The 1,066,878-nt window shown below is 41.8% G+C and overlaps 4 protein-coding genes and 1 pseudogene across 19 annotated transcripts; 2 read left to right on the top strand and 3 right to left on the bottom strand.

Moving 5' to 3' along the window:
• The first annotated feature begins 113,760 nt into the window (after positions 1–113,760).
• LOC126267048 (collagen alpha-1(III) chain-like) lies at positions 113,761–292,015 on the top strand. 2 transcript variants are annotated; one of them, XM_049971878.1, is made up of 9 exons: positions 113,761–113,870; positions 207,330–207,416; positions 207,505–207,639; positions 235,218–235,515; positions 248,343–249,179; positions 249,279–250,993; positions 267,542–267,814; positions 276,573–277,942; positions 289,558–292,015. In XM_049971878.1, exons 1-9 carry the CDS (start codon positions 113,805–113,807, stop codon positions 289,979–289,981), a joined length of 5,205 nt encoding a protein of 1,734 aa, XP_049827835.1. In that variant the 5' UTR covers positions 113,761–113,804; the 3' UTR covers positions 289,982–292,015. The 2 variants fall into 2 exon arrangements, with proteins under 2 accessions (XP_049827835.1, XP_049827834.1); XM_049971877.1 differs by having other exon boundaries at positions 113,762–113,870; positions 248,343–250,993.
• An 18,321-nt stretch (positions 292,016–310,336) lies between these two features.
• LOC126268375 (5S ribosomal RNA) lies at positions 310,337–310,454 on the bottom strand (annotated as a pseudogene).
• Positions 310,455–353,954: 43,500 nt separating this feature from the next.
• LOC126266772 (coiled-coil domain-containing protein 102A-like) lies at positions 353,955–448,087 on the bottom strand. 4 transcript variants are annotated; one of them, XM_049971304.1, is made up of 10 exons: positions 447,985–448,087; positions 447,710–447,888; positions 447,510–447,620; positions 422,897–423,113; positions 418,366–418,672; positions 412,099–412,210; positions 404,723–404,950; positions 395,647–395,843; positions 384,793–384,870; positions 353,955–355,950 (listed from the first exon to the last, which is right to left on the bottom strand). In XM_049971304.1, the coding sequence occupies exons 2-10, from the start codon at positions 447,821–447,823 to the stop codon at positions 355,860–355,862; spliced, it is 1,455 nt and encodes a 484-aa protein (XP_049827261.1). In that variant the 5' UTR covers positions 447,824–447,888; positions 447,985–448,087; the 3' UTR covers positions 353,955–355,859. The 4 variants fall into 4 exon arrangements, 2 of the variants coding, with proteins under 2 accessions (XP_049827261.1, XP_049827262.1); XM_049971305.1 differs by having other exon boundaries at positions 447,710–447,852; positions 447,985–448,082; XR_007548918.1 differs by adding an exon at positions 373,173–373,264 and having other exon boundaries at positions 355,864–355,950; positions 447,710–448,070.
• Positions 448,088–448,157: 70 nt separating this feature from the next.
• Positions 448,158–480,287, top strand: LOC126266773 (multifunctional methyltransferase subunit TRM112-like protein). The gene is made up of 4 exons (XM_049971306.1): positions 448,158–448,412; positions 448,506–448,607; positions 462,640–462,732; positions 480,042–480,287. Exons 1-4 carry the CDS (start codon positions 448,335–448,337, stop codon positions 480,141–480,143), a joined length of 375 nt encoding a protein of 124 aa, XP_049827263.1. The 5' UTR covers positions 448,158–448,334; the 3' UTR covers positions 480,144–480,287.
• Positions 480,288–490,558: 10,271 nt separating this feature from the next.
• Positions 490,559–971,736, bottom strand: LOC126266769 (protein NDRG3). 12 transcript variants are annotated; one of them, XM_049971291.1, is made up of 11 exons: positions 873,835–874,082; positions 838,320–838,548; positions 828,774–828,824; positions 630,545–630,744; positions 578,739–578,859; positions 553,628–553,769; positions 549,942–550,088; positions 548,411–548,680; positions 543,514–543,598; positions 520,940–520,981; positions 490,559–491,897 (listed from the first exon to the last, which is right to left on the bottom strand). In XM_049971291.1, the coding sequence occupies exons 2-11, from the start codon at positions 838,529–838,531 to the stop codon at positions 491,731–491,733; spliced, it is 1,437 nt and encodes a 478-aa protein (XP_049827248.1). In that variant the 5' UTR covers positions 838,532–838,548; positions 873,835–874,082; the 3' UTR covers positions 490,559–491,730. The 12 variants fall into 12 exon arrangements, with proteins under 12 accessions (XP_049827248.1, XP_049827250.1, XP_049827253.1 ...); XM_049971293.1 differs by lacking the exon at positions 520,940–520,981 and having other exon boundaries at positions 873,835–874,085; XM_049971296.1 differs by lacking the exon at positions 838,320–838,548 and having other exon boundaries at positions 873,835–874,039.
• Between the last annotated feature and the right edge of the window lie 95,142 nt (positions 971,737–1,066,878).

The raw sequence follows: 1,066,878 nt of genomic DNA, 5'->3' as shown, positions 1-1,066,878 counted from the left end.
GTATTTTCCCGCACTAGGGGACACAGCACAAGGCCTGACAGGGTGAAACAGGTGCAGTAGAGTCCGCAGTTAGCGGCCATGCAAGAGTTCAGCAGGGCAGCGATCACCCAGAGGCGTGAAGCGATAAGAACTCAGAAATTGCAGCAGAGTGTCATCTGTGGAAAAATCACTAAGGAATTTTTTCATCTGGCATTTGAAAGTGCGGACAAGGTGCTCGACCTCCCCATTCGATTGCGGATGGAAGGGAGGTGCTGTAACATGATGAATCCCTTGTCCAGTACAAAAATCACGGAAGGCCTGTGAAGAGAACTGAGGGCCATTGTCCGTGACGATCGTGGATGGAAGACCTTCTAGCGCAAAGATTTTGGACAAAGCCGGTGTCGTCGCCGCAGTGGTGGATGACGGACATCTAACAACAAACGGAAACTTTGAGAAGGTGTCAATCAACAGTAGCCAATAAGTACCGAGAAAGGGGCCGGCAAAGTCGGCGTGCAACCGTTCCCATGGCTGAGCTGGATCAGGCCACAGAGAGGGCATTGTACGAGGTGCCGCCAGTTGTTGAGCACACTGGCCACATGCAGCAATCATATGGGCGATGTCTGAATCAATCCTGGGCCAATAAACGTGCCTGCCGGCCAGGGACTTAGTCCGAGAAATACCCCAATGGCCTTCGTGCAACAGTTTGAGAACATCTTTGCGAAGAGAGGCTGGCACCACGATCCGTGGAGACGCGCCATTCATGGCCAGAAGAACACCATCACGAACAGACAGCCGAAGGCGCAAGGCATGGGAGCTGCGAAGGCGATCCGATGCCCGGCCCTTGGTCCTGTCCGGCCAACCCCGTTGAACAAAACCAATCACCCGACGCAGGACCGGGTCCCGCGCAGTACCCGACGTGACCTGCGAACCTGTAAGTGGAAAATCCTCGACCGCACGACGTTCTTCCTCATCAATGTGGAAACAGAGGAGTTCATCACGATCGAAAACCGGGTGGGGGCCCATTGGCAATCGCAACAATACGTCAGCGTTGGCGTGCTGGGCCGTGGGGCGATAGTGAATCTCATAATGAAAACGAGACAAGTATAAGGCCCAATGTTGCAGGCAGTGAGCTGCCTTATCCGGAAGCGACGCCAATGGGCTGAACAGGGAGACCAGCGGTTTGTGGTTGGTGATGAGGTGAAACTTAGAACCATACAAAAAAACGCTGAACTTTTTTAGAGCATAAATGATAGCGAGCCCCTCCTTTTCGATTTGAGAGTAACACCGTTGCGCCTCATTGAGGGTCTTGGAAGCATAGGTGATGGGTCGTTCCGACCCATCCTCATACCGATGGGCGAGAACAGCCCCTAGGCCATACTGTGACGCGTCAGTCGCCAGAACCAAGTGCTGACCTGGACGGAATGTGGCAAGACAAGGCGCAGACTGCAAATGAGCCTTCAGGTGGACAAAAGCCTGCTCACACCCGTCGGACCAACAGAAGGGGACGTTTTTGCGTAACAGCTGATGCAGAGGATAAGCTACCGCCACTGCGAATGGAATGAATTTGTGATAATAAGCAATCTTGCCTAGAAACGCCTGACGTTCTTTGACGGTAGACGGCCGGGGTAGAGCGTTAATGGCCGCAAAGTGCTGACGTAGAGGACGTATACCCTCACGGGACAAGTGGAAACGAAGATACACAATGGAGGGTTGGAAAACCTGTGACTTGTCCAGATTGCACCTCAATCCAGCCGAATGCAAAACCCGAAACAGTGAATGCAAATTACGAAGGTGCTCCTCAGTGGAGGCCCCCGTGACAACAGTGTCATCCAGATAGTTTATGCAGCCGGGAATGGAAGCCGTGAGCTGTTCCAAAAACCGCTGAGAAATGGCCGGTGCACTAGCGACGCCAAATGGTAACCGCTGGTACTGATACAACCCACAAGGAGTGTTGATAACGAGAAATTCCTTGGAAGTAGCGTCCAATGGCAACTGATGGTAGATCTCCGATAAGTCAAGTTTGGAAAAGATTTGGCCCCCAGCGAGCTTGGTAAACAACTCCTCAGGACAGGGAAGAGGATAAATGTCAATGAGGCTCTGAGCGTTGACAGTGGCTTTAAAGTCACCACACAATCGCAGACTCCCATTTGGTTTAGAAACCACCACGATCGACGATGCCCATTCGCTGGAGATAACCGGAAGGAGAATCCCTGAAGCTGTTAACCTGTCTAGCTCAGCCTTGACAGGTGCACGCAACGCCACCGGAATAGGGCGTGCCCGGAAAAACTTAGGGTGAGCCGTAGGTTTAAGAGCAAAATCCTTGGCACAGCCCAGACCAGCAGAGAACACGGACGAAAATTCAGAAGACAATCCATCCAGCTGTTGATACGGAATATCCTCAGATATGAGGTGCACATCATCATCAATGGAGAACCCGAACAACTGGAAAGCATCATAACCGAACACGTTTTCAGTGCCCGCATGATTCACCACATAAAACTTGTAGGCAGTGGAAGCATCAAACTGGCCCATGATAGGAATTTTCTGTTTATTATAAGTCCTCAGATTTCGCGTAACTGGAGACAAAAGGAGGGGAGCTCAACACCAAATACGTGCGAGAATTAATGAGAGTTACTGCAGAGCCAGTATCCGCTTGCATGTGGATGTCTTTATCCAGAACACGAACAGTAACAAACAACTTATTTGTTTGAGAAAGCACACAGTGAACATCCATGTCCGACGCCTCGTCCTCGTCGATAGGAACTTTAGGGGACTGACACACAGAAGCAATGTGGCCTTTTTTCCTACATGAATTACACGTGGCCCAACGTTTTGGACACGCTTCCCTGTTGTGCTGTACGAAACAACGGGAGCAAGAAGGAAGTGCGGAACGAACTGGCTTCTGTGGTTGCTGGTTATGCTGCGAGCATTGCGGCCCAACGTGACTTTTTTGACGTGAGTGAACCGCCGCCACATCGTCGTTCTCCTGTGAAACAGGCAAATTGCCCGTGTCGAGAGTTGACTGTACAGCGCCTACATCACACCACGCGTCTATTTGCTCGCCAGCAGCGTGAGACACTTCAAAGGATTGAGCGATGCTTAGAACTTACGACAACGACGGGTTTGGCAGTTGTAGGGCACGTTGCTGAACGTCTTTATCAGGAGCAAGGCGTAGAATAGCATCCCTAACCATTGAATCAGCATAAGACTCGTGATGTGTGTCCGTGACAAACTGACATTTCCTACTCAGACCTTGTAGTTCCACCACCCAAGTCCGGTAAGATTGATGGGGCTGTTTATGACACCGGTAGAACGCCACACGGGTGGCAACAACATGGGTGTTTTTTCGATAATAGTCAGACAATAAGTCACACATTTCTTGGAAGGACAGGGAGGCAGGTTCCCGCAGAGGGGCTAACTGAGATAGCAGCTGATAGACCCGAGGGGAAATCCAAGATAGAAATAACGACTTACACATAGGAACGTTGACAACGCCGAAAGCCAAGAAGTGTTACCGCAAACGCTTCTCATAATCCTCCCAGTCTTCAGCGGCCTCGTCGTAAGGAGGGAATGGAGGCGGAGAAGAGGAAGGTAGACTTCCCTAAGGGAAGTCTTTCCACTCCCGGGATTGGAATGACTCCTTACCCTCTCCCTTAAAACCCACATCCTTCCATCTTTCCTTTTCCTTCCCTCTTTCCTGACGAAGCAGGAGCGGAAAGACTTACCTTCCCTAAGGGAAGTCTTTCCACTCCCGGGATTGGAATGACTCCTTATCCTCTCCCTTAAAACCCACATCCTTTCATATTTCCTTCTCCTTCCCTCTTTCCTGACAAAGCAGCCGCCGGTTGTGAAAGCTCGAAATTCTGTGTGTGTGTTTGTGTGTTTTATCTATTGTGCCTATCTACCGGCGCTTTCCCACTTGGTAAGTCTTGGACCCTGTGACACAGTACTATATGCAGATGACACCACATTAATAGCTCAGAATACTAACATGCATGAGTTAAAGCGGAATGTAGTAATAACAGTAGATGTGTGTACCTCCTGGTTTCAGGCTAATGCAATACACATAAATAATAGCAAAACAGAGAACATTTTATTTAATCTAATGTTCCAAGAATGAAAATAAATCAATGAAACCTCTTGTATACCATATTGATCAAAGTTTAAGCTGGGACATACATACAGATAAGTTATGCTTCAGACTCACACGTTTGATTTATCAGTTGCATAAATTGAGAGGCCATGTAAGTGAAATTCTGCTGCTCTATGTATACTTTGCCTTCTTCTGTTCCCTTCTGACGTATGAAATTTTGCCATGGGGAAACTCACCTGGCTTTAAGACTGTATTTAAATGGCAAAAACGAAAGGCCATCAGATGCATTGCAGGACTAACACCATGAGAATCATGTAGACACTACTTCAAGGAAATGAATGTTATGACAGTACCTAGTTTATATATTTATAGTTGGCTAGTATACACTATACATAGACATGCAATTGACAAGCACTATGCCAGACTAGCAAAGGTCCACAATAGCTACAAAGATCTTGGTTTCACATGTTTCAACAAACTACCTAAAATGACCACTCAGTGACCGTGGATAAATTCAAAAGTGTAATAACAAAGAGGGTAAAAAGAAGTGAAAGAAGTTGAAGAATAGGTAATAGATGATTTGGAGTTTTGAGATGAGACTATACTAAATTATAATCTGTAATATTTTATGAAGCTACCAGTGTGGTATATTGATTCACTGTGCTACATTGTGTAAGGCAATGCAGAGATAAAATTTATCATATTATATTTGAATACAGATTATTTAGACACAAAGAGACACACAATATTCTGATTCATTGTAGAATACTGTATTTGGTTTGCAACAAGTGATCAGTTTGTGTTACAATGTACTTTTCAGAAGTAGTTACTTATGGAAAAGCCTCCTTACAATGGAATTAGGCAAGTATAATTGTAAAATAACTGTAATACTGTAACTATAAACTTATCATGATACCAGTAACATGTAAACATGTTCAAAGGTGAATAAATATCTATTCTATGCTATGCTATTCTGTTCTATTCAATAGAACCAAGGATAACAAAAAAATGACATCAGTTTGGAATGTGATAAATACAAACTTAGGCAGAAGCAAAACAAAAACACCAACATTGTTGTTAAAAGTGAGGGAAAAACTATAAATTATCATTTACATATTGCCACTGTATTCATTAGTCACTACGCAAGTATAGAATTTTATAAAAAAACCAAAGTCATATAATGGCTAATCATAACATCTCTATAAATCCCAAAAATATGTTTGTGTATCCTGTAACAGTTCAAGAGTGGAGAACGCAATCAGCAAAATAAAAAATAAATTGTTCTGTGGTACAGATGACATTCCAGATAAAGTAATTAAACACAGAAAATATATTGTTCCCCTGCTTGTTGAAACAATTGATGTTTTTTTCAGCATTGGCACTTTTCTTAGAGAACTTAAGCTATGAGTAATGAAACCATTATATAAAAACAGTGACCATTATGATGTAGAAAACTACAGACCTTTATCAAAGTTGTCTTGTTTCTCAAACATTTTTGAAACACTAATGTATGAAAGATTCTCTGCTGTTTTGAACAAAAGTGGAATATTTGTTAATGAACAAAGTGGTTTTAGAAAAATGGATTTACTGAAACTGCTATACACAATTTCTTAAGCCTTGTTCTAATTCCATTGATTGTAATGGAGTAAACTGTGGATTGCTTTTAGATTTATCTGAGGCATTTAATGTTACTGATCATAAAATATTACTTGACGAACTATACTGCTATGGAGTTCATGGCACTACTCATATGTGGTTAAAATCATACTTATCTGACAGATATTTATTTTATTTATTTATTTATCCATCAGTAGACAATAAATATTGTATGGATGTTGTCCAAAAGTACATGTAAATTTATGGAAAGTTTTTATGGAAAAGGGACATACAAAATTTTACAGTAAGTAGTACAAAAAATAATACGCAAAAAATTGTGCAAAAATATGTACAAAGAATAATACTTGGTCATACAAGACACAGCAATACAACTTTTTATAACATTATTGTAACTGCATAGTGTGTTCGCCCTAAGGCTTTACTTTTGTCTTCCGTAAACAGGAACCCTTTAAATTCACTAGATTCAGATTCTTTATTGGTAATTCAGCATTATTACATGCAACAGACTTTGTCAGTTCACTTAACCTATTAATTTTACAAAATACATTTTTATATATTTAAGTTGATATTGGGCATTTCTAAAAATTCTTCTAATGAATAGAATGGACTAGTTAACAAGAAGTTATGTACATTTCCTTTAAATAATTTGTCAGGCTTGATTGATGCATTCTTAGACAATTTGTTATCTATTTTAATTGCCATATACTTATGACTATTGTTAGTTTTAGCTAATCTATTTTGTGGCAACAGCAGAGAAGTACAGGTTCTTATATAGTAGTCATGCCATTGATTTTTTACACTTAAAGTATCTAGTTCAGCAAGTAAATAGTTAACACTGTCAATAATATTTAAATTAATAACTGTTAAAATTCTATATTTAATGAACAATGGTTTACAATATGTCCTATTATCTACCTTAGCCATTACTCTGATTGCTTTCTTCTGGATCACCATAATTTCATTTATTTTTCTGCTGTTTCCTGAGAGTATTAACCGCTTACCTTAAAGCAGATTGAAAAAAGGCAAAGTACGCTGTCCTTATGTACTCAAATGTCACATAACACATCAGTCCTTTCAACAAATATATAACTCTTGACAACCTAACCAAATGTGATCAATATGAGAGTTCCATGTTAGACTGTTGTCAAGTATGATACCTAAAAACTTTGCCTTTTGTTTTTCTATTTTTGTAGTTTCTGATTGACTGAACCACATATTCTGGGTCTTTTCCCCATTTAATAGTAGACCATTTGCATTAAACCATGATGTTGCATTTTCTTTTGCCAATTTTATACCACTTACAAGGTTATCAAGTATATGGTTTACAGATAGAAAAGTTGTATCATCTGCATACATATACATCTTTACACCTATATTTCCTGGTAAGTCATTTGTGTGTACAAGGAAGAGAAGTGATCCCAGTTTAGATCCCTGCGGCACTCCGTGTTGAGCCTCGAGTGTGTTTGGCAGATGACTTCCTGAACTCACCACCTGTTTCCTTTTATTGAGGTATGATTTGATGAGTTTTAAACTTTTATCACATATTCCATAGTACTCAGGTTTAGAGAGCAAAAGTGACTGGTCAACACAGTCAAAGGCTTTGCTCAGATCATGTAAGGTTACCTGTGTCTAAGCATGGTCCTAGAATGCTGCTAAAATGTCTCTGACTAAGAGCTCTATGGCATGTGTAGCTGACCTTCCTTTTCTGTAAGCAAACTGTGATGCACTTAACATATCATTTAGTTCTAGGTACTCATACATCTGCTGATGTATTATGCCTTCAAAGACTTTTCCTGGTACTGGAATTAGTGAAATTGGTCTGTAGTTTGCAGGATCAGATTTGATACCCTTCTGAAAGACTGGAGTCACCTTGGATAGTATGAGAGCATCAGGAAAACCCCTTCTATGAGATATAGGTTTATAGAATATGTTAATGGTGCTGCAGTGTAGTGTATGATTTCTTTCAATAGATTGTTTGACATATTAAAACTATCTGTACTGTATGAATTTTTCATTTCTTTGACTATTTTAAGAACTTCATGTTGGTGTACCTCTTTAAAGGGAATCAGTGATGATCTGACCCTATTATGATTTAGGTTTGCACTCTATATATATATGTTACACTGTGTTTACTGATCAACTTTTTGTTATCATCAGCACAGCTTACAAAATATTTGTTGAATGTATCTGCTGGTATTGGGACTGCCCTGTCAAAGTTTCTGATTTTACCAATAACAGTATTAATTACTGTCCAGGCTGTTTTTCATTGGTTTTTACTATTTTTATGAGATGTGTGTTGTATCTTTTTTTGCCAATTGTAACCCTTTCTAATACAGTTTCTTAGTGGTTTTTTTCCAGATCCTTAATTTCATTAGAAATATTTACTTTGCCAAGGTGCTTCAACAGCAGTAGCTTTTCTTTTTTTTAGATTCTCCAGTCCTTTGGTGTACCACAATCTATCCTTTTTTGTTTTATGATATTTATTTTGAACAAGATGGGCCTTTAATGAACCTATTAAGTAATTGTGGAATGTTTCATAAACTGTTTGGGCACTGGAATCACAGTTTTGAAATAATTTGTCCTAGTTAGTTATGCTCAGCTGGTGTGTTAGTTTTCTGAGATTGTGTTTTGTTAATATTAAGGTATTGGATTTTGTTAACTTTTGCGCAGCCTTGCTCTCATCCCCTTTTATAAAATGTCTTAACTCTACTGTTAACATGGAGTGGTCCGAGAAAACAAAAAAGCATTATTCAAGCACGGTTTTAGTCTTGTTGGTTCTGAATTTACATGATGGAAGTTGTGCTGCCTTAGCATATTCAGTAACTTATTTACACAGGGTTTGTTACATGTTACATCATAGCGTAAATTAAAGTCTCCCCCAATTACAGCTACATATTATTTCCACTTTGTTATGTAGCAGAATACACTGTCTAAATTATCCAAAAAATTTTATCATCTGAGTCAGGGAATGGTAGATACATACTATGATAAGTTTCTTTATATCACATATGATCCCAGTAATTTCAAAGTGTTTCTCTACACATGCCCAACGAAGATCTAGTGCTCTATACTCTATTTCATTTGAACCATAGATAACAGTACCACCATTATGGTACTGAGGTCTGCAAAAACTGTTTCCATGGTTATAACCGTCTGGTACATAGTATTGTATTTGTTCTGGTTTAAGCCAATGTTCAGATAAACATAAGAAAGAATACTTATTCAGTGGCAATGACTCCTCCAGAATTTCAACTTCACTTTCAAGACCCTTTATGTTTAAAAATAAGATGTTGCTGTGACTTATCTGTAAGTTAGCAGGCTGGTTTTTCACATTCTTATTTTCTTCTTGGCTTGAAACCATAAAAAAATTATTACTAAATGTCACAGATGTATTTTACCTTTGGCTCCTCCTTAAGCATTGCTGTGTTGCTGCTCCAGTTGTTGTTGGTTCTGCTACTGCTGCTGCTATTCTTGTTGTTCTTACTGTTGCTGCTTCTGATGATAATGATGGTGCTGCTGCTGTTTCACTTATTTCTGGTGTTTGTTGTTCCACAACTACTATGCCTTTCTGTGATTCTGTTGATTCTGTATACAAGAAAGTTACTTGTGGAGTACCCTAAGGATAGGTGTTAGAACTCCTGTTATTTTTGATACTCATAAATAACTTAACAAGTTATTTAACACATTGACTACCATGTGAGTTTAAAATAACTCACAGGAAGTTTTCTCTTTGGGCCACATGAAGTAACTACTACAATCCACAGACATTTTTCCATTTAAAGCTCCATGGTGCAGTTGTAACTCACAGGAGCATGCTGTGACTTGGTGTTATAGTAAGTTATGGCCCCAGTAACAAATCATGGTCATGGCCTACAGTTTTAAAGAGCTCAAGAGTAGTTATTGACATTTGAATTCATGAGTTATATATAACTCACATGGCTCAGTCGTATTGGACTTTTCTTCTTTTGTTATTTATTTATTATTCAGTTTAATGTATTACTTACACAGGAGATTGCAAATCACATATAGTTTTATTTACATTCTTCAACTCTAATTGCAACAACAATGAAACTGTAAAATTTGGGTCATTCTGCTCTGTTTCTGTAACACCTGTGTGCACTGTGCTTTTTGAAAAACACTCTACGCAAAAATATGAGTCACAATTCTTACATTTCCATGCAGTTTGTTTGCATTTATGGACAGCTTGCTCTCGTCCAAATTCATTCTTCATTTTTTCGTAGCACACTGTATACTTATGGCTGGCTGCTTCCATGTTCACAAGAGCACAATCTGCTGGTAATGTGGTGGCTTTGGTGAGTGATGTCTCAGGCTCATCGGCATCTTCTGTATGGAGTAGTCTCAGTCACTTCCTCTTAGAAATCTGTGATTGAGAAGTTCTTGTTGGTGATGTATCGGTAAATCACATGAGCATTTACCAGTGCTGACCCTGTCAACATTCAATTGCAAGCTTCCTGTACCATTTCACACCCTTACACAATGCAAGAATGAATTCATTTGGTCAGAAAGATCTATAAAAGACTTTGACTGATTATAGTCAATTATCATTGCTGGTTTTTTCTTTGCACCCTTCCTGGTTTGAATTTCTGCTTTTTCTCCTCCATGAACAGTACTCAGCACCAGAACATCCATCTTACCTTTCCATTTCAGTACTACTACACCTGTGGTACTTTCCTTTGCTTTCTGTTCCCACTTCTTCAGTTTTGCCTGTACAACATCTTGAGGATTCAGGTTTCTGTTTGATCTTAGAGTACCAACTAAATGTGTTGATTGTTCAAGAAACTGGTGCGCTAGGTGAACACTTGTGTAAAAATTGTCTGTATATAAGATTCTGCCCTCATTTAGTAATCCACTCATAAGGCTCATAACAACTGAAGTGGCAAGAGGAACACCAAGATTCGTATTCTTCCCACAGTAAACTTTCATGTTCCAAGTGTAGCCATCCTGTACACAAAGTTTGAACAGTTTAATTCCGAATTTATGGCACTTATTCTTTATATACTGAATGAAATTTAGTCTTCCTCGAAATGGCACAAGTGTTTTGTCAATGCAAACTTCTCTCTTCGGCACAAATGCACTTTGAAGTCTATGCAGTAATTTATCAATAAGAGGTTGAATTTTGAATAAGCAGTTTCCTGATGGACACTGGTTGTTATCGGAAACATGCCACATACATAAAAGCAGTTCAAAACGATTGTATGACATAACATGTTTTATATTGTTGTGACAGAACTTATTTCTTGACCAATAATTTGGAATCCTCAGTTTTACATTAAGTGACATCCATAACAAAAATCCTAAAAATTGTTCAATTTCAATTTTGCTGAGATCAGTCCACTTTTTAGTCATGAATTAACAGTTACTGAATGACTTTCTTAGACTTGTTTTGCATACAAATTAGTTTGTTGACTCACATGTTCTAAAATTTCGTCAGTTACAAAATATTTGAAGAAATTGTATGGTGTCTTGGCTTTGAGAGTTAGTGCATCAGAAGCATTTACATCAGAACTGGAATGAATAATTGTAAAGTTTTTCATATTTTCTCCTGTAAGTGGCCCCCAGACAATATCATTAGAATTGGTTCTAAGCGTGTCATCTTCATCTTCAGAACTTCCTGATATTACACTTACTACAATTGAACCTGCATCAACTGCAGTAGTTATGGTACTAACACAGTTAGAGGTGCTTTGTTGCCTGGTTTTTACAGTTTTGAAGTCTGGTTCTTTGACTGAATGTGGTCATAAAATTCTTCTTCCTACCTTCACAGATATGACTCCATCATCAGAACTTCTGGTTTTGCTACCGGTCTCCTCTGGTAAAAATTCGTTTGAGCTATTACCAAATAAAGACACAGAATCTTCATCACTTATGTCCATAACTTCATCTAAAAGCTGCTGTACATGCCTTTGTTCATCTTCATAACTTCTACGAGAGATTTTCTTCTGTCACAATATCCCTTTGTTAAGGAGCAAACAACACTGAATAAAGACTGTAGCAACAATGCAGGAAAGAAATAATGGACCTGTACACAAATAATGCTGTGGAATGAAAAACTGACAGGAGTACAAACCTAAATTATTAGCGACATAGAAAATGACACACCTGGTACTTTTACTTGTGGGCCATGTGAATCATATGTAACTCACACAAAATATTTTTAAAGAAAGGTACTAAAATGCCATATTTGCACTTTATTTGCACTTAACAAGTATACTTGGAGCAAACTAAAGCAGGATATTGAAAAAAAGTAATTGGCCCCAAGGGGTCAGTAACCCAACTATACCATGGCTGTCATTGTGTTAACACAAGATGATGATGTCCTGTTTGCTGGTGATACTAGTCTCTTTGTTAAGGCTCATTATGTAGCTGACTTACACAAAAAATAGAAATAACAACTGAAGAAGCAGGTAAATGGTTTAGAGATAACAGTCTATTTGTTAATGAGAAGAGAATGTTGTGGATGAATTTCAGGCATACGTCAAATAAAGTAAACCCTAATATAATATAATATATGAAGTTAGGTAAACAGAAAATACTGCAAACTTCAAATACTAAATTTTTTGGAATTTGGTTAGGTGAGCTTCTTGAATGGGATAAAAATATAGAATGGCTGAATAAAACATTAAGTAAATGCTGTTACATATTTAGAATGCTCAAAAATTCCTGGAGTTAAGAAACAGCGATGAGTGACTGTTCTGTGTTCATCATAGTCTAGTGCTATAGAATGTCTTATTTTGGGGTATTTCAAGTCTAGTAAAATACTCCTTTACTATTCAAAAATTAGCAATAACTGATAAAAAGGGGTGCACCCAGGGGAAGATTCAAAGAACTGAAAGTTATGACTCTTCTATCTACACATATACTGTGGTGTCACAGCCAGACACCAAACTTGCTAGGTGGTAGCCTTTAAATCGGTTGTGGTCCATTAGTATACGTCAGACCCACATGTCGCCACTATCAGTGATTGCAGACCGAGCGCCGCCACAAGGCAGGTCTAGTCTAGAGAGACTCCCTAGCACTTGCCCCAGTTGTACAGCCGACTTTGCTAGTGATGGTTCACTGTCTACATACACTCTCATTTGCAGAGACGACAGTTTATCATAGCCTTCAGCTACATCATATGCTACGACCTAGCAAGGCGCCATATTCAGTTACTATGACTGTATTCTGAAACAGTTAATACTGTCAAGAGCGACGTTCATCATTAATGGATTAAAGTTAAGTATCAAACTAATTACGCCCACTTTCTGAATTCTAATTCCTTGTCATGTTCCAGACCTCACATCAGTATAGTTCTCCCCTCCTCACGCCAGCCTGCGTGAGCTAATTGCATGCATTTCAGCCTCCTCTAGTAACACGGTGTTGGCTCTTCTGCCAACACAACATATACCTATGAAAGTATATGCTTTTTGAAATCTCATCCTCACTTCTTTTCTTCTAACAGTGATTACCATGACTATGAAACTAGACACAGAACTGGCTTTCATAGAGAAGTACATAAGAAAGCCCAACATCATAAAAGTGTAGTATATCATTGCAAAATTCTTTTTAGTGCTTTTCCTTTAAGAATTATACAGATATAAAAGCTGCAAATTTTTAAAAATGACCTTAAGAAAATTCTTATAAGGGAAGTACTTTCAGTGTTGATGAGTACATGAATTTTATGAATTCAAGGACATTTGTAACTTAAGTTAAATGTAGCCGTGTGTCAATGCAAATAATGTAAACTTAGAATTTGTTACAGTCATATTTGGTTATCTGTATGATTTTTGTCTACATTTGTATGATTTGTTTCTGTTTATGTATTTAATTATCTGTATGATAAAATTGGTGAACAATAAATATCAAAAGGGCCAACTGTATGGACCTATTTAAAAAATGGACAGTTTCAAGTGAATGCATCTTCAACTTAGAGTTTTTATAGAGAAAAACACTGGGCAATATGTAGCAAGCATTGCCATTTATTATTATTAAAAGGAATACAATGTTTGTTTGTAACTGAATATAAAGATGCAATCCACTGTGTTTTATGAGGAGTCTTGCTGTATAATAAATTGCCAAAAGGTATCAAAGACATAAAGAACTGTTAAAATTAAAATGCATCTTCAGGTGTATATACTAAAAGTACTGTTTACTCATTTAAAGAGTTCATGCAGTAAAAATTATTACAAATAAATTATCAGGTTGACCAATAATAAAGAATGAGAAAGGAAGATTCTACCTTTACTGAACAAGCTCTGAATGAATGCCATTCATATGATGTGATGTTCTCCTGAATGAAATTTTCACTCTGCAGTGGAGTGTGCGCTGATATGAAACTTCCTTGCTCATTAAAACTGTGTGCCAAACTGAGACTCAAACTTGGGACCTTTGCCTTTTGTGGGCAAGTGCTCTACCATCTGGAAGACTGGAGACAACATACTGGCAGAATTCAAGCTATGAGGATGGGCCATGAGTCATGATTGGGTAGCTCTTTCAAAAAACTTTTGACATGGACAGGTGTTAGTTTACCAGATTTTGTGCTGTCACAAAAACATTTGGGGCTCCAAAAAGAGATTGTCTCCATTAGTTTCTTTTAAATCCGTGAAAAGGTGGTGAAGGTTATACATGAGGACAAGGAACTTGTTCATCTGGTGATCCTAAAAGACTCAACGACACAGGTATAGCATGTGTTGTACATGGCATTCGATGTTGGAAGAAGTTTGCGAGAAATTTACAGATCTAGTTCTACTGAATGATTATCATCTCAATCTCCACTTGAGAAACAATATAACCTAGCTACAGTTTCCAGCACATAACCAATAATTCTCTTTCCTAAGGTTTCCAAGTGAATTGAAATAAGCCTGGTATAAATCAGGATATTCAGAGTGTGGCGTCAACAAGTATGAAGAACATATTCTGCTATCACAAGATTTTTGACTCTTTAACATAATGGCCTGTGCCACCTTGCTTATTGAGTTCACTGTATAACTTTCTGTAATGTGGATGTTTGTACTTACTGATATGAAATATATCGAGTCTTACAGTATTGGGTGTGTTTTCCTTGGGATACAACCCAACAGAAGTCTCACTGTGGTGACCCCAAGTAAGAATTCACATGCCTTTTCCCCGTAGTGCAAGTATTTTCATGTCTACCATGCTAGCTTTGTTTACACCTATGTTTGTTCTGCTTGGCCTTTATCCTGCCACACAGCATGTGGATATCGAAGTTCCTGCACTCACAATGGGACATTTCATCATTTCACCACCATCTGGATTCTACAACACTTTTGCTGCAGTTTTCTCGCCTCAACAAGTTTGCCACTTGACAGTGCAACATGTGACTATAGACTCAGGCCTTGCCTCTCCAGTGAGTTTGCATCAACACGTGCATTTCAAAAATGATAATGAGGTGAGCAATGTTCCTACATTTTATCATGCTAACATGGATTCTGTATTTCATGCACAAACTCTGTATCAGACGCCAGTCACCCGAGCAACCATTACAACAGTGCTGTGTGCAACCTTGCCTTCATTAGGACATACCATGTGTTCAGATCATGCTCCTGTGACTTATGAGTGCTTTACCGCTTCATCAGTTTACAAAAGGACAATGCCCAATATATATCACGGACATTTCCAGGATCATTTCTGCAACCAGTGACCATTTTGCCCCTCAGTGCACTTTGTGGGTCCCCACCTAATGTGAACAATGTGCTGCATAGTGATACTAACTGTGGTTTGCACACCTCATCATGTTGACAGCTCTGTGGAAACATTTAACTGTGCTCCTCCATGCACATCTGCTCTTTCACCCTCCCCGCCACAACAAGTAAACTTTCAGGGGAATTCAGCTGCAGCCGTTCACCCACTCACTTTTCACTTGGCGCTGGCCATGCCTTCTGCATCGGACTTCTGCACCGCAAATGTTGCATCGGACAGTTCTATAGCATCATTACCTAGTCCTTTGGTGCTGTACTCTCCGACAGACTGCTCGCTCGCACGCTATGCAGTGCCATCTACATTGACCACGGCAGTCCAGCATCCACATCACATGAGTGATACAAGGGACTCGGATACAGAACTACTTGTACCCTCATTGCCACCACCAGGTCACTTACCGACCCTGCACCTGCTATCCGAGGACAACCCAGCAACGTGGTTTGCACAGGTGGAGAACTTATTCAAACTGTACCGTGTCACTGATGATAATTCCAAATTCCTGTGCCACATGACTCATCTGGGGACACAGACCTGATCTGCAACCTGATTCTGATGCTGCCACTAACTTCAAAGTACAATTTTGCAAAACAAACTGTCACCGAGTGCCTCCCGCATTCCCCACGAGAGGTTATTCAGTTAATATTGTACAAAGAACATCTCGGCGACCACACCCTGTCCCAGCTTTGGTGCTGCCTCCTGGTCAGTGAGGAGATGATGGCAGACAAAACACTGTGGTCGATGTGGTTATCAAAATTACCTACAGATCTCCCAGGCTAATCTCCTCCTTCATGCCTTGGAATACATCAGTTCACATATGCAGATGGCTGACTGGGTATATTTGTTCACACACCAGTGCCATCAGCAGGAGCTCACACAACAGGTTGGCACTCCTGCACTGGTAGTTCGCCCAGTCACTGGCAGGGGCAGGCTGCTCTCCGCTCCTCAGACTGCTGTGCCACCTGGCACCCAGCACACACACTCTCCACCCACTGAGCTGCTGCATATTTTGCCTGCACCGTATACCCCAGAGTACGTACTTGAACACATTGAGGACAATCGGCTGCCTTCTCTCCTAATGTACCCTCACTATTGTTACCACACCATATTCGGCGATGATGCTAAAAAGTGCCACCCTCCGTATGATACACACCAACCCACACTACATTCCATCCTCACCTCTGTCCCGTCAAAGGGCTGCCTTTACATCAAAGACTATTCTTCGAGTTGCAACTTCCTTGTGGACACTGGTGCTGATGTCTCAATCATACCTAAGTCGATAGTCACATGCCCCCTCACACACACACGTTCTCTCCTGCAAGCTGTGAACTCATCTACACTCCAGACCTGCAGTTCTGTCGAGCTTCAACTCCACCTCTCTAACAGCCTCTTGCTGCCCTGGATCTGCAACATGGTGGATATCCTGGGAAATGACTTCTCAGGAAATGACTTCTCATCGCACCATCACCTGTCTCCAAATGTCATTCCTGGTTCTCTGTTTCACCACACCTCTAACTATCACATCCCATGTGTACCCGCTCTGCCACCTTCTCCGAATGTAAATGCTGTTAACTGTTTAGTGCATCAGTGCGTGGTTCTTGCAAGCAGGACTTGTGCTACCATGGATCGCATCCTGGTGGAAAGTGTCAAGACATGTGCCCTCTGCTATGAGAATGCTGTTTTGGAATATTGCATTGGAAATGTTGAGGAAGAGCTTGCCATGATCACCTTCCGCATCAATTCACACCGCTTGCCAGTGCCGACATGCGAGCCTTCATCTGCTGCACCTGATAGCTTCACCAACAACGGCATATAGGTTAGCAATACCACAAATATCTCATTGACTCCAGTCTCAACCACACAGTGTTACCCTTGCATCCCCTGACCCCATCAAGTGTGTTCCGCTCAACGTCTCTCTCATCTGTTTTGCAAACTGACACTCACACGGCTCAGACAGTCCAGCAGTCCGGGCTCCAACCACATCCCCAACCACCATTTGTGCACCCACCCAGTGTGTTGATAAATATTCCCCCCTCTTGCACAGCTTGCTTGAGAGCTCCACTTGCGCCAGTGCGCCACCACCGCCAAGTGGACCTCTCTCGCGCATTATGGACAATAAACAGTCTCTATGCACACTGATTGCACCTGCCACATGCTTGGCAAACTGCCATCCACATTGGCATAAACGTAACAAACATGTGACCTTTTCACTGCCATTCCCCTCTCGAGCAGACAACTACTCTGCTTCCAAGCCATACGCCCCTAAAAATTCAACCAAAACTGTGCCCTGTCCACGCGCAGTCTTCGAACTTTCAATTTTCACTGTCACGAACAGAACTCTTCACCACATTGTCATGTCTGAGGCCCACCTATTTCTCACAAGGCTCACCGCTTTAATGCCACCTTAAGTTACACTGAGCTTGCCAGCAAATACAGGAACTTTTGAGGCAGGAATTTTACAGCCCTCCAATAGTAACTGGTTGTCAACCATACACCTCAACCCTGTGGGACGGCTCCTTTCATATGTGTGGCGACTACACACACTTGAAAGATAGAACTGTAATGGACAATTATTCTGTACTGAACATTTCCCACTTCACTCACCTTCTCATGGGTGCTACAATTTTCAGTGAACTGGATTGCACACGCACTTATTACCAAATCCCAGCCGCACCAATGAGATTCCAAAAATGGTGATCATCACCTCTGTTGGCTTGTGCGAATACCATTTCATGCCATTCAGGTTAAAAAATTCAGTGCAGACATGGCAACGATTTACTGACTTTCTCTTGCTCCAGTTCGACTTCTGTTTCATATATCTTGACAATATCCTGATCATCAGCAAATCTGCGCAAGACCACAAATGCCACATCATGATAGTAAAGGACGCTCTCTCATTTAATAGAGTTGACAAACTGCAGCTATGCCAACAATCTGTCAAATTTTTGGAGTTGGCCAACAATATACACTTCCCTGAATCGAAGCTGCAATCGATTTTATCCACACTACTTCTTACCACAAACGAATAGCACCATCAGTTCCTGGGAATGATAAACTAATACTGTCATCATTGGCCTGCAGCAGCCGACACCCAGGCTGCCATCACTAACACCCACATTGGCAAGCAAACTTCAGGGATGTGCCCTGTTCCATGGACTGAACCTATGCGCACAACATTCCAGGCCCTGAAAGACTCTCTCGTATGAGTTGTCATCCTTGCTCATCCAATCTTAGATGGTGAACTCGTCATCACCATGGATGCCAGTGACCCCGCAGTAGGCATGGTCTGACAACAATGCCACAATGATGTACCATGCTTCTTCAGTTTGTTTTGAGGAATCTTTCATGTGTTTATCAAAAATACTCAGCCTTAGACCTCAAACTTTTAGCGTTTGTTTATGAGGTGGTGAAATACTTCTGCCCTGATATTGAGGGCTGACCTTTCCACATCCTGACCTTCCATAAACCAGCAGCAGATGCTATATGCAACGCCTCCACTCTCTTGCTTCTCATTTCTCGACTGATGTCTGCCATATCAAAGGTGCCGACAACATCATTGCAGATTTCCTTTCCCACATTAGCACAATCTCAATGGTCGTCCACCTTTCCGACCATGCATGTGCATGTTCATTGTAAAATAACAGTTTAAATCATAAAACAGAAATAAGTAAAAGAAATAATCAGAACACAGAGACATTTTAATCAGGTATGCAGAAAATACCCCTACAGTACCTTGTGACTATATGATTCTCTCTATCTCTCTCTCTCTCTCTCTCTCTTCCCCCCTCCCTCCCTTACAAATTACTCTACTATTCACAATTAAGTGCCTGGCAGAGGTTTTTTTTTCTGCAAGATTGGATAGTGGTGCATGTCTGCAATGATTTGCACAGCCATAATGGGAAACTTGTACAAGGTTTTGACTCCATTCTGTGTCTATGTGGAAACATGAGATTTCCTGATGGTCAAAGACCAGATCTCGCTCCATGGTTAAACTCCCATCAGGTGCAGCTCTTCAGACTGATACACACTGAAATTTGTTGTAACTTTTTTGTCAGCAATTGGCAGCACTGGCACCTTGTCGCTAGTAGCTTTCCTTCTCTGAATGCTTTCCATTGTTGTGTGCTTCAGTATCAATGGGACTGCTCTGTTGTTCAGACGTTTGCTGAGTGCCCAGTTTGATACACTGCGTCCACTTCTGTTACATTTAAACAGGTAATTTCTTTTATTATCAACATACCTTAGTAAGTAATAGAAAGCTAATTCAGAATGTAAAATGCACTTATGTTCTTTTTGGAGGATTTAATTGTCTTTTACAGTTGTCTGAATATCAAATATCAAATTGATACACCGCGCTCAATCACATTTTTAATAGGAATTTTATGATTTTACATGGGATATACTTCATGATGGCAGGCTACAGTAAGACATATAACCTCCTTCTACATCTACATGACATCTACATGACTACTCTGCAATTCACATTTAAGTGCTTGGCAGAGGGTTCATCGAACCACAATCATACTATCTCTCTACTATTCCACTCCCAAACAGCGAGCGGGAAAAATGAACACCTAAACCTTTCTGTTCGAGCTCTGATTTCTCTTATTTTATTTTGATGATCATTCCTACCTATGTAGGTTGGGCTCAACAAAATATTTTCGCATTCGTAAGAGAAAGTTGGTGACTGAAATTTATTAAAAAGGTCTCGCCGCGACGAAAAACGTCTATGCTGTAATGACTTCCATCCCAACTCGTGTATCATATCTGCCACACTCTCTCCCCTATAACGCGATAATACAAAACGAGCTGCCCTTCTTTGCACCCTCTCGATGTCCTCCGTCAATCCCACCTGGTAAGGATCCCACACCGCGCAGCAATATTCTAACAGAGGACGAACGAGTGTAGTGTAAGCTGTCTCTTTAATGGACTTGTTGCATCTTCTAAGTGTCCTGCCAATTAAACGCAACCTTTGGCTCGCCTTCCCGACAACATTATCTATGTGGTCCTTCCAACTGAAGTTGTTCATAATTTTAACACCCAGGTACTTAGTTGAATTGACAGCCTTGAGAATTGTACTATTTATCGAGTAATCGAATTCCAACAGATTTCTTTTGGAACTCATGTGGATCATCTCACACTTTTCGTTATTTAGCGTCAACTGCCACCTGACACACCATACAGCAATCTTTTCTAAATCGCTTTGCAGCTGATACTGGTCTTCGGATGACCTTACTAGACGGTAAATTACAGCATCATCTGCGAACAACCTAAGAGAACTGCTCAGATTGTCACCCAGGTCATTTATATAGATCAGGAACAGTAGAGGTCCCAGGACGCTTCCCTGGGGAACACCTGATATCACTTCAGTTTTACTCGATGATTTGCCGTCTATTACTACGAACTGCGACCTTCCTGACAGGAAATCACGAATCCAGTCGCACAACTGAGACGATACCCCATAGCTCCGCAGCTTGATTAGAAGTCGCTTGTGAGGAACGGTGTCAAAAGCTTTCCGGAAATCTAGAAATACGGAATCAACTTGAGATCCCCTGTCGATAGCGGCCATTAATTCGTGCGAATAAAGAGCTAGCTGCGTTGCACAAGAGCGATGTTTTCTGAAGCCATGCTGATTACGTGTCAATAGATCGTTCCCTTCGAGGTGATTCATAATGTTTGAATACAGTATATGCTCCAAAACCCTACTGCAAACCGACGTCAATGATATAGGTCTGTAGTTAAATGGATTACTCCTACTACCCTTCTTGAACACTGGTGCGACCTGCGCAATTTTCCAGTCTGTAGGTACAGATCTATCGGTGAGCGAGCGGTTGTATATGAGTGCTAAGTAGGGAGCTATAGTATCAGCGTAATCTGAAAGGAACCTAATCGGTATACAATCTGGACCTGAAGACTTGCCCCTATCAAGCGATTTGAGTTGCTTCGCAACCCCTAAGGTATCTACTTCTAAGAGACTCATGCTAGCAGATGTTCGTGTTTCAAATTCTGGAATATTCCATTTGTCTTCCCTGGTGAAGGAATTTCGGAAAACTGCGTTCAATAACTCCGCTTTAGTGGCACAGTCGTCGATAACAGTACCATCGGCACTGCGCAGCGAAGGTATTGACTGCGTCTTGCCTCTTGTGTACTTTACATACGACCAGAATTTCTTCGGATTTTCTACCAAATTTCGAGACAATGTTTCGTTGTGGAACCTATTAAAGGCATCTCGCATTGAAGTACGTGCCAAATTTCGCGCGTCTGTAAATTTTAGCCCATCTTCAGGATTTTGCGTTCTTCTGAACTTCGCATGCTTTTTCCATTGCCTCTGCAACAGCGTTCGGACCTTTTTTGTGTACCACGGGGGATCCGTTCCATCTCTTACCAATTTATGAGGTATGAACATCTCAATTGCTGTTGCTACTATATCTTTGAATTTGAGCCACATCTCGTCTACATTCGCATAGTCAGTTCGGAAGGAATGGAAATTGTCTTTTAGGAAGGCTTCTAGTGGCACTTTATCCGCTTTTTTAAATAAAATTATTTTGCGTTTGTTTCTGATGGATGTGGAAGAAATGGTATTGAGCCTAGCTACAACGACCTTGTGATCACTAATCCCTGTATCAGTCATGATGCTCTCTATCAGCTCTGGATTGTTTGTGGCTAAGAGGTCAAGTGTGTTTTCGCAACCATTTACAATTCGCGTGGGTTCGTGGACTAACTGCTCTAAATAATTTTCGGAGAATGCATTTAGGACAATCTCGGAAGACGTTTTCTGCCTACCACCGGTTTTGAACAAGTATTTTTGCCAACATACCGAGGGTAGGTTGAAGTCCCCACCAACTATAACCGTATGAGTGGGGTATTTATTTGTTACGAGACTCAAACTTTCTCTGAACTGTTCCGCAACTGTATCATCGGAGTCTGGGGGTCGGTAGAAGGAGCCAATTATTAACTTAATTCGGCTGTTAAGTATACCCTCCACCCACACCAATTCGCACGGAGTATCTACTTCGACTTCACTACAAGATAAACCACTACTGACAGACACCAACACTCCACCACCAATTCTGCCTAATCTATCTTTCCTGAACACCATCTGAGACTTCGTAAAAATTTCTGCAGAACTTATTTCAGGCTTTAGCCAGCTTTCTGTACCTATAACGATATCAGCTTCTGTGCTTTCTATTAGCGCTTGAAGCTCAGGGACTTTTCCAGCGCAACTACAACAGTTTACAACTATAATTCCGACTGTTCCTTGATCCAAGCACGTCCTGTAATTGCCAAGCACCCTTTGACATTGCAGCCCATCCCGCACTTTCCCGAGGCCTTCTAACCTAAAAAAACCGCCCAGTCCACGCCACACAGCCTCCGCTACCCGTGTAGCCGCCAGCTGAGTGTAGTGAACTCCTGACCTATTCAGCGGGACCCGAAACCCCACCACCCTATGGCGCAAGTCAAGGAATCTGCAGCCAATACGGTCGCAAAACCGTCTGAGCCTCTGATTCAGACCCTCCACCCGGCTCTGCACCAAAGGTCCGCAGTCGGTTCTGTCAACGATGCTGCAGATGGTGAGCTCTGCCTTCATCTCGTAAGCAAGACCGGCAGCCTTCACCAAATCAGATAGCCGCCGGAATCCAGAGAGAATTTCCTCAGATCCAAAGCGACACACGTCATTAGTGCCAACATGTGCTAGCACCTGCAGCTGGCTGCACCCTGTGCTCTTCATGGCATCCGGAAGGACCCTTTCCACATCAGGAATGACTCCTCCCGGAATGCACACGGAGTGCACACTGGATTTCTTCCCCTCCTTAGCCGCCATATCCCTAAGGGGCCCCATTACGCGCCTAACATTGGAGCTCCCAACTACCAGTAAGCCCAACCTCTGCGATTGCCCGGACCTTGAAGGCTGAGAATGATCCTCTGAAACAGGGCAGGCAGCTGCATCTGGCTCAGCCAGAGACAGTGCCTGAAACCGGTTTGTCAGACGCACCGGGGAGGCTTTCTGATCAGCCTCCGGGGACGCCTTTCGCTGCCTGCCACGCCTTGGAACGACCTCCCAATCAACCACAGGCGAGGGCTCAGCCCCACTGCAGGCAGCAACCGGGGCAACCACAGCGGCAGACCGATCTGGGGACAGACGGGATGAGGTTGACATCCCCGTGATACCCGAGTCCGGCTTGACCCAAATCATGTTGCAGAAATCCAAAAGAAGCTATTCGAAGAGGATAATAATGAATTTCAAGAGGAGTTTGAAGACAAAGTGGACACAGGTGGTGATGACATAGTTGAAGTCTGGCTGGAAGATTCAGAAACAGAGGAAGATGACAGTGAAGATGACAATGAAGATGACGAGGAAGTACTTGAGGCAAACAGCCATTACTATATTGGAAGGGACAAAAAGACAAAATGGAATAGTGTTCTATCACAGAGAGTACAATTCAGGGCTCTCAATATTATTTGGAAGTTACCTGGACCTATAGGTGTGGCAAAAGCAGTGAGAAGAATTGCCTCAAAGATGACAAAACTTTGTCTATTATAGTTTTGTGTACAAATCAGTATATTGAGAACGTCAAAGCATCATTTCAGCAAGAGAGAGAGACAAAAAAACAAATTGACATTATTGAATTGAAAGCCTTCACGATCTCTTATTTTTCGCGGGAGTAAACAAAAGCACCAGGCAAAGCTTAGACCCTGTGGGGAGCTGATTCGGATGGCATTGAGAAATTTTGCCTCATAATGAACATAAAACATTTCGAATTCATTATGCTGTGTCTTAAATCTGACAATCATACAGCTCGTGATGAATGGAGATGATTAGACAAGATAACAGCGATGATTTTGGAAATATTTTCTATATTTATACAGAACTGCCAGAAATCCTATACCCTTGGAGAAAATGTTACAGTGAATAAGAAACTGGAAGGATTCTGTGGAAGGTGCAGTTTTCACCAATATATACCTAGCAAACCAAACAAATACGAGATTAAGATATATGCCCTTGTGGATTCCCAAATATTTTACCTGTATAATTTGGAAATATATGCTGTGTTACAACCAGAAGGATTATATCATGTAAGCAATAAACCTTCTGATGTTGTTCTGTGGCTATGTGAACCTATTAATCAGTGAGGTCTAAATGTGACTGCAGAAGACTGGTTTACTAGTATTGGTGTGATAGAAGAGTTGCAAAAGAAAAATCTTTCTTTTTTTGGAACTATGAAGAAAAACAAGCGTGAGATTCCTCCAGAGTTTGCTACCAGTAAAGGAAGGGCTGCCAACAGTTCACTTTTTGGCTTCAAGAAAGGATGTACTCTAACTTCCTATGTTCCTAGAAAGCAGAAGTGTGTGATCCTAGCATCAATTTTGCATGACAATAATTCAATAGATGCTGACACTAGAGGTAAGATAAAGCCATTGATTGTAACATTTTATAATAGAACCAAAAGCAGAGTCAACACTACAGATAAGTTGATCTCTTCGTACAATGCTGCAAGAAACGTGCTTCGTTAGCCCATGGTTATATTTTTGGCAGTGAGCAATATGAGTGAAATCAATGCACAAGTAATCTATTGTTGCAACAACGAGAGTTGTATCAGAAGAAAAGGATTCCTGAAACAACTATCTCATGCATTAGTTCAACCTCACTTGGTTCCAAATAGTTTGGACACCACAGGAGTTCACAGGGATCTTAAAATAAGGCAGGAGACAGAAGCAGAAAAGGGGAAAAAAGAACTATAAGCAAGAGGAAAAGGTGTAATACCTGCACAATAAAGAAAAGACTGACAAAATATTGTTACAAAATGTGTCAAAAGCCAATCTGTTTGATGCACTTTGAACCTTTTAATTTTGACTATGGTAAAATTCCTCATATGTTACTGCAGTCCAAAAGTGACAATGATAAAATTGAATAAGTAATGTTACCATTGTTATTGTGCTATGATGTCATCTTTACCTTGCTGTAAAGATAATTTGCCCCTTATGATGAGGTCTCATACTCTGAGGAGTGTAGGGGGCGATGCAGAAGACCCGACCCCTGACTAGGCATGGTCCTAGCGGAGGTGATTTGCCATTGCCTTCCTCTGACCATAATGGGGATGAATGATGATGATGAATATGACACAACACCCAGTCATCTGGAGGCAAGGAAAATCCCTGACCCCACCAGGAATCACACCTGGGACCCGGTGCGCGGGAAGCGAGAACACTACCGCATGTCCTTTACAATGAGTTTAATTAGTGAAATGTAATAAAGAAGCAAGTGAAAAAAGACTATGTTATTATTTGTTACCACAATACAACACTGATGAAAAGAAATCTGAATGAATAATGTTTATATTGCTGTTGTGTTCTTGTGTCTTCTTTGTCTTTCTTTAAATACATTTTTAATTTATTATCATACAGCTGGTGGATACTGTCCTGAGATACATTGTGCCATGCCTGCTGGACCTATTCATGTAGTTCTGCAAAAGTTGTTGGTTCATGATCCCACAAATCACTTCCTAGTATTTTCAATTGGAGACATGTCCAGAGATTGTGCTGGCCAGGAAAGTTGCTGCAAATCTTCCAGAGCATGCTAAGTTTCATGGGCAGTGTATGAGTGAGCATTATCCTGTTGGAACAACTCATCACCTTCCTGTTGCAATAATGACAAAAGAATGGGTCTAATAGCATACTGTATACATCAAGTGATGGTTAGTGTTCTCTCCAGAAACATCAAAGGTCAATGAGAGTTGTAGATTATTGTACCTCAGACCTTTGTGTCTTGGATAAATGTATTTTACAAGACAGTGCTCACAAGGTCTACATCATGTATGCAAATGACCATCACTAGTGTGCAGACAGAATCTGCTTTCAATGCTAAAGTCCACAGCATGCCATTCCATCTTCCTAGTGATCCTTTGATGGCACCTGTTGAGCAATACATGGTGATGCTATGGTGGGAGTGGAAGATGGGCTAGAAGTGTGCATTCCCATGGTTCCACTGCTAATAACAGATTTGCAACAGTTCATGTTGACTGTTCTTTGGTGGCTGTATGATCTGTTACTGCTGCCCTTACACTGCAATGATCTTGGTGGGTGTCTGTGTTGTGTGGACATCTCAGAACCTCATTTATGGGTGTGAGAATGTTCACATGACCTCCAGTACCACAACTTTTTTGGCAATTCCCTCAAAGCACAATCCTGCCAAACAGAAGGCCACAGTCTGACCCCTTTCAAATTCATCCAGCTGACTGTTGGAAACACAAGTACATCTCTGTTGCATGGGTGCCTGCTTTCTTCACATGTTTGCACCACACTGAGTCTTCTGGCTATGACAATTCCCTATTAAAGGGTAGACACAGATGATACTCTGGTAGCTATGCTATTTGCTGGCAGACAGTGCTGAAACTGTTACCAGTACATCTACTATCCCTCAGGTGGGATATGCCATCATTGGATCAAAACTGATATCATCTTTCCAAGTGCACCAATTTTTTTTCTTGCAGTGTAATAATTACAGGTTCTGAAGAAGTTTTTTTACCCTTAGTAGCTATCTGCATAAGATGTAGAAAATGGTTGCTAAATTTTAGTCAGCAAGAAGTTATTCTGGTAAGTCTTACAAGTACCTACAGGAACCCAAACACCTGCTCTATCTCTATGAAAATGGTGGTAATTAGTCTTACATTACAGGCATGTGCTCCATTCTCAGTTAACTCAGTTATTATTATCTAATGATTACAAACACTTACATAAGCACTGTCCAAGGCAGGAGAGAGTAGGCTAACAAAAGAGGAAGACAAGAGAGAAAGCTGATGAACAATTTACAAAAATTCAGAGATAACATTATGTTGATTTTTACCTGGTTACTGATATATGTATATTAAGTTGCCTTCTCTGGCCTTATGCATGAAAGATATTAAATAGCATTTATAATACAAAATATACACAAATTTAAGAATCATTTGTAATATATAGGGATAGAAATCGATGTATCATTACAATTGTTTATTTACCAAACATAGTGTCTCAGAAATCAGTCTTATAACACATGTATGTAACAAAAATTTTCATTTTTCAAAATAAGTTAATGGTTGTTAGGTATTTTGCCTAATTTCAAATTATTACCAAAGCTGATTATACTGTTTACAAAAATGTTAATTACTTTCAGCTTTTGTATGAAACACATTTTTATATATAAAGGTTATAACAATATTCTTTCATAATCTATTAAAAACAAAGATTCCAAGACTTACCAAGCGGGAAAGCGCCGGCAGACAGGCACATGAACAAAACACACAAACACACACACAGAATTACGAGCTTTCGCAACTGGCAGTTGCTTCGTCAGGAAAGAGGGAAGGAGAGGTCTGCTTGTGTCTGTGTATGTGCGGATGGATATGTGTGTGTGTGTGTGTGTGTGCGCGAGTGTACACCTGTCCTTTTTTTCCCCTAAGGGAAGTCTTTCCGCTCCCGGGATTGGAATGACTCCTTACTCTCTCCCTTAAAACCCACATCCTTTCATTTTTCCCTCTCCTTCCCTCTTTCCTGACGAAGCAACTGCCAGTTGCGAAAGCTCGTAATTCTGTGTGTGTGTTTGTGTGTTTTGTTCATGTGCCTGTCTGCCGGCGCTTTCCCGCTTGGTAAGTCTTGGAATCTTTGTTTTTAATATATTTTTCCCATGTGGAAGTTTCTTTCTATTTTATTTTCTTTCATAATCTAATATGCCAAATTACCTTTTGGGGTGTGTTTTACCCCTTAAAAATGAAATTGGGAAAAAATGAAAAAATATGAATTGTATTATTTTGACCCACAGATTTCATCAAGATCATTTATTTGCACCTGGTAAATGTTCCATTGTTAGTACCATTAGGTGATTTGTTCAGAACAGTGATGAAATTTGCACTTCATTGACTTAATTGACTATCACCGTATTCTATAATTCCTGATGTCAGTTGCTATTCAATAAATTTCTCCATAATTAGTTGCAGATGCTTCAGTACGAGGTATGGGTTCCTATAGCTTGAAGCATTATTACCTGTGGGTGTATGGTGACTTGTAGGAGGCATTGCAGATGATGGACCATTTGTGTTAAACAAGTCTAAAAACCATAGTATAAAAGCTTCTGTTGGTTGTCAGTCACTTCCTTGCAAGTGACCTCACATTCTTGTGTAATGCAGATGCACTGATGGTCTGCTTGCAGCCTTGGTCGTCACATGCCTTGTCATTATCTTCTTCGCCCAGAACATCTAAACTGACAATCCTCAAGCCCTTTAGCAGGCTGACATTGTCCATACTAAAATTATCCAGGCTAACTGTAACCGTAAACTATGCTTATGTTACAAATGTTTCTGGACACAAAACAATGCATTTTATCTAGATCTTTGGTACTTTGTAGCGGTTCTACCAAACAGACGCCATTTATTGTCGTATGTTGGCATCTTCAGGAATCCAAATCAATTTACCTGTACCTGGTGATATGTTACCAAGGTAACCAATCTTTAGCATATGCATTCACATTTCAGTTGGCAATATATTCATGATTGGTGCACCTCATGACACTGTCTCACCTTAAATTTTTGTTCACAGTGGAAAAAAAGTCCCACTGAATTCAGCTGTACAACATGAAATATCGATTTTGGCTTGGTGTTTATCAAGGAAGTCTAGTCTGAGAATTGCAGAATAACCTTCACCAACATTTGGCAACACTTCCATATATTCTCAAAAATCCTTAGCTCCAATGCTAAAGTTGAGCAGTGTTGTCCCTAATGACTTCATGTTATTGTTACCTACTTCACATAACCTGTATGGTGGAGACCTAAGTCTCTTTCTGTGTAAGGGGTCCAGACTAATGAGTGACTAACATGCATCTGTGCCTGTTAAAAACTTTCGTTCCTTGTCCTGTACACTGCCTAACAAGCAGTATTCTGTCTCTGCATGTATATGTACAGTGTTTTGTTCTACTATGAATGAATTCTGATAGGTGATGCATTCCCATTTGTGTTTAATGGACACTTTTCCTAGTGATGTTTCCCTTGTTTCTTATTCTTGCACTCTTGTGCCTTATGACCAACTCAACAAAACTCATAACAATCTGGTTGATGACATTACTTCTGCAGATGATCCTTACATCCACTTTACTTCAGAGGTGAAGACCTACCATTCATTACACCCTTTTGTAGTAACATTGATTTCTTCCAGCCATGTGGCAATTCTAATAATTTTGGCCAGGTCAGATGGATTCTCCATCCTGACTCTCCATGACATGTCAGCAGGGACACACCATAAGAAAACACTGATAGCTCTATTTTCAGCTTTGTGCAAGATAACTGCATCAACTTCTGCCCTTTATGTCAGCTCATATATTTATGCATTAATCTTCTGGATCCACTGAAACTGATTCCACATATGATTCATTAGTCTTCTTCCCCTCCTGATTCCAACTGCCACACCACAGCTCAATTAATGGTTTGTCCCTGTGGCACGAGTTTATGATGAGCTAGTCCTTCAAAGTCAAAGAAAACAATAATCATGGCTTTGACATTTGACCTGATGAGGTCATTCTGGTCCTGACGCATGAGCCGTGCAAACTTGGCAATCTTGCATTCCAAGATGCTGTGCTAGGATTTGATGACATGATCCAACTGAAATGATACATCCTTCTGCAATCTCTTGGACAGCCAGTCTTCGATTGGCATGTACAATTTTGTTTACACTCCTGATATGTGTCGTCGGTAAATGTTGAAGGATGTTCTGAATGAGGGTCATCTGTAACTTCCATCTGGCCAGTCTTCAACCATGTTTATCATTCCTAATAGTGAGTATAGCTTAAGCACTCATTACTATCAGCTTCCTGCATCATTTGGTGTGTATCTGTAAAGGTTATCTTGAGTTTCATGCAAAATTTAATGCAGACACATTGTGCCTCTAACTCTGCCATCTTGAAATTTGCAAACTGTTTGACACACCAGTCAACTCAATACAGCACTTAACAGACTTACAGCAATGAAACTTCCAGCACCTACACATTAAATACAGGCGCATGCAGTGATGTCAACTGCATTTCGTTCCAAATTGCGAATGTACCAGAATGTTTTGAACAGACCTCTTATACTTTTCAGGTATTTCAACTAAACAATGAGAAGTCTGCAAATTAACAAATGATGATTTGAGTTTGGAATTAATGCCCCTGTGACTCAACATGCCTATAAGCTATAGCACAATCAGAAAGGACAACAGAAAAATGCTGACTCACCTCACTGCATCGTTTTGGATGGAGGCTATAACATCTGCCATACAAAAATCATGAAATAATAATCATTGTAATCACTGAAAATAATGATCTTTGTAAAACTACAGGTGATTCTATTGGAACAACTGTCCATGTTGATCTTCAGGCAATAAAAGCTTGGATGTTAAATGCACATCTAGGAACAATTTTAAAACATGTACCAGTACTCATTTGGGCAAAGTGGAACTCTGCTTGGATTTTTGGTACTTGCAATAATCATACCCCAAACACCATTTTAAAATTTCTCTTCCCATTTATTGTATCCACTTTTATTAGACAAAGGAAGACATTACTTTACCCATTTTGATCTGGATGCAAGTAACACAGACTACCCATTCCATGCAGACTAAAATCAGACTCTGTCAAACACCATACTGAACTGAACTGGCCTGGGTGTGCTGCTGCCAGAATATGTATAACATCTAACTATCACAATGTTACATAGTGTTGTTTTTAGATAAAATTATAATTAAAAGTTGTAAATCTCAAATAATTTACATACAAAAGTCATTACTGCAAAATAGTACAGTTGATTCACAAAACTGTTCACACCAAAATTACTTCTATTATTTGTAAATCCTGATACAGAACATAAAACAGATGTAATATATCTGTAGAAAAATACAAAACTGCAAAATACCTGCTTGACAATCAGAGTGGAAAACATGCACAAATCAAGTATACCACTGCCAACACAACATAAAAATAATATTTCCGTAAATAATTACCAATACTTACTGTAAGTGTTAGTCTCAACCAGCATATTCTATATTTTTCTAGTGTTTGTAATGGTATTAACCTTTGTCAAAAGTGTGTAAACAAAAAGCAGAATGACAACTCCAACCTGAATATGGAGGTTTCATGAGCTCTTTGATGTATCAATGCAGATGACACACTTGGTTGTCAGGGATGTTAGAAAGTGGATATGTGTTAAAGGATCACTGCATCAATTGTTGTCATCACTAATGTAAATGAATATTGTAATCAGTTGTGAAAGTGTATCACAATATGGAATTAAACCATCTGGTCGAAAATGATATCATGGCTAAGACTATTTGTTTAAAAGCAAAAGTCAGCATAAACTTATTACCAGAACATATGTTTTTACAAGCTTACACAAGAAGAAGAAACAGCAGCCTGGGAGACTACCATCAAAATTCCAACATCAAAAAGCTAAGTACAATTAATTCTGCTGCATGTTCTTCACTTTTTGCAAATTTAGATACTTTAGGGTAGAGGAGTAGAAATTGGAGGAAGACAAGTAGGGTGTTTGAGGTTTGCTGATGACATTGGCCTTCTAGCCACAGTGGAAAAAGAATTACAGGATTTAGTGGACACCATTGAAGCTATTGAAAAAAAAATGATGGAATGAAAATTAACTCAAAGAAAACAAAAGTATTGGCACTAGGAAGAAATTAAGGAATAAAAATTATGCTGAATGGAGAAATATTATAACAGCTGCAAGATTTTAAATATCTTGGAAGCAGGATAGACACCGACTGGAAGTGCAGCACAGAAATTAAAACAAGGATATCAATGGCAAAAGAGCCATTTTATAAGAAAAGGAGAATTTTCTGTAGCAGTCTGGACAGAGAACTGAGGTAAAGACTCATAAAATGTTTTGTATTGGGTCTTCTTCTGTATGGCACTGAAACATGGACTTTGAGGAACAAAGACAGAGACAGGCTGGAGGCTTTTGAGACGTGGATATGGCTGAGGATGGAAAGAATAACTTGGATGGACAGAGTGAAAAATGAAGAGGTACTGAGCAGAGTGGGAGGGAAAAGACAGTTACTAGATGTAATGAAAAGAAGAAAAAGGAACTAGATTGGGCATATATTAAATAGGAGTGACAGACTGATAAAAACAGTTTTAGAAGCTTATACAGAAGGGAAAAGGATGTGAAGAAGGAAGAGATTTCAGATACTGGATGATGTGATGGACGGTACAACATACAGCAGCCTTAAGAAGGAAGCACTGGATCGCAGAAAATGGAGAGGCAAAGGACCTGCTAATATAGCAGAAAACTGATGAATGTAATTCATTTTTATATTTTCTGTAATATTTTGGAAATCAACTTATATCTTTGACTTTTAAGAATGTTTATTATCCTATAAAATTCCTGCTCATGAAAACTGCATTCTAAAATTTTGTTCAAAAATATATAATTTTTTTATTTCTCTAAATTTTGTTTCTATCCTGAATATTGTTTTATTGGTAAATGTTAAGTCAGACTTGCAGTGAAAACAATAACTCGTGCTCAGAATCAAAGAGTTGTAGTGTCTTTGTTTAGTATTTGGAGGGAAAGCTTTTGATCAGTGGTCACATAAGTTAGTTTTGGGCTTGCTTTCAAGTAAGGCAAAGCGGATTTTTATTTGTTGGACTGATCACTGTGAACACTGTTTAACATGAAAGTCATTTTTTTTTGTAATTCTACAGTTATGAAAGTAAATGTTATGAAATCAATATGTATTTAAAGGTGGCTCTTTTTAGCAACTTTATAAAAATTTAAAAGTTAATTGTTGGAAAAGTTGGACTTGACAACAAACTATGATTTTTTTCAGCTGCAAATTATTATTTTCTTTTTTTCATTTTCTTTTTTTTTCTTTTTTAAAGGACTTCATATTTGCCATTGACTGTAGAAATTCACAATTGCTATTTTGGCCCTTGGGCCATTTTCAAGTGGTACTGCAAAAGATTTTGCTTCAGTGTATGTCAGACTATAAAATCCTCCAACATGTGCTGGAGCAAAATGTTTTGCAGTACCACTTGAAAATGACTCAAAGGGCAAAATTGCAATATTTTTTACAGACAATGGTGACCCAAAATATATTTTGATGATGAGCTAAGCCACATATTCTTCAGATAATAAAGATGAGTGTTAAAATTGTTTATGGACAAGCTTACCATCACATACTGTTACATGTTAACATGTCAGGTAGTTCTGACAAAGAAATGTGAAAACTTCAATTACATCATTTTGATATTTTCTTTTTGAGTGGACTGTGGGAGCTTATATTTGTCAAAATTCATAAAATAGAAATAACAGCTAAATGCCTCGTAACTTGTTGCTTTCTTCAGGTGCTACCTGAGACTGCCATATTGGAAAATCTTGTCCAGTATTTACGCCCAGAGGGGGCTGGGTGCTCTCTTTGCCGTCCGTGCCTACCTGGCGCTGCTTGTAAGGTGGTGTCTCTTCCCTGGTGCTCCGTTCCTGACTTAGTCGCCATCTGTGGCAGCTCTCTGAGGCCTGTCCTGCGTCGGGTGTTCCGTTCATGGTCTGCTCCTGCCTGGTGCTGTTCCTGAAGTTTTGGCTCTTTCCTGGTGCTCCAATGGACGTCCATGCCCGCCCCATCCACCATCTGCAGTTGTGGCAGCTGTCTGAGGCCCGTCTCATGTCAGGCACTCTGTTTGTGGTCCACACCCACCTGGCACTGCTCCTGAAGTGTGACTACTTCTTGAGGAGTTCTTGGTTCCTTTCGTTGGGCGCTGATAAGCTCCAGAGCCGGACTCCACACTGAGCTGAGCTGGTAACCGCTGTCTCGGTTTATTAGGTTGTCTGTGACCTTGATGGGCAAATGTGGGCAAATGTGCACACCACATTTGGAACTCAGAGGACTTCCTACAATGGCTAAGGCAGCTACACACCATGGACTCTGACATCATGGTCAGTTTCGATGTGGTGTCACTCTTCACGTCAGTGCCACTCACTGATTCACTCAATCTCACTGGAGAGAGGTTCGGTGGTGCACTGCTTGAGCTGTTCAAGTATGTACTGACCTCAACATATTTTCTTTTCGGGAGTCAATTTTATGAGCAAACAGAAGGAGTGGCAATGTGCAACCCTTTACCACCAGTGGTAGCCAACCTTTTCATGGAAAGGTTCGAAGAGGAGGCACTTGCATCAGCCACTTACCAACCCAAGTGCTTTCTTAGGTATGTCTATGACACTTTTGTCATTTGGCCCCATGGCAGGGAGAAGCTAGATGACTGTTTGGAACATCTAAATTCACACCACACAAGTATAAAATTTACTATGAAGCTAGAGAATGATGGACAGCTCCCATTCTTGGATGTCCTGGTCAAGAGGAAGACAGATGGCACTCTGGGGCTCAGTGTATATCGTAAACCCAGCCACACTGACTTATACCTTCAAGCCAGTAGCTGCCACCACTCGGCACAGAAGAATGGAGTCTTGAAAACATTAGTTCACAGGGCTCGGGCTCTGTCGGATACAGAAAGTCTGGTAATGGAGGTAGAACATCTGCAGCTGGTGTTCAGCAGAAATGGATACTCCTCCACAGACATCAAAAGGGCACTTCATGCTACCAGCCAACCACAGGGTACAGAAGAGGAGCCAGAGGAGGCGAAGAGGGTGGCATACCTGCCATATGCTGGACCTATTTCTTCAAAGATCAGCAGAATTCTTTCAAAATATGATGTAAAGAGTATCTTCTGTCCACCCTCCAAAATTGGGACAATGCTAGGGAGTATGAAGGACGACCTGGGGCTACGTAAACCAGGCATTTACAACATCCCTTGCCAGTGTGGAAAGTCATACATTAGCCAGACAACCAGGATGGTGGACGTCAGGTGCAAAGAACACCACAGGCACACCAGATTCGGACAGGCAACCAAAACTGCCATAGCGAAGCACTGTGTGGAGCCCGGCTACTCAATGGACTACAACAACATCAAAATTATGACACAGACGCCAAGATTTTGGGACATTGTCATAAAGGAGACCATCAAGATCAAGGTCACAGACAACCTAATAAACCGAGACAGCGGCTCAGATCGGCGTGGAGTGCAGCTCATCAGGACCCAACGAGAGGAACCAAGAAACTCCTCAAGAAGTAGTAACACCACAGGAGCAGCGCCAGGAGGGTGCGGACCGCGAACGCAACTCCTGACGTGGGATGGGTCTCTGACAGCAGCCACGACTGCAGATGATGGACGAGCCAGGTATGGACGACAATCAGAGCACCAGGGAAGTGCCAACATCTCAGGAGCAGCGCCAGGTGGGCGCGGACCGTGAACGGAGCACCTGACAAAGGACAGGCCTCAGAGAGCTGCCACAGATGGAGACCAAGTTGGGTGCTGATGTCCAAGGGAGCACCGGAGAAGAGACAACACCTTACAAGCAGCGCCAAGCGGGCGTGGATCACGAACAGAGTGCCCAACCCTAGACGGGCCTCAGACAGCTGCCACAACTGCAGATAGTGGACAAAGTGGGTGCAGATGTCCGTCGGAGCACCAGGGAAGTGCCAACACCTCAGGAGCAGCACTAAGCGGGTGCGGATCATGAACGGAATGCCAAACATGGGTCCGGCCCCAGACAGCTGCCACGACCACAGATGGTGGACAAGCCAGGCACAGACATCCACAGGAGCACCAGGGAAGGGCCAAAATTTCAGGAGCAGCACCAGGTGGAACGCACGACACAGGACGGGCCTCAGAGAGCTGCTACAGATGACGACCAAGTTGGGTGCGGACATCCAAGGGACCACCGCGGAATAGACAGCACCTTGCAAGCAGCGCCAGGCTGGCACGGATGGCAAAGAGAGCACCCAGCGCCCTCTGGGCATAAACACTGGACAAGATCCTCCAATACGGCAGTCTCAGATAGCACCTGAAGAAGGCAACGAGTTACATGGCCGAAATATTGTGCCAGAGCGACACAAACATCCAGCAGTAGACCCGATTATTCCACATGTCAGATTAATAGTTAATTACAAAGTATACTTTCTTAATTAGTATGTCTTTCATTTTTTTAATTACTGTTTCTCATAACCAGTCATTTTAACCTCTTATTTCTCAGATTATATCATTTTACATTCCATTTTCTGTTTATTAAGATAGGTATCTACTTCACTTTCAGTGTTAGAGACTTATATTGTAGGTACAACATTTTTATTTTAAGCAACAGTTTAGTTAATTATAACTTAATTACATTTTCTCTTGTCACAATTTTTTCATTAATTATTCTCACAGAATTACTTACATTTTACTATCAATCCATTCCATATGACTGCATGAAGATGATTTTCTATGTTCTGTACTAAAAAGTCCCTGACCACAGTTTCATCATGCTACATCATCATTAAATTCATTATTATCATCATCATCATCATTGTAATAATCCATGTAATCATCATTATTATCAAAGTACCCTAACATGTCATTATACTCATATCTCTCACAATAAATCTATAGGGCATCATTATCTCCAAATAATTACTTCTCACATAATTATAAAATCAAGAAAGTAGCAAAACAACATTCAAATGATCATTATTTCAACATAGACAACATTCTGAAACACACTAGCCAACATCACTTCATCCAGGTAAGGGGAAGAGTAGTTATTACTTAACTAACTTTTTTCTTGCAAGGTTTTCATAGAATTAACAAAGCTGATTTCTTACTTGGCTATTCTTCTCTAATGGTCTGTCACTGTGATTCATGGCCACATGTTTTATACGGCTGCCTGTAGACATGTTGAACCGTCTGCCATGGAACACCAACAGATCCAGTGTTCCAACAAAACATGGTCATGAGCATGGCCAAACATTATTGCACTCTCCTGTCACTCTGTCACGACCTTACATTTACCCATATTTATGTAAAATGTTCATTTAAAGCATAAATGTTTCACTGATTGCTACTGTCTTATGCTCATGTAGAGCATTGTACCTGGGGCTGAGCATGTGATTTGATCACTGCACCATCCTTAAAGGCAAGAGGAATATCCATCTTTACAGCAGAATCAAACAAATGGCCAGATGATGAAAGGAGTACCATATCACGGAGAGTGTTGGTAGCACAAGCATGTTGGGGATCAGGCCACAGGATTCATACCTCAAATGGCCCGAGTGGTCTGTAGTAGGTGCAGCAAGCTGCACAGTTCCTCAAGTGTGCCAAAATGTAGATGAGGGAGTTGCTGCTACTTCTAAACACACCAGTTGTAGCATGATCAGAAGTAACCAAGACCCACCACTCGAGATCGGCCCGGTTAATCAAGACAAATCAACTGTGTCCACAAATACAGCAAAATAGGTGTCACTGCTCACACGATCATGCTCTTTGTATGTGGAAGATGGGAAGGCAGATCACTGCTACCTCATTGATTCAGGCTCAGATGTAAGTGTGCAGTTGGTCAGGCAAAGTAAGACTGCAAAGGCAACTCTCCACTTTACCGCAGCTAGGAACTCACCGACCACAACTTATGGTGAGTGGCAAGAGACAGTGGAACTGGACTTCAATTAAAAAGTCAAGCAGGGGTTCATACCAGAAAGTGTGAGTGAACTAATACTAGGTGCAGACTTCATACACCATGAGGGACTGAAAATAAAGCTAAGTAAAACATGAGTTAAGGTTTACAGTGGGGTGGAAATGGGTGTTATAGGCAGAAGTGCAAAGTATGCCATTGCATCACCCAGTAATTTGGTTAGTCCAAAAGCTAGACAAGAGACTGTCAGTCAATTACAGAAAGAATTGCATACCACAGTGCATCACATAAAGAACACATGGGCATATGGTCTCTCAATGGCCAAGGAGGATAGCACCTGGCTGTTTGTCAGTAAAGAAAGCAAAATTTGTGGAGACATTATAAGTGGGCATCATACAATAGTGTGACAGTCCATGGGCAACACCATTCTATTTCACTAAAAAGAGAGATGTCAGCTGGAGGCCCTGCAGGGATTACCATGCTCTAAACACACGAATAATCAACAGCCACTATCCCATACCTCATGGATTATCAATAATTAAGAATATTCCTAGGGATCATAAACTTTTACCAATGTCACCTACCCAGAGCAGCAGAGATGGAGTTTCTGGTGACAGATGCGCTGCCAGGTAACAGTGCTATGGGCAGACATCCCCTGCTTTTGAAAAGGTAATGGCTAGTACAAAAAGCAATCGTCTTATCCCACATGATCAATAATGCACAATTAGCAATAACCAAGTGGCTATCTGAGCATTTCTCCATTAATATGTCAAGAATAGTTGGAAACCTTGGAGGTTTTTCTCCTGGAAGCTGATGGCAGCTAAAACTAATTAGGGGCATATCATTGAGAGATGCTGGTCATTTATGAAGCTGTATGAAACTTTTATCCTTATGTTGAAGGTTGACCATTTACAATCTACTCAGATCATAAGCTGATCACTTTATCTTTTCACTACATCAAGTAAGGTTTCTCACCCCAGCAGTTTTTCCAACTAAAGTTTATTGGAAAATAGACAACTGACATAAAACACATAAGAAAAGCAGAAAATGTAGTGGCTGATTTTTTCCTAGTGTTAGAACAATTTCCTTAGCAATAATTTACCATCAAATTTGGACAGCATAAGCTACAGATAAGTGGCTGCAACAATATTTGTAAGATGCTTCAACAGCTCTCCAACTCAAACAAAGGAGCTTACTTGGTGTAATGTATCTAGATCCTCACCTAGACCATTCATGCTCAAAACACTATGAGAAGTTTTTGACAGTGTTTACAGCTTCACCCATTCCTGTGCAAAAGCCACTACTTTCCTCTGAATGCAAAAATATTTTGTTGATACTGACCTGCATAGGGAGAAAAAACCATAAAAGAATTACAGAAAGATATAAGTATTCTTTTTTCCTGTGTACTGTTTGAGAGTGGAATAATAGAGAATTAGTGTGAAGGTGATTCAATGAACCTTCTGCCAGGTGCTTAAGTGTAATTTGCAGAGTAGCAATGTAGATGTAGAAGTTGATAGCCTAAACTGATGAGAAATTTGTATGGCCCAGTATTTAAAAAAGACTGCCACCAGTGGTCGAGAGCGTGTGTAGCATTTCAACAATGCAAAGTCGGCTGAGTTGTACACCAGTCAGTTTAAGAATTTCCTTCCTCTCGTATTCACACAGGCCTCATGGGCCCTTTTCCACCATCAGTGGGATATTTACAGCAATATATATGTTGGGTGGAGGCAATATAACTTGATGATATAGCAGCAGAAATCGCATCAAGTGCCTTCCTAAAAGTGAGGATTTCCCATTGTGGCTGTCTAGGTCGTGTCACCCTGGACTAAAGGTGACAATTTCAAAGTTTCTCTAATTGTCTGGATAGTGTGGGTTCCAGCACCATCATATGACCAGCTACCACCGTGCAAGCAACATGAAGGTAGAATGCTGGCATAGAACATCGAAAGCTGCATTTATGTACCATGAGAATAGTGGGACAGTTGCACTACCATTAGTTTTTCTGGGAATTCACACAGCCTTTAAGCTGTACATTGCAACATCTACTGCAGAGGTGGTTTATGGAAAGATGTAGGTTTTTTTGGCAAAACTGATGCAAACAGAACCAGAGCAACCATATATGCTGCAACAGGTCAAGATCCAAGTAGCTAAGCTGTGCCCTTCACCAGTGTCAATGGAGAACAGAGAGTGTTCGTCTACAAGGACCTTAAAATGAGCACACATATGTGGTGCTAAGAACAGATGTGGTGTGCTCATGTTGAAACTGCTGTCATACTCTGTTTCTTTACAGGTGCTAAAACATGGAGGACATATAAAGCAATTAATGTGGAATGACAAGCCAATGACAGTGAGATGATGATCGCAAAAACAGCATATTTTCTCATTCCAAATATGCACAAACAGTAACCATATACCTTGGATACTACACCAGCAACTTTGAATCAACTGGGTAGTGATAGTGGTCAGCCAACACAAGCATCACCCTCAACTCAGCAAACAAGCACACAGGAAATGCCAAACATAAGGTAACCTATCGGGAGGGCTGATTGGTATGATATAAATACCCACATGTGTCAGGAGCACTTGTGGTCTTGGGATAGCACTTTTCATTAGAAATCAAAATGTCATTAGTCCCAGGCTTAAACCTTACCACTGCTAAAATTTTGAATAAAAATCATCAGCAATGCCAGACAAAGATGTCTAGCATAAGAAATCACCTTTGTTCTGCCTTGTCAAAGGTGGCACAAGAGCAGCCGAGGTTTAGGGCACTCTCTTGCCCTTTGGGTGAGTAACTGTCCCCAAATGTGGAAGAATCTGTAGTGATCAACAGTATGAGGATGCAGAAGGCAACAGAAACCACTGCATTAAAGACATATAATGGGTATCTATGTGACATGTAGCCTGTGATTGGAAAAGTGTCATAATGAACTCTCCACTGACAAAAGATCCTGACTGGTACCCATTCGGGCATCTGGGAATGGACCGCCAAGGGGGATGTGACCTCAGAAAAAGACGGAATAATTAATGAAAGGTTAATGTTCTATGATTGGGGTGTGGAATGTCAGAAGTTTGAATGTGGAAGGGAACCTAGAAAATCTGAAAAGGAAAACGTAAAGGCTCAATCTAGATATAGTTATGTCATTGAAGTGATATAGAAAAAAAGCAAGGATTTCTCTTCAGATGAGTATGGGATAGTATCAACAACAGCAGAAAATTCTGTGATGGGAGTTGGATTAATTGTGAATAGGAAGACAGGGCAGAGAGTGAGTTAATGTGAACAGTTCAGTGACAGGGTTGTTCTCATTAGATTTTACAGCAAACCAACACCACCAACAGTAGTTCAGGTATACATGCCAACATCACAAGCAGAAGGTGGAGAGGTAGAGAAAGTATATCAGGATACTGAATAGGTAATTCAGTATGTAAAGGCAGATGACAATCTAATAGACACGGAGGACTGGAAAGTGGTTGTAGGAGAAGGAGCAGAAGAAAGGGTTATGGGAGAATATGACGTTGGAAGTAAAATATATAGAGAGGAGAGAGACTAATTGACTTCTGTAGAAAATTTCAGCTAGAATAGTCTGTTCAAAAATTGCAGGAGGATGAGGTATACTTGGAAAAGGCCAGGTGATATGGGAAGATTCCAGTTAGATTACATCTTGGTCAGGGAGAGATTCTGAAATCAGATATTGGATTGTAAGGCATATTCAAGAGCAGATATAGACTCAAATCACAATTTATTAACGGTGAATAGTAGACTGAATGTTTGAGAGACTAGTCAGGAAGAATCAGTGCATGAAGAAGTGGGGGTATGGAAGTACTACGGAATGAAGAGATGTGCTTGAAGTTCTCTGGGGGTACTGATACTGTGAAAATGATTAGCTCAGTAGGTGGTTTGTTTGAAGAGGAATAGATAGCTATAAAAATCACAGAAGTTGGAAAGAAAAAGATAGATTGTTGTTATTGTTGTCATGGTCCTCAGTCCAGAGACTGGTTTGATGCAGCTCTCCATGCTACTCTATCCTGTGCAAGCCCCTTCATCTCACAGTAACTACTGCAACCCACAGTCTTCTGACTCTGCTTGGTGTATTCATCTCTTGGTCTCCATCTATAATTTATACCCTCCATACTTCCATCCAGCACTAAATAGGTGATCCCTGTATGCCTCAAAACATGTCCTACCAACTGATCACTTCTTCTAGTCAAGTTGTACCACAATTTCCTCTCCTCCCCAATTTTATTCCATACCTCCTCATTAGTTATGTGATCTACCCACCTAATCTTCAGCATTCTTCTCTAGCACCACATTTCAAAAGCTTCTATTCTCTTCTTGTCTGTGCCTATTTATTGTCCATGTTTCATTTCTATACACTGCTACACACCATAGAAATACTTTCAGAAAAGACTTCCTGATGCTTAAATCGATATATAATGTTAAAAAATTTCTCTTCTTCAAAAACACTTTCCTTGCCATCGCCAGTCTACATTTTATATCCTCTCTACCTCAATCATCACCAGTTATTTTGCTGCTTTCAGTGTCTCATTTCATAATCTAATCACCTGATTTAATTCAACTATATTCCATTATCCTTGTTTTGCTTTTGTTGATGCTCATCTTATATCCTCCTTTCAAGACACTATCCATTCCATTCAACTTTTCTTCCAATCCTTTGCTGTCTCTGACAGAATTACAATGTCATCAGTAAACATCTACATCTACATCTACATCTACATCTACATGACTACTCTGCAATTCACATCTAAGTGCTTGACAGAGGGTTCATCGAACCACAATCATACTATCTCTCTACTATTCCACTCCCGAACAGCGAGCGGGAAAAACGAACACCTAAACCTTTCTGTTCGAGCTCTGATTTCTCTTATTTTATTTTGATGATCATTCCTACCTATGTGCGTTGGGCTCAACAAAATATTTTCGCATTTGGAAGAGAAAGTTGGTGACTGAAATTTCGTAAAAAGGTCTCGCCATGACGAAAAACGTCTATGCTGTAATGACTTCCATCCCAACTCATGTATCATATCTGCCACACTCTCTCCCCTATAATGTGATAATACAAAACGAGCTACCCTTTTTTGCACCCTTTCGATGTCCTCCGTCAATCCCACCTGGTAAGGATCCCACACCGCGCAGCAATATTCTAACAGAGGACGAACGAGTGTAGTGTAAGCTGTCTCTTTGGTGGACTTGTTGCATCTTCTAAGTGTCCTGCCAATTAAATGCAACCTTTGGCTCGCCTTCCCGACAATATTATCTATGTGGTCCTTCCAACTGAAGTTGTTCGTAATTTTAACACCCAGGTACTTAGTTGAATTGACAGCCTTGAGAATTGTACTATTTATCGAGTAATTGAATTCCAACAGATTTCTTTTGGAACTCATGTGGATCATCTCACACTTTTCGTTATTTAGCGTCAACTGCCACCTGACACACCATACATCAATCTTTTCTAAATCGCTTTGCAACTGATACTGGTCTTCGGATGACCTTACTAGACGGTAAATTACAGCATCATCTGCGAACAATCTAAGAGAACTGCTCAGATTGTCACCCAGGTCATTTATATAGATCAGGAACAGCAGAGGTCCCAGGACGCTTCCCTGGGGAACACCTGATATCACTTCAGTTTTACTCGATGATTTGCCGTCTATTACTACGAACTGCGACCTTCCTGACAGGAAATCACGAATCCAGTCGCACAACTGAGATGATACCCCATAGCTCCGCAGCTTGATTAGAAGTCGCTTGTGAGGAATGGTGTCAAAAGCTTTCCGGAAATCTAGAAATACGGAATCAACTTGAGATCCCCTGTCGATAGCGGCCATTAATTCGTGCGAATAAAGAGCTAGCTGCGTTGCACAAGAGCGATGTTTTCTGAAGCCATGCTGATTACGTGTCAATAGATCATACCCTTCGAGGTGATTCATAATGTTTGAATACAGTATATGCTCCAAAACCCTACTGCAGACCGACGTCAATGATATAGGTCTGTAGTTAAATGGATTACTCCTACTACCCTTCTTGAACACTGGTGCGACCTGCGCAATTTTCCAATCTGTAGGCACAGATCTATCGGTGAGCGAGCGGTTGTATATGAGTGCTAAGTAGGGAGCTATAGCATCAGTGTAATCTGAAAGGAACCTAATCGGTATACAATCTGGACCTGAAGACTTGCCCGTATCAAGCGATTTGAGTTGCTTCGCAACCCCTAAGGTATCTACTTCTAAGAAACTCATGCTAGCAGATGTTCGTGTTTCAAATTCTGGAATATTCCATTTGTCTTCCCTGGTGAAGGAATTTCGGAAAACTGCGTTCAATAACTCCGCTTTAGCGGCACAGTCGTCGATAGCAGTACCATCGGCACTGCGCAGCGAAGGTATTGATTGCGTCTTGCTGCTTGTGTACTTTACATACAACCAGAATTTCTTCAGATTTTCTACCAAATTTCGAGACAATGTTTCGTTGTGGAACCTATTAAAGGCATCTCGCATCGAAGTACGTGCCAAATTTCGCGCGTCTGTAAATTTTAGCCCATCTTCAGGATTTTGCGTTCTTCTGAACTTCGCATGCTTTTTCCGTTGCCTCTGCAACAGCGTTCGGACCTTTTTTGTGTACCACGGGGGATCCGTTCCATCTCTTACCAATTTATGAGGTATGAATATCTCAATTGCTGTTGCTACTATATCTTTGAATTTGAGCCACATCTCGTCTACATTCGCATAGTCAGTTCGGAAGGAATGGAAATTGTCTTTTAGGAAGGCTTCTAGTGGCACTTTATCCGCTTTTTTAAATAAAATTATTTTGCGTTTGTTTCTGATGGATGTGGAAGAAATGGTATTGAGCCTAGCTACAACGACCTTGTGATCACTAATCCCTGTATCAGTCATGATGCTCTCTATCAGCTCTGGATTGTTTGTGGCTAAGAGGTCAAGTGTGTTTTCGCAACCATTTACAATTCGCGTGGGTTCGTGGACTAACTGCTTGAAATAATTTTCGGAGAAAGCATTTAGGACAATCTCGGAAGACGTTTTCTGCCTACCACCGGTTTTGAACAAGTATTTTTGCCAACATACCGAGGGTAGGTTGAAGTCCCCACCAACTATAACCGTATGAGTGGGGTATTTATTTGTTACGAGACTCAAACTTTCTCTGAACTGTTCCGCAACTGTATCATTGGAGTCTGGGGGTCGGTAGAAGGAGCCAATTATTAACTTAATTCGGCTGTTAAGTATAACCCCCACCCATACCAATTCGCACGGAGTATCTACTTCGACTTCACTACAAGATAAACCACTACTGACAGACACAAACACTCCACCACCAATTCTGCCTAACCTATCTTTCCTGAACACCGTCTGAGACTTTGTAAAAATTTCTGCAGAGCTTATTTCAGGCTTTAGCCAGCTTTCTGTACCTATAACGATATCAGCTTCTGTGCTTACTATTAGCGCTTGAAGCTCAGGGACTTTTCCAGCGCAACTACAACAATTTACAACTATAATTCCGACTGTTCCTTGATCCAAGCACATCCTGTAACTGCCATGCACCCTTTGACATTGCAGCCCACCCCGTACTTTCCCGAGGCCTTCTAACCTAAAAAACCGCCCAGTCCATGCCACACAGCCTCCGCTACCCGTGTAGCCACCAGCTGAGTGTAGTGAACTCCTGACCTATTCAGCAGAACCCGAAACCCCACCACCCTATGGCGCAAGTCAAGGAATCTGCAGCCAACATGGTCGCAAAACCACCTGAGCCTCTGATTCAGACCCTCCACCCAGCTCTGCACCAAAGGTCCGCAGTCGGTTCTGTCAACGATGCTGCAGATGGTGAGCTCTGCCTTCATCTCGTAAGCAAGACTGGCAGCCTTCACCAAATCAGATAGCCGCTGGAATCCAGAGAGAATTTCCTCAGATCCAAAGCGACACACGTCATTAGTGCCGACATGTGCCACCACCTGCAGCTGGCTGCACCCTGTGCTCTTCATGGCATCCGGAAGGACACTTTCCACATCAGGAACGACTCCTCCCGGAATGCACACGGAGTTCACACTGGATTTCTTCCCCTCCTTAGCCACCGTATCCCTAAGGGGCCCCATTACGCGCCTAACATTGGAGCTCCCAACTACCAGTAAGCCCACCCTCTGTGATTGCCCGGACCTTGAAGGCTGAGAATGATCCTCTGAAACAGGGCAGGCAGCTGCATCTGGCTCAGCCAGAGACAGTGCCTGAAACCGGTTTGTCAGATGCACCGGGGAGGCTTTCTGATCAGCCTCTGGGGACACCTTTCGCTACCTGCCACACCTTGGAATGACCTCCCAATCAACCACAGGCGAGGGCTCAGCCCCACTGCGGGCAGCAACCGGGGCAACCACAGCGGCAGACCGATCTGGGGACAGACGGGACGAGGTTGACATCCCCATGATACCCAAGTCCGGCTCCCCACAGTGGTGCCCATTGGCAACAGCCTCAAGCTGCGTGACCGAAGTCAGCGCCGATTGCAGCTGTGAGCAAAGGGATGCCAAGTCAGCCCTCATCCAAACACAGCAATCGCAGTCCCTGTTCATTCTAATCGATGTTGAACAACAGTTACTGAAACACGAGTCCGTGCGTAGATAACGCAAGCGAAACACGCAAAGAATGTATCAACTAACCCGTACAAATGCCTAACGACTGCGCTACAATCTGCTGAATTTACGATTACATAACTAAAACTCGAAATTGCACCTCCTATACGAAACTCACACGCAATTTAAATAAGAATCTACCAAGTAAACACTAAAGCGCGATGCTGCCACTGTCAAATACTATAATACGCCCGAAATATATGAATTAAACAATGCAAGTACCCAAAAACATGCAAAGAAATTAATTAAACTATCTAACAAATAAGTAAGCTAGGGTTATACGACTTGCTGCTGCAGCTGCTTATCCAACGGCGGCAGGGAACACAATGGCTGTGACCAACCGACACTGGCTGTTCAAAACAAAAACAGAAGACAGACGACTATGCAAATTTACACTATTCAGGTGCTAAGGCGCGATGCTACAACCCTCAAATACTATAATACGCCCGAAATATATGAATTAAACAATGCAAGTACCCAAAAACACGCAAAGAAATTAATTAAACTATCTAACAAATAAGTAAGCTAGGGTTATACGACTTGCTGCTGCAGCTGCTTATCCAATGGCGGCAGGGAGCCTCAAGGTTTATATTTCTTCTCCCTGGATTTTAATTCCTACTCCAAATTTTTCTCTTGTTTTCTTTACTGCTTGCTCAGTAACATCAAGGATAGGCTACAATGATGTCTCACTCACTTCTCAACCACTGCTTCCCTTTCGGGCCCCTCAATTTTTGTAACTGCCTTCTGGTTTCTGTACAAATTGTAAATAGCCATTCCCTCCCTGTATTTTATCCTGCCACAAAGAAGGTGTCTATGGAGAAACCATATGTAACGGAAGAAATTTTTCAGTTGATTGGTGGAAGAAAGAAGTACAAAAATGTTCAGGGAAAATCAGAAATATAGAAATGCAAGTCAATATTTAGCAACTTCAGGGAAGCTAAGATGAAATGGCTGTATGAAAAATGTGACGAAATTGAAAAAGAGATGATTGTTAGAAGGACAGACTCAGTATATAGAAAACGGGAAACAACCTTCAGTAAAATTAAAAGCAAGGGCAGTAACATTAAGACTGCAATGAAAATTCTGTTGTTAAATGCAGGGGAGAGACTGGGTAGGTGGAAAGAACACATTGAGGGCCTCTATGAGGGGAAGGACTTGTCTGATTATTTGACAGAAGAAGAAACAGGGGTCAACAGGGGAGAGATAGGGGACTCAGTAGTGACATCAGAATTTAAAAGGGCTTTGGATGACTTGAGATCAAATAAGGCAGAAAGGATTGATAGCATTCCCATTGGGGGAAGTGGCAACAAAATGACTATTCCTGTTGGCACGTAGAATTTGTGAGATTTTAGGAAAAACATCATCCACGTGATTCAAAGATAGCAAGAGCTGATAAGACTGAGAATTATTGTACAGTCAGATTACCAGCTCATGAATCAAAGTTGTTGGCAAGAATAATACACAGAAGAATGGAAAAGAAAATTGAGGATCTGTTAGATGACAATCACTTTGGTTTTATGAAAGGTAAATGCATCAGAGAGGCAGTTCTGACATTAAGGCTGATATTGGAACCAAGACTGAAGAAAGCTATTGACATGTTCATAGGATTAATCAACCAGGAAAAAGCATTCAACAATGTAAAATGCTGCAAGATGTTCAGAATTCTGAGTAAAATAAGAGTAACCTGAAGGGAAAAATGGGTAATGTAAAATATGTACGAGAACTGAGAGAGAACAATAAGACTGGAAAACGAAGGATAAAGTGCTTCGATTAAAAAGATTGTAAGAGAGGGATGTAGTCTTTTCCCCCTGCTGTTCAATCTAAATGTTGAAAGAGCACTGACAGAAATAAAAAAAAAGAAGGTTCAAGAGTGGGATTAAAATTCAGGGTCAAAGGATGTTGATGATAAGATGTGCTGATGACATTCCTGTTCTCAGTGAAAGTGAAGAAGAAGTACAGGATCTGTTGAATGGAATGAAAGTAATGAAAAGCAACAGAAATGAGTATAGCAAGAATCTTAGCATCACAATTGGGGATCACAAAGTAAATGAAGTTAAGGCATGCTGCTACCTAGGAAACAAAATAACCCATGATGGATGGAACAAGAACAACATGAAAAGCAGACTAGCACTGGCAAAAAGGATATTCCTCGATGAAAGAAGTCTGCTAGTATCAAACATAGGCCTTAATTTGAAGAATTTCTGAGAATGTATGTTTGAAGCATAGCATTGTACGGTAGTGAAACATGGACTGTGGGAAAACCTGAATAAGGAGAGAATTGAAGCATTGAGTTGTGATGGTACAGAAGAATGTTGAAAATTAGGTGGACTGATAAGGGAAGAAATGAAGAGGTCCTCTGCAGAATCAGTGAGGAAATGAATACATGAAAAACATTGACAGATGGAAGGGGCAGGATGATAGGAGATGTGTTAAGACATCCATGGTAACGGAGAGAGCTGTAGAGGGTAACAAGTGTAGAGTAAGACAGAGACTGGAATACATCCAGCAAATAACTGAGAAAGTAGGTTGCAACTGCTACTCTGAGATGAAAATGGTGGCTCTGGAGAGTAATTTCTGGTGGGCCACTTCAAATGAGTCAGAAGACTGATGAGCTCCGCTGTGCTGAGTTTGGACAGTGATTGAAAGCACATATACTATTCTCTGGCTGACTGGTTGGATCTGTCTTGTTATGTGTACTGTTAATTCTAGTTTCACAGTTCTCCCTTTACTGTTGGCCGCAAGTTGTATTCTAGTCAATCAAGTGAATTGGTTCGCACAGCTATACACTGTTGTAGAATAGGTGTAGTTCTAGTGAAGTTCCAGAAAGGTACTGAAAGAGTGGTTTCTTACCTTTCCAGAGTACTCTCCTAGCCCAAGAGAATTATTCTACAACTGAGAAAAAATACCTTACAGTTGTTTAGGAAATCAGTAAGTCCTGATCCTGTTTATATGGCAGTCAATTCACTGTTGTGAATTTGTATGTGTCAATGCACATTTATGGCTGAAATGATGGAAGCTGCCTAAAATTTCATCAGTACTCATTCCTCTGCAAGAAAAACAATAATTAAACTGAGATGTGAAATTGACTTCAGTTGCTACAGTTAAATGTTCCTTTAATTACACATCACAGTAATAAAATTCTTATTCACTATGCGTTCAGTTTGTAACAAACCATGTTAACTGTAGACTAACTTTCTTACAGTCATCAACTAGAAAGTAACTTCTAAACAAACCCAAAGTACTTCAGCCACAGACTTCACGTAAATGGTAATTATGTTCCATTTTTCAGTTCATTATCCTTCACAAAGTCATACATTCCCTGTCATCAATTATTACCACAGCATAGTAGAACACATTTCACTGGCAGGTCTCGCTGGCAGCAGTGTACACTGCACAACTGGTACTGCTGCTTGGGACAGTGAACACATATTACTAGAGCACTCTCATGAGCAATGAAGTGGTGCACTCTGGTAATCTCTCAGCAGTTCTGCACACTGTGAAGATGAACAACAGCATATCCCTTCTATCAAGAAAGGCCAGAAATGTCAATGACTGCTTACAGGTACTAGTTGAGGGCAGCAGCATTTAGTGCATCTCCTGAATATTGTGAGAGGTTGATAGTGCAACAAACAGCACCAGTTTCACTCAGGAAGGTGGATGTAGAAGTCTACAAGTCTTCTCTTCAGTGGCTAAGAGGTTGGCAGCTCACAGTGTCTGAGTACACCAGACTGGACACTTTTACTCTTTCTTGAGAAATGAAGCTATTGTACCAAAATGATGTTATGTCTTCTCCCTGCTGAGGTCATGTTGCTGAGTTTACAATTCATGCCTCTCATTCATATGAGGTGAGGCAATATCTTGTGGGTTTGCTCTGCTATTTGCAATGTAAGCTTTCTGCATGCTCGTAATTCTAATTGCAACATGTGGCATTGGCCTAGCTTGCATTGGTTCGCACAGCTACACACTGTTATAGAATAGGTGCAGTTCTAGTGAAATTCCAGAAAGGTGCTGAAAGAGTGGTTTATTACCTCTTCAGAGTACTCTCCTAGTCCAAGAGAATTATTCTACAACTGAGAAAAAATACCTTACAGTTGTTTAGGCAATCAATAAGTTCTGATCCAGTTTATATGCAAGTCAGTTCACTGTTGTGACTGACCAGTATTCCTTATGCTGCTTGACAAGTCTGATGGATTCATTAGAACAGCTAGCAAGATGGGCACTAAAACCTCAAGAATGTGGCCTCACAGTAATATACAAAAATGAATTCAAACACAAGGGTGTTGACTGCCTTTCACTCAGTCCATTGGAGGAATGTTACAGCAGTTAATACTTCCAAGCTTTTAGAGAAGGGAGAAGCTGTAAAATGAAAATTCAGATTAATAGATGGAATGCTATATAAAGGGAAATAGAATCTTTTGGGACATAAATGGTTGCTTGTCATTCCATCCTGAAGCAGTTTCAGGATGCTCTGACATTAGAGGACATGTGGTTTCTGAGCTGGTCTGCTATCAGTTTCAAAAAAATCAGAACTGTGTCTCTTGGTAACACCTTCCACTACGTCCCACTAGGTAGCGACAGGATTGTGCGATGACGCTTTAGGGGACTGTACATGCATCGGCTCATAGTCTCTTCATCTCCAACAAATGCCACAATGAGTGAGTCTTATGGGACAATGGGGGAGCAAAATGGTTGGTTCAAATGGCTCTGAGCACTATCCGACTTAACTTCTGAGGTCATCAGTCACCTAGAACTTAGAACGAATTAAACCTAACTAACCTAAGGACATCACACACATCCAGGATTCGAACCTGCGACTGTGGTGGTCGCTCGGTTCTAGACTGCAACTCCTAGAACCGCACGGCCACTCCAGCCAGCAATGGGGGAACAGATAGCATGTGGAGTTGATGCTGCAAGTTTGGCACAGTGTTACCTTGGATAGAAGTTCAGTGGCAGCATTTATGGTAGGTGTTTGCAGGGTCATCTTCATGTTAAGTTGAGTTCAAATTATACTTGGGGTTTAAACTAAGCTACTATTCTCAACTGTGAAACCTTGCCTACAAAAAATACAAGTCCCCCCTCATTCCGAGCTCCTAGAAAAAGCACTCAAAGAATGCCAGAATTCTGTGATATAGGTCATCTGACATTGGACATCATTATGCTAAAAAAAAAAAATCCCCTCATACTTCAACTAACAATAGGGTCCAAATGCTCATCTGGTGTTGACATTAATACAACACAACAGCCCCAAACAATGATGACATAACTCAACTCTACCTCCATTCTAAGGATATCATAAACCAAAAACAATATGGAACACAATAAAATAGCAGATAAAAGAAAACCTCATCACATCCACAAGGACTCGATTGAAGCGCACACTACACCCACATTTGACTATATATGTAAGACAGCAGAACTAACTCAAAATCTTGACTTCACCCATGAAGTCCGTCAGTAAAACAAATATACATTTGGCACCAAGCCCGCCACAAATACGTCCATGATATATCATCCATCCATCTATTACACTTCTCTCAACCCCTAGATCATATACCTGCCTTCCCAAAAATAAGACAAAAATTTACTCTCAGCCCTTGCTGATTTAATCAAAACACACACACACACACACACACACACACACACACACACACACACACACACACACTCACTCACACACACAAGCACACACAGAGTGCTGTGAATCAAAACTCCATCGACAAACTTTCAGTGATTGTAGGGGGGAGTCTGGTGTGATATAGTATTGCACTGAAAATACCTGCACAACATGAAAATGTTGATGAGGTGTGCTGCATGCCTTGTTTGAAAACAAACTTGTTCTATTTACTCATGGTTCTTGCTGTTGGCAACAGTAATGTCTTCTTTACTCTTTGCCCTCAAGCTTGAATTCAGTACTGCTCATACAGTCTACAGTTGGTTTCCCTGGTAGTGTTAGTTGTATGTTGACAGTGATACGAACAGTATGGATTGGTTTACTGACAAAGAATCAGCTAATATGCATGTCTTCCATTGATTCATTGAATCCAATCGAAAAACAGCGTGATGATGATATGTTCATCTGTTCCCACGCTTAAATCAACAGCTTAATAGCAATTCTGTATCTGTACATAAGTGTCAATGAATAACTGGATCCTTTCATGTTACTATGTTTTTCTGATTTAATATTACAGAGTGTTTCACTGTTGTGAAAATGTTTTCATGGAAAGAAAGATCACTTTGGTAACAAAGCCAAACAAGTCATAATTACATTATAACTTTATAATGAGTCACTGGAGACTGCAGGTCCCCATAGCAAAATACTCCCTCAACTACCTCCAAAATTTTGTCAGTAAGGCTCTGGTTCACCTTAATCCCAGGAGCAAGTAAGAAATATAGGAGCCAAAGACTATGGGCAGGGTAAACACAAGAACTACAGAACACTAACTGAAATAATTTCACTATCGATACATAAAAACAATGCACACACAGCTATTAATCAGCCAAACTGTCCACTTATAATGAGTAACACCCTTATTACCAACCATGTTTCATTGAGTCTGCTGAAGCATTCCTGATAACTCTTATCAACCAACATTCACACACATCAGTTCACACACTGATTCGCCAACTGACACATTCCTTACATGACCAAGCAGCAAGGCATACTCCTAGAACAGCACACTGTTTCATTAATTATAAAAACAGTCCAAGAAGGAAAAAAAATTTACCACTGAAGAGCTACAAAATCTCTGTACACAGCTTATTACGAGAGAAAATAGATGCCCACAAGCCTCAATCAAGACAGAAAATATGAAAAAGCTCAGCAGTACTTCTCAAGGCTTAACACAAAAGGGAACATCTTCTTTCTCATTCCACCACTCTCTTGTCAATTGTTTCCCAGTCAACTCTTATAATTACCTTGTGGCAGCCATTCTATACCTATTTTTTTAAAAAAAATGTCAATGAGATATTGTGGGCTCTTTTAATTTGTCAAATAGTTCCTTACAAATTTCCAACTGACATAGAATCATACGATATGTATTCTTTGACTTCTAATGTAATAATAAAAATAATAAAAAAAAATAAAAAGAAGAAAAATAAAATGTGTCACCTCACTATCAATAACTCACCTTCTTCTTGACAATCAATCCTCAAACTTCTGAGGGAATTATTCCGTAAGATATCCTCTCCAGTAATCCTCTCTTAGCAACCTCTTACATAAAATCTCACTAACAGCTTTCCACTAGATGGGCTACAGTGTGCCCAGCATCAGTGAACTACTTCCGCATAACATTGTAGTGTATTGTATTTTTATTGGTTGTTGTCGACAAAGCAGGTTATGCATAAGACGTTGGACAAGTCAAGTTATAAATATACAACTGAAAGTCATTTCTAGGCACATGTATTGAAGGGTACAATAATAACTTAATAGATAAGTATTTATATAACACACTTTATAAATTTAAATATTCTTTAATTGAATAAATGCAGTGAAATTTCCTGGCAGATCAAAACTGTGTGCCTGGCCGAGACCCAAACTCAGGATCTTTGTCTTTCATAAGCAAGTACTCCACCATCTGAGCTACCCAAGCACTACTCATGCCCTGTCCTCACAGCTTCACTTCTGCCAGTACCTTGTCTCCTACCTTCCAAACTTTACAGAAGCTGCCCTGTGAACCTTGCAGAACTAGCACTCCTGAAAGAAACTCTGGACCTTTGCCTTTCACTGCCAAGTGCTCTAGCCATCTGAGCTACCCAAGCACGACACACACCCCATCCTCACAGCTTCATTTCTGCCAGTACCTCGTCTCCTACCTTCCAAACTTTACAGAAGCTCTCCTTTCTTTCAGAAGTGCTAGTTCTGCAAAGTTAGCAGGAGAGCTTCTGTTAAGTTTGGAAGGTAGGAGACGAGGTACTGGCAGAAGTGAAGCTGTGAGGACGGGGCATGAGTCGTGCTTGGGTAGTCAGATTGTAGAGCACTTGCCCATGAAAGGCAAAGGTCCCTACTTCAAGCCTCGGTCTGGTACACAGTTTTAATCTGCCAGGAAGTTCCATATCAGCGGACACTCTGCTGAAGAGTGAAAATCTCATTCTGGAAACATCCCCCAGGTTGTGGCTAAGCCATGTCTCTGCTATATCCTTTCTTTCAGGAGTACTAGATCTGCAAGATTCGCAGGAAAGCTTCTGTAAAGTTAGGAAGGTAGGAGACGGGTTACTGGAAGAAGTGAAGCTGTGAGGATGAGGTGTGAGTTGTGCTTGGGTAGCTCAGATGGCTAGAGCACTGACCCGCGAAAGGTAAAGGTCCCGAGTTTGAGTCTCGGTCCGGCACACAGTTTTAATCTTCCAGGAAGTTTCATATCAGCGCACACTCCACTGCAGAGTGAAAATCTCATTCTGGAGTAAATGCAGTGATGCTGTAAATACAACTAGAGATTTTCCAAAGACATTGACCTCAGTAATGGCTTTTATGTTTTCAGGAAGTTTTTTATAAAGCTTAACTCCCATGTGAAAACTACCTTTTTGGCACAGAGCCGTGCTGATTTGAGTTATCTGTAAGTTTCTGTTTTGTCTGGTAAAGTGATCATGTATATCACAGTTTTTTGCAGTCTGCAGTCCTTATCTATTACATTTACTTTAAAGAACAAAAGGTTTTCCATAATGTATACACATGGTAATGGAAAAATACCAGATTTCTTAAACAGAGGTTTAGAATAGTGTCTGGGCCTGCACCCAAACAAGATTCTAATGGCCCTTTTTGTTGTTTAAAAGTGCTGTTAGCTGTTTTAGAGTTTCCCCAGAAGGTGATCCCATATCTAAGATGAGAATGAAAGCATCCATTTATTACTGTTTTCTCACTACAGCATGATTTTAATGAGCAAAGAAGGTAACATGTTTTGCTCAGTTCTGCAATGAGATATTCAATATGCTTATTCCATCTGCAGCCAAAGTCCTAAGAATTTGGTTTCTGTGTTGTCACCAACTGGTTCGTCATTAATAAAAACTGATGGGATAAAAATGTTCTTGTTAGGAACATTGTAGAATTTTAGTGCAAGGGCTTTTTTACTGCTGGTTACAAGCTGATTACTCTGTGCCCAGTTTCTAAGTTGTTTTGTGACTGTGTTTACTGTCTGCTGTAACTGTTCATTGTTGTCTCATTTTAGTAGAATCATGGTGTCATCTGCAAATATGAATGTTTTATGTGAAACAACATTTATTTTAGATCACTTATGTACAGAAGGAACAGAAGGGGTCCCATTACCTATTCTTGGGGTACACCACATTTACTTTGTTTATAATGAGATAAGTGTTCAGATACAGTTTTTAGTTCAATATTTGTGTGCTTGATGCACAATGCTTACAATTAGTCAGGAAGGAACTGAGCCGTTTGTTGGACAGACTTGAATACCATATCTTTCAAGCTTTGGTAGCAGAATCTTATGATCCACCACGTCAAAAGCTTTTAACAAGGCAATAAATATGGCTATTGATTCTTGTTATTTTGTGCCTCAGGTTTAGGATGGAATTGATGCACTCATAAATAGCAGTTGTCTTTGACACAATATCTCTCCCTAAATCTTCAGCACATATTAATATTTCTCAGGTTACTGCCCAAATTACACCATGGACCACAAGAAAAGATATGTCCATGCATCAATCAATGTTTGTGGGGAAAATCACTGAACACCATTAATCTTCATGCTAATTTTAATACAGTATAACTCGATGCATCAATCCACAAAATTCTCTCAACTGTTCTCTTAAACAGCTGTTATCACAGCCATGACACAGTTACTTCTTTCTTCTCAAATGAGCTTACAATATGCCACCGCCTGTGAAAAACATCATACTCACTTCTTTCCCTCACAGTTTATCCTTGAATATGCAGTGGAGATTCAAAGTTTTCTTTATAATACTGTGGGCACCTGTTCTCTCATCCCAATAATAAACCAACTTTAAAATATCCCTTACATCTAACACACAAACTGTAAAATAAAAACACTCTCCCATAGACATAGAATAGCAAAAATGTCTAGATAGCAGTATGAAATTTGAAGAGGAAGTGAACATTGCTAATGGCTGGGGATATGGGGTTCTCACATCCATAACACATATGGACAATATTTTCCTCTGTGGTGGCTGTTGCTGCACTGAAACACTGTCAATAAGTGGTCAGCTCTGGTGTGGACAAGTTATTTCTCCCCGTGGTGGGGTTGTTGTCTCACTGGCTGCCGAGTGTTGAACTTGTATGTGCTGCTGCCCCGCACACTAGTTGTCTGACGTGGTGTCATTTTGTCAAGACTATGGCCAATTCTGAATGTGCATTTTTGCACGCCCATTTGCACCTTGCTTTTCTCTTTACTTTGCTGAACAGTCTGCACCATAAAAAGAATTTGTTTCTCAACCTATAGCACCTAACATGTTGGGAATTTGCGTCTGAACAATCCCCTTCAGGCTATAATGCTTACCACAGCTACACATGTCATGGACACAAATTACGGGCATGCCTGGAGTTTCACAACCTCCACAAGGTGAGTCTACTATTATACCTGTTAATGACTCCACAACTGCTTTCTATCATTCCATGCCATTTGTTTAATTTTCATGGCTCAGACCTGAAACTAAGCCTCACTTTCGTGACTAGTACTCTTGGTAGTGCCCCTGAACATCTCACACATACCTTGCATCTTTATGTCTGTTCAGGATACCATTGATGATATTCCACAAAGCATCTTTGGGGGAACAAGACAAGCTTCCAAATGTTGGTTCTTACAAAAAGTATTAGTTTAATAACTATACGAGGATTTTATAACTAAAATAAAAATCTTGGCCCAATATGACCCCAGTTTATTACAATTACTTCTTGTGAGCACATACATAAACAAGAAAGCAATAATTAAACATTAATGTGATTAATAAAAAGCAAAGTGAAGGGAACCATGAATTATAAACACTGAAACAAACATAAATCGGAGCTCAGCTGATTTGGCAAAGTATGTAAGGAACAACTGAGATAGATGTGACTGTTGTCATTCTTGCAAAAGCATAACCACTGGTAAGTGTTGTAATCTCCCCCCTCCTTCCTACTTCTATCTTATTTTTTTAATTAGTTAATTTATTTATATCCCATAAATCCAATACTGCAAGACATTTGCATGGATGTAGGAAGTGTCAGAATTATTACAAATAATACAAAAGGAATACATAAAAGTACCTCTTGCAAGAGGATATATGGTATAAGACAAAATACACATTAATAGGTATAGAGAAAAATTACATTAAAAAATGGTAGGTCTTAATTGCTAAATGAAAGACACAGTAATGTTAACAGTGATTGTGAGTATCGCAATGCGCAATAGCACATCAAGTTTGTAAATGAAAGAATCAATTACAGTTAACACTACTGAAATATTTTTGTACCGAATAGAAGAAATTGTCTAATAAATACTGTTTGAGCTGTTGTTTAAATTTGGGAAGCTTGTGGATAAGTAATTTCAGTGATGGTGGGAGAGCATTGAACACCTTGCAGCTCATGTAATGGACTCCTTTTTGTACAATAGTAAGGTTTTTTGATTCTTAACGGAGGTCCATCTTCCTCCTGGTATTGTGGGTATGGTATGAATCATTGGTTTTGTACGATTGTCCATTTTTACCAATGAAACATAACAGGGAGTAGATATATTGGCATGCAGTTGTCAGTATCCTTAATTTTCTGTAAAGCTTCTTACAAGAATGTCTAGGCTGGACTCCGCTCATTATCCTAATAGTTCTCTTTTGGGCAATGAATATTTTTTTGAATATTGGCTGATTACCCCAGAAAACTATGCCATACAACAATAGTGCATGGAAATAACTAAAATAAGCAGTTTTTGTGGTGTCTCGGTCACATACAGTGGAAATAATCTGAACAGCGAATGTTGCTGAGCTGAGTTTTTTGTGGAGGTGCAAAATATGTTCAGACCATTTTAGACTGTTGTCAATGTGTACACCCAGAAACTTGGTTGACTCAACTTGTAGTAGCTCACTACCATTCAATGTAATACTTAATTGATCCTCAATTTTTTTTTCTTACTTGGAAATGTACAAACGGGGTCTTATTAACATTTAGTGATAACCCATTATTTACAAACCAATTACATACATCACTAAAGACAATATTGGCTGATTCCTCAAGATTGAAGTTGGGAGTTTTGTTGATGAAGATAGAGGTGTCATCAGCAAAAACAGTAAAGTGAGTTTTAAAGCTAGTACACAAGGGAAGGTCATTGATAAAGATGAGGAAGAGAAGGGGGCCAAGTACAGAGGCCTGAGGAACACCACAGGCAATAGAGCCCAAGCTAGATGACACAGAGTACCCCTCAGAGTCGTTCAACATAACCTTCTGCTTAATCCGTGAGCCAACTGAGCCACTTATACCATAATATTCAGTCTTTGCTATGAGGATTTCATGATTAACACTATCAAAGGCCTTAGAAAGGTCACAGAAGATACCAATAGGAGACAAGTTATTATTAAAAGACTCTAAGATTTGATGGGTGAAGGAAAAAATAGCTTGTTCTGTTGATACACCCTGGTGAAATCCGAACTGGCTACTGTTTAATACCTTATAATGCTTGAGGTGTTCAATAAGTCTTTTCTGAACCAATTTCTCAAGAATTTTAGAAAAGGTTGTTAAGAGGGAGATAGGCCGATAGTTGGTAACGTTGGCTTTATCACCTATTGTCCGCATTAAACAAAGTCCAGTCCAAGTAATTAGTAAGCAAAGTGTTTTATGGAGATTTGAGAGGAGTGAAGATTACAATAAACTTTCTAGTTTACTTAGCTTATCATGTTGCTTCTTCAAGCCTAAAATGTCACATCATGTTCTCATGGTTGGTTTGAACTAAATAAATCTGAAGATTGTTGTTGCAGCATTTTTTTATGTAAATATATTTTCTCACATATTTGTATATCATACAATATTTTGATTTTTCACATTTACAATGCCAAAATTACATTGTTCTCACAAAAATACATCCACTCACATCAGAGTCATGCTTATGACTCTCACACTCTGTGGAAATAACCATGTCCCAAAGGGTTTACAATTTTTCTTAACAAATTAATTTCTACTAGTTTCCTTCGCATTATTAATATTGGTTATTATTTCATAAATTAATCCAGAAATAGACATAGTTAACAGTAGAGGATTGTGTAATCAATAATAGAAATTATAAGTGTGCCAATAATTTGTAATTTCAAACTTTTCTAAAAAGTAGTTTTAACTGTATGTTCAGAACGAGTATTTATCAATTCTAAGATCGAAACTTAGATATTTTATAAAGTAATTTTTTTCAGAAATTTTACCTTGAAATATAACATACTGTGTATAAAATTATATGAAAGTTTTCAGAAAAGCAGCTGAGATAATACTCACCTGTCCAAAATTCGATAAATAATACTTGTTTTGACAACCACTGTCGAGGAAAGGTAGTGCTGCAGGAGGATGCCCCATCACAACATCCACCTCACTTAATATGGAAACAATGTATTTACAATATCTCGTGACCTTCTATAATTTTTGCCAAATGGTGTACAAAATGATGCCAAAAGACATAATACAGATTGTCAAAGTTAAATTCCAAAATTACAAGAAAATTTTAGGTTGTATGATCATTGCTTCCGAATGAACATAAGTATAGGTTAGCTTACAATGAAAAGGTATAGAAGGAAGTACATAGCATCTAATAAATTTCCAATTACAATAAACAGAGTTCTTCCTGCTTACAATTTGTCCATAATCCAAATAAGTTTGAAACCTGAGTAGTGAAATGGCAAAACTAACATATGGTGACAATTTCCAAAATTATGGACTAAATTCACATGAAGTTATTCTAACATATCTAGGTTCATAGAAAGTGATATAATCTAGAGTAATTTTAAGTCTCTTTCAGTATTGCAATGAATGAGGTTTAAGTGTCTGTTAATGTTATGTAAAATTGTATAATAAAATATTATGGAGAAATGTTACCATAATAACCTAAAGTAGATGAACAGAATACAAAAGTGAAACACTTTTTCTACATACGTAGTAAGTACCACAAGTGTAAGCATATTAACCATCATATAGTGTAATTCAGAGGTATGAAAGTATCTCATCATAACGTATTACAGAAAATGTAAGAAAAATATCTACTATACAAGTCATAATATATACATATATGAGGACATGGCATACAGATTTTCAGATCTGTGGAGCATTCGGTTCCAAGACAAATGATACAAACTCAAAACTACAACATTACAGCACTAAACTATAGAAATAAGTGCAGAGGCAATGCAAATTACTAGAATTACAAATTGCAAGTTTACATCTATAAAGTCACACTTTCAAAATCATCAAAAGAGAAGAAAAATTCAGAACCTACGTGTACAACAACTGAGCTGACTCAAAAACCTCACAATAACAGGTGCTGACCAGAAGAATATTGTTGTTGTTGTGGTCTTCAGTCCTGAGACTGGTTTGATGCAGCTCTCCATGCTACTCTATCCTGTGCAAGCTTCTTCATCTCCCAGTACCTACTGCAACCTACATCCTTCTGAATCTGCTTAGTGTACTCATCTCTCGGTCTCCCTCTACGATTTTTACCCTCCACACTGCCCTCCAATGCTAAATTTGTGATCCCTTGATGCCTCAAAACATGTCCTACCAACCGATCCCTTCTTCTAGTCAAGTTGTGCCACAAACTTCTCTTCTCCCCAATCCTATTCAATACCTCCTCATTAGTTACGTGATCTATCCACCTTATCTTCAGTATTCTTCTGTAGCACCACATTTCGAAAGCTTCTATTCTCTTCTTGTCCAAACTAGTTATCGTCCATGTTTCACTTCCATACATGGCTACACTCCAAACAAATATTTTCAGAAATGACTTCCTGACACTTAAATCTATATTCGATGTTAACAAATTTCTCTTCTTCAGAAACGCTTTCCTTGCCATTGCCAGTCTACATTTTATATCCTCTCTACTTCGACCATCATCAGTTATTTTACTTCCTAAATAGCAAAACTCCTTTACTACTTTAAGTGTCTCATTTCCTAATCTAATTCCCTCAGCATCACCCGATTTAATTGGACTACATTCCATTATCCTCGTTTTGCTTTTGTTGATGTTCATCTTATATCCTCCTTTCAAGACACTGTCCATTCCGTTCAACTGCTCTTCCAAGTCCTTTGCCGTCTCTGACAGAATTACAATGTCATCGGCGAACCTCAAAGTTTTTACTTCGTCTCCATGAATTTTAATACCTACTCCAAATTTTTCTTTTGTTTCCTTTACTGCTTGCTCGATATACAGATTGAATAACATCGGGGAGAGGCTACAACCCTGTCTCACTCCTTTCCCAACCACTGCTTCCCTTTCATGCCCCTCGACTCTTATGACTGCCATCTGGTTTCTGTACAAATTGTAAATAGCCTTTCGCTCCCTGTATTTTACACCTGCCACATTTAGAATTTGAAAAAGTATATTCCAGTCAACATTGTCAAAAGCTTTCTCTAAGTCTACAAATGCTAGAAACGTAGGTTTGCCTTTTCTTAATCTTTCTTCTAAGATAAGTCGTAAGGTCAGTATTGCCTCACGTGTTCCAACATTTCGACGGAATCCAAACTGATCCTCCCCGAGGTCCGCATCTACCAGTTTTTCCATTCGTCTGTAAATAATTCTCGTTAGTATTTTGCAGCTGTGACTTATTAAACTGATAGTTCGGTAATTTTCACATCTGTCAGCACGTGCTTTCTTTGGGATTGGAATTATTATATTCTTCTTGAAGTCTGAGGGTATTTCGCCTGTCTCATACATCTTGCTCACCAGCTGGTAGAGTTTTGTCATGACTGGCTCTCCCAAAGCCGTCAGTAGTTCTAATGGAATGTTGTCTACTCCGGGGGCCTTGTTTCGACTCAGGTCTTTCAGTGCTCTGTCAAACTCTTCACGCAGTATCGTATCACCCATTTCGTCTTCATCTACATCCTCTTCCATTTCCATAATATTGTCCTCAAGTACATCACCCTTGTATAAACCTTCTATATACTCCTTCCACCTTTCTGCCTTCCCTTCTTTGCTTAGAACTGGGTTGCCATCTGAGCTCTTGATATTCATACACGTGGTTCTCTTCTCTCCAAAGGTCTCTTTAATTTTCCTGTAGGCAGTATCTATCTTACCCCTAGTGAGATAAGCTTCTACATCCTTACATTTGTCCTCTAGCAATCCCTGTTTAGCCATTTTGCACTTCCTGTCGATCTCATTTTTGAGACGTTTGTATTCCTTTTTGCCTGCTTCATTTACTGCATTTTTATATTTTCTCCTTTCATCAATTAAATTCAATATTTCTTCTGTTACCCAAGGATTTCTAGCAGCCCTCGTCTTTTTACCTACTTTATCCTCTGCTGCCTTCACTACTTCATCCCTCAGAGCTACCCATTCTTCTTCTACTGTATTTCTTTCCCCTATTCCTGTCAATTGTTCCCTAATGCTCTCCCTGAAACTCTGTACAACCTCTGGTTCTTTCAGTTTATCCAGGTCCCATCTCCTTAATTTCCCACATTTTTGCAGTTTCTTCAGTTTTAATCTACAGGTCATAACCAATAGATTGTGGTCAGAGTCCACATCTGCCCCTGGAAATGTCTTACAACTTAAAACCTGGTTCCTAAATCTCTGTCTTACCATTATATAATCTATCTGATACCTTTTAGTATCTCCAGGGTTCTTCCACGTATACAACCTTCTTTCATGATTCTTAAACCAAGTGTTACCTATGACTAAGTTGTGCTCTGTACAAAATTCTACTAGGCGGCTTCCTCTTTCATTTCTTAGCCCCAATCCATATTCACCTACTATGTTTCCTTCTCTCCCTTTTCCTACACTCGAATTCCAGTCTCCCATTACTATTAAATTTTCGTCTCCCTTCACTATCTGAATAATTTCTTTTATTTCATCGTACATTTCTTCAATTTCTTCGTCATCTGCAGAGCTAGTTGGCATATAAACTTGTACTATTGTAGTAGGTGTGGGCTTCGTATCTATCTTGGCCACAATAATGCGTTCACTATGCTGTTTGTAGTAGCTTACCCGCATTCCTATTTTCCTATTCATTATTAAACCTACTCCTGCATTACCCCTATTTGATTTTGTGTTTATAACCCTGTAATCACCTGACCAGAAGTCTTGTTCCTCCTGCCACCGAACTTCACTAATTCCCACTATATCTAACTTTAACCTATCCATTTCCCTTTTTAAATTTTCTAACCTACCTGCCCGATTAAGGGATCTGACATTCCACGCTCCGATCCGTAGAACGCCAGTTTTCTTTCTCCTGATAACGACATCCTCCTGAGTAGTCCTCGCCCGGAGATCCGAATGGCGGACTATTTTACCTCCGGAATATTTTACCCAAGAGGATGCCATCATCATTATATACTCAATCAGAAATAGGAGTATAGCACAAAATCAACCAGCCACGTGAACCAGAGTATGTAAGGATATGTTGACTCATGAAAAGTGAAAATAATGAAAAAATATTAGGGCCTATGCTTACAATATGGGGACCAGCCCATGAAAGCTAACAACACCAGGTACACACCAGCAGAAATGTTTCAACACAACAAAATATATAAGTTCAATCATACATAAGGAATAATTAGAGGAAGCATCTAGCCTCAATCAATAGTTGTACACTCTCCTTGACTACACTCATGATGATCATGGCTACCCAAAACAGAGTTAAGCAGGAATTTGCACATAACTCAAGTTCTAATACAATAATGCAGTACTCAGGATAGATATAAGTAATCAGAGTCATTGATAGCTCTGAATGATGACATAATCGAGTAGGATAAGGACCAAAATCAGTGTGTGAAATCAGAAATGTATACATCTTGTTACACAGTGTATACGAAACTCATGTGTACACAACTGATCGTGCAAACTAACCTACATACATAGAAACTCAGAAGATTCATTCAAAATTGAAAAAAAAAAAAAAAAAAAAAAAAAATACTGAGTGTTGAGAGAAGAAAATTTATTGAAATGTATGGTTACTAACCTAACAGTGCCTAATTTTATCAGATTCTGACAATTATTTACAACATGGTTCATAGAACATACTCCTGAAGTTTTTAGGTTTTCACATTTCTGTGTTGAACATAATAAATCACCAGTCATAGAGCATCAACCTACCACCGCATTATACCAGAGTTCGACAATATTTAAAGTTACATAATGTATTGGGTAGTTAGTCCCCGACTTGAAAAAACATACATTTATGTGGAATAAAACTTTCCATAGCAGTGACTTATTTTCTAAATATAAAATTCCTTGAAATTTATATAAATACAAGAATTTTGCATATAGGATAATTTCATGTGTAACAATTTACAAATTTCAGTCACAAGACTGAGGTAGTTGACAGATGCTTGAGTACATTACTCAGCACCTAGGATCTCTTGAACGTTAACTGCACTAACAAAGGTGCAGCCATACAGGAGTGTGGGAGTGGATCCACCCACATCTCTCAGTTTCCTTTCTAGATTTCTCATCACAGACTTCAACAGATAGGTAACTTCCTGCCCAGCTTTCACATCTAAACCTGGAACATTGTTTTATTCACTAAGTATGATGCTCAATACCTGTCTCACATCACACAGCATATGTTTGGCTATTTATATTGAAAAAAAAGTATTCAGTGTTTATGTTAAAATGGATTAAAAAGTGTTCACCCATATGGCACATTAATAAAGAGCTAAATGCAATGAAAAAATGAACTAGTAAGGTAATATACACATATATACTAAAGATATCTCAAAGCAACATTTACTTAGCAATTAGTAAATTAAAAGAAATTATGTACACAAGCAAGACAAGTTGGACTGCACTGATGCAGCATCCAACAAATGCCTTCAAAATGAGGTATGCACCATAGTCCATGATGTACTGACATAAGAATTCCTTGTTTAACATATACATGTGTTTGGTTTGCACATATGAAATTTCAGGATACTATTCCCAATATTTACAGCACACGTGACTAAAATAAGTCTTCACTCAGTTTACCACAACACCCGTGACTTTACCCAAAAGAGCTCATAACACTTTCTGCAGAGTTCACCAGAATGATAATAACACTTAACACTAATAGCATTCCAAAATAAGAAATTTATCACTACATATTTAATGGCATTGTCACATTTCAAAACTGTAAAAGGATCTACCCATTTAGTCACATGGCAAGTATGTATGAAAATCTAAAACACAAATCTATTGCATAACAGAATTACCATATATATTTGTATGAACCTGCAAATATAGTGTGGCATACATTTAAACTCAGTCAATAGAAAAAAACAGATCTTTAGATATCACATCATCTTACATACTGCATTCCTGACAAAGGAGAGAGAGAGAGAGAGAGAGAGAGAGAGAGAGAGAGAGAGAGAGAGAAGATATTTATGGACCATGTCTATAAGCTTTCAGTTCAGTGATACTGCATAATTTTAACAACTCCTTAGATTTAGAATACACATGTCTGTATGTATTAGGGTGTAGATTTTCAAGAATGTTGAATGGTGCTATATAAATATTGAAGAATTTCTTTATCTCAGATTTCTCTTAGGCTTTCACTGACACAAGATTCATTACCTCTAACTTACAAACTCTGTCTTTACCATAATGTCTCTTCTTTCTCCTATCCCCCTGCTTTTTCATCATCTCTTTGACAAACTCTTCTCTCTCTTATGGTAACAGAATTTTATGTGGTGGAAACTCAACATTCTCAGAAATAAAATTAGCTGGCGTGTGATTAAACATGATTTAGAATGGTGAAAAACCTGTTGAAGAATGTTGTAAGCTTTCGTAATATCCTCAAAGTCACTAACATAATATATCCAACTGGTTTGTTCTAAACAGTCTTCCAATTTCTCTCATATATCTTTCTGTAGGATTATTCGATGAATGATACACAGAGGTTAGAATGTGTCTTATTTCAGCATGATCAACAAAGTCTTTTCAAGCTTGTGATGTAAACTGAAAACCATTGTCAGATGAAATTGTTTAAGAAATATCCACCTGTTGAAAATATGTGTTTTCACACTTAGAAATGATTTGCTTTCTGCTAGCTTCCTCAAGAGGAAGAACTTAAAAAATACATCAGGCATCACAAGATCATAATAAAACTCCATTCTGAGACTTGGGCAAAGGTCCATAGACATCCACAGACACAAGGTTATTATTAGGCAGTACATTTTGCATTTGACCTCTACTTGTTTGGCAACTTACCTTCACTCTTTGAGACCTGTCACAGCTGGATTTCTTATCCTTGACCCTCCTTCCTATGTTATAAAAATAGATGTTTTCCTGAATCTTTTGTGTAATTTTGTTGATCCACAATGACCAAATCTCTGATTTATATAAGTAATTAAAGTATCAATACAGTGTTCTGGATAACACAGTTTCCAATCATCTGAGTCAGTCTTATGTCTCCTGAATAAAATGCCCTTGTGTACCTTATAACACTGCCCAGTCTTTTCTCCTTCTTTCTTACCCAAAATGCTCTACACCAATTTCCAATTTTGATCACAATTTTGATACCTGCAGATGTCTTTGTAAATTTTCAAGATCTCTTTTCCCTCCTTCACACCTCTCAAGAACAGAATTTTAAACTCTTTCTCTCCTTCTTCAAAGTTATTAGATGAGTCACTACCTAACAGTAGCATCAGAAACTACATTGTCTGTGCCCTTAATGTGTCTGATTTCATAACTGAACTACTGTAAAAACAAGGCCCAATGAGTAATTCTGTTATTGTACAGCTTACACTCTGGACTTAACAGAATGCTTTGTGATCAGTATAGGTGATGACTTTGTGACCTATTAAATAATTTTTAAACTTGCTGAATGCCCAATGTACAGCCAAAAGTTCCTTCCCAGTTACAGTGTATGTCTTTTCATGCTTCTGCAATACTCTACTAGCAAATGCAAGTGATCTACATTCAATAACACCAACGTCAACCTTCTGAAATAAATGAGTACCCAAACCAACGTGACTACTGCCTGTGATAATACAAAAAGGAAGAGACAAATCTGGTCTGAACAATATCTCACTGAAAAGTAAAAGCTCTTACAGAATTGATGGCATTTCCAGCAAAGTACTTAAAGCTTGTTCCCCACAGATAAGTAGGATTCTCAGCCACGTATGTAATAGCTCTTTGGAGCAGGGTGTTTTCCCTGATAGACTGAAATATGCCATTGTAAAACCATTGCATAAAAAGGGGGATACGTCGGATGTCAACAACTACCGCCCAATCTCCCTTCTGACAGCTCTATCAAAAATTTTTGAGAAAGTAATGTATTCAAGAGTAGCCTCCCATATTTGTAAAAATAAAGTACTAACAAAATGTCAGTTTGGTTTTCAGAAAGGCTTTTCAACAGAAAATGCTATATATGCTTTCACTGATCAAATATTAAATGCTCTGAATAACCGGACATCACCCATTGGTATTTTTTGTGATCTCTCAAAGGCCTTTGATTGTGTAAATCATGGAATTCTTTTAGATAAGCTAAATCATTATGGTTTGAGTGGGGCAGTGCACAAATGGTTTAATTCATACTTAACTGGAAGAATGCAGAAAGTTGAAATAAGTGGTTCGTGTAATGTTAAAACAACAGCTGATTCCTCAAACTGGGGTGCTATCAAGCACGGGGTCCCACAGGGTTCGGTCTTAGGTCCTTTACTGTTCTTGATATACATTAATGACTTACCATTCCACATTGATGAAGATGCAAAGTTAGTTCTTTTTGCTGATGATACAAGTATAGTAATAACATCCAAAAACCAAGAACTAAGTGATGTAATTGTAAATTATGTTTTTCACAAAATTATTAAGTGGTTCTCAGCAAACGGACTCTCTTTAAATTTTGATAAAACACAGTATATACAGTTCCGTACAGTAAATGGCACAACTCCAGTAATAAATATAGAATTTGAACAGAAGTCTGTAGCTAAGGTAGAATTTTCAAAATTTTTAGGTGTGTCCATTGATGAGAGGTTAAACTGGAAGCAACATATTGATGGTCTGCTGAAACGTCTGAGTTCAGCTACGTATGCTATTAGGGTTATTGCAAATTTTGGTGATAAGAATCTCAGTAAATTAGCTTACTATGCCTACTTTCATTCACTGCTTTCGTATGGCATCATATTCTGGGGTAATTCATCGTTGAGTAGAAAAGTATTCATTGCACAAAAACGTGTAATCAGAATAATTGCTGGAGCCCACCCACGGTCATCCTGCAGACATCTATTTAAGGATCTAGGGATCCTCACAGTAACCTCACAGTATATATATTCCCTTATGAAATTTGTTGATAATAATCCAACCCAATTCAAAAGTAATAGCAGTGTGCATACCTATAACACCAGGAGAAAGGATGATCTTCACTATGCAGGGTTAAATCTGACTTTGGCACAGAAAGGGGTAAATTATGCTGCCACAAAAGTCTTTGGGCACCTACCAAACAGCAGATGACAACTCCTTCTACTCATTGGCTGAATTTTTAGATAAAAAAAAAAAAAAAAAAAAAAAAACTTAATCATTAGTGTCATGCAATATTTTGTGTAATGTAATTTCTTGTACAGACATCTTTTATTAACCTGACACGTTCCACATCATTACGAAGTGTCGTATTCATGATCTATGGAACAAGTATTAATCTAATCTAATCTGACACAATTGTCCTTTGATCTCTTTGAAAGCATCTGGACATTCCTGATTCCAGTCCCAAACAGTGTTCTTCTTAAAAAGTTCACACAGGCATGAAGCATTCAAAGTTTGGCTGCTACAAATTCTATAGAATCCCGTTAACCCAAAAAATGATTTCAGGTGTTTTTTTCCAAGGAGCAGGAAAATCAACAATAGCACCAAGCTTTTCTTTATCAGGTGCAATTCCTTTCTCAGATATAATGTGTACTAAAAATTTTACTTCTTCCACACCAAATTTACATTTACCTATTTTCAGAGTCATCCCTCCTGATTCCAATTTTGAAAACACATTTCTTAACAGGTCCAAATGTTATTCTCAAGTCTTTTCAGTGACCAAAACGTCATCAACATACACAATTAATTTTGAACTCACTTCACTTCCTCAGATAGAATCCAGAGCCCTTATGAATTCAGTTACAAATACATTTATCCCAAATAGCAACACACAGTACTCAAGAATTTACCTCCATACAAAAATCAGTATACTTTCTAGAATTAATTTCAAATGAAATCTGGTGAAATCCGGAGGACAAGTCTGAACTACTTATGAATTTTACATTATCAAATTTGTGTAACAGCTGATCCATGTTCTCAGGATGCCCATTCTCTCCAATAAGAAACATATTAAAATGTCTAGAGCCCACAACAATTCCCACTTCATGATTTCTTCTACTTACCACAACCAAAGGATTATTGTAAGCACTCCTACTTCTCTCAATTACTCGCCATGCTTCCGTTTCTTAAATTTCTTTCTCTATATCTTTCCTTTAAAAACAGTATACTATATGGCTCAAGAAAGAAAAGTTGATGATTTCTCAGTTAATGCATGCACTGACAGCCTTTCACTTTCCCTGGTCTTTCACTGAAAATGTTTTTAAACTCCAATAACAAATTCCTAAGCTGTTCCTTTTGTTGGTCATTAAGAGTTTTAGCTTCCCTGACTTTAGAATCTACTACTCTTTCAAAATCCTGAATCCCTGTCTCATCAAAATTTTTTATCACCATAAAATAACTGGTACTGACCTTAGTTCACAATGTTTTGCAAATAGTTGCAACTTTTCCCACAGTTTAAAATACACAAATCAGTTTTTACGTAAGTATCACTTTTAGTTTCCAAAATAAACAATTCTTTAGAACTCCATCCAAAACAAGCCTCAACTTTCTTTATCCAATCAATACCAAGAATGACATTTTCTTCCAGACTAGGGATCACTAAGCATCCAAGTTCAGTTCTTCTATACTAAAAGCTAAAAGTACCAGAGATTTTACCAATTTGCTTTGCTTGCTGGTAGCTCCTGTTATCTTTATGCCTACAATGGGCATTTTCACAGAATTCTTACTGTATTTAAGCTTTTCTCAAAACTGTTCAGATATATCACAAATTGGGCTACCTGTATGATCAAACAGTTGCCTTCGCAATGATCAGTCTTAATTTTAATGTAAGGACACCCAAAATCTGAACCGTCCTCTCTGTTGTCAGACACTGCATGCAAAAGATCACTTTCAGTTTCATCAAATGCTCCATCCACATTTTCTTCACAAGGTTTTATCAACTTTACACATATCATAAAATTATTTTGATTACTCATGTTGTCAGGCAAAGATTGAACACATGGCACAACTAACATCACTTATTTCAGAAGGAACACAAAACACATTACTGTCAAAATCACACTTCCTGGTTAGATCCCCTTTCACTTCATTCCACCAATTGGAATACAAATTTTGACTGACCACAGCTAACTTATTACAGAATGCACCTTTATCTAAGTCATCATCAATCTGGTCCGAAAGAAACTTCAAAAAGTTTTCGCCTTTATTCTCCAGGCTTGCAGATACCTCACCTTCACTGATTGGACCATTACTCTGCCTGACATTAATGAAAAACTCTTTTGACTGGACTGGTATTAGATGACCCTCACTTACAACATCACATACATCACTTATATTACATGTATTGTCAACATCACATACAAATAACTCTGAAAGTTTATTACTCATAAACTCCACAAAAACCTGATACTTATTATCACATACCTCCAAAATTACTTCATCAACATCAGTAACAATACAAGTCCTATATCCATCAAAGTCACTTACCTCACCTACATTCACTTGCAATAAGTCACCAGTCTCAGACATACCAAGCTCAGTTACTTCACAGCCCTCACTCACATCTAAATAAAAAACACCAGCTAGTTCAGATCCATACCTGATTTACATACATCAACAACACTGTTTCCCACCCAAGAGAAGAAACCATTAGTACATACTACATCAAAATTCTCACTACTCTCACATTCTGATTTGTGACTAGCACTTATGTCACAATAACAAAACATAGTATCCCAAACCTTTTGATCAAAACATAAATGAGAAATCTGATGTTCCTTCTGTGCAATTTTACATACATGTGCCATATCATTAACACTACTATTACTGTCTAATTGCAAATGTAACTTATGGGTCTTGTGCTTGTTATGTTTCCTTGCCCCAAAACTGTGGAGTTTCATTGAGATGAACTGCCATTTCCTGAATAGTTACTGCTGTGATTGTTTCTTCTATCAAAATGCCCAAGGTTATTCCCATTATTGCTATCCTGCTGATGTTCAGAATTTCTCTCTCTATTGAAATTTTGATCCTGATGAATGTTACCATTATCTCTGTTTCTGTGATTACTCCCATTGTGATTTCTATCACTGGGTGACCGTCCAGTCTGCTGGGCACTGTTGGCAACTGGGGTGCACTCAACCATTATGAGGCAAACTGAGGAGCTATTTCATTGAGAAGTAGTGGCTCCAGTCTCGTAAACTGACATACGGCTGGGAGAGCGATGTGCTGATCACCTGCCCCTCCATATCTGCATCCAGTGATGCCTGTGGGCTGAGGATGGCACGGTGGCCTTCAAAGGCCTGTATGGATGGAGTTTAGTTTAGTTTTTAGTTATTTCTATCATTCCTATTATTATGGTACATACTTCTTTTGCTGCTCTATCCAGCCTGTCAACATATCAAAAAAACTGTTCAAGATAATTGACAGGTCTGTGTAACAACTCCCACTGCAATCTCTCTTTTAAGTGCATCAGTCAAGGTCATTTCGTCAAATGGTTTGTCAAGATGTGCTGATTTTTTAAGTTGGGTCTTACAAAACTCTTTCAAAAAGCCATCCCTATTCTTATAATTAAGACCATTCCAAAATTCACTTTTGTCTCTTCCCTGTTCTGCTTCTGACCAAAATTTATTTTAAAAACTTTTCTTAAAACTCTGATATGTTTTCCACTGACATAAATTTAAATTCACCCATGATAGAGCTCCACCTCCAAGAAACCTTTTAACAAATTTAATTTTTTGATTATCATTCATGCCTAACAGAAAGCTATTTCTACAGTGGTGCGAAAAATTCACTGGATGTAAATTATCTGATGGAAAACTTTTGATAGGAGTGTTGGACCATGCAATACCATTGTTTGCACACAGATTTATGTTAATGCAACTTTCTTGAACTACTGAAATTTTTTGATCTAAAACAATGACATTAGTTTGCATATTGTTTTCTACATTAAACATTTTTTTGTTTTAAATTGGCGACATTTTGTTGGGTGGTGGCTCCTACTCACACAAGTTTTCTGCTACGGCATTCTGCTCAACTTTGACATCATCAACAGTCTTTGATAGGTTCACTGACTCAGCTACTAACTCATTTTCGAAAACAATAAATTATATTTTCTAAAACATCAACTTTTGTTTTTAACTCAGAAACTTGATTACTAAGTTGACCTATTTGAACTTGTACCCTGCAAGGAAATTGATCAAGTCCTCCATCAAAGAAACCAGAAGTCCAGAGCAACAATGGTACCTACTGGAAAAGTTTTCCCACCGTTCATTAATAAAGTCATGGAAGTTCTGGACAAGTATGGGATTGAAACAATCTTCAGACCACCAAGAAGATTAAGGAATATTTAAGAACTGCAAAAGATGCCCGATACCCCCTAGCAACACCTGTGGTATACAAAATTCCATGCAGTTGTGGACAAGTATATACTGGAACAATGACAATAAGCGTAAACACTCGCTTAGCCGAACATAAAAGAAACTGTCGCTTAGGACACATTGAAAAATCGGCCATAGCTGAACATGTTTTTCGAGATGGGAACCACGAAATTAAATTTAGTGAGACATGCATTCTAGCACAAACATCCCATTATCATGCGTCTAGAGAAGCAATAGAGATTCAAAAACACCATAACAATTTTAATAGAAAAGAGGAAATTTTAAAGTTAGACAAAATATGGATGTCGACATTGCGCCAGCAGAATGACATTTGATTATTCTTAATCGAGAATGATGATGCCTTCCAAAGATAGGCATACCACTGGCATCACGTGATGAATGGTGGTGCCCTCTATGCGCTTTATAAATGCGAGAGTACCTGGAGCCTCAGTGGCAGTAGCTGGACGACCTCAGAAGATGCCTCCCGGAGATGGAGACAAAATATCAGGTGGAAATTTTATACTTTGACCAATGCCTCTCAGCCCGGAAGTTTTAACTATGTTTAGTCATGCTAGTGTAGTTGCTGAATTGCCTAATTCCATGAGTAATTTGTCAAAAAATGGTCATTGAAGTAATTTTACATTAAGCCAAGGATCAGTGAATTAAGAAGTATTATGTTCATCTATGCCCTATTGTCATGTTTATCTTTGCTTTATCATCTTTAGAATCAGTAATGTACCTGATAATGGGATTATATTCCGAAACCTAGGTTGTGCTGTAATCATAATAAAATTTCTGGAACAACACAAAAAATAATTTTGATTAGTTAACAGTAATATGATTCATATATGCATATATATGTCATCTTACTGAGGTTGGTTTGGTGTAAATATATGCCCCACACTTAAATGCCACACCCTGGGGCTTCAAACTCAGTTTCCTGTTCAATGTATCTTCTGTCAACAACATTAAGAAAAGAACCACCACTCAGAGATGCAGAAGCATATGCAACTGTATATTCTCATCAAATATTTCTTATGTGATTGCATATATAAATCATATAATAATATGATTTTTATGAAACATCATCTTCGGCATATACTAAAAACAGTACATATAAGATACCCCCAATGACTTGTGAATTCCTGAAACTAGTCTGGTAAAATAAACTACCATCAAAAAGCAGCTTATGCTAAGTACATATTATTTATATGACAATTTGCTGTTTTATATAAATAAGTGGACTGCAGTTAAGACACACACTAATGAGGGGGCTGCACCCCAAACCCCAGGGGTTGTTTGTTACTACAAGGTGTATTCAATAAGTAATGCAACACTTTTTTTCTCATCCAATTTTGATTAAATATTGTGATTTTGTTTGCATCATACTTAAACGTTATCATAACATCTCATATTGCCCATAACTCTTGATAGATGCCAGTGCTATAACCAGTCCTCAAGATGGTGTCTGCAACTGATGTAAATTCCAAGCAAAGAGCATTATTTGAATATTTTTGATGGAAAACCAGTCCAACATAAACATTCACAGGCACTTACAGAATGTCTATGGAAACCAAGCAGTGGCTGGACACATGGCAAGTTGCTAGGAGAAGCATTTCTCATCTACAGAACAAGGAGAAAGAAATCTTTCTGATTTTCCAATTGCAGGATGGCAATATGCAATTGTCATGTCTGCAGTACTACAATGTATGAAGGCACTTATTTGAGGTGATTGACAAATATCAATCAAGATACTCAATATTCAACTTGACATCTCTGCTGGAGTGCCAGTGTACATGCTCACCAGTTAGCATACTCAAAGGTTTGTACTCATTGGGCTCCTTGAAGCCTAGCTGAAGAACACAAAGGAGAAAGAAGGTACATCTGTGATGAATTGTTTACTCTTTATGAGGATGACAGTGGCAGTTTATTGTTCAAACATATCAAAGATGGGATGAACCTGAAACAAAATGCAATACTTGGAGTGGTATCTCACAATGTCTCATTTGAAGAGGAAATTCAAAACAGTTCAGTACCCTTCACTGGTTAAGACATGGCTATAATCCTCTGGAACTCTGATGGAATTATTCTGTTTGAAGTCCTTCCTCATGTTTGAATGAGCAACATTGAAGTTTATTGTGATACTCTTAGGAAATAGAAGCAGTGATTAACAGTGTGTTCATGGACATAAATATGTGAACGCACTTCTCCTTCTCCATGATAACGCAAGATCACACACCAAGAGGTGATAATAAAACTTTGATGGGCTGTTCTTCCTCGTTTGCCTTACAGTCAGGACCTTGTTCCTTCTGACTTCCATCTCTCTGGCCTACTGAATGATGGATTCTGTGTGAAGTGCTACAGCAGTGATGGGGAAGTATTACATGCAGCTAGATATTGGCCAAGATGCATACAAATAAAGTTTTACCATGACTGTGTACAAGGTCTCACATGAAGGTGGTGTAAGGCCATAGAACTGAACAGAGATTATGTTGAAAAACAAGGTTTTCTAGCTAAAGAATAGGGGAACAATATGGTGTATTTAAATCATGACTAAAACCATCCTGCATTCACTGCATGAATGTCTGTCTAAATGTCAGGTTTATTCCATCATTATTTTCACCAATGAAACTAATTTTTTCTGGTTCAGTGTTGTGTGCAGGCTAATGTAAATAACAATGTCACAGATGTTAGAAGGCATAAACAAAGAATTGTAGTTGATATGTTTCCAGAAAGATTGTACAATTACTTAATAGCCACTCATCCTACACTACTAGTATCAAATTAAATACAACAGTGTGCATTGTACCTGAAGGACATAACAGCCAAGTTGTAGAGACCATCCCTCTGGTTATCTATCAGTGTATGGATTTTTTAAGAGAATTTTCTTTGAATGTTGAAATGGTCTTACCTTTATCTGGCCTTTCTTGATCAATTTATGCAGTATTGTGAAAGATCTTGTCCAAGTAAAGAACTTTCTCAAGGAAAAATCATAACTAGTTGTGGCATAATCAAAAACGGGACACAATAGAACTTATTGTGATGTTCTCATGCCTTTATTGTAGCTTGGAGGTGTTGTAGCCAGTAACTCTGGCAGTGAGACTATTTACTGGCTCCCACAACCTGTGGTGCCACATACCCACAGCAGATGGCAAGAACACTATAACGAGCTAAACATGTGCCCTCCTCTGCCACATCATGTCTTAAGGAAATGTGACTCATCCACAAAGGAAGTGGCTTATAAGGTACTTGTTCAATCCCTTCTTGTGTATTATTCATCTGTCTTGGATCCCTACCAGATAGAACTGATAGAAGAAATAGAGAAGATCCAATGAAGAGTGGCACGTTTCATCGTGGGATCATTTAGTTGTCTTGAGAGCAATACAGAGATTCTCAACAAACAGCATTGACAGATGTTACAAGAGAGACATTGTGCATCTTGGAGAGATTAACTATTGAAATTATGAGAGAGCACTTTCTGGGAAGATTTGGACAACATATTACTTTCCCCTGCATATGTCTTGTGTAATGACCATGAGGAGAAAATTCGAGAAATGGGAGCCAATACAGAGGCTTACTGACAGTCATTCTTCCCACACACTATTCAACAGTGGAACAGGGTTGGAGGGCTCAGTTAGTTGTACAAAAAGTACTCTCCACCACACACCATTAGGTGGCTTGTGAAGTATGATGTAGATGTAGATGTCATGTGGCATGATAGTGGTCTCCAGAGCATAATAAAGCTGCCAGCACAATGAGAACAAGCCACCCCTCCAAAGTTGTATCAGTTTCTCCAAATCCTTGAACACTATGCACTCCGTCTCATTTTCTGCGTCTGTTTACCATTCTCCTCATGGCTCGTCTGCCATCTCATCACAATCCCACCCCTCCTCACCCACATCTAACTCATCTGCATCTCCTACACTATCTGAAAACTTGTTTTCAATAACCCCACTGTCTCCCCTCTGATCACCAACCTTGGTAGGCTGTCATGTCTTTAGAAACACATCTCACTGTCTCTGCACCCACACACACTCCATATCCTGCCCAACCAAATCCCTCTCCCAGACCATGAAATCCTCTTTGATATTTATCCATCCTACCAGCTGTAGCTTTTCCCACCTTTTGCCACTTCACATCAAGCCTTCCCCTCTTTCCTCATTCTCCGTTTCACTCCCTCCCTTCCTCTCCAGATACCATGGCACTGCCCACCCACCAGACTTATACTCCTCCCATCTTTCCTAATACTCACCTTACCGACTACTCTCTTTCTACAGGTACCACCGAACAGCTTATAAATTTGTATCCATCATCACCCAAACATTTAATTTTGTCACAGCTTCTTTACCCAGCTCAGGTCCATCAGCTCTTTAGTGAAAGTAAAATGCTTCATTTTAACAAAAATTGCCATTTCATTTTCAGTTTAAGATTTTAAATGTCCATTTTTGTCTTTTTTTTCTTTTACCTACCAAACTTTTTATTTTAATTTTCAAGCTTTAAATGAAGGTACCCACTCAGTATATTTGCACTCACAGCTACACTGTATTTTAAAATCTTTTTAAACTTTTGCATCTATAAATACATTTTGTCATTTGTTCACTAGTTTTTGAAAATGCTGTTGGTTAAGAGCAGGATATTGCACCAATGGGAGTCTGCACTCCAGGATGAAATAACAATAAAAAATGCAACAAGCCAGTATTGTATTTAGCCTACCTACATACTTACAACATGCATACTGGCTGCCCTCTTGTTGACGTACTACGAAGTGAGCTTGGACACTCTTTGGTGTCTGGCTGGATTTTTCATACCATTATGATGGATTGAGCTTTATTCATGGATTTTGAGTATATCACAGTGTTAATTCTTTGTGTAACTGTTACCAGCCAGAAGTTAGTGTTGTGCACTACACTCTCAACTTGTACTGCACTTGTATCTAGTATTTTTGTTCAAATAAAGGCAACGGAAACATGATTCCAATAGTGACAATGAGGTTCTACATGTCTAAAGCATTATTTCAATGGATCCTGGGTTCCTGTAAATTCTCAGAAGTCAGGAAGAATGATGGCACCAACAACACTTGAAAGTCAAGAAAGGACAACACCAATAACAGCTCACCATGCAACTACAGCTCATCATGCAGCAGCAGTTCAACACTGAAAAACCAACAGCTGATATGCATGTCCAATATCAGCCTCAATGGTGAGTGCTGGCCCCTGTTTCCATGTTTCCAAGCTGGCAAGGACTATTGGAACATAATCTTCTGACAGCTATGCCATCACTTTGCAGCATTTAAGGTCTGTGTTCCAGAAATTGAAAAGTTTTCTTTTTATCCTGGTCTTTCTACAAAATTTTGTGCTTGCTTCATAAATTCCACCCATTAGATGATACAGGTAGTCTATCATTTTCTAGAATTATGAACCGTTATCTGATTACAATTGTACAGTGTTCATTAGGATTGAATTGCTTTACTCGATCAGAACAGGCCTCGTAGGGGCCAATGATACTGACTGACTGCTGTGTTATCCTCACCCAACAGGCACAACAGGATGTGGATATGGAGGGGCATGTGGCAGCACACTGTTCTCCCAGAGGTTGCCAGTTTTTGTGACTGGAGTCATTACCTCTCAGTCAAGTAGCTCCTCAATTGGCCCTAAGAGGTCTGAGTGCACCCGGCTTGCCAACAGCATTTGGCAGACCCAGACTGTCACTTATCCAAGTGCTAGCCCAGCCCGAAAGTACATAATTTCAATGGTGTGACAGAAACCAACGTTACCACTGTGGCAAAGCTGTTGGGTGTTGAATTGCTTTAACATTGCAAATAACCTTTCAAATCATACCAGAAATAGAATACAGAATTAAAATGTTTGAGATGGCATTGTATCTTCACATGTAACATGAAACCAAACAACATTGGTAAAACCATTCTGCAGTTTCCTCACTGATTTTGGCAGTGACAGACAAACAACCAGCTTGGTCAGTGAAGCACAGCTAACAGTATGTGTTGTTACTAGTAAACAGCCCTGTCCCCAGCAAGACTCGCAGTGGCATATGTAAACAACAACCAGTCAGCATGGTTCAAAGTCACGGTCATATCTTTTGATTGTAGCTCTCTTTCTATGCCCACCTACTGCAAATGGCAGTTGACATCTTGTCCAGATAGTTTTCGTCCCCACCTTAGCCACCAATAACAAAGGAGTGATGAATAGTGCTTTCCATGACGAAAATGTGTCCACATGGATAGTGTCTGCAGTTAATCCTTCCATACAGTGATTGCAAGTCACCAAGAGCAAGATTTGCTGTCATACCCCTGAGATAGGCATACTAGGGAAGTTGTTAATTGAATTGAAAATTTTTGCCAATCTGACTAATTTCAAGTTGATGCATCGCCCAACTTTTCTGATAGACTGGAAACATATGCTGAGCTGGGTTCAATGTTTGTGACATTTGCTTGCTTTATTTCTTCATTGATAGTCCTTGGTGTTGAGATACTGCATTGTTATACTGGCTGAAAAATGGGGGTGGAAGTTCAACACTGACTACTGTAAATGATATAGCCAACAGTTGCACAGTTGGGTTTCATGGTTCTTTACTTTCACTGTTCACAACCCCCAATACTACATGACTATATGGCCAGTTGACTATTGGTAAATGTGGATAAGCCTCATTAATAGGTTTCAGGCAATATCAGCATACTGCTATAATAGTTTGCTGTTGAACATCTGTGAGCAGTAAAAACCTAACTACATGGTTCACAGTTCTTGCAGAATAATATGGTATGTGTGACACTATTTTTCAAATAAATTAAACAGACATTGTCATTAATTGCTCTAACATACAGCCTATTTGTCTTACACTTATTCCACTATTAAGTTGGTGCATTGTTGTTACTCTAACCAATATACATATTTCATGTCTGAAAATCAGCTGTGGAGTGTCTGTCTCAGAGCCAAAAATTGGTCCTTTATACATCCTCACAATAATAGGCACTGAAACTATACACTGTTCGATATTTACATTACAGAAACTACAGTTAACACATAATTCATTCAGTCAACTGAATACATCAAAAAATTCCTCGTTTTTAACAATCCCTTCTACCACAAAGGTTAGGCCAAATTATTTGTTTACATAATGTTATTAACAGAAATAGCTGTACAAACAATACTTTTGACAAACCTGTTAGTTTTTTTAAGAATTAATTAAAAGCTGGCTTTGCTAACATGTTTTTGAGTAGCGTCAAATAAATACTTTAAGAATCCTAGTAGTTCTTCTTATAAATGTTTATAATTAGTTACACATTCTGAAATGTCTGTTGGTGATCAAAAGAAATCAGGACAAAATGAAAACCAATACAGACTTCCATAATTATGATACACGGCAATGTAAAGATCTCCACATACAAACTGTAACAAGGACCCGAAGTCAGAAACATGTATGTAATCAAGGCATCAAACTTTTTAATGCACTACCAAAACATACCAAAGAGCTGGAAAATGAGGACAAATTTAAAACTGTTATAAAGAACCACATGCTTGACAAATGTTATTACAACATAAGTGAATATCTCTGCGCAACTGTATAACAATATATGTTTAAGTTAATATGACAAATGAAAGTACATCAGTGCATAAGAAATTATATTATAAAAACACTTATTAGTTGTATATTGTATTAAACATAAGAGAGATTAATATGAATTCAACACAGATAAAATTTTTGTAAAGATATTATATAGTTGTTAAAATGTACCCTGAGTAATCCTATATCACAAATTTGATCATCGGGATGATCAGAAATAAATAAATAAATAGTACAGAATTTATATTTCTTTGTAAGTCGACAATAGAATCTAAGTCACGAAACAATTACTGATCTCACCCTATAACAAAAGATATTGAGTAGGAATGGTCAAAATAAATGAGAAAATTAATTACATACACAAAAATAATCTCAAAATTACACCTGGTGCTTTATTACTTAACACTGAGGGTTAACATTTATCTTTTATTGAAATGCAGATTATACTCAAGCATGTTAATGTTAACTAGGCAAAAAAAAATAAAATAAAATAAAATAAAATGAGTTTAAGGAAGCAGATGGCAAATCAAGAGAAGAAGTAAAGAGATCCAGCTTGATTCATCACACTTTGTTGCAAACTTATCCAAAAAGGGTTACTTCATGCAGTAGACACGAAGTTCAGTTTCAAGGGACTTTCAAACAAAGGTGACATACAAATGTGTGCCACAACACAGAACCTTTATAGTTGTTAGTTTCCTTGCAACAGATAATAGTTTTGGTCTTGATGCATTTAATCTATTTCAATTTTCTGTCTGTGAGACAGTACATCTTGTTTCCACTACAGTTCTCTTCTTAGCGGTTAAAGATCTCTGCACACATTTTTCAGATTTGTTTTCCCCAGGGCAGGAAATGCAGTCCTTCATTTTGCATGGGACAACCTTTTCCCCACATTCTGCATGAGGATGTTAAAAAGAAGAACTCAACTGCTTCCAAAAACAAGTGATCACACCTACCTCCCTGGTTCATGGGTGTCCCCATAGTAGCAGTATAGAAATCAAATGGCTCAATCAGCCTATGTGGAAATATTGAAGTTAATTCCCAAATGGTGGTTGATACATATCCAGTTCAAAGTTTCCTGGCAGATTAAAACTGTGAGCCAGACTGAGACTTGAACTCGGGACCTTTGCCTTTCGCGGGCAAGTGCTCTACCATCTGAGCTACCCAAGCATGAATCATGCCCTGTCCTCACAGCTTTACTTCTGCCAGTAACTCATCTCCTACCTTCAAAAGTCCACAGACGGTCTCCTGTGAACCATGCAGAACTAGCACTTCTGGAAAAAAGGATATTGCGGAGACATGGCTTTGCCACAGCCTGGGGAATGTTTCCACACTCTACAGCAGAGTGTGCACTGATATGAAATTTCCTGGCAGATTAAAAGTGTGTGTGCGACCGAGACTCGAACTTGGGACCTATGCCTTTCGCGGGCATGTGCTCTACCACCTGAGCCACCCAAGCACGACGCATGCCCTGTCCTCACAGCTTTACTTCTGCCAGTACCTCATCTCCTACCTTCCAGACTTCACAGAAGCTCTCCTGCGAACCTTGCAGAACTAGTACTCCTGGAAGAAAGGATTTGGATTCGAGTCTCGGTCTGGCACACAGTTTTAATCTGCCAGGAAGTTTCATATCAGTGCACACTCCAGTGCAGAGTGAAAATCTCATTATGGCATATCCAATTCCATGTTCTGAGGAGCTATTTTTAAAAATAACATGGGTGTCTTCACTGAAGCAGGCTTCTTATCAGTAGCACGAACTGATCGCTCTATGGAAGACAAGACATCAAGCCCATCAATTTCATATGTTGCTGTTGTAGAACCAGCAATGACTCCTGAATCGAATAATTTGCCAAAACAGAATGCATGAGGAGACATAAATAGGCCTTGTGGAGAAACAACTTCTCCTTTAAGTTTACGACATTTCCTGTTCGCCATTCAAAAACTTAATGTGAAAATAAGGAGAGCTACAATAAAATAAAATAAAATGAAAGGTCATGCTGTGATTTTGACCTTGTCATCCTATAAGAATGAATTTCAGACAGCTGTTGAAAATTCTAACAAAAGAAAGCAGAAGCAGGATGAAAAGGCCAAACAGAGACCGACATTCATTCTTGAGGAAACAAAAAGTAACATGAAGAATGCAAATAAGAGAAAAGAATGTCGTAATTGGAGCATTTGGGACTGACACTGAGATTTTTTACTGCAATGATTTATGAACAAGGTCGACTGAAGATTGGATGGCTTTTGTTTAGTGTCATAAATGGGCACACAACTCTTGGGCTGAAACTGACTCTGAATACAATGACACTGAATTCATCTGCTCCTTGTAAACTCATATACTTACTGTGGTTCTGTAGAATTTAGGAAATATGATTAGAATTTGATGTAACACTTGTAAGGAAATCTAAATTAGTAACAGCCCTTACATTGTATCAAAGTTATGAATGTGGTCCCTTTCTGCCCCAATCCTGGGGTCCAATAGATCAATTATCAGCCTTTTTAAATTTTGTTTAAATGTTCATCTGTGTGCTTTTACATCAGATTGCTTTCTCTCACTGTTTAAAGTGTGTGTTGAATGTCTTGAAGAACTTTTTTAGCTTTTGGTTGTTTTAATGTTTATGTTACTGTTCTGCCCAAGTTACCCTACATATTTTGGGGGGTGGGGGCATTTCAGTGTTACAGATGATGCTGAACAGCATAAGAATGTGAGGGCAGCATACTCATCATCCGGGTTCTGGCTGACCAAGTCTGAGCATCACAATGTTGGATTGCTGCATTGTGCACTAAGTACATCATAAACTGCCGACGTTTGTACCTACCATTTGAGAATGACACCTTCCAACATTCTGTGTCATCCCTCACCATTGATTGGAGACTAGCAGTAGCCAAACTGGGGAACTACCATCTCGTGTGTAGGCTGCCGTTAACACCACAATGCAAATGGCTGTGTTTGAAGTGGTGCTGTGGCCAGGAAGCATGGACTGCTGATGAATGTTGCATTGTGTTCAGTGATGAATTACAGTTCTACAATATCCCACATAACCATTCTAAGCGAGTATGACAGCAGCCTTGGGAGATGCCCCATTCTTTCAACGTTTAGAAAAAAAGCCACAGCAAAGTAACTCCAGGTGTGGAGCCATCAAGTATGACTTCAGGTCAAGGCTGGTAGTGGCAGGGGGAACGCTGACAGCACAGCCATACATTGTGCAGATGCGGCATCCTCGTGTGTTACTCTACTGCAATAGTATCACGGTGTCATTTTTCATCAGGACAATGCTCACTCACAAATGACACGAGTCTCTGTGAATGGTTTGCACAATGCTGAGATACCGACTGGCCAGCAAAATCTTCAGATCAGTCCCCCATAGAACATGTGATGAACCGGCTCGGACATCAACTCTGACCTAGCAGCAGTATCCAAGATATCAAGAAATAGTTGCATCATTTGTGATATAACGGTTTTATGACACACTTTTCAACTGAATCAGTGCATGCATCTGGTCCAGACGGAGTGTAAAGTTTATCTTTGATTCACAGATCAAGGTTAGACTCGTGAGCCTTACCTAAAGGTTTCATTAGTACCGCGTTGAAGGGAATTGATCCGTATCTGCCAATAATTTTTTCTTATAATGGCATAAATACGTCATGTACTGAAATCACATGCTGCATCACAATGTGGCTGCACTGACGATGGTATAGTGGTGGGCAGGAAATCGCGTATCTGTTAGAAATCACAGTGATTGAGAAGTCACAGATATCACAGTAACAACTTTACAAAATCTAACTGCGATTTCAGTCACAGTTAGCAGTCGCAAGTAGCATTTTACAATAAACGCCGTGAGCCATCTGTTGGCCGAATTCCATACTGCTTTCTGCGATTTCAGTGACAAATCGCAACTAAGAGTCGCAAGTAGCAACTAAAAAGCGCAGTTAGCAGTGCCATCTGTTGAGCAAAGCTCATACTATGCTATTCGCTACCGAGTCAAATTGCGATTTCCGTGACAAATCGTAACTAAGAGTCACAAGTAGCAACTAAAAAGCGCAGTTAACATTCTTTTCGTAGTGCCATCTGTTGAACAACGTACGTACTTCGTTATAAGAGCCTTGTGCCTCACGAGATCGGTGCGCTGTGTGTACGCATGAAGGACTTATTTCATTAGTGATACAAGTCCATTTTTGTTCATTTTGAGATACGGATTCGTAAAGTTAAATGAGCGCTGAAAAATCTACAGTTGAGATACCAGAAATATTCAAGCATATGGCTTCTTGCTAGAAATGAACTTTTATTAATGTTTGTTTGGATCATTAATTTCAGAAGCATTATAGACAGAGAAGTGGAGGTAATGGACTTGGACCACTATTGAAATAAGCCCTTCTCATTATATGACGACATGCACATTCAGCATCAGTTATGATTGGTCAAACACAGCTGTGACTCTGAATGTATTACATTAATAAGAAACAACATTGACTTTTTCCCCTGAAAATATAAAGTAACGTAACAAATGTGATTCTGCTTCCAATATGACAATTTTGGTTGATACTCTACATGTCTACAGGACTTTGCAATGTTAACACAGCAGAACTCAGACCTCTGTATAAGTGTAGTGAAATGAAAACAGCACTATTGAGTGATACGAATGCCTCACTTTTATTCCGGCACAGTTCAAGACTCGGGATAAAAGTTTTGCCCCTGGTGTTCTACATGGCAACTTCACACACACGAACTTTTTGCCGACACTACAATCACCTACATAAGTAAGCTTTTCCTGTGTTAGTTTCAAGTACTGCACGTAAGCTATTCCTGATTTAACTGGAAGATCTGTACTTCCCACTTTCATATCAACAGCCTCAAAATGCATATTCTATACCTCGGGCTATGTTACAGGTCAGTGTCACACCAAGATTGTGGAGAAAGGGGGGGGGGGGGGGGGGCGGCGGCATGTCACTCTTCAACTAGTGTTTACCAGTAAATATGTGGCGTGTTTACCAGTAAATATGTGGCGGAAAATTACAGGTATAGGACGGCTTAAATATGTGGAAAATGAGATTTTCATTATTCAATCACTGTATTTAACATTTATTATTCCTTTAAAATCGCAAAACAACTTCAATAAAACACAGTTTAATCACTCATCTGCACACTTATTTCACAATTATGTCACTTTTAAACTGCAAATACTCTAAGAGATGTCTTGAATTTTCACAAGTCTCTCTCAATAGCCTTGATGTGGATAGATACGTACAGCAACCAGTAATCAAGAGTCTGAACTGTGTCAGCAAAATCACAAAGATTATTAAACAATTTTTGCTGTCACTAATTACAAGCAATATAATTGACAGAGTAGATTGCTGATATTTGCTGTAATGAAAGCCACTCAATGGGGTATATTTCACATTTACAAGAACGATCTCACTGAAGTAATTAAGTCCATCGAAACACTTAGAAACTAACCTCATGTCTGACGAAAACGGTCTACAGACGCAGTGGCAATTTCTCCAGATCTGTTGACAATGATATTTTGAGTTATCAATTTACTGAGTGACTGAAATGTAATTCGGGTACCTGTGAACATAACAATATCTTAGAATTCATTTTCTAAACACGAACTATTACGCTACTGTATGGCTACTTACATATTAATTACACTATTAATATTTTCACAGTTTTTTCTTTAATACATAATTAAAGCCAACAGAAGAACAAACGTAAAACTTTCTTACCAATGACAGATTTGTTGATATGCAATTTTCTGTGTGGGAAGATGTAACTTTTTCATACGGTGGTAAGTCGCAGAAATCGCAGAAGTCGCAGAAATCGCAGAAGTCACAGAAATCGCAGAAGTCACAGAAATCGCAGAAGTAGCAGAAATCGCAGAAGTCACAGAAATCGCAGAAGTAGCAGAAGTCACAGAAATCGCGTAAGTAGCAGAAATAGCAGTGGCGGAGGGATACGCGACCTACGTTCCTCAACTGCGACTCTTAACTGCGACAAATCACAGTTAAGAATAGCAGATACTGAAAAGTAGCATTCACAGAAATCACTGATATCGGAAAATCGCGGTTTAGCCCATCACTACGATAGTAATAGGTGGCAGGTACTTCCTACCCTAACCTTAAGTTAATATAGCAAGCGCCTAAAACGCCTTAAAGAGATCTTCAATGATATGTATTTGGCATTCAGAATACTCAAGGAAGCGCTGAATTGGGTCTGATCTCGACATGTTTAATTTATTTTATCAGTTTCATTACATCTAAATCCCTTGTCTTACCAACTTACTGTTTCGAGTTATTCCACAGTCATCTCAACGATTAGATATCTAGTCTTCATGTCGATTTGTGATTCTGGTTTTGCCCAGTTTATGTGTCTCCAGTTTTTTTAAGTTAAGTAAGAGCTGATGAACAACAGTATGAGGATACAATTTTATGTGTGCACGGGATATTCTGAGAGTGCAATTACGCCTTTCCAATAACCTCCAACATAAAAATTAAGTTACAAATAGCGTAGCCCACTGACTCAGATTCGTCCGCAAGTATCGCAGTATTTTATGTGGCAGTCTGTTATAACAGTTACACTTTGATTATTCTCATATGAAGGTTCTGATAACGTAGAGGTGTCGTTAGGGAGAAATAGCCAGGAACTAAATTGACAGAAAAAAATCGCAACATCAAAAAACAATTAATCTAGAGTAATGAAGTTTTGGGAATACATTTCGCTAGGTAAGATTTGTATTTGTATTTATTTATTTATCCTGTAGATCACATAGTGTACAAAGTACACATGATATAGGACAAGTCATCTTTCTTAACAAATATTTTGGTTGGGAGGGAAAAAAATAGGCAATGGACTGCCATTTAAAAAAAATGTACACAAAATTGTTCATTGATGAATATAGTAACTTCACATACAGAGAATACAAACAATTTACATGGGGAACTAAGAAACATGTAGGCAATGTAGTGCTACTTTAAATTTACACAAATAATCACTGAGATTACAGAATAGTGAAAATGTCAATTGGAAACACAACAGAAGGACAATGTCATTTAAAAACTACATGAAACATGAAATTAACATTGAGATTTCACAGACAATTAAGTTTTAATACTAATAGAATGTGTACTTGTACATTCAGTTGAAAAATTTTGGGAAGTGAAACTGAAACATAGTAGTGTATAGTAGAAATTAGGTTATTATTTTGTCTACAGAATGTTTTACTCTAATCACAGTATTTTACAAAGGAACTTTATAATTTTTCATTTCCAGGAATTCTTGTACTGAATAGAAACAGTGCTTTGTCAGAAATGCCTTTAGTTTATTTTTAAATATTGGATCTGGAGCAGTTTTTATTTGTTCTGGAATTTTATTGTGTAATACGACACCCAAATGAGTTATATATTTTTGGTATGATGATGTCCTTGAAAAAATTTGATGGATATCAGATTGCCCTCTGGTATAATGAGAGTGTATATCATTGTTTTGGATTAATTTGCCTGTTCTTGAGAGGTATTCCCTGGTGAAAAGGTTTGTTTCTTGAGTTAATAGGGATGGGATGCTTAGAACATTAAGTTTTATAAATTGACACTTACAGGATTCCAGCTTTTTGAGACCACAGATTATCCTCAGTGCTCTTTTTTGTAGTTTAAATATATTTGTGCTGTGAGTTGAATTTCCCCAAAAGATGATTCCGTAGCAGAGCAATGAGTGGAAGTGCGCATGGTATGCTTGCATTAGTGTGGATTTACTTGTAGTAGATTTTAGTATTCTTAGTCCATAGCACAATGATGAGAGTGGGTCCCATTTTAAATTTTGTTGGACCCATAGACCCAAAAATTTTGTTGCATTTACATTTTCAATTTTATCATTATTTAACTTTACTTGGATAGTTTTTTGACTGGATGTGGGAATTAGATGGAAGTTGATACATACAATTTTCCCACTATTAACAATTAGGCCTTTTTTTAAAACCACTCAGAAAGTATTTTTATAGAGTTATCAGATATTGTCTGAAAGGATTCAGGGCTAGATCCAGTCAACACTATGCTTGTATCATCAGCAAAAAGGATAGTTTTTGTGGGCTCATACGTTCAACAAGATCATCTATGTAAATGAGGAAAAGTAATGGCCCTAGAACAGAACCCTGGGGAACACCATATCTTATTGTACTTTCCTCCGAAAGAAACATTTTTAAGTAATTAATATTGTAAGAACACAGATTAATGTAAACATGAGATAAACCATTCTAAATGTGCATCCATTGTGCTGTAGAGGTGCCGGATATTAGTTTGTGGGATTGAGTTCCATGCCTGTTTCACTTGGTAAGTCAGACATGGTTAGCGTTGTTTGAGGAGGATGATGGAGTTGTTGTCCAATGATGTAGAGTGGAGACAGACCTTGTGATTGAGCAGGCTAAGGCAACATGTCGATGCTCTGTAGAGCTTGTTTTGTTACAACAGTGGTACGTGGGAGAGAATTATCCTGTTGGAAAACACAACCTGGAATACTGTTCTTGAATGGTACCACAATAGTTCGAATCACCAGATTCGTCATACAAAATAGCACCGCTGATGATAACTCCAGGTGTAGGATCAGTATGTTTAGCATGCAGAGAAGTTGGTAGCTGGCTCTCTACTGGCCTCCTCCTAATCAACACACTGGCACTCAGGCAGAACCAGCTTTCGTCAGTAAGCAAAACAGACCTACACACTGCTGTCCACTGAACTCTTCCTTGACATCACTGAAGTCGAAAATGGCGGTGGTTTGGGTTCAGTGGAGTGCACGCAATGGTTGTGTGGCTCTAAGCTGGCCCCAAAGTAACCGTTTTGTAACAGTTCTTTGTGTCACCGTGGTGCCAACTGCTGCTTAAATTGCTGCAGCAGATACAGTACGATGTACTATAGCCATACGCCAACTATGATGGTCTTCCTTCTCGGTAGTGCTACGTGGCCATCCAGAGTCTGGTCTTCTTGCAACCGTAAATCCTCGTGACCACTGCTGCCAACAGTCATGTACAGTGGCTACATTCTTTCCTAATCTTTCTGCTGTACCTGGAAAGCAATATCCAGCTTGGCCTACACGACCTCGTTCAAACTCAGTCAGGTGTTGATAATGGCGTCTTCCTTGCCTTAAAGCCATTCTTCACTAACATCAACTCACCACGTCCAATCTCACAGTAAATAACGCCCACGACCTTTACGGCAAGTATTTAAAGCAAACCTGATTTGCGTCCTTATAGTGGCGCTACCAGTGCAACTCTTACGGGACTGGCTCGAAATCTGAATACACGTTATCTTTCAGTTGTAGGAACACGCCTACCAACTTTTGTTTATGTCACAAATTCCTTTTTTGGGTTGTGATTTTTTCTTTTTTTACCGACAGTGTGTACAGTATAACGAACAAAATGCCCCGACTGCGAGCAGTTGCACAGGAATTCCATTCCTCGCTCATCTAGGTTGATCTCTTCCCCCTACTTTGGGTTCTCTCTGTCTTAAGTTGCCTGAAAACTGAAAAACTCATTCATCAGGTGCGTTTTACTTTTATTGGCAAAGCGTCCCCAGCAGTTGTATTGTAATCAGTATGAGTAGATGATATTTTTCGTTCCTTTGGTTGTTATAGACTGAATAACAGTTTTGCTTAAGAACTACATTTTCAAAAGATTGCTATGAGCGTTTTGTGTTCCTTGTTGAATAACTCATCAAAAATGCTTCTCCTTCCATGTTATCAGAATTTAGAATTGCATTTGCACTGCACACATTTGTTTGTTCCATTTTTCATGGCTTTTTGAAGCCTATTTCTCGGTTAATACACGATATTTTCTTTTACAGTTTGCATTCCTGATTTCAAAATACATGTTATTTACAGCTTATGCTTTCTTTGTGGTTGTTTCAATTTGGTAATCGCTATTACGTTTCTTTTCATTTGTGCTACAATGTGTTAGCGGCGGTACCAATGAAAGCATTGTTAAGGAAAACTATATTTGCGCCTATAATATTGAAACGAATGTTACAATGTTAGTTGCAGTTAGTGCATTAGTGTATTATTCGTAAGTACCCTTTAGACCCCAATTATAGTTATAGAAATGCGAATGAAACTCATTGGCCTATACGTTAGGTATTTTGGCTTTAAATCAACTCTGTGTCAGTCTGTACCACTGCATCATCGACGCAAGAATTTCACAAGTGGTACCGATCTCAAGAAACATACCAGTTAAACAAACGTATTCTTACTGTCGCTAGTGTAATTGAGAGTTGACAACACTGTAGAATACATTCGGCAGCTGTGTGATCAACAGTTTACTTCCTGGACTCTGGACTGATTGAAAATTATCCTACTGAATTCACCTGATATTTTCTTCTTGTTTTTCACAAATGCTTTGAATGATTTTCATTTCAGGCGTAACAATGAGCTGTCAAATTTATGATTTGATACCAGGAACGACGTTCCAAGGAGAATCTACGACAAATCTCGTATTTTACATTGCAGTTCATCCTTGGTATTAGTCACTGTGACAATGAGAGTATATAGCAGGCAGTACTGGCTCGCTTTTTTGGTAACATGCTACATTGTGAAGGGGATGTTGTATTCATTACCCGTTGTTTGCAGTGTCATTGGAGACCTAGACAGTTTGTCAACTTTTCACTTCTTCTCCCCCGAGGTGCAATCTTTCAGATAAAAAATCAGTAAGGAACTCTTATCTCGTCCACTTTAAGTATTCTTCCAACCTCGATATAGTACCACTACATGTAAAGGCAGAAAATTTAAGAAACTGTGACATTGCACTCTTGTTAAGACTTTTTTTCTTATGTCGGTTTAACTTTAGTTTTTTGTGAATACACGGTTTGATTGATTAATGTTTAGCCTTGAATAATTTGTTAACTTGATTTCTTTTTGGGTCCATTCTCACTGACACATTTACATTTTTAATAGTATTTCCAGAATGCTTCCCGAGTACGACTTCTCGTAGACACAGACCACATTGAGGACAAAAGTGCATAATATCATACTAATATGTAAAGTACTGGATTGACACATATTATGAACACTAACAGCTTTATTAAAGTAGACTATCACTATAAGATTACTAAGATCAGCTGTAATTCATTTGTATTAAAACAATGCATATTTTATAGCGTTTCTCATCGGTTTTTTGAATGTTAATAGGAGAACATATGAGAGAAATTAATCGTCAACAATATATTCTCTCACATAAACTAAAACAGACTAATGATGCTCTGGCAATTTTTGGACTCAATGCCTGTTGAAGGCTACTGCTTCAAAGATAAGGATGTCAATCCAAGTTTAAAGTAGATTTTCGTCTACAAAGGAATTTTAGTGATTGTTGTTAGAGAAGGAGCGAGAAGGTAAACGTATGATGGCACAATATTAGAAGAATATGTGCTGTAGGGATCGTTTTCCAGCTAAGCTCCTGGATAGTCTCTCGTGAAGTTAGCAGAGCGTTCTCTTATAGTATCAAGAACTGATGCAGTTTCCTTGGTTGATTTTCTTATATTGCTACCCAGTTGCTGGCAACAAGTTCCAACTGCGATGGACACACCCCTTGGGATGCAGTCCATGACACAAAACAACTTCATTTCTGTGCCACGAGATGCATAATGTTACATTTTGAGGACTCACGGTGCCCTTTGCTTCAGATATCTTTTTTTAGGGCCTGCTATTATTTTCTTGTTATGAACTTAACTGAAGCTCTTTCAAATTGCCGTCTGACCATCTTGATTTAAGTTTTGTGTTATTTTCTTAAATTTATTAAGATAAATACTGTGATCTTTCTTAAGAAGGCGAACAGTCGATCTCTTTCTCCATCCATCCCAATCCCTGTTTCTGTTCGGTGTCCAGTGATTTCTTAGTTGACGGGGCGCCCAACCCTAATCTTCCTTTTTGTTCTTTCCTAACATTGCCCAACGAATGCAAGTGTCTCACGAAGTTTCAATTCATCACTTTTGAATATAGTTGGTGGACCGTAGTGGTAAACTGCAAAGCCCATAGATCTTGAATATGGAAAATAATTCACGTCGAAATGATCCCATTTCAAAAGTGATCTCTGCAAAACTCTTACCCCACACACTGCACTATGTTTCCAGTTGCCTCTACTGCCCTCTACCAAATCCAAACAGAAAAAAGTCACAATTGCTAGACTTTTTTTCCATTTCACGCTCTGTTTTCGAACATGTACACAACTTTCATCATAACCTTCAACTATGCCACATTCACTAAGTCACTGCAAGAATAATTCCAGAACCTCAAATAAAAAAATGATGGTTGATAAACTTTTAATAATACGCATGACAGCATACCAGACAAAATTTCCACTATGTAATGCACAAATCTACTTTTTCCAGGCAACTTTTGCCACCTATGGTAGATAGCATACATCAACATTCTTCACATTATATCCTGCATGAGCAATGGTCACAATGCTGTTGCCTATGCAACTGTATCAGGTGAAATGTGGAAACAAAGTAAATAGTTCAACGTACTCCTATTTCGGCTATAATTTTACACTGCACCGCGTTTTGCCAGCAGACTACTAACATACACTCCTGGAAATGGAAAAAAGAACACATTGACACCGGTGTGTCAGACCCACCATACTTGCTCCGGACACTGCGAGAGGGATGTACAAGCAATGATCGCACGTACGGCACAGCGGACACACCAGGAACCGCGGTGTTGGCCGTCGAATGGCGCTAGCTGCGCAGCATTTGTGCACCGCCGCCGTCAGTGTCAGCCAGTTTGCAGTGGCATACGGAGCTCCATCGCAGTCTTTAACACTGGTAGCATGCCGCGACAGCGTGGACGTGAACTGTATGTGCAGTTGACGGACTTTGAGTGAGGGCGTATAGTGGGCATGCGGGAGGCCGGGTGGACGTACCGCCGAATTGCTCAACACGTGGGGCGTGAGGTCTCCACAGTACATCGATGTTGTCGCCAGTGGTCGGTGGAAGGTGCACGTGCCCGTCGACCTGGGACCGGACCGCAGCGACGCACGGATGCACGCCAAGACCGTAGGATCCTACGCAGTGCCGTAGGGGACCGCACCGCCACTTCCCAGCAAATTAGGGACACTGTTGCTCCTGGGGTATCGGCGAGGACCATTCGCAACCGTTTCCATGAAGCTGGGCTACGGTCCCGCACACCGTTAGGCTGTCTTCCGCTCACGCCCCAACATCGTGCCGCCCGCCTCCAGTGGTGTCGCGACAGGCGTGAATGGAGGGACGAATGGAGACGTGTCGTCTTCAGCGATGAGAGTCGCTTCTGCCTTGGTGCCAATGATGGTCGTATGCGTGTTTGGCGCCGTGCAGGTGAGTGCCACAATCAGGACTGCATACGACCGAGGCACACAGGGCCAACACCCAGCATCATGGTGTGGGGAGCGATCTCCTACACTGGCCGTACACCCCTGGTGATCGTCGAGGGGACACTGAATAGCGCACGGTACATCCAAACCGTCATCGAACCCATCGTTCTACCATTCCTAGACCGGCAAGGGAACTTGCTGTTCCAACAGGACAATGTACGTCCGCATGTATCCCGTGCCACCCAACGTGCTCTAGAAGGTGTAAGTCAACTACCCTGGCCAGCAAGATCTCCGGATCTGTCCCCCATTGAGCATGTTTGGGACTGGATGAAGCGTCGTCTCACGCGGTCTGCATGTCCAGCACGAACGCTGGTCCAACTGAGGCGCCACGTGGAAATGGCATGGCAAGCCGTTCCACAGGACTACATCCAGCATCTCTACGGTCGTCTCCATGGGAGAATAGCAGCCTGCATTGCTGCGAAAGGTGGATATACACTGTACTAGTGCCGACATTGTGCATGCTCTGTTGCCTGTGTCTATGTGCCTGTGGTTCTGTCAGTGTGATCATGTGATGTATCTGACCCCAGGAATGTGTCAATAAAGTTTCCTCTTCCTGGGACAATGAATTCACGGTGTTCTTATTTCAATTTCCAGGAGTGTATAAAACACGGAGCAGCTCAAATGGAAAGCAGTAGTTTCTGTACACATCTCTGCATTCTACGGTGTTGTTACTTCCTGGAGGTGGACGTTATGTGTTTCTGTTTCAGTGATTACGAAATGAAGCCGAAAGTGTTCACATGGTGACCGAGGCCACTGATGAATAGCTGCAGAGCAAGGAAATGAATGTTTTGAACAGGCCATAATCCACTTGCAGGGAATAAGAATTCTCATCCAATGTGGAGCGTCCTTCATTACGACAGTCAGGAGCCAGTCATTTGTGTAGTTCTGTGGTCTGTTGGAGTGATAGCTTTGCTTAAGGCAACCATTTTTAATAAACACGAGCAAACCCTCTTTACCTCTGTCATCACCAACTGAACAACATAGTGTTGCAAATCCACAGTAAACACGATAGGCCTTCGCTGCCGACTGCAGAAGTGCCGTTGCAGGATAGGCCATGATGGAAACGGACGTCACGGCACCAGTAAGCTTTCTTACTTAAGATACTTCTTGTTATTAACGAATCAGTTGTCATGTAGAGGCACAGGTCACTTATTTCTAATTGTATCTGAATTTGAGATCTTGAGAAAATATTAATGCTGGACTGAGATTCGCATTCATATATCCGCTCTCGCATTTGACCTCTTCGGGATGATACATAAAATTCAATCGTTTTGTTGTTTCCCCAAGATTTTCACGAAAGGTGCTTGTCTGGGATCGAATCCTGATTTGTCACAAAAGTTTTCATCGTGTTTCTTGAATATGTGCACGCCAAACTTCAGGTCATAAATGATTATTATTTATAAAAAAAACATTTGTTGTGCTTTGTCAATAATAACGATAGACGCCTGTTCCGACTACGTCAGACGCAGTACTTTTCATCATATCATTCAGGTTCAAACATGCCACTCCTAGCTACTAATGAAAAAGAATTCGATAGTTAAAGTCTCTGTAGTGTCAACAACGGCAATATTTTCGGTGTTCGACTCCTAGTTAACACAGAACTTCCATTGTGTCACTTCCAGTTCAGAATGGTGAAATAAATCGATGTTTAACGTCTGTTCATGGCGAGAAAACGACAACGAGATGAAAGGTATCACGTCCGAATCCTGGTAAATCATAACTTCCTCGTTTCGTGATTTCCGTTTCGATCATTTAACTACTGGCGAAAAATTTCGATTTCTAAGATTTGGTCGTGCTTCTTTAACAATACGATTAAGTGTTGGGTTTCCAACACAAACTTTGCGTCATGTAATTTCAAGTTTAAACATGCACACATTTTGCTCTTTGTGAATGAAATCATTTTTAAGATCTTTTGTGGTTAATTAACATTTGTGATTTACCAGGATTCGAACACGACATCTTTCATCTCCTCGTCGTTTTCTTGCCATGAACAGACGTTAAACATCGATTTATTTCACCACTGTGAACTGGACAGAAATCCCGAGACAAAATTTTCGTCATGTGATTGAAAATTGAAAATCGCTTATTGAAATGTCAATTCTTGTAATAAATTCGAGTTTACAATCATTAAAAACTGTTTCATCTCCAGTACCATGATTATTTATATTACCGTGGTATTAATTTGAATCTGGACTGACGACTATGCAGAGCAGTGTTGTTTAGTGGTCTGTATTTTGTACATTCAAACGACTGTACCGAAATGAGAGTAGTGGGCCTGCAAGAAAATTACGTTATGTGTGTGGCATACAAATCAGGCGGAACACAATACAGATCGTTCGAATACTTTGAGCATAATAGTACTTCAAAATGTGGGAAGGAAATGGCGTGGCAACTGGACACGTATGCCCAAGTAAGATTCTTGTGGCCAATTTGTCTAAATGGCTCATAGAGTGACAGAGATATTTTGGTGATAAATGGACCAAATGCAGTGTCGCGTCCAGCAATATGAAATGGTACCAATAATCTGACCTCAGCGGTACAGACGCGGCTAACGCTAACCAATGAGGGCGTCCTCACAACGATTTTCTAATGGATCCGTGACGTAGTAACGGTATTTCTATCGTTGAGGAACTGAACGTTTGGCAGTATGTGCGTACCGTTGTTTACACAGACTTCGTGACTGTTGGAAAATAGTCATGTATCTGTGTCACTAAGAAGTGGTGTGTAGAGTTCAACATAAGTTACTTAGCCTGCCATAACTATGTATAAATTACTTTTTGAAGTCCCTTCGTGTATGATCTTTAAAATCACAATACTTTCTGACGGGCTCAGCAATGTTAAATATGCAGTTCAGTATAGTCGCTGTTAATCATTGTTAGAAATATACGAGAATTAGGATAAGGTCGGATTTGAGTACGCATCTGGTAAGAGTTTCCAGTGTCATTTTCTCTGTGTTGGCAACACTTACCGACGACGAAAAACTACATTCAGTTTTTCTACAGCGACGCCATCATATGTAATCTTGAAGATCTCAGCCAGGATTATTGTTTATAGCAGGTAAATATAAGTTTTTGTTTCAAATTATAGAATCTTTAAGTTGTATATCGTAACCAATAAGCACTATCTAGGTATGAACTAGAAAATAAAATTATTTGCGAAAACAATTGCCGTTCTGTGAGGAACAAATCATGGAACAACAAACAGTAGAACCAAGCAATAACTGCCATTTGTGATTCTTTTTTTGATATGTGTTAGATAGCGGGAAAAGCTACACGCGTCGTCTTAGCCCCCCCTCCTCCCCGTAGCTACCACTTCCTTCTTTGTTTCTAAGGGTAATCAATCCAGGAAAACCCTTTAGGCAGACAGATGTGAGTGCTTTGTTTCGAGCTGCATATTCCAGAGTGGTCGCAATCTAAACAGTTGAGAAATCCTTCGAGTCTACTGGAATATTCCCGTTCAGTCTGGATGTCTTCATAGCAGAAGGTTTTCCTCCATCAGAAATAATTGAGAGAGCCGAATTTCCAACAACTGAAGAAAGCAAAGGAGTTCAGCAGGAGCCCATGGACAAGTGTTGCTCGTCAGTGACAGATGATTTGTCTATGCAGCCACCAGGAAAAAACCAAGAACGTTACACAAATGCAATTCAGAGTGCTGACGTGCGAACTGGTGTAGGCCTGTCCAGTAATTATCCACTGCCAAAAATACAGTCGATCCTCAACAAAGAATTAAATGGCTAAAAATCCGAGATTTTGCCTTGGTCTCTGTATAAAAATGCATTATTAGACAAACATGCTACACCAGAGAAAGCCAAGAAGAGATAAAATACTGTTGGCGAACAACGCAAAATCTGTGGGGCTAATCAGGACTTAACCGCACCATCATCTTCAGGAAGAAACAGCTCCAAATCCAAGGAGGGATCTGATGTTTCGAATTGCCCAGGATATGGTGAAGTCTACAAGGAGCCTATCATGGAAGACTGGATTAAGTGTAAATTGTCCCCAATGGTGGTATGAAGCATGCACAGTTTATGAAGGACATGGCGAATTTTCTTGTGATTTATGTTAATGCGATCTCTTTGACTAGATGATGTGTACTCTTACCAGACGATATAACTAAGAGTACGAACGAACAATATCTTACATATGTTGACATTTAAGATTTGCGTTAAAAGTTAGGCAGTTACAACTGATATACGAGTATGTTGCTCCTAAATAAACCAGCAATAAATTTTTGTAAGAAAAGTTTGTTTTAACCTTTTCATGTACCAGATATGAGCGATTAAATACTCACTGCGTACTCTTTCCCGACTTTCATCTATGTAATGAATTAAAAGCCTGTAACTATACACCTCTTATCGCCTCCCCCCTCCCCCCCCCCTCACCGGGCGCCTATGAACAGTAGTACGAACATGTAATTTGAACTCAATAGAAAAACAAGAAAGGTTGCACTTCGGCCATACACTTGAAAATAAAATCGAAAAATAGCGTATAAATCAAATCTTTTTTATTTTTTATCTCAAAAAACCATTGTTCTGAAGTAGTGGACAGGCCAATAACTTTTTACTTTCAACTTAATGATTAATACTGCTGTGCTACTTTCAATAATACAATGTATAAAGCCGTCTGTATAACGATCTTGTGACAAAAATAAAGTTTTCTTTTACAAATTCTTATTTCAAAAAGTCTCATTTATTCCCGGGCTACTATTGCGGTATCACATACAACCAGGTGCATATATATTGCTTGTTTCTCTGTTTTTGAAATTTTATTGCAAGCCTCCTTGAGTTTGACACCTCTCACAGAAGAACCATTTACAACTTTTAGTTTAATAACTAGCTATAGAATGTTGAGAAATCTACGTTTTTGTGTCACTACGAAAATATGTCTTAAGGAACTTACCAACTAGATCAAATTTGGTAAAAATACTCGTTTTATAAGAAATAAAAATTTCACTCTCATTGGTGATAATTTCTACATATCGTTCGACTCTTACGTTTATCATTTCATATTTTCGTCAGATGGTTCTGCCTCTCGAGTCACTGCATTGCCCATTTTCATTTTTTGTTAAGAACACTAACTAGAATCAGGGACGTCAAGCTGACATACCAGTAAAGATGTGCTATAAATATTTTTTTTCTGTTTTAGGACAGCTACATGAGAAATACCCGGATCGCCAAACTTGTATTCATAAACTATGAAAGAATTCTGAAATCCGAACACCGTGCTTTCAGTTCAAAGGGGCCACAGAACCATGTTTAGACATACGTTGCAATAAGAAAAATACAAATACATAGATTGCGCTCTCCTCTTGCGGTGACAATTTAAATTCGTCATGGGACATAAACATTTTACAGCAATGGAACGGTATTATTATCTTCCTTGCATGATATATAACCAATGGAGAACGGAGAGAACTGCTCCACCAGATAGTGCTGCGACAAAAGTGATGTCGCATTTCGTTCTAAAATTTCTGTATAATCTTCTCTAGTCTTGCTGATCTCTCAAAGTGCCGCTAACAAAATCGAAGATCGACCTTTCTGAGCTTTTTTTCAAATTGGAATGTATTGACATCGATTCCAGTCCAAGCGTTTTGATATTTTTTTCAAGACTGGTATCGTCACCCATGAATGTCTCCAGATATTTTAAATCCAAACACATGCACCTCTAAAAGTGTCCGTATTTAATGCCAGTGGGTAAAAACTGATGTTTTAACACAAGACAAAAAATCCTATTCATCGAGAGTTCTAGACACAAATTGTACCTCATCGTTTATGTAGCAAGTCAAACGAACAAAATAAATGAAAAAATATCATATTTAATCAGTAGAGGATTTATTTTATTTTCAGTTATATTTGTTTATAAGGTATACACTACAAGTACATAAACACGCACCTTAATTAATTATTGAATCTCATATTCGATTCACTCTCTCCTCTTCACGGCTTTTTCTATTCGCTCAGAAGAAGTTCTGTCTTTCTCAAAAATACTGTTTAAAAAAAGTAAATTAGAATACCAATTGAGAGTTTCCAGTTAGCCGAAAATTTATTATAGAAAGAATATATATGGAGTATACGGATTGTTTACACTTTACAGACCAATAGCTGCGGTAGCGTTCTCGCTTCCCGCGTCCGGGTTCCTGGGTTCTATTTCCGGCGCGGTCAGGTATTTTCTCTGCCTCGTGATGACTGGGTGTTGTGTGATGTCCTTAGGTTAGTTAGGTTTAAGTAGTTCTAAGTTCTAGGGGACTGATGACCATAGATGTTAAGTCCCATAGTGCTCAGAACCATTTGAACCATTTTTGAGACCAATAGCTCAAGCAGTTCTAAGGTACCATGTATTGACTCAATCTGAAACACCTATTTTAGTGCGCAATGTAGCCTCCAAGGGAGCAATGGAGGCGCTGACCCTGGCATGCAGTCGGTCATAAAAATGACGTATACTGTGTTGCTATACGTTATTCCACAGCTGCCCGATCTGTCGCGAAGCTCCGTAAAAGTTGTGGAAGGACGATTCGCATGAGTCACTTTTCGTACCATCACGTACTCGATTGGAGACAATTCCGGCGATGGTGCTGGAGAGGGAAGCTGATGACTGTCACTTGCATGTGAGTGGAATCTGCTCGCCATTCCAGCTTCCAGGTGGTCCTCTGACGGAACCAGGCAACGCTGTGGCATGGGAGAAAGACGAGCGAGAGATGTGTGCGCCCGTAGTCCCACTGCCACTAGCGAGTACGGAACAGTTCGTGTTCATACTTGTGGGCTCATATTTGCTCTTACCTGCAGTGTGGAAACTGTATGATCTGCCACTGCTGCCCTTACAATACAGGGGTGCCAATTCTCCGAAAAGGCCATCCCGCAACTCGAAAGCCCACAATCTGACCCCTCTCAAACTGTAGGAAGCACTAGTGTGTCCCTGAGCCATGATGCCTGCGAGCTTTACATGTCTGCTCCACACTGCGGCTTGTTTGCATGCGCATTACCGGTGCCTTTTAAAGCCTAGACGCAGAGGGCGCTCTGGTAGCGAAGGCCCTACGCCACCTGTTGGCGGACACGCTGAAACTCTTTATCATTTCACCTACAGTCCCCCAGGTAGCACATTTTGCCATCGGATGAAAATAGACATCGTTTTTCAAGCTGTTCTAATTTTTTTCCGGCAGTGTAACTGTTGATCAATTCCATGCATGAACCTTGGCATTGCTTGCAGTTGATTGATCAAAAACTAGCATCTTCAACAGCAATAATATTCTGACTATTAGCCTGAACTATGTCGTCAATTTGTTGAATAAATACAGTTTCTTTTCGCTTGTGAGGCTTACGCGAGGGGTAGTAATAAAGTTTTAATTGGCACCTCGAAAAAATAATGACACGCAATTAAAGATTTTGTTTGTTAGCAGGTAATGTCTGCAATCCTGGTGCACACTGAAACCGCCATGGTACAGTACCGTAGCACGCTGTTAGAGGAGCTGGAACAAAAGAGTACATACCATTAACATAGTGAAGTATCGTGTGGTTCTTTGTTTTCTGTATTTGAAGGGGAACAACGCTCCAGAAGTCCTTGCTGAGTTCGGCAATAATGCACCATCATATGACACTGTGATTAGTCGGCATGGACGCTTTCGGTGTGGTCAACCAAGTCTGACTGACCAAGACCAAAGTGGCAGACCATCTCTCTATGAACAACCGAGAACCGCAGAAGATGTGGACGTCCTGGAGCTAGAAAACAGGTGTATCACAATCGAGACGATAATGGAAAAGGTGGGAGTCAGTCACGTTATCCGACATCGTGTACGACATTTCGAGTGTGACATTCTCCGCAAGGTCCCATGACTTCCCATTGAAAAAGCAAACAAGAGAGATACGAAGATTTACCATTGACATAGGTTGGGGGAGCTGTGTTCTGACCCCACGCCTCTCCATACAGCATCCAGTGAAGCCATGGAAAAACTGATAGAAACCGACTTCAGGGAAGATCAGTTTGGATTCCGTAGAAATACTGGAACACGCGAGGCAATACTGACCTTACGACTTATCTTAAAAGAAAGATTAAGAAAAGGCAAACCTACGTTTCTAACGTTTGTAGACCTAGAGAAATCTTTTGACTATGTTGACTGGAATACTCTCTTTCAAATTCTAAAGGCGGCAGGGGTGAAACACAGGGAGCGAAAGGCTATTTACAATGTGTACAGAAACCAGATGGCAGTTATAAGAGTACAGGGGTGTGAAAGGGAAGCAGTAGTTGGGAAGGGAGTGAGACAGGGTTGTAGCCTATACCCGATGTTATTCAATCTGTATATTGAGCAAGCAGTAAAGGAAACAGAAGAAAAATTCGGAGTAGGTATTAAAATCCATGGAGAAGAAATAAAAATTTTGAGGTTCGCCGATGACATTATAATTCTGTCAGAGACAGCAAAGGACTTGGAAGAGCAGTTGAACGGAATGGACAGTATCTTGAAAGGAGGATATAAGATGAACATCGACAAAAGCAAAAAGAAGATAATGGAATGTAGTCGAATTAAGTCCGGTGATGCTGAGTGAATTAGATCAGGAAATGAGACACTTAAAGTAGTAACGGAGTTTTGCTATTTGGGGAGCAAAATAACTGATGATGGTCGAAGTAGAGAAGATATAAAAAGTAGACTGCCAATGGCAAGGAAAGCGTTTCTGAAGAAGATAAATTTCTTAGCATCGAGTACAGATTTAAGTGTCAGGAAGTCGTTTCTGAAAGTATTTGTATGGAGTGTAGCCATGTATGGAAGTGAAACGTGGACGATAAATAGTTTGGATAAGAAGAGAATAGGAGCTTTCGAAATGTGGTGCTACAGAAGAATGGTGAAGATTAGATGGGTAGATCTCATAACTAATGAGGATGTATTGAATAGAATTGGGGAGAAGAGGAGTTTGTGGCACAACCTGACAAGAAGAAGGGACCGGATGGTAGGACATGTTCTGAGGCATCAAGGGATCACAAATTTAGCATTGGAGGGCAGCTTGGAGGGTAAAAATCGTAAAGGGAGACCAAGAGATGAATACACTAAGAAGATTCAGAAGGATGTAGGTGGCGGTAAGTACTGGGAGATGAAGAAGCTTGCACAGGATAGGATAGCATGGAGAGCTGCATCAGACCAGTCTCAGGACTGAAGACCACAACAACGACAACGGTATGCTTTAACCAAGTAGGCACACGAACAGTTAACAAACTCAGATGTTCCAGAAATGTTTCCTCCCTTGGCCCAAAATCCAATGATCATGCCCTTTTGGACATAAGATAAAAATCTCTGTTTCCACATTACGACAACGACTGCATTGTTTTCTGTGTCCCCCCAACATGCTTTATATACCTTCCATTGCACTTCATCTTTGGCTATCACATTTTGCCTCCCTCCCTGTACAGTATTCTTTTTTAACGGCAGCCACTGAGCTCTTCCTCTTTCCTTGGACGAGGATATTTTTACCTGGCAGGCACTTTCAGAAAGACGAATAGTGGAATTTCTGGGCCAGGCGTTTGCCAAACAGTTAAGACGCAGACTTCTACAACCAAGGTGTCCACCAAGTCATCTATCATTGATAAAAACAAGTCGCGTTGAGGGCTGAATACATGGAGGAGGACTGGCGCCCTCACCAGGGCTTATGCTCGCATTATGATTTTTGCGAGGTGATGATTAAAACTTCGACTAGTACATCTTCTTGTATAATTTTCTAGTTTGTTCTGTTGTTGATACAAAGGTTCTAGTATTGGAATGTAGTTTCTACGATATTAAATCACGGATAGCCCAGAGGACACAAAACTCGTCTCCTACATACCACGAGGGTGGCCAGCCGATTCCCCATGTTGTGAGCCACAAATTATGTTAACATCCAGGTCTCTCTGCCAATCAGATTCAGGAGCAGAGTATAGGCAGTTCCATTGGCTATTTCCCACTCACGTTACTACTACTCCTATTCCAGATGTAGCTTCTCAGAGGCCTTTGAAAGTTTATTTCCTGCAACCCCTGGACCGCAGGAGCCATTAGGAGAAAACCAACCGCTCTAAAGCCTGCGTTCTGGTCACAGACTAACACCTATTTCGAAAGATTATCATTTCCAGGATGGGCAAGGCCACATTCTCCCAGACACTGGAGCCCAGTTCTGACCCTACAATAGCCAAATTGACACATTCTTTTGGGTGGGGCCTGTAATGATATTGGTGGTGGTGGTTAGTGTTTAACGTCCCGTCAACAACGAGGTCATTAGAGACGGAGCTCAAGCTCAGGTTAGAGAAGGATTGGGCAGGAAAGCGGCCGTGCCCTTTCAAAGGAACCACCCCGGCATTTGCCTGAAACGATTTAGGGAAATCACGGAAAACCTGAATCAGGATGGCTGGAGACGGGATTGAACCGTCGTCCTCCCGAATGCTGTAATGATATGTCACAAGAAGGTAACTGTATCTTTCGCCAGAGAGAGGTTATGATAAACCTGTCAGCGGTCCCATCTCATCCGCCGGCCGCTGTGGCCGAGCTGTTCTAGGCGCTTCAGTCCGGAACCGCGCTGCTACTACTGTCGCAGGTTCGAATCCTCCCTCGGGCATGGATGTGTGTGATGTCCTTAGGTTAGTTAGGTTTAAGTAGTTCTAAGTCTAGGGGACAGATGACCTCAGATGTTAAGTCCCATAGTCCTCTTTCCACGTGAATATTCTCCAAAAGAAAAACCACTTGGCTGAACAGTGGCAAGTTAGATGTATCGACTCATCTGGTTCTTAACATACCCGTACCTTACTATCGGCGTATATCAACATGCCTCTTGATTCATCAGACCAAATAACTTCTACATCTACACCTACATCTACATCAATACTCCGCAAGCCACCTGACGGTGTGTACCTCTATCGGTTCTCCCTTCTATTCCAGTCTCGTATTGTTCGTGGAAAAAAGGATCGTCGGAATGCCTCTGCGTGGGCTCTAATCTCTCTGATTTTATCCTCATGGTCTCTTCGCGAGATATACGTAGGAGAGAGAAATAAACTGCTTGACTCCTCGGTGAAGTTATGTTCTCAAAAACTTCAACAAAAGCCCGTACCGAGCTATTGAGCGTCTCTCCTGGACAGTCTTCCACTGGAAAAATGGTTCAAATGGCTCTGAGCACCATAGGGCTTAACTGCTGAGGTCATTAGTCCCCTAGACTTAGAACTACTTAAACTAACTAACCTAAGGACATCACACACATCCATGCCCGGGCAGGATTCGAACCTGCGACTGTAGCGGTCACGCGGTTCCAGACTGTAGCGCCTAGAACTGCTCGGCCACTCTGGCCGGCTCTTCCACTGGAGTTTATCCATCATCTCCGTAACGCTTTCGTGATTACTAAATGATCCTGTAACGAAGCGCGTTGTTCTCCCTCGATCTTCTCTCTCACTTCTCTCAACCCTATGTGGTACGGATCCCACACTGCTTAACCGACGATCAACTTTATATGATCATTCCATTTGAAACGTCCCTTAGAAAAATTAGTAAATTTTTCTTAGGGGACGTTTCACATTTTAAATCACTCCTAATGCCTACTCCCAGATAATTTATGGAATTAACTGCTTCCAGTTGCTGACCTGCTGTATTGTAGCTAAATGATAAGGGATCTTTCTTTACATGTGAAACTTCCTGGCAGATTAAAACTGTGTGCCGGACCGAGACTCGAACTTCTTTCTATGCATTCGTAGCACATTACACTTGTCTACAATGAGATTCAATTGCCATTCCCTGCACCATGCGTCAATTCGCTGCAGATCCTCCTGCATTTCAGTACAATTTTCCATTGTTACAACCTCTCGATACACCACAGCATCATCTGCAAAATGCCTCAGTGAACTTCCGATGCTATCCACAAGGTCATTTATGTATATTGTGAATAGCAACGGTCCTACGACACTCCCCTGCGGCACACCTGAAATCACTCTTACTTCGGAAGACTTTTCTCCATTGAGAATGACGTGCTGCGTTCTGTTATCTAGGAACTCTTCAATCCAATCACACAAATGGTCTGATAGTCCACATGCTCTTACTTTGTTCATTAAACGACTGTGGGAAACTGTATCGAACACCTTGCGGTAGTCAAGAAACACGGCATCTACCTGTGAACCCGTGTCTATGGCCCTCTGTGTCTTGTGGACGAATAGCGCGAGCTGGGTTTCACACGATCGTCTTTTTCGAAACCCATGCTGACTCCTACAGAGTAAATTTCTAGTCTCCAGAAAAGTCATACTCGAACATAATACGTATTCCAAAATTCTACAACTGATCGACGTTAGAGATATAGGTCTATAGTTCTGCACATCTGTTCGACGTCCCTTCTTGAAAAAGGGGATGACCTGTGCCCTTTTCCAATCCTTTGGAACGCTACGCTCTTCTAGAGACTTACGATACACCACTGCAAGAAGGGGGGCAAGTTCCTTCGCGTACTCTGTGTAAAATCGAACTGGTATCCCATCAGGTCCAGCGGCCTTTCGTCTTTTGAGCGATTTTAATTGTTTCTCTATCCCTCTGTCGTCTATTTCGATATCCACAATTTTGTCATCTGTGCGACAATCTAGAGAAGAAACTACAGTGCAATCTTCCTCTGTGAAACAGCTTTGGATAAAGACATTTAGTATTTCGGCCTTTAGTCTGTCATTCTCTGTTTCAGTACCATTTTGGTCACAGAGTGGCTGGACATTTTGTTTTGATCCACCTACCGCTTTGACATAAGACGAAAATTTCTTAGCAAAATTTCTGCAGACGTTGACTGACCACTATTAATCACAAAGCAGTAAGCAGACGTACAGGTATGGGGTGTTGGTTTCTTTCCGCGGCAGTGAAGATGTGGTTCAGATGGTATGACAGCTCGCTGGTTTTTCATGTCCATTATTGAAATAGCGACCGAAGTGCTGCACTCTGGAAAATATATCCGCTTTCAGAATTTGATGCAGTAAATGGCAACCCGCATCGAGCGAATTAGTATATTAACAAAAGCAGCTGAGTCATAATTTGGAGCCCTTCAGATTCCCGTCCAGACAGAATAGATTTTTCGTGGTTTCCCAGAGAAGGTTAAGATTAAAAGCTAGATGGTTCCTTTGAAGAAAATGTGATCGATTGACCGCCCCACCTATACGCTATCTGAGATAGTGTTTCATCTTTGACGATCTCTCGTCGTCCACAGAACATTCAGTCCTATTTTTCCTTTCCTTTATTCCTGTCATTAAAATTCCGTTTCTCACGGCTCTCCAGCTGCCTCTGTTTTGCCCCGTTCAAGGCACACTTGAAACTTGAAAGGAAGGAATATTAGAACTGAAGTCCTGTCGACAGCGAGGTCATCAGAGACGGCGCTTAAGCTCAAGCTAAGGAAGGATTTGGAAGGAAACTGGTCGTGCTCCTTTCAAATGAATCATCCTCGCATTTGTCTGGAAGGATTTAGGGAAATCACAAAAACCCTAAACCTGGACGGCAGGGCGGTGATTTGAACAGTCATCCTGCCGAATTTGAAACCAGAGCGCTAACCACTGCGCCACCTCGCTCGGTAACGCACACACGGCGCGGGCTTGACACATGAAGAGCCCAATGTGTTCATTGTGAGCGTCTGCATGCAATGTAAACTTGACGTCTAGTATCTCGATAAAAAACATTGCTCACAGCAACACATGAACCAGCGCATCTTCGACGATCCAGCGAAACAACATTGAAACTGGGCAGTAGCTGACTGGAGGCGTGTAGTGCGGTCGGTATTTTCCCTCTTTAGGTAAGGCATCGAGTGCGCAAACGACACAATGAGACTTTTAATCCACAGTGTGTGTGTGAACGGTGTAGTTGAGTTCGGAGTTGGATCTACATCTGTGGTGTTTAGGGGGGGTATTTTTCTGCCATACATTGGGCTGTGGCATTATATTAACATGAACATGGACCAGAATGTATATCGCAACTTTCTCGGTGACAAAACGTTGCCCTTTCTTCTGCATCTTATAAAATGACTTTTTCTTTTTAATTATATATATATGTTTGGAAAGAGAGAATATATATATATGTGTGTGTGTGTGTGTTTGGAAAGAGAGAGAGAGAGAGAAAGAGAGAGAGAGAGAGAGAGAGGGAGAGAGAGAGAGAGAGAGAGAGAGCGAGAGAGAATGATTTATCATTAAGATGTTTTACTTTATGTCGTAACTGGTACCTGAATTTTGGTTGCTGCTTAAGCTAGCTTCTGCAGCAGTTGGTGACGTATTACAATTTGGAGGAAGTTATTGTTCTTTAAGGTTTAAAATACGTCTCTGTTCGTTACTTCCACGTATTGAGGATAGCTTTGAGCCCAAGTTTTCGCAGCTTTTCATATCTAAGGGACCACTGTTGTAAGTAAATAAGATCAAACAGCAATCTGGTTTTCATGAGAAAAGGAGATTGCTTAGCTCACAAACTTCCTTCAAACTACACGTCCAGCTACATCAAAATTGGTCAGTGGAGTTTAGCACCATACTATTGTACAAGAACATAATCCAATTACTGTAGGGGACTGATGACCATAGATGTTAAGTCCCATAGTGCTCAGAGCCATTTGAACTATAGACAATGCATTTCTTTTCCTGTATTTTAGTGACCTTTGTACACTTAGAATTCTGTCGATTGATAGACGGCGACGACAATGAAGTTCACCTCTTTTTCCAATAACAATATACACTCCTGGAAATGGAAAACAGAACACATTGACACCGGTGTGTCAGACCCACCGTACTTGCTCCGGACACTGCGAGAGGGCTGTACAAGCAATGATCACACGCACGGCACAGCGGACACACCAGGAACCGCGGTGTTGGCCGTCGAATGGCGCTAGCTGCGCAGCATTTGTGCACCGCCGCCGTCAGTGTCAGCCAGTTTGCCGTGGCATACGGAGCTCCATCGCAGTCTTTAACACTGGTAGCATGCCGCGACAGCGTGGACGTGAACCGTATGTGCAGTTGACGGACTTTGAGCGAGGGCGTATAGTGGGCATGCGGGAGGCCGGGTGGACGTACCGCCGAATTGCTCAACACGTGGGGCGTGAGGTCTCCACAGTACATCGATGTTGTCGCCAGTGGTCGGTGGAAGGTGCACGTGCCCGTCGACCTGGGACCGGACCGCAGCGACGCACGGATGCACGCCAAGACCGTAGGATCCTACGCAGTGCCGTAGGGGACCGCACCGCCACTTCCCAGCAAATTAGGGACACTGTTGCTCCTGGGGTATCGGCGAGGACCATTTGCAACCGTCTCCATGAAGCTGGGCTACGGTCCCGCACACCGTTAGGCCGTCTTCCGCTCACGCCCCAACATCGTGCAGCCCGCCTCCAGTGGTGTCGCGACAGGCGTGAATGGAGGGACGAATGGAGACGTGTCGTCTTCAGCGATGAGATTCGCTTCTGCCTTGGTGCCAATGATGGTCGTATGCGTGTTTGGCGCCGTGCAGGTGAGCGCCACAATCAGGACTGCATACGACCGAGGCACACAGGGCCAACACCCGGCATCATGGTGTGGGGAGCGATCTCCTACACTGGCCGTACACCTCTGGTGATCGTCGAGGGGACACTGAATAGTGCACGGTACATCCAAACCGTCATCGAACCCATCGTTCTACCATTCCTAGACCGGCAAGGGAACTTGCTGTTCCAACAGGACAATGCACGTCCGCATGTATCCCGTGCCACCCAACGTGCTCTAGAAGGTGTAAGTCAACTACCCTGGCCAGCAAGATCTCCGGATCTGTCCCCCATTGAGCATGTTTGGGACTGGATGAAGCGTCGTCTCACGCGGTCTGCACGTCCAGCACGAACGCTGGTCCAACTGAGGCGCCAGGTTGAAATGGCATGGCAAGCCGTTCCACAGGACTACATCCAGCATCTCTACGATCGTCTCCATGGGAGAATAGCAGCCTGCATTGCTGTGAAAGGTGGATATACACTGTACTAGTGCCGACATTGTGCATGCTCCTTTGCCTGTGTCTATGTGCCTGTGGTTCTGTCAGTGTGATCATGTGATGTATCTGACCCCAGGAATGTGTCAATAAAGTTTCCCCTTCCTGGGACAATGAATTCACGATGTTCTTATTTCAATTTCCAGGAGTGTATTTCTATTCTTCACTTCCAGATAATTTGTATACAGAAATGTTTGGCAGCTCATACAAATATTTTACTCGGTTTTATCACTAAAATATCAATTTTCATTAAATGTACCAATACCTTCTGAGCGGCGGTTTAGTAACACGTCCTCTTTCCACAAGATACAGATTAACAGTTCTCTTTTTCTTCTAATAAATCAATTGCCTTTTCTTTTAGAGTCCATACTCAAAGATTTACAACTACTATCGTTGCAGGGATTGAGCGCTAAAGAGTTTGTTGCTGTCCAGTTGCGCTTCACTTCAATTCAAGTACTTTTTGAATCAAATTTACATTTACAGTATTTACATACATTACTGAGCTTCTCAGAATAAAATCAGACACAAATTGGTTAAAAAAAAAGGGGCATTCAGGCTCATATAACATTACAATCTTCATGGTGACCACGCTGTGGATTTTCTCATATTCTAGACAACTACAGCAGCGATCACTGGTCTGCACGCGTCCGTTCGTGGTTTGAACACCACTCGGGCACCCTACGACACGGCGATTGGCCTGATAGATTACTCGATCTTAATCCCATTGGTAATGTCTGGGGCTATTGGAGCATTCCTGCAGCTTGATAGCTGTACGGCTGAACGGGGCCACAGAGCGGCTTCGACTGAATTTGGTATACCAGAAGAAACTTGTGGTCTTTGTCCCACGCCAAAATGAGATTATTGTCAAGACTAGAGGTGGTGATTAATTATTTGCCCCCTGTGCTTATCAATAAGCATGCGACAGCATGCGCTACCAGTATTGTTGTTTGGTGGAAGAGACCAAACTGCGAGGATATCGGTCTCATAGGATTAGAGAAGGAAGGGGGAGGAAGTCGGCCGTGCGGTTTCAAAGGAACCATCCCTTCATTTGCCCGATTTAGGGAGCGCTACCAGTGTGTTCCAAATCTCCGCGCATAAAAACTGGATTCTTAAAGGACTCGTACCTCGGGTTCTGTTCACGATAGAAAGGCAGGGTTAAGTGTTTTGGATAGTCCTTGGGCTAGGGACCATTTGCATACTTAACAGAAGAATCGCCTTAGTGTTAGTGTCCTACAGTGCCGGATTTGCTTGGGCAAATGGAGCAAATCGGTGGGTCGTTTTTGGATTTGATGTGGTTTACGATGGGCTTTAAGGGGCTTATGGAGGCACCATTAGCTCACAGGCGGATCCTTAGAAAATCTCCCAAAATTTTTTTACCGTCCTTTCGTAGCAAAATCGAGCTGCGTATTCCAAGACGGATACACACAGCAAATGGTTGAAATTTTTACTATGTGACCCTGAGACCTAGATCTCGAATAATCGTGAAAATTTTCTTGATATTTTTATCCGTTTTATAGATACAGAGGTTCGAATTTACCCTACTTGTTCACGTAAAATCCGGTGTGAGGTGAAAACGTAGTTTATATACTGAAGTAGCACGGAGAAATATGTTGTAAAAGGACTCGTTGCTTAGCTATTGGTGCCACTTCCAACTGTGCTTATTTGGAAGACCAGAAAAACGTATTGCTGAGGTCAGGTCCAAGACATGATTGTGATATTTAATGTCATATTCTTCTGCCTCAAATCCATACTTACGGCATACTTCTTCGAGGACCTACAAAATCGTGGTGTTGGTGTAACATTCACTGTCTGGCGTCTGTCGTTCGGTGTTAGTACAATTACTGATTTGCCACCAGACATTATGACACTGAAACTGTTCACTAGCAGTATTTCATTAAGGCATCTCACTGATTCATGCGTGAAAACACTATCTGTCACGAATCTATCACTACGCTTGTCCATCCTCTTTTAGAATTCTGCTACGGGGTGTGGGATCCTTGCCAGATAGGACTGACGGAGTACATCGAAAATGTCCAAAGAAGGCCAACATTTTTTGTATTATCGCGAAATATGGGAGAGAGTGTCACAGAAATGATACAGGATGTGGGCTGGAAATCATTGAAAGAAAGGCGGTTTTCGTTGCAACGGAATCTTCTCACTAAATTCCAATCACCAACTTTCTCCTCCGAATGCGAAAATATTTTGTTGACACCGACCTACATAGGGAGGAACGATCACCACGATAAAATAAGGGAAAGCAGAGCTCGTACGGAAAGATATAGATGTTCATTCTTTCCGCGCGTTATACGAGATTGGAATAATAGAGAATTGTGAAGGTGGTTCTATGAACCCCCTGCCAGGCACTTAAATGTGATTTGCAGAGCGTCGATGTAGATGTAGATGTAGACTCCGTTATCATCCGGGAAACATGTTGTAGTACTGAAAATTTTTTGCACATGTTTAATCCGGTATCAGATGTAAAATTAATTTGGCATTATTTCCATTTCACATAATAACAACCAAAATTTTAGTGACCCATAAAGTTCCTTTCATGTGAGTGACATGCCCTACTCTGGCAGGGAAAAGAAGGGAAACAGCGGAAAAATGCTCCTATCGGATCACAAAATAGGCGAATATGATCCTGTTTAAAAGAGTGACTGAAAGGTGGGGTACCAGTTGTCTCATTCTACTTTCTCAGCACCTTTAAAAATTTTAACAAATACTTGGCATGCGAACGTATACGCGCTGTTTATGCTGTGAGAGGGTACGGGAAAGAGAAGGAAAAGCAATAAATGCTGTGCTGGACAATACCAGACAGCGGTTGCGGTATAGAAAGAGCGAAAATGACAGACAATGGCAGTCTGCGAGAAAGAGAGGGATGCAACGGCAGTGGAACATAGTTGACAGTGACAGAACAGTGCTACGAAAAGAGTGTTGGAGACAGTGCAAGTGAGAGAAGAATAAAGAGAAGGTGCAAGTGGAAGTGGGTGACAGTGACAACGGTAGTGGCCGCGAGAAGAGACAGCAGCAATGGGCAGGAACGAGTGAGGTAGCAGCAGTAAGACGGGACAGAACAGAGACTCAGGATGCGAGACAGGAGACAGGAGACAGTCGAAGAGAGTCAAAGAGATAATGCGTTGGGCTGCATCAATAAGTGAGAAAGGGCATTAGGGAGTGAATGGGGATGAGCAGCTTAAAGCGATGGACTAATTGACGTACGTCATAGTTAGGAGAGCTGTGGGAGTCAGAGGTGAGTTACACGTTAAACACAGCGTGAATATGTTCGTATGTCAAAATTTTGGATTTTTTTTTTTAAAGGTGCTGAAGAAGGTAGAGTGAGGTAGCTGCTACCCATTTTTCACCCTCAGACTCCTTCAAACAGGAGCACATTCGCCTTTTTTTTCCTCCGATAGCAGCATTTTCGGCTGGTTACTATTTAATCCCTGTTACTTAAGGCAAGGCCAGCAGCAGCCGTTGTGTCCCCGCCGCCCCTGCGCTGCCTCTTATCGTGCCGCTGCTGTGCCCTCCGCCCCACTCCCTCCCGGACAGCGTAGCTCGGCCGGCAGCGCAGGCTGGCCCCAGCGCGAGCGCAGTCGCCGCCGGCACGCCATGGCGCCGACACCCCTGCTGCTGCCGCTGCTGCTGCTGCTGCTGGCGCGCGCCGGACACCCGCACGTGAGTCCGCAAGCTGGCTGCTTACACCGAAACGCAACACTACCTAAAAAAAGGCAATTAATTTTTCGACGGAATCAATGTACGAGTACTGCTTCCCCTGTCAGTAATTCTCTCTGGAAAATATACTTACGACTTCCATGACCCTACACTGCACTCTAATAGCTGTCCAGTCACAAATTTCTTTAGATACATCTACATCTACACGATTACTCTGCAATTCACATTTAAGTGCTTGGCAGAGGGTTCATCGAACCACAATCATACTATCTCTCTACCATTCCACTCCCGAACAGCACGAGGGAAAAACGAACACCTAAACCTTTCTGTTCGAGCTCTGATTTCTCTTATTTTATTTTGATGACCATTCCTACCTATGTAGGTTGGGCTCAACAAAATATTTTCGCATTCAGAAGAGAAAGTTGGTGACTGAAATTTCGTAAATAGATCTCGCCGCGACGAAAAACGTCTTTGATTTAATGACTTCCATCCCAACTCGCGTATCATATCTGCCACACTCTCTCCCCTATTACGTGATAATACAAAACGAGCTACTCTTTTTTGCACCCTTTCGATGTCCTCCGTCAATCCCACCTGGTAAGGATCCCACACCGCGCAGCAATATTCTAACAGAAGACGAACGAGTATAGTGTAACCTGTCTCTTTAGTGGACTTGTTGCATCTTCAAAGTGTCCTGCCGATGAAACGCAACCTTTGGCTCGCCTTCCCCACAGTAATATCTATGTGGTCTTTCCAACTGAAGTTGTTCGTAATTTTAACACCCAGGTACTTAGTTGAATTGACAGCCTTGAGAATTGTACTATTTATCGTGTAATAGAATTACAACGGATTTCTTTCGGAACACACGTGGATCACCTCGCACTTTTCGTTATTCGTTCTTAATCTATCAACTGCCACCTGCCACACCATACACCAATCTTTTCTAAATCGCCTTGCATCTGAAACTGGTCTTCGGATGACCTTACTAGACAGTAAATTACAGCATCATGTGCGAACAACCTAAGAGTACTGCTCAGATTGTTACCCAGGTCATTTACATAGATCAGGAACAGCAGATGTCCCAGGACGCTTCCCTGGGGAACACCTGATATCACTTCAGTTTTTTTGGATGATTTGCCGTCTATTACTACGAACTACGACCTTCCTGACAGGAAATCACGAATCCAGTCGCACAACTGAGACGATACCCCATAGGCCCGCAGCTTGATTAGAAGTAGCTTGTGAGGAACGGTGTCAAAAGCTTCCCGGAAATCTATAAATACGGAATGAACTTGAATCTCCTGTCGATAGCGGCCATTACTTCGTGCGAACAAAGAGCTAGCTGCGTTGCACAAAAACGATGTTTTCTGAAACCATGCTGATTCCGTATCAATAGATCGTTCCCTTCGAGGTGATTCATAATGTTTGAATACAGTATATGCTCCAAAACCCTACTGCAAACCGACGTCAATGATATAGGTCTGTAGTTCGATGCATCTCTAGATACGGGAATATCTAGATGTTACGAGGTGCAGTTGGAAGTTACTGTAATTTGAACATCTCGGTTTTCCCATTTGCCAAAGTACTTTTCATAGTACCGACGCAAGAACACTTTTTGCCATTTTGGAACACATATTTCAAGTCTTTTGTTTTTCCGTGCGTCTCGAATACTTTGTGACTTGTTGTCGCAGAAGTATCTGGGTAGCACTATGTAGTTTATCAAAGCAATAATCTAGGATAAATGTTTCTCAGCTCTTCTGCCTTGCCGCATTGGTTTGTATTTGCAAGCTATCGACGATTTCCTATGCCGTCATCGTCAGTGCTGTCTTACTGATAGACCGTGTTGTACCTTCGTATGTAGTTGGTCGAATTATTTCATTGAGGTGTCACGAAGCCGCGAGACTTTCATATGCTACTAATATTCCTTCACGACATAGACATAATCTGCAGCGAATTGACGCATGGTGCAGGGAATGGCAATTGAATCTCAATGTAGACAAGTGTAATTTGCTGCGAATACATAGAAAGAAAGATCCCTTATCTTTAGCTACAATACAGCAGGTCAGCAACTGGAAGCAGTTAATTCCATAAATTATCTGGGAGTACGCATTAGGAGTGATTTAAAATGGAATGATCATATAAAGTTGATCGTCGGTAAAGCAGATGCCAGACTGAGATTCATTGGAAGAATCCTAAGGAACTGCAATCCGAAAACAAAGGAAGTAGGTTACAGTACGCTTGTTCGCCCACTGCTTGAACACTGCTCAGCAGTGTGAGATCCGAACCTGATAGGGTTGATAGAAGAGATAGAGAAGATCCAACGGAGAGCAGCGCGCTTCGTTACAGGATCATTTAGTAATCGCGAAAGCGTTACGGAGATGATAGATAACCTACAGTATAAGACTCTGCAGGAGAGACTCTCAGTAGCTCGGTACGGGCTTTTGTTGAAGCTTCGAGAACATACCTTCACCGAGGAGTCAAGCAGTATATTGCTCCCTCCTACGTATATCTCGCGAAGAGACCATGAGGATAAAATCAGAGAGATTAGAGCCCACACAGAGGCATACCCACAATCCTGCTTTCCACGAACAATACGAGACTGGAATAGAAGGGAGAACCGATAGAGGTACTCAAGGTACCCTCCGCCACACACCGTCAGGTGGCTTGCGGAGTATGGATGTAGATGTAATGTAGATGTAGATATAGTAGCATGTAGAAGTTCCGTCAGTTTGTGAAGCCTTCATGGTGTAATTTGACCAACTACATACGGAAGTAAAACAAGGCCTATTAGTAAGACAGCAATGCCGACGACGGTGTAGGAAATCATTGACAGCTTCCGTATACAAGTAAATCAGACGGCCGGGAAAATCGACAAACATTTATCCAAGAATCCCGTTTGTTTTCCGTAACCCGCTGTCTTAATCTATCCGACTGGTAATGCTTTTTTGGAGCAGGGCCGTCGACTTCCATTTATTGCTTTGCTTGTTGCTTCATTTCTAGAGTGAAGTCGTGGGTCCGCTCCTCATCTGCAAAAAACAAATCGGCGTATAAAGTGCATTTCAAATTGTTCATTTACCTAAACAGATTTTCTGGAAATTGTGTCTTTCTGGATATTAAATCTTTGATTTGTTTCTAAAGCGATCTGGAATTTATTGAGAGATTTTCTCGCTCCTGCCTTTGGCCAGCATTCGAAAAATATAACTTCCATCTTGTAGAAAGCTTTATCACATTCAGTTCTTCATGGGAAACGTACGGCACGCTGTCCCGTGATATGCCTAGGACGTAAAATTTTGCCTATTCCTTTAGCTACCAACCCAGCAATTTCATTTTATGCGACTCGAAGATGTTTTCATTTGTGGTTGCAGTTTCTGTAACGTAATCCGTGTCGATCGCTTTCAAGATAGACGCGTCAAAATCTTAAACTGAGACGTCTGTTTCGTAGCTGCTGAAATCGAAGCAGAAAAAACGATATAAAATCTTCACTAACGCAAGATCGACTGTAGTGGACAATAAAGCGTGCAAAACAAATAATTATCTTATATGATGACTGGGTTTCCAGTTTAGTCGTCTGCATGTATCACATACTACACAACTAATGGAAACATGGGCGTAAACAAAACTATTCAAGACATCAAGTTAACAGTTGACTTAAGTTAGTGGACAACATGCAACAATATATCAAAAGCAAAACGCAAAATTTCAGCGATATAAACGCCATCTTGGTGTCAAACCGAGTAGTTTTCACCTTAAAATTGTGAAAACTGGGATAAGCTCTGAAATTTATAACCTATAATTTGTTTCATTTAAGATAGAACAGCTGATTGTGTCATGTTGTTGCAGTATGCTGCTTCGAGTCATGTAGTATCGATAGTCATTGTTAGAAGTTGTTCAACTTAGTATTAACAGTCAAACAGCTCCAAAGAGACGCTAAACTCTACATAAGACATTTTCGGTACGTTCATGAATGCTGTTGACTACTAGCATGTGCCTTCTTCTTGACTTAATCGGACGAATGCGTTGATTCTTGACTTTCGAAAAGTTTTTGACACAGTTCAATACCGAATTTGTCTAAGGAAATACTTTCTTTATGGGATATACACGGTGCACCTGATAGTTTTCCTTACAACGTACCACAGCAGTGTAGAGATATTTGAGACTAACCTCGATCCAGATCTATCGAGTCGGGAAACTACCACAAATTGCGATATTGTAGTGCCTCTATTAGTGTTAATTACGATACAATGTTCCTTCGGAACTGTCCGAAGGAACAGGCACTGCGGCGACTACAACCATTATGAAATACATTAAATGTATCCGCAGATGCGGATATGTACAACCATCAAATGCATAACGGGTTGACAGTAATGAAACCGACCGGGCATGAAATGGACAGAGCTCGCACCATCCGTTGCCTTCAGGATACAGGGCGAATGGAAGACATCGATTTAGGGGGAAAATGCACCACGTCTGTTCAGTATACCTCAAAGAAGCCTTGTGTACGATTAGTTCCTCAGTGTTGAATTTGGCGGAACGATAGTAAAATACGAAAATGTGCCGCCTAATTGGTTACTCCAAATACAAGATTATGGCAGTAATCGAAGGAATCAAATTGGAAAGCTACGGTGTTCTTTGGAACGCTTTCACGTAAATTTAGATAGTCTATATTTCGGTGGGATACAAACCTTTTCTTCTCCCTAATTTAGTACACTCTGTGAAAGGGTTACAAGGGCAGTCAGCAAGAAAATACGTAATCTCATAGAAGTGGCAGGCTTTAAAAAATCTTCATTACGTACGTCCAATAAGCGAGTAAGTTTCAAGGACATTTTTACAGTTTCTTTGGGGCAATGTTCTGCTAGGGTAAAGTAATAACTGGTACCGTCAGCAAAACAGTATTTTATGGTTACGCAAAAATTTTGAGTGTCAGTAGGAGAGAGCATTGTACCTAGAGGATAATGTATCCTGATCGGTACTTCAGTCTAGTGACTCATTTCGGAATCACGTGAAGGGATACGCGCTAGAAATCGCCATAAGGAGTTTAAGCCATTTTCTACAGTTTTTGTTGTTCGTAGACATGAGCTTGTGTTTTGTGTAGCACTTCTAAATATTTAGAGTTCCACACATTTCTGTATAAAATATGAAAGCTAGTTTGAATATCTTATTATTTCTTCAGTCACAGCATTGTAGGGCAAGTACAATTCTACGTATTTTAAAAATCAATTCATAACCTGTGGACGGTAAAATTATACATGGTCGGTCGGACGCCATCTTGTACCTTGAAATGGAAGAAAGTCTTTTACTATGAGACATGGAATATTTGCGAATTAACTGGCTATCGTTAATGTCTGAACAATGAAATTTATGTTAGTTTCCAGTAGCTTTGATTTCAAAATGTATTTACCTTATCACTAGTTCTTGATAATTCTTTTTTGAGGCTTCTTTCCCGCTACAACGCGGGGTCGGCCTTGTTACTATTGACTTGGCAGTGTTAGCTGCAGAGGATGGCCGGATGCCCTTCCTACCGCCATCCAACACCCCCCCCCCCCCCCCGAGACGGAATTAGTGTACCCCAGCTGTCTGCATCTAGTGTAAGCCATGAAATAGCGCGAACGTGTTCAAATGTCTACGAGTCGTGTAACTGAGGCGGAGAGTGGGGACCAACCCGGTATTCACCTAGCGGGATGTGGAAAACACCTAAAAACCACATCCAGGCTGGCTGGCATACCGGCCCCCATTGTTAATTCTCTGGACGGATTCGATCTGGGGCCGAAGCACCTACCCGAGTCCAGGAAGCAGCGCATTTGCGCTCTCAGCTACTCTGGCAGGCCATAACTAGTTTTTGATAATCCTTGCGCTTAATTTGATTTCACTTACCGATGATTGGAGTGCGATAGATTAATGATGTAATACTAGAAGACGAAATAGTGACGAGATTTCCTCGACTATAACGTTTTTAAATTTCGATAGACTATTTGTCGTAGGTGCTTGACCATTTTATATCTTGGAACGTTTTTACATTTGGGAAAACCTTTGTTTTCCGAAGAAATTTCTGATTTTTTCAAAAATCTGCAGTACGGAAAAAGGGAATGCCGTGATTTACAAACGGAATAAGAAATTCCATTAAACTCTTACTACAAAGTTGGCTAGAGGAGGAAGTCTGTTATTATAGTATTAAGCATAAGAAACGCATCCAATAAATTGTTTCATTTACTAATCCCTTCACTTCTTTATTTGTAAATTTTGTATTTACACACTGTAAAATGTAATTATGGCATTCGACTTAAGTTTTAAATACTCTATGACAGGATTTCCCAAACTGTGTTCCGCGGAACACTGTTGGTGCGCGGGAAGTAAGTGCTCCGCGAAAAACTGTTAATAACATGAAGTCTTTGGACATTTTGACGAAACTGATGTTTTTTTTTATTTTATGAGTTCTGTATTATTATTATTATTATTATTTGAAATTGAAATAATCTCTGGTTAAAACAATTAACATTTTTTAAAATGTTGTTAACTTTCAAAATAAAGAAGGCGTTCCATTAAGTACCATCATTCTCTGGGAGTTCCGCCAGAAGAAAAGTGTGGGAACCTCTGCTCCATGCAACAGTAATCACGATAAAATAAAAATAAAAAGTCGTTGTTGCATATAGACATTATTCCTGGCAATAGAAACACCAGATAAAATTCAGATTAAAACTGTTCGAAAGTCTTCCAGGGAAGTGTAGTGTAAATGTTCGAATTGTTTCCTTCAAACTGACTAACTGATATTACGCAATTCGTCGTAACGAGAAAGGATTTGCTAAAATCGCCGTCTACTGCTGTCAGGTAGCGTAAACCTGTGATCTGACTGCGCTGCCTCCAACTAACGTCGTCTGTGTAAATACACATCTTTGAGAAAAAGACTTCTATTATCTGAGCCGTTATTTATTTCTTATCCCCGAAATTGGCAATAATCATCAAATGCATCTTTAAATTTACGTCGTAAACAAAAACTGTGAATGTGAACGTCAACCTACCTCAGACTCTCAACTGACTGTATAACTGTTTTTTCAAAAGACACTTGTGTGTCTTTTTTGACACTTGTTGACAAATGAACTTCAACTTCGGTGATCATCAGCGCTCAGTTCGAAACGGGACTCTTCCGTGAAGATAGTTCTACTCCACTCAAAGTGATTCGATGCCGAAGACGTGTCTGGACACCCGCCTGATAGTTGTGGGATACCAACCTGCCTGCCGCTGCCCACACGGCCCTACAGCCAGGAGTGCTGGTCTGGGCTGCCATCTCTTTTCATAGCAGAACCCCTTTGGTTGTCATCCTCGGCACCCTTACAGCACAGCGGTACGTCGACGATGTTCTGCCCTCCGTTTTGTTGCCCTTCATAGCAAGACACCCTACGATTGCATTTCAGCAAGATAATGCCCGTCCGCACATAGTAAGAATTTGTACTGCTTGTCTTCGTGCTTGCCAAACCCTGCCTTGGCCAGCAAGTTCACCGGACCTCTCCCTAATTGAGCACGTTTGGAGGATTATGAACAGGGCTCTCCGACCAGCTCGCGATATTGATGGTTTGGCGAGCCAATTGGACAGAATTTGGCACGATATGCCTTAGGAGGACGTCCAACAACTCCATCAGTCAGTACACGATCCGAGTAACTGCTTGCATAAGGGCAAGAGGTAGACTAACGCGTTGTTGATTTGCTCAATTTGCGAAGCTCATTCCCATGAATAACTCATACAATTTTTCTAAAATTGTAATAATTTATTTGTCTGTACTTGTACATCACACCTACAGCTTTCCGTCGCATTCGGATAATTCTTCCTAGTTCCGTCTTTTTTGTTTTGTTTTAATGTGTAATTCGTGCTGTCAGTACCTACTTCTTCCTTTTCGGCCAAATAGCTGGGGCAAACGGCTTGCCACTATATTTAGCGATGAAGCCTGTCATGCGACAGCTATCTGCAGCTGATGCTAGCAGGATTTGCTCCCTGACTGGTTCTGTTCACGCAAGCAGTGAAAAAAGCTTTATGAAACTTTTTGGTCCTGCGTAATTTTTTTAAAGCAGTAGATCAGCTTAACTCAGTTATACAGCATCTGACATGAAAAGCTACATTTTATCTGAGGCCCCTTTTCCATTGAGTAGACAGACCAGCTGCAAATACAGTGGTGTTGCTAGGACATCGTTCAATCTCATATTTCAGCTTGATTCTGAAAGTTTTCACACGGTAATAATTGTCTACTTTCCACATAGTCTCTTTCGCAAGTTGCCTGTTCCAAGAAATCTTTTACTGGAATAGAGTCTACTGCAGCTTGAGTAGTGTGTTGATCTCCTTCTAAAAGTTGGTAGTTGCAGTTGAATATAGTTTCTGCTGACAAAATCGGAAAAACGGTACTTTTAGCTTTTAATATGCTCTATACTGCCTCTATCCTCTTTCTGATCTAGATGAAATTACCCGCATTAAGCTAAGGAGAAGGGACAGGATGACAGGATGTGTGTTAAGACATCAGGAATACCATTCATGGTACTAGAGGGAGCTGTGGAGGGTAAAAACTGTAGAAGAAGACAGGTGTTGGAACATATCCAAAAAATAATTGAAGACGTAAGGTGCAAATGGTACATTAAGAGGAAGAGGTTGGCACAAGAGAGGAATTTGTGGCGGGCCGCGTCAAACCAGTCAGAATACTGATGACTCAAAACAGCTAATACTTGCTAGAACGTTGGTCTTGGGGAAAAAGTAGTAAAAAATTCACTTTTGTGCGATATACAGGGCGTATATTGATATGGATGAAAGTAATAAGACTACAGAAGTAAAACCGGTGCAGTAAACATATGTTCTCAAACGAGCTTTCTGCGATATCATTGTGAAACGTCTTAGTACACATGTACCTGAAATGCAATTTTTTCGATTAAGCCCCCTATCTTATGGGGCCCAAATTACACTGAACTCTTTACCACGCAAATTGTAAAATACTGTGCCAAAATATTTAAAAATTGGGGAGAATATCACTAAAGAATCTGAAAACAGAATAGTGCTTTGTCATACATATATTTTTGAAAGTTGTGTACGAAACACAAGTGGGACTTCTGATTGCCATCAGGATATAATCATAATTTCTAATCAGATGAATTACTTAGTAGCGCCTATGGAAATAGGTTACATTGGACCGGGCACTACCCTACAAAAAGCATAAAGCATCTGGAAAACACCGCTGCGAAGATAAGAACTTGGAACAACATCCTACATAAGCTGTGCGAAATAATCTGGGGTTCCACTGCCGAAATACTGCGCACTTCAACACTTGGACTCTGCTGAGGAATACGGTGATGCTCCTGTATGGCTCAGTAATGGATACACACACAAACTCTCGAAGTACAGTTGAACAACACAATGAGAATTATCATCGATACGCTAAGATCAACAAATGTGGAATGGCTGTCTATATTGAGCCATTTCCCGCCCCTCGACTTCGACGAAAAGCTGCTCCGCTCCGTGATTTTAAACGCATATAAGACAACCCGCAACTCCCTCTCCATCAAGATTCGGCTACCCTAGAAAGAAACCGGCTTCAATCAAGGAAAGCATCCATAAACACAGCCATGGAACTGCTCACGTCTCTTTCTTATGGGAACGAGACTGGACAGAGGCTGTCCCTCCAAATTGCCAGAAATTGTCCTGCATAAGAAAATAAACCCCTGCCTTTGACCAGTTTCGCAGAACACGGACAATGTTTAAATGAAAACGCACCAGTCATGACAAAAGCGTGGACTCTCTTCATGGGTAGGGTGAGGCTCTATCGCCAAATTATAATTGTGGAGCAGCCAGGACAACCGTTCGCCACATAGCCCATCTCCTCGCGGTCAATACTTGTGATGTATGTAGGGGGAAGTTATATTTTGACCGACTCCTCCTGAAAAGTGCTGGGGTCTATCGTGGTGCTTTGGACGACTTCCTGATGCAACGAATGACGCAGTTGATTATATTAAAAATTTAGATGTATGTCTGTAAATTAAATATGTTATTGTCTGTATTATATTTAATTTTGTTTTTAAAACTGTACAAAAGTAAATAAATAAATATGGAAAAAGGTTTTGAAACTTTGTTAGGACTCAGGTACGAAAAATTTATTACGGCATAATGGACAAGTACTATCTTTTACTGCCATCTGTGGGCAGAGATGTTGAACTATCACAGCGAACAAGTTTCTGTGCTGCAGCGAAGGGGCACATGTGTCCAGACAGGATTCAGATGCATGAATTCGACTCCATACCGTTTTATGAGCCTTTTAAGTCTCACTGGGCAGGAAAGGGTTAATCTGGAACAGGGTGGCACCAAGAGAGTTCCAGTAATCGGGAAGTATGAATAATTTCGGGAAGAGTATTGCAGAAAGTCGGTAGTTGGCGGCCAGATGAAACACGTGGACCTAGAAGACGGATGGAAGGCTTTAGCTGCCTGCTGAGGCGCGGCAGTGGGCGACTTGTTATCAGAGCCAGCAGAGGACACGGCCATCTTCCGGGTCGCTGGCGCAGCCTCCTCGGATCTTTTCTTCAATGGCAGATAAAAACATCGTAAACACTGTCGCAGAGACAACTGCGGGACTCACCACCCGACTGAGGGGTCGCACAAAACAGTTCCGTTTTCAAAGCAGTTCTCGTCTCGCTGGTTGGTTCGGTTTAGTTTGTTTCGTGTTCCAGGGATTATTTTGTACGGTAGATCGTAATGACATGGAATGAATTACCTTATAGGCTATTCAGTATGACTAATAGTAAAGTACAAGATGTTTTTACAAGTACCTTTCGTCGATGGGACAATGATGCCCCCTATAGCATATCTATCGTTGACGTAGCTCAGCCGGCCGGTGTGGCCGAGCGGTTCTAGGCGCTACAGTCTAGAACCGCGCGACCGATACGGTCGCAGGTTCGAATCCTGCCTCGAGCATGGATGTGTGTGATGTTCTTAGGTTAGTTAGGTTTAAGTAATTCTAAGTTCTAGGGTACTGATGACCTCAGATGTTAAGTCCCATAGTGCTCAGAGCCATTTGAACCATTTTTGTACGTAGCTCATCGTTAAGAGAAGATCAGTGCTACTGAAAAACTTTAGACGTTGTCTCGCATTTGTGTAAAAAGGCACATCTCCGGCGTAACCAGGTTCCCGATTCTTATAGGCGTCTTTTCCGCAAAAACAACGCACAGCTGTATGTGCATTGCACCTAACGAACGCGAAACACTGTTTCTGGGCTGTCGCCATCCCAGGTCGGTGTTCATTGAGCTGTGAATGAAGGAGCTAGCTGCACCACGTAAATCCTTGCCAGCAACCACAAGGACGAACAACTTATAAAAATAACCAACATAAACTTTTGATTTCGACGTGTACGTCAAAATGTATACCAAGTTTATATTTCCACTCCTGTAGAAGATTTCGTGTGAAATCGGATGGATCTTTTTGAAAAACCCTGTATTACTGCTTCTGACCATTACAGTAAAAAATATATAGTTCAGTGAAAGAATGTTACTAAATTGCAAATGTAAGCTTTGTTTCTGTCAGGCATTTGATGTAACTGGAAAAGATATCAAAGATTAAATAGATTTACTTATACATTCTAAGGGAAGGCAGTTTTAGAGAATAATGGTTATCGTTTCTTCTGTCTTAATACTTACAGACATCCTTCTCCTTACGGATCTGTAGTGGATTATTGATAAATATACATGGGTAAGTCAATAAGTATCTGCAATGAATGTTTATAATTTATTACAACAGGAGTACACAATCAGTACTGGTATCATTTTTCAATGCACTTGGTCCAGCGCTGCACAGTCTTTCTGATACTCTTTGCAAAAATGTTTTCTGTTGCGCAGCAAGCCACGTATGCACCCTCCGCTTCCTTCATCCGTTAACTGAAGCTGAACAGATGGCCTCTTCAAGCATCTTTAAGTGGACCAAACAGATGGTCGTCCGACAGAGCGAGATTGGGACATTATGCAGGATGTTCCTATACGTCGAAACATTGCGTTTGAAGCGTCTGAGTGGTGTTCTCGGCGGTACGTGGATACGGCTTGACGACCCACCCTTTTCTCTCCCTTCACACTCGTTCGTCCACTTTCGAGCTGTTCAGTCCCACGATAAACACTTCGCTGTCACAAGACATTGTCCTCGTACGTGCTGAAAATCTTCTATGAATTTCCGCTCCTGGTGCACCTTTACATCACAAAACAACGGATTGCGTAACGCTATTCTTCTAAGGCGCAAACAGACAGTGGCGCGGCCGTCTTTACGTCACAACAGTGCACAGTGGACTGATGTGACTACCACAGGAGAAGACAACTCCCCGATCTAATGACCGGTGATCGCCCAAAGCTGTAGAGTCAAAGTAAAGACGGTTAGAGCAAAACTCCAGATATTCTCGTACACTGGGTGAACCAGGCTCCACTGACAAACTATCAGAGATGGCATTATGGTCCAAAACAAGACAAAAAGTCTATTAAACGCGAGCTCTAATATACATATCTTAAGAGCTAAGAGTGCCTGTTCATTCGATAGTACGAAACACGTCTTTTCTAGCTGTTTACTTGTCATATTTTATTAGGAGGTAGTACTGACCAAAACAAGAAAAATGTCCAGCAAAATTTTTTTCTGAAACGCATTCCTTGACAACTAAGAGCACTTGTTCAATAGAAGAGAGGTGTTTCACAGTAGCGAAGATAAACAACTGCTCATAGCTCTTAACGTATACATTTTAGAGCCCATGTTTAGTTGTTATTTTTTTTTCTTGTTTAGGTCTGTAGTAGTACCTCTGACAGTTTTTCAGTAGAGACCTTGTTCACCCTGTATAGGATGTAAGAAACCTACGTATACGAAATTTTATTGGAGTGATTAGAGGAGATAAAAAGAAACGTGTTTTAAGTGACAAAAATGTCACACGAGGATCATTTCCTGGACGTTTTGACGGTTGTGATATTCAGAGAAGGAATTCAAACTACCGTATGATGAACACTGCCCTCGTATGGTTTTACCTGTGTGTGTGATGGGCGGGGGGGGGGGGGGGGGGGAGGCTGAGGGGGGGGGGGGGGGTCGAAGCGTTTGGTGTGCGAAACGCCGATAAACACACCGCATATTGAAGTCTGTCCCTGAACATCACTAGCATCAAAACCTTTATGGGCTCCTAGGGGGGGAAACGATACACTTGTGACATTTATCATATAACAAAGATGTTTCTTTTTATCTTCTCTCAACACTCTAAAATTTTTCAAATGTAGTTTTTTTCACCTTGTATATTACCCTCCATCCAACAGATCGTAGTCTTCGCCTTATTTAGTTCTTGGGATCCAGCAAGGAACTTCCTCGGTGAATTTGCTGTCCAATTTACTTCAGGGAACGGAGATTATGATTTAACGTTCTATCGACAAGGACGAGGAAGAAGTCGAACGTGTTCTCTTCATAAGCCATCCCGGCGCTGTCTTTAAGCGATTTAGGGAAAATGAGAAAAACCTCAGTCTTCAAGTCCGTTTGGAATTTGAACCACGCTCTTCCCGAATGCGAATCGAGAACCTCTGCGCCAGTCCTTTCGCACTGATACTGCACGACCATTTACGTCGCAAGAACATGAAAACATAAAAGTATCCTTTATTATCGTACTAACCAATCAATACAAGAAGGAATTGGTAAAATATAATTTTAAAATTTTTCGCAAAATTAACCTTACTATCGTATTAGGCAACGGATACAAGAAGAAACGGGCAAAAAGTAACAATCAATTGCTTCAAGGAGATGGTTTCTCTTTGGAACCACTAGGACATACAAGTTTCAACCACTCATTATTTCGTGTGATATATTTGAATGCAAATTAGAATTTTTTGACAGACACAGTCCACATCTAGAAATGTCCATGAACTCATAACGCCTGATACAAATTAGTTTTCAATAAAAATCAAAAATTGGACCTGAAATTTAATTAATTTTGTATGAAAACTATGTACTGTCTCAGTGGTTACCTTTCGAGACCGCTAATAAAAGCAAGAGTACAAACTCAAATTTACTTTACAATAGAGTTCCTTTCACTGACAATGATCTCCACAATGTAGACACGGTAAAAAAAAGCGCATGTCACAAACTCCTACAATCACCTAAAACAACCTCCGTGGCGACTGTTGATTTAAACGCTGTAAATGACTACTACAACGCAATACATTCGCAGGAGTACGTCAGTGTAACATTTGATGTCTCTATCTTACAACAGTGGTTTCTTACTAAAAGGCATTGGTACAACAAAAAATAATAATAAAATGGTGGTTGCAGGCAGAAACCACTGGTACTAAAAGAGTTACATAGTGGACTACAAGTCGATGTTACGATGCGCTACTGAAGAATGAAAATGTGATTCACTCCATACACAATTCTGTAAGATAGCATTAAGTGGAAATATAAAAGCTGCGTAATTTTACTGAAGTGTTCCTCTCTGAAATTTACAATGAAACGAAGTAAAAAGGGAGAAATAAGTTTAACGTCCAGTTGGACGAGGAGGACTTTAAAGACGGGATATAATATCGGTCTCGGAACGGAAGTCGGCCCTGTCCTTTCGAGGGAACCATCCTGACATTTATGTTAAGCAAATAAGAGGAGTCAGTAAAATAACAACTGTAGATAGGCGGGCGCCCCTGTCGTCCCGAATACGAGTCCAATGTGTTTCCATTGCGTCACCTAGTTAGGCTAGCGTGAAAAGTAGTAGAAAATAGCCGAATTGAGCTGGTAATTTTGGAAGGAGATGTTCCAATGTCATGTCATTTTACAGTTAATATTAGCATACTAGGTTGTGTTCACGCTTCACCAGTTGACGATGATGTCTCGTTTGTGCGGCGCTCAACTGCGCGGTCATCAGTGCCCGTACGAAGTCCAAATTTTTACAAAGTCCAGTCCAGTCCAGTCACTGTCACGAGTGATGTTTATGATGATGCAGTGACGAGGACAACACAAATACCCAGTCCATGGGCAGAGAAAGTCCTCAACCCGGCCGGGAATCGAACCTGGGACCGTGATATCCAGAGGCAGCAACGGTAGCCACTAGACCACGAGCTGCGGACCTCACCAGTTGAGATAGCACAACGGTCAATATATTATGACCAGGTTCTCAAAAACCTTGACGGCGCTATTCGTACAATTTATATTTTTTCTACAGTTACTTTGCTGGATTGTAAGGGATTGACCAACACCTTAAGCGCCATCCAATCTCGAGCTAAAGCCTCTGAAATTGTTTAGTCATCTTGTTGTGAGTGATGTATTAGGCTAATTATCACTCCAGAAGGAACCACTGTCCACTTTGTCTTAGCCGTCGTCTAAAAAATGTTCAAATGTGAGTGAAATCTTACGGGACTTAACTGCTAAAGTCATCAGTCCCTAAGCTTACACACTACTTAACTTAAATTATCCTAAGGACAAACACACACACCCATTCCCAAGGGAGGACTCGAATCTCCGCCGGGACCAGACGCACAATCCATGACTGCAGCACCTAAGACCGCTCGGCTCATCCCGTGCGGCGCGCGTCGTCTATATTCGTGAAAAACTTGGCCGTTTTGAGTGTCATAAACGTGCAGAGGTGACTTACGCATTTGCTTGCGCGCGAAACAGCTTCAACGACATTTTCCAAAATAACGTACTGTGTGTAATAAGACAGTCCGAACTTCTAAAATCATGTTACCTGTCGGCGGTTAGGAAATTAAAGATTTGCAAGAACTTTTCCCGTTAATAATCTTCCAACTTTGCAGTCGAACTCTTCGTCTACGCTTTACTTGTGCTCGAATGTACCGAGAGCTTCTTCTAAAGTTCCACATAAAAATGCTTCCTACTACTATTTTTCGGAAAAGAGGACGAGCCTCCCGCTGAGACAATTAGGACATGTTAGGACATGTTTTTCAGCCATTAAAAGCACCAGCAGCAGCCGGGCCTGCAGACAGTGCGAAGGAAGTCGAGCACGTGACCGCTTCCCACCTCCGCCCTAGCCGGAGATGCATTTACATAACGACCGATATTTGGCTATTTTGGCAGTGTGGACCACGCAAGCCGCCGGTCAAGGTTCCTCTCGCTTTGATAATTTCTGTGAGAGGACGCAAACACGCCGACGGCCACGCGCCAGACACACACATGTCGACGCGCCGCCCGGCTGCAGGCGCCTTGCACCCCTGGTACTCGCTTCCAAGGATCACGTCTGACGTCATCTCTGCTCCTGCCACGCGATATTAGATCCCGCGACTGCTCAGTGTCCGGGCACGCGTTTTTCCGCTAGGCCACCGGGCCCGATGTGTATGTGTAGGCTATATGTAGTTCATTTATAGGTTTTGATGAGAGAGTCTGAGAGTATCAAAATATGTGACTTGTATGGCCTTACCGCTTGACTGCACGGATCTAGAAGCCAAGCCGCCAAGGAAACGTAGATATCAGTATTTGACACAAGCTTCGGCTTGATACCTCTCCCAGTTATTTAAAAAAAGGACGGGCAGACAAACGGAGAACAAAAGTTCAAATGTTTCAAATGACTCAGAGCACTATGGGACTTAACTTCTGAGGTCATCAGTACCCTAGAACTTAGAACTACTTAACCCTAACTAACCTAAGGACATCACACACATCCATGCCCGAGGCAGGATTCGAATCTGCGACCTTAGCGGTCGCGCGGTTCCAGACTATAGCGTCTAGAACGGCTCGGCCACTCCGACCGGCAAAACAAAATTTAAAAAAAATCCGTGTGCTATAATTACAGATTAACAGTTTTCGGATTTTTTTATTTTAGTTGTACAGTGAAATCTTGCTTCTTGCCAAATTTTATGATTCTATATCAATAGGAAGTACCCTACGGGTATTGATCAGTGAAATTGCGAGTACCGAAGTATGTGACGAAAATGGCCGTATCTTTTGACAGCAGAAACTTCAAACTTTTACACCTCCAAGGGATCGTACGCCATAGCACCTGACATAAATTTCAACTTGATAATTATAACCGTTCCTGAGGAAAAGGGGTCTTAACAGTCTGACAGACAGAGAGCAATAAAGAGAGACGGACGGACAACGAAGTTATCTTATACGGCTGCCGTTTTTAGCGACTGAGGTACAGAACCATAAAATGCAGAAACATGTCTCATCGCCTGGTGATAAAACCAATTATCCTCAATACGAAGCTCGACAAAACAAAACATATTTTACACTGTGCAGTCCCTGTTATTTTTTTGTAATTTGTTAAATCGCCATATTTTTTATTCTACTTAACGCACGTTAATTTTCAGCAAAAAGATATTATTCTATAATTATTGTTACGGTCTTTTTGGACGCATGTCTCCATATTAGTACGAGTGGCGTTCAATAAGTAATGCAAACACATTTTTTCTGAAAGCAGTTTGGTTTTAGTCAAGATTCCAATACACCATATCACTCCCCACTCTTTTGGATACGAAGCCCTATTTTTCATGATCTCCGCTTAGTGCGACAGCCTTACGGCACCTTACTGGGAGGGCATGTATGTCCGCATCGTACCACTCTATCAGTCGACGTGGGAACTAACATTTCGTTGCATCAATAACCTCCCCATTATCCACGTAGAGCATCATTGCTTGGCAAAATGGGATGGTCTCTCGTTGCTCTTTGTGGTCTTATATTAGACAGCGCGGAACCCGGCGGGCACACACCTTTGAGCACCCAACTGGTGGACGATTGTGTCAGCACAACCAACCAAGACGTCCAGTTAAGAAGCGAGGTGTTTGATTAAGATCCGTCGGTAGCCTCGAATGAGGGTGTCCGCACTTTCGAGCATTGTAAGAGTCACTGCTGTGCGCGGTTGGCTGGTATGTGGGAGATCGGACAGGATAGTGTGACCTTGCTGCATTTATGAGAGACACCTCGACTAACGAATCACCGTGGTTTTGTTCACTGCCAAGTGTCCGTAGACACTCCACAAGCTCCTGTGAATATCTGTAATGCCCTGGTTTTTCGCCAAAAGAAGTTTATTACAACTCTCTGCTTGGAACGTATCTCCGTTACAGACGCCATTTTGAAAATTACTTATAGCGCCGACACTTGTCGGAATGTCATGACACTATAGGGGCTGAGACGCGAACATTCCACGATGTCCCTCAACAAATTACGAATTTTTTCAACCGAAACTGCTCGAGAAAAAGTGTTGCATTACTTATTGAAAGCCCTTCGTCTATCCTTTGCTTCTCTGAGTAAGTAACGGAACGTGCATCCATTTGGACCAGCTTAAGACTGATGAGGTGGCGCAGTGGCTTGCGTAACACACTAGATTCTCATTCGTCAGAACGACGGTTCAAAATCCCATCAAGATTAAGTTTCCCGAGATTTTCCTAAATAGCTTCAGGCAAATACCGGGATGGTTCGTTTGAAACGGCACGGCTGGTTTCCTTCCCCATCCGTCCCTAATCCATTGGGACCGATGACCTCACTCACCCCAAATAAACCAACCAAATAGTTTACGTTGTTCAAACGTACGTCTCCCTCTGTAATATTTACTCCCCCACAATTTCATCCAGTACCAATAAACTAGCCGGCCACTGTGGCCGAGCGGTTCTAGGCGCTTCAGTCCGGAACCGCGCGACTGCTACGGTCGCAGGTTCGAATCCTGCCTCGGGCATGGATGTGTGTGATGTCCTTAGGTTAGGTTTCAGTAGTTCTAAGTTCTAGGGGACTGATGACCTCAGATGTTAAGTCCCATAGTGCTCAGAGCCATTTGAACCATTTTTTGAACCAATGGACTATTCCCTTATGCCTCACGATTTGTCTTGTCAACCGATGCTTTTTTCTATGTAACAGAAAGGTATTGCAAACTTGCAAGTAATAATATTCATATAAATTCTTCTTTTTCCTGGCCTTATCCTGTGTCTTCTCGTGGTCGTGATGTTAATCTGCATTTGGGAATGTTGTTGGCTGAAGGTTGCCGGATGCCGAGGCAGGATTCGAGCCTGCAACCGTAGTGGTCGCTCGGTTCCAGACTGTAGCTCCTAGAACCGCACGGCCACTCCGGCCGGCGACAGTTTAAGAAATGTTATTTTAATTGTATGCCATTTCTAATCCTTTCCTTACTCCTCTTCTATTTCCATCCCCTTTAAGTGTATAGCTTAATGATTTATCATACGATACGTATTAATTCCCACATGTGTTTCATATTATGGTTATCTTAATCTTTAATTTTTAACTCGGATTCCGCGGAATTTAAAACATGTAACATATGGAAACGTCAACTAATTACGATAGTTGCATGAATGTGCTGTGCCACTATTGTTATTTATTAACTACACACTATTTATATAAGGTAATGTGGATGGTTGCTATTTTATAGCTGGTTGAACTGACATGCGGCGCTTTCAAATTTTGCGTCCTGGAAACCAATTTTGGTTTGAGACTTTCCGTCCTTGTACAACGCTTATTCATTTGTTATAGCACGCGGAAAGAACGAACACATATATCTTTCCGTACGAGCTCTGATTTCCCTTATTTTATCGTGGTGATCGTTTATCCCTATGTAGGTCGGCGTCAAAAAATATTTTCGCATTCAGAGTAGAAAGTTGGTAATTGGAATTTAGTGAGAAGATTCCGTCCCAACGAAAAACTCCTTTCTTTTAATGATGTCCAGCCCAGATCTCGTATCATTTCAGTGACACTCTCTTCCGTATTTCGCGATCATACAAAACATATTGCCCTTCTTTGAACATTTTCAATGTATTCCGTCATTCCTATCTGGAAGGATCCCACACCCCGCAGCAGTATCCTGAAAGAGGACGGACAAGCGTAGTTTAGGCAGTCTTCTTAGTACGTCTGTTAAATTTTCTAAGTGTCCTGCCAACAAAATGCAGTCTTTGGTTAGCCTTTCCCACAACATTTTCTGCGTTCCTTCCAATTTAAGTCGTTCGTAATCGTAATTCATAGGTATTTAGTTGAATTTACGGCCTTTAGATTTGATTGATTTATCGTGTAAACGAAGTTTAAAGAATTCCTTTTGGCACTCATGTGGATGACCTCACACTTTTCGTTATTTAGGGTCAACTGGCAATTTTCGCATCATTCAGATATCTTTTCTAAATCGTTTCGCAGTTTGTTTTGATCTTCTGGTGACTTTACTAGTCGATAAACGACAGCGTCATCTGCAGACAACCTAAGACGGCTGCTCAGATTGTCTCCCAAATCGTTTATATAGATAAGGAACAGCAAAGGGCCTACAACACTACCTCAGGGAACGCCAGAAAACACTTCTGTTTTACTCGATGACTTTCCGTCAATTACTACGAACTGTGACCTCTCTGACAGGAAATCATAAATCCACTCACATAACTGAGACGGTATTCCATAAGCACGCAATTTCACTATAAGCGGCTTGTGTGGTACAGTGTCAAAATCCTTCCGGAAATACAGAATCAATCTGAAATCGCTTGTCGATGACACTAAACAGTTCATGCGAGTAAAGAGCTAGTTATTATGGTATGTTGACTAGATACCATGTATCCATTGGGACAAGTTTTTTCTGACAATAATGACATTAATTATTAGGTTAGCTTTAACCAAATTTTACTTCCCGTATCATGATTCTACTTAATGGTGAAGATGTAATATGCATTGTATTTCTATTGATACCAGTTTTGTCTTTGTATTTTATTGGCCTTTGTTAATGACTACATCGAAGCGGGTAAGGCATGTCGGAATAATAAAATTATGATCAAGACATCTCAAAGTGTCTTAAGTGCACCCAACGGCCGCTGTGTCTCACAGTGTTTCCATTTTAACTGTAGCTAAAAGTAATTAGTTTTTGTATAACATTTACATAAGTCTTTTCTTTCATTACCCTCAAGGGATAGTTTAAATTAAACGTTAATGAATCAGCCGACTAATCCGGTGGCCTAAGAGAGCGAGAGTATATTGAAAATCTCGTGGGACATTTTTGCGCTACAGCTTCGGCGGCTTTTGCAGCCCAATTTGAGGTTACTTCACGGCCTGACAGACCACAAATGTCCTATATTAAAACTGTTCGTCTCAGCTTCCCCTGCACGTCTGTGATACATTGTAAACAGTTGTCGTTTACTCCCTATAGGAAGAATTGCTCCTACATTCTTTGTGCGGTTGCAAAAAATGCCCAGAAATGCTAATGATTTGCGTATTCAAGTATGTAGCACACTTATGCCAATTTGAAGTTTGTTTTATTCCGTTTTCATTGTGGTATACTTTTAATGGCTAGCCGTGTAGCTACTTGGGTAAAGGGGATTTTTTGCTTAGTCTTTATCTATTTTCCACTTGAAGGGCCAGTTGTTAGATGTGCTATCTACGTCAAGTGCATGGGCTATACACACTACGACACAGTCGCGGATTAAAACAGTGACGCAGGAAGTGTAGAACAAATTTCTTTTATTTCCGTCAAAGATCGCAAAACTTTTGGTGCTGAGAGTATCGGTTTCGGTCAGCAGTGACCATCTTCAGTAATGTTCTACGACATGTCCTAATATAATGAAGCCAAAGTGGCATCGTTGAATCTTATGAAGATGTCCCTATGGCTTCATTGTATTGGAACATGTTGCAAAACAGATGTGAAGCTGGTCATTTCCAACCAAATCTGGTAGTCTCAGAACCAAAAATTTTGTGTTCATTGAAGAAAATAAAAGACATTTATGCACGGCCTTCTTCAACAAAGCAGTTGCTTAAATGAAGTGCCAAGATTCAGTTGTAACGCGAAGAACGTGTATTGTAACTGACTAATAGTGCACTCTAAGAGCAAGCTCCGGCTACGAGCCAGTATAGCATGCCACAAGGCAACATGGGGTGCAGTGTTGAGTTAGCAGTGCTACGAATATGACCGACGTTCACTGCTGGCTTCTCAACAGGATACGAAAAGGAAAGTAGTGTAAGCATTCTAATAACAGAACTGAGAAACACGTGAGATGGTGAATAAAATCAAGCTGCTTACATTTGGCGTTTGACTTCCAGATGGTATTCGACACAGTTACTAATTACCGTTTAGAGAAGTCATACGAAATTATGGAATATCGTGGTAGCTTTCTTCCTGGATTCAGGACTTTCTATCAGATATAACTCAACACGGTGTTCTAAACGGGATGAAATCGAAAGATGTAAAAATGATTTTACGAGTGCTGTGATCTCTTGGGTTTTCACAGCGTGACTGATTTAGTGTGTCTCCAGGCGTTCTGCCAAGACATTGTTTCCATTTTATGCAAATATTTCGACAACCGATCCAGCCGCACCCGTCACGTTCTATAAGTTTTATTGTTGTATGTACTCTTTGCCTGGGCTGCAAACAGTCCAGGCAGCTACTGAACCTAACGAAAAATCTCGCAGCGTCTGAGGTGGCGGCTGGATCAGTCGTCGGAATATTGTGCGTAAAATGGAAACAATAACTCTTTAGAACACGCGGAAGCTCAGGAGTCCTTCGCGTTGTGTTATAGATCGTTTACTGTTCATGATGTATACAAATTATATGGTGGATGACGTCAGAAAACTCAGTTAATCTATTCGCGGATGTGATTCTTACACGTATGGAAGTCACATTGCCAGTGAATTGTAGCGAAATGTGGGAAGATCTGCAAGGGATCGAAATTTTGAGCAGAGACGCAGCATAAATAAATCTACGTTTTACACATAAATAGTTGAAAGAGCCATTATTATTCTGTTATCAATCGCTAGAAACAGTAACATGGAATAACATCTAGGCGACTTTAAGCACAATGACAATATAAAAGTAACTGTAAAAGTAAAAGACTGAGATTCGTTGGAAGAATGCTAGGAAAATGTAATTCATCCACAAAATAAGTACGTATAAAACAACCGCTTCATCAATCTTGGGTATTTGTCCTCCGTCTAGGAGTCTAACTACGTAGAAATATCGAAGGAGTTTGAGAAAGTCCAAAGAATAACTGCACAATTCGTCATGTGACACTCTAACAAGGGCGAGAGCGTAACGGTGATGAACGCCGGTGGCAGACGCTACGAGAGAGGAGTTATGCACCACGAAAAGGTTTAACGTTCAAATTTTGGGAGTCAGAATAGGGTACAGCCAGGTCAGAAGCAGGGTGAGCATGTTGCATAATCAGTGGTTTCCCATACCGCCACGCCAGATGCTGGACCCGAATGATGACTAATGCAGTCTGACAGTGCTCGTCCTGAAGAGAGGATTCACACACAGATGCGTCCATTGTGGTATTCTACACAGAACTCATCTGAAGAGATGTAGTGTTGCAACTCCCTTGTCCAGTGTTGTCGTTAATACCATGGATAAACAATTCTGAACTCTAAAAGTCTGTCACACGGTGACGTATTGCTGTAAAAAGTTGCAGCGTGATAAACAGTTTAGCAGCTTTGTAGTATTATATAGGGTTTTTAAAGTCCATAGAACATTTTAAAAAATCGGTATAGGTAAATGTCTAACATATAGTAGCAAAATAGCGCATTATGGTGCCGACAAGCTAGTCTAGACAACCACTGATCGTAGTTGCTGAAAATGGCGACGAACCAGGCATAGAATCATTTGCGTGCTGGAATTTGCTCATTGCCAATATGTAGTGAGAGTTTTCCGTGACAAGTTTCGCAAGACATCACCAGTTTACAACACTGTGACGAAGTGGTACAAGAAGTTCGAGGATGATGACTGTGCGATGTAAAACGTTCGAGTGGATCGGGCCAGTCAAAAAAGATAATGGATCGCTTTTGGGATGTAATGCTACTTATGAAGTTAGTACAGAATCGAAGATCCCTCAGCCAACAGATTGTGTGCGAGATTACCTGAATGAGACGTCGCCATGCCGCTGGATAGGCCGTGCTGCAGCCGTTGAGCTGGTGCTACTCCAGTGGCCGCCGTGGTTGCAAGACTTGACGTCTTGAGATTTTTCCTTATGGCGTTACATCAAGGATAGCGATGTGTTCCATGCCAATTCCACAACCTCGAAGACTTTCAGCTCCATATCGCAGCAGCTGTTCGTACTCCTTATATGTAGAGCCAGGTAGGGTAGAAGAATTAGACGTGTGCCATCTGACGAAAACTTTGAGAGTTTCTGTTTCATATACTGTATCATTTCTTACATTTTCTTTGCCATTTATCTGTACCGATTTTTTTGCAGATGTTTCATGTACTATGTGGTTACCCTATGTATAAAAATGTACTCTGAGGTGACAAAAGTCATGGGGTAGTGATATGCACATATACAGACGGCTGTAGTATCGCGTATACAAGATGTAAAAAGATAGGGCTTTGGCGGAGCTATCATAGACTCAGATGTTTCATTTGAAAAGGTTTCCGACGCGGTAATGGCCTCACGATGGGAATCAAGGCGGAATGGTAGTTGGAGCTAGAGGTATGGGACTTTCCATTTCGGAAACCGTTAGAGAATTCAATATTCCGAGACCCACAGTGTCAAGAGTGAGCCGAGAATGACAAATTTCAAGTATTACCTTCACCACGAATGCAGTGACTGAAGGCCAACACTTAACAACGGGAACAGCGGCGCTTGCATAGAGTTATTAGTGCTAACGGACAAACAGCATTCCGTGAAATAACCGCAGGGATCAATCAATGTGGAACGTGAGAGGAACTTATCCGATAGGACAGTGCGGCGGAATTTGGCGTTAACGGGCCATGGAAGCAGAATGTAGACGCGAGTACCTTTGCTAGCAGCACATCGCCGGCAGCACTTCTCCTGGGCTCGCGACCAATTCAGTTGGACCGTAGACGACTGGAAAATTGTGGCCTTGTCAGGTGAGTGGCGATTGCAGCTGGTCAGTGCTGATGGTAGGGTTCCAGTGTGGCGCAGATCCCACGAAGCCATGGACCCAAGTTGTCGTAGGGCACTGTGCAAGTTGGCTGTAGCTCCAAAATAGTGTGGACTCTGGTTCAAATGGTTCAAATGGCTCTGAGCACTATGGGACTTAGCATCTGAGGTCATCAGTCCCCTAGAACGTAGAACTACTTAAACCTAACTAATCTAAGGACATCACACACATCCATGCCCGAGGCAGGATTCTAACCTGCGACCGTAGTGGTCGCGCGGTTCCACACTGAAGCGCCTAAAACCGTTCTGCCACTGCGGCCGGAGTGGATTGTGTTTACATGGAATGTACTGAGTCCTCTTGTCCGGCTGTATCGATCATTGAATGGAAATGGTTATGTTCGGCTACTTGGCGTCCATTCATGCACTTCATGTTCCAAGACAACTGTGAGATTGTTAGGATGACAAAGCACCATGTCACCAGGCAAAAACTGTTCGCGGAACATTCTGGACAATTCAGCGAATCATTTAGCCACCGATAGAACATTTACGGGACATAATCGAGAGGTCAGTTCGTGAACAAAATCCTGCACCGGCAAGACTTTCACAGTTATGTACGGCTATAGAAGCACCACGGCTCAATATTCCAGCAGGGGACTCCCAACGACTTGTTGAGTCTATGCGACGTCGGGGTGCTGTCATACGCCGAGCAAAAGGAGGTCCGACAAGATGTTAGGAGGTTTGCCATGACTTTGTCACCTCGGCGTTTTCTGTTCTACTTGTGTTACATTGAATTCGGTCTTAACATTGATTTTTTGTTACTTTTGCTCTAGTCAAAGACGGACAGCACGTCTAACCATTTTCTTCAGTCTGTTTGTAATAAAAATCCATGTGCCAGCCGCGAGTGAAGTAACATGTGCGGGAATGGCTCTGTAGGCGTTCTGCGGTCAGCTCGTAAACTGACGTAAGGCGGTCTTAGGCGGAAGTCTGGTCTCGGACGCACGGCCGCGCGTGTATGCGGGCGACAGACGTAGGTCTACATTAGGAGCACATGCGGCGCTATCTGTTTATTAACTGCCCAGAACGGATTATCTCAGGGGCAGGCAAGTGCAAAGTGCAAGCGTTGCTCTTTTTCTCGTCTCTTAGTGGCTAAGTGGAGCAACGTACGACCAAAAAAAGAGTACAGACGTCTGGCCTACTTGAGGTTCGTTGCTGTTTATGTACGCGAAAAGTGCTGCAGACTGTGACCCTCGTGCGTAGGAGGAGGAAAAAAAAAAAGAAAGATGCGCGAAGCTGCAGACGGGCGCCTCCACGAGTGTGGGCGGCGTAGTACGCGGAAGCGACCCGTCCCCAGACGGTGCTGCAGTCAGCCATGACGACACAGCGGCAAGCTATCTACGTAGCACTGCAACTTTTCTACAGCACTGAAAGAGAAAATGAGACACCCTCGTGGTATCTGTTTTGACTTTGTAGTAGTAATCCGTTCACCAACATAACAAAGATGGTGGCTATGCTGAACCAGAAGCAGTCATAAATTCCGCAGAGCCACTCACAACTATTACGTTGGTACAAAAGTTCGTAGCGTCTTTATTTTGCTTGTTGGTATTCCGGTTGCTAAGGGGTTTATTTATCAAGTGACACTTTTTATTTGTAGTTCACTGTTTCTATTTGAGTTTACATATTATTATTTTGTCATTTGGAGATAGTGAGCGGAGCTGTGGAAGGTAGAAAATGGAATACCAAGTGGAGGAATCGGAACATTTCCGAGGTATTTTTCTGTTTGGGTTTAGTACACAGGTGACAGCAGCTGCGGCGTACAGAAACATTTGTACCGCGTATGGAAATATTACCATTGGACGGAGCATGGCAAGAAAATGGTTTACTCTTTTTAAGGTGGATCGTTTTTGCATTAGTGACTCTCCAAGTTCAGGAAGACCTCCGGGATTTGATGAAGATCCTTTAAACTCATTAATCCACAACAATCGACGTTGGTGTTCTCGAAAACTGGCAAGTGTGATGAACTGTGATCATTCCACAATAAGTGTGACATTTGCATGCAATGGGAAGGTTCGAAAATTGAGTGTATGGGTACTTTTCGCTCTAAACTAAAATCACAAAAATCAGCAGGTGTTCATCTCTGCTTGCTTGTCATCAATAGGAACGTGATTAACACTGACTTTTCCTATCCTATATCGTTACTGGTGTCGAGAAAAGGTGTTTTATGTTAACATAAGGAAAAGAAAGGAATGATTGAGCCCAAACAAAGGAGCAACTCTCCATACAAAGGCCTGCTCGCGTCCACAAAAGATAATGTTATGCATCTTGTGGAACAGCAACAGTGTGATGTACTAAGAATTGCCTCCCCAAGACATAACCATCAGAGCTGACATTTATTATCAACAACTGAGAAGTCTTGCAGACGCGGTCCGAAAACAAAGAGCAGGAATATTAAGTGAAGTGATACTATTCCACCATAGCACCCCCCCACGTTCTGGTAGACTGACAAATAGCACTATGCAAGAACTGAGTTGGGAAGTCATTCCGCGTCCATCTTATTCAGCTGAACTTGCGCCCACAGATTTTCGCCTTTTCTGGTCCATATAGAACAACCTTCGAACTTCCTTCTCGGGTGAAAATGATCTCCGAACATGGCTCGAAGAGTTCTTCACCTCAAAACCACGTTATTTCTACAGTCGCGGAATCGAAAAGTATCCAAGCGTTGGCAGACTATTGTAAATAGTGACGAGAACTACATTATCGATGACTAAAGCCTATGCTATGTGTATCTGCTGTATTTATTAAACTTATGGGAAAACGCTACGAATTTATGCACCAAACCAATAATAAAGACAACCATCAAATCACATCACTAGACGAAGACCAGATACACGGACGTGGGAGTATAAACGTGACCGATTATGATGACATTGAAAGAAACCTACGTATCATTAAATTCGAAAATGAAGTAATGCGAGTATTTCAAACGACACTAGGCTTAGATACACGTTTTAATCATCCAAATGAACACTCGGTTTGCTAACCGACAACTGAGCAAACAGTCCGTATGATCCTCCGGTCTGTAAGCCTCCAAACCGACAAACGTGAAATTCTGCAATCTCTTGGGAGCAGCGGAGAGGGCTTGAACTTACAGAAAGTCTACAAGGATTTTCTCAGAGCACACGGACGCGTCTACTTCAACCTCGAGGTGTTTCGCTTACATTAAATATCCATTCTGAATACAATGCAATTAAGCTGTGTGAGGAGTATATTAGTAGGCATAGAACTTGGTACGTTTCTGCACGAAGTAGGAGCCGATGTAGGGGCCTGTTCTGTCTGCCGGAAAATATATGGGTGATGGAAAAATTCGGGGCTCCCAAAATATTACATGACAGTCACATGGGGCGAAAGGCACAAAGGCTGCAATTGTAATAATAAACACGACCTTCACAGTAACAAAGATTACACGGCTTTGGTCGGAGCACACAGCGACAGCTATAGTCCCTCACGGTCGCGACACAATGATCACGTCGATGTACGCACAGTAATATTACAACACTGAACCTTTCGCAGACCTAATCAGAGAAGTTGAACAGTTTTCTATAGAGAGAAGATTACTTGTACCCACAGACATCAACACTGTGCTAAGCTCATGGAAGATACCAGAGGACAAATGCTAGTTGACATCATAAATGAGTGCAAACTCTTTGTATTAAACATAGCAGGACAAGCAACAACATACTGTGGCAACGCTGGAGGAGTCAGTAATCTAGATATATCATTAGCAAAGAAAAACTCTTTAGCACACATAAAATGTGGTAATTATTGGTCAAAGCAACACACAGTGACCGCGATGCCATATTCATTAACACAGGCGCGTACTTTAACATACACAGCAGGACCTCGCAACATCAGCAGTTACTTCTAGGTAGGGTCAATTGACAGAAAATTGGAATCATAGAAGAAGGTTTTCCGCTATCCCTATCCAAGATAGCACAGGCTACATATATTTTGACAGACTTGTTCCAAAGAGTGCAGTCAGCAGCCATTCCGCTAGCGAACACCGGGCGGAAACATAAACTACCATGGCCTACAGAGTACACAAGAGTACCTAAAGATTCACGTGACAAAGGAAAACACTGCAATAAGAACGACAGCTCGCACATGTCCGAAAGAACAGTTACCGCCTTCATATAATGAAGGCTTACCGGCCAATGATCATCTTCAGTGCAGACGGGCTCAAATTGCTCAAACTCTTACGGGAATCGGTAGATTGACTGCCGCGATTAATGAGTATAGTGAGCAGGGGCACTACAAATGTAGTGCGTGGACAGTGAGTTGGAAATGTTGGAGCGTGCCAGAAATAAGTCCCTGCAGTTGCACTATTCTCTCTGTCCTCGATGGCTCAGTCGGATGGAGCGTCTGCCGTATAAGAAGGAGATCCCGGGTCGGGGCACACATTTTCAACTATTCCTGTTGATATTTATCAAATTGACTGCCGAACTTCCCCGAATGGCGCCTTCCGGTAAAACAATGCCATACGATCATTTCATTTCAACGCCTGTAAACAGCTTATGATCGGGATTTCGGTCTCCGAGAGCTGCCGAAAGAACAGATACCAACTTCATATAACAAGTGTTGGTCCAAGTATCTAAACGGCATTTCAACCATCACAACCAAATAATGTATAGGATAATAACTAACGTAAGCAGCAAGACAATCACATCTACGGAATACGCAGTACGAGGAGGAGAATCCCGAAGTTTAAATTTCGGGGCTCGCTTCCTACCTATGGCATGATCTATTTCGTTTAATAATATAAGTAAACAATTTTGTTCACTACATCAGGTGGGACACGCTGTATGTTTCTGCCGAGGCCCACCCACCTGCAATAGCAATAACACGAGCCGTAATTTGTATGTTTTATTTTAGCAGCAAAAAAAGCTGCAGATCATCTCTTTCCTGTATTCATATTATTTTCCTCTGAAGGACGGTACTAATATTTATTATTTTACACCCTTCGTTTCTTTCAACTTATTTAAGTTTCTTTGTGACTCGTTGTTATTACTCTACTTTTTATTGCTCACAACAGTTTGTGCTAGTAGTGTGAAACAATGTATTATTTACATGTAAAACTGAAAAACGTATGACATTCTTTTAAAATATTAGGCAGCAGATCTTTAAATGTGCAATAAATCAAATGAAATGTGCTGAACATTCTTTACCTCTTATACTTATAAAGTGAACGGTGGCATTCCAGTTGATGTGCTGCCGCCGTTTAGCCATAAGCAGGAAAGAACCTACAGCACAGCATTCACAGATCTTTTGTAGCCTCTGCAACATGTGTAACGATCATCTGATATCACAGAGGGCAGTAAGGTGGTTTAATGTAACACAGAAATAGATTGCAAATGAAACAAGACCTACAAAAACACAACTGAAAGTGTCATCCCTACTCCGTAGATATAGTGACAGCTGTCGTCCCATGACCCATTGGGAGATGGATGGAGGAGATTTTGTGTCAAACATCAGATTAATCCAGATCGCTATTAAAGTTCAGTTCATACACATATAAACTTGCTAGAGAAGCGACTTACAGTGGGAAGGGTCGAATACGGTTGCTGTGTGTTTGGAACAGCGTGTCATAGTGTCCATAGACTGACCAAACTAGCGGGGCACTTACAATATGAGCCAAGGAAGTCATGCCAGCAAGGCTCCCGGCTCTATCTCCGCAGTACAGATCGCAAAGAGGAACGCATTTGACTATTTGCCAGAACTTATCAATCTATTCCTTCTTAAGTACGGCTACAGTCGACGTAGTCAATACTTGCGTCATGTATATTCCAGAGAACTTCAGTGAATGAAGTTACGCTACAAACACTCTCCCGTTTGAACAGGTCCCCTTCCACTCCGACTTAAGTGCATCTTGTGTGGTGTGGTAACGGCGTTGCATTACAGTCTCAGCTGAGTCAGATTTCACAAGAGTGAATGTACCAGAACCTCACAGTAAGCTGGTGAAAATGATTCTCTTATCCATACTGTTCAGTGAAGTACTTTAGCTTACCAAGAGCTATGCTGTGGGTTGCTATCGGTTTAGACTCTAGAATCACTCTACTGGTTGTGGATGATTCCTTAAATGTACCGAGCGAGGTGGCGCAGTGGTTAGCACACTGGACTCGCATTAGGGAGGACGACGGTTCAATCCCGTCTCCAGCCATCCTGATTTAGGTTTTCCGTGATTTCCCTAAATAGTTTCAGGCAAATGCCGGGATGGTTCCTTTGAAAGGGCACGGCCGATTTCCTTCCCCATCCTTCCCTAACCCGAGCTTGCGCTCCGTCTCTAATGACCTCGTTGTCGACGGGACGTTAAACAACACTAACCTAACCTAACCTTAAATGTAAACTGATACGACTACACGATTGTATTGTGTACTGCCACGTTTTCCATAATTATTCCTACAAATCCCGGAAAGAATTCGCAGTATAGTAATGCTCGATTCCACAGTGCACGATCCACGTGCTTTGAAGATGTTAAGTACCATAGTGCTCAGAGCCATTTGAAAAATTTGAACCTCAAACAGAACAAACGTAGCTTTTGCTCACTTAGCTTAAATCTATCACTTCCGAAAAAGGCAATGAGCATTTGAACAATTGATGATCACAAATGTCTGTCCATTAGCACTCTTTAATGCGGGAAAGTGCTTGAATTTGTGCGTGCGAAGACTTGATTGGATAACTTCAGTGCTAAATAATGCGGAAACGGCGCAACGTATCCATTCCTTGCCCAACAATTATTTTTCACTACAATCTCCCCTGGAACATACTTACAAGATTTTTAGTCTGTTTATGACTGCCCTGTATATTTATATTACATGCACAAAAAGACAGAGTGAACACAGTTGTGTTTATTTATCTACTCTTGAGAGTATTTTTGGTTTTTCTGTGTCTGTCTAACCACGTATAATTAATGCAGCACACGATTGTTGCTCTAGTTTATCTCTTCAGAGCCTAGTGACGTGAAGCTTTCATTAAACGTGTAATAGATTCGGCACAGCCGCAATTTCGTCTAGATACTTTCTCAGGAATACAGATTTTTGTAAGTGTTCATGGAGAGCAAAGTACTGCAATCGCTCAAACTCTGAAGAACCCGCTGCCTGCAGCAGAGAAGCTTCTCTTTCCGCGTATGACTGCTGTTTCAACATGGCACACAGTTTTATTTATTTCAAGTAAATGCGCTTGAACTTATTGAAATGACTGAATCCAATTGTGCCTAACACAACTCGAAAGGCTCAGGTACAGCTATAAACGACTGGAAGAGGAAATTTTAATGGATTATTACGCCTATTGGTTTGCATATTAAACTATTGGATTTTAATACCTACTTCTGCTATTTATAAGGACTATTATTTTTGAATATAAAACCTCAGCTTTAAATTTAAAATAAAACTGAAGATGACATTTAGTTTGACACTCGTGAAGACGGGAATAATTTGGCCACCGCAGACAGTTGAAGCTGATCTAATTTCATTGAAATTTCGCTTGAAATTGCAGTATACTGTCTAACAACGAAGAATACAACGTATATGTTGAGCTGTAAATTTATGTTTCACAGTTTCTAAAAAATTTTCTAAAAGATATTTTTATCGCTGACAGTGTTATCTTAGGGCCTCCATACTTACAAAAGTGTTTTCTAAATGATTTTCCGGAACACCAAACTAGCTGTTTCATCGGTTTGCGACTAAATTGTGCTTCATATCAGTATTTCTCCTTCGTGTTGTTTCGCGAAAGGATCTCTTAAACCACGTGAAATAATAATAATTAATAATAAAGAAGTAATAAATTGTAACGTCGTGCCTGGTGCCGCAGATTCTCACTCATCTCAGTGTTTATGACGCCATATCTCCTCAACTCCGTGTTGTACAATGGCATAATTTTGCAGGTACATTTGGTACATTTGGTTGTTTATAGCCTTTTTCCTCACGCGTACGTGTGTGGCACACATATTGCATACATCTTCTCCTCTGTTCTGTCTTTTTCCATCTCCTCCTTCCCCGTCCTCCAATCCTCTCTTCCTACCCCGTCTCTCTGTGTATCTTCTCCTACCATACCTCTCTGTCCCTCCTCCTCACCCCCCTCTATGTCCATGTGCTCCTCTGGCCTTCTACTGTTGATACCGTGTGTCCCGTCTCTCTGTTCATCGCTGCATCCCCCTCTCCCTGTCCCCCTCCTCCTTCCCCTTCTCTCTGTACATCTCTTCCTCACTCCTCTCTGTGGCAATCTCCTCCACTGCCCTCTGACTGGAAATCTCCTTCCCTCTCTCAATCCATCTCTCTGTGCCTGTATCTCCAGCTCCTGTTCCTATCGCTGTCCAACTCCTTCTCCGTCCTCTCTCTGTCCATCTCCTCATCACACCTGTCTATTTTCATCTCCTCCTTTGCTCTCTCATTGTCCATCTCCTCTCCCCCTTCTTAGGACAACCCTCCCTCCAACCTATCTCTATCCAACTCTTCCTCCCCCGTACCTCTGCCTACCTCTTCCTCCCATTTCTCCCTTTTCGTCTCTTCCTCCCCCCCTCTCTCTCTGTTCATCTCCTAGTTTTCACCTTTTTTCTATCCATGCATCTAATCGTCTCCCTCTCTATCCATCTCCTCCCCCTCTTTCTTCACAGCCCTGCCCATCTCTAGGTGTAGCCCAGAAAGATATGTCAGTACTACCCACACAATAAACCTGTTGTGGAGGGCAGCCTACATTTCTCCATCTGAAGAGGTCTTGAAAAGATCCAGCGGTACCCCTTCACTGTCGTGTCATCCTCGACTGTTAGACCTCGCTGGATGAGGATATGGAGGGGCCAGTGGTGAGCACACCGCTCTCCTGACATCTTTGTGACTGTAGACGCTACTTCTCAGTCATGTAGCTCCTCTGTCTGACGAGAGCTGAGTGCACCCCGCTTGCCAACAGCTCTCGGCAGACCCGGAGGGTCACCCATGCAAGTGTTAGCCGCACCCGACAGCGTTTAATATCGGTGATCTGACAGGAACCGGCGTGACCGCCGCGGCAAGGCCACTGGCGCAGCCTATATGCCAGGTGTTTATCTTTCTCCAATATCTCTGTTCCTGTGGGAGCAAGGAGGTTCTGCCCACACTGATTGTTCTCATGTAGCAAGCAATATGTGTACTACATTTCATTGAAGCCGATCCAATGAGGGTAGAAGATGCTGGACATACAAATATACATACACACATACATACATCGTGCTTCGTACAAGGATTTGCTCTTGGCCTATGTAGTATCCATAATTTTACTTTCTGTTACTTTTAATTGCTGTTCTAGTGTTTCATACTGGAGAGAAACTATCACTGAGTCATTCTATGCGTCTCTTTTTGTGACCGTTGTTTAACATCAGACGTTACAGTTCCAGGGAAGTCACTTCACTTTAAATGTTTTTTGTTAACTGATATATTGTTTCTCCCCCCTCCCCCTCATGAACCATGGACCTTGCCGTTGGTGGGGAGGCTTGCGTGCCTCAGCTATACAGATGGCCGTACCGTAGGTGCAACCACAACGGAGGGGTATCTGTTGAGAGGCCAGACAAACGTGTGGTTCCGGAAGAGGGGCAGCAGCCTTTTCAGTAGTTGCAGGGGCAACAGTCTGGATGATTGACCTATCTGGCCTTGTAACATTAACCAAAACGGCCTTGCTGTGCTGGTACTGCGAACGGCTGAAAGCAAGGGGAAACTACAGCCGTAATTTTTCCCGAGGGCATGCAGCTTTACTGTATGATTAAATGATGATGGCGTCCTCTTGGGTAAAATATTCCGGAGGTAAAATAGTCCCCCATTCGGATCTCCAGGCGGGGACTACTCAAGAGGATGTCGTTATCAGGAGAAAGAAAACTGGCGTTCTACGGATCGGAGTGTGGAATGTCAGATCCCTTAATCGGGCAGGTAGATTAGAAAATTAAAAAATGGAAATGGATAGGTTAAAGTTAGATATAGTGGGAATTAGTGAAGTTCGGCGGCAGGAGGAACAAGACTTTTGGTCAGGCGAATACAGGATTATAAATACACAATCAAATAGGGGTAATGCAGGAGTAGGTTTAATAATGAATAAAAAAATAGGAGTGCGGGTAAGCAACTACAAGCAGCATAGTGAACGCATTATTGTGGCCAAGATAGACACAAAACCCACACCTACTACAGTAGTACAAGTTTATATGCCAACTAGCTCTGCAGATGATGAAGAAATTGAGGAAACGTATGATGAGATAAAATAATTTATTCAGATAGCGAAGGGAGACGAAAATTTGATAGTCATGGATGACTGGAATTCGTCAGTAGGAAAAGGGAGAGATGGAAACATAGTAGGTGAATATGAATTGGGGGGAAGAAATGAAAGAGGAAGCCGTCTGGTAGAATTTTGCACAGAGCATAAATTAAACATAGCTAATACTTGGTTCAAGAATCATAAAAGAAGGTTGTATACATGGAAGAATCCTGGAGATACTAAAAGGTATCAGATAGATTATATAATGGTAAGACAGAGATTTAGGAATCAGGTTTTAAATTTTAAGACATTTCCAGGGGCAGATGTGGACTCTGACCACAATCTATTGGTTATGAACTGTAGATTAAAACTGAAGAAACTACAAAAAGGTGCTAATTTAAGGAGATGGGACCTGGATAAACTGAAAGAACCAAAGGTTGTAGAGAGTTTTAGGGAGAGCATTAGGGAACAATTGACAGGAATGGAGGAAAGAAATATAGTAGAAGAAGAATGGGTAGCTCTGAGGGACGAAGTAGTGAAGGCAGCAGAAGATCAAGTAGATAAAAAGATGAGGGCTAATAGAAATCCTTGGGTAACAGAAGAGATATTGAATTTAATTGATGAAAGGAGAAAATATAAAAATGCAGTAAATGAAGGAGGCAAAAAGGAATACAAATGTCTCAAAAATGTTGTCGACAGGAAATGCAAAATGGCTAAGCAGGGATGGCTAGAGGACAAATGTAAGGATGTAGAGGCTTATCTCACTGGGGGTAAGATAGATACTGCCTACAGGAAAATTAAAGAAACCTTTGGAGATAAGAGAACCACTTGTATGAACTTCAAGAGCTCAGATGGAAACCCAGTTCTAAGCAAAGAAGGGAAGGCAGAAAGGTGGAAGGAGTATATAGAGGGTTTATGCAAGGGCGACGTACTTGAGGACAATATTATGGAAATGGAAGAGGATGTAGATGAAGTCGAAATGGGAGATAAGTTAATGCGTGAAGAGTTTGACAGAGCAATGAAAGACCTGAGTCGAAACAGGGCCTGGGGAGTAGACAACATTCCATTAGAACTACTGACGGCCTTGGGAGAACCAGTCCTGACGAAACTCTACCATCTGGTAAGCAAGATATATGAAACAAGCGAAATACCCTCAGACTTCAAGAAGAATATAATAATTCAAATCCCAAAGAAAGCAGGTGTTGACAGATGTGAAAATTACCGAACTATCAGTTTAATAAGTCACAGCTGCAAAATACTAACGAGAATTATTTACAGACGAATGGAAAAACTGGTAGAAGCGGACCTTGGGGAAGATCAGTTTGGAACCCGCAGAAATGTTGGAACACGTGAGGCAATACTAACCTTACGACGTATCTTAGAAGAAAGATTAAGAAAAGGCAAACCTACGTTTCTAGCATTTGTAGACTTAGAGAAAGCTTTTGACAATGTGGCAGGGGTGAAATACAGGGAGCGTAAGGCTATTTATAATTTGCACAGAAACCAGATGGCAGTTATAAGAGTCGAGGGGCATGAAAGGGAAGCAGTGGTTGGGAAGGGGTTGAGACAGGGTTGTAGCCTCTCCCCGATGTTATTCAATCTGTATATTGAGCAAGCAGTAAAGGAAACAAAAGAAAAATTCGGATTAGGTATTAAAATTCATGGAGAAGAAATAAAAACTTTGAGGTTCGCTGATGACATTGAAATTCTGTCAGAGACAGCAAAGGACTAGGAAGAGCAGTTGAACGGAATGGACAGTGTCTTGAAAGGAGGATATAAGATGAACATCAACAAAAGCAAAACGAGGATAATGGAATGTAGTCAAATTAAATCGGATGATGCTGAGGGAATTAGATTAGGAAATGAGACACTTAAAGTAGTAAAGGAGTTTTGCTATTTAGGAAGTAAAATAACTGATGATGGTCGAAGTAGAGAGGATATAAAATGTAGACTGGTAATGGCAAGGAAATCGTTTCTGAAGAAGAGATATTTGTTAACATCGAGTATACATTTAAGTGTCAGGAAGTCTTTTCTGAAAGTATTTGTATGGATGATAAATAGTTTGGACAAGAAGAGAATAGAAGCTATCGAAATGTGGTGCTACAGAAGAATGCTGAAGATTAGATGGGTAGATCACATAGCTAATGAGGATGTATTGATTAGAATTGGGGAAAAGAGGAGTTTGTGGCACAACTTGACAAAAAGAAGGGACCGGTTGGCAGGACATGTTTTGAGGCATCAAGGGATCACAAATTTAGCATTGGAGGGCAGCGTGGAGGGTAAAAATCGTAGAAGGAGACCAAGAGATGAATACACTAAGCAGATTCGGAAGGATGTAGGTTTCAGTAAGTACTGGGAGATGAAGAAGCTTGCACAGGATAGAGTAGAATGGAGAGCTGCATCAAACCAGTCTCAGGACTGAAGACCACAACAACAACAACATATTGTTTCTACTTTTTGAAGTCTATATTCTATAGCCTTTCTTTTTTTTTACAATTTTGTGATCCATTCAGCTAAGAGTTTAGATTTTGTACCTCAGAATACTTTGTTATTGCCAATTTTGGACTCAAATTGTGCTGTTTTTGTTGTTTTTCTTAGGATGAAATTTCTAGTCCAGTTTTGCGTTCGTTTTATTTTCTTGTTGTACGATGATTTGACTTAAAGGTTCGTTTGGTGAATGTCATACTACAAAGTCACTGAATGAGCTTCGATTCTGGTAACTTCTCGAATTTTGTACGGAACCTGGAGTCACTTTCGCTTTTGACTAAGCTTTATGTTAGTGGAAAAAGCAAAGAACGGGAGTGGTTTCAACTTCACATCAAAGTGTGAGTTCCACGATAACTGACTCAATAAGACGATTTTCAGACCAGACACAGACAAGAGCATGATATGAGTACTGATTCGAGAGGAAAATATTAATTATGCCAAGTATCCGACAATATTTTTGTCGAATCAAGTCGCCCCAATCAACCATCAACAAATCTCAGAGTTTTGATGGTGAGAGCACCGGGTAAGGAATATCACTGACAATATATCTTTAGAGTACCCCTTAATGGAACGGACGAAGAGCCCGTAGTGGAACAGACGAAACGTGGACAGGATTTTCTGCTGGCGCAACGGAACGGCCATCAGAGGACGATGAGGGCAGACGTTGCCTAAAAGCGGCCGTGAGGCACCGCGTGACGTCACCGCCACCGCCGAGGCCGCTTTTTCAACGGCCGCAATTGAACTGAAGAGTCTGGGAGGCCACTTAAGAGTGCACTGCCAAAGGCCTCCGCGCGGTTCCGACTAATTTGTAGGGAATATTCGGCCGACATACATGGCCCCATTTCTTCTTCATAGCTTAAACTCTTGCCGTAACCAGTTACACACGCTGCATAACATACTGACTAATTATAGCGACAGTAAATGTTTTACTAATACACCGGAGCCCCGTTTCTTGAAATATTGGGAAATATTCGCATTCAGGAAAATTCATAAAGTTTTTATAGAAGTGCCTATTGTAATGTGCCTTGGTGAGTCCACAAATATGGAGTCTCCCACTCTCACGCAACGTTTTCATATCAGTCCGTTCTAAAGCACTGTTGATGCTCGTAGGTATGTCATGTCTGATGATAAATGTGTCATAACACTAAATACTTCACGTAATTTCACAGAATAATATTTCACGGTGTTAAGTCGGAAAGAAGATTAGAATTTAACACTAAAACGACGACAAGGTCTGTTTGGAAAAGTGCAGAGAAGGCACTCCGGAGCGAGATTTTGAAAGGAAGCATCATGGCATTTTCGTTAACTCATGTTGAGAATCCACAGAAAAGTTAAATCTGGATGGACGGATGGGGTCATGATCCACAGCCATCTCGACGAATGGGAGTCCCGTTTTATTTTATTTACCACTCTGTCATTGCACTCGGTAGCAAAATGAATTCAGAAATCAAACAACCTTTCTTTATCCCCAAGATAGAGCAGACCAGTACCACATACCTGTCAAGCGTAACTCGGGTCTCGAGAAGTACTTGTCTAATCGAAGGCACTGTTCACTGCCTCAAGGGTTCATATGCTTTGAAGTGGCAGTGGTAAGGAAAATCCAGGGAAGCCAAGATTTGTGGAGCGTTTTAGTTATCCCATTATTAAGTTGATAGCACTCGTTAGCATCCCAATTCCAAAGTTGATAGCACTCGAGCTGATATGAACTGTAATGTGTACACGTGTTGACATGCATACATAATTTTGGAAGTTACAAATCGTGGAGGCACAGCATGTTCTCAACTGATTATTTTGTATTTAGGATTTTTTTATGAAAACTGTCTCTATCATGACGAACAAGGACGAGGGCACACGACTCCTCGCCAAGCTGTAACGTAATGGTTAAAATGGCCTGATATTAGCAGTGCCTAATGACGGGGCGATAAATTCTAATAGTGCGTTCTCCGTTATGTGGACTGCAAGTGAATATTCCATATGAAAAGGACGAGAGCGTCTGACACTTCGCACATGCGTGCTTTAGCACACAGCAGAGCGACTCTCTCTTCGCGTTGCCACCCCCTGACGTCACATTGTTTCATAGAGGTCTTGCGCAAATTGCACAAAATTTTAAATGTCCAACACCACAAAAGTAAAATTGTCCAAGAGGAATTGCAGACAGAAACTAATTAATTTCATCTGAAATATTGATTCCGAATAACTCAATTATGATGCCCCAATAAGGTAATGTGTTCTATAACGACCATGTTAACAAATGAAACGCTCGATGTTAACCTCGCCACAACCACACAAAGTGCTCCTCTGGAATGAGCCCGCTGTAAACACTGCATCATTCCGTGTTTGGTCTTGGTCCACTGGTTTAGTTCTTCGAGCTATGAATGCCAAAGACTATTAGGCAATAATACATCACTCTGAGCTCCTCGTAATTTTTAACTGTTCGTTTCCACTTTTGACCTGACAGTACTCTTGCCCATAACGCAAAGGAGCTTGGCGAATCGCCAGCCGCTGTTACCGAGCGATTCTAGGCGCTTCAGTCCGGAACCGCGCGCCTGCTACGGTCGTAGATTCGAATCCTGTCTCAGGCATGGATGTGTGCGATGTCCTTAGGTTAGTTAGGTTTAAGTAGTTTCTAAGGCTGGGGGACTGATGACCTCAGATGTTAAGTCCCATAGTGCTTAGAGCCACTTGAACCATTTGGAGCGTGGTGAATCAAAAACGAATGTAATTGCTGGCACAACTAAAGTTTTGTTTGAAAGTAGAGCCGGACGCCTCAGAAGCTCGTATGGAGGATTAGCAACTGTTGTTCTCCGCCAAAAATTTCGTGACTGGAACAGGAAAAGGTATACAGTGAGAGTGGTTACAAAATACGCTCCACCACACACTGTATAGTTGCATGTCGAGTATATGTGTAGCTGCGTCAGCGGAAATGTAAGAATATAATTTCAGTCTTATCCAACATTTTAGTCCTAGTCCGTCAGAGGCTGTGTCAGTGAATGCCTGATATACTCCGTATTTACCTCATGGCAGCTGAAAACAACCAGTTTCCTATTGCTGACGTAGACAGTGTATCATCCTGTATATTAGTCGACAACATACAGTCAGCATCTTAATATCTTCTTTTAGACCAATTACCATCCCCTTACATGTAACGTCTGAGTGTTCTGGGCAGCCACAAAGAGAACATCACACTAGAATGAAGACAATAATGAAACTCTATAACGATTTTAATACCTTCTTAAATATCGACATGAAAAGCTGAAGTCGTTATGATTCGATATTGTTATGGTGCAAGATCTGCAAGTAGTCTGTTCGTATGCTGGTGATAGGAGAAATTGTACCTGGTCTGGGAAACGTGCCAGTATTCTGGATTAATTTTGAACTTCCTTCTAAAGTATCTCAAACTGAGACCTATCACATTGTTGATAGTTAGCAATGCATCAGACGGGAATGTCACTCGCTGTGCTGGTATTCGATAGCAGTGGGCTATTTGTCCGTTTTGGTTTCTGATCTCTCCTACACTTTAATTTCATTTGCAAAACACAAAAATAACATTACAAACCACAGATACTCATTACGACAATCCACAGAACAAAGATTGTCACTCGACACACTACGGTACAGGAAGTAGAGAGACACTGCATCATTATTTCGATACGTTCCACCGAACCCCGGTGAAAGTGGGTCAGAATGAATGATTCTGTAGGCGTCCAAGAGCCTGATGAACGCCTACATTTTGTGAACGTCATTATAACTGACTAAAGAAACTGCAAATTGAAGCTGTCAACTAAGTTACTAACTAAGTCGCCTAAACGTGCTTGAACTCTCTTATACTCGGATATATGTGTGCTCTGAAATGAAGTTATCGTGTCTATTTCTCGGGATGCATCAGTACGTCAAGACGTGAAATCTAGACACGACATTTTTGTCTTCCATTCGCGCTGGCAGTGTTTATATGTCACATGACTTTCAATAAAGAGATAGGGGTGGGGGCTGGGGAGAGAACTATGTGTGAAATTGCAAGAATTATTTGTTGTTGACCGCGCCCATCATATCAAGTGACTCTCAACTTAATGAAACGGTAGCAGACGTGTGCGGGCTGCATCTTTTATATGTTCGTCTTCTGCCGCTTACCAAATGAGGTGGAAGCGCCGTAGTTAAGACACTGGGCTCATATTCGGAGGTATGACTATAAGTCTCCATCAGGCAATGCAGATTTTCTATCGTCATTTCCCTAAATCATTTACTCCGAACGCCGCGATAGTTTTTCCTTATTTATCCACAATGCGTGCTAGTGCTCAATCTCTAATAACCTCATCTTCCGTTTTTCTTCTATCACTTTCCCCACAGTACACATTGCTCTCTTGATGTTACATCATTCAGGAGACCACGGTTCTTGCCAATCCGTGCTACGGGATATGCGAGATTTATTTCGTGCCTTCCTGCGTTTATGAACGAAAGTATGTCATAAGTACACCGATAAGGAAGACTTCCAATTAGCGAATATGGTCAGTTATTAACACTGCTCTACATGTTGTCGATAATTGTTGTTTATCTCTCTGCTGTTCAGATAACAGCAACTCATACGTTTGCAGTATATATATTGAAGTGTTAGCCAGAGGTTGGAGGTGCGAGTGTATTTCCTGTAGCTTTGATTGGGATTGGTTTTATCCTGGAGATTAATATAAGGAATCATACAAAGTTCGGCATCAAAAAGTGTTGACACCAATGCATTTTCTCTTCTGTATTAAATAATTACAATTACCTTTTTATTTTTTTAAAAAAACTACACATTCTAAATTTAACTGATAATACTTTGCCTCCTGTAGTTGAAATATAGATTTCAGCAGATTTAACACTGTTTCGTGATGTAGATGGAGTATAAGGAGCGATCAAATATTTTCCTCTGGAAGGCCGTATAGTACAGAATCGGTAAGTCAATCAGGTAAAATCGCAGTGAACAATGAGGCAATCACCCCAACGACGCAACACGTTGAAGATACCCGTTTGGCAAAACGCCGTGTCCTGCTGCTTGAAGATGTTCGTAACTGCGTGCACATCCTCACCCGAGAGTGATAATCGCATGGAGGGAGGTCATAACTATAGGGCGAGTTCTCGAGTGTCTCCCAGTTCAGTTGACGTAATTTGTGTGTTACGATATTTTCGATACGGCGACGTGCGTTATTATCGTGAAGTAGCAGCACGGAATTTTCCGCAACATCCAAAACGGTGGTTTTCGACGGACATGCTGCTCCATACACATTCTCCATTCTCCGATGGATGTCTACCGATGTTTATCCTTCGGCAGCGAAGAAAAGAATAACAGCAAGTTTGTACTGTTTGGACACGCTTGGTAATGACGAAGCCATAGTTCACTTGTCCTCATTTACCTCATGGGCTCGAAAGCCACACCAATGCTTTGCCCACTATACTGCATTAGGGTCGCGGAACTTTGAATATACGCTGCAGCAACGTCTCCAAGCGGAAACTTTTTGATCGCCTCTTGTAACATAGGCGCTATTGTTACACGAGACCTGATTTTCTTCTCCTCTCGAAGGAATGCTATAGCTGTCGCAAGCAGTAGCATCTCGTGAAGAAATATAAATTTCCTTAATGGGTGGTATGTCCACCTTTAGCACGGATAACAGAGGTGACTTGTCATGGCATGGAAGCAATGAGGCCTTGATAGGCCGATGGAGGGAGTTGGCACCACTTCTGCACACACAAGTCACGTAAATCCCGTAAATTCCGTAGAAGGGGACGATGAGCTCTGACGCCACGTTCTATCACATCCCAGATGTGTTCAATCGGGTTCAGATACGGCGAATTAGGAGGCCTGCACATCAATTGGAAATCGCCACTGTGTTCCTCGAACACTCCTGGCCTCGTATAATGACGCATTATCTTGCTGGAAAATGCCATTGCCGTCCGGAAACATAATGGCCATGAATGGGTCTGCGTAGCCTGCAACCAGTGTACGATACTCCTTCGCTGTTATGGTGCCTTGTACAAGCTCCACTAGACCCATGGATCTCCACGTAAATGTTCGCCGGAATCGTCGAGTCGCCAGCTTGTCTCCGTGCCGCAGTACGGGTGTCAAGTAGCTGTTCCCCTGGAAGACGACGGATTTTCACCATCCCATCGGCATAATGAAGAAGGTATCGGGATTCATCAGATCACGCAATGCTCTGTCACTGTGCCAATGTCCAGTACCGATGTTCTCGGGCCCATTTCAGTGTTAGTTGTTGATGTCGTGGCACATTCATGGGTCTCGGCTGCGGAGGCCCTTCGTTACGAGTTTTTCGTGCACTGTATTTTCACACACACTTGTCTCTGCTCAAAATTAAAGTCTGATGTTAGTTCCGCCACAATTCGCAGCCTTCTGTGTTACCAGTCTGCCCAGCCTACGACGTCCAGCATCTGTAATGAGGGGTGGCCACCAAACTCCACGACGTGTGGACGCGATTTCACCTTCCTTTCGCCACGTGTTGAAGGCACTCACCGCAGCGCTATTCGAACACCTGACAAGTCGAGCAATTTTTCCAGATGTTCGTGTCGAGCCTCCGGGCCATAATAATCTGCCCTCGGTCAAACTCAGATACACCAGGCGCCTTCCCCGTTCTACACATGTTCACTGATACTATAAACACCGTGCAATTGTCTAACATTCAATCCTCGCCAGCTGAAGCTGCTATCGCCTGGACGGGTTTATATCAATAGTAGATGGGTGGTTCTAATATTCTGGCTAATCAGTGTAGAAGCTGCAGCTTTTCCTGTACGTTACATACCGTTGGGCCAATGGCCTTGCCGCAGTGGTAAGAGAAGTTCCCATCAGATCACCGAAGTTAAGCGCTGTCGGGCTAGGCGAGCGCTGCTGGCAAACGGGGTGCACTCAACCCTTGCCAGGCAAACTGAGGAGCTACTTGATTGAGAAGTAGCGGCTCCGGTCTCGGAAACTGACATACGGGCGGGAGAGCTATGTGCTGACCACATGCCTCTCCATATCCGCATCCAGGGACGCCTGTGGTCTGAGGATGACATGGCAGCCGGTCGATACCGTTGGGGTATCAAGGTCTGTTCGGGAGGAGTTTAGTTTTTTTCTTTTAGGCAGGGTTACATTAGATGTAATAGAGAGGAATTTGGTACTGCTGCAGAAAAGGTATGGCCTAAACGTTTAAGTTAAAATGTTCGCTCAGAATTATCGCATTCTGTTTAAAAGTGAAAAACTTTAATAATGCTTGTAGTTGTTTCATAGACAATGTAAAATCTGTGACTGAATCCAGTGTAGGATATTTTCCTGTCTGCAGTGCAAACTTTCTTCGCCGCAGCACTAGGAGGACCCATCATCCCGACCACCTTTTGCCCCAGAAAAGATCCCCGGTACTCAATCTGATAGCAGGATGAGTGGACCCGAGGCCGTTATGCAGGGACCGGAACTAGGAAAAGTCTCCGCCAGTATCCAGGGCTGAACTCGTTATCTTGAGGACAGGAGTCTAGTGCTCTACCCGCTAGACCATCACAGCCACTGTCATTTCAAAGTAACTCAAAACCACCAGATGGGGCCTAGTATATTGTCACTCTTACTATGCACTTCCCATGAGTTTCTGCTTTTTCCGCACAAGCCTCAAAATGCCAATCACTCCAAAATTTGAGTATATCAGTGGTTTTCTATTTAAATTACTTCTTAACTTAAGCGACAACTCTAGATTCAGCTTCACTTTTCAGAGCGGTTCATGCTTCCTGAATATAAATTCTAATGTTTAAAGTTCTTGGTCCACACGCACAAAGCGAAACGAAACAAAACTAGAGAGCCATGGTTAATTACCAGACAAACGAGTCATTTGCCAGACAACGCCGATCTGTAGGCTTCATCAGACATGATGGGAGCTGCGGGCGATCAACGATTAATCGCTGGGATCTGCAATTTGCCCACACAACTGCGATCTAAGGTCGGTAACGCACGCGTGTTCGGTGGTATCGACTCGGAGGTAGGCCCGTTCGCATCGTGGTGGTGGATGAAATTTTCACTGTCATTATTTGGGTGGCAAGGGGATGAGACATCTGAAGTTTTTGGTCACCAGTCTTTGCGGCAATGTCCTGGATTTAATTAGAAACCTCTCCGCAGGGTCTCGTGTGAGTGAGGACTTGTAGTACTGGTGATGCTGATCTGTCTGTGGGATAGAGTCGTTAACTTCGGCGGCGCTCTTCGCACTCTTCTAGAGGTGTAGACTATGTGCCGGCACAACGTTTCGCCTTCTGCTTTTTCCCATCATCATACATCACGAGCATTACACTATACACGCATTTATTACACTCACGTATATTCCACGAATACCCAAAGCACATAACTCCCATATATCCGGAAGGGAAGGGAGCACTGTGCTCGGAGACAGAACACCCTGTCGGGTTGAACCCACCGTGAGGAATTTGGCAGCCACGAGTGCCATGTGACGTCTACACTGTGCAGTCACATTAATGTGACCACCTCTCAGAATCCTGACTAACCACGTTTTTCAGAGCGGACCGCTGCGGGACGTGCAGAAGGGAGTCAATGACGTTCTGGAAGGTACCGACAGGGACGTGGAGCCATATCGTCTTCAGCGCCTTGGCCAACTGCACTAGGTTTATCGGCCAAGGACCTACTGCGCAAACAGCACGATAGATGTGGCCCCACAGATTCTCGACTGGGTGTAATTTAGGGGTGTTTGGTTGACTGTTTGAATGATAGGAGAGTTCGGTAAACTCATCCTGGTGCGCTTCAAACGACACACGTACACTGCGAGCTGTGTGACACGTTGCATCGTCCTAGTGACAGATGCCATCGTGCCGAGGAAAAACAAACTACAGGTAGGGGTGGACTGTTTCCACAAGGATAGATGCATACCTATGTTGAACCACTGTACCTCCAGGATGAAGAGAGTACCTAGGAAATGCCACGAAAATACTACCCATACCACAACCCCCCCTCCCCCCTTTTCCGGTCTGGGGTCCTTTCGACGATTATTGCGGAGTATTTGCTTTGAGTTCGATGGAGCATAAAACGTGATTTACTTGAAAACGCCACCTGGCGCCACTCTGCGGACGGTCGGCTGCCATATTGGCTTACAAATTCTAGCCTTCATCGCCAATGAACAGCTATCAGCATGTGTGTCTGAGCCAGACGCCTGCTGCAAACAGCCATACGCAGCAACGTTCGCAGAAAGGTCGTTGAAGAGATATTGTCAGTAGTCCCTTGGTTCATCTGGGCGGACAGTTGCTCAACTATTCGCCCGTACAAATGTCGTTCACCCTTATCATCTTAAGGCCCGTGGTGCGCCACGTCTCTTCGGCGCCATTTCCAGATTGCGTCATTTTGCTATGCAAGTTGCACTACTGGCCATTAAAACTGCTACACCACGAAGATGACGTGCTACAGACGCGAAATTTATCCGACAGGAAGAAGATGCTGTGATATGCAAATGATTAGCTTTTCAGAGCATTCACACAAGGATGGCGCCGGTGGCGACACCTACAACGTGCTGACATGAGGAAAGTTTCCAACCGATTTCTCATACACAAACAGCAGTTGACCGGCGTTGCCTGGTGAAACGCTATTGTGATGCCTCGTGTCAGGAGGAGAAATGCGTACCATCACGTTTCCGACTTTGGTAAAGATCGGATTGTAGCCAATCGCGATTACGATTTATCGTATCGCGATATTGCTGCTCTCCTTGGGCGAGATCCAATGACTTTTAGCAGAATTTGGAATCGGTGGGTTCAGGTGGTAATACGGAAAGCCGTGCTGGATCCCAACGGCCTCGTATCACTAGCAGTCGAGATGACAGGCATCTTATCCGCATGGCTGTAACGGATCGTGCAGCCACGTCTCGATCCCAGAGTCAACAGATGGGGACGTTGGCAAGACAACAACCATCTGCACGAACAGTACGACGTCGTTTGCAGCAGCACGGACTATCAACTCGGAGACAATGGCCGCAGTTACCCTTGACGCTGCATCACAGACAGGAGCGCCTGCGATGGTGTAATCAACGACGAGCGAATGGCAAAACGTCATTTTTTCGGATGAATCCAGGTTCTGTTTACAGCATCATGATGGTCGCATCCGTGTTTGGCGACATCGCGGTGAACGTACATTGGAAGCGTGTATTCGTCAATGCCATGCTGGCGTATCATCCAGTGTAGTGGTATAGGGTGCTATTTGTTACACGTCTCGATCACCTCTTGTTCGCATTGACGGCACCTCGAACAGTGGACGTTATATTTCAGATGTGTTACGACCCGTGGCTCTACCCTTCATTCGATCCCTGCGAAACCCTACATTTCAGCAGGATAATGCACGACCGCATGTTGCAGGTCCTGTACTGGCCTTTCTGGATACAGAAAATGTTCGACTGCTGCCCTGGCCAGCACATTCTACAGATCTCTCGCCTACTGAAAACGTCTGGTCAATGGTGGTCGAGCAACTGGCTCGTCACAATACGCCAGTCACTGCTCTTGATGAACTGTGGTATCGTGTTGAAGCTGCGTGGGCAGGTGTACCTTGCCTCAATGCCCAGACTTATGAAGGCCGTTATTAGGGTCAGAGGTGGTTGTTCTGGGTATTGATTTCTCAGGATCTATGCACCCAAATTGCGTGAAAATGTAATCACGTGTCAGTTCTAGTATAATATATTTGTCCAATGAATACCCGTTTATCATCTGCATTTCTTCTTGGTGTAGCAATTGTAATGGCCAGCAGTGTATATTTTAACCATGACAGCTCGCAAATAGATTACAACCTTAGCAGTTTCAGAAATGCTCCCACCCTTGGCATAAAGCTAATGATAATGCCCTTTTTGACCTCACATAAATCTCCCCGTTTGCAGAACACGACGGTGAGCGTACTCTTCTCCGTGTCCCCTCCTCCATCCTCTTCCCACCGCTCCACCCCCGCACGCTTTATAGGCCCTTCGCTGCTAGTACTGCTGCGTGTATTCTGTGAGTGTTTGTAGCACGTTGACGTTGAACGTAGGCGACTGTCGCGTTAATATGACTGGACCGAGTGATTCACAGACAGATCGCGCGACTCGACAACGAAATGCTCGTGTGTGAAGTCCTTGTTCGACGGACGAAAATGGTGCCGCCACGCGGTAGCCGAAGATATGGCTTCCGCGCGTGAGTCCCAACAGATCAGCCGGGAAAGCCTGACAAATGATCTTTTCGTTTTCGAGTATGAGTCGTTTGGCAGCTGCAGTGCTCTTTAGCGCCTCTGTTGGCTGAGTGACCCTGAGAGCGGTGGATGGAATTGCCGAACGTGGTGGTCGTCGCACGAGCGGCGGCGGCGGCAGGGGCAGGGCGCGGCCCGCTGATGAGGTCAAGTGGCGGGCAGCGGCCAGCGCAGCTGCCGCCGGCCGGGGCGCCACACACATATTTCTGCTACTCTGCACCACCAAATGCTCCGCTAATCGAGAACGTGCACTTTCTCGGGTCTCACTCACACCACAATTGCTCAAGCACGGACGTAATAAAGTGTTTGCTCGCGCTATCTCTCGCCGAGTACTTCGCTACTTGCGTCGGTTACACCACACACTCGCGCAGCAAAATGTCGTAATCCAGTCCGAAGGAGAATTAAGAAACAAATGAGACTGTGACTAGAAAAGATAGAGCACTACCAGAAAATTTTGCTGCAGTGAAATTCAGGTCCGGCCGGAGTGGCCGAGCGGATGTAGGCGCTACAGTCTGGAACCGCGCGACCGCGACGGTCGCAGGTTCGAATCCTGCCTCGGGCATGGATCTGTGTGATATCCTTAGGTTAGTTATGTTTAAGTAGTTATAGGGGTCTGATGACCTCAGATGTTAAGTCCCATAGTGCTCAGAGCCATTTGAACCATTTTTGAAATTCAGGGAATGGCCCAAAATATAGAAAGACAAGAAACACAATAGATTCTTATGTATCACGCGGTGCTGCAAGACCGTTGGCATTCAGAACAGTCATCTCTCAATGGATAAAAACAGATCACGTATGGTTTTCAAGAGAAACTTCTACTATTTTTCGTGAAAATTAGTGACAAGTTCATGTAACGATGCTGGATGTTTAGAGCCATCACCTACCGTTCTGTTCAAAATGGATCACAAAGGCTCAATAATATTGAGATCTGGCGACTCTGGTGGCCCGGACGATGTGTAAGTACGCTATTTAGATTTTGATGTTAGTAGCGCTCTGTGTGAGAATCACTGTGTGCTGTGTGCAATGTGTGGTTGGTTTGCATTGTTGGAATTTTTGCTATTGTAGTGTTGGACAGATGGGTGTGAACAGCGCGTAGCATTTCGCAGTTGGAGGTGAGCCGCCAGGAGTGGTGGATGTGGGGAGAGAGACGGCAGAATTTTGAGAGCGGACGATCTGGACGAGTGTCCGTGAGAAAGAGTAAATTTGTAATACTGTTTATCATGAACTAACTTTTGAATATTATTAAGATAAATACATTGTTTTTTCTCTATCAAAATCTTTCATTTGCTAACTATGCCTATCAGTACTTAGTGCCTTTAGTAGTTAGGAACTTTTATTTAGCTGGCAGTATTGGCGCTCGCTGTATTGCAGTAGTTCCAGTAACGAAGATTTTTGTGAGGTAAATGATTCATGAAAGGTATAGATTATTGTTAGCCAGGGCCATTCTTTTGTAGGGATTACTGAAAGTCAGATTGCGTTGCGCTAAAAATATTGTGTGTCAGTTTAGTGTTGATCAGAATAGGTAAAGAGAGAAATGTCTGAGTATGTTCAGTTCTGCTCAGCTGTTTGAAAATCAAATAACGTAAGAAGTTTATTAGCACAGTAATTCATTAATTTTTCCAAGGGGATGTTTCAGATGTGACAGTTAAACCTCGCACTCACGAAATTAAACCTGGACGATGCGATCTCCTGGACGATGCGATCTGTGTGAATAGAGGCCCAGTCGTCTTGGAACACAGCATCACTATTGGGGAAGAAATATTGTATCACGGGATGGACCTGACCATCGGAAATGTTCGCCTAATCCTCGGCAGTAATGCAAGCTAGCAGGTTAACAATGGGGCCCATGGAGTATCGCGATGTGGTTGCCCGAATCATCATCGAACCCCTGTCATGTTTCAAAACTTGGAACGCAAACTCAGACACAAGATGCAAACAGTTTTTTTGTTACAGGCATTTGCTTCACTGACGAGTGATTTTGGAATTCCAGCTCGCCGTGCTATTCGCTCCTTATGCAGCTCCGTTCGAGTTATTTTAGTGCCGGCAGTGTTCGCGAGTTCAATATTCAGTTCTGCAGTGAGTTTTGCAACTATCGTCCTCTTATTTTTCATGAAAATCCTCTTCAATGACCGTCTGTCACGATCACTCAACACCCACTTTCGTCTGCGTTGTGATTTGGTGGATAATATTTTTCCTGTTTCCCTTCGCTATTGCACTTCTTGAAACACCAAGCATTTCGCCTCCTTTGGTTATGGAAGCACCCACCATACGGTCACCAGAAACTTGCCCACGTTGAAATTCACTTAGCTCCGACATAATACAACGCAACTACGCGAGGTACTGTTCTGACTACACTTGGACATACTGAGGACACTGTGTAGGTGCCGTTCATGATCAAACACAACGCAACAACCTGGAGGCTTGGCTGGTATCTGCTTTTATGTCTAAGCAAGCATTTATAGCTGTGTTTCCATGTTTTTGTGCAAGACCTGTACATCCACATGTACTCTACATTTACATCTACATTTATATTCCTCAAGCCACCCAATGCTGTGTGGTGGAGAGCACTTTACGTGCCACTGTCATTGCCTCCCTTTCCTGTTCCAGTCGCGTATGGTTCGCGGGAAGAACAACTGTCTGAAAGCCTCCGCGCGCGCTCGAATCTCTCTAATTTTACATTCGTGATCTCCTCGCAAGGTATAAGTACGAGGAAGCAATATATTCGATACCTCATCCAGAAACGCACCCTCTCGAAACCTGGACAGCAAGCTACACGGCGATGCAGAGCGCCTCTCTTGCAGAGTGTGCCACTTGAGTTTGCTAAACATCTCCGTAACTCTATCACGCTTACCAAATAACCCTGTGACGAAACGCGCCGCTCTTCTTTGGATCTTCTCTATCTCCTCTGTCAACCCGACCTGGTACGGTTCCCACACTGATGAGCAATACTCAAGTAAAAAGGTCGAGCGAGTGTTTTGTAAGCCACCTCCTTTGTTGATGGACTACATTTTCTAAGGACTCTCCCAATGAATCTCAACCTGGCACCCGTCTTACCAACAATTAATTTTTGTATGATCATTCCACTTCAAATCGTTCCGCACGCATACTCCCAGATATTTTACAGAAGTAACTGCTACCAGTGTTTGTTCCGCTATCATATAATCATACAATAAAGGATCCTTCTTTCTATGTATTCGCAATACATTACATTTGTCTATGTTAAGGGTCAGTTACCACTCCCTGCACCAAATGCCTATCCGCTGCAGATCTTCCTGCATTTCGTTCCAGTTTTCTAATGCTGCAACTTCTCTGTATACTACAGCATGATCATGCCGCTGTCTAGTAAACAGACGAACCACGAAGATGTCGAGTTAACAACGACGCGCCTAAACTTCTGTCACGGACGTCTTAAGCAATATCTGCACGGAATTGTAATTTTCGATCCGCAACAATACACAAACCAGCATGAGATCGACTGGCAGCAACTGAAATTCTACTTGAAAAATTAAAGCTTGTAAATAATAGATTTCAGCTATCAGTCGTCCTTTTGAAATTTTATTGGCAGATCTGGATTTCAGCTATAAACTAGCCATTCTCAATGCACTATCATTTTTGATCAATGCATGTAATGCCTGTTGATCGGTCTTCATCCACATTGAATTCAATGAACGTTACATGGCATCTGGCACAGAGCTATCCTTGAAGTAACGGCTTTGTAACAGTTCGTTGTGTCACTGTGGTGCATCTCCGAGGTATCGATGAAATTGCCGCTGCAGACGCAGTACACTGAATCAGAGCCTTACACAGAACACGACGGTCTTCCCTTTCGGTAGTGCCACGTGGCCGTCGGGGCCCGGTCTTCTTGCGATCGTACATTTTCGTGACCACCTCTGCCAGCGATCATGTGCAGTGGCTACATTCCTGCGAAGTCTTTCTGCAGTATCACAGAAGGTACATCCAATCTTATGAGACTGGCGCAAAATTTGTTCACTATATTTGTTCGTTGAAACCTGAAGGTTACAGAAAACAGCGTCAAGACTGATGTCACCTTCGTTGTGTATGCTCTCTACTACACTGAAGCGCCAAAGAAATGGTTATAGGCACGAGTATCCAAATACAGAGATATGTAAACAGGCACTATACGGCGCTGCGGTCGGCAATGCATATATAAGACAAAAAGTGTCTGGCGCTGTTGTTAGAGCGCTTACTGCTGCTACAATGGCGGGTGACCAAGATTTAAGTGAATTTGAACGTGGTGTTATAGTCGGCGCACGAGCAATGGGACGCATCATCTCCGAGGTAGCGATGAAGTGCGAATTTTCCTGTACGACCATTTCACAAGTATACCGTTAATATCAGTAATCTGGTAAAGCATCAGATCTGCGACCGGAAAAGATCCTGCAAGAACGGGACCAACGATGACTGAAGAGAATCGTTCAACGTTACAGACGGGCAACCCTTCCGCAAATTGCTGCAGATTTGAATGCTGAGTCATTAGCAAGTGTCAGCGTGTGAACCAATCAACGAAACATCATCGGTATGGGCTTTCGGAGCCGAAGGCCCGGTCGTGTACACATGATGACTGCACTACACAAAGCATTACGCCTCTCATGGGCCCGTTAACACCGACATTGGACTGTCAATGACTGGAACCAAGTTGTCTGGTCGAATGAGTCTCGTTTCAAATTGTATCGAGCAGACGGACGTGTACGGATATGGATACTACCTCATGAATCCATGGACTTTGCATGTCAGCAGGGGACTGTTCAAGCTGGTGAAGGTTCTGTAATGATGTGGGCCGTGTGCAGTTGGAGTGATATCGGAGTCTTGATACGTCTAGATACGACTCTGATGGCTGGCACGTACGTAAGCACCCTGCCTGATTACCGGCATCCATTAATATCCATTGTGCAATCCGACAGATATGGGAAATTCGAGCAGGACAATGCGACACCCCACACGTCCAGAGGCTCCAGGAACACTCTTCTGAGTTTAAGGCTTCCGCTGGTCAGCAGACTCCCCAGACATGAACATTATTGAGCATATCTGGGATGGCTTGCGATGTGCTGATCGGAAGAGATCTCAACTCCCTCGTACTCTTACGGATCTATGGACTGCCCTGCAGGATTCATGCAGTCAGTTCTCTCCAGCACTACTTCAGACATTAGTCGAGTTCATGCCACATCGTGTTGCGGCACTTCTGCGTGCTCGCGTATGCTCTACACGATATTAGGCTGGTGTACCAGTTTCTTTGGCTCTTCAGTGTAGAATAAATTGTTACCACAATTTAATTAATTTCCGGCAGTCGGGGTTTTTAATTAGTAGCTTAATTCAGTTCTGTTGGTTGCATTCTAACAATGAGAGCATGTTCTATCCAAACGAACACGGTTAAAGTGATTATTAAGAGTGTGTACTCTTAATGACTGAGACGCTACCGAATAATAACAGCTGAAATAATTCTTAGAGACGCTGGAATTTATTACCACATATGAATCGTATGGTTTCCAGCTCTTACACACACACCGCTGAAACCACAGTTGTACTTTTCACATACTTCATGATTTTACGAGCGGTGGTTCTGTTACTTGAAGTAATTAGCCTAAGATAAGTTGTACGTAAATAAGTCACGTTATCTTTTCGTCGGTACCCTGTTACATCCACTCACACATCATTAACGTGACCACGCGCCTCGCGGCCGTACTGCTACTCCAGACTCTCCCGGTTGACTCAAACATCTACATCTACGTTTACATGATTACTCTGCAATTCACGATTAAGTGGCTGGCAGAGGGTTCATCGAACCACCTTTCAGATATTTCTCTAGCATTCCACTCTCGAACAGAGCGTGGGAAAAACGAACACTTAAACCTTTCCGTACTAGCTCTGATTTCTCTCATTTTATTATAATGTTCATTCCTCCCAATATAGGCTGTCGCCAACAGAATATTTTTACACTCTGAGGAGAAAGATGATGTTTGAAATTTCGTGAGAAGATCCAGGCGCAACGGAAAACGCCTTTGTTTCAATGATTGTCATCTCACTTCGCTTAGCGTTTCCGTAGCACTCCCTCCGTTATTTCACGATGATAGAAAACGAGCTGACCTTCTTTGAACGTTTTCGGTGTCTTCCGTCAAGACTATCTTATGCAGATCCCACACCTCGCAGCAGTACACCAGATGATGGTGGACATCATAGGGTTAGCAGTCTCTTTAGTAGATCTGTTGCATTTTCTAAGTGTTCTGCCAGTAAATCGCAGTCTTAGGGTTTGCTTTCTCCCAACATTATCTATGTGGTCGTCCCAATTTTAGTTATTCGTAATTGTAATCCCTAAGTACTTAGTTGAATTTACGGTCTTTAGAATTGTGTGATATATTGTGTAACCGAAATTTATCCGATTCCTCATCAGGGTGACTTCACATTTTTCATTGTTTAGAGTCAATTGACACTTTTCAGACCATACAGATATTTTATATAAATCATTTTGCAATTGGTTTTGATTATCTGATGGCTGTACAAGAAAGTAATTGACAGCATCATAACAATCTAAGATCGCTGCTCAGGTTGTATCCTAAACCGTATATGTAGATCAGCTAGAGCAGAGGGCCTATAACATTCCCTTGCAGAAAGTCAGATATTATTCTGTTTTACTTGATGTCTATCATCCACGCTAGCTTTGTTGAAATTCGAAGGTAACTAGTAACGGAAGAAAGGGTGCTCTTGCTGGGTCTTACCTTCCTGAAAACCTTTTAAACTTTCCAATACTAACAGGGAAGTAAACAAAATACCTCTTTTCGGAATATTTGTTTGAATGTGTGTCTAAAGAAACAACTTCATGCCACAGAGAACGCAATACATCATCCACTGTGATTGCCTACATATGACGTCGTATTCATTATGGCAGTATGGTGGTATCGGCAAGTAGTGACGTCCCCACATCTTCATGGAGATGCAAATCAGTTAACGTAATATCACCGTAAGAGAGTCTGTTAAACTTCCGCGAATTAAAATTTGCTTATGATGATTAGCTCAAACGCTGAAATTTTGCAATGTTGTCTCATTCCTGACACCTGAAACTTAATTTCAGTCATCATATGTTTCCTGAAAGAAAAAAAATCACTTGTGCTGCTTTATCCAACCGGTATTGACCCAAAAATAACGTACACTCCAAGTACAGTTAATGACTAACAAACTGTATTGCAAAATCAATAACTCTGAATGACTTGGTGCGACTTATATTAAAACGGCGCATTTGTCATGTTCCCACAAAAACAGAAAATGGTGATGTAATAAAATGTCGACTGTAGCGGGATAATGTTTTTTTTCTTCTAAGAACAGAACAAAACTGACAAAACGGCACAATTTCATTTACCAGCTCCAGTGGTGACTCAGATATGATTTCTCCAAATGATGCAGACGTGCATTAAGCAATGATCTTTCCAAGTTTTCTATACTTAAAATGAGTGCAGCAGGTGATTCACAGTTAATGACTTGCTATCCAATTTGTTAGATATAAATAATACGTAAAGCTTGCTTCTTTTTTTTTTTTTTTTTTTTTTTTTTGGGGGGGGGGGGGGGCGTGCCGCTCGGATAAAATAGCACAAGTGTCTTTATTCGTTCGGTAAACATATTGTGATCGAAATCAAGTTTCACATCCATTGAATGAGAGTGTTTTGCATAAATTCTAGCAATTGATCCTAACATCCTGAGCAAATTATAGCCCGTCAAAGTCTCCCACAGGGATGTAGGGATATCACAGTAGGAAGACGTGCAGGTTACCTGCACAAAGATCTGCTGGTGAATCTCTGTACGATCAAACGTGACATATGTGCTTTAAAGGACGCAAAATATTGTATTTTATGACTACAACATCGGAGATAACTCAGTAGAAAGTTAAATGTTTGCGTATTGTCGTTCGGAATACCGAAAAAATAAATTCACTTTATGATTTAAATAACAAAGTACTGCAACACTTGCGTTTTCGTTAAAATGCACCATGACGCGTTTCAAGAAATTAATCCCATTTTCAAGTGCTTGTGGAGTACTGGATGTTACGTCTACGAGTGTGTTGTTCCGGTATTCTGGCTCTGCAGCTGTCTGTTTATAGTCTCACTAAAATCGGAAAAGATACGTCTCTGAATTTACCTTTCTTGGCTTTACATTTTTCGTACGGCAACGGCAACGTAGTGTACCGAGACCCTTGAATGTTGGATATTATGTGAACTTCATACTAACGTAAACGTTTTTGTATGAAATGGTCTGTTTACGAGGATAATTAATTTACTGAGCGGACAAAGATACATACAAGAATCTGCCAACCATAGAGCAGGAACAACATAATTATTTACTATGGTCGGTAGTTGCCAACATCAGCACACTAAGCCGCCGTTACCCTAAGTAAAATTTTACCGAATTTTTTATGCCAATATTAGGAAACAAAATTTTTGTGTATCAACTTATAGCTATTGTGTCTCCTACGTTAGCCAGAAATTAACTATCATGCAACGCGTCAATGACACTGTTTGTTTTACGCTAAGTCGTAACACAGTACAAAGATGGTTAGGTTAGTGTTGTTTAACGTCCCGTCGACAACGAGGTCATTAGAGACGGAGCGCAAGCTCGGGTTAGGGAAGGATGGGGAAGGAAATCGGCGTGCCCTTTCAAAGAAACCATCCCGGCATTTGCCTGAAAGGATTTAGGGAAATCACGGAAAACCTAAATCAGGATGGCTGGAGACGGGATTGAACCGTCGTCCTCCCTAATGCGAGTCCAGTGTGCTAACCACACAGTACAAAGACATTGCGGCAGTATTGCTTTCCAAAGAGTATGTATACGGTCAAAGATGTTCTATTTTAGTGGATTACATTTGCGTTTACGTTAAATTGTCACTTTCTGCTGCTAGAGTAACAACCACGACTATTCAAAATAATATTAATGCATTTCATTCACCTTTTCTTAACTTTTTTGCAAAGGATTGTTTCTTGAAGGTTATAGTTGGTAATTAAGAGAGAAATATATGAGGAATTGAACGTGTTTATGGTTATCCATATTTACTGTATAGGTCCACAAGACAAATATTTGAACAAATTAGCCAGTTCACTATCGAAGTTGTCATTATTAAATTTCTCCTAAATTTTTTGATGTAAAACAAATTCCGAATCCCCGAAATTGAAATATATATACACAGCCAGGGTTCGAACCGATGTCTCCAGCCTGGTAGCCGCAAACCTTAGCCGCTGTGCCACGCTCGCTTAATCGAAAAGTTACTTTCGTTATGTGTACATGAGATACGCATGAGCATGAGACTTCAACATCGATTTTCCCGGAAACTAGGGCCTGTCACGTAAAAAGCCGCTAGCCAGGCACTCAGGACAGGTTCATCTACAACATGCCTAAACCTCATCAAAATCCGTGATTAACAGGTCTAATGGTCGTCTTTTTAGTTAAATAAAAAAGTAAAATAAGGAACTGGGCTTAAAATTAATGTTAAGGACAATAATGTAAACGGTCTACATCGTCAATAGTTGGCACTATTTTCACGAGAAAGTTTATAATAAATGTGACCTGACTCGTTTTAAATTATAGCGCGTATTTCAGTTACACTGCTTGACAGTTGCTAAGGAACAACCTGCTAAGGAACGACCACTAGTTGCTGCGGATCAACGGACAACTGCTACGGAATGCCCTACCAATGTAAGTAAACGGAAATGTAGAGAGAGAGAGAGACATTTTAATCGCAGTGAAGCTCTATATGTATTCGACAGTTCACGCAGTACGGTGTTTCACGAAATTTACTGTGGAACCGATTAGTGCGACATTGCGTGAGGTACGGCGGCACTTGAGTGATTACGATCTTGGAAGAGCAGTTGAACGGCTCGAAGCCGAGCAAAGTGTCACTACTGTGGCTACAATAATTGGTGTGTCCGAAAGTATCATCAAGTGATTCATAGGTGGAAATGCCGGAGATCGTAGACGGATCACCACATCACAAGAGGATTGATACGTTGCCCTAGTGGCTGAAGGTAACAGATGTCTCACTCCTAGGCTGATCGCTGCAGACTTTGCAGCCGCTACCGGTACACGAGTCTCTGCCAGAACCACTTTGGGGCGATTAACTCAGGCTGGTCTCTATGCCCGGGAGTTTGTTAAATGCGTTTCACTTCATGCAAGCAATCGTCGAGAAAGGGTTCGTCGCTATATTGAGCATGTTGTTTCGGAATCAGCAATAATGGCCCAGAGTGGTGTTTCCGGCGTGACTCGCATCACTGTTTCGAGTGATTCCGGCTGCCAGTTAGCGCTGAGAGAGAGGGAACACATTAAACACCACAGAATATTCACGAGTGTGATCGATGTGGCCTAGGGCGTTATGGTGGTGTCAGTAAATATACACAGTGATCGAAAGCCGCTGCATGTCTTAGCGTGAGTTACCGTTGCAGCACAGCGGTATTGCACGGAGACTATTCTGGATCATGTACGTCTTTTTAGGTGTACAGTGGGTCCCAGCTTTCTGTTTATGGACGACAATGCCCGACCACACAGGACCGATGAGATGTCGGACACACTGGAAAGTGAATGTATGGCATGGCCTGCATACTCCCCGGACCATATCTGGGATGCTCTTGGCAAATGTCTTTCTCGGCGAATATCCCTCCGCAAACCTTGCAAGAACTGAAAACCGCCTTGGGGGAGGAATTGGGTAACATCCCCCAAGGACTCCCCAACAGTTTGGTATCCAGCATGAATAACATGTGCACAATGTGCGTTAGTGCGCGAGGAGTCCGATATTGACCATTATGTTCGGAACCTTACCGCTGTCAAATATGAACGTTATTTATGTATGTTATCTTGCTTTCCTATGTGGTAAAATGTTTACCATTTTTCGTTGCACTTCGTACCTACAGTGTTTCATGACGTCCTACGTAGTCTGTGATTGTTCCTGACCTACATTGTCTCCATTCCTTTGCAGTTGTCAAGCAGTGTATAATTCATAGAACACGAAAATATCTAACTAACTAATTGAGTTTCTTATTTTCTTAAATTATTTTGTTTCAGTCCTGTGTATCACATTCGCATGACCAGTTAATTCCAAAACCAGATATTCTTTCAAACTGGTATTGCATCTCATAATTATCATCCTCCTTTCTGTGTGGTTAACTGTGATTATGCGGTAAGAAGGAACAGTGAGCATTTGTTTCCTCCCACTATCATCGGTTCTCAGCCATCCGCGAGATCTCGGAGATCTTATTACAAAGTTGCCACTATCAAGGTTCTGTTTCTGTAATTAGCAAAAACGACTGTGTAAGAGCATTTCTGATTTGTATGAAGGAAAGAACCACACTCTACATGTCTATATGACGTGTCCATGGACAGTTACACAGAAATGAATCTTCTTGAGCACGGCATTTTAATTGCATCTGACATCTCGTGTTAACCCCTCTCTTTGTGCTTGTTTCTTGATAGATCTGACAAGAGTGCGGAATGATGAGTTCTTCCTGGAACGTAAGTCCTTAAAAACAAAGTTGCTCCGCCTAGCGTGACCTCGGCACAAACAGAGATGCCCTGTCTGCAGTGACCTCGCCAGTAACTTCATCCCACGGTTCGGTCGAAAGAGGCTCAGCTCCTGTGGTGGAAACAAACAAGCAAGTATCTAACTACGAGGTTTTACGCAGATACTGAGTTGTGTGTTTTTGGTGCTCTCTGTCTGTGAATCAAATTACGCCGATCTCAGTCAATGCGTATTCAGATTATACCGTTCGTAAACATCTTTCTGTTTCGAACTTCGTACTGCTAGAACACATAATTAACATCTAAAGCAGTATTTATTAACTTTTTACATAGGAGGAACCCCTTTTAGTATCCATTTAAGTTGTAGAACCTGTGGATCTTATCTTTAGTTTTTTTCAATACAGCATTCTGTAAAGAATTTTATGCAACGAAAATAATAATTATTTGAAAAAAAAATGGTTTGCTTCAAAACTAATTACAAAGTTAACTACTCAACAGTTCTTAAAGTATCTCAAATTTCAGTGATAACTGATGTTGCTTCTTTCATTCGCAGATATGTTTAATATTAGTCTTTATGGATAGAAGTTAAATTTTCAAGATGGGCTCGGCATCAAGTCTGTCTCGGTATTTATGTTTTGTTTATACGTAATTTGAGAATCATTTTGCGACAAGGATATTCATCTTTAAAGCTACACCACAATTCCCGTAACGGCCTTAATTTAAATTTGTCCTCCAGTGATAAATGAGACCAGTTCAATAAATATTTCCTAAATGCCTGCCAATATGACCGAGCGGTTCTAGGCGCTTCAGTCCGGAACCGTGCGACCGCTACGATCGCAGGTTCAAATCCTGCCTCGGGCATGGATGTGTGTGATGTCCTTAGGTTAGTTAGGTGTAAGTAGTTCTAAGTTCCAGGGGACTGATGACCTCAGATGTTAAGTCTCATAGTGCTCAGAGCCATTTGAACCATTTGAATTTCCTACGTGATTGAAAAAATGGTTCAAATGGCTCTGAGCACTATGGGACTGAACTGATGTGGTCATTAGTCCCCTAGAACTTAGAACTACTTAAACCTAACTAACCTAAGGACATCACACACATCCATGCCCGAGGCAGGATTCGAACCTGCGACCGTAGCAGTCTCACGGTTCCTGACTGCGCGCCTAGACGTGATTGAAACTCATGCATTCATAATAAATGGATTTTTAATTAACAATCCATTTTGATATTAAATTTGCTTGTCTTTTTGAAAATAATGATTAAAAACGTCATTCAAATCTTTCAGGTTATGAAAAGCTTCTTCGATGAATGTCTATTTCAGCCCTTTACCGCTCTAAAAATCTTTTCTTTTTTTGTTTTTTTTGTTTTTGCAAGCAATAAGATTCATAATAGAAAAAAACAAATTGTTAGAAATTCTATCTTTTGCTTGAAAGCAAATTTTTTTGTGTGCAGTAAACACATTTACTCGTTTGCTTGGAAACTTTAAATTAAATTCATTAATCTTTGTTAAAATTCCCTTAAACCAGAAATTTGAGGCAATCATTTTCTATCAAATAATCGACATTTCAATTCGAATTTCTCCATGAAAGAAATCGAGAACCTCGTCCCTCAGATAAAATTCGCCTTAGCATCTTTCCTTGAGAAAAGTACCTGCCTTTAATATGTAAGAGAAGAGATTTACTTGCATGTACCGATGAAGCTTCATGTCCTTAAATAGTATTCTGAACAAACGATATTTTGGCTGAGGTTCTATGAAGTTAATTACATTGCTGACCTGATAAAGATAATTCTTTCGAGATAGCTTTTATGCACAAAATGCCTGCCTGTGGAACATAAAGCGGTCACTAGAACAGTTTTTGACTATATTTTTAATAAGCTACAGAGCTCCATTACTAATTCCACTCATGGCCTTTGCTCCATCGGCATAGATGTGAATATACTTGTCCCGTGGTATTTCATTCTCTTCAAGAATGTAACAGATCCAACATTTCACTTCCAGTAGCATGTTTGACGATAATTTGCATATAAGATCTTCCAGTAAGGCTTTTTCGTGCTGAGCTGATGCTTAACTTTTACAATTAATACTGACGTCCAGTCACATCATCACATTCAGTCATTTGTAATGAACATATGCGTGATTTGAGACGAAAATCTGAGTTCATCCTTTGATACAATAATCTTTCGTGTCATTCGAAAATGGGATCTTAGCTATTTATTGCACTGATTTTTCACCTATCATACATTTTACCATTTCCATAGCGGAAAGTCTAATAAGATTTTTCACAGTTGGGTAGACTCTACCGTGTTGGACTACCTGACATCTTTGTAACAAGCCCCAGTTGTTTTTTAATTCACTGTTTTTAATGATTTATGCATAAAAGTTTTTAATTTTAAGGATTCAAAGTTTTTCTTTGAGATCGCAATTAATAGATTCCAAATGACGACCCACTTTATCTGGAGCTGTTGAAAATAATTTGGGAAAACTGAGCTGTCTATAATGGACTGAAGATTATTATTATCGTTCATGAATCCTGAAGTAATACAACTTTCATGATTCTTCTTAGATTTTTTAGTAATTGCTGTCGGTTGATTACTTGGGCGAATATGTACTGTCTTAACGCTTTCTAGGGTGATGTCATTTGCATAACATTACTACTATAATCACTTTTGGCGAAAGAGCTAGTTGTTGAGCCTGAAGCGGGTTTCCAGCCGTCGCCTTCATCTTATTACAAAACATCGGAAATTATTTTGATGTTTGGATTCGCGCCTGCAAGCCACGTACGGAGTAATAACGGTGAGCAGTGTGTTGGTTGTATTTAAATAGAAACGCAATTTGTTCCCAAGGCGCTGTCTTCAGCTGACTAATATTAAACGTTAAAAATAATTTATCACGAAAGCTTTCGAAAGCGCCGATCATGGAACATTACAGTATCGCCGCACTATTTATTACTTATTAAGAGGACTTGAATTAAACACGTTTGTGAGTTATATACAGCAAATGACAGAACGAGCAGCATCGAACTTTTCGTCGAGGCGTTTCCAGACACCTCCATTACACACACATAGGTTTTGGTGGTTTGTCAATAGAGAGGACCGAGCAACAGGCTTGTCTTCTCTATCTCCGGACAACGACCTTCTGATGGCAACTACCAAGTCGGAGGAAAGTGCCTTATGCGGCTAGCGGAGCCTTTTGAGCAAAGCCAGACACAGCGTTTGTGTCACATGTGAAACTCCCTGCACAAGATAATGCGCAGCAGCAATGAGAGTTCTGTAGTATCAGGTTTCTGTATGAGTGACGAACATTTAGAATCTACACATCGTTCAGGCCGTTTCTTGTTGCTTCTTTTGTGTTTGGAAATGGTTAGTATATGTGGAGAAAAAATAGCCAACGGCCTTGCCACAGTGTTAACACCGTTTCCCCGGCAGATCACCGAAGTTAAGCGCTATCGGGCTTGGCTGCCACTTGGATGGGTCACCGTTCAGGTGACAACATGCTTCTCCCTATCAGCTTCCGGTGACGCCCAAGGATGAGGATGACATGGCGGCCGGTTGGTAACTTTGGCCCTTCAAGGTCTGTTCGGACGGTGTTTGTTTGTTATGTGGGGAAAAGATGATAGTTTGGTTCCAAGTCCATGTGAAATTGTAGGTTCCCCTAGTAGATTGCTCTGTAAAGTAGTTCAGAGTGTAAGGCAAAGGGATAACACATACAACAGGAAACTCCCTAGCAAGGGACTTTAGTAGGTACTCATATTTACAGTCTTGGTTGAGAATGGCTTTTACTCTATTTTAGAGATAGACTAAAATGCGATGTGACATGGGATGAAAATGTGAAATTAATAGTAATTTAAATTCTTAGAACGGTTGCAGGAAAATACAGTGAATACTTTAAGAGAAAGGCATACTATACTCTATTGCCATCTACTTAGAGAACTTGTTAAGTCTTAGAAATTTTATGTATCAAATTAGGAGTATGTGAAATGTTATTCCATGGGCTTCATCATAACTAAGTTGTTTGCTATAATCTTGGACTTCACGAGGATCTTTTCTGTCACCAAAACAATTTTTGTGGTGAAGGTCGTGTTATTAGTAATTAATAACTGTTGCTGATGACCAGTTGCGACAGTTGAAACTATCATCTTCCGACCTTCAAAAAAATTTTAGTTATAAATAGTGTTCCATTTTGAGTTTATCACTCATGCCCTATCGTCATTACGGTGGAGAATATATTGCACATTATACATAGGTTTGTCAAAAGTAAAATCATATAAAAATAAAAAGCACATAATGCAAATGGGCATGCTTACACACGTAGCACTCCACTGAGGCTTGTTAGTTGTTACAATGCACGATATGTACTAAAAATCTACAGTTGTTCAAATGTTTACGTTTACATAACATGTTGTACGCATCATGGATACATCTCAGCGGAAATAATACTACTCAGTGGAAGTGATACTATGCTAGTTTGTTAAGAAAAAAAGAGCACTTACTGCTCTCAAGACTGCTGCGTCAATATTCATATCAAAACGTTGACAAATATTTTTGCATCCATAAATATTACGATCTTCAGAAAAAAGAACATATTTCCAGACGTTGTGGGTTAATTGCAGATGGGCATCATTTGGGAAAAAGGTGCTTCTTAACGGATCTGTGATGAAATGACATTTGTAAGCAAACCGCTTGCAATAGGACTGTCACAGTACATAGATTTTTGTGTATTGGCCTTGAGTTTGATTTGGGAAATGAGCAATAAAAATAATGAGAGAATTCTTATTGCAGTAGTATTAGTAGCAGTAGCAGCAGTATTCGTGCAATCATTCAAAAGAATATTGGACATGTAATGGCATCACAGGTAAGATAAAGAAGAAGAAGAAGAAGAAGAAGAAAAAGACGTAATTCGTTTACACATGCATTTACATACTTAAAGGCCCAGTTCCATAGGGATGAGACAGTTAACCGACTGCAGCCTTATGGTAGGAATCATCGAGACATTTGCCTGAAGAAATTTAGAAAATCCAAGAAAAACTTAAATCAGGAAGGCCGAACAGGGAGTGGAAATAAATTTCTTTTCTTTCCGTCAACGTCACAAATCGTTTGGGGTCCTTAGACTACCAGTTTCGGTCAGCGATATTCATCTTCAGATCTCTTTATAACGTGTCCCAACACAATGAAGCCACAGTGGTGTCGTCAAGAAATACACACAAAATCAGCTTACTTTCGTCCACCGTCTCGAATACAAGGCCAGTTTATGTAAACACCGCTACCTCATTCGGTTTATTTCTAGTGTACAATATTGCTTTGCAAAGGAGTTATTTAGTAACGTAATAAGTTAATGGTACACTCTTAATACATTTTTAATACTGAACACATATTTTGGTAATGTAACACTACACTCGTTATCAGCTGACATAAGAACCACGGCGGCCGTATTTAGTTTCATTCTCATTTGTTTCCCTGTAAACTCACTCAGCATCTGCCCATAATGAGTGAGAGCTTGAGCTCAGAAAGAGGACACGACCTTAGAACTATCCTTTACAGAGTTTTGGAGCAAAGTTTTCGAGGAAAGAAAAGAAAAAAAATATAGTGCGAAAGTGTGGTGTGAAATATCAGAGAATATTGTCGTTATTTGCAAATTTTAACATTTTTTTCGCTAAACTCCTACTCTTTGTTAGCTGCACAGTCCTTCACTGTATAATACAGATCGCCTAACAAGCACTTTTTAACTGTCTATTTAAATAAATCAATTTTATTAATCTATTTAATCTCCTTAAGTAATTTATTGTATAGTTTTATTTCTTGGAGGTAAATGCTGTTTTAGGCTTTATGTTTATTCTTACTTGATGAATCTAAATTGAGTCGATATTTTGTCACATGGTCTCGGACAGAGCTGTTTATGTAGTAATTATCAAGGTCATTTTTATGTGCGTAATCGGCTGGTAAATATTCTCACATGACTTAATCAAAATTCCAGTGTTTTGAACAAAGGTTGGCAATGAGCGCGATTTCTATTTGTAGTTATTATTACGAGGGCATGTTGAAAAGTAATGCTTCAGAATTTTCTGTGTGAAAACTCTTAAGACTAAAAAGTTATAGACATTCAACGTATTTATTCTTCATGTCTACCTACTTTCAACCCACTGCCGCCGGAGGGCTCCAAATTGTAGCTTGTAACACGGCGGTGTGTAACGTAATTAGATCGTTGCGTGAGAAACAGCGTGCTGTAATCGATTTCAAATTCTAAGAGTTCCTCCATACATAGACCACCCTCTGTTTGAGCATCACAATGCCAGACCACATCCGAGAGTGGCGACGTCTGCAACAATCATACGTCTTGGATCCAGTGACATCGGTCATCCTCCATACACTCCGGCCTGAGCCCATCCGATTTTGATCTCTTTCCAAATCTTGTAGAACACCTTCGAGAACTTCACTTTGTTAGTGATGAAGCGGTACAAGCAGAGGTGAGGCTGTAGCTCCGTCAAAAATGTCAAACAGTCTACAGTGACGGTATCAATAAACTGGTCTCTCGTTCGGTGCCAGGGTGACTGTGTTGAGACATAAATATGTATATATGAAGAATAAAGATATAGAATGTTAATAGCGTTTGTTTTCTTTGAAGAGCTTTAAGAGTTCTCACATAAAAATTCAGAGGCATTACTTTTTTGCACGGCCTCGTATTATGACCCTTTTTCTGTAGTTTGAACCCTGCGTTCACATTTTGTGCACATTTTGTTCGTAGTTTTACTTCTGTGCTCGCATCACTTCAAATGAGAATCAATATTCATTCCCTGAAATTTCGTATTTGTAACGCAGGCTGTACGTGTAACATCTTCATTTAAATTTACAGTGTCGCTTTCCCTCTTCAGACTGAAGTTTATAGCATTTGTTTTCTCCGTGGTTGGTGTATCTTTATTGGATTCTGTTCAATTGGAAAGGCCCTTCATCGTTTCATTTGCTTTCTTTCCTCAGTGACTGTAACATTTCTCTCATCAGCAAACAGAATTTTTCGCCATGACTAACACTATCAGGGAAGTCATTGATATATGGCGGAAATAGGAATTCCACTAATATACTACCCTGATAAACTCCCATATTAAGGTATTTTGGTAGTATTAAGTGTTTCATTAAAAGTTTAACCTAATTTGAGGTTTGTGTTATCATTACTGTTTGTATCCAGTATGCAAGGTATGATCGAAACTAGTAGTTAGCTCCATCTATTTTTCATAAGGGTTCTGGAGTATGTTGTAGAATCTTATGGGCAATAGCACGAGAAGCCTTAGATATATCTAAGAATGTGGCTGTGACACCCTCATCCCTGTCAACAGTTCATTATACGGCGTGGCGCAGTTAAAAATTGGCCCACCTCCCCTTTTAATACAATAGCAATATTCCGATTTTTGGAACAGAATAAACAGTTATAAAATAGAATAAACAGCTACAACAATGGACAGTTTCATGCTGTAATCGATTGTCAGTATTTCAGGTTATTTCATCACTGAAGTTAGATGTTTCTCTTTGCGGTCGACAAAATGACTTTCTCGATAGAAGAAAGAATTAAAATTGTGGAAGCATATGTGAAAACAAGTTCGGTTAAGGAAACTCGCGAAATTTTCGGAGTCAAGCACCCGGATAGAGAACTACGAGCAAAGAGAGCAATACAGAGTCTGTGTAAAAACTGGCTCACCTACGGATCTGTGCAAAATGTAAAATGACAAAGAATTCCTTCAGTTCTCACACCAGAAGTTATTGCAGACATTCACCGAAGAATTATTCAAAGCCCAAAAAAGTGTACATGTAAATTTGCCCAAAAGGCTCATGTAACTAGGAGGAGTTGCCAGCGAATATTGAAGTCTTAATCTGAAGCCATACCGTCCAACGATTGTGCAGAAATTACTGGAGATGGCAGTCAGAAACATATAGATTACTGCACGTGTCTCTTGAATAACATACAACGAGGTTTGTTAGACCCTTTCCATTACATCATGCATGGTTTCATCTTCCCGGTCAGGTGAATTCACAGTCCACGAGGCACTGGGCAACGGGGAACTGCATGATGAAAAAATCGGCGTTTGGTGCGGTGTAACAGGAACACGCATAATTTGACCGCAGTTTTTGACACTACTCTCAACACGGTTACATATCCGGAAATTTTTGATACATTTTGTGCTCAACTCACTGAATATGAAAGACAATACTGCATCTTCCAGCAAATTTGGGTAACATGCCACACGTCTGAGGTATCCCTGGAAGAAATCCATGATGTCTTCACTGAGGAACGAACTGTCAACAAACATTTATGGCCACCAGGTTTGTCAGATGTAACAACATGTGATTTTCTCCTGTGCGGACCCTTGAAGAGCAAGATCTATGAAATAAACCCACACAAAATAGAGGAACTGAAAGAAACATCAGCTGTGATGTTGTCGCCATCAGTATCCGAACCTTAGCCGCGAGTATCTGAATATGTAGACGTGCACAGCTGTGTATTGATGTTGCAGGGTGTCACTTTCAGCATCCTCTATAAATGTATTTATCACTGTATTTTTCAGTTTCACTGCATTTTCTTTGAATTTACGGGGGATTCTTTTATCTGTGCCACCCTGTATTCACAATAGATTCTATTATTTTTTTTAGTTGCGGTACTGTCTAGTCAGGAGAATTAATGCCTAAAATTAAGAAATGGTTACGATAGAGTGAAGACGCTGCCGCGGTAGCAGCTCTTCGCAAACTCTGGATGCGCTAACGTGTTTCGTCTGGCATCAGCTTCTTTAAGTCGCGCGGAGCTGCCAGCAGCGGTGTGACGTCACGGGCGGCGTGCCGCTTGGCTGCAGTTGTGATTGCCCGTGTCCGCTGTGGCACAAAGCCGAAGCCGATTCACCGGACCAAGCAATTTTGTCTACTCCTCGGGTCATCTTATTAACTAACGGGCTTCCTGGCCATTTCCTAGCGATTACCGTTGAATTCTTTAAACTGTTTGTCCAGGAAAACTATGGGCGGATATTACAAGATCGGAGAAATGCCAGCTGACGGTTGGTCAAACTGTTAGAGCTGCCTAGCAAAAAAACTGAGGTATGGCGAAGCGGGGGGGGGAGGAAACTAGATGAAACCTGCCTGATTGAGAGGGTATAAGATGTGAGTTTTAAAATTGATGTTACTGCGTTAATAACAGAATCGAATCAAATTTATAAATAACTTGGCAATATGAGCCCACTAATCAGTGTAATGTTGTGCCCCCTCTTGCCTGGGAGCATTCACTCATTTGGTTGAGAAATAAGCTGACCTCCGAACTGGTCTCACACATATTCGATTGGGAGAGAGATGGTGGTGGTTAGTGTTTAACGTCCCGTCGACAACGAGGTCATTAGAGACGGAGCGCAAGCTCGGGTTAGGGAAGGATTGGGAAGGAAATCGGCCGTGCCCTTTTCAAAGGAGCCACCCCGGCATTTGCCTGAAACGATTTATGGAAATCACGGAAAACCTAAATCAGGATGGCCGGAGACGGGATTGAACCGTCGTCCTCCCGAATGCGAGTCCAGTGTGCTACCCACTGCGCCACCTCGCTCGGTGATTGGGGGAGAGACCAGGGATCTTGCTGCCCACGGGAATATCTCAACGTTACATTACGTTACATTAATACTTGTTTCAACATCACTAATATGACATTTCGCAATGATATAGAACGTGACACTTCAGCATAAGGTGTAGGTTAAATCAAACTTTTCTTTTTTACAGTTACTACTTCGTATCTAAAAATTCATCTATTGAGTAGATCAAGTAGTCATAGTCATGCAGAAATTCTTTTACTTTCTTTTTAAATGATGATTGGCTGTCAGACTTTTAATGCTGTTTGTTAAATGAGCAAAGACTTTTGTGGCAGCATAATTCACCATTTTCTGTGCCAAAGTGAGATTTAACCCTGGATAGTGAAGATCATCCTTTCGTCTAGTGTTGTAGCTATGCACTTCGCTATTATTTCTGAACGGGGATGGCTTATCAAGAACAAATTTCATAAGTTAAAATGGTTCAAATAGCTCTGAGCACTATGGGACTTAACTGCTGAGGTCATCAGTCCCCTGGAACTTAGAACTACTTAAACCTAACTAACCTAAGGACACCACACACATTCATGCCCGAGACAGGATTCGAACCTGCGACCGTAGCGGTCGCGCGGTTCCAGACTGAAGCGTCTAGAACCGCTCAGCCACACCGGCCGGCAATTTCATAAGTGAACATACACTGATAAGACAAAGCATTATGACCGTTGGCTACCGTGAGTTGAGCACCATCTGCTGCCGTTGAAGACACGTGACGTGACAACAGATATACAGGGTGTTACAAAAAGGTACGGCCAAACTTTCAGGAAACATTCCTCACACACAAATAAAGAATAGATGTTACGTGGACATGTGTCCGGAAACGCTTAATTTCCATGTTAGAGCTCATTTTACTTTCGTCAGTATGTACTGTACCTCCTCGATTCACCACCAGTTGGCCCAATTGAAGGAAGGTAATGTTGACTTCGGTGCTTGTGTTGTCATGCTCTACAGTACTAGCACCAAGCACATCAGTACGTAGCATCAATAGGTTAGTGTTCATCACGATCTTGGTTTTGGAGTCAGTGCAAAGTTTACAAATGCGGAGTTGGCAGATGCCCATTTGATGTATGGATTAGCACGGGGAAATAGCCGTGTCGCAGAACGTTTGTATCGAGACAGATTTCCAGAACGAAGGTGTCCCGACAGGAAGACTTTCGAAGCAATTGATCGGCGTCTTAGGGAGCACGGAACATTCCAGCCTATGACTCGCGACTGGGGAAGACCTAGAACGACGAGGACACCTGCAATGGACGAGGAAATTCTTCGTGCAGTTGACGACAACACTAATGTCAGCGTCAGAGAAGTTGCTGCTGTTCAATTTAACGTTGACCACGCACTGTATGGAGAGTGCTACGGGAGAACCAGTTGTTTCCGTACCATGTACAGCGTGTGCAGGCACAATCAGCAGCTGATTGTCCTCCACGGGTACACTTCTGCGAATGGTTCATCCAACAATGTGTCAATCCTCATTTCAGTGCAAATGTTCTCTTTACGGATGAGGCTTCACTCCAACGTGATCAAATTGTAAATTTTCACAATCAATATGTGTGGGCTGTCGAGAATCCGCACGCAATTGGCAAACACGTCATCAACACAGATTTTCTGTGAACGTTTGGGCAGGCATTGTTGGTGATGTCTCGATTGGGCCCCATGTTCTTCCACCTACGCTCAATGGAGCACGTTATCATGATTTCATACGGGATACTCTACCTGTGCTTCTAGAACATGTGACTTTACAAGTACGACACAACATGTGGTTCATGCACGATGGAGCTCCTGCACCCTTCAGTCGAAGTGTTCGTACGCTTCTCAACAACAGAGTCGGTGACCGATGGATTGGTAGAGGCGGACCAATTCCATGGCCTCCACGCTCTCCTGACCTCAACCCTCTTGACTTTCATTTATGGGGGCATTTTAAAGCTCTTGTCTACGCAACCCCGGTACCAAATGTAGAGACTCTTCGTGCTCGTATTGTGGACGGCTGTGATACAATACGCCATTCTCCAGGGCTGCATCAGCGCATCAGGGATTCCATGCGACGGAGGGCGGATGCATGTATCCTCGCTAACTGAGGACATTTTGAACATTTCCTGTAACAAAGTGTTTGAAGGCAAGCTGATACGTTCTGTTGCTGTGTGTTTCCATTCCATGATTAATGTGATTTGAAGAGAAGTAAGAGAATGAGCTCTAACATGGAAAGTAAGTCTTTCCGGACACATGTCCACATAACATATTTTCTTTCCTTGTGTGTGAGGAATGTTTCCTGAAAGTTTGGCCATACCTTTTTGTAACACCCTGTATGTAAGCAGAGCAGACACGGACGGGGGATTATCCTAGTGAAGCTGTGGGCTACAAATGGGGAAATCCATTGACATAACCGACTTTGACAAGAGGCAGATTACTATTACGCAGAGCCTGTTAACGAATATCTCGAAAACGGCGAGGCTGGTCTAATCTTCCCATGCTACTGTCGTGAGCATCTAAGGAAAGAGGCAGAAGCATAGTGAAACTACCACTAGGCGCTAAATGGTTGGACGTCCACAACTCTTCACAGAACATGGGGTTCGGAGGCTTGACTGCTCTGTAATGTAGGATAGATGGTGATCTGTGGCATCTCTTCCAAAAAAGAACAATGCTGGTGCACGTGCAAGTGTTTCGGAGCACACTGTTCATTGTACATTGTTGAACATGGAGCTCCGCAGCAGATCACCCCGACGTTTTCACATGTCGACCTAACGACATCGTCAATTAAAATTGCTGTGGGCGCGGGGCCAGAGGAAGTCGAGCGTCGATCAATGGAAACGTGTCGGCTCTTCGTGTGAATCTCATTTTTGCTACACTAGGTCGATGGTCGTCTCCACAAACGCCGTCATCGACGTGAATGGCGGCTCGAAACGTGCAGCGCGCCACGGACGCAGGATGGTGGGAGCAGTATTATGCTCAAATGTTCAAATGGCTCTGAGCACTGTGGGGCTTAACATCTGAGGTCATCAGTCCCCTAGACCTTAGAACTACTAAAACCTAACTAATCTAAGGACATCACACACATCCATGCCCGAGGCAGGATGCGAACCTGCGACCGTAGCGGTCGCGCGGTTCCAGACTGAAGTGCCTAGAACCGCTCGGCCACAACGGCCGGCCAGTATTATGTTATGGGAGACCTTGTCTTGCGCTTGCGTATGACCAGTGTCAGTAATCGAAGACATACTGACAGCTGCGAACCATCTGCATCGCTTCATACTTGATGTGTTCCCTGATGGCGATGTCATCTTTCAGCAGTATAATTGTCCTCGTCTCGGCGCCAGAGCCGTGTTGTAGTGGTATGACGAGGATTATAGCCAACTCATGCTGATGTCTCGGCGACCAAATTCGCCTGATGTATACCCTGTCGATCGCTATCGGTCGTCATCACCGCGTAAGCAAATCAGCGACCCGTTATTTACGCCAATTACGTGACCTGTGAGCAGACATGTAATGTCACGTACATCCACTAACCTACCAACAAACTGTAGGATCGCTGATACGCAGAATCAGTAATGTATATCGTTCCAAAGACGAACAAACAAGCTATTAAGCAAGTGGTCATGATTTTTTTGGATCCTCTGTGTATCTATTGCGAAGGTACTGTGAACAGCCCTAGTTCCTTAAACAAGTTTCTGTAAGGTTATCTTGGGTGGGATATAGCCATATCGAAGCAATGAATGAACATCACATTCATTCGTGGACATGCATTAACCTATTGAAAAATGACACTATCATACACTCACATGAGAGGTAACACATGAGGACACAGCATGTCTGTGACATGTATTCGTCGACACTAGAATACTTGTACTTTTTTTATTTTGCGAAAAGTGGTCATTTCTGAAAAATGGTGGCTGCTGTGTCACACAGAATGTTTATAACATGCAGCAGCATCCAGGCACAATCTAATTTTATTTTAATTTAAAACCACTGTTACCCGTTTCCAATTGACAAAATTCATCTCAGATGGCTTACACTCACTCACATTCAAAATGTATGGTACGCTGTTTTACAGATGTGTCGCCGTAGGTTAAGTAACTAGCGCTTTTGTTCAAGTATCGTCTTTAAGAATGTGGAATACTGTGTCTAACTGTGCGTGCTTCAGTATCAAAGTGAATGTTAGTGACTGGCGAAAAACTTTGAAACACAGTTTCCAGCAGTCATGTCACGTAAATTCTACTCTAGCGTAGAACTGTATCACAATCTCGAATTTCATAATCATTATTACACATCTCAGAAATATAATCCCTGCCTGCTCCATCACAACACGCCTATTAACTACACACTATACGTTTTGAATGTAAAATTATGTAACCCAGAAACCGTACATACTGTTTATTTTTATTTCTTTATTTTTTTTAATAAAAAGACATAAAACAACTTGTGGATAGTAATTGGAGTATTTTAAAAATACTTTTTATTTTCATACCATTCTCAGAGCGTGGGGCGGCGGGTGGAATAATGGAATAAGAAATACTGTATTTCTTCATTCGTCGCCATCTTTCACGACAGCCTGAAAACTATTTTTGCGGTCAGCCAGAAATCGATGGAGAACATAATGACCATAATTTCCAGTCTGAAAGTCCATATTTTTCTTGTACTTAATGAAATAAATGTTTCCACTCTTTATTTACTTAACGGGATGAGGCACTAAGATTAAAAATGAAAGTTTTGTTCTAACAGATTCATATATCTGATAAAATTTCACACGCACAACATAGTAATATTCCTGATAATAATAATAGTAATGCCTCTTACCATAAACAGCACTATGAGTAGTTCAGAGACGACCTCTACGGTAAGCTTTCATTTAATGGTCTTTCGCTCTGACTTCTAATAATCAAAGTCGATTGCTCGCCACAAAGGTCGAAAATAATCTCACCACTTGCCACGCGATTTCTTTAACGTTACGGGCGGCACACAAACAGTTACTTCCGCGAAATCTCAGCGATCCAAGACGGTGCACAGTCCTCGCAAGTTCACTTCCTATGTGTACCGAAAACATGCATTTACCACCAGCCTGGCTGTGACGTCATCCGAGACAGCCCGTAACCAGCCGTTTGACTGACGCAGACAGAGAGAGAGCTCGGTGCGAAATGTGCGTGTCACTGCCTCCTAGGCCTTATTTATATATGGGCGCTGCGGACGGCCGAAGGGATCATCTGCCGTCATCTGCTACATACCCCCTCTGAGGCGCCTTACCACGCTTCGCACGGCTCCCCCCGTCGGAGGTTCGAGTCCTCCCTCGGGCATGGGTGTGTGTTTGTGTTGTCCTTAGCCTAAGTTAAAGTTAGATTAAGTAACGTGTAAGCCTAGGGACCGATAACCTCAGAAGTTTGATCCCATAGGAACTTACCATAAATTTCCAAAATAATTGCTATATACCCAGGAAACATCATCTAAATGACCGCTTTTTTGACACATATTGTTTTATAACACTGTTGTGTATCAATTTACAGTCTTCGTATTTTCTATATCAATGGAGTAAAGTTGGCTTTAACTACCGAAAATGTTTCAGCTCGACTGTATGAAAACTTTATCGGCTACAGTTTTCAGAACCGAACCGACAGTAGAACATGACCTCTGAATTACAACTTTAAGAAACCTTGTATTGATTAGTATTCTAATTAAAGTCTTGAAACTTGATATAGCTTTATTATTTAATGGATGTAATCAAGAGCTGTAATCAGAACTATCTATCGTTAATATAACTGATACTTAATCTACTACTGCGTTTCTGTTCCAAATCCACGTTTCGGTAGATTACTTGAAAATTATTAGAAGTAGCATAATGGGGTCACGTAGTTAATGTTTTTTATGTCAAACTGAAGCTGTTTTCGACCAAAATGTTACTCCGATCAAGTTGAGACTTGTCACAGTTGATTGCAACATACATATGCACCTTCTGAGCAATTTGTGGCTCTCTAGCTTTATTAGTTAGCGCCACTTTAAACAATGTATTTAGGGAAACATATTCATCTGATCACTCTGAGATTTAACAATTTGCCGGCCGGTGTGGCCTAACGTTTCTAGGCGCTTCAGTCTGGAGCCGCGACACCGCTAACGGTCGCAGGTTTGAATCCTGCCCGGATAGATATGTGTGATGTTCTTAGGTTAGTGAGGTTTAAATGGTTCTAAGTTCTAGTGGATTGATGACCTCGGATGTTAAGTCCCATAGTGCTCAGAGCCATTTGAACCATTTAACAATTTGAACATTAATATACTGAACCCTGTATTAACAAAGTTTGTAATAGCTACTTTAATTTTTTAATTTCATCCTTATATTATGGCGTAACACTTTGTATGCTACGCACGAGCACGTTATGATGACGTGGTGCTAGTAGCAGTCCCGGCACACTCTCTCGTCTCTGTATCGCTCAAACGATACAGCGCTTGTTTCGCCACAACAGGACAAAAGTTGTCTTAGAGGTACCATAATGCTCAAAGGTATCCGAACGACATGAATTCACGAATTGCGTTCCGCCTGATTTGTAGCCAACACAAATAACGTAATTTTCTTTCCGTACAGTCGTTTCAGCATACAAAATACTTACTAGAGCAGACCACTAAAAACATTGCTCTGTGTGGCAATCAGTCCAGATGCAAATTAATACCGCGATGATGCAGATCTCAAGGAAATCGTTCATTATTATTAGATCTAACACAATCCTTAACACTAGTAAACTCAAATTTATTACAATAAATGACATTTCACGAAGCAAGTTTCAATTTGAAATTAGAATGGGAATGAATTCCCATGCTTCTTGACAGAGCGTTGGGGAACGATGCGGGAGACCCGCACCGCTGTACTAGGGAAGGTCCTAGTGGACTTTGTGCATGTTCGCATTTTTTAATCAGTGTTATGTCCTCTTTTCAATGGTATTATTGCGTGTTAGAGGTAGTGGTAACATAAGTATTCTTAAGGAAAACTGTTTTAAGTGTGTAATGCTAAAACGAATGCCATTGACTAATAATGTTAACAGCACCTGGTGAATATAAAAAAGCGAGTCACTTCCGGTTAATGAGTCGGTGCGCCTGTATATAATTTGTAACTAAACTTTAGACCAAAATCATATTTCCAGAAATACCTTGGTTACTTTGGCTCCAGTCCATGTGGTGGTGGCACCAGATCCTGCCACATCACCGACTCCAAGCTTCCCGAGTGTTAGCCAGCTCAAGAAACACACTGGCTGAGCAAACGTATTCCTCACTGTCGATTGTCTAATGGAGAATCGGCAACTTTATAGAATATGTTTGACAATAATGTGAGCATTCTTTTATTTCCTGGAGTGGTTCAGAATTATCCTGCTAAATTATCTTGATATTTTCTTGTAATTTGCAATATGTAATCCGAATGATTCTCACTTAAGATGTAAATTGCGTTATCAAAATTTTGACCTGATCTAGGAGCGTCGTTCCACATAGAACCTGCAACTAGTGTCACATCTTATGTTGCAAATTAGTTAACGATCAAATGGCCGTGAAAGCGTACCGCAGGCAGTACTAAGAGGTAATGTGGCTGCTTTGTGAAAGGGGAGATTAGTAGCCTAGTGAATGCTAAAATTGATTTATTCATGTGTGGCATTGAACAATGTGTTAACTGCTTTTCGTTTTGGGTTTACTCTCACTGCCACGTTAACGTATTTTCATGGCAGTCTGAAAATTCTTCTTCTACAGGACACAGGACTTCATATAAACAGAGAACCTATCGAGGTCAAAACTGCGTAATACCTTACTAATGAGTAAAGTCTTAGGCAGTCTCGTATTACCGTTACTATTTGTTTTATTAAATTAGACATTAGTCGTAATGTTTTCGCGGTAAGTTATATTCGTTAGTATTAGAAGAGTGCATGTTTTAATACTTCATAGACAAACGTAAGAGAAAAATTAATGATCAGACAGTTTTTGGGTACTACTCCTATAGAAAGCTACTGGTTCAGACATAAAGATAGCATCAATCCAAGTGAAATGCGCGTTTTCATCCACAAAGAAATTTTCTTCTTGCTTGTTCGATAAAGAGCGAGAAACGTCAATTTTGAGCTCCAAGGTCGGAAGAATAAGTGGTATATGGATTGCTTTCCAGCTAAGCTGTTATTAATTTGTAACTGGACTGATAGCCTTACAGAGCATTGTTCGCTAATAGTCTGTTGTAGTTACTATCTTGTATGTTCAAAAGAGTGAACCGAAAGGTGATTAAACGACCTTCAAGGATGTTACGTTATGTGGGTTGCATACAAATCGGGCGGGTGTCATTCGGATACTTTTAAGCCTAATAGTACATAATAACTGGCAAGGCAGATTTTAGATCAGGTAATGGCAGATCCCCACAGAAATACCAAACTTCCCACTGCGACAGATGACCGCACAACCAGGTACTCGTATGTGGAGGGTGTAAGTCAGAGTATGTTTTCCCATTATGTGTCATTAACGTTTTTTCGACTTAGAAATTATCATGTTGTTGTTGTTGTGGTTTTCAGTCCAGAGACTGGTTTGATGCAGCTCTTCATGCCAGTCTATTCTGTGCAAGATTCTTCATCTCCCAGTACCTACTGCAACGTATATCATATAATTTTATAAAATCGAATCATGGAATTTTATGTGTGAGTTTTACTGTTGGAATATACCAAAGTGTTGGTGCTTCATGAGCTCCACGAACAGCTTCTGAACGATTTCCGTTTAACGTTTCTTCTCTGTCAGCCTATGATTATCATCTCACTGATATAGGCACATATCTCTGTGCTGGACTGAAAATCGTAATCAGCTGTGAACATAATCTGCGCTTGTCACAAATCATCGACACACATGCTGCACTGACAAGGAGCAAAATCACTCCATGTATTTGTATTATTCTAATTACGATGATAGTCTTTATCTGATTTCTGGAATGTAATAGTGATGATGGTCAATAGCTGTTCATATAGGTACAGAACAACTGCTGTATAATTATAATTAGTTGGCCCAGTGAAACATGTTCAAGCATACTATTACTGCATGAATCTTGTGCATTGTAACTTACAATGATAGCATAGTTAATTAATTGCACCAGTTTCTATGTTACTGGAACGAGCAGAGTGCAGACAGCGTTTTCGCACACTAGCAACACCTGATGTAGTTTGCTTTGTCGTTTTCTTCTAATGCTATCGCAAGACATCTCAGTTGTTGATAACAAATGCCAACTGCAATGGACTCACCAATCGAATGCAGTTCGTAACACAAAACACCTTCATAGTGTCACCATATGCAGTACATTACGTTTTGTGATCTCGCTCTAGCCTTTAATTAAGATATTTTTTATTTGGCTAACCATACTTTTTGTGAAGTTAGGACAGTGTGATTCATATACGTATCTGGCGTTCTGATTTAAATTTCCCGTTATGTCCTTATATCGATTAAAGCAAACGCTATTGAGTGGGCTCAGTTGATTCCCCACGCCGTCCTCTCCAATGGTAGTTTCTAGCCTCTGCTTCACACTCATACCTCCTTGTCGATAGGATGGTTTAACCAACCCAACATCGTCCACTGAATGCAGTGTCTCACGAGGATTAAATGATCGGACTTCATCAGATTTGTCAAGATTTGGATGGAAGAAAGTGATAAGCCGTAAAAACGTCTTTCATCAAAGCTCGTTGGTCTTCATGAATATTGCGAATAATTCGGTCGGAATGATCCTTCTTGAAACGAGAGAACTATTTTGTTAGGTGATTTCTTTGATGTGCTTACCCTATACGTGACTAAAATGTTTCCAGCTCTCTTTGCTGCCTGCAATTATCTGTTAAATCCAGAAAGAAAAAATGCCACAAAAGTAAGACCGTTATTTTCCGTTCATGCTCCGTTTTCAAACGCTTAAACACCGTTATCATGACCTCCAACTGTGCCACGTTCAGTAAATGACAGCAAGAACGATTCTAGAACCTGAAATAAAAATAACTATTGATAAATATACTTATAGAAATCTGCAATGTAAAACACCAAAGATTATCTCAACTAACTTAAGCTCCAATCTATTTTGCCTGTAATGGTAGATTACATACTTCAGTATTTTTCATATGCTGTGCTACACGAACAATTCTCAGAACACTACTGACTACGCAGCTACGTCAGTCTAAATGCGGTTTGCAAAGGAAAGGGATGAATGAGCTGCGTTCAAACAATACCACAGCAGTTCAGGTGGAAAACGAGAGTTCCCGCCAAAATTTTCGCATCCTATAATGTTCCAAATTCGTGTAGATTGCCATTATGTGACTGTATTTCAGTTATTATAAAAGCCTGTCGATAGTATACGTTTGGTAGCCTAAGCAGCAGCTGGTATGTAGCAATGTGGACTCATTTCGAGTTTAAACATGTAAACAATATTTTATTTGTAACTGAAACTATATTTTTGGCTTTTCGTGGTTAGTTATCAGGGACAATATTTGCCGAATAAGTCCCGGGTCGCGGTCTAGAACAAAAATTTTCGTCATGTGATTTCAAGGTGACACTTTCTTTATGAAATGTCATAAGTTGTCATTAATTTAAGTTTATGAGCGTTAAAGTCTGTGTCAGTTCTAATGATAATGATGAGTTTCCTGATATCTGCATTAATTGTGGTGTTACGTTGCATGTAAACTGATTGGCATACGGAGCGATATGCGAGTTGCTGGAGTAATTACACTTCGCAATAAAATTAAAGGATCACTTTTTCGAAACCCTATAATTGCTTCACACTGCGACATTTAACTTTGAAACTTGCCTCAAAGATGCACCGGTAATGTGGAGAAAAGGCCAGAGCTCAGAAGTTCGCCTGAGGTGTAAGGTGGTTTAATAATTTCACAATGGCGCCAAATTTCGCCACTATTCTGACCAACGCCATCGTGAAGTGTCACACAATGGGAAGGTTGTTACACCTACATTTTAAGTCTTCTTTTGGAGGCTCCGCGATAGAGATCAGAACTGCGACGCCCAGCGTTGAAATCAAGTGGTTTGCTTACGGGTGGCCGAGGAAAAAAAATTCCAGACTTACAGCCGCTGCCAATCGACAAGAAAAGGTTGCAGGGGGTGGCATACAGTGCGTCAATGAAAACACCCCTTCTCTTGGGGCTTTCATTTGCGCACTTTTATCGGCAACAAAACGACAGTTTGCGGCGCGATATGCAACAGAACGAGGTTATTAACAACCTTTGATACTTCTGACACCCCCTTACGGTTCAACCATTCTCTAAGTAAATCGTGATGCTGTAACCGCATTCAGCATTATCTGTTTCGCGCCATTCTATGGCGTGGTCACTGGGAAGTGCGATATTGGCAAGAATGTGAATGAAACTACAAAGGATCCTTCTTTCAACACCCTCAGTATCAACCACGAACCTTTGTTGAAAACGTATCTTAACAGGAATGCACTTCAGGGCAGGCAACCCCTTCGACAACTATCCTGTCCTGCATGCCTGCAAGCAGGCGCTAGAGCAGGACTGTGTACAGGGGTTGCCTGCCCATAGGCGCCTAGAGAGCGAAGATATGGATGTATTTTTAACTTGCTCACCAAATTCGTGCAGATGGCATGCAGGGTGTTCCCGAAGTGGGGACGGGGACGGGGGGGGGGGGGGCATGAAAGAGGAGAGAAATGAGGAACAGAGAAACCCTTTGCCATTTCATTCATGCACATGTCCATACTGCACATCAACCCCCCCTCCCCACCCCAACCCCCACTACTGTGTTAATGCCCTAGAAGGGTGCACGACTGGAAAAGTGTTAGCACCCATTGCTGTTACAGTTCACATTCCAATTTCGTTGAAGAGTTTTGAATAGTCCCCAGAGAAAAAAAATGGGGCGTGCTACAGTCTAAAGCGGTCAGATAAAATGGAGTTGCAGCCTCAAAATGCCCTTACAAAAAGATTGATTGTGCAGGAGTTCCAAAAAGTGTCAAAGGTTGTCAAACACGTCGTTCTGTTGCACATCGGACTGCAAACTGTCATTTTCGACCGTGAAATGCGTTTAAATGAATGAATACCCCAAGAGAAGGGGTGGTTTCACTAACGCGTTGTACGCCACCTCCTGCGGTCTTCTAGTGTTATCTTGGTGTCTGAGGCATCGCCTAGCCCAAGTGTCATGTCGCAGGGCGCCACGCTTTTGCATCACTACAGAAGAAGGTTGTAGTCATCTTCGAGCCAAATAAGCGAATATTACGGAAATACTTCTTGAACTCAAATGGGAATCGTTGAATAGAAGATGACTTTCCTTTTCGAAACGCTATTGATAGATTCAGAGAACGGCATTTGCGACTGACCGCAGAACGGTTCTACCGCCAGCGAGGCACGTCTCATGTAAGGATCACGAAGACAAGAAGACAAGATAAGAGAAATCACGGTTTGTACGGAGACAAATAGACAGCTGTTTATGCCTCCTCCATTTTCGAGTGGAACAGGAAAGGGAATGATGAGCAGTGGTACAAGACATGTAACTTAATGTAACTTCAAAGCCCTACAATATAAAAAAAATTGTTTGCTAAGACTATTCATTGGTCTCTAGTGTGTCGAATCACACCAAAGTACTATGTTTTACGTCATGACACGTCATCTGCAGAAGACGCCACAGTTTCATGAGCTACGTCCAGTAGTTATACTGTTATGCATTACACATAATTTATGTCCAGTTCCTAAAAAGATACGCGACTTTACTATAACGCAAGACTAAAAAATTCGGCAGCCCCCGCTGCAAAAAGAAATTAACCTGCTAATTTACAAGAAGACTGCGCCCTAAACAGATCATCTCAACAATAACACATTAGTTTATATACAACTCTCTAATGGAGAAGAGAAGTGTCTTACTTTCATATAGAACGTTGTAAATATTTTTACATACACTGATCAAAAATTATATTTAACTACAAGAACTTAAAACCACAACGTGCGGCATTACGCGCAAAGATGAAAAAGCAGAAACAAACAACCAGCATACAGTAAATCACCTATGAGTGGGTTGCTATTTTTAGCCTTTGTGTGTAATAAGAAGCTTAATCTGTAAAAAGAAAGGATTTGTTATTTTTTATTTACTTTAAAAACTTTTAAAAAACGTAGTTTGCTATTTCATCTGGTTTTCGCCAATAGGCGGTGCTTATCGTTTCAGTATTGGAAGTCCTTTCTCTCTAATTAATTTGTAGCAAAAATAAATATATTTTTTGCTCATTAGGGCACAGAACATAAAACTAAGTATATGTTATAAATAGCTTGTCTACGGGTGATTCACTGTACGCTGGTTCTTTGATCCCACTTTTTAGTATTTGTGCGTAATGCCGTTCGTTGCAATATTAAGTTATTATAGTCAAGTGTAATATTTGATCACTGTGTGTAATACTGTTTACTACGTTTTGTATAAAAGTAAGACTTTCTCCATTACAGGACTGAATATAAACTAATGTATTACTGTTGAGATGATCTGTTTAGGGCGCAGATTTGTGATATGGCTGGTTAATTTATATTTGGAGTGGGGCTGCCTCACTTTTTGGTTTTGTGTTGCATTAAAGTCGTATATTTTTTTGGGAGCGGACATAAAGTATGTATAATTCATAACAGTAAAACTACTGGGCGTAGCTCACGAAACTGCAGCGTCTTCTGTAGATGACGTGTCATGACGTAAAGCATAGTACTTTTATGTAAGTCGATCCACTAGAGACCAGTGAGTGGTCTTAGCAAAAAATTCTTTGACATTGTAGGGCTTTTGAGTCTATGTTAGGTTCATGAAATAAAAAAGAATGTATTGTTTAGTCAATAAACACTTTATCTTCTATGCACTGGGCTGTCAGCAGCCTCTAGGATTGTACCTGGCGATCAGTTGAGTTTCTGCACACCAGTTGCCCTATGCTCGTCCTATGTGGCCTATTTACTGTTGTTGAGTCGGCCACAGTGCCGCTTTGATCTTCACTTCAGGTGTAATTTTTGTACAAAGGCTTTCGCTTGTATTGTAGCACTTACGGAACCATATGTAACTAGTAAGGCAACTCAGAATGACCTGCAGGATTGATAAATTGTGTAGGCTCTGGCAGTTGACCCTGAACGTAAATACTTTGTAACATATTGCACATACATAGGAAAGAAAAACAACCACTGTAAAACTACAGTGTTGATGTGAAACTGTTGCATACAGTATCTACAATATCCAGAACGATCTTAAGTGGAATGACCACATAACACAAACAGTAGCAAAAGCAGATGCCAGACTGAGATTCATAAGATGAATCTTAAGGAAATGTGAATCATTCACAATGGAAATGGGTTCTTAAGGAAATGTAAATCATTGACACTGGAAATGGGTTATAAGGCGCTTGATCGACCGCATCTTGAGTATTGTTCATCAATATGGGATACTTACCAGGACTAATAGAAGTAACAGAGAAGTTCCAAGGAAGAGCAAACATTGACAGACGTTACAAAAAAAGTCGTTGTCCAGCACAGAGAGGTTTACCACAGAAATTCCGAGAGAGAACTTCTTCCCTCATACATCTAACGAAATGACCACAACGAGAAAACTCGAGAAAGTAGAGCTTACCGACAATCATCCTTCCCACGCACCATTCGCGAGTGGAACAGGGAAGGAGGTATCAGTTAGTGGTACCAAAAGTACCCTCCACCACATACCGTTAGGTGGCTTGCGGAGTATATTATAGATGTGGAATTGCGTCCGGCAGAGGAGATGTGTAATCTCTTTTACATAACCCCGTTAAGAGAAATCCGTGATTATCAGGTCCGGAGATCTAGGTGGCCAAAAACAGAACACACGGTCGTCATGTCCACTATGACATATCCCACTGTTTGGAAGACGCTGCGCTTGCGCAACTACAGAGATTTTGGAAGTTTACATTTTACGTAACTCTTATCAGTGAATCGCTATGCATTTAGGAATTAAAGCATTTTGCATTCGCTATGTTTATTTTTAATTACTCTGCATAATGTACTCGATTGTACACTGAGATGACGTAAGCCATTGGAAACCACCTGGTATCTTATCGGACACCCTTTTCCCCGGCGTAGTGCTGTAACCCGACGTGGTATGGACTCAACACGTTGCTGAAAGTTCGCAGCAGAAATATTGAGCCATTCTGCCTCCGTAGACGCCAACAATTACAAAAGCGTTCGCGGTGCAGGATTTTATGCACGAACTGACCTCTTACGTATGTCCCATAAATGTTTGGTGATATTCATTTCGGCCGTTGTGCATGTCCAAATCATTCACTCGAACTGTCCAGAATGTTCTTTAAGCCAGTCACAAACATTTGTGGCCAGGTGACACGGCGCATTGTCATCCACAAAAATTGTGTCGTGTTTTGCTGCAAATAGCCTCCAAGTAGATGAACATAACCATTTCCAGTCAACGATAGGATTGGTTGGACCAAAGAACGCAGCCCATTCCATGGAAACTCCAGCCACACCATTACGGAACACCACCAGCTTGCATAGTGCCCTGTTAACAACTTGGTTCCATGGCGTCGTTGGGTCTGCGCCGCACTCGAACACTGCCATCAGCTGTTACCAACTGAAAGCGGAACTCATCTGACCGGGCCACGTTCTTCGGTCGTCTGAGGTCCAACCGGTATGGCCACGAGCCCAGGAGAGGCGCTGCAGGTGTTTCGTTGTTAGCAGAGTAACGCTGGTCGGTCGTCTGCTGCCACAGCTAATTAACGCCAAATTTCGCCGCTCTATGTAACGGGTACGTTCGTTGTACATCCCACATTGATTTGTGCCGTTATTTCACGCCGTGTTGTTTGCCTGTGAGCAGTGATATTCCCTAACCAAACTCTGCTATTCTCAGTCGTTAAGTGGACGCCGTCGGCCACTGCGTTGTCTGTCGTGAGACATAATGCCTGAAATTAGGTATTCTCGGCACACTCTTGAAACTGGATCTAGGAATGCTGAATCCCCTAACGACTTCCGAAATGGAATGTCCCATGCGTCTAGCCCCTTCAGTGACTGTTAATAACCGTCATGTGGCCCTAACCACATCGGAAACGTTTTCACACAAATCAGTTGAGTACAAATGACATCACTGTCATTTTTATCTTATATACGCTATACCATCGCCATCTCTATGTGCGCATGTCGCTGTCCATGACTTTTGTCACCTCAGTTTATTAATTACTTGTTTATTGAGCCAATCGCGCATCTGTAAAGATACTCCGTTTGCCTATGAGCATCTTTTCCCATCCGTTGTTGATGAGATGGTAGACAGTGCTTTTCAATTCGAATTTTAAGCGGAAGTCAACCTGTGACTCTCGATATTTTGGTGCAGAAGTGATACAAGATGTACACTACTGGCCATTAAAATTGCTGCACCACGAAGATGACGTGCTACGGACGCGAAATTTAACCGACAGGAAGAAGATGCTGTGATATCCATATGATTAGCATATCAGAGCATTCACACAAGGTTGGCGCCTGTGGCGACACCTACAACGTGCTGACATGAGAAAAGTTTCCAACCGATTTCCCATACACAAACAGCAGCTGACCGGCGTTGCCTGGTCAAATGTTGTTGTGATGCCTCGTTTTAGGAGGAGAAATGGGTACCATCACGTTTCTGACTTTCATAAAGGTCGGATTGTAGCCTATCGCGATTGCCGTTTATCGTATCGCGACATTGCTGCTCGCGTTGGTCGAGATCCAATGACTGTTAGCAGAATACGGAAACGGTGGGTTCAGGAGGGTAATACGGAACGCCGTGCTGGATCCCAACGGCCTCGTATCACTAGCAGTCTAGATGACAGGCATCTTATCCTCATGGCTGCAACGGATCATGCAGGCACGTCTCGATCCCTGAGTCCACAGATGGGACGTTTGCAAGACGGCAACCATCTGCACGAACAGTTTGACGACGTTTGCAGCAGCATGGACTATCAGCTCGGAGGCCATGGCTGCGGTTACCCTTGACGCTGCATCACAGACAGGAGTGCCTGCAATGGTGTAATCAACGACGAACCTGGGTGCACGTATGGCAAAACGTCATTTTTTAGGGTGAATCCAGGTTCTGTGTACAGCATCATGATGATCGCATCCGTGTTTGGCGACATTGCGGTGAACGCACATTGGAAGCGTGTATTCGTCATGGCCATACTGGCGTATCACCCGACGTGATGGTATGGGGTGCCATTGGTTACACGTCTCGGTCACCTCTGGTTGGCATTGATGGCACTTTGAAGAATGGTCGTTACATTTCAGATGTGTTACGACCCGTAGCTCTTCCCTTCATTCTATCCCTGCGGAACCCTACATTTCAGCAGGATAATGCACTACCGCATGTTGCAGGTCCTGTACGGGCCTTCCTGAATACAGAAAATGTTCGCCTGCTGCCCTGGCCAGCACATTCTCCAGATGTCACACCAATTGAAAACGTCTGGTCAATGGTGGCCGAGCAACTGGCTCGTCACAATACGCCAGTCACTACTCTCGATGAACTGTGGTATCGTGTTGAAGCTGCATGGGCAGCTGTACCTGTACACGCCATCCAAGCTCTGTTTGACTCAATGCCCAGGCGTATCAAGGCCGTTATTACGGCCAGAGGTGGTTGTTCTGGGTACTGATTTCTCAGGATCTATGCAACCAAATTGCGTGAAAATGTAATCACATGTCAGTTCTCGTATAATATAAGTGTCCAATGAATACCCGTTTATCATCTGCATTTCTTCTTGATGTAGCAATTTTAGTGGCCAGTAGTGCAGATTGCCCACGGATCGGGAGTGTGGGAGCTGGCGGCGGGCGTCGAGCTGAGGCGCACTTTGCCCCCTCCTCCCTCCCCCCTCAGTGCAGCAGAGTAATTGCGAGCATTGTGGGCTAATTAGTGGCCGTCGCGGCCTTCCGTCCGCCAATTACGGCAACGGCGGGCAGCGGCCAGCGGCCGCACGTGCTGGCCAGAGTCCACAGCCGGCCAATGGACGGGAGGAGGCGCCTTTCCGGGAATCGCCGCGGTGACTCGGCCCCAGACGACCACCCCGGCGCGGCCGGATGCAGACTAGCGCGCCGGCACTTTTAGGCGGTTTCCCACGCTCATACACAACCAGTACTGGGCCCGATCTCACCCGCTCACTCCAACACCGTCTGTCTCTCCCACATTCACTATCAACAGCTGGCACGAGTGGCTCATGTAGAATGTACACAAGAAGAGCAGGAGAGTCAGTCAGGAGTGATAGTCAAAATTCTAAAAAGGTGGCATAAGTACTCATTTCTACCAAACAAAATACATTCTAAGACAAATAAAGAAATAGAAAACAAGATACCACGAATGAATTACCCAAATGTGACGAAAATCGGCTGAACGGTTTGTGTTAGGACGTTCAAACTGCGTGATTGGCCGCTGGGCATGATGGGAATTAATACGCGCATGGACAAGCGCCTTATCGGCCACTTGCACGTGAACTTCTAGTATCAGCCGCACGCAGTTACGTCAGCAAGTGTATGGGCCTGAAGATGACGTTGTTACAACGTGGAAACTAATTGCCAGAATAAAATCGACACCTTAAAATACAGCTGGAGACATTTCTTCATTTTTAATATAAATTTATACTAGCTGACGTCCCACGGTCCTCTATTTCAACTATGGATTTTCGAAGATTGCACGTGAAAATGTCACGGTACACGCGCCTAGGCGTATAGCGCTTGTGGAGCCCTACTATGTGAGAAGTAACAGCCTAACTGCGGTCAAAGGAAGTTTGCGACCGACTTCAGGCTGAAGACAACCGATCCGACTGTGGCAGCAATCAATAATTTCATTCACAAGTTTGAGAGAACGGGTAGTGTTCGTGATGACAGTGTCGGCAATTCTGTAGTCCAAAAAGGGAGAAAACGACTGAAAACATCGAGAAGACACGCGCTGTGTTTGAAAACAGCTCCACAAAATCGATCAGACGAGCTACACAAGTGGGACTAAACCGGGGGTCGCTGTGACAAATTGTTGTTGACGATCTGCATCTCTTCCAATCAAAAGTTAAAACCCATCAGCCACTAAGCCCAAGGGCCATGAGGCAGCGGTTGTGTTTCGCCAACACTATTGTCCACCGAACTGACGAACAGGGCTTTGATGTGAATATGGTTTGGTTTAGCTACTAAGCCCACTTTCATTCGAACGGGTTCGTCAACAAGCCAAAATGGCGCATTTGGGGGATTTAGAATCCGCATTTCGCGATCGAGAAGTCTCTTCACCATCAATGGGTGACTGTCTGGTGTGCAGTGTCCAGTCACTGAATATTCGGTGCGAAATTCCTTGATGGTACGGTGACTACCGAACGGTACGTGAAGGTTTTGGAAGACGATTTCATCCCCAGTATCCAAAGTGACTCTGATATCGACAAGATGTGGTTCGTGCAAGATGGAGCTCGACCCAATCGAAGCAGGAGAGTGTGTGACATCCTGGAGGAGCACTATGAGGATCGTATTCTGGCTCTGAGGTACCCAGAGGCCACTGGCATGGCCGTCGATTGGTCGCCATATTCTCCGGATCTGAACACATGCGACTCCTTTTTGTGGGACTATATTAAAGATGATGTGCACAGCAATAACCCGAAAACCATTGCTGAGCTGAAAACAGCTATTCAGGAGGTCATTGACGGTATCGATGTTCTAATACTTCAGCGGGTCATGCAGAATTTCGCTATTCGTCTTCGACACATTATCGCCAATCTAAATGTCATTATCTAAATCCAGATATCTATCGTGACGTTTACATGTAGAATAAAGTGTGTGTACGCCGTAGTTTGTGATTAATATATGTTTTTTCATGTAGTTCAATAATTGTCGCTCTGTAAATCTACTGGTAAACAAATTATTACAATTTTAGAAATAATGGATGATTTATTCAAGAGCAAGAGCTCCACAAATTGCCCAAGTAAATAACACGTTGATACAGCTCTGGCCATTATGCAAGCATTTATTCGGCTTGGCTTTGATTCATAGAGTTGTTGGATATCCTTCTGAGGAAAATTCTGCAAAATTCTGTCCAACTGACGCGTTAGATAGTCCAAATCCCAAGCTCGTTGGAGAGTCCTACCCACAATGCTCCAAACGTTCTTACAGTGGAAGAGTCCGCCGACATTGCTGCCTAGGTGAGGCTAGCAACCACGAAAACAAGTAGTATAAACTCTCGCCGAGTGAGGGCGTGCATTATCTTCCTGAAATGTAAGCCCAGGATGGCTTGTCATGAAAGGCAACAATACGTAGAATATCGTCAACGTATTGGAAGAGTGTTTAATGCAGGGAGAAAACAACCAACTCTTTGATGTGTTTTTATATTAAGGTATCACATATAATATTATCTGCACTTATACCCGTTACACACCGTATATAAGTGAAACTACTATGTCAAAACAAATTCATATCCAAAGTACCTACCGGGTTTCAGAATATGACTACGTGAAAACTACAAGACATAAAATGAATGGACACACATCAATGGACAGAGCACCCCTCCATGTTTCAATTCGTAATACGAGCCGTGGCGTAGTTGCCGAGCTCGCCACTAGCGACAGGCTAGAACAGACAGGCTAGACAGGCTAGAACAGACAGGCTAGACAGGCTAGACAGAAAAAACATCCGCTCCCTGTTTCCCCACGTAATTAGTTCGCGGCCGCAGACAGGCAACCCTATGCAAGATTTCCAAAGCAGGCTGCTTGCTGTTTCACCTTCCCAGGAAAGCAGCATTCACTTCAATGAACTGCACACACCTATTAACGTTTGTCGCGCCACAAATGGTGCTCACATTGATTACCTGTAATGTGAGTTAAAAAAATTGTAGAGACGCTCTATCCACTGATATGCTTCTATTTCCTGTCTGTCGTGTTTCATGCAGTCATCTTCCGGAAGTGCAGATATATTTCTAATAACTATGTGTATTATACAAGTATGCATTTATTTACAAATATATGTATATTTATAGAAGAGAGTATATTTGTTTGTATGTAATTCATACAGATCTACAGTTGTGTCCCTATCTTGATGAAATTACATATACTTTACCTTCAAGACAAGAGGAAGATCACTGTCTACATAAGATTTCGTAATTTGACTTGAAACGTATACGTATGTAATACGTAAATGGGAAATGTTGTTATCAAAAATCTTTAGTAGTTCTTGGCCGATTTATTTCAAATTTTTACACGATCCGCCCACGACCGTTTGGACGTACAGAGGCTATATATTTTTAATACACACAATACGTACATATTCATAAAACATATAAAGGAGAAACATTATTGCCAAACATCTCGAAAATTACTTGACCGATTTACTTCAAAGTTCTTGGCCGATCTACTTCAATTTTTTACGTTCAGATGAAACAGTTAAGAAAATAAATAAAGAATTAAATGTGTAACAAATGAATACATCGCGTTATTTGATTGTAATTCCTGTCAAGAGAATAAATTACAGCGATAATACTCGTCTTCGATATTGTACCATCAGACGTTACTTACTTGCTGAACCAGAGAAAGCTAGAGAATTTGACGTAAACAAAATTTCAGACTTTTATTTATTGATTAGTTTCCGTTGTTACACATGACATATCACCTAGAAGATATTTTAGTCCGTGTTTGACATTTGTTTTTATTATTCAAATCCAGTGCCATACAGACGCAAAGACAGGTTGTGGTAAAGTACCAACAAAAGTCACTACATCGCGGACTGATCAAAAGATCGGACAGGGGTCGAAATTTCCCGCAGCGTGACGTAAACTGTTCGAACAGTTCGTGTCGTGCTTAAATACAGTCCTACTTGAAAGGCTGGTAACTGAGCAGTACAACAGAAAACGCATTCTCCGAAAACACAAAGAGATACTTTCCGCAAAATGTAACAACAGATGGTCTTCGCATTCATGGAAAATTTGCTTGAAGAAATGAATTAAAAATGCTAATAGAAAATCATTTTGTTCCTATCGAAGTTCAACAGAAATATCGAGTTCAGTTTATCGCAGTCCGCATTATCGAAGCTCAGTTTATCAAATATTGATAACAAAGCACAACTCAACTTTCTCCGAAAGCATAAGTTTTAAAATCCCTTAAATTACCTATTATTATTTGACGGTTGCTTAGTGTGGATGTTACGAAGCGTGGTTGTTAGCTTGGATTGCCATCTGTCAGCCTAGAACCTGGTTTTATGAGTGTCACAGATGAGAATGTATTCATAAAAAAAAACAATGTTTCAAATCGTTCAGAGCACTATGGGACTTAACATCTGAGGTCATCAGTCCCCTAGAACTTAGAACTACTTAAACTCAACTAACCTAAGGACATCACACACATCCATACCCGAGGCAGGATTCGAGCGTGCGACTTGCATTTGCTATGAGTATCAAGGCACAGGGCCAGTCACTCTATGTGGCAGACATTAAACATCCCGAACGACGCCGGGCACTGCAGCTAGTATGTAGTGCATTATTACCCGATGTAGACTAGCACAATTTTCTTTCACAACTTTTCGACACATTTTTATATTCGGTATCGTTCCAAAATACCGGATGGGTATAGTTAAAGTGCAGCTACTCAAAGAGGGCCGTGTTGCAGTCATCATACGGTAGCGAATCGTGGCAGATAAGCTGATGCGTCATTGCGAATCCGATCTAGGCCAGGGGAAAAAAATGGTCTCTGTTTTGGCCTTCGGTTCAAATAAATGGTTGAAACGGCTCTATGCACTATGGGACTTAACATCTGAGGCCATCAGTCCCGTCGGCCGAGGTGGCCGAGCGATTCTAGGCGCTACATTATGGAACCGCGCGACCGCTACGGTCGCAGGTTCGAATCCTGCGTCGAGCATGGATGTTTGTGATGTCCTCAGGTTAGTTAGGTTTAAGTAGTTCTGAGTTCTAGGGGACTGATGACCTCAGAAGTTAAGTCCCATAGTGCTCCGAGCCAGTTGAACCATTATCATTCCCCTATACTTAGAACTACTTAAACCTAACTAACCTAAGGACATCACACACATGCATGCCCGAGGCAGGATTCGAACCTGCGACCGTAGCAGCAGCGAGGTTCCGAACTGAAGCGCCTAGAAGCGCTCGGTCACAGCGGCCGGCTTTTTGGCCTTCGGGTGCAAATCTGACGCAGTGAATGCAAGAAAGACCCATAGAAATGTTTGCATAATGTAAAGGCTAGGAACGGGACGTGGGACGAAAAGGTCAAACAAGTGAGAAGAACAATGTCGATTTTATTATTATAGAGTTTGTTCAATACGAGTACCGGAGACGTCGGCGAGATGTTGTACAGCGCCAGATTTACACCTGGTGGCCAAAATTGGAACTAACTTTTCCTAGCGTATATCGATTCCATGTTAATGCATTAGCATATCTACCAAGTTTCATTGCCATTCGATAATTACAGCCCACACTGGAGCTCCGTGAGTTGCTGCTCTTTAATTATAACCACCCGGTACGTGGGCAGACACCAAATCAATTAAGCTTTCGATTTATTCCGAGATTTCTCACACCTGGCCTCCGCGGTTTCTGTAAATAATCACAACCTACCGGCTGGCCGTCGCGTGCGGGAGCGGTCCGCTTAACCGAGTCGGTGCCACAGCACATTATGCAGTCCAGGGACTGACGCGCAGACTATCCGCTCCCTGTCAGACAGCACCTAAGCAATTGCAAAACAATGCTGTTTGTTTTGGGATTGGAGTGGCTGCAGCGGCACGTGTACTGGTGTTGCAGGAGCGGCTGGAGGGTGTGCTGTACTACGCGCGGCCACCGGCCTCGCCCCGCGCTGTCGCCACGCGGTCGCTGTTCGACTACGACAGGGTAAGTACTGAACACCCACCAGTGCTGAGAGCCGACGGTAGTGTGGGGACTCGGGTCTGCTGAAGGGTGCCGCTGCCTGCTGTTGCAGAAGCTGGTGGCGTACCGCGATGTTCCGGCGGGCCGCTGCTACCTGCACCGCCTGGGAGGCCGGCACCCCGTCGCGCCCACAGATCCGGCGGACCGGTTTCTCTTCGTACCTCACTGGCAGCTCAGCAAGTGGCAGGTGAGCAGCCGGGCAACAGCCGCACTGGAAACTCGAGGGGTCGTCACAAAGGTCTAATCATCACCAGAACATCCGCTTCTGGTAGCTGAGTGGTCAGTGCCATAGAATGTCATACCTAACGGCCCGAGTTCGATTCCCGGCTGGGTCGGAGATTTTCTCCGCTCAGGGACTGGGTGTTGCGTTGTCCTTATCATCATCATTTCATCCTCATCAACACGCAAGCCTCCGAAGTGCCGTCAACTCGAAAGACTTGCACCAGGTGTACGGTCTACCCCACGGGAGGCCCTAGTCACACGACATTTACATTTTATATCACCAGAACGAAGTCTTGAGAGCGTAGTCTTCCGCAACGGCTCTGTTATATAAAACATTCTGCGTAAGCGTAAGACCTCAGGTTTCGATGATTTTCTGCATCGGCTTTGGCAGGAGCAACTGACCGGCAAACCTGCCGCTGTGGTGGCACTTTCTAATTATCACCTCACACAGAAAAGTCAGCAAGCAACCATGAAACTTGTTACTAGTCCACTTCTACGAATTCACCCTCCTATGTGACACATTTTACGCGAAGATTGATGACTTGGCAGAGACCTTGGTTTCAGAAGTATGCATTTTGCCTGTTCAGGAAACGTTTTACACCGAGCATCGCCCCTAAACCCCCACACCGTCGTCATTCTGAAAATATCGTGAAACCTTCCCGTCTAATATTGGATGAACGTTTGCTTGCTGACTGAACGCTGCGTCTCTTAAAATCTTTTAACTGCTGCTCTGTCAAGACTACCTGCTGATTATTACGACGAAACATAAAATGTGTTGTCGCCGTGGCCCTCAGTCGTTACCTGAAATTATTAAGACTGATTCTTACCTTTAATTATTTATACTGGATCGCCATCTGACTGCTACAGCAAACTGTGGAATGAATATACTTACTTCTCTTTAACATAATTATAAGCTGCTGGTGGAGTTTCATAATACTTTGTGACTGGAATTCTTTAAGTTGAAGTTAATTTAGATTTGATAAAAGCTGAAGCTCAGTTTAGACTTTTCTTTTAAGATAACAATAAATTCCGTAAAGCATTTACGTGAATGATTTTGGGATAGAAAATTCTTAATGCATTTAATCTGGTAGAAGTTAACTATATTCTGAGAACGATCTTGACAAACAATTACAAGGGGCATAGTTCTTTACAAAAATTCTTAAAAACTAGCATTGCGCTACATACCTAATTTTCCATCAAAATTACATAACTATATTCTGAGAACGATCTTGACAAACAATTACAAGGGGCATAGTTCTTTACAAAAATTCTTAAAAACTAGCATTGCGCTACATATAGCGAGTGGCTGGCGAGCACACCGCTTCTTTCAAAGTGTTAATTCATACCTCGCTTACAGCGACCTCCTCTCATGTCTCGCTAGCTACGACTGCCTCGTCTCACATCTTACTCGCAACTGCTCGCTTCCAACGCTCAATGCTACAAAAGTGCGGTCTCGCCGCCAACAATGGTTTTTGGTGCAGACAATCCCTGCTACCATTACAGATGTATTACTGCGCGCTGTTTCCCGCTCTTTCTCAAAATGTATCTATGCGCGGTTTTCCGCTCTTTCTCAATAATACACAATGCAATTTAATTAACAAAACAATTTAAATAAGAAACAGTTCAGATAATTACATGCTAAAACAGTTTAAATACGCCTATTACATAATTACAATCGGCTATGCAATATTTTCTTCATCCGAGGAAAGAGGAAAAAGTTGCTACGTGAAATGTCAGGAGAGTGTTGGAGTTGAGGCAGAATTTGATAATCCAAATACACCGAAATGGGAAAAGTGAAGCGGTACCTTCTAACATCGCATCTTTTGTCCATCGCAGTGCAGCAACTTTACGTGGGATGGAATCAACTAATCGCTAGAAGTCCCCTGCAGTAATACTGAGCCATACTGTATCTATAGCCGTCCATAATTACCGCTGCAGCATTTTATGTCCCATAAATGTTCGATGGGATTAAAGTCCCGCGATCTGGGTGGGCCAATCATTAGCTAGAACTGTCCAGAATGCTCATCGAAGCAATTGTGAACAATTGTGGCCCTGTGCCATGGCGCATTGTCATCTGCAAAAAAATCGATGTTTGTCTGGGAATATGACATTGATGGCTGCAAATGGCCTCCAAGTAACCGAACATAACCATTTACAGACAATGATCGGTTCAATTGGACCAGAGGCCCAGTCCATTCAATGTCAACACAGCACACACCATTATGGAGCCACCACCAGTTTGCACAGCGTCTTGTTGACAACATGGGTCCATGACTTCATATGGTCCGTGCCACACTCCAACCACACCATCGGCTCTTACCAGCAGGAAATCGGCACTGACCTGGCTACGCTTTCCCAGTCGTCTACTGCCCCACCGACATGGTCACGAAAACAGGAGAGGTCCTGCAAGGTTCCCGAGTCGCTCGTCTGCTGCCAAAGCCAAATTTCGCCGCTGTGTCCTAACGGGTACGTTAGTCGCTCGTCCCACATTGATTTCTGCGGTTATTTCGCGCAGTGTTGCTGGTCTGTTAGCACTGAAAACTCTACGCAAAAGCCGCTGATCTCGTCGTTAAGTGAGGGCCGTCGTCCACTGCGTTGTCCGTGTTGAGACGGAATGCCTGAAATCTGGTATTCTCGGCACACTCTTGACACTCTGGATCTCGGAATACTGAATTCCCTAACAAGTTCGGAGATGCAATGTCACATACGTCTAGCTTGAACTACCATTACGCGTTCAAAGTCTGTTAATTCCAATCGTATGGCCATAACCAGGTCAGACAACTTTTCATATGACCTACCTGAGTACAAACATTGCATTCCCGCCAATGCACTGACCTTTTATACCTTGTTTATGTGATACAAACGGTCATCTGTTTATGTGCATGTCGCTTTCCCAAGACGTTTTGTCACCTCAGTACATAGTTTACGCAAATTATTTTCTCAAACTGTAGAGTAAAAGTAAGCAAGGCGAAAGGTCGACTTCGTTTACTTGGGAGAACTTCGGGAAGTGTGGTTCGTCTGTAAAGGAGACCTCATATAGGATGCTATAGCAACCTATTCTTAAGTACGGCTCGAGTGTTTGGGGTCCACACCAGGTCCAACTAAAGGAAGACATCGAAGCAGTTCGGAAGCGGGCTGCTAGATTTGTTACCGGTAGGTGAGGCCAGCGGCCTCGTCAAAGAGGGCGGAGGAGTGGGCAGTCGTTCAGGGCGCCATCTTGTCGAGGTGGGAAACTGACCCAGAATCAGCAGTGATCAACGGCATGAGCATGCACAAAGCTATGGAAGCGACTGCGTTTAACGTGTGTCGTCACCACGTATGGCCTCTAATTGAAGAAGTGTCATGATGATCTCTCCATTGGCAAAAGATTTCAGAATAGTCCCCCATTCGGACCTCCGGGGGGGGGGGGGGGGGGGGGGGGAGACTGCCAAGGGGGAGACGATCATGAGAAAAAGATTGAATAATCAACCCAAGGGTAATGCTCTACGAGTCTGGGTGTGGAATTTCAGAAGGTTTGTTGAATGAGGTAGGGAAGTTAGAAAATATGGAAAGGGAAATGCAAAGGCTCAATCTAGATATAGTAGAAGTCAGTGAAGTAAAATGGAAAGAAGACAAGGATTTCTGGTTAGACGAGTACTGGGTAATATCAACAGCAGCAGGAAATGGTATAACGGGAGTAGGATTCCTTATGAATAGAAAGGTAGGGCAAAGACTGTGTTACAGTGAACAATTCAGTGATAGGGTTATTCTTATCGGAATCGACAGCAAACTGTTATGCTGGGGCCAAGGTAGCCCCTGAGGGCCGGCAACCCATAGTATTTGTGTTGTGACTGAAAATTTGCAATTTTTCACAAACACAACTTTTATTTATATAAGTTCATAAGGTTGATGAGTGAACAACAAACGAAAGGTAACTATAATGATGCCAATAGAAGTCCCCTAATTGAGGCAAACAAAAGTTCACTTCTAATTTTCCACAAAGGTTCGTGGTAACACACACACACACACACACACACACACACACACACACTAGTAAGAGTCCAATCAAGACAGGAAGACGTAATCTTCAGCGGTCGAAGTACAGGAGGTCGGCATCGGGAGTGAACTGCACTTCGGGGCTGGTTCTAGCCCCTAAATAGCTGTCTCCAGCCAATCCGGTTTTGACATAGTGATACTTTCTGCACGCCGTGGTTCGAGCTCCCCCTGCAGGAAGTAGTACTCGGAATGTCTGTTTCCATTATCTTGTATGTAAGTAGCCGGTGTTTACCATGATGCTTTTGGTATGCCTTGGACATAGACATCCTCGTCCTCTGTGTTGTAATATGGGTTGCCGGGCCTCAAGGGCTACCTTGGCTCTGGCATAACACAAACCAACACCGACAATGATAGTTCAGATATATATGCCGACGTCGCAAGCTGAAGATGAAGAGATACAGAAAGTATACGAGGATATTGAAAGGGTAATACCGTACGTAAGGGGAGATGAAGATCTTATAGTCGTGGGGGACTGGAATGCAGTTGTAGAGGAAGGAGTAGAAGAAAAGGTTACAGGGGAATATGGGCTTGGAACAAGGAATGAGAGAGGAGAAAGACTGATTGAGTTCTGTAGCAAATTTCAGCGTGTACCAGCGAATAATCTGTTCAAGAATCACAAGAGGAGAAGGTATACTTGGAAAAGACCGGGTGATATGGGAAGATTTCAGTTATATTACACATCATGGTCAGACAGAGATTCCGAAATCAGATAATGGATTGTAAGGCGTACCCAGGAGCAGGTGTAGACTCAGATCACAATGTAGTAGTGTTGAAGAGCAGGCTGAAGTTCAAAAGATTAGTCGGGAAGAATCAATGTGCAAAGAAGTCGGATACAAAAGTTCTAAGGGATGACGAGACACTCTTGAAGTTCTCTAAGGCTATAAATACAGCAATAAGGAATAGCTCAGTAAGTAGTACAGCTGAAGAGGAATGGACATTTCTAAAAAGGGAAATCACAGAAGATGGAAAGGAAAACATAGGTACAAAGAAGGTAACTGCGAAGAAACCATCGGTAACAGAAGAAATACTTCAGTTGATCGATGAAAGAAGTAAGTACTAAAATGTTCAGGGAAATTCAGAAACACAGAACGACAAATCGCTGAATAATGAAATAAATAGGAACTGCAGGGAAGTTCAAAAATGTTGAAATGTGTGTGAAATCTTATGGGACTTAACTGCTAAGGTCATCAGTCCCTAAGCTTACACACTAATTAACCTAAGTTATCCTAAGTACAAACACACACACATCCATGCCCGAGGGAGGAATCGAACCTCCGCCGGGACCAGCCGCACAGTCCATGACTGCAGCGCCTTAGACTGCTCGGCTAATCCCTCGCAGCAACTGCAGGGATGCTAAGAGGAAATATTTGCATGAAAATGTGAAGAAATCGAAAGAGAAGTGATTGCCGGAAGGACTGATTCAGTCCCTCGCAGCAACTGCAGGGATGCTAAGAGGAAATATTTGCATGAAAATGTGAAGAAATCGAAAGAGAAGTGATTGCCGGAAGGACTGATTCAGTCCCTCGCAGCAACTGCAGGGATGCTAAGAGGAAATATTTGCATGAAAATGTGAAGAAATCGAAAGAGAAGTGATTGCCGGAAGGACTGATTCAGTATACAGGAAAGTACAAACAAGTTTCGGTGACATTAAATGCAAGAGTGGTAACATTAAGAGTGCAACGGGAATTCCACTGATAAATGCAGAGGGGAGAGTGGATAGGTGGAAAGAAGACATTGAAAGCCTCTAATAGGGGGAAGATTTATCTGATGTGATAGAAGAAGAAACAGGAGTCGATTTAGAAGAGATAGGGGATCCAGTATTAGAATCGGAATTTAAAAGAGCTTTGGAGTAGTTACGGTCAAATAAGGCAGAAGGGATAGATAACATTCCATCAGAATTTCTAAAATCATTAGGGGAAGTGTCAACAAAACGACTATTCACGTTGGTGTGTAGAATATATGAATACAACAGATTAGCTTCGACGGAGAATACTTCATAGACACAAGCAACGTCTGACGAGTCTTAAATAAACGTTATAGGACGCATTCCCTGTTCAGCAACTGAGTTTAAGTCTCAGTAGGTAATGTTAATTGACCTTCGTTATGTATCACATCATTTCAGAGGTGTAGGGAAGCTCATTTATAACATAAAAATTATAGCATTTCGATTTTAATTTCGAAAATAGTCCTTCATACTTTAAAAGTGATTTGAGGTAACACCGTAACATCGACGTTATTAAAGCTATTAAAGCTTTTTAAAGCTAATAGAGCACACGTAGTAATAAGCAGAGAAACTGGCTGCAACTAGAAACTAAAACTGTGCGAAATGAACGTTTTGCAGATCTGACAATTAATTTATAGTGTCTTTCACCAAAATACTTAACAAATAGATTGTTTCATTACATTTGACATCTTAATAGAATAAGCCTCACTTCAATGTAACTGCTTCTGTGGAAACTGCATACCGACATCGACGAAAATCGGTTCATTATGGTTTGGTGACTATGCTTCTTTAGCAATAGACTGAAAAATAACCTCATAAACCTTCTAATTTTTTCGTTGTCATAATTTCTTGGTAGATTAAAGCTGTGTGTTGGGTCTGGATTCGAACTTGGGACACTTGCTTTTGGCAACAAAGTGCTCCACTGACCGTGCTTTCCAAGCACGAATCACAACCTATCCTCAAAGTTTCGCTTCCACGAGCACTACTTTTTCTACCTTCTAAACTTCATAGAAGTTCTCTTGCATACCTTGAGAAACCAGCTCTACTGGAAGAAAGGGTATTGCGGAGAAATGGCTAAATTGCAATCAAGGGGATTGTTTCCAGAATGAATTTTCACCCTGCAACAGAGTATGCATTGATTTGAAACTTTATGGCAAATTAAAACTGTCTGGCTGGCTGGAACTCGAACTTCGAACATATGTCTTCCGCGGGCAAGTGCTCTAGGATTGGGTAAGCCGTATCTGCGCAGTATTCTGTTTTCAAGAGTGATAGTTCCGCAGGATATGCAGGAGAGCTTCTCTGCAGTTTTGAAGGACCGAGTGAGGTCCCGGCGAAAGTAATGCTGACAGTTGAGTCCTGGGCCGTACTTGGATAGTTCAGTCGGTAGAGCACTTGTTCGCGGAAGTCAAAGGTTATGAGTTCGAGTTCCGGCCCGGCACACCGTTTTAATCTGCCAAGAAGTTTCAAATCAGCGCGCACTCCGCTGCAGGGAGAAAATTCATTCCTTTTTTTATTTAAACTACCTCTGAGGCTGCTGCACATTATGCAACAACCGACTTTAAGCTGACTGAACTAATCTGATATGGATACAGATATGACCAGCGCATCGCTCGTACATCATTCAATGTTGTTCGTAAGCTTCTTTCCACATATTCTTGGTTAGTGGCTTCATTCTTATCGATGCCTACGTTGAACAACGAGCTACCAAATCTATAGTGCTCTGTCAGAACAGATTACTGCTGAAAACAAGAGTAGATGTTGGTGGTACTGCTTAAACATACAATTTGTATTTTGCGCATTGTTTTTTATTTCCTTGACTGCAAATTCTGTGTCTGTGGCAGATGAGAGACTCAGACCAGCGGTTACTGTCAAGGATGGTGAGAAACTGTTACCACACTCAGTTTGGTAGCTGTTCCAAAATTTCCGAAGCAATAGACATTGCATCCCAATGGAAATGATGCAGAAATATATGAAATATATTCGCAATTGCGAGTAGGAGCACCATCTAGTGTATACTGGAATGACTATAGTGAAAATTGGCGCTAATCTGGGACTCGAATCTGGATTTCCAGCTTTACGCGGGTGCTCGCCGTAACAGCTTTGGCTGTCTGTGAACGAATCACTGCCAGAGCCAAACCTGCATTTGTCGTCGCTCATGTGTCACAACCTGCACTCGTACGTTATGAGTCCAGGAAAGACGTATTTACAGAGAGTTGATGCCCTGGTATTGATGAATAACAGTGCCTGTGCTGTTAAGCAGTACGAACACAGTCGCATCTGTTTCGTATTGGTATGATACTAAAATTGTACCGAATTAATTACGCATTCCAAGTAGTGCCACCAACGCAGCACCATATAAAAATTGCGAATGCCACTCAGTTACCTCTCCAGCATAAGGGGGTAACAGGCCATCTCATGCGAGTCTTGGGTGCAAACAAATATAAATTACATCTTTGTTTTAACGATCTTAAAATTTGCACTATTTGGACAGTTGCAGCTGGAACGTTGAACATGTCAATATTCGGTAATTTTCCTATAACACACGCCCTTCGTTTAGTGTATAAAGAAATTTCTTCGTGATAATAAAGTTTAGCAATTAAAAGCAGGGTAAACAAGACCTGTTTCTGTTGTTATATAAAAATACCTGAAGAAAGGAGAGAGAGCCAACATGTTTCACAGATCCGTTATTAAATACTTTCAGATGAGGATAGCCTTTATTTATTTCTTCATTCATCAAGAGTCATGTTAATTTACAGTGTTGGTATATAATTTATTTCAGCTCTTTAAGTTGCTTATGCGCCTGTAAGAAACGTATTTGTTTTCGAGTTTCTGTTGCTGTTCATTGTCTACCGAAATGGTATTTTTCTTGTAACAGTATATGTTAGTTTCTAGGAGTGCTTTCAATTGGTCGCCTCACTAGTGGGGCCTCATGTGTTGTGACAAGTGTGATTAATTACATCGGACGAAGTGGTCTCTGTTTGTTGTTCTTGTCCTGTTTATTTGCCATAGCTTTTCATTGATAAAATGACGTATCGTGTTTTGAACAGTTCGACCTTGCGATTCAACAGCCGTTGTTACTTTCATGTACCATCCTCCGTCCTTGGTACGCACTTGCAGTAGACCCTATTTGTTAAAGATGCCGAGAAGGCTAATTAGCTAGAAAACATAAATCGTTTTATTATCATACAGGAACCTAACGACCTTAAGAAGGAGCATATTTTGCACATCGAAAATTTGCTATACAATATCCAGCAGAATATCGTAGGTAGTACTGTGCTTTAAAATGTCGAATCTGTTTAAAGTGAGGTACTGTATAGTTATAATCTCGTTTAAAATAATCGCATCACCGGAATAAGCTGGAACGTTTAATGGGAAGTTATAGTTCCCATCCACAGTGTTATATAGGTTCTGAGAAAACAAGAGCCTCAGGTGAAACACGAACGGTTACTCACATTCTCAGGTGTCCTTCAACTAAAATAAATTTCTTTTACAGTAGCATATGGATATACTGACGGAAGCAAAAGGTGTTACAGCAGTAGTCCGATATTTATCATACTTCATGGAGATATTCGTTACATTGCGTGTATTAAATGCTTAAACTTCTTTACATTCGATGCTGTTGCCCGTCAACAACAGCTGTATGAGGTAGGACATCCCCCCCCCCCCCTCTCCAGGTCACGAACATATTCTTGTGTTCCCAACAAAGGTTATCACACAACCACAGAAAAGCGGAAACGGAAGTACAGCCGGATCTCGTAGCAACATGGTGCGGACCACAGATCGTCCGAAGTCACCGTCATCAACATGACGGCGAGAGACGTAGCCTCAAGTGCCATGTCAGTATTAAGAAAAGACTATAACTTCGCACCTTCGCCGCAGGACATTCCCGTCAGTGCAATAATAAGTGGCTTCGAACAGGCAGTCCGGAAGTTCCACGATGAAACTGCGGACGAAATACGGCGTCAAACGAACCGTATTCTCACGAAAGTAATGCTACCAGCACCCAAAATGGCAGGGCTGAGCACATTGGTGAAAGCGTTGTGATTCTCGCTGAAGACAGGGCAACGCAGCCGTAATTATGATATACGTGGACAACGGTCTGAAGATATACTCGCAACTGGACGAATGTACTTACCGGGAGCTACCAAGTGGCCCAACATCAAGAATGATAAAAAACGCATCTGAGCTTAAGCTCTCATCGCTCGAAGGTAATGTGGTTAAGAACCTTCGCCCTCAAGCACATACACTACCTACTGTTTACGCTCTACCGGAGATACAAAGAACGGAGTGTCTTTCCGTCTCATCGTATCCGCCTTTGGTTCAACGACGTACAAACAGACGAAATACTTGGCCATATCCTCGGTCCGCTTTGGTCCCTCTGAATGTTATATTAAAAACTTAGCCGATTTTATCAGTCGAATTAACCATCGAAGACTCTTTGAACCTATTACCCCAGTTCTTTGAAATTGATGTGCTCGAGGTATTTTTGCAAACTCTTACGTCATATTGTTTTCTGTACAGTGGCTACTATTACGATCAGACGGACGGCGTTGCGATGGGAAACACGTTAGTTCCAGCCGTTGTTCATACGAGGGCTGGAACTTAAATAGTGACAACTATTTATTCACAACCGATACAAAAGAGTTACATGTTTGCACCTGTTACTGTCCTTCAGAGTAGTCAGCAGCGTTGTGAAGAACCCGTTGCCAGCGATGTGGAAGGCGTAGTATACCGTTAGCAGAGCCTGTTCTGTTGATGGTGCGAATGGAGCGATCTAAAATTATGATGATTCTCGTGTACGACTGTGATGGTGTTATCCTAGCGCATTGCGTTCCTTCACGGCAGACCGTCAATGCCCAGTTTTACTGTTCGTTTTTTGAGCGTCACCTGCGACCAGCTTTGCGAAAGAAGCGGCCACACGTTTTGCGCAACCCACCCATTATTTTGCACGAGAATGCGAAGGCGCATACGACGCAAGTTGTGGCTGCTCTGTTCGGTCAATAGGACTGGTAAGTACTGTACCATCCACCATACTTTCCGGACTTAAGTCCTTCTGACTTTGATTTGATTCCGAAGATGAAGGAACCACTTCGTGGCATTCACTTCAGAAGTGTTCCAGAGATTCGACAGGTAGTAGACCGATCCATTCGCACCATCAACAGAACAGGCTCTGCTAACGGTATACTACGTCTTCCACAACGCTGGCAACGGCTTCTATACAACGCTGGAGACTACTTTGAAGGACAGTAACAGATGAAAACATGAAAATCTTTTGCGAATAAATAGTTGCACTATTTAAGTTACAACCATCGTATCTTTTCAAGAATTTCAAGGAATTTGGATAGGGACGGGTCAAAGCCTAGTTTATTTAGATACTTTGACGACACACTCGTCATTTGACCCTGTGGATTTGAAATACCTGAAGAGTTGTTGGGACATCTCAACAGTATTAAAAGTAACATCCAATTCATTATGGAAAAAGAAAAAGACGATGCATTGGCCTTTCTCGAAGTCTTCGTCCGCCGCAAACGAAAATGATGCCTTGGCCACCCCGTCTAAAGAAAACCTACGCACAGAGATCTGTACTTGCACGCCATCAGCCATCAACTCCCGCCACAGAGGCGTGCCGTGTTATCAAATACTGGTACGTCGTGCAGAGCGGTATCAAAATCCAGCAACACATCCCACGAGTTGAGCCACCTACGCCAGGTCTTCAGCAACAACGAGTGCAACGATCAAGTATTAAATATAGGGGACTCGTGCAAGACCACCGACGACACTCAGCAAAAGAAACTTGCTTTTTTGAACAAGGAAACTCTCCTGCTTAAAAGACACAAAATCAAATCGATCGTCAAAAATCCGGCAATTACTGGGTCTAGGTAAAGAAGTAGTAGTTTTCAGAACATCTGGAGTGTGTAAGGTACCTTGCGGGTGTAGCCATTCTTACATTGGACAAACAGTACGCGTTGCAGAACAACTCAGACAGGATCATGAGAAGTTTTATTGTCTACTTGACTTAATTCCTTTGGCCCCTATGGGGGCATGGGGCATCCAGGAGAACTCGCCATCCGTCTCTGTCTCTGGCCATTTGCCTCAGTTCTGCCCAGGTCTTGCCTACTCTTTTTGCTTCCCCTTCCACTGTCCCGCTACCCTGAAAAAGCCCTTTCAGCTTAGCATGCTCTAGGAAACTGTTACCGGATCATATCTGGCGCAGCCTTTGTCGTGGATGGAACTAGCGGCTTCTGGGACTGTGTAATTAAAGAAGCCATCGAGATAAAAAACACTACAGTAAGTACTGATGTGACCTGCAGTTCTGCGCGGCGTGGGATCCAGCGATCGCGAAGTTGAAGCAGCGATTCGAAGGCGAAGTCAATGTCTGCCCATATATGGCGATACCGTGAACAGCAGTGACGTCACACTCAGCAGCTACGGTATATAAGATCGTATCGGCAGGCCGTCATCAGTCATTTCACTTTGCAATGGCAAAGATGTGTTCAATCGAAAGCTCTTGGCTTTAGAAGTACTTGACGTGGCTGGAAGCTCGTGAACATTTTATTCAATGTTACAACCGCGAGACACTGCATTATGATATCCGACTATCATGTTTGACCCAGCTTGCGCTTCTTCACATCCGGAATCCGTAATAACCTCATTAGATATTACAAATTCTTAATTGCTATAAATACGTCGCCACCACTGACGTCTAAATTATCCTTGCCATATATTTTCCAGTCTACATTCAGGATTCCGTTGCTACTCATTACAGGTTTCAACAGACATCCTCTTCCTAATACAACCGGGGCATTATTAGGTTTAATAAGCCATACTAATTCTAGCACTTTACCGTGGATAGTCCTGCAGTTTACTAATGTCACATTGTTACTTTCTATTTCTGATTTGCGAGGATGAACGTTGTCTGAGAATAATGTGGGTGGTTTATCTGCGATTTCGGCAAGCAATTCATAGCTGATCCCAAGAGGGTGTTGCTCTAACCTAAATATTTGATGTAATATTGCACTCATCCATACACTGAATAAGAAATCATGTTAAACACTTACTGAATCATCTCGTAAATTTTGACAGGAGTGTACAATTCAGCGCTGAGTAATTCAGCAGCGGTTCCAAGGTAAAGCAACGCGACAACGACCGTTAGAGCGGCGTGGTGACTACATGTCCCTCCATACCGCAGTCAATGACGCCATTGGCAGAGAATGACACGGCGTTCATTCGGGCCAGACTGGTCCGTTTGTGGCCAGAACGGCCGTGCTTTCCTTCCTTTTCCATGTATCACCACGGCGTAGTATGCTAAAACTTCTCCATGAAGCCTCTGAGGTTATATTACGGCTAGTTTACATGGCGACACTACGTTACGAATCTGAGTTTCGAAACAGCGCTTTAGACCAGAGCGCCTGTGCGGCGCATGCTTGCGCAAGTCGCTGGCGAAATTAAACAGTTTCGGCTTGTTACAACTTAGGCTACATGAAACTAGTAGTTGCATGTGGACTGAGGTTATGCGTTGCGTGTATAGCGTGCCAACAAAGTTAAAATGTGGAGGACATCAGTGCTATGCATAGTAGTTTATGGGAACGTGGAAGGATTAACTATATTTGAGCTGAAGAGTATAATACATTCCATTAGAAACATATGCGCAGATGAATTGCGGAAAAAGTAAACAAATATAACATCTGGCTGTAAAGACGACTATGAATCTCCACTTGCTACAAAAACGCAATGTACTCTGTAATTTCAGTTCTGGAGACAATATATCAGGCACTATAGTATCTTCCTTCCTTGTTTCATCGTTAACACTATTAAGAACAAGTCTGACCTGTTCTCAGATGGCTGAAATGTTTTCTCTAGTCTTCCACCACAACTTCTTGCAGCATGGTCGCTGAGAAACCCAGCTGATCTGTCTTTTTATACAATCATGAATCCAAACACGACTCTTACACTTACAGACAGGACTCAACTACGCTACTTCTCGTGCAGCTGCCAAAACTTTCATTTCGGAGACGACTCTGGCACTCACATACAATCACATTGAAGTGTACTCTGGTGGCGTCATGTACGAAATCAGTTTCGTGGAACCTAATGTCGTCACGTGAACTAGCCTTTAAACGACGCAGCACAGACACTGACAGACATGGAGGCGCGAGAGGACCCCCGAAGGTATTCAGACGGGCCAAAGAATGAGGCCAGCAGCCCGTCTTCCTCAGCGAGTGTTGTGTTCAGCCGCCCGTGTCGGGCTCCGCCTATAGGCTGCCGTATGAGTCATAACAGTGGCCCGACAGACGTTCAAGATGAATCGGACACGTCACCTTCCTTTCAAATCACATTACGCTCGTGCAGCGAAATAGCTCCAGTGAGACGTTTTTGATATGTGAAACTTCTCTTGACGTATAGGGAACAGTTCTGTCTAAAACTTCATTTTACATGAACGGTATAACTTCCTATTGAATCAGTTATTAAAGCTTCTTCTCGTTCCACTCATGTCTGAAGCAAAGCAATAAGGATTTCGCCTCTGTGTGAGCTGTAATTAGCCTAATCTTGCCCTCGCGATCCCAAGGGAGTGATACGTAAGAGGTTGCATTTTATCCCTAGACATATCACTTCAAGCTACTTCTTGAAACTTTGTAAGCGGGGCTTCGCGGGATAGTTTGCGTCTGTCTTTGAGCATCTGTCAGATTAGTTCTTTCAGTACCTATGTGACGCTCTTCCACGGGTCAACTATTCTCTTAAACGAGAGCCAGAGTTTCAAATTGTTTATTGAGGTACCCCACAATTGCCTCTTCATCTAGTTTGCTCAACATATAAATCCTTCTACTTGTTTTCGTTGCTTTTTTTCACTTTGGTAGTCGTTGTTATCAAAACTGCATCTTGGCATGCACTCAAAATGTCCCTAAACATTTCACGGCTATCAGTTTCGAGTTTTAATCAACATCCTGATTCATGGTCATCGGTGGCCCAGATAATAGTAATGTAATTACAGTTATTCTGTTTGTTACTTCAATTACACTTCTTTTTGTGAAAATATCTTCACAACAGTGGAAAACCTTGTAATACGCACTCACCAAAACTGTTGGGTACCAATGTCAACGTATGATAACATTTCTTGACAAGAAAACCTGAGAACATGACCGAGCAGTAATGAATGCCAGTGTACTGTAATAGTATCTGTTATGATTTGATATTCACATGGCCAAACGAGTTTGTAGTAGTTTTCCGGTTGCGAGGAATCTATATCAGTGAAAAAAATGTTTACATCGATACAGGGTGAAAGGGGTAGGTTTGCAAGCAGTATATTTTACAATAATTCACAACTGATTCATTAAGCATTAAATAATACAAACGGTTATTATAATTTTTATGCTGGATGGCCTTCTTTGCTCAAAATTGTAATCTTCAAACAAATCAATATGCGAGAGCGTACTGAAAAGTAATGCCTCTGAATTCTTATCTGAAAACTCTTGAAACATTTTAAATAAAATAAACTTTATTAACATTCTACATCTTTGTTCCTAGCCCTACATATTTATTTCTCAACATAGTCACTCTGGCGACGAATACCTTTCTCCCACCGAGAGACCAGTTTGTTGATTACATCACTGTAGAGGGTTTGATTTTGTTGAGGAAGCTACGACCTCACCTCTGTTTGCAAGCCTTTATCACTGCCAGAGTAAAGTACCCGAAGGTGTTCTTTAAGTTTTGGAAACAGATGAAAATCGGATGGGCCCAGGTCATGAGTGTATGGAGGATGATCGACGACAGAACCCAAGGCGTCGAACTGTTGCAGAAGTCGCGATGCTTGTGTGTGGTCCGGCATTGTCATGTTGAAGGATAGGGTGCTACATGTGTGGACGAACTCTTCGAATCCGTGCTCTCAGTTTTCTGATCTGTTTATGACACACCGATATAGTTGCGTTACTCACAGCATCGTTACACTCCACAATTCGAAGCCCTCTAACGGCAAAGATTGCAACTTGCTCCATTGAATTCAGCAAATCGACCGGGTAATATGGATGGCATGTAATATCTCAGTCGATACTGAGAGCAGAATAAAAGTTTCGGAGGCATTATTTTTCAGTACGCCCTCGTATTCATCCTTGGGAGAATGATAATTTCCATTCAAGTGTAATGGACTCTATCATAATAAAACTATTTTGAGGACCAAAATTTAATTCTGAAAGGATTAACATTCAGAATGAAGCCACTGCCTTACTGATGACGCCTAGTCTCATTAACTAGCGACAAATTAGCAGCCTCTTGTAACAGCAACAAATACCTAATGAACAAGATTAGCTCGGGAAAAAGACTAATTACAGTCGTTATAAAATAATTTCAGCAAAGACATAAACAGAATTTTACCAATACAGTATTAACGCAAGGAACTGCTGCTTGTGCCTGCACTGTAACTGGTGACTTGATGCCACAACGGAAATTGGTTAACCAATAGTCTTCCTCTCAACATACGACCCGTAATACGTGTGTCACGGGAGAAAGCCAACAGCATTCTGTGGCGGTATCGTAGGCACCTGTAAGTCTGCAGCGTCCAGTCTGCCAACACATCTCGCGCTATCTCAGTCACAACTGGCTAGGAACCCCGGCCTCCAGCTTGCTATTTTTTTTTTTTTTTTTTTTTGTAAATTTGTGGTAAGTTCCTATAGGACCAAACTGCTGAGGTCATCGGTCCCTAGGCTTACACACTACTTAATCTAACTTGAACTAACTTACGCTAAGGTAAACACACAACCATGCCCGAGGGAGGACTCGAACCTCTTACGGGGGCAGCTGCGAGAACCGTTGCAAGGCGCCACAGACCGCACGGCTACCCCGCGCGGTCAGCTTGCTATACAAGCCAACCCCAGCGGAATACTGTTTAAGGGCGGTGCGTACCCTCCCACCTTGGCCATGGCGAGAACAAGACCCACTACATCACCCAACTGTCTCACTCTGCAGCGCTGCCGGGAAATACAGTTTGAACGGAGCTGCGCCCATGGTTGTTTAGTTGATTTGGGGGGCAGAGGACCAAACAGCGAGATCATCTGTCCCATCGGATTAGGGAAGGATGGGGAAGGAAGTCGGCAGTGCTCTTTCAAAGTAACCATCATGGCATTTGCCTGAAGCGATTTGTGGGAATCACGCTGCGTCCAAGAATGTATAACATAGAGTACCAACTTCAACAGAATTTCTCCTCTCTTTAACTGGCTTTAAGGCTTGATGCATACTAATGATTTTTCTCGCGAGTTCGCAGCTTCATTTTCACACGCATTTTAGCAGCACACGTGAAACAATGGAGCCACATACACTATGGCAGTGAAGCTTCTAACGCGCAGCCGGGACGCAGCGAGAGAACTGTGTTCACAAACCGCGCTTTTTGGCAGCAATAGATCCGATCGTAGCGAAGCAGCAGTCGTTGTCGGAGAGTTGATGAGTGCACACGTGTTCCTAGCTCTAATAATAGCTGCCGCCATGTTTCTTGGATGTAGCCGATTTGGATGTGAAATTGTTTGTTAAAGAGGTGAAGAAGTAAAATGAAATAGGGGACACACCTCGAAAGGATTACAACGATAAAACTAGAGCCACAAAGTTTCAAATGTGTAAAACGTTTTGTGACGTTTTTACTGCCAAACCAGATCAGAAGATGAATGACGTAGAAAAGTATCATTGTTAAACTATTTTGCGCCGAGCGGTCTGAGGCAGTCATGGACTGTGCGGCTGGTCCCAGAGGAGGTTCGATTCCTCCCTCGGGCATGGGTGTGTGTGTTTGTCCTTAGGATAATTTAGGTTACGTAGTGTGTAAGGTTAGGGACTGATGACCTTAGCAGTTAAGTCCCATAAGATTTCACACACATTTGAACATTTTTAAACTATTTTGCGTTTATGTTGTAGTAGAGCGGTTTTTGCTCTAATGGGACCATTCAAACTTAGCCTTAACCAGCAAATACTTTGTTCCCTGGCTAGAGCCCTTTCATCTGAATATACAGATTTCCAGTCCATAATATTTTAAAGGAAGTATAAGCCCACTTATTAGCATGACGTAACACCCCTCTTGTCTGGACGCATGTACTGATTCGGTTGGAAAAAGTGTCATGGAGACATTGTTCTCTATCCTGCGGCAAGCTGGGTCACAGGTGTTGAAACTGGTCCTTGATATTCTAGTTGCTGACATTGGGACGGAGTAAAGAAGATACAAGACTATAAGTCCCTGGTCGTTCATCTAACACTGAGGCTTGTCAGAAATTTGATGGACTTCATCACGTGTCGATGATTTCTGTTTTCTCCTTTTTCCTCCTTCCTCTTCCTTACCCTAGACCCACCCCCCTATCCTCTCCCTCTTCCCATAGGTTGCCACACCCTCTGCTCTGGCTGGTGCTCCCCCTCACAGGCCAAGTAGTGCCCCCCTTCTTCAGCACACTAAGGTGATGTGGCTCTCTCCTGGGACTCCTTCCCCTGGCGTCTCTCAGCCCAGAAGTAGCTACCTCAACTCAGCTGTGAGACACACAGTCTGTGTGCCTGCTCTCTTTAGGTTCTACTCTCCCTCGGTGCCATGTCTTTTTCAGTCTCCGAAAGAAAAGAACAAGAAAATAAGTCTGAGGACAAGACCTCCACAGTGCCCCCAGAAGAGCCATCTCCCCCCTCGAAATCTGAGTCTGACATCCTTCTTATTTATAGATGTTAACCCATCCTCATTTATGATGGATGGTGACTAGGTGGCATGACTGGCTACAGCCCATTTGCCTCCTATTTGGATACCTGCTTCATGATTATTCAATAGAATTGTAATGGATAGTACCATCACTTCCGAGAGTGGCAATCCCTTATTGCCTTTTACCCAGCAGCTTGTGTTGTTCTCCATGATCTTTTCGTGGATAACATACTTTCTATTGGGACAGGGTGAAACCTTTGAAGGCTTCTGGTGGGGTCTGCACATTAGTCCATACTGATATTGTTAGTACTTTGATCTCACTTTGTATCCCATTGGAAGAGGTTGCTGCTTGGTACACTTGGACTCTGCCATCATGGTTTGCAGTCTCTGTCCCCTCCTGAAAGGCCACATACATCTGCCACCCGAACTGACTTCCTTCAGCAACCCATCCCCTCCCTTCCTTCTTCTTGGAGATTTTAATGTCCATCACTGTTGTGGGGTCCTCCTCCTTGGAGATTTTAATGTCCATCATCGTTGTGGGGAGTGCTTCTTCACCTAGTAGTGGGCTCATCACTGACCAATTTCCTGTGCCTATTCATTTTAGTGCTGCATATGACACTTTTTCTACTGCTGATCTTTCGCTCCCTTCGCCTCCTCTTCTTTCTTCCTTACACTGGTCACCGCACAATGAACTCTGTGATAGTGGCCACTTCTGTTGACTCTGTCATTCACTTCCCACCTTCCACTGGCCAGGTAACGCCACTGGGCTTTCTATCATGTTCATCTCCATATACCTTCCACTTCACGTTTACAACCCCTTTGTGAGGTTGTACTGATGAAGTCGTTAGTGATCTATCTGATAAGACCATCCGCTCTGCTGCCATTATGGCTCCCCACTTGACAGACCCTGTTTGTCATTGGCCAGTTCCATGATGGAGCATGACCATTGCTACCGGTGTCTGTGATCATCATTGTGCCTTGCAACATCTTAAGTGGCACTCATCCTTCATTGGTCTTATTACCTTTAAACATCTTAGCGCTAAAGCCCGTTACTTAATCAGACAGAACAAACAGGTGTGTTGGCAACAGTTTGTCTCCTCTCTAGGTTCTGTTCTTGCTTCATCCCGAGTGTGGGCTACACTCTGCAGCCTCGAAGACTGTTAGCGGCTGTCTTCGATTCTGGGCCCTGCTTTCCAGGTGGGCTTTATATAGATCCATCTATTCTCGCCGAACACCTCACGACTTACTTTGCCATGGTATCAGTGTCAGCTTCCTCCCAGCTGCTTTCCTCCTCTGGAAACAGTGGGCTGAAGCTTCCTGCTTCTGTCTTACCCCTTGTCAGGTAGAATCCTACAATGAAACTTTTATGGAATGGGACCTTCTTCTGGCCCGCTCTTCTTCCCACAATTCAGCTCATGGCCCTGATTTCATCAATAACCAATTGCTTCAACACTTCAGTCCTCCACAATGCTAGTATCTCCTTCAGGCATTTAATGGTATTTGGCTCCAAGGCATTTTCCCCTCTCAGTGGATGGAGAGTATTATGGTTCCTGTCCTTAAGCGTGGCAAGGATCCACGTCCCTTAATGGTTACCAGCCCATCTGCCTGACCAGTGTCCCCTGAAACGTACTAGAATGGATGGTGTCTCATCAGCATAATTTGGGTCCTTGAATCTCAGCCTGTCACCATCGTATCGTCCTTACGCTCCATGAGTGGGGTCTTTGGAGCCCCCTTCCGGTTATTATTTGCCAGTTCCTGTCCCACCAGTCGTTCAGAGTCCAGGTTGGCACTGTTCTCAACTCTCCGCCGACCCAGGAGAATAGCCACAAGGCTATGTATTAAGTGCCTTTCTTCATTTCCTAATCGCTATTAATGGACTTATGGCCTGTTCCAGACCACTGGTCACACATGCTCCGTATGTGGATAATTTCTGTGTTTGGGCTAGCTCTCACTCGGTGGCCTCTGTAGAACAACAGCTACAAGGTGCCACCTGGAGCGCTTCCATGTGCACACTCTCGCACAGTTTCCAGTTTTCTCCCCTTAAGTTAGGGGTAGTGCATTTCTGTCGCTGTACTATGGGCAATTCTGATCCAGTGTTCTATCTCGATGCCCCACGCCTGACTGGTCCCCCAGTTACGTTTATTGGGTCTTCTCTTTACAACAAGTTTACTTGGTTGCCCCATATCTGTCATCTGATGATTGGGTGTTTTCAGAAACCCAATGTTTTTCCCTTCCTTGCCTACACCTCTTGAGGCACATATCATTCGACCCTTCCTCTCCTTTGCTGGGCATTGATTCTGTCTCGTCTGGACTGTGGTTTTCAAGTTTATGGATCAGATGCCCCTTCTACACTGCTCTTCCTGGCCCCAGTTCACCATCATGGCATCCGTTTAGTCACTGGTGCTTTTCACACTATCGCTGTTGATAGTCTTCTGGTTGACGCTGGGATCCCCCCCCCCCCTTTCGATTCAGTGATCCCAGCACCTGGATTCCTATGCCATAATTATCCGCTCTTCCCCTACTCATCCCTCCTATTCTGTTCATTTCATGGCTTTGGGCCATCACCTGCCTGCTGCCCACTCTCGGATGGGTTTACCGGTTGGCTCCACCTCGCTTTTCCCTCCCATGACTTCCATCTCCCCTCCTTGCCCTCCTCCCCTTATTCTCTCCTGACTAGTCCCCTTTCATTAGTTCCTAGGGCATGGATTCAGATGGATGTCTTCCTGGGTTTGAAAGCCTTAGTCATTCCAACAGTGTTCCATTGTTTGTTCTGAATGCTCTTATGGCAGTCTCAAAATGCTATCGTTTTTACACCGATGGCTCTAAATCCACTGATCATTTGGAATATGCCTTCATGTATTTTGTTGGCATGGAACGCCATCTCTCACCTGCCATGTGTAGGTTTTTACTGGTGAATTGATGGCCATCTATCGGAACCCATCATTTTATTAAATGATTCTCCCTCGCCCTAATTTGTTACATACAGGCTCAATGAGTCTCCTTCAGGCTATCGCTTGTTGTTTTTCCACTATCACTTGCTCTCTGCCATCCACGACATTCTCGCTGATCTTAGTGATGTTGCTTATTTGATTGACTTCCTTTGGGATCCTGACTGTGTGCGTATCCTGGGTAATGACTTGCTGATCATCTGGCTGGGGGAGAGGGGCATCCTCCCCACGCCCCATTCTCCTTGACCTCTCCAGAGGCGGATTTGTGGTTTTGCATCAGATCCGTTTTTGCTCAATCATGGGCTGATTCTTTGGAGGCCGGCCATCAAAGAGACTTCAACTATGTGCTGTTCTTCGCTCTACCTTTCCCGGCAGGAATATACCATCCGCTACCATCTTCATAATGGCCATACTAGGTGAAGCCATGGGTTTTTACCCTGAAATGAGCCGCCCGTCCCCCTCCTTTTGTAGTTGTGGGGCTCTACTTACAGTAATCCATATTTTTCTGTACGGTCCCCACCTTTGGGACCTTTGCACTAAATATGTTCTACCACCTTCCTTGTCTGGGGTGGTAGCGGACAACCCTTGCATGGTTACATCTGTCCTTAGTTTTCTCCACTAAAGTCGTTTGTACCTCAGATATAAGTTCTTGAATTTTCCTCCAGAATTCGTGTGAGTGCAGACATAGGTTATTGGGGCCATGACCTTGTGTCCCCACCTGCGAGCTTCGCGAGGTGCCGGGGCTAGCAGTGTATTTAACACTAAATTCTTCTAGAATCTTCATACATAAACGATGCTCTAAGGCCCCCCCCCCCCCCCTATTCTAAGTCCGACTTTTGCTGTTGCACATGGATTAAAAAGAAACGCGAACTGACTGTAATCGACCCTGCAAGTGGAGTAGTATAGAGTTTGGCACCTGCAATAATTTAATTTGGTAAATAAGTTAAATAAAGGAAAGTTTCATTAACGTAGTGAGAAATGAAAGGGTTGCTCTACCGGTTAACAGAATGAAAATTCTGTCCAAAATAACAACATGATTTATTATGACTAAAATCAAAATAATAAACAAAACACATGAAACATTTACAATACATCAAATTGGCTCAAATTGGATACTTAAATAAATGCTGTGAAGGTGAAGTTGTCCCTAAACTAGATTGTGACATTTATGATGAAGTGGTATGTGGAGCCAATTCCCTGCAACTCAAATCTTAAGAGAAACACACAGCCAACATTAATTGCTGCTACAGTAGTGAGAACTCAGACAATGAACACCCAAGGCAGAACAAAGTTAGAAAAGACGAACAGGCGCGCTCTGCTGAGCTCTGATTGTCACCTAGGAAAATCCCTATCTGCCGGTCCTGCGGACATACATTACCAACTGTCTTCTTAACTGCAAGAACACGATCTGGCGTACAGGAGGCGATGGCTGGTTGCTTCGATGTCCCATTGTTTTGATGATAATGTCTCGAGTATAGCCCGAAACAAATTATCCTGGTCTGGTTGTTCCAGACTAAAGACTTCCTAGCAATACAAATGCGCCTCTGAGGGAGACGAAGAAGGCTCGCCACACAATCACTGACGGTACAGTGATTGATTTTAACAAGCGAAGTCACACCGTAACTGCAATACAGTCAACTTTAGCCAAAACTGCTCAACACAGACAATGTAGGCTGCTTGTACGCAGAACACTCAATTGCCAACTGTCCTCGGAAAGTTACGTTGAAGTCGAAACTTCAGCAACTTCATCAAACAGATACAATTAAATAAAAGTATGTTAGACAGCTAACGGAAAGCAGGCCGTCCAGAGAAGCTAGAGCTCAGTCTTGTAATCTACTCCGACCGAAAGGAGAGAGCCGACTACCACCGAACACAGAACATTCCCGTCCCCACGACAGTGGCCGTGGTTAAACGTTCCAATCAGCAACTCGAAAACCGGCGGAAAATTCCACTCTATTGCCGAAGCACTACCATTCCACCAATGAAGATTCTTGGCGCCAATTTCTGCGCTGATATTGCTAGGGTCACGGAGTTACGTCTTCAGCAAACCAATCACAGTTACGATTTGGCAGAACACGCGGCAATTTGCGCGCCAAGACTGCCTGGGGACACAAGTCATTCCCACGCCTCACTGGTAGCCCGCAGAAAGTGTTTTCGCTAAGTTTCTGCGAAGTAACGGAATCTCTAGCCCAGCCGCTCCTTCAGGCTCCTGCGGGCGTGTCTCCGCCGCTATTATGACAATGTCGGCGTCTGGAAAGCATTCACTCGACTCCCTCACACCCGTTGGTTTAACCCTTTCACGATCAGCAGAGCCCGCCTGTCACCGGACCACCCGGGTGACGGGAGACGCTGCGTGGGAAGTCCGCGTGTGAAGGAATAGCAACTTTTCACCGCATGCAGTTAGAGAGGAAAATCGAATTACTCAGAGTAAGATAGAAATATGAGAGGGGGCTTCTGCCACCTCTGAGCTTCTCCCCGCCTTTCGCTACATTTCGTCTTTTCTTTGTGCTGTTTTATTTCCCCTTTTCTTGTGTCTTCTTCCCATGGTGTTGTCCCCAGTATATCGTGATAATGTGGTGGTATGGTATGGGTGTCGGAACAGTTCAGTGGCAGTGCTGGTGCCTTACCAGGCGTAGCGTTTCTGCCCGTTTCCGCTCAGCCCCCCCCCCCCCCATTCTTTCCTCTTACTGCTGCCCTGACATCCTTTTCCCCATTTGTTTGCACAAAATCCCTTCCCCTTTACTGGACCCTGCTGTTCATGCTGTTCGTCCCTTTATATCTGCCATCCTAGTTAATGGATCGATCACCTTGCTGTTTGGTCCCCTACCCCAAATCAACCAACCAACCAATCATCTCGCTTCAAGAACACACATTACTGGCTCGTATGATTCGAGCCTAAGTATGAGGGCGTTCCACAAGGTGTCAAGTAAGTAACGCGACTCATTTCTTTCTCAGCCAATCTCAGTTGAAAAAAATGTGGAATTTGCTGTGTACATTGTGGGAGATTCTCGCTTCAGCCCCTATACAGCAGTTTCAAGACGTGCTGATAGGTCGCAGCAATATACGTAGCCTTCAAAATGTCGTCTGTAATGTAGTTGCATTTCAAGCGAACAGCTGTCGTTGAGTTTCTTTCAGCGGATGCCCAGAGCGTCGCAGATATTCATAGGCGCTTGTAGAATGTCTACGGAGACATATTGATTGTTGGGCGAGACGTCAGTCATCATCGCAACAACGTCGCGCCAACCTGTTTGATATCCCATGGTGCCCGCTGTCCGCACACAAGCTGTGATTTCTGCAGTATTGCTATGTGCGGACACTCTCATAGGAGGTCAGTGATAAACTGCGATCAAACATCTCGCTGCTCAGCTGGCCGTCTGCTTTGGTAGTCCTGAAACACTCGTCCACGGGTTGGGGTTCTCAAAGGTGTGTGCCCGCCAGGTTCCTCGCGCCTAACAGAAGACATCCATTTCTTTGGCCTAACGGAGGTTGCACTCCGTGGGAAGGAGTACGTGGGTGATGGGGAGGTCATTGATGCAGCAAACTTTAGTTCCAGCGTTGGCCAATCGAGAGGTACAATGACGGAACGCAGGGCCTTCCAGTAAGGTGACGTAAGGCCGTCGCATTGAATGGAGATTATGTTGAAAAATAAGGTGTCGTAGCCAAAAGAGTGCCCAATAAGATAGTGAACTGGAATCAGGAATAAAATGAACCTGTGCAACGTGGTGGTTACGTGCAAAACGGTTACAAGTGAAATAATAAGTACAGAGGACTTGCAAGATACAACAAATTTATTACTGATCAACAGTTTAACCCAAAGGGCATAGTATTTACCCGAAAACTTTGTACAAGTGTCTCTTATTCACAAATCAGAAAAATACGTTACACAATACCTTTCTAACTGAATTAGGTGCAAACAAGAACTTCTTCTAAGCGCTTCGATAATAAAAGGTAAAATCAGTTTCATTTGACAAGGACACTTGAATAATAAAGGTGGAACAAGTTTCTTTTGAACAGGATACACAAGTCAAAAAAATACATTACACAAAACCTTTCTGATTGAATTACTTGCAAACGAGATCTTCTTATAACTTCTATACTAACTGTAACCATTTCAATAATAAAACGTAAAATCAGTTTCATTTAACAAAGGACACTTGAATAATAAAGGTGAAATAAGTTTCTTTTAAATAGGTTACCAGGGCAAGCGCAATAGGACAATTCACATAGTTTCCAATATCCGCTACCCATCAAGTATTTCTCTAAGTTCAACTCCCGCTGCACGCAAGGTATAATTCAGAACACTATTCTTCTTCCTTTATGGTTTTTAAGGTAAATATATAAGCAGTATAGCAAAAGGGGCAGACGCCTTGGCGTCCCAATGCAGAGGAAACTTAATGCAGGATCCCCACTCACTGCAACCCGAAGAACTCAGTGGCCGCCGTATCGATTGCCATTTTCCCCGTGGCCAAGAGAACCTCCGTTCCCTCTGGTACTGGTCGGCCAAGGCGTCGTATTCCGGGCATCGATTTAGACAAGGACTAGGTGCCCGCTGCAGCGCTGCAACAGAAAAGCACAAACACACAGCCACAGCCAAAAGAAGCAATGTTAACAGCCCCAGAATATAGTAAGATAAAATTCTGCAAAGATAGATCACATCGAGACAAAGGCAAATTAAAAATGGTTAAAAGCATTAACTGTAGACTTCAACTTTCAAAATATGTAAAACTGCCCCAGCACAAACAGACTAGTTTTAAAAGGGCAACGATAATACAAAGCATAATATTATTACACCAGTACGTCGCAGTTCCAATACGAAATTGACATTCATAATAAAAAGTAGAAGCTAGTGATCCCACGGGTAGGCCCGATTGCAAAACTAGAAAGCTTGAATGTCTACTTCTTCAATAGACAACTGCGTGGTACATAATTCTATTCCACTAGCCGAAATGAATAACACATTGCTCAGGGTCCTGTGTAGAAGACCGCGGCCCAGTCACGCCTCAAGAACTTGCAATAACAGGCCAGCTTCCGCACTCCGAGCCACATACACCGGTCAAATCCAGCTAACTCCACTCACACAAAAGTTTCACCCTCTGAGCAGCGACACGCACCGGCCGTTCCGAAGCCGACACACAATCTGCCCACCAGCACCACCACTGGCCAACGAGGCAAAGATAAGCAACGTCAGAGGGAAACAATACATCCGGGTGAATCGAACGGAGAAAGCAACTGGCACCGGCACCTCCTCACGTATCACCTGTTTTCAGAAAAGAAGTATTGCATTACTTATTGTGGTGTGCGTACTGTAAGACCCTCGGTACACAAACCATCAGATTATTTGACTTCTCGCTCTAGCGAAGTAAGCGAGTGTCAGCAATATGTCTCGTGGTCTTATTGTGGCGTGTTTATCTGCTGCCGTTAGGTCAGACGATAGAAATGCCACTTGCACGCTTAGAGTAGCAGATTGACGGTGACCAACTTTAAACAGAACTTGATTAATTTTTTACGCACATTTATTAAAATAATAAAAATCATAAACCTTACTTAACTTGATTCTGGATGCCATTTACAATTGACAATCTGAAGTTCCTTTGGTCTTGGTCCGTTAATCTTATTCTCACATATCTCTGATACTTGACAAAGTGTCTATACATTTATCTTCATGGCTATGTACAGGAATATGATAATCTTATTAGGCGCAGACTGAAACTTGACTATAGACTGGTACAGACTAATCCAGACTCAGGCAGGCTGATGCAGATTGACTAATCGGAGCACTCATTATAATAACTCGAGTGTTCAGGTATCACTGCGCGAGTGTGATCCGCGAGGAGAAAAGATTGTACGTTAGCAGCAATCTCATTGGCTGCGTTACATATTAGTACGCCAATCGGTGGAAGGAGAATTTGGTCCGTCTCTAAGGCAGCGCCGTCTGGTAGTGCGGAGACGGACGAGCGCTGCGCCTGCGCTGTTGTGCTTAGCGGGGCGCGCTCTAGTGGGAAAGTTGTGTACAGTTATAGAACGACCGACGTACTAGGCTAGTCAAGAAAAGTATCTTTTCTAGTTGATCTGTGACAGTGCACCTGTTTCACAGGTTCCCAAGATTCACCAGGGGTCTGTATGCAGTCGAGTACGTCGCAAAATTGCACAGGTAAGAGGCGACTGAATAGCACGTGTTTTGTGACTGACAGGCGCTGTCGTTCGCCGGGCCGCGGCTGTACGACTTCTGCGCGGGGCTGCGCGTGTTCGTAGTGCGCGCGGCGCGGCGCGGCAACTCGCTGCCGCCAGCGGCCGTCAAGCAGTCCCTGGACGCCGCGCTGGCGCTGGACCTGCGGCCCGCACACGGCCGCACCAGGAGGCAGGCGCCGCAGCAGCCGCCGCGCCGACACCGCGGGCAGACGCAGTCGCAGTACCTGCACACCAACGGCGGGCAGGGCGACGGCCGCGCCGAGGCAGAGTCCAAACCCGACCTGTCCAGGGCCTTCGTCGGTGGGTAGCGCCCTCCTTTATGTTTACCACACGAACCCAAATGCAACTGAGCAGCTGCCATTAATCGCATACAACTTTCCTGTCAGAATCATCGACACCAGTTCGGCTACTCTAGCACCTGAGGGTTAGGCAACCCCTTCGACACCACTCGGGAGTAACACATTCGACAAAGGTTCGAGGGGGGGGGGGGGGGCACGGAAGATGTTGGGAGTCTTAGAGGGACCCTTTGTCGTTTTATTCGTACACGTGTTAATGTTACACCCTCCTCCCCACGATTAACCCGTAGTAAGGCGCGAAAAACGAGGGATGAAAAATCATAAGCACCCTTTCCTGCTTCGGATCACACTAAAATTTCGTTGAATGGTTTTGAACAGCCCCTAGTTGTTACAGCCTGTACACGTCAGCAAAAATTGTAGTTAAGCTGCAGTTCAAAGCGGTGCCATTAAGTTTAATGGGGATGTAGCACCGTAATGTCCGACCGGAGTGGCCGAGCGGTACTAGGCGCTTCAGTCTGGAACCGCGCGATCGCTACGTTCGCAGGTTCGAATCCTGCCTCGGGCATGGATGTGTGTGATGTCCTTAGGTTAGTTAGGTTTAAGTAGTTCTAAGTTCTAAGGGACTGATGACCGCAGATGTTAAGTCCCATAGTGCTCAGAGCCATTTGAACCATTTTGAACCTTAGACAGGTTGAACCATCAGAGGGTGTCAGGAATGTCAAAGTTTGTAAATAACATGTTCCTGTTGCTCATCGCACTGCAAACTGTCGTTTCCGAAAGCAAAATGTTTGGGAATCAACAATCCAGGGAAAGGGCTGGTTTCTTTGACGCACCTTATGCCACCGCCTGAGGCGTCTTCGTGTCGATTTTAAGCGGCGGTGTATCTGAAACATTTTCCTCAGCTGCCATACGTGATACGCTGGGTATCTCGGTTCCGACCTCCGTCAGGAGACGTCCAAAACAAATGGGTGAAATATGAGTAAGACGGGCTGTAAAGACCTTCCCATCGTGTGAGATATCCATCTTGGCGTTTGGCATAACTGTGATGAAATATGATGCCAATGTGGCATCAGTAACCCACCGTTCACCTCACGTGAACTTCTGAGTTGTGGCCTTTTTTTGGATGTATCGACACCTTGCTGTTTGGAGCGTCGCAGAGCCTAAAGGTGACGTTGCAGGCACAACGCATTTGCACCATTACAGGGGAAGGTTGCAGGCATTTTGAGCCAATCTTCAAGCTTATGCCCCGCAATGGAAGATAATTATGCGGTTTCGAAAAAGTGAATCTTCAATTTTGTTGCTCAGTATATATATATATATATATATATATATATATATATATATATATATATATATCAATTTCAGCGATATTTGGTACACAAAATACTTTCTGTCTGGTGGGGTAAGTACCACCTAGCTCCCATAGGGGTGAGAGTGGGCGTAGAAAAAGCGTTGGTAGTGGCTGATATCTAGACTACCCCACATGACTGGCATGTTGTGGAGATAGTATCAGAAAGTGTTTCAGGGAGTACGTGTGCAGAAAGGTAGCTGAGGTGACAGATGGCAGAAGCAGGGGACGGATTGTGAGAGTGAAAGGAAGAGATGGTCAGAGAAAGGAAGGAGGAGAAGATGGACAGATAAATGTGGAAGTAGCAGATTGACAGAGCGAAATGGAGAAGGAGCAGATGGGCAGATAGAAGGGGAAGGATGAGATGGAGAGTGAGGGAGGTGAGAGGAGGAGAAACATAGGTGGATTCTATCCAAGGCAGAGCTTTTGCTTCACGACAGTGCCCCAGAAGACAAGTTGCTTCTTTTGACACAAATTTTGTCCCCACATCCAATATTCTCCTGACATGACACCCAGTGACTTCATCCTTGGATGAAGACATCATAGCATGTCCGGCATTTTCAGAGTAACAACAAGATGATATTGGAAGTCGAAGGGTTTCTGGACGACCCAAATCCAAATGTATACAGTCAATGTCTCCGCCAAATCAAACAACGTTGGAAAAAATTAGTCTCTTTGACGGGTAAGTATGTGATGAACAACAAACACCATGATAAAGTTTCACAGTCGCTTCTTGATTCTTTTCCGAAGAGACATTTAAAACATTATGACTGTTGCTCTATTATCATCAGCACCGGTAAAATATGAGAGCTTACATTTGTATTGGTTAGCGAGCGCAGATATCGCCTGCAGAGTGCCCAACGACCATTTTAAATTAAAGCCACAAGTCGCACGCCGGACATAAAATTCTATTTCTGAAGTCGGAACTACATACAAAGCCAGAGTCTTTGCACCAATCGTCTGGGGCTCATAGATCACGTCATGAGCAACAACTTTTGTTAGTGACAAAACTTTCGCTGAACCTTTTCAGCGACGCTTGGTGTCTTTTATAATTGACTAGCGTTCTACTTTCGGCTTTATCCATTTACCCGTGTGGCATATCTAAAGCACACATCTCTTCTTTCCCCTCTCTGTCCACCTCCTCCACCTCCCTCTGTATTTCCGTCTCATTCGCCCCTAATCTCTCTGACCATCTCCTCCTCCCTCCTTACGTCTCCTCTTCACCTCTCTCTGTCCCTTCCTTGCTTCCCAACTCATGATTTCTTCTTTCCCTCTCCCTCTGTTCATCTTCTCGCCCCCACTCACCCTGTCTATCTCATCCTCCCCCTCTCTCACCATTTCCTCCCCCATCCTCTGTCCATCTCCTCTTCCTCACTCTGCCCCTTTCCTGCTCCTAACTTTCTCTACCCCTCTCCTCCTCCCCCCATTCGTTCTCTCCATCTCCTCCTCTCACCTCCTTCACTCTCCATCTCATCCTTCCCCTTCTATATGCCCATCTGCTCCTTCTCCATTTCTCTCTGTCAATCTGCTACTCCCACATTTATCTGTCCATCTTCTCCTCCTTTCTTTCTCTGCCCATCCCTTCCTTTCACTCTCACAATCCGTCCCCTGCTTCTGCCATCTGACACCTCAGCTGCCTTTCTTCACACGTACTCCCTGAAACACTTTCTGATACTATCTCCACAACATGCCAGTCATGTGGGGTAGTCTAGATATCAGCCACTACCAACGCTTTTTCACGTCCACTCTCGCCCCTATGGGAGCTAGGTGGTACTTACCCCACCAGACAGAAAGTATTTTGTGTACCAAATATCGCTGAAATTGATCCAGTAGTTTATGAGGATACACACATACAACGATTTTTATATATATATATATATATATATATATATATATATATATATATATATATATATATATATATATACTGTGCAACAAAATTGAAGATTCACTTTTTCGAAACCGCTTAATTATCTTCCATTGTGGGGCATAAGTTTGAAGCTTGGCTCAAAATGCCTGCAACCTTCCTCTGTAATGGTGCAAAGGTGTGGTGCCTGCAACGTCACCTTTAGGCTCTGTGACGCTCCAAACAGCAAGGTGTCGATACATGCAAAAAAAAGTCCACAACTCAGAAGGTCATGTGAGGTGAACGGTGATTTACTGACGCCACATTGGCAACATATTTCATTACAGTTATGCCCAACGCCAACGTGGATATCTCACACGATGGGAAGGTCGTTACAGCCCGATTTACATTTCACCTATTTGTTTTGGACGTCTCTTGACGGAGGTTCCAGTTTAAGTTGTTTGTAGTTGCAATCTATACGTGTTTAGTCGAACCTGCAACCTTTAAATTTGTGTGTTTTATCGTGTAACCGAAATTTAACGAAATCTTTTAATACTCGTGAGCTGAACGTCAGACTCTCTGTTGTTCAGGATCAACTGCCACATCTCTTGTCTAAGTCAATGTGCGTTTGCTGTGATCTTCTGATGACTTTACGAGGCGGTAAACGAAAGAACTGTGTCTCTCACGTTGTTCACATTGTCTCTCAAATCTTTTGTATATGGCTAAAAATGGCAAAAATGTACTTGGAGAACGACGACAAGTATCACTTGTGTTTCACTCATCACCTTGCCATCAATCACTACTGCGTCCTTTTTTGAAAGGAAATCTTGCACAACTTGGACGATACTCCACAGGTAAACCGATTATGAGCAATGGTGTCGAAAGCCGTCTGGAAATCTAGAAATATGGAATCATCTTGACATCCCTCGTCGAAAACAATAATAAATTAATTTGAATAAAGGGTCATTTGTGTTTCACAAGAAGAATATTTTTTGAATCCCTGTTGGTTATGTGTCAGCAGAGGGTTTTCTTCAAGGTTTACATAAGCTAGAAATTTACAACATTCAATGTCAGTGTAGTATATCAAACATCGGTGAAACAATTAGCATAGTGGAGATCTGATAACGGAAACACGAACACCACACACGTCTGATATAACCAAGCAAGTCCCCTAGCACTTCCTAGAACTTAATCACACCTACGAGTTAATGTATTACAAAAATCCTTAGAGCCGCCTAAGTTCTGGGACAGTGTTATTAGCAGCACGGTTGTATTACATTGGAAGAAAGCTTATCAACAGAAATATCGGTTACAATCCGAGCAAGACCTGAGATCCTTTCTTAATATTAATAAAAGAGCACCAGGAAGCTCAGCTCAGGCTGCAAACAGGGAAGTCGGCCATTGACGCATCACCTGCGCAGCAGCCACCGCCAGTGACAGAGGACTTCGTGCGAAGCGCCTCACTCTGCGGATGGGAAGGAACAAGGAACGAGGGGCAGCGGAGCCAGGGCAGCCTAAAGGCAAAGCGAGGGGTGAAAGAAAGAGCAGTGTACCGACACACAACCAGCGTGGATCCAAGAATTTTCAGTACGTCAGATAGTACCTGACAAAAACTACGAGCTACGTTGTCGAAATATTGCACCAAGAAGACGTAACAGTTTGGCAAAATCCCCAAGACAATGTTATAAAATGGTTTGAATGGCTCTAAGTACTATGGGACTCAACATCTGAGATCATCAGTCCCCTAGACTTACAACTACTTAAACCTAACTAACCTAAGAACATCACACACATGATGCCCGAGGCAGGGTTCGAACCTGCGACCGTAGCAGCAGCGCGGTTCTGGACTGAAACGCCTAGAACCGATGGGCCACAGCGGCCAGCAGGATGTTAGTCAAGATCATGTTATACACTAGTAAAAATCATTTATGGCTTCTAAGTACAGGGTTTCCGGTTTAAAAATACAATAATTTAAAATGCAATAACATGAGACGTAATTGAGATATTTACCGGCGGTTTGCTTCTACAAGTGTGGTAACTCAAAATGTTTCCTGCGTATGCTTTCGGCAGCTGGTAAGAAGCGGGAAAGTGGGTAACTGCTTTTTCATGTAAATGAGCGTCAGTGCCATGTTGGTTCCAAAGTAGAAGGTGTTCTGTGTGTCGTGACAGAACTTCCTCGTGACGTGATCTTTCAACGAGATGGCACTTTGCAAACGTTGTGAGAGATTCCTTGGATCATGAGATCCCAGATCATCGGCTTAGGAGCGGCAATCCTTCGATTGCTTGGCGCCCTAGGGATTACGCCACTTAATATTTTTCCTGTAGGGGGTTCATCAAGAATCACGTGTGCCAGACAGCAGTTCGTGATCCGCAAGATCTGCGCCATCGCTGTCGTGCAGCTATCGCAAATCTTACGACTGCAATGTCGAAAAACAGTTGGAGAGAAGTAGAATACAGATTACACGTCTGTCGCGACACTAATGGTGCGCATATCAAGGTGTACTAGGTGTCAAAAGCCTTTTGAATTACCATACTTGTAGAAACGTATCGTCAATAAGTTCCACAATTACTTCTTCTTAAATTATTACATTTTTACTATTAAATGTTTAATGCGGACATCCTTAACCCAAAAAAAAAATTTAAAAAAAAACGATTGATTCCACCCTCATGATTTGCAAAGTTAGTCTTTTTCTCTTACTAGATACCTCTTCGTCACTACTAATTTGAACTAATAAGAATTTAGTAGAGCACGCTAAATTTTCAGATTCGTGAACGAGGCAATGCATCTTGTGTTCGTTATTTAATCTGCCAACGTGACTCGAAAGGTCAATTCGATCTCAGATCGTATGCTCATTATCACGTTATAGCAAGACGGGTACTCAGCGTGGGAAGCGGCCGCAGGACCGGCTTACACCACAGTGCCGTCATTAGAACATTCAGTTGCCACACCATCTCAAAACATCACCTTTGTTCCACCGCTGCCTACAAATAATGGCTCGTAGAAGAATGTACGAGAAACCTCCACCCTTCTCCAACATTGCAGTGTGCGGAAATTGTGGGCTAGGGAAAAGCTGGAGTGGAAACTGAATCAATGGCGTCGGGTTCTCTTCAAGAACGCTTGCAGGTGACACGATCGTCGTAGGTGTGGAGGCGACCAGGAATCATTGCACGTCTCGTGAAACGATCATGTCAAGAAAGTAAGGGAAATCGGAGTCGATACGGATGTTCATTTACAATTCCTCTTACCCACGCGCCATTCGCGAATGAAAGACGGAAGTGGGCAAAATATAACTGATCCAGAAGTACCATGCGGCACAAAGCGTGAGGTTGCCTGCCATGGGTTGATGTACATATAATTTTTTCAGTAACGCACAGTACGATGGGTGTTCAATAAGAAATGCAACATATTCTATTCTCGGCCAGTTTCGTTGAAGAATTGCGGAATTTGTTGTGGAACGTCGTGGAATATCGCCGCTTCAGCCCATATAGTTTCATATAAATTTCCTATACGTGGCGTAGCCTTCAAAATGGCGTCTGTAACGGAAGTGCGTTCCACGAAGAGGGCTGTTACTGGCTTTCTTTTGGCAGAAAACGAGGACATCGTAGATATTCAAAGGCGCTTGTAAAATGTCTGCGGAGACCTGGCAGTGAAAAAAAGCATGGTGATTCGTTGGGCGAGGGGTCTGTCTTCATCGCAGTAAGGTCGCACAAACCTGTCCGATTCTCTGCGCACCAGCCAGTCACACACAGCTGTGATTCCTCCAGTGTCTGAATGTGCGAACATTCACATTCGAGGTGGTCGATGGATCACCGTCAAGACACCTCGTTTGAATTTCGCAGTTGGTAGTGCTGGCATACTTGTCACCATTTGGAGTACTCGAAGGTATGTGTCCGCTGGGCTTCTCGCCGGCTATCAGAAGACCATAAAGAGCATCGAAGGACCATATGTGTGGAATTGCTTGAACGTTACGAGGCTGATTGTAACAAATTTTTGTCGAACATCGTCACAGGCCATGAAACATGGGTTCATCACAACAAACTGGAAACAAAACGACAGTGCACTGAGTGGCGCCACACCAAATCTCTCCCGAAGGAAAAGTGCAAAGCTGCGCCCTCAGCCGGCAAGGTCGTGGCGATGGTCTTCGTGGACACTGAAGGGGTTATTCTGGTTGACGTCCTCCCCCATGGAGCAACTATCAACTTTGAAGTGTATTGTGCTACACTCTGGGAACTGAAGAAACGACTCCAGTGCGTTCGTCGCCACAAAAATGCAAAAAAACTTTTCTTCTCCACGACAACGCAAGGCCTCACACAAGCGTGCGCACGTGACAGGAGGTAACAGAACTTCATTGGATTGTTTCTCTCATCCACCCTACAGCCCGGATCTCGCACCTCCCGACTTCCGTCTGCTTGGCCCAATGAAGGATGCACTTCGCGGTGAGCAGTACGTGGATGATGGGACAGTTATTGATGCAGCAAGACATTGGCTCCGACGCCGAACAGTAGAGCGGTACCTTGCGGGCATACAGGCCCTCCCAGTAAGATCCCGTAAGGTCGTGGCACTGAACGGAGATTATGTTTAAAAGTAGGGTTTCGTAGCCAAAAGAGTGGGTAATAATATAGTGTATTGAAATCCAGAAATAAAACAAACCTGCTTTCAGACAAAGTGTTGCATTACTTACCGAACGTCCCGCGTAACAAGCACAGAAAACTCATTTTTCAGCACACATATGCTTCAGTTTTGGAAAAAAAGGATCTAGTGAAAAACACGGTATCAACTTGCAACTTTCAAATCTCTCGTAGTCTTCTCTCAATTGCTGAGGGTTTCCAGTGATGCGGAATGTTTCTGTTGGGGAAACCAGTCCTTATACAATAGTGCTGCAGTTCTGCCATTGCTGTCAACTTTGCTGTTTGCTTGTTATAGTACTTATGCGTTGGTACACGTGTTAATGCTTTCCACAGTTGTACTGCACTGGTACACAGCTCAGCTACCCAGCTGTGGCGGGAATGAAGAACTAAAAAGATGCCGTACATGCGCAGGGATGCGGTCAGAACTGTGCTACCACCTGCAGTCCGATGAAACACTGACGCCATAGCCGTCAAACTTCGGCGCCACACAGCGACGAGTTAGTCAAGTATTCCAGCAAAGCACACTAAGCGTCGTCGATGTTTTCTTTTTTTTCTTCAGTACACTCCGTGCAGTCGCATATATCATGGCGGAGGGTACACTGCACTATTATTAACTATTCCCGGTCATATTCCGTTCCCTTGTGAAGTAGGGCTAAGGTAAACGAGCAGTGTCGGTACGTTTCCTTACCCGCCCTAATCTCCATAATCTTAGATTTCTACGTCAAACATACAATGAAGATGAAACTTCCTGGCAGATTAAAACAGTGTGGCGGATCGAGACTCGAACTCGGGACCTTTACCTTTTGCGGGCAAGTGCTGTACCATCTGAGCTACCCAAGCACGACCCACGCCTCCTCCTCACAGCTTTACTTAAGCCAGTACCTTGTCTCCTACCTTCCAAATTTCACAGAAGCTCTCCTGCGAAACATGCAGAACTAGCACTCCTAGAAGAAAGGATATTACGGAGACATGGCTGTGCCACAGCATGGCGAATGTTTTCAGAATTAAATTTTCACTCTGCAGCGGAGTGTGCGCTGATATGGAACTACCTGGCAGATTAAAAATCTGTGCCGGCCCAAGACTCGAACTCGGGACCCTTGCCTTTCGCCGGCAACTCCGCTGCAGAGTGAGAGTGCTAGTTCTGCAAGTTTCGCAGGAGAGCGTCGGTGAAGTTCGGAAGGTAGGAGATGAGGTACTGGCGGAAGTGAAGCTGTTGAAGCTCTGAGAAGGAGGCCTTAGTCGTATTTGGGTAGCGCAGATGGTAGGGCACCTGCCCCTAAAGACAATGCTTCCGATCTCGAGTCTCGGTCCGGCACACACTTTTAACCTGCCAGGATGTTTCATATCAGCGCACACTCCGCTGTAGAGTGAGAATTTAATTCTATACAATAAAGATATTAATAATATTGTACAATTGGATTGGATTTGGCTCTGAGCACTATGGGACTTAACATCTGTGGTCATCAGTCCCCTAGAACTTAGAACGACTTAAACCTAACTAACCTAAGGACATCACACACATCCATGTCCGAGGCAGGATTCGAACCTGCGACCGTAGCAATCGCGCGGTTCCTGACTGAGCGCCTAGAACCGCTAGACCACCGCGGCCGGCTATTGTACAATTCATCTTGAATAGCAGTTCTCTAAATTTAACTAGCAGACTTTCACAAGAGCTATGTTACCGTTCTTAGAAAATTTCACACTTAAGATCCCTGAGCATCTATGTCACAATGTAATATGAACTATTCCGATTCTTTACGGCCCTTGCTGGTCTTTCTCCAGGCTGACACGGTGAGAGCGCCAAGTATTGCAGTCTTGTAACAAATATGTCTTCCACGTTCATTTCCTACCCAACTATTTCACCTATCCATTTCATTGCATATCAATTTGGAGTGTTACCCCTTGGTATTTTAACGCTGTGAGAGGGTCCACATATTTATCTGAATACTTTGATCTTGAACCATTCTAGTATTGATCCACATTTAAGGTGAGTTTCTGTGCGATACAACAAGTTGTTCTACAGTGTCGGACAAAACTGTGAAGCACCCAAAAGGCAAAGAGGAAACTAAATGTAAGCTATCAGATTGAAATGGGGAATGTGATGTTGTTCCAGTGATTACAGCATCGAGTCGAGTTTACAAAGCACTTGATTCCTTGCACCTCCCTTGACCTCGGTACATGGACTGATTCGCTTGGGAGGTGTGTCATAAGCTGTCGTATCCTCTCCCGAGGCGAGCTGGTCCACAATTGTTTTAATTGTTTTTTGTTATTCTGTGCATCAGCACTGGGACAAATAGTAGCTCAACATCACGCAAGGAATTCATTGACACACGTGCCATGTGGGGACGATCATTGTCTGTTGAGAAATGGCAACACAAAACTGTCGTATGAGAGGTAGCGCATGAGTACGCAGGGTGTCCGCGACGTCACAGTTTCTTCAGCCGCTACCAGCCGTGACCTCAAGTCATATCCCATGGTTTCCCACATCATGACGACAGCAGTACAGCCCCTGTGCCTCTCGAGAACATTGGCAGAACGTGACCTTGCCTCCATGGTCATCCGGGAGTGGTGCAGGAGCGCGATTCATTGACGAACAGAGTGCAATGCCAGTCATTAGCAGTCCATGCTACCCAATCACGGCGCCACTCCAAACGCCACACATGGTATGGTAATTCTCTAATCCGGGTACTGATACTCGCTCCTCAATGATGCGGAACGACACAGAATGTTGCGAGGCGTTTATTACTCGAATCAAATTTTCACTCTACAGCGGATTGTGCACTGATATGAAACTTCCTGGCAGATTAAAACTGTGTGCCGGACCTAGACTCAAACTCGGGACCTTTGCCTTTCGCGGGCAAGCGCTCTGCCAGCCAAGCACGACTCACGACCCGTCCGCACAGCTTTAATTTCGTCAGTACCTCGTATCCTACCTTCCAACTTGACAGCTTTAATTCCGCCAGTACCTCGTCTGGCTCTCATGCAGGAGAGATTCTCTTGAATTTGGAAGATAGGAGACGAGGTGCTGGCGGAATTAAAGCTGTGAGGACGGGTCGTGAGTCGTGCTTGGGTAGCTCAGATGGTGGAGCTGTGGCCCGCGAAATGAAAAGGTCCCGAGTTCGAGCCTCGGTTTGACACACTGTTTTAATCTGCCAAAAAGTTTCGAACCATTACTTGTTCTCGGACAGCAGGCGCAGAGGCAACCGTGTAACATTCCTTATGGTGGTCAGACCTGGATGATAGGAACCTTGACGGCATGCATGCCTGTACTCACTTTCGTACACAGTCCAACATCTGCCCCTATCACGTCTGCGCGCCCCACAAATCTCGATAGTGCACGATTCGACCAGCCAGCCAAAAACAGACCCACAATTTTCAAACTGTGTCAGGTGCTGATAGCACTTCTTCCCACTTCACAGTGATCGCTCAACATCTAACGCTGTTCAGGCCCCTTATACGTCCCACCACGACTGATAACAACGCTCAACAAGAACAGCTCCAATGCCCTGTGGAGGTAGTTCTGCCTGACGCAGAGAGGTGCAATTCTAATCATTTACAAACCAGCCGACTGTGTGCGCATGTTCCAAGTTGCAATCTCACAACGACTTCCAGGTACTTCACTTTTTTTGTAAGGCAGCGTATGTTTATTTACAACCACTCAGTGGCGTCCGTCAGCAACCTAAGACTGCTGCTCAACCCGTAGTAAATCATTTATTTAAAGCGAAAACATCTGAGGTCAACTTACGCTTCTTCTGATAATTTATGCAGACTGAAAAGACTGAAAAGATTTGTCGTCCTCATATGATTGTTAGGAAGCCGATGAGGCGGCACTATAACGACATTATTTTGAAAACTTTGACTTCCAGCTATCAGCACCGACCCAGTAACGATGGAATTTTACCCAATAACTCCACTTCACCGGAAAAGCGCGAGGAAACATCGTCTTATAAGTGGAAACGGCAGTGGTTTTCGCGAAGTTTTCAGCCACCCCTAAACACCAAAAGGCTTCTGAAGAAGATACCAGCAGAGGGGCGGAAACGTAGAGTTTTGGACAAGACGTCTGAATAGCAATATAACGCAGCCCAGCCACCCAGAAGATTTTACTTTGAGTTCTCGTATAAGGTTTTATAGGCATTCAGAAAATCTTCTGTCTAAATTCGGTGTATAGCGCTTCTTAGATTACTCATTTTTCACGCTTGACGGCGAACTGATTTTCTTGGAGTCACTGTACCACAGCTATTGCAGCCACTACGTTTCCCCCAGAACAACAACACAAAGATGCCCAAATGAGTTAACAATTAACACCGAACCTATTTCTTCAAAATAGTAAATCTGTCTGGGACCGATGACCGTAGCAACCTGGTCCCTTTAATCCCACAAACCAACCAACCAACTAAAACTAAATCTGTCTACTTGCCACTTCAGCCAACAAGGCTGTTAAAGTAATCAAATAATAAATCTTCTCAGAATCTCTCAACTAAAAAATTTATGTGTGAGAGGTTTGAAAGGTGACAATAAACGATGGACAATTTCAAAACGAATTCCCACGGATTTGTTGATGAGTTCAGTAGTGCTGTACCAAAACTCTGTTCAACTTGCGTGTCGGATGAAAACTGAAATTTAGAAAAATTGCTTGTTTCTCTAACCTAACAGCACAAGGCATAGACTCTAATTCCAGTGACACATTCAACTATATGTCCACCCAAACAGTGGATTTTGGTGATGGTGGCATAGGGACATGTTGAACCAGAAGAATGATGTTACTTTGTCTCTCAATGTATGCCATGTTCAGTAAACATATTGGCAATGTTATTATGATTTGTCTTATCATACATTTGCTGGTGTATAGGTATTCATGGCTCTCAGGAACTATAATTAAAAGACAGTATTGACAAATCATTATACAATATAGCAAAAGTCTTTTATCATATGATAACTTGACAATATGTAAATCTATTAAAGATTGCAACAGTCATACACTGGAAACTTATTACTGTTATTCCTGCAGGTGGGAGCAGCGGCATGGGCCAGGCCCAGAGCCAGTCTGGCACCGGCGATTGTGCAGACTGCTTCCCTCTCGGTGGCGGCTATCCCGGGCTCTTCCCTCCACAACCACAAATACTGCGCCCAGGAGAACCCATACCAGGAGTACCAGGATACCCACCAGGCGTCAGACCAGGTGAAGGTGTACCTGGATACCCACCAGGAGTTCGACCAGGAGAAGTCGTCCCAGGTGTACCTGGATATCCTCCAGGAGTACGACCAGGAGTTCAGCCAGGAGCACCAGGATACCCACCAGGGATTCGTCCAGGAGAAGGTCTACCTGGATATCCACCAGGAGTCCGACCAGGAGAAGCTGTACCAGGATACCCACCAGGAGTTCGTCCAGGGGAAGCAGTACCAGGAGTACCTGGATACCCACCAGGAATTCGACCAGGAGAAGCTGTGCCAGGCCTTCGACCCGGAGAAGGTGTACCTGGGTACCCACCAGGAGTCCGACCAGGTGAAGCAGTACCAGGTGTACCAGGCTACCCACCAGGTGTCCGACCAGGAGAAGCTGTACCTAGTGTGCCTGGGTACCCACCAGGAGTTCGACCAGGGGAAGTAGTGCCAGGAAGGCCAGGATACCCACCAGGTGCCAGACCAGGAGAATATGTTCCAAGTATACCTGGATACCCACCAGGATTACGACCAGGAGAAATGGTGCCAGGTAGACCAGGATACCCACCGGGGGCTCGGCCAGGAGAAAAAGTACCTGGATATCCACCAGGAGTCCGACCAGGAGAAGCAGTACCAGGTGTACCCGGATATCCACCAGGACTTCGACCGGGAGAAACTGTGCCAGGTGCCGTCCCTGGGTACCCACCGGGACTCCGACTGGGTGAAGCTGTGCCAGGTGTGCCCGGATACCAACCGGGAGTTCGACCGGGAGAAACTGTGCCAGGTGCCGTGCCTGGGTATCCACCCGGACTCCGACCAGGAGAAGCTGTGCCAGGTGCGCCTGGATACCCACCAGGAGTCCGACCAGGAGAAGCCGTGCCTGGTGCACCTGGATACCCACCAGGAGTTCGACCAGGAGAAGCTATACCTGGAGTACCTGGCTACATACCGGGAGCTCGACCGGGAGAAGCTGTACCAGGTGTGCCCGGTTATCCACCAGGAATCCGTCCAGGAGAGGTTGTTCCAGGTTTACCTGGCTATCCTCCAGGATTACGACCAGGAGAAGGTGTACCTGGGTATCCTCCAGGAGTTCGACCAGGAGAAGGTGTTCCCGGGTATCCTCCAGGAGTTCGACCAGGGGAAGGTGTTCCCGGATATCCACCGGGTGTCCGACCGGGAGAAGCTGTGCCAGGTGTACCAGGAGTGCCAGGATATATCCCCGGAATTCCAGGAGTACCAGGATATCCGACTGGTCCCCCAAGACAGCCACCTTACCCACCAGGCGACATAATGCGGCCACCGTCAGCACCGGGCTATCCTCCGGGATATCCGGGCGCCGTTCCTGGAGAGAGGATCCCGGGTGTTCCGGGATTGAGGCCGGGAGCAGTTCCGTCACCACCAGGAGTACCCGAAGGCCGCCCAGGGGTGTATCCGGGAGAAATTGTGCCAGGGGTTCCGGGTGTAGCACCCGGAGTAGCACCGGGCGTCTATCCGGGAGTGCCCGGAATCCCAGGTCAGCTACCGGGCTACCGCCCGGGAGAACCCGTTCCTGTCGGGCCGGGAGATCTCGGTTACCCTGCCGGAATTCGACCGGGAATTCCCGGCATTCCCGGAAGAATACCCGGCGTCCCTCCAGGATACCCGCCCGGTATCCGGCCACCTCCCGCCGAGCGACCCGGCGTCCCGCCTTACCCTCCCGGAGAAGTACCGGGAGTACCCGGTTACCCGCCGGGCGTCCCGGGATACCCCGGAGCTCCGCGACCCGGAGAAGTACCGACCGGACCCGGCGTGCCGGGGTACCCTCCCGGCGTCGCACCGGGACCCGTACCCGGCGTACCGGGTGTCCCCGGTTACCCTCCCGGAGTACCCGGTGTCCCTTCCTACGTTCCCGGCGTTCCAGCCGTTCCCGGCGTTCCCGGATACCCGCCCGGAGTACCGGGTGTCCCCGGATACCCTCCCGGAGTGCCTCCGGGGGCGCCCGGTTACGCACCCGGAGTGTCTCCGGGCGCACCCGGTTACCCGCCCGGAGTGTACCCGGGTATTCCCGCCGTTCCGGGCTACGCTCCCGGCGTCGCCGTACCCGGTTACCCTCCGGGAGCGTACCCTCCGGCAGTGAGACCGGGTGAAGTTCCGGGTGTCCCCGGCGCGCCCGGGTATCCCCCGGGAGTCCCGGGCTACCCGCAAGTGCCGGGAGAGCTGGCGCGCGTCCCGGGCTACCCGGGAGAGGCGGGAGGCGACGCTCAGGCCCAGACGACGGTGGACCGCAAGGAGAACGAGACGCGCGCGGCGGCCTCGGCACAGGGGGCGCTGGCGGGCGGCGCGGCGCAGGCGCAGGCGCAGGTGAGCGGCGCGGCCCGCGCCGGGGGCAGCTTCCAGGCGCAGGCGCAGACCGGGGACCGCGGCCGCGGCACCGGCGCACAGGGGCAGGTGGAGGCGGCCGGCCAGGGCGCGCGCTCCACGGCGCAGGGCCGCGCCGGCCGCGGCCAGGCGCAGGCGCAGGTACCACCACCCGGCTCTCGCTTACTTGTCCTTGTAGTTTCGTATACGCAAATAATTTAACTTTATGGCAGATAGGTGAAATCATTTTAACTGCTGACCAGAGTGTATTTAGATGTGGACGTACAACACTGGACAACACAACTAAAAAGAGAATTTAATAACGAGACACACGTGGCCATGATTGACTTTGTCAAGGCGTTTTATAGTTTAAACCAGGCAAGAACTCTGGTCAACAATGCAAGAAATTCAGTTCTCCGTGCTAATCTATCCTGTGCAAGCTTTCCATCTCCAGGTAACTACTGCACCCTACATCCTTTTGAATCTGCTCAGTGTATTCATCTGATAGTCTCCCTCTGGGATTTTTACCCTCCACGCTGCCCTCCAATACTGACTTAGTGGTCCCTCGATGCCTCAGAACATGTCCTACCAACCGATCCCTTCTTCTAGTCGAGTTGTGACACAGAAACCTCTTCTCCCCAATTCTATTCAGTACTTCTCATTAGTCACATGATCTACCAATCTAATTTTCAGCATTATTCTGTAGCACAACATTTCGAAAGCTTCTGTTCTCTTCTTGCAGCCAGCCGCTGCGGCTGAGCGGTTCTAGGCGCTTCAGTCCGGAACTACGTGACCGCACCGGTCGCAGGTTCGAATCCTGCCTCTGGCATGGATGTGCGTGATGTCCTTAGGTTAGTTACATTTAAGTACTTTAAGTTCTAGGGGACTGTTGACCTCCGATGTTAAGTCCCATAGTGCTCAGAGCCATTTGAACCATTTCTCTTCTTGTCTAAACTATTTATCGTCCATGCTTCACATCCACACATGAATACTTTCAGAAACGACTTGCTGACACTTATATCTGTACCCGATGTTAACAAATTTATTTTCTTCAGAAACGCTTTTCTTGCCATTGTCTGTCTAAATTTTATATCCTGTCTACTTTGACCTTCATCAGTTATTTTGCTCCCCAAATAGCAAAACTCATCTACAACTTTAAGTGTCTTATTTCCTAATCAACTTCCCTCAGCATCACCCAACTTAATTCGACTACATTCCATTGTCCTCGTTTTGCTTTTGTTGATGTTCATCTTATATCCTCCTTGCAAGACACTATCCATTTTGTTCAACTGCTCTTCCAATTCCTTTCCTGTCTCTGACATCATCGGCGAACCTCAAAGTTTTTATTTCTTCTCCATGGATTTTAATACCGACTCTGAATTATTCTTTTGTTTCCTTCACTGCTTGCTCAATATACAGATTGAATAACATCGGGGAGAGGCTACAACCCTGTCTCACTCCCTTCCCAACCACTACCTCCCTTTCGTACCCCTCGACTGTTATAACTGCCATCTGGTTTCTGTGCAAATTATAAATAGCCTTTCGCTCCCTGTATTTTACCCCTGCCACCTTCAGAATTTGAAAGTGAGTATTCCAACCAACATTGTCAAACGCTTTCTCTAAGTCTACAAATGCTAGAAACGTAGGTTTGCGTTTTCTTCATCTGTCTTCTAAAATAAGTCATAGGATCAGTATTGCCTCACGTGTTCCAACAATTCTACGGAATTCAAACTTATTTTCCCTAAGTTCGGCTTCTACTAGTTTTTCCATTCGTTTATAAAAAATTCGTGTCAGTATTTTGCAGCCGTGACTTATTAAACTGATAGTTCCGTAAATTTCACATCTGTCAATACCTGCTTTCTCTGGGATTGGAATTTTTACATCCTTACAAAAAATGTGTGTGAAATCTCATGGGATTTAACTGCTAAGGTCATCAGTCCCTAAGCTTACACACTACTTAACCAAAACTATCCGAAGGACAAATGCACACACCCATGCCCGAGGGATGAATCGAACCTCCGCCGGGATGAGCTGCACAGTCCGTGACTGCATCGCTGAGACCGCTCCGCTAATCCCGCGCGGCTATTACATCCTTATTGACGTCTGAGGGTATTTCGTCTGCTCTCGTATATCTTGCTCACCAGATGGTAGAGTTTTGTCAGGGCTGGTTGTCCCAAGGCTATCAGTAGTTCTAATGGGGTGCTGTCTACTCCGGGGGCCTTGTTTCGACTCAGGTCTTTCAGTCCTCTGTCAAATTCTTCACGCAGTATCATACCTCCCATTTTATCTTCACCTACATCCTCTTCCATTTTCATAATATTGCCCTCAAGTACATTACCCTTGTACAGGGGCTCTATACACTGCATCCACCTTTCTGCTTTCCCTTCTTTGCTTAGAACTGGTTTTCGATCTGAGCTATACAAGTGGTTCTCTTTTCTCCAAAGGTCTCTTTAATTTTCCTGTAGGCAGTATCTATCTTACCCCTAGTGATATATGCCTCTACATCCTTACATTTTTCCTCTAGCCATCTCTGCTTAGCCATTTTGCACTTCCTGTCGATCTCATTTTTGAGGCATTTTTATTCCTTTTTGGCTGCTTCATTTACTGCATTTTTATATTTTTTCCTTTCATCAATTAAATTCAATATATCTTCTGTTACCCAGGGGTTTCTAGTAGTCCTCGTCTTTTTACCTACTTGATCCTCTGCTGCCTTCACTACTTCATCCCTCAAAGCTACCCATTCTTCTTCTACTGTATTTCCTTTCCCTATTCTTGTCTATCGTTCCCTAATACTCTCTCTGAAACCCTCTACAACCTCTGGTTCTTTCAGTTTATCCAGGTCCCATCTCCTTAAATTCCCATCTTTCTGCAGCGTCTTTAGTTTTAATCTACAGTTCATACTCAATAGATTGTGATCAGAGTCCACATCTAACTATTAAACTTTCGCCTCCCTTCACTATCTGAATAATTTCTTTTATGTCATCATACATTTCTTCAATCTCTCCGTCATTTGAGGAGCTAGCTGGTATATAAACTTGTAAGTTGCTTATCCGCACTCCTATCTATTTATTCATGATTAAACCTACTCCTGCATTACCCCTATTTGATTTTGTATTTATAAACCTGTATTCAAATGACCAGAAGTCTTGTTCCTCCTGCACCGAACTTCACTAATTCCCACTATATGCAACTTTAACCTATCCATTTCCCTTTTTAAATTTTCTAACCTACCTGCCCGATTAAGCGATCTGACATTCCACGCTCCGACCCGTAGAATGCCAGTTTTCTTTCTCCTAACAACGACGTCCTCCTGAGCAGTCCCCGCCCGGAGATCCGAATGGGGGACTATTTTACCTCCGGAATATTTTACCCAAGAGGACGTCATCATCATTTAATCATACAGTAAAGCTGCATGTCCTCGGGATAAATTACAGCTGTAGTTTCCCCTTGCTTTCAGCCGTTCGCTGTTATCCCTCCATTGTGGTTGCACCTACAGTAGGGTTACCTCTATCGCTGAGGCAAGCAAGCTTCCCCACCAACTCCGAGGTCCACGGTTCATGGGGTGATACCTGATTTGAGACAAATAATGAAATTAAATTTGCAACAAAAAATTGGCGAGGTGGAACTAGGACTTTCACACAGGGGGCAATATAGAGAGAGTTCATCCATTCCAGGAATCGAGAATCTCGACAATTTTTGCCTGTTATCGTCTTTGATACTGGCGAGACATCACTTCCAGGAATTTCAAGACTTTCGAGAATGTTTCAATTCGAAGTCTGAAGTCAAATAATAAATGACAAAAGAAATATTTTTATGCGACATAATAACAAATTCACCGCCCCCCCCCCCCCTATGAACCATGGACCTTGCCGTTGGTGGGGAGGCTTGCGTGCCTCGGCGGTACAGATAGCAGTACCGTAGGTGCAACCACAACGGAGGGGTATTTGTTGAGAGGCCAGACAAACGTGTGGTTCCTGAAGAGGGGCAGCAGCCTTTTCAGTAGTTGCAGGGGCAACAGACTGGATGATTGACTAATCTAGCTTTGTAATACTAACCAAAACGGCCTTGCTGTGCTGGTACTGCGAACGGCTGAAACAAAGGGGAAACAGCGGCCGTATTTTTTCCCGAGGGCATGCAGCTTTACTGTATGGTCACATGATGATGTCCTCTTGGGTAAAATATTCCGGAGGTAAAATAGTCCCCCATTCGGATCTCCGGGCGGGGACTACTCAAGAGGATGTCGTTATCAGGAGAAAGGAAACTGACGTTCTACGGATCGGAGTGTTGAATGTAGGATCCCTTAATTGGGCAGGTAGGTTAGAAAATTTAAAAAGGGAAATGGATAGGTTAAAGTTAGATATAGTGGGAATTAGTGAAGTTCGGTGGCAGGAGGAACAAGACTTTTGGTCCGGTGAATACAGGATTATAAATACAAAATCAAATAGGGGTAATGCAGGAGTAGGTTTAATAATGAATAAAAAATAGGAGTGCAGGTAAGCTACTACAAATAACATAGTGAACGCATTATTATGGCCAAGATACATACGAAACCCACGCCTACTACAGAAGTACAAGTTTATATGCCAACTAGTTCTGCAGATGACGAAGAAATTGAAGGAATATATGATGAAATAAAAGACATTATTCAGATAGTGAAGGGAGAGGAAAATTTAATAGTCATGGGTGACTGGAATTCGGCAGTAAGAAAAAGGAGAGAAGGAAACGTAGTAGGAGAATATGGATTGGGGCAAAGAAATGAAAGAGGAAGCCGCCTGGTAGAATTTTGCACAGAGCACAACTTAATCATAGCTAACACTTGGTTCAAAAATCATGAAAGAAGGTTGTATACATGGAAGCAGCCTGGAGATGCTGACAGATTTCAGATAGATTATATAATGGTAAGACAGAGATTTAGGAACCAGGTTTTAAATTGTAAGACATTTCCAGGGGCAGATGTGCATTCTGACCACAATCTATTGGTTATGACCTGTAGATTAAAACTGAAATAACTGCAAAAAGGTGGGAATTTAAAGAGATGGGACCTGGATAAACTGACTAATCCAGAGGTTGTACAGAGTTTCAGGGAGAGCATAAGGCAACAATTGACAGGAATGGGGGAAAGAAATACAATAGAAGAAGAATGGGTAGCTTTGAGGGATGAAGTAGTGAAGGCAGCAGAGGAACAAGTAGGTAAAAAGACGAGGGCTAGTAGAAATTCCTGGGTAACAGAAGATATATTGAATATAATTGATGAAAGGAGAAAATATAAAAATGCAGTAAATGAAGCAGGCAAAAAGGAATACAAACGTCTCAAAAATGAGATCGACCTGAAGTCCAAAATGGCTAAGCAGGGATGGCTAGAGGACAAATGTAAGGATGTAGAGGCTTATCTCACTAAGGGTAAGATAGATACTGCGTATAGGAAAATTAAAGAGACCTTTGGAGAAAAGAGAATGACTTGTATGAATATCAAGAGCTCAGATGGAAACCCAGTTCTAAGCAAAGAAGGGAAAGCAGGAAGGTGGAAGGAGTACATAGAGGGTCTACACGAGGGCGATGTACTTGAGGACAATATTATGGAAATGGAAGAGGATGTGGATGAAGATCAAATGGGAGATATAATACTGCGTGAAGAGTTTGACAGAGCACTGAAAGACCTGAGTCGAAACAAGGCGCCCGGAGTAGACAACATTCCATTAGAACTACTGATAGCCTTGGGAGAGCCAGTCCTGACGAAACTCTTCCATCTGATGAGCAACATATATGAAACAAGTGAAATACTCTCAGACTTCAAGAAGAATATAATAATTCCATCCCAAAGATGGCAGGTGTTGACAAATGTGAAGATTCTGAAATTTCAGTTTAATAAGGCACGGCTGCAAAATACTAACCTGAATTCTTTACAGACGAATGGAAAAACTAGTAGAAGCCGACCTCGGGGAAGAACAGTTGGTATTCCGTAAAAATGTTGGAACACGTGAGGCAATACCGACCCTACGACTTCTCTAAGAAGCTAGATTAAGGACAGGCAAACTTACGTTTCTATCATTTGTAGACTTAGAGAAAGCTCTTGACAGTGTTGACTGGAATACTCTCTTTCAAATTCTGAAGGTGGCAGGGGTAAAATACAGGGAGCGAAAGGCTGTTTACAATTTGTACAGAAACCAGATGGCAGTCATAAGAGTCGAGGGACATGAAAGGGAAGCATTGGTTGGGAAGGGAGTGAGACAGGGTTGTAGTCTCTCCCCGATGTTATTCAATCTGTATATTGAGCAAGCAGTGAAGGGAACAAAAGAAAAATTCGGAGTAGGTATTAAAATCCATGGAGAAGGAATAAAAACTTTGAGGTTCGCCAGTGACATTGTAATTCTGTCAGAGACAGCAAAGGACTTGGAAGAGCAGTTGAACGGAATGGATAGTGTCTTGAAAGGAGGATATAATATGAACATCAACAAAAGCAAAACGAGGATAATGGAATGTAGTCGAATTAAGTCGGGCGATGCTGAGGGAATTAGATTAGGAAATGAGACACTTAAAGTAGTAAAGGAATTTTGCTATTTGGGGAGCAAAATAACTGATGATGTTCGAAGTAGAGAGGATATAAAATGTAGACTGGCAATGGCCAGGAAAGCGTTTCTGAAGAAGAGAAATTTGTTAACATCGAGTATAGATTTAAGTGTCAGGAAGTCATTTCTGAAAGTATTTGTATGGAGTGGAGCCATGTATGGAAGCGAAACATGGACGATAAATAGTTTGGACAAGAAGAGAATAGAAGCTTTTAAAATGTGGTGCTACAGAAGAATGCTGAAGATCAGATGGGTAGATCACATAACTAATGAGAAGGTATTGAATAGGATTGGGGAGAAGAGAAGTTTGTGGCACAACTTGACTAGAAGAAGGGATCGGTTGGTGGGACATGTTTTGAGGCATCAAGGGATCACCAATTTAGTATTGGAGGGCAGCGTGGAGGGTAAAAATCGTAGAGGGGGCCGAGAGATGAATACACTAAGCAGATTCAGAAGGATGTAGGTTGCAGTAGGTACTGGGAGATGAAGAAGCTTGCACAGGATAGAGTAGCATGGAGAGCTGCATCATACTAGTCTCAAGGCTGAAGGTCACAACAACAACAACAACAATAACAAATTGATAGCTTTTTGGATTTCTTCCTTTGCTTGTACTGTGAAGCTTGGCTTGTTGCCATATTTCGTGAATCTAGGTCACTGGGAAGTACCCTATATTTTTTGATGAGCGAGTTTGTGAGTATCAAAATGTGTGATATAATTGGTCGTTTGTTTTAATTGCACAGACTTAGAAGCTTATATTTATTACAATGTCAAGAGACCTTACAACTTAGTATGTGACATAAATTAATTTAAATTTGTTATGTCTACACTTTCCCGAGAAAAAGGGGTCTTAACAAACAGACGGACTGTGAGATAACAAATGAGGAAAAAAAATTTCTTGTTTTCTAACAACTTTCTGATTTTTTCCTTTAGTTGTATTGTGAAACCTTGTTTCTTGCCAAATTTTATGATACCAGATCAATGTTAAGTACCCTGTATGTTTTGATGAGTGAGTTTGCGAGTGTCAAAATATGTAATATAAGTGGTTGTATCTACAAACTGAATTGACTTCATTTGTTATAGTGCCTAGGAAGCGTATACCTTAGTAAGAGTCATAAATTTCACCGTGAAACGTCTACCCGTTCATGAGAAAAAGCGTTTTTAACACGACAACAGACAGTCAGGCAGACGGACATCGAAGTGATCCTATAAGGGTTCCGTTTTTACCGACTGAGGTAAGAAACCCTAAAAAGGAAACAAAACAAGTAAGAATGTCAATATAACTAACCAAGGAGTGAAACACGCTTCCAGTCTGTCCCCAATTCTATTCAGTTCATATATAAATGGAGTTGTGGCACGACGAAACAACAATAATAAAGGAATAAAACTAAACAAGGGCCACGATACAGCGTGATTTCGCAACGATGTTACTAACTTCCAGGGACTATGGAAAAGGGAAAATGTATCAGTACCAATGCTGTCGTTACTAAAACTAGGTTTCCTGGAACGTATCTCACATAGTTATTTGTCAATAATGTGGTTCCAACATTATGAAGCCCCACCTCACTTTAGATTGAGTGTCGTCAGAAATCTGGACCAGACGTTCCCTGAAGAGTGGATAGGCAGAGGAGGTCCAGTTTCGTGACCTGCACCTTCACCCGAACTCGCCCCACTTCATGTCTTCTTGCGGGGCCCTGTGAAAAAACTCTTGTTTACGGGACACCTGATTGGACTGAAGATGGATCTCCCGGCAAGAATTCTCGTTGTCAAACGACACTGGCCGATATTAATACGGGTACAACAGAACACTGTGTGACAATTCCACGTCTGCATTGGCACTTGGGGTCACCATTTTGAACAACTGTTGTAAACGATTGCAACTTTTGAAACTTGTGCAGGTAAATGGAATTCAGTATTACTGTACCGTAGTCGTAGCATTTTTGGGCCCTCTGACATCAAGTTACGTGCACCGTTACTAGTCCATCATCAGGGGAGATTATCTGATGGTATTGGGGAGTATTGAGCGGGAATTCTGTATGTCGTTATCAACGTTCCAAAGTTGGGGCTCTTAGTTCGAGCACCGCGTGAGACGGAATTTGAGTAGACTTTCGCTTATGGCTTTCAACTCGGTCGTTTCCGGATAGGGTCCCTTACCTCAAATTGGTACATTAATTCTTCTCCATCATACTTGATAGTTTGTAACGTCATCATGAAATCCCCCTGTATAACATACTAACTTATGCTATAATAGCCATTTCGGAAGAATAATGACAAAGAAACATGTTTAAAGTAAACCAAATTGGTCAAAATCATAATTTCAGAATGAATAGCAAACAAGGAAGACATAAATCGGAAAGTGGTGTCAGAAATGAAACTCCTCAGATCAGCTGATAGACTGACAACGAAGATATTACAAATGAGCTTACAATATTTGTAATAACAAAAAAAAAATCATACATATAAAAGAAATGGAAGGAACATGTAAACGGAATGCAACAAGTAGACATTCTAAACATGTTTTGTAATATATACCCAAAGGCGTCACGGGCGTAGGCCGGCCCACAAAACGACGGAGCTAAGAAGCTAAGGCCGGAATTGTTCCTCGAACCTAATCCATCAATGTAGATGATAATGATGTTGATGATGATAATGAGTTTCGTCTTATAACATCTTACGCAAATTTTGGAAAATTTAATAGACAATACAGAGTTGAACATTACATTTATGCTGAAACGTTCCCTTCTTCTGCGCTTCAAGCATCGTGCTGCGCTGCGTGCCAGTCGCGACCACGTACGAAGTACACACGCTCTTAATGAAGCACGCGAATACGTAATAAGACGTACTGATCGGCAGATTTAGTCGGATACGTGTACTGATAGAGCCGGATTAATTCTCTACACTGCTACACCATTGAATCGATATAAACAAGGCTCGCCAGCCTCGTTTTTTATCCACGAGACAGGGTTAAATTTTCACTCATATGCTAGTAATAAATTCCCTGAGCGCTCTAACTACTTTCAAAAATATTCTGATCTCACCATTGGACTGGAAAATAAGTGCCGCGCTGGCACATGTAACGAGGAGGATGAGAGGGTGATACGCAGAGGCAAGGGGCAGTGTACTATGTGACGCTCTAACCAACAGCGGCATTCTGCTGCTTCTGACTACGGCGCTCTGCAGAGGGCGCATACCACTTTTAGCGTTGATTTTCAACTGAGGTAGCCATTGCGTGGGCATTTAAAAGCTGTGGTGTTCATTATTGGGAGGGGGCATAAAATATAAACGTGACACGTATTATGTTGAGTGATGACGGTTGTATATTCACTGAAGTGTCATAGAAACTGGTATAGGCATGCGTATTCAAATACAGAGATATGTAAACAGGTAGAATACGGCGCTGCGGTCGGCAACCCCCATTTAAGACACCAAGTGCCTGGCGCAGATGTTAGATCGGTTACTGCTGCTACAATGGCAGGTTATCACGATTTAAGTGAGTTTGTACGTGGTGTTGCAGTCGGCGCACAAGCGATGGGACACAGCATCTCCGAGGCAGCGATGAAGTGGGAATTTTACTGTACGACAATTTCACGAGTGTACCGTGAATATCAGGAATCCGGTAAAACATCAAACCTTAGACATCGCTGCTGCCGGAAAAAGATCCTGCAAGAACGGGAGCACAGACGACTGAAGAGATTCGTTAAACGTGACAGAAGTGCAACCCTTCGCAAATTGCGGGAGATTTAATTTTTGGATCACCAACAAGTGTCACAGTGCGAACCATTCAACGAAACATAATCGATATTATGCAGGTGTACCAGTTTCTTTGGCTCTTCAGTGTAAATCTGTCTTGGGAGAGTCAGAAGCAGAAACAGTGTGGCAGGTAAGCCTGGAAAGTGTGGCATAGGACAAAAACAGAGAACACACTGGAGATGCCACAAAGTTTCTCCACACCTCTGTCCTCAGAACATAACATACTAACCTTCTTATTTGCACGCCACAACAGCATTTCATACAGTGCCTTCAGCTGGTTGTTAGCGACTTTTGCTGGTTACCTGTACGACAATAAAACGGGGATATAGTTCAAAGTCAACTGCTCAAAAGAGACCGCATTTGAAGTTTCCACAGAAACAAAGAAACTTACTGGCCTCAACTTAATCTCCCTGAGTCCATAACTTTTATCCAACATCACATTAAACTAGCTGCTGGCTCTGCGATCGGATCTGAATTTTTTCTATTGAGCGTATACTCATTCACTAAACCACACGCCGGCCGGAGTGGCCGAGCGGTTCTAGGCGCTACAGTCCGGAGCCGCGCGACCGCTAACGGTCGCAGGTTCGAATCTTGCCTCGGGCATAGATGTGTTGTAAGTTCTAGGGGACTGATGACCTCAGCAGTTAAGTCCCATAGTGCTCAGATCCTTTTGAACCATTTGAACTAAACCACACAACTCACTCAAAGCACTGAAAGTGCCTCAGTCAGAGTTCCACGCCAGCTTATGGAACGCATTTCGGATTCTTGCAGGGTTTCTATATTTTAAAAACAACTTCATTGATTACTAAATATCGCTGACTGCAGAAATACACTTCAAAACACAACCTTCGCGTGAAGGCCGCAAGGGTTGCCTCTTACACCGCGCAAGAACACTCGCCCAACTTATTTGTTTTAACATTTTGCCCCTTCACACTGTCATGTTCAAAACAGAGTTCAGGTATTTCCGTTGGCCATTTGCTACTCTACCGCGAAGAGCTGCCTTCTACCACACTATTTCAAAATTTATTTCCAACGGGAGATCGAAAATATTTACAATCAAGAGAATATCGCCCAGTCTGAATCCAGGTTAGTAGGCTCCGGCCACAATCTAATTGGGAGGATAACAAGAAGACCGATCCACCATCTCCACAGGAGGAAAGCCTCCATACCACAGCTATTAGAAACTATCTATGGCGCACACGAAAGCCAAGGATGTAATAAATCGACGTGGGCAGGAAATGATACATTTCAATATAAAACATTAATAAAGTTTATCGAATCTGACTGCTATAGACAGTACTCTTGTAGCCTAAACTTAACTATGCACCACGTGATTAAAAAACAAAAAAAACAAAAAAAACCGGACACCCCTCTGTCATACGGAATTGACCACTAGATGTCATGAGAGGCGGGCCTGGCAGTATAAAAGGAGAGACATAATATTGTGTTGTCAATAGAGGGGCATCCCACCTGGCTAGCCATGGGGTCCAACGCGTTGCTTCCCGAGTGGGAAGGCGTGCCGGTCACCGGCACGAATGCGCCCGGCGGATTAGTGTCGAGGTCCGGTGTGCCGGCCAGCCTGTGGGTGGTTTTTAAGGCGGTTTTCCATCTGCCTCGGCGAATGCGGGCTGGTTCCCCTTATTCTGCCTCAGTTACACTATGTCGGCAATCGGTGTGCAAACACTGTCTCCACGTACGCGTACATCATGATTACTCTACCACCAAAAATTTGGGGTTACGCTCGTCTGGTATGAAACGCGTTCCCTGGGGAGTGGGGGGTGGGGTGGGGTCCACTGGGGAGGGGGGGGGGGTTAAGCGGCACAATAACCCTGGGTTCAGTGTCGGGTGGCAATGAGGTGGGTGGACTGCTGTGACCTGTTGTGGGGTTGTGAACCACTGAGAGCTATGTCTGGATGAAGCCCCTCCGTCGTTTCTAGGTCCCCAGTTCAATACACACAATAGAGAGGCAGTGACAGCAGAATGGGTGTGTCAGGAGCCATCAGTAACTTCGACCATGGACTAGTCAATGGATGTGACCTGAGTAACAAATCCAACAGGAAAATTTCAACCCTACTTAACCCACTCAAGTCCAACGTTGGCGATGTGAATGTGAATTAGAATTGTGAACGAATAGCTACAGCTAAACGGAGACCAGACAGACCCTTTGTACAGACAGGTACCTTCGAACATTGCGGAAGGTGGTTTAAAAACAGTGGATTGAATCAGTCGTGAATTCAAAGTGCTGCCAGCAGTCCAGCTAACACAATGACTATTTCTAGGTTGTGCAAAGGTAAAATGGTCGAGCAGCTCCTCATAAGTCACACATCTCTACAGTCAGTGCTAAGCGACGTTTCAGATGCTACAGAGAGCGACACCTCTGGACTGTAGATGATGGGAAACGAGTGACCTGGAGTGATGAATCGAGCTATATATCCTATGGCAATCCGGTGGAAGGGTGTGAGTGTGGCAAATACATGGAGAACGTTGTCTGCCGTCAGATGCAGGGCCGATAGTGAACTATGGAAGAGGTGGTGTTATTGTGTAGGTATGTTTTTCGTGGATGGGGTACGGTTCCTATGCTACGCTTAAGATAACGGTAATTGTGGAAGGATGTTATTGTTGTGGTATTCAGTCCTGACACTGGTTTGATGCAGCTCTCCATGCTACTCTATCCTGTGCAAGCTTCTTCATCTCCCAGTACCTACTGCAAACTACATCCTACTGAATCTGCTTAGTGAATTCATCTCTTGGTCTCCCTCTACGATTTTTACCCTCCACGCTGCCCTCCAATACTAAGTTGTTGATCCTACCAACTGACACCTTCTTCTAGTCAAGTTGTGCCACAAACTTCTCTTCTCCCCAATCATATTCAATACTTTCTCATTAGTTATGTGATCTACCCATCTAATCTTCAGCAGTCTTCTGTAGCACCACATTTCGAAAGCTTCTATTCTCTTCGTGTCCAAACTATTTATCGTCCATATTTCACTTCCATACATGGCTACACTCCAAACAAATACTTTCAGAAAAGACTTCCTGACATTTAAACTTATACTCGATGTTAACAAATTTCTCTTCTTCAGAAATGCTTTTCTTGCCATTGACAGTCTACATTTTATATACTCTCTACTTCGACCATCATCAGTTATTTTGCTCCCCAAATAGCAGAACTCCCTTACTACTTTAAGTGTCTCATTTCCTAATCTAATTCCCTACGCATCACCCGACTTAATTAGACTACATTCCATTATCCTTGTTTTGCTTTTGTTGATGTTCATCTTATATCCTCCTTTCAAGACACTGTCCATTCCACCGTTCAACTGCTCTTCCATGTCCTTTGCTGTCTCTGACAGAATTACAATGTCATTGGCGAACCTTTTTTTTAAGTTTTTATTTCTTCTCCATGGATTTTAATACCTACTCCAAATTTTTCTTTTGTCTCCTTTACTGCTTGCTCAATATATAGATTGATGAACATTGGGGAGAGGCTACAACCCTGTCTCACTCCCTTCCCAACCACTGCTTCCCTATGATGTCCCTCGACTGTTATAACTGCCATCTGGTTTCTGTACAACTTGTAAATAGCTTTTCGCTCCCTGTATATTACCCCTGCCACCTTCAGAATTTGGAAGAGGGTATTCCAGTCAACATTGTCAAATGCTTTCTCTAAGTCTACAAATGCTAGAAACGTAGGTTTGCCTTTCCTTAATCTACCTTCTAAGATAAGTCGTAGGGTCAGTATTGTCTCACGTCTTCCAATATTTCTACGGAATCCAAACTGATCTTCCCTGAGGTCGGCTTCTACTAGTTTTTCCATTCGTCTGTAAAGAATTCCTGTTAGTATTTTGCAGCCGTGACTTATTAAACTGATAGTTCGGTAATTTTCACATCTGTCAACACCTGCTTTCTTTGGGATTGGAATTATTATATTCTTCTTGAAGTCTGAGGGTATTTCGCCTGTTTCATACATCTTGCTCACCAGATGATAGAGTTTTGTCAGAACTGGCTCTCCCAAGGCTGTCAGTCGTTCTAATGGAATGTCGTCTACTCCCGGAGCTTTGTTGCGACTCAGGTCTTTCAGTGCTCTGTCAAACTATTCACGCAGTATCGTATCTCCCATTTCATCTTGATCTACCTCCTCTTCCATTTCCATAATATTGTCCTCAAGAACATCGCCCTTGTGTAGACCCTCTATATACTCCTTCCACCGTTCTGCTTTCCCTTCGTTGCTTAGAACTGGGTTTCCATCTGAGCTCTTGATATTCATACAAGTGGCTCTCTTTTCTCCAAAGGTCTGTTTAATTTTCCTGCAGGCATTATTTATCTTACCCATAGTGAGATAAGCCTCTACATCCTTACATTTGTCCTCTAGCCATCCCTGCTTAGCCATTTTGCACTTCCTGTCGATCTCATTTTTGAGACGTTTGTATTCCTTTTCGCCTGCTTCATTTATTGCATTTTTATACACTCCTGGAAATTGAAATAAGAACACCGTGAATTCATTGTCCCAGGAAGGGGAAACTTTATTGACACATTCCTGGGGTCTGATACATCACATGATCACACTGACAGAATCACAGGCACATAGACACAGGCAACAGAGCATGCACAATGTCGGCACTAGTACAGTGTATATCCACCTTTCGCAGCAATGCAGGCTGCTATTCTCCCATGGAGACGATCGTAGAGATGCTGGATGTAGTCCTGTGGAACGGCTTGCCATGCCATTTCCACCTGGCGCCTCAGTTGGACGAGCGTTCGTGCTGGACGTGCAGACCGCGTGAGACGACGCATCATCCAGTCCCAAACATGCTCAATGGGGGACAGATCCGGAGATCTTGCTGGCCAGGGTAGTTGACTTACACCTTCTAGAGCACGTTGGGTGGCACGGGATACATGCGGACGTGCATTGTCCTGTTGGAACAGCAAGTTCCCTTGCCGGTCTAGGAATGGTAGAACGATGGGTTCGATGACGGTTTGGATGTACCGTGCACTATTCAGTGTCCCCTCGACGATCACCAGAGGTGTACGGCCAGTGTAGGAGATCGCTCCCCACACCATGATGCCGGGTGTTGGCCCTGTGTGCCTCGGTCGTATGCAGTCCTGATTGTGGCGCTCACCTGCACGGCGCCAAACACGCATACGACCATCATTGGCACCAAGGCAGAAGCGACTCTCATCGCTGAAGACGACACGTCTCCATTCGTCCCTCCATTCACGCCTGTCGCGACACCACTGGAGGCGGGCTGCACGATGTTGGGGCGTGAGCGGAAGACGGCCTAACGGTGTGCGGGACCGTAGCCCAGCTTCATGGAGACGGTTGCGAATGGTCCTCGCCGATACCCCAGGAGCAACTGTGTCCATAATTTGCTGGGAAGTGGCGGTGCGGTCCCCTACGGCACTGCGTAGGATCCTACGGTCTTGGCGTGCATCCGTGCGTCGCTGCGGTCCGGTCCCAGGTCGACGGCCACGTGCACCTTCCGCCGCACCTTCCACGTGCACCGCACCACTGGCGACAACATCGATGTACTGTGGAGACCTCACGCCCCACGTGTTGAGCAATTCGGCGGTACGTCCACCCGGCCTCCCGCATGCCCACTATACGCCCTCGCTCAAAGTCCGTCAACTGCACATACGGTTCACGTCCACGCTGTCGCGGCATGCTACCAGTGTTAAAGACTGCGATGGAGCTCCGTATGCCACGGCAAACTGGCTGACACTGACGGCGGCGGCGCACAAATGCTGCGCAGCTAGCGCCATTCGACGGCCAACACCGCGGTTCCTGGTGTGTCCGCTGTGTCATGCGTGTGATCATTGCTTGTACAGCCCTCTCGCAGTGTCCGGAGCAAGTATGGTGGGTCTGACACACCGGTGTCAATGTGTTCTTTTTTCTATTTCCAGGAGTGTATTTTCTCTTTTCATCAATTAAATTCAATATTTCTTCTGTTACCCAAGGATATGAACAGGTTTTAAAGGATTTTGAACTATGTACAGTAGACGAACAGGTAGGACAGTGCACTCTGTCGTAATGCAGCATCGGTGAGGCAATGGTTTGAGGAGAAAAAGATTGATGAAATGAACTGATCTGTCCAGAGTTCGGTCTGAACCCAGTGGAACCCCTATGGGATGAGTTAGGATGTTCACTCCAGATCCCAGCCTCCAACATCACTACCTTGTTTGGGTTAGCCTCTTGTGGGAGGATGGGCTGCCACTTCTCCTCAGAGATACAGACACCTAATTGAAAATGCCGCCCTGGAGTTCAAACCGTCATAAAGGCGAAGGGTGAACACACCTTATACTAATGTCCACTAACTGGAGTCCGGATACTTTAGATCAGATCTGTTGCCGCGTCGAGGCTTCTAGACAAAGCGGTGTTGGACGTGGAGAGGTGGTGCAGGTGCAGGTGGGGTCGTCGTCGGGCGCGACGGCGGCGCAGGCGCAGAGCGGCGGCTGGGGCCACGGCACGTCGTCGCAGGTGCAGGCGGGGCAGGCGGGCGGGCTGGCCGACGCGCAGGCGCGCGGCGCCGGCTCCACCAGCTCGCAGGCGCAGGTCGGCTTCTCGCCGCGCGGCGCCCAGGCCAACGGCAACGGCGGCCAGCGGTCGCCCTTCCTCGGCGGCGGCAGCGCCTCCGCGCAGACCGGCGCGCTCTCCGGCCAGAGCCAGACGCAGGTACTGCACTGCTGCCGCTGTTACTGCTACACACTGTGTTTATTAGTGATACCGCTCTAATGAATGTAACCGTACAAGCGTCACGAGTACGAGGCGTGTTTTTTTAAGTACCGTTTTGAAATTAAAAAAAGACGTGCTAATAAGGGAACCTCCCCATCGCACCCTCCTCAGATTTAGTTATAAGTTAGCACAGTGGATAGGCCTTGAAAAACTGAACACAGACCAATCGAGTAAACAGGAAGAATTTGTTTGGAACTATGAAAAAAATAAGCAAAATATACAAACTGAGTAGTCCATGTGCAAGATAGGCAACACCAAAGAGAGAGAGCTCAGGAGCGGCGTGGTCCCGCGGCTAGCGTGTGTAGCTGCGGAATGGAAGGTCCTTGGTTCGAGTCCTCCCGCGAGTGAGAATATTACTTTTTTAGTTTTGCAAAGTTATCATCTGTCCGTTCGTTCATTGACGTCTCTGTTCACTGTAATAAGTTTATTGTCTGTGTTTTACGACCGCACGGTAAAACCGTGCGATTAGTAGACGAAAGGACGTGCCTCTCCAATGGGAACCCAAAACATTTGATCGCAAGGCCATAGGTCAACCGATTCCTCCACAGGAAAACACGTCTGATATACTCTATACAACACTGGTAACGGCATGTGCGTCACATGACAGGAATATGTTGTCGATCCACCTAACTTGTACACTTGGCGAATGGGTAAAAAGATTCTTCTACTTTGCCCGATTTAGGTTTTCTCGTAGATGTGATAATCACTCCCCAAAAAGTGATGAAAACAAAAGTTTGTCACATAAACTGCAACAAATGAATGCAACAGTTTCACAGTAGCACAGTCCGTGTATAGACCGTCAAATCCTGCAAATCAAGCAAATCTGAATATGTACTGCAATTTTGGAGAGCGAAGTTGATTGTGTGTGAGTGCCTGAACTTTCATAATTGTCTGAAAATAAAAATAAATTATACTTTTCACTCGAGGGAAGACTTGAACCAAGGATCTCTACTTCCGCAGCTGCTCACGCTAACCACGGGACCACGGCGCTCCTGCGGTCATACAGTCCTTGATGTTGCCTATCTTGCGCATGGACCACTAAATTTGTATATTTTGCTTATTTTTTTCATATTGTCACACAACTTATTCCTGTTTTCTCGATTTATCTGTGTTCAGTTTTTCAAGGCCCATCCACTGTGCCAACTTATAACTAAATCTGAGGGGGGTGCGATGGGGAGGCTCCCTTGAAAGATATCTCAACAATTTTATTTTTACATGAAAGCCTGTACCTTAATCTACTTTTCTAAATAATTTCCGCCAATATTGAAGCACTTGTCATAACGTTGTCATACCAGTTTTTGAATACACTCCTCACAGAAGTCTGCCGCCTGACTTGTTAACCACTGCATTACCACTGTTTCGACTTCGTCATCGTCTTGAAGACGCTGACCGCCCAAGTGTTTCTTCAAGTGCAGGAACAGATGGTAGTCACTAGGCGCAAGATCGGGGCTGTACGGATGATGATCTAGAGTTTCAAATCGAAAACATGTGATGAGAACTTTGTTCTGATTCGCCACCTGCAGACGGGCATTGTCTTGCAGCAAAACGATGCCCTTGCTCAACTTCCGTGGACTGTTGGTTTGATTCTGGTGTGACGTAGGCCACCCATGTTTCATCGACCGTAACAATTTGGCTGAAGGAATAATTACCGTCGTTGTGGTACTGCCCAAGGAAAGTCAATGCACTGTCTAAACGTTTGGTTTTGTGCACATCCGTCGACATTTTCGGTACCCAACGTGCGCACAATTTTCGGTAATTCAAATGCTCGATCTCAATGCCATAAATAACACGACGAGAAACATTAGGAAAGTCATTCCGCAAGGAGGAAATCGTAGAGCGTCTGTTTTCTCTCACCTTATTGTCCACTTCCTGCACCAAACTTTCATTAAAGACCGAAGGACGTCCACTAGGTTGTTCATCATGCACGTTTGTGCGGCCATCTTTAAATGCTCTCACCCACTTTCTTACCATTCCATCACTCATAATGTTTTATCTGCACAGCTCTCACAATGAATGTCGATCGCTTCGAGGCCTTTAGCACTAAGAAATCTTATAACAGCCAGTACTTCATAGTCGGCGGGACTCGCGATTATCGTAGGCATCTTAAACACTCAGTACACAACGTAAACAAGGAAGATTCAGACTGTAATGGCGTCAGTGCGTAGATTAAGGTACAGGCTTTCATGTAAAAATAAAATTATTGAGATATCTCAGCACGTCTTTTTTAAATTTCATCTTACTTAAAAAAAACGCCTCGTATATAACTTCAGAAACAGTCTGAAAAGCTTGTAAGGGTGTTGCTGGGTAGGCTGTGCTTAGAAGTAAATGTTAAGAAAAAATTCAATGTGTTGGGTCGTTTCCGAGTTCATTAGCATTAAAGTTATCCAATCTGGCCTTTGCACTCGCAAATTCAAGCAGACTGCCAGGAACGGTGTCGCTAAATGTGTTCTTCTCTTTATTTCCTAAAACCGAATTAGAGAGCGGTACAGAGATTGGACACGGAACGGTAGTAAGGATCGAACCCAAGCCAAAGGCTGAGCAGTCTCTTGCACTAATCATCTACGCTATGAGGACAACTGACACTAATTTTATCTAACGGCCCGCTTGAATTTGCGTGGGTAACTTCAAGGCTAATTACCTCGGAAACGGTGCAACCATTCTTCCTCAGCATAGCCTACCCTCACAGTTGTTCAGCCTGTGTATGACCACCATGTATAGACACGTATGAATAGACGAACAGATTTCACTCCTCATACCCGTTAGTCCAAAAAGTATCAAGGCTGGATTGAGATAAGAGTTAAAATGGTGGTATTAATGCTTCTACATGGTCTCCCACCCACCCACTTGAATGCAATGCACAGAACGAACATAGAAACATGTAAAACTGTCGGAAGTCTTTCTTTGGGGTATTGAATGTCAGTTACGTCGTCAAAGTCTTGATTCGAGTTTCTGCACTTTGTCGTTCTGTGGTGCGTTCGGATGGATGACACCAAGTCTCCTCAGCCTTGATAATTTGTTGTTTTTGTAAGTTAGTGAAGGTGTACGGGGTAAACTCTGCACAGATTTTTATCTTCTTCGGGCATTCCAGAGAACGTCTTGAACACTTCATTTTCAGATATTGCTCCATTGTGATTCGTGGCACAGTAACGCTGACACACTATGATCGCACGTCCACTACGTGACACCGCCTGTTCGCAACTGAGTGGCCGAACGCACATCTGTTGTTACTGTTGTTAGTTCAATCCGCCACCGATGTCGACGCGCTAACGCCTCTTATACCTCAGGGATAAAACAGTGTCGGAACGTTTTGGGTGAACGGTGTATTTTCTTGTGTTTGCCCCCTAGTTGCCCATGCTCTGTGTTACTGGCGGCGCGAAAATTATTTTCTTACCACTAGACTTCACTGTGAATCTTGTGTTTCATTGCCTGCTATTTACGTTCTACCAGTGTACAGGTCAATTTAAACTAACTTACGCTATTGACAACACACACACCCATACCCGAGGGAGGACTCGAATCTCCGACGGGGCAGCCGCACGGACTGTCACAAGGCATGGACGGCTCCGGCTTTAATAGCAGCTGGCATATCCAGTCAATGTTGCTGATATGCAGGGGCAAAGAAATCAATCCATTTACAACTGTATCAGTAATTGGTGTTTTACATACAGAGTATCACTGAATCACGACCACCTAATTAATATCTCAAAGGCAGCGTAGTAGGTCCCAGTCACAATCCGTTTAGGAAGATTACAGAAATATCGATTCATCATCTTCAGGCAGGGCAAAAGCCTGAGCCTCCGTGCTTCAGGTATCAGAAACCAGATAGCCAACGATGAAGTCATTCGACGTGGACAAGAAATGATAGTTTCAGTATAAAACATTATACAATGCATACAGCTACGGTCGCAGGTTCGAATCCTGCCTCGGGCATGGATGTGTGTGATGTCCTTAGGTTAGTTAGCTTTAAGTAGTTCTAAGTTCTAGGCGACTGATGACCTCAGAAGTTGAGTCGCATAGTGCTCAGAGCCATTTGAACCATTTTAAATGTATACATGTCCGACGGAACTTTACATCGTAACACAGGCACTGCAATACCGTATTTCTCCGCCGACACCTGGAAGCGACCTTCTAGTAAAATGTCTGACGTGCACGGGAACATACATAACGGATGTAGCAGTAGAGATTGTAGACATCTGGTTGACGATACATCAAAGTTTGGGTCTGGCTGTGAGTCGTCCTCGGATAGCCACATTGTAAGGCGACCGCTCGCAATAAGCAGAAATCCGGGTTCGAGTCTCAGTCCGGCACAAATTTTCATTGTCGTCATTTGCATCGTAATTCGTAATAACTGTAATATCGCACTGTAGATATGATGTCGTACTACATTGTATGATCAACGTAACAGTGATCTGTTGAGGGAAACCAACTCCCGCGTAGATGGTTTTCATTTTTGAAATAAACACTTTATTTAATGTTTTTGCACAATTAGCTAATTTCTCCCTCTTGGGAATTTACAAGCCACCTGGTAGTGAAACAAACGACAAAAGATATAATAGCTTCAAGACTGTAAAAATAATGTCAGAAATGTACATAAAACTTTTTACACACCTCCATCAGAGTGAAAAACTGTGTTCTCGTGTTATACCTTCTGCATATTACTGCGAGAAAGAAGCAGCATCTAATGGTATACCCAATAAAGGTTACTTATCAAAATGGTGGAAAGGGACACAACTTTTATATATGAGGTCTATTGAAAAAATCGCGGAACTTTGTCCAGAAACTTTTTCTACACTTACTTTTCACTTATTGTGCATGGTCTTGTTCGAAATACTCTCCTCCACAATTAGTACGCCGCTCCAAGCGCCGTTTTCACTACCGGAAGCAGTCTTGGTACGCCCCTTGCTGGATCGCGCGAAGCGCCGTCTGCCAATTTTCTTTTACCTCGTCTATCGTTGCAAATCTTCGTCCTTTCGACGGGGTTTTCAGCTCTGGAAATATAAAAAAGTCCACAGGGGACAGGTCTGGAGAGTACAGAAGATGAGGCAGCAAAGTGATTTCGTTTTTCGTGCAACAGTCACACACCAATAGGGATAAATGTGAAGGTGCGTTATCGCGATACAAGAGCCGTGAAATGTCCCGCTACATTTCAGATCGTTCCTTCTCATATTTTCTCGGAGAGGTCGCAAAACGTCCAGATAGTACCAAAGACTAACAGTTTGTCCCTGTGGCACGAATTCATGATCAACTAATCCTTCAAAGTAAAAAAAAAAAAAAAAAAAAAAAAAAAAAAAAAAAAAAAAAAAAAAAAACTATCATCATGGCTTTGTCATTTGACTTGACTTGGCGAGCTTTTTTGGACCTGGAGAACCTTTCTCTCTTTTTTAGTCTCAACGTTATAACCGCAGACCCACGTCACCCACGTCTCATCACCAGGCCGGCCGCGGTGGTCTCGCGGTTCTAGGCGCGCAGTCCGGAACCGTGCGACTGCTACGGTCGCAGGTTCGAATCCTGCCTTGGGCATGGATGTATGTGATGTCCCTAGGTTAGTTAGGTTTAAGTAGTTCTAAGTTCTAGGGGACTAATGACCACAGCAGTTGAGTCCCATAGTGCTCAGAGCCATTTGAACCATCTCATCACCAGTTATGATTCTCTTGTGGAATATCTCGTTCTCATTTGCGCGATCCAAAAGCTCTTCTTTCTGGTCCTGACTCATGAGCCGCGGGACGAACTTGGCGGCAACACGGTGCATTCCAAGATGCAGTGTCAGGATTTCATGACACGATCCAACTGAAATGTCACGTTCTTGTGAAATCTATCAGGGGGCCAGTCTCCAACTGGCACGCACACTTCCGTTGACAAGAGCGTCGTCGGTAGACGTTGAAGGGCATCCTGAACGAGGATCATCTGTAACTTCCACCCGGCCATTCTTAAACCGTCTGAATCATTCGTAAGAGCGAGTACGGCTTAAGTACTCATCGCCGTAAGCTTCCTGCTTCATTTGGTGTGTCTCTGTAAAGGTTTTCTTGAGGTTCACGCAAAATTTAATGCACACGCGTTGCTCGTCTTACTCTGCCGTCTCGAAATTCACAAACTGTGCGATGCAATGTTCTACTCAGTACATCACTGAACAATAGCTAACAGATGCACAAAAAACAAACTTCCGGCAGTTACACGTTAAACACAGATGTGTGCAGGCATGCCAACCGCGTTTCGCTCCAACACACCATTCCAGGATTTTTTAAATAGACGTCGTACATCAGTAGTGAGCACAAAAAACGTTAAAATATGAATTACATTTAGCATTGTCGTCAAATGACATTGAAACTTAATTTCACAGACGTGAATTTCGTCTGTAAAATGAAAAAAAAAAATGTTTACGGGTTTGTCACTGTGCTAGCGTAAACTACATTAAAATCCTTTGGTTCACGTTTCAAGTAAAGCTGCACATTACACGATCAACGTCTAAAAATCAAATGGCATACATGTCAGCGAATTTAACAACTCGATTGTGTCTTCAGAGAGGTAAAAGTAATGAACACCGGGTCAAAGTCATAACTACCTATGCCTAAACTAAAAGCTCTGCAGAAAATCTCGTAAATGACATATTCTTATATCGGAGACAAGGGAAGCTTTAAAAATTTCTGACGGAAGGCAGCGAATGGTGAAGCCCCTTATTATATGTGTGAGGGAGCAAAGAGCCAGCCAAAACACAACAAAATCGAGGTAAGTCACAGAATTGCCACAATATACGTATGGAACGAACACCTGTATCTTCCGAGTGTTCTTCCGGCTGGACGAGCAAATACACGCAATACTCTCACGGTCAGTGAGGCTATTTCACTTCCCTCAGTAAATTTGCAGCGACGGTGGTTCCATACATGCAATGGACCTGTAATATTATGTAAATGGAAGATGGAGGGGGGATAAAGGTAGGGAATGTAAAGGAAGGGAAGGGAAAGGAAGGGAAAGGAAAGGAAAGGAACTAATGATATCAGCTTCATGGAGACTTTATGTGAAATCAGCGGTGACGAGTGAAAATGTGTACCAAACTGGGACTCAAACCCAGGATTTCCAACGTACTAGGCAGTTGCGTTAACCACTGCAACGCCCAAATACCGTGTTTGTGGCAAATGCGCGGATTATCTCGGCAAGTTCCCCTGTCGACTCACATTCCCACCCAGCACCACCCATCTTCAGTCCCTGTCCATTTCCTCTGTGGTCGCTACTTTTAGATTACCGCTGGAGGTTGAACTTCAGTGTGCACCCAAACAGAAGATTGTGGATTCATTGCCCATCGTATCGAGTCAATTATCAGGGTGTCTGAAAAAGAACTCCCTAGTTTTGAGTATAAATTTAATGGGGAAATTAATGAAAAATTACATCAACCAGTACATATTAGGAAAGAGAATTCCTTCAAGTCTTTTTTAATGTTAGTAGACTTCAACGTGGGCTCCATTTGTTGTCCTGCACACGTCGAGACGACATTCCACTTCTCACCACGTATTCACCAAGATTTCACGTGTAACTATCCCAACCGCCGCGACGATTCTTTCCCGTAAATGATTGATGTCTCTGATCTGTTAACTGCACACAACACTTTTTTATGTGGCCCCAAAACAAAAAGTTCAGTGGGGTTGATGCTCAATAACATCATGTGGGTGCTCTGCCCCACAAATTCTGCAGTTGTGACGATTAACTGTTCCACTGACGTGAAATGTAGCCTCATCTGAAAAGAATCTTTTTAAAAAAATGACATCGTCTTCAATTCTGTGCAGAAGGTCAACAGCAAAGTCATAAATTTTTTGATTTTATCAGTAGGTTCTATATCATGTAACAGTTGCAATTTATAGGCGCACAACTAAAGTCTTTTACGCACAACATCACACAGAGTACCTTACGCACTCGGCGCCGGGCGGTGTGGCCGAGCGGTTCTAGGCGCTACAGTCTGGAACCGCGCGACCGCTACGGTCGCAGGTTCGAATCCTGCCTCGGGCGTGGGTGTGTGTGATGTCCTTAGGTCAGTTAGGTTTAAGTAGTTCTAAGTTCTAGGGGACTGATGACCTCAGAAGCTAAGTCCCATAGTGCTCAGAGCCATTTTTGAACTGTCATAACTGACTCAGTTTTCACAAGCCAAATAACACACTGTACTTTCCGTTGCGGAGTACACATTGTTGCTGAGGTGCTCTGCACTGCACTGCACGCACGCTGGGACTGAACTGAAGGAACAGAGAAAGAAAACAGCACTGGTACCGTCTCAACGTCAAGCGGACCTGACAATTGAAGAGGAGCCAAACTTGGAAAGTAAATGAATCAAACATTACGAACTGGAATAGTGTATGCCACTTTGCACAGATTCTAGGACACATTAAAGTTAAGGAGTTCTTTTTCAAACACACTGTATGCACACGTGGTGTCCGAAATGGCAGACACCACGCATTCATATACTTGTAATGGCTCTGAGCACTATGGGACTCAACATCTGAGGTCATTAGTCCTCTAGAACTTAGAACTAGTTAAACCTAACTAACCTAAGGACAGCACACACATCCATGCCCGAGGCAGGATTCGAACCTGCGACCGCAGCGGTCTTGCGGTTCCACACTGCAGCGCCTAGAACCGCACGGCCACTTCGGCCGGCTATACTTGTAATACTGATCGTAATTTAGTTTCCACAGCTTACGCCCTTTATGATGTGCAGGTGCAGGGCTCGTTCCGCCAAGGACTGAGCTACTCTGGAGCCGCGCAAGCAGGATCCAGTGCAGGGCAGGGGGCGGCGGTCGCCGGCGCCGGTGGCGGGGGCGGCGCTGTAGGCGGAGGCGGGGGCGTCGCGCCCGAGGAGCAGCGCTGGAGGCCATTCGGCAGCGCCATCGGCGGTGGACAGCTGCCTTTCGGAGGGGCAGCGGCGGGTAGTGACGCCGGGAGCGGAGCACTAGCCGGCGGCGGCGGCGGCGGCGGCACTGGCTCGGCTGGAGGCGCGATGGGTGGAGGCGGAGGTGCCGCAGGTGGAGGTGGCAGCGGCTTCAACGGAGGCGGCATGGGTGGAGGCGGTGGAGGAGTTGGAGGCGGCGGAGGCGGTATCGGCAGTGGCCTGGGAATGCCGACCAGTAATGGACGCGGAAGCGGCGCCGGCATGGGTGCGGGAAACGGTAGGCACGCTGGCGGGGCGCACCTCGACACGAGCGGGGTGAGGGGTGCCGGTGGACACGCGATGGGGACTACCGGGGGCGGCGGGGGCGGCGGGGGCGGCGGGGGCGGCGGGGGCGGCTACCGCTTCGGGACCTCTGCGCCGTCGGGGGCCGACTCTTCGTACATGCCTCCTTCCGGCCGCGGTGGCTACTCCGGGCCCTCCGGCTCTGCTGGGAGCCACGCCCTGCCTCCCTCTGGTAGCGGACACGCAATGCCTCCTTCCGGTAGTGGCCACGCAATGCCTCCTTCCGGTAGTGGCCACGCAATGCCTCCTTCCGGTAGTGGCCACGCAATGCCTCCTTCCGGTAGTGGCCACGCAATGCCTCCTTCGGGCAGCGGACACTCAATGCCTCCTTCGGGCGGTGGACAAGCCGTGCCTCCTTCGGGCGGTGGACACGCCGTGCCTCCGTCTGGCGGCGGCCAGTCGATGCCCCCTTCCGGCGGCGGCTTCCCCGAGTCGGGGGCCGGGGAGGGTAGCGACTACGACGGCTCCGGAGACTACGAGGACGAGGATGTGGCGTCGGGGCCGTCGGCGCCCTCGCGGCACCTGTTCCGCAACGGAGACGGCGGCGGCGGCCAGCGCACGCTGTCGGCGGGCCCGCACGGCACGGTGACGGCGGGCAGCGGCACCCGGCGCGTGCAGGCGCCGCCCGGCGGCCAGACGCAGAACGTCCACCTAGGGGGTAGCAGCGGCGGCTCCGTCGTGTCGGCGGGCGGCAGGGGCGGCGCGCCCAGCCAGGCGCAGGGCATCTACGTCGCGGGCTCCGGCGGCAAGGCCGTGCTCGTCAGGCAGGACTCCTCCTCCTCGTCATCGTCGTCGTCGTCGTCGTCGGGCAAGGAGGTGCTGCTGCAGCCGGGACAGAGCGTGCCTGGCTCTCCAGGGTAAGCCTCTATTTTGTCCAGCATACACTGGTCGAGGATAACATCCTAATACCGTGTCTGACCTTTTGCCCGGCGTAGTGCAGCAGCTCGACGTGGCACGGATTCGGCGAGTCGTCGGTAGTTCCCTGCAGAAATATTGACCTATGCTGTCGCTATGGCCGTCCATAATTGCCGATTTGTTACCGGCGCAGGATTTTGTGTACCAACTGGCGTCTCAATTACGTCCCGCAAATGTTCGATTGGATTCATGTCGGACTATGTGGATGGCTAAATTATTGGCTCGAATTTTCCAGTTCTTCAAACTAATTACGGAAAATTGTGGCCCATTGGCATGGCGCATTGTCATCCGTAAAAATTCCGTCTTTGTTTGGGAACATGGAGTCTACGAATGGCTGCAGATGGCCTTTAAGTAGTCGAACAGAGCCATTTCTAGTCAGTGATGGATTCAGTTGAACCGGAGCATCTATCCATTTCATGTAAACACGGCCCACACCATTATGGTGCCACCACCAGCTTGCACAGTGCCTTGTCGAGAACTTGGTTTCTTGGCTGCTTGGGACCTGCGCCACACCCTACGCCTACTGTCAGCTCTTACCAACTGAAATCGGCACTCATCTGACCAGGACACGGTTTTACAGTCGTCACGAGCCCAAGAGAGGCGCTGGGGTGATGTTGTGCTGTTGACAAAGGCCTCGCCTGCTTCCATAGCTCATTAACGCCACATTTCATTGCACCGTCCTAGCGGATACGTTCGTCGTACGTCCCACATTGATTTCTGCCGGTATTTCGCGCAGTTTTGCTTGTATGTTAACACTAACAAGTCTATGCAAACGCCCTCAGCCGTTACGTGAAAGGCGTCAGTCGCTGTCTTGTTGTGATGATGGGTAATATCTGGAAGTTGGTATTCTCGTCATACTCTTGACACAGTCAGTCTCGGAATACTGAATTCCCTAACGATTCCCATGCGTCTGGCCCCAACTACCATTCCGCATTCAAAGACCGTTAATTCCCGTCGTGCGGCCATAGTCACATCTGAAAAACTTTTCACGTGAATCACTCTCAGTTCCAATGATGCATTATTCTTTTGTACATTGTGTACGAGATACTACAGCCATTTGTATATGTGCATATCACTACCGCATGAGTTTTGTCATCTCAGTGTGCAGGGGTGGACAAAAATAGGCAACACTGCAGCAAGAAATGCACGGTTGAACAGAAATGTAGATCCTAGCTAAACCTGTCGGTTACGCTGTTGTATTCTACCACTAACGGCACCTGTGCAATGCCCTCAATACGTTGCATGCATCAGTCATGCTCAAAAGTTTTCTGTTTAGTTATGAGTGCATTATGTCGAAGGTATGTGAATTTCAATGATACAAGGTCGCATGGTGTGTGCATCTAGGTAGCTGAAGTGTTTGGCGTTCCAAGTGGTACCGTAACGAGCATTTGTACCACGTTCAAGAAAAGCAAAAAAACATCATCCGCTAAGTCAGACGGTGGACGTAAGTGCGTGTTGAACGATCGTGACGGACAATAAAAGGGACGACCGCTGAAAAAGTCACTGCAGAACAGAATGTCGCAATTGCGAACCCTCCGATCACCAAAACAGCACGAAGGGAGCTCCGGGAGCAGGAAACTGCAGGGCGATCTGGAATTCAAAAGGCCGCGGTGGTCTCGCGGTTCTAGGCGCGCAGTCCGGAACCGTGCGACTGCTACGGTCGCAGGTTCGAGTCCTGCCTCGGGCATGGATGTGTGTGATGTCCTTAGGTTAGTTAGGTTTAAGTATTTCTAAGTTCTAGGGGACTTATGACCACAGCAGTTGAGTCCCATAGTGCTCAGAGCCACTTTTTTGGAATTCAAAAACCACTGGTCAGTGATGCAAACGCCCTTAACAGGAAAACGTAGTGCCGAAGTCATAAACCTGGATAATGGAGCAATGGAAGAATGTCATGTGGTCGGATGAGTCTTGCTTCACACTATTTCCGGCTTCTGGCCGTCTTTACGTCCCAAAAGTGAAACATGGCGGAAGTTCGGTGATAATTTGGGTAGCCATATCGTGGTATTTCATGGCACCTGTTGTTACTCTGCAAAGTCACATTATTGCCACGGGTTATTCGACCATTTTGGTTAACAGGGTCATCCCACGGCAGTTCACACAGCTCGCATCGTCCAGGACTGATTTTCTGAACACGAGAATGAATTGCCGCATCTTACTTGGCCATCACAGTCAACAGACATCAACATTATTGAACCTTTGAGTTCCAGTTGGGAGAGTAGGGTGCGTGAATTCTAACCATCTCCACCATCGTTATCTGAACATATTGCAGTTTTTTTTTAGGGCTAATGATACATGATTTACTCGCACACCAAACAGGATCCGTATTTTTCCGTTCCGAGACGACTGGAAGCTGTTTTGAATGCTGACGGGTTTCCTACACCGTGTTAGGCGTCGAAGTGTGTTATATTTTTGGTGTTTCCATATTTCTGTCCACCACCTATGGCACTCTCGGTTGCGCCCTGGAGTCGTCTTCTTGGATGGTACGGGCGTAAGAGCCGGATTCGTAAGTTCGTTCAACCTTTGTCTCTTGTCTAAGTAAAACTAGATGGACTTTTAAAACTGCGAAATTATGTGTGGAGTAACTTTGTGAGAGCAAATCTATGGAAAATGGCTTTCATACGTGTGTATCGATAACTATAGGGAACAAGTATCTTTTATTTCGGAAAACATACGCCTAAATACCCTGAATGAAATTTTCACTCTGGAGCGGAGTGTGCTCTGATATGAAACTTCCAGGCAGATTAAAACTGTGAAGTTCCGACGGTAGGAGACGAGGTACTGGCCGAAGTAAAGCTCTGAGGAGCCGTGCTTGGGTAGCGCTGTTGCTAGAGCACTTGTCCACGAAAGGTAGAGGTCCCGAGTTCGAGTTTCGGTCCAGGAAGTTTCATACGCCTAAATATGTCGTACCTTCCATATTTATGCTAATATTAAATTGTAAAACCACTGTGTCTGTTAATTGAAAATATTCGCCATAAACGGACTGGAGGTCATGTAGCGAGTGTAAGAGAATACAATAAGACTCTTTTTAGAAAGTTTGTCTGTCTGTTTGAATATGACGATCCCCGAAAGTATTAGACGAATTTTCACGGGGTTTTCACACGTAACTTGAGCGCAGCTTGGGGCAACAAAGAGGCTTTCTTCATCAGTCTCAGTTCATGTAAGAAAAGATATCTTACTTTGAAGTTTCAGAAGATTGCTCAGCTTAGTAATTCAGATATTTCCCGTAGTCACAGGATCGTCGTGATGTAGTACACCAAAGAACCATTAGACGGCCATGTTAGTCTTTTTACCTCAGTGACGGAAGTCTTTTCGGAAGTTAAAGAAAACTGGCGTTCTACGGATCGGAGCGTGGAATGTCAGATCCCTTAATCGGGCAGGTAGGTTAGAAAATTTAAAAAGGGAAATGGATAGGTTAAAGTTAGATATAGTGGGAATTAGTGAAATTCGGTGGCAGGAGGAACAAGACTTTTGGTCAGGTGAATACAGGGTTGTAAATACAAAATCAAATAGGGGTAATGCAGGAGTAGGTTTAATAATGAATAAAAAAAAATAGGAATGGGAGTAAGCTACTACCAACAGCATAGTGAACGCATTATTGTGGCCAAGATAGACACAAAGCCCATGCTTACTACAGTAGTACAAGTTTATATGCCAACTAGCTCTGCAGATGATGAAGAAATTGATGAAATGTATGATGAGATGAAAGAAATTATTCAGGTAGTGAAGGGAGACGAAAATTTAATAGTCATGGGTGACTGGAATTCGTCAGTAGGAAAAGGGAGAGAAGGAAACATAGTAGGTGATTATGGATTGGGGCTAAGAAATGAAAGAGGAAGCCGTCTGGTAGAATTTTCCACAGAGCATAACTTAATCATAGCTAACACTTGGTTCAAGAATCATAAAAGAAGGTTGTATACATGGAAGAATCCTGGAGATACTAAAAGATATCAAATAGATTATATAATGGTAAGGCAGAGGTTTAGGAATCAGGTTTTAAATTGTAGGACATTTCCACGGGCAGATGTGGACTCTGACCACAATCTATTGGTTATGACCTGTAGGTTAAAACTGAAGAAACTGCAAAAAGGTGGGAATTTAAGGACATGGGATCTGGATAAGCTGAAAGAACCAGAGGTTGTACAGAGTTTCAAGGAGAGCATAAGGGAACAATTGACAGGAATAGGGGAAAGAAACACAGTAGAAGAAGAATGGGTAGCTCTGAGGGATGAAGTAGTAAAGGCAGCAGAGGATAAAGTAAGTAAAAGACGAGGGCTGCTAGAAATCCTTGGGTAACAGAAGATATATTGAATATAATTGATGAAAGGAGAAAATATAAAAATGCAGTAAATGAAGCAGGCAAAAAGGAATACAAACATCTCAAAAATGAGATCGACATGAAGTGCAAAATGGCTAAGCAGAGATGGCTAGAGGACAAATATAATGATGTGGAAGCTTATCTCACTAGGGGTAAGATAAATAATGCCTACAGGAAAATTAAAGAGACCTTTGGAGAGAAGAGAACCACGTGTATGAATATCAAGAGCTCAGATGGCAACCCAGTTCTAAGCAAAGAAGGGAAGGCAGAAAGGTGGAAGGAGTATATAGAAGGTTTATACAAGGGCGATATACTTGAGGACAATATTATGGAAATGGAAGAGGATGTAAATGAAGACGAAATGGGAGATAAGATACTGCGTGAAGAGTTTGACAGAGCACTGAAAGACCTGAGTCGAAACAAGGCGCCCGGAGTAGACAACATTCCATTAGAACTACTGATGGCCTTGGGAGAGCCAGTCCTGACAAAACTCTACCAGCTGGTAAGCAAGATGTATGAGACAGGCGAAATACCCTCAGACTTCAAGAAGAATATAATAACTCCAATCCCAAAGAAAGCAGGTGCTGACAGATGTTAAAATTACCGAACTATCAGTTTAATAAGTCACAGCTGCAAAATACTAACGAGAATTATTTACAGACGAATGGAAAAACTGGTAGATGCGGACCTCGGGGAGGATCAGTTTGGATTCCGTAGAAATGTTGGAACACGTGAGGCAATATTGACCTTACGACTTATCTTAGAAGGTAGATTAAGGAAAGGCAAACCTACGTTTCTAGCATTTGTAGACTTAGAGAAAGCTTTTGACAATGTTGACTGGAATACTCTTTTTAAAATTCTGAAAGTGGCAGGGGTAAAATACAGGGAGCGAAAGGCTATTTACAATTTGTACAGAAACCAGATGGCGGTCATAAGAGTCGAGGGGCATGAAAGGGAAGCAGTGGTTGGGAAGGGAGTGAGACAGGGTTGTAGCCTCTCCCCGATGTTATTCAATCTGTATATTGAGCAAGCAGTAAAGGAAACAAAAGAAAAATTTGGAGTAGGTATTAAAATTCATGGAGAAGAAGTAAAAACTTTGAGGTTCGCCGATGACATTGTAATTCTGTCAGAGACGGCAAAGGACTTGGAAGAGCAGTTGAACGGAATGGACAGTGTCTTGAAAGGAGGATATAAGATGAACATCAACAAAAGCAAAACGAGGATAATGGAATGTAGTCAAATTAAATCTGGTGATGGTGAGGGAATTAGATTAGGAAATGAGACACTTAAAGTAGTAAAGGAGTTTTGCTATTTAGGAAGTAAAATAACCGATGATGGTCGAAGTAGAGAGTATATAAAATGTAGACTGGCAATGGCCAGGAAAGCGTTTCTGAAGAAGAGAAATTTGTTAACATCGAATGTAGATTTATGTATCAGGAAGTCTTTTCTGAAAGTATTTGTTAGGAGTGTAGCCATGTATGGAAATGAAACATGGACGATAACTAGTTGGGACAAGAAGAGAATAGAAGCTTTCGAAATGTGGTGCTACAGAAGAATGCTGAAGATAAGGTGGATAGATCACGTAACTAATGAGGAGGTATTAAATAGGATTGGGGAGAAGAGAAGTTTGTGGCACAACTTGACTAGAAGAAGGGATCGGTTAGTAGGACATGTTCTGAGGCATCAAGGGATCACAAATTTAGCATTGGAGGGCAGCGTGGAGGGTAAAAATCGTAGAGGGAGACCAAGAGATGAATACACTAAGCAGATTCAGAAGGATGTTGGTTGCAGTAGGTACTGGGAGATGAAGAAGCTTGCACAGGATAGAGTAGCATGGAGAGCTGCATCAAACCAGTCTCAGGACTGAAGACAACAACAACAACAACGTCAGTGACAGAATTAAGCACCCCAATCTTATCTTTATTAATGCAAAGGAACATTGAATTTACTTGCATAGGATGGTTCAGATTTATCCATTTCGCTTTGTCTGTTAAAAACTTAACGAAATTACTTTCGATCTTTCGACAGGTTTTATCTGTATTAGACTTCTTGGCTAGGAAAAAGGAATTTATTATGTTTGCTTTGTGTTTTTAGTGCGTACTAATTACTTTTTGATTTCGTTGTTTACAAATAAAAGTGCCTTGAAAACAGCCGAATCGTTCTCGATACACTACAACTGATAAAACAATGTGGACTATGCGGTCTTAGGACCCCAATAAAAATCGTGAGGTGAGCCTTGCTGGGGCTCGAAGACATCAGACTTTAATTCGCTCTTTGGAAACTCCTTCCAAAAGCGAGGAATCACGTGACCCTTTATCTAGAGCTTCATGCATTATTCCGCTCCTCACTACATATTAGGAACAAGTCATCCAGCCATAGATACTTCGAGCCACCTGTGCGAAGCCGGAGCTGGTCGCCAATTCATAATATTTACTTGCCTCTGCCATGTTGCTTTTGTATGCCTATAGGTAGATGGAAGTTTCGGCTCTATTCACAAAAATCGCGATGTAGGATGCCACTAGAAATGCAAGTAACTCAAATACCCGTCACCAGATTGCAGCACATTCTAGGTCTCTTCCACACATAGCGGAAAGCTTGAAAAAATCGAGAGCGAGACGAGGCGAAATCCGAAATGTATTGCAGTGCTACCATCACGAAATTTCCACGCTAGTCAAAAGTTACTCCTATTTATGGTACCTCTCCACTCGGCTTTACCTGATTTACTGAAACTGTTTGGACATGGTACAGTGAAGAAGTAATACTGCACCATCTGAATTCAAAGATTAACTATAGAAATAGAAAAATTGGTACATACTGTTGTACGAACAGAACTCAGCTCTGACTTTATCAACCTTGGGATTACAATGAACAACATCGCATATTAGCGTGACATCATTGCGGCGGATCGGTTCCTTTCGTCATTTTTACCAGCACCTACGTGTGAACTTACAGCAGATCGCCGGTAAGAAATCCGAGCAGGAACCTACCGTGCTGCAACTCGCACCAGGCTGCATACAACGTAATCGTTCTTAGAATCGGGAAAAAGTCTCGGTTTTGAATGAAAGGTGGAAATAATGGCAAAACTTCGGTATATTCTGAAGCTGAGAATTATAAATTCCCTGCCAAGGCCGTGCTAATCCTAACAGAGTCATGCACAAACCCTTTCATTGACGTTAGCAAGTTTTTGGTAACGTATTTTCCAAAATCTAAACAGCTTCTAAAAACTGATTGTTCTTAAATGAAAATTCTCGCCACACTATTAAGTTTATCGATGTCTAATGCACTCAACTTTTTGGTCACCGATCTGTTCTCGCCACACTATTAAGTTTATCGACGTCTAATGCACTCAACTTTTTGGTCACCGATCTGCTCAATGTGCCACGTGGAATTACTGTCTTTTCTCATACACAAAATTACTTAAAAATATGTACTTTCATAAAAAACGCACCGGAATAGATGTGCCTTCACTTTCAAGCACTTTTGAGGTGTGTAACACTACTGAAACCGACAAACTATAACTTCCTTCGGAGCTCATAATACACACGGCCATACCATTGAAAGGCTGGGCTGCTGTATGCATTCTCTATCTCCAAGACAAAAGATGTGCGAAGAATACACCGTTCTGATTGGTCAGTTTTCTTTAAGACCAATAGAAAAACATTATTCTCCCGCGTTAGTCCTCGCTTTTCATAACTAACCAATCACAAAATAACACACTTTCGAACTGTACTTTTTTCCGACATAAATATTTAACATTCTGATATTTTATTTATACTTTACGTTATTAACTATTTTCATTTGCAGCCGAAGTAGCTTTCCTTTTGCCATAAATTTACATATTATGACACAAGATTCCCCGTCGTCTTAAAACTTCCTCACACTACAGTGTTCATTATAAGAACAATGATCTACATATTTACTTTAGACCACATTCACGCTTCATTCACACTACTAAAAGCATATACAAAACTGTACAAACACAAATAAACAAAAAAACCTTCAAGAAATAAACAGAACAATTCACAAAACATTCTCTTAACATGTTTCTGTACTGTGTCTGTCCGCTACTGTCCTCTAGTGGATGAACATTAGAACTACGTACTCGACTGAACCCGCTTCAGACCATCTGTCATTGCGCACGCATGAGTCGTCCTCCCGATACACAGGCTCTAGACAGCATGCCTCAATATCTGTAAGCTAATGTACTCACAGCAAAGAAAAAAATTAGGAATCACGAGGAGGTACCGCGCTACTAACGTAAAACACGACGTATTGTGTTGATAATGGCTTCAGTTCGACGAGAAAGGGGGTCCAGTAGTTGTCATATTCAGCTGCAGTCACTCGTTGGTGATTAGATCCCGTAAAGAAACAGAATTGTGGAGATGTTGTTTGCTACGATTCACCCAACATTCCAAATACTTCCACACGTTTTCTGCTAGATAAGACCATCCAATTAAGCAACAACAGTTACATAGAGTCCACGACCTTGTGAATTTATTTATATAAAAAGAGTGAATATGATGGCACTACTAGGCGCCATTTGTTTGTAAAACGGTTAACATAATTTTATGCGATGTTCTGCAAATAATTGTTATCTTGGAAGAAACATTAAAAAAATGGTTCAAATGGATCTGAGCACTATGGGACCTAACATCTTAGGTCATCAGTCCCCTAGAACTACAGAAACCTAGCTATCCTAAGGACATCTCACACATCCATGCCCGAGGCAGGATTCGAACCTGCGACCGTGGCAGTCCCGCGGTTCCGGACTGCAGCGCCTAGAACAACACGGCCACCGCAGCCGGCCATTTTCAATTAGTGTAATGTCTGTGCCAAAAACTAAAAATTTCAACTCACTGAAACTGCACTTAGCCATCAAAAGAAATAGATGACATAATTTACAAGATACGAAAAGTTAATGACGAGTTTGGCACGTCAGCTGAGAACTGTGTCTGAAGGCTTTTGGCATAGGTCCGAAGGGTGGAGCATGTTGTGTAACAGAATTACATCTTCCGGTCGAGATGGCTTGAAAGAAACTGCAAAGCGAATATCAACTGGCAGTCATTGTAGACAACGCAGGATCGTCGGTACTTACTATACAACTCCCTACAGATGCGTTGCTGTGAATGGAAGACTCCTCTTTCGTACGACAGAGCGTGTTATGATGAGCATCGATAACCACAGTGTCGCTGAGAGACTGGTGAAAGCCATGAAACTCATTTAGTAGCCAGAGTGATACAAGCACAAAGGAACTTTCGAGTCCAAAATATCAAGTTCAAATTAGTCCTCTTCCTTTTGATTGCTGTGCAGGGTTTTGTTCAACAAAAAAAAATGGCTCTGAGCACTATGGGACTTAACATCTATGGTCATAAGTCCCCTAGAACTTAGAACTACTTAAACCTAACTAACCTAAGGACATCACACAACACGCAGCCATCACGAGGCAGAGAAAATCCCTGACCCCGCCGGGAATCAAACCCGGGAACCCGGGCGTGGGAAGCGAGAACGCTACCGCAAGACCACGAGATGCGGGCGGGGTTTTGTTCTGTATTCAGACACAGCTGAAGTTTCAAAATATTCCCCACTCTCTTTTGGGTGATGGTTCATCGGGTTTCTCCAACTCTCTCAGCTGTTGTCTCGATGACAACTTCTACATCAACACTCCGCAAGCCATCTGACGATGTGTGTCTGGTCCCGCTAACTGATACCCCCTTCTCTGTTCCACTTGCGGATGGCGCGGTAAGCCTCTCACCCAGCTCTTAATCTCTCGAATTTTCTCATCGTGGTAGTAGGACGAGATCTTTGTGTGGAGGAAGTAATATTTTTCCCGACTCTTCCCAGAACGTGCTCTCTCGAAATCCCAATAGTAAACTTTCCCGTGGTCCACAACGCCTCTCTTGTAGCGTCACCCACTGGAATTTGTTGAGCATTTCTGTAGGGCTCTCGCGGCGACCAAACGATCCCTTGACGACACGCGCTGTTCTTCGTTGAATCTTCTCTGTATCTTTTACCAGACCTACCTGGTAAGAGTCCCAGACTGATGAACAATACCCAAGAACAGGTCGAACAAACGCTTTGTAATGCACTTTCCTCGTGGATTAGTTACGCTTCCTTAAAATTCTTCCAATGAATCTCAGTCTGGCATCTGCTTTTCCTGCTACTTATTTTGTGTGGTCATTCAAGTTGAGGTCGCTCTGGATAATTAGTCCCAGATATTTTACGGTCATTACTATTTTCAGAAGTTTGTCTACAGTGGTGTAGTTGTACAGTAGCGAATTTCTTTCCTAATGCGTGCGCAAATGTTACATTTATTTAAGTTCAGCGTCAATTGCCAGATTCTGCACCATTCATCAATCGTCTGTAGGTCATTCTGTAAATCAATACTGTCTTTTGGCGTTGCTAATTTCTTACAGACAGCTGCATCACCTGCGAAAAGTCTTGAAGAGCTTCCGACGCTTTCTGCTGAATCATTTACATACACTGTAAACAGTAACGATCCTAAAAAATGTTCAAATGTGTGTGAAATCTTATGGGACTTAACTGCTAAGGTCATCAGTCCCTAAGCTTATACACTACTTAACCTAAATTATCCTAAGGACAAACACACACACCCATTCCCCGAGGGAGGACTCGAACCTCCGCCGGGATCAGCAGCACAGTCCATGCATGCAGCGCCTTCGACCGCTCGGCTAATCCCGCGCGGCGTAACGATCCTATCACATTTCTATGGGTACTCCGGAAATTACCTTTACGTCGATTGATTTTGTTCCGTTATGAGCGATGTGTTGAGTTCTGTCTGCAAGGAAGCCTTGAATCCAGTCACAATTTTGGCCCGATATTCGGCAATCTCCCGTAAACTTCTGCTTGTAGTCACAGTCCTGTTATCAGACGGAATCTCGTCTGATCCTTCAGTTGTGACGTCAGCTAGGGCGTTTTAATAGAGCTAAGGTGGGAATTTTACGCGCGCCCTTTGAGTAAACAGTGTGGTTTACAGACTAGAAACATCCCTCAACTGCCGCTGGAGTGCGTTGCGATAGCGTATACTACTTTGGGGCCCACGTACCGTATGCACGAGTCGCATCATTCCTTAGCGTTCAGCAGCACGTTGAACTTGGCACGCTCAATGTTAACGATCGACAGCAGGGTCCGTGTGCCGACGGCTTAAGGTGGCTTGCGGGGTACAGGTATATATGTAGACGCAGGAGCTAGCGACCACCCTGTAAGCGGTGCTCCTGCCAACAGGTACGTGATCCCGGCGGGCTTCAGAGGCCGCGTCACTTCGGGCTCGCAGGCGGGCGACTCGACGCGAGGCTCCGGCTCCGCCTCCGCCTCCGGGGGCGGTCGGTCGCAGACGCAGACGGTGCGCGTGGTGAGGCCGCGCGTGCGCTCCGGTGACGCCGTGCCCGACAGCTTCGTGACCGTCACCAACAGCGTGGCGGGGCAGCTGGCGCCGGCCGGCGGCGGGGGCGGCGGCGCCGCCTCCAGGGGGCGCGCGGGGCAGCCCGCGGCCTCCGGCGGCAAGTACACCCACACCTACTACTCCAAGTCCTCCACGTGCGGCTACTTCACCTTCTCCTGCAACGTCGTCTACGGCTCCAACGGTCGCACCAAGATCTGCAAGCCCAACCCGCCCACCAACCCAGACGGCACGCCCTGCTGCTGCTAGACACCTGCTCCGCCGTCCACTGAGCGCAGCTCCAGATATGGGTCTTTCGAGATTCTACTTTTGTACTGTTCCCTGTCTCTTATTTCATACTAGTTCTGGCAATACTCAAACGGTGCTTACAAGTCTTTTACGTAACTGCATTAGTTGAATTGGCAACACCAGTCGCAGAAGTATCTGCGTTATCGAAAAAAAAAACATATAAAAAATAAAAAGGAAGCTTTCATCTTAACTGATACTTTGGAAGTGCGTGATCTCATTTTTGCTATCTGGGAAGTGTATCAGAATATTCAGTACGAATTCTCCGTTAAGTTCAATAGTGTCCACACAAAACAATTCACTAAGCACATGGTCCAGGAAACGATAACTACCTTATCGGTACCGAATAAATTTAGTTTTTTTTCACCTTTCAACTCTTAGACATTCAGTTACGAATTAAACTTCTCATTAATCGTTATACGACGTTACTTTTGACGCTTGTAGTCACCTTTCGTGATTCTGTTTTTTTATATTTTTCTTCTTAGACTTAAGATGTCACATTTATGATGCAGGCTTCGTCGAACACAGTTCTTATCGTTTTTATGCACAATAGCTTTCTAGGGTACTTTCTTTACATTTTACCTACATGCATCCACGGTTATCATTTTACATGTCATCTTCATACAATGATCTCAGCAGATCGCATTTTTCGTTGCAGTAGTGCGCCCCTTCATTTACATTCACTTGTCACCATTTTTATTACGAGCGCATTGACAAGTGTCGCAGAGATCGATTTTTGTGCGCATAATTCTTACACTTCTTTTTATTTTTGCCCGATTCTCTGAACGTTTCGTAACTAGTGCTACGTTCCAGAATGTGCAGCTCATTCAGATGGACCGTAAGCTACTGGTTTCTTCGTTTGTCTAATTGTAGTGTCTCCTTTTTCTGATTCACATCGTCACATGCCAACTGAAACTCATTATTTAGGTGCTCCATTATTCTTTTTATGTTCGCTTTTCATCCTGTACGCATGCGATCATTGAAAGTTTCTATAAGAAAGCTTTTTGCACTTCAATATTTAACTGATCTCCATTTTGATTAACTCGTGATATTTGCTTTTCGAAACATTGTATCATCATATTAACGTTACAAGTTCCTGCACGGCATTCTTCTTTAAAAGTGAAAAATCAGAGTCCAGCAAATACCATCTCCTTCCACGTCTGTTTTGTTTCATCGTGCAACAGCGCAGAGCATCTCAACAGAAAGTAGCATATGCTTTTTTTCTAATTTTATATTTAATACTCAGAAATGGGAATACAGAGTGGCACATGTCCCTGCCCAATGTCTCGTGCGTGTGCGAGCTCATTACGGAGCAGCACTAAATTCCTGCTGCATAATTTTACTCTGATCGTGGAACATTCATCTGCGTAACTTACTAATCCGTAAAGATCCAGACGGTAAGCACGCTTATTTGATAGCAATACGCAGCCGACCACCTCATAAAATATGTGCTGTTATCTGTGATTCCGCTTCGAATTGTTGGAGGAAATCATGTTACTAGTTTGTGTTATTATCACACTGACTAGCGTCTTCTGTGTCCATCACACAATAAAAGCTAGAGGAGAAACAACGAACATTTTTATAAAAGTTTAGTTGACATAGAATAGAAATGTAGTTAATGTACATTTTTATATTAAACAACTTTACTGTCTGTTTACTATGAACTCAGTACTGCCACATAATTCAGTGCAGTGAGTTTTGTACCAGTCTCCCACTGACTAACGTACACTTGCGCCTCTTTGCCTTATTTATAGTAGAGAATTTAAAGTGTCCTGTGATTTATATTACTGCCAAATGCATATAGCATAAAGTAGTAAAATACACTTGTGACATCGATTAGACGTTAAAATGTCAACAGTCCACAGTTTTGTAATGAATAAGCAGTATTTTATCTAATGTTGTGAATTATAACTAAACAAAAACTATATGATGTTACCAATAAATCTGATGGATTGCTTCAGGATTTAAGGTAAAGAAATAAACTGTACATTAACATTACCATTGTTCTGTATTTATTTGTCAGCTGTTGGCAGTTTCATTAGTACAGAGAATCCAAATAGATCGACTGTCTCTACCTTCTTTTATCTTGTGACTGTAGCTGTACATATTTGTAAAATTAATACATACATGGAAACAATAGCATTTCTGTGGATTCATTGAAGGTAAGGTTATTGATTGTACCATTTAATTTGCGTGCAAAATTTCAGTAACTTAGTTACAATTCGCTATAAAGTTAAGCCTACCGGGAGGGAACACAACAGTTCCTGCGCAGTAATGGACTATTAGATGCACGATGTGGCACGAAAATACTAGGCCACTGTGGTTAATTTCCAGCAACCTCGGATGCCAGCTAGACAAAATACTATTTGTACAGCGAATCTTATATCGGATGTATCTACCAAGAGTCGTCAGGGGAAGTTTCTCTGGTCTTTCGATAGGTATTTGCAATACCATTTTCGCTGTGTGTAGCTAGAGACTGGCCAAAGAAACACTGCTCCTCATATCTCTCACGCAAAGCCCAGTGTCAGCGACAAGCATCTGTTTGTTAGTTTAGTGCGATATTTGTTTTGTCGGTATGTATTAAGAGAAATATTAAAACGCTAAGAGTAATCAGTACCCCAGCAGCGAATCAGCGAGTCGTGTACCGCTGTGGTTCGCGTTGACTGCTACCGCAATGCAGCTTCATTTCTCAGTAATTACTGGAGTAATAACTGTTAACCTTCTGGTTTACTGTCCCCGTTAACACATATCGCTAACCCGAATGTTGCACTAGACTAATCTGAGACGGCCGTATCGAATTATCACACAAAATTCCGCTCTAAAAGTCATTTCGTTTGTAACGGCAAACAAACCGACGCTTTTCGTTGAGAAGGGGTGTCGCATGAAACATAACGCGAACGGTATTTTCTTGGTCCGACTCCATCTCTGCATTGCAAAAGCGAACGTGCAAATATCTGCCCAAACACCAGAGAAAATGCGTCTGATGTGTCTGTCTAGACACACACTGTGACCCTGTGTTTTACACGCAGTCTAAACAGCACAATAGCAAAAGTATCCAAAATCATTTTGTGATACAAGTGTTTCGTGCTAACAGAAAGGTAATTTTTGTGTATCGTAGAAGTGATGCACGTACTGCAGTCGACATGCGAAGTGAATGCAAGCTGACACTCGGCGTGTTAGCTGATGGCAGCGAACGTGAATGCATTTTCCATTCAGCCATCCCGTTGAACGTCACTACTAGTGACTTCACAGACCGGCTACCACACGTACGCCAATTCTTCAGTACACAAAAGGTACCTTCGTATTAGCACAAAACACTTGTTTTCTAAAATGGTTCTGGAAGCTTTTGCTATTGTGCTCTGTTTCGAGTTCGTCGCGTTGTTTCTAGATAGCGTTCCTCTGATTCTGTAGGCCAATAAGTTGCTCCCTCAAGGACAGCTGTCGGCAGCATGTAATACCCAAAGATGAAAAGAAAAAACGAAAAGAAGGAAAATTGCGATCGAACTCTTTAAAAGGAACCATCCCAGCATATAATCATATAATGCAGGCTGTCAAATCGGTATTTGTGTTTTTGGTGATTTTTGTTTCACAGGCGTTAGGCCATGGTCCAAGGCATATTTATCTGCCTAATGTTTCGTCTTTCAATGCCTCTGATAACGTCTCCAGGATTGGAAGACGCAATGTTGGGCAGATAAATATGCATTGGACCATGACCTAATGCCCTTAAAACAAAAATTATCAGAAACGTCCCAGCGTTTGCCTTGAGTGATTTAGGGAGATCAAGGAACACTCAAATCAGGATGACCAAACCAGGTTTTGAAACGCTGTCCTCCCAGACACGAGTCCGGTGCTAATCTACTCTACTGATTATTATGGGAATTACTTGTACACTCCGGCAAAAATGCAACGGCCTCGAGGACAAGATGATTTTATTGGTAAGTGAGGTGAGAGGTAGTTAATCACTGTAGAAGTATATGATTACAAATTCAGATCAAGCGAAACACAAAAAAGGGTGTCCAAACAGTCGCATCAGTGCACTGTGTACTCCCCTCTGGTTGCAAGACAGGTGCATACTCTCGCATGCAAACGATCATAAATAGCCGAATGGCATCTTGCGAGAGATTGCACCAAGCATCTTGCATTTCAACAATGGTTCTTGCTTAACCTGGATAATGAATAAGTTCCCGCATCATCGTGATCTATTCGTGTGTAATTTGCGGGAGATCTGGTGACCTTGTTGGCCAGGGCAGTTGTTGTACACCACGAAGAGCACATTGCGTCACATCAGTTGTATGTGTACATGCATTTTCCTGCTGAAAATGCACATCATCTTCATGTCGAAGAAATAATTGCAGCATCAGGGTAACAGCTTATGCAGTGTGGCGGCCACTGGCTACTTTACCCTGCAGAAAAACCTAATGTGAGCGCGAGTTGTAACTGATGGCTCCCCACAACATGAAGCGTGTATGTCCATCAACTGTATCAGACAGAACCTACTCTCATCGACCTTAATCGTGCTGCAAGCAGGCGCTTGCCAATGGTCCCTGATGGTTCAAATGGCTCTGAGCACAATGGGACTTAACATCTGAGGTCATCAGTCCCCTAGAAATTAGAACTACTTAAACCTAACTAACCTACCGACATCACACACATCCATTTCAGAGAGTTCGAATCTGCGACCGTAGCCGTCGCGCGGTTCCGGACTGAAGCTCCTAGAACTGCTCGGTCACCGCGGCCGGCACCAATGGTCCCTGAAGATACAGCACTTGCAACACGATGATGTTCGGTAGGTGACAGCTGCTCGCACACAGCATCGATCTTGACACCCAGAACGTGGTCTACAGGTACGGTGGAAGTTTCACAGACCTTTGTTTGAAAGCAGCGTCACACCATCGATACATCGTGTCCAACACTTGCATCAGTCTATCGATACGTCCATCCAGCTTCCGCAGGCACGCAACGTGACACCATTTCAATGACTGAAGCTAGTCAACGGGAGTATGTAGTCATTGGTGTGGCATGATTGTACCATAGAATCAGCGTTGCAAACACTGTTCACCTCTAAACTCAGAACAGCTTCTGCCTTTAGAGTCAAAACGCTGGGTGTACAGATAGACCTCCTGATCGCTAATGACCGTGTCAAATGAAGCACTAGCACTACAATCCCTCAGTATGCATATTTATACCCTGGTGCCACTGAATGCAGTCCTTGAGTGTTGCATTTTTTCCAGCAGTATGTATTAATCAGTTTGCGCTGATTTACACACACAAAAATATGTTTTGCATCACCTCGGTTCCGAGAGTTCCGGAACCTGAACAGAAAATTGGAATAGAGATCAACATAAACATCATTTATTGCTCCTGAAAACCACGTATTGCATGTTGCACTACCATACAGCGAGACCTTCAGAGGTGGTGGTTCAGACTGCTGTACACATCGGTACCTTTAATACCCAGTAGCACGTCCTCTTGCATTGATGCATTTCCGTATTCGTCATAGCATACTATCCACAAGTTCATCAAGGCACTGTTGATCCAGATTGTCCCACTGCTCAACGGCGATTCGGCGTAGATCCCTCAGGGTGGCTCGCGGGTCACGACGTCCATAAACAGCCCTTTTTAATCTATCCCAGGCATGCTCGATAGGGATCATGCCTGGAGAACAAGCTGGCCGCTCTAGGCGGCGATGTCGTTACCCTGAAGGATGTCATTCACAAGACGTGCACGATAGGGGCGCGAATTGTCGTCCATGAAGACGAGTTCCTCGCCAATATGCTGCCATTACGATTGCACTATCGCTCGGAGAATGACATTCACGTATCGTACAGTCGTTACGGCGCCTTCCATGACCACCAGCGGCGTACGTCGGCCCCACATAATGTCACCCCAAAACAGCAGGCATATGCGACACTCATCGGTGAAGACAACGTGATGCCAATCCTGAGCGTCCATTCGGCATGTTCTTGGGCCCATCTGTACCGCGCTACATGGTGTCGAGGTTGCAAAGATGAACCTCGCCACGGACGCTGCGCATCATGCAGCCTATTGCTCACAGCTTGAGTCGTAACACGACGTCCTGTAGCTGCACGAAAAGCATTATTCAATATGGTGGCGTTGCTGTCAGGGATCTTCCGAGCCACAGTCCGTAGGTAGCGGTCATCCGCTGCAGTAGTAACCCTTGGGCGGCCTGAGCGAGGCATGTCAGCGACAGTCCCTGTCTCTCTGTACCTCTTCCATCTTCGAACAGCAATGCTTTGGTTCACTCCGAGACACTTGGACATTTCCCTTGTTGAGAGCCCTTCCTGGCACAAAGTAACAATGCGTACGCGACGGAACCGCGGTATTGACGTCTAGGCATGGTAGAACTACGGGCAACAAGAGCCGTGTACCTCCTTCTCGGTGAAATGACTGGAATTGACCAGCTGTCGGACCCTCTCCGTCTAATAGGCGCTGCTCATGCATGGTTGTTTACATCTTTGGCCGGGTTTAGTGACATCGCTGAACAGTCAAAGGAACTGTGTCTGAGAGACAATATTCACAGTCAACGTCTATCTTCAGAATTTCTGGGAACTGGGATGATGCAAAACTTTTTTGATGTGTGTATTAGAGAAAACAAAAACTGTCGCCCTGTGAATGTGCGTCTTTTCCTGGATGGAATGTTCTCTGCAGGAGGCCGAGCCGCAATCGCATTAAAAAGTGTAGGACCTCAACAGGTAACTGAAAGGTATCCATTGTTAAACATAACGGTAGGTTATAACTTCTAGAATTATTTGCCATTTTCGATACTCATTGTTTTCAGACTACTCTGTTCTCCGAAAGAAATTTGGAAACTTATGTAGATAAAAATATAAATACATTTATTATTTAGTTTCTTTTTTGTGGCGGTGGTAATGGTGGCAGCGGGAGATTCATGACCCACCCCACCATCTCACTCTCCCTTTAGATCCACAGCTGCCACTAGATCGTGCTTACTCAGTCTGATTGATTTATTTCACTGGGTGTAGCATGTTGTTAACAGCTTATGCTACTCTTCAGCTGGCTCACAACAGGTAACGGTTGTCTCAACAATTATCTTCTTTTCTCCTTTCCTCTGCAGCTGGATGCGTAAATTAACAATCGTCTCAAGAATAGCAGCTTGTTGTGCAGCAAGCCTTATTATTTGATAAAATTATAAACCTGGTAAGCATTTTCGTAAATTTGCATGTAGTATTTTCTTGTTAAACTCAACGAGATACAACACTCCAAAATTACAAGAGAGCACTTTTCGTAGCCTTACACTACGATTCACGTGGCCACTAGATCAAGCTGAACAGAACCTGTTTGACGTGTAGCATGAAGGTAAGATCTAAGTGCCAGCTGACCGTAACTCACCCGGGCGCCGACTCATCTGTAAGTGAAGCCTGGCGAGACGCAGCAAGGTAAGTAACTCCGAAGAACAATTTGAATATCAGTCGTTCCATAAACTAGCAATTTTACTGTATCTTTAATATGCTGCAACAGTAACATTCTAGGCTTACAAGGGGAGGCCACTTTTAGTAGTCTATTGGGACAACAAAATTTTCAGGTAATAAGGCACATTACTTAGGCGAGTTGGAGAAAATTGCACGTTTTACACGTCAGTGATGCAGTGATGCATTGCGACCATGAGCACGGGCTGGTTGCGGTCATACGGTTAGCTTCGAACTCTGAATCGGTGCATCGCACGATCGAGTTCCACACATCTTTTTCTTAGTTCACATTTTTTTCAACGCCAGTCGCATTCTGTCATACATATTACATTTGGAAGGTAATATGGAAAAAAGGCACGTGTATTTGCACGAACTTTTATTTTCAGTGTTATTTAGTGATTGCTAATCTTCATTATTACAACAAATATAATAACTATCGACAAGTAAACGAACAAACAAATAATGTTTTTCCTGAAAATGTGTGTCTTTTGTGATTTCCAAAATCTCTAATGTGGCGTTCTACTTTGTACACAACAGTATGGAGAGGTCGGCCACAGAATGGTGCAACAACTGTCTTCGTTGGGAAGCTAGACAGAAGCAGAAATGATGAGCGAAACATAAATACAGTAAACAGAAGATTTACTTAACTTGTAGCGTTCCCCAAGCGTTGTGAAGAAACTTGTCTAAAGAACAAACAGCAGCAGAGTCCAGCTACCACAAGAAACAAACTAACAAGCATCGTGCAGTGTGAGGTTAGTGCCACTAACGCAGGAGCGAACCGTCGAAGGCTGACTAAGACTGAAGACTATCGAGGACTGCCACAGAGACTGGCCGTTTAGCCTGAACGCCGTGACAGAGGGCGGGGTGTAAGCGGAGCTCGGGTAGCTAAGAAGGTAGAGCACTTGTCCGCGAAAGGCAAAGGTCCCGAGTTCGAGTCTCCGTTCGGCACACAGTTTTAATCTGCCAGGAAATTTCATCCGCATGGCTTCATGTAGAAACGTCAAACTACCTGCTCTGGTGGGGCTGCCTGCCACATGGCAAAATCTGAATTCAGCTGTGGTATCTCGGCTCTACCTTCTAGTACGTAATAAAGTGTGCTCCCAGTTTAATGTATTCGTTATGTAAATGAACAACTGATGTTTTGACAGAAACGTTCCACATTCAGTTCAAAAATGGCTCCGGGCACTATGGGACTCAACTGCTGCGGTCATCAGTCCCCTAGAACTTAGAACTACTTAAACGTACCTAACCTAAGGACATCACACACACCCATGCCCGAGGCAGGATTCGAACCTGCGACCGTAGCAGAAGCGCGGCTACGGACTGGAGCGCCTAGAAGCGCTCGGCCACCCCGGCCGGCCCACATTCAGTGTCTAACAGCTTTGTTTCTGGTTATTCATTTATCCACCTTCTAGTATTGTTCACGCTATTGATGTCATAGTAGGTTATAAGAAGTAAGAGTCACTATCATGATGCCTAAAACTATGCATAGTGCATATCTGCCTGATAAGGCTGATGAGCTATACGAAACGAGCAGGGAGCGTGGGGAAGGAGATAGAGATCTTCATGTTTGCGACTGAGACTGTTCAGAGCTGAAACAAATTTTTACCTTAATTTTTTTCCTTTTCTCTCTTACGATAGTGCATCAACAGTTTGCTGGGTGTGGCGCCTATTTCAACACCCGATGCCCCCTCAGTGATCCGGGTGCCTGAAGCAAGGACTCGTACCGACAGGTCCGGCGCGCATGAGCAAGACGCAGGAAATGCGGGACAATCTTGCTTTGTAATAGAGACTGAATAAGTGACTATGTCAAATTGCACTGCACAACATCACTGTCTGACAACATTTTTTTTATAAAGGCGAAAGAGCGAAACATTACTTGAAGCATTACCACACAATTTAATCGGAAAACTTCAACAAATTCTGACCTCATATTTAATATTGAGCAAACCGTCAAGCATTGTCATAGAAGAAAATTGGAAATGCATTAATAAAAATCTGGTCCCAGCAAATTTTTAACATTAAAAAGAACACACACACACACACACACACACACACACACACACACACAGAGAGAGAGAGAGAGAGAGAGAGAGAGAGAGAGAGAGAGAGAGAGAGAGAGGACACAAAAGAGCGTTCATCACTAAACAGTTATAGAGCTAAAGTTTCTCTGCGTGGCCTATTGGCAATCGAAATTAGTACACATAACAAGCAAACAGCGGCCGCTCTAAGCCAAGCCAAGGTTGGCTCTAAGCCAAGATTACTCAAACTGGTGAACTCGCAATTAGTTCCTTAATTAGGTCGGCACCACTTAGGACTAAGTCAATAGTCCCTTACAGCCAACTATGTCTGCTCTTAAAGACACTATCCGTAACTTAAGCCGGGCTTTTAGTTTAACGCGGGGAACTAAACTCTTTAAAAGTAAACAGGAACTATTCATGACTGAAAAGCAAACACGCTACACTAGTAAGATGAACCTTAGGTTACTCAGTCACCACCAAGTGAGAATCATTCTTGGTGTAAGACTTTGCGAAAGAGAGGTAAGACTCGCCACTGAAAGAAGCGGATTACGCCAATAACAGACACACATCCGTTGTTCATTTTGCACTACATGAGGTCACATACGTAACTGTGGAGACAGCCATCAAATAAACAACATGGACAAGCATAAAATGTTCATACAACAAGCCATAAGGCACTCGTATTTAAGCCGGCCGGAGTGGCCGAGTGGTTCTAGGCGCTACAGTCTGGAATCGCGCGACCGCTACGGTCGCAGGTTCGAATCCTGCCTCGGGCATGGATGTGTGTGATGTCCCTAGGTTAGTTACGTTTAAGTAGTTCTAAGTTCTAGTGGACTGATGACCTCAGCTGTTAAGTCCCATAGTGCTCAGAGCCATTTGAGCCGTTTTGAACCTCGTATTTAAAAAAAGAAACTCAAAATGCACGGCAGCAACTCTGAGACCACATGTCATACACAAGTCATCCCAAGATTACAGCGGGAACACACGAAACCAGTACAAGGAAACTCGACAGCGACACCATTAAACAAGCCGACGTAAGTACAGTCAGGAACAACAAGATCGTAGCAAACTAAATACAACCAAGTATAATGTTGTGTCGACATAGCCGTCACAAAGAACATGTCCTCAGATCATGCAACTAACGGACCCTCCTGTCTTTATTTAGTGACTGGTATTGCGCACAGGACATGGACGCCATACTTTCCGTACATCCTCTCCGAAACGTGCTATTTCCTCAACAGTACAAATTGCTCGTGCCATATGACTAAGACATTGACTGAGTCAGCTAGATTTCAGACAGAAGCTACACGGTCTTTGCACAAGCTAATAGAACACAACAGACAGGCAAATTATACGCCACCACTTTTCACGTGGTTGATCTAGGAAACATACTGGGTGTCATTTGTTGAACTGTACGAAATAAAATCGACGTAACTTCTGAACGGTTTGCGTTAGGACGTTCAAATTGCACGGTCGGACGAGAGGCGTGATGAGAATCAGTATGCGCTGTATGGTTTGATTTAGCGACGAAGCCCACTTTTATTTGGATGGGTTCGTCAATAAGCAGAACTGGGGGACTGAGAAGCCAATACAGAAGTCTCTTCACCCTCAATGGTGAAGGAATGGTGTACAATGTCCACTCACGGAGTAATCGGTGCGATATTCCTTGATGGCACGGTGACTACCGAACACTACGTGAAAGTTTTGGAAGATGATTTCATCCCCACTATCGAAAATGACTCTAATTTCGACAAGATGTGGTGCATGCAAGACAGAGCTAGACCCCATCGAAGCAAAAGATTGTTTGATGTCCTGGACGAGTACTTTGGAGGCAGCATCCTGGGTCTGGGGTGCTCAGAGGCCACTGGCATGGGCCTCAATTGGCCTCCATATTCGCCGGATCTGAACATATGCGACTTCTTTTTCTGGGGCTATATTAAAGACGAGGTATACAGCAATAACCCCAAAACCATTGCTGAGCTAGAAACAATCCTTCAGGAAGTCATCGAGAGCATCGATGTTCCGACACCTCAGCGGGTCATGCAGAATTTCGCTATTCTTCTGCACCACATCATCGCCAATGATGGCAGGTATGTTGAACATGTCATACCTAAATCCGAATATCTATAGTGACGTTTACATCTTAAATAAAGTGTGTGCACTCCGTAGTTTGAAACTGATTTACCTTTTTTTATATAGTTCAATAATTGTCACCCTGTACAAGACACATGTGTGCCTCATTGCTGATCACACGCCACAGTGGAACCACTCGGCCTGGAGCTATAATCGATTCATGATGCGCGATCCCAACAAACGAGGAACTCATACGCCATTGATACTTGCTGCAAACCGCCTCAGACGAAAGAAGTTAAGTCCCATAGTACTGAGAACCATTCGAATCACTTCGAACTTGCATCGAAAGGTGCGAAACACGACTGGAGAACTGAACAAACATTTAGTTGACCGTAGCTAGTAAGACGAATACTAAACCGTATACAGCACGCCTGGCTGGCCGCGCTGTCTAATGCGCTGCTTCCCGAGCGGACCGGCACGAATCTGCCTGGCGGATTACTTCAAAATGGCTCCGAGCACTATGGGACTTAACATCTGAGGTCATCAGTCCCCTAGAACTTAGAACTACTTAAACCTAACTAACCTAAAGACATCACACACATCCATGTCCGGGGCAGGATTCGAACCTGCGACCGTAGCGGTCGCGCGGTTCCAGACTGTAGTGCCTAGAACCGCTCGGCCATCCCGCCGGTGGCGGATCAATGTCGAGGTTCGGTGTGCCAGCCAGCCTGTGGATGACTTTTAAGACGGTTTTCCGTCTACTTCGGCGAATGCGGGCTGGTCCCTCTTATTCCGCCTCAGTTACACTTCGTCGGCGGTTGCTGCGCAAGCACTGTTTCCACGTACGCGTACGCGATAATTATTCTACCATGCAAACATTTGGGGTTACACTCGTATGTTATGATACGTCCCCGGGGGGATGGGGTCTTTCATATATACATACATCATACATATATACATACATACATACAAACGGTTCATAAGTCCACTAAACTGTCCATAACGTCGAGATATCATGACTGTTGCATGAGCGCCTAAATACATTACTTCTGCCTACACATCGGGGAAAACCTGATCATGCTCGCATTAAGCTTCCAGGACTATCAGCTAGATCCGCATTGAAGCACGGTACAGTCCCGTACTAGACAGTATGTACATTAAGGTTCAAATTGTACTGTACGGTACTAAAACGCCAAAACAAAAAAGTATCAGCAATATTAACAACTAGAGTTACAGACGCAGATGCAGAAGATCACTTTTATCACATGTTCAAATTCTGATGTTGTGTAAAACTCTTTCTGTATAGACTGTCGCTGTTTGTGGTTCTATTAGTTTCCCTTGGTCTGCATCTAGCGATTAAGTGAATGAAGAATTACAAAAATCAGTATTTCCTTTTCTTAATTTTGGTCTGCAGTGTTCTTGACGTCTCACTTGACAGATGTACCTGCCTCTTTTCTTGCAAAATAAAAATACTGTTCTTACGAGAAATTGCCCCATAGATATAACTCAAAGATTATGTGCCTGCGAAAAAGGTATAATACTTAAACAATCGCATTTAAGTAAGTCCTAAGTATGGTTATCATATAGGCGACTCGAGCTAATTTAGCAGATATGTAGTATGTGTGATTTTCTCAAGTTAGTTTTGGGCCAAGGTGAAGAGTTATCATCATTACCATTACTATACGCACTAAGAAGAGTATTTATAATTTCCGAATAGTTAAATTGAAATTAATTGACTGCAAAGAATACACCAGGTGTCTCTCCCAAGGGTCATCAGGCGCGTTTTCTCTGGTGTTTCGGCAGACATTTGTAATTTCGTTTTTACACTGTGCAGATCGAGTCAGCTCAAACAATTACTGCTCATCCACTATTTTATGCGACGTCCAGTGTCAGCAGAAGGTGTCGGATTGCTTCCCATTACAAACGAAATGATTTTTAAAGCGGAATTTCACGTTCCCATTCGATAGAACAGTCCCAGATCTGTCCAGCGAGATACTTGTTTCTTAGGTATGTGTTAACAGTGGCAGTAAAACTTGAAGAGTAACGAGTACTTCAGCCCTGGCCCGCACTGATCGCTGCCGCCGAGCAGGCAGCGCTACTCAGTCGCTGCTGGACTACTGTTTTTTTCCTTCTGTCTTACTTTCATACATATCGATAAAACAATTTCGCACCAGACTGATGCCTTATCGAATGGGCACGAAAAATTACGCTCTAAAAATAATTTTGTTTGTAATGGGAAACAAACCGACACTCATTCATGAAAGTATAGGGGGTGGATCTCGGGCCACACATGGTCAAATACCTGTTGTCATAGGTAGGAAAAGTAGGTCTTTTTTAGGATAAATCCAGACAACAGGTTCCCCTGCCTAAAGAGTATCTCTAGCAGTTCAAAAAATACTGAAACAATCACTCACAAGACAGATTATAACACTTCAAAAATCACACATACCAGATGTCACAAAGAAAAACAAACTATCGGAAAGAGTAACATGGGGCATTTCACAGACTTAACAATCCTCCATCAAAACATGCAATCAATAAAAAATAAAATACAAGCATTAGAAGTTGAGCTCCAATCTTTGAACTGCACAGTAGTTTGTATTACTGAGCACTGGTGTAGAGACACAGAAATCCAACATGTAGTATTATCATTGTATGAAAGGGCAAACTCTTACTGCAGAACTACTTCAAAGGGTGGAGGATCATGCATTTATATCAGAAAAGGAACACAGTTCAAATCTAGACATGACCTCAGTACAGTAAGTGAAGACAAACACATTGAAATATCAGCTATTGAATTATCAGGGCTCGATATCACCAAGAAATTAATCATTTTGTGTGTGTATAGATCTCCCAGTGGTAGTGTGGACACTTTTTTCAATAAATTAACAGAAGTTCTAGATAAAGTCTCAAGTACAAAGGTCAACATAATTCTGTGTGGGGACATAAACATCAACACTAATATCATAAATGAATCCAGCAGCACCTTCATAAATATCCTTCAAAGTTTTGGCATGTCCCTATTGGTCAATAGTGCAACAAGGGTTACTACAATGACTGCATCAGTAATTGACCATGTGGCCACAAATATAGACAGGGAAAAATGTGATGTAGCTGTAAAAGATCTCGGACTATCAGACCATCTCTGTCAAATAACAACAGTAAAATCAGGCATCGAATCATTCCCTAAACTACAAGCCTATAAACGACATCTATCAGAAATCAAAATAAAAGATTTTTCAAAAGAACTAGAAAAACAAAGCTGGGATGAAGTGTATAAGGCAACCAATGTGAATATGAAATTCTCCAAATTCTCCACATTGTTTAAATTGAACTTTGAAACAGCATTTCCAAAAGTATGCATGACTGTATCAACATCTCACAAAAACAGATGGATAACAGCAGGTATTAAGAAGTCCTCCCAAACACTTAAACACCTCAGTTCCATGAAAAAGATTCACAATGATCCAGAATTCTTAAATTTCTATCATAGATACAAAAAGATTTATAGGAAGGTGCTGATTGCTGCAAAAAAGTCATTTAATGACAAAATAATATATAATGCAGAGAATAAAAGCAAAGCAGTCTGGGATGTTATAAAAAAGGAAACGGGGAGAGGCAAACAAACGCAGAATAACATACTTCTAAGGTAGGGGGATAAGGTAATAAATGATCCACAACACTTAGCAAACTATGTAAACGAGCATTTTTCAAGTATTGCAGAGAAGTTACAGCAAAAATTCCCCAAAACAAATATAACACCTGCAAAAATTGTTGCACTAGATACAATGATGTTACTTCCAACCACAGAGAATGAAGTCAATAAAACTGTTCAAAAGCTAAAAAATAAAAAGTCAGAAGGCTTAGATGATGTACCAATGTGTGTACTGAAACAATGCATAGGGATTATACAAGGCCCATTAACAAATATAATAAATGAATCCTTCACATCAGGGACATTTCCAGAGCAGCTAAAACAGGCAAGAGTTGTACCTTTGCTTAAGAAAGGTAATGCAGAAGACATAGAAAATTACCGACCCATTTCCCTGCTGTCAGCATTCTCAAAAATAATAGAAGCAATTATGAAAGACAGATTAATGAATTATCTGAATAAATACAATCTTTTAAGCAAATCACAGTTTGGTTTTCGAAGTGGCAAAAATACGGAGTCAGCCATAGTAGAATTCACAAAAGTTGTACTTAATGCTCTTGATAAAGATGAGTGTGTCACAGGCATATTTTTGGATCTTTCTAAGGCTTTTGATACAGTCGACCACAAGATTCTATTAAATAAATTAGAAGCATTAGGAATAAGAGGGGTAGCTAATGACTGGTTTCGATCATACCTAACAGATAGGGTACAAAGAGTAGAGATAACACATACTTCAAATAGATCTAAACATTTAGTAAAATACTTATCAGAACCAAAACATATTAATATAGGGGTTCCACAAGGTAGCATATTAGGACCAATACTATTCCTGATATACATCAATGACTTTCCCAGTAGTGTTACTCATGGTGAGAAAATTCTCTTCGCTGATGACAGCAATATTATAGTCACTGAGAGAACAAGAAAACTCCTTACCGAGAAACCAAATGAAACTCTCAAGGAAGTTTACGATTGGTCAATAAGCAACAAATTGACATTAAACATAAAGAAAACTAATGCCATGAACTTCAGTTTGAAGAGGAAAAATGACAATGTTAAATTAAATGTAGATGGCACCTCTATAGACTGTGTAACAAATGCAAAATTTCTAGGAATGAATATTGACTCTCAGCTGAAGTGGTGTGAACACACAAAGGTACTTGCAAACAGAATGTCATCAGCATGTTATGCCCTTAGAATTCTATCATCTGTGTGTAACATGCAGTGTCTTTTAGTTACATATTATTCATATGTACACTCTATTCTTAGCTATGGCATTCTTTTTTGGGGAACAAATCCACAAAATATGAACACAATTTTCTAACTCCAGAAAAGAGCCATAAGAATAATATCCAGAAATAGTAGTCGAGCTCATTGTAAAGATCTGTTCAAAACACTGGGAATTTTAACTGCTCCATGTGAACACATTTACCAGTCAGTTGTACACATCAAAAGTAACATTGGCAATTACTGCACAAACAGCTCTGTCCATGACCATGCAACAAGAGATAGACTCAACTTACATTTACCAAGAAAAAATAAACATAAAACTCAAAACAGCATTTTCTACCAAGGAATAAAACTGTACAATAAATTACCAAAAGAGATTAAAGAAATTTCAAAAATACACTTATTTAAGAAGGCAGCTAAAAAGTACCTGTTATGCAATACATTTTATACATTGAAGGATTACTTAGATAAAGCAGAGTAAGGGTTTGATAAAAAAAGTTATACAAACAAATAATAATAATAATGATGATTATAAAACATCCAATATTCCACATAACACCTTCACTTTATTATTTTTCTTCTTTTTTCCTTTCTAGAGACACTCTCCCCTCAAGCTATGCATAGCACAATACTAACACCTCTTCCTCTTTCTGAGCTCAACATCTCACTCATTATGAAGGGATGCTGACTCAGTTTTTCAGGATAGCAAATGGGAACTTGCAGTACAGAAAATGGCCCAAGGATCACCTGTGTGTGTGTGTGTGTATATATATATATGTGTGTGTGTGTGTGTGTGTGTGTGTGTGTGTGTGTGTGTGTGTGTGTGTATGTAGTGAGTGAAGTGTTATGAAACAATGTGTGTATAGTGTGTGCAGTGACATAGTGAAATATGAGTGAATAGTGTGGCATTACATTATTTAATGAGTTATTTGTAAATAAATTATTGTATACCAGGAGTAAAATCTAATGATTGTCTCTAACTAGAAGTCTGTAAATATATGTGTATACGAATTAGCTTATTGTAAATTGATCTAAGCTTGTAAATACTTTGACATGTCCTATATCCTTGTAAAAAGAGATCTACGGATGAATAAAACTACTACTACTACTACTACTTTCTGCTGACACTGGGCGTGATGAGTGGTAACAGTCTGGCTGAATCCAGCTACACAGTGCGAAAGCGAAATTGCAGGTATCTGCCAAAACACTAGAGAAAATGACCTGATGACTGTTAGGAGACACATACTGTGTTACAGATTTTGAGGAGTTCTTCGCTTTTTGACGTCGGTGCTTCTGAGTCTCCTCCAGCTGTAACAAAAACAGTCATCTGCATAAAACATGGACTTAACATCATAGTATTGCGCAAGTCAGTTATTTAAATCATAAACAGCAAAGGCCCAAACCTGAAACCGTGAGGAAATCCTCGTGTGGCTCTCAGGACGTTTGAGCTGCAATGTTAAAGTGTGCTATTAGCTTTCTGTCGTTTGGATTAGATTTAATCAGGGATATTTCTGTGTTCAATGCATCGATGCCGTTGAGGTCCAATATTAAAATGTGCTATTAGCTTTCTGTCGTTGGATCAGATTTGATCAGTGGCAGTTCTGTGTTTAATTCATCGATGCCGTTAACTCCCGATCTAATGAGGAAGTACATGTGCTGGGATGGCAGATTAAAAATTCTCAAGCTTATGGATAGTGACCTACGTGACTTGGTAAAACGAGACTTCAACTCGTCCTGCTTGTTTTTTTATTGTTTTTTGTAGCATTTTTTATTTGTAAATGTAAATAGTTACCTCGGAGTCGCTTGGGTCTACTGACTCGTGCCAGTGCTTCATAATGGTTCATCGTTCTCCACTTGTTGACACTAATGGTGGGAAAGCGAAATTCTCGGTTCGAACGGGCCCAAGGTTTCCCGACACGCCTCGGAGCTCAATACGGAATCAATTAGAGCCTCAGATGACCGAGTAAGCCAGCAGACAATGCGAGACGGGACGGGCGTGGCCTAATTGCGTAGGTTGTCCGCACCAGACATGGTGACCGAGCATAGAAGCCGTGACCGAATCCTAGTTAATGTTTGGCTCCAAAGACGTTAACCGTGTCTTAACCGGTGGAAACTACTACCAACACAGGCTTCTCATTCGTGGCCTGTCTGTATTCAAGCAGTGTGATGGACCAGAGTCCTGCCGTAAACTCTGTAATATCCACATTGTTTGAAGACTGTTACAAATGGTTCAAATGACTCTGAGCACTATGGGACTTAACTGCTGAGGTCATCAGTCCCCTAGAACTTACAACTACTTAAACCTAACTAACCTAAGGACATCAGACACATCCATGCCTGAAGCAGGATTCGAACCTGCGACCGTAGCGGTCGCGCTGTTTCAGACTGTAGCGCCTAGAACCGCTTGGCCACTCCGGCAGGCCAGAGTGTTACAGGCAGGGATAATTCTTGCCAGGAGATCCTCCTCAGTGTCGACAGGTGCCTCGTACGCAAGACTTTTCACAAGGCCCCACAAGAATAAATCATGTGGGATGAGACCACGTGAACATGCTGGCCACAAAACACGACCTCACCTTCCTACCCCCTTTTCACCCAGGTGTTCACGGACAAGGTCCAAGGTGAGGTGGGGCTTCATCATGTTGGAACCATACCCGTTGTCAAGTAACAAGAACTATGTTTTACAGGTACATGGATAGTAAGTCTCTGACAAACACTGTGTACACTGGTGGAGGGAGACGAAACGGGCATAGTACGTAACCATTCACTATGCCTGCCCATACACTGACTCATAATCTGTGTTGGTGGCTCTTCGTAACTGTAGCGTGGGTATTTTTATCGGCCCAAACATGACTATTGTAACTATTTAGCATTCTGTCTCTGGTGAAGTGAGCTTTATCCGTGAGAACTACATGTGCTGCAAAGTGAGGATCGACTTTAAGGCGCTGCAAGAACCTTTGGCTGAAAACGACAAGAGGACCAGAGTCAGCACGAGGCAAAGCATGCACTTTCTGTGGATAGTACTGGTATAGCTGCATTTCCCGTAATACTCGCCACACAGTACTCTCCAAAACATTCATTTCACGTGAAATTGATCGAGTGCTGATAGCAAGAGCCTCACGCACTCGAGCACGCACTGCATCTTCTAAGTCGGGAGTTCGTGTAGTTCATCGTCCTCCTTGTTCATTGTACTGCAATACCAAGTGCCCCCTTTCAATTAATCTTTGCAAGTCTTGCAAACATGGTGTGAGCCGGATGTCTTCTGTGAGAATATTTGGTCCTTTGTTTCCTGCTTCCATATGCTTGTCCATACATGAACATCATTTCTGCGAGTTCCGCCACTGGGTACAATTCCGTTTAGTTAGGGCTTATCGACTTTAGTACTTCAACTTGTAAACTCAGTCTGCGGTCTACTGCAGTACCGACATTGCATACCACGATTGCCCATGTCAGTACAAAGTACGCCATCTGCATTGGATTAGTTGAGTTTTGCCCCAACCTGCACCTAAGTGCTCGTCGGGACTGCCTGCTCTAAAATCTTAGCATTAACACACGTCAACCATTCTCCGTCATCCCTGAAAGTTTATAACACATCACGGATTCATCCTGGATATTTTACAGCAGATAGTCTCAGACTCGATCGTATTTCATGGCGGACAACAAGTAAGGTTTCCTCCTCTCTGTCCTCCCCTCCTCCCGAACAGGCCATGAAGACCCAACGGTACCGATCGGTCGCCGTGTCATCCTCAGCCCATGTGTGTCATTGGATGCAGATATGGAGGGGCATGTGGTCAGCACACCGCTCTTCCAGCCATATGTCAGTTTCCGAGACCGCAGCCGTTACTTCTCAATGAAGCAGCTCCTCATCTTGCCTCACAAGGGCTAAGTGCACCCCGCTTGCCAACAGCGCTCGGAAGACCGGATGGTCACCCGTACAAGTGCTAGCCCAGCACGACAGCGCTTAACTTCGGTGATCTGACGGGTACCGGTGTTACCACTGCGGTAAGGCCGTTGGCAAGTAAGGTTTAGTCTTCAATAATAAAATACTGGAATGAAATTAAATGATTTAATATAGGTTATGTGATGAGAATCTCCGAAAACTTTGATTAATATCAGACTGGTGCTTCATGGTGCTTCATTTCTATAAAAATACGTTTGAGAGACTTCCGCCGACTGTTGCAGCCCGTACAGCGCTGGATAGCTGCATAAAAATATGCTACCGGCATCGTCCAAGATACCGCAATATTCTCGGAACTTCAGTGCAATCGTTCATACAGGAAGCGGCAGGACGACTGGGTGAGTGGAGCGTGACCTGCGGGTCAGGAGTTATCGCCCCCAGTGCGTCGCCCCAGGCCTTCAGTGACTCTGCCAAATTCGGCTCAAAGGCCTTGTATTAATCTTGAATAGACATCGGCCTTGACGCAACACCAGCAGAAAACTGCAAAACATTTCCCAACCAAAGACCCCCTTCCTTCTAAGCAGTAACACCAAACACCGCCCGGAATTTTTCGGTAGTCGATCTCGTGCTGCGTTCTGCAGTAGATTACGAGAGGAATAGTTATTTTTGTTTTTCGTGCTACATGCCCTACCAGAGTAGTTATGAAATGTGGGAAATAACTTCCTTCATTGTGACCCTATTGTATGGACGTACGGAAGAGGAAGTTTTAGGGGTTCAAACCGCCCCCACCCGGAACGGGATTCCCCTTTAGCACAGGTATCTGCTTTTCGCGGTGCGCGGTATCGGTACATTGAATGGCTGAGCGAGACCTCCGTGAAGGCAACGATCAAGGTCCTTTGTGTTCTCACATGTAACGTGTTCGGCACAGATCCTACCGCAATTCTAATATTAGGCTAGTGCCTAAGTTCATATCGTTTTTCCGTCAGTTTAATAAAAGCAGCAGATAAACATAACAGATTTTAGTCATCAATAAGATACTCTCCTTCACTATTTACAACAATCTTCAAACGCTGGGGTAACTTTTAGATTTAATGGCTTCTGAAATCTCGTGGTTTTGAAGCGAAGAACTCATCGAGCCATGCTCGCAGCGCATTTTCATATGGAAAGGAAGGTCCTTGAATTTTGGTGTATAGTGAGTGGTAAAGATGAAAATCTGTCGGCCCAAGATCAGGTGAATAATGTAGCTGCGAAATGGCTTCCCAACCCAACTCCAGTATAGTGTTTTTGTTAGTCCAGCAGAATACGGGTGGGTATTAGCGTGGAGTAGCATCATTCACGCATTCTTCCTGGTCGTTGTTCTTGGATTCTGTCTGCAAACGTCTCAGTTGTTGACAATAACTGTCAGCAGAGATGCTTACACCTTGGGGAAGCAACTCGTAGAACACCACACCACTGCTGTTCCACCAGATGCATAGCATTATCTTTTGGGGTGGTGGTGGTACGTTACTATGGAACCAAACTGCTGAGGTGATCGGTCCCTAGGCTTACACACCACTTAATCTAACTTAAACTAGCTTACACTAAGGACAAAACATACACCCATCCCAAGGGAGGACTCGAACCTCCGACGGGGGCAGCCGCGCAGATCGTGGCAAGGCGCCTAAGACGGAGCGGCTACTCCGCGTGGCTTTTATGGATGCGTGCAGGTCTTTTTATAGGGAGTTGCTCCCTTGTTTGGGCTCAACGATTTCTTTCTTTTCCTTAAATTAGCACAAAGACACCATTCCTCGTCGCCGTGACGAAACAGGATAGGGGTGATCGGTGTTGTTAACGAGCCAGTTGATGAGTAACGTAGAAATATATATCCTCGGAGTAGTGAAGCAACTCAAATCACTTATATAGAAAGTCTTCTGGTCCAGACTGTATACCAATTAGGTTCCTTTCGGAGTATGCTGATGCATTATCTCCATACTTAACAATCATATACAACTGTTCGCTCGACAAAAGATCTGTACCCAAAGACTGGAAAGTTGCACAGGTCACACCAATATTTAAGAAAGGTAGTAGTAATCCACTAAATTACAGGCCCATATCGTTAACGTCGATATGCAGCAGGATTTTAGAACATATATTGTGTTGGAACATTATGAATTACCTCGAAGGAAATGGTCTATTGACACACAGTCAACGTAAGTTTAGAAAACATCGTTCCTGTGAAACACAACTAGCTCTTTATTCACATGAAGTGCTGAGTGCTATTGACAAGAGATGTCAGATCGATTCCGCATTCCTGTACCACACAAGCTGCTTATAGTGAAATTGTGTGCTTATGGAATATAGTCTCAGTTATGTGACTGGATTCGTGATTTCCTGTCAGAGAGGTCACAGTTCGTAGTAATTGACGGAAAGTCATCGAGTAAAACAGGAGTGATTTCTGGCGTTCCCCAAGGAAGTGTTATAGGCCCTTTGCTTTTCCTTATTTATATAAACGATTTGGGAGACAATCTGAGCAGCCGTCTTCGGTTGTTTGCAGATGAAGCTGTCGTTTATCGACTAATAAAGTCATCATAAGATCAAAACAAATTGAAAAACGATTTAGAAACAAATATCTGAATGGTGCGAAAAGTGGCAGTTGACCCTAAATAACGAAAAGTGTGAGGTCATCCACACGAATACTAAAAGGAACTCGTTAAACTTCGGTTACACGATAAATCAGTCTAATCTAAAAGCCGTAAATTCAACTAAATACCTAGGTATTACAATTAAGAACTTAAATTGGAAAGAACACACAGAAAATGTTGTGGGGAAGGCTAACGAAAGGCTGCGTTTTATTGGCAGAACACTTAGAAAATATAACAGACCTACTAAGGAGACAGCCTACACTACGCTTGTCCGTGCTCTTTTAGAATGCTGCTGCGCGGTGTGGGATCCTTACCAGGTAGGACTGACGGAGTACATCGAAAAAGTTCAAAGAAAGGCAGCTCGTTCTGTATTATCGCGAAATATGGGAGTGTGTCACAGAAATGATACGGGATTTGAGCTGGAAATCATTAGAAGAAAGTCGTATTTCGTTGCAACGGAATCTTCTCACGAAATTCCAATCACCAACTTTCTCCTCCGAATGCGAAAATATTTTGTTGACACCGATCTACATAGGGTGGAACGATCACCACGAAAAATATGGGAAATCAGAGCTCGCACGGAAAGGTGTTCATTCTTTCCGCGCGCTATACGAGATTTGAATAATAGAGAATTGTGAAGGTGGTTCGATGAACCTTCTTTCAGGCACTTAAATGTGATTTGCAGAGTATCCACGTAGATGTAGAACAAGCACAGACAGACGTGTGGCATCCCACTGATTTTTGTGATTTTGGCTTTGAACATCTGGTACCCAGCATCACATTTTCGAACCTTCCGCACTGTATGCAAATGTTGTACGATGGTGGAATGATCACAGTTCATCACATTTTCAAGTTCTCGAGTGCATTGACTTGGATTATTGTGGATTAATATGTTTAAACGATCTTCATGAAACCTCGAAGGTCTTCCTGATCGTGGAGAATCACTAATGTCAAAAAGCACCTCCTTAAAGTGAGAGAACCGTTATCTTGCCGTGCTCTGTCAAGTGGCGTTATCCCCCCACACACAGCGCAAATGCTTATGGCTGCTTCCACTGCTGTCACCCCTCTGTTGAACTCCAACACAACAACACGTCAGAAATGTTCTGGTTTTTCCTTTTTCTAATATCCACAGCTCCACTCATTGTCTCAAAATACTCAAATAACAATTGTGAACAACAAATAAAAAATGACAATTGATACAAACTCATGGCAACCGGAATTCCAACATGCAAAGCAAAACCGCTTCGAAGTCAGGCACCAAACTAAGATAAAGGCGCGATCGCGTCGCCAACCTGACGACAGACAGCTGCCAATGACAATGCGTGCTAGTTTCCTATGTTCCTTCGTACACATGTGGTAGCGCGGTGTCGGTCTTTTTCTGAAAGTGACTCTCATACCTTAGTCCGCTCCTTACATCCACGCTCTGCACTGAAGCCGCATAGTGTGATTCAACCTGGAAAAGCTGTTTAAAAGAAAGGCTGGATCAATTATTCTGTCGCATAACTTAGAAGGTTCGTTCTATCTGGTCTGACTAAAGCCGCCAAATAAAACAAGTTCTTGACTAAAATGTCTGTACTACACCCTCACTTTAGTAATACACGTGCTGCTATGAAGTCCACCCTAGCACACAGTCCCTGATGCAAAAGCGTATACTTGCACGTACTTTGCACTGCTCCGTACACTAACACAGCATGTTCTCTCTCGAGGGCAGCAACTGTTGCCCGTCAGTAAACAGTTGGGAAGTTCACACAGTGTTCATCAGTTTAGTATGCTCACGTAGTAATACGCAGTTCCTCGATATTCAGTAATCTGAATTTTCTGATATACGACTACACAGCATCCTACAGGCAATTCTGTTGCCTGTAAGAAGAAAGTCTACATTAAAAAAAAAAAAAAAATCACAAACCTTTTGGAAACGCTATTTACAACAGAGCTCATCAGTTTTTTAACCACTAATCGTCTGACCAAAAGCAAATTACAATATTGTTTTTATAAACTTACCAGAACACCGTATAACCGGTCTTCATGCTACCGAGGCTCACTCACGAGTCCTCGAGACGAGTGACTGCAAATTCTCCTACTTCTAGAACAGACGATCGTTCTCCTCTCAAAATCTATGGTATATAATTTAGCGAATCAGCTTCATAGTTTTTCTTGGAAGCACCTCTCTCTAACTCAGAATTTCGTTTAATTATTTCCCAAACGTTGTATTTTTAGAAAAGAAAATACACTCAGAAGAACCTCATCTTTACAAATCTTGAGGAGAGAAGTAAAGATTTTGTTTTTCGGATCCTTAAATTGGCTACATAAAAAATGCATTTTATGGCAGGTGTGTGACTGACTGCACGATTACGCAGAGTGATTCGCGTGCTCGTTTATAATCATTAGCAAATTTCAAGATGCATACGTCACATACTTGCTCCATTTGCCTCCCGCCACTTACTCTGATAGCAGAATAAATTAAATTAATGGTGTCAAACCACTGAAAATAATAATTACTGTTTTAAGGCGAAAAATATTACCTAACTTAGACTGTTATGGACAAAATACTATTTAATTAACTACTTAGTGAAAAAGTGTTTATTTTAATTCATCCTCTAATGCACCTCCTCCCCCCATGAACCATGGACCTTGCCGTTGGTGGGGAGGCTTGCGTGCCTCAGCGATACAGATGGCCGTAACGTAGGTGCAACCACAACGGAGGGGTATCTGTTGAGAGGCCAGACAAACGTGTGGTTCCTGAAGAGGGGCAGCAGCCTTTTCAGTAGTTGCAGGGGCAACAGTCTGGATGATTGACTGATCTGGCCTTGCAACATTAACCAAAACGGCGTTGCTGTGCTGGTACTGCGAACGGCTGAAAGCAAGGGGAAACTACAGCCGTAATTTTTCCCGAGGACATGCAGCTTTACTGTATGATTAAATGATGATGGCATCCTCTTGGGTAAAATATTCCGGAGGTAAAATAGTCCCCCATTCGGATCTCCGGGCGGGGACTACTCAGGAGGATGTCGTTATCAGGAGAAAGAAAACTGGCGTTCTACGGATCGGAGCGTGGAATGTCAGATCCCTTAATCGGGCAGGTAGGTTAGAAAATTTAAAAAGGGAAATGGATAGGTTAAAGTTATAGTGGGAATTAGTGAAGTTCGGTGGCAGGAGGAACAAGACTTCTGGTCAGGTGACTACAGGGTTATAAACACAAAATCAAATAGGGGTAATGCAGGAGTAGGTTTAATAATGAATAGGAAAATAGGAATGCGGGTAAGCTACTACAAACAGCATAGTGAACGCATTATTGTGGCCAAGATAGATACGAAGCCCACACCTACTACAGTAGTACAAGTTTATATGCCAACTAGCTCTGCAGATGATGAAGAAATTGAAGAAATGTACGATGAAATAAAAGAAATTATTCAGATAGTGAAGGGAGACGAAAATTTAATAGTAATGGGTGACTGGAATTCGAGTGTAGGAAAAGGGAGAGAAGGAAACATAGTAGGTGAATATGGATTGGGGCTAAGAAATGAAAGAGGAAGCCGCCTAGTAGAATTTTGCACAGAGCACAACTTAATCATAGCTAACACTTGGTTTAAGAATCATGAAAGAAGGTTGTATACGTGGAAGAACCCTGGAGATACTAAAAGGTATCAGATAGATTATATAATGGTAAGACAAAGATTTAGGAACCAGGTTTTAAGTTGTAAGACATTTCCAGGGGCAGATGTGGACTCTGACCACAATCTATTGGTTATGACCTGTAGATTAAAACTGAAGAAACTGCAAAAATGTGAGAAATTAAGGAGATGGGACCTGGATAAACTGAAAGAACCAGAGGTTGTACAGAGTTTCAGGGAGAGGATAAGGGAACAATTGACAGGAATAGGGGAAAGAAATACAGTAGAAGAAGAATGGGTAGCTCTGAGGGATGAAGTAGTGAAGGCAGCAGAGGATAAAGTAGGTACAAAGACGAGGGCTGCTAGAAATCCTTGGGTAACAGAAGAAATATTGAATTTAATTGATGAAAGGAGAAAATATAAAAATGCAGTAAATGATGCAGGCAAAAAGGAATACAAACGTCTCAAAAATGAGATCGACAGGAAGTGCAAAATGGCTAAACAGGGATGGCTAGAGGACAAATGTAAGGATGTAGAAGCTTATCTCACTAGGGGTAAGATAGATACTGCCTACAGGAAAATTAAAGAGACCTTTGGAGAGAAGAGAACCATGTGTATGAATATCAAGAGCTCAGATGGCAACCCAGTTCTAAGCAAAGAAGGGAAGGCAGAAAGGTGGAAGGAGTATATAGAAGGTTCGTACAAGGGCGATGTACTTGAGGACAATATTATGGAAATGGAAGAGGATGTAGATGAAGACGAAATGGGAGATACGATACTGCGTGAAGAGTTTGACAGAGCACTGAAAGACCTGAGTCGAAACAAGGCCCCCGGAGTAGACAACATTCCATTAGAACTACTGACGGCCTTGGGAGAACCAGTCCTGACAAAACTCTACCAGCTGGTGAGCAAGATGTATGAGACAGGCGAAATACCCTCAGACTTCAAGAAGAATATAATAATTCCAATCCCAAAGAAAGCAGGTGCTGACAGATGTGAAAATTACCGAACTATCAGTTTAATAAGCCACGGCTGCAAAATACTAACGCGAATTCTTTACAGACGAATGGAAAAACTGGTAGATGCAGACCTCGGGGAGGATCAGTTTGGATTCCGTCGAAATGTTGGAACACGTGAGGCAATACTGACCTTACGACTTATCTTAGAAGAAAGATTAAGAAAAGGCAAACCTACGTTTCTAGCATTTGTAGACTTAGAGAAAGCTTTTGACAATGTTGACTGGAATACTCTTTTTCAAATTCTAAAGGTGGCAGGGGTAAAATACAGGGAGCGAAAGGCTATTTATAATTTGTACAGAAACCAGATGGCAGTCATAAGAGTCGAGGGGCATGAAAGGGAAGCAGTGGTTGGGAAAGGAGTGAGACAGGGTTGTAGCCTCTCCCCGATGTTATTCAATCTGTATATTGAGCAAGCAGTAAAGGAAACAAAAGAAAAATTTGGAGTAGGTATTAAAATTCATGGAGACGAAGTAAAAACTTTGAGGTTCGCCGATGACATTGTAATTCTGTCAGAGACGGCAAAGGACTTGGAAGAGCAGTTGAACGGAATGGACAGTGTCTTGAAAGGAGGATATAAGATGAACATTAACGAAAGCAAAACGAGGATAATGGAATGTAGTCAAATTAAATCGGGTGATGCTGAGGGAATTAGATTAGGAAATGAGACACTTAAAGTAGTAAAGGAGTTTTGCTATTTAGGAAGTAAAATAACTGATGATGGTCGAAGTAGAGAGGATATAAAATGTAGACTGGCAATGGCAAGGAAAGCGTTTCTGAAGAAGAGAAATTTGTTAACATCGAATATAGATTTAAGTGTCAGGAAGTCATTTCTGAAAGTATTTGTTTGGAGTGTAGCCATGTATGGAAGTGAAACATGGACGATAACTAGTTTGGACAAGAAGAGAATAGAAGCTTTCGAAATGTGGTGCTACAGAAGAATACTGAAGATAAGGTGGATAGATCACGTAACTAATGAGGAGGTATTGAATAGGATTGGGGAGAAGAGAAGTTTGTGGCACAACTTGACTAGAAGAAGGGATCGGTTGGTAGGACATGTTTTGAGGCATCAAGGGATCACAAATTTAGCATTGGAGGGCAGCGTGGAGGGTAAAAATCGTAGAGGGAGACCGAGAGATCAGTACACTAAGCAGATTTAGAAGGATGTAGGTTGCAGTAGGTACTGGGAGATGAAGCAGCTTGCACAGGATAGAGTAGCATGGAGAGCTGCATCAAACCAGTCTCAGGACTGAAGACAACAACAACTAATGCACTTACAGAAACATGTTAACGTGTTAGGATGTTGCCTTTAATGGGAAGTTACAAAATATCGGTTTTAAGTAATTTGGAATATCTCAGAAATTATTTCAATTTTTGAACTGAAATGCACAAAGACGCTAATTGTTGTTATTTTGAAAGGCTACGTACAATTTCATAGCGACTGTGCCAGCTTCCCACCGTGAGAACGCGTTCTGTACACCACTGGGCTACTAAGACGAATCTTATAGGTTCCTAAACGTCAATGCATATTGCGCACGCCACTCACAGCGTTATCGATGGTAAGACTCATGTTCCCATTCATTGTATTAACGCTAAGTGGCACGAAAGAAAGAGTGCGCTTCCTCTAAGCATGTTTGTAGAATTTCTTCACGTTTTCTAACCTCAGCTTTTTGATTTGAGCAATGTATTGTTGTGGTCTGGATAAAAATTTAGCGGATGTGAGACAAACAGTTACCTCCACTGACTTTCGTATGCAGAAAAGAACGTTCCGAACTATTTGAAAACCCAGCATCTGTTGGTACTAGTACATAACAAATTAATTCAGACTCACCGTAGGTTATAGTGAACTTTAGCAACTTGCAGTAGTAAATGGGATGTCGGACGAAATGCGAACAAAGTTCATACTGTCGTAAGTTACGATGCTAGCTGTATGGCACGCTCCGTGTCAGAAGGGGGAAGCTGAGCACCAGAAAATATGTTTTATTATCTATCGTTTCTGCAAGGTTCTCGAAATGTATTGTCTGTTATGCTTGTATGTTCTGGAGTATTCGATGTCTGTATAAATATCGCCACTCTCCATCCAGCAGTATACGGAAAGGAAGGAAGGAAGGTTAGGGTTCAACGGCCCATCAACAACGAGGTCCTTACAAACGGAGCACAAGCTCTCTCGTTATTTTTTAAGGCTTGGGAAGGAAATCGGCCGCTCCCTTTCAAAGGAACGATCCTGGTATTTGCCGAGAGTGATTTGGGGAAATAATCGAAAAACTAAATCTGGATAGCTCCAGAGAGTTATCCACTGTGTAATGTAGCACCGCTCAAGACGACAGGTTTTTTTTGGCTGTACGAAGGTGTCAGTAATGAATGTGCTTTCAGTGCTAAGTGTTGAACTTCACTGATAACCCTGCCTTCGTATTTGGACTTGGTTGTGGTTACGATATGACATTGTTTGGCGGAGGCACCAAGTACTTCAATACACTTACACCACCATTGCACCAAATAAGCAACATCAAAGCCGTCGCTTTTTCGGGCAGGAATTGGAACACAAGTAGTACATCGTTCCTAAGATCATTACGTTCAGGACACGGATGGATTCCAAAACAACAGCATGCCAGCTGCACATCAAGCATCCATTTGTGTTTTCTGGAGACTCTGGTCAAGGCTCGACGAAATGCTAAAAGGATTCGACTGAGTCGTCAGATGGGATGACATGACGTGCCTGGCAAATGTATTCTTTTACCTGAACAGCACAGTCCAGCATTGGTTCGATAACAACAAAGAGAAGCTCAATAACTCGGACAAATTCCACACTGAACAGAAGAAAACGTTAGGTGACAATCAGCAGTGTTCGCTTTGTGCTGGAATAAATGGTTCAAATGGCCCTGAGTACTATGGGACTTAACTGCTGAGGTCATCAGTCCCCTAGAACATAGAACTACTTAAACCTAACTAACCTAAGGACGTCACACACATCCATGCCCGAGGCAGGATTCGAACCTGCGACCGTAGCAGCAGTGCGGTTCCGTACTGAAGTGACCAGAACTGTGTGCTGGAAAAATTGAAGATCAGTGATTAAGATGATGGGGAAATGACAGAGTCTTAAACTGACAGAAGTCATCGGATACCCCCTAATATCGTGTCGGACCACCTCCTGCCCGGCATAGTGCAGCATCTCGACACGGCACAGAATCTTCAAGTTGTTCGAAGCTCCCTGCAGAAATATGTAGACCTCCATAAATGAGAACGTGTTGCTGATGCAGGATTGTGTGCACTAACTCGATTATACCCCGTAAATGGTTGATGGGATTCATGTTGCCTGATGTGAGTGGCCAAATCATTCGCTCAAACAGTACACAATATCTTCAAACCAGTCGCGAACAACTGTGGCATGGTGACAACGTGCACTGTCGTCCGTTAAAATTCCATCATTGTTTGGGAACATAAAGTCCATGAATGACTGAACAGCCGAACATGGAAATTTCCAGTCAATGATCGGTTCAGATGGACGAGAGGATCCAGTCCATTCCAAGTAAATATAGACCCCACATCCAGTGTGCACAAAGAATTGTTGACAACTTGGGTCCATGCCTGCGTGGAGTCCGTGCCACACTCAGATCTTACCATCAGTTCTCACCAACTGAAATCGGGACTCATCTAACCATCTCACAGTTTTCCAATCATATAGCATCCCAATGATATGGTCAAGAACCCAGGGGAGGCGCTGCTGGTGACGTCATACTGTTAGCAAAGACATTGGCATCAGTCGTGTGCTGCCACAGCCCACTAATGCCCAATTTCGCCCTAACAAATATGTTCGTCACATCTCCCACATTGATTTCTGCGATTATTTCACACAGTGTTGCATTTCTGTTAGCACTGACCCCACCTCTATGGAAACACCGCTGCTCTCTGTCATTAAGTGAAGTCCATGAGCCATTGAGTTGTCCATGGGTGATATTCTCGGCACATTCTTAATATTCCAGATCTTGGATTATTGAATTCCCTAACGATTTCCTAAATGGAATGTTCTATGTGTGTAGCTCCAACTACCATTCTGCATTCAATGTCTGTTAATACCTGTTATTTAGCCATAATTATATTGGAAACCTTCCCACGTGAATTGCTTGAGTAAAAAGACAGCTCCATCAATTCACTGCCCTTTTTTACCTTGAGTATGTAATACTACTGCAGTCTGCATATGTGTGTATCGCTATCCCATTACTTTTGTCACATCAGTGTATGTACAGAATGTTTTGGCCCTATGCCAAATTATGACTCTAAATATGACAGAAGCAGGCCAGATTTCACACTTGATGAAAGGAATTACAGAAGATATGTACCAAGCTCTTCTGATAAAGGATCTTGTGACGACAGAGGAATCCATGAAATGCAACAGAAAAGAATTAGTCAAATCACGTATGATCAACTGCCAAATGTGGTCCCTACAGCAGATGTGGAAGACCACAAGAGCTCGTCCTTCTCATACACCAGATAGTAAGAGAAGAAACACAGCAGGGTATGTTATGCATTACAAGTGGCCAAAGAGAGCTTAGATTAATTAACTGTCACAAGCAACCACAACTCATCCCTAAAGGTATGTGCACAGGAACAAATAAACCAGCCCAGGTCAGGCATCTCAGTGTCACTGGTGAAGTCATGTGCTCTTCCACCATTACAGACAACACAGTGGAGGAAGCTACTAACTGCCAACAATATCTGGTCTCACTGAAGAACAATGTTAGCAAATGTTTGCAGTTCCACAGCAGTTTTTGGATGCTCTCATATCCAAAATGGAGGAAACACAGGCCAAGCAGCCAAAAGCGTGGATCATCCACCCATTAGCCAGCATTCATATTGGTTGTTGCTGGTGGAAGGACACATACTTCAGGGATAAGCAGAGCAGATGTTGCACGGTGACACCATCAGTGAATGCTCAGAGAATCCCTAGTCCTTTCCTGTGGTCCTTGTGAAGAAGAATGACAGCACATAAGAGTTTCTGCAATGACTACAGACAACTGAAGAAAATCACAAAGAAAGATGTCTACATGCTGCCACGCTACATGTTTTGCTTAAAGAAGCAAAGTATTTCTTTACTGTGGACATGCAGACAAGCTATTTGCACATTGAGGTTGACACAGAAGAGACTGTTTGTTATTACTCCTGATGGCCTCTATGACTTTAAAGTTATGCCATTTGGACTATCTAATACTTTTAGCCACCTTAAATGAATGACATGTCTTTGCTGCTTCGATGACATCATTTTTTCAAAGATATCTGAACAACATCTAAGCCACACAACAACCATGTTGACATGCACTCAGACTGCAGGCGTCTGCCTGTAGAAGACATAACTGTGAAGCATGGAACACCCTAAATGATGATCTCTTGTCATGTGCAAGAAGTCAAGTAAAGGCTAGTATCAGAGATCATTTCACACTGCAACATCACTCACAGGATGACAACTGCCTACCACTCACAGACAAATGGCATCACAGAATGCTTTAATAAGATGTTGGCAGCTGTGCTTTCAATGTGTGCCGATGTTGAATAGAGAGATTGGTGTACAATAATGTCCATCATGTCATTTGTATACAACACAGCAACGCCCGAGAATACAGGATTTATATTGTTTTTTTTTTTTCCTTTATGGTCACCATACCAAAACAACAATGGATCCACAGTCCCAGGCAATACAAAGGATGACTGCCTGAAACACCTTGTCATGAAGACCAAAAAAGCAAGAGAGCTGGCTTGCATATGGAGTGGAGATGCACAGGAGGAGGATCAAGAGAGTTATGATGCCAAGCTCCAACCAGTGAGATACATCCCAGGAGATTTAGCATAGATATTTATGCCTGTGTGAAAAGCGGGACTATAGGAAAAGTTACTAAAGTGCTGTTAGAGCCCTGTCGTATCTGTTGTCACTTGTTGGCTGCCACATATGGAGTTGAGCATTATGACCCTCCACTGACAATATGAAAGCACTGAGAAGTTATCCATATTCTTTGTATGAAGCCCTACTACAGTCTTACGGCACAGAGCTTCTTGTGCAATTAAACTGAAGACACACTTGACAACCTCAAAGCATCAAAGTGACGAGATCACCAAAGTGAATTGGATGTGACAGCATGTCCAGAATGTGATGATCTGCCAGCACTGCCATAAAGAAGACCATTGACAAGATCTCGATCTAGGATACTGTAGCTGGCTTGAAACAGAGCTTCTGAAATTGCAGATCACTGTTTCTCCATGAGAGGGACAAAGGCACAAGCTGTGGTGTGTATAACATGGTGTAGCAATTTGCATCAATGGGTTGTGTGCTGAGGTTCGCAAGTTCAAACCCAACAACCAGAAATTGTTATTTAGTATTTATCAATCCCAGAAGGTTCTCAAAATTTCTTGTGTTTGTATATTCCAGAATATTTTATGCTTGTATAAATAACAGAACATTCCATAGTGGATTTCAGTTCTTTTCTGTCTGCTCACCAGTGTTCATAACAAATGTACTTTCAGTGCTAAGTGTTGTACTTCAGTGATGACCTTGCTATTGGTTAGTTGGTTGGTTAGGTAGTTGATTTGGGATGAGGGGACCAATAAGTGAGGTCATCAGTCCCATCAGAATAGGGAAGGAAGTCAGCCATGCCCTTTTGAAGAAATCATCCCGGCATTTGCCTGAAGAAATTTAGGGAAATCACTGAAAACCTAAATCATCATCCCGAATGTGAGTCCAGTGTGCTAACCACTGCACCACATTGTTCAGTCCTTGCTTTTGGATTTGGACTCAATTGTGGTTATGATCTGACAATATCATTTGGGTGACTAGTTTTGTCTGTTTCTTGTTTAACAATGTTGCAAATAGTTTCTGGCTAATTGTTTGGATTAGGTGTGGATGTCAGTGTAGTTATTAGCATTAACTGAAAGGCTCATGTAGAATGCGAACAGAAAAAGTGATACACTTTTAAACACTATATTTGTGTTTGATGAATTGGAACTAAGTTTTGCTTGATAAAACACTTCACACAACTGATGGCCATTGCTTCCAAAAGAGCTGATGTTTAGAAAACATAGTTAAAAGCAGTGCTCATGCAAAACCATACATAATACTCAGCTTGAAGTAATGGTTGAGTGAACACCAGGACTTCTCAATGGAAAGAATCCTTAACAGTGGTGAGTACTGTAAAAGAGTCAGGGTTTGTTTTGGTAATGCTTCAACATCAGCCACAATGATCATGATCCATCACAGGATGTGATTATGCTTTCAAACAGGCAGTTCAAACCTACAGCATCTGCATCAAACAACAGACCACCTGGATGATGTAAACAAATAAAACATCAGGGGCTAACTAATGGTATCACCTTCAGGAATACCTACTTAATATGGCAAACACGACTCTTGTTGTGGAGTGCCCCTTTTTTTTTTTTTTATCACAGTCAATTGTTATGCTGCAACTACAAGGCCTGTCCAAAAAATTCCAGAACATTTATAATTACACCCAAGTGGTGTGTTGGAATGAAATACACACGCTTGTGTTTCATTGTTGTATTCTGTTAGTTTTTGTTCAGAGCTGTATTGAGTAGAAAGTTGTGTCATACAGTTTGCGAATTTCAAGATGACAGAGTTAGAGGAGCAACACGTCTGCATTAAATTTTGCACAAAACTCAAGAAAACCTTTATGAGACACACCAAAAGATTCAGGAAGCCTACAGTGATGAGTGCTTAAGCTGTACTTTGTGTTATGAATGGTTCACATAGCTTAAAAATGGTCAGACAGAGGTTAACGATGACCCTTGTTCAGAACACCCTTCAACATCCACCGAAGGACTAGTTCATCATGAATTTGTGCCAAAGGGGCAAACTGTTAATCAATGGCATTGTCTGGATGTGCTGTGATGCCTGCAAAAAAAAATTGAGAAGTTAACGGCCTGAAATGTGGCGAAACAAATCATGGCTCTTGCATGACAATAATGCACCCACATATTTATCCCTCTTGGTGTGTAACTGTTGCATAAAAAAATAAAATCACTGTGCAACCTCAACCTCCATACTCTCCAGATCTGTTCCCTGTAGACTTTTATTAATCTACACAGTTGAAAACTCCATTGAAAGAATGAAGATTTACAATGACAGACGAGATAAAAGAAAATTTGTAGACAGCGGTCCATGTCATCCAGCCAGATGCATACCAAGACTACTTCCGGAAGTGGAAACAGTATTGGGAGTGGTGCATCAATTTTGAAGGAGAGTGTTTCAAAGGAGACCATGCACAATAAGTAAATGGTAAGCACAGAAAAATTTTGCGAACAAAGTTCTGGAATTTTTTGAACAGACCATATATTCATAATATGAACCATCTGATGAACCATGTGCAATCATGTAGTTCTGGGAGAACACTGCAACTAATCACAAAATCAGAATGATCACAGCAAATATGCAAAGAATTTTTCCAGAGCACTTTACCATGTTTCCATGTCTGGTCATGTTACATGGACACTCTACTCACTAAACTTATCTGTGTCTGATTATTTTTCTGCGGGGTTCCTGAATCCAAAATGTGTGCTAACAGGACATTGCTTAAAATATAACATTCAGAGTTGATGGAAGGCTGTAAGAAGTTGACACACTTTATAAAGTAATGGAAAATGTGTGCACTTGTGCTGAACATGTCCATGACAATGATTGTGGTAACAGAAATAACATTCTTTACCAAAATTAATGTATGTTATGAATGAAGACTATGTAATGTTCTTTCAGACAAAGAAAATTATTAAAGAGCGCACACTCCGCTGCAGAGTGAAAATATCATTCTGGAAACATCCCCCAGGCTGTGGCTAAGCCATGTCTCCACAATATTCTTTCTTTCAGGAGTGCTAGCTCTGCAACGTTCGCAGGAGAGCTTCTGTAAAGTATGGAAGGTAGGAGACGAGGTACCAGCGCAAGTGAAGCTGTGAAGATGGGGTGTGAGTCGTGCTTGGGTAGCTCAGATGGCAGAGCACTTGCCTGTGAAAGGCAAAGGTCCTGACTTCAAGTCTCGGTCTAGCACACAGTTTTATTCTGCCAGGAAGTTTCAGTGTAGTAGTTGATTGCTGATTTATACTGTTTGCCAGCAAGAGTTCTTAACGTCTTTGTAGCAAGTCGGTCAGATTGTTTCAGGCATGGCTTCTGAGGTGATAATGGGTGATGCGAACAGATGCATTTAATACAATGTGATTCATTGTGTCTCCGGGTGTTCACCTCTTACATAGAATCTGGATTGGTAGTGCAAGGTGGTCTGATTGTATTACCGACAGTCAACATTGAGAATTCCATAAACTGCTGGAAAGTTGGTGCTACACAACAAATACTGCTGGATGCTATGGTTTTGTGCAGCACCGAGTGGCATGGAATGAGGTTGATGTTGTTTTAAACTGATGTGAAGCAATATCATGAAATGTGGCTCTTTTAACTGTTCTGTCATCGACATGGCACTTGCTGCTACTGGTCTAGTTTCCCAAAGTTATGGAAAGTTGTGGTTTGTTCATATTTTTTCTATTTTGTTCACTGTCGTGTGGATTAGCTGTGTTGCTTTACACCCTTACCTGGGAATGTGTTTACACACATCTTCCCAATGTGTGTCATCTGTGCAAAGAACTTTCCAAGTTTGTTAAATTATTGAAGCATTTGGCTCTGGCCCCATGTGGGTGATGCAGTGAAAGTCTTATCTGTAATCATACCTTGGTTAAGCTGTTATTTACCATAAGGATTTTAGGGATTAAACATTAAGGATGTGATAGTGGTTCCCACATCGTTCTACGTAAAATCGAGGCTTAACACAAGGTATGCCAGCATGCTGTTTCACTGCTGGTCAGTGTATATTCAAATTCTAAAAAAATAAAAGATTTAGAATCACTGATATCTCAAAGGGCCACCTCTTTAATCTTAGAAGTGGTGCACTATGGTAAATTAAGTATTGTTTACTTCTTGGTTTAAGATAATTTACATCTGGAGTAAGGCTGTTAAGCACAAATTCTTTGGCATAACTTTATCTTATGCTGTGCTCAGCCATCAAATATCACAGTGTGATTTCTCTGGGTTGTGCTGTTCTGGCAGTAATGAGTTAAACTGCAATGCTGGCATGATAAGCCAGTGCAGTGGGCAATAACAATTGTGTTGCACATGTGTGTTTTGTACTGGATGATGTCCACAGGGTTTTTGTGTGTGTGTGTGTGTTTGTGTGTGTGTGTGTGTGTGTGTGTGTGTGTGTGTGTGTGTGTGTCATATCTGGTTTATGTATATTGTGATTCTTGTCCACAGAGCCAAAGTAATTAAATTTTGTATTTATTTTTGATCAATTTTATTAATTAATTTTTTATTGAGTAAAAGTTTTGTTTTTGAACAGATACACTGTTAAGATAACAATGTAACGTTGTGTGGATAGACAATTCAGATTTCTTTTATATAAGTTATTGAGAGCTTAAAGTGAATGAAATTGCTTTGATCATTTGAATCAGTTTTAACTATTTACAGTATTTCATAGTCAGTCTGTTTGCCACTGGATTAACTAGTTTCATCATGGGAATATTGTAAGAGGGCTGTTACTGTATACCTGTCTTAGTTGTAGGTTGAGATTGGTGTTTACAAATGAAGAAACTGTGGTGCCCAGCATGCAGTTGTTTTCTTACTTTGAGCTTCACCAAAGAAAACATTATCAATTTGGATCCTTCAGTCTTTATCCATCTGTGTGGGAAAGTTAATCGCCCAGGTCAGATTCTAGGATAGAAATAGGGTTCCCGGTCATTTTTCCTATCAGAATCCTTTAGAACTGCCTGGTACTGTCTGCCAGACAGCACAGTAACGAATCTATATTCCTTATAAATAATTCAAAATTTCATGGGTGTTTATACAGTTTCAACAAAAAGTGAATTATTTTTTAGTGTTAATTCACAAGCACATACCAAACTTCTATGTATTGATCACTAAAAAATCTACTTCTCTCAATGTTTTTGAACTTGTTTTTGTCTTAATATAAGGAACAACTCGTTCTCTCCCCATATTAATTCTACTTGAGTAAGGTGCTAGAGTGTAATCTTTTACATTTAACTTGTCTACCCCTGTGGTTATGTGGTGCTCAGATGAGCACAAGATGTCTATCTTTTCAGAGCACTCTAAATTTTCTGAACAGAGGGGGACCTCTTCTACCTTATTACTAAAAACTTCTAATATTCCGATGGAATGAGCTAACCTTGTTTTTCTCTGCATTCCTAAGCATTTGTGGGGCTCTTCAGTTATTAGGCTGGCTGAACTCTGATTCTAAACTAAAAAAAGGTACCTCTCTGACACCCCTGCCCCTCCCTGGTCTCCATCACATTTTTTGCAAGAAGCTCAGTCAACTACTTTCTCAGTACTGCATAATATGTGACCACACCTTTAGAAATAATGCATGAGGGTAAATCAAAAAATTAAACAGAATATTATAAATCTTTAGGTGTATATATTGATAAAATACTGAAATCAATGTCACATGTTACAGATCTTAAAAGTTTGCAACTTTTGCATTACAGATAATGTCACATATTGGAGGTAAAAATGTAGAAAAAAAGTTTACTTACTTTCCCTGTTTTCATTCACTGATGTCTTATGGAATCATATTCTGAGGTCATTCACTGCCGAGGAAAAATGTGTTTGCTACACAAAAGAGTTTAATAAGAATAATGTGTGGTGCTCATTCTAGAACCTCTTGTAGATAGCTTTTCGAAAAGTTAAATGTACTGACAACAGCATCACAGTATATGACATTTGTTGGCAGCTATCAATTACAGTTTGAAAACAATAGTAACATTCATAAACAAAAGATAAGAATGAAAAATGATTTGCACTACCCATCACTCAGCCTAAGTGTTGTACGAAAATAAGTTATATATTCAGCTATTAAAAAAGTTCACCACCAAATTCAATGGATAACAAAATTAACTTCAAACACTTTTCTCCATTTCTGGCTTGGTGGATGGAGTGGTAAATTTCAGGTTATTTATTCCAAGGGTTAGAGTTCACTCTGTACTTTGTTATAAGACCTTTTCTGGCAGTTAATGTGCCATTACAGCTGGCAGTACTTTGCTTGCACAAAATGAGCCTAAATGCATAGTGTCATGGGCTTCATACCAAACTGTAAGTAGGGAATACCACCTTTTAAAAGTTATGCCCTTCCACAGCTGTGTTCAAACAAACTTTCATGTTGATGACAACTTTTCTTTATCACACATTACAGTAGTAATACTTATAGCACAATCACACCTTATAGTGCCAAATGTGACAAAATGACTTCATTGTATGTGGAGTTCAGATCAAATAAATTGACCATACTGAATCAGAATACAATTACACTTTCACAATAAAACCATACAGGTAAAAATTGTTAAGAGAAAAAACTTTCTGTAACTGTCTTGATTAGAAAAATTTCTAAGATCTAAAATGCAGCACAAATATAATAAATAAGCTACGGTGAGAAAGCTGCAAGAGTCTACTGAATTGGACTAAGGATTAGATGATACAACAATTAAAGACATGAGTATTCACTCTACTGAGATGGGAGAGGGGGTTGGTGGCAAGAAGCAGCCACACTCATATTGAAGTACTTTCAGCCTCTTTATTGCTATTAAACTATCTTAAAGTGCCCAGAATGAGATTTTCACTCTGCAGCGGAGTGTGAGCTGATATGAAACTTCCTGGCAGATTAAAACTGTGTGCCCAACTGAGACTCGAACTTGGGACCTTTGCCTTTCGCGGGCAAGTGCTCTACCATCTGAGCTACCGAAGCACGACTCACGCCCGGTACTCACAGCTTTACTTCTGCCAGTATCCGTCTCCTACCTTCCAAACTTTACAGAAGCTCTCCTGCGAACCTTGCAGAACTAGCACTCCTGAAAGAAAGGATATTGCGGAGACATGGCTTAGCCACAGCCTGGGGGATGTTTCCAGAATGAGATTTTCACTCTGCAGCGGAGTGTGCGCTGATATGAAACTTCCTGGCAGATTAAAACTGTGTGCCCGACCGAGACTCGAACTCGGGACCTTTGCCTTTCGCGGGCAATTGCTCTACCATCTGAGCTACCGAAGCACGACTCACGCCTGGTACTCACAGCTTTACTTCTGCCAGTATCCATCTCCTACCTTCCAAACTTTACAGAAGCTCTCCTGCGAACCTTGCAGAACTAGCACTCCTGAAAGACAGGATATTGCTGTGAGTACCGGGCGTGAGTCGTGCTTCGGTAGCTCAGATGGTAGAGCACTTGCCCGCGAAAGGCAAAGGTCCCGAGTTCGAGTCTCGGTCGGGCACACAGTTTTAATCTGCCAGGAAGTTTCATATCAGCGCACACTCCGCTGCAGAGTGAAAATCTCATTCTGGAAACATCCCCCAGGCTGTGGCTAAGCCATGTCTCCGCAATATCCTTTCTTTCAGGAGTGCTAGTTCTGCAAGGTTCGCAGGAGAGCTTCTGTAAAGTTTGGAAGGTAGGAGACGGATACTGGCATAAGTAAAGCTGTGAGTACCGGGCGTTATCTTAAAGTGCATCTAAACTGAAATCCATGAGTCAAATTAATCAGTTACACAATTATTTAAATAATATTCAATGGGGATAACTTAACTTGGAGATTTTTGGAACAATCTGGTGCCATTTGTGTGATTTGGAAGAGCAGAGTTTGAATCTTTTAGCTGGGAATTTTTCAGAGAATGCCTGTCTCCCTGTCATTATGTTAAAAACTCAATAAAGAGTATGACTGCTTCAAAATTTATGAGATCAAGTTAACAAGTTTTGTTTCTGTTCTACACCATATGTTCATTGACGTATCCCCAACAGTTATAAAGTTATGGAACTTTCTTCCTTACACATTCACTTTTAACTTGCAACCAAAGTTCCACAAATCTAACTTCACAGGTCTACATACAGTTTGCCTCATAGTAGCTAGTTACAATTAGCTCCATCGGTCTTCCTAGAGGTTGTGCAACTGTGGTTGATTACAATGTTTCCACAGAGAGATACTCTGCCTTATGTATCAAAATTTGCAGTCTCCCTTCTCACATTTTTTTGTCATCAGTCTTCTGAATCGTTCGATGTGGTCCATCATGAATTCCTCTCCTGTGCCAACCTTTTCATCTCAGAGTAGCACTTGCAATCTATGTCCTCGATTATTTGCTGGATGTATTGCAATCTCTATCTTTCTCTGCAATTTTTGCCCTCTACAGCTCCATCTAGTACCATGGAAGTTGTTCCCTAATGTCTTAACAAGTGCCCTGTTATCCTGTGCCTTCTTCTTGTTGGTGTTTTCCACATATTCCTTTCCTCGCCACTTATGCGGAAAACCACCTCATTCCTTACCTTACCAGTCCACCCAATGTTCAAGATTCTTCTGTACCACCACATTTCAAATGCTTCAATTCTCTTCTGTTCCAGTTTCCCACAGCCCGTGATTCACTGCCATAAAATGCTGTGCTCCAAACACACATTCTCAGAAATATATTCCTCAGACTAAGGCCTATGTTTGATATAAGGTGTGTAGGTACATACTGAAAGACCCCCAGGATAACTTAAAGTTAAAATTTATTAAAAACAAAAAATGAAACACTAATCGACCATAAGTGTTGGCAAAGACATTAATTATGAATGTGCGGTAAGGCACAGACAAATGAAAAACAAAACTATCATTCATTTTTCTTTGTACATGATTTTGTTTTTCACTCTCTCATATGTAGAAGGGTGATAAAGATGTACGGCTTAAGGTATGAAGTATTACAAGTGCTACGCATCATACGTGTACATAAATAAAAGTATATTTAACAACAGTATTAAGTATTTGCCAGTGCTAGTCTGCTTTTTATGTTGCCCTTGTTCCGTTTGTCATGGGTTATTTTGCTGCCGAGGTAGCAGAATTCGTTCACTTCATCTTCTTCATGGTCACTAATTCTATGTTAAGTTTCTCGCTGTTCTCATTTCTGCTACTTCTCATTACTTTCGTCTTTCTTCAATTTATTCTCATGTTCTGTACTCATTAGACTGTCCATTCCATTTAACACATACTCTAACTCTTCTTCAGTTTCGCTGAGGATTAGAATGTCGTCAGTGAATCTTATCCTTGATATTCTTCCACCTTGAATTTTAATACCACTCTTAAACCTCTATTTTATTTCCATCAGTGCTTCTTGAATGAATAGACTGAACAGTAGGATTGAAAGACTATATCCCTGTCTTACAACCTCTTTAATCCAAGCGCTTCGCACATGGTTTCTTAGTATTTTTGTTCCCTCTTTGTTCTTGCACATACTGTCTTTTACCCATTTTTCCCAATAACTTACCCATACTCTTCTTAGACTTTTGAACATTTTGCACTGTTGAATACTTTTTCCAGCTCTACAAATCCTATGAACGAGTCTTGATTTTTCTTCAGTCTTGCTTCCATTACCAACATAACTGCCTCTCTGGTACCTTTACCTTTCCTGAAGCCAAACTGATCATCATCAAACAGAAACACAATTTTCTTTTCCATTCTCTCTCTCTTTTTATTTCAAAATCAGACAATCATTGCAAGGCATACTCATGAGCAGATATAGACTCGTATCATAATTTAGTATCACACAGTGCACAAACAAGTGGTATATGAAAATACTAAGGAATAGAGTGAATAGCTCAATAAGCAGTTCAGTTGAAGAGGAATGGACCTCTCTAAAACGTTCAATCACCGAAGTGGGAAGGAAAAACATAGGTACAAAGAAGGTAACTGCAAAGAAACCAGGGGCAATAGAAGAAATACTTTAGTTGATTGACAGAAGGAAGTATGAAAATGTTAAGGCAAATTCATGAATACAGAAAAACAAGTTACTTAGGAATGAAATAAATAGGAAGTGCAGGGAAGCTAAAGCAAAATGACCACATAAAAAATGTGAAATATCGAAAAAGAGATGATTGTCAGAAGGACTGACTCAGCACACAGGAAAATCAAAACAATCTTAGGTGAAATTATAAGCAAGGGTGGTAATGTTCAGAGGCGATGGAAATTCCACTTTTAACTTCAGGGGAGAGTGGATAGGTGGAAAGAGTATAATGAAGGGCTGTTTGAGGAGCAAGACTTGTCTGATGATGTGACAGAAGAGGAATCAGAAGTCAACAGGGAAGAGGTAGGGGATCTAGTATTAGAATCAGAAATCAAAAAAGCTTTGTAAGACTTAAGATCAAATAAGGCAGAAAGGATAGATAACATTCCTCAGAATTTCTAAAATAAAGGGGGGAAGTGGCAACAACACAGATAATTATGTTCGTGTGTAGCATGTATGAGTGTGACGGTACGCCATTACACTTTTCGAAAAATGCCATCCACACAATTCAAAAGATTGCAAGAGCTGGCAAATGCAAGAACCATTGCACAGTCACATTACCAGCTATTGCATTCAAGTAGCTGACATAAATAATATACAAAAGAAAAATAAATAGAAAAGATTATCAAAGCATTGAAGAATAACAAAGCACCAGGAGAGGGTGGGATAGCAGCAGAGATGTGGAAACTAGGGGGCTTATACGCATGGCAGAAAATTCAGAAGCTAATTAAAGACATTTGGACAAAAGGAATCATACGCAGTGACTGGAAACAAGCACTGATTTGTCCTCTCCACAAAAAAGGAGATAAAACAGACACCAACAACTACAGGGGTATATCCTTGTAACCAGTAACATACAAAATACTGTCTAAAGCACTTTTAAATAGAATAGAAGAACAAGCAGGTTCTAATATAGGAGATTATCAAGCAGGATTTAGAAAAGATAGATCATGTGCAGAACAGATTATTATTTTACAAACAATTTTGAGAGTGAGAGCTATGCAAAATAAAAATACAGTAGTTACTTTCATAGAAATCAAGAAGACCTACGACTCAGTTGCCAGACAAATGCTATTCCAGATACTTTATGAATCAGGGATAGATGAAAACACCCGAAGACTTGTTGAACATACACTCACAGATACAACATCAAGGATTAAGTTTCAAGGTGAAATTTCTGAACCATTCAAAATCAAAACAGGAAATGAAATGAAATGATTGTACGGCATTTGGCCAGGATATCCCCTTTGGGGTTCAAGTTCGACAAGGAGATCGACTGTCCTCAATTCTCTTTAACTTGGTTTTAGATAAAATAGTAAAAACATTGGAAAACACATTAAAAAACAGGGGCACACAGTGTATAAGCATGGGCCGAGGAAAGATTAAATTTGAAGTGAAATGTTTAGCCTTTGTGGATGATATGGCATTGATAACTGAAAACTGAACAAATGCAACAGTTAAGCTTGATCTGTTACACAAGACTGCTGAAAAGACTGGGCTAAAAATATCTTATGAAAAAACTGATTATATAGAACAAAAACATAATACAGAAAAGATCGTCAAAACAAAGTATGGAAAAATGAAAAGAGTTGATAAATTCAAATACCTTGGGGAGTGGATCCAAGCCAATGGACTGGATAACACAACAAATAAAGAAAGAATAAAAAAGTTAAAATTTGCAAATAAATTAACACAAAACTACTACAATAAGATATCAATGTCCGTACAAGCAAAGATTAGACATCATAATTCAGTAATTAGGAGACAAGCAACTTATGGATCAGAGTGCCTAAGATTGAATAAGAGAGGCGAATTAAGAGAAGTAGAGAAAAAAGACAGAGAAAAATACTAAGAAAACTTCTAGATCCTGAGAAAAACAATGAAAACAGGTGGTTTAAAAGGATAAATGAAGATTTTTACAAAAATACAGAAAAGATTACAGATACAGATTAGATTAGATTAGATTAGATTAATACTTGTTCCATAGATCATGAATACGACACTTCGTAATGATGTGGAACGTGTCAGGTTAATAAAAGATGTCTGTACAAGGAATTACATTACACAAAATATTGCATGACACTAATGATTAAGTTTTTTTTTTTTTTTTTTTTTTTTTTTTTTTTTTTTTTTTTTTTTTTTACTTACTTTATATCTAAAAATTCAGCCAATGAGTAGAAGGAGTTGTCATCTAGAAATTCTTTTAATTTATTTTTAAATGTTAGTTGGCTATCTGTCAGGCTTTTGATGCTGTTTGGTAGGTGCCCAAAGACTTTTGTGGCAGCATAATTTACCCCTTTCTGTGCCAAAGTCAGATTTAACCCTGCATAGTGAAGATCATCCTTTCTCCTGGTGTTATAGGTATGCACACTGCTATTACTTTTGAATTGGGTTGGATTATTATCAACAAATTTCATAAGGGAATATATATACTGTGAGGTTACTGTGAGGATCCCTAGATCCTTAAATAGATGTCTGCAGGATGACCGTGGGTGGGCTCCAGCAATTATTCTGATTACACGTTTTTGTGCAATGAATACTTTTCTACTCAACGATGAATTACCCCAGAATATGATGCCATACGAAAGCAGTGAATGAAAGTAGGCATAGTAAGCTAATTTACTGAGATTCTTATCACCAAAATTTGCAATAACCCTAATAGCATACGTAGCTGAACTCAGACGTTTCAGCAGACCATCAATGTGTTGCTTCCAGTTTAACCTCTCATCAATGGACACACCTAAAAATTTTGAAAATTCTACCTTAGCTACAGACTTCTGTTCAAATTCTATATTTATTACTGGAGTTTTGCCATTTACTGTACGGAACTGTATATACTGTGTTTTATCAAAATTTAAAGAGAGTCCGTTTGCTGAGAACCACTTAATAATTTTGTGAAAAACATCATTTACAATTACATCACTTAGTTCTTGGTTTTTGGATGTTATTACTATACTTGTATCATCAGCAAAAAGAACTAACTTTGCATCTTCATCAATGTGGAATGGTAAGTCATTAATGTATATCAAGAACAGTAAAGGACCTAAGACCGAACCCTGTGGGACCCCGTGCTTGATAGCACCCCAGTTTGAGGAATCAGCTGTTTTAACATTACACGAACCACTTATTTCAACTTTCTGCATTCTTCCAGTTAAGTATGAATTAAACCATTTGTGCACTGCCCCACTCAAACCATAATGATTTAGCTTATCTAAAAGAATTCCATGATTTACACAATCAAAGGCCTTTGAGAGATCACAAAAAATACCAATGGGTGATGTCCGGTTATTCAGAGCATTTAATATTTGATCAGTGAAAGCATATATAGCATTTTCTGTTGAAAAGCCTTTCTGAAAACCAAACTGACATTTTGTTAGTACTTTATTTTTACAAATATGGGAGGCTACTCTTGAATACATTACTTTCTCAAAAATTTTTGATAGAGCTGTCAGAAGAGAGATTGGGCGGTAGTTGTTGACATCCGACATATCCCCCTTTTTATGCAATGGTTTTACAATGGCATATTTCAGTCTATCAGGGAAAACACCCTGCTCCAAAGAGCTATTACATACGTGGCTGAGAATTCTACTTATCTGTGGGGAACAAGCTTTAAGTACTTTGCTGGGAATGCCATCAATTCCGTAAGAGCTTTTACTTTTCAGTGAGTTTATTATTTTACTGATTTCAGAGGGAGAGGTTGGTGGAATTACAGCTGTTTCAAACTGTGCAGGTATGGCCTCTTCTATTAATAGCCTTGCCTCTTCTAGTGAAGATCTAGATCCTATTTTCTCCACAACATTTAAAAAATGATTATTCAAAATATTTTCAATTTCTGATTGTTTGTTAGTGCACTTGTCATTCAATTTTATTGCACTAAAGTCTTCCTGTGCTCTTGGTTGCCCTGTTTCCCTTTCAATAATATTCCAAATTGCTTTAATTTTATTATCAGAGTTACTGATCTCAGACATGATACACATGCTTCTGGACTTTTTAATAACTTTTCTTAGTACCGCACAATAGTTTTTATAATATTGAACAATTTCGGGGTCAGTACTCCATCTTGCTGTTAGATACAGTTCTCTTTTGCGGTTGTAAGATATTCTTATTCCTTTAGTTAGCCAAGGTTTTTTATATGTTTTCTTGGAATTATGTTTAACTATTTTCTTGGGAAAACAATTTTCAAATACCCTTAAAAATGTATTGTGAAATAAGTTATATTTCAAGTTTGCATCGGGTTCCTTATACACTTCATCCCAGTCTAGCTGCTGTAGGCTTTCCCTAAAGTTTGCAATATTTATATTGTTAATTGAACGCACTGCTTTGAAAGTCTGATTTATTATACTGCATGGAGCTATGTCATGTACTGTAACAAGCTGTGCACTATGATCTGAAAGACCATTCTCAACAGGATAAGCATTTATGTCCTTAAACTTATCTTGGTCTATAAAAAAGTTATCTATCAATGTACTGCTGTTCTTTGTTATCCGAGTAGGAAAATCAATGACGGAGCTCAAATTGAAAGAACTGAGTAATACTAAAAGGTCATTCTTCCTATTACACTCTTTCAGGGAATCAACATTGAAATCCCCACAAATGATAATTTGCTTCCCCCTGTCTGACAGATAGCACAACAAAGCATCCAAGTTTTCCAGAAATAGCTGGAAATTCCCTGAGGGGGACCTATACACTGTTACAATTATGAAAGTGCCATCCTTTAGTTTAAGTTCAGTGGCACATGCTTCCATATGTTGCTCTACACAAAAATTTTTAGTTTCTAAATTTTTTGCACTGTGGAAGCTTTTGACATATATGGCAACTCCTCCTCTCATCATATTATCTCTACTTACATGTGCAGCTAATTTGTACCCATTGATGCTAACCTTTTGCATATCAGTGACAATGTGATGCTCAGACAGGCATAGTACATCTATTACATTCTCAGTTTCTATATCTTCTAAACAAAGCAGAAGCTCATCAATTTTATTGTTCAATCCCCCAATATTTTGATGAAATATACTAACATTTTTCATTTTACTTTTGCAACTATCTTGAACTTTTTTGACATCTTTAGTACTTGCATGGCTGAGTTTCCCACTGGACACTGATCTTACACTAAAAAAGAGTTTCCACCATGAGATGTAGTTCCTCCCCCCTTTAAATTTCCTGCTATCAGCCCAGCCAGTTTACCCTTCCCTTTCCTGTTGAGGTGTAGGCCATGTCTAGTATAGTCCCACCTACAGAGTGAATCAACACGAACCACACCAATGTGTGACCCCGCACCAGATCCAAGTAGCCGTTCCAACTCCAAATTAACTCTCCTGACAGAAGAGGTCAAATGAGGTCGGTCGTGGCGCTCCAGAACCGACACAAACCCAACACTGGTATGATTCGATGCCGATGCAATCTTTGCCAGGTCACACTCTATGCTGTACCCCGGATCTCTGTCAATACTGTTGCCCGGCCCACCCACAATAACCACGGTGTCTTCCTTAGTAAAACCTTTACATAGTGAACCTAAATCCTCTGTAACCTGCCCAAGTTCAGCACTAGGTTTGAAAAAACTTGTGACCTGGTAATCCAACCCTAATTCATCCTGCAGAAGTTGGCCCACACCCCTAGCATGCGAACTACCTAGCAACAAGACTTTCTTTCTCTTTGCAGACTTCCCTACATTCTTAATCAATTTGCTGCTGAAAGCTTGTTGAGCCCTGTGTACATCTACTTCTGTGAGAGGCTCATCAGTTTCTGACTGAGGCAACAGGTCAAACCTATTTTGTACATTAATAACAAAGCGGTCAGAAGAATTTCTTGGCCTGTTCCTCATGCCTGTTGCCACTTCCCACCCCTGTTTACCCTTCTCCCCCCTTAACCTGCCCAGTTCTCGCCTAGCCTCATCTAACTCAGCCTGAAGGGCAGCAATTTTCCCCTCCTGTTCCACAATCTTCCTATCTCTACTGCATAGCCTACAGAACCACTGATGAGTCTCGCTCATTTTCCCAATTCCCACGCCACTACAGTCGCCCCAATGAAAAAAGTTACTACATCCATCACACCAGACCCCGGAGCTAACGATCCTACGGCACGTCAGGCACTTTACACTCATGGTACAAATCTATTTTAGTGACAGAAAGACAATTAAGTTACCGGAAAACAATGAAAATACGTGTACGAAAAATTAGGCCTACTCGCGACTATGTAAACAGTGGTTCAGAAGTTTTTTACTGGAAATTACTTAAGAGATGACGATACTCTACAGATATAAAGGGGCAGCAAACGTATTTAGCACACTAAACTATCAGTAAATGCACTTAAGATTGCAGTATGAAGTTTAATCTGAAAACTCAAAAGTTCGGCCTGGCCGCGATATGTAAACAAAATGAACTTTACGTGATTACTGTGAAAATACGCGAGTAAGACAAAAACCTTTAATGGTATGCTTGCAGAGCACTATAATTAACGTAATAAATTAGTTTAAAGTGTTAAAAAACAGTTTATTACTACTTAAATTACTTATCTTGTACAAGAGCTGTGACTCAGACGTCCGTGTAGCAGGCGCAGGGCTACCAACTCCAACAATGAGGAATAGACAGCTAAAATTTTATGGACATTTAAAAAGAATGAAAGAAACACAAAATTTTTAATTACATTAGTAAGCTGAAAACAACTTTGGGATGGAGAGAAGCAGTAAAGAAAGGTGCCAACAAAACAGGGGTTGCAGAAGAAATAATGTGTGACAGGAATCACTTCAGGCTACAGATAGAAAACGCAAAATATGAAGAAGATGAGCCAAAACCTCGACTCAAGAGAGTGAGGACAGATGAACAGTTGGAGAGAAATGAAGAAGTACTGGGAAGAATGGAAGAAAAAGAAACCCATAAGTCTTAAGTAGTATGTGGTCAAATACCACTTGTTTGTGCATTGATTCTTCTTGACTTGTTGTTTAAACTTCAGCCCACTCTTCATCATTACTAAATTATGATATGAGTCTATCTGCTCATGAGCATGCCTTGCAATTGAATATCCGATTTTGGAATCTCTGCCTGACCTTGACGTAATCTAACTGAAATCTTCTCTTATCTCCTGGCCTTTTCCAAGTATACCTCCTCCTCTAGTACGTCTTGAACAGATGATTTGCTATTACTACCTACAATTTATTGCAGAACTCAAACAGTCTTTCCTCTCTCTCATTCTTACTTCAAAGCCCATGCTCTACCATGACCCTTTCTTCTACTCCTTCCCCTACAACCACATTCCAGTTCCCCCAATACAGGGTCTCCCACTCAAACCTCCCTGACTTTAAAGACCCACAAGAGAAAAAACACAGTAGATATGACAATGAAAACTGCACCACATTGTAGAGCATCTCAAAGAATTTATTTTCCCATATCAGAAGTGCCAAGTATCGTCACCAGAGTGCAGCATGGTTTGATGAAGTGAAAATGGTGACTCCACAGCAGCATGCGCAAGCAGTAGTGGGGTTTGCAGAAACAAAATCGGCGATTACTATGCGAAGAAATTATCATCATGTGTATGAATGTGATCCCACTGATGTGAAAACAATTAAGGAATGGTATAGGAAGTTTCTGGCAACAGGAAGTGTTCTGAAACATTCTGGCAGTGCACGTTACGGACTTTCAGAAGAGACAGTGGAGGACATCAGACAAATGTTTCTCAGAAGTCTACATGGGCTTTCAATTCGTCAAGCATCTAGATAACCTGATGTACCTCGAACAACATTGCATCGTGTAGATCACCAGCGTCTTTGTATGTGTGCTTACAAAGTGCACGACAAACCACACCGACAACAATTTACTGCGCATGTGCTGCAATGTACTGATTTGGATGCCAGCTTCCTGGAAATATGTTTATTCTCAGATGAAGCAACCTTTCGTGTATTGGGAAGGGTTAACAGGCATAATGTTCGGATTTGGGCTTCGCAAAATCTGCACGTTGTCATTGAACATGTTCGTGACAGCCCTAAACTAAACGTCTTGTGCGAGCTAATGCATGACAGGATTGTTGGACCATTCTTCTTTGCGGAACAAACACAGAATGGGTCAGTGTGCTGGACATGTTGGAGCAGTTTGAGTACCCTCAGATAGAAGACTTGCAACCCAACATCATTTTTCAACAAGATGGAGCTCCGCCACATTTGTCAACGGCTGTTCACAAGTTCCTGGATAGGAAATTTCCCAATCGTTGGATCGGACACGGAGGACCCATTGCCTGGCCATCACATTCACCTGACATTACACCGCTTGATTTCTTGATGTGGGGATTCGTGAAGGACCACGTGTATGCGACTGAAGTGGACGGTATTCCTACATTGTGACATCGTATCTCTAATGTGATTGCAGCAATAAGAAAGGAAATGTTACATAGAACTTGGCAAGAAATTGAATATAGACTCTATATTCTTCTTGCTACAAATGGTTGCCATGTAGAGGTGTATTGATGATAAATAAATAAATTCTCTGAGATGCTCTACAATGTGGTGCATTTTTTATTGTCATATCTACTGTGTGTATTGTTGTTGTTTTATTTTTCCTGGGTCTTTGAAATCAGGGAGGTTTGAGTGGGACACCATGTACTATTAGATTTTCATCTGCTAACTCAATTTCTGCCTTACCTTCCAATTCATAATGATTCCTACTGCTGTTAATATTTCCCTATACTCATCTGACCAAAAATCCTCATCTTCATTAATTTCAGTTCACTGGCCACAACTATGTCCAGACTGAGCCTTAGAATTTCCCTTTTCAAACTTTCTATCTTCCCTACCACATTCAAACATCAGACATTCCACACCCTAACTCGTAGAACGTTATCCTTTCATTAGTTACTCAATTTTTTTTCTCACGGTCACCTCATGTTGGCAGTCTCCTTCCAGAGATCCAAACAAGGAATTAGTCTGGAATCTTTTGCCAATGGAGAGATCATCGTGACACTTTTCAGTTACTAGCCTTGTGTCCTGTGGATACACATTGTGTGTCTTTAATGCAGTGATTTCTATTACCTTCTGCATCCTCAGGCCTTTCACCAATGCCAATTCTTGCACCTTTCAGGGCAGTTTCCCACCATAAGGGCAAGAGAGTGCTGTGAACCTCTGTCCACTTCTCTGCCCTCTCTGGCAATGTCCACAGAATGAGGGTGACTTCGTACACCAGAAGTCTTTAGCTGCCATTGCTGATACTTTTCATTCAAAATTTAAACAGTGGCAGGGTTCAAACGCTGGACCAAGGACGTTTTGATCTCTAGTGAAAGACGTTAGCCATAGACCACTAATAACTTCCTCTTCTGACTTCTCCGCATTTCCTATCTGATTACTGCTAGACCCGTTTTCTTATCTCTCTGGGTGCTGGGTCCCTGTAAACAACATCTCCCATATACATACCCATGCTTCAACAGAATTTTATCAGTGAAACCCAATACCAAACAGACTACCTCCTTCCAAAACTGACCTATAATTATTACTCCTTTCAATGCACTAAGCTACAAATAACATGAGTTCCCTAAACTTGGATGAGCATATGTAAAGCATTGCACTATGTAAACTTATTTTTTAATCACGTCCACCTAAACCATTTAATAAAAAAATATTCCCTGCCTAGTTATGAGTCACTGATGATATCTCCATGATCTAGACTCTGGCAGGGGCGCCCTTTGCTCTTTCCTTGCCACCCAAACCTGCTTCACCAGAACCTTTTCAATTCAGTCAGATACTTTCCTGAATGTTAACCTCCACCTCTGTAAGGGTTTTAAAAACCTCTGTCCGTACCACATTCACTAAGCACGAACAGTACCTGCAAAACATACAAGAAATTTTTAAAAATGTTCAAGGCAGTGCAAGAATACATTTGCAGTGGCATGTAGAAGCTATCTCAACATATTATTAAACTTGTTACAGCATTTACAGGTGGACAATACTGTGACAAAGTAGTCCACAAACAATTTACTGCAAAATTTCTTGCTCTAACTCCAACAAATCTGTTGCCACTGTAACAAGGCACTGATAAGTTCATCCTTTATCAATGAATATTATAGAGACCTTAAGAAAGTCAGTATCATCCTTTGCCAGGTAACTCCTGTGCCTAGAAGTGAGAGATATCACATTCCAAACTCTATCTTCATTTCCACGAGTGGTATTCCATTACCCACCATGCCAATGCAGTATCCTAGTCCATTCCTGTTCCCAACTGTGACTCCCCCTCCCCATGGACTATTCTCTGTTGAGAGGCTAGACATACACACAGTGGAAAAATTGTTCCATGCATCCACACACCTTTTTCTATTTCAGTTCTGTCACAAATATTTCATTTCCCCCCCATGAACCATGGACCTTGCCGTTGGTGGGGAGGCTTGCGTGCCTCAGCGATACAGATGGCCGTAACGTAGGTGCAACCACAACGGAGGGGTATCTGTTGAGAGGCCAGACAAACGTGTGGTTCCTGAAGAGGGGCAGCAGCCTTTTCAGTAGTTGCAGGGGCAACAGTCTGGATGATTGACTGATCTGGCCTTGCAACATTAACCAAAACGGCGTTGCTGTGCTGGTACTGCGAACGGCTGAAAGCAAGGGGAAACTACAGCCGTAATTTTTCCCGAGGACATGCAGCCTTACTGTATGATTAAATGATGATGGCATCCTCTTGGGTAAAATATTCCGGAGGTAAAATAGTCCCCCATTCGGATCTCCGGGCGGGGACTACTCAGGAGGATGTCGTTATCAGGAGAAAGAAAACTGGCGTTCTACGGATCGGAGCGTGGAATGTCAGATCCCTTAATCGGGCAGGTAGGTTAGAAAATTTAAAAAGGGAAATGGATAGGTTAAAGTTAGATATAGTGGGAATTAGTGAAGTTCGGTGGCAGGAGGAACAAGACTTCTGGTCAGGTGATTACAGGGTTATAAACACAAAATCAAATAGGGGTAATGCAGGAGTAGGTTTAATAATGAATAGGAAAATAGGAATGCGGGTAAGCTACTACAAACAGCATAGTGAACGCATTATTGTGGCCAAGATAGATACGAAGCCCACACCTACTACAGTAGTACAAGTTTACATGCCAACTAGCTCTGCAGATGACGAAGAAATTGAAGAAATGTACGATGAAATAAAAGAAATTATTCAGATAGTGAAGGGAGACGAAAATTTAATAGTAATGGGTGACTGGAATTCGAGTGTAGGAAAAGGGAGAGAAGGAAACATAGTAGGTGAATATGGATTGGGGCTAAGAAATGAAAGAGGAAGCCGCCTAGTAGAATTTTGTACAGAGCACAACTTAGTCATAGGTAACACTTGGTTTAAGAATCATGAAAGAAGGTTGTATACGTGGAAGAACCCTGGAGATACTAAAAGGTATCAGATAGATTATATAATGGTAAGACAGAGATTTAGGAACCAGATTTTAAGTTGTAAGACATTTCCAGGGGCAGATGTGGACTCTGACCACAATCTATTGGTTATGACCTGTAGATTAAAACTGAAGAAACTGCAAAAATGTGGGAAATTAAGGAGATGGGACCTGGATAAACTGAAAGAACCAGAGGTTGTACAGAGTTTCAGGGAGAGCATAAGGGAACAATTGACAGGAATAGGGGAAAGAAATACAGTAGAAGAAGAATGGGTAGCTCTGAGGGATGAAGTAGTGAAGGCAGCAGAGGATAAAGTAGGTACAAAGACGAGGGCTGCTAGAAATCCTTGGGTAACAGAAGAAATATTGAATTTAATTGATGAAAGGAGAAAATATAAAAATGCAGTAAATGAAGCAGGCAAAAAGGAATACAAACGTCTCAAAAATGAGATCGAGAGGAAGTGCAAAATGGCTAAACAGGGATGGCTAGAGGATAAATGTAAGGATGTAGAGGCTTATCTCACTAGGGGTAAGATAGATACTGCCTACAGGAAAATTAAAGAGACCTTTGGAGAGAAGAGAACCACGTGTATGAATATCAAGAGCTCAGATGGCAACCCAGTTCTAAGCAAAGAAGGGAAGGCAGAAAGGTGGAAGGAGTATATAGAAGGTTTATACAAGGGTGATGTACTTGAGGACAATATTATGGAAATGGAAGAGGATGTAGATGAAGACGAAATGGGTGATACGATATTGCGTGAAGAGTTTGACAGAGCACTGAAAGACCTGAGTCGGAACAAGGCCCCCGGAGTAGACAACATTCCATTAGAACTACTGACGGCCTGGGGAGAGCCAGTCATGACAAAACTCTACCAGCTGGTGAGCAAGATGTATGAGACAGGCGAAATTCCCTCAGACTTCAAGAAGAATATAATAATTCCAATCCCAAAGAAAGCAGGTGCTGACAGATGTGAAAATTACCGAACTATCAGTTTAATAAGTCACAGCTGCAAAATACTAACGCGAATTCTTTACAGACGAATGGAAAAACTGGTAGATGCGGACCTCGGGGAGGATCAGTTTGGATTCCGTCGAAATGTTGGAACACGTGAGGCAATACTGACCTTACGACTTATCTTAGAAGAAAGATTAAGAAAAGGCAAACCTACGTTTCTAGCATTTGTAGACTTAGAGAAAGCTTTTGACAATGTTGACTGGAATACTCTTTTTCAAATTCTAAAGGTGGCAGGGGTAAAATACAGGGAGCGAAAGGCTATTTACAATTTGTACAGAAACCAGATGGCAGTCATAAGAATCGAGGGGCATGAAAGGGAAGCAGTGGTTGGGAAAGGAGTGAGACAGGGTTGTAGCCTCTCACCGATGTTATTCAATCTGTATATTGAGCAAGCAGTAAAGGAAACAAAAGAAAAATTTGGAGTAGGTATTAAAATTCATGGAGACGAAGTAAAAACTTTGAGGTTCGCCGATGACATTGTAATTCTGTCAGAGACGGCAAAGGACTTGGAAGAGCAGTTGAACGGAATGGACAGTGTCTTGAAAGGAGGATATAAGATGAACATTAACGAAAGCAAAACGAGGATAATGGAATGTAGTCAAATTAAATCGGGTGATGCTGAGGGAATTAGATTAGGAAATGAGACACTTAAAGTAGTAAAGGAGTTTTGCTATTTAGGAAGTAAAATAACTGATGATGGTCGAAGTAGAGAGGATATAAAATGTAGACTGGCAATGGCAAGGAAAGCGTTTCTGAAGAAGAGAAATTTGTTAACATCGAATATGGATTTAAGTGTCAGGAAGTCATTTCTGAAAATATTTGTTTGGAGTGTAGCCATGTATGGAAGTGAAAGATGGACGATAACTAGTTTGGACAAGAAGAGAATAGAAGCTTTCGAAATGTGGTGCTACAGAAGAATACTGAAGATAAGGTGGATAGATCACGTAACTAATGAGGAGGTATTGAATAGGATTGGGGAGAAGAGAAGTTTGTGGCACAACTTGACTAGAAGAAGGGATCGGTTGGTAGGACATGTTTTGAGGCATCAAGGGATCACAAATTTAGCATTGGAGGGCAGTGTGGAGGGTAAAAATCGTAGAGGGAGACCGAGAGATGAGTACACTAAGCAGATTCAGAAGGATGTAGGTTGTAGTAGGTACTGGGAGATGAAGAAGCTTGCACAGGATAGAGTAGCATGGAGAGCTGCATCAAACCAGTCTCAGGACTGAAGACCACAACAACAACAACAACAATCAAAGGTAGTTACATACGAAAGCAACCATCAGCTACCAGCTATGCTGCAACTACTATCCTACGTCCTATATGGCTACGACAATTAAGAATATGCATGACCATCTCTCAGGTATGCAGTCAATTTCTCATATGCAGTCAGGAGCATCTACCAATATGTTGTTGAAATGTTGTGCCAAGACAACCTAAGACACTGGTTAGGTACCTGAAAGTGTATAACATAGGGCTGCCATAACATGAGATCTTACAACTAACTAGCTGTATACCTACATATTTGGCCAACATTCAACTGTACCTACTAGCATCATCTCCTCACCAAATGTCAGCAATTGATTAAGAGTGAAAACCACGGTAGTTCCTTTGAAAAGTACACAACCAATTTATATTTACAACCTTATCCTATATAAGTTTGTGCCAAGTCTCCAAATGGCGTTATCATCAATGGACGTTAAGCTCTAATATTCCTTCCTTTCCTTTCAGACACATTCCATATCCAACCCCAATTGAAAGATGTCACTAGTATCCTACATTTTACCACCACTGCTGAAGGTCATGTTTCCTCTCCTCCGGACTCTCATCATTTCCTCCTGCACTGCAAATCTTACTCCTCATTCCTCCCATAGCCCTTCCCTGTTCCCCTCCACTAAAATCACTGTGACTCGTTGGCTCAACTCGCAATCATCATCATCATCATCATCATCATCATCATCATCATCACCACCATCACCTCATCACCTATCACGAATACTGCAGCAGAGGTGAACTGTGTGTGTGTGTGTGTGTGTGTGTGTGTGTGTGTGTGTGTGTGTGTGTGTGTGTGTGTGTGTGTGTGTGGAGAGGAAAAGTGTAATCTACTTCATGCACCAATAGTTGCCTGCACCCTTTTTTTTGTCTATCAACAAACACACAGTAGAAACACTTGTTCCTAAAGAAGAAGGAAAAATCTGTGACAGCTTATTGGAATCTTAACTCTCAACTGAGCAAACATCTTTATTCACTCAGACATTTATCACATTCCACAGAGTCCATTAAAAAAGAGGATCTTTAGGGACTAGGGACATGGGACAAGTCAAAGTCAGCATTAATGGACAAGCAACTCTTAGAAACATAATCTCTACACTACTTTGAAAAAAGTTGCTGCTTTCTCAGCAACATTACATATTTACTGTTTATCTTCTGCTGGTCACTTCATTAAATTGGTATTTTGCAAAGAAAATAGTTAACATCATCTGCATAACAGAGGCCTGTTAATAATCCACTACTACTCGTCACACACCTTTACAGTGGACACTGATACCCTCTATGTTGTTAAAAGAATTCTCAATCCTTGAATCTATATAACAACTATAATAACATAATTTAAAGGAGTGGCTAACAACGCTTGTTTTTAACTTCATTTGGGATTCCCAATTTCAAGCTTTATGTTACACGAGAACTACTGAGTATTGCTGCATCAGAGTAGACAACTCCATTCTGAATCCTAGATAAGAAAGTAAAGTCTAAATTATAGTTACTTCTGTGTCTTGTATTTTGATTTTTCAAATCACAGTTCAGCCGAAGTTGGCTTTTATTACCAGTAACAAAAATATTTCAAGACTAACAATATCCTAGGGTGGGGAAAGTGCTTAAAGAAAAAGTTCAGCTGTAGTTGACTTTTATTATCAGCAGCAAAAATATTTAAAGAATAACCAATATCCTGCGGGGCATGCATTTTAGAAAATGATTGACAGTTGAAAAAAGTTGTGCATGGATGGAGACGTGGTTATAAATTCAGCATTACTACGACAAACATAATGGTCATATTGACAATAACGGCACAATTTTATTTTGCATGTGTTCACATACTCCCCATTAACATGATATACTGAGATTCATTTGTATGACTGTAATAAATAGCCTTAACACTTCAGAAATTCTGTTGTGTGAAAGAAACACGCCACAAGTAGAAATGAAGTTGTTGCTTTTGTTTTTGTTGTTGTGGTCTTCAGTCCAAAGACTGGTTTGCTGCAGCTCTCCATGTTACTCCATCCTGTGCAAGCTTCTTCATCTCAAAGTAACTACTGCACCCTACACCCTTCTTAATCTGTTTAATGTGTTAATCTCTTGGTCTTCCTATATGATTTTTACCCACCATGCTGCCCTCCAATACTATCATGGTGATCCCTCGATGCCTCAGAACATGTCCTAACAACCGATCTCTTCTTCTAGTCGAGTTGTGCCACAAATTCCTGTTCTCCCCGATTATATTCAGTACCACCTCATTAGTTATGTGATCTACCCATCTAATCTTCAGCATTCTTCTGTAGCACCGTATTTCGGAAGCTTCTTTCTCTTCTTGTCCAAACTAATTATCGGCCATGTTTCACTTGGAGGCATGGCTACACTCCATACAAATACTTTCAGAAAAGACTTCCTAATACTTAAATCTATACTCTATGTTAAGAAATTTCTCTTCTTCAGAAATGCTTTTCTTGCCATTGCCAGTCTACATTTTATATCCTCTCTACTTCGACCATTATCAGTTATTTTGCTACCTAAATAGCAAAACTCATTTACTGTTTTAAGTGTCTCTTTTTCCTAATCTAATTCCCTCAGCATTGCCTGATTTAATTCGACTACATTCCATTATCTTCATTTTGCTTTTGTTGATGTTCATCTTATATCCTCCTTTGAAGACATTGTCCATTCCGTTCAATGGCTCTTCCAGGTCCTCTGCTGTCTCTGACAGAATTACATTGTCATCAGCAAACCTCAAAGTTTTTATTTCTTCTCCATGGATTTTAATTCCTATTCCAATTTTTTCTTTTGTTTCCTTTGCTGCTTGCTCAATATATAGATTGAATAACATTGGGATATGCTAAAACACTGTCTCACTCCCTTCTCAACCACTGCTTCCCTTTCATGGCCCTCGACTCATATAACTGTCTTCTGGTTTCTGTACCAATTGTAAGTAGCCTTTCGCTCCCTGTATTTTACCCCTGCCACCTTCAGAATTTGAAAGAGAGTTTTCCAGTCAACATTGTAGGATTGCCTTTCCTTAATCTATCTTCTAAAATGAGTCGAAGGGTCAGTATTGCCTCACGTGTTCCAACATTTCTACGGAATCCAAACTGATCTTCCCCAAGGTCAACTTCTACCAGTTTTTCCATTCGGCTGTAAAGAATTTGTGTTAGCATTTTGCAGCCTTGACTTATTAAGTTGAAGAGTTCAGTAATTTTCACACTTGTCAACACCTGCTTTCTTTGGGATTGGAATTATTATATTCTTCTTGAAGTCTGAGGGAATTTCGCCAGTCTCATACATCTTGCTCACCAGCTGGTTTAGTTTTGTCGGTGTTGGCTCTCTCAAGGCTATCAGGAGTTCTAATGGAATGCTGTCTACTCTTGGGCCTTGTTTCGACTTAGGTCTTTCAGTCCTCTGTCAGATCTTCACACATTATCATATCTCCCATTTTATCTTCACCTACATCCTCATCCATTTCCATAATATTGCCCTCGAGTACATCACCCTTGTACAGGCCCTCTATATGCTCCTTCGACCTTTTGTGCTTTCCCTTATTTGCTTAGAACTGGTTTTCCATCTGAGCTCTTGATATTCATACAAGTGGTTCTCTTTTCTCGAAAGGTCTCTTTAATGTTTCTGTAGGCAGTATCTATCTTACCCCTAGTGATATATGCCTCCACATTCTTACATTTGTCCTCTAGCCATCCCTGCCTGGCCATTTTGCACTTCATGTCGATCTCATTTTTGAGACATATGTATTTCTTTTTGCCTACTTCATTTACTGCATTTTTATACTTTTTCCTTTCATCGATTAAATTCAATATCTCTTCTGTTATGCAAGGATTTCTACTGTACTGTATTTCTTTCCCCTGTTCTTGTCAGTTGTTCCCTAATGCTGTCCCTGAAACTTTCTACAACCTCCGGTTCTTTCACTTTATCCAGATCCCATCGCCTTCAATTCCCCCTTTCTGCAGTTTCTATCTACATTTCATAACCAATAGGTTGTGGTTGGAGTCCACATCTGCTCCTGTAAATGTCTTACAATTTAAAACCTGGTTCCTAAATCTCTGTGTTACCATTATATAAACTATCTGAAACCTTCCAGTGTCTCCAGGCCTTCTTTCATGATTCTTAAACCAAGTGTTAGCTATGATTAAGTTATGCTATGTGCAAAATTCTACCAGGCGACTTCCTCTTTCATTCATTACCCCAGTTCCATATTCACCTACTACTTTTCCTTCTCTTTCTATTCTTACTATTGAATTCCAGTCCCTCATGACAATTAAATTTTCTCACAATCAAAATTAACCACCACAGTTACACCCGTGGATGCAACTTCCATCTGCAGTTGACTGTGTTAACTTGTGCCTGTGGTAGTAGCCTGATATAAAAGCACTAAATGTTCGTAATGCTAGAACGAAATCTTTCTCCAAACAGTTCTTGCTATGGTAGCTGTTTTTGAAACTACTAGTTATCAATATTTTGTTGTTCTGATACAGGTATACAGCAGGACAGAACAGAAATTTATCCAGTAGTAGTGGGAAAACAGTACTGATGAAAAGCCTGCAGTTGACTGGTGTGTATAAGTGAGGCTACACTTACTTGCATGGTTACTAAAGTAATGCTAGTCTATCAGAATAGGCTGGGGACTATAGTGCTATCAGTATACACTATATTATCAATAGTACCCGGGCACATAGTCACGGTCATTAATACGTGATGTGTCAGTGTGAACTCTGCAGGGAACACTTTCCATGAGATCTCTGAATGTATGTGCTGCAAAGGCAGACCATTCTCCCTCATGAGCTGAAACTAGAGAAGGTAGTGATGTTGGACACTGAGGTCTGGAGTGAATTCAAACTTCTAAGTCATCTCAAAGATGTTCCGTTGCATTCAGGTCAGGACTCTGGACAGGCCAGTTTCATTTCAGGGATGTCACTGTCCACCAACATATTGATACAAACAGTCATCATCTCCAAACTGTTTCACGATACAATGCTGTAAAATGTCTTCATATCCTTCCAAATTTAGCACTTTCTTTAGTGCAGTAAGGGGACCACACACTTACCATGAAAAACATCTCCATACCATAACACCACCTCCTCTGTACCTCACCACACACAACAGCAGGTAATGTTCTCCAAGCATTCCCAAAACCAAATCCTTCCATTTGATTGCCACAACATATAGCACAATTCGTAATTCCAAATCATTCATTTCTAGTCATCCACTGTCCATTGGTGTTGCTCCTTTCATCACCTAAAACGACACTCAGCACTACCTACAGACATGTATGGTTTATGAGGAGCTGCTCGACCATTGAGACCCCTTCTTCTTAACTCCCTCCACACAGTCATTCTACTAGGTGAACTAGCACTTTGGAACTCATGAGCGATTTCTTCCACCGACTTCACTCATTTTTATACAATTACGCACTGCAATGCTCGAAGGTCTGTATCTGTCAGTTCACGAGATCGGTCTGCTGTTGGTTTAGCTGGGCTTGTTCATCACATTTCCACTTCACAATGCCATCACAAACAGTCAACATCATATGATTTCACACAACCACTTCCTTATTGTAGAGTGAAGTTCAATATCAAGTTTACGGAAAGAAGCCATACAGGTCGAATAGCTAAAAATATATGCAATGGAACAGCTTGGTAATTTAAACACAAAAATTATCTGTGCCTTTGTTTCTGTGAAAATATTCCAGCCAGACAACTGTAACACACTAATGCACGTGAGATTAACAGAGAAGTGAAAAAAGTGGACACTCGCAATAAAATGGAACTGTATTTCTCCATTGTGAAAATGTGCACTTTCTACTACATTAAATGTGAAATAATTTTGTGGCAACCTTTATAATAGTGGTTCAGAACTGATCACTTCCCATGAATAAATTTGAAGACTAACAACTGTTTAAGTGCAAACACTTTGCACTTTTGTAATTAATAATTCAGTGAATTAAAAGTAATTGAAAGCTTCTGTCATGTCAATGAATGAAGTAAAAACTGGCATCACGAAATGTCAGGATTTTACACAAGCATTAAATAAATTTTCAACATTACAAGAAGGAAGCTGCTCAAAAAATTGAAAATCCAAGATGAGCTGAGCAAATCATTAGACCAGGTCATTCAAACAGTATCCCATACAGCACGGGCAATGGCAAACAGACAGCAGCTCTACCATCAGCATGCGCATGTGGGCTAGTTCTACAGCACATGTACTGCATGTGTGTTACCCACTCGATCACTGCGCCCAGAGGCACTCAGCAAGAGCAGTGGGAACACACAGGCTGCCCAACTGCTCAAAAAAGTGAAATAATTAATAAGTTAAGTAGGTAAATAGTTTAAGTTAATCATAATGTTAATCCGTAAAAAGTTACGTATATCTGAGAGGCCACTGTTGATGTACTTCACAAAAAAAGCATTGGTCACAGTGTTACAGGTAAAAGGACTAATTATTTAACGTAAATTTCATTTGTTATACACAGCAAAAGACTGAGGAAAAGACATTTCAATCATCAAATTCAGTAATGACCATCAATACCATTTTTCCACCACAGCCAGCTTTATTGTGAACACACACACACACACACACACACACACACACACACACACAGAGAGAGAGAGAGAGAGAGAGAGAGAGAGAGAGAGAGAGAGAGAGAGAGAGAGAGAGAGAAAGAGAGAGAGAGAGAGAGGGGGGGGGGGGGGAACTCTTTCTCTCTGTCTATCCCCTCCTATTCACCTTTCACTCTTCAGCAAAAACTGAAATTTCAAAAAATGAGACTGGATCATTCTTAATATCTGTGAGTAGAGTTAAGGCAGTGAAACCCCTAACCATTCAGCTATAGCCCTACATCACAAATTTGTATGGAAAGTATCAATGAGAAACAAACACGGATGAGGTTCTAATCACAGTACCATTGAATATTTCTGTTCCCATTCACATGTTTATTGCTGATGTTCATATCCCCATTTATGTCCCCTTTTATTTATCTATTTGTTGAACAGGCTAGTGACAGACAACTTCTGCCTATCCTTTCATGATACATGCATTACACAGGTATATGAAGACAGTGTAGCAATGTAATTGTAAAATGATGCAAATGTAATAAAACTTCAAGATTCTGTAGGAACTAATATAAATACCATTCCCAAAAGGCAGGGTACAGGAAAGTGGCATCAATAAAGAAAACAGACAACTCTGTTTTCTATCATCATTTCATGTTTTAACAGAAAAAGAAACAACTTTCTGACATTTCAAACTGCTTTATAACATTAAATTTTACAAGACACATAACTCTCCACAGGCAAGACCTGCGAGTAAACACACAAATTTGTATGTCATTTTCTGTAAAAAATTACTATCACTTAAATATTATATCATTACATGGAGACAGAATGGCTGGGCAGTATTTATTTCAAGAGGCAGAATTCTAAGTACTGCCAATAGATACCCATATATAAAGCTTTCAGAACTGTTAGTTCCTTCCTCAAGGAGAAAAGAGAAATATGGTGGGGAAGGTTAGAAAAGGGAGGCAGATCACTCAGACACCAGGTAGAGAAGAAGCACATGTAATAAGGCTGGGACAGATATGGATGAAGAGGGAGATATTAGAGACAGTAAGAGCTCAAATATAGTACACCAATCAGCACTGTGGAAGCTTCAAGCCTAAGGAAGACAGAAAAACAGTGAGATGGATTAAAAACAAGAGAAATGACAGGTGGTACGAAAAGTGTAACTAATAACTAGGAGGAGGAGAGGGCAAAAAAGGAAAAGGAGAGTAAAAGATGATGATCCAAACAGTAAAACAGGAACTAATTGAGTGAATAATGAAATGGCCAGCCATACGTTCTCTTTGTAATTTAATAGTTACCTCAAGTAATTTTTTTTAATATAAAAACTTGCATCATTTTTTACAGAAAGGGATCTAGTAAATTTAAATTACATTATTCATTAATTACATGAGTTGATATATCACAAGTCTTCTCTTACATAAATAAATATATGTTTCTGTAGTCACATTTGTACATAGGAAAACTGAACTCGCTAAAATACAAAATGCCATTTCCTAAGTAAAATTTTTCAATAACAAGCAGAAAATTTACAGAAGTCATCCATTGTACAAAGTGGAGCAACTCAAATACTAGCACCTCAAGCTACAGGAGAGCCAACAATTTGATGGGCTCAAGACTGGGACAAAAGAATTTTCCATGTCAATTCAGTCTGCTACTCACCTGTGAGCTAAGTCATGGAAGGTTCCAGCCAAATATACCATGAAGCATTATCAGCATCCCCACAAGTTCGACTAGATCTTAAGAAGGGGAACTACCTCTGACATTGTGTCTATTATAAAGCTGCCCAGATCATTCACAGATGATTAGCATTCTGTTCTGTTTCATTTGAATGTTCAGATATGAAAGAGCACCCAAGATCTGAGAAGTGAGCTTTGTTAGACAGCTACTTTTTCCTGAAATATTTGCTGTTATATTTTTCTAAATTGTAAGTGCTGAAGTGAGCTCGGACAAATGATCACAACTGCTAATTCATCATTCAAAATGTCAACCACTTTTTGTCTAATTACAGTTAAAATAGCACAAATATGCAATGGAATGCAGTCATTCAATTCCACCATGAATTACAGTCAAATATATAGAAAAATACTATATGCTTCACTGAAGCTATATTTTTCTAGTTACTATAAATTCAACTGTTATTTACTTATTTTGAAAAAATGCCATTTCTATACAGTTGTATTGCAATATGTTTTCACAAGTTACCAGAAATGGAAGTGCAATGACAAATACCCACAACTCATTTAATATATAACTTCATCATCACTCAGTTCTCCACGAAAGGCAAAATCTTGGCCATTACGATGAGAACTTGAAGAACTGGGAACCTGGAACCTGGAAGTTAATGAACAGTTAGACATTGCATCAACTAGTAATTTTCAAAGATTACAGAATACGACAAAGACCAGAAAGACAACTGCAACTTCACTACCACATCTGATACAAAAATAGGCATCAACAAAACTACCATTATGAGTACGCAGGTCACAAATGCAATGTAATTTCTATTTGCAACGAAAACCTCTGAATCTCTTCTGTATTATCAAAAAAAGTCATTATATGTGTTATTATTTATCATTTCCTCTTTTCATACAAAAGGCCACCTTCCAACACTTATACATTGTCCACCAAATTCACGACATGTGCTTCAGTTGAGAAAGGCATCAAATGACTGGTTCAATGTAAAAATTTGAAAATTAATAAAGTTTGGCAATAAGGTACCACTGCTACTATATGACACCACCTACACAACAGACAAGCTTTCCATGATTTAATAATCAACAGGTATTCAAACAGAAATATCATTATGCCACAGAGAAATAACGTGTTGTTAATAAACTGGATTTCAGTCAAATAACATCAACAGTTTCAGATACCTTTATTGTTTGCTGATTTTGCACCTGTGGTTCTTATAGGGCAGCATTTGTGTTACTAATATACTGTTGTAGCACTTATGTTACAAACATACTTATAACTCCAGAATGAGATTTTCACTCTGCAGCGGAGTGTGCGCTGATATGTCTCGGTCGGGCACACAGTTTTAATCTGCCAGGAAGTTTCATATCAGCGCACACTCCACTGCAGAGTGAAAATCTCATTCTGGAAACATCCCCCAGGCTGTGGCTAAGCCATGTCTCCGCTATATCCTTTCTTTCAGGAGTGCTAGTTCTGCAAGGTTTGCAGAAGAGCTTCTGTAAAGTTTGGAAGGTAGGAGACGAGGTACTGGCAGAAGTAAAGCTGTGAGTACCGGGCGTGAGTCGTGCTTGGGTAGCTCAGATGGTAGAGCACTTGTCCGCGAAAGGCAAAGGTCCCGAGTTCGAGTTTCGGTCGGGCACACAGTTTTGATCTGCCAGGAAGTTTCATACTTATAACTGTTCAAAAATCCCCACAAACTGAAGCAATTTTCTTATGTCTCACTATAACTATCAAACTAAACAATGGAAAACCCAGGATAATCACGTCTAGAAAAATTCACCTTTAATCCCAACTTGACACATCACTTTCCACAGTGTCAATTTCTATAGTTATTTCAGGAATTTCTTATACGAAAAACATTTTATTATGTTTATCTTGTGACTCCACAATGGTACTAAAGTAAGAAATGTCAAACAACAAGCTCCTTATTTCCCCTAAGAACATCATCTCCAATGGAGAATGGGGTCTTCAGATGAGTTATTTAGCCAATAGGAGTATATGGAGTAGTGTCTACATCCATTGTATGATATGTTAAATTAAAATGTCTAGCATCAAGACATCTCACTTGCTCAGTTGGGTGTATAAACAGTACTAAAACCATCAGGATGTGCCAAAGACACAACACCATAAACAAAATAGCTGTTAATAGTTCTTATAGTCCATTTAAAGAACATATACCTATCTTCTGCAAATACATGAAGCTAACCCCCTAGGCCACTTTGATGCTGTGTGCTCCAAAAATAAACTTTTGATATATTTCAGTTTGGTTGATCAACTTATGTAACTTATTTCCCTGAGGTTTCATATATATATTCAAGACATTAACCAGTCTCTAAAATGACATCAATCAGTGGCACTGCCATCCTGTATTTCTCTTGTACCAACTCTATTTGTACCAATGTTATCTCCATATACATCTACACTCTGTGAATTACTATAAAGTTTTAATGATTACCTATATACCTCCATAAAAGCTGTTAAGTCTAATTTAATTTTCACATTTTCTTCAGAAGGGAAACAGAGTGCAGGAGAATATTCATACTTTCCATCCTAAAACCCAATTTCTGGAATTTTCTGAGAGGTTTTTTATGAAACATGAATAATTGTTTTGAGTGTCTGCAAGGTGAGATTTCTTAGTACTTCTGTTACACTCCCTTGCTAACAGCTGTACGATCATTCGCATGGCCCTTCTCTGTATGTGCATATTATCATGTGTTAATCTACACTGATGTGAATCCCACTTATATTATCAGTATTTTAATACAAGCAACACATGCTTTTAAGGTATCTCTTTTGTAGACAAACTGGTGTTTCTCAGTGACCTACCACTAAACAGAAACCTGTTATTCACTTTACCCATTATGAACCTAAGAGATCATCCCACTTCCTTTACAACACCCTATTACTCCCAGGTACGAATATCTACCAGCTGTTTCTCTTCTGCTAAACAGGTTATCAACCTACACTCCATACAGCACAGCTGTGTTTTCCCATCCTCTTCATTTTCCTCGATTTCATATTCACCAACAGTCACAGTTTATCTCAGAAAATAAGTCTCAGATTGCAAATCTGAGTCTAATCTCTTGCAGATATAACTATTCCTGTGACAAAATCCACTTTTAATATATTGCAATGCTTTGTGGAAGTAAAGGAAGCCAAATCACAATTTGATTCAGATTCCTCATTGACTGTAAGTCCTTTCTAACTGACTGGATGAGCCAATTCTCAAGTCAGAAGAAAGCAACCACATATCACTTCCAACAGGGCTATGTGCAGTCAAGGAGGGCAGTATACAAAATAAGCAGCTGGTTGATGATAATTTCACCTTTTTACTCACTAATAACTACTGAACAATTGAGAAGTAAGCATATGAAATTTGTGAAAGAACTGGAATTCAGGAATTACAAGACTTACAGTTGGCTGCTGTACAGCAAAGTATCTAAAATTTATTGGTGTGAAATGGTAATATTAATAATAGGAGTGAGGTAAGCTAGAAGAGAAAGGGAGACTTATTCTTTTATTTCATGTCTCTATTTTACACTTTTCACATAAAACACTGTAGAAAAATATATAAGAACTCAAGACAGAAGCATAAGTATTAAAGGACAGTGCTGTATGTAACTGATGTGGTGGTGGTGCCTAATAGTGTAAGGTATGGCCACAGAAAATAATGGGCAGTGCATCCAACTGTCTTCATATCAACCCATACTACTTTTATGAAACAATTTTGGGGATTACTTTTGTAAAAGCAGTTTCCTTCCAAATGTATACCATAGTATTAACTAAATGATCATCAATACGGCAGTTCCATGATGACTTCTGTCGATTATTTGTCTCAACCTAGCAACCAGGAAAAATGTGACACTTCATTTGTAAGGAAGGACAGGAACACAGCCATCAGTCACAATTCCGTTGGTTTTTTATTATTCTTGCATATCCAGATTTCAGCTATAAATAGCCATCTCCATTGCTAAAATATAAGGAAATTACAGAGTCAGACCTGCTTATATAAAACAATATGTAAAACACTACATTATCCAACAGCAATGATCCATCATAGTCAACATGCCATTTGAGTAAACTACAATCTGACAAACTCAAAGCAGTGCATGTCACCATATGACTTTAGTGGTGTATAGGCAGAAGGAAACTGAAGTAGTAGTAGTAGTAGTAGTAGTAGTAGTAGTAGTAGTAGTAGTAGTTGTTGTTGTTGTTGTTGTTTGTGTCATGTAGTGCAAGTAATGCCCCCTATTTTACAAACTAATCAAAGTTGTTTCTTTCTGATGTAGTAGTTTTAAACCCTTTGTTTAATAAAGTGAAACCAGTGGGTATAACTGCAGATTACTTTTTAAAACACATTAAGCAATGTCAACATACAATTCGTTTGTTCATACACTATGTGATCAAAAGTATCTGAACACCCACAAAAACATAAAGTTTTTCATATTAGGCGCAATGTGCTGCCACATACTACCAGGTACTCCATATCAGTGATCTCAGTAGTCATTATACATCGTAAGAAAGCAGATTGGGACGCCCTGCGGAGCTCATGGATTTCGAATGTGATCAGGTGACTGGGTGTCATTTGTCCACACTCCTAAACATCCCTAAGTCCATTGTTTCCGATGTGATGGTGAAGTGGAAATATGAAGGGACATGTACAGCATAAAAACATACAGGCCAACCTTGTCTGCTGACAGACAGAGACTGCTGACAGTTGAAGAGGGTCGTAATATGTCATAGGCAGACAGCTGTCCAGACCATCAAACAGAAATTCCAAAATGCATCAGGATCCACTGCAAGTACTATGACAGTTAGGCAGGAGGTGAGAAAACTTGGATTTCATGGTTGCGTGACTGCTCATGAGCCACACATCAGGCCAGTAAATGTCAAACGATGCCTCGCTTAGTGCAAGGAGTGTAAACATTGGACAACTGAACAGTGGGAAAACATTGTGTGGAGTGGCGAATCACGGTACACAATGTAGTGATCAGATGGCAGGGTGCGGGTATGGCGAATGCTTGGTGAACGTTATCTGCCAGTGTGTGTAGAGCCAATAGTAAAATTGGGGGGGTGGTTGTATGGTGTGGTTGTGTTTTTCATGGAGGAGGCTTGCACCTCTTGTTGTTTTGCATGGGACTATCAGAGTACAGGCCTACACTGATGTTTTAAGCAACTTCTTGCTTCCCAATGTTGAAGAGTATTTCGGGGGTTATGACTGCATCTTTCAACACGATCGAGCACCTGTTCCTAATGCATGGCCTGTGGCGGAGTGGTTACACGTCAGTAACATCCCTGTAATGGACTGGCCCGCACAGAGTCCTGACCTGAGTCCTATAGAACACCTTTGGGGTATCTTGGTATGCCAACTTCATGCCAAGCCTCACCGACAGACATCAATAACTCTCCTCAGTGCAGCACTCCCTGAAGAATGTGCTGCCATTTCCAGCACCTGACTGAACGTATACCTGAGAGAGTAAAAGCTGTAATCAAGGCTAAGGGTGGGCCAAAACAATACTGAATCCTAGCATTACCGATGGAGGGCGCCACGAACTTGTAAGTCATTTTCAGTCAGGTGTCTGGATACTTTTGATCACACAGTGTACATTAGCAATGAAGTGATCCATGCAAAAGTTCATTAATTGTTTCATACAATGGTCCAAACAGAACTGGTACATAACAAATATTTTTTTTTTTTTAAAAACTGAAGATTATATTGATAAAATATAGTTACATACCAATCTGAAAACCAGCAATAATCTGATGTCTAGTGCAGTCACTTGTACTATAGTAGTTATGTGAACCACTAAATAATTAAAAGAAATACAGGGTGTCCGAAAAGTCTTTCCTAGATTACATAAATTGATAACTCAGGCTAGAAGTAAGATACAAACATGAAACTTGTGTCGAATTGTTTACAACTATCAATGTTTTTTCTCTGTTTTAGGTTTGCAGTCGTAAGTAGTGGATGAGGTGCAGTGCCCAAGAAGCCATGTTAACCAAGCAGGAGAAGACACAGTGTGTCCTGTGGTACCATGAGACACGATCAGCAACTACAGTGCAGAGACACTTCCAGACAACATTTGGAAGGAATTCACCTGATGTCAAGAACGTTAAAGCCTGGTATGAGAAGTTCAGGAACACAGGATCACTTGATGACCTTCCGAGGTCTGATCGACCAAGAACCCCAGCAGACAGGGTGGAAGCTGTAAGGCAGTCTTTTCTGTGAAGTCAGAAAAAATCAGTGTGCAGGGCCTCACGTGAATTACAGATGCCGAAAAGCTCCCTCCATGATATTTTACACAAATGTTTATTGTTTCGTGCATACAAAGTGCAAATCTTTCAGGCCTTGTTGCCCAATGACAGTGCACGTCGATATGACTTTGCAGTCGAAATGCTATCATGTATTGAGGACAATGATGGTGATCTGAGGCGAATTGCCTTTTCCGACGAAGTGACCTTTTTTGTCAGTAGAATGGTGAATAGCCATAATGTGCGCATTTGGGGTTCACAACCCCCTGGCGAGGTAATGGAGTGCACCAGAGGCAGTCCAAAGGTGGATGATTGGTGCGCACTATTGCACGATCGAATTATCGAGCCATTCTTCTTCACCGAGGCTACCATCACATCTGCAGTGAATCTGGACATGTTACAACTGTATGCTGTTCCTCAGCTGCTTCAGTATCACCCCGATGTCTTGTTTCAGCAAGATGGTGCACCACGTCATTGGGGTTTGGACATCCATGCCTATCTCAATGTGACCTTTCCTGGGCGATGGATTGGTCATGATGGGCCAAAGGTTTGGCCTCCACGCTCTCCTGACATAACCCCATTAGACTTCTCTTTATGGGGTTATTGCAAGGACGAGGTCTACTGAACACGTGTACCAGATCTTGAAACCCTGCGGCAACAGATAAACACAGTCGTTGAATCGATCCCTCCAGTGATGTTGACTAATGTGTGGACGGAAATTGAATATCGCCTAGATGTGCTACGTGCAACCAAGGGTGTTCATGTGGAAGTTTACTGATGTGTCAAAAAGACTTTGATAGTTCATAAACAATTATACACCAGTTTCATATTTGTATCTAACTTCTAGCCTGAGGAACCAATTTATGTAATCAGGGAAAGACTTTTCGGACACCCTGTATAAAAGTTCATACAGATTGTTTTTTTGAAGATCTGGTAACATCACTGTAAAATACAGAAGATCAACATGATGAGACTAATTTAACCAGGTACAATTAATAAAAACATACTAACGTCCTCTACTGACATAAATTTCTTACATAACGTTTGGTGTTGCTCCAATCGTAGTGTGCTGTATGGGGACAACAATGTAACACATTGCCTTATACATACCCCCTAAAGCTATTAGGTCAATTTCATTAATCATATCATTAGTGATGAATAATTAATTATATTTTCTACATTACTTCTCAAAATCAAGAATGTAAAACAATAGCCATCCTAAAAGAGAGAGAGAGAGAGAGAGGACAATCTGGAAGGCTTGTTGGATTGCATTGTCAACTGATTGGAAAAGTGGGCGTATTGCAGTAAAGGTAATAAATATTGCATTTAATAAGTATTTACAAGCAGCTTTTGAGAAAATTTATTAATTTATGTTGTAACCATCCCATTCACACACGTTGACAACACATAACAAACATCAGAAGATTTAGGATTGAGTAAAAACAATATGAAAAGGATAGAGTACTACTCACCACATAGAGGCACACAGACACATTGAAAAACAAAGTGGTAGATATTATTAGCTATCGGACTAAGTCCTTCTTCAGATAAAGACGAAGGAAAACATACACTCATTTACAAGTGCATAACTCAAACACACACTGAAAGTAGACTGGTAAATATTATTAGCAACCAGATTAAGTCCTTCAATCAAACAATGGAAAATCCAGGATGGAATGTAACAATATTATGAAAAGGAAAGTCGCCACTCACCACATAGTGGAGATGCTAAGTCACAGATAGGCACAACAAAAAGACTGTCACAAATAAAGCTCTTGGCCCATAAGGATTTGGTCAAAAATAGACCACACACACACACACACACACACACACACACACACACACACACACACACACACACAAAGTGACTGCAGTGGACTGCAGTGGACATGGTCCCATAGGATACATGAATACTTGTGTTGATTCACTGTGGCCTCCAGAATGATGAGATAACCCACAGAATGCCATGAAAAGATTCCCAAGACCATAACACTCCCTCCTCTGGCCTGTACTCTTCCAACAATTGTTGCGGGATGTTTACTTCCAGATGTTTCATGCCATACATGTCAATGTCATCTGTCCACCATCTGAATGGTCCAACTGTCACCACTCAGTCGACATCCAGTTGTGATACTGGCATGCAAATTCCAGCCTTCATTACCAATGACCAATAGTCAGCATGGGTACGTGAACCAAGTGCCTGCTGACGAGACACGTATGCACCAACAGTCACTGAACAGTTGCTGAGGAGATACGGCTGGTAGCCCCTTGTTTCATCTGAGCAGTCAGTTGCTCAACAGTTGTGCATCTATTCACCCGTACATGTCTCCACAGCCAGTTCACACCTGTCACCAATGGTCATGGTGCACTACAGTTGACTCAGCACTGGTTTTGGGTAACACTATTTTGCTGTGAACAGTATACTTCGAGGCACAATAGCATGCGAACACTTCAAAAACAAAGCCATTTTGGAAATGCTTCTGCCCTTGGCCCAAAATCCAATGACCATGTCCTTTTGGAAATCAGATTGATCACTTCATTTCCACATTAAGACAATGATTGCACAGTTTTCCATCCCTGCCCCCCTCCCCCCACCCCCACCTGACATGCTTTATATACCCTCCACAGCTAGTGCTGCCATCTGCTGTCTGTGAGTGATTACTGCATGCTGACATAAAACATAGTTGGTGGTTACATTAATCTAACTGGAGCGTGTACTTTGATCATTAATGAGTCAGACTGTGATGAGGCCAGTTCACTACTGTTGAAGCTTGATTCCATATCAAATAAATCAATTTTCATTACTTTTTGGACCCTGATGTTTCAGAGTTTTGCTGTTTAATTGTATCTAAGCAGTTAACAAATACTGCCAGCTTTTTGCTTTTGGATTTCAAAACACAAAAAATTGTCCAACTTTCTAAATGGCGTGAGACATAACTTGAGCCTAACTACAAAACTACTGAAGCTAAGAACTGACTTGGGAGTGATTATAAAGCTCTGTAACTGTGCTTTAATTTGAGATGCAACAAGCTTAATCTTGAACAAATCTAAAAACTGTTCCTGAAATTCTCAAAACTGCTGTCTTGTTTTGCCACAAAAAATATATTTGCTTTGTTCATAATTCTGTTTGCCTAAAGTTGAAATTGGAGAAAGGATGTGCTGGAAGAAAAATTAATTTGCAAATATAGTACTACATCAAACTAGTATGGAATTTTTCACTCCACTGTTATATGACATGTACTGAGTCCAAAGTGGAAAAACATATAAATTATCCTCTCAGTAATATTATTCATTAGGAGATGGATGGCAAAAACTATTTGGTAAACTGTAGTGAATGTGCGAACTTCCTCAGGTATGAGAGGGATACTTTTAACCTCTGAAGTGTAATTTAATTAGTTTAGGTGCTTATTGAAGATGTCAAATTTAGCATCACTGAATGAAATTTCTGTTGTTAGGTCACATTTGGTTTCCAAAGTGAGGCAAGTCAGTTTTCTGGCTATACAAAATAACTTACAAGAGGAACAAGTTCTTAAAACCCATGATTTTGGTGGAAATTACTCATTTGTGCTTCAAGATGAAATGCAGTCCTACCACTGGACCATTAGCCAAGCTATTCTGCATCCTTTTGCTGTGTACTTTAACATCTATAATGCTGAACTTGAGTATCTGAATTATGTAACAACACAGTGGCATTTAATGTTTTCCAGTCAACGTTGATGTTAGCGTCAAAGAAAAAATTGCTGAACATTAAAAAGATATTATGGTTTTCTGATGGGAGGGATAAACAAATTCTCAACACATGAATCATAAGATTGATTATAATATTGATGCAGAATGATATATTTTCTCACAGCACATGGTAAAAGTGCTTGCAATAGACTTGGAGAAATTCTCAGAATGACTTACTTCTGTAGTTTACAAAGGTTATTTAAAAACAAAATCATGACACCCTAGCAGCTATATAGTTTTGCTCATGAAACCAGTGCTGTCAAATTTTGAATTATGTACAACTGAAGAACACCAGTAAAATGAAATAAGGTTACTGTCCCAATTCAGTAACTCAAAACTCATCAAACAGACTCGCATGACACACACTTAGCGAAGTGTCTGAATTTTGGGCTGCATTTAAGCCATAATCTTTCAGTGGAAACTCATGTTTTCAAGTCATTTCCAAGAACCAACAGCTAGAGGCAATGTGAATGCGACAGCTCTGAAAAAAGTGAGGCATGGAATTTATATCAAAAAGACAGATAAGATGCCATAGGAGTGGGTTGTTTACTGCTATTGACAAAAATATTGTGCCTATTGAGGTCAAAATTGAGTTTGATTGTGAAATTATCTGCATAGGAGCAGTAGGCCTACATGAAATCACGTTAATTATCGGGTGCTTTTACTGGCCACCCGACTCCACAGTAACAGCTGTCAAACCATTCAAAGAAGGTCTATACTCAGTAATGCGGAAATACCCGGATCAGGCAATATTAGTAATCTACCGAGTACAGACTGGGAAATCTATGGATTCAAAACTCAAACACAATGGAAATATTTTAGACCTTGTAACTACAAACAGGTCTGAAGTTATCAACAGTGTGAGTATAGAGAAGGGGCTGGTGATCATAATGTAATTGTAGCAACAATGGTTACTAAAGTTAATAAATCCATCAAGAGGGTTAGCAGAGCATTTATGGTAGAAAAAGCAGATAAGCAGTTGTCAGCATTCCATTTAGACAACGAATCCACATTATTTACGTCAACACGATACGCATAGAGGAATTAAGGGCAAAGTTTAAATTGATTGTTAATCACAGCCTAGAAACACACATACCAAGTAAGTGGATTAAGGATGGAAAAGGCCCACCGTGGTTTAATATTAAAATCTGGGAAATGCTGAGGAAGTAGAGACTGTGGCACTTTCAGTTCAAAAAAGAAAGCCCAAATGTCTATAGGCAAAATTTAGTAGAAATATATGCACTCATAAGAACAACAACATACAAAGCATACATCTTCAACTGTTGTACCTAGCCAAGAACCTGAGAAAATTGTAGTCACTAACCAGGTCACTTGTTGACCAGCCTGGGGCGGCAGTAGAAGAAAATCTCCGCCTCAGCCACAAGAATGCAACAGGTAGGATCTGTTGGTATGGAGGGCAGTGGAATGTCCTTCTTAAAGGATATTTTCTTGTCTTCCATCTCCTTAGAGGATTCTGATGATTGCGAGGGCTTCTCTGAATCAGTTTCAAGTTTCAGATAAAGAGGATGACTGCGAAGCTCTGTGACCAGCAGTCTGTGGGTCCTTCAGCCACTAGCTGGTGTCCAGTTGTAGGCCAGCAGATACCTTGGAAGAAAGTGTCTCAAGAGACCCCATCCTGGTGAGCGACACCAGTGGAGAGTGATTTGTCTCTGGCTGGGAAATAGAGACCAATGATCCTGATGGGTGGGAAGCCACTGAAACCAAAGTACATGTGGGGGAGCAGCAAGAGGTGAACCCTCAATGATGATGGGGGCAGGCATGGTTGAGCAGCCCTGAGAGCCCACCACAAGGAGGTGTAACACGTGGGAGTACAGTTGCCAAAGGGGGGTGATGTTGTTGTCGCTGTAGCATATAACATTATTTGACATTCTGTGTGCAACTGCTCATATTTCTTCTTGGTCTCTTGGTGACTGAGTTTGTACAGAGTCTTGTATTTTTGTATTTTCTTTTCTCCTTGTAAAAGAGCACAGTCTGGTGAGCAGTGAGAATGGTACTTTCCACAGTCGACACAGATTGGAGGGAGGGAGGGGGGGGAGGCGGCACAGAAAGCGTTTCCATGCAGCACTCATCTACAATCTCTACAGATGGAACTAGCATTGCAATGCAAAGACAGGCCAAATTTCAAGGACTTGAAGTACCACAAGGGGGAGGGGGAATACAGTTTCACGTCGCATCGGTATATTTTGACCTTTTCAGGCAATCAATCACCATCAAAGGCCAAGATGAATGTACTGGTAGCAACCTTGTTGTCTTTTGACCACCTACGTACACAACAGTCAAAGTGTACACCCCATCACTCCAGATTGGCGTGCAGCTCATCATCAGATTGTAAGAGAAGGTCTCTATGGAAAATGATGCTTTGAACTAAATTTAGACAGTTATGGGGAGTGACAGTCATCAGTATGTCACCCAGCTTTTCACAAGTGAGCAGTCACCATGGCTGGTTAGGAGACGCCATTTTGATCAGAACTGACCAACTTTTCATTTTAGAGATGGCTGCCACTTTACCAACCTTGTATTGGAAGTTCTCCACAAAGAACAAGGGCTTTCTGGCCAAGAAGGAATTACCATGAGTCCTTGTGCAAATCAAGTATTGCAGGGAGTATTGCTCTGCTTGCTGCTTAGCCCTACATTTCTTGCATGGCATAGCCAGGGAAGAAAACTAAAGGTCATATCTCTCCACATGGAAAGGGGACTGTCCTTTCATTGAGACTGCTGTGGCCCTATGGCCACCAGTGGGAGATAACTTCATCCACTTCATTTGCAACTGATCTGCCATGGTGTCACCCACTCCGAACTGGAGATCTCCCCATGAGTGCCACCCAGCCTCAGCAATGGTCACTAATCCATTGCTCAAAGTCCCTGTGCCCCAATCATGACAAGGAAATAACCCTTGGCGTGCTTGGGGATTTTTCAGCTTAGACACCAACAGTGCGATCCCTGCATGGTCAGGGGTCTACCACCGTGCAGGTACTTGATGAACAGCACCAACGGGATGGTTACTATGCTGGGTTTAGAGTCTATTCCTGCATTTAAGTGAAGGGTGCAAAGTTGGAAAGGCACAAAGGTGGAGCACACACCACATTGGCAGTCCTTCTCCATATGATTCATACTTATGAAAATTGGTGGCAGGTTAAACCCAACAATGGAGACTAGATGTTTATTTGATGAAAACGTGTAGAATACTCTAGAAATGGTAACTCAAGGGCCAATCATAAGCCAGGTCCAAGCAGGGTCAGCGCCAAAAAAACCATCTGTTGGAGAAGCAGAGGGAGAAAGGAATAGTGGAAATATAAGTATGCAGCACAGGCAAGAAGTAATGCTGCAAAGGCTGGGGCCCTGTGACTGCCAAACACATACTCACAAAAAAGGTTGTGAGCCCTTGGGAGGACTTGCGAGTGGAACAGGAAAGGAAATGACTAGTAGTTGTATATGGTACCCTCTTTCATGCACTGTACAGTGTCTTGTGGAGAATGTATGTAGATGTAGGTAGGTACCACACAAGAGGGACTTCAGGCAACATAGTTCAACTGACTGCTTTATGTAGCATTTTTATTTTTTCCTCTTGTCAGAAAGCTAACTTAAAACTATTCACATAAAAATGCAAATTATGCTCATTATAGTAATCATTGTGCAGTTGTTTCCATTTCTGGTAACTTTTATTATGTAAATATATCATCAGGTTTATTATGCAGGATTAATAATATATAATCCAGTTTTTAGTAAGCCAAATACTTCAGCCTGATTTTTGAAGGAAAGTATTGGTTTCACAGTTTGTTATTAAAATCTCTTAGTTCTTTTGTATAATATAATATTCTTAATTTTATACCTCAAGAATCCATTCTTCATCCATCTTCAAATTTAACCACTTTTTGTAAACATAAACATACTTTTCTGGATTTTAGTAAAATCAAGCAAATATTACAGCATTATTGTGTTACATATCAAATTAGATGACATTTACAGTGACACCAGTTTCAGCTTCCTAGGATCAATAGTTTTGAAGCTACGAACATTTTTGTTTCATGGTACACACAGAAAAATGAGTCCTTTGACATTTGAAAAACAATTTATTTAAGCACTCGTGAGTCTAAAGCCCATAATTTAGTTCACTCAATGGGTATATAAAATAACAAACAATAATAAACAATTTGACTATGAGGTCCAAACTTTTGACTTATGGATATGGAATTATCACGATGTGAATAAACAGTATAGAATTATAAGAGAGCAAATGTATTTTCATTATATTATCATATCATTAAATAATGGGAGATGGGTAAACTAAGAACTTTATCTAGGCTTCATTGTTGCCACAGTTTAGGATGGGGGCAGTACGCTTGCAAATACTGAAGTGCTGACAGCGAGAAAATGGAAGTTAACTGTAAAATGTTGAGTAAAATTCAGACATAATGTTACACATTTCCTCTCACCACAATATAATATGAATGGCCTCTGAGCATGCCAACTATTGCACAGTTTCCTTAGAAATGAAACAATGGAAAGTCCAGGATGTAATGTAACAATATAATGGAAAAGATAGTTTCTACTCACCATAAAGCAGAGATGCCAAGTTGCAGAAAAGCACTACAAAAAGACTGTCAGAAAGTTAGCTTACGGCCACAAGGCCTTTGTCAAAAATAAACAACACACACACACACACACACACACACACACACACACACACACACACACACACACACACGCAGCTGCCAGGGACTTTTGTGTGTGTGTGTGTGTGTGTGTGTGTGTGTGTGTGTGTGTGTGTGTGAAACAAAGGCCTTGTTGGCCGAAAGTTAACTTTCCGACAGTCTTTTTGTTGTGCTTTTCTGCAACTCAGCACCTCCGCTATATGGTGATTAGCAACTATCATTTTCATTATATTTACTTAGAAATGGATTTTTTGCAGTCTAGTGACCATCACTTCCTCATTTAGTACCGAAATAATGCTGATATTTTCACCATTTCAATCTCACTATTGTATGCAAGTCTCATGTTTTCTCAGCACTATGTCCCATGCTATCTCAGTAACCCTCAAAACTGAAGAGTGCTTCAAAAATTACTTTAATGTTTTTCTCTTGTTTCACAATACCATTCCGACCCATAATGCATCAGTCATGTTCTGCCCAAGAGCTAAGCTTTTCTTGACCTGGCTTGAAATGAGGTTCAGCCTATCTCCATGTATTACTTTAGTAGTTTTTCACCACTCTCCCAATTTCTGTATCATTGCAACAACAGTTTAAGCCCTTTCTGATTCTGTTACTTTGTCATAAGGTTCTTGTCATTAAAACCACTGCCACCATGGAAATTGTCCTGTGTACCCACCAGCCACTATCTACTTCACTGCTATTCCTGTTGTATATGGCCAAAAGCAGTAACAAAATACATTTCACTATCCAACTGGTATGGAATCACTGTTTACAATTCCATTTTTGAATGGAGTGAAGAGTCAACATCTTTTTTTTTTCCCTGTAGGTTATTTGGATTCTTCCTCCTACACAGCTGTACACTTCATAACTTTGACAGGAACCACTTGACTGCATCTCACAATCATCTCTTGTATTGTTTGCTTTTTCTTTTCTTTCTCATTGTTCTCTTCAGAATTTGATTCTTTTTTCCCAGCACTGTTTTGTCAACATCTCCTCCCATTCTCTCTTTCCTAAGACATGTTATGTTAACCCTCTGCCACTCGCATTTTTTGTGTCCACAAATCCCATATGATGATGACATTTCCTGGCAGATTAAAACTGTGTGCCAGACCAAGATTCAAACTCGTGACATTTACCCTTTGTGGACAAGTGCTCTACCAACTGAGCTACCCAAGAACGGCTCACAACCTGTCCTGACAGCTTTAATTCTACCAGTACCTTGTCTCCTACCTTCCAAACTTCACAGAAGCTCTCCTGCAAACCTTGCAGAGTGCTAGTCCTGCAAGTTTCGCAGGAGAGCTTCTGTGAAAATTGGAAGGTAGGAGACAAGGTACTTGCAGAATTAAAGTTGTGAGGACGGGTCGTGAGACAAACTTGGTTAGCTCATTTGGTAGAGCACTTGCCCATGAAAGGCAAAGTTCCCAAGTTCAAATCTCGATCCAACACACAATTTTAATCTGCGAGGAAGTTTCATATCAGTGCACACTCTGCTGCAGAGTGAAAATTTCATCCTGGAAACATCCCATATGTTGATACTCATATGTTGTTACATTTCTGTTGTTGACTTCCTTCCCAATCTTTCATGCTGTAACTTCATTATTTGTCCCAATTCTTTCTGTGTCTGTATCTTATAAATGATACAATCAACACTTTATAGTCAAAACTAATGTGAATATTTAATTACTGAAAAAATTACCAAATCATTTTACTTGGAATAAAAAGCCCTAAAATACTCCTTGCTTATGGTAATCTTGTTACTTATGTGTTAACAGAAGAACTTTGATTGCTCTCAACAAACAATTCACAAAGAACAGTCTTTTTTTAGTCTACAATCCAGTGTTTTTAATTTATCATGCTAGTATTAATGTGGTACCATCTTACAAGAAACATGAACTACATAATAACCAGCACACCAGAGCATACAAAAAATAGAATTCTTAATTAGAAAATAACACATGCAATCTGCAATACAGTGCTTTATTTCATCACCACTTTATTAGTTCAGTCAGATAATGAAGCAGTCAAAAACAGTGTGTGATATGATGAAGAACTCTAAATATCAAAACAACCAAAAATAAATGTCAACTGGACAATGGTACAAAGTGGGTAACACACATGCTGTACAAAAGAAAAAAAAAAACTAAAAACTTCAGTTAAAAATATTACATTCAAGAGCTACTAGTGTTCACATCTCTACACTCTTTTTCAAAACATAAATACCAGCAAAGTAAATGGATTTTATTTACTAAATGCTGGAACAGACACTATGGCAAATGATTGTTGTTCAAAAAAATGTTCCTGGGGTTTAATAATCCATGTTGAGCTCAGTTGGACAGGAATGGGGAATAATGTAGTGCAGCACTGTTAAATGAATCATTCTAAAACATTCCTAAATATATTCACAGAAAATCTAACATGATTTTTTGGTGTCTTTGAATGTCTCTCACAGTTTAACAGATTATCCAATGTATTAGTTCAACAGGAGTACATAACCAGATTTCCCAAAAATCAGACAGACATATAGCATTATTAATGACAAAGTCATGAAAAGTGGAAGATCGTGGAATTTATGGATCACCACTGCCAAAAAGACAAGTTCAGAATTTAAGTCCTTCTCAAAACAAAAAAAAAGGGGGGGGGGGGTGCAAAATCTTTTGTTCTACAAGGCCATGCTGAATTTCTGTTTGTTTGTGTGTTCAATCATCAACAACTTAAACACATGATACTGTAACATTTCATATGACTGACAAAGACATGTAAGGAGTCGGTCCTCAAGATAAGCCAGCAGCACAGCATACCAAAAGGAAGACGTCTGTTGTATGGATATGAACTAGCATGCAGGAGTACTGTTTCTACCACAACCGCAACTACCACCATCACAATGACCACCACCATTATCACCAACATTCGCTACAACAAACTAAGAAAAGCTTTCTTATTATTACAGATGATACTGATTCTACTGAACAAGGAATGTAAACAACTCAAAACCTTGGGTTCAATAAACAAAACTATCTACTAAATTATTTACTGCTATTGTCACTTTCTTCTGTGAATTAATTGTGACTCCTCAACAATCCATGCCTACATCAGATACTAATAACATTAATCTGAAACAGTGTGCAGTGTTCTACAGTTAAGAAATTTAGATGAATAGAAACTGATTTTATAAAGTATCACGCATCAAAAATGCATCAGCTAACAACTTACCAAGTAATCATTTAACAGAAGCTGGTAAGAAAGTAGTCCATTATGGTGCATCCCACATTTTTCACAGGAAAGTGACAGAGCTGGTATATTTACTGCCAACCAGAACATGAACTTGCATCAGAGAAATGAATTTGAAATGTGCTGTCATGCTACTCTGACAGACGGAAAACAACTACATGCACCCTGGACATGCCAGCAATAAAGCTAAAGCACATATAATATTTTTAATGCTGATCACACATCAGTCAGTCAAAACACTAAAAGCTCTAGAATACAAGAACACTTTTGGGTGGATGTTATTTATATTTTGGTGGTAAAATGTTCATATTGTTCCACACTATAGCATACGTATTAAGACCCATATATCTAATATATTTTAGCACACTTACAAGGAACAGTAAAAGTGCTACTAACATTTCTGAGATTTATAAGCAGTAACAAAAACACTGCCTTCCTAATACAGTAGAGACTTGCTTGGGGGGAAAATAAAAATCATCACAGCTAAACAGCTGTCATTCAGCACATGTGACTACAAGCATGCAGTGTAATGACACTACCTGGCAACACACTCAGAGTGTGCCTACAGTGCTGTCGCCATAGAGGACCCTGCCAAGAGCTTCGCTGGCAGGGACAGCATGCTCTCAGGAGGTCTCCTCAAGACACAGGCTGTCTCTGAAAAATCCCATTCTTTTGCTTGGCTGCTGTACAAGATGAGTTAGCTTTCCCAAACCCTTATGAAGTTATAATTAAATTAACTCTACTGAATTTCAGTTTAATACCAAATTTCTGGTTACTGAGTTCATTTCGTACTGCTTGACACTCCACTCTTCCAGGAAAAAAAAAAAGTTTGCATGGTGCAACGGATCACATTGACAAATATCATAAACAGTTCAAAGAATTTGTGCAGCTGATTCATTACAGATTAATTTATCTGTCTCAAAAAAATTAGATGTCAACATGACAAATAATATGAAAGAATCTAATATGCTCTACAACTGAGTTTTGTACAAAGAATTTAAATATTTTCTTCTATTTAAAAATATTTAGCTACAAAGAAACAGATATCTACAAATTAGATAACTAGGCATATTGACATTTCTGTCTGTTCTTTCTCTTTGTAGAACATAATTCAAAGACTGGTCTTCTTCTGAAGATGGACAATTTATCAAAAGACAACTGACGTTTTACACATCATTTAGATCACAACAAAGAAAACACATACTTCAGTATTCAATTATGGAGCATGATCATTTCATTCACTGTTTCAAACCAGCAAGATAACCAGCAGTCTTTACAGAGCATAAATTGGAATTGTTCCAACTACCTAAATTCTCCTTGTTACCTGAAGTAGGAAGGGAGGAGCCAAAAACAGGAGTAGTTGAAAGTAGGGTGCAGCAGACTACTAAAATTGGTAACAGCATTAGGTTGGGAAAATCTAGTAATAGGAAAAGAAAAGTCTTGCTGCTAGGTAGCAGTCATGGGAGGGGTGTAGGCCAACTAGTGCAGGAGATATTAGGAGCAGATTACCAGGTCACGAGTTTGTTTAAGCCAAGTGCTAGGCTTACCCAGGTGATAGAAGACATAGGACCACTCTGTAGGGACTTTGACAAGAATGATGAGGCGATAGTAATAGGTGGGGCAGGAAACAGCCTGGCTAAGGATAGGAATTATGATATTAAGAGTGACCTGGATAAAATAGGAGCTGCAACAGGATGTATGAATGTGGGTTTTGTTGAGGTATTGCAGCGTTACGATCAGCCCTCGGTTAACCCTTCCGTGTGGCGAGTTAACAGAGAGTTGAGCGAGCAGCTGCTGGACGGTGCAAAAACACACATTTATACAGTGCCTGTTGGTAGCATTGGGAGATGGGGATACACTCGACATGGCCTGCACCTAAATGTCTAGGGAAGGATAGATTAGCTGATTTAATTGTAGGTCGTCTAAAGGGGGCCACTAGCACTCAAGGCAAAACCCCTGTGACCCGAAAGGGCATAGGGGCACCTTTTTTAGGTTGAACAAGATGTCCAGACAGGCAGCTCTTAAAGGTAAAAAAATAAATGGTTTGAATAAAGGTAGAGGAAACAGTTGTGTTAATATATTTCACCAAAATATCAGGGGATTAAGGAACAAAATAGACGAACTAATAATTTGTTTTGAGAATATTAAAAATACAACAGAAGTTGATGTACTGTGCCTGTCTGAACATCATATAACTACACAAATGGAAAATGGAAATATTAATGGGTATAAACTAGCAACTTATTTTTGTAGAGACAATATGGAGAAAGGAGGAGCTGCCATTTATGTTAAGGGGGAACATAGTTTTAAAAACATAGAAACCGCAAAATTCTGTGTAGAACAGCACATTGAAGTATGCGCTTGTGAGCTTAAATTGGACAGTGGTAAATTCATAATTGTGACAGTGTACAGGTCCCCACTTGGAAATTTTCAAATGTTTCTTAAAAACCTAGATCTCTTGCTGCGTTATCTGTCAGAAAAGGGAAAACACATTATCATTTGTGGAGATTTTAACGTAGATTTTCTTAAGCACTCAAGCAAGAAGAATGACCTTGAACTATTACTTTGCTCTTACAATCTGACATCAGTCATTGATTTTCCTACTCGTATTGTACAAGACAGTAGCACCCTGATAGATAACATTTTCATAGACCAAGATAAATTAAAAGAAGTAAGCACCTAACCTATTAAGAATGGGCTTCCTGATCACGATGCACAGCTACTTTCAATTCATGACTTTGCTCCATACAGTAATGTGAAAAAAAAAATAATAATAATACGCCCAATTAACCATATAACAATTCAACAATTTAAGGAAAGCTTGAAAAGGGTAGACTGGGAGGATGTTTATCGGGAACCTGATGCAAATGTTAAATTTAACTTATTCCATGATAAACTTGTGGGTATATTTGAAAACAGTTTTCCAAAGAAATTAGTGAATCATATTTCAAATAAACTTGATAAAAAACCATGGCTGACTAAAGGGATTAAAATTTCTTGTAGCCGGAAATGGGAACTATACCAAGACACTAGAATAAGTCGAGATGAAGAAAAGCTCAACCATTATAAGAAATATTGTAATATATTAAGGAAAGTTATTTAAAAATCCAGAAGTATGTGTATCAAGTCTGAGATTAGCAACTCTGAGGACAAAGTTAAAACAATATGGAATATAGTTAAAAGGGAAACAGGGCAACCAAGGTCACGGGACAACAGTATTACTGTTAAGCACAATGAAAAGCTTATAAATGAAAAATCACAGGTTGAAAATATTTTTAATAATCATTTTATAAATGTAGTGGAAAATATAGGCACCAGCTGCTCACCAGATACGGCAGAACCCTATATGAAAGAGGCATTCCCGGTGCAAACAAATGAAATTGAAATCCTACCCACCTCACCGTCTGAAATTAAGAAAATAATAAATTCACTTAAGAATAAAAACTCACATGGAACTGATGGTATCTCCAATAGAATACTAAAATCTTGTCCACACCTGATAAGTCGAGTTCTTAGCCACATATGTAATAGCTCATTGAATCAGGGAATATTTCCTGACAGATTGAAATATGCCATAGTTAAACCCTTGTATAACAAAAGGTGACAAGACAGACGTCAACAATTATCGTCCTATTTCACTTCTGACATCCTTCTCAAAAGTGTTTGAAAAAGTAATATACTCAAGAGTAACTTTACACATTAGTGGGAATAACGTTTTAACAAAATGTCAGTTCGGTTTTCAGAAAGGTGTTTCAATAGATAGTGCTATAAACGCTTTCACTGATCAAATTTTAAATGCTCTGGATAGTAGAACATCACCAATTGGGATTTTCTGTGATCTCTCTAAGGCTTTTGATTGTGTGGATCATGAAATCCTCTTAGATAAGCTGAAGTACTATAGAATGAATGGTTCAGTATACAGATGGTTCGCTTCATATTTAACTGGTAGAATGCAGAAGGTTGAAACAGTAAACCCACATAGTACACAAAGGGCATCAGATTATTCAGACTGGGGATGTATCAAGAATGGGGTACCACAGGGTTCGGTCTTGGAGCCTTTATTGTTTTTAATATATGTTAATGACTTGCCTAATTATATTCATGAAGATGCAAACTTGGTTCTCTTTGCAGATGACACAAGTATTGTAATCAAGCCTAAAAAGCAAGAATCAGCTGAGGAAAATGCAAATAATGTTTTTCAAAGAGTTATTAGGTGGTTTTCTGCAAATGGACTTTCATTGAACTTTGAAAAAACACTGTACATACAGTTCAGTACAGAGAAAGGCATAACACCGGAAATAAATATAGAGTGTGGGGGAAAATCTTTAGCTAAAGCAGATTGTTCAAAATTTCTGGGTGTCTGTATTGATCAGAATTTAAACTGGAAGACACACATTGACAATCTACTGAAACAATTGAGCTCAGCTACCTATGCTATTAGTGTCATTGCAAATTTTGGAGACAAGCACATCAGTAAGTTAGCTTACCATGCATATTTTCATTCGTTGCTTTCTTACGGAATCATCTTTTGGGGCAATTCATCACTAAGAAAGAAGGTATTTATTGCACAAAAACGTGTTATCAGAATAATGTCTGGGGCTCATCCAAGATCATCTTGTAGACAATTATTTAAAGAATTAGGGATATTGCCAGTAGCTTCACAATATATATACAGCCTAATGAAATTTGTTGTTAGTAACCCAGATCACTTCAGAATTAATAGCACAGTCCACAGCTACAATACTAGGACATAGGGTGACCTTCACTACCGTTCATTGAATTTGACATTGGCACAAAATGAGGTGAATTATACTGCCACAAAGATTTTTGGTCAATTGCCAAACAATATCAAAAGTCTGACAGACAACCAATCGGCATTCAAAAGTAAGTTAAGGGAATTCCTGAATGACAACTCCTTCTACTCCATAGATGAATTTTTAGACATAGGCCAAAGAAATATAGTAAGCATTAACAATTGTACCGTATATAAGACTAACAATGATTATTTGGGATAAATGAATCTTGTGTACTTTGACACGTTCCACATCATTACGAAAGAATCGTGTTCATGATCCATGGAACAAGTAATATAACTAACTAACTAAACTAACTACAATGAGATATTAGGACACATTTATTATCAGGATACTATTACAAATATTTGGACACAATATAACATTCTGATATTATATAACATATTATGGGGTCTTCAGTAGCTACTGGTCTGGTAATTTAATACTGTGACCTCCAAGTTAAAAGTCTTTTCTTCCATGTTGGACAACTTAAAATCATTTTGATCGTAATTGATCATTTAATAATTAGTATTTTCTCTTTTCATAACAGTTCAATTTTTGTAATTGTGATCTTGACAGGAAAGTAGTATTGACTGTTGCTCATTCTACCAGATTTCAAGGAACAGATACAATTTTTAAACATCTGCAATAAATCCCTTGGTTGTGTCAACTGGGGAACCATTTACAAGGCACTTCACATCTGTCCAGTCATCTGGGGATCAATCTAGCCATTTAACAAGCCCATCAAGAACAACCCACCTTTAATGTAACTGCACATTACTGTGGTCTCTTTACATTTCTGAAAACTGAGGCAACATGACATCATACTGAAACTGTGTGCATCTTCGAACTGGAAAAAGTGGAGGAAATGTTCTAGGAAAGGCTTTTATCCAATGCTGCACAGAGACCCTCATGAAGAATGGACCTTACCACTGTGGAATGTTTTCCATGTGTAAATAACGCATATAGTCATATTGCAGGTGCGACTGTGTCATAGGGATATTTGTGGAGAGGCCAGAGCAACATAGGGTTCCTGAAGAGGAACAGCATTATTTCTGTAGTTGCAGAAGTAACAGCTACGATTAGAGAGTGATCTGGCCTTGTAACGTTGCTCAAAATAGCTATGCTACTGCTGCAAGGTTGAAAGTAAGAGGAAACAAAAGCCATTGTATTTCCAAATGACAAGCACCTAAAGATATCCTCCTGGTTAAAATATTCCAGAGATAAACAAGTTTCTCATTCAGATCTCCAGACAAAGACTACGAGAAGGACAATGTTGTCATCAAGAGGAGAAGGGCGGTGGGAGGGGGGAAGTGGGGGGGGGGGGGGGGGAGGAATGCTGCAGATTGAAGTATAAAATGATGGCTCCCTTAATGGGATTAGAGAACTTTAAAGGAAAAACAGGTAGATTTAAGTATAGTAGGAATTAATGGAATACTGGGCAGAAAGAAAAGAACTTCTGGTCACGTGAGAACAGGGCTGCAAACTCAAAATATAGTTGAGGAAAACAGCACTAGCTGTAGTAAAAATAAAGAAAATAGGAATGTTTATGAACTACTAAGAACAAAAAAGCCACAACCCTACAAAGTACTAGAAATATAAATCTCAATTGCTCTGCAGATGATGAAGATACTGAGAAAATGTATGATGAGGTAAAATAATTATTCATAGTAGTAAGAGAGATGAAATTTAATTTTTATGGAGGGTTTGGATTTTGACTCTGGGTATAGAAATTGAAGGAAAACTAACTGGTCAAGGAATGAGAAAAGAATTGGAAATTTGTGGTAAGGACTATGGGATCAAACTGCTGAGGTCATCAGTCCCTAGGTTTACACACTACATAATCTAACTTAAACAACATGCATACCCATGCCCGAGGGAGGACTCGAACCTCTGATGGAAGAAGCTGCGAGAACCGTGACAAGGCGGCTCAGACTGCATGGCTACCCTGTGCGGCATAGGAATGGGGTGGGGAGGGGAAGAGTAAAGAGAATGCCAACGAGCAGAACTCTGTACTGCACTGGACTGCACTGCACTGCACAATTTAGTCACTGCTAGTTCTTGGTTTAAGATTCATAAAATATGGTTGTATACGTAGAAGGTACATGAAGACACCAGCTTTCAGATAAATAATATAATTGGAGAGGAGTTCTGCCTTATGCAATACATCTTTGAAGATTTGTTGTCATCCAGACATGTTTCAGCACCTTTTGTGCTATCTTCAGTGGGTCGTTTATTTTCCTTTTGCAAAATTGTTACATGTTAACCATAAAGAAACTTTTTGTACAAAATATTTACATTCAAAAAATTAGCAACTGTTCTCAAATGTTTTTACATTGCTTTGCATACAGTACAGAACTGAGATGTGTATAACTGAGTTGCGGCATTCTATGTTGTTTATTTATGATATGTCTTAAGTTTCTAGTTTTATAGTACATTTGGAAATAAAGTGGATGTATGCATTTGTTCCTGTACCTCACATGGGTCTATTGGACATTTATGCTAGTAGCTTTACGTGTACTATACCATCTACAGCTTGTCATCTGCAAACACAAAAATGGTATTTTATTTTTCTATTTATTACCTGTTTCCAACAGAGAATCACTATTTAAAGTGTTTTTGTCATGTTACTTATATTTTTTTATGCTGTGGTGTTGTTTCTTTTTGCGGAGAGATAACACACTTCTTTCTTTTGTTTTTGTCATTACGCATTCATTTAATATGATTTCTTGCCAAGCACAGAGCTTTCAACACCTTTTACGTGTTGTTGTGATTGTGTAGTGTTCATTTGTCTTTGTGCTTGTTTGGGATGTAGTGTGCAGATTTGAAGTGTTGCTGTTTTTTGGTATTTAGTTAGCTAGTTGTGTGTGTGTGTGTGTGTGTGTGTGTGTGTGTGTGTGTGTGTGTGTGTGTGTGTTTGTTTTTCCAAGATAAGGAGGGAGGGAGGAAAGTAAGGAGAGTTTTGGATAGGCATGTACTTTTTTAGAAGCTGATCATGTGTGTTTATGGGGTAGGTGTAGCATTATTACAAAAATAGTAGTTGCCAGTCACCATATAGTGGAGATGCTCAGACGCAGATAGGCATAACAAAAAGACTGTCACAAAATGACTTTTGGCAAACAAGGCCTTTGTCAGAAATAGACAAAACACACACACACACACACACACACACACACACACACACTCTTTGTAGTGACTTGAGAATTTTGGTGTAAATTCTAGAGACACTCGTCCTTCCACTGTCTCGAACACCAGATATTTTAAAAGTAAGTAAGAGAGCGGAAATGTATCTACTGTGCCTGCGATTTCCATGTGCAGGTTGGAAGTTTATAACGAGAACACGATAAGCAGGGCAGTCAAACAACGCCGACAAGTGTTTGCCGCAACAGCTACAGACGCTGTGTGAGAGGACATGGAATAATTAAACCATTAGAACATGCAAATGAAACTCTCATATACATGACCACAGTCTCTGTCAGGACTGTGGTCATATGTGTGTGAGTTGTGTTTACGTTTGTGTATGTGTGTGTTTCCCGTTTTTGTATTTAGTTGTTTATTTTACCTACAGTCTTTGTCTCGCACACATTCTCCAGTGCAATTTGTTTTGTTGTGTTCAGTTCTTCTACAAAATCATGTTTGTTCAGTCTATGTAGCAAATATTTGCAGCTGGCTTTTTTTTTATAAGTTATGGGATGACTGGACTGGTTATGAACGATGGTGCTGGCAGTTGTAGGTTTTCTATAAATTGTAAACTCATATTGTTGTTTCTCTTGTGAATGATGAGATCTAAGAAACAGAGTTTTTTGTTAATTTGTGTTACAGTGATGAACTATATTTGTTATTTGTGGGGGATGGTGTTTACGTCCTCACAAAGATAATGTTTTTTAAATCTGCATATCTGTACCAATATTTTATTTTATACTGCTTTACTATTGTTTTACTATTTCATCAAAGATCTGATTTTCTGAAATTTCCTGGCAGATTAAAACTGTGTGCCCGACTGAGAGTCGAACTGAGGACCTTTGCCTTTTGCGGTCAAGTGCTCTACCATCTGAGCCACCGAAGCACGTCTCACGCCTGGTACTCACAGCTTTACTTCTGCCAGTATCTTGTCTCCTACCTTCCAAACTTTACAGAGTCGTGCTTCGGTAGCTCAGATGGTAGAGCACTTGCCTGCGAAAGGCAAAGGTCCCTAGTTCGAGTCTCGATTGGGCACACAGTTTTAATCTGCCAGGGAGTTTCATATCAGCGCACACTCCACTGCACAGTGAAAATCTCATTCTAGATCTGATTTTCTATCTGATGGATGAAAATTTCAGGTAGGAGGCCACTGATTGGGGTACCATAGGTAGCCATTCTTGTTGAGAGTAAATTTGTTGTTGAATCTGAAGTAGTTTTGCTCTGTGATGAGCTGGAGTACAGCTGATATTTCTTGTACGTTTGTTGTGTGTGTGTTTCCTTGTAGCTAGAGATTTCTTTCCATGATGTGACAGTTTCTTCTGTTGGAATGTGTGTGTACATGGAATTTATGTCAAGTGAAATTAATGTTGCTGTGCTTAGTATGTTTTCATTTTTTTAAAAAAATTCTTCTATTAAGTCACTTGAGTTTCTACAGACTACTGTTTTCAGTGCGTTTCTATATTGTCGGTAGCGGTGTGTGTGTGTGTGTGTGTGTGTGTGTGTGTGTGTGTGTGTGTGTGTGTGTGTGTGTGTGTGTGTGTGTGTGTGTTTGGTTGGCTATGTAATAGTTCGTGCTTTGGTAAAGTCAATCACAGGGCTATATGTGTACCTGGTTTGTAATTTTAGGCAATGATTTTAGAATGGGGGCCTTGGGATTTTTCTGTATCATTCTTTTAATCTGTGTGTGTCTGAAAATTTTTTCTATGTTTTTCAGGGTTTTCTGTAAGCTTCGTTGATATCAGTTGGTTGGATCATTTGTTAATTCTGTGAGAGTGTTGCTTTGGATGGACTCTACTGTTCTGTCAATGTAATCCTTTTCTTTCATGAGCACAGTTAATTTGCCCTGTCATATTTTGTGATTATGGCATTTTCTTGGGTTAATTTCTACTGTATCTTTCTGAAGGCTTTTTTTCATGTGTTATTGTGTTTTCTTTTGTGGTGTTTTCGTTCTCACTAGTTCTTCTGTTAAGTTTGCATTGAATTCAGCTGTGTCCAGTCTTGCTTGTTGCTTTATGGTGTGTTCACTTTCTATTGTGACTTTGTCTATTGTCCTGTGTGCTGAAACAAATCTGGCTCAAAACTACAAAAGTGACTTTTACAAGGCAGAATTCTTCTTCAATTTTCTTAGGAAGCATGGAAATAAAAAGAACTGTGACAATCGCAAGATGATTAAATTATATACTAGTAATTGAGAGATTTGGAAGCAAGATATTAAACTGATAAAAATACACAATGAATTTTGTTTTTTGATGAATGGGAAACTCAAAAAGGTTGTCTCCCCAAGGATAGGGTGATATGACTCATTCTGAGGAATCAAGAACAGTTAATCTGCCAAGAAGCAAGAGATGGAGTCAACCAGAATGTTTCTGGATATGCATCAGAAAAGCAGAGATCTGTTCTTGAAATGACTTGTCACTGGAGATGAGACCTGAGTCAGTCAGCTGGATTACGAACACAGGAATTTATCTGGTACAACACTGGTTTGGAAAAGCTTGTCATGTTACCAAAAATGCTTGTAAATACATGGTGTCTATATACATAAGTAACAAAAATTTGAATGATGGCAATAAAATTATTTCAACATGATAAACTGAGTACTGTGTAAAACAGGGAAACTTACTTATCGGACACTACTCACTTACCAGTCACCTAGCAGATGATTTAATAGGTATGACATGGCAGTCTACTGGTACAGTTACTGAAGATCAAAACTGTCTACTTATTTCACCAGTCCTGCAGTAACTTTGCCATGATGACAGCTTTGAATCTCAGGGAATATATTTCAGTCATCAGCAGTTTCCCAAATTATATGCTTTTTATGATTCTCAGAAAAGTGTTTTGAATAACTTCAGATATGTCTTTAAACAAAAGAAGCCTTGAAACTTCTTGGCAGATTAAAACTGTGTGCCGGACCGAGACTCTAACTCGGGACCTTTGCCTTTCGCGGACAAGTGCTCTACCAACTGAGCTGCCCAAACACGACTCACGCCCCGTCCTCACAGCTTTACTTCCGCCAGTCTCTTGTCTCCTACCTACAAAACTGTGAGGACGGGGCATGAGTCGTGCTTGGGTAGCTCAGTTGGTAGAGCACTTGCACACGAAAGGCATAGGTCCCGATTTCGAGTCTCGGTCCGGCACACAGTTTTAATCTGCCAGGAAGTTTCATATCAGGGCACACTCCGCTGCAGAGTGAAAATCTCATTCTAAAAGAAGCCTTCTTCTTAATTAGCTTGACAGACTTGAGAAAACATACATTGAGCTCAGCTTGACAATTCTGAAGAAAACATTTTTCTCTTTCCAGTGAGCATTTCTCATCTGAAGAAGCATTTTTCTTAAGTTCACCTGCCAATTAAACAATATGATCAATGTGTGTCTTTTGTCAAATAAATCTGCTTTAACAACTGTTAAGAAAACACACACACACACACACACACACACACACACACACACACACACACAGGAAAGAAGGGGTCAGGAGGAAGTTGAAGGGAAGAGGTGGGAGAGGAAGGAGTAGGGGAAAGTAGGGAATAGGGGAATCAGTCAGTTCTTTTACATTCAGAAACAATCGAAATGAACAAATACGTACTAGCAAGAGTAGCTTTTTAATCATAGCATAACATATTACACACCTGGAGTGCAAATGTTCAAGTTGTACCTGCAGTGTCTCTACTTGTTCCTGTAATTCATCATTTGCTCTCTGGAGTTTTCTGGAAAAAAAAGTAGTTGTATGAACAAATAATGTAATTTTCAAGCATCTGAATGTCAGTGTACTGAGAAAACTACATACGAGCTGAATTGATTCTTCCAGTATTGAACAATGTTATTCAAAGTTATTGGAATATTTAGAATAGGGATTATGAATTACTAGTGGTACTTCTACAAGAAAAAGCAAACATGCTATCCCAAACCCAAACAATACGATAATAAGTAATTCAAAAACTTCTGTACAGAATGATGATGTTATCACCCACTTAAGTCACTTATGCCCTAATTTTGGAAATAAAAACAATAAACAAACATCTAAAATACATGTATAAAGAAAGACTAGTACAAGAAATCTGGCAACCTAAAATTTTACAACAGCTGCTACTGTTAGCTGCAACAGGCAAAAGATGTGCTTTGGTGGTACTGCACATTTTAGCAATTTCGATTAGGATAAACTCACATTACATTGTTCTTCTGAGACGTCAATGTAGAAGTGTGCACAAATCACCTAAATGAAAAATCAGTGCAATAAGCAAATTTATTTATATATGACGGCCAACTCTGGAATTTTCCTTTTACGAGACTGCATGTACACAAGATTGTGTGCCAATTTAAAATTTCAGATACACTCATTTTACTGTTCACGTCATTTCTACATCTACATCTACATAGATACTCTGACAAGCCACCACACAGTGCATGGCGTGGGGTACCCTGTATCGTTACTAGTCATTTTCTTTCCTGTTCCACTTGCTAACAGAGTGAGGGAAAAGCTACGCGCAATGCCTGTTGACATCAATAGAATCAGGTGGCAGTTGATTTCAAATGCCAGTGCTCTAAATTTTCTTAACAGAGTTTCTCGAAAATAATGTCACCCTTCCTCCAGATATTCCCATTTGAGTTGCTGGAGCATCTCTGTAACACTTACGTGTTGGTCAAACCTACCGCAAAAAAAAGTAGCTGCCCACCTTTGAATTGCTTCGATGTTTTCCTTCAACCAGGCTTGGTACAGATCCCAAACACCCGAGCAGTACTCAATGTGCGGTCTCCTTTACAAGTGAACCACTCTTTTTTTCTACAATTCTTCCAATAAATCGAAGTCAACCATTCGCTTTCCCTAGCACAGTTCTCACACGCTCATTCCATCTCTTATCACCTTGTAACATTACGTCTAGATATTTAAATGATTTGATTGTGTCAAGCAAGACATTAATAATACTGCATCTGAACATTATAGGTTTGATCTTCCTACTAATCTACATTTACTTACAGTTTTCCAATTTTGGGCTAGCTGCCATTCATCAAACCAACTGTAAATTTTATCTAAGTCATCTTGTATCTTCCTTCAGTCACTCAACTTCAACACCTTACTGTACACCATACCATCATCAGCAAAGAACTGCAGATTGCTGCCCACACTGTCTGCCAAATCATTTATTTATATAGAGAACAATAGCTGTCCTATCAAACTTGTCTGGGGCACTCCTGAAACACCCTTACCCTTGTCTCCAATACTCACTCACTCATTATCGAGGACAACGTACTGGGTTCTATTACTTAGGAACTCTTCGGGCCACTTGTATATCTTTGAACTTATTTCATATACTTGTACTTTTGTTAACAGCCTATAATAGGCACCATATCAAATGCTTTCCAGAAATCTATAAATATGGAATCTGCCTGTTGCTTTTCATCCATTGTTCACAGTATATCATGTGAGAAAAGTGCAAGCTGAGTTTCGCACAAGCAATGCTTTCTAAAAGATACTGATTTGTGGACAAGATTCTCAGTCTCAAGAAAATATATTATATTTGAACTGAGAATATGTTCAAGGATTCTGCAGCAAACAGAAGTTTGGTCTGTAGTTCTGTGGGTCTGTTCTTTTAGCCTTGTTATATACTGAGTCACCTGCGCCTTTTTCCAGTTGCTTGGGACTTTGTGCTGAGTGAGAGATTCGTGATAAATACAAGGCAGGTAAGGGGCCAATGCCATAGGGTACTCTCTGTGAAATTGAGCTGGGATTCCATCTGGACCTAGTGATTTATTTACTTTCAAATTTTTCAGTTGTTTCTCCACACCAGGGATGCTGATTACTATGTTGTCCAAATGGGAGTCTGTCCGATGATCAAATAATGCTATTTTTGTATGAATCTCCAATGCGAAAGACTTCTTGAATGTGAAATTTAAATCTTTGGCTGTCCTTTTGCATCCTTAACTACCACACCAGACTGGTCAACAAGGGACTTAATGAAAGCCTTAGAACCACTTAGCAACTTTACATAAGACCAGAATTTCCTTGGGTTTTCCGCCAGATCTTTGATTAAGGTGTGACGGTGGTAAATGTTGTGTGCTTTGCAGATAGATCTTTTCACAAACACCCGAATCTCTACTAACCTTCGCTTGTCATCATTTGTCCAGTCCCTTTTGAACCAAGAGTGCTACAGCCTCTGCTTCCTCAGCATCCTCAGAATTTCATTATTAAACCATGGTGAGTCTCTTCCATCCTTTATCCACTTACTAGCCACATAACTTGGAGGACCACGATTTACAACCTGCTTAAAATTTGCCAATAATTTCTCTACATCCATCTTACTGGAACTAATTGATGACAATTCACTGTCTAAGTGAGATACTACGAGGGTAATGTCAAAAGTAAGGTCTGCTATTTTTTTATAAGTACAGAACTCTGTTTGTGTGGCAGTTGGTCACACTGTTATGAAGAGTGCTTCATGCGCTGTGTGTAAACATGCGCACGTCACGCTGAGGCGCTCAGTCTTGGTTTGGCAGCTGTTGAGAATGGAGCTCCAGTTGGATGTTACCATCAAGTGCGAATTGCACCCAGTTATTCGGTTTTTGAAAACAAAGGACGCAGCACTGATTGAAATCCTTTGCCAATTGATGAAAGTGTATGGTGAGTTGTGCATGGATGTCAAAAATGTTCAAAAGTGGTGTAGAGTGTTTGCAACTGGTTGGACCGAAATCCACGATGAACAAAGAAGCGGGAGACCGTGAGTTTCTGAGGAGACAGTGTTGAAGGTTGAGCAAAGCATGCATGAAGATCAGTGGATCACCATGGAAGATCTCTGAACGTTAGTTCCTGAGGTCTCCCGAAGCACCATTCACAGAATTTTAATGGAAACATGGAACTACCGCAATGAGTTGAGCAACGAGTTGATGCTTCCCGCACATTTCTTCATTGCCTTGCAGCCGAATAGGACATCTTTCTGGACTTAATTGTCAAGGGTGATGAAACCATGGCATACCACTTTACACCTGAGACCAAGCAACAACTTTCCGAACAGCAAGGCGGCAAGCTGCCATGACATGGGCATACAAAAACTGTCACAGACTCTACAAAAATGCATTGACAGAAATGGTGATTATGTCAATAAGTAGCTAAATGTTCAAGCTGTAAACTGATGTGAACCATTGTAGAAATAAACAGGTCTGTGTACTTATAATAAAAATAGGAGACCTTCCTTTTGGAATTACCCTCGCAACAACTGATTATCTACTCTTATCTAGCAGAAATACTCTCCTAGCCCTCTTGACTGACTTATTAACTTTCGTAACCATAGCTGCTATAATGACATCACAGTGCTAATCACCGTAGCTATACTGACATTGTCAATGAGGTCTGGCCTATTTGTAGCTACAAGGTCTAAGATATTTCCAATGTGTGAGGGCTGCCAAGCTAGCTGCTCAAGACACTTCTCAGGAAATGTGTTCAAAAGTATTTTGCATGAATGTCTGTCTGTACCCTTACAATGAATCCATCGACATCTCAGTGTATCTTGGTAGGTTAAAGTCACTTCCAGCTAGTACTGCATGATCTGGTATTTACACGTGATTGATCCTATACTTTTGAGAACTGTCACAGCAGAGCTGGGTGGTCAGTAAAAACATCCAACAATTAATTTGGTTTCATCTACACCTGTTATACGTGACCTGATAACTTCACTGTCACACTAAACTTTGACCTCACTAGAGATGATAATTTTGTCAGCTGCAATGAACACTGCCTCTAGTATGATCTCTGATCTGTCTTTCCGGTACACATTCCATAAATTGCTAAATATCTCAGAGCTTTTCACTTCGGATTTCAGCCAGCTCTCGGTCCCAAGAATATCTTGAGCACAAGAACTTTCCAGGTGGGCAGTAATTCGGGAACTTTATTATGAATACTTCCACTATTTACTGCTAAAATATGGCAGACGAATTGTCTTTATTCTGAATGCTGTTTGACTTCCCTTGCTGTATATTGACTGGCGAGTGTTCATCAGAACACCTCAATCTATTGCCCAGCCTAAAAAATTCTCATGTGCACACCACAAGTAATCTGCTACCTGAGTAACTGCTATCTTTGTGTACTACACCCTTGATCTATCAAGGGGGAGTCCACCAAATCCCTACACAATAACACAGGTCTAGAAATCTGCAGCCAAGAGCGTCACAGAGTTGATGAAGCCTTTGGTTGAGACCCTTCACTCAGCTCCAAACCGAAAGACCCTGATCAACTCTGATAATGATGCTGCAAATTGTGAGCTCTGCTTGCACCCTGTGTGCGAGGCCAGCATTCTTAACCACCTCCATCTTAACCACTTTCACCAGCCTCCTGTACAAACTGAGGATCGCCTCAGAACCCATGTGACAGGCATCGTCAGTGCCGATGTGAGCCAAAACTCACAGATGACTGCACCCAGCATGCCTGATAGCCACAGTAAAGGCTGCCTCCACATCTCGGATGAGCACCACTCGGCAGATGTACTGAGTGTAAATGGGCTTTCTTTCCAGCCCTGAATGCTATCTGCCTAAGGGCGTCCATAACGCACCTAACATTGAAGCTCCCAATAACTAGTAGTAAACCCCTCCCCACATGTGCCTGCTCGGATCCTGCTGACCAGTCCACTTACAGGGTGAATGGGCGAGGTCAAGTGTCCATTCTCCACATTGACCCTCCACCTCGAGTGAGGGAGGATTCACTGGATTGGGTGCACCAGGAGGTGCCTCGGAACTCGGAAGCAGAGACCATGGGCAAAACAAGCAACACTTGAGGTGGTCCATGTGAAATATTACATACTCCACCACCACTACACCCTTGAGGCAGCAGCCTTAAGGTAACTGCTGTAGCCAAAAATCCATTCAGCTGTTCGCGAACTGCGGCCAGCTACTCCTACGTCCGCACAAATAAAGCACTCATCATAGCCATCCTAGGAAGACTGACTGAAAAGGTAAACAACAAAAGCAGACAGAAGTCTAGATATGTGACCTGCTACCCTCCTGGTGTGTCACTAATGGAGGATGATGCTTAATAAGCTATGTAGCTGGCTGTTCAGTGAGTAACTACTGTGTTACAGAGTGAATGAATTTACATTTACAAACACTAGAGATTAAATGTCATAACAGAAAAACACACACAAAATTTAATAAATATACAATGACTAAGTCATAAAAAAGATAAACATTTAACTTGCCGTTCTGTAGCTGTATATCAATTGTAGATGGAGCCTGACTGACTGGCTTACTGAACGGACAGACTGCTGCTTTCAAAACAAAACATAATCTTTCATTGATTGTATCAATATCCATTTGTACTGTGATATACTGTGAAAATTTGAACATTCGCGTGTGCCACAATAAACTCATCATACAGTTAAACTTAAGTGTGCTCTTTTAAAATTTTTGAGAACGGTAGGCCTATCCTCATTCAAAACAATCATTCTCTAATTTCACTGCACAATTGTATGAGGAATAGATAATTTTGAGAACTTTTGGACGGTTACAAAACTATATTTCCATACGTTACTGGTTCGAGTATTTTGGATACGTAATTTATTTCAAAGCAAATAAGTGTTTGTGGCTCACAGTTCTGCCAAAAACTACATCACCCCTGAACTTTATTGTATATCAACACCAATAAACATGTATTTTTGAGAATTTTCGGAAGCTACAACCAATTTGTAACAAATCAGGACCTACGATTTAGTCACTGTAGCATATTTTCAAACAAACATATTGTGTTACATCTATTTTCCCTTTAAAGAAGAATAGCCCTACATATTATCTGCACTTACCATAAATTAACTCTGTTTTTGTCTGAGAAAACAACTATAATTAGCCTCAAAACATTTTAGTAAACTAGTAGTTTTTACCACATAGGTTTTCTTGTTGTTTTAATAGAAATCTGTATTTGCTTCAGTTCTTATAGGGATCTAACAACATTTTAGCTCAACAGATTAAAAGATAATCAGTGGGCTTAATTTAAAGTTACTTGTTCACTGTCTTATACTATATTGCACCAGCAAAAATGCAGCCCCACTGTGAATGCTGTTCTTGAATATGGGATAAGTTGGTTTACATTCATAAGCAGCTGGAAATCACCCTGGCTAGCTGCAAATCTGTGTTTTGGAAGAGCTCCTGTGAGTTGCGTGTCTATGATACCTGTACCAGAATACTAGCCTCTCCCGTGGATCTTGTCTCCTCTGCAGAAACTACAGAATCTGTCATTAGTTGTCCACTTGTTGGTGGGTGGCATGTCAGTGACAGATCTATGCATCCTGTACAGGGTGGATGGGGACCAGTGAGGGCTAAGGGTGTTGTACCGATCCTCCCTACCAAAAAGTTTGAAGTACTGTCTTTCACTGAAACTGAAACTGAGCCAGTGGGACTAATTTCACCTGTTTTGGGGAAATCTGTTTCATCCAGTGTCAGGATGAGGCAAACAAATTCAGTACCAGTCTATTAATCATCGGCAGTTCAAATGTATGGTTAATGATGGTACCCCTTACAGAAATGGCAGCAAGGGACAGGAAAGGACACCAGGTGCACTCATTATGTATGTCTAGGGGCCTCATTTAACACATTAAAGAGGCTATTCCAGTACCTACAGATTGTAGGGCACATTCGAACAAATGATGACTGTCGTCTGGGCTCCGAGGTCATTCTCGAGTAATTCCAGCGACTGGCAAATAAGGTTGACAAGACTAGCCTTGCGCATGGAGTTTCAACAAAGCTCGCAATTTGCAGCATTGTCCCCTGAACTGAGTGTGATGCTTTGGTTCTAAGTCAAAAAGGAAGGACTGAACCACAAACCTTGAAAGTTCTGTGACAGGCTAGACTGTGACTTCCTGAACTTGCGCCATACGGTTGAGAACTGTAGGGACTCCCTAAATGGATCCGGTGTGCACTACACATCAGAAGCTGCTACTCAGGTAGCTGAAAGTGTGTGGGGTGCACACACACAAGGTTTTTTTAGATTAAGTGACTATCCATTCAATCCAGATAACGATCAAAATAATAGTCTCCACAGGTCGAGTATTAAAATCCTAATGGTAAACTGGCAAAGTATTCACAACAAAGTGTCAGATGCCCATAGAAAGCAGTAAATCTCACATAATACTTGATACAGAAAGCTGGTTAAAAACCTGAAATTATAGCAGTGAGATTTTTGGGGAAAATTTAAGTGCACATGGAAAGGATAGGCAAATGGGAAATGGAGATGGCATATTTGTCACACCAGCCTAGAAACTCAAATCCATCGAGGTAGAGACTGAACCTGCATGTGAGATTGATTGAGCAAGGCCCATAGGGGTATGTATAAAAGGGTAATTGGATCCTTCTATCACCCACCAGGCGCAGCTCCTGATGTAACCGAAAATTTAGAGAAAACCTCAGTTCACTTGTACTTAAGTTCCCAGTCATACTGAAATCATTGGTGGATACTTTGATCATCTAACAATTAATTGGGAAAATTGCACTTTTGTTGGCAGCGAGAGTGATAAAACATCCTGTGAAACTTGAAAAATTGCCTCCTATAAAAACTACTGGAACAAATAGTTACGAACCCCACTCATGATGGAAATATACTGAATCTAATGGCAACAAATACAACTGACCTCTTTGAGGATGTCCACATCAAAACTGGTAACAGTGACTATAACGCAGTTGTGGCAACAATGATCACCAAAGTACAAAGGACAACTAAAACAAGCACAAAGATATACATGTTCAGTAAACTAGATAAAAAGTCAGTTGTGTCATGTCTCAATGAGGAACTTGAAACTTTCAACACAGGGCAGGAGCATGTAGAGGAACTCAGGCTCCAGTTAAAAAAAAAAAAAAAAAATAGTTGACCATGCACTGGATAGATATATACCGAACAGTTCATAATGGGAGGGAACCTCCATAGTCTACAGTCACTGTAAAGAAATTTCTAAAGAAACAGACATTAAACCAAAGCGTAGGGCAACATATAGAGAGATACTGAATGAAACGTGGTTGGTTGTCAAGAGAACAATGTGTGAAGCCTTCAATAACAACCACAGCAGAATATTGTCAAGTGATCTTTCACAGAACCTAAAGAAATTCTGGTCATATGTAAGTGGCGCCAAACTTAGTGTCCAGTCCCTAGTGGATGAGACAGGAAATGAAATTGAGGGTGGCAAAGCAAAAGCTGAAATGCTTGACTCCATTTTCAAATCTTCCTTTATGAAGGAAAATCTAGGAGAGTTGCCCCAGTTTAATCCTTGCACCACTAAAAAGATGAATGAAATAAGTATTAGTGCCAGTGGTGTTGAGAAACAGCAAAATCATTAAAATTTAACAAAGCTCCAGGGCCCAATGGAATCCCTGTCTGAGTCTATACTGAATTTGAGGCTGAGTTAGACCGCCTTCCAACTATAATCTGTTATAAATCCCTCTTGCAAAAAGACACAGGTCACACCAGTGTACAAGAAGGGTTGTATAAATGATCCACAGAACTACCGTCCAGTATCCTTGACACGGATTTGTTGTGGAATATTAGAATGTATTCTGAGTTCAAACATAATGAGGTATCTTGAACAGAATGACCTCCTCAATACCCACCAGCAAGGATTTCGAAAATATCAATCATGTGAAACCCAACTCGCATTTTTCTCACATGAAAGCTTCGGATCAAAGCAATCAGGTAGCTGCTCTATTTCTTGGTTTCCGAAAAGCACCTGACATCATATGGGGTATCAACTGAAATATGTGATTGGATTGAGGCCTTTTTGGTAGGGAGGATGCAACATGTTATCTCGGATGAAGAGTCATCCTCAGATATAGAAGTAACTTCGAGTGTGCCCCAGGGAAATGTACTGAGACCCTTGTTGCTCATGTTGAATATTACCGACTTTGCAGACGATATTAACAGTAACATCAAGCTTTTTGCAGATAATGCAGTTATCTATATTGAAGTTCTATCTGAAAGGAGTTCCCAAGATATTCAGTCAGATTTTGATAAGATTTCAAAGTGGTGTATCGACTGGAAACTTGCTTTAAATTTTCAGGAATGTAAAATTTTGCCATTCACAAAGCAAAAAATGTAGTATCCAATGACTATAATATCAACGAGTCACTGTTGGAATCAGCCAACTCATACAAATACCTGCGTGTAACCTTTTTGTAGGGATATCAAATGGAATGTTCATGGTTTATTGGTAGAATACTGGGAAAATGCAATCATTCTACAAAGGAGATTGCTGACAAATCATACGTGATACCAGTTCTAGAATATTGCTCAACAGTTTGGGACCCATTCCTGATAGGATTAACAGTGTATATGGAATGTATACAGAGAACGGCAGCACAAATGGTAACAGATGTGTTAAATTCTTGCGAAAATGTCAGAGCGATGCTAATGGAACTGACTGCAATACTCTTGAAGATAGACATTAACAATCCCAAGAAAGTCTATTAACAAAGATCCAAGAACCAGCTTTAAATGGTGACTCTAGGAATATACTGCAACCCTCTACATATTGCTCATATAGGGATCGTGAAGATAAGATTAGAATAATTACTGCTTGCACAGACACATTCAAACAATCATTCTTCTCGTGCTCCATATGTGAATGGAATGGTAAGAAGCCCTAATAACTGGTACAATGGCACGTACCCTCTGCCATGCACCTCATGGTGGCTTGGAGAGTGTAGATGTCAATTTAGATGTAGATACTGTGGCATTCTTTTTTTATATTTACTTAAAAATACGCTAACTGACTAAAGCATTACAGTGCCTAATTTGGCTATGAAACTGTTAACATCAATACAACTATATCCATATGAATATAATAGAAAGAAACATTCCACATGAGAAAAATATATTAAAAACAGAGAAAAATATATTAAAAAACAAAGATGCCTTAGCTTACCAAACGAGAAAGTGCTGGTAGATAGACACAATAAAAAACACACACACAACTTTCAAGCTTTCACAACCCAAGGTTGCTTCATCAGGAAAGAGGGAAGGAGAGGGAAAGACGAAAGGATGTGTGTTTTAAGGGAGAGGGTAAGGAGCCATTCCAATCCTGGGAGCTTACCTTAAGGGGAAAAAAGGACAGGTATACACTCGCTCGCATGCGCGCGTGCGCGCGCCCACACACACACACACACACACACACACACACACACACACACACGTCCATCTGCACATATACAGACACAGGCAGACATGTGTAAAGGCAAAGAGGTTTGCTTATCAAGTAACTGTCTCCATGTTTAAGGTGGGTATTCAGATAAAAAATGAATAGACACAGCCTTTTAAAATCAATGATGTCTTGTACAACACAAAAATGTATTCAAACAAGAGATTTTACATTGCTTTCGTCAGAATAAAATGAAAAAGTGTGTGTGTGTGTGTGTGTGTGTGTGTGTGTGTGTGTGTGTGTGTGTGTGTGTGTGTGTGCGCGCGCGAGCGCGTCATCCACATAAAATGGGCAAGTGTGTGCCGAAAAGACAATCAAACTGTTACTAACCGTATGCTGTTTGAGGCAGCATCAACTTCATCCTCTGCTGCTGTTAGTTCCCTTTTCACTTCCTCAACACGAGCACGCAGTCTCTTTACTTCTGCCTCGTATTGTTCTGCCCGTCTTGCTGCATGTGCAAGTTCTGTTGACTTTTCTTGAAATACCTTTTTTAGCTTTGAGTGTGCCTGTTTCAGTTCAGTCAGCTCCTAGAAAAAGGAAAAAACATATTGTTCACCTTATACATATCTTATAGAATCAATAAAACTGTGAAGGTAACTAGTAAATAGATTATGTATAGTCTTTCTCTGGTGAAGTGATAAGAAGGAAGGAGGAAAATAGGAAACTGTAAAAGATTATCATCAGCGTGTGCTGCAACCACTGATATCATTTTACACAGTCCTCATGGACAGATTTTAGTATCAATGGGATAAACAAACTGAACTCTGAAGTACAGCCTTTTTTCTTTTTTTTATTTATCTTCATTCTTTGGTGATACAACATGTGATAACCAAATTCTTGGTTGTTGTGTGTAATAATTCAACTGTGGACTTTACAGTTATTGGATTCAGAATTGTTTGAACAGCCAGCATATTCTGCGAGGTATTTCTCTTACTCTCTCCACCTGTTACTATTTTTTGTGGTTTATTTTAAAATAAAAACAAATCTTTCATCTTCCTTCACTGAAGCTGACTGAAAATGAACTGTAATCAAATGTCGCATGCCATTTAGGCTATAAAATTCTTTTAGACTTTAGTGTGAATTGTGTTTCAATAGAAAGCAATATTTAGGAGAGTCGTTCTATGCTTAATATTTTCTGCAATTCAAATAACTTGGATTAAGAACTTATTTATGACGTCTCCATTATGTATGAAAATCATAGATTTACATCAACACTTACAATTCCCATAGCGGTCCAGCATAACCAACATGAAGTCTTTCCCATGGTTGTCACTGCTTTCAGCAAAACATGAAAATGCCATGGTGAACTTAATTCAATAGTTTATACTGTGAAACCATTTGCTGAATATTTTTGTCTATTTTTGGCTGTCCACAATATTATATGTCCATTTGCTTCATTTAATCTATTCCTAAATTGCAACTATGCTGTATATTCAAAATATTATTTCTGTGCATTCTTAGTATAAACGCTTTCACGAAATGTCAGTCACAATAACAAATCATGAATGGTAGTGACTGCAGCTTATTGTAAAAACTTCCTGATTTCTGGTAAATCATTTAAAATTGACCTCACCCAACGCCAGCTTCAATAAATCCATCCTTAGTCATGGCTCGATGAATTTTATTGAAGCCAACAGGAAACGATATGAACATTTCACTTATTTCTTTTTTCCATCTTTGTGGAAACATGATTCCTCAGGCTTGTACATTTAGCTATGGGTCAGCATGAGTGAAGTCTGTGGTGCTCAATACATGAACAGGCTTCTGGCCTGACTGCAGGTACTCTGCAACCTTTTTTTTTTTTTTTTTTTCACTGTGGCATGAGGAGGGTAATGATTGTGAGCCATTTATCCTGGCTGTCTTTCACCCACACCCTCCCCTCTTCCCCTAGGAAAGACCACCACAAACACTAAATGTGATAGCAGGTCGAGTGAACCTGGAGCTATCCTAGAGGAAATGGGACAAGGAAAATTCCTTGGTCCTGTCCAAGATTGCGCACAAGATCTCCAGGGCTGGAGTCTAGTGCTCCACCACTAGACCACCATGGCACTATGGGTCAGTAAAAATATTATAATTGTAACACCAAAAAAATTATTGCCCATGTATGTAGGTCCTACACTGTCTTGCCTAGAACCTGCTCTCACTCATTAGTGGAGTGTGAGCTATTATACCGACATCTGATTGATTAAAACTTTGAGATGGACAAGTATTTAAGCACAGAATCTTACCTTTCATGGACAATGTTCTTACCAACTGAGCTACTCAGACGTAACTCACAGCTTTTAGCTCCTAGTAAACATCTCTTACTTTCCAGACTCCACAGTATTTCTACTATGTACCTTGTTGGACTATTACCCTATGAAAAGAACATGGCAGAGAAATGGCTCAGCTACAGTATAATGATGTTTCTAGAATGACTCTTTCAGTTCTACAGTGACATCTGACATGTGCACTATAATGAAACATTTGGATAAGTTAAAACTGCTTGAAATTGAGTGGGACTTGATCCTGAAAACTCATCTTTTGCATCTAATGCTCATACTAATTGATTATCCATGAGCGCCTCAGAACCTAACTCACATTTTCGGACTGTCAATAACCATCTTCAATATTCCAAGCTCATCAGAAACTCTTCTGCATTCCCTGAAAGACTGATACTCATGGAGGAAAGAATAAGGTGGAGAAATCTTTTACCCATACCCTATGGCAAGGCTGAGAGAATAAAAAATATGGTGGAGAAATGTCTTCCCCATATGCTAAGGCAGGGCTGGGAAAATGTGAAAATTTAAGCACTACCAAATGGTCGCAGTGCTTGCCAGCAGCTGCACCCCCCTACCTCCCATCCCAATAGCAGTGCATTCCCCCTCCATCTCCCTAAGCATTCTAACACTGCTTTTTCCCAAATGACTTGTACACACCAGTGAGGCCTGCTGACTTCGTGTGTTCGAACTTTCTATTTTCAGTGCTCATTTGTAGTAACAAGACAACTATTGAGAAGAAAATGTCTGAGAAACAGATAAGGCACACAAAATGAAAATCAATCTAAGGAATTCTTACACCTCAACCCACATTACAAAGAAACCTACTCTCAAAAAAGTGGCATTTGGTGTTTGTTTTGTGATACAAAAATACAAACAATAAACAAGAGTAATGTACTACAATATTTCCAGCTGTTTCATCGGTTTCAATACTTTACAAAGGAAAGCTAAATTTCTTGAGAAGACAACACAGAGAGAAAGAAGGTGGTAGTATTCATGTAGCTAGATATTATTAACATTACTGATTACACACATATAGTACTGATAGTGCCTTCAACAAGCACATCCGGCATGCCTCTCATAGCTACGAAGGGACAGCACATTTAAATATCCCACCAGCACACTGTTGAGTGAGCTCACTCTTCCACTGCTCTCTATCATCAAGTGACACACACACAAACACACACACACACACACACACACACACACATTCCGGTAGATGCTCAACTGATGTGACCCCACTGCCTGTACCTCTGATTCGCCAGCATGTCTTTTTTAACAGCTGAACTCAGACCTTCACCCCAGACTCAGTGACTCTACAGAATTATCAACTTCAGTGCAGAGGACTACAGTGAAGAAACTACATAGACTAGCATGACACTATTAAGCGTTATTAGTTACCAGTGACTTACCTGACCGCATCAACATTCAAGACTATTCGTTTCTATCAAGAGCTTCACTCTAATTTTATATGACTCATCACCACAAAGGATCCTACAGCATTTCAAGTTATCTATGTCTCAATTATTAAATCAACATATTGTAAATATATTTATAAATGTGTTACCTTTTTGCAAAAGTCTGACTGTCTTATTTGGCCACCTTGACTATCAACACTTCACTTCATTACATGGTTTTGTCTCCAAATTTACCTCCTCCTCCTACTTAAACGAAGAAAATCATACAATGCATAATGGTGTTGCAACAAAACAGAGTTATCACATAACTGTCGAAACAGTCTTCCTACAGAACAAGCAGTATTCTGTTTCACCAACCAAGTTCTGGAAGCCATGAACAAAAAAATGTCTCCAGTAAGTATTTTTTCTGGCCTCTCAAAAAAAAAAAAACCTTTGATTGTGTAAACCATCTAATCCTTTTGAAAAAGACAGAATATTATGGTTTGGATGGTACCATTGGTTCGTGGCTCCAATCATACCTAAAGGACCGAAAGTAGACTGTAATGCTGAATGGCTCATCCAGAGAACCTGCCTCATCTGAGTGGGGCTCAAGTGGTGTGCCATAAGGCTCTGTATTGGGTCCACTACTATTTCTCATCTTTGTTAATTATCTCCTACTTTTATCTGATACAAACAGTAAATTTACTTTTTTTGCAAATGATACTACAATTCTAATTGACTATTTTACAGACAACAATCTTGAACAATTACAAATAAAGCTTTCAATGATATTGTAAACTGGTTTTCTTCAAATGGTATCTCACTCAATACAGATAAAACCCTTTATATGAGATTCCATTCTCCACAAAGAAATCTGGAAGAAATTAACATAAGTACAGAGATCAAGAAACACAAAAAGCTGAAGTTACAAAATTCCTGGGTGCTTATATAGACAGCAAATGTAACTGGTAAGCACACTTTCTTCATCTTTATAAAACACTTAGCTCAGCATATTTTGCACTACGGGTTACTGCTTCAGTGGCTGAAGAAGGCACCATCAAGGCTTTGTACTTCAGATATTTTCATTCATTAATGCCATATGCCATTATATTCTGAGGGAACCAACCTCCCACAAAGAAAATTTCCACTGGAAAAAAAAAATAGAAAAATGAATGGTGTCCATCAAAGGCACTCTTGAAGGTCCTTGTTTTGAAAGATGGGCATCCTTACCTCCTCCTCACAATCTTTTCCTTGTAGACCTTTGTCTGTAAAAATCCTTCTATCTACAAAGATAACAGCCAATTACCTGACTACAACACAAGAACCAATAACAGTCTGCACACTGAACCGAAAAGCCTCACTATGGTTCAAAACGGGGCTTGTTACTCCAGCATTAAGCTGTTTAATGCTCTCCCACCACACATCAAATGCCTTCACAAAAGATTGCCAGCATTCAAACAAACTCTCAAGGAGTACTTGATAGAGAAATCTTTTTATACAGTTGATGAATATGTGAAAGAAAAAGTATATAATCGCTATATTTGTAAGTGTTATAAACTTAGTGTAATTAATTTTATTTTGAATATAATAGAGGGAAACATTCCACATGGGTAAGATATATCTAAAAACAAAGATGATGTGACTTACCCAACGAAAGCGCTGGCAGGTCGATAGACACACAAACAAACACAAACACACACACAAAATTCAAACTTTCGCAACCAACGGTTGCTTCATCAGGAAAGAGGGAAGGAGAGGGAAAGACGAAAGGATGTGGGTTTTAAAGGAGAGGGTAAGGAGTCATTCCAATCCCGGGAGCAGAAAGACTTACCTTAGGGGAAAAAAAGGACAGGTATACACTCGCACACACAAAATATCCATCCGCAATGTCTGCTTGTGTCTGTGTATGTGTGGATGGAAATGTGTGTGTGTGCGAGTGTATACCTGTTATATTTGAACTATGTAGAATCTGACACTTTCCATATCCTTGTGATTCACTCACTACCAGGATCTATGGAACATGAAGTGAAATAAAATAAATAAAAACAGCGTAGGCCCCTAAGTGACTGAGAATTTTTGAAATAACGAAATTTTTCTTTTTAAAATTCAGGCTTGATCAAACCAGGGGCTGAAGGCTTATGGATCCAGGAAAGCCTCATCCAAGTGACCCATGAAAAGGTTGGCACAGGAAGGAGCCATCCTAGTTCCTGCGGTTGTACCCCTCATCTGTTTGAATGTCTGCTCCTCAAACGTGAAGTTGATTAAGGTGAGCAAGAAGAATATCATAGGTTTCGAATCAGATGGGCATTGACTGTGAAAATGTTCAGACCCAGACAGACCATGTATGTGAGGGATGTTGGTATAGAGGGAGGTGGCACCAATGGCGACAAGCAAGGTGTGTGTTGGGAGTGGGACATTCATGGATTTCAGATGATCTAGGAAATGGTTGGTATGTTTAATATAGGAGGGAAGTCTTTGTACTATGGGTTGCAGGTGTTGATCTCATCCTCACTGAAGGCCAGCTGCACACTTCTGTTCATGTCAAACCAACGAACAAACAACAGTACTTACATTTTGACAATTGCCATTCTTTCCATGTCGAATGTTCCCTCCCATACAGCCTTGGCATTCGAGGCGAACTTACTTGTTCAGCTGCAGGCTCTTTACAGCAATACACCACCACTCTCACTTCAGCCTTCACTGGACATAATTATCCGAACAGCCTAGTTCACAAGCAGATTTCCCAGGCCATCAAATCCAATCCTCATACTGCTGATCCCTTCAAAAAACAACTTCAGAGCACGTCACTTGTCACCCAGTATAATCCTGGTCTTGAATGTATTAATCAGCTACCTTAATAAAGCCGTGACTTCCTAAAATTATGCCCTGAAATGAGAACAACTGTGTCTGAGATTTTGCCCACCATACCTAGAATAGCTTCCAATCCCTGCAATATCCTTGTGAGACCCTATGCTCCTTCTGCACCCATCTCACTACCCTATGGCTCTTACCCCTGTGACTGCCCCCACTGCAAGACTTGCCCTATGCACCCTCTTACCACCACCTATTCCAACTCTGTTACTGGCAAAACATATACTATCAAAGCGAGAGCCACATGTGAGATGACACATCATACCAGCTGTTATGTAAACACTGTTCAGCCTTCTACATCAGCATGACTAAGAACCAGTTATAAGTCAGGATTAATGTGCGTTAATGGGCGTAGCGAGTACAAAGGCAATGTCCTGTTGCAGAGCATGCTATGCAACATGGCAGTCATGACCTCAGTGCCTGTTTCACCACACATGCCATTTGGATTCTTCCCCAGACACCCATTTTCCAGAACTCCACAGGTGGAAACTGAAACTAAAACATGTCTTTGGTTCTCTCCACCCATCCAGCCTTAATTTATGTTAATTCCTTCCATCTCAACATTTCTTCACAGTACCTGCTCCTTTCTTCACTCATTTTCTGACCTGCCTATTATTTGCCGTCCCCCATCCACATCTGTTACAGGCAATGCACTTAGCTTTTCACTCTTATTAACTCATGCTCGATGTTTTAGTAGCAATCTCTATCTTGCATATTACCCTGTCTTCCACCTTTAAGCTCTGGAGTTTCAAATCTCCTCTGGTTCAATCCCCAAAAATCAGTCTTTTCTTCTCATCCCATCTGGTAAGTCCCCCCCACCCCCCTGACCCGGGGTTCTGGGTGACTTTCCTGAACTGCACTAATTTCCCTAAACATCTCCAATCCTTTTCCTTCACCCCTCTTCCTTCCTCTTCATCCCTTCTGCCAGAAAGAGCTGCTGGCTCCGAAAGCATGTAAAAGTTAAAACCTTTTGTGCATCTGTTTCCACACCACCACTTGGTGTGTAGATCTTTTTTATCTATCCATTTACATTATACTGTCAATAATTGATTATTTTTGTTACAATTATGTAAACAGGATTTTGCATAAAAGTAATGGTTCTGATTAAGTCTGGGCAAAGAAACTGAGCAATCTGACCAAGAAAGTTTTGCATCACTTGTATATCTATGAACTGGTGTGGGGCAGCAGTTTTCAAGGGAAGAAGAGAATGAAAGAATAAGCCTTATGAAACTAAATTAAATAACTTTACTTTGAAATAAAAGCAAAACAATAACTGCCACAAGAAAGTCTTTTTCAAAATTCACATTTTTGAAATTATTATGTAACTCCACCCCACAGATTGTGACTTGCTTGTATCCCCTTTTGCACAATGTCCAGAAGGGTGTCAAGATGTTGCTGCTGAAGTCTGTCCCACTACTCACTTCCAGTGTAAAAGGGTATCCTCAATTGCAACAAGTGACGTGTGACATACATACATTTTACTGGCCCACAACGTGACTAACCTACGTTCTCCTCAACGCTTCAGAATGTGTGTCTGAATCATGCATTGGTACCTGGTAGCCTCCCTATGCTTCTTCGGATGATCATTGTGTGTCCAACAAATCTTACACTTCTCAGTGAAGAGAACCATACACTACTGATCTGAGTTTTATTCCAGGTGTTCTTTTTCCCACCTTCTTTGCAGACTCCATTGCTGGAAGGGCTGTATTACTGTTATTAACATTAACATATGCCTAGGGGCCAAACTGATTGTGTGGACACAGTTGTATACTGTCTAGATCAGCAAACCCACCCAGTTGTACCAAAAATGCAAGTACACATTTCAGTTGCATTGTCCTCATGGAACATTCAAGCGACAATATGTAGGTGTCATTTATCTGTTGGTGGTGTTCACTGCAGGTGACCATTAAAAGGCAGACCTAAAATTTTTGTGGTTTTACAATAGCAATAGTATCATTGTAGAGTATACACACTGAGTGGCAACTTCCCATGCTGACAATACTTCTTACCACAAAATTACAATGCAAGCCTGGTCCAAACTTGAAATGACTCTTTGCGGTGTGGTGACAGACTGAAGAGTGTAAATAAGTGACACTGGCCCATTCACAATTCAAGCATAGCACATACTACTGAACTACACTAAGAAAGCAGAATTACTTTTACCTCCATTACACAGGTGGCTGTATGCCACAAACCCTGTGGTTAAAAGAGTAATGAGAGACAGGTCTGATCGAAAAAAATTAGTCACGAGGTTGGTGCAAAAGTGTTTTCCATAGATTACGTGAAAAGCAAAAACTATGACATGTGAAATGTGAATTAATATTTGCAATATTCCACTATTTTCAATATTGTCCTCACATCTGCGAGTCCGCCTCCAAAGCTGAGCAGTCAGCATGCCTGACTCCCGTGTGGAGGATCCAGGTTCAATTCCTCAGTTGGAGGGCTGATACGGGGTGTCATCAGCCTCATGAGGTCAACAGAGGAGATATTCGACTGATCAGTAGTGGTTCCAAAGTCAAGAAACCCAACAACAGTAAGCTGACCAAATATCCCTACATATGCATCCAATAATGCCAATGCAAGAGGATCACAAGAGTGGTCGGTTGGGTCCGAGTGGCCCGTCTGGGGCCACAACGCAGAACTGTACCTTATCTTACCTTAGTTCAGTGAACTCATTTACTGTTTGTGCCTGATTTTTATTTTAGACTCTGATATGGGGGGGGGGGGGGCAGTTTGAGTTCAGAAAACACATGCACAAACAAACATTTATTTTACACAATACAAAGTATGTATAAAAATACTCAAATGTGTTTTGTTGATTCTTAGAGAGATCACAATCTGAGACTTCATCACTTCAATATAAAGAAAAAGTTAGATTACCTTAACTCTGTCAGCAAGATCTTCGCGCAGCTCTGTTTCCACAGCTGATGATGAAGGCAAAGGCAAACGGCCTGCTGCAACATTGCGCTGCATACGTTCAAGTCGCTCATTTGCGTCACGAAGTTCAGCTCGTAGCTTTTTGTTCTCTCTCTCCAAGGCAAGTTTCTCAGTCTCCAGGCTTTCACTTCTTCTCCATTCAGCAGAATTTTCTGCCTGCATGCGTTCAAGCTGCAGAAAAGAAGTTTATTTTTCTTTAAGGTAATAATCCCAGTGCAAATGACATTCCACTACAGTTATATTAGTTAATCATTTGAGAAAAGCACTATGGTAAACCATTCATAAAAGGGAAAGAAACTGTAATCATCACACTTTTCAAATGGGGGATAGTGGGGGGTAATGAAAATATCACGTTGCTTTGATTCTTTTACAAAATAGTACGTGAAATCAAAATGTGTCCACAATGTGGATCCAAATATTTCTCACCTCAATGAATTATTGAATTGAGTGTAAAACATAACCTGTGGCAGGAGAAAAAGATATATCTAAACTCAAACAATCTAATGATATAGATTTTTAAACTCCATTATGAGAAACATCTGTATAACACAAGTTTCAGTAAAAGTCTAAGATCCAATTTTCTTGTTACTTTCTATCAAAACTACATACACAGATGCTCCTGGAAACATCAATTATCGGAAGTGGAGGTACAAATTTATTATAAAAAATACTTACTAAGTAAGCACATTTCCTTATGTTTTCAGCAGTCTTCATGAGGACCATTACTAATGAGTGAAGCTCCTGCGAAGAGCCTCAAGAGCTTGTATGTTACATAGCAGTGACTGTAAAATATTCTGGATGTCCAGCTTGGTTAGGACATTCATCTATTTCAGTGTGTGTACACATCTATTTGCAAATAAAAGCCACTTTTTCCACTACAGGCACAACGAGGTGCCTACCAGTCCTAAGCACCTTCTTACACCAATACTACTACACAAGAAATCAGTCGTTTCACTAAACACAAGAATAATGTTTAAGCTAACGAATCTGTACAAACACCTACAATGTTTCACAACTGTAAGTACAAGATCTTGACTGAGTGCCATACTTGCCAGTCGCCAATACCGAGCCTCCCGAGCAAGTTCTGCAGTTAAGACCATGCTCTCGAAAATTGCTAGTTTTTTATTTAATAAGTAACATGTTGTTTCATCATGATCAGTTTACAGTGTTTTCACAAATAAACACTTCATAATGACATCCACAGACGTGTTTCAAGTAACACAGCTACCCCTATTGTCACTTAGAATTACAGGGTGTAGAACTACACTTTCCAGAGAATTCGATGGAGCTGCTATAGCTTCTGCAAGGGAAACCAAACACACGAGCTTCATGGCTAAAAAGGCAGAGTAAATCCTATGTGACAACTCAATAAGAGAACTCAAGGAGGGATTGCCTTAAGCACTGCAAATATCAGATGAAAAAGCAGGCCAGTCGTACTGTATGTTTCTTATACGATCTTCTACAAACTCACTAGCTAGACTGAGACACTTCAGGAAGCTTAATAAAGTGGGGGGATCTACCAACTACGACTTTAACTTGGTTTTTCTGCTTATAGTGATCGGTCATCTGAACCATTTTGGCTATTTGTGCACACTCCCTGGCCCAATCTAAACCTCCATATGTCACTGTCCATTTCCTCATATGGTAGTCTTAGACATGTCTCGCTTTAAGCTAGCAACATTGCTTTATTCCCACTCATATGTTAGTATCATAATCAGAGATGGTGTGCACAAAGATAAAAATGGTCTTGACTCCTTGTGATGGTGTCATTCACCATTTGTAGGAATGAAATACTGTTGTGAGCTTGAAAGGAGACATACATGGGACTAAGATATAAAGAAGCATGCAGTGACATATGATGGTTTGGATCTGGCCAGGGAGCATGCATGGACAGCCAGAAGAGTTCAGGTGGGCACTTCCAGTAAGTGGGAAATTTGGGTTTGAGCCCTGGTCCAGCATAAATTTTCATATATCACAATTGTGTAATATAGCTATGTCCACAGTAGCTGATACCATGAAGTTTGCATTTAGTGAATAATTTGGACTAATATTTCACACAGCTGCTGATGGTCAAATCATATATAAGTATTATATTAAAATTAAACAAATGCGGCATTTTTCCGCTACGAAGAAGATGTATCATATTAAGAGTGGACCACAAAACTGTAATCTCAGTCATATTTCAGAAACAGTTTATGTGAAAAACCAACAAAATCAGCACCCCAGGAACTTCTTGCATCGGCATGAAACTTCGATAGCACCTGCAGCAGAATGATTTTGTGCTTCAAAGACACCAGATAATCTCCTCCTGGCAAAAATACCAGCATTGTGAACACTAGGCCTGAGATGAAACTAAGAAATTAAAGATGTGTGTCATTATGAAAGATCAAACACTAATATAGTAGAAGCCCAAAATACCGCAGACCGAAATACCATGGATTTGGATATAAAATGGTATAAAGTTTGTCTCCCAAAATAAAATGTCATTTCTGAATTATTTTTGCACTCTCAGCATATTTTATAAACTTGAAAAAATGTTATTATGGTCTGCAAGTAGCCTTTTTGCAGTATAGTTTACTGTTGCAACCTTAAACTCAATCTTTGCTTTGTCTTACTAACAAATTAGGGTTGTTGCTAGACAGAAGCTTTTGATACACCCCTCACTATTGATGCAGTCAACGAAGTGCACCAGTGCTTGGCAATAATCGAAATGAGCGTTCCCATGTTGACCATAAATTATTTATTCATCGTCCAGATTTCTGCCTGCTTGTTATGATGGCACAGAAATGGAAAGCATATTTTGTGAGTTTTACATTAAAAATTATTGACTGTGTGAAGAATGGTGAAACTAAAGCGCATATATCATGCGACTGTGGTGTACTGGAAGGGACAATCACAAGTTTCGTACAACTGAAAGTGATGCTGGTATGTCCAGCTCATCCACCTGCTGATGCATATCAATCAGGAGACGGAAAAATAAAAACTTTGTTTTTATCAAAAAATATGATGGCATTAATTCAGCCACTGTATCAGGGCATCATACATGAATTTCAGGTTCATCGTCACCACAAACTGTTCACTTCAATAGTAAAGCCAGATGACAAAATCAAAATGTTCTTGAAATCTGTAAATCTTAACAAGTATTGTGTATTTAGTAGGCCTTGCATGGCAAAGCATTGGTCCAACCACTACTAGGAATTGCTGGAACAACTGCTCTATTGAAGAAAATGCGACAGATGAATGCTGTAGTAACATAGATTTTAACAGCACTGACATCCAGTTGCATGTGATGCATTATTGATCTCAAATCATTGAACCATTGCGTAGTCGCTGACAACAAAGAACCAATTTCAGAGATTATAGATGACAAGGACATTATTGATGCTGTTTGAAATGAGAGTAGTGAAGTAATTGAGGATGATGAAGCTGAAGAAGAAGGTACAGATGACATTGTCAGTACACATTAACTATTGGAGACTACCATTACCATAGAAATAAAGTGATTGCGTGGAAGAAGCAACAAAGCGAACCAAACCAAACTGAATGATTGCACCTGATGAGCAGAAAACAATATGCACTACAGAAACTGTGTGGAATAACCCACCAGAGAAAGCTGACTGACTTCTTTAAAACAGCAGAATAATGATGTACTGTAGCTTGCAGGCAGTGTTGTAAATTATCATATTGTATTTGATAGTGTACTTTATATACAGAATTGAAACTCTGCTACAGTATGCTTGATTATGTAATTGCTGTAACTTGTTTGGTAAGTTTCTGAAATGATTTACTTCTAATTTTCTTTAAATTTAAATACAATATAGTGCAGTATGTATAATACCGCTTTGTGTGTTCTTCTGAACTTCTCCATGCACAGTTTGTCATACATGGCTTCCTCTCGACATACCGCAGGTATGCTATAACTCAGGAGTGAAACATGTCCCCCTACAACTGTGTTATATTAGGGTTCTACTGTAGTTTGTGTGGTTGGACATCAGTATTCAAAGGCACCAAAAATTGTATTAAACAAAAATAATAAAGTACATATAGTGCCAACCATCAAAATTGCAAAACAATGAAATTGGCAGAAAACGAATATCAAATTGGCATGAATTATGCTACATGCTTGAATACGCAAATGATTAGCATTTCATCACAACTGGACGAAGCAGGTAATTGTAATTCCATCAGCATTTTGTATATCAGGAAAGATTATGCAGCAGGTTTCTCACTCAGATGACACATTCAAATGTTGAAATCCCAGGATGGAGTAATGGCAATATTATGAAAAGGATGCATTCCTACTCATCATGAGATGTTGAGTCACAACCAGGCACAACAAAAAGACTGTTAAACAAGTAAGCTTTCGGTCAAAAGACCTCCTTCTGTGGAGTAGACAAAAAACACAGACACATGTGACCACTGTCTCTGGCTACTGAGACCAAGGCTGCTAGCAACTGTGCATGTAGGGAGAAGCAGTCTGGGTGGTGGGGGTAAGGAAGATGCTGGGGGTGGGGAGGGGGAAGGGTAGTAGATTAGAGGTGGGGCATCATAAAGTGCTGCTTGTATGAGCATACAGGCACAAGATGGGGAGAGCATAGGGCAGCTAGGTATGGTTGGGAAGTTGGGCGGGGGTTACAGAAATGCAGGATATCTTGCAGGGAGAGTTCTCACCTCTGCAATTAAGAAAAGCTGGTGTCGGCATAAAAGGATTCAGATGGCACAGACTGTGAAACAATCACTGAAGTAAAGAACATTGTGGTGGGTAGCGAGTTCAGCATTCAGCAACTGGGTAGTCCAGCTGTTTCCTGGCCACAGTTTATCGGCAGCCATTCGTGAAGACAGACAGCTTGTTGGTCATCATGTCCACATAGAACACAGCATGGTGTCTGCTGTTTCTGCTTGTAGATCATGTGGCTAGTTTCACAGGTAGCCCTGCATTTGATGGAACAGGTGATTATTGCGACCAAACTGGGGTAGGTTGTGGTAGGAGGATAAATCAGTTCTTGCATCGAGGTCTGTTACAGGGATAAGAGTCATGAGGCAAGGTGGTTGAGAGCAGGGGTGGAATGGGGATAGACAGGGATATTGTGTAGGTTTGGTGGCGGCGGAATACCACTGTTGGAGGAGTGGGATGGATAGTGGGTAGGACATTGCTCATTTCAGGGCACGACTAGAGGTAGCCGAAACCCTGACGGAGAATGTGATTCAGTTGCTCAAGTCCTGGGTGGTACTGAGTCACAAGGGGTATGCTGTTCTGTGACTGGACGGTGGGACTTTGGGAGGTGGTGGGTGACTGGCATTGGAGATCTGTTTCTGTACACGGTTGGGGGGTAATTTCGTTTATGTAATTTTGGTCTCTGTTCCCTTTTGTTATTCACTGTCCTTCGTCCACTTCCATGCTCACACTCCCGCACTACACAGTCCTATATTCCACCATCACACCCACAATCTTTTTACTTCTCTCCTTTGCCACTACCTTAACCCTTCTCCCTCCCCCTTCCCCTCCTATCCACCATCTAGCCTCACAACTGTACCTAGCTGCCCTATCCTCTCTCCACCTTGTCTCTGTAGACTCCCACAAGCAGTACTTTACCATTCCCCACCCCCAAACCTGCTATCCCTCCCCCTCCCTGCACCAGCCTCCTCCTTACCCCCACCACATATCTCTGCTATTTTGTAAGTAGTAATCTATCCTTTTCATAATAATGACATTCAAATGTCACTGGTTTTTAACAAAACTGTGTTATGTACTGTGTTACAGGGGAAACATCTACCAGCACCATTGAATACAACAGTAGCACGATTGTGGCCTATCGAGACTACGATTTATTGTCCTGCAATACTGCTACTCGTATTGACTGGTACTCCATGACTGCCACGAAGATATGGACTCGATGGGTTCAGGCGGAGCATACTCATTGTTACACAGGATTTCAACAGCTCACATGACTAGCACTCAAGAGGACACATATACTAGTTACTCAACTGTGCAGAATTGTACAGCCACATCAAACACCCTGAGCCAGGAAATGGTTTCATTCTCAGCAAGGCAAGCAGCCAGGCAGACAGTGCAACAATGTATGCACAGTGAGCATTGTAGTGGCTTCCCTCGGAGCAGCATCAGAGAGAGGCCTGTTAACAGTAGTGTGCCCAACGACTTGCAGGAGTGTCACTCGAGTCTTTTCATTGAGTTCCAGTTCTGTATACAAAGAACAAATGCTACCAAGATTGCATTCATCCCAGCAAATGGCTTAAGGGTATGGGGTGCTGTTGGGTACACAATACGATCACCTCTCGTTTTCACAGTTGGTAATTTAGGCAGCACCCTTTACATTTCCAAAATTCCAACAGCTGTGCTCTACCTCAAGGTCACTGTGATGTTACCTTTTGACAAGATTATGCAATACTTTATGCTGCTCCTGCTGTCCTGACTTGCCCCGATACCGAAGTTGTCAAACTGTTGCCCTGGGAAAAACAGTCTCCATATCTCAAACACATTGAAAACATCTGAGCACGAGTTGCTGAGAGACTGGGTGGCACCACTATGACTGACGAACTCTGACAGAGAGTTGAAGTAAATGTACCAGTAAGTATCATTCATGCTCAGTTCAACTAAATGCCTCGCCGGTCGACAACTACTATTGCTACTAGAGATGGCAGCTCTGTGCACTAAATTTTTCATCCTGTGTATCCCCCGGGCAACTACCAATTTAATCAGGTAATCTTCCTGCTATATTGTACATCGATAACAGGTAAAATTTTGTTATTTAATAAGATTCCTGGTGTTGCAATGTTAATAGCTAACAGTGTATAAGAATCTGTGGTGGTAGGAATCCACTTCTGTGTAGCCGAGATAACTGTATGACACACTAGAGGATCATCAACACACACTAGTCGCAATGACAAGTAATACTTCTACATCATTTAATAATAATATTTTGCAACACAGCGAGTACATTTAATTAAATGTTTCCAGAATGAGATTTTGATTCTGCAGCAGAGTGCGTGCTGATATGAAACTTCCTGGCAGATTAAAACTGTGTGCCGGACTGTGACTTGAACTCGGGACCTTTGCCTTTTGGGGGCAAGTGCTGTACCATCTGAGCTACCAAAGCACAACTCACGCCCCGTACTCATGGGGCGTGGGTCATGCTTGGGTAGCTCAGATGGTAGAGCACTTGCCTGCGAAAGGTAAAGGTCCAGAGTTTGAGTCTCAGTCCAGCACACAGTTTTAATCTGCCAGGAAGTTTCAATTGAATGTTGTTCTCTGTTGGAATACAGTAAGTCTGCATTAAGTATTAAATATGAATGCTACTTACCTCTGCTCTAAGGAGCGCAAGTCGTCCTGCTATACCACCGTCTTGCACCCTTGTCTCACCAGCTAGATCTCCTCGTAACCTGTCCAAAGCTCGTTGCAGTGCTCCTTTTTCTCTGAAACAGAAAAAAAAAAAAAATCTCAAATAATTAATGGAACTATGGTACATTGATTTATTTGCTTTAGTTTCAAACTTCTATTTTTCTCTTTAGTGGACTTCCACCATTCAAAAACTATCATGCAACACCGCTTAATATGAAAATTGTGGAGCAATTGTTCCTCTTTATAGAAGATATACAAAATTAAGAAATAGGCTTGTTGTTCACAGTGACACATAACATCATTAATGCCAATACATTTACCAAGGGAATTAAACAGACTTGATACATACACTTGTAAAAGTGTTCACAATTTAATCAAACAATGGAAAATCCAGGACAGAATGTAACAATATAATGAAAAGGAAAAAGACTGTCACAAATAAAGCTTTTGGTGCATAAGGCATTTGTCAAAAATAGACAACACACGCATGCACGCGCGCGTGCTCACTCACACACACACACACACACACACACACACACACACACACACACACACAAGCAATTTACATACACATGACTGCAGTCTCGGGCAACAGTACCCACACTCAGCCTTTTTGTTGTGACTATCTGCTTCTCAACGCCTCTGCTATATGGTAAGTGTACACAATTTAATAAGTATATCTTTGCGTTGATGTAATCTAAGCTAGAAGTGGACCATACTTCCTGGAAGTCTGGACAGACATGCAGGTATTTTTTTAACAGTGATGTTCTTTGTGTTCTAGTAATGAATCTCTGTTCCTGGAGAAAAAACTATACAGTTTTTGAGTCAACAGTTTTCTGACTGGTTTGATGCAACCACCATGAATTCCTCTCCTGTGCCAACTCTTCATCTCAGAGTGGCATTCGCAACCTACATCCTGAAATATTTGCTGGATTAATTCCAATCTCTGACTTCCTCTGCCGACTTCCTACAGTACCATGGAAGTTATTCCATGATGTCTTAACAGATGTCCTAGCATCGTCTTTGCTCTGTCCGTCATGAGTTATTTTGACACTTACATAGCAGTATTCCCAAACTTCATCTACTTCGTGATCACCAATCCTGATGTTAAGTTTCTCGCTGTTCTTATATAACATTAAAGTGATGTAATCCTCCACTTTTGAAAATATTCAAAACAACTTCACAAACAGAAAAGGAAGACAGAAAAACGGGTCAGTTGAATGATACTCTCGGTTATACTCATACAGTCGTTTGTCTCTGTAGTTGACTGTGAAGGCTCAGCGTACAACCGCTGACACTACCATGAAAGAGGTCCACTAAAGAAGTGAGGAGGGGAATATTAGAAATCGGTGAACTATTTGCAGTAAAGCAAAATAATGTTTCACTTTTAGTAAAGGAAATGAAAGCAAGAAAATGAAAATATGTGATCTATCTAGCAACATAACTACACTTTTGGAGTTTTGTGGTATGATCACCCATCACAAAAATGTAAGACCTGTCTTGGCTTCCTTCACCTAACATTTCAGTAAGCATTAGATTCAATGGCTAGTGGTAAGTTGATGTTTGTCATCATAAACAGGAAATTCCTGGAAAGCAAAGTGGATCACAGTGAAAGTAAAATAACTAAGAAATGTCATAAAATTTGTGAATGGCCAGGGAATTTACTTGGAACACAGGGATCCAGAAAGAAAAGGAACTTGAAATAAATCTACACCTACAATCCAACAGACAGCACAAAGTGAACCAAAATGGCACATAATGAAAAGAAAGAGGTGGTTGAGAAGGGCGTGAGACAAGATTGTAGTCTATCCCTAGCGTTATTCCAACTGTACCTTGATCAAGCAGTAAAGGATACCACAGAAAATTTTGGAGTAAGAATTAAAGTTCAGGGACAAGAAATAAAAACTTTGAGATCTGCCAATGACATCGTAATTCTGTCAGAGACCACGAAGTACTTGGAAGAACAGTTCAAAAGAATGGCAGTGTCTTGAAAGGAGGATATAAGATGAACATCAACAAAAGTCAAATAAGGATAATAAACTGTAGTTGAATTAAATCAGATGATGCTGAGTGAATTAAATTTGGAAAGGAGACACTTAAAGCAGTAGACGAGTTTTGCTATTTGGGCAGCAAAATAAATGATGAAAGCCAAAGTAAAGATGATATAAAGTGACGACTGGCAATGGCTATAAAAATGCTTCTGAATTTGTTAACACTGAATACAAACTTAAGTGTTGGTTGGTGGATTAGCTTGGGGGAGGGCACCAAACAGATTAAGGAAGGATGAGGAAGGAAGTCGGTAGTGTCCTTTCAAAGGAACCATCCTGGCATTTGCCTGGACCGATATGGGAAATCATGCAAAACCTAAATTGAGATGGCCAGATATGGGTTTGAACTGTAATTGTCCTGTATGCGAGTCCATTGTGCTAACAGACATAAATGTCAGGAAGCCCTTTCTGGAACTATTTACGTGGAGTTTAGCCATGTATGGAAGTGAAACGTGAATGATTAACAGTTTAGACATGAAGAGGGTAGAAGCTTTTGAAATGTGGTGTTACAGAAGAATGCTGAAGATTTGATGGATAGATCATGTAACTAATTAGAAACTATCAAATAGAATTGGGGAGACAAGAAATTTGCAGCACAACTTGAGTAAAAGAATGGATCACTTGATATGACACATTCTGATACATCAAAGGATTGCCAATTTCGTACTGGAGGCAAGTGTGGGGGATAACAATCACAGAGGAAGACCAAGAGTTGAAAACAGTAAGCAGATTTAGAAGGATGTAAGTTGTAGCAGTTATTCAGAAATAAAGAGACTTGCACAGGATGGAGCAGCATGGAGAGCTACATCAAACAAATATTCAGACCGAAGACCACAACAACGAACAATTGTCATTTCATCTTCTTTCTAATCTATTTGAAAATGGTGTGCAAAAATAAATGTCAGTGCTTAATCAACTAAGCATGACTTACTCACAGCCATTGTCAACATATGTGAGAAAGAATAGTATATATCGAACTTGTCTTGGATTATGTGTTCTCTTTACATTAATACCTATCCTGAAGTGTTGCTCGCAGGAGACTGTTGGCCATTTATATGATGCTCTTGTACTGGGTAAATAAATCTGTGGTAAATTATGCATTTCTTCTTTGAATTTTCCCTAATTCTCCTATTAATTCAACTAATAAAAATTTCAAGTGCCAGAAAAAGACAGCTGCACAATAAGCTCAAAGTAAATAGAACCCCAAATTTTGTGACTTATGTTAAGTGCTATAAGGCTACATTCAAAAACGTGATACTGGCAAATAGTATATTCATAAACAAAGAAAGAAATAAAACAAAGGCAGTCTGGTCTGTTGTGAAATCAGAGTTGGGAGTCAATGTTAAAAGTCAAGAAATTTCTCAAATTAGGTTTCAGGGTGACACTATTGTAAATCATGTTCAAATGTCAAACCGCTTCAATGATTTCTTTGTCAATATAGCAAAATCTGATGTAGACTTGACAGCCCATCAAGACAATGTTATTTTCAGGCAGAGAGGTGACATACAATACATTTGTTTTAAAAAAACTCAAAAAAATCACTCAGAAAGATGTGGAAGACACAATATTATCATTAAAAAACAAAACTTCAGATGGATGGGATGGAATACCTTCCATTGTAATCAAGGTGGTATGCCGTATTATTTCACACCCACTGACTTATTGTAAACCAGTCCTTTGGACATGGGTTGTAGTGCTTCAAGAATTTCTGCGTAAATTCTAGAACCACTCGTCCTTCTACCATATCAAACACACGATATTTTAACTATAAGTGGGAGAGTGGAAGTGTATCTACTGTGCCACCTGTTTCTGTGTGCAGGTTGGAAGTTTGTTATGAGAAGACTGTAAGAGTGGCGGTCCACCGACGACGACGACAAGTGTTTGCCGATAGCACCACAGATGCTGTGTGAAAGAACACAGAGTAGTTATATGCTATTCTTTGCTGTGTTAGTGATTGTGATTATTATAAAAAAGAAAAACGAACAATTGAATACAGTCTTTTAACTTAATTCATGTCTTAGTTATGAACGAGGCAAGACGCATGTGATATTCACAAATTATTTGGTTGTCAAGCCAATGCAATTATGAAGTGTTTAATTGAGTCTAATGTTTGATGACTAAGTTGATTTGCAGAAGTTTAAATGATTGTACGAGAAGTGGTAAAGTTGTTTCCTGTGAAAGTTAAAAATATATTGTAATTGAACTAAAAGTATTCTGAGAGTACCCAATTATTTCAACAGTAGAGAAATAGTCAAATAAATTCCTATAACCAGCAATTGTCTTTGGAGAAGAAGCTTTTGGGAGATCCAGAGATGAGGACTGGCTACACACATCACGGAAGTCAACTGGTGAGAGTGAGGAGTGAATTGTGAGTGCAATCCAGTTTTACACCACTTCTTGTGTTGTCAAAACGTTAGAACATGGTGACCTAAGGGACAGGACTTGAAGAAAATGGGAATTTCAAGACGGAAACTGGAAGAAGAGAAGCTATTTTGAGTTGCCACAGCGTCCAGGCATAACAAGATAAAGGAACTGTTTCGAGTAACTGGATTGAGTCCAAGGGACCAAATGGAAGAAATTTGCAAATGCAACACAGCAAAAGATGGGAAACTACTGGCCTATCTCCCTCCTTCCTGTTTTTTCTAAAATATTTGAAAAACTTGTGGCAAAACAACTAGAAAATTTCCTTACAATAATTGACATTATTTTTAAAAATCATGTTTGGTTTTCAAAGAGGAAAAAGCCCTATAAATGCCATCAGAGAATTTACATGAAAAATAAGGTCATCACAAGACCAGGGTATGAAAGTCTCAGGAATATTCTGTGATCTAACAAAATCCTTTACTTGGTGAACCTCTCATTATTAATTCACAAAATGAAGAGCTATGGGATCGAAGATACTGCATTACAGTGGTTCAACTTTTATCTGACAGAAAGGAGACAAAGAGTTATTTTAACATCAAATTCAGTTAAATACCACTCCGAACGGAAAATAATTTCCCAAGGTGTTCTGCAGGGTTCAATACTGGGTCCTTACCTTTTCTTGTTGTATATAAATGATTTAACATTAAATATGGATGCTCATTCAGTCTTGTTTGCAGATGAAACATCTGTCCCGATAGAAAATGAGACAACAGAAAAGATTCCAGATAGTATAGAAAATGTTCTGGGGAAACTGCAATCTGGTTCCATAAAAATGGACTAAAGCTAAATGTCACTAACACCCAGATAATGCATTTTGTCTCTACATCATCACCAATATGTCCTGTGCAAATAGCCCATAATAATCAACTGACAATAGAAGTGAGCCATGCGAAATTCTTGGGCCTAAACCTTTATAAAAGTTTAAACTGGAAGACACATACAGACTTCCTGGCAAATCAATTAAATTCTCTAACTTTTGCGATGTTTATTTTATCTGCTTCCACTCATATGGACACAAGAAAGACAGTCTACACAGTTACTTTGAATCTGTTATTTGGTATTGGATAATTTTCTGGAGAAACTCTAGAAGCAGTACAAGGCTACTAATTCTTCAAAAGAAAATCATTAGAAACATGTGTGCTGCCCACAAAAATGAGTCATGTCACCCATTGTTCAAGAAATTAAAAATATTAACGATTACTTCAATTCATAGGAAATTTTTATTTTTGTATATAATAATCAATATAATCTTGAAAAGTTCCATTTTAAGCATAGCTATGGTACTTGTCACAACGAAAACTGCAAATTTCCTTCATATCACTTAAAGCTTTATACTCAGACACCACTGTACATGGGGCTAAAAATATACAACAAATTAAAAGGAAGAAACATATTAACAATGGACCTTGGTTCACTGAAACGTTTACTCCAAAAAATTTTAATAGAGAAATGTTACTACATCATTGGAGAATTCATGGAAGACAGTCTGACACTTTGAACAATAAAAATCTATAGCTAATATTGCAGTGTTATTTGTGTACAACAAATGAAACTGGTAAACTGCTAATTTATAGTAAATATTGTAGTGTTGTATTTACTGGCATTATTCTTGAAATAGAGTAAAAAGAATTTCTGTAAATCATTACACATTGTATTTTTGCTAAACTTGACGTGTCTCATGTATAACATACAGATCATATGATATGATATGAAAAAATCTCAAATGTACAAAGTTCATAATATTTTTAGTTACTTACTCTCTCTCAATCTGTATAGTCTTTGAAGCCTCATCTAATCTAAGCTGTAGCATAGACATCTTCTGCAACATGCAGTCATGATCACGATCCAGATCTTCTCCACCATCTGCTGCAGGGTCACGTGGTCCTAGGGCTGCTGTGGGGTCCATATCACCCAAGGCTGCATCAGATGCTGACAATCCTGTTGATACAGCTGCTGGATCTTGAGCATCTCCATCAACTGCATTTTCACGCCCCACCACTCCTGCATGGCACAGTTCTGTAGTGTGCCGAGGAAGAACATACTCTTCTGCTTCATGGTCATCGCCTGGTTTTGAGAAATACAGAAATACAAAACAAAGGTTTAATGCTAGGCACAAATTAACAACTGTGAAAACTATAATCTGAAACAAGATACACTTAAATAAATCTGACAGTGCAGCATCTGAAGCAGAATACGAACAACAGAATGAGTAAAGCCAACAAACTTTTTCTCTTGGTCCCTCTGCTCACAAGATTAAAGGTGAGGGCATTTTTGAATTGGTAGGAAGGGAAAAGGGATGATGGTAGAATGAGATCTCTTAGAAAATATAGTGGAAGAGGACTAGTATTGGAACAAAGAGAAGTATGAAGTCTTCGGAAGAGGGATCGTTTGAAAGGGCAGGAAACGGGAACAAAGATAGACATAGGAATACAACAAGCAATATAGAAGCTACAGCCAGGAGAATTGCAGGGATGAGTTGAGAAATGGCCACTAATGTCAACCATGTTGAGCTATATCTGGATACATATTCCGCAAACCACCACACACTGAATGGTAGAGGTACACCATACCAATATTATTTACTTTCATTCCTAATCCATTTGATATTGAGCAAGGGAAAAAAGGGTGACTAAATGCCTCTGTAGGCATCCTAATCTCTCTTTTCTTTTTCTCACAAACCCTTCATGAGCTATACAGTGGTGGCAGTATAATAGTTACACACTTCTTCAAATACATGTTTTCCAAGTTAACCCGACAGGATTTCAAGAGAACTGTGGTTTCATGAGAACTACATCAACTTTCTTCCAATGATCCCCATTTAAGTTCCCTGAGCATTCCTCTTATACTTCTGTATGGGATATACCGACCTGTTAAGATCCTAGCAGTGCATCTCTGAATTAATTTAATGCCAACTGTCATGATAGGACTCCAAACATTGGATAAATATTCTAGAAGTGGATGCACTAGCACCTTGTGTGTGTGATTTTCTCTATACACAAAACACATTCTCGAAAACCTTCCAACAAATCCATTCCATTTGCCTTCCCTAATAAGGATTTTACATGACCATCCCATTTTATATCACTTCTTAGTATTACCTATAAATTCTTAGATGATGTGGCAGGCTCAATCTGTCTCACAAATCTCATAACCATAAAGTTCTTTCTCTTTGTCACACGAATTATCCTACACTTGTCCACAGTTGAAGGGAGCTATCATTCATTGCACAAAGCGGAAATTTGTGTCTAAGTCTTTTTGCAATTCCTCAAGATCGTCCAACGGCAATAATTTCCTGTGCACATCTGCATCATCAACAAACAATTTTGTAGTACTGCTGATCTTGTTTGACAAATTGTTTACGTTTACTGAAAATACTCGAGGTCCCATTACTCTTCCTTGCTATACAACAGACATTACTATTTTACCATCTGATGTACAGCACTGTGTTCTATTAGTCAAAGATTCCCCAAGCTAATCTCATATAGGCAGATATACTCTGTATGATTATACTGGTCACTGGATGATAATGGGATACAAGACAAATGCCTCTGGAATCTGGCAAGACAGAACCTACAAGTCTACCTCTCTCTGTTGCTTGCAAGATGTGTATGAATAAAAACAAGTTGTATTTTACACGAGTGGTTGCATTTGAATCCGTGCTAGTTCTTTGAGACGAGTTAGTTTTCCTACAGGAACATTATAATGTTTGCGCTAAGAATATGCTCTAGGATTTTGCAACAAATGGACATCACTGGTATGGTCTGTATACTTCAAACAACAAACTGATTGACAACCAAGTACGGAAGGGGCAATGTTGGCAGTTCGGATTGGCTGATGTACACAATGGCAGCAATAGCTGTGCACTTCAGTTGTGTCTACTTCACATTCCCCCATCTATGAGTTTAGTTGGCTTAGACTTACCAATTTCCTGCTAACTTCACAACTAATGTCCCACAATGTCTCATAAAATAAATATGCTATATAGATAAGCAACATAAACAAGGAAAAAAAACAAATTGTTACATTACTGGTCTAAAGTGTTGCCTGCAATTGACTGTGGTACCCAGCACTTGAGATACAGGAGGGATATGACAATGTTGAACAGAACAGAGGGTGTGACCAAACACATTCCTTGATTGGTTGTTGCTATGGTAGGTGTCCTTTAAACAAATACTGTCAATCAATTTGTTATTATGATCCGGATATAATTCTGTGCATCTGGTCTTTTATCCTTTTTGTAGGAGTAATCTGTACTCATACAGCCATATAGGATTAATCACTGAGCAATGGATTCAAGACAAATATAATCTGGTAAAGGCCTAATGCATTGTTTGCTTGAAGTAGTGTTAATTGCTATGCCTCTCACTGGTGAGTTTGCACAGCAGTCAAACACTGGTATGGTGGTAGTCTCATGCTTGAATACATTTTTAAATTCAAATTCACATGATGAATATAATGAATGATTATTACACATCCATCCCTAATCTGCATTTTCAGTTATAGGGAATGCTGTCATGTGTGTTAACTGCAGTATGGGAATGGTTAATGAAATTTAAAACACTGAGTTGTAATGATGTTAAAAGTAAGATCACTGCAAAATAACTGCAAGCTAATAAATGTTCTTTATATAACGGAAATACCCGGATGGAGCAATACGTACACTCACACACACACACACACAAACACACACACACACACACACACACACACACACACACACACACACACTCCTGTGAGCACAGAACTGGATATCTAATATCTTCTGGGATATAAATGGAAAGATATTTTATCACTTAGTCAGATGCTTGACTGGGTCATCAATTTTACACTTAACCATAGTTTGATTGTGGTTGACAATACCAGTACCTAAAATTTCATCAACATGACAATGATACTACAACAAAATATCAATACAGACAGTACTGTGAGGTAGTGGTTGCTCGAGTACTTTAAAGTTTTTCTCAAATACAAAATGAGTTATTTAAAATGCAACAAAAAAAAAATAAGAAAGTTTTCTGAGACCAACTTGGGTGTAGTGTCAACTATAAATATAAGGAATTAATGACAAATATTTGAACTGCAAACAAAACACTGGCCTTGACAAATTTTATGATCCCCATATATGCAACTATCACAGTACATCATTGCAAGTATTTTAAGGACAAAAGCCATCATTACAAAAAAAAAAAAAAAAAAAAATCCTAATATAAAAGCACTCAATGTAATTACAAGGCTAAATACTGGAACTATGCCATATTCTTATGAACCAAACCAAGTACAAAATCAATCCTCAAAGGACATTTCAGAGTTAATAGATAGATACTTACTTAATGTCACTGGTATCTGTATATCACAGACTTCGCATTGTATACATATTTCACAATAGCATTTGCGATTCATGTATGCTATGATACTTACTGCTAACCTTTTAAGTCTCATTAAACAAGTAGTGAAAGATAATTACTTTCCTAATTACTAACCTTTTAAGTCTCATTAAACAAGTAGTGAAAGATAATTACTTTCCTAGGCATCATTTGATACTTCCAATACTGATACTTTGAAACTTTTTATAACGCTATAAAATTAATGAAAACTTGGTGTCAATACTGATAAAATAGGTATTGAAATGTAAGTATTGATACCTACTACTACCAGTAATATTGAGATGTATCTAAGTGAGTGTCTGCCTTTACTCATTACATTGTTCTTACACTGACATAATCATTTTAAGAGGGAAAAAAAACAGCTAAAAGTCTTTTACAGAGTTGCCAGAAAAATGGTAGCAGTAGTGTACATTAATTTAGTTCTGCTGTTTTCTCAATGGAGATGTGAAGTTTTGACTTTTACCAATAATTTTACACGTGACACAAATTACATATTTATACACTCTTGACATTACAATCAACAGACTTCTTCCTCCTGCAAACAACATCCAACAACTGCATGACTACTCTGCAATCCACAATGCCTCGTGGATGGACTCTTTAAATGAAAGCATGAAAGTCTGTCACTGCAATAACAGACAGTGAAGCACTCATTAAACAATAAAGACAATACTCAATGATATTAACAACAAACTCCAAAAATACAGATAATTCACAGCTGCTAGAAGTTCAAATAATTATTTTGAAGAAATTTTATTAATGGTAAGATAATTCTTGGCACTGCGAAATTTCAAACCAGGGTAGTAGAATATCATTGTCACTTGAAACGGATATAAAATCACTTAATCATGGAAATAGAAATGTATGTTTGAAGTAATTGGTAAAATCTGGAAAATTACAATACCTGGCAAATTACTATTTGGTGCCCACGCACTGCCTGATTTCCCTGCTCCCTTCAGTAGTAACATGTGTGCTTGTTCTAACTCTTGCCTTAGCCGCTCATTTTCTGTTTCTAGTTCTTGGCGCTCCCTCCTGCAGGTTCCAGCATCTTTCATTGCTGCTTCTAGTCGTATCCTCAACTGTTTTGATTCTTCTCTGGCTTTATTACGTTCATTACGTACCTGAACATCATAACATAAGAAAATTACTGCAAAAACATGACCCATATAGTGTACAAAATGACAAATGCCTAATATGTTCTTGTAAGTCATTCTGATATGAGCCTTTCTTGACATAATGAGAAAATGGTGAAATAGCACAACAGTGATAAAAAATACTACAGAATGGAGTAATTAACATCATCAAAGCACGATTTTACTACAGAAAACTGTAAACACACAAAGACAGGCAAAAATTGCAAGAGGTAGAATTCTACTACTGCCAGCAGATACAATTAAAAATAGAAAAAACTATTACCCAGCTTTCGGAATTGTTAGCACTTTCTTCAGGGTAGATTACTCAGATTTCATGTTGAGAGGGAACCAACTCTAAATTGAAATGAGCGGAGATGGCAATAGGACTTAGTGAGATTAAGAAGTACTGAAATGGAATGTGGAAAGAATAGTGCAAATAAGCAAAGAGAAGAGAGTAGAAAAAGAGAAAAAGATAATATTATGAGAAGGAAAGCTGCTACTCACCATATAGCAGAGATGCTGAGTCACAGATAGGTAAAACAGAAAGACTCTCACAATTAAAACTTTCAGTCATTAAGGCATTTGTCAGCAACACACACACACACACACACACACACACACACACACACACACACACGTGCGCAAACACAACTCACACACACGACTGCAGTCTGAGGCAACTGAAACCACACTCACAAAACAGTAAAAAAGATGCATTGAAGGTTGGAAATGAAGCAGAAACTGAGAAAGTAACGAAATACTACCAATGAAACAAGTGGGGATAGAAGGGAGAGAGGGTTGTTAGCAGAAGTTGAGTTCAGGATGGTGAAGGGAAGCGATAATATAGTTGGAGAGCATATTCCTAATACTGAGGAGATCCTAAGTTTGCTGCATGCACTCAGACCACTGCAATCATCCTGTAGAGGCAAGCTGAGTATCCAAGCATCCCTAAGGCAGACAGTTCTTCTGTGAAGATTCATAAGCTCAGTCAATTTTTCCTCTCACTCCTATATACACTCATGCTCATAAATTAAGGATAATGCTGATACATGGTGAAACATTGCTCTGGTGGGTGGTTTGTGGGTTTAAATCACCTCGGGGTATGACCATGCAGTGCATTTGACCTGCGATTGTCGCACGGTGGCGCTGGCAGCAGTCCACAAATGCAGATATGTGTTGGTGCAGCGAGTAAGTGTGCAGACATTTTCAGACGTGCTAATGGTGACTGTGTGTTGAAAATGGGCCAAAGGACACACATTGATGACATTATGATGGGTAGAATACTAGGATGACTAGAGGCTGGTCAAACAAAGGTCGTAGCATGGGCTCTCTGTGTGGCACAAAGTGTGATCTCAAGATTATGGTAATGATTCCAACAGACAGGAAATGTGTCTAGGCGCTACAGTACAGGAAGTCCACAGTGTACAACACCACAAGTAGACCGATATCTCACCATTAGTGCCTGCGGACAGCCATGGAGTACTGCAGCTAGCCTTGCTTGGAACCTTACCACAGCCACTGGAACAGTTGTCTATAGACACACAGTCTACAAACGACTGAACAGACATGGTTTATTTGCCCGGAGACCTGCAAGGTGCATTCCACTGGGCCCTGGTCACAGGAGAGCCTGTAAAGCCTGGTATCAAGAACACAGTACATGGTCATTGGAACAGTGGTCCCAGGCAATGTTCACGGATAAGACCAGGTATAGTCTGAACATTGATTCTCACTGGGTCTTCATCTGGTGTGAACCAGGAACCAGATGCCAATCCCTTAATGTCCTTGAAAGGGACCTGTATGGAGGTCGTGGTTTGATGGTGTGGGGTGCGATTATATGACTGGTGCACGTACATCCCTGCATGTCTTTGACAACAGAGGAACTGTAACAGGTCAGGTGTATCGGGACATCATTTTGCACCAGTACATCCACCTTTTCAGGGGTGCAGTGGGTCCCACGTTCCTCCTGATGAATGATAACGCACCGAGTTGCCATCGTGGAGGAGTACCTTGAAACAGAAGATATCAGGAAAACGGAGTGGCCTACCTGTTCTCCACACCTAAACCCCATCTAGCACGTCTGGGATGCGCTCCGTTGACGTATCGCTGCACGTCTTCAAACCCCTACGACACTTCAGGAGCTCCGACAGGCACTGGTGCAAGAATGGGAGGCTATACCCCAGCAGCTGCTCAACCACCTGATACAGAGTATGCCAACCCGTTGTGCGGCCTGTGTACGTATGCATGGTGACCATATCCCATATTGATGTCGAGGTACATGCGCAGGAAACAGTGGTGTTTTGTAGCACATGTGTGTCGGGACGATTTTCTCAACTTATCACCAATACCATGGACTTACAGATCTGTGTCATGTGTGTTCCCTATGTGCCTATGCTAAAAGCATGCGAAGTTACGAAAAACGCGAAATCCCGAAGATTGGGTAAAATTTACAAACGCGCGAAATTTGGCACGGACTTCAATGCGAGATGCCTTTAATAGGTTCCACAACGAAACATTGTCTCAAAATTTGGTAGAAAATCTGAAGAAATTCTGGTCGTACGTAAAGTACACAAGCGGCAAGACGCAGTCAATACCTTCGCTGCGCAGTGCTGATGGTACTGTTACCGACGACTGTGCCGCTAAAGCGGAGTTATTGAATGCAGTTTTCCGAAATTCCTTTACCAGGGAAGAAGAATGGAATATTCCAGAATTTGAAACACATACAGCTGCTAGCATTTGTTTCTTAGAAGTAGATACCTTAGGGGTTGCGAAGTAACTTAAATCACTTGATACGGGCAAGTCTTCAGGTCCAGATTGTATACCGATTAGATTCTTTTCAGATTATGCTGATACAATAGCTCCCTACTTAGCACTCATATACAGCCTCTCACTCACCGATAGATCTGTACCTACAGATTGGAAAATTGCGCAGGTCGCACCAGTGTTCAAGAAGGGTAGTAGGAGTAATCCATCTAACTACAGACCTATATCATTGACGTCGGTTTGCAGTAGGCTTTTGGAGCATATACTGTATTCAAACATTATGAATCACCTCGAAGGGAACGATCTATTGATACGTAATCAGCATGGTTTCAGAAAACATCATTCTTGTGCAATGCAGCTAGCTCTTTATTCGCACGAAGTAATGGCCGCTATCGACAGGGGATCTCAAGTTGATTCCATATTTCTAGATTTTCGGAAAGCTTTTGACACTGTTCCTCACAAGCGACTTCTAATCAAGCTGCGGGCCCTTTGGGGTATCGTCTCAGTTGTGCGACTGGATTTGTGATTTCCTGTCAGGAAGGTCACAGTTTGTAGTAATAGACGGCAAATCATTGAGTAAAACTGAAGTGATATCAGGTGTTCCCCAGGGAAGTGTCCTGGGACCTCTGCTGTTTCTGATCTATATAAATGACCTGGGTGACAATCTGAGCAGTTCTCTTGGGTTGTTCGCAGATGATGCTGTAATTTACTGTCTAGTAAGGTCATCCGAAGACCAGTATCAGTTGCAAAGTGATTTAGAAAAGTTTGCTATATGGTGTGGCAGGTGGCAGCTGACGCTAAATAACGAAAAGTGTGAGGTGATCCACATGAGTTCCAAAAGAAATCCGTTGGAATTCGATTACTCGATAAATAGTACAATTCTCAAGGCTGTCAATTCAACTAAGTACCTGGGTGTTAAAATTACGAACAACTTCAGTTGGAAAGACCACATAGATAATATTGTGGGGAAGGTGAGCCAAAGGTTGCGTTTCATTGGCAGGACACTTAGAAGATGCAACAAGTCCACTAAAGAGACAGCTTACACTACACTCGTTCGTCCTCTGTTAGAATATTTCTGTGCGGTATGGGATCCTTACCAAGTGGGATTGACGGAGGACATCGAAAGCGTGCAAAAAAGGGCAGCTTGTTTTGTACTATCACGTAATAGGGGAGAGAGTGTGGCAGATATGATATACGAATTGGGATGGAAGTCATTACAGCATAGATGTTTTTCGTCACGGCGAGATCTTTTTACGAAATTTCAGTCACCAACTTTCTCTTCCAAATGTGAAAATATTTTGTTGAGTCCAACCTACATAGGTAGGAATGATCATCAAAATAAAATAAGAGAAATCAGAGCTCGAACAGAAAGGTTTAGGTGTTAGTTTTTCCTGCAAGCTGTTAGGGAGTGGAATGGTAGCGAGATAGTATGATTGTGGTTCGATGAACTCTCTGCCAAGCACTTAAAAGTGAATTGCAGAGTAGTCATGTAGATGTAGATGTAGTGCCAGTTTTGTGTAATGCCATGTTGTGTGGCACCACATTCTGTAATTATCCTTCAGTTATGAGCATGAGTGTACAATACCATGCAGTGGACACAGGTTAATTAGTAAACAACATGTGTAGTTTCAAATGTTGCACTGCTTTGATGTTATAGCATTTACTAGCAGTGGAGGTGGGCTAAGTGATAGTGGAGATTTGCATGATGCAGGTTTTAATATCAGAAATTATTGCATAGAGTAGGAACCAAGCGGTAAGGATAACAGTCTGTGAATGTCATATGATTTCACAAGGATGTTACAGATGTTAGGAGGGCAAAGAAAGTGACCATGAGTGATATGGGAAGGACATCAGGGAGAGAAAACCACATTTCAGGGTTTAATGATAGTGCTTCTGAGTTTTTTGCAAGTGATACCCCTATTTGTCACATCCTCAACATCTGTTAGCACAAATGTTGAGGAGTTCGGTACTGGAGCAGATATGTTTACTACAGCGGCCTAGGTTATAGGCGAGGGCGCGTTTAGTGTCAAAAGCGTGACAGCTGTCAAAATTCATCCCCTCACAATCTGAGACATTAATAATCTGCCTCTCCTTTCCAACCTCCCCAAACCTATCCCTCTTTCCTCCACAACAAATGACTAATGGTTCCAAAGCTAGGTAATAATTTTTCTGTCTTTATATGTATCTATAAGCTGAACTGGAATTTTGCCTCTTGGAGATAAGTACTGACCAGCCATTTTATATCTCTGTTTTTTGGGGCAATTCATAAGAATTATCACTTTGCTTGGGATTCACAGATTTACAGAAAGCTTTTTAAATCAATTTTAACACAATTTATTCAAACAGGTCTTGAAAACAAAGCATGCATCCAACCGATTTTAATAAATAAAGAATATATACTGCAATTAACTTATCAGAACAGTAAATTCAGATTTAAAAATACATGAGATTCCACACTACAAAAAGTATTCAGCTATCCATGAAATCCATAATCTGAAATAAATCTGCTTTAATGGAAATACTGAGTTGCAGATAGGCACGACAAAAGACTGTCACAATATAAGGTTTCAGCCAACAAGGCCGTTGTTGAAAACAGACGAGACACACACACACACACACACACACACACACACACACACACACACAGACACACACACACACACACACACACACACACACACACACACACACACACACACACACACACACACACACACATCATGCACGCACAAATGCGCACATGTAAATGCAACTCACACACAAATGACTGCTGACTTTCGCAGCTTAGGCCACACTGGAAGCAACAGCAGCAGTGCATGATGGGAGTGGCAACTGGGTGGGGGGAAAGAGAGCCGAAACACAATCATGGACCTTTTTTTCCAGAAGCCTTAGCCCCACAGAAACATCAGTCCTTTCCAAAGGCCTCACCTTTTTCCCCACTCCCAAACTCAATCACGTAGGACTTGTTAAAGACCTTCTCTCGGTCCCTACAGTGGAAACACTTTTCCCCACCAACCCTACAATCAGACTCAATCAAAGACCAATGATGAACCTTGCCTGACTCAGTTCACTCCTCCAGTCAACTGTGATCCACCCCCACTGCCCACAAATCACCTCCTATTAACTTTCCAGAATTTCTTAACCTCGACCTTGCCTCACCAACATTCCCCAAATCCCTCAACACACAAACTACATTCACTGAAATAACCACAGTCCACTATCTAAAAACTGATCCTGACCTTATAATCTTATCTGCGGACAAAGGCTCTACCACCGTTGTTTTGAACAGCAAGGATTACCTGGCAGAAGGACTCCACCAGCTGTCAGATACATCTACTTACAAACCTTGCCACAATGACCCCATTCCAGAAATCCAGCAGAAACTCCAGTCTCTCGTCAAATCCTTAGGCCTATCTCAGAACCTCTCCCTGGAGTCCATCTCTTTGCTCACCCCTACCACTTCCCGCACTCCTACCTTTTACATGTTTCCTAAAGTCCAAAAACCCAACAACCCAGGACACCCCATTGTGCCCCCGCTTATAGAATCTCTTATTGCATGTTTTAGTGCCTGGAAAACTTTGGCTTGGCTTGATGACTTACCCCAAAAAATAATCCCATATGGCATTATGGAGTGAAAGTAAGCATAGTATGCCAGCTTTTTCATTTAATATCCCATACATCTGACAGAATTCGCATTGAAAATAGAGATTTGTTTAGACGCTTCAGCAGTTCTGTGGTGTGCTCCTCTCAGTTGAATTCATTATCTAGCTGTAATCCCAAGAATAACAATGTCCACTTCTTCTATCTGCTTGTCATCATATGTTATGCATATACTCATGGGACACCCCTTGCAAGTTCTGAACTGGATGTAGTGTGTTTTTTCAAAGTTTAGTGACAAAGAATCGGCTAGGAACCAGTGATTTATGTCCACAAATATTTTATTGGCCAATCTTTCTAAGATTGGTTCAAATGGCTCTGAGCACTATAGGACTTAATTTCTGAGATCATCAGCCCCCTAGAACTTAGAACTACTTAAACCTAACCTACCTAAGGACATCACATACATCCATGCCCGAGGCAGGATTCGAACCTGCGGCCGTAGCAGTTGTGCGGTTCCAGACTGTAGCGCCTAGAACCGCTCGGCCACCCCGGCCGGCTCTTTCTAAGACTACACTTGATTTGCTATTTATTGTAATGTTTGTATCATGGCAAACAAAACAAACTTGGCATCTGGTAATGTTACTGATGGAAGATCATTGATATAAACAAGAAAAAGTAAGGGCCTTAAGATGAAACCTTGTGGGACCCCACATGTAATTAGCTCCCAGTTGGATTATGCCTGATATCAAAATACGTCTCTTTCCTAATAACTCCCTTTGGTTCCTACCAGAGATATAAGATTTGAACAATTTTGCACCATTTTCTGTTACACCATAATATTCTAATTTACTTAAAAGGATATTGTGATTTATACAGCCAAATGCCTTTGACAGATCACAAAGTATACCAGTTGCCTGTAATTTTTTGTCTACTGAATTAGTACATTTTCACTGTAAGTGTAGATAGCCTTCTCAATATCAGAAACCTTTGGAAATCCAAACTGAGGCTCTGACAGTATGTTATTTGTGATAAGATGGTTATAAAGCTGATTGTACATTACCTTTTCTACAATTTTTGAGAATGCTGGCAAAAGTGAAACTGGACACTATTTCTTTATCTCCCTTCTTAAACAGTGGCTTAACTTCAGCATATTTCAACCATTCAGGAAATATTCCACTGATAAATGACTGGTTACACAGATAGCTTAATATGTTACTTAACTCAGAATCACATTCTTTAATTAACTTTGTTGATATTTCATCATAAGATTTTATGATGGACATTACTTCTGCTGGGGTAATGAGGGCATTCATATTATGGAAGTTACTTGAAATGTCTGGTCTGAGGTATCCTGTGGAAGCATCTACAGAACCTGAGAAACCCGTCTTTTCAGTAACAGTTAAAAAATGTTTGTTAAAAAGTTCTCGAACACTATACACATCTGTCACCAATGTATCATTTACTCTTAATACTATTTGCCCCTCTTCATGTCTGGTTCCACTGGTCTCGTCCTTCACTACATCTCATATTGTCTTTATTTTGTTATCCGATTTGACTATCTTTTCTTTGTTATATATTTGCTTTGATGTCCATATAACATTAATATTTTGCAGTATTTCTTGTAATGTGCTATAGCATCAACATCAGAACTGTTTTGGATTGCCAGATACAGTTTTCTTTTTGTTTTACAAGACACCTCTATTCCTTGAGCAATCCATGACTTCTTTGTAGACTTTGCTCTAACCTTGGTTGGTTTTGGGGGAAAACGGTGTTCAAATAAGGTAAGCACTTTATTAGCATAAGTGTTATATTTTTCATTCATGCTGTGAGCCCTGTAAACATAACTCCAGGGAATGTCTCTGAGGGTTGTCCTAAAATGCTCAATTATGCTCAATTTTTTGCTTATTGATTACCCTCTTGAGTTCCGATTTAACATATTTTATATCCTGTTCAGTATTAACATTTAACAGAAGGAGCTACATGTTATGGTCCTAGAGGCCATTGATTCTTGGTTTTGTAATATAATTTTGTTCATTGGACCTTTCTATCAAGATATTATCAATGGCTGTTTGTAAGCAATTGGCCACCCTAATTGGGAACTTTACATTGGGAATTAAGTTGAATGATAGTGTTACTAACACAAATAAGTTCTCATTGGGAAAGTCTTTGAGGATATCTACAGTGAAGTCACCAGCAACCACTATTTCTTTGTTTTTGGTCGTTAAATGGTTGAGTATAGCTCCAAGGTGGTTTATGAACAGATTAAAATTACTTGCAGGTGCTCGATATACACTTAATATCATGAAGGATTTTTTTACGGAGTTCTACTTATGTTGCACATGCTGTTCTAAGCAAAATTTGAGAATGTCGATGTTCTTAAATTTATGACAGTTCCTGATTAATGTGGCAACTCCTCCTTCCTCCATTTCTGCTCTACAAAAGTGAGATGCTAACATAAATCCTGTAACACTTAAAAGTTCTATACCAGTGGTCATGTGATGTTTATAGAGGCAGATTATGTCAGCTGGGTTTGAGGACTCTAATTCATCTATGCAAATAATAGATTCAGTAATTTTATTTCTCAGTCCTTGTAATAAAAATAACTGACATTTTACATTGATTGAGTTAAAAGTGTGTAGAGTTGAAATTTCTGCTGATTGTTGGAAATTCTTAACCAACAGCTGTTTATGCTGATGCAATAAGCTAGGTTTGTCTCAATCATAATCTCTCTTAGATTTAGTTTATTTCTGTCCTCCATAACCTAAAATAGGGCCTTTTCTGAACCCTATAACCACTGGTATTTTATCACTCATGACAGTGCCTCCCCCCTATAACTCTCCTGCTATTTTCCCAGCCAGTTTACCCTTCCCTTTCCTTTCGAGGTGAAGGCCATGCTTAGTATGATCCCACCTATTGAGAGAATCAACAGGAACCTGCACCAGACAAAAGCAGCCGTTCCAACTCCAAATTAACTCTCCTGACAGAAGAGTTCAAATGAGGTTGGTCATGGCACCCAAGAACAGATACAAACTGAACACAGGAATGCTTCGATGCCAATGCAATCTTTGCCAGGTCAAACTCTATACTGCACCCAGGATCTCTGTCAATACTATTATCTGGCCCATCCACTATAACCACAGTGTCTTCCTTAGGAAAATCTGTGCAAAGTGATCCTAAATCCTCTGTCACCTGCTCCGGACCAGCATGAGGTTTAAAAAAATTGGGCACTTGGTATTCTGATCCTAGTTCACCCTGCAAAAGTTAGCCAACACCTCTTCCATGGGAACTACGCAACAACAACACTTTCTTTCTCCTTACTGATTTCCCTACATTCTTACTTTTCAATTTGCTGCTGAAAGATTGCTGTGCCTGTCTACACCTGCAGCTGCTTGAGGCTCACCAGCTTCTAACTGAAGCATCAGGTCAAATCTATTTTCCACATTCACCACGAAGCTGTCAAACAGAGTTCTAGGCCTGTTCCTCCTGTTGCCACTTCCCACCTCTCTTTACCCTTCTCCCTCCTTAACCTGTCAAGATCTCCCCTGGATTTGTCTAACTCATTCTGAATGGCGGCAGTTTTCCTCTCCTCTCCTGTTCTAGTATCTTCCTATCTCTTCTACATGTCCCACAAAACCACTGATGAGTCTCGTTCACTCTCCCTACTCCCAAGCCACTACAGTCACCCACATGGAAAAAACTACAGCACCTGTCACACTAAAGACCTGATCTAACAATTCTATGGCAAGTCAAGCACTTTTTACATATGATAAATGTAATAATTTACTAAGAACAAGTCACTTAAATTACAGATAAAAACGAAAATATGGCTCCTCAAATTTGGCCTATATACAATTGTATGTAAACAAAAACAGTGCAAAGTTTCTGAAACAACAACTTACACTATACACTACTTTTCGGAAATGTGAATTAAATAATGAAGAGGTACACTACAGTTAAATTGCTAGAGAGAACAAAGAACAATTAAACGGAATTATATAGATTTTCTGCAGCAAAACATAAACAGAAAATACGACCATAACTCGACTGTACGATATTTTCACATTTTCTGCTATATTACTAAAATAAAAATGAACCTTTAATGGTACGCTTAAAAAGCACAGTAATACACCTATTTATCACGCAATCAGTAATAAATTAATATTATTATAATCTAAAATGACTTATCTTTACATGAACATGAAAACTCGTGCTAGTTGCCTGGCTGCAGGGCTGCCAGATTATTTTGTTCATCTATGTCTTTGGTATAATAACCAAAGTTAATTGTTCAGTTATTTTCCTTTGTGTACAACTGTGGTAATTTGTCTATAGTTCATTACTTATCTTAGTTGAATAATCTTACATTGCATTTGTTTTATTCCTAATCAACAAAGGAAGAAACTTACAAAACACACGTTCAACCAATACTGGAATACCGCTCATCAGTCTGTGATCCGTGGCACATAGGATCGATAAAGGAAATAGAGAAGGACAAAAGAGGAGCAGTATGTTTTCTTAAAGGTTTATTCACAAGTACAAAAGGGTCATGAAGATCCTCAGTCAAATTCAGTGGCAGATTCTTAATAAGAGGCATTCTGCATCATGGCAGGGTCAACTGTTAAATTTCTGAGAATGTACATTCCTAGAAGCATCAACCAATATATTGTTTCCTCCTACATATATGTCATGAAAAGACAACAATGATAAAATAAAAGAGATTCAAGTCCACATGGAGGCTCACCAGGAATCTTTCTCCCCAAAAGTCACATGCTACTGGAACAGGGAAAGGGGAAAGTGACAGGTAGACAAAGTACCCTCTGCAAGACCAGGGTTGCCACAAGTTCCCCCAAGTGAAATTCCCTGATATTTCCCTGATTTCCAGGTAAGATAAAGATCTCAAGGGTGAATAAATACATAAGATGACAGAAAATGTAAGGAATTCCATATTTATAAACATATGAGCACAAATCTTATGTAGTAACATCAAAATCTTATGTAATAAACTATTTAGATGGAAAAGCAAGCCAAATGGTATGTGTGTTTCACTAAAAACCACTGATATTATTTTATTTCAATAAAATAAAACACATCTGGTGACAAAAATATGCATTCCCTTGACATCGCAAGACAGATTTAAAATACCTTCATTGATTTCAGAAATAATCTCAGAGAAAAGTAGGTCTCCTACACGAAATGTATAAGGTGGGGAAGAGTTGTGTAAACCAACAGTATAGGTGACTGCTCATAAAATGTTGGTTCTAGTATGTTCATCATTGTCAGTTATTACACACCGTGTTATGCCTATTATTTTAATGATATTGTATGTCCGCCTGCATAGCTGGGTGGTAACGTGTTTGCCTACCATGTAGTGGGCCCGGATTCAATTCCTAGCTGGATTGGGGATTTTCTCCACTTGTGGACTGTGTGTTGTGCTGCCCTCATCACTATTTCATGATCACCAACACGTAAATCAGCCATTGTTGTGTCTCCTGAATGAAGACTTGTAACCCGGTGGCCAAATTTCCTTGGATGGGGCACCCTGGCTGTCAATGCCACATGATCATTTCACTAAACAGGCATTGTGTGATTTTTCTTTCGAGAAATATATAAGTACACAGCATACAAACTGCCAACAACTGCCAAAATTTTCTTCTTCTTATCTTCCAAACTTTCTGATTTATGGACTACTTTCAAAGTGCCACAATGTAGTAAAATATATAAAATGTCTATAAAACACCACACTGTACAATAAACTTGAGGTAAGACAGTAACAATTCCTGAAATCAATCATCTGTGGCCTCTGGCTTGCAGAGGAACACTACAGTCCTGGACCCATGATGAAAATCTGCCACATTATGCAACACACAGACATACCCAGCCTGTGGGCAGATTGGTGCACTAGATCCGATGGGCAGGGCACGCACATTAGTGGGAAATGATGGGCTTCAGACCGGCTGGCCCGATCTGTTAGAGATACCCGCAGAAATGGACGGCAGTTTTGGCCTGTTGTGGAAGTCCACTCACGTGGCCAGTTATTCACGTGTCACAGGCACCATGTTGATGAAATGAGACAGTGGTGATCAATCCAAGCAACAGATAACTTGTGCGAATACTCTGAGAACCAATACTAATGAGGACATTTATGTATTTATTTCATTAACAGTACAGAGTAACCCACCACCTTGACCTTGAAAGATGGTTCTAAATCTAACAGCAAAGACTTCTCATTGTTACAATCTTATTGGTATACAGTTGGTAATGCTTTTTTTAAAAAAATAATATAAGGAACATAATACGTATAGATTTCTCTAAGGTTACAGCAAACTGTAAGCTTAACATTTGTTAAAATTGTTCAATATAATTTGTTTCTGCCTAGTTGATGAGAATATAACTTATATAATACAAATGTCAAAGAAAAAATAATGAAGATAGGTAGCAACTCACCATAAAGATGGTTGTTGAGCCACAGACAGGGACGTAGAAGAAACTATCACACTCTCACAACTAAGTTTTCGGCCATAGCCTTTGTCAGAAAACGAGAGCACAACACTTCCACATAATCACTCAGACACGACTCATGCACACATGAACGTAATCTCCACATGCTGCGTCAATAGTCTCTGACAATCGGATCCAAACAAATCACTCCTCATGCCTCCCTGCCTCTTGTCGCTAGTTGTTAGGCTAGCAACAAGAATTGGTGACAGCACTGACTGCAAACTGAGGGGAATGGTAAGAAGGGCACAAGCAGTAAGACTGAGGGAACAGGGAAGCAGTGTACGTACTCAGTTGTGCCCAGCCAGTAACAATCCATGACATATCAGTAAACAAACCATTTCATCTACTGAGACAAAAATAAGTTTTTTCCAGTTTTTATTCTTTTTTTTTCAAATTTCCCTGACATGTTTCAAATTTCCTGACATTCCCTGATTTCCTGAAATCGTGACAACCCTGCAGACTCTATAAGGTGGTTTGTGGATGTAGACACTCTTCCGACCCAGCTATCATAAATGCAGCCAGCCTGCAAACCAGTGATCCTGCCTTATGAGCTGAGCATCAAATTGCTTTCATTTTGTCCCCATTTACATGAGAACTCTGCCATCACCTCACAGCCTGAAGCATGAACTGAGGTCGTCCCAACTTTTTGCCACTCCCAATGTCATCAGACAATGGACCAGCCATCAGCACAGGATTTGTCATCTGGATACCACCACTATCACATACTAGGTTCATTACCAGCTTGCTTTACTCTGGCCACCCAAGCTGGGACATGGTCTCGCCACCCTGACTCAGCAGCAGATGGCCGCTCACTACCGGACTGCCTCCTCGATAAATGCTGAAAGCAGCACATTCACATTACTGATCTTGGATGCGGCAATCAGTGCCCACTGCCTTCTGTCTGATTAGCGTGGGTGTGTTGTAGTTCATTATTGTTAAAAGTAAACAAATTTAGTACATCAACATTTACTTGCCTTCATCGTCTATGCCTCCATCCACCCCCAGCAGAGAAACACCTCCCCTCTACAGTTTCCCCAACACCATTACAACTGCATATATGTATTACTTCTGTTTATGTGGGAGCACTGACTTTGACTAAAGCTTTTCTCAGAGTACAGCACAATAAATTGAGAAAACAAATGGTTCCAGGGCCTTATGTTCTCTGTCTACATATGTGCAATTCTACTACATCTACATACATACCCGCAATCCACCATTCGGTGCGTGGCGGAGGGTACCTCGTACCACAACTAGCATCTTCTCTCCCTATTCCACTCCAAAACAGAACGAGGGAAAAATGACTGCCTATATGCCTCTGTACAAGCCCTAATCTCTCTTATCTTATCTTTGTAAAACTGTACTGCAGTCCGCCTCAAATGCTGGTTCTCTAAATTTCATCAGTAGCGATTCACGAAAAGAACGCCTCCTTTCCACCAGAGACTCCCACCCGAGTTCCTGAAGCATTTCCGTAACACTCGCATGATGATCAAACCCACCAGTAACAAATCTAGCAGTCCGCCTTTGAATCACTTCTATGTCAACCCTCAATCTGACCTGATAGGAATCCCAAACGCTCGAGCAGTACTCAAGCATAGGTCATGTTGTTGTTGTTGTGGTCTTCAGTCCTGAGACTGGTTTGATGCAGCTCTCCATGCTACTCTATCCTGTGCAAGCTTCTTCATATCCCAGTACCTACTGCAACCTACAGCCTTCTGAATCTGCTTACTGTATTCATCTCTTGGTCTCCCTCTACGATTTTTACCCTCCACACTGCCCTCCAATACTAAATTGGTGATCCCTTGATGCCACAGAACATGTCCTACCAACCGATCCCTTCTTCTGGTCAAGTTGTGCCACAAACTTCTCTTCTCCCCAATCCTATTCAATACTTCCTCATTAGTTATGTGATCTACCCATTTAATCTTCAACAATCTTCTGTAGCACCACATTTCGAAAGCTTCTATTCTCTTCTTGTCCAAACTATTTATCGTCCAGTTACACTTCCATACATGGCTACACTCCATACAAATACTTTCAGAAATGAATTCCTGACACTTAAATCTATACTCGATGTAAACAAATTTCTCTTCTTCAGAAACGCTTTCCTTGACATTGCCAGTCTACATTTTATATCCTCTCTAATTTGACCATCATCAGTTATTTTGCTCCCCAAATAGCAAAACTCCTTTACTACTTTAAGTGTCTCATTTCCTAATATAATTCCTTCAGCATCACCCGACTTAATTCGACTACAGTCCATTATCCTCGTTTTGCTTTTGTTGGTGTTCATTTTATATCCCTCTTTCAAGACACTATCCATTCCGTTCAACTGCTCTTCCATGTCCTTTGCTGTCTCTGACAGAATTACTATGTCATCGGCGAACCTCAAAGTTTTTATTTCTTCTCCCTGGATTTTAATACCTAATCCAAAATTTTCTTTTTTTCCTTTACTGCTTGCTCAATATACAGATTGAATAACATCGGGGAGAGACTACAACCCTGTCTCACTCCCTTCCCAACCAATGCTTCCCTTTCATGGCCCTCGACTCTCATAACTACCATCTGGTTTCTGTACAAATTGTAAATAGCCTTTCGATCCCTGTATTTTACCCCTGCCACCTTCAGAATTTGAAAGAGAGTATTCCAGTCAACATTGTCAAAAGCTTTCTCTGAGTCTACAAATGCTAGAAACGTAGGTTTTCCTTTCCTTAATCTATTTTCTAAGATGAATCTTAGGATCAGTATTGCCTCCCATGTTCCAACATTCCTACGGAAGCCAAACTGATCTTCCCCCAGGTCGGCTTCTACTAGTTTTTCCATTCGTCTGTAAAGAATTTGTGTTAGTATTTTGCAGCTGTGACTTATTAAACTGATAGTTCGGTAATTTTCACATCTGTCAACACCTGCTTTCTTTGGGATTGGAATTATTATATTCTTCTTGAAGTCTGAGAGTATTTCGCCTGTCTCATACATCTTGCTCACCAGATGGTAGAGTTTTGTTAGGACTGGCTCTTCCGAGGCCATCAGTAGTTCCAATGGAATGTTGTCTACTCCGGGGGCCTTGTTTCGACTCAGGTCTTCCAGTGCTCTGTCAAACTCTACACGCAGTATCGTATCTCCCATTTCATCTTCATCTACATCCTCTTCCAGTTCCATAATATTGTCCTCAAGTACATCGCCCTTGTATAGACCCTCTATATACTCCTTCCACCTTTCTGCTTTCTCTTCTTTGCTTAGAACTGGGTTACCATCTTAGCTCTTGATGTTCATACAAGTGGTTCTCTTATCTCCAAAGGTATCTCTAATTTTCCTGTAGGCAGTATCTATCTTACCCCTAGTGAGATGAGCCTCTACATCCTTACATTTGTCCTCCAGCCATCCCTGGTTAGCCATTTTGCACTTCCTGTCGATCTCATTTTTGAGATGTCTGTATTCCTTTTTGCCTGCTTCATTTACTGCATTTTTATATTTTCTCCTTTCATCAATTAAATTCAATATTTCTTCTGTTACCCAAGAATTTCTACTAGCCCTTGTCTTTTTACCTTCTTGATCCTCTGCTGCCTTCACTACTTCATCCCTCAAACCTACCCATTCTTCTTCTACTGTATTTCTTTCCCCCATTCCTGTCAATTGCTCCCTTATGCTCTCCCTGAAACTCTGTACAACCTCTGGTTCTTTTAGTTTATCCATGTCCCATCTCATTAAATTTCCACCTTTTTGCAGTTTCTTCAGTTTCAATCTACAGGTCATAACCAATAGATTGTGGTCAGAATGCACATCTGCCCCTGGAAATGTCTTACAATTTAAAACCTGGTTCCTAAATCTCTGTCTTACCATAATATAATCTACCTGATACCTTTTAGTGTCTCCAGGCTTCTTCCATGTATACAGCCTTCTTTTATGATTCTTGAACCAAGTGTTACCTATGATTAAGTTGTGCTCTGTGCAAAATTCTACCAGACGGCTTCCTCTTTCATTTCTTTGCCCCAGTCCATATTCACCAACTATGTTTCCTTCTCTCCCTTTTCCTACTACCGAATTCCAGTCACCCATGACTATTAAATTTTCATCTTCCTTCACTATCTGAATAATTTCTTTTATTTGATCATATATTTCTTCAATTTCTTCATCATCTGCAGAGCTAGTTGGCATATAAACTTGTACTACTGTAGTAGGTGTGGGCTTCGTATCTATCTTTGCCACAATAATGCGTTCACTATGCCGTTTGTAGTAGCTTACCCGCATTCCTATTTTCCTATTCATTATTAAAACTACTCCTGCATTACCCCTATTTGATTTTCTGTTTATAACCCTGTAGTCACCTGACCAGAAATCTTGTTCCTCCTGCCACCGAACTTCACTAATTCCCACTACATCTAACTTTAACCTATCCATTTCCCTTTTTAAATTTTCTAACCTACCTGCCCAATTAAGGGATCTGACATTCCATGCTCCGATCCATAGAATGCCAGTTTTCTTTCTCCTGATAACGACATCCTCTTGAGTAGTCCCCGCCCGGAGATCCGAATGGGGGACTATTTTACCTCCGGAATATTTTACCCAAGAGGACACCATAATTATTTAATCATACAGTAAAGCTGCATGCCCTCGAGAAAGATTACGGCCGTAGTTTCCCCTTGCTTTCAGCCGTTCGCAGTACCAGCACAGCAAGGCCGTTTTGGTTACTGTTACAAGGCCAGGACAGTCAATCATCCAAACTGTTGCCCCTGCAACTACTGAAAAGGCTGTTGCCCCTCTTCAGGAACCACACGTTTGTGTGGCCTCTCAACAGATACCCCTCCATTGTGATTGTAACTACGGTACGGCTATCTGTATCGCTGAGGCACGCAAGCCTCCCCACCAACGGCAAGGTCGATGGTTCATGGGGGGAGGGAATAGGTCATATTAGTGTTTTATGAGCAGTCTCCTTCACAGATGAACCACATCTTCCCCAAATTCTACCAATGAACCAAAGATGACTATCCGCCTTCCCCACAACTGCCATTACATGCTTATCCCATTTCATACTGCTCTGCAATGTTACGCTCAAATATTTAATTGATGTGACTGTGTCAAGCACTACACTACTAATGGAATATTCAAACATTACAGGATTCTTTTTCCTATTCATCTGCATTGATTTACATTTATCTATATTTAGAGTTAGCTGCCACTCTTCACACCAATCGCAAATCCTGCCCAAGTCATTTTGTATCCTCCTACAGTCACTCAATGAGGACACCTTCCCGTACACCACAGCATCATCGGCAAACAGCTGCACATTGCTATCCACCCTACCCAAAAGATCATTTATGTAGATAGAAAACAACAGCGGACCTACCACACTTCCCCGGGGCACTCCAGATGACATCCTACCTCCGATGAACACTCACCATCGAGGACAACATACTGGGTTCTATTACTTAACAAGTTTCCGAGCCACTCACATACTTGAGAACCAATCCCATATGCTCATACCTTAATCAGGAGTCTGCAGTGGGGCACCAAGTCAAACACTTTCCGGAAGTCAAGGAATATGGCATCCATCTGATACCCTTCATCCATGGTTCAAAAGATATGTGAAAATAGGGCGAGTTATGTTTCACAGGAGAGATGCTTTCTAAAGCCATGCTGATGCATGGACAGCAACTTCTCTGTCTCAAGGAAATTCATTATATTCGAACTGAGAATATGTTTGAGAATCCTGCAACAAACCAATGTTAAAGATATTGGTCTGCAATTTTGAGGATCCGTCCTTCTACCCTTCTTATATACAGGCGTCACCTGCAGTTTTTTCCAGTCGCTTTGGACTTTTCGTTGGGCAAGAGATTTGCGATAAATGTAAGCTAAGTAAGGAGCCAATTTAGTAGAGTACTCTCTAAGTTACTTCAAATCCCCGAATTTTCTTCAATAAAAATTGCAAAATTCCTGCTCCGAACAGGATCATTACCTTTACATTGGGGCATCATGTCCTATTTATTGTAATGGTGTAGGTGATCTTTTAATGTTCAACTCGTTTTTGTGTGGTTCCATTGTGTTTCCAAGAACAGCTCTGGAGTCCACCCAAGATGAGCCTGGCTAAGATTTATACAACTATGGAGCAGCAGGTCCCCTAAAGATTGCTCACTAACAACTGTCTTGCCTCAACAGCCAGCTATCTAATCAGTATGCTACACATCTTGAGACTGAGGTGTATTTTACAAGCGTTTATACCATCCTCGCAATGTGAACAGTTAAGCTAAGACTCTCATTCTCTGAAATACACAATGTTCCCAACATCGTGCCGTACAATGGTCACTGAAACATGCAAGAGATTATGGTAATAACAGACTGATAGTGTTTACCAGCTTGCAGCTCAAGGGGACCAGATTTGCTATGCCTGTACCCAATCATCACTGACTGAATCCCTATGGGGAGTGTAAAGGACAATCAGAAGTTAGTTGCAACAGGGAAAGGGAAACAATATTGCATAGTCTTGTGATCTTGTATTCATCAGTGATGTATTCACAGAGGAGTTGTATGCCCTCTGAGGGCTCCACGAGTTACAGGTGGTGGCTCAGCAATCATAGATCAGGATGGCTCTCCATCACTTTTAGTGTTTGAAGTAACCCTTACTATCACTATGGCAAAAAGGGGATGCCACGTTCCACTAGGTAGATGTCTAATTAAAACTTTCCTGGGTGCAAATACTTTCCACATCTATGTTTTTCTATTTTGTGCACCCAACAGGCCTGGAAATTGACTTGTAACATGAAATTATGATAAATAGGGTAAATGATCACTGGAATGTATAACTAACTGTGGATATTACTGAAATTCGATTGACCTCACTGTGCCGAACTCTCTCTCCCTTAAAATACAATTTCCCTCATGTCAAAGAAAATTATTCTCTGATTCAGAATCTTCAAATAAATCTTGACAATTATTACCACGTCCTCTTCATCCTTCATCATTTTATTTTATTTATTTATTGTTCCGTGGGACCAAATTAAGGAGAAGTCTCCATGGTCATGGAGCGAGTCAATACATGAAATTATAACACGATAGTAGAAACAGATAAAATGAAATATAAGTAACATATTTAGGCGACAAATTGTAAATTTAAATAAAGAAAATCAACAATGTAACACTGGAATTTGCTTAATTTTTCAGCTCTTCCAGGAGCTCCTCGACAGAATAGAAGGATTGAGCCATGAGGAAACTCTTCAGTTTAGACCTTAAAGTGTTTGGGCTGCTGCTAAGATTTTTGAGTTCTTGTCGTAGCTTATTGAAAATGGATGCAGCAGAATACTGCACTTCTTTCTGCACAAGAGTCAAGGAAATGCATTCCACATGTAGATTTAATTTCTGCCTAGTATTAACTGAGTGAAAGCTGATAACTCTTGGGAATAAGCTAATATTGCTAACAACAAACGACATTAAAGAAAATATATACTGTGAGGGCAATGTCAAAATTCCCAAACTACTGAATAGGGGTCGACAAGATGTTCTCGAACTTACACCACACATAGCTCGAACAGCCCGTTTTTGAGCCAAAAATACCCTTTTCGAATCAGAAGAATTACCCCAAAAAATAATACCATATGACATAAGCGTATGAAAATATGCGAAGTAGACTACTTTTCGTGTTGAACTGTCACTTATTTCAGATAATGGTAAATAAAGCAGCATTTAGTTTCTGAACAAGATCCTGAACATGGGCTTTAGACAACAGCTTACTATCTATCCAAACGCCTAGGAACTTGAACTGATCCGCCTCACTTATAATATGCCCATTCTGTCTGATCAAAATATCAGTTCTTGTTGAATTGTGAGTTAGAAACTGTAAAAACTGAGTCTTACTGTGATTCAGCATCAAATTATTTTCCACAAGCCACGAACTTATTTCATGAACTACACTATTTGATACTGTTTCAATATTACACACAAGATCCTTCACTACCAAGCTGGTGTCATCATCAGCAAACAGAAATATTTTTGAATCACCCTGTAATACTAGAAGGCATATCATTTATATAGATAAGAAACAACAGTGGCCCCAGCACCGACCCTTGGGGAACGCCCCACTTAACAGTGGCCCATTGGGACTGAACATCACTACCACTCTCAATACTGCGGAGAATTACCATCTCTTTCTGTTCTTAAGGTAAGAGGCGAACCAATTGTAAGCTACTCCCTTTACTCCATAATGGTCCAACTTTTGCAGTAATATTTTGTGGTCAACACAGTCAAAAGCCTTCATTAAATCAAAGAAAACACCTAGGTTTCGCAACCTTTTATTTAATCCATCCAAAACCTCATAGAGAAAAGAGAATATAGCATTTTCAGTTGTTAAACCATTTCTAAAACCAAACTGTACATTTGACAGCAAATTATGTGAATTTAAATGCTCCAGGTACCTTGTATATACAACCCTCTCGATAACTTTAGCAAACACCGATGGCATAAAAATAACATTATCCCTGTCGCCCTTTTTATAAAGTGCCTTCACTATCGAGTACTTTAATCGGTCAGGAAACCGACCACTCCTAAAGGAAAAATTATAGATATGGCTAAGTACTAGGCTAACATACATAGAACAATACTTCAGTATTCTGCTAGATACCCCATCATATCCATGAGAGTTCTTGGTCTTTAGTGATTTAATTGTTAACTCAATGTTTAAATATGATCTTTTGTAACAACATGACAAAAATTATTTAAAAATAATAATGTAACGTATCAGCTGAAACTAAAGAAAAGAGATGACAGAATGACATCTGTAAGATACTAGTAACAAAAAGAATGGAAAAAAAAGGAAATGTTCTTGAGGAGCTAACATTATGAGCTATTTAAGCTACAAATAATAAAAAAAAAAAAGTATATTTTCCAAAAATCACACCTAGAGAAAATACAGGACTATCGCACAAAAAATAACACACAAAATGTCTGTCAGACCTTCAAGAACAACATAAATAGCCTTAAAGCACCAAGTTTTTGCTTCAGTGATGTAAATGGTAAAACTGACCACACACATCCCCAAGAACTGTGAAGTACTTCTGCAAAACATTTCAAAGACCTTCTGAACTGTCGAGAACAAAATCATAAATTAGGAAAGTAATAAAAAAACAGTGGGGAAGTCTCTTTTAACAGCTGAAATTATAAAATAGTCTATATGAAAAATTGTTGAAGATATACAAATAATCTTAAAAGAAATTTAGGAAAACATAGCCTTCTCAACATTATTGAACAAAATTATTCAATTGGATACATAAAAAATCTACTCACCAAGCAGTAGCAGAACACACACATAAAAGTCTGTTGTAATTGGCAAGCTTTTGGAGCCAGTTGCTGCTCTTTCAGGAGAAGCATTGAAGGGGAAAGAAGAGGGGCGAAGGAAAAGGACTGGACAGGTCTAGGAAAAATGTGTGTATTTCGGGAAAGTCACCCAGAACTGTGGGTCAGGGGTGACTTACCTCACAGGATGAGAGGGAAAGAATGATTATTGGGGACTCGATAGGATGAGATTTGAAAACCTGAGAGCTTAAAGGTGGAAGACACGGAAATATGCAGACAAATATTACTGCTTAAACATCATGCATGAGAGAAAAGTAGTCTCAGGCATTCAAATCTCGTCTGATAGAGTCCCCAACAGTCAGTCTTTCCTTCTCACCCCGTAGGGTAAGTCTCCTCTGATTCACGTTTCTGGGTGATTTTCCTGAAATCTACCCCTTTTTCCTAGACCTCTCCAGTCCTGTTTCTTCACCCTTTTTCCTTACCCTTCAACCCTTCTGCTTGAAGAAGGAGCCACTGGCCCCACAAGCTTTCCAATTACAACCATCTTTTATGTGTGTGTTCTGCTGCTGCTTGGTGAGTAGATTTTTTTCTCTCTCCAATTTGTCAATAACTGTGTTTCTGTTATTATTGAAGAAGGTATTTATACATGACAGTCAACTAAATGGATATCACTGTGTGTTTAGATGTTTGTGTTTAGACAGTGTACATCCTGCTTCGAAGAGATTTTCAAACTGACGTCCACAATTTGTGATATATTCATACTCAAGATATAGTAACATTCATTAACTGTATAAAACCTGAGAAAAGTCATCTGTATGTGTGGAGTCAAGTTTAGTTTAAGTTGAAAAACTTAAACCTCAAAATTTATGGGTAATGTATTTGACATTTCAAAATAAGTACACTCCTTTCCAATAGCATCTTGGGACAAACTGTCATAATTTGGAACAAAAATTTTATGGACCACGATGGCTAGTTTAAGAAGCTCTGGAGTGAAACACATTTTACAACAAATACGAAGAATGTGTATTTCCAACATGATGTTGGGACAGCACCTACAACTTCAATAATAAATTCTTCATTATAATTCTGTCACAGTTGTGTTTTATCACACTGGCAACTAATTTTAAATTACCAATTTCATTTTCAAAACATTTTCATTAAAGCTGCATTAATAGTGCTTGGTTAGGTGACAGTTAATACACACATAGGCGATATACAAGGTACTTAGTCACACGGAATATCGACCAATTTGACAATGTAAATTTTTATTAAAATAAAGTACTATAACACGCTAGTGAAATCAGAATGCCTATAGTCTACGCTCGTGAATGTATTAGAACGAAAATTTATGTAAGGAATATATTACGTCGTCTATATAAATTCAGAATTTTTGAAATTAAAAAGGAACAACAAAATTTATCAGAACATAGAAGTCAGAAATGCTGACAAAGAGGAAACTTTGGAAATATGACAATTGATTAACAGCAAGACTCTTAAATATTTATGGGAAAAAATCAGTCCACAAATTCAATAGTCAAGAAAGACTTACAATGAAACAACATATGGCAAGCATGAGTAATGGAAAAGGAAATTTTCAGGAGCAAAGTTTCAAAAACAGAAGGTCTGTAATGAGGTCCAAACTGAGGAGCAATGGGTCGACATTTCATTAATTGAATCATCCTAAAGACATATTTATGTATGAGTTACCAATTTTTCAAAATTTGTCTAACTGATCTAATTTATATGACACATAGATACTAGGCCTACACTGGCAAGTAGAAAATCTGCATCTCACCCCACATCATAAAGTAACCTCCATCAAAGCAGAACCGCCTGCCAGTCTGTTAGCCCTTTCATACATGAATGAGTCTGGGAAATCATTTGTGGAACTATGAGTAGACTAGGAAAGCAGTACAACACACTATGCAGTATATTCTAGAAACACAAGCAGATTTTTCTGTATATGAATACCTATCCTACTTCCTTGCTTAGCTTGTCAGGAAACAATTCTTCTGTGTTCCCGAACCTAACACATTAACACGAAGAAATAGTACACGTTGACTTGTTGACATTTCCATTGAAGTACCAATGTACTGTTTCATACTCTTTTCAAAAGTGATAGGAAAATACTATATGAAACACCTACTTAAACAATACTAGCTCTTTTTCCAGGTAAATCATAATTACAGTAGATGCGTGTTGAGCAGATAGTTTCCAATATAATACTAGCAAAAAATATTATATTTTATGTACCTTGCTCCATTTCTCTCTCCAGTTTGCAGTACAATCAGACCACCATCTCATCGTCTTTTCCATCTGGGTTGCGCGAGCTCTTGCTTCCTCCAATTCTCTCTGCCGTAATGCCTTTAAATGCAGAAATAAATGAGACTAAACCGTCAACTTCATCATGTACTGTTGTACTGTATCATGCAGCAGTTGACACGAATACGTACCTCCTTGGCTTCCCATTCGGCGTCGGCATATCTGCTTGATGTTAATGAAGCTGTATCGTGATCGCTCCTCCCGTGCCGCCTAGACGACGTGCCACTGGAGCTACTCTGTGCCATATTTTCTTTTTTATTTAGTAACCCAATGACTGCAGTAATAATGCACTTAATAATTCATTGTTCTGCTGTCATGTTATAAAATCAAGTATGCAACAATTATCGCAGGCAGTGAAAATCCTTCCACATAAAGCTGAATTACAGTTTTTGAAAATAACACTTACATATGATTACATGACATTTCAACAAAACACATTTGTTATGCAGCACAGACTCCTACGCGAAAACATTGGTCTACATCTCTGGCGACACTGACAGATGCAAAGATACTACTGTCATTGCCGTTGGCGGCGGATGACTATCTTTCACACGAAGATCGATAATATTTCAAAGACTTTAACATAAGAAAAACCGGAGTGACAACATTTGTATACTATTTACTAGTATTTTGTATCCAGTATTCATTGACAGGCTGAGAGAATTCTGCACGTGGGGTGTTGTATTGTCTCTCGACTAGAGAGCTGCTTTTTATTTGTTTGTGTAACTGTTATAAACAGCCTTGAAGGCTCTGAAAATGAAGCTATTAACTCATAACTTGTTGACATCGCGGTGTATGAAAGGCGTAACTGTAGGTTATCCTCTCGGAATAGTGGTAAGTTAATCCATCGTAATTTAAATGACAGCTTTTGAAGACTTAATTGTGTCGATATTTGATCAGCTCACAACAAATTTTTCTTCGTTCAAGGCTAAGGACATTAAAATTCTAGAATCTGAATTTAATTCAGAATTTGTGACCCGGCTCATACCGAAGTTGGACTGGAATACGCTGTGGCATGCAGCCGACAGCGTAAGTACTCTCATAAGCCGAACACCAATTAAATTTATATGCATTATGTTTTCTTTAACCTTTAACTACTACGGACGTTGTAGCAATATAAATACTATGGAGGGCCTCTCAGACCAACTTTTTATTTTTTTATGTACTATGTATGAAACCGTTGAATATTTTTTCATGACATCCCGTCGTCATTACACTTATTAGAAGTAGATTGTGTGGAAATTTATATGTTTTTAAACAGTAAAGCACAACAAAAATTGCAGTGTATTCTTAATTTGTGTGCTACAAAACTAACAGTAAGCCTAGATAGTTAGCTCTCTACTCACTCACAGATAATCATCATAGAGAGATTACAGAACTGCAACATAAATAGTTGGAAAAACACGATTCGTTTATGAGGAATTGTAATCAAAGTAAGTTTAGAGTTTAGTGCTTGTCATTTCAATATAGAGCGACTATTGCGCTCCATAATTCAATAAAGAGAGAAACTTTGCCATATTTTACTTTCAAGAGAAAGCATAATAGCTACTTACCTAGTATAATGAGTTCCTGCGTCTGTTTTTTCGATGTCTGTAGTACATTTTGTATGCAAATTATATTTCTAATAATGTCACTCACCTCTCATGGCAAGTGTTCAATAAAAAGTCTGTTTCATATGAGACTCAGAAAGACCTCTTGCTTGAGTCTTTCTGGCGATCAGTCTTGTCATTACTTCTGGCTTTGGACAATCTTCATGTATCACATAAGAATTCACACCACAAGCAGCATCCACTAATGTGAAAAAAATGACCAAAGCCCATCTTCTTGGGGGTGACTTGATGAATAAGGATCACACCTCTGGTGGAGACAGTCCACACCAGATTTTGTTGTGTTATAAAACAGGATGAGCTCAGGTTTTTCTGATTCAGGATCATTGTTTGTTGCATGGTGCACAGATGAAGACAGTATTGCTGCTTTGGACTTCTTGGGTATGAAGGAAATCTGTCATGTCTCCTGTAAAACCATAAACAGTTGTCTTCACATCTTGTTTCTTATTAGGTAGAGGCTGCTGAGGTATCTGTTTTTTATTTTCAGTGTACTGATGTATATGAGGCCGTTTTTCTGTGGTTCATTGGCTAGTTCTACTGATGAATACCAGTTGTCACCTGTAATATTTCTCCATGTCTGTTCAGTAGGTTTCACCAGTTGAAGAACAACCTGTGTGGGAATACTGTGACCTTTCTTATACAAAGGATGTGACCATTACTGTTTTTTCAGGAATAAATGTGCACATTATATATGTAAATTGTATGATCACCAGTCAAGCACTGAATCTTCAAGCCGAATTTTGCCCGTCTGTTTGGCGTATACTTTCTGAACACACCTGAAACACAAGAATATTTGTGAAATTGGTGCGGACTTGTCTACCTTCTTTCTCCCATTCTGATCATAATTGTATTTACTAACAGTGCATGAAAACATCTCTGCCTGTTCCATCGGTTTCAACCAAGCTGTTAACCGATTTGTTCACTAATCTGAAAATGGCTGAATACTCTAATAGGCCAATCTATTGTCCTCTAAGTTCAGATATTTTCAGATTTGTCCATAAAATGATTTCGTCTAGAATATCTTTGGTGACGAACAGTTTCCATACATGCAAAACCAAAGGCTTTTCTCTGACTGTCACAGCCCAGGAAGCTGCAAGACAATATTGTGGTGCCTTGTTCTTACTTTAGGTGGTGTCTGCTGTTTCTCCCAGTGAAAACATCTGTTCTTACTGAAGAAGTAAATTCTCCATCTGGTCACTCCATGTCAAAACACACAGTAATTCAAGGATTTGTAACCCTCTACCTCAGATATTCACAAAACTTTGCTCGTTTGCTCATACTCACAATACAGGAACTCCTGCACAAATTTTTTCGTCTCAAACTATAACTTCATTTTTTTATCGAATTTTAAATGTAGTAACTGGGCTTTGAAAGAATGTCAATGCAAAATGGTACTTATCTACATAAATGCCCATAACTCAGGTGTTTATGAAGCTATTAATTTGGATTTTTTTCAGAAGTAAGGCATATAATTAACAGGTATCCAGTTATTGAAGCAGTAAAGGTACAAAGATAGTTTTAAAAAATATATTAGTATGTGTCAATTTTTGATTTCAGAAAAATTGCAAGAATGTGGGGAAAATGCTTATATCATATTTCTCCAACCTGCAGGGAACTGATTTTGGTCTCAAATAATCCCTAGATTGTAAGCTTTCTAATAAAATAAAAATTTTAATGGGTTTTCTACTAATGAACATACACAGATTAAATCAAAATATTTTTTGCTGTAATTGAAAAGGGTCATTGTAAGGAAGTTCATCTATTCACTTTCACACTGCCTCAGATGCAGGGGTATCACATTAGCATATATTTAAGAATAACTCATTCTAGGCAGACAAGTAAACACTAGTGGAAATTTATTTCCTTTCACTTGACTAATTCACTAATATTTTAAAGACTAAAATATATGTGATTTATGTGTTGGCCCAATCAACTGCTCATAGTGATAAAAAAAAAGTTCTTAGGCAGCAGTAGCTTGTTTGAAACCTTTATAGGCCTGAAAACAATGCAACAATTGCTGAAATTCATTGTTGAGAATAACTTACATGCAAGAATTAGTCTATTTGGTCTCGGTTGCTCGTTGCCTTTTTCTGAGATGGCTTATAACTGTTTGTGGTGCTGCACCAATCATTCCAATTGTATAAGGTATGGTTTTAGTGAATTGGTGCTCAGATAATTGCTGTGGAAAATGTGAATTCATGCACTGTTGGAATGGACTATAAACACCATATCATTTGACAACCTATACCTTTGTATAAACTCTACAAAAAATAGAAGAGCTGAGTTAAGACCAATGAGATTTGATATTGCTGCGATCCATTGTAATCTTTCCATGAGATCAAGAAAGTGGTGCTGTATGTGGACATCATATGTACTATTACTTAAGTTTTTGAAAGTCGTCAAAGAATTTATTGTGATTCTTTCAAGAAAAACAGTTAAAATATCTTCGAGATCAGTTTGCTTGTCTTTGTTGTGTAAAAACCAGGCCAAAAAGTGTGCACATATGGTAAGATTTGTGAACAGAAAACTGACATCAGTGATAGAAATGAGTGATGCAGATGATCCAGAGATGACATTTTATGAATAAGTACTAAAAAGCCAAAGTGCTGAGGATGCAAATAAATCTTTACATGATTTAGGGTGGTCTCCCTTAAAACTTTACTTCGTTACAAATCACAGGAACGCTTCATGTGGCAAAAAGAGAGTAGAAAAAGTAAAGCATGTTTTGGAAAAAAAAGTGTACTGGGCATTAGTTTACAGTATTGAAGATTCTCACTGTAGTGAAGAAAAATTTGATCATAAAATTGCTAAGAAACCAAAGATTTTGATGCCATGATATTGTCAATGAAAGAAAAAAATGGCTAATGTAAGAGTACCTAAAAAAATTTAAACTTCAACCCCACCCTCATGGTCAAAAGAAAACCATGTCAGAATTCAGTGTTAGATTATGTGGTTTGACAAGTAAGGAAACAAAGCAGAAATAGGTATCCTATCAATTCCTAAACAAAAAGGGGGAAAAGTTATTGCTGATGAATTGGAAAAGATTGTCACTGATTGTTACCAAAATGATGAATATACTTTAATGTTACCAGGAGGAAAAGACAGTTGGCTATCAGAAGAATGTATATATGCAAAATACAAACATTAACATTAGTCTTTCTAAATTATTGTGTACTTTAGCTGGTGCTGCCAGCACTCATTCTGTGTCAGAACTATTAAAACAAAATTAGCTTATAAAGATGATGGTGGTGATATTTAGTTCAGCCAGTGGATAAACACAGATCATTGGGCAGAATAGGTGAAGCAGTGTGCAACTGTTGGTGGGTATGTATACTTATTGGTAAAAAAATTACAGGCACTTGAACCACACTCATTTGTGTCTGTCAGTCAAAATCATTGAAAAAAATTGAAATAAAATCTAACCCCGGAAAAAGTACGGTAATTCTGTTAATGGACTTTGCTGAAAACTACAGTTTAGTAATTCATAATGAAATTGAGTTACCACTGGACAAGAAGCAGCTGTGCAATCCATTCCGTGTGTGTTTACATGGTAAATGAAGAAAGTAAATCGGCAATAGTGAACCACTGCTGTATAATTGATGATATGGAACATTATGTAGGAATTGTAAATGCTGTTCAGAAAGAAATGGTTAAGTGGCTTGCATAGTGTTGCTCACAAGTAAAGAAAGTGCATTATTTCACTGATAGATGTGCTGCTCAATGTTAAGAATAGAAAAAGCTTTAAAAATGTGTGAGAACATAAAAACAATTTTTCTATTTATGCTGAGCATTCCTTTTTTGCTACTAGCCACTGTAATTTTGTGTATGATGGTTTGGGAGGAACTATAAAATGTATATTGAGAAGAGCTAGTCTTCAACTAGCTGGCGATGGACAAATAACAACTGCATCTGGTGCTTGATTTCTGCAAATTTGACTATTTATTTATTTTGAGAAAATCAATGTAGATTTCCTATGCAGGAACCTCGAAGAGATTTCAACAACCTGCACAATGCCCGGTACCAGGAATTTTCACCAGTACAACCCACTTACCCACTTTCATGTGATTCTTTAGAGATCAGAAGAGTAACTTTGCTTTGCTCGATTTTTTTTCCTCCCCCCCCCCCTCCCCTGATCATTCAATGCAAATGCCCTACAATGGACATGCACTCGTCTTCAAAAATATTATTTTGTAGCAGCTGTATATGATGACAGATGGTATTTTGCCTTTGTCAGAAATGTCTGTGATGGAGACAATGAACTACTTTTTTTTGCACCCACCTGGACCAACAGTGTCATTCTTTTGGCCAGAGAAGGAAGAGTCTAGTTTTGTGCCTTTGGAAAACACTTTATGTGCTGTTGGTGTACCTAAATCAACATCATTAGGCAGAGTGTGTTGCTTCAATGAAAAAGATATGCAGTTAACACAATGTAATTTGTAACAGTAGACTAAAAATAGAGATGTTAAGAAGTTTCATTGATAGTTTCAGGAATCCTCCCTGCTGAAAATGTACTTTTTAAATCAACATTATTGTTGCTAGAATAATTGTTGTTTAAAGATGCTAATTTGACACTCTAAATAAAGTTAACCTGTGTAGTGAAAATGTTTCAATTGAAGTTGTAACTTTTAGCTTTGTACTTTCACGCGGCAGTCTTACCATAGGTTGTCAGTTTACATAATCTGATTTGAATGATCTTCTGAACAATGATGTGACATATGTTCAATAAACATCCAATATCTATCAAAACTCGGGGTGTGCCATTTTTTTGTAATAATATCATAGTTTTGATAAAAATAAATCATGTATCAGCTGTCAGCAAGTGTTCTACATATTTAATAATCTTTGTTTGCACCCCAACAGCTTAAGTTGATTTTTGTATTCTCTTAAGAATAGTTATTATATTTTTTCCCAATAAAGATACATCCCTTCTGTGACACTTGAGGAAATATGACAGTAATGTGTTGAAAATAAGATACTTTCTGTTATAATAATAATAATTTTTATTATTTTTGTCTGAAGTAATTCAATCCAAATGACAAATTTCAGTTGCGGCATTTACATTTGTAAAAAAGTTCCATTTTTTCCCCCCTCAAACTACATGACGTTCGAGCAGAAATATTGTGTTGACTATTGCAATGCAGAAAGTAACAAGTAGAAAAAGCTTCGTGAAAATCTAAGGCAGTGGGTGTCAGGTATGGATATTATTTATTATTATTATTATTATTATTATTATTATTATTATTATTATTATTATTATTTTCTTTACATCACAAAGTATTGTGAGTTCAAATTTATTTGTGTGTCCATTCATAGACAACCTATTAATAATTTTATTACAATGTGTACTGTCCTGGGTCTTATGTAAGATCAATTATAAGTTCCCACCACACTGGAGAAATGTGATATAAGCAACCTTCAATGTGCGTGTACTTTTTCGGGAAATTGGAAAGTGACACACATTAATTTTTTGTATTGTTCTTTGTAACTTTACTGCGTAAATAATTACATGCCTATTAAGTATGTGCTTCTCTTAACTTACGAAAAGAAATTCAAATCAAAAGCTTCATAAACACCTGAGTTAAGGGCATTTATGTAGATAAGTACCATTTTGCATTAACATTCTTGCAGAGTCCAGTTATCAGAATATCACTACTCATAAAATTAAATATAGAAAAGTTTTTTTTTTTTTTTTTTGCAAAAGTTCTTATGTTATAAATATAACCAAATGTGCAAAGTTTCATGACCATCTGAAATGATGGGTGACATGATCTGCATGATATGACGTGGAATGACCCCATCATCATGTGCTCTCACATCTTCGCCAGTTTCAGTGTCCTGCTCTGAATTAGTGTCATTATCACTAAATATCTTAAATTTAGAGTCATTATCACTGTCGTCAAAGTCTTCACCAAAGACTTCACTGAGATGTTCTTGAACATACACCTCTGTCTTACAAAAAACACGTTGCATAGAAGATTCAGTTTTCCCCGCTACGGAGAAACAGTAGCATGCAACAGTACTACTACACAAACACTATGGTACATCTGTGAGACCTTTCAAGGCCTATAAATAAGAAACAGAGCAGCAACAATGCAAGAGTTCTGACACTTGTAGCTTGCCATGTAATAGGAAGGTACACAGAAGAGCCCATTTTGCATCCCCGGGGTGTGTGAAATGTCATAGGACAAAAAATCATAGAGGCAGTCCGTAGTAGTTGAGGGTTATATTCCTCTCATGCTTGTGTCTCATAAGACACACTTGGTTACTTGCTGAAAGGTGAACTCAGTCATGTGTTGTTCATTACAACCTGCTACTCGATAGCTGTTGCCTACAACCTGTGATGATGTTGTTCAGTGACAGAACTACCTGTTTGTAATTGGTTCTTCACTTAAAATTTCGTTAAATGTTTGAAGATTGGATTCATTTTCTTAGGAGTGTTGCTAAATACTAAAATAAAAAAACCAACAGTAGGAATAAAAATTTAGTGTCCTGCTGAAGTTCACACTGTTGGACTCCAGTGCCTGGGGAATTTGCTCTTAAAAAAAAAAATGCAGTTAAATGCAAATGCAGGGGAAGACAGATTGCCACTTACCGTAAAGAAGACATTTTAAGTTGCAGACAAGGACACTTACATAAAGTTTTGGGCCACAGCCTTTGTCAGTAAAAGACACACACAAGCCATTCATACACACAAGAAAGCACACATCATACACATGTTACTGCCCAACTCCAGGCCCTCTTTTACTGATAAAGTCCCCCCTGCGGGTCCGGGGATTAGAATAGGCCCAGGGTATTCCTGCCTGTTGTAAGAAGCAACTAAAGGGAGTCACTCACATTTCGGCCTTTATGTGATGGTCCCCTGTAGGGTTTGACCTCCATTTTTCAAAATTTTCCCAAAGACTGAGCCAATTGGGGAATGGTGCCTTGCATGGTGCGTAGTATCCATTGTGCATTCAGATCTTCAGCCCACTTTCTTGTCGTCGCACTGCAGTCCAGCTCGACCTCCACCTCTTGGGTGAGGAGACCTTCCTGGGTATGTTTTCCACCATGCACTATGCAATGTCACTTTTTGTGCCGACGATAACCATGGACTTCTTTGCACTCATATCCAGCACAGTAGCCAGTCCGTTGTGGTGGGGCCGCCATGTACCCAGTTGGTTGTAGCCTCCTGACAACACAGGGATCGCTCTGCTGACACCTGCACCATTAATCCCCGTGTATACCAAGGAGTAGATCCTCGTCACCCTGGGGCATCAGGACTCTCGGCGAAGGCCATCCTGCCAGGTGGCTTTTGCTGCGGCTGGTTGGGGCCCATGGGGAGGCCCCCTGGTCGGAGTGGGTGGCATCAGGGCAGATGACGTGCGATGAAGTGTACCAAGTCATCACTTGCTGGTGATCGAACACCAGCAGTCACTAAGCATTCCAAGTCTCAGTTCACTGCAAGAAAGTATGATCCTAAATCATTACCCTCCCTGGCCACACCATGGGAGGGATGCCAGGCTAAGGATGGCAGCAAACCTTATTCACCCTGGTTCCTCATATGCACAAGAACTGATGGGGTATTCTTTGTTTCGGTGGAACCACAGTTTTTTATAGAACATTTAGAGAACAAGTTTGGGGAAGTGGAGGGCTTGTCTAAAATGCGTTTTGGGTCAGTCTTCATAAAAACAGCATCCTCTGCCCAGTGGTGGGCTTTTCTCCCTTGTAACAAATTGGGAGGTGTTTCTTTTACCAACACACCACATAAGAGCTTAAATATGGTCCAGGGTATTATATTCTACAGGGACCTTCTTTTGCAGTCTGACGACGAGCTGCACACCACTTTAGAGTGGCAAGGTGTTCATTTCATCCGGCTCATCCATTGGGGTCTGAGGGATAATAAAATTGCCACAGGTTCCTTCATCTTAGCCTTCGAGGGTGACACCTTACCCGAGAAGGTCAAGGTGATGGTCTACTGCTGTGATGTCAAGCCATATATCCCTCCCCCAATGCTGTGCTTTAACTGCTGGAAGTTTGGCCATATGTCTTCCCGCTGTACTTTCAGCGTCACATGTCGAGATTGTGGATGTCCATCACATCCCAATACTCCGTGTGACCCGCCTACCATCTGTGTCAACTGCAGAGAGCATCATTCACCTTGCTTGCCAGACAGCAGGATTTTACAGAAAGAGAATAAAACCATGGAATACAAGAAAATGGACTGATGGACCTACATTGATGCTAAGAGAAAATATGCATGCCTACATCCTGTGGCTATAACCTCCTCATACGCCACCGCTACAACAACAGTAGTAGCCCCATCAGTTCCGCAAATTCCAGTCGGCTCTCAGAGCCAGAAGGCTATACCTGCCTCCTTGATCGGGAGGTGGGGCTCTTCCCCTGATGTTGCTCCCGCACCACCTACCTTGGGAGCACTGTCCCACCCCCCACCCTCCTCCGACCATCAGGGACACCAGTCCCCACATCTCAGCCGGAGAAGCATAAGTCTCCTTCGGCTCCTCTTACCGAGAAGGGGTCCCTTGGGTCAATCCCTTCCCAGGTTTCTGCTAGTGGGAAATAAGATGCCTGTCAATGACTGTAGTGCCCAAAAGCAGCTGGGCATAGGTCTTCATCCTCAGTGCTGGAGACAGCATCAGTGAAGCCCTCCCAGCCAGAGAAACCCAAGGAACAGCGAGAAAAGTTCAAAAAGAAGATCCCTAAGGCCAAGAAAATTGTAGTGGCACTCCCACAACTGCTACCTATATGCTCTGTGTCTGGGAATAAGGTGGCGATTCTGGCGTCCACTGAGGACCTAGATCTCGCTGGACTCTCAGACGAATTGGATATAGACTGCTGAAGCAATAAGTCAGTGGCAGCAGGTGACCCTGAGGCATAAACTGCCTCATGGAACATTCCATGCCTTCCAAGTGTCATCATGATGTCATCCTCCAGTGGAATTGTGGCGGTTTTTTCCACTGCCTAGCTGAGTTACGGCAACTGTTAAGCTTTATACCTGCTTCCTGCATTGCCCTCCAGGAAACCTGGTTCCCAGCAGTGCGAACCCCTGCCCTCTGCGGCTATAAGGGATACTACTGGAACCATAGTGACTATAATAGTGTGTCAGGTGGAGTTTATGTTTATGTCTTAAACTCAGTCCTGTGTCCCTTCAAACCCCTCTTGAAGATGTGGCTGTCAGAATAAGGATGGCGCAGGAAATAACTGTCTGCAGTGTATATCTTCCTCCAGATGGTGTAGTATCCCTGAATGTATTAGCTGCGCTGATTGATCAACTCCCTAAGCCTTTCTTACTTTGGGGTGATTTTAATACACACAACCCCCTGTGGGGTGGCACTGTGCTTACTGACCAAGGATTTCAAAACTTTACTGTTTCAGTCCACCCTCTGCCTCTTGAATACTGGGGCCGCCACACATTTCATTGTGGCTCGAGGTAGTTACTTGGCCACTGATTTATCCATTTGCAATTGAGGACTTCTCTCGCCTATCCACTGGAGAACACATGATTACTTGTATGGTCGTGACCACTTCCCTTCTTCGTCCTGTCACTGCCCCGGCCTCAGGCCCATGGAAGCCTGTCCAGATGGTCTTTAAACAAGGCAGACAGGGAAACTTTTACCTCTGCGGGCACCCTTCACTCACCCCCACATGGTAACATCGATGTGATGGTTGAGCAGGCAACTACAACAATTTGTACTGAGGTGGAAAATGTGATCCCTCACTCTTTATTGTGCCCCCCGGAGAAAGGTGGTCCCTTGGTGGTCACCAGAAGCCTCTGAGGCAATTGAGGAATGCTGGCGAGCTCTACAGTGGCATAAGTAGTATCCCTCCCTGGAGCACCTAATAGCCTTTAAGCGGCTCTGTGCCTGTGTTCGCCAGTTTATCAAAAGACACAAACAGGAGTGTTGGTCGAGATTCATCTCGACTATACATCAGCTTCCCAAGAGTGTAGGATGAAGATCAGACATCTTTTTGTTTAACAGACCTCGACAGGTGTCCCTGGCATTAACATCAGTGGCATGTTATCTACCGACACAAACACGATTGCTGAGCAATATGCTCGAGCCATTGATTTGCAGCCCAAGACTTCTCCCATTTGTACATTGGAGAACACTCTTTAGGGTGCCGTCAGTTAAAGACAGACCCTTGATGATCGCCGGAAGTTGCTGAAGCAATTAAGGAGCCTCTGCGAGCTCTACAGCGACATAAGTGGCACCCTTCCCTGGAGCACTTCATAGCCTTTAAACAGCTCCGTACTCACATTCGCCAACTTATCAAATCATGGAAGCAGGAATGCTGGGAGAGATATGTCTCGATCATTGGATGCCATATGTCACCTTCCAAAGTTTGGGCAAAGATCAAACATGTTTTCGGGTACCAGACCCCAAGAAGTTTTCCCGGTGTTAACATAACCTAACGACACAAATGCGATTGCTGAGCAATATCCTCTAGCCTCTGTGTTGGAGAATTACCTCGCAACCTTTCACACCATCTAATGGCAGATAGAAAGGAAAATCCTCTCATTTGCTACATGCTGCAGTAACCCTATAACGCCCCATTTACGTAGTAGTAGTTCCTCAGTGCCCTCGCATGTTACCCTAACACAGCTCCTGGGCCAGATTGGATCCACAGTAAGATGATTGAAGGTCTCTCATCTGACTAAAAGCGACATCTCCTTGTCATCTTCAACCTGATCTGGTGTGATGGCGTCTTTCCATTGCAGTTGCAGGAGAGCACCATCATTCTGGTGCCAACACCTTGTTGCCGTCTTTTCTGATTTACGAAAAGAGTATGACATGATCTGGTGACATCATATCCATGCCACATTATATGAGTGGGGTCTCCATGGTCTTCTGCTCGTTTTCATCAAAAATTTCCTGTCGCTTCATACTTTCTGTGTCCAAGTTGTTGCCTTCCATAGTTCCCCCCCATATCCAGGTGAATGGGGTCCCACAGGGCTCCGTATTGAGTGTATCTCTATTTTCAGTGTCCATTAATGGTCTAGCAGGAGCTGTAGGGCCATCCGTCTCACCTTCTCTATATACAGACAGATTTCTGTATTTCATGCTACTCCACCAGTACTGGTGTTGTTGAGCGGCACCTACTGGGAGCTATCCATAAGGTGCAGTCATGGGCTGTAGCCCACAGTTTCCAGTTTTCAGCCACACAAAGTTGTGTTTTATCCACCTCTGTCGGCGTCATACCGTTCATACAGAACCAGAACTTTACCTTAATGACGATCCACTCACTGTAGTGGAGACATATTGGCTCTTAGGGCTGGTTTTTAATGCCCAAAAGACTTGGCTTCCTCACCTCCTTTGGCTTAAGCGGAAGTGGAGGCAGCACCTCAGTGCCTTCTGCTGCCTGAGCAATTCCAACTGGAGTGCAGATCACTCTGTGCTGCTCAGCTCTACAGAGCCCTTGTTCAATCCCACCTTGAGTATGGCAGTCTGTTTTATGGTTTTGTGGTGCCCTCAGCTTTGTGTTTACTCAACCCAGTGCACCACTGTGGCGTTCACCTAGCGACAGGAGCTTTTTAGGGTGAGTCCGGTGACCAGCTTCCTAGTGGAGAACGGAGTCCCTCCATTGGAGGATAGCAGTGCGCAATTGCTCTCCACTTATGTTGCACACGTTCGTAGTTCTCCTTCGCATCCGAATTACCGTCTCTCTTTCCCACCCACGGCGGTTCACCTCCCGCATCAGCGGCCCAGGTCAGGGCTTCCAATTGCAGTTCATGTCCGATCCCTTCTTTCTGAACTGGAGTCCTTGCCTTTACCACCTATACTTGAGGTTCATTCACAAACACCTCCTTGGTGTACACCTATGTCACTGCTTCTCCTGGACCTTTCACATGGCCCTAAGGACTCAGTTAACCATGCAACTCACCGCTGTCACTTCCTCTCGATTCTCGACATGTACTGGGGCCATGTAGTAGTTTGCACCGATGGCTGATAGTCATGTTGGCTTTGCCTATGTTCTTGGAGGACATATAGAACAGTACTCCTTGCTAGATGGCTGCAGTGTTTTCAATGTAGAGCTGGCAGCCATATCTTGTGCTCTTGAGCACATCTGCTCATGTCCAGGTGAGCCATTTCTCCTGTGTACTGACCCCTTGAGCAGCCTACAAGGTATCGACTAATGCTACCCTCATCACCCTTTGGTAGCGACCATCCAGGAGCCCATCTATGCCCTAGAATGGTCCAGTCGTTCAGTAGTGTTTGTCTGGACCCCACGTCATTTCGGAATACCAGTTAACGAACTTGCTGACAGGCTGGCCAAACAGGCTACACGGAAACTGCTTACGGAGATCGGCTTTGCTGAAACTATCCTGCATTCAGTATTACACCACAAGGTTTTGCGGCTTTGGTAGACAGAATGGCATAACCTAACTATGCACGACAAGCTGCTTGCCATTAAGGAAACTACAAATGTGTGGAAGACCTCCGTGCGCGCCTCCCACAGGGACTCTGTGGTTCTCTGTCGTCTCTGCATTGGCCATACTTGGCTGATGCATGTTTATCTCCTCCGTCGTGAGGACCCACCTCAGTGTTGCTGTGGCTCACAAATGACAGTCACCCATCTCTTGCTGGAGTGCCCACTTTTAGCCGCTGTGTGGTGGACTTTAAACTTTCCCAGCATCATACCTTCGGTGTTTGGCGACAATATCTCAGCAACATTTTATTTGTGATGGTGAGTTTTATCATTTGCCCAAAGTTTTATCACATGTCCTTTGTCCCTGTGTATCCTCCACCCTAGTGCTTTCAGGGTGGAGGTTTTAATGTTTTGCCGAGTGCCTGGCTTTTCCTTTTTTATCCTTGTGGTCAGCCAGCCATGGTAATCTGATTTCTTGTTTTAACCTCTTCTGCCTGTTTCTTGTGTTTTTGTGGTTTTCTCGTCCCCTTCTGTCCGTTTAAGTGTTTGTTGCCCTTCAGTCATTGTGGTTTTTCATGTCATTCTGTTTTGTGTTGTAAGTCTCATTGTCTTATTCTCACCCTTGTGCCATTGTTTCCTTTGGAAAAAGGGACCGATGACCTTTACTTCAGTCCCTTCCCCCCTCTGTTAAACAAACAAACAAACCAACCAACCAACCGATGAAGTCTGTGACTGAAAGCTTAATGTAACTTTTTCAATTGTGCCTGTCCTCAACATACCTTCTTTATGGTAAGTAGCAATATTTACAGCTGAGACACACTTTGAATTTCATAGTTGTTTGTAGGAAACATAACACTTGTAAATCATTTGGATGATGATACTATTTTCACTGTGTCAGTAATACTAGTACTTAAGACTGACCAGAGTAACTGCTGCATTATATGTCCCTTTCTAGGCCTGCAGGATGATCACCTTTCCTTTCAAACATCTTGACATTACTTGGACTAAAGTTAATAATTTTTAAATTGTTCGTGTTTCATCATGCAGTTTGGAGTATTTTGCAAGTGGCTATAATTTTCATTTTCCAGATTGGGCATGCAGGGGACTTACCACAGACTTTAATTGAGGATTTTGAAAACAATGAAGAATTTTTGAAAAAAGTGCACCATGTTTTATTGGAGGTATGTATTGTAAAAGTTGTAGACTTTCTAAGCCAGTGATAAACGACACATCAGCAATTTAAAATAGAGCATAAAATAAATTATAAAGACCAGTTGAAGTTTTCTGTACAAAAATGCGCTGAAGTTCCTTTTATTTATGCTACTTGTAAAATATTTAGTGTAGTTTCATATCAGCGCACACTCTGCTGCAGAGTGAAAATCTCATTCTGGAAACATCCCCCAGGCTGTGGCTAAGCCATGTCTCCGCAATATCCTTTCTTTCAGGACTGCTAGTTCTGCAAGGTTCGCAGGAGAGCTTCTGTAAAGTTTTGAAGGTAGGAGACGAGGTACTAGCAAAAGTAAAGCTGTGAGTACTGGGCAAGTCGTGCTTCGGTAGCACAGATGGTTGAGCACTTGCCCGCGAAAGGCAAAGGTCCCGAGTTCGAGTCTCAGTTGGGCACACAATTTTAATCTGTCAGGAAGTAGTTTGCAAATGTTTCTTGGATTACAATGGTTTTTAGTGATGAAGAATTAACTGGCAATACACTGATTCATGGAGAAAGGGGAAAGAACAGCAAAAAACACAACTGTTATTCTGAATCCAAATAACTGATAAATTTTTTCTATAAAATAATTTGGTTCCTGTTTAATCAGTTGTTAATGAGGTAATGGTCTCTCACTTTTTGCTATGTTAAGAGATTGTAGTGACTACTTGTCAAAAGGAAAATACACTGGTGTCCAAAATTAAAGCAACAAACTGCTATTTCCCCATCCTGTGTCCAATTCACAATATAGTCATGCAAAGTGTCAGGATAAGCCATTACAGTCATGTTCTGCTTGGAAGATGGCATTCCGATCAATGGACAACCACGCCAGCAATGACTTCAGAGCACCTATCAAGCAGGGTAGTGTTTGTAGGGTAGTCCCACATCCACACACATCCACAATCTGCTGTGTACGTAGCCACAGACAGTGCAGTGGGGCACAGAGGAGATGCCTACAGACTCTCTGCTGGAGGGCCATAGGAATATTACAGAGACTGAAACTGTATCCCGGAGACCAGGACAGGGCCGAACATGTGTGACATCAGAAAGAGTGGACTGTTATTTGGCTGCAAGGACACGACGGTACTGCCTTAGTACTCCACTGAAACTGGCATTTAACCTCGCATCATCCCCATGGACATGTTGTGCCAAGGCGAAAGGTGTACAGAAGGTTCCTGCATAGTGGCCTTTATTGTTGGAGACATGCTGTCTGTTTACTCTGGCATGTCTTCACTGAAGGGAACATCTAGAATGGGGCAGTCAACATGCTACCTGGACGGCCGAACAGTGGGCCAATGTTCTTTTCACAGATGAGTCCCGATTTGGTCTGGAGTGTGATTGTTGTTGGATTTGCATCTGGATGGCACATGGAACATGATTTCGGGACCCAAATATTGTTGGAAGAGACTGATATTGAGGTGGATCCCTGATGGTGTGACCAGGGATTATGTTGACCAATCAAACACCTCTTCATGAAATTGTATGGGTAAATCAGCAAGATTTAACTGCCATCAGGTATCGTGAGGAGGTTTTGGGATTTCATGCACAGTTGTTGCAGCGTGCTGTGGGCCCAAACTTCGTATCGATGGACCGTAAACCTCGACCTCATAGAGCACGGGTGATTGGTGTTTTTTTGTAAATGGAAGATATTGCATGCAAGGTGTCTCCTGCTCACTTTCCCAATTTGAAACTCATAGAGTATGTCTGAGATGCATTTGGGAGACAGGTTGCATCATGTCAGCATCCACCAATCACTCTTCAAGACTTTCTGGATGTTGGTATAAAGACACAGTGTCCAGCATGTTAAAAACCAGTTATCATAATCACAAAATTAAGCAAGGTAATTGCCATAAAAATAAAAATAAAGATGTACCTTTTGATGTATGGTTAAAATACCGAAACAGAGTAAAGTGAGTTGCACTTCACCTCTGATTGCTGACTTTCTTCTGAATAAGTAATTGAACTGTTCAGTAAATTTTTAGCTCCTTGTCCTAGTTTGACATTCATTGGTTTCATCATTTCACAAGCATATCATGGTTCAGCCTAACCTAGATGATGGGTTGTGCTAAATATCAGTCTGTCATAACAGTGTTCTTTTGAAAGGGTAGTAAAGAATATTGAAGCTGTGATTGAGAAAATGTAAAGAAATCATGAATAACATTAAATGATTTAATGTTGATGCTCAAACTACATAATTTTTTCCTCATGTTGGTTGCCTAAAATTGCCCTATCGATGCGTACGCAAAACTGATCTTGCCAACCTGTGTGCTACTGAGTGAGGTGGCACAGTGGTTAACACACTGGACTTGTATTGGTTCAAACATGTGCCCAGCCATCCTGATTTAGGTTTTCCGTGATGTCCCTAAATCGCTTCAGGGAAATGTTGGGATGGTTTCTTTGAAAGGGTGTGGCCGATTTCCTTCCCCATCCTTTCCTAATGGAAAGCTTCTGCTCCATGTCCAATGTCCTCAGTGTCGATGGGATGTTAAACACTAATCTCCTCCTCTCCAACCTGTGTGCTGTAGAGAAAACAACGCCCTTGCTGGTACCATCTTTATTCTAGATTTCAGCCCAATAAAAGACTCCTCTATATCAATGACACTCACCAGAGACCTCTAGCCATCGACAGCTGTTTTCATTTTTGTGTTTATTCTTTCGTGGGAAAAAATGAGCTGTTAAGAAGTTATCAGAAACTCCCTAAAGAATACCACTCAATACTTTGAAGTTCCCTGAAAATTCATTGGGTGAAGTATCTCCTCAGATGAATCATAATTCCTTTCACCCCAGTTAGTCATGTTAAAACTATTACACCATACCCAGTGCTACATTATGTAGTCATTTGCTGCAGTTCTGCTGTTATTTAGTTTCACATGCAGTATCGGAGTTGTCTACATAAATGACAAGAAACTCAAAGGCATCATCTGGGCATGAAATTGACTTTTTTAAACCATGTGAAGCCATTTCCAAATGACAGAGCACAAATTAAATATTAATTCTGCTCTCATTCAGTATTGGTTGCTAAAATGAAATAGCACATTTTTGTAGAAAAAGGAAAAATCTTCTTTTGAGACTTGTTAAATTCAGAGAGAGATCAGTGGTGAGGTCAGAGCTTACATTCAAGAGATGGATTACAAATGATAAAAATCTGCATCTACATGTGCAAAAATAAAGAACAATAGAACTTACTTTGGTAAATGTGGGTTTCTTTTTCGCAGAATACCCATTGTGGTGTTGGAGACTGGAACAGACCTGTGATAACTCTTGCCCAATGTAAAAGGCAACTACAAGGCATCTTGTACCTATTCAAGTGTTCATGTTGATGACACGGTGTTCATCAGGCTGACTGTCAGTTTTAGCTCACATCACAACCTCTCCCTCGACATGTTTGGCTTGATTAGTTATGGTCACCTTCCGGTGTTTGACCTCAACTTCTCTAAATTCTGTAGAAAAGCAAGTGCCTCAGAAAAGGAGGCGTTATGTGGTGTGTAATCTATTCATTGTGTACTGTGATTCTCAGCACTTGCTGTTTAATTGGATTTACAATTGCACCTGAAATAGTGTGGTAGCCAGTTTATCATGGGTGACTCTTCATGTACCCTTATGTTTGTAGCCACCAGACAATGTGAGAAATACTGTTGAGTTCCCCTTGTATGGGAAGGATTAGTTGTGTGTTCGATTCAGGACGCCAGCTGATGGCTACTGTGCCATGTAGCCTTTGCTGTGCCAGAATGGTGCTATTGGGGGGAGCTTTCAGAATAGCATCTGGATGGACAATTTGTAATAAAACATCTGTGCAAACATGACCATCTCAGCAGTTACAAATCAATAGAGAGATTAAAGTTCCATGACATTCCACCTTTGGCCACCCCATGGGTTGAGGATCAGGCAAAGAGACATGGAAACACGGATCAGTTAATTCTTGGTGTGCTCCAGAATCTTTTGGGAAAAGAAGCCGCCATTGTTTTTCTGAAAATATGGAGGGCACATTTGGAAAAGCCACTGCAGTAGAGAAAATGGGAAATGGATCTTTCTTGATCAAAGCTTTGAATGCTAACCAATCACAGGCACACCTGGCCTGTGATAAGCTTGAGGATAAAGCAGTTACCATCTCTCCTCCTTCCATTGAGATCTGTCTATACAAACAGATGAACTACACGCTAACCTTGAGTAGTGTGGAGTAAAACTCATCCTCAAAATTCAGAGAGGCTCTAAGCATAATAAGTTGGCCACTTGAGCTTTCGCCCCCTGCAGGTCCAGAGGTTAGAATAGGCCTGAGGCATTCCTGCCTGTCGTAAAAGGCAACTAAAAGGAGTGTCGCACGTTTCGGCCTTTGTGATGGTCCCCTGAAGGATTTGACCTCCATTTTTCAAAATTTTCCCAAAGAGCGAGCCAGTTAGGAAAGGGCATCTTACATGGTGCATCATGTGCTGAGACCTATCACATCATTCTTCGACGTGGATCTGCACTTCTGCTCATTCTCCAACCGCTGGGCGAGGTCACCCTCCTGGGTGCATATTTTACCATCAACTGTGCAGTATCATTTTCTACGCTGACAATGACAGTGGACTTCTTTGCTTGGTTGCACCTGATATCCAGCATGGTAACCAGTCCATTGTGGTGGAGTTGTCATGTACCCTGTTGGTTGTAGCCCCCTGACAACACAGGGATCGCTCTGCTGATGCCTGTGCCGTTAACTCCTTACGTATGCCAAGGGGTAGATACCCATCCCCCTGGGGCATTGAGACCCCCGGCAATGGCCATCCTGCCAGGTGGCCTTTGCTGCGGCTGGGTGGCACCCGTGGGGAGGGCCCCTGGTCGGAGTGGGTGGCATCAGGGCAGATGACATGCAATGAAGTGTAGTACATCATCTCTTGTTGGTGGTCAAATCTCTAAGTGTTCACAGGCTCAATTCATGCACAGAAGTATGACCCCAAATCGTTCCCCTCACTGGCAACACTATGTGAGGAACGTCAGGCTAAGGATGACAGCGGCTCTTACTCACCTCAGTTCCTTGTATGTTCAAGAGCTGATGCGGAATCTTTCATCATGATGAAGCCTCATTGTTTTGTTGAACATTTAGATGACAACATCAGTAAACACTTCCGGGCTAAATTGCTGTGGTCGATCTGTAGAACTTCTCCCTGACGTTTCATTCTCAACTACGGAGAACATCTTCCGAGGTAAGTCGACGACTGGCTGCTAGGAGCTGGGGTCGCCGCTTATGTGGAGATCGTAGAGGGCGCCACCGAACGTCACGTGGCGCCCTCTACGATCTCCATATAAGCGGCGACCCCAGCTCCTAGCAGCCAGTCATCGACTCACCTCGGAAGATGTTCTCCGTAGTTGAGAATGAAACGTCAGGGAGAAGTAGTTCTACAGATCGACCACGGCAATTTAGACCCGGAAGTGTTTACTGATGAAGACGCTGGTCGTGAAAGCCTACATGGGATGATTTTGATGACAAGTTTGGGGAGGCGGAGAGCTCTTCCAAAATGAGAGCTGGGTCAGTCTTGATCAAAACAGCATCCTCTGCCCAGTCACGGGCTTTACTCGCTTGTGACAAGCTGGGGAATGTTTCTGTAACCATCACACCCCATAAGAGTTTAAATATAGTCCAGGGTATCATACTTCACAGGGACTGTCTTTTGCAGTCCGACGATGAGTTGCACGCCAGTTTAGAACGGTGAGGTGTACATTTCATTTGGCATGTCGACCGGGGCGCAAGGTATAATCGGGTTGCCACCAGTGCCTTCATCTTGGCCTTCGAGGGTGGTACATTACCCGACAAGGTCAAGGTGATGGTCTACCGCCGTGATGTAAAACCCTGTATCCCTCCCCCAATGTGGTGCTTTAAATGTTGGAAGTTTGGTCCTATGTCTTCCCACTGTATTTCCAGCGTCACATGTCGAGATTGTGGATGCCCATCACATACCAATACTCCATGTGTCCCACCTCCCATCTGTGTCAACTGTGCAGAGCACCATTCGCCTTGCTCGCCAGATTGCAGGGTTCTCGAGAAAGAAAGGAAAATCATGGAGTACAAGACCCTGGACCGACTGACCTACACAGAGGCTAATAAGAAATTTGAACGCCTACATCCTGTACGCATGACATCGTCTTACGCCGCCGCTACAACAGTTCTAGCTCCATCAGCTCCGCCGACCGCAGTCCCCTCTCAGAGCTGGAAGACTACACCTGCCCCCTTGATGATGGAGGTCACTTCCATCCCTGTAGCTCTTGCACCATCTACTTCAGGACCAACATCCTCCCAAACATCGGGAATGTCCGTCCCCACTTCTAAGCCAGAGAATCGTACAACTTCTTCGGTTGCTCTTGCTAGGAAGGGGTCCCTTGGGTCACTCCCTTCCCTTGTTTCTGCTAGTGGGAAATAAGACGCCCGTCAATGACTGTAGTGCCCAAAAGCAGCTGAGCATAAGGCTTCACGCTCATCCTCAGTCCCAGAGACCGAATCATTAAAGTCCTCCAAGCCAGGGAAACCCAAGGAACAGCGAGAGAAATTCAAAACGAAGGTCCCCAAGACATAGGGAATTGTGGTGGCACCCACACCACCACTACCTCCAAGCTCTGCGTCTGTGGATGAGATGAAGATTCTGGTGTCCGCTGAGGACCTATATCTCTCCGAACCCTCAGACAAAGTGGATATAGACTGCTCAGGCAAAAAGTTGGTGGCAGCAGGTGACCCCGAGGTGTAAACTGCCTCATTGAATGAATGTTCCATGCCTTCCCAGTCTCATGATGATGTCATCCTCCAGTGGAATTGTGGCGGTTTTTTCCACTGCCAACTGTTGAGCTTTACATCTGCTTCCTGCATTGCCCTCCAGGAAACCTGGTTCCCGGCAAAGCGGGCCCCTGCCCTCTTCGGCTATAAGGGTTTTACAGGAACCATAGTGACTATAATAAAGTGTCAGGTGGAGTTTGTGTTTGTCTTAAACACAGTCTGTAGTGAAACTGTGCCCCTTCAAATCCCTCTTGAACCTGTGGCTGTCAGAATAAGGATGACACAGGAAATAACTGTCTGCAATGTATATCTTCCTCCAGATGGTGTAGTATCCTGCACTGATTGATCAACTCCCTAAGCCTTTTCTACTTTTGGGAGATTTTAACGCCCATAACCCCTTGTGGGGTGGCACTGTGCTTACTGGCCGAGGCAGAGATTTCAAAACTTTACTGTCTCAGTTCAACCTCTGCCACTTAAATACTGGTGCCGCCACACGTTTCATTGTGGCTCAAGGTAGTTATTCGGCCATTGATTTGCAGCCCAGGACTTCTCCCATTTATACACTGGAGAGCACTCTTTAGGGTGCCCTCGGTTAAAGACAGACCCTTGATGGTCGCCGGAAGCTGCTGAAGCAATTAAGGAGCCTCTGTGAGCTCTACAGCGACATAAGTGGCACCCTTCCCTGGAGCACTTCATAGCCTTTAAACAACTCCGTACTCACATTCGCCAACTTATCAAATGATGGAAGCAGGGATGCTGGGAGAGAGATGTCTCGACCATTCGTGCCATATGTCACCTTCCCAAGTTTGGGCAAAGATCAAACATGTTTTCGGGTACCAGACCCCAACAGGTGTTCCCGGTGTTAACAGAACCTACCGACACAAATACAATTGCTGAGCAATATGCTCAAGCCTCTGCTTCGGAGAATTACCTCCCAGCCTTTCGCACCCTCAAATCGTGGATGGAAAGGAAAATAATCTCATTAGCTACATGCAACTGTAAACCCCATAATCCCCCATTTACAGAGTGGGAGCTCCTCAGTGCATTTGCACATTGCCCCAACACAGCTCCTGGGCCAGATTGGATCCACAGTCAGATGATTAAAGATCCCTCATCTGACTAAAAACATCTTGTCATCTTCAACCAGATCTTGTGTGATTGCCTCTTTCTATCGCAGTGGTGGGAGAGCACCATCATTCCGGTACTCAAACCCGGTAAAAATCCACTTGTTGTGGATAGCTATCGGCTCATCAGCCTCAGTAACATTCTTTGTAATCTGCGGGTATGTATGGTGTGTCTGCGGTTGGGTTGGGTCCTAGAGTCATGTGGCCTACTAGCTCCATGTCAGTGCGGCTTCCGCCAGGGTCGCTCTACCACTGATAATTATGTGTCCCTCGAGTCTGCCATCCGAACAGCATTTATCAGATGCCAACACTTGGTTACCAAATTTTTTGATTTACGAAAAGTTTATGAGATGACCTAGTGACATCATATCCTTGCCACATTATATGAGTGGGGTCTCCGATGCTCACTCCCGATTTTTATCCTGAATTTTCTGTCGCTTCGTGCTTTCCGTGTCCAAGTTGGTGCCTCCCATAGTCCCCCACCCCCAATACCCATGAGAATGGAGTCCCACAGGGCTCTGTATTGAGTGTATCTCTATTTTCAGTGGCCATTAATGGTCTAGCAGTAGCTGTAGGGCCGTCTGTCTCACCTTCTCTGTATGCAGACGTTTTCTGCATTTCGTGCTGCTCCACCAGTAGTTGTGTTGTTGAGCAGTGCCTACAGGGAACCATCCACAAGGCACAGTCATGGGCTCTAGCCCACGATTTCCAGTTTTCGGCCACAAAGTCCTGTTTTACGCACTTCTATTGGCATTGTACTGTTCATCCAGAACCAGAACATTACCTTAATGACGATCTATTCACTGTAGTGGAGACATATCAATTCTTAGGGCTGGTTTTCCATGCCCGATTGACTTCACCTTTGTCAGCTTAAGCGGAAGTGTTGCACCTCAATACCCTCTGCTGCCTGAGCAACACCAATTGGGGTGCAGATCACTCTAAGCTGCTGCAGATCTACAGAGCCCTTGTTAAATCCCGCCTTGACTATGGGAATATGGTGTATGGTTTGGCGCAGCCCTCAGCGTTTGTGTTTACTTGACATAGTGCACCACTGTGGTGTTCGCCTAGCGACAGGAGCTTTCAGGATGAGTCCGGTCACTAGCATCCTTGTGGAAGCTGGAGTGCCTCCATTGCAGGTTAGGCATGCACATCTGCTGGCCAGTTACATAGCACAGATTCATAGTTCTCCTGCGCATCCAAATCACTGTCTCCTTTTCCCACCCACTGCCATTCATCTCCCATTTTGGCAGTCCAGGTCAGGGCTTCCAATTGCAGTTCATGTCCGATCCCTTCTTTCTGAACTGGAGTCTTTGCCTTTACCACCTATACTTGAGGTCCATTCACATACACCTCCATGGTGTACACCAAGGCCACAGCTTCACCTGGACCTTTCACATGACACTAAGGACCCAGTTAACCCCGCGGCTCTCCACTGCTACTTCCTCTAGATTCTTGAGAAGTACCGAGGCCACAAAGTGGTTTATATCAACGACTCGATGGCTGATGCTCACATTGGCTTCGTGTATGTCCATGGAGGACATATTGAACAGCATTCCTTGCCCGATGGCTTCAGTGTTTTCACCGCCGAGCTGGTGGCTATATATCATGCTCTTGAGCACATCCGTTCATGCCTCGAGGAATCGTTTATTGTGTGTAATGACTCCTTGAGCAGTCTACAGCTCTATCAACCAGTGCTACCCTTATCATCCTTTGGTGCCATCCATCAAGGAGTCCATCTATGCCCTGGACCGGTCCCGTCGTTCAGTGTTGTTTTTGTGGACCCCAGGACACGACTGCATCCCAGACAATGAACTTTGGCACAGGCTGACCAAACAGGCTAAGTGGACATCACTTCTGGAGATGGGCATCTCTGAACCTGACCTGCGTTCTGACTTACACCGCAGGGTTTTTCGGTATCGAGAGACAATGCCAAAACAGTACGTACTGCAAACTGCGTGTCATAAAGGAGACTATGAATGTGTGGAAGTCTTCCATGTGGGCCTCTCACAGGGAATCAGTTGTCCTCTGTCAGCTCCGCATTGGCCATGATTGGGCAACTGACGGTTACCACTTGCACCGTGAGGTCCCACCTCAGTGTTGGTGCTGTGCCCAGTTGACAATGGCCCATATTCTGGTACACTGTCTCAGTTTGACTGCCCAGTGATGTAATCTTGGGTTACCGGACTCATTGCCACTCATTTTATCTGACAACTCCTTATTGGCTGGTTTAGTTTTACGTTTTATTCGGAGGGTGGATTTTTATCATTTGATCTAAGTTTTAGCGCATGTCCTTTGTCCCTCTGTGTCCTCCACCCTAGTTCTTTTAGGATGGAGATTTTAATGTGCAGAATGGCTGGCTTTTCCTTTTTATTCTCGTGGTTGGCCAGCTACTGTAATCTGCTGTCTTGTTTTATTCTCTTCTGTTTCTAGTGTCTGTTTTCTTGTCCTCTTTTGTTTCTTTTAGTGTTCCTTGCCTTTCCTTCATTTGTGGTTTTTCCTCTCTTTTCGTTTGGTGTTATATGTGTAGTTTGTTTTATTGTAACATTTGTGGCATTGTTTTATTAGGAACAAGGGACCGATGACCTCGTAGTTTCGTCCCTTCCCCCCCTCTTTTAAACCAACCAGCCAACTTGAGCTTTCATCTGTGCCTTCAATGGAAATGTTCTACGTGAGAAAGTTAAGATCATGGGTTATGGTTTATATGCATAAACTGCCCAAAACAACACACAAACACCCTCCCCCTCCCTACTTCCTCATTCGCTAACATGTTTAGTTTCGAGGAGGAAGAAGAAAATACAGGTATTAACACACTTTACTGGCTGTCATACCAAGATGCAAAGAAAAAGTTTGAACAACTTCGCACAATCAGCATGACATTGAGTTCCACAGACATTGACAAAAACCACTCCTAGCACAGTGACAGCATGGTCTCAAACAGCAGCTCATGGACCTAGCCACATGCTAAAGCATGATTCTCAGTTGAGTTAAAGGACACCACCACCCTCAGACTCACGACACCAGTGGAAAGTACCCCAATGACACAGCCAGAGATGCCTCTTTCTCTCCTGGTATCACCAGGGAAGAGGAGGACATCTGCCAATATGCCCCATCTACATCTCAGGGTGAAATGGACAAACAATCTGCCACTAACCATTAGCATAAAGAGCCAAGGGTTGCCTTAGAAAAGAATGTGTGTTTCCAGGCCCAGAAGTCAAGATATGAAAATTCATGCAGAAACTGAAACCTCACGGAGATGAAAAGGAAAAATCAAAATTGAAACAAGGCTCTGCTGTTCTGGTCAGTATGGTCCAGAAACTCCCGGAAAATCAAAACTACTTATCCTTGCATGCATAAGGTCTTAAGTCATACTGTCATGGCTAAAGAATTTTGTTAGTGTAAGAAGTGGCATGGTTATGAGCAAAGGAGAGAAAGTTTTATTAATAGTGGATTATTAGTGAAAACCACCTTAGACATATTGTTATAGATTTATTGTTTTATAACCAGTTTCATTCACTGAACATCTCCAGGCTGCCAGTTGATCTTGACTGTTGAACTGCAAGAGCTACTCATCTTGCCTGCTCAGGCAATTCAATGGACCAAACTAAAATGGGCAACCTGAAGATGTAAAATGAATGAAACTAATCTAAATACAATAAAAGTACAATGATATGAGGGCTGTTCCAAATGGTTTTAGTAACTCTTACACCAGAAGTCTAACAAGAATGGGATTATTTCAGTTTTAAAGAACATTGTTTTTCAATCATGAAGGGTGTGCGACAGTTCCCCCACAATGGATTTCAAACCATATGTGAATGGCGAGTGGAGAAGCAGGTAGTTCTGAGTCAGACACGGTGCATCATGGATCTGTCACACCATAGGTTTTGTGCAATGATCACAGAGTTAACTGCAGAAGAATGCCACTCTTCTATGGTATGTGTTTTTGATGCACAGTCTTCCCCTTCTGGAACAATTGATGGAACTTTGTTTCATAAATTTCAAGGGGGTCACCAGTCTCTTGAAGATGAACCTTGTTCTGGTCACATAACAATGGCATTGACCCCCCCAAAAAACTTTAATGCTGTGAGGAAAATGATGTAAAGTGATCCAAATCTTGCATTTCGTGACACTGAAGGAATCCTAAATACTGGATCAACTGGGATGCAAACCATCATTTAAGCCTAAACAAGAGAATGGCCCATTGAGCCATATTCCCTGACAGAAGCCCAAAACACCCAAGAACGGATTGGTGTTTTATGCTTAAAAGAATTCGACGAATTACAGTCCAAAGACTCTCAATATTGTCACAGGTGATGAAACGCGGATGTACCAGTATGACCCAAAAATTAAGAGGCAGTCTACAGTATGGTGCTTTCCAGGTGAGGGACCACTCACAAAAGTTCAGACATTAGAGATCTGGAAAGATGATGGTGCCCACTTTCTTCACAAAGGTGGATCATCTTACACCTGTGACCTTGAGACACCTGTTGCACAATCAATACTGAGTGGTATGCGACTAAAGATTGCTGCCAAAAGTCATTGCCACATGGTGGTCACAGCACCAAAAATAGAAGGTTAAGCACCTTCTGCATCACGACAACGTATCAACCCACACAACTGCCAGAACAATGGACGTCTTGGAGAAGATAAAAGTGCAAGTGTTGCTGCACCCACCCCCATCACGTGGCCTGGCTCCGTGTGACTTCTTTTTGCTCCCAAAGACAAAGGCAAAAATCATGGGCAGCATTTTCCATCCAGTGAAGAGGCTAACATCACGTGTGGCAATGCTCTTAAGTTACCACTCTGAAGAAGCTTGGACTGAAACATTTTTGAAGTGGTTTCAAAGGCTGGAAAAATGTGTAAGTGCTCTTAGAGAGAGTTTGAAAAGTTGTAAAAGTTATGTTGTAAATAAAAAAAATTCTGAGCTTTTGCTAAATCTTTTGGCATACCCCCTTGTAGAGCTGAAATGGCTTTCATTAACATTAATGTCAGTTGTAGTGCTAAACCTGATAAAGATTATTTATTAAGAGTAATATTTAAGACACCAGACAAGGCATGATGTGAGTCGGATATCAGAAAGTCGGCCAGGCCTCCATATGAAGTCAAATTTGTTTACAACCTACTGAGAAAGCTGCAGTGCAGTAATGGCGAGGACAACAGTCTTGGTCATCAAGGTGATGCTGGAATACAGCCTGAAAGTTTGAGAACCCTGTGGAAGGTTCTGGAAGAATCTTCAGGAAGACCATCAGAAGAGTCAGGGAAAACGTCTCCATGGGAGAAAGTCACACGAAAGTCCTTGAAAAACAAGTGTATAAACAGCCAGTGCAGGACACAAGACAGTCACTACCAGGAACCAGAAGAAGTGGTACTACAGCTGAACCTCAGAGTGACACTTTGATGCTGCTGTTGTAAAAAAATCACGAAGTATGTACACATTCTAGGGAGAGCAACTGAGTTTACAATAAGTATTGAGCAACATTTTTATCCTAAGTTTTCTGCCTGTTGATGAAGAACAAGCTCCATAGAGTTTCACTAGTAGTAGCAGTGGGTAATAATTGACATTTTCTGTGTGTTGGAACAAAAAGAGGAACAAGCACCAACTTGTCTCCAATTGTGCTTGAAATATTTATTCTGTATTGTCGGAATGAGTTGCAAGCAGAGCGCTTGTCTCTGATAGGAAAAAACAGAACTCAAGAAAAGGGAATTGCTGGAATGGATTAACATATACCGTGTTAATGTGTACTCATTGATTTACAAAGATATGAAGTCACTGTAAGACATCTCTCCAGATAAGGCTGAACTATTGGAAAGTAAAAATTGTTCTTATACTGAATTCTCAAGTGTTCGCACCCTTATTCACTTCATATGAAGCAAACAACCTCCCCTCTCCATTGCAAAATCACCTCTGCTAAGTATCCAAGGAGATTTTCTTCCCTTTCACTCCTTTAAAAGTAACTTGGTAGACCCCAGCCCACATTGTCATCAATATCCTGATTGCATCATTCAGACCACACCTTCGTCCAGAGTTGGTGATAGGTCCTATTCCAGGACATGACAATACAGTGTTTTGTTTAGTGAATAGGAGTGCTGCAGTCCTTTAGCAGTGTGTCGAGACACAGCTCCTGGCTGTGATAAAATCCACAGTCAAATGCTTAAAAACCTTGACAGCATAAAACACGTCCTCGGATTTTCCACTCATATATGGTGAGATGAGGAGTTTCCCTTCCAGTGGTGAGAGAGTATTATTATTCTTATCCTGAAACCTGGAAAAAAATTGCATAATTTGACTCAATCTCGGCCAATCTCCTTAATGACTGGGTTGTGCAAATTATTTGAAATAATGAGTAACTGATGACTGTTGAGTCTGGAAGCCAGAGGACTTGTAGTTAAATTTCAAAGTGGCTTTCAGGTGCTCTGATCCACCACAGATCAACTGATACATCTGGAATCTGCAGTGTGCAGCTATTTCATACATCACCAACACCTGATCAATGCGTTCTTTGATTTTCTGAAGGTTTATGTTACCACCCAGTGCCATTACATCCTGTCTGTGCTGCATGAATGGTGTTTCCAGAATTGCCTCCCAATTGTTATCTAGAATTTCCTATCTAATTGTTCCAGATCCAGGTAGGTTCATCCCTCAACAACCAGTGTGTACAGGAAAATGGAGTACCTCAGAGATCAGTTTTGAGTGTCACCTCTTCAAGGCAGTCAGTGGCAGTGTGATCTGTGGTCTCACCCTCAGTGCATTTTGATCTTCTTAGCCTATATTGCACTTCTTTATTATTTTGCATCACAGATCACCAACTCCAGGGAGATTACAGAAAGTGAAAAGCTGGGCACTGAATCGTAGGCATTAATTTTCTCCTACAAAAACTTGCCCTGTGCACCTTTGTTGACTCACCCAGAACTTTACCTAGGTAATCAGTTACCTGAAGTCTTCGAAAATTGCAAATTTTTTGCCCCTTCATTTGATAATAGTACACATGGTTACCGTACATATGCCAGCGAAAAGCAAATTGCATGATTGAACTTAATGCCCTCAGGTTTTTCAGCAGCACCTCTTAGAGAACAGATTGCACAGTTCTTCTGGGATTTTACGAAGCTTTGATATTATCCCACCTGGATTTTGGATGAAATCTTTATGGAAATCACATCATTGTTGGTACTGAGGTGCTTAAACCCAGTTCAACACAGTAGTGTGCAGTTTGGAACTGGCAGACGCCATACAAGCCCCATAGACAGCCTCCTGATGGAAGCTAGTATCCCAACACTGAGGGTCAGACGACAGGAATTCTTGGCTGTGTGGTCACAATCAACCAGACACCTAAACATTCACATTAGACTCTGTTTTACAGCCAACAGTTCAGAATGTTTACGATTTACCCAAAAATAGACCGACCAAGTGGGCTACTATTAGAGAGTCCGTGCCAGGACTTCCAACCCTACCCCTGTTGCATGTGTGCATGGAGTTCTCTCTTGGCAGTCCTCCCCTCACCTATGTTATGTGTTGTCTGTAGTTTGAGGTAACATCTATAAAAAGAATAAAATATTGACACATTAATTTACAATTTGTACAAGTTGAAATCTTTGTATACATAACTTCAGGGATACTATGAGTGCTTGTGTGGTGCTGTGATACATCAATAACTGAATTGTCCTTTATAAAAACTGGTTCGTTTGCTAGTGGATATAAGATACAACCACTGGCCAGCTGCTAAGGTTAGTAGCACTGTGCAATATCAGTGTATTCTCACTGCCAGTCTCCTGAGATCTGTGGTGTGGCTTGATGTGCAGCATCTTGAGAAATACTTACTATAGGAACAATTGAATGCAGTGAGTGATGTGAAGATGATGGCTTCTGGTGGAGTTCATGATGCCCCAAATAGGAGACAGAGAGTGCTAGATAAAGCAGGGTTCTAAGCCAGGGTCATAAAAACCAGCGGGTGGCCATATGTGCATCTCTACCTGTTCATCAGCATTTGGTTTGTGAACAACACCAACCATTCCTAGCTGTATCATTACTGGTGATGAGAAATGGTGGCTTCATCTTCATGTAAGGAAAAGGAAGGAATGTTTGATACCAAACAAAGCAGCAACTTCCTGTACTTCGACCTGCGCATTTCACAGAAGATAATGGTATGCATCTGGTGGAACAGCAATGGTGTGGTGTGCTACAAATTGCTTCCCGAACTATAACCATCATTCTTGAAATTTATTATCAACAACTGTGATGTCTTGCAGACACAGTCCAAGAATAATGACCAGGAAGACTGCCTGAAGTGATGGTACTCCACGATATCATCTGCCTGCATTCTGTTAGCCCAACAGAAAACGTTATACAGGAATTGGGTTGAGAAGTCATTCTGGGCCCATGTTATTCACCTGATCTTGCATCCTCTGATTTTCACATATTCCACTCTCTTTTGAGTAATCTCCAAGGAACGTCCTTTCTGGGTGAAAATGTGTTCTGAATGTGGCTCAACAAGTTCTTCATCTCAAAACCACATAATTTCTACAGCTGCAGGATCGAAAAGTTCTCGAACATTGTCAGACCGTTGTTAGTAGTGTAGGAAAATATATTATTAAAGACTAAAGCCACAGTTACTTGTACATATTGTGTGTATGAAACTTACGGAAAATGCTACAGACTTATGTATCGACCCAATATTTTGTGATTAGAGCATGCCTTTTATTGTCCATTGTCTCTGTTACTGTCGGGCAATCAGTGACCAGACCTGTTCAAAATTTGTTTGAACTAATTTTGTAATGAAATTGTTCCTTGTTGAAAAATATTTATTAAATAAGAAAATTTTGATTTGTTAGGGGGTGTGCTATGATTATGAATGCTAGAATACAACTTACAATATTTTAACTATTTTGTGAATGGATTACATGTTAAAGAAGATTAAGTGGTTAAAACCTTGCATATCTGTTACTGGGTACAAATGGATTTTTCCCTTCCATTGCCATGTGGTTAAGTTTGAACCTAGGTAGTTCATAATCAAGGAGCTGTGACCTTTCAGTTGAAAGGAGTGGGTTTAAAGTCCCAATTCCAGCATCCAAATTTAGGTTCTTTTGTGTTTTCCTATACGTATTAAGGCAAATCCCAGGATGGTTCTGTAGAAAAGACACAACTTATTTTATTTCCCATCCTGTCAAACATTGTGCTTTGTTTGTCATGAACTAATCATCCAGATGAAATTGTTTCTTTGCTGCATACACATACTACACTTATAAGGGCCATCTCAGTGGCTTATGAAGTAGTTCCAGGTATTTGCATTGCTTTCATTTCTGCATATTCCATTGTACATTTTTTTCGTTCTCCTCTAATTTGTAGGCCATGATCAGATAATCTGTCTTGATAATCTTATATTCTCATTTTTGTTGTATTTATAACTGAGAACTAATTTTTTTTTCTTTCAGGTTGAAATAATCAATGGAGAACTGATCTGCCCTGAATCAGGGAGGAAGTTTCCAATAAATCAAGGAATTCCAAACATGTTACTAAATGAAGATGAGCTGTAATTATTTCTTCATAAACTGTTCATGTGTGTTGTTATATCTCCACTTTGTTAAATTGTATAATATTAAATTATTTTATGACAAGACATAGTGTTTATGTTACAAAAATAATTAATTTTTTAATAAATGAAATTGTGTATAATAAAACAATTGACTGTACCACATACCACTTTGAAACAATAAGGCACACAAGCACATAAATCGGCTGCACAAACTGTCCAGTGGATATGTTCGCATTCAGAGAATGCCAGCAGAAGCCTGTTATTATGTCTGTCTCCTTTCTGCTGTAAATAATGATTGGGGGTCAGTGAGACTGTGGGTCATAATGGTGCATTGCAGTCTTGGTTCATGTAAGGTTACAAGATGGGATTGTCGCTATTTAGGACAATACTAATCTCAGTGGTGCCCATTGTACTAACTGGTGAATGATGTGTCTACCAGACACGCTACACAATTATGTCAACCGAGGAAGAGTCCTCAGTTCTTGAGATTTTTGTGGTGAAACAGGTACGTATCCCTCCGACTTCTGTGTGTCTCCTATTTGTGCATTCAATGTTGGATACAAATTGTAACTGTCTAATAAAGGTTTTCTCACTTTTCAGATGTGTCAATATTATTATTTCTGTGTGATGCAGCAGAAAAGTTTAATCCAAGCTTCACTATAAAGATATTCCAGTTTTTGTCAGAAGCCAAGATAAATCTTTTTTAGTAGTATGTTGTCTTAGAACCGTCTTAAAAATAAATTGTTTCACTCGTGTCGTATCTTTGTTTTCATGCACATTAATACAGTTTTATATTTTGATGTGAGAAAATTAGTACTGATAATTTTAAATCGGCACATATTACTAGGGCATTGGAATTAACTTTGAGGTTTTTTTGAAAGTGTACTGGAGATGATGTAAGTGATTTCATAATTTACACATTTTTATGGTTGATCAACAGTTTATGTATTTTTAAATAGACAAAGTATTTTCAGTTGCCAACAAACACTCAGAAAATAACGACTTTCATAAAAATGTAATTAAATAGAAAATGGATTGGTGCAATTTGCAACCTCAAGTGAAGCATTGCAAGTTCGCATGTTTATTTATGCACTCAGTAGATGAGGCTGTCATTCTTTTGCAAAGTCTTCAGTTTGATATAGAAGCTATTGATCATTATGATTGCTCTCACGCACTACTTGCCTCACCATATAGAAAATTTCACATTGCCTTGCTGAATCATCAGTTTGTGTCATTAGCTGCATATGAATACAACTTTTCCTGTTTTCTTTATTATTTTTTCTTCTCATGATCTACATACCCCATTTGAGCTGAAGTAAAAACATGTATCTGATCATCATTTTCTCACAAAATGATCATGCTTACGTTTGTTCAAATAATTTACAAAACTGTTTTAAGGATGGTTACTTTTTTTCGCTCATAGAATACAGTTTATCAATATACAAGACTAAGTTCTGTAAAAATTGAAGGAAACCAATGAGAAATCAGTATTTCACATTTGCCAATTTAGTCTGTGAGTTCACTGTAACAATTAAACAAAGGTATCATGATACAATAAGTTCCCTTTGTGTAGAGCAGGGATGCTCAGCCCATGGCTTTATGAGTCAATCTTACAAAATCTTTGTCCAAATTCTGTTTTGATGAACTGTTCTTAATGTATTTGTGAAAAATGAATGAAGTTAAACACCGGAAAAGTCCCACTTCCATTGTGAATGGGAAGATGGGAAGAACAGTTTTGTCACATTACATGAAGATATGTTTATTTGGTCGATATGTAATGTTACTTTAACCACACCAAAAAAGTGAAATATGGAAATTAATTTAGAACAGTCATGAAGACTTCGAATCGGAAGCAGCTATTGGTAGTGAATTGAGGAGGAAGAAACTTTCTAACCTTAAAAGTAAATTACCATCACAGTAAGAGTTTCTTGTGAAGCCTGTAGAAAAAAGTCTTTCATAAAACAAAACATTATTTCATATATCAGAAGTACCGATGGAACATGCAAAACATTTGATGATGGCACAGTTGTTAAGGAATGTGATGATTTTTGTAAGAATGATATTTTCAAATTTCAGTTTAACAGAAGCTGTGCTTACAATTTTGATCTTCCTGAAAAGGGTTTGCCAATTCAGAAACGTGTGTCTGTTACTACTGATGGAGCACCTTCTTTGGTAAATAAAGACAAAGGATTTGTTACCTTGGGTGCAAATGACTAATCTTTCCTGCCTTTCTTCAAATATCATTGTATTGTGCATCAGCAGGTGCTTTGTGGACATATTTTTGAAAATGGTGCTTATGAGTATTGTCACAAAAATTGTGAATTAGATTCCCTCACAATCACTTCAGAGAAGGAAGTTTAAGAATGCTATTAGAAGAATGGGACAGCCAGTATGGAGACCTGCTATTGCAAACCTGAAGTTTGATGGCTGAGTAGAGTTACAGTTCTAAACAGCTCTATTGTAAAAGTAGAGAAGTAGCTACTGTGTAATCTGGAGAGTCATGCACACAATGTTTTCATAGCTCGCTCCATCCCAAGTTAAGGCCAATAAGTGAAATACATCAAAAATAATTCCATAAGCTTCTATTTACATTAATTGTTCCAAACTGATTGGCTTCCTTTTAAACTTTACTTTTACCTGTTCCTGCATAAGGGGTGGGAAGAGGGGGATGGGGTTGAGAATCACTGTTCCCTTACATAACCTAGGAAGATCATTTAGTAGATGCTTGCTGATAATGTTACTTGGTGAACTTAACCAGAAACACTATGATGGCACCACTCCAATGGAGTGATGTGTATCCCCGCATCATCTTACCAACAAATGATGCTCCTGAATGAAAACTATAAAATAAGATGTCATATAGGTAAAAGCACACACATTGTGTGGAATTATTTTATTTGCCTGTGGCAAGTCGTGCCAAGAGACATGTGTCTTCAAGATGGAACAGCAATCGCAGTAACATATGTCATAGGTAAACTAATGCAATTTGACACTTCATGCATTGAAGGTGAAATAATGTGTGACAGTGAAGCACAGTATTGTAAGGAGAAGACGGCAGTTTTAAGGTGGTTTAAAAATAAAATTTTTTGAAGTAAAATACTTTTAATGCCTAGACTACTATTTTCCTATTAAAACTAAAGTATAGTAGCTAATTTTGATTGCTATCTGCAACTGTCTTCAGACTGTTCAGTTAACTGTAGTCATGCAATGAAATGCATTTGTAAATACCAAGACAATGACAGTACATACTTTAAAAACAATACTCTGAGCAAGACATGTCGCAGACAGAGATTATGATCTACACCCAGGCTTTCTCATGCTGCTGTTTTTAAACTAAGTACCAGGTGTTATTCATTAAGCATTAAGTTTTTTCCTTTAAAAGTTTTTATTGAGTAAAAAATGTTTTGGTTGCACAAGTGCATCGTGTTAACAAATACTGTTTTATTGTGGTGAAAAAAAGGTTCTGCAGTGATTTTAATCAGATGGGTTACCATTCAAACTGGTGGTAGTCTGTCAATGAAGGCTCACATTGAAAACAAAGTTAAGAACAATGTTGATTCAATCCATTATGTGAATGCAATATCACATCTCAATCAAATCATCTGCCATGTTTCCCCTGTTTGATTGACTAGCACCTGTGCACTGAATCGTCTCTGGAAATAAAAACTGCTCACATTTCTTTAGCCGAAGGATACAAGTGGACAACTGATGATCAGTACACTGTTTCTTTGCTGTGTGTTAGTGTTTACCAGTGCAGCACAGAATTTGAGAGGTCTGTGAATCGTCCGTCACAGCCCCTAATAGAGGTACACCTCTCGTGTAAGAAGGAAAAGTTATTTTATTAGATCCCTGTCCTCTTTCTGTGGTGTATCAGCATACAAAGGCCATGTGTTATAGAGATATCCTGATTTGATACGACACACTCTTTCGGAACACTGATTTCAATTGTAAAAAATTGTGCAGGAGGTTATTTGCATCACTCAACTTGAGACCTTGAGCTTTGTGAAAGATGTCGGCAGCTGAGCATTTGCAGATACGAACCCACAAAGGTGAGCACCAGAGCTCGATATCCCTTTTGCCAGACTAGTACATTTGAAAGTGGTAAAACATTCATTTATTTTGACTATAACTGACATGTTTATCATGATAGAACAGCAATTTTATCAATATTTAAAGCAATTATCATTTATTATTCAGTCTCAGTTGCACATTTTCTTAATAAGTGATCTGCTTTGATCTTTCGTTATCATTCTCAGATCTATGTATTTCTATCAGCGATCTGTTGTGTCTGTGTCAGAACTTCATATCAATCACATGCAAGTTTTAAGTCAAACTCAAAACATGACATGAAGGAAATATATGTTTGTATTCTCAGTGCTGTGTGTGTGTAAAATAAAGGTAAAACCCGTATGGCACAATAAAATTAATGTTTTTTAAATTAGTGTTGCAGGCATACTTTAAATTATAAATAGCAACAAAATAAATCGGCAATTGCAGTTTATTTCCATCTGTCAAAGCAATGACAAGTGAGAAGAGCTAATGGTAATTATAAAATACATGTGACAACACTTTTATATACATTATATTTTATTTGTGTAGAAACATATTCTTCACAGAGTATACAAAAGATGAATCATTTAGATAGCAGCATTTCTGCTGTGGCCACCAACACATTTGTGGCAGAGAGCAATCACAAGAAGATCCCATTGTTCTGACACCAAATCTTTGTAAAAATTTAATTGTAAAACTAATAAAATAATTGAATAATTAATATGTGTAATGTGGCATGTCATTTTGAAGTTGTGGATTTCCTTATCAGTCTTTATCTAAAAAAGACACACTGATTTTTTAAGTCCAATTTGTGAGTGTAAATTTCTGTATCCTTCAAGCTAATAAATGATGATACCTAGGCAATATTTACATGCAAAAGAATTTGTCTTATTTGAGGTCTAATTGATTTATTGAAGATTCAGATTGATATTGAGACAATATAAACCCAAAGCTTTAAAGATATTAGATTTCATTAAAAAGGGAACCTGTGGGCTTTCAAAAAAATGAAATGTGATGAGTGGCCCTCAACTATGTGCCCTGACTCAGAGCTGAAATATTGAAATTTTTGGCTGGTTTCATTGTTTAGAGGCCAGGATATGTAGTTGCCGTATTACAAGCCAAATACTGCTGAATCTGCAGTATACACATGAATCGAATGGTCTAAGGTTCCTTTCACTCAGTAGTTGCGAATTTTGAATGTTGCATAGAAATTTATAAATGAAAGATTCCAATTAAATAAAACCTGCAGGTACCATTTGTAACAACTTTAAATGATGAGTATGATAGCAGAAATATGTTTAAGAATGCCATTTATTACTGCAAAACACTTACTGATGTCGATGGTCCAGCAGTTAAACAAAATATTAGTTGAATAACAAGGAAACAATAGGTTCCTACTTCACATTATTAGTTATGAACAACAACATAACTCGCGAGATATTCACTCCTAAACGCATACTACGCCTTCACAGCAGAACCCACGGAAATCTCACAAATCAGCACTATGAAATATTTCAATCTCCTGCGACTGTGCAAACTGCCCCACTCTCAACGTAATTCCCGCGACCATCCATCCAGCACTCCCCTGTGTCCTCTGCGACAGTTTAGTACTCCACCCCCCCCCCCCCTTCCATCCAGTCTCCCCATTAACGAGCACTGTGATTGGCTAGAGCGCTCCCGCTGTTTCTCCAAGCCAGTGCATACTCACAAACATATTGAAACACATACGAACTACTACATTTACATTTAAATAACTTGAAATTAAATAAATATTCCTAAGGCCTGACCATAAACACACTCTAACACACATTACAAAATCCATAAACAAATCAAATATATATCAAAGGAATAAAAATAAAAGCAGGCCAGTAGCCTATGCCTATATACTTTCTAAAACATAATCAATATTTGACCAATTTCTGGATACAAACACAGACAGACGAATGAATATAAACAAGCATGCTGCTACCATTTTTTCATGTAACTGGAGTGTTTATGGCCTGACGCAATTAATAGTAATCGGCCACTTTGACCTCCAATACTCGTTTACTATTGAAGTTACATGCCTGCAATTCATACCAATTTAGGTTTACACTAATAGCTTTCTAAACACACGTCGATCAACAAAATCGGATGAACTGCTTAGATTTTAGAAATTTGTTGCCGAGTGTTACTTGTATAATTTAAAGTCACGTACTAAACTTTGAATGAATAAAGATATTGAAAATCTGATTACACCATCAGAAACTTCGTGCAAATAATGGTAATGTATGTGTTTCTCTTTTTTTAAGGTATCATGATTCCTCTGGCTACTATTAATTTCTACACGAGCTGTGAAATGTCTGCTGCTATGGTTTCACAAAGTTTGCCATCTTTGGCACTCCCGGCATACAAGTCTCCTTCATTGACACAAAGCACAGTCCTCATCACATCGTCAACATGGAATTCCTACCCACGTGGACGGCCTGAACCACACGCTGGGGCTACCCCTCTTGCTTAGGCCGATTCTCAGCACCATGCTCTTAGAGAAAACCTGAGAAATCTCAGTAATGAATTACCACCAAGTAAATGATCCCTGGTTCCAGATATACAACAGGTACACGAATCTTATGATTGCAAATAACCTGAAAACCATATATCTATTAAATTATCAAAAAGTCTACTTTCTGAAAGAGTCAAATATTCTGAATGTGATCCTATCGAGGTGAAACATAATATTAAGAGATCAAGACAGCTTTGCTAGTTCATATCAAATAAAGGTCCTTTTCTAAATTGTCTGGTCGTAAAGAGTGAGGTGTAATTGTATAATAATACTGGAGGTAAAAAATAAATTGCAGGTCTTAGATGTACCATTTTTCGAACAATTAATTGTAAGACCCTACATATGATGTAAATATTTTAAATAATTAGTTTTTTTCATTGGAGGCATAGCTGTTTTCTCTTCAGAAGTGTCCAAACTATTAGCTTGTAATGTGTGTAAATTTCCTACTGAAATACAAAAGATTTCAAAAGGTGTAGGTAAATACTGAATGCAATGGACTTTGGAGATACACCGATCAGCCAGAACATGACGACCGCCTTTTCAGCATAAACCCATCCAGGCGATAGAAGCTTCACCTGGCGAGGAGTAAATGTTAGGCAGACACAAGCATGTTGCGTGTAGTATCAGTGAGCTTGCTGTCATGTCTATAATGGGAAGGCACGTGATCTGCCCAAGTTTGGTCGGTGGCAGATTATGATGACCCGGAGGATCAGCATGACATTTTGAAAACCACATGACTTGTCAGGTGTTCGAGAAGTGCTGTGGTGTCTTCAACATTTGGCAAAATCAAGGTGAAAATACGTTAAGATGTCATGGGATTGAGCACCACCTCTCATTACAGATGTCAGACATTGTAGGCTGGGCAGACTGGTAAAACAGGACAGGCAGTGAACTGTGGCAAAACTAACTTCAGACTTTAGTACTGGACAGAGTACAAGTGTGTCTGAACACAGAGTGTAGCGAACGATGGGCTTCCATAGCCAATGACGCAGCCTCATACCGATGTTAACACCGTGACATTGTCAACTGCAACTGAAATGGGTAGCCGATCAACACTGGATGTTGACATAGTGGCAGAGCATTACACTGTCTGATAAGCCCTGATACTTTCATAATGGGAGGGTGCAAATCTGTCCTCTTCCATGGGAACAGCTCCTTACACCTATGCTGTGGCATGGAGACAAGCTGGTGACAGCTCCATTACACTCTGGAGAACATTCAAATGGGCATCCACAGATCCAGTGGAGCTCGTGTAAGGCACCATGACAGCCAAGGAGTATCATACACTGATTGCAGATCACGTTCACCCCTTCATGACCTTCATCATGATCGTGTTTCAAGACACCAGTGTCACTTTTCAACAAGATAATCCACCATGTCACAAGGCCAGTGTATATCTCTACCAACCTACCGAGGCCCCTCTGCTTCCATGCCACGCCACGACACCTTGCTGCTGTTATTCGTGCCAAAGGTGGGCATACCAATTGTTAGATGGTCATCGTGTTCTGGCTGATCAATGTGCTCCCACATGGTACCAAGTGACCAGACTGAAGTGTCTGAAGATAGGAAAATACGTGGCTTCCATACATTCGCATTGCCTATATCATGACATTACAGTTTGTAGAGATGCTGCACTGTCAACAAAAATACACCTATGGACCAAAGAATTTGTCATCAAAAATGACTGACAAGATACCTCACCTGAATGGTAGGAATACCCCATAGATCCATGCAGTGTTGGTGTACTGCTACAAGTGTGCAGTTGTAAACCACTGCTATTTGCTGGTGCCTTTCACACCAAGGATTGCATGTCATACTGTTGATACCAGATAAGTTTTCTTCAAATATGTTAAGCTTCTCATTAAATACTGTGGCATCCCACTTGCCAAAAAGTCTTTCTCAGTTGATATATCTACATTTTGAACTATAGTAATAATCAAGATTGCACAAGGCATTTATAACTTTGAATTCCATCTTCCCAAATACATTATCCAGCGTGAAAGTGTGCCATAATTGTTTGAGGCACCACTACTAAGTGTCGGAAATGATCACAGCTGTTCCACACTCTAGCCATTAACTGGGAATTTAGGGAGGATATTGAAGCAGTGTCATTTGCTTCGATGTATTTGGGGTTATTTCAACAGGATGATGTGTATGTTAAAACTAGTCGTTACACTTCTTCCATAGTGTGCCTCTGAATGTATGTGAGATTTGACGAATCAGCAGTTTACACGTAATACTTCTGTTATGACAAAAGAACATGGTATCTGAACTCTGAGAGAAGCTAACTAGAATGTCTTTCAGAACATACAATTGCTTTATTGCTCTGTTCATATATTCATTTCTTTGTGCATGCATTTTCCTTTCATAGTAAAGGTCTAATTTGTTTGTGAGCTATAACATGAATATTAGGTTAGTGCACCTTTTTATTTCTTAATGGCTGCCAATCTTGAAAAGCTCTGACTAGGTTTCCAAATTCTACCACAGGCACTGGAAGTCCTTGGTTTACAATAATACGGAGTTTTAAAAATGAATACAACATTTGTACAGTAGATGGAATTTATATTTTGGCTTCAAATACAATGATTCTTCAGATTAACATCTCTTCATAAGGGACACCACAATCTCTCAACCTCACTATAAATGTGAACTTCACAGCTCAAAATATAACAACTGAATATTTTACAACTGTGTCTTCTTCTCTTGTCCTTGGTTATGTCAACCACATTGTCACAGCACACTTTTTATTCAGTGGCATGGCTTACTTCTCCAAGCCAAGACATCGAAACAAAGAATAAATGGCAGTCTAGTAATTTGTGCGTCTACATTTAAAAAACATGGCTGTGTCCTTCTTGATTGACTGTATCATAATAATTAGTGTTGTGTTAGTGGAAACAATTGTGTATACAGTATAATTGTACTATTGCTTGTTTTGTTCCTAGAAAATTAATAAATTATAGTAATGCTCATTACTGGTGGGAAAGGTAAAGGAACATAAAGACAAATTCTTAATGTATTGTTTTCAATAAAATTTATTATCCCATACACATGCAGTCATGACAGACAGTTGTTCCTTATGGAGGTAGTCTAATCATCAAGCAGCTCAAGTTTTTACTCTAATTTGACATGGTAAGAGGACTGAAAACTTCATTTATGCATATACAGTTGTTTTTCCACTATTGACACCAGTAAAACATTGCCAATATATCAGGTATGGGAAAGGAATAGGACTGGTTGCGACATTGAGTAAAAAGAACCAAATCCGGCATAATTTTTGAAACAGTGATTAGTTGTACCAAGGTTTCAATCAACACAGCATTCTTCCAGTTATCAAAATTGTGCTGACCATCCTTACACCACAGATGCAAAAGAAATTGCAATACTAGGTCGGTTATTGAAAGAAAATAGTGACAAGAATCATTAACAGCTTTATCTGTTGAATTCATTACCTCAAGTTCTAGTGCCCAGTTTATTGCACACCAAGTGAACAAGTGTGTTTTTGGGTAAAAGTTTCATATATGATTAAGCTGAAATTTTAAGATACACTCACTCACGCCAGTGTATGAGGTGGAAAAGGTCATTTAGCATAGAAATATTTCCTTATCCAAGAGAAAATGAACTGCCACTCTTTTTATAGAGTATGTTACAATTTTAAAAATCACTGGTGTGTTACAAAACAAAATGGATAATCATACCTTGCATGTTGTTCTGCTGCTTTTTCTGAAACCCTGTGCAAATAAAAACCAGAGAAGATGACAGTATCGACAGGAAGCTAGCAAAAGGATCTATAAGCAAATAGAGCTATGAAAAATAATTCACTTGGGTTCCAGAAGGATAACATTTATTTTCAAATGTAATACTACTTTAAACAAATTGGAAGTTACCTGTATATTTTGAGCAAGAGAAAGTTAACAAATAATACCATCAAACATTTTGTATCAGCTAGGGAATTCTAATGCAAGAAACAAAAATTTTAAAAAATGAAAATACTAACACACAATACAACTATCTATACCTACAAAACAAAATATTTTATATAAGTTTCTATTTACAAACTGCACAAATATTACACTTTTTTGTAAATTCTGTACATATGTCCATTGTCAACATTGCATCTTTACAAAATTTCATTAAAATATATTTCCTGCAGTATCATAACAAAAGCAGTACTCTGGCCTGCACTACATGTATTATAAATTTTCTTTTTTGTTTTCACTGCTAGCTTTCCATCTACAATTAATATAGTGACAAACTTGCTTTCTTGGGCACTCTGTAATTAATCTGAAGTGCCTGCCTCTGATCTAGAAATGCTACAAGTAATGTCTGTCAATAGCAGTGTATCTCAAATTTTGCACTATACGTATGTCCTAATTGTGTTCTTAATTCTATGCTATTCCATGAATTTAGCTCAGTAATTTGTATCACATTTGGTAGTGCAACCTAGTCTAAGACTACATGGCTGCCGAAATTAAATGAGGCACTGATTATACAGATTTGTGTTATCTTAAAAATGCCCAGCACAATAAAAGCTCTGGCTCCGTTACACAGTTGTAGTTACAGGAAACAGAATGTCTCTGCACTGCACACACATATCTAACTAAACTACAGTCAAAGCAACTTTTGCACATAAAGTTACACTGGCAAAAATTAATAACAGTACACTTAACTATACTATTAAAATTCTGAGTGTAACTTAAGTACTAGCAAAAATATGACAGAAGCAGGTAGATACACATAGATATTTAAAAAAAAAAAAAAGATGTGACAGTTGCCATCAATACTATTCTGAAATCATAACTCCAGGTTTGAGGTGTAACATACGAGAGATTTGTGCTCCAAGTTACCTGAAGTTATGGTTTTTTTTCCATTGTGCCTTTGATGACTCATACAGAATCTGGAGTCAAAAGTTATCGAACTAATTTTCCACTAGTGGTATAAAATAACAAAAAGATTCTGCTTAACAATAGTGGTAAACTTCATGCTTTCCCTATCTATTTCAACACACTACTGCCTCAGATATTGGATTCTCAGTTATGTTTATGGCAGAGGCTGACCAGACAGGACTGTTAACCTGCACTTGATTTTGCAATTTGCTAGCTAAATCTAATCGCTCGAGGGATACCTGCCGATAGGTGGCCATTTTGTTCTCAGTCAAGGGTGCAACTGAAACAGAATGAGACACTACATCAGCTATTATACTCAATCTAAAAATTTTAGTACAGCACGGCAAAAAAAGTAGTCATACGCATGCACACGTGTGGGCACAAAGATATACACACACTGAAGCAGTTATGGAATCAGTTTCTTCCCCATCAAACACAGTGAATAAGAGTATCTGAGCCACCACCTTGGAGAAGCCTTATACTTCCATGAGTTAAAATGTTTAGAGTTCCTGTTGAATCTATCATCCCATTTATTCCTTAGGAATGTTCAGCATCTTCTCTACATCATATTGCTTTCACATTTCAAACTTTTCTAGTTGTACTGTAATCACTTATACGTTTGTTTGTGTGGCCAGTGGCCACCTTCCGCAGCAGCTGTTAACATCTGTTATTATAGTTTCTATCTTGAGCTGACTACGATGTAATTAAAAAGAATTTCACCAGACGCATTTTGAAGCATTTTCTGTGGCAATCTGTAAATTGGATACATATGTTTGTACATTTATTTTTTGATTCTTTTAGGTTAAAAACAGTGTTTTCCATATAAAGTTAGTCTGTAAGCTACTTACAGTGTTTCTTTAAATAGTCTGCACCTTCCCTTCTTGCTAGCAGTGGTTAATGTTGACAGGCTTCATTTCACATCTGCAGTTTTTTGCATTTTGTGTTATTTCCTGCACTGAACTATTTATAATTGACTTTCTTAACTGTTTCATCACTGCTACAGTGTTTATGCCTATTCATTTGTTTATGTTCATGTTGTGAGTGTTGCCAACCTAAGAAACAATTTGTGTGTGTGTGTGTGTGTGTGTGTGTGAGAGAGAGAGAGAGAGAGAGAGAGAGAGAGAAATTGTCTTTTCTGTTATGGTATTTTGGATGTGGTAGTTTTCTTGTAAGGTGAGGAGGTGTTTTTTGTTGTTGTTTACCCTTATGATTTCCATGTCTGTCTCTCTGGTTGTAATTTTATGTTGGTGTTGGTGTAAGTGTTCTGCAAATGTTGAATGATTTGTCCTATACTTCCATGCTCTTTAATGTTTTTTTATGTATCACGTGTCAAATGTCCTCCTGGTTTGACCTATGTATCTTCCATCACATCTATGGAATTTCAGTTGGTATATTCCTGATTTCTGATACAGATCAGTTTTTCCTATTGATTTTGAGAAGTATTTCTGAATTGAGTTGTTGGTTTGGTGGGCTATTTTTCTGCCTTCTCTTTTGAAAATATTGGATATTCTGTTGTGTATTTGTTATTGTATGTCATTGTGTACCATCTTTTACTTTCTGTTTCTTTCTCACTTTGTGCTGTTTCTATTCTTGTATTTAGTGTATTTCTTTATGTGTGATTTTGTCCACTTGTTGATGGCAGTTGGGTGTTTGTTCTTTTCTGTTTCTTGATTTTACTGTTCAGCTTTGGTACTAAGTTCTCTTTGTATCCAATGTTTGTGGCTATTTGTATTATAATATTCATTTCCTTTTTGTAATTGTCTGTATCCAATGGTACTGTGTTTAGTCTGTGGAGCATGTATCTCAGTACTGCCTGTTTTTGAGAATTGGGGTGTTGTGATGTCTCGTGTATAATTGTTGTTGTTGTCGGTTTTCGGTATATGGAAACTGTGTGTCGGTTGTTTTGAATCTTTATGGTGATGTCCAAGACATTTAATTGTCTATTTTGCTCTCTCTTTATTGTACGAGGTGCATTCAAGTTCTAAGGCCTCCGATTTTTTTTCTCCGGACTGGAAAGAGATAGAAACATGAGCATTGTTTTAAAATGAGGCCGCGTTCATTGTCAATACATCCCAGAGATGGCAGCACCGTATGGCAGATGGAATTTTACCACCAGCGGCGAGAATGAGAACTGTTTTACATACTTAAAATGGTGACGTTTTGCTTACTTGAACAGCGTGCAATCATTCGCTTTCTGAATTTGCGTGGTTTGAAACCAACTGAAATTCATCGACAGTTGAAGGAGACATCTGGTGATGGAGTTATGGATGTGTCGAAAGTGCATTCGTGGGTGCGACAGTTTAATGAACATCATGTGACGACAAACCAAAACAACCTCGGGCTCGCACAAGCCGGTCTGGTGACATGATCAAGAAAGTGGAGAGAATTGTTTTGGGGGATCGCTGAATGACTGTTGAACAGATTGCCTCCAGAGTTGGCATTTCTGTGGGTTCTGTGCACACAATCCTGCATGTCGACCTGCAAAAGCGAAAAGAGTCATCCAGGTGGGTGCCACGAATGCTGACGGACGACCACATGACTGTCCGTGTGGCATGTTGCCAAGCAATGTTGACGCACAATGACAGCATGAATGGGACTTTATTTTCATTGGTTGTGACAATGGATGAGACGTGGATGCCATTTTTCAATCCAGAAACAAAGCGCCAGTCAGCTCAATGGAAGCACACAGATTCACCACCACCAAAAAAATTTTGGGTAACCACCAGTGCTGAAAAAATGATGGTGTCCATGTTCTGGGACAGCGAGGGAGTAATCCTTACCCATTGCGTTCCAAAGGGCACTACGGTAACAGGTGCATCCTACGAAAATGTGTTGAACAACAAATTCCTTCCTGCACTGCAACAAAAACATCCGGGAAGGGCTGCGCGTGTGCTGTTTCACCAAGACAACGCACCCGCACATCGAGCTAACGTTACGCAACAGTTTCTCTGTGATAACAACTTTGAAGTGATTCCTCATACTCCCTACTCACCTGACCTGGCTCCTAGTGACTTTTGGCTTTTTCCAACAATGAAAGACACACTCTGTGGCCGCACATTCACCAGCCGTGCTGCTATTGCCTCAGCAATTTTCCAGTGGTCAAAACAGACTCCTAAAGAAGCCTTTGACACTGCCATGGAATCATGGCGTCAGCGTTGTGAAAAATGTGTACGTCTGCAGGGTGATTACGTCCAGAAGTAACGCCAGTTTCATCGATTTGGGGTGAGTAGTTAATTAGAAAAAAAATTGGAGGCCTTAGAACTTGAATGCACCTCATAAAATGTATCTTATCATGAACAGAATTTATGTCTGTAAGTAACTGGTCAATTTTATTGTTCGGTTCATCTGTCAAGCACAAGATATCATCCTGTATAGGATGTTGTACCTATTTGGCACTATTTTGTTAAATATAATCTGTTCTACGTGGTTCATAAATATGTTTGCTATGGTTACAGACACTGGAGATCCCTTTGGTAATCCTTCACTTTGTAAATAGAATTCATTATTGAACTGAAAATAATTCTGTCCTGTTATTAGCTCTAGAAGTCTGATGTTTCTTTGATGTATTCATGTTGAAGTGTACTGTGTTTATTGTTTCAGTTTTTGGTACATTGGAATACATATTCTAAACATCAAATGACAGGAGGGTGGCTGAGTCTGGAATTTGTATGTCTTTTATGTACTGAATCAATTGTGTGGTGTTTCTTATAGTCCTGTCTTTTTGTAATTTGTAGTTTTCCAATAAGATTTTCAACATGGATCTTGCAAGTGGGTAAGAGGGAGCACACATTCTTTAAACTAATTGACCACTTAATATAACATTAAATGTACAAATACAACCACAGGCTCCATTTACCACTACCATTTTCTCCCAGGTCTATCCAAAATCACTGTCCAGGCCACCCCTGTTCTTCCCACCCCCCACCCCCCTTGGGAGGAAAAAAAAACACCCTCTCACATCTCTATCTACATACAAGACCATTTCACTAACACTCTCTCTCTCTCTCTCTCTCTCTCTCTCTCTCTCTCTCTCTCACACACACACACACACACACACACACACACACACACACACAAATCATTTTATAGGTTGGCAACACTCACAACGTGAATGAAAACAAATGAAGAGGCATAATGATGAATGAAAAACAGTTAAGAAAGTCAATTATAAATAGTGCTGTGCAGGAAATAACACAAAATGCAGAAAACTGCAGATGTGAAGTGAAGCCTGTTGACATCAACCACTGCTAGCTAGAGGGGAAGGTGCAGACTATGTAACGAAACACCATAAGTAGCTTACAGACTAACTTCGTAAAGAAAATTGTTTTTAACCTAAAAGAATTAAAAAATAAATGTACAAACTTTTGTATCCAATTTATAGAATGCCACAGAAGGTGCTTTATAAATAGAAGTGAAATGTGTCTGGTTTAATTCTTTTTAATTACATTGCAGTCAGCTCAAGAGAGATAACCTATAACAACAGAACTTAATCACTATTTTGCTATCTGTCAGAAGGAACTCACTCCAAATAATTTGCAGTTAACTGATCTGGCATTGGCTTATCTTTTTAAAACATTTAAACGTCAATATCTGTCAACAATGTAAATTAATTTTAAGTTGCTGCATGTCAACTTGTGGGAGATAAACTATAACAAGTACATCAAGTAATGAAGTAGGTGACCTATTGGTGAAAGTTAATTGAGGCAATTAGGTAAGTGAAAACAGCAGGCTTAAGGATGCCCTTACGTGTGTGGGTTCTCAGATGTCATGCATAATACCACAAACTCTGCTGTAAAATTTGGAAATGTTACAAGGTGTACAACTTGCTTCCACCATTAGCCGAAAGGTGGCAACAGCAGTAAGTAGCGGTGAAAAGAAATAGATCGCAGATGTCAGGCAGTTAGCTTGGACCTCGGTCAACATAACCTCATTCAAACATTAGTCGATTTGCATCTGAATCATAAAGTTGTTCTTGATTGAAAATGTCGGTTTACGAGCCTAATTCTCGTTATTTGCGAGAGGTGTTACTGTTTTGTTTCAATATGCAGAAAACAGCGGCTGAGTCTCATCGAATGCTCTTGAGTACATATGGTAAGCATGATATTAGTGGAAGAATGTGTCTTGGGTGGTTTCAACACTTCAAGGATGGTGATTTTAATGTCGTAGACCGACACAGTGGTCGAAGAGAGAAAGTTTTCGAAGATACAGAATTGGAGACATTGCTGAGTGAAGACTCATGTCAAACTCAAGAAGATTGGCATGATCAGTGGGGGTGACACAGCAAGCCATTTGAAAACGTCTCAAGGCTATGGGCATGATTCAGAAAGAAGGAACTTGGGTCCCGTGGAAGCTGATACCAAGAGACGTTGAATGGAGTTTGTGTGTTTGTGAACAGTTGCTTCAGAGGCAAAAACAGAAGGGATTTCTGCATTGCATTGTGACTGGGGATGAAAATTGGGTTCATTACAATAACCCTAAATGCAAAAACTCTTGGGGATATTGCGGCTATGCTTCCACGTTGACGGCCAAACCGAATATTCACGGCTCCAAGATCATGCTCTGCATCTGCTGGGACCAGCTCGGCTTTGTGCACTAGGAGGTGTTAAAACCAAGTGAAACAATCACGGATGCTCGTTATTGAATGCAATTGATGTGTTTGAGCAGAGCATTAAAAGACAAATGGCCACAATATAGCGAAAGGATGATAAAGTGATTTTGCAGCACGACTACGCTCAACCAGACATTGCAAAAGAGGTCAAAACATACTTGTAAACATTAAAATGGGTAGTCATACCCCACGCACCATATAATCCAGACAGTGCTCCCTGTGACTATCACCTGTTGAGATCAACGGCGCAAGGCCTGGCTGACCAACACTTCCGATTTCATGAAGAAGTCACAAGTTGGATCGATTTGTGGATCGCTTCAAAAGATGAACATTTTTTTTTTTTAACGCGGGATTCGTACACTGCTCAAAAGGGCGAGTTGTGGGAAATACTTTGATTGATACATGTGTAACCAATTTGTTTCATTAAACCCTCAGATGTTGGGGAAAAAACAGCAGAAGCAAAGTTTTACACCTAGTACAAAATATAACCAATAATTTTATTTGAAAAAGGAAAACCCCACCAGGAAGCTGCAATACGACTTTACTTTATTTGATAACTACTTTCAATAACAAGGTCTTCATCTGGTCAAATTAGCTATCTAGGACAATCCGTAAATCGTTACATATTACAAGCATTTACACATGTACCTGTACAACTGGTAAAATTTATGAAAATTGTGAATTTAAAAATAAACACTTTTATCTTTAAAAGTCAAAATACATTATTGTAACTTACATATAGAATGTATGTCATTTGGCACTACACAATGCACTGCCATGTGGCTCAAAATGAATGTTAAAGCTGCAACAACTAGAAATTTTTTGTTTGGCAGCAAGGAGCCTGCATAATATATGTAAACTGAAGAGAAATTCTGCCGCATGCAGATACCATTTTATAGCTTTGTTATTACCCCAACATGTTTCAGCAATTTCTCCTATTTTCAGTTGGATTTCTGTGTATTTTCTTTCTGAAAAATTATGGTTACATGTTAATTAATCTATTGTGTAGATTGTATGGATTTTGTGCTCAAAAGAGCTTGCATTTGCAAAAGGAGTGATTATTAGGTGTCCAATATTTTACATTAGTTTACATGTAGTACAGGCATTCAACACTGAGTTGAAGCATTATATGTTGTACATTTACACTTTGCTTATAGGTGTTCGTCTTATGTTAAATTTGGAAATAACATTGAAAAAAATTTGTTTTAGTATCTCTTTCAACACTACTGGTTGTGTGTGCAGGTAGCTTTATATTTACTATAAATTTTACAGCTTGTCAACTGCAAATAACAAAATGCTTTCTAAACACGAGAATAATAAAAAATTTAAAAAAATAGAAAATGTTTTGACGTTTGCAATGTAAACGAAGATGTATCCATATTATAACCAAATCTATACTACTACTATAAAAAGGCAAGTCATCATTTAACATTGTTAAAAAAAGTCTCAAAAAGTGCTTGACCTATTTACTTCAGATTTTTATGTTATACTCTGCTAAATGTTCAGGTGGACACAGGCTATATATATTTTTAATATATATTGTACATAAGTGAGAGAGTGTAGTAGATAATGATGTAAAAATATGAAGTATTCAGTCAAATAATTTTTGAGGTTAAATGAACACTGTACCTTACATTATGGTAGCATGTACAGAGAGAGAGAGAGAGAGAGAGAGAATTTCTTGAGTGACTTACTGCAGATTTTTACATAATACTGTAATACACATTCATATTTATAGGGAAACATGCCACATGGGAAAAATATATCTAAAAACAAAGATGATGTGACTCACCAAACAAAAGCGCTGGCAGGTCGATAGACACACAAACAAACACAAACATACACACAAAATTCAAGGTTTCGCAACCAACGGTTGCTTTTTCAGGAAAGACGGAACAAGAGGGAAAGGCGAAAGAATGTGGGTTTTAAGGGAGAGGTTAACGAGTCATTCCAATCCCTGGAGCAGAGAGACTTACCTTAAGGAGAAAAAAGGACAGGTATACACTCGCACACACACACATATCCATCCGCACATACACAGACACAAGCAGACATTTGTAAAGGCAAAGAGTTTGGGCAGAGATGTCAGTCAAGGCCGAAGTACAGAGGCAAAGATGTTGTTGAAAGACAGGTGAGGTATGAGCGGTGGCAACTTGAAATTAGCGGAGGTTGAGGCCTGGCGGATAACAAGAAGAGAGGATATACTGAAGGGCAAGTTCCTATCTCCGGAGTTCTGACAGGTTGGTGTTAATGGGAAGTATCCAGATAACCCGGACGCTGTAACACTGTGCCAAGATGTGCTGGCCCTGCACCAAGGCATGTTTAGCTACAGGGTGATCCTCATTACTAACAAACACTGTCTGCCTGTGTCCATTCATGCGAATGGACAGTTTGTTGCTGGTCATTCCCACCTAGAAAGCTTCACATTGTAGGCAGGTCAGTTGGTAAATCACGTGGGTGCTTTCACACGTGGCTCTTCAGGTTACAGGACTGGAGTAGGTGGTGGTGGGAGGGTGCATGGGACAGGTTTTACACCGGGGGTGGTTACAAGGGTAGGAGCCAGAGGGTAGGGAAGGTGGTTTGGGGATTCCATAGGGATGAACTAAGAGGTTACGAAGGTTAGGTGGACAGCGGAAAGACACTCTTGGTGGAGTGGGGAGGATTTCATGAAGGATGGATCTCATTTCAGGGCAGGATTTTAGGAAGTTGTATCCCTGCTGGAGAGCCACATTCAGAGTCTGATCCAGTCCCGGAAAGTATCCGGTCACAAGTGGCGCACTTTTGGGGTTGTTCTGTGGGAGGTTCTGGGTTTGGGGGGATGAGGAAGTGGCTCTGGTTATTTGTTTCTGTACCAGGTCGGGAGGGTAGTTGCGGGATGCGAAAGCTGTTTTCAGGTTGTTAGTGTAATGGTTCAGGGATTCCGGACTGGAGCGGATTCGTTTGCCATGAAGACCTAGGCTGTAGGGAAGGGACCGTTTGATGTTGGAATGGGTGGCAGCTGTCATAATGGAGGTACTGTTGCTTGTTGGTGGGTTTGATGTGGACGGACGAGTGAAGCTGTCCATTGGACAGATGGAGGTCAACGTCAAGGAAAGTGGCATGGCATTTGGAGTAGGACTCGACTCCTTTGGTTCCATCAGATTCACCTGATCCAGTACTGTAACCCGAAAGGTGTACACGATCAAAGGCAGAGCCACGTGTGAAAGCACCCACATGATCTACCAACTGACCTACACTGTGAAGCTTTCTACGTGGGAATGACCAGCAAACAAACTGTCTACTCGCATGAATGGACACAGGCAGACAGTGTTTGTTGGTAATGAGGATCACCCTGTGGCTAAACATGCCCTGGTGCACAGCCAGCACATCTTGGCACAGTGTTACACTGTCTGCGTTATCTGGATACTTCCCACTAACACCAACCTTTCAGAACTCCGGAGATGGGAACTTGCCCTTCAGTATATCCTCTCTTCTCGTTATCCACCAGTCCTCAACCTCCGCTAATTTCAAGTTGCCACTGCTCATACCTCACCTGTCTTTCAACAACATCTCTGCCTCTGTACTTCGGCCTCGACTGACATCTCTGCCCAAACTCTTTGCCTTTACAAATGTCTGCTTGTGTCTGTGTGTGTGTGTGTGTGTGTGTGTGTGTGTGTGTGTGTGGGCACGCGCGCGAGTGTGTACCTGTCCTTTTTTCCCCTTAAGGTAAGTCTTTCTGCTCCCGGGATTGGAATGACTCGTTACCCTCTCCCTTAAAACCCACATCCTCTCGCCTTTCGCTCTCCTTCCCTCTTTCCTGAAGAAGCAACCGTTGGTTGCGAAAGCTTGAATTTTGTGTGTATGTTTGTGTGTCTATCGACTTGCCAGCACTTTTGTTTGGTAAGTCACATCATCTTTGTTTAAATAAAACAGAAAGAAACTTCCACATGGGAAAAATATATTAAAAACAAAGATTCCAAGACTTACCAAGCGGGAAAGCGCCGGCAGACAGGCACATGAACAAAACACGCAAACACACACACAGAATTACGAGCTTTCGCAACTGGCAGTTGCTTCGTCAGGAAGGAAGGAAGGAGAGGGAAAAATGAAAGGATGTGGGATGTGCGGATGGATATATGTGTGTGTCTGTGCGAGTGTACACCTGTCCTTTTTTTCCCCTAAGGGAAATCTTTCCGCTCCCGGGATTGGAATGACTCCTTACCCTCTCCCTTAAAACCCACATCCTTTCATTTTTCCCTCTCCTTCCTTCCTTCCTGACGAAGCAACTGCCAGTTGCGAAAGCTCGTAATTCTGTGTGTGTGTTTGTGTGTTTTGTTCATTTGCCTGTCTGCCGGCGCTTTCCCGCTTGGTAAGTCTTGGAATCTTTATATATATATAAAAACAAAGTTGATGTGACTTGCCAAACAAATGTGCTGGCAGGTCGATAGATACACAAACATACACACAAAATTCAAGCTTTCGCTACCAATGGTTGCTTCTTCAGGAAAGAGGGAACGAGAGGGAAAGACGAAAGGATGTGGGTTTTAAGGGAGAGGGTAATGTGTCATTCCAATCCCGGGAGCGGAAAGACTTACCTTAAGGGGAAAGAAGGACAGGTATACACTCGCGCACACACACATACCCATCCGCACATACACAGACACATATATTTTTAAAAACAACAATACACAGGTTTTCTGTAAAAATTGGCTATGCCATACTGTGAAAATAAGCAGTTTCTTTGTCTTTCCCACAGTCACTTTTAACTACGATCACAGGGCATTTAAAAAATTAGACAAATGTTTCTCCCACGTAGACACTGATGAGCCAAAACATAATGACCACCTGCTTAACAGTTTGTTTTTCCATCTCTGGAACAAAATACATCACTGATTCTGTGTATTAGGGATCCAACAATTTGTTGATAGGTTTGTCGAAGTATGTGGCGGTAGATGCCTGTGCACAGGTTGTGAAATTCATTCAAATAACAGACTATTGATTTTCATATGTGCTGATGGCACCCGACAGTGACTCAGACGGATTCCATAGGATTTACATCAAGTGAATTTGGTCACTGAGACATCAATGTGAGTTTACTGTAATGCTCCTCAGACCACTGTACCATGATACTGGCTCGAGACATGGACAATTATACTGTTGAAAGATGACATCGCCTTTGGGGAAGTCATCAAGTACGGAGCAATGCACATGGTTTGCAGCTGTCAGCATGTCTTTGATTATTAACACAGGTCCTATGCAAGTGTAGAAAAATGTCTCCCATATCATAATATTGCTCCCACCAGCTTGCATCCATGGTGTTCTCCACATTTCAAGCTACCGCTCACCTAAATGGTGGTGTTTGTGGAAACGACCAATGACCTAGTTTAGCAAAAATGTGTTTCACCCAAAGAGCCAACACATTTCCATTGACTGTTGCCAAATCCTGATGGTCCTGTGCTCAATGCAATCATAATTGATAATGTTGTTGGGTCAATATGTGAATATATAGGGGTGACACACTCCAGAGCTCCATGTACAACAATGTATGATAAATGGTGTGCTCTGAAACACTTGTTCGTGCACCAGCATTATGCTCGTTTTGGCAGAGATGCCCCAGATCACCAACTATCCCACCTTGCACAGCAGACAAGCTTCTGAACCTCATGTTCTATGGAGCATTGGTGACATCCTACCATTTAGTACCTAATAGTAGTTTCACTGTCCTCCTACCTCTTTCCATAGACAGTAGCACTTGAACATTCGACCAGGTTCACCATTATTGAGATACTCATTCACAGGCTCTGCATAATAATAATCTGTCCTTTGTCAAAGTTGCTGGATTTTCCCATTTGCAGCCCATATCTTCATTAGGCAGAGCCCCCGTCCAATCTGCTCCACTTACTTTTGTTTCCAGCCCAAATGCCACCAGTGCATTGCTGTGGGCAGTGGTCATAATGTTTTGGCTAATCAGTGTATTTTTTCTTCTTACAAGTAATTTTAAACAAAAATTTTATACACAACTATGTACTGCCCTGTTTTCTTCCTTGCAGTCAGTTTTAAAAAGAAAATGGGAAATTTGTATTTCTGGCTTATGGGCATGTGAATAGAATGCTACTATGGAATCTGAATTATCCAAATCTTTATAATTTTAACCTTATGCAGATTAAAACTGTGTGAAATATTGTCAGTGAAATTACTACCCTAACAGTTCTAGCAGCAGGACAGGTCTCTTATGCCCTAATACAAATGAACACAACCAATTTACCCATTTATTGTAAGTGACTTCAGTTACCAACACAGGTTCCATTGGCTATAACAATAAACAAGAGTCAGATGAATGAGAGGGTGGGAGAGAAAATGGACCGCAGTTTGGGGGGGGGGGGGGGGGGGGAGTGATGAACAGATGGAGAGGGAAGGAGGAGATAGTCAGAGAGAGTGGGAAGAGGCAGGACATCCGACCACATATCCAATGCCTGTACATATTCAGCTATTGTGAAGCACTGACAGGTTTACTAATTTGATTGAAGGCCAAATATTATAAGCAAAATGTAAATGTATAAATTACAATGTCTGAACTCCGTGACATATCTGTTAACCGTACACTACATGTAGGCTAATGTAAAATATTTGATACTTCATAATCGCTCCTTTTGCAAATGTAAAAATTTTATAAAACCTATATAGAAGAGATTAACATGTAACAATAATTTTTTCAGGAAGAAAATGATCAAATATCCCACTAAGAGAACACAGAGTGCTGAAACATATCTAGGTTAAAACAAAACTGAACAATGGTTTCTTGCATATGACAGAATTTCCTTCCAGCTTTTTCTTGGCAAACACAGAAATAAAAAGAGCTACATCATTCAAACTACTTGTTGAATAAAGTGAAGTCATAGTGCAGTGTTCTGGTGGACACGTCTCCCCCCCCCCCCCTTTTCAATTGGACTTGAAACTTATGTCAATTATTTGTTTACAACAAAAGTGGCTACACTTTGGTTGAAATTACTAAAATCTAATGAATTTTAAAATAGTTCCAAGAAGTCTTTGAGTAACAAAGCAATATAATCAATGCATACAATTACACGTATTATGTGTCTCAGTACAAAAAAACAACTGGCACTACAGTTGGTTTAGTTTATTAAGTCACTGCGTCCACTGAAAAACAGAAGAAATTTGAAAGCTGTCAAAAAAAACCTTAGATTAATTTTAGCTGAATGCTTATTCGTTAGTGTGAAAAGTCCTTTTGCTTGGATAACTACAATCTATATCAAGCTCGTTTGATGACATGAAGATGATGATGGAAAATGAACTCTACAGCTTGTGAATGTGAGCTTGAAGAGAAACCTTCTCTTCCTCATTAAAATACACCTTCATCATGAAATTCATTGGGAATATAAAAATACCATAATCACAACTGGAAAAAATATTACGATTCAATGTCTCAATGAAAAAAAATCATGTCAATCTGCTACATCATAATCATATTTCTGTTCATATGCTTGCAGAAATCATAAAGAAATTAAAATTCTTACAAGAATACTATTTTTTGTCTCGTTTATTGCACAAACATGTTTCACTACAGTTGTGGTATATTAAGTTTTTTTTCTTTTTTCGTACCTAAAATAATACAGTTTTGTTATGTAGGTTAGTAACATGTTGACATCAACAGACTTTTTAGTTGTTTGGATTACACATGAACTTTACCTTTCTTACAAAATGATGAGATACACACCAACAAAATAATACTGCTGTTACAAAATTAATGTTTAACAAAATCTGTACAAACTGTACATCATGACATAAAATCAAAGGAGATAGGCATATTATGCATATTACATCACTTCAAGTCAACTAAAAGGCGAGGGGCTATAATGGTACGACAAATGGATACAACAGTTTGATGCACAACAAAGGCAGCTTGAAAATTCCAGGTTGTCTTTTCCGTGCATGGAGTGTGCTGAAGAAAGTATGACTTCATTCTCTACAGCTTTGTGAATGGGAGTCTACCATTAGAAGTGTCTGCAGTTACAGCAACTGGTATTGTTGATGATACTTATTTGTACCCACACCAGAATCATGCTACTTTGTTCATTCGGTGATGTAAAGTACTACAGACTGCAAATAAACTCCCCTCCAGCAATACTTAGTATCTTCAAGATAGTTATGGTTTTCCTAAATCAGTTTAGGAGAATGGTGGATTGATTCCTTTGAAATGGTCATTGCCAGTTTTGTGGCCTATCATTGTCCAGTCGTACCTTGTGGTCTATCACTAACGACTAAGTTTCTGATCATTCATTAAACATCAGTTTTCCCTACATTTTGCTTCTTTTCATATTCATCATCCAGTCTTAATCATGACTTAAGTAGTCAATATCTTTTTGATTTGTTGTCCTAGCGTAGTGACTAATTTATTTGTTATGTTTATCCATTACAGATGTTTTATAACATGTGACTGTTTATTCAATTTAAGTACACAAAACTGCATCCAGTCAATTTTGTTGAAATAGTTATTTATTATTCCATGAACCAGTTTTCGAACTTTTTCAGTCTCATCTTCAGACAGTTTTCCGGAATTACATATCTATTTCAGGCATAATGCTGGGTGCTGGCTCTGTGACAAGAAGATGAAACATGCTTTAATTCGTCGGCATAAATGTGTAACTTCTGGAAAGCCCCCTGAAAGGATCTGAAAACCAGCTTGTGGAATAATAAATAACTATTTCAAAGAATGTGACTGGTAGCAGTTTTATGTGTTTACATAATCTATTTGTACTTCTTGTAAGTTTTCAAATATTTTATGCCAAAAGTGCTGTGTTTTCTTTGATAGCTTTATAATTTACTATTGTTTTTTTCATGATTGATTATCATGTCCATGAATTTTATGTTTACCTACTGATTTTTCCTAGGTGCAAAAGCTATCTTGTTTCCTCTGACAGAATTACATAACATAAAATGTAATTTTTATCATTAACTTCCTGTCTGGAAACAAAGGAAATGGGAGAAAGTCAAATTGAACTTCCTGTAATTACAATTAACACCATATATCAGTCAAGCAATAATTGTCATTTGTGATCGTAGAAGCTTCTGCCTTCACCTAGTGTATATGTTCTATCTACTAAAGATACATTATAAATATAGAGATGGGGAGGAGGGGGGGGAGGGGAGAGAGGGGAGAGAGAGTTCATGATAATGGAAATTCCAAGATTGAAACAACAGCTCATAAAAGCATCCACCTCCTGATAGAAGAGTAATGGTTCGCATACACATACACATTATAGAACAGAAAATCACACTTACTTTGAGCTTAAGTATATGATCAGAGGTAGGGCCAAGGATAAATGAAACCATGTTGCTTATCCGCTGTACTGTTTTGTTTGCGTGTATGACTGTTAACCAGACGGCCATAACCAAATTGTTTGTTGGGAACTGCAAAATTGAGCATGCTGAGCCCACCGTATCACCAAAAATTACCCCCCCACCCCCACCCCAACCTTTCCCAAACTACCTCACCTCCTTCCCACTATTTTTCATTTATTTTACACAGAAGATTCATTATTGTTACAGAACTATTTGTACTTTGCTTTTGCTGCTGAGGATCACTTCATATCCCCTACCAGTGAACCCAGTCATACTACTAATACTCACCTATGACTTATCACAGATGAAGCAGTTATCTATAGTGAAGTACTGTCTGAAAAATGCTGCACAAATATTCAGTCAGATCTGGATAAGATTTCAAGGTAGTGCAACAATTATTAATTTATTTCAAATGTTCAAAAATGTAAAGCTGTGCACTTCACTTCACAAAATGAAAAACATATATTCTATGAGAGAGTATCTACGTGTTGAAATTGGTTAACCCATTCAAATACGCAGATGTGACACTTTTTAGGGATAGGAAATGGAACAATCACACAGCCTCAGTCACAGGTAAAGTAAGTAGCATAGTCTGGTCTATTGGTAGAATACTAGGAAAATGCAACAAAGGAGATTGCTCAAAATTCAATCATGCAAATCATCCTATGATACCGCTATAGTGTGTGGGTGCCATACCAAATAGGACAAATGGGGGATATTGAATGTATACAGAGGAGGAGAGCATGAATGGTCAAACGTTTGTGTGACTCATAGGCAAGTGTCACAGAGATGCTGAAGAAATTGAGCTGGCAAACACAAGAGTGTAGACGTGAACTTCCCCAATAATGCCTACACACAAAGTTTCAAGAACTGGCTTCAAATGATCATTCCTCCACATATCACTGCCATAGGGATCATGAGGACAAGATTGGATTAATTACATTGTGCACAGAGATATTTACTCAGTCAGTCTCTTCCCACATACCATACGTGAATGTAACAAGAGGAACCCATAATAACTGCTACGATTCAAGTATCCTCTGACATGGATTTCACAATTGTTCGATGCAGGTGTAGATGTCGTTTCCTCCTCTCACTTTTGTCTGCCTAAATAACCATTCTTAAATTATAGGTATCACCAAAGAGGGTGCTGGTGGTGGTAGTGGTGGTGGGGTGGTGAGGTGGGGGAGAGGTTTGGGGGCAGAGAGAGAGAGAGAGAGAGAGAGAGAGAGAGAGAGAGAGAGAGAGAGAGAGAGAGAGATTTTTTTGTGCCACTTACTAGTAATATTTATTTGCTGTTCTCTCCTAACTGTAACTGTAGAAGCTTACAGTTCATTTTCTTAACTCTACCATATTCCTTGCTACTCCAGTGCTGCTTCTTTTGATTGAAACATACTTTTCAGGTTTCCTTTTTACCACAGAGAAACTATATGCTTCAGTACAACAAGTGCAGGTGTATCAGAGATCTGTACATTCATTCATTTTTCTCAATGTTATTTTGTCACTTAAAGTGACACATTCTGAATCACATCCTTCATGTAACATTAGTTTATATTTAATGTTGTTCCAGTACTGTCATAGGTTATTTTCAATTTTACATGACTTCTAGATATTGTTCTTAATACATTACTGGCCATTAAAATTGCTACATCACGAAGATGACGTGCTACAGATGCAAAATTTAAACCAACAGGAAGAAGACGCTGTGATATGCAAATGATTAGCTTTTCAGAGCATTCACACAAGGTTGGCACTGGTGGTAACATCTACAACGTGCTCACATGAGGAAAGTTTCCAACCGATTTCTCATACACAAACAGCAGTTGACCAGCATTGCCTGGTGAAACGTTGTTATGATGCCTCGTGTAAGGAGGAGAAATGCGTACCATCATGTTTCCGACTTTGATAAAGGGCGGATTGTAGCCTGTTGCGATTGCAGTTTATCGTATCGCGACATTGATCCTCGCGTTGGTCGAGATCCAATGACTGTTAGCAGAATATGGAATCGTTGGGTTCAGGAGGGTAATACTGAATGCTGTGCTGGCTGCCAATGTCCTCGTATCACTAGCAGTCTTGATGACAGGCATCTTATCCGCATGGCTGTGATGGATCGTGCAGCCACGTCTTGATCCCTGAGTTTACAGATGGGGACATTTGCAAGACAACAACCATATGCACAAACAGTTCGACAACATTTGCAGCAGCATGGACTATCAGCTCGGAGACCATGGCTGCGGTCAACCATGACACTGCATCACAGACAGGAGCGCCTGCGATGGTGTACTCTACAACAAACCTGGGTGCACAAATGGCAAAACGTCATTTTCTCAGATGAAACCAGGTTTTGTTTACAGTATCATGATAGTCACATCCGTGTTTGGTGACATCATGGTGAACGCACATTGGAAGCGTGTATTCGTCATCGCCATATTGGCGTATCTCCCGGCATGATGGTATCAGGTGTCATTGGTTACACATCTCGGTCACCTCTTGTTCACATTGATGGCACTTTGAACAGTGGACGTTACATTTCACATGTGTTACAACCCATGGCTCTGCCCTTCATTCGATCCCTGTGAAACCCTACATTTCAGCAGGATAATGCACGACTGCATGTTGCAGGTCCTTTACGGGCCTTTCTGGATACAGGAAATGTTCAACTGCTGCCCTGGCCAGCACGTTCTCCACATCTCTCACCAATTGAAAACGTCTGGTCAATGGTGGCCGAGCAACTGGCTCATTACAATACGCCAGTCACTACTCTTGATGAACTGTGGTATCGTGTTGAAGGTGCATTGGCAGCTGTACCTGTACATGCCATCCAAGCTCTGTTTGACTCAGTGCCCAAGCGTATCAAGACCGTTATTATGGCCAGAGGTGGTTGTTCTGGGTACTGATTTCTCAGGATCTATGCACCCAAATTGCATGGAAATGTAGTCACATGTCAGTTCTAGTATAATATATTTGTCCAATGAATACCCGTTTATCATCTGCATTTCTTCTTGGTGCAGTAATTTTAATGGCCAGTAGTGTATATACCACATCAGGGTTAGAAACTAGTGGCTTATGTTGCTGGATCATGTACGAAACATGTAGTTATAAACAGACAATGTATTGGAGGTCCGATTATTTTTTTATTATTTCTCATCCTTTTTATCTTGATTCCAAATGTCTTCTTCCCTCATCTCATTTCAGAATTTAATCATCATTCCTCTCTTCAAATAAAATTTATTTATTAGATCATTCTCTATTTCCACTTAATTCTGTTGGGAATATTTTTCATTTCCATACAATGTTTGTACCAAAATGCAAAATTCATTCTTGGTAGGCAATATGAAACAAAGACTCTGTTCTTGCTAAGTGATCACATACCGGTAACTGTCTTTAATAATTTGATGGGTTGATGTAAGAAAGTGTATAACATATGGCAATGGAGATGAATTGAAATAACAACAGGATCACAGGAATAGATTATTAGGACCTAACTGATCATATTCTGACAGATATTTCCATTTCTTTGCCAGTGACACATGTCACCCATTTCATTTTCTATTTCATTTCCAAGCATGAAGATTTTTTAAACTTAAAAGCTGTAGGCTAAGTCTGAATGTCTTGTTTCCCGATTTAATCCACATTCGGTGGTGTCTGTTTTCAATACTGATTTTACTTACACACATATCATTTGGAAGCAAAGCAAAAAGTTAATGTAATTTTTAGCTTCCATATATAACATGTAGTACTGCCAATAGACACAAGAGAAAGAACATGAAACTTTCACGTCACTCAGACCCCATGAGGCACCCACTTGTTTGGAGACCAAGGGGAAACAAAGATGAAGGGGGACGTGTCAGAGAGAGGAAGAGGTCAAGGACACAACTCTATAGCCAACATCTGTGAAAAGAGTTCAGAATGTCCCACCTTTGAGGGCAATTCAGCTTGGTTCCTTCCTCAAAGAAATGCATGAGCAGGGATTTTGTTGTCATTTCTTTGACTGGGACAAATGTGAAACAACCAATTCATGGGTAGGTTGAAGCTAACCTCCACTGTCCCATTAATGGTATCATAAATGTATAGTTAACTCTCATGATCCACTTTTGACTCTACTTATGTTGCACGGAATAAGTTTTATTCTTTTCTTTTTTGTGTACCAGTTTATGGTCATGGAATGCTATGCCTTTTTCTTGAGACTGTTTATTAATTCTTTTGTGACACAATACTAATGTTATTACAAGCCCCTTGTTCATGCCAGCAAAGTCCAAGGGATGTTGACGGGTCACTTTGTCATCCTCTAATTTGCAGCATCATGCTGATATGGTATGGAAGGCCATGGTGTCAACAAACCACTTTCCCACCCATACTGCCAACTTTGCAGACTGCAGAACTGCTACTTCTCATTCAAATAGCTTCTCAATTGACATTATAAAGCTGAATGCATTAAATACCAACCCTGCCACCAAGGAAAAATTCTTTGTAGTACCAGGAATCGAACCCGGGTCCTTTGGCATTTGCAATAGTATTGGATGTGACATCAGCACAGGTGCATAGCCCTGTGTGTGTGTGTGTGTGTGTGTGTGTGTGTGTGTGTTATTGTTGTTGTTGTTGTTGCTGCTGCTGCTGCTGCTGTTGGGGTTCAGTCCAAAGACTGGTTTCATGCAGCTCTCAATGCTACTACATCCTGTGCAAGCTTCATCATCTCGGAATAATTACTGCAACCTACATACTTCTGAATCTGGTTGCTGTAATCATCTCTCGGTCTCTCTCTATGATTTTTACCCTCCCCCCCCCCTCCCCCTACTTCCCTCCAATACTAAACTGTTGGTCCCTTGATGTCTCAGAATGTGTCCTATCAACTGAGCTCTTCTTTTGTTGACGTTGCACAGTAAATTTCTTGTCTCCCTAATTTTATTCAGTACCTCCTCATTAGTTATGTGATCTATCCATTTAATCTTCAACAGTCTCCTGTAGCACCACATTTCAAAAGCTTTTATTTTCTTTTTGTCTAAACTGTTTATCATACATGTTTCACTTCCACGCATGGCTACACTCCAAACAAATACTTTCAGAAAAGACTTCCTAACAGTTAAATCTATATTTGATGTTAACAAATTTCGCTTCTTCAGAAATGTTTTTCTTACCACTGCCGGTCTGCATTCTTTATCCTCTGTACTTCAGCCATCATTAGTTATTTTGCTGCCCAAATAGCAAAACTCATCTACCACTTTAAGTGTCTCATTTCCTAACCTAATTCTAATCTAATCACACAATTTAAACTGACTACATTCCATTATCATTGTTTTGGTTTTTTGATTTTCAACTTATCTCCTCTTTTCAGGAAAATTTCCGTTTCATTTAACTGCTCTTCCAAGTCCTTTGCTGTCAATGACAGAATTACAGAGTCATCAGCAAACCTTGAGGTTTTTATTTCTTCTCTCTTAACTTCTACTCCTACTCAAAATTTTTCTTTGGTTTCCTTTACTGGTTGTTCAATGTACACATTGAATAACATCAAGGATTGGCTAAACCCTGTCTCACTCCCTACTCAACCACTACTTCTCTTTCATGCACCTGGAGTCTTACAACTGTTCTCTGGTGTCTGTACAACTTGTAAATAGCCTTTCACTCCCTCCATTTTACCTCTGTTACCTTCAGAATTTCAAAGAGGGTCAACACTGCCAAAAGCTTCCTCCCTGTCTACAAATGCTATAAACATAGGTTTGCCTTTCCTTAATCTATCTTCTAAGATAACTCGTATGGTCAGAATTGCCTTGCATGTTCCTACATTCCTCCAGAATCCAAACTGATCTTCGCCAAGATTGGCTTCTACCAGGTTTCCATTCTTCTGTAAAGAACTGATGTTAGTATTTTGTAAGCATGACTAATTAAATTGCTAGTTTGGTAATTTTCACACCTGTCAGCAACTGCTTTCTTTGGAATTGGAATTATTAAATTCTTTTTTAAGTCAGAGGGTATTTTTCCTATCTCATACATCTTGTACACCAGATAGAAGAGTTTTGTGATGGCTGTCTCTCCAAAGGCTATTAGTAGTTCTGACGAAATATTGTCTACTCCTGGGGCTTTGTTTTGACTTATATCTTTCAGCGCTGTAACAAATTTTTCTCACAGTACCATATCTCCCTTCTCATCTCTCTCTACATCCACTTCCCTTTCTATAATATTGCCTTGAAGTTCATCTCCCTTGTATAGACCCTCTATGTACTCCTTCCATCTTCCCCTTCTTTGCTCAAGACTGGTTTTCCATCTGAGCCTTTGATATTCTTACAGCTGCTTCTCTTTTCTCCAAAAGGCTCTTAAATTCTCCTATAGGTGGTATCTATACTTCCCTTAGTGATATGTGTTTCTATATCCTTATATTTATCCTCTTGCCATTCCTGCTTAGCCATTTTGCACTTTCTGTCAATCTCAGTTTTTAAACATTTGTATTTCCTACTACACCATATCTTTTAACCTATTTCATGCTCTGCTGCCTTCTCTATTTCATTTCTTAAAACTGCCCTTTGTCTTCTACTGTATTTCTTTCCCCTGCTCTAGTTAACTATTGCCCTACACTCCCTCTGAAACTCTCAGCAACCTCTGGTTCTTTCAAATTATGCAGATCTTATCTCCTTAATTTCATTCCTGTTTCCAGGTTTTTTTCAGTTTTAATCTACAGTTCACAACCAATAAATTGTGGTAAGAGTCCACATTTGCCCCTAGAAATGTCTTACAATTTAAAATCTGGATCCTAAATTTCTGTCTTACCATTATTCAATCAATCTGAAACCTTCCAGTGTCTCCAACGTCTCCCTCACACACAAATTTCTTTTATAAATCTCAAACCAAGTGTTAGCGATGATTCAATTATGCTCTGTGCAAAATTCTACCAGGCAGTTTCCTCTTGCATCCCTTTCCCCTAGGCCATATTCATCTGCTATTTTTCTTTCCCTTCCTTTTCCTACTACTGGATTCCACTCCCCCATCACAATTAAATTCCTTTCATCTCCTTTAACTATTTCAATAATTTCTTTTATCTCATCATACATTTCTTCAACCTCTTCATCTGCAGAGCTGGTGGGCATATAAACTTGTACTATTGTGGTAGGCATGGGCTTCATATATATCTTAGCTAAGATAATGCATTCACTACACTGTTCATATTAGCTTAACCACATTCCTGTTTCCTTATTCATTATTAAATCCACTCCTGCATTACTCCTATTTGCTTTTGTATTGAAAACTGTATACTCACTCGACCAGAAATCCTGTTCCTCCTGTAGCTACCAAATTTCACTAATCCCTGCTACGTCTAACTTCAACCTATATGTAACTCTTTTTAAATTTTCTAACCCACCTATCTGATTAAGGGTTCCAACATTCCACACCCCAATCTGTAAATTGCTAGTTTTGTTTCTCCTGATGGCTATATTCTCCATAGTAGTCCCCACCCGGAGATCCAAATGGGGGGCTATTTTACCCCTGGAACATTTTATCCAAGATGGTTCCATCATCATTTAACTATACAGTAGAGCGGCATGCTCTTGGAAATTTTTTTGCTATAGTTTCCTCTTGCTTTCAGCCATTCACAGCACCAGCACAGCATGGCTATTTTAGTTGATGCTACAAGGCCAGTTAAGTCAATCGTCCCCATAGTCAGTCTTTTTTATGGTCTTAAGATATGGTGCCTTGTTTATTACACAGAAATTCAAATATATGCAATCTATTGTTCATACTGTTTGCTTACCTTCAGTCATGACACAGTACAAAGATATTGTGACAGAATTACTGAAATAATGAAATTAACATGTGGACACGTTGAATGGAGCTACAAGAGAAAATGCTGCAAATTGTCCTCCACATACAGCCAATGGCAGTCTCCTTATAATGGTACCAATACAGAGCTTTATCCTCAAGATGCTTTACAGAGAAATTGATGACAGGTGAGAACAGAACATCAATGTCTGGAGAATATATTTCAGGAAAGGAAGAAATATTTTTCCCTTAGTTTTTAGCACACATGTGACCATGACTTAATATGTAGCTGAAATTTTATATTGACATGGAACAACTGACTCAGCTTCAATGTCCAAGCAATCTGAAGATTTGTGCCAGCTACAATCCACTTTACAAGTATCTAATACCTGTGGCATTCATTATCTGCACAATGATTTTAATTGCATACGAGTATATCAGTCTAGAGCAAGCTAAAATCAGCCAAAATTTGAAAACTATCTTGTAGCATTTGTTTCATTTTCTTACTTTTTATCAGATGCTACTTGATTCAAATTTTGAAACTTACTGGAATATAATGAGCCAAAACCAAGCAAAGAATTTCCATTTAAGTCTGAGTCTACTATAAGAATGAAAGCTGGTTGTAGTTCTGTAGAGCCCAATACAAAAAGCACTGCAGAAGGTTTCTTATGCATGAAGTAGACAACAACAGTTCTTTCTTTAATTTTTGTAATGGACTAAGTAAATTTTTCTTCTAGTTTATAATTAATCCAATTTTATTCCTACACATGAATCTCAAAAGGAAGGAAGTATATTAAAAATAGAGAGAAATGAAAAAGTTGCCTGCAACAAGTAATTTTTTGAAGTACCAAAAATCAATTATGAGGCAGAAAAATAGAGAAAGAGAAGAGAGAGTTACTGAAGAAGAAACGTGTATTCTGAAATGTACTGTCTCTACTCTTAATGGATATACAGTGTTAAATATTATACAACTATTATTTCTAGATTATTTAGATATTCACACAACAAAGCATGCCATCAGCCATTACTTTTTGAATTCAATTTAATTTGGTAGATTTTTGAGGTTGCTACAAATACACAAGGGTGAAAAATTCATGGGATAGCGATACGCACACATTCAGGTGATTGTAGTGACAGATATGCAAGGTGCAACAGTGCCGCACATTGGTGGAGCTGTTATTTGTACTCAGATAATCCTGTGTAAAGGTTTCTGGTGTGATTATAGCCACAGGACAGGAATTAGCAGACTGAACACAGGAAGGTAGTTGGAGCTAGACATATGGACCTTCCATTCTAGAAATCATTAGGGAATTAAGTATTCCCAAATCCACAGCATGAAGAGTGTGTTGAGACTGCTTCATTTCAGGCATTAGCTCTCACCATGGACAACACAGTGCCCAATGGCCTTCACCTAATGACTGAGAGGAGCAGTGTTTGCATAAAGTTGTCAGGACTAACAGACAAGCAACACTGTGTGAAATAACTGCAAGCAATCAATGTGGAGCACATGACAAAGTGTCTTTTAGGACAGTGCAGCAAAATCTGGTGTTAATGGGCTGTGGTAGCAGATGACTGACATGAATGGCTTTTCTAACAGCATGACATCGTCCACAGCAGCTCTCCTGGGCTTGTGACCCTATCAGTTGGACCCTAGGTGACAGGAAAACTGTGGCCTGGTCAGATGAGCCCCAATTTCAGTTTGTAAGAGTGGGTGGTAGATTTCAAGTGTGGCATTGATCCCATCAAGCCATGAACTCTAATTGTCAGCACGGCACTGTACAAGCTGGTGGTGGCGCCATAATGGTGGCAAGTTTTGTTTACGTGGAGTGGTCCAACTGAAACAATTACTGACTGAAAACAGTTATGTTCAGCTACTTGGAGACTATTTCCAGCCACTTGTGGACTTCATGTTGCCAAACAACAATGGAATTTTTATGGATACTAGTCTGCCACATTGCTGGGCCACAATTGTTTGCAGATGGTTTAAAGAACATTCTGGGCAATTCAAGCAAATGGTTTGCGCACCCAGATCACCCAACTTGAATCCCATCAAATATTTATGGGAAATAATCAAGAGGTCAGTTTGTGCACAATATCCTGTACTGCCATCACTTTCACAATTATGGATGGCTATAGAGGCAGCATGGCTCAATATTTCTACAGAGACTTCCAATGACTTGTTGAGTCCTTGCCACGTTGAGTTGCTGCACTATGCTGGAAGGAAGGAAGTCCGACACGATCTTATGAGGTATCCCATGACTTCTGTCACCTCATTGTAATGTCCTACATAAACCTTTGTGAATAAGAGATTCAGTCTTTGCAGACTGTTGGGCACTGAGTCTGTGAACCATCAAATTCCTAAACTTCTGATGTAAACATCCCTTTCATGATCTATGTGGAGCAAAACTGACTTCACTGGCATGTAATATACCATCCGTCAGTCATTAAAGTCAAACTATTCAGTTCCCCTCTTATGTAAACATTTTTTTTCTTCATAAAAGATATGATACAGAAATTTTATGTAAAACAACTGAAGAGAAAAAGTCTTAAACTGATCATCATAATTAATAGCTTATATGGGATAGTAAAATGAAAACCGAACACCCGCACAATGAGACCATGGATTTGTCCCATTCAAAAGTAATCACCACACAAATTAATACATTTATACCACTGGGAGATGAGATGGTCAATTCTTGTTTTGTAGAATGTGGTCAGTTGCTGATGGGTCCACAAGCCCACCCACTTTGCACTTCCTTGTCTGTCTGAAACTGATGTCCATGAAGGTCTTTCTTGAGGTCACTAAAGATGTGAAAATCATACAGTGAATGATCAGTGTTGTACAGAGGATGTTGCAGTGCTTCCCTATCAAATCACCTGATTTGCAGTGTGGGGGTGGAAGTTATCATGGAACAGGATGATTCTGTCCAACAGCACTCTGACAGCCCGAGGGCAAGCGACAAACGCAACCCACATCTCCCAAGCCAAAGAACTCCAAAGCTATTCACACCAGTTCCAGTAAGTTCATGACAACCTCCTTTTTTGACTGCAGATGCCCTCTGACCATCAATATCCTTGAGCAAGGAACCAGAATCAATGCACAGTGTTATGAAGAAACATTGCTGAAACTGAGCTGTCCCACAAAATCAAATCACCTAGGAATGCTGTTGGATGAAACCATCCTTGAACACGATAATGCCTGCCCTCAACACTGGCAATTGGAAGAAGGCTATGCTTCAGCAATTTGATTGGGAAACTCTGCAGCATCCTTCATGCAGCTTGGATCTTTCACCATGTGATTTTCACACCTCTGGTGACCTGAAGAAAGACATGCGTGGATGTCAGTTTCAGACAGATGAGGAGGTGCAAGAGTGGGTGGTGTTGCAGGTCCATTAGCATCTGACCGCATTCTATGAAACAGGAATTGATTGTCTCATCTCCAAATCGGATAAATGTCTTAAGCATATGGTGATTATTTCTTAAATGGAACCGTTCCACAATCCTGTTGTGGCTAGTGTTCAATTTTCATTTGACTGCCCCTCATAAAAAACTTGAAAAATCAGTTGTCCGTATATTCACAAAAACTGTAAAATGGCTAGCTGGTACTTATCTTCATAAAACAAAATTCATAGTACTGCTGACAAAATGATAAAAACACTTACTGTAGAAAACAGCAAATCTAGCTTTTGGAATGTCTGGTGTATGTTCATTCCTCAGAAAAAGGCATTGTTTATGGAAGGTTGGAGAGGTGCGAGAAAGGGGTAGGGGGCGGGGGGGGGGGGGGGGGGGGGGGGGACAAATGCTGCCCTTCTCAACCTAGTGTCTGAGTAACCTGCCCCTAGATCGAAAGGGACAACATCTGTACTACTCTCAAACTGGGACTTGAGTGACCTCTTTTTTTGTCAAGATTCTCGAACTACTCTTTCTTTTCTCCCTGAAGAAGGAACATAGAAGTTACAAAAGTTGCCATTACTATCTCCTGCTTTAAATTTACCTATCAACAAAACTAGGCTTTTTGTCTCTTGAAAATATGTACTGGCCAGCCATTCTGTCTCCATAATATTAACAGTTTTTTCATCAAGCAAAATTTCTGTTCAATGCAAGGAGTTTGCAAAATGATGGGGTTATTGATATCATAATATTTGTACAAAAATTATTAAAAAACATCTCAATTACTACAATTTCTCCTAAATAATAACTAAAAACACTCATGATTTGCCACTGAGATGATTTAGTGACTCCTCCGAAATTAATAGGTGAACACTGATTGATAGACAGATAGATAGAGATAGATAGAGAGAGAGAGAGAGAGAGAGAGAGAGAGAGAGAGAGAGAGAGAGACTTTCATGTCTATTTGATGTATAACTATATATCTCAATAATTCTAAACATTTTTGTACACACAAATATTACTTTCTAAAGAAAACACACATATATACAAAGAAGTTGCAAGCTTTTGTTAAGACAGGGAAACTTATTATTAATTACAACACGAATGAGCTATTTTGTAGCAGAAGTAAAATAATAACCCAATACTACTACAAGGATGTGCTATTAAAAGGAAAGGAATTCTTTCAAATCCATTTAAAGCAATGAAACTGTGAAATATCACACTAAAGCATAAGAGTGACTATACCATTCTACTTCATGAGCAGCTACATTAAAATTAAAAGCAATAAAGTGAAAAAGAAAAGTATCACCCATCAACACACACAGCTATAGTAAATTATAACTACCCTTCAACCTTTGTGGCAGGAACACCAAGTGATTGTCAGTATTCTCTCATTTATTTTCCATGCTGTACTTCAAATTATAGTAAACACAAAATATGAAAGATCAAGGAAGGTATAGCAAAAGTGAGTAAAAATGGAATGGTTTCCTACAGATAAATTTAAACACATGAAATAAACAAAAAATATCAACAGTATGTGAACTATTGCCGGAACTTTCATTATTGCTTACAGTGTCAATGATTTTGATAACCAGTTTGTTACTATGCAGCTCACTATTGGTCACTGTCACTCATATCCTTCAAATGTGCTTATAATTAATATCATCATTCAGGTATATTGAGAAGAACAACAGAATTTGGATCTACTAACTACTGCCTCAAACTCTTAATTGAGACCCATAAGAAACAAAAAACGTACATTACATCTCAGTTAACTTAATTCTCTTTCAAAAACTGTAACCCAATGCCTGTGATGAAGGTCACTGGTTTGATAATGCCATTTGAAACTCTGTTTGTGTAATGACTCATTGTCTAAGTGCCTCATTGCCTTTTTGTTGTGCTTCCTGCTTTGAAAGCAATGTTGTGGAGGAGCAGAATTGCAACAGCAGAATGTTAAGTAACCCAAATTGCAGTGGTAAACTCAAATATTAGAACATTTACTTACACACTGTTGTTACAGATAATATCCATAGGTCATGACTCTCAGACTTAATGTACCTCACCCATTCAAAACTGAAGTTCCACACTTATCTTGGCACTTTTGAGAAATGAGACAAACATGAAAAGCATTCTTTTTTTCTTCTGCAAATTGTGTTATTACCTTTTATGAATGTAAAAATTATTTCTAGGAACCAGAAAACTACCAGCACAGTTAGGACATTATCGTATAAAGACGTGGTTGTCATAGAACATGCTTACAAGTACACACACACATACATGGGCACTCCAAGTTTGCTTATAATGTTGCATCCAAAGAAGTCAAGGAAGTTCTCTAAAGAATGAATTTATATAATGATTGTTGCCATAAATGGAGGGCTTAAGAAGAACTGTAGAGCTCTGACTGGCAGGTGAAATATGTCAAAATAATGAGTTTCTGACAGTAAAGCTTATAAGAATGGTTTGTACCATTAGCTTCACCAAGTCAGCTCATAATAGTACAGATTGGTGCAAATCAAAATCTTCGAAATTACAATGCTTCTCTTATACAGCACACAATGCAAGCAACATATAGTCTGGCCTGATCAAGTGAAAGTCTTTTATATCAGAGGAGCCTATTCCTCCCAATATTTTCAATCATTTGACATATCTATTCTGTGGCAATATTATTCTCCATACTCTTTCTATTAATATGTTGTTGACAGATATGTTTTCAGTAAAAACTCCCGAAAATATTATTTGTTGTATTTTCTGCTAACTCATCTTATGTCATCATGTATTGGTATTCTTCCCATTTATTGTGTCTTTTTGGTTTCACTGTAGTTTCCCTACTCTTGATTACACTATATTCTTTCTTTTTTTTCATTACAACATTTTAATGAACTTATAATCGGAAATCTTAATGAACTTATATTTGAAAATTTTGAATAACTTGTGGATTTATGCATATTCTCTGATTATGATTCATCTCCCAATTCCTGACAAAGGACATCATGAATACAATGTTTTGGGATTGCACCAACAACCAAACAGTGTTCCTGCCATCTGGATTATTATTTGCATTACTTATGACAATATTTATCTGTGTTTATTACTGATCACTTCAATCAATTTTCACACCAATAAGTCTGGTCATGAGTATCATGCATGGTCAAACAATCAGTATAACAGTCACTTACGTTGTGTCCCCAAGTGGTATTATCTTGGCTTGGTCAGACACATCATTTGCTAATTACATTTACCTGCAGGCTGTGCTGAAGAAGTCTTCCGGGATAGTCTCACAGCTTAAACGAGAGAGGAAACAAAAAAAAAAGTGGTCAACACAAAATAATATGAGAAATCATACATCTACATTATGCAACTATCAAAAGATGCAAGATCATTGTTAAGCAAATTTACAACTAAACTGAAACTAAAATGCAAAATAACAGTCAAATGTTATAAACTTAAACATTTTGTAGTTATTAGGCAGTAAAGCTTTGGATTACAGACTCAGCAGCTAAAAAAATGCTCAGTAGCAATATGAGTGATGAGCTGAAGCAAGCTTAACACATTTATAACTACCACCTAACATTGGAACAAAGTGGGTGTATACAAGGATAACAGACAAAGAAAGCAAACTAACAACAGGTTTGTATTTCATATTACTCACCATATATTCACATTTATGTTCATGGAATGGAGTGAAAGAGTTCTGGTACTGTTGAAGAAAAAAAGCTGAGAGCCATTCCATGGGAAAAAGGCACAATACACTACAGTTCAGCTCATAACATTCTGGTGTATTGGCAGTACTGGTGAAATATTTGAAAAATACAAACTTGACATACAAACAGAGAAAAAAGAAGCTTCTGAGCTTGATATGCTGGAAGAATGGGCAAATATCCCTTATGAAAGAAAGCTGTGTTGATATCTTCACTGAAACACACATAATTATGCATGTCACTGAATTTGAGCCACGGAGGAGAGATATCCAGTGAATTCATGCTATTAAATGTAGCTTTTTTGTTACAATTTAAGATAAAGAGTTTATGCAACTGTTTAGATTTAGTAGGAGCTAAACACAAAAGCTGCCGCAAAGTGCATGTATTCAACTGCACTTTGAAGTCGTCACAATTCGAGACCCTTTTAACTTTACTCAATTCTTTTTATTTAAATCATACTATGTCAGTACTCTTGAAAGAAAGATAAGAAATTAATTTACATGCTCCTAGATGTAACTGGTCAATTACACGGAGATACTGATTCATAACTACTATTTTTGACACATCAAGAGACTGTCACATACAGTCACTTACATTATTATTTGCAGCAGACTGGAAGTGAATATCCATGTACATAGCATCTGCATCTACATCTACATATACATATGTACTCCACAAACCACTATATAGAGTGTGGCGTAGAGTACCCTGAATCACTACTAGCCATTCTGTTTCCTGTTCCAATCGCAAATGGAGCAGGGGAAAAACAACTATCTATATACCTTTGTACAAGCCCTAATTTCTCTTATCCTATCTCCATGGTCCTTACATGAGACATACAGTGGCAACAGTGGAATCATTGTGCAGTCAGCTTCAAATGCTGATTACCTAAATTTTCTCAACAGTATCCTCTGCAAAGAATGTCATTCTCCCTCCAGTATCCCCCACTTGATTTCATGAAGCATCACCTTAATGCTTGCTTGTTGATCAAATCTACTGGTAATAAATCCAGCAGCCCACCCTTGAATTGCTTTGCTGTCATTTTTTAATCTGACCTTCTGGGGATCGTAAACACCCAAATAGTATTCAATACAGGGTACCTTCAGTACTGCCATATAGAGTAACATTGTTCAGCAGCATCCCTAGAGCTCAAAGAATTTTAACTTTGAAAAAAAAAAAAAAAATGCTCACAAAATACTGTAAGTAATCCCATAACCAAAGAAACTCTTCATAAAAACTTTAAAGCTTTGCAGTAATGTGCTAATACATACTGTGTGCTACACAATTATGCTGAAGGGTTCTCCAATTTTTATTGGTAATCCAGTTCTCTGATGCAATTTCATCGTCACAGTCACTGAAAAGGCATCTATTGTCCAAATTAAGTGGAAGACCCTTCTTGCAAGGAACCATCCTAGTATTGGCATATGCAAAACTTAGAATAGTAGCTTGTAATTCATAAAATAGTCTCTTCATTAATGAACAAGGTATTTTACTGTTGCATTTCCAAACTTATCTATTGATAACTACAGGTACTTCAAGATATATCTTCAGCTATGATATGATGAGAATGTGTTCTGCCCATTAGGTGGGTCTATCACTGCAAGTTCAGCATTCTCTAATCCTTTCATATTCACGCCATCCTTTCCATAGTTGTATGTGATGCAGTTATACTATGTTGTCAGTTATCTGGGATATTCTTTTTTCTTTGCTCCTCTTCCCAGTCACCATTCCTTCTACTAAATGCTTCATTATGTGACTTCTTGTCATCTACTGTCTAATCCAATCTCTTTTCCTCCCCATAATTGTTCCCAGTATTTACTTTTCTCATTCACCCTGTGTAAAACTACCTTTTCCTTTATTTTATCTGTCTGTTTCACACTCATTATTGTCCAAACTGACATCTCAAAAGCCTCTAAGCATTTCTCATCTCTCCTTCACAGTGTTCATGTTTTGACATCATAGAGGGAAACACTCCACACAAAACATTTAATTAATTGTTTTCTTAACTGTTTGTTTAATGGACCACAGACGGTACTTCTCCTCCTGTAAAACTTTTACTTTGCAGTAGCTATCCATGTTTTTATATATGCTGCTTACATGTCATGTTACTCACAATTTATCATCACAGGTACCTGTACTCCTACATTTGTTCCAATTACTCAGCACAAGTTTTCATTTTTATCTTCCTTGACTGCTTTGAGGGAAAAAAAAATTGTCTTGGCTGTTTTCACATTTATCTTCATTCCATATTTCTTATTGCTGGGGTCCATTCTTTTAACATGTTGTTAACTGCCTTTCCATTTTCACTTACTTATACCATGTCACAGCAAATCTGAAACATCTCATTAGCCTCTCTGCAGCTGTCAGACACTCTTTTGTTGGAAGTAGTTTTTAACTAAATTATCGAAATATACAAGGTCTGTTCAAAATATTCTGGAACTTTTTCCATAAATTTTTTCTACACTTACCTTTTACTTATTTTGCATGGTCTACTTCAAAATACTCTCCTCCACAACTAATACACTGCTCCCAATGCTATTTACACATCTGGAAGCAGTCTCAGCGTGTTTCTCGCTGGATCGCGCCAAGCTCCATCTGCGAATTTTCTTTCATCTTGGCTATTGTTGCAAAGCTTTGTCCTTTCAATTGGGTTTTCAACTTTCGAAATAAAAAAAAAAAGTCTGCAAGGGCCAGGTCTGGAGAGAACAGAGGATGAGGTACCACAGTTATTTCGTTTTCTGTGCGACAGTCACGCTCAGACGCGGATGATTGTGCAGGTGTATTATCATGCTGCAAGAGTCATGAATTGTCTCACTACATTTCAGGTCATTTCCATCTCACATTTTCTTGCAGGTGTCACAACGCATCCTAATAGTACCACTGATTAACATTTTGTCCCTGTGGCATGAATTCATGATGAACTAATCACCCAAACGTCAAAGAAAACTTTGACATTTGACCTGACCTGGAGCTTTTTTCTGTCTTGGAGAACTTTCCTGACCCACTATGAAGATTGAACCATGGTCTAAACATCATAACCGTAGACTCCACATCTGACGACCAGTCATGACTTTCTAAAGGAACATATCTTTCTGTGATCCAAAAGCTCTTCACAGATTTGCAAGGTGAAGATATTTCTGGTCTTGACTCATGAGCCTTGGGAGGAACTTGGAGGCAACATGATGTGTTCCAGACAGTCAGTCTGTGATTGACATCCCTGACATGAGTATCTTCAATACATGTCAAAGGGTGTCCTGAATGAGGGTCATCTTTAACTTACATCTGGCCATTTTTAAACCATGTGAACCATTCGTAACACTGGGTATGGATTAAGCACTCATCGCCATAGGCTTCCTGCATCATTTGGTGCATCTCTGTAAATTTTTTATTGAGTTTCATGCAAACTTTAATGCAGACACATTGCTCCTCTCTCTCTGCCATCTCGAAATTCTCAAACTGTGTGACACGACATTCTACTCAATACCACAATGAGCAATAACTAACAGACAGAGAACAATGAAACTTCCTGCAGTTACACATTAAACAAAAGCATGTGCAGGGATGCTGACTGCATTTCACTTCAACAAACGCTTGGTATGAAATCACGAATATTCTGGAATTTTTTGAACAGACCTCATATGTGAGCAGAGTATGCGAAAGAGCTCCCTTCCAATTTTAAAGCCTTATGTCATCTTATCTCCTACTCTTACTTGTACTTGTTGTGCCACATGTAGATTACCTATCAGTCTCTTTTCTTTCCTGTTAACATGAATCTTCTTCTGGATATCTAAATGTTTATTCCACCAAACTCTATAAAAGGTTTTTTTCATGTCAACTAGACCTCCACAAACTTCTCTACCTGTTCTAGGTATCTTCTCCCAATTATTCAATCCAGCAGCATTTCCTGTACCTTTGCTTGTTCTGCAGCTGAATTGTTCTTCTGGCAGTTCTCTATCATTTTTAAGTTGCAACTGTCTACTCATTATTCTTAGTACAATGAGATATCAAACAAATTGACCTATATTCTATATTTTGTGTGGCACTAGTTTTCTTCAGCATTGGCACCATCAATGTTTTCTGTGAAGTAATCTAGCTGCTCAGCTCCCTCATAGACAATATTGTACAAATGTAGTACTTCCACCTCTCCTTGGCCTCTAACTTTGATGTGTTCAGTTGGATACCAGCTTCACAGAATACATAAAAATAATTTAGGTATGCCTTTATACTTTCCAATGGAACAGAAAAATCTTCCACACTGTAAAGTTAACAACCACATTAATAACTCAATAAACCTAATTATGCTTAAAACTTTATAATGTAATAATTTCAGAAGCTTCTTCAGCTACAAAGCACTAGTTCTACAAGTCATAAAAGATTTGCAGCAGCTCTTCTTGATGTCAGATACTGAATTTACAGTAGAAACTTTCTAAAATTGTAAGTATTCTGCCTTTGAAATGGTAAAGGATTAATTCACAGTGGTTATTAATAGCCGTTTTACAAATCTCATAAGTTACAGGTTACAGTATATTGGTTGGCAGTCTATTGGTAAATCAACATGCCTGCAAACCGAGAGGTCACTGGATTGAATCTCAGTCAGACCATGGATTCTCAGTTTTTGTTTTAACCTAGCCTTCGCCTTTCAACAGTGTGAGGAGCTGCCAGAAACAACATGTGGTTTGGATTCCATGTTAAATTGTAGGTCCCTTTTCCTGACTCAATGGCCTGATGCAAATCTTTCTATTGGATGCCACTTTGGTGACTTCATGTCCCTAACCTACCATGGTTAGGGACATGCAAGGCACCAAAATGGCATCCAATAGGAAGATTTGCATGAGGCCATTGAGTCACACACAATTATTTACTTTTGCAGGTTACAGTTTCATTATAGGGTATCATGCAAGCAATTAGTGCTTTTATAGTTCTGTCTTTAACAGAACATTTCAATATTATTCATCTTTTCCTACGCAGTGTTAGTCTTTTCAGTTCAAAAAATTTGCTACACTCAGTTCCACTTAAATCTGTTTTAAATATTCCAGTCCTTGTTTACTCATATGATACCTTCCAGTATCAATTAACTATGCTGTAATGTCTTAGACCATATCCCACAACACATCTTTTCCTCTGATAAAGATTTACACACACTTCATTCACTGATGTGTATTCTGGTTCCTCTTTATTTTGCATTTTATCTGTTAATTTTTAACAACTTGCTACAGCACTGTATTTCACATAGTTCTGGTTTCTTCTTTATTTTTCCATGGTCCATAGGTTCATTTCCACCTTGTGTTTTGCTGCAAGTACCATCCCACAGGATTTATCTCAACTCCATGTCAACTTTTAATGGTAGTACAGCTCTCCTGTTGAAAAAATGCTTTCTTCACTAATTCCACTCTGTTTCAGATGTTTTCCTTGCTTTGGCTATATTGAAAAATCTGGTTTCCTCAATAGCACAATTCTTTCAATACTTCTCATATGTCTTGCATTTGTTTAACAAGTTGCTCCTTTTCACTTGTACCTGTTTTTCAGCATTTTTGATTGGTCAGTATTTATCCTTAATACAAAATCTGTGCTAAATTCCCCATCGGGTAGCCTGTAACCCCTGGAGGGTGCGTCCCCAGGTGGCAGATAGAGGAATGCCTTCCAGATGTGGGTGGTAGGAGGGAAATCAAATACTTGTTGCAGACCAACAGGCTCAGCAGCATCTGATCCACAGTGAGCGGCTGCTAACAGCATCTGTCTCCAAGTTAGGAGCGGCTGACATTTTGGCAGAAGGCAGCGGAATACCACTTTGCCAGAATTCCTAGAGAACCACATGCAAGGATACATTCATTTCTAAATGTTCTGGAGTTTTAAATAGTTCCCCAGTCGGATCTCCAGGGGGAACAGTTATGAATGGATCCATGTTAAAAGATGAACACAAGGAAGAAAATTAATATTGGAGCTGGATTGTTTGAAGTATATATGAAACAGGAAAATTAGCAAATGTTATCCAAGAAATGACACAACTAAATATTGATATTCTTGGTATAGCAGAAACTTGGTGGCCTGTCAGTGCAATGTGTTCTACAGCTGGATGTACAGTATTTTATTCTGGGAATCAGGACTGAAATCATAGAACAGGAGTGGGCATTATTGTTGAGAGCGCTATTCCAAGAGCATTACGGATTTTGTGCCACTTTTCGATAGAGTTGCCAAACCCGTTAACCTCAATATTATTCAAGTATATGCTCCAATTGTAGATGCAGATGAACAAGAAGTGGACTCTTTCTGTGACCATGTCATAGAAGTGTTTGCCCTTACAAAATATCACAAAATTAATATAAAAAAGGGAGATTTCAATTCCAAGCTGGGAAATGGCAGATGTGAGGACTTTGTATGTCCTTTTGGTTTAGGAACATGAAGCATCTGCTACAATGCTGCCAAGAAGGAAACATGAAAGTCACTAATACATGGTTCAAATTACCACCATGACAACTTTATGCATGGAAATCTCCAGCTGACAACAAAGACAACATAGTCCATAACCATATAAAATATAGTCTAATTAATAAGAATTTTGGAACTTCAGTTACAAGAGCATCCACTTATCCTGGAGCAGATGTTCCATCTGACCATAAACTACTAGTAGCTTCTCTCTCTCTCTCTCTCTCTTTAAAAAAGATAAAAAAAAATTAAAAAAAGATAAAAATACCTTGTAAAACGCAAAAAAACCAACTCAAACAGCCTGAACTAAGAAGTGAAGTTAGCAAGGACAACTATAAAATAGTGACAATGAAACCTCTAATTGACCAAGAAAACAGTACCAGAGTATGGAAAGAAACAAAAAAGATTATGCTAACCACTGCTCGAGAAACAATAGGACGTAAAACAAGAGATCAAAATCAGAAATGGATGATGATGAAATTCTTCCATTGATGGATGAATGGCAAAGGTATAAAGCCCACTTAGACCAAACTAAGTAGAATAATATCCAGAAACTCATAAGATCAAAGATCAGAACAGTAAAAAATGAATTGCTACAACATTCATCTGAAGAAATGGAAAGTTTGCAAGCTGCACATGACAATTTTAACTTACAGAAAAAGTTAAAAGAAACTGCTGGGATGTAGAGAAGATTAAAACATCTCCTTACTAACGAAAAAAATAATACAATAGTTCTAGATACCATTGAGAAGAAAGAGATATTGGAAGACTACACTAAGAACCTCTTTTAGATGATAGACAAAATTTTGAGATTTCTACAAACAATAATTTAACAAGATTTCCAATCATAAAAGAAGAAATTGAGAATGCCATCAAAAACTCAAAAATCAATAAAGCCACAGGCCCTGATGAAATTCCAATCAAACTTATTAAACTCCTTGATGAAGAAGGTATCAAAGTCTTACACAAACTGTTTAACGAAATTTATGACACTATATTCATTACCCTGATGAATGGCTATTATCAACTTTCATTCTCTTACCAAAGAAGAGGAATGTGAGAAAATATGAAGATCACAGACTCATTAGTCTTATGAGCCATTCTCTGAAACTATTTCTGAGAGCCATCCATCAATGGTTATATGAAAAATGTGAGAAATTCATTAGTGAAGCACAGTTTGGATTTAGGAAAGGTTTAGGTACAAGAGAAGCAATAGTCACAATACAAGTTCTAGTACAAAACTGCAATGATCAGGGTAAAAATGTATACTTCTGTTTTATTGACTACAAATAGGATTTGATATACTACAATATCATATACTCATGGAAATTCTCAAAGGAATTGATATAGATGGGAAAGATATCCACTGTATAGAGAATTTATGTTTGAATCAGACAGCACAGGTTAAATTTGATAATGACGTCACAGATATGGTCAATATATGTAGAAGAGTCTGACAAGGATGCGTAATGTCACCCTTGTTATTTAACTTATACTCTGAGAATGTTTTTCAGGAGGCACTTGATGAAGTAGAAAAAGGCATAAAGGTTAATGGAATGTATATCAACAACTTTCACTATGCTGATGATACAGTATTGATAGCTGATAATTTAGATGACCTTCGACAAGTCATCATCATAGTAGCAAATTACAGCAGTACTCTAGGTCTAAACATTAACATCAAAAAGACTAATTTTATGATTGTCACATGAGAGTCAGGCTCATTTAAAGATGCAAATCTATGATTTCAAGGGTCTGTTATACAAAGAGTCAAAAAGCTCAATTACCTTGGAATCTAGCTTTGTGAAGACTGGCAAACAGACTTCAAAATAAAATGTCACATAGAGAACCCCCGAAACACCTTCATAAAATTTAAGAATATTCTTACAAGCACAGACCTAGACCTAAATCTTAGAGTCTGATTTGTAAAATGCTACATCTCGCCTGTGCTTCCACATGGCTCTGAAGAACAACAATGAAGACATTAGAGGCCTTTGAAATGTGGATTTATCACAGGATGCTTAAAATACCGAGGACTGCAAGAATAACCAACACTGAAGTACTGGAAAGCATGAACAAGCAGTGTGAAATGTTGACAGTGCCTAAAAGAAGAAAAACTCCATACCTAAGACATATAGTATGGAACACCAAATATATGCTTTCTGCAGTTAATAATAGAAGGAAAAATGGAAGGAGAAAGAAGCCAAGGGCGAAGAAGAACATCATGGTCGGTCAATATAAAGCCGTGGACAGGACTACGAAGTGTAGACCAGCTATTACATACTGCAGTTCACAAAAGAAAGATGTAACATGTTGTTGCCAACATCCATTGATAGATAAGCAGCAGGAGAAGAAGAAGAAGGGCTACATTCAGCAATTCTTCTAAGTCATCTTCCCTTTCTTTTAGCTGGAAGAGTCTGTTGTATCCATGGCCATCTATAGAAATTAAATTTATGTAAATGATTGGTCATTTTTGAGACATGTAATGCCACAAGAACTAAATTTTATAGATGACACAAAAAACTTATTATATCCCAAAGATTTGATGGTTATCCACTCTAGAAGTGCCTGAGAATTCTGTAATGAATAAAAATTCTAAATTCTGTACTACAGATTCTGATTGGGGAGGGAGGGTGGAGGTGGCAAGAGGTCCCTTGTATCTTGCATGAACATAAAACTTACCATTTTCTTTCCTTTTTTCACTGTCCAATCATCAAATGTGATCAACTGCAGTGTCAATGAGCTGCAACCTCAGATTATAATTTTTTAAACATAAACTTGCCTATACTTATTTTACCATTTTCATTACTTGTCTATCTGATGAACCCTCATTCTTCTCAAGATTTCAACAATTTTATTTCATCTAACAATGACAGAAATTTTTTGTGAGTTATGAATAGTTTGTCAAGTTCCTCTACTTTTTCTTTTCCTTTTCTATACATTATGCAATCATCACTGTGCAAGTGAAAGGTTGAGATTGAGTGCTTAAAATTATTCAGACTGGAATCCCCAGTAATGTAATTTTTAATATTACTGCAGTTATTTAGCATCCATGTCACCCAAAAACTGTTGATAGATATATCAAATCAAATCAAAAGTTGGTGCCCACTCCATATTCAGCAAATAATATTCTATAAAAAGCTGAAGTGAAATGAAAATAACAATGAACAATTTTTACTTACATGGAGTGTGAGCTTCCTGTGTACAGGCATACTTAATATCCACACAGTGTATTGTTGTACAGGATCATTAAGAGATCAAGGAAGAAATTTAGCAGAGCATGCCTGGTGCTAGTTCTGTACTTCACCAGGGATGCATTTTCAGATATTTCCACTGATTCTCAGCTCGCCTTGGGTTTTCAGCTAATGACACAAGCATGTGAGACTTTTGCTTACTCTGCATGTGTGCAATGCCATTTTACTGTCATTGGATTTGAACAACAAGCTCATGTGCATGTGGAGAATGTGGGAAACAGCTCACTACTGTGAAGAGGTGTGGGAAGACATATTTTTTGCCCCTGGATCAGTGCTGACAAAACACACATTATTTACTGCTTACTTCTTATGTCTGCGCTACACACTGATAGATTGCAAACATTGATAGTAGGTGACAAAAGGATCCAATTTAAACAACGGCAGCACAGGCCACAACTTTGTGAATGAACCAGTTATCTGTTGACAGTTCACACATAAAGTTCTGTGCTAGCTGTCTGTTGATTTTGTCATAAGGAAAGAAACAATATTAATGATACATAAATAAATATAAACAGCTGAACCCATGGTGAATATAAAATGAATGTACTCTCAAAAACACATGTTTTGAGGCATAATTTGTTGGGATGATATGTCAGGAAAGAGGTGCCATTCATATTAATGTGTTACTCCATGAAAATTAATATCATGGAATACTATAGTTCTAGCTCCGCATCACGTGATAAGGCAACCCACGATCCCATGGATCATCAAACATCGTGCTTGTCTGCCCTAAACCACATTATGAATTCCTAAGAGCTCCTTTTTAGATTCCCCTTATAGACTTAGGAACGACTACTACCGTGAAGCCATGCGGGATTAGCTGAGCGGTCTAAGGCGCTGCAGTCACGGACTGTGCAACTGATCCGGCGGAGATTCGTGTCCTCCCTCGGGCATGGGTGTGTGTGTTTCTCCTTAGGATAATTTAGTGTGTAAGCTTAGGGACTGATGACCTTAGTCCCACACAGTACCATGAACGGCTGGCAGTATGTATATAAAGAAAATCCCTGGAGTAAAACAAATGCTACTGTTGATGAATTGTGCATACACACAAATTATTTGATAGTGACTCTAGCTATTTAAACTCCTGTTCTTTTTCCCAGCCTGAGTATACACTGTCACAGCCATCTTCTTCCCCTCCCCCACACTCCATACTCATGCTCCCTCTCTCTCCCTCCCTCTCTCTCTCTCTCTCTCTCTCTCTCTCTCCCTCCCTCCCTCCCTCCCTCCCTCCCTCCCTCCCTCCCTCCCTCCCTCTCCCTCTCTTTCAGCAGCTGTGTTGATACTTTCTGAGAGTTTCTGCAGCTGTGAATGTTTTTTTCAGTATCTGTCTGTGTCCATGTAGAATTGTGTGTACTTAGATTGGAAACAGAGTGAAAGTTCAAGGACTAGTGCAATTTTATGATCTGTTACATGAAATGAAATGTCGTGTGACTAGGGCATCCCATTGGGTAGACTGTTAGCCAGGTACAAGTCTTTCAATTTAACACCACTTTGGCGACTTGCACATCAATGGGGATGAAATGATGGTGATCAGGACAACACAACACCCAGTTCCTGAGTGGAGAAAATCTCCAACCCAGCCAGGAATCAAACCTGGGTCCTTAGGATTGACATTCTGTCACGCTGACCACTCAGCTATGGGGGGCAGACATCTGTTACATGTTTTGATACATCATCCATCAATCTGCTGCAGGAAGGTGTTGATTTTAATTTTTCCCCATGCTGTTCTTCCATTTGTTTCATTCAGTATGTATAACAGAGAAGTAATTGGGTGTGTTGAAACAGTATAAAAAACTTAAGATTTTCACACTACTGATATCACATCTAAATGATTATGTCACATTGCTGTTCAATGCTACTTTCAAAAAGTGCTCATAAATGATCAGCAACCATTCAATACACTTGTGGATGTATATTCTGAATATCATTTCCGGTAAGTCATTAAGATGAATAGGTTATTAGTGACACAGCACAAACTTTGATTTGACAGATATATGGAAAGAAATCAATGAAGCCCTTTTCAAAGGAACTATCCTGGCAGTACTTGACAGATTTAGAGAAACTAAAATCTGGAACTCTGCATGGGGTTACCCAAATTGCGGAGGGAGTGGATGAGGGAAAGGAGGGGTGGGAGTAGAATATCTTCTGAACTTTTGAGATTTATTAGTATTCATTAGTGTTCATTTATCCAGCTTGAAGAAAGGAACATATAGAAAATGTCGTGGGGAAGGCTAACTGAAGACTGCATTTTACTGGAATCTTCTCATGAAATTCCTATCACCAACTTTCTCCTCCAAATGCGAAAATATTTTGTTGACACCAACCTACATAGGGAGAAATGATCACCACAATAAAATAAGGGACATCAGAGCTCGTACAGAAAGATATAGGGGTTCATTCTTTTCGTGCACTGTCCGAGATTGGAATAACAGAGAATTGTGAAGGTGGTTTGACGAAACCTCTGCCAAGCACTTAAATGTGATTTGCACAGTATCGATGTAGATGTAGATAAAGTAGAACCTTCAGGGATGGAGAACTGATCAAGAAATACACAAAGAAAACTGTTATAAATTATTTCGTATGCAACACTACTATCACAATGGCTATTACTGAAATTCAAAATAATCAGATATAAACTAAAGCAACAAAATTAAAATTTGATTATATGACAGCAAAACAGAAAAGAGAGTTTGAAAAGCATAGGAGCCTCATACCACATTAAAATCATGTATCACACCAGAACCTGAAACTTAGTATTTTCTTTTCACTGTACTCATCCCTGAAAGGCAAACAAGCAACTCAAAATTTTCCATGGCCTTCATGGCTTGCATAGTTTTGGTTTTTTTCATTAGAAAGTTCTTTCTCGGTTCTCTTCTGTCCACATGAAATTGCTACCTACAGTCACCTATGAAACACAGATATAAATAAACCTAAATTCACAGTGCAGTTCAGCAGTGCACACTATGTCCAATTGTAGAGAGGACAATGAATTTTTTGCACACAATTCTGTCTGTCAAAATATCTCAGAAAGTGAATTGAAGCTTAGATCATGATCAAATTGTCATTTTTTGGAAAGAACAGTTGTCAGTAGGGGAAGTTGCTCACCAAACTGGTGTTCAGTGCAGCAACATCATTCAGGCATGAAGCCGCTATCATGAGACACAAAGTGACAAAGCTTTTGTCTATTAGTGATGACCCATTGTTAACAACACCAGCTGATGACCACTATATACAAAATACATCTTGTAGGCATTTTGAGGAGAAAGCGGAAAAACTGCATATTGCCTTTTTGGAGGCAACTGTGAGGATGGTGTTGACCCAGAAAGTATGCAACTCTCTGCACATGACTAATTTGGTCTGTAGGCATTTACGAAGAATAGTACAAACCCTCCAGCACTGTGGTGCATGGGAAAGATTGGCAACATGGATTAATAGCATTGAATTCACTTCATCAGTGACTGTAAGATTTGTCATAGAAGAGTGTGGCGTCAGTCCGATACCAATGTCCACCTCAGGCATCCAGTACTAAGGGATCATTAGGGAGGTGAGTCAACCATCATGCTACTACGTGCAGATATCAAACTTCTTTTGTCACGATCTATGGTAATTTGTGCCTGTGGGGTATCAGAACTGAATCCCACAATTTCTTGTCCAGCCACAAAAACATTATTTTGGAGATGGATTCATCTTTCAAAATAATAATGTTCAAGAACAATCCATCCACTTCATGAACACCTTTCTCCAGGAGGCCTTAGTCATCGAAATTGCAAGGCCTGTGCTATCTACTGACTTGAAATCAACTGATCACACTGGGGACCAGCTGGAACATGCAGTGCATTGTTGTAGGTGTCACTGGCATACAAAGGCTGATTTCAAAATGACTGGCATCAAACAGTGATATAGGTTTGAGCAGTATATTTCAACCATATTGCAAACAGCATGCCAAAGAGGGTGCAAGTATGGAGTAATGAGGTACTGAAGGTTACCCAACAGCTGATTTTGATTTCACAAATGTACACTTTGAAACATGGTGTCTTTATTTTGGTTATTGCTTTGTTTCTATTTCACAGAAAATTCCTTCAATCCCTTGTCTCCTTGCATCCAAGTCCTCACACAGTCACAGATATATTGGTGTGAAAGTGGTTCTGAGCCATTTATGTCCATGCACAGGGTAGAATTAAGGATATATTGGTCAATGGGCTTTATAACTTACTCTGTACAATATCTACACTTGTTTCTATGGAAGTATATAGCACTTCCAAAAGCTTCAGTACACTCTTTTTTTACACATGTTGTTAGCATTATGCTATTTGGAAAGACAACATATGAAAAGGTCTGCACGTAACACTTGCTTCTTTATTAAAAGTTGTACTTAAGGTCTCACTGTTTTATAATCCTAAACCATAAAAAAATATTGTTTTATGTGCTTAGACAATTAATGAAAAATACTTTACACTTCCTCCTCCAAAGTATGCAGACACCTATTAGTGGACATAAATGTGGGATTTATCCACCCTTTGGCTTTTAAGACAGCTTGAATTCTGTTAGGGACACTTTCAGTGAGGTGTCTGAGTGTCTACAGAGGAACGGCAGCTCATTCTTCCTCAAGAGCCAAAACCAGAGAAAGTAGTGATGTTGATTGCTGGGATCTGGAGCAAAGTTGACAGTCTAATTCATCACAAAGGTTAAGACTCTGGACAAGCCAGTCCATCTCAGGAATGTTATTGCCATAAATCATTTGCCTCGCAGATACTGCATTATGACAGGGTGCATTGTCATGCTTATACAATCATCATCTCTAAGCTGTTCCTCTACTGTATGCAGCACACAATGCTGTAAAATGAGTTCATTTCTTTCTAAATTTAGCATTGTGGTTTGTAAGTGCAATAAGAGGACAACACCCAAGCCACTAAAACCACCACCATACTGTAACACCACCTCCTCTGCACTCCACTGTTGGCACTATACACATTGGCACATAACATTCTCCATGAATTCTCCAGACCTGAACCTTTCCATCAGACCGCCATGGGATACAGGGTGAGTCATCACTCCTAATCACTTGTTATAGGTCACTCACTGTCCAGTGGTATCACTCCTTACACCACTTCAAGTATTGCTTAGCAGTGACTAGTGACTTATGAGGAGCTGTTCGACCACTGTAAATTCATTCTTTCTCCTTACTATCCAAAGTCATAGTGCTAGATCGCCTGCCGGTAGTGCTTTGCAACTCACAAGTGATTCCTTCTGCTGATTTCTTTTTACAACCACCCTCCATAATGCTCAACTGTCCCTGTCCATCAGTACACAAGGTTTGCCAAGTTTAGATGTGGTTATTCCTTCACATTTCTATTTCATAATAACATCACCAACAGAGTTGACTTGGGTAGTTTTAGAAAGGCGGAAGTGTCCCTCATGGATTTGTTTCTCTAGTCACATCCAATGACTGCTCCACATTTGAAGTCACCAAGCTCTCCTGTTGTTACTGCTTCTCTAATGATGACACAGTACTTCCCATCTCCTTTTGTACTGGCAGGTTCACATTTCATGACATGTAGCAGTGAATTTTACATTAGATAGGGGTGTCTGGATACGTCAGATGAGATAGTATATATATTATACAATATCGGTATTCTGTAATAGGCATAACACTATATCTGACATAAGCAATGTAATTCCCATGGAAAACATTTCTTTAATAACACATATGAATGATTTATATTGTCTGTCAACATATGCTCTGTTACTACGATACTACTCAAGTTATTGTTTATGTATGTTGCATTTAATCTTTTATGAAAGACTGAGAAAAGTTGGAACACAGCAGTAAACCTTTTTCATGCAACAGTCAGGTTGTGAATTGGTTAGTCCCTTGTTATATTCAAATGCAAAAAGGCCACCAACATTACACCTAAAACTGTATGAGAGGATATGAAGGGAGAGGTATAAGAGGAATAAAACTAATTAAATTGTGAACTGAGTACATAGGTTCTCCTGTTTTGTTGAAATGAGAGTTTCTATAAGAAGTCATCAAGCTCCAATTAGATGATAGTGACCTTAATTCAGTCAAACTGATTTTAGAATTCAAGAAAATGACATAACTTAAATTTTAGTTAGAGTGGACCTGCATCAGAACATGACTTACAAAAGCCATGAATTTGACACAAAAGCCACAAAGGTAATTCACATTCAATGTTGTGAATGACTAAAAAGGAATATTGTTATATGAGTACACATGATATACAGAGTGGAAGAAAAATGTAAGAAATATATATTAACACTCTTATTAGACATAGAGCTTAGATTCAACAAAAAAGTTGCAGGACTTTTCTTTTTTAATTTTTTAATTATTTATTTATTTTAATTCTCACTTGTTCCCATGAAGTGATTTCTGGAAAATGCAGGAAACCCTAGAGATTTGAACTTCCGTTCTCCTAAACATGACTTTTATGCCTTATAATCTGCACCACCTCACTCAATTACATGGAAAGTGTCATACATCACAAATTGAATGTATTGTGTATCAGTTAGCTAGGCATATTGCCTAAGGTGAACGCAATGACCAACTTGTAAATTAAACTCTTTTATTGTATTTTTCAGTCTTGGATCTCAAAAATGGCATCATAAGTAGGTTTGACTTGCAATGTCACAATAAATATGCTGGTTCACATTCGTCATCATTTGAATGAGAGGTAACCTATCCCCAATGTTATTCGTTCTTCTATGAAGAAAAGGAATTCGAGTTCAAGGAGAAGAAATTAAAACATTTGAGATTTGCAGGTGACATTGTAATTCTGTCACAGATGGCTAAGGACATGATACCACAGTTGAACAGGTGGGTAGTGTCTCAGAAAGAGGTCATTTGATGAACATCCACACAAGTAAAAGACGAGTAATAGAATGCGTTCAAATTAAATCAGTTGATACTGAGGGAATTATATTAGGAAATAGTATATGAGTTTTGATATGTGGGCAGCAAAATAACTTAAGGTATTTGAAACTAGAAAGGATATAAAATACAAAATTCACAAAAACTGACATTTTTTCTTCAGAGAAAATCTGTCATCACTTTTATACAACAGATTTTATTGCCCTCTACATTGCTTTCATTTTTAAAATGGTTGATTTTAATTCAACAAGGACCATCTTCAGATCTTATTGTAACTGTTACAGGAGCAACTTGTCCAATTATCAGCAAAATTACATTCTGTGTCACAACATAAATATTACAAGTTTTCAGAAGTTCTACCATAGATGCAGAACATCTGAGAAGTTTGGAAGGTAAGAGAGGAGTACTGACACAAGTAAACAGGTGTGAGCAGGTCATACGTCACACAGGATGGATCAATCATTAGAGTACTTGATTACAAAATGCAAACCTCCCAGGTTTGAGTCCCTATCCAGAACACAGCGTTAATATGCCAGGAATTTTCAGACCAGTGCACACTCAGCTGTGAAATGAAAATTCATTCCAATTGTGTCTCTCATATGATCACATGCACACTGATGTTCAACTGATTGCTTAGTCAGATGCAGGAAGAGGTGACAAGCAGCACAATTACTGGCCATGACCTGCTGTAAGCATAGATCAGTAACCCAGTTAAAGGAGATGAGAACAATAATAAACAGGACAAATGAAATTTCATGAAATATGTGTCACTCAACTCATAAGCAGTGCTTCATGAACCAGAGAATCAAATTCTTTCCAAAAGTAAGGATAATACTTTCAGTTTTAAAACAAGACTAGCTCAGATAAATAACTTTTGAACTAGGTAATTCAGTTGGACATGGACGGCAATGAAAGTGGTCTCAGTGTCCTTCGATCCAAATCCGTCTGAATGAATACACTGTATTCTTCCCCATAAAGTTGCATTTTTATTGGAAAACAGCAGATTTTTAGTTGGTCATTTGTCCATAAATTTGCCTTATAAAGACCTTCTTTATGTGCACTAATATGACTATCAGATTTAATGTCAACCATCTGTCCTGTTCCCCTTCTCCCAATCAACAATAGTTTGCTACTATTGGTCACTGCTCAAGTTCAAATGGTTCAAATGGCTCTGAGCACTATGGGACTCAACTGCTGTGGTCATCAGTCCCCTAGAACTTAGAACTACTTAAACCTAACGAGCCTAAGGACATCACACACATCCATGCCCAAGGCAGGACTCAAATCTATGACCGTAGCAGTCGCACAGTTCCGAACTGCGTGCCTAGAACTGCGAGACCACTGCGGCCGGCACTGCTCAAGTTACAGTATGTTATTCACAATAGCACTGGCTTCATCAGTTAGATGTTTATATGCATACATTGCAGCTAATTGTTTGCTTCCTGAATGTTTATTTAAAAGGTTTGTGAAAAACTGTCTTGCAAATCTCAATCAATGAAAGATTTTTGAGGTGATCTTTCTCAGTCTTCAACAATCTCGCTTACAGTTTCCTTTATCACACATGCCATATTCCTGCCACTATAACTTCAGAAGTATTGGGCTTATTACATCACACTATACACTAGTCTATATTAAATTTGTTGCATCTTAATATGTGTGATTAATCATTCATCTCTGTAATGCCCCTGCTTTGAGATGGAAGTAAGATGAACAAACACATATTCGAATGTGCCTGACAATAACTGTGCTTCAGTGTATCATTACAAAGCAAATACTGGGCTAAAAGAAGAGTGCTTCCCACATTTTAATCAATATAAATATTTGCTTCATTACAGTGCTCAACAAATTATAAAGTGCTATCACAGTCACAGCAACACTAAATCACTGCACTTCAAACAGAGATAGAAATTGCATAAATCAGACAATGTATACATTCCTGATGTTCTAGTGAGCGAGACTCGAATCAAAAACAGTGGAGCTTTACAAATAATATGAACCAGGACTTGTAGCTTTGTAGAAAAAATTCAACTCTATGCAGATAACACTGTGAACAAAAGGTGTTATTCATGCTCTGTAGAGGAATCCACTTAATTATGTTTATACCAAGAATTTACTGATGTGTCACGGGATAAACCCTAACACCACTGACAAAATTGTGAAGTTTGTTCAGGAATTTTTTCTGAGCATTTTGGTGGCTCAATACAGAGTAATAGTGCAATGATGATTCATTTGGTTTATTATCCCAGTTACACTTTTTCTTTGAAAATACCTTTGTAACAGTGAGAAAGCAGTACACAAGTATCTATTTTCTTAAAGGCACCTAGGTACAGATATAAAAGCACTAAGATGTCATTGTCATTTCTTTGTGATCAGCTCAGTATAACTGTCGCACTGATCTTCAGTTGCATTCAATGAAGCCACACACAAGGTGTACATCAGCTCTGTCTTAAGCAGTAGACCTACTCACACTGCTGTGTATCAGTCTTAATGTACAACTAACCTTGCATACTCAGGCTGTACTGAATGTAAGCCTAAAGGTGACAAGTAAAGTGGTCATAGCTGTTGTCAACAGGAAGTGCTGTGAATGAATGAAACAAGTCTTTTTCTAAACAAGAGACACAGTGCATACTACTGACCTTTGACACATTGTGCAAATATTTTTACTGCAATACAGACATAATAATTAAGGTAAGAAATCAAATGAAATGCAGTTACTCTACAATGAACCATCAGAGAGCATGGATCTCTTACCTCAAAATACCCAGAAAATATAACAGAAATTTATAGTGGTGCAAATGGCACATTGAAACCCATATAAGGACCCATGAAGGGAAAATATAACAGAAACTGATAATGGTGCAAATGTTGCATTGAAACCCATATAAGGACCCAAGAAGGGAATTGGTTGTACAAAATGCATTTTCAAAACATTGTCTTCAATACTCCTAGGAATTTTTTATTCATTCTGTGTACTGATAATTGCTGTAACCCACTGATAAAATTCTTTCACCTGTCTTTTCAGTGATGTATTTTCATTGGCTGCATATTTATTTTCTCATGAAGCATTTCAGAAGGTAGCAATTCAGAGCAACATCTATGGTCTACCATTCATTAATTAATGTAGTATCATTCATTAATGCAGTATAAATCACACTTGCTATGTTTCTACACATCAACACTCTTTTTACTACTATTAAAAAAGATCCTTCAAGAAAAGATTGTAATAGAAATAATTATACATTGTATACTGTATTCATTTGTATGGGTAGTCTGGAATTTATTTTAAGAAGTTAACATGAATATCCTTATTATTTCTCATTCACAAAGAACAACACAGATTCAGAAGGCAAGAGAGAGATAATACCATTTTAGAAGACACTGAGGACCTTCTCTCGTGCTCAAGAAATAGTGATTCCCTTCCATTGTAAAACCACCATTATGGAACCTAACTAAACAGAGCACAAGTAACAGTAATGCTGTGAGTTAGAAGATTAAGATTTATTAATATTTTATTGAAAGCAGCTTACCATTACAAACATATCCTTTACACGATACATATCAGTTTTGCATGCTACAAAGTACTTGCACTTAAACAAAATAGAAATTACTAAATAATAGTGTATCAATTACTTACATATTTAGAATATTCTATATAATGTTGGCTCCACTGTAGTGTTAAATGCAAAAATCAGTGCATTCTTAAATATTACACCTTATATGACTGTTTTAATTATTACATAAATATAAAAACAGTTACTCATTCAAAAATTTACATTTTATGTAAACAGATCGGAAGAATTAAGTGTAATCAGTACACAAGGAACTTCCCAGTTTCAAACACACTATCATTACACAATATAGGATCAGAATAAACATTTTAAATTTTCAACAGCACTGAAGCAACTCAATAAACAAGTTTTAATTGTAACATTAACACATATGGTCATAACTCCTCTGAAAGGTATACAAGGTGTACCAACGCCAGTAAGAAGGCACGAGGAAAGGAGGAGGGAAAAGTGGAAGACACAATTACAACATACAGTACTATTCAATACCTGAATCTAGAGAAAAGACTTCTGCTTCCCTACCGTAACTATGTAAAGAAAGAAATTAAATGATAAGGCAAAAGGAAGAGAAACTGCAATGTTCCTGCAACTGCAGACACTGAGACTACTAAATGAGGAAGAAGACCAAAACATATGGCAAAAAATGACATAGCCTATTTGTTATTCTTATTGTGAAAGAGGCAACTGTCAAGTTGTAACACATATCCAGCAAGAAACAGTAGCAACTCAGGTAAACATAGAGAATAACATAACATGAACATTCATAAAGAGAAACATAAGAAAATTATCACAATAGAATTTCCAGAAATGTGATCAAAAGGTTTGCTATTTGCCTGTCTCAAGAGAAAGAGCCATACTGTAAAAAGGACTGACATGTGACAACTTTTCATGATTTTTAGAAGTGAAATTTTAAGAGAAAAAAGCCTGAGATATGCAAATGCAAATATTGTTACTGACGTTTCTGATCTTAGCAAAGCAGAAATTTAAATGAATATATCATTGTTAAAGAAATGACTACCATGTGAAGGGAGCAGTTCAGTATACTTCAGGAAGCAGGTTCATAACAAGGGATGAAACAGGTTGAATTTAAAAAAAATTAATAATAATGTTTCTAAATTTAAAACAATATCAGTGTAAGTTAACTTTAAATAAGGGTTGTCTCAGTGATTATATATGTATAATACGTAAATTTTCACTTTCATGTGGGACATAACATATTGCAGACATGTTTCTCTACTTTGTGTTAATCATTTCGATAATTATTGGCTGTTAAATGCTGCAGCTGGTAAATGCAGACAGAAAATTTTAAATTAATTAAATTTCTAACAATACATGTTCATCTCTAAACTATATTTGTCAGTTTGATTTTCCCATCTGAAACTTGTTTATGGTGTGTGACTGAGAATAAGGTCTTCTTCACTATTAGTGAGTTCCTGACAGTTTGTTGGTAAGTGCTTTAATTTAAATATTTTTTGCCTCTGGAGTACCAGCATTCAGTTTATTTTGTATAAACAGACTAGAAGCTGAACTATGATTTAGGGTCTTTTTATAATTGTATGACATAAATTTTTTTAGTCTTACTACATAAAACAATAATATTCCACTTTCACCCTCTCTGTTGCAGTTAAGTTTCAAATTTATAGCTCTCAGTATTATTATTTTCTTTGACTGCAATATCGAGTATTCTGAGGACACAGATAATTTTATAATTTCTCATAACAGAATATTGTTATTTGACTGTCACACCAAATGACTGCCATGATAATAATTTCTTCTGGTATACAAGATCTCAGACTGATATACACACTGTTCACATACAAACTGCGTGTAAACTTCAGCTGACAGGCAGAAAGAACTAAGGAATAAACAAAGATCTGGATTCTGTGGATTCACGAAGTTTACATTTAAAAAATAAAGGTAGTCCATAAAGGTATTTTGACTAGCTGAAGGTTAATGGGTGTGAAATTTTCTCCCATCACTTACCATATCCCTGCCCCTGAAGGAACAGACGGAATGCTTCACTGACCTTCCCCGGTTGTTCTTCTAACACCATTCCACAGTCTTGTATCTGTCAACGTAGATGAGAACAAATGTAATGTTGCCACTGAAGTACATATTTGAGGGTTAGTCAAAGTTTCTCACTTCTGTGGTAGCAAAAGACTACACATGATATCTAAATACGTCATTATATGGACTCTTAGTATGCTAAATTTAGATCACATAACAGTGACTGAAGAGTACAATGAATTTATTTGCCAATTCATCTTCAAAAATAAGCATCACAAAAATTAAATTACAGCCAAATAAGCACAGAAAAGTCATGTGTGAAAAACTGTAGTAAACTAACACAGAAACAAAAATTGATAGAAAATGCCAGACTTTTTAACCATAAACAAGCTGGAAAAGTGGAGGTTCAATGCTAGATGAAATTCTTCTCTTCAGCAACTAAACACAGAACTGACTCAGGTTAGTGGAACAAGGACTTAAGCTTCCATTCCAGTCCCATCTTCTGTCAGACAAGCAACAGCTGATTCAAAACACAAGCCTTACTGCCATATTTTTGTTTGTTTGTAAGCCTGCAGGTGTCTGATAAGTAGATCTTTCTATCTTTTTTCTAATTTGTTTCATATAAAAATAGTCTTTAACAAAAATTGTCTGATGTTTATAAAATAATTTATTAGCCTGATAATTCTCTAAAATCCTTTGGTTTATTATTTTGAAAAATTCGAACACATGTAAAGCAAGAGAGCAACTCAGGGGTAAAAAAAAAATTGACCTTTAGCATTACCACTATCCAACTCATGAATGATGGCAGTTCACTCAGATCGAGACACTGATGGGGATTGCAGTGTTGCTGGTTCCAAGTAACAGATGTGGTAGGTGTTACACGTGCTTTGCACTTGAAGGAGGCGTGCGTTCTGCACATTATGTCTTTCACTTGCTTACATAGAATTTGTCGCTTACCACTAACATCAGTGACAACTCACAACAAATGTAACAAACATTTACTAAATAATTTGCTGCAATCCCGTTTAATTCTCATATTGGCTGCAACATTCACGACAGAACACTCTGAACCCTACTGAATGCTCAATGGCTGTTAAAGAATGCGCAATGTAGGTGCACATAACAAGGCTTATCTCAACCATCATCATTCATGGTTCCAACCATAAATAAAAAGGCAAACAAAAATAGTGGTGGAAATGAAATTCATTAGTTGCAGAAATATTAACACTTCAGAATCATTGGCCACCAAATTCAATTCATTCATTGATTCACTCTTCCATCTAATTCCCCTCCCCCCAATGTGAAGGACAACCCTATGTTCATGACAGTCATTTTACAAAGCATCATGAGAAAGAAAGTTGCACAATATTGTCAGATTCAAGCTTGTGTGACACCTGACTGTAAAGGATAACTAGCATTGAATAAATAAGTGAAATTAGGATGCCATTCACATTTACATCTTTTCTAAAAGTTAGCTGCCCAATATGGCAAGCACATGCAAAATATAAGAGACTTTTCAGATTTGGAGGCAGTTGTAATATGAGAATGATGGTAATTGCTCTTCAGCAATGGTGCAACAAAGCACTATGTAGAGTTAATCAATGGGGTTCCTCTTCCATGGTAACTAGCACAGACTCTGAAAATGTCAGTCATTTCAAACCAAACTCATGGTTTCCTTGCACGACATTCTAAAAGCCAAGAATGAAGGTAATTAGATGCATTCAGTATACCTTGACTCCCAAAAAACATTTGACCCAGTAAAATGGCAGCACTTATTGACAAAATGAAAACTGTAAAAGGTATCAAACGAAATTTGCAATTGAATTTCAGATTTCTTGCTAGAGAGGATGCAGTAAGTTATCTTGGATAGATAGTCACAGAAGACGCAGGAGTAATTTTAGGCATACCCAGGGAAATGTGTTGGAACCCTTGCTGTTCATATTATACATTAATGGTCTGATAGGAAATATTAACAATAATTTACGAATTTTTGAGGTGATGCAGTTAGCTATAATAATGTACTACCTGAAAAAAGCTGCATATATGTCCAGTCAGATCTTGGAAAGATATGAAAGTGATTCAAAGATTCCCAACTTGTTTTAAGTGTTCAGATAAATCAAACTGTGACACTTCACAAAAAAACAAAATGTAGTATGACCACAACATAAATGAGCCACTCTTGTAATCAGTCAAGTTGTATAAATATCTGGGTGAACAGTTTGTGGGAATTTGAAATAGTAATGATCATATAGGCTCAATCATGGGTAAAGCATGTGGCAGACTTTGGTTCACTCATAAGATGTCGGAAAAAAAGCAGTAGCCTACAAAAGAGATTGCTTACAAAACAATCATACTGTTCATCCTTGAATACTGCTCAAGTGTGTGGAACTCATATCAAGTACAGTTACAAAACCACTTTTAAATATTAATTCAACTTATGGGCTCAGACTTGTGGCAGTCAGATAAAAATAATTTTCTGTTGCATCCCCATTAATATTGCAAGTATATGAAGTTCTGTAGCAGAAATAAGATGAAATGTGATGATTTTAAATAAGCATTTCCAAAATGGTAGTAAAATTTGTAATTATCATAAAACGAATTGCATTACATGATTCCACTAATAAATATAAAATCTTGAAATGATAAGTTTAATCTTAATGAAGTTCATAAGGATGTTCAAATAATAATACAGTTATAACAAATCTATGAAGAAAAGTGTGGTGGAATGCTCTGCTCGCTATAAGATAAGCAGACAAACAATGAAAGACTACGTACATTCAGGAACATATATAACTGCAAAGCACTTAAGTGTGTTTCAAAAGTGTTTCTCAGCAATGATAAAGTTTGATTGTATAGATATAAAGCAAACTTATTGTGCTGTAATCAGTTACATAAATTAATTACATAAATTTTCTTGGACAACTGAAAATGATAAATAAATAGTCATGCTATTTTACTCCCAAAAAGTAAAGATGCAGATGGTGATGACAGGAATGAGAACTTTTAACAACTATATTTGATAGTAAAAATTTCAATTTGCATATAAGTGTGATGTAATCAAATAAGTTCAAAGTAACACAGAATGTTTTATTATTAGCTGGATAATTACACACAAAGAACTGGCTTCATTGTAGAAACATGGAGAAGAAATCAGCATTCCTCTGCTCACTAACCTATTATTCTAAGTCCAATCATAAAAAGCATTACTTACAGCAAGACAGAATATTACATGAGGTGCTGAGAATCACAAGGGCGTAAAGCACACCATTGTCAAATTTGAGAATTTAGCATCTGTTAATCTTATGGCAAGCCAGTTTTGCCTATGCTGTAGGCCCAAATCGTACATACAAATGAAAAGGTGTCTCACCGATTTCTCTGATATTCACTTTGATATGGGCCCAAAGCACAAAGAATAATTTTGTTGCTACTCATTTGTTACCTAAGGTTTCCAACATAATTTGGTGTCTACAACATGCATGAAGTAGTACTTTGTAATTGGATGTATTTTGGCAGTTTTATCTAAACTTCATGCACAAAACGTACTTAATGAAATTGGTGATAATGAGGTCCATGAAGTGTTAGAATAGATCATAATTCTGTGTACGGTGCATTTAATATCTGTTCTTATATTGTGATTTTAGTTTCACATTAATTACACACTTTACAGCTGTCAAAAACACTATTATCACTAGTTTATAAATAGAAATTTGTGATTAACATTAATAATACACATAACACTAAATGTTAATTAATACTTCATAACAAAAAGTGGGTACACTATTTTTTCTTGGGAAATATAGAAAGTTGGGACATGATTAAAAAACAAGTCAGACCTTGAGACCGGCAGTTTGTCTACAAGTTTGATTTTCACACAAAAACTATTTTTTCTCAAAACTTGCATCTGTGCTTTGGACCCTTATGGTTCTCAGTGCCTCATATAAAATATATTGTGATAAAAATTTCTGACTACCAGTGTTGTAAAATTATTAACATCTGGAAATTGAAATTATTATTACAGTAATAGAATGAGTCATGTAAGTTAGCTTTGGGAACATCATCCTTATTAGCACAAGAATTATGATTATTATTGTAATCATGCAGACAACACTACAGTGATTTCCCAATTATAGAATGTCTATTAGTGATCTGTATCTTGTGTATGGGTATACCTTGCAACAAGATAATTTGTATCAGAATGTGTGTGCAGATTTCTGGCACACTGAGTGTGAGCAAAGTGAGGTTAAGCAATCTAGATTTTAGCAGTTTTAATGAAAGTTCAGTGATGATCACTGACTCTCATGTTGTCTAGGTCAATAGGCCTATTTTATAAATTATTTTTCTCTTTAACACTGGACAGGGTGAGTTATGATTTAAGTCATTCTGAGACTTGAAAATTGAAAATCTGATATGAAGAAAGTATCACCAGGTACGGGAGAGTTCACCTCTAGGCACATTCAATTACATGAAAAATAAAAAAAGTTGTTTGATTTTAATTCATCCCTGATATTTTAATGCTGGGAAGATGAGAGGGGCAGGACAGTGGTGGGGTAGGACATAAGAATTAGAATTAAAGATGAATGGGAGTTTTATGCAGGCAATGCTTATAACTTGTCTGTCTAGAATATAGTAACAGGACTTTTCTGAGATAACGTTTTCTCTCTTTGGGTGTGTACACAAGTAGTGTGACATTTATATTCCCAGCAATTTATTTCAGGCTACTGATGTCTGTGTATTGTATGTGAAATTAAATTAATGGGTAACGCATTAAAGAGTATCTCTCTATTGGTATATTGTAGGCTATACGTTAGCATCAAACTATTAACTACCAATGTTAATGTCTTCCACAAAATATGTGATGGTACAGAGTGACTACCTTCATCCAAGAGGAGTTAGTTGGATCCAGTCTTCCATTAAGTGTGACAGTGTCTTCCACATGGGGTGAAAGAGCACCTGTTATGTTCATGACAGGCATTGACAGTGTGCGCGTCTCCTTCTTGCGAGCTGGGTCAAGTTCACGTACAATGTTGAGGTCTGTGCGGCGAATGTAGCTATCAATGAACAATGCCAAGTTCACAGGGTTGACACGATGTTCAAAGTAACTACGATATACTTGCGTCAAGTCATGATTACGTTCTTCTGTGCCCTGAAATTTTAAAATTAATGACTTTTTTTGCCACTACACCGTACAAAGATAAGAACCTTCCACATATTCTATTATAGTCATTAAACTAACAACTAATCTAGAGCTCTCTCTGTCTATCGTTTTCTCCCCCTCCTTTGGTGTGTACATAGAGGGTTTTCCATTAAATTATGGTACTGTAGTTATATAATGTCTGAAGTCCTGGGTGTTATATCCCTGTCATTATACTTAACACTTTTATCCCCACTCAGAATTTTTAAAACAGTGAAAGCAATTATTTGTTCTTGTTTCACTAATGTAACAAACACAGCAATCCAAAAGGCTGGATTAAATTTTCTTTTGAGAAATTAATGTAGCCCGAAACTTAATTTTGTATATGAGGAACATAAATTTGACAATTGAGCTTTAGATGGTCCAGTGTGATAAGAATAGTGGCAAAAATACAGACTCATGGTGAACCTTATTTGTAAAGCACTTAGAAGTTATAGCATAAGAAACTTGAAAGTTTGAATACTTAACAATCAACTAATAATAACTCAACAGTAACTCTAGTTTTACATGTTTAAAATTGGTGATTCTATATAACTTACAACATTTTCTAAGCATTGGTAATGTATTTGGTAATTAATAATTAAAAATTGGGAGAACTATATGAGACAACAGATATATTTTTGTACAGCTTCCCTGAGTTATTAAAGAATACTTTACACACATTTATTTCTCACATTATAAAATTCTTTGTTGGTACACTGGTTGTATGAAGTAACAGCAAATATTCAATCTGATTCACATAATTATGTGCAATCTAAGTTGGCATAATAATACCATTATATTTCTGAAGCATCTCAACATTATAATTTGTATCTTTTTGTAATGTAATACCTACTCCCAGTAACAGTCATTCTTGCATTAATATAATCACTACCTGAGAAAGGAATTATGCCACCGGTGTTTTGTTAACTATCAGTGATCATTTTATTCAGCGTACATAGAATTTGTACTGCAGTGCAGCCTGATTTACAAAAAGTAAATGGAAGAGTAACTGTTGGTTACCAACTCCCACCTTTGCAACACATTTGTGAATGAAAGCACTACACTGACATCATCCAGCCTGCCAGTTTATATTACTTTGTATTCATAACAATCTGTAATTATAACAAATGATTTGTCTTTTGGATGAATAGACTACTCTTTTTCTTGTTTGCAGCTACTTTATTTTGATTTATAATAAATGGAACACTATCCTTTAGAATGATGAACTTACTCTTCCAAAATGATGCCACATAAGGTAATCAAGTACACCCTGTGTCATTCCTTTTGAGCGAAGATGACGAGCATTCAGTTTTTGATACCCCCATTCAATCCAGCCTGCTTGTGTCGATACACAATTAACCAAACAAAGTGCTTCCACCTGTAAAAACGAGAAAGTATGAACATAAAGGTCCAATAACAATAGTGAATGTAGGAAGTGGGGAGGCTGACGGGTATGTGAACACAGACTTTTAGAGATTTGAATGTATACTTGGTTAAAAGAAAAGACAAATACAAAGCACTCAGACTATCTTTTTAGTGTCACATAACTGGTGTTTTGGTGAAATGACAAGTAGAATACTAAGTATTTCACAATAAATGTCATAGTTTACTATTTTTATCTGTTGCACTAAATTTGCTACACACTCATTCAATCTCTACTTTACTATCCAAGTTTCCTTTTTTCTCCTATTTACTTCCAAAATCTAAATTACCATTAAGAATGACTCACTAATTCACTCATTTGTAATATTCTGTAGGCACCATCAAGAAGGAGAGTCTACAGGCATGAGCATCCACATAAATTTATGTGGGGGGAGGGGGCAAAAATAAAAAATTGCCATTTTTATATAAATGAGTATTGTCTCATTGCAATCAGCCATGTAATGCTACAACAGGTTAAATGAGAGATGTACTGGAATCAGGGAAAATCACTTCTCAAATTGTATGAAAATTATGTAGTGAATTACACTCTGTCTTGTACAATTAGGAAGGGGTTCTCTACCCCTTCAGGGATTTGTAATGAAACAAGATATAACAAAAGAGATTCCCGATTTACAGGAGACAAGGTATTGGCAGAGTTAGAGCTGTGAGGGCAGGTCATGAGTTGTGCCTGGGTACTCAGCTAGTAGAGCACTTGCCTGCAAAAGGCAAAGGTCTCAAAGTTCAAGTCTCTGTCTGGCACACAGTTGTAATCTGCCAGGAAGTTTCATGTCAGCACACAATCCACTGCAGAGTGAAAATTTCATACCTCTAAAACTATTTTTTCCCTTAATAACCGGAATGTGTTCTCTTAATCATTATTCGCTGGCCAGGGTGGCCAAGCGATTCTAGGCGCTACAGTCTGGAACTGCGTGACCGCTATTGCAGGTTCGAATCTTGCCTCGGGCATGGATGTGTGTGATGTCCTTAGGTTAGTTAGGTTTAAGTAGTTCTAAGTTCTAGGGGAGTGATGACCTTAGAATTTAAGTCCCATAGCGCTCAGAGCCATTTGAACCATTTTTAATCATTATTTATTTTGTGCTGTATGCATTTCAAGCCTGTTTCCTCTTCCTGGATTTTGTTTTTACTTATTTATTTATTTAACCTGATCTAATTAGGGCCGTAAGGCCTTCCCTTACATCGGACCAGGGTTTCACACATACAGCTCCTTCTTTAGATCACAGTTTCCTGAAAAAATAACAATTTTAATATTAAAAATAGTGTTAAAATTATTTGAGTGCCAGAAGTACCATGGGAGTAAATAATATTGACAATGAACTAATAAAGTTAATAGTGGCAGTACTTGTACTGCTGCAGATGCTGCCAGTAATAATGACAATAGCAGTAGTAGCAATAGTAATTATAGTGGTGGTGGTGGTGGTGGTGGTAATGCTGCTGCTGCTGATGATGATGACAGCAATAATGTCAATAATAGCAATGTTGATAGTGACAGATATAAGAAGAATTTACAGATGTACAAGATGGATTTTTTCTGATATAGTGTAGCAATTTCTTGGGAAAAGAAATTTAGGAAGATTGCACCAGCTAACAACATTAGGAAAAGAGGTATCTGGTTGGAGAGAAGGATATACATGGTTGATGAACGCATAGAGGAGCATTGGTAATCCCTATTGTTGCTTTAGTAGACATGTCATTAAATGTCTTATGATCCGGAGATATTATTCAGTTCACTAATAAAATGTGGGAGATCACTCCAGAAGCAGGAACCTGCTACTGAGAAAGATTTCAAGAAAGTGGCTGAACGACTGAGTGGGACGCAAAGAATTTTGCTTTGACTGGATGGGTGTTTCTGCCATGTTGTTCAGGTAAGAGCCTTAAGGTCAAGGAAAGGTATGAGGGATAGTGTTTGTTTTTAAGACAGTTGAGAAGACAGAGGCTATGGAAATCTCTGTGCTTGGCTGCAGTCAGCCAGGATAAAAGTGCATATGATTGTAAAATATTATCAGAGAGTCGAATATGGAGAGATCTTCTTGCATATTTGCAGTTACATGCTCAGTCCAATTTAAATTTTAATCTGTTATTACTCCTAAATTCTTTGCTGAATGAGAGAAGATGATATTTGCCTCATTTAGGATTAAAGATGGTAAAGATTACTGATATTTTGGGCTAATTAGCCTAAAGTGAACAACTAGTACCCCTTGGGTTTTGGATTGCTTGAGCTCTAACCATATATGTCCCATATTATTACTTTCCAAGACCATTTAATTACCTGACAACATTTCCCCTGTGCATTTTGTCCCTTACATAAAATGAGCACATTGCCTATGTGTGTAGAGTTGAACTAATAATGTACGTCACACTATTCTATCTCCAAGGGCTTTCTGCCAAGTTGATACTGGAAGTGCAAAAAATATTTCTGAGGCATGGCATTTTTCAGTAAACTTCATCTGCATTTGAGAAGATATGTTTAGTTACTTCTGCAAATAAACGCTACTGAAGTCCATACAATTTTTTGTTCCCATTGGAAACTTTTGCTTCCTGTTAATGTTGCATTAGTGTTACAATCATACTTTCAGCCACTTTGACACCAACTCTTAAACTTTATTGTTATCTGCAGAACTCATTTCATCCAGATATTTATTTAGTTTTAGAATTAAGTGAAAATCAGGAACTTGACATTAATTATTTCCAAACAACCAACATTACATCATTTATTTAGGATATAACTATTTTCAGGACTTCACTTCTCATTCTCCATATCACAGTTCACTTATTGTGCAGCCATTAAAGGAAAGAACAGAAGATGCCAATGCCTTACAGAACCATTTAAATAGAGTACACAAAACATCCACATCGTGGTGCATGCAGTCACTTAAGATAAGTGGTAATTGTGCTGTTCAGTTCTGTATCCAAGCATTCATCAGAGTCTGTCTCTGATTTAACTTTTTGTACACAATTATAGCGCAATTAGTATAAGGAAAATTTTGACATATTATTAAGACAGAAGAGGAAAAAAACATTGAGAGCAATGGGGCAAATTATTTTTTATTTTATTTTTAATAGAAATATTCACTTCCTATACAAACCATGTAAATTTCAGAATTGAATCTCTCTAGGAGAAAGGCTACGAGACATACAATGACAGAGGAAAGAAGTAGGAAATAAACTGTGAAACTAACAAACTTCAAAAATGGTTAGATTTTGTTGTTGTTGTTGTTGTTGTTGTTGTTGTTGTTGTTGTTGTTATGTGTTTGCATTAAAACTTCATTTTGTATTAGAAGTATCATCTTCTGCCCTATTTTTTCTGCACCTCACACAGACACACCCAATAAATATAAAATATCAGCATGCATTATTAAGAGAGTATCTGGAAAGTTACGATTTACTGAGAACTGCGATATTACAACACCAATAAAACATTTTATCTCTGAAAATACAATACATAACTAGTATTCTGAGAAATATTGACAAACTAACCTTTTCAGGGTGATTCAGGGCAAACCTGCATAGTACATTGGCTCCAGCACCAACACCAAAACCAATGAATGACTTTAGGCCAAAGTGTGACATCACAAAGTTTATCTGCTCTGCTAGTTCATCCATTGTTGGGTATACATAACTGCAACACAAAGGTACATAAATACATTTTTTAATTGTTGTGTGACACTAAATTCATGTCGCACATACAACACATGGCTATTAACAACAATAAGCTGTATTTTCAAATAAGTTATGGAAGAACAAACAACTCACACGATTATTTTGTCATTTGTGTTGTTTGATTTATACAGCCACTTCTCTTTCTGTTTGTCCATCACAGTCCTGACATTTACACAACATATGACTATGTTCGATTCTTTTAAAATATGGTGACTACAGGTATTAAATCAGTTATAAAACAGTCAGAGTTTTAACACTACTGCACTTAAACTGAAACTGCCCTTTGTTGCACAAAAGCACTCTGTCTTCGAGCCACAAGTTGCCCATCGGGACCATCCGACCACCGTGTCATTCTCAGCTGAGGATGCGGATAGGAGAGGCACGTGATCAGCACACTGCTCCCCCAGTCATTATGATGATTTTCTTTGACCGGAGCCACTGCTATTCGGTCGAGTAGCTCCTTAATTGGCATCACGAGGCTGAGTGCACCCCGAAAAATGGCAATAGTGCATTGCCAGCCACCACGACAGCTTGCACAAAAAGTGCATTGTTATTTCTGTACTTCAGTTGCATTCCATCAACTGAACTGTTGACAAGCATTTTTTGGTACCATATGGCTTTCATTTTACTGAAACAAAACATTTTCAATTGAAATATGGCCTATATTTTCACATGCTGCTGACTACATACATGTGAGCATGATTGTGGCCACTGTAATTTCACTTTCCCCTTTCTTCAAATTATTATATAAGGTATTTGCAATGATAATTGATTTATCAAATGCTAATAAAGATTTGAAAACCTAGTACACAAATATTTACATAGTATGTAGATCAAGTGGCTGGTATGTTACTGTTTTAATTTACTTTTGTATCTCCGTTCATTTGATATCTTGCAACAATTATCAGCTAGGATCATAAGGAAGTGTTTGTCACCACCTAGGCATCAAGCAAGGGTAGTGTTCCATTATTTTTCGGGTGTACAGCTGTGATATTATTAACTCAGCTGACAAGCGTACAACCATTCTCAAGGGGAGTCACTTGCAAAATTTTTAATCACTTTACACAATACTGTGGACTGATGTGTAGGCATCAGACATAACTGTTCATCAAACTTTCTTGTACATTTCATCAGTTGTAAGGGATTCTACAATTGACTGCAGCATGACATAGTAAACTGTACCCCTTAAGCATCACTGGTTCTCTGGAGCTTAGGAAACTGAGCATGCCTCTTTCTGGCAGGGCCATAGTGATATAGTCTTGCCATTGCACTCAGCAATGCTCAAATGCTATGAATCACACCAAAACCATAGAGGGGTACCTGTGTAATAGGTAGTCAAGTCACACACCTGAATGCAAGGTAAGAGTTGTTTGGGTTTTGTGCAGAGAGGTTGCAAGCTGTTGAGCCACACAAAAGTTATTTGGAAAATTTGTAATGGAATACGAGTGTGGAAGTTTTTCATCAAATAAAAGAGCCATAGTGAAAGATTATTTAGTTTATTTGAAAAGAATGTACAAAACAGTATCCTCATCCTTAGTCAGAATAATCAACTCACAAGACAAGTCTGGACAGGGATAAAGGCTAATGAGGACTTTCACAGAATAAAAGATAAATTCGGAAAAGCAATACACCAATGTCAAACTTCAGTGTGATAGTGGATCTAAAATTTAACTGTTAATATGAGAATGTTTGGCTCTACACATTGCTAGGTAGTGTGTTACTGATAAAACCAATAAACAAAGTAAAATGGTAAGTCCTGTTAGACTTTCAAGGCAAGATTTTTTCCACCAAAATTTTAGGAATTTTAGCTCCATAAAATAAAGAGACTTGTTTTTGTTTTAGACAACAATGTTAGATTTTGCAATGAATCATGTTCTGTCTGCTAACCATCCCTTAACCAAGTCTGAGTGCCACAAACTAAAAAGATACAAGGGGAGGGCAGGTTACTTACTCTGCAGCTCATCTCCAATGGTAAAGTAATTGCTGTCAATAGAGGTGTGAATGTGTAGTCACAACAGCATCAGAGAGGAGGTAGTTGTTATCTGTGAATGAAAGTGCTGCATCAAGCAGGATAGCCACAATTTCCAGAGTGTATCAGGCAGTGATGAATAGGAGCAACTCCAGATATCAAAATGTGGGGCATTGCAGCCTCCAGGTTGTTATTTTGAATGTGATATTAAAAATGAATTCCCAATTGTACTATGGTATTCAGAACATGTGATGTCACGTCACAGTACAGAAGCACATGTAAAGGAATTTTGCTGAAGTCATCAGCAAACCATGGTGTGAATCAGACATAAGAAGATACAATCCCCTTGAAAATATCTGCCACAGATGGAGATAAGATGTTATGTTCCATTCAATCACTTCATAATAGCCCAGAACATTTTATTAATGGTGAAAGACAATGAAGTCATCAATATTACTGTTGAGCATCAGTTGAGTTTTGGGAGACCTGCAAAGCCACACAGGAGCAGGGCTACTTCCTATGTTGGCAGATTTGAACTGAGGAGTGGGTTTTCCCTAAATCTGAGCATATTGCGACACTTGTGGAAGTTTTGAATCTTGTGTAAATACTTTGCTAGCTGTTTTGGAGCTAATGCTTGACATAGCCAGTGTTTGTTTACAAATTAGGTTACAAGTGATCTGTCTGATTGTGGCACCAAATGGAAGGTTTATTTTAGATAATGGAATGTAGTCAAATAAAATTAAGTGATACAGAGGGAATTATATTAGGGAGTGAAACAGAAAAGTAGTAGTAGTAGAGTATTTGGCTAGCAAGTAACTGATGAAGGATGAAGTAGAGATGATATGTACCTTCTGAAAATATAAATTTAAGTGTTACAAAATGCTTTTGAAAGTATTTGACTGGAGTGTAGACTAGAACGGAAGTGAAAAATGACAATAAATGGTTCAGAGAATGTAGACTTATAAAGAAAAGAACATGGATGATAATTGGTTCAGACAGAAAGAGAATAGAAGCTTTAGAAACATGGAGCTACAGAAAAAAGCTGAAGATTGGATGGACAGCTTACTAACGATGAGGAACTGAACTGAACCTGCAAGGAAAGAAATGTATGCTGCAACATGGCTAAAAGAATTAGTTTGGTAGTGGGGTTAAAAATTGTAGAGGGAGACCAAGGACTGATTACAGAAAGCAAGTTCAAATGGATGTGTATTGCACTGATTAGGCAAAACTGAAGAGGCCTGCACAGGATAGACCAGTGCCGAGAGCTGCGCCAGGTAACTTTTTGAAGAATGTAATTAACCAGTGTGAATAATCAAAGGTGAGAAACAAACCAACTATTGTACAGTCACAATGTTGAGTGCATAAGAATTCTTAAGAGTTAAAGGGAGATTGAGACCTGACTTGACCAGATTGTGAGCCAACTCCTGTTGGCTGTGGACCATCACTGAAGAAAGGAGATTATGGTCTTTTCTTCCTCTAATTAATTCATTCATTCATTGGTTATTCATTCATCATGATTTGCAGATGCCACCAACAAGTAGAATGTTCAGTGATGGGGAACGAGTCAAGATATACATTTACGAAAGACAAGGGAATTATAGAAACTTAACAATTACTCTGCATTAACAATAAACAGTCACAATGGTGCTTAAAGCAAATTACACTTATGCCATCTAGATTTAATTCAATAAATTAATAATAAAACTCCTACACTGAGAAAAGTACCTATACTGTTTGAAATACCATCCTCCTGAATGTAGGATCAGTGTCCGACCACTATGCCACTTACTTGATAATCCTCACCTAGGTAAGAAGGCAGCATTTGCAAGTTTTGTGAATGAATGCTGTCACTCAATGCAGCTTCTCATATTTGTAACAGTCAAGTTTATGATGACTTACTCCAGGCAAATGTTACTATTCACTATCACCCTTCTTTTAAAAAAATGGAAATGTGATGGACTATATGTCAGATTCCTAGTAATGGACTTGACAATATTCTGGATGTTGTATGACCTCTTGGCTTTTGTCTTGGGATCTTTGAACAATGTTTGTTAAACAATGTTTCTGATTTTTCACCAGCACACGTGGCTAACATTATCAGAGATTTATCCTCCATTAATTGCGGAAGGTTTGTATTAAGTCCACAGTTGGAGATTTTATGTACCTGTCACATTGACATCTGAGAGAGTTCCTCTGGTCATTCCCCAAGGAATATATGTATAGCAATGGCAAAATAAGTGTATGAATGAATGAGTGAGTGAGTGAGTGAGTGAGTGAGTGAGTGAATGAATGAATGAATGAAAAGACCCTAATTTTTCTTCTTCAATGACAGTACATGACTAATAGTAGCTAATTTCAAGCATTAAGTAAAAGCTTGAAATTTTTTTACACAGTTAAGAGTTTTAAGGCAACCAAAATTGTGGTTTTCCAGTGATCAGTTTGGTTTTCCTCAAGGAAGAAGCACAGTGGTAATCATCAGGGAAAAGCCTTCAGACAATGGCACAGCAGGTATGAATAATTTCTGAAAGTGGGCTCAACTCCATTCTGTCACCAACAATGGGGGTGAATCTTCAATGATGCTAGCCACTTGGACTGGAGAAATCATTAAACAATGTCGTCCAAAGGTCTCGAGATAAAAGCCAATACTCAATTTGTCAACAAGTGACCACAAAAGCTTCAACCATTTTGTATTACTCAGGATGTCAGATGGCATATAATGATTTGACACCTGTCACAACAATACTGTATAGTCTGCTAAGCACCATGTCAGCAGTGGAGTCAACCTACATGGTAATCTGTGGTGCCAGTGTTACAACTCACATTGACTGCCAAAAAGTTGGCCTAGCAGTAAGCATTTTACACAGTAACTTTGATGCTTTCTAGCATTGTTTGATGACATGCACATCAATATGTGTGCTCCACAAGCTACTATATGTGCATTGTGGAGGGTACATCATATTGATATTATCAGTTTTCTTTCCTATTTCATCTGTGTATTGAGTGAGGGAAAAATGTGTATCTATATGCCTCTGTATACAAACTAATCTCTCTTGTTCCCATGACCCCTATGCAAGATGTTTGTTGGATATAGCATAATGGTTGCCCACTCTTCTTTTAATGTGTGTTCTTTAAATTTACTCTATGTAGTACCATCAGAGATATGTCATCTTTTTTCCAATGTTTTCCATTTAAATTATCCCAGCATTTCTGTATAGACTACATGGATCTGTTACAATCTGAGCAGCAAATCTCTGAATTCATTAAATGTCTATTGTCATGCCTACTTGACAATGACTTCAGACACTAGACACTGTAGAACTGATCACACCGGCATTGTGTCTGTGATTTTCTTTGCAGATGCACTGAATTTTTTCAGAACCCTTCCAACATGTCTGTCTTCCACTTGTCTTCCCTAATACTGATTTTATGTGATCATCCCATTTCACATTGTGTCTTAATGTTATTCATAAACACACTGCAGAGAAAAAACATGAAGTGCTCAGAATAGGAGTTGGCAATGGTTGGAGAGGTGCATTCTGATATCTAAAATTTGAGAAATTAAGCACTGGAGGTAACACATCAGGACACAGTATGTATGTGTAGCATTGTTGTGCTTTCAAGAGTTCCCACAGTCACTGCCAGCCATGACCTTCAGTCACACACCTAATGGCTCCCTACATCATGATGCTAGAAGTAACATCACTGTGTCTCTCCAAAACAGTCAACAAATGGGACAGAACCAATCCAAAAGCTGCCATTTGTTGTGTGATGTCAACAGCAACTTATGCATGAGATGGTTATTTTCTAGGCTGCTAGTCTCCAACAAATGGTGAGAGATGATGTAGAATGATCAGGGAGTCCATTACTTGTTCTTCGTTGGCAGTTGCATATGTGACGGGATTACAATGCACTTGGTTCACAATAGGGTGAGCTTCCCTTGCAGTGCTCAAATGTGGTTGACCGTAAATTTGATGATGAGTGTGTCTGCCCTCAGTCCAACATCGGGCCACTGCCACATCCAAATGCCCTTCAAATCTGCATATTGCACAATTTGACCAGCAAGCAAAATGGAGACCTACAATGACCTCCCTTCCAAACTCTGTCAGAGTACTGATAACACTGTCTCACATGAGTAGGCAGCATCTCCATGTCGTTCACAATAATTACTCCACATCTGATACTATTCAGATCCTTTATACATGTTATAAGGTCTGCTTACAACACTAATACACTCTGGTGGCCATTCTACCTGTCACAGAGAATTGTAACTCCTTTCATTTACACATTCAGGGATGGTGTGTATGTGTATGAAGTTGCACTGAGATCTGACCATATGCTCTTGGGTGCTTGATCTGGTACTGAGTGCCATGGGTTTCAAATTCGAGCAAGATGACATGGACCTCGATTACCACTAGAGGTCTCTGCAGCCACCACATCATAACCTGTGGCTTCATGCACATATAATGTGAGGGTGCCACGGTGGAGCACGTGGACCCAGCAGCCAATAATGACATACCCTATCATGCATTTAAGTGCCTGCCTCTCAGTGAGGCAGTCTGACATTTGAGTAAGTCTATCGACATCTTGCCTACAGACAGCATGTTTACTTTACTTTGTTTCCATGTATGAGTGGACATTGTGAATTTGAGAGGTTTTTGCTTGTGACCCTGTTGCTTCTTGTGTGTTGTTGTTTGTAAGGTCTTGCTCAGTTGTCCACCATTGCTCTTGTCCATTCTTTCCCATTTGTTTTGTTTGTTCACAAGCTGCTTCCGTTTGGTCCCACCATGCTTTCATTCTCAGCAACCCTGCGACCAATTTGGTCGTGCTTACAACACTTCACTTTTTTTTTAGCCTATGTACTTATACGATGTTTCCTGCTCAAGATATTCACCACTGCTCTAGTAATCAGATTCCACCAGATTATTTCTCTTTGTTACAGACATTATCTTACAATTATGTGCATTTGAAGACATGTCCCATTCATTACACCAACTGAAAATTTTGCCTAAGTCACTTCTGTAATTCATTATGATCATGCAATTACAGCTAATGTTTCTGGAGATAGTTTTACACTTTCAGTTTGTTTCTCAAGGCAGTCTATAAACCCTTGAAGTTTCCCAGTATATGTTTGGTACATCCTGAAATTTGTTTTGTCTTTCTCCTTTATTGAGCATCAAAACAACTGTAGTGTCATTCCAGTGTTTGAGGATTGTCTTCCACTGCAGACTTTTTCTACATAATTTGCTTGATACAGCTCAACTGGCATTACCCACAGAATGTCATTGTTGTTATTATGAACTGCCTGTACATCTAATGTATCTCTTGATCCATATGGACATTAAAGAAAGCTTAGCATTCTTATCTAATTTCATCTCTATTGTTGGATACCGTTCTACCTATGATCTTAAATGATAATATGCAGTATCCATGCAACCTAAGTTTCTGTTTGGTTTTTTCATACTCTTATAATTATCTCTCCTACTAAATTTTCATTCCTTTTTCCTTGCATTCTATTGGAGACATTTCCAAATAGTTTAGTTTAACATATTACATCAAGTTATTACTATAGGTTATTTGAAACTCTCGACTTCTCTCTAATAGTTACCTTGTTCCACTAGAGGTTTTCTTTTCTTTTGCTTTCTTCATATTAACAACACCTTTTGATGTACCAGTTCTGTGAAACCTGGTAACTGATGTACTGTATTACTTAGTGACAACAATGTTCTCCAGCATTTTATTCTTATCTACTATAATTCGGGTCACCATTCAACATGTAGCTCTGCTACAGTGTGTTCTTGCATAGTTCTCCCACTAGTGATGAAAACTACAAGTATGTACGTTAGACTTAAGCTCGTCATAAAGCCATTTCATTGCCAATGATAAAACAGCTGGAAACTTACTGCTACTGCCGATAATTTTGAAGAGCTGACTAAATGTAGGTGAACTGATACACATAAGTGAAATGTGCAAATCATTCTGTATAAGAGTTAATTTTTACAAACATTTCCTCAAGTACTTTGAAAGTATAAAAGTTATTTTGATTTATTTCAGAGGTAACTTTCTTACAGCACACATACCAGTAGCAAAAAGTGATAACTGAAACTATAGAAAACAAGTATCGTTAAAGGAATTATTGTGATTTGTACATGGTTTAGTAAAAATGAAAATGCTTTATTATCCATTATAACTTTATTTTTAAATATAACAGCTGATCAGAATACTTTGTTGAATGTATTATGACTTGTTTTTTTCTCATACCAGTGAAGCTGCATGTGAGTGTCTAATTGTTTGAATAAATTACCTTGCTTAGACAATATTATGTTAGATGTAAGTCTTATGATCCATTTTTTCCTCATATGTTTCCACAGAACAGATACATAAATGAGTATGTAAAGGTTTTGTTTAATTATCTTGCTTGATACAGTTTAGTTCTTTTCATCCTTATTTTGTTTCAATGAGGACACAAACAAAAAAAAAAAAAAAACAACACTGTCTGAATAGGCCTTTAATGCCCAATGGTATCGACTGGCCACCATGTCATTCTCAGCTTATGCATCACTGAATGCGGATATCGAGTGGCACATGGTCAGCACATTGCTCTCCTTGCTGTTGTCAGTTCTCATCACCGGTGCTGGTGCCGCTACTTCTCAACTGTAGCTCCTTAATTGGTCTCACAAGGGTTGAGTGCACCCCACTCGTCAACAGCACTCAGCAAACCTGGACTATGACCCATCCAACTGCTAGCCAATCCTGACAGCGCTTAACTTTGGTTATCTGACTGGAACTGGTGTTACCAATGTGGCAAGGCCATTGGTTTTCAATAATTATTTGTATTTTAAGACTATCACAGAAACAAATATCACAAAATATTGAAGTCTTCTTTGGGAAACCTTTTTATTTCCAGGAAAAGGGTGTCTCTGTATTGATTGCTAGTTTTGACCAGTTACATTGACATCTTCAGATAACAACAGAAAGCAGTGTCTACATGTATTACTAAATCAAAACACTTTGTCACAATTGTATTTACAAATCCAAACTCAAAAATTGGGGTTACAATATATATTCCTACATATTTTTTCACTGTGCACAATGAAATGGTGCAGAATTCATTTAATACATATGTAATGTGACCACAATTATTGAGTTTGGTATTGTGATTGTGATAAAACAACATATTTCAGTAGTCGATGCAGACACTGCTTTCTCTTATGTGATCTGAAGAATGGCACTTAACTGGCCAAAACTTGTAATCAATGCATCTAACCTTGCAATCTTGGCAAATAAAAAGTTTTCATAAAGAAGACTACAACACTACATTTAAAGATCATCTCCTACAGCACTGAGTATGTCAGGTAATTATAGTTCCCAACAAATCAGTAAACTTTGTGAAAAGTGTTTTTCTGTATATGCATATAACAAAAGTCAAAATACTGGTCAAATTTGTAAAATACATATAACTGTTTGTCATAAAGAAACACTAGGTCAGCCCATCTTTCTGATAGATACATTTAACCTTACTTTCTCTGTCTTAGACTTCAGGTCACAATGCTGTTGTGGTCTGCGGGTGATGGGAACGGGTTTGACAGAGTGGTAATTATTATTCCATATTCGGAATGCCTCACAGCAAATAAAAACTCATTAAAATTAAAGGATAAAGCTTTTAAAAGTCCATATACGTGGAAATTAAACATCACATTGTATATTAGAATAAGGTTATGTTACAAAAAGTGCAAAAAATGTCAAAAGCTGCCAGCTTGATAGTATCCAAAAGAATCCTTAACAAATGCCTTTTTCACTGAAACGTCCCATGTGGCAACTACTATTAGTTACAACTTGCATTATATTAGTTAAAGAGGTCTTCAGCTGCATCAGTAACATTTTCCCAATACATTTGCAAATATCTCATTTAGCTTGTTTAGGAACAAATGCTGAGACCTGAACTAATCTATGTTTCTTTTTATTCTTCTTGTCCCTGTATCATGGTAGAGGTCAGACATAATTAACTGTTGTTGACCTAGGCTGTGTGGTAACATTGTACATAGGTGTGGATCAACCATTGATAAACCATCTGATATAAATAGATCTGATTGTTTATAATGAGCAGTGTGAACCAACATCCTTAGAGCCCAAAGAAACTCTGATCATACGTAAAGGCTGTTAGTGGCACCAAACTTAGTGTCAAGTCCCTAGCAAACAAGACAAACTGAAACTGAGCATAGCAAAGCAAAAGTTGAAATGCTTAACTCCATTTTCAAATATTCCTTTACAAAGGAAAACCAAAGATAATTGGCACAGTTTAATTCTCTTACCACTGAAAAGTTGAATGAAATAAGTATTTGTGTCACTGGTATTGACAAACAGGTGAAATTGTGAAAATTGAACTACGTTCCCCAGGCCCTTATGGATTCCCTGTCAGCTTCGAAACTGAATTTGTGACTGAGTTAGCTCCTCTTCTAACTATAAGATATTGTAGGTCCCTAGGACAAAAAACTGTGCCCAGTTCTTTGAAAAAAGCACATGTCACACCTGTCTACCAGAAGGGTAGTAGAAGTGATCCACAACATCAACATTCAATATCCTTGACATGAATTTGGTTTATAATCTTAGAATATACTCTGAACTCAGACATAATGAGGTACCTTAAATATTCTACCCTCCTTAATGCTAACCAACATGTATTTAGAAAATATTGATCATGTGAAACCCAACTAGCACTTTTCTCAATGACATACTGATAGCTTTGGGTGAAGGCAGCCTGGTAGATGCAGTATTTATTGATTTCTGCAAAGCATTTGATTCAGTACTGCACCTACACTTATCATCAAAAATGCAATCATGTGGGCATCAAGTGAAATTTGTGACTGGATTAAGAACTTTATGGTAAGGAGGACACTGCATGTTATCTTGGATGGAGAGTCATCAACAGATGTAGAAGTAACTTTGAGTGTGTCCCAGGGAAGTGTGTTGGGGCCCTTGCTGTTTGTATTGTATATTAATGACCTTGCAGACAATATTAATAGTAAAATCAGGCTTTTTGCAGATGATGCAGTTATCCATAATGAAGTATCTGAAAGAAGCTGCATAAATATTCAGTCAGCTCTTGATAAGATATAAATGTGGTTCAGAGAGTCGCAACTTGCTCAAAATGTTCGGAAATGTAAAATTTTGCACTTCACAAAACAAAAAAGTGTAGTATCCTAAGACTGTAATATCAAAGAGTCACTGTTGTAATCAGCTAGCTCATACAAATACCTGGGAAGCTGGTGGTAGAGCTCAGTTAATTGGTAGAACATTGGGGAAGTGAAATCAGTCTGCAAAGGAGATTGCTTATAAATCACTCATGCGACCAGTTCTAGAATATTGCTCAAGTGTGTGAGACCCGTACCAGATAGGACTAACATGGAATATTGAATGTATGTGGAGACAGACAGCACGAATGTCACAGGTTTGTTTAATGCATCAGAGAGTGTCACAGAGATATTGAAGGAACTGAACTGGAAGACTCTTGTAGATGGATGTAAACTATCCCAAGAATGTCTGTTAACAAAGTTTCAAGAACTGGCTTTAAATGATGACTCTAGGAACATAGTACAACTCCCTCTGTATAGCTCACATATGGATCGTGAGGATAAAATTAGAATAATTACTGCATGCACAGAGGTGTTCAAACAATCATTCTTTCCCATGTTCTGCCGGCCGGAGTGGCCGAACGGTTCTAGGCGCTACAGTCTGGAACTGCGCAACCGCTATGGTCACAAGTTCGAATCCTGTCTTGGGCATGGATGTGTGTGATGTCCTTAGGGTAGTTAGATTTAAGTAGTTCTAAGTTCTAGGGGACTGATGACCTTGGAAGTTAAGTCCCATAGTGCTCAGAGCCATTTGAACCATTTTGAACCTATGTTCCATATGTGAATGGAACAGGAAGAAACTCTAATAACTGGTATAATGGGGCACAGCCTCTGCCATGCACCTCACAGTGGTTTGCAGAATACATATGTAGTTGTAGACAAGATGAGAAGTAGACCTTTCAGTAATCCAAAGTGAAGTCCAATGCCATCACAGGATATGAATCCAGTCCCAGCACAAATTGAGTGAAAGGAGCAAAGCAAGCACTGGAAGTATGTGGCTTCACTATTGCCAAAGAAGGTGTTAATCCAACCATCATCAGGCAATGTGACAATATTTTTGGGTCTGCAATGATCTGGTGCTATCATGTAATATAAGGGGCATACCATTAAAAAGAATGTGGTAAGTGAGGTCGTCAACGTGAATCATTGCCGGAAGCTGTTGGAGGGGATGTTTTTGTTCCACAACAATGCCCCCATCTTATTATGTAAAGTACACAGTTATGTGTGCTGTTTCTTTCAGCCATCAAATTTTGCCTCATCCCCATATTCTACTAACTTGGTGGCCAGTGACTTTTTCCTCTCACTTCAGATGAAGTACCATTGCATGGCAGGCATTTCCAGAATGATGATGAGCTGATTTTTGAAGGGGAATGTTTCCCACACAGACAAAATGCAGACCTCTACAACCAAGGTGTCTTATCATTGAGACAAAACTGTCTTACTGGAGGGTGAATATTGAGAAACTAACATGACAAATTTCACTACGGCAGTCTAGTTTTTATAAGGTGATAACTAAAGCACTGTGCCTATCTCTCTTAATTGTGCTTCAGGCATCCTTCTATAGCATGCTAGTGAGCACATGGACTACACCCATTGCCTGAATTTCTTCAGTGGACTGCCCTCAATGTTCAGCTCCCCTGGATCAGTATACTGACCTACATTCATCCCACAAGACAAAAATGTCAATGGCTCTGAAGGCTACCAGAGCCCGAAGAGTTTGGCCAGACACACAAAAGATGCTAAATGTTGGCAGAACTATGTTCATAACAGCCTGAATCACCCTGCGAAATTTTGTGCCTCAGTGCTTACGGGGACTGGACAAAAATATGGAAACACCAAAAACAGAACACATTACCATGCCTAATGCAGTGTAAGAAACCCGCCAGCATTCAAAACTGTTTCCAGGTCCTGTAGGACTCTCAGAGAAATATTATACCGTTTCTCCCGCAAAATAGTATGACGTTCTTGTACCGATGATGGAAGGATAATGATCAATACCCTTCTCTTGAAAGTAGACCACAAAGGCTCTATAATGCTGAGATCTGGTAACTGTGGTGGACACTGACAATGCGACAATTCATCCTTGAGCTCAAAAAATCAAGTCCTGGGTGATGTGAGCTTTGTGAACTGGGCCATGTTACCTTGGAACACAGCATCACCACTGGGGAACAACCACTGGACAGGTGTGATCAACCAAAATGGTCACATAACCCTTGGCATGAATGCGACATAGCAGACTAACCTTGGGGCCCAAGGAATGCCGCGATATGGCTCCTCAAATCACCACCGAACTCCAGCCATGTATCGTGCTTGGGACATAAACTCGGCCAGAATTTGGAAACAATGAGAAACAAGACTTGTACAATGGAATCACACTCTTTCATTGCTCCTTAGCCCTGGTTTTATGGCTTCCACTTCATGTTTTCCTGTTATGGGAATTCGCATCACTGATGAGTGGCTTTGGAATTCCAGCTCACCCTTGAGTTCCTCGCTTCCTGAGATCTCTTTGGTTGTTTTGGTGCTGACAGTCTTTGCAAGTGTGATACTCAGTTTTGCAGTGAGTTCTGCAACTGCCGTCTTCTTATTTTGCGCCACAATACTTTTCAACGACCATCCGTCACGCTCACTCAACACCAATTTCGTCTACGTTGTCGCTTAGCAGATGATGTTTTTTGCTTTCCCTGTATGCGGTATGAATCTTCGATATGGTGTCTCTTGAAACACCGAACACTTAGGCCACTTCAGTTATGGAAGCCCCCACCATACGAGCATCAACAAATTGCCAACGTCCCAATTCAGTTAGCTGCAACATAATGCGCTCACAGTTATATAGTATACTGTTCTGATCACGACTGACACAGTGCAACACATTCAGGACACTGCACAGGTGCCGTTCATGGTCAAATACAACAGCATAACCTGCAGGCTTGGCTAGCATCTGCTATTATGTGCTATTATGTTCAAGCAAGTGTTTCTCGCTGTCTCTATATTTTTATCCAACCCCTGTAGGATCAACGTGACAAGTTCACATCTTATTCACGTGCTACCAGACACTACAAGTGAGTATAATCTTTTCGCAGTCAGTCTGTCTTTCTATGACTCGATCATGTGCTGGAGTCTGGTCCAGACAGTAGCAGACTTTGACTTACAATGTCGTAGACATTGCGGGTTGATGAGCAGTTCATCCATATTTGTGTTCCTCCAAGCAGTTGATTAGCATGAGTGTCTACATCTACCTTGGTTGGCTGTTTAAATACTATCTCAAACGGGTCGAGTTTTCAGAAATGGATGTAGCCGTCACCATTAATATCTCGCGAGATACCACAGCAGATTCTGCCTTCTCGGCATGGCGCCAGCAATGGCAGGATGCGAAGTGTCCAGCCGCATAGCGCATTAAATTGAACTGCAGATCATGTGATGAGCACAAATGATTACAGTATCCGTTGAACGAAACGCCACCATTGGCATCGCGCGGAAAGACTGCAGCTGTTTGTTTTTAAGACAGCTTGAAAAGTCGTGGAAGACTGCGATTAGTCTATATGAGTTAACCAAGAAAAATGGTTCTCTCTCCGATAACAATCGTGAATGGTAAATAGATGTGCTTCACAATTAGGGCAGCAAATAACTGACGATGGATGAAGTAGACAGGATATATAGTGCGGAGGACTCTAACATGAATGTGTACCTGAAAAAGGGAAATTTATTAATAATACTGCTTATCATAAATTAAAGTATCTTGCCGCATTTTTCTTTCTGTGTGTGAAAGATAATCTCAAGAACACATTTGGGATTTTCATACAGTTTTCACTAATAGGTAGGATGATTCGCGAGGAATATTTGTGCTTATAATTTACTATCCCTATGACAGACAAATCATCTGGTCGTAGATACCTGTACGTCGTGAGGCGCTATTTTCAATATAAATTGAAGTGTTAGAAACTACTTTCTAAAGGTATTTCTTTAGAGTATAGAGTTGAATGGATGCGAAAGTGGACAATAAACAGTTCAAGCAAGAAGAAACTAGGAGCTTCTGAAATGTGGTGCTACAGACGAATGCAGAAAATTAGGAGGGTAGATCGGATAACTTATCAAGAAGTAACAAATAACGCTGACTAAAGGAAGAGAGAGATTGACATGCCACATCCTGAGAAATCAAAGAATCGTCAGTTTGGTAGTGGAAGAAAACGTGTGGAGTAAAATCGAAGAGGGAAACCATGGACTGACCACGGAAAGCAGTTTTAAATGGATGTAAGGTGGAGTTGTGACGCAGAGCTGAAGAAACTTGCACAGGATACACTGTGTACAGAGCTGCATCGAACCACTCTTTAGGCTGAAGACAAAATGGCAATAATATGCAGAAAGAACAAGTGCTTGTGCGTCTTAATTCCTCTAATTTTTACATAAAGATAGCTAAAAAGTAATGAACTGCTCAAAAAAGTTTTGCCCCGCTGAGACGATTGACATATTTGTGCTTTTTTTTTATCGAAAACTCCATTATTAATACTCTTAATACAGTTGTGTGATTGGATTGAGGAGTTCCTAGATAACAGAACGCAGCATGTCATTCTCAATGGAGAGAAGTCTTCCGAAGTAAGAGTGATTTCAGGTGTGCCGCAGGGGAGTGTCATAGGACCGTTGCTATTCACAATATACATAAATGACCTGGTGGATGACATCGGAAGTTCACTGAGGCTTTTTGCAGATGATGCTGTGGTGTATCGAGAGGTTGCAACAATGGAAAATTGTACTGAAATGCAGGAGGATCTGCAGCGAATTGACGCATGGTGCACGGAATGGCAATTGAATCTCAATGTAGACAAGTGTAATGTGATGCGAATACATAGAAAGATAGGTCCCTTATCATTTAGCTAAAAAATAGCAGGTCAGCAACTGGAAGCAGTTAATTCCATAAATTATCTGGGAGTACTCATTAGGAGTGATTTAAAATGGAATGATCATATAAAGTTGATCGTCGGTGAAGCAGATGCCAGACTGAGATTCATTGGAAGAATCCTAAGGAAATGCAATCCGACAACAAAGGAAGTAGGTTACAGTACGCTTCTTCGCCCAATGCTTGAATACTGCTCAGCAGTGTGGGATCCGCACCAGGTAGGGTGGATAGAAGAGATAGAGAAGATCCAACGGAGAGCAGCGCGCTTCGTTACAGGATCATTTAGTAATTGCGAAAGCGTTACGGAGATGACAGATAAACTCCAGTGGAAGACTCTGCAGGAGAGACGCTCAGTAGCTCGGTACGGGCTTTTGTTAAAGTTTCGAGAACATACCTTCACCGAAGAGTCAAGCAGTATATTGCTCCCTCCTACGTATATCTCGCGAAGAGACCATGAGGATAAAATCAGAGAGATTAGAGCCCACACAGAAGCATACCGACAATCCTTCTTTCCACGTACAATATGAGACTGGAATAGAAGGGAGAACCGATAGAGGTACTCAGGGTACCCTCCGCCACACACCGTCAGGTGGCTTGCGGAGTATGGATGTAGATGGAACTCTGTACATACAGCCACCTTCATTTTCTTGTTTTTTAAAAAATTAACCCCTTCACTCTTCTGACTGTCTATTTATGGTGAACATCGTAATTTTATGCCTGTACTGTCTCATCGACCATGAGTGCGGAAGCCTGCATTGTCTACTTGCTTTTTGACTCAGCCAGCTGTACTTCGAGGGATCCGTGTGGATTGTCAGCGCGGTCTGTCTTAATTGGCGACTAAGCTTGGGCAGTACATGCAACATACAAGGACTGGACAAAAATATCGAAACACCGCGAGAAATTCATGCTTGAACATAATGCAGATTCTAGTCAAGTCCATAGGTTGCGTTGTATTTAACCACGAACGGCTCCTGTGCAATGTTGCAAGTATCGGCGGTGGTCAAAACAGTGTTCTGTGTGCATTAGGAGCTAAAGGAATTCGAAAGTTAACGAATTGTTGATGCTCATATGGAAGTGCATGCGTAACCAAGATAGCCGAACCGTTTGTTGTTTCAAAGACGATGACGATTGGTTTGTGTGGTGTCGCCCGTAGAAAGTTCCAATTCTTACACAGTCCAGTTTCTTTTTACACAGTTCAATCTACCCACTGTCACGTATGAGGATGATGAAATGATGAGGACAACACAAATACACAGAACCCGGGCAGAGAAAATCCTCAACCCAGCCTGGAATCGAACCCGGAGCCCAGTGATCCAGAGGCAGCAACGCTGGCCACTAGACCACGGGCGGCGGGCTTGTTTCAAAGAGCCAACTTACCGAAGATGTATACCGCATACAGAGAACGTGGAAAAACATCATCTGCAAAGTCACAACACAGACAAAAGTGTGTGTTGAGTGTGCGGCGGACGGTCACTGAGGAGAACTGTGACGAGAAATAAGATGATGAAAGTCGCAAAACTCACTGAAGAACTGTGGTGTATCGTCGGACTCGCGAGCTCTGACAGCACCGAAACAACACGAAAAGAACTTCATAAGCACGGAAATGCATGGCGAGCTGGAATTCCAAACCCATTCATCAGTGATACAAATGCCTACGACATGAAAACGTGGTGAGGAGGCCATAACACCTTCGCTATGGAGCAATGACAGAATGCCATTTGGTTGGATAAGTCTTGTTTCACACTGGTTCCAACTTCTGGCCGAGTTGCGTGCCAAAAGGGAAAATGGCAAGATTTCGGTGATATTGTGGTATTTCTTGGGCCCTCTGGTTACGTGGCCATTTCGGCTAATCAGGTCCGTCCTATGGTACAATGTTTGCTGCCCTATGGTGATGCTCTGTTCCATGACGGCTGGGCCGCTCTCCACCCGTCTCCCATCGCCCAGGACTGGCTTCGTGAGCATCACGATCAACTGTCGCTTCTCGCCTGGCTACCACTCTCATCACATCTCATTATTGTTGAGCTTTTGTAGTCTACTTTGCAGAGAGCGATGCGTATCGCTATCCTCTTCAACCACCGTTACCTGAAGTTGCCACTATTTGGCAAGAAGAATGGTGTAAGATTCCCTTGAAAATCACGGAGGACCCGTATTTATCCATTCCGAGACGACTGGAAGCTTTTTTGAAAGCCAATGGTTTTCCTACTCCGTATTATGCACGGAGTGTTTTGTGTTTCCATATTTTTGTCCATCCCATGTACATACTGCAAAGTGGGGCGTGGGCAGATTTCGATGGATACGTAGCATTGTACCGATTTGATAATAATTTTAACAAGGTATACTGCCACAGAAATCTCTCGACTGTCAGGTTCGACTATGACCGTGTACTGTACCAGTCGCTACGGATATTTTGATGTAAGTGACCGATTCGATCAAAATGCGCCAATGTCTTTTTTGGAGTATAACCACAACGAACAGTGTCAAAGGCTACAATAAAACAAAAAATTAAAAACAGCAGGTAGGCTGATGCATCGTACTGCGTTATCGTACAACAATTTTTTGCTATCTCAGATTAATGAATCACAAAGATTTATACGTTAACGAGGAATTGTGATACCTAATACGAAAACTGGGGAGTTCTCATGTCTGTCTACAAAGGCATTGTATTAGGTGAGTCGGCGCCCGGTTGTTGTAAACGTGGATCGCTTACAATATTTTTCCACATCTCTTAAATATGAATAATTAGGCGAATACTCCAATTAAGACATTTTACAACGTTAAATCCGAGAACAGAGCCGTCATGAGTATCGTTTTCATGCACAACAAAGCAAAAAGGATTGTAAAGAAAATCATGGCTCCACATCAAAGCACTGCTCGGTACAGAAGACAGTCATGAGCTACACACGTATCCAAAAGACAGTGAAGACGCTGTGCACGAGGCCTGCAGTCTTAAATGCAAACGTGGCTCCAATGAACGCATTACCACTATCGTAACAGGCTTTTACTAGCTGCCTGGATAAGAAAACGACGGGAACTTGTTTTAACAAACTAGAAACAGACATACGACAGATGAGGATCAAATGTGAGGGCACCCAAGAAAGTAGATCACTTACTACGGAACAGCTACAATATCCAGGTTTCCAGTTAAAAATAAATGAAAAAAAAAAAATACCGGAGAAACGTGGTCAGAGTTGAAGAAAGAACAATACCGGGAACAAATGCCGTAGGCACGAGTTTACCAGACGGTAGGAATATCATAGTCTCCAACAGGCAGAAACGAATAAAGAAGACCAATTTCTCCTCGGTGATTTGATGACTATTGGCGATTATCGAAGTTATACTGACTGACCAATACTACAAGATGAAAATATGACTAATATTATCTTACTGCAGTTTCGCTCCTGAAGATGAGCAGTGATGTAGTTTGGAAAGTCGAGTCAGCGAAAAATAAAGAATTATTATTATTTCTCTCACCACTTACAGACTGCCAGTAACCGCAATGTCAGTTTAGCAGTAACTGTGGACACGGGCAGCGTATTAGTCAACGTTACAGGTTTAGTGGAGCTCGCCGTGTAACGTGTTTTCCCAACAATTTCTGAACCGGATATCGATGGGAGTTTTCTCCTTTGTACGCTAGTTGTGGGAGGCGGTTGCGCAGGGGGGGAGGGGGGCGCGGGGGAGTTGAAGAACAAGGTCACTGCCTCCTCCGCAGCAAGGTCGCCAGAAAGAACGGACACTTGGGGCGGCGTCACTGAAGAAATCGCATAACGATGGTCAATCTGGAATGGCTTCCTCAGTTATAATTCTACCGATTGGTACCGGACGCTTGTCTAGCTCACACCCTTCAGTCACAAACACATAGTTCAATTTATGATATTTCATAGCTTTATTCATTTGTATTCTACTACGGCCAGTCACTTCGTTTCGCGTTACATTCCACATAATTCATGGTGACAAATTTCGAGACTATCATCCTCATCTTCTGGCGTGTAAGCTATAAATAATGGAACAGCTGCTTAAACTACAATTAAGAACAAAAATTTGAAACGGCGACAACAAAGAATATTCTGTTGACGGGGAAGCACAGGGAGGAGTGCACTGACTGTCGTCAGCTTCCGTCGTACAGCTTGTACAAGGCTAGGCGTTTTCTTGCAGATATATACAGCAGCTACTATAGTGCAGTATTCGTGTAGTAGACACTTTGCACGTCAAATGTATTGCTTAATACGACTCCGACGTTTGAAGGGTTGATATGTGTAACACATTTCCTGCTGGGAAACACTACAGTCATTGTATTCGTGATAAACAAACGCCTTACCGCAGAACTAGCGGCAACACAATCAGCTGTGTTAATGAGTCGGTCGTTTGTGAAGACGAGGTGTGTTTTTGAAACTTCGTATTGTTTTATACTGGTAGAATGCCTAGAAGCTGTTGCTACCATGGCAGCAAATGTAATTATTATACAGGGAAACACGTGCCAGAGGATAAATAAATTCCAAGGGAAATCTGGTACTTGCAATGATATTGAACGTAAATAAATGTAACATACTGTGCACACATAGGAAAAGAAATCCACCTCTGTACAACTACACCACTGATGACAAGTTGCTAGAAACAGTAACTGCCGTAAAATGTCCAGGAGTAACTATCCAGAGCGACCTTAAAGTGGGATGATCACGTAAGGCAAGAAGATGCCACACTGAGATTCATAGGAAGAATCTTACGGAAGTGTAGTTCACGCACGAAGGAAGTGGCTTACAAGGCGCTTGTTCGACCGATTCTCGAGTGCTGTTCATCAGTCTGGGATCCTACCAGGTAGGACTGATAGAAGATCCAACGGAGGGCAGCGCGTTTCGTCACAAGTTTACTTAGTGGCCTCGAAAGCGTTACAGAGATGCTCAACAAACTCCAGTGGCAGACGTTACACGAGAAGCGTTGTGCATAACTGAGATATCTACTACTGAAATTTCGAGTGAGCACTTTCTGGGAAGAGTCGGATAACATATTACTTCCTCCCACATACATTCCACGAAACGACCACGACGAGAAATTAATAGTTATTACGAAGCTTACCAACAACCACTCTTTCCACGTGCCATTCGCGAGTCGAACTGGGAAGGAGAGGATCAGTAAGCGGTATCAGAGGTACCCTCCGCTACATACCATTAGGTGGCAGGCGTAATATGATGGAGATGTGACGCAGCATCTCACCGACGCCACGCGAACAGTGTCCGCGAGAACAGTCGTTACTGGCTCGGCTGTGCAGGAACGAAAGGCTACGTGGCGTGTCTTGAAACTTTGCACGATGACAAGTATCCACACAGCGAGGGCGGAACATGTGGAACACGCGAGACTATCAGCACGGCTATTATTTTTGCGCCTTTCCTTGTGGCGGCAGCCAGAGAGAGGCGAGCCGACAGAGGTACGCCCAACGACAACACGTTGTCTCTTCAGACGAGTAACAGTTCAGGGCCAAGTGTGACGACGGACGTATCGGCATGCGAACGAGACCGAACACAGCTACATTTTCGTTATCGTCGTACGGGCCTAGCACCTGGAGCGTCATTGGGCACACAACACAATTACCTCGGATCATGTTGTTGTGGTCTTCAGAGACTGGTTTGATGCAGCTCTCCACGCTACTCTATCCTGTGCAAGCTTCTTCATCTCCCAGTACTTACGGCAACCTACATCCCTTCTGAATCTTCTTAGTGTATTCATCTCTTGGTCTCCCTTTACGATTTTTACCCTCCAAGCTCCCCTCCAATGATAAATTTGTGATCCCTTGATGCCTCAGAACATGTCCTACCAACCGGTCCCTTCTTCTTGTCAGGTTGTGCCACAAACTCCTCTTCTCCCCAATTCTATTCAATACATCCTCATTAGTTATGAGATCTACCCATCTAATCTTCAGCATTCTTCTGTAGCACCACATTTCGAAAGCTTCTATTCTCTTCTTGTCCAAACTGTTTATCGTCCATGTTTCACTTCCATACATGGCTACACTCCATATACAAACTTTTAGAAATGACTTCCTGACATATAATCTATACTCGATGTTAACAAATTTCTCTTCTTCAGAAATGCTTTCCTTGCCATTGCCAGTCTACATTTTATATCCTCTCTACTTCGACCATCATCAGTTATTTTGCTCCCCAAATAGCAAAACTCCTTTACTACATTAAGTGTCTCATTTCCTAATCTAATTCCCTCAACATCATCTGGCCTAATTAGACTACATTCCATTATCCTTGTTTTGCTTTTGTTGATGTTCATCTTATATCCTCCTTTCAAGACACTATCCATTCCGTTAAACTGCTCTTCCAAGTCCTTTGCTGTCTCTGACAGAATTACATTAAATATTTCTTCTGTTACCCAAGGATTTCTACTAGCCCTCGTCTTTTTATCTACTTGATACTCTGTTGCCTTCACCACTTCATCCCTCAAAGCTACCCAGTCTTCTTCTACTGTATTTCTTTCCCACCTCGGATCATATAAGCGGTAATTTGGACAGCAATCGTTAAATTTCCGACGTTTTAAGGTCAGTGGCGATCTTCGAGGTCTCCGTGACATTACTTTTCATATACGCAAATCAGCGGCCTGTCATTTACGCACATTACGTGACCTGAGCGTTGACATCTAACGCCACATAACTCTGCAAACCTACCAACATGCTGTTGGATCCCTGATACGCAGAATCTGACGTATTTCGTTCCAAAGACAGACAAACAAGCTATTAAACAGGCGGTCATAATGTTTTGGCTCATCAGTGCATTATTCATGTTGTCCTGACTTATCTCTACACATAGGGAGTTTGACCCCTGGCCAGCATGTTCTCCAGATCATCCACTCATTGAAAACATTTGACCATTGGTTGCCGAGAGAATGGTATCTCTCCACACGACAGCCACTATCATTAATGAACTCCTTGTGAAAAGTTGAAGCAGCCTGGAATTACGTACCAGGAACCATCACCTACCTTCAATTCGACTCAATGCCCAGCCGGGTTAGAGCTGTTATCGCTGCCATAGGTGGCAGCATTGCGTCCTGAATTTCGCGCCTCGTACACCCTTAAACCATCTACAAATTTATATGTGCATCCTTCCCACTTTATTGTTTTAGTACAGTAAATACAATTTCGTATTTTCTATCGTTGATGGTGTTGCAGTTCTAATGTCCAACAGTGTACACTATCCAATCAGAAGTATGTGGATATCCCCATGTAATACTAAACTGACCAATAGGTATCACGAGAGGCAGACCCATCGGTATATAAAGAGGCAAGGAGTATTTTTTTGCATCAGCAACGTGGGTCAGTCAAGAGAACTCAGTGACTTCGAATGTGTACTAGTTGCTGGATGTCGTAACAAATGGATGGAGTAACAAATCCATCGGGAACAATTCAACCACTTTAAATCTGCCCAAGTCGGCTTTAAATGATGTGAAGTGGAAACGGGAAGGAACAACCACAGCTGAACAAAGTCCAGGTAGACCTCATATACTGACAAACAGGTACAGTCGAGCACTGTGAACAGTGAAACTTCCTGGCAGATCAAACAATGTGCTGGATCGAGACTCGAACTCGGGATCTTTGTCTGCTGTGAAGAGTAGTAGTAAAAGAATCCAGATAAGTGAGTAGGACTCACGCACGGAGGGTTCTGTACAAAATTAATTATTTGTATAGATAGTTCACCCATCCTGGGACTCATGAATCCGGGCGATTTTTGCCTTTTATCGATATCGGCATGATATCAGTTCCAGGAATTCCAACACTTTCGAGAATGGTTTATAGATCTGATATAATTAAATTTCCCTTGAGACATTTGAGTCTCATTGTATGTAAGATAATGATAGAAGCTGAAGAAATTAATTAAAATTTTGTGCCACGGCTGGGACTTGCACCCCGCTCTCTTTGCTTACCATGCAGGTGTGCTAGCCATTACACCGCCGTAGCAGTATAGGTGACATAGCTCCACAGACTACCTTAGTCCAATGCTGTCCCTCGGCAATAGCGACGATTGAAGAAGCGAAAAATAAGCTGAAGACGTGAAGTTTGTGTTAGGGAGGGAATTAGACTAACGTAGTTTGTGCAGGGGCATTACTTATACTGCTATAGTGGTGTAATGGCTAGCACACCTGTCTTATAGGCAAGGAGAGCCTGGTTCAAGTATCAGCTGTGGCACAAAAATAGAGAATGTTTTAATTAAAAGTTTTAAGTTTACATTTTTTGTGTAAGATGACATTTGCTATAGTAATTTTTCTTTTTTCCCAATTTTGAAGTTATATTAATATTTTATACTAACTGGCAACTGAAAATGCATACTCTTAGTCTGCTATCGTCCCTGTTGCAATTAATGGTAAGATTTGACAGAAGTCTCCAGAGAAGAAAATGGTGCAGCTGGCAGTAGGACTACTGTTGTTAAGAAAGTTTCAAGTTGTTCTGTGAAAAGCTTCAGTGGATCTTTTACTGGATATCGGAACATTATCCAAAATAATAGAAGTGCAATCCTGCATCAGTTACGAGCATTACTTTGCTTTGAAACATTACAGATGCTGTACGTGTCGTTGGTACAGACTGTCAGCACGTTATCTGGGCGGCCATATGCCTACCACGGCTAGATGACAAAAGCACCGTTTTCACAGGAACGGGACTTCATTTTATCATAGCTCTGCTAACTGACACGAAATATTTGTAAATTATGCACACAACGCTTCCTCGTGAATCACTCTGCAGAGCTTGGATATCTCAGTCGGTGGAACGTGTGCTCGCCAAACGCAAAGGTCCGGAGTTCGAGTCCGAAATGCAGCTTTAATCCGCTGGGAAGTTTCATCCTATACGTATGTCCTGCGCTTACATTTGAAATAATAATACATCACAGACAACGTGTCTGTAACGGAAGGGCAAGCTAGGGCGTTCTGCTACGCTGTGGACTGTCTACTCACTCTTCGGCCAGCGTGGCGGCGCCCTCCTCCTGGCCCGGCGCGTTCACGTGGTACACGCAGAAGCTGTCCAGCAGCGCCCGCATCTCGCTGAAGTTGAAGAACGCCTGGAAGCTCGACACATCTGCAACCAGACACAAAAACAGCTAAACGTGTCGTCCCTGACCGGTCGAAATCGTCAGATGTAAAAATACGACTTAGTCAAAATATCTAGTTGGTGTGATGAATGGTAGCTAGCTCTAGAACTAGGAAAATGTAAGTTTATGCAGATGAGCAGGATAAAACAAACCCGTAATGTTCGGATACAGTCACGTCGTTTAAATATCTGGGCGTAAGATGGCAAATTGATAACATGTGAGGACTGTGGTAGGGTAGGCGAATGATCGACTTGGGTTCGTTGTTAGAATTTTGGGATAGTGTCATTCATCTGTAAAGAATACCGCGTATAGGATGCTAGTGCGACCTCTTCTGGAGTACTGCTCGAGTGTTTGGGATCCGCAACAGGTCGAAGCCATTCGGAGGCGGGCTGCTAGAGTTGTTACCGGTAGGTTCGAACAACACGCTAGTATTACGGGCGTGTTTCGTGAACTCGGATGGGAATCCCTGGAGGGAAGCCGGCGTTCTTTTCGAGGAACACTACAGAAAAAATTTAGAGAACCGGCATTTGCAGCTGACTGCAGAACGATACTACTGTCGCCAATACACATTTCGCGTAGGATCACGACGCAAAAATACGGGAAATGAGGATTCATACTAGGCATACAGACACTCATTCTTCCCTCACCCTGTTAGCGAGTGGAACAGGAAAGGAAATGACTAGTAATGGTACTAGGTACCCTCTGCCACGGTGGCTTGTGGAGTGTATGTGTAGATACGTATACGAGGCGGTATCCAAAAGTATTCGAAATTTGAATTTTGGGAGCATATGGCTACCAACAGACGGAAAGCGCTACATCCTTCTTGGATCAGTGCGGCAAGTGCCTGCGAGCTGATTGGTTCGGCTAGTTACTGCTTGGCATATTTCAGTTGTCGTTTCTGCGAGTACGCCCTTTTGCTAAGAGGGACCTGAAAGAACGTTGTGTCTCTATACAATTTCGTTTTGAATCTGGAGAACCTGCTGCAGAAATGCGTCAGATGTTGTGGCAATCTTTGGGAGACAACGCTTTAGGTGGCACACAAACTTAAAGACTGATATAAGCGTTTAAAAAAGGACGGACGTTGAGATAATGACGACCGTTCTCGTCAGCCGTCAACAGGTATCACACCAGAAAATGTTCAGAAAGTGAGGAATCTGATTCCGTAACATCGTAGACAGATCATCAAAGACTTCTACAAGACCTCGGGAATACCCTTATGGCACGTGCAAACGTAATCTGTTAGAATAGTTGAACAGGGCAAAGATAGCAGCGAAGTTTGTGCCACGACTGCGTCGACACAAGCCGAAGCAACATCGCGTGGAAGACTCCAGCGAACTTCTTCAAGACGATCCAAACTTTGTTCAAACGTTGTCAGTAATGAAGAAAGTGAGTTTATAGTTATGATACTTAATCGTCATAATGTCCTCCTTCACCTTGGCCAAAAACAGCTCAACGAGAGAAAAGTAACATTACGTACACTATTACATTACGTACACTGCTGTGCAGAACTTAGGGACGACATAGACAAACCAACATAAAATATTAACTATTTGGTGAAAATCTATGAGAGTGGGGCAGTATGTTGCCAGATGTCTTCTAGTCGTACACAGGAAGCTGTGACTATAGCGCCAAATGCGGATGGCCCTGGAACACGAGACAGTTGAAGGAATGGTAAAAGTGTGTTGTATCAGTCAACGAACAGTTACTGTACACTGCGGTGGTGGACTTCATTACAAGACAGCCCAGAGACAATATTTGGATGACTTTACACGGGGAAGAAACGTTGGGGGACTTTAAGAAGGGCGAACTGTGACGAGTATAGCCCAGGAATTTGCTACTGCTCACATTATTTTTCACTTGCATGGAAAGCGATCCGAACCACACGCACTACTGCACGAAGGAGAGGAGGTGGTCGACCACAGTGAGTCAAATGACCACTACAATGTGCAGCATGCAAGAAGGGACCCACGTCAAACAGCAGGTGTAATTGTGACTACGTAGGCTTTCCCGGCGTTATAAGTCTTTAAAGTCTCGCCGAGTTTGCTGCCGGACACTAAAATCAACTTGACTCGATATTTCGGCGATCCAACTGGTCGCCATCTTCAGCAGAATGCTGCTTCTGCTGATGAGTCCCGCTGAGAACTTCACGCCAGGCTGCAAATCGACGTCCTGTATGGGCCACCGTTCAGTACACAGCGCATGCGCCGCCCATCACAGTTGCTGCCCTATAACAGTGGGAGGTGGCGCCGCCCTTAGTGGAACACTGCTGGCAACGAAATATCGCACTCAGGGCCGCACCGAAGAAAGTTCAATTTCGATGCAAGATAATACAGCATTCCCAGGTCTTGCTAATAGGAAACCCATTGTCTCTGTTGATTAAATTATCCGCCAACCTAATTTCAATCGCATGTTTATATACACTGTTCCAAAAAACTGAAATGTTGGCAACTACCACAGTTTCATCAAATTTCATACTGTGCACCTCATTTAAGCAGTGTTCTGTTACTGCGATTTTTCCGGCTGTTGTAGCCTCGTATGACGGCGATGTTCCACAGCCCTGTCATGAACTGTGCGAATCGAACGGCCAATGTAAGCCTTCCCACATTGACACGGAATTTTGTATACACCAGGTTTCATTAGCCCCAAATCATCTTTCACAGAGCCGAGTAGTGCCCTCATCTTAGAAGGTGGACGGAACACACTCTTAATGTTAAAATTCCTTCAAATTCGTCCAGTCTTAAACGCTGTCTCTCCAGCATAAGGAAGAAAGGCCACCGATCTATGTTCTTCTTCATGCACCTCCAGAGATGGTCCAAACTCCATAGCCCGATGAATCTGCTTCCCGGAGTATCCATTTTCCTTCAAAACAGCCATTACATGCGCAAGTTCTTGGGTTAAGCTGTCCGCGTCGGAAATGGCATATGCTCTGCGTACCAAAGTCCTAAGGACGCCACTGCGTTGGTGTTGTGGATGACAACACTTAGAATGCAGATACATATTTGTGTGCGTCGGCTTCCACAACACCAAAACCGCCGAAATATCGAGTCAAGTTGATTTTAGGATCCGGCAGCAAACCCGAAGAGACATTCAAGCACGTGTAATTGCAACGGCATTCAGTAGGACTGCAAGGCTGATCGCAATCTCACGCTCCACGGTGGTATGGTGACTGCACGGCAGTCTGCTCTTTGTCCGACGACCAGTACGTTGTTTTTCGTTGACACTCGTACATCGGCTGTACCATTTGTGGTAGTGCCCAGAGCATAAGGAGTGGACCATCGAGGAGTGTGATCGCATGTTCTTCCCGGATGAAAGCCAGTTCTGTCTGAATTATCATTTTCGACATACTCTGATGTGGCGAGAGGGGGGAAGTCGTAATGCTCCCAGGAACATTTCTAACATGCCCGTTTTGGCGGCACAGGTGTTATGGTGTGGAGAGGCATAATATTGCACGGACGTACTGACCTCCAAATCATTAAACACGGAACTCGCACCGATCAACGACATTCCGATACGGCGCTTCTGCGTCATGTCCATATTTTTAGGGGTTCATTCGGCCCTGGCTTGTGGATGACAGTGTGCGACCACATCGACAGCACAGGCGGGCGAACTCTTGGAACGAGAGGCTACTCGGTGGAAGGAACTAGCGTGCCCGTCCTGCCAACTTAAACTCCATCGACCATGTGTGGGGTGCACTGCGCTGACATACTTCAGCACGTTCCGTGTCCCGTCTTTTGTAATGTCCAGGGGATCAAAATAAATCACGCTGTCTTCACTGTATTAATGTCTTTGAATAAAAGTGTCATTTCTACTCGTCTCATTGTGTATTTCTTTGAGTTACATTCTGCAGTATGCTGTACGAGTTCCAAATTTCATCGAGATGTGTTATTTGGCAGAGATGTGTTATTTGGCAGTGACAGATCATGTGACAGTTACAGTTTCGCACACCAGAGAACTTACTCATTTTCCTTTATATATATCTATATATCGCGATGATATATTGGAGATCACGAACAGGAAAAGTCCAAATAAGTGGCGTGCGAAAGACTGGTATTGTCCAAAAATGGCTCTGAGCACTATGGGACTTAACATCTGAGGTCATCAGTCCCCTAGAACTTAGAACTACTTAAACCTAACGACATCACACAGATCCATGCCCGAGGCCGGATTCGAACCTGCGACCGTAGAGGTCGTGCGGTTCCAGACTAGCGCTTAGAACCGCTCGGCCACACCGGCAGGCAGAATGGTATTGTCCACTATGATAATTCATGAAGTTACACAGTAAACATTATCCAGTAATTTTTGACTAAAAGCAAGATGACAGTGGATTCCCGCCGGCCTGTAATCAATTGAATTTTCTGCGTGTTATTCTTCTTCTTTCCTGAGATGAATATGACGCTGAAGAGGCGAAGAATCTGACACAGTGGATGAGTTTGAATGGAACTGGAGAAGGTACTAAACATTATTTTAATTGTTATTGGTATATTTCGGTAACTGTTGTATTACCTTGTATTTTCGTTTATCGGGGTGAATAGGTAGGTATAAACCCGATGAACTTACAGTCACAACGCAATTACTGGATGAAACGCAATAGATGGAGGCCATGTGATAGATTGTTGAAGTGTTATCAGGCATGAGGAACAAGTTAACAATTATGCATGACTTTGGCGATAGTGCTGATTTCTCTGTTGTCTTGCTGAATAGTACAACTCTGTGATGCAGACAGTGAGTATACTGATGCAAAACGTAGCCTACTAAGCTGTTTGACTTCCCCGCATATCCTTGCTACTTTCGCTAGCTTGCGAGACAGAGAGTTGAGCCAGACGTGTACGGCGGATTAACGGCCGTTGGTCTGGTACGCCAGCCAGTTGAGAATAGTTTCAAACCGTTTTCACGCTCGTTTGCGCAAATACCCTAGCTCTGCCTCAGAAAACAAAACACACGAACAGTTAAAATATGGCAACACGCAGAAGTTTACATAATTCACAAACAGATACGGCACCCGACTACCCTCCCTTTTGTTAACTGGCGGCTTTGGCGACACAAGTGGCATCTGGTCACAGAGTTAAAAAGTAATTCTGGCAAACGAAAAAATAGTGGGCCATTACAACGGGACAAAGTGTAGGAAAGACAGAGACAGAGACAGAGAGAGAGAGAGAGAGAGAGAGAGAGAGAGAGAGAGAGAGAGAGAGAGAGAGAGAGAGAGAGAAGGGGGAGGGGGGGGAGAAGTGGCCTAGGAAACGGTTTTGCTGACTACAGTTTCCAGCAATTAATTTTGATTTTCATTGCTTCTGTAAGGCAGACTGCTCGGATGAGAGTGCTCTAAGACACCGACAATAAGAGAGGGACTGCATGAATATACAAATTGCGGCATCGTGATTCACGTACAAACTACAACGGTTGAACCGAAACAACTGGCTACTCTTACGCCCCTTCTCCCCCCACCCACCCCCTACCTTGACTTCATGTCAACTTGTGCGCTTGTTCCATATCATACACTGCGCCTTCTGTGGCTCCATAAGGCGTAGCAAAAAAAAAAAAAATGTTAATAATGTTTACAATAATCTAATGGTAATAATAGTATTTAAAATTCAAGAACGGCGTGCTCTGCTAAAAAGGGTGGCAACGGAGCTAAATTCGTAGTTACGACATACTTTACAGCATTTGATACCCTTTCTACAGGAGATGTCTGTTCCCAGCATGATCGGGAGGCTCCGTGATAAGAATTTAGAAGACGTGGAGATTGGTGGCAAGTCGTAGCTTCATGTAGAAGTCGTGCAACAAGTTTTTTTCTCGGCCAGTTTCGGCTGAAAAAATGCAACATTTGTTGTGGAATATCTTGGAATATTCCCACTTCAGCCCCTACAGTTTCACAAAGTTCCTGTAAGGGGCGTAGCCTTCAAAATGGCGTCTGTAACGGAGGTGCGTTCCACGAAGACAGCTGTTACTGAGTTTCTTTTAGCGGAACATCACAGCATCGCAGATATTTATAGGTGCTGACAGAATGTCTACGGAGACCCGGTAGTGAAAAAAGCGCGGTGATTTCCTGGACGAGGCGTCTGACATCATGGCAACGAGGTCGCGCAAACTTGTCCGATCTCTAGACGCATACAGCTGTGACTCCTGCAATGCTGGAACGTGCGGACACATTCGAGATCATCGACGGACCACAATCAGACATCTCGCTGCTGAACTGAACGTCTCTGTTGGTAGCGGTGACACACTCTTCCGCCAGCTGGGGTTACTCAAAGGTGCGTGCCCGCCGGGTTTCTCGCCGCATCACAGAAGACCGTGAACAGCAACGCAAGACCGTCTGCGCGGAATTGATTACGCGTCACGAGGCGGATCGCGACAATTTTTTATCGAACATCATCACAGGCGATGAAACGTGGATTAATCGCTTCGAATCGGAAACCAAGTTTCTAAGTTACTCGTGTAACCAGTCAATTATAACGGGACATTTCCTGACTGGCTAAAATATGCAGTCTCTATTCAAGAAAGGGGATAAAGAGATACCATCAAACTACAGACCGATTTCACTTTTGCCAGCATTCTCAAAAATTTTAGAAAAAGTAATGTACAGGCAGCTTCTCAACCATCTGACCACAAATAACATATTATCAAGAACACAGTTTGTATTTCTGTAGGGTTCTGATATCAAGAAGGTTATTTACACGTACAGTGAAAATGTACTTAATTCATTAAATAACAAATTACAAGCAGCAGGGATTTTCTGTGATTTGCCAAAGGCATTTGATTGTGTGAACCACAACATCCTTTTAAATAAATTAGAATTCTATAGTGTCACGGGCAGTGGTGCAAAATGGTTCAAGTCATACCTCGATAACAGGAAACAAAGGGTGTCAGTTCCAGGGACTAGTGAATTAAGTCATCAGTCATCATCAGAATGGGAAGAAATTACATGTGGTGTCCCACAGGGATCCGTCTTAGGGCCATTGATTTTCTTGTGTACATTAATGATCTCTCATCAGTTACACTGACAGAAGCAGAGTTCGTTTTGTTTGCAGATGACACGAGTATTGCAATAAATAGTATGTCGAATGTAGTTCTAGACAGATCCACTAATGATATTTACATGGATATTAATAAATGGTTTAAAGCCAACTCACTGACATTAAATTTCGAAAAGACTCACTATATGCAATTCAGAACCTGTAAGAGGTTTCCACCCAGCATATGCATGAAGTAAGAAGAACAGAAGATAGAAGAGGTTGACAGTCTTAAATTCATAGGATTACAACTTGATAATAAATTCAGTTGGGAGAAGCACACCACAGAACTGAAGAAACGCCTTAACAAATCTGTATTTGCAATTCCAGTGTTAGCAGACATAGGCCACATATAAATTAAAAAGCTTGCATACTTTGCCTACTTTCATTCCATAATGTCATATGGTATAATATTTTAGGATACCTCTTCAAGTCAAACAAAAGTTTTCAGAGTCCAAAAGCATGTAATACTTATTATTTGTGGAGTAAATTCACGGACGTCTAGTAGAAACCTCTTCAAAGAACTGGGTATACAAACTACTGCCTCTCAGTATATTTACTCCTTAATGAAATTTGTCCTAAATAATATATACCTTTTTCCAACAAACAGCTCAGTTCATACATACAATACCAGGAACAAAAATGATCTACACAAGAACTTAAAAGCACTTACTTTAGTTCAGAAAGGAGTCCACTACTCAGGAACACTCATCTTCAATAATTTGCCAGCAAACATAAAACATTCAGTTACAAATAAAGATCAGTTTAAAAGGAGCCTGAAAGACTCACAAGTGGCCAACTCCTACTCCATTGACGAATTTTTTAACAGAAACAAACGATATATGTATTCATACTATTAGTATTGTTATTTCAGATCTTAAAAAATTCGACATGTTCCACATCCACGAGGATCTATCTCTTCGGCACTGATCTATGGATCGAAAAACTGATCTAATCTACCAAACGGCAAACCAATGCACTGGCGCCCCATCACCTGTCCTCCGAAGAAAAAGTTCCAAGTCGGTCCCCAGCCAGCGAAGTCACGGCAACAGACTTCTGGGACTCTGAAGGGGTTATTCTGTTTGATGTCGACGATCAGCTCCAAAGTGTATTGCGCTACCTCAGGAAATTGAAGAAGAGGCTTCAGCGTGTTCGTTGCCACAAAAATGCAAACAAACTTCTCCTTCTCGATAACTACGCATGGCCCTACACGAGTTTTCGCATCCAAGAGGAGCTCCCAAAACTTCGTAGACTGTTCTTCCTCATCCACCCTACAACTCGGACCTCGCAGCTCCCGACTTCCATCTATTTGGCCCAATGACGGATGCACTCCACGAGAAGCAGTACGCGAATGATGACGTGGTTACTGATACAGCAAGACGTGGCTCTGACGTCAACCAATAGAGTGGTGCCATGCGGGCATACAGGTCCTCCCAGTAAGATGACGAAACGCCATCGCAATGAACAGAGATTATGCTGGAAAACAGGGTTTTGCAGCCAGAAGAGTGGGGAATAATATATAGTGTAATGGAATTTTGAATATAACTAACCCACTTTCAGAAAAAAAATGCGGTGCATTACTGAACGCCCGTCGTAGGGCGACAACGGTACTGTCGATCGAAGACTGTCCAGCACACAGCTTCGTCACACATTTCCATTATGACGTAAAATCCTCACAAATAATTTTACACCACCCAAATAACATGCATAGTGGATGTTGCTTCCCCACGCTATCAGTTTCGCCTCTGTGTGCCCATTACTGAGAACAGTACAAGACCCCAGTACCCTGGCGCAAGAAGAAGATGAACAAGGAAAACCTGGAATGGATTCTGGATTAATCCCGCACGACTTCCTGACGCGTGATGATCGGTACAGACGTGTGTGGAGGCAGCCTGACTACAATACACATCTCAGGCATGGAGTTCCATGGGTTCAGGAAAGTTGCAATATTTTTGCCTAACTGGCTCTTGTGGAAAATGTAATGAGCTGCAAAACTGCTTAATTCCACCTATTGCATTGCCTATTGCGTTATTATTAAGTACTTAGTGCATGGATGATCACATGAACGAACATTTCTCGTTTTACATTGGCTGTCCACAGCAAGTCCTTATATCGAAGCGTTGCCTCTCCTGACGTAGCGGACGGTGAGTTTAAAAAAGCTTGACACCAAGTTGGTGGCCTCAAATTGGACAGTGAGGCCGCTCTTTGCAGGCATGTTCACTGGGACTGACACATACATAGTGCGACTGTCCCCGTAGACATAGGTAAAAAACTTAAGCACGCCATCAAGTCCAATAGCCCAGGAATTTTGACGGACGAAATCATTCTGTCACAGGAGAATGCCCGCCCACACGTTGCCAAGGTTGTTTAGACTACGCTGCAGAAGTTTTGCTGGGAAGCCCTTACATTTCCTCCTTGCAGTTCTCATCTCATTCGATTTCTATATTTCTGGTGCCCAGAGTCCTGAAGAAAGGCATTCGTGGTCGTCGATTTGCTTCGGACGAAGAGGTGCACCCCTGGGTACGAGCATGGATCTGTAGGCAACAGCAAACATTTTTCCACGACGGCATTGACCATCTTCTCTCACAGTGAAATAAATGTATTAACCGTTATTGTGATTACTCGTGAAATAATAAACAGTTTACTTTTTTATCTATCTCATTTACATTTGATTGGCCCTTGTAGAAAGTAACTTAAGAGTATATAAATTCCAGGATCGGGACGTTTACCACAGTGACGAGTAACATGAATAAGCCACCCGAAAGGGGAGAAAATCTGCTTCCCCATAACGGAACAGAGGGTCTCGATAATTTTAATGGCTGGAAATCTGTCAATCAACGCACTTCGAACTCGGGTGTTAGGCTCGTACCGGTGCTCGGAAGGTCTAAACTTTGACAAGGTATAGGAACATAGAAGAATACACTCTGGCTACAACTAATCCACTCAGAAACGATACGTTTGTATCAAATGGTCATAGGGAAGCTTTACAGCTCAGCATCTGGAGGAGCAACGCGGTGCCACCGGAAATGAGAGGCATTAGGAGTGGATGTGGTATGTCTCACACAGCTGTTAAGTCGGTAACATAAATCAGCTTTCTTCCTCTCTGAAGTTGGCACAGTTTTGATCCAAGGGCACCCAGGCAGCAACAGCGACTATTACCAGGAAGTGGACGACAATGAAGATATCGCAGGTGTTCTAGGGCCACATGGTCTGCAGCTGAGTTAGGCTGCTAAGAGGAAAAACTGGTGTCAGCCGCACTAAATGTACAATATTCCCACACAATAGCTATATGTAGCCCTAATTAGAAAATGGAGTCCATACGACCGACGTAGGCGTTTATTACGAGTAGCAGACATCGGCAGACATACCCTCGGTATGTTGGCAAAAATACTTGTTCAAAACCGGTGGTAGGCAGAAAACGTCTTCCGAGATTGTCCTAAATGCATTCTCCGAAAATTATTTCGAGCAGTTAGTCCACGAACCCACGCGAATTGTAAATGGTGGCGAAAACACACTTGACCTCTTGGCCACAAACAATCCAGAGCTGATAGAGAGCATCATGACTGATACAGGGATTAGTGATCACAAGGTCATTGTAGCTAGGCTCAATACCATTTCTTCCAAATCCATCAGAAACAAACGCAAAATAATTTTATTTAAAAAAGCGGAGAAAGTGCCACTAGAAGCCTTCCTAAAAGACAATTTCCATTCCTTCCGAACTGACTATGCGAATGTAGACGAGATGTGGCTCAAATTCAAAGATATAGTAGCAACAGCAATTGAGAGATTCATACCTCATAAATTGGTAAGAGATGGAACGGATCCCCCGTGGTACACAAAAAAGGTCCGAACGCTGTTGCAGAGGCAACGGAAAAAGCATGCGAAGTTCAGAAGAACGCGAAATCCCGAAGATGGGCTAAAATTTACAGACGCGCGAAATTTGGCACGTACTTCGATGCGAGATGCCTTTAATAGGTTCCACAACGAAACATTGTCTCGAAATTTGGTAGAAAATCCGAAGAAATTCTGGTCGTATGTAAAGTACACAAGCGGCAAGACGCAGTCAATACCTTCGCTGCGCAGTGCCCATGGTACTGTTATCGACGACTGTGCCGCTAAAGCGGAGTTATTGAACGCAGTTTTCCGAAATTCCTTCACCAGGGAAGACGAATGGAATATTCCAGAATTTGAAACACGAACATCTGCTAGCATGAGTTTCTTAGAAGTAGATACCTTAGGGGTTGCGAAGCAACTCAAATCGCTTGATACGGGCAAGTCTTCAGGTCCAGATTGTATACCGATTAGGTTCCTTTCAGATTACGCTGATACTATAGCTCCCTACTTAGCACTCATATACAACCGCTCGCTCACCGATAGATCTGTACCTACAGATTGGAAAATTGCGCAGGTCGCACCAGTGTTCAAGAAGGGTAGTAGGAGTAATCCATTTAACTACAGACCTATATCATTGACGTCGGTTTACAGTAGGGTTTTGGAGCATATACTGTATTCAAACATTATGAATCACCTCGAAGGGAACGATCTATTGACACGTAATCAGCATGGCTTCAGAAAACATCGCTCTTGTGCAACGCAGCTAGCTCTTTATTCGCACGAAGTAATGGCCGCTATCGACAGGGGATCTCAAGTTGATTCCGTATTTCTAGATTTCCGGAAAGCTTTTGACACCGTTCCTCACAAGCGACTTCTAATCAAGCTGCGGAGCTATGGGGTATCGTCTCAGTTGTGCGACTGGATTCGTGATTTCCTGTCAGCAAGGTCGCAGTTCGTAGTAATAGACGTCAAATCATCGAGTAAAACTGAAGTGATATCAGGTGTTCCCCAGGGAAGCGTCCTGGGACCTCTACTGTTCCTGATCTATATAAATGACCTGGGTGACAATCTGTGCAGTTCTCTTAGACTGTTCGCAGATGATGCTGTAATTTACCGTCTAGTAAGGTCATCCGAAGACCAGTATCAGCTGCAAAGCGATTTAGAAAAGATTGCTGTATGGTGTGTCAGGTGGCAGTTGACGCTAAATAACGAAAAGTGTGAGATGATCCACATGAGTTCCAAAAGAAATCCGTTGGAATTCGATTACTCGATAAATAGTACAATTCTCAAGGCTGTCAATTCAACTAAGTACCTGGGTGTTAAAATTACGAACAACTTCAGTTGGAAGGACCACATAGATAATATTGTCGGGAAGGCGAGCCAAAGGTTGCGTTTCATTGGCAGGACACTTAGAAGATGCAACAAGTCCACTAAAGAGACAGCTTACACTACACTCGTTCGTCCTCTGTTAGAATATTGCTGCGCGGTGTGGGATCCTTACCAGGTGGGATTGACGGAGGACATCGAAAGGGTGCAAAAAAGGGCAGCTCGTTTTGTATTATCGCGTTATAGGGGAGAGAGTGTGGCAGATATGATGCACGAGTTGGGATGGAAGTCATTACAGCATAGACGTTTTTCGTCGCGGCGAGACCTTTTTACGAAATTTCTGTCACCAACTTTCTCTTCCGAATGCGAAAATATTTTGTTGAGCCCAACCTACATAGGTAGGAATGATCATCAAAATAAAATAAGAGAAATCAGAGCTCGAACAGAAAGGTTTAGGTGTTCGTTTTTCCCGCTCGCTGTCCGGGAGTGGAATAGTAGAGAGATAGTATGATTGTGGTTCGATGAACCCTCTGCCAAGCACTTAAATGTGAATTGCAGAGTAGTCATGTAGGTGTAGATGTAGATGTAGACGCAAAATCGCTCCTATGGCACTGCCAGAGGACTAATGGCAATGGCCAAGTCGTAGCAGAAACGCTACATAAAAGAGGATTGCACATCCTGAATAAAGAGGTCGACCACGAAAACATGAAACACATCTTCAGTTGAAAAGGTTTACGATGGATTAGAGACAAGAATTAAAATAGGAACAGAAATCTCCCGAGTAATACGACCAAATAAAGTCCTTAGTCAAGGGTGCTGTACACCAGCTACTCTTTTCAAATTTTATCTTAACAAAATTCTTAAGAACAGATGACAACGCGTGGAGGAATACATGTAGACATAGATTTTGATTTCCTATCGAGTTTAATATTCGCCATGATCAAACAACATTGGCAGCAGATGGCTATGACTGATTAGAACACATAACGGAGAAAATCTTAGGAGCCTATAATAAGGACAAACTAACAACAGATAGTTCTAAACCAAAACATCTCTCTCTAAGATGTAAACAACATGATATTATCGTAGATGAAAATACTATTGAGGCATCTCAAAAGTGTCTCAGGTCAGGGTTCCAATAAACAAGAGAAAAGGCAGAGGACAACACAAGCCAATAAGCAATCAATAAGTTGAATCCCAGCCTTTGGTCAGATAAAATCGAGGAGAAATAAGAAAAAGTTATATGAATCAATAATACAAACCATTTGTTTATGCGGAGTGGAAACCTAGGCAATAACAAAACAAGATACAATAATACTTGAAGCCACGCAAATGAACTTTTTGGGAATACGTTGCAGAGTTTCACCGCTAGAGAAGATCCTAAATAAAGGAATCATGAAAACAATGAAGACTCCCACTTAAATCACCGAAGAGACGTGGGAAAACGGAGTTTAAAAGATTATAGGCATGTGATGATATTAAGGGAGGAAACAAGGCCTGAAAGAAGTATTTTGTTGGCAACCGCCACACAAGAGGAGAAGAGGAACCCTTATGTAGATGCGAAGCGTGGAAGATAGGTAGTAAAGACAAGAAGAACACAAAAGCTTTTGAAGTGAGGGGCTACGGAATAATGCAGAAGTTTAGAAGGATAGATGAATAGTTTATGAAGAGATATACGACACGAACTGTGGAAAAAAGGGCTTTATAGCAAAAGCTGACAAAGGAAGAGATATGCTTATTACAACCTGAGATATCAAGGTAATTAATTTAGTAACGGTGGCAAGAGTGGGGGTTAAAAATTATAGAGGGAAACGAAGGCTTGCAAACAGTAAGCAGTTTCGAATGGTCGTAGGGTGCAGCAGCTATGCTGATATGAAAAGACATGCACAAGACAGATTAGCACAGAAACTTTACCAAACTTCTCTTTGGACTGATGACTACTATTATTGCAGTAAATCCTTTCATTTAGTGGGTGTCCCAAAATTCGGGACCCGGCCAAATATTACGAAAATGGGAAGAGGCTGGAACGGAGTGGATATAGATGTAAGCGAAGTGGTTCGGAGGAAACTTTTTGGATAACCTACGAGAGCAGTCTGTCATCTTGGTATCCCTTATATTGGATTCATCTCACATTTCTTTAGTGGAAGGGGGGGTCATGTGATGCCTGTTTTAAGAGTAGAATTTGACGAGAAATACGCGGTGAAGTCCTTTTTGCAATATCTTTGATAGGTAAAAAGTTACACATGATTTGTTGTAACATGTGTAATTTGTCATACAGCATGCTCAGACCTTATCACGTTTTGCTCCTGTCGTTACAAATGTGTCATTAATATGTAGGACAACATGCCACTGACCAAAAAAAAGAGGCTCGAAATCGTCCAGCTATCTGGTGGCCGAAGTTCCACGGCAACTATCAGGAACTTCAACCACTGACATCCTGGCAGAGCATCCGTCACGGAAAGTGCCATAAGGAAATTGTTCAGAAAGTGTCAAGGAATGGGATATGTGCCAGATAAGCCCCATACTGGACGTCCCCGCAAAGCAACTGATAAAGCTGCGACTACGGCAACGTCAGTAGCAGTGGCCACGAGTCTCGTCCTAGGTATCAGGCGACTCGCCCTAAGGCATGGTGCAGTATACCCCGAATCCTACTACAGCGACAGCAATGGCATGAATTCAAAATGCAACTCCAACAACATCTGGCGGAAGACGAACCTGATTGGAGGATGCAGTTTTGTGAGTGGATGTTAACACAACGCGCCACCGATCATGATACTGCTTACAACATACTCTTTAGTGATGAGGCGAATTTTTACTTCATTGGGCAGGTCAACAAGCCAAACTTGCGATACTGGTCATTAGACAACCCAAGTGGATGTCTCCCTGTAAGGTTCAAGGGCGTGCAAAGTGATGGAATTGTGCGGCATTTGGGGAATGCGTCTCACCGGACCTAACTTTCTGACAGGAACCCTCAACGCTGCGATCTGTCTGGAGATGCTAGATGAGGTGATAATGCCTATGGTTCTCAACGAGGATATGACATTTCCTTGCAGGCCGTTGTGGCCGAGCAGTTCTAGGCGCTTCACTTCGGAACAGCGCTGCTGCTACGGTCGCAGGTTCGAATCCTGCCTCGCGCATGGATGTGTGTGATGTCTTTGGGTTAGTTAAGTTTACGTAGTTCTAAGTCTAGGGGACTGATGACCTCAGATGTTAAGTCCCATAGTGCTCAGATCCTTCGTTCCGTCAGCAGGCTGGAGCGCTACTCCATTGTGGTGCCTGTGTATGGGAATGGCTTGAAACGTAGTTCCTCGGTTGTTGGAGTGGGCGTCGTGGTCCCGTGGAGTGGCCGCCACGTTCATCTGATCTGCGCCCCCCCCCCCCCCCCCCTATTTCTATCTGCGGAGTTCCTGAAATCCGTGGCGTATTCCGTGAAGATTCTTCATGTGCAGCATCTGAAACAATTGATTAATGAGGTCTGTAGCACTGTCACACCTGTGTTGCGTCGTGTCCATGCAAACTTTCACCGACGGATACGGAAATGTCTCAGGTACCTGGACACTATATGCAACACATTCTCTCCAGTGCACTTTCCTTTGGGATTTGTTGCGCGCCATTCGTGTCGTGATTCGTAATGAATTATGTTATAACAAATGACTCTTTACTTTTTACCTGTGAAAGGTATTGTAAAACAGACTTCGCCATTGTATTTCTCGTCAAATTCTGCAAGTAAAGAATGTGTTATATTATCCCCTCCCATTCAAGAAATGTGGGCTGGATCCAATATGGCGGATACCAAGATGGCGGACGTTCTCGTAGATCACCAAAAAGTTTCCCCCCATCCCCTTTGCTTACATCCGGATCCACCCCGTTTCTGACTCTTACCCGGTCCTGCTTTTTGGGGCATCCTGTATACTCGCACAGCTATAATAAAACAATAAATGGTTATTTTGTGAACATCAACTAAAATTTTAGTAAAATAATTATCTTTGTACTCGGAATATTAACGTACATATCTTGCAATCTAGAAATAGCTACATTGTTTGTGATGATTCTGAGAAACGACGGAACATTAAGTTGCAAATACAGTAAATCAAGAACATTTAGTTTTGTAAATAATATAAATACTAAACTTCTTTTGTGTGTAATAAAGGTCTTATTTAGACTTTACATGTTTCGCTTTATTTTAATGCATTTTCTGCAATCAGTTCTTTTTCACATAACTGTTCAATTTTAGCAGAACAACTTCTCTCACACGGAGTATATTTCCGTTTTCATGTCGTGAGTGACGTGCAGTGTACTATAATCGAACGTTCGTGTGCAGAAGAACGTTAGGAATGAAACAGTAAATAACAAAAAAACTGTCCACTGAAGATGCTTTAAAATAAATTGTATCATTTATGGTCTAAATAAGATTTTTGTTAAACTCGCAAAAGATGACATTCACTGACCTACGAGAATATTACTAGCCTGTCGATTTACCTCGCATGGAACTAGGCCAGTAAATTTAGCAAAACGACAGGCACGTCATGTGGACTAGGTACAGCTAGATACGTCATGTGGACTAGGTACAGCTACAGATACAAAACGTGCAACTAGCGGCAGCAAACATTTTCTTCTCACATACTCTCCCACAATAGTTATCGAAGCAAAAACCTTGTCGACAATGTTGATCGCGTAACGATCATGTGAACATAGCGGTACACTTCTATTTGTACTACCGAGAAGGATGCATAAATTCGCTCAATATGTGAAATATTATAGATACTCCTACGTGGAGTTTTGATGTTTTACTAAACCACTTAAGATGAATATCGGCATAGTTACTTAAACAAGGCAAGAATCAATTTATTTCGATTTCTAACTTCGTCTATAACTAGGTTGCTATCATTCTAAAATGACCTCCACGTTGGGAAAAATTAGCGTTTCGCGATAGTGAGGTACTGGAGATGAGGCACTTGACCAATTGGAGAGCGGTAGTTCAAGTAATGGACTGTGGCATTACGCAACTGTGCCGTTATTACCTTCGGAGAACGTCAGGAAGTCTATACTACGATGGTTAGACCATTCCTGGAAATGCTATACCAACGCCTTACGTACCAAAGCCAGAAAGGTAAAAACTTTCAATCTGCAGTGAAAGACCGTCTGTTTACTGTGAAGAGAGCACTTTTCTTTAAAATATTACCCATTTAGGTACGTGCACTTTCTTCGGGATTTCTCCATTTCTAACGTCTCAGTAATTATACTAATTGCTTGTACTTAATGATCGGTATTTTGTTCTCATTTCACTACAGTGCCTTTGTTCATCATCTCGGCATGTGCAATCTATGCGCAGAGTGTCAGTAGATCGTGCCACTTGTCAATGACTTCTTTTAACTACTTGTGTTCAATTTCATGAACATAATCTGTAAGTGAAGGAATGTATTTCTATTATTAGGATTTGAAACTGTAAATGATCATGCTTTATTTGTTGTTTGTCATAACGTACACAGTTTAATATGTAGTGTCACGTAAAATAACATTCAGAGCAATTCAAAATAAATAAAACGATTACAAACGTTTATAACTGTTTAATGCACTGCGATTCACCTATAAGAATGACAGATAATGTGAAAGAAAGTTACAACGAGGTCATCGTTCTCATCGGATTAGGGAAGGAAGTCGGTCGTGCCCTTTCAAAGACACCATCCCTTCATTTGTCTGAAACGATTTGGGGAAATCACGGAAAATCTAAACCAGGTTGGCCGGACGCGGGTTTGAACCGCGCTAACCACTGCGCGACCTCGCTCGGTACTAAAAAGTTTCGTATCATGAGTGAAAATGACGGATCCAGTATAAAAGGACTGCCGAGTTTTAGAAATTAACAACTGTCGTTTTGTCTTCACAGTGAAGAGAAAATTTCGTCAGCGATACAGTCCAGTACTTCCAGAAGCTAGGAACATTCGTAAAATGCCCACGCAGTTCGATGAAACAGATTGTTTGTACAAAGGAAAAGTACCGGCCAGCCACGTGTATCAGTACGAAATCTTGAAAGAAATCACCTTTCGTTTGAACGTAATCCACAGAAAACGATGGACGAATCCATTAGGAAGCAGTATATGCCGCAAACAAATGTTTTGCATATGTTGAAAACGAAGCAGAGACTGATACAGTAAATAATTCAAATTTTACATGAACTGGAATAGGAAGACCACGTCAAACTTAAAAATTATGTTACGACAGTGCTGGTATCCATGGAGAATGAAACACTTGGTGCACGTCTCACTCTTAGCGATGAGTCAAACTTCGACGTCAGCGGCAAGGTTAACCGGCCCAACATTTGAATATGGAATACAGAAAATCCTTCGTCTGTAAATGAATTAGAGCGTGACTCATGGAAGAAATTTAATGTGTTCTGCGCGATGTTGGCACAAAAACTATACGATTCATTTTTCCTTCACTGAACAACGTGTTTTCACAAGAATTTACTTGGATATGATTGAGCAATGGACGATTCCACAGTTGATATGTATTTCGCCGATTACGTCTTTCAGCAAGATGGATCACCCCTACATTGGGGTGTCGAAGTCCGCACATTTTTAGATCAACTTCTTCCACACTGTAAGATCGGTTGAGCTGGACATGGATAGACGACATACTCAGATATATTAGAAGTGTAATCGTGGTGCAGATGGAGATAGTGATCAGTATTTGGTAAGAATCATATAAAGACAGAGGATAGCCAGTCACAGGCAGACCAAGAAAACTATTGTGTCAATGTTTGATGATGCTATGTAATAAAAGATAATAATACAGTACAACAATATAGGACTATTTTGGCAAATAGACTTAATGAAGCAGAAGATAGGGCAGGAGAGGGTATTGAAGAAAGATGGGAGACAGTCAAAGTTGTAATACAGGAGACAGCTGAAACTTTACTGGGCCAAAAGAAGCGATTGAGAACTCAGGTCTGGTTTGATGAAGACTATAGGAGGAACACAGAAGAAGGAATGCGGTACGAAAAAGAATGCTGCAGAGGAGAACAAGAATTACTGTAGAAGAATACCAGGAACAGAGAAAGGAAGCAGATAAGGAATGTAGGAGGAAAAAGAGAGAATTCGAAAAACGGTAGATTGATGAATTAGAAGAGAGAAAGATTGCTCAAGAAACAAGGAAATTCTAAATGCAGATGAAACATATAAATGAAGGTTTCCAGCCTAGAGCATTTTTCTGTAAAGATAAGGGACGGAAATCTGACTGGAGGAAAAGATCAGATTTTAGACAGATGGGTGGAGTATTTTAGTGAACTATTGCATACAAAATCGGTAGACGAAGGTGGAGTAGATGCTGCTATGGTAGAAGAGGTGGAGCAGGAAGTAAACAGAGAAGAAGAGTACGAGGAAGCTGTCGAGGAACGTACACTGGAAGAAGTTAAAGCTAGTATCAAGACTATTAAAAGCAATAAAGTTCCGGGAGAAGGCAGTATTACATGAGAAATGATAAAATACGACGAGATAAACTAATAAGGGATTTGCATGAGATTATAGTGGAAATATGGCGGAACAGTAGAATACAGCTATACTCTGCCCTATAAATAAGAAACATGACAAAGCTGACTGTGCAAATTATAAAGGAATTGCACAGCTCTGTATAGTATCTAAAGTATTAGAAAAAATCATGGTGTGGCGACTCAGTATGTAGGTAGAAGAGTAGGATACTACCAGCGTGGTTTCAGAACTAACAGATCCACTATTGATCAGATTTTAGATCCTGAAAAAATGTTATAACATCGATGTCCACCAGCTATTCATTGATTTCAAACAAGCTTATGATAGTATCAAAAGTGATCAACTCTGGAAGGAAATGCAAGACGCAAGAGCTACCGAACAAACTAATTAGACTGGTCCAAATGACTTTGAGAAGCCCGCATCTCGTGGTCGTGCGATAGCGTTCTCGCTTCCCGCGCCCAGGTTCCCGGGTTCGATTCCCGGTGAGGTCAGGGATTTTCTCTGCCTCGTGATGGCTGGGTGTTGTGTGTTGTCCTTAGGTTAGTTAGGTTTAAATAGTTCTAAAAGAACAGTATGTAAAGTTGAGGGCACTTGATCAAAGACATTTGACGTTAACCAAGGATTACGACAGGGTGATGTACTCTCCACTATTCTGTTTAATGTCGTCTTGGAGAGGGTAATGCGAAAGACACAAAGGGGCAACCCTGGGGGGACACTGTTTAATAGAGTGACACAGGATCTTGCATATGCAGATGATATTGCCTTTCTATCCTGGAGGAAACAGGACCTGGAAGGAAAGCTTGAAAAATTAGAAAGATATGGAGCGGAATAAGAATCTGAAGCTGACAGTGTATCGTACAGTAGTGAGACCTGTGGTCGGTAAAGCAGATGCCAGACTGAGATTCATTGGAAGAATCTTAAGGAAATGCAATCCGACAACAAAGGAAGTAGGTTACAGTACGCTTGTTCGCCCAATGCTTGAATACTGCTCAGCAGTGTGGGATCCGCACCAGGTAGGGTTGATAGAAGAGATAGAGAAGATCCAACGGAGAGCAGCGCGCTTCGTTACAGGATCATTTAGTAATTGCGAAAGCGTTACGGAGATGATAGATAAACTCCAGTGGAAGACTCTGCAGGAGAGACGCTCAGTAGCTCGGTACGGGCTTTTGTTAAAGTTTCGAGAACATACCTTCACCGAAGAGTCAAGCAGTATATTGCTCCCTCCTACGTATATCTCGCGAAGAGACCATGAGGATAAAATCAGAGAGATTAGAGCCCACACAGAAGCATACCGACAATCCTTCTTTCCACGTACAATACGAGACTGGAATAGAAGGGAGAACCGATAGATGTACTCAGGGTACCCTCCGCCACACACCGTCAGGTGGCTTGCGGAGTATGGATGTAGATGTAGATGTAGATGTAGATGTATGGTTCAGAGAGTTGGGCAATGACGCAATATGATGAGGAGTTGCTACAGAGATGGGAAAGGAAGATACTTAGGAAAATCTTCGGGCCAATGAATGATAGGGGTTTTTAGCGAATCAGAAATAATAAGGAGATCAGAGAGTTGAACAAGAAACCAGATATCGTGAGAGAAATAAAGGGTAATAGAATATGTTGCTTGGGAGACGTAGAGAGAATGGTGGAGAGCAGCGCAATGAAGGGAGTTTTCACAGGCAAACCAGGTGGACGAAGTATAAGGGGCAGACGAGGACCAGGTGGCTAGACAACGTGGAGGACGACTTGAGAATGGTAGATGACGAGCCAAGACAGCCAGCAGTGAAGAGTGAGCGGAAACTGTCCAGGAGGGGCTGCAGCGCCAAGGAGTAAGTAAGTAGTTCCAAACCGTTAGATCGGTTGTGCTGAATATGACGTCACTGGATCTGACACCCACAGATTTCATTTTTTTGGGGTTATGTGAATGACCGTGTGCATGTTTCTCCTCTACATAAAATAATTCCAGTACTCAAAATGCTCGTTCCTAATGCGTTCGCGTCGGTGACCCTACATACGCTTTAGAATGCATGGCATGTAATCGATACATTAGATGTCCGTGTAACCATGGGGAATCATGTCACCTACAAAGCATGTAAAATAAATTGAACTTTCTTCTCCATTCTGTCATTCTTATCGATGTATCGCTGCGCATTTAACGTGTTGCAGGTATTTGTAAATGTTATATTTGTTTTGAACGGTCACGTCCTGCAAAATATTTGTCAACAAGTATGAGAGGGCTGCGCTTAATAAATATTGACAATATCTGGTTCGCTAGGTATCCCTAATTGTTGACTGTACTAGCGACAACAAAGAACTGTATGTTGGAAGAGTCTGGTACGGGCTGCTAAGACAAGAGGACGTCTGACGGGCTCATTCTTTGTTGATAATGCAGCATATTACTATGGTCCAGTAGCGGCTTAATTAGAGCCAATAAATAGCCTACATAGGAGACTGAGGTGCTGCTAAAATATACAGATTCAGAAAGTGTGGTAGTTCTCGGTGGTGAAACTCTGACAGTGAATAAGTGCAAAATCACAACTAAGTACTTCGTCTCCTACTTACCACGCAGATGTGCTGACCACTGCTACATCCGGACACAGTGGCCATCACAACTGCACGAATGTCCTCCCATGCCTCCGTCAGTCTCAAATTCTCGACTTACCCACACACTACTGGCGTAATTCCACTTGCCCATTGAAACTTCCTGGCATATTAAAACTGTGTGCCGGACCGAGGCTCGAGTTCGGGACCTTTGCCTCTCGCGGGCAAGTGCCCCACTATCTGAGCTACCCAAGCACGACTCACGCCCCGTCCTCACAGCTTTACATCTTTCAGTACCTCGTTTCCTACCATCCAAACTTCACAGAAGTTCTCCTGCGAACCTTGCAGAACTGAAAGAAAGGATATTGCGAAGGCATGGCTTAGCCTAGCCTGGGGGACTTTTCCAGAATGAGATTTTCACTCTGCGGCAGAGTGTGCTCTGATATGAAACTTCCTGGCAGATTAAAACTGTGTGACGGTTAGACACTTGAACTCGGGACACTTGCCTTTCGTGGGCAAGTGCTCTACCATCTGAGCAGCTATAAAGCTGTGAGGACGGGGTGTGAGTCGTGCTTGGGTAGCTCAGATGGTAGAGCACTTGCCCGCGAAAGGCAAGGGTCCCGAGTTCGAGTCTCGGTCCGGCACATAGTTATAATCTGCCAGGAAGTTTCATATCAGCGCACACTGCGCTGCAGAGTGAAAATCTCACTCTGCCCTTGCCCATTGTCCTGATTACTCGCGGTATTTAGCCGATTTCCGTTAAGAGTTCGAGCGTGGTTTTTCATCCGCACTGAAGTGTTCAGTAAGTTGAAAATTTTTGTGTTGGACCGGGAACAATGAGGATAATGGGCAAGGGGCACTACGTCAGTAGTGTGTGGGTAAGTTGAGAATTTGCGTCTGAGAGGAGGCGTGCTAGGGCAGTCCGTGCAGTTGCGATGACCACTCAGTCCGGATGATGCAATGGTCAGCGCATCTTCCTAGCAAGCAGGAGACGCGAGTTTGAATTCCAATCCGAAACAAATTTTTACCTTTCCCCTTTTAAATTAACGCCCACTGGCAGCTAATATCGTTAATCCCTTTGTGTTTCATAATGGCTGCAGGATTAAAATTAAAGTACAGCTCCCGGTTCTCCTTAATGGCCGGCACACGTTTTTAATCACAACGTCTAGCGATGTGTTGAGCACTGCTATCGGCATCTGACTGAAAGTATCACCATGATAATCCGAAAGAAATATCCTGCCAATGTGAGTGGCTTCCGACAATGACTGCTAATTCGTACCTATCCTGATTCTGAGGAAGCGATATCCTGTATCGACGAGCATCACACCATTAAAGTTATGTAGAAATGAAGCACATACTTGTAACATTTTTGAAACAGAACTCATCTGATTCATTGAATGTTTCCGTTTATTAGCGCACGTGCTAACAATACATGCTGTTCCATATTGTTCATCTAGCTGCGTCCTGGTGGAGATGCGTTAGCATCATCCTCTTCAGATCTACGCATCATACGTCAGGTATGTAACTGCATAGAGTGGTTGACTGATTAGTATTTGTGACATGTGGCATTATTTTTAAGTTGCCACTGATGATTATAGTGCTGCTAATGGATGAAAGGGAAAGGCTAAAACCTGACGTCGACATATAGCCCATTCCACTGTTGATAGGTCTGAAGGATATGGACTTCACGTTCTCTTACGACTGACATATTGCCATCAACACACGTCAGAACTTCTCTCCGGGAGACACCGCGGAACGAAAGTGCACAATTTGGTGATCAGAAACCGTTCAACAGCATTTTACCTCTCTTTACTTTCCGAATACTGGTCAAACATACTTCTAGCATCATCGGGTATCGGTGCCATAGATATGTTGTAAAATAGCTGTAAATACACTGTTTCACATAACGGTAAACATATTTCAGGCCACTGACAGTCAAATGAAAATGTGTGAAATTTATTGTACAGGGTAATTCAGCTCCTCCTATGCTGTAGTTTTATGCAATCCACGATATTATAGCTCGCTTTCATAAACCAAGTGCGAGCTTATGATATTCTCTCGCTCGCTACCCAGGAATTACTAGTATTAGTCCTACAGAAAAAAAATTAACTGTACCTTTTTTCTAGGGAATTTAATGCACCTAAATTTTGTACTGGGATACGTTTATGCTAGAGGCTGTAACTTTCCAATTATTCAAGGAAAATGTACAAAAGTGACCGTCACACACCCCAATCCCACACTCATCCCCCACCGGTCAAGATACCAGGATACGTAACATGATGTTCGTGACACTCCCTCCTACCACTGTACAAATATATGCGACTGTACGAATTTTTTCCACATTAGACCTTTTTTTACTCTTCGTTTACTGGCCTTATTACGCCACGGGCTTAATCGAGCACTTACATGTTTTAAAATTGGCGTTAGTCTAAACTTTATCTATTTTATGAATTTTAACAGCATACAATAAATAATTACATTGTTGTACACGCGAGGCCTATTGACTACGAAACTAATGTGCTTGTAAGGATTAAGTTTGGATCGAAGTGTCAACCTAATTAATTTTAGTGTAACGTTTACAAAAGGCGTCTTTAGTTCGTTATCCTTACGGGCATGTTTAACTTGATAATGTTAACGAAATAGCCAACAATGCTAATGGCGTAATAACTCCATCAATAGAGACCAAAAAAGATCGAATGTCGGAAATAATACGTGTTGTCGGACATTTTTGTACAGTGGTAGGAGCGGGTGCCACGAATAACACACTAGAAATCCTGACTGGTGACGGTAGAGCGTGGGGGTAGATGTGGGTTTAAGGTCACTTTTGTACGTTTCTTCTTTAATAACTCGAAAACCGTGCCCTCCAGCAAAAATTAATCCCCGCATAAAATTTAACTATATTAAATTTCCTACAAAAAGGTGCTGTTCATTTTTTCTGCAAGAGTAAGAGTTTGCGTGTAGCGAGTTTAGAATATTAAAATCTCGCGCGCCTTATGGAAGGCAGCTACGACACTGCGGGCTGCATAAAACGACATCGACAGGAGCAGCTGAACCACCCAATTATTATAATGATTATAATTAAAGTTAAACTTTCAAACCGCTGTAGAAATAACACCACAGGTCAGAATGACGTCAAATTGCAACGGAACATTGTCGGAGGAAGGGGAAAACGTATGGCAGAAGAAAAATAAATAGTTACGAACTATCAATAGATGGCGCTGTATGCATCATAATTTAATACAGGTGTGATACTGTTAGCTACGTAAGCCCATCCACAACGGCAAAGTCATATCACATCGGATGGGAAAAATTGGTTTTTAAGTGCCCTGAGGCCAAAAACCGCGTAAAAAACGTCACTTACATCGGTTTTTCATTGTCCTGAGGCCAAAAATTGCATAAAAAGCACCAATCAAAATCAAATCGGATTATTACTTTCCATATGACTCGCGCAAAACATGTTCAGTGTGCTGTCCACCGTTTTCTTTAAGAAGTTGAAATCGAGAAACAGCATGTTCCACAATGTATCGAATGTTTCCGGGGTCACGTTCGGAATGTGTTGCGCAGTGTGTCTCTTCAATGCAGGTAAGTTTGCAATCGGAACACTGAACACATCTTTCAGATAGCCCCACAGCCAGAAGTCACACGGATTAAGACCAGATGATCGGTACGGCCAGGTTGTCGGGAAATGGCGGCTGATAATTCTAGCACGGCACTTCAGCAGCTGCTTAACTGGACTTTCAATGTGTGGAGGTGCGCCATCTTGCATAAAAATGATCCCATCCACACATCCACGCTGTTGGAGAGCAGGAGTGACGTGGTTGCGCAAACACCGTGCTCACGGTATGTCCAATGTTCGGGCAATTCTCCGTCCACTACACGTTTGCACTCCACCACTCGTCTCCTCCCGCATTACTATTGCTGTGGCCGCTGCTTCCGCCGACGTCGAATCAATTCGTTTCCCCCCACCACTACCAGGTTGCACACCAAAAGAACCCGTCTTTTTGAAAATCCGAATCACTTTCTCCAGACTGACGACAGTCATCGGACCAACGCCTTTTTCTCATCCTTGAGCGTCCGGAACTTCTGCAGAGCGTCGTGTGCACAGTTATCATTCTTGTGATATTGCTTTACAAGCAGAGCACGATCCTGCATTGAGACAGTCACGGCGAACGTCGCAGACGCGAAAGGAGGAAACGCCGTGTACCCGGCGTGTTTATACCAGCTTCAGTGGGTCGTGCGCATGACAGGTGTTTTCATTTACATGCTCTGACACATACAGCGTCATGTATTAATCAATTTTCACTCTATTTTTTCTGCCTCACGTTTTCACCCTTTTTCGATAATATTCCTTTGCAATTTGACTTCATTCTGACCAGTGGTGTTATTTCTACAGCGTTTTGAAAGTTTAATTATAATCACCCTGTATTTCATTCCGCCTGTGTCGAGAATATTTTCACAGTTACAGGAATGAGTTAACGAGAATTTCCGCAACTCGGATACCGCAGGGCAGAGAGGGACTATTGCGCGGACGGCGGCAGAAGTTGGGCGATGGCCGGCACTGAGGGCACAGCCCGAAGAGCGTCCTCGACACCAATTGAGGGAAACGATTGGCAGCTGATGTACGGCCGGTTCACTTTCTGACTGACGGCCCTTGCCCTCCCAGCCAACGGAAAATTTTTCGCGTTGCAGCAACGGCAGCACACGCAGCCTTCGCGCCGTGTACAATATCTAACACAAAAAATTTAACAAAGCTGAAATCACATTGACAAATAAATATGAAAAAATGAGCCCAAGGAGAGTAATGTGAAAAGTTTTATCAATTAGAATTCAACATTTTATCTAGGGAACTGACGCAGATCTCTAAGATCTTACAGAAGGTCAGTCAAGACAACGAAGTCACCTATCGTCTCAATCGCTCATCATATGCGCGAAAATACCCAGCTCCCTTTAGGGACCCGCGAATGGTGTCACGCCACAAACCAATGCTTAAAATTCTCTCCAGTCGTCGTGTTTACCGTACCAGTGTCTACGATATTCGAATTCGTGTACTATTAATTTACACATTTATTCTCTTGCACTTTATAATTCATATCTTCAGCTGAAGGTTTGTGTGAGTTAGCCATAACGCACGGTATGTGCAGCAGGTGGCCCCATTGTTGTTGCGTTTCGATACTGTCGCCGCTGTGGTAGGGGAACGACATAGTGCCACATCACGGCGGCAGAGAGATGAGAAATACTAAATTATGTTTTGCGAAATTCTCTCACTGGCGAATAATTCCCCTTGTTTTCCATTTTCATTTGCCGCAGGGACGTCAATATAGACATGACTGCGGAATAGGAAAACAAGTAAAAGTAAAATCGCTCAATTAGGGGAAAGTTCACTGGCCATATGGGATAAATGTACTCAAATGAAAGTGGTACTTTTCTAGGAACAGTTATCTTAGATTGGTTTGGGGACAAAGAGTCCAATAGATTGGAGAGAGAGGTAGATAACTGTCGTTTTCAAGAAGAGTCATTGAGCAGACCTCCATAACTGTAAGCCTATACTACTAACGACAACCTAGTGTAGAATTATGGAACCGCTTTATGTTTGCGTAGTTTGTCCACTTTGGTGACCTGAAATTTCCTCTGCAAGAATTAGAAACGAAGCTCGGAGCCTTTTGTCTAATACATCCACATCGCAGTAGGTAGTGATGTCTTCCTTGACTTCCGGAAAGCACCGCCTCAGTTATGCATTGGCCTAGTGAACAAATTAGTGGCTTAGCCTATGCAGAATACTGGACCATCTTTGTGCCTGGAGTTATTTTTCCTGTCAAATAGAATTCCTCTCATCTTTCCTGGAGGGAAGAAATCTTCAGAGGCGTATGAAACAGATCGTCACTTTAGATTATAAAACACACACTCCAACTCTCTCTCTCTCTCTCTCTCTCTCTCTCTCTCTCTCTCTCTCTCTCTCTCACACACACACACACACACACACACACGCGCGCGCGCGCGCGCGCGCGCCTGCGGGCTATACAAATCGGTGACAAATTAATATTAATTCAGATATCGACAGAAAACACAAAATTGTAAACTTTAGCTGCGGATGGATAAATGTGTGAAGCTGCAGCGCAGCAAGCAGGGTAATTATCGATACCGGGGTGTAGAATCGATCTAAAGAGATGACAGAACGCCAGGACCGAGCAATCGTGAGAGCTACTCGGAGGCCCAAATTCATCAATATCACTGATCCTACGTGCAACTGGTGCTTCGATGACCACAAGGACCGTTAATAGGCGGCTCATAGAAAGATGGGCTGAGCTCGTGCCGCCCCTTCCGCAGACTACCACTGGCCTCTGCACGCCAACAAGCCCGTTTGCGGTGGTGTCGGTCACATTCGGTCTGGGATCTTGACATTTGACAAGAGTAGAATTGTCTTCAGAGATGAGCTTCCCTTCGAATTGAGCCCCGACCAGCCGCACAGTCCATGACTGCAGCGCCCGAGACCGCTCGGCTAATCCCGCGCGGCGCACTGTCGTCCGCCATACGGCCAGACAGCCACACGTCACGCTCTGGGGTAGCATTTCATTGCATAGCAGGATCCCTTTGATTGTGATCCGCGGCATCCCCACTGCACAGTGGTACGTCGTCCATATTATACACCCCGATTTGTTGGCCTTCATGGCAAGCCGCCCTAGGCTTACCTTTGGGCGATAGCAAGGTCGCTAGATCACTCCAAAATTGAAACGTTTGGGGCATTATGGGCTGGGTCCTCCAACTAGCTCGGGTTTTCGACGACCTAACGCGCTTACTGGAGAGAACTCAGCCGGTGTCGCTCAGGAAGACATCCAACAACTCTATTAATCAATGCCAAGCCGAATAACTGCTTGCATTAGGGCCAGAGATGGATCAATGCGTTATTGAGTTGCTCAATGTGTGATGTTCCTTCCATTGAATAAAACACTAAATTCTTCTGGAACTGTAATCATTTGTTTGTCCGTAAATACACATCACATTAACCGATTTCCGTCCTATTCGGGCAATTCCTTCGTGGTATATATATATATATATATATATATATATATATATATATATATATGTGTGTGTGTGTGTGTGTGTGTGTGTGTGTGTGTGTGTGTGTGTGTGTGTGTTAAAAAAAAAGAGCGAACCTTTACCACCCAAAACAACTTTTTGTCCAGAAACAATGAAATCTAGTTTAGCTACCAGAGGCACATTAACCACGATGACTGTTTTGTTCGTTACGAAATATTGATAGCACACTTCCTTTTTTAAATAGCGCGCAATATTTTTTCTTTGTGTCTCACTTACTCTTCTGTAGACCAGTTCAGAAACGTATCACAATGTACGACTCGCGTAAACGTGACGTTAAAAATAATGTAACACAAAATTGACTTTGACTGTGCTGTATTAGCACACAGTGTAGGAATACAGTTTAACGTAACTCATCCACTTGATCGAAGTGACAGTAAACAAATTACAAACACCAAGAATATGCACACCGGTCGAACAGTCAACCGTCAAACCTGTTCAAAAACATAAGGGAGTAGCATTTCGTTGCTGTACTTGTAAGACGGGCAGTCAAATCAAAACTGAACACACGTTAAATCGGGTCTGTGGAATGGTTCCACTCAAAAGCAATCACCATACGCATTAAGACTTTTGTTCCACTGGAAGACGAGGTGATCGATTCCTGTGTCGCAGAACGCGGTTGGTTGCCGACTGCTTCACAACCGCATCCAGCCTTCCACTTCCTCGTCCGGCTGAAACCGACGTTCACCCGTCTTTCCTCAGGACGACAAAGATGTGAAAATGACTGGTGAAAGATCCCGCTAGGACGAGGACGCTGTTGTGTTTCTCAACCAAATCGCTGAGGCGTACCCTTTATCTGATTGGCAGTATGGGGGCGGTTTCGTCCGACAGCATTCCTGTGTGTTTTCACTTTATGGCGAGTCACAGTTTCTGCAAAGTGTCTTCATTGATTGTGGCCCCACGCTCGAGTAACTCCACGAACAGAGGGCCCCTGTAGTCGAAGGAGGAGGTCATCACAATCTTGCCGTAACTTGTACGTAAAAAAAAAAAAAAAAAAAAAAAACTGATTTGGATTTTTTTTGGCTTGGGAGACGTGGGATGTTTCCGCTGTTGGCTTGGCCCTTTGCCCTCCGACTCGAAATAGTGACACCACGTTTCGTCCCCTGCGACAATACGGGACAAAAACGCACGCCCTTCCTCGTGCTACTGCAGCAGATGACTCAGACTTTACGACGTTCTGTCCGTCTTTTGTGCCTCCGTTTCGGGACGCGGCACCCAATGCGCGTAAATTTTGCGCCAGTGTAAGCGGTCTTTGATGATGGCGTGCACAGAGCCACGGCTAATGCCTGCCCGAACAAGAGTTTCATCCTCCGTGATTCGTCGGTCTTCCCGACTGAGGCCATCAGTCCGCCCTATCACATCAGCGGTAATGACTCGATGGGCCTATCCTGGGCACGGATGGTCTTGCTGTAACGTGCGCTCTTTTCGGGATCTCCTCTGCCCCTCGTGCACACACACACACACACACACACACACACACACACACACACACACACACGTCAGGGACACGCAGTGTTGTAGTTTGTTGAAGACAAGTTTGCCGTAAGATAAATTATGCGTTTCAGCTTGGTGCAGCTATTTTCCGTCCTATTACTTTAGAGACTACTGCTGTTACTTTTGTCTGCAGCCGGAAGATTGGTCCAATGCGGTTCTCAATTCGAGTGTATACAGTCCAAGCCTCTTCATCTTTGCATAAATACTGAATTACTGCAGCCTAATCCATTTGATGATGATGATTGGTTTGTGGGGCGCTCAACTGCACGGTTATCAGTACCCGTACAAATCCTCAACCTTTGCTCAGTCCAATCTCGCCACTTTCATGAATGATGATGAAATGATGAGGACATCACAAACACCCAGTCATCTCGAGGCAGGTGAAAATCCCTGACCCCGCCGGGAATCGAACCCGGGACCCCGTGCTCGGGAAGCGAGAACGCGACCGCCAACACGACCGCGAGACCACGAGCTGCGGACCATATCCATTTCAACCCGCTTACTGTTTTCAGTCCGTGGCCTCCCTCTACAATATGTACTCTCTATACTTTCCTCCATTACTAAATTTCCAAATACTTGACTCCTTAGAATGTGCCTTATCAAAGGATTTCTTCGTTTGGTCAGATGCTGCCACAAATTTATTTTCTCGCCAGTTCCATGCAGTAACTCCTCATTAGCTCCAGGATGAAATTATTTATTCGATCTAGCCTAATCTGCAGCATTCTTTTATAGCATTGCATTTGAAAAGCTTCTACTCTCTTCTTGTCTGAGCTGCTTACCGTCCACATTTCATTTCCATACAAACACCTTCCTAACTCTTATATTTACGTTAGACATCTTTTTCAGAAATTCTTTGCTTGCTTGAATTTTCTCATTTCGAGAGACTAAAGGGTGATCTGTTTAATTGCCGCGTGGGATTAGCCGAGCGGTCTCGGGCGCTGCAGTCATGGACTGTGCGGCTGGTCCCAGCGGAGGTTCAAATGGTTCAAATGGCTCTGAGCACTATGGGACTCAACTGCTGTGGTCATTAGTCCCCTAGAACTTAGAACTACTTAAACCTAACTAACCTAAGGACATCACACACATCCATGCCCGAGGCAGGATTCGAACCTGCGACCGTAGCAGTGGCACGGTTCCGGACTGCGCGCCTAGAACCGCGAGACCACCGCGGCCGGCCCCAGCGGAGGTTCGAGTCCTCCCTCGGGTATGGGTGTGTGTGTTTGTCCTTAGGATAATTTAGGTTAAGTAGTGTGTAAGCTTAGGGACTGATGACCTTAGCAGTTAAGTCCCATAAGATTTCACACACATTTGAACATTTTTTGATCTGTTTGATTGTTAAAAATCATTCAATAGCCAAGATCGCATAAAATATTTCTTTTTATTTAAGGCAACCGGTTTCAACAGACTATGCTGTCATCTTCAGAGGTCTTCAAATCTTTTATCGTAAAACATGTTCATTTTACGCTGACCTCCCACACAAGATGCCAAGTGGATAAAAATAAAAAATTTCAAATGTTTGTCATCGCTAAATTATTTTAAAAAAATATAGCATCTTGTGCGACAGGCTATGTCATATACAACAAGCAACTGTGAGCAATATGTTTATGGACATTACCTGTTGAACAAGATGCTTTATGTTTTTAATTACAAACCTTTTATAATGTGCTGTTTTTATCCATTTGACGACTTGTTCGTCAGGTCAGCATACAATGAACATGTTTTAAGAAAAAAGATTTTAAGACCTGAAGATGACAGCATAGCCCGTTGAAACGGTTCTCTTAAATAAAAAAAAATATATTTTATGCGATATTGGCTGTTGAATGGTTTTTAGCTTTGCTCGCTATTGCCAGTCTACATTTAATATCCTCTCTATTTCGACTATCATTATTTTGCTGCCATAGTAGCACAACTCATCCGATGCTCTTAATGCTCATTTGCTCATCCAATTCCTTTAGCATCACGTGATTTAAATCGACTAATTCGAGGTTACTATCTACATTCAATTCAAGTATGCTTCGTATTTCTTGGACTTGATACAGCCTGTGTATATGTGCAGTCTGACGACTTACAATCGTAGCCTACATCATCACAGATCTGAAGTCGCCGAAACCAGTCAGAATATATTATGATACTACATTATAGGTGGTTAGTAAAAATACTGAAACAGGCAACGGAGCTGAGCCGAGACGCAGTTAAGCAAGCGGTAACAGGCACCTGACCATGCTATTCTCTTAGGACAGTAGACGGCCCTTGAGACTCTGTAGCCCTTGCTATGGAAATAGTAGCGCTGAAGAGAATTTATTTCACTAGTCCGGTGGCGTCAATGCTGGATTGGTTACACTACGTAGCTCGCACTGGCGTCTGAATAAAATATTAGCACCACTCAGTTAAGTCTTAAAGCAGAATGTGGAGCATTAGAATAATCTGTACTATTACTACCACAGAAAAATTTAAGCTCATAAACGCTGTTAGAACAAAAAATTCCAGAATACAATCGACAGCAGACCATTATGGACACTATCTTGGCGCTAAGTCTGCTACGTAATTAGAGAAACCAAGACTTCTTCGTGTGGATAAGCCGGTAAAGCTGTAATAGAACATTCTCTCTGAAGTACTGCCGTAAGTGACATACCTTCTCTATCTATCTTTCATTATCATAATGACAGACAAGGAGAGAAAAATACCTGTCGCGCTTCGCCTACATCTATAACATTACTGGTTACGTGGGTTTTATTGGGGCTACACTAGATAGGTCTTCTTGTGAGCTGTAATTTCGGCGATTTTTTTCGTCCTGCTTATTCTCTGAAATGTATGAGAGAGGAAGGAAATTTTCAATTTCGTAATTTTCACTTTCAGCGTAACAGTTTTTATTGAAATTTTGTCGTAAGAGCCACTGCCAAGTGTAAGATTTGATGTTATAGAAATAGGTTAAAACGTCTAATTATGGTACAGAAATAAATTAAAATAACAACGCTCTTCAAAGGCTGTGTCACTCGTGATGGTAACAGAGACAATGGCCGTTATGAAAGACATTAATTGATTTATGTTATTTACAAGCAGGCTGAAGTCAGTCAAGACGTTATCTGTGCCCCACGTTGACTCGCTTAAACCTGCTCGTAAATAATACAGATCCACTCAGGTCATTGATAACAGCCATAGACTATTACCATTAGAGGAAGCAGCCCTGCAAGAACGTTGTTATATTTAACCTTTTTCTATGCTGTAATTTCGCATCTTATACTTGACAATGGCACATTAGACGAAATAGCAATAAATCCTGTTACAGCTAAAAGCGAAAATGATGTCATTCAAATATTGCTTCCTCTCACGCACTTTTCGCGGAATTACCAGGACGGGAAAAGTCGGAGACTTTAGAACTCATAATGTGGTTTACTGACAATCGCTCTTCCCGCACGTCATTCGCGATTGGAGCAAACTATAGCGGTACCAGAATCCCTCACTACAGACTGAAAAGTGGCTTGTGGAGCATGGCTGTAGATGCAGAAAGAGGGATGAATTGCGCGAAGTTGCTTTCGCTGACGAGAGCAAGATCTGTCTTGACGTCAGTGATACCCGTCTACGATTGTAACATCAGCAAGGAAAAGTGCATCCGGCAACAAAATGCTTGTACAAATACAGGGATTATAGCGTAGAGAGCTGTAGCCTACTATATTTGTGCAACTATGATGTTGTTACAGGGAGACTGTGTAGTGCATGATACATCCAGAACATTGTCTAGTCCATGCTGTTACCGTCTCCATTAACTCGTGGGGATGTTGTCTTTAAATTGTACAATGCCTTATATACTGTGGAATTAGGTAACGCTGTCTCCAAGGTGCTCAGCATTTCCCCTGCACAATGTGACCACCAAGCCGTTTAGCTTGTACATGACATTATGAAAGGTCCCATCCTGCGTTACAGGAAATGAACTTCCTTCTCAATTGACAACTGATGCTCCCCAGAATTAGTTTTTCGCTTTGACAGCGGAATTTGCGCTATTTGAAACTTTCTGGCGGGTTTAAATTGGGTGCCAGACCGGGTGTCAAACCTGGGCTTTGCATTCCGCCGTCAACGCTCGCTCTTACCGACTGTTATCCCGCGTAGCTCTGGGTCACAGTTTCAATCTGCCAGGAAGTTTCGACGTCCTTTTCCTCTCTTATCATCTCTCTGGATGGTTGCAGCATAGCTTTGTAGGCATAAGGTGCCTGAGATGGTTGTTTAAATTACCTAATGGTTACGCTGAAGCAGTCTTATTTGAATAAAGCAAACTATTTGAAACTATTGGCCAATGTCGACCACATTTAATAAAACATTTTATTCAAATGAGACGCACACAGGGAAACCCTGAAGTTTTTTTAACAGATATTCGAGTGCTCGGATCCAGGTATACGGGAAACAATCTACATTGTTGTGCGAAACAGTATGCTCATAGGTTTATCAACTGTTGATTATGTAGACGAAATTTGGATAATACGGGGCCATTGCCCCAGGGAGCTCGTAATTCATTTTTCGCTACTGCATTTCGATGTTAAAATGGTAAACGGTGGCACGACTTATCCAGAAATCTATGGACCATGGACTTTTACAAAGAGCTGAACTAAATGGCAATCGTGCTCCAATCATCAAGGGATGCTTTAAGATCAGGATTACACTATCAGAGTTCTATGAAGAAGAAATTTTAACGAATATTCATCAAATTTCTTTGATAAAGATTTTTGACGTCGTGTAAAAAGGGATATTACACTGTCATCAAATATTTTGTCACTGTTCCTTCACAATGGTTTGCATGCACAAACAGAAGAAACGCATGATAATAACTGAAAAATTGCTATTGTTAATGCTGTTAGTTTCACAGTTCCCAGTCACTAAACGAGGCAGTCATTGTTTCAACAAAAATACAAAAGCCAATTAAACTAATACCCTACTCCTGTTAATGTTAACATAATAACAAAATAATAAAATCTGAGTTAAATGTATTGTGTGCAGTTCACAGCAGCCGAGTTTTCAACGTATCATCGAAAATCCTTCACCATGACAAATGACCTGTGATATGATGTGTTTTTAAGCTCAAACGCAACTGATTATGAGTATGTCCACGTGCTTTCGGACTGCTCTCTGATGGTTTACGCCAAATGTAGTTCGATTCGCGAATTTCTTTCAAAACTAGGCATGATTTTTATATACTTAGATTTTGAGGTACGTTCCTATGGAACCAAACTGCTGAGGTCATCGGTCCCTAGGCTTACACACTAGTTACTCTAACTTGAACTAACTTACAGTAAGGACAACACACAGACGCCCATGCCGCAGGGGGGACTCGAACCTCCGACAGGGGGAGCTGGGCGAACAATGGCGAGACGCCCTTGACCACGCGGCTGTTCTTAGATATTAGTTGCTATTTATTCTTACAAAAAAAACTTTTTGGCATTGCCCTAGCTTCTATGCCTTGCATGTACGTATCATGTTTCTCTTTCCCAGCTGCAAGATTTAGTCCTCTGCTTGTGACGCTTTCTCCTTTATGTGCATATATTAACCTATAGCAAGGACGTTTTCCATTATCTTCAGCACATAACTCGATTGCTGTCACTGCGGCATTATCAATGAATCATACTGTGCTAATTTTCTGTCTTTGACATACAGCAACAATTCTTTAGTTTCTTTTTCAGAGAACAAACAAACATCAGTGGTGTCAATGAATTTGCCTTATATCTTTCCTGATTTTGATTTCTTATATAAAAGTCTGTCTGTGCGGACCATGCTAATTTGTTTCGAAGAAAGAAAGTGGATTTCCATCTTCCTGCCTAAAAAAGGGAAAAAAAATATATTTCACTCCAGATTGTTGTTGTTGTTTTTGTCTTCAGTCCGAAGACTGGTTTGATGAAGTTCTCCGTGGTGTTCTATCCTGTGCAAGCCTCTTCAGATCCGAATGACAGATTATAAAATGTGTTTCCCTATTTATAGCATCACAGTAAGTTCCGAAATAAGACCTCCTTTGCATTTTGAATGTTTCTCCACTACATACAGTATTGACAGCACGCAATGGTTTCACAGTGTGTCCTTTCACATGCCAACCGCTTGCAGTAAACAGAAGACGATCGCAAGATTTGGTCAAATAACTTTAAATGCGAACATTGACTGGTAACAGTAAACTTGTGGTTTCATTTGGTCAAATAAATTTGACGAAAGGCAACGTTTCACAAAGTTCCCTATTACATTGCGTTAAATGTATTTGACAAAGCAACTTTGTTGTCAAAGAAATTTGATAGTACCAGCCTAGCGCAATGCCGCTGACTATCATACATTGCGGGTTGCCTGCTAGTAGGCTATTCCTATGGTAGTAACTGCGCCCGAACGAAGTCGACGTCACTGGCAACGCTGTTTACCACCAAAAATAAAATCGTCCGTCCTTTCTTTGAAATGACGATCGTAAATGTATGTGAGTATGCGAAGGGCTTCCGACTAAAGTGCAAAGTAATACAGAACAATTTTATGTGCTCAATAACGGCGAAGAAAATGCGACAAAAATGAGGTGGAATGATTTCTTTCCTTGCGTGGTTGATGGCGCCCTTCGAAAGTTTTGTTTTTTGACCTAAATCCTTTTCGGTAGCTACCCGTATTACGCACAGGCTCGCCATACGTGAAGCGGCGCACAGTAGAGTTTATTCACCGTGACCGATAACGCAACTCTCACACCATCCGTGTCTCTTGATTTCTTCCTGAGGTCTGTGGCCGCTTTTACAGCTTGTGAGTCACGCTCGAGAGTGTCTTTATAATTACATTAGCTTGAAAAGTTTCGACAGCTGTGTGTGCTTATCGTGTATGTTCCTCTTGTGTTGCATGCTTGACAGTGACAGTGACAACTTTTTAAATAAACAAACCTTGTTAGCATTCTACATCTTTATTCTTCATGTCTACGTATATGCAGCCCTCTGCCACTACAGAGCTCCCAAATGCAGCGTGTAACACGACACTGTGTAACGTGACTATGTCGATGCGTGAGAAACAGCGTGCTGTAATCCTTCAGAAAACTGAAAGGACGACTTCGAAGAGTCCGTCTAAGATTGTGCACCCTGTCTTTCAGCACTATAATGCCAGACCACATACAATCGCAACAATATCTGCAACAGTGTCTCACTGTCATCGACCATCGTGCGTAACATTCTGACTTTGCTCCATCCGATTTTCACATCTCTCCAAAACTTAAACAACATCTTTGAGGGCTTCACTTTCACAGTGACGAAGTGTTTTAAGCAGAGATGAGGTTACGGCTCCGTCACAAAAGTCAAACATTCTAGAGTGACGGTATCAACAAACCATTCTCTCGGAGAAATGTATTAGTCGTCATGGTGAATACATTGAGAAATAAAAATGTAGACATGAAGAATGAAGATATAGAATATTAACAGCGTTTGTTTAGTTTAAAAAGCTTTTAAGAGAGTCATATGAAAAATTCTGAAGCATTACTTTTCTGAATGCCCTTCTTCAAATCTGTTACACATAACGAGAAAAGCCCTTTAACCAAGGCAAGGTAATCTCGTGTCGGAAAAAAAAGGAGACTGTCATTCGTAAGCCTTTCAACTTAGCGGTCGCAGGTTCGAATCCTGCGTTGGGCATGGAGTTGTGTGATGTCCTTAGGTTAATTAGGTTAAAGTAGTTCTAAGTTCTAGGGGGCTGATGACCTCAGATGTTAAGTCCCGTAGTGCTCAGAGCTATTTGAACCATTTTTTAATTTCAACTTAGACTTGGAAATCTGGGGGTTATCGCTCAACTCCTTCACTTCTACTGCATAACTGTTGAGAATGGGATTTGCAGAAACTCCAGCGCATCCTGCAAAATGGTTAAGTGTGACATCTCGTATGTTTTTCGTCACCCATTGTGGGTAGAAGTTATGTCGTAAGTTTTTAAATAAAATATTAAAGTAATAACTCCACGAGTAGGAGCGAAGTGATGTTACACAAAGTCACAAATGAGGCTCAGATTTAAATATGTGCCTGTATCCTTGTTTCCCCCACGTACAGCAATACGATCTGTATCCAATATTTTAAAGGAAATTCGAACAGGCCATTAGAAACAAGCGAACGCAAGTAGTTTAAAGTCGTATCGAACTGCACAATTAGGCTGACGTAGTTAAATTTAATTAAGACTGATTAAGTTAATTATAAGAAGTTATTGAGTTGTAAATCACTAGACATCGCATACTCAACCGCTGTTGTACGAGTATTCGAGAAGAATTAAAAGAAAAAAGGTATATAAAATATATTAAAATTTTATTTTTGTGGAGGGTACACAGCCTCAACGTATTTTAAGAATGAAAACAGTTTACAAACGACACTAATTCCATTAATAACTGTGTTCCCAGATCCTGTCTTAACTCAATTGTCCAAATTACTGTTATAACATCTGCACTACATTAAACTGCCTATCCTGGAACGCATGCACCGTAAAATGTGTTTCATGGTGGCAGGGGCGGTTTTTGTACGGGTGATTCTTATTAACGTTTATAAACCTCCGCAGCGACATATGTGACGCTGAGACAAGTAATTTAATACAAGACACATGCGATCGAAAATATCGGAAAATACCCTAAAAAACGGATGAGAAATTACTTAGGAGAACAAGAACTACATAGCCGAGATCGCTATAAAAACTTACTGTAGGTAACCGGTTTCGGTAAAACTAAGGGGGGGGGGGGGGGTTGATGTACGCCGCTGGTAGTCATGGAAGGCGCCGTAACGGCTGTACGATATGTGAATGCCATCCTCCGACCGATAGTGCAACCATATCGGCAGCATATCGGCGAGGCATACGTCTTCATGGACGACAACTAGCGGCCCCAACGTGCACATCTCGTGAATAACTTCCTTCAGCATAACAACATCACTCGACTAGAGTGGCCACCATCTTCTCCAGACATTAACCCTGTCAAACATGCCTGGGATATATTGGACGACGTGACCCACAAACCATTCTAAAGGATCTACGCCAAATAGTCGTAGAGGAGTGGGACAATGTGGACCTACAGTGCCTTGATGAACTTGTGGATAGTATGCCACGACAAATACAGGGATACATCAATGCAAGAGGACGTGCTACTGGATATTAGAGGTACCGGTGTATACAGCAATTTGGGACCACCACCTCTGAATGTCTCGCTGTATGGTGGTACAACATGCAATGTGTGGCTTTCGTGAGCAATAAAAAGGGCTGAAATGACGTTTTTGTTGATCTCTATTCCAATTCTCTGCAGAGGTTCCAGAACTTTCGGAACCAAGGAGATTGGCTAAAACATCGTTCCCATAACATAACACATCACGCCTACCAGGGCGCTACAAGACTGTCAATAGCCAGTGAATGAGACGTACTAATTGATTTTGTCTATGGCAATGGCTATTGACAGTTAGTCGAAAGCAGATATTATAAAAAAAAGTACACGCATCCATTGAAAAAACGTACTTGCTTCAATATTTCCATCGATACCAGTGCTAAAAACATTAACCAAACAAAAACATACGTTCCCCTAGGCGCTCTAATATTTGCGGGAAACCGATTTTCGATATGTGTAACCGTACACGAAATGAAAGGGGTGTTACGTCCTACGTGATGGCCGGTTGTTGTGGCCGAGCGGTTCTAGGCGCTTCAGTCCGGAACCGCGCGACTGCTACGGTCGCAGGTTCGAATCCTGCCTCGGGCACTTGGGCATGGATGTGTGTGACGTCCTTAGGTTAGTTCGGTTTAAGTAGTTGTAGGGGGACTGATGACCTCAGAAGTTAAGTCCCATAGTACTCAGAGCCATTTGAACCATTTGAACAGCTTCCGGAAGACGAAAACAGATTTTCGGAAACAGTTTTCGCTGTTGTGTTTACATGGTAAGGCCTGAAACGGTGTGTTGTACCGTTCAAATGTCGGTTTTCCGGTCGTCAGTTGTTGTACACAAACGGCCTCTGAGAATCAGCTGTTCCAGTTTTTGATTTAGTCAACACCATAGCGGTTCCTCCTTAAGTAAACATCAAAGGTAGACAACTTCATGCTCAGTATAATATTTCTACTTCTCGTTCACTGTGCAAAAAGTCACTGCGTCTACATTAGCCGAAAATTTTTAAAACAAGACGTAACCTGCAAACTAAGCACGTTTCAAAAACAGTTGTGTGTTTACACAGAAGCGAAAATCGATTGTGAAGATGAAATCCGGAACTAGAATTCCATTTCCAGAATCGATATTGCCATGTTTTCATGACCAACCAGAAGCGGTACTGGAATATCGGTTCATGAAACCTGACATTGGGGGTTTATGTAAATGTGGTAATGTCAGACAAACGGGAATCGTTAGAAGAAAGATGGCGCTGTTCTCATCAAATCCTTTTCGTTAAATATGCAGAACTGATATTCTATGAGCGGAACGTTTCGACTGCTTACGTCGTACGCATCGCGAACAGATTGTGAGATTAAGATGAAAGACAATGAGAGTGCGTATAGAGGAATACAGACAGTCACTTTGCTTTCACTCCCTCAAGGAAACCGCTGATATCGGTGCGAAGTACCGAATCGAATCACTGAGAAGTGGTTTGGGCAGTGCGGCGATAGCTGTAGATATAGAGCATCTCTGGAGTTGGTTCGTTCGTTCACAAAGCAGCTCGGACAGCTCGGACGTGTTTTTAACGAAGAAGAACCTTAACGATATAACATATTGGTACTTCTGAGCTACTCATGATCAATCTTCTCCAATTTGTTACATAGAATGATAAAGAAAGTAGCAGCAAAACATCAATTGAGAAGAAACCACTTGCCATGCATCATCCTTTGGATCTTGTGCAGTTTCTGTACTAAAGACATGAAGATATGATGAGCAGTGCTGCAGAGGTCGTGCTAGGTGCCTGGACACGTAGTCCTGTACTACTCAACTTGGATCTGATCATAGGCGGTATATCTAGATATGTAGGACTGACAGTCCAGTCGCACTTAAAAACGCCTTCAGACATTCGCTAAGCTACGCTAGCGGAGCCTATATTAAAGATTATCTGATTTTTTGTCATCTTTCTTTTCTGATACGCAGTTTAAACTAACCTTGAACACTATCTCTAGAGAATACCATTCTTCTATTCACGTCGAAGAGTCGTCATTTAATTAGACTTCATCAAAGTATAAAATGCACTTATTTTTCGAAAGAAGTCTACTGTGGCCTTATGATTGACTGTAGAGTAAATTATTTTTGTGACACCAAATTGACGTACAGGTATGTTGGAGATTAAAGAAGAAAAATTCAATTTGCTGCAGTTAAACACAGGATTTCAAAATACGCTATGTGATCAAAAGTATTCGGACGCACCCAAAAACATACGTTTGTCATATTACGTGTATTGTGCTGCCACCTACTGGCAGGTACTCAATATCTGCGACCTCAGTAGTAAATAGACATCGTGAGACAGCAGGATGGGTGCTCCGCAGAACTTTCGGACTTCGAACGTGGTCAGGTGATTGGGTGTCACTTCTGCCATACGTCCGTATGCGAGATTTCCACACTCGTAAACATCCCTAGGTCCACTGTTTCCGGTGTGATAGTGAAGGGACACGTACAGCACAAAAGCGTTCAGGCCGACCTCGTCTGTTGACTGACAGCGACCACGGACAGTTAAAGAGAGTCGTAATGTGTAATACCCAGACCTCTATCCAGACTACCACACAGGAATTCCAAACTGCATCAGGATCCACTGCAATTACTATGACAGGCGGGAGGTGAGAAAACTTGGATTTAATGGTCGAGCGGCTGCTCATAACGCACACATCAGGCAGATAAGTGCCAAAGGAAGCCTCGCCTGGTGTGAGGAGCGTAAACCTTGGACGATTGAACTGCAGAAAAACGTTGTGTGGAGTGACGAGTCACGGTATAGAATGTGGCGATCCGATGGCAGGGTGTGAGTGTGGCGAATGCCCGGTGAACGTCATCTGCCAGCGTGTGTAGTGCCAACAGTGAAATTCGGAGGCCGTGGTGTTATGGTGTGGTCAGAATTTAAAGAAAAGTATTTTATTTCAATTTTATATTTAATAGAAAATGAAAATGTTAATTAACAAGTACTGAATCACATTTTAATTGAATTAACGTTTTTTCATAGAAGTAAAGAAAAAAAAATCGTTGCTACTAGTGGGCACAGAACTAGTGACTTAGCGATTACAAAGATTTTATGTGACACATTTATTTATCGGAGGCTCTGTTAATAACTTAAATCTGTTTTATGCTTCACAGCAATATGAAAGCTTATAATCTTCAAACGTGACTTTTGTGTCGTGATGCTTTAGGAAACTGACGTCTGACCACTGAACTTCAGTCACAAAGGATAGATCACAAAATCGCCTCGTCGGAGTAGTAGGCGTAAAGACGAAAAGCCTACTAAAATCGACCCTGAAAACTTTTCATTGATATAATTTTTTTTCTTTCTTTTACTGGTAGTGACTGAAAGATACGAACTGTCTCATAATTATGTTGTGTAAACAGTAACTGAAACTGACTAGTCATGGTCCAAACCAGAACATTTACAACAACAACAACAACAAAATTGTATGTACTCTATTTACATACCTGCAGCGGGCACTATAGACCGCTTTATTTATTAAAATAACTGCTAATGTCGCATTCAGATGTTATTATAACTAATAACTGCAATTAACATTACTTAGCTTCACAATATGGCGCTGAAAGTTGGACATTCATTTTTTTTTTTTTTTAAGTTCGGTATTGATTTTGCTGTTGCGCGCATACACTAAATCTGAGTCTGAGATATTACTGCCGCGAGTGGTAGCGAGCGGACGGTTGTTGAGAGTAGTCTGACGCAGCCTGGCGTGGAGAGAAACCGCGCGTCAGGTGTGGTCGCAGCCGTCCTGACCGTGCTAGAGGCGCCAAAGGAGATTTTTGTATTAATCGAAGACTTCTGGTAATATGCCTTTATGTTGCGCGTAGTTGTTGCCTGCTCGTTCACAGGAGGGATTTTCTCAGATTTGTGCATGTATTTTTGTTGCGACAAGATACGTGAAAAAATATTTTTCCTTTTCTTTATACAGACCTATATACCGGTTGATCAAAAAGTCAGTATAAATTTGAAAACTTAATAAACCACGGAATAACGTAAACAGAGAGGTAAAAATTGACACACATGCTTGGAATGACATGGGGTTTTATTAGAACAAAAAAAAGTACTGCTAGACACGTTGTTTGGTGGTGATCGTGTGCTCAGCCACCACTTTCGTCATGCTTGGCCTCCCAGGTCCCCAGACCACAGTCCGTGCGATTATTGGCTTTGGGGTTACCTGAAGTTGCAAGTGTATCGTGATCGACCGACATCTCCAGGGATGCTGAAAGACAACATCCGACGCCAATGCCTCACCATAACTCTGGACATGCTTTACATTACTGATCACAACATTATTCCTCGACTACAGCTATTAGTGAGGAATGATGATGGACATATTGTGCATTTCCTGTAAAGAACATCATCTTCGCTTTATTTACTTTGTTATGCTAATTATTGCTATTTTGACCAGATAAAGCGCCATCTGTCAGACATTTTTTGAATATTTGTATTTTTCTGGTTTTAATAAAACCCCATGTCATTCCAAGCATGTGTTGCGATTTGTACCTCTCTATCTACATTGTTGTTGTTGTGGTCTTCAGTCCTGAGACTGGTTTCATACAGCTCTCCATGCTAATCTATCCTGTGCAAGCTTCTTCATCTCCCAGTACCTACTGCAACCTACATCCTTCTGCATCTTCTTAGTGTATTCATCTCTTGGTCTCCCTTTACGATTTTTACCCTCCAAGCTGCCCTCCAATGCTAAATTTGTGATCCCTTGATGCCTCAGAACATGTCCTACCAACCGGTCCCTTCTTCTTGTCAGGTTGTGCCACAAACTCCTCTTCTCCCCAATTCTATTCAATACATCCTCATTAGTTATGAGATCTACCCATCTAATCTTCAGCATTCTTCTGTAGCACCACATTTCGAAAGCTTCTATTCTCTTCTTGTCCAAACTGTTTATCGTCCATGTTTCACTTCCATACATGGCTACACTCTATACAAATACTATCAGAAACGACTTCCTGACACTTAAATCAATACTCGATGTTAACAAACTTCTCTTCTTCAGAAACGCCTTCCTTGCCATTGCCAGTCTACATTTTATATCCTCTCTACTTCGACCATCATTAGTTATTTTGCTCCCCAAATAGCAAAACTCCTTTACTACTGTAAGTGTCTCATTTCCAAATCTAATTCCCTCAGCATCACCCGACTTAATTCGATTACATTCCATTATCCTCGTTTTGCTTTTGTCGATGTTCATCTTATACCCTCCGTTCAAGACACTGTCCATTCCGTTCAAATGCTCTTCCAATTCCTTTGCTGTCTCTGACAGAATTACAATGTCATCAGCGAACCTCAAAGTTCTTATTTTTCCTCCCTGGATTTTAATACCTACTCCAAATTTTTCTTTTGTTTTCTTTATTGCTTGCTCAATATACAGATTGATAACATCGGGGAGAGACTACAATCCTGTCTCACTCCCTTCCCAACCACTGCTTCCCTTTCGTGCCCCTCGACTCTAATAACTGCCATCTGGTTTCTGTACAAATTGTAAAAAGCCATTCGCTCCCTGTATTTTATCCCTGCCACCTTTAGAATTTGAAAGTGAGTATTCCAATCAACATTGTCAAAAGCTTTCTCTGGGTCTACAAATGCTAGGAACGTAGGTTTGCCCTTCCTTAATCTAGTTTTTAAGATAAGCCCTAGGGACAGTATTGCCTCACGTGTTCCAACATTTCTACGGAATCCAAACTGATCTTCCCCGAGGTCGGATTCTACTAGTTTTTCCATTCGTCTGTAAGGAATTCGCGTTAGTATTTTGCATCTGTCACTTATTAAACTGATAGTTCGGTTAATTTTCACATCTGTCAACACGTGCCTTCTTTGGGATTGGAATTATTATATTCTTCTTGAAGTCTGAGGGTATTTCGCCTGTCTCATACATCTTGCTCACCAGATGGTAGAGTTTTGTCTGGACTGGCTCTCCAGAGGCCGTCAGTAGTTCCAATGAAATGTGTACTCCGGGGGCCTTGTTTCGACTCAGGTGTTTCAGTGCTCTGTCAAACTCTTCACGCAGTATCGTATCTCCCATTTCATCTTCATCTACATCCTCTTCCATTTCCATTATATTGTCCTCAAGTACATCGCCCCTGTATAGACCCTCTATATACTCCTTCTACCTTTCTGCTTTTCCTTCTTTCCTTAGAACTGGATTTCCATCTGAGCTCTTTATGTTCATACAAGTGGTTCTCTTATCTCCAAAGGTCTCTTTAATTTTCCTGTAGGCAGTATCTATCTTACCCCGAATGAGATAAGCCTCTACATCCTTGCATTTGTCCTCTAGCCAGCCCTGCTTCGCCATTTTGCACTTCCTGTCGATCTCATTTTTGAGACGTTTGTATTCCTTTTTGCCTGCTTCATTTATTGCATTTTTATATTTTTTCCTTTCATCAATTAAATTCAATATTTCTTCTGTTACCCAAGGATTTCTACTAGCCCTCGTCTTTTTACCTACTTGATCCTCTGCTGCCTTCACTACTTCATCCCTCAGTGCTACCCATCCGTCTTCTACTGTATTTCTTTCCCCCATTCCTGTCAATTGCTCCCTTATGCTCTCCCTGAAACCCTGTACAACCTCTGGTTCTTTTAGTTTATCCATGTCCCATCTCCTTAAATTCCCACCTTTTTTGCAGTTTCTTCAGTTGTAATCTACAGGTCATAACCAATAGATTGTGGTCAGAGTCCACATCTGCCCCTGGAAATGTCTTACAATTTAAAACCTGGTTCCTAAATCTCTGTCTTACCATTATATAATCAATCTGAAACCTGTCAGTATACAACCTTCTTTTATGATTCTTGAACCAAGTGTTACCTATGATTAAGTTATGCTCTGTACAAAATTCTTCCAGACGGCTTCCTCTTTCAATTCTTAGTCCCAACCCATATCCACCTACTATGTTTCCTTCTCTCCCTTTTCCTACTGTCAAATTCCTGTCACCCATAACTATTAAATATTCGTCTCCCTTCACTACCTGAATAATTTCTTTTATTTCATCATACATTTGTTCAATTTCTTCGTCATCTGCAGAGCCAGTTGGCATATAAACTTGAACCATCGTAGAAGGCATGGGCTTCGTGTCTATCTTGGCCACTATAATACGTTCACTATGCCGTTTGTCCTCCCCCCATGAACCATGGACCTTGCCGTTGGTGGAGAGGCTTGCGTGCCTCAGCGATACAGACAGCCGTACCGTAGGTTCAACCACAACGGAGGGGTATCTGTTGAGAGGCCAGACAAACATGTGGTTCTTGAAGAGGGGCAGCAGCCTTTTAAGTAGTTGCAGGGGAAACAGTCTGGATGATTGACTGATCTGGCCTTGTAACAATAACCAAAACGGTCTTGTTATGCTGGCACTGCGAACGGCTGAAAGCAAGGGGAAACTACGGCCGTAATTTTTCCCGAGGGCATGCAGCTTTACTGTATGGTTAAATGATGATGGCGTCCTCTTGGATAAAATATTCCGGAGGTAAAATAGTCCCCCATTTGGATCTCCGGGCGGGGACTACTCAAGAGGATGTCGTTATCAGGAGAAAGAAAACTGGTGTTCTACGGATCGGAGCGTGGAATGTCAAATCCCTTAATCGGGCAGGTAGGTTAGAAAATTTAAAAAGGGAAATGGATAGGTTAAAGTTAGAAATAGTGGGAATTAGTGAAGTTCGGTGGCAGGAGGAACAAGACTTCTGGTAAGGTGACTACAGGGTTATAAACACAAAATCAAATAGGGGTAATGCAGGAGTAGGCTTAATAATGAATAGGAAAATAGGAATACGGGTAAGCTACTACAAACAACATTGTGAACGCATTATTGTGGCCAAGATAGACACGAAGCCCACACCTACTACAGTAGTGCAAGTTTATATGCCAACTAGCTCTGCAAATGACGAAGAAATTGATGAAATATATGATCAAATAAAAGAAATTATTCAGATAGTGAAAGAAGACGAAAATTTAATAGTCACGGGTGACTTGAATTCAGTAGTAGGAAAAGGGAGAGAAGGAAACATAGTACGTGAATATGGACTGGGGCAAAGAAATGAAAGAGGAAGCCGCCTGGTAGAATTTTGCACAGAGCATAACATAATCATAGCTAACACTTGGTTAAAGAATCATAAAAGAACGTTGTATACATGGAAGAATCCTGGAGATACTGACAGGTTTCAGATTGATTATATAATGGTAAGACAGAGATTTAGGAACCAGGTTTTAAATTGTAAGACATTTCCAGGGGCAGATGTGGACTCTGACCACAATCTATTGGTTATGACCTGTAGATTACAACTGAAGAAACTGCAAAAAGGTGGGAATTTAAGGAGATGGGACATGGATAAACTAAAAGAACCAGAGGTTGTACACAGTTTCAGGGAGAGCATAAGGGAGCAATTGACAGGAATGGGGGAAAGAAATACAGTAGAAGAAGAATGGGTAGGTTTGAGGGATGAAGTAGTGACGGCAGCAGAGGATCAAGAAGGTAAAAAGACAAGGGCTAGTAGAAATCCTTGGGTAACAGAAGAAATATTGAATTTAATTGATGAAAGGAGAAAATATAAAAATGCAGTAAATGAAGCAGGCAAAAAGGAATACAGACGTCTCAAAAATGAGATCGACAGGAAGTGCAAAATGGCTAAGCAGGGATGGCTAGAGGACAAATGTAAGAATGTAGAGGCTTATCTCATTAGGGGTAAGATAGATACTGCCTACAGGAAAATTAAGAGACCTTTGGAGAAAAGAGAACCACTTGTATGAACATCAAGACCTCAGATGGAAACCCAGTTCTAAGCAAAGAAGGGAAAGCAGAAAGGTAGAAGGAGAATATAGAGGTTCTATACAAGGGCGATGTACTTGAGGACAATATTATGGAATTGGAAGAGGATGTAGTTGAAGATGACATGGGAGATACGATACTGCGTGAAGAGTTTGACAGAGCATTGAAAGAACTGAGTCGAAACAAGGACCCGGAGTAGACAACATTCCATTGGAACTACTGACGGCCTTGGGAGAGCCAGTCCAGACAAAACTCTACCATCTGGTGAGCAAGATGTATGAGACAGGCGAAATGAATGGTTCAAATGGCTCTGAGCGCTATGGGACTCAACTGCTGTGGTCATTAGTCCCCTAGAAATTAGAACTACTTAAACCTAACTAACCTAAGGACATCACACACATCCATGCCCGAGGCAGGATTCGAATATGCGACCGTAGCAGTCGCACGGTTCCGGACACCGCGCCTAGAACCGCGAGACCACTGCGGCCGGCACAGGCGAAATACCCTCAGACTTCAAGAAGAATATAATAATTCAAATCCCAAAGAAAGCAGGTGTTGAAAGATGTGAAAATTACCGAACTATCAAACTGATAGTTCGGTAATTTTCACATCTTTCAACACGTGCTTTCTTTGGGATTGGAATTATTATATTCTTCTTGAAGTCTGAGGGTATTTCGCCTGTCTCATACATCTGCACAGCTGCAAAATACTAACACGAATTCTTTACAGACGAATGGAAAAACTAGTAGAATCCGACCTCGGGGAAGATCAGTTTGGATTCCGTAGAAATGTTGGAACACGTGAGGCAATACTGTCCCTAGGGCTTATCTTAAAAGCTAGATTAAGGAAGGGCAAACCTACGTTTCTAGCATTTGTAGACTTAGTGAAAGCTTTTGACAATGTTGACTGGAATACTTTCTTTCAAATTGTGAAGGTGGCAGGGGTAAAATACAGCGAGCGAATGGCTTTTTACAATTTGTACAGAAACCAGATGGCAGTTATTAGAGTCGAGGGGCACGAAAGGGAAGCAGTGGTTGGGAAGGGAGTGAGACAGGATTGTAGCCTCTCCCCGATGTTATCAATCTGTATATTGAGCAAGCAGTGAAGGAAACAAAAGAAAAATTCGGAGTATGTATTAAAATCCATGGAGAAGAAATAAAAACTCTGAGGTACGCCGATGACATTGTAATTCTGTGAGAGACAGCAAAAGGCTTCGAAGAGCACCTGAACGGAATGGACAGTGTCTTGAACGGAGGGTATAAGATGAACATCGACAAAAGCAAAACGAGGATAATGGAATGTAATCGAATTAAGTCGGGTGATGCTGAGGGAATTAGATTTGGAAATGAGACACTTACAGTAGTAAAGGAGTTTTGCTATTTGGGGAGCAAAATAACTAATGATGGTCGAAGTAGAGAGGGTATAAAATGTAGACTGGCAATGGCAAGGAAAGCGTTTCTGAAGAAGAGGAATTTGTTAACATCTAGTATAGATTTAAGTGTCAGGAAGTCATTTCTGAAAGTATTTGTATGGAGTGTAGCCATGTATGGAAGTGAAACGTGGACGATAAATAATTTGGACAAGAAGAGAATATAAGCTTTGGAAATGTGGTGCTACAGAAGAATGCTGAAGATTATATGGGTAGATCACATAACTAATGAGGAAGTATTGAATAGGATTGGGGAGAAGAGGAGTTTGTGGCACAACTTGACCAGAAGAAGGGATCCGTTGGTAGGACATGTTCTGAGGCATCAAGGGATGACCAATTTAGTATTGGAGGGCAGCATGAAGAGTAAAACTCGTAAAGGTTAACCAAGAGATGACTACACTACGCAGATTCAGAAGGATGTAGGTTGCAGTGGGTAGTAGGAGACAAAGAAGCTTGCACAGTCTAGAGTAGCATGAAGAGCTGCATGAAACCAGTCTCAGGACTGAAGACCACAACAACAACAACAACAACAACAACAACATGCTGTTTGTAGTAGCTTACCCGCACTCCTATTTTTTTTATTCATTATTAAACCTACTCCTGCATTACCCCTATTTGATTTTGTATTTATGACCCTGTAGTCACCTGACCAGAAGTCTTGTTCCTCCTGCCACCGAACTTTACTAATTCCCACTATATCTAACTTCAACCTATCCATTTCCCTTTTTAAATTTTGTAACCTACCTGCCCGATTAAGGGATCTGACATTCCACGCTCCGATCCGCAGAATGCCAGTTTTCTTTCTCCTGATAACGACGTGCTCCTGAGTAGTCCCCGCCCGGAGATCCAAATGGGGGACTACTTTACCTCCGGAATCTTTTACCCAAGAGATCGCCATCATCATTTAATCACACAGTAAAACTGCATGCCCTCGGGAAAAATTACGGCCGTAGTTTCCCCTTGCTTTCAGCCATTCGCAGTAGGAGCACAGCAAGGCCGTTTTGGTTTATGTTACAAGGCCAGATCAGTCAATCATCCAGACTGTTTCCCCTACAACTACTGAAAAGGCTGCTGCCGCTCTTCAGGAACCACACGTTTGTCTGGCCTCTCAACAGATACCCCTCCGTTGTAGTTTGCACCTACGGTCCATGGTTCATGGGGGGTATATACATTATTCCGTGATTTATTCAGTTTTCAAATTTATATTGACTTTTTAATCACCCGGTACATCATAAAACATGGAAACTTCGTTCGCATACATAGATTGACTGATTTACTTCAAATTTTTTTACCAGAAAGCCTCGATTAATACAAAAATTGTCTCTGACGCCATGAACACAGTCAGGGCAGGCTGCGTCCGAAGGGAAAGCAGTTGCTTAGTTCATACAGGGTGTCCGGGTTAAACAGAAAATAATATAAAACGTAATAACCTGAAACGTAAACGAGATATTTATTGGCGGTTTGCTTCCACAAGCATGGTAACTCAAAGTGTAGACGTGTGGATAGTTTTGATCAGACAGTGTAGAGAGAAGTGGCTGCGGACGAGACTTGGGGCCGGCAGCGTGGTGTACTCACGGTTGAGGCCGAGGTCGTGGTAGGTGAGGATGGCGGGGCGGCCGCGGCGGCCGCGCACGGCCACCAGCACGTCGCCCTGGCCGGTGGGCACGCGCTCCTCCACGCAGCCCGCGTCCTCCTGCGACAGCGAGCGCGCGCTGGGGAACTGCAGCTGGATGCTGCGCAGCTCGATGTCGTCCATGCTGTCCGACGGCATCGTGCTGCAACACACAGCGAAACGCCCGCGTTCACTACGGCAGTCCCTCACACGCCGCGTCTCCTCACTGTGCCACTGATCGGCCGTCCCAGGCGCTCTCACTCCCGTCTACCATAACTAATGACAGAGACCGAAGATTTCTGTAGGCGAGTCTACCAACGTACAGCGTCTTTCACAATGTTTTGGCGATTTCAAGTTTGAATAACGCGGGCTAAAAATAAAATACGGCGACAGTGGGGCTGTGTATTACGACATCGGAGCGCCACGTTTCATACCATATACAGGTCAGTAATCATATACTGGTCGAACAGACATCGTGCGTTCGCGATGAAATGCTATTTTCGCTACGGCGAATCAGCCGTGCGCGTGCAATGTGCCTTTCGTACGCATTTCAAGATTCATCCGCGATATCTAGTTCTGGTAGAAAACTAAACTAAACTCCGTCCGAACAGGCCTAGGAAGGCCCAACGGTACGGACCGGCCGCCGTGTCATCCTCAGCTGGATGCGGATATGGAGGGGCATGTGGTCAGCACACCGCTCTCCCGACCGTATGTCAGTTTAAGAAACCGGAGCCGCTCCTCAGTTTGCGTCACGAGTGCAGAGTGCACCACACTTGCTAACACCGCTCGGCAGACCGGATGGTCACCCATCCAAGTGCCAGCCCAACCCGACAGCGCTTAACTTCGGTGGTTTGACAGGAACCGGTGTTGCCACTGCGGCAAGGCCGTTGGGTCGTGCTGGTAGAACAATATTGAAGTGCGTAAGATACTTCCGTGGAACAGCCAGTGCATCGATTCCAAAGTCAACAGGCCCTCGCAAAACAGTCCGAACTCTCGAGAACATCGAACGTGAGCGTAGCATTTTTCCGGTAAGCCCTCGTTGTTAGTTACGAAAACGTGTCCAAACGCTGATCACCTCACTGGCATCCATTCATCGCGTAATCCGGTGTGATCTGCGTTATCATCAGTACCGCTTAATTTCCAAACGCGCTTGTATCGAATGACCGCCTCGCTCACCCTATTTAACTGCGACAGACTTCTACCTATGTGGTTATTTACAGACAAGAGTGTTCTCCGAACAGCAGGGAAGCTTGTAACAGTTAAAAGATCGAATTCACGACGAAATTTCCAGAATTCCTCCCACAGTTATGAAAGATGCGTTCAAAAACTGGCTGAAACGCCTGGAGTATTCTGTAGCCGCGAATGATCGTCATATGTCCGATGTAATATTGCATAAGTAAACTTGAATAAATGTTGAGCCTTGTAAAATACTCAGCTTGGTTTCACGATTGGTTTGTGTGCTACTCAAATTTGAAATCGTCAAAACGTTATGAACGGTCTTAAAAACACCGTTTACTGCTACTAGCACCACTAGTAAGGCCCTTGAGTAGGTGACAACCAAAGTGATGTCTGAGGACAAGCTAAGTGTATTAGCTTGCCTGACACTGTTCCAAGTTACATCAATGCAAAGGTTACCCCAACTGCTGTACGGATCATAACTATTATACAGAATATGTAAAACTCACAATGCTTCTCACGTCCAACTGTTGCTTGAAATCCAGTAAACACACACACACACAAAGTACGACAGTAATTTATCACATGTAAAGTTACGAGTAAAACCACACGAAGGAAGTAAAGACAGAGTTAACTATAACATAATAGAGTGAGGGATTAGCATCGTTAACTCCATATTGTGAAACATATTGTATGCTTCACGATCACGAACCAGAAAACATTTGGTCTGGTATGGTTAGCTTTCATACAGCCTCTCTTTCACAAAAATTATATTTTTTACTGCGCACGGCTTCCACAAAGGATACAAGAACTTTATGTTTAAAACGTGACTAGAATACGATGCACTTGCTTTACCAACGATTGACGCACTTTTGAAGGTGCAAAACTTTTCCAGCCACCTTTGATGATGTCGTGAACGACTCTAAGGCAGTAACTGTTCTTTACAGAAAATTATTACTCCGCTTTCCCCTGAAGAATGACATTCAAAGCACCCGTGCTCGTGAACTATCTTTTAAATAATTAAACGACGAAAACTAATAGTTTTTACACATAATTTCGTTAACTCTTCTATTAGAATTTTCGATTCGTATTTTAAATATAGTGCTACAATCTTAGATTTCCTTTCCCACCTTTCATTCGGCACCAGAGATGAGAGGAGGAACTGGATTTCGTAAAGCCGTATTTTTTATCCAGTTGCCACTGATCCGATACGGAGATACCTGTGGTCTAATTTCGCAATGTACTGGGTGTAGGTGCCCAGTTTCAGCTACTTTCTCGTAAATAATAAAAATTTTCAGAGAATCAAGAACGTATTTTCTAGCCTCGAGCGTATTTTTTGAATATAGAAATAGCAAGGCCGGGGATCTCCAGTGCAAGCAATTAATTATATCATTCTGTGCACTTCGATCACTGTCTAATGCTTCTGTGTGTCGTCACGAGAACGAAGAAGGAACATAAGGCAGAGACAGAAATAACTTCATAGTTGTAGAAGCAGAGCTTTCCTTCACACATTGTCACCAGGAGGCAACCTTCCTACGAACGTTTTCTCCCTTTAGGAGAAGTGGATCAAAACCTTCTATAATATATCTCCTACCTGCAGAGATTTCACTGCGCAAAATACTGTCGAAACCACTGGTTGACGCCAAACTTCGGGTCAGTGCTCTACAGTCGTGTTGTTACCTCGTAACCTGCTGCGCCAATTACTCAACGGAGAGCCGTTACCGAGGCGGTCCGTAGTTTTCGGCCTTGACTTTCGCTGCACACCTCTAATTATGCTCGAAGCGTTGTGAAGGTGTTCGCAAGACAGCGTTCTCTTTGTACTCACAACTAAATTCATTCGATTTGAAGACACTAGGTACTATCATTCACAAGGCGGTATATTCTGTAAGATACTCGTAAATTGACATCCTCACATGCTGTCAGCTAGTAAAATGCATGTAGTTTGTGAAAGAAACCTTTACCACATGCCTGTCTTCTGCTAGCGTCGTACGGTAACGAACTCTGGGTTTATTTACGCATTTTGTCACAATTTTGTTACTGTAACATCCTTGCCATAGACATCATCTGAACGTTGACCAAAGACAATGCTACACGAAAATAGCCTGGAGATCATAAGTCACGGAGAGTTACAAAAACAGCGCGTCGATAAGGAGATTGTCGATGTGCCTTAGCAATACTGGTATCATTTATGTGTGATTTTAGAAATTCATACTGAAGTAACCGGTGCACCTAATAGAAATGTAGTTTAAGGAAAGCTTAAAAACTTGTATTTGCTTAGACTCGCTTCCCAGAAGAACGAACTTTTTAATTCCCTGCATCATCTCCTTGGCCAAGATACACTCATTTTCCTCGATTAACGGAAATGCGTATAGAAGCTGATGTGCTCACGCTGTAAGACATATTTCGCATGCATCAGTCGTCACACTTAAACAAGGTCACACACAAACGCAATCTTTGCTACATCTCTATGCCTATAGTAGAGAATTCTGTTGTTCTAATCACCCTCCACATTCTCTTTTGAAATACATAAAATCATGCGAAACAAATAAGAAATGAATAAGGAAACACTTGTATAAAATTGCCGAACCACTACAGACTGCTACAGTAAAACCAGGAGTAAAACACCATAGTGCTCAGAATAGAATCTCTGAACGCAGATAACAAGCTGTAGAGAGACGAAGAGTGTTAAAGCGTGATGCAGGCGACTGTAAAGGGACGTCGCAGGAAGCTAGAAAACAATATACAAACATATGCTTGCACACACTGAATCAACAGAACGACAAAATTTTACCATCTTCAAGAAATAAAAGATTTAAATTTTTCAGCCTGACACGTCATACTTTACTTTTGGTGTGTATCTCAACGCAGGGACAGTGCCATTTTTCTTTAGCGATCTTGAGTTCAAACTGCTGGTCTTACAAATTTGTTTTTCTTGCCTTCTTTTAATCCATTAGCGTCCAAGCTTTTTTTCCAACAATATGCGTGAATACACAGTAGTCCACTTGGGCCATATTCTAGGTATTTCTCACAAATATGTAAAACAGTACTTATACAATATTACTACTCATAATTTTATTGACAGCTTGTTTCATTCTACATCTGATATTGTTCACTGGACAAAACATTAATCATCTCATCAAAGCTACACACTGGTCGCGTTGCTACGAGGCAATGATGTGAAGTAAAACATGACATTGGTGTGGCGTGTATGTACCAATCGATTGTATACAAGCAGAGCAGTAAGACCCGTCGATCTGAAGGTGTGACAGTATAACCGAAAGTAGTTAAGGCACTTGGATACGCCTATGACCATATAGCGAATGAAGTTCCTCAATTATTCGGTGTGTCGACGGGAAGTGCCTACCGTGTCTGCAAGCGATGGTGTACCGCTCACTGCAATGTAACACGGCGCAAGAACGGTGGTCGTAAAAAGATTCTAAGCGACAGTGACAACTGTTACGCCTTGTCAGTAAGCACTGGTTACAAACTTCACAGAAACCGCTGCCGTCAGCGAAAGCAAGTCTCTCTTAAAGAGTATGTGAGAGGAAACTGTGAAGAAATCGTCATTCGGCGCCGGGTATCTCGCAAACAAACAGTGTTCACAGCGGCACATGAATCTGTAACTTTTTCAACAGACCAACCAACATCGTAACTGGGCAGAGGGTGGCTGGAGTTGTGCAGTCTGTTCCGACTAATTCCTGTTTTGTATCTTTTCAAAACAGTGTTCACAGCGGCACATGAATCTGTAACTTTTTCAACAGACCAAACAACATCGTAACTGGGCAGAGGGTGGCTGGAGTTGTGCAGTCTGTTCCGACTAATTCCTGTTTTGTATCTTTTCAAAACAGTGTTCACAGCGGCACATGAATCTGTAACTTTTTCAACAGACCAAACAACATCGTAACTGGGCAGAGGGTGGCTGGAGTTGTGCAGTCTGTTCCGACTAATTCCTGTTTTGTATCTTTTCAAATGATACAAGGCATGGAGTGCACTGACCGCCACATTGCCGGGAAAAAATACAAGACCCTAAAGGACTCTGTTCTGAGGCACCAGGGTATAGTAGAAGGATACTGAGAGGGCGTTGTGATAATATTTATTTTTCACGGTCATCAGCGACGAGATGAGAGCTGGGGAAGCCCGTCTATGCACCCTCTGTTGTGACTCTGCCGGCGGTAGCTGTGCTGAGTTTAGAGGTGAAAATTATATGCCACATCCAATCTAGGGTACAACTATTCCGCACCGACGAAGATGTGTTCCTGTTGAATAGGTTCAGCCATTTGATAGGATTCGCACTGTGGAGACGGGGAAAGCTGTGTGGACGTATCGAGAGATTGCACCTCATGTTGGGCACAGTGTGTAGGAGGCGTGGTCTGTGGAACATTCTCCCACTTGTCGACCAGGTTCTGGCCATTTATGTATCACAGACACACGTGAAGACCAAAATATTGTGCGAGCAGCAGTAGTCGACTGAACTTCATCCAGGGACAAAATCCGGACACATGTAGCACATACTCTATCATTAGGGGAGATTGGAAACTGCCTGCTAACAGCACGATTAAGACCACGCTTGCCTCTGGGCAGGTATTCACTCACACCACAACACCGGCAAATGTGAAAGAGTTGACTAGAGAGTAGAGTGTCGTTCTGTTGTCTTCACTGATGAGGGTAGGTTCTGTCTATGTGCGAGATGTCTGGATGTAGACGTGTGTGGCGTAGACCTGGTGAGCCGCTACTCCAGAGTGCATTCTCTCACGAGCCGCAGGTTCCATCCCGGGCTTCACGGTGTGGAGGGCAAACAGTTACAACTCGCGGTCACATGTGGCGTTCCTGCAGGATGAAGTAACCAGTGTACGCTAACCAGGTTGTTCTGCCCGTGCTACTGTCACCTCGCCAACAGGAAGAAGACGTGCTTTTTCAGCGGGACAACGCACAACCGCATACGGTTGCTACGACGCAACGCGCTCTCAGTGGTTTACAACTGCCGTGATCTGGAACATCACCACATCCGCCGTCAACTGACACGACGAAGCGGAAACTTACTGCTTGTCGAGGACTGAAAAGACCCAGTGCCAGATTTCAACAAAGGAGCAAGATGCTTGGGGCAGTCTGCCACAGGATGCCATTCGGTACCTTCACGATCGTTTGCAAGACAGGACACACGCCTGCGTTGTCGCCAGGAGGAGAGAGAGAGAGAGAGGGGGGGGGGGGGGGGTTGCACGGTGTATTTATGCGACTACTGAGGCATCCTTTACTGCGACAGGTGTGCTTAATTTGGTATGAATCTGTAATCATATAGTCCTACAATTATGAACTACTTGTCAATAAAATGAGAGTGTTGCATTTTTTCCTGCACTGAATTGTTTATTCCACACATACAATCATAGCCACACAGTCAGGACTTTTCAACACCAGACGATTTCCTGTGTGCTAAAATAACTGCTGTGCAGCACGACAACGACGAGAGTAGATACTGCACAGAACAGGTAGGAAGAAGTTCTGTGCGTCGTTTCGCGAAGGTAATCCCAGAAATACTTATCGTTCCCTCGCAGTCTCGAGTGAAAAGGCATGATCATTTTAAGTGTACAGCTCCTGTCACCTTTTTCTGAACCGAGTATGTTCGGAAGAAGACATACGGCGGTTCGGTTCGTGAGACGTCGCAGGCTGACTAGTTTTTTGTGTGGTGTGCATATGATAATGACAGTCGGCCAGGAGAGGGTCGGAGGCGTGCAGGCACCTGTTGGGCAGCGGCGGGCTGTCCTGCCAGGAGGCGGACGACCTGGAGGACTCTGAGGAGGAGGAGGGCAGCGCGCGCGGCACGGCCAGCCGCACCTCGGGCTGCTGCAGCCGCAGCCCCGCCGGGGAGCCCGCCGCGCCCTCGTCGCCCGACGCCTCCCCCGGCAGCGCCCTGCAGCAGGTCCCCGCCACACCTCCACACCACATCGCACCACACCTCCACAATTCGCACCTCCAGCGGCCAAGTGTCAGGCTACAAATACCGGTCCAGCGGACCGACTCTCGGCTGGTCCACGGATTTACTAGCAGTGTCTGCACTAGAACCTTTCGTGACGGAGATAACAGTACTAAAATTGCACGCCTACTGTAACACCAAAATGGAATCAACGGCATGGGCGTCCACAGAATTTTTCGCAAGAGGGGGCACGTTTCTAAAATTGGCACTTTTGATGTAACTAATTCGGTTATTCTGAAAACGTATCGTATCGTATTGTCGTTGAGAAGTATTCACGGACAGAAGAGCCAAGCAAACTGAAACACCTGTCTAATATCGTGTAGGGCCCTCGCTAGCACGCAGAAGTGCTGTAACACGACGTGACATGCATTCGACTACTGTCTGAAGTAGTGCTGGAGGAAACTGACACCATGAATCCGGCAGGGCTGTCCATAAATCCGTAAGAGCACCAGGGGTGGAAATCTCTTCTGAACAGCACGTTGCAAGACATTCCAGATATGACCAATAATGTTCATGTCTGCAGAGTTTGGTGGCCATCGGAAGTGCTTAAACTCAGAAGAGTGTTCCTGGAGCCACTCTGTAGCAATTCTGGACGTTTAGAGTGTTGCATTGTCTTGCTGGAATTGCCCAAGAGCGCCGGAAAGCACAATGGACACAAATTTATGCAGCTGATAAAGACAGGATGCGTACGTACATGTCACCTGTCAGAGTCGAATCTAGACGGATCACGGGTCTCATATCACTCCAACAGCACACGCCCAACACCATTACAAAGCCTCCACCAGATTGAATAGTCCCCTGCTGACATGCAGTGTCAATGGAATCTGTCTCCATACCCGTAGAAGTCCGTCCGCTCGATACAATTTGAAACGAGACTCGCCCCACCGGACAACATGTTTCAGGTCATCAACAGTCCACTGTCGGTGCTGACGGACCCAAGTGAGGCGTAAAGCTTCGTGCCTCCAGTCATCAAGGGTACACGAGTGGGCCTTCGGCTACGAAAGCTCATACCAATGATGTTTCGTTGAATGTTTCGCACGCTGACTCTTGTTGATCAACCAGCAGTGAAATCTGCAGCAATTTGCGAAAGGGTTGCACTATTGTAACGATGAACGATTGTCTTCAGTCGTCGTTGGTCCCGTTCTTGCAGGATCTTTTTGCGGCCGCAGCGATGTCGGAGATTTGATGACTTGCAGGATTCCTAATATTCACGGCACGCTCTTGAAATGGTCGAACAGGAAAATCCCCACTTCAACGCTACCTCGGATATGCTGTGTCCCATCACTCGTGCACCGACTGTAACGCCACGTACAAACTCACTTAAATCTTGGTAATCTGCCGTTGTAGCAGCAGCAACGACACTTACTCTTCTACAGGCGTTGCCGACCACAGCGCCGTATTCTTCCTGTTTACATCTCTCTGTATCTGAATACGCATGCCTGTACCAGATTGTTTGGCGCTTCAGTGTAAAAGTTATTGCAACTCTAAAAACTGATATATATCCCTTTAGTATGTTGCGCTAAGAGTGTTCGCATATAGGCGTTGGGCCAGCCATTTCTGCACTTCGGTAAGTGCTGTACGGCGGCGAGACGCAGAAAAGACTGAGGACGCTATTTCGGATCGCTTTCCTAACGGTCTACAATCATTTTGACTGTAGTAGTGCGCCGATACCGACTTTGTACGAAAGAATGACAAAATTTCTCGTGGGGGAGGGGGGGGGGGGAGGAGGGCGGGGGGAACAAACAGGTTGTTTCAAAATTCCTGTAACGAGCTTCTGCAGGTTGTAGAGGGGACTCAGGGGACAAAGATTTGATAAGGAATTCATATTGCTTGCGTATACGGTAAAGGTGGAATCACTTTTAAATCTCTTGCTTCACGGTACGCACACAGCAAGAACGGTGAACTCTGACCTGTGCACTCAACAGGAGCCCACGGTATAGCCAATGTTTCGAGTACTCGTCTACGGATTCTCCTGTACGCGGCTAGGGACGTCCTCCTCAAAGTCAAGAGAGCGGCGCGTTCATGGAGCACCACTGTCAACCCTCCTACGTACCAACGCACCAGTTTGTCGCAGCCGTTGTTGTAGTCAGTCCAAAGTGGTATGTGACGTCATAATTACAACAGTGACCAAAGACGGTGTCCTCCTCTCAGTTTTTGTGGCTACCGTGAAACGGAATATTTGAAAGCGATTCGATCTTCAAACTTATTTTATAACAAAACTGTACATTTCCGGAGATGGACTACTCATCAGAACTTCAGCTATTAAGTTGCACCTAGAAGCATGTAATAGGAATTGTGAAACACCCTGTATAGTAATTCCTAAAGCCATTATATTTCCAGTCGTGCTTGGCAGTGTTGATTCTGCACTTTAGTAGAATCGGAGATAACTACTGCTATCAATTCATAGGAATTCTGTAATGAGTTAAAAAACTGTATTCAGATTCCACAAGACAAGTACTCCATTGTGGCCGCCTATGGTTCTCGTGGTGATAACCATTTTGGTGGAAAAAGTCAGGCATTTACTCGTATTTAGTGTCCAGTTTCCATGACCGACAATGGCAAGGCAGGCAGGGAAAACAGGTGAAACCGGCGAGTATGCAGTCCTGCAGCCTTTTTCTGAACGTCCCAGGTAGAGGGTATAACTGGAAATGAAGATACTGCCTAGGAAACAATTTATGCCTTCACTGTCTCCGAATCCTTAAGCGAAAAGTCGGATAACACTGCTGGTTAGCTAAAAAGTACAAATACGATGTTTCTTGTTAGTGAAAAAAAAAAAAAAACAATCATTCCATGAAATTATATGCCATATGTGAAAATAATACGCCCAATTCTTCGCTTCAAACGCACGTTATACAACTACATTAAATTTTAAGAAGAAAGGCGATCTACTCAGCTAAGGCTCCAGCAGAAATCCTAGGACAGACCAGAAACCAAACCTTGAACTTTGGGATTTGTAGCCTGACACCCGCTGAAACACCAAGCCACAAATTTAAGCTAAAGTCAATCAGCAGGAAGGCTCAAAGGAAGAACGCTATTTATAAGAATATACATACAAAAATTAGTGTAAAAGATAAACGTAACACAATCCATTAATGTTTTAGGTATTTTTTAAAAAACATTTATTGTTAAATTACATGTTATCTGACGCTACAACATCTCGTTACGAAGTTTGCTTAACAGATATCTATGGTAACGCGTGTTACACAGTGATAGATCATTAAACTTCCCAAAATGGAATCAAGAAAAGACTTGTTCTCAGTACAGCTAAAAGAGTGTAACTATATTCTTGAAATTAACTATAAGGCCGTACTAAGATCCTTTCTCAAGGCGAGTGTTTCTCAGCTGCACACACAACCACACAATTCTCGCTGAATGAAGACAGTAATTCTGTTCTATTACTCAACTCAACTTTTGCTGCATGAACATGTGACTATTCAGCGCTTCAAATGCAGCAGGTAGGGGTGTTGGGAGACGGGGAGACGGAGGGGGGAAGAGAGAGAGAGAGAGAGAGAGAGAGAGAGAGAGAGAGAGAGAGAGAGTTAGGATGGCGGGGGGGGGGGGGGGGCAGGCACGGATGTGTAAGTTTTCCTGCACGCCCATAGAGTGTATGCTTGTAACGTATTAGAAAACACGCTATGATAAGGAACTACTTATTCATGGTGTTGTTAAGAACAGAATATGGTGACGAAGCATATAGGGCAACAAGTGATAGCACTAAGCTGCATTCTAATCGTTGTCCGTAGTTTCTCGAGGGCAAAATTTACTAGTGACAATTTCACGTGTGCAGAGAGACGAAAGAGACAATAGGGTGGCGAATTTACATTGTGTTTCGTTGATTTTTGTGATTAACACAGTGTCGGAAACAAAAAATATAACAACATGAATACCTTGATCAAAGGAAAAAAAAATCGTGCAAATGAAGAATTGTGTGGCTACTGGGTGCGTCTAATGTTTCCAGGACTTGCCACGCAGGGATGGCTGCATGGCATGTTCAGAGGTATTGCCACCTGGGGAAGTTGTAATCATGGGGTGAGGGGCATGGGAGCATCACACCGACAAATTGCACACACAGTTGGCTGTTCTGCAATTACTACAGAACGAGTGATGACGAAACGGACACGTGGGCAACAGTATGCGAAAATGAGTAAGCAGTGGTCTTATCAGAAGGACAGCGCTACGAAAAGACGGTAGGACTGTTAAACTGGTTCTGACGAACAGATTGAGGAGAAATGTGAAATCCTGGCTGCAGTTGCACGCAGAGTGTCGGCACAAACTTTAGGGAACAGTTACTCGGAAGTGATTAGTTGATTCGGGGGATGGCAACAGAGAGGTCATCGGTACCATAGGATTAGGGAAGGATGGCCGTGCCCTTTCAAATGAACCATCCCGGAATTTGCTTGAAGCGATTTAGGGAATCACGGAAAACCTAAATCAGGATGGCCGAACACGAGTTTGAACCGTCGACCTCCCGAATGCGAATCCAGTGTGCTAACCACTGCGCCACCTCGCTCGGTCGGAAGTGGTTGAGGTCTTCAGTTTCCACCTGCCTTGTAGTGCTGAAACCATACCACGGGCGACAGACACTTGCATGTAGTAGACCCGTTGTGTATTGTTTTGTGATGAGTCTCACTTCTGTACGTGGCGCTCCGGCCGACTCCAACGTGCCCGTAGACCACCTGATGAAAATGCCACTGGAAACAACGATTCTCGAGACCCGTACTTATACAACTGGAGTCGTGCTGTTGCATATAACAACATGGATGATTTGGTAATTGTTGAAGGGAAGCTGAATGCTCACCAGAGTACGGCAAGAACGGCAAAGCCTGTTGTTATACCGTTCATGACCAAGGTACCAAATGATATATTCCAGCTGGATAAAGCAAGACTTCATATGCAGTTCACATAACTAACGCGTAGAGGAATGTGTGGATCCAAGACCCTCCCGCCTGCTCCCCTGATTTGTAAACCATTTCTCGTGAAGCGAGGAACACTTTTACTTTCATACGAGCCTCCATTAGCAATCTCCAAGAACTAAGACAACACGCATTTCAAGAACGGCAAGAAATTCCTGAACATGACATTCGTAATTCCCGTGCTATTATGAATACTAGGGTGTAATGGTGCCCTTGGGGTTAACACTTCTGATACTGATGATAGACTTCTGTTCCGAAAAGAACGAATGTTTGATGATTTAATAACCGTTATGTGGTGTCCACTTTCACCAATGTGATTAAATATCAAACTGGTGCCGTAAGTGTAAGAGAAATGCCGTTGTTAACAATAAATCACGTGAACCTGCTTTTAAAACTGCCAAGCACCTGTTTCAGCAGCGGCTTGTGTTGTGAAGGCTGTGCTGCGCTCGCTGGCAGCTGCGGACGTACCATACAGAGCGCCGTCTCCACCGTCTGCCTGCAGCGGGCACCCTTCCCACATACCTGCGATGCCACAAAAGACGCATTGGCCGAGAAGGGATCTGCGCCTACCTGATCTTCAAAGGAATTTACTGGCCAGCCGTCTTTCCTCGAACCACCAATGCCGAGGGTGCTGTCCATAGATGTGCCGTTAAAATACCGTCTATTAATTAACTAAATAAGTGTACGCTGTTACGGCACAAGGCCACACACGCTGACTATTTTTCTAGATGGTCAAATTAGCTATATTAGACCGCACTGACTCAATGAAGACCAACAGACTCTCATCGTTGTGGGTCACCCAGTATGCTGGAAATACTGGATTCGGAAACTGCCTGCCTATCCTGATTTTCGTTGCCTAGAATTTGCGGGGAAACCAGTACGCGGGAAGGGGTTGGATTCAGATTCTGTCCGTCCATCCTGATTTTCGTTTCTTACGAGAGCATGCTGAAAAGTTATGCCTCCGAATTTTTTATCCGAAAAATCTTAAAGATTTTTAAATAAAACAAACGCTATTATCATTCTACATCTTTATTCTTCATGCCTACTCATTTGCAGTCCTCTGTCGCTAGAGCGCTCCGAATTGTAGCGTGTAACATGGCGGTGTGTAATGTAGCTATGTCGGGGCTTGAGAAACAGCTTGATGTAATCAAGATTCGCGTTCGAAGATTTCGTACTCACATGGAGCACCATGATACTACCAGACCACACGCGAGCACTGCGATGTCCACAACTATCCCACGGTGTGGGTTGACTGTCATCGTTCATCCTCCACACAGTCCCGATTTTGCCCCATCTGATATTCATCTGTGTCCAAAACTTAAAGAACACCTTCGTGGACTTGACTTGAGCGCCGCGAGTTGAGGAGAGGTTGAGGCTCCGTGAAAAAAGTCGAACGTTGTACAATTACAGTATCAATAAATTGGTCTGTATCTGGGAGTAATCTGTTCGTCGCCAGGTGAATACGTTGAGAAATAAATATATAGACAAGAATAATAAAGATATAGAATGTTACTATGTTTATTTTATTTTTTAAAACTTTAAGAATTTTCCATTAAAAATTCGAAGATATTTTGCAGAAGGCCCTTTTAAAATTTTCCTGTACCACTTCAGGTGAATTCCAGGTGGGAGCGAGGACAAGTACCCTCCCCCTCTCTTTCCTCATCATTGTTCATTTCTGCTTGCGCCCGCCTCTAATTACCACACGTCTACTTTTAACTATGGCTTTCCTTCCTGCTTTACTAAAAGGTAACTGCGCAAGGCCGGCTATGTAAAAAGTGAGTCCCTCGTCGAGGTCGTATCGCTTATCTGGTTTGTTAACAAGTTTGCTGTTTTATCTGCCATCTACAGTGTCGTATAATGTGTTGGGACACTTGCTCTTCGTGTTTTATGTTACAATTAACCAGATGGCGCAATTATCTATAATGAAGTGCCAGCTCACAAAAGTTGCATAAGTATTTAGGCAGACCTCGACAAGATTTTAAAGAGATGCAAAAATCGGCAACATGCTCTGAATGTTCAGAAATGTAAAACTATTAATTTTACAAAACGAAGAAACGTAGTATCTAATGAGTCACAACAGGAATCAACCAACTCATACAAATGCAGTATGTATCATACAAACACCTGGGTGTCACAGTTTGCAGGAATATGAAATGCGGGAATTACACGCACCCAGTCGTAGGTGGCAGACTTCAGTTGATTGGCAGGATACCTGGAAGCGGAATCAGTCTACTAAGGAGACTGCTTACAGAACATTCATCCAACCATCGCAGAATATTGTGTCAGTCTGATATTGTTCCTTGCAACATGTACGAACTGAAGGCTGGAACATTTTTAATTTTTACTTGAACATGAATGCTGTCAACTTTTGACTATTGCTTTCTCGCAATGTAACGTAATATGGCTTTTAAACTTTCATTCTGATGAGGACATCCTTAGAGGCGTCGAAGCCTAGGTCAGTGTATTAAACAACTATCTGCAACCGCTTGGCCGTGTTATTTCTCTGCTGAAACGTATATACGGTTGCTTAAAGACAGCTATGTTCAAAACTGTCAGTTATAGCTGAAGGAAATAGCAGATTTCGATTCATTAGAAGGATATGGAGAAGCTGCAGTTTGTTTACGAAAGCCACAAGTGCTTATACATCAGTTTTACGGCACATAATGAAAAACTGCGCAAGTTGTGTGGGAGACCACTTTGACTATCAAGAGACATCGAGTATATACAAGCGAGGGCGGTGTTAATGTCATGGTGGTTTCCTCGAATATGTGATATTCTAGGAATCCACCATGACTTCATCAGTATCAGTATTGAAAATACATGATGATGTGATCGGAAAATCAATAATTTTTCGATACTAATTTAATGAAGTTATGTATGCAGCACACGCATAGCATAAAGTAAACAAGGATTGTAATAGAAACTATATGCCATGTGCAGACCATAACGATAATAATACAGGTTACTGAAATCTGGTATTATAATTAAATATGTACACGCTACCTTGGAAAAGTGATTTAAGTACTGAAAGGACAAAGTTAAAAGTTTTAGGCAGAAACGGGTGGTTCAAAGGAACCTAACTTTTCATTACAAAGATGCCTTTGCTTGTAATAATAACACGTGACAGCAGCATGAAATACATCTAGGCTTCATATTTTTCTTTTGTTTGCAATACATACACTTTAATGTTTAAGTTTTTATCATTTTATACTTATTATGATTCATGTGAACATAGCGTAATTTGCAAATTTTCTCTTTCACCCTAAATAAGATTTTTGTTAAACAAAGGCTAAAAATACCAGTAAAAAGGGTAAATAGTATCTTGCGATATTTACCGTATAGATAGTTTTGTTCCCATAACATCGAGGTATGTATACAATTTTAGATATTGGTATCAATCTGATACAAGCACCGGCGGCTGCGCTGCCCTACCCACTGGTCACAGAGATCAGCGCCAGGCGGGGATTAGACAGCACCTTCAGTGTGAACATATTAACAGCCGATAGTCCGTCCCGATAGCTGAAAGGTCAGCGTGACGGACTGCCGTCCTCAGAGGCCCGGGTTTGATTCCCGGCTGGGTCGGGGATTTCCTCCTCTCAGGGACTGGGTGTTGTGTTGTCTTCATCATCATTTCATCCCCATCAGGCGCGCAGGTCGCCCAGTGTGGCGTCGAATGTAATGATACCTGCACCAAGGCGGCCGGAACCTGCCCCGTAAGGGGCCTCCCGGCCAATGACGCCAAACGCTCATTTCCATAACAGTCGCTAGATAAAACGTTTGATGCCGAATATATGTGACTCTTAAAAACGGCAAACAGCGGCCACACAAGAAAATATTCTTCACAGGACACCAAGCTGAAAGTATAAGGGTAGGAAATGGACAGCAAAATGCTTGTCGCAGAGAAGTCATGTTTTATATGTATGATGTATATGTAAAACAAGAGTGTCCTATAAATTTCACAGAAGCGACTAAGGGCTATATTTACAGACCGTAGTGGCCAGTTTATCCGCATTCTGTTTCTGTTTCCGCGCACATATACTCCACACAGAAACGTTCCATACATTTTCACAGCGCATATAAACGACACGTACGCACAACCGGGGGCAGAGAAAGTAAAGAAACTGCGTCGGTTAAAAAGTTAGCACGATCAACAGCAAAATGTGTACTCAATAGGCATTTTATACCTACAATGCTTGTAGGTTATACATAAGTCAAGTATTCTAGTACATCACAAAGAGCAGTGCAGTTGAAAGTAGTTTTAGCGATAAAAACCTCATAGTAGTTTCTTGCCATCCGTGCACCATGGAGTGAATGGATACATCGCTATACGTGCCTTAAAGTTTTCTAACGCAATTAACAATGTTTATACTTTCTCTACAAGTAATGTACGATTAGTGTCATAAATGACAGTACGTGTTATTTAAATTAATTTCGTAAAAAACACCCTCTTTTATGCGAATGTGTTCTTTGTATTCAACACTTCATTTGACACATATGGAAGTGTGTCGCCTTATACACGATTAATACTGGTAGGTTTGCTTGAAATTATGAGGAGACAAGCCACTCTAATTTCTTTTACCGCTAACGATTTACATTTTGTTGTTTTTCTCTGTGTGGAGCAGTCTTCCCACAAACACGTCACAAGCTTTGTGATCTGATGTTTTCTGCATGGTCATAACCGCATCACTAAGTGGGCTGCGCCTGTGAGTATACACTAACCGTTTTGCTTCCACATGTCAACACTTCAACATCTGACGTGCTACCCAGGGGAAAAATAAGCATTAATGGCTTGCTCTTGCCACTCGTGCTTGGAGATACCATCCAAAGTAAAAACATACGACTTAATAGCTGTAATGCAAGTGCTGATGTAATGTTGTTCGGTACGCCGTTCTCAGTTACCAACAGAAATGTCTGCACTTACAAATGCATTACACCCTGTATATATAAATTACTTTTGTTTAGTTATTTTATCACTCTGCTGTAGATGGCAACTACTACTGGTCCAGAGAGAGTGCTACTGGACACAGGGAGGGGTACATGAATAGTGTAGTCATTTAGTGTTTTTTATGTAATGAATGCCAGCAAAACAGCAACAAAACAGATGGATTCACCCACAATTTTTTTTCTGGAGAGTGGATAATATTGTGTGATAAATAAATTAGAATAATTTCACTCCCCCCGTTTCGACCATGGTGATCGGTAGGTTTTCCTCGGTAGACAGGTAAATGTTGGAACTGCAACCCCATTCCTAAATATTTCCCTCCGGTATTCCATCTACCACATTTCAGTCTACTTGGACAGCCAAGATTAAAGCCTGTGTCGGAAGTTTTTGAGTACACGTTTTTACATATATAAGTTTTCGGCCGCTGTCCCCAGCCACCAAAATTTAAGCACTTTGGATTGATTTGCAGACCTTAGATGGCGTTGTATTCCGACACAGAGAATGCTTGGTGACAATTAGAGTTGAGTATGGTGGAGCTTGAAGGCTAGCTCGATTAAACAGACTCGCTTAGAATGTATTACTACTGAGTGCGCAATGTTGCAAGCCTCGATGGGATTAGTGTTCAGTTTGTGCTGAGTCTGCGAGAAACATGCGATGCCTGACTAGACAACATCGAAGCGCGGATGGAGTGGCTGGCGCTTCGGCTACGACGAGCGGCGGAGAGGAAGAGCTCAGGTGTAGGAGTGAAGGCCTGGAGAGGCGCCGCACGCCGCCCGTCCCACTCCAGCCACGTCGCGCGTGGCCACACCGCGGCGGGAAGCGCCTCATCAGCGCGGCCGCTCTCGTTCACAGCGAGCGCCGCGCAGCTCCTGCACCACGTCTGGTAAGTTCCACAGCCGTACAGCGAAACCGAAGCAACACGAGTCCGGTGCCGCAATAACACTGGCCCAAGTTATATACTGTATCCACCCTCGTCAATAGCAGCATTCCGGTGGACAACGGCGTCCGGGGCAAATTTTGTAGCTAGGAATTAGGCCGCCTCTGTCAACCTACTGTTCCTGATCTGGCTCCACATCCCTCAACCATTGAAGACCACGCGTCAGAGATTCTCGCTACTGAGTGACGAACTGTGGCACACAATTCAAGCAGCTCGGCATAAGATAAAACCGTATCTGTCATCCACGCTTTCTTCGACTCGATGACCAGCTGGGTTGAAGCCGTTGTTTATGCCAGAGATGGCACTGAACTTAATTTCGCATCCTTCTTACTACGAAATCAGTAGCAAATGGGATCATGCATTCTTGCTACTATACTGAGTACAACAATAAATAAAATGTCATCATTTGTGATCCTTACGGTAACGCAATTTTAATGACCAGTAGAGTAATTACTTGGCAATTTTGAATATCTCTCAACAGAAACGACACCTTATACCAGATAAAGGTCACATTGAAGCGGGCCATGGCCTAATTTTAGAAGGCTTAGAGCTAGAGCTCCTACGTAATGGGCCGAATCGTCCTCCATGCTTTCCCCAACTCTGAGGATTCGGCAAGGTTTATCTAGTGGCTGGTTCACCTATTAACGAAACTTATTACAATACTTCGTATAAAGTATTTGGTGTTGCAGGCATGAGCTGTACAGAACAGTAATTAATGTGCATAGAGATACTCGGTATGCCCTCGTCATGTAACAGAAGAATTGAAATGTAATATTGGACGCCTATAGAAATGTAGGCTCAGGACTTGTCTGGTAGTTTCTAAATGTTAAATTCAATAACTCGGTACCAATGGCTTCAAATATTGGTGTTATGCAGTAACAACCTATGGCTATTTACTACTTTTGGCCCGTATTTAGGCATTTGCAACAATGTTTACTGTTTAATCATAAGTAGGTACTTTAAGCAGTTTTATTGTACTGAGGGGGAATTGTACGACGCATGAACTCAACCCTAGATGTACGTTCATGGGAGCATATTACACAACACTAACATTTTATGTTACTTTTTGGTAATTGCGTTAATTTAGTTCTCACCTAGCAGGGACGTCTGCGACTCCCCCATCTCAATCACCAACTACAAATTTTGTGTATCTGGAATTCACACTTTTGTTGAATGTCTTGATCATTAACAGAAAAATGAGACAGAAACTTTCTTGCTCATTGAGTTTTAGTAAAATCTTTAGTCTCTGAAATTATGTTACTTGTGCAGAATCCCTCACAATGACCAATTCGCTATTAAAAATCTCCATTATCACTCGTCCAAGAGTACCTATACAAGAAATGCGATTAAGTGTTATTCAGTTTGTGTGTGTATGTTCACGATAACGACGTATAAATTCATCACAATAAATATACCTCTCCACTTTGCCAGTTATGGAAATATCTCAGGAATCGAAATATTTTGAGACGAACTGCTCCAATATAGTTTTCAACTGGGGCAAGAAAGGAAAATGTGTACAGCTGGTTACATGTTTATAACTATTATGATTAACATATACTTGCAATTTATGCCCCATCTTTTTGTTGTTTTTTTTTTTTCGTTCGCGATGACATGGAAATCTAAATATACGAAAACCACTTTTGCAGTAGTTAGTGCAGCTGACAGCTCATCAGCCACACATATTTACGACGAATTCTTCAATACATTTAATTAGAAATCTCCACTCGCATGGTGACTCATATGTAAACACGTCTAAATGTCGTGTGCTTTGGGGAAAGCCCAGATCTTACGTAGAACGGTGACGTTGACGGAAGATTCGTTAAGGTATTGGTACCGCCACGCGCGGAGGCCTGCGGCGGCCTCACAAGGGCCTAACGAGCGGCTCTCCTCGCCTCTCCTCGTGCTCAAAAAGATAACATCTCCGCCACCGATCTCCTCCCCCCCAACCTCCCCCCCATCCCACACACACACACACACACACACACACACACACACACACACACACACACACACAAAAGCGCGCACCACCCAGCTCCGCACGGCTACAAACTCCGAATAGCAGACCCCAGCGGAAGCTATCTTTCCATTTGAATTCCATGTAACTTTTTTGATCACTGTACCACGTTTCGTGGCTATACTGAATAAATATGATATTCGACTTGCTATCAGCTCTCGCTGCTTTATGCAATATGTATAACCATTTTAAATACATCTTCTTCTTCTTTCACCACTAAAATCATATATTTATAAAAATCCACAATTGCTTTCGGACTTTAACCGCATTCAAGTGACACACATGTAAAAATTTTAATTGGTTTTGATAAACAATAACTATAACAGTTAAAGATGTCGATGTTGCCTCTAAAACAATTTTATGTGATTGAAACCCAGCCAAGCAATATTAATATTTTTGCATCTACATACATACTCCGCAAGCCACCTTATGAGGTGTGGCGCTGGGTACCTTTTCCACTACTATTTATTTCCTTTCATGTTCCCCTCGCGAACAGAGTGAGAGAAATACGACTATCTATATGGCTATGTTTTCTGAGGAATCAGTCTTCTAACTGTGCCAATCTTTTCATTTCAGAGTAGCACTTGCAACTACTTCCTCAGTTATCTGCTGGACGATGGATGTATCCCAACCTCTGTCTTCCTCTACAGTTTTTACCTTCTACAACTCCCTCAGTACCATGGAAGTTGTTCCCTAATATCGTAACAGATGTCCTATTATCCAGTCTGTCCATTTTTCTTGATAGTGTTTCTACGGAAAACTTCCACATTCCTCACCTTATTGGTCCACCTAGTTGTCAACATTCTTCTACAGCACCACATCTCAAGTGCTTCGACTCTCTTCTGTTCCGGTTTTCCCACAGTCCATGTTTCACTGCCATACAATGCTGTGCTCCAAACGTACATTCCCAGATATTTCTTTCTCAAATTGAGGCCAGCGTTTGATACTAATAGACTTCTCCTTAACAGAAACGCCAGTGCTAGTCTGCTTTTTATGTCCTCGTTGCTCCGTCCGTCATGGGTTATTTTGTTGCCTAGGTTGCAGAATTCCTTTCTTGATCCTCAATTACGATGTGAAGTTTCTCGCTGTTTCATTTCTGCTATTTCTTATTACTTTCGTCTTTCTGCGATGTACTTTCAATCCATATACTGTACTCAACAGACTGTTCATTTCATTCAATGGATCCTGTAATTCTTCTTCACCTTTGCCGAGGAAAGCAATGTCATCGGCGAATCTTACCATTGGTATCCATTCACCATGAAATTTAATCCTAGTCTTGAATGTTGTTCTTATTTGTGCCACTGCTTCTTCGATGTATAGATTGAACAGTAGGTGCAAAAGACTACATCGCTGTCTTACAGTCCGCAGCTCGTGGTCGTGCGGTAGCGTTCTCGCTTCCCACGCCCGTGTTCCCGGGTTCGATTCCCGGCGGTGTCAGGGAGTTTCTCTGCCTCGTGATGACTGGGTGTTGTGTAATGTCCTTAGGTTAGTTAGGTTTAAGTAGTTCTAAGTTCTAGGGGACTGATGACCATAGATGTTAAGTCCCATAGTGCTCAGGGCCCTGTCTTACACCCTTTTAATCGCATTTCCTTCTTGTTCTTCCATTCTTATTCCCTCTGTACAAGCCCTAATTTCTCTTAATCTTCGTGGTCCTTCCGCGAAATGTAGGTTGGCGGCAGTAGACTCATCTCGCAGTCGACTTCAAAGGCCGGTTCGCTAAATTTTCTCAGTAACGTTTCGCGGCAACAACGTCCTCTTCCCAACAGGGATTACTGTTTGAATTCACGATGCATTTCGTAAAACTCGAGTGCTGACCGAACCTACTGGTCGCAAAGTAGCAGCCCGCCTCTGAATTCCTTCGACGTCTTCCTTTAGTCCGACCTGGTGGGGATTCCAAACACTAGAGCAGTACTGAAGAATGGGTTGCACAAGTGCTTTACTAGCGGTCTCCTGTAGAGATGAACCACAGTGTATTAAATCTGTCCCAATAAACTAACTCCTTACTAACATCTACCAAAAAATTTTTCCAGTATTTATGCATACATCTGAATGTCAGCAATGGCTGTGTAGCTGATTACATGTAAGCTACGTACTTGATTGTTTTCCTGCTCAGCTTCATTGTACGTAGTAGCCACGGAGTAGTAGATTCAGTGCCATTATCACAACTGCAGATTCGTACCTCGCTACCCCCGATTAAGTCGCAAACTAATAAAGGATATGAAATACTACTACGAGTCTTCGATTAGCATTCAGTAGTACAATGTTAGTCTCGATCACTTTTATTTACATAAAAAAACACAACAATACGCATTTCGGCAGTGGCTACCATCAGAATACCGTTTGACAGGGACATTAATAGACAGAAGCCTAACGGGATACAGTACTTCGATGTCTTTTTTGAATGCTATTCTGATGACAGTAAAGGCCGAAAAACGTGAGTTGTACGGTGTATCAGAAACTTAAGTTGATCATTGTATTAATATGTAAAGTAGTTCGCCACATCGCTTGGTGTCTGAGTGGCGTCTGCCTCAAACAAATACGGGAAAGAATGACAGGCGTTTGCCACGTAGAAGTTTCATGTCAGCCGCGTGAGCACTTTCGGAAGTAACTGTTGGTACAACAGTGGGAAGTAGTGGTGGAGATTCGGTTTAGCTTCGCGGCCAGGTATGCACATCGCTTTGTGAGGAAATTGTAGTTCAGTATTCGTTATGTTCCGGACAGCGTATTTCCTTACCTCATGATAACAAACTTCACTGATTTTTTTTGTTTCTTTTACGGTAAATATGATTACAGTGCAGCACAATCCAACTATGTACTCTTCCTCGAGCACCGAGCAAGGTGGCACAGTGGTTAGCACACTGAACTCGCATTCGGGAGGACGACGGTTCAATCCCGCTTCGGGTCACCCTGATTTATGATTTCCGTGATTTCCCTAGATCACTTCTGGCAAATGCCGGGATGGTTCCTTTGAACGGACACGGCCGATTTCCTTCCCCGTCCTTTCCTAATCCGAGCTTGTGCTCCGTCTCTAATGACCTCGTTTTCGAAAGGACGATAAACACTAATTTTTTCTTCCTCCTCCTCCTCCTCCTCCTCCTCCTCCTCCTCCTCCTCCTCGAGGAACTTCCCAACAGTTTGGATTACGACTGTGTAGGGTCACACAATTGTTCCTCTATAGATTATCTACAAAAAAAAGAAGAAGAAGAAGGGTTCAAATGGCTCTGAGCACTATGCGACTCAACTGCTGTGGTCATTAGTCCCCTAGAACTTAGAACTACTTAAACCTAACTAACCTAAGGACATCACACACATCCATACCCGAGGCAGGATTCCAACCTGCGGCCGTAGCGATCGTGCGGTTCCAGACTGTAGCGCCTAGAACCGCTCGGCCACCCTGGCCGGCGAAGGAGAATGGTAAGAGAGTAACATAACAGACGGTGACTGCCAACAACAGCCATTGTCCCTTGCGCAGTAACAAGCCAAGGACTCCCCTGGAGCAGCTCCGCGTCCCTGGTGGAACAGATTTGCACTAGTTACGGGCCTCTGCCTCCATCACGAACGCAATTACTTCACGACGGGCAGCCGCTCTACCTGGCTAGTATATCTCAGGACTCCGTTGCATAACCGGCGCTCCTCAGTCTAGATCCCATCTGTAGGCCAATAATGACAAAAGGCAGACTTCCCTTTGCTATTCCAATCCTCAACTTCCTTTACCACTTTTGATAACCAAAGGCTCTTAGCAATAATCATGGGATAGGGGGAGACCTGGATGATATTTCTCAAAGCTGAAAGAACTCTTCTTTGCTTCCCTACTAACTATGTCATTGTACTACAGAAACCAAGGAAACAGAAACCAAGGAAACAAGCAGGACAGAATGACGGACGATCTTCTTCCCAACGGCCGGCGGATTTCCATACATTTATTTCCGTGCTTGCAACAGATCACACGCATCGCAACTACTGTTGGTAGAAACGTTATACCCGCCTAACACTAACAGAAGTTGATGGAACAGACCTGTGCTAAAGAACGCTGCTTTCAGTCATTTAGCGCAGACTTCTCACCACGTTCAAATAATACACAGCTCTACGAGTTTTGACAAAAACCTCATTCGAGAGAACTTCATTTCTCTCTTTTCTGTTTAAACTGCTTTGTGCTTCCAGCACATCTGAGGGGAAATAAACGAAAATTTCGTCCCTTTCACCCGTTTGTTGAAACTTCACTTCTTAATAGAATTTTCAAATTGTTTGCATCATGTATCTAATTCGCTTTTTTTAAAATTTAGTTGTTATTGTAGTTTACTTTTTCATCTTTCAAGAGGTCCGTGTGAAAAGTTTTTTCTTCTTTACTGCAGCTGTATGTGAGTCCAAGAGTCAATCTTGTGATCAACACGAAGTTCGACGTTCTTATTTATACTATGGAAGATTTACTTACTGGATGACGTCAACAAAATGTATAAGACTTATTTGTGCACGAGTCATCCATAGAAATTATTATTTAAGTAATGATGTTTATTTAAAAATTGGGCTATTTCGACAATATTTCAAAATAAAATACGTTGTGAATGACTGACTATCTTTGAATTACCCTACAGTCACCATGTATAAAATAATTCTTACATGAAATCAGATGTAGGGCACGCTCTGGCCCTAAAAGCGATCGAGCACTGTCGCTTCACTTAATGCAGACCCACAAGTGTGTGTTACATTGCGCGCGTATCCAACTGACTTGTCACTCCTCATGAGTTTCCCCGTACGCTCAAGCACAGACTCTTGAGAGGTTATCTGGTGGGATCACACTCTCCGTTACGTAATACTTCCATTCAGTAGCGTCCGTTAGAGCACCAGCTGCTGTGTTTATTGCTGCCAAGGCCAGCTGACAGAAAGCAGTTATACGGTTAACTGCGAGATAATATAACGATAATGTCTGACTGTCTCCCTTCCCCCCCCCCCCCCCCCCCCCCCCGTCCGCCCGCCTTCATTTCCCCCGTGGTCTTCCTTGTCTAGATACGTCGTAGTTGTTACTTTGTCTGAGATATGACTTGCGAGAATATGACGAACAACTTCGCGCCATTCAAGTACTCACATGTATCCATATTCTGATGGACGTTCACCACATTCGTCAGATGCTCAGGCACACGACAGATTTCCGCTGGAAACTAGGTGGCAGTGTTTGCAAGTCATGGAGTACAAACAAACGCGGCTTTCGGCCAGTACTTACCGCCTCCTTTTGTTCTACAAGTTTAAGCACTCACACGCCGACACCAGTGGTTCCCGAGCTTCCTGCTACCATTAACGCTAAACGACATCACTTGTCAGCCAACATAATCAGCAAAATTCTGCATCTAACTGAACTAGAATACTGTTGTTCTGATGTTACTGAATAATATTTAGTTAATGTGAAAATGAATGAAATTCACATGCTATTGCACCATTTTTTTAATTACTGAGAACAAGTTGTTCAGTGAGACGGTTTGTACTGCTTCTTCTTAACCAAAGGTATCTTTTTCTACTCCCTCACGTGTCTCCTGTTGCATTCTCTAAGTGATAAAAAAAAAGTAGATCAAGTGCAATAAATTCACCATTTGGGCAGAAAAATAACTGACGTTTCTATCGAATATGAGTACAGTGTGCTAAAGACTCCGCCAATTACCTCGGAAACCACTTGGAAAAGTAAGTCATCGATGCAGTGGTGGTGGTGGTGGTGGTGGTGGTGGTAAATTCCAATGGAATCTAACTGCTGAGGTCATCGGTTCCTAGGCTTACACACTACTTAATCTAACTCAGACTAACTTAGCCGGCCTTTGTGGCCGAGCGGTTCTAGGCGCTACAGTCTGGAACCGCGCGACCGCCACGTCCGCAGGTTCGAATCCTGCCTCGGGAATGGATGTGTGTGATGTCCTTAGGTTAGTTCGGTTTAAGTAATTTTAAGTTATAGGGGACTGATGACCTCAGAAGTAAAATCCCATAGTGCTCAGAACCATTTGAACCATTTTCAGACTAACTTACGCTAAGGACAACACAGAAACCCATGCCCGAGAGAGGAGTCGAACCTCCGATGTGGGGAGCAGCGCGAACCGTGGCAAGGCGACTTTCACCACGCGGCCAACGATTACCATTCCATCTTACCACCCGAAAGACGATGTGTATACCTGACACGAACAGTCGGGTGTCAGTTATCAAAGAACAACTCAGCATTCAAAGACCGATTTGTGGGACAGTGTTTTACGACGCGTGGAACAGCAGACGATACGTTTAACTCGCAAAAGGAATATGTATAACTGGAGATGTACTCGTATTTCTAACATAGCATCATTACAAACTGATCATTCTCGACAGTGGATTCTGCGCCTTTAGAGACGACGTTTTCGTGTTGCTCACGTGGTCTAAATCCACTATAAACATGAGACCAACAATGACTACCCAATTGCGTTCTGCATTGTAAAATGATGGGAAAGGCTTATTGATTTCAGGAAGCAGCCACATGCTGTCACATACAATAAAAAAACAACACAGGACAGGGAAGCCACAACCACAAACAGAAGACTTCTAGCCTAGTGTCATGGCCGCTATCCTAACAATTCCCCACTTTAAGCCAGTTCAGAAAAGACTGAGGAACAGGATGCTAATACCACAGCTTTTGATGTGTCGAAGCTACTGGTGTTTGTTATCCTAACAATTCCCCACTTTAAGCCAGTTCAGAAAAGACTGAGGAACAGGATGCTAATACCACAGCTTTTGATGTGTCGAAGCTACTGGTGTTTGTTATGCGACGTATGATCTGAACGCATCGAAAGTCATAAGTCATGAAAAATACTTGTCGGTGATGATGTATTTCGCTTTTAGAATTACGGCGTACCACATCGGAAGAAATGCGTCGTACAGATTATATACAAAAACAAGTCAGATAGCAATATTTTATACTGCAGTCACCTTCAAATGAAGGGAAGAAGGTTAGCATTTAAAATTCCTTCAAAAACGGGGTTGTTACAGATAGAAAGTCAACTTGGATGGTACAACAGTGATGAGAATCGTTGAGCTCGTTGATGGAACCATCTTGGAAATGTAAATGGCAAAGGGTACTGCCCATTATAGCACGTTTCTTTCCGTTCCAATCACAGGATCAGTGATTGTCTTAAATGCCTCTGCTAACGCTAAAATTAGTCTACCCTTGTCTAAGCGGTCGCTAGGGAAAGATACGTTTGGGGTCGTAGTATATTATTAAATTCGTCACTTAACACTTTGAGTATGATTGGTTTCTGCTTGAAACCATCATTGTATCTTTTGTTCTTGGGGAGGGGGGGGGGGGGGGGGGGCAAGTACGGAAGTGTCACTCCGTTTCGCATGAAACCAGTGATACCATTGCAAGACAGAGACATCTAGTGGTACCCTGAGGTACTTCCACCAATGTACTGCACCGCAGCATTCACTTACAACATTCAAAGCAATAGTCGGACAGTCGACGCGGAGATCGAGCTACGTGATTGTAGGAGGGTGTTACATGATGTCTTTCTTTTTTTTATATAGTGAGATCATACACAGTGGACGTAAGTATACTTAAGTTATTGTAACGTACATTTGAGTTTTTACTACTGCATCTACGAGTAGTTTCGAATTGAAACCACAGGGGCAGTATGTACTTTCGACGCAAATTTATTAAATTTTGCAACAATTTTTGCTTGTTATTTAGGATTATAGTTTGTTTTAGGCATTGAGAGTTGAGGGAAGTTTCGGGTGTGGGATTGTATCTAGGAAACATGCGTAACTGCTTTCAAATATTATCTCATGAAACGATGGGTGGCTGAAAACTGTATGTCCCAGTGGTTCCAAAGTGAAATCATTTCCTTAAAACGATTGATTGTTTATGTTTTGCCAATTTCTTCCTGTACACTATGAGAATACAGTTAAATTCTGTGAAAAATGTGGAAATGATATTCGTTAGTGAAACAACCTCGCTAAATCGATTAATTTTTCACTTTCTGCAAATTTCTTCTTTTATTTGGTGCTTACTATTTTGCAAAAAAACTTTAATTTTGCCTTTGTGGGCTAGTTGCCGTGTGCTTTCAAGCGTCTGCTAGTTCAGGGGGACATTCTCGCATGGGTGAAAGATGCTTGTGATCACAGATGCTGCCCTTCTTTGTTTATCAGTATCGCCTTATGGTCTTATGGGTCACTGCTCTTGTGGACCGATTGCATTTTTCAAGTATCGTAGCAACAGATCGAAGTCTGCCACCTGCTTTGACTACGACTGTGCTATGTAATCATGCCACTTCACGTCCCTCGAAATTGTCACACCAGCTAATGATGTAAGTTCACTGATTCCACTTGTGACTCACCGATAATGTAGTAATAGGATACTACTTTTTTTCGTTTTGTGGACTGCGCAAATTTACATTCATTAATGTTTAAAATAATTGGCAACCTTTGCGCCCAAATATTAAGAACTGACAGGTAGTGTGTGCAGTTTTTTACCGAAACAATTTTAAGAACATCATGGAAAAGCTAAACAAGGATAAAAAAAATATGGTAGCGCTATTTCCAGTTTATGTCCAATTCTATTCAAAAAATGATTAATACTGAATTAAAGGCGAAAGAAATGGTAGTATTCGACAATCTGTATATTCCACACATTATACACACTTGACAATATTCTTAATTCTTATTAAATTTTCTTAGCTGGAGACGATAGGAACTTTGAAAGACACTAAGCGCAAAATCCGAACGACATATGTTAATGAACGTAGTGCAGCAGCGAAAGTTGCTGACTAGCGGGAGGGGCTACACTATGGCGGAAGGCAGAGATGTGTCGCACGGTAGTGAGTAGAATCTTTGCTGTTCGTGAAAGCGGGAGCACGCGTGGAGGATAAAAACAAACTGACGAGTTCGAAGGTTAGGTGCCCTTCATTACGTGAGAAACAGCTGACGTATTTGCGACAGAGAGCTGCCATCGACATTTACCGAGGCAGCGGCGAGATGTGAAAGGGAGAAAGGTGTAGATTGGGTGAGAGGAAACTAAGAAAGAAGTACACACAATATTTTCACCACGAGTGGTGTTAGCTGCCGTACCACACGCCGCAGCGAGTCCACAAAGAATTTTATTGCTGGAAGCGGACTGAAGGGAGTGGGAAGCGAATCGATGACAGGTAGATGGACCACTGAGGCGGCGACCGGCAGATACTTCCGGAGGCTGCGGCCGAGGTGAGGTCAGCAGCCAGGCGGCACAGCAGGGAGGTGCCAGCGGGCTCGTCCTGCCGCTGACCGCTGCTGACATGTGCTCCGCACTTACCTGCGCAGCGCGGTGCCCACCTGACGCAGCAGGCGCCGCAGGTAGCCGGCCATGCTGGCCCACCGCGCCGCGCCACACCGGCTGGGTATCGACCCAGGCCGTTCTGCGACACACAGAGGGCGCGCGAGAGCTAGCGCGGCCGGCGCCGCGCTGCGGCCGCACCGACAAACACGAATTCACCCCGACAGATAGCGCAACCTCCTCGTGACCTCGAAACCCCATTTCTCCTGGCAGATCTTTTAACTTCCTAAGCCATATAATTTTTATTTTTATTTATTTTGTTTTGTTTTTATGTTTTCGACTGTTCCTATTCGGAACTGAAGCTGATCATTATACAATGCTCCAAATCAATATCCAACACAGTATTCTTTTTTTTTAGGGTTATAGCCCCTCGTTACGAAACATACATCAGTGCAAATTCAATCAGCTGGACCCCAGAGAAACCTTGTGGCCACGTATCGCACTCTAGTCTCCTTTTGAAACACGTGGCACCAGAGTCGCGTACAAATTTACAAAGAACTTGGTATTATGAGCCCACCTATCAGTATGATGAGAGTGTTACACAGTCGTCATATCCTCCCTTCAGTCAAGATGGTCGACGACTGTTGTAACTGGTCCCTAACCCTGGGTACTGGCACAGCTACAGAGATGATGTCCGAGCTGGCCTCACACATGTTGTATTGGGAACAGATCTAAGGATATAGAACGCGAAAATCACGCACACAGTTCATAACGACACGTGCAATATGTGGACGAGCATTGTCCTGTTAAAATAAAAATGGCGCCATGATACTGCCACATATGAGGCTAAACGTGGAGATGCAGGCTGCCTGTGACGTAGCCATCCCTAATGACTGCCAGCCAATGTGAATTCATAACCAATGGCTCTCCACACCATGACGACAGGCGTAACATCACTGTGCACCTCCAAAACATTTGAAGAATGGGACTTACTTGCCGCCCCCCCCCCCCCCCCCCAATGTCGCAGTCATACCAGCCGACGATAGTCATCCGCAGTAGTGCAGAACCCCGATTCATCTCGACACAATGCGACACCATTAATCAGCTGTCCATTCTTTCCGGTGCAGCATTATTTTAAAAGCAGTCATTTGTGTTGCTGTGTCAGTGCCGGTAATTCTGTTAAGTCTGGCTGCTGCTAGTCCCCGACGAGTGGTGCAGAAAGTCCATTACATGTTCTCGGATGACAAGGATAGATGTGTAGGGATTACGATGAGCATGGTGCACATTACGGCGATCCTGCCTTGTTGTGGTCGGACTTTGTCGACCAGAAACTTGACGGCAAATATGCCTGTTTCCCATGCAGTCCAGCATCGGAGCATTGCCACATCGGAATGTGCTACAAATCTGCTTATAGCACGATTCGACCAGCCAGCCCAATGAACAACCTCAATAAGGCCTCTTTCAAAGTCTTTTAGCTGCTGATGACCGTCTGAAATGAGTACGTGTTCTTCACAGTTATCACCCAAGATCTGACCCGGTTCACACCCTACCAAGCATGGTAAAAACTCTAATCACGAGCAAGACTAATGCACTCTGGTGGCTATTCTGCCTTCACAGAGAATTACAGCTCTCACCATTTACATACCTGCCGATACTATGTGCATTTACAAAGTTAACGTTGACATCGGACCATGTCCTCTGGGTATTTCACGTTTTCTGTCAGGCAGCGTAGCTACAGCGATTTGTAATTGGCATAGTACACTTGAATTACTCAGTATAGTGAAAGTAATAACAGACGACTAGTACTAGTTTTTTAGCTACAGCTCTAACAACGAATAAGTTAACTCTGCAATGTTTACTAGCACATGCGTTCATGAAAGGGTGTACAAATAAAGACTAGTCCCATACAGCGCACACAAACACACACACACACACACACGTGTAATCAGTAATGTCACTACAGTCGTTTGTCGTGCAAAACGAGCACTTTGTCTGCAGCTGTGCCCATTGACCGGCCAAGTGGACACAACGGATCTCCGGAGGCAGCACACAATGCGTTCCCTGGCCTGGCTGTCGCATGCTCCCGGACAAAGACGCATGTCCCCTGGGCCGTGAAATATCGGCAGCGTCCGATCAGCTGCAGGTAGCCCAGCTGCCACTGCTGCCCTCCGAGCAGTCACGCCACGAAATAACCACCATACAGGGGTATTCCAGATAAAATGTTTCATTTATGTATCGGTAACTTTCAAAATAATTAGTGAAAGGAATACTTATTTAGATAGGTAAACGTTGCTTTCTGCGTACTAAAGTGCATAGTTTATTTATTACGAAATATGTATTTATTTTATTTATTTATGCATTTATTTTACCTGGCAAGATTAGGGCCTTCAGGCCCTCTCTTACACCTAACCAGGCATACTCAGGTTGAACGAGTTACAGTTTCTACTTAACATTAAGGACATATAGCCTATGATGCTGTATTGATGTTAAAGAAAAAAATAGATATTATAACAGTAGTATAATGATAATTATAACAATAAAAAATAATTATAACAATCAATAATAATAATAATAATAATAATAATAATAATAATAATAATAATAATAATAGTAATAATAATAATAATAATGACTATGTATATGAAAGTAAACATACTTTTCTTTTCTGAATGTCAGTCCCATTGTTAGTTGGGAATTTTCTCGTTATGTTCTTGCAGCTTGTGAGTTATTCTCATCGAGCAGAGACATAAGACGATAGAATGGGGTGAAAGAGATATATAAGAGGTAGATAGGTTAGAGGAAGAGAAATAGAACGGTAAAATTCGAAGCTGTGATGGAGAGGAGAAAGAAAGAGATGGGAGGGGCACAAGAATGGTGGTTATACCGTCCCTAATATGTAAGCTTTGAGTTCCCTCTTGAATGTTGAGTAGTTCTGGATAAGACGCAGATCACAGGGGAGCGCGTTCCATAGTCGTATGGCTGAGATGGAGAATGACACGGAGAAAGATTTTGTGTTATGTAAAGGTACAGCCAAGATGATAGACGTATCCGATCTGGTGTTGCGATTGTGGAATTCCCATTCCCATTCTGCGACTATGCACTGACGTCAGCTACTTGCGACACTTGAGCATTTGTTCCGGGCCAAAACTCGAACCCCGATTATCTTGCTAGCGGTAACCACTTCGGGTATGGAAGTGCGCCTCCAGGACCGGTCCAAACTCCCATGTGTTACGTAGTCACAACACTTATGCTCGCGCAATATGTGGTTCGCACACGGGGAGACAAACATTATATAGTCATATCAGCCAGTGAAGGCATGGACACGTCATTGATGGTTACAATGTGTATTCACTGAGGTGACAGAAGTCATGAGGTAGCAATAAGCACATATGCAGATGGCGACAGTATCGCGTACAAAAGGTAAAAAGGGCATTGCATTGGCGGAGCTGTCGTTTTTTACTCGGGTGTTTCATGTGAAAAGGTTTCCGACCTGATTGGCCGCAACATGGGAATTAATAGAGTTTGAAGCTAAATTGTAGTTGGAGCTAGACGCTTGGGACATTCCATTTCGGAAATCGTTAGGCAATTCAGTATTCCGAAATCCACAGTGTCAAGAGAGTGCCGAGATCACGAACTTTCAGACATTACCTCTCACCACGGACAACACAGCGGCCGGCGGCCTTCAGCAACAGACAAGCTAAGCTGCCTGAAATAACTGCCGAAATCAATGTGGCACGTATCATTTACGTATCCGTTACGATAGTGCGGCGAAATTTGGCGTTAATGGGCAATGACAGTAGACGACCGATGCGAGTGTCTTTGCTAGCAGCACGTCATCGCCTGCAGCGCCTCTCCTGGGCTCGTTACCATATTATATACGTTAAATTTATTCACAGTTGCGAATATGGATTAACCATCAGCTGTATAAGGGAATAACGACAGTGAAAATTTGTGCCGCACCGGGACTCGAACCCAGATTTACTGCTTATCGCAAGCGGTCGCCTTACAACGTGGCTATCCGAGCACGACTCACGGCCAGGCGCAAACTTCCATTTGTCGTTAACAATGTATCCACAACATGTACTCGTACATCCATTATGTATATTCCTGAACGGGGGGAGACATTTTACGAAAGTCGCTTGCATGTCCAAAGGAAGCTCGCATCGTAAATTGGAATAAAACAGGCACTGCAATATAGTATTGGATGGACCCTAGACGACTGGCAAACCGTGGCATTGTCGGATGAGTCTCAATTTCAGTAGGAAAGAGCTGGTGGTAGGACTGGAGCGTAGTGCAGACCCCACGAAGCCATAGACCCAAGTTGTCAACAAGGAACTGTGCAAGCTGGTGATGGGTCCATAATGATGTGGCTTGTGTTTACATGGAATGCAATGGACTGGGTCCTCTGGTTCAACTGAATCGATCACTGACTGTAAATGGTTATTTTCGGCTACATGGAGACCATTTGCAGCCATTCATGGACTTAATGTTCCCAAACAACGATAGAACTTTTTGTGGACGACAGTGCACCAAATCACCTGGCGACTGTTGTTCACCATTGGTTCGTAGGACATTCTAGACAGTTCGAGTAAACGATCTGGCTACCCAGATCGTCCGATGTGAAACACATCGATGTTATAGAGAGTATGTAATCGAGAGGTCAGTTCCTGTACCGGCGATAATTTCGCAATTACGGGTGGCTATAGAGGCCGCATGGCCCAATATTTGTGCAGGGGACTTGAAACGACTTGTTGAGACGATGCCACGTCGAGATACTGCACTGTGTCGGGGAAAAGGAGGTCCAACACAATATTTGGAATTATATCAGTTTACAGTGTCTGTATAATCACAATACTATGTCCTTCAGCTTTTACTTTGCAGAGAGTTACAGCAACGACTTATAATTTTTTTTATCAGCTTAAATCAAATTTCTATCAATTTCAGTTAAGCAGCTGGAAACGGTGGATATAATCTTCCTGGCTAAGATTCATGTTTTTCTTTTTTTGGAGGCAGGGGTAGGGGAGAGGGCTACGCGGCCGATTGACTACTGGTGTCGTGCTATTGCGCGACACTGCTCCGCCCTACACAGCCCGGCAAATATACAAATAGTTGCGTCACTTCAAATGGGAACATCCGCAGCACAGTGAGGACTTGGCTCAACTTGACTGCCACCTGTTCGTGCACAGAAGAGGGACACGATACTGACACGGGCAGCCTGCAGAATTCTATGCAGAAGCGATCTGTCATCTCGCGATAATTTATGACAAATGCTTAAATCTAAATGGTAACTTTGTAGAGAAGCAATTCAAATGTACAGTTTCAAGATTTTTCCCATAAATGTGACGTAACTAATACATTATTTTATTTCTAGAGTAACAAAGCGTAGTTTTCTCGGACTGTAGCGTATCGATTCGTGGTTGTTATTGACTCCAGTAGCAAATTTCAGTATCTTCTGGCGATATTATTCCGTGTTTGTAATATTGTAAAATTAAACTGTTGATTTTAGACGATAGAATGGAGCGTTGGCTTAATTCATGGGTTCATGAGTTTATGAATTCAGAATCCTTTTGTAGAAGCCAGAAAATATTTCAAATGAAACCTATGAATCCTCTTGAGGAATGACGTCAGATTCATGCGTGGAATTATTGTTCGAAACAACGTCACTTTATCATTTTTGGTGCTGGTGTCATGATGAATACTCAAAACGCGACACACAGGCTCCGACTGTTCTCGCGTTCTCAGTAACATACTAGTGTGAAACAGGACTCTCAGCATACGCAGCTGCAAAGACAAAATACCGCAGTAGAATGGATGCTCAACTCGACATGCGTCTTCAGCTCTCTTCTATCAAGGCGGATATTAAATAACTGGTCAAAAATAAAAACAACATCATACCTTCCATTAAATGGAAACAAGTTTACCAATTTACAATGGAATCAATACAGTGTTGTTTTGTGTACTGTATTAGTGTGCGGATACTGCAGAAATCAATAGTGTATACAGTAACTTTTTTGTTGCACTTTTATTAAATGATTCTAATTAAAGTATCAACATAAAACTAGATTTTGCTTATTTTAGGGCTGTATACAATATTCAGCATTTCAAAAGCGTTCAGTAGTCAAACAAGTTTGAGAACGAGTGCTTTAAGTGAAAGTGGAATCGCATCAAGTGATGCTGTGGGGATTAATAATGAATTAGATTAGGAAATGAGACACTAAAAGTTGTAGACGGGTTTTGCTATTTGGGCTGCAAAATAAATGATGATTCCCGAAATATAGAGGATATAAAATGCAGACTGGCTACAGCAACGAAGACATTTCTGAAAAAGAGAAATTTGTTAACATCGAATATGAATTTAGGTGTTAGAAAGTCTTTTCTGTAGATATTTGTACGGAGTGTAGCCTTGTACGAAAGTGAAACATGGACGATAGGCAGTTCAGACAAGAAGAGAAGAGAAGCTGTTGAAATGTAGTTCTATAGAAGAATGCTAAGGATTAAGAAGGGTATCGTGTAATTAGTGAGGAGGTACTGAATCGAATCGGCCTCAAAGGAAATTGGAAATTTTTGGCACAGTTTTGTAAAGAAAGGAACGCATAATGGGAGACATTATGAGGCATCAACGAATCATCTGTTTGATAGTGGAGCGAAATGTGAGTGTGAGATGCGAGAGGGGAGGGTTACAAACAGCAGAGGAAGATCAAGAAACGAATACAGTAACCAGGTTCAAACGTATGTAAGTTGCCATAGTCATTCAAAGATGGAGAGGCTTTGCGCAGGTATTGACTTGGAGAGCTGAATGAAACAAGTCTTCGGACTGAGAAACACAACAACAAAAGCAACGAGGGAAGGTATTGTACATTATGTCTCTAGTCTAAATGGCTCTGAGCACTATGGGACTTAACATCTGTGGTCATCAGTCCCCTAGAACTTAGAACTATTTAAACCTAACTAACCTAACGACATCACACACATCCATGCCCAAGGCAGGATTCGAACCTGCGACCATAGCGGTCACGCGGTTCCAGACTGAAGCGCCTAGAACCACACGGCCACAGAGGCCGGCAAGTCTCTGGTCTAGCAGTATATACTTGCTACATAAGAGGCACACTGCGAGTACTTTAAATGTCTGCCATCAAATATACCTTTGTTCGTTGATTTCGATCTGATGGGGGAAGACCAAGATTATTATTTAACAAAGAAAGTCGCCAAACAGCCGTGCAATTGAGAGGTTATTTTATTTTAATATTCGCAACCAGTTTCGGAAATTCAATATGTCATCTTCAGGCGTCTCTCAAAAATAATCGATATTGGCTTACTGGGGCCATATGTTTCTGGATTCGTGAAATCTCAAGTACTTCCTTCGAAGAACAAAAAAAAAATAAATTATATTATTGTAAAAATTCTAAAAGGCACGGACTTCGCTATTTTATTATCCTTTTTAGTATATAGGATCATTATGTTAGTGGTAGTATTTTTTATTGTTTTCAATGAACACGCAGAGTAGAAACTAAATAAATCGTAATAATTACTAGCAAACGTTCAATAACTTTCATTTCTGTATTTCGATATACTGTGCCTTTTATTTTGTCAGGTATTCATTCAGGCAGTATTATCATACAAGTAAAACCTCAACATCTGGTTCTTTAAAAAACAAACTCGCATGTATAAAACGTCGTACTTTCCGAACTACGTGCCATATAACGGTATAATTTTGCAGGTACATTCAGAGGTATATTTGGGTACTGTCTGCAGACTGTGTTGCACATATAGCTAGTAAAAAAAAGAGTAACAAATTAAAATGTCATGCCACAAATTGCAGTTTTACTGCATGAACAGTGAAAATATAGTAAGCTATAATTTTTTTCTTTTCGTCGTTTTAAGGGGGTTTCAGTGAGAAAATATTACGAAAGGGTTTAAAACTTTGTTGGAGATCACTACGTGCTCCCATTCTCAAATACGGGATGATATAGTCTGGATATTTGCACGCTGTGAGTTACGTTGTTTCAAAACATATACATAGTTTCTAATACCTAATGTGTTGAACATAAAACGTAAGATTGTAGCTCGTTCGCCGAAAAATCCGTACGTAAACATTGGAAAGTTCCGTAGGTCGCACCAGTAATAGGTGTAATCTTCTGTAATGAATTACAGACCCATATCGGCAATATCGATTTGCAGTACCATGACCTCGAATATTACGATGCACCTCCAAGAAAACGATTTATTGGCAAATAGCACGGATTCGGAAAATAGCGTCCTTGTTAAACTCAATTAGCTCTTTACTCACATGACGTAATGAGTGCTGCTGACGGGGGATATCAAATTGATTCCAGATTTCCAGAAGTATTTTTACACAGTTGCTCACAAACGTTTTCTAAATAATTTGTGTCAGTATAGAGTATCGCCTCAGATGTGTGAATGGATTCGTGATTTACTGTCAGAAAGGTCACAATTCGTAGTAAAGGACAGAAATAATCGAGTAAAACAGAAGTGATATGTGGCGTTTCTCAAGAAATTTTGCAGAGCCACTGCTGTTCCTGGTCTACGAAAACTATTTAGGAGACAATCTGAGCAGCTTTCTTAGGTTGTTTCCAGATGTTACAGTCATTCACCATATCATAAATCAGATGATAAAAACCAATTTCAAACTGATTTAAATAGGATATTTGTATGGTGCGGAGAGTGGCAAGTGGCTCAAAAGAAAAAAAAAGAAAAAAAAAGAAGTCATCCACAAGTGTACAAAAGGAATCTGCTAAATTTCGGTTGCACGATAAATAACGCAAATTTAAAGTTTGTAAACTCAAGTAAGTACTCCGCGATTACAACTACGAATAACTTAAACTGGGACTATTACATGGATAATGTTGTGGGGAAAGCAAGCCAAAGACTGCGATTTGTTGGCAGAGTGCTCAGAAAATGCAACAGGTCTACTAAAGAGACTGACTACACTACGCTTTTAGGTCTTCTTCTGGAATATTACTGCGCAGTGTGGGATGCACGTCGGATAGAATCCTCGGAGGACATCGAAAAAGTTCAAAGAAGGGCAGTTTGTTTTGTATTATTGTGAAATATGGGGAGAGTAGCACGGAGAAGGTGCGCGAACTGGTGTGGCAGTCATTAAAAGCAAGGCTGCGGCAGAACGTTCTCACGAAATTTCAATCACCAACCTTCTCCTAATAGTGTGAAAATATTTTGTTGGGGCCCACCTGCAGAAGGAGAAATGGCCATCATTATAAAATAAGAGAAATCAGAACTCGCACGGAAAGATTTTGTTGGTTATTCCCGCGCGCTGTTGGAGAGTGGAAAGGTAGAGAAGTAGCTTGAAAGTGGTTCCATAAACCCTGTGCCAGGACTTAACTGTGAATTGCAGATTAATCACATAGATGCATATTTAGACAGCTCTTAATACAGTAGAACAGAATTCTAAATTTTTAAATTAGGTTGGATTGTTTGGGAGAGGAGACCAGACAGCGAAGTCATCGGTCTCATCGGATTAGGGAAGGACGGAGAAGGAAGTCGGCCGTGCCCTTTCAAAGAACCATCCCGGCATTTGCCTGGAGCGATTTAGGGAAATCACGGAAAACCTAAATCAGGATGAACCGTCGTCCTCCCGAATATGAGTCTAGTGTGCTAGCCACTGCGCCATAAATTAGGTTAGAAAAGATAAAGACACCGTCTTGGTTGCAGAGGTTTTTGTTTTCAAATTTCGATGACGCGTTTCGACTGAGGCAGGCGTCTTCAAATTACGGAAACTGGTCACAGCGCACGTCGTCCGTAAAAACGATTACACGATGCGAGTACATCGTTAAAATGCGACCAGAATACAAAAAAGTTGAAAATTCCCAACGCCTGTCCAGGTATCAATACCCTAAGGCGCCGTGCGCAGTTTCTATGATCTGAAGATGCCTACCACAGGTGAAATGCGTCATTGAAATTTCAAAATAAAAGCCTCATCAACCAATACTGTAATTTTATCTCAAATCTTACACTGGTTGGTGTATCAGCCGCAACGATGGAATGGAAGAAATTTTAAATTTGGAAAAATCAAATTTTTCTTGCTCTCAGTAGCCGTCACACAGGCAGCCTGCATCTGGTTCCGTGCCTCGGGTCAGCCGTTTAATGATACACGTATAAAGAGTGGGCAACATTAGTGGTCCCACTCCGGATAACCCTCGTAATCAAAATGAGATATTCATTCCGTAGCGGAGTGTGCGCTGATATGAAACTTAAAACTGTGTGCCGGACCGAGACTCGAACTCGGGACCTTTGCCTTTCGCAGGCAAGTGCTCTGCCAACTGAGCTACCCAAGCACGACTCACGCTCCGTCCTCACAGCTTTACTTCTGCCAGTACCTCGTCCGGCACACAGGTTTAATCTGCCAGGAATTTTCAGCGCTCGTATTATCCCCCTTCGCCACTTGGCTACCTGCTCTGTGCGTCCCTCGGCACTAAGCGGAAACGTTCCGCGAGTCGCCGGTGCCCGCGGAGTGTAATGATTGGAAGACAGACAGAGCGCCGCGCCCACGGCCTACTGCTGACGCGGCCCCGCCCATCTCGCAGCTGCCGGCAGTCGCCTCCTCGGCGGTCGATACGCCGCCAGCTGCTGCTGCCGCTGCCGCCCGATGCTCGGCCACAAAGCCTCGCCGGGCTCATTACGACACCCCCGCTATCACCACTCGCTCCTCGCCTCGCTGATGACGTTGCTTTGTCGTCCCGGACTTGATGTGACGGCGATGGCACCGTCAGGCGTGCCGTCGCAACAGCTAAGTGATGAGGCTGCGCATCCCTCCGAGCCGAATTGTCACTACCCCGAAACATACATCTACATGACTAATCTGCAGAGCGTTCATCGAACCTCCTTCAGACTATTTCCCGACTGTTCCATCAGCTGATAGCACGTGCGAAAAATGAACACCCAAATCTCTCCTCGTGAGCATTGATTTATGAATTTATGAGAACGGTCATTTCTCCCTACGTAGGTAGGTCACCAAAATATTTTCGCATTCGGAGGAGAAATTAGGAGATTGAAACTTAATAAAAAGAATTTGCTGCAACGAAAAACGCCTCTGTTTTAATGACTGACATACAAACTCGAGCGTCATATCTGTGACGCTCTCTTCCCTACTTCACGGTAATATAAAACAACCCAATCTTTCACAATTTTTTCGATGTCCATCAATCGAATCTTCTAAGGATGCCATACCGTGCGGCAGTTCTCCGTAACATGACACGCAAGCCTAGCACTTCCAGTCCAAAGCTAATAAACCTGAGCAGCATAATGTTGAGAGTCGTTCACTGTCGTGGAGTGGTCCAGTACTGCGTGAAGAAAACCATTAAATTTGTGTGAAAGGATTTATTTTAAGATAAGTTTTGATTAACAATTATTTTGAGTGTTATTTAGATGCTGACTTCTCACCTTTTCGCTTGCATCCTGCTTTCCGTAATTTCTTCCCCATGACGTCAGGAACATTTACGCTGGGTATTTTTTCTCGAAGATAACTCTAGAAGTTCGTTTCTTAAATCTACTTCATAATCTTCAGGCCGAAAATGAACACACATGTGCAGTTTTCACATTCACTTTGTTCGCGTGTTTGCACCGAACTATCCATTCACTTTTCAAGTACACTGGACTCACATTCGGGAGGACGACGATTCAATCCCGTCTCCGGCCATCCTGATTTAGGTTTTCCGTGATTTACCTAAATCGTTTCAGGCAAATGCCGGGATGGTTCCTTTGAAAGGGCACTGCCGATTTCCTTCCCAATCCTTCCCTAACCCGAGCTTGCGCTCCGTCTCTAATGACCTCGTTGTCGACGGGACGTTAAACACTAACCACCACCACCACCACTTTACAAGTGCTCACCTTTAGGAAACTCATGACAAATGACGTTTTCCGTCTTTCGAGCAGTATTAACGCATTATGGCACGGCTCCAGAACAGTGACCCCCGGCCATGCTTGACACTGATGCACACCATGACTTCCGTGTTAAGCTGAACGCGCACATCCACGACATTCCTCAAAATGACGTCAATGCGCCAAAGACGTCTGCGAATTTTTTGCTCGCCAGGGACCAGAATTGTTTACCTCCTTTTTCCATGTACTTTACATCCACTCTCTCTAGTAGACTTATTGCATCTTCGAAATGCTCTGCCAATATAACGCAGTCCTTAGTTCGTTTTCCCTATAGCATTTTCTGTGTGCTGTTTCCAATTTAAACTGTTCGTTATCGTAATCTCTAAGTACGAGGGCTTGCTGAAAAGTAATGCCTCCAAATGTTGTATGTGAAAACTCTTAAGGCTCTTTAAATTCAACAACCGTTGTTAACATTCTACACCTTTATTCTTTATATCTATACAATAGCAGTCCTCCGCCGCTATAGGGTTCCGATCTCTAGCGTGCAACATGACGGAGTTTAACGTAACTGTGTCCTGTAATCGAATTTCGAATTCGAAGAATTCATGCACACATGGAGCACCCTCTCCTTTAGCGTCACAGTGCCAGACCATGTACGAGCGCTCTGACGTCACAACAATCCGTCGCCTTGAGTCCACTGCCATCAATCATGTTTCATACAGTCCCAACTTGGGCCTATCCGATTTTCATTTGTTCCCAAAAGTTAAAGAACTCTTTCGAGGAGTTCACTTTGATACTGAAGAAGCGGTGCAAGCAGAGGTGAGGTGGTTGCTCCGTCAACAAAGGCAATCATTCTACAGTGACGGTATCGGGAAATTGGTCTCCCGTTCGGAGAAATCTGTTCGTCGCCAAGATGACTATGCTAAGAAGTAAATATGTAGGCATGAAGAATAAGGATGTAGAATGTTAATAGCGTTTGTTTTATTTTAGAAGTTTTAAAACTTTTCACACAAAAAAATCAGGTGACATTACTTTTCAGCACGTCCATATTTAGTTGAATCGACCACATTTAAATTTGTGTAATTCGTGATGTAACCAAAACTTTACAATTTTTTTAGTACTTTTGCAGACGGCCTCAAATTTTTCATTATTTATGGTCAACTTCCACGTCTCGTACCCTACAGATATTTTGTGTTAATCATTTTACAATCCGTTTTGACCTTTTGATGACATTATTAGACGGTAAACAATAACATCATCTGCAAACAGTCGGAGAGGTCTGCACAGATTGTCTCCTATATCGACTGCGTAGATTAAGAACAGGGCCAATATCATTTCCTTTGGGAACTCCAAACGTCACTTCTCGTCAATTACTACGAACTGTTACCTTTGTGAGAGGAAATCACGAGTCCGATTCCACAACTGAGACGACACTCCATAGGCTTGCAATTTGATTAGAAGCCGCTTGTGAGAAACGTTCTCAAAAGCTCTTGGAAATCTAGCAATATGGAATAATTTGGGATCGTCTGTCGACAGCACTCAGTACTTCGTGTTAATAAGGATCCACTTGTTGTAACAGGGACGTAAATTGTCTTAAGCGATAGAATTGGCATGTATTAAAAGTTTTTTCTTCATGCTACTATAATTTTAATTAATGTTGTGTTTATACTGGCTGCTGGTGAGGAGGAAGGTTAGTTATTACTATTCTATTAATTATCTCGTTGATAAGCAGCCATATGACAGTCATAACAGTCGCTCAAGAAAGTTATAATTAAGCTTTACTTGTTTAATCAGAATCGAACGATGACTTTCCTTGTCCGCAGTCTCGATGATTCGAAGCGATCTGCAATCCTGTGTAAATAAAATGTCTTGGTTTTCTTGCGTTGCGTAGTCAGTCGGGAAACCTCAGATCAAGCGGAAAGTTTGCTTTGATAGACTTTAATTATCCGATGAAATAATGGAGCTCTTGGATCTAATAATTGCAGGTTCGTTTCCAATTCATCGGAAGTTCCCTTCAGATTACCAACGAAACACCTCCGTACAAATTTCCAATTACAGAATACATATATAATTAAATTTCTTTTATGTAAATGCTCAGTATATATTCCCCTGATTAGCATACAATATATTTCCAATCTCTTTCTTCCAGTAATGTCGATAGCAAAATTACAATTATTCAATGTGGCTATTCGGCACGGAGAAGATCCTAGAAGTCCCCTCAACACACCATAGAGAACATTACAAAGAGTAATTATGCGCTCATGGTATAGTAATAGTACTGTACTACTTTGCGCATCGATTCTGCGAGCATATAGATAGTCAAGTACGAAACGTAATTCACTCATAGAATTGTGCAGCGATAATTAGTAGAATATAAAGAGATATTACACTACCTTAGTTTTGTGAGGGGTGGTACACATCTATGCTTGCGAGTGAGTTAGATAGTAACAGCCTAAAGTACACCACTAGCCAGTCACGTCTACTAAACCTGAGATATATCAGGTGGTTATATGTAAGTGCAGCTACTCAGGAAGGACCAGTGTGGGCTATTTTACGTGAACGGCAGCGATTACAGTGCGCCATTGAGAGAGTCTCACCGACTGAAAGGTCTGAGGAGGGGCCCGATGTCGTTAAATGGTACAAAGAAGACGGTAATGAAAGTCGAAAACGTGGGCGAGCTTGGTGTGGCACCTAGAAGATGAAGACGTCCTATCCCGAAGTTATTGACGAAGCTGCTGTTGCTGTAACTGCCCACACGGCACACGTGCCCAGGGTAGTGCCAATAGAATTGTCAATCCCATCGTCAACAGTACGGAGGGTTTTGGGTCTTTTTTACACTGGTACCCGCACAAGAACCAGATGGCGCAGAGCAGCGGATCCAAGTTGTTGATATGTGATCGGGCAATATTTTATGGACTGCTGAGGCACATTTTGCACTGCAGGATGCAGTGAATTCACAGAACTGCCGAATTTGGGGTGGTGTTAAACCGCGTGATATGCACAAGGAGCCACTGCATCCGCCGCTTATGTGACTGTGTGGCGTGGATTCACTTGCACCTTTATTCTTGTCTGTTCCTGTGTGAAGAGAAAACACGAAGTGGGGCTGCCAGGTGCACCGTGACGTCTGCACGTTACCGAGACTTCCTTCTACAGCGTGTGATTCCTGCTTTTCAAGAGTGCAGCTGAGTGAAAACCACTGTTTTCAAACAAGATGGGCAGCACCTAATGCCGCTCGCCCAATGGAAGATGTGTTATCTCCAGATGGTTTCCCAGATGCATGGCCTGCAAGATCACCTGATCTGAAGCCATGTGCCCTTCGGCTGGCCGGCCGGAGCGGCCGAGCGGTTCTAAGCGCTACTGTCTGGAACCGCGTGACCGCTACGGTCATGGATGTGTGTGATGTCCTTAGGTCAGTTAGGTTTAAGTAGTTCTAAGTTCCAGGGGACTGGTGACCTTAGAAATTAAGTCCCATAGCGCTCAGAGCCATTTTTGAACCTTCGGCTGTGGATATATCTAAATGAACGCATTTACTGGGGACACGTTCGGGTTCTGTTCGAGCTGAAGACCAATATGGAGGAACACTTTGCTCAGATTCCACCGGAACTGCTGCGAGCAATTGTTAATCAAGCTGCTTTACGGATGCAGCATGTCATCGACGTCTTCGGTACTGATATGAACAAATTGTGTAAGCGGCTGTTAATAATAAAATCAACATTACGCCTTTCTCACTCGTCCCGCCCCTAATTCATCACACGTGGAAACATTCCTAAAGGTCTTCCTTTGCATTGACAGCGCCAAATTTGTATCTAGTGGCCAAAATTGAAACCATTTTTTTTCCTAGAGTAAATCGGTTCCGCATTAACACATTAGAACATCTACCAAGTTTCACTGTCATATAATAATTACAGCCATCACTTGACCTCCGTCAGTAGCTAATTTAACCACAACCACACGGTATATAAACGTGCCATCAGGTATTATTTATTTTTAGCTTTTTTCATTGGCACTTCGGGTTTGAATAGCACGCCCTTATAGGCCATTCTTTACCATTACGTTGTGTCTACTTACTAACAATTTCTGTAGCTATGTGCCGTTTTTGGACATGAGCAGTCACACTGAAGATAAAATGTGGAAAGGTGCAAGTGGCTCTTTTGTTGGCGCTTGAAACCTCACAAGGAGGTACAGGAGTCCACAGTGTGGAGCTTTCTCTTCCCTGCCCCCCCCCCCCCCCCCCCCCTCCATACAGGGGCAAAAAAATTACGATATTCACTAACCGAAAACATTCACTCTCGATACAAAAACAATCAATACAGAGTCAGTTTGAACAAAGACGGAACATGTTTTGGATATTGACTAGCAGCAAGTATGGCCAGAGTAAAACTATTTCTCCTTTCGCCCCTAATCTCTTTGTAAAGGAAAACGACGGCTGACTATGTTTTCTATACTGTGTTAGTCATGGTAATGTGTTCTTTTACAACCATATTTTAGCAACGACAATGACAACGAACGACCATCTGGTGGCACATTTTCAAAACTATTAGTACTGTACGAGTAAATATTTTATCTTGTATCCTGAGCCTTCTCCTGCGGTATGAACTTACTCTACTAAATGATCCAGAGGTTGTTGTTGGCGTTTACAATTTTAAAGGAACCTTATTAAGAGGGGCGCTCAATAAGTAACGCAACACATTTTTTTCTCGACCAGCTTCGATTGAAAATATGCGGACTTTATTGTGCGACATCGTGGAATATTCTCGCCTCAGCCCCTATAGTTTCATGAAGTTCCGATAGGTAGCGGCGCTATATGTAGCTTCAGGATAGCGTCTGTAATGGAGATGCGTTCCAGGCAGAATGTCGTTGTTGAGTTTCAACAGAAGCACGGTTTGTCGCTGGGCAAGGAGTCTGTCATCATCGCAACAAGGTCGGGTAAACCTGTCCGATCTCGCACCTTTCTACTTCCGTCTGTTCGGCCCAAAGAAGGATGCACTCCACGGAAAGCAGTACGCGGATAATGAGCAGGTTATTGATGCAGCAAGATGTTGGCTCCGACGCCGAGAAGCGGAGTAGTCCCATGCGGACACATAGGATTTCCCAGAAAGGTGGCGTAAGACCTTCGCATTGAACGAAGCTTATGCTGAAAAATAGAATTTTGTAGCCAAAAGAGTGAAGAATAATACTGTGTATTGAAATCCTGAAAAAATGAATCTGCTTTCAGAAAAACATGGTTGGATACTTATTGAACGCCTCCTCGTACAACAGAAGTTTGAATGTTGTATCAGTGTTCATAAGGGACGCTAAAAAAATACATAGCAGTCACATGTTCTGTGGTGACTACTTTGTTTAATGACTCGTTTCATCATTAAATTAATCAAGGTTAAGGAGAACACGTCATACAGATGTATGGTATCATGTATCTTTTAAGACAATGTAGTTTCGCTCTATCTTATGGATACGGTACATAGCTCCGTATCTATGTACGACGTGTTCTCCTTAACCTTGATTAATTTGGTGATGTTGCACAAATCGAAAATCGTCAGTAAGAAAGTAGTCAGAACACATCCTGTGACTTCCGTATATTTTTTATAGCGTCCATTATAGCACAGATACCACTTTCAAACTAGCGCGCGTATCTCTTCAGTGACTTCATGTTACATCTGTTAACACTAGAAGCTGATAACAGGAAATTTTGAAACGAAGTTCACAGTTAACACACTGTCCACCTCTAGGATTCAAAAAGTATTTCTGCACAAACTTCGTCCATTGACAGGAACGCAAGCCGGAAGTTAAACACATGAAGGACCTTTTTCTAACTTTTTTCCGTGTCACAAGCACGACAAAAATAGGAAGAGGTAGCGACACTCAGAGCAGCGGGAAGACTGCACGTACGCAGATCAATGCGCACACGATGCACCCGCGTTCGCGCTCAGCTGTGCTGAAAACGACTATTAATAGCGAGACCAACGACGTGCCGTCAATATCAGCTTAGGACTCCACGCGTATCCTCGATAAGCATCACACATCACATTATCAAACATGTACCGATACTCCAATGAAGTGCGCTCTGTGTCTTCGGGCTTTGCTTTCGAGAGTAAGCAAAAGCAAAGCAGAAATGTGTCGCTTTTATAGGCGTGTTTGCTGTCAGAATGAGGAAACAAGACAGTATTAAGGGTCTTCAAAGCGGCTATACTAGTTCTGACGTTTTTCAGAGAGCTTTCACCGTCGTTTGTGAAACCAGTAAATCTAATCATCGCTCTGGTAGCCTTAAGGAGGTAAAGGATAGGCACTGTGGAGTTTTAAAGCTCATTATAAGAACTAATTGTCATAAATCCTTCTCAGATGTAACGGAAGACTTGGTATTGTCGTGTTGCTACTCACTAATCATAAGAATGATATTTATAGAAAAACAAACGCAGTTTACAGAAGATACGTTTTAGCGAACATTCGAGAGCTAAATGACGTTTCTTTGACTTCGGAATATTGTCTGAACAGATCCCTTCTCCCACTAGTGAGAAAGTTCACAACTACAAACTCTTACATCATGAGAATCAGAAAATGGTTCAAATTGCTCTGAGCACTATGGGACTTAACATCTGAGGTCATCAGTCCCCTACAACATAGAACTACTTAAACCTAACTAACCTAAGGACATTACACACACCCATGCCCGAGGCAGGATTCGAACCTGCGACCGTAGCAGTCGCGCGTTTCCGGACTGAAGCGTGAGAATCAGATCTGCCCAGAGAACACACTGCTCTGGTGTCAGCTATCAGCGCATTGTGTGCCAGTGGGATATCTCATTAGAACCCATTTTTTTTATGGAGTCAGTCGCAGAAACTTAGCAAACTTTTTGTCCAATTGAAGAAGTGTCAGGCCCATACACACCGATACATCGCTAAGCGATTAAGGATGCATTTTCTGGGACTGTATCACTGAAAGCAAAGGAAAAGTATTGCTTTAATGAAAGTTACCTATTCTAACGTCAGAGCTGATAGACATGTATCGTGTTTAAATTTATTCTTTTTATTCTTGAAACAAGTAGCAAAATCGTCCATCATATTATCGAATTTCTCGGCGCTTTTCCCCTTGCAGTGTGTATAATGATAGCTCGTTTGCCTACCGATATTATAGATGTTCTGGCTAAAGAGGCATTACTCGTTGTGCAATGACAGCTACCGAGATCCCTCGAAGAGTCTGAGCTGCAGTCAGGGAAGTGTGGAGTACACAGTGGAAGGAGACTTCCAGAATTAGGGAAAAAGCTTACTCACAAGTATATGAACACTCTTTCGCAAATGGCGATGCTCAAGCAGTTTCAGATCTACCATCGCACAACTAAACTTCAGTCACGGTTGCTTCAATAAACATCAAAACATCGGTGTAGCAGCATCTCTGATATGTGCGAGTAGATTGAGTTTGTGATTTTAACAAGTTTGGTAGTCTAAAGGCAAGTGTGATAGTTTTCATTTATTTGTGGTTTAGGTATTGTTTTCATTCGAATTTTAGCAGCAGGATGTAAAGGGAAGGTGTATGCTGAGTGCGGGGGGATCCCTCTCTTTTTATTTATTTGGTATGAGTCTCTCAACTGTCTTCTTTAAATCTTTTCTATACTCCATACTGAGACCTTGACGGAAAATTTGCTCCCGGAAGGAAACCAGACGGTAATTATGTGCTCACGAGTACTGTGAAATATGGTGATAGTTTCCTACTAGCCTTAGTTGATTCATAGCCTTAGTTGATTTATGCGCGGCCATTTCGTGAAATATTACCTGTCCGGACACGGCAACGTTCCACATGCGGACTTTTTAAAAATGTATAGAGCCAATATTATATAAATGAGACGAACTGTAATACCGTAAAAAGTAGATTACGCTTCAAGTAGCATTTAAAGCATCATTTTTCGCTACAGTCACACGCGTATTCAAAATTATTTTTTCGCCAATATATATACTAAGTTTCTATCGACAAGTGTCCCTTACCATAATCTTATTACAGCTATACAAACATTTTGAATGTCAGCGTTGTGAATATCAAATTTCGTTCTGAAATTCTGTTTCCGATATTTGTGCAAATTGCTTTGTCATCCATTCATTCATTCATTCATTCATTTTTTTTACGAAAATATGACCACCACAGTAATTATCTGCATATTTCTTTGGTCACTCATGTTATTCGCTCTTCATCTCAAAAGAAGGCACCTGTGCTATTGAAACAATTATTGGCGTCTAACTGCTTTTGTGTGGACTGGAGGTTAAGCCTGGTTTACATCAAAAGTGAATGTATCTGAACGCAAGTGAACAAGCATTCGCAGACAATTCGCCAGTGATCACTACAATTCACTCGTACCTGTGAAAAGCGTTTCACCGGAGGTAACGGAAGAGAGCAGGATCATGGAAAAGCAGTCCTACGAACGCTGCGTTATTGTTTTTATGGCACTAATAATCGTCACTCAGGTTTTACTCGATACGACACTAGTTATCGTCACGATGCTAAACTTTCATGTACAGGTATGATTTTTGCATGGCCAGCGCGCTGTTTTTGAGGAAGGAAGCGTAGGAAAATATGAACCTACGTGTCTTTACACAGGTGTCAAGCGTGTGCGGGTGGTGCACTAAACAGTGATCTAAATATACTGGCTTCCTAAGCAGTACTCCAGTACTTCACACATACATACGTCTTTTATTAAAGTAAATATTAGGAAGATGGTGCCAATAAAGTACATGTAATGAACCCGCTCTCTCTCTCTCTCTCTCTCTCTCTCTCTCTCTCTCTCTCTCTCTCTCTATAGATATATAGATATATATATATATATATATATATATATATATATATATATATATATATATCACAAGTGTCTGAAGCAGTTGTTAGATCGGTTACTGCTGCTACAATGGCTAGTTCTCGAGATTTTAATGAATTTGAAGTGATGTTACAGTTAGCGCACGACCGATGGGACTCTGCATTTCCGAGGTAGCAATAAAGTGGGGATTTACCCCTACGACCATTTCACGAGTGTACTGTGAATATCTGGAATCCGGTAAAACATCAAATCTCCGATATCGCTGGGCGGGAAAAAGATTCTGCAAGACCAACGGCGACTGAAGAGAATCGTTCAATGTGACAGAAGAGAATCGTTCAACGTGACAGAAGTGCAACCCATTCGCAAATTGCTGCAGATTTAAATGCTGGGCCATCAACAAGTGTCAGTGTGCGAACCATTCAACGAAAGATCATCGATGTGGGCTTTCGGAGCCGAAGTCCCGCTCGTGTAGCCTGGAGCACTGCACGACACAAAGCTTTACGCCTCGTCTAGGCCCGTCAACTCGACAATGGACTGTTGATGACTGGAAACATGTTGCCTAGTCGGACGAGTCTCGTTTCAAATTGTATCGAGCGGGTGGACGTGTGCGGGGATGAAGACAACCTCATGGATCCAGGGACACCGCATGTCCGGAGGGGACCTTTCAAGCTGGCGGAGACTCTGTAATGGTGTTGGGTGTGTGCAGTTGGAGTAAAATGGGACCCCTGACACGTGTAGATACGACTCTGACAGGTGACACGTACATAAGCATCCTGTCTTATCAGCTTCATCCATTCATGTCCATTGTACATTCTTGGCGAAGTACAGCAGGACAATGCGACGCTCCACATGTCCAGAATTGCTACAGAGTGGCTCCAGGAACACTCTTCTGAGTTTTAACACTTTCGATGGCCACCAATCTCCCCAGATATGAACTTTATTGAACATATCTGGGATGCCTTGCAACGTGCTGTTCAGAAGAGATTTCCACCCCCTCGTACTCTTACGGATTTATGGACAGCCCTGCAGGATTCAGGGTGTCATTTCACTCCAACACTACTTCAGAGATTAGTCGAATGCATGCCACGTCGTGTTGCGACACTTCTGCGTGCTCGCCGAGTCCCCCTACACGATATTAGGCAGTTGTACCAGTTTCTTTGGCTCTTCATTGTGTATATTTATATATCGACACACACACACACACACACCTGTCAAACAGGTTACTTATTAAACTCTGCTACGGTTTATAATCCGTTAGAAGGATAAGAGCGTGATAGTGGAAAAACGATTTTTATTTATTCGGCTATTACATCTAATTTACCTGAACTAACAGTAATGCGGTAGTCACGTAATTACAGCTACCTTGAACGTACGGAATACAAATGATCAGGTCCTTCGTATATTTTCAATTTTCTCCGTAAAATAGATACACATCATTATTTGTCTACTCTCAAGGAAATATATCGTGCTGTTTGTTTTTAACAAAAAGATATAAAAGAACGTGCTTATCGACTACTTTTCTGCTTGATGAAAGCATCTGATGAATTATGGTCGTTCTCGCATCCCCTGGTGGATCTGTGAGTGTTTCGACCATTTTCTACACAACTCGTTTTTTCCCCGGCATTTGTGATGTGGGTACCACAGGATCTATACTCACACTCTTCTATCTCTTCTACGCTCTCTTCAGTCACTCGAGCAACACACATTAAAAACAAAAGTAGGTCTCACGAAAAAACGGCAGAAACTGCTCTCCGTGTTCTTTTGATGGTTCGCTTCAAAGCGGAAAACAAGTGAACACCAGGGAATTCGGGCCGGACATGATTGAATGCTGTTCAGACGCAGTCGCCTACCGTTCACACCAGAGGGAACTCTCGTTCGTATGTGTTCGCTCCGATGTGAACAAAGCTTTAGCGATTGACACCCCGTCGACAGCGTGGTTGCAGGTGACTAAGCGCTTGGATAAAAGCAAGTAAAGAACTCCGTAGAGGGGTCAAATCACGAGAATAGCCCCCACATTCGGAAGGAGTAATTTAAGAAAACCATGGAAAACTGAAATCTGCACAATTGGACGGAGATTTGAACCCTACACTCCATGATTAAGATTTCAATGTCGTAACCATTGCACAACGTCCCTCGATCATATTTTTTGCAATTCATGAGCATCTTCTGCGTTTTTCGTTATCAGAGAACTCAATCTAGCTTTCGTATAACGAAATGACGCCATGTCTGTTTCTATCTAGCAATACTGGCGTGGCAGTAGCACGTGCGGCGTACAAATGTAAAGGTCAGACGATCAGATGTTTTTGACAGTAGTACGCTCACTTCTACATGAAAAAAAGAAAAAAAGGCGACCTATTAGGGTGCCGATATGGCGTCGTTCAAATCAACCCAGAAGTAATTGTGCGGGTCGGTTATCAGGACCAACAGGTCCATACCATGCGGAGTGTTCTGCTGTGGGGGAAAAAACAGGAGAAAAACATCGTGATGAGAACAGTGCTACTTTTTTTTAACTACCGGCATCGTGAAGTTCACCGTGGAACGAAACTTTCATCATATCGCACTACTACTTTTTTCCCCCATGCCAGAATGACACCCGTGTAACCCGAAAAATTTTCCGAGTGGGACCATCAAGTGAGCCCCGAAAATGCAGCTAATTCTGCATTTCCCGCGAAGCACTGATAAACAGCTCTTGCGAGACCTCGCAATGCACTCCGATGAAAAGATTCTATATATACATCGCTTGCTCAAAACATTGTCAAATACTGCGATGCTCAAACTCGTTGGCATGGAACAAATATAATGTGAAATATCTTCACTCTTGGTACAACTATGCATTCCTCGAGAAAAGACCTCTTTTTCTTGATCTTTGCTTGACGATATTGCCCCACCATTCCCGCAAAGGTAAATCAAAAGAATCGTAAAAGCTGCAAAGGCTATTCTTTCTATTAATCCATGTAATCGCATCCATTGCATGGTAGCAATGTGTGTGCAGGTGACAAACCAAGTAGAACAGAGGACAAACACAGCCCTGCAAACAGTAAACACTAAGAAGAAAAGTAACTTCTCATGTCGAGAGGGGGTTTCCTAGACGCGCCAATTCCGCTCGAAGTCTTGATCATAGATAAAAAATTGCTTCGATATCTTGGGGCTATGCTAAAGTAAGCAAACCGCCCGAAAAAGCCTTTAAACTCATACACAATGTGGCCTCAACAACGACTACCAACTTCCGCTTGCCAATCCGTAACCTGATCAATTATCGAGGACATAACGTGAGAACAAGGGCGAGATGGCGCATAAGCCGCGGCATGTACAGCGCGTACAAACCCGATTAGATTCAGAGAGTCCTGATGCACATCACCGTCCTGTACAGGGCGACAGCAGTGCAGTCACCGACACCGGTGATGCTCCGAAGCGTCTACACTGTTGACAGTACATTGGCACGTAGCTAGCGGCACATTGTAAAGGGACCCACAGTAACATTCAGTGCATTACTCCCGATGTCTGCCTTCTCTGTGCTAAGGAGAACAGCCACTCACAATAATACAAGAGAAGGCGCTAGGCGAGACCGGCATGGAGAGGGCAGAGTACACAAGGAAACACCACTAGTAATGATAAGGCGTCCCGCAGGACGGAAGCCGACATAGACTTGCAAAGCGTGAAATCTGTGCGTTATGACCGCTACCGGAAACACGGTCACACGGACGCACTACCGGTGGAAACAAGGATACGCTAGTTCCAGCGCACTGGCAAGTCACATTCTGAACCGCACTCACATATTTCCAATCGTGTAGCTTTCCAGTCAGGCACTCACTGTTCCTAATAAAACGTTTATTGAGGAGAAACGTCTACGTCCTCGAAAAGGATGTTATGTCTTCAAGTACAACGTTTTTCTTTTCCCTTTTCAAGGCGCTCGAATAGTGGCAGTGCCATATCGAGTGCTGGTGTAGGATTACACGCTCTGAGATCCCTGTTTTGATACGAGATCGTATTGTAGGGTTTTTTAGGACGACCATCGACGTATCTCGCTGGACGGTGTCAAATTACGCGTATGTGGCATATCTTTTGTACAATGATTTTTTGAGAAAGGAATACATGGTCGCCGCCCAGCTACTTTATTCAAACGGTTCAAATGGCTCCAAGCACTGTGGAACTTAATATCTGAGGTCATCAGTCCCCTAGGCTTAGAACTACTTAAACCTAACTAACCTAACGACATCACACATATCCATGCTCGAGGCAGGATTCGAACCTGCGACCGTAGCAGCGTCGCGGTTCCGGACTGAAGCGCCTAGAACCGTTCGGCCACAGCGGCCGGCAGTTACTTTATTTAGAGGCTCATTTGGATACATCAAGTTCTTCATGTATGTCAAGCTTCTTTTCTTTCTTTGTTATGCGCATCAATACTACATCCTCTTTAGTGCCTTTTAGCGAGTCACTTGTGTATGTGTCTAACTGCTATAGATTTACCGTAATTGCCCAGTCTTTTAGTGTATGTGTGCTCTTGGTACCTGCTGGAAAACTTTTTTCTTGTCTGTTTTATAAAACTCGCGTCACATGACGCACGCTGTATCTTATTTAGCTGCTCCCACTTGTTCTAGTTTACTTGTACTGGAAGAACTAGAAACAGCAATTCACCGAAATAGATTTGATAAAGTGCTTAAAATACAAACGGAAGGCAGCGGTAAATATTCCTCAATAGATTCAAGCGTTTTGTGGTAATACAATACACGTGAACAGTTAGCGTAGATGACTATTGGTATATTGTTTCTTGATGAGTCCTGTAACATCTCTGGAATTCAGCGGAACTGTTGATGGCTAAGTGTAGTCAGTTGGAGCGGTACAGCTGTTTACAGAACTAGCGAATGAACGGAAAGGCAGCTGATGTGAAGCAGATGTGATCGGCGTAGCACAATAAGACAGAAGCACTTTGGAGTGTAGCCTGTAGTATGAAGAAGAAAAACAGAGTATCAGTTGTTGCCGATTTTTAAGTAAAACGAGGACTTCATGCCCAAATATTTTTATTTTTATTCATGACTATTTTGTGCCTCTTTTTAAATGCGTCTGTATGTTGGGGTGAACGCAAACAGCCAGATGATGGAAGCTTGCCCCTCGAAACGCATAGTTGTGCATAACATTCTTCACATTCATGTGTTACATGTTAAATAACGATAACAATATATTACTGTCTTAAATAATTTGTAAAAACATTTCTACTACCTCCTTCGTATATTCGTGTGATGATCACACGCACAAGGTAAGAGAGTAACCATCTTCTCTGTCATGTATTTTGAAAACGTTCACGAAGTGTATACGTTGACGGAAAAAACTAATGCCCATAGAAGAACAAAGGCCGAACAGAAATATGGAAAATATAAAAACACACAGCCGGCCAGAGAGGCCGAGCGGTTCTAGGCGCTACAGTCTGGAACCGCGCGACCGCTGCGGTCGTAGGTTCGAATCCTGCCTCGGACATGGATGTGTGTGATGTCCTTAGGTTAGTTAGGTTTAAGTAGTTCTAAGTTCTAGGGGACTGATGACCACAGCAGTTAAGTCCCATAGTGCTCAGAGCCATTTGCACCATTTTTTTTTATAAAAACACAACACATTACCATGCCTAATACAGTGTAGGAAACCCGTTGACATTCAAAACATCTCGAAATGATGAATACAGGGGCTGTATCTTTTTCAAGGGAATGTTTCACCATTCTTCCTGCAATATAATGGCAAGTTCAGGTAACGATGATGGAGGTAGATAGCGAGCACACGCCTCCTCTCCAATGTAGAACACAAAGGCTCAATAATACTAAAGTTTGGTGACCGATGGCGAGCAGCAGTTCATCTTCCAGCTCACGAAACCAGTCCTGGTCGGTGCGCGTTATTTGAACAGGGATCTTGTTGTCGAGGAACGCAGCATCCCCATTGGGGAACAAACACTGCACCACGGGATGGACCTGATCTCCAAAACTGGTCACATAATCGTTAGCAGTAATGTGACGTTGCAGAGTAACCATGGGGACTATAGAATATACCGCGATATCGCTCCCCAAAACATCACTGAACACCCGCCATGTTTCAATCTTGGAGCGTAAACTCGACCATAAATTGGAAAAAGTGCACAACAAGACTCATTCGACCAAATTTCCGCCTCGATAGCTGAGTGGTCAGTGCGACAGACCGCCATGCAAGGAGCCCGGGTTCGATTCCCAGCTGGGTCGGAGATTTTCTCCGCTCGGGGACTGGGTGTTGTGTCGTCTTCATCATATCACCTTCATCGACACGCAAATCGCCGAACTGGCGTCAACTAAAAACACTTTCATTTCATTTCATTTAATTCCATACGACCAAATGATTTCCTTCCACTTGTACATAGTTCAGGTTTCATGGCTTCTGTTTCTGTTACGACATTCACATCGCTGGTGAGTGGTTTTCGATTTCAGCACACCTTGTAGTTCCCTGCTTCTCGAACTCCCCTCATGTTTTTTTGCGCTGACAGCGTTCGCGAGTACGACATTCAGTTCCGCTGTGACTTTTGCAGCTGTCGGCCTCATATTTTTCGTTACAATCCTCTACAATGACGATCCGTCACGATCACTCAACACACAACTTCGCCCGTTTTATGACTTGGATTTTGTCCCGTTTTCCCTGTATATTTATCTTCGCGGTGCCTTTTGAAACAACGAAACACTTTTGCGAACTTGGTCACGGAAGCACTCACGATACGACCGCCAACAATTTTCCCACGTCCGAAGCCACTTAACTCCGACTAATTCACACAGAACTATACAGAACACTGTTCTGGCCACAACTGACACTTGTAACGTATTGAGCCGGTTGAGGTGGCCGAGCGGTTATAGGCGCTACAGTCTGGAACCGCGCGACCGCTACGGTCGCAGGTTCGAATCCTGCATCGGGCATGGATGTGTGTGATGTCCTTAGGTTAATTAGGTTTAAGTAGCTCTAAGTTCTAGGGGACTGATGAACACAGCAGTTGAGTCCCATAGTGCTCAGAGCCATTTTTTAGTTTGATACAGCGCTCCACGTTACTTTATCCCGTGCAGGTCTGTTCATCGCCATATAGGTGCACAAAAATGTCACTTAAAAAGAAAACTCAGCATAATGGTCCAATGAGTACTAAAAGACAGAAAATAAGAGGTCTTCAGTGATTTGCACCGATGAATATTCTGACCGGAAATCGATTCGACAAGTAGTTAAATCGTGGGAAACAGCGCGATGCCTGCAAAAGTCAGTCTGGCGTCAGAGTGAAGAAGGAAGTCTGTGGCGCGGTTGTCGCCTGTTCCAGAAGAGTCGTGTGTGGTGGACTGGCAGTGGGAGACGCGCAAGGCGACTACACAAACAGCTGGCGCGCGCTTCGTAGTCCGGAAACGTACCGCCAGCCGAGCCAACAACAGCGGGTCGGCTCGCGCAGACAAGTGCTGCGCGTTCGCCTCTACAACCCACACACGAGCGACTGGACAAGCAATTTAAATCGGCATTTAGAACACCACTATGTCGAGAAGTTCTGCTACCAAAAATTAACAGCTATGTTTAACAGCTGCAGTTTATTTCCGAATTGCCACGAATAAAACTTGCAAAAATAAATTAAAAACAAACGAGAATCATAATTTAGTAAACTTGTTTTGAAGCGTATAGCTTTGGACTTCAGGGCACTTCACAGGATAATTACATTTTTCACTGACGCCAAGTGGTTGTGTACATCTTCACTGTGTGCTAATACAATAACTCTTTTTAGCCGGCCGGAGTGACCGAGCGGTTCTAGACGCTACAGTCTGGAACCACGCGAACGCTACGGTCGCAGGTTCGAATCCTGCATCGGCATGGATGTGTGTGATATTCAAAATGGCTCTGAGCACTATGGGACTTAACATCTGTGGTCATCAGTCCCCTAGGCTTAGAACTACTTAAACCTAACTAACCTAATGACATCACACACATCCATGCCCGAGGCAGGATTCGAACCTGCGACCATAGCGGTCGCGCAGTTCCAGACTGAAGCGACTAGAACCGCTCGGCCACTACGGCCGGCGGGGTCAGTTGGATCTGACTCTTGTGTGTGGGGCACTTTACAGCCACATTGGAAAGGGCAGACGTCTTAGACACGCAGTATTGCGCTAGCATCGAAGGAAGGATAGTAATCTGGATCTTAACGTCTTGTTGCCTTCGTAGCCACTTCACACGGAGTGCTGACTTTGTATAGTGAGTTAAGTAGTTTCGTGCAAATGTTCTCTTAGCATGAAAACGCAATAACATATTTTCAGGTTTCTTGTCGCGTCAATGTGCACCTCGTCCGCGGCGTTTCAGACGGCGTGTTATCATCTTTCATTTTCTCGTGAAGTTTCGGAGCCTCTCAGTCTGCGTCGTAATGGAGTCACCGGAGTTGCAGAAACGAGAGAAAAGAAAGGGTCAGAGAATCGCATTCCTACCATAGCTTCAGCAAGAACGGGCCAAGCTCTGGACAAGACAGAATCATGCCTGTCTTCCGATCACCAGCAAAGTAAGATATCACTTGGGCAACGTGAAAGATAACGTGGTCCTTGAAACATCTGAAGTGTATCGGATTCCTTGCCAGTGCAGAAAGTCATGTGTAGGACAGAGGCAGTGTTCAGTCTCTGTGCGTTGCTCTGAGCATATCGCATCCCGGCAAGAAGAGTAAAAGTCGAAAAGCGGTACCTTTACTTTACGTCAATGAAAAATGCACACCAAGTGTTGCAATGTGCACGAAAAAAGGAATTCATTGCCAACAATACTTACTTGAAATTTATAGGTAGCTTACACCACAGTCATGTTAGACTATGCTTATAGTATTTCAGTACAAATTTTATAAAATTAGGTCTTGAGGGCGAGTTTTCTTATGTACTGCGTTTTTCAGCTGTGTCACTGTCCTTGCTGTGCAAGACTCGGTCAGGAAGGAAAACCAGCACCAGATGAGTACTGCGTAACGGAGGATTACACTTTCTGTTTTGAAATACGTCTGTTTCGTGCCCAGCAACTGGTTTCTGGAATTGTGTTATTAAGGAGGTGACCGAATACAAGTTACACCGAATCTCGTTAATCGCGACAGGGGTTTGATGGCGATGTTGATTGACAACCTTCATTAGGAACTATAAGACGGGAGCGACAGCAATCTAAATTGTGTGAGGCAGCTGTTGAAAGCGATTAGGCGCGCCGGCCACGTAAACGCGCTGGGTACGTTTAGATAGTTCCGAGACGCCCGTTGCGAGAATGTAACACACTGACTGCCGCACTCATTGTGGTATCGTCCAAAGATCGCGGTGCCGTAACAGTCGGCACTTCGCATCGATACCACAGAAGATGTCTCTCGCTGCATACTGCACGACGAATGAGAGGCGCTGGCGAAGTCATACCCTCTCTCAGCTTCGCAGTGCCGCCAAGATACAACCGAGAAGAGGAATGCTTACTTAAGTTCGTGATCAACGACTGAAACGACAGTACCGTCTTAAATAGGACACCAGTGTATTTCATATCTTAAGCCGAACTTTAACTCTTAACCTTATGTCTATGCGAAGAGTCTTAACGAGTAATACCTTAATATCCACAGACAGTTGTGAATATTCAGAACATTCCTGTGAAATTGGATTCTACAAAGTTAACTAAATCTTCATATCTGTCTTGTAATAAAGTGAACTAATATTTTTACTTGTTCTGGTTTCCACTTGTTCCCCTATCACGGCAAGTAAAAAGCCCACAGTTGTAGTGACGATTGTATTTTCGTCGTATTTTCACAGCGACGGCTGTCTCAGCGCTAGGCCAGGCCATGGAGTCAGGTCGCTGGCTGCCTTATGGTAGGTAGTCGCCGCGTTAAACGTCCGCAGTAGCCGATGACTGAATAAGGAGGCGGACAGCGTGACTCCGGCGAGGCGGCTTAAGTATTTGCACATGGCGAGTAAGTCCTCCATTTTACTATGTTTATGATTTGATCCATTATAAATGGTTTTTTACTATGTTTACACATAAACTTTCACAAGCCCTAGGCTTTCAAATTTGTTTCTGATACATATCGTCCCAGAAATTATAAATAGTTTCTATCACCTGCTTCTGATCGAGGTTTTCGGGAGATTTCCTTTGCTTGTAGGGCAATACCGAAACGGTAAATCCCCTCCCAAATATTCCCAACTGAGATTCCCTCTGACCAACTAGGATTTGATTTGGTATTTGGCTGAAAAGTCCCTGGAACAGCCTGTTTTACCTTTAGTGTTGGAGAACGAATAGTACCGAGAGAGAGAGAGAGAGAGAGAGAGAGAGAGAGAGAGAGAGAGACTGGCACTTCTTCAGAAGCGTCAGAAGATGGAAGCAGAGAACATGCCCTCCGAAACGTAGCGAACTGACGCGACAAGAGACCCCGAGATGATTTCATTGCACTGAACACGTATTCGCCAGGACGGCTCATCAAATCCCCACCTTGCCATCCAAATTCAGGCGATTCCCCCGTATTGGTTTACGCGAATGCTACGACGGATACTTTGACAGGACACATCTGCTTGTGCTTCGTATCTACTGATCTCGTCTTCGACAAGACGTTAAACCCCAATCTTCGTTTTGTACTTCACTACTCGTTCGCTACATAGGTGTTCTATAATTTAAGGATAAAAATTATCACAAGGTAATGGATACAGAACCGACAAGGAGATCACACGGCAATTGGATTTTTGTAATTTTTTGTATTACGATACGTGAGGTTCCGAATCCTAATAACAATCACACGAAGCAATTCGATGCAACTGTCAAAAATTCTCGAAAAAATCGACTTTGAATTTTGACGATTGCCTTAAATATCCTAAAGTAATATCGATATTTGGGCAGGCAGCATGACGCTACGGTAGAGTACTCGCTCGACAAATCGGTGGCCTGGGTTCGATACCTAACCGCAATAAATTTTTAAACGAAGGTGTATGTTCTACGCGCATTTCAATGAAAAGTAAAATACATGAATATAAAAAACTAATTTATAATGTTTTCTGCAACTGAAACAAACTTTATTAACAATCTTTTACCGAACGGTAGTAATTAAGAATTTATATTTACATTGAAAACTAGATTGTTGTGTGTGATATGTAACTAGAAACAACGTCTCGAAACACGAAGACGTTGTCTTTTCATAAACATGCCTATTAGATAAGTGTTAATTAGCATATATTAGATGAATTTTATACTTAAATTCAATTGAGTGTAAAAAATGAAAAAAATAATAATGACTGAATCGAGACTCGGAGTAGCGATTACCAGACCCGAGGGCTAAAGCTTTTATTCCATCGTTGTGAATTTTACACTACACGGAGATGGTTGCAGAACATGCACCTTGAATGGGTCCGTCGGGAGAGCTCACTGACTAGGAAAGAGGACTAGCCTTTGCATGTTATACAAGCAACAAATCGATCAGCGACATTCCAGTCTTTTGGAAACACGAAGAAAGAACCACAGCTAAACCGAGACCCCGGCAAGACCTCATTTGCTGACGGAGAGGAACCGTCGAGCAATGCGAAGGGTGGTTGTAGAAAATCGCAGGAAATCAAGGGAAGTAATAACTCGTGAGTTCCAAAACGCTACCAGCAGACCAACCGGCTCAGTGAGCGTGCGTACGGCCGCGGTGGTCTCGCGGTTCTAGGCGCGCAGTCCGGAACCGTGCGACTGCTACGGTCGCAGGTTCGAATCCTGCCTCGGGCATGGATGTGTGTGATGTCCTTAGGTTAGTTAGGTTTAAGTAGTTCTAAGTTCTAGGGGACTGATGAGCACAGCAGTTGAGTCACATAGTGCTCAGAGCCATTTGAACCATTTTTTTGACCGTGCGTAAGGTCTTCAGAATAATGACTTACAGTGGTCGAGCAGCACTTCATTACCCACACGATTCTGTGGTCAGAGCTAAGCGACTCTTGAGGTGGTGTAAAGGGAGACGCAACTGGTCTGTGGATAAGTGGAAACGAGTGATTACGCTATTCCCTTCGGGAATCCGATATAATGGCGTGTGTTGGTGTGTTGGGCGAATGCCTGGAGAAAGTTAGCTGCCATCAAGTATAGTGAGAACAGTGAAGTCTGGAGGCGGTGGTGCTACGGTGTGGGTGTGTTTTTCCATGGCTCGAGTGTGGTCCCCTTATACACGTAACCCTAGATCACTAAATCCTCGTAAATATACGATCGCAGTAGGGTGTCCGGATACTTTTTTGATCAAAACGTGTGATACGTGGTTGACAGATAAAGAAAATAAACAAGATTTCACACCGAAACTTTGGCGGCAGTGATTATGTACCGTTAATTATCGAATTGCTGTAAGATGCGATTTTTTTATTTTATTTGCTATTTAATTTCCATTCATTTACAGTTTTGAACCCTCGAATAGAGTTCCATTACGAAGAAAATTGTTGTCTCTGTGCCTATTACTGCAAGTACATTAGACATCGTCTTTTTCACGTGATTGAGGTATCATGTAGTGCAGGAAAAACGAGAGACATGCGAGATATGTAACGCATCACAGTACGAACTGAGATTCTGATGTCATTATCATGACGTATCCCACAGAAGTTACCGCTTCCGTCATTGGACACGGGCCGTCAGTCACGGGTGTTACAAGTTTTGCCGCACAATAGCTGATTGTCGTTGCGGCGCCACCGTCGCGATAACATCTACGCGTGACCGCTGGAGCGTCTGCCAAATGCGTGGACCTGAATACAGACAGGAGACGGGCTGGGCTGGCAGAGCGCCCATTCATGCCAGAAACGCTTTATCCAAATTGCTACAGACGCCCCGAACAAGATTCAATGGTAGAGGATACTAACAGCGCCAGGATTAATGTTGTGGTTGAACGTGCCAGCGTTTACCTCTAGCATTCTCGCGAGTCAAAAACTAAGGTAATTGTTACAGACACACAATAAATTTCCGTAAGCCTCTTCTGTGTTGCAGACTGCGGCGTGTCGTAAAACGTATCATCGTTTAGGGCACCACGACAAATGGCCTTCATTGGAGTATTTAGCATCGTCAAGAAGGCAGCACGAAAGCAATAGAATCTTAAACGTCGGGACGTTTCACAGCACTACGTGGTCTACAACACAGAAGAATTTTATATTAAGTGCCTGCTTCTGCGACAGCCAACAAATTTAAACACTATATAACTTACAACAAAGGCAACAGTCTTGATTCTTTAGTATCCCATAGACAAACTTTGTACAACAGGTCAATGCCATGTTGCCATCGTTAGTTCATGTGAACATTCTTCGTTCATATAGCTGCACATTCTGCTGATGACACCCCAATATGCAGGCTGAGCATACAGTCTTTCCCTGGTTACAGTACTGGTAATAATATTTTTTAGGAAATATTTCAGATACACCTGTACTATTTGTTTCAATGTTAGCTTAACTCGTGAAGATTTTATGCACACACTTCTATATGAACACTCCCACCATTTCATTTATTTACTCTCTCTCTCTCTCTCTCTCTCTCTCTCTCTCTCTCTCTCTCTCTCTGGTTACCATGGGTAGCTTTTCAACAAGATGATCCACCGTCACAATAGGGGTTGCTTGTACATCAGTTCTCGGATTAAACCTCTACGGACATAAGGATCGGTGGAAACAGTCCAACATTATGGTCACCACGTTCAACCCCTCTCTATTTTCTTGTGGGGTCACGCTAAGGATAAAGTGTTCAGTTCAGTATTTCTTGGTGCGCAAACTCTTGTGGCACGTGACGCTGTAGAGGCAGTAACCGAACAGATGTTGGCAAATACAAGGAGTGAAATAGAGTATCGCCTGCACGCTCTACGAGCGACAGACTGAGTACACGCCGATGTTTATGGATAAAAAAACTGTGTATGTTTAGTTACCATTTGCAACAAGCTGCATAGCCGTATCTAGTACAAAAAACTTTGTGTTCTGTCTAGCTCCTTAAAAATATACATATTTTTTAATAAGGGAAAGATTATGCTCACTTAATATTCTATGTTTAATTATACTTCCAGGGTTTGAAACGCGTAATTTTTTTAAAGAAAAAAGCTTGCACTTTTTGGACACGGGTCATATTGGGACAGCACTTAGATCCTTCTGAGTCTAGATATCTCGCAACGAAACTGTAGAATAAGACAAACTTGTGAAATACAAAAAGATACCCAGCTGAATACTACACACATAAAAAAAAAGTTTTGCATCACCTCGGTTACGAGAGTTTCGGAACCTGTGCAGCAAATTGGAACAGAGATTAACACAAACATCAATTTCGCGCTTTTTATGGCTCATGAAAACCGCACATTGCATGTTGTACCACCATACAGCGAGACCTTCAGAGGTGCTGGTCCAGAATGCTGTACACACTGGAACCTCTAATATTCAGTAGCACGTCCTCTTGCATTGGTGCATGCCTGTATTAGTAGTGGCATACTATCCACAAGTTCATCAAGGCACTGTTGGTCCAGATTGTCCCACTCCTCAGAGGCGATTCGGCATGGATCCCTCAGAGTGGTTGGTGGATCACGTCGTCCATAAAGAGCCCTTTTCAATCTATCCCAAGCATATTCAATAGGGTTCATGTCTGGTGAAAATGGTGGACACTCTTATCGAGCGATGTCGTTATCCTGAAGGAAGTCATTCACAAGATGTGCACGATGGGGGCGCGAATTGTCGTCCATGAAGACGAATGCCTCGCCAATATGCTGCCGATATGGTTGCACTATCGGTCGTAGGATGGCATTCACGAATCGTACAGCCGTTACGGCGCCGTCCATGACCACCAGCGGCGTACGTCGGTCCCATACAATGCCACCCCAAAACAGCAGGGAACCTCGTTGCACTCCCTGGACAGCGTGTCTAAGGCGTTCAGCCTGACCAGGGTACTTCCAAACACGTCTCCGACAATTGTCTGGTGGAAGGGATATGCGAAACTCATCGGTGAAGAGAACGTGATGCCAATCCTGAGTCGTCCATTCGGCTTTTTTTGGGCCCATATGCACCATGCTGCATAGTGTCGTTGCAAAGATGGACCTCGCCATGGACGTCGGGATTGGAGTTGCGCATCATGCAGCCTATTGCGCACAGATTATAGTTGCACTTGTTTCTGCAACCGTAGCGTTTTAAAGATTACTTCTATTCGCTAAATCTTATTTCCTTTTTAATAACGTTGAAAAGGAAAGAACTTGTACTTTGCTTTACATACATATGTTTATGTCGAACCGGTTTTCCGGTTATTAAGCCACCATCAAGTGACATCCGATTAGCTTCTGCAGGAGATAGTAGTGTTCCAGAACTCAAACGTTTCAGTGAAGATAGTACCAACGCACAGAATATTTTGTCATGACATTGGTGTTAAACGTGAAACGATTGCTCATCATTAGTGTTATGTATTAAATGTATTGCAATAGTTAGTGATTGGTGTGGTAAATCCATGTGTAAAGAAGATCGGAACGGAAAAAATTTCACTATAAATAGTTTCTACTGTGTGAGAGAGCCATTTTAGTACAAATATGACGTGGGTGTAATTTATATAATTATATATACCTTGATACAGAATTATTATTATTATTATTATTATTATTAATTTAGAGGGCATACAGATTGCTAAACATTATGCAATGTTATTTTAACCTAATGCTAGTATAAGCATAGGAAGAGTGTTAAATTATTGTTTACATAATGAATATTACCAAACCTGTTTAGAACGAACATAAACAAAGACGGGTGTAGAAGGGTAGTGCTGACGTTATGTCAGAAGAGAAGTAACGTGAGATATAGATTATGTTAGCATGGATATATCAATACCAACACCCTTTTTAGAATGTGATCGTTAGGCCTTACTCTTCCCCCGCGTCGTTTATTAACATGTAACATTTGACCAGATGATAATCTGTTATTTTAATTTCACAGTGAATGCAATGCGACGCTTTCTGGGTGATCGGATATGGTTTTCCTTCCACTCTAGTGACACATGACACATTTTGCTTATCTGTGACGTCGCGTCGGACTGTTGATGTGTAACCGGTGTTTCACGTTAAAAGGCAGCGCGCGGCTCAATGGCTGGCCAAGGACGGCGATCGAGCGGCGACCTCCCCACACATACAAATCTGAGCAGCGCCGCCGTCGAAGGCCGCGCGTGCAGCGGTGACGTCAGCGCTCAGCCGTTCCGCCACCGCCACCATTATGCCCGAGAAAAGAAACAACCGCTGTCATAAGAACAGTGCTCCGTGGAAGCGCCTAAGCGTTTTTCAATGCCGGCACGTATGTACCCTGCAGCAGGCACAGGTGAGGTGTCTGTAGCAAGCAACACGAAGTCCAGCGTTTGAAAGACAAGACATCACAAAGACGTGATGTTTTTCTGAGGTGATAATGCAAACCACCACAACGCCTCATACATTATAGTCCTCTTGCTGAAGTGTACCATCGATTAGTGGTGTGCGACTCAAACACAGGGTTCTGAACACACTAGAATGGTAAAGCTGGTCATGTTCTCGTCAGTGTTGGGTATAAGGAAGAGTCCAATGAAAATTAGATGGATGAAAAAAAAAAGAAAAAAAAAAGAAACTGGCAGGTGTGAGGAGGACCCGCGCACTGGGGGATCCGTACAAACTTTATTTTGTATACAGACAGTCTATCCATTCGGGGGAATCCAGAATCTGCCTGTTATTGACATTGTACTTAGTATTCAATGAACTGTGGATGAAGCCGGTCCAACAGGCATTACACGCATTTATCAAAAATGATAGTGCATGGAGAATGGCTAGTTTCTAGCTGAAATCTAGATCTGCCAATAACATTTAAAAAGGACGACCGATAGTTGAAATCTATTACTTACAAGTAAAGTTGGGCCCTCAACTGTGCATGTGCATGTGCATCTTCATTTTTTCAACCGGTTTCACTTATTACAAGCATCATCACCGGAGGAAAAGCAGTAGAGAGAAAAATGCAAAACGAGGATAATGTAATGTAGTCGAATTATCGGGTGATGCTGAGGGAATTAGATTAGGAAATGAGACACTTAAGGTAGCAGATGACTTTTGTTATTTGGGGAGCAAAATAACTGATGATGGTCGAAGTAGTGAGGATATAAAATGTAGACTGGCAATGGCAAGGAAAGCGTTTCTGAAGAAGAGAAATTTGTTAACATCGAATATAGATTTAAGTGTCAGGAAGTCTTTTCCGAAAGTATTTCTATGGAGTGTAGCAATGTATGGAAGTGAAACATGGACGATAAATAGTTTAGACAAGAAGAGAATAGGAGCTTTCTAAGAATGCTGAAGATTAGATGGGTAGATCACGTAACTAATGAGGAGATGCTGAATAGGATTGGGGAGAAGAGGAATTTGTGGCACAATTTGACTAGAAGAAGGGATCGGTTGGTAGGACATGTTCTGAGGCATCAAGGGATCACCAATTTAGTATTGGAGGGCAGTGAGGAGGGTAAAAATCGTAGAGGGAGATGAATACACTACGCAGTTCCAGAAGGATGTACGCCGTGTAGGCACTTTGAGATGAAGAAGCTTGCACAGGTTAGAGTAGCATGGAGAGCTGCGTCAAACCAGTCTCTGGGCTGAAGGCCATAACAATAACAACATAAATAAATGAATGTCAAGATGAAGTGCATACAAACAACTTCATCAAGACATTTACTTTAACATCAAGTAGGACATGATCATATGTTTTTTTAACGTCGTTTTGATTTTTCACTGTGCAGCTTTTCCTCCCGTGAAGCTGTAATAAGCGAAATAGGTTGAGAAATAAAGTTGCACATGTACAGCTGAAGGCACAAGATGCCTTACTTCAAATGTCTGACCGTTGTGCGCAGTTACCTCTATAAAGTTGTTATAACGTTCGTGGCAGTCGACTTGCTTCGAGCGAAGAGGTGCATGCCCGGGTACAATAATGGTCCTGTAGGTAACAGCAAACATTTTCCCATGAAAGCATTGACCGTATAGTCTCATACTGGGATAAATGGATTAACACTTATGGCGATTAGTTTACAAACATTGAACAGTTTTGATACTTTTTTCCTACCTGCCTTGTTTTCATTTCTGCCCCTTAGAGATAGCGATAGTCAATAGCGACCACAGTGCCACAGAGATACATACGGCAGCATATACTTAATTTCTCATACGGTGATGAGAACTTTACGATCGCCCTGGCCCTCGGAATAACCTACCAAATTTGGAGCATGCTGCTGGTGAGGATGTTTGAGAAAAGTGCTTTCTAGTCATGAGCGGATGTATTACACCGAAGCGCCAAAGAAAGGCATGCGTATTCAGTTACAGGGATATATAACAGGAAAAATACGGCGCTACGGTCGGCAACACGTACATAAGACAGCAAGTGTCTGCCGCAGTTGTTTGATCGCTTACTGCTGCTACAACGGTAGGTTATCAAGATTTAAGTGAGTTTGAACGTGGTGTTATAGTCGGCGCACGAGCGATGGGACACAGCATCTCCGAGGTAGCGATGAAGTGGGGATTTTCCCGTAGGACTTTTTCACAAATGTACCGTGAATATTAGGTATCCGGTAAAACATCAAATCTCCGACGTCGCTGCAGCCAGGAAAAGATCCAACAAGAAAGGGACCAATGAAGGCTCAAGAGAATCGTTCAACGTGACAGAAGTGCAACCCTTCCGCATATTGCTGTAGATTTCAGTGGGGAGCCATCAGCGAGCGCCAGCGTGCGAACCATTCAACATCATTGATATGGGTTTTCGGAGCCGAAGGCCCACTTCTGCACCCTTGATGACTGCACGTTTAAAATTGTATCGAGCGGATGGACGTGTACGGGTATGGAGACAACTTGAATCCATGAACACTGCATGTCAGCAGCGGACTGTTCAAGCTGGTGGAGGCTCTTTAATGGTGTGGGGCGTGTGCAGTTGGAGTGATTTATGACCCCTGATAAGTCTAGATGTGACTCTTTCCGGTGACAGGTACGTAAGCATCTGTCTGATCACCTGCATCCATTCATGTCCATTGTGCATTCCGACGGTTTTGAGCAATTCTAGCAGGACAGTGCAATAGCCCACACGTCCAGAATTGCTACAGCGTGGCTCCAGGAACACTCTTCCGAGTTTAAATAGTTCCGCTGGCCATCAAATTCACCATACATTAACATTATTGAGCATATCTAGGATGCCTTGCAACGTGCTGTTCAGAAGAGATCTCCACCCCCTCGCGCTCTTGCGGATGCCCTGCAGGACTCATGGTGTCAGTTCCTTCCAGCACTGCGTCAGACATTAGACGAGTCCGTGTCACCTCGCCATGTCGTGTTGCGGCACTCCTGCGTGCTCGCGGAGTCTCTATATCATATCAGGCAGGTGTAGCAGTTTTTTTGGCTCTTCAGTATTTCTCAGCACACCTTTAAAAAATACAGAGAACAGAGAACAAATTGTAATATAGCTTCTTTCTAACTGCAGTAAAGCATCCACAACATAAACCCCCTCGTTGGTCATGGCCTCTGACCAAACTGTAGCCACACTCTATGGATCAAAACATTAATAAGAGCACACGACGGTGGTCCACTCACAAGCTCCAAGCACGAATGAGTTGTCGGTCGTTATGTGGCAGGGTGAGGGAAGTCAGGAAGTGCGGTGGTGACCGAGTTCCGGGGTCGGCGGAAGCGGAAACGTGGTTCGGCACAGTCCGTCCACTGAACGTAACGCGATACGACGCCACAGGGACGCAGCGTTCACCTGAGCCTGCGGCACGCACGAGGTGATGCGCTTTTGGGACTTACACATGCACGCGGGCCACAGCTGATCATAAGCTGAGACCCACGTTCCTCGCAGAGGCAACTAGGTTTGTTTAAAAGGAGGCACCGATCCAAAAGGGAAAGTGTAGGGGTGTCATAGCTGTTATAATTCAGCGCATCCAAATGACATACTGATTAATTTCTGCAATATGACTCACATTCTGCGATTTAAATACAGTAACTGGCCGAAATATTTTCGATTGTACCCCTGCGCATTTAAAAAAAGTTAGACTTTCCTCGCGCCTTTACGAAAAATGTACTGCACACTTTCCTCAGCAACGTTTCTGTTCAGAAAGTATTTTTCGCTTGTTGTCGACTTCTGTGAGAAAGTAATGTTGTCAGGAATAGCTCCGTTGTTGCTTCAAACGTCGTGAGAGCTTTTAGGGAGTCAAAATATCGCTTGCAACAGTGTACGTACCCTTTGACTGAGTACTTCTTGAAATATCGCCGTGCAGAGTGCAGTATTGGGCGTATTTGCGATTTCTACATTCCTGATGCCTCAGCAATCTTAACTCTTATTTCCATATTGCCAGTAGTATTGTCATTTGTGATATAACGTACTTACAAAATGGAACGTTACTTTAACACTGATTTACTGTGAGAATGCTAGTTCCATTCTACGAAACCTATTAAACGTAGGCTTCCCTCTACCCATTTCAATAGCAGGGATAATAAATAAGCATTCCCAGTGGATTTGTTACAGGGTTTTCTTTAGTGTGTTCCGACTTTGTTGATCCACAACCTTCTGGTTCTCCCTTCCATTTTATTTAGTGTGTGATTTTTGCTTTACGTTTGGTTGCCTATTGCTGCTGCGGTCCATCTTATAAGTAATTCTTCAGGTACTGATTAATATGCCAGCCATCTTCTATCAGCATTTAAATGGGAGCTGTCTCCAATTGCATGGAAATGACGGTTCTTGGATTGCCACGGCTTCTTGTAAAAGAGTCATAACGTCCCCCGAAGCCGCTTCCTGATTGCTGGAAATCCTGTGACTGGAAAGATAGTGTATTATAGTTTATAAGTCTGGACATATTGTATTTATCTGGATACGTGTGCCTTCTGGATTACCCCATACCTAGGGATTGGCGATGTTAAACACAAAAATCAAAATCACGTTTAAACCTTTTTTAATTACGAAGGTAAGAAACGTAAGATTGTGCTTTAGTCCTATCCGCGAAGATGTCGTTAGAGGCGAACCGTAGGCTCGGATACGACAGCGATGGGGATGGGAATCCGCGGTGTCCTTTTCAGACGAATCATCGTGGAATTCGTCTTTACCCACCATGTAAACCACGGTAAACCTAAACCAGGATGTCCAGGAACGAATCTGAACCAACCTCCTGCTGAATGCTGGTCCACTACTTTAACCACTTTGCCACCTCATTCGTTCTTCTACTTGAGATACAATTACTTGGGATGCTGAATGGTTCTATTAATGTGATTCTATCAATAATTCGTTTCCGATAATATTAGCGGCCACGTCTTACGACCTTGGGTACAAGACAGGTAAGAAGAGGACAGAGGTTTCAGTGAGCTGTCTTTTCCAACCGACAAGTCACTGCCGCGTCCCGTCAACAAGATGGACAATCGTAGCCGCTGACAGTAGCGTGGGAGTTAACAGACTGTGTGGGCCCAACACTGACAGCAGTTTGGCGGGATACAAGGTAGTAACGCGGCAGCTGTTTGGCTGCTAGCGGCAGCAGGTGGATAGTCTACAAGACGCGCAGAGGACGCGGAAGGTGACCACGACGGCGGAAAGCCTCCCTCCAGGCGAAAGTGTTAACCGGCGCGTGCCGGACTCAGCCAGCGGCATCTGGTTACTGGATGTTTACTAAGATTCCAGGCTCCGCTCTGTACCAATAGGTACGAGCAGGCAGCTGACGCGACCCTGCTGGCGCTGTGTCCCAGCCGTACTGCTGTCCCGAGCCCCACAGCTGACTGCCCGCTTGTACACCGTAAGAAAGGAACGCAGAGGGACCCCACGGCAGATCGGTGCCATAACACGCATTTCTGTTAATAAACTGATGGGCTGTTGTGTTTATTAATGTGTGCATCTACAGCAGTACAACTATAATATGAATAGTGGGATTTATAGGTTCTTGGTACCATAATTTATGCATTTTATTCTCGTTACTGTCTTAAAAAATCTCCACACTTTCTTTACATTACATTAACACAACTTACATACACTGCGTACTTGATTTGTACAGTTTATTTACTATTAGAAATGGGAAAACATTGTGCAGTATCGATATACAGACTTAACGACACATCGCGTGAATGACATAGCCGCTGACAGTACATCGTATACAGGATATCGATAATTTAGTACTCTAAAAAGTCTGAGTCTTATTTGAAAAAAGTTATTAACCTCAAAACTGGAAATTTTTTTCATTTAATTTCGTTCGACGAGAGGTACATCACCGTGTTCATTTCTTTCTTTGCTAACTTACACCAAAAATTTTGTCAAGTAATTTGTGCCACCTTTATAAAAGACCATGTAAAATATCAATTGTTTTTAAATAACAGCAAATTTACAGTTATAAACTAACCTACGCTAATGCAGATATCAGATGACAAAAATTTCACAGAACCTCACTAAAAGAAGTGATAGTCCAACAGGACACTTTCTGAAATATTTATAGTCAATTCGGTAATTGAAAGGATTGTGGTAGTAAAATCTGAAGATGGAGACAAAGACATGAACACAATAAGCAGGTTCAAACAAATTTTCGTTGCAGCGGCTAAGCTGAGATGAAGAGAGACTGGCATGGGGCAGACTTGCATGGAGAGCTGCATTAATAACAACAATAATAATACAGCCGTGCTCAAAAGTTAAGAACGAAAGAGACTTTCAAATGATGTGTCACTGCCAAGTAACACAGCTCGATTTAATTTTGAGCAGCTACCAGTGCTGTCAGACACTTGCCAATGCTCCAGCCGTCGTCTCTCTTCACCATCTGATGAGACAGGGTCTAAAGGTGATTTTTGATAAAATCTAAACCAGTTACTATGCTGACGTGTCATCATTAATGTTTAAAAGATCCTTGCGATCAAGACTGATAAGCATTTTAATAGAAATAACTGCTACAGCATAGTACAGAAGATAACTGAAAGAAATACGCGATTTATGTTGGTCCCCTGGACATTACAAAATGCGGGGCGTGGTTTTTAACAGCGTATGTGATAAAATTGGACGGAAGTGCACATTCTGCAACGTGCTCCCAGGCTGGCAGCAAAGTTGGTAAGGAGTTCTTGTGGAAGGGCATTTCATTCCTCGACTAGTGCTGTTGACAACTGGTGAATAGGCGCTGGTGCATGCGGACGCGCTGCAATTTCTCTTCCCAGCGCATTCCATACGCGTCCAATGGGATTTAGAAGAGGTGAACGAGTAGGAATGCACCCCTGAAAAGACGCATATGGGGACAGTCTCAAAGTAACGTTGACCACTAAGAGTATCGTGTTCGAAGTTTCTGATGTCAGTACGCCCATACAACCTTAAGCCTCTGCACACCGTAACGCCAGGACCACTAAAAGGAACATGCCCTACAATGTTCGTGGGTGCATTACGTTTTCACACCTCTGACCACATGAGGATAGGTCCAGAATCTGCTTTCAACCGAGAAGAGAGCACGACCCCACACCTCGTTCGTTTGGTTGCTATGTACTCGGCCTCATCGCAGACGGTGCCGACGGAATGCAGTAGCCAATGGAACACAACATACTGGTCGTCGGGTAAAGAGACTACGGCCATGCAGTTGCCGTGCCGCTATAGAGCAATCGCCGAGCCACTGTAGTGCGTGAGACTCATTGCTTTGTAGTCCTGTTAAGTGTGATCGCAATTGCACGCGCTGTTTGAAGTGGATCCCTTCTTGCCTGTTGCACAATGTAGCGGTCATCTGCTGCTGTAGTTGACCGTTGTCGATCGCCGTCTCTCCCTGAAGCAGCAGTGCCTGTAGTTCGGAACATTCTTCATACACGTGAAATAACGCTCTGAGCAGCGCCAAACTGCTGGGCTACACTCATCACACTTCGTCCTTTCTCCAATTTACCGATGACTCTCCCCCGTGTGAAGTCGTCCAAAAGTTGACTATGGACCATGTTATTCATTTCCACGGACTTGTTAATGCATTATGTTACTTTATCTATCTCGAACTCAAAATTTGCAGAGCAGTGTATATTCTTGTACATCGAATTTACACGCGATAATAGCATTAATAGCCAGTGGTTTGAGCCCGAAATTGGTAAAACATTTTCAGGCCGAGTTGGCCGAGCGGTTCTAGGCGCTTCAGTCCGGAACCGCGCGACCGCTACGGCCGCAGATTCGAATCCTGCCTCGGGCATGGATGTGTGTGATGTCCTTTGGTTAGTTAGATTTAGTAGTTCTAAGTTCTAGGGGACTGATGAAATCCGATGTTTTTAAGTCCCATAGTGCTCAGAGCCATTTTTGGTAAAACATTTCCCTTAGAAGACAGATATGATCACTCCTGCTTCTGTTTGCAGCTGGATCCTATGAAGAAATCTTAAATAAAATGTGCTATGCGACATCCTGCGGCTTTTCGCTCTGTCAGTCACATTGCAATGTCCAGGCACCTATCTCATGGTAGACTTACAATTTTCCGACCATTCATCGTGACTTCTATCCATGCAACGAGTCATGCGGAAAATATCAAGATTTGATTTGTTTTGGATTCCACACTCGACTTGTGGCCCCATTGCAAAAAGCTACATGAGCGATTTTCTATTTCGGAGGAACATGAAGGCATACCAACTCGAGTACAACAATACTCAATGAAGCACAACCGTTCAGGTTCCCTACTGCTTCACATTTAGATACAATATTTCTCGCTGCTACTGTGCCTCCCGCTACTATGATTATCCACACTACCCATTATCTGTTAATTATATAAATGTGCTACGGCAACAGGTCGGCTTATCGATAAATCGATCTGTCGTAAAATAAAGAACAAACCGCCTTCAGTCACAAGTTGTATTTATTTATTGCACTATGCATTTCGAGCCCAACTTATATTTACAATATACCATGTTGTAACCAAAAATGTAATATCAACAGGCAAACAACTAAAACACATGAAGTAAATCACTAAAAAGCACCTGAAGATGAGCCTCCAGGGCTCGAAATGCATAGTGCAATAAATAAATACAACTTGTGACTGAAGGCGGTTTGTTCTTTATTTTACGAAAGTAAAACAGTCGCGGACGAAACACTGGTAAACAATGGATAAAATTAAAATCGATCTGTACTGACCAGATAGCCTCAGAAACATACATAGACCTGTAAGTAAAATACCCAACTTAAAACTGTGGCACATCCAACTTCCTGCAACCTTCCGTTTTCTTTGCTTGAGGATTGTTCAGATCGTCAGCGACTGGAAGAGTTATTTTGATGCTATCGTCCAAACGACGCAAGAAAAGTTTTATAAACAAAAAATGTTCAGTTTTCAGATATTTTTTTCAACGGTGTCAGTTCTCATCCATGTTTCTGACTGAAATTCTGAATCTGAATACGTTTTCTGAGTTCCAGGCAATGTAAAGTTCACGATTCTGTTCGCCCTTTTCCTTAAAAGGCATATCACACGACAAAATATCGAAGTATCGTTTTGGTGGAAAAGGGCCTGCACCGTAGCCCAGTGCATAGGAACCAAGATTACGCTTTTAAGTGCCAAATAAACTCTGGTTAGCGAAGAGTAAAGAAGGAAATCGGCCGTGTCCTTTTGAAAAGAAACATTCATAAATTTACTTTAAGCGATTTTGGAACTCTACGGAAACATAAATCTGGGTGGTCGGGTAGGGATTCGAACCCATCGAATGCGAGAGCAATATCTTCACCGATGAAGCATGTCCCTCGGATGGATATAAGCAATTGAAGAGCGCTAGAAGCGCCTCTTGTTTAGACGCAGAAATCACTAAACATGGTGATACAGTTTTTTGAAGGACATCATATTGATCTTTGCCTGTAGAAATTCACAATTGTAATTTCAGTGTTTGGGCCATTTTTACGTCGTACTGCAAAAAATTTCGCTTCAGACTTTAAAATCCTCCGACGTGCATACATGTCATGGTCAAAGGTAAGCCTTTTCACGATATTAACATCCTTCATATAAATTGCTACAAATAAATGTACTAACAAATTGTTTACATGTGTAAGAAGACTTACTTTTGAACAAGGCATATATGTGTGTATGACATGTGCTGAAGCAAAATCTTTTGCAGTACAACTTGAAAATGGCCCTTAGGCCGAAATTGCAGATGTGAATTTCTACTGCCAACGGCAAATATGGTGTTCTTTAAAAAATTGTACATGACTGTGGACCCCCCACACTTAGAAGTTAATTAGCTGTGAGAAAGTATTATTTCCGTAGCTAAGTATGGCAGCAAAATCCTGCGGGCATGTTCCACTCTGAACCTGTGCAACGATTGACACCACTGGGATGCGGTCCACGATTATGCAGCCGGTGTTCCCCGAGCAGAGTCTGGAGACGAAGCGGCGTAAAAAGCATCCAGCTCTCCACTGTGCGGCGCCGACCTTTGGCGCAACAGTGAAGATTGCACCAGAACGCGAGTCTAGTAAACACTGCTCGCGTGCGCGGACACAGCCGTGGGCGTATAAGCAGGCGGCGCCAGAAGCAGGCTCACCAGGCCCGGGGGTGTTCGACAGAGGCGGACCTCTTGCCAACTCATTTCCACCGTCACAGTTACACTCGCGGAAACTGAAAGCGATATTCCGTGAACAGCGTGACCGAAATCTAGCAACCTGATACTCTAGTCAGGAGTGTGTAACCTTTTAGCTTACCTGGGCCACATTTGGTGTAGACAAGTGGGTCGCACACAATATACTTAACACTAACAATGTAACAATAATCTCCGAGGCCGTTGCTGTATACCATTCTCTGTCTTGTCTGCCTATCCACGAGTGAAAAGACGTACAGATTTTTCGGGCTGGTTATGATTTTAGAGGGATTATCGACAGAGATCACAACACGTACTTCGATGCGGCGACTCCGTTTCAAAATGAAACAAAAAACAAAAGGAAAAAAGGAAGCCAAATTCACAATCCTCAGAACAAATCAACGGAGCCAGTCGTTAACAAAATAAATAGATGCCGATGTCCTTTCGGCACTGCAGAATGACAATTGTACCATTCCCGATTCTGATGTATAAATTGTGTTCAACGATCCGTCTCCAACAGGTCCGTTGACGATGCAGACGACACATCCCGTCAAGCAACTCGAACGTCCTGTCCAAAGTCCAATCGCCGGCGCTCAGAATGACAACAGCTGAGTAAAAGATTGACGTCCACTCACTAATGATCCGTGTGACATCATATTTCTGGCAGACGAGGTCGCACGAGGGAACGTTCTAGTCGGCCGGTGTGGCCTAGCGGTTCAAGGCGCTTCAGTCTGGAACCGCGTGCGCTTCAGTCTGGGACCGCGTGACCGCTACTGTCGCATGTTTGAATCCTGCTTCGGTCATGGATGTTGTCCTTAGGTTAGTTAGGTTTAAGTAGTTCTAAGTTCTAGGGGTCTGATCACCTCAGATGTTAAGTCCCATAGTGCTCAGAGCCATGAACCATTTTGGAACGTTCTATCGACACCTGTGTCACTGCAGACGGAGCAGACGAGCAAACTGTATGAGAATTGTAAAGGAAGTTGATTGTCAAGAAAGTTGACTATGTTCTGGTTCTGTAAACTATCCCACCATCTGATGATATGATCAAAAGAAAACGTGGGAAGTATAAATTAGGAGAGTCAGATTGGAACTCTAAAATCGTTAATCTCGAAACAGAGCGCTGGGTTTCAACCACGGAGTCAATGGAAATTATGGCATGTACCGAAAATGAGGAGAAAACGTGACGGTGGTATTGGAAGACACGCATCCGAGTCATTCCGAGATCTGACAACGCAGTTTGTGTTCGTTAACGGAGCATGGTGTGATGCCGTGGTGAGAACTCCCGCTCAAGTGCAGCTAATTAACACAGACGAAACACCAATGTGTCACACTGTAATCGCTATGGACTGGCCAAGTATGTTACCCATTTTCCTGTACTGCACGTGAGACATATGCACATAACGCAAACTGTGAGCGGTAGTCTGCATTTTATAAGTAAAAAAAAAAAAAACTTTTTTCTTGGACGACGCGTCATTTAATTTCATCACACTTACTCCAAAATTTCTCTAGTGCGCATACTACAAACCTGAGTGCGTTCCTCGGGGCCATATAGGTATGGAATAATTTATATTAATTGAAATCTAACCGTTCCTGGTTCAAATGTCTGTAGACATAAAACGACGAACAAAACGTTTCCTTTTCAGAGCGTTGCTGGAGCATGTATGCAACCCAGCGCGCCTCCAATGCGGGTATACAATGAGGTGACTAACGTCGCGGGATAACGACATTCACTTATATAGATGGCAGCAGTATCACCTACAAAAGGTATAAAAGAGCAGTGCATTGGCGGAGCTGTCATTTGTACTCATGCGTTTCGTATGAATAGGGTTTCGATGTGATTATGGACGCACGACGGAAAATAAGAGACTTTGAGCGCAAAAGGCATGGGACTTCCTACTTCGAAAATCGTTAGGAAATTCAATATACTGAGATACAAGTGAAGAGTGTAATTAGAATACCATGTTTCAGGCATTGATTCTCACCAGGAACAACGCAACGGCAGACGGTCTTCACTTAACGACCGAGAGCAGCACCGTTTGTGTAAAGTTGTCAGTGCTAGCATACAAGCAGCAGTGCGTGAAATAACCGCAGCAACCAATGTGGGACGTACGACGAACGTATCCTTAGGACAGAGCGGTGAAATTTGGCGTTAATGGGACAACATGGTAACAGACGACAGATCGACTCTGGTGCCTTTGCTAACAACACGACATCGCCGCGTGACTATATCAGACCCCAGACGACTGGAAAACCGTGGCCTGCCCAGATGAGTCCCGATGTCGGTTGGTAAGAGCTGACGGTAGGGTTCGAGTGTAATGCAGAGGCCACGAAGTCAAGGGCCCAAGTCGTCAACAAGGCACTGTGCAAACCGCTGGTGGCTCCGTAACGGTGTGGGCTGTGTTTACATAGAATGGACCGAGTCCTGGTTACTTAGAGACCATTTGAAGCCTTTCAACGAATGATATTTTTGTGGATGAAATTGCGCAATGTCACCTGGCCACAACTGTTCGTGGTTGATGCGGAGAACATACTGGACAATTCGAGAGAATTATTTGGTCACCCAGATCGCCTGACATAAATCCATCGAACAATTATGGGACATAATCGAGAGGTCAGTTCATGCACAAAGTCCTGCGCCGGCAACACCTTCGAAATTATTGTCTGCTATACAGGCAGCATGGCTTAATATTTCTGCAGGGGACTTAGAACGACTTGTCGAGTCCATGCCACGTCGAGTTGATGCAGTACACCGGGCAAACGGAGGTCCGACACGATATTAGGAGGTATGCCATGACTTTTGCTACCTCAGTATATAAGAACTGACATGTGGCCTTTGAATGAACACTTTTTAATCGCCCGTTTTAGAAACGGATGTACGTTACATGGTGCCAAATGCTGAGTATGCTCAACTATGCGTACTTGCCCAAGGCACCCTCGTGAACAGTGACATTGTACCCATGAAAGATTATTTTTTCCTTGTACAAGCCCGAATTTCTTTCCTAGTATTTTCATTGCCTTCGTCTTTCCTGTTGAAGAGCCGGCTGTTTCCAGTTACAGCTTGAATTCCTGTTTCTTTTATGATGTGATCTGTGGAATCATCTCTCACATACATAATAAAATCATTTAAATTGTTTTCAGGCCTTGCTACCACTGCTGAGGAATTGATTTTCGTACTTTTCTTCGGTCACAGTTCGAAATATGCAGCACTCAGTTCCACAAAGAGATTGGATACTTAAACTTTTTATGTAAAATATACCTATTCTTTCTTATGGTATGCCTACACCCTGTGTAGTTTCATTTTTTAGACGTCCGCGTGGAACATTGTGATCTATCCATTCGTTAGTCAATGAAAATGAAGGAACAGGCTCCCTGTAAACGTTCTCCAACTGTGTACGAGTTTCGTTTGGCGTTTGACTGCCACATAGCAAAAGCAGCAAATAAATAAAACTGAAATGGATGGTGCGTATTTCGTGTTCGGGCATTTGAACGGAAAATATACGCCCACTGTAAAAAGCCATATAAACAAAATTATTCTGCCAACTAAAATGTCACTGGTATCAACGCTTTCTCTCTGACAAAACATGAGATTTTCTCTTTACGCGCACCTGAGAGAAATTTTGACATTTTGTTGTTGTTAGCACGTGTTTCCACGATAAAGTGAATGCATGAGCTGCGGACACGCGACCGTTGTATGGCCATATAAGACGACTACGCGGTGACATTAAGGCTATCAAGACTTAGGGTCTACATAAGGGCGGTGTTTGCCACAGTATGACTGTCATCTGAAAACAGACATGTAAGAATTTTGTTGAAAGATCGTACCGTTTAAATTACGTGACGCGGCTTAAATTTTAATAACATTTTACAATCAAATCGCCGTGAGATTGTAGAATCGTCTGTAAAAATGTGACTTTGTAGTTTCTGAATGAATCCTTGATAGATAGTAATTTGGCTGAATTATAGGTCGTGTCGTCTTTTTAAATATCGGCAGAAACACATCTGTCTTCTAAAACTCAACGGCTACTCCTTTGCCGAGATGGGTTCTTGCTTCCGTCGCTTTGTAGTGCCTCTAATGTCGTGAGCAAACTTCTAGCTCCTCTGCGTTCTTGTTGAGGTTGAAAATAAGAAGAGGGGGAAAAAGATCCAACTAGTACGTGGTAAAAAGAGGATGCAAAACTTCGCTCGAGACGAGCAAATTACAGCAAACTGCTCGGCGAGATCCCTTTGTCTGGCCGCCGGGCACTTCCACCTAACGCCACGCTGCTTCCTAAACGAGGTCGCGTTCTAATTAAGCGGCTGCTCTGAACACACACATTGCTACATAGTCCAAAAGCTTTTCCTTCTACTTGGCACGTATTTAAATGCCGAAGGCCAAGTTTACTTTAAAACTTAGGAACCTTCGTTAATGAAAGAAAACAGTAAGTCTACAACGTTTACCTCAAAATGTCACCATTTCTACATAAAAAGAATACATATTAAATTATTTAATTTGTACAATACACTCTTCGTCGCCCACAAATTAGCGTATATGTACACCCGTTTTCATTAAATAAAAGATATTATGTGTAATGTAATGAAACTTCTGTATTTTACACAGGTGATTTGCACCCATAGTACGATTTAAATTAGTTGTCACCTAACATTTAGACTCCGAAGTTGTGACGTTGTCACAACACGTAGCCTATTATTTGTGGGCAGCCACCACGATGCTTCTCTCTCTGTGGCGATAGAAAATTGTTTGGCAGTCCATCCAGTACAAAAAAATCACATGAAAAAAATTGAATTTCACGTATGGTATAGATCTCCATAACGTCTCTAATAATGTCAAAAATCTGTTCCTAGTTTTATTAAGGCTGTAGTTAAGTTCTTCCTTGAAATAGGTGAAACTTTCGCTTCAGGAACTAATTCACACCACAGTGTTTGTTTCGCGCAGCGATGACGATAACACATTAGGAGCCGACAATACCGTGCCCCCACTGGTGCGCTGCTAACGGGGTCAGCCGGGTCCGATCAGTGTTAAATGCCAACTGATTTGTAAAACATGCCTTATTAACATTCTACATGTTTATTCTTCATGTATACATATTTATTTCCCGATGTAACCACCCAGGCGAAGAACACATTTCTCCCAAGGAGAGACCACTCTGTCGCCACTGTCACGTAGAATGTTTGACTTCGTTGAACGAGCCATAACCTGACCACTGCTTCATCACTATCAAACTGAAGTTCTGGAAAGAGATGAAAAGTGGATGGGGCCAAGCCGGAACAATATGGAGGATGATCGATGACAGTGAGCCCAAGGCACTGGGTAGTTGTAGATGTCGCAACGCTCGCGTGTGGTCTGGCATCGAATAAATTTAAAAGCGACTTTGGCTATTTCAGGATTAAGTTTTAAGCACAGCTAACTTCCGAGCGTCTTCTTTGTGGATTATCGCCACAGAGATCGGCGATTTTTCAAAAAAATAGTAATAAGAAACTAGGTTTCAGATATTCTCATTACAACGATTGTTTTCGTTTAGAATACAAATTTCTGATTGTAAAGACTTAGACGACAAACATCCGCAAGAGTTTAAGTAGCGTTGCCTCTCAGCACGGATTTAACCAGCATCTGATTCGGATGCAATGTACAAAGTTTATTTGGTAGGATAAGAGGCCGCATAAGAGGCGATGCCACGCACACCGAGCCACTAAAATACGTCGATCTGTTATTAGCGTATACATGACAAAAATCCAGGGACTATATTGATGAGAACCATCATCAGACAGAATGGATCAAAAACAGAAACAGAAAAACTGAAAGATTTTTCCCGAAAGTGAGCTGGAAGCAAACGATACGAAATACAGTACATTTAAGTGTAATAACTGTAAAAAGCGGTCAGTCTTCGGAATTTAACGCGAAAGGAATCCAGTAGGCTTGCAAATGTAACATACTGCATGTTTCGTAAATATAGTAAGTAGCAGTTTTCGACAGATATGTGTATTTTGGATTAACCTCATTTTTCGGGTATTCGCTTAGTCTCGTGTCTGCATTAATGATGCTTACCAGGAACCTTGCTAAAAGAAAACTGAAACTAACGTGTAGAAGAGAACAACCATTCTCCTGCGACGGTCCCATATACTTTCGGGTAAAGATGTACCGTTCCCCTACATTCAAACCCACTGCGAAAAAAATAAACCTCAAAGTATCACATAGTTCACAAACTTACAGTATCCAACAGGGTCGCTCATATAAATGTGCTTCGAACTTCTGCTCTGACACTATGTTTCGCCGTATCAGAATATCCTGCACCAGTTTGGCAAAATTCTGTACATGCCAAACAGCCTCCACCTCCTCAACAACCAAGACAAATAAAGAAAGAGTTTCATGCAGACAACTCTCTCCATCTCCCGCCGAGTGGAACTTTGGCGATGAACACTGAACAAATGTCAAGCAGGAATCAGCCGGAGGCACACAATAGACCTCAGTGACATGGAAGGCGCTGAATAGTCTCAGAACTGGACTGCGACGAAGCAAAGTCAACGTTAGGAAATGCGACTTCAGCAATCATGATGAAATTTGTCAGTGTGGTGATCTGCAGAACCAACATCTGCTTGTCTGCAGAAACGTGTCGGATAACTGTACTACTGGTGATCTTTCTGCAGCTAACGAAGCAGCAGTCAAAAACCCCGAATACTGAGCGAAGATAATTATTTGCTGGTTTTTAGGGTTTCATGCGTCAATCGGTGAAAACAGTACCTTTTAGCATCGCTTTGTTGGTCGTCTGCCTGCCCGACTGGGGGCCGAACCGCACAATAACCCTGGGTTTGATGTGGGGCGGCGGTGAGGTGGGTGGACTGCTGTGGCCTGTTGTGGGGTTGTGAATCACTGAGGGCTACAGTGGGACAAAGCCTGTCCGTCATTTCTAGGTCCCCGGTTTGATACACAATACAAATACAACTGTAATAATTTAATGAGCAGGACACTTAAAAAAAATACGTAAATAACGAGAATTGCTGTTATAACGTACGCCCGATTCACATGACGTAGCGTTAAAGCGCGGCATTTAATGAGACCTAAGTGGAGCAGCGTCTGCTCCCTGCGGGTTCTCGCTTGCGCGTGCGATGTACAGCATAAAAGAAATGCTGCCAGCCTGCCAGCCTGCGTAACTGACGGAGTTGGCACGCTCGCGCGATCAGAGCTGACGACGCGTGGGAACTCGAGCCGGCCCACTCACGGGGAAAAAATGTCCAGAGCGCACACAGTCTTTTCCACTGCCGCATACCGGCCTTCCTAGTCACGCAGCCCACACTAGGTGCCGTACCACAGCTGCGTAAGACCCAAACAATGAGCGCACATATCTAACTATCGTCCCGAGAAGTAATAGCGGCAAGTAAGAGTTAGCTGCGTGGCAATGTCACACACGAGTTTCAAGAATTATCGTCAATAATCGTTTACGTTAATCAAAACATTTCGTTTTACAGTCACCCAGGCATGTTCTGCGAGTGCTATGACATCGTCAGTTTTCATTTATTTGGCAGTTTTAAAAGGTTAAACCGTATGACACCGTGGTTTGCGACGAAATAATTTTACTTACAAAAGCATGTCATGCACGCGATGTAGTCAAAATTTGACTATCACCTAGAAAAAATAAACTTAATTTTTTGTTCGTTTGTAGGTAAATGTCTGAAGTCCGGAACACATCAAAACCCCGCTCCACACAGCCAGATGACTTCTTTACGTGTGCATTCGCCGGAGACACCTCTGTCAGTACCACTCGTAGAGAAAACTAATTACCGCGCGATCCTTCCCTCCACGTTCACAGGATTTCTGGAGGTCGAAAAGGCGTTCGACAATGTAAAATCGTGCCAGATGTTCGAGATTGTGAGAAAAATAGTGGTAAGCTATAGGAAAAGACAGGTACTATACAATGTGTAAAAGAGCAAAGTGGGAATAGTAAGAGTAGAAGGCCAAGAACGAAGTGCTCGGATTAAAAAGAGTTTAAGACAGGGATGTACTCTTTTGCCGCTTCTGCTCAATTCATACGCCGAAGAAGCAATGAAGGGAGTAAAAGAAAGGTTCAAGGTGAAAGGTTAACACTGGTAAGATTCGCTAATTACATTGCTATCCGCAGTGAGGGGGGGGGGGGGGGGGGAAAGAATTACAGTATCTGTTGAATGGAATGAACAGTCTAATGAGTACAGAATAAGGGTTGAGGGTGAATCAAAGGAACATGAAAGTAATGAAAAGTATCAGAAAAGAGAACACACTGGTGATCACGAAGTAGATGAAGTTAAGGATTTCTGGTACCTAGGCAGCAAAATAACCCTTGATGGACGGAGCTAGCAGACTGGTATTGGCAGAAAAGACATTTGTGGCCAAGAGGTCTACTAGTATCAAACATAGGCCTTAATATGAGGAAAAAATTTCTGAGGATGTACCTTTGGAGTATAGCATGAAACATGGACGGGGGGAAAACCAGAACAGAGGAGACTCGAACAATTTGAGATGTGGTGCTACAGAAGAATCTTGAAAATTTGGTGGACTGATAAGGTAAGGAATGAGGAGGCTCTACGCAGAATCGGCGAGGAAACACTGACAAGAAGAGGCAGGTGGTAGGATATCTGTTACTACATCACCGGATAACTTCCGTGGTACCAGGGGGAGCTGTCGAGGGTGAAAACTAGAGAGGAAGACAGAGATTGGAATACCTCCAGCAAACAATGCAGGACGTAGGTTGCAAGTGCTGCTCTGACATGAAAAGGTTGGTACAGGATAGAAACTCGTGGCGTGTTGCATCAAACCAGTCACAGGTGGCCCGCCTACTAGCCAGCACTGATTTCGTCCAAAGTTGAGGTGTATGCAGGGCTTCGCCAGAAATGAAAGTGACAGAAGTGGAAGTTCCAGATGGTCTAGCGATTACAAAGAAAAAATAGTTTTTTTGACGCAGGTCGGAAAGGGGGTGAGCCATTAATGCCAGCCGCTGCCTGGGACACTACATTAACGTAAATGCCTCAGGCCTTGCGGGATCCACCCGGCGACAGAAATGTTATTTTTCCTAATCGCTCAGCCACCCTCACTTCTGTCACTTTATTTTCGGCCGAGCCCTGCATATGCCTTAACTTTGGACGGAATAGGTGCTGACCATTTCGCGTGGCCCCCTTGTCAGCGAACTTACGACATTGTTAGTTTTACGACTCCGGCCTCTAACATTAAGGTTGCTGTGTTTCTTAGGAGAATTCCAGGAGCGGAAACGAGATACCAAATTTGAGTGGCAGCAGAGACTACAACGGAGAGGCGGATTCTCATACGGGTCAAGGTGATTAGCTCCTCCGCTAGCGTCTGAGGCGGACTTCCCTGCCGGGCAAAGCGCTGGTCTAGGTCAGTGAGCAGGCTGTCGCGTCGCCGTGGGACGGCTGCGCTCGTCGGCCGACGTGTGGCGCGCGGGGAACAGCCGTGCGTGCCGTACGGTACGGCCGGTGGCGCTGTCCACATTCCGCAGCGAGCTTCCAGCTACCTGGAAAGCGCTCGCGGAAGAGAGCGGAACGGGACCGCTGAGGAGACATGAGGACATGTGGAGTACCTGACTGCCGCTGCCTTGACAAATCGCTTGCCTCCGCGGAAATGTTCCACCCCAGATCACGGAAGTTCCTTATGTGATCTAGGGTTCCACTCTCTGGAGACCGCAGAAATTAACTGTGACGCTACAGTGTTGCTGGTACATTTAATGCATTACATTCAAAGTGACACTTTAACAGCGATACCGATATGGTTGAGGTTTCGTGAGGGAAATACTTACAACGGGAGACCACGACGTCGGTATCACAGATTTACTTCACTCTTTCTTCACCTTCAGTGTGCCATTAAAACATCATAATGTACAAGTACTAACGTGCACTTCTCTAGCAACTCCGAGAAAATCGCAACAGAAGTTTAACGTGTCTATAATGTGGATTATGTATCTGAGCGTAGGTGCTGGACATTGGAATTCATGGTGGTCACGTGACTAGCGTTCGAGCTTACTTAAGACGGGCGTGTATCTCACTACAGTTCGACCGCTGCACAAACTTACTTATTAACGTATTTCTTCCATCACTGCCATATTATTTAATTTATATAACATTTGAGAGGTAATATAATGAAGTTCCAATTTACGTTACCCATGTCTGTATGACGAATACCACCCTGTAACGTGTTATGCCGACAGCACATCCGACGAGTAATTGTACATTACTCTTGTGATCTGGCACATTCTGACTTCCTATATTAATGATTTTGAATAACGTCATTCGCATCGTTATTTACCGAGATCTGACTTGGGCTTTCCAAGCCTGTCCCTCTTCCTTGAAAATTTATTTACAAATAGTAAGCCGCGCGGGGTAGCCGTGCGGTTTAAGGCGCCTTGCCACGGTTCGCACGGCTCCCCCCGTCGGAGGTTCGAGCCCTCCGTCGGGCATGGGTGTGAGTGTGTTGTCCTTAGCATAAGTTCGTTTAAGTAGTGTGTAACCCTAGGACATATGAAATTCACAACTTCATGAAAATATCATATAACATAAATAATGTGACCATTGACGAAAAAAATTATAGGTTACAGAATAAGTGTTTAGCTAACTAACCTAAGTACTTTACACACATCCATACCCGAGGCAGGATTCGAACCTGCGACCGTAAAAGTCGCGCGGTTCCAGACTGTAGCGCCTAGAACCGATCGGCCACACCAGCCGGCTAAACGTGGAAATATAGTTGGGCATTCCATTTGGACATCGTTACCAAATTCAATATTCCGAGATCCACAGTGTCAAGATTGTGCTGAGAATAACAGATTTCAAGCATTACCTCTCGCCATGGACACGCGGTGACCGATGGACATCGCGTAACGACCGAGGGCAGCAGCGTTTGCGTAGAGTTGTCAGTGCCAGAAGACAAGCATCTCTGCGTGAAATAACCGCAGAAGTCAATGTGGGACATGCGACGAACGTAGCCTTCGCGAAACATGATGTTGATGGGCTATGGCAGCAGACGACCGATGGGAGTGCCTTTGCTAACAGCACGACACCGACCGCAGCGCGTCTCCTGGGCTCGTGACCATAAGGGTTGGACCCTAGACGAGTGGAAAACCGTGGCATGGTCAGGTAAGTCCCGATTTCAGATGGTAAGAGCTGATGGTAGGGTTCCAGTGTGGCGCAGACCCCACGGAGCCGTGGACTCAAGTTCTCGACGAGGCACAAAGTAAGCCGGTGGTGACTCCATAATGGTGTGGGGAAATGATTGTCTTCCGCTATTTGTGGACCATTTTTAGCCATTCATGGTCCTCATGTTCCCAAACAAATACGGAATTTTTATGGATGACAATGCGCCACGTTAATGCGCCACATGTATTCGCGATTGGTTGGAGAAAATTCTGGAAAACTCGAGCGAATAATGATTTGGCCACCCATATCGCCCGACATGAATCCCATGGAGCATTTCAGAGGTCCAGATTGAGATTTTCACTCTGCAGCGGATTGTGCGCTGATATGATACTTTCTGACAGATTAAAACTGTATGCCGGATCGAGACTCGAGTCTCAGTTTTTATCTGTCAGGAAGTTTCATTTCAGAGGTCAGTTTGCGTACAAAATCCAGCACCGGCAACACTTCTGCAATTGTGGACGGCTACAGAGGCAACATAGCTGAATATTTATGTAGGGGACTTCCCCCATAACTTTGGCATCTTCGCGAGTAGTCCATTGGCATAATCATAACACGAAAAGTTATATGCTAAACTATGCGATTTTTTTGGACTAGATTTGCAAAACTGCGCTCTTTAGTGTTACTTCCTTTACATCAAGCATTTTGACTTTCGAGTATACAAATTAGCTAATTAGAAACAGTCAGAAACAGATAACTTATTTTCTACAGCTAAACTCTGAACACAATGACTTTTTATAAACACATATTCGTGGCGTAATTTTTGTCTGCACATGGGATGGAGTTATCATATACTATTTCAGCCCTCTCCGAGAGACTTGGGCGTGGTGAAACGCCGAAAGCTACTGCGGAACGACACACTTGGTAGTATGACGCAAACTTTATATTTCGGTTTACTGCGTAACTGCTACCGAAAACATCCAATCGCAGAATATGCGATTCTGCATTACAGGTAAACAGCGTTATGCATAGCGGTACGGGGAATTTGGTGACCAGCACTAATTTCAAATAAGCGAGTGAGAGTTATGCAAATGCGCACATCTGACGAAACGGGTCCGTAGAGAGCGTACCGGCAGTGACGCTACGGCTGGAGTCGGTGCGGGTTTCCAGGCCAAGGTGGCGCCGGCCGCGCCTGACCCAACCTCAATCGCGGCCGTAAGCGCACGCGTCTCAATCAGTGCCGCGCAGTGCCGTCTGCAGCCACCACCCCAAAAGCCGCCGCCCTATACGTCGCTCGCAGCTGATTTCTGTCTCGCTGCTCACTATGTTTTACTGCACTCTCACACATTCCGCGTATACATTACGGGAAGTGCATTGCATCTCAAACGAGCGGTTGAGAATCAAACATATCAATCCCCGTCGCCGAATGGCACATTTCTTAACTGCACACGCACCTTATCCCGCGCATTGAAACAGCTTGAATATACGTGCATTTGCGGGGAAGAAGGTTCCCAGAACACAGTTTACGTCTGCGGGCAACATGCGATCTATAGATAGAGCTACATACAGGATACTTCACAATTCATGTTACCTACTTCTAGAGGAACTGGTAGAAACGGACCCCGGGGAATATCAGTTTGGATTCCGTAGAAATGCTGGAACACGTGAGGCGATACTGAGCTTACGACTTATCTTAGAAGAAAGATTAAGAAAAGGCAAACCTACGTTTCTAGTTTTTGTAGACTTAGAGATATCTTTTGACAATGTTGACTGGAGTATTATATTTGAAATTGTGACAGGTGTAAAATACAGGGAGCGAAAGGCTATTTACAATTTGTACGGAAACCAGATGGCAGTTATAAGAGTCGTGGGGCATGAAAGGGGAGCAGTGGTTGGGAAGGGAGTGAGACAGGGTTGTAGCCTCTCCCCGATGTTATTCAATCTGTATATTGAGCAAGCAGTAAAGGAAACAAAAGAAAAGTTCGGTGTAGGTATTAAAATCCATGGAGAAGAAATAAAAACTTTGAGGTTCGCCGATGACTTTGTAATTCTGTCAGACACAGCAAAAGACTTGGAAGAGCACCTGAACGGAATGGACAGTGTCTTGGAAGGAGGGTATAAGATGAGCATCAACAAAAGCAAAACCAGGATAATGGAATGTAGTCAAATTAAATCGGGTGATGCTGAGAGAGTTAGATTAGGAAATGAGACACTTTAAGTATTAGGGGAGTTTTGCTATTTAGGCAGTAAGATAACTGATGATGGTCGAAGTAGTGAGGATATAAAATGTAGACTGGCAATGGCAAAGAAAGCGTTTCTGAAGAAGAGAAATTTGTTAACATCGAGTATAGATTCAAGTGTCAGGAAGTCGTTTCTGAAAGTATTTGTATGGAGTGTAGCCATGTATGGAAGTGAAACATGGACGATAAATAGTTTAGACAAGAAGAGAATAGAAGCTTTCGAAATGTGGTGCTACAGAAGAATGCTGAAGATTAGATGGGTAGATCACATAACTAATGAGGAGGTACTGAATAGAATTGGGGAGAAGAGGAATTTGTGGCACAACTTGGCCAGAAGAAGGGATCGGTTAGTAGGACATGTTCTGAGGCATCAAGGGATCACAAATTTAGCATTGGAGGGCAGCGTGGAGGGTAACAAAGAGATGAATACACTAGGCAGATTCAGAAGACTCTGAGCACTATGGGACTTAACCTCTGAGGTCATCAGTCCCCTAGAACTTAGAACTACTTAAACCTAACGAACCTAAGGACATCACACACATCCATGCCCGAGGCAGGATTCGAACCTGCGACCGTAGCGGTAGCGCGGTTCCAGACTGTAGCGCCTAGAACCGCTCGGCCACCGCCGTCGGCAATACACTAAGCAGATTCAGAAGGATGTAGGTTGCAGTAAGTACTGGTTGATGAAGAAGCTTGCACAGGATAGACTAGCATGGAGAGCTGCATCAAACCAGTCTCAGGACTGAGGACCACAACAACAACTTCTCGAGGCTGTAGAGGGGAACACACGCGAGACAGATCCCGTGGGAAACTATGTCCGGAAATGTTTTGTTTCTGTGTTGCAAAGAAAACAAGACGTACAGATATCACCTCCATTTACTGTGACATTACAACAGCTATTCGATATGACGACCACCATGTTCGGTGCACACAGTGTATCTGCGCAGTGAGTTCGCATATGCTTAATCACTTCTGTCGCTGCCACGATCCATGCAACTATATTTTCCTCCACATGGACAGGTATCTCGTAAGGAAGAAAGTTGGAAAGTTGTGGTAAGGTCTATGGGACGAAAGTGCTGTGGTCATCGGTCCCTAGACTTATGCATTACTTAATCTAACTTTAACTTACGCTAAGGACAAAGGTCGAGGGGTGGGGGGGGGGGGGGGGGGGGGAGCCGCGCGAACCGTGACAAGACGCCCCAGACCGCAAGGCTACCCTGCGCGGCGTAAAGAAGGCTCTTCGCGTGGCCCCACAAGAAAAAGTCGAAAGGGGTTATATCTGAGAATCTTGGTGGGCTAGCAGGTGGTCCACCTCATCTGATCCATCTGTTCCTGTAGACTACTTTCAGCTGGTGTCAGACGCGAACTGCGAAATGTAATGCCGCGCCATCCTGCTGGAACCACAACTTGCTCCAAAACATGCTCCAAAACCTCCGCTAGTACTTGTTGCAGGAATGTCAAGTACCTGACACCCGTTAAGTAGGGAGGAGGGATACACACGGCCGGCCCACTCACACGACCATTGCAGATACCTGCCCACACATTGATGCGGAACGTGTGCTGAAATCTTTGTGTTCCCGTGGTTTTGGGGTTTTCGTGATCCCAAATTTGAATATTTGGAGCGTTCAAAACTTCTTTCCTGTTGAAACGCGCTTCGTCGGTGAACGAAATTCGCCTTGGAAACTGAGAAAAATCCATATAACGGTGTAAAAACCGAGTATAGAAACTGACAGGTGCCACAAAAATTTGCCTGGAGCACGGCGTTTACATTCTGGTGGTGATATGCGTGGAGGTGATCTCCACGCAGAACATGGCAGACACACGAGTGAGACACTTGCTTGTCACATGCAATGGGCTGAGTACTTTTTCGATGAGTTCTCTTCAGCTTGCCGTTCCTATAAAGACTGCGGGCTGCCTTCTTGGAGCGGGAGGGCGACGGCTCAATCCCATACTGATTTAGGTTTTCCGTGATTTCCCTAAATCGCTCCAGGCAAATGCCGGGATGGTTCCTTTCAAAGGGCACGAACGACTTCCTTCCCCGTCCTTCCCTAATCCTATGAGACCGATGACCTCGCTGTCTGGTCTCCTTCCCCAAAAACAACCCAACAACAACCCCTTCTTGGAGCACCATGGTTGGCCCTATCGCTAGTGAATTTCCCACTTCCCCGCTTCCGTTGTTCTATTCTGGTAAAGACAGGATGAGACTGGGACACACGATTTGAAAATTACTCGTGGCAGAGATATTGATCTTCTCTTCCATTACGCCGAGCTTCATCGTAAATTAACAACATATCGACGTATTCAGCGAACGTACACTCAGGCGTCCTGTAACTGCAGTGTTAGTCACTGTAGTGTCAACTGATGCATCACCGGAAAACACGAAGTCAAGGCAGATGGAAACAGAGGGCACCGCGTGACGTCGTATCGTCGTACCATTCATGAATGTGGGTCGTATACCATAACAGGCAAACTACGTAAGAGAAATCTAGTTCTTGTTTTTCTCGTAACATGAAAACGAACCGTTTCCTGACATGGGTTCCTATATAGAACTTGATCTACTAAGTCGCCTCTACAAGCTCTAAAAGTGTATAACATGAGTTGTGAAGCACCTTGTATATATACAGCAATAATAGACCAAGAAACAATGTACAAATTAAATACATTAACAGACAGTATTCCAAAAACAACATGTAACAGACATACCTATATGCAACGTATCAACAATCTTCAAAGAGGGGACAGCGACAACAGTGACACTAAAGTGATAAGAAGGAGAACGAGGAGCAGGAGGAAGATGAGAAGTAATACCAAATAAAACACCTAGAATTATTAATCTGTCATAGCGAGCCAAAATGCACTGACATAATCAGACAAATAATAGTTAAGGATAGCGAATACTAGATAAAATGTAGTGTATAATGCTGTCATTCTAATCAAGAAAACATCCGATGCTTCACATGTATGAATACCTGATCTTAGTGTACAATTTCTCTGTTACTAACTATAAAATATTTTGATATGACTGAGAGACCATTCAATGTACTCACGGCCAGTCACAATCGGTGATGGCACTAACAAATCTCTCATCTTCATCTGTCCTATCATCTTTTTACATTCTTCTTAAAACAACAGAATTTATTTATATTTCAACCTCAAATTATCTATCATTTAAAGGAAGTATTAACTCCCTGTCAAATCTTACAGATAAAAACAAAACAAAAAGACTAAATAATATGACAAACGAACGCTGTAAGCCGGCCGGAGTGACCATGCCGTTCTGGGCGCTGCAGTCTGGAACCGAGCGACCGCTACGGTCGTAGGTTCAAATCCTGCCTCGGGCATGGATGTGTGTGATGTCCTTAGGTTAGTTAGGTTTCATTAGTTCTGAGTTCTAGGCGACTGATGACCTCAGAAGTTAAGTCCCATAGTGCTCAGACCCATTTTTGAAAGCTGTAATATGTACAAGCTTTTTTAAAATATCATGTAACATGTCTTTCAGTTTTAATGAAAAATGCCTATACATTACATATAATTCAGTGTAGTTCCAAAGTCTGAACCTTATATCACTTTCAAAGGCAACGTAATCCAAATTAACAGTAACTCGCAAGTCAATTACTATGTACCATTGCACCCAGTGACATGTGCGTAGAAACAAGAAAAATATAGCAAGCTGCCAGCATTTGACTACTTAGCAAGTGTAGGAATCCTGCCAGAAACCACACTTGACTGGCCAGGCTATTCTTAGCGGATCACTTAACGGTTTACAGAAAGGTTTCCTGGGACCACAAGAGTGCAGACGTCTTCAAAAATCCATTGTATTTCCGAAACGAAAAAAACATCTATCTACAGTCACAACTAGTTTTTGAGACATGGCATTCTACGGGTAGTTTGAAAGCTCGGTTTCCCTCAATGTAGTTTCAGTGTTTCCAAATCTTAAAAATGAATGTTACATAGAGTGATTTTTAAAGTGTGATACCAACATCACAAACTGATAGAAGATGTCAATAAAAATGCAGATGTACGTTATTCCAATTGTTTCTTTATGCACAGAAGAGCCAAAGAAACTGGTACACTTGCCTGATATCGTGTAGGACCCCCTCGAGAACCTGCCTAACGTCGTGTAGGGCCCCCGTGAGCACGCAGAAGTGCCGCAATGCGAAGTGACATGGACTCGACTAATGTCTCAAGTAGTGCTGGAGGGAACTGACACCATCAATCCTGCAGGGCATCCGCAGTAGTACGAGGAGTTGGAGATCTCTTCTGAACAGCACATTCCAAGGCATCCCAACTATGCTCAATGATGTTCATGTCCGGGGAGTTTGGCAGCCACCGGAAGTGTTTAAATTCAGAAGTGTGTTCTTGGAGCCACTCTGTAGCAATTAGGGACATGTGAGGTGTTGCATTGTCCTTGTGGAATTGCCCAAGTCCGCCAGAGTGCACAATGGGCATGAGTGGATGCTGGTGATCAGACAGAATGCTTGCGTACGTGTCACAGAAAACAGTCACATCTAGACACATTACAGAGCCTCCACCAGCTTGAACAGTCCCCTGCTGACATGCAGAGTCCATTGATTCATGAGGTTGTCTCCATACCCGTACACGTCCATCCGCTCGATACAATTTGAAACGAGACTCGTCCGACCAGGCAACATATTTCCAGTCATCAACAGACCAATGTCGGTGCTGACGGGCCCTGGCGAGGCGTAAAGCTTTGTGTCGCGCAGTCATTCAGAGTACACGAGTGGGCCTTTGGCTCCAGAAGCCCATATCGATGATGTTTCGTTGAATGGTTCGCACGCTGGCACTCGCTGATGGCACAGCACTGAAATCTACAGAAATATGCGGAAGGGTTGCACTTCTGTCACGTTGAACGATTCTCTTGAGCCTTCATTGGTCCCTTTCTTGTTGGATCTTTTCCTGGCTGGAGCGACGTCAGAGATTTGATGTTTTACCGGATTCCTGATATTCACGGTACACTTGTGAAAAGGTCGTACGGAAAAATCCCCACATCATCGCTACCTCAAAGATTTTGTGTCCCATAGCTTGTGCGCCGACTATAACATCACGTTCAAATCTTGATAACCTGCCATTGTAGCAGCAGTAAGCGATCAAACAACAGCGCCAGACATTTTTTGTCTTATATATGCATTGCCGACCGCAGTGCCATATTCTGCCCGTTTACAAATCGCTATATTTCCATACGCATGCCTAGACCAATGCCTTTGGAGCTTCAGTTAACTTAACGTGTAATCAGTAACTTTATCAGAATCTACACAGCGCAAAAAGAGAAAAAAACACTTTTCCGAAAAGCCGAACATTCCTCCCATTGTGATGCACAAGTTTGAAATGTGGTCTAAAGGTGCCTACAACCTTCCTCTGTATTGGCGCAAACGCGTGGCGTCCTTCGACGTCACCGTCAGACTCGGCGACGCTTCCAACAGCACGGTGTCGTGCGAAAAAAAAAAAAATTGCCACGGCTCACAAGTTCATGTGAGTTGTGAGGCTGGCTGACGACATCACGTTGGCACCAAATTTCGCCACAATTGTGTCCACCACCATTGCGGACCTATCAAGTTGGTAAGGTCGTCATACCCCCTCTCATCCGCAGCTCACCTCTTCTTTTCACGCCTCTATGATGGAGGCCAGAATTGCGACACCCAGCATGCAGGTCACGCTGTTTTCTTATGGATGGCCGAAGAAAACATTTCCGACACACCACCTCTCAGAACAGACGAAAAAGCCTCAGGGGGTAGCACAAAGGCCGTAAAAGAAATAACCGTGTCCCTTGGGACGATAATTCCCATATATTTCGCCGTCGCAAACGACGATTTGATGTTCTTCACAACGTTCGACGCTGCTGACACCTCCCAAATAATTCAAACCTACCCTAAGGACATCGCGGAGCTGCAGTCCCAACAGACGTGATCTGATCTCTTCGTAATGTAGTGCGACAGCAATTTTTGCTCCGGCATACAGGGTGGAACCTCTAGAGACCATCCAAAAGGGTTATGAGGAAAGGGTTATTATTCTTTATCAGCCCTCTTGTTTCACGCCCTCCTGTGACGTGGTCAGGAGGGAGTGCAACACTGGCATGCGGCTACTTCAAAGAAGCTATCAAATGCAAGTATGAATAACGTGCAGGCTATATGCGCCAATTGGTTAGAATAACGTTCGCTCCACCGTTTTTGGTTAAGGGACTAACTTGTCGCTACATGCCATCAGGCAAAACACACACTTCGACTGACGTCAAGTGGAATATATTTTGTTATTTCAGGAATTTTTAAATAAATTTAGCGCAGTCGACCCGTTACCTTGCAATAAAGAGACCTAGTAAAATTAAAATGTCACCTAGTGTTCCTGTCCACTACAGACGCGGAAGTACTGTTGGTATCATAATTGACATCACCTTTTTTACGTAACTACTTGTGTGCAGCGGAGCATGTGGCCCTGTGTCATTTGTATGCTAGAAACGCTTCTCTACATGAGGGACCCACATGCTTGCTCCATTACATCATCGAACACCAGCTGGTCTGGGGTATCATTTCACATTCAGAAGGAGTGAATGATTACTCGAAATAAATAGTGTAGAAACGTCTGAACTTAGCAAAGTGGCTTGAACATTAACGAGCGAAAATTTGTACTACACAAGATGCAAGGATCAATGAAGGTAAAACATGGCTAATTTAAAGTTGCAGAGTTAAATCAGACGATGCTGAGGCGATTAAATTTGGAGACGAGTAGATGAGTTTTGTTATTTGGGCAGCAAAATAATATACGACGGCAGAAATAGAGAGGACATAAAACGGAGACTGACAATAGCAAGAATGACACTTCTGATAAAGAGAAATTTGTTAACATTACATACAAATTTTAGTGCTACGAAAGCTTATCTGAAAGTATCTGCCTGGTCTGTAACATTGTATGGATATGAAACTTGAATGTTAATCAGTATAAAAGCTTTTCCAATGCGACGCTATGAAAGAATGCTACAGATACGTAAAATGACTTACAGAGGATTGATGAATTGTGCGGGGTCTGGCGGTTGAGGCGTATATGTAGGAAACGAAATCCACTACCGTTCAACTACACCATTGATGACAAATTACTGGGAACAGTGTCCAACGTAAAATATCTAGGAATAACTGTCTAGAACGATCTTAACTGGAAAGACCACATAATACGAATAGTAGGAAAAGCAGATGCCAGACTGAGATTTACAAGAAAAATAAGGAAATGTAACTCATCCACGAAAGAAGTGGGTTAGAACGCGCTTGTTCGACCGATTCTTGAGTACCGTTCGTCGCTCTGGTACCCTCGCCAGGTAGCACAGATAGGGGAGAGAGGGAGAGGGAGAGGGAGAGGGGGGGGAGAGAGAGAGAGAGAGAGAGAGAGAGAGAGAGAGAGAGAGAGATGAAACGAAGAGCGGCGCGTTTCGTTGTGGATCGGCGTGAGAGCGTATGCAGATGCTCAACAAACTGAAGTGGCAGCCACTACGCGAAAGGCTGTGGATCATGGAAAGGTTTACCATTAAAATTCTAGAGAGCACTTTTAGGGCAGAGACGGACAACATATTCTTTCCTCCACGACGAGAAAATTCGAGAAATTAGAGCCCATACACAGGCTTGGCCATGATTCTTCTCATGCGCATACGCGAATGAAGCAGGGAAAGGGGGAACAGTTGGTTAGTTGTCTGTATGAGAATTACCCTTCGCCATACACCGTATAGCGGTCTGCGCAGTATTGATGTAGATCGGATAACTAATGAAGGTGCACGGAATCCAGATGAGGACAAAACAAATTTATGACATAAGTTAACTAAAAGAAGAGGCAAGTTGATAGAATATTTCCAGAGGGATCAAGGAATCGTGTGTTGGGAAAGGGGCAGAGGAAAAATTGTAGATGGAGACGAAAGCCTGACTATAGTAAGCAGGTTCAAATGAATGCAAACTGCAGTATATATTCGGAGCTGAAGAGGCTAGCACATAATAGACTGGCACAGAGATCTGCGTCAAACCTGGCTTCAGATTGAAAACTATTACCACAACGGCAACAACAAAAGAGTAAAAATTCCTAAAATACATAAATCGAGCAAGAAGACCAAGTAAAAAGCGGTCAATGGCCAAGGAGCACGATGCGCCAGAAGCAGTGGCAAGGGCTCTAGTAAGAAGGACAGAGTCTATGGAATCGAGGGAATCTAATGCCTGCAGAAGAATTGAGAAATTTAAGGGAGCACACCAGAGCTAACACTTCGAGTTGTGGTAGTAAATTCAGAAGTACCCACAATGGACTGTTACATAACCATCGCTGTTGACGATACACATGAATTATCTGGTGGATAGCATCATAAGATCCATGAAGTTGCAGTGTATAGTGTAGTTGCAACGCTTTAATATTGAACTGAGATACAGGAAGACCTGCAGAAGGTCGACCTTTGGTGCAGGGAATGATAGTTGGACCTTAACATTTAACACCTTGCGCGTAAATATGCGAAAAAACCCATTATTTTTCAACTCCATTATTTGCGGCCTATGGCTGGAAAGAAGCACAAACATCAAATACCTACGAGTATTCGAATTGTGCGATTTATAGTAGAACGACGACGTAAAAGTAGATTTAGAAAAACAAATGCCTGGCTAAGATTCACTGGAAAAAAATTTTGTTAGACTGTAATTCACCCTTATAAAAATCAACTTACAAAACTGTCGTTGGATCTATTCTTCAGTGTTTTTCATTATTCTGAGACCACGGAAGAATAAGAGATAATAGAAAAGTAATACACTTGCGACATAAACGCTTAGGAAGCAGGGAACCATGTTGTAAATGAGCAGCAGTACTGCGTAAAAGCTGTATTGGTCGCTAATCAAAAAGTCATGCTTCAAACATAGAGTGACTTTCTTTCTCGTAATATGACGCGTTTCGGACTTAGCCATCTGCAGATATCTAGGAGCAAGACGTTGTACGTATACAAAAAGGTTATAAGATACGTAACAATAGTAAGCACACGTCTTGTAGACTTTGAATCTACGTGCAGTATGTTGCTCCGAGATATCTGAAGATGGCTAAATCCGAAACGCGTCATATTACGAGCAATAAAGTCACATGACTGAAGCATGACTTTTTGATCAGAGAGAAATACAGTCCTAATGCAGTACTACTGTTCATGATAGAGAAGAACCAGACAAGAACAGAGCGAGTAAAACGAAAGCGAAGAGTAAGAAGCAATGAGACTAGTAAGAAAAATATTAAAAAATAAACAAAGACGTCGTCTTACACAGAGCACTGCAAAAAGCAAATAACGGGAACAAAATCTAGTAAATACAATGACAGGCGCTAAAGAGAGGCACCGTGCGTCAGTTTTTGGCGTACATTTCAGGGCAACAGACTGCTTCTTCACCACCCTCAGGTCGCAAAAAAGAAGAATTTTAATTCATATGAACGGTCGTTCTTCTCGAGCGCCGAAGTACGCGCCGAATGGTTGGCGGATTTTAGATGTATTGTTAGCGTCCCGTCTATAGCGAGGTCCTAAGACACAGAGAAAAAAGTCCGTGTTGTAGAAGGAAATGGACCGTCTCGGAAATTGTCTTAAGCACTATAGGGACACCACGAAGTCATAACTGTATAGACCGGGCCGGGTTCTGAACTTGTGTCGTCGCAAATAAGAGGCTATATTAACCATAGCGCCAGGCTGCAGCGCATCGCTTAACCTTCTCCTGACAGCCATTAGCCTCTCGCTCAGACAAGCAAACATGTGCCGCTGCGTTAGACATCAGCAGCCTGTAACACGTAGCAAACGCGCGTTGGAATGGCGAGATAAGGTCCAGGGCGTTAACAGATCGATTCCAGCTGTGACGGCAGTGCGTAGAAAGCTGTTATGCGAGGCGCAAGGTCGCAGCCCATCGTCCTGCATGGCTAGCAGGTCAAGACGGAGTTACTAACAGGACAATTGAGAAACCGCAACTTGCTACAGCAATCTTGCTTGATAAAAGGGACGTACGAAGCTGCCTTATGACCGAAAAACAGTGGAAATGTAGTAAACGGTCAGTTGAATCAATGACTGTATCACAAGCAGTGATATGAAGCATCAGGGTTTTCCCAATAATTTCTTCACTATGTAGTCGCCGTTTCTGTCTTCTTTGTAATGTCAGAGAGATCCAAATAAATAGGCAGAAATCGAAAATATATTTTTTTATTCTCCCTCCAAGATCCTTGATATATCAGATTTTAAGCTTACAATACTGTTGGCGGAATTTTAAAATACCCGAAAACAATGGAGACTGCACTATAGGCTTTTAGGCGTTCTGCAGGGCGTATGAGACAGAATCATCGGTTTACACAGGACTTCTACATTCACATCTACATACTCTGCAAAACCTAAGCACGGTGCGTGGCGGCGGGTACGTTGTACACCACCAGTCATTCCCCTCCCTTTTCCACTCGCAAACAGAACGAAGGAAAAACAACTGTTTGTATGACTCTATACGAGACCCTTATCTTGTCTTCATGGTCCTTAAGCGAAATGTACGCTGGGGCATTAGAATCGTTCCGCCGTAAACTTCAAATTCCGGTTCTCTAAATTATCTCAATAGTGTTCCGCGAAAAGAAAGTCGCCTTGCTTCCAGGGATTCTCATTGGGGTTCACGAGCCATCTCCGTAACACTCGTGTATTGATCGTTCCCCCGGTAACAAATGTAGCAGCCCGCCTCTGATTTGCTGCGATGTCTTCCTTTAATCCAGCCTGGTGGGAATCCCAGACACTCTAACAGTACTCAAGAATGGGCCGCTCTAATGTTCTACACGCGGTCGCGTTTACAGACGAACCACACTTTCCAAAAAATTTCCCAATAAATCGAAGTTAACCATTCGCTTTCCCTACTATCCTCTCTATGTGCTCGTTCTATTTCATATCGCTTTGCAGCGTCATCTCTGCATATTTAAGAGACATGGCTCTGTGAAGTAGCACACTACTAACGTATTAGAAGGTCGCGGGATTGTTTCTCGCACTAATTCGCATTAACTTACATTACTATACGTTTAGTGTTAGGTACCATTCAACACACCAGTTTGAAATTCTGTATAAGTCATCTTGTACCTTCCTACAGTCATTGAACGGCGACACCTTCCCTTACACCACAGCATCATTGCTGCTCACCTTGGCCGTCAGCTCATTTACCTATATCGAGAATTACTGTGGTCCTATCGCAATTACTTGGGGGGTTCCTGACTGCATCTGGTCTTTTCATTTTCCAGACGAATGAAGATAGAAACTTAGGATTAACGTAGGTATACGACTACAAATATTTTATTTCCAGAAGCACCGTCTCATTTTGCAGATGATAATCTTACGCGTCCCATATGTTTGACAACATGTTCCCTGCTCTACTGCTGCTGCTGCGGCGTCGCAGTTCCTGAGAGGATAGGGCGCGGGGAAGTGTTCACAAACCTCGACAAAAAGAAATCGCATACCGTGAGAACAGACGGCCTTGGAGACTAGTGGTATAATGCTAGATCTGTGCTCCTCTTACCGCCTATGCGTTCTAGGCAGCTCAATGTTCAGAACCTTATATGCAGGCTAGAGTGCGGTGGTTTCGGCAGAATCTCGCTACTAAGAAGGAAGACAAATCTCCAACATATCCATGTACGTGATTTCAATAATACAGCAAGCGAAGAAGCTGCACCACGGAATCTGCTAGTGACAACTGCAAGAACTGGCAGCTCACAGTGGCGTCAAGACAAGCTTTTAGTTTCGATGTCTAGGCCAAAATTCATCACAGATTTGTATTTTTACAAAAAGGAATACAAACATCTCAGAAATAACGTCGACAGGAAGAGCAAAATGACTAAGCAGGGATGGCTAGAGGACAAATGTGAGGATGTAGAGGCTTATCTCACCAGGGGTAAGAGATACTGTCTACAGGAAAATTAAAGACACCTCTGGAGAAAAGAGAGCCACTTGTATGAATATCAAGAGCTCAGATGGAAACCCAGTTCTAAGCAAAGAAGGGAAAGCAGAAAGAAGGAGTATATAGAGGGTCTATACAAGGGCGATGTACTGAGGACAATATTATGGAAATGGAAGAGCATGTAGATGAAGACAAAATGGGAGATACGACACTGCGTGAAGAGCTTGACAAGCACTGAAAGACCTGAGTCGAAACAAGGCCTCCGGAGTAGACAACATTCCATTGGAACTACTGACGACCTTGGGAGAGCCAGTCCTGACAAAACTCTACCATCTGGTGAGCAAAATGTATGAGACAAGCTAAATATCCTCAGACTTCAAGAAGAATATAATAATTCCAATCCCAAACTATCAGTTTAATAAGTTACAGCTGCAAAATACTAACGCCAATTCTTTACAGACGAATGGAAAAACTGGTAGACGCCGACCTCGGGGACAATCAGTTTAGATTCCGTAGAAATACTGCAACACGTAAGGCAATACTGACCTTACGACTTATCTTAAAAGAAAGATTAAGGAAAGGTAAACCTGAGTTTCTAGCATTTGTAGACTTAGAGAAAGCTTTTGAGAATGTTGACTGGAATACTCTCTTTCAAATTCTAAAGGTGGAAGGGGTAAAATACAGGGAGCGAAAGGCTATTTACAATTTGTACAAAAACCAGATGGTAGTTATAAAAGTCGAGGGGCATGAAAGGGAAGCAGTGGTTAGGAAGGGAGTGAGACAGGGTTGTAACCTCTCCCCGATGTTATTCAATCGGTATATTGAGGAAGCAGTAAAGGAAACAAAAGAAAAGTTCGGTGTAGGTATTAAAATCCATGGAGAAGAAATAAAAACTTTGAGGTTCGCAGATGACATTGTAATTCTGTCAGAGACTGCAAAGGACTTGGAAGAGCACCTGAACGGAATGGATAGTGTCTTAAAAGGAGGATATAAGATGATCAACAAAAGCAAAACGAGGACAATGTAATGTAGTCGAATTAAGTCGGGTGATGCGGAGGGACTTAGATTAGGAAATGAGACACTTAAAGTAGTAAAGGAGTTTTGCTATTTGGGGAGCAAAATAACTGATGATGGTCGAAGTCGAGAGGATATAAATTGTAGACTGGCAATGGCAAGGAAAGCGTTTCTGAAGAAGAGAAATTTGTTAACATCTAGTATAGATTTAAGTGTCAGGAAGTCGTTTCTGAAAGTATTTGTATGGAGTGTAGCCATGTATGGAAGTGAAACATGGACGATAAATAGTTTGGACAAGAAGAGAATAGAAGCTTTCGAAATGTGGTGCTACAGAAGAATGCTGAAGATTAGATGGGTAGATCACATAACTAATGATGAGGTATTGAATAGATTTGGTTGAAGAGGAATTTGTGGCACAACTTGACTAGAAGAAGGGATCGGTTGGTAGGACATGTTCTGAAGCATCAAGGGATCACAAATTTAGGATTGGAGGGCAGCGCGGAGCGTAAAAATCGTAGAAGGAGACCAAGCGATGAATACACTAAGCAGATTCAGAAGGATGTAGGCTGCAGTAAGTACTGGGAGATGAAGAAGCTTGCACAGGATAGAGTAGCATGGAGAGCTGCATCAAACCAGTCTCAGGACTGAAGACCATAACAACAACAACCCATGTAGAAAATTTAGTCTTATGAAATAGGTTGAATCTTTTTGACACACCCAGAATTTTACGAATCCCCCATAAATCAAATTCCGTACATCTTACTTCGTAATACTACTGCTCATTTCATGTCAGTGTTGGGCTGTTTCCTACACTTGTACCTGTTTTCTCTGGTGACAGCTCCTAATAACGTGACGGAACGCTTTTGGCCGGCATAGTGCAGCATCTCGACCATCGTTGGAAGGCCCTGCAGAAATATTGAACCACGCTGCGTCTGTATCCGGTCATAATTGCGAAAATGCTGCCGGTGCAGGATTTTGTGCGCGATTATGTCCCCTCATTGTTCGATAAGATTCATATGGGGCTATGACGGTATCAAAACCATTCGCTCAATCTGTCCAGACTGTTCTTCAAACCAATCGCGAACAATAGTGGCCTCGTGACATGGCGCCTTCTCATACATAAAAGTTCCATCGTTGTTTGGGAACAAAAAAAAATGATCTGCAAGTAGCCGAACATAACCATTTCCTGTCAATAATTGGTTCAGCTGGACCAGAACACTCAGTACATTCCATGTAAACACAGCCCACACCATTACGGAGCTACCACCCGCTTGCACAGTGCCTTGTCGACAACTTGGGTCCATCGCTTCGTGGGGTCTGCCCCACACTAGAACCCTTTCATCAGCTCTTACCAAATGAAATAGGGACTAATCTGATCAGGAACGGTTTTTCAGTCGTCTAGGGTCCAACCGACACGGTCACTAGCCCAGGAGAGGCGCTGCAAGTGATGCGCTGTCAGCAAAGCACTCTCGTTGGTCGTCTGCTGCCACAGGCTATTAATGCCAAATTTCGCCGCACTGTTCTAACGGATACGTCCGTCGTACATCCCACATTGATTTCTACGGTTGTTTCACGCAGTGTTGCTTGTCTGTTAGCGCTGACAATTCTACGCAAACGCCGCTGCTCACGGTCGTTAAGTGAAGGTTGTCCGCCCGTGCGTTGCCCGTAGTGAAAGTTAATGCCTGGAATTTGGTATTCTCGGCACACTCTTAAGACACTATGGATCTCAGAATGCAGAATTCCCTAACAATCTCCGAAATGGAATGTCCGAAGCGTTTGAAATTCGACGCTGAAGTGCGCTTTCTATAACCGTATGTAAGGGTTAGTTTGCTTATCGGAGGAAAACAATAGCACTCAACCAATAAAACAACGCCTCATAAACGACTGGGGTGCTCGAATCGGCTTTTGGATTTCCTATCGCAGTACTTTCCTTTTACGTAGATTTATTACAGAATAGGTAGCTTTATTTTTCCAGACGTTTCAAAGATACGAGATACATTACTTGCAATGTAATTAACTTTCTTCCTTTTGTGTAAACTGAAAAGGCGAACCGCGAAACATTGTGTATTTCTTACTTGTGGTTTCTCAACCTAAGACAATTTACAGTACTTCCCAAGAAGTCGTAACCTTTTCTGGGCGACATTTTCGCAGTATTCCGCCGAAGACACAGTCTGACATTTGCGCCGTCTGCTATGAAATTTATGTGGTCGTTGGCTTGGTATTGCGTCACGTCGTAACTCCACGAAACCTGATCGAATTGGCTACTCCAACGACTCGCTACGCCTTTCTCGAGATAAAGGTAGCGTCACAGATCCTCAAACCTATTGTGTGCTTTGTTTGATTCACCCGCTCGGATAGCCGGGTACGGAAGGCGCGCCGCTACACAGCTACTTACAGAGACGCTTTTTCTTTGATGCCAGACATTTTGAGACAAATTTTGAATATAGACATCATGTAAGAAACTACACCTCGAAAGAGTTACGAGTCAGAAGCTAAGTTAAAAATTTTTGCTCAAAGAAACACAACGACTAGTTTAGAACATGGAGAGAAAAAAAGACCATACATAATTATCTGATCTCACGCTGAAAGTGTGAAGCCCTCAGAAGAAAACGTCATTGTAAGAGGGGAAAACCCAATGAAAGTGACCATGCAAAAGAGCTCGGAAACCAAAAACAACAGGACAAAATTCGTTAACAGATGAACCTGGGTAACCGCCTGTGGACGGCTTTTTTCAAACGCGAAACACTGTTTAAATAAAAGAATCTGCAGGAATTAATCGCTTGTTGTTGTTTCCTAGGGTAAAAATCTTTTACACTAGCAGGAAGCTTGGTCTAGCATCGGAAATCTGCCTGACTGTCAATGACACATCCAGCGACCAGGACTTAGTCATTCACCTGTTCCACTGGTCAGCTGCGACGTGACTAATTCCTGACTAAGTACAACATTCTGTTACGCGCCTGAGATCCCACGTCAGAGGGCACGAGTCCGCCATTAGCGCAGTACATATATGGACGTTCGATCTAGCGTTGTCTCGTCTCTTCCTGTTTAAGATGCGTACAAAGGCACAGTCATCTATGAAATAGCCCGTATGTGCAGTGAGTGAGTGAAGAGTAGGTTAGGTGGCAGGCAATTTGCAGCACATGCCAGTCATCGGAAGCACTTTCCATACACACACCAACATCGCTATTCATGAGTCCCTCGCCCTTTTCGACCAAGTGTGTTAAATGCGAGGCAGAAGTGCCTACGCTACGCGCAGTTCACCTCCACTGACAATGAAACATAGGAAAAAGTTGCTGAGCCGGTTGCTTTCGTCTTAAACCGCAAACACTAATGAAGGCTGAAGCTTCATGGTAGATAAACTATTTCCTCGCAGTATGCTTTCTTCCAGACGTGGAAGTTCCGCAAGGTACTCACGAAAATTTCTGTTACGTTTGAAGGACTGGACAAGGGTACTGGCGGAAGTATAGCTACGACGGGCCTAGATAGTTCAGTCGGGTAGAGCATTGTCCGCAGAAGCTAAGGTTCTGGGTTAGAAGCACAGTCCAACACCAAGTTAGATCTGCCAGGAAGTTTGACAACACTCCGCTGCAGAGTGGAAGATTCATTCTGAAAATTAAAGGAAGTTATATCACTGAAATCCTCTTCTCAGATGCTCTTCAACGCCCTAAAAAGTGATACCGTTCCAGGAACCTAGACGGTTTTGCATTAATTTCTGGGAAGACAAAAAATTCCAACTCTTAAACACATATGAAAATACCGTACACCTTGCGTAATGTCACTTGTTGCCAAATTTCTCTAGGTACCTCAAACGGTTTTCGAGATGTTATTAATTCCCGAGTTATATGTGAAGGAAGGCACAGGAACACACCACAGCTGCAAAATACTTTCATATTACATTGGACCACGCCTTGTTCTTTAAGCAGCAATGTCTGAACATCAAGCTGACAGTGGTTGCCAGAAACAACTTGACCCATTCCTCTGGAGAAGTTGTATTATCTCGCTAGAGTCTCTCCTGGAATTCGACGAGAAAGAATAGCCAGAAAGGAAAATACCAAAATAACAACATCTGAAGTTCATCCTCCGTTTATTTCTTATCCTAAGCACGTCCACGACTTAAGTTGAGAAGTTAACAGGACTGACGCACTCACAGCGCCATCACAGCAAAGGCGACTGCCCAGCATCTTGAAATAGAAACGTTACCAGAATAAGCACTCCCTCATGGCCAGAACAATAAACTATATGAAAGCCACGGAACTGAATCAGGTCTGAAGTCAGACAGAGTTAAACTAGCCTCCAGCGATGGGGACTGAGTGTGGAGCTTTGTTTTGTAAATGTGAGGCTTCGTAGACTTTACCTCACTTCTTACAGTGTCACTAGCACACACTTTAGTGTACCTTAGAAAAATTAACTAACACTACAATAGATCTCTTGAGCTCGTAAGTTTTCTTCTCATCATATTTTGCCTTTCTTAAGATACTGTATGTAACAGTTTTAGTGTTTCATGTAGTTTGATTCTCACACGGAAAATAATAACTGTTCTGCATTTTATTACTAGTTTCACTTGATCCCCGCTGATAATTAACGGTTTTTGAGTCATCAGTCTTCTGACTGGTTTCATGCGGCCCGCCACGAATTCCTCTCCTGTACCAACCTCCTCTGTTCAGGGCAGCACCTGCGAACTATGCCACCAATTATCTGCTGGATGTATCCCAATCTCTGTCTTCCTCTACAGGTTTTACCCTCTACAGCACCCTCCACTACTGTAGAACTTTTTGCGTGATGATGTAACAGATGTCCTACAATCCTTTCCCTTCTTCTTGTCAGTGTTTTCCATATATTCCTTCCCTCACCGATTCTCCGGATAACCTCCTCATTCCTTCTTTATCAGTCCACCTTCTTTTCAACATTCTCTTGTAGCACCACATCTCAAATACTTCGATTCACTTCTGTTCCGATTTCCCCACAATCCATATTTCATTACCACACCGCTATGCTCCAAAGGTACATTCTCAGAAATTTCTTCCTCAAATTAAAACCAATGTGTGATGCTAGTAGACTTCTCTTGGCCAAGAACACCCGTTTCGTCAATGCTAGTAGGATTTTGATGTCCTTGCTCCCTCCGTCATGGGTTATTTTGCTACCTAGATAGCATAATTCTTTAACTTCATCTATTTCATGATGATAAATCCTGATTTTATATTTCTCGCTGTTTTCATTTCTGCGACTTCTTATACTTTCGTTATTCTTCGATATACTCTCAATCCATGTTCCGTACTCATTAGACTGTTCATTCCATTCGGCTCATTAGACTGTTCATTCCATTCGGTAGATCCAGCAATTTTTCACTTTCTCTTATGACAGCGAATCTTATTTTGATATCCTTTCATTTTTAATTTTAATCCCACTCTTAAACCTTTCTTTTATTTCCATCATTGTTTCTTCTACATATACATAGAACAGCAGGAGCGAAAAACTGCGTTCCTGTCTTACACCCTTTTTAATCCTAGCGCTTCGTTCTTAGTCTTCCACTCCTATTTTTCCCTCTTGGCTCTTGTACATATTGTGTAGTACTCGCCTTTCCCTCTACACCACCGTAATTTTTATCAAAATTCCGAACTTCTTGCCCAATTTTACATTGTCGAACGCTTTTTCCAAGTCGACAATTCCGATGAAAAGTCTTGATTTTTCTTTAGTCTTGCTTCCATTAACAACCGCAACATCAGGAGTGCCTCTCCGGCCTGTCTTTACCTTTCCTGAAGGCAAACTGATCGTCATTTAACAGATCCTCAATTCTCTTTTTCATTCTTCTGTATATTATTGTTGTCAGAAACTTGTATGCATGAGCTCAAATGGTTCAAATGGCTCTGAGCACTATGGGACTTAACATCCCAGGTCATCAGTCCCCTACAACATAGAACTACCTAAACCTAACTAACCTAAGGACATCACAGACGTCTATGTCCGAGGCAGGATTCGAACCTGCGACCGTAGCGGTCGCGCCGTTCCGGACTGAAGCGCCTAGAACCGCCCGGCCACAACAGCCGGCCGGATGCATGAGCTGTTAAGCTGTTTGTGTGATAATGCACACAATTGCCGTCTCTTACAGTCTTCGGAATTGTGTGGATGATGTTTATCCGAAGTCAAATGGTATATCGCGATACGTTCTACACACCAACTTGAATAGAGATTTTGTCGCCACTTTCCCCAATTCTGGTGAAATATTATCTTTCCCTTCTGCTTTATTCGATCGTAAATCGTCCAATGTGTTTTTAAATTCTGATTCTAACACTGGATCCCCTACCTTTTTCCCATCGACTCCTGTTTCTTCTTCTATCACGTCGTCAGACAAGTCCTCGTCCTCCTCGAAGACTTCAATGTGCTCTTTCCACCTATCTGCTCTCTCCTCTGCGTTTAACTGTGGAATTCCCATTGCACTCTTAATGTTACACCCTTCCTTTCACCGAGGGCTGTTTTGGCTTTTCTACAGGGTGTTAGAAAAAGAGACGGCCAAACTTTCAGGAAACATTCCTCAGACACAAAGAAAGAAAATATGTGGACATGTGTCCGGAAACGCTCACTTTCCATGTTAGTGCTCATTTTATTACTTCTCTTCAAATCACATTTATCATGGAATGGAAACACACAGCAACAGAACATTTGCATTGAAATGAGGATTGACACATTGTTGGATGAACCATTCGCAGAAGTGTACCCGCGGAGGCCAATCAGCTGCTCATAGTGCCTGCATACGCTGTACGTGGTACGGAAACAACTGGTTCTACCGTAGCACTCCCCATACAGTGACGTGGTCAACGTTACCTTGTACAGCAGCAACTTCTCTGACGCTGACATTAGGGTTATCGTCAACTGCACGAAGAATTGCCTCGTCCATTGCAGGTGTCTTCGTCGTTCTAGGTCTTCCCCAGTCGCGAGTCACAGGCTGGAATATTCCGCGCTCCCTAAGACGCCGATCAATTGCTTCGAACGTCTTCCTGTCGGAACACCTTCTTCTGGAAATCTGTCTCGATACAAACGTACCGCGCCACGGCCATTGCCCCGTTCTAATCCATACATCAAATGGGCATCTGCCAACTCCGCATTTGTAAACATTGCACTGACTGCAAAACCACGTTCGTGATGAACACTAACCTGTTGATGCTACGTACTGATGTGCTTGATGCTAGTGCTGTAGAGCAATGAGTCGCATGTCAACACAAGCACCGAAGTCAACATTACCTTCCTTCAATTGGGCCAACTGGCGGTGAATAGAGGAAGTACAGTACATACTGACGAAACTAAAATGAGCTCTAACATGGAAAGTAAGCGTCTCCGGACACATGTCCACATAACATATTTTCTTTATTTGTGTGTGAGGAATGTTTCCTGAAAGTTTGGCCGTACCTATTTGTAACACCCTGTTTATGCTGACGCACCAGCGCCGAGGCAACTCTGGTGCACCACGGGCCATGGATAACATCTGTGAACGACGGCTACGGAGCTGTGCACGCGCGGATAGACGTGCAACTGTTGAGCTACTGACCGTCCAGATGAAGCAAGGGGCTACGTACAGTGTCTCCTCAGTGAAGGTTGCTCGTATTGACCTCCTCAGCAGACGCCTGCCTGGTTAATGCACCCCTGCTGATTGCTGTTCATCGGCTACGAAGGCTGTTTGCACGCCAGTACCGCAACGGAACGTCCACTGAGTGGCCCCAGCTGGTCCTTTCAGACGACTCACGTTTTATGCCCCTTTGAACAGAAACGTCTGAAAGCAAACAACCTGTAACAATCGTCGGAAGCGTCTAGGCCGGAGAAGGAAGCGTTATGGTGTGGGAAATGTTTTGGTGGCATTCCCTGGCTGATATCGTCATCTACATCTACATCTACATGATTACTCTGCAATTCACATTTAAGTGCTTGGCAGAGGGTTCATCGAACCACAATCATACTATCTCTCTACCATCCCACTCCCGAACAGTGCGCGGGAAAACGAACACCTAAACCTTTCTGTTCGAGCTCTGATTTCTCTTATTTTATTTTGATGATCATTCCTACCTATGTAGGTTGGGCTCTACAAAATATTTTCGCATTCGGAAGAGAAGGTTGGTGACTGAAATTTCGTAAATAGATCTCGCCGCGACGAAAAACGTCTTTGCTTTAATGACATCCATCCCAACTCGCGTATCATATCTGCCACTCTCTCTCCCCTATTACGTGATAATACAAATCGAGCTGCCCTTTTTTGCACCCTTTCGATGTCCTCCGTCAATCCCACCAGGATCCCACACCGCGCAGCAATATTCTAACAGAGGACGAACGAGTGTAGTGTAAGCTGTCTCTTTGGTGGACTTGTTGCGTCTTCTAAGTGTCCTGCCAATGAAACGCAACCTTTGGCCCACCTTCCCCACGGTATTATCTATGTGGTCTTTCCAACTGAAGTTGTTCGTAATTTTAACACCCAGGTACTTTGTTGAATTGACAGCCTTGAGAATTGTACTATTTATCGAGTAATCGAATTCCAACGGATTTCTTTTGGAACTCATGTGGATCACTTCACACTTTTCGTTATTTAGCGTCAACTGCCACCTGCCACACCATACAGCAATCTTTTCTAAATCGCTTTGCAACTGATACTGGTCTTCAGATGACCGTACTAGACGGTAAATTACAGCATCATCTGCGAACAACCTAAGAGAACTCCTCAGATTGTCACCCAGGTCATTTATATAGATCAGGAACAGCAGAGGTCCCAGGACGCTTCCCTGGGGAACACCTGATATCACTTCAGTTTCACTCGATGATTTGCCGTCTATTACTACGAACTGCGACCTTCCTGACAGAAAATCACGAATCCAGTCGCACAACTGAGACGATACCCCATAGGCCCACAGCTTGATTAGAAGTCGCTTGTGAGGAACAGTGTCAAAAGCTTTGCGGAAATCTAGAAATACGGAATCAACTTGAGATCCCCTGTCGATAGCGACCATTACTTCGTGCGAATAAAGAGCTAGTTGCGTTGTACAAGAGCGATGTTTTCTGAAACCAGGTTCCTTTCGAGGTGATTCATAATGTTTGAATAAAGTATATGCTCCAAAACCCTACTGCAAACCGACGTCAATGATATAGGTCTGTAGTTCGATGGATTACTCCTACTACCCTTCTAAGACACTGGTGCGACCTGCGCAATTTTCCAATCTGTAGGTACAGATCTATCGGTGAGCGAGCGGTTGTATATGATTGCTAAGTAGGCTGGAAGGTACAATGGATCAACACAAGCATGGATCTATCCCTGAAGACCTTGTCCACCCCTACAAACAGTTTGTTTTTCCTTGTCACGATGGCATGTACCAGCAGAACTATTCAACGTGTCACACAGCTCGCAGGGTACGTATGTCGTTCGGAGAGCAGCAGAGTGCGTGACCGTGCTCCCCTGGCCACCAAACTCCCCGGATTTAGATCCAGTCGAGGATCTATTAGAAACCGCGATCAGGGTATACGCATCGCTAACTGAGAAAGCTGGTGCAGATGGCCACAACACTGGAATCGCCACGGCTCCATGTCCCTGTCAATACCTCAGTACCTTCCAGAACCTCACGACTCTTTTCCTGCACCCTGCATGATCGCAGTGGTCCTTGTTACAAAAGTTGGTTATTCAGGCTTTTGACAGGTGGTCACATTAGCCCATCAACTCTCATGATCCCCATTTAGAGATTTGTCTTTGTAATGAAAATGCTGTATTCGTAATTATGTTGGTTAAACTGTTATTGTTACTAGCTTGTATTGTTGTCTAGTCGTTTGTCAGGCTTGTGCATTGATTGCTAGTCATCTGTTGTTAAACAAGTGAGAACTGCACAGGAGTGTTTGAGTGAGGAAGTTAAGTTTCTGAGCTTTACAAGGTTGAACAATTTCAAAATAGCGTAAGTTGTATTAATATGTAAATAACTGTGGGAATCTGTGTACTGGCATCTCTTGTAATGGTTTTAGAAGATGTTGATCGATTATTTCCAAAGGCTGTTTTATTTTCCTATGAGAGCTCTCCGGATTTCGATCCATATTTGGGGCTCTTGTCTAGTTCGGCCTGAAACAACGTTTGGTTTTGCTTTTCTCCCCAGGCACAATGAGTCGCTTTCTATACGGGATTTTTAAGACATTGTAAATCGCCCTCAATTTCATGGCTCCTGATGGTGAGGGAGAAGTGGATGTCTGACTGTGATGGTGTCTACGAAAATATATTGCAACATAGTCTTCCAGTTGATGTTCCGAGTACCTTGGAAGTACATACTAATGAAGAAAGTGAGGACGAGGAAAATGCAGGCTATCTCAAGAAAAAAATGAATTCTAATATCACTGCTAAATTCAAAAGCAGAAGAAGCAACCTACAGTAAAACCCACGCCGATCTAGCAGAAACTGGAAAGCTCAAATGCCATTTGGTAGCAGCACTAACAGTAAAGTCGGCAGTTGATTGCTGTGAAGAATTTTTTTGATGAACAATAACTGACCTTCATTTACATTGGAAACGTTCAATGTTATACATAGGAAAATAATCACAAGTATGATTCAACAGGCATACTGGAGTGAAAAAGAGGATTTTGATATAAGATGCGTACGACAGTGTATGGGCCGCAACAGATATCTAGAAAACTAGCGCCACCTTGAATTCTACAATAACACACATCTGAACAGAATACTAGCAGACGAAAGGCATAAGCTTTTCAAAATTCGTTCAAGATGGATTTGCTGAACAAGAATTTAGTGAAATTTCAAGGGTTTTTTTTTGTTGCCTGATCGTTGATAAATGATGTTGTTGTTATGGTGATCTTCAGTCCTGAGACTGATTTGATGCAGCTCTCCATGCTACATTGTAAATCGCCCTCGATTTCATGGCACCTGATGGTGATAAATGTATGGTTCGATATTACGGACAACATTATTTAAAACAATTCATTTTCGGGAAACCAGTGAATTTTGAGATTCAAACTAAGGGCGATGAACTCTTAACGTCGTCTACTACCTCACGAAAGGTAATACTCCACTGCTCTACTTCAGAAGGATGGTGACAAGGGCATATCGTGCTCAGTCATTTGCTGTTTCTGATACAGGACATCCATCATACCCGAAGGCATCCATCCACTTCACGTGTTCCATTTGAAATCAGGACGTCTTGAACAGGGGACGTGATAGAGCGCTAGACATTGGGGTCACACAGGAAATGTGAAATCTGGAAGAAAAATTCATAGAAGGAATGCCCTGTGTGCAATGTGGGGCTCCATTTACAATGATTTGTTGCTCGGCACAAAAAATAAAAGAAAGTGTAAAAAGAGACTGAAATATGGGTCGCTTAAAATATAGAGATTTCTTCAAGTTTCTTTTTTTTTATTTCACCGTCTCCGTGTCAATAAGGCAACCTAGAAATAAATGTAGATTGAAGAAAAAAATTGGCAATTAATGGGTTAATGTGAGTGGACGATGTAGATTGTTATCTTACTCCAATGATTCAATACAACCGACTGGCACAAACATATTACTTGACTGCTACGACTTAACATCAGCGGTGGCGGGTCACATGGCGGGTTGTAGCCAGTTCTAAAGATGCACAGAACTTCATAGTGACCAGTGGGACCTTTTAAAGAGGTTACCAGCATTTTCTCCGGTTAGCGTACGGTCGGTACAAGGCATAACGTGACGGTTAGCTCGTAAACTTACACCGTGGGAGGCAGAGGAGCTATGCACATATGAATGGCGGGGAGTGTGACAGCCGCGGGGCTGGGCAGCTGGCGCGCCGTGGCTTCCAGCGGCCCGTGGAGTACTCCAGCCAGGCACGCCTGGACTCTCCCTGGCTGCGCGCCAGCCGGGCCGGGCGCGTGACTCACGGAGCCCCCGCCGTGACGTCACCAACCTCCGGATCGATGGCCGCCGCAGACGGAGCGCGCGTGGCGGCACTGCGCTTCCGGAAGATGGCGGTGTGTGTGTGTGTGTGTGTGTGTGTGTGTGTGTGTGTGTGTGTGTGTGTGTGTGTGAAAGGAGAAAAAGGGGCGGCGACGTGATGAAAAGATACAAAGTCATGTTTGCAATCCCTTGCAAGAGATCCTTTGATGTCGAATGCTTCCCATACTACAGACAAGATGAGGAGGCCTTGATAAAACAAGAGGCGCGGGAGCAAGGAAACGGAACGGGCCGGGGTTCCAATATTTAAGAACAACGGATTGCCTTGAGGCGCGCATTGTTGTTCATCTATAAGTTAGCGATATATTTTACTATCTTAGCGCCCGCTGTTTCGCTCGCGTAGATTGTATGGTCTGCGGCGAGTTTTTTGTTTTTCTTTAATCGAATTTTTATGTTCTTTACAAACTACAACACCTTCTAAGGTATTCATGCTAGGTAAGGATGTTGAAGCATAGTCTTTCCGAATCCATTTCTGACCAAAAAGCGATTCTGATATTGGTTTATATATAACAGAGAAGTGAAACAACAATTTTCAAAGACTCAGCTTTAGAACTGTTTTAACATAACGAAATATTTTATACAAAATTTTCGTCCCCAATTTCACTCTTTAGGGGTTGAATTTCGAAAACAGTGAAACACTCATTATTTTATTTCTAACCGAGAAGTAAAATACTAATTTTAATAGGTGTAATTTTTAAAATGCATTTAGTGGTTCTTCAATAATGATTTATTTTCAAATAGACGCTTACCCACTATTTTACTCCATTACTGGTTACCTAAACGTACTTCTTTTTATTTCTGACTGAGAAACCAAATACCAATTTTTGTAGCTCTAACTTCAAAATTGTTTTAAAGGGGACATAATTTCAAACAACCTTTCATCCCCTATTTCACTCCCTTTACGCACAGAATTTTTAACAATCCCTTCTTCAACAATGCCTACAGTATAAGATCAACAACATCTCCAAATTTTAACTTTCTATCCTTAGATGTTTGGACTGGGCAATGATGCATCAGTGAGTCAATATGGCCCTGTTTCACCCCCTTAGGTGTTGAATTTTCAAAAACAGTGAAACACGTATTTTTCTATTTCAAACAGAGAAGTCAAATGCCAATTTTCAAAGATTTCGTTCTAAAAATGCTTTCACAGTGAAATATTGTCTTAAAACATTTCATCGCCTGTTTCACCCATATAGGAGTGAACTATCGGAAAACTCTTTCTTAAACGACGCCTACAGTATAAGATCACCATCCTCTGCAAATTTCAAGTTTCTATCCATAGTTGTTTGTGCGGGGCGACGATGGGTGAATGAAGGAGTCAGTCGGGTCATTGCCTTTTACAAATAGAGATAAATAACACTTCGTTTTATAATTACTGTCCAATGCGTTTCAGAGCTGCTACTTCAGTTTTTCACCTAACTGTAGCAGAACGATGCAGTTGTCTGCCTTACGAGAGTATTGTCTCAGTCGGGATTACCGAGACAAAAGTACTGCAACATATTACGTGTGTCTGGCCACACAACATTCGTTTCCTGCGATAGTGAAAAAGTTTCTCAGTCTCCCTTACATTTCGAACGAACGTTTATGGCAGTACATCACTCAAATGAAACATATTTAACCAATTTTACAGTAATGTGATGTAGTAAGGAATTCCGTATTATCTCCGTCAACGTAGATTGACAAAATAAAATAAAGAAATACGTAGTCGAGTGGCAGTTAGCAATTTTTGGTTGACACCCGTACATAATCAACACAAGAGTTGACATGCACACAGAGTGACTCAAAACACTCATAATTTACAGCTTCTATTGCGTAGTGTGTAATTTATACTTGGTGAGACTATAATCCTGTATTAACATCATATTATTTTAGTTTATGCATACATAACGACTCTGTTGGTGATTCATTCCATTTTTATTTAAGGATGCGTGATTATCCTCGTGTTATTTACCTCGTACGTCACGCGGATAGGCAAAGATGATCTTCCACGAGGTATACAGTTAAATAAGACAATAGATGAGAAACTGTTTAATCTGAGCCGTCTAAAAGTAGTTTTCTGCGCCATTCGTAGAGTTACAGTATGCTGATGATTATACAGTTGTACCTCAGTCCGAAGAAAAAATAGTGTTAATCCTGAATGCGTTTCCAGCAGTCTACAAAAAAATTGTTCTCAAACTGAATACCAGGATACCACAGAGCCTTCATCCAAAAGCACCTTATTTAGGACAAAGAAATATCAGTGTCGCCATCGGCGGAGTAACTCTTCAAGTAACTAACACCTTTCCTTACCATGTCAGCATCCTCTTACATGTGATAATATTTGGATACTCAATACAAAATTAATCGTACTTCATCATCCTTTGCGAGATTATTCACAACCACGATGTCAGTGTTAACACACAGTTCCTCGTATACAAGTGATGATGATTTATGGCTGAGGACGCTAAGCAGCAAGATCACGAGCGCCCTTCCATTAATGTTGTACCGACGGGCACGGTGAAAACCTATTAAAAACAACATTACAACGGAAAATTAAGTTTCATTCCCCCACAAGAATTGGAAGAAACCCCGTTAAGGTGAGCTTCAGACAAGCCCGTAGTAAAATACCGACGTGACACGGCAGAATAATTAGATAATATCGTGGATAAAATACCAGTAAAGATACAGTTAAAAATGAGACAGGTGACTGTGGGTGGATGACACTTATAAATGAGTGACCGAGCCACCCTGCGACTGCGACACATTAAAATCTCACACCCAGTATTTAGGTAGGAATTACGGATACCACACAACATCTTAACCCACTAACACCACTCGCCTCGTTATGAATTCAGAGGACAGATCCTGGTGGAGAACCAGATCAACCCTCAGGTTGTCATATAAAACACACTCAAATATGTCGTACCCATAGCTGTGTCCCGCATTTGTGACATACTGGGGGTTGCTCGCGATGGAAGTGGAAGGCATGTATCAACAGACAATATCCCACTGAAAGCCGTGTTAAGGGCTACTTCTTCAGGCCGTCGCGGGCGGAAGGTTGTAAACCACGCTCGCGCTGACGGTTTTACGGAACGTAGTTTATTACTCCTTAGTTCCAGCCATTGAGTTTCCCACCAACACTTGGCCTTCCTGGTCACAAGTGAAGCTGAAGTGACGGCCCGCATGGGGGCTAACTGCGAGTAGGAGGAGGCATGGAGCAAGCCTCCTTGGCAGCCGCATCAGCCAGTTCGTTTTCGCGACTCCGTGCCCGGGAACTGTTTTACAATTCAGTTTTAATTCCCACATTGCTTCATGGATCTGAAGCCTGGATCTGTTACAGACGGCATTTCAGAAAGCTCGAACATTATCAACAGCGGAATGCCTGAGGAGGATTCTGTGTACAACACAGCAAGCCATTGTCAGCATCCTTGAACAGACAACTGGTAAACAAATGATGGTTTTAAGTGCCAGTTACGATGAGCCAGACTTTAAGTCCGTAAGCTCAATAATAGCACTCTCAAACAAGTGTTTCACTCTGAGTTAACAGGGGGGCAAATGATCTGTCGAAGGTCTGAGAAATCAATTTAAAGATCAGTTTAAGATAACACGAAGATGCGTTACGTTAGTGTTAACATTTAGGAGTCCTCAGCTCTAGACCGTTCATCCTGGAAATCACTATTCCATCGGGGGGGGGGGGGGGGGGGGGGGGGTTAACTTCTTTTCAAGGAAACAGTCGACAAACAGCGACTGATAAAAGGCAGAGCAGAAAAGAACAGCAAATATTGAGATTAAATGAAAGAATATACCATACTTCACCTAGGAACGCCTGTCATAAATGCGGCAAACTTTGTACCTCCGGAAGACAAACCTATTCGACTACGAATGTTTGCTATTAAGATGATGATAAGTGAAATGAAACAACACAATCTACTGCAAAGTGACAGTAAGTATGATATGGGAATGGGCTTAGTAGGGGGGGGGGGGGGCGGGTGGTGGACAGCAATATATATATATATATATATATATATATATATATATATATATATATATAGAGAGAGAGAGAGAGAGAGAGAGAGAGAGAGAGAGAGAGAGAGAGACCACAGTCAGCGGAATAAGATGGAAGACGAGAGGGTGTGCTTATGTTTGAGACAGGAATACGAGAATTGTTCAATGGCTCTGAGCACTACGCGACTTAACATCTGAGGTCATCAGTCGCCCAGAACTTAGAACTAATCAAACCTAACTAACCTAATGACATCACACACATCCATGCCCGAGGCAGGATTCGAATCTGCCACCGGAGCGGTCGCTCGGTTCCAGACTGCAGCGCCTAGAACCGCACGGCCACGCCGGCCGACCCGAGAATTGTATTCATCACTTCTTGTGAGGCCGTAGTATTGACAGTAATTAGTAAATAGAGAAATATTACACTTTTACACATGGCTGTTACTCAGCAATCGTACACTAATTTCAACATAGGATTATACAGCCAACCGGTTGCAAATAACTGTGAGGTACATTGACCTAGTTTTCGACACCTACTAAGGGGGTCTTCATCAGAACGAAATTTTGATAAACCGTAAAATTACATTGCGAAAAAGCAACGGTCAGAAACCAGAAAAGCTATGTTCAAGTAAAAAATAAAATAAAACGTTCCAGCCTTTGCCACGTGCGCCTAACTAGGAACATCAGAATAAAAAAAGTAACCTGTCGTATTGGCTATCTGCCTGTCTGCCCCTTCACCATGTTAGTTGACTAGAATTTGTTTTGCATATTTATAGTGCCTATAGTATATTGAGTTTCGTGCTTGAGGGTTGCCTAAAGTAGATTGTGACATCTTTATTGATGTCTGGAAGGCTGTATTTGCTGTCATAAAGGTGAGTTGCCATGTGCAGATTTATGGTGCATATTTTAATGTAAAGCTGAGATGTGAGCTTTATATCATATGGCAAATGATCCGCCTGTTCTATCTTCATAAAAACAGGGACAATATGGACATGTGATCTTGTAAATACGTCATTGCGAATGTTTGCTGAAACTGAGAGGAAAAGCATAATTTTTTGTGTAATACTTAATTTAACGCCATATCTTTTGAACTGACTAGATATTTTGTAAGAGGCTCTTCCAATGAATAGAATACTAAAATATTTTACGGTTTTGGTGCTTTGTTTCATTTCTGTTTTCTGTACCACATTGCAAATTACTTACCCCGCCGCCAGTTTAGATATTTATAGACTATATGGATTGGAACACATCATGACTCGCCTAAAGAAGTTACACAGTACAACATTTCACAGTTTTGAGGGTAGAGTTCTTGGTGCAAATGAAGTCAAACAGGCAAATGCAAAGCGTTTAACACGGCCACTGGCTGAGTTTTCCAATATTAGGAATCCGTTATTTCCAATATTCTACTGCATTTTCTTATAGGTTGAACAGGTCACCATACATTTGGAACGAGTGATGCGACTTGTCAATGCTAAGTCCATAGGTTTCAACACAAAGGAGCGAGTCCGACTTCCTTCGGTTCGCCCACACTATTGGCAGTGTACAGTCTGTCGTAGTCATGGAGGCCAATATTTTCAGTTATTGCTTTAAAGAAAATGTACCTACTGGACGTCTAATATATGTTAAGTTTCCCGAATTGAAACATAGAAAACTATTGCAATACCTAGTAAAATTCGTAGTTAAAGGAACTCTGACAGTTCGTCAGTGAAATTCAAATTCACCTTGTATGGGCGTAGGTTTACTTCTTTGCGTTAGAACATTTATTTACACTTCTGAGTGCACTGTCAAAGTGAATAATTTAATACACCGGAAATAGTTACTATCTTTAAAACAAGTAGTATTTCATACTCTCTGGAATTTGAGGAAGCCATATCTAAGTTCAAATAAACAGTCAGGTACAACCTGTGTAGGCTGTAGCAAACCTCAACGGAAATCTGTACTGGGGAAAAAACTGAGATTTGTATGTTCCTGCGCACAAGAAACAGACCATTTCTAGAGCGGCAGAAAGAAAAGTATAGTCGTTAAAAAGGTGTGGAGCAACATATAGCCGGCCGGAGTGGCCGTGCGGTTCTAGGCGCTACATCTTGGAACCGAGCGACCGCTACGGTCGCAGGTTCGAATCCTGCCTCGGGCATGGATGTGTGTGATGTCCTTACGTTAGTTAGGTTTAATTAGTTCTCAGTTCTAGGCGACTGATGACCTCAGAAGTTGAATCGCATAGTGCTCAGAGCCTTTTGAAACAAGCAACTTATAAATTAGGATAGTCGTGGAGCAACATATAATTAGGCTAGTGCAAGCAGTTGTACGATGTATCAGTAGGGTAGTTATTTTAATAGTATCTTACGTCCCTCCTTGACGAAATAATGATAAGGAAAAAATTATGGATATTCTCTTCCTGTAGCTACATTGCTCTAGACTTGGTGAATGCCCTGCGAAAAGTTAGACGACACGGAGGAAAATGCGAGACCGAACATCATTGTCACAGAGACAGAAAGTACTGGAGCGGCCACAGTAGATTTAGCCCAGGGCCCAGACTGGTCGCCTGCAACAAAAAAGCTCTACGTGGGTTGAGCGCTGGAAGTTTCCGGAGCATAGCGAGGACGGCTCCGGATGTCCTACAAGACAACAAGAGCACAGCACCGTTCTGTAGTCTCTGCGGCAGCACGGAACGTCTTCAGAGGACTGGCGAAAGCACAGAGTTACTGCAGCACTGGCACTTCTACCTGTTAACATCGCAATCGCGGGCGCGGAGGGAAAATATACTGCTCGTTCCAGTTACGCAAGCATTATGTAAACAAATGCGCCCGTAGCTCGCAGAGTTACGTAAGCTGAACACAGGAAGGACACGCTTCTGCGCCAGATCTGTCCGACTCAGCTCCAGCAGACAGCCGTCGAACGCACTTCTGTCACAAGTCCGTCAAGTTACGGCGTATCCGAATCGTGGAGGACAACCGACGATATTAAGTTTTATCACTCGCTAAGAGACAGCGAGAAAAAAAAAGTGCACCAGCCTTACGAATATGAAACTGAGCTTCTGCCAAAATGCTGAATGTTCAAATAACTTACACCCCGTCTGTTTCAAGACACAAATGAAACGAGAGGCAGTCGTGTCTGGCAGTTTAAACCCCCAGGGAGATACCCCAACCAAGAAAGCAAAAGTCAGCTTACGCAGAAAGACAACAACTGCGTGTAGCGACCCGGAGCGGTCTACCATTCGCGCGCGCGCGTCAAACTTTTCGCACGTGCGTCAGTAGTTCCGTGCAGGCCGCCACAGGCGCTGGGCGGCTGGGCGCTGGGCGCTGGCTTTGTTTTGTTACCTTTTGTATGTCAATCATTCTATGTTTTTTATGTCACCTGGATTATCGCGGATCCTGGTCACGGCACCACTTTAGCCGCAGTGCAAAATAATTAGGACCTGCGACTCTGCCATGCCGTTAGTAAAACAGCCATACTGCACGCCAAAATGCCCGCTAGATTGCCGTTCTCCCTTCAGCCGACAGCACATCTACCGGACATTTTGGCGCGCAATGTAGCTGTTTTACTAACGGTAGAGTCGCAGAGTCGCAGGACCTAACTCTTTTACACTGCGGCTAAACACGTAACTAATTAGCGCCACCACATGATAGAAGATACGTCGCTATTCGGTTGGCTCAGTTTGGAGGTAATGATGGGAACAGCTGAATGAAAACATTCGATTCAGTACGTTGTTAGAAAACAGATTAAGTCGCTGGTAGTTTCACGTATCGGTTTAATTAGTCATTCATTCTTTTGAGTTAAACCAGTCCATCGGAATGAAAACAGTCGATTCCCTCGGTTGTAGTTTTATACTCGTACATCAGTTCGATTATTAGTCATTCATTTCTTTCGAGTGAAACACGTATGTGGAAGAAAGGGAATGAAAACAACAGCAACGGCCTGTTGGAGTTTTGCATATTGATTGAATTATTCATTCTTTCAGATCAAAGAGCCAACAGTCTTTTTGTCGGTTCTGTCGTCAGTCTGAATACGCTTTTTAGAGTGTTTCCCTAGACTCGTCTGGGCGAATGTTTGGGCTGGTTAACCATGCAAAGAAAATTAACTAATGATGACATACCTTTATCGTGAAAAAGTGGCAGTCTGTGCTTACGAATCAAGTGATTAAGTCACAATACAATGAAACAAAATGCATCGTATATGCTTTGTGTTCACGTCAACTCAGCATTTATCGAAACAGGATAAGCGGCATAAGCGCAAACTGGCGGTAGGAGAGACATATAGCTTCGGTAAATTTAAATTGAAAAAGAAATTGTTCATTTATTTAAACATAAATTTAAGTTTACAACTTAACTTTTAAATCCAACCAATAATTCATTGCTACGACCTGAAGTAAAGAAACACACAAATTTTGAAAATACTTCATTTTTACAAATATGCTTTTTATTTATGCCTTCTTGAAATAAGAAAAGTTATTTGTTTCTATAAGGTTGGCAACACTAGTCATTGCTTATGTGTAGTCGAAACCGCTGCATAAGTGTGTAAGTAAACTCTCTCCTACCTAGAGACAGAGTGAAAGCATTCATGTAACTAACGTAGCCTCAGAGATGAGGCCCAATTAAGTGAAGTCATTGAAATCAGAAGAGTGCGTGGGAAACTATCACATAACTGACGTCACTGCAGAGACGAGTTTCAGTCTAACGATTGACTGTCCCCTCAATTGTTGAAGCCAGTATGTTCTCCCGTCACTGCTCGGTATCTTTCCGCTGAGAGCTGTCCTGAAGTGCAGTCGTGATAGCTAGAAAGTATTTGTTTTAACAGTGATTTTCTTTTAGCCCAACTTGCTGCATATGCTTTAAAGAAGCATGAAGTAGCTCGATAATTGGCACCAAACACTATACCATCTCTTAGGCAACAGGAATGTGAGCCAATGAACAGCGACATTTTTCTTTTACGTGAACACTTCATACACCATGTGATCAAAATGACACCTGGCTGAAAATGACTTGCAAGTTTGTGGCGCCCCCCCCCCCCTCCCCTTCCCAATCGGTAATGCTGGAATTCACATTACGACCCTCTTCAATCGTTGGCGGTCTCCGTCAGTCAAAGGACGAGACCGGCCTGTACGCTTTTGTGCTGTACGTGTCCACGTTTCCGCTTCACTATCACATCGAAACTGTGGACGTAGGGATGTTTAGGAGTGTGGAAACCTCGCATACAGACGTATGAAACATGTGACACCCAATCATCTGACCACCGCGGAGCTCCCCATTCTGCTCTCTCACGATGTCTAACGACTACTGAGGTCGCTGATATGGAGTACGTGGCAGTAGGTGGCAGCACAATGCACTTAATATGAAGAACGTATGTTTTTGGGAGCGTCGGGATATTTTGATCGCATAATGTAGACGGCAAGGGCCATGCAGTGATATCGCCTGTTGAGATATCGGCGGTTGTCAAGGACGATATCATTCTGTACTTCCATAAGTCTGGAATGCCTGTAAATGCAGAGAATCGAATGCCAGGTCGTGCCTCAATTTCTGCTTCCCTGTAAGTACGTATTCAGACCGTTCGAAGAAGGCGATGCATAATCGTCTCCACTACGGTCTTGCCTACAATGTGAGATTCCCAAAATTGTACTCACACGGCTACAACTGTGTTAGCGACTGCAGACTACTTTTTCCCATATCTTGCCTTTCCTCCGCTTGACAGTAATATTAGCGCGGTTCTCGTAAATTTCTGTAGCCAAGAATGAAACGCGCTGAATCTCAACTAACTGGAGGTCGTTTATGATTGATAGAATGCGCGAAAAGGATTGATGATCTACTTGATTCACTACCAAGCGAGGTAGCGCAGTGTTCAAATACTTGTTTCACACTCGAGGTGGCGGCGGTTCGAATTCCCGTTTGAACATTCAGACTTTATTTTCGTGGTTTTCCTAAATCGCCTTAGGCAATGATCGGGATGGTCCCTTTTAAAATGAAACAGCCTATTTCCTTTTTCATCTTTTCCCAACTCGAGCTTGTGGACGGTCCTAATGTCCTCATCGTCGACGGGACGTTAAACCGCAATCTTACTTATTCCCTTATTCGTCCATACCATCTGCAGTGATCCAAGCAAACCACACGCAAATTAAACTCTTCGGTTCAGTCTGAGCCTCGAGGAATTTTCGTCGATAACAAGACTGGCGCCTAATTACTCTGCTATTTTCTTCCTCGCGCACTACTAACATTCCAAACCACTCCCGCATGTTGCGTAAAAAAAGCAAACGCGTCGACCATCCCCAGTCTCCTCTCCCATGTATCTTTCCCAAGCAGCACTAAAATAAACTTTAAGGAAGCGGCAGTGCAACAGCAATCTGTAGCTCCTGCTAGCGTACTACAGAGGCAGCTGGTCCCGGAGTAATTGGCTATGCAGCTGATAACGCGCTATCTGCTCATATCGCAAAGTCAAACGCAGGCGACCAAAACAAATACGAATGAGAACTCGCAATCTTCCAGGAATCAGTGTGCTTCTTTCACAGAGCACTGTCTTTTCGCTGATGTGAGCCACATCCTGCAAGTCCACGTTTCGAAACTGCTGACCTTACCTCAAATGCGTTTACCACGCGAGACGTTTAAAATCAAGCACTTCTCTAGTTCTGAGCTGTACGGTCATGTTTAAGGAACCGACTTTACGGATGTGGCGGACTCGACATTAAACTGTGGTACCAAGAAAGTGTGAAAGTCGCTCTAGGAGACAGCCGTGTGCAGTTATTTTCCCGTGGGCGTTGAAGAGGGAAGGGAGATGAGGCGCACTGGAAGCGGTAGCACTGGGAACTTGAGTGGCGGGTCATTAGTGTTTGTGGGTTGCAGAAGCCAGTGGAATGCTTACGTTTGGCTGCGCGCTGTGGTGCGCGGCTTCACCCTGTGTGACGTCTCCCTGCTGTTGCCTTCTGCCTTCCCTGCACAAATAAGCTAAACAGTGCAGTTGTAAGCCTTGCACCTCCACGAGTTCACACAAGTGATCTTACATTTTGCAGAGATAACAATTTTTTTCAAATTATACGAGGAGCATTCAGTAAGTGAAGCAACACATTTTTTCCTCGGCCACTTTCGGTGGAAAATATTCATAAGATATTCTCGGTTAAGTCTCTTTAGCTTAACGAATCCTCGATAGATAGCGACGCTATACGTAGCCTTCGAAATGGCGTCTGTAACCGAGGTGCGTACCGAACAGAGAGCTGTCATCGAGTTTCTCTTGACGGAAAATCAGAGCATATGCTCGTACATAGTATCTAAGGAGACGAGGCTGAGAACAAAAGCACGGTGAGTCGTTGGACGAGGTGCTGCCATCATAACAACAAGGTCGCTCAAACGTAAGCGATCTCCCGCGTTCCAGCCGACCGCACAGAGCTGTGCTTCCTGCAGTGCTATTGCCAGGAAATTCAAGAAACGACTGCAGCGTGTTCGCCGCCACGAAAATGCGAACGAACGTCTTCTTCTCCATGAGAACGTAAGGCCTCACACCCGAGAGGACCCCACAAAACTTCATTGGACTGTTCTTCATCATCCGCCCTACAGCCTGGAGCTCACATCTTCCGACTCCCATCTTTTTGGCGCAATGAAGGATGCACTCTGCGGGAAGCAGTACGTGGACGATGGTTGGAGGTTATTGATGCAGCAAGGCGACGGCTCCTATGTCGACCAGTAGAGTGGTACCAACGGGCACACAGGCCCTTCTAGGAAGGTGGTGCAAGGCTATCATAATGAACGAAGATTATGTTGAAAAACTGGATTGTGTAGCCAAAAGAATGGGAAATAGTATGGCATAATTGAATTCTGATTGAAACCAACCTGATTACAGAAAAAATTGTGTTGCATTAATTATTGAACGGTCTTCGAATATTTCAGCCTCAGTTAACACAAATGGTATAATAACCAATTTTTATTTACTAACAAGTTACCATCAGATGATTTGAAAAAGTTACATAGTAGCTCTTCATCTGAAGGGCCCCGGAGAGGTGTGCAACAGGCTCGGAGATACATGCAATGAGCGCCTCTTCAGGCCTGTTCAAGTGACAAGTCACAACGTAACACATTTAGATCATCTGATAGTGACTTGGTAATCAGTTGAAAATTGTTATAATACCATCTGTAAGACCTGAGGATCAGACATATAACGAAAGATTTTCATTCCTACATCCCTGCAAAGCCGAACTATTTTTACCGCTACGTCGACGATACCTTCGTTATTTGGCCACATGGACAAGAAAAGTTAGAAGAGTTCCTGGAGCACTTCAACAGCATCCATGGCCACATCAACTTCACAATGGAAGTAGAGAAGGAGGGTTCCCTGCCGTTCTTCGACGTGCTTGTCCGCCGTAAGCCCGGGTCTCTACGTCATAGCGTTTACCGCAAGCCCATCCACACGGATCGGTATCTGCACGCCACCAGCTTCCATCGCCCAGCACAGAAACAGTCAGTCATAGAGCTGAAACCGTCTCAGACACCGAAAACTTGCCGAGAGAATTGAGCCATTTACGCCAAGTTTTTAAGGAAAACGGTTACAACAACAAACAGATCTCACAAGTAGTGTCATGCAAACCTCCAAGAAAGAAGACCTCTGAAGAAGACACCGAGCAGATTGCATTCTTACCGTTTTGTGGTTCGACAACAAGGAAGATTACTCGGCTCCTGAACAGGCATAAAATAGACACAATCTTCAGGCTTCCGGCAAAGATCCGGCAACTAATGAAATCTGTGAAAGACGATTTAGGCATCAGAACACCAGGAATTTTCAAGATACCGTGTGGATGTGGGCAGACTGTTTGCACTATTGAACAGCGCCGCATAGAACATTAAAGGTGTTACCGTCTGCGCTATCCAGGAAAGCTAGTTGTAGCAGAAAATGCTCTGGAAAACGGACACCAAATTGCGTTCGATGAGACGTCTATTATTAAACGGGCTAATGACATCTGGAATAGCGTGATAAACGAGGCCATAGAGATTAGGATTTCTGACAACACCTTCAATAGAGACGGTGGATTGCAGCTGAGTACAGCGTGGGATCCGGTGTTGAGGGAGTTGAAGCGGGCCCGGCGGTTGCGCGGCCAAAACATTACCATATATGGTGCGGGACCGAACACCAGTGACGTCACTAGAGACGGCGCGGCTATATAAGCACGGCAGTGACAATCACACGACAGTCATCCACTTGACAATGGCACAGGACAGCTCGTGGGCAGTAAACCGCTTGACGAGGCTTGAAACCCGAGAATGTTTTATTGACGGAGAACAGCTCAAGAAGCCAACTTTCACAATGAACTGTAGATCCTCAGAAGAAGTAGTATGCCTAGTCAGTATGCCGTAAAAAATAGTGCGCTTGAAACGACTGTACATTCTAAAAAGCTTTAGGGCGTCTGTTTGGCTAAGATACAAGGTGCACGTGGAAACAAAACTTTATGGATCCTCCATTATTATTTCACTTCTTCCCTGCTTGCAATGAAGCTTAATTTCACATTTACGCCGAACTGCACCCATTTGGAAGGGGAACAGCTTATTTCCAGCTCCATCCTTGTCTAATCAGAGCTTGTTCTCAGAGAGTAATGATCTCTACAGCGACAGGACATTAACCTCAAACAATCTCCCCCTCCGATCATGTATGTAGGGCGACCAAAACTTAACAGGCGTTGCGCCGTGATTCCCATTATCTTCTTTTAGATTCAGATTCCTGTTCGGTAAGTAGTGTAAGTTACTTCTTGATAAATGTTTTCCGGGGGGCATCTTATTACTCACGTAACAATGATATACGTTTGTCCTTCATTACGTGTAAGTCGATTTTATTACAGCACCAGAAGTTCACGTCAATTGTTAGAAGATTCGAGGCAGGGTACAGAACACTCATGACGTGTTGACAAATAATCGGAAACATGACTCGATCTCCATCGACTGACGCCAAAGAGCTTAATCATCTTCAGCTACAAATCTCAAAAGCTGCCACGTCACCTGTCAAATTACAGCAACATTTAAATCACATTCTATTATTATGTTAACTCGTCAAAAACTGAGACTAGGGTAAACAGTTAAAAGTTATTACTTAGAAACCAGTAAGATTAAGGTTTAACATCCGGTTATCGACGAGACCGTAAGGCACGAGCATGACTTCCGATTGGCAAAGGGAGGAGAAGGAAAACGGATGTCTCATTTTCAAAGGAACCATCTCGTTATTTGCCATACGCAGACTTAAATAGTTAAGGAAAACGTACATTTGAACGAGCGGTCGGGGATTTGAATCACGGTCCTCGTCTCCCTAATATGAGTGTACATATACTTCTTGTCTTACCACTGTGGCACATCGCACAAAAAAACATGTCCTCGAAGAACAAAAACCAAAAAAATACAAAGAAAAAACATAATACAGTTTACTCTTTAAGTACCGAGTACAGCGAAGAGATGAATAATAAACCTGTAAGACAACGCACTCGTTATGAAAATACCTCACGGTACTGAGGAAAGAAATACTGCGTACACGAGAAAAATAACTAAAACTGAGACAATCAAGGTATTGTTGTAGGTCGAGGAGGTAACAAACGTCGATAATCAAGCAGGATGCTATGATCTAACGTATCTTTTCCCGCATGCTATCATTGGAATGAAAAGGAAGCGTTTTGCGATAGCATTGTTGGTAGAGGTAACCTATTGGACAACAGGCATTGTTCGGCACCGCACTCATTGCAGTGCGCCGTGTTACGGAACTGACAGGAAATCGACCAGCGCTGTCCTGCTATAATGCGCCTGCAACCTCCCTAGTGGCACGTATCCGACTGGCTAGAGAAACTTTATTTATCTGATGTCTGCTTGCATGTCTCCAAGAACACATGTCATTATGAGAAGCGGGGTCAGGTTACAGTCATCTGACTATATGACACTGATCTCTAGTTGACAGTAAGCGATCCGAATCTTTACGATAGGTCCTGTAGTGAGATAGGAATCGTATTCACAGTCAGTGACGGGTCTGGTGATCACGGTAAAACGTATGACTTGTATCAGAGAGGTCGTGGGATCGAACCCCGGTCGAACCACGGAAATTTTTCAGGCTGCTTTCACCCTAGCCTTCACCCGTTCGGATTTCACGTTACACTGTAGGTCCTTTTTCACTGATATGATCACTGGGAAAGGTTAGATACAGGCAAGCCGGTGACGAAAGATCATACCGACCATGGCCTCTCAACATGAAAGTTTTAACTGAAGTGAAAACAGTTTTACAAGCTCCAACACGAAAATGTATCTACAAAGTTCATCTATGGATTGTTATGGCATCGCGCCGTTAAAAAGAAGTACGAAAATATAAATAGAAAATGTATAAGAACGTGTACATGTGCAGGTGCCTTGAAAAATGGCTAAAAGTGTGAGCTAACATCGAATATACTAAGAAGAAGCAAAAGTGCTGCGAACAGACGGCACTGTGAAGATTGTTGCCACTGTGCTTTGGAGCAACGTATGAATAAAAAATTTTGGATACGAGCTACAAGCTGCGGCGGAGAGTAAATTATGTTTATAAAATTTAGATATAAACTACAAGAAGCTCCGACGAAGACGCGTGCGGTATTGGTGCAAGAATGTGAGACTGAAGGTGTAAGGATAATACGTTTTTACAGCCTGTTCAATCACTTTATGTATAAAAAGTAAAGCGCTGATGATTATGAAGATAACGGGAGGGAGAGGGTGAAGTGGGGTGCCGTACCATAGCCTACTTTTCTCGAGTAACAATTTTTTTTTTAACATGTCGGGCCGGTTTGGAGTGGGGGTTAGATTAACTAGGCGGACGAATCGCTATCAACAGTGTCACATCGCTTCACTTCAAGAGACACAGTGGAGAGTTTTGGAATTTAACCCTCGACTTTGTCGTAATGGGAATGAGAAAGCGTAGGCTGCCAAATCATTTCCCCATGTCGGTCAAATAGTTGAGCTGAAAATTTTTCTACCATCAAGAAAAACTGGCTATTTTCGAGTAGTGCGCCATCGCCGAAGTGTACAATGTCGCACGTTCGGGTGGACTACTAACAAGGATAACGTCATACAACAGTGACGCCATGTGGCAGATACTGGCAGAAAACCAGTGAATCACAACAACTGGGTGTCAGTAAGGGTTGTGTTAACACCATTATTCACTAAGATTATGGCAAGAGCAAGATCAGCTCCTGCTCCTCACCACTGTCTTAAAATTAACTGATGTGTAGAAGACAATAGATACGGAAATTTCTCGTGATTTTATTGGCACATGTGGCCGGGGTTTAAGATGAATGGTGTCCAATGGTTTCCTCGTATCATCACCACCTTAAAAATGCTATAAGACAACGTAAGCACACTCTAAACTCAAACACTGTGACTTTGTCGGAGGAAAAGAAATATTTCGCAAAGGATCAGCTAGGATTCAAGAAAAATCACTCTTATGAAACACATCGTGCTTCATTCATGTGAACAGTAGATACAGAGGAACGGTTGGATTCCGTCTCCTTAAATTTTCGAAAGACGTTTGACACCGTACCACATGGCAGACTGCTGACCGGGATATGACCGTACCAAGTATCGAGTCAGTTACGTTAACTTGCTATAAGACACTAACTAGTAGCACCTAGTAGTGGGAATGCTCAATACAAACGAATGTAACGTCGAGTGTATCCCACGGAAGCGTAATAGGACCTTAATTTTCTTCTCAATATACGTAAACGATTTATCTGATAGGATCAGCAGCACTATCAGATTTTTGGCTGTTGACGCTATTTTATGCAGGAAAAGTATCGTTGTTGAATTATCATACGCGAATCCCAAAAGACTTGGAAAATGTTTCCGATTGGTGTAAAGTACGGAAACAATCTTTTAAACACGGATAAATGAAATAAATGCCGATAGCAAAGAGAAAAACCTCGATAGCATCAGGTTACTAGATTAGTAGCGAACCTCTGAGCACGTCATTTCGTTTGAATACTTATGGGTAATACTAAGCACTGGTATTAAATGGGATGAACACAAGGAGAATGGAAGACAGATTTACTGGAAGGGTTCTGGGTAAACGCAGTGCATCTGTAAAGGGAATCGCATTAAGGACGCTGTTCTTTCAGCTTTTAGTGTCCTTATAAAGTAGGCACGACAAGAAGAATCGAATAAGTTCGGAGACGTGCTTGTTTGATCATAACAGGTTGGCATGGCCCATACCAAATGGCAGGAAAGATGCCCGGAGAAGAATGACAACATTGTACTTTCGAAACACTTTAAAGAACATAAAGTCGAGGAAGAGAATTTGCCGAGCCGAGCGGTTCTAGGCGCTACAGTATGGAACTGCGCGACCGCTGCGGTCGCAGATTCAAATCATGCCTCGGGCATGGATGTGTGTGATGTCCTTAGGTTAGTTAGGTTTAAGTAGTTCTAAGTTCTAGGGGACTGATGACCTCAGAAGTTGAGTCCCATAGTGCTCAGAGCCATTTGAGCCATAAATTTATTCATATTGCAATGGGGTAGACATTTACATGACCTGCAATGCGTGAAGTTCTGTAAAAAGTAGGAAAAATCTCGTTCTGAACTTGAAGGTTAATTTAAAAAAAAAAACGGGACATTATTCACGGACAACCTTAGTATAATCAAGACTCTGTAGCGGGAGGCACAATAAACTTTGTTTCCTAACAATACAGTGCATCCGAGAGTATATCTATGTTTAAGGTAACCACAGAGTGGAGAAAGACTACCAGGTCATATTCAGAAAAGAAGGCGTCGAGTCGAACAACATTTTCCAAATAACGGCCATAAGATGACACAAATTAGTGATGAACTCGCAGGAGTTTGTCCAGTAAGCGCACGTGTTTGGGTGTGTCTAGCTCTCAGCTTCACTCATCATTGTCTTTTCATCTATATTATACAATAATGTGGCTATCACTATATCTGTCACTGTGGCATCGTCTTTGGGTGGTTGACTCCTGTACACACATTTAAATTGATACAGCTGATAGCAAAATTCTACGAGTTCGATATGGAATTACGCCTCAACTTCATTGATTTTCGACAAGCTTATGACAGCACTGACCACTCCATGTAATGGAAAACGTTAGAGGATTTTGACTCCTGTCGAATACATCCGACCAACTTTAGCGACCAACTGTCTCCACCAATTAGTATTCGAAATGTATTGAGCAAGGAGATCCACTGGCGCCAATACTATTCATCTTGGCCTTGAGAAAAGTAAGCCGTGACACTGGTCAAATTAGAGAAATCGAGATGGTAGCAGCAGACACAATCGTGGCATTTGCTGACGATACTGTGATTCTTGGCGACACCCTTGAACAAGTATGCGCTGATACTTTTCCACAATGCAAATACAACTGAGCTGATGGTGAGTGATAAGATATCTCGTTGTATCACGTCGTCAACCTCTCCTTCCATCCACTGTTGTTGAAGTTCAAGAATTCAAGTAACAGACATCCATATTGACTACAAAAAAGTGAATTGACGAAAGAAGTGTATCAATGAATAATACACGCTAATCGCATATTCTTTAGTCTAACAGTTTATTTTCAGTCTGGAACCTCGCGACCGCTACGGTCGCAGGTTCGAATCCTGCCTCGGGCTTGGATGTATGTGATGTCCTTAGGTTAGTTAGGTTTAAGTAGTTCTAATTTCTAGGGGACTGATGACCTGAGAAGTTAAGTCCATAGTGCTCAGAGCCATTTGAACCATTTTTGAACAGTTTATTCAAGTCACGTCTGATATCAAACGACAATAAGATTCAGTTGTACATTATCCTAGTACGTGTGATACTTACATGGTTGTGAAACTTGGGCGGCATCAGCAATAACTGAATAAGCAATCTCTGCCTTCGAGACGAGGGTACTTTGGAAGATCTGTGGACCCGTCTACAATACTGTTGAAGGTTAGAGGGAACGAAGAACAAAAGAAAACCTGTATCAGCGGTTTGGAAAGCCGCACATTGGCCGAATATTGAGGCAGAAGAGACTACAGTGGTTTGGTCACATCCTTCGAGGTAATGGATCCCTCCCACATAGAGTCCTCCATTCCCAAACTGCTGGAAAAAGGCAAACGGGGACGTCTAAGCAAGCGGTGGAAGGATCGAGTATTAACAATCCTGAGACAAGTGAAGCTGACAGCAGCAGAAGATGAAGGTAGAGATCAGCAACGACGGACAACAATCTGCAATAGATAGCTCCTCAGTTGTGATTGACTGACGCCATTTATTGTGCTTTACGTATTTTTGTTTCTTTGTAATTTATTTATAGTGTGTAGTGGTTTTTATTTTCCCCCTGCAGTGTAATTTTTTCTTTTGTTTTCTGCTGTAGGACTTGAAGACCAATTAACGCAATAAATAATTATTCTCTTTCCATACAAGATTTTTTTGATCTGACGGCATCAGACATTAATACCTTTTCATAATAGTGCGAACCACTGTACACTTACTTTGCTCATTTCCTTCTCGTGATAGAGTAGCGTCTACTTCACAGCACAGTGCCAGGAAATCACGTAAATAGGCATAATCTTAAGCGTTAATTTCGCCAAAAATACAACGGGAAAGAGTGCAACGGCTGGTTTGGTTCTTAAGATTCCAAGTTCTAGAGCACATTCCCTATCATATAAGGCTGAAAACAAAACAAAAATTCCCTTTGTCTTGCTTATATGTCATCCTTCGTTGAGTCGGCGTGCCCTCATTAAATGTCACAGCGTTCCGCAAAGTGTGGCACAATTAGGAACGGCCGAAGCATATCAGGAGGTACAATGCACCGACGAAGGTAGCAAGATATGCGAACAAATACTAATTTCAGCATCCACCGCCAACCCAAGCTTTCCCCTACTTCCGCTCAGCCACTCCCACCACTTCCGTCACGTAAAGGACAGAAACCGTGCATTTACTGGCAGATCTTCCCAAACACAAGAAAATGGGACTTTTGGCGACACCGACTGATTACAAAATTGAATATAAATCGTTGCAGTCGATTACAACGAGTATTGCCTCGATATACTCGTAATACGAAAGTATTGCCTTCTTTATTTATTTATTTATTTTTTACGATAAAGGTAACCGCCAACTGTCGTTCACTAAAACGGCTCCTACGCAGTGCAGTGTACCTGCGTATGTAACAACAAACACACTCGTGCAAATCATGTTCGTCACATGACTGAATCAGTTCACATTCGGAATCTACGTCAACAAAACCAAAGAGGTGCTCAGTTTGTGAAACGTTTGTTTATTCCTTGTGACAGAGTTTTACAGTCATACGCTTTCCAGTCAAGCAGAAAATTCAGTTTCTTTTTGGCAGAGCATATACGCAAACTGCTGCTACAATCCTGGGGCAAGTGAAATACTTTACGAACTTCCAGCATGCTGGAATCATTACAGCTCAGCAACTTCTGTTAACAAGTAAAACGGAAAACCAGCCAAAGTTACAAATTTCAATTTTTGTATTTACTTGATGATTAATTTCGGGCCGGGACCCATTTTCAAATCATCCTAAAAGTACAGAAAATCAAATTTACAATCATGTACAATACAGGTATTACCAAATTTTTAAACACACACCAAAAATACAGAATATATTTCAAGATTTACGTATGAGATAGTTTAAATTGTATTTCCAAAAATACATTTCGTAATACGTATATATTTTTGGAAATACCATCTTGATACAATACGTTTTGTATTCTTAGTGTGAGGTTAAGAAATTTATTAACACTGTGTTGTACATGATTGTACATTTGGTTTCCTGTCCTGTAGGATGATTTGAAAATAGGTTCCGGACCGAAACTAGCCATCAAGTAAATAAAAAGAAATGAAATTCGCAACTTTGGCTGGTTTTCCGTTGTACTGAAATATTTTTACTGTAAGAACTGCAGATTATATAAATTTCATGTACATGTCGTTGTGAAAGGAAATTCTGAGACCTTCTCTTTTGCATTTGCTTAAAACAGCAGAGTATACAATGCGAGAGGGAGTTAATCGACACAGACAAGTAACTGAAATATTTTGAGTTCTATTGCGATTCAGACCTATTTCACGATCTTTCTTCTCTTCAGTGGAGGAGTAAGGTTGAGCAATAATTATTCATATATTGTGGGATAATAAATTTATAATATGAGTGTCCAATTACTCAATAATTTGTTTTTAACAATTTGTCGGTTACCTCCCTCTTGCATTCTAGTACACATTTGGAGGTGGAAACTACATAACTCAAAAAAGTCCACGTTATAAGTAAGTTCGCGTTCTACCTTTCTTAACATACTGTGCTGCTCACGTTCCAAATGTGCCGCTCCCTCTCCCTCCCACTATCTCGCGTACTAATTCGCATGAGGTACCAACTATTTAAGGATATATGGCAATGATGCATGAGGTCAGATCTGAACATAGTGGATACCAATATATGAAATTTAGACGGGTGTAGACACCCGTCTGCAGGATGTAAAGTTCATAGCTTACGCAGATCCGTGTTGTTGTACGCATAAAAACAGCGACCTGTTCAAATTAGAATTTATGAAATCCTCTTGCATTTGACCTGTAACCACTGCCTCGACATGACCACGTAGAGATAAGGTGTTATAGCGTGGTCTTTTAGAAGTACAATACAAGAATTTGTTTAACAAAGTACATTCATAGTACCTCCATCTTCGCCAGTCATGGATCCGTTATTTCATTAGTCTGAAATTCCCCAAGATCATGATCAATGAACTCACAGCCAGTCCACGCCTGCTGTAGGAACTGGCAGCAAAACAAGCGGTGTTTCTTTAACCTCCGTTATATACACTACACATTACTTGGGATTTCAGGATCACTGTTGATAATGTCTTGCACACAGTTTTACACACTGTCACGTGTTGTTGAGGGCGCAAGGGAGGAAGTTTATGGAATACACAGAACGCGTGACGAAAGTACAAAGGGCGTTCAAAAAGTTTTACACAGTCGTCTCTAATTTTATTATTTTTTTGCAGGGAGAAGAATGAAATTTTTTTTAACATTCTTGGAACATTTGGCTATACATTGAGCCTACTCGAAGTAGCCTTTGTCAGCTGTGACGCATCTGGCCTAACGTTCTTTCCATAATGTAAATGCATTTTGGTAAAATTCTGGGGATTGACTTTTACACCATCGCTTGACACAGGAAATAAGGTCTTTCTCACTATCAAATGTTTTACCGCGCAGGTGGGCCTTCAGACGACCAAAGAGGTAAAAATCAACCGGATCCAAGTCCGGACTTGTGTGTGTGTGTGTGTGTGTGTGTGTGTGTGTAAAAACTTAAGCGGACACCGTTTTTCCTTGAGAACAAAATAAAAATAGGACGGCGGATGGCGGTGGCGGTCGGCGTTGCCGAGTAACTTTCGGAATGTAGATGCGCAGACAGGAAGATCAGCTGCGAACTCAGAAGGCAGACAGCTGGAGTTTCGGTGAGGGTGGGAGTTGGCAGCCAACCAGCGGGCGCGCGGCAGCCGCAGCCGCTCCCACAGGGACCGATGCTGCGAGGCACGGCCCACCCTATGCCGCTGCCGACGTTCTCCAAGATGGTCCTCGACCTTACTGACGGATACAGCACACCTGACGAGCACCAACTGCAGTTACGGCAGTCGCGTCGTGTAATTACCTGCTGGTAACAAGGAGCAAGGGCATGAAGCGCACAACTTCTTAGGTTAACATGTCGGAGCTGGGACATTCTAGTTAATTCTATTAAGGAGAAAGCGCGTTTGCTACCAACATAGTAATGAAGCCAAAGGAGCATAACAGGGCGGGATAACACAGGTATGTTGCGTGAACAAGGAAGGGGTACGCGAATTAATATATATATATATTTTTTTTACTCAATACTTTACGGCTTAATATAGTATTGTATTCTTAAAACAAACCGAGTAGTTTACTCAATTTATGGTCACCGGCTTCGGTTAAAGTATCATTAAAGCACGCAGGATGTTACGACATGGCAGCACTGAAGAAATGGTACCCTGTATTGAAGACATAGTACCCGTCGCCAAAGGAGAAGCTCAAGATTGGACGGCTGGATCGGATATCTAATGAAGGGGTATTGAATCGATTTAGGGAGAAAAGAAAATCTGAACAAATGGACGAAAGGAAGGCATTGGTTCATAGGGCATATCCTGTGGCATTAAGGATTCCTCAACTTAGTTAAATCGCTCCGCCCACATACTCCCAAATATTTAATTGATGCGACTGCTTCCAGTGAGTGTTCGGCAATAACGCAACCACATAATAACGCAGTCTATTTATGGGCAATAAATTACGTTGGTGTATGTTGAGTGTGAGTACCCCGATTACGCTAAATTTCACAACCACAGCCCACCACGATATCGGCTACCGCCTGGGGGCGTTGCGGGCGCGGTAAGGAAAGTGTAAAAGCGCGGTAAAGACGGATCAACAATCATTCTGCCAACGATACGGGCCGCAAAGGGGAAAACCCACTTACATAAACGCAAAAAAGAGAGGATTGTCATGGGGCGGCGCATAGCAACGCTGAAGCTGGTCAGCTGTTCGCGTATTACTGTCGTCGGCGTTTGTGAGCGACAAGGCGCTGAACGTCCGTGTCTGATCACAAAATGTGGAGTTCGGAGTCTTGCTCGATCTATAAAACAGGATGGCAGGAGATCTGTGAGAGCACAATGCTGGCGCTGGCACACTGTTCAACTAACATTATTGAATATATTTATATTGATGTGTTTGGAACGCAGTACAGCAGCAGCTCTGCGTGACATGGATCCGACGAGTCGTTGGTACGTTTCCGGAGGTATGTGGCACCGGGTGTTTACGTACAGTTCACGCAGTTCTGCTAATAAACCAGAACCATGTGTAGCCCCTTTAATCTTAAGCTAAAATATACATTGTCAATCGTTGCTTCAATGTCTCTCTCTCTTCTGCCAGTTGAATCCAGCAACTTCCTTCAGTTCTTTATTCTAGCGGCCTGTTTGTTTGCCTTGTGGTCTCTGTCTTTTCTGGGGCTTTAGTCCTGCCGTTACCCATCTTCCGTCGTTTCTTCGTGTGATACGTCTCGCCCATTTCCATTTCAGAGCCATGGCCTTTGCGACGTCCAGAACTCCTGTTATTGGTCTTACGTCTTCACTTCTTTTCCTATCTTCCTTCGTGAGCCCTACGGAGTGACCTCTCCATAATTCCCTGAACTGCCGTAAGTTTTCTTTTGAAATGATGATGAAGTCCCATACTCCGCAATGGAGCGTAGGGGACGATGCGGGAGACCCGCACCGCCGTACTAGGCAAGGCCTTCCTCCCACCGTAATGGGGATGAATGATGATGATGAAGACGACACAACAACACCCAGTCACCTCGAGGCAGGGAAAAAACCCCTGACCCCGCAGGGAATCGAACCCGGGACCTCGTGCTCGGGAACCGAGAACGCTACCGCAAGACCACGAGCAGCGGACTTTCTTTTGAAAAACTCGTGTAAAAACCACGTTTTACCGCTGTTTGCTAGTACGGGAAGAACAAACTGTTCGAAATAATCTAAGTTTTTCTAATGTTAGATTTAAAAACGGTTGTGTTTCTTTCGTGAGGCCTCCTACCTAGCTTGAATCGGGGAAATTCCGGGTTTTAAGTCTTGTTGGATACCAGCTAACTTCTCCGGATAAATATATTCGTTAACATTTTGTTGTTCAATGTTGCCTATCTTGCAGTTACTCACTTGTTGTCCATGACATTTCTTTTGCTCAGATTTATCTCAAAGCGCACTTTTTCGCAACCAGCTGACAAATCCTTTGTACAGGATTGCTATTCTATCACATGTTGGGTTAGGACTGCTATATCGAAGGCAAATCTCAGGTTCGTTTTGAAAAATAAAGAAAACCACAAAAGAGTTTAAGCCACAGCCTTGTATCGGGTACACGCTCGATTTCGGAAAAGTTATGGTTCGATCGTCTGGTGTGAACTGCAACAGTAACAGTGCTCCGTTATACGCGAAATGGAGGGGATCTTCAAGTCCGAAATATCAGATAAGGACCATGCGGCTAAAGTTTCAGTACTAAAACAAATTAAAACAGCGAGAGTACGTCGTTACTTGCAACTAAAAGCCCCTAATCATCTGAGGTCATCCTCACCCCAATTATGTCATGGAACCAAAAGCTTCGTGTCAAGAGTGAAAGAGACCTAAAACAATCCGGGAAATAAACAGACATCACGATCGGGCACCAAAAGTTACCAAAATAATGAAACACGTAAAATGGAATAAAAATGGGGGGAGGAGGGAGGGGAAGAGTCACATATTGCGTGGAACTATTCACAAAAATTCCATAACAACGCTCCACCATGTTGTGCGCTCGGGAACACAAATAGGAACACTGTGTAAGAGTAAATACTAGCGATGACTACTGAGGCCGACACCACCCAAGCGCAGGAACGCTACGAAACAAACACGAGACTGGTGAATGGTTTAACGTGGAAAAGCGGGAAGTAACAGCAGAAAGGGCACGAAACCATCACAACGTTGAGAGAGGAGCTGTACGTTTAATTAAACAAGGACAAATATTATGTTATACGGACACCTTAATTTACCTGGGTAGTGTCATAGTTAACTAAAATATTTTATCAACACAGGTCTGTTCGTTCATTAATTGGATCGAAAGAATGGGATTGAAGACTTCTTAAGATTTCAATTTCTTCTAGAATGTTCTGTATCCGACCTTCTTCAGCACTATTAAGTTATGACTAACCTGCTGCAGCTGATGCGTGTTTTCAGTCAAATGCATTGCAAGAACTCATCTGAAATTGCCAGGTCTTTAATTTCTTTAATCTCCGTCCACAGAGTTTAGAACTAACTGAGGGGGAGAACGGCAAACACTGAAGTCACTTAATAAAAAACTTATAATAATGATGCCACAGTCATCTGTGATGACAAAGGGAAAACGGGTGTTGCCCCTTCTCAGCACGAGTATGTGGGAGGGTAGAGCAGTTTATTGCTACTAGCGACATTGTGACGCGCAGAGATCAATCAGGAAGGTACTAAAAGAAATTAGGATTTTCCCGGGTGAGAAGCGGAAGAAACAATTTATAATGATGAACCCTAAAAGACCCAGAACTTAGGCGATGGTTAAGTTACATAAACTTTACACATTTGTTGCAGGTTTACTTAAAGAGCATTTTTACTTCATGGAGTCTAGAGTAAAGCAAAAATAGGGGAGATCTAATTACGGTTCTTGAATATTTCCACATCCCACAAGGCTATCTTTGATGTCAGCAACGAATATACTAATAAACCTACAGACGAAATGTGTGGCATCGTTCTCGAAAACCTTCGCAGCTTTAGCGGCAGGTCATCGAAGGAAATCAAGGAAGTTGTTAATTTAACTTTGATCCTACGTTTTCATTATTTTTAATTTGGTGTTCAAGTGCACAGGCATAAACAGGATCTGGCCATAGATGCACTCCTAGCTTGAATTTTAGCCAATATTTGTAAGTCTCGTTTCGAGAATGAGATTTTTAAGAGGTATCCGGAGGACCGCGTGGTGTGTTGGAAGCGTTTTGTTGATGACATTTTTGTTCTTTAAGGAGGCAGCAGGGAAGTGTGTGACATTAATACACTCCATGGAAAGGTTTCTTTCTCTGTTCAGCATCACGTTACCGGGACATTGCCATACTGTAGACTTACAGATCACCTTAAATGACGGCAAGGCAAAGTTTGAAAAGAGTCTACTACTGATTTAATTCTGAATGCATCACCCAATCACAGGTCCCTCCTAAACAGATAAAATAATGTTCACCTCACATCAGAGGCATTTGACAAGGAGTTCGGTATAATCAAATATCCGGGGTCTATAACTGAGAAATTGAATAAGAACATACTAGTGAAGAGGGGGAGGGGGGGGGGGGTTGAGCATGGAAGAGAATCACTCTGAAGGCTGTAGAGAAAAATAGAAAGAACACGTTTTATGCGATACCATACAATAGTTACGTATCAGAGAGGACCGGAAAGAAACTGATGTCAGCCAACATAGCTTCGGCGTTTTTCAGACAAAAAAATTTGGGCAGCCGATTAGGGCACCGTGAAGTCTTCAATAAACATCATTTTTCCTATCCCTGACTGTATCGTACTGAGTGCGATAAAATCCAGTTGTGTAAGAGCAGATACATTAGCCAGACTGGTAGGAATTTTTATACGAGATTTAAGGAACATAAAGACCTGGCCAATTCCAGGTCAACCCTCACAATGCATTTGATTGACAATAAGCATCAGCCTCAGCAGGTTAGTGATAACTTAACTGTCTTATACACTGCAGAAAAGGGTCGGATACTGAATGTTCTTGAAGAAATTGAAATCTTAAGGAGTCTTCGTCCGCATCCTCTGGATCCACTTAGCGAACAAACAGACCTGTACTACAAAAAATATTTTAGTTAATTATGACATTATCCAGGTACCTTAAAGTGTACATATAATGTAATATTTTTCCTTGTTTGTTTAAATGTACAGGTCCTCTTCTGTCTCAATGCTGTGAAGGTTCCGAGTTCTTTCTGCTGTTGCTTCTCGCTTTTCCACGTTAAATAATTCACCAGTCTCATGTCTGTTTCGTAGCGTGCCTGCGCTTGGGTAGTGTGCGACGTCAGTACTCATGGCTAGTATTTACTATTACACAGTTTCTCCTATTTGTTTTCCGGTCGCACAGCATGGTGGAGCGGTTGTTACGGAATTTTTGTAAGTAGTTCCACGCAATATGTAATCCCCCCGTATTATTGCATTTTATGTTTCATTATTTTGGTAACTTTTGGTGTCCGGCCGTGATGTTTGTTTTCTCGGATTGTCTTAGGTCCCTTCCACGGAAACTTTGGTTACAAGACAGCATTTGGGTGAGGATGGCCTCAGATGATCAACTGCTTTTATTGGCAAGTAACGTCCTGTTCTTCCTCTTTTAATTTGTTTTAATTCTGAAATTGTAGCCACATAGTTCCTTATATGACATTTCGTACTAGCGGACCCTGCACTCCCATTTCGCGTGGAACAGAATATCTTCATTATTGCAGTTTACACCATGTGATGGAACTGAAACTGTTCAGAAACCGATCGTGTATCCAATAAAATGCTGTAGATTAAGCAATTGTTGTGCGGCTTTCTTCATTTTTCAAAATGGACTTGTACCATGGCGGCTGCCCCGCGTTAGTGAGTCTCTTTCCAAACATAATTCCCTTTTTTTGCAAATAAGTTGGGACATAGCCATCTCAAGGACTGCTATAAATACTTACGGCGACATAAGGTGAACCTGCTTTACTGCTCTTGCAATGGAAAATTCTCTCGTGTGTTTCTCTACGCTGAAAGAACCCTCGCTGTACCAAAGTTTTACACAGTATGTTTATGTACTTTGTTTCCACACCTTGTCCGGTGAAGCTATATAACTGCTGCGTGGCTGACAGAATCAAAACCCTTAAAAAAACCAATAAATGCTATAGGCATAGTGGCATTTGATATTCATTGCCGGTCGCTGTGGTCGAGTGGTTCTTGGCGCTTCAGTCCGGAACAGCGCGATTGCTACGGTCGCAAGTTCGAATCCTGCCTCAGGCATGGAGGTGTGTGATGTCCTTAGGTTAGTTTGGTTTAAGTAGTTGTTAAGTCTAGGGGACTGATGACCTCAGATGTTAAGTCTCATAGTGCTTAGAACCATTATTTTATATTCATTGCCTCGACTAATTAATTTGTTATTTGTGCTGCAGCCACTGTAGAACCTAGCAAGTTATCTGTTCTCTCTCTCTCCTAACAGCCGTCAGGCTAATTTTTTCTGGTGTTTCAGCAGATATTTGCCAAGGCATTTTTGCCTTGTGTAGGTCGAATCGGCCCAAACAAATACTGGTCAACGCATATTTCATGCGAGATCTAGTTTTTAAAGTAGAATTTTACGTGCCCAAATGATAGAGAGGTCCAAAATTATTCTAGTGCGATACGTTGTGTATTGAAACGTTTTTACAGTGACAGAAAAACATGAAAAGTAACCAAACGCCCGCAGCGACTGAGTAGCGCTGCTGCACGACCGAAGCAGCCAGTGCGTGGGCCACGGTAGCGCACGACTCGGGGAAATCGGGCAACGAAAACGTGGCGAAGAAAGATTTTACTATGTTTCACTGTCCCTTTTAATACATATATCTAAACAAAATATCGCTCTAGACTAATCTGACACCGTTCAATCGAATGAGAGCGTAAAATGCCGTTGTTTAAATTATTTTGTTTGACGGGAAAGAAATTGACGTTTTTCATTGGTACTGGCCGTCGCTTTAAGGATTTGAAAAGCAGTATTTGTTTTTACTGTCGAGATGCATATTGCAGGAACGACATTGAAAATAACTGCCGGAACACCAGAGAAAATGCGTCTGGCGACTGTTCAGCTTCGTTACATAGTCTTTGTGCCAAAATTCACCAGATACGTGGCTGGAAACCAGTTGGTATTATTGCGCCGTACACACAAGAACACGAGACGGTACCCGAAGGTGGAGTCGCGTCTATTGTGTAGCCAGCCAACTGAGTGAGGCTGCGGTGTGCCGCGGCTGTGGGGAGGGGAGTCCAGCGCACGTGTCCAGCCGGTGGCTGACCGCCGCTTCCTGCGCCGTCACCGCTGCCGCCCACGCAGCCGCCGCCGTCGCCGCCGCTTCCTGTGTCGCCTCTGCCAGGCGCCATATCCTTCCACCCTCTCTCAAGTCTCTGAAGAGCCTCCTATCGCAAACAACCCGCACCACCTCTTATACGGCGAAGATTTTGTGTGTTTTCCGAGCTAGTGCTCGATAACACAAGGATGGATGGATGGATGGATGGATGGTGTTATGGGCGCTCAACAGTGTAGTCTTTAGCGGCCGAACGGGAACAATAACGGACGAGTGTCACTAAAATGCAGCAAGTGCAAAAATAAGACTAAAATTGAAGGTGACAGTCTACATAAGCAGTGTGCACGTCAACAGTAGCAAAGTGGAAAGCAGTATGTAAAGAGGAGAACTGCAAGAGAACGTAGGGGAAGGGATTAAAATGAAACACATAGCACATGTTTGGAACTGGCCTGTTACAAGAATAAAAAGGAGTGGTCAGCCACTCGGCAACACACTAAAAATTCCAACCTGAAATTTTAGGCTGAAGCCCAGAAACATTACAGTACCTTAGAACTTTCTTGACATTCGCCTCGTCATCGGCTAAAACCGAGGGCAGATCCCCACTAATATTAACTTCCGCCCTGACAGAACGATATAAATCACACTCAACTAAAATGTGGCGTAGAGTGATTCGTACGCCACAGGCATCACACAGCGGGGGTTCCTCTCACCGTAATAAGAAGGAATGCGTAAGAGGACAGTGCCCTACGCGAAGACCTGTAAGGGTCACTTCCTCCCGCCTAGGTGACCGGCACGCCGGAGGAACACCACAGCTGGATGGTCGGTTTAGCAACCGCAGCTTATTTTCCCTCACCGCCAGCCATTCCTCCTCCCACAATTGCATAGACTTCCGCCGCAGCACAGAAACGACACCTTGCAAAGGAATAGAACATTGTGTCACCTCCGGTAATCTGCAGGCGTCCTTGGCAGTTCGATCAGCTTGTTCATTTCCACGCATGCCTACATGCCCTGGCACCCAGCAAAAGGACACTTGCTTGCCCGATAACACAAGGTAGCAAACACCGAACTCAATGCACCTTCATTTTTTTCCTTATTTGGTCCGAACCAGTTCATGTCGGAACAATAGAAATTTTTTAGTCTTTCCGCTACTGTCTTGTTTGTATCTTTCTGCAAAAGATAAAAGCAGCGCGGGAGTTATCCAAACACGGCGTGTGATACCGAGGTGAGTATGAAACAAATGTTCCACTGACTTACTCGCTGGTGAACATATTCCAACAACTGCAATCTAATTACGCTTCCAAAAGGTGCATGGAGACATGAATACAGAACTGGCGAAGCCAATGAGTCCCCTGCTTGAAAGCATTGGGTATGCGAAAACTTGAACCAAGTCTATACTGGCTGTCCACAGCTGGTGGTGTAGTGGTTAGCGTCTCTGTCCATTGATAACGGTCCTGGGTTGGATTCCCAGCCAGGTCGGAGATTACCTTCGCCCGGCGACTGGGTATTTGTGCTGACCTCGCCATTTCATCCCATCCTCATCGAACCGCATGTCGCCGAAGTGGTGCCAAACAGAAAGACTTCAAAGGCGGCCGAACGATTATAGACGAGGGTCAATAGAGTCATTCGATTACTTCATTTCTATGCTGGCTGAGGTGCCTGGGGTGCTCGCCACGTAGCACCACCCAGCGGTCAGACGCAGGCCAGAGTCACTCTGGTCGCGGCGAGCATTACACTCAGCGCCAGGTATCTGAAAGATTCGCGTCCGTCATCATGGATGACACAGCCGATCACGTCAGAGTGTGATTTAGTGATAAAATTATGGGAGCGTTACGTTCCTGGCAGAGTCAACCAGTATATCGCTTTTCCTATGTTCATATCACTAAAAAGGCCATAAAGCTAAGATTAAGGAGATAACAGTTCACATGTAAGCTTAACAGCTATCGTTTTTCTTGCGAATTATTCGCGACTGGAACAGGACAACGGGGAGGCGAGGGGTGGGGGTGGGGGGGAGTGACACTAGTAAACAAAGTACCCGCCACCACACACCGTAAGGTGGCTTGCATAGTATAGAGGGGGACACAGTTTATCACGAATCTTGAATGGTCTGTGGAAACCACTAGAAAAACTTAAAGTGGATACATAATAGGCAATGGCACACCGATCCTTCCGCACACGAGACCAGAATCTTACTCGTAATGAAACAGGTCCGGCTGGAGTAATGCCAGCTTCCAGTCTGGCATCACAGTTAAGAGCCAAGAGGTACAAGACAGAGTTGGGGTACGAATTGGTAACACGCCACCAGATGTTCAAGTCTCCGCACTAAAGTATCGGTTGATGACGACAATAGTAATAGACAGGGCGTGTGCCGAATTTATCAGCCGAAATTCTTCGCAGCTACACTTTAATCACAAATTACTTTACGGAGAGCGATTGCACTATCAGTAGTAATTAATTCGCCGTTAGCGAACAACTTTATCATCGCTTTCAAGTGCCTGTTAGCCAGTTATCAGAAACAGGAGCAAAAAGCACAGTTTTACACTGATGGTGGTATGAAGAAAAACGTTGAGACAGTAGTGTTTTGGGGTCAGGAGGATGGTACATACGCCGCAGCGTCATTCACAATTGGAATTACCTGTTTAATGAAAACTGAAACCAATATATGTATTGTAATGCAGACGTCGTTTATTCAAAACATGCTACCAGTTTCGACACGTAAAAGCGCCATCTTCAGACGTCTGGCCATTGGTGGACTTGTAACTGCAAGTTCCGGAACAACGCTAGTGGCCTGAAGACAACGCTTGTGAGTGTGTGTGTGTGTGTGTGTGTGTGTGTGTGTGTGTGTGTGTGTGTGTGTGTGTGTGTGTGTGGAGGAGGGGGGGGGGGGGGTGAGTGTGTCGAAACTGGTAGCATGTTTTGAATAAACGAAGCTGACTTGCAATACAGATATTGGTTCAGTATTCATAATTCAGGTAGTCCATGCCCGGTTGCTGTCGCATTGTCCTCGGTGCATTATCAGAGATTCACAACTAGAGCCAACTACTCGCAACCCAGTTAGACAGAGCATTCACGACTGAGGTGGCTGAATGTCTTCTGACGCCTAAATGTAAGGCATTCCACATAGAATCTGCAACAATGCTAGATTGTGTTTAAGAAACAAGGGAGGAATAAAGGAAGATTAGCAGTTACATCTCCTAGACTTAAAACTTAAGCGGATGTGGAGCACAGTGTCGCACTGAAAAGCATGAAGACGAATTGACTCCGTCCTCTTCAATGGGAACATCCCGTTATTAACCTATGTGATTCAAGGAAACCGTGGGGAGCGGATGGAGGAAGGCCGTACAAGTATTTGAAGCCCGCTCTTCCCTAATGTGAGTCCATGATGTTAACCACTGCTCCTTTGTATCCCCCGTGTACTCTTGGAACTTTTAGATTCTTGATCTGACGCATTTATTACAATTTTCAACAGCGCTGTGCACTAGCGCAACAGAAGTGGACAGCGTCCAAATTCGAACGCTTAGGGGCTCATGAGTCCGCAATTTACAATCTGTGGTTGATGACAGCAACATAAGTACTCGATCATTGTTATTATTATCGTTACTACTGATAATAACCGTCGTCGCTATAATGGAAAGCCAAATGTGATGTTCGTCGTAAGTAGTGACAGTTAAAGTAAATGAAACACAACAAGAGATTCTTTAAGATTTCAGATTTCAGATTGCGAGAACCGCGTGTATTCAGTAAAAATGAAGCTTTGGGCTACAGCTAAAGATATAATGAAGATTGGGGGAGGATAACGGAATAGGCGAGACACAAGAACTAGTAACCGTAAAACGGAACGGTCAATGCGCAGTATTCTCTGCGAAATAGGGAAGACGCCAGCCTCCAGCAAGACAACGGCTGAAGTGTATTGGTAACTGTCGGCGCCGGGCACTGCCAAGCACTACCACGGAAGGTATCCGCAGTCGTAGTTTCCCGCAGACAGCGTAGCTATTATTAAGGCGCTACTATTGATTCGCGGGCCCAGTAAGGTAGCTCAGCACCGCCGGCCGAACAGTCCGCTCTCTGATGCACTCTGCGGCCCTCCACAGTCGCAGTCTAAACATCGACTTCTCTGTCACCTACCGGTACTCTCATCTCACTCCTCACTACGATGTATATTTAACAAATTATGCGTACGACTACAAAAACTACAACTCTCCCCGTACACGCATAATGGAACAGCAACAGAAGTACTCGATCATTGTTATTATTGTCGCTACTGCTGTTAATAATCGTCGTCATTATAATGGAGAGCCAAATGTGCTGTTCGTCGTAAGTAACAAATCGTAATTACGGAAATATGTTGCGTTACTACATTCATTCCGAAGACTGGTTTGATGCAGCTCTCCTGGCTACTCTGTCCTGTGCAAGTCTCTTCATCTCTGAATAACTACTGTAACCGAAATTCTTTTGAATCTGCTTCTGTATTCATCTCTTGGGGTCTCTCTACGATTTTTACCACCCACATTTGCCTCCAGTACTAAACTGGCGATCCCTTGATGTCTCAGAATGTGTCGGAACTGTTTATCGTCCAAGTTTCACTTTCATACAAGACTACACTCCAAGCACATATCGTCAGAAGAGACTTCCTAATACTTAAAAAAAAAAACTATATTCTATGTTAACAAATTACTCTTCCTCAATAACCCTTTTCTTGCCATTGACAGTCTACATTTTATATCCCTCCTGCTTCGGACATGGTCAGTTATATTGCTGCCCAAATAGCAAAACTCATATACTACTTTAAGCGTCTCGTTACCCAGTCTAACTTATTCAGCGTCGCCTAATTCAATTCCATTAGAGTCCATTGCCCTTGTTATGCTTTTGTTGACGTTCATCTTATATCCGCCTTTCAACACAGTGTCTATTCCGTTCAAATGCTCTTTCAAGTCCTTACCGCGTCTGACAGAATTATAATGCCATTGGCAAACTTCAAAGTTTTTATTTCTTCTTCTTGAACATTCATTACAAAAATATACAGTTAAAAACAATTCCTGAAGAAACGAGAAGCTTTAAGCTGATCTCGTCAGTGTTATTCAATGCATATAGATACTTGGAGGAGTTCTTCCACCATGTAAAGAATCCCGCATATTATAAGTGTATTTTTCTGCAAGAAAAAGTAAATAGAGTGGGGAAGGTTTACACTCACAGATAGACTGAACCGGTACGTTACTTACTGGGACGCTCTCGTGATAACTGGGATCCATCGAGTTAGTTGGGAGTTGGAAACAGGATGGGGTACTAGAATCTCAGTGAGTTAAAGGCTCAATTTTACAAATCCTGTTTATTGAAAATAATGGTGGTTGCCACCGTGGCCAGTAGGCATATACTCCAAACTGTCACATCGAAACGCACACAGTGAGCTGAACTGTGTTTTCACGCGCACAAACTCTCGTAGTTAGCAACACTTTCTGAAGGAAGCCACTGCGTCAAAATATTATCGCTTTGTAATTGGCCGAACTTTTCCGCGCCCTCGCAGTTTCTACGCCGTGTCTTCACCTTGTATTGTTAGTTAACACAACCAGGCTACCCTACAACTATTCGTGACAATGGCGCATATTTTCTCCAACGAATATTGTTTTTAGGATGTTTATCAGCAGTAAAAACTATTCCCATCGATTAAAAAATGTTCACCGTGGTTTCGTACTAATGCAGAGCCGCAGTGTAAAGTGGTTTTCGGTTTCGCTCTACATTGAACTATATAGGAGAGAAAGAGGTATATTACTATTATGATCCACAGTACACTAGTAAAACTTAAAACGTTTCAAACATGGCTGCGTAGTCAGCGACCGTTCACAAAGTAAAATTCGCAAAAATTAAGTCTTTTGACCTAGGTTTCAGAACTACTGCGTGTGCCTTCATTAGAAGTAAAACATTCAAACTGGCCTATATTTATTTTATACGTGACATGGAAATACTGTTTCTTTCTTGTACTGTTAGTATTTACTCTCACATAAAAAATTTTCCCATAATTTTTGTACTTATGTTGCAGGCCAGTTTGAATGTTTTACTTCTGATGAAGGCACTGACGGTAGTGCCGAAACCTAGGTCAGAAGACTTAATTTTTGCGACCGAGGGCTGTTATTGCTTTAATTTTACAAATAAAACTGCTTCCTTCTCTCCTATATAGTTCCATGTACAGCGAAACGCCATCTTCGTAAACATGCTTCAATGTGGTGAAACTTCTTGGTGTGTGAGTGGTGCTTCAGATTATGTTTAAACATATACTTAAAAAAGTGCATCATACAACCTTCGCTGCTGCATGATCACAAGCAGTCAGCACTGGAACGTAATGGCGCGGTTTTTCCAACGACACCAGCACCCAAGGAAACTTCATCACTTGGGAAAACAAAAAGTGAAAGCTAATGTAATCTTAATGTGAACTAGCCGTCTGAAGATGAACCTTTCGGTTCTAAACCGGTAAAGGCGCTATTTAAATATAAAAATAAACAGCATTGTAAAAAGTGGCTGGTTGTTGTTGTCTTCTCTATAAGAGTCTACCTTTTTTTTGCTCTCAGCCACGGGCTCAGAATGTCAGTTTTCGACAAAACAGCAACAAGAAAGGATTACGGCAGAATATGGGCTTGGTACTAGGAATGAGAGAGGAGAAAGGCTAACTGAGTTCTGCAATAAATTTCAGCTAGTAATAGCGAATACCCAGTTGAAGAATCGCAAGAGGAGGAGGTATACTTAAGAAAGGCTGGATGATACGGGAAGATTTCAGTTAGATTACATCATGGTCAGGCGGATATTCCGATATTAGATACTCGATTCTAAGGCATACCAAGAAGCAGATACAGACACAGATCACAATTTAGAAGTGATGAAGAGTATACTGAAGTTTAAGAGATTAGTCAGGAGGAATCAATACGCAAATAAGTCGGATACGGAAGTACTAAGGAATGAGGAGATACGCCTGAAGTTCTTTAAAGCTGCATATACTGCGATAAGGAATAACTCCACAGGCAGTTCAGTAGAAGAGGAATGGGCATCCCTAAAAAGGACAATCATAGAATTTGGCACGAAAAAATATAGGTACAAAGAACATAACTGCGAAGAAACCATGGATAACAGAAGAAATACTTCAGTTGATCGTCGAAAGAAGAAAGTACAAAAAAAAGTACAAAAGGGAAAATCAGGAATACAGAAGTACAAGGTATGAAATAAACAGGTAGAGCACGGAAGCTAAGACGAAATAGCCGCATGAAAAATGCGAAGAAATCGAAAAAGAAATGAATGATAGTCGAAAGGACTGACTCAGCATATAGGAAAGTCAAAACAACCTTCGATGAAATTCAAAGCAAGGGTAGTAACATTAAGAGTGCAATGGGAATTCGACTGTTAAAATTCAGAGGAGACAGCGGAGAGGTGGAAAGAATATACTGACGGCCTTCATGAAGAGGAAGATTTGTCTGGTGTGATACAAGAAGAAACAGGAGTCGATATAAAAGAGACAGGGGATCCAGTATTAGAATCAGGATTTAAACGAGCTTTGGAAAACTTAAGATCAAATAAGGCAAAAGGGAAAGACAACATTCCATCGGAGTTTCTAAAATCACTGGGGGAGTGGCAACAAAACTACTGTTCGCATTGGTGTGTAGAATGTATGAGTCTGGCGATATACCATCTGACTTTCGGAAAACATCATCCATACAATTCCGAATACTGCAAAAGCTGACAAGTGCGAGAATCATCGCACAATCAGCTTACATCTCATGCATCTAACTAGCTGACAACAGTAATATACGGAAGAATGGAAAAGAAAATTGAGGACAGAGGAATGTTGGAATACTACGTGGACTGATAACGTAACTTCCATAGGACATCTGTTACGACATCAATCACGGAATAAGTTGCATGGTACTAGAGGGAGCTGTAGAGGGTAAAAACTGTAGAGAAAGACAGACTCGAATACATTCAGCAAATAACTGAGGAAGTAGATTGCAACTGCTACTGTAAGATGAGGCTGGCGCAGGGAAGAAATTGGTGGCGGGCCGCATCAAACCAGTCAGAAGACTGATGACTCAAAAAAGGATGACCCTTTTCAGTACACCCGGTACTGTTCTTCGTCAACGTTAGACTTCAGATCGCTCTGCTCGGATGCTCGAAACTACTGTACGATTGTAGTTTACAGTATTTGAGCGCAACGGTCTGATAGACGACAAAGAGTCTTTCAAAACGGCTCCAATGGCTCTGAGCACTATGGGACTTAACTGCTGAAGTCATCAGTCCCTAGAATTTAGAACTACTTAAACCTAACTAACCCAAGGACGTCACACACATCCATGCCCGAGGCAGGATTCGAACCTGCGGCCGTAGCGGTCGCTCGGTTCCAGACTGTAGCGCCTAGAACCGCTCATCCACTCAGGCCGGCCAAAGAGTCTTTCCGCCCATTTACGCGCAATAGGTTAGATCTATTTATGCTGAAGGTCTACTGCCACATCCTTGGTGCAATCCTTTGCGGGTCTTCCTGAATTCCTGCTGTTTCTCTGAACTGAATATTCCAATTAAAATCCTCATCTTTCTTCCGTTTTGAATAGTACATAACTACCACTCAAGCTGAAACAAGGCACTCTGTACATAAGGAAGCACGATACACACATTTGCTAAGCTGCAATTGTTGTTACTTTCCAACACTGAACAATAAAGAAAAACGTAACAATATATTCACAGTTACAGACTATTAAGAGACAAGGAAGAGAATGTGATATTTCTACCATAAAAACGAAGCAGTCGCAATGTTTTCACTATTTTTTCGCATCGTGTGTGTAAACAGCATCCGAATAGCACACGGTATTTTTCGTATACGGCTTATCCACGGTGATTCAAAAAGTTGATCTTGTTGGTGCAATTGAGGCTATTATCGACTTGTGCACATCCATCTTGCTTCTAGGACGTCGCTCCGCGTTTTGCCACCCCCTGCGTGTTTTACGATGTGATGCACAGAAAAAGCAATCGTATGACCACGATCCAGTTGAGGTCTGAAAGATGTATAATAGAAACAAAGAATTCAAGCGAATAAATCGCTAGTAGTTGCCATGTCTTCAAGACTTATCGTCCATTGAACCCACAGTCGCAGTGTTCATGACTCTGGACTGACGATATGTACGATGTAACAAGTAGACTATCTTAATAGTGTGTGATGGTCCATTTTATTTGAAAATCATATGTTGCTTCTTTTTTTGCTGTTGTACTAACGGGAGCGACCGATCTTTTAAGCACTGCTAGTATTGAGAAGGAGTCTGCGAAGCCCTCATTTGCACGCGAATCAAAGCGTTATTGCTCTTAGGATATACAGTTCGTAAATATGGGGTCCGTGTCGCACAGCCACTATTACGACGACACTGTCTTCACGCAGTGCCGTGACTCGTAGTGCGTCGGCGGGATAGCGGACCGTCGTCCTTGAGTAGGCCGCTAACAGACAGCGCGGACACTTCCTGTACAACCCGTTACAAGAGCATCGGCTACGTCTCCCCTTACACGAAGGAAACGACGGACGGAGGTTCTGCCCATTCTGTTTGTTCAATTATTTCACCGGTATTATTAGAAAGGCCGAAAGAAAGATCGAGATGAACAGCACAAAATGCAGTCACCGAAAACAATAAACGCCACGTCGCTTTGCCAGCAGTGGTTCCATTGCAGATGGTATTTTGTAACTCACCCAACCAATTACAGGGAAACCTACAGATTAAGGTGTACTCCGAACCATGGTTCAATTCTGCATCTTCCACATTACCGGACATGAAAGTAGTGATAAATGACAGACAAAAATTCTAAAAGTGATCGCGAACTAAACCCCTGGCGTTTGGGTCCGGTATCAACAGCAGCCTCAAATAAAAATTTGTCTCAGACGGTCTATCCTTTCCTTAAAAGCTGGTAGAAACTACTGAACGCTGTCAGACCCTGTTGCCACAATTATGGAGGTAAATTTTACTATGTCTCAGCTGCAACAAAAGTATTTTTTTTACAAATGGAAACCTGAGGTACACATTTGTGAATGTGCAATCTTTTCATCATGCGCAAGTGCTGCAAACTACTGGGCATCACTACAAAAATAATCAACACGTTAATGTAGCAGAGCGCAACAGCTCGCGACGATCAGAATTCACGGATCTGGTTGATTTGCTATATTCCACTATGCATTTGAATATTGTTATTGTTATTTTGCATGGCAATTGTTGAATGATCATTTTACTGTTTATTATAACAGAAAATTTCGCAGTTAGTTATTCTAATCTATAAAATGAAGTCAAGTGTACAGAGTATCTTTTGAAAGCGGGTACGTATTTTTTAATAAATCATGCATCTAAAATCACTAAAAAAACACATGAGAGCATTACCACACAAAGAAAAATTTTCCTTCCTCCAGAAAAAAATTCAGTGCTCAAAGAGTTAATCAATCCATCACAAACACTGTCTTGTACGCAGATAGGAATGAAGTTTGCTCCAATACTCCAATAAGTTCTTTTACGTTGCATCGACATGGCAGTTCTTTTCGTTTACTGTAAGACTTCATTGTTTCCTATTATCAAATTTTTCGAATCCTAAACTTCAACACCAGTTTAATCTAATATTCTCTACGAAATTTGTTCAATGCGTTGTGTGTTGTGGCAACTTGCCCTTACATCAATATATTAATGTACATAAAGTTTTAACTGCACACTCCAGATCGTCTAGGCAATGTCTGCATAAGCCCATTGTTCTTCTTTAAATTTTGTTTCGAATTTTACTAACTGCCAAACCGATGAAATCAAGGTAGAGCGTCACACATCAGTATATTTGTATTCTATCTTTAGCGTGAAGCAGTTTTTTTTAAGTTTTTCTGTACATTACTAGGTGCATACAGGGCAGTTTCATAGAATATCTCCAGGAGAAGTTAATTTGAACGATTTATGACCCATCGTAGCCACGTGCAAACAATTCACAATTTCTGACAATTCTCCGAATTGATAACTTAAACATGAATGTGTTGGAGAGTATATAACTGTTTATAAAATGACTTTTGGTTCCTCATATGTTCTGATACACGATGTGTTGTCAAAGTGTTAAAATGTTAAATAAAGTTTGGAAAAAATGTTTTCGTAAAACTGAACTCCCGTTGTGAGCAGCATTTTTTAAAATTATTACTTAAATGCCGTTACGTACATTCCGCGACCTTAACAGCATCTTGACAGCGTCTCATAATTGCGTCTGAAGACGACGATCTATAGCTGAAGGGATTGTCATCGTATCTGTGTCAATAGACAATAGAAAACTGGGTTGAGTTTGACACCTTCTCGTAAATTAATAGTGTCAATATTTTTCTAGCTCATTCCTGGAGGCATATTGTTCACTGACTTAGAAAAGACAAGAAAAGGCAGGCAACCACAGTGCACTACTGGCGATTAACATTGCTACACCAAGAAGAAATGCAAATGATAAACGGGTATTCATTGTTGTTGTTGTTGTCTTCAGTCCTGAGACTGGTTTGATGCAGCTCTCCATGCTACTCTATCCTGTGCAAGCTGCTTCATCTCCCAGTACCTACTGCAACCTACATCCTTCTGAATCTGCTTAGTGTACTCATCTCTCGGTCTCCCTCTACGATTTTTACCCTCCACGCTGCCCTCCAATGCTAAATTTGTGATCCCTTGATGCCTCAAAACATGTCCTACCAACCGATCCCTTCTTCTAGTCAAGTTGTGCCACAAACTTCTCTTCTCCCCAATCCTATTCAATACCTCCTCATTAGTTACGTGATCTATCCACCTTATCTTCAGTATTCTTCTGTAGCACCACATTTCGAAAGCTTCTATTCTCTTCTTGTCCAAACTAGTTATCGTCCATGTTTCACTTCCATACATGGCTACACTCCAAGCAAATACTTTCAGAAACGACTTCCTGATACATAAATCTATATTCGATGTTAACAAATTTCTCTTCTTCAGAAACGCTTTCCTTGCCATTGCCAGTCTACATTTTATATCCTCTCTACTTCGACCATCATCAGTTATTTTACTTCCTAAATAGCAAAACTCCTTTACTACTTTAAGTGTCTCATTTCCTAATCTAATTCCCTCAGCATCACCCGATTTAATTTGACTACATTCCATTATCCTCGTTTTGCTTTTGTTAATGTTCATCTTATATCCTCCTTTCAAGACACTGTCCATTCCGTTCAACTGCTCTTCTAAGTCCTTTGCCGTCTCTGACAGAATTACAATGTCATCGGCGAACCTCAAAGTTTTTACTTCGGCTCCATGAATTTTAATACCTACTCCAAATTTTTCTTTTGTTTCCTTTACTGCTTGCTCAATATACAGATTGAATAACATCGGTGAGAGGCTACAACCCTGTCTCACTCCTTTCCCAACCACTGCTTCCCTTTCATGCCCCTCGACTCTTATTACTGCCATCTGGTTTCTGTACAAATTATAAATAGCCTTTCGCTCCCTGTATTTTACCCCTGCCACCTTTAGAATTTGAAAAAGAGTATTCCAGTCTACATTGTCAAAAGCTTTCTCTAAGTCTACAAATGCTAGAAACGTAGGTTTGCCTTTTCTTAATCTTTCTTCTAAGATAAGTCGTAAGGTCAGTATTGCCTCACGTGTTCCAACATTTCGACGGAATCCAAACTGATCCTCCCCGAGGTCTGCATCTACCAGTTTTTCCATTCGTCTGTAAAGAATTCGCGTTAGTATTTTGCAGCCGTGGCTTATTAAACTGATAGTTCGGTAATTTTCACATCTGTCAGCACCTGCTTTCTTTGGGATTGGAATTATTATATTCTTCTTGAAGTCTGAGGGTATTTCGCCTGTCTCATACATCTTGCTCACCAGCTGGTAGAGTTTTGTCATGACTGGCTCTCCCAAGGCCGTCAGTAGTTCTAATGGAATGTTGTCTACTCCGGGGGCCTTGTTTCGACTCAGGTCTTTCAGGGTATTCATTGGACAAATATATTATACTAGAACTGACATGTGATTACATTTTCACGCAATTTGGATACATAGATCCTGAGAAATCAGTACCCAGAACAACGACCTCTGGCCGTAATAACGGCCTTGATAAGCCTCGGCATTGAGTCAAACAGAGCTTGGATGGCGTGTACAGGTACAGCTGCCCACACAGCTTCAACACGATACCACAGTTCGTCAAGAGTAGTGACTGGCGTATTGTGACGAGCCAGTTGCTCGGCCACCATTGACCAGACGTTTTCAGTTGGTGAGATATCTGGAGAATGTTCTGGCCAGGGCAGTAGTCGAACATTTTCTGTATTCAGAAAGGCCCGTACAGGACCTGCAGCATACGGTCGTGCATTATCCTGCTGAAATGTAGGGTTTCGCAGGGATGCTGGGATCGAATGAAGGGTAGAGCCACGGGTCGTAACACATATGAAATGTAACGTCCACTGTTCAAAGTGCCATCAATGCGAAAAAGAGGTGACCGAGACGTGTAACCAATGGCACCCCATACCATCACGCTGGGTGAAATGCCAGTATGGCGATGACGAATACACGCTTCCAATGTGCGTTCACCGCGATGTCGCCAAACACGGATGCGACCAGCGTGATGCTGTAAACAGAACCTGGGTTCATCCGAAAAAATGACTTTTTGCCATTCGTGCACCCAGGTTCGTCGTTGAGTACACCATCGCAGGCGCTCCTGCCTGTGAAGCAGCGTCAAGGGTAACCGCGGCCATGGTCTCCGAGCTGATAGTCCATGCTGCTGCAAACTTCGTCGAACTGCTCGTGCAGATGGTTGTTGTCTTGCAAACGTCCCCATCTGTTGACTCAGGGATCGAGGCGTGGCTGCACGATCCGTTAGAGCCATGCGAATAAGATTCCTCTTATCACGACTGCCAGTGATACAAGGCCGTTTGGATACAGCACGGCGTTCCGTATTACCCTCCTGAACCCAAAGATTCCATATTCTGCTAACAGTTACTGGATCTCGACCAACGCGAGCAGCAATGTCACGATACGATAAACCGCAATCGCAATAGGCTACAATCCGATCTTTATCAAAGTCGTAAACGTGATGGTACGCATTTCTCCTCCTTACACGAGGCATCTCAACATAGTTTTACCAGGCAACGTCGTTCAACTGCTGTCTGTGTATGAGAAATCGGCTGAAAACGTTCGTCATGTTAGCACGTTGTAGGAATCGCCAACGGCGCCAGCCGTGTGTGAATGCTCTGAAAAGGTAATCATTTGCATATCACAGCATCTTCTTCTTGTCGGTTAAATTTCGCGTCTGTAGCACGTCATCTTCGTGGTGTAGCAATTTTAATGGCCAGTAGTGTAATATTTCCACACATGTAAAGGAAGAAACACAAAAGCCGAAAGAGTTAGTCGAATAACTGAACGATATGTTTTATTCTGAGTGTGTAGTTGTTCCGGAAACCAAAATCAGTGCAATCGGCGGTGTATTGCATTCAGAAAAAGCTAGCACAGTTCCATTTAAAATATTGATGTACTGAATATCGTATCAACCAGAATATAAAGACCAATTTTAGAGTTTTCTATCTGTGGACCGTTGGGTCAGACGAAATCGCAAGGCAGGGATGAGAACTTAGAGCAGAATCTTTGCTAATTCCTGTAATTTCCTCATTGCTGTCCTTCAGACGACGTAACTAAGGGAAAGCGGTAGGCTGTTTAACGTTTCTCTTCCAGGAAAGCCACTAAAATAATATTTGTTCACTGAAAGTACAAAGCTTTCCGTACGCCCACACTGAAAAGTGACTAATCGTACAGTTTGCCATTAGACTTTTCAGCTTTCCTCTCTATAACTACCTGTTAGCATTGGAACATCCGGCCACTGCTTAAGAATAATTGGGCGACAGGGTTCAGGGAGAAAGAGAAATAAGAGGTTGGTCTAAGTGAGAGCGAGTCTTGACGTGGTTGTGTCGTTAAAATTTCTTTATTACAAAAGGTTAGAATTGGAATTCGTACAGAATGAGGAACTCTGAGTGTTTTACAACTTCAGACTCTATTCAGAAAATACCGTCAACCTGGTATATATTTGCTTTAAATGAGCTGAATCCACGAAAGACCAAGTCTCTGCACATCGACGATGACTAACTAGCACCGTTCCGTCTATGAAAAGAACCTGTCACTACTAACCGCATCTGCGTCTGCACTGACGACACCTCAGCTGCCCAGCTAGAACTCCATCTATTGTTCCGAACGACTGCAGATATAACTCTGCTCAGCCCTGCTTGGCTAATAACTCTGGCTATTTCTACCGATACTGCCGTCTCTTCACTTCCACTACGGCTTGCCTGTCCTATCTGTCCTTTCTGCTCTAAATGCCACGACTCTCCTTTCGGAGCGTCTGCATCAGAGCTCTGATCAATTTCCCCTTCGCCCCCGCCAGCCCGGACTTGGCGTAATGTTGAAGGGCCTTCGCCATCTCATTAGCTCTAATTGCACGCTGTTCTTCGGAAGATGAGTGGAGGGACGCGCCACCAGCTGAAAATAAGCCCACGTAAGTCCCAATACGGCATGCATCTAGGCGACTTGAAGCATCTGACATTTTATGTAAGCCTGTTGTCGTGCTCTGGTGCTGCCCGCCTGCCTTGTAACTTTTCCCTTGTTGTGCTTGTGAAACTCTCCCTTGCTGTTAACTCTTAAGACTTGCCATCAGTCCTGTGGATACAAAACACTATACAGAGGACTTCCACCGAATTACAAGTGTTATTTCATATTTGTTTCTTTACAGGTTATGTTGCCAGGTGCTCCATCACATAATGACCCATCAACTGCAGATCTCTCCGAATTTTGCAGTAGTTTGCTGGTGATTAAAAATAACCCTGTCTGCAAACAAAATGTTCCTACGACTGATTATTAACTTCTTAATCCAGCAGATGGTTTTGTAGGAAATTATTCGGCTGATTAAATGATATTAGGACATTGCTGTAACGGCGCCAAGGAAGAAGGAGAAATATGCTCAATGAGAAACCGGTCTGAATTTGTTTTCCTGAGAGGATTTAGTCACTCTGTTTTCACTTCCAATTAATCAATAAATGTACTTGTGAACTTAAGTATTTCATTATCAGACAATCCATATTTCCGTATGACATTCCTATCATCTCTCTTTCAGAATTGGATGCAAACTGCTTTAGGTTAGGGGCACGATGGTCGAAGTGATGTCCAATTGAAAGACTTGCACGAGGCGGCTCTTGAGGAATTTACAGCCAATCATGCCATACGAGTATTTATTTTATTTTCATTCCCTTGAAGTAAACCAGCCTGGCAAGACATGTTAGCAGGGGCGTCGTCATAATACAACAATTGCAGGCAACAAACACATTTTAGCGCCGCCCAACGTGAGGCGAGCCATAATAACGTTCGGAGTCATTCTAACGTTCCATGGTTCTTTTTTCCCAGCGCGTTTAACTACACTTTCCGCTTTTGTTTGCTGCGAAAGGCGAAACAGTGTGACAACGAGAAGATGAAGGTTGAACCGAAGTTCTAATATTTTATTTCAGTTTTCGTGAATGTTTCGCGGCTCACTTTCGGTGAACGCTGCGACTACTCTAAACAAAGACTGCGTTATATTTTACACGCCCCTTGTCCCTAGCGAGCACAAATAGTGGTTTCCAACAGCGCGCGTGTCGGTGAGGTGTTAACCGCCAACGCTAATGTCATTAGTGCTTACCATTCGCCAAAACGATGCCGTGCGGCTTACAGAGAAGCAAACGTAGTCACAAAGCGGGCGCTACACTGTAGGTTATGCCTTTGGTTGTGTCCTGGGACTAGGAACTCCCAGATGCGATCAGCCGCTTTGATAAGACTCACTTCCTTGTGTACGCGTGTTGTAGGGTAAAAAGCAGTGCGATTACGCGATTCCGTTTTATTGGAATGCAGCACTTTGGTGTGTGTGTGTGTGTGTGTGTGTGTGTGTGTGTGTGTGTGTGTGTGTGTGTGTCAAAGGGAAGATTCGAGGTTGCCATATTTGAAGTGGAAAAAAATCTTTTCTGTAGCATACTATTTCACGAGGCTAATACGTGAACAAACAAACAAATCGAATGTTATCAATTAACATGAGCTTTTGCAATTTTTCGTGCAGTGAAAAGGTGCAATAATTCGGACTGAGCAAAGTTACACAATGTTAAGATACTGGACTCTTCCATTTCAATCAAGGAGCCCATCATTCTACAGGTTTTGCATAAAGCACTAAGCAAATGTCAGGCTGCTATATTCAAATAAAAGCTACAGCCGTCCTTGTCGGACTTACGATAGTGCTCCGTTTCTTAGCGTCGAATGGCTTGTAGGTGGAATAGTGGGCTGCGCACTAAGCTCTCAGTTGGAAAGAACGCTGTTTAAATCGTCATCCGGCCATCCTGATTTAGGTTCCCCATGGTTTCCCACAGTCGATTAGAGCGAATGCTGGGACTCTTCCTCCGAAAAAGAAAATGAACTGTTCCCTTCCCATCCATAACCAATTCGAACTACCTACTTGGGCTTGGACCGTGGCGTTTCCGACCCGATTGCAGGTGCTGCAGGTACCGCGGCACTTGCTCCTAACTGGTTTTTTGCCGTACTGTTTCCAACTAGAGCCTTCCCCACTGCTGATATACGCCAGTCGTTCACCAGCAGCGGATGTTCTGTGTCACCGTCACCACCTACAGGCTTCGTTTCCGTACAGTTTCTATGGTACTTGAGATCTAGATATTGTGAATAACGGAAATAATTACAACGGAAGGGAAGTCGTGTCTTCTCACGGATGGTCATAGTTACCGGTTGCACAGAAAATGTGATGAGTATACGAGCTGAGTATGGGCAGAGGCCATTTAAACATTGCAAATGGCTGCGCGGGATTAGCCGAGCGGTCCAGGCGCTGCAGTCATGGGAAATGCGGCTGGTCCCGGCGGAGATTCGACTCCTCCATCGGGTATGGGTGTGTGTGTTCGTCCTTAGGATACTTTAGGTTCAGTAGTGTGTAAGCTTAGGGACTCATGACCTTAGCAGTTAAGTCGCATAAGATTTGGCACACATTTGAATATTGCAAATGGCAGAATGATGGCTGAACAGAAACGTCCTTGCCCACCTGACGAAACAAGTGTGCAGACTCAAATGGAAGGAACAAGTCCGCGAAGAAACGACCTTTTTTTTAAAAAGAGGAATTTCACGATTTGGAAATTAAAAGTTTACATTTCGTCGCAAATTATGACAACTCCAAGACTGCACTGCGAAGAGCAAGAAGAGGAGCTACTAGAACGACGCAGAACCCTGGCTCTAGTTAGGCGATTTACCTGAGCGAAGACATTTTGAAATTAATTGTAGGTAATAGTTTTTATGAAAACTGACGGTGGGTCTGTCCCTAACAAAGGAATCGTGGCGCTCGGTTGTGAAGAAGCGGAAAAAAATCCTGTGTGAAAATGGAACTATTCTTACGGACGGGGCACTTGATAGCTCTTCGAAACAAGTGTAAACAATGCAGGTCGACATCGGGGCCAATATGATAGAGCATCTCAAAGAATTTACGTTCCGAAGTCTGACGTGCCAATAATTGTCGCGTGAATACAGCGTGATTGCACGAAGTAAAGCGCACACAAGTAGTAGTGTGCTTTGTAGGAACAAAATCGCTGATTACTGTGCAAAGAAATTATCGTAAGTCGTATGCATACGTTTCACCTGATGTGTAATTTTCTGGCAAATGGAAGTCTTCTGAAACATTTTGGCAGTACACGTCCTAGTTTCGGTAGAGACAGGGAAGAAACAAGACAAGCGTTTCTCAGAAGGCCACGTTAAACCAATACGACACCTATCACGGTAACTTAATGTATCACGAGCAACAAAGCATCGTGCAGTACACCAGCGTCTTTATTTGTATGCTTACAAAATGGTTCAAATGGCTCTGAGCACTATGCGACTTAACTTCTGAGGTCATCAGTCGCCTAGAACTTAGAACTAATTAAACCTAACTAACCTAAGGGCATCATACACATCCATGCCCGAGACAGGATTCGAACCTGCTACCGTAGCGGTCGCTCGGTTCCAGACTGTAGCGCCTAGAACCGCACGGCCACTAAGGCCGGCTGCATGCTTACAAAGCGCAGATTCTACATCTGATGCCGAACGACAAACCATGCCGACAACCATTTACTACGGACATTCTGCAGCGTACTGACACGAATGCCACCTTCCTGGAAAGGTGAGGCAAGGTTTCATATATCAGAAACGGTTAATCGGCATGATTTCCGTTCTCGGGCCAGCAACATGTGCACGGTATCACTGAACGTGTTCGTGATAGCCCTAAACTGAACGACTGGTGCGGGCTAATGCACGGCAGGATTGATAGACCCTTCTTATTTGCAGAAAAAACAGTGAATGGGTCAGCGTATCTGAACACCTAGGCGCTATTTGTAAACCGTCACGTAAAAGACTTGCTTCTTCATGCTACAAATGGTTCCCATGAAGACGTGTGCAGACGATCGTTATATAACTTCTTTGAGATACTTTAGCAAATGGTGCAATTCTATTAACTGTACGGGTTTGAAAGGGACGGTCCGGTACATGTGAAGGAGGAAGCAGTGAATGCTATGTTTGTAATAAAAAAGGTTCCATTGGCCTGCCTCATTCAAAAGGAAGAAAAATATACATAAATCTTGACAGAACAGTGGAAGTGAGGTGTTCGTAAAACGCTGAAAACCGGGAATCCTGGGTGTGTAGGACCAACTACCAATGGGAGCCCACAACTTTGGTATCACAGCTTTACTTCAAACATTTTACACCTTTAGTAGGCCACTGAAACAACATAATGTGCAAGTAACAAGGTTCACCACTCTGGCAAGAAAATAGCAAGAGAAGTTTTACGCGTCTGCTAAGTAAGGATGTATGTGTGCGTAGGTGCTGGATCAAGTGGTTAGCGTTCGAGCTACGTCAGACGAACGTGCATGAGACGACAGTTTGAGTCCCTCTCAGACTTAATTCTCAATCTATATTTTTTCATCACTGGTCATATTACTCAGTTCATATGACACTTAAGCAGTAATATTATTTAAAAAAACCACTTGTATCTGCATGAAGTTTTAGTGAACTTCATGTTATTTGATTACTATTTTTAATTAAATTTTGATTATTATAACAAACATATTTAGAACTGTTGATAAGTAAATGAAGAAACGCATAGAGTTTTCCTGAAAAGGTATGCCTGCCGCGATTTGCGAAACCCCTTACACAGTCCCGGAACTACTTTGCAAAATGGTTCAAATGGCTCTGAGCACTATGGGACTCAACTGCTGTGGTCATCAGTCCCCTAGCACTTAGAACTACTTAAACATAACTAACCTAAGGACAGCACAGACATCCATGCCCGAGGCAGGATTCGAACCTGCGACTGTAGCAGCAGCGCGGCTCCGGACTGGAGCGCCTAGAACCGCACGGCCACCGCGGCCGGCGGAAATACTTTGCACTTGGACGCTTCAACTGCAGACAAAGAGGCGTGCCCCATTTGGCAGTTAACCTGCAAAGAGGTGAGAAGTTGCTAATGTACCAAGAATGAATAGGGTAGGTGCAATTTTTTTGAATACCACTGAATTTATACCTGCACTACAAAAATCAAGGTTTGAGCGGGGATCGAACCGTTGCCTCATACATATTCGTCTTACGAACCACGAACGCTAACCACTTGACCACCACAAACTTCTAACATCCAGTATCTACGCACGGATACTTGCGTTAAATAATAGACGAAATTGGCAGATTAGTGCACCTTATTACGTGCACATTATGTTGTTATAATAGTCTATTTAGATATCCAAAGTTTGAAGTAAATCTGTGATCCCATCCTGGCCTCCCCTTGTAAGTACATAAGATTACAAAATTTCATTTACTTGCATTGACGAAGCACATTCCAAGAATATGTCATGCGACCACAATCACGTCGGAAATCTTTCCACAGGTTTACCTCAGGTTCACCTGAGTACGAACGACAGCTCCACGAATACACTGCACGTTTATACCTCGTGTACGCGACACAATCCCCATCTGTATACGTGCTTATCGCTATCCCATGACTTCTGTCACGTCAGTGTAGGTATGTCGATAAACGAGAATTTACGAAATTTATCTTTCTATTCGTCGTTATGTGCTGTATGTGCCGACTGTCTATCGCACATCCCACGTGGAGCCGCTTTGTGAGGTGTCTAATATGCCACTGTTTCAGTTTGAAAAGCAGTTCGAACTGACAAGACGTGTTCGACCTTTCGCGGCGAAAACCACTAAATTCGAAGTAGGCGATGGCAGTCTGCCAGGACAGTTCGGATCGACCACGAGAGAAACGTTTGACCGTAGCGCACATGACAGTAAATCGAAGGCAGACAGCAAAAGCGGGGCGCCGTGAGTGAGGGTCAGGCTGCCGGCCTGGATGACGTCAGAGTCGGGATGCAAGTCGCGGCCCGTTCAGTGGCCTGCGGCCCGGCCCTGAACCAACGAGCTGTGGCGTGCAGTGGCGGCGGCGGCGGCAGGGCGTCTGACCGGCCGCCAAATGGCACTGGCGACGAACTGCTCTCTCAACCTGATCCTAGTTCTGGACGTGACACAACTTCACTTAGAGCAACTTCCGTAGTAGCCCATTGGAGGGCAGAAACTAAGGAGTCTTTTTTTGTGGTAAGTTCCTATGGGAGCAAACTGCTGAGGTCATCGGTCCTTAAGCTTGCACATTAACTTTAACTTACGCCAAGGACAACACACACACACACACACACACACACACACACACACACACACACACACACACACACCCTTGCGCGAGGGACGACTCGAACCTCGGGGTGGGGGGTGATTTGGGGGGGGGGGGTAGCCGTACGAACCGTGGCAAGGCGGCCACGACCGCGTAGCTATGCGGTGCGGCTAACGTGATCTAAGGCTTTCAACAACCAGGAGGTTTGTTTGGATATCCAGTACTTCACTTGATGTGGTTCTGTTGCCTTACACTAATCTATGAGCCGACTTACGCAGTCAGTTATAGTGATATCTGAAGTATCACGCTGATGCGAACACCGGAATAGCTCGGCATTTTTCACGTTACCAAGCATCGCCAGAGGTGAAACAAATGACAGGTGGCTATTAAAAATCCTTCGACTGGCGGGCATCGGCCCTATAGGTTTAGATTTCATAGTCTGGCACTTTACCACTGAGCCCACCGACCCACAAATTAAAAAACAGTACAGCTACAGCAGGCCATGATCTAGTCACCTCAAAAATGGTTCAAATGGCTCTGAGCACTATGGGACTTAACATCTGAGGTCATCAGTCTCCTAGACTTAGAACTACTTACCCTGACTAAGGTAAGGACGTTTACACATATCCATGCCCGAGGCAGGATTCGAACCTACGACCGTAGCAGCAGCGCGGTTCCGGACTGAAGCGCCTAGAACCGCTCGGCCACCCTGGTCGGCTACATTGATAAATAACTGTGCTGCACCAACGGACACGATTTTAGCAACACTACTTTCCCTCAAGAAATCTGACATTCAAGCGATAAGACAACAATAAATCAAATTGAGCACATTCTCATAGATAACAACACTGAAAAGCTATCAGAGATGTAGATCATTCCGAGGAGCGTAAATTAGGTCAGCCCAAAATCTACACTAAAATAAATCTGCAAAAAATGCCAGTTCTGATTGTTTCTCTGTTTGAATATGTTTCTCCAAAACTACTATACCAATTTTGCAGGTAACTTGGGCATAACTTGCGCCACCGTACAGGTGAGATCACGAAGAAAAAAAAAAGATATCGTAACTGAAAGTTTTATCCATATTAATACTATTAATGCGATAGTAACTTTGTCTGTTATATTTTCAAGGCTGACCCCCTGAACAGACTTCGATGAACTTTGGTATGGAGAAAGCTTAAATCCTGAGGAAGATCGTACCCTGCTTTAGGAATTGTGTAGTACAAGATACTTATTCATTTGAAGAATATTACGCGTAATAGGGAAAAATATGTATCTTTGAAAAAGCTATTTACTCTTTGACTTTTGAACTTTATCATATTTGTGAATTTGCTTTATTGGTTGATATGAGCTACGTGATACGATTCAAAGTAATGAATACAATGCTTACACAATCTTCACTGTGTTTCATCTATACTTCCACACTATTTGTAAGAGTTGTATAATCTGTAGCTGCCACTTGAATAGTGCGACGCATAGATGCGCGCTCCTGCCCTTGCCCGTCTGTACGCACTGCTCGGCAGGGGGAGATCGGGCCCCCATCACGAGCTATCCTTACCCAAACAGGCATTCACGCGAAGGCAGCTCATGTTACTGCACGTACAGTAGCTAATTTATTCATCATCACTGATCAAAACATACTGATACGTGAGCGCAGTCGCGTATAACAGACAGTCTGGTAACAAGTACAGGGTGTGTCAAAAAGAATTGTCCGATTAAAAAAACATCACAACTATTATGTTATTAGAGGTATGTGCGTGAACAACGTACTGTTGGATAGAGCAAACTCTCGAGTTTTACGTGGTTCCCGCTAGGTAGCAGCAGTGTGTACCCACTTCAGTTCTAGTAAAAATGGTGTGAGGACAACAGAAAGAGTTTTGTGTTCTACGTTTTGTGCTGTGCGGGTCAGTAATAACTGTTCAGCGTGACTACGTTGGCATGAATAATTCCGAGAAACAGGTTGTTAGTGTAAAGGCAAATCGCCGGGCCGTCCCTGAGAGTGTGACAGACGTCGAATGCATCCGCCATAGTTTCACAAAGAGTTAGCAGAAATCCGTTCGCCGTGCAGCTCGACAGCTCAATATGCTCCCGATCTCCATCTGACATGTGTTGTTTCGTACAAAATTCAGTTACTGCAAGTTCTTCGTGAAGGTGACAAACAACAACGTGTGGAGTTCTGTAGTTTCGTTCTTGGCAAGATGGAGGATGGTTTTCTTCCACGCTTAGTGTTTAGTGACGAGGGAACATTCCATGTAAATAAAAAAGTGAACCGTCATAATATGAGAATATGGGGTATGGAACAACCACATGAAATTGTACAGCATGAGAGGGCTTCTCCAAAATTTAATGTGTTTTGTACAGTTACATGGGAAAAGGTGTACGGACTTTTCTTTTTTTCTTTGAGAACATTATTACAGGTAGCACATATCTCGATATGCCTCAGAACTTTCTTTTCCCGCAGTTGGAAACTGATTCAAACGACTTCCTTTACCAACGAGATGGGACACTGCCACACTGTCATCTGGAAATGTGGGAATTTTTAAATCAAAGGTTTACTGAACGAGGATCGGTCGCACTGGACCTAACAATTCAGCCTTACATTACTGGCCTCCATTGTCACCAGGCCTGACTGTATGTCATAATTTCTTGTGGGGGTTTATAAAAGACTATTTATGTGCCTCCGTTATCAACAACAATGAATGAACTGAGATATCGCATAACAGCAGCTGCGGAAGCTGTAACTCGAGACATACTCGTTGCATTGCCGTGCATCTTAAGGAGGGTATATTGAACACCATGAAAAGGTATGAAAAAAACCTTTTTGAGTTTCCCGTTCCTCAAAAAACAAAATTCATAGTATATGTTTACTAGTTTCATCAATATAGACGTGCCAAATAGGATGATTCTTTCTGGTACACCCTGTGCAATGAGAATCAGCTTGAAAACAGCACCTAAAACGAAAATTAGACCTGGAAACGTAATCCAGTTTGACCTGGAATATGTGATAGGAACAAAAAACACTAAAATACAAAGTTGAAGTCTGAAATCGATCTGAGGTAGCACGGGAGCAAATCATAAAATGGCGTACAATGAGTAAGAGAAAATCATGAAATGACGTATTATGAGTAAGAGAAAATAAAAAGAAATCATCTTCACAGCTGCAAGTAATGACCTACAGAGAATAAAAAACGGCAGGAAGAAGTGGTTTGATGAAGAATGTGAGGAAGTTGAAGGAAAGGTTGTGAATTCACGTAGGATATGGTTACACGCAAATAAGAATCCTGAAATAGAAGTTACCTATCAGGAAGCACAAAAACAGGCTAATAAAATAAATCGCAAGAAAAAGAAACGATTAGTAATATAATAGAGTAAATCTACTCATGAATATCATCAAAATAATAACATTCAGGAAATAAAGGTTTCCATAAATTACTGCAGATAGTCGCCTTTTGTAATTCTTCAGTTTTGGAAAAAATAAAAATGGAAGAATTACAAAAGGCGACTAGCTGCAATAATTTCTGAAAACCACTATTCATCATGCGTTACAGTGTTCCATACCCATAATGGATAAAGTTTCATTCGGAAAAAGAATGGCACAGTCAACAAAAGATGTTTTAATTACAAATCTAACGTGATGAAGGATAAGAATGGCAATATTATTACTTAACCATGAAAAATTTTTTCATCATGCAAAGAAATATTTTGACAATCTACTGATCAGTTTTGATTGACAATCTACTGATCAGTTCTGATCGAGAATTATAAATTATAAATTTCAATAGCAGCCCTCATAAGAACGAAATTCCAGAACCGGCACATGAAGAGGTGTTGAAAAGTATAAAAAAAGTAGCAAGGCAACTAGGACTGATGGAATTCCAGCTTAGATACTGAAATATGGAGGGAGAAGCGCAACATAGACGATTGTATCAAGTGATACAGGCAGAATGGAAAGAATCGTTAATAGTATTGACACATAAAAAAAGGAGACAGGGAAGACTTCAGAAATTTTACGGAGGCATGATTAGTTAACACAGCCCAAAAAATTATTTTATGTTATTACTAAGCCGCCTGAAACAAGCCCCAAAAAATACAATCGGGGGATTGTCAAAATGGCTTTCAGAGATATAGGCCCACTACTGACAAGAGATTTGCAATCAAAATAAAAAATGAAAAAAATTGGAATATAGAAAAACATATATTACTTATTCATCGCCGGCCGATGTGGCCGAGTCCGCAGCCCGTGGTCGTGCGGTAGCGTTCTCGCTTCCCGCGCTCGGGTTCCCGGGTTCGATTCCCGGCGGGGTCAGGAATTTTCTCTGCCTCGTGATGACTTGGGTGTTGTGTGATGTCCTTAGGTTAGTTAGGTTTAAGTAGTTCTAAGTTCTAGGGGACTTATGACCATAGATGTTGAGTCTCATAGAGCTCAGAGCCATTTGAACCATTTGAACCTGTGTGGCCGAGCGGTTCTAGGCGCTACAGTCTGGAACCAAGCGACCGCTACGCTTGCAGGTTCGAATCCTGCCTCGGGAATGGATGTGTGCGATGTCCTTAGGTTAGTTAGGTTTAAATAGTTCTAAGTTCTAGGGGACTGATGACCTCAGATGTTAAGTCCCATAGTGCTCAGAGCCATTTGAACCATTTTGAACTTATTCATCGATTTTATGATTCCATCCACACGGAAAGCCTGTTAAATGTAATGAAAGACTTGCGATTTCCAATTAAACTTACAAATCTGTGTAAAATGTGCATGGATGATAATACGTTGCTGGAAAAAATTAGTACACACTTTTACAGGTACCCAGTTTACTCAAGATTTATTGTTGCAACAGTGCATATGGAGTACATGAAATGACAATATTTAGAGATCAATAGCACACACGGTTCTGAGTACCAGGTATCGACCCATGCTGAAACACCCATAATACTATGTGGTGTATCCTTCACGGGTGGCAATGCAGGCGCTGACTCTATCATCCATTAGATCGTACTGATGCCGAATACTGTCCTGGGATACATTATTCCAAGGCTGCTCGACCTGTCCACATAGTTCTGTAAGAGTTGTTGGTTGACGAGTTGCACGATTCACTTCTCATTCCACCACACCCCACTCCCACTCGTGCTCGTGCTCGATTGGAGACAACTCCAAAGATCGTGCAGCTCAGGAAAGTTGCTGCACGTCTTGCACAGCACGTTGAGTTTCACGGAAAGTGCCAGCATTATACTATCGGAACAACACATCACCTTGCTTGTTGCAAGAACGGCAAAAGAAAGGGTCTAACAACATTCTACACATACCGAGGACTGGTTAGTGTCCCCTCCAGAACGAGAATTGTAGCTTATCGCACTCCAGATCATAAGGCGTGGGGTGCTGCCAGTGTGTCTTTCACGAGACAACTCTCAACTCTCACCGTGTCAACGTCGTACACGCGAACTACCATCACTTGCGTGTAGGCAGAATCTGCTGTCACCATTCAAGACCACGGAGTGCCATTTCATTCCCCAAGTGATCCTCTGAAGGCACCAATCGAGTGCTGCACGTCGATGCTGTGGCGTGAGTGGAAGACGGGCTAGAGGTGTGTGTGCCGATTGTCCCACTGCTAATAACCGCCTCGCAACGGTCCGTGTTAATCCGCCTGGGCTCATATGCTCTCTTATCTGTGCTTTGGTAGCTGTACGATCTGCCACTGATGCCCTTACAATACGACGATCCTGGCGCGCGTCTGTGCTGCTTGGGCTTCTAGAACCGCATATACGGCAGTGAGAATGTTCACGTGATCACTGATACCATCATAGTTGCACAATTGATGCAGAACGTCCAACTTGTGTGGCAATTCTCCGAAAGGACCATCCCAACACCCGGAAGGCCACAATTTGACTCGCTCAGTTGGCTGTACGAGTGCGTCGCCGTTGCATGGTTGTCTGTTTGCTTCACACTTTTATACGACACTGAGCCTTCTGGCTCTGAGCTTTACCCACTGACACTGATGGCGCTCTGTTACCTATACCTCTGAGTTATCTGCTGTCGGGCGATGTTGTAATCGCTATTTCCCCACGTGACATATGCCGTCATCGGATGTAAATCGATCTTTCTAGGTGTACTAATTTTTTTCCCGGCACCGTATAAACAGGGTTTTGCTAAATGTAATAAAACGTGACCACTTTAAAAATAAAACTGGACTAAGAGAGGTGCTCCGCCCCCTCTTCTTTTTAATGCAGCCTTGGAGGGGGTAGCGAAGAAACTCCAACTAGTACCTGTTGAGATCCTCCAAAGAAAACTCTTAACGTACGCAGATGGCGTAGTGCTCATTGGAAAACGTGAAATAGAGATTAGACGGTTGTGCTTGGATCTCGTAGAAGCAGCACCCAAGCTTGGGCTAAAAGTAAATGATCTGAAAAGAAAATACATAACAGTTCAAAGATGTAAATATGAACAATACAACCAATCGCATCTAATAACCGGCAAACACACATTGAACGCGTTGAACAATCACATTTCTTGGCGCAGTGATAGACGATCAAAATCAGAGACAAGAAGAAGTTAAAATGAGACTCCTAAATTGCTAATACGCAGAGCCTCTATTCCATACAACTTCTAAGGTTCAAACTACTGAGAAGGAGATCTAAAATGAAGCTATCTAACACAATAATCAGATCAGCCCTAGTCTACGAAGCAGAAGTATTGAGTTTCACTAAAAGGCAAGGCAAGGCAAGGTAAACATTTGGTCCATACTATGATAACTGTGACAATGAATCGCAAAGCCGGAAAAGAAGACAAAAACAGAAATCTACTTACTATCACAATAAGCAACAATAATGAGTATAATAATTTCCAGAAGATTTGAACAGGTATGCCATTGGATGAGAATGAAAGAGGGTCATGTGGTTTCAAGAATATTCATGGAGAAGTAATTTGGTAAGAGACCAGGGGGAAGACCCCGGAGTACATGGGTAAATGAATTTACGATAATAGGCAACAAGGTGGGCATAAATAATTGGCAGGAAATAGCACAAGATAAAAGCACTTGGAGACAGCATGTGAGTTTTGCACGGGAGCTTCGAGTACCTCGCAGAGAAGAAGAAAAAGACGGGAGATGAAGAAGATTGCATCTGTAGCTATGCACTTTCACGATAAAAGTGAACTTTCACGATAAAAGTGACAGAGGGGTTTACATCCAACAGCAGTGTGCAACACCAGGTAATGTGAATCTGAGTGTCTAAGCGTTCTACAGGACAGTTTATCTCGTGCTTGTCACAGATGCAGCCACGTTCCGAAAGACCTTCCCTTTAGGCTTACTGGTGTGAAGTTCTGTGATGTCTATGACCAATTCTTTGTAATTCTGCGCTGCTGGTGGAAGTTGAGATTTTTTTACAGCGTTCGATTGTGTCCACTTTATGTAGGGTGGCTCGAACAATCCACAAAACGTGTATGATTGCATTCGCGACAGTTTCTTGTCTCTGATCCTTTGTGGGCACGGAAGGTAATTAGTAGCTAGCAGTTGATTGATCTCTTTGTCCGTGATGACACTTTCGAGCAGTCATATACTTGAAGCAGACCTCGAAGTTTCCACACCGCGAGGACCTTGGCCCGTGCGGAAGACTTGTATCCATAACTGAAGGTCTAGTCGCGGTAGCTAATTTTTTCTGTAAGATGAGTTACGTAGCCTGAACACCGGAACAAAGCCAGAAGGGTGCGTCACTAGCAATACGTGACGAAGCCGTACCAAGCCAGAGCAGAAAAGAAATACCGAATAGTGACGCAATCAAATAAGTGGCATGACAGCCATCGAGTAGGTTGTCAGTTAATCAACGTGAATTATACTCTTACTTTACCATACCGAATGTCCAGATCAGCGTTGGCACATGTTACAGCTGCCGACTGCTAACTGAGGGAAGGGATACTTCGGAGGCTTGTGATATGTATGGTGGTCGATACAACTTTGTGACTAATATGTGCTTGCGAAAAGGACTCCACGGAGATTCTGCAATGTTGCGTGTCAGAATCCAGAAGGATAAGTCAAAACCAGCTTCTGTGAGTATTTAGACCTGCCTATACTTGCACTTTAGTCACGGGCACGTCACTGTTGATGAAATAGAACCTAGTGTTATTACGGTAATAAAACTGGCGAGAAATTTAGTGGTAGTTGTCCAATGCGTGGAATATATCTCTAGTACTAAGGGAAACCTATAACATCTTTCTACTCCACTTTCCAGGGGGTAACATAAGCTTTTACAACGTTTCTCATTGTAAAGTTTTAAGGCACAGTACATCTCAAGAAAATGGCTCTGAGCACTATAGGACTCAACTGCCGTGGTCATCAGTCCCCTAGAACTTAGAACTATTTAAACCTAACTAACCCAAGGACACCACACACATCCATGCCCGAGGCAGGACTCGAACCTGCGGCCGTAGCAGTCGCACGGTTCCGGACTGCGCGCCTAGAACCGCAATACCACCGCGGCCGGCCACAGAACATCTCGTAGAGGAGAAAAAGTTTGGAACTTGTGCGTATCGCTACGTGAATATGGTGCTTAGAGCGACGAAATTTGGCTTTTCTCGTTAAGATCTGCCAATACAGCCGCAAAATAAAAAGTGAATGAATCTGTCGCAGTTCGAAAATGTGTCTGGGTCAAGAAGAGAACCACTAGAACGGTTGTGTAAAAATGCGTGGTGCTCGACTCTTGTCAGTGAGAATTGCAGTAGGGAACAACGCCTGTCTTACGTCTCGGAGACGCTTAAAGCTCGCGTCGCACAAGGCACGAACGAAACCACTAAGAGCTTTTGTCCACTTAACACTAACAATGAGGCGCCTGATTTTTGCCGCTAGGACTCTTCGCTGCTCGTGTTCGTGTTGCGCATGCGCTCAGGGCGCTTTCCTCTCGTCGTGCCACTCGCCCCTCTGACAGCAGACACTCTTGACGCAACCATAAGTGCATCCTGCAACACAGCGTATGGTTGCATGCGGAGTGATCTATCGATTAGGCAGCAACTTTTCTAATAACCCGTGTAATGCGAGCACAGTTAGATTCCCAAGGGTGGAGATAAGTGTATATACGGCCACAATACTTGAGCGGCGTAGCGTATATTGTTTGCGGGCCTTTCGCGCGGAGTGGCCGCGCGGTCTGTGGTGCCATGCACGGTTTGCGCGGTCCCTTATGCCCGAAGTTAGGGTCTTCCCTCGGGCATGGGTGGGCGTGTGTTGTTCTTAGTATAAGTTAGTTTAACTAGTGTGTAAGTCTAGGGACCGACGGCCTCAGCAGTTTGGTCCCTTAGGAACTCACACACATCTGAACATTTTCATTTGCGGGCCACTGTGCAGGTATGTGAATAGATTTCAGTGGACAACATTCAGTAACTGAATACCATACATTTGATATAACTTGCGCGATGAAAGCAGTGTAGGTCATGAAAGTTGTCTGGAGGTATGAATGTTCTGCGTTCCATATCGAATTGGCGTTTGGAGTGACATCTCATGGCAGCGATGGGAGTACATAATGTTTGAAGAAATATGTTTACAGCCAGTGTAAATATTGAATGCGAATCATGCTTGTAAGTGTCTGTGGGGGATTCAGTGTGTATCACAGGCTAGCTGAAGTGGAAAAAAATACCCGCATGGTCTACACGTTTAGCTCGTCTTACAGCACCCTTTTTGAAGTATAGTATGCACTGTGATGCACTGTCGAGACTCATTGCCGTAATTCTTTGTGACAGACTCTTTATGGCACACTTCTTCGGCATGCTACGCAAAGAATCGTGTCCACATTTAGGTTTTATTCAAAGAAAGCAGAAAGCTGAATCATCTACTGCACTGCTGAAAGAACGGACTGTGTGTAAACGAAGAAAAGCTGCTGAAGTAGTTTTTCGGAAAAATAAAAGATCATATATTTTGGATTCCCGTGCTTTTTTTCCGCTGTTCAGTTGTTTCTCTAAGATTTACAGAGAAACTACTGGTTAAAAATATTTAACTATTTCAAATTCTAAGCTTCACATCACAGTCACGAGGTGGTTATCTGTTCGTTATTGGTCATATTTGTTACGATACTACGAAGTCGAGCTATTCACAGCCTGTTGTTTGAAGAACTTGCAGTGAATTAAGAGTACGAATTGCGACTGCTAATCTGAGGGAACCAGAAATTTGGCACTGTAAAATTATCACGTTTCGAAATGCATACCTTCACATCAACGAGAGATTAATTCTAGGTTAAAAGGCACAGTAAAAAAAAAAAGTAATCCAGCCGGGTTTCGATTTCCAGCCGCATGCTCTGCCACTAGAGCAAGGAATCAAAGTGAAATTGGTCCCCCTTATTGCATTCTCGAGACACTGGTGCTCCCTCGAGTCATGACGGAAACCTTCCTTGTAAATCAGTGTACCTTTTAGTCAATACCGGATCAAAATCCCCGTAGCAGTTCTTGACAGTAGCCTGCATATACGGACAGGCGCGCGCAAGCGCTTTCAGTTTATAAATGTAGAAAAGAGATGCTAAGAACATTGCAATGCCTGTACATGCGAATGCTGTGCAACAACAACTGCGTAAGAAGGCCAAGAGTAACGTAGAGCTATACCAAGGGTAGAATGGCAAATCATGCCGTTCTGAATCTGTGCAGCATTTGACAGCAGCCTCGCGCTGGAGCCGGTAACAAATGGTTAGCGGCGAGTGACGCGTGGATGACGTGAGGGGTGAGGTAATACGGCAGGGCGCCAGCAGAAAGCGCACGCGCTGACTCAGAACGGCGGAAGTCCTGTTCCCCTTGCGCCCGGTGAGCGGTGGAGGCCGACCGCTCTGGAACCCGAGCTCCAGCGGTTAACAAGGTCGCCGGTGAGCAGCGCCTGGAACGGCACCCCGAAGTTCGCAGTCTGGCAAATGCCAAGGCTCCAACGTACCTTCCCAGCTGCCGATAGCGAAACTGCTTGAGACCTGGACGAGATAGCTTACACGTCTACGATTGCGAAATAAATTTTATACCTACGACTTCCTGGCCAAGGCCACTTTTCGTGGAGGGTGTGCGTCACAAGCCAGCTTAAGTCAGCCGCTAACCACGTCGCATGTGGATCAGTAACATTAATGAGTAACTGAATCCTGAGTATGCTGAAGACTCCGCATGCCCAGACACAGGGGACCATTGCGTCATCCGACAACATACGTTCTGGGTCTTATTTGATTCTTGGAAAGAAAACAATACACAAAGGCAAAGGTGAAAAGGGACAAACTGCCATCTAAATATATCTTCGTTTGTTTGCGTACATTTTCACAAGCAACGTTTGGACGACACTTTTCCTTTTTTTTCCAGTTCTCAGCAGAACCTATCATACAACATTAGTATAAAACATTCACTACGAATTAGCTTTGGTGATTAACAGACACTATTATTTTCATGCTGACCATGGTGGCTGTTCTTGGCAAAAGTGAGGCGGTGAAAGAGTGGAAAACTTCGTCATCAAATACGACTACTGTCTTCCCAACAGCGCGTATTACTTCGACATTGTCATTTCCGAAGCACCGCTTTATTATCACGCTTTCCGTTGTTATCAAAGGACCTTCATTGAGATGGCAACACGGGATGAAGGCATATTTAAGGAAGTTATAATAAGTTCTTGATTGCAATTCGCGAAATTGTGGGACATTTAAAGAATCTCTTTTTTTATCTACATCTATGCTTCCTAAGACAATGTACGGTGTGTAGCCGAAGGTACTTTGTGTACCAGTGTCAGTTCCCACTTTTCTTGGTTCGCGGAAAAGCGAGTGCTGGTAGGCCTCCTCGTGAACTCGAATCTCTCTAATTTTATCTTTATGGGCTTTTTGCGAGATATATGTAAGAGGAAGAAATACGTCTGTTGACTCTTCTACGACTCTTCACTGTTGGAATTCTAATAGTGAAGCACATCGTGAAGCAGAACGCATTTATTGCCGCACCTGCCACTGGAGATAGCTCAGCATCTCCGTAAACCTTTCGCACTTCGAAAACGAAACTGTAATGAAACGCGCTGCTATTCTTTGGATATTCTCTATTTCCTCTATCTGTCCAATCTGCTGCACATCCCATGCTGGCGAATAACAGTCAAGTACTGGTCGAACGAGAGTTTAGTAACCTAGCTCATTTGTTCGCGTGCACTGAATTTCCCAACGACTCTTGAAATCTCAGTCTCGTAACTGCGTTACCTGCGAATTGGTTTATGTGGTCGTTCCACTGTAGATCGCTCCGCACGCATACTCCTGGATATTTTATAGATGTTACTGCTTACAGTGATTGTTCTGCAACCCTGTAATCATTAGGCAATCGCCCTTACTGCCTATTTATGCAAGCTATATTCGGACCCTTTGTAAGAAGCACAATCCCTGCATTCAAACTACAAACTGCACAGCACTCAGAAAGGACGCAGTTCGATATCGACGTGCAAGCAAAGGTGATCATTCGTCATAAGTGAGTCGCGGTATAGGAATAATACGCCAGGGGCGCTGCTTGTCACTAGTAGTCGAATAGTTCAAGAAACTCGCTCGTTTATAGGCGGGAATCCAAGTGGAAGGTCATTGGGCGTCGTGAGCTCCCGCAAAGAACAATTTTATAAATTATTTGGTACTTCGTTTCGTTTCCCAAACTTTTTACCCAGCTTACGATGAATAACTTAAGATGAAAACTAAGGGTCTTGATAGCGCCAAGAAATTCTAGTTCGTGGTAGCGTTCCTCAGAGGTAGGCTTATGTGGATGAGGTTGCAGACTGACCGCCTGCACAGAACAATTCCAGCCACCCGAAAATGTCCAAGCACGGATTAACCGCACTTTGTGCCAATAGCAAATACGGCATGTTCGTAACTCTGAAGAAACTGAATAATGAAATATACCGAGGGGACTTTTCGTCCACTAATAAAATAGTAACAGAAACGTTTACCTTTTCGAAGGCGGAAATGAAATAGCTTTCTCCCCATTGATAGACTTGCATAGCCACAGACTGCAGACCTGTATTCACAATCATAGTGCTTAATGCAGTGCTGACATTCTTGAGCTATCTAGATCGTTTTTATGTCGTGTTATAATATGAAAATTGGTTGCTATTACAATACTTATATCAACTGCATGGCACATGTAGAGGTGCATGTCAATTTTTAAGATGAGCACTTTTAAAATTATTTATTTTCTAAATTTAATTACTTCGATGTTGTATTATAGTGATGTATTAAACATTGACGGAAATACGTAATTGTATTAACACATTTTATGTAGTTCAGTGTTACTGTAATTACTATCAAAGTCCTAGGTATCCGTGGCATGTTAAAACTTTAGGTAATGACAAGTTTTATTGGGGGGTGGCGGGGGGGAGTGAAATTCACTGCGGACGCGGATAATATACTGTGAAAGTAGCGTACACACTGAGCAGCGGCAAAAAAAAAAAAAGGGAGGGGTGTAGGTGTCACTCCCATAGCACTCCTCCCCTCCTCTAACAGACACCATAGATGAAAATGATGAAAAGCGCCCTAAGTCACTAACAGACCGAGACCTGCAGCACAAGCGAACTCTGGAATCGCACCTGCTCGTGCAAAAAGGCCTTAAACCAAGGCGTTCCGGAATAAGAGCCACGTGACGTCTGAACCTCCAACGGCGCGCAAGCGTGCAGCGATTTGCACCACTAGCGGCAGGTCTCGACCTGCCGACAGCGGTTTTGCTGCGGCAGCTGCCCCCAAAGCTCCACTGCCCATCGCCTGGACTAACCTGCTGGACCCAGGCCAGAGTAACTGTCATTGAGAGCTGAGTATGGTACGGAGCTATGTCGTCTGTTCGCCGTTACGTTAGCACGCAGTACACCACTTTCCTAGGCGGTTTCATTTTGCAGGTATACTCTGGACACCACTGTGAACCACATGGCACAGGGGTCTTCCCATTACACCACATATCAGGGCTGCTTCTCGTTCCATTCGCGTATAAACTGCGGGAAATGTCACTGATTAAAGGCTCTCTGCACGCTGTAATAAGCCTAATCTCGTTTTCGCGAACTTTAAGATAAGTACACACTTGCACGTCCATATATACATTGTAGAGAGAATGTCTATAGGGTATGTTGCTAGGAAATATACATAAGCATTCTGGATACATTGTTCCCTGTACACACTTGAATGCCTTGTTCCTCGAAATTTGCTAACACGGCAGACCTTGTTGCGATTGCGGCTTCTACAGTGATAATAATAGACAAGAAAAGAAATTGACAGAGGAGGCGTTTGTGCAAACGTAAACTATTTGTGGAGGGGCCTAGTTTCGTCTGTAGTTTGCTTTCGGATTTGGAAGCAGAAGACAGCATGTTTTTCCGCGTGACTCAATGATGTGTAATATTTTTGCCCATCACTTGGATAACCAACTTCTTTTTGATGCTGTTTTTGTATACGGAACTAGATTAGCTTCCGCTGCTTCACTCGCGTACTGTATGGCCATTTGTATTTAATCGAATTTTTAAGCTGATCGCAAATGGCAATCATCTCAACTTTTGAAGCTAATTAAGGCTTTAGAAGCACGATTTTCCGAATGTACTTCTGACCTCAAAGAATTCTGATAGCTGGCTAACATCGGATGTCTTATTAAACCCTGGTTATTGGGTTCTTGAGGAGTTATTACCATAAAAACTGTAGTGTCTAGGAATCCTGCATAATCGGTTCGCTAGACAAACCATCAAACAACTCATATTAATGAGTTATATTACAATTAACCAAATACGATACTTGACTTTGGCAATTACACAGATGTGTCGCAAGCAAATGGCGACATACGAAATAATCAGTCCTTGCAGTAACTGCAGATTTCTAACTGACAAGCCTTTCCTGTACAGCTATCGCAGTGCCTAACATTGACGCTGCTATGCAAGTCGTTATTCTTGAAGCTGCTCTTGAACTGGGGCCCCACAGTCATGTGCGGTGCTTATGTCCTCTTCGCATAGGGGCCGCTACGTTGTCGATCTGGAAGGGAGGTTTGCCAGCGTACAACTGGCTGACCCCTTCTCACAGCCTACTCTGCTTTGTCGCTCTCAACTGGCGAGCCAGCGCTTGACTTTACGTCGTAACAAAAACTTTCATCTTCTAAAACATTTTTTTAATAAACCAGACACCAATATTCATAAATATACCTATGTTTTAATGTAATATTTTCATAAAAATTTTCGTCCCCTTCTCACCCCCTTCGGAATGGAATTTCGAAAAATCCCTTCCTAAACGACGCCTACAGCGTAAGATCAACACCCTCTCCAAATTTTCAGTTTCTACCCTTAGCGGTTTGGGTTGGGCGATGATGAGTCAGTCTCTTAGTCTGTCAAGGACATTTCCTATTGTATGCCGACATTACTGACTTCAGCTACAACACTTCCTCCGGTGGCCATATTGTGATAATTGATGTTTAACACAAAACAAGAGTAAGAAACCAACAGAGCGTTTTCCATGGCGCAAAGAGAATAACTAGACGCCACGTCTACCAACACGTCCACACTACGAAATGTTCCGCAATATTACGAATTGCCTCATGTCTCCCATTTCAAACAAGAGACAAAGGTTCTGCGATTTTGTTGCAAACGCGTGTCTGTACACAAAAATGTCTCAATTGTCTATATATATAATCGCTGGACTGTCTACGGACACTACCAGCACATAAAGATGGCTCGACGTTTTGGGCACAGCTGCCTATCTTGAACCCTCTGCCAGTTCATGATTTTAATCTCCGTGACACTCTCCTATGGGTGAAAACAAAGATCTAACTATTCGTGCTCCCCTTCTTTGTGTGTTTTCAGTATATCCTTGAATGAGCCTAAGGAGCGTTTGGTAAGAAATCTCCTTTGTAGACTGTCTTCATTTCCTATGTGTCCCATCAATAAACCAAAGTCTGCGAACTGCTTTACTTACGAGGAGCCTACTCGTTCTATTCGATATCCCTACAAATTGTTACAGTCAGATAATTGTGTATTGACTCATTTGTATTGTAGTCATAGCATAGTACTTTTTTACGTTTCATGAAGTGCAAAATTTTTCGTTTTTGAACATTTGAAGCAAGATACCAATCTATACTCCCCTTGGAAATCATGTCGAGATTGAACTAAATAATTGTGCAACTCCGGACATTATGGTGCGTAAAATAAAAATATCTAACAGAGAAACAGAGCAAACAAAAGAAAATATTAGAGGCTCTAATTACTGGTAACCATCAGTCGAGGTAGCGGAGAGAGATGGCAACGGCGAACAGAACAGTAGTCGTAAGAGAGCTGATTCCCAGATTGTTAACAGTACTGAAAGCACAGCAGTGTACAAACAGCTGTCAACCACTTTTTTATCCTGATCCATGCATATTATTCCTTCACTGGCTTTCCTTCAATCTCCTGTCTTTGTCAGACATTGAATGAAGTTCAACTCTGTGCCAAATTCACACTAGGGATCCTTGCAGCACCCGTACATAGGGATTATCACGATTGCTGTCACATCCTGGCTGCTATCTGCACCTTTTGCTACACAATATTCACGTTTCTCTTAAACCGGCGAATGGTGTCGACATTGGTTTCTTCAGAGAAATAAGAAGAGCACCAACATGAACAGCGATTAACTACATGTACAGAGTGATTGCACAATGTTACAAACTTTCAGGCATGATGTAGAACGGTAAATTTGTCAATTCGAGGTAAGGGACCCTGGTCCGGAAACGCGAAAATCTTTCTGATACTTCTGACAGTGGATGTCTGCTAACGCAACCCCTTCTGCTTTCCATATTTTGAAAGAAAGTAGGATGCACAAAAAAGGCCAATAAACATGGGCTCTAAAGAGCATACCTTCAGAACTGAGCACTTGTTCATTCTTACTACAGTGAAACATATCCTCTACTGAACAAGTGCTCACAGGTCTTGAGCAAGGCATTTTAAAGCCGATGATTCCTACACTATTTTTTTTCTGTTTTGGTCCATACTACCTCCTTCCAAAATATGGAAAGCAAAGAGTCTGCAGTAGCAGAGGTCGACTGTCATAGGTATCAGAATGATTTTCGCTTATAACTTTTGGCTATGTCGCTTCCGGACCAAGTTCCCTTAAGTCAGACTGATAAATTCATCCACTCCATTATCCATAAACGTCTGTATCATCATCATGGATTCACCTTATATATTAATACGCCGCTTATAATTTTAAAGAAGCCAATACACGTCCCTAAAATGCGTGTACCAGTTTCATATCCAAAGTTGTATAACTTAAAATGAATTTTAATCCTGTGACGTTTTTGATTTCAGTAAACAAAATGATAAAAAAGTAAAACAACATTAAGCATTCTTTGCCGATTTCGCGTAGCAAAACTCACTAGCTGGTTCGCATTTTTGTTGTTATACATGTGGAAGGGCCTTAATATTTAGCCTGAAGTGACACAAACTATTTTAGTTCACCTTCAAGCATGTGAAAAATAGCTAGACATTAATTATTTACTGAATGTTATCAGTCTTTAGGCCTGCATCTTGTACCTGACAATTGCAGATCAAAATATTTCCTTGTCACCTCAGTTAAAGTACAGACTATCTACAACAAGTGCCTTAAATCAATGTATAAGAACCCACACCATACCATTATCAGCTCCGTCGCTCGAAACCGGTAATGAAATAGATGAAATTTGTTTAAGGCGACTCCTATATTTGCTGCAAGATCGCAACCCCTTTCTTAAGTTAAACTAACCTCATAGCTGTAAATAGTTAATAAAGCCGAAAAATTAAAAATAATACTAAAACAAAAATTGGTTTTCAATTTTTTTTTAAATTTGAATGTCGCATCATTATTTGCTGTGTGTTTTTGGTTATCTTTTGTTCCTAACTTCTTAATCCTTCAAAACCATGTGTGACGTACTAGCAGTCACCGTTCAGACCTATGTAGTAAGATTGTCGGAACAAGAACACGTCCGAAAATAGGTTGATCGTCATGTTTCCCATTACGTACAAATGTGGTAAGATTCGTGCTGCTAGGTTACCAATAGTTTCGAAATTGAGATGCTGGCTGAAGTGTACTCACCCTATACCGGAACCTCCCAATTCAATGAAACAGTTCTCACTACTAGCAAGTATGTGGAAGTCTTCCGCGGGTACCGTCCTATGCAAAATGAGGTTGTGAGAAACTAGGGGCATTCGGACCCAGATACGAGTCAATTATTCGTTATTAGCTTACAAATTTTAACTCAACTGCATCCCATTGCCTACTTCAATGTCATAGTGTATTTTGCTAGAATGAAAACTCAAGACAAGTCCAATGTATTTCGTAATTTTTGAAGATAAGAGTGCAAGTTCTAATTCTGTGCTTACAATGGTCTTGAACTATCGAAAACGCTTTTTGTTTCTGATAATGAAATACAATTTATTCGCTAATGAAGATAATAAGCGTAAATATCAGCAAACTGCTGATGCCCGTCTGCAGCGTGTAAAAAGACACTATCCTGATACTCGTCATGTAGGAAACCAGGGTAGTCGGACATGGACATGGATTTGAACCTTTCCCTCTCCCTGAATATATGTGCCGTGCCAAACAGCTCCGATTCTTTTGAAGCGATCTCTATTGATCAGTCAACACAAACAACGCAGTAGGACCGCAATTTGAAGTATGCTTGTAATTGTGCCTCTGAAACGATATCTATATTAGGAGTAATGCATCGATAAATGAAGTTGTATAGTTAGATAACCGTTAAATTCTTATTACATTGCTGCAGTACAGGCTAAGACAATCAGACGCAACATTGGATAGTGTAGTCTAGGAAGTGTTAGGAGTGTTTCGGGAACGTCATACGAATTACAGCTGCGCGACTTCTACTGAAAGTGCAAGGAATGCACTCCCACAGTACGTTATTTAAGACACTGTTTAGACGTGTTAAAGGAATGCTGCTATCAGCGTACTTGCGGTCTTATCGCGGAAGGGGAACGAGGTAAGCCATCGACTGCATTCTCATAAAAGTTTTCTTTAGTACTGCTCTTTGGGATAGCTACGTGGGACGTCACTACACGTTCTCAGAATATTCCTGATTGCTGGATCTTCATGTTATTGCAAGGATAAGGAATACATTATTGCAGCGTTTCTCATTTATGACCCCTGAACAGCTTCGTACCCACAACTCGTCGCTGGTCAAATCTAATCACAGAACAGCTCTTTCACCTAGGCAATTCCACTGTTCCGTTCTTCACGCAACAGTTCAGTTGAACGATAGTATTTTTGTGAAGCAGTTTCTGGCAAAGACTAGACACAAAAATTGTTACGCTCTGTTTCAAAACGGAACAGAATGTTCAACCAGTATACTACAGTGATGCATAACGTCTTCCAAGACGGAAGCAAATCTAGTATACAGAGAAAGTCTAGTAGCACCCATATCTTTCATCCACAACGTGACAACGGATTCAATAACAAAGCTAAGAGGTACATGTGACGGTTCTTCCTGCGGCTGCAGAGCAAATTTAACGAAACCATTCTGGCACTCGCTATAAGGAAAAAACTGATCAGAGGTTTTGAGCCTAGCTCTTTAAATAAATTTGGGTCCACTGTTTGAACTGCTGCACGATAACGTTCGGAATCTTGATGTTTCTGTGCACTAGTTGAAGCTGGTGAAATCCAGTTTTATGTTTTAACGGTGCAAAGCACGATTAGTATCACATGATTTTCCTGGCATGGGGGTTGGGGAGTTCTATAATCACCTCAGATATTGCTGCCCGTTCTGAAACATGTTGAAAGGACTTACTTAGAATGTCATTGCTATTTTGTACAAATTTAAAAAAATGCAACAGATCTGTAGGCATAGCTTTCTCGGAGTGTTGCTAGCGTTGGGAACCTACGCGTTCATCATTCTTTTTTCACTTCGAAGCGCGCGGCGAATACGTTTAGTATTGAGACTAAAAGGGACAGCAAAATTGTGTTTCTTGTACGTCCGACGATGATTGTGTCACCCGATACGGATGTCTAAGATAGTACCCTAAAGTGTGGTATCTGCAGTTAGCCATCTTGTAGACAGCAACCGGTACTACTATAAATGAATAAATGAACTTGAAATCTCGCCAAGACTTCCAAAAGCCACAAGTTGTTACCCGCCACGGCCGTCGGCTGGAATTGCAATGTGCATTGGAACCAGTACTTCCTGTACTCGACGTACGAGTCCAGGGGACTTGTGACCAAATGTCATAACAGTGATTACATGGGCGTAACTGACTACATGATAAGCTTATTATCTGCCTATGCCATTTCGACAATACCACGTATTTCACACCATGGACAATGGTGAAGGCGGGTGACTACATTGCCTAGTCAGAACAACGTATTTCACTGTCGTATTGCTCTAATTATGATACATTTGGTTCTGAGAAACAACTACTTAATATTGCGCTCCATGCGTGATGTTTCGCTGCAAAACACGGGTGTAGGTATTACAACTCACGATGGACAGTTTTCTTTCTTTCTTTTTCCTCTCCAGAATCTTGACTACATTTCCATCGTCCTGTCGAATTCAAATACCTTCCTCGACAGTTTTCCGTGATCGGCCGTCTCTCTCTTATACTATTGCCGGACTCTGTCAGACCGCTACGAATTTAAGCAGTGAACCTACGGCTGTTGGCGCTCTCAAAATCTTGTGCAAAATACCTTCGTCACTCTTGCTTTGTCAAATTAGAATAAAAATTCATACCTTTAATGATCACTTGCATTATTGGGTTGAAATTTCTAATTTTGTTGTGATTCGTCTGGGCAGTAATACCGAGATTATTTCAGGTAAGTTCCTGCCCGTGATAAACTTTTTTCCCATACTGTCAAACTCTCGTCTTACCAACTTCTGTTAAACTTGGGCTTCTTCCAGCATACCAAATGTTCAAATAACATCCGGAAATGCAGCTGGGTAACGTCCTATATTCCCGTTAGTTATTTGAACAACTTAATTTCTGTAAAATAACATAACTTGTGTCATCAGAAAAATAGGTTGTTGTATCCGAAAGAATTGTGCGACACTATTTCCACTATCGTATCGGCAGTATCTTATTTGCTCGCTGCAAATGAAATGATCGTATGGCATTTATTGGTCGGGATATCCCCTTCGGGGTTTGGCCGCCGTATTGCAAATCTTTTTAGTTGACGCCACTTCGGCGACTTGCGTGTCAATGATTATAAAAATGATGGACACACAACATTCAGTCCCTGTCGGGAATCAAACCCGGGCCCCCTTGCGTTTTAGGTGGTAATGCTAACGCTGCGCTACGGAGGCGGACATTTACTCACTGTTAATAATAAAGGACGAAGAAAAGGGGAGAGGTGTTATCGTCCTGTCAACGACCTGCTCATCACAGACGACGCACAAGTTAGAATTGGAAAGGAAACCGGCTGTGGACTTTTCATTGGAAACACTCCATCATACCATCGAGAGATTTAGGGAAACCAAGGGGGCAGTCTTGGATTGTCTGCTGAGAATTTGAGCCTTGCTCTCTTTTTTTTTTTTTTTTTTTTTTAATACTACGCAACTAGAGTTTATTTGAATTGTGAAACACACAGAGATCTGTTCTGTTCAAATGTGAACCTGTCCTGACATTCTCGCTTTTCACCGTTACCTGAAATTTCTTTTCTGTAGCTGGTACACTATAAAACAACAAATTTGCGCTTGTGGTGCAAGTGAAAGTTACTATTAACATACAAGTTATCACTTTTAAATAAAATGAGATAACCCCTATAAAATATTCACTCTTTCTGCGATTTTTTTCAAAAGTTGTTTTAATGAAATATATTAATTCAGTTGAGAAACTGAAATGTTGTGTAACAAAACAGAAAAATGTCTCAGGCCGTAAGCAAATCTATGTTTCGTTTCAGGGTTTAAAATCAGTCCCAGCCTTCCACGTGTTCTCACACTTGAAGAACCCGTACACATCTCAAGGCTGACACACACAGATTCAAATAGCGTATTACTGCTCCTCTGAGCGGAGGTTCGATTGTCGGTAGAAGAGCGTCTGCCGACTGATGCTGGCCGTAAGACTGCGATGCTTTGTTGGCAAATGGTTGTGTGAATATGGCCGCACCTGGCTGCACTTATGGCAGGTACGTCAACATCGGCGAAAACTGCGTTACAGTCAGATTTAAATTAGTTGGCATCTGACGTTTAAAGTCCAAAGTTGCGACAGGTACTGTTTGCATGCACCACCGCAGTGCTCCGTGGCAATGGAAAATCGCATGAATGTCTGTATCTTCTACAAAAATCTCGTAAAATATCTGAAATACATACTCCGCAAGCCACCATACGACGCACAGCGACGGGTACCTTGTACTACTGTTAGTCTTTTCTCTCCTGTTCTCGCAAATGAAGCGAGGAAAAAAAGACAATCTATATGATTCCGTACGAGATGTGATTTCTCTTAACTTGTCTCTGCAGGCCTTACACGAGATGTCCGTTGGTGGTGGTAGAATCGTTTCTGCAGTCCGATGCAGATGTCGGTACCTGAATCTTTCTCAACCGTGTTTCGCGAAAATATCTTCCTCCTCCTCCTCCTAAATAGATCCTCATTTGAGTTCGCAGAGCCTTTCCGTAATACTCGCTTGTTGATCGAACCTACCGAGCAGCACGCCACTGAATTGCTTAAGCGTCTTCTTTTAATCTGCAACCTCCCTCAACAGTCTTTAAATGGATTGACAGCCAAGGAGTTCAATAAGACGTAGCGTGGATAAAATAACATTGAAATGAAACTTCCTGGCTGATTGAAACTGTATCAGACGGGGACCCGAACCCGAGACTTTTCTCTCGATAGCAAGTGGTCTCCCGAGCACAATTCACGATCCCCATTCAAAGCTGTACTTACGCTACTACCTTATCTACTACCTCCAGCGCACACTCCGCAGAAGAGTGAAAATTCATTCTGGTAACACTGAAATGGGTTAAATGTAGTGCGTATGCTACTGTAACCTTAAGCCATCCTCACGCAGGACTAGTTAGTTAACAATGACTTGGTACTGTAGGAGTTTTGTGACATCAGTGCCTGATACTTTACAGAGAGGAGCCATTTCATCGCGTGAAACAAAGTGAGTTCTGCGATATTTCGGCAACATACCACGCGACGTAGACCAATGAGCAGCACACGCGAAACTTGCAAGATACCATATTGTATTTGATGTTTTCAGCTGAAGCCCATATTTTAATATAGCTCATATCCTATAAATATGTACTATTTTTAAGTACCAGTACATTCAGGGTCTCTCCGAAACTTATCTCCTTTGCTACGATATGTTGTAATAAAATCACGGGAAACGTCAAATCGGTGGTTAAAGAATTTTCGTATTTACCTATTTTCGAGTTACATCTCGCGTGTTATAACATTGCGCCTTTTTAAGGCACCGGGACATATAATATTCATCAAAAACGCGTCGACATCGGCAGTTAAAGCCTTCAGAACACAGTAACATAAAATACAAGGTTACTACACTTTTTAGTAGGCAGGTACGCCGAATTACGAAAAATTTGAAGTACTTTCTTATTAAATTAACCGAAATAATTTCTGTTTTCGATGTTATGTAAATAAATGTGCGCTCTCTCTTTCAGGAGTGAGTCTGCCCGGTTTGTAGTTTCATTCTCTGATATCTTTACTGATTTGGCGTGGAAGTTTCCTTTTTACCTTCAAACATATTCATGGCTATAGAAGTTCTGTTTATGTGTACTACAGACAGAACAATATGATCAGTAATGAAAATGAGAGTGAATGTGCGTTTTAATAAATATACTGCGCATCCTTTTTTGTAAGCAGTGTGTGGATTGCGGCCGGCATCTGCCGCTGGAGAGCGTCACAGTAGCAAATCATTTTAACGCTTTAGGCCCACTTAAAGGAGCATAGCGCCTAAAAAACTGGCCATTTATGCCGTTATTTAAAGTATACTGGCGCATACCTAATGTATGTGGTTTTGAGACTGATATATACCAAAATAAGGGCCAGGCTTCAAAATTTACATTTCATATTTACTGAAGTTCTTCGATAGATTACAAATTTGAAAATATTGACGAACTATATTTATCCTCCCAAGAAAAATGTGTGATGTGTGTTAGTGAGCTATTTGTTCCTCTTGAGCTTCCAAAATTTCTTGTCCATTCAACGAACATGTTTGTAGCAGAATTACAACTAACTGCGAAACTTAACGAATGCACGCTCGAAATTAGGTCAATGTGATCATAGAGGCGTAGCCATTCGCGACCAGTGAGCTCAATACTAAACTTGAGCTCACTGTCCACGAAAGCAGCTGTTACGTACTCTGATATTTCTTTCGAAATAATTCTAGAGATTGACAATAGAAGGCAGCACCAGCCAAGGGACACGTAGCGAGATATCTGTACACTGTTCTCATACGAAATGAGTCCAAGTTTTCGAGCTATTGGTAGCCCGCATGTTGAGAAAATCGCGGGCCGGCCTGTATTCGGGCGCAATCTTTTTAACACAACGTTGTGGCCCGAGCTGTCCTCGGGATTGGACTCCCAAAGTGTTTTCTAGCAAGTCACAGGTGACACGGGCGCTGTGTCTCGTGAAGTTGGATTTCCCGCCCGCTTCCACGTTATTGTTAACCGCCTCGTCCAGTGTGGGAACGGCTTTACTGCCTCCCTGCCACCGTTTTGCAAAATAGCGAATAATTAGTCCCCTATTTTGAGAAGGCTACATCCAGTACGGGACAATTACTAACTTTGTGAAACACTGTCTCAACACGGAGAAGCAGACGTAGCTAACAGGAAATCCGCGGCAGACGAGTATTGCGCCCACACACACCGTGTACGCGCAGACATCGGTAACGGTGCATCCCCGCCCGTTAGCAGTGCCTTCTGGCTTCTCGCCGCCAGGTAACGGCAAACGTGAGAGACGGCAAGGGGACGCTCTACAGCCAACGGGCTCACAAAAGCAGTCCAGCCGGATACTTCACGCGCTTCCTTGTGGGTGAAGCCGTGCATTCTCTCGGCGGGGAAGTTGCCGTTCACAAACGGTTCTTCCTATTCAACAGTCACGGCCTTTAAGTATCTGCTTCCACTTCATACTCTGCAAGCCCCTTCCGTATGGGATTCCCTATAGCTTCTAATTTCTCTGATTTTCTTATCGTGGTCATTTCGCAGGATGTACACGAGAGGAAATAATACGCTGTCCTAATCTTTCTATGGTGTATGCTGTCAGAATTTCAACAGTCAACCCACAGTAATGCACAATGCAACTCTTGTAGTGTCTGCCACTAGAGCTTGTGGAGCATCTCTAATGCTCTCGCATTTGCATTAACTTAAAAATGCTGTACTTTTGGAGCTTCTTTTTCTCTCCTATTAATCCAATGTGGGAAGAGTACCAGTTTACGAGCAGTACTCAAGACTCACCTGAAAAAGTGTTCTGCGAGCCACTTCTTTCATGGATCAGTTTGTTTAAGATTCCCCCAGTGAATCTGTCTAATATTTGCTTTCTCTACAATTACTTATGTTTGTAGTGATTAGCTGCCAATAGTCAACAGTAGAGGATCTCTTCGCCTATGTATGCACAGTAAGTCACATTTATTTATTATAACAGTCACCAGTCAGTCCCTGTATTAACTGTCAGTCCTCAGTGGGTTTTCCTCAATTTCACTGCAGTGTTCTGGTGTTGCAAACTTCCTAAAGCAAGGATTTGAAGTTTAGTGACCACTTACGTCAGTCTTATCTCTGTTGATTCATTGTGAACCCAAGTCAGCAACTGGTCAAATATTTAACAAAGAAAATCAAGATACAGCCGTGTGATTTGGGTAGTTATTTTATTGTAATTTCACAACCAGTTTTAGCAATTGAATATGTCATCTTCAGGCCCAATATGAATCCATATTGGCATTCTGGAGCCGTCAGTTCGTGGATGTCATGAAGTCATATTTCAAGTGCTTCCTTCGAAGACTCAGCTTGTGCATTCATCACATCCAGATACTGGTGGTTCCACTAAGCTAATAATGACACATTTGAATTGCCAAAACTAGCTTTAAAAATGAAATCTCAAATCGCACAGCACTCTGGCCATTTTCCCTGTTAAATAAATCAGTGGCTTTCCTCCATGTTCCCCCCAACTGAACGGGAATAATTCTGAGGAACTGTAATTAATGCTCTAAAGAGGTTTCTTCTGAGACACTACCTCATCTGATCAGTTCTTGAGTGATATTTCTGTGGTCTGTGACTAGACTCATCACGAGGAGGACAGTGGCTTGGAAACACCCAAGAAACTGCATTGTAAGGCATTTCAAGAGAGACTGTAAGCAATGCAGAAAGCCTTGCTCATGAAATTCTGAGTGTCTATGCTCCAATACACATACTGCTTCCTCCAGTCTGCCATAATGACAACAGTGAAAAACTCTGATGGGCAGGTACCAACAGTCCTCTCTCCTGCACACCATCAATGAATGAAATAGAAGATGAGGTTGGGGGTGGGAGACGAATCTGTTACATTATGTGCCTTCTTATACACACTGCATGAGAACTTGTGAAATAAAGATGCAGATGTCACTCGACTGTGTGACGCAGTAGAGGGAGAACACGATTTGTTGTACTTTGTCACTAGATATGGAAACATTATGGGGAAATGAGGTGGTGTGAACTGCTACCTTCATTTTCTTGTGGATGTTCCTGGCTCATACCCTCCTAATATCAGCTGAGTTCTTTCAACAATACTGCTGCCACTTCTTCCCACATACTTTATCTAGTTCAATTGCTTTCCCCAAAATGAAACTAATTTCTGAGTATTAGAATTTTAGAATTAATGAAGAAACCTATGAGAACACGCCAACTCTTCAGAATTTCCTACAATAGTTAGGACTGCCTGGAAGAGCAGCTTGTATATTTCTCATAGGTGTTTCTAATTCCTTTAAGGATCTTATTTTATTCCCTATAAGGAAGTGGTTTCATTTACACTTCAGAGCCCATCATGAATCCATTTAAATTTACAGTGAAGGGTGATTTGTGGTTTTCACCTTCACTTTCACTTTCATAGTCATGCTTTCCAAGTACATAAAAATATTCTGTTTTCACAGGGAACATACCAGACAAAAAAGTTATAGCAACTAGCATGAAGACAGTTAAGTGTCTTGCTTTTTTGGTTCAGGAGGTTGTCTTCAGTCACAAACGTTTTATGGTCAGTATGGGAAGAAGGTGTGTAGACCATCACTTTAATCTGTTACAACAAGGTGAAACTGACAGCCTGGCATTTAAGTTTGCCTGATCTTTTCTCTTCCGCTCTTAAGATATCGTTTTCGCAACTGAAAATGTACTCTTTCTACATCAGCACTTGATCTTCCAGATTTTTTCTTCTTCATTGTATTAGCTGCCACCAAATGTACCCTTGCAAACATGCTATATTACATACCACATTTCTACCAATTCAGTGATACTGAAAATGTTCAATAATATCTCAGATGAAGACGGGCATATCCATCACTTAACACTGAAATTCACTGAATTTCACATACCTCCAGCTCTGCTGCAAAAAATTCATCTCAGTAGTTCACAATTACTTTCACTTTAAGCAACTCATAAATGATTACACAGGGTGTTAAGGGTATAGGTACAAATATTGTGATAATTGGAACCTTAGTATGTACCCATTTCAGTGCTCTCTCTCTCTCTCTCTCTCTCTCTCTCTCTCTCTCTCTCTCTCTCTCTCTCTCTGTGTGTGTGTGTGTGTGTGTGTGTGTGTGTGTGTGTGTGTGTGTGTGTGTAAGTAACAGTCTTGCTGCAGACACATCATATAATTTACTACCAGGTGTCTCTTTGTATATTCATAGCTGCACTGCAAAGTGGACAACTCCTACCAGTATAGACCACCCATTTCACATCCGTACCCAGCGGAAAACTTTTGTGGCTTGCTTGTGGCACATGTACCTGGAGGCACTAATCAACCTGAAATGTTTTAATAGCTATAACTATTAGTAAGCAACTTAAATAAATACTGATGTAATGTTGCTCACTACTATGTCGTCAGTCATCAACAAAAAATATTTGCACTTACACATTTTATCACCTCTATAACTACCTTTGTAGTTATCTTGATACCGATACACTAGGACTTTTGTTGCTTTGTCGTGCACTCATTGTACAACTATCAGATTGAGTATAGCCTACAGTATTTTTAGTACTTTCCTCCAAAGCTTGATGTAGCTGCTGCAATCACTGTCTTTGCATTATAAATAACATTTCTCATATTGCACAAAGATGATATATGAGGGAAGCTACACATCCATGCAAGATGCAATCAACTATTACATAAAAACCACATTAATGGCAAAAACTGATGTTGCAAAACTACCTTCAGATTCAATAAGAGCATACAAATGGGAATGGTCGTATGCCTAAGGCTTAATGCCCAGGTTACTGATGCTGCGTTTCATTAGACACTTATAAGTCATAATATGATGGTGAAATACCTCTGAAATAAGAAGGTAGTCAACTGTTAGGTTATACTGTGGTGGAAAAAAGGCTGATTTCCAGAGAAACTTTGTTGCAAACTGTCTTGTTGGAATATAGCATTTGAAAGATGGTAGACGAAATGAGTCATTTTGGATACCACAGCTTTTACTTAAGAACAGCCACAACTTTAGTGAACTGAGATAATTGCTGACACAGAAAGCTTCTTCGTGCCAACACATTTGTCATTTATGAATAGTAGGTCTGAATAGTTTCTCAGAGCTTCAGGCTCTGCAATAGCTACAACAGCACAGCAAGCTCATTATATGCTGGATATGTTTGTAGATGGATTCTACTTTATCTGGTCTATGATGCTGCCTTTTTTGTCTATTTCACAAAAATGTGGTAACTACAGTATTTTAGATCATGATTAACAAATGTCTTTTGGTTACTGTCCTGATGCAGTCTTATATGTATCCCCTAATTTTAATGGCTGCTGCAAACTAAATGCATGTGTTTTTTTTCCTCAGATCCTGCAACAGTAAATTATAATTTCTTGTCAGGCTAATTTTCCAGTAAAAGAAGTTTTGATTTTTATTATTTCCTTTTCCTACACAAAATATTTTTTTTAAAATTTTATTTTAAGTTTTTTACCATGAGCTCCACTTAGTTATCAGCAAAATCTCAAGGTTTGATGGAACACTGATTGTGTAGTGCAGCTTTAGACAGTTTTTCATCTATTACATATATGTCACAAATGTGTTTATAATCACTTTGTATTTAACGAACACAAGGTAAAGATTCAAATGGAAATGATTGTATACTCAAGTAAAAAGTCATGTCCTCTCTTGCGCATAAACAATGTAATCAATTTTTAGGACTTAAGTAATACGGAATTGCAGCATTTACTGCTCAAGAAAGAAAGTCTCATGATCAAGCAGACATATACATTATTCTAAAATAGAAACAACTAAGAAATGTAACAGGAGTTAACTGAAATAGATACATTTTAGTGAAGTTAGCAACAGATGAATGCTTAACAGGTACATACCATATGCTAAACCAAACAAGCACAGCAAAGGGCTGAATGCTATTGGTTTCACAGAAAAATGTATAAATTAAGCTTGAAGCAGTATGAAGAGTTGTCGTTAGCCAAATACAATGGCAAAGAACATGTGTTTAGTTCTTGAGTATTTCAAATCCCTTGTAGCTCTATAATTTCTACATATGTTAATTTGTAGTTTCTGTCTCTGGTAGTGAACTAGCAACTGATCTTTAGACTGCTTTGTATTATTTTTATGTGTCCCAGAAAGGTAAGAATATGGAAATGCAATATTCAAGAAACTTTTCCATATGCTGGGTTTCCTTGTAGTTTCATTTACAATGGCACTCTTAAGATGGCATCAGTTTGATTATTTAAATGAGAAGCAAAGGAGGTGGTGTACTATATAATGAGTGTCTGTACTCACAGAAAAGTTGTGCTGGTACTTTCATAAATATTTACATCTTTCCTTGATGACAATAAGCTGAGCCAGTGCATAGTTATCGCTTTTAAACATAAGAACTGAATTTTACTTTGTGATGTTAATTATCAAATAATAAATGAAGTCAAATTTATTTCTGTAAAATTTATTTTTGATAGATTGGCATGTGGAACATAATACACCCTGCTGATAAGAACACAACAGGATTAGTAACACTGTTTTTATAACTACCAAATTTTTGGAGCTGGGATGCAGAAATGAGTTAGAAGACAGTACAAAAATATCGGTGTCTGATAAACTGTATTCTCAGATGAACAGATTCGCAAATAAACATATTATCCTTCAGCTCACTTATTTAATAAAGTACATACTGGCATAAAACAGCATATGATATAACTAAAACACTTCTTTTTTTTTAAAAAAAATCATTTGATCAGCTTGTCACAGTATTGCATTCTGTAATCTAAAATTCAATGCTTCCTTTGTTAACAGTAAAAAAAAATGCAGAACTACATGTCAATATGTAATGTATACAATAAAAGGATAGCAAAATTTCAAAATAAATTCTGTGTTGAGCAGAAATATTTCACTTCAATAAGAAACATTCAGTCAATTCATTGCTTCAATATGAAGCAAAGAAAATCATACTTTCAGGCAGTATATGATAATGAGCATGACAGTAATACTGAATTACTATAAATATTATTACTCAAGTTAGCACTAAGTAGCACTTAGATCCCATGATATCAGCTTAATTTCGTGATAAGCTTCAAATATGCACAATTCACCGGGCTGCATTAAAAATCAAACTAATGTTCACCAATACAATCAAGTTATCGCCCAGCTCTTGAAATAGGTATCATTAAAAAAAGTAAGACCTTGTCACAAATCAAACTTCCGCATTTTAATGGATCATACGAAATATAAAAAAATTCAAATCTGCTTTAACAGCCATCTTCCTAACATTTTCAAATAGCCCAATTTCCATTACACAAGTTATTATTTATTCTCAATCAAATTAACCTCCAGTTTTACAATATAAATAAAAGACAGCAGGTATATTTGAATTCTTTTAATTAAGAGAATTTGCTGATGAATTAGGAAAACAATTGCAAAAAAATATCATTGACAAGTGATTGAAATTAACAACAGGTAATTTTATAAGAGAGTAACTAGATATGTGAAAACTGGGCAGCATATGACACTGATACTTTTTATATAACAAATATAGTATCAGCCTCATTTATTTTAGTAGATAAAGCACAGTATCCTTTCCACCTTATATAAGAGCCACGTTCCAGCACAAAATTGCACTGTGTAGCTCAAAATGTCCACGTTTCCATCATATCTCATCATACAGCAATAAACTTAGGCTACATATTGTTGAATATAAAAATAAAAAACATGTATAGTAGATAGAACACACATAACACAAAGTAATATCCAGAAATGCTCTCAGTAACTGTTGAAGACAATTGTACAGACTGTTATACTCAAACACTATTATTTAAAATTCAAAGTACATAATCTTATCACATGTTATTTGTGTACCTCCAGCTGTTGAAAAAATTGCTATATATGCAGATCTTTATTCCAGTTAATATAACCAGTGATACAGATCTTTTCCATAAAATATACCAGGAACTACAGAACACACAAAAACAATTCCTAATGAAGATACAAAAATACTTTCAGGGACACCAAGGTCAACATGAAGGTTCAGTCAGTCTGCGAAGACAACAACATAGGCAGTTACTCCAAGGTTTCCTAACTGAGAGGAAGCCTTTACTGTCCAAAAACTCGCAATGAATTGGGCAAACCTTACTAGTGCAGTGAGATTCTCATCAGTCTTTACATGTTTGTCTCTTGTTTGGTAACATTCACTGTAGAAGTTTAAAATTTCCCAAAGAACTGGCAATTCTCCTCTGGTGGCATATGATAACAGCAGTCATCATTCTCCTCACTATATTTAACTAAAATACAAAGAAAAACAAATTCAGTACATGTGAAAGTAAAAAGGGGACTTATGTTTTATATATATATAAAAAAATAGGTGTTCAAACATGTAAGGACTAACAAGAAGCCCACTACCAGTATGTTGCATAACATGCTGAATGACCCATAATGAAAATTTGAGTAGATGACATGCATTTTATGATTATACTTATTTATGAGCCTCCCTTTGGAATATTTACAAAGGTAGTTGAGCAATGAAGATCTAAATAATTTATGTTTGTTAGTGTTCATGCTACAATGAAGTACAATGAAAGAAAGATGTGAAGAAAATGGTTCTCTAAAATCAGAATCCCACTACTAAAATCAATCATCTCTTCAGAAAAAGAAATTGAATGCAGTTAATTTCCTTCTTAGAATAAGGTAATTAGGTTACCTTATGACACTAAGTTGCCTTGTGAGTAGACATCTTTAACACGTATTCAGTTTGAAACTATTATGTTACCGAGTTTGAAAGATTGTTTTAATAATACTGATGTACAGAAAGTACATAGTGGAACGATGAACAATGTGTATGTAACTGATGCAAATAAGAGAAAATAAATACTTGAGTATGTTTAATAGGTGCCAGTACAGTATTACGGATCTGCAAACCGATGGAACTTTCAACCGGTCCCTTTAAAACCACCACCATGATACACTTAACACAAAGTGCATGTTCCTTACCCCAGCAGTGCTGTCTCCTCGGCCGATGTAGATGCCGGCATTTTGCGGTCCCTAAAATCAAACCATAGTGTGTGACAAACAGCAGTGGAGCCAAAGCATACCTCACTTCCATGGGAGGGTAACCTTTGAAACTTAACGTCTCAAACTAGTGCTGCATTCAAACTAGGGGCCAGTACTACTAAACAGCGAAAAACACTAAATTCAGTATCCAAGGATTCCTCTTTGGTGATAGCATGATTCCACGATTACATCAGATTAACTTCAGACAACAGAGACAAATAATTAAGGTCAATTTCCATTTTCTGATAATTTGTAGCTATTGTCATAAAAATTCTTTATCACAGATTAGGAATCCTCAGACATGAAAACTTAACACTACAATATTACTATTTAGATATAAAGTCACTTCAAAGTAATCTCTCTAAATAACAAGTTTAATGACAATCAGCAAGAAAACTCCATGCATAAAAAGCAGAATAATTGCATTAGATAAAAATATGTGTAACAACAGCATGACTGAGTACAATATGATATCAAGCATTAAGGCCTTCTACAGCTTAGCGTATTAACATATACCAAACCTGGAAGAGTAACGGGTATTGGTTCTTCCAATCATTAGCAACAATAAAATTAAGGAAGAATTAGGAAAGAAAAGGTTATTTTTATATGAATATGAACGAATAATAGAAATCATAGCTGTTCAGCAACGCCGCCTCTTCATTCAATGCACCTTATATAAAAGTACCATTACACCTATCCCTAAAGAGAAAAATAGCTCTTCTGACACTTGCACTGAAAATTAATTTCAGTGGGGTTTATCTATGAGGTGGTACGACCCATGATTATACAATAACAGGACGAGTGACTATTCTGCACTGGTATGAATACCATGTTAACTCTTAAAATTTGATGCTGTTGCACAATTTCTTAATAACCTTCCTAGAAGAAGCATACATAAAAATGTTAACTTTCTAATCTTTGTTACAATTTTGAGACAGGTTCGGAATCTGAATGAAGGCTACATCCCTGATTCACATGGACTTCAACAGGTGAGAATATTTCGAGAGTAAGAGTGACTGACCAAAGTCAGATGACACCAGCTAGCACGTACACAAACACTTTTCATAGTTTTTCCCACTATGATGAATGTCAAATCGTCAATCATTTGAGTTGGTAGGGACTCCAGACGACAACAGGAAATGTTAAGTGACACTATGTATACTATATACATACTACTTTTCAGAGAATGATTCAAAGATTAATGAAGGTAATAAATGATTTCATGTTGTCTTTGCATCATGGGAGGAAGTGTAGATAGAAGTAAAGCAGTGTACCAGGATTTATTTGTGTGAACTGTCAAAGGAAAATACATCAGTAGATACATACACTTGAAGAAAACATGCCTACATGGTGAAATAAGAATTGAATTCAAACAACACTAATCCAAACAATAGATGGGGTGTGTTAAATACAAACATAATGTCTAAAATAACATTCATTGAAGAAAAACTTAACTTCATTTAATGGTGCCCCATTTCAGTGTTAGAACTTGTCAATGGATAACAGTTGGACAAGTTGCTGTTGCTGCATGAGGCCACAAAAGAAAGGTTTGTGACTTTTACTTGCAAAAACTACAGTCTAACACTTCATTTGATAAAAATAATTCAATAATGATACTAACTCAAGAGTACTTAAGAATTTAGTAAACAAGAATTTGTTTATGGGACTCAGTTTTGACCCACATGTTGCAATGACCCTAAAATAATTTGTATCAAGTGCCAATTTGTATCTTCAACATATAGCTAATGTCAAAGGAAAGCAGAATACTATAATCAAGTTAAAAGTGTACTGGCAAACTTATTTTAAAAAGGCACCAGGACAGTTACACAATGAATTAACTATTGAAGTTCAAATTACGTACAGATATTAACATTTTGTATTTGGCCAGCTAGAAACATGATATGATCTTACTACACCAATTAGGCATACAGAACAGCTGTTTTCACATGTAAGTTGGTTTTGTAAGTTTTATCAAACTCTTCATAATTAGGAAGAGAAACTGGAAAGAAAGGAACTTCAGACTCATTGTTCAACACGAACTTATTGACACTAAAAGAGAAGTGGAGAGGAAATGTAATTGCGAAGCAATGGGCATATACAGAATGACTTATTCCAGTAAGAGATGATATTCCTTCCAAGTGCACAATTGTTATTTATGCAATGAGAAGCACAAACTTCATATGGTTCAGAAAATTAGAAGTCACCCGTCAAATGAAGGAAATAAAATCCTAGATATGAAACAAATGGTGCTCAGAGCAGTGCTAACTGACCTACATTTCTCAGAAATTAAAGGATAAAGCAACCAAAAACATTCCACTGAAAAGCTGAATGAAATAAGTGTTAGTGTCAGTGGTGTTGAGAAACACCTGAAATCATTAAAACTGAACAAACCTCGAGGCCCCTATGGAATTCATATCAGATTCTACACTGAATTTGCTGCTGAGTTAGTCCCTTTTCTATCTCTAATCTATCATAGATCTCCAAAACACAAAAAAACAGTGCCCAGTTATTGGAAAAAAACACAGGTCACATACATCTACAAGAAGGGCAGCAGAAGTGATTCACAAAACTACTGTCCTATATCCTTGACACTGATTTTTTGTAAAATCTTATATTATGAGTTCAAACATAATGATGTATCTTGAACAGAACAACATTCTCAGTGCCAATCAGCACGGATTCCGAAAACATCTATCATGTGAAACCCAGTTCGCACTTTTCTCACAAGGCATACTAAAAGCTTTGGATCACAGCTGTCAGGTAGTTGCAGAATTTCTTGGTTGAACAGCATCTGAGTCAGCACCACACCTATGGTTATTGTCAAAATTATCATCAATTGGGGTACCAAGTGAAATTTGTAACTGGATTGAGAACATTTTGGTAGGGAGGATGCAGCATGCTATTTTGGATGGACAGTCACCATCAGATGACTGTGTCCCAGGTTGGTGTTTTGGACCCCTTGCTGTCCATGTTGTATGTTAATGACCTTGCAGACAATATTAACAGTAACCTCAGATTTTCTGAAATAGATGCAGTTATCTATGATGAAGTACTGTCTGAAAGAAGCTGCACAAATATTTGGTCAGATCTTGATAATATTTCAAAGTGCTGCAAAGACTGGCAATTTCCTTTAACCATTCAGAGATGTAAAATTGTGCACTTCATAAAATGATAAAACATACTACCTTACCAATGAGGCACTGCTGGATTCGACCAACTCACGAGGGTGGTTCAAAAAGTTCTCTGAATCACCACGAGAGGTCAGTGCTAGCGCAACGAGTTGTTCATGTGATACTCATTGGACTGTTGCCTGTAAACACATGCCATGTCATTGCTCTTTGAAGAGAGCTGTGGCAGTGATGTGGCTCTGTTGTTGTTTACGCGTAGTGATTTGTGAAGATGGAAAAAAAAAAGAATCTAGATCCAAGGAGTGATTAAGTACGTCATTTTCCAGAATACACTGGAGGGGGCGGGGGTCTCTTCTTCTTCATATTCAGCTATTTCCAAGTGTACAAATGAGTTTCAATTTGTTCAGGAGAGCTTTGATGATGATCCATACAGTGGTCAGCCAAGATGTGTCACTACTCCAGAAATCATTACAAAAGTGCACAAAATGGTAATGGATGATTGCCAATTGAAAGTGCATGAAATTGCTCATGCTTGCCAGATGTCATCTGATAGGGTATATCACATTTTAACTTAAGAATTAGAAATGAAAAAATTATCTGCAAGTTGGGTGCCACGACTCACCGAGCACTCGCACACATGCCATCGCCCTGGCAAAATTACATGAATTAAGGTATGAATTGTTGCCACTTCCATCTTATTCACCTGATATGGCTCCGTCAGACTTCCATCTCTTCTCAAAACTGAAAATTTTTCTTTGTGGGCAATGATTCACTTCCCCGAAGAATTGATAGCCAGAGTTGACAACTATTTGGGGGAAACTCATTTTCCAGATGTGATAAAGGCACTGGAACATTGTTGAACAAATCTACAAGGAGACTACATTGAAAAATAAATGTTTCAGTGATGTACGTAATTTTTTTCCTATTCTGTTCTGAGAACTTTTCAAACCACCCTCGTACAAATAACTGGGTGTAACATTTTGTAAGGATATGAAATGGAATGATCCCACAGGATCAGTTATGGGTAAAGCAAGTGGTAGACTGGTTTATTGGTAGAGTGGTGGGGAAGTGCAATCAGTCAACAAAAGAGACTGCTTACAAATCACTTTTGCAACCAGTTCTAGAATATTGCTCAAGTTTGTGGGACTCATACCAAATTGGACTAACATGAGACGTTTGACAAGTATACCCGAGGGACAGCATGAATGGTTACACACTTGTTTGACCCATGGGAGAGTGTCAGAGACACTGAAGGGACTGAACTGGAAGACTAAGATACAGAAACTATCCTGAGAAAGTCAATTAAAGTTTCAAGAACCAGCTTTAAATGAGGACACAAGGAATACACTACAGCTCCTAAGAATCACTCACACAGGGATCATGAGGTTAAAATAATTACTATAAGCACAGAGGCATTCAAACAATCGCTCTTCCCATGCTCCCTATATGAATGGAACGGGAAGAAACAATATTAACTGATACAATGGGATGTACCCTTGGACATGCACCTCACAGTGGTTTGCCAAATATAGATGTAGATTGTGGTAGCATAATCGTCTGTGAACAAAGTTATATGTCACACAGAAGGAAGAGTTGTCCATTCATCCTGACTTAATAGCTTTCATGCAGCTTCTGTCAGACTGAAGTCTTTGCTTAGTGGCATACAACTGGATTTCAACTAGCAGTGGCTAATTTGTGGTTATGTAGATGGTAGCTTGCTCACACTAACACTCGTCAAAGTACCTCATATGGGAAAGAAATTAGTTTCAGTGCCTAAATGTGTTATGAAATGGCATCTACTGCACACTTAGTAAGCTGTTCAACTAACTTTCTGCCATAGCAAGATTGCCATGGATTGAGGATTAAGTAAGGACCTATATGGCAAATCAGACTTTTGCACGTAACTACAATTAGTTAAAATGTACTTTACTCACTGTGCTGATGAACTATGGAATGTGTTGAACTACAAGGAAGTCATTGGGTACTTAAAAAAAGAAACAACAAGTTTCACACATCAATGGTGCCAACAGATGAAGGTAATATCTTATAAAATATAAGTAGTTCAAGATATCTACAGGTTTTTGTGAAGTGATAATGCATGAAATACTAGGTGTCCTCTACATGCTTAATACTCTCAAGAGTGCAAGGAGAAAATTTTATGGCATATGGAAGACAGTAGATATCAAATAATTAGGTTGTTGCACAACATGTACAAATCTAAAATGTAAGTCACCTGTAAAATTATTTTTGTTATTACTGCTTTAAAGGGTAAAAAAATCTAATTTGGACAGTTCATCACAAATGAAAATTTGTCCTAAGTTTACAAAGGGTCAACCATCCCCAGTTTCAGTATTTAATTAATTGGCTACTTAACTGATATGTGGCTGTACTTTTTTGAAGATGATTAACATGAAGGATGTCTCAATTACTATAACTGCAGATAAAGTGCACAACATGGTATTCCATACATGGTGATTAAAGGTGCAGAAAACAGGTGACATAATACGAATATGAGAACATATGGAAAGGTGCATTTTACTTTAACTATTAACTGTGAAAATGGTGTGACAGTAAGAGATTATTTTTTGTATTTGCTTTTCATCACCAAAGCTTTGGACATTTCAAAACAAAAATACTAATTATTTTGTGTGTCATTTTGAATTATGGGTGGGATGTGAGACAAGCACTAACCATGGAAAGGAAACAAAAAACAAGAGGTGGTAGAATAGAGTAACCCAAATTCATAAAAAGGGGGACCTACTCATCTAATGGAAAAGTTATAATCAAAAGATGCAACAGATTAAGAAACAGATGTGCTGCTGCGAAGTGCGCTGGAAGCCTTGCTGCTCATGTTGTATATCAATGACCTGGTAGGCAGTATTACTAGTACCATCCTTTTTGTAGATGATGCAATTATCTATAGTGCTGTAGTGTCTGAAAGAAGCGGCATAAATATTCCGTCAGATACTGATAAAGTTTCAAAGTGGAGCAACAATTGGTAATTGCTTTAAATGTTAAAGTGTAAAACTGTGCACTTCACAAAACAAAAAATTTAATATCCTATAGCTATGGTATGAATGAATCACAGTTGGAATTGGCCAACTCATAGAAACACCTAGGTGTAACACTCTGTAGGGATATGAAATAAAACGATCATATACGCTCAGTCATGGGTAAAGCACGTGATGGAGTTTGGTTTATTTGCAAAATACTGAGGAAATGCAGTAAGTCCACAAAGAAGATTTGCTTACAAATCACTCATGCAACCCATCCTAGAATACTGCTGAAGTGTGTCGGACCCATACCAAATAGTACCAGCAGGGGATATTTATGTATAGAGAGATGGGCAGCATGAACAGTCACAGTATTGTGAGACCCATGGGAGGCAGACAGAGAGATTCTCAAGAAACTTGACTGGAAGACTCTTTAAGATAGACATTTACCAATACGAGGAAGCATACGTACAAAGTTTCAATAAATGGTTTTAAATTATGACTCTACGAAATGCTAAATCCCTATGTATCACTCATATAGGGACCATGAGGGCATGATTAGATTAATAACAGCACACGCAGGGGCATTTAAACAATTATTCTTCCCATGCTTCACATGTGAATGGAAAGGGAAGAAACCGTAATTATTTAGTCCAATGAGACGTACCCTCTGCCATGCACTTCACAGTGGTTTGCAGAATAGATTTAGATGTGAAAGATGTTGCTCTTTCAGGACACCTTGCAATAGTTAAAAACTGGTGAATATAACATAAATGGATGACACAACATGCAAGAGAAGGTGTAGAGTAGATGTAGAAGAAGAAAAACTTATGGTCTTTCATGCAGTCAGTGACAGTGCTTCTTTAATGAAAAGGAGTCTTAGTTGGCTCCGAGGGGATATTTTCAGACTGATACCATCTACACCACAACTAAGAAAGTTTGTGGCTGTAATCTTAGTATGCTGTTTATTGCTCTCAAGGGGTGGATCTTTTGCAGATGAGATCACGAACGGAATCACTCATTCGAGAAAGCATAAAGCGGAGGCCATGTTTAAAAAATGAATAACTACACAAAAATCTCCGGCCTTGTACTAAAGATCTGACATTTCATGATACTGATTCTTAAAATTTTGGGGTACTAGGCCTGGTACCTCAAGCCAAATATGGCGACAACAAATGTAACAAAGCTCGAAAGCATGCAACAAGCCAGCATTTTGTGGAAACATCCACAAATCTCCTTCCCTTCACTAAGTCCAAGCACACTTGTACAAGCACTTGTTTATGCTTCAAATATTATGTGGAGTTTGGTCCACTATGTGCTTTGCTGTTATGATGTGGGGAAAAAAAAAGGAGACACGAAACATTACTGGAGTTGTAAAGGCTGCTTAATCGAATGAAAAGTTTAAGCTCATATTAAGTTACCCTGTATTTGAAGTTATATCAGCATGAAAGATAGAATTACTTCAGTAACAATGGAGAGATTTATTTCAACCAAATATCTTTCACACCAACATCTATTTAAAAATGGGGTAAAATGAAAGGCTGACCACAATACTGTGAATTCTCTCATATGGAATGGACTATGAAGACCTGAAACAGTACGTAAACTCATCTGCAATACGCAAGCATTTTATAGTGTACGTATCTTTGTCGCTCGGGGACTACAGCACAGCTACAACATCGGAGGATGGGCTTGTAAGAGTCCAAAACCGGTCACGTGAGAATAAAGAAATTTACAACTGAAGCAGTATTTTCAACCTCTGCTATAATGCTCAGCTGCGGATGTTCTTCCAACAGGAGTGTTCGTAATTACATAGATGTTAATGAATTTTAGTTTCTTATTATTGAAGGTGCTGATTTAAGTAATTCAGCACCTTCAACAATAAGAAACAACATACTTACACCATGGAGGAACATATTGTAATGAGCACATGGGCTCACTAATGGTCACACACAGGAAAATCAATGACAGATTCAGCATCATTTTACAGTTAAGTTTTACAGAAATCTTTCCAAGAAGAGCCGACAGTTTTACGGTGGGCGAAATAGCTCATCGCATCTGGTTACATAAAAGACAAGCCTCGCTCACAACGACCACAAACACGACTGGAAACATGTGTAGTGGCTGTGGTATCTATCAGACATTCACCTAAAGTCCGTTTGTAAGAGGTAACAGGAAATGGAAGCTCCATATTGGACATTATAAAAAATGTATGAAGAATGATTTCAAGTTTAAGGCATTTAAACCTTCGTGAATGAAGTGGGTAAAGTGGGTGATAACATGCAAAAATGTTATCAGGCTTGGGGGCGAATGCTCAATGTCTTTACAGCCCTCGCTTCCAGAGGGAAAGTGTTTTTCTCAGACGAGTGTGAAATTTATCAGAGTGCATAAGAGAGAAATTTATTTCTGGAGTAAATAAAACACACACATTTATGAAGAGCTTGAACACAATCCACCACAAGTGCAATGTCTGCAACTTATTTTGTAGGTTCTTATTTATTTGACGGTACTGTGAGACACATTGGGGTACCGCACCACGTTAAATGATCAGTTTATTTCACACCTACAAGATCGGGGATGATCGTTCGCAAATGGTTCCAGCAGGATGGAGCTCCACCCAAGTATGCTATAGCTGTTTAGATGATCTCAATGAGGTATTTCCAAATGGATTAGATGCAGTTCTGTTCATATGTCTGCTCCTTTCGAGTGGCGTCCCGATCTGTCATACTGCGACAAGGATTATGGGGGGGTTCCTTTAAAAAAGGAAGTTATTGCGACACGTTACGAGACAGTCGAACAAGAGGATGCCGTCGGACATGCATTTACTGCAATCACGCCAACAATGTCGTGGGAGAATTTCCCGTTGTACACAGAAGAAAATCATACTCTTATTAAAACGATTGTGCACACACATACAGGAATAAACAATAGTCATACCATCTCAAAGTTGTCCTCTGTCATGATCCCAGATTAATACAATGCGACCTATTAATATGTGGACACGCGAATGGGACTTTTGGATCACTCTGTAGACAATTGCTTCATATGCGGGATGTCTGGGGTTACAAGTATAACCGTCATTAATTTACATCATCAGCAAGAAGAGTCCCAACATGCTTCCCTGGGGCACACAAAGTTGTTTCTGCTTCTACCAATAGTAACTAGTGGCGGAAGCAGTCGAGCCGACTACTTTAAACCGAAATATAGCTATTAAAGCAGCTGATGAGAATTATGGCAACGAGGAAGTTGACAAGAGCTCCGTGTGAGGTGCCACAAACAGGAATACTTACTTGTACCGGAGGCGCGCGCTCTTGGCTCGTTAGTAGGAGAGAGAGAGAGAGAGAGAGAGAGAGTGGGTGGGTTACCTGGCGTGCTGGGCGGCGGCGTGCGGCTGCGGCTGGCCGTGCACCTGCGCGGACAGCAGCGGCTCGGAGCGACGCGGGCCCGAACCCGCGCCCGCCAGGCTGAACGCCTTCTTCACAGACTCTAGCACGCTGAACCTGTTCTCGGCCACAGTCGTCGTCTTGTACACGTCGTCGGATAGCGACCTGTAGGACGCCCCTAGGCCAGTCGGCATGTCGGCCAGCGGAGTCGCTGAGAGTGCCAAGTGGAGAGGCGAGGTGAGGTGAGCCGTGCACAGCAGGCAAACAGAAACACGAACCAGTTAGCCAGGCGGCGGCGTGCACGCGGCAAGCGGCGCTGCGAGTCTGGTGTGAACGGGAACAGGTCGCGGCGCTGCGGCCGCCAGGGACGGGAAGACGAGAGGGAACTGGTTGCGGGGGCGCCTCACCAATGCCGAAGGCGAGCGCCGCATGATTCACTACGGCGACTCGGGCGGGAGATGCCGTTTAAGGATTTGGGGGGGGGGGGGGGGGGGGGGGGCTGGAGTCTACCTCTTACAGTGTCCTTAACAAGCCCCTTCCTCCCCGCCACCCCTTCCGTCCATCACTTCGACCGAGGACCACGTAAAGTTCCACAGTTACACTGCTTTTGTGGACGTGAAAACGTCTATTCGCTCATCTTTCGAACTTTCTTGTGTGACACAATACCTTCAGATTTGAGTCGCTAATAACTATCAGACTAATAATACACAACGAATGGCTCAGCCCTCAAAGGGTATATCATGTCTATATGCATTTGTCGCCCACTATTTGTTTCCCTGTGAGGTCACCGTACCAGCACAGGCGTATTTTTGTTACGAATTACCTGTATGTACCGTTATTCTGCCATGTTGGCGACTCAGCTATTGAGGCGGACAAGAGACTGACAAATTACAGATTATATGAGAAAGAGTACCACCACAGGTAATAAATAACATCAGCTGAAGTCCCTCGTCCGTACAATAAGATGGACATCCATAAATTGACATTATAGATTAATACAAAAGAGTTGTGAATTTATTCTGACGTTATCAAGAAAAATCTACGGCGCGGACCCCGAATTGCGCCCACAAATTCTTTTTTACTATTCATCTTTCGTTTTCTTCTATCAAAATCAAGGCGCAATAACAAAGTGCATCAGGATCTGGGAAAGAAGAAGCAGTAGCAGCAGCAGCTGACGAACGAAGCTTTGCCCGCATCTGTGCGGGGTCGGTTGCTTGATTGATTTAAGGGATGACCTGACGTGCTTCCTGTCGCCGTCCCGTTACCACCCCCCAAACCCCTCCCACCCTGCCGGGAGGGAATATGTGTATCGTGTAGCCACGTGAAACTGTACGAACGTTTTCGACATGTTTGAGAATTGTGTACGCGAGTGGAACTTGAGTAACAGCACGGTATTCGCCTACTGGGATGTGGGAAACCGCCTGAAAACCACATACAACCATGCCAGCACACAGACCTTCGTCGTTGATCCGCCGGATGGTTCGATCCGCGGCCGGCGCCCCTGCCCGAATATCGGAAGCGGCGACTATGTGGCCGGGTGTTGAATTGACTGTGTTTAATAAAATTATTACTAATTTTATTTTAAAAAATTGTTCCTGACCTCCATTCGCAAGCAATGACATCTGCCAAGCCGTCAGGCTATTTCTTACAGGTCTAATACTCGTCGATATAGGCACCACTGCTGGCGCGACAGACATCTAATGTCTATTCCTCTTATCTCGAAATGTTTCGCATCATTGCAGGCATAACAGTTGCGGTAGCTGTACAAATGTGATGAGGGAAATCTGGTAGATCACGAACTGACGTCTGGCACACTTGTTGCTTGACTTAGGCGGGCTCCGCTGGGAGGAACTGCGTGCAAGCAGTGGCCCGATATCAAAAGCAAACATTTCTTGATTTTTACGTGGTAATGTCTTCAGTCGTTCGCATTCCATACTCACGCCGAATATTACGTTGTACCTGAGTAATGGACTTTAGCTCTGCGAGAGAAAGCACAAAGAAGACCTTCTGTTATGCTCCACATGGCTACTGACCAGAGTTTACGTGAACAAAGCAGTTACGCGCAGTTCCGCCCATGCGCGTGTGGTGTCGCGAGCAAATGCAGAAAACTTTGAGCTACCATATTTGTATAAACGAACCACCAATAATTTTCTCAATTGCCCCTCAAGTTATTACATATATACAACCCAGAAACTATGTATTTTGCAGATCATCAAGGAAGTATAAATATCGTGTGGCTCTTAACTCACTTCAGCGGCTTACGTGTCAGTTTCGCTGCTTCTTTGATTAAGAAGATCTTTATTTAGCCTCACAAGGCTAGATGCATTCCGTTCCACAATTTTTCACCACAGAAAAAAAAAAACTGAGGTGGTTTTTGGTAGTCAAATCTGTGATCTCCGCGTCATAAGCCAGTAATGCTAATCACTAGACCACAGAAGCAGCCATTAAGAAAATGCTTCTTATTTAACAAGACAGCTACATCATTAACAACAGATCGTCAGAGGTATTACTGATCACCGCACCCCTTTAGCGTCTAGTAGTAGATCTGCCGAAGTACACGGCAGTCGCGCTTCATACTGCCGAAGGTACGAATCGAAGGGAGGGAGGGAGGGCTCTTGGTTGGTCGTGACAACGGAACACGACAGCTGCTCCACCCACCTACATTCGCACCTCGACCTAGAAGCCCAGTCGCGCGCAAACACAATGCCATCCCGACATGTCACCCCAACCCCAGACCACAGTCGCTACACAGAAATGTGCGCTTGCTGCTGCACTATAATCGGCACCTGACGTTTTAATCTTCAAAAATACGACGTTGCACTATCTGCACCCAGCAGCAACAGCGCTTCAAGACGACAGAAAATCACTGTAAGGACATTGTCTTGTACAAAAATCACGAACTGTATAAACTTCTGTAATGTCTCGAAAAGGTCACATCTCTAATTTTAATTAGGGCCAACTAAATTCTTTTAAAATACGTGATATTTTTCTTTCAGCGAAACATCTTCAAAGTATCTCCCCAAAACTGTTGACGTCACTGAAATATTTTCATTTCGTTGATTACCAGACTACCTCGTTCGCCAACATTTGTTTTCAAAAGTTGCGAATCGCATTGCTTTTGCTTGTACAAGTTTCCAGCAACTGCTGCTTCCCCCCCCCCCCCCTTTCCTCTCCCCACCCCCCTCAACATAGCCTGATTCTAACTCGTCACAGATATTAATTTTAAAGCGTGTGTCTCTTGCAAAAATCATGTAAAAATTCTACAATTAACGTATGCTACTGATTTTTATAGTGTCCCCAATCAAGACAATGGCGAAGACAATGCTTTGCACAGTAAAACTTACACCACAGTAGGAGCTCCTATTGGTATACTGGTGGCAGAAGCAGACCAGCCCATTAGATGTCGAATTTCAGCTAGTTATAATAGGACTGTAAAGGGGGGGGGAGGGAGTGATATGTCGAAATCTGACTGCGGCAGGGGAGAGATACGTGTATCGTTAAGCAAGAGGACATCGTGGTCAGGCCACATGACTCCAAAACTTCCCTCATATTCGTTTAGTGTTATTGTCAACCCGTGCTGACATCCCACCTACAGTATTTTATTCAAAATTAATATGTATTCGTCCTTCGAAACGCGTAAAATCTGCATCAGTGCTTCGCATTTAGCCTCTGTTTAGGACACGTATGAACGCAATACAAACGTCGTACTTTAGCAGGGTGGGCAAAAACACAGATCATATTACCACACCTAATGCGATATAGGAAAGTCATTGGCATTCCAATCAGCTCTGGATGGATAAATACAGGTCCTGTATGGTTTTTAAGGGAATCTTCAACAAATATTCCTGCAAAATAGTGGCAAGCTGAGGTATCGATGATGGGAGGTGTAGCGATCACGCATCCTTTTCAAGTTGACCACAAAGGCTCAATAATACTGAGATCTGGCGACTGTTGGCCAGGAGAGATGGGACAGCTCACAGCTCATCCTCGTGCTCACAAAACCAGTCATGGACCATGCGAGCGTTGTGGACGGGAATACTGTCGCCTTGGAATACAGCATCACCTTTGGGGATCAAACACTGTACCCTGGGATGGAACTGATGAGCCAAAATGAGCATATATAAACCTTGGCAATAATCAAACCTTACAGAAAAATGATTGGGCCCATTGAATATCACCATATGTTCGCCCAAATCGTCACCGAATCCCCGCCATGTTTCGCTCTTTGAACGTGAACTCGGCCAGAAGTTGGAAACAAGACTCATCCGAGAAAATGACTTTCTTTCGTCGCTCCAGAGTTGAGGTTTTATGGCTTCGGCATGCCTTTCCTCTTACGGATAATTGCAACGTTTATGGGTGGTTTTGGAATTCTAGTTCGCCCAGCAGTTCCCTGCTTATGGGGCTCCCTTCGTGTTGTATTGGTGCTGACAGGTTTCGTACATTCAGTTATGCAGTGACTTTTGCAGCTGTCGTCTACTCATTTCTCGTCACAAACCTCTTCAATGACCGTCCATCATGATCGCTCAGCACCCACTTTCGTCAGCGTTTTGACTTAAGAGGACAATGTTTTCTCGCTTTCCTTGTATGCGGTGTAAATCTGCTTCTTTAAACACCGAACACTCAGAATACCTTGGTTACGAGAGCACTACCAATTTGCTCACGATCGAATTCACTTAGCTCCGACATAATGCACTATATACCACAAAGAACAGCGTTCTGACGACTACTGACACGTCCAACGTGTTGAGAACATTGCACTGGTGCCGTTCGTGGTCAATAACACCTGTGTTTATGTTCAGGCATGTATATGTTGCGGTGTTGGCAGGAAAAGGAGAAGCACGGCTCATATTCACGGAGGGAATCTTAAGGAAAAGTCATTCATGCAAGAACTAAGTGGCTTACAAAACACTTGTTCAACTGACTCTTGAGCATTGTTTATTATTCTAAACACTATGTTGAAATAATAAGAGAGAGAGAGAGAGAGAGAGAGAGAGAGAGAGAGAGAGAGAGAGAAGAGAAGGTGTAGTTAAGAGCCTTAGAGTGACGCTCAGCGAACTCGCATGGCAGACGCAACAAGACGGTCTGTATTACAGAGATTTACTGTCGACATTCTGGGACCGTGTACGTTCGGAGTCGGGCACCATGTTACTTCCTCCCACACAGATCTCGCGAAACGACTAAGACGAGATAAAGAAATCACTTAGCGTTCATGATACGGAGGCCTATCGTCAATCATTCTCTCCACGCGCCATCCGCGAATGGAACTAGGAAGGGGGGAAAACTGTGTTCCCTGAAGTCCCCTCCACCAAATAGTGATGCGGCTTGCGTAGAATACATGTGAGATTTACTTTCCTTTTCGCATAATTATGGTGATCTCTAATGATCTGAAACGAGAGGAAAGACACCGTGTTGACGTCATTAGGTCCGTATTCGAGATGGGCGGTGGTAATTTCCTCTCCGGCCGTATTATTGTTGGTTTTTTATGGTTCCACTTCAAGGAAATGAGTGTGTGTTTTCTTTAACAGTGTTAAGACAGACTCTCAGAATATCTTTCGCCATCTTTAACAATCCCGATGTCAACTCTTCCTTTTATAAGCCTTGAGTATTCATTAGAATTAGGAAGAGTGGCGTATATTAGTTTCTATGTTTACGAGAGGATATTCGGCTGTCAATTGAATTAGCCTTCCCCTTCCGCAGTAGTAAGAAAAAACTGGAAACATTGATCAAAACATAGCTCTAAAAGCCCTAGGAAGTTTCTAGTTACAAGCGCTACAACGCAAACTGCGAATTTAACGGAATGTTAAACAAGAAATGAATACAAGACCTAAACAGTGGCTAAAAGGCAATAGGATACACAGGGATACTCGACCGAAACAGGAAAAACATGAATACTGTTGATTTCTTTCGTATAAACAGAAACAAAAACGTCTGCGAAGCTCTGAACCAAAGTTGGATATATTTTACTGAAAATTTTATGTTGATGAGAAACGAAAAGTCGAGTAATTTTTGCTATGTTCTTCACGAAACCAAACAATAAACGTGTCAGTTCAAACGGTAATGTGGGCAGTATGAAGCGCAACGCCTTACTAGAGGATGGTTCAAATGGCTCTGAGCACTATGGGACTCAACTGTTGTGGTAATCAGTCCCCTAGAACGTAGAACTACTTAAACCTAACTAACCTAAGGACATCACACACATCCATGCCCGAGGCAGGATTCGAACCTGCGACCGTAGCAGTCGCACGGTTCCGGACTGCGCGTCTAGAACCGCGAGACCACCGCGGCCGGCCTACTAGAGGACCTTGAACTCTTAAGGCAAGCAATAGTGAACGTCTATATGATATTAGCCATTAATATCCTGGTTACGATCATTTACTTTCATTTGCCTTATTTCTTCCGTCGGTAACAGTTCTGGGGAGAAGAGCCATTCTTTCATAAATCTAGTTGTCCCTGTTAATCTGATACGTACTGGACAGTCTAGATCCACTGCACCGAATCATTTCTTTTTCTACTATGTATTCTTGGCGACTGCACTGCGACACCTGCATGCAAACCGCGTTGCTAAAAAAATTGTCGCTAACAGGCGTGATCTGTAAAATCTGCGCAGATGAATCAGAAAGATCGCTGGAAACCATAATCTGAAACGCGAAACGTACACGCATCAAAAAAGTTTCACAACTAAAAAGCTGATAAGAATTACAGGAGCGCTAACCTTAACGCTTTCTGGTGGTCAGTAAACCAGTGTCAACAACGAAGTCTGCCCTGTACAGTACACTGCTGAAATGTCTGCGATAGGGTCATCGAGAACTACTGCCTCCGGGATATACATATTTACTGGAAGAAATTTAAGAAAGGTGATATCAAACATAAAGGGTGTCTGACAAATTTTTGTCTATCAGAGACCCTTATCAATATTAACTGAATAAAATAGAGGTTTGTGAGGAGTTGACGATCTGTCACGGACAAACATGTTCACTAAATTCCAATGACATAGCGAAAATAGGAGTGAAGGATCTTCCATTCTGACTGATGAGTTGGTGCAAACCGCAACTGATCCTTGTCCAGCTGCAACACTCAAGTCACTCAAGTGTCACAAGAGATAAGTTCTTTGCGTGTTCCCGTACACTACTTTTTGGGGTAGCTGTACTCCTAGTATGTCAAAGAAACAGTTTGTGAAGACCGCCGATTGGCAGTGGATGAAATTTCTGCCATGTTTTGGAAAACTCTACAAAACTCCACTACACGAGACATTCACAGAAACGCTGGGATATCGTAAACTGTGCGCATGATGGGTCGCAAAACAGCTGATAGCGCAGGACAAGAAAAATCGGGTCAATAGCGCCCGCGAGTTTCTTCAACAACTTGAATTAGAAGGCGAGGATTTTCTTAGCTCTATTGTGACTGGAGATGAAACGTGCGTAGCTCATTACACACATGAGACGAACAAAAAGAAAATAATGGTGGCGTGACACCAATTCTCCATCGGCAAAATATTCATAACCACAATTTCGGGCAAAAAAGTCATGGCCTCAGTTTTTTGGGGCGGAAAAAGAATCATTTTGATCGAATTTCTGCCTCAGTTGGAGACCATCAATGCACAACGATATTGTGAAACCCTAAAAACGACTCAAACGGAGCACTGAGAATGAAAGGAAAGAACTCAAAAGAAGCATTCAGAACAAAAGAAGGGGAATGCCGACGAGAGGTGTGAGCTAGTTGCACGACAAACCCGTTCTCACGCAGCCTTAGCCACCAAGGCGCTCTTGGTTGTGATTTTAGAACCATCCCCGTATTCCCCTGACTTTGCGCCTTCAGATTATCATCTTTTCACCTCCCTGAAGGCACACACGAATGGAATTAAATTTTCAACCGACGAGCAGGTGCACAAGTAAGTCACGAAGTAGGATAAGGAAGCGAGTGAGTTCTCCGAGGAGGACACAAAGAAGCTTGTGTCCCCGGCTCACCAGATGCACTGAACGGGATGGGGAGTAAGTGGAAAATATTCAAGGAGTGTATCGATAATATCCTGTAATATTTGTTTAACTATACTTTTTCTAAAAATATATAAAAATCTCATACAATTACTTTCTGAACATGTCTCGCGTAACGTCTTTTAAGAGTCTGAGTATACAGTAAATTGTTACGTGTAAAGTGCTGAAGGTAGGCCAAGGGTGAAATTTTAGCTCACTGAAAAGTTTTTGGTTCTATTATCGGATGCTTTCACCCACGCCCGTTTTCGCTTTAAATTGTTACACACCCTATACGTAGATGGGATTGTTGTTGGATCCTCTCCATTGCACACTGGGTGTGTGGAGGCGGCAGCAGTCCCGCTTATGGAGTAGGTTGGGGCGTGAGCGCTGTCACGTATTGCTCCCCTACGCGGAAACGCTGCCAAAAGCGTCGCCAGGCTTTCTCTAAACAACTGGGCGCCCCTACGTCGCCCTACAAAGAAGGAGGTCGGACTTGGAGACGGCATTAGGCGCCCCGTGCGGAGCCCCCGCAGTGCTTAGCATCCTGATGTTAATGGCCGGCCCGTTGCAAACCACACACCTTCTAACTACCCCTGCACCGTTGCTTAGCCACTCTCTTACTATGCTGTTACTGTAAAGCACTGTACACCTCGGAAGCAATACTCTGTTTCAGCACGTAAGCCCTCCCGACAAAGTACACTATTGAAAATAAGTGGAAGAAACTGACTGACTGCCATACTCCGTTGGGCAACAACTGAGGACTGGGTACGATGCGAAATTATACTTTTATCTTCACAACTTAAGTACTTGACAAAACATCACTAATCCTCGATCGTTTGCACAAAAAGAACTGAAACGTCAGACAGATGTTGGAAACAAAGTGGAAAAAATCATTCATACCGTTATTCTGGATGTTTTACATTGCACTTTGAGAGCTTCGATAAGGTGTAAGCCCTCCGTGAGCGTTTGACACTGCCTGACACCTATGTTGCATGCTACGTGTAAGCATATGGAGGTCGTCCTGAGGTAATAATCTGCCAAGCATGTCCCACAAATTAGGTCGGGAGTCACCGCCGGCCATTCCATTACTTTAATGTCCAGGTTTCGCAAGACATCCCTGCTGACTCCCTCCACATGGGCCCTGGCATTAGAACGATTTCAGGGTCACCGCCGTATGCAGCAGCCACCACATGTTCCAACAGGATCAGCTCTATGTACTGCCTGACGACAGAGCGACCAAGGACAAGATCCGTTTGGCTGTCAACACTGAAGTCTCCTAGAAACATCACAGAGCCTTGGAAATCTGTCGGTTTCCTGGTCAACATTTGACAGACACCGCTCACCAAGGGTCTCCCCATACGAACACAGCCATCACCTCGCTTCAGAAGATATGTGGACTCATCTGCGCCAGTGACGAAGTTACCAGTTGACATGGGAACGGCAGTAATGAAGGCGAGCTGCAAGCTGTCACGTCAAGCGCGTTACTCCCCGGGACGTCGTAAGACCCTTTCTCATAAACTTTTAATTACAGTCTGATCGGACCTCAACGGCTCCAGTGGCCCTTCTGAGATCGTTTTGCACTGCTCTGGCAATATCCGAAGTCGCAACGTAGAGATGGCCAATTATCAGTCTCCACATGAGGTTTTAACGCGTCGGCGACCTTGTCCAACTCGCCTTGTCTAATGACCTGTCTCGCTGTAGCGTGTCCACAACCTATGGACGACACACGGAGAGGCATTAGCATCTGTAGCAACACGACTGTAAGTCCGTCCTTTTTTATCAGACAGACTGCCCCTGAATCTTGCACTGCATTCAGGCTTCCAATTGCATGTGCTTGATTAAACACGACGTCCACAAATAACGACTGCCATCTGTGTACCTCCCCACAAAACCCTGGGACACCAGTGCTCACTTCCTTCTGAGGCCTCACCTGACACAGTAATGCGTAACACAATCAATAACTAACGGACCATGTTAACTGTTCCCTACATTCAAAGCGAAGATCTCAAGCCGTGCAATAAGACCACAGGTACCGTCGGTATAAATAACATTTATCATACCGGTAGTGTGGCTCCGGAAAAAAGAGGTATGGGAACAAGCACAGAACCGATCTACTCTTGGGACGCCATGACGCTCGAGTGTTGCAGTTGAACAGGAATCAACGCGACCCCGCCCACAGACAGCTCGACTTGCGCGCCGCCGAGGCCAGCCGCAGCAGCTTTCGCCTGCGGGCGACTCAATCAGCCGCCCGCTCCTCCGTAGACCGTAACGATGACTAACGCCGGTGCGGCGTCGCGTTTCCTAGAAAGCCGACGCCCACTTCTCCTTACCCAATACCGGCACCCGGATTAATAACAGATATGCTCAACGGGACTCGCATCGCTCCTTGATACACTATAGAACCGCGTGACGCAAAAGTTGCAAACCCGGAGACAAATTCGGAGAAGAGGAAATCACTAACTATCTGGATCTACATCTACATAACGTACTCCGCATTCCATTCACGTGCTGAGGGAAGGAAAAAAAGTTTGCCTATGTCTGTGCCCTAATTCCTCTTATTCTCATGAGCACTACGCGAAACAGGCGATTGTGGCAGCATAATGGACGCAGTCTTTTTCGAATACAGGTCACTTGATCGTATGGCATTGATAGCCCGAAGTCCGCACCTGTGGAAGTTCGACTGGCAAGTTGCAAGTCGTTTCATATCGGGCGACTTGTGTTTCGATGATGATGAAATGATGAGGACAACACAATACGCAGCCCCTGAGCGGAGAAAATATCCGACCCGGCCGAGAATCGGACCCGGGGCCACTGCGTGGCAGTCAGACGCACTGACTACTCAGCTAAGAATGCGGACACAGGATCTCCAAATTTATATCTACATCGCCCTTTCGGAGACGATTATTATTCTTGGCGTATGAGCAATATCAGCTCAGTAACTATAGTGGTCACTTGATGTCAAAACTGTAAACTATAACATGACTTCGACGTCACCTCTGAGCAGACAGTGTTAAGTAGCGGGCGTGTGATCGTAGTATGCCTACGTTGTTATGTCATGTCGCAATGGAATATCGAACTGTGTATCTCTAAATCAAGTGTTCAAGACATTCTCCGGAACATTTGGAAAAAGAAAAACGTGTGTCTACATCTTCACTCTCTAACAAAACAACGACCTCTGGAGCCCTGTGGCGACTTGATTGATTTTTGCAGAAAAGAATTTTCCGCGATTTTCTTTACAATTATGGGTTACGGGACGTGGTTTTACTCATATGAACCATCTAAGTTTCTTACATGGCACAGAAGGAGAATGTGCAGAATGGGCATCTGATGAATAGCAGAAGCGTATCCGCCTAAATGTGAATGGAAGACAAGCATTTGACTACAACCTGACGGGCTGCAGCTGAATCTCAAGAATAGCACAGGCGTATGAAGCCAGCCTGCCGATCGGAGCCGGGTATCTGTCGAGCTCAGTTTGCTGCGTGTGAAAACATTTGTAACATGCAATCTGGTGACTTATGTCTCGGATTAAGGTTTAATGAGTGCATGTGGTATTGTGCATCTTAAACGACATTGTGTAATGGTGATACCATTCAACAAACCTTTAGTGCATTTAGCATAATGATGCACCGGTACTTTTGTTAGGTACAACGAGTTATACAGACCGTGATTCTACGTCTCGTCATGTAAGTCATCCTAGAAGCCTCTGCGAAACAGCAACACCAATGGAAAATGAACGTGGCCAAGTACAAGGCAAAAGGCCAAAGAACTAGGGCATGCTTGTCGGTGTGGTTGTTTTGAGAAACTGGGTCAAGATAAAATGGATGAAATATTTGAAGCACTTTCGGACATAGGGATTGCTACATGCAAAATAGTTATTTAAATAAACTAATTACAAGTGTGGATGTAAAAATAGCGCTTGTAAAAGACAGTTCTTCTCGTAGATTACACACAGCAGATTATGAAGTGATTCTTGGAAATAATTATTACAACGTCTGCGCAGTTGCTTTTGGCATCGCACAAGGTGTGAGTGAAAATCGACTGCGTACTGCTCGTGACAATGTTACATTAACTGGAACCACTGACGTAGATCATCGTGTGAATCAGGAAAAACATTAAGAATACCTGATTCAAACAGAGACAAAGGAAAGGCACATATTAACAGTTTCCCTGCCCTATACAGCCACTACAGCTGTGCTTTAAGTCCACAGGAGATACTTAACCTCTGGTTTAAATATTTCCAATATGTACCAGACTTAACTGTGACTCGACTGTTGAAAACCATGCTGAAGATCGTCTAGTTTCTGTGTCATTTTACCGTCACATTTTTGACACAGATTTTAATCTTTGATTTACTACTCCTGTAGCTACTGTGAAAAAATAAAGCGACAACTGGAGACACTGAGACAAGACATCGATTCCCAACAAACAACAGAATTAAAAACAGGAAGAGTTTGCATGAACGCAGGGCTATGATGACGCAAACACTGTTCAAACAAATGGCTGATAAAGATCTAGCAGTTGCTGCTCTTGCCCTAGACATGCAACCCCACATTCAAATGGTGGAATCCAATTTTACAAGAGGAAATTATGCCCTTATATTCGGTATCCACAATATAAAGGACAGAACAGCTTCAATGTAATTTTGCAATGAAAGTATTGGGAAAGGAGGCTCGGCTGAAACTGCAAGTTGCCTCACGCACCACACTGAAAGTAAAATATCACCAGAAATAAAGACATAATGTATTTTCAGCGATTACTGTAATGGCGAGAACAAAAGCATGAACATGATTCTGACATGTTTCAGATACATCCATGCATACCGCTTCTCAACAACTGAACATGTCTTCATAGTTCCTGGCCACTCTTATCTTGGTTTTGGGATTACAGAGTTGTATTTTAGGAGAAGTATTTGCCGGGGTTCAGTATGGCCAACAAACAATAATTTGTAGAGTGCAAAATTATTTTGATGTGATTATGGTAACGAGAGACCAGGTAACGAGAGACCATTTAAAAGGTGTAGTAATTTTGCAACAGCACATAACGAAGCGGCAAGTTCCGGGAACCAAGTTCTCATAGAGAAGAGTTTTTGTTTTCTCCAACAATTACAAAATAGGATTTGGCATTAAACCTACATACAGCCGAGAACCTTACCAAGTTCAACGGCAAAAAGGACGTTTGAAGAGTTACGATCATAATTTCAATCTTTCTATAGTCAACCTACCGAATAAGTACACTAAAGCTGTCGTTATTTCACCAGACAAACTTGCAGATCTTCGCTCACTTCATCATGCATACTTCACAAGTATATTTACTGATCAAGAAAACACGTTACACACCAGAGAGAGAAGAGGAGGCAGCAGTAGATGATGACACTGAGTTAACAGACATACTCATGGTTCCTCACAGAACAACCCAACCTGCACCAGCACTACACTTGAATATGGTTACGAATTTAGAGTGCACCTTTAGGTAAATAACAATGATGATGATATTAGTGTTAGAAAACCTTGTATATCTGTCAAAAAGCATTTTACAATCATACTTCATAAGTTCACATCTGAAAACTTCTTAATGTCTTTGTCTATTCTGTTAATAAAGCGCAGTAAACCTTTAATTGCATTGTTCTCGAAAACTAGCCTTTGGCGTATACGCCCCTTAGTGAAACATTAATCACATTTCTCTCAGAACTAGCTGTTGGTGCGTACGCTTGTGCTGTTCTAAGGGCAGACAACCTTGTAGGTGGGGCAACCACAGCTTGGGTATTAATAACTGCTTCATCTGTATGCAGTCCTTTATTATTGGATCACTACACTACCGGTTTCGTGGCACTAAAAGCCAGTTCGTTGGTGAACATCAGTATACCAATATATCCAGAAGGAAAAACAACCATGAGACATACACTGCTATTGTAAATTATTTTAATATTCTATTTTTTTAATGTAAAAAATTACATGAAAATATCAAAATGTTAGTACTGACATGACAAACATTAGAGCGGAAAAGCTCGGAATCTTTCTACCCAACGTTAGTTGTCCGTCAAACCAAAACACCGCTAACAAACGTTATGCTCTAGAATAAAAACAGCTAGATTCCTATATAGTGAATGAGTCCCACATAATTCGTACCATAGGGTTCTATTGGTAAGAAGCAAATAAATGCAAACTATTAAGACCTAATTTTGGGCTAAAGTGAAAAAAACATGAAGTGCCACGAAACCGGTAGTGAATCAATAATATAGGACTACATACAGCTGAAGCAGTTATTAATACCCAAGATAAACTGAATGTGTTCGGAGCTACATATATCGCAAGAGCTGAAACATCGTAAGTATGTTCATTAATCATAATGGTTCTTAATGGTTCCACCTTCTACCACAAAGTGAAAATATGGTGCAGTAAGCAGTCAGAAGGTGAAATGTTTCCTATTTTGATATCAATATCCTACTTGTCACTTAGTGACGCATGTTGTTTTCTTTTGTGAAGTGACTGTTTGTCTAAAGGTTTAAGAAGGTCAAGCTTTCCGTGCAAAACACAATGGCTATTGAGAATAAGACTGTGCTCTGCTGGCAAAGTTGTTTTATCAGAATGGCGGCAATAGCAACGCTGCATTGTGAGAATATCGCTGACAGAAACAGCTGTGAAGAGGCCTCGTGTCAATATATGCTCTAAAAATATGATCCAGAAATCTGAAGGAACAAGTGAATTAGGTATTCATCAGGGAGGGGGAGGAGGCACATTTCCTTGGTAGTAGTTGATGAAGTTGCTGCAGCTATAACAGAAAGTGCAGCAAATGCCTCAAATTCTACAGTCAGTGCTCGAGCTAAGTCACAGGAATTCTCTTCCCCCTGATCAACAATTCAAAAGATTTTGTGGCGTATTTTACATTGGTATCGCTGAGATTCAAAATGTGCCGCAAATAAAGCCTCAAGACAAGCCATAAAGAAGTGACTTTGCCCTTCATTTTTTGGCAGGAATGGAAATGCATGGCATCTAGCGCTCTCTTCGGATGGACGAAGCGCGTCGGTTCGTTTTTCTTCGAGGACATGACACCCCACAGGCCTGTTAGGCGTAACTATAGTGACATTTAGACATCCTTGTGCATCACGATTTTACCTTTGAAAGAACGCAGCTGTGTTCACAGTTACTGTTTTCATGCAGGATGGGGCAACACAGCATGTCTGTTTAAGGTGAACGATTTGCTTCGAGAAACCTTCAGTAATGACCGCATCATCTCTAGCCAATTTTAAGATGTGGGGCCATCCAGATCAGCCAACCTAAATCATGTGACTTCTGTTTGTGGAGATATCTTAAAGACCTTGCCTATCAGGAACTTACGCGGGCTCTTGCTGATCCGAAACACAGCATACAATGAGATACCGCTCTGATTACACCGGATATGCTCCAAGCAACTGTCGACCATGCCGTGTTCGAGCTGCAACATGTTGCTGAGTCAGGAGACCATACTGAACACATGTTGTAACTTGTTGGCCATGTCCTAATAAACGTGCCCCAGGACCATCGTTATTTGTTTCATCGTTCCTCCCTTTTCCCTGTGCCAAGACCACATTCTGACTGTTTACAGAAGTACCTGGAGCAGAAAGTGGAACTATTATTCCCTTCAACACACTCTGCAAGTACCCTGACTAACGAATGATGTTTCACCGTCTTGAGGTGCATACACTGCAGCACTCGGAACACAGAAAGTTTATTTATAACCACCTGGTAAAACACATGAAGCATTAAAATCATTGTCTAAAATTATCTTTTTTTTTATTAATCCAGTCTCGAATCTTCTGGACTGACGTCTTTCTTCCAAGGAGTACCATATGAGCTCCTCGAGCATTTCAGTTTCACTTTCATCTTGGTTATGCCATCTTGTTACGACCCTAGTGGCCCCTCTCTCAATTTGTCCCATCACGCCTACTTGATAAGGACCCCTAATGCTAGAACAATTCTGTAGTACTGTCACGCTACAGGCCTGTGTGAGATTTCTTTTAGAGACATACAGCACCTTCCCAGATTCCTTCCAATAATCTATATCTCCGATTCACCTTTCCTAATACCAACTTGATATAATAGTCCCATTTCATATAATTTCTTAGTATTACTCCTATCTACTTATACAACATACTGTGACACGGTCAACGTGTTCACCAATGAGCATGTAATCAGATACTGTCCCACTCTCTTTGTTATAAGCATTAACATACATTTATCCATATTTAAAGACAGTTGCCACTCATTACACCACGTGGAAATTTTGTCCATGTTTCTTTTTTGGAATCCCTTACGATCATTCAAATGCAGTGATCTCCTGTACCGAAGCATAGTAGGCAAATAATATGTCTGATAAATGTAAGAAGTAATTTTCGATAATAGGCACGACAACTACAAAATTATTAAAAGAAAATTCTATTCTCCAGCCTGGCTGTTACACATATGTGTCATGCCTATTACGCGATCGCTATCGCCGTAATTTTATACTGTCGTCCTGTGTGGGTCTACGCAAATATGCATCCATGTCATTTTAATACGTAAGCAATGTCGTAGTAGACATGAATAAGAACAGCGTTCCATATTCATCAGCTACCACTTCGGCAGTGATGTTACTTCAAATCGTTGACGAGTGTGGTATGGTGTTCTCGCTCGCGTTTCCTATGCCAGCAGTTAGGTACGAGGATGTGCTGAAAATAATGCCTACAAATCTATTTTCAAGCTCGTGACGCTTTATGAATAGAACAAACGCTAGTAACATTCTACATTCGTGTTCATAAAACTAACGAGAATGCAGCCCAGTGACGTCGTCTACAATCGCCGACATTTCGACAGACGCGAATCAAGTCATTTGCAAGGCAAAACTGCAGCAACTAAGCGGTATGCAAGTGAATTTAAACCACAGTTTACAATGCAATTGCGGAAAGGCAACACACACACACACACACACACACACACACACACACACACACACACACACACACAGAGAGAGAGAGAGAGAGAGAGAGAGAGAGAGAGAGAGAGAGTTAGTTTTAGCGCCACCACACAATGACCGACGTCAGGAGTTATCGACAGTGGGAGAATTTCGCATGTACTTCCAGCTACTGGGATAGTGTTATTAAGCAAGCAGTCGAAATTAAATTAGCAAGTAACCTTATAAATAGAGATGAATGTTTTCGCTTTAATTCCACGTGGAATTCTGCTCGCTCCCTTGTCAAGAAACAGACACAGTTATTAAAACATCACTTGTTGGTTATTACTTTTGGCTATCCGTACCACGTGACGTCTGTCACCTTTAGTTGTATGGCGGCACTGATTTTGTGTGTGTGTGTGTGTGGTGTGATGTGATCGGTCCGCAGTTTCACTGCAAACCGATGTAGAAGTATTAATTTCATTTGCACAGGGCTTACTTGCTGCAGTTTTCCTTGAAAATGACAGGGTTGTCGACGACGTCACGCCCCCCCCCCCCCCCCTGCGGCGTTCGCGTAAGTTATTCGAGTACTGTATACGTCGGGAAAAAACTCGTGCCTCACACTCTACACCTTTATTCTTCATTTGATGTCCTCTATCACTGGGGAGCTTAGAATTGCAGCATGCAACAAACATGACGATGTTTAACGTAACTATGTCGGTACACGAGAAACAGAGTGCTGTAATCGACTTTCGAATGCGAAGAGTTAGTTCACACATGAAGTACCATCGTCAGCTTGACAATGGAAGATCACGCACAGATGTGAGGCATCTGCAACAAACCAATGCCTTGGGTTCACTGTCATCCATCACTCTCCATACATTCCCGACTAGGCCCTAATCGATTTTCGTGTACTTCGAAAACCTAAAGAAGAACACCTTTGAGGACTTCACTTTGATAGTAACGAAGCAATGCGGGTAGAGGCGAGGTTGTGGCTTCGTCAACAAAGTTAAACATTCTACAGTGACGGTATCGACAAATTGGTCTCTCGTTGGAACGAATTCGTTCTTCGCCAGAGTGAATATGTTAATAAACCACACAGTGTGACCTCGTAAAATCACAACGATAGCAGTAGCATTTGAAAATGGCATATCGCCGAATCAACTGATCCTGTAATATAAAAGAGTGACCTGTATAACAGATATGGTGAAAAATTCAACTGTCTTAAAATAGTTATGTATATTAAGAACATTACTAGACGTAGTACGCTTTTATTACGCCTCTCCGTTGAACGTTTGCAGAGCAGTATAAAATACTGGGTTCTAGCTAGGATTGACTGTTCGCCCAGGCACCCTGTGAAACTCTCCATTCGACGTTCTGCATTTCTCACGGAACGTACAAGGAACACCAGCTGGGCAGATTAGTTTGCTGTACAACTATTCTCACATTGTGGTGGCGAGACGTAAATTTTTTATACTGCGAGTGATTGCTCACTAACGGGCGGTCGGTTTCAGATATGTGCTCTTCTGTTCGTAATGCGTTTGCCGCATTTGATAGGCTACCACAGTAATTTCCCAGAGCTGTCTTAAGCATCCGTAGGAGTTGCTGTCATGTGCGGGCCACTTTAACATAAAGGGTATCGAAACATGCAGAGACTACTGGTGTGTGTGTGTGTGTGTGTGTGTGTGTGTGTGTTGTGGAGTACGCTCAGGTGGGCTGATATATCGCAACTGTCGAGCAGAGTACCGGTGGTACGCATGAATCACTGCCTCTGCCAGTGAGGGAGGGCAAAAGCACTTAACCTGGGAGCCAGCGTTCCTTTGTTGTGTCGCTTGCTGCTGCTGAAGTTAACAGTACTCTTAGTCCCCCAAGGACCTTCTCCTGGATTGTGAGCAGTGCCTTTGTTCACTTTCGATACGGCCGTGTACCAATGCCCCGCGATTTTCTAACGTCAGTACCTGGAAACTATATGAAAACCGCAGCTATTCAAAAGCGGTGTTAGAGACCATAGAGGTCTTTGATTCAAATATAAATTTGAACCACTTTATGCTCATAATCGTGAGCATAAATGTATGGTATATACTACTTGACGGTCTAGCAGAGTTGTTGGTATCTCCGTCAACAGTCCACAAATGACTGTTGCAAACGAATGGACATTTCTAAAAAGAGCAATCGCAGAATGTGAACAGACAAACACAGGTACATGGCACGTAACTGCGAAAAAGTTTGGGTAAGGGAAGATATAATTCAACCGATCGACGAAAGAGGGAAGTACTTAAACGTTCAGGAAAAGATCTGAATACAGCATAGTTACGAATGAAGTAAATAGGACATGCAGGAAAACCATAGCAAAATGGCTGCTTGAAAAATGTGGAGGCATAGAAATGATCGTCGAAAGGACTGATTCAGCATATAGAAAAGTCAAAACAACCTTCAGAGAAATTAACAAGTAAGGGCAGCAGCATTGTTGTAACAACAACAACAACAGGGCAGCAGCATTAAGAGTGTAACGGGAATTCCACAGTTATATGCTGGTGAAATAACTACTGGGTGGAAAGAGTACACTGGAGGAGTCTAAAGGGGTGACGAATTATCTGATCACAAGATAGAAGAAGAAACGGGAGTGGATATGAAAGACGTAGAGGATCCATTATTAGTCAGAATTTAAAAAGCTTTGGAGAACTTGAGATCAAATAAGGCGGAAGGGATAAACAACATTCCGTCAGAATTTCTAAAATCACTTGGGGAAATGGCAGCAAAACTGCTTTTCAAGCTGGTGTGTAGAAGATATGAGGCTGGTGACGTGCTATCAGATTTTTGGAAAAAAAAATAGCATCGACGCAATTCCGAAGGTAGCAAGCGCAGGTAAGTGCGAGAACTATCGCACAATTAACTTAACGCTCAGCTGCTGCTAACGAGAATGATGTATAGAAGAATGGAAAGGAAAATGGAGGACCTGTTATTTGACGAACACTTTGGCTGTATGAAAAGTCAGGGCACTAAAGACAGCTGCAACATAAAATCACCCAAGATGTTTGAGACCCCGAGAAAAATAAGAATGAGCAACAGCGGAAGACAGGTAGTGTACAATGTATTATATATAAATCAAGAGGGACAAGATTGGAAGACCAAGAATGAAGTGTTCGGATTAAGAAGAGTGTACATAAGCGATGCAGCCTTCCGCGGATAATGTTCGGTCTATACATAGAAGAAGCAACAACGCAAATAAAGTAAGTTTCATTGGTGCGATCACAATTCTGCGTGAAAGGATATCTTTGGCAATATTCGCAGATGACGTTGTCATCCTCAGTGAAAGCTGAAGAATTACAGAACCAGTTGAATAGAACGAACAGTATAATGAGTACAGAATTCGAACTGAAGAAAGTAATGAGATGCAGCAGAAATGAGAATAGCGGTAAGCTTAACATCAAAATTGATGATTACGAAGTAGATGAACGTATTATGCTACCTCGGAAGCAAAATAACTCTTGACGGACGAAGCAAGGAGGACATAAAAAACAGACAAACACAACAAAGTGAGCATCTTGGGCCGAAAGAACTTGAAAAGTATCAAACATAGACTTTCACTTTAAGAAGAAATTTCTGAGAATGTACGTTTGGACCACAGCATTATATGGTAGTGAATCGTGGACTGTGGGGAAATCGGATGTACTGCTACAGACAGATGCTGAAAACTAAATAGACTGTTAAAATAAGAAACGAGGCCGTTCTCCGCAGAAGAAAGGAGCATAAGGAGAGCACTAATAATGTGGTCCTAGAGGGAGTTGTAGAGTGTAAAAACTGCAGAGGAAAACGAACATTGGAATACAACCAGCAAATAATTCAGGACGTAGGATGTAAGTGCGACTCTGAGCTGAAGAGGTTGGCACAGGAAGAGAGTTCATGACAGGCTGCATCAAATCAGTCGGGAGACTGATGACAAAAATATCTGTCTCAGCTCTCTTAATTATTTGAGATTTTGTCCCCTCACATCTGTGGAGTCTTATGAAATATCTTTGCTGGCATTTCAAGTGCTACTTTTTTTGGCTTGGTCTCTTTTCGAGGATCTTTCACTTTTATTCCAGGAGTGTCTTTTAGCGGTATCATAAACTTTGTGCATGTGCACGAGCGACCGCTTTTGCGCGCGGAGGGGAGCGCAATTATTTGTTGCAAGTGTTTATTCTTCTTTTTTTGTTTTTTGGCCTCGTGGCGTTCTGTAAGGTCAAAACTAAGGGTCTGGACACCTCAAAAGACCTCTGTAAAGTTTTCCATAGGAAGTACGTGTCTTTATATTTTTTCTTGTGCGGAAATGATTTGCGCTTACACTTTACTGTCTGTGCTTCATAATGTTGCACCACGGACTCTTCTCACGTCACACTTCGACGTGCATTAAGGTCTGAGTGCGCCTAATAAATGTTCTGCGCACGCTTGTGATCGTCCGACAGACGCCGTGTGTCCGTCGGTTACTGCCTGTTCTATAGCCGAGGTCATCACGAATTATGTTCTACGCAGATTTATGATTAGTATTGAATAACGGGACAATTTTTATCAAGAGTGATGACGCGGGAAGCATGGATTCTCTCGTTGACTGCAGTTTCACTGCCCCACTTCGGATACAAATTGGTCTTCCATGCAGCTTTTCATCGTTGGCATTATCTCTAGTGTCTGAATCTTTACCCTATTCATAAAGTCTCTCTGAACTTGAATTCTGTGGTAGATGACAGATGGCAGATAACACGTTTTCGCTCTCCTCTTACTACAAACAACTACAGGACATTTGTGAAATGCGGATCGGTGGCTCAGTGACTGCCACACTACGAATTCAAGAGTGCGGAGTTCAATCCCCGATCGGACCTACGAGTTTTTCTGTCATTGATCACTTCTTCCACCTGTCTCTAATGTTCCGTAGTTTCAAGTCTATGTTAACTTTTAATTTTCCTATAACAGGTTGAGTACATCAGTTCGAAGATAAATGATCCACTAGCGGGTAATCTCGGAAGCGCCATGAGGCTGTTCGTCGTAGATGCTATTGCATATACAGGCGTAGCAATGCCATAGAATTTAGGCGGAATGCAAAAAGAGCTGCAGAGGGGGCGACGCATCGTGCAGGGACTGGCACTGCATTTCAAAATGAATAGATGTAACGAAAAAAAATGGGCGGAAATATCCGTTATTGTATGATTACACGATTGGAGAACAATCACTGGAAAGAGTCATTTTCATTAAATACTCGGGAGTGCGCGTAAGGAGCGATTTCAAGTGAAACCAGCGTATAAAACTAATTTCAGGAAGGCTAATACCAGACAGACTGGAGGTATCCTTACAAAGTGTACCTCACAAGGAAGGAAGCTTACAAGGAAGGAAGCTTACAAAATACTCGTTCGGCCGTCACATGAGCGTTACCCGTTAGCCTGAGGCAGTCATTTTCTAAGACACAAAGAAAAGAAGCGCGTTTCGTTACAGGTTCGTGGCGTAAACGCCTCACTGAGACGCTTATCCAACTCCGTCACACGGAGGCCTACCAAAGATCTTTCTTCCAGTGTACTAATGGCGACTAGAACAGTAAAGAGAGCAACGACAGTGGTATATGAAGTACCCTCCGCCATACGCCGTAAGCTAGCTTGCAGAATATGGATGAAGACAGAAAGGGCAGAGGAAGGAAAAGGCAGAACACCCCCAAAATAAGCATGCCTAGTAAAGCACTGCAGTTTTCAAACATTTTGGTTGACGACATCTCCACGGAAATAACACTGTAACTATTACTAAATAATTACATCTCTTACGTCTAGGCAATGACTTGCTACCACGTCTCTAATAGTTCTAGCTGTGCTCCGTCAGAGCGCTGCAAAAAATATGGGCTAACTTGTCACTATCACTCCAATACTACTCTTAATTGTCTGTATCAGCACCCGTTTAAACTCGTCCTCAATTTCAGCGAAAATCTTGAAAAATGTTTTGGTCTAAGCATGGTTTACCCTGACCAATTTTAGGTTTCGGCCAAGACTTGTCATAGTAACCCTTATGGAAACAGAAAATTTATCTCGGCATATATTTCAGAATAAATGCGTTTCTCAATGACAAGCATTAGTCGTCGGGTCAATATGTTCAGTACGATTAACAGACGAAAGATTACTGTCTGGGAAATAATCTTAAGTTTTTTGAGATGAAAAGGTTTCCTACAGAAACAATTAGTCGCATAGGGGAACGATTTCAGATGAAACAATAGCCAGTAAACAACCAAATTGTTTTCAAATCACGGGTTACACGATTTCCTGCCTATCGAGTGCAAAAGCAATTATGGGACGAGAAGTTATCAGCCACCGAGGCTATATAAGCCACAAAAGATGTACAAGTGATATGAAATTAAATATTTATAAATATCAGATCACGAAAGATGCTTTCAGTTTCATCAGACGGCAGGGTAAGTTCAAGAACAAAATCCCAATGCAACTATATCGGGATTTTAAAAGAGTTTAAAAACGCAGTGAAACAATGCTTTTCTTCTATCTCAAAACTCACTATATTTCCACAAATTTCTCTCAGTGTTCGTCTTTCTGTCTGCAAGGATCAGAAAGTTTAGTCATCACCCGTACAGTTTGCCTCTGCTACACTCGCACAAGCCGAACCCTCTCTCTCTGGCAAACTGTTTTGGACGTTTTATCGCATCAGAAATTATACTTGCATGAAGTTTTATTGAAGAGTCTGCTCCTTCATTTTAAATAGTTAAAAATGGGCAGCAAAATCTAACGTAGCCGTTCTTATACTACAGAAGGAAGATTAGGGTTTAGTGTCTCGTCAGCGTTATAGGTGGCGCACAAGCTAGGACTAGGGAAGTACCGGGAAGGAAACTGCCAGCGTCCTTAACAAAAGAACTCTCCCGGCATTTGCCTGAAGCTACTGAGGAAAAAAACGGATGGCCGGAAGGAGGTTTGAATCGCTGAACTCCTGAATTTGGGTGCGTCCAAGAGTCTCAGCCACTGCGTCACCTCGCTGTGTTCGCTTCAAGAACCTCTACGTGCAGAGCTACCCAAGAATGTGCACGATGCGGTCTTTTATCGTGACAATACACCTCTCCACAAAATTGTTTCGAGGATTTGACGTCGGTTTGTTGGAACACCCTACCTGCTCACGAGATGTGGGAGCTTCTGAAATCCTCGAATTTTCACATCGACAGCCGTTTGGCCGTAGCTGTAGACGGGTGTTATGCAGAGCTCTAGAATCGCACTGCGATAGTGGAAAGTGTTCTCTAGAACAATGTTCGAAAAGCTGCACTGGCGTAAAAGCGGAATATTTCGAAAAAATTGTGTGTCTTCGCCATAGGCTTTCGCTGAAAAGCCGAGTCATGGCTGGATTTTCACTGTCTTGTATATTGACGTTTTCTTCGTGTGAATAGCGATATAGAATGAATGAATATTTTCAATATCTAGCGCTTATAACTCTGCTCAAAGATTTGCTAGTTTTGTTTCTCTGCTCTTACTGCGTGAACATATTTATGCTACTAAAAAGCCTTAATTTCTCATGGTTCATGGAGCAGTGAAACTCATTTTTGGCACGTATCTACCTACTGCAGTATTTAGAACACACAAAATTCCTCCTCATTTGGGCCCATTAACTCTTTACCCCTAGTCAAGAACTGCATTATGCAGTACACACTTTTAACGGTGTATTTTATTAGAGACGGACGATTTCGGTCTAGGATTAGACCATCGGGTCAAAAACCATCTCTGCTATGCATTTGCCTAATTGGAGTAACAGACACAAGATGTACATTGTTCCATCATTGATGTTAGCTGTATATTGTAACATTATGCCCAATTCTGCCTGATCCTAGAGCGAAATGGATAATAAAATATACCATTATAGCTGTGAATGGCGCAATGCGGTTCTTTACATCCATTAAAGCTGTACACACCACCTCTATAAAATATTTCTTTACTCTTCATTTGTGGAACGCTAATTGCAGCGGCCCGCATGCTTTTGGTCATCACTTACGAGGTAACAGTGAAGCTTGACGTTACTGAATTTCCATTATGTATGAGAAAAATTGGTATCCATGTAGCTAAGAACCTTTTCAGTGTTTTAACTGGTTTCAGTATATAATTAAACATTATATTCGTATTTACATAAAACACAGCAGCACCATCGTGGAGCCTGAAAATCCCGTGCAACTTACGAACTGCTGTTGGTGATACTGTATCAAATTCATCGCGTGGGCTACGTGCTTAATGATCCGAATTTTTTCCAATTCACTTTAACACAGAGACTGTTGTATGGAGTTTATTTTCAACGTTCGCCACTTCTTTTTAAGCTTCCCATGTTATGCTTTATTATTCACTGTTTTGACCTGCACCCAGTAAAAAAAATGAAAGAAAGGAGAAGAGGGAGGCTGCGAAGCATGCAGCTCATGAGGAGGTAAGGTTGGTGTCTGCAGCAACTAACGTTCATTCGAAAGCAGCATAAGCTCTTCATGGACTATCTCGCAAGTGGCGAAGGACAATTCTGGCACAAGAGTCATTTTTCACCTTCTGTGTTTCATTTGCGAACGGCGGTTAACATCCGAGCGAGCTCTAATTTACTTTATACTCTCGTCGTGGTCACTTTACGAGACTTCCCTTGCAACGTAAGCTTTTGGAACGTCAACAGTAAGCTCTTCATGACGCACATCCCCTTTCTTGTAGAGCCTGCCATTGGGATTTGTTGAACATCTCTGTTATGTTCTCGAACCGACTAAACGGCACAATGACTAAACGTACCAATCTTAGTTGGATGTTCTCTATCTCTTCTACTTATCCCAGCCTGACACGCAGCACTCAAAAATCAGCTGAACACACGTTTCGTAATTTAGTTCTTTCGTGCATAAGCTAGATTTTCTTAAGATTACTCCAATGATTCTCAGCTTGGCATCTGCTTTTCATCTAACTACTTTTATGTGGCCGTTTTACTTTAGGAGCCAAACGGCCTTGCCTCAGTGGTAACACCGGATCCCGACGTATCACCGAAGTTCAGCGTTGTCGGGCTTGGCTAGCACTTGGATGGGTCATCGTCTGGGTCTGCAGAGTGCTGTTGGCAAGCTCGGTGCAATCAGCCCTTGTGTGGCCAATTGGGGAGCTACTTGATTGAGAAGTAGCGGCTCCGGTCACGAAAACTGACAACGGCCGGGAGAGCGGTGTGCTGCCAACGTGCCACTTCGTATCCGCATCCGGGGACGCCTGAGGGCTTAGGATGACACGACGGCCGGTTGGTACCGTTGCGCCTTCAAGGCCTTTTCGGTCGGTGTTTGGTTTACTTTAGGACGCTTCAGACGGTTACCTCTAGGTATTTTATGATTGTTACTGCTTCCAGTGATTTACTGCTAAGAGCGTAATCCAACAGGAATGAATACCTTGACCTATTTATGCGCAATAAGTTACATTTATTTATTTGAAGGCAGGTCCAGCATTAATTTTCAATCCTCTGCAAGTCTTCCTAGATTTCGCTACAGACTTCTGGCGTAGCAACCTTTGTATCGATAACAGCATCGTCTACGAACTGCCTCATTGAACCTACGCCGTTGTTCACTAGATCATTAGTTTGTACTGTGAAAAGTAATGATCCAGAAGTAACGATCCTGTAACACATTGTGGGGTACTCCGTAAATTACCGTTACGTCTGTTGATTTCGTCCCCTTAAGAACTTCTTGATTTCTGTCTGCAACGCGCTGAATCGTGTCAAAAATTAGAAAACTATCTACAGCTACATGATAACACTGCAGTTCACAATTAGGTGTTTGGCAGAGGGTTCGTAGAATCACTTTCAGTCTATCTCTATATCGTTTCACTCTCGTGTAGCATATGGGGAAATGAGAATCGAAATATTTCCGAGCGAGTTCTGATTAATTTCGTGTCGAGAGTCATTCCATCATAAATAGGTGGGAAGTCAACAAAATATTTTAGCTTTCGGAGGGGAAAGTTGGCGACTGGAAACGTATGAAAAGATATAGACGCAAAGAAAAACACCGTTATTTAAACGAGGAAATTATTAGTGAAAGTTTTGATGGAAGGAGAGGAGTTTGTATAGGGGTCGGAAAGTGGAGTGTGTAAGATTTGTAGACGACATGGTAGTGATTGCAGAGAGTGCAACAGAGATGGAACAAATGTTAGATGATCTAAACATATGGAATGAAGATTAACAAGAACAAAACGAAAGGCATGGTAATCGGAGGAAAGGAGGAAAAATGCCGTATGAAAAGAGGGGGAGAGGAAACAGAGCAAGTGAATAACTTCAGTGACTTTGGAAGTGTAATAATGTATGATACGTATTGCTGAACAGAAATTAGGAAATGAATTGCAATGGAAAAGAAGGATTCAAGAGGGAACAGAAATTACTTTGTGGACCACTAAACAAAGATCTGAGGAAAAGATTTGCCAAATGTTACATCTAGAGCGTTGCACTATGTGGTGCGGAGACCTGGACATTGAGGAAAGAAGATGAAAAAATATTGGAGGTACTAGGGATTGGATATGGAGAAGAATGGAAACAGTGAAATAGGAAGACCGAGTAAGGAATGAAGAAGTATTAAGAAGAGTTGGAGAAGAAAGAAACATGCTGAAAGTCATCAGACTGGATTGGACATTGTTTGAGGAGGGACTGTTTATTGAAGGAAGGAATAGGAAGAGCCACCGTGGTACAACAACCGAGTTAGAAAACTGCTGCGGAAGCAAAGGGAACTTCACAGCAAACATAAACATAGCCAAAGCCTTGCAGACAAACAAAAATTACGCGAAGCGAAATGCAGTGTGAGGAGGGCTATGCGAGAGGCTTTCAATGAATTCGAAAGTAAAGTTCTATGTACTGACTTGGCAGAAAATCCTAAGAAATTTTGGTCCTATGTCAAAGCGGTAGGTGGATCAAAACAAAATGTCCAGACACTCTGTGACCAAAATGGTACTGAAACAGAGGATGACAGACTAACGGCCGAATTACTAAATGTCTTCTTCCAAAGCTGTTTCACAGAGGAAGACTGCACTGTAGTTCCTTCTCTAGATTGTCGCACAGTTGACAAAATGGTAGATATCAAAGTAGACGACAGAGGGATAGAGAAACAATTAAAATCGCTCAAAAGAGGAAAGGCCGCTGGTCCTGATGGAATCCCAGTTCGATTTTACACAGAGTACGCGAAGGAACGTTCCCCCCTTCTTGCAGCGGTGTACCGTAGGTCTCTAGAAGAGCGAAGCGTTCCAAAGGATTGGAAAAGGGCACAGGTCATCCCCGTTTTCAAGAAGGGACGTCGAACAGATGTGCAGAACTATAGACCTATATCTCTAACGTCGATCAGTTGTAGAATTTTGGAACACGTATTATGTTCGAGTATAATGTCTTTTCTGGAGACTAGAAATCTACTCTGTAGGAATCAGCATGGGTTTCGAGAAAGACGGTCGTGTGAAACCCAGCTCGCGCTATTCGTCCACGAGACTCAGAGGGCCTTAGACACGGGTTCACAGGTAGATGCCGTGTTTCTTGACTTCCGCAAGGCGTTTGACACAGTTCCCCACAGTCGTTTAATGAACAAAGTAAGAGCATACGGACTATCAGATCAATTGTGTGATTGGATTGAGGAGTTCCTAGATAACAGAACGCAGCATGTCATTCTCAATGGAGAGAAGTCTTCCGAAATAAGAGTGATTTCAGGTGTGTCGCAGGGGAGTGTCATAGGACCGTTGCTGTTCACAATATACATAAATGACCTGGTGGATGACATCGGAAGTTCACTGAGGCTTTTTGCAGATGATGCTGTGGTGTATCGAGAGGTTGCAACAATGGAAAATTGTACTGAAATGCAGGAGGATCTGCAGCGAATTGACGCATGGTGCACGGAATGGCAATTGAATCTCAATGTAGACAAGTGTAATGTGATGCGAATACATAGAAAGATAGGTCCCTTATCATTTAGCTACAAAATAGCAGGTCAGCAACTGGAAGCAGTTAATTCCATAAATTATCTGGGAGTACTCATTAGGAGTGATTTAAAATGGAATGATCATATAAAGTTGATCGTCGGTAAAGCAGATGCCAGACTGAGATTCATTGGAAGAATCTTAAGGAAATGCAATCCGACAACAAAGGAAGTAGGTTACAGTACGCTTGTTCGCCCAATGCTTGAATACTGCTCAGCAGTGTGAGATCCGCACCAGGTAGGGTTGATAGAAGAGATAGAGAAGATCCAACGGAGAGCAGCGCGCTTCGTTACAGGATCATTTAGTAATTGCGAAAGCGTTACGGAGATGATAGATAAACTCCAGTGGAAGACTCTTCAGGAGAGACGCTCAGTAGCTCGGTACGGGCTTTTGTTAAAGTTTCGAGAACATACCTTCACCGAAGAGTCAAGCAGTATATTGCTCCCTCCTACGTATATCTCGCGAAGAGACCATGAGGATAAAATCAGAGAGATTAGAGCCCACACAGAAGCATACCGACAATCCTTCTTTCCACGTACAATACGAGACTGGAATAGAAGGGAGAACCGATAGAGGTACTCAGGGTACCCTCCGCCACACACCGTCAGGTGGCTTGCGGAGTATGGATGTAGATGTTGATGAATAGAAGGAATGGTGGAGGGAAAAAGGGGAAGAGGAAAAAGAAGATATCAAATGCTGGACAATATCAAAGGAGGCAAATATTCAGAAATGAAAAGACTGGCTACGGACAGACAAAAGTGGAAGAGGCTTACCCCGTGACAAGACCTGCCGTAAGGCAGAATATCATACACTACTACTGAACGATTAGCGTACCAGGTCGCGTACCGTATTCGTCGACACTATCTCCCCTACTTCGTGGAAGTATAAAACGAGTTGCCCGTCTTCAAACGTTCTGTTAAGCGTCCCATACTACGCAGCAATACTCCAGAATAGAAAGTCAAGCGTGAAGTAGCCAGTCTGACTGCCAGATTTGTTGCAATTTCGGAATGTTCTGCGAATAAATCGCAATCTTTAATTCGTGTTCCCCCACAGCATTTTCTATTTGATAGTTGCAATTTATGTTGTTCATAACTGTAATCCCTCGTTGTTCACTAAATCAGACATCACAGATGGTGGATGGTTTCGAGTGTCGCTGAACGCTGGAGTATTGGAGAGCTCCGACAGCGCAGGGCAATGTATGTGGGCGCATCGCCACGTGTGACCTGTGTTAACGATTTGCAAGCCGCGTGACGGTTTCCGGGTCTTGCACCTCGATATGCTGCCTACAGGCCACTCACGTCTTACACCGCCAGCAAATGTCAATATACGTTGAGTTTTAATGTCACTTTCACATTCAGACACTGTTATCTAGTACCTTCAATTGTGGTACGATATGTCATTTTATTTTGTAAACACAATTCGCGGTAAAAAATATCTATAGAAAAAGAGGTGCCGCCGAAACAGCCACTGCGGATCGGTAGTCTAAGATTCAGTTCCTGTACCTCAGCTCCTTACAGATTTTCCTTTGTGTTCATAAAATGTTACTGATCGTTCCATCTACAGCTCTACAATCGATTCCTTCGTACTTGTTAAGAAAAGTGAGCTACTGCGGAACCTAAATCTGTCTCTGTGGTCAAAATATCTGAAGGCAAACATTAACAAGAGTGTAATATGCGTGTGTGTGTGTGTGTGTGTGTGTGTGTGTGTGTGTGTGTGTGTGTGTGTGTGTGTTTGGGTGTGCGCGCGAGCGAGCGAGATATGGGGGTCATAAAATTACATTTATTGTTATAGACTATGACTCCCAGACAACCAGTTGTCTTATGTTTTTTGTGCCGAAAACAATAAGCGGTATCGTGCTAATAGAGTCAAACAATTGGCCTTAGTGATAAGAGCTTTCGTTCGCATGCATTTCGCAGCTAGTCGATATTGCCGCAATGTAACGACTACTCAGACGTTTTCACCGATTCAGTGTCAACTATGAAAGCACAATTAATCTACTTGACACCACAGCAACATCGTGTTAAACGCCGTAAATACTACAATTAATTATTACAAGTGAAAGCAAAAAGCAAATAAAGGCTGAATCAAACTTTTAAGCGGTAGGTGCAATACTTCCGAGCAGCGTAATGTGGCACCAGGTATCGGTTATTGCATAATCCCATTGTACACATATTCACTCGGGAACGTACAAAAAAAAAAACGATGCAAGTAGTTGCGCTTTACCATCCAGTTAACCACGATTTTATAAATTATGCATTCTTTTTGTGTTAATAATCGGTATACTAGAGGTGTACTGCCTGTTTAACAGCAAACGGACGTTTCCAATTTACCTTGTAGGACAGTCCGCCGACTATCTGCTGTCTTCTGGGCCAATGGAAGAGGTATTTTGAGCAGGTGCTGTCCTAGAACTCTTAGGTATTACAAAAAGTCGTTTTAGAACCGACAAGTGCTGACAGTTAAATAAAACTTTATTAGTTGCTCGTTTCTATCATCTGATTACCTTCGGGTGGTACAAAAGAACTTACAACAGTCTACGTGGTAATGTTCTCACTATTGGGTCATACAACTTAAAAGCCCTCCTGAATTACTGCCTCGAATGGTAAAATGTATTATAGTTAACAGCAACGTTTTACTACTGACGGAAGTGACTGAAGTTTGGTTTTATTTTATTTGACACCATGCCATGTAGGCTGTTGCTAACTATGTTCGAAACCGGTAGTTAATATTTATTTCATCAACAGCTCCTAGAAGGTCTGAAATATCGCTTTTTTTTTTTTAAACATTCGGGATGCTACGTAAACATTACAACCATTTTAAAAACGCTGACGTTACTAAACTGTTAAACTAAATCATTTGGTCTATTAAGGAATTTGCCAGCCGCGGTGGTTTCGCGGTTCTAGGCGCGCAGTCCGGAACCGTGCGACTGCTACGCTCGCAGGTTCGAATCCTGCCTCGGGCATGGATGTGTGTGATGTCCTTAGGTTAGTTAGGTTTAAGTAGTTCTAAGTTCTAGGGGACTAATGACCACAGCAGTTGAGTCCCATAGTGCTCAGAGCCGTTTGAACCATTTATTAAGGAATTTCACCTCTAACTGCCCTCAGTGTCGCCGGGCGTGTAGCCGCACTCCGTCCCATTCCTTTCTCGCACAGTTCTGCAGCGTTAATGATAAATTCGCAAATGGTGTGATGACTGGCGAACTGTGCTAGTCATATACTACGTCAGAATGTAAGGACTAATAAAAAGTGCAGGGCATAGTCCTGAAGGGTGGCACATAAGGAAACTAAAAGAAGAGATTCGACCCCATTTAAGTTGTATACTGACGCTCTGTTCTGGACTTTGACATCCTTTTAAGCCTAGAAATGCAGCTTCAGCTTGTCATTATGGCAGAGGGAAATAGCCACGGCTTTACCTCAAGTCTTGTTCCGTTTGCCTCTGTGACTAATACTTAAATGTCCTTAGCTACGTAAATGCAACCTGAATGAGATCTAACATTTTGACTATCAGTATTAGAGAATGGAATGAAAAAAGTGGTGATTGTGGAAAAGTTTTCTACAAATGGTTTCTCGCGCTGGTCTCAACAGAAAAGTGAAGATCGGTACGTTCGAAAAGCTGCAAGCCTAGAAAAAAAAAAAAAATCAATTTGTTGCAGTCTCCACCATACTCAAGGGAGATGAAACGTACGAATCCGACATACATAAAATAAAACAGTCTCTACGTCGCGGTGGGTCATTTAAATACCGGTAAGAATTTTCATCGGATCTCTGTCAGATCACTGGGTTGCACAACACATGAAACTTAACAAAAAGAGTTACATTACTCTTGTAATCAGGATGCATGTTTCTCACTGTAATTACATTTAACTACTTCAGTCAGTTCCTGCTTCTAGTTGGCATGATATATTTTCGTTACTTCGGCATTGCTTTTTCAGGTGTATGTTTCCGTCATACTGGACTGAGACGGCACAAAAATTCAGTTTACGCTGTCAAGATTAGGGATCTTTCGAAATTTATGAAGAGAAATTTACAGCAGTTAGTAGCATAAACAGTTTTGTAGCAGAATACTATCGCTGAAAGAAGATTAACATAGAATCGATAATCAAGAGGCGAGAGGAAACAATTAAGACGCTAAATCGCATTATTTATTTACAAATAACGTTTCTGTCGGTATGTGCGAAACAATTAGTATAGGTAACGTGGAAATATTAAAATTCTATTACAACTTCAGACTTACAGATCTATAACTCTCATATTCGTAACATACAAAATTTTCTGCCACTGTTGTAGGCCATTTGAAATTGCAAATTTAAGTCTTGAACCGAAGAAATCTTTCTGTGACCGTCAATGGTAACGATGTTCTTCGGATACCACGCAGAATTAATTGCACATCCCCTTCCATTCACATTCTGTTGGCATATTTTTGTCAATAAGATGGTTGCCTTGTGATCTGGCTGTCATAGAGCAAGCCTCATTAGCTAATAAAGAAAATATCCTATACATATGAGATAACATCACTATTTGCTTCTTTTTCTTTTTCGAAGGCTACATAGTTGAAACACCAGTTATTGTTTCTCTTTAGCAGTTTATAAATTTGATGCTTATAGAACAAGTGTTTCGAGGTGTGTACCATGATCGTAAGAATGTGCCTATAACGAAAGCTGCTGACACTTTAAGAGCAGCCTTTCAGACTACGTCGTGCAGATGGTTGTCTGAACTTCCACTACAATGTGTGAATCACAACCTTGATGCTTTCGTACATACATCACCAACCTGTCAAAATTCGCTCTGATCTTCCCGTCTCTCCGCAATTCCATCCGATTAAAATTCGCACAGATGGGAAAAATATTCGAAAGTGACGAATGAACGGCCACGATTTGGTGATTTTACTGGGGTTTGTTTTACTACTTGTCATATTTCCAGTATCTGAAATGTACTTATGCTGACGCCAAAGGCATTTAATAATACCACTGCCCACCTACCAAAGTGGTGCGAAACCTGTCACAAGGAGAGAGCGAGCAAAAGACCCAAATTAAATTCTAACAGATGATGACAGTCCCTACATTATTATGTGGTTCACGAGAGCTGGTCCCCACATATAAAAGACTATGTAAATACAAACATTTGGAAAGTTCTTCGCAGTAGCGTAGATACAATCAAGAATAACTGAATCGGGAAAAGGAGGAAGTTACAGAAAAGTTTTTCCATTTTTATGCTATTTTGAGGCGTCTGTCCAGATTGTAAGCGACAATTTCAAACTATGTGCCATTCTTGATACTCAAATCTGGAGCTGCATTTCCCAGGCAGTGTAATATCTACTACGCTCTCGAAACATGTCCACCTCACCGACTGAAAGCTTCTTCAGGTGACCACAGGCTTCTTACTGACGTGGTTAGCATTGCGTTAATGTTCGGGTAATGTAACCGGTAACGAGTTGCCTTGCAAAAGGCAGGTTCGATTCCCTGTTTGGAACTCAGTTTTAGAAGAAGATTAAATGGAAAGAACATGCTCTGAGAATGAATGAGATCGGAATTCTGAGGCATATTCTGAGAAGGTAAGAAAACGGAACAAGCCCTTGATACCTATGACTAAATGCAGTATTATCTGACACAGGGGCCAAAATTTAGATCAAAGTTTTTGACCTCTGAACTCCTGAAATCGTATTGGATTCACAGATTCACAAGGGATAAGGAAGTACAGGGATAGTCTTTGTTTATTGAGAGTAAAGAATGCATATGAGAAACCAGACAACACAGACAAAAACATAATAAGGCCAGGCAGCATGCTCAAAGAAAAAGCATTTGTACCGCTCTCAGAGAAGCCTGCCGCCCATCCCAGCCTTGGTCACTGCGATCGAGCGGCAGCCTTCCCAGGTCACCGTCGCCATGGAAACTACCGTCACAACACTTCTGCAGTAAGGCTGGTAACCTCCATTATCAATGCTTATCTCTCCGTTCAGGATATTCTCAGCTCAAAACATGCTGCGTATATTCTGTGCTAGCGTGCATTGTAGCACATCAAGCGCACGCTGTCAGTCTCTTCTTATTGTTATTTCTGCTATTCTCGCAATAGAACAGAAAAGCTAGCATCAACAAAGAAAAAAATACTAGTTGAGAAGTGGTATGCTGTGACTCCGAGCAAAAAGCGCGCCTCCATGACAACAGCTGAAAGCGGCACGCAAAGAAAAAATTTAAAGCATAAGGTTATATATCTAATGCAAATATATATAACAAACCAGAAAGTAAAAGTTGAACTATACATACTGTAATCTGAAAGCATGCTCTCAAAACCTAAATGACTTTATCTGCACTATCATTACACCAGCCAACAAAAATTCAACTATCAGATTGTGCAACATGCTTAGCATGCTTTTCAGTATACGAAATGTTACATAAAAAAAGACACCTATGCTGAAGTCAAGCACTTTATCAAAAATTTAGACACACAGTTGGAATTAAAAATGTTGCTGTCTTTCATGAGCCTAAATTTCTAAGAACTGTTTATAGTTTACCTGGTAGCAATCCGACTAGTATTTACTTCAAACTCGAAAAGTCGTTTCCTGACACCTATACCATCCAAATTTCAAAGACGGCAAAACTTTTAAATTTGTAGAATACATTTTACTATATCACAACAAAGGATAAACATATCTGGAAGTAGTTATCAGTTATTCTACAAGCTATTTCAGAACACTTACCAAGTAATGGATGTCTTAGCTTAGGCCTAACAAGGCAAAGGAAACGGTCACGTAAAAGAGAGCCGCTCTACCGCCGGCACGAAACGCGTATTGTGTAAATCGGATATTCGCTATTGCAACTTCAGCTCTACTGCGGACGCGCACAGCTAACGTTCGCGACCTGCCCGAACAGCTCCACAACACACAAGTGCTTGAATCTCTGAGCTTCTTATTCGTTGGAAACAGCCAGCGAAACCAGGAGCCCTCTACTGTTCATTGTGCGAACTACGTCACTGCCAACATCGAAAAAACTAAGAATGAGTCGCATAGAATTCAAATGAATAACAAACGTGTAGTTTTCTAATTATTCTCCAATTTTTCTTCGCAAACTATCATAATATTCAACTTGCGAGAGCATTAAATTAAGACGTAAACTGCTCCTCTAATGTTGTGCGTTTCGAGTCGTCAGTGGCACCTAGCGGCGTCTTTGTGTACTAAAGCGCGACTGATACTCGCTGCCAGTCCAAATTTTGGCGGCAACGGTAAGGAAGTAAATTTCAATAATTTAGGCTCAGAAAAAAGTCTTTACCCAGATCCTACTCCTTTATTAACAAACATTTGTCCCCCAAAAAGCTGTTAAGAGATTCCCGTTCCATTCAAGACGAAACGAAGTTAATTCCCTTCGTTCTCTGACCGGCGAGCAATAGTATTTCGTGATAAAATCTATAAATTAACATTACTTATTATAATCATTTCTCTGGCGCACCTACAAGTGCATTTGATGAAAGAACGGCCGGTGGCTTTATATTGAATGCAAACAAATTGTTTGTACTCTGGGTCAGTAAAGCAGCAAACGTGTTACACTAAAGATGAACGCGCCGTAAAGCATCAGTAAATCGGTGATTTTACTGGTGTCTGCTTTCAGTCGTTTGCAGAATTCGTTAATGAGCTACTTTTCACCATTTTAGTCATCATCATAGGTTCTCGTATTTTCTTCTGCTACAGTGGCTAGGAGTAAATCGTTAAAAATCCTATACCGTAGTAATTAATGAAACCTCGTCTGGGTCAGCTAAGCTTGCTCTTAATATCGTGGGGCACGATGTGTATAACACAGTACTCACAAAACCTGTAGTCACAAAAAACAACCACTCAAAATGCATAACAGGATCTTTGTTTTTGAGGTCCGCTTCACGTTTGAACTACAGGCTGAAACAGTCAGTTTGGTGAATCAGTGCCGAATTTTGTGAAGTGCATTACACAGTCACTCCGCCCATTCACCTGTTGCTTGAGATAAAACTATTCCAACAGTTTGCAACTAATTACAGCGTATTACATACCAATCACTTTGAAGACGATGTCTGTGACTGGGCGGTTCGATATTAGCCTTTCATTTTGCCAAGATCTGCAATTATTACATCCCAAGCCGAAGCTACAACCCTGCAAAATAAATATTATAGCAAAAACAACAACTTCTTGAGCAACGGAATTCATAATATTTGAATGTCAAAAGTACTTACCTATATTTTCTACTGTGAGACTTATCCTTTGGCGGCATTGTTTTCTTTGCACGTTTTCAGATCGCTGTTCGACTGGTGTGGGAAGCCGTCGAGCCTCATCTATCCACGGTGATGTATCGCTGAACGGCTGCAAACAAGCAAACTACCGACAGTGTAGCAAGGATCCCGTTGCCTTATTGCTGAACGACGATTTGAGACGTGCCGTATCTTCTCCGTATGCCGCAAGTGACCATGTAATTTAAAACTCATTGTCAGCAGAAGAGCAAAATATCGCCGAGAAAACACTTGAAATCATAAATGTGAACGCTGGCCTTCTCCAATATTAAGAGTCTGTCAGAAAATGCCACGTTTTATGATTGTTATAACAACAAGTGTTCATGTTCCATGTAGCGCAATATATACGATACCATAAAATTATTTATATGGTAAGATCGCTAGGTAAACAAAGATTGAGAGCAGTCGAAACTCCCAGAAAAGCACAGATACATCTACATACAGTGTTCGAAAGTTCCTCCACATCTGAGACGTACTACAAGTGCTCATGTAAGACCTGCAAGTGCGGTGTAAGAAACTACGCTAGAGACTAAATGTTTCCCAGTTACAGGAACATGCGATAAAACAGCATATTATACTTACCTGGGTCTGCTAAATAAGGGGACCGTAGAGATGCGATGTGTGAGTCTGGTTGTTTGGGCATTCCTCCGAAGTTTGAGGCAAGAAAATTACGCGCAATTTAATGTACGCTTGTGGATTTATAAGGCTGCAATGTGGACTATCAAAAATAGGAAACTTTATCCAGAGTCTCGAGTTTAGAGTATCGTGACTGTACTCACTATATCCCATGCTTGGAAACCAGTCTTACCAGTTTCACTAAGATGTAAACAATGAAACTCCAAAAATTAATAAGACATTAAAGGGACTCTTAAGTAGTGGTCGACATCTCAAGTACTGAAGCAGTGGATTCCGTCTCGCAGAATGTAAGTACTATTTGACGTATCCGCGCTCCGCTGCAAACGTAGGACGTTTACTGACCAAACTGCACACTAATTTCAGTCAGTCACTGGTTTGAGACATATCAGAACGTAGCCTCTATCAACGGAAAAACAATATCCAAAGTTTTAGTATAATTTATGAGCTACTTTGTTTACAGGTTTTCTGTTGCTTGCCTTGGTAAACAGTCTTTGAACTTTTATTCGTTCTCCCCACACTGTTCACAGTGAAATGGGAAGTGAGGATACCTTGGTTCGAGAACCGAGAGTTGAGAAGTAGCTACAGCACAACTAATTTGGAATGGACGGAATTCGAACGTCCATTTTGGCGAAATATTTCAGAGCGTTCCATAAATCACTTAAGATAAATGCTAGAACGGCTCCAAAAACGTGCCGCACCCACATCCACACACCATTAACTCCTCTTAAAAATGAGCTAGATATATGCCTTCACTGAACTTGACGTCAACGAGACAACATCCAACGTTCCTTTTCTAGGTACCGAACAGCATCTTCCTAGTCATGTTATATTTTTCTGTAGGATAAAAAAAAGACGAGTAGCGATAGTGGGTAAAATGATTTCCGCCATACTTATCGGTGACCGATGATTGACTGAACTTTGTTTGCAATCACTGTTGTTAATACTAGATTTGGAGGTTTCGTAATCTTATTTCGGTGCAGTGTGAAACACTATACAGCGCTAAAGGAGACTTGTCGACAAAAATATGGAGATGGGAAAACAAAGATAATAGTACTTTTCAGTTGCTGGTGTTGTGGTACTATGTCTGACTTAACGACACAGTTATCACTATATAATTTTATAAACAAACTAATTTTGGTTGCATCTGGGTTTGACAGCATGTACAGTTGTTAGGAACAAAGACCCTCAGGAATAATAAGACTTATGTACGCCCCACTACCCGCCGCGGTGGTGGAGCAGATCACGGATGGAGTGGATGACAATATCACACACACACCTGCAAGAATGATTAGCAACTAGCGGTTGGCACATATCTTCAAGACTTAAAACTCGGCCCGAGAAGAGACGGACGTGTCCAAGACAACGGCCAGCCCCTTCCAACTAGTCTTCCTGTCCAACAGTCCTACCATCAGTGATGCCGCTAAGGCAGGGGCATGTCGTATTGCCGTCACCCTTTCCAGCAGCTGCGGGCCATAATGGAGAACCGGGCGACGAGACGGACAGCGCAACAGGCTACGAAAGAAATTAAATACACTTACACAACTGATCTGATGATAACAGTTACACGTTTTAATTGTCGTAGAGTCTCATATTCCTTCTTGATGGGTGTGCTTCCCTAGGCAAGTGTTATCGCTGTGAGCTACACTACAGGCGTAAACTACGGCACCACCTCTTCCTTGTAAGCGTTAACACTGGTATTCAAAACAGGGATTCACATTCTTTACGGCCTAATAACGACTTTCGTGTTTTTGGTGAGGATTAAGATAAGAAGGACCATGGATAGCCTGCTCGCCGTTTCTTCTTCGTTCATCGCACTTAAACAGTACCTTTACACTCTGTAGTAGTCTTGGCAAAGGAAAGGAAACGAAGCCGAGGGAATTACAGCGGAAAATGAGACGCTACAAACAGAATATGACTTCTGTGGCTTTGGTATATGGTCAGCAAAGTAAGCGACGATGACTAGGGTAAAGAGAATATAAAACCGTTTCTGAAAATAGAGAACTTTGATAACATCGAATACAACTTTCAGAGTTAGGAAACCTTTCCGAACGTATTTTTATGGAGTGTATGAAAATGAAATGTGGACGATAAACAGTTTAGACAAGAAGAAAATGTAAGAGAACGAACAGTCTTGGTTGTAAAACTGGATTTCTTGGTATGAGATATTCACTCTGCAGCGGAGTGTACGCTGATATGAAGCTTCTTGGTAGGTTGAAAGAGTGTGCCGGACCCAGACTCTAACTCGGGACTTCTGCCTTCCGCGCGCAAGCGCTACAACGACCGCGAAAGGCAAGTCCCGTGTTCGAGTCTGGGTCCGGCACACAGTTTTAATCTGCCAGGAAGTTTCATATCAGCGTAGACTCCGATGCAGAGGGAAAATTTCATTCTGGAAACATTTCCGCGGCTGTGGCTAAGCCATTTCTCCGCAATATCCTTTCTTTCAGGAGCGCTAAATCTGCAAAATTCGCGTAAGAGCTTCTGTGAAGTTTGGAAAGTTGGTGACCAAGTGCTGACAGAATTGAAGGACGGGTCGTGAGTTGTGCTTTATTTTTTTAATTTTCGAGAAAAAATGCAACCTTTCATATAAATGGCATGATTCCGATTTAGCGAAATTGGACCAGCAAGAAAGAACAAACAACAACTTGCTTGCAAATATGGTATTATGGTATTAAGCGCACAGTACACCGAGCATATCCCCTGCAGGAAACAGCCGTGATCAGAATTTGAAAAAAACGTTGTTGGTTGCCCTGTAAGATAAGACTAAAATGTATCTAATTATCACGGATAAAATGTTCAGAAGTCAGTAAACAATCTAATGCACTAAAAGTCCAAAACACACTTTAAAAATTTAATAACATTTAAACAACTAACTGATATATAAGATGTTAAATACTCTAGAAACCGCGCCTAAAACATATGAAAGCCCCAGCAGGCAGTTTCCCTTCGCAATTTATTTCTTGGAAAAAGAAAATGGCTTCGCGCGTTGTCCTGTAAAACACGTCACCTCGAGAAGAACCAGGAAGTTACAAAAATAAATAAACTGCATAGTCTCGTACGAAATATGTCCCAACCTATGGGTGCAGATAGGCAGCAAATTACCTTCTCAGATAGGCGACACCGCTTACATGGTACTGGGCATAGAGAGTGGAAGCTTTTGAAATGTGATGCTACAGGAAAATTGCTGAAGATTACTTCGTTACATCGGAAAACTCACAAGAAGGTACTGAATACAACTGGAGAAAAACGACTGAAATACTCAAAGAAGGGATCGGTTGATAGGATGTATGCTGTGGTACCAACAAATCGTCAGTATGGTAATGGAAGGAAGTCGGGGGAGGAGGGGGGGGGGAGGATATAAATTGTAGAGTGAAACGAAGACTTGACTACAGTAATCACGTTCTAGTTGATATATTTGAGTAGTTATGCAGAGATGAAGAGGCTCGCACAGATTAGACTGGTGTGGAAAGATGTATCAAACTCTTGGGAAAGAATACCACAACCACGCCAGCTGGTTTGATGATCTTATCCTCCCAAAATCTCTTCATGAATTCACTATCTTTTTCTTCCGTTATTTCTTGCCAGTCATCGTTTTGAACTCTTCCAGGAATCAGTGGTCCATTCTAGTTTTCCGAAGTTTAGACTGCTTATTAGGTCTCCGCCTGTGATGTTCATGTCTCATAAATCATCTTTATTTTCTTCTAAGCAGCTGCTTCTGATCTGTTTTGAAGTGACAATGTTGAGTAATATTTTCACGAATTTTATTGTTGTCCATTACATAAATATAATCACAGAATTTGAACTGTCTCTTATACACATGTATACAGAACTAATCCATTTGCACATCTAAGTCGAATGTTCTCCTCTCCATTCAAATTCGATTACCTTGTGTGGGGCCATAATTTTTTCCGTCGCTGTTTTTCACTATTTGCAAGTTTAGAGTGCCCTCCAACAGTTATGAACGAAAGAAGTCGATATTTTATGTTGTTATTAAATACGCAATCGATAGACAATGCTGGCCGGGTTGGCCGAGCGGTTCTAGGCGCTACAGTCTGGAACCGGACGACCACTACGGTCGCAGATTCGAATCCTGCCTCGGGCATGGATGTGTGTGATGTCCTTAGGTTAGTTAGGTTTAAGTAGTTCTAAGTTCTAGGGGACTGATGACCTCAGAAGTTAAGTCCCATAGTGGTCAGAGCCATTTGAACCATTTGATAGAGACACTCTCCAAGATGTGATCCTCATCATTTCACAAACAGCAATGAGTCGTATGGCAATGTGCACGCAAGTGCAAATATGGTTACTGGGTATCAGACGCACGTAGTCCTGACAGCCAAAATGTGGACGGCAGAACGAACGTGCACTGTGTGCAATGATTAGAATTAACATCTGTAGCACGTGTTCAGTGGCAGCAAGACAAAAATGGAACATGGATCTTCCTACACGTAAATCCATTTATCAGTGGGACAGAACTCTTCGAGACAATAAGTTTGATTTCAGATGCAGGAAAACATCTAAAAACGCATGTGAATGAAGAGCCCGTGAAACATGTGCTCGAAGGATTCGCTAGAAGTGCACGGGGATATTACCACATTCCTCCATGACGCGTTTCCTTAGCGACTGATTGGAAAGCGGGGCTCCCATTACCTCAGCACGACGGTCTCTCGATCTGACTCTGCTGGATCGCGGTACATGGGAATTTATCAACGAAATTGTTCATAGAACGAAGTTTAGAGATCTGGTAGAAACGAGACAACGTTTCTACAACACAATAGAGGCCATAACACTTGTCATAGTTACGAAGATGTGGCGAGAAGTGGAGTACTGTTTCGATATCTCTAACTACAAACGGTGCCAACGTGCATGAAAAGGTGCGAGCTTATGTGTACAATGTTGGAGAAATATTAAAGTTATAAACCTTAATAGGTACTGAAATACAAACAAATGTTTTGTATACATATAGCTCAGAGACCCTGTATATATCGCATCTGGTCGTTTCGCATTGCGCGATATTACTGTTTTGTTTTAGTAATTTCAAATGCATTTTGAAGTATCATGGCTCTTTCTAAGTTAGCACTACAGTGCAAACGGGATGGCCGAATGACTAAAGAAACGTATTTGAGGGCGGTATGGTAAGGTAAAGTTCCACGTTCTGGCTCTAGACAGGCCAATCGGGTCCGACCAACCGCCGTGCCGTCTTCTGCTAATGGCGTCACTGGGTGCGGTATGGAGGGGCGTGTAGCCAGCACACCGCTCTCTCAGTCGCTGTCGGGTTTCTTGACCTTGGAACCGCTACTAATCAGCCGAATAGCATCTCAGTATGCCTCCCGAGACTGAGTCGTCCCACCAAGAAACAGTCCCAGGCAGCACCGAGAATCGAACCCGCGTCGTGAGCAGGACAGTCAGGGGCGCTGACCATTCGCCCACGGAGGCGGCCTATTTGAGAGAGGACACCTGTAATATCGGACCATATCCCGTCTAGAATGCAATCTCCCTGCGACTTCGATGCAGATTTACCATGTAATCGGTGTACTTATAAAGTAGCTGGAGATCTGCTTTCGCCGCTATTTTGTGTAGTTTTTCTATGACATTAATTTTCTTTCTTTAGTCTTATTGATCACTGTAGTTTAAAGTGTTCATTACTTTTGTTAATATATTTACACCTTAATTTAAATTACTTAACGCAATACTTTTGGCATAAGAAAATCAAAACATATCGAGTATTTTAGATAAGAGTGTCTACTGCAATAACAGTCGCAGCTCAAACCATACTACTGGAGAACGGGCACGATTACGGAGAAGGGTGAATCCTGACAGCACAATTTACTTTCTTTTTCTTCCTCCGTGTATGCTGTGCAAGGATGTCGACTTCTTGTGCAATCTATTTCCATGTGTTATATTTATGAAAGGGGAAATTCGTGTTATAAGAATCCGCTGCTGCGATCTTGGGGGGTAATGCACAACACCTTTCTTGGGGTGTCTCTCACTGGCTACTGTTAAAACGCAGCTTCTGTCTCCTGTAAAGACCCTTCGCAGACCGTACATGTATCATTTGAATTGCTTCAATGCAATGAGTAGATGGTTGTTAAAAATGATCATATAGGTATCAACTGCTACTCTGTCGTCTTGTGATAGTGATGTCTAGAACTTATACCTCGTCTAGTTCTGATTTGTATTCCAACTCCATGCTAGAAGATGTACTATCTTATCCAGAACAAGAGGGACGATGTCGGTTCGGAATGACGAAAAGATATTGCTAACATGCAAGTGCCATAAAAGTGAAAATAAAAAAGCCGAAATAAATTCACACAAGAATAACTTGACCTATTTATCTAAAAAGTGCGAAGCGTACTCCCTGCGATGTTACGAGTCAGGATAGACTTCGAGGTCGTGTCACAGTGTACGGCACGACAGATTTGTTATTCTGCAGCTGATAGAAAATACAAACTCAGTTTAATCACGAACACTAAGACGCTGACTTTTGATTGTTTTGAATATTTTCTTGTAGGAAAAACATAAAGTATATGGGGTTTTGCACCAAGTATTTTGACTTAGACAATGATAGCTCGGAGCTGCACGAAATGGTTTAAACTCCCCAACCCTCATTTCCCCGACCAATCTTATATTCAATATGTATCATCATTGCTAGCGAAAACTGGTACAGATAAACTTTTGCGATAATAGATCTAAAACCATTCCAATAAATATTCGTTTGTAGCAAACTGCCATTGTCTAGCCACCACTGACTTCAGTAACGGTTCGCACACGACAGCATGCTCTACCTAATGTGTTCCAAAACGCCGCGCCTCAAGTGTTTTGCATAGCCCTTGGGCTAGGAACCATTTGTATAACCAGCACGAGAATCGTTCTTAGTGTCACTATCCTACAGTGCAGGGTCAAAGTTTGAATATTACAAACTTCCTCCTACTTAGGAAAATGGAGCAAATCTGTTCTTTCTTTTTGCATTTTATGTGATATACGGTGAAAAACCATTAGTTCATGGGCGGTTCATTAGAAAACCCACAAAAAGGGTTTTTACCATTTTTTCGTACCACAAGCGAGCAGCAGCTCCCAAGACGGCTGTGTACAGTAAACAGCTGGCGTTTCTACAATATACTCCTAAGTTCCCGATCTCTAACAATCTTGAAAGGTTTCCAGACATCTTTATCCGTTTCCGACATACATAGATCTAAAATTATCCTACACGAACACTGAATACACGCACATAACATCTGGAGTGGGGCAAAAACGTAGTTTACAAAGTGACGTACTGTGGAGAAGTATGCTGTGAAGTGTCTCCGTTATCATCAGAACGGTCCCGGGAACCCCATGTTGTAGTACTAAAGCACATGCTAATTTTTTGTTCACGTAAAAATCCAGCCTTACATGTGAAATTAGGTTTGTATTATTTCAGTTTCACATAAGTAAACTATCAAAATTCTATTGACCCATAAAATTCTTTTCATATGAGCGACATGCGCAGGTGTGGCACGGAAAAGAAGGGAACCAGCACGAAAAAGGCGAATATGCTTCTGTTTAAAAGACTGATTGAAAAATGGGGTACCAGCTGCCTCAGCACCTTTAAGATTTTTGGCATGTGAACATATTTCGCGCTTTATGGTGAGAGAAGAGAGAGTGGCAGTGGCAAAGAGACGGAATAGTAATAAATATTGGGCTACAGTAGAAAGTATCTGTTGTAAAGAAAGAGCGAAGGAAGACAATTGCAGTGTGAGGAGAAGTTAGTGACACCGTGGCAATGGAACCTAGCTGACACAGAACAGTGGTTAGGAAAAGAGTGAAGGAGACAGTGCCAACGGGAGAGGAATAAAAAGAATGACAAAGTAAAAGTGGTTGAGAGCCAGTGATAATGAGAAAGAGACTCTATGGCAATGACAACGAGGAAGAGAGAGAGAATGCCAGTGAGAAGAGGCAGTAGCAGTGGGAAAAATGAATAGATTTTTTGTTATCAATTGTAAGTTTAAAAAGTACTGCCAATGTTCAAGTTAACGGCTTTTAATGCGCATAACTCCATGTGTGTGGCTCTATCATGAACCGCAGTCCCACATATGTTACATATTCTAACATCGAAATGTATATAAATTTATGAACGTGACAATGCCTGTACGTACAGCGTCTCGCATTTCCACACACTACATTGGCGCGTCTTTTTAAGCGGCCGCTCTCAGAGCTTCGCTCTCACACTCACAATAAATCTTTATACTCACATCAATATTAGTACGTAAGGCTGCAGTGAGGTAATTACATCGACGTAGCATGACAGTATTAAGCGTTGAGATATCTGGTTGTATCAGCTTTCAATACTATTTGTTTCAATCAAGGACATTACTCTCATTACGTACATTTCAGTACCACTGAAGGACCTACAGCAAGTTACATTTATCTGACGTGTACATATCCATACACGTTATAAAAATGTATGTACGTATATCTGTATGCTCACATCTCCTAAACCACTGTACCAATTTCAGTCGGACTTGACACCCACATCACTTAACGTCCGAAAAGAGCCGCCGTGGCGGTAAGAACCACCTACTTGTCAAAGGAGTGAGTTTGGAAGTAAAAAAAAAAGTAGTGTGGCCCACGACGCTGGAATACCGTTAATTTAGCAATCCAGAGAATGAGAGCACTAATTGACTTGCAGAAAACTTTACACATAATTTCGTATCTTAACGAAACTTTCCCTTGCTGACAACACCCACAAAAGGGTGAAACGAAAAATGATTTTTACTTACTACATTTTAGATGCTCATTCAGTTATACTGCCGCATGGACTTCAATGTTTCAGTGTATTACGCCACTGAATGTACCACCGTAATTATATCATTGTACGACACATAGTTCAGGAAGTATACCGTCATAAACACTGAGATGGGTGAAAAACGGCTACATCATTCACGGCTTTAAAATTTATTTCTTCTTTTCTATTAACTCTATTAGCAACACACTTCACAGACACTATCCACATAATATGTCGCCGCTATACGTTCCTAGAAAAAGACATCATTGTACGGCAACTAGTTCAGAAGATATGTCATAAACGCTAACATGCGTGAAAAATTGCCACATCACGCGTGACGTTTTAGTTTATTTCTTCTTCACTATTAACTCTACTGACTAAATACCATCATATACCTCTGGATGCAATTGCAGAATTGTACAACTGTACGGCACGTAGTTCAGGAGATATGACTTAAATACCTCAGTGTTGCGTGAAGTGAAACTGCTGGGCGAAAATCGCTAGAGATATACGTGAAATATATGTACAAATACGTTTGAAAGAACTTACGGGAAATATATGTGAAACATATACCAGATATCCGTACATGGGAAAAGCCAAGGGTAGAAATCTCAACCAAATATGATACATATATTAGTCACGATATGAAAAGAAATCCTTTGTGGGAGGGGGGGAGGGGGGGGGGAGGTTAAGATTCACCAGTGTCCTATTGGAGTGAGACTGATAACCAGGAGAAAGAAGGGTGTGGAGGAGATGGGCACAGACTGGAGGAGGGATGGGCAGAGAGAAGCGAGAGGACGAGCTGGATGGAGAAAGGAAAGGGGAAGAGGTGGGCAGAGAGGAGGGGGAGAAGCAGACAGACGGAGGGGGAGAAGCAGACAGACGGAGGGGGAGAAGCAGACAGACGGAGGGGGAGAAGCAGACAGACGGAGGGGGAGAAGCAGACAGACGGAGGGGGAGAAGCAGACAGACGGAGGGGGAGAAGCAGACAGACGGAGGGGGAGAAGCAGACAGACGGAGGGGGAGAAGCAGACAGACGGAGGGGGAGAAGCAGACAGACGGAGGGGGAGAAGCAGACAGACGGAGGGGGAGAAGCAGACAGACGGAGGGGGAGAAGCAGACAGACGGAGGGGGAGAAGCAGACAGACGGAGGGGGAGAAGCAGACAGACGGAGGGGGAGAAGCAGACAGACGGAGGGGGAGAAGCAGACAGACGGAGGGGGAGAAGCAGACAGACGGAGGGGGAGAAGCAGACAGACGGAGGGGGAGAAGCAGACAGACGGAGGGGGAGAAGCAGACAGACGGAGGGGGAGAAGCAGACAGACGGAGGGGGAGAAGCAGACAGACGGAGGGGGAGAAGCAGACAGACGGAGGGGGAGAAGCAGACAGACGGAGGGGGAGAAGCAGACAGACGGAGGGGGAGAAGCAGACAGACGGAGGGGGAGAAGCAGACAGACGGAGGGGGAGAAGCAGACAGACGGAGGGGGAGAAGCAGACAGACGGAGGGGGAGAAGCAGACAGACGGAGGGGGAGAAGCAGACAGACGGAGGGGGAGAAGCAGACAGACGGAGGGGGAGAAGCAGACAGACGGAGGGGGAGAAGCAGACAGACGGAGGGGGAGAAGCAGACAGACGGAGGGGGAGAAGCAGACAGACGGAGGGGGAGAAGCAGACAGACGGAGGGGGAGAAGCAGACAGACGGAGGGGGAGAAGCAGACAGACGGAGGGGGAGAAGCAGACAGACGGAGGGGGAGAAGCAGACAGACGGAGGGGGAGAAGCAGACAGACGGAGGGGGAGAAGCAGACAGACGGAGGGGGAGAAGCAGACAGACGGAGGGGGAGAAGCAGACAGACGGAGGGGGAGAAGCAGACAGACGGAGGGGGAGAAGCAGACAGACGGAGGGGGAGAAGCAGACAGACGGAGGGGGAGAAGCAGACAGACGGAGGGGGAGAAGCAGACAGACGGAGGGGGAGAAGCAGACAGACGGAGGGGGAGAAGCAGACAGACGGAGGGGGAGAAGCAGACAGACGGAGGGGGAGAAGCAGACAGACGGAGGGGGAGAAGCAGACAGACGGAGGGGGAGAAGCAGACAGACGGAGGGGGAGAAGCAGACAGACGGAGGGGGAGAAGCAGACAGACGGAGGGGGAGGAGACAGGAGGAGATGGGCAGAGTGTTGGGAGGTATGAGTTGGTGGACAAAGAGACAAGGTAGAGGAGATCTATATAGAGCAAGTGAAGGAGGAGTTAGAAAAAGGGGAGGGAGAAGAGGGAGTAATAGAAGATTGTAATATGTCCAGACTCAGGCATCGCTGTGTATTCATTTAGTTGTAAATAAAATTATTTATGTGCTACTTTTTTGTACATCTCTGATTCCCTTTATTTGCCACTTAAACTTTCACCACATCTGCAGTATCATCAGCATACATGGAAGTATTGTTCTTCCTGAACTTTAATTCTGATTTCAGATTTCTCACTTGTTTCCATCACAGCTCACTCAGTGTGCAGATTGACTGTCAGGGATCGACTACAACCCTTTCTCACCCCCTCTCAGTTACTGCCTCTATTTTGTGTCTTCTGACTCTTGTAAGTGCAGCGTGCTTTCTATCTAAGTAGCAGATAACATTTCCCTCCCTGCCTTCTATTCCTGCTACCTTCGAAATTTTTATAGAATGTACACCAGACAACACTGTTAAAAATCTTCCTTTACATTCACAACCGATATAGACGGAGTTTTCCTTTGCTCGGTCTATATTCTGAGATGAGCCCTAGGGTCAGCAACGCCTCGCGTGTTCCAACATTTCTCTGGACCCCAACTCATCTTCACCGAGCTCGGCCTTTACCCGTTTTTCCATTTCTCTGTAAATATATCATTTCAATACTGTGCACCCATACTTATTAAACTAAGTAGCATAAATTTCATAGTGAAGTCAGTAGCGAATCGGAACCACACCTTCTCAATTACCCCGCAAATCTCTCATTTGAGGATTAGAATTAAATGGAACGTTATTGCTTCTACTCTCGTATATGTTCACCAATGTCAGTTTCCACAATTAATTTTGATGTATCCCGTACATGACAAGCAGGACGGATTCAGTATGTAGAAGAGACGATACAACCTTTGAATACATAAAAAGCAAAATTGTCAACATTAAAAGCGCAAGAAGAATTCCGTTGCTAATGAGAGGAGGGAGCGGATAGGTGGAAAGAATACACTAAAGACCTCTACCAGGGAGCGGACCTTTCGGTGACGTGACAGACGCAAAAATGGAGGTCGATTTAGAACACGTAGGGGATAAATGACTACATTCAGAAGTTGACGAATCTGAGGAAATCTTGTAATCAAATAAAGCAGATGGCAATGGTAACATTCATTTGGAATTTCTAAAATCGTTGGGAGATGGGGCAACCATACAAATATTCAAGCTGATGCGTAGAAACTATGATACTCGGATGATCACCATTCTGACCATCCAGAAGGTAGCAAGGTCAGGTACAGGGTGACAAGTGACAATTACTTAACTGTATGGAAAAAAAAAACAACGTAAATCAGCCCCACAAAAAGGAGTCGTACGTGTTCAGTACCGGAGAATACGGCGGCCAACCGAGGCCCATGCCAGTGGCCTCTGGGTACCCCAGAGCCAGAATGCTGTCCCCAAAGCGCTCCCCCAGGACATCAAACACGCTCCTGCTTCGATGGGGTCGAGCTCCGTCTTGCACGGACCACGTCTTGTCGAAATCAGGATCACTTTGGATAATGGGGATGAAATCAGTTTCCAAACCCTTCATGTTTCGTTCGGCAGTGACCATGCCATCAAGTAATATTGCACCGATTATTGTGTGACTGGTCATTGCTCAGGTTCGCGGTCTGAGGCGTCATGTCACCGACTGCGCGGCTCCCTTCCGCCGGAGGCTCGAGTGTCGTTCTTAGCATAACTTAAGTTAGTTTAAGTAGTGTGTAAGTGTAGCGAGCGATGACCTCAGCAGTTTGGTCCCTAAGGAATTCACACACATTTGAACACTTCTGACATTGTACTCAACAGTGTCCCCATCCCCCTTGAGGGTGAAGATACTTCTCGATCGCGAAATGCAGATTCTCAGTCCCCAAGTGCCAATGTTGTTTAGTGACGAAACCATCCAAATGAAAGTGGGCTTCATCGCTAAACCAAACCATGCTAACTCCCATTATGCACCGCAGCCAACCGTGCATTTTGAACATCCTAACGCAAACCGTTCAGAGATTATGACGATTTTATTTCATATAGTTCAGTAACTGTCACCCTGCAAGTGCACAAATAGTGTGTGGTCAGCAAAGCAGTTCATTCCTCCAAGTTGTTGACATGAATAAAATGTAAAATACTGGACGAAAATAAGATCTCTTAAAGATGACGACCAGTTTGGCTTCAGGAAAAATGAAGGGACTAAGGAGGCAGTTCTGACAATGCGCCAGATAATGGAAACAAGACTTAAGAAAATCGAGACACGTTCATAGAATTTGTCGATCTGGAAAAAGAAATCGACAACGTGAAGTGTTGCAAGATCTTCAACTTCTGAGAAAGAGGAGCAAGCTATAGGGAACGACGGGTAATACACAACATGTACGAAAAGCAAGAGCGAAAAATAGGAATGGAAGAACGAGAACTAACTGCTCGGATTAAAAAGCGTGTAAGAAGGAGATTTACTGTTTCGCTCCTACTATTCAGTCTATACGAAAAAGCAATGAGACAAATAAAAGTAGTGTTCAGTAGTGGGATTAAAATTGAGAATGAAAGGGTAGCAATGTTAAAATTCGCTGAAGACATTGCTATTCTCAGTGAAACTGAAGATGAATTTCAGAGCACAGTGAATGAAATGAACTGTCTACGTAACACATAATATGGATTGAGAGTAATGGAAGGAAGATGGAAGTAATGTGGCGTAGCAAAAATGAGAATAGCAAAGAACTTTATATCTAAGCTGATGACCACGAATCAGACAAAGTTAAGGAATTCTTTTACTTCGGAAGCAAAATAATACGCGACGGACAAAGCTAAGAACGACATAAAAGGAAGGGTAGCACAGGCAATGAGGGCAGTCCTTGCCGAGAGAAATCAACTGGTATCAAACATAGTCCTTAATTTGAGGAAGAAATTTCTGCGAGTTTAGTCTGGAGCCCAGCGTTGTGTGGAAGTGGATCATGGACTGTGGGTGAACAAGGAAAGAAGAGACGAAACGTTCTAGATATGGCGCTACAGAAGAATGTTTAAACTTAGGCTGACTGATAAGAAAAGATTAGATACGTTTTAGGTATGATGCTACAGAAGAGTATTGAAAATTAGGTGGACTGAGTCCTCCGCAGAATCGGCGAGGAAAGCAGTATGTGGTAAACAAGGACAAGAAGAACAGATAGCACGATATGACATCTGATAAGACTTCAGGGAATACGTTTTATGCTACTGGAGCAGAAGAGGTTAAAAACTGTACAGGAAGCTAAATGTTGGAATATAAAAATTGAAGATGTTGGATGCAAGTGGTACACTGATGAGAGGTCGTTGGCGACATAGGAGAGGTATTCGTGGCGGGTCGGATCGGATATGAAAAGAAAGGCCATGTTCCCCACTGGAGAAACAGCATCAGGCGTCCCGACATGAGTATTTTTCCACTTACAGCCTATACATGTCTAAATGTCCGACCGCTGGACATAAATTATTTGAAGAGAGACTTTTGCGGATTCGACGCTCAATCGTGGAGCACCTGAAGATGCCCAATTCATTTCTGTTGTACAAGAAAAACTGATTCGAGCAGGTTCGAATCCTGCCTCGGGCATGGATGTGTGTGATGTCCTTAGGTTAGTTAGGTTTAAGTAGTTCTAAGTTCTAGGGGACTGATGACCTCACCAGTGAAGTCCCATAGTGCTCAGAGCCATTTTTCGTTTGTTTCTTTGTTGATTCGAGCAAAAGTGTGTATTAACACGTTTATTTGCGCGCTGTTCATCCACAGCAAGCACAGAAATATTCGTTATGTAAATAAGAAGCTTCTTTTTCTCGCTACAATGTGTATTATTTGCTCCAGCGCGTTTCGTCTTGTACGTTAAAGCATCTCCATTGGAATAGTTTTCAGAGTTTTTGGATGGCATCTGCGTTTCAGTGTGTATTCCTGGCATAAACACAAACAACGGGCACACTAAATTCAAAAAGTGGTGTCTCCTCCTATAGACGTAAGGGTGGTGGTTGTTAGACTCGACATTAAAGCGCGATTCTTCAGAGGGAGGGACGGTGCAAGGGAGGGTAGGAGGATGCCTTTGATCTCATAAGGTCCCGAGTTAACGAGCAGAGACATTTGATATTCTCCTCGTCTATGCTCTTTGAAAGGCCCCATGAAGCTGATTGGCATTATGTTACCTATTATGAGTCCAGTGTACAAGTTAACGACGTCTCTGTCGTTGTTTACCTTGCCTGACATGTGTCAAAGATATATCAAAATGGCTCTGAGCACTATGCGACTTAACTTCTGAGGTAGTCAGTTGCCTAGAACTTAGAACTAATTAAACCTAACTAACCTAAGGACATCACACACATCCATGCCCGAGGCACGATTCGTACCTGCGACCGTAGCGGTCGCTCGGCTCCAGATTGTAGTGCCTAGAACCGCACGGACACTCCGGCCGGCAAAAGATATATCAAAAGTGAATGCTAGCAACTAGTGGAGACAACTCCTGGAGCAACGATGCATTTTTTATCCTGACGTAATGATGAATAGTTATAATGGAAGCTGAACAAGCACTAAATTCTCTAGAGGTGTATTACGACAACTGAATCTTTCACTCGGCAGCAGTTTGTCCCCTGTCACGACAGATGTAATCTCTGTGGTGGAGTGATATCCGAACCTAGGCCTTTGTGTTCCATACTTTCAAAAACTGAGGTATCCTAGCACGATTTACGACATGCTTTAGTGGTTTTTTGCCATTACTTTCAGCTATCTATCTACTCATATTTCTAAAGACTTTGTTAAGGCGAGAGATAGATAGTGACAGAACTGAAGCTGTGACGGCGGATGAAATTTGTGCCAGGATAACTCAGTTGGCCTCAATAGCACCCTTGAAAAGAGAAGGTCCGAGTTCAAATATCAGTCCAGAAAACAGTTTTAATTCGCAGAAAATATTTGTATCATGGTGTATTGTGCAATCCACAATGAGTTTGACCAGTATGTTCGGTTTATGAAAGCCTGCTCCTGTTTTCCAAAATATTTTCAAACTGATAATACTAGAATGTGAGACTGACAATAGGTGTTGAACAGCAGGTAATCTCAGACCAGGCTGGCTTTCCGAAGGGAAAACCTACAGCTAACATGATATGCTGAAGATGGGTGGTTTATGTGACTCATCAAGAAACCTGGCTTTCATTGAGAACTGATTCTTTATGATGGTACATAGGAACTAATCATGGTTTATCTGAAAAATTGAACCTCATTCCTTGTATAGCATACCGTGAAAGATTTACTTAAGGTATCACTAAATTACTGTGGCCTTGTTCTGTATTTGCATCTACACTCCGCAAACCACTGGAGTGCATGGCAGTGCGAAACACCCTTTTACCACTTGTTAAGGTTTCTTTCCATTTTCGTTACTGTATGGAGGGTGCCAAGAATGGCAGCTTAAATGACACTTTAATTAGTTATATCTTGTCTCTGTAATACCTACAGTAGCGGTGTGTAGTATATTACTAGGCCACTCATGTAACACCATTTCTTGAAACTTTGTATGTAATCTTCCACACGGTAGTAAGTGTATATCTTCCAGTTTTACCAGTTCAAGTTTTTCAGAATCTTAGTGATGCTTTGCTGTGAATCAAAAGAACATATGGCTACTGGTACTGTTCTCCTTTGAATACGTGCAACATCTCCTGTCAGTCCTATTTGGTATGTGTCCCGTCAGTTGAGCAATATTCTAGGATGCCCCCTAGACGTTTTTTCTAAGCAATCTCTTTGTAGACTTACTACACTTCCCCAGTACTCTACTAGTGAATCTGCTAAACCGAGGCTTAACGCCTGAAGTGCTAGCAACCAATATCACATCAGTGCTTCGAAGATGCCCAACACACAGGAGACAATTTCTCGGAAGATGGGCGGCCGTGCTCCGACTGTCCACCAGGAGGCGACCCAAGTGCTGCCGAAGGCTGTAGGCCACTTGAATCCATTTTCTTCTGCAACAGGAGCAGTTTTTTCCTAGCGCCGGGTGATATTTGGGGCAGCGCTTGGGCCAGACCAGAATTGTTTGTTCCAACTGAGTTTCCTCAGCCTGGCGCCGATTCCGCAAGGATTCCTAACTCGAGATCCGCATTCGAGAGCCGCTTTCGGGATTCGCACTGGAGAGCCGCTTCCAAACGTTGCTGCCATTTAAGTCTGTCTTCGCGATCCTGGAAGCAGACGCTGATTTAAAGTGCCTTCGTGAGCTCTTCGCCGGAAAAGATGGGGATTTTGTCGTCACGGCAGACTTGTGGATCTGTAAGTTTATTTCTCTTTAATTTCTAAACGGCAACATGCCAGATTTACCTGGTCAACTCGACTGTTGGCGATGTGATTGTCAAGTGGAAACAGAGGCCAGTACATACCGAGCATTGCGGAGGGTGGTTATAAAACGTCGCACAAAATCAGCGGAAGGAAATACTAGAGAGTTCCAAAGTGCTATCAGCAGTCCCGTCAGCAAAATGTGCTACGAAGTTAAAAAGGAGCACACAATTTTATGGGGGTTGGAAAGACATGGAGTACAACGGACGGGCAGCTGGTCGTAAGCCACAAATTTCTGCGATCAGTGCTAAGCGTCGTTGAGGCAGTGTAAAGGGCGACGCCATTAGATACTGGATGAATGGAAACAAGTAATCAGGAGTGATAAATCAAGCTGTGGCAATCCGGGTTTGCTTTGGGCTAATGCCTGGAGAACATTATCTGCCGTCATGTGTAATGCCACCAGTACACTATCGAGGAGGTAGTGTTATAATATGGGGATGATTTTCATGCTTAGGATATAGTCTCATTGTGCTCAAGGAAACGCTAAATGCGAATAGACATTAACACACTGTACAGCACTGTGTACTGTTTACAGTTTGAAGACTATGAGTGTATCGGAGTAACAATGGACTCTCTCATAAACTAGCATCTGTGAAGCAATTGTTTGTGGACAGCAACATTGCTGAAACGGTTTGGCCTGTCCAGAAACATGACTTGAGACCGATGAAACACCTTCTGGATGATTGCATAATGCTCTAAATGTTCTTAATTGGGAAGAGATCCTTCGACCTAGCTGGTCGAGACAGAGTTTGGCAAGTACGAAGACGCCCGCATCTCGTGGTCGTGCGGTAGCGTTCTCGCTTCCCACGCCCGGGTTCCCGGGTTCGATTCCCGGCGGGGTCAGGGATTTTCTCTGCCTCGTGATGGCTGGGTGTTGTGTGATGTCCTTAGGTTTAAGTAGTTCTAAGTTCTAGGAGACTGATGACCATAGATATTAAGTCCCATAGTGCTCAGAGCCATTTGAACCAAGTACGAAGACAAGGAGTAGAAACTCTTGCTTTGTGTGAGCTGGCGTCATCTTGCTGAAATGAAAGCCCAGGATGGCTTGTGATGAAGGGCAACAAACCACGGCACAGAATATCGTCGACGTACCGCTGTGCTTTAAGGGTACCGCCGGTGACAACCAAAGGGTCCTGCTATGATATGAAATGGCACCCCAAACCATCACTCCTGGTTGTGGCGCCTTATCACGGGCAACGGAAACGTTGATATCCCACAGTTGTCCGGAACTTTTCGCTGGTCATCGGGGCTCAGTTCGAAGCGGGACTCATCACTGAAAACAATTCTACTCCAGTCAATGAGATTCCAGGCCAAATGTGCCAGAAACAAACGCAAAGTCGTTTGTCGGTATGTAGAGGTCAATGGTAGTGTGCGGAAAGGGCGGCATGAGTTCAGCCCCCTTCCTATGAGCCGCTCACTGATTCTCTCTGGTCACTGAACCATCTGTTACACGTCGGATCAATGATTACGATGACTGCGGGGTTCTGAGTTCCCCTCTGGCGACTGATCGTTCCTCACGTTCTTTCGTGTCTAGGTGGAACGCTTCCATTTTGACGCCGCTATCGGCCATGGTTCACCGATTCCTGCCAAAATCGTCGAATAGTGGCGTCGTTCCTATCCAAATGTCGAGCGATTCGCCGATTACTCCAGTCGGCTTCGTTGGGCCCAACTACATGTTGTTGTTGTTGTCTTCAGTCCTGAGACTGGTCTGATGCAGCTCTCCATGCTACTCTATCCTGTGCAAGCTTCTTCATCTCCCAGTACCTACTGCAACCTACATCCTTCTGAATCTGCTTAGTGTATTCATCTCTGTCTCCCTCTACGATTTTTACCCTCCACGCTGCCCTCCAATGCTAAATTTGTGATCCCTTGATGCCTCAGAACATGTCCTACTAACCGATCCCTTCTTCTAGTCAAGTTGTGCCACAAACTTCTCTTCTCCCCAATCCTATTCAATACCTTCTCATTAGTTATGTGATCTACCCATCTAATCTTCAGCATTCTTCTGTAGCGCCACATTTTAAAAGCTTCTATTCTCTTCTTGTCCAAACTATTTATCGTCCATGTTTCACTTCCATACATAGCTCCACTCCATACAAACACTTTCAGAAATGACTTCCTGACACTTAAATCTATACTCGATGTTAACAAATTTCTCTTCTTCAGAAACGCTTTCCTTGCCATTGCCAGTCTACATTTTATTTCCTCTCTACTTGGACCATCATCAGTTATTTTACTCCCCAAATAGCAAAACTCCTTTACTACTTTAAGTGTCTCGTTTCCTAATCTAATTCCCTCAGCATCACCCAACTTAATTCGACTACATTCCGTTATCCTCGTTTTGCTTTTGTTGATGTTCATCTTATATCCTCCTTGCAAGACACTATCCATTTTGTTCAACTGCTCTTCCAATTCCTTTCCTGTCTCTGACATCATCGGCGAACCTCAAAGTTTTTGTTTCTTCTCCATGGATTTTAATACCGACTCTGAATTTTTCTTTTGTTTCCTTCACTGCTTGCTCAATATACAGATTGAATAGCATTGGGGAGAAGCTACAACCCTGTCTCACTCCCTTCCCAACCACTGCTTCCATTTCATGCCGCTCGACTAATAACTGCCCTCTGGTTTCTGTACAAATTGTAAATAGCCTTTCGCTCCCTGTATTTTACCCCTGCCACCTTCAGAATTTGAAAGACAGTATTCCAATCAACATTGTCAAAAGCTTTATCTAAGTCTACAAATGCTAGAAACGTAGGTTTGCCTTCCTTAATCTAGCTTCTAAGATAAATACGGAATCCAACTACACCGAGGCAGTTATTGTCAAGTGGAAAACACGGAATGAAATTCGCGAAGGCTTTTTGCCCTAGTACCGATTCTTTCCAGCTTCGCAGTGGCACCGAAGTTCAAAGACTAGAGCTTCTCCACTTTAAATGCATGTTGCTTCGATACATCAATTTCTTACATGTCTTCATTTCACAGTTTTCCTAAAATGAGAAAATTATATGCAGTTGCTTAATCCCAGCAAATTCCTTTTCCAAGAAGCGCTTGTGTCATTATGTGGAACTAAAAACCCGTGTTGAACTATTGACAGGAAGCAGATCAGATGAGAGTGCATGGTGCATAATTAGTGGAACAGTTGAGAAAGTCCCACAAAAGTGAGGTATCGCACTTGAGACCTCGTTCTACAGAGTTTTGATGACGCAACAGTCTGCTACGAAACTGTCTGGTTCTCTCAGTTTATAATCAAGTAATGCATTTCAAGACGCGCCTGATGTTTGGCAGGATAACGAATCTTCGCAGAAGCTCTGAGGCTTCAGAGGACCATGACGCTTTAACACATGAGACAGTTGCAATTAGTGCAGCAAAACCACGTCTTCGGCTTCTATTGAATACGTTTAGCGGCAGCCACTGCACATTAGTAGTGCTAGTTATTTCATTAACGAAATAATTATCTACCATTTAGTAGGGAGAGGAGAACATTTCTCCATTTGCCTGTAAAATGTTTTTACAGATCGAAAACGCTAATTCTTTATTCTAATTAAAATGCTAATTCTTTATAAACTTTCGGCGTAAGCCCTACGCAAACCCCGACAGGAATGTAGCGTTGCGCAGTAGTAGCTAGTTGCAAGCAGTTGTTAGCAGATGGCGCTGACAGCATGTTAAGAAAGAGCGCGGTACTCTGTGCCACAACAGGTCAAGATAGTTCGAAGCAGTTGCTAGCAGATGGCGTTGGCTGCTAGCTTGGCAAGATTAGGCCGGGATACCATTAATGTCTGATTCTCTCATAGTGAGCGGTGATCCATTCGTCTAATAACATTCTCAATTATTTGGTTAGGGTACAGAAGATACGTCAACTATAGTATTAAAATTATAATTAATGACACGTTGCAGCACTATGAATAAATAATTATTTCCTGAGAAGAGTCGTATAGTACTTACACAAGTGACGCCCAGCTCACATATTAGTTCGTTCTCCATGAAGTTTTGTATCGAGTAGCAACACTTCTGTTTCACAGTACCTAGCTTTGAACTTCAGAATGTTCGTAAGTGAACATCTAATTTCAATCGATGAACAATAAACGCAAAATTGTCTTTATTTCTTGTTCTACATGGATGATAAAATTTTTTTGTGAATGATTTTGGTTTGGTGTATAAAAGGATTATCATCTCGTAGACGTAGGGGGAGGGGTTTGTTGAGAATTTTGAACTAACGTTTCACAGCGCCCTAATACGAATTTCTAGATAAGAACTACGCCTTGAAAATAATCATTTCACCGCCCACCTCAAAATATTAATTAAGGCTTCCGCAGTCATGGTGTCACTTTATACAGATGGCTATTTATTAGCAATACAGTTAGAACTTCAAGGTTGATCGAAGACGCTTTGACGCTACTATTCTCAAAATACGACGCGCACATTGTCGAATCTTTGCATTTCTGGATGGATACATCTACTTAACTTCTCTGCAATCCATAGTGAACTGCCTTTAAGCTACTCCTCTGCCTTTCCACTCTCTAAAACCGCGCTGGAATAACTAACACTTAAATCTTTTCGTGCGAGCGCTGATTTCTCTTATTTTATTATGTAGGTGGGCGCCACCTTTCTCTTATTTTATTATGTAGGTGGGCGCCACTTTGAGGAGATAGTTGGTGATCGCCATTTCATGAGAGGTCCCGCCGCAACGAAAAACTCTTATGTTCTAATGACTGCCACCCCAATTCTTGTATCATACCCGTGGCACACTGTTCCCTATGTCACGATAATACAAAACGTGCTGCCTTTCTTTGAACTTGTTCGATGTCCTCCATCAATCCTATCTGATGTGGATCCCACACCAGCCGGTCGCTGTGGCCGAGCGGTTCTAGGAGCTTCAGTCCGGAACCGCTCTGTTGCTACGATCGCAGGTTAAAATCGTGCCTCGGGCATGGATGTGTGTCATGTCCTTAGGTTAGTTAGGTTTAAGTAGTTCTAAGACTAGGGGACTGATGACCTCAGTAAGTCCCATAGTGCTTAGAGCAATGTGAGCCATTTTTTGATCAGACACCGCACAGCAATACTCCCGAAGAGGGCGGACAAGCCTAGTGTAACCAGACTCTTCAGTAGGCCTGTTACATTTTCCAAGTGTTCTGCAATGAATTTTAGTTTTTGGTTTGCTTTCCACACAGCATTATCTATGTGAAGTTATTAGCAATTTAGATTTGTGTGATTTATGTTGTAACTGAAATTTAGCGGATTCTTTTTAGTGCGCTAGTGGATGAGTTCTTACATTTCATGATTTAGAGTCAATTGTCACTTTTTGCACCATACAGATATCTTTTCTGAATCATTTTGGAATTCGTTTTTATCATCTGATGACTTTACATGAAGGTAAATGACGGCATCATCTGCAGACAGAGCTCAGATTGTCTCCTAATTAATTTATGTAGATCAGGAACAACAAAGGGCCTATAACATTTCCTTGGGCAAGGTTCCCTCTTTAAAAATGACCAGCTTGTTGGACCGCACAACATACTACGTATCGTCGATGACTTTCCTATACACTCTCTACAAATGGGGAGATGCGCGAGCAGGGAGATGAATACTGCTGATCTCTAAGACTCCTTTCCGATCGGTAGCTCAATTGACAACATTAGGGAACCATATGCCAGATCTTGTTCTGAGGACTATCGCAGCCTTCGTGTGAAGATATACTGATGATTGTTGACAATAGTAACACCTGCTAAGAACGTCCCGAATGAGCGCAAACTCGTGGGATGTGTGGAACAGCGTACTGGCAACAGGAAATCAACACTGCAAGGAGTCGGTTACATACAGCCCAAAGAGCTAGTAGTCTTGTGTGGCTGCCCAGTGTTATGCCAAGCTCAGTCAGTAAACTTCCGGCAAACGTAGAGGCAACGTGAAAAACAAGTGCCTGGCTTCCTAACCGACATGGAAAGATGACAGAATCATCAAGTTTGTATATTTCATGACGCAGAATGGTCAGTCTATTGAATTTCTCACTCTACCTACCGTGTTAACAAGATACGATCATAAGGAGTATCTTCGTGAATATGTGTTAGTATAGATGAATATCTGACTAATAGAACCGAGTACGTTATAAAAGACAGCAAAGGTTGTACAGGAAAGAAATGATCATCGATTGTGCCCCAAGGATGTTCTCAACACACACAAATGACTGACCAGATAGAATCAGCAGCACTGTAAGATCCTTCGCTTTCCGCAGGGAGGTATCGCCGTTCCACGAACGTAAGGAATTACAGAAAGACTTTGTCAAAATGTCACCTTGGAATAATGGTCGGCACCTTTCTTTAAACATGCAATAGTGGCCAAAGTTTAAAAGTATGATTTCGAAAACACGAAAATGAAGAGAAAAGGTGAGTGCTCACCGAACATCACAATAAATATTTACCTACGAACTCTACTTGTTCGCTCTCCGTAGGAAAGGAGTAATCCGTGCTGTGAATAGCGTCGTAACCGAAAGGTAAACACGAACAGTACATGGGACCACTCGTGTCTCAGTTTTGTTTGTCCGTTCATGGTGAGTCGAGTGTATTCTCCGGTGGAGTTGACAACGTTAATACCACAAAGACGCCATTTGGATCCCGTTTGCCTCTTGCAAACAGACCTGACAGAAACTGAAGACTCAGCATCCTTAGGTGTGCCACAAAGTGCATTTCCAGGCTTTGGCGAGGGTTTCGAGACACAGGAAGTGTTCGTCTTAGGCCTCTACAAGATCGACCAAGAATAATCATCCCACAGCAGGCCCAATATCTGGCTGCAGCTGCTCGAGGAAATCGATCGGACTACACCAGCGATACGACTGGCTGCACAGCTTGCAGCTAACTTAGCAGCTGGTATTTCCTCACAAACTGTGCACTGGAGGTTCGGAACAGCACGGCTGTTTGCCTGACGTCTGGCCGTGCGCATTCCGCTCGCACCAGCACGGAAATGGGCCCTTGTTGTTTGGAGTCAGCATCATCATTCATAACTGGACCATGACTGAATGTAGGAATGTGCGCTCTACGCATGAATTCCGCTTCAGTTTGCAAAATGGTTATCGTCGCACTTACTCCGGAGAGAATCCGGTAGCCAGTACGTGGAAAATGACTGTTTTGATAGTGACTGCATCGTGGTGTGGGGGGCGTCACGTTGAATGGTCTTACAGAACTGCACATATTCGCTAGTGGCCGGAGGAATACTGTAAACGCTCAGATGAGATACTACTACCACATGTTTGTTCTTTCGGAGGTATAGCTGGTGCATGCTTCCTCTTTATGAACGATAACACCTTCCGCGTCAAACTGCTCTAGTAGATGAATTTCTTGAAGGTGTATATGGTCTGTCGCATGGATTGGCCGTAGATAATCTGTCGTATGGGTTGGCCAGCATGGTCCGCGTATCTGAGTCCTCTACAAAATGTCTGGTAAGCATTAGGGAGGCGAATTGCCACCGTCAGCCTCTACCAAAGACACTACCACACCTACACACGGCTCCTGCTGAGTAATGGGATCCACTGCTGAGACAGTTCTTTAACGATGTCGCAGAGTGCATGCCGGGTCGATGTGCAGCGTGTGTGGCTGTTAGTCATATCCTCTATTAACAGCTTCTTTTTTGGTGTTGAAGAGATTTCGCAGTTGTGTTATTTTATTACAAATGTGTACAGTATCTTATGTATCAAAACTTTTCTAACATTATGCTTCGGGCACTGTTGTATGCTAAATGTGAAGCTGTAGCTTGTCGAGTGATCATTCCGAAGTTCTGATAAGGCAACATATGCTTAAGTTTCGGTCAAGTGTAGGTAAAATAATGATTATAACAAAGAGAAAGATATCAATGGTAGCAAATTACAAGATTAGCTGTGAACATCTTGTGCCCATCATATCGTATAAATTTTAGTGGCGATACTAAGAAGCAATATAACGAACCCATAAAAACTGTATTAAGGGATCAGGCTGGAAGACCTAGGATTATTGGAATGTTTATGAGGAAGCGCGGTCCACCTGCAAAGGAAATCACGTACAACACGGCAGTGCCACCAATTATAGAGTGTTGCTCCAGTGTTTTCAGTGCTTATCAAGCAAGCACCACAACAGACAGGGAGCGAATTCAGAGGCGCGCTGCTGCCATCTTAAAATGTTAATATGGCCAATACGGCGTAATAGAAAATCTCTGAGAACTTAAATGGATATCCTTGGAAGAAAGATGTAGAGCTCACGAAACCCAGCTTGGTAAATTTAAAGAAGCTCTTACTATTGCCACACACATAAGTACGTCTCCACCATGGACAGTGCAATACCTGACTTGCGGAGTATATACTTGTGTGGAGAAGAGGATGTAGCGTAGCGAGCAGAGCAGAGTTCCTTCTGCGAACCGAAGTCTACGACAGTGATACGTTTGTAGAACCGATGGATAGAAGACTTTTACACACAGTGACCATGGGGTACAGAGCCGCACCGTATGTGTACAGCACGGGATGACCGCCTCATTGGCCACAATGGGCAGTGTAGCACCGGCTCCACGTTGGGACGTCGCGATGGCTGCCGACATAGAACCAAAACTGTTCCTGATATACATCAGACTTTCCCAGCAGTGTTAGTCATGGGAGGAAAATTCTGTTTCCTGATGACGGTCAATATTATAGTCACTGAGAAGACAAGAGAACTTTTTGCTGAGAAAGCAAGTGAAACTCTGAAGGAAATTTACAGTTGGTTAGTAAGCAGTACAACGTCACTGAAAATAAAAGAACAAATGCCATGAGTTTCAGTTTGAGGAAGGAAAATGGCACTTAAATTAGATGTAGATGGCACCTCTACAGACTGACATGAAAAATTTCTAGGGATGAATATTGATATTGGTGTGAACGCACAAAGGTACTTGCAAAAGACAATGTCATCAGTATGTTATGCCCTTAGTCTTGTCATCAATATATAACAGTCAGTGTCTTTCCCTTACGTACTGTTCATGTACTGAGTTCTTAACTACGGTATTTTTCTGGGAAACAAATGAATAAAATATGAACACAATTTTCAAACTGCATGAATACCATAATAATGACAATAATAGCCAAAAATAGTAGTCGAACTTACTATAAAGATCTGTTCAAAACATCAGAGATTTTAACTGCGCCGTGTGAATACATTTGCCAATCAGGTGTACACATCAAAAATGGCACTGACAATTACTGCCCAAACAGCCCTGTCCGTGACAGTGGAACAAGATCTGGGATCAACTTTCATTTACCACGGAGAATAAACATAAAACCCAAAACAGCATTTTCTACCACGGAAAAAACTGTACAAAAATTACTACAGGGGATTAAATAAATCACTAAAACTTCTTTAAAAAGGCAGTTATAAAGTGCCAGTCAAGTAATCCATTCTATAGAGTGAAGAATTACTTAGATAACACAGATTAGGGGTGTGATGAAAAATTCAACACAAATAAATAATAATAATGATAATTAAACATTTAACATGCCACATAACGCTTTCAAACTAATGTTTTTCCTTCTTTTCTCCTTTTCCTTAAAAAGTTACTTCCAAAGCTATACAATTTGTAACACCTTCAACACATCTTTTTTAAAAAAGGGCTCTGAGCACTATGGGACTTAACATCTGTGGTCATCAGCCCCCTAGAATTTAGAACTACTTAAACCTAACTAACCTAAGGACATCACACACATCCATCTCCGAGGCAGGATTCGAACCTGCGACCGTAGCAGTCCCGCGGTTCCGAACTGAGCGCCTAGAACCGCTAGACCACAGCGGCCGGCACACATCTTTTTGCTGAGCTCAACATCTCACTCGTTACAGAGGGATACTGATTCAGTTATTTAGACTAGCGAATGTTAATTTTCGCCCATATAACTGTCCTGATGTCAGTCGATACCGTGCGTTGTTTTATGAGACAATGTATATATTGCGTCTGTTGTGTGTGTGTGTGTGTGTGTGTGTGTGTGTGTGTGTGTGTGTGTGTAGTGACTGGGTTTTAGGAACGAATTAACAGCGTAGTATTGGCCTTTTTCATTATTAAATAACTTATTTGTAAAGCAATATTGTATATTAGGGTGAATCGAATGAGATAGCACTGTATCGAACAAAGTTGCCTTCCATTCGGAAGGGTAGAGACACTCATCTTCTTCCAGCCATCCTGATTTAGGTTTTCCGTGGTTTCCCTAAATTTCTTCAGCCAATTGCCAGGATGGTTCCTACTTTAAGGCCACGGCCGACTACTTGTCCCTATCGTGTCTACTAGAAGTGCAAGTCTGTAAGTGTCCGTATATGTGAATTACTTTACTGTTGTTTTCTTAAATTGTAATACCAAGAAAATTATATATATATTACTACTGCTACATGTCTTTCGACGGCCCAACGTGTCTGCAGCGGGCTAGAAGGATGCCTTACATGCCGTTGCGTCATTCCCATTGTCTAGAAACTGCAAATACCTCAGCCAGCTGCGAACAATTGAATGCCATTGCTGGCGTGCTGAGTGGCAAAATGTATTGTTGTCCTCGGTGTCGCGTTCAATCTGTTTGCATACAATCATGACCGCTACTGGGGTGACCGCTGTCCCATGCCTTGTATTATTGCACAGAAATTAGAGCACACACCCAGCGTTTATATGACTAACAGTTTTGCTTTACGAAGGGTACAGGAACCAGGGGAGATCTGGCGTTTTGCTTTACAATACAGGCAAGACTCGAGAAAAACTTAGCACTTTCATGGGATTTGTCCAACTAGAATAAATGTTAGATAAAATGGTGCAAGAAGAATGAAAGTCTCAGAAAAATATATTGTAACATCATTCGCGGGCGAGCCTGTGTGCTGTACAGGTGGCTACTGTGTCTTGCTAAACCAGTGTCCGGGAACAGGGGGGTACACTCCAACCAGGTGGTTGGCAGGTCTTTCCCTAATCCTCCTAAATGGCTTATAGCCAGAGCCTACATGGCTGGTTTACAGCTTTCTGATTCCCATGATAGCAATGTTTTTAGACATCCATGCAGAGAAACAGAAAAGTTCCTCCACAAAGACGTACCTTACGGAAGCTGTGTTAAGCGGAGCAGTATTTGATAGGTAGGAATGCATTTTGGAGCTTACGGAGTCGAGGAATTGGCCGACAGCTGTCACGGTATACGTGGTGTTGTGTGCCCTAGGCGCCTCGAGTATCGGTTTAGATGTCAGGAAAGCTTGATACTTAGTGATCAACCGAGTAATTTCTTGCAGTACTAAAAATTGAGACACACCGAAAGTAAGTTTCCGTGCAGGGACGTGGATTTTGAGTGTAACTTTTTAGCGTTCTAGGAAGGGTGGCTTTCAAGTGAATGTGCACGTGCTGGTTAGACAAGAGTGCTTCAAACAGATCGCGAAGCCAGTAGCTAACTGGACTCTAGCGTTTCAGCTAAACAAGAGGGACTTGGTGAGGTTTAGTAGACGCCAGTAAATTACACAGGCTGTTTCAAAAATACTTTTACAAATTTTGGGGACAGGTTCCATACACAAAAACAAAAAGAAAGCTCATGCAAACGTATGTCCGAAAATCCTTCGTTTTTGAGTTACTGATGAAAGATGACGTTCAATGGCCTTACAGGTACATCCCAGCACATGGTTATGGATACGAAACCGCACGGCAGTATCAGATGGCGTTTCCGGACCTAAGAGTGCCTTTGGTGCTATGTATCGTCGTTTTGCCGATACAGGATCCAGCATCACAGGCTATTGACCGAGGAAGGTGACAAGTTGCTCGTACACCTGACCAGAAAGAACACGTTCTACGGGCTGTCGAAGAAGAGGCAGGTATCAGCGCAAGACACGTCACCAAGTTCAGCATGGAGGATACTTCAAGAGCAATTCATGTACCCATACCATCGCAATTTGTGCACGACCTTACGCCCGCCGACCATCTGCCAACAGAGAACTTTTGCCGATGGTTTATTGCGCTAACTGCCAATTCACTGTTTGTCTCTTCAGGTTTTTTTTCACAGATGAGGTAACGTTTGGAAGAGATGGAATAAAAAATTCCATAACTAAGAAATATGGGCTGATCGCTATCCTCATGCTGCAGTACGGGTTAGACATTAGCATCAGTCTAAGATTAATGTGAGGGCTGAAATTGTAGGTGACAGTCTGGTAGGGTCATACTTTCTGTTGGCATGTCTTATAGCAGCTGCCTACAGGAACTTTATTCAGAATACCCTCCGGGACCTACTAGAAGATGTGCCCCTGCAAAATAGAAGAAACATGAAGTTTATGCATGATGGAGCTCCGCCACGTTTCAGTCTCCGAGTTCGAGATGCACTGACTGGTAACCAACATGACAGGTGAAAAGGTCGATGAATAGGTGACTTCGTGCAACGCCACGGAAGCTCTGATAAGAAGGCGAAAGAAACGTTTCGAGGTACTTACTGGAGGGAAGACGGATAAGGCACAGTATGTACAAGAATCAAAAGAGAATAAGAACTGCCTACTAAGAGAGAAGTGCTCTGATTAAAAAGGGTGTAAAGCAAGATGTCATTTTCTCTCACACTCTTTAACCCGTATATCGAAGGGGCAATGACGGAATTTAAAGGAAGGTTCAGGAGTGGGATTAAAATTCGGGGTGAAAAGGTACCACAAATAAGATTCACTGATGATGTGGCTGCCCTGAGTGAAAGTGAGGAAGAATTAAAACACCTGTTGGATGGGATGAACAATCTAATGAACAGAGAATTCAGAGTAAATCCAAGAAAGACCAACGTAACGAGTAGTAGCAAAAATGATGTTTGCGATAAAGGTAACAGACGAAGTGCAGGAATTCTGCTACACTGCAAGAAAAATGACCCATAATGGACAAAGTAAGGGGAATATAAAAATCTGACTAGCACGAATAAATAGGGCGTTCCTTGCTGGTATCAAATACAGGCATGTACTTGAGAAAGAAATTTAAAGAGGTCTGTACTCTGAATTCAGTGTAGTATGGAAGTGAATCAGACTGTGGGAAAACCAGAGTAGAAGAGGATCGAAGCGTTTAAGGAGAGATGTTAAAGAAGGATGCTAGAAACTGACGGATAAAGTAAGAAATGAGGCGCGAAGTCGGCGAGAAATGGAATATGTAGAAATCACTTACTAGGAAAGGGATAGGATGCCACAATATGTGTGACGACGCTAGGGGATAAATGGAGGAAGCTGTAGAGCGTAAAAGCTCTAGAGGTAGACAGAGATTGGAGTATGTCCAACAAATATCAGTAACGTTGGGTGTAGACGCTACTCAGATATGAAGCAATTGATAAAGGAGAGAATGTCGTTGGCTGCATCAAACCAGCCAACAGAGTGATGACAAAAGACAAAACGAAGATTTAACAACATTCCTTCATCGCGAACTTGATTGGGGAGGGAGGAGAAGTGATGCAGGAAGTACTCTCCCTCAAATACCGTTTGGCGGCCTTCATTCAGGCAGCTCCACTTACGCAGAATAGTGCCTGGCCACACAGGGCGTGGAATTTTCAAGTAAAACGTGTAGCTTGCTTCCTTGACCTGTGGTTTCGCATAATGGCGCCCATAGAATATTTGTTTTCTCATTGTGGTTACGCATACAAACCGCCTGCAGATGAGTTGCCCAGAAACAGACAAGTCTGACACCACGGCACAATGTATAAATGCTTCGACTGCAGCATATGACAGTGAGCGAGCGACTCTTAACCTAAGGGACATCCTAAGTGCCCTGTGGTTTCACAGGCTAAACCCAATTGTTATTCCTGTTTATCCTAAGTGTATTTGTGTCTCTGATGGCCTAACGTGTTGTGTGTGTCCTATGTGTCACATGAGTGTTGTGTGCGTGTGTAGTGTATCTGATTTTGCTCCAACAGTGGTCGTGAGTGTTTCCACTGGCGATTACTGCCGAAGCATGTCGGGCCATCGTGTGGTCCCCCTCCTGTGCTCCTGGGTACCCAGGTTTGCTATTAACCTGTTGTCTGACTGGGACGACAGTTCATAGAACTGCCGCGCCAGCAGTTTGAAGCGATCCCTAATCATGGGGATCCCTGTGACGTCATGCAGGTCCCTGGTGGGGAAGTCCCGCGGGAGGTGCATGGCAAGGCGCAGGACCTTACCTTGTAGGCCTTGTAACCGCTTGATATGGCAGTCGGCGGCATTTCCCCACACTACGGCCGCGTATTCTAGCACTGGCCTGATCAGTGCTAGATATAGCGTAATGCCGCAGTGTGTGGGAAGCGTGGACTGTGGATTTAGTACAGGGTAGAGTTCGCGTAAGCGTCCTAAGACTCTGCCCCTAACCTCTGTGACATGTGGTCCCCATGTGAGGTGCCGGTCTAAAGTCACGCCCAGATACTTAACAGTGCGAGACCATGGGATGGGGCCTCCCATGATCTGCACTGGTTGAAGATCCCTTGGTATCCGGCGACGTGTAATAATAATTGCCTGGCTTTTTGTGGCGTTAAATTTCAGGCGCCATTTTGTTGCCCAAGCTCCCAATACGTCGCACGCCTCTTGTAGGCGACGACGAAGGATATTAACCTTGAGGTATCGTGCGTAGAGGGCGGTGTCGTCCGGATATAGTGCTAGCGACACTCTCTGCGTCCTAGGTACATCTGACGTGTACAGGGTGTACAACAGGGGGCCAAGGACGGATCCCTGTGGTACTCCCGCACGAACAGGCCTATTAGTGGATACTCCGTCACCGGCGCGGACACTAAAAGTGCGATTTTGCAGGTAGGATGCAATGAGTTTCACATGTGGCGTCGGTACCCCCAGTTCAAAAAGTTTGAATAGGAGGCCCTCATGCCACACGCTGTCAAAGGCCCTGGAGACGTCAAGGAGTATCGCCCCTGAATACTCCCGGCGCTCCAGGGCACCCATCGCATCTTCTACTAACCTCAAGAGCTGTTGCTGTGTACTATGCCCCTGCCGAAAACCGAACTGTTCGGGAGGCATGAGCAACTCGCGGTTTACATGAGCTAGAAGTCGTTGGGCATAAATCCGCTCAAAGACCTTTGACATTACTGGGAGGAGGCTAATAGGTCGGTAGTTTTGCGGCAGCCTTGCATCCTTCCCTGACTTTGGGATGGCTACCACCTCTGCATGTTTCCATACAGAGGGGTAGTCCCCAGTTCGCAGCACATGGTTGAATAGCTCGGTGAGCGGCTGGATAGCAGGAGGGGGGAGCTGCCGTAGCATAACTGCCTCCACTCTGTCACTGCCACCGGCTTTCCTGGTGTTTAGGGTTCGCAGTTGGTATTCAACCTCCTCCTCAGTGATAGCAGCTATCTCGTCCTCTGGAGCTGCCTCTGCTGCCAGGAATACAGGCAGACGCTCGTGCACGAGTTGTACATGTGCTGCGTCTATGATGTCCGCTACAGGCGTGAAGTTGGCTGCAAACGTGTCAGCCAGGGCGCTAGCCTTGGCGTCTGGTTCGCAAACCACCTCCCCACCAACTTGTAGCGGAGGTATACGCTGCCCTTTCCTGAGAAGCCTCATTGTCGTCTGCCAGGCAGAGCCATCATCAAGGCGGAGCATGGCCACCCTCCCTGCCCACTCTCTATTGCGATGGTTTTCAACCGCCACTTTAATCTCGCGTCTGAGTTGGTTGAGGCGACGTTTAGTGGCGGCTTGCCTCGTGATTTGCCATTCTCGGAAAACCCTATTTTTGTGGCGTATGGCTTCCAGAATATCAGGAGGGAGCTGGCGCGAACATTCAGGCGGCCTGCGTGGTCCCCTCGGTGTTGCTGCGTCTACAGCTTGTAGCGCAACCTCAGCGAGCCGTCGTATCATCTCATCAGCTCCTACATCACGTGGGTGAGGAACGGTATCGAGATCGTCAAGTATACTTTCCCGATACCGCTCCCAATCCACCCTGCGAAGCTGTCTACGCCATTGTGGTGGCTCTGTTCCCTGGAGATCAATGTCAAAAACCACGGGGACATGATCCGACGATAGTGCGCACCGCGTAGTGGCAGTAATGAGGTGTCCGATACCCCTCACCACCGCCACATCGAGTACGTCAGCTAGGCCTCTGTTGTGGGAATAGATGGTTGGGTCGTAGGGGCCCACCACGATCCCATTGTGCTGCCGTACTACACGTAGTAGGCGTCGTCCACTGGTATTAGTGACTCTTGAATGCCACTCCGCGTGTTTCGCGTTTAAGTCTCCGGCGACAAAGAGTTTCCCACGAAGGTTCATCAGTGTCGCGAAGTCAGCGGGATTCAGGAGTCCCCTAGGCGGTCGGTAGGCTGCCACAAAAGTGATCTGACCCTCTGAGGTTTGTACTGCTACAGCAGTGGCCTCAATCGTAGCAAGCTGAGGCGACAGTTAAACGCCGTAGTGAACCCTCGAAGTCAAAGATCAAATACATTTATGGAGCAAAGCGAAATAAACAGATAGTATCCGATTACAAAATTCACCTTGAGTACGTAACACCGTGAAAGTAAACGAGCTCTTTTCCAGATCGTAAAGCCCCAAGGAATGTCGATCGGCCACCGTGTCATCCTGTCATTTGGTGTCATGTGGATGCCGTATGGAAGTGTATGTGGTCGACAGACCGGCCCAGGAATCGAGCCCGGATCCCACGCATGGCAGCTATCTATACTAACCACTCAGCTACGGAGTCAGATGTCGTGAAAATATCACGGCGTGCTGAAAAGTAATGTATCTGAATTTTTTATGCGCAAAATCTTAAAGCTTTTTAAAGAAAACAAACGTTGGGTTAACTGTCACTGACCATGATGCATACAGTCCCGGCTTGGTCCTATCCGATTTTCGTCTGTTTCCAAAACTTAAAGAACACCTTCGAGGACTTCACTTTGATACTGATGAAGCAGTGCAAGTAGAGGCTACTTTGCGGCTCGGACAGCAAATTCAAACGTTCTACAGTGACGGTATCAGCAAACTGGTCTCTTGTTGGAGAGATGTGTTCGTCGCTACGACGATCATGTTGAGAAATAAGTAAGTAGGCAGGAAGCTAACGATGTGGAATGTTAACAACAGTTGTTTTATTTAAAAAGCCTTAAGAGTTTGGGAGGCATTACTTTTCGGCACAGACTCTTACTATGTTATTGTTCCAATGCATGATAACATAATTAGAACGAATTCAGAGGCAGTAGAACGATGTTGAAAGTGTATCGCTAGTAAGCCCTGCACATGCTGTAAGTGATAAGGGTAGTAACAACTGTCATGGAGAAAAAAATGGTTCAAATGGCTCTGAGCACTATTGGACTTAACATCTTAGGTCATCAGTCCCCTAGAACTTAGAACTACTTAAACCTAACTAACCTAAGGACATCACACACATCCATGCCCGAGGCACGATTCGAACCTGCGACCGTAGCAGTCCCGCGGTACCGGACTGCAGCGCCTAGAACCGCGAGACCACCGCGGCCGGCAATTGTTCTACACGGTCGTCTGGCTTACCCTGTACTGGCAGGCCAACTGCCTGGTACTGACACGGCGTTAATGACATTTCCCTCCAAGGCTGGTGTCCGAACATTTCGAGTACGTCCATCATTTCCTGCTTCCTGAAACGACCCCGTCTCAGACAAAAGTCGAAACACTTTTGCAAACATTGAATGGTATGGTTGTTGTCGGTAGGGATAGCCTTCTGATATAACGTTGCTGTCCGCCGACCGTTTCCATTTGCCTTTCCAGAAGCAAACACCACGTCGACAAGCTTTCAATTCGAGTACGGAAACACTGTGTACAACGCTGTATCACATACACTGCAAGGAGAGTCAGCACGGGAAGTGAATCGGACACAACATTCCCAGTTACTATGGCAGGAGAGGGCGCTAGGGCATGACGCATGGGGAACAGTACCAGCCTCTTGGAGGAAACCACGTATACTGTAACTGTGACTGCATGGTACAGCTCGTATTAGACGCAGTCTCTGTAACGAAGTATGACTGAAGAAATTACACCTTTTTTGTTCCGTATCCTCTCATCGATCAATTCCTGGAGTTTGTACGTTGTTGTTGTTGTCTTCAGTCCAGAGACTGGTTTGATGCAGCTCTGCATGCTATTATATCCTGTGCAAGCTTCTTCATCTCCCAGTACCTACTGCAACCTCTGACTCTGCTCACTGTATTCATCTCTCGGTCTCCTTATGAGATTTTTACCCTCCACGCTGCCCTCCAATACTAAATTGGTGATCCCTTGACACCTCAGAACATTTCCTACCAACCGATCCCTTCTTCTAGTCAAGTTGAGTCACAAACTTCTTTTCTCGAAAATCGTATTCAATACCTCCTCGTTAGTTATGTGATCTACCCATCTAATCTTCAGCGTTCTTCTGTAGCACCACATTTCGAAAGCTTCTATTCTCTTCTTGTCCAAACTATTCATCGTCCATGTTTGGAGTTTGTACACGATGAAAAAATTCATCCTGTGTATTTAACAGTGCTTTTAGATAAAGGTGAATAATTTCAACCACTGCTATCTATTTTAAGTGTTTAACGCTCTTCACAATTTACCTTCATTAATTTTTAGAGTAGATTATAATTTACATGTATAAAGCAAAGTCACTTTTACCGAAGCGAGTAGTTTTCTTTATATTTTCATTATACTTTCAAGGTGGTAAATTAATCAACTGTCTTTTTGATAGCTGGGTTCACAGCCGCTATAAATCATTTGAAAGCGTCATTCTTCTGTGCCAGGCAGTAACATGTCTCCACCACTCCGACATGATTCGAGAGTGATAGTGTGGTGTTCCAGTGTGCTGGAGGTTCAATTCCCTGTGGAGTGACTTGACGAAGAAACAGATGCAGGTTATCGGACAGTAATTCTCTGTGTTGTTCATTGTGAGAGATGATGGCAGGAGTGTCAGGTGCTACATTATATCGCATATGTATATTCTCTTTATAAAATTCTTTCACCATCTACCTGAACGGTTCAAGGGCGTTGTGGTGTGGTTTTCGAAGTACTCGTATCTCACCGTCTTCTATCGTACAATGGAGGTGTCCCACCGTGTAAAGAACGAGCAATGCGGTTTGTGAGTCTGTCAACACGTGTCGCAGTGTAATTTCAAGATGTGCCGGAGCGCGCACTGTCACATTACCACGAAAAATTTTGGTAGTACGGGAAGTTGCCCACCGAGTCAGTGTATTCCATAGTGAAGTCATTTTAATTCTGAACCGGTATGGTGAGACACAAGACACTAAAGATCTGCGTTGGAGTGGTCACTCGCTGTCGCTAACACCACTGGTGATCGGTATCTGCAGATTATGGCTCGGAGGTACTCCGAAGAGAATGGAACGGAATTCTGCGCTCCATTTTAGATGGGAGTGGGAGGGCTGCCAACTGAGACAGTACAAAATGTTCCCCATGCGATTTTTTTGGTCTCTAAACGTCCATTACAAATCTCACAACGCGCTGGAGTGCGGCGAAGATGGCCAAGCGAACACTTGGAACGGAATTTGGGTCATTAGTGTCGAGTTGTCAGGGCCAGCGGGTGCACGGTTTGGCTGATGTCTGATGGTGGTCGAAGAGTTTGGAGGCGGCCAAGTGACAACAAACATCCCAAACAGACATTCGCTCTGGTTCGGCGTGGAGGTCGCTCAGCGATGTTTTGGGCTAGTAACATGTTCAGATACCGGTTGTCTTTTAGTAGGTATCGCGAGTGATTCGAGGGATGTCTATTACCAAAACATCCTCAGCCAACTGGCGCTACAGCCAGCATTTCGAACATGGGTTCGTCTGTCAAGACGATATGCGTGAGCACATCCCATCCACCTAGTAAACACCTCGCACACTGAGATGATGGCAGGTAGGCCACCGTCGAAGAGCGGGATAGACTTGAGCACCATCTTGTTTACCAATATTGCATGTTATATAGCAGCAAATATTGATTTCACAGTTGCACGAAGATGTGTACTTACGACCAGACTGCTTTTATTTTGGTTATTACTTTGCTTTCATTTTACAATAAAGCTATTTTCAGGGTTCCGCACGTCAATCGGTAAAAACGGAACCCTCGTATACTCAGTTTTTGTCAGTTTTTATGCCTGTCGGTCTGTTAAAAACCCCCTTTGCCGCGCGGAATTAGCTGAGCGGTCTAGGGCGCTGCAGTCATGGACTGTGCAGCTGGTCCCGGCGGAGGTTCGAGGCCTCCCTCGGGAATGGGTGTGTGTGTTTGTCCTTAGGATACTTTAGGTTAAGTAGTGTGTAAGCTTAGGGACTGATGACCTTAGCAGTTAAGTCCCATAAGATTTGATACACATTTGAACATTTTGAACAAAAACCCCCTTTCCCAGGAATCAGTGGATGCTCCAAGTTGAGATTTATGTCGTACTCAGGTGTACGATCCCTTGGCTGTGTAATAAACTGAAGCTTCTGAGTGATTACAATCAAAGGATACGGCAATTTGTGTCATATTTTGATACTCTCTAACTCATTCGTCAATACCTATAGGTTACTTCCCGTTGGCCTAGAACCATGACATTTCGCAAGAAGGAAAGTTTCAGGGTAAGAGGAGGAAAAAGCGGAAATTGTAAATGTGTAATTATGTTATTCGAAAATATTTTGTCAGTTTTATCGGACTTAAAACTTAACATTAAAATATTCTCGAATGTATTGGAATAGTCGGGAGCGATATCTTTTCAGTACTAATGTCGATAATAGGCAAAATTCGTCGATATTCTCGAGTCCCAGGATGGGTGAACCGTCCACATTCATAATTAAGTCTGTAGGGAACGCTCAGTGCGAGAGCCGTGCTCGCACCTGACCAATTATTTAGTTCATAAGGCTTTCCTTGAATCCAAGCCCACATATTCGCAAATAAGAGGAGTAAAACTTTTGAGCCGTTCGTACGTCTCATGACGAGCAGTCAGCAGGACTGTGTATGCCGCGGTGGCTCTGGTGCCCCACAGCACGCATCTTATGGCTGCTCGCTATTTCTTGATCCGCATTAAGTTTTCTTACGATTTACTGTGCTGCGGCAATCCCTGTCATCAACACGTAGTTGCGGAGTCTACGGCGACTGCCGTTTCTCTGTTGCGAAGAGCTCCCAGCACGCGCTTGGCGCGCAGGAAACCCAATGTTGTGCGCGACCTTGGGAGATGGGGGAGTCCCGCGCGCCAGACACTCACGATCTAGCCGCTGTTTATCGCGCTAACAGTGTTGCCTTGGGAACGTAAACACAAGCATCCGCGCGTATCGTTCAGAGTTATTACTCAACGAGGGTAGCTGGTTAGTGGTTACCCTGCCGTAGTAAAAACTTGATCACGTGACTAGGTAGCCGCAGTTCAGTTCAAGATAACATGGGTTGTTACCACGCTGCGCAGGAACGAAAAGCGATCACGGAAAATATCTTCGTGGGAAGTTGTGACAACTTTGTGTAAACGTCATTAAGTATACTGACAATGAGAACGAGCAGATGTGTGAGTGCTGCCAACTGAGAAGGCTACGGAAGGTGCAAGCAAATATTAGCGAACAGGAAGTTCCGTAAATTAGCGGAGTGCAAGTTAGAGAAAGAGGATCACACTGTAGAGTGTCCCCTGGTCAGGATGATCTCCAATTCTGAACGGCGTTACATGGCGTCCGCGAGACGAAGCTGCATGGTTGCCAGTGGAGTTGGCGCGGCTGGGAAGAGGAGGTGGGCAATCTCCCCTGCTTAGTTACAGTACATAAACATTAGTAGCAATCCTTTGGATTCAATATACAGGGTCTGATGAGGATTTCATAGCCCGCTTTGATCTTCAACGGGAGCTCCACTCGATCAAACGTTATGAAAAGTTGCAGGTTGGCTTTAATTCTGCACCAATCCCTTTCATAGTCCAATTGACTGCGGTTACACCCTGATCAGAGAGATTATGTTGTATATATCCATCATCGTCACCATCAAGCAGCCAAGTGTATATGGCAGCATGTGAAGAATTCAGTATTCGATGAGTCTCTACATGAACATGGTATATATACAGCAGCGTAGCCTTAAGCAGTTTTTGGGCTTTAAAGGCGCTAACTGTCTCTTGAAGCAAAGTTTCATTGTGTAAGCGAGTGCAGGGGATTAACTGGACTACAACTGTATTTACGACTTTCTGAATGACGAACGGGTTTACCGTTGAAAAGTTCTGACATTGTCCTGTGCGCGATATCACGCAACTGGAATATTCGTCGTGTCTTTCGCCTCATTCCAATTCCATTTATTAAACGGAGGTTGCGTTGATTGAGTTGATGTACTCATCATAGGTGAATACCCCATGATTGCCAGCGTCTCCTTCCTTCTAGGGACCACCGCTGAGGGGAGCACATCCATCTTAGGTGATTGTTCAAATCTCAGGTCACATCTCCCTAACTACAGGCAGAGGGACCAGCCGTCAACTGGGAAGGTAACAGCTCAGGCAATCAGCCCTCCCTGGCCCTTTACCAGGGTACGCATGGTCCCTATCTGTCGACCCAGGTGCTGGGAGTTACGAATTACCCAATCGCCCTGTACGCATCGAACACAGGAGCCGGTCTTCAGGCACGCACAGGGTGGAAGAAAGACAAATTAGTAGACCTGTAACGCCGAAGCGGAGGAAGGGCAGGAGAAGTCAAAACAAGAATGGAGAGAAAGACAAAACCGAAATTCACCAAAGTCTTCAGACACTTTCACAAGTTTTGGTCTCCCGATTGTACTCAAGACATGGTCCCCAAGGGAGGGGAGAAAGAATAGTGGGAGGAAAGACATGCAGCACGGAAACGGAATGAGTACTGAAAGCGCAGTGGCTCCATGTGTGCCAAGCACAAACTCACAAAAGAGTTGTGTGCGATCATCCTCTGTGACTTATTAGTTGTATTCGTGTGTGCTATTTACTGATCTTGTCATGATTACATAACCAATTTCCCGATATTACCATTGTGTTGACCAACCAAGAAGTGTAAAAAAAGCAATAGTTTTCTATTGGAGAGTAATTCCTTTCGATAGAACAAATTTCCTGAGCAAAACGAATGCTTGTACGTAGGGAGATATTTCAAGTACTCAGAATTTATCAGGCTTAATGTAATTTTGCTAGAAGACTTTGAACCCAACTTCCATCCACTATACATTCCTCATTTTTGATGAGGAGGATTTCCTATCCTGGAGTAGCGAGTAGAAGTTTATTGTAATTTCTATTGCATGACTGATTACGCAAACTGTGAAACAGTATTATTCTTTCTTTAGAGATTCCTGGCGTCTGTATCCTAATCCTCTCGTTAGGTATCCATACTGTTATTCATACACACGAAAGTGACCAACAACCCCAATGAATATTAAGAGACCCTTCAGGTTTTATATTTTGTCCATATCATGTCAGAAGTGCTTGTGGAAGCAAAATTTGATTGTAATAACGCTCGATCTATTCGTGCATAGCTGATATTATTCTCACGCTCTACACATTCCGTCTCTTTGTAACACTCCCAAAAGGTCTTAAATAGGTTCTTTTCTTCAGTCAGATTATCAGGAAAGGAAGGATGTCCTGATATGTAACATAATAATAATCCCAATGTAGAAATCGCCACTGTGTAGCCATAGCGAAGCCAAGGCGATATCCGTTTTCTTGGAAGAGATAGGCTTTCGAAACTTCTGGGCTTTGTAAGAAACATTGGTACTGGCTCGCACGGCATTGCACACACAGTGAGCGAGTATCATACGGAAAACACAGGCAATATTCCCCTTTTTTTCGAGAGATCAATGTAATTAATTAAGTCCATGTTATAAGGCAAAAGAGGTGAATCTCAAGATTGTATTATTCGTCCTAACGGAGAAGATTATGCTCTTCTTAAATAACGAAGATCGCAATAACAAATATGACGTACTCCCCACTCATTCGGTAATTCCCCAGTACCGTTGACACAGATTTGTGTTCTATATACAAGATGATACATTGCACACTCCTGATCCGTCGCCAGTTTGATGCACTCCAAGTTTGCGTGAAGTGTTCTGGAGTATTAATACCTCTTAATTCTTGTGGAATTTTCAGATTCATCGTTTTAGACGTCTTACTGAAGTCTTGTGGGAAGAACTAGCTGTACACTGTGGGCAACAATACAGCCACTTCTTGAAAGAAGGCCTCAGAGAGGAGGCCTAAACATCCGATCTGAAGATTGTACATGAATTATGCCATACCAAAGCCCAAGAACTTTTAGTACAACCGACTACGGGCCTGAAAGCCTATTCCTTATTAAGAAGATTGGCTCACTACGGTATTGACACGCTTAAGCAGCAGACTACGTACGACCTATCACAAGAGCAGAATTCTGCCAGTTGCGAGCAGGCACTTCGTGTTTGCCGCAATTGAGCGCGACTCGACTGCGTTCTGACAGTGAGGACTCCGCTATTCCTGTTCGTCGCGGTTTCGCCTTAACAGGAGCTGGACGTTCACGTTCCTGTCACTCTGGCGTTGGCCTACGTTCCAGGAAAGGAAAAGGAAAGGAAAGTTCCATACAGCGAGTGCAAGGCGAGATTACCGCATCCTTTCCTAGTCTAGTTCTTAGAAGAGGCTGGCGTTCTGTGAACTATGAATGAAGTGTATTTTGCGTAGCAGAAGGTCGACTGTGATGAGTGTATCTTCAGTAGATGTTATACCAGAGCCTGGAAGTAAAGGAAGAACGATGGAATTCTGTGTCGCAACATAGCGGGGCTCGAATTAGAAAACCTTGTTGAACACACACCCCCATGCAACGGAACGGTCTGTGTTCCAAGAAGATCCATACGATTTCACGACTATATTTTCCACGAGTATGACGACAGAAAATTTGTAAAAATATTAACATAAATTACGAAGTTTTTATTTTCAAATGAATTATCCGATTTTACAATGCTATATCTTTTATAAGCATGCAAGTACAGTCTTAGAGTACTTTTACAATTACGATTATGGTAGCAGTTTTCATTTGCCTTGACTAAGGTTCAATGTGTTCCCCAGCGGACGTACGTCAATGATCCAGACGATAGTCAAATTCTTGTCATACTTTAGAATGTCATGAGTTATGGCATTCAGTGCTCCAGGCATGCGGTGTCGCAGCTCACCCAAATTTGCATGACAGAGCGCTGTTTTGTAAATTCTTATTTATTCTGACTGTTTTCGGTCTTTGACCATCATCCAGGCATAAAGAAAAACGAAGCTTTCACATGTCATACACCCTGCAAAAGGAGTATAATATCCTTATTACAGTCACAATTGCTGTGCACAACTGAACAACAAAGCTTCACAACGAGAAGGTGTGGCACATTCAGTGGCAAAGGAGAAAGCTTTGTTATTCTATTGTAGCAAACAATTGTGACTATGGTAAGGATGTTACTCCCACGTTGCAGGATGTGTGAAATGTGAAAGCTTCGTTTTTCTTTCTCTCTGTATGATGATCCAAGACCGAAACCAGTCATAATAAATATGAGTTTATGGTACAGCACAATGTCACGTATTTCCTACGACATATTTTTGCTGTTGATTGTTGCCTATGAGAAGTATTTCAGCCGACGCTATGGGAAGAGGTGGAACACCGAAGGAATACTTCACAAACCCCTAAAAAATTAAATAAATATAAATCACATATCATGAGATCGGCAGGGGCTGGCCGCCACAGGCGCTATGAAGGTGACAGGCAAGGGGCAGAGCTTCTGGTATTTAATTCCATGGCATCGCCACATAGTCAGTAGTCGAAATCAGACGGCGCTATCCACAGTTCCTGCTCCGTGCCATCGTCTCCACACGTCATCACTGGGTATGACATTCTATAAATTATATTCAACTTAATGTTTATTACATTACATGCTACTCTCTATTCTGTTGTACTCAGTTACAGAGTGTAGTCCGAAGATGATCTACATCTTGTCGAAACCGGTCACAACTTATGAATAAAAGGGGTTTTAACCGACCAAGAATGTTCTATATTGCTAGTTCATCGCGATCGGTGTTGTTCCCAATAGAGTTACAGAGGTGATCCCTATATTTTGCCGTCACGCTGCAAGACACCGCCATGAGATACGGAGTTTCTCTTAATATTATTTTGATAATTGTCAAGTTAGACTTGTCTGTGTGGAGCTGAATAAATCTTATTTTATCGAGCTGCACGCGTTACGCCTTTATGTTTTTGACATACACCATCAGGATCAAGGTGAAATACCACGGAGTCCAACATCGGGTTACTGTCATATCCAAATGCCCTACAAATCAGGATACTGCACGATTCAACCAGCCAGTCGTAAAAGTACGGTAACAATACTAAACACGAACTAAAATAATACACTCTGGTAGCCGATCTGTCAAACCGAATTGCAACTCTGTAATTATTTAGACGCCTGCCAACGGTGTGTTCGTGTGTCCTTTTTTTCAGGCATTGTAGCTGACAAGCCAAACTGTCGTTCACATTCTATGTTAAAATTGAAATCTGCCCCACTCATTCCTCTAAAAAAAACGAACACGAAGCGCTTTGTCAAATCCACCTGCGTGCTGTTATTTTCACTAGTTTCATGTGTCAGTGGTTTAAGCAAAGTAGCCATTTTGTCAGTACATTTGGACAACATCTCTGTTTAAAGCGAGGTACTTATAACTTAACACAGATATAGTCTCGTTAGCGTACCGATTAATGTTATTTTGAAACGCTTTTAGTCTGTATTTGTACTTTCAACAGCGAATCGATATTTTTGAACTAACTCTGTCCTGTAAGATCAACGCTGCTTTAATTTCTGTAATGGCCATAGCAATGACGGCACGTGTTCTTCGAATCGTGGTTAATATTACTCTTGCTCCTCCAGTTTAACCGCTTTGAAACTTTTCCGTAGACATTTCCTGTGCGTCGAGTAGGTAGCTGATGTATGTGACCAATCTCATACTACTGTGTTAAGCGAAGTTTAAGTGAAAAACGTGTTGTATTGCCGGCTGTTGTGAGCGCGACCTCGGGGAACCCGGTTCGTTCCTCGATGACGTAAGTCTTGGCTAGTCACCAGCATAGCTCAGCGCTGGCTCCTTGGGCTGAAGTCTGTTGTTGCGTCTAGTCTCGGCTAGCTGGATAGCGCTCATGTCCTTATTGTAACGTCTAGTCTCAGCTAGCTGGATAACGCTCATGTCCTTGTAAGGGCGATTCTCTCTCTCTCTCTCTCTCTCTCTCTCTCTCTCTCTCTCTCTCTCTCTCGTACCGGACAGTGTTGTGCAGGTTTATCGTCCCCGTCCTAGTAAACGATTAGACAGATATTGTCAACACGTATGCGACGAACACTAGTTAATACAATTCAGAATGATGTAATACGTTTGAAGGTGAAGGTCACAGCCAGGACATAAAGCCGCCTGAGTGTTCTGTGAATAGTTTTCCTCCTCACTACACGAGGAAGAAACATACGTCTACTGGCTACCTTGCTTCCTCACTTTGGTCAGTCTGACAGCTTTCTGACCTGAACTCCTTCTTGGTTCTTATTTTGCAGCTCCCTTGCAACAAGTTCACTTCACAGACATTACGTTTACACTACACTGTTAACATCAGCGAAATGAAAAAAAGAGTGCTACATTCTCTAGTTTTAAATTTTATCATAACATCACTGCATTTTGTTTTCTCATAGTGGTTACCAACTTCACTTTACGTACCCGTGAAACAGATTTAAGTGCCACATTATCAATAAATACACGATAAAAAAACGTACTGGCAAGTCAAATTGAAAATATGTCAGCTGGTGGAATTCCTATCATTTTGCTAAATGTGCACCGAGAAAACGTCCACTGCTTAGATCCAGACATTGCTGGAAATATAGGCGACACAGTTTATGTGATAGGTAGTTATACATATTCCTTTGTCTATAGCATGTGTAGAGAGGTTCTGAAACAAGGAATTAACTTGCTGCGTTTAAGACTACTAGTTTTAACGCTTATTAACTGGCACAGACTCAGAAGACTTAGTGGCGACGCCAGTTAGTGTGGGCGTGACAATCTCTTCTGGTTTAAGTAAGACCTCGTAAGACCACCAGGACACACAAACAGGGCTGACATGTACGCCACCATAAACAGGTAATTCATTTGGTGAGTAGAAGTTTACGAGCGTCTAAGAAGCAGCAGGGGTCGTGACTGACTAGACAAGTGAGTCCGCGGTTACGACGTATACTCAACAGCGCACACAAAGATAATTGCTGTTACGAAAATCTGTTTACTGAGTGTTGTAGAATCACTTAGTGCAATATTCCTCCACTTACGCTGTACAACTGAACTTACCACTGTTTCATCCAATTAATTTCAATGCATGGTTTCGTGTGTGTGTGTGTGTGTGTGTGTGTGTGTGTGTGTGTGTGTGTGTGCGCGCGCGCGCACGCATAATTACTTAATCTCACTTATTGCATATGTAGCAGTAATTTTTCAACTAAGTGGCCTTTCAGTTGCAGTATGGAGCTTAATTACACTCCAAACTGTGCGGATGATACAGAAGTTACTACAGAGATTACTTATCAGTACAACAGTCTGAGTAGAGTGCACGCGTTTACATGCTTTTCTGAAATGATCAGCTAGTGTGAAATACACAAAATTAACAAGCAACTTCTTGGAAAATTCTAATCTTTACTGATTACTTTCAAAAAAGTTAACTGTTAGATTGTCACACACTTTGAAATATATAGGGCTAAAGAACAAATTTTTTTAATGCTTAAACTCGTATGAAGATTTTCTCATGCAGGTAGCCAATTAGGGATACAGAATGTTCAGTACATTTTCTGAGACTTCTGCTACGAATATTACAAGACAGATGCTTTATCTTGGGCGTATCATACTCAACTGACTTAGTAAACAATAGAAAACTCGCTTTTTGAGGGACCAACGAGTATGTTGAAGTTTAACTGCATTCGGTCACATCTTACGAAAGACAATATTGTTTAGTTTTATGGGATTTTTTTAATGATTAAGTTGGCGATCTTCAGCAAACACAAATCGTTTTTGTCTTTCATCAGGTAGTAGGTAAGAGCGTTCATATTTCGTAGTGTCTGTAGCTACACCGGTAAGGCGTTTCTTTATCCTTTTGCCTCCTGTACAGATAAACCTAAGAAACTAATGGAAGATCTTAATACGGTAATGTTGAAAGCACTATAAAAAGTCGGCTATCATAAAATAAACGATCAATGGACCACCCTGTATAACCAGCGACATTTAGGCAGTGTTAGTGTGACATTCGAACGCAAACATTTTGATCGACCCTTACACTATTCCCTCATTATCATCTGATTTTATTTCACTACTTTCCATTACCCTTCTCACACTTTCGTTGACAATTTCATAACCTCGTTTCAAGTCAGTATATTACGTTCAACTGTTCTTCCAAGTCCTGACAGAATCAGAATGTCACCAGAAAATTTGAAGTCATGCTTTACACTACTTGAAAGTCATTTATTTTCCAAGTTTCTTCTTTGTTTCCTTTACAACTTGCTCAGTGACATGGGGGATAGGCTACAGACCTATCTAACTTCTGTCTCGACTAATGTGAACCTTCCACATCCTTCGACTCTCGTTACTGCAGTCTTGGTTCTGTAGCAGCTGTACGTACCTTATCACTCCCTGCATTTTATTCACGCTGTCTTCGAAATTCCTAAGTGTGTGTATTTCAGATGACATAGTCAAAAGCTTTCTCTAAACCCACAAAAGCGTAAAATAAACTCATGGTAAGGTAGTACCTACACCTGCCAGCCTTCTTTGGAGACAATTATTACATTCTTCTTGTATGTCTGAGAGTATTTGGGATGTCTTGGGTGCATTTTTACGACTTAACTCTTCTACTTGTGGGTTAAATTCTTCTCGCTGTTTGATATAGCCCATCTCATCTAGTTCATTTTTTTCTTTCTGTAATATATTTTCCTCCCATCTTCCAGCCTTGCCTTCACTGCTACGTGGGCTCTTAATATTCATAGACTGCTCTTTCTGCAAAGATTTGTTTACTTTTCCTTCAGGCAGCATCTACCGCTTTCATACTTTTCATCTAGCCATTCCTCCTCTGGCATTTCACATGTATGGAATAAAAAAGTGTTATGATCAAGAAGTTCATCTTATGCCGTAGAACGTACCACAAGGAAGTGCTGGACTGTTACTAACGGGTTAATTACCTCGACGGCCCACTGAAGGTATGTAGGTATAGAAGTCGCATTGTAAGAAAACTACTGGTGTGCAAAGGACGAAAGTAACTTTCAAATGATGTGTTACTACCAAGTAGCATAGCTGGATAAAACTCAAACCATTCATAAAAAGAACTGTTACAGCATAGCACAGAACGTAACTGGAATAAATACGCCGTCAGTCGAACAGAAATAACACATTTGAACAAAGACAATAGTTGCGCTGCAGTCACCTCGATTCATGATGGTCCCCTATGTAATGCTCATTACAATGAATTGAACACCCTTAGCTGCTTACAGGCGTTGACATACGTCAGCGGGGACATATGAAAATGTGCGCCCCGACCGGGACTCTAACCCAGGATCTCCTGCTTACATGGCAGACGCTCTATCCATCTGAGCCGCCGAGAACAAAGAGTATAGTGCGATGCACGGATTTATCTCTGGCACGCCTCCCGCGAAACCCACATTCTTAATGTATTGTCCCGCACTACATTCTTAGTGTCCTCGGTGGCTCAGATGGATAGAGCGTCTGCCATGTAAGCAGATCCCGGGTTAGAGTCCCGGTCGGGGCACACATTTTCATCTGGCCCCGTTGACGTATGTCAACGCCTGTAAGCACCTAAGGGTGTTCAATTCATTGTAATTTCATTCTAACGAGGTTGCATGGCCACCAATGGTATCTGTTCTTTCGGACATGTCCGAAAGAACACATACCATCTTAGTATATATAATGCTCATTTCTTAATAGACTGTGTAATCACCACGGACAGCAATGCACGCTCTGCAACATGCTGCCAAGCAGGCCACAAGGTTAATACGGAGTTCCTGCGGTAGCCGGCCAGAGTGGCCGAGCGGTTCTAGGCGCTACAGTCTGGAACCGCGCGACCGCTACGGTCGTAGGTTCGAATCCTGCCTGGGGCATAGATGTGTGTGATGTCCTTAGGTTAGTTAGGTTTAAGTAGCTCTAAGTTGTAGGGGACTGATGACCTCAGAAGTTAAGTCCCATAGTGCTCAGAGCCATCTGAACCAGTTCCTGCGGTAGGACATTCCAGTCCTCCAGCACGGCGGTTGACCAGTGCTAGATGGCTGTTGATGCATGTGGGCGTGCAGCTATACCTCTCCCCAAAGCAACCCATATGTGTGCGATGTGGTTTAAAAATAAAATGTCGGGTGAATGGGCACGCCAATCGATTTACCGAATATTCTCTCGCTGCAAAACAGCCTCCATTTGCGCTGTTCGATGCTGTCCCGCAGTGCTACCCTTTAAAATGAGTCAGTGCCGAATGCATCCCTGGAAGAAAACGTGTAAGGGGAAGGAGTACAGTGTCATAATAACGTTCACTCTTGAGTCTACCGCGTTCCAAGATTTGGACATCAGTACACCCATGGAACATTACGTCCCAACTCTCCCTTCGCCACACCATAACGCCTGGATGGCACAAAAACGATCATGCTAAAAGATAGTGATATAATGATGTGATAAATGCAGATGTCAAGAAGATTTAATAAGAGTAATTCACTTGGGCAGTGCATGACTTACAGAACTATCGTATGAGCGACTGAATAATACGGTTGATCGTCTGAGACCTTTACGAAGATCAACGGAAGATAAAGAAAGCTCCGTGATTCGAAATTGACTTGTTTCGTCGGCGTGAAAGGGTCCCGAAAAAATTACATACAATAACAAGTATGTTTTCCATCGTGAAAAGGTGCTTTTTTTGAAAAAATCTGTGGAAAACCTTCCAAATAAGTCAAGAGACATTACTTTCTTCCATATTCAATTAACGCTCTGATTGAGGATGCAGTGTGGTCTTCAGTCCGAAAAATCTAATCGTACGAAAACCTGCAGAAGTATTGCAATCTACGTCTAATGGATATACTCACTGTCGTCAAGCCTTGTTCTACACAATTTTTTACTCCTCTCCCCCTCCCCCCAAGATTCCCTTCACTATCAAATTAACAATTCTTTTGTGCCTCAAGACATTTACCATTAAAACACACTTTCTTTTAGTCAATTTCTGCTACATTTTTCTCCAGATTTCATTCATTATCTCTTCATCAGTTACCGATCAACCCATCTAATGAATAGGGTTCTTCTGTAGCACTACATTTCAAACCTTTTGTTCTCTTCATCGTCCATATTTCACTTCAATGTAAGGCTATATTCCAAGCTAAACCCTTCAGAAGAGACACTAACATTTAAATTTGAAGGGTGATAATCATTGAAATATAGTAAAAAAACTTAAATTAGTTACAAACTAAACACTTTATGCAACATGTAAACGTCACTGGAGACATTCGAATTTAGGTTATGACATGTTCAATATGCGTGCCATCGGTGGCGATGATGTGGCGCAGGCGAATAGCGAAATTCTGCAGGAGCTGCTGAACTGTCGGAACAACGTTGCTGCCGATAACTTCCTGAATGGCTTTTATCAGCTCAGTAATGGTTTTGGTGTTATTGCTGTACACCTTGTCGTAAATATAGCCCCACAAAATTACGACGACAAATCGAGGTCTATGCCAGTTACCTCTGGTTACCCCAGAGCAAGAATGCGGTGCCGAAAATCGTATCAAACATTATCCTGCTTCGCCGGGTGGAGCTTCGTATTGCATGAACCACATATTGTCGAAATCTGAGTTACTTTGAATAATGGTGATGAAATAATGTTCGAAAACCTTGACGTACCGTTCGATAGTCGCCGTGCCGTTGTTCTCAGTCCCCCAAATGCGCCAAATGAAAGTGAGCTTCGTCGCTAATCTAAACCATTCTAATTCCTCCCATCAAGCCTCGCGGCAACTGTGCTATTTGAACGCCCTAACGCGAACCGTTCAGATGTAATGACTATTTTATTTTATGTATTTTAATAACTGTCAGTCTGTATATTTACCAAGGAACCTTTGCTTGCTATAGCCAGTCTACATTTTATAACCGCTACGCTTTTTTCGAGTCATTTTGCTGGTTTAGTGCTTTCAGCGTCTAATTTCCTAATGAAATCCCCTCAGTATCATCTGATTTAGTCAGACTAAATTATACTACCGTTATTTTACCCAGGTCCATTTTCAATAGGTTTTAAGGACCTATCCATTTCGTTCAACTGATGTTTCGAGTACAGTCAGCCGTTCTTCGCGAATACCGTAGGAAAGGAACGAAAATGATTGGTTTAATATATGTGCCTGATAAAAACATTAAGCACCCAGAAGACATTATCATACATCAATGTAACTTCGTATACATGCACACACATTTGCCGGGTATGTAAATGATTACACCAGTAATTCTCTGTGAACGGTTGAATGGACACCAGAGTGCTTTAGGGCTGATTGTGTTACCAGGTACGCTATGGCATACTAAGGACGTGAACGGCGTCATATACTGGGTGATCATTGTGAAGGACACGAATGTGGCGTCCGCTCATGTGAGACAGTACACTTGGCGGTCGCGTCAAATCGAGCAATAGATTTGTGTGGAATTCGGAAGTGACAGTGGCCCGATATTATATTGCATGGGAACTTGTGGGGAGGCATACTCGTTGTCAAGGTTCCGGATGAATATGTTCACACCTGCGGCTACCATTACAGAATAAGTAACGGACTCCCTGCAACACTCTGCAATCCTATAAAGCTGGTCGGAGACCAGTAGCAGCGGGTCTGGGCTGCCATTCCGACCACAACGCAAACGGCTGCGTTTGCAGTGGTGCCGTGGCCGGGAAGCATGGACTGCTGATTGCGTCACATTGTATGAAGTGATGAATGCCGGTTCTGCACTACCCCGGATGCACATAGTCGGCGATTATGGCGACGACCTGTGGAGAGGTCCCACTCTTCCCATGCTCTGGAGAGGCACAACCGACGTGGCGTGAGAAGCAATCGTTCATGTCAAGGATAGTAGTGGATTAGGGAACTCTGACGGCACAGCCGTTTTCGTGTTAACGTGCGAGCACAATGGTATGCCACATCTTATGTCCTCATGTGTCACGTCTAATGAGACAAAATCGCGGTGCCATTGCTCAAAAGGATAATGCTCTTCGACACATGACACGTGAACAGTGTGTGATGTCGAGGTATTTCTGTTGGCTGCAAGATCCCCATATTGTCCCTGATAGAACATTTGTGGGACCAGCTCGGACGTCAGTTCCGTTCCACAGCCAGTATCGAGGACATCAAGGACCAGTTAGAACAATTGTGGGCCACTTTGCCTCGAAAGGACATCCAATGGCACCCTTCCCAAACGAGAAAGTGTATGCATCCAGACCGGATTGAGTGCAACGTCATACTGATAAGTGGTCTGAAACTGCTAACTGCAAATTTGAATATTTCGAAATTACTGAAATAACTTCAGGTATCCTCTCAAGCAGTAAAGTTCCATTTAGTTCCCTCCTCCCCTTGTGTTTTTGCCTGGCAGTGTAGCCATTACTTGCCTGGCGCTACTTGCAGGGTCGCCAGCGGCATGTACAGCGGGTGCGTCGCGGGGTCACGAACGCGCTGTCTGGTCTGTACTCTGCTCACTCCCACACTCCGCCCGCACGATGATGCAAGCCCTACTCGACGTCACAAGATGCCGCCCGCAGAACTACGCCAAGTTTCCTCTTCGGAGCAACCAGTCCCTTCTCGAAGGACATAACGTAATTTTCGCATATTTTACAGCTCGCGAACTCCCTCTTACGAAAATCACAGACCTTGCACGCCACATATTTTCGTTCGGAGTCTGTTGTCGTATTGGGAATCGTACACAGTTAGCAACTTGGCGCAGAGGTTAGCACAATGGGCTAGTTTTTATCTGCAGCGTCGGCAGCTGTGGCCGAGCGGTTCTAGACGCTTCAGTCCGGAACCGCGCTGCGGCTACGGTCGCAGGTTCGAATCCTGCCTCGGGCATGGATGTGTGTGACGTCCTTAGTTTAGTTAGATTTAAGTAGTTCTAAGTTCTAAGGCACTGATGACCTCAGCAGTTAAGTCCAATAGTGCTCAGAGCCATTTGAAGTATTTGAACCATTTTTTCACCTGCAGCGACGTTCAAATCCGCGTTCAGTCATCTAAATTTATTTCCCCACGGTTTCCTAAATCACACCGAGAAAATACTTTGATATCTGCTTCGAATATACCACCACTGATTTCCTTCCGCATTCCAAATATTGTTATCTAAATACCTCGACATTTAACTCTAAATTTTCTTCCTTTGGGAGACGAACAGTTGTCCCAAAAATGTGCTTGGAAAGCAACATCTACCCTCCAATGACGGGTTACGAAAGGAAGTGCGGTTACTTAGATAATGACAGGAACGATGTCTAACTGAAGTGCATTGATCAGGCTCCGAAAAAAACCGTACTTTCTCGCGGTGTTACGTCCTGTTTGAATAGTGAAGCACAGAAATGTTTCATCTCTCGGTGAACTTCGCGGGACCAACGTGTTGACAACCGAGAGACGTTGCAAACTTGAGGCCTCTGCTTCGTAGTTTTGCGAGAAAACTGTCAGGAATTTTCTCAAACTGCTTCTCCGTAATACCACAGCTCCTATAAAGTTCCTACACAGCTTGAAATATCGGTCAACAAGTTGGATTTATTGTCAGGATGATCATATGAGGACATAAGTTAAAAGAGAAATGTGCTAGGAACGGGCCACGAGAGCTTCGGTAGCCTTCACCTTGGCTGATAAGCTAACGGTTAACCACTTCCATCAGCTGCATAGGAACCTGCGGTTTAGCTTCCGTATAATTTAAAAACTAGTGGCAAGGCGTAAAAATCCTTGGGCGCTTTCTCACTGTACTTCTATTTTCCTCGACAGGACTGTATAAAGAAGGATACACGGTATTGCCGTTTGTCTTCGAAGCGAAGCCATCATGCAACAGCCTAAGAATCTGCTTACGTGCGGTAACCCGTCCGCTACCTAGAAAATGAAGCAAACTAGTTCCCGCCAGCTAGGTACGTTCCTGGATGTTACATCGCTGGCTGCACAGTTTGCTTGCACCTGATCAAACAATTTCAAGTTGTGCAGTGAGCTCAGGGACCAGCGATGCTTCGATGTTTTGGAAATATCAATAACAGAGATGCTGGCGCTTTCCGACAAATTTGTAAACTATAAAGAACGAATCGAAATATTACGTTATGACCTGGAAACGTCAAAAGCACAGGTGGCACGGTTCCAGACAGCTTTGAAAATCCGTTAAGAACAGAAGGAAATATTACGTTATTATTCCTGAAATGATGCGAAAATGTTCTTTCCACCAAGATATGGTGCGCAATTGCTTATCCCGTGCTCTGCGCTCTAAACGAGAGTACTAAGAGCATATACAAGGTGATCTCCGAACTCCACGGAAAAAAAATTTCGTTGATTATTCGCAGATAACTTTCTGCGTATTCAAGTGGTTTAAGGGAATGCAGCCCGGCAACGTCTTCGACAATGACAGTTCGATGTAAGCGACCTGCCGTATCAGGTGTTTCGTTACAAAGCGTTTCGTGTGATTTCTTAATTCCAAGGACAGCAATGAGACAAGCGTTCAATGACTTTGAAGTGAAGCTTTGTCAAGCGATCTGAGTCTAAAACGTAAAAGGTTTTGGTCGTATGTAAAATTAGTAATTTTGTCAAAATCTATTCATTCACTCAGTGACCACACTGACACCGAAGTGGAAGACAAAGCCGAAACACCGAATTCGGTCTTCCGAAATTGTTTCACTGCCGAAGATCGTAACACGGTCCCGCCTTTCAATTGTCGTACGAACTTCGAAATAGCGGAATACTGAGATAACCGATCGTGGAATAGAAAAACAACTACAATCGCTTAGTAGTGCGAAAGCGTCAGGACTAGATGCGATAGCCGGCCGCGGTGGTCTCGCGGTTCTAGGCGCGCAGTCCGGAACCGTGCGACTGCTACGGTCGCAGGTTCGAATCCTGCCTCGGGCATGGATGTGTGTGATGTCCTTAGGTTAGTTAGGTTTAAGTAGTTCTAAGTTCTAGAGGACTAATGACCACAGCAGTTGAGTCCCATAGTGCTCAGAGCCATTTGAACCATTTTTGAACTAGATGCGATAACCATAAGAATCTACAAAAATTATACGAAAGAACTTGCTTTCCTTCTAGCAGTAATTTATCCCTTGAGCAACAAAGGACACCTAGCGCCTGGAAGAAAGCGCAGGTCATTCCCGTTTTTAAGAAGCGCCGTAGCACAAAATTATGGACCTATATAGTAGAATCGTAGACGTCAATCAGTTATAGAATTACGGAATATGTTTTACGCTCAAGAATGACGTTCTTGAAAAACAATAACCTTCATGGATTCCACAAACAGAGATCTTGCGAAACTCAGCTCGCTCTGTACCTCCACCCACAGCGCCATCGACAATATCGCGCAGTTTGATGCCGTGTTTCTTGACTTCTGGAAGGCATTTGAAACTGTCCCACACTACCGTTTCATGAAACAAAATACGAGCGTATCGAGTATCTGAGTAGATTTGCGATTGGATTCAAGACTTCTTTGCAGAAAGAAGTCAACAAGTTGCTCTCAACGGAACGAAATCGACAGATGTAAAGATAATTTCCAGAGTACCCCAAGGAAGTGTGATAGGACCGTTACTCTTTATAATGTATAAAAATGATCAAGCAGAAAGCTTAGAATGCTTTTTAAGTCTGTTCGCAGTTGATACGGTTGTCTATAACAAACTAACAATGCCAGAGGACAGTAACGATTTTCAGAATGACCTCCAGAGAATTGGTGAGTGGTGCAGACTCCTATGGTTCACAACAGTAAGAACATGTATGGTGATGGAGTGTTAAGGAACACGCACTTCGTGTATGGTTTTCTGAATGCAATGAAATAGCGATCCAAAGAAGCTATGCCGAGCTGTTTTCGCAGCGGCGGCAACCACATCGCAGCGCACGTGTATGGCGTGAGGGTCGTTGCATTACTCTGTGTTTCGTGTTTTAAGTTCTGGTGATTTCATATTACTGGCTTTTTCACTAATGCGAAGGTGTTTTCACAAAAAGGTAAGTAACTGGGGTAACAAACCGAATAAATCATGAATACATTATTACTCTGTAACTGCTGAATTTCAAGAGGAAAATTCACAGGTGGTCGAGAAGGATACACTAACGTCAATTGATTTTATAAAAATAGTTTTTATTTTTCGTTGCTCACTCATGTGGGCAGCGCTAGTTTTTATAATTCTGTAAGCTGTAGGACTCTGTTCCATGGAACACACACACATTTTATTTCGGACATTTACCTCGCAACCAATGGAAACCTCCAGAAAATGCTGTGACAGAAACCAATTTTTTTTTGTTGAGAAGCCTGGTTTGGGTACGTTCATCTGATTATACATTTCTCCAACTGATGAATGTCTCGGAAGTGTAGTGAGGTGCAGCAGTGAAGCCGACATGACAGTGTTTCTATCTGCCGTATGCACTGATCAGCCAGAACATAATGACCACTGACCTACTACCGATATAAACCTATCCAGGTTACAGCAGCGTCACCTGACGTGGTATTACTGCTAGTCAGACACAATCATGATGCATGTAGTAACAGTGAGCGTGCTGTCCCGATGTGTAGAATGGGGTAGACGTGTGATCTATCTGAGCTTGACCGAGGGCAGTTTGTGATGCCAGGAGGCATTTTGGAAACTGCACAACTTGTCGGGTGGTCGAAGAGTGCTGCGATGAGTGTCTTCAAAGTGTGGCGAAACCAAGGTGAAACCACGTCCAGAGGTCGTGGTGTTGAGCGGCTACCCCTCATTACTGATGTCTGACATCTTAGGGTAGAAAACAGGACAGGCGGCGAAATGTGGCGGAACTAACATCAGATTTTAATGCTGGCCAGAGTACACTGTGCACCGAACACTTCTCACGATGGGCTTCCACAGCTGATGACCCATACATGCGCCACGGCAACGACGACTGAAATAGGCACATGACCATCGGCATTGGAGGTTGAAACAGTGGCAGAGCGTTCCGTGGTCTGATGAATCCAGATACCTTCTTCATCAAGCCGATGGGAGGGCGCGAATCCATCGTTATCCAGGGGAACAGCTTCTCGACACCTGTGCTGCAGGACGGAGACAAGCTGGCGTCTACCCCATTATGCTCTGGAGAACATTCACGTGGGCATCTAGTGGTCCAGTCGAACTCGTGCAAGGGGCCATGCCCGCCAAGGAGTATAGGAAACTAGTTGCAGACCACATACACCCCTTCATGGCGACCATGTTCCCCTACTGCAGTGGCATTTACCAACAAGATAATGCGCCATGTCACAAGTTCAGAAGTCTGAGACTGCTTCGAGGAACACAGTGAAGAGTTCCAATTGCTTGCCACCTCAACTCGCCAGATCTGAACCCGATCGAACCCAACTGGGATGTGATTCAACGTGGCATCAGAGCTTATTGCCCCCCTCCCCTGAATTTTTGGGAATTGGGTGACTTGTGAATGAGGATGTGGTGCCAACTCCCTCTAGCGCTGTTATCCGTGCCAAATGTTGACCATACCGGCTATTAGGTAGGTGATCATAATGTTCTAGCTGATCAGTGTATATACGTGAAGGATGAACACGAAGTCCAACGACAAATTTCATTTAGGTTGTTCAGGCTGGCCCCTGTGGCCGAGCGGTTCTAGGCGCTTCAGTCCGGAACCGCGTTGCTGCTACGGTCGCAGGATCGAATCCTGCCTTGGGCATGGATGTGTGTGATGTCCTTAAGTTTAAGTGGTTCTAAGCCTAGGTGACTGATGGCCTCAGATATTAAGTTCGATAGTGCTTAGAGACGTTTGAACCATTTTTTAGGTTGTTCAGGGAGATTTGCTGAGCATTTCAGCATAAGCTACAAGTTGGTTACGGTAACCGACCGGATACGTAGATAGGGAGAATTGTTTAAGACTGTGTTTTTCAGTTAACACAGGATAAAATACACTGCTCGAAAGAATCATGGGAAAATGAATTTGGGCGTCTGCCATACTCCATTGAGCAATAATTGAGGACTGGGTGTGTTAATTATACTCTTATCTTTCACAAATTAGGTGCACAACAATACATCATCGATCGTTTACACAGAAAGATCTGAAACGTCCAACAGGTGTCTACAACAAAGTGAAACAATCATTCATCCCGTCATCCTGGGTGTTTTTCAATGGACTTTGAGAGTCTCAATAACGTGTATGCCCTCCGTGAGCGATTATCACTGCCTGACACCTACGTGGCATGATCCGTACAAGTCTACGGAGGTCACTCTGGCATCCGTTCTCGTTCTTCAAATGAAAGCCCATGAGAGTTCTTGGAGAGTGAGGTGGAACGGCACGGCCACGAACATCTCCCACGTATGCACGATGGAGTTTAAGTCGACACTCACCTCCTTACTTCAATGTCCAGGCTTCGCAAGAATATCCTGCTGGCGGCCGCCACAAGCGCCCTGACATTAGGATTCCAGGGACACCACCGTATGCAGCAGCCACCACATGTTCCAACAGGATCAGCTCCATGTACTGCCTGACGATAGAGAGACCATGGAAAAAGACAAGATCCGTATGGCTGTGAACACTGAAGCCTCCCCACATCATTACAGAACCTTGGAAACGGTCAATTTTCTGGACAATATGTGTTAGGTACGGCTCATCATGGATCTTCACACATGAACATGGCCATCATCACCTTGTGTCAGAGGATATCTGGACTCTTCTGCTAATAATACGTTTCGCCAGTGATCAAACTGCCAGTTGACATGGAAACGGCAGAACTGAATACGAGCTGCGAGATGTTGTCTTGTCAAGCGGGTTGCTCGAACAGGACGTTTGGGTCGTAATGTCCTTTCTCGTAACCTCTTCTTTACACACTGATCGGACACAGCGGCTACATCGGCCCTACTGAGATCGTCTTGCAGCGCTTTGGCAGTATCCATACGAAGCTGCAACGCAGAGATGACCAGATACCGGTCTTCACGTGGGGTTGTAATGCGTTGGCGGCCTTGTCGAACTCGACTAGTGTACTGACCGGTTTCCCAATGGCTGTTCACAACCTATGGATGACGGAGTGGCACAGGCATCTGCAGTTACACGACCGAAATTCCATCAAAGAGACCGCACCTGTAACTGGCACCACATTAAGCTGTCGCACTGCGTGTGCTTGGTTGAATACAACGTCCACAATTGACAACTGCCATCCGTTTATATCACTAGAAAACAGTGGGACACTAGTACTCACTTCCTTCTGGGGGTCACCTGACAGTGTGATGCACAACACAGCTAATAGATACTCAATGATTTTTATAATTGCCTGCATTGAAAGTGCAGCTATCAAGCCATGCAGTAAAACCACATGTACCGCCTACATCAAAGTAGATTTAACGTATCAGACTGACACTCGTGTTCCCTAACTGTTTTGAGCAGTATACATCTTCCTATCTACAAACGGACGGAGTGTATGAAGTGACGTGTCGCTATGACAAAGTATATATTGGCAAAACTGGAAGGACAGTAAACGAGAGCTTTAAACAGCACGAACGCCACACACATTTAAGACAAAAGCTAAAATCAGCGGCAGCGAAGCTCCAAGAAGAATGTGACGAATTCTGGATTTTAAGGATGTGCTCTTGCTAGCCAGAGAAAGTAATATTTATTGGACGAAAGTCCGTGAAGCAGCCGAAATATCGAACAATGAGTACTTCAATAGAGATGAGGCTAACGGCCGGGTTCCGTCTTCGTGGCTACTCGCTATCACGGAAGTTAACACGCGACCACGGCGACCAAGGAGCATAAACCGCTATCAGGGAACAACCCAGGCGACACAGAAACAATTATACTTTGTACCTCCCCCACTCCCTACCGTCCCCAGCCAGTATCTACTTCCAGTATTTACCCAATGACGAAGGGACATGCATGAGCAGCCGCAAGATTTTTATCCAGTAACTCCACTTCGCCAAAAAAAGTGCAGTTAAGTAGTATTATAAGTGAACACGACACTGTCCTTCGACAGTGATCAGGCATCCAGTGACACCAGCAGAATCTTGAAGAAGATTCCAGCAGAGGATCGGAGGTCAAACAGAACAAGAAGAATATTATGTAAGCTAACTACACGAAAGATTTTATCATCACTGTGACCATTCCTCCTCCTGTACGAAGTTGCGTACAACTAATCCTTTAGAAGCGTGAAGAATTAAACGAGGCATAGGAAATGTAGGAAATGTACTCAGAATTTTCATGTTGGGAACGTGGGTACTTTTGGGTCAAGATTTTTAGGTGAAAATTTCAGGTGAAAAAAGGGAAAAGGTGTTCAAATATGGTAAAAAAAGGGACATAAAGTATTGGTTCATTCAATTAATTCACCGATTTCTCTTTCCTCTACTCTAGTTTATTGAATTACAAACACATACATCAAATTATCATTCATCAAAAGAAAGAGAAAACATGAAGCTGTTGTACTTCAAAACATTAAACATCTCTACATTTTTAAAATGAACTCTGCTTCTATTGGGAGATAAAATGTCTTTGTAGATGCTACAGCTTTTTTCGACATCAACAGAAACCATTGGGACAAACCTTGTATTCACGCGGAACGGCTACTGCACAGATGCAGCGAATTCCTTAATGTCTGGATTCTTCTCAAGGCTAGTATTAAGTTTGTCTTTGGCAAAGCCATTTAACTGGTCACTCATGGAAGTAAAAATATCCCATTGTTTTTCCAAACATTATTCTTTTAATTCTTTAATAGCTGCTGTCAGTACTTGTAACTGCGGATACACTATAGTTCTCTCTCAAAATTATGTATTTTCTCCGACAACAGATGTTGCTGTCCTTTGGAAATTGCTCCTGGGTCAGCTGGATCCAAAAAAAGCACAAACACTTTAATTTTACCAAAATTATCACACATCATAGCAACTCACTCAATTCAAGATCCCTAGCGAATAATTACCGAGAAATTTGCTGGCCGGAGTGGCCGAGCGGTTCCAGGCGTTACAGTCTGGAACCGCGCGACCGCTACGGTCGCAGGTTCGAATCCTGCCTCGGGCATGGGTGTGTGTGATGTCCTTAGATTAGTTAGGTTTAAGTATTTGTAAGTTCTAGGGGACTGATGACCTTAGAAGTTAAGTCTTATAGTGCTCAGAGCCATTTGAACCGAGAAATTTGGGAGCGGCAGGCCTGTGGTTTCCCTGTAGGGAGTAACACGAATCGGAGCTTTCAGTAGAATATTCTTCTGGGCAGAGATGAATTGATTTGCAATGTTGTATTCTTTCCTTATGGATTTACAAACCCTGTCAAGGGCAAGAACCAAGCAAGCCACATGCTTCAACTTACGAAATAAAGGTTTCAATTGGTTAACAGTTAAAACTATGTATGGTGTCTGATCCGTAACCACAAGAAGTTTTTCAAACTCTATGCCAGTAGGTCAGAGTTTTTAGCAAGGCTCATAACTGGTTGCATTACTGTACTGGCATTGGCTTTCTGCAGCTCAAACATTTTTAACGTTTTCTCCCATGCTAAGAGAAAAACTGAAATATTCAAAACATATCATTCAACTGAGTCTATGGTTTCATCCACAATGATTCTCACATCGCAATCACTTTCTCCTTGATTCTTTGTAGGTTTCTTGGTAAACAGGCTCCATGAAATTTTTTGTTGAAATGCGCTCATCAGGCATTGACATCTTCGTGTATTTTTTAAGAAATGCCTTGAAGGCTGCATGGTTCACCTTACTGACAGGAATTCCTGCTTGTGTAAGAGCTGCACATAAAACAATGTTTAATTCCTTGAAATTTTGGCTTTTTGAAGAACTCTGTTGAAACGCATTTCGTAATAGAGGCTCCCACGGCTTCTTAGCTGGAAGAGTCTTATTAATTTGATGTTTAGAGCTGGAAATGTGTTGTTTGATGCGATCTCGGTGGTATTTTTCATCCAACGAAATTCCTAAATCGCAAATAATACATCGCATAACAGTTCCATCAGTGTCTATGAAATCTTGTTTGAATTCCTGACCCAGAGCAATAAATCGGGCCTTGACACCTAGTAGTACACTCGTTCAGTAATGTAACAAAGAGCTAACACCATTTCTCTTGCTAACTCGATGCGACTGTCACACAACACTCTTGCGCACACTTGCTAACTTACTGTCCACACTGTCTTTTATAAGACCGCGACAATTATCAGAATGTTCTCATTCATGCTGGAACTGCAGTCTCAGCTATTTCTAGCAGCTTCGAGCAGAACCCAGTCTCGGTTCTCGGAACTACGTCGGTGCCGCTGCTGCCGTCTCTGCGTGACCAGCCTCCGTCTCCACGCGAACAGATGGCAGTAACAAACTCACATTCACTTGTTGAAGGTGGGACAGAATCACTCACTACCAACGTCATTACTGCGGGCTACTTTATAGCGATAAAGCGAGCGAAAGATGTTGTGTCGAACACACTGTTTTATATTGTTGCAGTTTCTTTTCGACTCACACACGCCATTTACTGAAACACACAGGCTTATTATTCCCACTTCCACAGCACTCTGAGGAGACGTTAACTGAAAGTTAAATATTTCACATTGGTTATAAATCTTATCGAGTTGGAATGAAACTTCAGAAAAATAAGGGGGAATGGGATTATGAGCTTGACTGGGGATAAAAGAGATAAAGGTCCCAAGAAAATGGAAAAGATGCGTGAAGGAATGCTTCTTTTCGCAATTAGAAACAAAATTTCACATTGTGATATCGTTTCCAACAGCTTTAATTTACCCTAAGAAAAAAGATGCGCACCTAAAAAAATCGTAACTCACATTATAACTATTTAAACTTGTTTTTTATGAACGCAATCTGTTCTCCGTAGATGGATCGACGGACTTTTTTTTTGTTTTTTCGTACCCTGCGGCAGCTACGTATGCATTTTGCATAGCGTTACAACCTATGTGTCGCCATTGATCGTGGAAGTTACTCTCGCAACCTACTGTAGGACGCAGTATCATTATAAAATTTTACAAAGACACACACTGTTTATGTGGAGAGCCATTGCGATGTTGTCGCTTTCCAAAATGTGAACAGCGAAAGATTTACGAAAGGGCATTAACCGACAGTTAAATTACGGGAGACTGATTCATGGTACCATGAACACCTCATTAAAAGAGGACTAGTTGCATACGAAGCTGTGATGGGACATGTTGTGAACCAATTCTGCAATATCTCAGGCTGTTGCACTATGAACCTTTTATAATGTATGACTTTTGCATAAATTGCGGCAAGATTAGTTGGTAAGAAACTTACAAACGCTTGTAGGGGCCACATTTGGGTTTCTTGCATCGTTTAATCTTTACCCGAGAGCCTCATTCTGTCGCCAGACTTAACAGCAGGAAGATCCCTACACAGAAAGTGGAATGACGCGTCAGAGTTCGAACACAAGGTACTGTGTGCTGTAGATATCTGGGCTGGTATTATTCGAGCTTAAAAAGTCGATTTCGCTAAAGTCATTTTGTTGTAAAATTATAAAATACGTTTAGGCTGTTGGAGTTTTTTAATCGCTAACAGCGACTATTCGTCCAAGGGATACAGTTTTAGTATCTAAGCACAGGTTAATGTTTTGGCCTTTAACTTATGAAAAGCGACGTATGTATCCCCGCTTTGTAGACTACCGAAACAATGAGAGTGACGATTAATATTGCTAATAGAACTCAGTACGTTGTCTTTAACAAACGGAGCCTCTTTCAGAGGTGCAAGCAGCCTCCTGCATACGACAGTTGTATGAGTTTATCGTCAGATAAATATTGAGGCTATTCGCAGAATTACTGTTGTGTATAGGGAAATGTCATCGACATGAAATAGTAGCAAAATTCAAGAAGAAATTGAGAGATCGCGCTCGAAGCTGATCTTATATACATAATGTATTTTTTGTAGGTAGGCTGAGTTCACAAATCATTGCAGTCACAACCGTAAAATATCTAGAGGTATGCGACCGGAGCGATTTAACTCCAAACACTCACGTAAAATTATTTGTAGAAACGGCTGACACCAGACTAAAGTTAATGTGAAAACGGCTAACAGATTTGCTAGTTGATAAGTAGTGCGACTGATTAGTCTTCATACAAACGACACTTCTTTTATCTTTAATATAAAATCCATGATCAGACTACTGTGTTGAGTCGTTTGAGTAAAAAAAAGTCCTTCGCCTTCCTGTTGACGTCTTCCTATCTGTATTTACGTGTTACGTCTGAGGCGGCAGTTGTTTCGGCAATACGAGCAATCGGGCGACCTAATTCCTACGTACCAACAATGCAGTGTCTACCTACCCCTGATAAGTAAGACAATTCGGGAGTAATACATGAGAAAATTTCCTGCGGCAATGCACGAAGCGATCAACACATGAAGAACGCGTTTATTGATACGTCCCAGCAGGAAGACAGGCTGTCCACAACTGGGATTCCAGCCGGTTGTCGCTGAAAGATATTACTGATCGTAGCTCTAGAAGTTCACTCCACACAGTGAAATAACTTGCATAAAATAGATATATTTCTCTTCACAAATCTTCTTTAAAGGAGTTTCGTGAAAAGTGTTCGCACTAGTTTATGAAGAACGTATCTGCAACTGTCCTAAGGATGTTCGGATCCAACCTGATGCTGCCTTCTCTAAACCCTGGTTGGTTAGCTGATTTGGGGAAGCGGACAAAACAGCGAGGTCATCGATCCCATCAGATGAGGGAAGGACAGGGAAAGAAGTCGACCGTGCCCTTTCTAAGGAATCATCCTGGCATTTGCCTGAAGTGATATAGGGAAACCACGGAAAACCTTAATCAAGATGTCCGGACGCGGGTCTGAACCGTCGTCCTCCCGAATGAGAATCCAATGTGCTATCCAGTGCGCCTGCTCGCTCTCTCGGTCCCTTTATGTTAGGTTACCCAATGACAACGCTTCGTATTATTTCACACGGATACAGTTGAGATCTCTTATTTATGAGATTTTAGTGGACACGGATAACTTAATACTTTGTCAGACTTCTTGTAAGACTTAAGGTCCGGAAAAAAGACATTACAAAAGGTGCTGCATTTGACGTGGTTTCACATTGGCAGTTGCAACTTTGAACACTAGTTGCTAGGCACGAAATTAAAATTGAGTTGTGAATTGTGACTCCAATGTGCCTATTTTTATACACTGTCCAACCACATTAACGCTTGAACAACGACATCTGGCAGCGTGGACCGCTACTACACTTGCAGGAAGAGTGTCAGTGACATTCTGGATGGTGCCGACACGCATGTGGAGCCAATTCCGCCTACATTTCCGCGGCCAGCTGCGCTACGTTTCTCGGACGAGACTCCATGTCGCAAAAAGCTCGATCGAGGTGGTCCCACAGATTCTTGATTGGGTTTGAATAAGTGGAGTCTGGCGGCCTAGGGAGTACGGTAAATTCATCATGGTGCTCTTCGAAATGTACGCGTGCACTGCGAGCTCTGTAATACGTTGCACCGTGCCGAGGAAAAACAAACTGCGTGTAAAGATGGACATGGTCCCCTACGACACACACACACACACACACACACATACACACATTTGTGTTGATTCATTGTGCCTTCAAAAGTGACGGGATGCAAGGAAAATATTCCCCATACTTTAACGCTCCGACAATTGTTGCTTTCAGACGTTTCACGTCGTAGACGCTATCGGACATTTGTCCAATGGAACATAAAACGTGATTTATCTGAACAGGTTACCCGTCGCTTCCCAGTGGACTTTCTGTTTCGGTACTGGAGCGAAGATTCCAGCCTTCGATGTCGATGAACAGCGGTCGGTGTGCATGAACCAAGCGCCTGCTGCAGACACACTGTTGGTAGCCCCTTGGATGACATGGGTAGTCAGCTGCTCAGCAGTTGCACCCCTGTGCGCTCCGCAGCCGTCGTTCATGCCTATCATCTAAAGCCTGTGGCATCCCATAGTTACATCGGCGCCGATTTTTGATTGCGCCAATTTATCAAGCACGGTATACTTTTACCACGGCGGCACGCGAAGAATTTACAAACTTAACCGATTCGTAAATGCTTCCATCTTGGCCCGAAAGCCAATGATCACGCCCTTTCGAATTTCAGATAACGCATAGGCACTGGTCACATTAATGTAACTGGACATACAACTGTCTGTAAAGGAACCATCCCGACCTTTGTCTACAACGGTTTAAGAAATCACGGAAAAGCTAAATCTGGATTGCTGGATGGGGATTTGAACTTTCGTCCTCGCGAATGCGACTTCAGTGTGCTAACCAGGCAAACCACCTCGCTCTGTTCCGTAAAAAAAATGTAGACCAGACGTGCAATGGCGATGAATGAAATAAACTAATGTGGAAAGCAGTTCATAACGTAAGAAAACGTGTTTACATCCGTATCTTCCTAAGCTGCCTTCACAGATCCCTCGTTAGCTCTATGGAAAATTTCCGTATAATAGTCCATGTTTTCTGTTTATTTTTTATCTTTTTTGTTCGTTAAACCAGCCTTTGTGAGGTACGATAATATTTCGCTTCCGATACAGTTGTCATTAAACTAAAAAATTAAACCTAACGCTTTTTATATGCAAGCGAAGGAAAGATAACTGATAGTTTTTATGTCGCACACAGTATACAGTTGTATCTACAAGCAGGTTCAAATTATCTACCTCTCGAGCACGAATTCTGGCGGAGGAGAACGTGTCCGCTGCCGATAGCAGCTATCCCCGTGATGTAATCGATTGAGCGTCTCCTTAAGCGGAGCTAAGCGAGCGGACCAAGGAATGCCTCAGCCGCCAGTCCACAATACCAGTGAACCAGCGATCAGATCTCACTCTTTGAAAGCAGTGTCCGATTCAGTTCCTTCGCTCCGCACGCTTGTGTTATAGAATCGAAATTCTGAGTGGAATAACCGTAGACATTTATCAAAATAAGAAGGGAAACATAGACACAACGTGTTCTCTGCATCCTATCAGTCCGACCATGGGCAGTTCTGTAGTAGCTAGTTTTGTTTATAGCAAGTTACAGATCATGCATATCAGTTGACTAGAAGTATAACAATTATTGCCTATAATTGTAGTGAAATAGACTTTAAATTTAGAATCTGTTACTTAAAAGCATTAAGGATCACTTAAAATTATTTACTGAAATTCTGTCTTTCAAGGTGACTGGAGCAAAAACATATCTGATTTATTCGTAGCTGCTTTCTTTAAAATCGAAAAATATAGCTACGGTCAGTAGGTTGGAAACAATTCGTTTGGTACTTTAATGACCGTGAAAAGAGGCGAAGTATTCTTTCGGGAGAATTTCATTAAGAAATGTTTTCGGACAACGGGAAAATTAATGACTAGAGGTTCTAAATGATAATTACCACAAACTGGCCTTTGAAATAACAGTGAACTCAACGAAAAGTTTCCTGCTTAACTATTTCACTTTCACTGTAAATACTTATTTTTTTAGTCTGGTCGACAATGAAAAGGTCTTTTAAATGGCATAGTTGTAATGCACGAAATATTTTTAGACATTCTAATGCGTATTGTATGTACACTCGAAAATAAGACCCAAATTAAATAACACGACTCAGCGACAATAGGCATCGATCAAGCGATACAGAAGAGGAAGAAGGAGGAGAAGTCTCTGTTTGGATTGGTGTATCGTATGTGTAATCAACGCTGAAACTATTGTTTGTTAAAACAATAATGTTAATGGTCACGAAGTTCACATATCGCTGCCTTTCACATAGGACGAAATACCAGCAACTTACATATTATTTCAATTAGGAGTTCTTAAAGCTTATATTAGATAGATATTCATGTGGATAAAGTGGAAAACTCTTTCAATATGGCTGTAACGTCACCGAACCTCACTGTGTTGCGCGAATATCATGACAAAAGACTATATCTTGTATTCTAGAGCTTGATTCCGTATTCACTGATCTGAGTATTAGCTAGGTTGCAGTAGTGACATGTGATTATGTCTCGTTTGGTCTTCTCAGACTTACAAGGCGGGGCTACGGATTTACTTCAGACTTTGCACACCTTTCGTACACAGCATACTGTGCAAGTAGTAAGGTGTATTACTCTGGCCATTCCGAGAAAATCGCAAGATAAACTTTACGCATCTATTATGTAACTGATGTATCTGTGCGAAAGCTTCTAGTTTGAGAGTTCATGGTGGTTAAGTGGTTAGCGTTCGAGCTTCGTAAAACGAACGTTATGAGGCGACGGGCTCAGACCTTCATTTTTGTAGCACAAGTGTAAATTCTGTGATATTCAATAAATTTATACCTACATTACCCGTTCTTGCTACATTAGCAAATTCTCACCGCTACTCAGGTTAACTGGCGAATGGGACCTCCCTCTGTGTCTGCAGCTCGAAGCGTCGAGGTGAAAAGTAGTTGTGGGTACCTTACTAAACTGCATGTATAAGGTGTTTCGCAAATAACGAGAAGCATTCATTTTCGAGAAAACTGTTTCTTCGTACACTTGTCGATAGTTATAAACATGTTTGTTCTAACAATTCACTACTGGCCATTAAAATTGTTACACCACGAAGATGACGTGCTACAGACGTGAAATTTAACAGACACAAAGAAGATGCTGTAATATCCAAATGATTAGCTTTTCAGAGCATTAACACTAGGTACGCGCCGGTGGCGACACCTACAACGTGCTGGCATGAGGAAAGTTTCCAACCGATTTCTCATACACGAACAGCAGATCACAGGCGTTGCCTGGTGAAACGTTGTTGTGATGCCTCGTGTAAGGAGGAGAAATGCGTACCATCACATTTCCGACTTTGATAAAGGAGGGATTGTAGCCTATCGCGATTGCGGTTTATCGTATCGCGACATTGCTGCTTGCGCTGGTCGATATCCAATGATTGTTAGCATAACACGGTATCGGTGGGTTCAGGAGGGTAATACGGAACGCCGTGCTGGATCCCAACGGCCTTGTTTCACTAGCAGTCGAGATGGCAGGCATCTTATCCGCATGGCTGTAACAGATCGTGCAGCCACGTCTCGATCCCTGAGTCAACAGATGGGGACGTTTGCAGGACAACAACCATCTGCACGAACAGCTCGACGACGTTTGCAGCAACATGGACTATCAGCTCGGAGGACATGGCTGCTGTTACCCTTGACACTGCATCACAGACAGGAACCCCTGTGATGGTGTACTCAACGACGAACCTGGGTGTATGAATATCAAAACGTCATTTTTTCGGATGAATCTAGGTTCTGTTTACAGCATCATGGTGGTAGCATCCGTGTTTGGCGATATCGCGGTGAACGCACACTGGAAGCGTGTATTGGTCATCGCAATACTGGCGTATCACCCGGCGTGATGGTATGGGGTGCCATTGGTTACACGTCTCTGTCACCCCTTGTTCGCAATGACGGCACTTTGAACAGTGGACGTTACATTTCACATGTGTTACGACCCGTGGCTATACCCTTCATTCGCTCCCTGCGAAACCCTACATTTCAGCAGGATAATGCACGACCACAATTTGCAGGTCCTGTACGAGCCTTTCTGGGTACAGAAAATGTTCGACTGCTGCCCTGGGCAGCACGTTCTCCAGATCTCTCACGTCTGGTCAAGGGTGGCCGAGCAATGGGCTCGTCACAATATGCCAGTCTCTACTCTTGATGAACTGTGGTATCGTGTTGAAGCTGCGTGAGCAGCTGTACATGTACACGCCATCCAAGCTATGTTTGACTCAATGCCCAGGCGTATCAATGAATACTAGTTTATCATCTGCATTTCTTCTTTGTGTAGCAATTTTAATGGCCAGTAGTGTAGATTGGCGCAGAGCTCGTCGTCAGACTGCAAGAGGAGGTCGCGATGGTAGATAATCCCCTGGACCATGGTATGGCTTTTATGGGGACCGACAGAAACAGAAATATCACCCACCTGGTCACAAGCGAGTAATGACCGGGATTGGGTTGGGGATGCTCTCTGAATCATGTCTGCACCTCTTCTCATCTTGGACAACGCTGTCACTTCGCTATACTCAAGATATTCAACAAAAAATTGAGGCTTCATAGGCAGAAAGGAGTCCCCATCCATTCTGCTACAGAGTTAAATATCGAAGCCACTATGGCTCTCTTCTTTCTGTAGCCCTATGTTCCTTCCATGGTGTAGCGAGAGAGGGAAACAATTCAGGGCCATTATCTGTCGGCATTGAGCTCGATATTGCCCTTCTTAGAGACTGCTGGCACTGTACAGTTACCAGGAAGACAAGACTTGGTCCACTTCATTGGGGGTCATCTGCCCTGATGCCATCCACTCCGATCAGATGCTTTCCCCATGCCACAGCACAGCCACAGCAAAGACCACTTGCCATGATGGCCATTGCCAGGAGTACTGATGCCCCAGGAAGACAAGCATCTGCTCCTTGGCATAAGTGGGGAGTTTACAGCTCAGTTATCAGAAGTGCAATCCCTGTGTTGTCAGGGAGGTACCACCAAATGGATACATGATGGCCCCACCACAATGGACTGGCTACCATGCTGGATAGTGGGTGCAGAAAAATGCAATATTGTCATGGGCGCGAAAGATGATATACCCTTGAAAGTGTCCTCGCCCAAATAGTTGAATTGCAAGTGGAGATGCAAAACCATGGTTAGTGGTTCAGGAGATCAAATCTAGGGCACATGATAACTCATGCACCACGTAAGGTGTCCTTCGCCATATGGCCCACACTTTTGTAGGATATGGGAAGTGGCAGAACAAACCATAAAATGGGACCTGAACTTACAGGGCCCAAAAATGTGAGACTCCTCTTAGTTGCCTCTTACAACAGGCAGGGATACCCCAGGCCTGATCTAACCCCCAGACCCGCAGGGGGACCTCCAAGTAGTGTCACATGCTTTTTTGAGGTCAAAAAACACATAAACCAACTAGTTTTGGCCTAAGAAGGACTCCTGTAATGCCGTCTCCAGGAGAAGTAAGTTGTCAAGGGTGGAGCGGTAGCACCTGAAACTGCACTGGAAGTGGGCCAGGTGACCTCGGGACTCTAGCAGCCAGGCAAGGCGGCGGTTGACCATGTGTTCCATAGTCTTACCCATACAAATGGTAAGGGCGACATTCTGGTGACTGCTATTGGCTCTGTGGTCCTTGCCTGGTTTCCAGAACTGAATTAATATTGCCTTCTTCAAAGGCGCGGGGTACTGTCCAACAAACCAGATCTGACAAACAAGAGAGGAGCTGTCCTTTCGCTTCAGAGCACAGATAACGAAGAATTGCAGAATGTATCTCATCAGGTCCTGGAGCAGAGTCTCTGCATTATGCGAGAAGAAATTGAGCTTCCTCCTCTCTGCTGTTCTACAGAATACCTGAACAGTGGGAGCTTGTATGGATGATGTAGTAGCAGTAAAGAAGTGTTCAGCTAAAACATGAGCCATGTCTTCTGGCGTGTCCACCAAGACCCCATTATTTGACAAGGCCGTAAGGGGACATGTACTACCCTTGCCTGAAATCCGTCTTATTGATTCCCGAACTTGCACAGTGGATGTCGACCGATTAACGGAAGTCTTGAATTCCCTCCAGGAAGCCCTCTTCCGTTCTTTGACCACTCTCCTCACATGTGCTCTCGCAGACCTGAAGGCATGAAGATTGTCAGGAGCTGGGCAGTGTTTGAATTTATGCAGAGTTGTCTGGCCCTTTTGCACAATCCTTTTGTTCAAAAATAGCCTGTCGACTGTAACCAATTTACCCTTTGTATCATCTATCTGAGTGATCTCCTGTTGGCCACTGTCCTAGATGGCAGACGGATCCACACTGGGCAGTTGTCACTGGAATGTAAATTTGGAGCCACTTCCCACTGAACTGAGTCTGCAATAGCTGGGGAACAAAAACAAAGGTCAGTGACTGAAAAATACCCTGTAGCTGTGGAAAAGTGTCATCTGACCTGCGTTCAGAAGGCAGATATTCTCAGAATGAATGAGTCGCTCTATCATCCGACCCCTGGAGCGAGTGGTAGCCGAGCCCCACAGCACATTGGGGGCATTCAAGCCCCACATAAGGAGGAATTGGCGTGGGAGAGCCAAGAAGAGTTCTGCCAGTGCGTCTGCATCCAAAGCATCATTAGGGGCAGGTACAAAGAACACACTGTGATATTAAAGGTATTAAATGGTGCGAGAACTTCCAAAGCAATTGCTTGCATAGTCATGGTAAAGGGACAGGAGAGAAGTGGCATCTGTCATCAAGGAAAATAGCACTCCACCTTTAGCCCTGTCTTCAGTACTATCAGCCTTCCTGCAGGCGTGGTAGCCCGTATTACAGGTGTGTCAGTGACTAAGTGCGTTTCTCGTAAGAAGATGCACAAAGGTTTATCATGGAGCAATGGCAGCAGTTCTTCCGAATATGAGCGATATGGTCCAAATGGCTCTGAGCACTATGAGACTTAACATCTGAGGTCATCAGTCCCCTAGAACTTAGAACTACTTAAACCTAACTAACCTAAGGACATCACACACATCCATGCCAGAGGCAGGATTCGAACCTGCCATCGTAGCGGTCGCGCAGTTAAAGACTGAAGCGCCTAGAACCGCTCGGCCACGGCGGTCGGCTTTGAGCGATATCCATTCAAATTCCGCTGCAACATAGAAGTCCCTGTGGCAGCTATTAGCTAGTGATGGTTGCAACTTTCTTTCTCCCTCGAAGGTGGTGATTTACCAAGGAGGCCATGGGGAACATTAGCCAGTTCCTTACTCTCTAGTTCCTGCAATAGGAAGTCCATATCCTCAGCAGCATATTCCCCATCAGAAAGGGAGAGAGATCGCCGATCCGAAGGTTTAACTACCGCTTTCTTGGACTTAGGACTACATTTCAAAGGATGTGTTTCTTTACTGACAGGATGAGGTGGTTGCCTGGGTTGCAGGGATAGCTTGATTGGCTTCTGATGTGGAGTAGAGGTATGTGGCTTAGGTGGTAGGCCTATTGCTGATGGCTTCCGAACATCAGTTGCAAGTGGAGCTTTTCCTCCACAGGTGCATCGAAACGTGAATCTGTGGTCTGTGTGCGGCATCACATATTGTGGTTATGTTTGAAGGGCTGATGCAAAAGAAATAGCAAAAACCGGTGGTTGCTTAGCTTTGAAAGCTTTTTCAGTTTCACCATAGGGTATTCGTCTCTTTACTTTCGACTCCTGAATTTTCCTTTCCACCTTGTAAACCCCACACTTTCTGCTCCACCCTGGGTGGTCCCCAGAGCAGTTTACACATTTCGGAGGAAATGTAGAAGAAGTGCCTGACTCGTGAACTGAGCCTTCACGATTGCCACACGTAGCCTTCCTGTTACATCCCATAGTTGTGTGGCCAAATCTATGTAGGATCACATGGTGTTAGGAGCAAATGGGCGAACCTTAATACAGATATAGTCTGCAAGGATATTTTCGGGTAATTTTGGAGTACTAAACGTTAGAATAAATGTTGCTCATTTTTCCAAATTGCCATTGACTCTCCTCGTAATTCTGCAGTTCCGTGACGCCCATATTTCTCCGTTCTTCACATAACTCTGCGGGGTCCACCTCCATTATACCAGAACAGGTAACCACCCCCTTACTAGAGTTAAGTGTGTTATGCAACTCAACCTCGAATGGGTATTCACATGAGGCCTTACATCCCAGAAGCTTAGATATTTAGTTGGAATTAGCACTTTTTTTAACTGAAAGTGTTCCATTACAAAGTCGTTTGATACTTTTGAGAGACCCATCAATACCTTCCAATGCCTTGTGAGTATGGAAAGGGGTTATCTTCTCAAAGGTTCCCCCTGCTCGTTTGATGACAATGAAAGTGTTAAGGCACACTAATGTCCTGTTACTATGATTCTGAGACTTTTTATCGGGAGGACTGACTAACCGAGCTCTCTTTGGGGAGTGGATGTCGGTACTGCCTGATGGTAAACCCATACCACCTGAAGTAGTAGTTTCATGAGACAGTTCCATAGGGATCCCACGAGACGCTAAGGAAACAACCGTCGACCCAGGGAGAGCCCTGCATGCCCTTTTACAACTGGGGGGGGGGGGGGGGCGGCAGGTGCCCCAGAGATTGCCCACTGTGGACTGTTTTTCCTCAACAGCTATTCACCTCCTCAGCACGGAGTACACCTTGAGGTTGAGGGCTTTTTTTTAATAGAGGTGTGTACCTTCCTCGCGGTCCAGGAGGTGAAGTCAAGACCCCCGTTCTCCGAAAGACAACATTCAAACGCTGCGCCGCACTGTGATCGCTGAAGTATGACCAGAGCTTAAATGGTAGGGTACTGGTGGCGCTTACCAGTCCTCAGCCCAGGAGCTCTGGGGTCGACAAGCCCGTACTGCTGAGCCCCTGAGGGGTAAGATTGTATGGGAGGAAACTTTCAGAGCTGGTAGTATTAACGAAAAGAAGGAAAACATGTCAAGTAAACGTGATCTCTAAACTGCAAACGTCACGAGCTATGAGAACATGTTCATCAGTACTGTGAAACCTATCTCCTCTACTGTAAGCTGTTTGGTTTTCATATTTTTTGGGGGAGGTAGTATGGACAAAAACACGAGAAGAGTGACCAGTAAACAATAGCTCTTAAGTGCATACTTTAAGAGGTATCGGCACTTTTTCATCTTTGCTACTGTGAAACACAGTAAGAGAGTTTTACAAATTGAAGAAGTCAATAACGCGTTGGTCCACCTCTGTGTCTTAAGTAAGCAGTTATTCAGGTTGGCACTGATTAACAGAGTTGTTGGATGTTTTTCTTAGGAATATCGTGCCAAGTACCGTCCAGTTGGTGCGTTAGATCGTCAAAATCCCGAACCGATTGGCAGGCCATGCTCACAATGCTCCAACGTTCTCAATTGGAGATCTAGCGAAAGTAGGGTTTTGGCAGGCACTAGAAACTCTCGCCGTGTGGAGGCGGGCGTTATTTTGCTGAAATGTGGGCCCAGCATCGCTTGCCACGAATGGCATCAAAACAAGGTGTAGAAAACCGTCGAGGTCCCGCCGTGCTGTCAGGATCCCGCGGATTACATCCGAAGGACTTCTGCTATGAAATGACGTCGGGCCGTATGGAAGGCGACATATCGGTGTCGCACTGCTGTCCTCTGCGTCTCCACACAAGTTTTCGGCGTCGACTGAATAGTCTTCAGTGGTGGGTCCCATTACTAACTGAACCCCTATGACCAGCGAAAGACGAACTATCGACTCTGCCATTTTCAGTCCAAGATGCGTTACCTCAAATTAATACATTTACCGTTCTCCGTCATACCTGAAAGTTTTTAATATCATCACTTTTACGTTTATCGATGATTCTACATACACACGAACTGAAAGGTTTTCTGGTACAATGTTCGCAGATTTGTGGCTTTTATCTAGCAGCTTCGAACTCTGGCAACGCTAGGAGCACGTGAAGCCAGCAGCAGCCTTGGGGCCTTGCGAGAAAAGTACTTCTGCGAAGCTCCGTGCAGAGAGCTGGGATGTACCGTTGTTCGCGAGTGTCCAGCCAGCGCCCGAGCCGCTGACGTCGTCCGCACGGCTCTCGAGGCCGGCCCTCAGTCAGCACTGCTGTTTGTTTAACCATTCGAGCTGAGCCGCTGCTGCGGCAAGCGGCGCGGCCTGCCAGCGCTGTGCAGACACTCAGCGGGCGATCACCCCGTGTCGAAACTCCGGCTTGCGTTGTTGTCGGTGCCACATTTTCAACAGCAAATATTACTTGTTATCAAACTCCACCATGTCCCATTCTGTACGCTCTCTAAACAGCGGGGAATTCACTTGTCGCGGCGACGGAATGAGTTATAGATGGAATGGCATATACTTCATACGTGATATACTAGAAAACAATCCATGTAACTGAGCTTGATTTCTGTTAGGTAACTTAAGCACAAACACGAAAAAGATATCCTGAACAACGTCGCTCGTGTCGTACAAAAATGTGTGCTGGGGCACGCTGTCGGATGTTGGCTGCAGCTGTGTATCTTCCACAAAAAATTATAGTAAAATGGGGTGAATAGAAACGGACTTCCAAAATGATTCTATGTTATCGTGCCGTATGACAAAATGGCAATATCAGTGAAAGATCTGTTTCACTAGGTTGGCAGTCAATCAGCCTCAGAGGGAAATTATGAATTTCAGCTGATGTTTTGTTTATTTTACGATAAAGATCGGATGTGGTGCTGAATTTTATCTGTAACTACCAGTCTAAATTGCGTTGTTTTAATTGAAGTACGTAGAAAACAAATTTGCAGTTCTTATTTTTTCTGTTCTAAAATCATGAACTAGGTCCCAAAAGTAATAAGTTTAAAATGAGACACGAAACCCATAATCCCATATAATTTTGAACTTCATTTTTAATTTTTTTCTTTTACAGTTGAACACTGTTTCCATTTAACCTATTTTATGGTATGTAAATGTCTGTATAAAACAAACCAGGGTAGGGAACCAATGTGGTTCTTTCGAGAATGTTTACAACAGATAACACAATAACATGGAGTGTGCCACAAGGAAGCATAGTGAGACCACTAACTTTATAAATAAACAAACGATTCATCAGGCAGAAACACTAAGCTTATTCGCTGACGGAGCTGCAGATTACAGCAACACACACTCATTCGACGTTCGGAAGGACAGTAACAAGCACTTTGATAATATTTTTACTCCGTGTACCAGAAGTTGGTGAATGCAAAATAATGCCGCCCACAATAAAGATAAAGGAGCCGACAGTAAGCTATTACAAGATAAGTGGTAAACTTCTGAATCCTGTCACATGGTGTAATTATTTACTGGCGATACTAAGCTGCAGCACGAAAAGGGTCGATGACGCAGTAGAGAAGGCGAATGGAAGAGTTCGATCTGTTGGAAGTATGTGGGAAAGTCTGGTACATCTTTAAAGGAATTTGCTTGGTCGGTAATATACGTGCTATTGGGGAGGGAAAGGGGGGGGGGGTAGAAAAGGGAATCATTAGGAGAAAGACGACATTGCTGTAGTGCAACCCTTCTTGATCGAGGAAGACAATGCGACTCTCGCATAGCGGTCATAATACAGAGCGGTATTAGGCGGCGCACAGAGGTATCAGGGATGATCAAGAGTGTGCGGACATCCGTATGTAACACGCATTTGACCATTAGACCAGAGACGGACCCGCCAGTATGAAACGTGGCGGGGAGTATTGTGTTGCCCGCAGAGATGCACTAACAGCAGAGTGGGCCGGTTAGGAGAGCTCAATGGCTTCGAACGTGTTGTGATCATCTGATGTCACCTTAGCAGCAAATCCAGCAGCGACATTTAACCCTTCGGACACTGCCCGTTGTTGGTAATGTGGTCGTGAAGGAAGAAGCAACCAGGCAGACCTCATGTACTGCTCTTCAACAACTGTATAAAATGATGAAATCGCTGGAAGCTATCATTCGCGATTTCCAACGTGCTACGTGTATCACAACTAGCCCAATGACTTTGCACAGGAAGTTAAAAGGAATGGGGTACAACGGTCGAGCGACCCCTCGTACGAATGTGTGCCACACATTTTAGTAGTCGGTGCTAAGCGACGCTCGAGGTGGTGTAAAGAGTTTGGCGAATGCCTGGGACACGTTACCTGTCATCATATGTAGTGCCAACACTGAAGTGCGGAGGAGGAGCTGGTGTCACAGTATGGAGGTGGTTTTCGTGATTAGGGTCTCGTCGCCCTTATTGAGGTTATGAAAACGCTAAGTGTGGAACGATATGAACACATTCTCACAGCACTGTGTTCTGCGCACAGTAAAGAAACAGTTCGGAGACGAAGACTGACTGTATCTGAACGACAATGCACTCTGCCGTAAAGAAGCGTCCATGAGGCGATGGTTTGTGGACAATAAAGCTCCTGAAATGGACTGACCCGCTCACAGTCACGACCTAAACCCGACGGAACATCTTTAGGGTGAGTTAGAACATCGCTCCAGAACACAGCGTCTTTCTCGGTTTCGGCTGTTGAGGAAAAACGAGATAACACTCCACTACAGAGATTCAGACACCTCACTGGCAGCGTCTCCAGCGGAGTTCAAACCAAACTTACTAATGTCTGCTAACGCGTGTCCGCAGACTTTTACTTGGATCTAGTCAGATTTCGCTCGCTCAGTAACCTAATGGAACAGGACAGTAAAGGGCTAATATCTGTACAAAGTAAACTCTGCCACTGGTTGTACAATAGCTTTTGGGGTATATACGAAAATGAAGATGCTTATGCGGAGAGTGATTTAGCATGAGCGTCATTTTGTATGATACGCTGTGATATCAGTAAAACTAAAGTCTCCTAACTTGAAAGAACCGTAGAGAGAAATAGGAACCTCATAAACAACACGGTCGTATAAAACACAATGAGAGATTAATTCCACATTAAGAATAGCGATAGTATGTAAATATCCAAGTATTTACATTTCTTAGCTTCGTGATTAAGAAATGACGTAGAAACCAAATTGGACTGCACCATGGAAGCACGTACAATGAGAAACTACGGAATGCACCCCGGCTGAAAAACGATAGTGTGGCATTACTGACCGGGAGACTGTGTGAGGTTGTCAGGCCGCCTAAGTGCAAGTTATTCTATTTGATACGCTGTCTTTGCCGCTAGCGGCTGCTTTGCGTGTACCAGACAGCAGCGTGGGAGGTGCCAGTTGTGGCAGACAAAGCAGGCAGCCATCTGTCAGCTCCGTCGCCCCAGGTGCCACTATTGCCACTGTTATACTCTCACACCTGCACAAATTCCTCTTAGTGTCACATTCTTCTAATGAAGTACAGCTCAATTCTTACAAGTGTCTGATAACATTCACAATAAGCCGTTCCCCGTATATGAGGTATAAGTTTTGGAGAGGAGTCGAATAATTTATGTTCCGATTTCCGAAGCCGGTGTCCTTGTCCCAGGGAGAGTGGGCATGCGTCTACTGCTAGTAAAAGTGTTAGACACGGACGTCGCGCAATCATCGACGAGAACACGACCTCAACATAACACTACTTGGCACGAGCGCATGTATTCACACAAACATACGAGTACACACGTGTCGGTTCATAAGTGGTCTGAGAACGTAATGGTGAGTTGTCACATCAAGATATTTACCAGGCTGTACGGCCGAATTTTCGCCGATGTCTATGCTTCTTATCATGGAACTGACTGATTTGTATGCACTTATAAAGAAACTACTAACACTCACAAATATACTCTAACACAAATCTTAAAAAGTAAAATAATTCGAGCGTAGTCAAAGTTCTGACTATCACTTAAAAAAATTAAGTTACTGATTTCCTTTCCGGTTACATATCTGCTGTTCTGGAGCACGTCGAAATAAACTCAAAACTAAATGAAGCAGTCTACCAGAAGTTTCTTCAGCTGAAGCTACTCGTAGTTACAGAGAGCTACCAAATGGAGGGGATGTTGACCGGTACGCTGCACCCTCTGTTGGAAAGAGTCCTAGACATTTTGTATGGAGCGAGATCGGTAGATTTAGCGAGCGAGTCGAGGTGTGGTGAAGTACCCGTGTGTTCGTCAAACCTGGAACGAATGCATGCCACCCCGTGCACGCAACTCTGGTCATCTAGGAAGACCTAAGTATCCACTCCAGACTCATCAAGAACGTGTAGAAAAAAGGGCAACGTGGTACTGAGGGTGCTGCGATAAACATCTTTATCAGCTGACCCAAGTCGTAGTACGAAAAACATCCCCAAAAACATCAAAACCAACTCCAGTTTCCCCCTGCAGGTTGAACTCTTCATCGAACCGTCGATGCACTTTGTGGCGTGAATCATTTGAAAGGAGGCAAAATTGCAATTCGTCCGTCTATAGTGCCATGCCTACTATCAGCTAAGTTCCGTTTCTGTATCGCACGACCCACTTAAAACGTGTACCACCATGTACTGATGTGTGAAATGGGATTTAGCGAGGAACCCTTCTCCAAATGTCCTTTGTATTCAAATTCCTTCGCAATGTTTACTGGGAAACTTGTTGACCACACGCACTGTGTGACGTCCCTTCAGTCGCCGGGAGGAGACGCGACTCGCAACGATGTTCGTCCCCGTCGGTGTGACGTGTCACAGCACCTGTAACTCTCGGTAGAACAAGTCCTCGCGTGGTTTAGAAATATTGTTATCTGTCCGCACAGTCTTCTCAGTTTGTGCGAACTGGTAAACTGCAATTGTTTATTTTTATTTTTTATGACCGGTTAGTTCCGTGATGAAATAAAATCTTCAGTCTTGATTTCAAGATTACGGTCGTTTTTCACATCATAAGTAGCGAGGATGGAATTTGCTGTCTACTATTCCGTTCCTATGCCGTTGCTACGTCCAGTTATTAACAACGGTCCGACGTAACTCCAGAGATAACTTATGTTGGGATAATTTTCTTTATTTTTTTAAATACGCCGTAATACTGGTATCAACTAATCACTGTCCATTATTCATGTACTCACTTAGTCACTTAAAATGTTTAAGGAGTTAGGCAACACGTAAGATTTATCTTTTGATACACAATTTATTGTTCTTTCTGTAATTGTTTGTCCCTACAACATATGCACACCGACATGTCATTCAAGATTAACTTCTGTTCAGTTCAGTAATCGTGACGCTGACGACAACTTTTGATTAATCGGCGTACTTGGCTTTCTTCGTGTCTTCGTTTTATTGTGTCCTACTCAAGACTACGAATTGCTTTTCTGTCGTTGATCCATTGCTCTCTAAGTTTGTAGCTGTTCATTAGTACGAAGGCTAAGTCCGACAAACCAATATCACTCAATTGTAGTCTAACACTCGTCTTACTATACCGCCGCGTTTAGAACGGTAAAGATTAACTTTCATCAGTCGAATAACTGAGTAATACTTCAGTCTCTATCTCACGAATTATCAAACTTCCAAAACAGAAACAATCCAATAGCGTTTGCGTCCAGACAACAATCGCAAAAGTGCTCTATAGTGACTCAAGAACATTGCAATGTAGTCGCATTGAATTTCCTTTTCGATACAGCTACAACTCTCTTCCATGGTAAATGTTATCTTTGACTGAATTTCTTTCATGGATTTAACCTTCGTTCATATGATTTTGAATTTATTCTATAGGTGTTTGATAAAGAATCTATGATAATCCTTTCCCTTTATCTCCTTTTTTTGTATGCTGTCCTCAGTATTTGAATGATATAGGTGTTAATCAAAATATTACCAGTGTAGATTTTATCGTCAATAATTGCCGTCGCTGTCAAGATGACTCACTTCCCTACTTTAAGTTTCCACAAAGTTTGTTAACTGGAGCTTTCTGTGCATGGGGCGTTACAATTGGCAACAGAATTCCTGACGAGTTCGAGAGGATCTATTACCGGCATGGCGTGACACTTGTCTCCACTCCACGTCTTTTACAACCAATGTCTTGACGCCACAACTGCGAGTGTTACACCAGCCTCTGTAGCGCCATTGGACAGTGGTATACCAATAAATCAGCCAACTTCATGCATAGCGTGGTCACTGGCGTGTCCTAATACCATAACTACCGGGTGGTTATAACTATTATAGCTACTCACAGTGGTCCGGTGTGGGCTGTAATTATCGTACGGTAGCGTAACTTCGTTGAAGTTCTAATGCGTTAATGCGGAATCGATTTAGCTTGACAAAATTAGTTCTAGTTTTGGTCGACAAGCGCTGTGAATGCAAGAAAGACGTATAGAAATGTTTCCATGTGTAATGTATTAGGAATGGGACGTGGGCAGAGAAGATCAAACAAGTGAGACAGGCGTAATGTTGATTTTATAATTAACCGCAGCTGACAATTTGTTCAATAAGGCCACCGGAGACGTCAGCGAGATGCCGAATCCGCAAAATGACGTCATCAACAGTTGCTCGCAACAGTTCCTGTGGAGCAGGACAACGTGTTCCTGTAAACTGGCTTTCAGATCAGGCAGACACTGAACGTGTTCCTGGTAAACGCGTTCTTTTAGATACCCCAGAACCAAAAGTCACATGGGTTAAGATCGTGTGATCTTGCAGGTGATGCCGCATCTTTCATGAAAACAATGTTTTCAACAGAGTTGCGCTCATCGAAATCAGGAACCACAGGCTGTACAAGGAGGTCTCGATAACATACAGATATCACGGTACATCTGACAATCCCTCTGGTGAAGTTTCTTTAAAGAAGAATGGACCGAGAATAAAGCTGCTTGTGAGTCCACACCAGTCATATACGGCGAGTGCAATGGCTGTTCGTGCACAACACGAAGTTTAACAGCGCCCTGATTTCGGCAGTTCTCTGTATTCACTGCACTCTGTAGTGTAAAATGCACCTCGTCACTATCATCAACTTCGATCCTTGCCAGAAACCGAAGGGCAAATTTAGAATGTTGCTGCGTATCATGAGGTTTCAGTTGCCGCACCGTCTGGTTGTTTTACAGTGCCAGTGTAAAATATTTTACGTACTGTTGACCACGGGATGGACACGGGCTGCATGGCCAGTTGCCGGTCGGTGTGGCCAAGCGGTTCTAGGCGCTTCAGTCTGGAACCGCGCGACCGCTACGGTCGCAGGTTCGAATCCTGCCTCGGGCATGGATGTGTGCGATGTCCTTAGGTTAGTTAGGTTTAAGTAGTTCTACGTTCTAGGGGACTGATGATCTCAGATGTTAAGTCCCACAGTGCTCAGAGCCATTAGAACCATTTATTTTATTTTATTTTATTTTATTTATTTATTTTTTGCATGGTCGGTTACAGCAACACCAACCTCGTCAATAACATCCATCCGGACAGGACGCCTCCCTCTTACAGGCACCATACCAATCTCTCTTGTTTTAACATTTCACTGTTAATCTTCTTTAAACAATTTAATGACATCGGGCCTCTCCTCAGACCTTTTAGTCAGCGATACTCTTTCAAAGCAGCATTGTAATTGCTGCCGTTCACATAAAACAGTTCCACGAAAAGTGTACAGCGTCTCTTCTCGATAGCCATTCTGTCCACTCACGTTATGGCTTATCAAATAACAATGTGGATGTCACATCATCATACAAACAGTTTACAACGACAGATTTGCATGTGGTAGCAACAACTGGAACCACCAATCTTTTTTTGCAGCACAAATAGGTTCCGCATTAACGCATTAGCATATCTAGAAAGTTTCGCTGCTGCACAGTAATTACAGCCCACAATGGACCTTTAAGAGCAGCTGCAGTTTACTTTAACCACCCGGAAATTCCTGCCTTTCTGTCAGGTGTGCACATCGACCCATCTTACGGTGTCGTTTCCTTACAGCTGACTGACCCATTCACACCACTTCTCTGCCATGACTTACGTCAGCTGTGAAGTATCACATGACCGGCTGGAACAATTTCTATACCATCTACGGATGGTATGCTTTTTTTAAGGGTGGGTCTAATATTTTGTCCGCACATGCCTGGAAGAGCTTACATTATATAGATTCACAGTATATATAAGCAATGTAGTGATGTAACAATTTCATTCAAGTTTTCTTACAGGTTCTTATCTAAGAGGACATTATGCTTGTGAATGGACAGAACAAAATTTGACGCTGAAAAGCACGAAACAGCTCCATTACCACGTACTCCAGCTAGGTTTGTCGCCTCGCACTAGTAACATGATTCATCACGCGATAACTCGCATCAGCTGGCCACACACAACTCCCCTGATGCGTATATGTGTCATATTTCTGTCGACTGGTCGCTCTTAATATTCGGCGCGTACCTAGTACACAGCTTCACGCTATGCGACATTGAATTCTCCAAGTCTTAGGGCCTTGTGAGGAGCGGAAAGTAGTAAAAATGGCTAAACCGACGCCAGTCCTGTAAAATGTAATGGAAATCTTATCATCTCAGTTGAGTTTCCGTAGAAGAATCAAAGCTCAAAATGTGATGCTTATAGTAATAATTCAAGCTGACAAATCATAATGAATGTTCCTTGAAATCTAGCAACGTTAGATCGAAATTTATGGTGAACACAATAAGTCCCTCTACGATCTAACCAGGGATTGAAATAAATGGTTGTAGCTTCATCATGAGCTGCATTTGGAAGTGTGTGTTTTCTTTCGGACACCTGTGTCCATTTTCAAACCGTTCGTGCTGTAAGTGCGACAAATACAGGCGGTTGACCATGTGCAGAAACTGCCCTTGCTGTAATCAAAGCGGTATATGGCCGATTTAACAACGCCTGTATTTGTCACACAGCACGGATGCTTTGAGAATGTCACCACTAAGAAATAAAAGAAAAAGATACTTCGCAATGCAACTTATGAAGAAGATACAACCATTTATTTCAATTATAAGACAAGCTGCGGACCTATTTTTCAACTGCAGCATGCTACAAGTTCGTAAACAGAGATTTTGAGTAAATTTTTATAAATCTACGCGTCACACAAAGAAATGCACGACAGCGGATTACGTAATTCTGGGTCTCGTCAGAAGTAGAAGCCCACAATTATTCTTAACAAGTCTTGTATAACCTCCAGGTTTTCTAGTTCGTAACGGTATACAAACTCGAAAATTTGGAGATTATCAGTTTCGCCTAGACTGCTTCGAAATTCGTAAGTCTAACACTTTTTTCGGCCTCCTTTCTCTCATGTGGCAAGTCCGTTGAAGACAAGCACTATAATCGCTAGTTGCCCTTGGGGAAGTAATCGAAAACGAAATTGTCGGGAGGACTGACTCAGCAGGCAGAAAAGTCGAAACAATCTTCGGTAAAATTAAAAGCAAGGGCGGCTATATTAAGAGTTCAACGCGGATTCCACTGTCAAAAGCAGAGGAAAAAGCGGGCAGGTGGAAAGAGTACACCGAAGTCGTCCAAGAGGGGTAACATTTGTCTGAAGCGATGGTAGAAGAAGAAAGGTTCACGAGTCGGATTAAAATTCAGGATGAAAAGCTATCCGTGACAAGATTCGCTGATAACATTGCTGTCCTCAGAGAAAGTGCAGAAGAATTACAGCATATGTAGGATGGAATGAACAGTCTAATGAGTACAGAATATGTACTGAAAATATATCAAAGAAAGATGACAGTAATTAGAAGTAGCAGAAAGGAGATAGCGAGAAACCAGAATTGCGTATCACGAAGTAGATGAAGTTAAGGAATTCTGCTACCTTGGCAGCAAAATAACTCATTATGAACGGCGCAGGGAGGACATAAATGCGAATAGCGTTGGCAAAGAGGACACTCCTGGCCAAAAGAAGTCTACTAATTTCAAACATACAGTAGATCTTAATTTCAGGAAAAAATTCTGAGGATGTACGTTTGGTGCAGATCGTTGTATGGTAGTGAAACAAGGATCGTTAGAAAACTGGAACAGAAGAGAATTGAGACGCGGTGACATGAAAGTTGAAAATTTGGTGGACTGAAAGGAATATACAGAAAATGACGAAAAAGAAAAGGGACAGGATGATAAGACATCGTGGGATAGCTTCCATGGTATCAGACAGAGCTGCAGAGGCTAGAAATTGTAGAGGGAGACAGAGATTGGAATACATTCAGAAAATAATTGAGGACGTAGGTTACAAGTGCTGCTCTGAGATGAGAAGGTACATTGTGTTTCAGAGGCAGAGAAAGGGAATCTTCACGGTATTTACTCAAAGAGAAGAGAATTGTGGGAGCCACTGAGCCTGACCGGTGTACCAGAACAACAGAGCAACTGCGTTCACCCGGCGCGAATTCGATCCGTATGTGGTGTGCTTTACGTTACGCGAGCATGAAAAGTTAAGGGCAAGTGTGATTAAAAAATAGTATGATGCGGCTGGAAATATAACCTTCTTGACAGCTTTGTTATACAAGCTTGTCTTGTTTTTCTATGGTTATTTCGTGGCCGTAACGACCTAGTGTGTATGACAGGCGTATCAACGACAAGAAACGCACACCAAGGGCCGCACTTGCACGCCAGATACGTCAAATATTTTTATATTAAGTGACGATGCTGCCGCACGACGCACATGTTAATCTGCGGAGAGAGAAGGTGTTCCCTTGTTATGGCCGATACATTTGCACAGCTATCTACGGAGTCAAAGTAAGGATCCATGACTACTCCATAACCAGAACTGTTCCTTCAGATTTAAATCCACTTCAGATGGAAATCTCATAGATCGCGCTGAGCAGGACATAAGCATACGCAAGTAGTTTATGTATTTAAAGCTGTAAATCAATCTAGTGTTTAAATAAGAACGTGAATTTGCCAACGTATAGTTCGAAAAAATATGTAGGATCTACCAAAAACAATTTTATAGAATTTGGGGGTGGGCTTATGATACCAAAGGAAGAAAAGAAGTCCGTATAACAGTATCTTTCAAAGCCTGCATTTTGAGTTAATGGCTCCGAACGTTGGAAACCCTGTTGTACTGCCAACTTAATTTCTGGTGCTGCCAAACTAAAAGGCCAACTACTGTATTTTAAATTGTAAATTCCAGAGATTCTAATGATGCTCTTAATATTACAGAGCGAAACCAGACAATGAAGCCTACTCAGTGCGAGTTGGGTCTGTCGTGAAAAACGTAACTGGGTCTGTCGTGAAAAACGTAACTCTAAGAAAGAACACACGACCAATACGAAGTTGCTAAATGACTTTATTTGAGATTAAGTTCGGTAAATTACCATCAGAAAATATCCTTGAACAGAATATCCCAACGTATCAATTTCACAAATGAAATGACACAAATCCAGAGCTTATACTGGTCACATACAGATATGATTTCACGAATACCGACAGATTGAAGCGGCGAGTGAAAATCTGTACCGGGGCTAGGAATCGAGCCCAGGTCTCTTGCTTAGTAGGCAGGTGCGCTGGCCACTAAGCCTTCTTGGAAGGGTGTTCCCGGTACTTTATACTGAGAAATAATAGTTACGGAAACATTTGATACGTTGCGCCGGTTCGGAGTTAATTACCGCTGAAGTTCGCCCATAAGCCCGCCAGATACAATTAGAGTCAGTTGTTCTCATAGCGTAGATGATGGCGCACGATACTGCTCAGCCTTTAGATAGGGTTCTATCCTTACTACTGTCCCAAGTCCAATTTTTGTATTGCCCTCTTGTTCGGCTTTACCTAACCAAACAAAGCACACGTTTGGAGACACCGTCTCTGGCGGACCGCTGGAATATGCTTGTGCAACGACCTGAAGGGATAACTTCACAAAGAAACACCAACGAGCTTTAGGGGCAGGTTCATTAGGTCAAAGAGAGAAAAAATTCTAGTTAACATGGGTTCTAGAATTCCAACCTTAACAGCTAAGAGCACTTTCTCATCTTCGATACAATTTCAAGGACATTATTTTCCATATTTTTCGAGCAGGTAATATGGACCAAAACAAGAAAAAAGTATAGCAAACATGGGCTCTAAAATGCACACCTTAAGAGTTTATAAGTACTTGTTCGGTAGAAGAGGTATATTTTACAATATCGAAGATGAACGAGTGCTCATAATTCTTAAGGTACGCATTTTTCTTGTTTTGATGTAAGGAACCTTTCCCTAAGGCTTGTCGAGTTTTTTTTTTTTTTTGCAACCTGTACAATGATGAGCCAAAACATTATGGCAAATTGCTTAAAAATGTGTTTGTGCACAACATATCAGTGATTCTGCGTGGCATGGATTCACCAAGTCCTTGGTAGGTTTCTGGAGGTATTGTTACCAGCTGTCTTCTCCGTAAATTACTGGCCGTAGTTCGTGAGCGTGGGGCTGGCGCTCGATAGCGTCCCACAAGTGTTCCGTAATGTTCAGACGAGGCGAATTTGATGGCCAAGGCATCAACGTGACTTCACTGCCACGCCTCTTAAAGCACTGTAGCACTGTAGCACGATTCTCGCGTTGGGCACAGTCTGTAATGGGTCTGTAACACTCCTGTCGGCTATTCCTGAAGTTGCTTTTAAGTCTGAAGATTTCTCTATGATGAGAATGACACTTTGTTCAATGACACTTTGTTCTGTTTGCTAGAAACTGTTCAAACCTATCAGATAGTTGGTCTGACTCTCGTTCTTTGATCACTGAGCGCCAGTGCGAAACTATCGAAAGGTCCCGGATGACGACATCAACGTGAGCGCCAGTATCTATTGTTATCTGTGTTTCGTGGGCGAACAGAGGGAGCTTGCTTTCACGTAGTCGTTTCCAGAACCCATGTTGATTCCAACAGAAGAGATCTTTGGTCTCCAGAAATGTCATAAGACATTAGACGAATAACAGCGTGGACTATGCATTTAAGCACTCGTTCTCCCGTGCTCCATACGCGACTGGAACAGTATGAAACATTAATTAGTTTTACAGTGAGAAGTATCTAAAAATAACTTAATGCATTCGTGATGGAGGAAGTGAAACGTAGGCCCACGCCAGCAAAACGTTTCGCAAAATGAGCATGAAAATCTGAAATCTGTCATTCTTCTGGTAGTCCTTGATCAAGGAAAAATTTTGAAACATAGTTGAAGATGAGGAAGGAGAAATAAAAAAGTTTGACGTTTTCTGATGACACTGACATCCTATCAGAGACGTCAAAGGACTAGGAATATCAGTCTAACGGATAGGATAGCGGCGTGAAAAGGGATTAGAAGATGGACACAAAAAAGTAAAACATGGGTAATTGAATGTAGTCAAATTAAATCAAGTGACGCTGGGGAATGAGATTAGAGATTGAAACACTAGAAGTAATAGATTTATATTGCTATTTGGTCAATAAAATAACTGGCAGTGCGTGAAGTACAAAGGATATAAAATGCAGACTGTCAATAGCAAGAAAAGCATTTCCAGAAATTAAAGGTGTTATTAACTTCAAGTAGAAATTTAAATGTTAGGATGTGTTACCCGATGGGATATCTCTGGGGCGTCGCCTTATACCGAAATGAAACGTAGACAGCTCAGACAAAAAGAGTAGTGCGACAGAATAATGTTGAAGTTTACAGGAGTACATCCGATAACAAATGAAGAGGTACTGAACAGAAACATACAGAAAAGAATTTTATGCCACACCTTGACTACTTCCTGAGACATCAAGAAATCGTCAGATTAGTAATAGAGGGAAATATTGGGAGTTGGGCAGATAAAAATTGTAATTGGAGACGAGGATTTGACTATTGTAAGCAGTTTCAAACAGACGTAAATTGCAGTACCTATGTAAAGGCTTCCTTAGTGTAGACTAAAGTCCGATTACTATTACATGATAGCTGGCGTCTGTTACTTGCTGCTATAGTGTTGCTACCGGCTACCGCTCGGTTATAGGTGACACACACAATCACGGCGGGTCACGTCACAAATTAGCTTAATTTGTAACGCGAAGCAAACTTGGAAGTGGACACCGCCAGGTTTGTCGGAAATGGGAGATGCACTGTCACCTGTTGATTTTAAGTGACCAATGAGTGAACTTCGACACGTGGCATGTTTTGTATCTCTGAATTTAAACTCATGTCCTACGTTAATCACAACCTCGTCATGCGCAATATATCCCAAAAATGTCGGTCAGCAATATGCGGCACAACTAAAACCACGATCTCTTTGTTCACCCGATTAAAGCTAACCTTTGCGTGCAAACCCAACACTGAAAAAAAATCAGTTTCTCTCTATGATTGGTTACCTGAAGCTATCCTCACACTGGCTACAGAAAGCGCCGTGTTACCAAAAGATGAGCAGTACTCGTTGGCACCTGGTTGCAGTTTTTAAGTGACACAGGCATATTCCAAACGAAGAAAGAATGTTAGGATGAAAAATGAGAGGAAATAAAGTCAATACGATTATGAAAAATGAATAGGTTGCATTTAAACCAATTAACAAAATAAAAAATAATGAAATATTTTGATTAGATTTAAAAATAAAAGAAATTCCGGCACAATTGACGAGGATCGAACCTACAGCCTTGTACACGTCAGACTAAAATGTTAACTTTTGCGCTACGCTACATCGTTGCAAAAGCAGCTGCATTCGTAACAACGATAAATTGCAACCTTAAAAAATTGACTTCGCGAAATGCCGTACGATGCTTATCTAATGTAAGCCGATGTCTGTGATTATGATAACTGTGTATATGACGCTGAATCGCGTCGTCTGCGGATATCTCCAGCTGTGTTTGGTTACTGCTGTGTACGAGACGTGTGTATTTCATTAGATCCAAATATATCTACGAAGAATGCTGGACAAGGAACTGGATGTGAACTGACCAGTTTTTGTGCAGTTTGGCAACGGCTTTCGGTTCGGTTGTGACGTCGAGCGCGCTTATTGGAGGAAACCAGCTCCAACGCTTGAAGTGACAACTGACAATTCTAATCGGTCTGTAGTATCTATGACTGCATCAAACTACTCTTCAGAGTGAAGACAACAACATGTGTTTGGATAAATGTTCCCGGTGACGCTGCGAGAAGAAAGCGAGTAGCGGACGGAGGCTTACCCAGTGACCCTTCCGCTGGTGGCGGGAGGCGGTCACACGTATGCAGGCAGCGCTGAGAGGAAGCGGACCACAAAACACTCCCGCCTCTGGCTGGTCTGGGAATAACGGAGAAAGTGCCGCTGCCTCGGCCGCTGCAAGCTGGCCGGAACCACAAGAACCGAGTCCGGGAATGCTGCCGAGCTGGACGTTCACCGGTAGCCAAGCCATAGGCACTCAAAAAGCTCGGTATTCCCTAGAGGCCCGGAAGGCGCGACACAGGGGAACACATTTATGATAATCCGTGCAGACTGCAAATTGCGTTATACTCTTGTTTAGAACTAGCAAGTCGACATTTTGACCGCACAAACCCAAGGTATTTTACACCATATTGAAAGGTGATTTCACTGTCTCCTTCACGCTTTTTATGGAAACTTTCTATTGCACGTTGTAGAACTTAGTGCCTATACAAAGACGCGGATTGTTTCCTAGTCATTGCTCCGAACTCTCATAATGGTAGAGGCCTACACGAATAAGAAATCTGTCCGCACTGTCTAGTCTTATAAACATCTGGAGACGTTTCAGTATAGTAAATAACTTTACCCTCTTTCAGTGCGGCAGCGTTCTAAAGGTAAGCTTGTGCCTCAATTTTCTTAGAACTTCGTAATTCACATTCAACGTACACGAGAATATTCTCATAAAACGTAGGTATATTACATTCCTGATATGCTCTTTTAATTACTACTTCTCGCTGTAATTATTGAACATAATTAACAATACCAATATCATATTCATTGACAGCTTATTGTACATCCTCGCACATTCCTAACTTCACCTGACAAAGTGGAGATCTAGGATAACTGTTGTAACAGGACTTGTGACCTGCGAAGCGGCAAAGATTAGCGCATATCTTCTTTCATTTGCTCTTAACCTGTTTGAAACTTAGTTCTTTGGGCGAGATTTACAGGATATACGAGTGTCAAGTTCATTGAAAAAAAAAAACCTGCAGAAAAGCGTTCTTTTTTTCCGTCTGCGAAGCGTGTGAAGCCTTGTTCAGTAGAATTTCGAGCCGGATTTCAGTAACTTGCTGGCACAGTATTTCGACAGAATGTCTTCTGGGCTTATGCTGATGGAAGTACATTGAGTTTAGTGCACTTTAAACAGTATACGCTTAACCAGAGAACTGAGCCGAAATATCGTGGTAGCAACATACTGATATCTAGAAGCTCACCCGAAACTTCATAGAACGTTCTATGGGCCTGGAAAGTTTTAAATTTCGTATCGAGCCTTATTCACATAAAACTCAGTGAATTATAATTCAATAACAGAGGCAATTTTCTGTAGGCTGAAGTGTGAAACAGATCGCTAACTCGTGTTGTCAAGCGTTGCTGAGTCACATGGTCACGTCCCATGTGTTCTAACACCGTTGAGACAACGCAGTTTCTTTACGTATCTCCAACTCTTCATTCTTTGCCATAGCATCCGTAATGGCCTGACCATTCAAAGTGTGTAGTTGCAAGGTCAGTAGTACAACTGGAAACTATTTGAGATGCAAAATGACGAGGATTTGTTTATTCGTTATTCTTTCGTAATTTTGTCATCAAGACGCAGATTAATTTCTCTTTGAAAAACAACAAAACAATTACACCTATGATCGTTGTTGTGTTCCGAGTATTCTAAACAAAACTTTTCTGCCACTTCTCCGCGTTCTTTTTATTATGCCTCTGCATGAAGGCAACTTAGAAAGAAGCACATGAAGTAACGCCATCAACGACGGGCAAAGCTTGCTTACAGTGTTATATAAAGTGCAGCTAGTGGGGACCGTACTGTAACATACTCTGTACGCAAGGAAAAAAGGTAAGATTCTTTCCTACAGCCACGAACAACACACACGCAAGCAACCAAGATTCATGCGCAAACTACGAGCTAGACCTTCAAACTTAGTGCACAAATCTCAGTGCGAAATCACCGAGCAGATGTACCCTAGGAATGCATTTCTTGAAAATATAGCCCCAGTTGCTTGTACATAGGCAACATGGAAAACCGAAGCTCGTTTCTTAACCATTATTACGTAACTTAATTATTTTGGTAGACATGAATTCGTAGTTTGTATATATGTAAACCTCGGCAGGAATAGTACACCGAAAGTAACATAAAAAAAAGAATCTAGTTTTATTACATCCGTTACGAATACCCAGCGAATCTCTCACCGAACGGAACAACAGATTGCTTTCAAGGAAGCATCCCCGGCCTATCTCTGCGAAAGGAGCCGTCCAGATAGGCCGCGGGTAAGGTAGCCGAAACTGCTCCGGAATGGCAGCAAGCGGCGGTTACGCAGTGTGGGCGCCGTGGGTAACCAAGAATTGCTTTACACTTTCATATTTTGTGTTATTTTGAAGAATTCGATTCAAGCGCACAGTAGATTCCCATTGTGACAACGGATACAAACAATGTGCGCAATCTGGGCGGCAAGGCTGGCGGTGTGGTATTGATCACGTAGGGAGCTGATGAGTTCCGGAGAACTAGAGCATTCCTAGCGTAGAAATTGAAAGATAGATATAAGTTACTCTTCATACGCTAAGTTGGTTTGGAGTAAGTACAAGGTCATACGAAATACGGGAGTATCTGCTCATTTCGATGTGTTCTTTTGAGCACTGACACATATAGCCTAGTCGTAACTGGCGACACTATCCAACTAAGATAATCAGGAACAATAGGCATACATCATTTGCGTCATAAGCACAACGATAGAGAATACTTCAGATATAGCGTGCGTTTTAGATGAAAACGGATCATATTAAGAACTATGCTGAAGGAAAAAAGAAAATTGTGCTCTGTTGTCAGTAGTTTCCGAACAGCTCCTACCTGAAACTGTAGAAGCGGAAATGACGCAGTTGACATTAAATTATTGGCTGCCTTAGTGTCTTTTTGCATGTTGTATTCGAAACTATCATCGCTGCCTTGAATTCATTTTACAGTTCGCGTTTGCAGACGCACTGTTGCTAAACGGACCTTGTGTCTAACTTCTGTTTTAACCTGTGCACATGTATTCGAAACTAAACTGAGGATTTAGCCCTGCCTTCAGTTTGAGATAACATTACAGAGTATTAGTTACGCGGGGAAACTGGTAAAACAAATAACGACTTATTACCTTCCTACTCTAGTATCTTACTGATTCTTTCAAACAATTGTTGAGCATAGAGCTTACGTTTGAATTCCATTTTCCACCAATAGGTACCATACTATCAGCTATTGGCAATCCCGTTCGCTCATGAAATATACTGTATGCTGTACGGAACACACTGCCACGAAAACATTCAGTAACCTGAAATACTGCTGCAGGTACAGTAAACCCTGCTACATCAATTGCACATAGATTCAAGTTTCTATGAAGAAAATTTTTACACATGCTCCTGTTCCAAACATTTATAAAAGTGATGTACCTGAAAATTTCTTTGCAACAGATCTTAAACACAAAAGTATCATTGTGAGCATTCAGATGCAGAGATCAGATTTTTTCCCGCCAAGTTATACAGTGCTCAGAGACTTAACTTTCTGGTACTTACCTATGAAAAGTGGATGTTCATCCTTTCTTGTACTTCGATTTGCGTCCGTAGAAGCAAGAGTTATCCAGCAATGCTGTTAATAAATGAAAGCACAAAAACTCAAATACGTTTAATATTAAAGTTTCGGCCTTAGTGTAAATTGTAAACAAACAACGCTGTACCGGACGTCAAGTGACATTTTTCATTCAATGTTGGTGACATACGCAGTACGGTATGCACACATTAGATATTTTGGCGCCATACAGGAAATCTCTAATTCCATAGAAAGAGCGTATAGTCCCGTTTAACAAGTAGAGTAGTCGCTTCAGCATCTTTATTGATAATGCTGCGATGGTTATCCACATAACGAACAATTATATGCTTCTCGTATTCTCTTGTCCAAAACCTTATTACGAGGTTTTTAACTGACAACTAAAGATTTGCAGCGCCTACGCTATACGAGATAGCGGCGTCATATCGCACTACTTTAAATACACACTATGTACACCAGGGGGTAGGCGATATACAGTGAACCCGACCTCCACCGACCATTTCGGAAGTTGTCCAGGGATGTGTTTTAGTATACGAAGCGTTTGGTCTATAGTTGTTCGTAACACACAGAGTAATAATAATTTATTCGGTTTTATTTCCACAGTTTTTTCCCCTATGAAATACCTGCACAATAGTGGAAATTGTTTTCAATATGGAACCACCAATATGCACAGCACGGTACACAGTGTAAAAGAACAACCTTCACACATGCAAAACTACTGTAATGTGGTTGCCGTCGCAACTTGAAGGGCTAGCAAGGGGATCGTGCGAACTTGCCTTCATCGATTTGATTCATATTGACAGGATGTGTAGGGTACGACTACGACTTCAACATATGTAAGCAGTAAGACGCAACTGTCCACGGTTTCCGAGAAAATGGTCTTCGAAAATTTTACGCGTATTTACATTTTTTTTTTTTTTTTTTTTTTTTTTTTTTTTTTTTTTTTTTGGGGGTTTGCTAGTACACGAACCGTCTGCAGTCCAGCGTGTTTAAGCGGTTAGTTTCAGGATCGCGAGGACCATGAATCGAATATTCCTGCCTGAACTTGTTTCGTATGACGTAATTATGATGACTGTGTTGTCATCATTAAATTATTCATATATTATTCCCATAGTCATTATCTTGAAAAGAAGGGAAAACAACTTTCTAAATAAAACTGAAAAATAGATACATAAGAACTTTCAATCAAATCAACATAGTCATTTTGTTTATATTATTTTCTCTACATGTCTGACAAGTGTAAAGTATAGCCTGTGGAGCATTGAAAGGATCGGGATGGTACTGATCACAGAAACATGGGAAACAGTAATTATTGCGGCATACAGCACTCATAATGAAAGAGAATCCTTGCATGTGCATGGTTCCAAAACAACCTTGGGTTACATTCGCAACAGGTTCTTGGACACCATACTATTTCGCGGCGTACCACTCATATCTGTTAGAATAACGTGGCAATGAAATAAACAAAAGAGCACGAGAAGCGAGATTCAATCTACAGACATCGAGCTTATGAAATTAAGCATCTACTCATTCGGCTGCGGAATCCTTGCTTACTAGCGTCCATGCCAAGTATGTAAGCACGCGCAAAATGTTCATCCTTGACTTTTTCGGAAACGGTTGACAGTTGCGTCTTGCTATTTACATATGTTGAAGTCCTAGTAGTGCCCCACACTATCCGTCAATACGAATCAAACTGGCGAGGAGAAGTTCGTACGGTCGCCTTATCAACCTAGCGTCGTTGTGCTATTGTTCCCTAACACTAGGTGCACATCGGCTAATTCTTCAACAGTAAACTTACCCATACTGCAAAGTGTTACTTTTAACGAACATCAGGACATAACATTTCTGACTACCAGCCTTAGGACGGAGATTAAAGAGGGCATTACTTTTGTTAACTGCAATTATTGTAAGTGAATGGAATAACGTTTGTTTCCAAACGAGAGACACAGCGCGCATACCGTCGACATTCTCACTGTTGTGTAGAAACTTTCTTAGCGCAATACAAATGCCAAGATAAATGGAGGTGAGAGGGCAAACGGAATGCAATTAGTCTGTAACGAGCACAGTTATCTCATGCCAAAACACTCAGAAAATAGCTCCGAACAACTTCCGATATCTTCTCGCTGGAGTTCGAATTCACCCCGTAAGCTTCACAGTGGCACGCTTTGATAGCTATATTTAGGGCGAAATTCCTGTCAGGCGTAAGAACTGACAAAGTTACCGGTATTCGTAACGGAAAATACGGAGCCGTACCGACTCGAATCGTGAAGTGGAAACACGAAGCAATAGAGTGGCAGTACTCACGGGGGCCTGGGCTCGGCTGGAGGTGCAGGTTGGCTGGCGTCGCTGAGGGCCATCATGCTGGCTGCTGGTAGCTGTCGCCGCTCGCCACTGCCGCTGCCGCTGCCACGGCGTCACTGGCGCGAAGCGGCGGCTGGGCCCGAGACGCGGCCGCAGTCAGCTGCCTGCCTGCCTGTTGCCCCTCCCACAGGCCGCCACTGCCTCAGCCTGCTGCAGCAGACGCGGCACACAACACACGGGGCGCCGCGGCACGTGCACGTGCGCCAGTAGGTGGCAGCGTCTCGCCGTGCCCATTCGACCGCGTTGCCTACATACACTACCAACACCTGGACCACAGGACTGCGTGCATCCTGGTGACGTCACACAGTGACTACCTGCGCCAACGAGATATACTTCTCGTGGGACTCGGTCGTCAGCAAAGCCCAAGAGAAAGACAGGCTGTGGCGCTTACGTCACAGCACGTCACTCGAGTGCCAGCAGCCAGGGTCCGTCCTACAAGCAGGACTTCGAGGCCGACTAAGGCGGCAAAGTTTTAGGGGCGCCAGGGGGCAAAAAAATAATAAATAAATAAATAAATAAATAAAAAATAAAAATATTTTCAAATTAAAAATGAAAAAAAATTGAGCAAATGAGGATAAACCAAAGCACAGAACTGTTTTCAAAAGCATACGGAACACTTACTTACAAGGGAACCTCCCCATCGCACCCTCCTCAGATTTAGTTATAAGTTGGCGCAGTGGATAGGCCTTGAAAAACTGAACACAGATCAATCGAGAAAACAGGAAGAAGTTGTGTGAAACTATGGAAAAAATAAGCAAAATATACAAACTGAGTAGTCCATGCACAAGATAGGCAACATTAAGGATAGTATGAGCTCAGGAGCGCCGTGGTGACGTGGTTAGTGTGAGTACCTGTGGAACGAGAGGTCCTTGGTTCAAGTCTTCCTTCGAGTGATAAGTTTAATATTTTATTTTCAGACAATTATTATCTGTCCGTCCGTCCGATGCGAGGTAACTGCCCCGTAGTATCTGGACGCTACACCTAAACAAACATCGAAACACACGACGTCAGTCGACTGCAGCGCACGGAAGAGAGAGTATTCCTGCTAACGAGGCTCCCTGGCTGGCAGATGACTCTTCGCTACTTTGGACGAGAGTGCATTAAATACGTGTGATGTATTCCGTGGGCAATATTAATCCAGCAAATATAGCTCGCGACTTCAATAACAAGGTCAATGAATATTTTCCGAACTGTAAGGAACGATTGTCCAACATTTGTATGATTATTTCCTACAATTGTTGATAAACAGGACGTGTGTGATGACGATACCTTGCTGATTGCTGCGGGGCTCTATGTACCAGATGATGAGATTGAAGACGATCCGTACGAAGAACACGAAGAGGAAATACTGCGACTTCAATCTGATGGCATTTCTTTGGGTTACATGAAGGAAATGCTCCAATACAGGTTACTGTCCAAACCAATTAATAGACACAAATACATATTATGGAGAAAAGTAACAAATAAATTTAAGAAATTTAAAGGGATGGAGGAAAAAAGCACAATTAAATATTGCAAAGAAGTCGTGGAACGAGGTGGAACCCGATGACAGAAGTTCAGTGAACTAGAAAACCATGTATACCGACAATTTATTAAAGCCAGAAATGAATTAAGTGCAGTGCATGATAAGCACCTACAGATTTGGGGATTGCATTACGCTAAACAAATCGGCCTGTACTTCAAGGCTTCATCTCATTGGCTTGTCACGTTCAAAAGAAAATACAAAATTACGAGCAGGAAGATTACTAAATATGTCAGCAAGAACTACGCGAATAACCTGGAAGAACTTTTAGAGTGTTCCAAGACGTTTGTTACAGAAACTAACGTCAGATTACAACAGTGTGATGGCATTGAAACAGAGGATGACACGCGTATAGCTGAAATACTAAACACCTTTTTCCAAAGCTGTTTCACAGAGGAAGACCGCACTGCAGTTCCTTCTCTAAATCCTCGCACAAACGAAAATATGGCTGACATCGATATAAGTGTCCAAGGAATAGAAAAGCAACTGGAATCATTCAACAGAGGAAAGTCCACTGGACCTGACGGGATACCAATTCGATTCTACACAGAGTACGCCAAAGAAATTGCCCCCCTTCTAACAGCCGTGTATCGCAAGTCTCTAGAGGAACGGAAGGTTCCAAATGATTGGAAAAGAGCACAGGTAGTCCCATTCTTCAAGAAGGGTCGTTGAGCAGATGCGCAAAACTATAGACCTATATCTCTTACGTCGATCTGTTGTAGAATTTTAGAACATGTTTTTTTGCTCGCGTATCATGTCGTTTTTGGAAACCCAGAATCTACTCTGTAGTAATCAACATGGAGTCCGGAAACAGCGATCGTGTGAGACCCAACTCGCTTTATTTGTTCAAGAGACCCAGAAAATATTAGATACAGGCTCCCAGGTAGATGCTATTTTCCTTGACTTCCGGAAGGCGTTCGATACAGTTCCGCACTGTCGCCTGATACACAAAGTAAGAGCCTACGGAATATCACACCAGCTGTGTGGCTGGATTGAAGAGTTTTTAGCAAACAGAACGCAACATGTTGTCTTCAATGGAGAGACGTCTATAGACGTTAAAGTAACCTCTGGCGTACCACAGGGGAGTGTTATGGGACCATTTGCTTTTCACAATATATATAAATGACTTAGTAGATAGTGTCGGAAGTTCCATGTGGCTTTTCGTGGATGATGCTGTGGTATACAGAGAAGTTTCAGCATTAGAAAATTGTAGCGAAATGCAGGTAGATCTGCAGCGGATAGGCACTTGGTGCAGGGAGTGGCAACTGACCCTTAACATAGACAAATGTAATGTATTGCGAATACAGAGAAACAAGGATCCTTTATTGTATGATTATATGATAGCGGAACAAACACTGGTAGCAGATACTTCTGTAAAATATCTGGGAGTATGCGTGCAGAACGATTTGAAGTTGAATGATCATATAAAATTAATTGTTGGTAAGGCGGGTACCAGGCTGAGATTCATTGGGAGAGTCCTTAGAAAATGTAGTCCATCAACAAAGGAGGTGCCTTACAAAACACTCGTTCGACCTATACTTGAGTATTGCTCATCGGTGTGGGATCCGTACCAGATAGGGTTGACGGAGAAGATAGAGAAGATCCAAAGAAGAGCGGAGCGTTTCGTCACAGGGTTATTTGGTAAGCGTGATAGCGTTACGGAGATGTTTAGCAAACACAAGTGGCAGATTCTGCAAGAGAGGCGCTAAGCACCGCGGTGAAGCTTGCTCGCCAGTTTTCGAGAGGGTGCGTTTTTGGATGAGGTATCGAATCTATTGCTTCCCCCTACTTATACCTCCAGAGGAGACCACGAATTTAAAATTAGAGAGATTCGAGCGCGCACGGAGGGTTTCAGACAGTCGTGCTTCCCGCGAACCATACGCGACTGGAACAGAAAAGGTAGGTAATAACAGTGGCACGTAAAGTGCCCTCCGCCACACACCGTTGGGTGGCTTGCGGAGTATAAATGTAGATGTAGATTACTAAATATGTAAGCAAGAACTACGCGAATAAACTGGAAGAACTTTTAGTGTGTTCCAAGACGTTTGTTACAGAAACTAACGTCAGATTCCAACAGCGTGAAGACGCATATGTTATCAACACAGATCAGTCTGGTTTTAACTATGGAATGAAATCGACCCGCTCGTTATCGTTAGTTGGAGAAGGCGACACGGAATGTACTGTAGACCAGGTGCATGCCACTTCACATTGTTATACCATACAATATGCTCTGAACAAAGCTGGTTTTCTTTTACCTACATTTTATTTATGTCTGCGGGAAAAAAATGGTGTATGTAGACCGCAAGTTCAGCAACAGGTGAATAGGGTACTTGCGCAAACGCCGAATGTCAATTGCAGTGCGTCAGGAAAAATGGAGAAAAGACTAGTGAAAGACTTTAATGAATGTGTGCTTGCTCCTTACGCGGACAAAGATTTTGCCTTACTCCTTGACAGCTATACAGGACAGAAGGATCAGGCATTGTACAGTTTTAGTGTGGGAGTAGACGTGATTGCCATTCCTCCAGGTTGTACACCTCCTGTGCAACCGTTATATGTGTTTGGTTTTCGGCACATGAAATACTTTGTGAAAAGATTCTATAATTTTGCGAAGCTGCACAGGTACACAGAGCAGTATTGCTTACGTGATCTTGTGTCAATTATCAAAGTTCAGGCATTCACACATAATCAACTTCGCTCTCCAGAATTCCAGGACATGTTCAGATTTGCTTGGACATATGCAGGATTTGACGGTCTACACACGGAAAAATTTGGAAACGTTAAAAACATATGTTTTGACAGAGCACAGTTAAAACTGTGCGACTTTGAATCTATTGCATTCACTTGTTGCAGTTTATGTGACAAACTCTTATATTTTCATCACTTTTTTGGGAATGATTATCATATCCACAAGAAAACCTAAATCGGGCAAGGTAGGAGAATCTTTTTACCAATTCGCCAAGTGTACAAGTCAGGTGGGTCGACAACATATTCCTGTCATGTGACGCACATGTCGTCACCAGTGTCATATGGAATATATCAGACGTGTTTTCCTGTGGAGGAATCGGTTTTACCTATGAGCTTGCGATCAAATATTTTCGGTTCCCATTGGAAAAGGACGTCCTTTCGTCTACTAATCGCACGGTTTTGCGGTGCGGTCGCAAAACACGGACACTAAACTTATTATAGTGAACAGAGACGTCAATGAACGAACGGACAGATCATAACTTCGCGAAAATAATGAAAGTAAACTTTTCACTCGAGGGAAAACTTGAACCAAACAAAGTAAACTTTTCACTCGAGGGAAGACTTGAACCAAGGACCTCTCGTTCCGCAGGTGCTCACGCTATCCACGGTACCAGGGCGCTCCTGAGCTCACTTTATCCTCGATGTTGCCTGTCTTGCGCATGGACTACTCAGTCTGTATATTTTGCTTATTTTTTCCATAGTTCCACACAACTTCTTCCTGTTTTCTCTGTGTTCAGTTTTTCAAGGCCTATCCACTGTGTCAACATACAACTAAATCTGAGGGGTGTGTGATGGGGAGGTTCCCTTGTTAGTAAGTCTCTACTTTCTTTGACGAAAGTAAATACATTGCCTGTATCTACTTAAAAACTAGAGCAGCCGCTCCTGAGTACAAAACGGAAAAAAAACCATGACCGTGGTTCATCTCTGTCGAGCGCTGGAGCGGGACACGTGTCCTAGCTTGCCGAAGGTTAGTAAAGAATTTATGAAAACGTACGAAGAATCTGAGTGGTACTTTTCATGTGAAATAAGTATAAAATAAGAATAAAGTACTATCATTCAGAGCGTTACTTCTGATAAACTTTACATGTTACTCATAGAGCGCGACACATAAAAACAGAGCCAAGTTTTGATTCCGTACTATAACTTAATTGTAATTCTGTACAAGAAAGTATCTGAAGCCAAAAATTTACTGTACAGAAGACGGAAAATTCTAAATTGATTATCTCTCCTTGAAGAAACAGTTTAAGGAAAAAAAATGTACTTAATAAAAGTTGTTTTTACTTAAGGTTTAACGACCACAGTGAACAACTTAGTGGACTATAAGCAGTGGCCCGTCCCTAATTTAGGGCCACTGACTCCAGGGAAGGGAAAGAGCCAGTGCTTTTAAACACTCACAACACCCGTGCCTCATGCGATTTGAACACGGAGACATCTCGGACGAATGAACAGAGGACAGTCGCTTACACAGCTGCGCCACCGGCGTGGCTAATAAAAATTGTAAATTCTCAATATAAAATGCAAACAAGGCGTCATTTATTTATTTCATCGCAAGAACGTGGAAGATGAAAAAGATTTATTCCTCATTTTAAAAATATGTCAGTTGAAACAGAAAAGAAATAACAACACGATTAACCAGATGACATAGTTTGACGCCTCTCCCATCAATATAGCACTATTTCAAAATTCAAGGAAAAATTCATTTGCACTAGAAAATAGTTACACACCTTTACTAATCCATTTTCTTGCAATTAAAAAAGTAATTGATTCCAAATAGAGTTGCACCATTATATTCAGCTGAGTTCTAATTTAAAATAATAAGCACATTCTTTCTTTTTCAATAAGTTGCGAAATTTCAAAAATTGAGGACATTTGTTGTTTTCAGTCAGTTTTTAAGGAACTTAGGACAAAACATGAAAACTGAGGACTGTCCCAACAAAATGAGTATGTCTAGTCACATTAGTTTAATGATTTAAAGTATAATAGGAGATTTGCATTGTTCTGCCGTTGGATGTCGGTGGTGGTGGTGGTGGTGGTGGATTAGGATGGTAGTAATAAACAAGAGGCGTTAGTTTTCAGTTCTCGCCTAGGGCGGTAAAACGTCAAACAACCGTTCTGCCAGCAGCTGTCTTCGGCGGGGAACGAGTAACTATTGTCCGCATCTTGTGGTCGTGCGGTAGCGTTCTCGCTTCCCGCGCCCGGGTTCCCGGGTTCGATTCCCGGCGGGGTCAGAGATTTTCTCTGCCTCGTGATGACTGGGTGTTGTGTGATGTCCTTAGGTTAGTTAGGTTTAAGTAGTTCTAAGTTCTAGGGGACTGATGACTATAGATGTTAAGTCCGATAGTGCTCAGAGCCATTTGAACCATCTTTGAGTAACTATTTCAGACGAGTTAATAATTCTTGTCTGCGCGTTTAAATACATGCAAGCTCTCGATAGCACACGTCAAAGTCAAAACCTTTAGTAGGTACCATTTCAATTACACACTAATCTCCTGTAGGCCTTGCACCGAACCGAGGGCTCGCGAAATGTTCGCCTGCGCACAAGCCGGCTCTTCTACTTCTTCATTGTTATTTCATTCCATTTGGACCGGAAGTGAGCTGTCAGTGGCACAATATACCGCTCTTTGGCGAAGCTAATTAAAAAACATAGAATGAGAAACAAAATTTGCAGTTGCAGCTAAAAAACGAAAATACATACATTTTCAAAACACAGAAAGTTGAAACGCGTCTGAAAAAAAAAGAACCGAAGCATTGCACTCGTACTTACAATCTGAAGGACTGCCACTGAATGTGCTTTCCGCTCTTTAGTCAAACTAATTAAAAACATACACTCCTGGAAATGGAAAAAAGAACACATTGACACCGGTGTGTCAGACCCACCATACTTGCTCCGGACACTGCGAGAGGGCTGTACAAGCAATGATCACACGCACGGCACAGCGGACACACCAGGAACCGCGGTGTTGGCCGTCGAATGGCGCTAGCTGTGCAGCATTTGTGCACGCCGCCGTCAGTGGCAGCCAGTTTGCTGTGGCATACGGAGCTCCATCGCAGTCTTTAACACTGGTAGCATGCCGCGACAGCGTGAGTGTGAACCGTATGTGCAGTTGACGGACTTTGAGCGAGGGCGTATAGTGGGCATGCTGGAGGCCGGGTGGACGTACCGCCGAATTGCTCAACACGTGGGGCGTGAGGTCTCCACAGTACATCGATGTTGTCGCCAGTGGTCGGCGAAAGGTGCACGTGCCCGTCGACCTGGGACCGGACCGCAGCGGCGCACGGATGCACGCCAATACCGTAGGATCCTACGCAGTGCCGTAGGGGACCGCACCGCCACTTCCCAGCAAATTAGGGACACTGTTGCTCCTGGGGTATCGGCGAGGACCGTCTCCATGAAGCTGGGCTACGGTCCAGCACACCGTTAGGCCGTCTTCCGCTCACGCCCCAACATCGTGCAGCCCGCCTCCAGTGGTGTCGCGACAGGCGTGAATGGAGGGACGAATGGAGACGTGTCGTCTTCAGCGATGAGAGTCGCTTCTGCCTTGGTGCCAATGATGGTCGTATGCGTGTTTGGCGCCGTGCAGGTGAGCGCCACAATCAGGACTGCATACGACCGAGGCACACAGGGCCAACACCCGGCATCATGGTGTGGGGAGCGATCTCCTACACTGGTCGTACACCTCTGGTGATCGTCGAGGGGACACTGAATAGTGCACGGTACATCCAAACCGTCATCGAACCTATCGTTCTACCATTCCTAGACCGACAAGGGAACTTGCTGTTCCAACAGGACAATGCACGTCCGCATGTATCCCGTGCCACACAACGTGCTCTAGAAGGTGTAAGTCAACTACCCTGGCCAGCAAGATCTCCGAATCGGTCCCCCATTGAGCATGTTTGGGACTGGAAGAAGCGTCGTCTCACGCGGTCTGCACGTCCAGCACGAACGCTAGTCCAACTGAGGCGCCAGGTGGAAATGGCATGGCAAGCCGTTCCACAGGACTACATCCAGCATCTCTACGATCGTCTCCATGGGAGAATAGCAGCCTGCATTGCTGCGAAAGGTGGATATACACTGTACTAGTGCCGACATTGTGCATGCTCTGTTGCCTGTGTCTATGTGCCTGTGGTTCTGTCAGTGTGATCATGTGATGTATCTGACCCCAGGAATGTGTCAATAAAGTTTCCCCTTCCTGGGACAATGAATTCACGGTGTTCTTATTTCAATTTCCAGGAGTGTAGAATGAGAAACAAAATTTGTGGCTGTCATTCTATTTTAAATTAAAAATCAAAGGCAGACAGTTAAAAAATGAAAATACATACATTTTCAAAACACATCACAGAAATTTGAAACGATTGTGACAAAAAAAAAATCACTGGAGCACTGTACTGCACTTGCACTTAAAATTGTGGGAGGAGATACGTGTGATGAGGTGTACAAGGAACATGATGCTAATTTGAAACTTAACCTATTTTATTATACCTTTGTGAGCATATTTGAAAACAGTTTCCCTAAGAAAACAGTGAAATATAATTGTAAGAAACCATGAAAAAAGCCATGGCTTACTAAAGAGATAACAATATCTTGTAAACTGAAAAGGGAAATGTATCTTATAGTTAGGAGGAGTAATGATCCTGAAACAATGATACATTATAAAAACTACTGAGCTATATTAAGAAAACTTATAAAAAATTCCAGAAGTATGTGCATTGTGTCTGAGATTAACACATTTGATAACAAAATTAAAACAATTTGGAATATTGTGAAAAGGGAAACAGGGCAACCAAGAGCACAGGAAGACAGCATTTCTATCAACCGCAATAAAACGTTTGTTAAGAAGAAGTCAGAAGTAGAAAAAATTTTAATAATCATTTTTAAGTGTTGTACAGAAAATAGGTTCCACCTATTCATTAGAAAATGCAAGCCAGTATATGGAAGAGGCAGTACCTACGCAATTTAATAAAACTGAAATTTAACCCACATCTCCTACTGAAATTAGGAAAATAATAAATTCACTCAAAAGTAAAAGCTCACATGGAATTGATGGCATTTCCATCAGAGTACTAAAAGCTTGTTCCCAACAAATAAGTAGGATTCTCGGCCACATACAAAGTAGCTCACTGAAACAGGAAATTTTACAGATAGACTGAAATATGCTATAGTTAAACCATTGCATATCAAAGGGGATAGATCTGATGCTAACAACTACCGCCTAATCTCACTTCTGACAGATTTATCCAAAATTCTTGAAAAAGTAATGTATTCAAGACTAGCATCACATATTTGTAAAAATGAAGTACTAACAAAATGTCAATTTGATTTTCAGGAATCTTTTCTACAGAAAATGCTATATATGCTTTCACTGATCAAATAATAAATTCAATGAATAACAGATCATCACCCATTGGGATATTTTGTGATTCTCAAAGGATAATGATTGTGTGTATCATGACATTCTTCTAGATAAGCTTAAGTGTTGTCATATGAGTGGGACAGTGCACAAATGGTTTAATTCATGCTTTACTGGAAGAATGCAGAAGGTTGAAATTAACAGTACAGATAGTCTATAAAAACCAGTAGAGTCCTCTAACTGGGGAGGTATCAAGAATGGTGTCCCACAGTGTTCAGTCTTCAGTCCCTTATTTTTCTTAATATATATAGTAATGACTTGCCACTCTATATTCATGAAGATGCAAATTTTGTTCTTTTTGCTGATGATACAAGTATAGCAATCACATCCAAGAAGCTAAAATCAGCTGAGGAAATTGCAAATAATGTCTTTCAGAAGATTATTAAGTGGTTACCTGCATATGAACTCCCACTAAATTTTGAGAAAACAGTTTATACAATTCTGTACAGTAAATGGCATAACATCATTGATAAATATAGACTATGAACGGAAGTCTGTTGCTAAGGTAGAATACTCAAAATTTTTGGGTGTGTGCATCAATGAGAAATTGAATTGGAAGAAACACATCGATGATCTGCTGAAATGGTTAGGTTCAGCTACTTATGCTATTATGGTAATGGCAAATTTTGGTGATAAACATATCAGTAAATTAGCCTATTGTGCCTATTTTCATTCACTGCTTTCATATGGCATCATATTTTGGGACAATTCGTCATTAAGAGAGAAAGTATTCATTGCACAAAAGCGTGTAATCAGAATAACAGCTGGAGCCCACCCAAGGTCACCTTGCAGACATTTATTTAAGGAACTCGGGATATTCACAGGACCTTTGCAATACATATATTCACTTATGAAATTTGTCATTAATAACCCATCCCATTTCAAAAATAACATTAAAGGGCATAGCTACAACACTAGAAGAAAGGATGATATTCACTATTCTGGATTAAATCTCACTTTGGCACAGAAAGGAGTGAATTATGTTGCCACAAAAATCTTAGGTCATTTGCCAAATAGCATTAAAAGTGTGACAGGTAGACAACCAACATATAAAAGCAAATTAAAAGAATTTCTGAATGACAACTCCTTCTACTCAATAGATGAATTCTTAGATATGAAGTAGTAACTATAAAAAATAATGAATTAATTCATTATTTTGTGTAAAGAAAACTTATGTTAAAGTGACACATTCCACATCATTGCGAAATGTCGTATTCATGATCTATGGAACAAGGATTAATGTATGTATGTATGTTGTTTGTAAAGATGTAGGGTTCTGTTATGAGGGGAAACTATGGAAATGATAAGTAGGAGGTGAAGCGGATGGTGGAAAATACAGAGGGTGAGGAGGAGTAATGATGTGGGATAGGTGGAGAATAGTTAAACTTGGTAGAAGGGACAACAATATAGGAATTGTAAGTCCGCCTTGATGCAAAACGGTTTTTTGTTTTGTTTACTTATTTATTCCCCAAACTTCTTTCAGCGACAAATATCACCGTCAGCAGTGGGTTCTTTAAATCTAAAACATGAGAAAATAGCATAGTTATACACATTATTACATTTTAATGTTTGTTTTTCAAATACAGTGTGCTATTTTCTGCATGTTTTAGATCTAAAGAACCTATTGATGATGCCGATATTTTTCACTGAAACTAATTCGGGGGATAATTAAGTAAACAAACAACAAAAAGTGTTTTGCACCCCAAGGCTGGCTCACAATTTCCATATTGTTGTTTTTCTATGCAAAAACCGACCAAATGGAAGAGTTCCAAGATAAAGTTATTGATAGGAGGGATAAATATCTATGTTTATCTCATTGTCTGGGAGAGGGAGTTAGCTGAAGTGGCGTTGAGACAGGATGATGAGTGTGTGTAGGTGAAGGGATGTGTTACTAATATGTTTTCATACAGATTGAAGCTCCTCCGCGCCCACATCGAAACAGTGACCATCTCAATAGATCTACTGTCACTTCCGTATTGTTAGTTACAAATCGAAGGGATGTAGGGCCGTGATACTGTCCGAGTATCTGGTTAGGAGTACCCACTAACATGGGCCCATCGAGGTGACAGAGGTGGACAAAAAGTGATGAAGGGTAGCGCGTATAAGGCCAGAGGGAAATAAGTGCCAAGGCAAGCGCCCAAGGGAGAAAATCTCTGCGACATTCTGGACACGTAATAACAGCATTACTGGATTTTCTTGCTGTCTGCGACAGATCATGCAAGGGCAAGGTTGGTTAATGATTGGGTAACGTGCAATGCTCAGTACCAGCGTCATACATAGGTACTGCTGCAATGGGTACCGGCGATCTCTCCTGGGCCAGTGGCAGCGTCTGCATCCCTGTAAAAGCGATAGTCCTCATATTAGTGGTCGATTGGTCACACAATCGATCGCACATTACGGGAGGTTGTGTGAGTTCCGTCCTGTTCAGTGTGCAAGATTTGGTTTCCATGCTGTGGGTGGTTGAGCGATTGTGTCATTCATCTGGTGGTGACAACTTAAGTGTAATGCATTTGTTCGCCGTTGTTTGCATTGTTTGTGTTCTGAACAGACGTTGGGTGAGTGTGTGGTGGGCGCTGAGGGTCCGCTGCCCTCCCCTCACCGCTAGTGCCAGCGACTGCAGCAACGGAGACGCCGCTCAGCACTGGGCGCATTGGGAGGGGGGTTTGAAGCTGTTCTGGCGATTGTTTGGATGTTTCCGGCGCTTTTGCGCCTCAGCGACTCTTTGCATACTTGGCACCCTTTGTAACTGGTCACAGGGGGCCATTACAGTTAGCGCATTTGCGTCGGTCTGTTTGGCCTTGTGTGGAGTGTTGCGTTACGCTGTTGCGCGCGCATCTACTGCAACTGGTTTCAGCTTCAGCGTTTAGCTGAATGACTAAATCACTGGCAGCGATGACATTGTTTGGGGAGTTGCAACGTTTCGTGTACTTCTGTTGTGAAGGAGGAACTTTACTTTCAGCAAGCGGCGGGAGTGTGCCGTGTCGGTCAGCTTCATCATGTAGTTGGGTACGTTTTTGAACGTTCGGAAGCCCATCTTGCGGCTCATGCCTAAGAAATCTATTGGTGAAGACACAGCAGCGTACCAAGGTTAGTCATCAGAGGAGAGGCAATATGCTTATTGGAAGCTAGTTTCCGGATAGTACAGGACATGCGGAGGTGTTCGACAAAAGCCGACTCGTGGCCAGCGATAAATAAAGGTCTGAGCACACATCTGTGTGACGCCTCAATGCACTGTTTGAGACCATCGATAAATGCTTATCAAAGCCCTTTGGACGAGTCTTTCACAGTGTATCAGGGAAGCTTTTAACAAAGACCTTTGATAAAAGACAGAGGGCGGGCCATTGTTTACATGCCGATTCGCTTGCTTTGGTACATTTAAGCTATGGAATAGCGAAGAATATTTGGCGCGTGTTTGCCCCCACAGTGGTCATTGCAAAGTGTCAATAATATGAAATTCTTCATAACGCAAAGTACTCTGACTACAAAAACCGTAATAAACTATTAGAAACATATAATGAAATAGCTGCAGCAATTAGCTGCATTCGAAGTTGCTGCACTGTGGATAATGTGAGCTTACATATAAAAAGAAAGGATGTGGAATGAGATGAAATATGAACAAACAATCGTGCCCATAGTGTACAAATCGTTCAAATGGCTCTGGCCACTATGGGTCTTAACATCTGAGGTCATCAGTCCCCTAGAACTGTGAACTACTTAAACCTAACTAAGGACATCACACGCATCCATGCCCGAGGCATGGTCGCGCGGTTGCTGACTGAAGCGCCTAGTACCAGCCACACCGGCCGGCCGTAATGTACGTAAGTCAAATAAATGTACTTGCTTGTATTTTAAATTACACTAAATAACCTAACTTAACTTTCATAAATTCCTCATTAGGTGATTTATGTATTGATTAACATGTTTCTGGAATTATATGTAAAATGGTACATGGAATTCGAGTACAATATTGTAAGCTGGAATAGCTTTCGCTTGTTATTAAAAATCTTAACTTAGCCTTCAGACGATCTTTAGCAGAAATAGCATCCATGATTTAAACCATGAAACATCGTACTAATCATTGGCGGATTTAGAGGGGGACAGGGGTAGAGGGGCACATATAAAATATAAACAATGTTAGAACATTGTATTCATTTTGCACGTATGTATTTGCAACTATGGCCGGCAGATGGTTCTAGTAGAGGCACTGTTATTCCTACTCAGTATAATTTAAACAAGGAATGTTGGCAACTATTACTTATGTAAAGAACATTATCACTTCAGAAATTGCTTTAGGCATAAATTATCCTGTTTGCTTCCCGGCGTGCGTTAAACAGGAGTCGATATGAGTGGATCTAACGCGACAAAAGACACTCCACTGTTTTTTTTTAAAAAAAAAGAAGCTTAAAGGGTGGAAGTGAAATTAACGCTGAGAAAGAGGCATCACTTCCAGCGATTGTGGGTTCAGCTCCTACTAAATTCCTCTATAGTCTGCGTGCTTTATGTGATGACGAGAGTATTGTGGGCGAACGTGATGTAGGTCATTTGGTTAACAGAGGTCGACATTTGACGTACGAGGAAATATTTCAGTGATTAAAGTACATTTGGGTACTTCTATCAAATTTTGCTTCCTACAAGTTGCAGAAGGTAATAAAATGCGATCGTTCCAGAGGAAACGGCTATAGGAAAATGTTTGACTGAATTACAGCAACAATTTTGTAAAGCTTGCGTTCTCTTGAGTAGGGCAGAAGGAGGCAACAATGATTAAAATTAGGAAGACTAGTGAATGAACCAATGAAAATGCATAAGAAAGCAATTGAAATTATACGCAGTCACAGAGAGGAAGAGTATCATAAGAGGAATCTGGCTGCCTGGAAGAACTTCCTACATGTGACTGAAGGGAAGTCTAACGGATATTTTAACAAGAATGGATGAGAGTAGCAAGAGAAGAGTAGACAAAAAAGGAAAAAACTAACCCCAGTTAGAAAAACAATAACGTTATGTGGAGATTAGAATACAGAGCTGATGTTAGGTGAAGGCAATCAGGAGATGGAATTTACTTCAGAGGGAATCTTCCGTGCTTTACTGAAATTTCGAATGGATACAGGCGATGAAATATTAATACAACATATGCAGTCGTTGTTAAAATATGACATTTATATCAATAAGACAATATAAAGTGATTTAATAGATTGTTGTGCTGATTTTTTTACTGGAAAAATAGCAGGTGAGAGAACTCATGTAAGCATCTCTGAACAATTATCTCTATGCATACCTTTCACTGATGTTGAGAGTAGTGTCGCAATGCAATAATTTCTAAAATTCATTGCTGTTACTAACCTGACTGGTGAAAAATTAGCAAACACCATCCTGAAGGAGATTAAAGCAAATGACTTTAATGTAACGTATTGCCAAGGACAATCCTATGACGCAGGAACGAATCTGAGTGGTAAATTTAAAGGAGTTCGAGCAGTTATGTGACAGGAATAGCCATTAACAGACTGTAGTCACTGTGCTAGTCACAGGCTCAGTCTAGCACTAAGCGAAGTGTGTACTCTAAGCACCGTACGAAATGCTACGGGTTTTTCAGTACCGAATTTCATCTGAGAATCTGCTCGACGACGACACTAGAAGAAGAATCCTCTCTACCAGCAGAAAAGATTCACACAATAAAGAAACTGTGTGGAACACGTTGGGTAGAGAGGCATGATGCTGTCCTGCAATTTCGAGACGGAACTACGTAACATTCGCAGCGGAAGCAGTACTGCAGCGACTGCACTTCCCTCATTTCATGCTGTGCAGTCAACGGAACTTATTGTAAGTTTGTGTGTACCTGACATAGTGCTTGGGACAACACTGCCACCTGCTCGACAACTGCGAGACAAGGAAATCAATCTATTCCACGCAATGCAACTCGTGGAAGCAGCATGCAACAGCTTGAAAGAACTTCGTCAGGATAATATTGTACACTTCCATCCTGTTTTAAAGGCCGTAGAAGACCTTTCTGAGAAAGTTGGCAGTAAGATAAAATTCCAAGAACAACTGCCTTACAGATGAATCGAACGAATGCCCCAGTTGAGTCACACGAAGAATAGTTCAGAGAAGCAATATGGATTCTTTTTCTAGATTTCCTATGTAAAGAATTGGTCTACACAACTCCCAGACCACACCTTGAAGCCGTTGATCATTTAAAGAAGCTAATATCAAAATATATTTCTGATGGGTCCACTGGCGCGAAGAGCGCTGAAATACACAAAAATGATATGCCACGCTACCTAGCTTAAGAAGGAAAACTGATGATCTGGAATCAATTGTGGAAATAAGATCACGAGTCAGTCTCTCCAGCAGAAACTCATAAAAGTTCATCTGTTGTTCCAAACATCACAGTCCGCCTTCAGCTCCTATCGATTCTGCCCGTCAGCGCTAGCGCAGCAGAAAGATCATTTTCTGCGCTGCGACGCAAAAAAATCTATCTTCGTAGCAATATGGCAGAAAACCGACTGAATGGCTTGGCTCTGATGCACAGCAAAAGGAGCGTCAAATTTATGGCAGAAGTGCCAGAAATCTTCTACTGAAAATCTAAGAGAACACTGAAATTATATTTTTGAGAATGCAACATTTTTCAGAGTGTATCTTAATGTTATACCTATATAAAACGTTTATTTCAAATGCTTTGCTGTAATTAAACCAGTAAAATTGGAATTATGCAGTTCTGTTGATTTAAATGTATTACAGAGTCCTTGTGAAGATCATCTTGACCTTAACATATAGGTACACACTGTGCTCTGCTTTGACATGGACAATTATTGACATGAAAGCTTGTGTCTCCCCTCCCTCCCCCACAAAAATATTCTAAATCCGCCCCTGGCACCAATCACGTTTTTTTACGTAACGCTTTGCGAGAATTTATTATCATGATGAAGTACAAATATTTCTATAGGTATTTTATGTGATGTTTCGAAAATCGGACAGTTTTCCGATTTCAGTAAACCATAAAACACAACTGCAACGCAAGAGAGCCAAAACAACACATACAGACACTACATAAAATACGTATTGAATATTTCCTTTTGTTAATGAGAATAAATTCTCGAAATGCGTCATATTGACCTTGAAAAAATATGTAATTAGAGCAATGTTTTATTATTTAAATCATGAATGACTCAGTTGCAGGCTTTCCAAAGACATCTATTATGAAGAAGGAAATTAAGACACGAAATTTCTTAAATGAGTATTGCGTATGCAGTTATAAGGGGCCACTTTCGTCGGGTCAAATTGAGATGTTTGTTCATCTATTCTCAAATAATTCCCGTTGTTCCTTATGTCCTCGGACTGTAGCTCACGTAGCTAATTCTGGTGAACAGTTAGAGTTTCTCCTCTCGCTATCCACGGTTTCACCCACTATCATTCCTATCTCTCTCTTTCTTTTCAAGCAGTGCTCTCGTCACCAACATATGCAGTTGTTAACTGTTCGGCATCCATTCCCATACAACTATGATGAAAAATTTTACGATCGTGTAATGGCTCCAGTGTAGTTTGGTCAAAGAAGTTTGACGAAATCTTTGACAAGGCATATGTTTGTGTCGGGTGCCAGTTAATACTAATTTGCTGACGTCACACAGACGTGCGTTTAGGCCTGTGTTTGTCGTTGACAACAAAGCCAACTAGCGTGACGTCACAAGTTTGTTGCGGGGTCCGTGTTTCTCTGGGGCTTGCTGATGACCCGTCTGTGTCGGAACATCGCCATGACGTACACTGCAGCTATAGCTCCTACATAGCCTTGTAACGGAACTAAGGAAATTTTTACCATTACGTAAAATAAGCGATAAAACTGCTCTCTGATTTTTGAGCATGTAAAATTGTTTCGACAGTTTATTGCGACGGCCTGAATACAAACCGTAATATTAAATTCCTTCTCCCCCTCCCCCCCCCCCCCAATCACTCTCTCGCCTCTGGAATTTACCTTCTCTTGCAGTAAAAATATCAGACACAAGCAACAAGAAAGAAATCTGAAGCCAAGAAACAGTGCTCATATAGAATATAAGAATTTATTTTCTTTGTTAATTCATTAAATTTTCGTCTCTATTTATCTCTAAGTTTTCGTCTCTATTTAGACTTCAAAATGTGCTGACCGCACACGAAATCCTTATCATTCGACGGAACGGAGTATCTCCTGAGACGATGTTCATTAAATCAAAAAGATCTTTACATATATCACTCATAAATTTTTGTGTTGTGGTAGGGGTAGTGTCATGGGCCATGTTGTGGTTGGCAGGAGAGCCAACACCGTGTTACTAAAGGAGGCCGAAAGGCACGCGTTTTAGCTCACGCAGGCTGGCGTGACGTCTGGAACATGACAAGGGAATTAGACTTCAGAAAAACGGACGTAGCTTGTGGAATGATAGACAATCTCAATAGTAACTGATAATGGCGCCTTGCTAGGTCGTAGCAAATAACATAGCTGAAGGCTATGCTAACTATTGTCTCGGCAAATGAGAGCGTATATTCTCAGTGAACCATCGCTAGCAAAGTCGGCTGTACAACTGGGGCGAGTGCTAGGAAGTCTTTGTAGACCTGCCGTGTGGCGGCGCTCGGTCTGCAGTCACCTATAGTGGCGACACGCGGGTCCGACGTATACTACCGGACCGCGGCCGATTTAAATGCTACCACCTAGCAAGTGTGGTATCTGTCGTTGACACCACAGACCACACACTAAAAATCTTGACCAGTGTGGCGTGAACGTGGAATTGGAAGGGGTAGGGGGGAGGGGGGCCTGTAACAGTAACTTTTTTAGGTTTTCCTTGAATACCTCGACAACCGCAGCATCAAGTGTAAAGGTTTACGGGCACAAGCTTAAACCATATTAAATTTCCTACAAAAAAAAGTCCCTGTTCATTTTTTCTCTAGGATAAATAGTTACGGCGATGCAGTGGATGAAAAAATCACGCCGGCCCCTGTGGCCGAGCGGTTCTAGGCGCTTCAGTCTGGAAACGCGCGACCGCTACGATAGCAGGTTCGAATCCTGCCTCGGGCATGGATGTGTGTGATATCCTTCGGTTAGTTAGGTTTAAGTAGTTCTAAGTTCTAGGGGACTGATGACTACAGATGTTAAGTCCCATAGTGCTCAGACCCATTTGAATCATTTTTGAAAAAATCGCAGATCGTTAAAAATATAGTTTTAATGGAATAAAATTGATGTTTCTTGCTGAATGAAATGGGTTTCGTATCATATAAGTGCAGTGTGACCGTATTAAGGCATAAATTCTGTTCTGGGGGAATAACAGGATGGAAAGGCGGGCCTCAGGTTAGAAGCTTTAGGAATGGTGGTCATGCACTCCCCTCCTTCATTGATCTGCGAAATGAAGAGCGAACAAGCAATTCCCCATTCTCTCTACCGCATTACATCAAACAATGCAACTACTGGGTATTTCACAATGTTATACTTCCGTAGCACGACATGTATTACGAATCACTGGCGACAAAGTGCCCATACACACACGGAGTCACCGGGGACAAGAGTGTATTTACATTCTACATCTACATCTACATCTACATCCATACTCCGCAAGCCACCTGACGGTGTGTGGCGCAGGGTACCTTGAGTACCTCTATCGGTTCTCCCTTCTATTCCAGTCTCCTATTGTTCGTGGAAAGAAAAATTGTTGGTATGCATCTGTGTGGGCTCTAATCTCTCTGATTTTGTCCTCATGGTCTCCTCGTGAGATATACGTAGGAGGGAGCAATATACTGCTTGACTCCTCGGTGAAGGTATGTTCTCGAAACTTCAACAAAAGCCCGTACCAACCTACTGTGCATCTCTCTTACAGTGTCTTCCAATGGAGTTTATCTATCATCTCCGTAACGATTTGGCGGTTACTAAATGATCCTGTAACGAAGCACGCTGCTCTCCGTTGGATCTTCTCTCTCTCTTCTATCAACCCTATCTGGTACGGATCCTACACTGGTGAGCAGTACTCAAGCAGTGGGCGAACAAGTGTACTGTAACTTGTTTTCGGACTGCATTTCCGTAGGATTCTTCCAATGGATCTCAGTGTGGCATCTGCTTTACCGACGATTAATTTTCTATGGTCATTCCATTTTAAATCACTCTAATGCCTACTCCCAGATAATTTATGGAATTAACTGTTTCCAGTTGCTGACCTGCTATATTGTAGCTAAATGATAAAGAGTCTTTCTTTCTGAGTATTCGCTGCACATCACAATTGTCTAAATTGAGATTTAATTGCCATTCCCTGCACCCTGCGTCAATTCGTTGCAAATCCTTCTGCATTTCAGTACAATTTTCCATTGTTACAACCTCTCGATATACTACAGCATCATCCGCAAAAAGCCTCGGTGAACTCCCGATGTTATCCACAAGGTCCTACAACACCTGAAATCACTCTTACTTCGGAAGACTTCTCTCTATTGAGAATGACATGCTGTGTTCTGTTATCTAGGAACTCTTCAATCCAATCACACAATTGGTCTGATAGTCCATATGCTCTCACTTTGTTCATTAAACGACTGTGGGGAACTGTGTCAAACGCCTTGCGGAAGTCAAGAAACACGGCATCTACCTGTAAACCCGTGTCTATGGCCCTCTGAGTCTCGTGGACGAATAGCGTGAGCTGGGTTTCACACGACCGTCTTTTTCGAAACCCATGCTGATACCTACAGAGTAGATTTCTAGTCCTCAGAAACGTTATTATACTCGAACATGATACGTGTTCCAAAATTCTACAACTGATCGACGTTAGAGATATAGTTCTGTAGTTCTGCACATCTGTTCGACGTCCCTTCTTGAAAACGGGGATGACATGTGCCCTTTTCCAACCTTTTGGAACGCTACGCTCTTCTAGAGACCTACGGTACACCGCTGCAAGAATGGGGGCAAATTACTTCGCGTACTCTGTGCAAAAACGAACTGGTATCCAATCAGGTCCAGCGACCTTTCCTCTTTTGAGCGATTTTAATCGTTTTGCTATCCCTCTGTCATCTATTTCGATACATACCATTTTGTCATCTGTGCTACAATCTAGAGAAGGAACTACAGTGTAGTCTTCGTCTGTGAAACAGCTTTGGAGAAAGACGTTTAGTATTTCGGCCTTTAGTCTGTCATCCTCTGTTTCAGTACCATTTTGCTCACAGAGTGTCTGGACATTTTGTTCTGATCCACCTACCGCTTTGACATAAGACCAAAATTTCTTAGGATTTTCTGCCAAGTCAGTACATTTAACTTTACTTTCGAATTGGTCGAACGCTTCCTCACACTACATTACGCTTCATGTAATTTTTGTTTGTCTGCAAGGCTTTGGCTATGTTTATGTTTGCTGTGAAGTTCCCTTTGCTTCCGTAGCAGTTTTCTAACTCGTTTGTTGTACCACGGTGGCTCTTTTCCATCTCTTACGATCTTGCTTGGCACATACTCATCTAATGCATATTGTACGATGGTTTTGAACTTTGTCCACTGATCCTCAACACTATCTGTACTTGAGGTAAAACTAATGTGTTGAGCCGTCAAGTACACTGAAATCTGCTTTTTGCCACAGAAAAATCTTCCTACCTTATTTAATATTTCTATTTACGACTGAAATCACCGATGCTGTAACTGCTTTATGATCGCTGATTCCCTGTCCTGCGTTAACCGTTTCAAATAGTTCGGGTCTGTTTGTCACCAGAAGGTCTAATATGTTATCGCCACGAGTCGTTTCTCAGTTTAACTCCTCAAGGTAGTTTTCAGATAACGCACTTAAAAAAATTTCACTGTATTCTTTGTCCCTGCCACCCGTTATAAACGTTTGAGTCTCCCAGTCTATATCTGGTAAATTAAAATCTCCATCCAAAACTATAACATGGTCGTGAAATCTACTCGAAATATTTTCCAAATTTTCCTTCAGGTGTTCTGCCACAACAGCTGCTGAGCCAGGGGGCCTATAGAGACATCCAGTTATCATGTTTGTGCCTGCTTTAACCGTGACCTTCACCTAATTTATTTCACATTTCGGATCTCCGTCAATTTCCTTCGATACTATTGTACTTTTTATCACTATCAACACGCCTCCCCCTTCACTGTCCAGCCTGTCTCTGCGGTATACATTCCAATCTGAGTTTAGGATTTCATTACTGTTTACATATGGTTCAGCCAACTTTCCGTCCCTAGGACTATGTGGACATTGTGACCTTTTATTAATGAGAGCATTTCTGGGACCTTTCTGGAGACGCTCCTGCAGTTTATTATTTCCACATTAATATTGTCATTCCCTGTTGCGTTTTGCCTATTGCTACCTTGTCGTGTCTCAGGAGGCGTCTGTCGGGCCTAGAGAGGGAATTCTCCAATCTAAAAAATCCAAATGTGCTCTCCGCACGTACTCTGATACGTTTGCAGCCGCTTCCTGCGTGTAGTGCACACTTGACCTATTCAGGGGGACCCTACATTTCTCCACCCGATAGCGGAGGTCGAGGAATTTGCACCCCAGATCCCCGCAGAATCATCTGAGCCTCTGGTTTAAGCCTTCCACTCGGCTCCAAACCAGAGGACGGCGATCGGTTCTGGGAACGATACTACAAATAGCTCAGATTCCAGCCCGCGTGCGAGGCTTTCCGCTTTCCATACTGATATGAGTTGTTAGTAATACAGGCACAAAAAAGGCGTATGGGCAGATTCTACGTCAATCTCTGCTCACTGTTGTACATCCACCGCTCCAGAGGAAATTGATTCTTAGTCATCCCGTATGGCAGCTGTAGCGTTCTTCCAGCAAAGGTGACTTACTCCACCACGAGCGCTTCTCGCTTTTCAGTTTACATAATGACTATATCTCTCCAACACTTCCTGTACAGTTCGCTTATGAAACTAGACAAAACGACTTCATTGATCACACCTTTATATAGTGGAGTTATTTTTAATTTTTTTTTTTTTTTTTTTGTATATTTGTACTAAGATCTTATGGGCCCAAACTGCTGAGGTCATCGGTCCCTAAGCTTACGGACTACTTAATCTAACTTAAACTCACTTACGCTAAGGAAAACACACACACCCATGCCCGAAGGACGACTCAAACCTTCGGCGGGAGGAGCCGCGCAAACCGTGGCAAGGCGCCCCACAGCACGCGGCTCCGCCCCCCCCCCCCCCCCATGTAGTGTTGGTGGGAAAATAGCTGGACTGGCAAATTTGGCATCTTACTGTTGTCTGTTGTTGACAGAATGTTGTAAAGCTTTGTAACCGTGCTGTAGTCACTTGATGGGGAATTAATGTATTATCTGAACGTTACTGCACAGTGTTACTGGTAGGCTGCACGAATCTTGCAGTGTGGGCTGCGCTGAGTGGAGCCACTTACCATACGTCCACGGTATATCTTGCAAAGTGAGCGTCAATATGTCTGCTGCAATAGGATTGATCATGTTTAAATTTAGAATAGTGATTGTCGTGGACTATTTCGTACGCAACGGTAAGGAGAAGTGGGCTACAGAGCGGTGTGGCAACTGTCATCACAGGAAAACTGGACAACAGCAGAAAGGCTCAGTGGAAAAGTAACACAGCAAACAGAACATTTACTGAACTTGTATTTCTCCAAACGTACGAAGACTCATTACAAATGATGCAGCAATAAATAAAGTCCAGCAATTGCAACAGCAGCAACGGTGGTGACGGAGCTGCGGTTATGCGGCGCCTGCGTAGCAGTGTGGCTCGGCGTGCGAGTGGGGCTGAGCAGCTGCCGCAGTTCGTCCAGCGCGTTCGTAGGCCAGGGTGGGGTTGTTCAAAGAAGAACGATACATCGATGGTTCTTCCAAAAGACATCCACATATACCGGCGATGCTTTTCCCCTGTATATCGATACATCGATAAAGTAATGTAATATCGATTGCCGATATTTTTATTCCGTATTATACTTTCTTCACAACTTTCGGTAAATGTATGAAGCTGTTCTTTTGAAATTGTAGTAGAACATAAATTTACTTTCACGGTGTGAAAGAGTCTTACTACTTTCTGAGCTCTCATCACGTCCAGTGTTTCTCTTTGAAGCGCTGGTGGCACAAAGAAGACGCCCGATTGCACTGAGGGGGGCGGGGCGGGGCGGTTTGGGGAGGGGGGGGGGGGACGAGATGAATGGTATAAGAAGATTTCCGACATGAGGAAACAGCACGTCAGTTCATTTTAAAAAAACAATTTCTTCACATCAGCATTCTTCAAAAACAGATGCTGGAAAAGGTGACATAATCTAAATGGCAAGATTGGTTTTTTGCGGTGGGTGGAGAGCTGTGAGGGGATATGCTGACGTAATCGGCGTTCGGCGCTATCAACAGAAACTGCAACGTTTCACTTCACCACGTAATTTTGACACTATAACTGCTAGGTCGCTGGCGTTTGTGGAAATAGAAAAAACAGGGCAGTCGTCATGTAGTGTTCCAGACAAATCCGCTACCTATCGAAACCGAACGACGGACCCATCGGACACCTTTTATTGTGCCACTTACATGTGGTTATCATTGTTAGCAAAGTGGTTATCGCAGAGTGTGAACATGCATCGTTTTCCTTTCAATTCTTGCTCTATGGGGGACAAGTAGGCAGCTGGCTTTTTGAGGCACAGAATATCTATGTACAGTCCTAAAACTGACAGTATATTTACAATGTGCAGTCGATATTTTTGTTGCCCGGAATGTCGATGTTTTTTTCATCGATATATCGATACTTTTTCCGATAAATAGAGGACTAATGTCTCTCTATATTTAGATGTATCGAATTCCGGATATTTTAAAAAATACCAACAGTCTTAGTCCAGAACCGCTGAAGGCTTGGCTCAGCGGGCGTGCTCCACTGAGTCCGCTGGGTCCCGCACAGCTGCTGCCGGCGTCTCACGGGAACCTGCAATTCCGTTGCTATGACGACCGTGGGGTGGTACTAATATGTGATACCACAGTTATCTGTTGTACCGCGTTGGTTGACTTGTATTGAAATATCTGAAGTTCCGTAACACATAGGTGATCTATTTCTGTCACAGAAGGAGCAAATTTAAGCCTCTGGGCATCTTTAGATGTTGGGAGAGCTGAGGCTAGGGTTACGCATTTTATGTCCTCAAGCTGCGAAAAGTATTCCAGCTGTTGATAGTGGAGACAATGAGCTATACATTGTCAGATACATAGTGCCAGTATGTTATACCTGAGGAAGGCTACAGATAGTGGTAGGTACTTGTGGAACGCTACACCGTGTGGTAAACAGTTGACAGCTCCAGCTGTTAAATATTTTTATATAATAGCTCATTTACCAACTGAAAATAAGGACTCACTTAATAAACTCAAAATAACTTCATACGGTCCCGGCGGAGATTCGAGTCCTCCCTCGGGCATGGGTGTGTGTGTTTCTCCGTAGGATAATTTAGGCTAAGTAGTTTGTAAGGTTAGGGACTGATGACCTTAGCAGTTAAGTCCCATAAGATATGAAAAAAAGTAACTCCACTATACATACACAAATTCAATGAAGTTTTTTTGTCTACTCACATGAGAGATGATGACGATGATGTTTGGTTTGTGGAGCACTCAACTGCGCGGTTATCAGCGCCCGTACAAATTCCCAACCTTTGCTCAGTCCAATTCCGCAACTTTCATGAATGATGGTGAAATGATGAGGAGAGCACAAGCACTCAATCATCTCGAGACAGGCGAGAATCGAACTCGGGAGTCCGTGCTCGGGAAAAGAGAACGCAACCGCGAGACCATCACATGAGAGAACCCCACAAGAAGTGCTAGGGAGATCTAATGTCTGTAAAACTGAAAAGTGAGCAGCACTAAGAGTAAAGTTGCCTTTTCTGGAAGAACGCTACATTTGATGAACGCAGAATGACTAAGAGTCAATTGCCCCCCCCCCTCCCCTAGGACTGAAGAACAATGCATTTAAACACACTCTGTCGAAAATGAACACTCATGGGTCTGTCTGCACACTGCGTCGCCAGTGATTCATAAAGTGAGCTGTGGAAGGGTAGGTTTAACTTTGTGAAATACTGTGTAGTTGCGTTTTGGGCTGAAGAGAGGATGGGGACTGCCTGCACGCCTTCGTTAAGACTTGTCAAGAAGGTACAGTTCCTCACAGTCGTTCAATGAAGAAAGTAAAAGCATATGGACTATCAGGACAATTGTGTGATTAGATTGAAGAGTTACTAGATAACAGAACGCAGCATGTCATTCTCAATGGAGAGAAGTCTTCCGCAGTAAGAGTGATTCAGGTGTGCCGCAGGGGAGTGACGTAGGACCGTTGCTATTCACAATATACATAAATGACCTTATGGATAACATCGGAAGTTCACTGAGGCTTTTTGCAGATAATGCTGTGGTGAATCGAGAGGTTGTAACAATGGAAAATTGTACTGAAATGCAGGAGGATCTGCAGCGAATTGACGCATGGTGCAAGGAATGGCAACTGAATCTCAATGTAGACAAGTGTAATGTGCTGCTAATACATAGCAAGAGAGATCCCGTATCATTTAGCTACAATATAGCAGGTCAGCAACTGGAATCAGTTAATTCCATAAATTATTTGGGAATACGCATTAGGAGTGATTTAAAATGGAATGATCATATGAAGTTGGTCGTCGGTAAAGCAGATGCCAGACTTAGATCCATTGGAAGAATCCTAAGGAAATGCAATCCGAAAACAAAGGAAGTAGGTTACAGTGCACTTGTTCGCCCACTGCTTGAATACTGCTCACCAGTGTGGGATCCGTACCAGATAGAAGAGAGAGAGAAGATACAACGGAGAGCAGCGCACTACGTTACAGGATCATTTAGCAATGGCGAAAGCGTTACGGAGATGATAAACTCCAGTGGAAGACTCTGCAAGAGAGATGCACAGTAGGTTGGTACGGGCTTTTGTTTTAGTTTCGAGAACATACCTTCACCGAGGAGTCAAGCAGTATATTGCTCCCTCCTACGTATATCTCGCGAAGAGACAATGAGGATAAAATCAGAGATATTAGAGCCCACACAGAGGCATACCGACAATCCTTCTTTCCACGAACAATAGGAGACTGGAATAGAAGGGAGAACCGATAGAGGTACGCAGGTACCCTTCGCCACACACCGTAAGGTGGCTTGCGGAGTATGAATGTAGATGAAGATGTAGAAGGGAAGTGCATGACCACAATCCCGCTACCTACCGTCCGTCGCGCTTCTAACTCAGCCCCCACCTTTCCACCTCCATTAATATGCTTCTAGTGGACTTAGATGTGTTTACAAACATTTAATATTTGTTCTTAACACACTTCATTTATAATAAAGACCTATTTTACACCATTAAACCACTAATTTTAATAATCTGTGATTTTTCCCTCCCTTGCAACGTAGAAACTATTACTCCTAAAGGAAAAAAAATGAATGGCCTTTTTTTTAGGAAATTTAATGTAGTTTAAATTTGTACCTGGAAGCATTTTCCTTAGAAGTAGCAGTTTTCAAGATAGTCGAGGGAGACCTAAGAAAGTGACCTTTACATGTCCCCTCCCCTCCCCCCTCCACCGTACGCTCATGCCCCAGCAGTCAGGACTTTTAGTATGTTGTTCATGACACTGCCCCATACCACTGTACAAAAACTTCCTTCTACGCGAATTTTCCCCCTAATTTTGCTTGCTTGACTGTACTATCATGTTGATTGCGGAAGCAACAGCACGGTCAGCTGAAGGATGAAATTTGTCAATAGGCGGCTTATCGATTAAACATTACATTTTGGTTATTGAGGTACTTTTAAGAAAGGTTTTTTTGATTATCATGGCGAATTCTTTTTAAAAGTTTGAACGCTCACAAATATATGTGAAAGGAAATAATGTTTTGTAGCACAGGTACAGGTAAGTTTGTTTTGAAATTTCAAAATTTACGAAGGTACCTTTCGAAAACAATTCAATGAGTTGTACACTGGCGCTAAGAAGTGGCATCATTACTGAACAGATGCGAATTGTTCTTCTATTAGAGAGAGTGTCAACATTACGAATTTAATTACAACGGACAGTACAAATCTGTCTCGTTCAAATGTTCCAGGGTGTGCGAATTCCTAAGTAACCAAACTGCTGAGGTCATCGGTCCCTAGACTTACATACAACTTAAACTAACTTATGCTAAGAGCAACACACACACCCTTGCTCGAGGGAGGACTCGAACCTCCGGCGGGAGGTCCGCGCCATCTGTGGATGGCGCCTCAAACCGTGTGGCCACTCCGCGCGGCTCTGTCGCGAAAAAATGTCTGCGGAAATTTATGATATATTAATTTCTGTTCATAACCAAATCCACCTAAGTATTTTTGTGTAATCTCAGTCGTAACAGTTTTCCCACTGTTGAAGTATGAAGGAATGTGTGGACTCTTGCTTTGGAAAGGGCGAATTTTACGCCAAACGACCGCACAAAGCTATGAAAATGAATGCTTTGTTACTTGATTTTACTGATAGTGGAACGAAACAGAAGAATAAAAAAAATGAGGAAACCGCCAATACAGAGAACTACATAACACCAGTATAGACTGAAAAGCTCTTATCTAAAAAAATCAAAAATATTTTTATTTCTTTATTGTGTAGAAAACCTCGTATCTCAACTATTAGTAAGCTAATGAGATGTATTAATCAGTTCAAATGGTTCAAATGGCTCTGAGCACTATGGGACTCAACTGCTGTGGTCATTAGTCCCCTAGAACTTAGAACTACTTAAACCTAACTAACCTAAGGACATCACACACATCCATGCCTGAGGCAGGATTCGAACCTGCGATCGTAGCAGTCGCACGGTTCCGGACTGCGCGCCTAAAACCGCGAGACCACCGCGGCCGGCTATTAATCAGTATCCCGATCAGTTTACCTCTAAAACGCTGCAATTAGATGATGTAAAACACAAGTAAAAAGTTAAGTCAAACATTATTAGAATAAAAAACGCGTGATTCAAATATACATGGTTTTCAGAATAATCAAATGTAAGTTGTTGTTAGGGTGTACACATAAAGCTCGTTGAATAATGTGGTTTTATTACAAATGATTAAGTTAAACTAAATTGGGTGATTTTCAGATGAAATAATGGAGCCCGAAAGCGCGTAAATAACAACATAGTAAATGTAATACTAATTGTAATGCATTAAATTTTATAACATACGTTGAGAAAACAGTCTTGCCCCATGTAAAATCTGTGTTTTGTAAGATACGAGGTTTTCACTATAAGGCGACGATAACAAGTGTCCGCTATATCGGAAAATGAAGTGTAAGATGCATCACTAGTATTTTCATCGATTGGATGTGGTAGACGAAATTGGTTGAAAGTTATTGCAATAACATAAAAATACATGTTTTTTTAAAGGAATGAATTATCTGAAAACTAAATATTTCCTTTCTAAATAGTTCATGGCTGAAACTGAAGAATCACATAAATATTTCCTGTCATAAAGATGTTTTGCGTTATAGTCCTGTGGAAGTAGTGAGCCAAATAACGCACACTGTAGCAAAAAAGGTAAATTCAGAAAAGGCAATGTATCTCTGAGTCTTGTAAAAAATTATACTGAGGAAGTACCGTAAATAGACTGTTTCAAACGTTGTTTGTTCCGTTTTCACCTGCAGGACATATGACAATAATGTTGGAATTTCCGCAGATATTACGTTAACTGTTGCTACACGTCTAAGTTAATTCTAATACTGTGGGTCACACAGTTCTTAAAATAATGATTCGTTTCACCCGCTGAAGAGAAAAATTGAGTCAGTTCCACTTTGTATGACGCGTAATAACGGTGACTGGGCCTTATCCCATTCGTCACGTGACTTGGACCCCGGAAACCATCGAATATTTTGTCAAACGTAGATTGTTTGTCGAATATTTGACCGTATGCGGTTCTGCTTGGCGTGTTTGTGAAGAACAGATCGTGTCTGACGTGTTTGTGGGAAATTTTGAGTGACGAAACGTTTAAGAAGATGGCAGACGTTGTTAGCTTACACGTTTCGCCGCATAGGCAAGATGTACCACATCTTTCCCAGCCATGTATTACGTATGAAGAGGTTATGAACAAAATCAGTATTTTACGCAAATAGTAACATACAGGCAAGAGTGAAATGAAGTGAAAGAAATCGAAGTTCTTGGACGATGTGGCCTACATATTCCCACATTGTGGTATTTTAATGAACTGCCATTACAGGACCAAGTAAAAGAGAATACATTTTCGCATACTTGTGTCTTCTTTTTCAGTATGAGGGCGAATTAACATTAAACAAGTTATTAAACATTTCACTTTCCATCCGTATAAAGTTGACGTAATCATCAAATTCTGACTGTAACATTTCCATTAACACGTTTCCTGTTGTATAATTGCCTCTCATTTTAAAGTATTTCCTAGACCAGCGTCTTCTTTACTTCCTCTGAAACACAAAGGCAGAGTCACTGTTAGAAATGATTTATGTGCATTTAAAGCCACTCCCACTAGTGCTAAAATACAGTGTACCCGAAGAGCGCCTGCTCCAAAAGCAAGGTGAAATTGTCAAAATTTCCAGGTACGTGTGCGTGCTTGTTTGACACATCCGTGGCTAAATGATCAAACAAGTTTGATCATTTACAGGAGCCTTTAGATGTTGGTTTCAAACCTCAACATGACAGACACGTGGTTAAGGCTCGCTTCACACGAAGCCACCGAAGAGCTTGCCTCTGCTGCGCGCAGACCCTTCCCACGGCGCTACTGAAAAGGGAAGCGGTCCGTTTCTTCTCACGCTTTGAGCTGCCGCGCCATCGTATTTCGGTTCCGCCATGGAGGCTGTTAAGCAGGATGCCTGTTATTTACTTCTCTTACTGAATAAGAAGGCAAAATGGAAGAAATTTTTAAAGTAAATCTGGGATACTACTATTTGTGGAAGGAAGAATATTCCAACGCTTATTAAAAAGACTGCCAATTTTCCCAAGTGTGTGCCGGTTGTAAATAGTGAACATATACGTGTCGTAAAACCAACTCACTGTGGACCGCTTTATTACAACAACAAAAACGTTTTTTCGATATTGTTCTTGGCCATGTGTGGTACCCGCTACGGATTCAAAATCTTAAGATTCATCAATGTTCAGGAACTCATTACTCGACAATTAAATTAAATTTCCTCAGATCAGGTATCTGTATGAAGGGTGTGGTTACTTTCTTCCTGTAATCGCTGAGGATTTGGATCTCAGTACGCTGTCTTTCTTACTGCGTTTATAAGGAGGCAATTTCGTATCAGTTAAAAAAAAGAGTTTCCAACTAAAGGCTCTGTAAAGTTGGAAGATATATTGAATGTACTTATGCCATTCTTGCTAAAGAGTGCTGCACTTTTGATCGATCTTTCAACGTCTGCAGAGCTTGCTGAAGATACAATAAAAACCTGCTCTATGTTGCACAATTTTCTATATAATCGAGGAGGATACAATATAAAGATACATCAATTACTAGTGGTTCGTATGACCAGGGTTGCCACAAGTTTCCCCAAATGAAATTCCCTGATATCTCCCTGATTTCCAGACAAGTTTTAGCATTGTTCCCTGACAAATTTTTAGATCTCAAGGGCGAGTAAAGACGTAAGTTAAAAAAACGAAACGCATTTGGTGACAAAAATAGGTATTTCTTTGGAGTCGCATGAGAGGTTTAAAATACCTTCATTGATTTCAGAAATAACCTCAGAGAAAAGTAGGCGCCTAGAAAGAAGTGTATGAGGCGAGGAAGAGTTGTGTAAACCAACACTATAGATGTCCGCCAATAAAATGTTGGTTCTCCTATGTTCGTTATTGTCAGTTATCACCGTGTTATGTCTATTATTTTAGTGATATTGTGTGTCCGCATGCTCAACTGAGTGGTAACTTGTTCACCTACCATACAGCAGGCCTGGGTTCGATTCCCGGCCGGGTTGCAGATTTTCTCCGCTCGTGCACTGGGGGTCGTGTTGTCCTCACCATCATTTCATAATCACCGTCACGCAAGTCAGCCAATGTGGCGTCACCTGAATGAAGACTTGCGACCTGGCGGCCGAACTTCCCCAGATGGGGCCTCCCGGCTATCAACGCCACACGATCATTTCATTTTACACGTACTGTGTGAATTTTCTTTCGACAAATATATGAGCACATAGCGTACAAATCGCCAGCGACTACCACGATTTTCTTCTCCTTACTGACCATACGGACTACTTTCAAAGTATCAAAATGTACTAGAATAAATAAAATGTCTAAAAAACGCCGCACCGTACAGTGTACTTGCGGCGAGACAGTCGCAATTACTGAAATCCATCGGCCGTGGCATCTGGCCTGCGAGGATCACCGCAGTCCACGACGAAAATCCGCCGCATTACGCTACACGCAAACAAACCCGGCCTGTGGGCAGATCGGTGGGACTCGATCCGACGGGCAGGGCCTGCACTTTAGTGCGAAACGATGGGCATCAGATAGGCAGGCCCGACCCGTTAAGAGTAACCCGCAGAAATGGGCTGCGGTTTTGGCCCGTCGTGGAAGTCTGCTCGTATGGCCAGCTCTTCACGTGTCACAAACATGATGTTGATGAAATGAGACCGCGGTGATAAATTCATGCAACAGGTAACTTGTGCGAATACTCTGAGAATCAATAATAATGAGGATAGGTAGCAACTCAACGTAGATGATCGCAGAGCCGCAGACAGGAAAGTAGAAAAGACAATGACATACTCACTAGTAAATTTTCGGTCATAGCCTTTGACAGAAAACGAGAGCACACACACTTTCACATAATCACCCAGACACAACTTGTGCACACATGACCGCCGTCTCCGGCCGCTCTATTTACAGTCTCTGAGAATCAGATCCGAACAAACCACTCTTCAAGCTTCCCTACCTCTCGCCGGCAGCTGCCAGGTGCAGCACTGACTGCAAGCTGAGGAGAACGGAAGGGAGGGGAGCAGGGAAGCACGGCACATACTCAGTTGTGCCCAGCCAGTGACAATTCATGACGTCTCAGTAAACAAACCATTTCACCTACTGAGACAAAAAACGAGATTTTCCAGTGTTTTTTTATTTCCCTGGCATGTTCAAATTCCACGATATTCCGTTTTCCAGAACTCGTGGCAGCCCTGATGACGTGTCAACAGACCCAACACTAATGCGTAGAGATGTGAGCAGTGTTCGTGAAAAATTTGAAGACTACTTTAACAACACAGACTGAGGGACACCTACCATGGCATATGAGGTCATCTTCTTCAAAATATTAAAATGAAATATTAATCTGTGCTTCATCGTTTCATAAAAACGAAGATGTTGTCTATGTCTAGTTTGTTAATCATTGTTGTCAACTACGCTGACCAATCGTCTTCTTTGAAGCACTTTTGCCTCCAGCGTCAGATGAAAATTTGGAAATGAATACCTCCTTCACTTTATTTTTCCGTTGTTAATATCAATATTCCTCATACTCCATGTTCCTTATCAATTAACGCTTTTCACCTCACAGATGAAATATTATCTTCTGTCTTCCATCTCAAGCCAACGGTTTAACTGTAAGTAGGCTGTTTAGGTTTTTATACTGGTAACGCCGCGTAGCGCTCTGTATGATAATCACTGGCTGTGGTGTGTGCAGTCTGTGGCTGGTTTGCATTGTTGTTGGCTATTGTAGTGTTGGGCAGCTGGATGTTAACAGCGCGTAGCGTTGCGCAGTTGGAGGCCAGCTGTTGTCGACCGATCAATCTATAATGCTTCCCTGTTCACTAACTGTTTCACTGCCTACACCATTATTTGCAGCCCGCTCCATTTCCCTATTCACAATTACCAAATTACTATGTTGATCATTAGTTAATTCATTACACGGTGGCGCTAACACACTGCTTTCGTCTTCACTGTCATTTCTCAGTTTACTTTGGAGCCTAGTATTACTTTTTTCACACGCCATTATTGTCACAATATTTCACACGACAACACAGAAAACCACAATTTGAAGAGCAAAAATAAGAAAACACATCAACATAGCACTGAAAATAATATCTAGTTAATTGCAAGCGGAGCTGCGAAATACTTGGTGCAAATCTACATGCATGCCATAACTGTTTTACTGAAAAAAAAAAAAAACGTAAACGCCGTGTGGCTAGGGCCTCCCATCAGGCAGACCGTTCACCTGGTGCAAGTCTTTCGAGTTGACGCCACTTCGGCGACTTGCGTGTCGATGGGGACGAAATGATGATGAAAGACACACAACACTCAGTCATCACGAGGCAGAGAAAACCCCTATCCCCACCGGGCAGAACGCTACCGCAAGACCACGAGCTGCGGACCAACTGTTTTACTGTACAACAATGAAAGACTGCAACTACAAAGGAGATTCTCTCTACAATTACGCGCTAGCAATAAACAAAGGCTGCACTAATTACACAAACTACAAGAAAAAATCAGAAGATTCCAGTGAGGTATCCTCGGCTAAGGGTCGACATATGAAACATCCCCTTAGAAAAATTATACATGACTTTGCTTAAACTGACACACAATATTTTTTTAGCGCAAAGCAATCTGACTTTCAGTAATCCCTACAGGAGAATGACCCTGACTAAATTAACCCATACGTTTCACAAATCACTCACCTCACAAAAATCTTCGTTACTCGAACTACTGCAATACAGCGAGCACCACTACTGCCAGCTAAATAAAAGATTCAAACTACGGAACGCACTTACTACTGATAGGTCACCAAATGAAAGATTTTAATAGAGAACAAACAATGTATTTACCTTAATAGTCATAATATATATAGCAGTTCATGACATCCATTCTTACAAATTTACTGTTTCTGATAGACACTCCTCCAGATTATCCATTCTAAAAAATCCGCCATCTCACTTCCCCACATCCACCACTGCTGGCGGCTCGCCTCCAACTGCGCAACGCTACGTGCTGTTAACATCCAGCTGCCCAACACTACAATAGCCAACAACAATGCAAACCAGCCACAGACTGCACACAGCACAGCCAGTGATTTTCATACAGAGTGCTACATGGCGTTACCAATATAAATACCTAAACAGCCTACTTACACAACCTAGACAGCCGTACTACCAAATGATAATGAGCTGCGGTCCCAATACCTCATGTCCCGACTGTTCAAGTGCGCCAGGCCCCCTCAAACGATCAAACATTTCGTCAAACTTAACTATGCTTGGCAAATACAGGGTGTCCCATTCGAATGAGATCCCGCAAACAAACATTTCCTTAAAGTACACTTGAGGGCGGGAAATGTAATGAAATAAACATGTCATACCTTGTTCACGGGGAAATGAAGGTGAATCGCGAAGGGGCTGTGTCCCGTATCAACCTATCATCTTTATCTGCTGTGCTTCCCAGGTATCAAAATGTGCATCTTGGAGGTTTAGTTTCCCACCTGCGACATTTATTCCTCCTGCAAGTCCACCTGTTAGCCTTCCCTGTTAGCCTTTCTTCTTCTTTTGCTTCTGTCCATTTCTTAAATTACACCGAGCCCAAGTTATCTTATAAGCAGCAAAAAACGCAATTACTGATCAGTTTCGGCTATATACCACCGCTACATTCAGTATCCTCCCCCCATGAACCATGGACCTTGCCGTTGGTGGGGAGGCGATACAGATAGCGGTACCGTAGGTGCAACCACAATGGAGGGGTATCTGTTGAGAGGCCAGACAAACGTGTGGTTCCTGAAGAGGGGCAACAGCCTTTTCAGTAGTTACGAGGGCAACAGTCTGGATGATTGACTGATCTGGCCTTGTAACAATAACCAAAACGGCCTTGCTGTGCTGGTACTGTGAACGGCTGAAATCAAGGGGAAACTACGGCCGTGATTTTTCCCGAGGGCATGCAGCTTTAATGTATGATTAAATGATGATGGCATCCTCTTGCGTAAAATATTCCGGAGGTAAAACAGTCCCCCATTCGGATCTCCGGGCGGGGACTACTCAGGAGGACGTCGTTATCAGGAGAAAGAAAACTGGCGTTCTACGGATCGGAGCGTGGAATGTCAGATCACTCAATCGGGCAGGTAGGTTAGAAGATTTAAAAAGGGAAATGGATAGGTTAAAGTTAGATATAGTGAAGTTCGGTGGCAGGAGGAACAAGACTTCTGGTCAGGTGACTACAGGGTTATAAACACAAAATCAAATAGGGGTAATGCAGGAGTATGTTTAATAATGAATAGGAAAATAGGAATGCGGGTAAGCTACTACAAACAACATTGTGAACGCATTATTGTGGCCAAGATAGATACGAAGCCCACACCTACTACAGTAGTACAAGTTTATATGCCAACTAGCTCTGCAGATGACGAAGATATTGAAGAAATGTATGATGAAATAAAAGAAATTATTCAGATACTGAAGGGTGACGAAAATTTAATAGTCATGGGTGACTGGAATTCGGTAGTAGGAAAAGGGAGAGAAGGAAACGTAGTAGGTGAATATGGATTGGGGGAGAGAAATGAAAGAGGAAGCCAACTGGTAGAATTTTGCACAGAGCACAACTTAATCATAGCTAACACTTGGTTTAAGAATCATAAAAGAAGGTTGTGTACATGGAAGAACCCTGGAGATACTAAAAGGTATCAGATAGATTATATAATGGTGAGACAGAGATTTAGGAACCAGGTTTTAAATTGTAAGACATTTCCAGGGGCAGATGTGGACTCTGACCACAATCTATTGGTTATGACCTGTAGATTAAAACTGAAGAAACTGCAAAAAGGTGGGAATTTAAGGAGATGGGACCTGATTAACTGAAGGAACAAGAGGTTGTACAGAGTTCCAGGGAGAGCATAAGGGAACAATTGACAGTAATGGGGGAAAGAAATACAGGCAGAAGAAGAATGGGTAGCTTTGAGGGATGAAGTAGTGAAGGCAGCGGAGGATCAAGTAGGTAAAAAGACGAGGGCTAGTAGAAATCCTTGGGTAACAGAAGAAATATTAAATTTAATTGATGAAAGGAGAAAATATAAAAATGCAGTAAATGAAGCAGGCAAAAAGGAATACAAACGTCTCAAAAATGAGATCGACAGGAAGTGCAAAATGGCTAAGCAGGGATGGCTAGAGGACAAATGTAAGGACGTAGAGGCTTATCTCACTAGGGGTAAGATAGATACTGCCTACAGGAAAATTAAAGAGACCTTCGGAGATACGAGAACCACTTGTATGAACATCAAGAGCTCAGATGGAAACCCAGTTCTAAGCGAAGAAGGGAAAGCAGAAAGGTGGAAGGAGTATATAGAGGGTCTATACAAGGGCGATGTACTTGAGGACAATATTATGGAATTGGAAGAGGATGTAGATGAAGATGAAATGGGAGATACGATACTGCGTGTAGAGTTTGACAGAGCACTGAAAGACCTGAGTTGAAACAAGGCCCCCGGGGTAGACAACACCCCATTGGAACTACTGACGGTCTCGGGAGAGCCAGTCCTGACAAAACTCTACCATCTGGTGAGCAAGATGTAAGAGACAGGCGAAATTCCCTCAGACTTCAAGAAGAATATAATAATTGCAATCCCAAAGAAAGCAGGTGTTGACAGATGTGAAAATTACCGAACAATCAGTCTAATAAGCCACAGCTTCAAAATAGGATTCTTTACAGACGAATGGAAAAACTAGTAGAAGCCGACCTCGGGGAAGATCAGTTTGGATTCCGTAGAAATGTTGGAACACGTGAGGCAATACTGACCTTACGACTTATCTTAGAAGAAAGATTAAGGAAAGGCAAACCTACATTTCTAGCATTCTTAGACTTAGAGAAAGCTTTTGACAATGTTGACTGGAATACTCTCTTTCAAATTCTAAAGGTGGAAGGGGTAAAATACAGGGAGCGAAAGGCTATTTACAATTTGTACAGAAACCAGATGGCAGTTATAAGAGTCGAGGGACATGAAAGGGAAGCAGTTGTTGGGAAGGGAGTAAGACAGGGTTGTAGCCTCTCCTCGATGTTATTCAATCTGTATATTGAGCAAGCATTAAAGGAAACAAAAGAAAAATTCGGAGTAGGTATTACAATCCATGGAGAAGAAATAAAAACTTTGAGGTTCGCCGATGACCTTGTAATTCTGTCAGAGACAGCAAAGGACTTGGAAGAGCAGTTCAACGGAATGTACAGTGTCTTGAAAGGAGGATATAAGATGAACATCAACAAAAGCAAAACGAGGATAATGGAATGTAGTCTAATTAAATCGGGTGATACTGAGGGAATTAGATTAGGAAATGAGACACTTAAAGTTGTAAAGGAGTTTTGCTATTTGGGGAGCAAAATAACTGATGATGGTCGAAGTAGAGAGGATATAAAATGTAGACTGGCAATGGCAAGGAAAGCGTTTCTGAAGAAGAGAAATTTGTTAACATCGAGTATAGATTTAAGTGTCACGAAGTCATTTCTGAAAGTATTTGTATGGAGTGTAGCCATGTATGGAAGTGAAACATGGACAATAAATAGTTTGGACAAGAAGAGAATAGAAGCTTTTGAAATGTGGTGCTACAGAAGAATGCTGAAGATTAGATGGGTAGATCACATAACTAACGAGGAGGTATTGAATAGGATTGGGGAGAAGAGAAGTTTGTGGCACAACTTGACCAGTAAGAAGGGATCGGTTGGTAGGACATGTTCTGAGGCATCAAGGGATCACCAATTTAGTATTGGAGGGCAGCGTGGAGGGTAAAAATCGTAGAGGGAGACCAAGAGATGAATACACTAAGCAGATTCAGAAGGTTGTAGGTTGCAGTAGGTACTGGGAGATGAAGTGGCTTGCATAGGATAGAGTGGCATGGAGAGCTGCATCAAACCAGTCTCAGGAGTGAAGACCACAACAACAACAACATCCTGTGTTGTGCTTATTTTCGGTTCCTAATTCTTCGTTTGGGGAGGGGAAATAAAAGATTACTCTATGGGGCAAAACGCTTTTACACCAGTACCCGCTAGAGACTGTAATTAACTCCTCGTTTATACTCGCATCATGCGTAGTGTAATGCGATCCAAAACGCTTCCTTGCTTTCTTACGACCTGTTAATTTTAACAATTTCTTGTCAGTTTACACATGGGTATCTCAATTACCTACAAAAAGATATACATATTTCCTTACACAATGTAATACGTATAGACAAAAATACGCATGTGTGTCTAATTTTCTTTTTTAATGAATCTGAAGTAGGAAACCTTGTTCTACTTTTAGTAGGTATGGACTGATGAAATTGTCGACTTACATGCTTATTTGCATTCGTGAAATGGCCAGTCATTTACACAGTGTTAACATCATGAAACTGTGCTAAATACTAGTATTTTTCCAAAGCACATTCGTGTGAACATTCGGAAACGCACTTCTTTATTATTTACCGCCCCGTCGCAACATTCATGCTAATATGATGAGCGAGTTGAACAACAGCCCATAAAAAGGACTTTCCTGACTGTTTCGCATAGCTGTAAGAACATTCTGTGCGTTGTGCTCAAGTGGGAGGAGACTGTGGAACAGCTGAGGCATTAAAATTACCAGCTCAACTTTTCACATTTTTTTGTTAATCCAGTCTCGAAGCTCTTTTTAACTGTCTACAGGGGGCCAAATATCTTGGAAGATGGACATGCGCTGGACTTTGGAGTAGTCACAGCGGGAAATTTTGGGTACGAGTACGCATGTATTTTTCTCTAATTAGTGAGACGTTTGAACCTTGTAGAGGAAGTCATAGGCTTAAGAAACAGAATTAAGAGAAACATTTATGAAAAATAATTTGAAACTAATGTCGACAACATGTAAGCCGGAGAAACGTGAAATGAGGAAGAATATCAACAACGAACCCAGAGGAAAAGATTGTAATAATCAGTTATCCTGAAAGTAGCGTTCGAGTTTGAATTGGCTCAAGTGATTAATAATTACCAGTTGCGTGTCAGTAACGAGAAACAGTAATTGTTGAGTGAGAAGTTTGATCTAAATTATCGGGATTTTCGTGCCGAATTTTCCGAAATTACAATAATCACACAGAAGAGTATATTGAAGCAGAAAACTGTGGATGTGGAAAGTGGATGAGGATTGTGTGAACGTGAATACGATACAAGTTTTAAACACCTTTTTTAATAATATAATACACAGCATCATATTGCATGAGCCAAAATAAAACACATGGGAAACTACCAACGCTTAGTCCAACAAATACATATTAACTTAATGTCTAACATAATGAACTAACAAGATAAAATGTCTTCCCCCTTGAAATAAGTGAAATTTTTTCAATAACGAGATGAGCACAAACAATAGGCAACCGAACCACTGACAGTTATACAAGCTGAAAGGCAAGACAGAATTGTAAAGCAGCTAGACTCTAGTTCAGTAGAGGAGAGTATTGTATCTGGAGGATATTGCACTTAAGAACACGACATTTCCTGCTCGGTGTTTCAGTATAGTGACCGATTTTAGAACAAATGCGCACTAGAGACCGCCATAAGCAGTTTCCGGCATTTTGCCCTGTTTTTGTTGTTGTGAGATATGAGTTGCGTTTTGTACAGCTTTCGTAAATACACTCTAAGACGAAATCAAAAGACTCAGCACGAAGAAATTATCCGAATGGGAAGGACATCGATAGATGTGACGTACATGCTCAGACAAACAAATGATTACAATTTGACAAAAATGGGATGATTTATTTGAAAGAAAGAGCATCACAAATTGAGCCAGTCAATAATGCGTTGGTCCATCTCTGGCCCTAATGCGAGCATTTATTCGGGTTGGCACTGATTGATAGAGTTATTGGTCGTCCTCCAGAGGGATATTGTGCCAAATTCTCTCCAATTGGTAGGTTTGATGGTCAAAATCGCGAGATGGTTGGATGGCTCTGACCGTAATGCTCCAGATGTTGTCTGTTGGGGAGAGATTCGGCAACCTTGCTGATTAAAATATTGTTTGGCAAGCACGAAGATAGACAGAGAAACTTTCGCAGGGTGAAGGCTGATATTATCTTGCTGTAATGTAAGCCCAGGATGGCTTGCCATGAAGGGCAACAAAACGGCGCGTGGAATATCGTTGACGCACCGCCGTGCTGTTAGAGCGTCACGGATGAGAACCAAAGGGGTCCTGATATGAAATGAAATAACACCGTAGACCATAATTCCTGGTTGTCGGGCCAAATGGCGAGCAACAGTAAGGTTGATATCTCACCGCTGTCTGGGGTGTCTCCACACACGTCTTCGTTGGTCGTCGGGGCTCAGTTCAAAGCGGGACTCGTCTCTGGAGACAATTATACTCCAGTCAATGAGATTACAGGCTGAAGACGAGTCTGGAGACGTTCGGGAAACCGGTGGGATACCGTACTGACTCTCGCCACCCGTACGCCCCGACAACTAGGAAAGATGACCTGGGCTGCCAATTCTATTCATAGCAGGACCCCTTATGTTATCATCCGCGGCACCTTTACAGCACAAGGTACGTCGACGATATTCTACCCGATCATTTAAAAATGGAATAAGAAAAGTGTTCCAAGGTACGACACTCTCCGCTACTGCCAAAAATTGAAAATGACAACGGGAGAGATCAACAATACTGGCTGTAGTTTTTGCGTTGTAGTAGCTATTGTAGACAATCTTCGTCGCACTGAATGAAGCAGTTTTCGCTGCTAGCTTGCGTGCGTGTCTCCTTCTGCAAGGCGCCTTGCGGTTCACTCCGTCCTTTCATCTCTAGAAAGTAAAAGATGCGCAGTACTAAATACATCAGCGCGGAATGATATGGCCTTGAGTGCTCTGCAGTCACAACTCTGCCAACAGTTTTCTGTGTCCAGTATTCTTTGGAAACAAATAATAAATCTCGCAATTATTTAATCACGCACCACACACAGACTAGATGATAGTATGAGGCTATCTGCATCCAATATTTTTCTTCAGCGGAGTAGTTTTCAGTGCCGTTATCCACAATCCAGCAAAAGTGGAGGGGCCTTTAGCTCATAACTGCAACATTCAGGCCATAGCATGATTTAATCTGATTTTCCTTTCTTTGACAGTGCAGTCTGGAATCTGATTATTATGAGTTAATGACTAGGTTATTTCGAGTGCTCCTTCTTTGCATTGGCCACCACGACGTCGATTTCTGACAACTGTATGAGTGCCATCGGTGCTGGTGGTCACCACCTGCAAGCGCGATGTCATATACTGCGATGATTCCAGCTACATCATTGCAGTAATGTCTAATGAAATTTTTCCGAACGCCATTTGATAGACGATATCGTAAAGAGAGGTATGCTTATCATTTGGGTAATAAAGTATTCTTGTTGATGTTTTATATCAGTGAAAGATAAAAAAACTTAGCGGCCTTAAAGAAAACAACTGTTTTTCAGTCAAATATGCACTTACTTTTCGATTCAATCCTCCTTCAAGGCGAAGCACTTAGTCCAAAATTTCTTTCAAGCGGATGGATTTCATCCTCGAACTTCAGTAATGAGAGGTCTGCAAAATACCCATAGGTGGGTAAACCTTAATCATTTTCCAGCTACAAACTTCTAGGTAAAAATCTGGTAAACGAGAGAAATCTTCCTATAACTCATACTTCATACCCTACAGTTTTCCTCTTCGACAAACAGTTGCATAGAGTATTCCGAAATAATCGTTAAACTCTGATCGCTTATGTTTCAGAAACCGGGATGGGTAGAATGATACGGTTTGCGTCATTACGTTCTCACACTAGAAAATTCTTTGTTTTTGCAGATCAGTTATTGACGAAATTGTCACCCATCATCCAGCAGGTGGTACAATGTGTGGAGTGGTTGATAGAGACCAAACCTGATACTTAGGTGTAGTGGAACTTCTAATCACGTTACAGAACCACGCCAGCATGAGATTCGACCATCAGACAATGGTACACAAGGTTCAAGGAGACCGGACGTGTCATGAAAAGGATTTAAGGACTTGTTGTGGGCGTCTGAAAATGAAAGATGCAGAAGTGGAACGGGTACATTAGATATTTATACGGAGCCCAACCAAATCAAACCGTCAAACGTCTCGACAGTTGCAGCTCCAAAAACCACGGTGCATAGTATGCTACATGAAGAACTGAAGCTTAATGCCTATAACCTCGAGTATCTGGATATACTGGAAAGGTTTGCATTTCCGCAGCTCGAAGAACTGCAGCCTGACACCACGTTGCACACGTTGCAGTCACTCCTCACTGGCCCTCGATAGTCAGGAAGGCTTTGGATGACACATTCCCAGGTCACTGGAGGGCAAGGAGGACCCCCCAGTTTCCCAGACAAACCTCAATAAATTATTTTTTTGGCGGCTTTGCAAAGGATGCAGATCCACCGAGGAGCCTGCAGGAACTGCGAGCTCACATCAGAACAGCAACTGCACGCGTGAATGAGGACGTATTAGGCAAGACATAGAGGAACTGGAATATCGCTTGGATATCCTGCGTGCTACGGATGGTGCACATACTAAACTCTGTTAAACAATTACTAAAACTTTAGATCTGTGTAAACTTTGTGTTTCAGACTGCACCTTTTTACCTATTTCTCTGAAATATGCATGATCAAAATTGTAAAAATAATTCTGAAACACTCTGTATTGTCCTGAGGAAAGATCTCATTTTTCCCCTTCTTAAATTATTTCCTGTTGTCTTTTATTGTTTTCATTCATTTGATCCGGAAGACTTGTGTGATACTCGAGAGTTAGTTTTTACCCTTTAGAAGGCACTTATCCCGGATCCGAGAAAACAATGACCTTAAATTTACTTGCAGATGAAAATGACTTCGCCTTTGTGGAAGGGGCGACAGCGGATTCGGCACATCCCTGTGATTCTGTAGTAAGGTTGTGTTTTTGAAACATATTCCCAATACACTGCCGATTGGAACACAGAAGAAAATGTTTTAGTCTATAATCACAATTTATTTTTTATTTTGCCTAAATATTAAAAAATTGCGACTACAGACAAAAACAAATACTTATTTCTTTCTTTTTAAAACGGTACAAAAATTGTTGGGAAATTGGTTCTCGCATTTACTTCTGGTGAACATTCAACAAATACAGAACTCATCTTGCGTAAATGTTTCTCACGGTTAATTCTTTTTTTTAGAATGTTGGTATCATTTGGTATGGCATGCGTATGCTGACATCTGTTTCTTACAGTTTTTGGAAGTCCGCCCCCGGTAGGTGAGTGACGCCTGCACGGTAGCTTATCGTGTTCGGTCAAAGCGCTACTCGCCCTCTGTAATAAAAAAAACTGCGTAAAGGAATCAACGATCAATTTCAACGGATGTCCTGTGACGTCCGCCCAGACCAAACGCAACGAACAATACTGAAAAAAAAGGTTTTCCTAAGGGCCCGGGTTCGGTTTCCCCCTGGGTCGGAGATGTTCTCTGCTCAGGGAATGGGTGTTGTGTTGTCATCATCATTTCATTCCCATTGACGCGCAAGTCGCCGAAGTGGCGTCAAATAGAAAGACTTGCACCCGACGAACGGTCTACCCGACGGGAGGCCCTAGTCACATGACTGTCTTAGTTTTTGGAAACCCCTTAACATTTATCAAGTCGTGTGTGACTATGTTTGAAGTCGTTTATTAACCGTTCAAAATGAAGAAGAGAGTTGTTATGCTGTTATGCACCGAATCCAGCTGTCAAAAACATCAAGAAACAAGCGTATAATGTTTGATTTTTAGGGATATCTGTCTTATTTGATTACAGGCTCTAGTGACAGCTGTGGAATGTCATAATCATTCACAATATCTCGGTACCGGATACAGTGACTTATGATTCAATAGAGACAAACAGCCTAATGATGCCAGTATTTATGGTGCACCACCAATCAAGCTATATAACTACGTCCCTACACTTTACCCGAGATATGATTTCTGAGTCGCCCGAATAGCCTATAATGGATAGCGCATTCTAATAATGCTGCAATATAAGTTCAGCAAACTGTATCCAGCGAGAGTGATTATGTACCAGAAAAAAATGAAAGAGTTTGATTTACGCAACGTTCATGGACGATATCAAGTATCGTAGATTTCGTTTTATTATGCTGTCTTGCCATTAAATGAATCCATTTCTTCGGAGTCCCTAAGAAAAGCCGCTAGTATGGGGTAGCTGTCGTTCTGGAAGAAGAGTGATTTCAGTGTCTTCCAGGCTCTCTCTCTCTCTCTCTCTCTCTCTCTCTCTCTCTCTCTCTCTCTCTCTCTCACACACACACACACACACACACACACACACACACCACACTCATACCTGACGATTTCAGTTTGATATTTTTAGTTATTATTTTCTGCTCCATGTGGCACTGAATTCCATACGTCAGCCATTTAGTAATTCCGTGGTCCGCTTATCATTTCCTACGAGTGACATCTTACTGGACGTTGGCCGTCCCATCCAGATATCTTATGCAAAGAAATTTTCACGGCAGTTGGCTGTTAATGATGCCTGAGCTGATGGAATGGAATGACTGGTGCTCTATAAGTTTTCATTTCTTTAGAAAATCCCGAGGTCTATGCAGGTGACATTCTAAAGCAAAGCAATGCAACGACCAGATGGGATAACAGAGGGTCTCTCACTACATCTATTGCAGCTGAACAAATGTTGACTTTCGTAAGCATATGTTAACCAACATTAGAGTAAAGTTGGCATCGAAAAGCTTGTTACTCAGTCTTCCATGCCATGATCCATCTCTGGACGGAAACCTAAGGGGAAGCAACTACCAAGTATTCGTTTTAAGGGAGCACAAATAAAACTTGATAATAGGTCAACAGTTGGCGGGACTTAAAGAACGCAAATGTAGCATGTCCCTGTGTGTTCCTGGAAGCAGTAACGCAACAAGTCTTTCGTTGGCGTATAACGACTCCCCCCGACCCCCGCCCTCCAACACACACACTACGTCTCATCGCACTAGAGAGACAGGACATTTTTCTTCGTGTATTTCCCATTACCCACAAGCTGAATCACCCTTGCGAACCTTGGGGGCTGGTGATGTAATAACTAGTTGTAACGCTTTCCTTTCGCAGAAATGTAGTCAAATGCTGGCGTAACCGCATCAGCGCCAGTTCCGTCGTCCCTGAAACGCAAACACTTAATATAATTGTCACTACACATTGCGTCTCCGACTACCTAGTGACAGAGGGAATTGCAGATACATTTGCTTCGCTGTTGTTTCCTCATTTTTAAAGCAAACAAATTCGTTTGTGCAGGATTAATAATTGTGATAGCAACATTTCCTGATACCTCTTTCCACCAACAGTACTCTGTTTTCTCTTTCTTGCCGGCCACGAAAAATACTTAGTGGTATATTTCTGGTGCAGATAGTACATTTTAATCCTGTACGCATACTGTATGTTCACAATCTACGTGGTAACCAGGTTACTTACCGAAACAAAGCGGGATGATAGTCTTATAAGCATGTCACCTTATCTGCATATCACTGGGAACTGACAACTGGCGATCATAATCTGATAAAGAACTGCCTAAATAGCGTCGGTCAGCGAGTAATATCGATTTCATTTGTTTAGATGTCAAAAAATTTCAGAGCTGAGAGTTTCTGCCTGCTGGACGTTTGTCCCGCCTCAAACAGATCTGGGAGACAATGTTGTCGAAAAATCCTTCGAAGTATCGAAAGCTTTAGAAATCAGGCCAACGGCCTTGCCGCAGTGGTAACACCGGTTCCCGTCAAATCACCGAAGTTAAGCGCTGTCGGGCTTGGCTAGCACTTGGATTGGTAACCATTCGGTCTTCCGAGCGCTGTTGACAAGCGGGGTGCACTCAGCCCTCGTGAGGCAAGCTGGAGAGCTACTTGATTCAGAAGTAGCGGCTCCGTTCTCGGAAACTGACATACGGCCGGGAGAGCGGTGTGCTGACCACTTGCCCCTGCATGTCCGCATCCAGTGACGCCTATGGACTGAGGATGAGACGTCGGCCGGTCGGTGTCGTTGGGACTTCATGGACTGTTCGGGAGGAGTTTAGAGTTTTAATTTTTAATCCAGAAGTTGAAGAAACAAGTCTATACAGCACAACCGACACCTTCTACCTCAAAACTTACAGAGCTAAGAAGACAAGTTCGGAAGGCGAGAAGAATATACCAAGAAAAGTTCGTTTGAGAAAGATTTATAATTGATGCAGCACGGATAACTAAATTTAAGATAAAATCCAGACGAACTGGAGAGAGAAGATTGTGAAAACCTGGCAACAGGTCTCTGGTGCACGGCCAACAAAGTCATTACTGAGAACACACCCACTGTTCTCTCCACAATCCTGGCGGAAGGCTGGATATCAACAGACAGGAAAGAGTCTGCTGTAGTCCTCCTTCCGGTTCTGCTTCCAAATGATGCTGAAGAGTACGACACTGAATATCACAGAAACCTAAGAGTGGAGCTAGAAGAGCCTAGCGACAAAAACCTGGCATGTACCTGTGTCCAGATACAGAGCTGGCTGAAATCATATGTCACATAAAAAAGAAAGGAACTCCAGGTCCTGATGATGTGCGGGGGATGTGATACAACCACGAATTTCCTTTTTCGTTCCCTAAGTGAGCAGATTAATCAATGAATACACGATGCAGGAACGTTTCCGAAAAATGTGGGAAAACACTGGTAGCAATCTTTATAAAATAAAGGGATAAAATAAATGTTCCATACTCCACAAATTGTACATGGAAATCTGACTAATAAATGCACTGGGTAAGTTTTTAGAAATGATAATAAGCAATACATTAAACTGCCACAGAATTTGAACAGGATTAAGTGACGTTGAACAAGGATCCTTGAAATGGAAAGGTACAGAGAACCCAACTGATGAGGTGACAAAATTAGTGTACGCTACAGACACTGTAAGTAGGCTGTTTAGTTTCTTTTTTTTTATTGGTAACGCCACATAGCGCTCTGTATGAAAAATCACTGGCTGTGCTGTGTGCAGTCTGTGGCTGGTTGGCATCGTTGTAATACTCGCCATTGTAGCGTTGGGCAGCTGGATGTGAACAGCGCGTAGCGTTGCGCAGTTGGAGGTGAGCCGCCAGCAGTGGTGGATGTGGGGAGAGAAATGGCGGAGTTTTGAAATTTGTAAGAATGGATGTCATGAACTGCTATATATATTATGACTATTAAGGTAAATACATTGTTTGTTCTCTATTAAAATCTTTCATTTGCTGACCTATCAGTAGTAAGTGCGTTCCGTAGTTTGAATCTTTTATTTAGCTGGCAGTAGTGGTGCTCGCTGTATTGCAGTAGTTCGAGTAACGAAGATTTTTGGTGAGTTAAGTGATTTGTGAAACGTGTAGGTTAATGTTAGTATGGGGCATTCTTTTGTAGGGATTACTGAAAGTCAGATTGCGTTGCGCTAAAAATATTGTGTGTCAGTTTAAGCACAGTCATTTATAATTTTTCTAAGGGGACGTTTCATATGTCGACCCTTAGCCGAGGATACTTCACTGGAATCTTCTGATTTTTTTTTGTGGTTTGTGTAGTTAGTGTAGCCTTTGTTTATTGCTAGCGCGTAATTGTAGAGAGAATTTCCTCTGTAGTTGCAGTATTTCATTGTTGTACAGTAAAACAGTTGTGGCATGCATGTAGGTTTGCACCAAGTATTTCGCAGTTGCGCTTGCAATTAACTAGAGATTATTTTCAGTGCTACGTTAATGTGTTCTCTTGTTTTTGCTCTTCAAATTGTGCATTTCTGTGTTATCGTGTGAAATATTGTGACAATAATGGCGTGTGAAAAACTTGATACTAGGCTTCAAAGTAAACTGAGAAATGACAGTGAAGACGAAAGCAGTGTGTTAGCGCCACCATGTAATGACTTAACTAATGTTCAAAGTAGTAATTTGGTAATTGTGCATAGGGAAATGGAGCTGGCTGCAAATAATGGTGTAGGCAGTGAAACAATTAGTGAACAGGGAAGCATTATCGATCGATCGGTCGGCAACAGCTCGCCTCAGGATTCTAGAATGACAGGACACAATCTTGCATATACTGTAATTCAGGTTTTGCGTCCTCACCATTTTCTCAAATAAGTCAAGACACATTTTCTGTTTTTCAAACTGCGAATATTGCCGGTTCAAATGCATTGCCGAATAGCACTGAGGAACATGTTTCAGACACCAGTGCATTGTTATTACAATTAATGCAACAAATGGGACAAAAGCTTCAAAAGTTAGACACAATGGAACAAAATCTTTAAAAGTTAGACACAATAGAACAAAATCTTCAAAAGTTAGACACAACGCTTGAACAAAATCAGAAACAAATTGGACAAAATCTTAAAAAGTTAGACACAATGGAACAAAATCTTCGGAAGTTAGACACCACACTTGAACAAACACGTGAAGATTTAACTAATGAGTTACATAACATTGAATCGAAATGTCAAAAAGTCTGTAATGACGTACAAACACAAATTTGTGAGCATTTTCAACCTATTTTTTCGCGGCATGAAAATGCATTACAGAATCACGAAGCAGCCGTAAAAGAACTGCAAACTGTTGTTCATCAAAATCATGAGACCTTGCAAGCTAAAATGGACTCAGTTGCACCTACCAATTCGGTTACGCAACTTGCAAAAACTCAGCAAAACTTAAAGGACACAGTACATACGATTTCAACACAAATGAACACTCTGAAATTTGGTTCAGAAAAACACACTGAGGAAATAAGTACACTATCGGAGAAAGTAGCCGAACTTTCCCATCAATTCATTAACTTATCTGCAAAGGTAGATGATGATCTGAATGACACAGAAAAGTTCGAACAAATTAGAAAATTCAAACAGTATCAAAATCAAATCAACACACTGTACAAAAGAGAAACGCGGGAAGTACAAGATCAGTTGGCTCAAGTAATACAAGAATTACATATTTCAGAGGACACTCGCGCTCCAGTACGGGAAGAAGGACATAGAAATACAGAACTACCACAAAATAATAACACAGGACACTTCGGAAATTATGAAAGAAATTGGCAAGGTACACCGAATTTTGAGATGGAACCGCCGACACGACATAACAATGGCCGACATGCGACTCGCCGACATGATGATTTTGACTATAAGCTGTTCATTACTACACGTAAATTCAAAACATTTAAGAATTCTGACAACGACATTCATCCACAAGCGTGGCTCCATCAATTCTCTCATTGTATGCCTCCCAACTGGTCACTAGAGCACAGATTAGAATTTATGTGTGGCTACTTGGAGAATGAACCAGCTGTAAGAATGCGATCGGTCATTCACGATTGTCACAGTGAAGGAGAATTTTATCATGCCTTCCTCTCAGCGTATTGGTCTCAAGCCACACAAGACCGAGTAAAACATAGCATCATTATGATGAAACATTTCGAACAATCTGAATTTTCCAGTCTTGTGAAATATTTTGAAGACATGTTGCACAAGAATCAGTACCTGTCAAACGCACACAGCCCCTCAGAACTCATCCGCATTTGCTTAATCAAATTACCTGAACATTTACGGCGTATTATTTTGGCAGGACGTTGCAAAGGCGACATTGAAGCTTTTCAGGGGCTCTTACAAGAATTAGAAATTGACACTGACAATCGCAGAACGCTAAAACTGGAACACAACAATTACAGGTCACACCTGTCACAATTCCGCGATGACCGAAATAATACACGACAAGGCTATTCTCACTACACAAATCGTGACCAAAACAGACACCACCCGTATGACAACCGTTGGAAGAATAATAGCAACAGAGATAGATCGTTTTTCCATAGTAATGAATATGACGGAGATAACCATAGAAACAGACAATATGGGGACAAAAACAATTATTATCTAGGGAGACAGAATAACCTCAGACGCAACGGTCCAGCGTGCAGTTATGATTCAGGGAGAAATTCTCCACCACATGACCGTCAAACAAGAAACTATGTAAACTACCGACAAAACGACAGACCTGAACTCCATCAGAACTGGCGGGATTCAAACAGGGCAGGGCCTTCTCGTCAAGGTGAATTTGTAGAAGTTAGGTCTTCTAATCCTAATAACGTCGCGCGACAACAAAGAGGCAGACAATGACTCGCACCGCAGGCAGCCACGTGCGCTGGCTGGCTCAGAGAAAAATAACATAGACGCTAACCTTGAGAACAATTTTAGCATTCTTTAGTGATGTATACCACAAGATAATTGCTGTGAAGTTTAAACTATGTCCACTAGGAAGAGTAAAGGATTGCAACACATTTCACATGTAAAACCGTTTATTGAAAGATAATCTGGTTTTTCTACATCTACATGACTACTCTGCAATTCACATTTAAGTGCTTGGCAGAGGGTTCATCGAACCACAATCATACTATCTCTCTACTATTCCACTCCCTAACAGCGCGTGGGAAAAACTAACACCTAAACCTTTCTGTTCGAGCTCTGATTTCTCTTATTTTATTTTGATGATCATTCCTACCTATGTAGGTTGGGCTCAACAAAATATTTTCGCATTCGGAAGAGAAAGTTGGTGACTGAAATTTCGTAAAAAGGTCTCGCCGCGACGATAAACGTCTATGCTGTAATGACTTCCATCCCAACTTGTGTATCATATCTGCCACACTCTCTCCCCTATAACGTGATAATACAAAACGAGCTGCCCTTTTTTGCACTCTTTCGATGTCCTCCGTCAATCCCACCTGGTAAGGATCCCACACCGCGCAGCAATATTCTAACAGAGGACGAACGAGTGTAGTGTAAGCTGTCTCTTTAGTGGACTTGTTGCATCTTCTATGTGTCCTACCAATGAAACGCAACCTTTGGCTAGCCTTCCCGACAATATTATCTATGTGGTCCTTCCAACTGAAGTTGTTCGTAATTTTAACACCCAGGTACTTAGTTGAATTGACAGCCTTGAGCATTGTACTATTTATCGAGTAATCGAATTCCAACGGATTTCTTTTGGAACTCATGTGGATCATCTCACTCTTTTCGTTATTTAGCGTCAAATGCCACCTCACACACCATACATCGATCTTTTCTATATCGCTTTTGTCTTTGTCTTTGCCATAAAACATTTCACTTCACATTTCTAGTATGCTTTGTCAGAATCTGTTAACATGCAACAATGTTTTAAAGTTAACTATTCAGTCAAGAACCAAGAGATCTGAATTAAACAGAAATTACGAATGCATTGTTATAGTGAACAGAGGACACAGTGTTACTGTGTGTGTACATTCTTGCTCGATAGTTGCACGATTCCTAACGACTATAAGGCTTAGATACTTAGAACACATACTGCTAATGAGATTTTAATGCAACATTTTGGTTTACTTGCAAAGACATTCCTTATTTCAAGTAGTTTTTGTGACATTAAAGATGACTTAGTATTTGGTTTGTTTGACAGCTACACAATTATACCACGACGCTACTAATGAGTGACACAATTTATATTATTGCTTTTGCGCTGTATGTGTTTTATATCTGCACAGTTTTTCTGAATTCTTCTGGAAAGGAAAACATGTTTTAGTAGTACCTTTTGTGGTATAGCTACAATGAGACAGCCTTTTCCGTAGCACAACAATACGTTACAGCACAGTATTTCCTTCATCACGGCAATAAGCGTAATAACTAAGATATTTATACGCAAAGCATTTCACTTTTGTTTATCATGAGGTAAGTACATTGACTTCAGCAGAACTTTGCTTACAGAGGATGATAACTACGACACTTTCACAGAACGATCTTACAGCAAGACGCTCATTTAGCGCTACAGGACACGCATTTGAGTGATTAATTTTGTACTTGAACCATTTATTTTTCAAGATTTTTGAATTACAAAGATTTTCCGTGATACATTTCATTCCATTTTCTGTAATCTGTAACACCTGAGGATATAATTACATTAATCCTTAGGGGGTATACGCCTACTTTGTGTGTACCATGTGTCTGGTATTTGCTTATACAACTTTACACATCGGTACCATATTTCTCTAACACATAAATTACACAGCTATCTGATCATTTAACTGAGAGAAACAAAACAAAACTAGAAAAACTAATCAGTGACAGAGGTTTACGTAACTACACAGATGGATAACTTCACACTTACGAAATTGTATTTTGTCTGTACTTTGCGAACTGTTCATATTTTTTCGGAGCCATTGTGATACTATGAGAGCTTTGAATGACATATTTGGTATGAGATCATGATTTTTAAAATACGTTTGAGGTAGATGACACTTTTCACATGAGCAGAGAATTTTTTTTAGGTTTTGAAATTATTGCAGAAAGCTATGACGTTTTTGAGATTTGACTGAGGTGTTATGATGTTATTATTACGACGATGATGTGAATTATGCTGCTGAGGTATGTTTAAGCTGATGCTATATGAGTTATTTGGTTATGGTACGTATCTGTTACGATGAAATACAGGTATTGAAGAAGTGTGGACAAATAAGGTAAGGAAATATGAGTAGTGGTTAGGGACTCTGATTTGTGGAAAAGGATGTTGAAAACCTAGAATCGTTCTTTAAGAGTTATGAAATGTATGTAAATGTGTGAATGTATTACAATGCTGACGAAAATTTTTGGACACTGTTATATTTATAGGATTTTATTTTCTACACATTTGTAACGCAAATTCTCAACCTGTGAAAATATTTTTATATGAGACTGCCACTGTAGCGGAAACTGCTGTCGTAAATATTTTGGTATGAAAGGTAAGTGACCGTGACGTAATGCCTTGAGAGCGTCCAGGTGTGCCAGCCGCCTTGAGAAAAAGTCGTTAGTGTGTGGAGAAAAGAGGAGGCCATTAACCTCACTATTGACATTCCTTTGTAGAAAGCATCTGAAATACGACACGCCCAAACCTGAAAACATATGATTACACTGCGAAGCTCTTAATTTATGATATTTACTGAAATGAAATGATGAGAAACATTTTATATCTATTGTCTTTCTAGCTGAGAGATTGCTCATTTTGTTTAATATCCAGTTTCTATCTGCACTGCAGCATTGGCTAAAACAAATTTAATAGATGTACTAATATCACTATTTTCTGTCTACAGACCCAGTAAAGAATCATTTTATGATGTACTTTCTTAGAAAAGAGAGCACAAATAGACATTTCCCTTCACAGGAATTGCAAAAATAATTTTTTTACGATTTGGTAACATATATGCTAGCGTATGTTCTCGTGATGCATCACTCCAGTGTTAAGATGTGACATAGGTACTAATCATTTTTACTGTAATATTTTTTCTGCTTCAGCTTTGTCATGTTTAGATATAAGTTATTGCATTTGCTGCTGCTGTTTGCCAGGCATAGTGTTACTGAATTTCACTTTGTATTACTCTGATAAGCCCGTTTTACTACTGATTTATTTTTCTTGTTGCTGTTCATTGCTTCATATTACTTGTAATGTTGCATATGCTTTGCTAATTCCTACATTGCTGCCTTTTTTGGCCAATTTGCATTTTTTTGTCATTGCTGTTTGTGTTAATTGTTTTGTGCTGCTGCATTGCGTCGTCCCTTAGTTTAGCATCTGAGCTCAGTAGGTTTAAGTTAGCTTAAGAGGGGGTAGACTATATAAGAAACTAACTATGATGATTTGGAAGAAAAGCATTGAGAAGCTATAAGAAAATGGTTTGGCCAAAAAAAGTAGTGTACAGTGGAGAAAAACTATTTTTGAAAGAGGATGTGAACAGAATACAGAAAGCATGCTTGGATAGGATTTTTTTGGTGGAAACAAATTTTGAAATAAGACGAAAGATCTATGGAATGAAGTTTTGGGTTGGACTGCAGTACCAAATGTTACACTGAAAACAAACCCTGCCCTTTCCTCTTGTGTTATCCCACAATGTGTTCGTGTACCCTTGGGTATTTGTGTTCTTCCTGTCTTTATGTGTTTATCTGATGAGAGTTACGTAGTAGATTTTTTCTGATAATATGTTATTTACTTTGTAAAGATGTTTAGACATTATTTATCTGTTCTGTTTTAATGCTCATGTGTGAAGTTGATGTTTCAAAAGTTATTCTGACCTTTTATGTATATACTTATGTCATAATTTTTGTAACACTGATGTATTTGTTATTTCGATTCCTTTGTAAAGCCTGTATTACTACAAATGTTATCTGTATTGTTGTGTTCTTTAATGATGTATTTTGTACCTTTGTTATGGTATTCTCATGTTATAAAATTGTAACTGACACCAGTTCATCAAATTAAGTAACTTGTAAATTACATTTCACTGCACACGTTTCTGTTGGTCACAGTATATGGACAATATGTGAGAAGTAGGGACTGATTGTGTTTGCACGTGTGTTAATAATTCGGCAAGGGACTGGATAACAGCATTGCTGGTTCTAAGGACATTTCAAACAAATTCTTTGTGAGTGGACAAGTGGTGGTTTATGGACTTGCTGTATTGTCCACAAGACTCTTCGATGGTGATTGTGCACCTGCACAGTCGCAACAGTTGGCTGCTAGCCATCTCTATAAGGACTACAGTGGGTCTACACCTTTGATGACTCACCAAAGCCCTTATTTTTACAAGGACTGCAGTGGGGGTGCATCTCTGGTGGCCCACCAATACCATAACTTCTACTAGAACTACAGTGGGTCTGCTCTGTGATGACCAACATACCAATATTCTTCAGAGTCAGAACTGTCTTTCCGTTGGAAGGACAACACTACTTCTTGAAGACTGCATGGAAATCCACTACTTCTATGTGCATTCTCTTTTACTGCTCAGACTTTGAGAAAAACACTGCATTTTTACTTTGATGAATGATCAGGACTGTCTTTATGGACTGTGAAAACATTTTAGCTTTTGACCAACGTTTTATCGGTAAGTGTGTACATTTGATTTATTTGTTATTGTAATTATGAAAATTAGTTTCAAATCATTATTGGCCAGTGCCCAAAACAATTTGTAAAATTTTTTTGTGGGGAGCATGGGGGCTATGTAAGTAGGCTGTTTAGGTTTTTTTATTGGTAACGCCACATAGCGCTCTGTATGAAAAATCACTGGCTGTGCTGTGTGCAGTCTGTGGCTGGTTGGAATTGTTGTAATACTCGCCATTGTAGCGTTGGGCAGCTGGATGTGAACAGCACATAGCGTTGCGCAGTTGGAGGTGAGCTGCCAGCAGTGGTGGATGTGGGGAGAGAGATGGATGTCATGATCTGCTATATATATTACGACTATTAAGGTAAATACATTGTTTGTTCTCTATTAAAATCTTTCATTTGCTAACTGTGCCTATCAGTAGTTAGTGCCTTCCGTAGTTTGAATCTTTTATTTAGCTGGCAGTAGTGGTGCTCGCTGTATTGCAGTAGTTCGAGTAACGAAGATTTTTGGTGAGGTAAGTGATTTGTGAAATGTATAGGTTAATGTTAGTCAGGGCCATTCTTTTGTAGGGATTATTGAAAGTCAGATTGCGTTGCGCTAAAAATATTGTGTGTCAGTTTAAGCACAGTCATTTATAGTTTTTCTAAGGGGACGTTTCAACACAAAATATAATCTAGGTATATTGTTAGAAATTTGTGGTATTTCTCATTATTTATGAGTCATATTCGGAAAGTAAGGTCCGATTTGTCGTAAAGTGAAAACCACTGTGAAAATCCGATGTAACTTTGCACAGATACGTTGGGAAGTGTCATTAGTGTGCCTGTCGATAGCTTCACGCCACTCTTTTCAGTTCATAGCGCAAAGTGATCACGTAGAAATGCCTAAAACAATTGTGTCTCCCGCCAAGTATGTGGATCTGGTGAGAAATATCGCCTGAAGCTATGCAGCCCACATAACATAAAAGCCATGCGTTTCTTTTTTCAAGACAATTCTCAGCCGCATTCTGCAGGGGCAATGAAGACACTCCTGCAGCGTTTTAGTTGGGAAGTGTTCAATCCAGCCCTTAATTGGCTCCCTCCGATGTTCATCTCTGCTCACATGAGCCGCAGGCAACGAAGTTAACGTTTTGGCACAAACAACGAAAGGCAGACCAGCGTAGAGAATTGGCGGATAGCGCAGGTGGCTGCTTTCTGTGACCAGGATACTGGAAAGTTTGTACAACGCTATGACAAACGTTTAAGTCGGAGCGGCGACTATGTAGAGAGGTAGCTGGAAGGTGTGACTAACTGTTGGGAATAAACATTTTTTTATTTTCACTGTGGTTTCCATTTCGTGAGCGATGGGATCTTACTTTCCGAACAGCCCTCGTAGAAGAGACTATAAAGAGGAATCCTCCACAGGTGACTTTCTGATACAATCTAAACCTCGCAGCTTGAAAGAAGTAGGAAAATAACGGGACACCTGTTCTGACTTAGGTGACGGCACTCAGTAGTTTCCGAGAAAATGACGTCTATTGTTTTAGCGCCCCTTCGTCAGTCCGATCGCGCGGTGTATATGGATCAAACCGGATGTATCACGCCTCTAGTAAAAATCTTCTCGTTTCAATGTGATAAAGTTATGGAAATAGTTCTCAGACAAATGAATCACCTGACGCATTCGTGCATTGCCCAATACGGTGTAACACATACTGGGGAACAGTTACCAGTTTTTGTTTGTGTCCAAGAAGTCAATGACAAATTTAGTTCTCTAGTTGAAGAAGACGTGAACCAATTAATAAAATGGGATCGGAATACAACAGTCACAAGGTCTGGAAAGCTCACAAAAGAAACATATCATCAGTTTTTGTCCAAAGTTAAGCGACCTTACGTAAAAATGAAACACTTCTTATACATTATTGGCTCCTGAGGTGGGCAAAACGATTCCTTCCTGTACGGTTGTCAGTCGATGAAATCGGAATATCAGCGTGTTCACTAAAAGTAATTCGGGCAAAGCGTACGCCATTCTGTCAACGTATACTTTCAGCGACAGGTGAAGAACTACATTCGCCGATGACAAGAGTGCCTTATTCTCGTCGGTCAGCAGGGGGGAATCGCAACTGAAAGCGATGCAGTTAAAATACTCGTCTGGATGAATCATCAACTGTACGTTTCAGCTTTTGATAAAATGCTTCGATATGTGTGGTTCGGCGCGAAACTGTCGCCAAATCTCGACGTATTTGGCAACGTTAACGATGTGGCTTTTCCTAATGATATTCACACGAAGAATTTGACAGTGGCCCTATGTTCCTTCGGACGTTGCCTGTAGTGCTCTGAATTTATATGGTTCGAATGTTTTTGTAATAGATATCACCCTGGGGAATGTAATGGTTCTCTTCGAGTAAATGAGTGAATATTAAAGCAGAAATTGAAACACTATAATTTATATATTTTTATTTTAAATTACTGGTATTGATGTAAGATTATACATGATTTCTGATGATAATATCTATTTTAATAATTTTTGAAACGTTTATCTCTTATGTCAATAATTGCATTGTATTTCATGATGTCTCAAAAATATTGGTTAGGCTTACTTCTGCGACAACAAAAGATAAAGAAATAGACGTAAAATTAGATTTGTACAGGGGGCACAAAATTTCGAAACTCTGCTCTTCCAATTAGCCACTGAACTACCGACAGTCTCGTTTTAATGACGCGCCAGCCGAGTTATTAATTGGCTCCGAAATCTGAACAGGCAGTTTTTCGGACACTATTGAGTGTCGGCACCTAGGTCCAAATAGGTGGCTCTTTAGTTTCGGCCTTCTTCCAGTCTGCGAAGTTTCGACTGTGTCAGAGAGCTATCAATGGAGGACTGCCCTGTATGCGAAACTCGCTACCCTAGAATATTATACTATTTCTTACTAGATTACTCTAGAGACCAATATGTGACTCTGTAAAGTCCTCCTCAACAGTTATCGAATCTATTACGTAAGGATGACCTCAGAGCTCTGACTGTGGTTGCGAATCTGGGCTGTTAACTCAGAACTACTTGTGAATAAATTACAAAACATACAGCAATTCCAGAATGTACTGTCACTCTGCAGGGGAGTGAGCGCTGATTTGAAACTAACTCGCAGATTAAAACAATGTGCCTCTCTGGGACTCGAACCTAGGATCTTTTCCTTGTGGGGCAAATGTTTTACCAACTGAGTTATCCAAGCACGATTCACAACACGCCATTATAGTTTCACTTCCGCCTGTACCTCATCTCCTACCATCCAAACTTCATAGTAGTCTCCGCAATATCCTTACTTCCAGAAGTGCTAGCGCACTAAATTATTCAGGAGAACATTTGTGAAGTTTGGAAGGTGGGAGATGAGGTATTAGCATAAGTAAAGTTGTGAGGACGAGTCGTGAGTCGTTATTTGATAACAGTTGCCCGCGAATGGCAAAGGTTCCATGTTCGAGACCCGGCCATTCAGGTATTGTTAGGAGTCGTAGCGTACGCTGACGACTTGTTACTTCTAACGGACGCCAACAGTTGAGGTTCGTTAGAAAACAATTCCCGTACTCCCCTTGACATATTTCATGGTGGTGCTTGTGGTAGCACAACAAAAATCAACGTATAATTCACTTAACGAGTTAAGTGCCACGAAGCCGCCGGCGGACACCGCAGAGCTTCGCAACTGACGCCTGTGTGCCACCTGACGGTCACGAGCCCCAACCTGTTTAGTGCCGTGCGTCTGTTGATGGCGTGTTCGTAATACAGTCTCAGTCACGAGCGGTTCCTTAATGACACGTGTACCCCAGATGGAACGTGGTCTGTAAACGATCTTGGGTTGGCGACATAAAGTAGTGGAAATCTGCAGGAAAATTAATATTGTCGGTTGGAATAGTGGCGCACAGTCCATGTGCAACAGTATGAGATCCAGTAAACTGACAAATGCAGCCCAGTGATATCGCATATGATATCAGTAGTACAATGTATAACACATCAACGAATCAGGTGTAAAGGGCGGAACTCGGTATGAAGACAGTCGGCCCTGTGCGGGATAAGTGTGTGGGTACATCCATTCAGACACCATTATTGCCAGTGCGTATTGTGTAGATAAACCACGACTGTGACTGACTTAGCCATGTGGAAAACAGTTATCACGCGTTGAAAAGCAAAAATCGACGCGTAGAAAGAAACAGAACTCTCTTAATCGTCAAATCGCCAAGAAGTTGAATCGCTTACGTTCAGTGATTTACAATTCCATTAGATTCGGCGCACGGTATGGACAGAACGGAAAATGTGAGCAAAGTAGAAAATTATTTTGGAAATTTGTGGTAAGTTTCCATGGGACCAAACTGCTAACGTCATCGGTCCCTAGGCTTACACACTACTTGATCTAACGTAAATTGACTTATGCCAAGGATCACACACATACACCCATGCCCGAGGGAGGACTCGAACAACCGACGTGCGACTCATAATTTAGCAGATATGACGTCATAAATATTGCGCTGTGGGAAAACGAAACTGCAAGGTGAAATTCGTTAGAGATGTAGGTGAAATATGTGTTTACAAATATGCGTCCAATGTGTTAAATATATGTGACAATGCTTACGCAGGCAAAGCCGTGGGTAAAAAGCTCCTCTTAAAACCCTGGATTGGTCTCAACCAAACTTGGAGTAGAAGATGACAGAGAGATGGGGAGGAGGAGATGGATAGAGAGAGGGAGAAGGAGGAGATGGACTAATAAAAGATTATAACAAATACGTACTTAGGCAAAGCTGTATACTCAGCTAGTCCATTATAAAACTCTTCTATATTCTGTTACGAACAGTGAGCGCAACTGCCGTCGTTGTCACATGTTACACTAAGAATTCACGTAACATACAGCTATCCACGTAACATACAGCTGTCTCAGAATAACATCTGAGGGACAGTTGTTAAATAAGTAAGAAGCAGACCAACTTTATTTTATGAGGCAACAAAATGTTTTGCTAACGTGAACCTCCCTGGTCAGACTGTGAAACATAGTTCATTATTCGTGGGACAGTCAACTCATTAAAGTAGGACTTATTATTGACCTATTGATTAAAATAAATCAGAAACAATTAGCAGGCATGTGGTCAACAGATACGAGGGTTATCCAGAAAGTAAGTTACGATTGGTCGCAAAATGAAACCACAGTGAAAACCAGAAACGTTTTTTTTGCAACAGTTAAGTACACCTTCCACCTACTTCTCTACATAGTCGCCGCTCCAACTTCGTGTTTGGTCACAGTGTTGTATCAACTTTCCAATATCCTCGTCATTGAAAGCAGCCCCCTGTGCTTTCAGCCAGTTATCTGCACTGGTGTGCAGCTCGTTGTCTGTGGAAAAATTTTGTCTTCATAGCCAGCGGTTCTTGTGAGCTGAGATGAAACTCAGGGGGAGCCAATTACGGACTGCATTGGGGGTGATCAAACACTTCTCATCGTAAACGCTGCAGGAGCGCCTTCATTGCTCATGCAGTGTGTGGCCGAGAAATGGTATGAAGAAGGAACTGCTTGAAAGTTGTGCTATGTGGGCTGCATGACACAGGCGAAATCACTAACCAGGCCCTCATACTTGGCGGGAGACGTTATTCCCTGCGCGTCTTTACGTGCTCACAGTACACTGAAAACTGAAAAAAGCGATGCGACACGATCGAGGGACATACTAGAGATACTGCCTAACACATCTGTGCAAAGCTTTGTTTTCCCACTGGTTTGTATTTCGCGACCTATCGGAATTTACTTTCTGGACAACCATCGTATTTAGATGTGGACCTAAATGAACCGTACTTAAGCTAACCCGCATGAAGGCTGGACATTGGAGGCTCACATAAAATATGCAGCAAGGAATGGCAGTTGTACAGTTATCATAATTTTTGACATGGGACAAAGGAGGTTTCGTTTGCCCCTGAATGTAATTAGACTGTTCCAAGAGCCTACATGGAATGTATTTGTGGGCTATGGTGTCAGTGCTGGGGCACACTGGTTGTGGGTGGTCAGACCTGTTATTATGATAAAAGAAGTACACAGAGGATTCAGCTCCACATGTAGAGATGTCCTGAATATATTAATAGGCGTATATCTTCTGCATCTACAAATCAAGAAGAATACTGCTATCCGCCGGATGAAGAAAAAAAAAATACAAAAATACATTAAATTTTTGGGCAACTAGTAATAAATCCGTTAGTAATAAAGGATGTAATGGTTACGAAATTGCAACAAAATTCCTCAAACACAGTAAGGAGACCGTTACAATTTCTTCCTGAGTGTAAACAAAAGTCTTCAGCTAGTATATTTTGAGCCCAGTTGGTGTCGGATCCGCTGTAATAATAATAATAATAATAATAATAATAATAATAATAATAATAATAGACAATCCACCAAACATAACAGACATGGAACACTTCTGGAGCAACATATGGTCAAACCCGGTACAACATAACAGGCATGCACGGTGGATAGAAGCAGAAACAGACACATACAAGATGATACCACGAATGCCTGAAGTGATAATTTTGCAACATGAAGTCACCAAAGCAATTAATTGTACTCACAATTGGAAAGCCCCTGGAAAAGATAAAATAGCAAATTTCTGGCTAAAGAAGTTCACCTCAACACATTCACATCTAACTAAATTATTTAACAGTTACATTGCAGACCCATTCACATTCACTGATACCCTTACACATGGAATAACTTATATGAAACCTTAAGATCAAGCAGACACAGCAAACCCAGCTAAATACCACCCCATAACATGCCTACCAACAATATACAAAATATTAACTTCAGTCATTACACAGAAATTAATGACACATACAACACAGAACAAAATTATAAATGAAGAACAAAAAGGCTGTTGCAAAGGAGCACGAGGATGTAAAGAGCAACTGATAATAGATGCAGAGGTGACATATCAAGCTAAAACTAAACAAAGGTCGCTACACTACACATACATTGATTACCGAAAAGCTTTTGATAGTGTACCCCACTCATGGTTACTACAAATATTGGAAATATACAAAGTAGATCCTAAATTGATACAGTTCCTAAACATAGTAATGAAAAATTGGAAAACCACACTTAATATCCAAACAAATTCAAATAATATCACATAATAGTCAATACAGATTAAGCATGGAATATACCAAGGAGACTCATTAAGTCCTTTCTGGTTCTGCCTTGCTCTGAACCCACTATCCAACATGCTAAATAATACAAATTATGGATACAATATTACTAGAACATACCCACACAAAATTACACATTTGCTATACATGGATGATCTAAAACTACTGGCAGCAACAAATCAACAACTCAACCAATTACTAAAGATATAAGTATTCAGCAATGATATAAATATGGCTTTTGGAACAGACAAATATAAGAAAAATAGCATAGTCAAGGGAAAACACACTAAACAAGAAGATTACATATTTGATAACCACAGCGACTTCATAGAAGCGATGGAAAAAACAGATGCCTATAAATATCTAGGATATAGACAAAAAATAGGAATAGATAATACAAATATTAAAGAAGAGCTAAAAGAAAAATATAGACAAACACCAGCAAAAATACTGAAAACAGAATTGACAGCAAGAAACAAAACAAAAGCTATAAATACTTATGCTATACCAATATTGACCTACTCATTTGGAGTAGTGAAATGGAGTAACACAGACCTAGAAGCACTCAATTCACTTACACGATCACAATGCCAGAAATATAGAATACATCACACACATTCAGCAACAGAAAGATTCCCATTAAGCGGAAACAATGGAGGAAGGGGATTTAACGACATAAAAAACCTACATTATGGACAGGTAGACAATTTAAGAAAATTCTTTCTAGAACGAGCTGAAACTAGCAAAATACACAAAGCAATCACTCATATAAATACATCGGCTACACCACTGCAATTTCATAACCACTTCTACAACCCTTTAGATTACATAACATCAACAGATATGAAGCAAGTAAATTGGAAAAAGAAAACACTACATGGCAAGCACCTGTATCATCTAACACAGCCACACATCGATCAAGACGCATCCAACACATGGCTAAGAAAAGGCATTATATACAGTGAGATGGAAGGATTCATGATTGCAATACAGGATCAAACAATAAACACCAGATATTACAGCAAGCATATTATTAAAGATCCCAATACCACAACATATAAATGCAGACTTTGCAAACAACAAATAGAAACAGTAGATCACATCACAAGCGGATGTACAATACTAGCAAATACAGAATACCCCAGAAGACATGACAATGTAGCAAAAATAATACATCAAGAGCTTGCCTTACAACATAAACTTATGAAACAACACGTTCCCACATACAAGTATGCACTACAAAATGTACTGGAGAATGATGAATACAAATTATACTGGAACATAACCATTATAACAGACAAAACAACACCACATAACAAACCTGACATCATATTCACCAATAAAAAGAAGAAATTAACACTACTAATCGAAATATTCATACCTAATACAACAAATATACATATGAAAACAGGAGAAAAAATTGAAAAATACATCAAACTGGCTGAGGAAGTCAAGGATATGTGGCATCAGGATAAAGTTGACATTATACCAATTATCCTATCAACTACAGGAGTCATACCACACAATATCCACCAGTACATCAATGCAATACAGCTACATCCAAACTTATATGTACAACTACAGAAATCTGTAATTATTGTTACATGTTCAATTACCAGAAAGTTCCTAAATGCAATATAACATATATTGTACAGTTAAAAAGAAGTCACGCTTTATCAAGGTCAGCGTCACTTTCTACCTCTGACCAGACATAACGTCTGAGATAATAAAGAAATAATAATAATAATTCAATAGTAAGAATAATAATAATAATAATAATAATAATAATAGTAATAGTACACTTGGAATGACAATGTCGATTTTGTTTCAATGATGGCATATGCCACTGGGGAGATAGTAGATGTACTGACGATGGTTTCAGTATCGTCCGCTAATAGATAGCATAGTGGGTAGTGCGCTATCTGTGTCTGCATTTTACTAGGGAATGCTCACAACCAGAAGACTCAGTGAGGTGCAAAGGCGTGAAGCAAGCAGGCAACCACACCACAGAGATGCACTCGTGCTTCCTACAGCCAAATGAGCGAGTTTGAAAGGAGTCAGATTGTGGCTTTCCGAGTGACCGGATGGTCCTTTCAGAGAAATGCCACTCAAGATGGACATACTGCGTCAGCTGTGCATCAATCTGGTATAAGTGGTCACGTGAATATTCTCACTCCTGTAGATGAGGTTCCGGACATCTAAGCAGCATAGACGTCCGCCAGGATTGTCGTATTGTAAGCGCAGCAGACACAGGTCGTACAGCTACTAGTCCACAGATACGGGGGCATGTGAGGCCAGTCGTGTCAACAGGAACTGTAGTGAACAGGTTAGTAGCAGTGGGACTACGGGCACACACAACTCTTCCCCCCTTTCTCTCACTCCAAAGTATTGACGCGCACAGCTCGACTGGTCCCGTCATAGGATCACTTTGAAGATGGAATGGCGCGCCGTGGTCTTCAGCGATGAAAACGGATTTTGCCTGCACGAAAGTGATGGTTGTTTGAGCATACGATGTAGATGTGGTGAGTGCTGCCTGGTACAGTGCATTCGTCAAGACCCCAGAACTTATTGTAAGTAGGCTGTTTAGGTTTTTTTATTGGTAACACCACCGCCACGTAGCGCTCTGTATGAAAATCACTGGCTGTGCGGTGTGCAGTCTGTGGCTGGTTTGCATTGTTGTCTGCCATTGTAGTGTTGGGCAGCGGCAGCTGGATGCTAAAAGCGCGTAACATTGCGCAGTTGGAGGTGAGCCGCCAGCAGTGGTGAATGTGGGGTGAGAGATGGCGGAGTTTTGAAATTTGTAAGAATTGATGTCATGAACTGATATATACATTATGACTTTTGAACACTATTGAGGTAAATACACTGTTTGTTCTCTATCAAAATCTTTCATTTGCTAACTATGCACATCAGTAGTTAGTGCCTTCAGTAGTTTGAATCTTTTATTTAGCTGGCAGTAGTGGCGCTCTCTGTATTGCAGTAGTTCGAGTAACGAAGTTTTTTGTGAGGTAAGTGATTTGTGAAACGTATAGGTTAATGTTAGTCAGTGCCATTCTTTTGTAGGGATTATTGAAAGTCAGATTGCGTTGCACTAAAAATATTGTGTGTCAGTTTAAGCACAGTCATTTATAATTTTTCTAAGGGGACGTTTCATATGTCGACCCTTAGCCGAGGATACCTCACTGGAATCTTCTGATTTTTTCTTGTAGTTTGTGTAGTTAGTGTAGCCTTTGTTTATTGCTAGCGCGTAAAACAGTAAAACAGTTGTGGCATGCATGTATGTTTGCACCAAGTATTTCGCAGTTGCGCTTGCAATTAACTAGAGATTATTTTCAGTGCTACGTTAATGTGTTCTCTTGTTTTTGCTCTTCAAATTGTGCATTTCTGTGTTATCGTGTGAAATATTGTGACAATAATGGCGTGTGAAAAACTTGATACTAGGCTTCAAAGTAAACTGAGAAATGACAGTGAAGACGAAAGCAGTGTGTTAGCGCCACCATGTAATGACTTAACTAATGTTCAAAGTAGTAATTTGGTAATTGTGCATAGGGAAATGGAGCTGGCTGCAAATAATGGTGTAGGCAGTGAAACAATTAGTGAACAGGGAAGCATTATCGATCGATCGGTCGGCAACAGCTCGCCTCAGGATTCTAGAATGACAGGACACAGTCTTGCAAATACTGTAGATTCAGGTTTTGCGTCCTCACCGTTTTCTCAAATAAGTCAAGACACATTTTCTGTTTTTCAAACTGCGAATATTGCCGGTTCAAATGCATTGCCGAATAGCACTGAGGAACATGTTTCAGACACCAGTGCATTGTTATTACAATTAATGCAACAAATGGGACAAAAGCTTCAAAAGTTAGACACAATGGAACAAAATCTTCAGAAGTTAGACACAACGCTTGAACAAAATCAGAAACAAATTGGACAAAATCTTAAAAAGTTAGACACAATGGAACAAAAACTTCGGAAGTTAGACACCACACTTGAACAAACACGTGAAGATTTAACTAATGAGTTACATAACATTGAATCGAAATGTCAAAAAGTCTGTAATGACGTAAAAACACAAATTTGTGAGCTTTTTCAGCCTATTTTTTCGCGGCGTGAAAATGCATTACAGAATCACGAAGCAGCCATAAAAGAACTGCAAACTATTGTTCATCAAAATCATGAGACCTTGCAAGCTAAAATTGACTCAGTTGCATCTACCGATTCGGTTACGCAACTTGCAAAAACTCTGTAAAACTTATTAAGGACACAGTAGATACGATTTCAACATAAATGGACACTCTGAAACTTGGTTCAGAAAAACACACTGAGGAAATAATTTCACTATCCGATAAAGTAGCCGAACTTTCAGATCAGTTCACTAACTTACCTACAAAGGTAGATGATGATCTGAATGACACAAAACCTGTAGCCTTCAATGACACAGAGGAGTTCGAACAAATTAGGGAATTCAAACAAAATCAGAATCAAATTAATAGATTAGATTAGATTAGATTAGATTAATACTTGTTCCATAGATCATGAATACGACACTTCGTAATGATGTGGAACGTGTCAGGTTAATAAAAGATGTCTGTACAAGAAATTACATTACACAAAATATTGCATGACACTAATGATTAAGTTTTTTTTTTTTTTTTTTTTTTTTTTTTTTTTTTTACTTTATATCTAAAAATTCAGCCAATGAGTAGAAGGAGTTGTCATCTAGAAATTCTTTTAATTTATTTTTAAATGTTAGTTGGCTATCTGTCAGGCTTTTGATGCTGTTTGGTAGGTGCCCAAAGACTTTTGTGGCAGCATAATTTACCCCTTTCTGTGCCAAAGTCAGATTTAACCCTGCATAGTGAAGATCATCCTTTCTCCTGGTGTTATAGGTATGCACACTGCTATTACTTTTGAATTGGGTTGGATTATTATCAACAAATTTCATAAGGGAATATATATACTGTGAGGTTACTGTGAGGATCCCTAGATCCTTAAATAGATGTCTGCAGGATGACCGTGGGTGGGCTCCAGCAATTATTCTGATTACACGTTTTTGTGCAATGAATACTTTTCTACTCAACGGTGAATTACCCCAGAATATGATGCCATACGAAAGCAGTGAATGAAAGTAGGCATAGTAAGCTAATTTACTGAGATTCTTATCACCAAAATTTGCAATAACCCTAATAGCATACGTAGCTGAACTCAGACGTTTCAGCAGACCATCAATGTGTTGCTTCCAGTTTAACCTCTCATCAATGGACACACCTAAAAATTTTGAAAATTCTACCTTAGCTACAGACTTCTGTTCAAATTCTATATTTATTACTGGAGTTTTGCCATTTACTGTACGGAACTGTATATACTGTGTTTTATCAAAATTTAAAGAGAGTCCGTTTGCTGAGAACCACTTAATAATTTTGTGAAAAACATCATTTACAATTACATCACTTAGTTCTTGGTTTTTGGATGTTATTACTATACTTGTATCATCAGCAAAAAGAACTAACTTTGCATCTTCATCAATGTGGAATGGTAAGTCATTAATGTATATCAAGAACAGTAAAGGACCTAAGACCGAACCCTGTGGGACCCCGTGCTTGATAGCACCCCAGTTTGAGGAATCAGCTGTTTTAACATTACACGAACCACTTATTTCAACTTTCTGCATTCTTCCAGTTAAGTATGAATTAAACCATTTGTGCACTGCCCCACTCAAACCATAATGATTTAGCTTATCTAAAAGAATTCCATGATTTACACAATCAAAGGCCTTTGAGAGATCACAAAAAATACCAATGGGTGATGTCCGGTTATTCAGAGCATTTAATATTTGATCAGTGAAAGCATATATAGCATTTTCTGTTGAAAAGCCTTTCTGAAAACCAAACTGACATTTTGTTAGTACTTTATTTTTACAAATATGGGAGGCTACTCTTGAATACATTACTTTCTCAAAAATTTTTGATAGAGCTGTCAGAAGAGAGATTGGGCGGTAGTTGTTGACATCCGACATATCCCCCTTTTTATGCAATGGTTTTACAATGGCATATTTCAGTCTATCAGGGAAAACACCCTGCTCCAAAGAGCTATTACATACGTGGCTGAGAATTCTACTTATCTGTGGGGAACAAGCTTTAAGTACTTTGCTGGAAATGCCATCAATTCCGTAAGAGCTTTTACTTTTCAGTGAGTTTATTATTTTACTGATTTCAGAGGGAGAGGTTGGTGGAATTACAGCTGTTTCAAACTGTGCAGGTATCGCCTCTTCTATTAATAGCCTTGCCTCTTCTAGTGAAGATCTAGATCCTATTTTCTCCACAACATTTAAAAAATGATTATTCAAAATATTTTCAATTTCTGATTGTTTGTTAGTGCACTTGTCATTCAATTTTATTGCACTAAAGTCTTCCTGTGCTCTTGGTTGCCCTGTTTCCCTTTCAATAATATTCCAAATTGCTTTAATTTTATTATCAGAGTTACTGATCTCAGACATGATACACATGCTTCTGGACTTTTTAATAACTTTTCTTAGTACCGCACAATAGTTTTTATGATATTGAACAATTTCGGGGTCAGTACTCCATCTTGCTGTTAGATACAGTTCTCTTTTGCGGTTGCAAGATATTCTTATTCCTTTAGTTAGCCAAGGTTTATTATATGTTTTCTTGGAATTATGTTTAACTATTTTCTTGGGAAAACAATTTTCAAATACCCTTAAAAATGTATTGTGAAATAAGTTATATTTCAAGTTTGCATCGGGTTCCTTATACACTTCATCCCAGTCTAGCTGCTGTAGGCTTTCCCTAAAGTTTGCAACATTTATATTGTTAATTGAACGCACTGCTTTGAAAGTCTGATTTATTATACTGCATGGAGCTATGTCATGTACTGTAACAAGCTGTGCACTATGATCTGAAAGACCATTCTCAACAGGATAAGCATTTATGTCCTTAAACTTATCTTGGTCTATAAAAAAGTTATCTATCAATGTACTGCTGTTCTTTGTTATCCGAGTAGGAAAATCAATGACGGAGCTCAAATTGAAAGAACTGAGTAATACTAAAAGGTCATTCTTCCTATTACACTCTTTCAGGGAATCAACATTGAAATCCCCACAAATGATAATTTGCTTCCCCCTGTCTGACAGATAGCACAACAAAGCATCCAAGTTTTCCAGAAATAGCTGGAAATTCCCTGAGGGGGACCTATACACTGTTACAATTATGAAAGTGCCATCCTTTAGTTTAAGTTCAGTGGCACATGCTTCCATATGTTGCTCTACACAAAATTTTTTAGTTTCTAAATTTTTTGCACTGTGGAAGCTTTTGACATATATGGCAACTCCTCCTCTCATCATATTATCTCTACTTACATGTGCAGCTAATTTGTACCCAAAGAGAAATCCGGGAAGTACAAGTTCAGCTGACACGGGTAATACAAGAATTACGTATTTCAGAGGACACTCGCGCTCCAACACGGGAAGACGGACTTAGAAATACGAAAAAGCCACAAAATAATAACACAGGGCATTTCGGAAATTATGAAAGAAATTGGCAAGGTGCACCGAATTTTGAGATGGAACCGCCGACACGACATAACAATGACCGATATGCTACCCGCCGACTAGATGATTTTGACTATAAGCTGTTCATTGCTACACGTAAATTCAAAACATTTAAGAATTCTGGCAACGACATTCATCCACAAGCGTGGCTCCATCAATTCTCTCATTGTTTTCCTCCCAACTGGTCATTAGAGCACAGATTAGAATTCATGTGTGGCTACTTGGAAAATGAACCAGCTGTAAGAATGCGATCGGTCATTCACGATTGTCACAGTGAAGGAGAATTTTATCATGCCTTCCTCTCAGCATATTGGTCTCCAGTTACACAAGACCGAGTAAAACATAGCATCATAATGATGGATCATTTCGAACAATCTGAATTTTCCAGTCTTCTCAAATATTTCGAAGACATGTTACTTAAGAATCAGTATCTTTCAAACCCATACAGCCTCTCAGAACTCATCCGCATTTGCTTAATCAAATTACCTGAACATTTACGACAGATTATTTTAGCAGGACGATGCAAAGATGACACTGAAGCTTTTCAGGGACTGTTACAAGAACTGGAATTTGACACTGACAATCGCGGAACACGAAAACAGGAGCACAACAATTACAGGTCACACCTGTCACAATTTTGCGATGACAGAAATAATACACGACAAGGCTATTCGTACAACGTAAATCGTGACCAAAACAGACACCAACCGTATGACAACCGTCGGCAGAGTAGTAATAATTACAGGGAAATATCACCTCTCCGCGGTAATGACTATCACAGAGACAATCAGAGAAAGAGACAATATGGGAACCAAAATAAATATTATCAGTGGAGACAGAATAACTTAAGACGCAACGGTCCAGCGCGCAGTTACGATTCAGGGAGAAATTCTCCACCACATGACCGACAAAACACGAAACTATGTAAACTATTGACAAAACGACAGATCTGAATTCCATCAGAACTGGCGAACTTAAAACAGGGCCAGGCCTTCTCGTCAATGTAAATTTGTAAAATTAGGTCTGCTAATCCCAATAACGGCGCGCGCCAACAAAGAGGCAGACAATATCACGCACCGCAGGCAGCCACGTGCGCCGGCTGGCTCAGAGTAAAATAACAGACGCTAACCTTGAGAAAAATTCCAGTATTCCTTACCGACGTATACCACATTATAATTGCGTTGAAGTCTTTGATATAAAATTTTTCACTGCACGTTACTAGTATGCTTTGTCGGACTTAGAAACCGTTAACGTGCAACAATGTTTTGTAGTTAACTATCCAGTCTAGAACCTAGGGAACATTTTTAAACAGAAATTACGAATGCATTGTTATAGTGAACAGACGACACAGTGTTGTTATTTGTACATTCTTGCTTGTTAGTTGCACAATTTCGTAACGACTATAAGGCTTACATACTTAGAAAATATACTGTTAATGAGACTTTAATGCAACATTTTGATGTACTTGAAAATACATTCTGGATTTTAAGTACTTTCTGAGAGATACCAGATGACAAAGTTGTTAGTTTATGTGACAGCTACACAATTTTATCGCGACGCTACTAATGAGTGACACAATTTATATTATTGCTTTTGCGCTGTATGTGTTTTATATCTGCACAGTTTTGCTGAATTATTTTGGAAAGGAAAACATGTTTTAGTAGTAACTTTGTGGTATAGCTACAATGAGACAGCCTTTTCTGTAGCACAACAATATGTTGCAGTACAGTGCTTACTTCATCACGGCAATAAGCGTAATAACTACGATATCTTTACGCAAAGCATTTCACTTTTGTTTATCATGAGGTAAGTACATTGACTTCAGCAGAACTTTGTTTACAGAGGACGATAACTACGACACTTTCACAGAATTATCTTACAGCAAGACGCACATTTAGTGCTACAATACACGTATTTGAGTGATTAATTTTGTACTTAGAACATTTATTTTTAAAGATATTTGAAGTACAATGATACAAAGGTTTTCCGTGATACAGTTCATTCCATTGCTGTAATCTGTTACACCTGAGGATATAATTACATTAATCCTCAGGGGGGTACACGCTTACTTTGTGTACCATGTGTATGGCAAGCACAAGGAGCCCTAGCTAATATGGTATTTGCTTATACAACCTGGCATATCGGTGCCATATTTCTCTAACACAGAATTACACAGCTATCTGATCATTTAACTGAGAGTAACAGACATTTATTATACTACGTCAGTGACAGATGTTTACGTATTTACACAGTTGTATAACTTCAGACTTACGAACTGTTCATATTTTTTCGGAACCATTGTGATACTATGAGAGCTTTGAATGACATATTTGGTATGGGATCATGATTTTTAAAGTATGTTTGAAGTAGATGACACTTTTGACATGAGCAGAGAATTTTTTTTAGGTTTTGAAATTATTGCAGAAAGCTATGACGTTTTTGAGATTTGACTGAGGTGTTATGATGTTATTATTACGACGATGATGTGAATTATGCTGCTGAGGTATGTTTAAGCTGATGCTATATGAGTTATTTGGTTATGGTACGTATCTGTTATGATGAAATATTGAAGAAGTGTGGACAAATAAGGTAAGGAATAATGAGTAGTGGTTAGGGACTCTGGTTTGTGAAAAAGGATGTTGGAAACCGAGAATCGTAGTTTAAGAGTTATGAAATGTGTGTATATGCGTGAATGTATCACTAAGCTGGCGAAAATTTTTTGGACACTATTATACTTAAAGGATTTTGTTTCTACAGACTTGTAACGCAAATTCTTGACCTGTGAAATATTTTTATATGAGACTGTCACTGTAGCGGAAACTGGTGTCCTAAATATTTCGGTAAGATAGTTAAGTGACCACCTGCACATAATGCGACGTGGGCACCCAGCTGCGCGACAGACGCCTTGAAAAAAGCCATTAGTGTGTGCCTGTCACAGGCACAGGTGGAGAGAAAAAAAAAGAGGCCATTATCCTCGCTATTGACATTCCTTTGTAGAAAGCATCGTAAATACGACACCCTCAAACTTGAAAACATGATTACTCTGTAGAGTTCTTAATTTATGATATTCACTGAAATCAAATGATGAGAAACATTTCATGTCTATTGTCTTGCTAGTTGGAAGATTGTTTACTGCATTATGAAATGCCTTATGGCTAGCGAATGACGTTTCACGCCTGGCTTATCCTATTTTGTTTAATATCTAGTTTCTAGCTGCACTGCAGCATTGGTTAAAATAAAATTTAATAGATATAGTAATATAGTTATTTATGCCTAAAGATCCAGTAAAAAAATTATGATCTACTTCCAAGAAAATGAGGGAACATAAATAGACATTTCCCTTCACAGGAACTGCATAAATAATTTTTTTTTACCATTTGGTAACTTGTCTGCTAGAGTAGGTTCTCGTGATGCATCACCCTAGTGTAAGATGTGACGTAGGTATTAAACATGGTCATTTTTACTGTAATATTTTTCTGCTGGAGCTTTGTCATGTTTAGGTAAAAGTTATTGCATTTGCTGCTGCTGTTTGCCAGGCATAATGTTACTGAATTTGACTTCCATTTTTGTTATTGCTTTATATTAGTTTTAATATTGCTGCTTGCTTTGACAACTTCCATTTTTTTCATTGCTGTTTGTATTAATTGTTTTGTGCTGCAGCATTGCCTCGTCCCTTAGTTTAGCACCTGAGCTCAGTAGATTTAAGTTAGCTTAAGATGGGGTAGGCTATAAAAGAGAACGAGTTGTGATGAATTGGAAGAAATGCATTGAGAAGCTATAAGAAAATGATTTAGCCAAAAAAGTGGTATACAGTGGAGGAAAACTATTTTTGAAAGAGGATGTGAACAGAATACAGAAAGCATGCTTGGATAGGATATTTTTGGTGGAAACAAATATTGAGATAAGACGAAAGATCTACAGAATGACGTTTTGGGTTGGACTGCAGTACCAAATGTCACACTGAAAACAAACCCTATCCTGTATTTTGTGTTATTACGCTATGTGAATCTGTGTTTGTCCTGTCTTTATGTGTTTAGGTAATAAGATTTCCGTTGTAGAATTTTTCTGATAATATGCTATTTTCTTTGTAAAGATGTTTAGACATTATTTATTCTGTTCTGTTTTAATGCTCATGTGTGAAGTTGATGTTTCAATAATTATTCTGATCTTTTATGTATTTACTTATGTCATAATTCCTGTAACACTGATGTATATGTTTATTTCTATTCTTTTGTAAAGCCTGTTTTACTACAAATGTTATCTGTATTGTTATGTTCTTTAATGATGTATTTTGGCCTTTTGTAATTGTTTTCTTAGGTTGTAAATTTATAATTGTATAGACACCAGTTCTTCAAATTAAGTATCATTTCACTGCACATGTTTCTGTTGGTGATAGTATATGGACAATATGTGAGAAGTAGGGACTGTTAGTGTTTGCACATGTGTTAATAATTCAGCAAGGGACTGGATAACAGCATTGCTGGTTCTAAGGACAATTCCAAAAACTTTGTGCATGCACAAGTGGTGGTTGATGGACTTGCTATATTCTCCGCAAGACTCTTCGATGGTGATTGTGCACCTGCACAATCGCAACAGATGGCTGCTGGCTATCTCTACATGGACACCTTTGATGACTCACCAATACCATTATTTCTATAAGGACTGCAGTGGTCTGCACCTCTGGTGGCCCACCAATACCGTAATCTCTACCAGGACTACAATGGGTCTACTCTGTGTTGACCTACCTACCAATATTCTTCAAAACTTCGACTGACTCTGCTGTGCGTTTGCTCTGTTGTGGCCCATTACCTGTCTGCATGTCAAGAGTGAGCACTGTCTTTTCCTTGGAAGGACAACACTACTTCTTCAAGACTGCATGGAAATCCACTACTTCCATGTGCATTTTCTTTTACTACTCAGACTTTGAGAAAAACACTGCAATTTTACTTTGATGAATGATCAGGACTGTCTTTATGGACTGTGAGAAAATTTTAGCTTTTGACCAACATTGTATCGATAAGTGTGTGCATTTGATTTCTTTGTTATTGTAATTATGAAAAAAAATTTCAAATCTGTATTGGCCACTGTCCAAAACAATTTGTAAATTTTTTTGTGGGGAGTATGGGGGCTATTTAATTAGGCTGTTTAGGTTTTTTTATTGGTAACACCACCGCCACGTAGCGCTCTGTATGAAAATCACTGGCTGTGCGGTGTGCAGTCTGTGGTTGGTTTGCATTGTTGTCTGCCATTGTAGTGTTGGGCAGCGGCAGCTGGATGCTAACAGCACGTAACGTTGCACAGTTGGAGGTGAGCTGCCAGCAGTGGTGGATGTGGGGAGAGAGATGGCGGAGTTTTGAAATTTGTAAGAATTGATGTCATGAACTGATATATACATTATGACTTTTGAACACTATTGAGGTAAATACACTGTTTGTTCTCTATCAAAATCTTTCATTTGCTAACTATGCCCATCAGTAGTTAGTGCCTTCAGTAGTTTGAATCTTTTATTTTGCTGGCAGTAGTTGCGCTCGCTGTATTGCAGTAGTTCGAGTAACGAAGATTTTTGTGAGGTAAGTGATTTGTGAAACGTATAGGTTAATTTAGTCAGGGCCATTCTTTCGTAGGGATTTTCATAAGTCAGATTGCGTTGCGCCTAAAAATATTGTGTGTCAGTTTAAGCAAAGTCTTGTATAATTGTTCTAAGGGGACGTTTCATTATGGTCTGGGGTACGACAAGATACAACTTTCGTCCACCTTTTGCGTTTCTGGAGAGGACAATAACCAGCGCACGATACTTGCAGAATGTTGTTACACCCGTTCTTTTGCAGTTATTGCAACAGGAAGGTGATGTGTTGTTCCAACAGCGTAATTCTCGTCCACACACTGTCCATGAAACTTAACGTGCTCTACAAGACATGGAGCAACTTCCCTGGACAGCACAATCTCCAGACTTGTCTTCAATAAAGCACGCATGGGACACGATGTGCCGGCCGTTGTGGTTGAGTGGTTTTAGGCGCTCCAGTCCGGAACCGCGTTGCTGCTACGGTCGCAGGTTCGAATCCTGCGATGTGGATGTGTCTGATGTCCTTAGGTTAGTTAGGTTTAAGTAGTTCTAAGTTCTAGGGGACTGATGACCTCAGATGTTACGTCCCATAGTTATCAGAGCAATTTTAACCATTTCGTTATGATGGTACGAGAAGTCACTCGTGCGACTCCTCAACCAACAGCTCTTACGGCACTATGTGAACAGGTCGATCAAACATGGAAGTACGTATTCCAGGACAGTATTCGCCATCTTTACGATGGTCTGGATGTCATATTCAGCGCCTGCACTGCCGCCCATGGAGGTTACACCATGTACTAATACAGGTGTTTCAGTTGGGTCGATACATGTTATCTCAGAACTGCTTGTGCTATTGATCTGTAAATGTAAAAATTTGATATCCTGAATGAATTGGAAACCCCTCAAAGAGGGCACTAATTTTTTCCGGCAGTGTAATAATAATATAATACCATCCCAAGACATGGATCATATCCTATATATCTGAATATAACTGATGGGTGGGCATCGAACAGCTTGTTTACAGTGGCGAAACCGGCACATTGGAGCATATCGCATGGGGACGCCTCCAGTTGAAAATATAGAAAAGACTGTTACGCAGGCTTTAAGAGTCAAAACTATTTAAAGTCTACTTGGAGTAAGTGAGGGCTTGATATTATAAATCTTCTTGTCGATGCTGCGTCATAAAAAGCAAGGAGTAACTGTACGTAGTCGACTGACGAGACGCCACAACAAAGAGGATTAAGGCAAATGGACGATCCTAGAGAACAAGAAAGAAGCCCGTTAGCTCTACGATCGCTTGCCCCAGCAACGGAATAATAGAAGGAGATAGCACAAGCGTACCTGAGAAGGAAAACCAGAATCGTGAAATATATTTGATGCACTGTGATTGTCGTCATCCGATAAGATATTGCTGAATCCAACATTGTGGCCGATCTGGTACAGAATGTGCATAGATACCAGATACATTCCAATAGTTGTAAAGTGTGTCCCCCACCTCAGAAATAGGGAAGAGAAATTGAGTGCAGCCAGATAAGACAATGTACAACATAATCACAATTAATCGTTGTAGAAGTACTCTTACTATTATTAGTATTTGAAACGTAAGTTTTGTAGTAGGGCCTAGTAGTTGCTGTACAAAAAACCAATGTGTTGATAGAAGTAATAGGGTCTTCTTACATTTGTAGCAGTGTAGTTGCATTATTGTTGTTGTTGTATTGTATGCAGATGTACTACCACTGAGGGTAGCAGGTTATAAAGGTTGTAAAAGTACTTAAACCGGACTGAAATAACGAAAACCTATAGTTCTTTTTCTGTCACAATAAATGAACATCCCAATGAGAGTGCGAGAAGATGTAAAGTAGCGTACAAACAGGAATGTAAATGTCAGAGCGATAGTACCAGAAACAGAGATAAGATAAAATAAGAAGATACTATAAAATTAGTTAATTATTCAGAATAGAATGACAAAAGTATTGTCATACTGATTCACATAAACGTAATTATATATGTAACAGTCTAATGTTTTAAAAAATGGAACAGAATAAATCACTAAATAAATCAGCGAACACTTAGAGAATTCGGTACCCATTGGCACCTTCACTAATGTCAGATGTCGATAAATCAGACACTTCGAATTCTGATTAAAAACACGAAGTACCCGCAGCATTCTATGCGTGTTCTGAATGTGATGACATTTAACTATTGAGAACCAGACATTAAAAGATTTGCGTAGTGAGTCAAAAACGCAGATATTTACGAGAAGAATACAAACGGGTCTGAATGTTGCGTAATGTAGTATACTGTTGTACTGCAAACTATGTGTAGAATTATCCTAAATTTTGGGGGCCATCACCCAAAACACGCCGGGGCTAGGAAAATATAAGAACCCATTTTGTAGTTGGGTTTAAATCAAGTTATACATCTAATCAAGTGAGTTGCGGAAATCAAGGCTACGTTATAGTGAAACGTACAGGCGACGTCCCTCATCAGTCTCCGTTAGGATGTTGGCCCAGTTTAATTTCATCATTTAAAATGTGAAGAACAATATTTTTACGAAGAGATGAGCACCAAACTCCCTCAAGGGTAGGAGAATGAATGGTAATTTCAGTAAATAAACTTCTGATACAATCCACTTATGAAGAGGACGCCCCAGCGACAACATTTGGAGTAACTCAATTTAATGGTCGAGCACACTTACTGGGTTAAAATAGTGTCCTAAGAGGGAACAAAAACAAATCAGTTAATCCTCATAGTGGGGAACACAACGAGCTTTCGTGTTGGCACACCATGACGACGCGACGGGTGTCACAACGTATATGACGGAAGAAGGAAGGTTAGAGTTTAGTGTCCCGTCGATGTTAGAATCGTTTGAGATAGCGAACGCATGTGACGACCAGAAGCATTCACCATTTTTCTATTAGGAAGAATAGGTGATTCTCGACATAAGCAAATACGATGCAACAATCGTTTGGATATAGTTGCATTCGGAAATTATCTGTTTATGTTATAAATAAATGTTTTAATGGTGGCTACTTACAATAAATTCATAGCTAGTTCCCAAATTTAAATAGCAGAATGACGTATGTCCACACAATCTTTATGCTGAATAAGAAATTTCGTATCTGCAAGTATCCATCAATAGCTATTTGAGGTAGAAAGACCACGTAAATGCCTTTGCTGAGAAGGTAGAGGCCAGACAGAGTCAGAGGAATAACGCTGAGAACGTATAATTCACCAAGAAGAAGATTGCTTAGAAAATTTTCGTCCAAATGATTTCCTAGTATTTTTAGCACTACATAATCACATTGTATTAACGGAAGTCACAGAAGATTCCGATGATAGTTGCTAGGCAAAGTTACTGAGTCTATTACTAAAGTGTTTCGACGGAAGAGATACAGACGATGTTGATGTGTGCTGCTAATAGAAAAATACTATACATCGCGGAATTGTCTGCTCTTATAATTTCAGAGGCGTGCGTTTGAAGTCAGGAGTTGTATTACTGGTCTGATTCCTATATATACCTCATGCGATGACTACGACATTAAATTTTGAGCAATGTGGAAGCGTCTCGACTGCAATTATTGCTATGGAACAAAAAAAAAATGATGCCCGTACACTATGTATCGATATAATTTAATAAAATTCATATTGGATTTTATGTTAAGGCTGTGACTAATTTAAGTCACATACAAATATTTGCTCCATACAGTTACCAGTATAACAGTATAATTTCTTTGATTAAAAACACGTATCGATCGTTTTACTGTCTGCTGTCGGATCTTGCGGCCGACTGGCGTGTGACAATACTGAAGTGTAGTTACATTACTGGTATGGATTTTGTGTTAATGTTGAGAGTTTGTTATGCAAGGGAAAAAAATACATAGAGAGTACTGCCTAGTTCAAAATAGGCATGTAGCTTATCTTTCAATTATTGGCATCTTGTTAGAAAGCTGGGACGAATAAATGACATTGTTGACTACTAAAATATAGGAATATAACTTGTACGTCCTTTATTGGTTACTAGTTTCAGCGCATTGAAGAGCTATCTTCAAATCAATAAAAATTGTTGATTAACTGAATGTGTATCAGTCACAAGGTATTACACATCGTCATAATGTGTTAAGCTGCTCAGCTGCATACGTGACTAAAAGAACGATTATGCTCAACAGATTATGACGATGTGTAATGCCTTGTGGCGGATGTACATTGAATTAAGTAATAATTTTTGTTGATCTGAAGATGGCTCTCAATGGCTAGCACTGCCAGAAGGACATTCTTGACCAAGAGAAATCTACTAGTATCAAACGTAGGTCTTAATCTGAGGAAGAAATTACCGAGAATGTAAGTTTGGAGCACAGCATTGTTTGGCAGCGAAATGTGGACTGTCGGAAAATCGGAAAAAGAAGAGAATCGAAGCATTTGAGTTGTGCTGCTGCAGATGAATGTTGAAAATTAGGTGGACTGATAAGGTGAGGAATGAGGAGGTTCTCTGGAGAATCGGCGAGGCAAGGAATATATGGAAAACGTTGACAAGAAGAAGAGACAGTGTGGTAGGAGATCTGTTAAGACTTCACGGGATAACTTCCATGGCAATAGAGGGGACTGCCAAGGGTAAAAACTGTATAGGAAGACAGAGATTGGGATAAATCCAGCAAATAACTCAGGACGTAGGCTGCAAGTGTGTCTCTGAGATGAAGAGGCTGGCAGAGGAGAGGTATTCGTCGCGGGCAGGATCAAACCAGTCAGAAGTCTGATGACCCCAAAAAAAAAAGTTGCAGAATCTTGGGACGGTACTCACGACGTGGTCAGTAAGTGCGCCGCGCCGGCACTGTACACGGCCACCGTCGCGACTTCTTGCGGCAGCGGCTGCTGTGACAGGCGACGCCCGCCGGCCTCCGCGGGTGTTCCGGCTGTCGCAACGTGACCTCGGCCGAGCGCCGGCATCTCACCTGCGACAGCAGACGTCCGCGACGCGGCGACGCCGGCGCCTCCGCCGAAGCGGTCGCTGGTGGACCAGGCGCGGCTCATGAGCCGGCAGCGGCGCGCTCCAGCTCACTGCGGCCGGACTGCGTGGCCGGCGGCGCCCCTCCCGCCGGCTGTTTTGTCCGGCGCGCCGCGACAAAGCGACGTCCGGCAGCCGGTGCCGCACCCACTGCAGTCTCTGCGTACTTCCGTTCTGTTTCACACGCAGGCGCGGACTCCAGGAGGGCTGGGCCGTGGCAGCCTCGATACCTTTCCCCTCCCAAATAAAATTTTACTAAACGTCTACATACAGAGTGACACAGATAAAAATAGCCCGCGCAAGTGCCAAGGAAATTCACTGAAATTGCAGAAACGAAGTGCTGAAATGGACTTAACATTTACACTACTGGCCATTAAAATTGCTACACCAAGAACAAATGCAGATGATAAACACGTATTCATTGCACAAATATATTGTAAGACGTCGTGGTCTCCTGACCTTCATTGCTTACATATTCCGCCCTCACAATCATATTCCGCACATCAAGACGCTTCATTCGAACCCAAACTCGATAAGATGAATTCAATGTTGTATGAATTTATACAAACGACATGCATATAACTAATAAATCGCAAGTCCGCACCTTGGTTGAAATACTCGAGGCTGGCGTACACACACATACATTCCAGACACGACGGTCACAGGAGCTTTTAGTTCGAGAGAGGCAACCGCACGCCAGGAGGCCAGTCCCAACCCATCTACGTCGGCCGGTGGACGCCCGTGGAGCAGACACCGTTAGCCTGAGGGAAAGGAGGAACGACCCCGTGTTCGACTTAAAAGCAAATTCCGCTACATTGCGTGGGAGCGGCCAGCCTAAGCATTCTTTACACATAGCACGCAGTTTCAGAGATTTTCACAGGGAGACAGCAAACGCCAAACTACAGATTTCCAGATTGGTCGCCTTAAATGAAACGTCATTCTCCCGTTTTAGAAGAGCAATGCTGATTGGCAGACGATATTTCTGACGCCTTGAGCCGAAGGAGTAATGGAAGAGACCGAAAGATATACCCCTTCACGTCTGGTGTGGAGAGGCGCCTTTCTGTTGTCGCTGTTGGAGAGAGGAAGAAGTCTCTCCTTTGTACTTCACTGGGAGTGCACCTCTATCGAGAGCGAATTGAAGTGCGACTCTCTATATTGTGTCCTTGCGGTTAAGCACTGTTCGCTGTGTTGGCCGACACACTTATTGTGCGGTATGAATGGACAGAGTTATAGTTAAACGCCTGCGAGCGAATTTTTGAGTGGCATTGCGGTTGACTGGTTATCTGACCGGAGTACCACGCCAATAGTTAGACTAGGGGCGAATAGGAATCCTTGACTTCATCAAGGCGTAGGGAGAGTTTGATTGGCGAAGGTCAATCCAGATAGAGCGAGAGTTATCTTATTTGTCAGCAGCGAGCGGCGCAGACAGCAGTCATCGCAGCTTACGGTATTGTGCGCTACAGCTATTGCGAGCCCCATGTTTCCTCCACAACAGTACACTTCACTGCATTTCACACGCGGCAGCCTCGACCGTACCTAGCAACATTCTAAAGGATAATTATTCAAGTTGAGTAGGCGCGCCTCTCAGTCATTCTGCCAAATCAACAACAATCTTAAACTCTGTATAGAAATTTCATTAGCGAATCCTATCCTTAAGAGGTAACTTCACATTCCGAAAAGAACCAGGAAATAACTTGTTCAATTCATAACTAAAAGTGCCATTGTGATTTCTCAGAATTGGTGCAAAATAAATAATAATTTTCGTTAGGTTCATGTTTTTCTTACAGTAACTAGCACTACTCCAGTACCCAAGTATCCCACTAGTTGCGTAAGAAATTTTGTGAATTTTTGTGTCATTTCCTTACAGCGGAAGACTCCAGAAGATATTTGTTGCTGAAAGTTTTTCAGGCATTTCTCTTTAGAACGTTAGGAGCGTCTGTCTGACTTCTGCAGTAGTGTGGGGGTGGAAATTGCATCTTGCAGGAGCCACAGGGTAAAGGGTACATCTCTGATTAATCGATTGCACAGATTAACAGAATAGCAGATCAGCCCCACGCTCACAATATTATACTAGAACTGACATGTGTTTACATTTTCATGCAAGTTTGGTGCATAGATCCTGAGAAATCAGTACCCAGAAAAACCACCTCTGGCCATAATAACGGCCTTGATACGTCTGGGCATTGAGTCAAACAGAGCTTGGATGGCGTGTACAGGTACAGCTGCCATGCAACTTCAAGACGATACCACAGTTCATCAAGAGTAGTGACTGGCGTATTGTGACCAGCAAGTTGCTCGGCCACCATTGACCAGACGTTTTCAGTTAGTGAGAGATCTGGAGAATGTGCTGGCCAGGGCATCAGTTGAACATTTTCTGTATCCAGAAAAGCCCGTACAGGACCTGCAACATGCGGTCGTGCATTATCCTGCTGAAATGTAGGGTATAGCAAGGATTGAATGAAGGCCGGCCGCGGTGGTCTCGCGGTTCTAGGCGCGCAGTCCGGAACCGTGAGCCTGCTACGGTTGCAGGTTCGAATCCTGCCTCGGGCATGGATGTGTGTGATGTCCTTAGGTTAGTTAGGTTTATGTAGTTCTAAGTTCTAGGGAACTGATGACCACAGCAGTTGAGTCTAATAGTGCTCAGAGCCATTTGAACCATTTGAATGAAGGGTAGAGCCACGGGTCGTAACACATCTGAAATGTAACGTCCACTTTTCAAAGTGCCGTCATTGCGAACAAGAGATGACCGAGACGTGTAACCAATGGCACCCCACACTATCACGCCGGGTGATACGCCAGTATGGCGATGACGAATACACGCTTCCAATGTGCGTTCACCGCGATGTCGCCAAACACAGTTGCGACCATCTTGATGCTGTAAACCGAACCTGGATTCATCCGAAAAAATGACGTTTTGATATTCGTACACCCAGGTTCGTCGTTGAGTACACCTTCACAGGGGCTCCTGTCTGTGATGCAGTGTCAAGGGTAACCGCAGCCATGTCCTCCGAGATGATAGTCCATGTTGCTGCAAACGTCGTCGAGCTGTTCGTGCAGATGGTTGTTGTCCTGCAAACGTCCCCATCTGTTGACTCAGGGATCGAGACGTGGCTGCACGATCTGTTACAGCCATGCGGATAAGATGCCTGTCATCTCGACTGCTAGTGAAATGAGGCCGTTGGGATCTAGCACGGCGTTCCGTATTACCCTCCTGAATCCACCGATTCCATATTCTGCTAACAGTCATTGGATCTCGACCAACGCGAGCAGCAATGTCGCGATACGATAAACCGCAATAGCGATAGGCTACAATCCGACCTTTATCAAAGTTGGAAACGTGATGGTACGCATGTCTCCTCCTTACACGAGGCATCACAACAACGTTTCACCAGGAAAGCCAGTCAACTGCTGTTTGTGTATGAGAAATCGGTTGGAAACTTTCCTCATGTCATCACGTTTTGGGTGTCGCCTCCGGCGCGTACCTAGTGTTAATGCTCTGAAAAGCTAATCATTTGGATATCACAGCATCTTTTTTGTGTCGGTTAAATTTCGCGTCTGTAGCACGTCATCTTCGTAGTGTAGCAATTTTAATGGCCAGTAGTGTATTTAAAATGAAAAATACATTTATAGACTATGTTGAAAGTGACCCCCTGCAACATCAGTACGCAACTGTGCACGTCTAACCGTATTCAGATAGACTCGGCGTAAAATTCGTGTATCAATGGCGCCAGCTAGACCACTGATGTTGTCTTTCACTTCCAGTACTGTACGTGGATTTTTTTCGTAGACTTTGCTCTTCAAGTCTTCAAAAATGTTCAAATGAGTGTGAGCTCCTAAGTGACCAAACTACTGAGCTCATCAGTCCCTAGAGTTACGCATTACTTAAACTAACTTTACTAAGAGCAACACACACATCCATGCCCGAGGGAGGACTCGAACCTCTGGCGGCAGGGGCCTCGCAGTCCTTGACATGGCGCCTCGAACTGCGCGGCAAAAGTGTTCCCACAGGCAAAAATCACGAGGGTGACTCCAAAAGAAATGCACACTATTTTTGTAAAAATACAGTTTTCATTCTGCATGTGTGAAAGTTGTACAGTGTGTAGATACATCCTTCCCGCTTGTATTCAAACTTCGTTCAACCTGTTCCCGTGAGTGGCGCCGTCACAGCATGTCTTCGAGATGGCTGCTACACTTGACGTTCGTCAGAAGCAACGTGATGTCATAGAATTCCTGCGCTGTGAAAACGAGTCAGTGGAAAACAGCCAGAAGAGGTTGAAAAAGGTGTATGGAGATGCTGCTGTCGATCGCAGTACAGTTAGTCGGTGGGCAAGTGGGTTACGTAACGAAAGCAGGCACGGCAGCATTGAGGATTGTCCTCGCAGCGGCAGGCCTCGTACTGCACACACTCCAGACAATGTGCAGAGTGTTAACGAATTGTTGACTGCTGACAGACGCATCACAGTAAAAGAATTGTCACGCTACGTTGGGATAGGGGAAGGAAGTGTTTGCAGAATACTGTAAGTGTTGGCGTTAAAAAAGGTTTGTGTCAAGTGGGTTCCCAGGATGTTGACAGTGGCTCACAAAGAAACGGTATGCAGCGAACTTTTGGAACAGTACGAGAATGGTGGGGATGAATTTCTTGGAAGAACTGTGACAGGTGATGAAGCATGGCTCCACCATTTTTCACCAGAGACGAAGAGGCAATCAATGGAGTCGCATCATGCAGATTCACCCAAGAAAAAAATTCCAAATCACACCTTCTGCTGAAAAAGTTATGGCTATGGTGTTTTTCGATTCCGAAGGACTCTTGCTTGTGGACATCATGCCAAGTGGAACCACCATAAATTCTGATGCATATGTGACGACACTGAAGAATCTGCAAGCTCGACTGAGTCGTGTTCGACCACATCGGCAAAAGCAGGATGTTTTGCAGTTGCACGACAATGCACGGCCACATGACAGAAAAAAACCGTGGAAGCGATCACAAAACTCGGATGGACAACACTGAAACAACTGCCTTTTACAGTCCTGACCTGGCTCCATGTGACTATCATCTCTTTGGAAAACTGAAAGACTCTCTTCGTGGAACAAGGTTTGAAGATGATAACTCCCTTGTGCACGCTGCCTAACAGTGCTCCAACAGTTTGTTCCAGAATTTTACCGTGCGGGTATACTGGCGCTGGTTCCAAGATGGCGTAAGGCAGTTGAGAGGGATGGAAATTATGTGGAGAAATGAAAATATTGTTCCTAAGGAATGTATCTACATACTGTAAAACTTTCAAACATGTAGAATAGAAGAAGGATTTAAAAAAAATAGTGTACATTTCTTTTGGAATGACCCTCATACATGTTGTTAAATCAAGAGAACGTGGCGGCCATAAATGTTTACTGACCGTTCGTTCCTCACTGAAGACATCATGGACTCATTCCAGGGATACCTTAGACGTGTGGCACGTTGCCCATCTTGCTGGAAAAAGCAGTGTTATTCCTTCCGTATTCAGTGAGTTGAACACAAATGTATCAAAAATTTCCACGTATGCAACCGCGTTGATGGTAGTGTCAAGAAATGTCGGACCAGTGACGCGAGTTCCTGTTCCATTGTACGAAACGCCGATTTTTTCGTGGAGTGGTCGTTGACACAAAGTTCTCCGTCGCCCAGTACCTCGAGTTCAGTGAATGCACATGACCGGAAAAATGAAATTATCTTTCATAACTCATGATGTCTAACAAATCATTGTTCATGTTATTAAAAAAGCCACGTACAGTAATTGCTGCACAACTGTCGCACGATACGGCTTCAGATTAATACTTTTCAATATCCGCTGGCAACTCCTTCTACTTACATGCGCTTTTTGGGCCAATTTACGTGTGTGCTTCTTTGGGCGCTGAATAATTCTTCAGTCGATGCCTCCAGTAGCTTCTGGTGTGCGAACTGAAAGAATTTTACTTGTTGCACAGATCTCTAGGTGTGCCAGTCTTTATACAGACTCTGTATTGCTCTTTCTGCTGGTAATCCTCTATGCAGATACTTGACCCTGAAAATTTAGCGATGTTCCTTAATCGAACCTGCTTTCACAGTATGCTCCCACAATTTCAACTTTTTATTGTATTGAGAAAGTCATTTTGCAGACCACAAAGAGAAACGCCTAACTTCATTGATTAAGTAAAATGAAATGCTGACCGAAGAATGCTAACTATCAATTATTGCATTCTATTGAGAAAGTCATTTTGCAGACCACAAAGAGAAACGTTTAACTTCACTGATGAAGTAAAATGAAATGCTGACAGAAGAATGCTAACTATCAATTATTGCATAAAACTGTCCATTGTTGTGGCTCGTTACTGAATTTCAGAAGTGAAGATATTACATTCGCATTCAAAAAGGAGATGGGCTACTATGAACTGTGCCACCCAGTATTTTCACATACGTTGGCTGACAAAAGAAGACATGGTCGGGCGTCAGTAACTTTGTACACGTCTGCACCAAAGCAACTGTGTAAATTATTAGAATTGCATTTCCCTATGACAGGGTGCATTAGTGTTTTTCGTGTTTAGTGTTGTTACCAGGTCTGGCAGGCTGTACAGAGCGTTCGGAAATTCCCGTTACAAACTTCTAGGAGTCGTAGAGGAAAGTGTGTACATAATACTTCGAATATCCGGAAATGTACCGCTTTCTTGCTACGATGATTTCAAGTCACATGTGCCATAACTCCCTCCGCTCAAGCTAATGGTCCTGCGTATTTAATTTTCCTATCAAACGCAATAGACCTGTACTTGGAAACTGTGCCACTAAATGCCCGTCAGGAAATGTGGTTTTAGCATGACCACCTCACTTCTCTCGTGCGTTTCGGAGACATCTCAACAGATGATATGCTGCAAGGTGAATAGGTCGTGGTGGTCTAACAACATGGCCGCCGCGATCGCCGGATTTAACTCTTGGACTACTTCTTTTGAGGTCGTATGCCAAGTTTAATTTACGAGCCTCCTATAGAGACAGACGAAGATCTGCTGGCACGAGTTCTGGCCACTGCACTAGGAAATGAAGAGGGATGGAAAGTGTGTCCCAAACATGCTTCGTAGGTATAATGTCTGTAACCATGTTAGTGGTCGCCACAGCGAATCGCTGTTGTAATGCATCAGTACTGTTCTGCACGTACAGTATGTTGGGTTATTTTTTGTTTTGGAATAATGTAAACATGTAATGCTTAAGTGTTCATGCAATCAAACGTGCTGAAATTATAAACGGATGTTTCGTTGTGTTTCCTTTCAAATTGTTACCTAATAATTGTACTACGTCACGCCTAATTCAGCTCCTCAAGCAGTAGTGGATGAGTTAAACCTTTCAATTGACACAGTCGTAGAATGGAAATGTTATGTTTCCCTACATGTATTCCTAATCAAGGTATTATATACTCACTTTCCTCTATAAGTCCCAGAAGTTTGTAATGGGAGTTTTCGAGCACCCTGTACAAGCAGCGTGAGCAGCTTCAGACACTGAGTGTTCTCTGTGAAGAAAACGGAGCTGCCACAGACTAGAGATGGCTGTTATCGCTGAAACAACCGGTTTTCGGTTATTTCTGGATTTTTCCCCCATGTCAGTTTAATCTGACAGTTAAAACGAGCAAAATAATCTTTTCCTGAAATAATCGATTTTCGGTTTTTTATTCTTTTTGTTTCCTAAACGTAGAAATCGAACAAAGATTGATAAATTTTGACTGTCTCACTTTCAAGATATGTAGAATCAAAATATTAAATTAAATGGGCAAATGAAACGTACTCCGTCCATCATTCGCTGCTTTTCTCGAAAAGTGATAAGTGGTTGAATTATACAAAAAAATTACTAGTATTCTGCTGTTGATTCTAATGTTTTGAAACAGTGCTGAAGAATCATTTTGTAATCGGGGATCGTACCACTATTTGAACATTACGAACAGTCAGTGTGGTCGAAAAACTCTGTTTTTCGTATTAATTTGCCCATTTTCAAGGGCTACAGGCAGATAATTGCGTATTATGTAGGCACAGACAGCAGAGCAGAAACTTTCTATTTTTTATTGTGTGCTGTGAATGGATTGTTGTTAAGTTTTTAAATTATTACTATTACCATAATTTCTTTCTTCTTTCCTGTTTCAAAGAAATGGTAGACAGATCTTTAATCTTTTAAAGCAAATGAAGCATTGTACTACATTGCTACTTGACTTTGTAATAAAAATATTTAGAGTTGGTGCCATTCTGCAAATACGACGGATGTCCGGCGACGTCAGCGAGAAACTGCCGTATACACTATGTTAGGATGAGTCTTGCACACTACCCGTACACGCGGACCTTAAGCCACGACACACAACAACTGGTACGTAATTGGCTCAGCAACGCTGTATTGATTCTCATGCCGTGTGCTTGTTGCCAGTTTCGATCGGCGTTGTCATTAAAACAGCACATATCGCTTTCCCGTTTTACATAATACTACAATATTTCAAACCAGTGCAAATTATAAAATAATAATTATTCCCCTTTTAAAACGGGGTTCTCTTGACAAAATGGTTAGCACTGCTGCTAAGGCTAATTGATATTTAAGTATTGTACTCGATTATTAGTAAAAAAAATAAAAACACCTGTTGTAACGGAGACCAAACAAATAATGAAAAATACCGGTTATTCAGAACCAAAACCTGGTATTAGTTTTAACTGGTCGATTTTTCCCATCTGTACCACAGACTCTTGAGAGAGCGTTATTAGCAATTGGCAGAGTTCGAAAGGGGCGTCATTGTAGCGCTCCACTTGGTTGACTGGTCGAAATGTGCAATATCGAGATTTGTGGGACATTCGGATGTGAGAGTGGCTCAATGTTGGGCTGCAGAGGCAGTCGATGGTAGGCGTCGCCGTCGTCTAGGTTCTGGTCGACCTCGTCTGGCCACCGCACGGGAGGATTGCCGTGGTGTGCACCAAGCACGCTGTAACCCCTACATATCTGTGCCTGTCATTAGGGAATAACTAATGGTAACAGTCTGTGCCATTCCGCACCATTGCTCTGAGATACAACTGTTAATATTTTTAAAAGAAGAGGGAATCCAATATACCGATGTTTAAAAATATATCGGTATTGGTTCTCGATATATCGAAAGGATGATCGATATATCAACGGAGAGTCCATCGACGTATCGGCCTATAAAATATCGGTTGCACATTGTAAATATACTGCCAGTTTTAGAGCTGTATATTTAAGTATTGATTTATTATTAGATATTCTGTACATCAAAAAGCTAGCAGTTAGCTCATGCACCTTAGAGCAAGAATTGAAAGGAAAATGATGCACTTTCATGGTTGGCGATAACCACTTTGCTAACAATTGTAGTTGCATGTAAGTGGCACAGTGAAAGGTTTCCGATGGGACCGTCGCTCTGTTTGGTCACATATGACATCGGAAGTTCACTGAGGCTTTTTGCAGATGATGCTGTGGTGTATCTAGAGATTGTAACCATGGAAAATTGTACTGAAATGCAGGAGGATCTGCAGCGAATTGACGCATGGTGCCGGGAATGGCAATTGAATCTCAATGTAGACAAGTGTAATGTGCTGCGAATACATAGAAAGGAAGATCCCTTATCATTTAGCTACAAAATAGCAGGTCAGCAACTGGAAGCAGTTAATTCCATAAATTATCTGGGAGTACGCATTAGGAGTGATTTAAAATGGAATGTTCATATAAAGTTGACGTCGGTAAAGCAGATGCCAGACTGAGATTCACTGGAAGAATCCTAAGGAAATGCAATCCGAAAACAAAGGAAGTAGGTTACAGTACGCTTGTTCGCTCACCGCAAAGACCAGTCTTGTCATTTGGATTTTTCAGTTTCAGGAACTGTTTTCGAAGAACGCCGATGTGAAGAAATTTCACACGTGTTACCTTAAAAATTGTTTCTTTTTTTAACGCAATTGCTGTGTTATTTCTTCACATTGGAAATCTTGTTATTCCATTCACACTGCCCCCCCCCCCCCCCCGACCCAAGTGCAATCAGAATTCTTTGTGCCACCTACGCTTTTTTCACACAGTCAGAGAGAAAGACTGGACTGATGAAAGATCAAAAAATACTTAAGACTTCTTCACACAGGGAAAGTAAAATTATGTTCTACTGTAATTTCAAAAATACATAATAAAAAATAAAAATATCGCCACTAGATATTGCTATTTTGATATCTATACATCAATGAGAAAATTTCGGCGACTTATCGATATTTTGTCAATAGCCCTAGTCAAGAAACGAACAACAGCTGCACTAGGGAGTTACTGTCCCGCGCGTTGGCTGCCGTTAACACCACAGCACAGACGGCTACATTTGGAGTCGTGGCGTCACCAGGAAGCGGTCACAGCTGGTGAGTGGCGTCGCATCGTGTTAAGCGATGAATCGGGGCTCTGCACTACCCCGGGCGATCATCGCCGGCGAGTAAGGCGGCGACCTGGGGAGAGGTCCCATCTTTCCAGCGTTTTGGAGAGGCACAGCGGTGTTACGCTTAGTTTGCACGACACTAGGTTGCATGCAACGGCGCTACCTGACCACTGCGCAGGCGCGGCGCGCGTTTGCGCAAGTCGACTGTGAGACTAAGCAGTTTCGGCTCGTTCCAACTTTGGCGGCGCTATTTGCACGAGTTTTGAGGTTAGGTGTGTCAGTATAGTATAAACAAACAGAGATATGAAGTGGGTAACGGAAGAAATTCTTCGCTTTTTGGACATCTACGCCGTGCATAAGTGCTTGTGCGATTTCAATGACGCCGAATACAAAAACAAGCAGCGACGTGTTGCTGCACTTGAGACCATCCTACACGATCTAAACATTGAAGTACTGACGATGCCTGAGATGCAGGGCAAAATACATTCAATTCGGAGTACATATACCAACGAACTAATAAAAATGCAGGTAAACAAAACATCTGGCTGTGGAACAGCCCACGTCTATAAGACGAAAATCCCATGGTTCGAGATGGCTGATTAGTTTTTAAGGAAAATTGTGTATGGGAGGAAAGGACGCACATATCTGATAAGTCGAATTATTTACTCAATATTCATTTATTTAAAAAGTCATCAGTGCTTAACATTCACAGTTTGTAGTGCTGGTACTTATTTTCATACTCTTAAATTTTGCCACAGTACAGCTCCAACTGTAACAAAGTAGTCTGAAAACCATGCTCTTGTTAATGCGGTCTGTTTTGAATAATTATTGTTGCCAGCTTGTAGCTTTGCGTTTATCAGCCTCCCAGCATTTATCCTCTTCCATGTCCCTGACTGATAAATTCCACTTTCCACATTCTCCTGGTTGGTCAATCAACTGGGGCTGTACATATTGTTGGGGAGCTGTTTTTCTCTGCCAGTTGTGGATGCACATGTAGACCTGACAATTTTGTCCACTATTTGTGGACAGAGTGGTATCGGTTTTTCAAAAACACGAAATTTCAACACGAGAATCCCGAACGCATTTTCTACGACACGTCGTGCTATTGAAAGTCTGTAATTGAATATTTTATCTTTAACACTCAGTGGGCCATGTTTTGAGAAAGGTTTCATTAAATGTGGTGTTAACGGGAAAGCATCATCACCAGCTAAAACTGCATATTCTGGCAGGACGAGAGTTCTGGATACAATTCCCGATTTTAATGTGCAGCTTGAAAAAATGTCACCATCAGACGCCCTCTCTGCTTCGCCTATGTCAACGCAAGTAAAACAATAGTTACTGTCTGCAACAGTAAAAAGAACAATGCTGAAGAATCCCTTGTGATGGTGGAATTGAGAAACACTTTTTGTTGGTCATTTCATCACTACATGTTTCCCATCTATTGCACCAAAGCATAAGAAGTTCCATCGAACTTTAAAGTTTTTCATTATGTCCCTACATTCATTTTCAGTCTGGGGCACCTGTGAAAAACTAATCAGGATTACTGATCCAAACATTGCAGTCATTAGACTGATACTAAATTGCGATAAGGTATATTACAAGTCTGGTTATAACAATCTCATTCTCTCCCTTCTAGAACGATAATAAAGAAAATAAAGAAGGTGAAAATCAGCATGCATTGGAGGAGACACTAATGAATGAACCACAGTCTCCAGACACATCAAGCATGAACAAAAGCAATGACATTGTGAATGTTCAATCTTGCAACAGTAGCTTGCAGGCAGCAACAAAACACGGTACAAAGGAAAGACGTGTTGAAGATTCTTTCCAGCTCTTGAAAATGCTGTCGATGCACTAAGTTCAATTACAAATTAGCCTGACGAGGAAGATGAAATTACGTTTTTGCGAGAGCATTATAAAGCAAATGCGGAAACTGCCAGAAGAACATAACATGGAACTGATGAAGGGAATCCAGTCCCTAATTACCTATAAGCGGAAGCGTTTCTTGGTCGAACGGCAAAAGAAAGAACCGATCCACTCAGAACAGTTAGTTTCTGCCGAGGAAATACTAGGTGGGGAAGAAGGGCTGTCACAGTTACAAGCCATCACCTTATACTATGATGCCACAATGAATTAAGTTAAACTGTAATGGTGTGGCCTTACTGAAAATGTATTTTTTTGACCTTTAATAATAATATTGCAAAAATAATTAAACAGTGTTAGGCCTACCTTCATGTATTCTGCAAGTCCCATGTAATGGCATCACAAACAGTCGGAACAAATTTTGCAATTGTGAACTTAGGAACACGATACAGGTATTGTAGTGAAGAATATGAATCGCCATTTGCCAAGAAACGCAATATAATTTGTAACTTTAGCTCTGGCGATAATTCTTCGCATATTACAGTATCTTTTTTCCTTACTGGATTGCTCACTGTATTTAAGAGATACGTGAACTAGTCCGGTATCATTCGGGGGCGATTAAAATTACTCCTTGGATCTTCCAGTACAATTTCTTTTAGCAATGTCGCAGAGCAACTGAGCTGACGTTTTTTCTTGATCCACTCGCTAACCCAAACACGTTTCTTAATTTTTTTTATCATTTTTATTATGCAGCGATTTCATGCAGAGAAGCATTAATCACTCCACAACTCGTACAGCTGCCAAAACTTATATTTTAGACAAGAATGCACAGCACTCACAAACGATGAAACTGAAGTATACACAGAAGGCGGCGTGTCTACAAACATATACGAAACCATTTGCATGCAACTCGTTTCACGCAACGAGCGGTGCAAGTCAGTGTCGTCGTGTAAACTAGCCTTAGGCGTCACGATATGGGGAGCCATTGAGTATGACTTCGGGTCGCGGTGATTGAGGGAACTCTGAAGCTGCGTCACTACACCACTAACTTCCTGCTTCCTTGCCTCTCATGCGACAGTACAGTGGCGCCGTTTTCCAACAGGATGACGCACGTTTACACAGAGTACGTGTCTGTACGAATTGTCTGCGTAGTTTTGAGGTACTCTCGTTACCAGCAAGATCCTAAGAACGTTTTAGCCACAAGCTCGTAAGTCAACTCTGTCCGACTGCCAGTATCAAGGATTTCAAGAACCAGATACAACAGATGTGGGCCGTCTTGCCCCATAAAAGGATGCAACGCCTTTCCGACACTCTTCCTAACTCGATACTTACTCAGTATCGAAAAAAATACATGTATCGAGTAGATTTTACCCGCACATTCATGTAGTAGGCGAGTTTCCTGTAGCTTGTGAGAAATGGAGCATTAGTGCTGTTCGCGTTTAGTGTTGTTACCAGGCCTGGTAAGATGGAAACGCTCAGTCAACTTAGAGTTTTATTAATTTTATGAATATGTCACAAGAGAAGCGTCTGGACAAAAGTATGTTACAATACCCAAAATTATACCAATGATTATTCGCTTGTCAACAGAATTTAATGGTACCAGCCCAGTTTCACTAATTGTCACAGAATGCAAGGACGTTTCATTGAGAGACCTGGAAAAATGTATTGATTATTTGACTCAAATGACTAAGGAGCCTTTGCCATTCTGTTGGATTCGAGGTTTAAAAACCTGCATTTTCAAGATCCAGTAGCATGCGTGCGAGCCATACGAAACTCAAAATTATGGTTTGTGAGAAAGAAAGTAGGAAGCTGCTGTTACGATCACTGTAAGATATAAAATACGACTTTTACCAAAGTCATAAACAGCTAGCGCAAAGTCGCAAAAAGAGAAAGGAAACACACCAATGTGACGAAGTATCTCTTTATTTGTCAAAATCTGTAATATCTTTAAAAATTAACCATTTCCAGAATGGGAAGACATGAGAGTATTTCTCCATGTTTGTACAATTATACTCAGTAATATTACTGTCGTTGCAACATCGTGTCTATGAGTGTTTCTATTTAAAAGCTGGTGCAACTATAACTCAGAATAGAAGTAAGTTGTCTCCTAAATATTTACATCAAGTGCTACTTCGGAAAAACCTTCCAAAAGATGACTTTTTTGCTTAATGATTATCATTAATATGGAAATAAAAGTAATTAATGTGTTTTATTGGACTACATAAAATGAGCAACCAAGTAAAACGTCGTAATATACTCAGAATTACTCCAGTTAAATAAAAAATTAAAAAGGTATGGATATGAGGCAGTGTCGCTACTTTTGGAATACTCATATGAGCAGTATCGCAAGACCACTTTAGTGTTATACATTTGAGTGGGTGTTGATACTTTGATGGTATCGGAAAATTCCTAGGCCTGGGAGATTCCAACGGCGTACTGATAAAGTGAGCTCGTGTTGCCAAATTCCAGTCTATTATTATAATATGGCAGACTCTGTGAGTGTTAACGTGAACTGCACATTTAATCGCGTCGTTGAAGCTCAGC

Source organism: Schistocerca gregaria, chromosome 4 (genome assembly GCF_023897955.1).
Source record: "Schistocerca gregaria isolate iqSchGreg1 chromosome 4, iqSchGreg1.2, whole genome shotgun sequence".
In the NCBI taxonomy this organism is placed as follows: Eukaryota; Metazoa; Arthropoda; class Insecta; order Orthoptera; family Acrididae; genus Schistocerca; species Schistocerca gregaria.
Note: the sequence above shows the minus strand (reverse complement) of the source record. Positions and strands in the feature narration are given on the sequence as shown.

What these genes read in the sequence shown, in the direction of transcription:
- LOC126267048 (XM_049971877.1), top strand. Translation starts at nt 113,805, where the DNA reads ATGGCGCCGACACCCCTGCTGCTGCCGCTGCTGCTGCTGCTGCTGGCG. An exon ending in CGCGCGCCGGACACCCGCAC is followed by an intron (nt 113,871 to 207,329) that starts GTGAGTCCGCAA and finishes CTGGTGTTGCAG; the next exon opens with GAGCGGCTGGAGGGTGTGCT. An exon ending in CGCTGTTCGACTACGACAGG is followed by an intron (nt 207,417 to 207,504) that starts GTAAGTACTGAA and finishes CTGCTGTTGCAG; the next exon opens with AAGCTGGTGGCGTACCGCGA.
- LOC126266772 (XM_049971304.1), bottom strand. Translation starts at nt 447,823, where the DNA reads ATGGCACAGAGTAGCTCCAGTGGCACGTCGTCTAGGCGGCACGGGAGG. An exon ending in CCGAATGGGAAGCCAAGGAG is followed by an intron (nt 447,621 to 447,709) that starts GTACGTATTCGT and finishes CTGCATTTAAAG; the next exon opens with GCATTACGGCAGAGAGAATT. An exon ending in ACTATACAGATTGAGAGAGA is followed by an intron (nt 412,211 to 418,365) that starts GTAAGTAACTAA and finishes TTTCTGTTTCAG; the next exon opens with AGAAAAAGGAGCACTGCAAC.
- LOC126266773 (XM_049971306.1), top strand. Translation starts at nt 448,335, where the DNA reads ATGAAGCTATTAACTCATAACTTGTTGACATCGCGGTGTATGAAAGGC. An exon ending in GTTATCCTCTCGGAATAGTG is followed by an intron (nt 448,413 to 448,505) that starts GTAAGTTAATCC and finishes TCTTCGTTCAAG; the next exon opens with GCTAAGGACATTAAAATTCT. An exon ending in TGCACCATGTTTTATTGGAG is followed by an intron (nt 462,733 to 480,041) that starts GTATGTATTGTA and finishes TTTTTCTTTCAG; the next exon opens with GTTGAAATAATCAATGGAGA.
- LOC126266769 (XM_049971291.1), bottom strand. Translation starts at nt 838,531, where the DNA reads ATGCCGACTGGCCTAGGGGCGTCCTACAGGTCGCTATCCGACGACGTG. An exon ending in CTAACTCCTCTTGGATGAAG is followed by an intron (nt 543,599 to 548,410) that starts GTAGTCACTCTG and finishes CTACGTTGACAG; the next exon opens with ATACAAGACTGTGGAATGGT. An exon ending in CCTTCAGGGGCAGGGATATG is followed by an intron (nt 520,982 to 543,513) that starts GTAAGTGATGGG and finishes CTCTCGTTTAAG; the next exon opens with CTGTGAGACTATCCCGGAAG.